General features: G+C 38.7%; 6 protein-coding genes and 2 long non-coding RNA genes across 14 annotated transcripts; 6 read left to right on the forward strand and 2 right to left on the reverse strand.

Annotated features, from left to right (window-relative positions):
* Positions 1-21,455: 21,455 nt before the first annotated feature.
* Positions 21,456-27,262, reverse strand: LOC140518631 (uncharacterized). Its single transcript, XR_011971971.1, has 2 exons — positions 27,077-27,262; positions 21,456-24,466 (listed from the first exon to the last, which is right to left on the reverse strand). It is a non-coding gene; the product is annotated as an uncharacterized lncRNA (long non-coding RNA).
* Positions 21,974-609,674, forward strand: KCNIP1 (potassium voltage-gated channel interacting protein 1). Of its 3 annotated transcripts, none has more exons than XM_072630947.1 (8): positions 21,974-22,616; positions 590,641-590,765; positions 591,746-591,815; positions 592,164-592,234; positions 593,947-594,054; positions 603,116-603,220; positions 607,563-607,625; positions 608,716-609,674. In XM_072630947.1, exons 1-8 carry the CDS (start codon positions 22,529-22,531, stop codon positions 608,761-608,763), a joined length of 678 nt encoding a protein of 225 aa, XP_072487048.1. In that variant the 5' UTR covers positions 21,974-22,528; the 3' UTR covers positions 608,764-609,674. The 3 variants fall into 3 exon arrangements, with proteins under 3 accessions (XP_072487048.1, XP_072487047.1, XP_072487046.1); XM_072630946.1 differs by lacking the exon at positions 21,974-22,616 and adding an exon at positions 485,900-486,209; XM_072630945.1 differs by lacking the exon at positions 21,974-22,616 and adding an exon at positions 544,662-544,854.
* KCNMB1 (potassium calcium-activated channel subfamily M regulatory beta subunit 1) lies at positions 34,367-84,751 on the reverse strand. 3 transcript variants are annotated; one of them, XM_072630950.1, is made up of 4 exons: positions 84,570-84,750; positions 81,862-82,023; positions 78,986-79,157; positions 34,367-41,033 (listed from the first exon to the last, which is right to left on the reverse strand). In XM_072630950.1, exons 2-4 carry the CDS (start codon positions 81,993-81,995, stop codon positions 40,797-40,799), a joined length of 543 nt encoding a protein of 180 aa, XP_072487051.1. In that variant the 5' UTR covers positions 81,996-82,023; positions 84,570-84,750; the 3' UTR covers positions 34,367-40,796. The 3 variants fall into 3 exon arrangements, with proteins under 3 accessions (XP_072487051.1, XP_072487050.1, XP_072487049.1); XM_072630949.1 differs by lacking the exon at positions 34,367-41,033 and adding an exon at positions 50,416-57,406 and having other exon boundaries at positions 84,570-84,751; XM_072630948.1 differs by lacking the exon at positions 34,367-41,033 and adding an exon at positions 73,261-76,194 and having other exon boundaries at positions 84,570-84,744.
* A 42,229-nt stretch (positions 609,675-651,903) lies between the features above and the next one.
* Positions 651,904-654,092, forward strand: LOC140526152 (uncharacterized). Its single transcript, XR_011974257.1, has 3 exons — positions 651,904-651,960; positions 652,639-652,735; positions 653,873-654,092. It is a non-coding gene; the product is annotated as an uncharacterized lncRNA (long non-coding RNA).
* A 44,372-nt stretch (positions 654,093-698,464) lies between these two features.
* On the forward strand, positions 698,465-741,346 carry GABRP (gamma-aminobutyric acid type A receptor subunit pi). 2 transcript variants are annotated; one of them, XM_072630952.1, is made up of 10 exons: positions 698,465-698,648; positions 719,290-719,387; positions 719,908-720,026; positions 724,616-724,683; positions 725,191-725,408; positions 727,582-727,664; positions 736,421-736,558; positions 738,623-738,775; positions 739,434-739,621; positions 740,898-741,346. In XM_072630952.1, exons 2-10 carry the CDS (start codon positions 719,332-719,334, stop codon positions 741,198-741,200), a joined length of 1,326 nt encoding a protein of 441 aa, XP_072487053.1. In that variant the 5' UTR covers positions 698,465-698,648; positions 719,290-719,331; the 3' UTR covers positions 741,201-741,346. The 2 variants fall into 2 exon arrangements, with proteins under 2 accessions (XP_072487053.1, XP_072487054.1); XM_072630953.1 differs by lacking the exon at positions 698,465-698,648 and adding an exon at positions 716,141-716,612.
* A 37,247-nt stretch (positions 741,347-778,593) lies between these two features.
* Positions 778,594-803,405, forward strand: LOC140518634 (kazal-type serine protease inhibitor domain-containing protein 1-like). The gene is made up of 4 exons (XM_072630954.1): positions 778,594-779,088; positions 799,349-799,509; positions 801,325-801,472; positions 802,928-803,405. Exons 1-4 carry the CDS (start codon positions 778,629-778,631, stop codon positions 803,065-803,067), a joined length of 909 nt encoding a protein of 302 aa, XP_072487055.1. The 5' UTR covers positions 778,594-778,628; the 3' UTR covers positions 803,068-803,405.
* Positions 803,406-807,283: 3,878 nt separating this feature from the next.
* Positions 807,284-1,138,383, forward strand: RANBP17 (RAN binding protein 17). 2 transcript variants are annotated; one of them, XM_072630957.1, is made up of 28 exons: positions 807,284-807,343; positions 822,901-823,047; positions 825,334-825,424; positions 833,246-833,412; positions 841,609-841,674; positions 844,843-844,947; positions 847,462-847,627; positions 848,301-848,374; positions 850,793-850,912; positions 855,312-855,458; positions 855,674-855,846; positions 856,234-856,427; positions 887,820-887,925; positions 892,665-892,800; positions 1,024,438-1,024,511; positions 1,025,618-1,025,698; positions 1,039,026-1,039,089; positions 1,039,178-1,039,286; positions 1,052,144-1,052,247; positions 1,058,418-1,058,506; positions 1,073,023-1,073,130; positions 1,076,027-1,076,109; positions 1,090,025-1,090,239; positions 1,092,523-1,092,661; positions 1,110,329-1,110,495; positions 1,133,162-1,133,260; positions 1,136,771-1,136,898; positions 1,138,001-1,138,383. In XM_072630957.1, exons 1-28 carry the CDS (start codon positions 807,326-807,328, stop codon positions 1,138,095-1,138,097), a joined length of 3,267 nt encoding a protein of 1,088 aa, XP_072487058.1. In that variant the 5' UTR covers positions 807,284-807,325; the 3' UTR covers positions 1,138,098-1,138,383. The 2 variants fall into 2 exon arrangements, with proteins under 2 accessions (XP_072487058.1, XP_072487056.1); XM_072630955.1 differs by having other exon boundaries at positions 807,312-807,388.
* A 9,884-nt stretch (positions 1,138,384-1,148,267) lies between these two features.
* On the forward strand, positions 1,148,268-1,151,596 carry TLX3 (T cell leukemia homeobox 3). The gene is made up of 3 exons (XM_072642137.1): positions 1,148,268-1,148,824; positions 1,149,361-1,149,604; positions 1,150,970-1,151,596. The coding sequence occupies exons 1-3, from the start codon at positions 1,148,407-1,148,409 to the stop codon at positions 1,151,178-1,151,180; spliced, it is 873 nt and encodes a 290-aa protein (XP_072498238.1). The 5' UTR covers positions 1,148,268-1,148,406; the 3' UTR covers positions 1,151,181-1,151,596.
* The last annotated feature ends 1,837 nt before the right edge of the window (positions 1,151,597-1,153,433 follow it).

The following is a 1,153,433-nucleotide window of genomic DNA, read 5'->3' on the forward strand; positions in this document are numbered from 1 at the left end:
AATCCAGTCTCAGATACTTAATAGCTGTGTGACTATTTGCATCACTTTCCTTATCTGTAAAAAGGAATAATAATAGCACCTAACCCCTAGGGTTATTGTGAAGTTCTAACGAGATAATACCTGTAAAGTGTTTAATGCGATGCTTGGCACCTAGTAGAAGCTTAATGAATGGTTGTTTCCTCCCACTTTCCTTTCTCCTTCCCTTCTTCCATTTTCTCTTTCTTCTTTCCTTCCTCCCTCCCTGCCCATCCATACCTTCTATGGGATTCTTGTCAATGTCTTTAGACCAGCAGTTCGCATAGTGTGGTTTAGAAAACCCTAAGTGTTCCCAAAACCCTCTCAGGGGATCTATGACGTTAAAACTATTTTCACAATAATAGTAAGGCATTTTAATTTCTAATATGGTAAATATCAATATTGTGACCCACATAAACAAAGGTTTGTTTGGGGAAGTCCTCAATAATTAAGAATGTAAAGGGGTCCACCTTGTGACCACAATGTTTAAGAACTGCAGCTTTAGAGAAATCCTCCACAGAGGATCCATCCACCCAACTCACTGAAGGCTTGCTTTGAGTTGTTTCAGGAGGTCATTTATGCTGGGATGATTCATCTGGGGTCACCCGTTCTTATGACATGAGCAGCACAGTTTCTTTCCTTTCAATGTCTTTTTTCATCAACACCTCTTCATTGACTGCAGCCTACTTCCACCAGCCATCTACTGAGTAGATTACATTCATTTGATGTGTTGCAGTTACAGGGTATTTATGTATATTAATTCATTTAAATTATGTACTACCAACTTATGAGACAGAGAAAGTGGATGTTATTATGTCCATTTTACAGATGGAGAAACTGTGGTTGAGAAGCTAAAGTTCATATTATTATCCCCAAGGTCAAAATAAGGAATCAATCTAGGGCTCAAACTCAGGTCTTCTGGTTGAAAATTCTGTGTTTTGTTCACTGACCTCTGACCCAAGATGCTGGGTCAGTGTACTATAGTGCTGTGTAGTGGAGTTGTGTGGAGGTGATCCATCATGAACCTTTGAAGTCTAATCCTAACCTGCTTGACCTGGAGTCAGGAAGACTGGAGTTCAAATCCAGTCTTAGATACTAGATATGAAACCTTGTGCAAGTCATTTATCTCCCATGGCTGCAGTTTCTCCAACTCTAAGATGGGAGTAATAATAATGATAGGGTTGTTGTAAAGCTCAAATGAGACAATATTTGTAAATGGTTTTGCAAACTGAAAGTGCTACATACATGCTAGCTATTACTTCTCCTTGTTGGATTTCAGCACCCTTACACAGTATGAAGGATGAAGGGTCATATGACGATCAATTTTATATGGACAGCACTTTTCTTACCACAACCCTGTCTGGTAAGATAACGCAAAATATTATAATCCTTATTTTGAACCAGAACACCTAAGGAAACTGTCTCTGAAAGGTTACATGAGTATCACAGAGGCACTAAGAAACAGAGGCATGATTTGAACCCAGGTCTTGGGACTCCAGATTTAGAGTACTTTCCTCTATTCCACTTAGCTAGACCTTAATAGCAGTATGAAGGAAGGGACAGGAACATTCATGTTTTTTTTTTTTCTCCCTCTGAGATCTACATCTAGCATTTCAGCATTGTAGGGGAAATATCTCTTAGTCAGCACCCTTTATGAATCACCATGTAAATGTGCCACTCTCTCCAATTTGGCCATTAGCAGCTCAGCAATCTGCAGAGCCCCTCTGGGCTCTGATGTAATTATGAAGAGTGGCGAATGAATATTTAAAGGGTTTGTTATTTATCCAGTAAATGCTTCCTCTTCATAGACCGTAGTCCCCTAGCCTATTTATACATTTGCAGAGTAATTGGTTGGCCACGGTACCCAGGAACTGCCAGCCACTGATGCTTGAACCTGTCGGCAGGCACCTGGTCCAATGTTGTTCCCACTTTTTAGCACCTGGTATACTCAACTCAACAAACACTCAACTCAGCAGACACTTACTGTGCATATGTGCTGTGGAAGGTCCTGGGTTTGGAAGTGATCCCACCAAATTTCCCAGTGAGTCACCATCACAGTAGTTCAAACCTAAGTGGCAGTGTGGTATAGAGTCCAAGGATCCTAGATTTGGAGCCAGAGAATTTGGGTGCAAATCCTGCCTCTGACACTTACTATCTGTGTGACTTTGTCCTCAGACTCTCTGGATTTCAGTTCCCTCGCTGGTAAAATGAGGTTTAATTAGATTCCTCTGAGGTCTCTTTCAAATCTATCTTTAAGATCTTATCATTACTGAACTAGCATCCATCATACTCTGTTGATGATCATCTTTTAATGTTAATGTCTTCTCACTCTACAGGGAGGGAGATTTTGGCAACAGGGCACAAGTCTGGGCCTACATCTCTCCCTGTTCCAATAGTCTTGTGTCTCTTAATCGCTAAGGCTTAATTGCTAAGAATTGGAAATAATGCCAAGGTCTTGTGGTACTCTTGCTAGATGTAAAAAAGTTAGGAAGAAGGTATGAAAATTGGTCAGTTCTATTTTAAACATATGCAATTCTAAATATGTATGGGAGAGTCAGCTGGAGTTGTCTAACAGGTGCTTAGACAGCTTGGTGTCTCAGTGCATAGAGCTCTGGTACTGGAGTTAGGAAGACCTGAGTTCAAATTTGACCTTAGACACTTGCTAGCTGTATGGCTCTGGGCAAATTACTTAACCTCTGTTTGCCTAAATGCCTCTGGAGGAGAAAATGGCAAACCAGTCCAGTATTTCTGCTAGAAAACCCCATGGAGAGTATAGTATGGTCTATGGTATCATGAAGAGATGGACATGGCTGAATGACTAAATGGCAACGATAGGCATTTGGTGATGTAGAATTGGACTCAGAAGAGATATGAAGGCTAGATGGATAGATCTTAAAATCCTTTGCAGAGAGATGATAATTGTCCCCATGGGAGCTTCACCAAGTGAAGAATTACAGAAAGAGAAGAAAAGAGGGACCAGAACAGAATCCTGGGGTACATATAGGCATGGGAGTAGGAGAGGAGGGGGAAAGGAATGGAAGGCAGTCATGAATGATGATTCAGCAAAGGAGAATGAGAAGTAGCCAGACATAAGAACCAAGAGAAAGCAGTATCATGAAAACCCATGAAGGAGAGTGAACAGGAGGATGGAGTGACCAATATTGTGAAACACTACAGGAAAGACAAGAACGATGAGGACTGAGAAATGGTTTTTAGATCTGCCAATTGAGGAATCACTGGTGACCTCAAAAAGAACGACTTCAACTGACTAATGAGGACTGGAGCCACACTACAAGGGGTTGCACACAAATTGGGATTTGAAAAACGGAGGCAATGAGGATAGATGGCTTTTACTAGGGAGTCAGCTGTGAAAAAGAAGAGAGATATGGAATGATTGCTCCAGGATCAGGTGAATATTTTAAAAGTATAGAATGGGGGTTCTTAATTTAAGGTCCATGAACATTTTCATCATTATTTTGATAACTACATTTCAGTATATTTGATTTGCCTTCTAATCTGATATATTTTATTTAGATGCATTTAAAACGTTCTGAGAAGGGGTCCATCACATACACAAAAGATTAAGAAAAGAACCTATATGTACAGAGATATTTAGAGCAACTCTTTCACAACAGCCCCAAATTGGAAACTAAGAATATGTCTTCTTATTAGTACATACATAGAGAAACAAATTATGGTACATAAATGTGATAGACTATGAATAGGCCATGGGAAATGACCAAATGCACAGTTTCAGAGGAAATTAGGAAGACCTTCATGAATTGATGCAGAGGCAAGCGAGCAGATTAGAAGTACAATTTGTACAATGACATCAGAATTATAGAAATAAAAAGCTTTGAAAGACTTGAGATGTCTGACCAATGCAATGTTAAACTAACTACAAAAGATTAATGACTGAGAAACATACCACTCACGTCCCAAGAGGCGATGGACTTGAAATGCATAAAGAAACATATATTTTTAGACATGGTCATTGTGTATTTTACTGGATGGTGCATGTTTTTAAGAGAGTTCTATTCTCATTATTTTATTTTTTTGCTCAGAGTTGGCGGAACAAGGAAGTAGAATTCTAAAAGCTTATAAAAGTGCATGGGTCTCATGGCTTCTAAAATAAATTAATATATTTTTAAAAACCCTTAGATAGAAGACATTTGTGTATATTTGATTACAACAAGGAAGGAATGAATGAATGAAGTAAGATTAAAAATTAGGGGGAAGAGGGGCAAGCAGGTAAGGGAAACAAAAGGGGATAAGATCAAGGGTACAAGAAGAGAGGTTAGGCTTGGTAAGACAAATGTGTTTGTGTGTTTGTCCTTCATTGCTGAAGAAGACCATGCCCTCAGAGAAATGATGATATGACTTGCACTTGATTTTGTTTTGAGTGAGGGAGGGCTGTGCCAGTCACCAGCCTCACTTCTCCAGAGTCATCTGAATCTAGTGACCAGATATTCATCAGGATGACTGGAGATGACCCAGGATGTCTTCCTCCAAAGCAGGGAGTGGCAGATTACATTGAGCTAACTTGAAGTGTAGAATTGGAGAGGAGGAGTCCATAAGAATTTTTTTTTCAGAGAAGTATGACAATAACTCCTGGTTGAGAAGGAGGATAGAATGAGTGCACTCAGGTGCTCAGATAAGAGAAGTGAGAACCAGGAATACATGCTGTGGGGAATGGATTAGAGAGTCAAGCAGCGAAGATTAATGGAATTAGAACACAACGGTGACGACCCAGTTGTGGTCACATAACATAAATTTATGGTGGATTCAGACAGCACTGTTGTGTGGCTTTCTCTACTAGATTTCAGTAGCACATGAGCAGAAAAGGAGGAAACAGAAGGTAGAGGGATTCAGTGTTTGGGGTACAAAAATGCTGGTGAATGGTTCTGGGACTTAGAGGCAAGACACTCCAAGGTAACTACCCTATAGGGTCAAGATTTTAGAAGGATATTTTTTTCAGTGAACCCTGACACAGTTGTGGGTACCAAGAATAGGGACAAGGACAGATCCAGGGATTTCATAGGCAGAGAGAACTTTCAAGTAAGGAAACCTCTTCTTCCAGTGTAGGTCAGCAACATCTTCTCTGCAGTATGAAGTTTTAAAAAGTTGCCTAGAACAATGTTGTCAAATAGAAACAGATTTCTGATGCCTGAATATTGACTTAGAAAACTACAAATTAACATTATCTATGTTGTATTGTATTTTTATTTATTTTGTTAAACTTTTCCCAGTTATATTTTCATTTGGTTCCTGGTGTCACTTGGGAGTTTTGCTGCTGCTTATGGCTGCAATATTTGAGACTTCTGGGTAAAAGTTCTGAGAGGTTGTTTCCAGTGCCACAAAGATAATATACGTATGAAGTGAGATTTGAACAAAGACATTCTTTCTTCAAAACCTGCACTCTATCCATTATGACAGGCACAAACAATTGAAACAAACAAACCAAAAAAAGTCACTGCCCACATGAAGTTTAAATTCTTTCAGATGGATAGGAGTGGACGGTGTATGGAATATGTTGAAGATGCCACCATGCTTCACCATTATCATCACCATCATCATAATATTTTTATAGCACATTAAGGTTTGCAATGTAATTTGTGAACATTATCTCATTTTTTCCTTCATACCCTGGAAGGTGAGTGCAATTATTATGCCTGTTTTATAGTTTACTTCAGTAAACAGAGGTTAAGTGACTTTCCCAGAGTCATACTGCTCATACATGAGACTGACTTCAGTCAGGTCTTCCTGATTCCAGGTTCGGCACTCTCTCCACTATAGCATCTAGTTGTAGTATTTTTTTTTTCAGAAGAATCCACTAATCACTGGGGTATCAACAAAGATCTCATGGAGGAAGAGGCACCTTAACCAAGCTTTTCTTTCAGTAAATCAATCAACAAGCATTTATTAAGTACTTACTATCTGTCAGGCACATCATATTATTAACTATAATTAATTAATTATGTGCCTATACAAGACACTGTGAACTTTACAGGCTATATAAATTATTATTAAGAACATTATTTTAGATCACTATTCCTTAAATGCTTGGGGTAGGCAACCACAGGAAATATTCCTTCTAGTCAAGGAAATTTGTGCTAATGCCTAAAATTCAACCATTAGCAATTCATTCTTTTGGGGTTAATCCTTCCCTGCTCCCTGTGTTGCCATTTTTTTATAGTGTGATGCTCCTGGGAAAAATCCATTTCACCTGGAGCAAATTGATGAGAAGTTTTCTTCCCTAATGGAACACACATGGGCTGCCTGAGAGAATTGATCCTGCTCAAGGGAGAGGAATAAGGATAATCCAGAGACTGAAGAATGTACAATAGTAGCTTCAGATTTTGCCTAGGGCTGGTCCTGCTCAGCACCAGCCTTGTGGCTCAGCCTTTGCTGTCCACTGGAAATCATCCCATCATTTTCTAGAATCTCACTATAGGGATTCTTAGCTGGGTCAGTCTGGCATCAGGATTCTCAGTTTGTTAAACCTCACCTGGGTGATGTCTCTGACTTCGTGTAAGGTAAGTGTTTAAGAGTTGCTTTTTGACTGATTATTGACTGGGGGGATTGAACTAGATGGTCTTCCCTTTCAGCTCTGAATTTGCAATCCTATACCCTTAAATGTTCGGGACTCATGGGAAGGGAATAATAGCTCTAGATCAGCCTGTGCATCTTTGAGGGAAAAAAAAAGGAAAAGAAAGGCACCAGAGAAGAGAAGGGGACAAGAGGCAACAGCCAATGGAGACACACCAGAAATAGAATCAAGCAAAGCTGTAATTAGCAAATTTTGCTTCTAGGACAAGCAGCATTAAATTCATCCTCAAATAGCTTTTAAAATATGGGACTGGATAAGTATTATTCCCTGTATTAGGAGGCCTTAGGACCCTGGGAGGTTACTGCTGGTGAGTGGGCAGGGCTCTAGGGTGGGTCCACTCTTCTTGGCCTCCCTCTGCCCTTGGCTTTCAGGTCCATTGCTGTATAATCCAAAGTCATGTTCTGTCAGGAGAAGGGTCCATGATGACTCAAGCTTATGTGGATGATGTGTCCTTAAGTTTTACAAAATACTATTCTGGGCTTTGCATTTCTGTTTTTGTCCTCTTGAATGTTCTCCAGCTCACTCCCCCAGGAAGTCCTTTTTTCTCCATAGCGCCCTCAAGTCTGAAATTAAGATTAAAAAAACAAAAGTTATGCAGTGATGGTTCAGCCATGTGCCACTTAATCATGGTGGGCCTTTCTCTGGGGCATCTGGTAACTGAGAAAGTAGAGAATGAAGAAAAGTTAGCGATCAGTATTGTTAAAGGGCCAATGGGTGTGGTTGCATTAACTTAATGTTATAGTAAAAGAGAACTTAGGTTTGAATCCCCACCCTAACACTTACTATAAGAGAGACCTTACACAAGACACTTAACCTTCATGGGTTCCTCATCTATAAAATGAAAGGGTTGGACTAAATGGTCTCTGAGTTCCCTTCTGGTTCTAAGACTTCACTTCTATGATCCTATGAATCTCAAATATAGAAAAAGAGCTCCCTAGCTTAGGGAGGCAGACAGTCAGAAACTCTTTAGGAACACAAACTTCACTCATGATCTCTAGGAGGATCCACTTGTAGTAGCCAAATGTCATTCTTCCCATATGGAAAGTTCTCTGTTTGTCCTCTGATCTGTCCAGCTGTATCTTCTTTCCTCAAGTTCTGTGAGCTGCCTTCTTTCCTCTCAATTTTAAGTCTCTACTCCTGCCAGTGGATCCATTAGGTGGAGAGGATGAGAAATTACCCAAGGCAAGTGACATCGAGGATTGTCATAAGACCAGAATGGCAATGGTTTGACTCGAAAATTGCATGAAAACCAGTGGCATGATCTGGAAAAGGCATATTCAAATGATATGCAAACATTATTCCCTATTCCTCTCCCATAGAAGGGTGTAGTCCTGAAAGGGTCTTTAAGGGAAACACAATGGTGTGCTAATAATAGTTGGCATTGGCACAGAGCTTTCAAGTTTACAAAGCTTAAACTTTGGGAAATGGCTTTACAAATGACTTTACAAAACTTAAGCCTCACAAGAACTTTGTGAGATAAGTACCAGATGTATCAGAATCTCAGTTTTACAGATAAAGAAACTGAGGCTGAGAAGTTAACCAACTTACCCCTGGTCACATAGCTAATAAGTTTCATGTCGTATTTCACCACATAATTGTTGCCACCTCATAATTGTCACACCCTGTTTTTTTAGTCCAAAAAATTGCTTTATAACTTTTCATTGAATAATCATCACATGGTATAATTCTGTTTGCCCAGTCACTTCCAAAGGTAAACAGAGCAGCAATATATTCACTCATGGCATATGGATATGCATTCATCTCTCATGCATTGCAAGCCCCAAGCCTAGAACTTTTGGCACACACACATTGTCATTATATGTCGGAAAGCTGACTTGCATGGTTTGTTTAGAGTGCTGCAGTAATAATAGTATTGTCACTCAACCCAATGAAGAGCCTCAGGCAGGTGAAGCTGCCATGAGTAAGTCACGAGATATGGTAGGATGTGCATCTTCCTGTGCTAGCTAAACTGTACAGGTTGTCTGCCTGCAACCATTTACTAATAGAAGATTTTTAAGTGATAGTAGTACACAAGACCTCTGAAAAGCCAGAAACCGCAGATCCTAGGTAAGCTCTGTGCACCTCACTGTGTTTTATTGGACTGAACCAATTAGGGCTTTATAGCTTCTGTACCTGTGATCAGAGATGACTTCTGTACCACCCAGTAGCCAATACTAGGCCTAAAGCTATTTGGAATTCAAGGTCCCCTACTATCTTCCCACAAGTCTTCCTTAATGTCTGGAATTCCTATTAGAGTAATTCAGAGGTGAAGTGTATGGAGAATCGTGGACTGGCTCTAAATGTCCCTATTTTAATGCCAAGGCATTACCTGAGAGGGAGGTATACATCAAATCATTAGGCTATGAGCAGAAACCATGTATCTGAAGGAAGGAGACACAGAACACATACATTTTGATAGGAAGCTGGAAGTGTAGAAAAAGGACCTTAGGAACAAAAGGTTAGGACTTGAAGGGATATCACAAGAGATCACTTGTATTCTGGTAGATTAGTGAGCTCTGAGGCAGATGAACCAAAAAGCATAAAGGAAACATTTTTTAAGTGCTCAGAAGAAAAAAAAAAACGAAATTCAGGAAGTAACACAAACAGAAATTTTGTTGCTAACTTGTTAAACTGAACATATTTTGGTTTCTTGTGTGATACCCTTTCCTATTCTTATTACCTTGAAATGTTTTTGTCGAATGATGATTTTTAAGAACACAATAAAAAACCAAATGAAGAAAAAAAGTATATATTGCTTAATCTAATACACTCATTTTAAAAATGAAAGAAGTGAATGCCAAAGAGACAACAGCAACTTGCTGAAGATCACGTAGGTAGTAAGTGACCAAGCCAAAATCTGAGCCTCAGTTCTCTGACTTTATATCTCAGGTTCATTCTAAGTGGAGCTGTCCCTGGACAATGGATATGGGGAAGATCTAGACCCCATGCTTTAATGGACTGTGCTGCTTTGAAAGTGAGGCAGACGGAGCTGCCCGTGACTTAGGTTGGTTGTAAGGGGCAGTTAAGTGAGAAAACTGTAATAGCATATAACCCCACTTTCTCCTCTTCCATATCACAAGCTTCCCCCTCATTGTTGCCCTTAATTTTAGTTTAAACCAAATGTCACTGACCTAAGTGTCAGAGGGAGAAGGAAGATGCACATCACCTCCCTGGAGATGATCCAGGTTCATAGTAGGGAAGGAAGCAGTTTCAGAAAGGTTTAGGTGGAACTTGTTCTGGACCCAGGAGAGAGGTAGGGAATAGGTGATCAAATGGGTGAAAGGGCTTTGTACACTGGCGGTGGGGCAGTAGAATGGGTAGAGGGAGATAGAACCAAACACAAATGTTGCCTGCTTCACAATCTTTCTCTGGCTGTCTCCTTGGTTTAAAAAACAAAACAAAACAAACTTTACAGCATTCCTTCCATCTAAGGTGAACTACTCCCTTCTCCTCCAAAAATACTGTCACTCTTTTCATTCACCTGATTGCTGACATGGCTGAGTTTGAGGTCTGATGCACTCCCAGCATGAGGCACCTAGCCCATAGGCTTCACTCTCGAGATGACTTTTGGAAACTCCAGCAAATATAATTGATTAATTACACTCAGCTTCTAAGGCATCATTTTCATATATATACAAAAGGAGAAACAGAAATTAACTAGTCCTGAGTAAGGATGTAGGACTGGGATCCCTTGAGAGCAAAAATAAATGCCTCCCTCAGGATGACTCTTGAGTGGAACCGATTTTCTGAGATGAAAGTGTATTTTCCTATGGAAAATGACTTTTCACATACCTGGAGGGCTCCAAGGCTGGCTTCAAAGGAAAGCAGAAGCCCCCTATTCAAATGTTAAAGTCTGGGGAGATTGGATATACCCGCTTAATTTCCTTCTCCTCCTGGCAACAAATGAACATGTGGTATATGATTGTGATGCTATAAGAAATAATAAGCTCAATGATTTTAGAAAAACATTAAAAGTCTTGAACAAAATAATGAAGGGTGAAATGAGCAGAATCAAGAGAACATTATATAGTAACAGCAATGTTGTTTTAAGAATGGCTTTGAGCAGATGAGTTATTTGGACTATTAAAAATACCCAAATTAACTATAAAGGACATATAAAGATAGTTATTATCTGCATCAAGAGAAAGAACTGATAAATAGAAGTATGTACAGAAAAATATATATGTACATATATATGTGTGTATGTTATTCACACAACACACATACACCTTTTTGTGTCTAATGATAGAATCTTTGAGAGAGGAGGGAAGAAAAAAAGAAATTTATATGATAATTCTGTTGTATATTTGAAAGAAATAGCAAGGTGTGTATAGTAGATTTGCAGTTTCATGTGCAATCATCTTTTTTTTTATTATATTATGTTATGCAAGTGCTTGTTTTATTCCACAAAATAAAAATAAAATGAATCAAAAATAAGAAAAAAATGAACATGTCATTGATGAAACTCAAGGCTTACTGAATCCTTGCAATGAATGCTGTAAAAAGACAGTATCTACCCTCAGTTGGCTGAGGTGGTCTCACTCTGCCCATTGATTGATTGTCCAGGATTTTATTCTTTGATGGGCGATCGCTGGTGGGTCCCTAGGGTACTAATCTCTCAAAGATGTGCAGAAGATTCAAAAGATGTGCCTTCTAGTAAAGCAGGGGATACAGCTGGGAGAGAGGGAGGGAGAAAGGGTGATGATCCTTTGGTACCATCCAACTTCTCTCTATCCTTTTCCTGTCTTCAACTTTCTTCACTTCATCAAATGTTTATTTAATGCCTACAATGTGCATGATTCCATGTTAGGCACTGGGGATATAAAAACAAAAACAAACAGTCCCTTCCCTCAAGTAACTTTTACTCTACTGGAAACAGGTCACTTGACTTTTCAAAATCTGAGTTTATATATTTCTAAAATGAAGGGATTGAACTGGAGAAGGTCCCTTCTGACTCTCATTACTGTGATTCCAGGAGTCAGTGTGAGCAAACATGAGTGTCTATGTGAATGGTACAACCCCTGTCATTTCAGACTCTCCATGTGAGGACAATGGAACAGGCAGAGAGGACCACATGTTTCTCCTTCATCTCCAGGCCATTCTCCAAAGGGAAGCTGAATCGCTCTCTACAGGGCTGAATTCAATCATCTGTAAAGGGAGCTCAGTCTCAAGAGGTTGTGGGAAGACCACTGGGTTGGGGAGGATCAGGAGAATCAAATTTGGGTCCCCAGTAGCTAAATCAGATTTTATCCCACTGGTGAATGTGACCTGGGGAGAGGGGAACAAATAAATAGTAGGGGGGGGGGGTAGAAAGTGGTGTGAGTGTAGGAAGTGTTTTCACAGGTTATTGTAAGCACTTTCCTGAAATTTGGGTCAATGATGAGCTAGTATATGCAACAGCATATAACTAAAATCCTGAAATATTCCCCTACAAAGAGGTCAGGATCTATTCTAGGTCCCAACTCATCAATTCTCTCTCAAGGAGGCTGAAATAAGCGACACCCTTTAGGGACTACAAGACTGAAACCTCAGGGGAATAGAGTTTAAATCCAATAGGAGACTGAGTGCTGGCACATAAAGACAAGAACCCGAGGCTTTAGCTATTGTCCATGTAATGCACGGGATTAAAATAAATGCCCAAGATAAGCAGCTCTTGGTACCTAGACGCTCAGCACCAACAATAGGCATTTCATCTTTCATTTAGTTCAGATGAATAAATGTTGATTGATCGTGCACACACACACACACACACACACACATACACACACACACACACACACACACCACAGGATGGAGAGTTGTAAAGGATATTAGAGATCATTCAATCCTAGCCCACTCATCATATAAAGAAGAGGCTTCAGGTCTAGACAGGAGAAATAACTTGTCCAGGGTCAAACATAAAGTATGTGAAGGAGCTGGAATTCAAGGTCTTTAAATTTCATATGCAATGCTCTTTCCATTATACCCCATGGCCTTGAAGATTAGTAAAGCATAATTCCTGCCCTCTACAATCTTATAATAATAAGGGGAGAAAAGACACATAAGTTTCCTTATCTGTAAAATGAGGTAGCTAGACTAGATGCTCTAAGGTCCCTTCTTACCCTAAAATCCATAACCTTTTGACAAACAGTCATGATGTAAGACAGAATTAGATCTATGCCATAAGAGAGCTGCAAAGTGCTCTTTGGGGGCCTGGAGGAAATCTTGAGCTCATCATTAGAAAGATGATGTAATTGTTTTGGCATTGACAACAGGATTTGAAATTCCTGAATATATATATATATATATATATTAAGTCTGTAGAGAAAATAAAATTATTAGCCTCACAAATCACCCACCAAGGGGGAAGGAATTGGGCATAATGCCTCAAACTCTGAGACCTGCAGAGGGGTTCTGTGGACCAATCTTCAAATTAGATTTTTTTCCCTAACTACAAGCTTTTCTGGAGGCATTCTGGGAAGAGAAACAACTCTTCTAATCTCCTGGATATTGCCTCTGCCATTGCTAGCAATTGGAGCAAATGGAATAAATTGGCAATTGATAATGCCTTCCTTTTCTGTCTCTCCCCACTCACATCCATTTCTCATAATCAATAAACTTCAACAAATAGTTTTGAAAGTGCCTACTATGTGCCAGACATGGGAGGAGATCCAAAAATGAAAGGGAAAGAAAATAACATGGTCCAAATGTTCATGGAATTTACAATATAGTCAGCATCCCAGAATCTGAGAGTTGGAAAGAACATCATGGTCATGCAGACCAACCCACATCCAAATGGAATCTTCTCAATTGCATGCCAGCAAATGGTTATCCATCTTGTGCTTGAAAGCTTCCAATGAGGAGGGGACCTACCATCTTTTAAAGGACATCTTTGGGCAGCTCTAGTCAGAAGGAAGTTCTTGTTGACATAAAGCAATTTTTCTCTTCACAATCTCGACTCATTGCTCCTGATTTTTCCCTCTGGGGCCAAAGAAAATGAGTCTAATCCATCATCCTTTTTTATTCTTGAAGACAGAAATGATGCTTTCCCAGGGTCTTTTTTTCTCCAGGTTATTCATCCCCACTTCCTTCAAGTGATCTTCAGCTCACACGTGCCAAGAACTTTCACCCTTCTGGTTGCGCTTCTCTTGGCATTCTTCAGATTTTCAATGTCATTCTTAAACCATGGAGACCACAGTAAGCTGCTTAGAAAGGATAAAATATGCAAATAGATACTGGCATATAATAGGCATTTAATAAATGTTTTTACTTGATTGATTGAACGTAGAATAACATGATTATTTCTTAAGAGGGTCCTTATTATAGTGCCTGGTAAACATTAGGTGCTTAATAAATGCTTATTGACTTGATTCATGAATCAAGAATGGTAGAGATCTTATTCTGGCTATATCACCTCATGCTATCCTTTATTTCTCTGTGTACACCTAAATCTGCTCAGCAGATGGAAAGCTCTTTGAGGGGAGGAATTATAATCTTCATATCCTAGTATTTTGCGCTGTGATTTACACATAGAAGGTACTTAATTTTTTTTTTCAGTTGAAATGAATCTTGTGCTTAACACACGGAGTTAACAGTAACACACTGATAATCTAGTTAACTGGGGGCGGGGGAGAGGATGTCTTTCTACATGGACCAGTAAAACTAAACCCAGCATCGTAGACTCCTAGAATTGTTAGTGACCCCAGAGATCACCTAGTTTGGCCCTTCTCCAAGGACAGGAACTGGAGGCCTGAGTCTCAGAGTTGGAGCTCTGGCCCAAGTGAACTCCCCATCTCTTGTGCTTCATCTGTGAAATGAAGCACTTGGACTAGGTGAACTCTAGCTTCCCTTTCAGTACTAACCTATGATTAATTTATTAGTTCAAATGGGAGAATATGTAAATTGTGTTGCAGACCTTGAAGTACTATGTAAATCCTAGCTATCATTATCTCTTCATTCATTCATTCATTCATTCATTCATTCATTCATTCATTCATTCACTCACAGTTACAGCAAGTATTCTGTATACAATATACAGGGTAAATGCCAAGGGAATAACAATGGTCAATGAGACAAAGTCCATGCTTACAAGGAGTATATCCTCTAACATGGCTATGAATCCCCTCTATAACAATGCTGACAGGTGGTGGTTCAGCCCCTGTTTGCATGGATCTAGTGACTGGGAGCTCATTGCCTCTTCAGGCAGTTCATTCTTTTTTCATACATGATTTAAGAGAAACATTTCTTACACTAACCTGACATCTGCCTCCCCATAATTCCAATGGTCCTAGTTCTGTCCTCTAGAGACACAAAATAAGCCAGATTTCTATTTCCCAGAATGCCCTTCAAGTATTTGAAGGCAATTGATATGTCCTCCCCATCCCCACCTCAGCCTAATTTCTGACTCTCCCCACTGCCCCTCCATCAGTACCCCATTGCTGGATCATGAGGGGTTGGTGCTCTCTACCAAACAGAACAACCATCTGGAGCCACCACCTGCCTGGCCTCTCTCCCATGAAGGTTTGGATATAACTATCCTCTTAAATGTTTTCAGGTGGGTGGAATAATAATCCTTAAGTTCATTTACACAATGCATACCCAAGACAGGGAAACAGACTAATTACAACTAATTACAACCTGTGGACTATTTGATTTCCCTGTTGTTACTTTGTCACTTGAGTATCACTGAATTCCCTCTTGTTACTTGTTTGTAGAAATAGCATGTTCTTCAACTGTGAAAACAGGATCCTGCCATAAACTGTCCTATTGTGGGAATCATCCATTCCTTTCATTGCATCTTCTGCTGGAAAGATGGCCAGTCACCAAATGTTGCTCCCCAACATTCCATTGACCTTGTTGTGTGATGGTTAGGATGCTAGTAATCTTCTTTGGCCTCTCTTTATTTGTAAAACTGGATAGATTGAGGGATCTATGAGCTTGAATGGGAAATCTATTCACAGATTCTTGGAGGTCCATACACCCAAGCATAAGATAATCTCTAAAGTCTCTTTCATCACTAACCTACTCAGAAGGCAAGGACCTCCTATCCAGCACATGAAGAGTTAATCTTTAAAGTCTTTATAGGATACAAGGGATCCAAATGCTTTGAGTTTGGTACAGGAAAAGATAATGTTCACTATTATTAATGGAGCTAGTATTTATAGCCTAGATTTTTCCTAAATGATTTTAAATGATCATTAAGCACTCATTAAGTGCCATCTGTATATCTAAGTCCTACTTAGCCTTCAAGGACAGATCAAATTTTCTCCCTTGCGTGGAACCTTCATGTTCACATTGCTCTAGTTCACACTGATTTCTAACTTCTTTGGATTCCCATCTCACTGACAGTAAATAATGTATGGTTTAACACTTGTCCTCTATTTACATCTTGCATGGTGAGTCACATTTTCTGACTGAGAATGTAATCAATTAATAAATCAATTTTTCTTGTTCTTGTCATTGAGTTGTTTCAGTTGTGTCAGACTCTGTGATCCCATTTGGTATTTTCTTGGCAAGGATACTGGAGTGGTTTGCCATTTCCTTCTCCAGCTTACTTTATAGATGAGGAAACTGAGGCAAACCGGACTAAGTGACTTGCCCAGGTCTAAGGCCACATAAGTCTTCCTGACTCCAGCCCTGGTACCCTAACCATCTGCACCACCTAGCTGTCCCAAAAAATCAATACACATTTTATAAGCACTTACTACGTGATGTGCCAGATGCAAAGCATACAAAAACGAAAATAAAATAGTCCCTGAGCCTAAGGATTTTACACTTGCATTTCTTCTTGTAATTAAGTAAATAGTAGCAGGGAATAACTTTGTGATTTCATTAGTATATGGAACTTCTGAATGAGAAAACTCTTCCTAATAATGGATGTTGTCACTTTCTCTGCAACTTATAGGCTCAGGGAGTTGCCTAGAGAATAGAAAGGTGAAGCAATTTGTCATGGGTCACATGGCCCATGAGTCAGAAGCAGGACTCAAATACTGATTTTCCTGACTTCTCTATCCAACAGGTCATGCTACCCCTTATTTTAAATAAACAAAGTATACAGAATGCCTTAAAGATCTAGGGGGTGGGGAATGGCACAGGACATTCAACTGCAGGAGGAATGGAAAGGATTGGTGGTCCTCACACTACAACAACAAGGTGGATGGCAGGCACCAAGCATCCTTAGGGTACATCAGCAGGTCATATGGGAATGTCTGAGGGTCTGGAGGGTGCCATGGCAGGACAGATAGCAAATCTCTGAGGTCCTCTACCTTACCAAAAAAAGAATTGTAGTTGTGACTCCACACTCATCCAAGAGGTTTAGCCACATTTGTCCAATGGCAAATGTTGGGGGTGATGTGAAGAAGAGAGTGGTCTTGCCGACTACCATGGTGTGTCAGTAAGCACCCAAATATAGTTGGGGGTCCTGCTATTACAGGTTCTTAGATCTGCATTCATAAAAAGAAAGGCAACTTTTGAGGGGTTAACAATCACTTTAATCAAACACGTATCATTCCTTTAACCAAGCACATATATCATTCAATTAGTTCAGGAAAGTCAGCACCCCGAATTTCAAAGAAAATACAGAGAAATCAAAAGATCAACAGGCATGGCTTCCTCTGCCAGAATTTAACAGACAATTGGACCCCAACTCTCTGACCATAGTTACCAGAGAGGGAAGCACAACATCTGGGTTCTGAAAGCTGGAAGGCTCCTTAGTGGCTTCCCAGAGTCTTCATTTGACCAAACAAACACTTCCAGTCAGTAAGTAAGCCCCAAAGTAATCAACAGACATGGCTTCCTCTGCCCAACTACAATTCAACAGACAGATACAGCTGTCTGACCATTGTTACCAGAGAGGGAAACATGACATCTGGGTTCTCAAAGCCTGGGGTCTCCTTAGCAGCTTCTTAGAGTCCTCATCTGTCACTCAAACTTTCTTGCAAAAATTAAGCCCCAAAGTAAAACCTCAATTCAAAGTATTTATACCTTTTTTAGAGCCAGAGGGCATCACAACCCTTTGACCCTGTACCTCAACAGAGAAAACAAAAGGTACTTGGGACCCTCCTTCAAAACAACTCCCCTAATCAAACTTCCCACAATGAGCAGGCCAGATCAATGGGTGGGAAAGGACTTTAATCATATTAAAATACTTAACACAAATACATATACTGTTTCTAGTTAAAGAAAGTCCTGTTTCTATACTTTACTCCTTGTAAAGACTCTGGATTGATAAAGGTAAGATTCAATCAGAGGCACTTGATTATGCTAAAACAAAAACAGCAAAAGATTCTATTTTGATTGTCATCGCACAAAGTTCAGAGTGAAGGGGGACTTTGAGTTTCCTTATAGGATAGGGATGGTTGGTATTTTTCAGCCAGAAGTGGGGAAAGGGATAGGGGCATTGGGAGGAAGTTTTGGGCAAAGGACATCCTATAGTTCTTATTCTGCTGGAACCTTGATGCTCAATAAGACTTTGGGGATGGGTCATGTTAAGTGACTTTCCATGTTCATGAAGCTACTATGTATTGGAGGTAGGATTCAAACTCAGGTCTTTCTGATCGAAGCCAACTTTCAGGCCTGCTGTGCTAGTTGATAGTTGTCCTAGTCCCCCATTCCAGTTCCAAACAAGCTTTACTGTCTTCTGCTTCTATCTCTTCAAATGGACCATGTTTGCTCCTCCTAACTCCCACCTCCTAACTCCGGAACCAATCAAATTGATTCTGTTTTTGATCATCAGTCTACTCTGATATGTCCCCACTAACAATCTTTTCAAGCCAAAAGATTTCCCTGGCTGCTTCTCCCCTATGTGGGTTGTTTATTCCTATTAGCATATTAATTCCTTGAAAGTAGGGATTATCTTTTCTATTATATTTGAAACCTCAGTGTTTTCACAGTGCTTGGCACATAGTAAGTGCTTGAAAAATGCTTTTTGTTCATTCATTCATCCCTGTCAAGATATGAGTTGGGTCTTTACTAGTACTGACAACTGTGGAAAGTCCCAAAAAGTCCTATAAAACAGAACAGGTTTTTAGGTCAGGTTTGCATTTGTAGATAAGGGTAGGGGGGACATATTCATAATCTCCAAAAACCTTAAGATATTTCCTTCAGATCAAATGTCATCATTATTCATCCTTCTACTTCAGCCTGATCCCCAGACGCCTCCAGGGATGCCTTCTTCTGTCCAGCACCAGATGGTGCTGACAATCTTAGAAAAGTGCCTGATCTTCAAGGATTCCTGTTCTGGTTTCCAGGACAAAGATGGAGTCACTGACTGGTGAATCTCTCTAAAATCTCAGCTTTCTTTGACATTGGCTTCCTAGTTTTCAGTAGTATCCTCAGTTGCCAATCCACCTCCCCAAAGATGCAGCTAAAGCAGCTTTTTAAAATTTATGAACATTCTCTGTTGTGGGAACAAAGAGAAATTCTGTGATATTAGGATATCAGTCAGCCTGCCTCAGGTCTCTCCTTTCTCCTTGTTCTTTAAGCTAAACTGATATTCCTAAAGCAAAAGTCTGACCGTGGAACTTTCTATTGAAGAAACTCTAGTGGCTCCCTAATTCCTCAAGAATAAAATAAAATTATTCTTTCTGCCAATACAAATTCTGTCATTTATATTCCTTCATAATCTATTTGTAAACCTTTCCTGGTTTATGAATGTTGATCCTTTCCCCTCATGCCATGTTTGAGCCAAACGACCTACATTCTGACCCCTCCCCATTGTATGATATCTTATATCATGAATTCACGAATGCTCAATTCTGTATCACTTTAAACAGACCTATGCTTAAATATAATCCCTCTTCACCTCTGCCTCATAGAATCCCTAGCTTTCTTCAAGACTCAGATCAATTACTTCCTCTTACAGGAAGACTGTCTTGATCCCACCAATTGCTAATGCCCTCTCCAAAACCTCTGGATTTATCTTATATTTAATTATCTGTGTATATGATGCTTCCCTAACATAGCATATGAGTTTAAGGTCAGGAGCTCTTTCATTTTTTCCCTTTATATTCCCACTGTCTAGCAGTGCTTGGCACATACTTGAAATTTGATAAGCATTTGCTAAATGAATTAAATTCTTGAAGTTGTTAAACCATTCCCTTTTCCCCACACATATCCTTATAATTGTCTTGAAAAAATGACTCCTCTGGACCAGAGGACAACTCTTCCTTGCATGACTATTTTCAACATCTCTCTGTCCCCTTCTCTGTAGTCATTCTTGTCTTTTCCTCTCAGGTCACAGGATCATAGACCTAGAGCTGGAAGGAATCCCAGAGCCCAGCTAATCCAGTCTTCTAATTTTACACTTGAAGAAACTGAGACTCAGGGTGGGGGGGGGGGGGTTTCAGTGATTTGCCCAAGGTCACACATTGCACATGTCAAGAGTTGGGATTTGAACCCAGTTCTAAGGACTCCAGAGCTCTTTGCACTCTGCCACTGCCTCTCTTATGCTGTCCTATCTTGTCTATCCAAACACCAGCCCACTCCCTGTGGTAGCTCATCTGAGTCTGCCCTTTTGAGAAATGTCCAAAATCTTGGACCTTTACCTCTTTCTTTCACAACTTGCTCTGGCCCGTGTCCCATCTCTACTGGGTGATGGGCTAACCTGATAGACCATTATTTCTTGCTAAAGGTGTTAGTGATCAGAAATAGCTTCCTGTGTTCCCCTTCTTAGATAACACCTGCATTTTAACTAGGGCCTTCAATGCTCTAATTCAAAGGAGTAAATAACATAGTAACTCCAGGCACTGTGGCAGACAGGCAAAAAGAGATATTTTTGGATGGGGGTGGGAAGACATTCAGCTCCCTGCAAAGCACACCATGTGAACAGCTGCCTACTCTGCCCAATTCTGTAGCCAACCCTGTTTCCCTAATACAGGCAAACTCAGGGCTTTCAGATGCATGGTCCTTTTCCATCTCATGGCTTGAGTCTTCTTCATGAGCTAGACTTGAGTCTAACAAACAAAATGTAGAGAAAAAAGTCCCTGATTCAAATCTGTTACTCTCTTTTTGTCAGGATTGAGACATGTACTGAGCTGGACTCAGAGTCAAGAAAGCCAAAGTTTAAATCCTGCCTCTGACATTTACTAATTGTAAGCAATTCTCTGGAGCAATTCTTAACTGCTCTGCCTCAGTTTACTCATCTGTAAAATGCTGAGGTTGGACTTGATGCCTTTTAACTTTCCTTCCAACTCTAAATCTATAATTTTCCCCTTTTATCAGCTTGATATCAATGACAACCATAGAAAATTAAATCAAGCAAGGGCCTAACAGATCATCTGGTTCAATTCCCCTCATTTACAAATGAGGAAACTATGACCCAGGGAGTGGCTTGCTCTAGATCATAGGGTCAGGGCTGCTCCTAGAAGCTGACATCTCCTTGCTTCCAGCCTGGAGCTCCCTCAGCCTGGATGATATACTTTCCCTCTGGAATAGTTCTCACTCAGCTCTGGACCAAGCAGATTAAATAGCCCTTTTGGTCCTGCATTTAAATGCCAAAGGATCAATGACATACAAACCAACTGCTGTGGAGGATTGATTTCTTCTTTACTTAAAGCAGCTTCTAAGATGTGTCATTTCTTATTTCCTACACTCTGAATATCTGTAGTCCAGTGCTATGGTGACTGATACTCATGATAGAGACCCAGGGGGATAGAGAGACCAGCAAGTATCCTCATCAAGTGGAGGACAGGTTGTGCTCAATGTCATGTGTTTCATATATTCTAAGACCATCGGTTAGATGGGAGTTACTGATCTGAATTGGTGGAAAGAGTTTCCACACCAGGAGGCTTCTATGCTGGTGAAATTATAGGACTGGTAACCCTCCCCTTGTCAAAATGAAATATATATATTCTTTTCGTGCTTAGTGTATTGTATGTCATGGTATTCTTTTGAAAATCAGTAGTTCATATGGATGTAGTAAGCTTCTCCTAATCACATCACATTCCTTGCCCTCAACCTCTTCTCTAGTTTTGCATTACCAGTGACTGGATGTCATTTATGGCACAGCTTACTTCCCGGAAGAAAAAGAAGGTGAAGAATTCTCTTCTAAAGCTCACAATGCAGTGGAACCCAGAGGCAGCTCAAACATTAATACTGGATTTGCTTAGTCCCGGGAAAGGCAGGCAAGCTGACATGCCCTTGAGCTGTGAGAGTAGGCAGGTTGAGCCAGCTGTGCCCAGCTGTGCCCAGCTGTGCACACATTCCCAGTTCCAGATTTTCCCCAACCCTAGCGGGGCTCCCTATTCAGTCAGTCCTCCTGTGATGCAATCCAGGTCACTCCAGAGTCTGTCATTAAACTTTCCGCTGAGAGCAGAAGCCAGTGTTGACTCTGTGGGGAGATTTGCCTGGTTTTGATAAGAGCCAAATCAATAAATCAATTAGATTAAGTGAGTAGGAGAAAACATGAGGGAGAGGTTGTTGTTCCTTGTATTTTTCGTGCGGCAGTCACCTCCCTTCTGACTCTAGTATTAATTGCTGCATTACCAATGCCATGTAAGACAGTCAGCAAAGACTGGGAAAGCTGCCGACTCCTCCCTCATTTCAGCTCTGCTCTGTTATTCTCTACTCTCAGTTTTGCTCTGAGCACCTTGAGCCTGGGAAGTTCTGCCCAGGGCACCAAGAGCCCAAGGACCCTGGGTGATGTGCACCTTAGTGGACTCAAGTGGGACAGGGGACAGAGGAAGGATTCACAAATTCTGCTCTGCAGCCTTCTCTGTTTGACTTGCAAAAGGCAAGCCTCATTGCAGAGGTTGCTTGTGCTATTGCCTGAGCCCAAATCCACAGGGTTATCCCTTTTTGGAGGTGGGAGGTTTTGTGCTGCACCAAAGAGGAATCCAAGTCACTGAACAACTCAGTGCTGTGGCTCTTGGGGGGAGTGCTCCCTGCCTTCATCTACAAAGAAGAGCCTACCTCTTCTTTCACACCATGAGTGGCTGCTCCAAGAGATGCAAGCTTGGGATCGTGAAATTTGCCCAGACAATCTTTAGGCTCGTCACTGGGACCCTCAACAAAGGTAGGCAGAGCGACTTAAGTCTCATTTTGACCACTGTATGCCTCAGTCTTACCGGTATGGATGATTCTGGTCCCTGAGTGGAAATGTCCATTTTTCTACTTAAACCTCTATCTCTCAGAAAGGAGGGATTGCTCCAGAGGATGGAGAAATGACTAGGAGAGAAGTTGCCACATCCCTTGATCCTGGTTTTGAACAGGCAGGGCTGAAGCAAGGCTGCTTAGCCACTGGTAATTGCTTCAAACTTCACAACTGAGAGTTGGTGGTGTGAGGCTGATTGGTTACAGGCATAGAGGCAGCATCCTTTCAGGGCAGGGAGGAAGGAGGGTTAGACTTAGATGGGCTTATTGTTGAGTTTGAAGAAGTTATTGATGGAATGTTGTCTTACTGTTGGTAAAAGGTCGACTTTGGCTTGAGGATAGTGGTTTTGCAAGGCTGGGATGGGTGGGGGGAGGTAGAAAAGAGGGAGAAAACTGCTACAAAAGCAGCAAAAAGGGGATGAAATGTAGATTTGATGTGCAGCTGTTTTTCAGTTCTGTCCAACTCCTCATGAGCCCTTTTGAGGGTTTTCTTGGCAAAGCTGCTGGAGTGATTTGCCATTTCCTTTTCCAGTTCATTTTATAGATGAGGAAACCGAGACCAACAGGGCTAAGTGATTTGCTCAGGGTCACACAGCTAGTGAGTGTCTGCAGCTGGATTTGAATGCAGATCTTCCTGACCTGCCCACTGTACCACCTACCTGCCCTAAAATGTAGATTGTTCCCCACAATTTTGGGGGGAGAACATTTGTATTATACTTTGTAAACCTCATATAACTAATGCTTTCTCCACTAGGGCTACCGCTTAGTGGTTTCCTGGTCTTGTGTAATCATCCCTGTTTATGGGTGATTGCCCTTTCCTCTTATCTTCCCACCAGTGGCCTGCCTTCCAACAGTTCCCTTGATAACTGTTTGAAGTGAGCTTGGGTAGAAAGCAGCTCCCAGTCTTAATGTTTTGGGTAGTCCAGAGACAGGTGTTTATTCTTGTCCAGCCTATGCCTTCATGACCCTTACCAGCTATTAATCCAAACATCATTTGTGTTATTTGGTTAGTGTGACTAAATCCTCAAAGCTCCCCCTTAATCCCAGTTTGGGATATTAGGAGAAGGTGGCACGATTCAGTGACACAGAAAGAGGCATTATCTGCAGAGAGAATTCAAAGCAAGAAGAGAAATTTGATGTGGTTTTGTTGGTTTATAAATGTTTTTAAATATTCATGTCCCCTATTAGGAGCAAAAATATTTTTGGGAGATGTATGGTGCATTGAAGACTGCTGACAGTCCAGTCAGCCAAGTCATGATTTTTTTTTAATAATTAGAGAAGATGAAGGCCTCTTGTGGTTGTGGTCAGATTCAGTAACATGGCCTCAGGACTCAGCTGCAAGGTATGGGAAGCCAGAAGAAGTCCATTAGTCCAACACTGTAGGGAGAGGTAGAAGGGAGGAAGAAGACAGAGGGATTGACAGTGGGATTTTATTCATCCGTATTCTCATTTACTTTCTTTGGAGATGTGACCACTGTTTGTAGACAAGAGTTATCAGATCATTGGGATTCAAACAGCTAGACCAAGAGAAACAGCCAACAGGTGTTTCTGGTCAGGCTGCAATGAGATGAGAAGTTTCTGAGAAGGATGGGGTGTTCTGGGAGCACTGTGACCTCCCAAGCGTAAGTGGTTTTGTCCCTGGGTCAGTAAGGCAAGTGGACTGTGCTCAAGATTCTGAATCCTCTTGAATTCCAATGAGCATTGTGGTAGAATATTTCTCTCGTTTACTATTGGGTCAACAAGAAAGCATGGATGAGAGGAATTTCCTTGATCCTGGAACAACATAAGAAAATAAAAGCTTACATTTATGGAGCACATTAAGGATTGCAAAGCATTCTACGTTCATTATCCCATTTGAGCCTTACAACAACCCCCAAAAGGTACTGCACCTTTTGTCATATTCTTTTTCAGGATGAAGAAACGGAGGATCAGAGACTTGCCCATAGTCACACAGCTAATAAGTCTAGGGATATTGGGAACCCAAGTCCTCCTGGCTCCAGGGCCAGCAATCCTGGCCACGAGGTCATGTTCTTCCTCATATCCAACTGGTTTTGAAAGAGTAATGTGGGTAATGGAAGCATCACTGAACTGGTCTGGAGATCTGTGTTCTAGCACCAGCTCAATTATTGATTTTGGATCCTTAAGCAAGTCATTTCTCTCTGGGTCTTGGTTTCATTTTCTGTAAAATGAGAAAACTGACTATTTCATAGAGTTGTTGCAAGGCTCAAGTGAGGTGATGAATGTGGAAAACCTGTGGTGTATAAACCACTGCATTGGTGGAAACAGATGCTGTTCTCTCCTCTCTCATTCCTCACCACACACATACATACACAGTACCCCCTCCCCCCCAAATCTGGTCTGTATAAAATCTAATTTCTGTCTATATTTATAGTCTTAAGTACTACCCATGCAGTTTAAGGTTCCTTCATATCCCCAAGAGCAGCACAAAGCTGCGCTGCTGGACAGCGCAGGTTGAAGGGTATTATTCCTGGGGTTGGTGCTACAAGGCAAGAAAGACAAATCCCTCCCCCTTTTAAGCATTACCTGCTTCCCCTCCCCAGCCCCTCTTAGAGATGGTGGTCTCATTGCAGAGTCCATTGCTTAATCCTCAATCACGTTACAGAGGCTGGAAAGATCAACTAGATATGGGTTATACAGTAGATGGGAATCCCCGGGACTGTAGGAATCCCCCTTCCCAGAGTTTACACTTTGGCTTAAGCTTCACTTCTGGCTGATGAGCCCAGGGCTGCTGCTCTCAGCACAGAGGCAACTCCTTGGGAACATTGTCTCCTGAAGCCCAGTGCTATGGAATAGTGGTAGGGCTCTCAATCTTTGTGACTGAATGAGGGGCTGCCCCAGGCATGGAATGAGAGACAGTGGGAGTGGGATGATCTAGACAGATAACTGTCCACGTTAGCTTCTTTCTCAGCTGGGAAGAAACTGTTAAAGCTCTGGGCTCCTGGTCTCTAAAATGACATAGGAATAGAGGAGATGAGAGGGTATGAAGATTCTGCTATCTGTTCCTTGGATAAAGTATCTACACATTGAAGGATTAATATATCTGTGTCTCTACATGTTATATATACAATATATGTTTCTATATGTCACATATGTACATATATTTATACATACATATATAAACATGGTGTCCCTAAAGTATTAGTGCAGTTTTAAACTATTAAAGTTTGAAGATACACTAAGACTTTATGGAAACCCTGTACATTCACACACATGCATGCACACATACACAAACACATATACGCATATGTGTGTACATATGTCAGTTTCTTTTCTTTATCCATTCTTCATTCAAAGCAATCTCAATTTAGTAATAGATACTTTGTAGGATAGGGAGGAGCAGTTAATGTTTGTAGCAATAAGGAAGATGGAAGGTATTGAATGTTCTGATGGGCCACACTTGTGTGAAGCTTACTCAGAATCCCAAGAAGGATGTGGGACCTAGAAAAAGTACCACTGCTCTGGGGAATAGAAGACCTGAGTTTAAATCCTACCCCTGACTCTTACTAGCTTTATGACCTTAGATAGGTCACATGGCCTCTTTGAGTTTTCTTATTTAGTTTCTTCATCTTTAAAATATAGATAATAATATTTGTATCACCTGACTCCTAGGATTATTATGAGGAGAATCCTTTGCAACTTTAAAGTGACATATAAAGCTGAAGTTTTACTAGAAATTCTTTTTAAGAAGTGACTAATAGTCTGTACCTGGTTACCTGTGAGGAATTATTCTCTAGACCAGATTCTGTGCATAAGAGGCTTTCCCATAGGCCCCAAGGGTCACAGATTTAGAGCTGCAAGGAATCTTCAAGATCATGGAGTCTCTTTTAGAGAAAAGAAACTGAGGCCCGGAGAGGGCACTTTGCCCAAGGTCACACAGTTCATCTCTGAACATTTGAATGAAGGTCTTCCTGAGTCCTGGTCCTATGCTCTACCCATGATTGGGAAAGTGTCTCTAGGTTAAGGAGAGTGAGGTATAGCAGAGAGGTAGCTCAGTGGGCTACATTGGTGCCTGCCTAATTTTGAGAGAAATAGAGGAAAACTCACAGCATGTGATGCATACTCACTGTGGAGCATTTAGGGGAGAGGGAGGGGGCGAGTCACGTGGGATGAGAAAGGGTAAATGGTATCCAGTGTGCACTTGGAGGAAGTACCTGTGTTGATGTACACATATACAGATGTATATTTTAAAAGTCACGAAAAAGGCAGCATGTTTTCTAAAGAGTGAGGGGTCTACCAATCAATCATAATGATTAATGTATTAACCCTTGCTAAGATATAAGTGCCTGGAGAAGTAACTCATTACACAGACATCAGTCATAAAAATATAGATCTAGAAGAGAAATAAAAGATCATGTAACTCACCCTTCTCATTTTACATAGGAGGAAACTGAGGCCCAGAGACATTGAGTGAGCTGTCCAACATCACAAAACTAGTACCAGGGGCTGAATTCGAACACGAGTTCTCTAATTCCTCATTCAGTGCTCTTTCCATTGTATCATACTTCCGCTTTACTAAAACATCTTATATGGGTTAGTTTCTCAGAAGTGACATCTGGAAGAGAGAAGGTTTTGATAGTAAGTCAGGTGGTGAGTGACTTACCAAACTCTACTTAGGTAAGGCTGATGAAGGTGAAATGATCAGATGTTTGTAGGAGAATAGTATATGACTCTCAAATCATTTTGAGCATCATATGGAAATCTTCACCTTTTTATTTATTAATATCACCCTAGTCACAGACCCACCAGAGTTCGATCAATTTAATGGACCTTGCATGTAGTTGTAGGTTTTCCCAGACACAGCAGCCCTAGACCTCTGATTCTCACCTTATCTCTGGTACAGGAGCATAAATCACTACCGGTGATAACAGACCTTGCATTCTGTTTGAAACTCTGGACGTAAGAGAAGAACATGATATCCTTGACCTCAGGCTGATGATGTGGCCCTGTTAGATAGAAAGCTAGACTTGCAGTCTGGAAGATCTGGATTCAAATCTTGCCTCAGACGTTTATTAGCTTTGTGACTGAGCATGTCACTTAATCTCTGAGCCTCAGTTTCCTCATCTGAAAAATGGGTATGATAATACTTGCAATACCTAGCTCATAGAGTTAGAAACAATTACTATTTTTCTTTATTCCATTATTTAGAACTTTTTAGTGGTTCCTTATTGCCCACTTAGCAAGTTCAAATGGACTTTCAAGGCTTTCCTTCCTCCAACTGGTTCTACCCTACCTTTTTAGCCTTGTTTCATACCATTCATCTTCATATTTTCTATTTTCTAACTAAAGTGGACTCCTTGCCATCTTCCTATAAATACCCTGCACTTCCCCACCCCTTATGACTACTCAAACTGTGCCTGGCAATGCCATTCCCTCCAAGTAGGGAATTAGTTCCTACCTGTTCTTTAAAGTACAACTCAAATGCCTATTCCTCCAGGAAGCCCTATTTGATAATGGCCTCTCTCCTCTTGGGTTTCAACTAGATCTTTGCCTGCATCTTTTGTATGGACATACTTCAGTATTACATGGATTTTCTCTTCACTCTGACTGATTGCACCCCCTCTATAGCTTGGTAAATTATCTGTGACCCAAAATATCCATCATCTGATATCCAGCCCTTTGGGCACCCTGTTTAGCTAACCTGGTTCATGGGCCATGGTTGAAACCCTTTTACCTTGGAAGGACTTGCCAGATCCCTTGCTGGTCCAGCCTTCCAGATTCTAAGGTCACCGCTTCAAGATAAAACATCTGAGTTAGACATCAGCTGGTATTTTGGTCATATTTTATTTTGCCTTTTATTCATGAAGTTAATCTTCTTCCTACTAAGCTGTGAGCAGGATTTGTGGGTAGAGAGTTGGACTTGAAAGTGAGGAAGACCTGGGTTTAGCTCCCTCTTCAGAAACTTACTCTCTGTGTGACCCTGGGCAAGTGGTTTAACTTCTCTTGGTCTCAGAGACATGATTATAAAGTCAGGGGATCGCGCTAGGTGATCTCTTAGGCCCTTTACAACTGTAAATCTATGATAATACTTACCTAAATTTTGCAATTTCCCCCAGCATCCAGCACAGTGCTCTTCACACAGTGGGTGGTGAATAAATATTGTTACTACTGTCTGTTGAATTCCCCTAATCATATGAAATAAGTGAATATACAAAAGCAATTGGAGCGGGGGGCAGAGGGGCTGGATGACTCAGGTCGGCATATTGAAATCCCTTAGGTCAAAGAATTCCCACCCTAATGAGGGATCTGATGAGACTCCATTTTTCTTTCCATAGCCTGACTCACAATACCTTGCTTCACAAGCACGTAGAGGATGAAAAAGTATTCCTTCCTATACATTCACTGTATTTCCTTAAGTCACAGAGAGGAGCTGCTCAGGAGGGCTTCTGCCATTGGATAAAAAGAGCTTAGAGTACTCCCCCATGAATCATGTCATGATGGGTCAAGATATCTGAAATCAGTAGTCTTGACACCACAATTCTTTTACAATTTTTTTTTAAACTGAGATTTTGGATGCAAACTGTGCCATCTACTGATTCCATGCCTTGGCTCTGGCTGCCCCCTTGCTTGGAATGCACTCTGTTCTTATCTTAGAATGCAGAGTTTCCTTCAAGACTCAGCTTAAATGGGAACTTCTGCAGGATGTTCTCTAGTAAGGAAAATAATGACTATCATTCATACAGTGCTTTAAGGTTTGCAGAGAGCCTTATCAATATTATTTTATCTTCACAAAAACCCTGGCAGATGCCATTATTATTTTTGTTTTGCAGATGAGGAAACTGAGGCACACAGAGGGTAAATGACTCACCTAGGGTCACACAGCTAGTAAATATCTGAGCTTGAATTTGAACTCATATTTTCCTGACGCCAAGTCTGACAGTCTGTGCGCCTCAACACCAGCTGTTTGATAATGCCTTCCCTCTGAGATTACCTTCCATATACACTGTTTATATCTTGTATGTATCTAGGTATTCACATTTTGTTTCCCTCATTAGAATGTAAGTTCCTTGAAGGCAGGGGCAGAATTTTGCCTTTTTTAGAGCTAAAAACTGTGGTTAGGGCATCTAGTAAGGGCTTAATAAATGATTGCTTGTTGAATGCCTTGAATAAAGATTAACCTCAGAATCTACAGCTAAAGGATGTATGGACAGAAATGAGATCTGTGGGCCAATTTTCTGGAAGCTCTGAGTACTATCCACACACTCCTAGAATGACAGGTCTAAAGCTGGAGGGGACCTCAGAGGTCGTAGGGTCCAAACTTTTCCCTTGACAGATAGAGAAACTAAGGCACAAGGACTTCAAGTGACTTGGCCAAGTTCATACAGATAGTACATGTCAGAGACAAGATTTGAGGTTCTGTCAAAGTTTCTATAGCTCCAGAACTAGTGTTCTTTCCATTGTAAAATGTTGATCAGATGCCAGGACAAAGGAGTATCTCTTTTTCCTTTGTCTGTTTTGAGGCAATCAGGGTTAAATGACTTGTCCAGGGTTATGTAGCTAACAAGTGTCTGAGGCTGAATTTGAACTCAGGTCCTTCTGACTCTAGGGCCAGTGCTCTATCTACTGTACTACTTAGCTGCCCCTGAGCTCATCTTTTCTATCTTTGTATTTTCAGGCACAATACCTTATTTTTTAAATATATAATCTAGGAAGTAGAGGCAAACCTAGAAAAATGGATGAATAAGGAGGCCTTAGGAACTAGACTAGAAAAAAAGCTTTAGAATTCATGTCTGTCCTGATTGAATTTAGGTTGTGTGGTACAAGGTGACATGACTTTTGTTGAATTATTTCTCATTTTAATTGAAATTTCATCTATTCATGATTCATTGAATCGGTTCCTAGAATTGCAATAGTCTAGGGCTCATGAGAAGGGCTTGGGTTTTAACAGAAGAACCCTTTCTCTAGATGATCTTTGAAATGTAGTATTCTCTCACTTGACTGTGGGCAAACAGACAAATTGTCTGGCCTCAGAGGCAACCAGATAGAGAGCTGGATCTGGAATCTAGAAGGCATGGGTTCAGTCCCTTCTCATATACATACTAGCTATGGGATGCTGCCAAATTATTTAAGCTCTATGAACCTCTGTCTCCTCATCTGTCAAATGAGGGGTTTGGACTCTTTGGATTCTTAGGGCCCTTTCACTCTCCATCCATAATCCTATGACTATGGTGTGAAGCAATGATGTCAATCTCAAATTGAAACATAGTCTACTAATGCATATTTAATGATCCCAGTGGACTGCATATTGGCTTAGTTTTAAAATGTAATATTATCTATAAAAATGTAATATTAAATCATAAGATTATCTATTAAAATGTAACATTTTATTCATTTTATCAAATATTTCCCAAATCTATTATATTCTGGTTTGGGCTGCATTTGGGAATAAAGTCCATGGTTGGCTAACGCCCATGGGCCACATCTTTGATACCTCTCTCCAAAACACATTTGAGCAGCAAGCCGGCGATAATGGTAGTGGTCTATGGTTCTAGGTACATAGTGAGCAAATGACCATCAATTCACTGACTGAATGATATTATGTTTGTATGACTTTTCACTGTAGACTTAACAGTTATCTCCTTTGATCTTCCTAATAGCCCTGTGAGAGGTAGATAAGATGTTTATCATTATCCCAGTTTGACAGATGAGGAAACTGAGGACCAGAGAGGTCTAAGTGTTACATGATGACTCAGGGCAATCTGTTTGGCCTCTTTTTTTGTACTTCATTTTCAAATTTGTCTTATATAGTGATGTTTTCAATATCATTTAAATACCTTGACTATAAGGACTTATCACTTTTGAGGTTTACATTCTTGGTATCTAGCACAGTGCCTTGAATAAAGAACGTTCTTGTTAATAACAACTCATATTTATATAGTACCTTAAGAATGGAATGTTCTTTACTACATCTCTTTGAGGGATGCAGGTTAAGTGTTACATTTTACAGCTGAGGAAACTAAGGAGACTTCTCTGCCATCACACAGTTGTAAGAGTTAGAGCCAGAAGCCAAATCTTCATCAGGATGACATCAGTATTCTTTCCAGCAGCCCCAAGCTTCCTTAGATTGAATTGGAGGAGCTAGAATGAAGTCTCCTGGTTCTCTTGAGTAGCCAAAGTGTTAATGACAGAAAAGTTGGCAGCTTGAGTGGAGGCAGCTGGTGGTAGGGAGTGAAGTCTCTAGGAAATGGTGGCCCATCCATCTGGGGGAAAGATCTAAAAATGAAGAAGAGGAAGTGTGTGCTTAATAGAAGCTATCCTCCTTCTTGTGACAATTCACTTTTCCTTCCAGGAAACTGAGTATACTATGCCGATGCCTTTAAGGTGTTTTATTAAGTCATATTTTAGAAAGATGATCTACATAATCAGGATGGAGAGAGTACAGAATGGTCCATAGAGCAGGAAAAACTCCCTTACCCCTTGCATTATGACTGGAAAGGAGGCTAGGGATGGCCTTATTCATAGCTCCAGGAGGCATTTACCTAGATGATATCATTTTGAGAAACCCAAAGTCTCCCCTGCCAAAATATTTTCCCACTAGCCAGTCGATTATATATGAAAGTCTACCTTTAGAGTTAGGATATTATTCCCTAAAATATAAATAGCCTCAGGAAAAGTACCACCACAATATGGAGAAAGGGAAGGGGATTGGTATTTATATGGTACCTACTATGTGCACTGTGTTCATTTATAACTTTAGGAAAGGGGTTAGTTTGAAGACCATTGCTCACTGTGACAACCAGGATGAGATCAGGTTCCAGTTGTATGTAGAGTAGAGATACACAGTCTTGGCATTGACTTGGAGGGCAGATTAAGTTGAGAAACAGGATAGTTGTGGAGACAGGTAAAGGTCAGCAAAACAAGGAGCCATTTGATCATTGGCTGATTGTAAATGTTTATGACTATATGTGAAAATCAGGTCCTTTGTGCAGCACCTGATAATCCCTACTGTCAACTTCTATAGTACTTGCTTTGCCAGTGGTTTGTGTGAGACCCCCAAAGCACAGCAAAAAGGCAATTACATTTACATTATGGATGATTCTAGGCTTATCCAGCACCATTGCCTGTGGCTCAAATTCCTTACCTCTTTCTGGCATGTGGCTTAGAAATCACTATTAGTGAGACCAAACCAGACAGTTCCCCTGATAACAAGTAGCAAATGACTTCGGATAGCATTTTTTTATTTTCTGGAAGGCCAGTCAGCCTCACCCAGGCCAGAAGTACCCCTGAATATCCAAGGAGGGGCAGTTTAAGGCTCCTGGGAGAGAGGTACCAGAAAGAGAAAGAGGGATGCTAAAGAAGGACTGATTAAACCATGACCTACTTCACAGTTTTGCCTAGTTAAATCCTTTCCACAAAATGTCCTGGACTGTGTGTACCTTCTGTCACCACCCTGCTAACATTTAGCTTTCCCACCTTCAGTTTCTGGTACTTCTCAGAACAGAAACATTTTTTACATGTTTTCAGCTGAGCATCAATCTAAGTCTGTGTATCTGTTTCAGAAGCCTCCAGCCTTCAGATTAGCCCCCATCCTTCCATTCAGCAGGTTTCCTAGAAGCCAGTCTAGGCTTAAATAGGGATGCCACTGCATTCTCCCCAACCCCCAAGGCTATGTGCCTGTCTCTCCTGATTGACTCTAGAACATGACTGCCATTCCAGCTGCTTTTCAGTCCCCTTTTCCTCTGGGTTCCAATTTTGGGTGGGCCCCCAGGTGTTCCAGCTGTTCTCTATTAGTGTCTTGACAGAGAGGATGAATTAATCAGCTTGGTATTGATGTTATCCCCCCTCCTCCAACTTTGGGCTAATTGTCAATTAGCTCATTAAATTGTAACAGATGTGATGCCATAAATCACAGTTAGATTCACCTGAGATGATGCTAAATGAGAAAAATGTGTTTTTGCATTGTTTTGCTAAGTCTAGGTGGGTAAGATTCCCAAAGTCCTCCTCAGTGCATGAAATAGGATCATAGATCTAGAGTTGGAAGGGACTCCAGGAGCCACCCAGTGCAACTCCTTCATCTTACAGATGAAGGAACTGAAGCTCAGGAAAGTGAATCTTGCCCAATATCACAGAGACAGGACTTGAACCCAGATCCTCAGGCTCCAAATCCAGCAGGTTTTCCAGCGTACCGTGCTATCTCTAGAATTAGATCTGACTCCGTATTAGGGCCTGTACCCAGGGCATTGCCTCTTAACCCTTCTTGCCTGCCTCTTTTGATTCTTCAGGGTTCTGGTGTAGACCACATGCATCATTCCAGTCTTTAAATTTCAGTAGAGCCATATGCCCCTCAGTGTAGATGTTCCCTTTAATGGGGCAGATCACCACACATCCATCCACTGCCTTTTCATCCTATCTGGGTCCTTTTCCTCAGTCTCCTGGATTGGGACTAGGAATTAGCAAGGTGAAGACTGGGGCAGACTCCCCAACATACTTATCTGGGGGAGTCAGGGGATAAGGAACAGCAAGGTCAGCTATGGAAAGGGTAAAGAAACCACGTAAAGGCAACAAGCAGACTGATGAGACTTTGCCTGGGTGAAACTGAAGGGCTAGTACAGCTGAGTTTTACAGAAGAGCTTTCAGTATTTTGGGGTGCGTGTGTGTGTGTGTGTGTGTGCATGTACATGCCTGTGCATATGTGTGTGAGGCCAAGTCAGCAACTCAATTCAATGATCTTTTATTTATTTTAGTATCCTTTGAATAGCCTTATTTTAAACAAACTCATGTGTATATACAATATTCTTCCCCCCTCCCCTTTAGAGTATAAGTTCCTTGAGGGCAGGGATGATTTCATGTTTTGTGTTTATCTCTTTCCTAAACATTCAGCACAGTGCCTGGATCATGGTAGGAAATTCATAAATGCTTGTTGATTTCTTGAACAGCCACTCTTTATTATATGCCTACTAAGTTCCAGATATTGTTGAAAATGCTTTCTGCCCTTAAGATCTTGGGAGAGAGGGTAAGGGTGTTGACACTGACCAATTGCTGCCTCTAGGGCTAAACCTTTGCTGCTAGCAGCTGTCTTCAGAACTGGAGACATCTTACAGGATTTGGACTTACCAGAGCTGTTTGAATCAGTGGGCTAAGGAAAGAGCTAGAAACCAGAAGCAGATAGACTTTGTGATGGTGAATCTTCCCCTGTTCAGTTCACTTTCTGTGAGTCTGTCATTCTCTATCTTCACAGTGGCCAAACATTCTTGTTTAAGCTATTATGCTATGGATGAAAAGCCAAAAACTAAACAATCCTGTCTTCAAGTAGCTTGCATTTTACTTGGAGGATATAACATGTGCCCAGATAAGTAATGCAAAATAAGTGGGGGAGGGGTGGAGGACTCTAACAACTGGTTCAGTAACAGTAACAGTCAGTGACGTCTGAACTGAGCTTCATGGGGAACTAGGTCTTCTTTAACATTTTAAATAAAAATTTATTTTATTCCCAGTTACATGTAAAGACAATTTCATCATTTATTTTTCCAAAATTTTGAGGTCCAAACTTTCTCACTCCCTCTCTAACTGTCCCCTTCCCTGCAAAAGTAAGCACAGTAATGTAGGTTATATATGTGCCGTCATGCAGAACATTTTTCCATATTAGTCACGTCATGAAAGAAGACACAAATACAAATGCACACACACATATACACACAAATACAGAAAGTTAAAAATGGGATGCTTCAATCTGTACTCAGACCATCAGTTCTTTCTCTGGAGGTTGATAGCATTTTTTCATCATGATTCTTTTGGAATTGTCTTGAATCACTGTATTGCTGAGAAGAGCTAAGTCATTTGCAGTTGATGATTCTACAATGTTGCTGCTACTATGTACAGCGTTCTCTCAGTTCTGCTCATTGCACTTTGCATCAGTTCATGTAAGTCTTCTCAGGGTTTTCCAAAATCTACCTGCTCCTCATGTCTTATAGGACAATAGTATTCTTTTACAATCATATAGCATAACTTGCTCAGCCATTCCCCAAGAAACGGGCATTCTTTCAGTTTCAAATTCTTTACCACAACAAAAAGAGACACTATAATATTTTTGTAATATTTTCATAATATTTTCCCTTTTTTTAAAAAACTTCTTTGAGCCACAAACTGTACCAGTACTACAGATCAAAGGGAATGTGTAGTTTTATAGTGCTTTGGGCATAATTTCAAATTGGAGCTAGGGCTTCCAAGAGGCAGACATAAGAAGGGAGAGCATTCTAGGCATCAGTATCATCTGTGCAAAGGTAAAGAGGAGAGTTTGAGAATGTGGTATATGGGGAATGGTGGGGTGGAAAGCATATCTGGAACATAGAATACATGAGAGAGAGAAATGGGAAAGAAGTCTGGAAAGGTGGGCCATAACCATACTGTGAAAGACTTTAAAGGACCAGCAGAGAAAGGAAAAGGGAATAAGCATTTATGCATCACTTACTATATATCAGGCACTATACTAAGTGTCTTATAAGTAGCATCTCATTTGATCAGAATAATTTATATTTTTTTCCTAGAGAAAATAGGACATTTAGCACAGTGCTTGGATAATGAAGATTCTTGAGCAGGGAAGTAATATGACTAAAACTGTGACTTAAGAGGAGGGGAAAGGGAATAAGCATTTATACAGCACTTACTACATACCAGGTGCTATCCTAAGTGTCTTATAAATATAATCTCACTTGATCAGAATAATTTGTATTTTTTCCTAGAGATAATAGGGAGCCACTAAAGATTCTTGAGCAGGGGAGTAACGTTTCTAAACCTATGATTTAAGAGAAAGGGAAAGTGAATAATTACTTATATTGCACTTACTATGTACCAGGCACTATGCTAAATTTCTTGCAAATACTATCTCGTTTCATCAGAATAGTTTGTATTATTTTCCTGCAGAGAATAGGGAGCCACTGAAGATTCTTGAGCAAGTCACTTAATCCCTGTTTGCCTCAGTTTCATCATCTGTACAAGGGTGACAATAAAAGTATATACCTCCCAGAGTTCTTGGGAGGATCAAATGAGGTAATACGTAAAGCATTGTACACACATTAAAACCTTATATAAATGTTTGTTATTATTAATATTATTATTCATCCAAATAAGGAAATAAAGCTTGTGGCAATGAGAAACCTAATTTAAAAAGTTTTCCATGTTATCCACATCCAGAGAAAGAACTGATGGAGTCTGAACGCAGATTGAAGCGTACTATTTTTCACTTTATTTTTGTTGTGCTTTTTTCTTTGGGTTTGCATTTTCTTTCACAACATGACTAATATGGAAATATGTTCTGCATGACTGCACATGTATAACCTATATCAAATTGCTTACCATTTCAGGGAGGACAGAAGGGAGGGAGGGAGAAAATTTGGAACTCAAATTTTAAATAAATGAATCTTAAAAATTATCTTTACATGTTGTTGGGGAAAAGATATTATTAAAAAAATCTTTTCAATATCCAGGATTCACTTACAAAGCATTCTGTAGAAAGTAACAAGGAACAAACATCCAGTGGGAGCTGTTGACCTAGCAAAGACTCAGACCAAATTCCTTCTCTTTGCTTAGTAACAGACTTCCCCTTTGAGAGCTCACACTGATGTTCTCACTATGGTAGATAGAGGATCCTGAGAGATGTGAATCCTATTGGGCATTTGGGCCAAGGGCATGCCATTTCTTCTTCATTCGGGATGCTGGAGAAGCCATTCTGGGGTTGAGGAGATGAGATGCTATTTAGATCCCCTCCCTATCTCCACCCTCTGCTACCAAATACTCTTTGAATCTAAGTAATGAAATCTTTCTTAGACCAATTGCTGGTATTTGGTGCATTACATTAATAATCATACCTTACACTCCTGTACCATGCACTCTCTCCTTCCAGTCTTGCAAATAAATGCAAAAGGAATTAGCAATCCCCACATATTGGCAATTCCCTTAGATAAGCTAGAGTATTGCTGAATACTCTGGGGTACGTCCTACTTTTGGGTAGATCTTTTCTCTTCTTCTCTCAGTTTACCAAAACATGAAGTGTTTATTATGGGAGTGTGAATGCATGGGATTGAAGAAACAAGGGAACTTCCTCATCCCCTCTGTATTACAAAAACAAAATGTCCTAGATAGCATATAGATATGTTTGGTAAGCCTACTCCACTGCCCCAAGCTCCCTAGTCTTTTACCCCCTGCCTATATTGGAAGAAGAATGGGGCACTGTCATTATTGGCATCTGGGATACTCCTCAGGGTTTCTAGCCCTGCCACCTATGACCACAGGAGCAGAAGATCAAAGATGTAGAACTGAAAGGAACATCAGGTAGCCTCCTAGTCCAATCCCTACAGTTGACAGGTGGAGAAACTGAGGCACAGGTAATAAGTATGCAGAACCAAGATTCTTTCCATCATGCCATCCTGGGTCCTTTCTGCTGTTTTCCAAGTAATGATAATGACTAACATTTTAATAACTCTTTTTGTTGCAAAAAAAAGAAATGAAGGAAGGAAGATGCGGCCCCTTCCTTATGCAATCCTCTGAAACAGGTAACACAAGTATCAACAACTCTATTTATAGATGTAGAAATTGAGGCTCTGAGAGGTTAATTGAACTGCCCATGGCCACAGAGGGGAGACCGGAACCCGGGTCTTCTGTCTGAAGTTCATCACTCTTTCCATTTCCCCATGATGTTTCCTTGGCTACTTTGCTCTATACTCCCAATAACTTGGCTCCAGGGAATGCTTTCTTCAAACTGGTTCAATTTTTTCCCCTGGTTTGACCATTTTTGTTGCCTCCTAGAGAGCCCAACCCTTCACCCATTTCTTTCAGAGACACTGAGAATTTGTGGGAATTTGAGCCCCAGTGGCTGAAACTGAGAGAGGAAGTTGGGGCTTCCCATTTTCTATAAAATGCTTTGCCTTTATGGAGTCGCCCTAGCTTCTATTTGGTATAGTTCTGCTGGGGGTGGGGGAGAGAGAGAGACAGAGACAGAGACAGAGAGAAAGACAGAGACAGAGACAGAGACAGAGAGAGACAGAGAGACAGAGACAGAGACAGAGAGAGACAGAGAGACAGAGACAGAGACAGAGAGAGACAGAGAGACAGAGACAGAGAGAGACAGAGAGACAGAGACAGAGACAGAGAGAGACAGAGAGACAAAGACAGAGAGAGGAGAGAGGGGAGAGAGAGGAGAGGAAGGAAGGAAGGAAGGAAGGAAGGAAGGAAGGAAGGAAGGAAGGAAGGAAGGAAGGAAGGAAGGAAGGAAGGAAGGAAGGAAGGAAAGAATTTGTTCTGGGCTACTTACCCTAGCACTGAGCAGACATCCTATTAAATTCAAGACCACAGGGGATCAGCTTGTTTGTTCCAAATTAAAAGCAGATGAAAATGGGTCCCCCTTCTAAAGTAGGAGGGAGGGACCCTTGGGATTGATATCAGGAAAAAGGGGGTAGGTTATGCCAAAAGGGCTACAGCTTTGGAGGTAGCATAGGATTTAGAGCCTGAAGGGACCTTAGAAATTACTTCAACCCCCTTATTTTACTTTGGCGGAAAGTGAGGACAAGAGAAGGGAAGTAACTTCCCTAAGATCACATTGATAAGAAGCAGTTCTGGTGTTTAAACTTGGGCCATCTGACTCCACAACCAGGAGGTGTTCTACCACACCACTTTGCTCATGCCATGCCACATTAGTCATCTCATTATATATTTCTTTGCCTTCCTTACAAGAAAACATGGCATTGGAAAAACTCCCAAGAAGTTCCAGGGAGGCTTGGACTTGGCCCCTCATTCTTTTCTGAAATACTGCTCCCACCTATTCACTATACACATCCTCTCTAACACTCCATCCCTCATGTGATCTCTCAGAGACTTCTTATGCAGAGCACTCGAGCATGATTCTAATTCCCAAAGGGGAGGGCTGCATTTTCAGTTATGTTCTTAACCATAAGAAGTTAGGTATGTCTAGAGGAATTTTAAAGTGTAGATCAGAGAATATTGTTCCTATCATCCATCCCAGAACCTGCTGCAACCTGAGAAGCTCCCGTTGAAAGCCTGGTTTTTATTCTTTAGGATGTCTTTGCCAACCTGGAAAAAAATTGAAAACAAATGCATTCCCTTTCCTTCATTGTAAGGGGATGAAACTCTCAGAGTGGAATAGTGAATATGCTGTCACAATGGCTAGAAGGGTTCATTTTGCGGAACTGTTTTTTCCTCTTTCTTTTTAAATCTTTGTTTCAAGGAGTGGTTGGGGGTGGGTCTAGGGGGTTGTGCAAGGATATATTCAGAAATGAATGTGACATGAAATGTGATAAAAAACCAAAAGCTATCAATAAAACAATATAAAATCTAAGAAAATATAAAAGAAAGGAGGGAGGAAAAAAGAAAGGAAGAAGGAAGGAAAGAAAGAAGGAAGGAAGGAAAGAAAGAAGGAAGGAAGGAGGGAGGGAAGGAAAGAAGAAAGGAAGGAAGGAAAGAAAAAGAGGAAGGAAGGAAAATAAACCATTTCTTTGCCAGGCTAATTAAGGAGTCTGTGACTTCCCCCTAATTCCTGCCCTGCATTTCTGACTCTGGAGTTCTGTGGAAGCATTCATTCACTCACTCACTCAAACACTGAAATACTCATGCATTCGTTCATGAACTATTACCTGAGTTCCTGCTATCCACAAAGTATTGAGTTATATGTTACAGAGGTTACAAATGTGAATAAGATGTACCTTCTATCCTTGCAGCTTAATAGGGTTTAGAAAATATACGCAGAAATAACTATAGGTACATGAACAAAGCCCAGGTGAAATATTGTGAGGATTCAAAGGAAGGACAACACTTTTGGAAATAAGGGAAGTTTCCATGAAGGATGTGGCATTGAAACTGGCCTTGAAGGATTGTAACACCTAAACATCTGAGGAAGTGGGAGGCAGCAAAGAGAGTGTGGGAGGATAGAAGGAACAGGTTAATCAACAAGGCAACAAGGGGAGTCGTTTTCCCCTGATATCAGGTTGAAAGAATCAGAATGAGGACTTTCTGTGAAATGTTCATCACTCAGAATCCTGAGACATGAACTCTTGCCTTCAAGAAGCCTTAGGCAAATGTACTTTTTAAAAAATCTTTCTCTCTCCTGCCTTCACTTTTTCTGTCTTTGATATTTTATTTAAACACATGAAGTAAGGGCTTTGTTTCCAGGCAGTTTCCATGCCCATGTAGCAGGAGATATCGTCAACATGTTCAGTGCATCATCTCCCATCCCACTGCCCCCTCCGTATGTGCTGGACTCTCCCAAATTCAGCAGACAAAAGATAAGCTTGGGAAAGAGTCCTTTGAGAGTTGTTTCATGAATGAAAGCAGAGCCAAGGGCTTCTGGAGTGGTTATGGTTGGCAGAGCAGGCAGCTGTAAGAATGAAGAAAACTCGATTAGAGAAGGAGGGCAGTGAAACAGATTCACCTGGCAGACCACTCCAGTGGAACAAATCAGAGCTGACTCAGGGACAAAATGAACAGCTGTGAAAGAGGCCACACTGAGTTCCACTGGCTTCACTCATGACTGATTTTCCTCTACCTAGAATAAAGGAAAATAGCTGTTATTCCCCTAGAGGAAGTGCCGCACGTTATAGTCATTTTTTTTGGTCACTTCCCATAACACACCTGTGAGGCAGAGCAGGGAACTAACTCTCAGGTAGGGAGACTCAGAATGCCATAACACAGAAGACCTAGAGTCAGAAAACCTAGAGACCTACCTCTGACACTCACTAACCATGAGGCTTTGGTAAATTTCTCCAAACCTCTGCTTTCTTGTCTGAAAAAAGAAATATCTTCATAACAATCGCTGTACCTGTCTCACAGGGTTGCTGTAAGTAGATTCTACCTAGGAATTTTTATACATGGCCCAAAAGATAGCTTCAGTTGAGTCAATCAATCTTCCTATGTAACTCCTCTCCTCAATAAACTTCAGTGACTTTCTATGGCCCCCAGGATCAAATGCAAAATCCTTTGTTTGACGTTAGAAGCCTTTCATAGCTTAGTCCACTCGTACCTTTCCAGTCTTTTTATACCTTAGGGCCTGGCAGGTACTTTTTGATCCTCCTTACTGTTCCATGTAGAAGACACTCCATCACTAGACTTCTGGCATTTTCTCTGACAGTCCTCCATATCTGGAATGCTCTACCTCCTCCTCTCCACTTCCTGACTCCCTTTAAATTCCAACTAAAATCCCATTTTCTACAGGAAGCCTTTCCCAGCCTTTCTTAACTCTAGTTCCTTCCCTCTCTTAATTATTTCCTATTTATTCTATATAGTTTGTTTGTACCCGTAAGATAATGAGTTATTATTACATGTAGGGAATATCTCTTGAGCCCATTAATACCATACCATGAATGAGGCCTGCTTTAGGAATTGCGTCACTTCACTGGATGGCTAGAGTTGTGGGACATTAGGTTAGTGAGCTTTAGTTATATGAGGGGGAGGTGGGTTAGAGGTGAAAGAGAACCTGTAAATCACGTGATTTTGCATCACAGGTGTCAGGAAAGGTCTAAAACATTTTGCCAAAGGGGCAGGTCTATGTGTAAGGCGATGACAAGTCAGTGGAAGCTATGAAAAGGAGCAAGCGAGGAGCATGGGAAGGATTTCAAGTATTCCATGATCACATGAACAGGTAAACGTGTAGAAGGGCAGTGTTCAAGTTTGATTCCTGTTCTGCAAAATGAAAGTAAAGTAGAAAAGAATCTGGGGATGGGAGTCAGGAGCTAGGGATTTCAAGACTCCTAGATTCCTCTTGGATTCCTAGAAGGACAGTCCCTTCATTTAAAAATGAGGAATTGGAGAGAGACAGAGAGAAGGGGCTTGTTTATAAGGTCATACAAACAACCAGGTCGGAATAAGGACCCAGGTCCTTTGGCTTCACCTGCTACCCCAGGTTACTTTACTTAGACCATGTTTCCCAGGTGGAGATGCCAGGGAGGCCACTTACTAGCTGTTAAACCTTGGGGAAATCACTGAACCTTTCAGAGCTTTGGACTCTGCATTTGTAAAAATGAGGAAACAAGCTACACAGGGTCCCCTCCAGCTCTGACGTGATTCTGTGTTTTGTCAGGTTATATTAGATGGCATTTCAAGGCACCTTCTGACTGACATTCTATGCTTCTTGGATGCTTGGGCTGGAGAGGGACACTGAGATCCATGACACACTCAGAACAACTAATTGCAGGTCACTTTGCCAAGCAGCAAAACTGTGTAGAGCGAAGAAAAAAAAGCAAACAAAACTGACAGACATGTAATTTCCAAACTGTTATTCCAGTAGTGCTGATTCTAAGTTCTCAGTAGAATGAGAATACTTCCTAGGAGATTCAGTGACATTTGTCTCCATGTCCCAAGTCAGGGATGCCAGGGTTCACTCTGCTCCAATTTCTTTTTCCCTAATCTTATCACTAACAGCTGGTGGATCTTGGAAACATTTTCAAAACTACCTTTGCTTGGCAGAACAGGGCCAAGCACAGACCTGCAACTTCCTATCTGCAGAAATCAGCTTGAATTGAATTGTCTGGAAAAGAGTCTGGGACAGAGAGGGAAAAAATAACACCGAGAGATAAGAAAGTGCGGAAAGGTTCTAAATGACTTTCATACTCATTAGCCCTTTCCACTGCCCAAATAGCCAGAGTAGGCTCTTTCAGAGAAATACTTCCACTCTTCTACCTTTCTCTCCCTTTCTGTATGACCTTGGGAAAATCAAATTACTTCTCTGGGGCTCACTTTTCTCATCAATATAATGGGAATAATAACACCTTTCCCAACAACCTTATAATATGGTATAAGAATCAAATGAGATTATAGAGTAAAAGTGCCCTGACTATAATTAAGCATGCTATAAATATACAGAGGGTGGTAATATTAATAAGCTGAGGAAAACTGACAGGAGGAGAGCTAATCTTACAAAATTAAATCTAACAAGCTTTACAAGACATAATAAAACATCTGACAGACCCATTGGTTTCCAAATTGTTTCTGATTGACATTCCACCCTAAACCCTAGTCTACAGGGTGGAATATTAGTTGCCTATGTAGAATATACATATATATATATAATATATGTGTGTGTGTGTGTGTGTGTGTGTGTGTGTGTATTAGAGAATAATAGTTCCCTATCTTTTAGAGGAAACTATGTGGTGCGGTAGCTAGAACCTGGAGTCAGGAAGACATGAGTTCCAATCTTGTCTCAGACCCTTCTTAGCTGTGTGACCCTGAGCAAGCCACTTAACTTCTTTTGCCTCAGTTTCCTCAACTGTAAAATGGAAATAAACGATAGCAACTACCTTATAGGATTGTTGTGAGAAGCAAATGAGATCATATTTATAAAAAGTACTTAGTACAGTACCTGGCACATAATAGGTGCTATTTATAAGTATTTATAATGTTTATTTCACACCCATCCCAACCCTTCCACACACATATCCTTAGTACCACCACCACCACCACTACCACCACCACTCCCAACATTACACACAGTTTGTTGGAATTATTTATTTTCTCCTCTGTAAGATAAGAAGGCTAGATCAAATATTTTCTGGGATCTCTTCTAGTTCTAACATACTATCATCCACAGAATCCCAGAGGTGGAACCTCTGAGGCCATCTAGACAGTGTGGTGCAATGGGGAGAATACTAGACTTGGCATCTGCAAGTCTGTGATCACAGTTAAGTTACTTTATGTCTTTGGGATAAGCCACCAGAGACCATTTTCTAAAGTGGCATCAAACCATTGGTACTTGTTCTTTTGGTCTGATCTCTCAACTATTTTTGGCTCTACCCAACTACAGTATTTTCTGACTTATTGGAAATTTATTTTGAAACTAGTTGAAAACTAGTTGAAATTAGTTTTCCAGTCCACATCACTCCATCTTGTCAATAGAGCATCTGCCAAATGTTTGCTGACATCAAGGCATCTACAGCATTCCTCCAAATTATATAATATTTATTTTGCGTCAGGGGAAGCTAAATGGTTCTGTGGATAGGGGGCCAGGCCCAGAGTCAGAAGGCTCTGAGTTCAAATCTAACTTTGCACACTTACTAGCTGTGTGACCCTGGGCAAGTTACTTATCCTGTTTGCCTCAGTTTCCTCATCTGTAAAATAAGCTGGAGAAGGAAATGGCAAACCACTTCAGTATCTTTGCAAGAAAACCCCAAATGAGGTCACAAAGAGTCTGACACAACTGAACAACAACAACCACCACCAAAATTTTTGCATAAAATCTTTGTTTACTCTTCCATGAACATGTTTAATCCCTCCAGTACTATGTAAACTCCTAGAAGACAGAGATATCGCACTTTCATATTTGTACCCCAGAACCTATCACAGTGCCTGGATCCTAGTAGGCATTTAATAAATGCTTGCTGTTTAATCCATTAATCTTCCAACTTGGTAACCCTATAAAAAAAGGAAATCACATTCTCCTGGTAAGATCTATTCTTGATGAAGCCAAGCTAGTTTTCTCTATCCACTCTTTTTTTTCCTAGATGTACACTAAAAATTATTTAAGTATACATTCTAGGAATCAGTGTTAAGCTATCTGGTCTACCTTGCAGACTCTTTTCCCTTTTCTGAATGCAAAGACATTTGCCATTCTCTGATATCTCAGCATTTCTCTTGTTCTGCAGCATCTTTCAAAGAGGCTTTATAAGAGTCTGTCCCCTGGGACAGGCCATCTGGGCCTGGTGATTTGAATGAATCAAGAGTAGTTAGGAGCTCTCTTACTATCCCCCTTCTAATCTTGGGTTTCAATTCTCTACTTGTATTTGAAATTGTTTTTGCTACTATAAATATCATTCTTCTTGACAAACCAAAAAAAAAAAACCCAAAATTTTAAAACCCAGAAGTAAAAAAAGAGTTGAGTTCTGTCATCTCTTTATTTCCCCTTACCATCATCCCATCCACCCTGAGCAATACTCCCATGCCTGTTTTTCTCATATTTTCCTCAAGACAGATAAAAAATAACACTGAATCAAAGAGACATTTTTGTCCTCTTCACAATTCTCACTAGCCTCACATCATTCTGGGCTTTAGCTTTGCTAGAACCATTTTTTAAAAAATGTTATTGATGCATATTTTTCCGTTACCTTTGTTTCTCATTATACCCTTTTCCCTTTCACCTCATCCAGAGAGTCATCCCTTAAAAGAACAAAAAAGAATGAGAATATAAAATCAGTTTGGCAAAATTAATAAACACATCGAGTCCAACTTTGTATGTAGCACTCACTGCCCATAGCCTCCATCACTGCAAAGAAGGGAGAGAGGTACATTTTCATAACTCTTCCTCAGAGATAAGGTTAGTATTATAATTATGAAGCATCCTGTAACCAGATACTATTCTTAAAGACTTATATCATGTTTTTATATTAATATATTTTAGAATTTATTTAGTATTTTATTTTCCTGCAGTTACATGTAAAAACAATTTTTAACATTCATTTTCAAAACTTTGAGTTCCAGATTCTCTCTCTTCCACCATTCAAACCCCACCCCATATTGAGAAGGTAATTCAGTATAGGCTATACATGTGTAGTCATGCAAAACATTTCCATGTTAGTCACATTGTGAAAGAAAACATGGAACAACAACAAAAAAAAAAAACTCAAGAAAAATAAATTTAAAAGGATGCTTCAAACTGTATTCAGACTCCTTTAGTTCTTTCTCTGGAGCTGGATATCATTTTTCATCATAAGTCCTTCAGACTTATCTTGGATCATTGTATTGTTAAAAATAGCTAAGTCATTCACAGCTGATCATCTTACAATACTGCTGTAACTTTGTACATAGTACCTTTCACTTTCCATCAGCTCATGTAAGCCTTTCTAGCAGGATGTGAGCATCCTGCTTATCATTTCTTATAGCACAATAGTACTCCATCATAATCAAATGCCACAATTTGTTCAGCCGTTCTCCAGTTGATGAGTATCCCCTTAATTTCCAATTCTTTGCCACCAGAAAAAAAAGCTGTTATAAATATTTTTGTACATATAGGTAATTTCCTTTTTGTTTTTTATCTCTTTTGGGATACAGATCTAGTACTGGTATTGCTAGGTCAAAGGGTATCCATGGTTTTATAGCACTTCGGGTATAGTTTCAAATTGCTCTATAGAATGGTTGAATCAGTTCACAACTCTACAACAGTGCATTAATGTCTCATTTTCCCTACATCCTCTTTGACATTTTCCTTTTTTGTCCTTTTAGTCAATGTAATAGATGCGATGTGGTATTTCAGAATTATTTTAACTTTTGTTTCTCTAATCAATAGTGAGTTAGAACCTTTTTTCATATGGCTATAGATAGCTTTGATTACTTCATCTGAAATCTGTTCATATCTTTTGATCATTTATCAATTGGGGAATGGCTCTTATTTTTGTAAAGTTTTACTCAGTTCTCTATATATTTGAGAAGTGAGGCCTTTATCAAAGAAGCTTGTTTCAAAATTTTTTTCAGTTACTATTGCTAGATGTATTTCCCTCCTTACTATCCCCCTCCTCCATTTATTCTGTTTTCTCTCTTCTTTCACTCTATCTCTCCTCAGAAATGCTTTACTTCTGACTCTCCTCTCCCCCAATCTGCCCTCCCTTCAGCCAACCCCTCATTCTCTTGTCTCCTTCCCTTCCTACTTTCCTGTGGGGTATGATAGATTGCTATGCCCAATTGAGTGTGTATGTTATTCCCTCTTTGAGCCAATTCTAATGAGAGTAAGGTTCACTTACTCTCTCTTCACCTTCCCCCTCTTCCCCTCCAGTGTAAAAACTTTTTTTCTGGTCTCTTTTATGTGTGATAATTTATTCCATTTTACTTCTCCCTTTCCCTTTCTCCCAGCACATTCCTCTCTCTCACCCCTTACTTTCTTTTTTTTTTTTTTTTTCGGACATTATCCCTTTATATTCCACTAACGCCTGTATCCTTTTTCTATATATACTCCTTCTAACTGAACTAATAATGAGAAAGTTCTTATGAGTTACAAGTGTCATCTTCCTATGTAGGAATGAAAACAGTTTAACTTTATTAAGTCTCATGATTTCCCCTTCCTGTTTACCTTTTTATGCTTCTCTTGAGTTGTGTATTTGAAAATCCAATTTTCTATTCAGTTCTGGTCTATTCATTAAGGATGTTTAAAAGTTCTCTGTTTCATTGAATGTCGATTTTTGTCCCTGAAGGATCATATACAGTTTTGCTGGGTAGGTGATTCTTGGTTGTAATCCTAGTTCTTTTGTCCTCCAGAATATCATATTCCAAACTCTCTGATCTTTTAATGTAGAAACTGCTAAATCTTGTGTTATCCAGATTGTGGCTCCACAATATTTGAACTGTTTCTTTCTGACCACTTGCAATATTTTCTCCTTGACCTAGGAACTCTAGAATTTGTCTGTAATATACCTGAGAGTTTTGATTTTAGGATCTCTTTCAGGATGTGATTGATGGATTCTTTCAATTTCTATTTTACTCTCTGGTTCTAGAATATCAAGGAAATTTTCCTTGATAATTTCTTGAAAAGTGATGTCTAGGATCTTTTTTTTATGATGGCTTTCAGGTAGTCCAATAATTTTTAAATTATCTTTCCTGAATCTATTTTCCAAGTAAATGATTTTTCCAATGAGATATTTCTTTCACATTGTCTCCTATTTTTTTATTCTTTTGGTTTTGTTTGTTTCTTGATTTCTCATAAAGTCATTAGCTTTTATTTGCTCCATTCTAATTTTCTAAGGAATTATTATTATTTTTTTCAATGAACTTTTACACCTCCTTTTCTACTCGATCAATTCTATTTAATTTCTTTTATTTTCGGTTTTCAACATTCACTTCCACAAAATTTTGCGTTTCAAATTTTCTCCCCATCTCCCCACTCCCCCCACTCCATGACAGCATGTATTCTGATTACCCTTTTCTCCAATCTGCCCTCCCTTCTATCACCCCATTCCTCCCCATCCTCTTTCCTTCTATTTTCCTGTAGGGTAAGAAAGATTTCTATATCCCATTCCTTATATATCTTATTTCCTAAGTGCATGTAAAAACAATTTTAAACTTTCATTTTTAAAGCTTTGAGTTCCATGTTAACTCCCTGTCCCCTCCCCTTCCACCCTCATTGAGAAGGCAAGAAATTAAATATAAGATATACATATGTAATCATGCAGAACACTTCCATAACAGTCATGTTGTGAAAGATTAACTATATTTCCCTCTATCCTGTCCTACCCTCCATTTTTTCCATTGTCTCCTTTGACCTGTCCCTCTACCAAAGTGTTTGCTTCCAATTACCCCCTCCCCCAATCTGTCACCCATTCTATTATCCCCCCTCTCTTATCACTTTCCCCCATGCTTTCCTGTAAGGTAAGAGAAATTTACCTTTTATGATAAGATAAACTTTTGATATAAACTTTACCTTTAAGATACATACTCAATTGAGTGTGTATGTTATTCCCTCCTTAAGTGAAATCCAATAAAAGTAAGGCTCACTTATTCCCTCTCATCTTGTAAAAGCTCTTTCTTGCCTCTTTTATATGAGATGATTTACTACATTCTGCCTCTCCCTTTCTCTTTCTCCTAGTACATTCCTCTTAACACTTAATTATCTTTTTGATATCATCCCATCATATTCAGCTCACCCTTTGTCCCCCTTCTCCCCTCCAGCTTTGCTAATACTGAGAAAGGTTTCATGAGTTACAAATATCATCTTTCCATGTAAGAATGTAAACAGTTCAACTTTAATAAGTCCCTTATGGTTTCTCTTTCCTGTTTACCTCTTAATGTTTGTCTTGATTCTTGTATTTGAAAGTCAGATCTTCTATTCAACTCTGGTCTTTTCAACAAGAATGCTTGGAAGCCCTCTATTTCATTGAAGTTCCTTTTCTCCCCTAAAATATTGTACTCATTTTTGCTAGGTATGTGATTCTTGGTTTTAATCCTTTCTCCTTTGACCTCTGGAATATCATATTCCTAGCCCTCTGATCTCTTAGTGTAGAAACTGCTAAATCTTGTGTTATTCTGCTTGTGTTTCCACAATACTTGAATTGTTTCTTTTTGGCTGCTTGTAATATTTTCTCCTTGAGCTGGGAACTCTGGAATTTGGCTAAATATTCCTAGGAGTTTTCCTTTTGTGATCTCTTTCAGAAGGTGATTGGTAGATACCTTCCATCTCTATTTTACCCTCTCCTTCTAGAATATCAGGGCAGGTTTCCTTGATAATTTATTGAAAGATGATGTCTAGGCTTTTTTTTTATCATGGCTTTCAGGCAGTCCAATAATTTTTAAATTATCTCTTGTGGATCCATTTCCCAGGTCAGTTATTTTTCCAATGAGATACTTCACATTGTCTTCTATTTATTTATTCTTTTGGTTTTGTTTTATAATTTCTCAATGTCTCATAAAGTTATTAGTTTTCATTTGCTCCATTCTAATTTTTAAGGAATCATTTTCTTCAGTAAACTTTTGGACCTCTTTTGCCATTTGGGTTAGTCTAATTTTAAAGCTGTAATTTTTTTCAGCATTTTTGGGGGTTTCCCTTAGCAAGCTGTTGACTTCTTTTTCATGATCTTCTTGCATCACTCTCATTTCTCTTCCTAATTTTTCCTCTGCTTCTCTTACTTGATTTTCAAAATCCTTTTTGAGCTCTTCTAAGGCCTAAGACCAATTCATATTTTTCTTTGAGGCTTTGGGATATTGTAGCACCAATGCGATATTCACAGATTCAAAGTGGCCATTAATATAGTGCCAGAATTCTGAATCGTAAAATACAACACACTCTCCACATGGAAGACAAAACCAAAATATTTATTCAGACAACCAGAAAGTCAAATCTATCATAGTACAAAATCTATACATAGTAACAATGCAGAGAACAACACTATCCCCAAGCCTTCCCCTTGCTAGACTTCCCATAAGCCAAGTCCCTTAAACAAATCATAAACAGGCTTTTTCACTCATACTAGCCAGCAACCTTCTTGCCTGCATCAGTCCTAGCTCTGACTAGACTCTGACCAATTTCCTCTCAGCTCTGTTCTAGTTGCACCTCTTCCTGTTCCACCCATTCAGCAAACTCCTCTCACCACAGGCTCCATGTGACTCAGACTAATGTGATGAAGGCTTCTTTGTGACCCAGGCAGGTCACATGGACCTGTTAATGAATATGAAGGATCTCCCCATTTAAATTACCATTACAAATGTAGGAACTTTGCCTTTGTTGTTTTCTTCTGGTTATATGTTTTGTCTTCCTTGTCACCAATGAGGTAAGAAAATATCTCTTCACCGAGAAAGTAAGTATCTGTAGTTCATTTCTTTTCCACGCGTTTGCTCAGTTTCCCAGCCAGTTACTTGACTATTGAGCTCTTTTTTAAGTGGAGTGTTCCAGAAGCAGCCTCTGCTTCAGCAGTGGCTGGAGCTGGGGCTGTGGCTACATCATGTTTCCCTCTCAGCCAGGTCAGAGACCTTTCCCACTGACCTTCAAAGCTGTCTTTGGTGTTTGTGGGTTGAGAAGTCTGGAAACCACCACATCTAACAGCAATTCAGTCCCCTAAGGCCATGCCAAACTGTGCTGCACTCCCAGCCACTGCAATAGATCCTTCCTGTTGAACTTCCAATTTGTCTTGGGCTGGAAATTTGCTTCATTCTGTCATTTTGTGGCTTCTGCTGTCCTAAAATTTGTTTATAGTCATTTTTTGAAGGTTTTTTGAGGCATTTGGGGGGAGAGCTCTAGCAGGTCTCTACTTCTACTCCATCATCTTGACTCTGTCTCCCTGTCAATTCTACTTTTTAAAGGAAATTTTTTCTTCAGTGAATTTTTGTGGCTCTTTTTCCATTTGGTCAATTCTGCTTTTTTAAGGCTCATTCTTCTCACTGGCTTTTTGTACCTCTTTTACCATTTGGCATAGTCTGTTGTTAAGGTGTTATTTTCTTTGGTATTTTTTTGTGTCTCCTTCAGTATGCTGTTGACTCATTTTTCATGATTTTCTTGCATTGTTTTCATTTCTTTTCCCAATTTTTCCTCTACCTCTGTTACTTGATTTTCAAAATCCTTTTTGAGCTCTTCCATGATCTGAGACTAATTCAAATTTTTCTTGAAGGCTTTGGATGTAGGAACTTTGACTTTGTTTTCTTCTTCTGAGTATGTGTTTTGAGCTTCCTTGTCTCCATAGTAGCATTTTTATGGTCAGAATTTTTTCCTGTTGTTGGCTCATTTTCCCAGACTATTTCTTGAATTTTAACTCTTAGTTAAAGTAGGAGTCTGCTTCCAGAGTGTGGGGGGGTACACTGTCCTAAGCTTTAAGGGATTTGTACAACTGTTTTCAGAGATACTACTAGGGACCTGTAAGTTTTTAGTTGTCCCAAGGTGGTATGATCTAAGACAGTGTCTTTTAAACTGTTGGTCATGAAAGTGTCATGAAAAATTTGGCAACACTAAAAATTTCTGAACATGCAGTGACCAAAAATTAAATAAAAATCAAACATGTAATGAATTTGAGGTGTTTCTACCAGCACTTGCTTGTGTTGCATCATGTAACTTCACTGCAACCTTTGTTCTAAACACAAAGCATATGCACTTTGCACTGGCAACAAACACTGCCATAATGTGAAAAGTAGTCCAGAGTCAAAAAAGTTTAGGAAACCCTGTTCTAAAGAGAGTTGTGTTTACTACTTTCCTGGCATTTGCTCTGGTGTTTGAGTGACCACAAGCTCTCTTTTCTGTCCTTTAACTGTGAGGAGGGTCCCTGCTCCACCACAGCTGCAAGCTCTGCTCTGCTATGCTAGTGCTCCCCCTCACCTTATGACTGCCACCCAGCACTGAGACTTGGATCCAAGTATGGGCAAAGCAACAGAGTCCTACCTCAGTACTAGCAAAGGGACCACTGTAATCTCCTTTTGACCAAGTGTTTGACCCTGTTACTGTCTGTGTGCTGAGAGCTCCTGGTTTTCTGGGGCTGGTTCTGTGCTGGCACAGCTTGCACTGGACTGTGCTCCACTCTCACTCAGGTACAACAGACCTTTCCTGCTGACCTTCTAAGTTGTCTTTGACTAGAAAATTATTTCACCCTGTCCTTTTGTAGGTTCTGCTGTTCTAGAAATTGTTTTATGGCATTATTTAAAAGTGTTTAGAGGGATCTTGTGGAGAGCTCAGATGAGTCACTGCCTTTTTCAATCATCTTGGCTCTGGCTCCATTAATTTGCTATTCGCATTGCCTATGCCTTTTAAAAATTTGGTGGTCAAGGAGATGCCTATGCATCCACATCCATCTCTAAATTGGACTCTTTGATTTCCCCATAATTCTTACAGAGATTTGGTTTAAGCTGTTTACTCTCCTCCCATCCTCCACATCGTGCATTTTTCATATTGGAATGACTTTTTCTGAGACTAGTAATCAGTCTTTACCATTTCACATTTGCTGAAATAACTGTGTTGGTCTCCCTGGAGTTAATTAGCACCTTCCACATTTGACCTCTCTTTCTGGGTAGTTCTGGGACTTCAGGGCTCTTTCCTCTGAATTAGGCCACCTGTTCTGCCCATGAAAGCCTAATGATATATTTTTGCTTTTTTTTTCCCATGAAAAATGTTTTCTAATGTTGAAATCTCTCTGAATCATAACAGGTATACAGATATTACATATCATTCATATTTTCAAGTATAAATAGCCAATTGGCTCCAAAGGCACACTGGTGCTATCTTAAGGAACAAGATATATGTTGCAGGCATGGACATCTCAAGCTCTCAGTTAGGGAAATGGGACCAAGAAAGGCACCTTACTCCTGTCAGCATTTAGGGCCGAGGGGTTCATTTCAACAGCATCAGCATTGTGTTTTGCAAGAGGAAGGGGAGAAGAAGAGAGAAATAAAGCAATTCCTCTTTATGCAGATGCTACATCATTCTGTTCCCTGCATTTCAGTTATACCATTCAATTTGCATTCATTTTTTCAATTTTCTTTTTAAAATATGTAATTAAATTTAATTACTTCAATATAAATTTTCTTTTTTAATTGAATTTAAACATCAATGGACATGATGCTATGAACATTTCAATATTTCAATATAGGCCTTAGGATCTAATCTATAAAATGAGGGAATAAACTAGATGACTTCTAAGGTTCCATCAGTCTCTAAATCTATAATGTAGGAAAGAAGGAAGGAAGGAAGGAAGGAAGGAAGGAAGGAAGGAAGGAAGGAAGGAAGGAAGGAAGGAAGGAAGGAAGGAAAGAAGGAAAAAAGAAAAGAAAGAAAATAATCACACAGAATGTATGAGATCTCAATGGTTGCAAATGAAAGAACTAAGATTCTAATCCATGTCATGTGAATCCAGATCCCACCCTCTTTCCACTGCATCACATAAGAAAGAGCAGTGATTCTATTACTTTACCTTATTCTCCATCCCTACACCATGCCTTGGTATCTCCACAATATTCACTGCCTAGGGCACTTCTCAGACCAGGGCAAGATAAAATCCAAGTCTGTTTCATTATTTTACCAGTGCCTCCCTGACAGCCTGTACTCTCTTGGGACTGAATAAAGAAAGTAGAAGTATATTAGGGCATTTTGGTCAGACTTTGAGTTAGAAAATCTGCCTTATGACACGGGTAGATTTTTGGATGAGCTGTGAATTGCTCCAATAATTCTGGAAAGAAATTGGGTCTATGTGCCAAATGTTGTTAAATTCTGTACCATTTGATCTAGTGTTAAATTCTGTATCATTTGATATCACTACTAAGTGTATGACCCAAAGAGGTCAAAAATAGAAAGGACATGTTTATTGTATGTATACATACATATGTATATATATATATACATATATGCACGCACATATGTATGCACTTAGTCTAAGTGCATTTATGCTTGTGTCTATGTATGTATCATATGTACACACATACACAATACATACTGATGTATATAGATATGTGTGTACACAAGACTGCTATGTGTATATACGATACATGTATATGAATATATACACACATACATAACATATAAATGATATATATGTATATGTAAACATACATATAAAATATCACCACTTGGCTACACATATATCAATATTTTTTGTTGTAGTAAGAATTGAAAGTAAAGTGTGTATGCCCATCAATTGGAGACTGACTAAATAAATTAAAGCATATGAATGTGACAGAATACTATTGCACCATAAGAAATGAGGAAAAAGATGGATTCAGAAAAAGCTGCATGGACATGTATGAACTGATGCTTGGATCAATGGGATGACCAATCAAGATTTCTAGAGCCTGATGAGGAAGCTTTTTTCTCAAAGTGTTGGGCCAGAGGTGCAGAAAAAAGGCATCTTCTTTCTGATACAGTCAATGTGATGGCTTTTTAATTTTTTTATGAGGGAAGGTTTCTTTTTGGTGTTAGGGGTGGGGATAGGAACGAGGGGGTGCTAGTGATGCAAAAAGATTAAAAGAAAGCAAAGCTTATAGATGGAATTTTTTAAAACTTGCACAGAAAGGAGCAGAAGGAAGTTCAGAGGAAGACTCAGACAAGCAGGGTGCTTTTTGTTACTACTCTAGTAAAATTAATATACATTTTAAAAAGTAGGTGTCTCATAGTTTAGCTTCATGTAGAAGTCATTTAGTTCATCCCCTCATTTTATAGATTAGATCCTGAGGCCCAGAAAGATTAAATGATTTGACCTAAATCATATAAGTAGTATCATAGGAGTACAGATCTAGAGACTGAAGGGACCTCAGAAATCATCAAGCAATGACCTTTGTTTTACAGATGAGGAAACTAAGGTTCAGTAACATTGTGAGTGGCAAAGGTATGATTTTAACTCAAATGTTTCACAACAATGCAGTGAACGTTTATTTCGTGTTTGTAAAAGCACATGGTTGTGTGAAGCCCTGTCCTAGGTACTAGGAAGGCAATGACAACTGATATTATCATCTTTATTTTGCTGTGGAGTTTCCACCTAAAGGGCTTACTTACAGTGGAAAGTCTCTGACAAACAAGAGCCTATTGGAAATCATTACCAACTCTTTTCACAGCAGGCAAATTCCCCAGCCTTTTTATTGTACAAATTAATCAAGCATTAACCAAATTACCCATAAGCTACATCAAGCCAAGAGCCAACTGAATCCCCAAGATGGGAAGAGTAGCCAAGGTAATGGGGCCTAAAGACCTATCTCTTTGGTTGCATTAAGATCCAGAGAGTGGGGCTAGAAACTCAGACTAAGGGATAGGAGAGGAGACTAACCCCAAAGCTAGGACCATTCAAAGGTGTGTCCAGATTTATTATAGATAGTCAACTCTCCATCAGGCTAATTTTTGACAATATTACTTATTTAGAGCAGGAAAGGTTGCTAGCCATCATCTAGACTAATAATTAGACTAAGCTGAGGTTGAGGGTTGTGGAGAGATTGGCCCAAGGTTACAGAGGCAGTAAATACACAGAGAGAGTAGGATTAAAAGCTGAGTGCTCTGACTCCAGATCTGGTATTTTCCCCATCATGCCATGCTGCCTCTCATTGGGAGAGATGGGATTGCTAGACGCTGGAGACAAAGGCTGTGACCAAGTCTCAGATGATCAGGCAGCATCTTTGGTCATTCTTTAGGTAACTCAGCCAGCCCTGCCTGGGCATGACCATTGTTGGCTAGATAGCCAGGCAAGAAATTCACAAACCACTTCCAAAAACATTTGTCAGGAAACTTGAGGGTGTGGCTAAGATAGGCTGACTTTTCTTGAGGAAGTGGGCATTTCTCCTTGGAGACTGTACTACTGCCTGTGAAGGCAGTGTTCAAAAGCAAAGCCCCTGCTTATATCCTTTCCCCACCAAAAAGAGGGTAAACAGTTTAGATTCTCCTTATTGATTTCTTTAATCAATCAATCAATAAGCATACATTAAGTGCCTATTACGTATCAAAGTGTTCCTTGGAGGTCATAGGATCATTGGTTTAGAGCCAGAAGGGACATTAGAAGCAAACTGGCCAGGCTTCTCATTGTATATACATGGCAGTGAGGTCCAGAGAGGTTGTGGCAGCCTAAGGTCATACAGGATACAAAGCAACAGGATGAGAATTCATATCTAGATCCTCTGAGTCCAAGTCCAACATTCTTTCACTGTCCTGCTCTAGCAGAGAAGGGTTTCTAATTGTTTATTCTGTCCTCTACCCCTGCCTCTGGCATTAGAATATATCTCTACCACATTCACTGCTTCTCAGGCCAAGGAAGGCAGGAAGTCTGCCACTTTGCAATTTGTATATGTCATTTAATAAGAGCTAACCAGGAGATTTTTGCTAAAACTGGAGCATGTCTTCCTTAGGTTAGATGAATGGGTCTTTGTTGTGTGGCTGGGAAGACAACTGTAAAAGCTAGGATCACTACTGTAAGGCAGGATAAAACAAATGCCCTCATAACATCACAGAATCCAATCACAGCTCTTAGAATTATTTTTATATTATTTTCATTAGAATTATTTTTATATCATCCAAAAAATGAATATATTCTTCTTCCTTTCTAACAAGAATTTAAAAAAAAAAAAAGAAAGAGAAAAAAATCAGTAAGACTGGCCACCACCTTCAGCTACGTCTGACAACACATTTGACGGTCCATATCTCGAGTCTCCCAGTTCTCTGCAAAGTAGAGGGAAGGTACATTTTCTAATATCTTCCTCAGGCCCAAGTCTGGTCATTATAATGGTGTTTTTGTTGCTGCTGGTTTTTATTATTTCGCTGTAGTCATCGAATAGAATGGTTTTTCTGTTTGCTCTTGCTGGTCTCTGTAGCAGTTCATATGGGTTTTCTCCTGTGCATGCCTATTTGGGAAGGAGAGTTGATTCCCTAAACCTCAGAATAATAATATATAATAATCACAGAAAGGAAGAGGCAGATAACTAGGATTTGAAATACTGATATGTTGAACAAAGCAAAAAGGCATAACTGTTCCTTTAAGAATGTCAGTTTCCCAGATGGAATAAGAAAGAGAAATATCTTCCCATAGTCTGGCAAAAGATGATCACCCTTCAAAAAAAACCCTGAGAGGTACTGAAGGTAGCTTAGTGGGCAAGGAGGTGGCAGCAGGGGCAGAGAGGGGGGATTTCTCTTTTGTCTTTCCCCATCTCCCCAGGGGTTTTGGTTCATGGTGCATAGATGCCCACCCCACCTCTACCCCTAGTAGAGCTACTTACCCAGAAGAAGACACAGAATCTAGGGAAGAGAAAACAGAGACAGAAAGACAGACAGACACACACACACACACAGAGTAGGAAACAGAGACAGACAGGGAGATAGAAAGAGTGAGAGTCAGTCAGGTCAGGAAGTATTTTCTAGGATCAGGACCCCTGGCAACAAAGAAGAAAACCAGCATCTAGTTCATCAGTCTAGGGGCATTTAGCCCAACCCATACTTGAAAGAGTATTTCTACTACAACATACAGGACAGGGAGTTGCCTAATCTATACTAAAAGACCAGTCCTTGCTTCGGAAGTTGTTCTGCTCTACTTTTGAATAACTCTAATTGTTGGCAAGTTTTTCTTGACAAGATGCCTAGATTTACCTCGTTACAGCTTCCAGTCATTGTTCCTACTTTTATTTTCTGTGGCAGAAGAGAATAAGTCTCATTTCTCTTACATATGGGAGCTTATCAAATACTTGATGACACGTCTCCTGTCTCTGCAGATATCTTGTCTCCTGCAGGCAAAATGTCTCCAGTTATTTCATCTAATCCTTATATGGAATAGACTTGAGGCCCTTCACCATTTTGTCACCATCTTCTAGAAGCTCCTCAGCTTATCAATGCCCTTCGTAAAATGTAATGCCCAGAGTTGTGGTCTGGCTGGAGGCAAATTCTATAGGATCATTTACTGTCTTCTTTTTGAAAGCAATGTCATATATATACATATATATACATACATATACATGTATATGTATATGTATGTGTATATATGTATGTGTATATACATATACATGTATATGTATATTTGTGTATCAATACATACATACATGTATGTATATAGTTCCGAATTATATTATATTTAACATTTTTTCTCTTTTAAAAGTTTTCAGTTCCCAATTCCATTCCTCCCTTCCCTCCTCCTTCCCTGAGATGGTAAGCAATCAGGTATAGGTTATGTGTGTGTTCGTCCTTTGTTGCCTACGAAAACCATGCCATCACAGAAATAATGACATGACTTTCATTTGACTTTGTTTTGAGTTAGAGAGGGCTGTGCAGGTCATCAGCCTCACTTCTCCTTCAGAGCCATCTGAATCCTGTGACCAGATATTCATCGGAATGACTGGAGATGGCCCAGGATGAGGCAAGTGGAGTTAAGTGACTTGCCCAACATCTCACAGCTAGTGAACGTCAAGTGTCTGAGGTGAGATTTGAACTCAGGTCCTCCTGACTCCTGCACTGGTGTTCTACCCAGGGCACCACCTAACTGTCCCGGTATAGGTTATACATCTGTAGTCATATAAAACATTTGCATATGAGTCATTTTGTAGAAGAAGGCATGAATAAAAGAAAAAGAATAAAGGAAAGTGAAAAACAACATGCTTCAGTCTATATTCAAGCATATCAGTGCTTTCTCTGGAAGTGGAGAGTATGCTTCATCATTTGTCCTTTGAGATTGTCTTGGATCATTGTGTTGTTGATAACATGGTTCTTCACCATACAATATTACTGTGTACAGCATTCTCCTGGTTCTGTTCCCTTCACCGTGCATCAGTTTATATATCTTTTCAGGTTTTTCTGAAATCATTCTGCTTGAGCAATGTCATTCTTAATGCAACCCAAGGTTACATTAACTTTTTTCGCTACCAAATCACAAGGTTAAGTCATATTTAGGCTAGTATGCTAAAGCCATTCAATCTTTTTTTTTCTTCAGACAAACTGTTGCCTAATCGTACCACCCCCGTCTTGCACTTCTGATATTTAGAACCCAAGTGTAAGACTTTAGCATTTATCCTCATTAGACTTCATCTTTGAAAATTCAGCCCAAGTTTCTACTCTGTAAAAGTCTGGGAATTCAGACTGTCACACAATGTTTTAGCTGTCTTTTCTCCCTTAGTCCCTTTTGCAAATTTAATAAATATGCCATCTGTGTCATTATTCAAATCAATGATTAAAATATTAAACAGCCTAGGATCAAAGATAGATCCTTGGGACACTCTACTGGAGATATCTTTCCAAGTTGATATACTATCCACTAATGACAACTTTTTGGGTTCATCCATTCAGCAAGATTCAAATCTAGCTAAGTAATATCATCTAACTGATATGCCTCCATTATTTCCATGAGGATAGTGTTTTGTCATTCATAAAATGTTTTCCTAAAAATGAGGTAAACTTCATCTATATCAAATTACTGCTTTCCAGTTTAGAAATTCTGTCAAAAAAACAAAAACAACTGGTCTGACATGTCCTATTCTTCTCTAAATTGTACTGGTTCTTTGTTATCATCACTTCTTTTTTCAGGTCTCCACTAGCCATCTCTTTAATAGCTCATTTTAGGATTTTACTAGGAATAAAAAATCAAGCTTGCTAATCTTTATTTTGCAAACTTAATTCTCATCAGTGCAACATTGACCTAAGATTCTTTTTTGTGGCATCTTACTCCTCCTCCAGAATGTTTCAGAAATTACTGACAGTAACTCAGTAAGCACAGCCAACAATTTTTTTTCAGAAACTGAGAGTATAACTCCTCTGAGTCAGATAACTTGAACTCTTCAAGGGTGTCTAAGTGCTCTCTTTACATCTCGTGATTACAAACGATATCATATCCCTGTTTAGTCACTTTTGTTGATGTAATTTTCAGTCCAAAGACCACCCTCCTGGAAAGAGAAAACAGCAGTAGACTAGAGATTGAACTCCCCTACCTTCTCTCTGTTGTCAATTACCATCATCCCATCTACCTCCAGTGGTGGCCCTATCCATTGATTCTCCTCTTTCCCCCAAAATGACTTTAAAAAACAAAACTTAAATTTTTTTTTCACCAGCCTCTTGTCATTTTGTGCTTTTGCCTTCTGGAGATTATTCCTACAGTACTATGCTATGTTTTTTGCATATTACCTTTTCCTATCTGCTTCCAGTCCTTTATACCCCCTTCTCTCTCATCCCCTCCATATCCAATCTGTCTAACTCCTGTCAGTTCTACCTTTATCAATCACCATTTATTAAGCACCTACTATCTGCTAGGCACTGTCCTAAACTCTGGGAATAAAAAAAAAAAGGCAAAAAAATCCCTACCTCAAAGAGATTGCAGCCTAACAGGGGAGACAATGTGCAGACAAACATATACAAAGCAAGATGCACATGTATGCACACACACATACATATAATTATATTCTACATTTTATATATTATATCCTATTTATCATATAAGTAGGAAGTAATTAGCAGAGGGAAGGCACTTGAATGGAGGGGTTCAGTAAGGCTTCATAATATCTCTTGCGTGTGCCTTAGTCTCCCTTCTGATGCTGACATCCCCCTAATGTAGCCTCTCACTGCTTCATACCTGACTTATTGTAATAGCCTGTTAGTGGGTCTGCCTGACTTTAGTCCCTTCCCAGTTTAATCCATCTTCTACTCAGTTGTCAGATTTCTTTTTCTAAAGTACAGGTATGACAATGTCATTCTCCAATTCATTCATCTCCAATGGCACCTCCAAATTACATAGGAAATTCTCTGGCCTCTGCTACTTTTCTAGTCTTCTTGAAATTTACCCATCCCATCTCACCTAGGTAATCTTTGACCTACTGGCAATGACATTATTATTGTTTCTTGAATAAACAATTCCATCTCTTTACTCCATGCATTTTCACTGGATGTTCCCATGCCTGGAATTCATTCCCTGCTCATCTCCATCTTCTGGATTCCATGACTTCCTTCAAATCCCAGCTAAAATTTCAACTTTTGTAGGAAGCTTTCCCCAATTCCATTGAATACTAGGGTCTACCTTCTGTTGATTATCTCTGATCCTGTACATAGTTTGTTTATACCTTGTTGTTTGCATGTTGTCTCCCCATTAGAGTTTGAGCTCCTTGGGAGGAAAGATTGTCTTTAACCTTTTCACACTTAGTACTATGCTTGACACATAATAGGCATTTGATAAATGCTCTTTGACTGAACTGCTTTTGCTTCTATCTTTTGTGTTTATCTTCTTTTAAAAAAATAAATTTCACTTGTGTTTATGAGTTTTTACATCAGTTATATACATACTTTTTAAGATCCAAATTTGTTGATGAGTTCCCTATGAATTCTCATTGCACTCTTCAGACAATTCCTATTTTCCCTCCTCATCAGAATTATTTCCCCTTATATCTTCAGATTTAATCCTTAAGAGTTTTTTATTCCTTCTGGGCTGTTTTTCTCCTTAGAATTTTAGTCCTTGGGATCCTACTTATATTTCCTATGACCACTTTGAAATTTATTCTTACAAAATCTAAGGTGCGGCTAAGACTATGCCAGGCTTTCATTTTCTTCTTTATCACAAACTTTAGAGAGATAATGGCCAAATCCAACCTAAGATTCCTGTCATTACCATCCTTTCAATCAGTTTTCCCTGTTTGGGAGGCTCTGACATGGAATAAATTTACTCCCTCATTAATTCAAACATTCCCAGCCCCATGGTTGTTAATAACAAACTAATTACCACTGCTTTTTTTCCCTTTGTATCCTCAGTGCCTAACCTTGTGTTGGTACCTAGTTTTAGTTCAGTTATTTTTCAGTGGTGTCAGACCTTTTGTGACCCATTGGGATTTTCTTGGTAGAAATGCTGATGTGGTTTGCCATTTCCTTCTCAAGCTCATTTTACAGATGAGGAAACTGAGACAGTGTTAAATGACTTGCCTAGGGTCATATAGTTAGTAAGTGTCTGAGGCCAGATTTAAACTCAGGAAGACTTGTCTGACTCCAGGTCCATACTACTACTCTATATAATAATATAGTATAATATATATATACTCTATATAATAATATAATAATAATACTACTACTCTATATAATAATATACTCTATGTAGTACATAGTAGGTGCTTAATAAATACTTGTTGGTTGATCTAATATGGACAGGTATGTAATATTATTAGGATTTTAGAGCTTAATGAGACAGTAGTCTCATTAAATCTACACACACACACACACACACCCCTTGCTTTACAGATAAAGAAACTAAGTTTCAGAGAGATCATGTGAGTTATCCAAACTCACACAGTCAATAAATAGGATTTTGACCTAGTTTCTTTTATTCCAAATCCAGTATTCTTTGTTCTGTACCTTGTGATTTCTCAAGAGGACAGATAGGCATGACTAACAAACACTGAGGAAAATACACAGGTTAAACGAATTGAATGTGTTTTCCTTTACATATGAAGATGATCTACCGACCTTCTACCTACAAGACACACACTTGGAGTTGGCATTGCTACAGAGCAGAGATGGTTTCCATACAACCATCCACATTCTGTCTTCTCACCCCACTTGTGACTGAAGTTTGTGCATCTGCAAGACAACTGGCTAGGGAAGGGTGTGTGTAAATCACAAAGCACATCTTATCAGCAAATGTGAAGATCAAATCTTGGGCATGTCAGTACATTTTCTATATATCCTCAAATTAACTATGACTTAAGGGCTTTTATGATTAGATAAAACAAAATATTAAAAGTCAATAACCGCAGATAAGATCTCTTGAAATTGGAACAAGAGAGATGGTGAACTATATTAGGTTATTTTCATATACAAGCTTCATTTTTTGACTTATTTATTTCATTCTGAACCTAAGAACTAAAACAAGCATTTCCATAACATGATAGAATAGGAAACAAAAGATAATTGTATCTGTGATGGCTCAGTGGGTTTCTTGTGCTGCCTCTGAATGACATAAGCCCCTTGGGCTGCCTCTGGATAAGACATCACCTTGATAAATTAGCCCAAGACACAAAAATACTGCAGTTGGTGTGGAGATGCAATTTAATTTCCAATTAAGCTTGATTTTGGGCTGAGGTAGTTTACTTGCGCCACACTGTGCTGATTACCCCAATCAAACCTATTATGCTTAGAGATTATTCTCCTATGGTGCGGACTCTCAAAAAAAAAAACAAAAAAAACCAAGTGTTTATACATTTAGAAAGCTAGACACCTTGGCACACATTTGCCATTTCTGAGTGCTTTCTTCTAATGACATGAATTATAACCATTTGGAAATTAGCCTAATCTTGACCTCTCTATTATATGGGAGAATTTCTCAGGATTTCAGTAACTTCTGTTCTTCAAGTTTAGGGTGTTTCAGCCTCTGTACAGACCTTTCCTTTTTGCACATTTATTTATTTTATTTTATGGAATAAAATAAACATTTCTATAGCATAGTATAATAAAAAAGATGATTGTGCATGAAACTGCATTTCTGTCATGTACAACTTGCTAATCCTTTTAAATACACAATAAAGTTATCATGTAAATTTTTTTTTTCTTTCTCCAGCCTAGATGGCTACCATTAGACACACACACACACACACATACACACACACACAAATTATCCTATACATATTTCTATTTATCAGACTTCTCTTTTGAAGATGGATCCAGTGAACCTGGATCTATCTCCTTATTCCTGTTTCATTAAAAATAAGTTAGGGATTTACCAAGATCTCAGAACTTCCCCAAGGTCAATAGAAAAGCTAGAATTAAGATTGAGGGCATGGACCAATAAATTTCACTTTCCCCCCTTGCTTCAGGTGGAAAATGCATTTGTATATGCATGTCAGTGGTTTTATTTGTAGTTATTTAAATTCACATCCTTTGTTATAAGGTATGATTCCAGTGGTCCTAGATTGTCCTCAGTCTTGGACTTGTGCCTGGGTGATTATGCTTTGTTGATATTTGATGGGAAGAAGGCAGTAGCCTGCTGATGGGTCTGCCTGACTCAAGTCTCTCCCCACTCCAATCCATCCTCTGTTTAGCTACTAAAGTGATTTCTAAAGTGCAGGTCTGACGATATTACCTGGCCCCCACCCCCAACTCAACAAACTCTAATGGCTCCCTCTTCCTTCTAGGACTGAATACAAAATACTCTGTTGGCATCTATGTTTATAACCCAATGTCCTCTTACCTTGCCAGTCTTCTTATACCTACTCACCAATGTATATTCTTGGATGCAGTTGCACTGGTCTCCTTCCTGTTCCACAAACCAGACACCATCTCTTATTCTAGGCATTTTCTTTGGCTGTCCCCCATGTCTGGTATGCCCTCCTTCCTCTGCTCTACCTATTGGTCTCCTTGGCTCCCTTTAAGCTTTAACCTCCTGACCCCAACTAAAATCCTGCCTTCTACAGGAAGCCTGTCCTGTCCCCTCTTAATTCTTGTATCTTTCTCTGTGATTTTTTTCATATTCATCAATTTGCTTTGTCTAGGTTCATTTGCATATTATCACCCCCATTAAATTCTAAGTTCCCTGTGGGCGGAGACAATCTTTTGCTTCCTTTTTGTATCCCCAGTGCTTAGAACAGTGTCTGGCACGTAGTAATAAATGTTTATTGATTGGTTGATTGATGACTGAAGTAAGTTAGGATAATCCTAGAGAGAAAGATTTTGGTAGAAATAAGATCAGCCTAGGGTGATGCTATTACTAAGAATGTTCTAACACTCAAGTCAAGAAGGCCCACAAAGATGCTTTGAACTGGACTTGAGGCAGACTTTTCTAAAGTGAACAGGCTTCTGTCCTCCCTGATTATTGTTCATCCTCATCGAGAGTCAGAAGAACTGGGTTCTACTTCAGGCCTTATCACTAACTAGTCATTTGACCTTGAACAAGTAATTTTAATCCTTTGAGCCTCTGTTTCTTCATTTCTTAAATAAGGATAATGTCACCTCTCTTTCCACCTCACAGAGTGTGTTGTAGGTATCAATCAAGCTGTAAAAACCATGTGAAAGTGCTTTGAGAAGAATCAGCTACTAGACAAACATAAGGAGGTATTACACTGTCTGGAGAATGATGTTGAACTTTAATTCAATTTTTTCAAATTAAATTTCAGTTTAATTCAAACTTTAATTCAATTTTAATTAAATGATATTGAACTTTAACTCCGTGGGTCTCAGTTTTCTCAACTATGAAATGTAGTAGATAACCTCCAAGATCTCTACCAGCTCTAGATCTATGGTCCTATCATTTATGGAGATCTTATTTTTATAAATTGCAAAGTAGGACCATTATGTGGTTGCCTTTGGTGTTGTTAAAAATCAATAGGCCAGAATCCAAATCAATGTCTTTGCATCCAAATCAATGTCTTTGCTGTCACGTCCATTATGGGAGACAGTATCATGCAGTATAAGGATTTGGAATGGTAGAATTTGGTTTTGAATCCTTGATCTCTTCTTGGTACCTGTAAAAGCTGAAACAGGTCACCTTAACTCCCTGGCCTCAGTTTCAACATCTGTAAAATGGAGGATTGGAATAAACCAACTCTATGATCTTTTTCAGCCATCTCTTCAGCACCTATCCATAAATACCGCATTTCATTTCAAGAAGACTATTGATTTTCCTGAATTTCAAAGGTGGACACTGGAATGGTGGTGAGATCCCTAACTCCTAGCTCCACTCACTACCTCTTCAACTCCAAGTCTCTCCATATGAGGAATGTTTCAATTTTAGAGCATCAGAACCACTTGTACTTAAATTAATGTACAGATTTAGTGCTATAGTAATCGAACTCCCAAGAGAACACTTTGAAGAGCTAGATGAAATAATAATTTTCATGTGGAGGAACAAAATGTCTAGAATCTCAAGGGAAATAATGGGAGAAAAGTAGGAATGAAAAGCTAATAGCACTTCCAGACATCAAATTATGTTACAAAGCAATAATCACCAAAACTCTTTGGTACTGGTTAAAAAAAGGGGGGAGTTGATCAATAAAACAAATGAGATAAGCAAGAAACTGAAACCATTGAAATCAATAACCCAGTGCTTTACAAACCCAAGAACATAAACAACTTGGGGGACTTTCTATATGACAAGAACTGATGGAAAAAATGGAAAGCAGTAGGGCAGAATTTAGGTTTAGACAAGTATTTTTTAATATTCACTCTCAACAATATCATAAAGGATGTATAATTTGAATCAATCAATCAATAATCCTTTATTAAGGTTCTGCTGTGTGCCAGGCACAGTGCTGTTGAGGATGCAAAGACAAAAATGAAGTATTCAATAGAATGAGCTGAAAGTGCTTGCCCTCAAGGAGTTTATGGTCTCTCTTAATCTGATCTGAATTGAACCATAAATTGAAAAAAAAAAATGGAAGTGATTAAGATCAGGAAACTTTCACAATTCTAGTTGGGGGGAGAATTCAGAAGAGATCTTAGTAAAATGAAATGAAATGTTATGCAATTATAATGATCAAGCTTAGCCCTGGAAAAGGCAGTAAATTCATATTTATAAAGTTCTCACTATGTGCCAGGCACTGTGTGAAGAGCTGCAGATGCAAAGAATGGAAGAAAAAAAATCATGGTCTTGACCCTCAAGGAAGGTGCTTTCTAACAGGGGAGCAAATATGTAAACATTCAGATATATACCAAATATACAGGAGTATCTGAAGGGTAATCTCAGAAGGAAGGCACTTGGGAGGGAAAGGGAGATGTCTCAAAGAAGGTGGGACTTGACCTGAATTTTGAAGGAATCCATGGAATCTTAGAGACAGAGTATGGCAGACATGGAGACATCCTGTGCAAAGGCATAGGGTCAAGAAATGGAGGGTCTCCTTCAATCCTTCAATCCAGAGGTGAGAAACTATGGATGTGAATTACTGCATATACAATCAGACACAGCCTGTGATGCACTGATTACTTTGGTTGAATTTCTTTTGTTTTCACTCTTAAAAAAAATCTTTGTCACAAGAGAGGCAACTGGGAGATATTACAAAATAAAGGAAGGAAAAAAGGAAGGAAGGACAGAAGGAAGGACAGAAAGAAGGAAGGAGGGAAGAAGGGAGGAACAGAAAGAAAGAAAAGAAAGAAGGATGGAAGGAAGGAAGGAAGGAAGGAAAGAAAGAAAAAAGAAAGAAAGAAAGAAAGAAGGAAAGAAAGAAAGAAGGAAAGAAAGAAAGAGAGAAAGAAAGAAAGGAAAGGTAAAGGAGGGAAGGAAAGAGAGATAGAGGGAGGGAGGAGAAAGGAAAGGAAAGGAGAGGAGAGGAGAGGAAAGGAGAGGAGAGGAGAGGAGAGGAGAGAAGAGGAGAGGAGAGGAGAGAAAAGGAGAGGAGAGGAGAGAAGAGGAGAGGAGAGGAGAAAGGAAAAAGGAAATTGCTTTTACCATCTGTCCTTGCCCTCCAAACTCCTCATGCCAAGAGGCCTGGATTGCCTGCCTGGCATTCAAAATGAACCCAGCAGGGCAAGTCTTCTCCTCCCTTGGGATAAATTAAGCAGGGATATGATGGAAGGAGAGGGGTCACATCCAGGGCAAGTGCACTACCTCAATATTGCAGTCCTGGAAGAAAAGGCTATTCTGCCCAGTATCTAAATAAACAGATTTGGGCCAGTGCTCATTTTCAGCAAGTTGTTTCCAAATTCCTTTTCCAGTCCCTTTTTGGGGCCCCTCCTTCACCCCTCCACTTACTCTCAAGTAGCCCCAGTCTCCCCCTATAGCAATTGTACCTGCTTGTCCTTCTCTTTGTATCCTCATGCCATTGACCCTTTAATTTTGTTTCTTTCCCTATCCCAACATCAATCAGAACTCACCTTTTTTGTGTCTAATGCCCTCATGGTTTGGTCTATGAATCTAATCAAATCTGACGAAAGGCAAGAATGAGTTAATGAACCAATTTTTTAAGATGCTGCCTCTCTGAAGTCACTGTATTTTTTAAAAGGAACTTTCTGGTAACAATGCCTTAGCCCAAAGGGCTTATTTAAATAGCAAGGTTTTTAGACGTTAGTGGCAGGCTGTCAGGATTGTACTAGAGTCAGTTAGGACTAGATACTTCAATCCTTCAAAATTGTTAAATTTTCAGTGTGAACATTTACACCTTGGATATTGACAAATGCTACAAATCTGGGTTAGATTAATTATTTTGTTGACTGTCTAGACTTAAGAAAGCAATGATGACTATGGTAATAATGCAGATTAAATGTAAAAGTATCATGGGTACCTCTCCTCTCTCAAGGGCTGTTTGTCACACATTAGCAGCATACTCCTAAGTAGGGGGAAATATTCAGGTTGAAAGAATCTCAGTGGCTCTCAAATCACAGTGAGGCCACTGCTATCTCTCTCTTCTCATAGGACAAGCCACAATCATTGAGTGAGACATAGAATACCAGAGCTATAAGTAAAATTGGAGATCATTTAACAGGGTCCCTTCTTTAACAAAGAAGGAAAGTGAGGCAAAAGATCAGACCTGGGACTGTGTATGGGCTTGGGGGCTAGTTTGGAAGTCAGTTCCTAATTTTACAGAGCAGAGTAGTCTCACCAGCTGAAAAGACACAGCTGGCTGGTTTGGCTTTGAGACAACTCTCTCTCATTTGAAGATGATTTTTAATTTCATTTTCCTATGGGGAGGGGAGCATGGGGAGTTTTGTTTACCAGAAAGTGGGAAGCCCAGATGGAGATCAGGAGAGGGAAACAGGCAAGTCTTTGGGTATATTTAAAAGAAATAGTCACAAGGCACATAAATTCACTAGTATGTTTGGATTAGGGAGGTTATCATCCATCTGGGACCTGGGCATCCACAAGTGCCTCTTTGGGGTTAGAGCCCTGGATTTGATTATCTTCATATGGTTTCCTTTTCCCTGTATTTAGGAACCAGAATGAGATATGAGTGAATAGTACCAGATGCGCACAGGATAGGTTTGCCAGTCCTGGCTGCAAACAAGGGAATGTTTAACCTATAGCTAATGGAGCACTGAATGGGAAACATCTGGGAAGCCTCAAATATTATCATAATAGTGATGACACTTTAAATATACATAGTATCTTTCTCAATGGACTTCCTGCTTTGTTCTGACTGACTGAAATCAGAAATTCCTTCTACTCTATCCATGACTGGCTGGCTTCTCTGAGAGACTTTGGTCTTGTCTGAAAGTATGCAGGTAAAACCCAACCAGTTTTTATAGACTGGACCATCCTAGCTTCTCAGAATGCTGTGCTGGGAGACACTGGAACAGAGTAGAACCCATAATCTGCCCTCCTTCCTCTGTCAATTGCTATTTGTAACTGATTCATCCCTAACTTTCTTCTTAATTATTTCCCTGTCTTTCCTTCTTTTTCCTACGTGACTACATTCTGTCTTTCTGTTTCTTTATCTCTGTCTCTTAACCTTCATTATGAATTTAATGAATGCCAAAAGAAAAAAAAAGAATATTTCTATATTCCATTCTATATTAAAAACAAAACAGGACAAATAATCATATGTAAAATCACAACATATTATGGTGCATAAAGCATGCTTTTTCATTTTTATGCATCTTTTTAAGTCTTATTTTTTATAATATATAATTAATTCACTGTCAAAATATTATTTTCAAAACTTTCCTGTTTCTCTGTTTCCCTCTGAATTTCGTTCCGTTCTCTTCTGCGCATAAAAAAATTCAGTTTCTGTTTCTTTTTATTCTTTGGCGGAACAGCTTTATCTCTAGCTCTACTCCCCCCATGGCTATAAGTAGAAAGCAAAACACAATCTTTATAATAAATTATCATAGTCAAGAAAAAACAAATCCATAAATTGGGCATATCCAAAAATACGTCTCATCCTGTACAAGAGTCCGTCTCCACCTCCCTGTGACAGCTCATTTCATCATGAGTTCTCTGGAATTGTGGTTGCTCATTGCATTGATAAGAGTTCTTAAGCCTTTCAAAGTTGTTGTCTTTACAATATTGGTGTTACTGCATGAACTGTCCTCCTGATTATGCTTATTTCAATCTGCATCACTTCCTATGTTTCCCCAGGTTTCTATGAACCCCTGCCCCCCTTTCATCATTTCTTATGGTATAATGATATTCCATTACATTAATTTGCCATAATTTGTTCAGCATTTCTCCAAATGATGAGTACTTCCCTTTGTTTCCAGTTCTTTGCTATAATAAAAAAGAGCTACTATGGATATTTTTGTACATATGGATCTTTTTCTTCATTCTTTTATCTCTTTGGGATATAGATGTAGTAGTAGTATTACTATCTATGCACAGTTTAGTGACATTTTGGGTACAGCTCCAAATTACATTCTAGAATGTAGGGGGAACCACTTCACAACTCTATCAACAGTTTATGCCCTGTCTCTCTGCAGCCTCTCCAACAATTGTCATTTTCCTTTTTTATCATTTTTTCCCAGTCTGAGAGATGTAAGGTAGGATGATCTGTCTTTCATTATCTGTGTTTCTTTTTAAAACCTCTGCCTCTGCTTCTCTCCCATGTTCATCCTCTCCTCTGCACTCTTTCCCTTCTTTTCTTTCTCTTTGTCTCTTTCACTCCCTCCATTCATTTATTCAATAAGCATCTGTTAAACACCTACTGTGTGTCAGGCACTATGCTGGGGACTGGAGATACAAAAAATAGAGGACTTTGTATACTACTGATGAGAATAATATGCACATAGGTCAACAAATGCAACGTATTTATTCCTTCATTTTCAATAAGTCTTACCCTTTCCCTATGTCTCCTAACTTTAGGATTATGGATCTTGTGGGCAAAGACAGTAGCTGCTGCCTTTCTCAATGATTGCCATCCCCTATTCCCAGTGCATGTCCATACCCCTTGGTTATCCATCTAGGGCCTTCTGGTCCTAAATATCTTCCTGCCTTTGTCGTCAGATAGGAAATAAAATCAGACTTGCTTTGTAAGAATCTTCCTCCTTACTATCTAACCCATGACCTTCATGGTTAAGCTATCCTACTGTTAAGGAAACAAAATCAATCAACAAGTTTACCATATGCCAGGTACTGTGTTAAGAGAATGAAAAGATAAAGACAGCTTTTGCCCTCAAGGAGCTTATATTCTAATGAGTTTTAAAGACTCAGAAGTCCCATAATATACTAAGAAGAGTTAGAATAACTTAATAATGTAAAAACCTGTTGGTGACATCCATGACTAATCCTTCTCTCCTTTCCTCTTTCTACCGTGGCATGACTATGGAAATTCCATCTCTACCAACTGAAATCTCACACACACACACACACACACACACACACACACACACACACACACACACACACACACACACACACCAGTAGTATCCTTTCCCTTAAATCTCTTTGGTTTCTCCATTTCTCTCTCCGTGAGTGACTCATTTTAGATCTTGGATCTTCTCTTGAACATGCCATTATAAAGTCTACTGGATTTACATCTTACTCACTCAAATAATATTTGTGGAAACCTCTTTGAAATGTTCCACCTGGTTCAATGGACTAAGATATTTATATTCCTTTAACTCCTCCTCTCTTCTTCATTTAGCAAAATTCTGTGATTCTGAGGCTGAGGAGCTGATTCTGGTAGTATAAACTTGAATACAATCCTTGAAAAGTGGGGCCAGTCAATGAACTTTTAGTAAGTGCCTGCTGGCACTGTGCTAAGTGTCAGAATCTTGATCCCTGCATGTTTTTGTAGCCCTTTATAAGTTTATTTGGTTGTAGCTGAAAGAGATGACCCCAGACCCCATCTTGGCTTTGGAGGTCTTGTGGCTCTTGGTGCTAGGTTTGTCTCTCTAGGACCAGAAGGTCTTTGGGAAAAACTGTGGAAGAATAATCTGTGCTGGTGAATGATGGGCCTGTGAGCACTTTATTTCACTACAAGAGATGGGTTGAAAATTGAGGGGGAGTCAGAAGCTCATTAGCAGTGTGATTCATTAAAAGCTAATGAATACTTTCTGCTCCCAGCCAGCAATTATATCAAAATGCATTTTTTTCTCGGTGTCTAACTTGATCATACCTAAATGCCCATTATTTCATGCTCACCTTGGGATTTCTGGGAGAAAGCAAACAGGTATAAGATTTCTCAAAATATGACAGCAGGACCCCTAATGGATTAAACAGGAGAAGAGTGGAAAAAGAGATAAACAATATCCACAACATATTTTGGAGTGGCTATAGTAAGAAAATCAGTAACAGAGAGAGTTTTGTGCTTGGGGTTAGGAAATCTTGAGTTCAAATCCTGCTCAGGCACTTGCTAGTTAAATGTCCTTGGGCAAGTTACTATCTCTCTCAGCCCTCAGTTTTCTCATTTATAAAATGGGAATAACAATAGCACCTGGTGTTGTAATGAGGCTTCAGTGAGATAATATATGCAAAGTACTTTGCAAACCTTGAAGTGCTATATGAATATTAGCTATTATTATTGTGTCTATAAGGCCAGCTGGACTGGGTATTGTTAAGAAGTAGATTTTCTCACCAAATCTCATGCAGATGAAATTGATGGCCCTTGATAGACAAGGAAATTCCGTGCATCCTAGCCTTTTATGAACATTAAGCGCTCATATGTAGATTCCCTGTAAATCAGCATTCCTTATTTAAGCCACTTGGCTAAGTACTTATCATAAAAGAATCATGGTGCTGATTGCTAGTTCTAGTAGAATGTATGCTCGTAGAGATGAAGAACTGTTTGAGATTTGTCTTTGTATCACCAGTATATAGCCCAATGCTCAGTATATATTAAGTATTTAATACGTATTTGTTGAACTGAATTTAGAAGCAAGGAATACTCATAGATTTTGAAATCCCAGATTTACCATTTATTTAGCAGTGATTTGTACCATCTTCATACTTTTGCAAAGAGAGTTAGCTGTGGCATAATGAACGGAGAGTTACCCTCAGAGAACTTGGGTTTGAACACTGTCCCTGACACATACTGGCTGTATGAACTTGGGTAGATCACCTAACCTAAGCAGCTAAGTGGTCCTGTGGATGGAGTGCTGGACCTGAAGTCTGAGGCCAAATCTGTCTTCAGACACTTACTTGCTAGTTCTATGACTCTGGGTAACTCACTTAATTTCTATCGGCCTCAGTTTCCTCACCTATAAAATGGGAATAATAACAGCGTGCCTTTCTCCCAGGATTGTTGTGAAGATAAAATGAGTACTGTGCAAACCTTACAGCCCTACGTGAATGCTAGCTTTTATGATTATTGTTGTTATTTTTATTTATCTATGTGACTTTGGCCAAGTCATTTAACTTCTTAGTGCCTCAGGTAGCTTTTTAAGACTATAAGCTGCAGATGAGGTGCTGGTATATATTGGCATTGAAGATAAGATCATAGGTCTGAACCAAAACAAAAATGTATTGCTTGAATCAGCCTGTGGGTCTCAAACTGGAATTTCCAAAAGAGAGGAGAATATTGGGGAGATTCACTCTGAATTACTCTCAGTACAATCACTTAATAAAGAGACTCTGTTGGCAATGCTTTTGAATTCCCCCTCCCCCCAAAATTAGAGATCCCAGAAGTCAGAGTGAAAGAAATTCAGCATGGATGTATTAAAGTACTGAATTTAACTTAATCAATCAGTAATAACTCATTACTACTTAATAGGCAGGACCTGTCCTGGGTCCTAAAAAAAAGACAAAAATGATACAGGCCTTGCCTTCAAGGATCTAATATTATATTGGAAATATTTATATTTTCTAAGATTCTATTGGACTGAGACATGCTCTAAAAATCTGATTTCCCAGGCTGCCAGGAAGATATTTCAATGTGTCCTATTCCATGGTGATGCTCCATCGCAATCAAAGGAAAAGGAATCCTATGATAATTCTAAGGGTCTTCCTTCCTGTCTTTGCTTACTCTGAGGGAACATGGAGATATATGCACTCAGCTATCTAACTATACCTTCTGTGCCTGCAGGGTCCCAAAGGGAGATCCACTGGGTAGGAGCTGTAAGGATATATGAATTAAATCAATGATTTAATGTATCCTGAGCAGTGTGACAAATACCGGGGAATGCAAACTGAAAAGAAGACTGTTTTTGCCCTCAAGAAGCTCACATTCTAACCAGAGGAGACAACCTAACACCAGAGGGTTCAGCCAAAGGATGACTAGCAAGGACTCAAAGTTCTTAAGATGCATCAAGGTGTCTGTCCTGCAGAATAAGGGAGCATGGAGGAGAGTGACCTACTACCTTGGAGAATAGGGCAATTGGGAAATTCCAAACCTTGTTCCACTACTACCTTAGGAATGGAATAGTTATTTAGAGTTTCCTCCAGGAGGAGTGGAGATGGAGGAACAATACTTGGAAAAGAGAGGAAAAGGAAAAAATAGCCAGGGATTTGGAAAGTAGAGGGTGGCTTCTCCTGGTGCCAACTAGGACTCACCATCCACCTCTTACAGTGGTCTGTAAGGCCAAGGAAGTTCCCACATGGTAATAGTTCTAGCTAGGGGCTTCTCAGTTTCCTCAGTAGGGTGTAAGGGGAGGGGGAGTACTTTCAGTAGATACAGACATATATATGCACCTTGCTCTTGCCTTTCTATGCTTTAAGTTTATGGGTATGTAAAGGCATCATGGTAGAGTGAGGAGAGGACTTGACTTGGAATCAAAAGGTCTGGTTTCAAGTCCTGGCCCCGTCATTCACTAAATAGACAAACCACTGAAACTTTCTGAGCCTCAGTTTCCTCATCTATAAAAAAAATGGAGAGAATATTTACACTACTTGACTCAGCGGTGTAAGTGAAGCAGTTTATAGACCTTTAAGGGCTATATTAATGGGAACTAGTATCAATTTAAGTCATCAGCTATTTACGACCACTGTGACACATAAGAGAGAAAGCAAGGTCCCCATCTAAAGGTGAGCCGGTATTGTGCTTTGGCTGAAAAGATAAGATGTCCATCAAACAGAGAGTAATGGAAGTCAATCGTTATCATGTGTTATGTATCACAATGGCCGTAGGAATTCAGAGAACAGAGGCATTTCTGTGTTCTAAGGCTGAATGAAGACTTTGTGAAGGAAATGAGGCTTGGGCTTTGAAGGATGACTAGGATTTCATAGGCCAAGAAGAATGGAAAGGTTATATTCTATGTGAGGAGAGCAACACGAGCAAAGTGGGAAGTAGAAATCAATTTCATTTTGGGGGAAATGGTGCTCAGGAGACAGACCAGTCAGGAGGCTGTCTCTTAAGGGTGAGTGTTAGGAAAAGCAAGTTGTTAAGGTAGGATGAGGCATAACATGTGTGGAGTCTGGGCTTAGTTCAGTGGCAGCAGAGAATCATGGTAGGCTTTTGAACAAGTGTGTGACATGGTAGATATTTAGCTCACAATGGTAGCTGATTTGGACTGGGGATGGAGAGACTAAATGTGGAGAGATACAGCTGTGAATAGACATAAAGAATGTTGGGGGAGGGGGTAGATATCAGTTGTGCCTGAGCTGTGAAGTGTTGATTGAGTCCTATCTCTCTGCTGCAAGTATGGAGAGGGACTGATTGAGTTTCACCATCATGATAATTAATATTCCTCCAGTTAGCATGAAGGTGGGCCAAAAGAGCCACTTGAACAGGGACTGGGGGGTGTAGAGCCTCATGAGGAGGATACTCTTCTCAGTCTCATCAGGGTCTGAGTAGCAGGGAAAAGTCTGGCGCTCTATGAATCTGACCCTGATGGTCTCCACATTTGTCCTGGCTTCTTGGTAGTCCTCCAAGCTCTCGGGGATGTAAGAACACTGTAGAAAAGAATGAGAGAGTCTACAATGACGGAAAACAGCTGGGAACAGAAAGGCTCCCACCAACAGTTCTCAATACTGGGGGGAGGGGCATTATGTCAAAGGATCATAACCAGGAAAACAAGAAGGAATAGGACCACCACTGTGTCAGCTGAACGAAGCCCTGTAGAAAAGCTCAGAGGATGATGAAGACTCAGCCCATGCGCCATTTTGTATTGGAAGCTTTTCTTTATCCTTCTACTACTAGTACTGGCTACTTCAAATTTATGCTAATATAACCACCTTGTATGTATTTTATATTTAGTCTTTATATATTTTTTCTGGTATTTATAGAGGAACATGTTCTTTTCTTCAATAGAATATGAGGTCCTTAAGGATGGGGATTGTTTCATTTGGGGTGTTGTATTGTCAGTGCATAGCATAGTGCCTGAGGTACTGAGTAAATGCCTAATAGATGTTTCTTTATTGACTGACTGAGGAGTCAGCCTAGTTCACCACCTGTATTTTTGCTTCAGAGTACCTGGGCTCACTCTTCTGGGTCTTGATATTCAGAACTATAACTAGGAATTATTGTAACTGGGAAAAATTTATTTTGGGAGTTGGGAGGAAAAAACATTATGTTAATGGTAACAGAGAGCATAGTCTGATCACCAGAGGAGTCGCTGAATCAGGAGACCCCTTGTACCCAGTTCCCTATACCTCAGTTTCCTCAACTGTAGAATGGAGATAATAACACTTTTACTACCTGCCTCACAGGGTTGTAAGCTTTTTTAAATGCCATAGATATGTGAACTCATGCTGTTTTAAGTAAGTATTTATGAAGCCTCTATTCTTGCTAACCACTGAAGGCACATATAGGAGAAGCCAAGGTCTCCATCCTCTCCATACAATAGGCAAAATCTGTTCATTCCCCCTGGAACTCTCACTATAGAATATTTCTCTTTGTCAGTTTATGTCTCTTTTTGTCTCTGTCTCTGTGTCTCTCTATGTCTCTCTCTGTTTCTGTCTCTGTCTCTCTTTCTGCCTCGGTCTCTTTCTCTTGTTCCAGGATGGTGTCAAGGTAAATTTATAGCTGTTCAAGAAAGGGGCTTAATAAATCTAGGGTTCCATTATACCAAGAACCCTTAACCTTGGGATCTACAGATCTACAAAAAGTCCATGGGCAGATTTCATGTTGTCTGTGAACTTGGATAGGATTATTTCCATTTAATTACTTTCCTTTTCAATCTTATGAATTTTATCTTATGTTTTCAAAAATATTATTGTGAACATGTGTCCATAGGCTTCACCAGATTGCCAAGGGAGTCCATGATAGAAAAAAAGTTAAAAACCCCTACATAATACAATATGTCCCTATCTAAAATTACCCTGAGCCCTTTACAAAGCAATTGATCCTGTTCTATAAGGAGGAGTGGTGAAGATTCTATGCATTATGCAGATACCCAGCATCTACTAGTTGTAGGAGCCCAGGAGTGCTATGGAAGGTGAAACCTGAACCTCCCCTGGGACATTCCTTCTGCCCTTCTTCTTTGCACTAAAGTCTCAGCCCAGTTACCAGGAGAGTCAAATTGAGTCCAGTTGTGAAAATCCCAATTACTAGTGGTATCCTTTTCACCGTAGTCCCAATCTCACCTCCAGAATTCATAGAGAGAGTAGTGAGGCTTGGGAGTCCCCAGCCCACACGTCCAGAGAGCATGTTAGAAGGGCCTGGCCTTTGAAGGTATTAGTGTATCTCTCCCATGCCTCTGCTCTTTGCTGCAGAGCCCTCTTGGCTGATCTTTGAGGACTGCCTCCCCACCCTACCTCCCATATTCCACAAATTAGTGAATGCAGAACAAGCAGCTGGACCAAATGGGCAGCTGTCTGGCAGAGGCAGTGAGGGTAAGCTCACCAAATCACCCTATTTGGAACTTCCTATTAGAGATGTAATTGGCCAGTATTCATGAATAGGAAGTAGAGCTATGATCAGGTGGAGGCTCTAAATACTTCCTGTTGAAGGCCAGCCAGAGGTTTGGCTTGACATACAGCTGACAGCTTATTAGAGGAAAGCATGGGCGTCTATGCCTGTTCTCACCTTCACTGCCAGATTAAGTATGGAATGATGCTGGCTTCTCCTTTTCAATCTCCCCCAAATGTCAATTGATTAGAGCTGTCTAGTAAATAAGGTCCAGAAGTAAATTTGTTGTCCTGATGCTTCCAGGACTTTTCTCCAACACACATGAGTGAAATGAGCCTAGCACTAATGGTTTCATGCCTTTGGCTGGTGGGTTTGAGGCATTTCTGAAAATGAGGCAAGAGACAGAATGGAACTGGTGAGACACAGAATCATGGAATTTTTCCATCCTTATATAGGCTCCCAGAAAGAAAGGATACAACCCAAGTCTATGGGCTCTCAGTTCAAGGCTTTCTATGTCCAGTTCTGATGATTCTCTGTGAAGTTTAGCTATCTTGAGTTTCTATCAAGGGTTCACAGATTTAGAACTGGAAGGTGCCTTAGAGGTCATGTCATCCAACTTTCTCATTTTACAAATGAGGAAGCTAAGGTCTAGGATGGTTAAATGATTTATCCAGAGTCACACAGGGTAGGAATTGAACCTGACTCCAGAGGTAGCTTCCTTCCACTCCTCAATATTCCCTCTTTGAGTTGACTTTAGAGGGTCCCTTCCAAAACATTTGCCTGAGTTGCTTCCTGGGATGCCCTTTGGTTTCTCTGGGAGACAAGATGACATATTTATCATTTATTATGGTCTTATTTATATCATACTTTCTAAACTGACTTTCTTTCTCTTACCTGACAGTTTTTTTCTTTTGTCTCCTCTGTGTGGTACAGAATGGCACTCTTCCCAATGGCAGACACATTGACCCATAGACACGGGTACTGGGGTACCTTCTTGCCATCCAGCTTCTCATGGTCCCTTATGTCTGTTTCAATCAGGTGGCAGATGGATGCCTTGCTCCATACACTGGAAGAAACACATTTGCACACAAGGACATATGCAGAGATGAAAGCAGTGCCTTACTTAGGTGGCCACTGACACTGTGTCAGGATTGACTCCCTTAGTTTTCCCAACCACTATTTTCCCAACCCCAGCCACTATTTGGTAGCAATTAAACAGGACCTATGCATACCCTGTTCCATGTGAGGTATCCTCTCAATTATTTGTTTTTTTTGTTTTTGTTTTTGTTTTATTGTTTGTCCTTCATTCTTGAAGAGTGCCGTGACAAGAGGAAGGTGATATCATTACTTTCAAGTGAATAGGATTTAAGTGAGGGAGGGTTGTGCAAAGTCACCAATCTCATTTTCTCCTCTGAAGCCAATTGGACAAGTAGAAAGGGGAAAAGCAGTTAGATGGGATCCACTGATTGGTGTTTATCAGAGAGGGGAAATCAAAATATCAAATGGGATCTTTGAGATCATCTAGTCCAAGAGCGTAATTTTATGGATGAAGAAACTGAGGCACAGATAGGGGAAAATGGTCAAGTCAAAAATCACAGAGCTAATTAAAAGCAGAATCTGAACCATAACTTTGGGGGTCCATTCTGGGAAAGTTCAAAGAATGAATGTCAGCTCAGTTTCATCTTGGTATACAGGTGTCCTATGGAGAATTCTAAATTCATGTCAAGTAAATCAGTATCTTGGGGCTCATGATTTATGTGAGCCTCTGTCTTAGCCTTGATAATACTGAGGAAAGAAGAGACAGCTATTTGCTTCTAATTTCCCCTGGTGTTGTTACTTAGTGTTACCCAAGACACAGAGGTCACAGACTACTGACCCAAAAAGCCTCAGACACTCTCATTGAGCTTCCTCAGCCCTTATGTTGGAAAGAGTATTAGAAAAATACAAACAGGAATGCTTTCCAGACAAGATGACCAGGATGGTAACAGGATCTGGCCTTCATATAATTTGAGGCATAACTGAGAGATGCCTTGCAGGAGAGAAGACTTGGGTGGGGATACTATCTCTGGCTGGGTCAATAGGTACAATTTAGAGGGAGGCAGATTTCAGCTCACTCTGGAAGAACATATCACGGTTGTTTGTCCTTAGGTCTCAAAGAGGATCAAGGACATCAGGAGGGTGATGTCTTTACTTGTAAATGAATTAGATTTAAGTGAGGCAGAGCTGTGCAAAGCTGTCAGCTTTACTCTCTCCTCTAAAGTCCTCAGAGTCCAGTGGAAAGACATAGGTGACTAGAGATGGCCTTGGATGTAGTGGAAGACCTTGGCCTTTTTAAAGTAAAGTCTTTCGCAGGTCTCAGTTTATCTGAGGCAACAGCTATTCAGTAGTTAAAGGGTAGGTAAGAGTTGAAGCAAAAGTTGGCCAGTTTTGCCTTCACAAAAGATTCTGGGAGGGGAAGACGCTGAGTTTCTGGCCAGAACAGAAACATTTGTTATTCACACTCATGGGGAACCATCAAAACCCAAGCAATGAGCAAGTGAGGCTTGGGCTGAGACCTGTTATTGACCAGTCAGTGAGAGCCAAAGTGATTTGGGTTTAAAGGCATAGTCAAGGAGTTTCATTTGAATCCCAATGGGCTTTATCAAAGTCTGGTTTTCCAGAGCTATATTTCAAGAAACCAAAAATGAAAATTATATGAGACAAAAGAGTTAATTGCCCCAGTTTAAAAAAAAACAAACCAATGATCAAATAAATAAACAGGGATGAAAAAACTCTAACCTCTAAACCCCAAGATAACTTGGGAAATATTAGTGATCAAAATTTATGTTCCTTATACATTTATATTCCTTTATATTCAGAATTATAGTTGTCTGTAAACAGAATGGTTCCATACAACAATAGTATTGTCCCCATCATGGGAAGTGTTCAGAGGCTGAATAAGCATCAGTCAAAGTCATCATAGAGGGGGATTCTGCAGAGTGGAAAGTTGGGAAAAATGTCTTCTCATGTCCTTTTCAAATCTGAGGAAATGTGATCAAGGTCATCAGTCATCATTATAAACTCAATATTCTATCAGGACAGTTGAAAAGAACAGGACCACTTTACTTCTTTCAAAGATGGTTCATTACGTTTCAAAGTAAAAATTTTCTTTTCTTAAAAAAAGATGAATGTAAAATAAAAAGCATTTGAAAAGAAATTTTAACTAACAAAGGCCGAAAAAAGGGCAAAAAGAAATTCCTGGAATACATTTGGGGGAGTGCGGCACAGTATAAAGATCTGAATTTGGATTTACATCCTAACTTTGCTCTTTCCTACCTAAATGACTTTAGACAAGTAATCTAACCATTTTGAGTCTCAGTTTTCTCATTTATAAAATGAGATAGTTGAACTAGATGATCTCTGAGGTCCCTTCCAGGTTTAATTCTATGATTCTAAGAAGCACTGATATGATTTAGCATAGAATATCTCACTCCCTTTCATTTTTGTAGATTAGGTGTTCTCCCCAAACACCTAAGGAAAGAGAGGTAGGAGGGAGCCGTAATCCTCAAGAGGTGTTGGACCCTACTTGATTGATTTAGGGGAATGGAAAGGGAAAGCCAATTATTAGCCCATTCATTTGATGGTTCCTATGTTCCAGACAAGCCTTACTCATCGTATCTCACTTTATAGTGTCCCTTCTCCAATGGGTAGAGAAGGGAGAGGCAAAGATTACAAGGCAGATAGGTTCCTAGACTAGGGAGATAAATGTAAGGAAAAGAGATATTGGGTACCTCTTCTGGTGTAAGGGCAGCACAGTTGTCCCCAGGATGTAGTAGGTGATGGCAGAACACACCACCATGACTGCGCCCAGACACAGGGCACGGGTCTCTCCTCGGATCTGCGCTGTCACCAGATTTTTCCCCATCTTGACTCTGAGAGCTATCTGGTCACTCCTGGGGTTAGAGAGTCAAATAAGGAAGTCCTAGATCAGCAACCTCAGCAATAATATAATCTTTTCTGCTGCTCAGGCAACTTTAAGACTATAAGTTATTTATAGCTTACAATCTCCTTAGGTATACGGAGAATCTCTGTGCCTAGGATATAACAGTTCCATGATTTTACACCTGGTTGATTAGAAGATTTAGAATTGGGAGGGACTTTAGAGACCAGATAGCCCAACCATTTCACGTTCCAGATGAGGTAACTGAGGTCCACAGAGATCAAATGACTTGCACAAGGCCATACGGTTACTAGAAAGGATTTATGATTTAAACCAGATTGTATTGTATAATATAATATATAATATACAATCATTATATCATGTATAATGTGATATAGTTATATATAATACATATTATATACACATACACACATGTGTATATGTGTGAATACATGTGAATGTGCATATATGCATATACAGATAAATGTACATGTGTACATATATGCATAAATATGCACAATACATACATATCTGAGTGTATGTATTTATTGAAGCTTAAAACTGCTTTAAGACTTTTGGGCATATCCTGTGTGCGTATATATCTAGAGTTTTACAGCACTTTAAGATTTGGAAAATGCTTTGTAAATATTTTTAATTTTATTCTCAAAACAACCCTGGGAGGTAGGTGCTATTATTATACCCATTTCACAGATATGAAGACTGAGATAGAGACTGGATGTTTTTCTCTCGGTCATACAACTAATAAGCATCTGAGACCCAATTTGAACTTGGGTCTTCCTGACTTTGGATCCAGCGCTCCATTCAGTGTACCACCTAGCTGTCTCTTCCAAATTCAATACTCTTTCCATTGAATCATGGAGGAAAGACATTAATCCATTTACCCTCATTATCCCATTGCCATTGGCTAATTTATTAGATTAACTAGTTATTTCCACCCAGAAACTAGAGTCTTAATGGACAAGGACCCTGGGTTAATTAATTCTGACAGAGGAAAGGTATTTGGAAAAGTTAACAAGCATGAATATGAGTAGCAGAAGATATTGGAAGGGGATCAGAGTTGGAGAGGTGTGGGATGGTCGGGCAGCCAGGAATCCCCATTTGGTCATTAGACTGAAGGTAAAGGGAATTCCTGAAGGAGAATAGAGAATTTGAAAAAAGAAATTGATTTTAATGTAAGGTTTTAAAGATATTTAGCACTCTGAGGATTCTCTTCAAATAGAGGAGCTTGATAAACAGATGAAATTGAACGTTTGTAGGACTACCTTCAAATATAACCTCTGCCTCCCAGTTTGACTTCAGTGGCTGTACTGGAAAGGGGTAAGGAGGGGGTCATTTAACTTCCTGTGCCTCAGCTCCTCATCTGTAAAATGAGTCACTTGACCTTGATGTCTAAATTTATGTCATTCATTTAAAGCAACCAGTCATGATTATGATACATAGAAAGATTCTTTGAAGCAGAGGACCTAGATCTACTCACTACCTCCGTGACCGTGGGCTGTTGGTCACTTAACCTCCCTGGGCCTCAGTCTCCTTTTCTGTCAAGTGAAGAGGTCAGACTGGATTACCTCACTTCTGACTCTAAATCTGTGATTCTGCTACTAATGAAGCACTATGGTAGGCGATGGAAGAGATACAAAGAAAATCAAGACATTTTTTGTCTTCATGGCATTTATAATCTAATTGGGGTGATATATATGTAACAAATATTCGGTACAATATAAAAGTTTATAATAACTGTAACAGAATACATAATAATAACAAATACAAAATGCATGGAAAGTCAGAAAGATTATTTCTGGATGGGGTGGCTGGCATCAAGGAAGCCTTCTGGAGGAGGTGACATTTGAAAGACAGATAAGTTTCTTTTCTAGAATCCCTTCACTGTATGGGATGGGGATGGAGGAAATTTGTTCACAGTCAGAGATGTGAATAGCGAGACTTCCTGGCAGCTCTAGGATGCACGTCCTCCACTGTGATCTTCTATTTCGGTTGGCCAGACTTGCTAGGGCACATAGCATCCTTTTGTGGGGGTAGGGGTAGGGGAAAAGTACTGTGTAAACAAAAAGGCAGGAAGGGGGAAGCCTTTGACTTCTCATACTGATATCTATCTAATAATCATTAGTAATTTTCATTCTGACTAGGATGGGGTCTCTCCTTTTTCCCTGGGGTGCTATCCTCTCTGAATTCTGGGGGACCATGGACCCTCACTCTGAATGGCAGTACACTGAGTGCCCCAAATGAGACATCCTTCCCCTAAACCCCAAATCATTCTCAATATCCTGATGACAAACATGGTTATAACGGGTTCTAAGTAACTCGGCCATCGCTGTCTTGGGATACGTGGCTCAAAGAGGAAATGTATTTGTTTTAACGCTGCCCTCCCCACCCATCCACATCTGATGCCTTCTATCCAATAAATACTCTGCTACATGTTTCCAAAGTTTCTACCTTCTACCTCCACCTCCCCACCCCCAAATATCCTTGGAGAAACAATTTTGCGAGACAGACTTTAGAAAGTGTTCTCTGAGAAGTACTCACAATCTCTACTGGCTCCTGAATTTGTCTTCACCTTTGAGAATAACTTCTTTTTGGAAGGCCTGGGAGAGTCAGGAAGTTTTCCATTCCCCCACCCCTACGCCTGCCCCTAGGAAGCAGCCTGAATTCCTGCAGCAAGCTTTGTTTTACAGGGCTCCTCCAGCTGTGGCTGCCCCTGTGCTCCCCATCCCTGGAGCAGTCTCTGTGCCCATACATGGTAAGGTATGAGACCCAGCATCCCTCAGGGACATAGATTTCAGGAGAGCAGGTACCCAGAGAGTGGAAGCCAACTAATGCCTGTGGGTGTTTTTAAAAATTTTTTTCTGAAGTCTGGAGGGAAAATCAAACGTAATTTTTTTTTAAAAAGGTTGGGGGTGGGGGGAAGAAACTCAGCTGTGCTGTGCATTCCCCCGGAGGAAAGAAGAGGAGATATGGGTGCTCAGTTCACTTTGAAATGTGTCCTTTTCTTCCTTTATCTCTGGGAAAAGATGGGCAAAGAATCTAGGGGGAAAATTATAGGAACAAAATCTAGTTTTTGAAGGATGTTTGGAGGCACTGTCTTGGTAACCCAGAATTAGGAATGGAAGGTGTCTGCCTGCCGGGATGCTCCCTGCCCTTCTGATTATCAGCTGGATTACAAAAGTCCCTGGAATCAGAAATAGTCTTTAATACCCCTGGAGATTCATGGACATCTGTAACTAGTCACAATTAATCCACAGTACTTAAGTACCTACTCTGTGCCAGGCACTGTACTAAACACAGTGGATACAAGTACAAAGAATGAAACAGTTCCTATTTAGGTGTATCTCAAATGTTATAATAGTACATTTGAGTTGGGATGGGGTAAGAGTGTGAAGTTTGATCAGTAAACATATGACGTAGTAGAAAAATGCTATAACTGGAGTTAGGAAATTTAGGCAATCTCTCTGACCATCAATTTCCTTATCTTTAAAAAAATGTGTAGAGAGAAGGTTGAGATTAATAATATTTGCATTATCTGTCTAACAAAATAGTTCTCAGGAACGGGTAGACTTTAAAGTATTGTAACAGAGGGGTTACCCGACATGTTGGGTGACAGATAAAGGACCAAAATGGATGGCAAACAAGAACACTGGAGAGAATGTAGTAAGGTGGAATGTAATGGAGATGAATGTAAAGCTTTACATTTAGGTTCAAAAAATCATCTGCACAAGTATGATGTGGGAAAGGTGAGGTTAGCCAGAATTGCATCTGAAAAAAAGAATGGGAGAGAGAGGAGGAGGAGGAGACTGTAAGCTCAATGGGAGTCAATAGTATGATAGGGCCACGAAAATAACTTGTTGCAAACAATTTGTACTGAGTCATAATGACCAATATAAGAAGAATGACTGAAAATAACTTATGCATGCATCTAGGACAGGGATTCCTAACATTTTTTCAGTCATGGCTGACTGATGAAGCATGTAGACCATCTAAATGTTTTAAATGAATAAAATAAATACATAGTATTATGAAAGAAATCAAAGATTAGTAAAACTTTGGATATAGCTATAGACAGCTAAGTAGTACAATGCATAGTTTGCCAGGTCTGGAGTGAGAAAGACCTGAGTTCAAATATGCTTTCAGAAACTTATTAGGTGTGTGACTCTGAGGAAAGTCACTTAACTCTGTTTGCCTCAGTTTGCCACCCGTAAAATGAGTTGGAGAAGGAAATGGCAAATTACTCGAGTATCTTTGCAAAGAAATCCCAAATGACGTAAAAAAAAGTCAGACATGAATGAAACTACTGAGCACATACGCAACCATATAGGTATTGATATGAATATGGATTTAGATGTAGGTATAGATGTAGACATAGATATCTACATCAATATTGATATAGATACATCCTTTCCACAATTAGCAGGACCTTGGAGTCTTGTATTCTCTTCACTTTTTGATCAGTTATATGACTACAAAGACATCTGTTTTAGAATACCATGAGATACCCTGAGAGGATGTAACAGAAGCAGCTTTATTCCATGACCCCTGGATTGTTTGCCGCAATTATTGAAGGTTGTTCAGAACAGAGGTGAAACCAAAGAGATGCCCTACAGATGATGAGCTTCTCCAAATACATGACGTTGTAACCACTGCATTAAGCCCATTGTAAATACTCCTAAATGATATCCATAATCATTCAAGAGTTCAGCCTAACTGTCTGAGGGGGTGGGGAATCAAACTGATGAAGAATGTCTCCTTCCATTTTCTAGGGAACATAGATAGAATATAGTAAGATGAATGTTACAGGGATAATAAATGCAAACACAAGTGTACGTACAATAAATGTCTTACAGTTGGGCTCAAAAAAATCAGCTTCACTATTATAAGGTGAGAGGCTAGCCAGCATTTCATCTGGAAAAGAATGGAGAGAGGATTAGGGGATTGTAAACTCAGTGAGGTAGTTGTCTCCATAATGATAAACAGCTAGAGACACAACATATAAAGCCCATGACTATATATATCTTGGACAGAATGAATGAATTTAAAAGGATTTATTAAGCACTTATTGCATGCTAAGCTGGGAAAATAAATACAAATATCAGGTAGAGTGACTGGGTCCAGGGGAGTAGATTGACACACACCATCCAGGAACAATGGCAGGGCAGATTCTATCGTGATTAATGGTTCCAGAACTCCAATGAGGCAGGAAGAAGTGGCAGCCAGGGTGATTGGTGAGGAGGAAAAATAGAGTAAGGAGTGAAGGGAAATATGGTTGGGGCTCCCATGAAACACAGTGAAGTAAAAGAAACTGTCAGCAATAAGCGCAGTAGGTCCCCAGGGCAGACACTCCTCCAGTTTGGCAAGGTTATTTATAGGGAGATTCCACATTGTTAACTGTGTGTGTATTCATCCTTCATTGCCGAAGAAGACCATGCCCTCAGAGAAATGATGACATGACTTGCACTTGACTTTGTTTTGAATGAGGGAGAGCTGTGCAGGTCATTAGCCTCACTTCTCCTCCAGAACCATCTGAATCCAGTGACCAGATATTCATCAGGATGACTGGAGATGACCCAGGATGAGGCAGTTGGGGTTAAGTGACTTGCCCAAGGTCACGCAGCTAGTGAGTATCAAGTGTCTGAGGTGAGATTTGAACTCAGGTCCTCCTGACTCCTGTACATTGTTAACTGTAGAATGGAATAGAAAGAGGTAAAGAGGCTGCATCTTCCTTAAAGAAAGACCGGTCTTTTATATAACAATATTCCAGGGAATGGTTAAACAAATTGTAGTATATATAGATATATGTGTATATGTAGATATATATAGATATGTGTATATATAGATAAATAGATATAGATATATGTATATATAGATATAGATAGGTAGATAGATATAGATACAGATACAGATATACACACCTATATATATATATGCCTATATATAGATATAAATATATAGATATAGTTAATGAAATATTACTGTGCTGTAAGAAATGCTGTGTGTAATGAATACAGAGATGCCTGAAAAGTTACACGCACACACACGCACACACACACACAGAGGTAGAGGAAAGTAAGTAGAGTCAAGAAAGCAACACACAGGAATGATACCAATGTAAATGGAAAGAAGAATGACACGCCCACAATTTAAAAGTAAATGTAACAAAATTGTGAAGATCAAGCAGGACTGAAATGAAGAGACATGGGAGGATACTCCCAAGCCACCCTCTGGTGGCGGTAGGAGGTCCACAGGTGTTCATGAAGCACAACTTTTCTGACTTTTTCAGTGTATCTATCAGTTCTGCGGATTCTTTCTCCTCTCAAAAAAACAAAACTATTTGTTCTATGAGGGAGCACCATGGGGGGAGGGAGAGGAAAGGAATACTTGGAATAATGATGATGATGTGAGAAGCACAAGATGTCAATGAAAAACTCATTCTAAAATGAACGAATAAATAAATACCAAAATTCTTTTGGCAGTACCGTATGGCTGTGAATCACGTAGTACCACAGTCTCTGAAGTCTCTTTCTCTTTGAATCCATCCAAAAGGCAACAAAAAGAGACACATGATGGACCTGAGCAGGATGCTGCATATTATAGGAGAAGAAGTGTAGAGGATGCCATTAGAAGGCTATAGGTCTAGAGGGGAAAAATGAACCTAAGCAAATAACTAATAGATGAACTCCACTGGTTTCCATGAAATAAGAAGAAACTAAGAAGAAAATCACCCAGAAGTTTGGGTGGACCACCAATGGAGGGATTTACAGGAAAACCAAGACAGAAGTTGTACAAGATGCACAGACTTGGATGGAAGGAAATCTGTGTTATTAGAGAGTCCCTACACTGTTAAAATGATCCATCACAATCTGGAAGTATCAAGAGATGGGTCATACATAGGCTAGAGAGGGAGGTGAGAGCCTGCTGCCATGGGCCCTGGTCAGGCTACACCTGGAGTACTGAATTCACTTCAGTTCAATAATAGTACTTTTAAAAATAGTGTCTCACTTCAGGCCACCACATTATAGGAAAGATGTTGAAGGTCATTCAGAGGAGGTCAGTCAACAGGACAGAAGGATTTAAGATCAGGCATATTAGTGACCAAAGGAACTGGAGAAGTTTAGTCTGGATAAGAAAAAGGGGACATAACAATTACATTTGAATATTTGAAGGACTGTCTGGTGATTCTTATTATTTCCTGACTCTAAGATGGCTTCAGGCTTCACTCTCTGCATTTTGCCACCTAGTATCAATTTGCCTCCCTCCCTCCTCACCCTCTTCTCTCATTGGTGAGTTTTTCTTGGAGAATCTATTTTGATGAAGGATGCAAACCAGCCATGCTTCATTCTCTGGACTTCACCACCATGCCTGGCTTGGGTACCTTCCCCCAATCTGTCTCCTTCCTATCTACTTTTTATGTATTGTCTTCTAATTAGAATATAAGTTTCTTAATGGCAGAGAATATTTTTGGTCTTGTTTGTTTTTGTATCTAGTGATTAGTACACAGTAATTGCTTAATAAGTGTTGACTTTTTCAGAAGGTTGGTCAAGGTGATCCCAGTAGTCTCCTTTCCTAAACAATCTCACCAGAAATCCTGGAGACCCTCCAAAATGGTCTAGCAGGGAAGCAGAGACCACACAGCATCTCGGCTTAATGAGCCAACCTCATTCCTCCAGCCTCTTCAGAGTCAGTGAGCTGTGAAATGAAAGCAGTTGTTAAGTTTCCCTGACACTCTCTACAGTGATTTGTTCCTGCTCCCCCCTTTTCTTAATTGAAACATATTAATAGGAGACCAAATTGCTTGTTTATTGGACATCACAGTAAAAAAGGTAAAACTGTTTTCAGTCCATACTTGCCTGTTACAATGAGTTTGTCAAGCTTATCTCCCATGTGAGACCAGCTGTGCACATTGGGATTGCTGCTTGCTGATCCAGTGTGTGAGCTTGAATAAAGATGTCATAGGCCTGGAAAAGATCCCAAGAAGACTTGCTAGATGAGGATCCACTGAAATGGTATGAGGGATGGTGGAGACATCAAGGTTGCCTGGCGAGTAATTTGGGAATGGAGTGTGTGTGTGTGTGTGTGTGTGTGTGTGTGTGTGTGTGTGTGTGTGTGTGTGGTGGGAGAAGGGAGAAAGAAGGAGGGAGAGATGTGGCTAATGGATTATCTAGGATGCTGTTCTACTTTGTCTCCAGTCCACCTTGTACCTAGGACTTTGCAGATATCTTCTCAATCATGTCTTCCAACATTTTTAGGGAAACTGAAGCCAGTGGAAGGTGGCCTGCAGTGCAGCTGGGACTGGCCCTTTTTAACAATGCTAGTGCAAACTCTGTATTGTGATACTCTTTTTATACATTCAGAGATACATGTATTTATTTCTCAGATTCAGACACAGTGGAAGCTATCTATCACCCAGCTGCCTAGAGAGTCAAGGCTGCAGCAGCAGCAAAAATAAAATAAAATAAATTAGTAAACCAAGCACAAACCTTTTTAAAGTGATAAAAAAAAAATCTCAGAGACAATCAGTCAACAAATATTTAGTGGGTGCTTCTTACGTAGCAGACATTGAGCTAAGACCTGGGGACTCAAGATATTTTGTCTCCACCATTAGAACATCATTCTTTCAGGACGGGCACCAAAAACACCATATAATTTCCTGAAGTTAATCCAGCCTTATCGCCTCTTCAGTTCTGACCCATCTTATCACCCATTGCATCGTCTATCCAAGACAGCTCTACTGAGGGACCAACTCCATTGGAGTGTCTATTGCATTACTGTAATTTATAACATTACATGCATTTGCAAAAAAGTCACCTTGGGTGACCTAGGATCACCGAGGATCATTAGAGGGATAGGCACTGAATCTGGGATCCATTGGTAAAGGGAAATTCCCTTTTACAAGTGCAGGTCTTCACTGTTTCTGCAACTGACAGTCTTAGAGTTGCTTAGAGCACTTAGACGGTTGGTCACTTGCCTTGGGTCACACTGCCAGGCCATATCAAAGGTGAGACTTGAATGCAGGTAGCCTTGGTTTCAAACTCAGCTCTCTATCCATGTATATGTGTATAGGTGTATATGTATATACATATTTATAAGTTTCTGTGTGTGCATCTATATGGATACATATAAAGAGTCAGTTATGAAGAGGCTAAGATACAGAATATCAGAGCAAGAAGAGCCTGCTTCTATCTGGTAATCCCAACTCATTCACTTTGTGATATCCAACTATTAGCATGACCAAAACCAGAATCCAAACCATCTGACCAATGGTCTTTCCACTTCAGGACACCTATAATTTGGATTGTTCTTTTTCCTAAGCACATTCACTTGTACTTGAGACATTTAAGCTCACAGGACAACTTACTTCTCTGGAGACCAAGATCCTGGAAGGATCCCAAATGGAGACGTTCATTGTTCTACCAAGCTGACTTTCCTACCTCCCTCGGGGTGTCCCCAGAAGTTACATTCTGCAAGGAATTTAAAAAGATACATGACAGCAGAGGGAAGCTTTTTAATTCCTTCTGTTACACATTAATGAAAATGTATATTTGTCATCCATAAATAATAAGATTGATTTTACATTGCTGGGAGATCTAAATTGACTTCCAGGATGAAACTCCATTATTTGCTTCACTAGCCACTTCTCTGGGAGTTAACAAGACTGCTTTGAACTCTGCCTTCACCATGGGGAGGATTAATCACCCACAGTAAGGCATTCTCCAAGTAGAGCAGCATGGGGACCTCCCCTTAAAGGGCACAGGGAGAGAAGATGCCAGACAATGAAGGAGAGAGGAGAGGTTTCCTTTTCTTATAAAGGGAAGTGTGGTGAGATTTGGGCTATAACTGTTTGAGCTGAAAATCAGAGTCATAACTATGGATTATTGCACCAGGGGCATGTACCACAGGCCACTCCTGAGGCATGGAGCATGGAACATACCCTCAACTGAGATAGAGAACATTGGCTTTATTGAGGTGAAAGAGACTCCAGGATACCAGAGCAAAGCCACTTTGGGGAATCAATTCTACAGGAGAAAGCAGGGAATTGTGGGGAAGAGGGTCAGGATATAGTAGTTTCCTATATTAATTGCTAACTATATATTAATTCCTGTTGTTTCTATATACCTAAAGGACTTCAAGTGATATTAGCACCCTGAGTCAAAGCCCTATTCACCCCATCCTAATTAAAGATCTAGTTAAGTTTTAAAGGGTGGTAGTCTTTGCATCTTCTGGTCTGACCCTGAGAGATCTAGAACTCCTGTTGGAAATGTGTCTCTATCACCAAGCCAGCTGAATCTTCTACTTATTTCTCCAACAGAATGGCTCTGAGTAGAGAAAAGGAGGATTGCCTTTCTGCATGTCATCTTATATAAGACTCATCTAGAAATTACCAGGATTAATCCTCTCCATGCTTGCACTATATCAATGGGAGGATAAAGCAGAAGTGATTGGTGTCCCTATAAACTTTGCTTAGGAGCCTCATATAATAAGCATATATCCAGTCTATTTTGGAGAAGCATTCTGGTCTTAGTCATCATTATCCAATAGCTTTTACTGATCACTTAATTATTGTTATTATTCAAGACTTTGGACAAATTCAGAAGCAAATTATTTCCCTTCACTTTAGAATTGTATCCTCTGTCCTGTATATATTTTCATTTAATTTTCTATACTATGCTGTTATTTCTTCCCGATAGAATGTAAACTCCTTGAAGGTGGCTCTTTCACTTTTGTTTTTCCATCCCCATTATCCAGCACAGTGTCTGATAGCTAGTGAGCCCTTAATGAATGCTTGATGAATTGTATTGAATTTAACTGAATGGTTCAGTAGTATGAGAGAAGAAATATGAACTTCATCAAGCCCTAGCTCTGTCACCAAATCATTTCATGTCACCTCATCTCTGGCTAGAAGGTTAGATCTCTGGGGTCTTAAACAAGCCATGCAACTCCTGAGGCTAGAGATAACCCTCTGAATCTCCTTGGAAATATGACAATACATGTAGCTTTGTCATATGTTTCTGTTAAAGGGCCATAATGGTCAGCTTTATGGTGGCAGGACAAGGGGGCATCTCTTTCCTATCCTATCCTACAAAACTCATTGTATTCTCAAGATGTCTCTAGAAGTAGAAAAGTTAGAAAAGGCTCTAAATTTTCTAGGAAAGCTCTTTGCAGTGAAAAGGGATGATTATCCTAAGAAGAGCTCATCTTCTCCAAAGACCAAGCCAACTAATACAGCTTGAATACAGAGTGGAGTCTATCTTTCAGAAGATGTCAAGGGCTGCCTCCAAACCAACTTAGTTAGTAGGGTGGCAGCCCCAGATACTGAGATTTAATAAGTAAATTTCTTTTGCCTTCTCAATAAGATGCTAACGGGCTTATCCATTATCTATAATAGGGATCTTCACCTGGAGTCCAGGGGTTCCATGGATAGATTAGAGGGGATCTATAAACTTGGATGGGAAAAATACATTGCAATTTAATTTTCACTAACCTTTAACTAAATTTTAGTGCTTCTTTTAATTATTTAAAAACATCCTTCTGAGACGGAGCCCTTAAGTTTCACTAGATTTTCAGAGGAGCCCATTAATCAATAAACATATATTAAATGCCTACTATTACCAAGCACTGTGAGAAGCATTGGGGATACAAAAAGGGACAAATGACTATCCCTGCCCTCAAGGGACTTAGAATCTAAGGGACATAAAGAAAATAAGGACCCCTCCTCTATAAGGGAGATGCAATTAAAAGTCCCCAAAAATAAGTCATTCAGCTCATCAAATCCCAAATAACAACTAAGTAGAAATAGCAAATTAAGGATGGGGACTGCATTTGTAATTTCATTGTTAGAGGCAAATCCTAGTTAAAGAATCTCTTTCTACCAGAGTAGGTAGGCATCTTCTCTGTAACTTAATCATCTTAGAGAGTTGTCTAAAGAAATGAGAGGTTAAGTGACTTGTCCATGCTCATAAAGGTAACATGTGTCAGAGGTGAGATCTAAACCTAGTTCTTCTTGGTTGTGAGGCTTCATCTACTATGCTGTACCCTCTGTCAGTGGATAGTGGATGGGAAGCAGAAACCTAATATGGAATATACAAGGATCTGGCCCTTGGTCTAAGTTCCTTCATCACCAGTGGCTTCTGACTATAGGAATTCTCTCAATAAGGAAATATTGAGAGAAAAACAGGCATTATTTACCATTCATTTTCTGATATAATGCTTGGTTATATGTAGTTTTTCTGTCTTACTTGGTGTTTTGGTTTCTTTCTCTGACCAGATAACTAATAATTCCCCACCAGAACAAAATCTAGCTATATTTTACACCCAAGGAAGCATGAATTATACCAAAGGAAAGGGGCACAGAATATTGTTTCAAATTAACTTTTGAATCTACAATGCTGCAGGAATGGCACTGATGAGGCAGGAAAGATTCCACTCTCCCCACACTCAGACTTGAGAGGATCCTACTAAGGTGGAGGGGGAGGGGAGAGAGAGGAAGAAAGTAGGGCAGTTGGTAGTCTCCAGGCTTTCCTATTTCTGCTTACTCATGAGGTAATAACTTTCATTTTTTCTCTGCTCTTTAAAGACTGAAAGTACTTTCAATACTCTCTTAATTTGGCACCCGGAGACAAAGCTCCATTTGGTTCACCTTGCTTATGACTGTCCCCTCTTTTCTCAAATCAGCAAAATTTCATTCTCTTTTTCTTTCCCTCTTCCATTTCCCTGTAAATAGAAACCTATGCATACTTTTGACTTCATAGAACTAAAAAGCTTTTGCACAAAATCACTGAAAACAGAATTTAAGAAGAAAATGGATTAGGAAAAATATTTGCATCACATATCACTGAAAGAATTCTAAAATCCAAAACATACAAGGGATTTACACAAATATATAGCACTCCTCTATAGATAGATGTCAAAGATATAAAGTTTTCCCAAGAAGGGCTGAAACCATAAATGTCCACATAAGAAAAATGTTCTAAATCACTAGTAGCAGAAAATAGAAAAATAAAAAAACAACAAACAAAAAACCATATTAAAACAATTCAGATGTTTTCTCTAACATCGGACAAACTGGCAAAGATGATTAAAGAAGCTGTGAAAAAACAGGTCTGACAATTATTAGTAAAAATGATTGTTTGAATGATTCAGTCATTTTGGATTTTGATCTGAAATTATCCAATTAAAGTAATAAAACTATCCATACCTTTGACCTATTGGTCCTTCTGTGGAGTGTATGCATCCAAAGAAGCCAAAGACAAACCTGCTTCCAAATACCTCACTATTCATAACCGCACACAATGCTGGTATAGAGGTACAAACAAGGTAGGTGCTTATTAAGTGAAGAAAGCTGGAAAATCTGTGGTATGTGAATAAAACCAAATGTTATTGAGAAGTGATAAATGTAAGGAATTCAGAAAAATGGCAAGATTTATATGAACTGAAAGGGAAAAGAATATGAACCAAGAATGTAATATACATAAGGGCTACAATGTAAATTAAATGCTCCCTGGGATGCAATGAAACTCTGAGTACTTGCATAACCAGTGAAGATCCTGGAGAACAGAAGAAGAAGAAACCTGACTCCTTCACAGTAAAGAGTTAAGGGACCACTAATAGAGAATAATACATTAATTGTCCTATGTGAATATTAACTCAGATTTTTTTCACTTGTTTTTGTTTTTCACAAGGGGAAGTTCAATATGGAAAGGGAATCAAAATGGTTGAGAGGTAAACACAAAAGCGTCGATAAAACAGATTAGATTTGCTTTTATTTAAACTTTTAAAAAATGTACATAGAAGACTTTTCCCTTTTTTAACCATTTATAGCTGTGGTACTGCTGGGTCCCAGGGTAGAACCAGTGTGGTGACTTCTTAAGTATTAAATTAAATTGTCTTCCAGAATGGTTCAACCAAACCACAGTTCTACTGAGTCAGTGTGAGTGTCTTCTTTGGGTTCCTCTTATATTTACCATTTTCTCTTCTTGTCATTTTTGCCAATCATCATGATAGATTTGAAGTAAAAACCCAGAATTGTTTTAATTTGCCTCCTTATTATTATTATTTAATTTTGAACATTCAATATATTTGTTGATAGTCTACATATCTTCTTTTGAAAATTACCTATTCATATAACACACATTCAATTGTACATGGAAGTCTATTTTACCCTGCAGGAAGGCAAGGGGAAGGGGATAGGAGAGGGAAGATAATAGAAGGGACAGCAAATTGGGGAAAAGGATAATCAGAAGCAACCATTATTGTGGGAGGACAGGTCAAAGGAGAGAATGGAATAAATGAAGGGCAGGATAGGACAGGGGGAAATGTGGTTAGTCTTTTACAACCTAACTATTATGAAAGTGCTTTGCATGGCTACACATATATGACCCATATTGAATTGCTTGTTTTCTCAGTGAGGGTGGATGGGGAGGGAGGGAGAGAATATGGAACTCAAAGCTTTAAGAATGAATATTAAAAATTGTTTTAGCATGCAACTGGAAATTAAACTATACAGGCAGTGAAGTACAGAAATCTATTTTGCCCTACAGGAAAATAGAGGGAAAGTGGAATGGAAGAAGGGTGGGTAATAGAAGGGAGGACAGAGTGGAGGAAGGGGTGGATGGAGTGCATGCTATCCTGTGGTGGGGGGTGGGGAGAGATGAGGAAAAAATTTTGAATTCATATTCTTGTGGAAGTGAATGTTAAGAACTGAAAAATAAATTATGTATTAGAATAAAAAAAGAAAAGAATGAAAATTACCTATTCATATTTCTTGTTGTTGATTAGTTGTTTCAGTCATGTCTGATCCTTCATGACTCCTTTTAGAGTTTTCTTGGGAAAGATACTGAAATGGTTTGCCATTTCCTTCTCCAGCTCATTCTACAGATGAGGAAACTGAGGCAAACAGAGTTAAGTGACTTGTCCAGGGTCACACAGCTAATAAGTGTCTGAAACCAGATTTGAACTCAGGCAGATGAATCTTCCTGACTTCAGGCCCAGTTCTCTATCCACTGCACTGCCTAGCTGCCCCCATTCATATTTGACTGCATAACAACAAGAACAATGATTCTTATTCTTTATACTTTTAGCATTTTTCTATATACCGTGAGCATGAGACTTTTATTAGATATATTTGGTGTAAAGATTCTTTCCCATTTTATTCTTTTACATAATTAGCTGTGTTAATTTTGTTCATGTTTAATTTTTTTTCAGTTTTATGCAATGAAATTATCTATTTTGCTTTCTGATTTTCTCTATTCTCTGTTTTGTTAAGAATTCCCCTCCCCCATACCAACCATACCTTCGCAACATTATGATGTGATCTTTTTGTTTTTACATCCTGTAATGTGATGTATCACTAAATCAATCAAACAATGATCGTTTATTAAGTGCCTACTATGTGACAGCCATTGGGAATTCAAAGACATAAGTCAGACAACTGTTGGTCTAACTTCCCTTCCCCACCCTCAACTTACTTTCTTAGGCTTTCAGAAGTTTTTTTCCAACAAAGATCTTTAGTCCATAATTGGGATCTTTGGAATTATTAAGCACTTATTAATTATTAATATGGTTTATTGTTATAGATCTTGCTTACCTAGTTTATTCTTCTAATCCACTTTTCTATTTTTTGTTACCACTGCTAAATAATATTTTTATAATTACTTCTTTTATTTGGTAATACTAGGCTCCTACATTCTTACTTTTTTATTGTTTCCTCAAAATTGTTACCCTTTTGTTCCTTAAAACGAAATTAATATTCTGCCTAGTTCTATATAATAATCTCTCAGTAGTATGGTTGGTATGATACTAAAGCTGAAAATTAATGTAGGTAGTAATATTGTCATTTTTTTATTATATTCGTGTAGTCCATACATTAACAATGGATTTCTTTCCTATTATTTACCTTCCTTTGTATCTTTTTCATTGATGCTTTTTGTTTTTATAGCACATTCATTTCTGAATATAGTTTTCCCTCCTTCCTTACCCAGGATCCTAGGCTTAGAACAAAGATTAAAAAGAAACTTTTTTAAAAGATAGTTCAACAAAGTCAGGAAATATTCTAATCATCTCTTAATACATGTAGTGTTCCCTATTGCTTCCCTACCTCTGCAATGAAGACAGGTAGGTGCATTTTCTCAACCTTCTTCAGGGCTAAGCTTGGTTATTATAATTACATGGATTTTAGTTTGTTTTTTAATTCTTCTCATTTGCATTGTCTTCATTACTGTGCATATTGATTTTCTTACTCCACTTATTTCACTCTCCATCAGTTCTTCCTATGCTAATCTGAATTTTTTATATTCGTTGTTTCTTATTCAGTGATATTCAGTTCAGTGATATTTTATCACATTCATATGCTACAATTTGTTTAACCATTCTCCAGTTGATGCTTATTTACTTTGCTACCATAAAATGTACTATTGTGAATATTTTGGTATGTGTGGAACTTCATTATTGTCTTTGACCACCCTGGAGTGTTTATCATATGCCTAGCACAGTGAATCTCTGGGTAAAAAGGCATTGAGATTTTAGTCACTTTTTCCCCACATAATTCCAAAATGTTTTTACAGAAAGACTGCACCAATCCATGACTCTATAAATAACATATTAAAGGCACCCTTTTCCTTTATTAGTTTATATGAGGTTTTGAGATTATATTCATACAAAGAAGCTAGATGGTACAGTGGATAGAATGTTAGACTTGAAATCAGACATAAGACGTGAGTTTGAATCCAGCTTCAGACCCTTTTAATCTGTGTGATCCTACGAGTCACTTAACCTTTTTTTAAACCACAGTTTCTTTAGCTGTAAAAAAGAGGATAAGGACAGCAGGTGCCTCCTAGGATTGCAGTGAAAATAAAATGAAATCATATTTATAGAAGAGTATGTAAATATTTCACACACTTAAACCACAACATAAATGCTGGGATGAGGATGATGACGATGACGTCCTGAGTGTATCTTAGCAGGTTGACTTTCAGATATGTAGTTATTTCTAAAAGAACTTTGTTTTCTATCTCTTTCTGCTAAGTTTGTTGGTAATATATAGAAATGATTATATAGAGTAGCTTATGCCAAGCTACTCTACTGAAGTTATCAATTGTTTCAATTAATTTTTTGTTGATTCTCTAGAATTTTCTAAGAAAATCATCATAGCATTTCCACATATAGGTAATTTTTCTGCTTCTTTTTCCCTCTGCTTACTTCCTAAATTTCTGTTTTCTATACCTAGCATTTCTATAAATACATAGAATAGTAGCCAAGGCAATAGACACCTTTGCTTTACCCTGAGCTTATTGGAAAGACTTCTGTCATTTATCCATGACAAATAAATGTTCACTCTTGCTTTAGAAACATACTATTCACCATATCAAGGAAGGGTTAATTTATTGCTATTCTTTTAATATTCACAACATAAATTAGTCTTGTATTCTGTCAAAGACATTTTATATATCTCTTTTTATAGTCAATTGGTTTTTTATTGTTTTGTTATTGATCTGGTTTATTATCCTTATAGCTTTCTTAATGTTGAACTGAATTCTAGGTATAAATCCAAGCTATTAATAATTAATAACCTTGGCTAATATTTCATTCAATAATTTCCCATCAATATGCATTAATGATATTGGTCTTGGTATACATACATCAGGAAAAAAGGCGTACTAGTCATAATAAATGATAAAAAATAATAATGTTTTACTAACAATCAAAATATTAAAAGAATTGGAGGATGGAACAGAACTTCTATAGAGCAATTATAGTAAAAAAAAAAATGGATAAGAACCAAACAGATCTTAAAAGAAAAGATTAATTCTGTTCTATATCAGACCCAAACTGATGAGACCAAAGATCCCTCAAAATAGTGAAGTAAATATTAAACCAGTCATTGTAACTAATAAAACAAATTAGACTGTTTCTGCTGTACTATTTGGAGAGGATGAATGATAAGTTACCACTGAGGATTTAGAAATAAATTTTCTGAAAGACACTATCAACTTGCAGCATAAATTACTTCCTTACGACATCAACTTCCAACATCAGGAGCATGAATAGAAATTTGGTTTATTTACGTAGTAGCTGAATATCTTGATCTCACTGCTCCCCTTGGCCACTAAAAATGTTATACTTCCAATATCTCAATCTTATAGGATTTTAAGAATAAGCCACATTACCAAGAGTGAGCTAAGGGATATTTTCATAATCTTCTTCAAAACTATAGAGGATTATAACTCATTATTAATTATACTATAACTTGCTATCCATTGTTGATGAAGCACTAACAAATGGTAGATTGTCATTAAATGGATCAACTGGTACAGAAAACTATTAGATGGAGGGAAGCTACTAGATGAAAGTATATTACTTGATGATGAAGGATTATTGAACAGTAAAGGAATTTGTTAGGTGGGAGAAGGATATTAGATGATGTAGGATCATAGACCTTATTAGTAGCTGAGGTTATTAGATTGTGGAATTACTGTTTGATGGAATATTTTATTGAAATAGAAAGTTGTAAATATCTGTTCTGAATAATATCTCATTTGAATAAACTCTCTGGAACTTTTAAGGTTAAGAGTTGAATCATTCCATGCTCACTTTGTGATTATTAGAAAATTGCCACTAGGTACTGAAGATGTCTTTTCCATCACATTGCCCTCTGAACATTTTCATTCCATGCCAATAAATGAGTACTTTTCCTGTGTTCTACTTCCTTCTGCTTTCCAAATTTGGTTCTGGGAACAGTAATTAAATCAATACAATTATTCTATGGAAAGGATGAGTGAATCATTTGCCCAATGATTCTGCTTGCTATCTCTGTCACTACCCACACCAAAACACCTCTCATTAATCATCATTTCCCTATAAGTAGGCTCCTCCTTTTAGAATATAAGCTCCTGGAAGGTTAGAGCCTGTCTTGATTGCTGTATTTGTATCCCTAGAGCTTAGCATAGAATTTGGCATCTAATTAAGTGTTTAGTAACTCCTTTGTTTTCTTTCTTCATTCTTCCCAATCTCCCTCCCTTCCTTCCTTTTCTTCTCCTCCTTCTTTTCTTTCTTCTTTTCTTCCATTCTTTCCTTTCTTCCCTTTCCCTTTCTTTCTTTTCTTCCTTCCTACCTTCTCTTTTATTTTTTCATTTCTTTTTCTTTCTTTCCTACATTACCTAGACTTGTATCAACTGTAAAGCAAAGGACACCCATGGTGTTGGTTGGGGAAAGGGGTGAGACTGAAACCTGGCTCCTCAGAAAGATGAAGAATTTCCAAATGGGGTCAAATTCCATTGAGGTAACCTGGGGAAACTAAATTTCTTTAGAGTAGGGAAGAAAATAAGGGGGAAGAAGGTAATTTCCCTTTAATTCCTCTTCCTTCAGCAATCTGTACAAACAAGTCACACACTTCATGAAGTTCTCAATTGAAAAAGATGAATGACCTAATAAATACTTGTCGCTAGGCGAGACCATTTTTACTAAAGAGGGAAGGGATGGAAGAAGAATGTGTCTTGTCTATAAACATCATTTCTCCCAGGAGTTACCAAGTCATGAAACCAAGGATGCCAGTACAAATCCCTGAGTTCTCATGAACACATGGTTAAATTTTATCAGAGGAAAATTTATCCAATTTGTTGACTGTGGTGAAGTGGTATATTGATCAGGTACTGGCAAGTTTACACAGTTAAAATCTTGGGGCTTTTAAAGCTGTAGCCTCAAAGGTGACCATTTTTATGAATTCCACACTCAGCTTATTGTGCATCTTGATTTACACTGACTACAATAAGAACTGACAGAAAATACAATTGTGTCTTATCATTTATTATTTATAATCCTGGATGCCATGTCCTCCCAACCTCCATCATTCTCCTCTTCCTCTTCTACTCCCTCCTCTGCTTCCTCCTCAGTCCTAATCACTGACTTTTCTTCAGGGAAGTTGCTAATCAGAGAAATCTTTAAGACATAGCCTCCCACTCCCCCCCAAGCCCCCAGAACCTTGATAGCTTCACTAATGTCTACATGTGGACTGGATGATCTCTAAGGTACATTCTAGCTCCAAAAGCCTACAACCTTAGCATTCTAAAATCCTGTGACTCTATCACCACATTTCATGCTCTAATAACAATAGGTCACACTTATATAATGCCTTAGGACTTATAAAGTACTCTGTATACATTATCTCATTTGATCGTTCCTCATAAAAATCCTATGAGGTAGATGTTATTATATTATCTGTTTTATAGTTGAGGAAACTGAGGCTTAGAACAGTTGAGTGACTTGCTCAGGGTCACAAAGCCATTAGATTTCAGCAACAGGAACTGAATCTAGATCTTCTGGCAGCACTCTCTACTATTCACGGATTTATTCAGGAAGGAACTTGAAGGTGAATAGCCTTTGGGAGGCAAATGCAAGTTCAGTCACCACAGGTGGTGACCTTGGATTCACTACCTTTGAGCTATTCCTGATTTGGGATAAGGTTGCACGGAACAGATGTGTGTTCTTTTATTACAACCTTAAATGGCATTTGAAGGGCAATATTTTTTTTTAGCTCCTCTCCTGTTTGGGACCAATTAAAATAAGGGCATTTTAATAGGTCCTGTGAAAAGGAAACAAGAGTAGCTTTAGCACACAGAGTATTGAGCACAGAGGTCAGGTCAAGATTAATAAGAAATCTCTAAGTGCAAATAATGACCCATATTTCTGGGGATGAAACACTCCTGTTTGAAAGGTAGGAAATTAAATTATAATGGGAAAATATACATTCGACCAATCATGTAAATACTTGAGTGCTTAACAGGTTTGGATTGAATTTTTCACATGAATATTAACATTTCTTTACATTGTACAATAAATGAAATAACAAAGGAAAAGGGGACTTTCAAAACCTTCCCAAGATAGCAATGAACACTTGATTCTTTGATTTATGCTTTATTTTTCTTATTGAGGCCCATCAACCGCCTCTTAATGACCGCAATTTTATCCCCCCCGGCTGAGCTGCTGGCTTGAAAGAAATCAGCCACTTTTCTACTCAGGTTTTCTCTAAGAAAGGAGGTAGTTTGGCGGCCATCCAACCAACCAATGCTCCCTGAACACCTTCCCAGGAAGTAAAGTGCTAGGCAATAAGGGGGACATAAAAAGTACAGATCTGTGACCTTATGGGCTCACATTCTACTAGGGTTATAAGGCATATACACATGAGGTCAGAGTTCTCCCTAAAAGCTCTGGCTCTGGAAACACCTTTGCTTGCTCCTTTCTCAAGTTCACTATGGAATGTTTGGGACAATTAATTGTCCAAACCACTGCTTGAGCTGCCATTATTAAAATCCTATCTACTCACAGAGCATATAAGAGCCACAAATAAAAGAACAAGGTTTTTCATTCAGACAGAAGAACAAAGTAGTTCATGCGGGAAAACAAATGACCCGCAGAAACTAACCACCTCTGTGCCTCCCTTAATGAAGTTTATGAAAAGAAATATTAACTCCTTGTGTGTTTTGCCTGCCAGGTCACACTGATGACTCATGATGACCTTGCAGTCCACTAAAATCTCAAGATCTTTTTTAAGTTTTGTAGATATGTTTTATTTTTGCATTACACACATTTATAGATTATTCCCACTTCATGAGAGGTCTCCTCTAACAAAGTAAACAGTTAAGTCAAATTAATACTAGTGACCTGAGTTAAAGGTGCATGCTACATTTCACATCTGCAGCACCTTCCCCGATTTCTCTATTAAAAAATGAACAGAAACCTATTTTATCTGCCTCCCCATTAGTGAAAAAAAAGAAAAAGTAAGTTAAGCATAGGTAAGCAAGACAAATCCCCTCTATATCAATATATGTGCATATACATATATAGGCATGTATATGTGTGTATATGTATGATATATACACATATAGTATATTTGCATACATAATATGTGTGTGTGTGTATCCCATCCTTCTAAGTCCAAACTAAAATCGCTTCTTTTACTGGAACCCCTTCCTATCTATCCTGCTTGCTTTGTATGTATTTCTTTACGTGTGGTCTCCCCATTAGACTATAAGTTCTTTGAGGACAGGTCCTGTGTTTTGCCTCTTTTTGTATCTCCACAGCTATTACAGAGCCTGGAACATAGTAGGAACTTAGTAAATGTTTGTTGATTGAGAAATTGTTCTGGTTCTGCCCACTTCGCTCTGATCCAACTCATATAGGTTTTTCCATGTCTTTTTGAAACCATGTATTTCTTCATTTCTTCCAGCATAATAGTACTCTATCACATTTATAGACCACAGTTTATTCAGTCATTCCTCAGTTGACAGGAATTCCCCTGATTTCCAGGGTTTGTTTTTCCTTCTTTTTTTTTTTTACCACCACCAAGACCTTTTCCCAAGAAATTTAATAAGTATGTCATGTGTACCAAGTGATTATCAATAGTAAGTGTTGCTGTTTCCTTCCCAGCCTGATGTCGTTATTTTTCTTTGCCTCATTAGAGGGGCCGTCCACTGACTACTTCTTAAACAGGCCTATTCACTGAATGGATGCTACCTCACTCTAAGTGAGTACCTGAATAGACCTTGGTCTAAAGGGCCCAAGGTTCCCCATTGCATCCTGGGTCATCTCCAGTCATCCTGATGAGTATCTGGTCACTGGATTCAAATGATTCTGGAGGAGAAGTGAGTCTGGTGACCTGGCACAGATCTCCCTCACTCAAAACAAAGTCAAGTACAAGTCACGTCATCATTTCTCTGATGGCATGGTCTTCTTCCACAGTGAACAACAATCATTTTTCATTGATTAAGTATTGAAAAGTCCAGGATTCAAGGGTATATTCATGAGAACTCATGGTTTCTGTGGTGGAAGTTGTGACTTTAGTACAACATGGAGATCTTTCTAGTTACTCTGAGCTGCAAGATATACATATCTATTTTACCTCTTGAGCACCTGATGCTTTCCTTCTCTGGAGCTGGAACTCAATCGATGTATATACTTTGCAGCAGGAGTCTGCATTCCCACAGTACCAGACTGCTTCAAGTTCACATTTCCACCTGCAGAGGCTCAGGAGCATCCCAGCCCTGTCCAGACACTCTGTCCAGTGACATCTCCTGGTTACTTGGGTCTTCCCTCCCAAAGTCTCAGGTTTTTGGTGTAATCTTTATATCTGGGCACAAATGTCATTATATTCTGCCATCTCAGGGCTTTACTGAATGCAAACGAATTTCTTTGCTTCCTCCATTATGGATAAATTAGATTGGATTGAAGTCGACCAGTATCAGCAGTCTCGATTCCCCCATTTATTTGTAAAAACACAACTATTAATACAAGGAAGTATACCACTGATCATAAGTGAGCTATGTGGTATAGCACTGGACTTGGAGTGAGGAAGACCAAATTCAAATCCTGTCTTTGCCATTCACAATCTACATGACAATGAGCAACTCACTTTACCTTAGTCTATATCTCAGTTTCCCCATCTCCTGTACAGAAATGATAGTCATCATGAAATGGTGGATAGTCAGGAAGATCTGAGTTTGAACCCTGCCTTAACAAATACTGGCTGTGTTACCCTTGGTAAGTCCATTAACCTATCTAACGCTCAACTTACTTGTCTGTAAAATGAGGGTCTTGAACTACATGGCCTCTAACGTCCCTTCCTGTTCTAAATCTATGATCCTATGTTACTTAATTACTCTCTGCCTCAGTTTCTGCACCTATAAAATAGGGATAAAAATATCACCTTTCTTACATCTTGTAAATATTAAACTTGATAATATAGGTAAATTGCTTTTCAGACCTTAAAATTATCTGTATAAGTCAGCTGTCATTATTACAATTAAATTCTGCAAAGAAAGTGTGGTCAGAGAAGGTTTAAGGGAGGAGATGGGCTGGTTTAAGTTAAAGTGTAAGGATGGGAACATAAATGTGATCAGGGAAGGGGGTGTCTCAAGAACGGTCTGACTAGATTGGACAATTTAAAAATACGATAGGAGAAAAAGTTGAAAAAGCAGTTTGGGACAAATGGTGTAGGGTATTCAAGGCTAGACTAAGGAGTTTGGAATTTTGATATTTCTGAACATTCCTATGACATGATCAAGCTGCTATCCTAGGAAGATTACTTTTATTAGTGGGAGTGTGTCATGGGAAGACTGGTACCTCTGGTGTGAAGGCTGCTGAGCCTAACTCTCATCTGTTGCTCCGAGAAGCTGTGGCATGTGCAGTGGCCAAACCCTGGTAAGCCATTCTGGCAGACAGGCTAACTGAGGGGTCTCAGACTCGTTGGTGAGTTACGGGGGTGTCCACCCCAAACATGTGAAGACTTCCCCTGGTGGAATGGGTAAATGAGAACAATTTGTTACAACGGCCATGAAGGTAACTGAAGTAAGCACTGTGGAGCACTTAGAGTTTGGTCAGACACTGAAGATGCCAAGGTCACCCAATGTATCCTGAGTCATCACCAGTCGTCTTGATTCTGTCCTGCCACCGGACTGTGATGGACTCTCTCCAGAGAGAGTGAGGCCAACAGCTTTGTGCAACTCTGCCTCACTTAAATCCAATTTGCACACAAATCAAAAGACATCACTTTTGTTAGTAATAATTTTTGAAGGGCTTGATACCTATAATTTCAGTGATCTAGGGAATTCCTGGTATAGACATTCTCTCTTCCAAACAATAGAAACTCAGTAGCCTTAGAGAGAGTTGCCCTAAGTACTGAGAGGTTAAGTCCTTGCCCAGCATCCCATCACCACTACACATCAGAGACAGGAATTGAGCCAACCTAATTGTAGCCTCACTTAGTCTGTATCTCTATATCTTATTCAGAAGGCAGTAAGATAATGTGTAAAAAGCTGACCTGGAGTCAGGAAAGGCCTGGATTCAAATCTAGCATCAGATATTTACCAACTGTGTGACCCCAGGCAAGTCACTTACCCTTCATTTGCCTTCATTTTCTCATCTGTAAAATGGGCACGGTTGTCACGAGGCCCAAATAAGATAATAATTGTAAAACACTCAACACAATGCCTGACACGTAGTAAGCACTATATCAAAAGTCATCTATTATCATTACTGTTATTCAAATCCTGTTATATGTTTACTAGTTGCATGACCATGGACAAGTCTCTTGGCTTCGTTTATTGGCCAAGCTTCAAATTGATCCAAGGTTTAGAATGTAATCAGTGCTTGTGGTACATAAAACACAGTGAAGATCAACTTTAGCAAATATGACTAAGAGGCAAGGTGAGCACCTGACTTTAGTTCCCACTGGTCTAGCTTTTTATACCCCAGGGAAGCGAGGAAACAAAATGGCATCTCTGCTCCCTTAAAGGACAGGCTCAGCTTATCTAAAATATGTGACATTTCCCCCAAAACTTCTCATAGCCTCATGTTTTTTGTCAGTAAAATGATAATAATATCTGATTTACCTCACAGGGCTATTGTGAAATTCAAATGAGATCATATACATTAAGCCTTTTGCCAACCTTAATGCATCTCATAAATGTCATTTTAAAAAATTATTATTATTCAGGGCAGAGTGAGAAATTTGTAATGTTTTGCTGAAGTTGGAATGCCAGTGTTCTGTATAGGACTGTTTATCTGACTATAGCTTAGCGTTCAGAAGACCAGTATCCTATAAAGACTTCTCTTCTCCAGTGGGTGGTTTGATTCAGGGACTAAGCATCCACCAACTCATAGGGCTGATTCAGACATTATGAAGCCTGTGTACTTCTCTACTGTGAACCCTACATACCCTGGGCTATGATTAACGTGTTAGTCACCAGCTGCTAGGGGTAGGGACTAGCAGCCTCTCTTGTATTAATCATGACTGGCCTTAGGGCTCAGCTGGGTCATTTCTTTCTTCTCCTTTCTAATGAATGGTTTCAAAAAATAGCCATGTGCAGTTCAAATACCATAAGTAGAGGAAAGAAAAGCTCCTCTTCCTTGAATCTGAAGACTTCAGCCTTTAGACTTGGGATCTTTCAGCCAAGACTCACCCACACCAGGGATATTTTTCCTTTTCATAAACATTTATTGATTATGTACTTTCTTCAAGGCACCAAAGGAGATGCAAAGAGAAGTTTGACTTCTTTCTCCTGGTGAGTTTTGTCTTTTCTGGCAGCAACGAAGAGAGCCATAGACTTGGGAATCAGGAAGAGCCAAGTTTGAATCTTGCCTTACTTGAATTACTTAGTTACTTCTTACTTACTTGAATCACTTACTAACTATATGACCCTGAGTAAGCCTTTCAACTTTTCAGTCTCAGTTTTCTTATCTGCAAAATGAGATAATAATAGCACCTACAGCACAGGGATATTGTAAGGATCTGAGAAACTTAGATATGTAAACTGCTTTGTAAACCTTAAAGTGCTATATCAATATTAGGCACTTCTACCACTACCTCCACCACCACTACTACTACCTCCTATTACTTCTACTACTATTTAAGTAGAAGTTACTTGGTTCAAGATATATGGGAAAGTGGGGAAAGAATCTTCTTTTTCTATTTTTTCTAGTACAGACCCAGACTCAGGTAAAACACTGGGCCTCTGTCAACCATCCATCTTTCTAGATGTCTGCATCTCAGGAAGTTAGTGAGAATCAGTCTACTGTCAAAACTCAGAACCAATCTACTTTGTTTCCTTCAAGAAATTGAAACTCTAGTGGTCTTCATGTCTTCATCTTCCTTGGATGCCTCATTATGACTTGAAAACAACCATGGATCCACAAAGATCATGCCAATAGAATGCAAGAACCTAATAAACTGGAAAGGACTCAGGCATAGTCCTTCTGCTGACCTGTATGATGGTTATCCAAGCACAAGTCTAGCTAAGTTCAAAGAGGCTTATCAATACATTAGCTGTTACAGGACAGATTTGAGATCCATAACACCTTTTAAAGAGGGTATGGTAATCTCTTTCAGTAGAACAAGTATCTATACTGAGGAGATCAAATCTGTAAATTATTAAAATATAATTTTTCCATCATCTCTTTCCATCTTGCTTTTCTAGTCTTATCTTTTAGAACTCACCCATACATTTCTACTCCAGTCAGCATGGGCACATTGACCTTTTCCATGTGTCATGTGTATTCAGTTCATGCTGTTCCCTCCATGTAGATGCCTTCTCTCATCCCCATTGCCTACCCAAATCAACTACACACATACAAGGTATGGGAGGTATGACTTGATAGCAGATTGTCTGAAAAAGACATGAGGTTTTTAGTGGACTTTATGTTCAATAGAAGTCAATGATGGGATATTTTAGCCAAGAAAGCCAATGAAATCTTAGACCAAATTGAGAAAGTTATAATATTTAAGACTTTAGAAGTAATAGGCCCACATACAAGTAGAAGAATGTCAACAAGGGCAACCATGAGGATAAAGGACTTTCTTCCACTTGCAGATTGGTTCAAAGAACTGAAGATACTTAGCCTGAAAAAAGAGAAGACCCAAGGGATAAAATGTTTTGTGATTTCTTGGTTTCTCATAAAGTCATTAACCTCCATCTATTCTGTTCTAATTTTTAAAGAACTATTTTCTTCAGTGAGCTTTTGAACCTCCTTTTCCATTTGGCTAATTCTGCTTTTTAAAGCATTCTTCTCCTCATTGGCTTTTTGAACCTCTTTTGCCAATTGAGTTAGCCTATTTTTAAAGGTATTATTTTCTTCAGTATTTTTTGGGGAGGTCTCCGTTAGCAAGTTGCTGACCTGCTTTTCATGATTTTTTTGCATCTCTCTCATTTCTCTTCCTAATTTTTCCTCCACCTCTCTTACTTGATTTTCAAAATACTTTTTGAGTTCTTCCATGGCCTAAGACCACTGAATAGTTATTTTGGATGTTTGAGACACAGAAGCCTTGATTTTTATGTCTTTCCCTGATGGTAAGCATTGTTGTTCCTCATCCGAAAGGATGGGAGGAGATATCTGTTCACCAAGAAAGTAACCTTCTGTAGTCTTATTTTTTTCCCTTTTTTGGGCATTTTCCCAACCAGTTACTTGACTTTTGGGTCCTTTGTCAAGAGCAGGGTATACTCTGGGGATCTGTAAGATCTCAGTTCCTCTAAGGTGGCACAATCAAGAGTGTATACTGGTCTGGGAGGAGTGAGAGATTTTTGTGCCCAGAATCTTAGTAGAGTTTCCTCTTCACAACCACCTCACCTCCAGTTCCACCAAGCCAGCACTGGGGGCTGAGATTCAGATAAGCTGTGGGGGGGGGGGGGGGGGCCAGGGGGGGGGGGCAGGGCTGCCATTCAATGTGAGATAAAGATCAGCTGCCTCAGGGCCTCTACACAGGGCTGAGGTAAGAATCAGCTGTTCGGTGCTCAGCTCAGGGCTGCTGTGGGAACTGCTGCTGCCTGCCAAATGTGGCCTCTGTGGCTGCTGTCTGAGGCCAGAGGTATGGGAAGGCTCTTTGCCCTCCTCCCTTCTCGACCAGCTGAAAAAACCCTCTCACTGACCTTTGGGGCCTGTGGGTTGAGGGATCTGCGAATGGCTGCTACTGTGACTGGGGATTCTGCCCCCAAGGCCTGCTCGGGTCCTCCTCCCAGAGCTGTGCTGCATGGCCAAGGCTATGTTAGGCTCCACTCCACATCCGGTGCAACAGTCGTTTCCTATCGGCCTTTCAGATCACCCTGGGCTGGAAATCTCCTCCACTCTGTTGTTCTCTACCTCTGCTGCTCTAGAATTTGTTGAGAGTCTTTCTTTACAGGTATTTTATGTGCTGTGTGGGAAGAGCTAGTATATGTATGTCTTTCTACTCTGCCATCTTGGCTCTGCCCTCCCCCAGGGCATGAAATGTAAGGAAAGAAGCAATCATTTATTAAGCACTTGGTATATGTTGGGCACCGTGCTAAGTACTTTGCAAATATTATCTCAATTGATCTTCACGTCAATCCTGGGAAGCAGGTGCTATTATTATCCTCATTTTACCCATAAGAAAACTGAAGCAAACAGACATAAATGACTTACCCAGAGTCTCGCAGCTAGTAAGAGTTTAAGGTCACATTTCAACCCAAGTCTTCTTGACTCCAAACCCATTGCTGTAGCTATTGCAGCACCAAACTGCGTCATGGAAGAGAAATTGATGTGTTTCTGCTTAGTCACAGAAGGTGGAACTAAAAGCAAGAGATGCAAATTTTGGCTTAATGGAGGGAAAACCAATGAAAGCAATCCCACTCAGAAGATTTCCTGAACATTCCTCTTCATTCTCAGTCTTGAAGCAAAAACAGGACGATTCTTGCCAGATAGGACAGGGAAAGGATTCTTTTCAAGAGACAACTTGGACTGGATTGTAGGTGAGATTCCTTCCAACTTGGAGAGTTTTTGATTCCTTGACCTCCAATTCAAATCCCACATCCTCTCCTGAATTTTCTTGGACCTCTCTGGTGCAACCCCCTTTCTCAACAAGTCTGTTTCAAATATACCTTTTTGCTACATGACTATGGGCAGCCTGTTATTTCTCTTTGACTGATTTTGATATTTCCCCAACTTCTAACTTCCATTTTGATGGCTCTTGAAACAGACTTACAAAGCATTTTCCTCATTACATCCCGTTGAAGTATCAAGTATAAGCATGATTATCCTCCTTTTACAGCTTAGAAAATCAAGTCTCAGAAAATTTAAGTGACTCCCAGGGTTCAAAGTTAGTATGTAGATTTAAGATTCAGACCTATGTCTGACTCTAATCCAAGTCTACATAATTCCCACTGTACCATAATACCTCTCAAAACTGAATTGCTACATATTTTCTATTACTTCTTCTATATAATGGGTATGATATTTCTTGCCTTCTCAATAGATGGGGAGGAATGGTGGTAGGGAGAGAATTTGGAGTTGAATTTTTTTTAATGAAATTGCAAATCCATGCCTTTTTCTTCTCCACTCTATAAAAACAGTAGAGTGAATGAAGCACCAACTGTGTACTGAGTTCCTCATTCCCTCCCCTCCACCCCACTCCCCATGTTCCACGTGCAGTTCTGGGAACACTACCTTTCCTGGAAAAGGCAGGACAATCAAGCATCCGGTCAGCATCCCTTTGATTGCCCAGTCTAAAACCCCCATCCATCGTAACCACATACATATACCTGTTGTCTTGTCTATGAGTGTGTAATCTTTTGAGGACAGGAACCATCTTGCTTTTTGTATTTTTGTTCCCAGAACTTAACACAGTGCCCGGAATATAATCAGCACTTAATAAGTGCTTATTTTGTTCACTCATTTGTTCTTAATTCATTTATGTACCATTCCTTATGAATACATCAGGGAACTTAAAAGAGAAAAGTAGACAGTATATTTTGCTGGAAAATACCTTAAGTCAGAATTGAGTGAATGAACGAACAATTATTTATTAAATGCACAAAGTATTGCGTTAAGGGCATGGGCTACAAATAGAAAAACAAAACCAGTGCCTTGCCACCCCCCAAAATCTTACATTCTAACACTTTGGAAGATAGGTTCAACAAGACCAGTCCAGGAGAGAATATTCAGGAGACAGGTTCAGCAGAGCAGATTGCATGGTCCAATGGGGTGGATGGAGAATATATCCAATTTTGATAGAGGGAAAGAGGAAATAAGGTTGATAAACCAATACATCTTTGCTGTCATTTTGATTGATAGAATCATATTCACTTTTGACATTGAACCATTTCATAGAGACAAGGACTGTAGTGATAAGAACACTTTTTCTGGGTCTTCAGTCATCATGACTGCTGAGGAGGTAGGCACTTCAATGAGAGCAGAGGTAATTGCCAGACCACATCTCCCCTGTGGTTATTCCCCTGGATGGGGTCAGGAGCAGGGTTGGAGTCAGGGCTAGTGGCCTGTAGTTCACTGCTACGTGCAGGGCTCTTGGTTAAGGGGTCCTGGGCTGCCTATATTGGAGCCTGAGGCAGGGGGGAGATGATGGTCCTGGTCCTGGTGGATAAGCCATTCTCCATCATACAGTTTCCTGTTTCTGTCCTCAGGCTTATTGATACTTGGGTTGACCAGCTTGTCTACCTGAAGAGTCCGTTCCAAAATTATACAGCCGTATGACATAAAGGTGTATGAAAATCATTTCACTCTTTAGGCCTCAGTTTCCCCATTTATAAAATAACTGCATTCAAAATCAGGGAAATAATAATGCCTGCTTTTCCCACCTTACAAAACTATGGTGAGGATAATAATAGTGATGAATAGCAATAACAAAATAATGATATATTTATTTTATGTAGTATCTTTTTTTCTAATTCAATACAATATTTTATCTGGTCCTCACAATAAACTTGCTTGAGAGACAGGATAGCCATTATAATTTATATTTCACAGATGGAAATTATTAAATATTATTATTAAATTATTAAAAAATTAAAAATTTCCAAAAGTCTCAGTTAATCAGTGTTAGAACTGGCACTCAAAAGCTAGGTCTTCCAACTACGCCAGCTTCCAGCTGCCTGGAGAACATCCATTCTTTCCGGAATGACATCAGATATGAAAGGTTTGGAAACACAGACATCACCAGAGATGCAAAGGAAATAAGAAAATCTTCCTTCCCCCTCATTTGCCCCACTTATCCTAATTTAATCACCCAATTTGTCATCAAAAATCTTTTCTATTTCTGGAATTATGTTATCAACCATCCTGTAGTATTTTTTCTTTCATATACAGTTGTATCCTTTCCTCTGAATGTTCAAAGAGAGGCAACAGACAGGTCAAAGTATGTTTACTTTCTCTTTTACATGCACACGTGCACACATACACACACAGCAATGCACGTGCACATACACAACACTTCACATTACTTGGTAGGTAATGGGCATCCACTGAAGGGGGGTTTTGAACAGAGACGGATCAGATCAGTTCAATTACAGCAGAAATTCCCAATCTACTGTACCCCCAGTGCACCAAAGGAGCTTGCTAAGGGGACACATGAATTATTATGTAAAGAAGTGCATTAATCTACTAAAATATTCCAGAAATAGTAGTATTGATTGGGAAATGTTGTGCACTAAATAGTTTATTTATGAAAAAATACTTCCTTTATTTTATTGCTTATGGCATCTACAGGATAAACTTTAAAACATATTTCCTTACATATTGAATGGAAAGCAATGGGAAGTTTTAATGAAAGCCAAGGAAGTACAGGGCCCAAAAAAGGTTGGGACACCTGAATTAGGAGGAGGGGAGCAATATTAGCTGAATGGCTTGGAGGCAAGAGACCAATTAGGAGGCTATTTCTTTTTTTAAATTTTTTATTTAATATTTTATTTTTCCCCAATTACACGTAAAAACAATTTTTAACATTTTTTTTTAAGTTTTGAGTTCCAAAGTCTAGGCTATTTCAATAGTACAAGGGAAAAGTAATGAGTACCTGAACTCCATCTGTGGAAGTAGGGAAGAAGAGAAAGGGATGAATTTGAGAGATAGCATTCGAAGCTACAAAATCTGAAAACTGGTTAGATGCAGGCATTTTAGACTTCTTCAGCGGTTAGGAGGAAGACAATAGCTGACAGTCATCCTTTGTGTCTGAGTCAGCACACTTCCTCCATTTTCATATGTTCAATTCCCTCATTTTCTTCAAGATGCCGCCTCTTCCAAGAAGCCTTATTTGACTATCCCTTCCCCATCCTACACAAAATGAAAATTATCTCTCCTCAGATTTCTCATAGGACTTTGTTGGAATCTTTCCCTCACTCTGATACCACTCTCCCTATATCATAATCATTGGTGTACATGGTTTCTCCATGTACAGAAAACCATTGGATTCTAGCGGGTAGATTGGTGGGTTACTGGACTTGGAGTCAGGATGACCCAGGTCAGACCACCTCTGACTCTTCCTTAGTAGTTGTGTATGACCTTTAGTCAGTCACTTTCCAGAGCCTCAGTTTTATCATGGTAAAAATAAGAATACTAGTAAGAATAGCACCTACCTCACAGAGTTATTGTGAAACTTGGAAGGAACTAATGAATGTAAAGTACTTTGCAAACTCTAAAGTGCCCGCACTGGTATGCTTATATTAGATTGACAAATATCTTGTCACATGAGTCAGTCAATAACCACTGATTAAGCACCGATTATGTACCAAGCACTGAAGCTACAAAAAAAAGACAAAAGACAGTCCTTGTCCTCAAGGAACTCGTAATCTAATGGCAGAGACACCAAGTAGACATGTGCAAACAAGCCATAGATGGGATAAATAGGAAATAATTCCAAGAGAGAAGATGTTAGAATTAAGAGGGCTTTGGTGAGGTTTCATGTTGAAGGTGGAATTTTAGGGACTGCGATGTAAAAGGAAGACCAGGGAAACCGGTAGGAGGAGATGAGGAGGGAGAGCATTCCAGGAATGGGAACAGCCAGAGAAAATGCCAGTTGCTGAGAGATGGAGTGTCTTATCTGTGGAAGAGCAAGAAGGCTGGTGTTATTACATCAAAGAGTACCTATCTAGGAGTAATGTGGAAGAAGACTGGAAATGCAAGAGAGAGCGAAGGTTATGAAAGGCTTTGGATGTCAAGCAGAACATTTTGTATTTGAGTCTGGAGGAAATAAAGCACCACTAGAGTTTATTGAGTGATGTGACATAGATTGTGTTTTAGGAAAATCACTTTGATGACCAAATGGAGGATTAATTGACTGGGAATGGGCAGAGACTTGAGGCAGTCCAACAGCAGGCTTATACCATAGTACAAGCAGAGTGGTGATCATATCTATCTATCTGTCTGTCTGTCTATCTGTTGGTCTTCATCTTCCTACCATCCAGCACAAAGCTTTGTATGTAGCAGATACTTAACAAATATTTGTTAAATTACATTAAAATATGTCCTGTATGACTATTAAGTGGTAGATGTTACAAGTAAAAAAATATCTCCGATCTTAAAGCCACACTTCCACCCAGGTCCCACCCTGGGGTCTTACCTTTGTAAGGTAAGGTCTGAAATGCCATGATGCTAAGATTCTCCCCAGCAGCTCAGTCACACTTTGGCTGTCCTGGATTCCTTCCTGTCATGGAAAAGTCAGAGAGCCTCTGTTATCTGGGACACTGCCATCTTGTGGCAGCTCTTCCCAGGAAAACCATTTCTGTAAAACTTTCCCGGAAAGAGAGAATGCCACAGAGAGAAAAAGGATGAATGATGTAAAAAGAGAACACCATGCAAACTCCCCTTTCTCTAGCTACCCAGCTTCCTTCACAGGGTATAGAAAGAAACACATAGAGTAAAATTGTAAGTAACCAGAATCCTGGAGAGGACAGAGAGGATTCTGGTCCATGTTTCCTAGCCTGATGCTGATGTGGATGCAGTAACCATCTTATTTGTGTATTTGCAAACGTTGTTGATCTCTAAAAAAATGCATCCACCTGTGGCCCTTTCTCAGTAACTGTAACATTACAAGTCTGACTTAGTAGCTCTTTGACAATTGAGGTTTTTGCACGACTTAGTAATAATAATAGCAAGATTTACATAAGGGATTAAGGTTTGCAAAGCACTCTACACGTGTCTGTTTATTTGATCGTCACAAAAAGCCTAGGAGGCATTACTATCCGTACTTTACTGATGAGGAGACCGAGACTGAAAAATGTTCAATTACTTTTCCAGAGTCACACAAGTAAGTATCTGAGGCAGGATTTGAAATCAAGATTTCCTGTATCCAACAACCTAGCCACTGTGTTTCCTATCTGCCTCAAGGGAAATAGAGATATGGGGCTTATGTGTAAGGACTCTACTACAAAAATCCCTAAGGTGAGCTTACTTGCCTAAAAAAAGTCCTTTTTATTTTGTACCTGAAAAATATCAACAAATATGAATATTGTAATAGATAAAGAATGAATGCAAAAATTGAATTGTATATGACACTGTAAGCTACTACATTATATAAAATCTGGTGTTAAATTTACGTTTAAATTAATGTTAAACTTATTTATATTACATTTATGTTAATCTAATGTTAGTATTTTTAATGTTTTATTAATGCTTTTTTTTCTTTTTGTAGCACTAGAACTATCCTCCCAGCCTCTCACTTCCACCCCTCCCTTACTTAACTTGACAAAAATAAAAACTTTTCTTGTAACAAATCAGTATTTCCAAGCCAAATAAAATCACACAAGATCTGTGTTAAAAATGTACGTCACATTCTGCAACCCTAGTCCATCACTTCTCTGCCAAGAGAAGCCTGCACCATTATCAGTCATGAGCTTACTCTTTCTTTCCTGTCCTTTGCCTTGAAAAGCTATAACCAGGGGTGGGAAACCTGTTGCCTCAAGGCCACATGTGGTCCTCCAGGTCATCAAGTGCAGCCCTTTGATTGAATCTAAACTTCACCCAACAAATCCCCTTAATAAAAAGATTTGTTCTGTAAAACTTGGACTTAGTCAAGCAACCACACCCAAGGACCTAAAAGGCCACATGTGACGTCAAGGCTACACAGTTGGTATAGACTCTATAGAGCATGGTAGAAACAACTCTGAACCTGGACTTAGATAACCTGGGGGTGAACTCTGACTAACCGTGTCTTGCCTAGTATCACTTTCCTCCTCTGTAGTTTTCTTTTGGGTGCTCCCAATAAGGAAACTCCCTCCAACAGTGCATATTAGCAACTGTTTTACAATTTATAGACTTAGAGGCACTGAGAGGATAAGTGCCTTTTCTAGGGTCACATAGCCCAATATATACCAGAGATCAGATTTGAATCCAAGGCATGCCCTGAAACTAAAGTCAGTCCCTCTCTATGTTACCCTATCCTGCCTCTCACCTGCAAAAAGGGGGATCACCACGCTACCTTACAGGACTGGCATGAGAAGGCACTTGGTAAACCTTTAGGTACAATAGAAATGTGAGCTATTTTTACATAAAAACAAAGAGTCATTATAATTTTCATCTTTCTCATTAAAGTCAAAGTCAGGTATTTGCAGCTTCTTTTTGTGTTTGGCATAAACTGAGGTTTTTTAAAGTGAAACTAATTTCCTAATTATTCTAAATCAGATTGACATAAACATACGCTTCCTAATTTTTCCCATATTCTTGGAGAGCTGAAAATACACGATTGAGTATATAAAAATTATGCAGATACATCACTAATCAGTGAGTGCTTTAGAAATGAGACCTGTGGCTTGGAAAGGGAAAAACAAGAAGGGACACTTAAGTGCTCAGACTGATGAAGTAGTGCATCGAGCAGCAACCACTTTGTGGCACAGTGGTTAGAGCACTGGGTCTGGAGTTAGGAAGAGCTAGGGGGTGGGTGTAAGCAGAGAAATGCTAAACAGTGGGGGCTATTAAGGAGCTCCTATTCTACTAGGGGATATCTTCTGTAAATGAGTGTGCAAATACAAGCAAACTCGAAGTAAAATTTCAGGAGGGAGAGCATATCAACAAAGATGGGAATCAACAAAGCTCTTTAGTAAGAGGTAGCACGTAGGTGGCTCCGTGGATAGAGTCAGGCAGTCTTATCCTCCCAAGTTCAAATCCAGCCTCAGACATTTACTAGCTGTGTGACCCTGGACAAGTCACTTAACACTGTTTGCCTCAGTTTCCTCACCTGTAAAATGAGCTACAGAAAGAAATGGCAAATCACTCTAGTATCTTTTCTAAGAAAACACCAAAAAGTGTCATGAAGAGTCAGACATGGCTGAAATGACTGAACAACAAAGAGGAAGCACTTGAGATCAGTCCTGAAGGAAAATGGGGATTCTAATTCTCATTTCAGAACCATTTGTGAAAAGGCTAGAAATGGAATTTTCAAGTCTCTGAAGGGCCCTCATAGAAAACTTGACTGATCCATTAATGTTCCTCACTAGGTACAAAGAGCAAATGGTCTTAGTTTCAGCAGAAGAAATCAAGGTTAGTTATAAAGGAAAACACAACGTCATGAAAAGCCATAAGGGCGGTAAAGCCAGAGTGCATTGTTTCTTTTTATTTCTATTTTAGGACAGTTGGCCTACCTAGAGACAGGCTGGCCCAAGTCAGTGGAATCAAACTCTACTAGAGACCTAGGCCACTAAAGATATATGAAGATCCTTGCAGTTCTCTGTTGACATAGAAACCCACATTTTAACATTACGGATGTTCTGTTGAATTTGTATTTATTTTGTTAAATATTTCCCAGTCACATTTTAATCTGATTTGGGTTGTACTCAGGAGTATTGCAGCTGTGACAGGGTTCAGAGAAGAATGGCTGATACCTCTGGCACAAGCACCCCCCAGAATCTTTCAAGGCCTAGAATTCCATGAGCAATTAAAATTATTTTTTAACTCTTCTAGGGCAACTAGGTGGTACAGTGGATAGAGTGGCTGGAAGACTTATCTTCCTGAGTTCAAATCTAGCCTCAGACACTTACTAACAGTGTGACCTTGGGCAAATCACTTAATTACTGTTGCCTCAGTTTCTTTATCTGTGAAATGAGCTGGAGAAAAAATAGCAAACCACTCCAGTATCTTTGCCAAAAAACAAACAAATGAAAAAACAAAGACACGAATGGGGTCATGAAGAGTCAGGACAGGACTGAGAAACAACCTAGTTATTTAATGGGGCATCCAGGTGGCACAGAAGATAGAGTGGTGGTCTTGGAGCCAAGAAGACTCATCTTCATGAGTTCAAATCTGCCCTCAGATACTTACTAGCTGTAGGATACTGGACAAGTCATTTAACTCTGCTTGCCTCAATTTCTCATCTGTAAAAAATGAACTAGAGAAGGAACTGGCAAACTAGTCCAGTGTCTCTGCCTAGAAAACCCCAAAAGAGTCAAATACAAATGAAACAACTCAACAAAAAATTCTTCTAGAATTCAAAATACAGAAACAGAACATGACATAGTGGGGAAAGTCTTGAGTCAGGAGTCAAGAGACACCTGGATTTGATCCCGCTTTTGTCACTTACTAGCTATGCGACCATGAGCAAGTCACTTAACAGCTTTAAAGCCTCAGTTTTCTCAGATGCAAAACAGGGACAGTAATATTCCAATGGATTTTATCCAGGTAGATAGTCTTTTCAGTGATGTAGACTATAACCCACCCATGTCTGCCCATCCATGTCCTCCCATAAGTTTGTCTCAGGAAGTCCACCCAATATGCTGGAGGCTTTCTGTAGCACTAATGTGATACCCACAGCAGCTGCTATAGATATGCAGGTGTATTTCCAGGGTAAATTTGGAAAATATAAACTCTCTTCCTCCAAGATGAAACCAAGATATTTATTCAGATACCAGAAAGTCAATTCCACCATGGTAACAACAAGGTTTGCACACATTACCAATAAAGGGAACACAGTCATCCCCAAACCTTCCCTCCATCAGGCTTCCCCACAGATAAGCTTCCTTAGGCAAAATCACTCCCTCTCTCACTCATGCTAGCTGCTCCACTCTGCTCTGCCTGCTCTCTTCCAGCTCTGCTTCACTCTCTCTTCATGCTCCAACAGTACCATAAAGCTCCTTCCATCATTTGTTCCATGTGACTCAGGCTGTGGACTGGGCCAGAAGCTCAAAGCAGTTCACATGGGCCTATTAAAGGGCGGGAAAGATCTTCAAATTCCCTTAACATTACACTTTCCTCAAATTCTCCTTATCCTATGAGGTTTCAAATAGCCTATGAGCTATCCCTCAGTTATTCCTTATTCTTCCCACATGATCAACCCTTCTTTTTATTTTCTCTCATATATATTCCTGCCCTGATCTTTCCTCTACAAGCTGAGCTAGATGGTAGAAATAAGACTCAGTTCTGCTCCTGGGGTCAGAATCATGCTGCTGATGCTGCTGGCTTCCAGACATCCTCCTTTCTTGGATACTCAGGGCCTTCCTTCTGCTCAGGTCCCTTTCTCAGTCTGTGTTGGATCTATGACTGGGAACTGAGTAGTTGTTGTCAAAGTTGTCTGTTCTCATCTGTCTCCATAGCAGTAAACCTCCCCCCCTCACCACATATCAGTCTGGTAGTGCCCTGGGATGGGTATGGGTCATCCCCTTCCTCTGGTGCATAGCCTCTCCTTGGGCACCTGAGTGCCCAACAGTGTGATCTTAGCCCAAACCTGTCCCCAGTGTCTCCAGACTTCCTTGTTTGGCTACCTGTGACAAGCTGGACTGGCCAATAGACTCACTAACTTTTTCTGGATTTCCCCATCGGGATTTCAGTCTGGTGCCTTTTCTAGACCTACTAGGAGTTTTGTGGAAAGGAGTTTGGCTGTACTGCTTCCTACCCTTCTACCATCCTAGCTGCACCTCCATAAGCCTCGTTTTAAATGTGTATATGTGTGCAGGTACTCAGTCCCACTGTATGATATTTCTTTTGTTTTCTGAGCAATCCTCAATTTTAATTTTTTTAGACACTTGAGTTTTCATGACTCACAACCATTCAATACATCATAAAATACTTTTAAATGGACCTCTGTTTAAGCAAGAAGCTTAGATTCATTAAAATTTTCAATTTTCCAAAGCCAGTCCAATCTCTTCTGTTACTCTTATTCCATTCTGGGCTTAAATTACTCATTGTCCATTTGTAATATTCATCCACAATGCATGTATGCATATACTAATGCATAGGTTCTATGGATTGTCCCTCCAGTTGCACAAATAGACCATACATATTTTTCATCCAATCAATTTGCTTCTTTTAAATCATACGACCATAGTATCCTAAGTCTAGGACTGGAAGGATCCTCAGAGGCCAGTGTAACCTCTTCATTTCACATAAGGGGAAATCGAGGTTGGGAGAGGGGGGTAAGACTCTGGCCCATTGTCCTCTAGCTAATGAGAGTCTCAAGTAGGATGCAAACCCAGATCTCCCTCACAACAAATCTGGTCATCTGAACGCTACACCATGCTGCAAATTCTTGCATGATTAGAAAACTTATTTAGGAAGTCCCAAGATTTAATGAAATCACTATAATGCCAGCTACAAATAAGAGCATTATGAAGACCTTACCGTCTTCAAATGAGATAATGTGTGTAAAGTGCTTTGCAAACCTTAATGTGTTATATAATTGGCAGTTATTATTATTATTGTTATTCAGCCAAATAGTAAAGATTGACTCTATTTGGTTAAGCTCTTACTGTCTCAAAAAAAGGTTATAAACAGGTGGAGATTCTTATTCTCTGATTCCCTCTTCTCAGAAGTTTGAGGGTTGGGGGAACTTAGCTTTTACCCCTCCATGGAAGTTTTCACTAAAGACATTTCTATGACTGGGTTTCAGTGTAACCCCCCCTTCCCCTGGCAGGACAGATGGGGAGTTCAGCACCCTATAAATGTTTAATTGTTGCACAGTAAAAATATTTGCTTTTAGTAGCTAGAAGCAGTGTGGAATATGGGAGGGCTGCCTACCAGAGCTGCCAGACTTCATTCTAATGAGAACAGAAATAAAGTCTGATTAAATCAAATTCCCCATAGTGTAGAACCACTTAAATAAATGTTTCATATTGTTTGCATGATGCTTTTAAAATGTAACAGCTGCTTATGTAACCATTACGGTGGACATAAATCATTTATTACCATTACGGCCGTCATAGCAACACTCTGCTCCTTTCCTTCTTCCACTGACATTTTTATTACCAGCGGACTTCTCAGAGATGAGGGTAGGCTTCACACCCACATGCTCAGGAGTAGGCATGCGGGGGAAGGGGATTTGGAATGGCTAACATCATCCACACAACATCATTTGCCCTGCCTCAGAGACTCAGAGAAATGTAGGACATCTGTCATCATAAGACAGGGGGTCAGAGGTGAGGACAACTTCAAAATCCCATAGATTTGGAGCATGAGAAAGAGAAGTAGAGGTCATCGAAACTAACTAAGCCAACTCCATCTTGTCCATCCCCCTGTGTTTGTATAGAACTTCTAATTTAGTACTGCCTTAGATTCCCCAAACTCACTTTTCTTCAAAAAAAAAGTCATTATTTTCCACTTCAGTTTTCAAAGTCCATAGGATTACTCGATCTGCTTTTCCACTATCTTGGTTAGAAAGGAGGAGTGATAATGAGGAATTACTTAAAGTGGAAGCAAAGAGAGTGCCTAGGAGTAATATGAGCAACTGAGAGAGGGTGGATATCAAAGGCAGGAAAGGGACCAGTAGCCCTTCCGCCCATCAGCTCTGCAAGACAGAGCTGCCCCAAGTTAGGTCAACAAGTCAACAAGCATTTATTTAGTTCCTATTATATACCAGGCTAAACAAGATATAGACAAAAGAGACATAGACAGGATAAACTGAAGATGATCCCAGAGGGAAGGCACAGAATTAAGGGGAGATTAGAAAAGGCTTCTTGCAGAAAAAGTAGGATGTTTGCTGGAGCTTGAAGGAATCCAAGACTCAGCAATGAGGTGGGAGAGCATTTCAGGCATGGAGGACACTAATGAAAATGGCTGGAGCCAGGAGATGGCTACCTTGTGAGAAGAACAGCAAGGAGGCCTGTGTCTCTGGATGGAGATTACCACCAAAGTTCAAAAAACTGCTCATGAATTCTCCTAGGTGGAAAGAGCTTTGTAGAAAACAGTGAGCAGTCACTTAAAAGAACAAAATTATTTTTGGTTTGCCAAAGGTATATCACACCAATATAATCCATGCAACCCATAGAGTGCATATCTACATACACATCTGTAATACATAACTAATATCTCTACTTCTTTACAAACCATTTGTAACCTAAGTCCTCATACTTAGGCTAATATCCTAGCCACCCTCTACCTGAGACAGATTTATGTTCCCATCATGGTGAAGTTTGTCTCTTCAATTCTAGCCCAGGAGAAGCAGTTGAGGTCATTGGCACAGTCTACCATTCATTCTGAGGGCACCACCCTATAGCGTCTCTGGAAAGAATGGAGTGATCTAGAGAGGTAATGTACAGTATGAAGCCAGGAGAGTCCTACCTTTGAATTTTCCCTCCAACCCTGTGATCATGAGCAGGTCACTATAACAACAACCAGTACCAATTGGACTTCTGTGAAGATCCAATGGATTTGAAGAATTTTAAAATATCAGTTTTTATTAAGATTTGCAAAGCAATGGAGCAGCTAAATTGCTCAATTAATAACCACCAAAACTAGAAATTTTTTTTTAATCTTCTCAATTGTTTTTAGAGTAGGAAGGCTGGATAGCAACACATCAGGGAGATTATAGAGATTTTTCAGGTATAAATTGGACTTCAGATTCCTATTCAGTTCTTTTATAACACTGTACAAAGCACTTTGTTAGGTACTAGGAATATAAAGATGAGAGCAGCTAAACGGTACAGTTTGGACAGAGAGCTGAGCCTGGAGTCAGCAAGACCTGAAATCAAATTCAACCTCATATATTTACTAGCTGCATGGCATTGGACAAATCACTTAACCTCTGTTTGCCTCATTTTCCTCATATGTCAAATGGGCATAATAATAGCACTTATCTCACAGGTAGTGTTTGTGCTTTGTCCTTTGTTCTCAAAGAAGATCGTGACATCAGGAACATGATGCCATGACTTGCAAATGAATTGTATTTTAGTGAGGAAGGGTTGTGCAAAATCAACAGCCTCACTTTTTCCTCCAGAATCATCTGAGTCTAAAGACCAGATATAGATCAGGAGAACTGGAAATGGTTCAACCTCACAAAGTTCTTATGAGTATCAAAGAAGATAACAATTGTAAAGCACTTAGCAGAGTGCCTGGCATATAGTCAGTATAATATAAATATTACCTAATACTATTTTTTAAATTTTTTTTAAGTTTTGTTTAAAGTTTTGAGTTACAAATTCTAGCCCTCCCTCCATTCCTTTCCTCCTCCCTGAGATGGTAAGCAGTAAGATATAGGTTATACATGGGCAATTATGTAAAATATTTCCATGTTAGTCATTTTGTACAGGAAGACTAGAATAAAAGGAAAAAGAAGAAAGTGAAAAATAGCATGCTTCAGTCTATATTCAATCAATATCAGTTCTTTCTCTGGAGGTAGATATTATGTTTCATCATTATTTCTTTAGGATTGTCTTAGATCATTGTCTTGATGAGAATAACGAAGTCATTCACAGTTCTTCACTGAAAAATATTGGAGCAAAGATGACAGAGTAGAAAGATACACATATGCTAGCTCCGAACCCACAGCCCATAAAATACCTGTAAAGAAGATTTCCCAACAAATTCTGGAGCAGCAGAAGCCACAGAAAAATGGAGCAGAGGAGATTTCTGTTCCAGAGAGACCTGAAAAAATGACATGAAAGGTCCATCGTGCACTGGACCCAGAGCAGAACCCAGCCCTGCCTTGGCCGCACAGCACCAAGAGGAGCAGATCCAAGCAGGCTTCAGGGACAGAATCTCCGGCAGCAGCACAGGTCCCTCCACCCACAGGTGCCAAAGGTCAGTGAGAAGGGCTTTTTGGCTGGTGGAGAGGGGGGTGGGGTGTCCCCATAACTCAGGCCCCCTCGGGAGGCAGCAGTGGAGGCAGCAGCAGACAAGGGCTCCCAAAGCAGGCAGGAGCTCGGATCCATTGTTGAAGGTCTCCACATAAACCCCCTGAGGGAAATGAGCCCTGTGAGGTGGCCTGGCCCCCACCTGAGCACCTGAACTTAATCTCACACTGAATAGCAGCCCTGCCCCCCACTGAAAGCCCTGAGGCTGGGAAGCAGCATTTGAATCTCAGACCCCAAGCTCTGGCTAGGTGGATCTGGAGGCAAGGTGGGTGTGGAGAGGACACTCAGAAGTCAAGTAACCCACTGGGAAAATGCCTAGAAAAAGGGAGAAAAAATAAGACCACAGAAGGTTACTTTCTTGGTGAACAGATATCTCCTCCCTTCCTTTCGGATGAGGAAGAACAATGCTTACCATCAGGGAAAGACATAGAAGTCAAGGCTTCTGTATCCCAAACATCCAAAATAAATATTCCATGGGCTCAGGACATGGAAGAGCTCAAAAAGGATTTTGAAAGTCAAGTTAGAGAGGTGTAGGAAAAACTGGGAAGAGAAATGATAGAGATGCAAGAAAAGCATGAAAAGTAGGTCAACACCTTGCTAAAGGAGACCCAAAAAAATGCTGAAGAAATAACACCTTGAAAAATAGTCTAACTCAATTGAGGTTCAAAAAGCCAATGAGGACAAGAATACTTTAAAAAGCAGAATTAGCCAAATGGAAAAGGAGGTTCAAAAGCTCACTGAAGAATATGGTTCTTTCAAAATTAGAATGGAACAGATGGAGGCTGATGACTTTATGAGAAACCAAGAAATTATAAAACAAAACCAAAAGAATGAAAAAATGGAAGATAATGTGAAATCTCATTGGAAAAACAACTGACCTGGAAAATAGATTCAGGAGAGACAATTTAAAAATTATGGGACTACCTGAAAGCCATGATCAAAAAGAGAGCCTAGACATCATCTTTCATGAAATTATCAAGGAAAACTGCCCTGAGATTCTAGAACCAGAGGGCAAAATAAGTATTCAAGGAATCCACAGATCACCACCTGAAAGAGATCCAAAAAGAGAAACTCTTAGGAACATTGTGGCCAAATTCAAGAGTTCCCAGGTCAAGGAGAAAATATTGCAAGCAGCTAGAAAGAAACAATTCAAGTATTGTGAAAATACAATCAGGATAACACAAGATCTAGCAGCTTCTACATTAAGGGATCGAAGGGTGTGGAATATGATATTCCAGAAGTCAAAGGAACTAGGACTAAAACCAAGAATCACCTACCCAGCAAAACTGAGTGTAATACTTCAGGGGAAAAACTGGTCTTTCAACTAAATAGAGGACTTTCAAGCATTCTTGATGAAAAGACCAGAGCTGAAAAGAAAATTTGACTTTCAAACACAAGAATGAAGAGAAGCATGAAAAGGTAAACAGCAAAGAGAAGTCATAAGGGACTTACTAAAGTTGAACTGTTTACATTCCTACATGGAAAGACAATATTTGTAACTCTTGAAACTTTTCAGTATCTGGGTAGTGGATGGGATTACACACACACACACACACACACACACACACACACACACACACACACACAGATAGAGAGCACAGAGTGAATGGAATAGGATGGGATCATATCTTTAAAAAATGAAATTAAGCGGTAAGAGAGAAATATATTGGGAGGAGAAAGGGAGAAATGGAATGGGGCAAATTATCTCTCATAAAAGAGGCAAACAAAAGACTTTTTAGTGGAGGGGAAAAGAGGGGAGGTGAGAGAAAAACATGAAGTTTACTCTCATCACATTCCACTAAAGGAAGGAATAAAATGCACACTCATTTTGGTATGAAAACCTATCTTACAATACAGGAAAGTGGGGGATAAGGGGATAAGCAGGGTGGGGGGGATGATGGAAGGGAGGGCAATGGGAGGAGGGAGCAATTTGAAGTCAACACTCTTGGGGAGGGACAGGATCAAAAGAGAGAATAGAAGCATCACACCTATCAGACTGGCTAACATGATAAAACAGGAAGATGATATATGTTGGAGAAGATATGGGAGAGCTGGAACACTACTGCATTGTTGGTGGAGCTGTGTGTTCATCCAACTATTCTGAAGAACAATTTGAAATTATGCCCACAGGGTTACAAAAATGTGCATACCCTTTGACCCAGAAATATTGCTTCTGGGACTCTATGCCAAAAAGGGTCCCACATGTACAAAAATATTTATAGCAGTTCTCTTTGTAGTGGCCAAAAACTTGAAATCAAGGGGATGTCCATCAATTGGGGAATAGCTGAACAAATTGTTGTATATGAATATAATGCAATACTATTGTGCTATGAGAAATGATGAACAAGAAGACTTAAGAGAAGACTGGAAAGACTTATATGAACTGATGCTGAGTGAAAGGAGCAGAACCAGGAGAATTTTGTACATAGCAACAACCGCAGGGTGTGAGGAATTTTTTCGGTAGACTTAGTACATCATTGAAATGCATGGACTTTAAAAATTTCCGATGAACTCTTGAGGCAAAATGCCTTCCGCATCCAGAGAAAGAACTGTGGAATTGATTTGCAGATTGAAACAGACCATTTTCCTTTGTGTTACATTTTGTTTTGTTTTATGGTTTCTCCTATTCATTTTAATTCTTCTATGCAACATGCATTTAATAAGAATGTATGTGTAGAACCTATATAAGATTGTGTGCCGTCTCAGGGAGCGAGTGAGGAGGAAGGGGGGAGTGAGGAGAGGGAGTGGAAAAAATCTAAGATATATGAAAGTGATTGTTGAACACTAAAAACAAATAAAATAATTCAATTTTAAAAAATAAAATAAAATAATGGAAAAAATATTACACAGTAAGAAAATAAATAAAATAAATTTATTGGCATATATTTAGGCAAAATAGCTCCTAATAATTATTTTAATTTCCTTTTCATTAGTGGTGGTTTCACCTCTTTCCTTTTTGATAATATAATCCGGTTTTCTTCTTTCCTTTGCTTAATCAAATTAACCTACGGTTTATCATTGTTATAATTCTCCCCACCCCTGTAAAATCAGCTTCTAGTTTTTATTTTTTATAAAGTTAATGGTTTTCTTACCTTCAATTTTGTTAACCTCTCCTTTTATTTTCAGGATTTTTAATTTGTTCTTTTTATAGATTTTAGTTCCATGCCTAGTTCATTGATACACTTTTTCTCTATTTTATTGATGTAAATAATTAGATATCTAGATTTCCCCCTAAGTACTGCTTTGTTGCATCCCATAGATTTTGTTGTCATTTCCTTTAATGAAATTATTGATTGTTTCTATTGTTTTTTTCTTAGACTCACTTATTTTTTTTAGAACTAGATTATTTAATTTTCAATTAATTTTTAATCTCTTTCCATTGTCTATCATTGAATGTTATTTTTATTGCATTATGATCTGAAAAGAATGTGCTTACAATTTCTACTTTTCTGCATTTGATTGTGAGGTTTTTATGTCCTTATACATGGTCAATATTTGTGTAGGTGCCATGTACTACTTAGAAAAAGGTATAATCCTTTCTATTCCTATTCAATTTTCTCCAGAGATTTCCCCATGCCACTGACACTTTTTTCATGATTCTCTTACAATACTATCATTTCTTTTTCCAATTTTTCTTCTACTTCTCTAATTTGCTCTTTTAAATCCTTTCTAAGCTCTTCCAGGAATTCTTTTTGGGCCTGAGACCAAATTACGTTTTTCTTTGAGGCTTCACAGGTAGCCATTTTGAGTCTATTGTCCTATTCTAAGTTTATGCCTTTAACCTCCCTATCACCCTAGTAACTTTCCATAGTCAAGTTGGGTTTTTTGGTTCTGTTTTTTGATAATTTTTTTCTCCCTTTTTTGTGACTTGGTGTTTTTGTGTGAGAGTTGGGCTCTGGTTCTACACTGTCCCACAATGCTGGAGGTCTGGATCTTATTACTGGCTTTCACCTGGACTTCAGGGCTTAGCTGCTTGCTTTCCCTACAGAGCAGACTTCCCTTTTGGTTTGTACTGGCAAGGAGGTCTCCCTGTTGGCCTCCCCAGGTGTGGGGTTTAGTTACTGGCTTGTTCCAGGAGTGGGGCCTTGCAGCTGGCTTACTACAGGAACAGAGTCTTTCAGGTGGCTGGTTTTGGAGGAGAGATATTGTCGCTGGTCTGCCCCAGGGGTGGGCCCCTGCTGCTGAGGCCTCTCCAGTGGTGGGTCTCAGGAGTGGTAGGCCTCAGGAGTGGGGTCTTGCTATTGGCCAGTGGGGTTTATAGGGTCAAGGTGTCACTGGTGGTTTGTGCAGGTGAGGGCACTTGCTGGGGTGGAACCTTACATTGCTGCACAGATTGCTCATTTGTCACAGGTTTGCAGCAGGATGGGGCCTCACTGGTGGGTTTACAAAGCATTTTACATGTATTATCTGAGTTAAATGCTATTATTATACCCATTTGACAGATGAGGAAACTGAGTCTTGAAAAAGTGAAGTGACTCGTCCAGGCTCACATACAAATATCTGAGTCAGGATTCAAACTCAGGTCTTCCTGACTCTATATTCAGCACTCTATCTTCCACCTGTCAAACTTATGAAAAAAAATGATGCAACTCTTGCCCCCAAAGAAATCACTAATGTCATCTTGTCAGAGCAGTGTGACCTTTTGGTCAGCCCTGCTTCCTAATCCCTGATACTTCCAGGCCCATCTGAAAAACTCTCCCAGAGAGCAGCAAAGGACCCCTCTGCTGTGGACAGGAGACTCATGGAAAGAAGCCCCTTTCTGGACTAGAACCCTCTTCCTCCCTGCCCCACATCTGCCCCAAGCCCAGGCCAAAGTTCTCAAATTCCATGATTCTTTGATTCCCACTTGCCTCTTTTTGAAGAAAACATAAGCATTTCAGTTTATGCTGATATATTCATTCATTGTCCTATGTGCAGCAGTGAGGCTGTGGACAGAACTGCTCAGACCACTAATACAGCCTATAGGCATCCCCCTATTATTCCTGATAAGCAGCACCCTGGAGGAACCTTTCTGCAGAGCTGCTTGTGCCAGATAAGTAGGGATATAGATGTCATTGCTTGTGTGGGAAGTTTGCTCTCAGCAGTCTCTGGCTTCATGACTCATGCCCAATTATTTAACCCCTGCAAACCTCCCCAACTTCTTTTTTTCCAGGATCATCAGTAATTCCAGTGCTCAATTATACAATAGAAAAGTACTCCCCCCCTCCCCTGCCAAGAGGGAGACAATGGAATGTATTTAGTGTTTTGGAGATTTGGGAAGGAGTAACATTCACCATCATAATAATAACTAACATTTATATGGAACTTTAAGGTTTGCGAAATGCTTTGCATATGTCATATGTTATCTCATTTTGATCCTCAAAACAAGTCTGGGAGGTAGGTGCTATATTACACCCATTTTAGAGGTGGGGAAATTGAGAGAGGTTAAGTGACTTGTTCAGGATCACACAACTATTAAATGACTGAGGCAGGATTTGAACTCAGGTCTTCCTGCCTCCCAGTCCAGCACTCTATCCATCATGACACCTAGCCATTCACTGAGGCAGCCATTGTATAGTGGGGAAAAGTACTAAACTTGGAATCACAGAACCAGAGTCCAATCCCTGCTCCGCCACTGACTCTGTATCCTTAGGCAAGTCACTTAACCTCTCTTGGTCTCAGTTTCCCTATAAGTAAAATGAGGACTGGACTGCATTGCTTCTGAGGTCTCCTGTAACTCTAAATGTATGATCCTCTGATCTCTCACTCCAAGTCCAGGGCCATTTATCACTTTGTCTATAATAGGAGTCAACAGTGTAGATTTCATTTCTTTCTGTGCTAAAAATTGTGACTTGGAGCCTCAGGATGGGAGGGGCATGGGAGGCAACCAATGATGTGCTTCCCATGGAGAAGGGAATGTTTCTACAGAGGAAGGAGGAGGCACAGCCTTGGGGAGTTGTCAAATGGGAAATCTCAGCCCCCACCCTCAGGGTGTTCCAGTCTAATAGGACAGCAGACACATCTGGAAAAACTGCATAAGTAGACACAACAGAAACCTAATAAACAAGTCTATCTCCAGTAGCAGCTAAACAAAATTATCTAATATTCATAAGAGCTAGGGGGATACAAAGGAAGGTTTTGAATAAGGATCAGTTGCAGGAACTGGAGATGTTTAGCCTGCAGAAGCACAGACTTATGAGAGACGTGACAGCTGTCATCCAGCATTTGAATGGCTGTCAAGTGGAAGCGGCAACATAGGTTTGCGCTTCTTGGTCCCAGAGGGTAAAACTAGGTACAGTGGAGAAAAGGTGCAAAGAGGGAGGTGTAGGCAAGGAAAAGATCTTGACAATTAGAGCCATCCCAGAGTGGATTTGGCTGCCTCAGGAGGTGGTAGGGTCCTCCTTTATTGGAGGTCTTCAAGCAAACCATGGAAGACTATTTGTCATAGGTTATAGAGATTTCACATCCAAATATGGGCTGACTGGGCTGGCTGACTTCTGGGGTCCTTTCCAACTTAAAAATTCCATGATTTGTGATCAGCCTTGGGTAATATTAGCCTGAGAGACAGAAGTGTAGAGGAATAAGGGGAGCTGGGAAAGGTCTTGGGGAGAAGATGGCTACTAAGCTCCCAGTCTAGAGCAGTCTGAGGGAGCAGAAGGTAATTTTAAGTTGTTTTTGTGGAGACCTCCCAGATGCTTATCATCAAATGGAGCTGTCCTTCTGGTGTCATGGATAGCCAAGAGCCCTGATAGCATTACCCTTTCCCTTGCTTAAAGAAATATAATTAAAGATGACATCAAGACACAAACCCATGGAACACAGAGGAATGTTTTTCATAATTTTAAAATAGAATTTCATAGCTGGAAGGGATTTGGAAAACATGTAGCCTGAGTCACCTTGGCCAGTCCTTGAAGAATGCATAGATACATTTCCTTCCTATTCATCCTTTTAATAGATGAGAACATTATAATGAGGGGCTAAGGCTTCTCATTCTTCCTCCAAAATACCCACAGTTCTACAATTGTCTCTTTCACCTTTGTCAAGAAGTAAGCATAAGCTTCACCAGATGGGGGAAGTTATTTGTCCAAGATGTTTTAGAGAATGAGCAGCAAACCTTCATCTATTTCAGAGAACTAGACATTTGAAAGTATCTCTGAGGGGCTTTCAGGATAAAAGTCACTCTCCTAGGTGGGTCTGAGCCTTTTATCCATTATGAGACAGGGTAGAAGGCTATTACAAGCCTGGAGTTGGAAACAAGGATATAATGTTCTGTTCCTGAACACATCTCTTCCTTTAATTCCCCATTCCTGCCTTCACCTATGTCAGTCCTCCAGAGCTGCTGCTAAGTGGTCATTGAAAGCAGAACTTCCTCTCCCTTCTTGGGTTTTGTTTTCTGTCTTCCACCCCTCATGAAAATAATTGGAAATAATGAGGCAGGAGGAAGAAAGTTGTATCATTAAAGGGCCCCCCTTGCAGCCAGGTTTCATTCAGTCTGTTAGTCAGGGCTGGCTGCTTCCTGCCCACCCTCCAAGTCAGTGTTCATGTCACACATTGGTTCTGTGGATCTCATCTGTGGATTCATTAGGAGTTGCTGGCAAAGCAGATTTGGGGTTTCTCTCCTCTGAGGCAAACTGTTGAAAGTTGTATAATTTTACAGGCAATTTGGTTGTGAATCTAAACGAACATTAAAGTTTACAGGGAACTCTGACTATTTTGCAAGCTCAACAGAAACTGACCTGACTCTGCGATTCCTTCCTGTATAGAGTCTCCAGCCTATGGAGAGGGTTAGTAGCAGTGTTGGGCTGGGAGGATTTTCACAAGCACTTGCTTATATATGTGCCACTTAAGGACACAGAGGCAGAAGGGAGCAAGCTTTGTATCCAGGATCTTTTATAGGGTATAGTATCAATGTATGACTCCATAGGGCATCACTGGAGAACGCTTCCAGATACACCACCTCTAGGAAAGACATAGAAGCACAAGTTGGTGAACTTGTGTCCATACTCCATTTTTCACACTCCAAGTGTAAAGACAAAAGCAATCCGTTGGAAGAGATTTTTTTTTTTAATCAAAGAGATGTCAAGGAATTCAACAGGAGAAACAAAAAGGAAAAATACCAAATCCGTAGAATTGCAGATTGAGAGATACAAAAGAGCCGTCAGAAGCCATGTAATCCCACCATCCCATTTTATAGAGATAAGAAAACTGAGGTCCAAAGAAGATGAGTGAATTGTCTAAGGTCAAATGGGTGGGAAATACTAAAAGGGAGTCTGGAAACCAGGTCCTCTGACTCCAGAACCAAGGCTCATTCTGCTGTGCTATGTGGTCCAGTCTAGGATTTATATGGTAATAAAAAAAATCTTTGTGTGACCCTGGGCAAGTCCCTTAATGCCGTTTGCCTCAGTTTCCTCATCTGTAAAATGAGCTGAAGAAGGAAATGGCAAACCAGTCTAGTATCTTTGCCAAGAGAGCCTCAAATGGGGCCAGGAAGTCAGACATGACTGAAATGATTGAACAACAACAAAAAGGTAGAAACGAAGTGGCTTCCCACTGATTAGGAAACACAGGGAAAGTATGGTATGTGATGGAGTGGAGTAATATCCTGCATTGAAAATTCAAAGAAACATAGAAAGATTTTAATAAACTGGTACAGAGTAAGTACATGTTGTTGTTTGTCCTTTGTTCTCAAAGAGGACCATCAGTAAAATGATGTTATGACTTGCAATTGAATTGGATTTAACTGAGGGAGGGCTGTGCAAGGTGACCAGCCTCACTTTTTCCTCCACTGTCATCTGGGTTCATGGTAAGATAGCGATTAGGATAACTGGGGATGCCCTCCATGGGTGTGTATGTATGTATGCATGCCTGGATGTGTGTGTATGTGTATGTGTATGCACAATAACTTCAGCAATGCAAATGAAGATTGCTAAAAGGAAACTGAATTCCGAGCAATTGAGAAATCAATAGTGGTCCTGGAAACAAATAACAAAACACTTCTCCTTCATCTCAGAAGAGAGAGGGAGGTCTACTGGGGAATAGTGGTATACAAGTTGTCCCAGAAGTCTTAGTGCCACTTTAAGAACTTAAAGCTTTATTGGCGGAGGAAAGGGAGGCCATAGGTAACACGTAAAATAGGAAAGTGGAAGCTTTAATGTCTTTTAAATTAAATTAAAGCTTAAATTTAATCTTTAATAGCTTAAAGATGCACAAAGACTTTTTGGACAGCCTGCAAATGTAGCAATCCCTGTGGCTGTCTCTGCCAGCTCATCCTCTAATTGTCAAGCATAGTCCCCAAAGGGTAGCATCTCTCAGGATTCTATTGGGCAACCCTGAGGCTTTGTAGCTTCTAATTGTGCAGAGGTAGGTAGTTGGTGCAGAGGACTGAGTGTTGGGTCTGGTTAAGGAAGACCTGAGTTCAAATTCTTTCTCAGACACTTACTAACTGTATGACCCTGGTCAAGGCACTTAATCTCTTTCTGCCTCAGTTTTCTCGAATATAAAATGGGAGATAATAATTGCAACCATCTCCCAGTGTTGTTTTGAGAATCAAATGAGATGATATTTGTAAAGGCAGCATAGTATCTGGCACATAATAAACATTTAATAAATGTTTGCTTCATTTCTTTCTCTAGCTCCTGAGCCCTCATCATTGTATTCCCCATTAACAGTCAACAAATTGAAGTTCATTAGTTGTTAGAAAATGGATTTACTGAAAGACTACAGCTAGAACATTTGGCATAAAATCTACCCTCTAAACTAAGAATCATGCTATCCCTTTTTACAAACTAGGTCCCTGGGACAGAGGACTAAATCTTAAATTACAAAAGAACTGAGACACATGTATTGAAAATACATATGGTCTAGTGTGACCTCTTAACTCCTACCCTTTCAAGGTCTTTTTCCTTTTCTTTCTTCCTCAAGTAGATCCCCTTAGGCTTATCCCTTACTGGGTTCCAAGGATCAGGCACTCTCTAGTGCCCACTGCCAGCACACCTCTCTCCATCATGAGGTCTCTCTCCATCAGAATTCCTCAAACTGCTGATGTCTCTCCACATCATTCTGTAGGTGATATTGTTGGCCAACATGACTCTGGGGTCCACCACTACAGTCTTCAATTGCCAGTGGGGCCTCTGATAGGATCTCTTGATCTTTGGATCTCACAAGATCCCTGCCTGGACATTCCCATCTCAAAGTTGATACCACTTGCTTCTGGACTTCAGAGATTGCTGCTGTTACCTCTGGTGAACTTTGCTATCAACTTTGGTTAGTGATTGGGTCTCTAGATCTCTCTAGATCTCCCAAATTCATGAGGTCACCAGGATCCCATCTCCAAATACTCATTCACCTGTTCACCCTCTCATTCACCAAAATGTTTTTGCTTTGGATTGGAACTGAGCAGAGAATATATGTGCATTCTGTAAAGGAAATATTTACTCATTCTTTAAGAACTGACCATCTCAGACCAGCAGGCATAATCATTGTTCTGGATGTTTTTGGCAAACTTTTTCTTTGTTACAAGACAGAGTTGAATTTGACTTGACAGAAATTACTATGATATAAAAACAAAATCCATCGATAAAACTTATTTTAAAAAAAGCAAAGTTAATACAGCTTGATTTATACCATCTCTAATTTGTGGTGAAAAACAGCAATAGTAGCCTTGCCTGGAAATCTGGGAATAAACTAGGATCATGTGATTTAAAACTAGAAGAAATGTTACAGATCATTTTGTCCAACTCTTCCATTTTACATGATACCTGTGGCCTCCACTTCCTCTCCTCCCTAATCTCCATCACCAAGAGATTCCGGGCTCAGACAGACCAGGTTTGCTCCTGAGTGACTGACCCCAAAGGGGTCAGATTCTTGCTTTGACTCTATTTGTACACCAGAGTAAAACTCCAAGGAACTCTCTATACTAGATTTAAATACGGCTTATGCCCAAGATTTACTCAAAAATGGGTAACAAGGTCCCCTCCCCAAAAGATGTGCAATTTGAGTATTGTCCACAGGGCCTATTTACTCTTCCATGCATGGAACATGTATAAAGTACAAAGCACTCACTGGTAAATATGAATAAAAACAGGGACAATAAGAAAATCCCTACATCCAGGGACCTTAGAAATAATTTGGCCCAACATCCTCATTTTCCCAGATGATAGGACAGAAGCCCAAAGGCATCAAGTGCTTCCTGCAAGGTCACACAGCAAGTAAGTGTAGAAGGAAGTAATCAAACCCATATCCTTTGACTTGCATGGTCATTACTCTTCCAACTGTGCCATACTACTTCCCATTATTCTTCCCCAATGAAAGTAGAGATACTTTCTGGGATGGCTCAACAAATACTACTCATTTACCTGAGGTCTTCACTCGCTGCCCAAGCAAGTCACAGAAGTATCAGGGAGGGTGGGCAAGGTGTAAGTCCAATGGCTCAAGTCCTCTGGACTACTGTTTAGCTGTACTTTTCCTACACTGAGATGCACACAGTTAAGGAAATTTTCTTATGCTAGGAGGCCAATGCCTGAAGCTGAAAATTAAGAACTCTTGAACTCAGGACCTTTCAAACTCAGGGACTGCTCATGAGAAAGTAACCTGAAGTCTGGAAATATCTATTCTCAGGCTCTTCATCTATGACCCTTGCTAAAAATAAATAAATGAACTAATAAATAAATGGATGGATGGATGGATGGATGCATAAATAGATAAATAAATAGATGCATAAGCAAATACATAATTAAGTGGATGGATGGCTGAATAAATAAATTGGGAAAGGGGGGGGTAAAGTTAGCCAGGACTTTGTTCAGTTTTTCAGTTATGTCCAACTCTTTGTGACCCCATGGCACACCAGGCCCTTGTCATGTTCATTGCTTCCATGACACTATCTATCCATTTCATCTTCTTCTGTCCCCTTTTCCTTTTGTCTTCAATCTTTCCCAACATCTGGGTCTCCCCCCAATAAGTCCTTCTTATTATGTGGCCAAATTTTAAGCTTCAGTTTCAGTTTCAGACCTTCCAGTATGAATTAATATCTTTAAGTATTGACTGATTTGATGTCCTTGCCATCTAACAGGCTCTCAAAAGCACCACAATTTGAAAATGTCTATTCTGCAGTCCTCAGTTTTCCTTATAGTTTATTCTCACAGTCATATACTGCTACTGGAAAAACCATAGCTTTGACTATACAGATCTTTGTCAGGAAGGTGATGTCTCTCTTTTTTAGTATATTGTCCAAAAATTCCAGTCTCAGGCTCATCTGGCCAAGGAGAGGCCTCTAGCCCTTATAAGTGGTTATTTTATCCTCCTGTGGGAGAGGGGGGAAGGAGAAAACCCTTTCCCCACCCCTGTTGCTGAACTTTAGTTAATCTAAAAGCCTGAGGAGGCAAAGTGAAGAAACGTATGGGGGATAGAATAAGAAAGGAGGGCAGCTTACTTGCAAAGGGGACACTTTCTTCAACCAGAGTCTATTCCCCAGAGCCTCAAGCAACCAGTCATCAATAGAGAGTCCCAATCTCTAAAGTCAGGTCTGTAAAGTGCTAGTGCACCAGGGGAAGTGTCCTTCTGACAAATATAATTTAATTTAATCAAGTCAATTTGGGGTCTCATTCAATTGATCAGGGACTTTCCTGATCAAACATTATTATGCATAGATGGGGAAACTGAGGCCCAGAGGAGTGAAGTGCCCTAGCATAAGTAGAAAGCAAAGAGCTAGGATGTCCCCTGATTCCAAAGCCAATACTTTGGCTGCTATAGCACAACTGGCAAATTATCGGTGGCAAATAGCTAAGTCATACTTGAATCCAATTTTATTTAGTTGTTTTTCAGTCATTTCTGACTCTTCCTGAACCCATTTGGGTTTTTCTTGGCAAAAATGCTGTAGGAGATGTTTACCATTTTTTTGGGTTTTTTGGCAAAAATGCTGTAGTAGATGTTTACCATTTCCTTCTCCAGCTCATTGTACAAATAAGGAAACTGAGACAAACAGCATTAAGGTACTTGCCTAGGGTCCCACAGCTAGAAAGTGTCTGAGACTGAATTTGAACTCAAAAAAGATGAGTCTTCCTGACTCCAGGCCCAGCACTGTATCTGCTGTACCACCTAGCTTCCCCTTTAACCCAAAACTCTAATTAAAATTAGAATCAAATACTCTAAGTTGTCATCCAGAATTCATGTCATTGCTTCATGGGATCTTGACCTCTGACCTCCTACTATTACCTCTGAGAAATCTATAATGAAATAGAAGATCTAGGTATGACCTTGGGCAAGTCAGACAACCTTGCTCCAAGGCCTGTTTCTTTACTTCTAGAGTGAAGATAAATCATCACACCGCCTACAATGAAAAGTGATGGAAAGTTTCCGATGAAATCATGTGCATGAAAATGCTTTATAAGCATTAACTACCATATGAGTTAATATCCACACCTCCTAAGCAACAAGTTTATGACAGGCTTCTATTTGGCCTCAAGGAGACAGAGAGATATAGCTTGGTATAGCTGTTTAAAATGTGTCCATTGCTTGTCGTGGAGTCAGAAAAACCTGGGATTGAATCCTTCCTCAAATGCTAAATAACTTGGTAACCCCGGGAGAGTCCCTTAACCTTTCTGAGTTTCACTCTCAAGTGAGATGGTGTGTGTAAAGTACTTGGCAAACCTTGAAGGGATGAATACATATCTGTCATCTTCTTAATTTCAAAAAGAGGAGAATGAGGTAGGGGTTTCACAGAGGCAAGGAGCTGGGAAGGCTAGAAAAGGAACAGCCTAGCAGTAATGAGCTCAGATAAAGAAGATTTGGTACTAATTATCAGAAAAATCTTCCTAAGACCAAAGATGGAGTCATTCGGGAAGTGGCAGAGACTCTGTTGCTAGGGAACTTTTCGTGTTGCTAAGCATCCACATTATAAGGGGCTCATCTGCTCCAAACTGGAGCCTCAACACTTTGAAATGTTCCTGTCTTTGGAGCACTTCTGGAAATGAATGTCAGAGTGCCCAGAACATTGCATTCAAATGAGACATCACTCCAGATTTGCACTATAAATTCCAAGAATTTCTCAACTTCAGCTCTTTCTAGCTCCTGCCCCGTAACTGGGAAGCCTGGGAGCAGGAAAAAGAGTGAATAAGCTTCAGGTTAGGTGGCAGAGAAAGAGACTCCTTGCTGGAGGATTCAGAGGCTTGGGAATCTGGGACAAAGAGAGAGGGGACTGAGGTTAGGGATGAACAAAGAGATCTAAATACCAAACTGAAGCTGAGAAAAGAGACAGTTTAGAGAATGTACTCCAAAAGAATCTCAGTCATCGTCTGTATGAGAACATTATGTGATAGTGACAGAGAGTAAAAAGTTATAGGATCCTGGATTAAAAACTGGAAGTGACAGGTTCTTTGATGGAAATACATTTTCCTTAGAGTCCTTTGAGTTCAACTTCCTGATTCAGAAGAAAGTAACTTCCCTATAGTCTTTGTTCAGTCATTTTTCAAATGTATCTGACTCTCCACTATCCCATTTGGGATTTTCTTGGCAAAGATACTGGAGTGTTTGCCATTTCCTTCCCTAGCTCATTTTACAGAAGGGCAAACTGAGGCAAACATGATTAAGTGACTTGAGACCAGATTTGAACTCATAAAGATGAGCTCAGATCCTCCTGACTCTAGGTCCAGTGTTCTATCCACTCTATGAGATTGATTTGAACTTCCTGACTCCACATCCAACTCTCTACCCACTGCACCACCAAGATTCCTCAAAGTCAATAATCAGGAACCAGGATTAAATGTTTGGCTCATAAATACATCTCTTCCATTAGGGTAACATTACTGACTTTAACAAAACCAATTCAGTAGACCTGCTGCCTAATGGTCATTAGGGTTTGAAACCTAGATCTTCCATTTTTTGTCACTGTGAATTTGCATCAAATTACTTAACACCGTGGGTCTCAGTTTCTTCCTCTGTAAAATGAGAGATGTAGATGAACTCTAAGATCATTCTTTCAACTGAAAACTTGTTCTTATGAGCATCTAAAAGTATGACTGCTTTATATTTATATAGCACCAAGCCTGAACATAGCAGGTGATTGATAGAGGTTTACTGACATTTTGCAGTAGCAAAAAACTGGAAATAGAGTAGTTACTGAGTTGTGGTTGGATAAGTTACAATATATAAATGTAATAGTTATGGTTGGATAAGTTGCAGTATATTAATGTAATAGAATACCAATGGCCCTAAAGTCAGAGGATCTGGGTTCAAATCCCACCTTCGACTCTGACCTTGGGCAAAGTGTTTTAATTGCCTGAACCTCAATAATGAGGGTGTTGCATTACATGGATTTTGAGGTCCCTTCTCTTCCTAGATCTAAGATCCTTTAAGTAAGAAGGTTACATAAAGAATACAAGGGATTCTGAGAAACATGAGAAGACATATAGGAACTGATGCAAAGTGAAGAAAGGATAGCCAGGAGAACATAAGATATAGAGACTATCAAAATTAAATTTAAATTTAATTAAAAATTAAATTAAAGAAGGTTTTAAAAAATCAAAAGACTATCAAACTCTGATTAATTACAGTGACTATTCTCAGTCCCAGAGTGCAAATAACAGAACAGGATTCCCTCTTCTGAGCAGAGAGGGGTCATGATTACATATATAGAGTGTTGTTTACTTAATTGGTTGGGTCACAGTGTTGGTTGGTTGTTTCCTGCTACAAAGGAGGATGGATTGGGAAAGGGTATATCAGAAAATGATTATAATAGAAAAATCATAAGGTGCAACTTTCTCCAGAATATGCTTGTTGAAAATTTTGTAGTTTATAGAATGCTGTTTTTACAATAAGATTATGTGGCAGTATTATATTCTTCTTTTTTTCTCTTTTTAAAATCAGACCTATATTTTCATTGGTATAGAAACTTCTTTTAGTTTTCCTGTTCTCTCACTCTTTCCTCATCCTCTTGTAGTCTGGCTTTGATCTCATCATTCAAGTGAAGCCACTCTCCCCAAAGTGACCAATGATTTTTTAATTGTCAAATCTGTGATGTTTTCTCAGTACTAGGCCTTCTCTACCTATCTGCTTCATCTAATACTCTTGATGTCCTTTTTTTTAGAATACTCTCTCCACTCTGGGATTTCCTAACACTAATCTCTCTTGGTTCACCTCCTATATGTCTGAAAGCTGCTTCTTTGTGCCATGGGTGAAATTTAACAAAAGTATAAACTGAGGCAATTCTCCACACAAGATAATATTTATTAACAGGGGTATACTGTCTGTCATTAAGGGGATCAATAGATCCCCTCTGTTTATACTAAAGGCTCAACAAAAAGACAGTTACCTTTTTATACGTTTTGGGGAGTAAACAAGAAAGAACAAAACAGGGTAGATGATATCATGGGATTGAATATCACATGAACCGTTTCAAAGCCAAGTCACAAGAAACAATATGATTGGTTGGAATTTTGGTAATGAGGGCTACCCACAACTCCCCAGTCTTCTCTCCTGAGTCACAAAGTACTCATTGTTCAAGTCCAGATGTAAGGTAGCAAACCATCCTTGAAGGATAGCTTGATGGTATAAAGATATTAGTCTCAACTCCCTTGTGTTCACACTCATCTCCAAGCTCCCTTAAATTCCTTGAGGCAAGAATAGATCAGTAATTAACAGGAGAGCTGGATTTCTAAAATTAACCCATTATAGGCTAGCTGAATTCTAAGCTAAGTTCAGAGACAAAGAACCATGACTTCAGCAGTTATAGGAAAAAAGCAGTAAAAGGACAAGACCAAGTGTAAATAGGGTCAATAAGGAAATAATACAGGATCAATCTTTATCTTCTCATCAGTCTCCTTTGCTTTGTATTTCATCATACCACTCCATTCAATCATAACACAGCCCCCTACTGTGATTTTTTATAAGATTCTTTCCCAGACCTGTACTTTTCACCTCCTCCATTCTCAATACCTCATTAGTTATCAGTGGGACTCATCTCTCTGAAGGTGACTCACTGAACCACATATCCTACCCCAGTCTCTCCCTCAAGTCTCAGTCTGTCCTCACCTGTTGCCTGTTTCAGAGACATCTCAAATTCAACATATCAAAAACTGTTCTCATCTTTTCTCCCAAATCCTCTTCTTTTCTAGACTACCCTATTTTTGTTAAAATTACTACAACTCTTCCAGTCTCCCAGATTCATGAACCTCAGGATTGTCCTCACATTGCATTCTCCTTTAATGCACACACCTAAGCAATCACTAAGTCTTACTGGTCCTGTATTCACATGTCTCACACCTGGCCTCTTCTCACTCCTCACATGGCCAGCGCCCTAATTCAGGACCTTTTCAATTCTCACCAAAATCATTGTAAGAGCCTCCTAATTAGTCTCCCAGGGTTCTGTTTCTTGCCACTCCAGACTATCCTACACACTGTTGCCAAAGGAATTTTCCTTAAATGTACATCTGATCATATGAATCCCTTACTTGATAACTCCAATGACTTCCTATTGTCTTCTTGTCATATCAGTTAGAATGTCCTCTGTTTGACTTTCAAACCCTTTATGAGCTGGTTCTTCTATCTGCTCCTCACACATGACATCCCATCTCTCACCTCCTTGCCTTTGCACTGCCAGATGCCATGCCTGCAGTGGTCCTTCTTACTTTCACCTCTTAGTCACTTCCACCTCTTTCTTTAAGATGTAGCTCCAGCACCATCTTTTGCACAAGGCCTTCCTGATTCCTCAACTACTTAGTGCTCTCCCTCCCAAACTACTTAAGATTTTAGCTCTTTGTATATCACTATATTTATTCTCTTTAGATTTTAGCGGTGCATTTACACATACTTATATGATTTTGTGTGTGTATGTATGTATATACACACATCTGGATGTTCATGCGCGCGCGCGCGCGCGTGTGTGTGTGTGTGTGTGTGTGTGTGTGTGTGTGTGTGTGTGTGTAAGGTCCTCATTGGTCTCTCTGCTAATAAGTATCTCCAGGGTATTGTCTGGACAATGGTGAAGTTTTAGAAAGGGGCAATAATGTCCTTTATATCAAAGATATCGAAAGAAGAGGAAGAGGATGGAGAAATAAAAATAAAATAGCATCTTTTCTGGGGTCAAATGGAGTTTTTTGTATATTTCTCGAAATTATATGTGTATGTGTGTGTGTGTGTAGATAACTATAGCTAGAGCTATATCTACATATATGTTTATATGATTATATTTGCCTATCTATGAATCTATATCTCTATATCTATGTCTATATATATATATATATATATATATATATATATATATATATATATATATATATATATATATATACACATCTATGGATCTAAATCCATATATCTTTATATGGTTTTTCACTATTACAACGTAAGCTCCTTATGAGTACAGACATTTTTGTCTCTGCATTTCCAGGGCCTAGCACAGTGCCTGGCATATTGTAGGTGCTTAACAAATATTTGTTGATTGATTGAGAATTGCCTGGCATACTGAGAGGTCAAGTCATTTTCACAGGGTCAACACAGCCAGTGCATGTTAGCAATGGGATTTGAACTAGGGTCTCTTGACTCCCAAGCCAGCTCTCTATTTACTTGTTTTATAGCAATGAAGGTAAAGCTCGGCAAAGGATATCTTAAGCAGAAGGAAGAATATAGCAATGATACTGACAGACAGGAAAAGTGTATTTGGGGAACAGTGAGCAGCAGTTTGGCTTAATTTCAATTTGAGGGAAAGTAATATCTGGTTGTGAAACAAACTAGAAATTCTCACCAAACCTTTTCAAAAACTGCAAATGAGGAGTGAAAACAATCCTGAAGCCATTGCTAAGGAGGATAGAAAGAGACAGGTTTGTCACCTCCAACAGGTATCTTCAGAGAGAGGTGATACAAGGAGGCTGAAATTAGCTGACACTTCTTAGTTGTGTGTTTCTTCGCTTTGGGACATTACCCTCCTTATCTGTAAGAGGAGTCAGGTGGTCTTAACTCTCTCTCTCAAAGCTTTTTCTGGGTCTAATTGCTTGTGCACATCATGCAAACTTGGCCTTCCTTACTCTGGAAAACACTATCTTTTGTTTCCAGAGCCAGAGTTTCCAGAGCTGCTAGGTGATGGGAGTGAGCTCTATTTTGCTTTGACTAAGAAAAGTTAGCAAGAAAGGCCTTCCTGAGGTGCATAGTCTGTTCTAGGAAAATTCATTATGTAGAAAATCTGCTGTCTAAAAATCATCCTGATGTTCAGAGGGACCATAACTATTTCTTGGATAAAGAAACCTTCTCATCTGCAGCCAATACCACACATGGCCAGTAGAGAGCAGCACAGGCCATGTGCTGGACACTGAGCTCAACCTCTGCCAGCTCAGGGCTTCCTATGTACGTACTGAGCTTTCTGGGACAGTCGTCCCATAGCATTCATCTGTCTCTTTCCCGAGTTAGTGATTAATAGAAGGCTTTAAAAAAGGATAGACCAAGAGCTAATGGTGGGGCAGTTATGGAATAAGGCAAAAGAAACACTTTTCTTGCTTTTAAAAAAAAATCCCTTTCTATTTCAGGGGTCATTGCCTTGACAATTTCATTGCAGCACAGAGCTCTCCTAGAACTGAGATCTTATGAGGTGGGGATCTATGGCTAGATGCTTAGAAGTTATTCCTTTGTAGATTCATACCATCGAATGCCCTACAGTTACTTTCATACCTTTTGTGTTCATATTTTCTCTGGTTTAAATTTATTTAAAATACTGTCTTTTGTTTTTATATCACTTTCATTTCTGAATGCACCCCTCTTTCCTCCCCACTCCTCTACCCAATGAGCCTTCCCTCTAACAAAAGATTTTTAAAAAATTCATCTTGCTTCTTGCAGCGAGATTCTTTGGCCTGGCTCTCTGCCAGACAAAGACAGAAGCCTTCTTTCTCTTCCCAGCTGGCTGACTGCTCTCAAAGTTCTGTAGCTTCCTCCATTAGCCTTAAGACTTACTCCCCCATAAAGTAATGGACCATGTGCCTGAGGAACTGAGAAGAATCTGCCCAGTTTGCAGTTTTACCTAGAAGGGAAAGAGGGAGTAGCAGTGGTGTGAAACCTTTGATTCATTGCCCAGAAAGCTGGCATCACAGAGATGAGAGCCCCCAGAAAGCTTTGCAAAGGTCATTCTCCTCACTGGCACACAAAATCAGTGTCAAATCTCATTACTGCATCTGGAGCCCTTCAAACGCTTTCAAGAGTGATTTCCCTGGAACTCTTGACCCCAAAATGAAGAAGGAACTGAGTTTGTGTCACTCTGAGCAGGCATGGGCATCACCCCAAAGTGCCAAGTTCCAGGGCTCTAGTCTTTCCAATCATTTGTCATGGGAGATCTCTGGGATGCACCCCTTTCTCTCCCTGTCCCTCCCCTCCAACCCCAAACAAAAAGCTTTCTTAACAGGTCTGTCGCTTTGTGTGTGAAAAGCCTTTCCTTTCCCTTAGGATTCACTCACCCATTCACTTTTTTAAAGAATACAGCAACATAGTCACTGCTTTAAGGTGTTCATGCAATTTTACTCGAGTCAGGCAATCTCAAGGTATAGCCCCATTACAAAACAGGTAAGTTATGGGGGAATCGAGTTTCACATTTCTCAGTTAGGTTGACTTGGTTTAGAGCATTAATTCTCTTTTCCCAAGGAGACTGACTTTTCCAGTGAGCCTGACTCTGGATCAATGTCTTGACTGTTAATTTGCCCTTCATTGTTGCTCCAATTCCAAGAATAGTCTATTTATTTTAGCCTATCTGGTGATGTTAGGTCTTCCCTCCCCCTCTCCTCAACCTTCTAGACCCCAGATACACTGCTTGACATCAAGTCTAAAGCACCACCTGGTGGCTTCCTCACCACCTCAATTCATTGGTGTTAGAAGGAGTGTCAACCACAGAAACTCTCTTGAACTCTTTTTTGGAGCACAGAACCTGCCTCTAGCCTTTCAGGACTATGTTCCATGAACCATCTGTTCTCACCTTTAATTATTTTCTAGTTTACAATCCTAATCCCTTTCATCTCAATTAGTCCATCCTAGATGTTCCTTCAAATTCTCTATTTTCCTTTAAAAAAATGTTATCTTCCTCCCTTCCTTGCATTCCGGGTTCACAGATCTTCTTACTACTAGGGATCATAGTCCTTTATATTGAAAAGTCACATTTTGGTCTTGGGGAAACAGCCATGTCTACAGAGCCTGGGCTGCAGGATTTTCTTTGTAGAAAACACGAATATGGACCACCTATAATTCAATTCAATACAATTCCCTTTTCAGCTACATTTGGCCCCAAATCCATATGTGAACTGGGGAAGAATATGTGTACGTGTGTGTGCGCATGCTTGTATATGTGTGTGGGTGTGCGTGTGTGTGTTCTAACTATAGTTTCTAACTTTGGCCTTGAGATTGAACCAGCATCACCCAATATTATTATTTCTTCTTCTCTTCCTCCTCCTTCTCCTTCTTCTTCTTCCTTCTCTCCTCCTCTCCTCATCTTCCTCTTCTGCCTCTCCTCTTCTTCCAGAGGTTCAATTTAACTCCAGAGCTAATGTTCTTTCTTTTAAAAAAAAAAAAGTTATTTATTTTTAACATTTTTTTTAAATTGAGTTCCAAATTCTCTCCCTGCCTTCAATCCCCCCTTGCTCCCACTGAGAAGTCAAACAATATGATATCAGTTATACATGTGAAATTATGTAAAACATATTTCATATTAACCATATTGAAAAAAAGCAAAGAAAAAGTGAGAAAATTATACATCAATTTGCACTCAGTTCATTATCTCTCTCTCTCTCTGAAGGTGAATAGCATTTTTTCATCATGAATCCTTTGGAATTGTCTCATATTCTTGATTATGTTATTAGATTCTGGTCTCTAATTCATTCTGCTGTCTGCTTCCATTTCATGGGTGTGCTTATCCCATTTATATTCATAGTTATGGTTACTATGTATGTTCATTTATCCAATTTTCTTCTGTTTATTTCTCTCACTCTCTTTTTATCTTGACCCTCCTCAAAAGTCTATTTTGCTTCTAATCACTGTCTCCCTTAATCAGCTCTCCCTGCTATCACCACCATCTCCCTTTCTCTTACTTTCTTCCCCTCCTATTTCCCAATGGGTAATATAGATGTCTATACACAACTAAGTATATATTTATATTCTTCCCTCTTTGAACCAATTCCATTGAGAGTAAGATTCAAGAATTGCCCACCACACTCCCTCCTATTTTCCCCGTCCACTGTAAATGCTCTTCCTTTTGTGCCTCTTTTATGTGAGAAAATTTTCCCCATTCTACCTCTCCCTTCCCCCTTCTTTCAGTGCCATCCCTTTTTCTCATCCCTTCATTTTTTTTTTGGTTCTGTCACTCCAAAATTTGATAAGAGTTTTTTTAAAAGTTGTTTAGAGGGAATACTGAGAGAGTTCAGCTGGGTACTGTCTCTAACCTGCCATTTTAGCTCCCAACCCATTATTTCTTGAGTCACTTGGGTTAACCAGTCTTGATCTCTATCCTTAGTGTCTGTTGGTTATGTATATGTATTTTTTTGATCATTGAAAAAATGTGAGGGAAACAAAGACCCTCCCCCATACAAATAAGCAGAGAATTTCAGTTTGATAGATTTCAGTATTTAGAATTCTCAGCAGCCTAGGCAGGAGGCTCAGGTGAAAAACAAACTTGAGGTTGCTGAAAAGAATGAGGGATCTGGGAAATAATCCAACAGGAGTCTACTCACTACCTGTCACTTGTTCCTTCCTAGTATACGTCAGGAGAAGCCTATAGATTCTTGAGGCATGAAAGGAAGGGGAGGGAGATAGAGATCCCATTGCTAACACAGGCAAGTAACCTGGCATCTGGTTGCCCCCTTGCCCCTTTATTTATATCTATATTTGAATAAGAAGGAAATCTTTCCAAGAGTGAGCCTAGAACCACATTTGTTTGAGCTGCTGATGGACACAGACTGCTATGTTGGCAGAGACAAAGGGGTTCTTCAGCTCAGTCCCTTTTCTTAATGAGTGACATTTTTGAGCAGCAATTTCTAAACCTTTAGCCTCAGGCTACTGGAGAGTGAGCTTGTCAATAAGAAGTCAAATTTTTCATTTCTCTAGAATTTTGACTTTCACCTACTGCACATCATAATCACCCTTCCCTGAAGATACAGATAACAGTTCTGGTGATTTAATTCTCATCTACCTAATATAAGTGGGATGGAGGAAGAACTGGAGTGGGAGAGGCCAGAGAGAGAGGCATAGATCTCAAATATTTTAAAAGCTGGTAGGAATCATCTAATGACTCCTCCACATTGGGAAACTGAAGCACAGAGAGGTTAGAATGATTTGACCAAGGTAACACAACTTACTAGCCGAAAAGCTAAGCTTAGAATTCCAAGTCCTGTATGCTTTCTGCTACATTCTTTAGTGCTTTTGTGCCCCAGGGAGTGATTTCTTACTGGTGGTTACCTCAGTTGACCACTACATCTAGCACCAGTTCCAGTAATGATTCACTTCACTCACAGTCATCTCACCAGCATACCTGCTCATGCTAAAATCAATTGTTATGTCTCCTAGAAATATTAAGTCAATTTATTTACTCTTTTGCATCTCTACTGACAAAACAAAATATCTCTCCTTGATCACCACTTCCCTATATGTCTTGTCTGCCCTATTAGAAGGTAAGTTCCTTGAGGAGAAAGACTGCCATTTTTGTGTTTGTATCCCCAGTGTTTAACACAAAGATTAGGGCATAGTAAGTATTTAATATTTATTTTAATTCATTCATTCATTTAACACACAGGATTATTCATTCACACAGGATTATTTATAGATAAGTTGAAAGAGAGTAAAAAGGATTCCAAGTCCATTGTTCTTTCCATTATATCACACAATATTTTTTGTAGATGGGTTGTGTTTTCACTATGGATATTTCTGAAAATATCTCAATCTGTGATCCAGGGATAGAGACCTTTATTTACAAAAATAGGCTGAAGATAATCTCTTCCTTTCTGTGATTCATTGGAAGATGGAAGATGGAAAATTCTGAAAGATAAAACTCTGTCCTAGAACTTTGGAGAGAACTGTAGTACTTTATTTTGTCAGTCACTTCTGAGCAAAGAGACAACAGAGTCCAGAGCTAGTGTTCTTGGTCGTCAGATTCCAAAGTAATAGGCATATTTTTGTAAGGAACTTGAGTTCCTACAGCCATCTGGCTGTCCTTAAAAAAAATCACAACCAATAAATCAAGATGAGGCTCAGTTTCTTTGGAGTTATGAACCTTTTAGGAGCCTAGATATTCTGTTTACATGTCACATTCCAGAGTCAAGAATAATAAATCTAATTTCTTAATGAATTATAATATCTTTCCACTTGCCAAACCAGATGACTTAGGTATCACACTGGGACTAGTGGGTCATTTAAGCAGGGCTGGAACTTTGAGTGGACATAAAGGTTTCATTTGGGACAGATGGGAGTAAAATAGAGAGCACTGCACAACACAAGAGTCTGTGGCCCACTGAGCTGGCTCCAGAAGTATGCAAACTTTCCCCATTGAGAGAGGCTAAGAGTAAGAGGTCGGCACCATGGACAGCTCCCAAAGAAATTTGATGCTATCACACCAGACTACAATCAATGACTTTTTCTTCCACCAAGTTTAGTTCTACCTAACCATCTCCTCCCAAGACAGAACTTTGTTGTTCTCAAAGAGCATAAGTGTAGCAAAAGGGATAAAGCACTGGCTCTGGAGTCAGAAGACCGGGGTTCAAATCCTGGATCCATCACCTACTTTTATGACTGTGGACAAATGACCTCCCCTTATTGTTTTCTCAGTAGTAAAATGAGAGTGTTTTATTAGATTATCTCTAAAACTTCACCTAACTCTAAAACCTATGAACCTGACATTTTGAACAAAGTTACTTGCACTTGTGCTTCCCAATGTTGGAGGTTTATCTTCTTTCACAAAGTCCCCTCTTCCCCCCCCCATCATGGTATGGGTATGGTATGGTATGGTATGGGCCTCCTCTGCTCTCTCCCCAACTTGCCCCCTCGCTAAAAAAAGTTGCACAGGGATAGGGCCTTGAATTTAGGATTAGATGGAGGATTCTTCTTGCAATCCACTTCTCTTTCTGCCATAGAGCCTTTACCCTCCACATCCAACTTGCCATTCCAATTCCTGCCTTTAGGCCCTTGTTCTCATGATTGGAAATAGTTCATCTTATCCAAGCCCTTTCATATGTACCACAATGAACTCTGGCCATATTCCTGCCATGTTGCTATGTGTTTTTCCTCCTCCTCCCCCTTTCCCACTTTCTACCTCTTTTTCTAGGAACAATAATTAAATTAACACTACCATTCCTAGAAGGGATGTGTTAATCAATTTCCCTAAGATTCCATCCCTTTGACTTTTCAGTGCAAAACTCTTCTCCTTGTCCACTCTCCCCAAACATCTCCATTATATGTTATCATTCCCTATTGGAATAGAAGCTTCTTGAAGACAGGAACTATCTTGAACTTTGAATTCATGTCCTCAATATTTAGCATAATGCCTGACATATAGCAAATGCTTAATAAATAATTTTTTCATTCATCTTTGTTTTTCTTTTCCTTGAATAATTAAGACTGAGTCTCTGGTGGAGAGCTCTGACCTGTGTGCCATGACTGAGTCCTTCCCCCATAAGCTCACTCTCTCCTGGCTTCTGGAAATTCCTGTAAAATCTAACTATCAGCCAGCCCTTAACAATTTTAGGAGATTGGACTGTTTGGAAATATGAGCTGAATTTTGGCCAAAACAAGGTTATCAGTGGCACAGAAACTGGTGTCCATGGAGACAATAAAACTTTTAGAAGGGGTTAAGCTAATCTGACTTCAACAAATGACGTAGGTTCCTCCTCAGGCTTCCATTTTGGGATCTCTATAAGCCAGTAAGTATGTCAGCTTCTCTCCTGACTGTCCTTAAATATCCAATGTGCTTTGTTCACTCTGTTCCTCTCTGCCTGGAATATTCTGTTCTCTTCTCTCTGTTCATTGAAATTCTACCTTTTCTTAGAGGAAGTATGGCATGGTAGGAATGCTTTGAAGTCATATTTCCTAGGTTTGCACCTTGGTTCTGCAAGTTACTACCTGTATGATATTGGGCAAATGATTTAATCTATTTGGATAATATTCTCATCTATAAAATGAGGAAGTTAAACTCTAGTATATTTTCCAGTTCCAAATCTATGATTCTGTGATTTAGGATCCACTCAAGTTCCACCTCCTCCTCCCCTCCCTTTCTCTGCCTCTTTTCCTCCCCCCTTCCTCCTTTCCTTCCTGTCACTCCCTTTCTCCTTTCCTTCTCTCTCTCTCTCTCTCTCTCTTTCTCTCTCTCTCTCTCTCTCTCTCTCTCTCTCTCTCTCTCTCTCTCTCTCTCTCTCTCTCTCTCTCTCTCTCCCCTCCTCCTCCTCCTCTCTCTTTCTCTCTTCCCCTCTCCCTCTTGCTTTCTCTTTTCCTCCCTCTATTTCTGCCTCTGTCTTTGCCTTTCTCAGTCTCTCTTTTTTCTAATCATCTTTCATTTGTTATGTTGCATTTACTGCTTTATATTACTTATAATTTTAGATATTTGTTCTGTCTTCTGGGAACTAAAGGACACATATGGGGTGTTTGCCCTGAAATATGCCCATCATTAGAGCAATACATGGCCTGAAGGGAGGATGCTGTCTCTGAGGGAAACCACAGACATGCTGAGGCAGAGAAATATTTAAAGTCCCTAAAGAAGAGATAGAGCATCCCACAGCTGGCAACATCTCTTCTATGTTCCTGGGACATGCCATGGTTTCAAGGAGCTGAAACACAATGCCCTTTTTGTTTAATTTGTGGCAGATTAGAGGTTTCCCATGGCTCTGACAGGTCTACAGTAAAATCTGCAGAAAGAGAGCACGGCGGGAACATAAATCCCATTGTGGAGGCTTTGTGACTCAACAATCAGGGGCTGGCTTTGGCGAGTGGAGAACAAAGCTCACAAAAAGCCTGGAGAGGAATTGGGGGAGGGGGTGCAGTGGTGGGGAGTGGAGAGAGACTTGAGGAATACTTATGCTTCCTTCTTTACCAAAGACTTTGTGGATGGGTCTAAAGAATCCTGGTATATTTTTTTCACATACCTATATAAATGTGTTATGGGGAGACAATGTGGGGAGACAAATGAGGGAGACATCTATTTTGGAAACTCCTGGTGAAGGGGGTTGTTTCATTTTTGTCTCTACATCCCAGGAACCTAGTACAATGCCTGGCATATAGTAGGCACTTGATAAATGCTTGTTGATTGTTTAAGCTGCTGAGCCCCAGAGGCAGCACATTGTCTCTCCACTCCAGTTCCTAGAGAAGGTTTGATGTCCTCAGTGACAGCACCTACTCAAACCTAGGTCTAAAGTCATTCTAGGGCTTTTCCTGGACAGACTCCTCATATTAATAATAATTATACAACACTGAGCAAGTCATTTAAAAGACAGCAGTATGGTATGAGGGAAAGGGCACTAATCTTTAGAGAAAGAAAGCATAAATTCAATCAATCAACTAACAGTTAATATGTGCCTACTATTTTTTTTTTTTTAGTTCTGACCTTTACTAATTATATGGCCATGGGAAAGTCTCCTGACCTACCTTCCTCTCTGTTTCCTCATTTGTAAAATGAAGCATTTATAATAGATGAAAAAAAGATCCCTGTACATCTTTAACATTCATCTCTGTAATCCCCACAGAAGAATTACCATCTTCAATTGAAAATGATATTCTTGGGTTATCTGAACGCAGGTTGTTTTCCTTCAATAAGTTATAAGTTCCTTGAAAGCAAGTACTCTGCTTTGGTTCTAGCCCTGTGTGTAAGTATAACCTATAGCTGGTAGTTTAAGTAAGAAAGACAGGTGTAACCTTTGTGCCTAGCACAGTGTGGAGAATATTATTGGCAGGCTGGAAAAAGATTAGATTTGGAGTGAATTTTCATTTTACTTATCTACAATTCATCAATATTATGGGCCTTAGAAGCAAGAACAGATGGAGGACTCCAAATGAGAATGAGAAGTCATTCTGTAAGGAGATGAGGATAAATAGAGATCTTGCTCTATAACTGAATTATAAATCCTTAGAGTTTTCATTGAGCATCCCCACGCAATACATTCTCTATATTATACCTACCGAATACAAAGAACTTCAAAGGTTTGTACTTCAGGGTGTAGCAATGGAAGTCCCTCCTTTGCTCCCCATCCCCAGTATAAATCTTCTCTTACCCCTCAAGAGGTGGGAAAATGTTGCCTTTGGCCAGCTTATTGAAGGAAAGGAGGCAACTGGAAGCAAGGAGGGAGGCTCACACAGCACAGAGAAGAGCTGAATCAGCATGGGAAGGGAAAGGGAAAGGGAACTATGATCAATCTTCTCCCAAAAGAATTTGTTCTGTGCAGAGAGGAATATATTATGTTCCATAGATCCTCAATTCAAAAAAGGTTAAAGATGGTCAGCTCTAGAGATATACAGCAGCAATGGAATGGAAAGGGTCCAGAGAGGGAGGTGGTAAATCAGTGGGGGGATTCAAGAGAAAGAGAAAATGGCCAAGTAAATTGCATGAGTAAAAATCTACCTTACAGGCAAATAAACCCAAAAAGTAGCTCATAAAGACAAAAAGAAGAATGAGTAAAAAAAACTTTAAAAAGAAGCCCTAACATTATGAACAAACATTATACTTTGTAGAAATGAAATAAAATTCCCCATCAGAAAAAGAATTCTGCAGACCTACCTGAGATCATAGGTCAATATCAAGAAATTTCAGAATAGTATAAAAGAGAAACTTTTGAAAGAAAAAAAGGGAATGAGATTGTTAGAAATCAATATTCTCTAAAAGTAATTAAAACATACAAACAACAGGATACAGAACTTACAAAACATGATGGATAATCTCATCAAAGAAAATAATGGGATAGGAACACACACACACACACACACACACACACACACACACCCAAAATTGAAAGAAAATTTGAAAAGCAAAAGGCAGCAATATTTAAAGGCAGAATATGCAAAATTATCAAGAATTTCAAGTCTCAAATATATTTATAGCAGCTCTTTTCATGATGGGTAAGTATTGGAAATTGAGGGGATGCCTGTCAATTGGGGAATGGCTGGACAACTTGTAGTATATGATTGCAATGAAATATCATTGTGCCATAAGAAATTACAAGCAGGATGATTTCAAAAAACTCATATGAACTGATACAAAGTGAAATGAATAGAACCAGGAGAACACCGTACATGGTAGCAGCAATATTGCACTATGATGCACTGTGAATGACTTAGTTATTCTTAGCAATAAAAAAAATTCAAGGTAATCCCAAAGAATTCACGATAAAAAATCTGCCTACAGAAGAAGAACTGATATTATCTGAATACATACTGAAACATACTATTTTCCACTTTCTATCTGTTTTCCTTTCTTCCTTCCCTCCTTTCTTTTCATATCTTTTTGTACAAAATGGCTAATATGGAAATGTTTACACAATTGCACATATATAACCTATAACAGATTTCTTACTGTCTCAGGGAGGAAGGAAAGGAAGAAAGGAAGGATAGAATTTGGAACCCAAAACCTAAAAAAATAGTATGAAATATTGTTTTAACATGTAATGGCAGGAAAAATGTCATTTTAAAAATATTTCTATAGTGGTAGATCCACTGCAGACTAGAAGTTGGTTAAATCTTATGTTAGAAGAAAGTAAGTGACTGGATAAGACTGATATTGCTAATATTCTGGGGGTTGGCAGAGAAAGGTCAGAGAAAGGGAATGAGTATCTTCTTTCTTTTCTGTAGAAGCTAGTCAATAGATGAACCCTTTACTGCCTTCAACTAAACAAACCTCCAAACTCTTACAGCTACCTAGCTACAAGTCATTAATAAATATTTTAATTTAAAAAAGAATTGAAAGCCTTCAAGAAGAACATGATAAATTTTTAAAAACTCTGTATACTGTACTGAAGGAAGCAATATAAGAAAACTACCCAGAATTATTGAATATAAACAATAAATCGTGAAAGAATCAAATGCCCAGATATCTAAGAAAACAGAATTTCATACTTGAAACTCAAAAGAATGTTGTGATTTAATTTCATGATTTAAACAATAAATGACAATTTTTTCAAGCAACCTGGAGACAGATCTTCAAATTTGTAGGGAAGGCAATTTGAATAGCATAGGATAACTTTGCCATCATAAGAAATAGAAGAGAATAATGAAATAGAATATTCCTAAAAATAAATTAAAGAAGCTTAAGCTACAACTCAACATAATACATACTGCACAACGAAGCCTTATTATCAAAGAAGAAAAGATGAAAGGTAAACAAAGGAGAAGCATTTGAGGTATTCCTTCAGGAGCAAAAAGCAAAAACTTCACCAGAGAAGTAAACAAAATATTTGACTTGCAAATACACCAAATAACAAAAACAGAAGGCAAATAAGTATAATTTTAGCGATAAAAGAAATATATTATCTCATGATCACATGTTATTCTTTTTTTTGAAGTAAGAAATTAAACTGAAGGGGGAAGAACAAAGACGTATCATCAAGAGACAAAAGGAATATAAGATACAATAGATTTAAGGGGAACTCAAAGGCTCAAGGAGGAAAACTGAGTTAATACTTCATGGACTAAATCCAATGATCCTCTAAAAGTAAGTGTGCATGTATGTGTGGGTGTGTGCGTGTGTGTGTGTATGTATGTATGTAAATATTTGTGGGAAGATTTAAGCTGTAAGATGTTTGAATGGGGATGAAGGAGGAAGGAAAGAAAAAAGATATAGAGTCAGCATCTCTAGTCCAGAGTTGAACATCTAAAGAACAGTAATTTCTCTAATCTCCCATCAAGAGTGAGGGTTGCAAAAGAATATAATAATAATTTATAGCTAGCATTTCTATATCATTTCAAGGTTTGTAATGTACTTTACAAATATTATCTCATTTTATTCTCACATAACACTGGAAGATAGATGCTATTAACATCCTCATTTTATAGAGAAACTGAGGCTGGCAGAGGTTAAGTTACTTGCCCAGAATCACAAAGTTAGCAAGTGTCTGAGGTAAAATTTGAACCCAGGTCATTCTGTCTTTAGACCTATGCACTGTGACACCTATCTGCCTCTAATATGAGTCCACTGGCATGGAAAGACTGGGATGGAAGAAGTTAAACAAAAGGGAGACAGTAGGGTCTCACCCAGAAGTAGAAACAAACTAAAGAACATTCTTACAGTAGGAAGGATGTGTTTATTTGTTTTAAGAGACAGAAACCTTACAATGGATTTCATTTCATGGGAGTTTGAATACCAAGAGACAAGTACTTTGAGAAAGGGTTATAACCCAAAGGACTGTATGCCCATCCCAGAAGAGAGATCACATGAGCACCCAAGGGAGGCCTTACCTGAGGACTTCAGTATGCATGTTGGTGTTCCTCAAACAAAAATTAGTTTTCCAGTTTATTGACCTCCTTATCTTCTATGACCTCTATTCCATCTCAAACCACACAAGGATGGCCGAATCTTTATTTCACCTTCACTCACAAATATTCTTTCACCTTGTAATATGTTGAAATTCCTTTACTTGTCCATAACCTCCTGTTCTTTCATATGTCTTTGTGCCTTACCTCCTTCTAAACCTATTCTACAACCACTGCAACCTTTAGCCACTATATCCTGTATCACCAAGCACCTGAACATACACAGGGAGGCTGCTATCACAGGTTCTTTGATCTGCTTTTCTGAAAGGAAAAGCAACTTTTGAGGGGTCAACAATCACTTTAATCAAGCACATGTATCATTCACTTAGTTCAGGGGAAAAAGTCAGCACTCTGAATTTCAGGGAAAATACAGAGAAATCAAAATGTTGTCAACAAACAGACTTCCAACTGTCTTACGTACATCACAGATCAACAGCTATCTGACTATACACACATAGTTACCAGAGAGCGAAGCACCAAGATCTGAGTTTTCAAAATCAGAGGGCTCTTTAGTAGCTTCCTAGAATGTCCTCTGGTCAAACAAACATTTCCCATCAGTAAATCCCAAAGTAAAACTTCACCTCAGAGTATTTATACATTTTTAGAGTCAGAGGTCATCCCTACACTTGAAAACCAATGCCTCATTGAAAACTTAACAAAAGTTTTGGGCCTTCCTATAAATCTTCCCCAATCAAACTCCCCTTAATGGGCAGTCCCATTAATGGGTAGGGAAGATCTTCTTTAATGACATTAAAATAATTAACAATATAAATACATATATGCATTCTAGTTAAAGAAACTCTTGTTTCTGTACTTTACTCCTAGTAAAGACCCTTGGTTGATAAAGGCAAGATTCAATCGGAGGCACTTGATTATAGTAAAACAAAAACAGCAAAAGATCATGCTTTGCTTGCCATCACATATCCTTCCCTACTTTTCTAATCCATTACCCCTGCTGAGGTCTCACTTGCCTCCCTTTAGAATCTTGACCCTATAATTAACCAGTTTATGCTATTCTCTATCATAAAATCCCTTACTCCTTGTCCTTTTACAAATCCTGGATCATCCCCTCTACCTTCTTTTTCTGCTCCTAACTGTGCTCCTGAATACCACCAGAGGAAGTCATGCAATAATACTGAGTGATTCCACTACAAAATTGTGTTGTTTGATCTCAATTAGGTCCTTACTGCTATCCATTCATATTTTTATCCTTCCCTGATTGATTATTTATCACATTCTTTGCAGTAGCTATTCTTTTGTTACCAGCTGTCTGCTAGCAATGGCCACCTAGATGTTTTATAAACATCTCAGACTCAACATGTCTCAATAAGAGCCCATCATCTCCCCCTTGCCTCCTCTACTATTCCACCCTTATTTCTAACTTCCCTATTTCCGCCAAGAATATCATACTACCCCACCAGTCATCCAAGTTTACAGTCTCATAGATATATTAAACTAGTCATTTTCTCTTAGCCCACATATACAATTGCTTCTGAAATCCTGTCAATTCTATGACATTTCTTGTATCAATCTTCTCCCCACTTACCCAGCCTCCACTCTAGTTCAAGGTATCATCGCATCTCTTCTGGTCTCCCATATTTCACTGCATAATTGCCACAGATTTTATGCCAAACTTTTTTTTTTTTTTTACAAAAAAGTGGGGTAGGACCACTATGTGATGCTTTTAAAAAACTGTGCCAGTAATATTTTAAAATCATGTATTACTAAAATGTCTTTTATTCAACATTAGGATGCATGGAATACTTGTGAATATACATCAAAATTAAATACTGACGAAGTGCATGTATTGCAAATTCTAGGTTCACGGCTGGCAATACACAAGACATAAATACATATCCATATGCCACTGGTGAATATATTGCTGCTCTGTTTTCCTTTTAAGTGTCTTGACGAATCATGTAAGGATTACTTAATGAAAGTTTCTAAACTGATTTTTAGACGGAAAAAGCAGGGTGTGATATTTATGTGGTGAAATATAGTAGTTTAAAAGTCACCTAATTAATCTCACTGCCTCCAGAAATTCAGCTCTTTAACCTTTAACTCTTTAACCCTTCCTCTACTCAGCTAAAAAAATCAATATTCCTAAAATTCAGGTCTGACCATATTCCAAAAGCTTCAGTAGCTCCCTATTGTTTCTAGGACAAAATAAAAATTCCTCTTTGCATTTAAAGCCACTAATAATCTGGCTCCAGCCTACCTTATGATACATTATTGCCTTTCATGGTGTGTGTTTGTGTGTGTGTGTGTCTGTGTGTGTCTGTGTGTGTGTGTCTGTGTGTGTGTGAGAGAGAGAGAGACAGAGAGAGAGAAGGAGAGAGAGAGTAAAGGGAGAAAGTAAGGGGAAAGGAGGGAGATAGCAGAAGGAAGGTGGGTACCCATCAATTGAGGAATAACTGTGGCATGTAAATGTAATTGAATATTATTACATAATCAGAAATTATACATATGAAGAATTCACTGGGAAGAATTATATATACTGATGTAGGACAAAGCTAATAGAACCCAGAAAACAATTTATCCTATGATTGTAATAATGTAAAGGAAAATAACCTTTGGGGACCCCAGAGCTCTGTTCAGTTTAGGGACAAATATTGATGTCACAGGATTAATGGTGAAGTCTGTCTCCTGCCCCTAGGCAGAGAGGTGAAAAACTAGGATTATGGAATGTGTTGTACATTTTCAGACATGACCAATGTGCTGATTTAATATTTTAATTGTATTCATTTATTATCCAAAAATGTAGGTTCTATATGGGGATTGGGGAGAGACAGTCACTGGGAAGTGATAGTAAGGGAGAAAAAGCAAATAATGAAATTCAAAAATGCACACACACCCCCTCCTATGTAGAGAGATGAGAGACAAAGGCAAAATATCATATACATTTTTAACCATGGTCATTATATTGGTTGTTTTTACTTACCTGTTTTCTTTATTGCAAGGGATGATTTGTTTCAAGGAGTAGAGTTAGAGGATATTTCAAGAAATGACAATGATGCAAGAACAACAGGCATTGATAGCTTTAAAAAAACAAATAAAATAAAATAGAAAGTGAGAAGGACAAGAATGGTATAGGGAGTTTGAAGAAAGAGAAGGTTTAGAAAATCCATTACAAAGAATGTGAATTCACTGCAAGGATCAATCAAGGAAGAATGAAGGGATTACTATGGGGTAGTGAGGTGTTATTGGAGATTAGATGACTTGAATTTGCAATAGACCCTTTTGTCAATGTTTTTATTTTCTAGCATTCAGTCCTATATGGGTAGAAGTGGATATAGTTGATGAGAAGGAGACTGTATAGCTGAAGTGATGAACTATGGGGCCAAAAGTATGAAGGGAAGAAAATGCAGCTGTGATGGGTTGGGAGAACAATAAACAAGGAGTCCGATAATTGGCAATCACAGTGTGGACAAAGAATAAGTTGTCATGGGAGTGAGACAAAGGGGGGGATGGAAGGACAGAGGGTTATGATTAGACAGTTTCAGTGCTCAGTTATCATGGAAAGAGAACAGCTAAATGTGATTGTGAGATCTAAAGTATGACCATCTGTCTGAGTAACTGAGGTGAAATGAAGATAAATCATGGAACATGAAGAGATCAATGAATTAAGTGGTCATTGTGTTGAAACAGAAATCAACCGCCAAGTAAAAGGGCAGGGACTGTGATAGAGAATAAGGCTATGAGCCTGGAGAAAATGGGGAGAATGACACCCAAGGGCTGGCAAATGATCACAACAGAGATGTGGACTGGGTGATGCAGAAGAAGGAGTCAATCTCAAAGGAAGAGAGACTGCATCCATCCCAAAAACCAATGGTTCTGAACAGCAAGAAAACCGAGATGAGGCTGATTAGAGAGAGATAAAAAGTGCTCAGCTAGAAAGATATTGGTCAAAGACATCCCTCATTCCTCAACCCCATTCTTGCTATTCATTCACAGATATTAGTCTTTTCCCTGGGCAAAGTCAGGAAATGCTTGATTTGTGTGGACTGTATAAAGTTTGGGACAAGACGGGGAAATTGCAATCCCACTGCCTGTTCCATTCAATATTTCATAACCATACAGCGTGACCTAGAGAGAGACTGACAGTTTAAAATATATTGAGTAGCCTCAGCCTCTCTCTTTATTACACTTTAACATGTTCTAAATGAAAGCCCTACTGTAGCAGTAAACCCAGGCAAGCCTTTTGCCTGTGTGGGGACCATTTATTATAGTTATTGGCAGTGCTGAGAAAAAAAAACATTGCTGATGGGCAGAGTTGGGAATTTTTTCTTTCCCCTCTCTGATGGAAAAGTGAGACTGGGGAAAATTTCTGGCTGAAATAATATTTTTCTGGGACCTTCTTGACAGTCATAGTGAGTCCTCATTTACTTATTGGCATCAAGGTTATTCAAGGACATAGATCTTGCTACCCCTCCCCCTGACCACTGAGTTCACATTAAACCATTTGCATCTGGTCTTGTGTTTTCTTCCCAGGGGATGTATGTGGTCCTAGAGTCACAGGGTCTGTGAGGTCCCAAAGTCATATCTTATCCTATCTATTATGTTCATTTCTATATATCTCATCCTTTCTATTATCTTTCTCTATATATGTATATATGTAGAGAGATATATAGATATAGATACATATATGTATATATGCATACATACGCATATACATATGCATATGTATGTGTGTGTGTGTGTGTATCCCCTTCCTAGACTGTAATGTCCTCAGTGGCAAGAGTTACCACAATTTTTTCTTTGTATCTCCCATGCTTACATAGGATCCAGCACATAATAGCCAATGAATAAATGCTCTAAGTCTAGCTATATATCTTATCTTTAGCGAGCACTTGTCTTAAGTCTTTTTTGTTGGTGTTTAAAATTCCAAGTGACTCATTTAAATAAAAGCTATCCAAAAATAGTTTTCTTTCTTCTTTTTAATATTTTATCCAACCAATAATCAACAAGCATTTATTATGTACCTACTTTCTGCCAAATATTTCACTAGGGAGTCACAGTCCCTGACCTCAAGGAGCTTACATGCTATTTCTGACACTTTTTAATCCCTTCACCATCACCCTTACAGAACTCTCCCTTGTGAGAAAGAGATGGCCAGATAAAACAAACCATCAACCACATCTGACATTGACTATAATACTCTGCCCCTGTAGTCTACCACTTCTGTATGGAGAAGAAGGAAGTGTGGAGAAAATACAATTTTTCTGCTTCCTTCCTCTCAGGTGTCATGTCCCCATGGTCATTATTATCATGTTAGAAAAACTCTCCATCACATCTGCATTTTAATTACTGCCAAGCTAAAAAGCCTCAAGTTCATCCTGACTATGGGGGAGCAGGTATCCATTACCTTGCACCACTGAGTTTTGAAGGAACTCATGGCTGCTGTTGCTATGCTATTAATAGGCTGAAGTATTTAGCCTGTTTTTATAATTAATTACTCCAGTATTTCAAAAGATCTTTGTCACCCTACTGATACTCACACTACTGATAGAGATGATAACCCTGCTATGTCTTAGTATATGATTCCACGAGTCCTTATGAGCAAAAACAAAAAAGCCCTCATATAAAGATCAATTTTTGTTCATTTGTATTTTTTAAAGCTATTTTTAAGGCTATGGAAGAAATGAACATTTATTTTTGAAAGCAGGAAGGAAACTAATTCCATCTGGTTTTATTGACTGTTAAGACCAAGTAATTACCAAATGAGTTACATAAACAGCTGCTAGTTTGTTTATTAAACTTACAGTGGTGGTAGAGAGAGGGTACTGTACCTTCCCTTTCTTGACACAAATAATACTATTTTAGAATAAATCTACATTTCAGTATTAAATTAGCAGCCACATCCAATGCCTATGATTCTCCTATCTTCCCTTCACTTTTTAATGGGAAACTAATCACTTCCTGGACTACCCTCCATGCCCTTTCATGCTGCCCTCGCTTCAGCCAAGCCCATCATCCCCATCCATCATCCTCAACCTGAACCTTGTACCCTACTCCTAGGATTCTAAACTCTGAGAAGTATGTTATCACCTTATCTTGCCCAGAACTCCATATCTCCATATCACTCCTCAGCTACTTACACATCATGCCCACCTCCTTCTTCCATTTTTCTGTTATTATGTGTCTCCTCCCCCCATTATAATGTAAACTCTTTGAGAGCTCTCTTGCCCAATTTACTTGTATCCTCAGTATTTAGCATGCTGCCTGGCACATAGTAAGTGCTTTATAAATCATCTATCTATCTAACCAAAAGAAGTAGTCTACTCTCTTAGATAACAAATTACAACAAAAGATCATCAGATCCCGACAAAGCAAAACAAAACATTCTCACTAAAACCACTGTTCTCATCCCAGTATGTCTAGGAAAAAAAAATCATATTAATTTTCCTGTCTTGCATTCTATTAAGGAGTCTTCTATCCTGGAGATTTTCAAATTCCCTACCAAGAAGTAATCAGATGATGAGAGGGATGGGAAGGGTTATTTTTTATTATACTATGCAAATGAGTCTTCTTGTTCATTTGTTTCATAATCTTGAAACATCCTAGCACCAATTGGCAAATTCTTGAGTACTGACAAGCACAGCAGCCTGGGACCTCTCAGACATGAAGACAGTCTCTCTTATTTGCTACCACCTAAAAGCAGCTCTGCCTCATACTCTCCTGCTGAAAAGAAGTGGGCACCACCTTTCTCCATCCCCTTCACCCAGTCTAGGAGAATTTACATTTTCGGGGACAGAACAGAGGCAAACAAAGGCCTGTTTTGAACATGGGTTGTCATAGTGACGACCTGATGGAGTGTAACATGCTAGGATGCATTGCCCACCAAAGAAAACTAAAAAAAAAAAAAAAAAAAGTCCTTTACTTTTAAATGATCTTCTGAGAATGGGATGACATTTTAAAGCTGTCCAGCAAAAAGGTTGGTGGGAATAAAAAACAATTAACACATTACTTGTGAGGCAATTTGGGTCGGGTCCTCGCTGCTTTTCCCAAGCCCTAGGATCCAGAGGTGCAAAGTGTTACACACATGTTTGTTACATATCAAGACGAGTCTGTAGCATATCTGAGAGCCAGAGTTTAGAAAAGATGGTAATAAGATGTGGAACATCCAAAGATAAAACAGGAGAAACAATGTGGTGCTGTGAAAAGGGCACTGAACTGAGAGTCACAGGAACTGAGTTCAAATCTGACCTTTAGCAATTGCTGGTTGTATAACCATGGTCAAGTCTCTTTAAGCCTTCTGGGTCCCAGTTTCCTCCTCTGCAAAATGAGGAGGCTGGATTACAAGACCTCTTAAGTCCTTTCCAGTGCTAAATTTATGACAAAGGGGCTTCAGTTTATCCCTTAACGATGATCCATTGAAGGAAATGGAGAGGATGTTTAGCTTGGAGAAAAGAAGGCCTCAGGGTGACAGGTCTCATAGATCTAGACATGAAAGGGAATCAGGAAGGTAATCCAAAGTCTTCCTCATTTCATAGATGAGGAGATTGAGGCCCATGGAAGTAAAGTAATGCAATTTAAATATTTGGAGAGTGGTCCCAAGGCGGATATTTGGTTCATTTGGTCCCTGAAAGCCATAATAAGAGGAATGTGCAAAAGTTGCAGCAAAGCAAGGAAAAAGTTCCTAACAGTTTGAGATATACAGATGTGCATTGGGTTTTCTTGAGAGAGTGTGGGCTTTCTCTCACTAATGATCTTCAGGCAAAAGCTAGATGGTAACTTGCTGGACAAGCTATCAATGGCATGCTTGTTGAGCTACAGTTTGGAGCAACAGACTTCTAAGCTCCTTTTCCACCTGAGATTTAATGATGCTGAGGGAGCAGAAGGTGGGAAGAAAAAGCCTGAAATGGGAATGAATAGCTGAGAACCTGACTGTTTACCTGAAACAGAGAAGGAGAATCTTCTAAAATAGGAGCTCTAAATATATTTTGTGTCATGGCCCCTCTGGCAGTCTGGTAAAGCCTAAGGTACCCTTCTCAAAATAATTCTTTTAAATGCATGAAGTAAAATACATACGATTGCAAAGGAAGCCAGTTATAGTGAGTCATCAAAATATTAATTTTATTTAAGTTCATGGACTCCTAGTTAAGAATCCTTGTTTTACATTGTTCTCATAGAAGCATCTAGGGCCAATTAAGTGTGTGCTGGTGAAAATAAAAAAGTAAGGCCTATGAATGGGGTATGCTTATTTGCCAAGCTTTGCTATAACTCTGACAGAGTATAAAATAAATGGTCCGTGTGCTCTCTCTCTCTCTCTGCAATTGTGTTTTTTTGTAAGTAACAGGAATATTAAAATTAACCTGTCCTGACTACACTCCTCTATCGAACAAGCTAAAAAAATAGCAAAAACAAATCACTCATGACTACATAGTCTGGTAAAACAAATCCCACATTATCAATGTCCAAAATGCAGTTCACTTTCTTCATCATAAGTTGTCCATGCTCTCCAAGAGCTTCCATACCCTCTGTAATATTTTTAATTGCTCTGGTGGTTATTGACTGGTACTAAAGACTTGGGAAGAGCTAAGACATCTCTCCTACTACAGTATGGAGAAAGCTCTAGTTTTGGAATCTGTCTTCCTGAAAAATATCATCATTTCTCTTGCTTGGTCTGCCCTCCCAGTACTTTAATCTGATTAGACCCTTCACCATGAAAATTTCTGTCTGCTTTACAACCTGACTGATTAGCCCCTCCCTGCCCATGACATCAGACAGGGGAACCAATCTAAATAACCTAAGCAATAGTCAGCGTCCCTCTAAAATGTGGTAACCTCTCCAGTATCCTTGAGCTGTCACAATGCATGGAGAGATGATGGGAATGGCAATAGAGGAGTGTAATGATGTGCCAAGTGCTGTGGGCAGCCTCTCATAAGAAACTACTGTCTATTCCCTTCTCCTTCAGGCCAATGCCTGAAGATTATGCCTAAGGCTTTCTGATAGCATTTCTGGTTGTACCTTTCCCTGCCCTTTCTTTGCCCATCCTACTTTGGAGCAACCATCAGCAGCTACCCCAGTTTCAGGAGGTAGGCACTGTCCCAACTTACTTCTCTTGTGTCTCCTCCCATCTCTTCCTTGTTCCCTTGGGTGGCCCTAAAATGCCGAGGAAAAAGTCTATGACTTAAATTTGTTCATCTAATTCCCATTGGATTGTAGACTCCTTGAGGCCAGTGACTGTCTTCTGTCTTTTTGTGTGTGTGTGTGGGTGTATCCCCAGCTTACCATATAGCAGGTGTCTAATAAGTGTTTATTGATTGATGATTGGTTGGTTGATTCTTTAAATACCAGCCCTACATCATAATAGCCCCCAAACTCATTTCCCAGCCCTCCCTTGAACAGTCTTTACAATTGTCTGCCCCACTTTCTTCTGATACTTATATGTTCCTGTGGGAAGGGAAGGGAAGGGAAGGTACTTCTCTCATCCTCTCTCCAACCCATACTTCCCACTGAAAGAGTTCTCAGTAGAACCCAAAATCTCATTTGGTTTTCCTTCTAGAAAGAAAAGCCAATTTTACTTTTTGTCCTGAGCCTGCCCTTCTTTCTCTACAGCAAATTCTGTGGTCCTGATCCTTCATGAGAGAATTCTAGATTTCATCTTAAAGACTAAACTTTAAGTCCAATTCACTCTGGAGCTCATAGATTTGGACAATAGGTCCCTGCGCTCCCAGCACAGAGTAAATGTAAATACCAAATAGCAACTATTTCTCTTTTGACCTGAAACCCTGACAGTCTTTTGCCATCAGTTTCATTGTTTTATATTAAAAAGGCCAAGCCTTGAATAACTACTTAGAGGGATCTATGTATCTAAAAGGAGTTATCTCACTCAAATTGAGAACCTGAAAAGACCTTAGCCTGCAAGGACCTGGGTCTCCCATTTCATCCTGGGCCATCTCTAGTCATCCTGATGACTGGCCACTGGACCCACATGGCCCTGGAGGAGAAAGTGAGGCTGGTAACCTTGCACAGCCCTCCCTCACTCAAATCAAAGTCAACTGCAAGTCATGTCATCATCTCCCTGATGTCATGGTCCTCTCCAAGAACAAAGGAGAAACATATTCTCCTGTGCTCTCCTCAGGGCCCACAAGGGCAGCTGCTTCACACCCTCTCCCTATGCATTTTGGTCAAAAATTCTTGTGAAGGTGCCTTACTCCTGTGAATCAGAGATAACTACCCAAAGGCCTTAAATTTATAAGTATCTCTCATGGAGAGTTCAGATAATCTAAACCAACTTACTAAACAGGTAGTAGCCTAGTCTTCCTGGTAAACTGAGCTGATAAAGAAATAAAAATGTTTAATTTTGCCTTGATTGTAAACTTGTGAAGCAGAAGACTTCCCTAGCCTAGTCTTCCTGGTAAACTGAGCTGATAAAGAAATAAAAATATGTTTAATTTTGCCTTGATTGTAAACTTGTGAAGCAGAAGACTTCCCTAGTGTACCCCATGGTGCTAGGAGCAGCCATTCATGTGTACAAGGAATATTTGTCGCTTCTTTAATTGAACTGAGAGGCACAATAGTTGTAGTGAAAGAACAGAGTAGTGGGAGTTGGGAGACTTGAGTTCTAGTTCCAAAGCATCCAATCAATACATCACTTAACAAACATTTATTAAGTGCCTACTTTTTGTCAGGACACTTCACCAGGTGATAGGGATACAGAGACAAGAGACAAAGACAAAACCTGCCCTCAAGGAGCTTATGTTCCAAGGAGGAAAACAAAACAACCATATCAGTATAAACATAATATCTACAAAATTAACATTTGGCAACCGTTCCAACTATTTCTAAGATCTTAATAAAATCACTTGCCCTGCCTGAACTTCAGTTTACTCATCTCTAAATTCCTTTCTGATTCTCTCAGTCTATATTTCTATAGAAATATATTTCTATATTTAACTGAAGAAATCTGCAGAGAACTGTTTCTACTCCAAAATAACATCTGCTGACATTTGCTTTAAAAATATTACTATTGGGTTATGACATCCACCTTCATTGACTGTTTGTCCCATGGAGAACCTTTGGTGTGTGTGCCAAAACAACTCTGGCCAGAGTTATGAAGCTTATAAAGCTTCATGGACTGATAGCTAGAAGTCTTTCCTCCCTCAAATGGCCCTGCAAAATTAGTATTGGGGCTTCACTTTAAGCTTCCTGGGGACTGCCAGAAGGGAGCATGATCAATTAAGATTAAAGATAAAGTTGTTACGTTGTGTATCCATGGGCTGGAAAAATGTCTTTGAGTGATTAAGCAGAGGGGAGAGGGAAGAACTAAGTTTTTTTCAGGTAGTGACTGCCTTGGGGACTACCAAGAAAACCAGTGGAGATAGGGCTGCCAGGTAGACTATGGTTCATTTTTCTCTTTTTTTAAGTTGAAGAATCACTATAGGCAGGAATAAAGTTAGCACAGCACTTCTCATCAGGAGAAGGCACATAGGCCATTCCATGAGACCTCAAAAATCTAATGCCATGCTCAGATTACAAAGGAGGCCACCAGGTTCTAGAACGTCCTCATGTATGTCTTCTATTCAGTGCCATGGCCAGCGTAGGTGCCCAGAAAGAGCTGGTAAAGGCCAGTGATGGCTCTTGGACTGGACATGATGGAAATCACACTTGACCTGATTTGTAAGGCCCAATTTGGTAGCTGCTGTCAGATGTCCCTAAGCAAATGTAGCTGGCGTCTATAGCTGTGAAACTCTGCCAGTGTCTTTGCCACATACCACAGATGAGTTGTTTCTTCTTTATGGTGTTTTTCCCTTACTTTTATGAAATTTATCTTTTTACTGTTGACACTCTTTCATTCTTCCCTCAATTCTCAGCGAATGACTGAACACTCACTCTGTCAGTTATTTATCTGAGTAATTTCTTGATGAAATTGCAAATATAATTGAATTCTGTGAAAACCATGAATTCAAATGAGGCGACAATGGGAGCAAGCTGCATGATTAAGGAATTGTTATGCACTCGCTGTACATCATTACAGCCTGGAATTCATCGCAGGATCACTCACAGATGGAGTTGCTGAACTATGATTATATTTCAGAAAATGAAAGGGGACAAATATAAAAAGGCAATAAAACAAATTAGGGACCTTCTTGAGAGACAGGATTATTACTGATTAAGTACATTTGGTATCACAAATGTGCTAGAACTTTGGCAGTTTAAATTACACCATTGTGTAATTTACACCAAATTCTTAGTGGTCTCAGGATCTTTGTTATTTTGGACTTTATAATCACATTTCCCTTCAACCTCTAAATTGACAATTTTAAAGAACATTAGAAATGACCCATCTCCAAGACACTTTCTCGTTCAAAACACATTTATACTCAGTCACATTAAAAGGCTATTGTCTAGTCATTTCAACTCTCAATTTAACTTTAAAACAAAGTTACTGCATTAAAGAAAGGCCCTTTACTCCAATAAAACAGTTTTTGTTTCTTTTAATGTATCTTTTTGGTACCGAAGGGCTGAGGAATGTGACCCAGGGCCATTTTTCCCTAGACAGGTCACAAGATGACAGAAATGCAGACTATTAGAATTGCAAACAGCCTCAGCCAGCACCTTCTTCACATCACACATCCCCCCAAATCCCTGCTATAACATACTCATTAGATGAGTGCTCTTACAGCCTTTGGTTGAGGACCTCCAAGGTAGGGGAACTTCCCAAGACAACTTTTAGACAATTCTAAACATTAGGAAGCATTGCCTTACACTGAGCCTAAATTTGCCTCACTGTAATGCCCACCTACTGTTATGACCTCTGGGGCCAATCACAAGAAGTCTAATCTCCCTGCCATGTGACAGCCCATCAAAGACTTGAAGAAAGGTACCTTGCTCAGCCTGAATCTTCTCTTTACTGGGCTATTGCCAATTACTTTCAGGAATTTTAATTTGTCAGTGACTCAAAACCCTTCACCATGCTGGCTATTCTCCTCTAGGTAATATCCTCCTCAACTTAGCAATATCCCTCCTAAATCACGGTGTCCAGTATTGACCATAATACTCTAGATATACTCTGATCAGGTAGAGTACTTGACTGGGCCTGAATGGTCATCTAATTCTACTCCCTTATTTTACACATAAGGAAATTGAGGACTAGAGAGGTAAAATAATTTGTCCAAGGTCAAACAGATGGAAGGTAGCAGAGATGGGATTAAAGCCCAGGTCTTCCAATATCAGATCCATTACTCATTTATTCAAACCATTTTATTAAATACCAACTACATGCCTGACCCAGATGTGAAAGATACAAAGATTATAACAAATCATCCCTGCCCTGAAGGAATTTAGATTCTAGTGGCAGGAAACTGTATATACACAGAGACACAGAGAAGTAAACACAAACTATGCGTGAAGTAATGTCTGAGAGGGAGGCCACTGACAACTAGGGATAAACTTTTTGCAGTAGATAGCCCCTGAGCTGAGCCTTTGGAGGCAGCTAGAGATTCAATGGGGTGGAAGTGAATTCCAGACGTAGGGGACAGCCTCTGCCATGTCAGGGAGGCAGGAGATGGGGTATCCTGTGCAAAGTTCAGCAGAGTGGCCAGATTGGCTGGATTGTAGGGAGCATGGAAGGGAGACTGATGGGCAATAAACCTAGAAAGCATAGCTGAGCCCACTTGAGCAGGGCTTTCAAAGCCAAACCAAGGAGTGTGTATTTGGTCCTAGCATCTGTTCTACTTGTGGTGCCAATAGAAGATCTGAAAGTATTGTAAGGGATTTCATAAAATCACCCAGAGACAATCAGAATTTGGAAATGAAGGCAGGGGAAAAGAAATCTTATGAAAAAAATAGGAAAGTAGCATCCTCAGAGTCCTTTCATTCTTCTCTTGTTAACCTCCCTGCCATGCAATTCCCATGAGCCATATATTTCCTGACAATCCCTACTCTCAGCAAAACTTGTTCATTCTATTTTTCTCAGAACCACTGAAGCTGGGATTTACAAGGGACCTCAGGGCCATCCAGTCCAACTCGTACATGAAAGGAATCCCTGACAGGTGATTACCCAGGGATAGTTTGATTCCCTCAAGGGCATGGTAGGTGACAAGGTGGCTAAACTGATAAAGTCATTAATGTGAGGGAAATATTTTGCAAAGCTGAAGTGCTATATGATTATGAATTACTATTTTGGTCACTATCAAATATGTGGCCTAATGTGTTTTCCTATCTAATACAGGCATACATCAATACCCAGTACCCTCTCCCAAAGAGGTGTTTAACATGGGTGTGACAAGCTAGTGAAGAAGAAAGTATGAACTAATTTTGTTGTGGTGGTGGTTATTGTCCAATTGTTTCAGTCATGTCCAGTTCTTCACGCTCTCATGTGGGATTTTCTTGGCAAAGATACTGGAGTGCTTTGCTATTTCCTTCTCCAGTTCATTTTTTACAGATAAGGAACTTAGACAAACAGGATTAAGTGACTTGCCCAGGGTCACACAGCTAGAAAGTGTCTAAGGACTAATTTTTGGTAAGCCCCAAAATTTTATATGTAACTGAGAAGAGATCATAGACTCATCACCATTTGTTTATTTTTTTAAAAAATTAAGTACCTACCATGTGCAAAACACTTTGCTTTCCAGATCCTTGATGTGGAGTTCCCTTGTACTGTTCGGTTTCAGTACCTCTCTACAATTGTCATCTCAGCCACAGTTTGCTGAAGTTGTAAGGACTAGTCCAGAAGAACAATGAAGCTCCTCCCAACTTTCAAATTTCATGTTTCTTTGAAACAAAGATCAGGCAAGTTTTGATGAGGGCGTAAGCTGTTGAGAAAAGTATGTAGTATAGAGATCATCATAGGATCATAGATTTAGAACTGGAAGGTACCTTAAAGGTCCAATCTCCTCATTCCACACATGAGGAAACTGAGGCCCAGGGAGTTTAAGTGACTTGCTCAGGATCACACAGTTAGAAAGTATCTAAGACAGGATTTACACCCAGGTCTTCTTGACTTGTAGTCTTGTGTCCCATCACCTATTCCATTCTGCCTCTTCAATAATAATGACTTCATTTCCCATAGACTCTTTCTCCACCCCCTCACCCAACTAATATTCTCAGAAGAATTTCATGAACAGGCCAGTACAAGAGTGGTTTATCTATCCACGTTGAAATAAACTGGGCCTCTAAGCAGCTCTAATAGCATAGAAAACATCAGGCAGAACTCAACACACACACTTACCATCTCCAGCAGGAGGACCCAATGCATGGCTCAGGAAGTACTGTCCAAATACTGTCTCAGCCACTGCTGTAGAGATAAAGGAGGGACCTAGCTTTCATAGACCTTTCCAACATGGCGCTCATGGACCTTCCCTATGACTTGTTACTCATACTTCATTCTTGTGCTGCAGCTTCAGTTCGTTACTCCTCTACAAGTATCACTGGGCATTGAAATCTTTTCATTCTAGTTCTTATTCAGAAAATGTTAGAGTACCTATTGTGTGCACAGCATTACACTAGATGCTATGACAACTTTGGCAAGGACTCATGGCCATAGCCCATGCCATTACTGCTACCCAGAAATTAGTAGATAGCTCCTCTGGCAAGTTGTGGTATGATGGATGTGGTATTGCCCAAAATATCATCCTTGCTTCCCCTGGTCCTGCTTGGTTGGTTGTTGTCCTTTTTCTCAAAGAGGACCAAAAGAACATCACTATGTGGGGTCAAGGTATAGTGTGTCTGACTGTGGCTGGTCAGACCAAAGCAAGCTTGGAAGGCTTTATCACAGGTCAGGCACAAATAGTCCATATGAACATTTGGATTGGAAATGTCTCTAATTTGTGCATTTCACATTTCTTTTGAGCTACTGCAATTCTACTTTGCTCATACAGCATAGTACCTTCTTTGATGTGAGCATGCCCTGCTAGGTGGTCCTGTGCCAGTGTCTCCTATGTCTCACAATTTATTCCATAGTTCTTCAGAGAGACCTTGGCAGTGTTGTTGAATTGCTTCTTCTAACCCCAACAAGAGTGCTTGCCTTGTGTGAGCTCTTCATAAAACAGTCTTTTAGCCAAATGTATGTCTGGCATTGAAACAACATGACCAGCCCATTGGAGTTGTGCTCTTTGCAGTAGAGTTTGAATGCTAGTCCAACTTTGTCTTGTTCAGCTCTAGAAAGGACCCCCAAAGTCTGGTACCTTATCTTGCCAAGTGATCTTCAGGTCTTCAAATAGAAATAATTCAGTGTCCTAGCATGGCACTGGTAAAACCATTTAGGTTTCACAGGCATACCACAATAAGGTCAGCACAATGGCTCTTTAGACCTTCAGTTGGTAAGCAGTCTAATATGCTTCTCTCTCACTCTCCTTCAGAGCCTCCCAAACACTGAGGTTATTCTGGCAATGCATGCACCAGTTTCATCATTTATGTGCACATCCCTGGAAAGCATACTGCCAAGATAAGTGAACATATCCACAGCATTCAAAATTTCTCTATCGGCTGTAACTGATGGTTCTGCATTTGGATATTGTCTACTGGCTGGGGGAGAACCTTACTTTCTAAGCATTAATTATCAGGCCAAAATTAGTACAAGCAGCAGAGAATCGATCCATACTTTGGTGCCTCTCAGCCTCAGGGGCTGCATTGAATGCACAATCATCTGCCAACAAAAGGGCATGCACCAACTCTCCCATCCAGAGCTGAATGGGAAGCTCACAGGCATCACCTTCCATGGTTCTACTCCTAATGGATACATTGTGGATCTGATCTGCCTTCTGCAGAAAGTGATGCAACAAACATCAGAGGGACCTTTGAAGAGCATCTTGGGCTACACAGAGAACCAGGTTGTACCCTGGGACTTCAACAGCTATGCACCCACTCTTCTGCCTTTGATGCTGCTGCTGGTGTTACCCTCAATGACCCATCTTGTTAATCTTATTTCCTTGAATGCCAATGAGTATAGTTATAGCAATTGTGTAGTAGACCTCATGGTCTGCATGGTCCCAAGGAGTAAAGTAGAAAGTCATAGATCATCATTCCCTGGCCAGAAGAGGAATTTCACTACTAGAGAGATCCCATGCCCTGTTCACAGTCTTTGCTCCAAAGTATCCCTGTAGGAGAGGGGAGAGGCATGAGTTCTATGTGTGGACCATCAGTAAAGTCACCACCTTCAATGCCCTTTCTCTCCTTCCCCCCCCCCGCAAAAAAAATGAGTCCCTAAGAAGGGACCTTGTGAAGTGCTTTATAAATGTAGTGGGTTATTCTTCCTGACAATCATTTTCACTTCTATCGCCTATCACAATACCTTACACACAGTTCATTCTTCATAATGTTAATTGAATGAATGAATGAATTGTCCTTACTTAACTGCCCAGTAGAAGGGAAGTACCTTAAAGACAAGGATGGTTTTTGTTTGTTTTGTTTTATTTTGTCTGTTTTCCTAAGGATGTAACACTGTGCTTTGAAATTAGTGAGGGCTTAACAAATGCTAGAAGGAAGGAAGGAAGGAAGGAAGGAAGGAAGGAAGGAAGGAAGGAAGGAAGGAAGGAAGGAAGGAAGGAAGGAAGGAAGGAAGGGAGGGAGGGAGGGAGGGAGGGAGGGAGGAAGGAAGGAAGGAAGGAAGGAAGGAAGGAAGGAAGGAAGGAAGGAAGGAAGGAAGGAAGGAAAGAAGGAAGGAAGGAATGGAGGGAAAGAAGGAATGGAGGGAAGGAAGGAATGGAGGGAAGGAAGGAATGGAGGGAAGGAGACAGGAAGAGAGGAAGGGAGGGAGGAAAAGTAACAGCTGGACTAGCGGTCCCTTCCTTCTCTCAAATTCTATGATTCTGTGGACAAACAGGTTCAAACATCTCCTCTAAGCCCAGCACTCAGTTATAGACTGTGGGGTCATCCAAAGGAAAGGACCCAGTGCCTGCCCCAATGCAATGACATCACGTTATGCTGGAAAAAATGCTGGCTCACATGTCAGAGGACCTAGGTTCCAATCCTACCTCTACTTCTTCTTATCAGTGTGATCTTTTTCAAGTTACTCTTTTTCCCTGAGCCTCTCTTTCCTCAATAGTATAGGAGCACAAAGAACATTTGCAAAGATGACAAAAGAGAGGAATAGTAACTTTTGGAAAGGTTGTGGAAAGATAGGTTCACACAGTATAACCGTTTTGGAAAGCAATTTGGAGTTATGTAAACAAAGCAACTAAAATCTCATACCCATTGATCCAGAGACTACACTACTAGTCTTAAAGGAAGTCACTGAGAAGAAAAAAAAACCCACATGCACCAAAATATTTATAGCAGCACTTTTTTTTGGTAGCAAAAAATTAGAAACAAAGTAGATTCTCATTGATCTGGAAATGACTAAGCAAAATGTGGTACATGGATACAATGGAATATTACCGTGCTGAAAGAAAGGACGAATATGATGAGTGTAGAAAAACATTGAAAGATTTACGTCATCTGATGCAAAACAAAGTGAAGCCAAGAAAACAATATTTACAATGACTGCAGCAATGTAAATGAAAAGAATAACCAGAGAACAATCAAAAATGAATTCTAAGAAGTTACAAAAAGCAATTATAACCCAGAAAAAGAAATATAGGATGACACTGTCATTCTCAATCTCTTTTTCTCATATCACTCCTTTATGAGTGTGGAAAATTACATGTATCTTCAGATTTCTTTCAATATATTGATCATTTGGCTGATTTTTTCTCTCTTCTTCCTTTTTATTTTTTTCCTGTAAAAATGGTATTTAATATACAGAATGGAGCTTGGGGAGGGAATATGGAAAAGGATGCTGGGAAAAATTCTGGTCCTATAAAAATATCACTAACAATTACTTTAAAAACCATTATACTGAAGGCATAAGAATAGATAACCTCTGAGATTCCTTCCAGCACTTTCTGTGCTCTGTGAACCTTTCTAACAATACAATGAAAACTCATAGATTTAAAGTTACAAGTACTTTAGACATCATCAAGTCCAACCTCTCTCCATTCTGTAGATGAGGAAACTAAGACACAGAGAGGTTAAAGGATTTACCCAAGGTGCCACAAGTAATCTGAGGCAGGATACCCAGGTCCTTCTGACTTAAAGCCCACTGCCCCATTCATTTTCCCATATTGCCTCTCTCAGTTCCATAATATCACAAGAAAAAAAGTGCAGAATGCCGTAATAGGACTTTGCTAAGTGCAAGATGAGAGGGGCAGGCACTAAGTACTATGGGAATTGAGAGAAAGGAAGCATCAATGTGGATTGAGGAAATCAAGGCAGACATCATGGAGGAAAAAAACTTCGGAAATGGGCTTTGAAAATGGGTAGGATTTAATTAGTCAGAGAAGAATGGAAGACGTGAGAATTTGCAGGAAACAATATGAACAAAAGGACAGAGGCAGAAGACAGAGTAGACTATTTGAGAAGGAATGTGTTAAAAGGGATTAAGAATATTATTAATGTCATGTAAATTAAGCCCAGATTGTGAAGGAGTTTAAATGTTAGGCTAAGATATTTGGGCTTCAAGGGGGACAGTTAGAGTTTTCTGGGCAGAGGATTGATATGAAAATAGTGTTTAAGAAGGATTACTCTGTCATCAGTGTGTAAGAGTTATTAAAGGAGAGGCTGGAGGAGAGAAATGTCCAATTCCTAGGGCTTTTGAAAGGCTAGAATAAATCACCCAAAGAGATAAGGTTCCTTGTTCCCTGGGCCTTACCTCCAGTCTCAAGAATCAAATTCCAATTCTCCAGAGTGTCATTTCAGGGCCAGTCTGAACTGAAATGTGTCTGTCTCTGGAGGGCTCAGCTCCAGTACTTGGGGCTGAAGTGGCATATCACTGGCATCCAGAATGATGGCTTGGTCTCAAGGCCCTGGGTCAGGAGACACCAGAGGGCAAGCCACTATCTAATGAAGCAGTGTGGCCTGGTGCAAAACTTCTGCCTGGGACCTGGAGTTTAGGAGATCCGAATGCAATACTGATATCTGCCACTAGATAAATGAAGTTAGGCGTGATGTAGACTTCTCTGACCATTAGTTCTTTAATGGGTAAATTGGGTTAACTAGAACTGTTGGGCTTATAGGATTGCTGTGAAGATAAAGTGTGCTGATTGATAGGAGAACACTTTATTCCCCCCTTTCTTTTCCATCCCACCCAGAAAACCTCTTTATCTCTATGGACAAAGAATCCAGTAGACAAGACCTGAGGACTGACTCACAAGGTTTCAGACACAGTGGTAGTGGTTTAGTAGGTAAGAAGACTGGAATCTCAGCAAAGGCATTCGACACACTTTCCATAGGTCTTAAGTATATATGCACACACATACATACATATGTATATACACATATATATACACATGTGTTATATATTATATATAATATATATACGCATACATACATGCGCATATGTATAATTAAGTATAAATAATTAAGCAATTATTTTTCTTTTCTTTTCCTGGGATACCCTCAGGAGTGGTCTCCAATCTCTGAGGCTTATACTTATTGCAGAATTCCTGTATACCAGCTTCTCACACTCAGGTACGATTTAAAAACAAAACGAAAAACTTTTTGACTTCAAAATCATATGCAAGTTGAAAATGCTCTTTTCTGAATCCAGTTTAAATAATGGTTATGTAATTGAATTTTAGATATGTTAATGTTTGTACTGAAGATACAGTGAAGTCAGGAAATGTGCACCCATCTGTCATGGCTTCATGCTGTCTTCTGGGGATTCAGTATCTTTGGATGAAGGAAGGGATTTATGGCAAAAGAAATACAGAAATTTAAGAATGTGGAAGAGGAGAAGGACTTGGAGGTAAGCAAAAGGAAAGCTAGAGCAGTGATTTACCAAGTGGTGGATATGGATTGGTCTCAAGGTGGTACAGCCTAACCCTAAGGGAAGTGCAATCATCCAATGGTGGGGTGAAAAGATAGGTCATATTCCACCTTCTTCCAGATGGTCAGTCACGTGACTTGTTTTCAATACAACCAGTCTACCCTAATCCCTTCCCCAACTCTGCTCTTGCCTGCTAATGTATAATCTTCAAACCTTTCCCTTTCTGAGCAGGTAGGGTAGACCCTTCATGGCAGTTATAACCTAACTCTTCCCCCATCCACAGGAGCAGCTGCTCAGATGCTATTGGGAAAATCCCCACACTCAGTATACCCATCCCCTGCCCCTCACCCCCCAGATCCCTATGGTACTGACAAATTCTGCATTTTGTGTAGGACAGAGTGAGTTTTACAAGATGGACCGGCACGGATTGAGATTTGAATTGCATGACGGATCTCATTATCTTTCCTCCCAAACTTACCCTTTTTCCAGATTGCCTTATTACTCTTTTTAAGGGCAGTCCTATCCTCTTAATGACTCCTATTCACATCCTCAGTTTCAAACTCAACACCTCATTCTCCCTCACCTCACATGTTGAATCAGATTTTTTATGTCTGCCTTCACAACATCTCTCCTGTACATTCCCCTTCTCTCCACTTGTACAGCCACCACCCTACCTCAGACTCTCACCACCTCTCACCTGGTCTATTTTAATAGCTCTCTCATTGGTCTCCCTTCCTCAAGAGTCCCTCTAATCCATCCTCTACGCAGCTGCCAAAGTGATTTTCCTAAAGGTCTGGTCTAACTATGTTACTCCTCTATTCAATAAACTCCGCTGACTCCCCATTATCTCTCGGATCAAATACTATTTCATTTTTAATTCATCCATTTAAGTTTATATTTTTGTGCAAGTGTATAACACATATATTATTTGTACTACATATGGAGAATGTACTCTATTTGTTTATTTAGTTTTATTGATAGGGTGTGTGCATGATCAGGAACTTTAGAGATTACCAAGCAAAAGAAGTAAGCAAAGAGGACAGGGAAGCCTGTCTTAGGCTTTAAGTCTTTTTTGTGTCATGGACCTCTTTGGCAGACTTGTGAAGCCTATGGACTCCTCAGAATAATTCTTTTAAATGCATAAAACAAAATGCATAGGAAACCAATTATATTGAAATAAAGATGAAATTTTTCCCCATTTGAGTTCATGGAGCCCCTGAAATCAGTGATCTTATGTTTGAGGCAGGACTTGAATCCAGGTCTTCCTAATTTTAAGACTGGCTCTCTATCCACCCCTCTGCATGGCTTCTCCTTGATTTGCCACTTCACCCACTGCTATGTACATTGTGTTTATTTACACAAACGTAGTCTCACACACACATGAAAACATACTAATGTCATGCTGGCACTCTAAAAGAATGAAGCTTGGATCCATGGGCCCAGTGCAGTGAGCTATCTAACTTTCAGCAGAGGGAAATGCAAATGTTTCTGGAAAAACAATAAACATGTCAGAAACATTCCTAAACTCATGTCAGTGGCAAGTTACCTAGAATATAGAAAATGGCAAGAGGGACCTCCATTGGAGGCCATTCTGGATGCCATTTCATGGCATAAGCTATAGGATGTAGTCACTGGAAGTCCTTGAAGGTTTTCCTAGACTTTGTTGGCCTCTGAAATGCCTGCTTTATTCAATTATTACCTTTCTGGACCCCATTCTAGCCAGGAAAGTAGAGCACTAATTCCTCGGGTGATGACTGGACTTAGGAGACAGTGGATGACATTAAGAACAGAAGGAGGCCTTCTCTTTCCCTCTTCTTTCCAACTCCAGGCATGCAAACCTAATCCATGTGCCAGAAGACCAGAAGAAGTAAGTCTCCAGGGGTGCTCTTCTTCCTGCCAATGCCCTTTCTTTTTCTTACTCTGGCTAGACACTGATCTTCACAATCCCATCCCTTGGGGAGCAAATCTAATAATCCTTTCTCTATTCAGACTCTCTGAGTCCTTTCTTCTTCTCCTTCTGGTTGGGTGAGGATAGCTCTCTCACCCAGTCTCCACCACTACTGGAGAGAAGCCAGAGCCTCTGCTGTACTCAGACCCCAAGGCTCACTTCCCCTTTGCAATGGTGGTTGCAGGTACATCCAGGCCAACTCCCTTATCCCCTCTCTCCAACAGATGATATGACTGCCCATCCCACCTAAGTGAATACAGTCATCGACTTTAATCCTTCCAATATGATGGAGGATGATCACCCCTTATCATATAACTTGCTGATGTCCAGGGCTTTGCCATACACTTCACTTCTGAGTAGTAAATGTCTTATCTCCTCAATTAGACTCTGAGCTCCTTCAGAACAGTCTTGCTTTTTTATTTATGTCCCCTCTGCTTAGCATATAGTAAAGGCTTAATGTTCTTTTTTCATCCATTCTTTCATGCACAATACATTTATTCATTCATCATAGGGTCATTGATTTGAAGTTAGAAGGGACTTTAGAGATCATTAAGCCCAACTCATCATTTAAATGATAAGAAGATATAGAGAGGTTAGAGGATTTGCCTAGGGTCACATAGTTTATAAGTGTCTGAGGTCTTCCTGACCACAAGACCATTGCCCTATCCACTATATTTTATTTCTTCTTTGGGAAAATCCTACTCTGAGAAAGACTGTCTAAACTATTCTGAAGTCAGAAAAGGGAAAATGATGGAGACTCATTTTCTCCCCTAGAGAAATGCCATTGATGAGTTCACTAGTGGTTCAGTGTCCCCTGTGGGTCTGAGGCCAGGCGCTTGAAATGGGGCTGATTTTTGAATCCTTCCCTGGGCATCAGCTTCATTGACAAGCTGTGCCTGGAGGTGAGCCCTGTAGGAACCTGGGCTATGGTCCCAGATCTAAGCACTATGGGAGAAGATTGGCTCAGACCATGAAAGGTTTCTGCCAAGTCTTTGCTGCCTCTGGGAATGGCAGAGATCAGCGTGTGCAGAAAGCTGGCTCTCTCACTCATCACCGACTCAGGCACTGTGCCATGTCCTCTTAAGGAGACTGGCTTGCTCTAAGGTGAGCTTTATACAGAGGAATTTTAAAAACGAGCTGAGGTGGAGGGGACAGGAAAGTCAGAACCTCCCAAATAGTGACTGGAAATCCCGTCTATGTCTCAGCCCCAGTGGGACAGAGAAACAAACCTTCTTGCTTACAAGACAGAGAGATGTGAATTGCTCTGTAAAAAGCAGTAAACATTTCAGAAATATTCCTGATGAAACATGGGACTAATGGATGGATAAGTTCTTTGAGTCATGGGCTCTTAGGCACCTCAAGAGGTCATCAGTTCCATCATTGTCCTTCCACTGGGACCCCTTTAAAAAAAGCATCCAAGATATAAAAGCAGATGTCTGTCTTTCCTTTTCTTATCAGCTTACCATTTATGTAAATTTCATATATCCTACTTCCTGTGGGAGCTCTCAACCAATCCGTCATGAAACACTGATTAAGTGCCTATTATGTTCCAAGAGATATGCTAGGGGATACACAGATAAAAAGAAAGGGAAAGGAAAAAGGAGAGGAGAGGAAAGAGGAAAAGGAAAGGAAAGGAAAGGAAAGGAAAGGAAAGGAAAGGAAAGGAAAGGAAAGGAAAGGAAAGGAAAGGAAAGGAAAGGAAAGGAAAGGAAAGGAAAGGAAAGGAAAGGAAAGGAAAGGAAAGGAAAGGAAAGGAAAGGAAAGGAAAGGAAAGGAAAGGAAAGGAAAGGAAAGGAAAGGAAAGGAAAGGAAAGGAAAGGAAAGGAAAGGAAAGGAAAAGAACAGCTCCTACTATCAAAGAGTTTATGTTCTATGGAAGTGAGGGGGAATATGCATATATAAGTACATACAAAATATTTTAAAAATAAATACAAGGTAATTTTGTGAGATAAGGCCCTGACAGTTGGAGGGCTTCACTTGAGCTGAGCTTTGAAAGAAATAAGGGACTCTGCAATGTGGAGGTAACAAGTACAAAAGGAAAGGCACAGGGGATGGAGCCTCCCATGGGAGGAAAAGCTATAAGAGTAGATAGGAAAGATAGACCCCTTGTTGGTTTGCAGACACCTGTGTACATGGCATATGCATGCATGTGTGCATGCCTCTGCACGTGCCCTGGATGTACATCCCTCCCCCACCTTGTTTTGTATATAGTCTCTGCTTCCAAATCAGCAGGAAGGCCACTTTGCAGTACATGAGCATTAGGCTGGGTACATTGGTGAGAAAGGCATTAATGCAGCTCCTGCAGAGCTAACATGTTGTAACTTGTTGGGAACTAGGGCACAGGACTGAAGCTCACCACGCCACCAGCCCTTTCTACAAATTGAAGCAATGAATTCCCTTAATTCACACTCTGGTTGGAATGCAGCACTCCATCCCCCAACATTGGCTGCTGCTCCCATATAGGAAACTCCTCTCCTTTGTAAAATGACTGGGTTGGTCTCTATTCACTTCAATGCGATTTGACCCAAAAAGTATTTATTAAGTGCTTACTATGTGCCAGATGGTGAAAGCCAGCATAGTTTAGTGGATGGAGAGGAGGGAGGGCTTGGGGTTCAAATCTCAACTGTGGCATAGACAGGCTGTGTGAATCTGGGCAAATCAAGAAATCTCTTAATTCCCCAGGCAACTCACTAAAAATAGACATTGCAGAACAGTTGCAGATCTGCACTGATAGAGGTAGTTTCTTCAACAGGAGACTCCTAAGCCAATGACATGATAAATCCAGACCAATATTTTTTGACATAGCATTATGCTAGGCATTAAGGAAAAATGAACACCCCCCCTCCCTCAAGAAACCTGTACACAGACAGGAAGATCTACTAGGTTTTTATCTGTGTGATCCTGCACAAGTCATTTCATCTTTCTGGGCCTTAGTTTCCTCATCTGTAAGAAGACTCAACCACTTCTAAGGTCTCTTCCAACTCTAAATCTATAATCCAACGAAAAGCAGATTCAAGATACAAAGTAAAGATACATAATTACAAAAGTCACTTTTAGATCCAAAATCCTATGATCTTAGTCAGTTGAACCACCAAGCTCTGCCTCTAAGACCCACTTGACCTTTGCATGATTCGATAAAATGTCCCCCAAGTCTTTTCACCTTTCTGCAAGAGGACACCAAGGCTAATTAGTCATTGGCACTAACCCTGGCTCCACCATTCTCACTCCATTCCCTCTGAGCTACATAAGGGTTGTGCCAGTGTCAGAAGACCAATATGTTCCCACACTGCCTAAAGTCCCCTTTGCTAGAGAAACTTGAGCCAGTCTGGAGTAAAATGATGGTGCAGGCACCCAACCCTTCATTTCTTCAGTATTCATTCAATTTCTTAAGTTGTTCCTGTTCCATCTGAATTTCCTCTAATTAAAACCTGCTGCAGAAAAAAGATTCAATAAACACATGGGAAGATACGAATGATTTCATATGTTGTCTTTGGCGGTATTTTCATTTTTCACAAAGGATAGTGGTTCTGTCTGACTTAAGTCATAGTAATGAAGTTCTAATCAGGAAATCTGGGCAGTCAGTGAGCTGGGGGGATTGGGAAGATATGCTTGTCACTTCTGAACTCATTCCTTTAGGAATGTCATAGAGACAGGCAAAAGGATGGGATGAGATTTCTAGAGAGATCTAGGTTTGGTTAAGTGTCATGAAGTTTGTGACCTTGGTGAGAGGGAGCTAAAAATCCATGATCTTAGTCAGAGGTCATGGAGTTACTTGTTCGTATCTTTCTTCATAAGTAGATGCCATACTAGACTGAGCTCCCTGGTATTCCCTAAGTGGTCAGAAAGGGAATTCATTCACCCCTTCCCTAATTTCTCCAGTGGTATTGGATGGCATCTCTCCTTTTTACCTTGACAAAACCTTCCTTTTCCCTTGCATACTCATTCATCATCCTCTAAGCTTTCTGCATGACAGGTTACATCAGGGAATTTTTTTCATGTTCATCTTAATAAACTTCTTAATTGTTAAGACAGGTGAGACAAGCCACAAAATATTTAATGACCCATTCTTCATTTCTCCCTCTAAGGCCTCCTGACAGGTGGAGGCTAGGGAAAATATATAACATCTGAAGCATCAGAGAACCAATTACTCGTTCTTTTGGACAAGGTTGATCATCAGCAAAATGGTTAAGTAAATAAGGTTAGATTCTGGCTTTCTGCCACTTATCATACATCAATCAATCAATCAGGTAATGTTTGGACACTTGCTATATGCTCAGTACTTTGCTAGGCTCTGCAGGCTACCAGAGGACATAGATCCAGGAGCTCAAGGATCTCATAGTCATCAAGTTAGGGAACTAGTAGAAATATGCAAGATGCAACAGTGAACAATATTCTAATTCTCTATGGGTCTACAATTTCATCCACATCGGTTCTTTTCTCTCCCTCAGTATGACTCATAGATGCTCTACATTTTAATCAATAATTTTATGAGTCCCTGCAGTCAAAGGCATTGATTACCTGTCTAGTGGCCATCACTCTGGTGAGAATCTGAGGTCCATCTTGGGTTGGCAGACACATAGTTCATTGCCAAGTCAAGTCAACTAGCATTGCCAGGTCTGCACTCAAAGGCTTTCTAGTTTGTGGATGGGAGGGAGAACTTCTAGGGCTTATGCTCTTCTGACTTTCTCTTTGTGAACCCAATATAACCAATAAGTCATTATGGAACATAGAGAAGGACTCTAGTAGAGGGTTTGTGGATGTCAGGAGAGATTTCCTCTCTCCAGGTACCATTTTACAAGTATTTGGGATAGATAATGTCAAAGGAGATAATGTCAAAGGAATGTTTGTAATAGTAGGAACTGCCTATCAGCACCTGTTAGGTAGCCAAGAGCGATGCTTTGAGACCCTCACCCTTCTCTGTAGGCAAACTGCCTTTGAGAATAGCAATCTCCTGTGTTTATGATTATGAGCAGATTAACGGATGTGGGAAATACTTCTTTTTAGTAATTCCCTGAAAGACAGTGTGGCAAAGTGGAAAAAGAGCACAATTTAGAATAAAGAGACCCTGGGTTGGAGTCCTTCCTATGACACTTATGTGCCCTGTTGCCATGGACAAGCTGCTTTACCTGCGTGAGCCTCAGTCTCACGATAACGGATAAAAAGAAGATAATATCACTTTGTTGTGAGGTTCAGCTGAGATCGTAGGATCATAGATTTAGAACTGAGACAGACTCTAGGAGCCATGGAGTCCAAGCCATTCAATTTACAGATAAAGAAACTGAGGCCTGGGAAGATGTAATCAATTGGATCAAGTGCAACAGTTAGCAAGTGGTCAAGCTAGCACATTTAAATTGAGTCCTCTGCCTCCAGATCCAGGGCTCTTTACACTACACCATTGTATAAAGGTTAGCAATTATTTAATTTTAAAATTATTAACTTAAAAATAATCAAATAAGCATACAAACGGAAAGGTAAAAAATCTTACATAAAAATTTACAATTACAAGATAAATAATTTAACAAAGTGGAACCAAATAAATGTGTTTCTTTTCTTTAATGACTAAACTTAGTGGCAATTTCAGCCTTAATAAAGTGGAAGGAACAAAGAATTAGGCTTTGGGTTCTACATCTAATACTCATCAACAAAACAATTATTTCAGAGGTGGATGTTATGACAACTTTGGAGACGTGATCACTTGATCTTAGAATCTGTTAAAGTTTGGAGAGGAAATCTAGTCAGACTATGATATATTCCCTAAAATTTGCAAAGCATATCTAGAACAGGTTCAGAAGATAGACAGGTAAGATCCCAGAGACAAATTCTACATGGAGAAATCAGCCCAGGAGGAGTGAGAAGGTCAAAAGGATGAAACTCTAAAGACACAAAGAGAAATAATTCTGATGAGGAGAAAAATGAAAGGAAAGTGATGTTCACATGTAGGTAATTCAACACCAACAATTTTTAAGATGTACACAGAAGATGGAAAGCAGGACAGTTAATAGAGAACAAATACACAAGTATGGCATGATCCTATGAGAACAATGTCAAGAGAGATAAAGTTTCTGGTGTGCAAGAGTTATAAGGAAAGGTAGGAAAATGCAAAGATGGGGTTTATGATTTTCTTTAAATTGTATTTTGAAAAGGAAGAGAATCAAAGGAGTAGGACAAACAGTTGCTAGGGTAGAACGAGCTATTGATAATGGTTAATGGTGAGAAGATGGTACTCCTTATCTCTTTTTTTTTATGTCTGTTTTCTCTTCCAAAGACATTGATCTTTGGACCAGAAGGGATAAAGCAAAAATGGCTACTAGGAAGTAAATATACAAAATAAATGGGATAATGGTAAGAAAGCAAGGCACCATCTTTGATGAGGTCAGGTTATCTGGAACCAATGAATTAACATCCTATGCTATTGAAAAAGTTATATTTGAAAGATAATAGAACATAAAAATTTATTGAAACAGGCCCTTATTGAACAGAACCATATTGAAAAAGGATAAATGTTTTCCTGATTTTTGAAAAAAAAAAAAAAAGGGAACAGAATATATAAATTCTAGAGCAGTGAGCTTGGCTCCTCTTTTTGGCAAAAATCTAGGATACGTCACTAAAAGGATGAATGCTGAACCAATAGAAAAGGAAGTGAGCATGAATGGTCAACATGACTTCAACAATGACTATCCTTTTCAGATGAACCTCATTTCTTCTTATTTCTAACAGGATTAGTAGCTTGATAGATCTGAGGAATGCTACAGATATAGTTTAGCTAGATTTCAATGCAGAATTTAACAGAATATCTCATAGATAAGATGGAGAGGCATGGACTATATGATGACAGTTATTGAGATTCATTACTTGATTAATAACTGGGTCCAAAGAACAGTCATTAATGAGTCAATGTCAGTTCAGAAGAAGGCCTCTCATGGAATACCCCAGGGGATCTGTTATGGGTCTTGTACTATCTTTTTAAAAAAATCAATTATTTGGATAAAGGTATAGATAACACACTTACTACTTTTGCAAAAGACAAAGTTGGGAGTGAGGAAAATAGCTGCAAGCTCTATCTCATAGGATTCTTCTGAGGTTCAAGTGAGATCAGTATAAAACACATTGTCATCCTTCAAGCTCACTGGATAGCAGCATCAGGATCCAACAAGATCTCAACAGACTAGAACATTGAGAAGAATCGAAGAAGAAGAAATTTAATGGGGATAAATGTAAGATCTTTTACTTCAGTTCAAAAACTCAATTTCACAAGTAGAAAATGGCACAGCCATGACCAGATGCCAGTTCTTCCAAAGAAGATCTAGGAGATGTAGCCCAGTATAAGGTCATAAGAGACATGAGAGACAATTCCTCTTATACCCCAAAAGTGAATTATATGTTAATCTAAATTAAGAGAAGCATAATGGCCAAAATGAGAGAGGGTCTAGATGTTTGGATGTTGGCCAGACCATGGTAACAAACAATATGGTGTTCAGTTCTGGATGCCAATTTTTAGGAAGGAGATTGATCATCTGGGGACTGTCCAGTAGAGGACAAGCAGGATGACAAATAATCTTTTTTTTTTCTTTTTTTGTATTTAAATTTATTTATTTAAGTTTTCAACATTCATTTCCACAAAATTTTGGGTTCCAAATTTTCTCCCCATTTCTCCTCTCCCCCACCCCAAAACGCTGAGCATTCTAATTACTCCTATCATCAATCTGTCCTCCCTCCTAACATCCCTCCCTTCCCTTATCCCCATTTTCTCTTTTCTCCTGAAGGGCAAGATAAATTTCTATACCCCATTACCTGTATTTCTTATTTCCTAGTTGTAAGAACAATATTCAACAGTTGTTCCTAAAACTTTGAGTTCCAGCTTCTCTTCATCCTTCCCTCCCCACCCATTCCCTTTGGGAAGGCAAGCAATTCAATATAGGCCATATCTATGTAGTTTTGCAAATGACTTCCGTAATAGTCTTGTTGTGTAAGACTAACTATAATTCCCTCCATCCTATCCCGCCCCCCATTTCTTCTATTCTCTCTTTTGATCCTATCCCTCCCCAAGATTGCTCCCTCCTCCTACTGCCCTCCCTCCCTTTATCCCCCCACTCTGCTTATCCCCTTCTCCCCCACTATCCTGAATTGTAAGATAGGTTTTCATATCAAAATGAGCTTGCATTTTATTCCTTCCTTTAGTCGAATGTGATGAGAGTAAGCTTCATGTTTTTTCTCTCACCTCTCTGCTTTTTCACTCCACTGAAAAGTCTTTTACTTGCTTCTTTTATGAGAGATAATTTGCCCCATTCCATTTCTCCCTATTCTCCTCCCAATATATTTCTCTCTCACTGCTTAATTTCATTATTTTGATATGAGCTCATCCTATTCAATTCACCCTGTGCTCTCTATCTCTCTATGTGTGTGTGTGTGTGTGTGTGTGTGTGTATGTGTGTGTGTGTGTGTGTGTAATCCCACACACTACCCAGATACTGAAAAAAGTTTCAAGAGTTACAAATATTGTCTTTCCATGTAGGAATGTAAGCAGTTCAACTTTAGTAAGTCCCTTATGACTTCTCTTTGCTGTTTACCTTTTCATGCTTCTCTTCATTCCTGTGTTTGAAAGTCAAATTTTCTTTTCAGCTCTGGTCTTTTCATCAAGAATGCTTGAAAGTCCTCTATTTAGTTGAAAGACCATTTTTTCCCCTGAAGTGTTATACTCAGTTTTGCTGGGTAGGTGATTCTTGGTTTTAGTCCTAATTCCTTTGATTTCTGGAATATCCTATTCCACACCCTTCGATCCCTTAATGTAGAAGCTGCTAGATCTTGTGTTATCCTGATTGTATTTCCACAATACTTGAATTGTTTCTTTCTAGCTGCTTGCAGTATTTTCTCATTGACCTGGGAACTCTGGAATTTGACTACAATATTTCTAGGAGTTTGCCTTTTGCGATCTCTTTCAGGAGGTGATTGGTGAATTCTTTCCATTTTATTTTACCCTCTGGTTCTAGAAAATCAGGGCAGTTTTCCTTGATAATTTCATGAAAGATGATGTCTAGGCTCTTTTTTTGATCAACGCTTTCAGGTAGTCCCATAATTTTTAAATTGTCTCTCCTGGGTCTATTTTCCAGGTCAGTTGTTTTTCCAATGAGATAGTTCACATTATCTTCCATTTTTTTCATTCTTTTGGTTTTATTTTGTGATTTCTTGGTTTCTCATAAAGTCATTAGCCTCCATCTGTTCCATTCTAATTTTGAAAGAACTATTTTCTTCAGTGAGCTTTTGAACCTCCTTTTCCACTTGGCTAATTCTACTTTTTAAAGTATTCTTCTCCTTATTGGCTTTTTGAACCTCTTTTGCCAATTGAGTTAGCCTATTTTTCAAGGTGTTATTTTCTTCAGCATTTTTTTGGGTCTCCTTTAGCAAGGTGTTGACCTGCTTTTCATGCTTTTCTTGCATCTCTCTCATTTCTCTTCCCAATTTTTCCTCCACCTCTCTTACTTGATTTTCAAAATCCTTTTTGAGCTCTTCCATGTCCTGAGCCCATTGAATATTTATTTTGGATATTTGGGATACATAAGCCTTGACTTTTATGTCTTTCCCTGATGGTAAGCATTGTTCTTCCTCATCTGAAAGGATGGGAGAAGATATCTGTTCACCAAGAAAGTAACCTTCTATAAGTTACTTTTTTTATTTATAAATAAAATTATATTTATATTTATATATGTCTTAATTTTTTTCCCTTTTTGGGGCATTTTTCCCAACCAGTTACTTGACTTTTGGATCCTTTGTCAAGAGTAGGGTATACTCTGGGAATCTGTGAGATCTCAGTTCCTCCAATGTGGCATGATCAAGCGTGTATTGGTCTGGATGCAGAGAGAGATTTTTGTGTCCAGAATCTTAGCAGTTACCTCTCCACAGCCCCATGGCCTCCAGTTCCTATGTCAGCACTGGGGGCTGATTTTCAGAAAAGCTGGATGGGCAGGGCCACCATTCAGTGTGAGACAAAGACCAGCTCACCCAGGGCCTCCACACAGGGCAGAGGCAAGAATCAGCTCTTCAATGCCCCCAGGGTTTTTACACTCCAAAAATGTATGTGGCTGCTGCGCCTGCAATGTAGTCTCTGAGGCAGCTTCCTGCTGCCAGAGCTATGGGAAGGCCCTTCTCCCTTCCTGGCCAGCTGGAAAAACCCTGTCACTGACCTTTGGCACCTGTGGGTTGAGGGATCTTCGAACTGCTGCTGCTGGGACTGGGGATTCCACAACTGGAGATTCCGCCCCCAAGGGCTGATCATGAGCCGAGCTGTGTGTGGGCGTGGCCAATGCTGGGCTGGGCTCTGGGCTCTGCTCCACCTCCAGGGCCTTTCAGGTCACCCTTGGCTGGAAATCTCCTCCACTCTGTTATTCTCCACTTCTGTTGCTCCAAAATTTGTTGAGAATTCCTCTCTACAGGTATTTTATGGGCTGTGGGGGGAGACCCTGTGTATGTGTGTCTTTCTACTCCGCCATCTTGGCTCTGCCCCACCCCCGCCATGATAAAGAATCTTGAAATCATGACATCTAAAGCTCACCTGAAAGAACTTGAGAAGTTGAGACTAGAGAAGACAAGGGTTAGGGGGATATGGTAACAGTCTTCAAGGACTTGAAAAATTGCCATACAGATAAGGGATTATGTGTATTTTGTTCAGCTCCATAGGGCTGAACCAAGAACAGTAAGTGGAAATCGCAGGGATAGATTTAGTTTTGATGTAAGGAAAAATGACCCAATAAATGGCATCTATATAGAGGTCGAAGGATTGCAAAATATCTTTACATACATCTCAGGTAAATCTAAGAACAATCCTGTGAGGTAGATTCTGAAGTTATTGTGATCACTGTTTTAAAGATGAGGAAACTGGGGCTCAGAGAAGTTATATAGCCTGTTAATGGGCAAAGATATGATAGATATCAGAGGAGAAACCCCTGATCCTCCTGACTCCAAATCCTTCTTTTCTTCCCCTTTACACTAGGCTATCTCTCTAACAATTATTAACCATCATCCAAAAGTGGAATAGGCTGCCATAGGAAGTAGTAGGTTCTCACTTCCTAGAAAATTCAAGAAAAGACCCACCAGATGAGTGTGTTCAGATCTGAGCTAGACTAGGTGGACCCTACACCATACTTCTAACTCTGAGATTCTATGAATTAAGAAGCAAACTTTCTCTGTTTTAGCTTGTTCCTTCCTTCTTCCCTTCCTTCCTCTCTTCCTTTTTTCTTTCACATCCTCTTTCCTTTCTTCTTTTCTTTCTCCTTCCTTCTTTCTTTCCTTCCCTCCTTTATTTTTTCTCCTTCCTTCCTTTCCTTCTTCCTTTCTCCCTCCCTCCCTTCCTTCTTTCCTCCCTTCCTTCTCCTCTTCTTTTCTTCTTTCTTTCCTTCTCTCCTTCCTTCCTTCCTTCCCTCCTTCCTTCTTTCCTTCCTCTTGCTTGCTCACTCTCTTTAATAATAGTTAACCTATATGCAGTAATTCTGGTTCTGATTATTTCTCTCTGCATCACTCTTCCTATTATATATAGTTTTTCATACCTAAAGTAGCCTCAGGGCATCATTGTGCTAGAGATGGCCTTATATAGTGAATAAGACACCATTCAGTCCTAGCTCTGATGCATCCTAGCTGTGTGACCATAGACAGGTCACTTAAAACTTCAGTGTCCCTTGGCAACTCTCCAAAGTTATGTTACAGGAAAGACTGATAATCTTTATTGGAGGAAGGAGTTTATATATTAGGAATCCCCCATATCAGTGAAATCATAGTTCTAGACCAAAAATAATAACAATGATTTTTGATAACTTAGCCATATCAAAACAAAGAACACAGAAAGCACATGCACCAGTTTGTGATGTAATCATGCAAGGGTTTTTTATCCAAATTTGGATCATGTCAAAGTATGGATGAAAAACCAGGAACTAGAAAGCCCTACCAAGACAGAGAAATTATCAGAGGGCTTCCCAAAGTTTGGGCTTACACTGTTCAAAGTCAGGAGCAAAATAATGAAGTGAGAGCCCTTTAAAAATGAGCTATTCTAGGCTAAGCAGACCCAAGGCGTCTTTGAACACATCAATAAGAAGTAAGCTACCATGTAATTGTACATTGGTTAGTACAGTTCTTTTGATGTTCTGCAGCTACATTTGTGGATACATTAGTCATTCAGGCTGTTTCTATCTATCAGCTCCCTCTTCTGCCTCTGAGGGGAGAGTAGAGTCTGAACAAGGTGCCTCAGGCTATCTTATGGAAGAAGGATTAGCCTTGTTCTGCCTGGGCTCACAGTGCAGAAACAGGAGCAATGGATGGAACTTGTAATGAGGCAAACTTAACCTTAATACAAGGCAAAAACTTCCTTAGAAAAAGGGCATTGAGGAGAACAGCTGCCTACGAAGGTAGTTTGTTCATCTTACCAAAAGTTTTCAAGCAAAGACTTAATGATTCATTTGGTATCTAGACTGGGGAGGGGAGGGCCTTTGTTCATGACAATTGAATAGGGTACCTCTGAGGTCTGTTCAGACTCTGAGATTGTCTGGTGCAATTTGATAGGTAGAATTGTAGCCTGTGATCTAAAAGTCATGCTCTGAGTTTACAGGTGTTAAACCTAAGCACTCAGATATGTTCTTTTGAATTATGAGTTTTCCCCAGTGAATGTTAGAATTTGGTTCGGATTTAGATCATAATTTTTGGAATGGAAAGGGGCCCTCAGCTCTTGTTCAAGCACTCAGGACAAGAAGACATCAAACATAATCTAACAACAACAAAAAATTCAACGAACTCAAGTCCGAAAAAAAATCAAGTCACATTCACATTATTACCCTCCTCTCTAAAAGGGAAAAGAACTTGGGGCTGGTATAGCCAAGCAATCCATCTCTACTATGAGCCTAATCTCCTTGAGATTCACATTTGGGCTCTGAAAGTATGGAGCAGGGATTTCACTCACTATCAGTCATAAGTGTTTCCCCTCGTTGGGGGTATCCCCAGTACTTAGCACAGTTTCTGACATAAAATAAGCCCTTGTTACATGCTAACTGACTGACTGAGTTGCCCAAAGACAGAACTAGTAAGTCATAAACTGGAGTACTCATTTCAAGCCCAGCATTATTTCTTTCCTGCCTCTCATCACATCAAGATGGAAGATGTGCCAATGTACTGGAATTCATGCTTCCAAAGAGTAAATCTTGAGAGAAGAAATAGCTCTGATGTTTGTCACTCACTGACTTTTCCAGTTGTTCCTGTAAGTAGAAAGCAAGTAGAGAGAGCAACTCAGTAGATCCCTAACTGAGTTTCATTCGTGATTTTATATTGATCTGTACTACCTGTGATAATGCTTAGTCATCATCTGCTCTTCTCACAGTCCCCTGAATATACCCTGTAGATTGTTGGGGATTTTTTCCTGATTCCATACCTCTGCTATTGTTTTTCCACTTTTCCTCCCATCTTTCCAGATGGTAGTCATTGTTCAACATGACTTCTTCTTCATAGTCCATGAAACCTCCCCTGATGACGTTAGCCCACAGCGATCTCTTCCCAGTCAGAGCTGAACACTCCCTGTCTTTGCCCAGAATTTACTATCAAGTATCTACCATATTAGAGTGTTATTTCATTTCCTCCACATGTATGTCTTCTTTGCCCATCAGATCTTGAGCTCCCTTATGGGTGGGGCTGGGTACCCAATAGGCACTCAAAGATTTATGGATTATTCTCTACTACTTAGAACACATGATTTCTGTGGGAGTCAAAGGCAGGGATTATGAATGTGTCATCACCCATTTCCTCAGCCAGCAAAGTGACTGTGGATCTCATAGTCTCTTAGATCTAGAACTGGTAGTCTTTAGAGGTCATTGAGTCCAGCCCTCTTCCTTTTGAGACTGGGATCTAGATAGCTCAAGTGCCTTGCTCAAGGTCACTCAAGCAAGAGGTGACAGAAATGGGGGATATAAACCTAGGTCCTCTAACTCTACTTCGAACACCCTGCCCACTTCACCATGCTGTTTCATTAAGGAAATCTGGTCTACTGCTTCTGTTGCTGGTCTAGAAATCATTGCTAATATGCTCTTGGTCTCTCAGTGTTTACATCATACTTCTTTTCATTACAAGTCTGAGTTCCATTCATTTAAATTGAAGTCGGTCTTAACCAGCCTCATTGTATATAGCCAAGATCATTAGCCTGTAACCGAATTTGTTATGGCACTGATGCATTTCATTAGTGAGCTAACTGTCTTTAGCTCAGCCCTCCACCTAACCTGATCAGCTCTGCTTTTCCCAACATATGCATCTTTTATTTCATAATTTTTTCCCTTCTAGGCAGTGATGTATTTCTCTGGTGAGATTATTCAGATGTAAACATGGATAGAAAGTTATTACACTGAGAGCACAGGGCAGCTGTTAACCATCCCCACCAAGGACAGATCTAGAAGAGAGGAACTGAAGAGATTTCTCTGCTTGGACCAGGAAAACAATACACACTATGACCACAACAATGAAAAATGGTATGGTAACAACACAACAATAGAAACTAAACGACGTGAAGTAATAACCATACTTGGCTCCCAAAAGGAAATGAGAATAGGCACCTTCCTGCCTTCTTAGCAGAGGTGTGGGGCTCAGCATATGTTGGCAGACTTTTTTGATGTGTTGATTAGTTTTACTGAACTGGTTTTTTCCCTTCTTTTTTTATAGGGATGACACCCTGTAAGGGGAAGGATAAATTGGGAAATGTCAGGAATATAAAAATAGCAAAGCAAAAAACCTATAACAATTCATTATTTTAAAATATCTCACATAGGTTATCACTAAAGGCCAGTTTGATTGTAATGGAGAATACAGCAAGAGAAATAAAATGAAATGAAATTGGAAAGTTAGATTAGAGTTTGTAAATCAATAAGATGATTGACTAAGACTAGGCCTTAGTGGAGAGCTTTAAATCCCAGACTGAAAGATTTGTAAAAACAATGATGACAACAAGAGCTAGTATTTATACAGAACTGGTAGGTTTGTAAATATTATCTCATTTTATCTCACAACATCCTAGAGACCATGTTTTGTTGTTGCTGTTTATCCTTATGGCTCAAAGAGGAGCAATGAGGGCACAGAAAGGCACTGAAAGAAAACCATTGGTCTGGTCTAATTCAAAGTTGTCTGGCTTCTCATCCATGAGATAGACTTAATGATCTCTGAAAGTCTCCTTCCATTATAACTGACTATCTTGTTCTCAGAGGCAGGTTTCTAGACTCCAGTACTTCAGTGCTTTAATGGATCTCCAATCTCAGATATTTTCTAGTTGTGTGACCCAAGTCACCTAACCTCAGTTGGCCTCAGTTTCCTCATCTGTAAAAACAAAGTGGGGGAGGGGGTGAAGAATAATAGAACATACCTCCCAGACTTTTTGAGAGGGTCAAATAAGATAACATTTGAAAAGCACTTTGCAAATTTTAAAATGTGATATATAAATGCTAGTTACTGCTGTCGTTATCTTCACTCATCAATTTGGATGTTCTCTTCACTGATGCAAATTATAATCCATTTATGCCTTGTCTTGCCTATAGGATTCTTGTCCATGTTCCCACATAGATTCTCCACAAAGAATCCACTTAGAGTACTGGAGACCCAACTCCAAGTCTTTTTATACTTCATCCATAGTAGTAAAGTGCTCAGGGTGACCTTCTGTTTTCTCTGGTTTTGCCATATGACTGTTTCATCTGTTTTGGGGAGAGTATATATTCTCTTTTTAGTTAAACCAGTAAGTGATAAAAATCCCCAAGCCCTAAATCCCATTCCTGATTCCAGTAAGAGAGAACTCATTCAATTTCTTTATATTACCAACATATCTAAATATTTCATTGGCATGAATTAGAAGTTGATATTCCTTTGTTCTTGTTCTAATCCATTTTTATGATGGCAAACTAATTGGAGGAGCACAGAAAAGACAAATATTAAATTATAATAGGGAAATGGTCCTTTGATGTTACACCTAAAAGATTAAGACTAGATTATGAACAAAAATGAAGTGATTTAAAGGAATAATAGTTTTTCAGCAAAGGACCTAAAAAGCTGTAATCTTTATCTGTGTGACCTTAGATAAATCATTGAATGTCTCTGGGCCTCAAGGTTCTCCACTGTAAAAGGGGGGTGGGGTGGGAGGCAGGTTGAATTAGATGATCTCCAAAGTCCCTCCCAGCTCTGATATCTATAATACATTACTGTAGTTGAGATGTAGCTCACTTGACAGTAATAGGCATATATATCTGATGCTTGGTTATGAAAAAATTTCAATAAAATTGAATCAACATTTTATATTGATTTCCTTTATTAAGTAGAAAATGTGTTCCTGTGGGAAACTTCCTTACCTGAAGGGGTAATTTTTTAAAGTCACATTTAAGAAGGCAACAGACTTTTGAAAATCTCACCATTAAAGGGGGAAAAATTAAAACATTGCAGTAAAATAGCATTAATAATGTTTCCCTTAGCTTAAAAGGCCATTTGCATGGACTACCCTCTTTGGGGAAAATTGATTATTCAATACTTTTTGCCTGTATGAATGGTAGAGTTGGTAAGACCTGAAGAGAAGCGAGATGATGGTCTTCTGGCTTCCAGCTTCAAAAGAGAAAGTATGGTTCCAGACTCTCTTCAAGCTCCTCACAGGAAAGAAAGACTAGCAAACAACTGACAGGTAGAGGAGCCAGAATTTGGTCATGTTTCTCTCTCTAAATTACTACTCTAGAGACTTTAGGTAACTTCCCCCTGTATGAGTTCCAGAGTGTCTCTTGATTGAGCAGAGCAGCCTTGCTCCCAATAGGAGAGTTAATTCCCTTTTGCATATTGCTTAGTATTCTCATAGGTATGCTTCTTTACGATTTTGGTTTGCTATCTGTTTGAGTAAAAATTTATTTACTATTTGCTATGTGCATTCATTGTGGAACTGGCATTTGGTAGGAAGTCAAACCTTGGATGTAAAATGTGAGGTATTTCTCCATTAAGGGACAGTGATCAGGAACTCAACTTGGACCTAAAAATTATTTCCCTTAGATGAATAATATGTAAGGGAGCAGATGGATGTAATTCTAATTCAGTACACACTCTCTTTAAAGAGAATAAAAGAGGCAGAGTCTAGATTCAATCTTCTTGTCCTTTTTCTGGCAGGAATAAAAGTCTCCCCTGAAAAAGCGGAGGGGAAGAGAATCTAGAGATATCTCTTCTTGTCTCCCTGCAAGACATATCTAGACAGACCCATGAGCACACATATAACCTACGCTGATAAAACAATGTCTCTCACATATCCCTCACATGATAATAAACAGATTAAAAAGTATCACCAAGTAGGGGAGGTAGAAAGAACTTTGTATCTAAAGGGTAATCCTTTCAGACCAAAAATGGAGAAATGAATAATATGTTGTCTGATAGCTTTGTCTCAGTGTATTAGTTTCTCTTTCTCCTAAGGTAAATATTTTCTTAAGCCATAGCTGTTTATTCAAAATGTGTTTATAGTATATGTTATCCCTTAATGATTTATTTAAATGTTCTAATCAGAGCCACCAGCAATAGTTGGTGTGTATTTTCTGTTTATTTATTTCCTTTTCATCACATGTAAAACTAAAAGGAGAATTGTCTTGGTGAATTCTTTTCACATGTGAAGATTTTAGGAAAGTAGGTTACTTTCCAGCAGAATGAAGCTATAACTCCAGTCTCCCAGGTCAAAAGAATTCTTCTTTGAGACACTTGCGCTCACAGCTGTGTATAGTGGCCCTTTCAAAGTCTCCCTAGTTCAGAAGACACAAGCCATGGGGCAGTTTTCATGAATGAAAAATGAATATGTAGTTCAGCTTTGGTCATGAAAATGAGAAAGGAAAAACAGAGAGTCTGCAGAATTTGGAGGGAGAAGGAGAATGACACCTTCTTAAAAATGTTTTATCTCAATTCAGAGTTAGAATTTTGAAAAGTTGTATTTGATGTAGCCTCTGAGGATCACATCAAACCCCAGAATTTCAGGTGGTAGACAGGAACTTGAGACTTCAAAAAGTGGGTTAGGGCTTTTTTTTTTTTCTTTTTGCTTTGGTGTTCATATCAGAAAGGTCACCAGTTGAAGTCCCAGAGGGGCTCATGGCTACTGTTCTTTCTTAATAAAAAACAAAACAACCGCCTTTCTGAATTGAATGTTAAGAAGGGAGGCATAGCTCCTCTTGGCAGAGAGTGGGGCAGAATGTCCTAGACACTGTCAGAAGAAGTGCCTCTATCACAGCAATTCTTAATGTGAGAACTGTAAATTTGAATTTGACTAATGCCCTGTGGGATGTTTCTCGGTTATTCAATATCTTCATTTTACAGACGGGGATTCACCTTGGGAGTGGAGAAGAGAGGAAGGAAAACAGATATTTACTGAAAAAGCTACAGTGTAAAAACAAAAAGCATTGGTAAAATTTATTTTAAGAAATAAATGAAGGTTAAACAAAAGAGAAAAGAATGACAAAGCCAAACTTTCCAGTGAGTGGGATAACTATTTGCTAGGATAACAGGATCTAGAGCTGGAAACATCTGAGAGCTGGAAGGAATGTTACAGACCTGCTACTAACCCTTTCATTTTGCAGGTGAGGAAACTGAGATCCAGAGAGATTGTATGCTTTGTTCAATGTCACTCAAGGAGTAAAAAACAGCCCTAGGACAAGGGTCAAGGCTCTGTGACCCCTAATTCAACGCATTTCTGCTGTTTCGTACTGCAGGCCTCTATACCACATTAGAGTAATTGAAGGGTGACATTGATTGAGTGCTGGGCCTAGAGTCAGAAAGTCCTGAGTTCAAATCTGGCCTCAGACACTTATTAACTGTATCACTCTCACTTAACCCAGTTTGCCTCGGTTCCCTCATCTGTAAAATGAGCTGAAGAAAGAAGAGCAAACAACTGCAGTATCTGCCAAGAGATTTCCAAATAGGTTCATGAAATGTCAGACATAATTGAAAAACCACTGAACAACCACAACACACCACACTAATGAGACAGAAACAATCAAGACCTTAGTAATCAAAGTTTCTCTAGCTCACTCATCATGCAAGGGTATTAGAACCTGAAGATAAAGATCATCCAATCCAATCCCCTCATTTTACCAATGAGGGAATTAAGACTCAGCTACAGGAAATGACCCAGTCAGGATCATTGAGCTAATTGATGACAGACCTAGAACTGGAACCCAGTCCTCCTGACCATTAATTCAAAATTCTTTCTGCTATACTACCCAGATCTCCTGCCATGGAATTTCCAAATTCACCATTCCTTTTGAGGAAAAGAAGGAAAGGAAGGAAGGAAGGAAGGAAGGAAGGAAGGAAGGAAGGAAGGAAGGAAGGAAGGAAGGAAGGAAGGAAGGAAGGAAGGAAGGAAGAAAGGAAGACTCCTGGGAAGAGGGAAAGCTTAAATCCGTTATTTAGCTACTACCTTAAAGGACATTATTTGACAGTCATCTGAGAGCAAAGGTCAAAGAAAAAATTAGATTTGATGTATGTTTGCTTTGCAAACCTTAGCTATAGGGATGCCCATTATGATAATCAATAATAATAAAAACTATACCAATAATTATTATTTGAAATTTGTATGTATAAATTTGTATTTAAAAATTTATGTGTATACTAACAATTTTATTCTATAATAATAAATATAATATTGTATAAACATGAATTTTACATTTATATGTGATGTTTAAATATTTTACTTCTATATAAATATGATTTTAAAGGTTAATTATTAATATTCAAGAATGGAGCACAGGATGGGTACTGGCTAGGGGACTGAGTGAGGGGCATATGTAAAGAACCGAACTAGGGGAAAGAAAAAAAGTAATTTTGTCTAGTATGGCTTGTTTGGCTGGCTCTGTTGACTTTATTCAGACTCTGAGGCCACTAGAGATAGAGACCAGACTTGCGATTTCCCTGGTGTAGGGAATTTTCTATGCCAATACAGGCCAGTACTTTCTCTAAAGTTTGAGATCTTCTAGAACTGCCTGGGGCATGGACAGGTGAAGAGATGAGTCACAGAGGCAGGCATTTCTGGGGCAGGCACTGAGTCCATGGCTTCCTAGAGCAGAGGCCTGCTCTCCATTCACTAAGGCAGGCCTCCTCTCATGTAACCACCAGGATTCCTACAAATTCCCCTGAGGAAATATTTACCAGGATTTCACAAGGACAGTCCTTATAGTTGGAAAGTGGTTTTTTAAGACAAACAAAAAGCCAGAATTTCATGATATGATGCAAGTAATAAACTCATAGATCTTGCTACCTTGATGCAGTTGATGATACAGATTGAGATTCAAGAGATTCAAGGAAAGCTTAGGAAAATTCATTCATGATGGTTCCATGGTGATCTGAGGAAGACTGAGATCTTGATTAATATATAGATGCTCTTGTCAGAAACAAAACCTTGGGTGACTCAAAATGTCATTCTTTGTCTAAAAGGAATAGTAATTAAGAAGGAATGAGCATTTATTAAGAACTTAATCTATTCTAACCACTGTGATAGACATGTATGCATTGCCAGAGTTGCTAGTTCAGTGCTTGGGAGGCTCCGAAGGAAAGTATGGGATAAGAGATATTAGACTGACTACCAAACTGAAGGTCTACAGAGCGGTTGTACTGACCTCATTGTTGTATGCCTGTGAAACATGGACAGTCTGCCAGTGCTGTGCCAGGAAACTAAATTGCTTCCATTTGAATTGTCTTTGGAAGATTCTGAAGATGACTTGGCAGGATAAGGTACCAGACACTGAGATCCTTACTCGAACTAAACTGCCAAGTGTTCAAACTCTGCTTCAGGGAGTGCAACTCCCATAGGCTGACCACATTGTTTGAATGCAAAATGTAGGCTTGCCAAAAAGACTGTTTTCTGGAGAACTCACATGGGGCAGACGATCACATGGTGGTCAGAAGAAGCGATACAAGGACACTCTCAAGAACTTTGGAATTGAATGTGTGACATGGGAGACACTAGGTCAGGACCACTCAGCATGGCATCTTCACATCAGAGAAAGAACATTCAAAACTCATAGTGGTCTGATCAGTCACAATCAGACACGTTCAAACTTGACTTTGTCACAGTAATATCATTTTGGTCCTCTTCAAGAATGAAGGACAACAACCAAACAACCACATAAGACTCAGGACACACACACACACACACATATATATATACATACATACATACACATAAATGTGTGTGTGTGTGACTGTGAAACTAGGTGATGCACTGGATAGAGGGCTGATCATAGAATCAAAAAGATCTGTGTTCAAATCTGACCTCAGACACTTAATAATTGTGTGACCCTGGGCAAGTCACTTAACTCTGCCTCAGTTTCCTCATCTGTAAATGACTTGGAGAATAAAATGGCAAGCTACTTTACCCCAAATGAGGTGATAAAGAGTTAGACACAACTGAAATGAATGAACAAATATACATGTGTGCATATATACATATATATATATATATATATACAAATACATATTTGTGTGTGTATATATGTGTGTATGCATACATACCTTCAAGGAGCATCCATTCTCATAGAAGAAGACAATACATCCAGGAGCATGGTGACCAAGAAAAGGAATTTTATTTTAATAAGGTAGAAAGGGGAGAAAAAAGAATACATAGAAGTCTGATGACCTGGGTTGCTGTCCTGGTTCTCCATTCCAGATGCTTAGTAAGGTGGCCTTGGATAAGTCAGCTGATCTCTATAGAATTTATTTCTCTCATTTAGGAGATAAGGTCACTGAACTAAATAGTCTGGAAATTTTTTTCTATCTTACGTTCACCATGTCTACTCAGTCCTGAGTCTCAGAAAAGAACTGAGCTCAAGGTTTGACGTATAATTCAGAAGCAATATTCCAGATGTAGAAAACTGGGGAATGGTTATGTGTTTGTTTGTTTTTCTTCTGTCTATTCAAGGAGTACATCTTTTGCTTGATTCATCCTCCATTACAGCCAAAAAACCATCACTGAAAAAACATGGCTTAGCAGTTTCTGTGTTTTTCCTCATTCAGTTTTAGTTTCTTAAAGAATTTAAAGACAGGGCATTCAGCCCACTATGGAACCCAGTGGTGTGACACTAATCCCTAAGTAGCATGTGAGGGACTTTCTCTCACCTCTTAATGAAATGTCAAGGAGATTCAGTTATTCTCAGTGCATCCATCCAGTCTGCCCATGCTCAGCACATGGGTCTGCCAGCCTATGCTGGCAGTTCAGGATACTAATTACTAGAGATGCTACCTGTGTTCCCTCTTCCTCTGTATGAGTGATCTTTAATGGAAAGATGAAAGAAGACAACACAGCAGTTTACATGGTGGGAAAAGCACCAAAATGGGAGATTTATACAGTCAGTTCTGTTATAATGGGAAGAAGCATTCTCAAAATCACCAGTCATTGCCAAATCACACTATAAAAACCACAAGGCTAATGGGAAAAATGGGATTAGGGACACAGCTCTCAAAAACTTTTTCAGTGACATACACAGAAAATAAGAGACCTGGCATTTTTTTCTGCATTCTCACTGTTTCCAGTGGACAAAGTCATACATAAGCAAATGTAAAATTCATGTGTTGCTCAAATTCCTTAACATATCAATTGCATTGGAACAAATTCACATTTTCCAAACAAGCATTACAGCAGAATTATATTGTCTTTCTAGATTTGTCACTGACTAGCTGGACCACCTCTGGCAATTCACTTCACTTGTTCTCATTTTCCTCATCTATAAAATTCTCTTCTATTTCTGCTATTCTATACCTAGTTAATATATGACTAGGACCCCTAAGTAAATCTTCTCTGGATGTCCCAGAACTTTCCTGAGTCCCTTTAGCAAGAAAAAGCAAAGTCGAGGGTGGAAGAGCCCTCCAGTACCTGCTAGGCTAACAGAGGAGAGACACTCAGGATGCAGACACTGGCAGGACAAGGGTCCTAGCAGAGCTGATGCCAGAAAGACCTAGGGACAAATTCTTACTCAGACACTTAGTAGCTGAGCAACCCTGGATAAATCAGAGCCTCATCTGTAAAATGGGGGCAAATCAAATACCTTTTGCATCAGTGTTTAATTGCTGAGAGAATCCACTAAGATCATTTATGAAAAGAGCTTTCCAAACCTCAATGTAATACATGAATGTTTACATATAATTGTATGCATATATAATTATATCTGTATAATGATTATATATGAGTTATTATTATCATTTAGTAGTTGGAGCAAGTGACAGAAATTGACTATAGCAATTGTTAGCACAAAGACTCCTGGTGAAAATGTAATTTTAATGAAAGACAATGTGAGTTTTTGTTTCTTCCTTCACACAGATGTGGATAATAGAGGCTTAGGGCACACTGACTGGAAGGAACCAAAGCAGCCTGGATGAAGAGATCTTTCACACAGAGCTTGGGAACAGGAAGTCTGCAAAATACGAAAGTGCCATCCTCACAATATTGTCAGATTTCCACATCTAGCACATTCCTTCAGGAATTGCCTAGGTCAGATTAGGCTATGCATTTGGATTCAAGCTTTGACCTCACAGCTACAGCTCCATGATTGATTTGCAGGTTGGGGGAAGATGTGGAGAAATCCCCAGTGAAAATCACAAATTAAAAATAAGCCCCTGGGCTGTTCTTCATGCAAAACGGTAGTTTGTTTTTCAGCTTCCTTCTCTGCTAAAGGGAAAAGGGTAGGAGCGAAATCTCTCTCCAGTTGAGAGGGATGGAAATGTGTGCACTATTTTTTGATCATCTGCATGGTCATTTACATAGATTTGCATAAGCTAAGCCTCAGTGTACTCCTAGATTCATTGAACTAACATGACTGTCTTTAAGGAGACAGAGGGAGAGCAGCTCTCTGTTCTAACTACTTCTAAGGAAAGCAGAGAAAAAAAGGCACTGTCTGGGAAATTCGAGAACTTGGGTTTAAATCCTCCCTTTGGAGCTTATGTAACCCAGCTTCCACTCAAACCGGGTGAAGGAAGGAAGGAAATTTGATTATTCATTGGTTGAAAGAATGCTGACATTATTGAGTAACTACATTCTGGCAACCAATTATATAATACTGTATAATTAAAATCTCTAACCAAACTTATAATTTATATATAATATATTTATACATGTTAAGTAAATAATGAAGATTAATTAATAAATGAAATAAATAAATGAAATATTTATGTGTATTTACATATGTAATTTATATATATAATTTAATTTCTAATTAAAATTTCTAACCCAATTGGAAGCTGTTACCTGCATGAGGAGCCACACTTTCTTGAACACACAGCACAAAATTGTCACTCCCCCACCCAGGGAGGAGGGGAAGTGATTTCACTTGCTAACTGTAAAATGATGAGCAAATCACTCAATCTCCCCTGGGACTCAGTTTCCTCAACTGTAACTAGATAGTCTCTGAGGTCCCTTCCAGTTCTGGACTTTTAATTCTACTAGGATTAATTCTTTTATTTCTTTAGAAAAACACATCAGTTCAAATTCAGAAGCAAACATCTAATATATGCAGGTCTCTGCAAATGGGCTTACTAGTGGGGCTTGAAAGTTCCAGAATGGCATCTTTATCCACCAATACCCCCCTTCCTCCTAATTCTTAGCCACCTAAACCAATACTCTAGAGACACTGCCCTATGTTTAACTTAATCTTTGCTGTTGTCATTCAGTCAGTTCTCAGTCATGTCTGACTCTTCATGACCCCATTTGGGGTTTTCTTGGCATAGATACTAGAGTGGTTTGCCATTTATTTCCTTCTCCAGCTCATTTTTCAGATGAGGAAACTGAGATAAACAGGGCTAAATGACTTGCCTAGGGTCACACAGTAAGTGTCTGAGGACAGATTTGAATTCAGGAAGATGAGTCTTCCCAACCTAGCTGCCCCCTGACTTAATCTTTTGTTGTATAATTAAAATCTCTAACCAAATTAGAAGCTGTTAGCTGCCTTTGATATCCTGGTGAGATGCATCTCATTTTCAGTTCCTGTTCTTTCCTTCTACAGGATCCAGGAGCTATGGAGTCTCCTTCTCTCCTAACCATGCTATTTGTGCAGTGGCCTCTAAACTTTTTTTCATCTCACCCCATATCACTCAATCAAGAAGCATTTAAGTGCTTACTAGGTGTCAGGCACTGTTCCAACTGCTAGGGGTGCAAAGATAGGCCCCCAAATGGACCCTGCCCTTGGGAAGTTTACATGCTAATGAGGGAGACAACATGACAGTAGGTAGGTATATACGAAATACATATGGAGGGGGAGAATCGAGGTCATCTCAGACAGGAAGGCACTAGAAGTTGCTGGGCCCAGGAAGTCCTCCTCCAGAAGGCAGTATTTGAACTGAATTTTAAAAGAAGCCCAGAGTGTTATGGAGCAGAGAGAGGTGAGGAGGCAGAGCATTCCAGGCATAGGGGACAGCCAATAGAAAGGCACAGAGATGGGAAATGAAGTGTTGTATGAAAGAAATAGCAAGTCAGGTCCGGCATGGCTGTGCCAAAGACTAAAGGAGGAGAGTAAAGTCTGAGAAGAATCCAAAAGTAGAATCAGGCTATGAAAAATCTTAGATGCCAAACAGAGGACTTCCTATTTAATGCTAAGGGGATTAGGGAGCTACTGGAGCTTACTGAGCAGGAAGGAAGGTGATCAGACTTGCATACTTTAGGAAAATTCCTTCAGTAGCTATGTGGAGTATGGACTGGAATGGGAGAGACTTGAGACAAGGACACCAGTTAGAAAACGACTGCAGTAGTCCAGGTAAGAAGTAATGAAGGGGCAGCTAGCTAGAAGTAGCAGTGGATAGAGCAGTGGCCCTGGAGTCAGAAAGATCTGAGTTCAAATCCAGCCTCAGATACTTAATTAGTTGTGTGACCTTAGCCAAGTCATCTGATTTGAGAGACAGACAGAGAGAGAGAGAGAGAGAGAGAGAGAGAGAGAAGAGAGAGAGAGAAGTAATAAGTAGCATGCTGACTACAAGAGTGGAAAGAAGGGGATTATGTCACTGATCCATTGATTAGGGCACTGGATAGCAATCACAGGAGAAAGACCTTACTACTCCAAGGTAAATTCAAGTGGAACAAATGTTTGGAATGAGTTTTCTAAGATAGCTTCTATGAGAGATTTGTCATTATATGGCAATGAAAAACATTCATATCAATTTATAATAATAATTAACATTAACATAATGCTTCAAGACTTTCAAAGCCCTTATAATCCTGTGAGATAAGTAGTAAAAAAAAAAAACCCTACTTTTATCCCCATTTTTCAGGTGAGGAAACTAAATCCTTAAGAGGTTAAATGCCTTTCTCATCATCACACAGCCAGTAAGTAGCTCCTACAGGATTCAAATCTGTGTCTCTTTATGCCGAGGACAGCACTGTAACCAGCACATCATGCTGTCAGTATTTATACAACCAATTCATACTTTTCCACTGAGCAGTATTAAACCATCATTCCATCCGGCATTGCTGATAATTTGGATGTACTCAGAAAGGAGTTCTTTCATGTGAATTTTATCTCCCCAAACCACTCACCTATTATATTCCTCCCATTCTCTGTGCTGTCTCATCCAGTCTGTGAAGGTAAAGACCACAAGGAATCTTCAAAGTCTTATCCCCTCAGTGCTGAAGCAGTAAGTGGTGGTGGATGACTCATCTCACTAACATAGCGCCTATCCCCAGGAGGGGGGTGGTGGGTGGAAGCATTTGTAGAATTTCCTGAGCTTTAATATTTCATTTAGAGTATGTCATATATCAGATATAGGTAAAAAGTTAATAAAATCATGCTCATTCTGCCTTTCTTCTCCATTTTTGTACGACAAACATCCAGGAATTATATTTGTTTGGGGAATATTGGAGGGAACTGAGATGCTGGAAGACTCTCTGTCATGTCATTTCTTGCCCCAGGCCTGGCCATGGCAGGAGTTGACCATGGGGGCTGGGGGGCAGGGCAAGGTCCTACCAAATTCTCCTCAGCCTAGGCAGAGGCTCTCTCTGGTCCTCGGTCTTCTTCAGAGGCTCCTGGGAGATTCTCTGGACATTTGACCCAATGCTCCTTGTTCTCAGAGCCACCATTTGGAGGGGAGTGATAGAGTGGTAGGGAACAGAGATGACTGACTGCCACAGCAAATATCGAATGATTGCAGAAGCAGCACCCTGACCCTTTACCCTTCAGTGTCTTGTCTCTACAGAGACAGCTATTCTGGGAACCACCCCCAGGGAACCTTCAGCAAGGCTGGGGAGGAGGGGAGGAGAAAGCAAAGAGAATGGGAGAGGAGAGGCAGGGAGGAGTAATCCAGTCCCTTTGACAGGTCCCTCCCTCACCTCCTGGGGCCATAAAGGTTTTGAGAAGAATTGGGAAGGGGGCGTGGTAAGGCAGAATTGGGTGAGTGGGCACAGAAGAAAGGCTACAGTAAAGATAAAATAAAGGAGGGGTGGGCAACACCCCCTCGGCATCTTTTCTTAGCTGGTGGCAATGTTTACAACTGGGAGTGCCAAGATGAGGAAGGAGAGATAGGGGAGGGAGAGCCTAAGGAATCCCCGTAGTACAATGCATAGAATGCTGAACTTGTCAGTAGAATTGAGTTTGAATCCCACCTGTTTGACCTTCAGCAAGCTTCTCTACCTCTTGGGGCCTCCATTAAGGCCCCTTCTACTTCTACTTCTACCTCTTCTACCTCTATGAAGTAGGTTCATATTAGAATACCAGGAACACCCCCGACTGAACTCATTCCCCTGACTCCAGATCAGAGTGTTGCAAAATAGCCAGAGACTCAGGGCCTTAAGACTCTCCTCCCGCTCTGAGAATGGGCAAACATAATCATGGGATCATAGATTTATTTTTGGAAGGGAACTTTAAAGGTTACCCAGTCCAACCTCCTCATTTTACAGATTAGGAAACTGAGGCCAATAGGAATTAAGCAACTTGCTCAAACCTACACAGGGGATAAATGCCAGAGGTAATATTTAAACCCAAGACCTCTGACTCCAAAAATAATTTCTCTTCTGTTCTACCATACTGACAGACTCCTCCTCCCCAGAAGTAGCTGACTGATTACCACCCCTGCTATGTTGCCCTATCCTTTTCTATAGACTTCTTCACCCAAATCCCTCCACAATCTAATTGGGTGTACATTGATTCTATCTCTGGGCCATGGCAGGAAAGAATAAATGATTAATGACAAAAAAGTGATTATTAGATGCTTATTATTGGCCAGGCACTGGGTTAAGCACTAGAGGTACCACGACAGAGTAAGGAGACAATCCCTGCCCTCAAGAAGATTATGTTCTAATTCAGAAAAACAATACATAAAGAGGAAGTAGAAAAGGAGGGATGGAGGAAACACAGTTTGGAAACGGCCAGAAAGTGATGTGGAGGGCTAATTTCTGAAAAGATAAGGTAGAAGCTCATTATTAGAGCCCAAGGTCATAGGAGCCAAAATGCAAAAGATTCTGGTGGGAAGGGATTAAAGAAAATGTCTGGAGTAGAGGCAGCATGGTCTAGAAATGGCTGAGAAAAATGGGAAGGTGGCCAAGGGTGTGTTTGTGTATGTGAGTGTGCGTGCACGTGTGCACATAGAGAGGAGGACAGGAATGGGAAGGATTTCCAGATTAGTGTAACTAAGAAGGTTTGCCAATGACTGTAACATAGGACAAATCATTTTGGCTGGCTGACTCTTCACTTCCTCTCCTGTAAGTGATGGAGTTAGGGCCGATGAAATCCAAGGTCCCTAACAGTCTCTATTTCAGAGCCTGCAGCTCTTTGAAATAAGGATCGTTAAAAGTCACACTCCAGTACTCTGACCACTAACACAAGCTAGTTTTTGCTCCTTTGAAGCCTCAGCTGTGGGTTACTTCTGGGAACTGGAGGTGCAGACATGAAGTCTTCATTATGAGTTGATGCCAGGCAGGCCTTGTGTCTTCTACAGAATGCCCTCTGGGAAGCTAGAAATGAGATTTATTTCTCTCTGCAGTTTATGTACTTTTTGTGTTTTTCTTCCTGGTGAACCTAAAAGCAAACCCAGCTCAGTTGTGCTTAATTTCTTCTGTTCAACTCCACTGAACATATATTTATTAAGTACTTACTGTATATCAAATATTGTGGGTAGGCTTTGGAGTTGAGATAATCCCTGCTTTCAAGAAGTTAACAATTCTTACTCAGTTATGTTATTTGGAAAATATATGCAAGACTTTATTTACAAACTGAGGTAGATGAATACCAAGGTCATCCACTGCATCCCGTACCTCAGTCAGTTGTCTCGGCTTTTGTCCTGCCACTGGACTCAGATGACTCTGGAGGAGACAGTGAGGCTGGTGACTTTGCACAGCTCTGCCTCACTTAAATCCAATTCATATTAAGTCAAGACATTGCCCTCCTGATATCACTGATCCTCTTGGAGAATGATGGATGAACAACAACGACAAAATGTGTAGTAGTCAGTCGTTTGGTCAAATAATATTTATCAGCTGCTTACTGTGTGCCAGGCATTGTACTAAGCATGGAAGATACAAAGAAAGGCAAAAACTTCCCTTCTCTAAAAGAGCGCTTTGTAGAGTCTACATGAGTCGGCTGTCTAAATATGAACACAGCTCAGCTCGCATGTCTAATAAGAAAGATGCCATCATTCTCCTGGGAATTCTATTATGACCCTCATTATTTGATAGGGAATGAAACTGAGACCCTGAATGAGCAAAAGAGGAGCCCACAGTGAATTGACAAAAAACCCAAACTGTAGCCCAGGCAACCTGAATCCCCTTGCAAGTCTCTGTTTCCTAAACTAGGAAAAAGCATCCTGGAAGGGGTTGAGCTTTTGAGTCCAAAGAGGGGATAAGAACTATGGGGAGGAGAGGAAAACCTTATCTTCCCTTGGGCCAGATGCCATAGCTATTTCTTGGAGAATCACTTTCACTCTGGAGAATCAGCTCATCTCTAATCTGGTCCCTGCTGACCAGGGACTGAAGATGAGAGGAGGGGAGAAAAGCCGAAGAAACTCTTTTTGATTTCAGGAAGTTTAAAACACAGACTGTCAAAGCTGGAAGGGGACTTAATACATAGAAGAGAAAATGTCAGCATTTGAAGAAACCTTTAACCATACTGTTTAGGTGACCTTTGGTAAGAAGCCTCAATTTTCTCATCTATCAAAATGGAAATGAGATTACTAGCAATACCTGCTCCACAGAATGCGTGTGAGGAAGGTACTTTGAAAATCTTAAAACACTCTATAAATGTTCATTATTATTATCATTGCAGTTATTTTTAGTTCCTAGGCTAGGGAAAAAAAATCAACAACTTCAGCACATCGGCTAGGAACTAGACCTGTAATTTCCTTGATACAGGAGACTCCCAGATGAGGAAATTCCTTCTACTAATGTAGGTTGGCACTTTCTCTAACACTTACAATCAGAGAGTTACCAATAGCACTGGGAGGTTAAGTGACTTCCCCATAGTCATGCAGCTAGCATGAGTCAGAGACAGGATTTGAATTCAAGACTTCCCAATTCCAAGACCAATGTAGCCACCACATGAGAGAAATCAGACAGGATGACCTACAGCAGAATGCTGCTGGAACCAGATTAAAATATATTTTAATATTTAACAAAATAAATAAACAATTTAAATTTAATAAAATGTTAATATGCGGATGTTAATATGTGGATTTCTAGGTCAGCATGTGCCCCACAGGGATCATTTCTAATTGAGTTTGATACCATTAAACTATGCTGCCGCCCAGCATTTTAAATAGCCAAACTTCAGAGGTCCACAGTGCAAAGAACATAGCATGCCACTGAACCAGATCACCTTTATTTTACAAATGGGGAGACCGAGATCAAAAGAGGGAGGTCTGAGGTCAAGTTATTAGTTAGGGACAAAACCTGACATCTGACTCGTATCCCACATGTTTGTTCCATAGGTATCGAATGTGTTTGCTATTCCTTCCCTATTTCTTTCAACTTCCTACTATCACTGAGACCTAGCTCCCTCCTGATGAAACAGCCTCCTTGGCCACTCTTTCCCACCCTGCTTTGAACCTGCATTCATTCCCTCTGGCTCACTGGTTGAGGGGGGTGAATTGAAATACTCCTTGTTTCCCATTGACACTTCCAGGCTCTTCCTCTACATCATCCTTCAGTAACCTCTCCTCTGAGATTTATTCAATCAATATCTACCATCCAATCAAAATTGTGACAGTTACTGTCTATAGACCTCTAGGACACCTCACTTCCTTCTTTAATGAATGCCTGAATTAAAGTTTTTCCTCCCCAGGTTTCCTACCCTCATGCTAGGGGACCCTAGCATATGTATTGATACTCCCTCAAATCCCCTAACCTCCCGGTACCTCAACTTACTTATTCCCCATGACCTACTCCTTCACCCAACCTCAGTTAGACACAGAGGTGGTCATACCCTTCATCTTGTCCAAAAGTATTCTAGTTCCATGTTAATGAACTCTGAGATGTTCTTATCTGAACACAATCTGTTGTCTCCCTCTGCCTTGCAAACTGAATTTCTCTTTTTGGTCCTCACCATGGCCTATAATCCCTCAGTCATTTAATTCTTTCCCAGATCATCACTCCAGACCTGGCTGCACTGTCCTCTCTCCTCCATCTTGACCCATTAGTGAACCATTTTAATATTCCACTGTCTTCTTCTCTAACATCCCTTGCCATCTTGTCCTATTGCTTGCTCTAACACTCCCCATTCTTGAATTACCACAACCCACTGTCTTTACTTCTACTCACTTGCTGCTGGACAAAGCTGTAGAAGATCATGGAAGTGAGTCAGACTGGGTCCAGAACAAATTTTTATTATATGATCTCAATTGGACCCTCTCTATGGCAAGGTAATTATTTTATACCTCTCTAACTGACTGCCTATGCAATTCATTACACAGGCTTTTCCAAACCTTTTTACCCCTCCTCAAAACTCCTATGGCTCCCCCACCCCAAGGATTTCAGCTGAAAATAATTGAGGCCATTCTCCGAAAGCTCCCTCTTTCCCCTTCTTATTTTACATCACTCAGATGCCCATCTCATAAAGCTCATGCCCTTCTCTTTGCCAAGGCAAACCCCTCTAAAGGCCAAAATGATTCCATTACTTCCTGTCTTCTCTAGCAGATGATCAATGATAAACAACTTATCTCTTCTCAGCTATACAATTATTCTGACTACTTCTTAAAGAGGCCTATTCACTGCATGGATGTTACCTCACTCTATGTGAGTACCTGAATAGGCCTTGCCCTAAAAAGGCCAAGGTCTCCCATTGCATCCTGGTCAGTCTCCAGTGATCCTGATGAATATCTGGTCACTGGATCCAGATGGCTCTGGAGGAGAAGTGAGGCTGATGACCTTGCACAGCCCTCCCTCGCTCAAAATAAAGTCAAGGCAAGTCATGTCATCCTCGGCAGCAAAGGATGAACATAGCAAGCAGATCAATACTTTTATCATCCCCACTCTCTCACTCGTCCTCAGTCTCTCCTTGATTATTAGCCTGTTTCCTTGCTGTCTACAAACAAGCCCACGTCTCCCCATCCTCAAAATAATACCCTCACTTGATTCATCCATCTCTACTAGCTCTCATCCTATATCTCTCCTCTTTTTTGTAGCTAAAGTACTTGAGAAGTCTTTTCACAATGGATGCCTCCACATCCTTTCTTCTCATTCCCTTCTTCAGTCTCTGAAGTCTGGCTTTTGATCTCAGCATTCAATCAAAACTTCTTTCTCCAAAGTCACCAGTCATCTCTTAATTGCCAAATCTAATAGTCTTTTCTCAATCTTCATCCTTGACTTCCTTGAATCATTTGATAATGTCAATCATCCTCTTCTCATACTCTCTTCTGTCTCTTGTTTCTGGTTTCTGTGATACTGCTCTATTCTGATAATCCTTCTCCCTGTCCAGTTACTGCTTCTCCCCAACTTTGCTGCATCTTTATTCATGTTAGTCCCACTAATTATGGGTACCTTCTATGTTTCTATCTTTTCCTTCTTCTCTGCTCTGTCTATACTATTTTACTTGGTGATCTCATCAGTTCCCAAGGATTCAATTATAATCTCTATGTTGGTGATTCACAAATTTCATTGTCTAGTCCCAACTTCTCTTTGGACCTCTAGCCTCCCATCTCCAACTGCCTATTGGATATCTTAAAGTGGATGCCCTCATAGACTAGAATTCAGAGTCTCTTAAATTTTTTCCACCCACAACCCCTTTTCACATTTCATCAATGTTCCTTGGAGTTGCATGGAATGATGGCATGCACAGTACAAAGTGTATATGCTGTATGTTCAGAACCAATTGCAGTGAAGTTGCATGATGCAATATGGACAAGTGCTGCCAGAAACATCTAGGATTCATTACATGTTTGATTTTTAATTTTTGGTTGTTGCATGTTCAAAAACTTTTTGCTGTTGCCAAATTTTTCTTCACCCCATACAGGGTCACAACAAACAGTTTAAGAAGCACTGGATTGCTTCTTCAGTCTCTTCAAGTACTGAACCTATGATCTGATGATTTAATCCAACCCTCTCAGTTTCTTTTTTCTTATAATTAAATATATTTTCCCCAATTACATGTTAAAACAATTTTTAAAGTTTTTTTAAAGTTTTGAGTTTTAAAGAGAAAATTGAGGTCTAGGAACATTTAGTGATTTAGCCAAGGTCACTCCAGTTAATAAGCATAAGAGGTAGTAGTGAACCCCAACACCTTTGACCTCACCCTGGAACGTCTTTCGTTCCCTGTGTTTCCATTTTCTTATTGGTGAGTTTCTCTCAGAACCTCACTTTTGAGGAAGGGTCCCAGACCAGCTTTCTCTCATTTCTCTCCAGCTATGCTTCTTTCTATCTTTTAGAATTTTACTACCGTGTCCCCACACATATGCCTTCCCATTCTTTTTTTAGTTACTTTTTACATTTTGCCTTATCCTATAGGTGATGTAGTAGAAAGAGTTCTGATCCTCTAGTCAGGAGGTCCTGAGTTCAAATCCAGGCTTAGAAAATTATTAGTTATGAGACCCTGGGCAAGTCACTTAACCTTGTTTGTTTCAATTTCCTCATCTATAAAATAAGCTGGAAAAAGAAATAGCAAAATACTCCAGTATCTCTACCAAGAAAACTGCAGATGGAATCATGAAGAACTGGGCAAGATCAACTAAATAACTTCCCCCATTAGAATGTAATCTCCTTGAAGACATTCACTGCCTTTTTGCATGTATTTCTGTCCCAGCATTTATTGACTGACTGACTCTGGATCTCTGACTCCTAGATGGATGGTCTTTTCTTTGTATATTGTTGAGCTCTGAGAAAGGATTTTAGTGTAGGTAAAGCTAGATCCCTCATTGGAATGTAAGTTCTCTGAGGTCAGGAGCTGTGCCTTTTTTTTTTTTAATCCTTCTTTGCATACCTAGCACTGGAACATATGAACTGTCTAATAAATGTTGGTTGACTGACTGGCTGGTTAATTTCATGAAGGAAGTGGAGTCTAAGCTGGACCTTGGTAAAATTAATAAAGGTATGACAAGATAAATTGGTAAGATGATTAGGCAAGGGCAATTAGAATCACACAAGATTTAGCAGTCTACAAGTCCACAGGTCTTGAAAGACTATATATCAAAGAACAAAAGAACTGGGGTTGTCACTGAAAATATCATACCCAGCAAAATTAAGCATAATCCTAAATGGGAAAAATGTATTTATATATATAATGAATTGTCAAAATTTCAGGTTTTTATTTTAAAAAATTTAACTTAATAGAAGATTAGACAAACGTGAGCCAAAAGAATTATAAGGTACATATCAAAGACTAATTACAAGGGACTCAATAAGAACAGACTGTTTCCCTTTTATATGAGGAATATGTAAAATGTATGTCCAAGAGTGTTACTGATAATTGGGTAGTTCATAAGAAAGACTGGTGTAGATCTGAGTATGATGTGATTTTAAAAAGTAAAACCACTTGGGAACCAGTAAAAAGAGTAATTATTTTATACAAATGAGATGTGAGAGGAAAAACTGACATGGAGGAATTAGATGGGTGAGAAGGGCTGGTAGTTCTGGAACCCTACTTTCATCAGGAATGGTTTAAGAGGGAACAATGCATATATATCTAGAAGGGTATAAAAGTCTTCTAAATTCAGAAAGAAATAAAAGACTAAGAGGATAGAGAAGGGTGAGAGGGTGTAAGAGAAATTTTTAGAGGGGAGGGTGAGAAAATAGGATAAAGGGCATTATAGAAGGGCTTTTAGATTAGTGGGAATGGGAGGGCAAGGAAGAGATCCTTTAAAGGGGTTAGGTTAAGTAATAGGAGGGCAAGGTAGTAGGTAGAAGTAAAGTAGAGGAACTAGGAGGGATAGAAAACAAGATATATGCACAAAACAAGTAAAAAGCAGGAATAGAATTTGTTAGGGAAAAAGGAACAGGGGTGGTAATCATGATCTCGTACAAAGTTAAGGCTAAAACAGATTTAATCAAAAGAGAAAAAAAAGGAAACTATACTATGAGTCAGCCATATTCATCAATATTGTTCTGGACTTTTAAAAATAATTAGACAGTATAAGGTTGGAATAATGCTCTGATCTAAGAAATTGCAAGTGGATAGACTTAGAAAAATATGGAAAGACTTGGACTTATGAAAGAAAGAGGTTATCCACCCTCAGAGAAATAGAGACAAATAAGCATAGTACGATCTGACATAGATGCATATGAATGTATATGTCTACATATGAGCATGATTATAGATATTTAAGTATATGTGTGTATTTAAGTGTATGTAGGTATGTGTATATGTATGTATGCACATATTTGTGTATATATGGATATGTGTGTCTATGTATGTATGTGTAAATATATCCAGGCTTAATTGTAGCCTTCTTGGGTCAGGGGAAGAGGAAAAAAAGAGCAAAGTGAAAAGTGCACAGAAGAGAACAAAAGAAAACTTACAAGAAAGCAAAGACGGACAGCTCTGAACACAAGGCACAGAATCTATTGTATAGGCTTTCTTGAAATGGAAACTTACTGCTGCATATTTTGAATCCTCTCATGTTCTGCTGTGCACATGGAAATGATTTTTTTCTTTTCTTATTTTGTATTTAAGTTTCAATATTTAAGTTTAAAATATGTTTCTTTTTCTTAAATATTTAAGTTTTTGTATTGAAGTTCAAAAATTTTTTTAAGTTTAAAAAAATGATGATAGACAAGGAGGAAAGAGAAGGGCATTCCAGCAGCAAACCCAAGGGAGTCAGGCTACTCCTGTATACTCTAGTGCTCAACAGTGAGTAGAAAAACCTTCATAAAGTCCCAGGATAATACATATCAGAAGCTATCCTATATGCAAGGAGAAAGGCATGTCTCCAATGAGGTGTAAGGTCTAATTACAGAGCATGGAGCACAGTATTGTGTGTTTAAAAATAATGACACTGAGCCTAGCCCAGGCAGTGAGTAGAAGAAAGATTTCATTAGCGTTCAAAATTAGTAGCATGGCTCCTCTGGTAGACAGGAACGAGAGGTCAGGGAAATGGTAGTGGATGGCCTGGCTATTACATGGTAATTTATAGACAAGAAGGAGGAGAGAGTACAAAAGGAAAGGGGGAAAAAGTCACAGTATCATTAAAGGATTGGCCCCAAGAAATTTCCCACAAGGTGTGAAGGGGAGACATGCTCAAAGACATCTGGTTTTTGCACAAATAGGCAGAAAAGCCGTGAGCCCTCTGGTAGCAGACAAAACACTTGGCAGAAAAAAATTAAAAGAAAATGAGCTGAGTGAGGATAATTTTGCGTTTCTGACCATTTCTCCTATATGAAGCCTGACCTACTTCATAGTGAGCCTTTCTGAGTTGCCGTTAGCATCCTCATTAAACAGAGAAGCTCATTCCCATGCCCTCAGCTGACACCTGCTGACTTCTCTGCGCTGGATGCTTTCTTTTTTCTCTCTCCCCTGTCAGAAACTGAAGAATCAGGCCCTGGCAGGGAGGTCTTCAGAAAAGAATGCAAAGTAGGGACTGTATATTTTAGAATTCCAGATTCCTCTATTTGTATCCATGAAATCATCCCTTCTTCCATTTCAAGGGCCCAGTGGCTTTGCTTCTCCCCATTCTCACTAGAAAAATCCATTTTCAGAGGAAAATGTTTTGTAATAGAAAGGGCACTGGATTTGGATCCAGAGGAAATGGGTTTGAATCTTGGTTCCATCACCTACTAGCCATGTGACCTTGGGTAACATACTAAATCTCTGTGGGCATCATTTTCCCCATGTGTGTGAAGGAGTCCTATCTAGCTCTAAATCTCTAATCCTATGATCTGAAGTCACCATTTATACTTTAGTGTGAGTTTCAAGCTTGTGATTTCCTTTCTAGCTAATTGAATTATAAACTTGATCATTCTTTGGAGAATGAAAGATTTTGTCTCCTATTAGAGGAAATTCAGGCATTAGAGCATAGAAAGAGGCATATTTGGAAGAAGTTTCCTTCTTGGTGTTTCTCTGAAAACATATACTATAGACAACTTTATCCCAGCCAATAGTAATATAAGCCTTTGGTCTTGTAGAAGACCCCTGTGGGGCAGAAATAGGCAAGCCCTCATCTCCTTCTAGTAGATCCCTTCTGGACCACTCTAGTGTGCTACTATCAGCATGTATGAAGAACTGATGAGTGGATTGGGAGTTTGAAAATTGGCATTCCGGTCCCAACTCAGCCATTAACAGCCTGTGTGGCTTAAGAGCCTCTTGACCAGGGGTGGGGAACCTGTGACCTCAAGGCCACACTTCACAGAACAAATCCCCTTAATAAAAGGATTTGTTCTGTAAAATTTAGACTCAGTCAAAAAGTCACACCTAAGCACCTAGAAGGCCACATGAGACCTCATGACTGCAGGCTCCACCCTTGCTCTTGCTCTGTAAGACTTAAGAAGGGACAGGATCTTTATCATAGTATAGCCCTCAATATCTAAAACAGAGTGCTTGTCACATAGTAAACACCAGAAAAATGTGTTGAATCAAATTGAATGGAGTCACAGTTGTTTCACATACAAAATGAAGGGATTTGAAAACATGATTTTTCAGAAGCCTTTCAACGCTAAAGTTGCGTAATTCTAAAACCACTGTCATTTTTGCTGGGTAGGATTTTGCCTTCTAATTTAGTAACTAGTATAATGTCAATTAGAGATGGGATTTTGAATTTTAATGAATGACATTTAAAGACTTCAGAACTCTGATCAAAGCTTTGAGCAATTCATTGTGACTTCAAGCAGTCAATCCATAAACCAATATGCGTTTATTAAGTGGTTGCTATATGCCAGGTAGGTAGATAGGTGGCACAGTGCAGCACCAGGAGTCAGGAAGACTCATCTTCCTAAATTCAAATCTGGTCTCAGATACTATCTATGTGACCCTCGGCAAGTCACTTAATCCTGTTTGCCTCAATTTCTTCATCTGTAAAATGAGTTGGAGGAGGAAATGGCAAACCACTACTGTATCCTTGCCAAGAAAACCCCAAATGAGATCACAAAGAGTCAAATAGGGCTGAAATAACTGAACAACATTTGCCAGGCACTATGCCAAGTCCTTCCAATACAAAGAAAAAGCCAGAACATTTCCTGCCTTTAAGGGGCCCACTTGCTGAGGGGATGGGATGGTAAGATGGGCCTCTTGCTTCTTCACAGAGGGAATAGTGGGCTATGGTTGTATAATGAGGGATACATTTTCAGATGCAGCCAATGCCATGTTTGGTTTTGTTTATCTGAACTTATACATTACAAGGGGAGGAAAGTCATTGGAAAGTAACAATAATATTTTTAAAAGACAATAAATGAAATGTTTTGTTATTGTTGTCATTTAATTCCCCCTCTTCCATTCTCAGTCTATTGACTTGATATTTACTGTACTATATTTGAGACTTATTGGTTGAAGAAGGGGGGGTGGGTTGTCTCCTTACCCACAAATAGTAGTGTGATGGTAAATATTTAACAACCCACTCTACAGAGGAAAAAATGTATACATGAAACTTTTAAAGTTTAATCAGTAGCATTGACATGCTCTCTATTACTTTCTTAAGTCTAAACAATCAACAAAACAGTAAACCAAGCCATGATTTATAGTCTTTGTTGACTTCCAAGGTACAAATGCTTGAACTGAGCATTTGACAATCAGCAGTCTTGAATTGGTTCAAGCTGGCTCCAACATATTCCTGCAAAAGACTAAATGAGAAGAAATGCACTTGAATAAAAACAAGGAGAGGTTTCTAAAACTAGAAGAATTTTCTGATCATCCATAATAACAACTAATGTTTACGTAATGCTTTAAGATTTGGAAAACTCATTGCAAGAATTATTTTTCTTTTTCATCAACACAACGATGTCAGGTAGGTATAAGAGATATTATTGCCCCCATTTTACAGATGAGGAAATTGAGGTTCAAATTGTTTAAACAATTTTCCCATGGTCCCATGGGTAGTGAAGTAGTGGAAGCAATCACTGAAGCCAGGTCATCCTGACTCCAAGCCCAGCACTCTCTATCCAGGGTGCTACCTAACTGCCCATAGGATTTGCTACAGAAGAATTCATATCTGCCCATCAATCAACAGTAATTAAATGTCTAGTGGGTGCTGGACACTGTGCCGGGAACAGGAATATAAAGACAAAAAAAATAAAACTACCTCTGCCCATAAGAACCTTCCTTCTTCTTTAGGTTGGTGTATAAGGTGAGTGTGGTAGAACAACATACTTACATGTAAGTTGATACATTATATTTAAAAAGCGAATACAAGTAACTGGTGGTACCAGTAGTGGGGAAGGGGGAAGTGTCAGGAAAAGTCTACCTAGATTTTGGTGCTTGAGCAAAGATTCAAAGGAAACTAAAGATCTTTGTTGCCATTGTTGTCCATTTTTCATCCTGGAAGAGGGCCAATGACATCGGGGAAGTGATGTCTTGACTTGCAAGTGAATGAACTGAATTTAAGTGAGGCAGAGCTGTGAAAGTCATCTGCCTCATTCTCTCCTCCAGAGTCATCAGAGTCCAGTGGCAAGACGTAGGTCAGGATGACTGGTGATGCCCTGCCCTGCCCCCTCCACACACAAATTTATTATATGTCCATCCTCTAGTCGCAGATTTAGCTAGGGACTTTATATGTCCTAACCCTGCTCCTAAAAGGAGAGATGAGGAAGGAACACATTCCAGTCATGGGGTACCTATACACAGGCACAGAAATGAAAGATGGAATATTGTACATGGGAAACAACAAAAAAATCAGTTGACTAGACTATAAACTATGTAAAAGGGAACAATTTAGAATAAATATGGAAGGGTAGACAAAGGCCAAATTCGGATTGCTTTTCCATGGCAAAGAGAAGAGTTTGTATTTTACACTAAAGGCAATAGGGACCCCCTGGAGAGCAGACCTATGCTTTAGAAGGATCACTGGCAGCTGTGTGGAAGATGGTAAGAAGTCCTATATTGAAATAGTCCAGGTGAGAGGTGATGAGGGCCTGAACTAGGGTGGTTGCCACGTGTGTAGACAGGAAGGGACAAATATAAGTGTGTTGGGTGATGTAATAGAAGTTGAAATTTTCCCTGCCCATTGATAGGCCTCAGGTGGGGCTATTGAGGGAGGCTTGATTAGGAGAGACTTGATTCCTCTGAAGGCTCACACCTTTTGCTGATGGCTAATGAAGCACTGGGTCAGAGGGGGTCATGCTCTCTGGCTCTGAAAAGAGCATATATACCCTGAGAGGGGATATTGCTTTGAGGCTTAGTTTTGGAAGAAAGTTTGTGGGTCAGATGAGAGTCTGGGTAGCTGCTAAGGAGCCCCCCAGCTTTGAAAACCCAGATGTTGGTGCTTCCCTCTCTGGTAGCTATGTATGTAGGTAATGGTCAGACAATTGGAAGCCTGTCTGTTGGTCCTTGTAGGTTGAATGCAATTAAAGTGATTGCTGATCCCTCAAAAGTTGCCTTTCCTTTTATAAATGCATATCTAAGAACTTGTGATAGCAGACACCCCCACATAGGTTGGGATGCTAAGTAATACAAGTGATCACTGACTGGATATTGAGGGAGTGAGAAGGAAGAGCAGAGAATGTCCCCAAGCTTGTGAGCCAGAGTGATTGGACAGACAGAGTTGCTTTTGGAAAGAAATAGAGAAGTGAGGAAAAAGGTATCCCACCATTTTTATTCCCACTGCCAAAACCAAAGTACATGCTCTCATAACTTCATACCTGTGCTATTGCTAGAGCACGAATTCCCTTAATAACTGGTATCCTTGTCTGGTCTCCATTCCTTCCCTCATCTAATAATAACAATTATATCAGCTGACATTAATATACTACTTGTGTTGACCATGAGCTTCCATTCTTTAATCTCATTTATTCCTCACAACAATCTTTTGTGATAACTGTAATTATTATCCTTATTCTGTAAACTCCCGGGGTTTACAAAGCCTGTATGGGTCTGAGGTGAGATTAGAGCCCAGGTCTTCCTGATTCCCTGGCTAGCTCTCCACTGAGGACACCAAGCTACTTTTTCATAGAGAATGCATTATATAGCTCATTGTCAATTTAATCTTTTTAATATCTACCTCAGCTGGGCATTTAAGGCCTTCTCACAATCTATTCTGGACCCAGTTTCCTTCTCAGCCTTATGTTCTATTGCACCCCTACCCCACACAATTCCTTTCTTTCAGTCAAAATGTTCTACCTATGATGGCAGAAGTTATTTTTTTCCTCATTTTTGTCATTGTATCCCCAGGGCATAGCATGTTGCCTGACATGTAGTAGGTGTTTAATAAATGTTTGGTGAATCAAGAAGACTTGAGTTTTGTGCCAATGTCTCCCAAGCCCTCGGAGCTGTTCAGAGACATGGTGCATAAATAGTCCCAGTGAAATGCAATGATGACATGATACAAATGTTGGCTGAGTGCCTACAAATCTTCGCTTGAGGTATAAAACTGATGGGGGGGCTTAGGGAGCAGAATGGAGAGCTTCTACTAGCACAGCTCCCAGGCATCTGGACACCTCTCACTCAGTAGGCTTAATGTCAGACAGATTGCTCTGAAGTCCTTGTTTCAGATTGGTGCCCTGGTGCTCATCTGCCTAGTGTTCTCCTTCTAGAACAGCCCTGGGCTTGTGCACATGAATACTAATGCAGCATGCAAATTTCAAACTAGTAGAAACTGTGGACTGCCTATTAATACAAACTGGAACAAGTACTCCCAACTCTCCTGTACTTGACATGCTTGGGTTCATCATAGGAAGTTACCAAGAAGAAGAGGAGAGGAAGGGGGAAGGAAGGGAGGAAAAGAAGGAGAGGGGGAAGAAGAAAAAGAAAGAGAGACAGACAGACAGAAAGAGGGAGAGAGGAAATGATTTTGATGAACAACTCTTGTCAAGAAACATCTCTCTTGAGTGGTAGTGAAAGAGGGGAATGGAGAAGGGGGAGAGATGCAAACTCCAAGTAAGTGTGAAAGTTCAGCTGTTCATCAAGAGTTCACAATGGATCCAACCATTCTGGAGAGCAATTAGGAATTATGCCTAACAGGACATAAGACTGTGCATACCCTTTGATTCAATAATACCACTACTAGGTCTGTATTCCAAAGACATCCAAAAAAATGGAAAAAGACCCATTTGTACAAAAATATTTATTTTTGTAGTGGTTAAGAATTAGAAATTAAAGGGATGCCCCTTAATTGGGGAATGGCTAAACAAGCTGTGATATATGATGGTAATAGGATATTCTTGTGCTTTAAGAAATGACAAGCAGGATGATTTCAGAAAAACCTTAAAAGACTTATGTGAGCTTACGCAAAGTGAAGGGAACAGAACCAGGAGAATATTGTACATAATAACAATATTGTTCAATGAAGAAATGTGAATGACATAGCTATTCTTAGCAATTCAATTATCCAAGACAACCCCAAAGGACTAATGATGAAGCATTCTAGAGAAAGCAGTGTTATTATTTGAATACAGACTGAAGCATGCTATTTGTCACTTTCCTTCTTTCATTTTCCCCCTTTATTTGAGTTTTCTTGAACAAAATTACTAACATGAACATGTACAACATATCTGATTGCTTACTATCTCAGGGAGGGGGGAGGGACAGGAGGAAGGGATAGAACTTGGAGCTCAAAACTTTAAATACAAATGTTTTTAAAACTAAAAAATACAAAACTCAAGAAACAGTTCACAGGAGAACTCCCAGTAGGTTTAACTATCTTCTCAGGGTCTCAGTCAATAAAAAGCACATGAAGGTTACTGTCCACTCACACTAGGTCCCTTATCCTCCCAGATTTGAATTTAAAGAGGTCTTTAGCATTAAGAAATCTAAGAAAGCAGTCACTGCCATGGCAGCATTCCCTTATTAATCATCTGGCTCACCAATAGAGAGATGGGGAGGGATGTGCAAAGGTTTCTTAACCAGCTATTGCGTTACTTCTAGGTTTTTCTTTCCTCCCTCTCTCCCTTCCTCCTTCCCTCTCTTCTCTCCCTCTTTTCCTTTCTCTCTCTTTTTCTCCTTGCTCAGAAAACCTAAATTCAAAATTGGCCTCAGACACTAACTGTATGACCCTGGGCACTTAAGTTCTATTTGCCTCAGTTTCCACATCAGGAAAATGGGGATCATAATAGCACCTACCTCCCGGAGTTGTTGTAAAGATCAAATGACATAATAATTGTACAGTGTTTAACACAGTTTTTGGTACATATTAAGTGCTGTATAAAGGTTAGCCATTATTGATACTGTTATTTCCTTCCATCTTCCATGAAGGAATGAAAAAGCATTTATGAAGTGCTTACAGTACGCCAAGCAATATGCTAAGGGTTGGGGGTTACATTTACAGAGGTAAAAACAGTTCCTGCCCTCAGAGAGTTTATATTCTAATGGGGAAAACAACATATATAAGGGAATGGTGGCCTGGAGAAATGCTTTAATTCAGAAAATCACCAGGATGGTGAGTGGGTCCAGAGAGGTGTAGCTTCACACTCCAAATACAATGACAGAGTGGTATGATCATGGTTTATGGTTGCAGAGCTGGAGGAAGATGGAGCAGAATCGTATCTGAGATAGCAGGGCTGGAGGCTGATATCTAGGAGATTGTGCAGGAAGCAAAAGGAGGTGAGGGGAATAAGTGAAGGGAGACATGACTGGGGCTCCCCTGAAATAAAGCCTTGGGAAAGGAAGTTGCCAAGACTCCACAAGTCATGTTTCTCCAGGACATGGTCTCTGGTATAGGGTTGTGAGGTTGTTGTGAGAAGATCAGAGAAGAGGTAGCATGTGCTTCCTTCTTCTTTTCCTTCCTTTCTTCTTTCCTCCCTTCCTTCCTTCTTTCTTTCCTTCCTTCCTTGCTTCCTTCTTTCCTTCTCCCTTCCAATTTTCTTCCTTCCTTCTACCTTCTTCATTTTTTTCTTTCCTTTTTTCTTCTGTACTTTGTTTTCCCTTCCCTTCCTACTTCCCCTAGGTATTGTGAGTAAAATCACACAATAAATGTGAAAAAAACTGAGAAATAAATGGTTGTAGCTCCTATGCCACAATAACACCACCCCCATTCCCATAATCTGCTCCCATCCAGAGCTAAGTTCCCAATGACTTTACCTGTCACTTTAAAGAAATAGAAACTAGACTGTCAATTATGACCTACTATGAAAGAACCTGGAATGAGAGCCAATATTTCAATTTTCCCATCTGCACCAGTTGTGCAGAGGCAGGGAAGTGGGAAGGTGAGAAAGGAGTACAAGCAGGGGTCTATTAGTACATGTTTTAAACCAACTCTCCCAAAATACATTTTTAAGTTTAATCTGCATTATTAACATTTTCTCTATCACTTTCTTAAATCTAGACAATTAATTCAAACACTGATTTGTAATATTTGCCAGTTTCTCAGTGTAATGATAATTATGAGAGTTAAAGATCTTCCTCCACCCATTAATGGGGCTACCCATTAAGGGCAGTTTGATTAGAGGAGATTTGTTTTGTAGGAAGGCCCACATCTTTTGTTAATTTCTAATGAGGCACTGGTTCTCAAGGGTTGTGATGCCCTCTTGCTCTGAAATATGTATAAATATGCTGAGGTGAGGTTTTACTTTGGGGCTTACTCACTAGAAGTGTTTGTTTGGCCAGATGAGACTCTGGATAGCTGCTAACGATTCTCCCAGCTTTAAAAACACAGATGTTGGTGCCTCTCTCTGGTAACTATGTACATATGTAATGGTCAGATAGTTGGATCTGTCTTTTGATCTGTGATATATGTATTGATTATGGTCAGACAGTTGGAAACACTGTCTGTTGGTTTTTATTTGTATTTTCTCTGAAGTTCAGGGTACTGATTTTTTCCCCTGAGCTAAGTGAATGATATATGGGCTTGATTAAAATAGATTGTTGACCCCTCAAAAGTAGCTTTCCATTTAGAAAAGCAGATCTAATAACCTATACAGCAGGCCTGCCTGTGTACGCCAGAGTCTTTACTGTTACTTTCAGTTATAAATTTTTACACTGAAAATCTAACCATCAGTTTTGACTCTCAGCTCCAACATACCCCAGAGCACAAGGGATATTGTTTCTTCAAAAGGAATGCATTTCAGGATCTCAAAATATTCACAGTCCCTTGGCAATGCATGTCCATTCTGATTATATATATAGATACCATACAGAGGAGGACAGACAGTTTATTTAAAAATTAAATTAACTCTGGGGATGGCAAGTTGGTTTTAGGTTAGAGATAGTAGAGCATTGTATGGATAAACAAAATGTTTGGGGCAGAGGTTAGATGAAATGACCAGAGGCAACCTTGAGTCTCATTCACCCAGCATTACTACCCATTTTTGTAGGAAAAAACTCTTTGAAAATCCCAAGGAGTCTATTCACCATTTGACAAGTTCAATCCAATCCACCAAGTATACAATGAGGTCTTATTATGTACAAAGGCACTCTGCTAGGTCAAGTTCCCAAGTATTTGTCGCTTATGATGTGGCAGACATTGTGCTGGGCATACAGAAAAGGGCAAAAATATGGTCCCTGCCATCAAGGGACTCAGGGCAATGAGAGAGACAACATCGAAACAAACGAGATATACACAGGATAATAGGATATAATCTTGGCGAGAAGACACTAGTATTAAGATGTATAGTAGCTAAGTGCTGGGGAATACCAGGACAGCTGTCCTATCTCTCAAAAAGCTTGCATTGAACCAAGTCCCTCAAATAATTGCTCTCCCTCTTAGAAGAAAAGGCTGTCAAGATGTCCTCAAAGGTGCCTTAAAACTCTTCTGATTTGTGGGATGCCTACATTGTCCATACATGTCCATACATTGGAGGAGAAAGAGGGTGACAATTGACTCAGCAATGTTTACTGAGGTGTTTTGCATGCAGAGCATCCTCACTGTGTACAACCTGTACTTTCCCTGAAACCTGGATCAGTCAACAATGGAAACATTTTAGAAATTAAAGCACTAAACCCAGCAAATCTGCCAAGACTCCAAAGACCCTCAGTGCAAGGTGCAGGATGTACTTTTATGGATAATTCTTCTACAAGACATAGATGAGTTTTCCTACCCTAAGGAATTTCTGATAAATCATGCCACTCCTGACATATAAACATGGGAAATAGAAAGCTGTGATATGAGGGGCTTCAGAAGAGTTTTGGGTTTGGGATAAACTTGTGTGTTCATAAGTCACATATGAAAAAAGTTGTGACTTTTTTAGGGTGGGTCTAAACACTTCCTTCATTCAATTAAAATCAATAACATAACTTTTCTAGCTATGTTGGGGCAAGATACCGATCAGAGAATGTCTAGGACTGTTGCTCAGGGAGATCATATATTAATGAACTATGTGTTGGATATCTCAAACTGGATACCCTCTCAGGGATGGGGAACCTGTGGCCTTGAGGCCAGATGTGGCCCTCTTGATCCTCAAGTGCAACCCTTTGACAGAATCCAAACTTCACATTTTTTCTGTGAAAATTGGATGCAAAGGGCTGCACTTGAGGGCCTAGAGAGCCACATGTAGCCTCACAGCTGCAGATTTCCCACCCCATCTAGATATCTTAAATTCAACATATCCAAAACTGAACTCAGTATCGTTTTCCCCAAACTCTCCTCCACTTACAAACTTTTCCTTATTAATATCAAGAGTACCATCATCCTCCAATACACCCAGGCTCACAAACTCAGTGTCATCTTTTTTGTCTCATTCTCTCACCTCCTCCCCACTCTATATCCAGTATGTTGCCAAATCTTGTGACTTTACCTTTGTAACTAACATCTCTTGCATATATCCCTCCTGTGATAACAGCCACCACCCTGGTGCAGGTTTTCATTACTTCATACCCTTAATATTGAAGTAGCCTGCTGACTGATTTGCCTGCCATAGGAAGGGGTCTCCCCCTTCCACTTCACACTTTTATTACCTCTTCTCCTTGATATCTATAGGAGGTCTTTCCCAGTCCATCGTAATTCTAGTGCTTTCTATACATTAATTATACTCTATCTATTTATAAGATTTGTTTGTACATACATGTTTGCTAGTTGTTTCCCCCATTAGACTGTGAGTTCTTTGAGTGCAGGGGCTGTCTTTTGCTTTTTGGGGTTTTTTTTTGTTTGTTTCTCCCAGCACTTAGCACAGTCCCTAGTACATAGCAGACATTTAATAAATGCTTAGCAACTGACTAAATGACTCCAGTCCATTTTCACTCAACTGTCAAATAAATCTGATCTGAACGTGTCATTCCCCTATTTAATAAACTCATGTGGCTCCCTATAACCTACAAGATCCAATAAAAAGTCCTCCATTTCAGATCCAAAGTCTTTCATAACCTGCCCCCTCCTACTTTTCCAGTCTTCTTACACCTTACACCTTACAGCCCTCGTACTCTTCAACCCAATGACAGGGCCCTCTTTACTTTCCTTCAACAAGCCACTTCATCTCCCAGTTCTGGGCATTTTCACTGCTTGTTTCCCATGCCCTGAATACTTTCCTTTCTTATCTCAACCTCATGCATTCCTTAGTTTTCTTCAAGTCTCAGCTAAAATCCCACCTTTTGTAGGAAGTCTTTCCTGATCCCCATTACTGCCAGTGCTTTTCCTCTATTATCTCTAATTTATCCTCCATATAGCTTGATTGTGCATAGTTGTATGCATATTGTCTTCCCCCCATTATGCTGTGAACTCCTTGAGAACAGAGACAGTCTTTTGCCTTTCTTTGTATCTTCAGTGTTGAGCACACTTCCTAGCACATTTTTAACTGTTCAGTTGTTTCAGGTGTATCCAGCTCTTCATGACCCCATTTGGGGTTTTCTTAGCAAAGATACTGGAGTGTTTTGCCATTTCCCTCTCTAGCTCATTTTACAGATGAGGCAAACAGGTTTAAGTGACTTGCCCAGGGTCACACACTAGGAAGTATCCAAGCCCAGATTTGAACTCTGGTTTTCCTGACTCTAGGCCTTGGGCTGAACTTAGCTTCCTGGCGTATAGTAGGAGCTTAATAAACATTTATTGACTGATTCATGATAGATGACAAAGTCTTAGTACTAAGGTCTTCCTTCTGTTGTATTGTGTTGTTAGTAAAAAAAAAAAAATCCACAAAGGTAGAATGACATACATTCTCTTCAAGCAAGATAACAGTTTATTAATAGGGTATCAAACCTATGAATAAAGGTGGGGAGTCAATGGATTGTCTCTATTTATGTCAAAGAACCCAAGATGAAGACAACTCATTTTTGTAAGGTGGGAACAAAGAATACAACAGGGTAGGGTGACATCACGAGATTGAGGATAATATGACTGGTTACATAGCTGTGTCTAGGGAAAGAATATGATTGGTTGGATATTGGGAATTGAGGGGCTAGCAACAATCCCCTCTTTCCCTCCTGTAGCTAAGAAGTATTTATTGCTTAAATCCGTCTGCAAGGTTAAAAGATAGTAGTCCAGACTTCTTTGGATAGCTTCTTGGTATAAAAATAAAGACTCCCGGGTATCTACCCGTAGCCCCCACGGACAGCAGAATTCTTTGAGGCAAGAATGGAACAGTGATAAACAGGAGAGCTGGATTTCTGACTGTAACTCACTTTATAGGCCAGCTCAATTCCTGCATTAAGTTCAGAGATGAAGAACCATAATTTAGGTAGTTACAAGACAAAATCAATTAGCTGTAAATAAGATCAATAAAAATGATATAAAATCAATTTAATCTTCTCAGTTGGTTATCTCCAATTTATCCTGTATAGTTATTGATTATACAGAGTTGTTTACATGTTGTCTTCTCATGCGTGAGTTCCTTCATAGAAACGACTGATTTCACTTTTCTTCGTAACCCCAAAGCTTAGCACAGCTCCTGTGCCTGGTTCCTAGCCTAATAAAGGCTTATTGACTAACCATCAAAAAGAGACAGAGAAGTATGTGAGTCCCATTTTGTCTGTTTTCCTTTCCAAGAATGGTCTTCAAATGGGTAGGGCAGGATAAAAATTTGTAAGAGGAAATGGACACAAAAATTATCTAGAATGCAGTAGGAGGCAGTATGGTCAAAAACTAGCAAATGCCACACAAATCATACCTCTGACATATATTGTCTATATAACAGTTGGCAAGTAACATTTCAGTTCTCTCATTTTTCTAATACCCTACATATTAGATCTGCAAAATAATTTTAGATCTTAAGGAAACTCTCTACACTGGTGAAAAAATTCTTGAACAAAGAAAAGCTTGTAATGGAGGTAGCACACAGCTAACAACAATGAATTCAAGTTCCTACATCCAGATAAATGAAATTCCAGAAGACTTTAAGAACTTTCAGGTGAGGCTTGCTGAGCTTTGAACCACTGTGGAAAAATCCCTAGTGAAGGATGACAGATCCTGAACCTGTTTCAGTTTAACTTCAGAAAGTAACTGAAAAAAATGTATCTTTCCCCTTCCTTTTAGAATGGCAGATTTATGGGTATGGAACATGGCATACACTGTGGGACCCAATGTTTTTTGTTAGTTTTGATGATTTTTTTCCTCCTCTCTTTTCTATTTTTTATAAATTGTTGTTACAAAAAATCACTTGTCAAGTAGAGGAGGAAGAGGGAAAATGAAAGAAAATAAAGGGGAAAATGGAAATAACGGTAATATAAAAACAAAAAATATGTGCACACATGCACACATATATACACACATGTGTGTGTATGTGTGTGTGTATATACATATATGTGTGTGTGTGTGTGTGTGTGTGTGTGTGTGTGTGTATATATGACCAACAGAAGCTAGGGGGTATAGTGCTCAAAGAACTCTGGACTTGGAGGCAGGAGGACCTGAGTTTTAATCCAGCCTATATACCAACTAGCTGTATAACCTTGGGCAAGTCACAATCTGTTTGCCTCAGTTTCCTCATCTATAAAATGGGGGTTGTTGTGAGGATCAAAGGAGATAATAATTGTAATGCATTTTGCATATTTTGATGTGCTAGCTATTTTTAAGGTAAAGTTTTGTTTCAGAGAGTAGCCAGGAATGACTGTAAAGGTTGCATGATTTTCAAATTGCAGTCTAACCTTTTCTCTTCTCCAGTTCAGTTCTTGGCCCAGCCCATTGCCCATCTGCAGGGTCTATAAAGGATATGTGTGCTGATGGACTAACTTGATGGACTGTCTTTCCAATTGCTTGTTGTATTCTGGATAATAGACATGTATTCAGCCATTTAGTTTTTCCTGTATAGATTGTTAGACTGATCTCTTCTGCGTGGGGATGAATATTGATAAGGAGCTCTTGCACTTTGGGGCTTGATTCAGCCATCACAATATTATGTGCAAATAGGAGCATCTGGAGGACTTCATTTATTGAAAATCCCCCTTCCATTTGGAACCTGTGCAAGACCTTGGTAAGCATCCATCTCTCTATTTTATGCATCACTTAATAAGTGGTGGCCAGTGGATGCTGGGCAAAGTTATCTGTTTTCATTTATCAAGAAATTATGTATGATTTTAATATCTGCATGAAAGAACCTCATTGAAAGAGAGCTTTTGTGGCTGCTTTTTACCTTATCTGACCAAATGCTTTTTTGATGTTCATTGAACAGTAAACACAGTAGAATCTTATATTCCCTACACCTTTTAATCAGTTATATGACTGTGAAGATGTGATCTGCTATAGAAAATCATTTGCAGAAACTTGTTTGTATGCCCTCAGTGTTAGGTCATCCTCAAAAAGATTTTATAAAGATGACAAAGTGGCTAAATAGGTTGGCAATTACCAGTATCCTCTCAATTACCTCAATTACCAATAGTGTGACTTGTATGTGTGTCTATGTGTGTGTTTCATTAGCTCAGAATCTTGGTCTCTAAGATAGCTTGAAAATCACCCTTTCGGTGCTTTCCAAATTATGTTATCCCCAGAGTGGATCACTTTCTCATATATTTACCTCTGTCCCACTATCTTCTTTTCTACCTTTTCCCAAGTATCATTTCCACTTCTTTCTATAGCACATTGGGAACCGATCACTACAGTGTCTAAAGAATCAAAATTGCAGGTGATCCAAAGAGCAATGGGGAGATACATGGTAGGGGTGAGTAGGCACATAATCAATCACCACTGTGCCCAAGAGGTAACCAAAATATTCCAGACAGTAAATGAATATTCTGGAAATGAGGTGGACCAATAAGGGCAAAACATTAGCCAAAATTCTTCTGGTACCCATTAAATGTTAAAAGGTTTACAGAATGGTCTCCAGAATATTAGGTAGATTTTTTCTGGATATCTCATGAGAGAACATAGACAAGAATTATTACAGAACGAGGGGCAGCCAGATGGTGCAGTGGATATTGCACTGGCCGTGGAGTCAAAAGGACCTGAGTTCTTATTCTGGTTCAGACATTTATTAGCTGCATGACCCTGGGCAAGTCACCTAACCCCAACTGGCTAAAATAATAATAATTACAGAGGATCAGAAAGCATAAGATAGGCCATGATCTACAATGCTGTAGAGTACCTACATGGATGAACCCAAGAATACATGGAGGTGTCAAAGAAGTAATAGATGAAGGCCGGAATGACGTTTCTCAACTTTATAAATGGGATAAAGATGAGTGAGATATCTAACACTTTGGATAATAGCATTAGATAAAGTAGACACCCCCAAAAGATGGTGAAAAGTAAAAACAATGGACAGAATTAAAGAAGATGAAATCTATTAGAAATAAATATAAAGCCTGGAAAGACTTAAATGATCTAATGCTGAGCGAAAGGAACAGAACCAGGAGAACTTTGTACACAGCAACAACCACAGTGTGCGAGGATTTTTTCTGGTAGACTTGGAACTTCATTGCAATGCAAGGACTTAAAAAATTTCCAATGGTCATTTAAGGCAAAATGCCTTCCTTATCCAGAGAAAGAACTATGGGATTCAATTGCAGAATGTAGCAAATAATTTTCTTTTGTATTATGTTTTGGTTTGTTATATGATTTCTCTCATTCATTTTAACTCTTCTATACAACATGACTATGGTGAAAATGTATTTAATAGAAATGTGTGTGTAGAACCTATATAAAATTGTATGCCATCTCAGAAAGGGTGGAGGAAGGTGGAGGGAGGAAAAGAAAAAATCTAGGTTGTATGGTAGTAATTGTGGAACGCTGAAAATAAATAAAATTAAATTTAAAAAAAAGAAAGAACTATAAAGCCTTATACTTAAGCTCAAGTCAAGTCCACAAATACAGAATGTGGAACATGTGACTTAACCTGTTGATCACATAGAAAAGACCTGCACATTTTAGTTGTCTGTAAGCTCTGTATGAATCAACAGTATGAGGTGATAACCCAAAAAATCAATGCATTCTTAGTTTTCATTGTATCCAGAATAAGAGACATCATAGCTCCACTCCATTCTGCCCTAGTTAGACTATGTCTGGAGTATTGTGCTCAGGCCTGGCTAACATTTTAGGCAAGATATGGTCAAGTTGAAAAGAGAAGAGTGGAGGGCGACTGACACAGTGAAAGGACTTAGAATCAACCGTACGTTATGATGATCCTTTGAAGCAGCTGGGAATTTTTAGCCTAATAAGAAAAGTAGGTGGAATTTATATCATCTCAAAAGTTTCTAAAATGCTTTACCTTCTTCATCTTATTTGAACAGCTCCTATGAGACAGGTAGTGCAGGTCTTGTTAGCCCCATTTAGTTGTCTTCAAGCACTTGAAAGACTGTCGTGTAGAAGAGGGATTAGATTTGCTCTGCCTGGCCCCAGAGGGCAAAACTAGGAGAAACAAGTGAAAGATGCAGAGAACCATATTTCAGTTCAATATAAGGGTGAAAAAAAAGCATCCTAACAACCACTGCTAACCAGAGGTAGAAAGGACTACCTGAGGAGGCAATGAATTCCCTATGACCAGAGTTCTTTGAGTGGCAACTGAATTATCACTTGGCAGGAGTGTTGTCAAAGGATTCCTGTTCAGGTGTGGCTTGTACTGAATGTTTCTGAGATCCCTTCCAGTCATGAAAATCTATGAAGAATCTGTTAAATATCTATAATGAAAAAAGGGTTAGGATAGGCAACTGGGGAGATGGGGTCTCTACACAAAACAAATAAAAGGTTCATTCTTTTATATGTAAATTTGCACTCAAGGCCTTCACATTCTAGCCTGGGAGACTAGAATTACACATGTAAAACATTTGGAAAATAACACAAACCAGAATAAAATCAAGGCCAACTGCATCTCCTTCCTGATCCAGTTTAAGAATCTTTTCTTAACATGGGAAAAGACACTGAAAATAGATTTAGTAGTTGAAGGACAAATAAAGTACCCCAAAGATATTACATGGAAGGACTTGTCTTAACAAACTTTAAGAAAACCATGACAATGCATAGACATACATGTAGGTCTGTATTTGGTCTTACTGTCACGTACTCACCATTAACACCTCTTCCATTGACAAGCTCCTCTGGCTGAGGTGATGATTTCTGAACCATGTTTATTTTGTATTGGCATCTCTGATGGTAGAACTGGGTGGAAGGGAGGGGAGGGGAGTAAGATGATAAAAATCCAGGGTGATGCCTCCAAGGCAACAGTTCCCCAGCATCATCTCCATCAGAGATGAGACCTTTACTATGTAACAAAGTAGGAGCTTACACAGTAGAAACTATGGATGGGAAGTTGTCTCATATGCTTCATCAAAGCTGACATAAATCCTTGGACTGGGTCTATGTGTATATTTCTCTTTCTGCTCCTGTTTCTCTTTCTTTGTGTTTCACTCTGTCTCTGGTGTCTCTCTATCTCTGTTTTTCTGTCTTCTCTCTCTCTCTCTTTCTCTCTCTGTCTCTCTGTCTCTCTCTCTCTCTCACACACACACACACACACACACACACACACACTCCACAAACAAACAAAAAAAGTCAGAGTCGTTTTTAAAAATATAATCTCTCTTCTTCCATTCCTAATACTTATTCTAACTTTCAAGATTTTGTTGTGGGCATCTCCTAGAAAGTGTAAGGATGAAATACACAGCAAGTGAATGTGCTAGAATATCTGTCAGTTTGTATAAATGTCCTTGTTTCCATGGAAGGACAATAAGGATCCTGTGGCAGTGAATGTTTATTAACTAAGCATCTCACAGAGAAAGCAGAAATCCCAGAGACTCAAGCTTATCTTCCTCAGGAAGTATTATTTTCTAAGGAGAGGCTGTGGATTTGCTCAGGCATCTGATGTTCCTCTGCAACTAGGTGGCTCAGACTAATTTCAAATCCTGAGTCAGACATTTACTAGCTGTGTGACCCTGGGCAATGCACACAACCTCTCGGGGCCTCAGTTTCCCCATCTATAAAATGTGGATAATAATAACATCTTTCTTTCAGGATGGTTGTAAGGATAAAATGAAGAATATATATACACAAACACACATATATATAAACCCTAAAGAAATATATAAGTGCTAACTGCTATTATCACTATTAAGTCAGATCATTTCAACCCAGAAGGTAAAGGTTTATAGTCCTTCCAAAATGTAGCGGAGAAAGTATGATGTGCTAGAAGGAATACTAGTCTTGGACCTAGGTTTAAGTCTTGGCTTCCTAGCCATATGACCTTTCACATGAAACCCAGAAACCTGCATCCAAAAACTTCAGTGATTAGGAGTCACCACCCACAGAAGTTCAACAACCTTCCCAGAGTAGACCAAAGTCATCATCAAAAACCCAGCAAGCAGTTCAGTCAACATCCTGTTTTTTCTTTCTTCTCACTGCCATTGAAAAAAAATAACTGTAGATGACCTGAAAGTCCACTGAACAGATGCCTCATTGATCTTGTAAAAGGCCCATCCCTAAATTGATATAAATATATAAGAACAAGAACCATTGCCTAATTGGTAACTAAAAGGCCACAAACAGGTGGTTTTCAAAAGAAGAAACACAAGTTATCAACAACTGGATGAAAGAAGCTGCAAATCACTAAAAATAAGATAGATTCAAATTAAAACTCTTGAGTTTTTCATTTCATATCCATCAAATTGGCAAAGGTAACAAAAAGAATTAAAAGATAAATCCTGGAGTACCTGTAGGCAAACTGGCACACTGATGAGCTGTTGGCAAAGCTGTGAATTGATTCCCCTCTCCTGGAAAATAATTTGGAATGATACCAGAAAAGACATTAAATCACATGCCCTTTGACCCAGGGGTAGCACTACTAATCATATACCTCAGGAAGGTCAAAGAAAGAGGGAAAGGTCTTACATATATAAAATTGCATCACTTTCTGTAGTAGGAAAGAACTGAAAAGTAGGTGCTCATTGACTGGAAAATGACTGAATAAAATGTGGCATGAGAATGCAATGGAAATGCAAGAAACAAAAATATGAAGGATTCAGAGAAGCTTGGGAAGACTGTTATTAGGTGAAACAGAACCATATAAGCAGAGCCAGAACAATTTATAGGATGACCAAATACCTTACATTTTGCTAAGGTCTGGGAATACAGCAACAATGACAACAAAAATATATTTTAAAACAAACAAACAAACAGGGATAGCCCCTGCTCTCAAGGAATCTCCATTATAATGGGAAAAACAATACCCATGGTGGAGCTGTGACTGGAGAGAGAGAAACTTCTGTAGCACAATTCTGGGATGCTGAATGGAGTCTTAAGGGAGTAGGTTGACACATCCCCTCTTGGAGCAAAGACAGAGTTAATTTGATCATCATTCTAAAACTAAAGAAGACAATGAGGATATTGTATGCAAAAATGAAAAGGGAGTTATAAAAGGAAAACAAGAGAATTCTGACCAATGCAGCCACCAGTCATGACTTCAGTGGACTAATGGTGGAGCATTTCTCCTATCTCTAAGTAGAGTGGAGCTGAACTAGAGGTTAAGGATGAGGGATGTATTTTTATTCATATTTTGATTTGCTTAAATTAACTATGTTTCTTAATTTGGAAGAAGAATTCTACTACCAGGTCAGGAATCTTTGGTGAGTGACAACAATAATTTTTTTTAAAGAGCACCAATGAAGCATTTTTGAAGAAGAAAGAAAAAGCCCATTTTACATATCATTTGAAAGGAACAGGTTCCCTAAATCCATCCCTCCCCATTCCCTCTTTGTTAGCTAGTCCCAGCATGGGTTTGTGAATTTTGAGGGATGATGGATGTACAGTTAAGAAAGGAATTAGGAACCACATGACTTCCTCATGGGAGGTTCTTGGGACTTTAAGGGCCAAGGACTAGAAGTCAGAAGGCTCCCACTGGGTACTAGTCCCAGCTCAGCTACTAAGTAATGGGGGCTTAGAACCAGAGCAAATCACTGGGCCTTTCTAACCCTCATGCTCCTTACTAGCAAAAGAAGGAAACAAACAGTTTTTAAATGCCTACCAAGTTCTGGGAACTGTGCTAAGCACTTTACAATTTTCTTATTTGATCCTCATAACAATCTCAGGAGATAGGTGCTATTATTACCCCATTTTACGGTTGAGGCAAATAGAGACTGAATGACTTGCTCAGAGTCACACAACTAGTAAGTATCTGAGACCAAAACTGAGCTCAGATTTTCCTGACTCCAGGCCCACTGAAACATTCACTGTATCATTTAGCAGGTAAGACCTACAGCAACAAAAGAGTGCTTTGAAAAAGCAGAATATGCTCTAGAGATGATTGTGATCATCTCACCCCAAATCTTTTAGTAGGATTCTCCTTCCACCATACATCTTATACCTATTCGCTCTCTCTTTAGTCATACAGCTATCACCAGGGTTTGAACCCTCATTACCCAGATCAGTGAGTAGATCTTAACCTTTTAGGTCTCAGGATTCCCTCACACTCAAATTATTGAGGACCACAAAGAGTTTTTAATTATGTGGGTTATCACACTCTTTATTTTCCTGATAACCTGCTTTTTAAAATTTTAGACTCAAACATCAAAACTCAAATACAAAATAGAGAAAAGAAAAAGAAGCATATCATAAGCTTAAATACAAAGTAAGAGAAGAAAAAAAGTATGTTAAGTGCAAAGCAGAACTTGAGATGATTCAAAATATATAGCAATGAATTTTCATTTCAAGAAAACCGGTATGATAAATACTACACATTGTGTTGAGAGGGGTCCATCTTTTCTTTGTGGTTATCACACTCCTAAGAATTATGAGGATCCCAAAGAGTTTTTGTTTATCCTGGTTATATTGATATTTACCATATTTGTAATAGTAGTAATAATCAGCAGCATTTATATAGTATTTCAAGCTTTGTGAAATGTTACACAAACATGATCTCATTTTATTTTCCAAACAACCCTAGGAGGTAGGTGCTATTATTTTCATCATCCTCATTTTACAGATGAGGAAACTGAGGCAGACAATGAATTAGCAGATCAGGGATTTGAACTCAAGTCCTCTTACTCCAGATCAATTCATAGTTCTTTCCACTGAGCCATGATGCCTTCTCTGCCTCTGGTTTCTCCTTTCTCCAATTTATCCTTCATACAGCTGCCAAACTAATCTTACTAATGCACTGTCCTGCCAAAAGAAAAAAAAACCCACAAGAAGCAAACAAAACAAAAATAAATAAATAAACTTCAATGGTTCCTCTTAGGATAAAATACAAACTCCCCAGCCTGGCGTTAAGTCCTTCCCCAAGTTAGCTCCAGGTTACAAATCTAGCTTAATTTCCCATTACTCTTCTTCATACAGTCCATACTGCAGCCAGCCTGGGCTATTAACTAACCCTCATCTTACTCCACCTGCCTCTCATGCATTCATCTGGGCCATCTTCTGGACTTGGAACAATGTCCTCCTCATAGCTCCTTGTTAAAATCATTCTCTTCCTTCAAGGTCCATCTCCTCCATGAAAACTTCCCTGATTCTCCCCAAATAAAAGCATTCTGTCTCTCCCCACCTATTTTCTAGAGTGCTTGGTCTGGACTTCTCCTTGACTACTCTCACTGTATCATACTTGTATCTGTACATGTCACTGTGCACCTCATATGCTCATATATACACACATTGTGTAAAATTAGATTAGATTAGATTATAAATTCAGGCAGAAGGGAAATGGAATTCTGTCTATGTTATGGGTTATAGGAGTGAGGAGATCACTACTGTCAAACATGTCTCTCCAACAGCCTTATGTCATCTGAATTTTGGGCAGCAAGGGTCCTAGGTAGGTACCCCTGGAACTATCCTCACACTGCAGGATTAAAAAAAACACTAGAAGCCAAGGAGAAGCTAGAAGAATACTAGACAACAGAGAGATTTGGGTCTAGTTTTGGCTCTGTCAACAGTTAGGTGTGCGATGTTGGACAAGTCATTCCCTCTCTCTAGGCCTCAGCTTTCTCAGAAGGTTTACATGTTCTCAGAAATCCCTTTAATCTTTAATATTCTATGATTCCGTAATCAGACCTGAAATGAAGACTTATCTCCATGAGCACATAGTGGACGGAGAACCCCAGTTCAGGGCTTTCTGTCCACTAGAAAGAGCATTATTGTCTCCCTCAGAAGTCTGATCAGTGCAGTGACTCTAGGGTGCACGTCTGGAGTTCCTAGAAGGTATTCTGGGTTTCCTCTATCACCACTTTTATGAAGATGTTCCAGGATTTAGGGTATTCTAAGCCCCCAGGGTAGGGTGTGGTCAGTGGCAGGGGAGGGCATTGCAACCTGTGTTCCTCTTTCATCCCAACCTGGGCTAGCTAGCTCAGTTTTTCTGTTCCATCAGCCTTCTCTGGCCCAGACCCCCTTCCCCTCCCAGCTCCCATATAGAAATACACCAAGAACTGGAGAGAAAATCTGATGGCATTTCAAAGACAGGCGCTGATGAAATATACTTTCTCTAAAGGCAAATCTACATCTTTTGGTTTGGGGGAAAATTTGCTGCTACAGGGAGAGAGGTGACAAGGCCAATAGCTGAGGCTTCTCATTCACGATGATATATGCCCATTTTTATCCTACACCGTATGCAAGGAGGATATTATCATTAGCCTGCTTAGCACATGCATCTGACACGTGAGGAAGTAGAAAAAAAAGCAAGCAGCGGGGCAATTTGCCCCCAGGCTGTCTGACACCCTCCTCATTTTTTTGCTGGGGTGGGGAAGGAGGAGGTCATGAGCCAGGGAACAGGGTAACCCCCCGCCCCCGCCCCAACAATTTTATTTCCTGCTTCCCTGAGAGTCTATTAATCACAGCGAGCGCGCCTTCCGCACAGCTGCTCTGCCTCCGACTACTTCACTCTCATTTTCCACTGAGCAGGTTCTCATTCATTCATGATTGGTACTCAGCCCCAGTCCCATGCCTCCCGGGGGACCCACCCCATGCCTCCCGAACTGGAGTTTAGTATGCACGGGGAGGGGAGGTACTGAGACTCAGCCCCACAGGCGGCTGGCTGCCTGGCTCGAACCATCATCGGAACCGGAGTAAGGATTAGCCCGATGTGTCGATGGGGCTGAGCTCCAGTAAATATTTTGATGCATCTGCTTTCGGCCCGGGTCTGAGGGAATCTACCTGGCGTTATCATTTGATGGGGAGCTGTTTTGAATGATAACAGAGCAGCTGCTTGTGTGAGTCAGTGCATGTGTGTTGACTGAAGAGGAGAAAAAAAATCTCCAAACCCAACGTTCGCTGAATACCAAGCTGCAGTGTTGGCTGCCCCTTTTTCTTTCTTTCTTTCTTTTCCTTTTCCTTTTTCTTTTTCTTCTTCTTTTTTTTCAGTAGACAAGCCAAACTGATCTCTTGCTAAGAGAGGGGGAGGGGTGGGGGAGGGAGGAGAAGCAAAGTCACACACAAGTACCAGTGATCATGGGGGCTGTGATGGGCACCTTCTCCTCTCTGCAGACCAAACAAAGGCGACCCTCCAAAGGTAAGCTTCTCTCTTCCACTACCTTTTGTTCCTTTGGGCTGTGTTTTGGGAGCTGGAGTGCTGCAAAGGGGACCACCATGTGCGATAATCCATAAATATGGAAGTGAGGGGCAAGTGTGGTCTCCCATAGAAAAGCAAGATTCCCTGTGAATTCCGGTGAAAGAAACAGCACCAAGGGGGCTCAGGATTTGCCCAGTTGTGGTTGTGATAAACCTTTGGGGTTTACCATGCTGTTCTTGGCCATGTGTATGGAGGACTGACAGGTGCTTCCAGGGACTATCAGAGCCCCGGCTTCAGTTAAATCATAAGAGGGAGAGGAAAATGGCAAATGAGGAAGGGAAGGACTGAAACTCTGCCAAAAAAAAAAAGATTATGGGGTATAAATTTTAAAGAAAAAAGTAAATATATTTGAAAACCTCTTGGTTCCCATGACATCTCAGAGTGCCGACTATACACAGGGACCACACACATGTCTATGTTAGCTCTAGACATAGGACTCCCAGCAGGGGAAAGGAGAGCTTCGGTCTGCAAACCAAAACGAATTAGCTGCCTGGTGGGATAAGATGCTCAGAGCTCCTGTTCCGCCCATCTCAGGAAGTCAGTAGCAAGCAGGTCAAGTAGAGGCTTCATTTCTGCCTCATCTGTGCATGGGGCTTAACGGAAAGCTTTAGGGGGTCGAATAGGAACTTTAAAGGGATAGTAGGGGGGTGGGACTGAAAAATAAATCCAGTGGCCTGAGTCCAAGGCTCCCTGTGAACCTCAACTCCCTTTTCTCCCCAGGAACTTCTGTAGCTGTATCTCCTCAGCTGGAGGGACACTTTTCATTTTTCTGTTCTTTTTCCGCTGAGTTTTCCACTCTCTCCGAATGGGTGGCCTAAGGTGGGAAGTTGACAGGAGCTTCCCTGTGGAGCTGGGAGAAGCTCTTACCTTGTTTGAGTCGGGTTGGAGTGCACTTATATAGCCAGGGCCAAAGGATCCACACCACCAACATGCCAAAATCTTTGTTGCACTTAGAAACAGGCAGAAGGAAGAAATAGGATGTTAAAGTTTTCAGTTTTGGTTTGTGTTTTTTAAATGGGTAATTAATGCAGAGATTTTCCAGAGGGTTTGTTAGTGCCCATAACTTATAACCAGAGAGTTTTGTCAACTTTATGACTATGATGAATGTGGGAGTCAGTGCTTTGATTAGGCCTGTAGCCCTACCTGTGTTAACTAAAAGGAAACAATGATGCAACCTTGAGTACAACATATACTTTTTAAGAAATGCCCTTGAAAAGATGTGCCTGCCTTAAGCGGCTCTCTAGGCATCATTAGGAATAAGTCTGAGTCTGGCTAGACATGTTTCCCTTTAGATGGTTCTTTGTATCATTCCTGAGATGATCTGACAAGGAAGGGCCTAGGGGGTGGCACATTCCTTGGGCCTGGTCTGTTGTATGAAGTGACCTACATGTCTGCTTTGGGCAAATGACTTGCTCTGAAAAACCTGTTCCCAGTACAATTAGATTGTAAGTGACATTGGTTTGGTGTTGGGTAGGCAAACAAGTAGGATGGGGCTTCCCATACATCCTTTGAAAGTTAAATTAAATAAAGTCCAGCATGGAATTGAAAGGAAGGAAAGCTGAAATTTGACAAGTGGTGCCAAATATAGAATGACAAAACTTGCCATAATACTGTGATCACCAGAATTGTGCACACAGGATGGGAGGATCATAGATCTGAGTGTTGGAAGAGACTGAGAGGCCATTCAGTTGAATCCCCTCACTTTACAGATGAGAAAACTATGGCTCAGTAAAGTTAAGTGACTTGCCCATGGTCTCACAACCAGTAAGTGTTTGAGGTGAGATTTGAACTCCTTACTCCAAATCCCGCTCTTTCTCCACTAATGCCATGCTATTTCTCTGTATAGGGGAACATAAACAAATGTTTAATGAGGTCATAGGACTCAGAGCTGGAAGAGACCTTAGAGTTTATCTGGTCCAATCCCCTCATTATATAGATGTAGAATCTGAGGTCCAGAAGAAGGGGGGGAGTTTACCCAGAATCACACAGTTGGCAGATGGAAAACCTAAGATTCGAATTCTGGGCTTTGGACCCCAAGCCTATTGCTTTCCCCACTTCACCGTGATGCTGATTTTCACAAGTTGAGTATGTGATATAAATACCTGACCTCTCTTTCATAGGTCACTTCTTCAAGAACCGTAGGAATGTGATATTAAAGAGAAAGTATGGGAATCCAGTGGGACTTGGGAGCTTATTTAAAGTTTTCATTTTCTGTGACTTCAATGAAATTTTTCCCCTTTCCCTTTCTTCTTCCTCTTCTCCTTTCTCCCCTCCCCCCATATAAAATTCTAGGAAGAGTTAGCTATGGAATACTGGATAAAGAGCTGGTCTCAAATCAGAAAGATCTGGGTTCTATTCTGGTCTTTGATATATGTTGTCCATATGGTCCTGGTCAAATCATTTAACCTCTTACTTAATACCTCCAGGCATCTCATTGTGGTTATAAAATAGCAAATGGGGCACTACCCTGCATTGGACAAGAAAATTCTTCACCAGGAACTTCCTATACCAATGAAATCGTTGATCTAATCAAAGAAGACTTAAGTGAAAATCCAAAATGCCCTGGGTGATTTTCCCTGGGGGTCCCATTGGACTTTGCAGGAGACAGAAAAGCTCCTCATCTTTTTCCACAGGTTTCTAAGGAGTCACAATTGGTCTTCTTTTCCTCTAACGGCCCCATATCTTCTTGCCCCTCTGGTCATTCCTGTGTCACACAAACTTCCTCAGTATAGCTTTGTGTTACCTACTTGTCCAAACCTTACTAAAGCTGGTGCCCCCTCCCCCTCGCCACACACACATCTGTCCCTGTAAAGGGATTCTCAAGATGCTATGCCTCAGATTTCACGTTATACCCTTGTCATAGCCAAATTCCTGGCAAGCTAATTATTGTGAGTCTGGGGACCTGTGTCAGGAACTCAGAAGGTGACAGAAAGTCTTTGCTGCCTTCTAATGGGTAAGCCATTATCTAGAGTATTGTGTTCAGTTTGGGGAGCCACATTTTAGGAAAAACACCAGTAAGATGGAGCATGTCTGGGAGAGAACAACGAAGATAGTAAGAATACTGGAGGCCACACCGTTCTACACAGTCAGTTAAAGGAACTGAAACAATTTTCTCCTGGAGAAGAACAGACTTAGGGGACAGATGGTAGTGACTTCAGGCATCTGAAGGGCTGTCCTGGAATTTTGCTTTGCTTGACCCCAGAGAAGATAACTAAGAGCAGACATCAGAAGCTTCAGAAAGAAAACAAAAATAAAGACAAAACAAATATTTATTTAAATATAAGGAAAGGGGAAAAAATCCTAATGATTACAACTGTCCAAAAGTAGCTTCACTCTCTCTAGAGGCCCTCCAGCAGAGGATGGGTGACCTCTCCTTAGCAATGTTATACAAGGGATTCCTTCTCAACAATGGCTGAAACTAGGCACCCTCTGAGGGCCCTTCTAGCTTTTAGGTTGTAGAATTCTATGGGTTTGTGTGACTTGGTCCTTCCTATTTTTGAATACCCATTTAGTGCCTTAAGAGGCCTAGAAAAGGGGTTCTTAACCTAAAGGTGGAGGGTTGAGGTCTGTGAACTTAAAAAAAACTTGATAACTCTATTTAAATAGAATTAATTTTCTTTGTAATGCTCTGTATTTTATCTTATGCATTTAAAAATGTTATTGGGAGAAACAGTCTTACAGATTTTACTAAAGGAATCCATAACACAAAAAATGATTAAGAATCCCTGGTCTACACTGAGATAGCTCTAGTAAAGACAGTCACTAATATCATAATTCCTAAACACTTCCTTCAAGAAACAACTTCCAACTCCAACTTTCTGTGATTTGAACCTTAAAATAAAGCAGACACTGGCTCCACATGGATGCAGGATCTGTTGCTGCATAGTTCCCATTGTGTACTGATGATGTCAATCCATTGCTAGCTGACACGCCTGCTCCTTTGAGTTTTCCTTTTCAAATATATTGGGAATAGTTACATTGTCCAAATCATTTTCATGTGGCACTGGTTGGAGCTATATGAGACACTGGGGAGAGGGGGTAGATATTTTGTGAATTATATGCTCTGATTTTCAGCTTTCGGCATCAACAAATGCTTTCTCTCTTAGCTTTTCATTATTTAGCCCAGATAATTCAAATGTGTTTACATTCATTCCCCTTACCTAATTTTGAGGATACATTTGTTGTTTCAGAGTCCTTCGGGACTTTTATTCATACATCATTTAGAATTGGAAAGTGCCATTCCACTGGGCAACATTGGCTCATTCTGCAAATCCCAAGTCCAGTTGTAAATTTCCAAAGGCTTCTTGTTCTCTCCACTGAATGTGCAAGTGTAGGGGGTGTCTGTGACATGGGCAATGAAAAAGGGAATCAGATAGATGCTTTGCATATGTGTGAAAGTGAGCTTGCAGTCATGTATGCATGGGGGAGGGACATGCTTAGGAGGAATTCTAATGGAATTGAGTCACAACAGATTTTTACAGTAAGCAACAGGAAATGACAAAGCAACTCTAGGCAACTTTAGATTCCTAAGGATTTTCAGAATCAAAGTAAAAAGAATCCAAATCTTGGAGGTGGATGTGTTGTATGTTCATTAGACTCTTTCTAGCTCACTTTCCCCTCATTTTATAGATGATGAATGAAATAGGTCCAGAGAAGGAAGATGATCCACCCCAGGTCACACAGTTTTGCAGGGGACTGAAGAAATCTCCAATCTCCTGATTCTAAAGCCAGTGGCCTTTCCCCTCCTTTCCAAACTAGTCTACCCTGTGAGTTTTCAGAAATGAGATTTTCCCCACATGGTCTCTATCAAGGGCACTCGCTGCTTTTGAAGGACATGTTCAACTTAAAACAATTTTTTTTCTCTGAGATACATTCATGCTTTGCAGTTTTCCCCTGTGTTCATTCATTTACTTGACTGCATAGCATTTCTCCCCACTGACAGACATCTCCCCCTACTTAATGCTTCTGGAACTTCTAGACCCTGCTCAAGTGCTACATCCCATATGAAAACATTCCTAATCGCCCCTTTTCCTCCAGCCAGAAACCATCCCTCCTTCCCATGAACCACAGATCTTCCACTAGATTATTGACTCCATGTAGGCAAGAACTGTATCTTACTCATCTTTGTCTCCCTTGCAGCATGGCCTAGTGGATGGATGTCTGATCTCATAGCCAGGAAGACCTGGAGTCTTCCTGAAATATTCTGAAATATTCCTGTTGTGTGACAAAGAACAAGTCCCCTAACCTCTCAGGGTTCCAGCAACTATCTAAGACTATAAGTTGTAAAGAAGGTGCCAACCTTCATTGGAGAGAAGAAAATTTCACAGCTGAATTTCCTATGAAAAAATAAAAACTTTCCTTTATATGGTGTTTTAAAGTTGGCAAAGCACTTTACATACATTTTCTTATTTGATGCTCACAACAACTCTGGGAGGTAGGAACTATTATGATTCCCATTTTACAGATGAGGAAGCTGAGGCACTGGTTATACATGACTTGTCCAGGATCACACTGTTAGTTAAGTGTCTACGGCAGGATTCAATCTCAGGTCTACCCACCGAACTGCCTAGTTATGGATCAATGAACTCACAGGTCTATTCTTTATCCTTGTCACACATGATGTCTTAATCATAGCTACTCCCACCCCAAAAAAAGTGTTCATTGAATTAGTCAATATTTCAATCAAAAATCACTTTTTTATGTGGTAGGTCCTGTGCTGAATGATGAGGATACAAAGGCAAGAGCATGACAGATGCTGCTCTCAAGGAGCTTAGATTCCATCAAGGCAGACAATATATAGAAGTATATACAAAATGTGTAAAGTATATAAATATGTAGAACCACATATATTTGTGTGAATATATGTTACATATGTATGGCAATATTTAGAGGGGAATGCACTACACCTGGGGCTTGGAGAAGTCCTCATATAGAATTAACAATGAAATGATGATGATGACGATGTCAATGATATGGAATGTTCGGCTGCCCTGCAGTATTTTACAAGGGTGTGAGCCCAGCAGGAAAAGTTGCTTTCCCACTGGAATTTCAGCTACCATCACTCTAGCTGGAATGAATTCTGTTAGTTGGTCTAGTGGTTTTGAATTGACTTTACTTATTAAATGTCTTGTACTTCTTTCCAGTTTAGAAGAAAAAAAAGCTCAGAAAACAGAGCAAAAAAAAAAATTCCTTCCCTATGATGTATCTGTACCATAGAGAATATTTCTAGTAGTTATATCAGAAGTGAAACAACCAAGCTGGAGATGGGTTGGCAACTGGACAGAATGTTATCATGGAAAGAGGCATATAGGCAGAGTTAGGCAAACTGAGTTCAAACCCCATTTATACTTCTATGTGACTTTGGACAAGTGGCCTCACTTTTCTGGGCTTCTATGATTCCCCAAATCATTTTCGTCATTGTCCAGTATTCTTCTTTTCTATGAAAAATTGCTAATGGACTGTCAGAAGACCTTTAACTGTCATGTAATGTCCACATAATTTTTGGCACACAGAGCAAAACTCCTAGAATCCCCTTGGAGAACCACTGGCCTGGATGGTTTCTGAGGTTCATTCCAACTTTAAATCTGGGATCCTATGGAGAAAAAGGTCAATTTAAAGCATATATACTTATACGATGAGTATCAAACACACAAGAGATAGAACAGGCTGAAAATTTAACTAGACAAAAAAAGATTCAGTAAATTTTGGCTCCTTGCCGAGGAATTGGTGATTAAGAAAAATTAAGATGTTCTAATATATCCCTAACCTTTGAAGCTGAAATGATGAGGGACTTACTCTACCTTGGTGTCACCATCACAAAAAGAGGAAAAGAAGTAACAACATGAAAGATTCCCATAATATCAGCCTCATAGGTTAGGGATGTACACTTTCTTTGTGAGATAGCAGTTGGGGAAGCACTGGGCATAGTGTAATGGACATCCCAGATTTGGAAAGATTAAAATTGAGACAAAAGATTGATAGGACCTTATACTCTAATCTACAAAGGAGGCAGGAGAAGCCTTTAAGAGTGAATTACTGAATTTTTCCAATAAGGGTTTGGTATCCAAGGTATATGAACAATGAATGTGTGTGTATACATACATACATACATTATATGTGTGTATACATATACATGTAGCTAATAATCATTCCCTAATAGATACTCAGAAGATATCAAGAAACAGTTCTCAAAAGAACTGTAAACTATTTACAATCACATGAAAAAATGTTCCAGATAACTATTAAGAGATATATAAATCAAAACAACTCTGAGGTTTCAACTTATCCTCGGAAAATTGGCAAAAAATGACAAAAAATGCCAACAGTCAGTGTAAAAGAGTTGTGGAAAGATATGTTGTTTATGGAACTGTGGAAAGTCATTTGGAATTATGTAAATAAAATGACTAAAATATCCATGCCCTTTGAACTAAAGGCTTCATTACTAGAAAGTCAGTGGTAACAAAAAAAGTCCCCCATAGCCAAAATATTTATAGCAGCACTTTTTTATTATAGCTAAGATTTGCAAAAAGATATGCCCATCCATTGGGGAACAAATTGTGGAACATGAATTTAATGGCTTTTTACTGTATTATAAGAAATGATGTGTGTGTTTAATATAGAGAAGCATGGAAAGATCTCTATGAACTGATGCAAAGTGAAGCAAACAGAGCTCAGAAAACAGTATACATAGTAACTATAACAATATAAATGGAAAGAATAATGACATGCCAAAAAATCAAAAGTGAATATAACAAAATAATAAAGATCAAGCAGGACTCAAAAACAAAAAATATGAGAAATCACATCCAACCTACCCCTTGACGGAGGTGGGAGGTCCACAGTCATTTACACAGGCACATTTTTTGGACTTTCTCAATATATTGATCTCTCTTAAAAAATACTATTTGTCCTATGAGATGGCTCTCAGGGAAGGAGAGGGAGAGGGATATATGGAATACTTATGGTGATGTAAGAAACAGAAACTATGAATAATTTTTAAAAAATTTTTAGTAAAATATAATGATTGTGAGGGACCCGTATAGGGAATACATGTAGCCAAGGCAATTGCTATTTCTAAAATAGAAAAAAAAAATGAGGTACTAAGATGTAAACACAAGCAATTCTGATGAAGAAGGAAAAGGATATGTAGCTAAAAGGATACCCACCTTGTCCATGTGTCTATATATGGAATTCATCTATTCACCACAATATTTCAGAGACATGTACAGAAAATGGAAATAAAGGCAGGTAATAGAGGATGAGTACAAAAAAGTAACAGGAACCCATAAAAAGAGTGACAAGAACACTGAAACACACAACAGTTTTACTTTTGGTGTATTGCAAATAGAACATAATCTAAGAGAATGATATGGTAGCCAAAAAAGCTATTGCAATCTTAGCCTTCATTAATAAAAATATAATGTCCAGAATCAAGTAGAGGGGGAGTCCTACCATCCTCTACCCTGGTCAGACTTCATTTGCAATATTCATTTCTGGGTGCCTTATTTTAGGAAAAACATGGAGAAGAAGCCTTGGGCAATAAAAATGTTCAAGAATACTAGGAACCTCCCTAGATAAGCATATGCTGAAGAAAGTAGGAAAGAGAAGACTCTGAATGAAAGTTGTGTATGTGAAGGGAACAGAGTTAGATCTATCTTCAAATATATAAAGAGCCACAGTATGAAAGAAGGATTACACTTGTTCTGTTTGATCCTATAGGGCAGAACTAGGAACAATGCGGGGAAGTTGAAAAGAAGCAGTTAAGCCTAAAGGAAAATATCCTAATAACAGTTCTCACAAAAAGGGGGGTAGGGGAAAGAAAAAGAAAAAAGAATGGTCTATATAGGAAAGTAATGAGCTCCCATCACTAGGAGTTTTCAAGCAAAACTAGGATGACCATTTGTCTGCTGAGTATGATTTGGACTAGACCTCTGGCATCTTTTTAAATTATAACATTATGATTTAGGGCTTCTCTGATTCCTGACCATAAAAGCAACCCAAGCTGATATTTCTTGTGTTTTTCAAAATGGTGCATTCATCCAGTCTCCCTTTGTCCCCTTTTCCTGCGGATGGAGAATTGTTTCCTGGGAACATCACTTCTCACGCTGTTGGTAATCTTTGTGACATACTATCTGCCTTAAAATCATGGAAACAAAACAGTGAAGATGAGAAGCCCAGGTTTCCCATTGGGAGAAGTACTGCAAAGCTCTGCATAATAGCTCTTGAGCAGATGTTCCCATTTATCAGGCTGGAAGTGAACAGTGTTTAAAAAAGCCTAATAGCAAGTCTCTGGTAGCTACTTAGAAAGCTGGGACCTTAGGAGAAATTTGATGTGCATTGTCAAGCCCTCCCCACTGGGCAATACTTCTGTGTGGATCATTGGAAAGTAGATAATTGGGAAACCTGGGTTCAAATCCCACCTCAGATACTCTTCAGCTGTATGACAGAATAAATCACAATTTTCTCTAAGCCTCAGTTAACTCATATGCAAAATGGAAAATAGCAGCACCTAGCTCACAAGATTGTTGTGAAGATCAAAGGTGATAACAAATGAAAGTGATTTATAAATGCCAACTATTAGAAACAAAATGTGGAATCAAAAAATGTTTTAGCAAATGGCTGCCCTGGTTTGTTGTCTCTCTGTGTTGCACATCTTCATTAGTAATGACTTGGGTATACCCTTCTGTCTTCATTATTCCAGGAAAAAGGCAAAACTGAGACCTTCCCAGTTGGTGGGCCCTTTCAGCTTTATATATCAATCAATGAGCATTTATTCAGTGTCTATCAAGTGCCAAGAGGGAAAGCCAAGTGGCTCAATGGATAGAGTGCTAGACCTAGCTAGAGTCAGGAGGACTTGAGTTCAAATGTGACCTCAGATTAACTGTGTGACCCTGGGCAAGTCACTTAATCTCTGTTTGCTGTAACACACTGGAGAAGGAAATAGTCAAACACCCCAGCATCTTTCCCAAGAAAATTCCCTGGCCAGTGTTGATGTGCTATGGTCCCCAGGATCACAAAGAGTCAGACATGACCGAATGACTGAATAATAAATGTGCCAAGAACTGGGCTAGGTTAGAGAGATGGAAAGACAAAAATAAAATAAATGAAATAATCCTTGTTTTCATTGAGAAACAGCATGTTCATATTCACCCTCTCTCTCTCATACACACATACACATATGCATATACATATATATCACATTCACCATATAAGCAGCATATGAACATGCTGCCTCCCAATACACACAAACACACACATACACACAGAGAGACATACATTTATGCATACAAACATGCCATTCCTCAACAAAGGCAAGAATTGTTTACATATATATGCACACATATTTATGCATATATAATTAATATATTGTATATACATGTATGTATATGTCTATGTTGGATAAGCTGACATCTATAAAGTATTTACTATGTGCCAGACATTGCGATAAGAGCTTTACAATTATTATCTCATTTGGTAACAACTGTGTGTATATGTGCATATATCCATATTTATACATGTGGAAATAAATAAAAGGTAAAGTGGTGGTGAGGAACTACAAATCTGGGGGGAATCAGGAAAGGCTTCTTGTAGGAGCTTTTGAGCTGAACTTTAAAGGAAACAAGGAATTCTTCAGAGATGGGGATGAGGAGGGAGTACACCATAGACTTGAGGTGCTCTCTATGTATGGTCAAGGAAACTGGAATTGGAATGCTATGTTGTGGTGGTTTGTCCTTCATTCTTTAAAAGGACCATGACATCAGAGAGATGATGACATGACTTGAAATTGACTTTGATTTGAATGAGGAAGGGTCTTCAAGGTCACCAGCCTCACTTTCTTGTACAGAGCCGTCTGGTCCTGTGGCCAGATATGGATCAGGACTATTGGAGATGGCCCAGGATGCAGTAATGCTATGTGTAAGGAACAGGAAGAAGAATTTAATGGTGCATAGAGTGGAATAACATATAATAAGACTGGAAAAGTAGGTTGGGACCTGAGGGCAAAGTCCTAAACAGAGGAATTTGCATTTAGTCCTAGAAGTAATAGGGAGTGATTGGAGTTTATTAAGCAGGAGAGTATACGGTCAGACCTGTGCTTCCAGAATATCTCATCTTTACCAGCTGAATCGAGAATGGATTGGAGATAGCCTAGTTGAGATTATAAAAGTGGTGAGGGGGAGCAGATCCAGAAGAAGCAATGGAGAGCTAATTTATGAAAATCGACAACTCATTGGGTATAAGGGATGAAGGAAAGGAAAGAGTCTAGGATAACTCTTGGGTTGCAACTCTAGGAGACAGAAAGGATGGCAATTTCCTCAATAAAAATAAGGAAGTTCAGAAGAGGGTTGTATTTGGGGGGAATGATATTGAGACGTGAAAGGCAGCTTAAAGGGATAAGAACCCTGGGCTGGAAGGTAAGAGTCCCGGTGTTAGTTTTGTGGCATCCTTATTGGGTATCCTCAGGCAAGTTACTTCCCTTCTTTTTAGGACTCAGATTCCTGACCTGCAAAGTGAGGAGGTTAAATTGGGTGATCTCTTCAAGTTCTGAGATTCTTTAAGTAATTGCATACCATTAGACTTTTCTCTGAAGAGAGGAGAGGTGTAAAGGAAAGGACAAAGAGGCCTGTGATCATTTTGCATTTTTATTTCCCAGAAGAAGTTAACCAAACCCATCACTGTATTGCTAGTGGAGTTGTGATTTGGTGCAGCCATTCTAGAATGCAATTCAGAATTATGCCTAAAAAGTTTCTAAACTATGGATTCCTTTTTACTCATCAATACCACAACTACCCTCCACACCCTCAAAAACAAAAAGATCAAAGAGAGCAAATCTACTTGTGTGTACAAATATGCTTAAGGTAGTTCTTTTTTAGGGTAAATGAACTAGAAACTAAAAGGTACCCATCAGTTGAGGAGTGGCTGAATAAATTATAATATATGAATATGATGAAATACTATTCCACGGCAAGGAATAATGAAGGGAAAGTCTCTGAGAAACCTGGGAAGACTTGTATGAACTGATGCAGAATCAGCGCAACATTTTACATGATAATAACAATGTTGAAAAGAAAAATAACTCTTAAAGACTCAGGAACTCTGATTAGTGCAATAACCAACCACGATTCCAAAAGACTCATAATGAACAAGTCACCTCTCCACCTCCAAACAGATAGAGGATGAACTCAAAGTGCGGAATGAGATGCACATTTTCAGAAATGGACAACGTGAGAATTTGTTTTGCTTGATTGTACATATTTGTTGCAACTGGTTTGGAGATTTTTTTATTTAATCTCTGGGCAGGGAGAGATGGGAAAGAGAAAGGGGTGGGCATAGAGTTTCTTTCTTCCCTCTTCTGCCAAACAAAAAAAAAAAGAAAGAGAGAATAGAAAGAAGGCCAAAAGAATTACACACAAGCAGGACAGCTATGAAATGTTGGGTTTATTATATGCTTAAAAAGAAAACCAAGTTCTACAATCGAGGTTTACAAATTTCTGGAACACTTCTCTCTTATTCCACATGGAAAAGGAAATGCTCATTTTATTTGGCAGTCATTAAGCTCAAAATTAAAATTAGAAGAAAAAACAAATTAACCAAACTTGCTCTTTTTTGTGCTCCCAAAGACTGGAAGTAATGGCACAAAGGCCATCCTGTCAGTCCCAGACAGCTTCACACAGCTCACTGCACTGGGCCCAGCTCATAGCCCAATTCCTGATGCCCAGGGAAAGTCTTATGCCAAGTGGGAAGGGGCTAGGCTTTTCCCCTTCCTCAGACAATTATGGGAGGTGCTTGGGGCAGCAACACAGAAGCCGTATCATTTGCATCCATTTAGCTGAAGCTGCCCTTCCCCTCTTGCCTGGTAGACTTTTGATGGAGTAATTTTCCTGCTGAAGCTAGTCCACTTTCTGTGTGGAGCTTCTTTTAAGCAAAGTCTTGCTTTGCTGTTCCCATGCACTGTAGAACAGTAGAAAGAGTAGAGTTCATGACTTCAGAGGACTGGGCTTCACCTTCTGCCTTTAACCTCCCCAGGCTTCATTTTTCTCATCTGTAAAATGGAGGTGGGAGAAGGTCAAACCAGATGACTCCAAGTTCCCTTCTATCTGTAGACTTGGGAGCCTAGGTATTATTTCTCATTTTAATTAAAAGAGCACTGGCTAGTACCAGAGGTGAAGCTTAATCTAGCTTTTGGTGAAAGCAAAGTATGGGATCAAGGAAAGTCCTTAGCCCATCATTGCCAGAAGTCAGAAAGGACTAAGCATATGCCACTTACATTTTTTCATTTCCTGTTTCATGAATGTAAAGTGGATCTCTAGTGGCTATCTAGGGGCAGCTAAGGAGTACAGTGGATGGAACCTGAGGCCTTGAGTCAGAAAGACCACACTCTAAATCTGGCCTCAGACATGCTGAGTAACCCTAGGCAAAAAGCTTAAACTTTGTTTTTTCTCAGTTTCCTCCTGTGTAAAATGGAGATAATAATAGCAGCTGCCCCCCAGGGTTGTTGTGAGGATCAAACGAGATAATAATTATAAAGAACTTAGCACAGTGTCTAGAACATAGCAAATGTTATGCTAATTATTGTTAGTATATAATGTAGCATATGTAATTAGCATAATAAGTATTAGTTATCATTAGTATCAGAGATAATCAAAATTTCACTGCCTGTTTCTCAAGGCTGCCGTCATTGGACTATACCAGGGGTAGGGAACTTGAAGCCTCAAGGCTATATGTGGTCCTCTAGGTCCTCAAGTGAGAGCCCTTTGACTGAATCTAAACTTCACAAAACAAATCCTTTTATTAAGGGGATTTATTTATTAAGGGGATTTATTCTGTGGGGTTTCGATTCAGTCAAAGGGCCACACTTGAGGCCACAGATTCCTCACCCCTGGAGTATACTCTAGTTATTCAGTAGGACTGAACTAGGATAATAGGATGATAACTTTAGGGTTCACCTAAACCAACTCCTTTCTTTTTTCAGTTGAAAAAACTGAGGCCCAAAAAGGGTAAATGACTTGCCCAAAGTCACACAGGAAATAAGTGTCACTTTCAGAATTTGAACCCAGATCCTCTGACATCAGATTCAATCTTCTTTCTGCTAGACAACACTGCCTCCTGTGCCTCCTCTACTCTGCATGAGCCACACTCATTCCCTCCTTTGAAACTTCCCTCATATTCTTCCTTCCACCTGATCTCTCCTCACCAGACCTGTGCACTTGTCCAATTCTAATTCAGCTCCAAGGTCTAGCTGGAATCCCACCTCCTCTAAAAATAATTTTTCCTGACTACAGCAAACACTGATGAATAGCAATTGTAGACCTTAAAGCTTCTATCACAAAATTTAGCACTGAATTACATACTGCCTTATATTGTTCTCTATTTTATTTTGTCTCTTTCCATAGATACCTATGTAGTATAGAGACTTAGAAATTTTCTGGGGCTTTCAGGGTATCATAATACTCTCCCTTTCCTCTTCTGTGGCCAGGCATAAGTTTTGAACAGGATACACTGATGAGAAAGCCTGACTTCTCAAATATGGAAAGTAGAGTCCTCTGTTCTTACATTCAATGATTTCTTGTTTCCACCCTATTTATTATAAGGGCAGTTCTACTTTGGGTTCCAATATAGAGTTTCCTTAATAAGAGGGGATGAGGCAAGTTTTTTTTAAAGGTATGTAATGTCTAGATATAAATTGTGTACAAAACATATCCTTTATTCTGAACCCAAAAAGAGCACAAAAGAATCATAGTATGCTTTACAGAATGATTAAAACAGTATCCAGGAACATTAGTACTTTCACAGTCAGTTTGGAGGCTAGTATTCAAGCCTCATTGAGACATAAACGGTTTTTTGAAATGCTGCTAATTAGCCATTTTACATATCCCTTCCACTGGGCCAAGCATGATCTTCTTTCCAGTGGCCCTGCTCTCTCTGGAGCTGATCACTTCCCTTGGTGCCAACTCATTCCTGCTGCTGCCACAGTGACTACAATCACTCTGATAGATGCTGCTTGCCAGCTCTTGAAGGCATTCTAGGGCTTTTTTTATGTTTATTAGATTGATGCTAAAGGAAGAAGAAGGAAAAAAAAAGAGAAAGAAGTAAAAAATAACCAGGGTCCCAGCCAGCTGAGTCCATACTCTATGTGGAAAGACCCTGCTACCATTACATCAGGGTACAAATGAGCTCTCTTTCTCCACCCCTTCTTGAGTTCACATTTTGTCAGTTGGGAAACTTCAGTCAAAGAGAACCACCAGGCAAAAACCTATCATCATTATTATTATCAGAAATAGCACATGTCCCTTTTCTGCTGTCCTGGGAGTAGGAAGTGGGATTGAGCTTGAGAGTGATGATTAAGGGACTGCAGATCACAGAATCAGAAAATAGGAGGGTCCAAATGGACTTCAGTGATCAACCCATGCCCCAAACTAATTCTTATGAAATCAGACATAACCAGTGGTTTTATACCCTATTTATGAATGAAGGCATGAAAAAGCATTTACTAAGTGCTTGCTAGGATAAGCATTGTGTACCAGGTACTATGCTAAGATACAAATATAAACATATCAAAATTATAGTTTATCCCAGTTAATTTTCATACTGTGTATGTAAGCATACACATACATACAGGCATACACACATAATACATAGCCATACATGTACAGCTATAGACTGAGATTAATCAAGAAGCATACATTTATTACATGCTACTATTTGCTAGGTACTATGCTAGGTACTGAGGATACCAAAACAAGACTGAAACAGTCCCTGCCCTCAAGGAACTTACATTCTAATGGGGAGATGATATGTACATAAATATATATGTGTATATAAAACATGATATAAGATTTTATAACATAATATATAATATATAAAACTTATACAATTATATTATAGAAGTTATATTATATATAACACATTATATATATAATATAACAGTATAATATAGTGAGTGCAGCTAGGGGGATAAGAAAAGTCTTCAACTGAGTCTTGAAAGAAGTGAAGAATCATTCAAAGTGGAAGGGATGAAGGAATGAATGAATTCCAGGGATAGGGGGCAGCCAGTTCAAAAGCAATGTGTGAGGAAGAACAAGCATGCCTGTCTGGCTTGACCATTTAGTGTGATGAGGAGAAAAATTATATACATATAAGCCTGGAAAGGTAGATTGGTGACTAATTTTGAATAGTTTTAAATGCCAGAGTATAGATGTTATGCTAGATCTCATAGGGAGTCACTGGATTATAATTAAGTAGGGGAGTGACATGATCAGACCTGTACTTTAGGAAAATAGTTTGGGTGTCAGTGTTACAAGGGAATAAGGAAAACTGGAAAGGGAATAAACTTTTACATAACACCTACTATGTGCCAGGAACTATGATAAGCATTTACAAATATTTCATATGATCTCCACAATAGCACTGAGAGATGCTATTATGCTATTATGTTGCTATTATGTTCCCTGTTTGGCAGTTGAGGAAACTGAGACAGGAAGTGGTTAAGTGAGTTGCCCAACGTCACACAGCTAGTAGGTCTCTGAGGCTAGATTTGAACTCGGGTTTTTCAGAGGCCCAGCACTCTATCCACTGCATTACCTAGCTTCTTCTAGGTGTAGAAGACAATTTGGGAGCTATTTGCAATAATTGACTCAAGAGATGATAAAGGCATAAACTAAGCTAATGACTGTGAGTGGAGAGAAAGGGTGAGATGCAAGAGGTATTATGGAGATAGAAACACCAAGATTTGGCAGCTGCTTGATGTATGGGTGAGGGAGAGTGAAGAGTTTAGTACATCACCAAAGTTTTGAACCCGGAACTACAAAGATGGTGATGCCTTTGCTATCAACATCATAATAAAATAGGAGAGTTTGTAAGAGGCTTATAAAAAGTGCTAATTTTAAGGGAAAGGGAATTAGTTGTGTTATGGAAATATGAGGGCTGAGATGCCTGAGACATTTTGTTCAAGGTGTTCAATAGACTGGAGCTCAGGACACAGATTGGGGCTGGTTATATAGAGCTGGGTGTCATCTGCATAGATACAGCAATTAAACACATGATCACCAATTTACAGAGTGTTGTTGTCGTGTTTGTGCTTCTTTCATGAAGAGGAGCATAACATCAAGATGATGACATGACTTGCATTTGACTTTGATTTGAGTGAGGGAGGTCTGTGTAAGGTCACCAACCTCACTTTCTTCTCCTGAGCCATCTGGGTCCATTGGCCTGATGTTCATCAGGATGGCTGGAGATGGCCCAGGATGCAATGTGAGACCCTGGTCCTTTCAGGCTAAGATCTTATTACATTCTCACTTTGAGTGAGATGCACCCATTCAATGAATAGGCTTCTTTAAGTAGTTACTCAAGGTATGACCCCTTTAATCAAAGAAAAAAACTCAAACTGGGAGGGGGAGACTCTCAGGGTTCCTGGGTAAAAGAGAAACAATTACTATTTCTCTCTGTGCTAGGTGGGTGAGGACTTGTTGTCCAGTCTATGAGTTCCAGAGTGAATTGGATTTAAGGCTTGGTCTTTGAGCAAGAAATGTAGCCAGTAAACCCAGAAGGGAAAAGACTGCTTTTGGTTTACAGAGTGTTGTGTTCATCCTTCGTTGCCAAAGAAGACTATGCCATCAGAGAAATAATGACATGACTTGCACTTGACTTTGTTTTGAGTGAGGAAAGGCTGTGCAAGGTCACCAACCTCACTTCTCCTCCAGAGTCATCTGAATCCAGTGACCTGATATTCTTCAGGATGACTGGAGATGACCCAAGATGCACTGGGTGACCTTGGCCCCTTTAGGCCAAGGTCTATGCATGTACTCACTTAGGGTGAGATAATGCAGGTAACGCCCATTTATCAAATAGGCTTGTTTAAAGAAGTAGCCTGGGCATGGCGCCTTTAATGAAGCAAAAGAGAAAGACATCAGGCTGGGAGGGGAACAGCAACAGTTACTATTGATAATCACTGTGAAGACAAGAGGTTCCAGAAGAGAGCCTTTAGGCTGTAGTCAGGGGTCCCATGGTGTCTAGTCTGAAGATTCGGGGGGGGGGGGAAGGCGAAGGGAAGGGGATTGAATAAGTATATTGATTTAGGTAGAATTGTATTTTTTATTATACTGACTTGACCTACCCATGAGCAATTAATATTTCTCCAATGCTTCTTAAACTGTGCTTCAAGACCCCATATGGGTCACTTAACTGAATGTCAGGGGGGGTCACAAAAAAATTGACAACAGGAAAAGGCTTCTGAATGGACAGTGACCAAAAATTAATTCAAAATCAAATGCATAATTAATCCAAGTTGTTTCTGACAACACCTGTTTGTGTTGCATCCCACAGTTTCACTGTCCTGAGCACACAACATGCACACTTTGCACTGTGCATGCTGTCACACCATGCAACACCAATGAACACTGCCAGAAACACCTCAGCTCAGATTACAAAAACTTATTATTACAAGCAAAGGTAAGGGGAAGTTTAAACAAATTATTGAAATTGAAAGATGAAGCTATATTTTTGACTAAGCAGAAATCTGATTTTGTTAATTTTTTCATAATGACTTATGGCTTACAAAACTGTTATTTGTCAGAAAGCTTAAAAAAGTTCAATGATTTAATAAGCATGTTGCTTCAAGGAAAAAATTGTAGCATATTTATATTAAAAGATAAAAGAATGTAGAGAGAAAGGGGAAGAGGACCAAGGACAGAGCTTTTGGGTAGATCCACCATTAGGGGGTGTGATATGGATTGTAAACTGACAAAGGAGACTGAGAAAGAATGGTCAAGCAGGTAGGAGGAGAACCAAGAGAAACCAGTATCATTAAAACTCAGAAGAAAAGAGCATCCAGGAGGAAAGGATAGTCAACAATGTCGAATGCTTCCAAGATATCGCTAAGATTGAAGATGAAGAAAAGACCATGAGATTTGGAAACTGAGATCCTTTGTGACTTTGTGGAGAGTGGTTTCAATTAAACAAAGCTAGTGCTGCGAAAGATTGAGAAGTGAGTAAGAGAAGAGAAAGAGAATACAACAAATACAGATGGTTTTTTCTATGAATTTGAGGAAGGAAGGAGATATAGGATAATAGCTTAAGGGGATAGTAGGCTCTAGTGAAGTATTTTTAAGGATGGAAGAGACTTGGACAGGTTTGTAGACAACAGGGAAGAAACTAGTAGACAAGGCGAGTGAAGATTAGGAGGCAATAAGTGAAAAAGGGAAAGGAGAAAGAGTAAATAGTTATAACTAATATTCATACAGTGCTTTATGGTTTACAAAATACTTTGCATACCTTGTCTCTTTCAAAGAGTTATGTGTTTGTGTATGTAAATATGCATATATGTATTGTATGTGTTTATATCCATATCAAGAGAAATAGAGTCAATAGTCAATACTCAAGAAACATTTAGTAAGTGCCTATTATGTGCCAGGCCTTGTGGATTCAAAGAAAGGCAGTAAGCTGTGGGGAAACAAAGAAAGGCAAAAATCAGTCCTGGTTCTCAAGGAGTTCACAGACTAATGGAGGAGACCATATGTAAACAACTGTGCAAATGAGATAAATAGGTAAGACATTAGCATTAAAGGGGATAAGGAAAAGATTTCTGTAGAAACTGAGATATTAGCTGGAATATGAAGAAAACCAGGGAAGTCAGGAAGCAGAATCAAGAAGGGAGAGCCTTTTATGTGTGGGAGACAACCAGTGAAAATACCTGGAGTATCTTGTTCAAAGAATGAATGGCAAGGAGGTAAGTATCACTGAATCACAAAGTACATGGAAGGGTGTGTGAATGCTTATCCTCCATTGCCAAAGAAGAACATGCCATCAGAGAAATAATGACATGACTTGCACTTGACTTTGCTTTGAGTGAGGGAGGGCTGTGCAGGTCACCAGCCTCACTTCTCCTCCTGAGCCATCTGAATCCAACGACCAGATATTCATCAGGGTGATTGGAGATGACCCAGGATGAGGCAATTGGGGTTAAGTGACTTGCCCAAGGTCACACAGCCAGTGAGTGTCAAGTGTCTGAGGTGAGATTTGAACTCAGGTCCTCCGGACTCCTGCACTGGTGTTCTATCCACCACACCACCTAGCTGCCCCGCACATGGAAGGGTATAAAGTATTAGAAAACTAGAAGTGCTATATGGAGGCAGGGACACAGGTACTGAAGGACTTTGAATGTCAAACAGAGAATTTTATATCTGATCCTGGAGTTAACAGGGAAACATTGATGTTTATTGAGTATGAGGGGTGACATGATCAGAACTGCATTTTAGGAAAATCATTTTGGCAGCTGAATGAAGGATGTATTGGAATGGGGAGAGATTTGAAGCAGGGAGATCAACTGACCATCAGGCTATTGCAACAGTCTAAGCATGAGGCCCTTCTCTAGAGTCATGGCAGTGTCAGAGTAGAAAAGGGGGTGTATGTTAGAGATAGTATGAAGATAAAGTCAACAGAACTTGGCAACAAATTGGATATGGGGGTGAGTGAGAGAAAGTGAGGAGTTGAAGATGACACCTAGGTGGCAAGCCTAAGTGCCTGGGAAGATAATGGCACCCTTGACAGAATAAGGAAAATTGGAAGAGGAGACAGTTTGGGAGGAAAGATAATGAGTTTAGTTTTGTATATATTGAGTTTAAGATATCTGCTGAAAATCCAGCTCAAGCTATCCAACAGGCAATTGGTTATATAAGACCAGAGGCCAGCAGAGAGATTAGGGGTAGATGAATAGATTTGAGAAACATCGACATAGACATGATAACTGATTTCATGAGAGCTGTTGAGAACACCAAATGACGTAGTACAGAGGGAGAAAAAAAAGAGATCCCAGGGACAGAGTCCTGTGAGACACACACCTTTAGCGGTATGATCTGGATGAAAACTCAGCAAAAAAGACAGAGAAGGAATAGTCTGAGAGGTAAAGGAAAGAGTAGTATCCTGAAAACCTAGAGAAAAAAGAAAAAAAGAAGAGAGTAATAGAGGGCTACAGAAAGATCAAGAAGGTTGAGGGCTAAAAAAAAAAAAAAAGACCATTAATTTTGGCAAGTACAAGATTGTTAGTAACTTTGGAAAGAGCTGTTTATGTTGAATAATAAAGTTGGAAGCCAGACTATAGAGTCAAGGAAAAAGTGAGACAAAAGAAGTATCACAGATAGCCTTCTCAGGGGGGGTTAGCCTTGAAAGAGAGGAGAGAAATTGCATGATAGTTATCAGGGATTGAAAGATCAGGTTTTTCGAGGATGGAGGAAACATGTACATGTTTGCAGGCAGTAAGGAAGGAGCCAGTAGGGAGAAAACAATAGTGAGAGAGTAACAAGAATAAAAGGGACAATCTGCTGGAGAAGACAGGGTAGAATGGGATCAGGGATCACTAGTTCATGTAGAAGCATTTGCCTTGACAAGGAGAAAGTCTCTCCCTTCATATGTGTTTGTCCTTAGTTGCCGAAGAAGACCATGCCATCAGAGAAATGATATGACTTGCACTTGACTTTGTTTTGAATGAGGGACGACTGTGCAGGTCACCAGCCTCACTTCTCCTCCAGAGCCATCTGAATCCAGTGACCAGATAGTCATCAGGATGGCTGGAGATGACCCAGGATGCACTGGGAAACCTTGGCCCAAGACAGAAGATGAAAGAGGAGATAATGGCAGAAAGTATCTGTGACATAAGAGTTGAGGAGGAAGGGAGAAGAGGAAGCTCAGCAAATGTCCTAATTTTTTTTTCAGTGAAATATGAGACAAGTTTCTCAGCTGACGGAGTGGGAAGAGAGTGAGCAATGAGAGCCTTGAGGAAGGATGAAAAGGTTTGGGAACATAAGTGAGTTAGAGATGTAGAAAAAGATTGCCTCACAGCAGTGAGTGCCCAGTTGAGGTTACATAAGATAAATTTGTGGCAGATCCAGGCAGCACTGTTGTGTGATTTTTCTCTAGCATCATTCTGCAGCATATGAGTAGAAGTGAAGGTAGTGAATGGTAGAAGTAATCCAGGACTAAGGCTTAGTAGGGCAAGATCAGAAGTAGGATAAGGGGGCAAGAGATTCAGGAGAAGGTAATGAAGAGCAGGACTTGTTCACCAAAAGCTTAAAACTGGGAAGGGAAGAAAGTGCAGCCAATGACCTGAGAAATAACCAAGAGGTTGAGGAATTGAAGATCATCATGAGAACAAACAAAAGGATTGGGAGAGGTGGAGTGATCTGATAATGGAATTTCAGAGTTCATAAATATTGAACTGGAGCATTTGTGGATGATGTCAAGAATAAGAGTATGACCATCTGGGTGTGACTGTGTTGGGGTAGAGGTATAGGTCATGGAGAATGCATAAGTTTACAAATTTGAGGAAATATGGATGTGTTTAATGATATCTCCTAGTGTGAGGGCAGGAGCAATGGAGGTATGAAAGAATGTTACCTAGGCACTGAACTCACTGAGGAAAGAAAGGAAGTATCCTGGAAGTCTATAGGCAATAGCTACCTGAATTTTGATTGGCTGGTAGATGTGAATTGAGTGAATCTCAAAGATGGTAGGGGAAGAGCTACAGATACAGGTACAAATATAGATAGTTATAACTAATTCCAGGAGGGATTTGGATAAAAGGCACATATAAAGCGGTTGGTCTTGGCAACCAAAATGGAACTTCTTCATTACCACATGTTGGAGTAAAGAAAGAGAGAAAATGGGGAATTATGCCAAAAGGTTTTAGTGCATAGATATAGGTGTCAATGTAGATAGGTAAGTCAAAAGATATAGCTATGGATGAAGATGTTGATTCACTAAGGTTTTAATTACCTTGACAGAGAATATAACCTGTTTTTCCATGTTCTTGAGGTCCTAGCAATACCCTAAGCATCAGTAGGTGCTCAATGACCTTCATTGTCTTAGATTTTAAAAATTATGAGAATTTGCAATAAATAAACAAACTTGTAACTCGCTAAATGGAAGCAATGAGGTATGGAAGTTTGGGGAATGTGTTGTATAAAACTGAGTTTAAAAAAGGTACAATAAAAACAGTGCACCCTTGGGGATGACATCAAACTCTATTTGTCAATAAGCCTCATATCTTAAGATGTCTCAGTCTGGGAACTGGGGTAATCTTGTCTTTGTTACCTGAACTGTTCTCCCCATGGCCCCTTTCACTGCTGAGAGTTTAGTCCATGAGTGAAGACTCAGAACTGGATGCTTTCCCCTTTCCCCCCAACCTCCTTAATATTATGAGAAATGAAATAGATCCATCTGAAACTCTCCTTCCATAGAGTTAACAATAAACACTTGCTTATCATGCCAGGAGGTGTAGGATCTGTGTATTGATCAATGCACCAAAGTTAAACTTCCCATCACTAAAGATCAAGGTAGTTAATGTGCTTATTAGGTCCCCATCCTCTATAAGATCAAAATATATCATCTTCCATATTAACTTTGTAGTCATTTTAATTGATACAGTAAACACTTTTTATCGAGCCATCCAGGGACAAACCCTTCCAGCTCCAATTTGCCTCAGCATCATTGGTATTGCAATGTATCATCATCTCGCCCTTATTTCAGACTTTTCTCCCTTGAATGAATGATCCTGAGCTGTATACCCCACCTCAGCCCCTTTTCTTTAGGGAATCTATGAGAAGCACCCTAAGGTAATTTGTATAACCTGGTCCAATTACTTCAGGAGAAGGGGAGAGGTGAAAAGACAAGTGAAAATGGGTTCTTTTTTGAACCTCCAAAAGATTCAGTTGGAGATGCTGCCTAGGCCAGGCACTGGAGGAAAGAGAAGCTAAATGTGGAAATTCACTAGAAGCTGACTCAGAGTAGAAAATAGAAACATGTTGGAACCCAAAGAAAGAGTGGCTCCTACCACTATCTGAGGAGACCCTTTCTGTAGATGGTAGAGCTACAGAATTTCAGTGTCTAACAACTGAAGTTTTAAATAGCCCAGGAGTAGTCTTCTCAAAGAAATTTGGAAGAGTTATAATACTATCAACCATGATTCCAGTTTAATTCCTTGGTTATCCAGCTGCTCATAAGCTGGCACCATCTCTTGGGGACAGGAAGGACTACCAGGAAGCAAGCAAGGCAGAATTGAAGACAGTGAATATGGAAAGAAAAATACTAGTTGGGAATAGAAGGCAGAGACCATGGCAAGATGGATTCTGGGAAAGGAGGATAGCAATAATGGAGTGATGGGTCAATGAGACAGGGAGAAGAGAAGATAATAAAAAAGTCAGCTGCCAGGGACCTAAGGAGTGGCTGGCAAAATAACCATGAGGCAGGGAGCCCCAATATAAGGAATGAATCCTAAATTATTCTTGCTTGCAAGGGACCCACCCAGGGCATTATTGAATGTCACAGGAACTGTGCAAGTATCCTAAGGGGAGGTGGCCCATTGGTAGTTAAGGTGGTGTTTCTTGTCCCTCTGTGGTCTTAGATGTGAATACTTTCCCCTTCTACAGGCCCCTTTCCAGGTTAGCACTCCAGTTTGCAGAGTGTAGAGATTTAATCAGTGGCTTTTTTATGGGAAGAATTTCTTTACTTTCTAGAGAACTTGGGAGTCCTCTTCTATTTCTGGGTACTCTGCCTAGTATTGTACTGAAAATCACAAGGATTTTATAAGTTGTGGGTTGTGGAGAAGCAGACAGGGATTCCTTTAACTCTCTATAGTATCAGTTAGGTAGCATATATGGACAGTTAGATGACACAGTGGATAGAGCACTGGACCTGGAGTCAGGAAGACCTGAGTTCCAATCCTTTCCCCTATTTTACAGCTGGGGCAACCAGTTGGTATAAGGGACAGAGTGCTGGGCCTGAAGTCAGGAAAAGTCACCTTCCTGAGTTCCAATCTGGCCTCAGATACTTACTAGCTATGTGACCCTGGGCAAGTCCCTTAACCTATTTGCCTCAGTTTCCTGAGTAATGTGATGATTGTGATGATCATTGAACCTTTGGAGTTGATGAGATCACCAAGTGAGAAAGTAAAAAGAAAAGAGAATTCTATCCAGTGGAAGAACCTTGGGGGAATCTCACAGTCAGGGGAAATGATATGATGATTCATCAGAAGAGAGAAGTGGTGAGACAGGAAAGAGAACCAAAAGAGCAGAGTCATGAAAATCCAGAGAAGAAAGAGTATAAAGGAGGTGAGGGTGCTCAGAAGTACCAAATGCTACAACTGGATAAAGAAGGAGTAAGATTAAGTACCATTAGATTTGTCTAGAAAAGGATTGCTGGTAACTTTGAAGAGAGTGGTTTCAATCCTGTGATAATATCAGAAACCAGATTGTAAAACGTGCAGAGACAAATGGGAGGGAGAGGGGGTAGAGAAGGGTAAGGTAGGTAGCACAGGGGGTAGAGCACTGGGCTTGGAGTCAGGAAGACCTGAGTTCAGATCTGACCTCAGACACTTACTAGCTCTGTGACCAGTCATTTAGTCCTGTTAGCCTCAGTTCCTCATCTGTAAAATGAGCTGGAGAAGGAAATGGCAAACCATTCCAGTATCTTTGCCAAGAAAACCCCAAATGGGGCCACAAAGAGTCAGACACAACTGAAATGACTGAACAATAACAAGAGAGGAAATCCTGGCAGCTAATGTAGACTTGCTAGTGTTCTACTTGGAAATGATGAAGAAATAAGATCTGCAATAAATGAAAATGCCATGGGGTTGGGGTGAGATCAGGTCTGCCTCATACCAATAATACTTCTTCTGGCAGGTCCATGAGCCTCTGGGAGTTTGTTGGATATGATCTAGAAAGATAAAGTGGAGAATTAGCTAGAGTTTATTATGGGCAGGGCCTAGTGCAAGGTAAGCTCTCTGAGGGAAGGGACAGATGGTGAGGTCTTTTTTTTGTCTTTGGATCCTCAGTATCTGCCACAATGAATGAATCAATAAACTTTTGCTCAATGTCTTGAACATAGATAATGACTAATAAATGTTTATTGATTTGAATTGAATCTGCCAATGAATCTGTCCAGGTGGCAAAAATCAAAGGCAGGGGTGGGAAACCTTCTGCCTTGTGGCTGCATGTGGCCCTCTAGATCCTCAAGTGCAGCCCTTTGACTGAATCCAAACTTCACAGAAACAGAAGTTTGGATTCAGTTAAAGGAACACACTTGAGGACCTAAGGGACCACATGTACCAACACCACTGGTCAAAGGGTTCACTTTATGCCAATAAGATTTTCATTGTCACCTGTTAGCCTGCCCCATTTTGTCTAAAAATAATCAACATTGTTGAATCCCTTACACACATGGCAGTATGGTAAGCACTGTGTGGGGGAAGTGGGGATGGGGGAAGAAATCTAAAAAAGTGTGATATATCAAAGATTTAGAATTGGAAAGGCCTTCAATGATCTTCTAATTCAGTGCCCTCATTTTGCAGATAAAGAAAATGAAGCCCAGAGAGATTAAGTGGTCTACACAAAGGTCACACAAGTAATAAGTAGCAGTCAGAATTCAAACCCCAGGACTGACTCCAAATCCCAACATTTTCTCCACTATGTATAATCATAAACTTTCAGAGTGAGAAAGAATTTTATGGACCATACCCCTCATTTCCCTGCTGAGGAAACCAAGGTTCAGAACAGTGAAATGATTTGCCAAGGTTTCTGTTCATCTTAATTCAAGAAATGTTTGTCTCTTACTTGCTGTGTATAGCTAGTAACTAAAGAAAATACAGAGATAATGAAATAGCTGAAGACTGCAAAGAATTTATAGTTAATTAAAGGTAAATGAGAAGCAACAGATAACTGTAACAAGCTCTTTGTTAAGTGACCTGTAAAAATCCTGTGAATGGGGTGTGGATATGTGTCCCAAGATGACAGTGGTACCTCTCAGGCTTTCTCATGGGTAGACATAACAAAACCCACACTGTAGTTTGCTGCTGAACTGTTACCTTATTTATTTTTTCTTTTATTAAGGCAGTCAAAGGGTATGTTCTGGTTACCTTATGAATTCTCATTAATACAGAAATTATATAATAAATAAATTAATTAGCTCTGAGCACCACCTTTGGTGTGTAGGGGGGAGGGAATTGAGTAAATTCTTTTCCCACATTTTCTTCCTATTGGTCTCAACATCATTGTTACTGGTTATAGATAATGCAAAAACATGAATAAATGTTTCAACAAGTTATTTGCTTTGATGAAGACATAGCAGAGTTATATCTAGCTAACAAAGTAACTGTTAACTCATCCATAGAACACTGAAACCATAGTCTAACAATCCAGTTCTTAGAATAGCAGTTAAAGTTTCTCAAGAATTCTGAGATTGTCTTTTCCATGGAAGCAGAGTTAAACTTGGTTCTCTCAATCCATCTTTCCAGATCCTCTCAAAGATGATAACTAATTCTCATAATCTTCCATGGTCTTTTTCTCCATGATCTCAAATTTCAGAAAAAAAAAAAAAGAATTTCTCTTTGTGCCATCCAAGACCCTCTCACAGATGCCTTCATAGATGACAGTTACCTGTTAATCACCCACATTCTATTACCTTGCCTTTAAAGGAATAGTAATGATATCCAAAGCCTCTGGGAGAAGGGCTTTTAAAAATAAAATTAAAAATAAAAAGCCACAAGTTTTTTGCTCATAAAGAAAAACATAACACAGTACAGGAATTCAGAATAGAAAGAAACCATATAGCTGGAAGATCAGAAAAGGCTTCATGAAGGAGGTGGCCTTTGAGATGGAACTTGAAGCATGGGTAGTATTTCAGCAAGTGAATATGAGAGGAAAAGATTTCTAGAAGGGGAAACAGCATGATCATAGGTGTGGACGCAGAACAGAATGGGGTGTTAGGGAACAACATGTCACTGGAATGTTCGGGAAGGAAACATGGTACAATGGAAAATATGTTACATTTGGCTGCATTCAGAAGATCTGAATTCAGTTCTACTACTTACTGCTTGCGAGACCATGAACAAGAGTCAATCTCTGTGAACTCTGATTTCCCTACCTAAAAAGCAAGATTTTGGTAAAGGACAGATGACCACTAAGGAAAGATTAGGCAGATGAATTTGGCAGCTGATGTATGGTAGGATAGGTTGGAAGGAAGAGATTACACTGGTTGTTGCAGTCTTGGGATAAGCCCATTGACCTGGGATTAGGATTCAGAGGACCTGAGCTTGAATCTCAGATCTACTATTGAATAATAACTGATAATAAATGTCATATAAAATATGGCTATATTTTATAGGCAACATTAACAGTCATTTTTGTGGTTGTCGAGTTGTTTCAGTTATGTCTAACTCTCTGTGACCACAATTGAGGTTTTCTGGGCAAAGATATTGGAGTGGTTTGCCTTCTCCAGCTCATTTTACAGATGAGGAAACTGAGGCAAGTAGGGGTAAGTAACTTACCCAGGGTCACACAGCTAGTAAGTGTCTGAAGTCAAATTTGAACTCAGATCCTCCTGACTCCAGGGATGGTACTCTATTCATTCTGCCACCTAGATGCCCTAGAACATAGTTATACTATGTACTATTATATTATATAAAAAAATAAACTTTATTATAATGTTGTCTTTAAATATACTATATTATATAAGATGACCCTATTCAATGTGATCATGTTATATGACTATTTAAAACAATATTATATGATTATAAAATAACTATATTATATGACTATAAAAAGGCTGTATTATGACTATATAAAATAATTTTATTATATGACTATATAAAATGACTAAATTAAATGTCTATAAAATGCCTATTATGTGACTATATTATCTAAATTACTATATTTTATAACTATATAAAATAGCACTTGCCAAATACCTCATATATAGATGATCTCATTTGAGTATCACAACAATTCCATGAACTAAGCATTATTCACCCCGTTTTATGCATGAGAAAACTGAGACCCAGAGCCTTGCCCATGGCTGTACAGTTAGGAGGTAATGCAGTGGGATGCAGGGGAAAGAGTACTGACTCAGAGGTCAGAAGACCTGGGTTCCAATCCTAACTCTGGAGTAAATCACTAAACTTTCCTGGGCCTCAGTTTCCAAATCTGTAAAATGATGAAATTGAACCAGATAGCCTCTGAAGTCCCTTCCAGTTCAAGATTTTTGATTCTGTGTCTCAAAGGTAGGATCTGAACCCAGGTTCATGAGCTGCGATTCATCTTGAAGCCTTTCTAGCTGCTGCCATAATCCTCCAGATCCCAGAATCACCTCCACTCTGTGCTGAGTTCTCAGAGAAGAACTGATGCAAGAAATACTCCATATGCTAGTCAGCAATAAATAGTACGTCAGAGCTAGAGGGATGGTCATGGGGAAGGGGAAAAGGACAAGAGATAAAGTTGGATTGTTATCTCTCAAAGGGTAGAGAACTAGGGAGATCATTTTGGTTCCTCACACCTTCATAGACCTATGTGGGTACTGTTTACCTCTCTCTGTCATCTGCTGTTTGCTGGTTTGCTTCACTCACTTCTCATCCATAGAACAACTCTTGTCTAGTCAGGCAGCTAGGTGTCTCAGTGGATAGAGTACTGGATCTAGAGTTAGGAAGACCTGACTTCAAATCTGACCTGAGATACTTACTAGTTGTGTGACCCTGGGCAAGTCACTTAACCCTGTTTGCTTCAGCTTCCTCAACTGCAAAATGAGGATAATAATAGTGTTTACCTTTCAGGGTGGTTGTAAGGATCAAATGAAATAACATCTGTGAAGTGCCCAACATCTGACACATCGTAGGCACTTTCCTTTCCTCAAGATCTCTGTGATGAAGTAGGTGGACTTGTAAACAAGTGAACTAATAGAAGATAATAATAAGTACAGCCTGTGTGAAGAAAAGTGAATCTGAGGCAGGGTCCCCACCTAGGGCTCCAGAGGAAATATCCAAGGCAAGATTTGAACCCAGGTCTTCTGATTCAAGAGCTGGTACTGTTATAATTGCCTCATACTACCTTCTACTCCTGAGTTAAGGTAGCTCAGTGGATAGAGCACTGGGCCTGGAGTCAAGAAGTTGTTGTTCAGTCATTCAGTCATGTCTGGCTCTTTGTGACTCTGCGGATCATAACATGCTTCTATCCTCCAAACCTGAGTTCAAATCTGGCCTCAGACATTCAATTCCTGTGGGACTATTGGTGAATTATTTAGCTACTATTTGCCTTAATCCATTAGAGAAAGACATGGCACCATTATAATGTCTTTGCCAAGAAAATCCCATGGACAGTATTAAAATGCTAAAAAATATGACGTTGGAAGATGAGCCCCTCAGGGTCTGGCATGCTATGCTCCATAGTGTCACAAAGAGTCGGACAGGACAAACAACAGCAACACAGTACCTGCTTTGAACTTCAAAACGTCCTGTGAAGAAGCTAGGGCAAGTATTATTAACCCCTTCAACTGATGGAGAAACTAGGGCTCAGATGCGCTAGGTGCCATGATAAAGGTCACACTGATAGGTTGTGGTACCATACAGTTTGTCTGCCCTCAGTCCTGTGGTTTTTTTCTACCATATCACCCTGGTGCCATTCATATTTTAAGAGCTTCCTCCTCTTCTCCCTGAATGCCCTCCAAAATTTTGGAAAAACAATAAACCAAATCCAGAGACAGGGTAAGACTGGAGGCAGCCCTTCTCTAAACCACCCGGGCCATTACTTACCTGTCATGGGTTTATGGTGCAGCAAGTCTCTGTTTGCTGAGAGACCAATACCCAAAATCACTTCAATTTGTTAGTGGGAATCATCTGGCCTGGAAGATTGACTTCTAATCGCCATTCTCATTTCAGACCTCATGTTTAATTCAGCAAATGATTACCTTGTCGTTGGGTGCTATGAATCACCAAGCCTGGACTCCATAAATATATATTAAGCTTGCTTAGAAGTAAGAGATACGATGTGTTTGCAGATCTGGGCCATTTAGCTACCAGAGATAGTGCCCCTTTATCAAAGGAACTTTAGTAAAGGAATTGGAAGAGACTTGCAAGGTCGCCTAGTCCAAGCTACCCTCTGGACAGGCAGTGTGGCACAGTGGAAAGGACAGTGGTTCTAGAGACAGAGAGTTTGCATTCAAATCTTGCCTTATAACTTGACTTCAAGTGACTTTGAGCAGGTTACTTGACATGTAGGGGTGTCAGTTTCTTCATCTATTAAATGATGAGGGTTTGGAGTAGATGGCTATGCTGCAGTCCCTTTTGGGCCTAAAACTATGATCCTATGCTCCCATGAAGGGATCCTCTCTATTATATATACACACACATATATGTGTATATATATGTATGTATATGTATGTATATATGTATATGTATGTATATATGTATGTGTGTGTGTATATATACATATACATATATATATACATATATATATATATATATATATATATATATATATATATATATATATATATATATATATATATATATATATATATATATATATGATCTCTGATAGGTACTGGAGGCAGGGATGATGTTATAAGGAGAGACAGGTAGGTGGTATTGTGGATAGAGTGCTGGGCTTGGAGTCAGTAAGACCTGAATTCAAACCAGCTGAAGACACTATTATGTGACTTTGGGGAAGTCATTTAACCTCTTTGTCTCAGTTTCCTCAACTGTAAAATGGGGATAATAATAATAATATCCCCCCCCCAAGGTTGTCGTAAGGATCAACATAAAACAAGTAAATCACTTTGCAAACAATAGGTACTGCTATTTTGTTTTTAATGTGTAAATAGAGTAGTAACTGCTTCTTTGTGTGTGATTTGAGGGGCAACCTCATATACTTCTCATTTCATCTTTGTTTTCTACCCCTGCTTCTTGAAATTTTCCCATTAAACATTTATAAATTTGGGGATAATCACTGTTCTCTCCGGTAAGGGTAATATATTACACTGTTTGGTTGTTTCAGTCTTATCAACTCTTCATTAGATTTGGGGCTTTCTTAGCAAAGATACCAGAGTGGTTTGCTATTACCTTCTCCAGCCCATGTTACATGAGAAAACTGAGGTTAAGTTCGTAACAGAGTTAAGTTACTTTCCCAGGGTCACCCAGCTAACAAGTATCTGAGGACAGATACGAACCTCTAAAGATGAGTCTTCCTGATTCCAGCCCTGGCACTCTATTCATTGTGGTACGTAGCTGCCCCAAATACATTAAATTAAATTACCACACTTGCCATATGTGCAAATCACATTCTAGGTACCCAGAATGAAACAAAGATGCTGTTCCTTCTCCCAAGGAGGATACAACCTAGTGGAACAAATCAGTAGAATACCAGAGAATGGGATGATTGCATCAGGGAAGGGTTGGGGGGGCACAGTGAAAATCCAAGCAAGGATGGGTTACTTCTGGCTGGAAGACAGGGAATTCTTCATGGAAGAGAAGACAAGTCACCTAAGTGAGTCCTCCAAAAGCTGGAAAAAAAAATATTTCAACAAGTGGAAATGGAGGGATTGGAGGTAACAGCTTGCCTAGGTACAGAGACTCAAAAGGTCCCAAAGCAATCTGAGAACAATGACATATTTCAATATAGTTGGAGATTAAGGTTTCTGAAAAGGAGTAGTATAAGCCAGGTAAAAGGTAGAATAGATGTAGAACTGGGAGGAATCTTAGACTGTCATCTGAGTGAATCACTTCATTTTTATGGATGAGAAAAATGAAGCCCAGAGAGACTAACTTGCCTAAAATCTTAGCAATTGACAGTCAGCATTTGAATCCAGACCTCTGACTCCCAATCCATCTCCCTGACCTCACCTCCAACCCCCAGGGTTATGCTGCCTGAAGCTGTATTATAGAAGGACTTGAACACTAGACTAAGATTTGGGGGTTTTATTTGGTAGGCAAAAGGGAGCTATTGAATGTTTATAATCTTATGTTATCAGACTAGCTTGTTAGTAAAATTAATCTAATAAGCAAGCATTTATTAAGGGCTCACCATGTGCCAGGTACTACATACTAAGTGTTGAGGATAAAAAGACCAAGTGAAAGTATTTGCCTGGGGAGGAGAGGAGGACAGGGGTGGGGAAAGGAAGGTGAAAAAAGGGAAAAAAGAAAAAAAAGAAATTTACATGATAAGTTTATTATATATTTAAAAGGTATAGCGAGTTGTACATAATAGATTTGCAGTTAAGCATGCAATCTTTTTTATTATACTATATTATGGAAATGCTTGCTTTAATCCACAAATTAAAAATAAAATAAATTAAAATTTTAAAAAAGAAAGTATTTGCCCTCAAGGAACTTCCATTCTAACAGGAAGACCTCATTTACATATATGAGTGTATATAATGTATACGATATAAATGCAAAGTAGATTGGAGAGGGAGAGAGCTAGCAACTGTTATTACCAGCAAAGAAACTTACACTTTTATGTACAAAGTGTGATTTAAGCTGAGTCCTGAAGGAAAACAGGGGCCTGCAAGAGGTAGAAGTGAGGAGGGAGTGCATCCCAGATGCATCATAGGTTCAGAGGTAATATATAAGAAGACTGAAATGGTAGGAATGGGCCACGTTTGAAGAAATTTAAATGCCAAACAGGAGAGTCTACATTTAGCCCTAGAGAGGATAGGAAGCCACTGCTGTGTGATCCAACTTGAGGAAAAATGCTTTAGTGGCTGTGTGGAGGACTGATTGGAAGATAAAAGAGGAGGCCAAGTGAGAAGTGAGCAAGGCTTGAACCATGATAGATAGTGATGGACTAGGAAGAGAGGAAAGCAGAGGCAAGGGTAGAAGGGAGAAGCCAGAAGACTTGCTGAGAAGTTCCTCCAATAACCCAAATGAGACTTAATCAGAGCCTGAACTAATGGTGTGATGATGAAAATGGAAAGAAGGATATGAGAAATATTTTAGGCATAGAATTGAAGGTCTTGGACAATTGATTAGGTATGGAGAGCAGGCGAGAGTGAAGATAAGCTCAGGTTGAATAATTTTGAGCCTAGATGACTGAGAAAGGGTTTTGTTTGTTTTGCTTGATTTTTTCCATCAGTAGAAATAGAGAAATCAGGGGTCAGAGCATCTTAAGATATAGCTCCGAAAGAGAATTTAGAGATAACCCTGCACCCTTATTATACAGATGAGGAAGCTGAGACTCACATTGTCAAGGTCACATGAGCAGTAAGTACTGAAGGATGGTGTGGGATGCTGGAACTGTTGTTGAGTATTGTTACAAGGCACAATATTTTAAACCCCATCCCCTGTCATCATTTATCCCTTAAATCAGTAATATGACCCACATTACCACCCAGGGAAGCTAGCCTATTGCCAATTCCATGCTCAGTATGTTTTCTCCATGGCTTGGGTTGTGATTTCATAGAAGAGTCAGAATCACAGTTTTAGAAAGGGTAGAGACAGAGCCAACCTCTCATTTTACAGAGGAGAAAACAGGGGAGGGGGAATGAGTGCTGAAGGGGCACACATGCCCAGAGTCACACAGGGATTCAGATGAATTTCTCTTGATTCCTCAGGATTATCCAGAATATTTCCAGGTCCCTAAAAAACAATAACATCTTTCTAGGCTTAAGGACCAGAAGGAACAGTCCCATGCTTTCTTGTTTTTTTTTTTTCTCTTCAAATCTTTTGTCTTAAAGATCTCATTTTGTTCATCTATGTTTGTTGCTTGGGATCCATGAGTGAAGGGCATTATGTGGGGTGGGACGATTTCTGGGAAGCATGGGGGACTGAGCCTGAATTCTAGCCATTCCAGGGAAATTCCAGCAGCCCTTCTCCGCCTCCCTGAGGTGCAAAGCAGGAGGTGATGAGTGAGTGAGGGTGGGGAAGGAAACCTGGCTCTGAAGATTTCTCACTCCAAAGTCTTCCTTGCAAGCAGCATCTGTACGGGATTTGGTACAAAGGAATCCTGACGCTTTGATTATTGCATCTGCAGAGGCAGCTGAAATGAGTTTGACACTCACCAGTGCTTTAGTAGGAATTATAATTACATTGGAAGACCTGAGGCGGCCAAGTAACCTGATTAGCTGCTTGCTCAGAGTTGATAGATTTTTTTTTTAAACAGGGGTTATAAATAGGGCCCTGAGAGATGTAAGAGGCCTGCTGGGTGGGAGGCAGTCCTGGGGCAGGCTTTGTTCATCTTGAAAGCATACATAGGAAGCTGAGCAGGATCGTGGTGGAGTCTTCAGTGGAGAGATAGGTAGAGTGAGGGTGGCAGACAGGCTCTCAAGTCTGTTAAAGACCCTGTAGCTGTTCCTAGAGTCAGAAAATTCTAGGAGATGCAGGAGAGAGCTAGAGATGCTTCCTCACAACCCGGGCCAGTACTGCTAGAAGGAATCAGAGATTATAAATAAGGGGGGGGGGGGGCAGGGGGGGGTGTCAGAAAGCATCAAGTCCAACCCTCTTGTTTTACAAATGAATAAACGGAGGCTGAGAGAAATTAAGTGATTTTCCCAGGGTCACATAAGTGTCTGAAAGAGGATCTGAACCCAAGGCTTTCTACATCAGGGCTAGGGAGAGAACAGGGCCACAGAGAGAGAGGGGCAGGGGGGAGGATGGATCTTAAATCAGGAAGTCAAGACAGACTGTGGGGCATGACAAGCATTGAGCTTGCCTGGAAGCTGGGCTGAGAATGATTTTACTCTTTCAGGAGATGCTCTGGGGACTCTTCCTCCGGCAGAGCCCCAGCTCTCTGCCAGGCATAATTATTGCATGGATAATTACACGATTCAGAGCCTGCTGGAAAATGCAGAGCTGGTGCCAGAGAGGAGTGAGGGCTCTGGTTGCTGATTCTTGCAGCAGCGTAGGTCTCCAGGCCCCTGAGATGAGTTTAGGAAAGGATCCCATGTAGCGATGCCTCTCTGGTGGTATCAGGCTGGGCTACATGACTGACTGACCAATTGATGGTATGAACTGTGAAGCCGATGAAGCTGGTGTTCGATCCCCCTATTTCTATCCACTAGTTACTTGTAACCACATCCAGATTCGTTCCAGGATGTTCCCCTGCCCTTTCCTCGTTGTTGCACTCTTTTTCCTGAGATTCTCTGAAAAAAAGATTCTCTGAAAAGAGATTCTCTGAAAAGAGCTTTTGGTTTTTGTTTGTGTTCGGTTTTGGTGCAAGGCTGGTGATTGCATTAGTGAGCCGGGTACCTACACAGATAGTGCTCTACCATGTGATAGCACCTGTTCTGCAACCCAGGATCGCTGAGGCTTGTCTAGGGGCGTTGAGAGGTTAAATACCTCACCCAAGGCACACAGCCTTGTTCACTCATCCAGTGAGTGTCAGAGGCAAGATTGGAATCTGGGCCTTACTGTCTTCAAGGCAGGCTCTCCAGGCACTCTCCCTTGTTGCCTATAGAAATGGTTTAGATACATTCATTCACAATAAGTTATTAGGAATTTAAGAATATGTTACATGCTGCCCCCAGTCATATTTGTGTTTACATAAAATGTTACCGTTGAAGAGCCCCTTCAGTAATCCAGCCGGTTCCTTCTATGAGTGAAGAAACAGTGTCAGAAGGTTAACTCATGAATCCAAGTCTTCCTACTCCAAATTCATTGTTCATTCTACTGCACCTTAGCTTCTAGGAGAGGATGTACTTAAAACCCAAAGGAATGAATCCCTAAAGGTGGAATTTCAGGCTTCTGTAAGGGAGATATTTTGACTGGACTCTGGGCCTGGATTCAAGAAGACTCGTTTTCATGTCCAGCCTCAGATACTTACTCCTAATTTCTGTTTGTTTCAGTTTCCTCAACTGTAAAATGGGGATAAGAATAGCACCCACCTCCCAGGGTTGTTGTGAGGATCAAATGAAATAATTATAAAGCCCAGTGCCTGGCACATAGTAGTCACTATATCAATACTAGCCATAATTACTACTTCTACTACTGCTACTGCTACTACTACTATTACTACTACTACTACTACTACTATTACTACTGCTGCTGCTGCTACTACTACTACTACTATTACATATGAGTATATATCATATTATAGCTATATATAGTTAGATGTTACAGGTAGCTAGACTTTGAATCAGGAAGATTCAACTTCATGAGTTCAAATGTGGCCTCAGACACTTACTATCTGTGTGACCCTGGGCAAGTCACTTAACCCTGTTTGTCTCAATTCTTTTGTCCCCATCCATAAAATGATTTAGAGAAGGAAATGACAAACCGCTCCAAGATCTTTGCCAAGAAAACCCCAAATGGAGTCATGAAGAGTCATACATGACTGAAAAACATGGTTACATGTTATCATGTAGAAAGAGAGATAGAGATAGATAAATAGATAGATAATCTATGGGGGAAAGTATGGATGTGGGTATGTATATATATATAATATATAGATAGATAGATAGATAGATAGATAGATAGATAGATAGATAGATATATAGATATATGCACGCACACACCTGTACCCTCAAGACCAAGCTATATTGGCCTTCACAAAGGGAAATCAAGCTCATAGGTCCAAAATGTTCTTTCCTTATGCTCAGTGTCCCATTGCCCAGAGAAAGCACCCAGATAGGCTAACCTGCTTCTTTTTCCAAAACTTCTACCACAGGAACCCAGCACTTGTACCTGAATGCTGAGAGGGAGGAGGAATGGCTATTTTTATAACTTTGAAGAATCACCAAAATTATTGAGACTCATTCCCTTAATTTACAGAGGAGAATACTAAGATACCAAGGGATAACCTGATCAAGGTCATATAGTAAAAGTCAAAGCTAGGGCTTGAATCCTGAACTTCAAACTCAAAACCCAGTGTTTGTCCACACTGTCTTTGTCCAGTACAATGGGAGTAGCCATCTTCTAGACCCCTGGACATGCCTTGGAGGCTTTTTCTGTACTATAGATATTCCTCTGAACTAGAAAGAGATCTTTGCACATCCACTTGACAATCCATGAACCTCAGTTAGTGTCTTCCTTTTTTCTCCTACCCTAAGGTCAGAGACTCATAGAATCTTAGATGGGAAAGGTCTTTTGTGATGATCAGATCCAAACTCCTCATTAAACTGATGAGGTCCAGGAAACCCCAAAAGGCAAAATGATCTTCCTAAAGTTCCTCAGTTGCCTAGTGGAAGACAGAGACATAACTAGGGTGAGATGATTAGAATTTTGATCCAAGACCCTATATTTAAAGGGTACTGATAACACTAGCAGTCCATTAGCTGAAAAAATAACATTGAACTTAATAAGCAAGAATTAATTAAAATGGGAAACTACCAGATGGTGCACTCCCTCTCTGTGGTGGGTGGCTATACCTCAAGGGAACTATTCCTTGGCCTAACCCTAACCTACAGAAGCAGTGTCTCCAGTAATGGGTATGAAACAGAATTTGTGCCGTTTGCCCCAGGCATCATGGTTTATGCTGCTCTGCCCTGAGTGCAGAAATTGTTATTACTGCTCTGGTGGCAGAGTTAACACCAGAATAACTCTAACCTCCTAGCTCTCCCACTCCAGTGCCTTTTCATTATGGCTAGAATATCCTTTTCATGGTTCCACAGACCTGGACCCAACGAACTTTGAGATGGATTCTTTGCCTAACAATGTACCAGGATCTGACTTTGTACATAAATGGCAGAAGGAGGGAAGGGGAGAGAGGAGTGAAGACAAAGAGAAAAGGACAAAGAACAAGTATGAACCTCAACTTTGCCCCAGGGTTTAAAATGAAGACATTATTGTCTGGAGTTACTACTAGGCATCCAGCCCTCTGACAGTGGGAGCAGATCAAAACCGGCTTATTCTGAGAGTGTGGGCCAGGGCCCAGAAGTCACTCGAGGATTCTTTGTCACATGCTTGAGAAGGAAGCTCCCCATGAAAATTCTACGCAAATCCTTTCCTACTGGCAGTTTTTCCTCCTGTTAATTTTGGAGCGCGTGACCTTTTTGCCATGTGTTTCTCTGACTAAATCTACAGGCATCATTGTGCCAGCTAGAGCCACAGCCAAACCCTATTAAAAGCCCCCTTTCCTGGGGCCCCAGAGCGAGTGCCTGAGAGGAGGGGGCGTTTTCTGAATCTCATCAGCACATTTCTTCTCTTGGGGATGGGATAGGGTGGTGCTGGAGAGAAGGGTGGGAGGCCTTTATGGTAGTGAGGGGAATGTGTTAGCATATGAAGGGTTTGATTGGGGGATGGGGTAAGGACTTATAATTTTACCTGTCCCCCTCAAGCAGCTGATAGTGCAAGGCTGTGTGCCCAGCTGTACGATTGACAGGCCTCCTCTACTGTATACCTATCTACCCCAAACTAAGCCCTAGGAAAGTTCATTGCTTGCCTAGGTTTATAATACAGGTAGCAAGCCTTAGAGATAGGAGTAGATAGGTGGTTCAGTGGATAGAATGCTGACCCTAGAATCAGGAGGACCTGGGTTCAAATCCATTCAAATGAAACATTTACCAGTGTGACCCGGGGCAAGTCACTTAACCCTGTTTGCCTCAGTTTCTTCATCTGTAACAAGAGCTGGAGAAGGAAATGGCAAACCACTCCAGCATCTTTGCCAAGAAAACCCCAAATGGGATCACAAAGAGTCAAAAATGACTAAATAACAAGAAACATCAGATCCCAGGGTCTCTAACTCCCAAACCCAGTTCTTTTTTCAACCCAACCCTCTTATTTCTACAAATGAGAAAACTGAAACTAGGAGGTTCATAGACTTGCCATGAGTTACCAGGGCAGTAAGAATCAAAGGAAGGAATTGAACTCACATTCCATGATTCTGGAAGTGGCATTGCTTCCCCTGCCCCATGGCATCTCTCCTCTCATTTTATTTCTGAAGGAGACTAAGGCCCATAAAGGGGAAGAAATTTGCCCAAAATTAAGTATTATGCAGTAGAGCTGAGATTCAAACCCAGATCCCCTAATTCCAAGATCTATGCCACAGTGATGCTAGCATATAGCAAGTCGACAAATGGGAAATGCAACCACGTCTACCTCTTACCAGCCCATCTTTCTCAGAGACAGGAGCCTAAGTGCGGGGTATATGCAGCTATGGCAGGGTCAGCCTCATAGGGAGGCAGAGAAGATGGTTACCTCCCTATACATGTATGGGGGGTAGAAATGATGGCCAAAAATATTTTCCACACTGCTTTCTTTTTCAGTCTTATTCCACAAAATCCAAATCTCAAGGATCTGTGTATTTCAGAGGAATACCCATATCAGTGAGATCACAACTCTGAGAAACTACCTAGTCTTTCACTGGGCTCCAGAATCCCATTGGATAACCATCCCTTTGGATTAGGAAGTATATTTGGGGCCTTTGGTGTTCTTCACTGAAATGCAAATACTCTATAAGCTGTCATCAACAATTAGGATCACTCTGGTGGCTGCTCATTGCCTGTAAGATAAAATGCAAACTTCCTAGCCTGGCATTTTGAGGCCCTCCACAATCTGGTTCTCACTTGCTTTTCTAGCCTAAATTCATATGACTTCCCTTCTAACGACCTCCAAGTTATTTGCAAAAGTGAAAGTTTATCCATCAGATCATTGCTACCTTCTAGAACAATGGTAAGCTGCCCTTGACACGTACTTTTCTTCCATTGTCCAGCCAGGGAGAGGAGGAAGAACACATACAGATTGATCAGCAGTTTGAGTAGAATTATTTTCTGGTTTTTATCCTGAATCTGTGTGGCTCGTGTGTGAGATACAATTCCAGATATGGTCTCTCCCTCCTCAGATCTCTTTTAGTATTTGCCATCTCATTGTTGTTTAATCATTCAATTGTGTTTAACTCTTTATGCCAGTGCAGTCCATGGGATTTTTGTGGCAAAGATACTAGAGTGTCATTTCCTTTTCTAATGGATTAAGGCAAACTCAGGTCAAGTGACTTGCCCAGGGTCACACAGCTAGTGAGTATCTGAGGCCACATTTGAATTCAGGTCTTCCTGACTCCAGGCCAAGCATTCTATCCACTGAGCCACCTAGATACTTCTTTTTAGTATGTACATCTAGGCAGTTATTGATCAGTCTATTTTGACTAATAGTGCTTATATCCATTTTTCCTTTTCCCTGAACTGCTCTACATTATAAATTCCTTGAGGACAAGGCCTATGCTTTATTCATCATTATATTTCCCAGTCCTAGAACAGTGCTCTGAATGCAAGTGGTGCTTAATATAGCTTGTGGAATTGAAAGTCTTCGGGGTTCAAATCCTCTTGATACAAGTCTGCTACTAAAAATGATTATTTTTATTCCTTCAGTCTTGAGATGATACTTAACATTTTAATTCCATAATTATTACATTTTCTCCCTGAATAAAAAACACTTTAATAATTTGCTTTGTTGAAAAAATAAACCCATTTCATAGAAAACAATCAAGAAACATTTATCAAGCTCCTATTATGTGCCAGGCACTGTAATAGTTGCTTTCTTCTCCTTCCTTCTTTTTCCTTCTTTCTTTTTTCCTTCCTGCCTTTCTTCCTTCCCTTTGGAAGGGGCTTGGCACATAGTAGGCACCTCATAGATATTTATTGAATGGAAGGGAACTCACTCCTCTTCCAAGACCCTAAAGGGAATTGAGAATGTCATCCGAAGTTTTGGCAGCTTTTCCCAAATCCTCCTTCCTCAACTCTGCTTTGGAAAATAAAGATTTGTAGAGAAAAAAAAAATCTATAGAAGATCCATCCATACTTCATTTAAAAACCTAGACAAAACTGAGGTTTACTTTCTTCATTATTTTTACATTTTCTCCCCCCTTCCACTAATTTTTTTTACAATGTTTGGGATAATGATAAAATAGTCAAAGGATCCCAGGATTTAGAGCTGGAAAGGACCTTAACCATCCTCTAGTCTAACCCTTTTATTTTACAAAAGGAAAAACGGAAGGCCAAGGAGATGAATGATTTGCCCACAGCTATAAATCAGGCAGCTGAGTCAGAATCCATTGATCTCTCTCCTACATTAGGCTGGATATGTAGTTCAAGGGGTCCAATTTTTCTATATAGCCTAGAACACACCTAACGAAATAAGATCATAGGATCCTAGATTTGGAGCTAGAAGGGTCTTCGGGAGACATTGAGTACAACCTCCCTGTTTTACAGATGAGAAAACTGAGGCTGAGAGAGCTGAAGTGCCAAGGTCATCCTTATAGTAAGTCACAGAGCCAGACTTTGAACAGAGGCCCTCTGACTCCAAATTTAATACCTTCTCTACTGCGCTACACCTCCATTAAATAAAATAAGGGAAAACAATGTTGGGCCCGTAGAGTGAAGCAAAACTGGGGAGGGCCATGCAGCACAAGACAGAGTTTAGTCTTTATTTGGTTCTTTCTCTGTATTGTTCTTCACCCCCTACTGGGTGATGTGTACTCTTTCTCCCCAGCCAGTCTCCCCAGGAGGTCTCCAAGACTAATCACTGAGCCCTATTCACTGTAGCATAAGAGAAAACCTGGTTTGATTCCCTCGGATTTCCCTGGTCTCTGGATCACAGCAGGAAACCAAGTGTCAAAGTATATAAAAGCATTGGCCTTCGTGCCTGAAAACATCCTTGCAACAGGGGACAGAGGGAGCTAATCCCTGAGAGCTCCTGGGTAACACCTTGTCTGGCCCCACCCAGGCTGTTCTGTGCTTGTTTGTGCAGAATTGCTCTGTCTCCTGGGAGATGCAGAAAGTCCAACTAGATGGGGAGAGGGAGCGGAATCTCCAGCTGCAGAGAGTTCTGTGAAATGAACGGATGCCAAAGACCATCAAATATACTGCATCCATCGATTACAGTCAGAGTGGTGTAGTTTCTCTTGTCTTTTTCCACTCGTTCCATGCTCCTCATAGAGTGAGGGATAAAAGGGAGCAGAACAGGGCAAGGTTGGCATAAACACAGTAAGATTCCCCCTCCCACTTGCCCCCAAAGTTATTTGCAAAAGAGGAACATTTAGGCATGGAAGGGTTTTAGAAGAAGTTAAAGGAATCATTAGAACAGTCTGGTCTTGTAGGGAGACTCTCCCTGTTCATGAGTGAGAGGGACAGAGACCGAAGACTGATCAACAGTTTGATAAAGAGAATTATTCCCTGGGATTTATCCTGAAAATATGTGTGTGTGTATGTGTGTGTGTGTGAAGTGGCTTTAACTATGCCCTCTCCCTCCCTATATCTCCCCTAATACTTTGCTACTACTGCTCCTATGCAAGGATCATAGTCTATGTCAAGGTTTATATTAAAATATTTCTAGGAATAGTTTCTCTCCTACTATCTTGTAAATTCCCTGAAGGCAGGGGCAATATCTTATTCATCTTTGCATCCTACACAGTGCCACAAATATTGTCATTGCTATTTGTTCAGTCATTTCAGTTGGGTCCAACTCTTTGTGACCCCGTGGACCATACTGTCCATGAGGTTTCCTTGGCAAAGATACTAGAAAGGTCTGCCATTTCCTTCTCCAGTGGATCAAAGCAAACAGAGATTAAGTGACTTGCCAGATTGGGTCACATAGCTAGTAAGTGTCTGAGGTTGCATTTGAACTCAGGTCTTCCTGACTCTTTATCCAATGTGTCACTATGCTGCCACAAATAGGATATGTTTAATTGCTTCATAAGCAATTTTATTGTTGTTGTTGCTTTGGTTCTGCATTTGAATTGTTGGATTGAATGTAGCAGTGTTCTGAGAATATAAAGTCCTCAGTCCTCCACGTCAGAACTACTTCATTGGAGTGGTAACCTAAGTGTCTTAGAACTTCTAGAAAATGTTCTGTCACTAGCCATGGGTTATGGATCACAGAAAGAGGTCCCATCAAGTAATGCAGAGATTTCTTAAAGGTGGATGATAGCCTCACCATGATAGCCTTCGATCATGGGCATCACTCCATGGGATACATGATAATCAATGAGAAGAGCTTGTATTTTTATTGTATCTCAAGGTCTGTAAAATGCATTTCATGGATTATCTCATCTGATCCTTACCACAGTCTTGTGAGATGGACAAAATCATTATCTTCATTTCACAGATTGAAAGGCAATGTGGCATAGTAGTGGGGCAGTTAGGTGGCTCAGTGGATAGACCACTGGGTCTAGAGTCAGGAAGACCTGAGTTCAAATCCATCCTCAGATACTAGTTGTGTGACCCTGGGCAAGCCAGTTAACTTTGTTTGCCTCAGTTTCCTCATCTATAAGATGAGCTGGAGAAGGAAATGGCAAATCAATCTAGGATCTTTGCCAAAAAAACCCCAAATGGGGTCACAAAGAGTTGGACATGACTGAAACAACTGAACAAGAGATGTAATGGATAGACAGCAGTCCTCAGACTCAGGAAGTCTTGGGTTCAAGAGCTACTTCTGCCATATACCATTAATGTCAACCTCTCAGTGCTCTCAGCTAGTGGTATCAAACTCAAATAGAAATGGTGGCTGCTAAATCATACATAAGGATCACTCTGGGGTGCATATTGACTTAGTTTTAAAATATAGTATTCCCCATGTTTTATTGTGAGATGGACAAAATCATTGTCCTCATTTCACAGATTGAAAATGTGGCATAGTAGTGGGGCAGCTAGGTGGCTCAGTGGCTAGACCATTGTTTTTTTTAATCTGGTTTGGGGCTGTACTCAGGTTTGTCATGGGCCACATGTGTCCAACGTGTCTGATACCTCTGCTTTCCACAACTCTCTAAGAAGGTGCTGACATGCATTTGTAGAGGGCCTTTCTTCCTCTGGGAGTTCTCTATATTAATGAAATCCCAGGTCCAATCTCCAGCTCTCACAGATAAGGAAGCTAAAGCTGAGAGAGATTAGGTACCTAATTCTGGGTCACAGAGCTAGTAAAAATCAGAGCCAGAATTTAAATCCAAGTCTTCCTTACTCCAAAGTCAATTAGCAGGTCACCTGCCTACCTGAAGAACATTGTCCAAAGATAGCAATGACCAAAGTGCCACGTAGAGTCAAGATTGCTAATGACAGTGTCCCTGGGTGACCCATATGGGCAGCCCCAAGGCTTCTGGGTATGACTGGTCTTTCCTAGTTATGGGGCTATCTATGAATTCTGTCCCTCCTGGATCATTTCATCATCCACATCATCACGATCATTCTCTGTATCTCATTTGTGTGCCCAAGTATTTTAGGAATTAGAGTAGATAAAAGTACAGTCTGCTCTGGGCTGGTTATGATAATTAAGTGTTGAAGATTGAGTGATTGCCTAGTGCTGAGAGAATAAAAGATGAGAACTGTTCATACTGATTTAACCTCAGTAGACTAAAATTGCTATCCTTGCTTTATCAAGCAGTCTTTGTGTCCACAAGACCAAATTGCCCTTGGATATTACATAAAGAATCTTCCTCAATTTCAGAAGATATTGAGTTCAAATCCTCTTGGTATAAGTCTGCTACTAAAAATTATTCATATCTTTTATTCTTTCAGTATTAAGATACCATGCTATTCCAAATTCCATAATTAGTAGGCTTTGTTATACTAATCTCATTCTTATTGGAAACACTTTAATAATTTGCTTTGTCGAGGAAACAGAACAGCTTCCTGTGTATCACATTTCAAACTGATTCAATATGGTCAAACACTGGATCATAAACTAAGAATTGGAAAGGGCCTCTGGGACCAGATAGACTCATGTCCTCATTCTACAGATGAGAGAACTGAAACCCAGGGGAGGTTATATTACTTGTCCCATCTTAAAGGACAGAGCTGAGGCTTGAATTCAAGTATTATGAGACTCGAGATAATGTGCTGTATACTGTGAGACACTGGCAGGTATCCCACAAGCTACAGAATACATCTGGAGGAACTTCACCCCAGAGAAGTCCAATCTTCATCGAAGACCCATGACATCACTAAGTCATGTTGACATGTGTGAATTGTATTTAGGCAGAGTTGCACAAAGTCATCAACCTCACTCTGTCTTCTGGAGACATTGAAGTCCAGTGGCAGGACAAAAGTCAGGATAACTAGTGATGGCCCAAGATGCAGTGGATGATCTTGGAGTCTTGGATGTCTGACCAAGCTCTTCCACAGTGCCTGTTTCAGCCACCTTCATTGCCTTTGGAACACATCTACCCATTCCATGGGAGGGAGTCTTCACATACCTAAGGTAGACACCTCACTAACTTACTGACAGATCCAATGGCCCATTGGTTACCCTCAACTTAGTTTAACCCATCTGCAGAGACAGTTTACTTGGATGTTACTACTGAGCATGCTGCGGCTTCTTGGAGTCACAAGTTAAGAGCTGTGTTCCAGGTGGGCACCAAAGGTGGACGAGCAGCCCTGAGGGCTCAGCAAGCCCTCTCACCAGAGGTGCTAGTTCTCCTTGAACACCCACACAATCCATAATTACCCAGTAAGACAGAGGCTAGAAAAGGCACCCAGCTTGAGATCCGTGGTGTAGCATGAAGCAGGGCAGAGCTGGGAGGTCAGACCAAGGTCTTAGCTCCAGGGCCCCAAAAGACATGATAAGAACTGTGACTATAGAAGGCAGCGGCACAAGCCAGTAGAAACCAAGGAATTGGGATTGGCAGGGATTAGTGTTCTATGTGCAAACCTGAATATCCAGAACCTGGATTTCTCTCTGTGGAGGAAGTGAGTAGAGACGGAGCACAATATACACCTTTTTTGGATCATATATTTACTTCGTATATACTTATATGCCTGTGGATCATTTCCCCAGACAAACTCTATGCTCTTTGAGGAAAGAGATGGTTTCATTTCTGTTTTTGCATTCCCATCACCTAGCACTGTGCCTGTCACATAGTAGCCATTAAAGAAACGCAATTGAAAGATTAATTGATTATAATTGTCTAAGTGAACTTGGATGGTGAACTGGCCTGCAAGCCATCCTGCAGACACAGAAGCAGAGGCCAGCTCCAGGGAGTGAATTTCATGGTGGCTGGGTTCCTAGGAGAGATTCTCAAGAAACAAGATTCCCAGGGAGAGGCTGTATTCCCCAGCAGCCAGATCTCCTCAGAGCAGTCAAATAGTGTAGACTTTGTATTAATTCCAAAAGGCAGTTTCATAGCCATCCATGCTATCCTTTATAGTTTCCTGAGGAAAGGATATTGTGTGTGTGTATGTGTGTGTTTGTGTGTGTGTGTACACATGGTTATTCTGTTTGTTCTTCCTGTTTTTATTTTTCATTAGCTGCTCAATTGTCCCTCCAGTCTCAATCTCATTTTGCAGCTGATTCAGCTTGTCTGGGCTCTCAGCATGAGGCGCTAAGTCAGGCAGGTACACAGCCCAACGACAGCATCCTAGGGCTAAGAGAGATCATGAGAGGTCAGCCATCCATTCATCCATTCTTGTCTCTAAGGACCGTAGCTACATCAGAGGTTTATAGCAGTAGAGCAGAAAAAGACCACAGAGGCCAACAACTTAACCTTTTCATTTTATACATGAGGAAACTGAGGCCTGGGAAGATTAAAGGAGTTACCAAATATCACACATAGAATTCAGGGACAAAGGGCAGTTGTATTCTCGCAGACCCACAATTTATTTCAACAAGCATAACTTAAGTGCCCAGTATATGTGATGTGTTAAGTTAAATGCTGAGGAAAATAACAGTTTCCGTTGTTCAGTCTTGTACAATTTTTTGTGACTCCATTTGGTATTTTCTTAGCAAAGGCACTGGAATGGTTTGCCATTTCCTTCTTCAGCTCACTTTACAAATGAGGAAACTGAGGCAAACAGGGTAAAGTGACTTGCCCAGGGTCACATAACTAGTAAGGGTCTGAGGCCAGATTTGAACTCAGGACGTTAATTCTTCCTGACTTCAGGCCCAGCCCTCCATCCACTGCACCACTTAGCTGTCCTAAAAATAATGGTTAGTACTTATATAGTACTTAAAGGTTTATAAAATTTTATAAATATTATCTCAGGTTATTCTCACAACAGGTTATTATCCTCTTCTAAAGGCTGAGAGAGATAGTGGTTGAATGTCTTACCGAGGGTCACAGAGTAAATGTCTAAAGCAGGATTTGAATTCAGGACTTCATAACTCAAGGCCCAGGGCTTTATTCACTGAACCACTTAGTTGTGCCAATGGGCCTGAAAAACAAGCCTATGCCCAAGAACCATACGGTTTTACCAGAGGCAGATGTACAACAATAATTATTAAGGCATTTGATAATAGTAATAGCTCATATTTTCATTGGGCTTTGAAGTTTGTAAAGCATTTTATATAAAGTATTTAATCTCCAGAATAATCCTATGAGTTAGGAGCTATTATTAACAGCTCCACTTTACATATGTGGAAACTGAGGTTCTCTCAGAGCTAAAGAAACTTTAATTTTTCCAGGTTCACTCAACTAGTAAATGTTGAAGGGCAGAACTGGGATTCTAACCCATCTCTATCCATTATACCACACTACCTGTCTTGACAAAGGAGAGAACAGTCACAGTAGGAAAGGCCTTGTATAGAAAAAGATAGGTGAACTGAACCTTGAAGAAAACTAAGGATTCTAAGAGATGGCAGTGAGGAAGAAATGGATTCCAGGAATGCAACACAGCTTGTACAAATGCCCAGAGGTGAGAGATGGGATGTTGAGTCCAAGGAATAATAAATGGGCCAATCTGGCTAGAATGTAAAGCACGTTGAAAGGGAAGTCCACAGAAGTAGTCTGGAGCCAGATGCTGAAATGCTTTAAATGCCTGGTGGAAGAATTTGTATTTTAGTCTGACGGGATCCACTGAAGACTTTTGAGCTGTGTTCAAACGTGTTTTAGGAAGATCATTTTGGCAGCTCTATAGAAGGTGGATAAGAGAGGGTAGAGTATAGAAGTGAAGCAGGGAGAGCAGCCAGCAGGTTATTGTAATAGTCAAGAAGAAATGAGTGCCCTGAACTAGGGCCCTTTGAGTGGAGAGATACTGTTGGGGGTAGAACCACAAGACTCTTTTAGAGCTGTTCTTTTAGAACTTTTAGAAGTTCTTTTAGAACTTTTTAGAAGTTCTTTTAGAACAATTGAATTGGCTCTTGGAACAAGAGAGAAGCAGGAAATGGAGAAGACTGAACTTGTGAACTTGTGCGACTGGAAGGACAAAACCTATGACCTCCCTTGCTTGTGCCAGGGCCTTATCTGATCTCACTCTCAGGAAGCTCCCTAGTCTCATTGTCTGCCCTAACAATCTGGCACCAAGGATCCAAGGATCCAGAGACTCTCTGTTAGAGGTCCAAGGAAAGAGGGAGCTTGGGGATATAGAGAAGGCAAAGGAATAAGAGTTCAGTTCAGCCTCCAAAGAAAGAGAATGAATAGAGAGAGGATTGCATTGGGTAGAGCCTGGAGTAATTGAAAAGTGATTAAAGAATGGAGGAGGAAAAAAAGAACAGCCTTGGATCATACCATGTCAACTCAGCTTCAGCTGATTTGCAAACACAGCCCCACTCCGAGTTCTCTACTTGTGGGGAAACCACTCCCCATATGCCCTATGGAATAGAAACTTCCCTGTTTAACAATGAAAATCTTTACAATCTGGTTCCAAAGTCCCTTCCCAGCCTTCCTTCATGCATTCTATGGGCCAGCCAGACTGGGCTCTTACAGTTCCTTACCCTCTGTCATCTCCCATCTCCTCCATCTGCTATCTCTGCTTTTGCACTGACTGCCCGTTAGTTCCTGGAATGCTCTCCTTCTTCACCTCCCTTTTTTTAGAATCTCTAGTTTCCTTTAAGACTCAGCTCAAAAGCTATTTTCTATATGAAATCTTTCCTGAGTCCCATGCCCCTCCTACTAACTAGTCCCATTCCCCCAATTATCCTGTGTCTACTCTGTACATAAGTATAGACCTTTATAAGTACATTTTGTTTTTTCCCTCCTTCCACTTCCCACCAAGCTCTTCAGATCCAGAGACTTGATTCAATTTTGTGTTTTTATCTCTAGCATCTAACAAAGTACACATAATAAGCACTTAAAATTCATGGTGATTGATTAAGGACAGAAGCTAATTTCATTTTTGTCCATCCCCAGGATCTAGTCCAAAGCCAAACATACAGCAGGCACTTAATAAATGCTTATTGAATTGGCTTGAATTGAATGGAATGGAATTGACACTGACCTGTAACAAATTTTAAAATCTTAGCTCACTTTCTTACTCTTTTAAGGAATTATTTTCTTCAGTGAGTTTTCTGACCTCTTTTTCCATTTGGCCCATTCTGCTTTTTAAGGCATTCCTCTCCTCATTGGCTTTTTGGACCTCTTTTGCCATTTGGGTTAGTCTAATTTTAAAGTTGTTATTTTCTTCAGCATTTTTGGGTGTTTCCTTTAGCAAGCTGTTGACTCATTTTTCATGATTTTCTTGCATCAATGTCATTTCTCTTCCCAATTTTTCCTCTACTTCTCTTACTTGATTTTCAAAATCCTTTTTGAGCTCCTCCATGGCCTGAGATCAATTCATGTTTTTCTTGGAGGCTTGGAATGAAGGAGTTTTGGCTTTGTTGTTTTCTTCTGGTTGTATGTTTTATCTTTCTAGTCACTAATGACATAAGAAAATACCTCTTCACTGAGAAAGGAAGAATCTATAGTGTTTCTTTTTCCCTGTTTGCTCATTTTCTCAGCCAGTTATTTTACTTTTGAGCTCTTTGTTAAGTGGAGGGCTCCAGAAGCAGCCTCTGCTTCAGAAATGGCTGCCGCTGCCCTGGGGCTGGGACTCGAGCTGGAGCCTCCTCTCAGTCAGGTGAGAGACCCTTCCCACTGACCTTCAAAGCTATCTTTGGCATTTGTGGGTTGAGAAGTTTGGAAACCAAAGGAACCACCAGCAATTCAGTCCTCTAAAGTCCGCTCCAGCTCCAACTGTGCTCTCTTTCCAGCCTGGTGTGATAGACCCTTTCTGTCAACCTTCCTTATTTCCTTGGGCTGAAAATTTGCTTCAGTCTGTCATTTTAGGAGTTTGGCTGCTCTACAATTTGTTTAGCATTATTTTTTACAGGTTTTTTGGGGGAGGAGTTGGGGGAAGAGCTCTAGCAGGTTCTTGCTTCTACTCCACTAGCTTGGCTCTGCCCCTCGGCTTTCTTACTCTTTGCATTCAGGATGATCCTTGATCACCCCCCACCACTAGTTTTTGCTTAGGGAATAAAAATTATTATTAAAATTACCCCAAGACAAATATAATTAGGAAGGTAAATCTGCTTTTAAAAAAATATCAAAGACTATATCCTCAGGACAAACATAAAATGATTTTTGGACTATCAAAGAACATACACATAGGCAAAATAAAAATGATTGTTGACTTCTCTGCTATTTGGAATGAATTCTGCCCCCCAACCCTTCTTTTCCCTTTGGAAAGTAACTGGAGAGGTGGCAAAATGCATTCAGTCTGAAAAGCATCCCTTGATCCTGTTGCACACCACTTTTCCTAGGCAATCTACAGCCTCCAGTTAGAGAGCTGAGTCAAAGCAAATGGCAAATCCAGAACCCACTGGTCTTTACCAGTGGAGGAAGCTTCCCTCCCCTCTCCCCTTTCATCCATTTTCCAAGGAAAGAATTAGAGCAAGACATTTTCCTGCTTGGGCCCCCATCTCTCCAGTCAGTTTGAAGTATGTGAAGATGGGAGGCAGATCTTTCCTGACCAGTCCAGCCCAGCTCATCCCAGAGCCACCAAGACAGTGAGAAGTAACCAGGGCTGTGGTTATATATAATTTAACACTCCCTTACCTGCACTGCGACAAAGTAAAAAATGACCTTGGCAAACAGTCTTATTTATTATCTGTCTAAAGGAAAAAACAGTCAAAGAAAAAAATTCCCACCAAGAATTGATAGGTGAGAGTAGTCTGTGTGTATCGACAGGGAGAAGCACTGCAGAAAGAAAAGGGGGGGCTAAGGGACCTGAACAGAGGATGGATTAGGAAAAAGTTTAAGTTTTTACCTCTCTGATCCAGAAAAACCACACCTAAAAAACTGGGGCTTGAGGGTTTTGTTATAAAGCAAGTGCCCCAGAAATCCTTAAGGTACCATGAAGGAGAAGTTGAGGGGTTGCAGAAAAGACATTCACATCCTTAGGGGAGTCTGAGAATAGAAACATGAATAGGATATGATTCTGCCACTCTCAACCACTGTTCCCCTTCCTCAGTGCCCATGCAATCTCAAAGGCATGATGGATTAGGCTTCAGGGGTCTCTTCTCTGCTGGTGACTAGGCTGCAGCCTAAGAGAAAAAGTCAAACCCAGGGCTCAGATACAGAACTGTAACCAGGACAAGGCAACCAGAGCTTTGTTTCATGGCACCAGCATCATTTGGTCGTTTACTCTCAATAGGGAAAAGCCTCCCTTCCTATTTCTTACATTTTATTGACTTTTGCTAATCAGAGATCTTGCAGTACCCTCTCACAGGGTCCTGTCATCATGATGCCCCTCTTCTGGAGCCCCATCTTCCCCCAAACTCTCTTTAGGGGTACAGACCAGAATCTCTGGGGTATGGGCTACCCCTTCTCCCAGCACAGCTGTTCCTGTGGTTGAACTGTTCTTTAGACCACCAATACCCTCTCCCCATCCCTACACACACATGCATATACATGCATTGGACTTTTCCCTGCACTCTCTCCTGCCCTCTTCCAACTATTTTTGCCTTAAATGAAAGATTTCCTAGTCATTTTTCTACTCTAGTGAATACAATCAGCTTTAATATTTCCCCTCCCACCATCTTTCCCACTAGCTCCCCCAGCTCAGTGGGGAAAGCTTATGTTTCTTCCACCCCTCCCACCCACACCATGCAGGCAGTGTGAGGTATGATGGCTAAAAAAGTGCATATGCAGCCAGAGAAAGGAATCTGCCTGGAATCTTACTTCTGCTCCTTACTACCTAGGTGGGTAAATCATTTCCCCTCTCTGGGCCTTGGTTTCCTCTTCTGTAAAACACAGAGTGGGAGCAGCCTGGGAGATTTCTTCTAGGTCTAGAATTTGTCTGATCCCTCTGAGTACTGCCCTTGACAAATCCACTATGATTTTTCCAAATGGTTTCCTGCCATGGATCAAGTCTTTTAAAGAACATCTCCTTCTCATATGCTTCAGTGGTCTTTTGTCCTGATAACTTTTATTTTTTGCAGCTCAGAAGGCATCTGAGGTAGAGTCCAAGCAGAGGAAGGAAAGGGAAGACTTACATTCAACCATCAAGTAATCCTACAAAGATAATTTTCTTCCTTGGATCCCCTTATCCTAGGATATCTTCAGACAGCTGGGAATGATCTTAAACTACTAACTCCAGGGAGCTCTTAATTCCCAGCATTCTGAGTGGGAAAACAAGAAAGAGCAGGTCTATCACAGATCATTCTTTTTTACCCCTTTATCCCTCCCCCAGATCCTCCAGCATCAAACATTGGCAGAACCTGGTCAAATGAGCCAAACTGCCATTATATCCTACTGTCCTCTTCTAGGAGAAAGAGATGTGGGAAGGGATGAGGGTGGTGTGACAGCTCTGTCCCCTCTGGGGAATGGATCTTGATTGCAAACCTTCTATCAGCTCAAAATGTGGGGAGACAAGCCCTTAGGGAGCACATCTAATGTTGGAATTTTCTGGCAACATGACAGCAGCTGATGAGGAGAGAGGAGATATTCTGCGGCAAGTGGGTCTTTCAGTGCCCTTTCCATCAGACCATATAGATAGCCAGCTATTGGGTCTACACGTCAGGAAACACTTGTACTTCAAAGAAGCAGAAAATAGTATTTCAGCCTTCCTCAGTCCCTGGTGCTTTGCCCAATGATGTGGTCCTTTGTTCTGGTATTGATTATGTCTCCTTAATGGTGTGAAATTTGTTTGACAAGGTTAACTCTGTGAAAAGATATTGACTCACCTTACCCTGAGTTTTTACTGTGGATTGATACTGAATTGATGGTGACTGGAGCTTGATGACTAGTAATTCATGGCTTGTTCATACCCCCTAGGTCTGGCCTTTAAAAGGGTGCTAGACAGGACTCCAAGTAGCTGAAGAAATATGCAAAAGAAATGAACTACATACAGAGACACTGACTTGGTTCCCTGGGAGACCTTGGTCCCATCATTTGTAAAATGAGGATAATAGTGTTTGCACTATCTGACTCACCTAGTTTCAAGAGTAGATTTTGTCAACTTTAAAATATTATATGTGACAGCTAGGTAGCTCAGTGAATAGAGCACTGACCCTGGAGTCAGGAAGACCTGAGTTCAAATTCAGCCTTAGACATTTGACACATACTAGCTGTGTGACCTTGGGCAAGTCACTTAACCCCAATTACCTTGCCTTCCCCCCTCAAAAAAATATTTAAAATATTATAGAACTGTGCATTTTTATCGGTATGTGTAGGTCTTCTGTACCTAGCTTCTCTCCTGGGGTTGAATCCCATGGAGTTTTTCCTATGGTTTAAAGGCCAAAGAAAATAAAAATGCAGAGTCCCAGCTACCCCTACACAAGAATGAGTGACAGGTTTCTGAGCAACTGGCATTGACAAAAGGCTTTAGAGGAGTACAGAATCTCACAGCACTGATACTGTTCCCCAAGTTCCCCTTCCTGGTCCTAGGAGGCACTGAAAGAAGGGTATAAAACCAAGTACTTTAGTGACTTCCCAAGCACAGAGTCCTGTGGGTGAGTGGGAAGAAAACAACTGATGAGACTGGGCTAACTCAGCAAGTCTTGATTGAGTAGCTGCTGTATGCATGTAATTGATAGAGGACATATAGTCTTGAGCTGGAGAACTTACAGACCAAATAGGAGCTAAATCTTGAATGTGTGAGGGAAAAAATGAGAGGACTATGCAAGATAATGTAGGCTTGATCAAATGCTGCCTTCCCCATGCAGTCTTCCCTATTCCCCCGTGCCCGAAGCAATATCCTCTTGCTCTCTTAGCACTTTGACCGCAACTCTTTTAAGGCACTTAATCAGAGTTGGGCTGTATTTTGAGTAATGCTGAGTATTTGGACTTCTCCATCATTCCTGAAGGAACCTCAGCAGCAGCAACCTCACCCTTCTGCAAGATCTCATCACCCTTTGTACTCACAACAATCAGCACCCTCTGTATGAGCTCCTCCCAAAACCTCCATTTAAGGAGGACCCCCAGGCTAGCCATCTCTTAATTGCACCCCTACCCTGGCTGCACTCCTTTGGATTTCTCCATTATCTACACTCTCTGGGTGCCTCCTCCCTACCATTTTCCCCCACCCCCCAAGCTTTTCAGCTTCCTCTAGCGTGTTGTCTTTTCTCATTAGATTGTCCAATCCTTGAGGGCAGGGGCTGTCTTTTTATGATTTGTATCTCTAGTACTTAACACAGTGCAAGGCACCCAAGGGTGCTTAATAAATGTTTATTGACTAAGCGGACAGAATCTGTTCATATGCTCTTTCTCCTTTGCCAGACTAAGAGCTCTCCTCAGGTGGTCATTATGCCTTAATACTCTTTGCATGCCCAGAGTAGGGGCTCCATAGCCATCTTTGAGTGAATAGAAAGGAATTCAAGGAAAGAAGAAATACTGAGGAGGCAGAAAAATCGGGAATGGCTTTGTGGAGGAGGTGGCATCCCTGCTTCAGAGCCCACCTCTTTCATGTTCTACATTTTATTCAAGGCCTGAAGATGATGGACCTTCTCTGGGGAGTGGGGGACTTCATGAGTCACACCTGGCAGAACATCTTATTAGCTTATTGGGGTTAAAGGAAGGTCAATCAGTAATAAAGAGCTAATGTTTCTGGGACGGTTATGTCAACAAGGGGAATGAGGTTACCCACGGAGAGTCTCATATTTCTTTTCTTGTCAGATGGCTAAATACCTTGAGAAGGATGGGGCTTCTTTGCCATGAGTGAGAAACAGAGACAAGTGAGTCTTGTTAAAGGCTAAACTCCTTGTCATTTTAATGGCTGTCATTTTCAAGGTGATCAGTGGTCAGAAGGTCCTTAAAGTAATGGCATATCCTAAAGAAGTGAGGCTGCATGTGTAATCGTGGATGAATTATAGCCCAGTGATCAACTGTGGTGATGCAGAAGCCCATCATTGGGGCAATCATTCACGGCAGAGATGTTGTATAATTCGTTTTTACATCTGGCGATATCAGCCCCATCACTGGCTCCTTGCCCGTTATCACTCACTGACTCCTTGATAGTACTTGAGCATTTCTTTTAAATAACGCCCCCAACCAGGGAGTTTTGCTTCATAATTGGAGTTTTTCTTCCACCTGCACATCTTAATTCTTTAGCTGATGTCACCTCTACCTGAATTCTTTCCTGATTATTTTAGTTATTAGTCCTCCCAAATGAAATTATTTTGTACTTATGTGTATAAAATGTATTCACTCATGTCATTTCCTCCTAGTGGAATATAACCTCTTAAAGGCAGAGAATGTTTCCTTTTGTTTTTTCTCCCCCACCTAACACTCAGTAGAGTGCATGGAATGTAGTAGCCATTTAATAAATTCTACTGGTTGGTTTTTTGGTTGTTACTACTGCTTTCTTCCCTTTTTTTCCCTCTTCTGTTATTTAATCCTGGAAATATTCAAGAGAAAATGAACACATCAAGATCTCCTATCATTTGAGACTCCAACATGACCCTTGAAAAGATAGTAAAGGATTTTTTGACAGCATGGTCCTAGCAACCACTACAGGGCAAGATACAAGCAGCTAGGGCTCTGTTATGGAATGCTGCTGCAGTTGAGGTGGAAAAAGAACTGATGCAGGGATCAGTATACTTGGGCTCTAATTGCAAAGGGTAGAGGGTTTGATTCTCCTGCCCTCTTTAGCTCAACTAATGTAATCACAGAAAAGTGTTACAACTCTAAGATGAAAGTACTTCTAGTATCAAGAGTTATGAGTTATTCCTTTGCCACAATGTGTTTTCAGATGTGCCTTACTATCATTATAGTCAAAGTGGGAGCCCTCTCCTCCTATATGGGTAACTATGGGATAATGCACCCTGTGATTATGGGTGAAATGTTTTAAAATTACTTTGCTTACCATACCATCTTAATGCATACCTTTGCTAAGAGCTAAGTGACTCTATTGAACTGATTCTTAATTGGAAGTATATCAGTGGGGGCTCAGGAGCTATAGTGGCTGAGTAATATATGTAGCATATGCCCCCAAAGAACTCAGAGAGAGTAGTAGTCACACCTCTCTGGGGTACAATCTGCCACTTCTAGTGTGTGTTGGTGGAGTGAACACAGAGTGGGGGCCATATGATCCTATCTCAGTCTTAACTAGCTCTGCAATCTTGAATAAATCTCTTCATTTCTCTAGACTCCAGCTTCTTCTTCTGTAGAATTAGGGATATAGACTAAATTATCTTTAAGGTTCTTTTCAACTCTAACATTTCATGCTCCAAGATTCCTCCCAGCTCTCAAACTTTCAAATATTTAGTGATCTGTAAGGACCCTTCCAACTCCAGCATCCTATATTCTAAAATTCTCTTCCAGCTCTAATCTATGTTCTAAGATCTCTTTTGTCTCTAACATTCTATGTTCTCAGAAAGCAACAGGTTCCCCTAGAATCTAGATCCCAGATTAAACTCCTCCTCTATTTCCTGTCTCCTTACTGCCTTCTCAGAAGTACCAGCCTCAGGGAAAATACCATCTCTTCCCCCAGGACTTGGGAAGCCATATAGCTACCTAAAGGACACATTAACTTCTGACAATTATATTATTGCTTGATATAAGCTAGCTTTTAAACTCCATAAGGGAAAAGAAGTTCTCTATTAAATTGTTCTACATTTATGGAAATCTATTTCATAATTAAATCATTCTGTGTTGTTTATAAGTGGGATATTTAGGTGAAGGTGATTTCTCAGTGTTTTTTTTTTTTTTTCATTGCTCTATTCAGTGGAAAGAACTCTAGGTTAGCAGAGAGGAGACCTGGATTCTAGTCCTGGCTTTGACATTAACTTGCTATGTGATCTTACATAACTGAATTGTCTTCTCTATTACTTGACCCAAATATCTCATGAGGAGATATCTCATGAGAGACCCAAATATCTCATGAGGATTTTTTTGGAGGCAATTGTGGTTAAGTGACTTGCCTAGGGTCTGGTAAGTGTCTGAGGCTGAATTGGAATTTAGGTCCTCCTGACTGGGGAGTGGGTGCTCTTTCCACTTCGCCACCTAGCTGTTCCATGAAGATATTTTGAGAAAAAATATGAGGTCACTTTTTTACTGACTGGGCTCAGAGTTACAAGGCTGGGGTAATATGAATAAAGAAAAATGGTTTAATAAGTCATAAAAATGTATCTTTTAGCAATAATAATACTAGTGATCACTAACATTTATATGGGTTGTTTTGGTTTTAGGTTTTTGCAAAGTACTTTCTATATATTATCATTTGATCCTCACAACAATCTAGTGAGGTAGATATTATTTCCATTTTACAGGTAAGGAAACTGAGAATGAGAAAAGTTAAGTGACTTGCCCAGAGTCTCAGAGCCTGTAAGTACCTGAGATAGGATCTGAACTCAGAAAGAAAATAGAGGATGGTCCAAGTAATGCAAATACTTTGAGTTGTGTTTCCTTTGTTGGGTACAGACTTGCCCTGACCTAGCCACACGCTTATTGGCCATCTTTGTGAACAGTAGCTGTTTAGTATTAAAGTTGAAATCTGTGGAACAAGAGGAAAGCTAAGTTAATTGCTAGATATCCTGTATCTTTGTCTCAATACCATAAAGTTGTGGGGGGGGGGGGTTTCCTATCTCTCAGAGGAAATATCTTGGTAGCAACACCAGGAAGCAATATTCTGGGTCCAGAAGATGTCTGTTATGGTGCGTGCGTGCATGTGTGTGTGTGTGTGTGTGTGTGTGTGTGTGTGTGTGTGTGTGTACGCTCACACTTGGGACCCAGCTAATGCTGTCAAATGCTAATGTCCAACATTTCCTCAGAGATACCTAGACAGAAACAGCAATTAGACAAGGAATTTGGGAAGTGGATCACAAACCTAGCATGGAAGCATGATATTATAGTGACAGGGAACTTGAAATACCTGAACATTGCCTAGTGCTCTCTAGCATTCAAAAGTAGAGCAGCTGATACATTTGCGATTTGCATTACTTATTTTTTGCTGTAGAAGATGAAGAAAATGACAAGGGGCACTGCTAAATTTGACCTACCTCTGACCAGCAAGATTATAGTCCATCATAAAATTCATGTGAAGAAAGAGAAGAAAGCCAGACATAGTTTGACATGCACCCAATATTCTGGAAAAGAAGATTTTTCAGAGAGTTCAGAGAAAGAATAAGTAGAATACCCTTGGCTTAATATTTTTCAGGGGAAGTAGCCCCTCAAATGTGACAGCAAGCTCTCAAGAAATCTTGAAAACAGGAGCAGAAATTGTTCCAATGAGGAGGAGAAAGGAGAAATGAGACCAATGTGGAAGCACAGGGAACTCATTGACCGACTTAAAATTTTTAGGGATAGGTACAGAAAGAAACAAGAGAAAGTACCTGAGAATGGTGGTTAAAGTGATGATAGCAAAACAGTCTTGTAAGAATTATGAAAAATGCTAAAACCTATAATGAGCTACGACTGGTGACAAATGCTAAGAGCAAAGTGGAAAGGATTTTTAGTGGTGTTGGGGCACAAAGAGAAACAAAAAATAGTTTATTTTAAGGATAATGGAATAGTGCTAAAATGATGAAGTGAAGGAAAAAAACAGTTATTGTTTTGCTTTGCTTTGTTTTTCAAAGTGAATGATCTTTGGACTGAGAAGGGCAGAGTCAAGTTGAACAGCAAGGAATAGAGACCTTAAAAAAGTCATGTGACAGTCAGAAAGCTTCTATCATCAATGACTTCAGGTTATGAGGCCCAGATGAACTGCATCCCAAAGTACTGAAAGAATTGATAGGCATTATTATTGAGCCAGTGGTAGTAATCTTTATAAGATCATGAGGAATAAGACAGATGCCACAGAGAAAAAAATGTATGTATGTGTACACACATATATGTGTGTGTGAGCATTGTGTGTATATGTATGTTTATATGTGTGTATATATTATGTATATATACACGTGTGTGTATATTATGTATGTATATATAAATACATGTGTGTGTGTGATCCCAACATTTCAAAAAAGAAAGATGGTGGAATCATTGACCTATAGATGGACATATTTGGCTTTTCTTCCTTAAAAATTTCTAGAACACATTTTTCAAAGGGTTCTTTGTGAGAATTTACAAAGGGAACTAATGATCACTAAAAGCTAGGATGGCTTCATCAAGAATAGATCATCCCAAACTGACCTCATTTCCTTTTGTGACAATATTACTAGAGCAGTCGATCAAGGGAACAATGAAGACATAGGAGACTTTAACATAGACTTTAATTTCAGTAAAATATTTAACAAAATCTCTACTGTTATCTTTTGGGCAAGACAGAGACATGGGCTAGACAATAAATCAATTTAGAATTGATCAAGTAACCAAAAGTAATTCGCCAGAGTTCTCAAAAGTAGTCATTAATGGGTAAGTGTTAGCTTGGGAAAAGGTCTCTAATGGAGTTCCTAGACATCTGTCTTGAGTCCTGTGACATTTGCCCTTTTTATCAGTGACTTGGATGAAATGGTATCCTTCTCGGATTTTTGGATTACACAATGCCTGGAAAGACAGCTAGCACATTGGAGCACAAAATATGGATACAAAAAGACCTTCACAGTTTAGAACAATGGGCTGCATTGAATAAGACAAAATTTAATAAGGGAAATATCCATTTTTATAGTTGCATTCAAAAAGTCAGCTTTACAATTACAGAGAGATAGGTAGAGCATATTGCTATAACAATATAAAAGTTCCTGGGGTGGGGGAGGCAAATTGGGGGTTTTAGAAGACTGCAAACTCTGTATAAATCAAAGTTGTCCCATAGCAGTCAAGAAAACAAATGTATCCTAGGCCAACAATGTCAAACAAGTGGCCCACAATGCTCCCAAGTACCCCAAAAAGATTAATATGTAATTGGGAAATATTTTACAAAATGAATAAAAATACAGTAAAACTTAGGTAATGGTAATCTGGCTCCTGTTTCTATTTGAGTTTGACAGCATTGGTCTACGCTATATTTGGAAATATACATAGTGTCCAAAATAAAGGGGTTAAATAATTCCACTGTAGTCTGCTTTGAAGAGATACCTGGTAGCTCAGTGGATAAGAGCACTGGGTCTAGAGTCAGGAAGACCTGAGTTAAATCCAGCCTTAGACACTTCCCAATTGTGTAACCCTGAGCAAAGACACTCCAGTGTCTTTGCCAAGAAAACCTCACAGACCAAGGGTTCACAAAGCACTGGACACAACTGAACAGCAGCAGCAGCAAAAGTCCACTTTGGTTAGGCCCCATCTGGAATCAGTTCTATATACTGCATGTTAGAAAAGATATAGACCATTGTAGTACATCCAGAAGAGGATGACCAGAATTTTAATAAATAATGATAATAATATCTAGCATTTATATTATATATATATATATATATATATATATATATATATATATATATACTTATGTATTTTAAGGTTTGCAGAGCACCTTACCTAGATATCTCACATGATCCTCACAATAACCCTGGGAGGTAGGTGCCATTATTATCCTCATTTTCCAGATGAGGAACCTGAGGCTGAGAGGTTAAGTGACTCAGGTCATTCAACTAGTAAAGTATCTGAGGCAGGGTTTAAACTCAGATCTTCCTGGATCAAAGTAAAATAAGCTATGAAAATAACTACCTTGATAAGGGAACTGGAGAACATAAGATACAAGGACTGGATGAAGGAACTGGAGATATTTATCCTAGGGAAAAGGGGCGTGTTAGTATCTTCAAGTATTCAAAGGGCTGTCATGTATTATTAAACTTTTTCTACCTGAACCCAGAGGGCAGAACTAGGAACAGTGGATGAAGGGAGTCAGAACTAGACTTGTTTAAGGGGCATGAAGGTGGAACCTCCCTAACAATTAGAGCTGTGGAAAAGTTGACTAGACTGCTTCAGTGGGAAGTAGGTTGTTCCTCACTGAAGGTCTTCAAACAGAGACTAGAAAGTCACTCGTTGGGCATGTAATAGAAAGGATTCTTGCCCAGGTTCATGTTGGACTAGATGACTTCCAACTCTTCTGTTCTTTATGCTAATGATTTCCAGTGTCCTGTGGGCTAAGGATAGGGAGTCTGATATGGATAGATAGATTCTACACTTTGCTGCCCCTACCCCCTTTGCAGCCATTGTAATTTACAAACCATCTTCTGTTCCACTGATTTTAAGGCTTCAGTTTCAGTTTGTGATGAAGCTATTTAGTAGATCCCAGACAGTTGAATGCTCTCTGCTCCATTACTTCTACTGCTTCTCAGAAGCCTTGACGATAGTATTTTTCACTTGAATGACTGATTGCTTCCAGACTTTCTCCCAGAAAGTTTGACTCAGTTATTAAATACACTTCACCAGCAAGCTATGTCTCAGACTCTCCACTCCAACTGTTTGACTACCCTGAAGGTTTTTTTTTTTTTTATCATCTCTCTTGTTGGATCTTCCTGAAAAGAAAATGGTAGAATAGCCAAACAAAGGTTATCATTTCTTTGCCCTTATATTTCTCATAGCAATAACAAACCATTTTCTCACGTCCTAGCTATATAGTGCCAGGAATAAACCCTCTAGAACTGGGTGAAAAAGGAAAATCTCCCATCAGCAGTTCTTCCTCCAGAGAGAGCCAGACTCTTCCCCACTAGAAGAAGGCTCCCCTCTGCGGATTTATGATACTCTTCTAGGCTCCAAGCCAAGAGCTGGATTGTCAGGCTTAGCAATAATGGTGGAGATAATAAAAATGATAATAGTTGGCCATCATACAGAACCAAGGACCTATCATGCTTGGCAATAATTTAGAATTAAGCAAGCAACAAACATTTATTGACTACCCCTCATATTCAAGGGATTCTGACAAGTGCTGAGCAGGATTCTGGAAAATATGAGATATGATGCTTTCCCTCGAGGAGTTTATAGACTAGTTGGGGAGATGGTCTCCGAGTATCAAAAAAAGTAATAATTCTTGAGGAGTTTATAGACTAGTTGGGGAGATAGTCTCTGAATATCAAAAAAAGTAATAATACAAAAAACACTATATACTTAAATGACTAACAAGTGGTAGATCCTCTTACAAAGATCATCCTCACTTTAAAACATCTAATCACCCTTTCCACTTTCTCAACCTGAAATATCCCTCTGTAAGTCTTGGTTGGCCCCATCTCCCATCAGTGAGTTCTTCCTAGGGCCTCTTTTTAGTGAATGGGCCCAAGCTGATCTTCAGCTCTCCTTCTGGTCTTGTTCCTAATGTCTGGACTTCACAACCATGCTCCCTCGTGGAGGACTTTCATATTTCTCCTCCTTCCTTCCTTTCAGTTCCCTTTTGTGGGCTATCTTCTCATTTTAGAAGGTAAGCTCCTTGAAGGCAGAGGCTGTCTCTTTTTGCTTGTGTTCATATCCCCAGCTCTTAGTACAGTCTCTGGTATATTGTAGGTGCTTAATAAGTGATTGTTTCCTTCCATAAAAATTCAGTGTATCCATTGTGAGCAAAGGTGGTAAGGAAGTTTCTGCAGAAAATGTGGGAAAGTATCTGTGTCCTGAAGAATGAGTCTAATTCAGATAATCAGAGAAGAGTGGAGAGAATTCCAGGTGAAGGAAATAATGTGCAACAGTGTGGAGATAGGAAGGGAAAAGTTATGGCTTAGAACAGTGTACTGGAAACTGGAGGACCTAACTTCTAGGCCTAATTTTTACAATCACTCCTCTTTGATCTAGGGGCAAATCACTTCCATTCTCTAGTTCTCAGTTTCCATAAATGCAACATAAGGGGGTTAGAGTAGCTCTCTTCCAACTATGATGTGCCCTCTATCTGGAGTGGACCCCCTCCTCATCTCCACCTCTTAGACTCAATCCTCAGCTTCCTCTGAAGCTCAGCTCAAATGCCACATGCTACCCAAGGTTTTTTCTGATATTCCCAATTGCAAATACTCTCCCCTCCTCAAAACTGTCTTTGTTTTATCATTTCTCAGTCAGGTCTGACTCTTCCTGATACCATGTGGAATTTCCTTGGCAAAGACATTGGAATGGCTTGCTATTACCTTCTCCAGCTCATTTGACAGATGAGAAAACTGAGGCAAACAAGATTAAATAACTTGCCTGGGATCACATAGTTAGTTAAGTGTCCAAGGCTAGATTTGAACTCAGATCTTCCTGACTCTAGGCCCCAGGCTCTATGCACTGCTTTTTCTGATGTTCCCAATTGCAAATATCCTCCCTGCCCCCTTTCCACTCACCTCCAATTACTTTATGTTTACTTACACATGTACATGTTGGGCCTTCCAATCTTGTAATAGAATGTAAACTGTACAAAAGCTGAAAATGTTTTGTTTTTGTCTTTTTATCCCTGGCCCTAGCACAGCTTCTGGTATGTAGTAGGTGCTTACTAAATGCTTGATGAATCAGCGAATGAATGATGTTTTGTGACTCAATTATTTCACAGCTATTGTGGCTTGTTCATTCAATCAACCACTAAGCATTTATTAATCACCTAGCGCTATGGCAAGAGCACTGAATGTATAGTCAGGTGGCCTTTGTTTAAATCCTGGCTCCATCACTTTTTCTCTGTGAAACCTTGGGCAGGTGACTTAACCTTTCTGGTCCTCATTTTCCTCATTTGTGAAACAAGAGGGCAGCATTTTGTTGACTCTGAGAGTTCTTCTAGGTCTAAGTTGGTGATCCTATGATCCTAGGATCCTATGATCCCATGACAAAAACAACCCATCCCTCAAGGAGACAACATGAACACATATAAGTAGATGCAAAATCTTCAAAATAAATACAAGGTAATTGGTAAAGAGGATCTCATTAGTGAGAAGGGACAGAGCAAGGATCAAAGAAAGTCTCCATGTAGGAGATAATAATAGCACATAATGTAATTGGTCTTAAGATCACGTAGCAGAAATGAGGCCATAAATCTGAGTTTATAATCACATTAACATGGTGCTTTAAGTAAGAACTGAATAGCAATTTAGAAAGTGGCTGATACAAGATGGATTGGGTTAAAACTCTAATAACATACCAAAAAAAACCCCTCAAAATCCCTTAGCAAGCAGACTAGGCAGCTTGATGCAAATAATAAATCTGCAAAACTTACTTATGCAGCTGTCCCACTTAATGTAATCATTCTAAAAATCCAGGCAGAGAAAAACCTACAAGAATTTAGCTCAGGCTGGAGAAGCATATATGGAAAAGGAAACATCAAAGGCAAGCCAGTTATCTCAGCAAGCAGGGTGGTTTTACAGACTAACTGAATATTGCATGAAACTGGGACTCCCTCCTGTTCTACTGAGAATAAGTAAGGCAGTGCTGCTAATCATTTGCTGTGTCCAAGACTGGCCCATGCTTAGGAATGAACAGGCAATTGTGAATGTGATCTGGATAAAACATCACATGTGATATGTTTTGAGGGGTGCTAAAACCCAAAGAATCAGAGAATCATTACACTGTTTCTCACAAAAATAATATTTTTTTAAAGCATGAGGAAAAAAAGACATTTTAGAATCTGCTCTTAACTTTCTCTTCCCTTTCTACACACTCTCCCTTGCCAATGTCATTCGTTCTCAGATTCAATTATCACCTCTACAGAGACACCTCTCAGATCTCCATGTTTAGTACTGACCATGGTACCGAGATCTAAACCATATGTCTGTCTTCAGGACATCTCCCCCAACTTGTCCCACCAAGCACCTTAAGCTCAACATTTCTCAAAGCATTTTTATTATCCTTCTCCCTAGTAACTTCACTTTCTTAATCCACCATTCCTTCACTCTGATTCTCATGTTCCTAAATTTGGACTATTTTAAGTCTTGTCTCTCCTTCACTTCTCATATCTAATCAGTTAGCACAACCTAGCAATTCTATACAGTTATGTTGCATCTCTGGAACCATTTTATTTCCCCATACCACTGCCAAAGCTATAGACCCTCAATAACAAGCTTAGACTTGTGCACTGTGGAATAGTGTGCAGAGAGCTGGCTCGGAGTTGGGAAGACAGGAATTCAAATCCCTCTTCTGACACATACTGATTATAACCCTGAATAAGTTATTCATTTGCTCAGCGACCCCCAAACAAATCTCTAAGACTGTAAGTGAAGGATCAGTTGAACATGTGCATTAGTAGAGGGTGTTTGCTCACTGAATTTTTCCTCTAACAATGAAATCACAGTTCCAATCAAAAAGAAAATCTTATTTCACTAGCTTCCTAAAAGGGCTCTCCAACTTCATTCCCTCCACATCCTCAATTCATTTTTAATACCACTGTCATAATCATAGTTCTTATGTGTGGATCTGGTTACTCAAAAATATACCATGGCTCCCTACTGTCTCCCAAATAAAGTGCAAACCATTGTGCCTTGTATTTAAGATGGCAGCCCTATGTTTGCAGACATATTTCATGTTATGTTCCTTTTTATGCATTCTACATTCCAACCAAGGTAGACAACTCTGTGACCTCTAACCACACACTGGTCTCTCATGCCTTTGCTCAAGACTGTTGCCAGTGCCTGAATGTCTTCATCAGATTGTGAGCTTCTGGAGGCAAGGATTCCTTTTTGTTTTTCTCTATATCTCTAGTGCTTTGTACAGAATCGAATACATAGCAGGCACTTAATGTCAGTTGACTTGAATTGAATGACCTCCCATTCTTCATCTCCTGAATTCTTACTTATCCTTTAAATCCCATCCAAAACTACTTCCTCCAGGAAGCTTTCTCTGATTCTCTCAATTGGTTATGACCTTCCCTTCACATAGTGCTTTGTTTCATAAAAATAAAATGTTAGCAGCAGCTAAATGGAACAGTGAAGAGGATACTGGACCTAGAGATAGAGGAGAACCCAAGTTCAGATAAGGACTCAGATATTTACAAGTTGTGTGACCCTGGACAAGTCACTTATCCTCTGTCTGCCTCAGTTTCCTCAACTATAAAATGAGAATAAAAATAGCACCTACCTTACAAGGGTGTTGGGAGGATGAAAAGAGATAATATTTGGAAAGCATAGTGCCTGGCATAGAGTAGGTGTTTGGTAAATGCCTTCTCCCTTCCATCTCACATCATATAACATTGTGTACTGTATATACAATGTTGGTATCAATCAATTGTAACCTTCTCGAGGGGGAGGACTATGTTACAGTTTAATTTTGTATGTTCCCCACTACCCATGACAGTGTTCTGAGCACAATAGGTAGTTAGAAATTGCTTATTATTGCATGCTAGATTAAAAGGCATACCCTTTTCCTCCAGTCTTCTGCATCACTGTAGAATATCAACCTCGCTCATTCCTTTGAGTTAAGGTGTCCAAAGCTCCAGTTCAAATGCAAACAATTATGTAAGATGGGTAACACAGTCAACCACTGTTAGCCATTAACACTCCAGGAAAATTTCCAGCCTCTTTAAGCCACAGAGCCTGTACTCTGCCCCACTCCTCACTCTCTTCCCACTGGAAATTCGACTCCCTCCTCTAGGACCTGGGCTCTGATTGCGGAGCTTTTGAGTTATGTTATCCAATCTGAGACCCACTATCCATTCTCTTTCTATCTCCTTCACCGTAGCCTCCACCTGCTAAACCTCTGTCTCATTTTCCATCTCTTGCTCCTGTACAGGTATTTTCTTCCCTCATTAGAATGTAAAGCTACATATCACATGCAAGAGAAGTAGGTCCATCAGAAGCAGAGTGATAACCTCACCCAAAAACATGGGCAGCCTTGTAGTATTTGAGGAATAAGTTGTCCTTACACACATGTACCCACAAAACTTCCATGTATGTGTGCTCCTTCACCTTTCTCTCCTCAGCATGGATCTCTTCCTACTAATGGCACGTGTATTCTTGGGAGAGGATACTCCAGGTTTTTGAGGGAAATATCCTATTACTCCTTTTCTTGTGGTCCTAGAGAGCTGCCTGGAGATCTGTGAAATTAAGCAGCTAGCCCCCGGGATCACACAGCCAGGATCTGGCAGAGATGGGACCTGAACTCAGGCCTTTATGGCTTCTTCCTCTCCATCTACTCCACTAGGCTGTATCTTAGCTCAGCAATAGCTCATCGTAATGTATGTGCTTCAAGGGCCTATATTGTTTCCATGAGTTGCAAACTTAAATTACAAAAAAAAAAAAAAAGTTATATAGCCACAGTCAGGTTGGTAAAGTTGCTAAATGAATCCCATTGTTCTATGCCTTCTGGTGATTTGTTACCTAGGGTTCTTTTAATATTCATACCAAAACATAAGTCTCCTTTCACTTGACTCCATAAGGGATGGCAGTCAAGACAGACTGCAGTAGGGAATAACTGATGTGTTTTCATTTCTGACCTCCACCTTTCCCAGCACCATAAATGCTCCAATAGCTTTTCCTCCATGAACCCGTCTTTCAGATTTGTAAGTGAGATTGATTTCTCAGGAAGGGAAGGATTGAACCAGTCTGGACCAAACTGACTACCTTTCCTTCCCATGGAGAAACCCCAGAAAGGGCATATGATGGAAAGTAGAGACAGACAAATCTCAGATTCAGAGCTATATTTTTAGGTGAACACAAATAGGACTAGAGAATATGAAAAAAATGCACCCTGGGCTGCAATGAGAAAGGGGGACTTGAAAGCATTCTTTTAACCGTTAAGGTTCAGAATCAATGTCCTCATATACCAACAGAACACTGTGCTGAGGTAGGCACTGTTCTGGATAAGCAGGGGTCTTAGCATCATAGATTCTAAGCTGGAAGGAACTCCACAAATCATCTAGTCTAAACTCTCCACCCCCATTTTACAGATGACAACACAGTCATGGAAAATTTAAGTGACTCGAGCAGAGTCATAGAGCTTTTAAGTATCAGAGGTAATATTTGAACCCAGATCCAGCCCTCTGTCTCCTACACCACAGCTCAAATGTGGGAAGTAACAGCCCTCTCTGTAGGACATTTCTAGAGCTCTCCCTTGCAGCAAGGGCCAGTAACTCTGGACACTAACAAATGTGAAATCTAAAGAGGAGCTATAAGGCCATGGCTGAGCCAGAAGTAACATGGACTGACTGGGGCTACACCCTAGATGCTGACCACTGTGGGACAAGGTGGGGAAGGGTAGTCAGGTACAGGTTTCCAGCCTCCTCCAAGCAGCAAGAGTCTGAGCTAGTACAGCTCCCCTGTGGCCCATGGTCAATACAATTCTCTCTAAGAATTCCTTTCCACCAGGGTTGGACATATGGTATTCCCCCTCCCCATAGCCCAAAGGGCTATGCCTGGCTTGAGGACCTGGGATCAGTTCAGAATCAGCTGAGTAGGAGGATTATCAGTGAAGGTGGCATGCTCTGGCCACATGAGCTGGAGCCACATTCAGACACCTTTCTCTCAGGAGCTTCCTCTCTGCCTCATTCCCATTAAGAGGCTCCTCTGTGTTGTGTGATTGCTGTTGATCAGCCATTTTTCAGTCATGAATGACTCTGTGACCCCAATTGGGGTTTTCTTGGCAAAGATGCTGGAGTGGTTTGTCATTTCCTCATTTTACAGATGAGGAAACTGAGGCAGGCAAGATTAAGTGACTTGTCCAAGGTCACACAGCTAGTAAGTGTCAAGTCTTCCCAACTACAGGCCTAGCATTCTATCTATTGTGCTACCTAGCTGCCTTCCTCTGTGGTAGTATAATGGAAAGACTGTAGTAATTAGAATAAAAGCATCTGAGTTCAAATCCAACCTCTGTCACTTATTACCTATGTGATGGTGGGCAAATCATTTCACCTTTCTGGGCCTCAGTTTCCTCATCTGCAAAATGAGAAGGTTGATTTAGATGACATCCAGTTTTATTTCCATCTCTAAATCTTAGATCTATTTCTCTTAGATTTCTTTCATCTTCTGGGGCTCTCTGAAACCTAGATTTTCCTTGAAGTCATATCTCCCTGGGTACCTTTTCTAAGACTGCTTTTCCCTTCTTTTATACCACCTGTCTCTCAGGGCCAGAGGGAGGAGCAGATATACTCATTACTCTTCACTATTACTTTAATACCCTCTAGTTGTCCTCATGACCCAGCAACATTTTCTCCTCTTTTAATGTTAACTCTATCTTATCCATCTTGGGACAGGTAGGTGGCATCGTGGATAGAGTTCAAATCTGCCCTCAGACACTTATTATCTTGACCTTGAGCAAGTCACTTAACCCTGATTGCCTCAGTTTCCTCATCTGTAAAATGAGCTAGAGAAGGAAATGGCAAAACATTCCAATATCTTTGCCAAGAAAACCTCAAATGGGATCATGAAATGTTGGACATGACTGAAACGACTGAACAACAATAAATCTTATCCATATCCTTGTGACTGTCATCTGTTAACCTACTTTTCCCTCATCCCCAGTAAGTTCAGGGCCAGACTCAGCTTCTTCAACTCCTATGACCTCTGTCTTCAAGACAGTTCAACCACACATAGAAGGGGTGGTACATTAGACCCTCACCCCACCCCAGCTCAATTGAGTTTACCCCAGGTGGCCAATTGTCTAGTTACTCTGGCCCACTGCCACAGGGAATGAATGCATCCCCATCATTCACTAACAAACAAAAACAAACACTCCATTAAAAAGATCTTCCATATTAACGTGTCCAATTTTTTTTTAGTGCTTTCTAGTGCTAAGTTTAAACAGGGTTGGGGAATAGAGCAGGTTTATAGGATTTAGAATTTCAAGCTTCTGCTCCAACCCAGAATCTCAATGATATGAAATTTTAACATTTATCCCGAAGCATAGACTTTTTTAGGATGTGAAGAGACTCAAAGGAGAAGGGTCTACACTGGTTCAAAGTCAAAGGAGGCAGATTAATACAGTTAATCAGGCCTTAATTAGGCAGTAGGTTTAGTGGCAATGAGTCCTCTCAATCTGACTAGTCCTTATGGTCTCTGGGTGCTATATGTAGGATATGAACCTACAAGAATATGACCTCAGAGGTCAAACAGTCCAATCCTCTTATTTTACATGTGAGGAAACTAAGGCCTATAGAGATTGTAGATTGTCCAAGATCATAAATTAACAAGTGACTGAGATAGGATTTGAATAAAGGGCTCCTGACTCCCAATTCAGATATCTCTTCATTATGCTATGTTCTTGTAGGCAGGGTAGAGTGAAACAGGACAGATGAAGGATTAATGGGTCTTGTACCCAGGGAACTGATTAGAAGGATCTGGAACTTCTCCTGGATAGAAGAAATGATAGTTATTCAGGCCTCTGTATGTTCTGCCCAGGATCTCAGTCTCCTGGAGATAAATACTTGCCTGGCTTTGGTTAATATATCACTCCCTAGATCAGGATCTAGCACCTTTTCTTTCCCACCAAAGTCCAGAATTTAGTCAAGAAAACTGGGTTCCATTTTTTCTACTAAAAATGAGCTATAAGTTTCTGAGGAAACTGATAATTTCCTTCTCTTGGCCTCATTTTGGCCATTTGTAAAATAAAAGTTTTTGGAGTTTTTTTAATTTTTTTTGTGGGAGGCACAGGAGGGGTGATGAACCAATATGTCTAGTACCTACCCCAGGGTGGTGAGCCTTAAATGAGATAATGTCTGTAAAGTGCTTTGGAAATGCTGAAGTGTTATATAAATGTCAGTTATTATTTGTGATGTCATTAAACGATTCAACCTCTGACACTCACTGGCTATGAGACCCTGGTCTTTTACCCCCTCATTGCTCCAGGTAATTCTCTGAGACCATAAATTACCAAGCAGTTACAGATCTGTTTTAGGAGAGGGAGTTTCCTCATCAGAGGCTTTACATTGATGAAATCATAAATAGGCAGATAATAGAGTTTTAAATAGATTGATAGATGGTAGACAGAGATACATGCAAAGATGTATAAACACATACAAAGAGGATCCCTAAGGTCATTCCAGCTTTAAAAATGTTAAGATTCCTTATGCTTTATCTCAGTATTTTTCCCTGGGCCCTTGGGGATCAGGAAAGGGGACCATAGTCTAGAAATAGCTCTCTAGAATATATTACAAATCTACATAATATTTTTGTAGTTCGCTTAAGCTTAAAAAGTGTCTTCCTTACAATGACCGTGTGAGGTAGATATTATAAATATGAAAGTCATTCTCATTTTGCAGATGAGAAAACTGAAGCACAGAGAGGTTGATTTACTGAGGGTTACACAGCTACCAAGTGTCAGAACTGAGACTCTAATCTATTATAGTTATAATAATAATAGTAATACATGATGGCATATATATAATATCTTAGGGCAATGTAAGGGAGGGAGAAAATTTAGAACTCAAAACATTTTTTAAATGAATGTTGTCTTTGCATGTAATTGGAAATAATAAAATACTATTTTAAAAATAATAATAATAAAATAATTATTTAAATAATATTTATTTAAAATAATACTATTTTTAAAATAATAAAATTTTCAAATAATAATAATTACATTTACGTAATATTTCAAAGTTTACAAAATAGTAAACATGGACTTAGGGACATAGCATCTGTGTATAAACCTTGCATCTATTGCTTACTGCCTATGTGACCTTGAAGTGACCTCCCAGAACTTCAGCTGCCTCATCTGTAAAATGAGAAGATCATGATCTTTAAGGTCCCTTCAGGTGCTATGATCCTGGGTCCAAATTTCCACCATACCACATAGCACTTCTATGCAAATTTTCCTTACAAAGTAGTGTAGGAGAAGCTAATAAAAAACTCAAAGTGATGACCAGGTTTCCTTAGGATATGACCTGAGGACATGGACTGATGGAGAAGGAAGTGCATGAGGTTTCTAATCTGCTGAAAGGAAAAAGTATCTCTTGAATGCAACCATTGTTGCCACTACTAGGAAAGGGTGGGTAGAAGATGAAGCACCCCTGAAATGGTTAGGTGAGTATCCTTTAAATTTACTGCCCTGGAGCAAAGGTCCATTCTCCCTAGCCTAGTTATGGCTTGTCCACAGAGGCTAAAGTCACTTGCCCAAGGACATACCAGTAATAAGTATCAGAACCAGGACTTGGAAGCATCCTCTGGCTTCAGATCCAAGGCCCTTTATCTGCATTAGGAGAGTATTGATTTTCTTCCATGGGTCAATAGGTGCCGGTTACTAACACTGACATGGCAGCTTAGCACAAGTTATGGCTTCCCAACAGTGACTCCCTAACCTGTTGTCATTAAACAAGGAGCAATTAGAATGCAAGGCTAAATCTCTCAGCTCTTGGATTCCAAGTCCTGGCTGCTGCTTTTCTCTTTGTTACCTTTTCTGATGAACTTCACTGAGAGAACCTGAGAGTAGAGAAGGGCAGAGGTTACAGAAACCATGAGGTTTCTGAGCTGCTGAAAGAGGAAGGAGTGTCTCTAGATGGAGACCATTGATGCTACAGTCACCACTGGGACAGAAGACGTGGGCAGGAAAGGAAATCATCACTAGGATGGTTATGTTAGAGAGATCCCTTTAAATTTAATGATTGAGGAGTGGTCTGGGAATTCAATCCAGGGTAAAGGTCCCAGGGACAGGTCCCTTGGTAGTTTGGGGAAGGATCTGGGGTTGAAGGAAAAGTGAAAGTGTGCTACTAACAACAAATCTTGAATCATGGAACTAGATGTATAGATACATAGCTACAGTCTTAGGTACAATATGATCACTTATGGCAGAGAGGTGGCATGAAGAGATCACCGTTTGTAGGATGAGGATCATGGAATAATTCATGGTTGAAGGTAGAAAGAAGTATAAGGTTCCAAGAGGTAGATTGGCTGGGGAGGAGGGGTATTGAGGGGGGATGGGGAGGGGTGTCCCAGTGTTAGGAACTGTAGCAGAGGGAGGAAAACACTGACAGTGTCCAGGTAGGGTAAGGCAATAAGTCCTTATTAAGTATGTCTGCATGTCCTATTCCTATTATATTATAAACTCCTTGAGGGAAGGGATTCAGTCTTATTTTTTTATCTCCCCTCAGAGTAAAGAGACTTACACTTCCAGGCACTAATTTGATTCTTTTTGTAATTAGAAACTCACTTTCATTTTTCTTTCATTTCCTGGGCTAAGGGCTGGGCTACAAACGCAAGCATAAAATTAGGCAGCCCCTGCCCTCAAGGAACTTCTATTTGGTTTGGGAGAGACAATACACAAAAGGAAGGTGAAGGGGGGGAAGGGAGGGGAAGGTGGTTAGGGGCAGGACCACTGTGTAGATGAAGTCCAAAGAGCCAGGAGGGCAATGAAGGTTATGAAGGTTCACAGTCCGCAGCCCGGACTCCTCTCCAAAAACCCCTGGGAGGAGGGGTTCGAGGTGTGGCAGCGGGACCTTCCCAGTGACTGCAGATGGATATTCCAGATGAGGAGAGCTGAGGCCCAGATGAAGAGTCTTGGAGCAGGTCAGTTTGGTCAGATTGAAGGGTTTACGAAAGGGGTTTTGTGAAAGTAAATAAGTAGGTTGGAATTAGATTGTGGAGGACTTTGAATGCCAAAATCCTTAACTTTTTCACTGCATAGTTAACTTGAATATAACTAATGATAGGACTTATTAGTGGTATGTTTCTGAATTTAACAGTGAAAGGGATTATTGGTTTGGTTGGGAGGTGGACAATAGGAGAATTGCTAATGATGGAAATTATTGCTATGAGAAGTAGGAAATATTAGGGGATTTTTCAAGGTCTTTTTGCCCCTCAGATGACACAACAGAGATCTTGTCTTGTTGTTTAGTCAGTCAGTCCTGTCCTACTCTTCCATGACCCCATTTGGGGTTTTCTTGGTAAAGATATCGCAGTGGTTTGAGATTTTCTTCTCCAGCTCATTTTACAGGAAACTGAGGCAAAGAGGGTTTAGTGACTTGTCCAGGGTCATACAGCTAGTAAATGTGTGAGGCCATATTTAAATTCAGATCCTTTAGACTCCAGGTCAAGTGCTCTATCCATTGTGCTACCTAGCTGACCCCTGAGATCTATCTATCCTTCCACTATTGTAAGCTAACCTAGAGGTATAATATTATTGAAGAGTGAGAGTATGACAAGTCTGTGGTCAGATTTCAGCATCACTTTGGTTTTGTTCCATTAAATTTCCCAACCCTCACTCCAATCTCTTCTCTAGGACTTCCCAGCTTCACAGATCTTCTGGTGGGGCCATAGATACTCCTTACAGGGCAGAAAATGTATCTGTAAGAATAGTCTATAAATAAATTATGGTGAGTTTAATTTCAATTCCTGACAAAATTCATGAATGTAACAGTGATAGTTAATTAGCATCCAAAGCATCTGATCTTGAAGAGCCAATAATAGCTTGAAAAATAGCAGATCATGACAGAGGTCAGAAACATCATTCCAGAGCATTCCTGCCCTTTTTTGACTGGGATACTAAACCAGTAGATTAAGAGAGTGCTATAGATACTGTGTACCAAGTTTTAATCAAGGCATTTGACATTTTATCATGGTTTGGTTGTGGAAAAGATGGTGGTCTCATTTTCTTCATCGGTAAATTTAGGGAATTGGATGAGAGGGCTTCTGAGGCCTCTTCTAGCTCTATATCTGTGATCAGATGTTTTCTAAGTTTGATATTGACTTGGAAGGTTTTTGGTAGAGTACCCCAGGGATCTCTGCCTAGTCCTGTTCCATTTAAAATGTTTATCTATGATTTGGATAAAAGCATACACATAAATTTGCATATAACACTAAGTGATGGATTTAGAATCTAAAAAGATATAATCAGGCTGTAATATTGTTCAGATTCTAATAGGGCAATAATGGGGATAAATGTATAGCCTTATACTTGGATTTAAAAAAACAAAAACAGCCTCACAAGCACAAAATGAAAAATGTGAATTCAATGTGGTCAGCCAGCCCATGGAGTTGCACTCTCAAGGTTATCATAAAATATAAAACACTACTATAACTGTTGTTGCCATTACTTCTAGGAGAGTTTCTATCTGTATTACAACAATGAAAAGATGAGAAAAATGAGAAAATTAGAACAAGAAAAATCACTGTAATGTTTCTATCCCTTTAAGGTTTGCAGAGTTATTTACTTATATACCTTAGTTCATTTGAGCAGGTGGGAATCATATTATCTCAGGTGAGAAGATGTGAGTAAAGTCACTTTGACTGAGACTGAGCTACAGAATATCTGGAGGTCTGAATGGGTTGTGAGCTCAGAATGATTCAGTAGGGTGGCTTGGCAACCAAAAACAAGTTAATGTGACCTTGAGCTACATGAAGAGGTTCTTTGTCCAGGACTAGAGAAGTTATCATGTCTCTGTCTTCTGCCCTGGGCAGACAATGTCTGGAGAGTTGTAATCAGTTCTCAGTGCCAGATTTTAAGAAGGGACTCCAAAAGGCAGGTAGGGAAGAGGCAACCAGGATGGAGAAAGGGCCATAGGTTCATGCCATGTGAGGATTAGGAGAAGGGACTGGTCATGGACAGCCTAAAGAAGAGCAGATTTAATGTCAACACTGAGACCACAAAGCTAGAGGGGGAAGGGACCTCAGAAGCCATCCCATCCATCCCCCTCATTTCAAAGATGAGGAAAATGAGACCCAGAATGGAAAAGTTAACTGATCCAAGTCACTCTCAGAATCATTGTTCAGGATGGTATTTGAACTCAGGACCTCTGACTACAGAGCTCGTGATTTATCCAAGGTCCTGTGCTGCATGACTACTCTAATGCAATATTTGAAGGACTATCATGTTCTTAGAAGAAGGATTAGCCTTCTTCTCTTGATCCCAGACGAGAAGCAATGGCTAGAAGGGGAAAAGGTAAATTTGGGCTTCCTAACCATGACAGCTGCCCAAGAGTATGAATAGCTTTGGGTAGAAGAGGGCTTCCATTCATTGGAGGTCTTCGAGTCAACACTGGTTGGTCACTTGTGGTCCCAGGACAGGTCACTATCCTGCTCTTAACCCCTGACAGTTTTCTATGAACTATTGTGGCTGTTGTCTTTCATTCTCGAAGATGACCAAAATGACATCATTTTATTGGGCTATAGTGTATCCTACTGTGGTTGATCAGACCAATACAAACCTGGAAGCCTCTACCACAGTCAGGCACAAATAGTCTATATGAACATTTGGAGTGGAGAAGTCTCTAAATTTGTACATCTCATGTTTCTCTCAAGCTACTGCAATTCTGCTTTGCTTATAGAGCATAGTACCTTCTTTGAGGCAGTTCTGTGCCAGTGTCTCCCATGTCTCACAATCAATCCTAAAGTTCTTCAGAGAGACTTTGAGGGTGTCCTTGTGTCATTTCTTTTGACCTCCATGAGAATACTTGCCTTGTGTGAGTTCTCCATAAATTTGGCATTTGAACAATGTGGCCAGCCAGCCCATGGTGTTGCATTCTCAAAGTCATCATAAAATGTAAAAACTATTATAATTATTGTTGCCATTATTTCTAGGAGAGTTTCTATCTCTATTACAAAAGATGAGAAAAATGAGAAAATTAGAACGAGAAGAATAGCTGGAACGTTTCTGTCACTTTAAGTTTGGCAGAGTTATTTACATACATACATTAGTTCATTTGAGCATGTGAGGATCGTATTATCTCAAGGGAGATGACGTGAGTAGAGTCACTTTGGAAACAGTACAGTGATATGCAAATGAAGGCGGCATTCACTGGTATTACTAAAGAAGAACATAGCTCCTTGGTGGTAAGACTTTTTCATCATAAAGGAAAGGTTTCAAGAGGTAATAATGGGGGAGGAAAAAAGTAGAAAAGGCACTGTCTTAATGATCGCCCAATAGAAAACTGGTAGCTATCATAGAATTATAGTGATTTCTACTACGTTGCGTATAGTCAGCACATTATTTGAATGCACACTGCCTATTTCCATTGGACTAAAACCAATTATGATTTTTTTTCTTAATTATATATTCTAAAAGTACAGATTTTAATACACTCAATCACTTCCAAGGGATTTATGATTTGCACTAATTCAAACCAAACTGTATAGTATCCTGGGGGTGGGAAGAGTCTGTGGGAGCCACATAGACCATCCCTTGCCTCTGGACAGGACTACACTTAAAATTGCCTGTACAGGTGCCCATTCATTTCTTGAAAAGAACACATAGAGAGAGGGGACCTAGTTCACTCCAGTAAAGCTCACTATTCAGGCTCATTGCTTTCCAAAAACCTTGGTGAAGTTAGTAAAACAGGAGCTTGTTGTCAGTGGAGGTGACAGCTCAGCCCCTGGGCCCTAAGCCAGGCAGGGATGCTTTTATTACCCTGAGAGAGCCAGGGATGAATCAATGTTGGGCTTTGGTAAGAAATATCCCGTCTGCTGCCTGGGGGTAATGTGGAGACATCCGGAATGGTCTCCCAGGGGCAATGACATCATCCTGAACTGGCACCTGCTTGGTATGCTGGGGACCCCTCCTGAGCATCTCGGAAGGGTCCTCTCAGCCTCATGCTGAGCTCCATATTCTCTTCCTGAGGAAGGCACAGAAAAACATGACCTTTGGTTTGTAGTAGCTGAGGTATGAATTTTCTAGTATTCCCTCCCCAGGCCAGAGGGGAGCTTATGTTAATATACTCCCAACCTCCTTTCCCCGCCTCTAGTCTCATCTTCTCTTTACACCCCAGCTTTAATCATCTGCCTCATTGCTGTCAGCCTGGCCTAGGAGACAAGAAACAAAGAGAGCCCCACTGGGCTCTAGAATAGTAAATATGTTTCTGGACACACAAGGAGCACTCTGTTCCCAAGTGGAGAAGTACAGTAATTCAAATGAGCTCTTATGGTCACAGAATAGGCAGCTAAGTGTGCAGTGGATAGAGTGATGGACTTGGAGTCAGAAAGACTTATCTTCCTGAGTTCAAATCTGGCCTCATACACTTATTAGCGGTATGATCCTGGGCAAGTCACTTAACCCTGTTTGCCTCAGTTCCTCATCTGTTCAACGACCTGGAGAAAGAAATGGAAAACCACTCCAGTGTGTTTGCTAAGAAAACTCCAAATAGGGTCCGTAAGAGTTAGACATGACTGAAAAACAACTGCACAACAGCAGAGAATCTAAGAGGTAGAAATGAAGAGGGAATTGCATTCCAGCATGATGGAGGGTGAGATGGAAATGCAGTTTATGAGCAATAAGAGGAAGGCTGAGCTCACTATACCACAGAGCCATGAAGGAGAGTAATATGTAATAAATCCAGAAGTAGGTGCTGATGGACTTTAAATGCTAAGTAAAGAAGTTTCTATTGATGCTACAGGTGATAGTGAGCCACTGACATTTATTGAGCAGGAGAGTTTTGTTTTTAAGATGAAAACTGGTAAGACAGGTATCCCATAACTTTGATGGCAAAAATAAAGTCCAGCAAGTATAAACACAGTAACCTTTGTAAGTCAGGTTGTCGTTCCTCTCTCTCAGGATATGAATATCTCTGATTTCACCCCTGCCTTTTTTTTTTTTGTCTTATCAGCAAGTTCCTCCTTCAGCCCTGGTGAAGAACAGGCAATCTTTTCTAGAGGAGAGGACAAGATGATGTTTATTAGACTTCCTTCTCCTTAACAGACTTATGGATGAATTGGAATGGGGCATTCCATGCAAGTAACAGGCAGAGGCACACGGTGAAGAAACTCTATAACTCTCAGCAAGTTACTTCACCTCTCTCAGCCTGTCTCCTTATCTGTAAACTGGGGATAATAATAGCACCTAACTCAGAGTTGTTGTGAGAATCAAACAAGATAAAATTTGCAAATCTCTTTTCAAAACTAAGGTGCAATTTAAATGCTGTTGTTATTCTAATAAAAATTATCACCATCATTAATTGAAATCATCATCATTATTATCCACATGCTGCCAGTTCATGAAGCAAAAGAACCATGGCTGTATCCCGAGAACCTGCTGAAGGAGAGCCCTGAGGGCAGTGTGATTGGTGATTGGCCCTGAGCACAGAGGTGGGCATTCATTGTAGACAGAGTCCTGTCACGTCTCTCTCCTTGTGACGGGGTCATTCTCCTGATTGAGTTTGGTGATTTCCATTGGGATCGATGTAGGGGTGAATGCTCTGTGACAGTAATAAGTGATGGGCCACCCTGCCTGGATAATCGTGTGTGATGGGAGATGGAGGACAGACAGCTGTTTTTCTGTCACTTGCAATTAGATCAATGACTGTACATAAATGTTATCTTAAGCACCTGAGTTGCAATGCTTCCCATAACACAAGACCACAATTATGACACTTGCATGGCATTCGATCCAGCCCCCAAGGCAACTGGTCACTGCCTTTCCATGTGGCTGACACTTTGGAGTAGAACTGAGCAGATCCTCTGCTTCTTCCTCCTCCCCAGCTCCCAGGAAACTCATCAGTCATCTAGCATTTATTAAATACTTGCTGTATGCCAAGGTAGCTAGATAGTTCAGTGGATAGAGCACAGAGTCTAGTGTCAGGAAGACCTGGGTTCAAATCTGGTCTCATTCCCTTAACTAGCTGTGTGACCCTGGGCAAGTCAATTATCCCATTTGCTTTAATCTACTAAAAATAATGGTAAAGCGCTCCAATATTTTTGACCCAAAACAAAATAACAACTCTGGACAGTATGGTCCACAGGTTCACAAAGACTAAGAAGTGACTGAACAACTGAAAAACTGGTATATGCCAGGCTTAACTGTGTTAAATAGCTGAGGGACAATGGCAGAAACAAGATTCTAACCCTGAAGGAGCTCACATCCCAGTAAGGGACAATATATGCAAACAACTAAGGTACATGCAAGATATATGCAGTGTAAATGGGAAGTCATTTCAGAGGGAAGATGCCAGCAGTCGGGGATAGGGAAGAGGAAGGCAGGGTAGAAACCAGGAAAGGTCCTTTGCTGAAGATGGAAGTCTTCTTAGTTTCATTCTTCTCTCAGTTTATAACCCAGAAGAAGGGCTATGGTCCCCAGGCTAGGATGGGAAAGGAACTTTGGGGGACAAGGAAGCTAGACCTTTGTGGTTGACCATTCCCAAGTCCAGGTTCATCAACGGCACTGTGAGCCTTGTAAAGGCAAACCCAATTTGTATGTGATATATGCTATGCTCATAACATCACATCCCCAGAAGTGTCATCTTTTGTAAGACTTGGAGAAAAAAGCATGTGTCACCTAGGCACAAGTTATGGTGTGTGTATATATCTCTACGTCATGTACGTGTTGTCCCCAGTGATTGAACATAGGCCAATGTCCAGCATTAGCCAGGAGCTTTGTATAATGTCCAATTCAATGAATACTTACTGAGTGCTTCCTGCATAGAAACTCCTGTGCTGTTTGATGAGAATTCAAAGATGTAAAATCAATCAATCCCACTTCAGTTATTTAGGGTTCTTGTCACCTTTACCTCTATTGGTTCTAAAGCCATAATTAGGGAATTTTCTCACCTGAAGAAACTAATGTGGGAGGAAAGCACAGAGGGGAGCAACCCTTGGGGTGGAGGGTAGTGGCAGCTTCACATGCTGGGAGAGGGGTGAATGGCCCATCCTCTCGAAAATCCAGTGGATGGGTACATGATTTAGACACAAAGGGTAAGATTATAAGCAAATTAGGAGACCAAGGAATAATTTATCTTCCAGATCTATGAAGAATGTAAGATTTATGACCAAACGGAATAGAGAACATTGTGAAATGAAAAATGAATAATTTGGATTACATTAAATTAAAAAGGGTTTAAGCAAACCAAGCCATTGCAACCAAGATTAGAAGCTGGGAAACAATTTTTATGGTCAATGTCTCTGATAAAGGCCTCATTTCTAAAATAAACAGAGAACTGAATCAAATGTATAAGATTATAAGTCATTCTGAAATTGATAAACGGTCAAAGGATTTTCAGATGAAGAAATTAAAGCTATTCACAGTCATATAAAAATGCTCTAAACATGATTGGAGAAATGAAAATTAAAACAACTTCTGAGGTACCATCTCACATCTGTCAGATTAGCTAACATGACAAGACAAGAAAATGATAAATGTTGAAGAAGATGTGGGAAAGTTGAAACGCTAATGCATTTTTGGTGGAGTTGTGAACTGATCCAGCCGTTCTGGAGAGAAATTTGGAACTATGCCCAAAGGGCTATAAAAATGTGCAAACCCTTTGTCCCAGCAATACCACTTCTAAGTCTGTATCCCAAAGAGATCATAATAATGGGAAAAGGACCTATATGTACAAAAATATTTATAACAACTCCTTTTGTGGTAGCCAAGAATTGGAAATTGAGGGAATGCCTATCAATTAGGGAATGTCTGAACAAGTTGTGGTATATGAATGTAATGGAATACTATTGTTCCATAAGAAATGATGAACAGTTGGCCTTCAGAAAAAATTTGGAAAAACTTACATGAACTGATTCTGAGTGAAGTGAACAGAACCAGGAGATCATTGTACACAGTAACAGCCACATTGTGCCATGATCAATTATGATAGACGTAGCTGTTCTCAGAAAAACAAGGATCTAAGGCAATTCCAAAAGACTTGAGATGGAAAATGCCATCCACATCCAGAGAAAGGGCTCTGAAGTCTGGATGCAGATTGAAGTATACTATTCTCTCTCTCTCTCTCTCTCTCTCTCTCTCTCTCTCTCTCTCTCTCTCTCTCTCTCTCTCTCTCTCCCTCTCTCCCTCTCTCCCTCTCTCCCTCTCTCCCTCTCTCCCTCTCTCCCTCCTGCTGTCTCTTTGTTGCTTCTTCTGATTTTTCCCTTTGGTTCTAATTCTTCTTTACAACATGATTAATGTGGAAATATGTTTTATATGATTATATGTGTATAGCCTATAACAGATTGCACACTGTCTTGGGGAAGGGAGAGTGAAGGGAGGGGGAGAAAATTGGGGATTCAAAATCTTATAGAAGTGAATGTTGAAAACTAAAAACAATCAAATAAAAATTTTAAAAAGTGAAAATCCAGTGTAGGTATGGGGGAGGGGGATGGAGGCAGGTCCTGAGAAAAGAGGGTTTTAATCATGCAACTTATGATCCTGGGAAGAGGGGTGTTTTGGTCATGTAGTGATAAGAAACAGAAGAGTCATTAGGGCTGACCGCCCCTTCCAGTTCCCAGGAAGCAAGTACCTCTCATGCTAGTTGTGTGTGTGTTCATCCTTCGTTGCTGAAGAAGACCATGCCATCAGAGAAATGATGACATGACTTGAACTTGACTTTGTTTTGAGTGAGGGAGGGCTGTGCAAGGTCACCAGCCTCACTTCTCCTCCAGAGCCATCTGAATCCAGTGACCAGATATTCATCAGGATGACTGGAGATGACCCAGGATGAGGCAGTTGGGGTTAAGTGACTTGCCCAAGGTCACACAGTTGGTGTCAAGTGTCTGAGGTGAGATTTGAACTCAGGTCCTCCTGAATCCTGCACTGGTGCTCTATCTAGTTACAGGTCTGCTAACAGAGTTGCCATTTCCTCTGCTATAAAATTAGGGAATTGAATCAGATCCTAAGGTCCCTTCCAACTCTAAATCCTATGATCCAAGGAAGTGCATGGGCAGAGGCAACATGGAAGAGTAAAACAGTACTTAGTTCAGCACTGAATCTGAGTATTCTGGGGCAGCTAATTCATATTAATAATAGGCATTATATAGTGCTTTCAGGTTTGCAAAGTGCTTTACAGCCTTTACCTTACTTAACCTCACAACAGCCCCGTCTAAACAACAACAATCATAGAGCTCTTGTTATATGCCAGGCACTTTGCTAAGTTCTTCACAATTTATTATCTCTTTAACGATTCTCATAACAACCTTGTGAGGTAGGTGCTATTATGGTTATCCCTTCCACAACGTGACTTTCCCCTGGTTTCGATGCATCAAGGGTTGGCATAAAAAAATTAAGTGTGAATTTGGGGGGACTTTTGCAGAAGCTGCTGTGATACAGAAAAAGTATTTTAAATTAACATTGACCTCCATGTAGCCAAATACTTAATCCAAATTTTACAATAAGGTGCTGTAAGCACCCCATAAAAAAAAACAAAGAAAAAAATTCAGACTTCTCTGGTAGGAAGAGAGGGCCGAAAAATTTTACAAAGATTTTCCAGATCATAGGGTCACCTTGCCCCTATCCCCCATGAAGTGGAAGGGATAATTTTATTATCCTTATTTTATGGTTGAAGAAACTGAGAAAATAGAGATTAAGTGACTTGTCCAGGGTCACAGAACTAGTGTCTGAGTTGGGTCTTGAACTTGAGAATTAGATAATGGAGGTTTTTAGTATTGGAAAAGCCCCTCACAATATTATGTTACAGCATGCTGGAGACACCAAATGGTATCTGTCACATCTAATCTGGTGATTTAATTATTGCTGTGACCAAGCTGTAGGAGGTAGGAGGCCAGGTGGTCACTGAAGCGCATCTTTTCTGTAATGACATTTGTTTCAATAAAAAAGGAGTAGGGATGGCTAGGACTCACATCTCTTTCAAGAGAGAGGGAGTTGGTATAATCTGATCAATGAGTATTTACTGAGCACCTACAAAGATTTGAGCACCCATGGCTGATATGTGGTCCCTGCCCTTAAGGAGTTTACCATCAAACTAAGAATACCTCCTCAGTTTCCTCATCTGTAAAATAAGGGGATTGGACCAGATGGCCTGTAAGACTCCTTCTAGTTCAAAAATCTATGAGCCTATTAATGTAGAATGGTGTCTCCTTCACTATTAGGAATCCATAAAGTCAGAGTTTGGGAATAAAAGTGTACATGGATCAAAATCACTAGAAAAGAAGAGGGAAGAGAAAAGCACAAAGAAGATGATGTCACAAAGGGGATTTCAGGACTGATGGGAGCAAAACTTCAAAGAAGGAAGCAGTCCCAGGGGGTTAGAGTAACTGGGAAAAGGTCTTATCCATAGTCCTTGGGAAAAAGAGGAAAAGGGCACATACAAAAGAGAAGAAAAAGTAGCTCATGGGGCAGAATGTGCGGCAGGGGGTGACCCAGTGAATAGAGGAGTTGAAATACTTCCTCAGACACTAGCTGTGTGACCCTGGTCAGGTCACTTAACCAATCTGTGCCTCAAGTCTCCTCATCTGTAAAATGGTGATAAATAAACAGAACTGACCTCAATGTCCTGTGAGGATTAAATGAGATAATATTTATAAAGTGCTTTGCATACTCTAAAGTGCTATGTAAATGCTAGCTGCTATTATTATGGCGCCAGGTAGGAGAAGATCATGGGCTTTAGAGTCAGAAGAAGACTTTGAGATTATCTAGTCCAACTGTATCAGTTTATGGATGGGAAAACCAAGGCCTAGGAAAGACAATGGACTTATCTGAGTTCTACGCAGGTAGCAAATAACTGTGCCAAGATACAGACCCAAATCAACTTACTCCAAAATCCAATGATCTTTCCACCATAGCACATTTCCTGTTTTCTCCTTAGTGCAGTGCTTAATCACTGATGGGGAAGAGGCAATATTTTCAGGGGCATCTAGGTAGCACAGCAGATGGAGTGATGACCCTCAAGTCAGGAGTACCTAAGTTCAAATCTGGTCTCATACACTTACTAGCTATGTGACCCTGGGCAGGTTACTTAACCCTCCCTCAGTTCCCTCATTGGTAAAATGAACTGGAGAAGGAAATGGCAAACTACTCCATTATCTTTGCCAAGAAAATCCCAATGGGGATGATGAAGAGTTAGACACATCTAATCAATTAAACAACAAGAATATTTGCAGTGGAAAGACCACTAAGCTATGAATCAGGCAATTCTAAGCCCCATATCTGCCACTGATTAAGTATATGGCCTGGGTCAAAGAATGCATTTCTCTTTGCCTCATCTGTAAAATGGTCATAGTAATACTTGTTCCATCTACTTCAGATAGATAGTGTCAGGATCAAATAAGATGACATGTATAAACTGATATAGAAGTGTGACTACCATGGAGAGAGGGCTGCAGACTCCACATAATGCTGAAGAGGGAGGGACCTTGGGTAAAGTCTCCTCAGCTAAATTGTGTCCATGCTCATGACCTGGAGAATCTATCTCCCAGCAAAAATCTGACAGAGGCCATCCAGAGCCACCTTTGCCTTGGTTCTGCTCTGTGCATGTCTTTCAGCTTTCTCTTTCTTTCTGAGATCTCAGTATCTTCCATCCCTGGCATCTGCTTAGGGCACCACTGGTATCTGCTTTTAATGAAGACATGCTACCCAACACCCAAGCCTGGAGCTTAAACCAGGTATTTAATTAAGCCAGGGATTCCCAGGGGATTAGTGAGAATGGCTGTCTAGGGAATAGGTTTTATCTTTACATCTTCCTTTGACAAGAATTGTAATTATAACGTGTAGCTGGCAGGCAGAACAGAATCACTTTCCTTCATTGGCCCATCTTCCCTGAATAGAAATACACGGACACTTCGTTGCTCCAGCGATAAACAACGGTTTTATTCACTGGCTTTCCTAGGCTCTCCAATTAGTTCAAGATTGAACTGAGATATTGCTCAGATTAATGCAGACATGAAGCTCAGCTCAGCACACATCTGACTGATAATCAGTAGTAAATGCTGTAGTGATTTTTATCAGAATCGTTTGTTCCAGAGAATCTCATTAGAAAGGGGCCAGAGCATTTAAAATCATCTTGGGTGTGCTTGGGGATGGGGGCTGGTCACTTGGATACAGTGCTCCCTGAAAGAAGGCCTTCAAGGTACACATTGCTCACTGACCATGGAATGAAATGTCACTTACTTTTCCCTATCTCCATCTTGGTCTCAAGTCATTCAGTCTTACATTCATGAGTGACCCTTCCTTCTACTGAGTATTATTGTTCAGTCACATCCAACTCTTCATGATCCCATGGGGTTTTCTTGGCAGAAATACTGGAGTGGTTTGCCATTTCCTTCTCCAGTTCATTTTATAGATGAGGAAACTGAGGCCAACAGGGTTAAGTGACTTGCTCAGGGTCAAACAGCTAGTAAGTTGTCTGAAGCCAGATTTGAACTCATGAAGATCAGTCTTCCTGTCTCCAAGCCTGGCACTCATCCACTGTGCCACCTAACTGCCATTTCTACTGATACTACATGGATGAGGGGCAAGATGGGGGTGGGAGAGGAGGGTAAATTCAGTCCAAACACATTAAAAAAGACTTTGACTATGGGGCAGGATTTTCCTAGGTTTCCTTAGAATTATTGTTGCATTCTAGATAGAACATAAGAACCCCCTAGTTCAAGTCTTGCCTCTGATACTTAGTATGACTAGGGGAAAGTCTCTAAACTTTTGAAAGCCTATTGTTTCATCTACTTGTCCTCTAAAACCCCTTTCAACTCTAAAATCTACGAGCTATGAGCCTAGGAAGGCCTCTCCACTCTTGGGGATTCATGAAGTCAGAGACAAGAGAAGGAAAGATCTGGACACATACAAGATTAAAGCATCTCCTAAGGTAAATCCCCTCCTAGGGGTTCAAATAAGGCCAGGTGTCCTCTGAACTGAACCTCCTGCCATGGACTGAGCTGTGAATGAACAAGAAACCAACAACCCACAATAGGAGCCCAAGAATTTTTCCATTAGGATGGCCTCAGAATTCTATTTTACAGACATGATGGGATATTGGATGGGAAGGACTTCTGTGAGTGGACTCATGTTCCTTCATGATTCCATCTTCCCATCCATGGGTCCCCAAACATCCCATATTTAATAACTTATTTGAGCCATTGGAGAGGCAGCCTACAGTCATCTCAAATTAGTCTCTGAACCAAGAAGACCAGTGTTCAAATCCCCTCTTTGACAAACACTGGCTGCGTGACTATGAACAACTCACAACTTCTGGGGGTCCCAGGAAACTTTCTGAAACTATAGGATATTCCGATCTGGATTGGCAGAGGGAGTATCCTCACCTGGTAGTTCCCTATACCAGTGAAATAGTAGGTCCAGCTCTTGTACCTTCTTAACTCAACAGGAATTTTCCATATATAGCCCCTCTCAAAAAAATTCATTCCAAAAGTTCACCGTAGCCATCCAGTGTTCTTGGCCCTGAAGGAGAGATGATATCAGATTTAATTTTCATTTCAACTTATCATCTAATGTCACAGCCCTCATCTTTCTCTGATCTCATTTCCTAGAGCATCTCTTAGATCCTCCAGCTATACAAGGAACTATCTTTTCTCTCTCATTTCTGAAAGACCCCTTGCTCCCATGCGTGGGGCCTGAGGACACCTGCTGAAAACAGCTTTTCCCAGCTGAGCACCAGTGAGGGGCTGGTGTGGGCTGGAGGGATCTGCCTCAGCAGAGGGGACAGGGAGGCTGAGGAAGACCAAGAAGGAGAAGGATGACAAAATGAGAGACCAGGCAGTCAGGAGGCAGGCAGCTGCCTGTTCCCCCCCAACAATTTATAACATTTCCTCCGATTGTTTTCATTAAGCTGCCACTTGCAGACGGCTCATTTTATGAATGAGGCAGTAAATGATCCAAATGCTGAGCTGTAATTAAGGAAATGCTGAGGGAGGTGGAGAGTAATGCATAAAGGATATTTCTAGGCTCTCATTGCGAGTCAGTTCCAGGTGCAAGATCAGCATAAATCTAGGGACTCTGTGGCTTGATTTCTAAATGCTGGCATTTCCTATTAAAAACTTTTTTGATTTGCATCACCTTAAGAACCAACTGCCCTTGCCACCTACCCTGCAGCTGACCCACCAATGGGTGTTGTCTCCTACCAATTAGATTGTGAGCATCTTGCAAACAAGGACTGTCTTTGTATCCCTAGCCTTTAGCAAAGTGTTTGGCACTTGTAATCACTTAATAACTGATTTTTCATCCATTAATGCATTTAATTATTACTAATAATGAATATTATCAATAATGAAGTCACTAATGCATTTAATTATTATTAATGAATATTATTATTAATGAATAATTTATTCATCTTTCCCTTAATCATAAAGAGGGAAATAGCCTTTGGGTCTGAGCTGGGTTCATAGGACCAGGAGGAACATTTGAGTATTTCCTTTGAGTATAGGATACTTGTAAAAGCCTGAGTCTGATACACCTGGTGTAGATACCAATCTCCCCCCACTCCAGCTCAAAAAATGGAACCTCTGAGCTAGATGTTGGCTCATGGATCTAGAAATGAAAGGGATTTTAGAAGCAATCTAGGGCAACCTTCTCATTTTACAGACCAGACATCCTTGACCCAAGAAGGAGAGTGACCTGTACAAAGTCATACAAACAAGTAGCAGAGCTGGGATTCAAACTCAGTTCTTATAACTCCAAGTTCAGTGTTCTTTCCGCCACACCATACTACCTCAAGGTGAATGTCAGGGCTTATGATGCTTTAACTTGCTATCAGATTAGGTGAAGCAATGAATAGAGCACTGAGCTTGGAATCAGGAAGTCTCATCTTCAAGAATTCAAATCTGGATGCAGACATTTACTAGCTGTGTGACTCTGGGCAAGTCACTTAACCCTGTTGGCCTCAGTTTCATCAGTTGTAAAATGAGCTGGAGAAGAAGATGGCAAACCACTCCAGTATCTTTGCCAAGAAAATTCTAAAATGGGATCACAAAGAGTCAGACACGACTGAACAACAAACTACAGAAAGTGAGATGACTCCTGTGAAGTCATCACTTCCAGTTTGTGTTCTCAAAGAGAGTCTACAGGAGAGATCAAACTGCCTCTGCCCTCCCCATCCCCCCACACTCATACAAGAAGGCAGTGTGGCACCATCCTGAATCTGGAACAAATCTGGATTCAAAACCTTTTGGCAAGTTACTTCTCCTCCTTGGACTTTAGTTTCCTCATCTGTAAAAATAGGTTGGACAAGATGATCTCTAAGGTGTAACCTCACCTCTTACCTGGATCCTTTCTCCCTTACATCTTTGCCCAAACCTTGTTACTGCTGCCATCTCACCTTCGCTGCGTTTCCAACAATCTATTTTCCCCATTTCTTCTTACTCTCCCCTATTGTGTATCTTATAAAAAGAAATGTTGCTTTTCTGACTTTTTTTTTTAAATAAGAAATAATTCAAGTGGCAAGGCTCAAGGTAAAGGACAATCTGAGGTTTGCTGGGAATTAAGAATCCCTTCTATCTAAGTCATCATAAGGATTCTCTAGGGAAAAGTTGGGGAACCTATTGCCTTGAGGCCACATGTGATCCTCTAAGCCTTCAAGTGCAGCCCTCCAAATGAGTCCAAATTTCACAGAACAAAGAATTTGAGAAGGATTTGTGATTTCTGTGAAGTTTGGATTCATTCAAAGGGCAGCACTTGAGGACCTAGAGGGACACTTGTGGCCTTGAGGCTGCATATTCCCCATCCCTGCTCTAGGGAACTGTCTGATCTAACTGAACACTTCCATGGAAGGCTCCTCTGGGAAACAGAGGCTCCTACCTGAGCCTGATATGTATATTCACTGCTCAACTCCACTCCAACCACTATCCCTAACTCCCAGGGTCAAAGAGAAGGAGTATAGGTAAGCCCTCCTAGAGTCAATCATCCATCAACATTTCTTACGTGTTTAGGTGAGAAGCACCTAAGGATTGTATTTGTCCTTCGTTCTCAAAGAGGACCATAACATCAAGGAGATGATGACATGACTTAGGGTCGACTTTGATTTGAGTGAGGGAGGACTGTGCAAGGTCACCAGCCTCACTGTCTTCTATAGAACCATATGGATCCAGTGGCCAGATATTGATCAGGATGACTGTAGATGGCCCAGGATGAAATGGGAGACCTTGGCCCTTTTAGGCAAAGGTCTTTTCAGGTTCTCATTTTGAGTGATTAGGAGTGATTCTCTGGAAGGAAGGACCTGGGATTTCTAAGAGGCAAAGGTGAAAAGTAAGTTCATTCCAGGCTTCGCAAAGACACAGAGATGGGAGATGGAATATTGTGTGTAGGGAATGGCAAAAAGGCTAATTTGGCTGAACCACAGAGTGCATAGTGAAAAATGTAGAACTAGGCTGAGATGGTAGGTTGTAGCTAAGTGGAAAAAGGCTTTAAATGCCAGATAAGTATTTGTACTTGTTCCAAGAGGTAAAATAGGGAGCCATTCGAGTTTATTGATCAGGGAGATATCATATGGTTGTACCTGTGCTTTAGGAATATCTTTTGTCAGCTTTGTGGAGGATGGCTTGGTGAAGAGAGAAACTTGGGACAGGAAGATCAATGGGAGGGTTACTGTACCTGTCCAGTTAAGATGTGACAAGGGCTTGAATTAAGTTGGTAGAGAATGAATAAAGCATTTTTCATTCTTACTGTGTTTACTATAATTTCTACATGCAAAGCACTGTGCTAAGCAGCGAAGTTACGAACAGAAGACAGACCCTGATGTCAAGGAACTCCTATTCTGATGGAAGAGGTTTAACTAGGTTAAGCTCCAAGTCAGAAGGAAAGGTCCTTTGCTCAGACACTTGCTAGCTGTGTGACCCTGGGCAAGTCATTTAACTGTATCAGTTTCCTCATCTATAAAATGAGCTGGAGAAGGAAATGGCAAAACCACTGCAGTATCTTTTCCGAGAAAATGCCAAATGGGGTCACGAAGAGTCGGATATGACTGAAACAACTAAAAGACAAAATTAACTTTGCCTTATGGATAAAAATGTGTACTGTGTAAATTGGTACAGGTTGGTCCTTCAAAATATCCAGTTCTCCTAGTGTTTTTTTAAAAAAGCCTGCAGCTTAAGTGTTTTCCACACTATCAGAAGAGATACCCACAGAACAATCCAAAATTGGGCTATGGGGAATCCGCTTCAGAGTCTTGAGAGCAAAAGGCCATCTTTCCTACTACACATGTCCCTTGGTTTATATGTCTCTTTAGTGTGTTCCTTTTTCTCTTCAAGGCTGCCATTGAGGTTGATTTTTTTTTCATTGTTCACTTTATAAAATGTTAGAGAGAAAGAGACTTTAGAGATAATCGAGTCCAGGGACTCTTAACCTTTTTTTTTTTTTTTTTTTTTTGTATCATGGATTCCTTGGGAAGTGGGATGAAGTCTGTGGACCCCTATTCAGAATGATGTTTTAAGTGCATACAATAAAATATACACAATTATAAAAGAAACTGATTATAACACAAATTTTTTTTCTACCCAAGTTCACAGACCTCCTGAAATCTACCCACATATCAAGAACCCTTGATTTACACTATCCTTTTCATTTTACTGATGAGGAAACTGACTTTCCTATACAAGGGTGTTGAGGGTGAGAGCCAGAGTACAATACAAGGATTTGCTCTAAGCCCCAGAATTGGGGGTAGGAGGGAGCGCTTGTCTTTGCATAGAACCCGCAGCAGCCACTGGTCCAGCTGTGAGGAATTACAGCAATAACCAGGGCCTAGAACCTTGAAAAGTAAGCTTAGGGCATTGACTACTCAGCATCCCATGTTACTATCCCTGCAGGCATTGTTTTCAGGAAAGTAACTAGGTAGTAAATGAGATAGTGCTGATTCAAGAAATTAGAATCCTAATGTGACCCCAAGTCTATTATTAAATTTTAATGAGCTAGAAACTCACAAACAGAAATTCTTAAGGGCATTGATGGCCATGTACTACAAAAATAAAATAAAATGAAGTATCATGACACTAGTTCTTGAAATCAATGGGTTGGATCAGAATCAATGAGGTAATGGAAAGGTATGAATGTGTTACTGGTGTTGGAATATTAGTGAAACCCCTCTGCTGAGTGTTCATCTTTATTATCTTCTGCTTTCTGCGATATCCTTTTGAGAGAGCCTTCAGAGACTGGGAAGATATTTTTAGTAACCAGTTTGGGTAAGGTCTGTTGCTTGATGGCAGTTCGGAGCAGAGACATTAGTAAACAAAGAATCACCTTCCATCTCAGTGGTTTCTATGGCAAAGTGTGTATGCTTTCAGTGTAATGTTCCAAAGGAGATTATCTAGTTATCCTTCCTAAACTCCAGCTGGATCTATAGGGCTTACCTTTGTGTTCTTACTCCTGGCCTGGATAACCCCAACCAACCCTTAAATCCATTGATATGGAAAACTCAATCTGGGGAATGAGACCATTCCCAAGTTTCCTTCAAATGCCAATATTCAATGATAACTAAAATCCTGTGTCAGCAGTCAAAAGGGTTCTCCATTTGGAGAAAGAGAATTTGAGTTGCAGTCCTGTCCCTGCCTTACCCCAACCTGCTCTTCTGTCTCTTGATAGTATCTTCCTGTACTTCCTTGAGTGTGATACTCCTCCCAACTCCCATGCCTGGAATGCTCTCTCTCCTTATCTCTGTCTCTTGACTTCCCTTTGCTTCATTCAAGTCCCTGCTAAAATCCCATCTTCTACAAGAATTCCTCTATAATAATTTCCCCCAATTCTTCTTACTTCTAGAGTTTTCCCTCTGCTAATTATTTCCAGTTTATTCTGTATATCGCCTGTTTGTACATGGTTATACGCATGTTGTCTCCCCCATTAATTGCTGACCTCCTTGACAGCAGGGGCTATCTTCTGCCTTTCTTTGTATCCTCAGTGCTTAGCATGGTATTTAGCACATAGTAGGTGCTTAATGAATTGACTGGCTACTACCTGTGTGAACTTGGGTAAGGTTTATTTTTTCCCCAATATCTCTGGGCCTCAGTTTCCTCATCTATAAAATGAGGAAGTTGGATTAAATGATCTCTAAGAACTCTCCTAGATCTAATCTATTATCCTATGACAATTAAATGGTTTTATAAAGCTGGAAGTGAATTTATTAATTCAAGAGGTGGCTCAAAATATCCATAGGTTCAAAGCAGGTTTAGATGCGTTCCAGGATAATTCAGCCAGTGTAACTTGAGAGGTGGTAAGGTCTAGTGGGAAAAACTCTGGATTTGTCATCAAGGCCTGGATTTTAAGCTCCAGCTCTAGGGAACTGTGTGACCTTAAGCAAATTATTTAACTCTTATGGACCTCCGTTAACCTCATCTGTTAAATGGGAGTAATTATAACAATATCACATCTAACTCACAGGATTGTTTGGAGGATCAAATGAGATAATATAAATGAAACCACTGATCCCAACCACTCTTAAGAGTACTACTGAGATGGAAAAAGTATCGTTTTTACTGAGATCTTTCCTCTATCCCTCTTCCCCTTCCCGCTATCAGAGTCCTGGTACTTAGCAAATTAGCCATTGTAGTATTCTAGATGTTTTTCCAAGTTCTAGTGTTTCTCTCAAGAGATCACAGAAATTAGTAGATAATGATGCTGATTAATACGCAATAGAATGGTTTCAGGAATATTTGTTTTACAAGATGGTTAAGGGGACATCCACTCTCTGTTTTGCTTCTATTTCTTCCCAACCCCTTAACAATTATTTTACTGTAGAATTGACAGAGCCTGACATTTCTGAAAATACTATCATGGGCAAAGTTGGAGAGGAGTTTAGTTTCTATCTGTCTCTATCTCTCTGTCTTCTTACCTGTCTCTTTTATAAATAAACAGATTATCTTCAGGGTACAGGTAATCAATCCATGAATGAGCAGCTTCCAGAATTTACCTCTCTTCGATCAGAAGAAGAATGAGGCAGGAAGGGAAGGACCACCCATCAGCCTGGTTACAACCTGGCATTTGCAGTGGTCTTGTCTCCAGCTACCAAAGGGCATCTATAATTAATGTGGTCAGTTATTAAAGGGCTCACAATGTGTTTATACCTCTTCCAGACTGAGTGATGAAGTACCCATAACATTTAATGTGGTGCACTGACATTTAAATGTCAATTAAGAATCTCTTGCTCTATTGGGTTCAGCTCTCCAGAGAAACCCCTGGCTTCACAACACAAGAAGATGCTGTCCACTGTACTAGGAAACCACAGAAACTAGGATTCAGGGCCTGGCAGATAGATTTCAGAGGATCTGTGAACTTGGATGGGAAAAAAAAATCTGTATTTTCATTAATCTCTAGTTGAAATTTAGCATTTTCTTCCATTTTTTTATAAAGACCATTTTGTCTTCACCAGACTGCCAAAGGAATCCATCACGCACACACACACATACACACACACACACACACACACACACACACACACACACACACACACAAACAAGAACCCCTATGGTAAACTAAGCATGATGAGGACTTCAAATAAAACTTCAGGATGAGAAAGACAGCTGCTGAGACATTGATACTTAGAATAACCTCAACAATATCCCTACATATAGTAGCAGGAGAGAAATGTTAAGACTTGTTCCAGGACCTGGATTGGCAGTTGAGAACCTTTCAGTAACATAAATGGCCTCCTATGGGTGGAAGAGATTCTGCTCTCTGTTTTCCATGTCTCTTTGTCTCTGTCTCTGTTTCTATCTCTGTCTCTATATATCTCTGTCTCTCTCTGTATCTCTGTATGTGTGCGTGTATCCTAACTCCCAGCCACCTCCACACTACACCCTTCATTCTCTGGCATCCCATGTACATGGTGGTTTTACTGGTAGTACCCTTGACGTAACAGAACTTGGCTCTATACAAAGTGTGAGACCACACAAGTGTCCTGTCTCCAGACCCACTCAACAGGGAAGTTCTGTGATCCACTGCCACTTCCATCTCCTATCTCAGAATCTTCTATACCTAAAAGTATAGCCAATATTTTTCTCTCCCAACAAATGCTTCAAGTTTTCTGTAAGAATCATGCTGAAAAATTGTGTTTTTCAAAGCTGAGGGTCCCCAACTGGCAGCAAAAACAGCTAAGAGCCACAGTTGGTGATGTCTATCCAAATTTGGCCCACTATATTCAAACCCATGAGATTGGACCAAACTCTTGATTCTTTTTGAGTCATATACTCTCCAAGGCAGCTGACTCCTCTCAGCATTTCTCTTCTCTCTGACCCCCCCCCCCAAAAGAAAGTTATGAAATCTTGGCTCATAATCATAGTATATTAAAACTGGAAAGGACTGTACCTATCAGTCAGTCAATAAACATTTTTAAGTCCCTACTGTGTGCCAGGCATTGTGCTAAGGTTACAAAGAAAGGTAAAAGACAACCTTTGCTCCCAAGGTCACTATCTGATGAGGGAGACCATATACAAACAACTAGGTATAAACAAGCTATCTACAGGGCAAACTGGAAATAATCAATAAAGAGAAGGCACTAAAATTAAGGGGGATCAGGACAGGCTTCCTGTAGAAGGTGTGACTTCAGCTGGGACTTGAAGGAAGCCAGGGAAGCCAGGAGACTGAGGAGGGAGAGCACTCCAGGCATCAAAGATATCCAGACTGGGAGATGGAGTGTCTTATTTGAGGAAAAGCAAGGAGGTCAGTTTACTCTCAGGGTACTATGAGGGGTAGGGAGTCTGAGGCTTTATGTATATGTATATAATATATGTTTTTGTGTATATATATATATATATGTGTGTATATACAAATATATATGAAGATGGAAAGATGGTGGTATGGAAGGCAGGTTATTATGGGTTTTGAATGCCAACCAATTTTATATTTGATCCTGGAAGTTATAGGGAAACATTGGAGTCTGACATGGTCAGACCTTCAGGAGTATTTTAGGAAGATCCCTTTGACAGCTGAGAGGAGGATTGACTGGACTAGGAGAGACCTGGGCAGATGAACCAACCAACAGCCTGTTGAAAGAGTCCAAAAATGAGGTGATGAGGGCCTATACCAAGGTGGTAGTAGCATGAGAGGAGAAAAGAGGTATATGCAAGAGTTAGTTAAGGAAGGTAAACTCAACAGGCTTTGGCAACAAATTGACTCTGGGAGGTGAGAAAGAGAGTGGGGAGTCACAGATGACATCTAGATTTTGAAACTGAGTGACTGGTTAAATTAGGGGTGGGGAACCTGCAGCCTCAAGGACACATGTGGCTCTCTAGCTCCTCAGGTGCAACCCTTTGACTGAACCCCAACTTCACAGAAGAAATGCCCTTAATAAAAGGATTTGTTCTGTAAAATTTGGACTCAGTCAAAAGGTTGCACCCAAGCACCTAGAAGGCTACATGTGGCTTCAAGGCTGCAGGCTCTCCACCCCTAGTTAGATGGTGGTGCCTTTGACAGTAACAGGGAAGTTAGGAAGAGGAGGATTTCAAGAGAAAGACAAAAAGTTCACATTTGGACATGATGAGTTTAAGATGCCTATGACACTTAATAAATGTTGAAGGGTAGAATGTATGGCTAGATATAGGGATGAAAGAAAAGGTTGTCCACAGTCCCCCTAGTTGTAGACTGCATTTAAATAAGCTAATGCTTCTAAATGTATTGGCAGAAATCAGCATTCAGGATACAGATTGATCTCTTTGACATTTTAACAGCAAAGTATGCACCCAACAGCTCCTGGCTTCCCAGCTGTAGTGTGCCAATTGGTGACATTCAAGCTCTTTATTAGAGTAGGGATAGGAAAGGAACATACTGTTCCTGTAGAGTTCTGTAACCAGGAGACTTCTCCAATCAATCAGTAAATCCACAAGTATTTACTGTGCACAGGCCTGGGTACTAAGACAGTTTGTACAGAGGTATGACCCAGTCACATCCTTGTCCTCAAGGAGCTTATACTCCAGTTAAGAAGAAAGAATTAACACAGCCCTTTCTAGAGCATTAAAGAGGATCCCTTCACCTTGTGCAGGGAAGTTGGAATGTGGGAGTAGAGGGGAGCAGGGAATTGCAGTATAGAGGCCAGTACAAACCCAGGTGCAATCTTGCCAGGTGGAACGTTGCCCTGGCACAGACTAGCAGCGTAATACCAGGCATAAGCCCCTGGGATGACAGTTTCTGAAAGGCACTAGGGTCCCCATAGTGATGATGTGTAACTGTAGCAATGTTTTGGATTCAGAGTTCTGAAGGTGTTAGATTAGTTAAAGCTCTACTTTCTCTCCTAGGTCAGGACTAGAGTTGCTCCCATATGTGGCCACAGCCTCAGGGCATTTTGGCACTTAAGCCCAAGGTAGCTATAACATCAGTAAGATCTTCTTGCCCAGGAGATGACTGAATTATCCCCTTTGCCATTAATTAGGATTTGGGGACCTCTGTGCCCTTGGCCCCTTGTCCAGTGAGATGAGCCTAAGTCAGAGAAAAAAACGGGATGGGTGCTAAACAGGTCCCTACTTGGCAGGTTAAAAGTAAAAAAGTTGCTAATGAAAGTGGAGAGCCATGAAATTAATGACTAATTCAGAGCAGCTGAGAGATTGAACTTGTTATTAGAATGTGTCACCATAAACCAGCAAAATGAGGAAAATAAACTGGGACAGTTAGGAAAGAGTGAATACGTGGCACAGACTTTGTTCCTGAGGGACTGAGACTAGGAAAAACAGAAGGAACGGGAATTTGCCTCAGGTCCTGAGAAACCAAGAGATTGGGCCTTGGTGGGCAGGCCTATGAACCATATTACATCTTTTTCAAAAAATGGGAAAGATGCCTAAGGATTGTTTCAGGGATACCTATAGGAGATTGAGAAGGGTATTTGCTACTCTATTGATGTGGAGACTGGCAGACAGGAGGTAAATTGCAGGTGATTGGGGATGGATATGGGGTCCAAGACAGGGCAGGGACATAGAATTCATATAAAATTAAGACAAACTGTTGGTAGGTTGAGGCACCGATTGGATAAAAGAACTCCCAGTGAGGAGATGCAAATCTGCTCCTCTGGAAAAAAACAGATTTGGGAGTTAGGACATTCTACATAGAGTGGGGTATAATAGCATAATAGATCTAGAGAAGAAAGGAAAGAAAAAAGGGAAGGAAGAAGGAAGGAAGGAAGAAAGGAATTAAAGAAGAAAGAAAAAGAAAGAAGGAATGAAAGAAGGAAGGGAAAGAGGGAGGAGCAGAGGAAAGAAGGGAGGCAGGAAGGAAAGAAAGTAGGGAAGAAGGGAAAGAAATAAGTATTTATTAAGAAAGGAAAGGAAAGGAAAGGGTGACAAAGGAAAACAATTATATATTGAAATAGAGATGTGCATATACATATACATATATATATATTTACCATCTAAATTCAAGGACTTCCTAAAAGCCCCTTCCCTAAAGTGTCAACCCACCCAAGGATATTTGCATTTTATCAGAGACTAAAGCTTTAATCCTGGGGAATGGAATTCTAACCATGATATTTCAAAGATCAGGGTAGGGAGGAGGGCAGGAGAGAATTCGAGAAGGCATCTGAGTGGGAAGACATAGAGTGCCCCTGAGACTATCACACAGGCAGTCTTTTATTCCATTGGTGTATAGAACTCCAAGGTACTCTGGGAGTAGGATTTCCTGCCAGCTAGACTCAGTGTTCCAGGATGGCATATGAAGTACATTCCCTGCTGGGTCTTTTCTCTTTGGGATTTCCTTATCCCCACCCCCCACTCCCCTCTCCTGCTCAGACGTACCCCTGAAGGAATTCTAAGAGAGCTGGAAACTGTGATTGTAAAATGCCAGACAACATGCCCTGCTCTCCATCAGTCTTTATGAAATCTTATCAAATATTAAAAGCTGTGAAATAGGAGGCTTGTTTTAAATCATTTTTAATAATAACTTTCCTCAGCTAGCTCAAAGGGACTCAAAGGAATATATTCAGGAAGTGTAATTATCATCACAGCTACTCTCATGGCACCAGGTCAGCAGCAGCTTTGCTGTGACAGATGGCGGGTGCTCGAAAGGACTTCACACAAGGTGGGAGAACCAAATGGGAGCTTTCATCTGTCCTCAAAGGGGAAAATCAAGCTAATTCATTTCAGATTGTGAGATATATGCATATTAGAGAAGTGGTATGGTAAGATAGAAAGAGCACTGGACTTTGTGGCAAAAGGATATGAATCAAATGAGAATTTTGCAAACCTTAGAGCTCTATGTCCATGTTGACCATTATTATGAAACTATTTTCAAAAGAGCTGAAAACTATTAACAGTCCTGTAAAAGAAGGCTCTGAATCATTAATTATAAGAAATCAAAACAAATTTGAGGTTTCACTTCATATACAGCAGATTCTCCAAGAGGATGAAAGTTAACGACTTAATATTGAGTGGGCTGTGGAAAGATAACTCCTGGTGGAGTTACCTGGTCATTTTGGAAAACCATTTAGAATTAGGCAAGAAAGTCACTGAGATTTCAGTATCACTTCACCCGGGGGATTCATTCTACTGCTAGGCATATGTATCTACAGTTATCCTTTCCACATAGAGACTTTCTCCATCTAGGTTTTGATATATCATGGGTTGGCATAAGTCATTAAATGCGAATTTGGGGGGAGTTTTGTGGAAGCTATAGACCACATATGAAGTCCAGAAAATGACACAGAAAAAGTTTAGAAACTGAGAAATGCATAGAATATATGTATAGTATTATATAATATCAACCCAAATTTTACAAGAAGGTATGTAAACACCCCATGAAAGAAAAAGAAAAAATTCAGACTTCTTCTCTAATATGAAGTCCAAAAAATTTTATGTAGATTTTCTAGATCACAGGAGTGCTGCACCCCTCTCTCCCTCAATGTGTAAGGGATAACTATACTCTTAGCATCTCAAAGATAGGTGGTACAGTGGATAGAATGCCAAGTGTAGAGTCAGAAAGAGCTGAGTCCAAATCTAGCCTCAGACACTTACTAGGTGTGTGACCCTGGGCAAGCCATTTAACCTTTTTTGCTTCAGTTTCCTCATCTATAAAATGAGCTAGGGAAGAAAATTTCACTACAGTGTCTTTGCTAAGAAGACCCCAAATGGGATCATGAAGAATGGAACATGACTGGAAAACATCTGAATAACTAACAATGATATATCAAAGATAGAAAGGTATGTATATACCTTTATACAGCAGCTCTTTTTGTAGTAGGAAAGAATTGGAAAGAGTAGATAAGGAGAAGGGGGAAAAATTGTGGTACATGAAAGTAATGGAATATTGCCATACCTTAAGAAATGGCAACTATGAGGAACCTAGAAAAGCATGGACAGATCTATATGAACGGATGCAAATCAAAGTAAACGGAACCAGGGAAACAGAAGTATTCACAATTGACTAAACAATACACAAGAAAGAACATAGACACACACGTGCACACACATACGTACACGTACACACACAGAGAGAGAAATTAAATATTATCTAATTATAAGGACCAAGCCAAGTTCCCAAGAAGGAATGAAGAAATGCACCTACCTCACTTTCGTTAGAGAGGTGAGGGGACATTGCATACCATCTGATTCAGTTAAGCTTTTGGTTAGTTTTATGGCTTATGCCTCCCTCCCCCTTTTTAAATATTTCTTTGTTAAAAAGAATGACTCAATGGGTGGAATTATTTGGAGATGAAAGATATAAAAGCAGAAGACGTCAATTAAAAAATTTGACTCATATGCAAACTTTCTCAGGCTAACCACTAAGCAAGTCTCTTTATGTCCTAAACTTCCTCCTATGTATAATGGGGGTGGTAACACTTTAACTCCCATGGGCTATTGTGAGGGAAGCACTTTGCAAATTTCTAAGCACTCAATCAGTGTAAACCCCTGGTGTAAACTGTTATGTTTAGGCAATGAAATGATCCTTTTGTGATTCAAGGGCTGCTAGTGTAGTATTTCCTTCAGAGGAAAGGAAAAGGGAGTAGGAGCTCTATCCCAGGCTTACCTCTATCTCCCGCTTTCCAAGTCAGGTGAATAATTAACCAAGAAGAAATTAAATCACTGAATTTAAGCAAGTCGGTCCCTGCTTTAAGTGTAGAGAGATCTGAGTTTATTCCAAGTAGGAACTGTGGAATCAAATCTTGCCTCACATTTACTAGCTCTCTGATCCTGGGCAAGTCACTCAATCTCTGTTTGCCTCAGTTTTCTCATATATTAAATGAGCTGGAGAAGTGACAAACTTCACTAAGAAAACCCTATGGACAGGACAATATTGGTGTGCTCTGGTCCACGGGGTCATGAAGAGTCAGACATGACTGAATTGGACTTACTGGTTGTATGTCCTTGGGTGAGTAATTCATCCTCTCTGGACCTCAGAGTTTTCATTTGTAAAATGAGGGGGTTGGAGTAGAAAGCCCCAGAGGCCTCTTTCAGCTGCACATCTAGAACACTGAGCTTTTAGCCAACTCAAGAAGCTGAAGCCAGCAAGAGGGCATTAATGGAGTGCCAGATTCATTCCCCTGTGCCTCTTCTAACATTGCATGTACTTCCTGCCCTACATGGGCAGGTGCTGGCTAGCTATACACACACTTCTCTTATACTTCTCTTGTTCTCCAGCCCAGCCCAGAGCCTGTGCATAAAATCATAGATTGAGAACTAGAAGAGAACTTAAAAACCAGCTATTCCACCCCCTTCATTTTACAGAGGAAAATGAGGTACAGAGTGCTTAAGTGACCCCCCCCCCCCCCGGGGTTACGCAGCTGTCAAGTATCAGTAAGAATTTGAACTCAGGGCTTTTTTTTTTTTTTTTTTTAACTCAGGGCTTCTTAAGTTCAATGCTCTATCCACCTCAGTGGTGTCAAATTCAAGTGAAAATGGGGGTCAACTAAACCTATAAGGACGCATGAAGGTGGCATGTGAACCTAGTTTTAAAATGTCATCTTATCTATGTTTTGGTGTATTTTTACTCATTTTGTTAAATATTTCCCAATTTCATTTTAATCTGATTCTAGCCACATTTGAGAGTGTTGTGGGTCCCCAGGACACGGATCTGACACCTCTGCCCGATTTACCTTTGTTCCACTAGATACCAACTAGTGTGCTCCCCACCAGGACTAAAAAAGATCTTTCCAGCCTGAGAATCATATTGGATGTGTGTCTGTGTCTGTGTGTGTTTAGTCATTCAGTCACATCTGACTTGTGACCTTGTTGGGGTTTACTTGGCAGAGATACTGGAGTAGTTTGCTATTTCCTTCTCCAGCTCATTTCACATATGAGAAAACTGAGGTAAACAGGATAAAGTGACTTGGCCGAGGTCACACAGCTAGTGTCAGAAGTCACATTTGAATTCAGGAGGGTGAATCCTCCTGATTCCCAGTCCCTTGCACCACTTAACCAACCCACCCTGGATGCCTGATCCTCAGTGGAGGACTGACAATGTTGTTTCCCCAGTGTGTACCCTCTTCTCTTTCTCTCCTGAAGAAAGTAAAATCATAAAACTTCACACACCTTTCTTTCCTGTTGTCTTTCTCACAAATATTGCCCTGAATGCATGGATACCACTGATTATCTTTTTTTTGAGGGGGTGAGGGAAGACTTCCAGACTTTTTTTCCATGCAATGAACAGAATTTGCAAATACTTATAAAAGCAATAACCATTATTATTAAGGTTATGGTTATTATTCATATTTGAATAGAGCTGAGGTTCTCAAAGAAGTTTGTATACCTTATCTCGCTTGATCTTTACCACTATCCTTTGAGGTTGGCACTATTCTTATCCCTGTTTTGTTGATAAAGAAATTGGCAGTCAAAGATTAAGTGACTTATTTAGATTCAAATAAGGAGTTAAATGTCTTTTGTGGGGTTTGAACAAAGTTCTCTCCTGTGCTATGTCCATCCACTATGCTGCTTCACACACAAAGCCCATTATTTAGCAACAGACCTTTCCAAGAGGCTGCTTTAAGCCGTGATGCCAAGGGAAATATTTATCACTCACCCAGCTTTTAAAATGTTGAGGCACCAGTGGAGTGTTAAACATCATTCACAAATCGTTCACCTTTTTTTCTCTCTGACAGATCAAGCGCTTCTGGTTTCAATCATTAATTGCTCTCTTGATTTTACCAAGAGATGCACCATGTTATTGACTAGACCTAAAATATTAATCTGGATCTTGCCAATCTTGAGAGAGTCACTCTGGAGAAAACAAAAATAAGAAGGGGTCTTGTTTCCACCCCTGCTGAGACACCAGCCTAAGATGATTGTCTACTGTGGGCAAAGAGCCTTCTTTGCAGAAAAATACTCTTTAACCCTTGGTGAATTTGTTGCTTCCAGTACCAAGCCAATAGTTGTTTTCCATTCGTGTGTCCAGTCTTGTGTGAGGTGCTCTGGGAAACACAAAATTGTTGCCTTTAAGTAGTAAATATATCTTTGAGAGTGAGAGGAGAGTAAAGGTCCCTGTGCTGTCAGCAGATTTTTATAAACAGAGCAAAGGAGTAGAGAAATACAGCTGAATAGCTGGAGGACAGTGAGAGCAGAGAGTTCTAAGAGAAAGTATTAGAATAAGGTAGGGAAAGGATTATCTCTGAAACTCTGAGTAGTTCTGTCTTTTTGTTGTTGAGTCCTTTCTGTTGTGTCTGATTCTTGACCCTATCTTACCCTCCTATTTACCACCTTCCTTCCAATTCAGAGCACCCATCCGGGAGCAATATAGAAGTCTCTCCCAAGGCTCCAACTGGAACCTGGAAGGCTTTATACCATAAAAATAAAATATTGTTTATTTTCAGGATCTTTTACAACACACTCAGAATGTGCTGCTTGTCCTCGATGTGGTTTGGGACTTGTTTTCTGAAGACACAGCTGTGCCTCAGTTTACAGAAAATGTCAACAGAACAAACTCCTTAGAATTTGCATGAAAATGGAATTTTTTTGAATTAGGATACCATGTAAAAGACATGAGAGATGCTGACTTTCTAAAGGAAGGCTGCTGTGAATTAACAAAAGCCAATGCTCATTCTTATTCTCTCACATCTATGTGTTTGGGAAATCCAGATTATACTCTTTCAGCGTTGCTCAAAAGGGGATTAACTCCAGTACAGTGTTGTTCCCCCTAATACTGGTGCGGCACTGTGTCAGGGCACCCTAGAAGCATCCCTGAAAGTCATTCTGGTAAACCCAGTTGGTGGTGTTAACACATCAGATCATATGCTTTGGTGAAAAAATATAAACAGAGAGCAGATTTTTTTTTTTTATTGTAAATGAATCTGAGCATATTGAGTTCAGCAGATGCTGAATGAATCAATCTGTCCTCTGTTTTTTTTTCTTTTTTTAAGTGAGCTAAGAACAAAATGGTAAACTAAAGCAAACAGTACATTTATTGGTTGATAAAATGCTGTTTTAGTCTACCCTGGCATTATATGGTTATTGCTATGCAGCGAACATCTGTTATTAAATCCAGACTTCTGTTGCCTAGATACATTGAGTCAAAAGCTGGATCCGATGAGAAATCCATTTATTTGTATGTCATCTGTGAATGTCAGAGCTCATGTTATTTGTCTTTATTCCAACTTGATCTTTTAAAATGGAACCTTCTACTTTTTAATCCTCATATTCACACCAAGAGTCTCTTCCAAACATTGTATTTGGTGAAAAGTAGTTCAAGAAAGAAATATTGTCTTCTTAGGGCCTCTTGCAAGATATTATGTCCCTGTCCTCCTTGGGCATGAACATTTTTGAACTCCAGCCTTCAGGCTAGGGAATATTGTGCTGCCTTGGACTCCAAAGAGGATTGGCCTGGAGTGGAAATAGCAGTGAATTAGCAATGAAGAGACCTAGATTTGGCCTTGGCTTTGCAATTAACTAGCTAACAAATTTTGCTTCTTCTATTAGACTACAGGTTCCATGAAGGTAGGAGCCATATTTTTCTTAGTCATTTAATATTTACAGCATCTAACACAGTACCCTACACACAAAAATGTTTAATCAATGTTTGTTGAGTATCGATTAACTAGCTGACTGACTTTGAGTAAGACACTTTCCATCTCTGGACCTCTCTTTCTTCCTCTGAATAATAAGAGGGCTGAATTGATATCTAAGGTTCGGCGTGGCTAGCTCTGGACATTTTGTGAACTATGACTTTTGTGTCTAGACTCCCTGCCCTATTATTCCACTGTATTTTTGCACTTAATTTCTAGTCTTTCTTCAGATGCCACTGATAGAACAGTTTCTAGGGATAGCACATAGTGTGAGGGCTGCTATCACCTCTCTTCCCTATTATCCCCAAATTATTTGAACTCTAACCTAGCTGAGAACATAGAGTCTGGGTCCCCCCCCCCCCCACAATAGAATGTAAAGTCCTTCAGGGGAGGGTTTTACTGTCATTGTTATTGTACTGGTATCCCTCATACCTACTCCAATGCCCTGACAGGCAGGTAGGTGATTAATAAATGCTGGCTGATTTTTTTCTCAAACCACTAGCTTTTATTGTTTCATATGACCATGGGATCATAAAGTTAGAGCTAGAAAAGATCTTAGTAGGAAGGCAGTATGGTGCCATGGAAAGAACAGTCACTATGGAGTCAGTCTCTGATGCTTACTATGTATGTGATCTTGGACAAATGACAATCTCCAAGAACCTCAGTTCCTTCATTTATAAAATGAGGGAATTGGACTATATGGCCTTTGAAGCCCCTTCTAGCTGCTAGATATATGATCCTGGGTCATCTGCTCCAAGCCTTCTTAATTTACAGATAAGGAAGGTAAGTCTAAGAGAAGTTAAGTGATTTATTCAAGGTCATACAGTGAGTTACAGAGCCAAGGCTTCTAATCCAGATTCTCTGACTCCAAAAGCTACTCTAACACATAAAGTATTTATTCTATACTTGTACACTAAAATTTCCCATGGTTTGATGAGGGCCTCCTAGACCAATGGGACAGTTATAATAAAATGGCTTTTGAGTACCTTGTTTTGTGAGAGGAGGAACCTGAGTCCCTGACTCCCAAATATCTCGCCCAAGATAAGCAGGAAAGAAAGAGGTTTCTGAGGTCATGGGATTTAGAGCTATCAGGGACTTTACAAATCCTCTGGCCTAATGGAGGTCCAGAGACCCGAATGACTTTCTGGAAAGGTGAAGTGATTCATCTCTGGTCACTAAGGTTAGAAAGTGGTAAAGCCAATATGCAACCCAGCACTTCCTACTAGAAATCTGTCCTCTTTTCAAGGTTCTGTGTGCTATGAAGCACAAAATTACCCTCCCCCAGTAGTTGTAACTGTGATGGTGTTTCCTATTCCATGAATTCCCCAGGAGGATTCTTCTTCCTATTGTAGCCATCCATCCTTCCAGTGCCTGCTAAGAGGTGCTGCTGCACACCAAACCTTTGGACTGTATAGTTAGTGGTGTTATTTTCCTATAGATCAGTATGCTTATTAGAGGGAGTGAACACTGGAAGATGTTTGCAATCACCTCTTAAACTCTGATAATCATACAGTCCATCCAATTATTGCTGTATTGGGACCTTTCTTCCCTTTTTCCTGCCTTCTATTCTCACCTTCTCAAAATATGCCTGGCAATACCCCACAGCCATTTGAATAATCCCATCCAGCTGCTTCAAAGAGATTCTTTGGGACTGGAAAGATAATTAGGGAAAATTTAGGGTGCTTTATCAGCTTTTAAACCAGTGGAGAAGTTTATTCTGGGAAGAGAAAGGGAGGGGACAGTGAGAGGCAGAGGAAGCACCCCTCCTATTTGCTAGAATGAGAAAGGACATCAAAATTTATAGACACTCCTTGAATGGAAAAATATGAGAAGATACATGTAGCCTACCTTTTCATGGGGAGCAGCTAAGTGGCACAGTGGATAGGGTACTGGGATGGAAATCAGGAAGGTTCATGTTCCTGAGTTCAAATCCAGTCTCAGACACTAGCTTTGCGACCCTGGGTAAGACACTTAACCCAATTGCTTCAATTCCTCTTTTGCAAAATAAACTGCAGAAGGAAATGGCAAACCATACCATTATCTTTGCTAAGAAAACCCCAAAATGGGATCACAGAGAGTGAGACTGATTGAACAACAACACCATGGAAATATGTCTATAGTATTATTGTATTGTACACATTTTCAGACTTTTTCAATGTATAGATCAGTTTTGCTATCTTTGTTTTCTTCTCTCAAAAATACTGTTTGTCATATGAGATGACTCTCTGGTAAGTGAAAGGAAAGGGATAATTTAGGTTTTGCTGGAAGTAACTAAGTGGATTTGAGCTCAGTGCCCTATTCACTGAGCCTGGAATCAGAAAGACCTGAGTTCAAATCCAGCCTTAGACACTTCTAGTTCTGCAACCCTGGGCAAGTCATTTAACCTCTGTTTGCCTTAATCTCCTAGAGAAGAAAATGGCAAACCATTCCAGTATCTTTGCCAAGAAAATTCCATAAACAGTATGGTCCACAGGGTCACAAAGAGTTGGACATGCCTGAACAACAACAAAATGGTGATGTAACAAATAATCAATAAAAACTTTAAGAAAAGATTTAAAGTCAATCAAGATAGAGAATAAGATATACATTTTTGGACAGGGCCAATGTAAACACTATTTTTTTGCTTTACTATGCATATTTATTATAAGAGTTTTGTTTCTTTATTTCTTTTTACTGTGGGGGAGGTAGGGAAAGAAAATAAATGCTTAATTGAAATTTTTTTAATTAAGAAAAAAAGAAAACCTAGAATCAAGGATAGACTTGGAAAAATGAAAGGTCTGTCAAAAATATACTTAACATCCAATGTGATTCATGTTGCTTCATGATAAAAGATTAAAAATTGTATGTTGAAGTAGATACAATATATGTATGTACAAATAGACATATATGTATATATGTGTGTGTATATATACACATTTACATATATTTCTATAATTGTAGTGATGGAAAAGAGAGGGAGGTAGGGTAGTCATCATATTGGCCCTAGGAGTGGGACCCTCCTAAAAGATTAAGTGAGACAGGGTCCTGTTTTGGGGGCACCACTAGTGCAAAGGAAATAGCCACAAATTCACCATCTGACACTGATGTACTAGCGTTGTGATAAAACCCAGGAAAAAACTGAGTCTCTTCCCAAATAGAAATGTCTGGAGGCTAATGGATAACATGTTTCATGTATTCAGAGTCTTCTTCTCAGAAAATACCATGAGGAAATTGGGCATGTATTGTACTAAGTGATACAAGTGATAGAATTCTAGGACTGGAGTCAGAAACACTTAAATTAAAATCTGGTCTCAGAAATTTACTATGGCCATGATAAGACCCTTACCTAATAATGGCCTGGCACGTACCTCTGCTGACGGTTTTTAGCCTTCCCTGAGAACAGTACCTGGTGTTGAGTACTGGGAACAATGAGGGGAGCTGGGGGAGCCACAGCTGGATCCACGGTCAGAAGGAAGGTGCTGTCTCTTTGCCAGTCTGGTCACAGGCTCATTGACTTACAGCTAGAAGGAAAGTGACTTGGCCCATGTCACACCAGTAGAAATGCCAGAAATGAGATCTGAACCCAGACATTTTCACTTGAGCCCACATTCTTTTCAGAAAAGTATGCTGCCTAGATTTTGAACGTTTTTTCAAAAATTCTAAGTTTTATCTTGTTTTTCTCCAACTTTCAGTAAACTGTCCTCTTTTAATTCTTTTTCTATAAACAGCATGTTTGCAAGGGGAATTGGCATCAGGTTGTGCTTTCCTGAGATAATCTGTCTAAGATCCAGGAGCCAGAACATATCTGAGCCTTTGCGTTGTGAGAATTTCTCATATGACGCTATGCTATCATTCTTCTCATCAAAATTAGTCAGTTAATCAGTAATCACTTATCAAGCTCTAAGTACAAAGAAAAAGCAAAAAAAATCATTCTCAGCTCTCAAGGAGTTTACATTCCAATTGGGTAGGTGGCAACGTTATTACACTGATGGATGACAGATGCATACAAGTTGATACAAGGTGGGCTTAAAGGGGAAGGCACTAGATACTGGGGAGATAGAATATCACCTCTTAAAGCTGGTGGACTTCAAGGTAAGTCTTGAAGAAAGCCAGGGATTCTAAAAGGTACAAGTGAGGAGGGATAGCATACAGACTTGGGATATAGCCAATGAAAAAGGCATGGAGACAGGAAATGGAGTGTTCTGTGTGAGGTATAGCAAGTACAGGTATAGCTGGAATATCATACGTGAAAGGGAATAATATGAAAGAAAACTGGAGAGATAGGAAGGGTCCTGGTTATGAAAAACTTTAAATACCAAGCAGGAGTTATTGTAGAGGTAACAGGAAACATCTAAAGTTTAACTAGGCAGAGTGTGACACAACTGGACCTCCGCTTTAGGAAAATCACTTTGATAGTTGTGTAGAAAATGGATTGGCATGGCAAAAGACATTAAACAAGATCAGTATGGAGGCTGGCATTTATAGAGCGCATTAAGATTTACAAATATGTACCTACACGCATATTTGTAATTATATATGTGAACGTATGCACACATATATTTGTATGGATGTAAATATCTTGATCTTCACAACAAGTCTGTGGGACAAGCCTTATAGATATCATTATCTCCTCTTCCACATTTTTATCTGTGATTTGGAGGAAACCTTAGAAAGTACACTTGTCAAGTTTGCAGGTGACACTAAGCCAACAGGGACAGCGAACACTCTGGCTGACAGTCATGATCTAAAACATTTCAACAGGCTAGAATGATGGGCCAAGTTGAATAAGATGGAATTTAATGGAGATGCATAAAGCATTACATCTGAGTTCAAAAAGAGTCAGCTTCACAATCCTGAGATGATAGAGGCCTTGCCAGACTACAGCTTCTGTTTAAAAAAAAAAAAGATTTAGCAGTTTTAGTAAACTCCTGGCTCTCTCTATGAGTCAGCTGTGTGACATGACAGCCCCCAAAGTCAATGCTCTCCTTGACTCCATTTAAAGCAACATAACTTCTACAACAAGTGATGTTATAGTACCAATGTCCTTTGCCCTGGTCAGACCACACCTGTCAAGCTCTGCCTGATGCCTTTTGGGAAAGATATAGACAAGGCAATTCCTGTTTAGAGGAGTGTAATCAGGATAATGAAAAGAGCGGAGAACACACCAATCAACCAGGTAGTCCAACTAGCATTTATTAAGCTCCTGCTATGTGCCAGGCACTATGTAAAGCACTGGGAATTTAAGTGCAAAAAAGAATAAATCCCTGTCCTTCAAGGAGATTAAAATCTAATTTCAGACAATATACAAACATATTGCCTAGTTACTAGGTAAAAATTATAGATAGATAGATAGATAGATAGATAGATAGATAGATAGATAGATAGATAGATAGATAGATAGATAGATATAGATATAGATATAGATATAGATATAGATATAGATATAGATATAGATATACATACATACAGGATAAATTGGGAGACATATCAGAAGAAGGTACAAGATTGAGGACTGGGAAAAAACTTCTTCCAGAAGGTGGAATTTAGCTGAAAATAGAAGGAAGTCAGGAGTCAGAGATGAGGAGGGAGAATCATCCCAAGCATTGAGGACAGATAGTAAAAAAGCCCAGAGTCAGGAGATGGAATTTCCTTTTCTAGGGGTCATAAGGGGGCCAGTGTCACTGTATTGCAGAGTATGTGTTGGAGAGTAAGGTATAAGATGACTGGAAAGGAAGGTTTTGAAAGCCAGAAAGAGAATTTTATATTTGATTCTGAAGATAACAGGGAGCCACTGATGTTTTTTGACTTGCGGGGGTGTGATATGGTCAGACTTCAGTTTCAGGAGGATCAGTTTGACATCTAAGTGAAGGATCAACTGGAATGAGAAAAGACCTGAATAAGAGAGACCAACCAGAAGGCTATTCTGTCCAGCCATTCTGTGAGGAGGGCCTATACCACAGGTGGCCGTATTGGAGGACAGAAGGGGATGTATACAAGAAGTATTATGAAAGTGGAGCAACCACAAGAAACCAGTGGCCAGAGATTAGATATCAAGGATCATGACATCTAGAGTTTCAAGCCTGGGCGATCGGGAGGATACCATGATCAGCTTAAACAACCATCTGTATCTAGGTTGGAATTAGAGCTGGCATTAGGCTGGAATAGAGAAATTAAAAGGCATAATCACTGTCTTCAAATATTCAAAGAATGAGGTTGTATAACAAAAGAGTAGACTTGTTCTGCTTAGCCCTAGAGGGAAGAACAAGAAATAATGTGCCTAAGTTTCAGAGAATTAAATTTAGGCTTTGTAGGAAGGGCAAGTTCTTAATAGTCAAGTGGAATATGGTTGAATCAGGAGATGGTGGGCTCTTAGATGTCATGATTTTTTTTTTAAGACTTGGTCTCCCTAACTCACCCAGGCTAGAAGCAGAGATACTACTCATGGCTCGATCCCATGTACAGGAGACTGAACTTACTCTGCCTCCAATGTAGAACACGGCTTCTCTGTAGGCAATCTGGTGGCTCCCCCTCCCAGGGGCTTACCATATTGATCCTGGACTTCATATAGCCACCAAATCAACTCATCCCACCACAGCTCCGAACTCCTCAGGTCATGAGATCTGCCTCAGTTCTCCCAGTAGCTGGGATTATGGGAGGGAGCCAGCATGTCTGATTAGGAGCTATTTGACAAATGAGGAAGTTGAGTCTCCATCTCAGGGGTTGAATAGCTTACACAGACACTAAGTGTTGAATATGAGATTCAAACCCACTTTTCTCCTCATTCCAATTCCAATAATCTTTCAATTGCCTCTCACTACTACTGCATATGGAATTTATGGTCTCTTATCTTACTTTGGCTTCTAATTGACAGTATACTAAAGATCACTGGCCTGTAGCAGAGGGTACCTATGCTAGTCTGGTTTTTACCATGTAAAAAATTCATTAGAGCCATTTGGATTAGAGGCAGCCCATTGACCTTTCCTGCTGTTCATTTACTGAGTCATCTTTAATGTGTCTTCTTTTTGCCTTTCTTTGTCTCACGGTAACTTTCAGGTCATCCTGGCCTTGAGGCCTAGCATCTATCCATCTGGTCACCACCTTAATCCTTCCTCCTTTCATGTTTCCCTGGGCTTAAGTTCATTCTCTTCTCATGAGTCAGGGTATTATAATGGAAGGAGCTTTGTTGAACTGAGAGTTAAACAAGACCTGGGTTTGAATCTTTAATCTGTCGTTTATTAAACTTACCAAACCATGGACAAGTCACTTAACTTCTCTGAGACTTGATTTTTCTCATCAGTAAAATGGTGTAATAATAGCTGTAGCACCTACCTGACAAAGCTATTCAAAGACTATTTAAATTAAATGAATGTATAGAAACTATTTTATAAGTTTTAGGCACTATGTAAATGTCAACAACTATTTTCCTTATATTATTGGAGGTCCCCATCGTCAATCTATTGTAGATTCCCAAAGTAGGTGATACCACCCCATTGGGGGGCAGCTCTGGAACAATCCCAGGGGTGGTAGTAGACTCAGCTGCAATTGGGGGGCATTAAATTAAAATAAGGGGACAGTGAGAAGAAAAGTTTGAAAAGTCATTTGTACATATTTCATCTGTTGTGCAAAAGAGCTAAAGTCATAGTGATTACATTATTTTACAAATAAACATACAAAATGCAAATTATAACCAATCAGTAGTCAAGTCTGCCAACAGGTCTTCACAAGCAAGCATTAGCAGGTGAGTATGTTCTTGGGAAATCCAGCATGCATCAACAGGAATATGTGCATGTGATGACTTGTTTACAATACGATACTATACAGTTACATGATGCAATATTGCATCATCAAAACTTTAACGCAAGAAAAAACACAAATTAATAATAGATTTTTAAATTTAAGATGAATCATTTTTAAAAATTTGAAATGACACAATTTTTTAAATGTTAAAGGGTTAAAGAAAGTAGATATCCTGAGGGGCACTGAGTAAATTTTTTTTTTGAAAAGGAGATGGGAATCTCTGGTCTATACCTAATTTTCCCCATAGAGTCATAGATTTAGAGTTGAAGGGGAACTTAGAAGTTACTTATTCCCATTTCCTCATTATACATATAAGGAAACTGAGGCACAGAAAGTTTAAAGTGATTTGTCCAGACCACAAGGCTAGTAATTATCCAATGTAGGATTTGAACTCAGTACTTCTGATTCTAAATCCAGTGACCAATTGGCCATACTACAACACCTCCCAGACTTGAAGCATTAACTAAGAAATAAACGCAGGTCATTCTTTTGTTAGGCTCGTGGTCATGTAGATGAGGCAGCTAGGTGGTAAAAGTGGATAGAGCACTGGATCGAGAATCAAGAAAACTTGAATTCAGACACTAGCTCTGTGACCCTGAGCAAATCACTTAACCTCAGTTGTTAAATGGGGATAATAACATTATTTAGCTCACAGAGTTGTAAGGACAAAATGAGATAATGTTTGTAAAGCACTTAGCACAGTACCTGTCAAATAGTCATTTCTATAGAAATGCTTCTTTCTTTCCCTTCTTACAACAGTGGACACATGGCACGTCCCATGAGAAAAAAGGTATTACTAGAGCATGGAGATGGGTTGAATGAAGGATTAAGAAGCAAATGCCTAAATATCCAGTAGTTAAACAACTAAGTAATGTGTCGTTTGGGTTGACTGATGATGCTGAAGTGTATGTTTCATGAAGACACTGGAGGATTTGGGATGATTTGTTGACTTTCAAAAGAGTAAGAGAAGAGAAAGAATCAGAGGAGGAAGACCAGGATTCAGAAGAGGCTGCATGAACTAGAAATCCTGCCTCCAGAGAGCAGGGTAAATTTTCCATGCCCAGAACAGAGGGAGATGCTATTCAAGGAAGTTCTGGGTATACAGATCAGTAGACACCATCCCTGTTAGAGTTCATGGCACTCTGAGGAGAGCTGTTTCAACCTGACGCTGAGGAGATGAACCTGGGGGTAAGACAGGAAAAGATCTCATATCTTCAGGGACCATAGGATAGTTTAGGAAAACAGCTTGTTCTAGAGTTAGAAAATAAAAAGGAGATAAGCAAGAAAGGACAGTAAGCTCACTCCCATCCCCAAAGACTAGCACCAGAGTAGGCTAACAGAGAGTGAAAGGGGAGAGATTAAAAAGACTGAAAAAGAGACACAGAGAAAGGGAGATGGAAACAGAGACAGACACAGGGAGTCAGAGACAGAGACCGAGACACATAAGAGAGGATAGAAGGAGACAGAGTGCTAGTCTATATAGAATTTTCAGCTACTCTGCTACAGCAGGAATTCACTGGTCTATTTGGTGGTTGGTGACCAGAGACCTCAAGATTCTATCATACTGCAGGAAAACCTCATTGTGCAATTGAGTTGATTGTGTGTGTATGTGTGTTCCTGTGCATGACTACATGTTTTGTAAAGTAGTAGACAAGATAAGGTACTGCCAGAGAAGAGAAGGAGGGAAAGGCAATTAACTTAGGGCCACATTTCTCTCCAGAGAAACTCCTCATTGGCTAGTAGCATAAGTTTACAAGGAGCGATGGGAACTTGATTGGAGAACCTTCTATTTAGGCATAGTGTGACCTAGTTCATCCAAGTTTGGGTCTATGCTTGTACAGTCTTCATAGAAAGGCAGAGAGGTACAGTAGAAAACACTGGAGTTGGCCTCAAAAACATCAGGTTTTCAATCCTGCCTCTAACTGTAGGATGATGAGCAGGTCAGTTAATCTAGTGGAGCTTCAGTTTTCCTTATTTGTAAAATGAATCTAATATCTTTAGTGCCTGCCTCACCTAGTGTTGGTGAGGGTCAGATGAGATGTTTTTGTAAACCTTTCAGCCCTATTTAAATGTCAGGTATTGCTTCCTCTGCAGAACAGGCAGCTGAAACCATATTGTCTGGGTGCCCCACAAAGAAACACCCCTTCCTGCACAGGGAGAGTTGCAGCCCACTAAAGCTAAGAGCACAGTTCATCACACCTCACTCCAAAAAGAACTGTGAGGCACATTATCCACAAATGGCAAAAGATGGGCTGGGAGTAGAGATGCTGAAAGAGCATTTGTGCATCTGAAGGAACCTAGAATCATAGATTTAAGAGAAAGGGGCCTTAGGGAAGCTCACTGAATCCAAACCCCTCATTTTGCATATAGGGAAACTGACGTTCAGAAGGTTAAGCCACTTATTCAATGTCTCACAGAGAGCTGGGAGAAGAATCAGAATCTGAAGCCAGGTTCTCCGATTCTAAATCTAACGCACTTCACTCTAGAATAGGAGCAGGATGTCCCCTAGAATCTGCTGCCTATACTGAGCCAAGAGACCATACAGACAGAGACACATGTGGACACACAGAGACACACACACACACACACACATAGAAACACATGCACAGGCACACATAGACACAAACTACACAAATACACTCACACACAGACACACAAATACACAGACACACTCAAAAAGAGATACACACATAGAAACAGAGATATGCATAAACAGACACAAACTAGATATATGTACACAGATACACTCAGACATGTACACACAAACACACATACACACTCAAAGAGAGATACACACATAGACACGCAGATACACAGAGATTAATACACACACACAGAGAGCAGACACACAGATAAAAAACAAACACACAAGCACACACACGCATACACTTACACAGATACTTGCACACCCATAGACCCACACAGAGACATAGCTAGACACACACACACACATATGTCCAGAAACACATACATACTCTTAAAAGGTACCACTGTCCCCTGGAAATAATGTAGGCACTTTTAGTAATACCAAAGCCTGCTTTGCATTGAAATGGCTCTTTACAGGAGGTTTTACCTTGCAAGAAACAGCAGGGAAAATCACAGGGAGTGGATGAGTCTTTTCACTCTTCCTGACTAATGACGTGTAATAGTTTGTGTGAAAACTTCCCTGCCTCTGGCAGGCTTCTCTCACTCCCTGGGGCACAAAGCTCTACTGACATTCAAGTTCAGTCTGAACATCTTCAAAGGACCACAAGAAACCCTTCGGATTTTCTAAATCTTATTATCCTGTATGTTCAGGGCCAGATTTGGCTCTAGGCTCAGACACAGAGCTTATTTAAAGTCCTGGCAGGGCTCGCTGGGGCCAGGGCTTCCGAGGGGCTCACCTGTTATCAAAGAAAATGTTCTCTGCTTTTGTCCCATGAAACAGTTTGCATCCTCTCTGATCCCCCTGTTAGAATGAGAGAAGGGATTTCAAAACTCAATTATTGTCTAACATACCATACCCACAATCTGCTTCCAAATGCTTCTGGGCAGATGTTCCCAAACGAAAACAAAAAAATAGCAAGTTGATTTTTTTTTTAGCAACTTTACAGGGGGTGGGGTTGCAGACTTGAGTCTTACTTCTCAACTCTAAATTTGATTCTGGGAGTCTTTGAAGCAGAAGCATTATTTTTCAGTGTCTATCCCCATTGAGGTCCCTGGTTCTAATAGAGAAATCCTCAGAATAAGGCTGAACTAACGAATAATCGATGAGAAACATTCTAGGAAAACTGATATTCTATTTTGATATTGATTCTATACAGTTCCAACTTTTCACACACTCTGTGACACCCCCTTTCCATTCAAAAGACCTCTACAAACTCCAAATTTAATGACCATTAGCCCATACTATTTGGAATGAGAGAGGCAGCCCCATGTACTTGAATACTCTGTACTTGGCTGACAAGGCTGGACCAAAGAGGATAGCTGTGTATCTGCCAGGTACATTTCTGCACTGGCTTCCTATTACTTGGCTAGTTTAGAGGTATTACACCTATCTGCCAGGACTGAACTGGATATCATTCTGCTCTGGTGACAATGAAAAGACTAGGAAAGCTTTGACCCTCAACAGTATACGTGGATGAGCTTGTGATAACACACAAAATGTGTCAGGCCTTTTAACTAATCTGTGGCCAGATATTCTTGGCAGGCAAAAGAAGCAGAGTAGGAAAAGCTTGGAACTTACTTAGAGTCAAAAGAGCTGAGTTAGAGTCACTAAAGCTGGGTCTTCCCTGGGCAAATCATCTGACCTCTCAGACCTTTAATTGCTTTAAACATAAGATGCCTGCCTCTCTCTCAGGACTGATGTAAAGATGAAATGAGACAGTAGAGAGTGGCTAAGTTTCTGCAAGTGTTCAAGAGAGCCATTCTCCTTCCCAGGTGACAAGTATGTTTGTGTAGAGAGTCTGTAGTACTTTAACTCAGAGGAGGGACTTCTGAAAGTCAAGCACTATGGGAGGAACTCCTGAATATCAAGCACTATGAAGGGGTTTTAGAGAGACATAGGTTTAGAGGATTCAGGTAAGGAAGGGATCTTGGACATCATCTCATCCAACTCTCCCATTTCCAGGAAAGCCTCATTGGCACTTCTCAATTCATACCTACTCATTGGGCCAGACTTAATGTGATCATAACCCATGTGTATTCTAACTTGATAAATCTTTTTCTCTTGAGACCAGATTGGTCTTACCTTGGGGCAGCATTCTGAAGCACACAAAGTGCTGAACCAATAGCCACGAGAGACCTGGACGAAGATCCTGGCTGTGATGTTTAGTCACTGTGTGGCCAGTATGACCCTAGCTTAATCTCTGAGCCTCACTCCCTTTATCTGCAAAATGGAGAAGGGAAGAACAATCATTTATTTGGCACCTACTATGTTCCAGGCACTGTGCTAAGCTCTTTACTTATGTTATCTGATCTTCACAACAACCCTAAAGGATAGGTACTCTTATTATCCCCATTTTGCAGTTAAGGAAACTGAGGCAAGCAGAAGTTAAGTGATTTGTCCAGGGTCACACAACTAGTAAATTTCTGAGACCAGTTTTAATTTAAGTCTTTCTGACTCCAGTCCTAGAATTCTATCTATTGTATCTCTTAGTATAAAACATGCCCAATCTACCTCACAGTGTTTTTTGAGAAAGGAACTCAGTACATGAAACGTGTTATCCATTATACAGACATGATGAATTTAAGATACAGAATGATACATACATATATACACATGTGTGTATATGTACAGGTACATGTGTATTATATATATGTATTATATGTGTATATATCTGTAATAAAAACAAAATTCAATAGAACTTTTTAAAAAAGAGATGAGTACTTTGTAAACCTTAAAGCAATACAGGAATGGGAATAATGGTATTATTATTGTTCTTAGTAATTTAAATTTTGGAAAAACAGGTGGAAGAAAAAGTAAATCAAACTGTTCTATAGCTGCCTCTCATTTAGTTTAGGTAAAAGGCTGGTCCCTTAGTCTAAGTCCCAGCCTTTCATACATGACTTTCTAAGTCTTCATTTATTCCCTCTAATTTAGGGTTTTACGGGCATTATAATCCCCTCCTCATTATGATAACACCAACTTTACCTCCTTCTATTCCCACCCCCATCCCCCAAAACAAGACTTGTATATTAGTTTAAATGAAAACCTTGCTGCAAGAATGGGACCAGCAGAAATGAAATATCTAAAAGGCTATAAAAGTCATCTAAACTGATAAAGAAATAAGGGGCCTAGGGGACAAGATAAGGAAGGGACTTTTAGAAGGGTGTGCAGATTAAGATTTAGGAGAGTGAGGAGAGAGGATAAGGTTGGGATATAGAGCAATGGGTAGAATAAGAAATAGGAGAGTAAGGAGACAGGATAAGATAAGAGGGATAGGGTAAAAAGAGAGGCTGAGGACAATAGTAAGTAATAATAGGATGAAGGGACATTCACAAATAATAACTATAACTTTGAATGTGAATGGGGTGAACTCACTCCTGAAACAGAAACTACTAGCAGAATGGATTAAAAATCAGAACTCAACAACATGTTGTTTTCACGTTTCTGTGTCTGTCCTTCATTCTCGAAGAGGACTATGGTATCAAGATGATGACATGACTTGCAGTTGATTTTCATATGAGTGAGAGAGGGCTGTGCAAGGTCACCAACCTCACTTTCTTCTCCTGAGCCATCTGGGTCCAGTGGCCTGATATTCATCAGGAAGGTTGAAGATGGCCCAGGATGCAATGGGAGACCCAAGGTCTTATCACATTCTCACTTTGAACAAGAAACACCCATTCAATGAATAATCGTCTTTAAGTAGTCACTCAAGGGATGGCCCCTTTAATCAAATTATTACTCAAATAATCAAATTATTACAAATTGATTAATCAAATCATTACTGGAAGGGGGAGACCCTCAGGGTTCCTGGGTAAATCAGAAATAGTTACTATTTAGTAATTACTATTAAAGGCCTGGAAAGACTTATGTGAACTGATGCTGAGTGAAATGAGTAGAACCAGGAGAACACTGTACACAGTAAACAGTGTGCAAGGACTGTTTCTGGTAGACCTAGCCCTTCAGACCAGTGCAAGGACCTAAAATATTCCCAAAAGACTCTTGAGGCAAAATGCCATCCACATCCAAAGAAAGAACTATGGAACTGGAACATAGAATGAAGCAGAATATTTTCTCGTGTTATGCTTTGTTTTGGTTTGTTTTTTCTCATGGTTTCTCCCATTCATTATAATTCTTCTATGCAACATGACTAATGTGAAAATGTGGTTAATAAGAATGTATGTATAGAACCCATATAAGATCACATGCTGTCTCAAGGAGGGAGGGGGAGAGAATCTAAGACTTATGGAAGCTATTGCAGAAAACTGAAAACAAAGTATTTTTTTTAAAAAAGGAAAAAAAGAAGCACATTTAAGAAAGAGAGATATATACAGAGTTAAAAATGTAGGGTTAAGGTAGAACTTATTATACTTCAGCAGATGCAAAAAAGATAGGGGGTAGCAATTATGATCTCAGACAAAGTTATGGCTAAAAGATTACAAGAACATATTACGAAGATTATACATTATGACCAAGTGTGATTTATACCAGGAATGGAGGGTTGGTTTAGCATAAGGGAAAATATTAACATAATTGATTATGTCAATAATAAAAGCTTAAAAATCATGATTATATCAATGGATGCACAAAAAGCTTTTAATAAAGTATAATAGTCATTTCTATTTAAAAAAATACTTGGAAGTATGGGTATAAATGGATTTTTCCTTAAATTGCTAAAAATAATATTTATCTAAAACCATCAGCAAGTATTACTTATAATGGGGATAAGCTAGAAACTTTCTTAATAAGACCACGTGTGAAACAAAGTTGTCCATTGTCACCAATATTATTCAATATTGTATTGAAATTCTAACAACAGCAATAAGGAAAGAAAAACAAAGAGAAAGAATAGGAATAACAGACTATATGATGATATACTTGGAAAAATCCCAAAGGCTCAACTGAAAAGTTAGTTGAAACAATGAACAATTTTAGCAAAGCAGCAGGATGTAAAGTAAATCATCAACATTCCTATATACCACAAACAAAACCCTACAAGAAGAAATAGTAAGAGATACCCCATTTAAAATAACTCTAGATAGCTTAAAATACCTGCAAGTACACCTGCCAAAACAAACACAGGAACTATATAATTGAAAGTATGAAAAAGTTGTTATACAAATAAAATTAGATTTAAATAATTAGAGAAATATTAATTGTTCATGGGTAGGCAGGGCCAATATAATAAGAACGATAATTTTATCTAATTTATATATTCAGTGCCATCCCAATTAAATTACCAAAAAAATTTACTGAATTAAAAAAATCATAACAAAATTCATTTGGAAGAATGAAAAGTTAAGAATATCAAAGGAACTAAAGGGGAAAAAATGTAAAGGAAGGAGGTTTAGTAGTACCAGATCTTAAACCATATTATAAGGCAGTCATTATCAAAACTATCTGGTACTGGCTAAGAAATAGAAAAGTAAATTAATAGAACAGAGTAGATATACAATTTATAGCAGTAAATAAATATAGTAACCTTGCATTTGACAAGTATAAAGACTTAAGTTATTGGATTAATAATTCATTATTTGATAAAAATTTTTGGGAAAATTGGAAGCCTGAATGGCAGAATTTGGTCATGGACCAATATCTTAGACCATTTAGTAAGATAAGGTCAAAACAGATGCATGACATAGATGTAAAGAGAGATATTACAAGAAAATTTGAAAAACGTGGAACATATTACTTATAAAACTTATGGATAGACAAACAATTTATGAAAACACAAGAGGTAGAGTAGAGTGAGGTGTGAAATGGACAATTTTAATATTAAATTTAAAAAATTTTGTAGAAATAAAATAAATGTAGCCAAAATCAGAAAGAAAGCAGAAAATTGGAGGTGGGAGGGATATTTATAGACAGTTTTTCATTAAAATCTTATATCTCAAATATGTAAAAACTTTGCCAAATCTATCAGAATATGAGTCATTCCCCAGTTCATAAAAGGTTAGAGGATATGAAAAGGAAGTTATCCAGTGAAGAAATCAAAACAATTTATAGTCATAGGAAAAAAATGCTACAAATCATTATTGATTAGAGGAATGCAAATTAAAACAATCTTGAGATATTTTACACTTATCAGATTGACTAAAATGATTGAAAGGGAAAGTGACGAATGTTGGAGGATCTAGCATCAATGTGATATGCACAGCAGCCACTATGGCTGTGCAGCCATATTTCCAGGGTAAGTTCATAAAACATAAACTCTCTTCCTAAAAGAGGAAATCAAAATATTTATTCAGATACCAGAAAGCCAATTCCACCATGGTAACAAGGGAGTTTGTACATATTACCAATAGAGGGAAGACCACCATCCCCAAGCCTTCCCTCCATCAGACCTCCCCACAAACAAGCTCCCTTAGGCAAAATGTCCCTCTCTCACCCAGGCTAGCTGCTCTGCTCTGTTCTCTCTGCTGCCTTTCTCTCAGCTCTACCTCACTCTCTCTTCCTGGTCCACCTGCTCAGCAAACTCCTCCCATCTTGCCATGTGACTCAGGCTCCCTGTGATTCAAACTTTGGGCTGGGCCAAAGCTCAAAGCAGTTCACACAGGCCTATTAAGGGGCAGGAAAGATCATCAAATTACCTTAACATTACAGAGGGGGTGTGAAAAAATTGGGACACTAACTCATTCTTGGTGAAATTGTGAACTGATCCAATCATTTTGGAGAGCAATCTGGAATTATGCCCAAAGAGTTATTAAACTACCTATACCCCTTTTTTTTCAGCAATGCCACTACTAGGACTATTTCCAAAGATGATTAGAGAAAAAGGAAAAAAAAATCTATATATTCTACAATGTTTATAATGGCTCTTTTTGTGGTGGCAAAAAAATGTTGTTATTTGTCCTTTATTCTTGAAGAGGACCATGACATCAGGGTGGTGATGCCATGCCATGCAAATGAATTGGATTTAAGTGAGGAAGGGCTGTGCAAAGTTACCAGCCTCACTTTCTCCTCCAGGGCCATCTGGGTCCAGTGGTAAGTTGTAGAGCAGGAGGACTGGAGATGGCCCTGGATGTAGTGGGAAATCTTGACCTTTTTAAGGTAAGGTCTTTAGCAGGTCTCAGTTTGACCGAGGCAATGCCAATTCAGTGATTAAGGCTAGGTAAGAAACAAAGCTGAGGATTTCTTCTTTTACCTAGTCCAAAAAAAAAAAAATCAGTCTGGGAGGGGAAGACCCTAGAGGGTTTTGACCAAAACAAAAGCAATTGCTATTTACATTTACTCTGAGCCAATCAGGGCCCAAACAATGTCCATCAATTAGGAAATGGCTGAACAAGTTGTGATATATGATGGTGAATGGATACTACTGTACTATAACAAATGATGAGCTCAACGATTTTAGAAAAACATGGATAGACTTGCATAAAATAACGAAGAGAGAAATGAGCAGAAACAAGAGAACATTGTATTCAATAACAGCAATATGTTTTAAAACCATTTTGAGTGTCTAAGCCATTTTGACTATTATAAATACCCAAGTTAACTACAAAGGACATATGAAGGAAGACACTATCTGCACCCAGAGAAAGAACTGATAGATAGAAGTATGTATAGAAAGATTTTACATATATATATATATATATATATATGTGTGTGTGTGTGTGTGTGTGTATGTGTGTGTGTGTGTGTATGTATATGTATTTGAGTCTAATGGTAGCCATGGTGGGGAAGGAGATAAAAGAAAAGAAGGTAGAAAAAAGAGTAAAAAAGAAGTTTACATGATAACTTTATTCTATATTTGAAAGAAATATCAAATTGTATAAAATAGATTTACAGTTTCACATGTATCTTTTTATGATTCATTATGTGATGGAAATGCTTGCTTTATTTCATAAATTATAAATAAATAACAATTTTTAAAAAAAGAAATGAAATGTGAATGTCTCCAGAGACTTGTTAATATCCCTCTTGAGAAGAGAAGAAGCCTGAGAAATGTGGAGCTCCTTGGCACTCTGGAAGGCTAATGAAATTAATGTAAGCTATTAAAAAAATTAAAATGTTTAAAGAATTTCTTTAAAACAACTTCAAAATTAGAGTAAAAGACATATGAAGATGTGAAAAGAAGAAATAGTTTATTGGAACAGATCTCTTCTTCCTCCCTCCTTTAAATGCCCAACTCTAGGAACAAGAGTAAAGATCCTAATCTCTTATGTTATTATGGTTCTGTCATTTTTCAGTCATGTACAGCTTTTCATGACCCCATTTGGAGTTTTCTTGGCAGGGATACTGGAGTGGCTTACCATTTCCTTCTCCAGCTCATTTTACAGATGAAGAAACTGAGGCAAAGTGAAGTGACTTGCCCAGGGTCACACAGTTAGTAAGTATTTGAGGCCAGATCTGAACTTGAGAAGATGTTTTCCTGATTCCAGGTCCAACACTATCCACTGTACCACCTACCTGCTCTTATGATAGTTTATTATTAAATTATCCCTTTCATTTTGTGGATGGAAGTCATTTGTGTTTGTTACCTTATATTTTAATCATGTGTGATAATATAAACGTAAACTTTGGATGGCCACTTCCCTGGAGGCACATAAATCACCAGTCTGTGAATTTAGGAAAATGTAAAACAGGCTACAGTGCTAGGAAAGATAGGAAGTCTTCATTAGTTGCCACGGTGGATTGGTGACCTTTTCTAGCCTTGCCAATTGGCTGAGAGCTAATTCCCCTAGAAATTTGATGGAAGCTTCTTGACCAGGAATGAACAACCTTGTGTGAAGGTAAGCTCTGGACCCACAGGCTAAAGAGAGGTGAGAAAACTGAATTTTCCTGCTAGGAATATCTATCCTTCTCCAAAGCCAAGGAATACCTGAGAACTGGGTTGAGAAAGTTTAAAAATCCCTAAGGAAAGTTAACAGAATTGTTTGCAGAGGTCATAGGATTATATTAACCCAGTAGAGTTGGAAGGATTCTTAGAAGTCATCTAATCCAACTGCTTATTCTTATAGATGAAGGAACTGAGTCTCATAGAGGCTCAGAGAGCCTCAGAGAGTGACTTACCCAAGTGACAAAAAGCATTGAAAGCAAAATTTGAACCCAGGTCTTCTGACTGCAGAGTCATTGCCCTTTCTTCTATCCCATTCTCTATGCTTTTGTAGATCTTAGCCTGTGCAGTATCTATATAAATATGCATGCAACAATAATAAAATTATATTATTACAGTTTTACAATTGTATTGCATTCTGTAGTTCCAACAGTCTTAAACTTTTGTATCACATAGGTATGTTGTGGTTCAGTCATTTTTCAATCATGTGGAACTCTTCATGACTCCATGTAGGGTTTTCTTGGCAAAAATACTGTAGGGGTTTGCCATTTCCTTCTCCAGTTCATTTTACAGATGAGGAACTAAAACAGGGTTAAGTTTACTTGCCCAGGGTCACACAGCTCGTAAGTGTCTGAGGATAGATTTGAACTCAAGTCTTCCTGATTCCAGGCTCAGCTTTCCACTGCGTCACCTAGCTTCCCACTTATGTGTACATGTACCATACCTTATGAACTATGAGTAAACATATATATATATATATGAAGAGAGAGAAAGAGAGAGAGAGAGGTGTATACATATGTATATTTTTTCTCTTCATTCTCTACTGAAGTTCTTCTTTTCTTTTCTTTTTTTTTTTGAGAATTAAAAAGAGTTTATTATAAATACACCAAAGTACCAATACATTGATGGAATGATCACTGGAGATCAGCAATGACTTTGAGGTGGGAACAGCTTTTATAGATAATTTTGAAACAATCTAGATAGGTCCACCTCAACAAGAGAGGAGGGGCCCTTGAATCTCATTTCCTTCCCAACGTAGCAAGACAATTTGCAGGTAGAGATAGGCGATAAAGAGAAGGTGATACAAAAAACTTGGTATCTCCATCCCTTCCAGAACCTCCCCCAAAACTGATTGATAAGCAAGTCTAGGAACAATGGAGTGCTGAGTCAACATAATTTTCAACAGGTCCATGCTCTCCCACTCCCTCAGATGCTGGTTGCCCTAGGAGTTCCAATTCCCTTCTCCCAAGGAAGAATGTGTACACTTGCCAATCACCAAATCCTCCAGACCACATTCATCAAAAGGACCACATCATCCTTCACAGGCCATCTCTCTTTACCCATAGGAGCATTCATCAGTAGAAGCCCTCCAAGCCACAAAAACAAAGTCTCCTTCCTTCCTCTCTACTTTTCAATCCTTTATCCCTTCTCCTCTCCCATTCCCTCCTAGGCTCTTCTCTTTCTGAGGTCAAAGTGGTCCCCTTCCTCTCATTGCTTGTCCTTGATCTGCCCCTGGCACATCATATATTCTTCTGTCCCTCTGCTCCCCTCCCCCCTTTATAGACCTTCTAATGTTGTAATGTAGTCCCACAAAGTCATTGATTCACCTGTAAGCAGGATGTTGTCAGGTTCTGTCCATAATGCTCCATGCCCATTTCTTCAGTTTCCTCTTACTAAACTTAAGCCTTCACTGCTCCTACCCAACCCTCCAACACCGCCCCCCCCCCCACCCAAGTAGCTTCATGGACATTTAGAAAGAATTTAGAAAGAAAAAAAGTCTCATTTGTCTTCTGCTATCACTTTGTTGCTGCTGTCCTTGGCTGTTGAATGTATTCAGTCCTCCCACAATTCTGTTGTTTGGATTGTTCAAGAAGTAAATAGTCTCTTTAATTCTGGTTTTCTTTCTAAAAAGGTTTCAACATCTTCTTTATTAATGAACATCCATCTATTTTTCCTGTAAGTTAAGTTCAGATTTGCAGGGCAGGTCACCCAGGGTTGCATCCTGAGCTCCAAAGCTCTTTAGAACACATTTTTGCATTTATTCCTACATTTTCTAATGGGTATAGAATAGTTTGGGGTTATTTGAATTTTCTTTCCATTATTTATGAAGGTCTTTTTCCTGATTGCTTGTGAAGCTTGTTGTTACTGAATTGAATTGTTAAGTATAGCTATTATGTATTTTGGAGTTTACAGCCTTGGACTTTTTTCTGGAAGTGATCTGTGAATTCTTTCTATTGGAATTTTATTTTCTATATACAGAAATTCTGAGCTGTTCTCTTTCATTATTTCCTGAATTACAGTATTAAGGTTTTTGGTCCTGTCTTGCTCTCCTGTAATACCTATGATCGTTAGTTTATCTTTATGTATCTTCCCTTCAAGATTAGTAAATCTTGCTTACGTAGTGAGAATATTTTCTTTTCATGTCGTTTTTCGCTTCTTTTCTTCTAGAATGTCTTTCACTTCTCTATATTTGCATTCTCATTGTAGTATTTTCTTGTTTGTTTCTTAGGTAAGAGGTTTTTGTTTCTATTCTACCTATCCTTTTTACTGTTACAGGTCATAAATTCTGCTCTTGTAATTCTCATTTCTCTTTTGAACCACTCAGGAATCATGTTGTTTTTCTTCCATGTTCTCAATTTACACAGGATCCTCCATCCCATCAAGTGTTGAGTTATTTTCCTTTGTTTTTCAGAATTTATTTACACACACTTGAATTTGCTTGTTAGGTCTAGAGGCCATAGTTCCTTTTATTGTTAATGTTTTCCTTGTTGCTTTAGCTGCTTTTGTTCGAAGTCTTTGAGTTTTCTTCTTCTTGAAATCTTTGGTAATCTTTCCCCCATTCCTGCTTTTCCTTGTTTACTTTCTGACTTTGTCCCTTCTAAAGGTGGTTTTCTTTGAGACTAGATCTCTCAGTGTCTTAGCCTCCTCCCATCTTGGGCAATTCATGGTTCAGCATCCCAGGTCTCTGCCCCAAGTGACACTTGAGCTGTCAAAACTGTCTTCTACTGAAGTTTTTCAACCCCAACCCTCATTTCAACCCCAACCAGGAAGGAGGACTTCCTGGTACCCAGGCCAGAGATGAAGGGATCTCAGTTCCCTCTAGGGTTTATTGAAAACTGGTGACAGTGAAGAAGAAATAAATCCTCCAAGAAAGAGGCTTATAGCCCCCACAATATTTTGTCAGCATTTTCTTACTGACCTAGGATGGAGCCTAGGAGGAGGGGAAGTATACCTTTAGAGTCATTTATTGGTCCTTCTCACACACTGCTCTATGGCACAATGCCAGTAAACACCTCTGCTCTCAAGGGTGAGTATCTGGCTACTAGAGAGAGAAAAGGCCAGGAAGTAGTCATGGAGGCTGAAGGTGTTTCACTGAGCTCTTAGGCAAAATTATGATCCTCCTACCTGAAATTTCTACTTGTCCACACAGAAAGCCTTTCCAAAGTAATGTTTACTAAAAAGCAAGAGAGGTAAGAGAGACAATCAGCACAGCCCTACAGCTCATCAAGTATTTAATGGGGAAGAAATGTGCATTCCTCTGAGTTCGGGGATGAAAAAACCAAAATCTAAGTCCTCTATTCCCAGATTCTTCAAAGCACTTAGCCTTTCAATAAAAATAGTTTAATTGACTGAATAAATATCATTGACAATGTGGATAAAATGCCGGTCACTGAGTATGGCAGTTGGAGACTAAGGAGATAACACGTGAGCCAATTACTTCCCTGGACCATGTGAAAGAGGAGAAGGGAAGAGTTCTTCTATCCTGCCTGTCTCTTCACAGAAAAGAGATGCTGTCCAAGTCATGAAGAAGTCCAATACCTTTCACTGGAGCACTTTGGTCTTTTTTTCTTCTTGGAAAATCTTTATTCCTGAGACACAATAATACTGTTTGAACTTCACAAAGAGGGTTATGGGTTAAAAATTACCTTCTGCCCCTTAACTAAGGTCCCAACCCCCCTCTCTTCAGTTGATTTCTCTGCTCTCCTCTGGACCTAGGGAGCAGTAGTGTTCTGGACAGCAGCTGCCTGACCATGCAGGAGACTCTCACTCCAACAGAGAGCATCAAAACCTCTGGATCATTCCAGCTCTGTGGGCGGAAGTCACTGGCTGTGACCCAGAGGTAGAAGCAGCTGGTATTGGGTATAACATGAATCCCAGTGTAGCTTCTGATAGAATGTCAGAGAGAACTTCGGAGGCCCCAGCATTAGGCGTCCTGTGACATTTTTGTGTCTGGACATTGCCTTAGGTTTGCAGCCAGAAGACATGGGTAGACCTGTTATGGCTTACAACCAGAATGACTTCTGAGGTAATCTAGCCTAGCCCTCTCATCCAACAGATGAGGAAAGTGAGACTCAAGGGATGTGAAGTGTCAGATAGCAGAGCTAAAGGTTTGGCATTCTGACTCCAGAGCCAATATTCTGTCCATTTTGTCAAGCTGCTGACTATACCAAGTAACAAAATAGACAATACAGACATTCAACTTACATGAGCTTAGAGACAAGAGGGCAGATTGGGGGAAAGGGCAGTAAGAAAAGACTTCATGGAGGAAGTAAAAATTAAACATGGACCAAAAAGAAATATAACATTTGAACAGAGGGGGAAAGAAAGATGAGAAGAAACATGCTAGACAGAAGGAAGAACATGGACAAAGGTACAGAGACAGGAAGTAAGATATATTTGGGGGCTAGTGAATGTAAGTCAGTCTATCTGAGGCCAAGGGTTATGATAGGAGTAGACCAGTTATATTAGGGAATAATGGGAGATGTGGCAAGAAATGTAGTTTGGAGTCAAATTGTGGAGGATTTTAAATGTCAAGCTAAGGGAATAAGGAGCCATTGAAGTTCTCTGAGTGGAGGAATTACCTAAGAAAAGTATAGTTTCAGGAAGATTAATCTGACTATGGTGCAAAGGATGAACTAAGTCTAGAAACAGGAAATTCAGTTAAGAGACCACTGAAATAATCTAACAGTAGTGATGGAGGCCTAAAGCAGGGTCTTGTCATAGTAATAGAAAGCACAGGAGGGAAAGACATTTTGAAGGATGAATTTTTAAGACTTGGCAACTGAGTAGACTCCTTTATTTTCATCTAGTGATGGACATATCAGTTTCTCTGTCTTGATTTTCAAATTGATGATGAGATATTTTTTTCTATGCCACATTCCCTTTTTCTCATAGTCAGCCTGGGCAAAGCTTCATTTGGCATTGGAGCCTGCTCCATGCTCTGGGGGAAGAGCATATTTAGTCTCATCAGAATTTGAGAGCAGTCAGTCAATCAGCAAGTATTTATTAAGCACCCACTGTATGTTAGGCACTATGATAAATGATGGAAATACAAAGAAAGGCAAAAAAAATGGGCAAAAAACCAGTTCCTACTCTCAAGGAGTTTGTGACCTGAAGACAACTATATGCAAACAGAATAAATACCAAAATACTGTATACATATCAAACAATTATGTACAAGCAAAATATATACATATATATATGATAAATTGGAGATAATCAAGAGAAGGAAGGCCCTAGAGTTTAGCAAGATTAGGAATATTATCATTTGCATAGTAGGTGGCATCAGAGCCTCACAGAAAGTCATAATTGGAAAGAATCTACTCTAACCCTCTCATTTTAAATGGGAAGCCTGAAGTCCAGAGAAAGATAGAAAGTGAGTGGTGGCAGAGGTGAGACTTGAACCTGTCCAGAATGCTTTCTGTTGCATAGTGTTGTGTAAGTGGGTATAAATGGGGCTTTTAAGATTCCCCTAAATTGGAGTTGTTTATTCTCTGGCCACAGATGCTAGCAGTTCAGTTGTCTCTGCTCTAGATTTCAATAAGAACAGCTTCTTCTGACCTTAAACCAACAGAAGAGGCAAAACTCAAGGTTTTTTTTTTCCTAGTGACATGTAAAAACATAAGTAAGTACAAGTGGAAATAAGATATACAGGCAATGGGGTATGGAAATTTATCTTGTCCTACAGGAAAAGAGAAGGGAAAGGGATAAGAGAAAGGGGGCAGTAATAGAAGGGAGGGCAGATTGGGGGAAAGGGTAATCAGAATGTATACCATTTGGGGATGGGGGAAAGGAGAGAAATGGGGAGTAAATTTGTAACTCAAAATCTTGTGGAAGTGAATGTTGAAAACTACAAATTAATTAATTAATAAAAAGAAAAAATAAGTAAGTACAAGGAAACAAGGGAGGAAGGGAGATAGGGAGACAGGGAGACAGAGAGGAAGAGGAGGAAAACAAGGAAGAGACAGCTTGTCAAGTTTGGGGAATATAGCTACTAATCCATTTGACTAGAGTATAGACTATGAAAAAGAGTCATGTGAAACACCAGAAAAGTGGGTGAGAAACAGGTTATGGAGGTCCATTATCATCAGGATAAGAAGCTTTCATTTTATCCTTGAGATAATAGGAAGCAATTGAAGATCTTTTTAATGTGTAATGATCATACCTACGCCTGAAGAAGATTATTTTGGTGACTCTGTCAAGTATAGAGCAGAAGAGAATATGGCTCATAGCACAGAGACCAGTGAGGAGGCTGTTGCAGTATTCTAAGGAAAAGATGATAAGGGCCAGTGCTCAGGTGATATGTGCGTGGATGGAGAGAAGTATATAAATGTGAGAGATGTTGCCAAGGTGAAAATATAATGGACAAGACTTAGCAACTGATTGGACATAGGCCAAAGACAGTTCTGATGTTACTAATGGACAATGAATAGTACAGTCCCTGCCCTCTATAAACTTAAGGTCTAAAGAGGGTGATAGGACAAAAACACAAAAAAGATTAACCTATATACTTCATGATATGTTTTGTTATTGTTGAGTCATTTTTCAGTCATGTCTAACTCTTTGTGACCCCATTTGGGGTTGTCTTGGCAAAGATACTGGGGTGGTTTGTCATTTCCTTCTTTAGTTCTATTTTACAGATGAGGAAACTGAGGCAAAGTTAAGTGACTTGCCCTGGCTCACATGGGTAGTAAGTATCTGGGGCCACATTTGAACTCAGGATGATGAGTCTTCCTAACTCCAGGCTTAGCACTCTATCCACTGTGCCATCTGGCTGCCTCGTGATACATAGTAACCACAATTGTAAAAATTTAATTTCAGATTGTAGAGCTACATTTCTCACTTTTTTTTATCTGGAAAATGCTAGCTTACCTTTATCTGAATGCCTTGTTATTTTGCCCTGTTGCTAAAAATGGAAATAAGCCTGGAACTGGTAAAATATCAGATCTTCAGTCTGGTATTCAAAGTTCTCCGTGATACAACTCCAACCTTCCTTTCCAGGTTTATTGCATAGCACTCCCTTTCACACACTGACCATTTCCCACACATGATCTCCCACCTCTCTGCATTTGCAGAGGTCAGTTACCTCCTCACCTCTTCACAGAATCCTCTAAAATGTACTCAGGTTACACTTCCTATCTCAATCTTCCTCTCCAGTTGTAAGTTAATGCTTTCTCTCTCTTGAAATTACGTTGCATATTATTTGTATTTCCTTATCTGTGTACATGGTGCATCCTCTTGTAGAATGTGTCAAAGAAAAAAAATAATAGTCGTAATATACTCTGTGATTTAGTCTCAAGTTTGTCAGAAACAAATTTATTGAATTTAATACTAATTGATATCCAAGTCATTTCTGTTTTGGAGAGAGAGAGATGTCTACACTAACATAGTTTAACATGACTCCTTGCCCTGAGATTTTAGGTAAGGTTTGTAAGAAAAGTCAAGAAAAGATTACAATATGTTAGAAGAAACTTTGGGATTAGTTGACATCCTATGATGGTCATAATTCAATTACTTTCATGACAACTTTCCTTTATAAGTTCTTTCCAGTGATCAATATCTTAACTTTGAATTTCCAAAGAGAAGACACTGTCCTCTGGTGAGTCATAACATTCACTTCAGGGTGGGTAGATAATCATCTCATCCAAAGAAGTGTTCAGTTTGGTTATCACCCTTCATGTCAAAGGAAGGGCCTCTCCTTTATTCTTCACACTTTCCTAAAGAAAAAATGTTTTGGAAGAGTTTTAGGCTGGAGAAATATTTAAATATATCTAGAGAAACTAAAAAAAAAAAATGTTTGGTTTTTTTTTTAAATTTACTTCCAGAAATGTAAATGCCTTGAAAGTGGGGAGTTTTTCTATTCTTTTTTCTTTTCATTCACAGTGCCTTGTATTGTGCCAGCCATTTAGATGTTCAATGAATGCTGGTTTATTTGAATTGAAATGTTTTCCTTTTTGCTTATTTCTCTATGTCATTGTTCAGGTGAAGCATCTTTACAACTGTGCTCTCCCATTTCCTTTTGTGAGCAGACCTTTCCAAATTCACCTTCCCCCAACTCTTGGTTTCCCCTACCCCTAGCTCCATGGCAAGCCATTCAGAAGTTAGTCTCCATCTGGAAGTCTCCACCTCAATATGTTTCTTCCCATTATCCAGCTCCCCAACACCTGTTACATGCCCCGCCTGCGTCTTCCATCACGGCTGTGATTGTTCTGCTGCTGCCAGAGCAGTAATTGAACCCAGTGGTATTTAGAAACTCAGCTGCTAATGGCAAAGTGAGCACAGTAAATTAGAGTGAGATGCAGACAACACTGAAAATTACCCCTGGGCTAGCAGTCACTTTCAGATACTCTTGTGACAGATGTGAATAGAGAACAGACAAGCTAAGGTGGCTAGCACTGTCCTATTTCCTCTGAGGGAGGCCTCAGAAAAGCCTCTAATGAAAGTGACATTATTAAAAACCCCAGATCTTTTAACCATCAGTTCCATTTTCTATGGCATTTTAAAGGTTTCCATAGCCCGATGTGATCAGTGTACAAGTCTTTTCATCTCCAGTTTCCAGATACAGAAAGTAAGGCTCAGAGTCATGAAAGCACCCAGCCAGACCATGTCAGAGGTGGGATTTGAACCCAGGTCTCCTGACTCCAAAATTAAGGTGATTTTTCCTATGTGATTCTGCCTCTCAGGAAAGAGGAAGTCCAAGCTTTCCCCTAGCAATCACTCTTTTTGCTCCTCATTTGGCATTTCACCTACTCTGCTTTGTATTGTCACATCTTTTCATAGATAGCTAGCATAATTTGGTGGGGAGAGCCCTGGACTCCAGAAGCTCCAGTATGGGCTCTATCCCTAACTAATTGTATGTATATGGACAGGTCATATCCCCTCCATGGTACTGTTTCCCCATCTAGAAAATGAGGGGGATTGAACCTGACAACTCCTTCCCGCTCTAACTTTATATGATTTTTATGAGTGTGATGTAACTAAGTGCAACTGATGTGAGTGCTTTGAGAGCAGGGAACTTGTCTTTAATTTCACTGTGAATAGGTACTCAATTACAGAAACTCATAGAGATCAGAGACCATGGTGATGTTAATGATTTATGGTGTTTGTTAAAACAGTTTGATAATGTAGAAAGAACTCTGGAGTAGGAATCAGAAGACCGGAGTTTTTTTGAACCCACAAGAGCCATAACTAGGGTGGGGTGATAGGACTTTTACGCAGGGCATAGACATTTAGCTGGATATGCATTCCTCCACCTGCTCTCCCCAGTTTTTAACCCTTTCATTGTACCTCATAGTGCTCTTGCCATATGCACTAAGTTGGAGGGAGACAACTACCACTTTTCCAACTAGCCCACCCCCAACTCACACCCTTTTTTTTGGGAGTTGAAAAGGTCACAAATACTTGGCTACAATATGGGGATGCAGACTGTACTCCAAGGAATTAAGCAACTTGCGCATCCACTTGTGATACAATAAAGATGAAGGTTTGGCATGAAATCAACATGTGATCCCAGGACTGTATATTTTTTTTCTATGAGGTCTTCAACTACCCAGATTTGTCCTGGCATCAGAAATCTCATTATGCTTCTGCCTACTGCTTACTAACTGCTTCACCTTAAACAATTAGAGGATCATAAGTTTAGATCCAGAAATGACCTGAGAGACCAACAAATCCAACCTACCCATCTTACAAATGAGGAAACTGAGGCTCAGAGAACTTCAATGACTTATCCAGGGTCTCACAGCTAGTAAATGTCTGAGGCAAAATTTGAACTCAGGTCTTCTTGATTCTAAGTGCAGTACACAGATTGTTGTTGAGTCATTTCAGTCATGTCAGACTTTTTGTGACCCCCATCTGGGATTTTCTTTGCAAAGATATTTGATTGGTTTGACATTTCCTTCCCCAGCTCATTTTTTCAGGTGAGAAGCTGGGAAGAGACTTGCACAGGGTCACACAGCTAGCAGGCATCCAAGGCCTGATTTGAACTCAAGAAGATGAGTCTTCTTGACTCCAGGCTCAGCACTCTGTGCACCGTGCCACCTAGCCTCCCCACAGTACACAAATTGTTTGGCTCCAAATGAAGTTAGCTTGCCTTCTAGGGGTTGTTGTAAGATCACATATATGCCAAGTTTTGTATAAATGACAACTATCATTTTTTCTGTGTTTCAAAAGTGAAAACAAAAGCAATCTGTCCTTATCCCTGAAAATTTTCCACCCCAGCCTCTTGAGTCTGAGGATAATAACAACACTCATGTAGTGCTTTAGATTTTGCAAACAGCTTTGACAAATAGTATCTCATTTTATCTTCATGACAACCTTGGGAAGGAATTGTTATTGTTATCCCCATTTTACAGGAAGAAACTGAGGCAGAGGTTAAGTGATTTGCCCAATCAATCAGTATACATTTATTAAGCCCCAGCTAATACCAGGCACTGTGCTAAGAGCTGAGAATACAAAAAGAGGTGAAAGATAGTCCTTGGCATCAAGGAACTCATAATCTATTGAAGGAGATGACATGCAGATCAATATATACAAAGAAGGCTAAATTCAGGATAAATAGGAAATAATTAGCAGAGGGAAGGCACTGAAATTAAGAGGGGTTGGGGAAGGCCTTCTAGAGAAGGTGGGATTTTAGTATAGACTTAAAGGAAGCCAAGGAAGTTGGTAGTGGGAAGAGAGGAGGGAAGGGGTTCCAAGCATGGGGAACAGCCAGAGAGAATGCCCAGAGCTGAGAAATGGTGTGTCTTGTTCATGTAACACCAAAGGGGGTCAGTGTCATTGGATTGAAGAGTGCATGATAGTGAGTAAAGTGTCTGAAGAGCTATGAATGCCAAGAGCATTTTGGATTTGCTTCTGGAGGCAATAGGGAGCCACAGGAGTTTATTGAGTAGGGGAGTGAGATGATTGGACTCATGCTTTAGAAAAATCACTTTAGTAGCTGAATGGAAGGTGGATTGGAGTGGAAAGAGACTTGAGAAAGGCAGACCACCAGGAGGAGATTGCAATAATCAAGGCATAAGGTGATGAAGATCTGCACTAAAGAGAAGGCAAGTAGCAGAAGAGAGAAGGGAGAATATTCAAGAGATATTGCAAAGGTGAAATCAAAAGACCATGACATATACAGGATGAGAGATAGTAAGAAGTTGAGGATGACTCCTAGGTTTCAAGCCTGAGGGACTGGGAAAATGGTGTTGCCCTCAACAATGATAGGGAAGGTCCCTTCCCTTCCCAAACCTGAACCTTGAGCCAACTGCACTCTGTGGCTCAGACACCATGGAGGCCCCTGCCCACTGCCTAAAAGCTCTCTTCTGAACCCTCCAGGCTTCAGAGTGATTATGAATAGGGCTACTTCTTAAACAGACCTATTCAATGAATGGGTTTTACTTCACCCTAAGTGAGTACCTGCATAGACCTTGGCCTAAAGTGGCCAAGGTCTCCCGGTGCATCCTAGGTCATCTCCAGACATCCTGAGAAATATCAGGTCACTAAATTCAGATGACTGGAGGAGAAGTGAGGCTGGTGACCTGCACAGCCCTCCCTCACTCAAAACAAATTCAAGTGCAATAAATGTCACCATTTCTCTGATGGCATGGTCTTCTTCAGCAACAAAGGACTAACAACAACAATAGGGAAGGTAGGAACAAGGGGGGATTAAGGGGAAAAGATAATGAGCTCCGATTTGATGTCTATAGGACATCTGGTTTGAGATGTCTAGAAAGCAGTTGGAGAAGTAAGATAGGAGGTCAATAGAGAGTTTGAGGCAGGATAGGTATTGAGAATCATCAGCATAGAGATGGTAATTAAATCCATGGGAACTGATGAGATTCCCCAAGTGAAATAAGATAGAGGGAGAAGGGAAAAGGACCCAGGACAGAACCCTGAGAGACACCTATGCTTAGAGAGCATGATCTGGAAGAGGATCCAACAAAGGAGAGAGAAAGAGCAGTCAGAAAGGCAGGAGGAAGACCAGAAGAGAGTAGTGTCCAGAAAGCCTACAGAGAGGAGAGTATCAAAGAAGGGAGAATGAATAAGAGTGGCAAAGGCTGTGGAGAGATCAAGGAGAGTGAGGCTTGAGAAAAGGCCTTGTGTTTGACAATTAAGAGCTCATTAGTAACATTAGAGAGAGTAGTTTCCCTGGAATGGTAAGATTGGAAACTGGATTGTAAGGAGTTGAGAAGAGAGTAGGATGAGAGAAAGTGGAGGCACATATTGCAAACAGCCTTTTGAAGAGTTTAACTGCAAAGAGCAGAAGGGATAAAGCATGTCATACAGCTAGTAAGTGTCTGATGCTAGATTTGAACTCAGGTCTTTCTAACTCCCCATTGAACCACCTAGGTGGTGCTAGGATTATCGTGTGGGTATAATCAGGCAGGAAGATCCACAGGAATATCTTTGAAATAATTTTCAGAGCTGAGAAAAGGAGATGTAGTATGCCAGGGGATCACTTAAGACAATGGAAGATACTAATTTGAATATAAAAATTTAATATATTCTGTTAATAATTTATTTTATTAATAACAATCAATATATTATTTCTATTGATTTTACATAATAAAGTAATATTTAATAATAACATTAATAAGTAACATAATTGAATATAAAATATTAAAAATGAAAAGGTAAAAAGGTACTGTCTTTTAAAGAGAGGGGATCACCTTGAACCCATGGCATTTGGTCGGGGGAGAGAGGGGGTAGGTGCCATGATGAAGCTTTATGAAAAGCTCTTCTTCCAAAGGGTTGAGAAAGAAGCTAAAAAACAAACAAATGAATGAAGGAATGAATAATATATAATATTTTAAAGTTTGCAGAGTAGATCCTCACAACAGCTACGGGAGGTAGATGCTCTATAATGACACCATTTTATAGATGAGGAAACTGAGCCTGAGAGAGCTTATAAGTAACCTAAGGCCAGGTCTTCCTGCTTTCAAATCCAGCACCCTCTACTATGCCATAATGCATAAATAAACAGAAGCCTTGGCAGGTTCTGACTCTTGGGTCCCCTTCTGATTAATCTCTATGCTTTTATGATAGGATCTTTATGACAGGATGTCTTAACCTGGGGTTCATGAACTTAAAAAAATTCAGTAACTATTTCAGTATACTTGGTTTTCTTTGTAATACCATGTATTTTACTTTATGAGTTTCAAAGCATTATTCTGAGGAGTCCATAGACTTCACCATGTTGCCAAAGGAGGGTCTATCTCACAAAAAGAAAAAAAGAGTTTCAAAAACCCTGAGTTAGAGGTTAGTGAAAATAAAAATGTAATATTTTCCCATCCAAGTTCACAGACCCCCTAAAACCATTTCGCATACAGAAAGGGGGCTGAACTTAGAATCAGAAAATCTGGGTTCAAATCTTAGCTCTAACGCTTACTCTGTGATCTTTGACAAGTCATTTAAGTCTTCAAACCTCAGTTTCCTCATCTATAAAATGGAATGATACTTGCATAGACCACCTCAGAGGACTATTGTGATCATCTAACGAAAGGCACAGTAAAAACAGTGCTAATTTTAGACTTATGGACCCTGTGTTCAAATCATGGCTCTGCTACTTATCTCCGTGGCTTTGAGCAAGTTAGTTCTCTCTCTAAGACTCAGTTTTCTCAACTCAAATGAGGAGTTTGGACTCAGTGACATATGAAGGTCCTCCCAAATCTGATCCTGTGATCCTATGATACCAGATTTCTGGAGTGACTCATCATGCAGGTTTCTGCAGACCAGAACTTGCAGGTTTCTTGTGTTTCCTCTATTTTTCACTCTTAAATGTGACTTACAAGCAGCAACGTCACACAGTGTACAGAAGGCCAGACTTGAGGCAAAGAGGTGGGGTCATGAAGAGTCAGCTACAATGAACAACAAACAGCAATGGTCTGGTTCCAATACAGTTTATTGGTAGAACTGTCCAGGATATTTTGGGGTTTCTTAAGTTGTAATATGGAAATTGATCATCAGTCAGTCCATGAAAAATAGTGAGTTTTGCATGAACAATTCTTGCCTCCAGGTCATGTCTTAGCAGGTATTTGGCAGGTGCTCATGTGTTGCTCAATTTATGACATTTCCTTGAAAAATTTGCATTCATCACTTAATCCAGACTCATTAAAATTAGCCCTCTGTAATTTCTGGTGATCATTAATATTAATATTATTAGCTCATTATTCTCATCTTTTTTCAATCAAGTTCAGACAGAAATGGTCCTGAGACAAGTTGCCATCTTATAATTTTTTTATGTTTAATGTTCCACATCCTATGGCACAGGTGGATAAAATCTACATCAATCAATAACTCTGGGATTCTTAAGGATGACCTTTCTGTAATTTCTGATGACGGTGACTTGATCCTGAATTCCCATCATAAAAGTGTCCATTTCTATAAACAAATCTGAATGTCTCAGCCATTTTGTGGATGTTTCATTGTTGGCGTGTTGTTGATTGAATTCACGTGGGTGTCACCATACTCTTATTATTATGTGTTGTTGCCCTATTCTGTAAATAAGCCTTCCTGGCTATAGAAATCTTTAAAAATAATCTGTGCTTAGCTACTAGACTCTGGTCTCAAGAACTTATTATTAAGTAAACACAGGGTGGAGTTGATTCTAGAGAAATCAGTTAGCTTGACTAGCTGGGTCATCACTAGATTTAGAACTCATCTGTGTGGGGGAGTCTTTTCTGTTTGGGGGAAATGATGCAGGGAAGTGATTAAGTTCCCCCAGTCCTCCCATGAACCCCAAAGACAACCTCCTGCCAAGTGTTGAGATGGATATCTTTGACTTTAAGGATGCTGGGGGGAAAAACCAATTGTGAGCATTTGAAAATTATGGGAAGCTCTTAAAGGTTTAAGAGCTTGGGAGAAAGAAAAGAAATACTGGGACAATGCCCCACTTCTAGAGGGTAAATCAAACACCTAATGTAGATTCACCACACCTCTCTCCTTGAAGGAATGTTTTTCAGCAAGAATCTGCCATACACACCCCACTCCAATCATTGCAAATTGCTTCTAGCTTTCCCTATTTCTAATAGAGTTATCATTAAGAAGTTACATTTTTAATTTATTTTGGTGAGGTTTTTTGAGACCTTAAAATACTTTCCTCAGTCTTGCTGACAACAAACTCATTTTTCACTATAATTAAAATGTCACTTTGATAAATAATTCAGTCAGTCCTCTTCCACCTATGAATGAATAGCTTTTTACTATAATTGTTCATATTCTGGTGAATTAGGGGATGTTCAGGAAGAACTTAAGAGCTATTTAGACAACAAAAATGAATAGAACTTATTTTCAGTCCTTCCATAACTCATTCTTAATCAAAAGTATTATTTTCATACCAAGACCCCTCCAACCATTGCTTTATACCATTTCTTCCTGACATGGTTTATGAAGAGGGAATCAATAGGTTTTTCCTCCCAGAAAATTGTGGCATCTGAGAAGGAATATATTCTGTCTCCTTTGTTACCTGAGAGTCATGTAGCAAAAGTGGTAGGTCTATTTGTGTAGTACAGTGCTTTTAACATAGTTGGCCCTTAATAAGTATTTATTGATTTTAATGGAATTTAATTTAAGATGTGTTAAACTAGCAATGGTGATGTGAGAGCTGACTAGAACATAAAGAACAATGGCCCCACTTTTGTGTCTAGTGAAATTAGTAGCACGTGGGTTTTTATTGCTACAGTTGCCAGGAGTCCTTTAAATTTCTAGTTTCAAGTGTAGCACCCAGGGTCTGCCAAACACATGGTGCCCCTCAAAAGTTATTTAAAATTCAAGGTACTTGGTAAGCCTGTATCCACTAAAAACCAAAACCTATAAGACCCAACAGATGTGTTTTATTTTATTAGACAAGGGGATGATGACGTTTGTCCTACTGTCGTCCACAAATGATTTTAAGATGTTCAATCAGAAGAAGACCAGAGAGTCATACATTTAGAGCTGGAGGGTAATTGAGATGTCATTCAGTTCTGCCCTTTGACTTTATAGATGAGGAAAGTGAGTCTCAGAGACTAAGGTTCCTGAGCTAGTAAGCAGCAGAACCAGGATTTGAAACAAGGTCCTTTGACTTGTTCCATTGCTCTCCAAACAGGATTTGAGCGTGTTTTGATTTGGACTCTAATATTGTCAGTTCCAGGACAACTGGGTGGTATAGTAGATAGCCTGCTGGGTGTAGAATCCAGAAGACCTCAGGTCAAATCCATCATCAGACACTTACTGTGACCCTGGGCAAGTTACTTAACCCTGTTTGCCTCAGTTTCCTCATCTATAAAATGATCTGGAGAAGGAAATGGCAAACCATTCTGGTATCTTTGCCAAGAAAACACCAAATGGGGTCATGAAGAGTCTAACGTGTCTAAACAATTGAATAACAACCACAAAATTATCAATACTCTTTCTTGGAAAAAAATTCAGTGGGTGAGTCTCCCTGATCTCTTTCCTAAACAACTATCAAAACTTCCAGAACTCTTCAAGTGGATCTCCAGGATACAGTTGTCTTACCAGTTCCTTCAATAGGCTTCAGGGACTCACTGTTCCTGTTATTCATCATGATTTTGTCTGCTAAGCATATGCTGAGCATGCTTTCTGGAAATGAATTAGGGAACGGGAGTAGTAAGAGGGTAGAGGTAGCAAAAAGAAATGAGTCACATAGTCATATCATGTCCCCACTCTCAAGTTGACCCTCAGAGCTGATCAGACTCCAAAGGACAGAACATCAGTCATGGAGCTATATCTGAGATGGTGGAGTCTGGGTTTCAACAAGTTGAATTTATTCACTAGGAAAACAGAAAGAAAAAAAAGTTGTTGGAAAAATATGCTGTGTGATTGGGACTGACTCGAGAGCAGGAGAGAATACTGAAAGTTGACATTTGCACTGATTTCTGAGAGTACTAAGCATGTCCCCAGGAGACAGAAGGGAGGAATGACAGTCAGCTTCCTTTCCACTACACATTTCCTGCAGGGAAGGTCCATTTTGACAACTGTGAGTATATTGCCTAGACTGGATCTGACCCAAGAACCTGCAGGTGAAGGGGAAAGTCCCCTTGCCAGCACCCACAGGAGTTCAGGATGCTTTTAGGGAAGGTGGGTTTAGGCATCTCCTGGTACTCAATGTTAGTTTCCTGAGATGGGTAAAATGTTAAGGGCATCACCCGCATGAGAGGTAGCCTTGGATGCTGAATCACGTAGAATCAGGATAATTTACTATTGAAATAAAATGTTCCCACTTGACCTGCAAAGAACAAGTGTTGGGATATGGGCTGTATGTGGGTGTTACCGACCACATGTAAAATTACTCTTTTTACACATAGGGAGAAGATCTTCTTCTACCAATCAATTATTTTTTTTTATTAAAGGCCTACTAAGTACCAGAATCTGGGGCTTAAAAAGAACAAGACAAAGGCAAATAGTCCCTGCCCTCAAGAAGCTTATATTCAAGAGCAGATGAGGAAAGAAGCAGAGAACAGCATGAACACATAGGTATAAATATCAGATATACACAATGCAAAGAAAAGATAATTTAGCAGCTGGAAGGATCAGAAACACTTTGTGTAAGAGGTAGCCCATGAGTTGTTCTTTAAACCTCTATGAGGGCTTAGTCTAAGTTTGGGAAGTCACAGAAGAGCACTACACACCAAAGGAAGTGCCAATCCTTTTTGAAAGAAGACTATCAGTCAAAAAATGCCAGGTTACTTCTGACTTTGGATGAGTAGAAATCAATATAAGACTAAACCTCTTAAAAAGTATTTGTTAGCATCATACACTTAAGAGTTGGAAAGGATATTTGAGGCTGTCTAGTCTAGCCCCCTCATTTTATAGATGAGGATACTGCTAGGAGGATAGAGTGCTGGGCCTGGAGTCAGGAAGACTGTTCTTCTTGAGTTCAAATCTGGTCTCGGTCACTTACCAGCTGTGTGACCCTGGGCAAGTCACTTAATCCTGTTTCCCTCAGTTTCCTCTTCTGTAAAATGAGCTGGAGAAGGAAATGGCAAACCACTCCAGTATTTTTGCCAGAAAACCCCAAATAGAATCACATACTGCAACTGAAATGACAGAGCAACAACTGAGATCCAGAGATTTGGTCAAGGTCACATAATTTGTAAGTGGTTAAAGTTAGTATTCAAATCTAGGTCTTCATCTCATAAGCCTAGCACCCTTGCCACTGTGCCACACTGATTTACGAGATTTTCAGATATTTGTTGTTCAGTCTTGTCCAACTCTCTGTGACCATTTTGGGTTTTCTTGGCCAAGATACTGGAGTGCTTTGCCATTTCCTTCTCCAGCTCATTTTACAGATGGGGAGCTGAGGCAAGTTTCAGACTTTGAGAACTTCGATTTGATGACTTTGAAAAACAGACGACGGAAGAACCAGTTTCTATTTGGGCAGGTGGTACTTATCACAGCTTTCTCAAAATGAAAATAATCATCCTAAGAATTTTCAGTGGTTCTGAACAATTCTCCATATTTGAACAGTGACAGCATGGTCATGTGAAAGCAAATGAGCATCTCTAGAAGTTCAGTTACATTTAATAAACATAGGTTAAGTGCTTTCTATCCATAGGTGACTGGACTATGTTCTAAGAATATAAACACAAAAATGAATTCATCCTTGCCCTTAGGGAAGTGTACAATCTACTGAGGAAATATGAAATGGACCCGTAGCATTGTCAACTGCACGTATAAATATAGTAGAATTTAGGAGGGAGAAAACATTAACAATTGGTGGGATGAGCTCATGTAAGAATGTGGCACCTGAACTGAGCCTTGAAGGAAGTTAGGGACACCGAGAGGCAAAGATGAGGAGGGAGGACATTCCTTATGTGGGTAACTACTTGTGAAAATATCCAGTGGCAGAGGTTGGAGTATCAAGTTTGGGGAACTAATAGTAGTTTAACTAGGTTGTCATCTAGAGTTTGTGAAAGAGATAGGGGTGTAGTGTAAAATATACTAGAAAGGTAGATGGAAATGACATTAGAAAGGGCCTTGAGGGACAGGCTAAACAGTTTGCATTTCAAGCCTGGGGCAATGGGGAGCCACTGACTTTTTTTTTTTTGGAGAAGTATGCATTTCTTTGATAGTTGTGTGAAGGGTGGTGTGAAGACCAGAAAGCTGGAAACAGGAAAACTAATTAGAAGATTGTTACAGGAGTGGAGAGGAAAGGTGATGAGGGCCTGAATTAAGACAGTGGGTGTTTGAATGAAGATGATGGGATAGATGAGTCCAATAATATAGAAGTAGAATCAGTAAGATTTGCAACTGATTCAACATGAAGATAAGGTAGAGAAAATGGATCTAAGATTATGAGCCTGGCTTACTAGAAGAATAGTGGTGCCTGAAGAAGAAATAAGGAAGTTTGGAAGAAAGGCAGCTTGAGGGTTGGAGGGAGATAATGGGATACATTTTGGACATTTTGAAGTTGAGAGAATAAAAGGATCTCAAGAAAGATGGTGGATAAGTATAGTTCAAGGGTTAATTGGGTCTGGATATATGGATTTGAGAAGCATCTCTGTGGGGATGATACTAAAAACAAAAACATGTGATAAGGTCTCCAAAATAAGGCATATAGAAAAGAGAAATGGGCCCAGGCCAGAGCCCTGGGAAATATGAGACTTAAAGCTAAGAAGGTAGAATAGCAATGAAATGATGGTCCAGCAAAGGAAACTAAGAACAGTAATTGGATAGATAGGCATGAGTGGAACCAACAGAGACTAAAGGAGAAAAGACTGAAGAAAGGATAGTCAATGGTAACCAAAGAGAATTAAGACTGAGAAAAGAATTTCCTAATTAGCGGTTAAGAGACTTTTGGTCAATTTGGAGAGAAAAGCTTTACTCGTGTTGAGGATGGAATACAGATTCCTAGGGACCGAGAAAGGAATGGGTGGTGAGAAGGGGCCTAGATCATAGATGATTTGTTCTAATTTGGCAGTAAAAGGGAAAATAAAGGAAAAAATATCTTGAGGGGATGTCAGGGTAAGGTGAGAGCTTTGAAAAGGAGAGGAAAACCTGAATAAGTCTATTGGCAATGAAAGAAGACTCAGTAGATAAGGAGAAATTGGATGTCAGAGAAAGAGGAAATAATTAGTGGAATAAACTCCTATGGGAGATGGAAGGAGACTATCATAGGCATAAATAATGAGTTTGACTTGGCAAGGAAAAATATTTGTCAAAAACTTTCTCAGGCTTCTGTGGAGAATCATCATTCATGTTCATCTCTCTATTTGTAGGTATATGCCAACGTCCTCTGTTGGGTCCTTTCCTTTTCCTTCTCTATGAGCTCTGCCTTGGTGATCTCATTGGCATACCATGGATATAATTATCATTTGAGACTGATGATGCCAAATATGCATAGGTAGCAGCTCCACCTCAACATCTCTTTCTGCCTGCTGGACATCTCTACCTGAATGTCCCATAGGCGTCTCAAACTCAACATGTCCAAAGCAGAATTCATTATTTTCTCCCAAAATCCACCCCTTCCATTCATACCCCTATTTCTATTAAAGGAACCACCATCATTCTTATCACCCAAGTTCATAACCCTGACTCTTCTCTCTCATTTGGCCCCCTCTGCCCCATATCCATCTAATTGCCAAGAGTCTTGCCAATTCAACTTCTTCAACATTTCTGAAGTTCATTTCCTTCTCTCTACTCACCATACAACAATCCCAGTCCAGGTCTTCATTATCTATCACCTAGGCTATTGTGTATAAGCAGCTAGGTGGTGCAGTGGATAGAGTGCTAGACCTGGAGTTGGAAAGACTCATCTTCCTGAATTCAAACCTGACCTCAGACACTTCATAGCTGTATGACCCTGGGCAAGTCACTTAAACCTGTTTGCCTCAGTTTCCTTATCTGTAAAATGAGTTGGAGTAAGAAATGGCAAACTACTCCATCATCTTTACCCAAGAAAACCTCATAAGAGGTCATGAAGAGTAAGAAATGTCTGAGAAATGACCAAACAGCAACAAAAATTGCACCTAAGCCTTGATCTCCCTTCATTTCACCCTTTCCCTTTGTCCAGATGGTGGTCAAATTTATATTACTTCAAGTACAATTCTGACCGTATCATTCCTTTGTTCCCAAAGCTTCAGAGCAATCTCCCCATGTCCCACCTCCAATCCATGGGATTTAGGGTTAAATATAAGTTCTTTTGTCATTTTAAGCCCTTTATAATTTGGTCCCAACCTAACTTTTCAGGTTGATTATATATTCTTGGTCCCTCTCTGGTCAATCTAACCCATTCACCGTATTCTGCCTCCCACCACCATGCCTTGAATGTTCTCCTTCCTTACCTCTACCTCTTAGTGCTACTCCAGAATCAATGATTAAATTTTCAGTGTGGGCATTTTCACCCCAGAAATCAGAAAACACTACAAATCAGGGCTTGAGTTATTGTTTTGTTGATTGTCCAGACTTTAAAAAGGTGATAGAGAAAATGTTAATAATGCAGATTAAACTTAAAAATGTGCCATGAGTTTTTTCTTTTGGTTTGGTTTTTCCAGAGTGCTGATTATTAAATGTTTACCAACATGCCTCTCAGGACTGCCAGCTCCCTTTAGAGTTTACTTCAAGCACCGCCTCCTTCACGAGATCTTTCTTAATTCCTCCAAGCTGTTATTTTCTCTCCAATATATAGATGATTTACCAATCTGTGAGCATGTTATATGCCCTCAGTGAAGTGTAAGCTCCTTGAGGGAAAAGTCAAGTCAACAGACTTTTATACCAGGCACTGTGCTAAGTGCTGGGTTTACAAAGAAAGGAAGACAAAAAAACAGGACCTTACAATCTGACAAGGGAGATAGCATGCAAACAGTTATGTTTAAACAAAATATGGCCATTATAAGCTGGAACTAGCCTAACAGGGATCCCCCACATTAAGAGGGATAGAGAAAGGTATCTTGCATTTTTGCCTTTATAATCTAACATTTATAAGCCCAGTGCCTGGCACATCATAAATGTTTGTGCATTGATCGATTGCGTACAACTCTCTGAACTGAAAGAAGAGACAAAGAGACAAAGACCTGGATGACTCTGAAAGGTCACCTTCCCAACGGGATGTACAGCAGGCACACAAAAGCTGGGGAAGGAGCTACAAATGGCCAACCGTATACATCATTCGCTTTTTGTTGGAAAGAGAGAGGAGAGTTGGCAGACAAAATGAGCCTCATTTGCAGGGTTGATTGAGGCATTTTAAAACCAACTAATTGAAATGCTTCTTCCCTGTGACTCATTTAACATCAAATAGAAGATCTATCCAAGTGTATATTCTTTATCTTTGTAAAAAATATCTCCCTGCCCCCCCCCACTACCACCACCTCAGCTAATCATGTATTTTAGAAATTGGATAAATTTGGAAGATGAATGTATTCGTGAATGCATAAAGGGCACATGAATCACTGGCCCCAATTACTGCCTTCAATCTTTGCAAGATATATTTCCTAAAGAGATTTCTCCTGTCAAACACGGAGGAGGGGCGTTGCAAGTGTCACTGATTATCTCAGGCCAGTCCCAACCTTATTATTCAGCAACAGCCTTGTTTTCTTTCACAAGTTGTCTCCAATTTAATTTTCAGCTAACTTCCCATCCAGAAGAAAATAATAAAGGGGAAAGCTTTCGAATCAAATAGAATGCTTGCAAAATAAATGCCCTGAATCTGTTTTCAAGTACTGTTTGAAAAACCCATAGAAAAGATGACAGAAGCTATCCAAATGTCCCTCTCGCCCAAAGGAAATGTCATTCCTGATAGGGCTCTGGCCATTACCTCCTCCCTGTGGTTTGTTTAGCATTGTCTAAAATCAGTATAAATCACAATGAACAACATTCCCCATCTCCGACTTTTCAATCATCCATAATCAAATGATGTATTTTTGCAACACAATCTTCACTAAAGAGAAGTACATTCATCTGTCTCACTGCCTGAACCCAGTTGGGTGTCCTTCATGTGGGGGTTGAGGGTAAGCCACCTGCTTCTCTACTCCCGCGCTGCTTCTGAGGGAGACTGGGAGAAGAAAGCTTCAACATTGGCTCTGACACTTATTAGAAAAAAGCAGTAATTGGAGCAGAGAGGAGACTATAGGAAGGAGGGAAAGAGGGATGTCATGAATAGGATGAAGGAGGTGAAACAAGGTCCTGGAAGCCCTGTGGTGGGTGATTCAGTATAGACTGAGTGCTGAGAGGATCAGTCACTGTTGGTCTGTGCCCTTTCCTCTGGGTGCCCTCTGAGAATATGTCTGACTTGCAACTTTCAAGCTTGCCTCTATTTTATTGGCCTGATATTCCTGCAAGGGTGTTGTGAGGCATTTGGGATGGATCTAATAGGAGTGAATCTGTTACTTAGAACTGTGTGACCTTGAGAAAATCTTGTACCTGAGTTTCCCTGAGCCTCAGGGATTTTACAGATGAAACTCCAGAAGGCTCAGGGAAAAGATTTACCCAGGGTCATATGGTTAGTGAGTGACAAGCCTACCTTTCCAAACTGAATAAACATTTTTCCCATTCATGTACTTTATAGTTTAGTCATATTGGTCTACTTTCAGTCTCTCATCCATGATCTTCCATATCCCATCTTCATACCTTTGTACAAGCTATCTACTATCCCTGGCATACACTTTCATAATCTCCACATCTTAGAAAAATTTGTCCTCCACTTTTTAACTCAAGGGTCGTAGTCTACTTAAGATTCTTCCTAGTTTTCTCTCAACCATTAGTGCCTCTGTCCCCTGAAATTTGTTGTTGTTAACTCATTCAGTCCTATCTAACTCCCTGTAGACTTATCCATGGGGTTTTCTTGGCAAAGACCCTGGAGTGGTTTGTAATTTCCTTCTCCATTTTACAGATGAGAAACTGAGGTAAACTGGGTTTAAGTGACTTGCCCAGGATCACATAGCTAATAAATATCTAAAGATAAATTTGAACTCAGGTCTTTCTGATTCCAAGTCCAGTGCTCTGTACCACTGTACCACCTAACTGTTCCCAAATTATCTTGAAGTTATCTTGCATGTATTTTGAATATATTGTATATCGACTTACACAGGGACATGTTTTCCCAAATAGAATATATGCTCCTTGAGCTGGACTGTCTCATATTACCTTTGTGTTTCAAGCCCGGAGAAGGCTGGAAATCAAATGCTTGTTGATTGATGGACAGTGTCTCAATTTGAACCCAGAACTTTTGACTTAAATTCACTGCCATACCTTTGCTCCACTATTCCCAATTCTTGGAATGCCCTTCCCTGAACACTGTCCCTTCCTACTATTATCATCCTGTTGAACATATTGAGAACTATCTTGTCCTTTAAAAACCTGATCCAGTTTCTTCTTTGGACCTCACGTATGCTATTTATTTGTACTATGCTCTCATCTTCGCAGAATGTCAGAAATAGAGAGGACTTTGGAATATAGATTTCAGAGCAGAAAGAAGTTTGAAGTATAGCTCAAGTTTGCTTCACTTCACCTCCTCCCCACCTCCGTTGCACCCAGGTTCAAAATATTCTTGGGATGAACATCTTTCAAGTCAAATGTTCCATCAAATGTTCCCTTTCATCAGACCAAACTAGATTATATTCTAACAAAGCAAAAGGCATTTACTTAAACAGAATAACCTGGTAAATAACAAAGAAAAAATCTCTTCTGCTCAATGTTCAGGAACATAATCTCCCACGGATTCCCATGCCACCATTGAAAGAGGGAACACTCATCCCTAGACAATTGCTTCAATGACTGTCTCAGCTTCAATAGCTTTTCTACCTCCAAAGTTGCTGCTTGTTGCTTCCCAACAAAGTTGCTGCTGTTATCTGCTGCTGGGATGCTTTCTCCACTGAGCTGCTATCTACTATTGAACTACTGATTCTAGGCTTCCCTACTGAATAGCTACTACCTCCTGCTTTTCTGTCATGATATGTACTTTTTCTGCTGAACTGCTGTCATCTGCTGCTTTTCCTTAATTGCAGCTGCTAGAATGCTTCTTCACTGAGATGCTGTCTTCCACTGGAGCTTCATGGAGAGGCTTCCAAATCTACTACTTTTCTGGGAAACTGCTACTTCTAGTGTTTTTTTCCTGATAAGGAATATTTATACCTCTTTTGCTTTGGACTTTATAGCTCTTTTTTGGGTCAGGTCCACAGCAAAGGGTTCCTCAGATCAAGGCTGTCTTTTTGATCATTTCCTTCCCTCTCAGTGATAACTCCCTAGACTTACTTGTTGTTTAGTTTGGAGTGAGTAAATTATTTTCAGCTTCCTTCATGCCTCTGGAAGGTGCAACCTGTCTTTTGCAAGTTACCCTACAAGTTGGGGAGGAAGGGAAGACAGAGAACTAGAGACCTTTGACCTGAATTCCTGAAATGACATCTAGCTCACCACCTCACTGCCCTCCTTATTTAGAATGTACAAGGTTAGTGCTGATGGGAAACCTTAGAATGTGCCGAAGAATGTTGGCACTGAATTGTCCAAGCTGTATAGAAGCCCAAATAATTGAGATCGATGCAGTCTGGAGTAATTGGGAAAGGCTTCATGGAAGACATTTCTAGACAGTTTTTTGCAACTCTCTACCTAACCAGAAGGATCTAGGTAAAGAGGAACAACTACATACAGGGTTTTTGAAAGGTGCTTTACTCCAGGTCTTTAGCAAAGCCAAATGGTTATCTCCCAGCATTCCTACTTTATACCAAGGGGTTAACCTAGGTAATTCCTAAAAATGTAGGCTAGGTTGTCTTTGTCCTCTAAGTATGAAGGCTTCTGGCCCTGAGTTAATGGGCTACATGTAAGGAGTAGCAAGGGAATTGAGGAGACATCAAGAAGAATATGGCTTTATGAAAATAACATTTGGAACTAATTATGGGACCAGTGGATTAGAACAGCAGTCAGCTGCCAGCCATCCCCAGATACACGCTTATTCATGGAGAAATGAAACAGCATGATTGAGAAGAAAGGAGGCTTCACAAGCCAAAAACATGACTAGAATACTCATAGTGAAACTTGAATCTGGCATTTTATTCATCTTGAAAATTAGATGCTATTGCTTTCTCAAAATGTCACCCTCTCCTTGAAGGCATCCTTTCTAGCATTGTTTCAGATTGACTATTCTAGCTATCATTTTTTTAATTCAACAGGTCTTGGGGTTTTTTTAGTAATTAGAATTGAAAGAGGAAAATGAAATTAAATTGGAGTCATGGCAGCGATACTAACAACAGGTGGTTTAACCAGGTAAACAGCCAGTTATTTGAATGCTTCAAATCAGAATCAATCTACCTTTGACTCACTGAGTAGGGCATATATCAGATTATACTCAGATTCCTCTCCCCATCTCTTATTCTAGTGTGGAATGGTCACTTCCTTCTGTTGCCCAGCATTTCTACTGAGCAACCAATTTTTCCATGTTGGGAAGAATCAGATTCACAATAAAAATTTATCTTGTTAGTTCCTCTGGTTGTTGCTGTTGTGTTTGTCCTTCATTCTTGAAGAGGACCATGACATCAAGATGATGACATGACTTACAGTTGACTGATTTGAGTGAGGGAGAGTTGTTCAAGGTCACCAGCCTCACTTAATTCTCCTGAGCCATCTGGGTCCAGTGGCCTGATATTCATCAGGATGACTGGAGATGGCCCAGGATGCAATGTGAGACCCTGGCCCTTTCAGGCTAAGGTCTTATCACCTTCTCCCTTTGAGTGAGATACACTCATTCAATGAATAAGCTTCTTTGGATATGAATTTCATAGTAGACTTGATAAAATATGTGGGTTCACAGAAAAATTTTAACATCATTTTGTTAATAGTTTTGTAATATAACATTTAAAAATTAATTCTCACCTCTTTCAAAGAGCTTTTCATTTTCAACCATAAAACTGATTATTTCTGAAGTTAATTTTAGGGACTTCTTAAGTTCTGAAGATGTTTATATATCTGTTCTTGGAGGCTGGCAGGTTTCGATAATTCACAATTAATTGACAAAATCAAGTGCTAAAAAATTATAATGATAATTCTTGAAGATAACTATGTAATTGTGAGTTTAAATATTTGCTATAAATATTTTTGAATAAAGTTCAGCGTTAGAAAATTTTAAAAAATAGTATTTGTAAAAATAAACATCCTTTTGAAGGAAGCTATTATCACTACAGCAAGTCAAGAAGTTGTTTTGTTTTTGGCAGACAGAGCTCCAGAAAATGTACAGGTAATTGAAGTTATATAATACTACTATATCATGTCTTTTTGCCAGACTTGTAGTCTGTTTTCCAGGTTGCTCATTGATTTCTTCTTTCTAACTGGGTAGTCTGTAGTATATTTCAATGACAAAAAAAAAGCACTTTTACGTCTTCCTCTTTTGACCTTTACCCAAAGATTGTCCATCATTTATCTCTCTTCATCTCCCTCCCTTTCCCCAATGCCTAGATTTCCTCACACAAGTATGTCTTCTTCATATAAAATATTCCATTTTACTTATTCTGGATTTATTTCAATAAAGCATGCCCATCAAGAACCATACTCCAGTCTCAAGTTTCATCCCACCAACTCTCAGTATAGTCCAAGTTTGTTCCCTTGAATTAGGGTCTGTAGTTTTACTTGCAGAATAGACTTTTGGCATTTGAGTTTGGACATTTAAAGCTGTAGGTTGAAATACGATCTCCTGTGAATTTCTGATTGTCTCAGCTTCTATTTTTCATTATTTGTGGTTACTCTCTAAAGACCTAGGCAGTCTTTTCCCTCCTCTATCCTTTTTTAATTAAAAGTCCTTTTCATTAGATTTGCAAGGCGTTTGTCAAATACATTCTTACCAGCTTTTGTGAGGTATACTCCATTTCAAGCCAGGAATCTGTCAACCTTGTATTGTAAGCCATGATCCAGAAATCCAAGTTCCCTTTTCAGATACCACCTCCTTAGCCAGCTGTTCACTTCTCAAATTAATTTTTCTCTTATGTATCCTTTGCCCTGAATGGACAAGAGTGAGGGAAAATAAAACCTATGCCCTTATGGTCTTCATTTTCTTGCAAAACTGTGCATTCATTGGCAACACTTTTCAGGTTCCTTCTGGAAGTCATTTGTGCCTATGTGAATCACCAGAAGTGGGTAGTTGTCATCTGCTTGGATTCATTCTTTGGAAGGTCTCTGGTGTATCTTGGATATGTGCCCTAGGTCCTTATATATCTTGTAAATGAAACCTTTATCAGAAAAACTTGCTAAAAAGATTTTCTCCAATTAATTCCCTTTTAATCTTAGTTTTGTTGGATTTGTTGTATAAAAACTTAATTTTATGTAATGAATGTTATCCACTTTATTTTCTATAGTCTTCTCTATCCTTCATTTGGTTATGAATTTTTCTCCTGTCCATAGATTTGATAGGTATTTTTTTCTACGTTTCTCTCATTTGTTTATGATGGGATTTTTCATATCTAGGTCATGTATCCGATATATCCAAATGATGTAATCTAAACCTACTTTCTAGCATATTGGTTTCTACTTTTCCCAGTGATTTTTGTCAAATAATGAGTCCTTCTCCTATAGCTAGGGTTCTTGTATTTCTTGAATAAGACTATTTCCTTCTATGTGTTATATAACTTATCTGTTCCACTGATCAATTTCGCTGGTTTTGTTTTTATTTTTAACAGATTATTTTGAGAATTACTGCTTTGCAGTATAATTTGATATCTGGCTAGGCCTGCTCTGTCCCCTTCTCCTATTAGTGAGTCCCTCCAGGTGTCTCCATTTTATATAGAGGTCCAGGTTGGCCTTTAAACCCTCCTGGCCCCTTTCTTTGCTTTGAGATTCAAAATCATGCCTCTGTCACTGTCTCATCCTGGAGCTTTCCTCAGCACTTGGGACTCTAAAACCACCAACTACCCCTTTGGTTTTTATAATGTGAAACATCTCTCTGTAAAATCCACCTCTTTCTTTCATTGGAAAGTTCCTCCTAGTTTCCTCCTAGTTCCTCCTATTTTGGGGAAGACCCAGTCTGGCCAGCCTTCTTTGCCCTCCCAGTACTGTTCCTGGCTTCCAGACTTCATAACTCTGCCCCAGCACTGGGTACCTTCATCCGTCCTAGCCCTTTTGCTTTTCAGGTCCCTTTTGCATATTGTTTTTCCACACTCCAATTTGCATTTGCTGCTCTGCCTGGTTTCAACTCGCACAGAACAAAATATCCTCCCAAGATAAACTCATCACTTCCAAACTCACCATTGTGCTCTTAAACTCAAGTCTTAACTGACACCACCTCCTTCATCCTTCTCTTCCTACTGATCAGAAGGCAGAGCAACAAATTCTTCCCAATGCCTTCCTTTATAGAGGGCAGAAGCTGGAACCTCAGATCATTCCACTTTTCATTTGCTGCTCTACCTGGTTTCAACTCCGTAGAACAAGACACCCTCGCACCCAGCCCCGCTGATGCCTTTTCTCTCCCCTGACTCACCTACCTGCCCTTGCTTTCCTGCCTCATTTTGTGTGTTAGATTGTAAGTTCTTTAAATGCAAGGACTGTTTGTCGTTTTATTTATTGTATCCCCATTGCTTAGCACAGTGCATAATACATGTTTATTGATGCTTAATAAAGAGATGCTTAATAAATGTTTATTGGATAAGATTGAATTGGACTGATCTTTCCCCCGTAGAATGTAAGCTAATTGAAAGCAAGAATTATCTCTTTTTTTCTATTTGAATGCCTGGCATTTAGTACAATACCTGGCACACTAAATGCATGTTTCCTTCCTTTCTTCTTTCTTTCCTTCCACTTCTTTTTATTGTTTCCTTCAAGATTCTTGACCTTTTTATCTCCATATGAATTTTCTTATTATTTTTCTAGTTTTATAAAGTAATCTTTTGGTGGTTTAATTGGTATGGAATTGAAAAAGTAAATTAATTTAGGTAATACTATCATTTTTATTGTTTTGACAACCTATCCATGAGCATTTAATATTGTCCCAATATTTACATCAGTTTTAATTTCTGTAAATATTGGTTATATTTGTCTTGTTTCCAAGATATATAAGAAGCTGATTCAAATTTGCAAGAATAAGAGCCACTCCTCAATTGACAAATGATCTAAAAATATGAATGGGAAGTTCTCAAAGGAAGAAATCAAGGCTTTCTATAGACATATTTTAAAGAGTTCCAAATCACAACTTAATTAGAGAAAATCACATTAAAGTAATTATGATATTCTGCCTCATATATATCTGATTGGCAAAAGTTGGGGAAGCACAATGCTAAATGTTGGATGTACGCTGATAAACAAATACATTGATGCATTGTTGATGGACCAATAAATGATACAATCATTTTAAAAAGTAATTTTGAATTTATGCAAAATGTTACTAGATAATGTATGCCCTTTGACCCAACTATGCCACTGTTACAACTAAGCCAAAAGAGATCAAAGAAATAGAAAGAGATAACTTATGGCACAGTGGATTGTGTTGAACTTGGACTTCGGAAGACCTGAGTTAAAATTCTGCTTCGGACACTTACTAGCTATGTGACCCGCAGCAAGTTATTTAACCTCTCTATGCCTATCTCCTCATCTGTAAAGTGGGCTTAACTGCACCTATCTCATAGGGGTTTCGTGAGAATCAAGTTAATGTTTGTAAAGTACTTTGCAAACTTTAAATCACTATGTAAAAGCCTAATACTATGTATTCTGTGCTATTTATGGTAGCTCTTTTTGGAGTGGACAAAAATTGCAAACTAAAGGAATGCCCATCAATTGAAGAATGGTTGAATAAGTTGTATATAAATGTGGTGAAATATTATTGTGTTATAAGAAATGAGGAAATGGATGTTCTCAAAGAGTCATGGACAGACATAGGAACTGATGCAGCATGAAGTAAGCCACACTAGCACAATTTACACTATAGCACCAATATTATAAAAATGAACAATTTTGAAACCTTTTATAATCTGATAAGAATGACATGAGCAGAACCAAGAGGAAACGTATTCCCTTCCAACACTGCGAAAACAAACTTATTGTTTAATAAGAACTGTGACCAATACAATGACCATATAGGATTCCAAAGAACAGATGATGAAACATGCTGTTCACCTCCTTACAGAGAGATGACAGACTTTGGGGCCAGAATGAAACCTATGTGTTTTTATATACAATGAATAATTATTTTTTGCTTGACAATGTATTTTTGTTACAAGGAATTTGTTTTTATTTTCTTTTTTTAAAAAATACAATGAGGGACAAAAGGTAAAGAAAATAGATTTTTGTTCATTAAAAATAGAGGTGGTGGAGGTGTGGCAGATGTGGAATGTTGCATACACTTTCAGATGAAGTCATTTTTTTTAATTTTGATTATTTGTTTTACTTTGTTAAATGAGACATCTCATAGATTGTGATTGTTTTAATTTTTGAAAAAAATTTTAATTTTAATTTTTTAATGTAAATGATAAAACTTAGGGAAAAAAAATATATACTCCCAAAAGACAACAGATCTTTCTATTATTGATTTCAGGTCACCTAGACTACCTGCAATGGTACTTCTAAACTCAGATGATATTAGATCAGTTAGGGACCTTAGAGATAATCCAATTCAACCTCCTCATTTTATAGATGAGGAAACGGAGACCCAGTGAGGAGGAATGACTTGCCCAAGACCACTCACTTCTGGGTATAGCCTTCCTGCTGTAGCTAACTGACTAGTCAGACTTAGCTTCACTCAGTGTGAGAAGGGTATAGTCTCAGCAGATATCAAAAGAACAACCTGACTTGCTCAGGCCATGGAGCCCCCTTTTGCCTTTGGATAAAATACAACCTCCTTCATTACTCATTTAAAATATTTCAAAACCTGACTCTTACCTCTCTTTTCCAGGCACATTATTTATTACTCACTCTAGGACACTTTATTTTCCATCTAAAAAGACTTATTTTCTATTCCTATATACAATATTCCATCTCCTACCTCCACACATTTGCTTAGGCTATCCCCCAGTATCTGGAATACGTCTTCCTCATTTCCACTTCTTGAAACTCCTAACTCTCTTCGAAATTCAGTTTGTGTTGCTTCCTAAAAGATACCTTTCTAGTTTCTTCAGTGGTAAGTGCCCCCTCTGGAAATTATGGTGTTTTTATTTTATATCATCTCTGTCTACAGATAGATAGATAAATAAATATAGATATCTTCTCTGTCTATAGATTTTGCACTCCCTCTTGTTCAGTAGAAGGTAAGTTTCTTGAGAAAAGGACTTCTTTTTTGTCCTTGTACAGTATCTGACACACAATAATAAATAATAGAAACCAATCACTCAATCAATTGAATGTAATTAAATACCTTTGGGGATGATGGTAGTGTGGAGAGATGAGCCTGGCAAGTGAGAGCATTGGTTACCCAGAGTAGAGGTCTCGGAATTCTTTCCCCATGACAGAGTTTCCTTTGGAAAGGGATGGAAGCCATTCAAATGGCTGAATTAGGCTGAATTAAAGACAGGGGCATTTTACTCCAAGCCTTCCAAAGGATCAGCCTTTTCTCCAAACAGAGGAGTCATCCCAAAACCTGCATGGTAAAGCCTATCTAAGCTTCAGGAAACTTCCCCAAAGAGACCCATGCCCAGTGGGAGCAGCATGCTATATCCCCAGAATTGTTCCCTCTGTAGGAGAGACCTGGCACCGGTGACTTCCAGAGTGAGTGCTTGAATCACCCTATTCCAAGAAGAAGAGCCAACTGAGCATTACATTGGAGACAATTAAATACTACAGGAGAATAATTGGTGCATGCAAGTAACTGCACAAGAAAGTCATTTCCAAGTAAGTTCTGGGAAAACAACTTTGTGTAAAGTGAAGGCAATTTGCATTTGGCCAAAGACTTTTCCATTTTGTGAGCAGATCTGCCTCCATGAGCCAGTGAATCACTGCACCCCTCAACAGCAAAGAAAAAAATGCCTTTCACTTAGGATGCTCATTCAACCCTAATGAGCTTAAATTCTAATTTAGCTTCTCTCAGGACCCAGCATGTACCCAACTCTAATCCATTTTCTGTCTCTGTGTGGAGTCCGCGGCCTTCTTAGTTACTGATGCCCACCACAGTGTCTGATATGTCAATGCTAGCAATGATTTGGATTCAAATGATTTTCCACTTAGCAACCTGGCTAAGCCACTTGGCTGCATGTTTTGAAGGTTTTCTTAGCCAGTCCACTTTGAGAGTCAGGAGAATGGAATCGCAATAGGAGAAACACAGGAGAAGGGTAGAATATAAGGTATTATTAGCCAAGACTCTTCCCAGATGACCTGTCCAGCATTCTGATTCAAGTCCTTTTCCATCCCTTTCTCCAGTTGTCATCAGTATCTTCCAAATCCCATTCTCTGCAGAAGGATGATGAGAAAAAAGATGTAAAAGAGATGAGGAAGAAAGTTCATTATTTTTTACCTCTGAAAAGAGCCAATTTGTCTAGATAAAAATTCAGACTTCCACTGTGAAACTTAATCAAACCCAAATATTTTTTGAAAATATTGATAAACATAAAAGAATTCAAGTGTATTTAAGGAGGATAGGATGAAAAACTAAGCTGACTAACAAGTCCCTTGAAATATTTTTAAAATTTTATTTTATTTTTAATTGGTGAAATAAAACAAGCATTTCTACAAAATAATAGAATAAAAAAAGATTATGTATAAGTTTCTATTCCTTTTAAATAAATAATAAAGTTGTCAATCTTCTTTTTCTTTCCTTCACCCTCTGCCCCTCCCCTAGAGATGGCTACCATTAGACAGAAATGTATGTGTATTACTTATATATGTGTATATACATACATATATATATAACACACATATTTATGTAACGTGTATATACATATATACACAAAATCATTCTATACATACTTATATTTATCAGTTCTTTCTCTGGATTGAGATTATCTTCCTTCATAAATCCTTTGTAATTCCCTTGAATTATTGTATGTTAGAAAGAGTGCTGGCTCTGTTCCCATAGAACCTAGTTTCATATGCTGCCTTAGAACTATGCATGACCTTGTACAAGCACCTTAACTTCCCTGGATCACAGTTTCCATAACTGTTAAATAAGGCAGTTGAATCAATGGCTCTGTGTATGTCTTCTCTGTGTACTGGCCCTCATTTGCCAGGCCCATTTCCCCATACTAGCATCATCCCCAAAGGTATTTAATTCCATTCAATTGACTGAATGCAAGTATTCCTTCCTACCTATAGAGCTATGATCTGTAGGGAAGATGCAGACAGGACTGTGGTGAGGACTGTGGTAAGTGTGACTTAAAGGGAGGCCTAGTAGACATTTCTAGCCTCTTCTCCCCCTACCCTCTTCCAAGGGATACTTTCATTCTCACCAGGAGAAGAAGCAGGAGTTTGAGGCCCAAAGCCACCACTCTGCTCTCCTCAGAAAGAGGGAGTACTGCGCTAGTTTATGTCTGTCTGCTCACTTAAACATAATTAGTCTAGAGAATACAATTGGGTTCAAGCTAACTTCTGATTGCTTTGTCTTTTTAGGGAGGGAAGCCCAACCCTAAGCTTATATTCAAGGGTTGACCCCTTTCCCACCAAATACCAGGTTCACGATGAACACATCTAGCAAATAGCAAAAAAACACATTTATCCAAATCATAGCAAAACAGAAATTGGTGAAGGTGTATATAAGAGAATATATGCCAGACAATACAGAGTAAAGGAGCTTTCTCATTAAGAGTGAGATAACTAAGCTTAACTGAGAGAGTCCTAGATCTCACCCAAGGGGAAACTCTTTGAAGTCTCTAGAGTAGGAAGCTGGAAATAGGGGACATGATGGAGACTGCCAGCTCCTCACATGTCTTCTCAGTGTTTTCCTTCAGCAACCTCAAGTGGAAATGGCTTCTTCCATCTTCTCTATCATATCTGGAAGCCAGTGTCCTAAGCAACCCAAAGCTCAAAGAAGATCTGAAGTTTGAAGTGTCTCAAAGAAGGTTAGAATCTGCTGTCACAGAGCCACAGAGTCTGCTGTCAAGTCCACCCCACCTTCATGCAGGTTAGGGAATTCCTCTCAACCAATGAGGAAAGAATCCCATACCAGTGGATTCTGGGACAAAGATTCAATCCCATGAAGTTTTTTCAGCAGATCTAACTATAATGCCCATAGATCATTTCACTTTGGGAGGATCTTCATGCCAAGAACTCTTGCCAGATTTCTAACTGGATCTAGAGAAAATAACAAACTTCCTGTTTTAGGAAGAAAATGCTAACCAGAGTTTTGAAATGGGTTTGGTGAATCTCCCTCTCCCCTCCCCCCATTCTGATTTATTATTTCCATTTATAACTTTCTGGTAAGGAGACACATTCTAGTTTAATGCCATCTGTACTACAGATTATTGCTTGGGCAAATCCAGAGAGAAAAATGTGACTTCCATAGTGCTTTGCTGCTTCTAACACAGCAAAATTTCTTCCTTATAGCTGCATGAACATATACAGCATGAATAATCAACTCCATGTTTGAAAAATGTCTTGAGCTAGGTGTAACAACCCACCTGTCTATGTGGAGGGCCAGGAGCAAGATCTATTATAGAAGTAATCCATTTCTGAGGGAGGCCACAGTCTTGGGGAGGGGGTCATCCAGAGAGAGAAGGACCTGATAAAAGGTAATATATATGCTTGGTCAGCTGCCCTTGTTCCTCAACCACCTCATATTAAGCTATTTAATATATAGTTTTATTTATTAATTTATGCTCTCTCTCAATCTCTCTCTCTCTCTCTCTCTCTCTCTCTCTCTCTCTCTCTCTCTCTCTCTCTCTCTCTGTCTCTCTGTCTCTCTCTCTCTCTCTTTATATGTACTTGTCTTCTCCACTAGAATGCTATTTCATCTGCAGACAGGAATTGTTTCATTTTTTTGTACTTGTGTCCTCACTGACAAGTACACAGTACTTGGCATATGTTGCTGTTCAGTCTGTTCTGACACTTTGTCATCAAAGTCAGGTGACCTTGGGGAGGGATAGTGACTACTCTAAAATCAGAGAATTTACAAGCTGTTGAAGTTTAGCTTCACAAAATGTTGGATAAAGGCAAAATGCATTCATTACTACTTTTATTTTAATGTAACACCAGCCTCGGCTCAAAGATTTCCATTAATGGGAGACTCATTACTTTTCAAGGTAGCCCAGACATATTAGAAATAACCCTTAAAATCATAGAATGCTAAGAGTTGAAAAAGACCCTAAAGATCACCTAGCCTATCAGTTCTCAAAGTATGATCCAAGGACCTCCTTTCAGAGGGTGCATGGTTAAAACTATTTTCATAATAATAGTAAGATATTTTAATTTTAATACAGGAAATATTGATAGAGATAACCCACAAAAAAGCTGTTTGGGATCTTCAATAATTTTTAAGCGTATAAAGGATCCTGAGACCAGAAAATTTGAGAATCATTGATACCTACAGATAAGTAGGCTAAGGTCCAAAGAAGTAAATTAACTTACATGTCTTCCCCAGCAAACCATAGACCCAGAGGAATGGAGGAGGAGCTGCTCTTCTCTGCTGGGAGCCTTTCCTTCTTTCCACAGGAATTCCTATGACAGATCATCAGGTGGAACATTTACTGCTAATGGACCACATTATAGAAACAGATTTATTTCTTTTTTCTTCTTTCTTCTTTTTCCTTTTTTCCTTCTTTCCTTCCTCCCTTTCTTCCTCCATTTATCCATTCCTCTCTCCCTCTTTTTCTCTCCTCTCTCTTTCCTTCCTTTCTTTCTCCTTTCCCTCCTTCTTTCCTTTCTCTTCATCCATCCATTCATTCACTCCTTCATTTAATAAGTCATTTTCAAACACATTTGCTGGGGCTACAAGATGACTAAATATGTTTACTGAATATTTTCTAAATGTTCAACATTCAACTCTATTATTCTATGAGAGGGATATAAGAGAAATATGAAACATGAACCCTGACCATAAGACTAACTACAAAAAAAGAAACAATGAAAGATGAGAATAGTGTTAAAGAGGTTATGGGAAGATAGACACACTAGTGCATTGTTTAAGTTGTGAATCAGGACAACCATTTTGAAAACCATTTGAAATTATGCAAATAAAGTAACCAAGATGTCCACAAGTTTTGATCCAGAGATACCACCACTAGGCTTATAACCCAAAGAGGTCATTGGTAAGAATGTCATGGAAAAGATGTATAGCAACACTTTTCATAATAGCAAAGAATTTGAAACAAAGTGAATGTCCATTGATTGAAGAATGGCTAATAAACTGTGCTAAATGAATATGATAGCATATTGTGTTGTAAGGAATGTCAAATACTATGCATACAGAGAGGCATGGGATTTACATGAGCTGATGCAGGATGAAATAAAGTCAAGAAAACAATATGCACGACTACGACAATGTAAATAGAAAGAACAACCACAAAATGATGAAAAGGAAATATTACAAAATTACAAGGAACAAGCATGGCTCCATAATGCATTTATGGGAAGATACCTCTCCACCTGTACCTATGTAGAGGGGGGTGGTACACGGGTATGGAACATCATGTATATTTCTTAAACTTTTTTGATGTATTCATTAGTTTTGCTCATTTTTTCTCCTTTTTATTTAAAAATATTCTTTATTTTGTGGTATAGAGATCTCTAGGTGAGGGGAGAGGAATAGATGGTGGGAAAATTTTTTGTGATGTGCAAAAACAAAAGGTTTTAAAAAAAGGTTTTGAAAGAAGGTTATATGCACTAAGTGCCAAAGAAAGTGAGTGAAGCAGTAAATACCATAAGATTTTAAAGATGGGGAGGAAGTTGGAATATACAGCAGCTAACTAGCTTTCATCTCAATAGCCTGTGTATGAGTTATAAGAACAACAAATGGTCCAGTGGTCAGTATTCTCTGACAGAATTCACTACTATTTACAGAATTTACTGGCTTATATCATATTACTCCCTTGCACAGACTCTAAGTACTAACCAAACTGTCTTATTTGCTCTTTCCACATCTCAACATTCCTTCACCCACCTTTGACATGGCACATGCTCAGATGATTCCCTCCTCAATTCTGCCTCTTAAATTCCTTTCCTTTTTCTTTCCTGATCCTTTTAGTTGGCAGTATTGCACACACACACACACACACACACACACACACACACACTCACCTCTTCAAATTATCCTGAACTTAAATTGCCTGTGTAAATATTTCCCCAATACAATGCCCTGGAGGACAGGAGCTGTTTTCTTCATTTTATTTTTGCATCCCTAGTGCCTTTCATGGAATGTGTTTACTAAATATTTGTTGGTTAAATGAATAATTGACCCTCTGTGCCCATGGGATGCCCTTCAGGACCTGGCCTATGCTTTACTGACTCTTCATTTATTTCCCAGCCCCTTATGATAAGTATTCACCAAGGTTCTAACGTCAGTCCTCTTCTCTCTCTACATTCTCTTCTTTGATGTTCTCTAGCAGATTTGGCTTCCATTATGGCATCAGTATAGGTTTGGCATCCAGAACCTTGCTTCAATCCCTGACTCTCTTCTGAACTACAGACTTCGATCTCTAACTGCTTATAAGGTAGCTCTGTTTGAATAGTGGTACCTTCTACTCAACATATCTGAAACATCTTTTCCCCACTTTTTTCTGTCAGTTAAGCCACCATTCACTAAGTCTTCCATGGTTAAAAGAGAAGGATTTCTTTGACTTTGTCCCCATCCTCAGCTCTCATATCTATGCACTGTCAAATTAAAATCTACAGAATCCCTCCCCTTTCTTCTATTACCAATGCAATGATCCTAGTATCATCCCTCATGGCTGTCTACCTGGATAAAGTTATGTCACCCCTTTCCTCAAAATCCTTCAGTGACTCCCTATTGCCTACTGAGTAAAGTTTAGACAACCTATCCTGACATTTAATGCCCCCCACAATCTGGAGTCAACTTATAGCCTTATCTTATCATACTCTTCCTTCTATGTAGAAGGAAGCCAAACCAAACTATTTGTCCACACCTATAAATGCAATGTGTTATTACACCTCTTTCCCTCCAGGATAAAATATAAACTCCTACACTTAGCTTTTAAAACCCCACACAAACTAGCCCCAACCTATCATCCCAACCTTATTAGACATTGTCCTTTTCCCTATCTCTTTCATTCAGCTTCTTGATCCCATAGCCAAAGTATTCACTAAGCTAAGCTACTGGTATGACTAAGGTCTTTGACCTAAGGCAGTCACAGCAAAGTAAACTCAGTTTGGAATTCCTCATGTCAATCAATGGAGCATGTCCACCCAAAAAGAAAAGAATTAGACTGATGGAGGCATAATTGCTAAGCACTGTGGTGTATCTGGGTTTCTTAAGTATCACAATGCCTACCATAGTGCCTAATGGTATGGCCCGCACACAGTATACACTTAAAAAATGGAATGAATGAATGAGTAAATGAATGAATAGCCTACATGAGCTAGGTACCTTTGCATCTGGAGCATTAACCACAATCTGTGTCTTGTGACAAACTGCAAGAAAGGCAGTGTAGTAGTGTTACAGGAGAAATATATCCTCTTTGAGTTCACGTGTTAAGTTACTGATGCCAAAATAAATTTACCGCAGTGCAGAAATTATGGTGGTATAAAAGAATCCTTAACCGAGATTAGGATTCTAACAAGGCTTTTTTATGGACAAAATTACATCAGACAAAATTTACATATTGTAATCTTGTACATTCTTTCTGTGAGGAAGCAAGGTGGTGCAGCTGATAAGAGTGAGAAACTTGGAGTGAGGAAAACTAATTTTTCTGAGTTCAAGTCTGGCCTCAAGACACTTCCTAGCTGTGTGGCCCTGGGAAAATTACTTAACCCTATTTGCCTCAGTTTCCTCATCTATAAAATAAACTAGAGAAAGAAATGGCAAACCACTCCAGTATCTCTGCCAAGAAACAACCACCACCACCACCATCCTTTTAAGCTATAAAAGTTAAGAAAAGACATTCATAACCTCATGCTTCCTTCAGTGTCATAAAAGGTTAAGGAGAATCATAATCTCACACATCTCTTAAGAAAATAAACCTACTTAAACAGACTCTATCGGTAAATTAAGTCAGATCACAGATTAAACTATGTTTACATGGCTCATTCACAATGGGCTGGTTAAGAAAGACAGGTTAAGATTTATATGCCCACAGAGTAGGGGTCAAGAGAATCATTTCACAAATAACTCAATCGTTTGGGGAAGCTCAAACTCCCCTTTGGCTTTTTATTTCAGGAATGTTAAAGTCTTCCCTTAATTCTGTCATTCCATGAGTCAGTCTTTAGCCAAGTGAGGTTAATATTAACAGGAAAAAGTTCAGCAAGTATTTATGAGACCTGACATAATAAAATGTAATAAACGGAGAATGAAAGGTTCTCATCACAGTAGAGTGGTAGTGTGTAGGATGGGGAGATGGGCAGCAGAGGGTATGGCAGACATTGTCCTATTGGGGAAGACAGCCTGGGGTGCTGGCCCTTGTCAGTGAGTAAAGACTCCCCAGGATTCCAGAGTCTTCCTCCCGTCTGGGGAAGACTCTCCAGATTCTTAGGTGGTAAAGCAGACAACTGGAGAAATTAGGTCATCACAGGGAGAGGAAGCTGGTCTATTTTAAATATTTATTCTTAATAATTAAATACTAAGATCCGCTGTTTCTTTACATTCTTCATCTAAAAAGCCTGATTTCCTGGAGTATAGGAAAGGAGAGGTAAACTTTATAGCAAATTGAAGGGTTATTGGGTTGTTTTTGCCCAGTTCTGTTTCTTTTTTTCAGGGGGGTGGGGCAGGAGATGGTATTGGCTTCAAGGCTTCCCAGCTCACTCACCTAAATCATGTAAGATTGATGTCAGAGCATTAAAGTCTTCATGTAATAGAGATTGAAGCCAAGAACCACCAAAACCCTCAAAGCAATCCCAGCTGTTTGTGATCCCTCCTATCTTGAAATTGCTTTGTAGCTACTTAGCAGTGTATGTGTTATATACTCCTTGTAAAATAAAAAAATACTTGAGAGGCAGTGGAGTATAGTGGGGAAAGTGTTGGGTCTGGAGTTAGACTGCCTGGGTTCAAGTCCCAACTCAGTCCCTTGCTACCTGTGTGACTCTAAGTAAAGTCACCTAACCTCTCTGGGATCTAACTTTGTGTCTTGCTTTTTTTAAAATCTATAAAATTAAGGAGAGAAGTTAGACTTAGATGATCTACCAGGTCCCCTTCAGTTCTAAATCCTGCCTATGTGGGCAAGAGCCATTTCATTTTTTCTGTGTTAAGACACTGGAAAAAACTACCTTGTACATGGTGAGAGTTTGGTCTTGTTGAGTTGAATTGAATATATCATGATAGATTATTAAAGAAGGAAGGGACTTTCCCTTTCATCTGCTCAAAATTCATTTTGCAGAGTAGGAAATTGAGGCCTCCAGGGAAGGAAAAGGACTTGCCCAGGGTCATCAAGGAATTCTTACTGAAATTACGATTGAGCTGGGCAATCAGATTTTGACTTTTATAGACTTAGATTATTAGAGCATGGAGTGATCTTAGAGGTTATCTCTTGTACAACTTCTTATTTTACAGAAGAGGAAACAGAGGCGCAGAGTAAGTGTCAGAGGAGAGACTAGAACCTGGGTCTCCTGACTCCCAGTCAGTACTTTTTCAGCCCTGTTATTGAAAATTGATCTTATAAGATATGGTCGAGGCTCACACAGGAGTCCTAGCCTTCCAGAATTTGGTAGATGATCTCAGGACTCAGATGAGCAGCTAGATATTAAGAAGAGAGACCCCTTGTTCATTCTCAGAAGTACACTGGCCCTAGGTCCCCCCAGAAGCAGTCTTCTGTAGGGGAGCAGGGGCCTCAGTGTATCCCATCTTTCAGGATGTGAAACATCTACAGGCTACCTGCTCTCTCTCTCAGGTGTCCCCAGCCACTACTGTTAGCACTAAAGGAACATAGTCTCTGAAACTAGCTGAAAGGTCTCACTTCCCTCGCCACTCTTAAGTGCTACCTGAGCTCAGGGCCCACCAACCTTTAACTCTTTGGCCTTGCCCTCCTCACCTGAACTGGAAACTTGACCAAGCTGCTCCCTACTTTGTTCCCTCCATGTTACACCCTAGTTCCTCTCCACCACCAGATTCCCTGGCCAATGAGTCCAAGGATTCAGCCACTCTAAATTTCTAAATTTCAGCCTCTCCAATTGCCTGCTCTGCAGCCAAATTTGGCACCCTGAGTTGGATCCCAGAAGCCTACCCTACTTCTGCCTCTACCCACCAACTCCACTGTGGTCTCCAAACTCCCAAGGGAGCAGAAGAAAATCCCCTACAGATCTTAAATCTCAGACTGCAACCCTGAGAGTTTCCATCCTTTCACAGTACCAGGAGGTTTCCCAACATAAATAACAAGTGATCAACAAGCCCAACTCCATGTGGCCCAGAGAAGCAAAACTGTTAGAAATTAAGCACAATTAGCTTAACTCTGCTGCCAAAATATAAAAGCCACTTGTCCTCTTTCCCTGCACCCTTTCTCAGTGCTAATAGGGGATGATGATAATGGATTTTCTAGCATGAATCACACATTACAGAAACCGTAATTTGATGCATTAGGAGCAAGTGACAGAGAGCAAACAGATCCCTTAGTATAGTCTAGAATGTCACAGTGATTCTTCTAAGACACGATACCAAGAACAAATAAAGGTCACAAAGCTATCTTTTGGATGCCATTGGCTTTTTCTTGTTAACATTTATGGAATAAAAGATTTCATACAGTAAACTCTTTCAATAACAATGATATAAGAATAAGATTATTGCTTTTCCTACAGGCTGAGTGTCCCAAAACTCTCAGTGCACTTTAAAACTACGCTAAAACTTTTTTGGGACTTCCTGTATTAAGCATGTAGCCCATGTGGTAACCATCATCACAATAGCAGATTACATTTATATAACAGTTTGTGATCGCCAAGAATTTTCCCTCCATCCTATCATTTGATCATCATAACAACTCTATACAAGTTAATAACCTCCCCCGCCCCCGCCCAACCATCAAAGATGGGACTCAAACATCATCTGACCCACAGTAAATTGGAACCAGTACTGAGCTATATGAGGACTATATAATAGCAGAGAGTAACAGTATATTCAAGTAGAAAAAGCTAAGGAATAATTTTGCTGTTCAGTCCTGTCTGGCTCTTCATGTCCACATTTGGAGGTTTTTGTTGACAAAGATACTAGAGTGGTTTCAGATCATTTGACAGATGAGAAAACTGAGGCAAACAGTGTTAAGTGACTCACCCAGGGTCACACCACTAGGAACAGTCTCTGAGGCTGGATTTGTGCTCATGAAGATGAGTCTTCCTGATTTGAGGCCTGGTACTACATCCATTGCAACACCTAGCTATCTTCCCCACTTAGCAGTTCATGGAGAGCCCCTTTTTTCCAAAGAGGATTTCCTCTTTGCCAAGGTTTTGATCAGAGAGCTAATATAGGAAAACAAGCGGAAATATGAAGAGGACAGGTATATGGAGCTTTATTCTAGAATGTTGACTTTCTGGAGGGATATGCTACCTCTCAAGACGTGGCTCAAGACGACTGTACCTGAACCTCCTCTCTCAGTTTGCATCTCTCTCCCTGATTAGATGGCATCTCCACGGTCCCATCATGGTAAGGACAGCTCTTCCAGGTTCTAATCCCTCTGCCCCTCCCCCTTCTCAGAGGGGTTCTGATTAGAAATTCTGGGGAAGAGTTCCCTTTCTCTCCCAGTACAACCATACCCAAAAACAGACTATTCCATGCTGCATCCATCACCACCCCCTTCCAAATTGTTTCTCTCACAGGAGAAAGAATTCCTAGGTATGGCTTTAGAAATAAGTGTGAACATAACACCAGATTCTAGTTCCAAATTTAATAAATAACCTTTAATTAGCTTAGAAGAAAAACCACCCTCTCTTCTGAATCCCAGTATATAGACAGGTATATATTAAAATGTCCAAACCCCACATTAAGTACCATGGCAGTGGCAAGTCCTAACACATACTCCTAGAAACAGAAATGATTGGGGACATGTCCCTGGGGGAATCTCTTTACATTTCTCTATGTAACAGAGCATGTGGAGTACGTCTGGCTGGCAGGTCCTTTGTAATCCATCCGAATTGCCTTGATCCTCCCCACACATAACAGTCAGAAAAGAAACAGTGGTTGACATTCATGGGTGAGGTTGGCAGCATTCCACTTTGAACACTCACTAGAAGAAAATGAACATGGAATATCTGTTTTGACACAGACAACTAGTTCATCTTATTCTTCGATATCTCCCCCCTACACACCTCTCCTCTTCCTTCAGCTCTCTAACAAGGGAATCAAACAACCCTTAAAATGGTATCTCAATTCCCACTGATACTGTATATTTGATGTCATAAGAAAACGGAGATTGCTAAAAGTAAAATGCATGACAATACCCTCATTATCTGGAACACAAATAAAGGAATATTAATTAATTAGAATGTCCTTCTCCTATCCTCCACCTCTCCACATCGCCTTGCTCTTATCAAACCCAGCTGGTAGGTATAGCTTGAGTCCCCTGGAGGGATCATGGAACCAAGAATGGCTTTAAGCCCTTTTATTTTCCTCTTTCTTTAGTGCCAGCATAATGGGCAGCCTGAATAATGGCTTTCCCAGTGTATGTGGATGTTGTAGTGATTAATAAAAGAGAAATCTAATTTAAAACACCCCTAAATGCCTGCTAGAATTCTATCATTGGGTCTTTTCACAAGTGGTAAGTACTAAAAGTATAACCACTATTATATTTTGAAATCAAACTGTGAAACACCTCTGGCTCATCCATCCCCTTCTCTCCACACATATGGCCTTTACCTTTATTTAATCCTGCCTCTCCCCCTCACTTGCTTGCACCACAGTTTATCCCTTCCATGCTACCACTTTCTCCATCACAGTTTTCATATATCTTGGGTGAGCATAAGAAATTAAATGGGAATTTGGGGGGAGTCCTTGTATCAGTAAGCACCCTAACATACATGGGAGGCTTGCTACCATAGGTTCTTTGATTTGTTTCTCTAAAAGGAAAGGTAACTTCTGAGGGGTTAACAACCACTTTAATCAAGCACAGGTAGGAGAGAAAATCAAAATCAAAATTTCAGAGAAATCAAAAATCAACAAAAAGCATTTCCAAACTACCTAACCATTAAGATACATATATCTTTACCAGAGAGGGAAGCATCAACATCTGGGTTTTCAAAGCTGGGGGGCCTGCTTAGTGGCTTCTCAGAGTCTCTCATCTGGCTCACAAACCTTCTTCCAAAAATTGAGCCCCAAAGTAAAACCTCACCTTAAGAGTATATATGCACTTTTCAGAGCCAGAAGGCATGAGCCTCTGACCCAGTGCCTCAAGAGAGAAAACAAAAAGTACTTGGGACCTTCTTACAGAAACAGTTCCCCTAATCAAGCTTCCTTTAATGGGCAGGCCCATCAGTGGATGGGGAAGTTCTTCTTTAATCACATTCAAATATAGGCATTATACTTCTTGATTATACTAAAACAAAAACAGCAAAAGGTCCTACTTTGCTGGGCCTCATAGTCCTGTAGAAGCCACCAGTGACATGCAAAGGTCAGTAGGCAACACAGAAAAAGATTAGAAACTTGGAAATGCATAAAATATGTGCATGGTATTGTACAATATCCATCCAAATTTTACAATAAGATACTGTAAACACCCATAAAAGAAAAAGAAAATTTTCAGACTTTTTCTCTGGTATGAAGAGAGGGCCAAAAAATTTTATTTGGATCTTCCAGATTGAGGGGGATACCATGTCCTTAATCCCTATGATGTGGGAAAGATAACTGTATTGCAATAACCTTTCAGGCTCTGCCCTCTCTAATCCATGCTGCAAACAGCTGCTAAACTGTGCTCCACTGATGCCTTATCAATGTGGCATTCCCATGATGAATGCAGATTGAAGCTAATCTCCTTCTGCCCATCTTGTGGCACTCTGAAAACACAGGGATAACCATATCACTTACCTATTCAAAAACAACAAACAAACCAAAACAAAATAAAAACTTCAATAGCTCCCTTCTGTTTCTAGGTTAAAATCCAGCATCTTCAATCTGGCATCTAAATCCCTACATGATCCGGAGCTTGCCCACCTTTCTGATCTTATTTCATATTAGCTTGCCCTTCATGTTAGTTATATTCCATTTCCTATGCCTGTGTACCAGTTTTTCACCGCCGTTCCTTCCCCCATCTCCCTCCTTGACATCTCTTAGAATCTCTATCTTTTTTCCATCAAGGTTCAGCTCAGACAATTGCTGTTCAGTTGTTTTTCAGTCATGTCCCACTCTTTGTGATGGCCTTTTAGGGTTTTCTTGGCAAAGATATTGGAGTGGCTTGCCATTTCCTTCTCCAGCTCATTTTACAGATGAGGAAACTGAGGCAAACAGGGTTAAGCAACTTACCCAAGAATCACACAACCAGGTCTAAGAATGGATTTGAACTCACCTCTATCCTGATTCCACTGCACCACCTGGCTACCCTGTTAACTCAAAAGCTACTTGCTAAATAAGCCCTTTCTTGATCTCTCCTAGTTCCTAGTGCTTTCCCTTCCCTTCCCTTACTTTGTGTTTACTCTTTTCAGTACACATCAGCTCTCCCTGCCAGTAGAATTCAAGCCCCTGGAGAGCAGGGACTGATTTATTTTTATCTTTGTACTCCTAGAAATCAGCATAAAGTCTTATATAGTAAGCACTTAATACATATTTATCGTGTATGTTTGCAAAAAAAAAAAAAGTGACATTATAAAGGGGTCCTTGTGTTAAAAAGGAACAACTCTTCAAAGGTGCATTCCGGGTAGAATCAGTCTATTCAGCACCATCTCATGCTCAGAAGCTGCAGGATTTCTGTACACAGTTCAGCAGCTAATGGTCACAGTTGCGACCCTGAGAGACTTGGAGCGGTGACTGAGTCAAGAGAGAAAAATCCTATTTCCAGACTATTTCATTTATTGGCAGTGTTGCCCTGGGCAAGTCATTTAAGTTTACCCCTAATAGCATCCTAATAGATAACAGCAACAGTTATATCATAGGATTATTATAAAGATCAAATGGAATAATATTTGCAAAGTATCTTGTAAAAAAGTGTTAGCTATTATCATTATTAATGATAGGCGATACTATGATGAATATTGATATTTTTCAATTTATCTTCCAAGATTATTGTGAAGAAAGCTGTTTATAACTCTTAAAGCACCTCATAAATGTGAACCGTTCTTGTTATTGTTGTACTTTTATGGCAGATGTGATGCTTATCATCACTGTAAAGGCTTCTGTTTACAAGGCTAGCATTTATAAGAATGGACAATAGAAAGAGCACTGGACTTAGAATCAGGAAGATCTGAGTTCAGCTTCCTTCTCAGACCTAGCTGTGTGACTCTGGGCGAGTCACTTAATCTTGTCTGCCTCAGTTTCCTCATCTGTAAAATGAGGAGCACCTACCTCTCAGGGTTGTTATCAGGATAAAGATTTGTAGCACAGATAATATTTGTAAAGCACTTTAAAAACCTTAAAATGCAATAGAAATGTTAGATGTATAATTTTTATTATTAATATTATTGTTTTTATTTCTCTATGGTGTTATACTAATAACTTCAGAATCTGCCACAGCATGTCTGGATTATTCCTTCATGGTCTAAATAGATCAAATGTCTGAACAGACAAATTTTCCATGGGCTTGGTAAGCTGAGTCAAATTCGACTGTACTTGGTTTTGCTTTTGCAATAAAAATTATTAAATCAAAAATTATGACTGATTTCAAATGTACATATACACACATGTCTGTGCATACATGCCTATATGTACATGTGTGTGCATGTTTGTATGTGTGTAACTATGTATCCTAGATGCAGAGCTGAAAGACGTCAGCAGCTATCTAATCATACCCCTTCTTTGTGCAGATGAGGACTATGAGACCCAGGGAAGTTAAGTGACTGCTCCAAGTCTCTCAGCTAGTAAGTTTTAGAATCAGGTGGTGAACCCTATTTCTCTGACTCCAGGGCCTGTATTTTTTTGCCATTCTATCATCAGTCCTCTCCTGAGGGGCCCTGAGTAGAAAAGAGCACTAGATTGAAAGTCAGAGAACCTGAATTTGAATTCTACTTCAGCCTGTGTGTCCCTGGGCAAGTGACTTAATTTCTCTGAGCCTCAGTTTCTCCTCTGAGTTCTGAGGTCTCTTCTGGCTCTAAATATAGGACCCTCTGATCTAATAGCTTCGAGTAAGAGCACAGCATTCTCTGAGCCTCAGTTTACTCCATTATAAAGCAAGGGAGTTAAACTAGGTAATCTCTAAGCTCCCTTTTAGCTCCAAAATTTCATAATTCTGTGCATCATAATGGTAAAATAGACTCTTGTGGAAAGCCAAACAAAATTGCAATTAGCTTCTGTGTCTTGTAGGACAAATAGTTCCATCAGAATGCCCATTTCTTAGCAGCCTCACACTGTGTTCTGACTGACAAGCCTGTAATAACATTTTAATGGCCCAAGCTCAATTCCCAATAAATTACTTAAGTTTCTGCAATAATGGAGCTGGCATTTTCATTAATATTGTTGATTAATTGCCTGTCCTAGAAAAATCTGCTGCTATCACAGTCGTTATCTACTGGTTCCTTGCTCTCAAAGCCCCAGCAGATTGGTGGTTTGCCACAGAATTAAGTCTGTGAGATGCAAGAAAAATGCCTCTCACCTGGAGCCCTCCACTCTCCATGGTAACAGAGAGCATGGTATGGCTGTGGTTATTTCCCCCAGAAGGCTGTGGGAGCAGAAAGAATCTTCTCAAGAGGCAGAAATGAAGGAATGAAGTGGAGGGGAGGGAGATGGGGGAAGGGAAGCAGAAAGACAGGGCTGTGTTCACTGGGTTGAAGTTCAAGCAAAGAATCCAGGATTCAGTCAACAACTATAACAAGAAGGTTGAATAAATGGACCTCTAAGGTCTCTTCCAGGGCTAGAGCTGTGAATTTACCATCCTTTGTCTTTTCCAAGTCCAGAACCGCACAAAGCACTGTGGGGGTACAGGGGGGGCATAAGACAAAGGTACTGTTTTCCAAGCACTGTGCTAAGCACATATTATCTCATTTGATCCTCACAACAATCCTGGGAGGTAGGTGCTATTATTAGCCCCATTTTACAGCTAAGGAAACTGAGGCAGGAAGCTATTAAGTGACTTGTCCAGGATCACACAGTGTCTGAAGCCAGAACTGGACTCAGATATTCCAACATTCTATCTACAGATGACATCTAAGCGCCATTCACGAGAGAGGTAGACGGGGAGAGGAGGGATGGAGCATCTGTTAAGAAGACTTCTTTCCAACTCTGCTGTTTCCTGGACATGTGGCTTTGGGCAAATCATTTAACCTTTAGGAGCCTCAGTTTCCCCATTGGTGTGATGGGGATAATAGTTCTGATCCTACTTATGGCACAGGATTGTTCTGAAAACAAAATGAGATAAATGGGAAAGCAATTTGTAAATTGGAAAGCACAGTACCCATCATTATCCTGTTCTCATCTTTTTATTAGTAATAAAATATTGCTATTATTATTAGGTAAACCATATAAATACAAAAGAAAAGGGAGGTTATTGTGGACTAGAGTGGATAGGGAAGGCTTCATGATAGTGGTTTGGACTTTAAAGGATGGAAAAGAATTGGTCAAGGAAGAAGTGAACTGATGGAGGAAAAAGCAAGAAAAAATGTGCTGGGGATGAAATGAGCACAGCCTGGGTAAAGTAAAGGGTTTCTGTTGGCAAGTCATGGGAGAAAAGGTTAGAGAAAATGGACCCAGGGCATAGAGGTTTTTGAAAGCCAGAGTGAGACATTAAGACTTAATTGAGTGGGTATTAGGGACCATTTAGGAAAAAAAATCAAGTTTCATATGGAGTCTGCTATTTATTTCCTATATATATTGATATTGCACTGATAGAGCAAAGGGTTCTGTGCGAGGTTAGTCCACCTTGGGTTCTGTTGTTCCTTAAAGTGCCAAAAGGGCCCCAGGTTAGCTGTATTGCTTCAACCACAAGTACTAACCTCCCTAAGGTTCTCTCCAGCATATCAGTTTCTCTTTGGCTATGACTGAGTCTTAATGCCTTTCTCACTCATTTTGCATTTACGATATCTCCTCTAGAGGGAGAGTGTTATGTATGTGTGTGTGTATATGTGTGTGTGTGTGTGTGTATGTATTTCAATTTCTCCGACTAGGTCCTTAATGCCTTAAGAATAGGGGCAATATATCCATACATCTTTGTATCACATACCTATCACTGCGTCTTGTACAGAATAGACATTTAAATAAATGTTGATTCATTGATGCAGTGTGGGGGAAGGTGAGGGTACGAGTCAGGAGGAAGATACTATCCAGTAGTAAACACAGAATCCAGAAAAAGAACTGAGTATATCACGGTGGGTTTTTCTATTTGAATAGACCAGCACCCATCAAATTGTACCAATAGTCCCCCACCTCTGAAAAGCAGGAAAGCAGATTCATTTTTTGCATCTTTTTCGGTCAGACCTGGCTATTGTAATCATCTTTGCTGTTGTGTTTTTATTTATCATGGACGGTTATCAATGGTATCTTATTTTCCTGGCTCCTTTTTACCTCAAACCAATTAAGAAAAAAAAATAAGCAAAACTTGCCAAGTTAGGTGATATTCTGTTTTTACTCTGCTAACAGATGAACAGAAAGAACAACACTGTAATAGTAAACTGTTAAATAGGGACAGAAACCCATGAGAACAGGGTCCTAAATGAACACAATGTCATCACCCTTAAACCCAGAGTAATCTGGAAACAAGACCCTTCATCATCACTACTTTCATGGGGAAGGTACAGGCAAGGCACCTACTATGTGCCAGACATCACACCTATCGCATAGTAGGTGTTCAGTAATGTTTTTCTAATTCATTAATTGATTCAGGCAGCCTTAGCTTACTTACTTGAAAACTGCTCCATCTGGCACCCACTCATGGCCACATGGCCACTCATGCATTCATGGCTGACTAGCTACTCCTGCTGGTCTCAGTTTCCATGAAATTTCTAATATGGCTTGCCTGGTTCCTAGTGCCCATGCAACTTTCAGCCTGGTTTTCCAACCCTAGAGACCTCCATTAATCCTCCATCATATGACTTTCCTTCACCTTTTACATGCCTCATGGGTTAGGGAGTTTTTGTCTTACCAAAGCATATTTAAGTTTAAGGTCCAGTGGTCCTACTGTAGTCCTTTCCCACCTTGCCCCTGCCTATGACATAAAGAAGGAAAAGTTTATCCTTATGGACAACCCCCAGACCTTCAGCATTCCCCCACTTACTTCTTCAGACATGGATCAATATTCTATCAAATCAATAAATGTTTATTAAGGACCTATTAAGGATAAACCTCCACAATAGATACCATAAGTTTGCAGATATTTAATAAATGGTCATTGTCCTCAAGGATCTAAGAGCCTGGCAGAAAAGATAATGCACAGATTATAATTATCAGAAATGTCATGTGCCAAAGGAGTGATAGAAACAGCTAAGTGCTCTAGGAATATAGCTAAGGGAGAAGTCACCATGGACTATGGACTCTTGGAAAAAGTGGTCCTCAATTTAAGCCATGAAATATGCATGGGAAGGGAAGAACATGAGGCAAGGGACAGGGGCAAGGGAATTCAAGATGCTTTCCAGGGCCAGAATAGAAGGTTCTCAAAGGGGAGGAATTGCTGACAAAATGTTTAATGACTACTTCTATTGTAGGACACACTTTTAAGTTTAATCTGAATTATTAACATTTTTTTGCCATCACTTTTAGCCTAGATAATCAATAAATCGAGCTCTGATCTGTGGCATCTGCAGATTTCCAAGATATAAATGCTCACACTGAAAATTTAATTATCAGTTGGGTAAAAGCTGTCTGTGGCACACCCTAGAATAAGGTCTAAAAAGTGCTTGTGGCTTACCTTAGGCCTACACGTTCATGCTTCTTTCCCTCTGTGGAAACTTTTCTTCACTGAAATTTCCCTGTCTTGTATCCTATGATATCAGACATTAATTAGCTAGTCTCATAAACTAATTCTTGCTAATGTGCCAGGTGGGGTGACTGCCATCAGAAGAATTTTAACAGAGATTTTCTGAAGACAGAATCTAACCCATTAGTAAATCTTACTCTGGGATTTGTGGGTGTCAACCTCCAGAGTTCTATCTAAGAAAGAAAAACAGAATCATGTTGGATATGGTTTGTTTCTCTCAAGCAGACAGGCATGCATGCAGAGCTACAGTTAGAACTGAGCTCCCTTTGATGTTAGGTTGCACAGGTTATAAAGCCATGAACCAAGGAAATGCACCTGATTTAGGATGTCTGTCCTTTTGTTAGCCAAGATTAGTTTCCATAAGGAAAGTATCCCTGACTCAGGCTGTCTGTTCAAGTTTAATCTGGCCTTGTGATTGCTGACACAGCAGGAGAAATTTGGGTTCACTCAGGGAGCTTTGCAAATGATTATTGGTATGTCAGTACAGAAGGGCTCAAACGTCCTCTCAGATTGGCCAGTTCTGGTTTTCGGCCTTCTTTGGGTGATAAGGGGATTAAGCAGGTCTCTTATGGGCTAAGCGCAAAATATTTGGAAGCAAGCCCTTCTGATCATGCCATGAGAATGACTGTCTGACTTGTCTTTGCCACAGGCTTCCACTGCCTCTCCTCCCCCAATGCTACAAAGATTAAAGAAATGAGGTTTATTAAACCTCATTTCTTTAATTTCCTTTAAGAGAGGCAAGCAGCAAGAATACAGAGAGTGAAATTACAAGGGAGGTTACCTAACACAGTTAGGGCAGCAGCACGGAGGGGTATTCCCTTTGCTTAGAACAGAGTTTGCAGAATATGAAGTAGATTTCTTTCCGGTACCATCCCCAGGGGCAGAAAAAGAATCCCACCAACCATTTGAGATGGAACATTTATGTTTAATCTCATTTAAATAAGTGTCCTTGGCAATTTATCCCAATTTGTCTCATTATAAACGATGTAAACATCCTGCATAATCACAGACACAATGGGATAGTTTAAATGGCTTCTGATTAAAAAAAAAAAGGGATTTAGCAGCAATGGCGTCACTGCTAGTTTCCTTGCCTGCCTTGAGGTAGGGGGAGTGGTAGCTTTATTTGGGCTCTGAAGATGATTCCCTGAGTTATATATGTTCCCAGCCTCAGGGATCGTGGGGTCTGTAATGATATGTATATTTTTCTGCGTGCTTCAATACAGGATTTCAGAACTCACTAAATACTGTATTCTATAGATTCAAGTTGTATTATAACATTTTTTAATTTTCAGGGTCTCTTCTTTCATTATCTCCTTCCCACCTACTCAATAGATTCTCTGCCTTCCTCTTCCTCCTCCTCCTCAACACAAATATCAAGTCTGTGTTACTAAAACAAGTTAAGTCTTTTTTTTTGTATGCCAGACCCTTTGGGCACTTTGATGAAGCCTATGGACCCCTTTTCAGAATAGTGTTCTTAAATGTATAAAAAATACAGAGGATTATCAAAGAAATCAAAGATTAGTGAAAAGAAAGCTGTGATTTTCTTCCCTATTAAAATTCTCGGATTCCCTGAAAGCTATTCATGGATTGTAGACCCTGGATTCAGAATTTGTGCCTTACAATGGGGTATAAAAATCCATTTTGTCCTACAGGAAAATAGAGGGGAAGGGGGAGGGAAGAAGGAGGTAATAGAAGGGAGGACAGACTGGAGGAAGGAGTGGATGAGATGCATGCTGTCCTGGGGTGGGGAGGTGGGGAGAGATAGGGAGAAAATTTTGAATTCAAATTCTTGTGGAAGTGAATGTTTAGAACTGAAAAATAAGTAAATTATGTATTAAAAAAAAAGAATCCCTGCCTTAAAGGAGTCTCACCCATTGAAGATATCTCTTATCCTATCATTCTCATACAACTGCTAAAAGATCTGGCCTCATAGATAAACAGAGTAAATGATTTATGTGTCAGGGGACTCAGAGAAGATCACCCTGTCTTCCAAAATGATTCCCCAGCTGCTTGCTAATGCCTAATATAGGGCTAATAGAAAACCAAACCAAAAAGAGCAAACTTTTATTCCATTTAAAACTTCAAATGCAAATCCTCTTGATGGAAAGGAACTGGCACAGCTCTAAATCTACAATCCTACAACCTTAGTTTTTGTGTAACAGCATCATGAATTTGGAGCTAGAAGAGTCCTTTAGTGGTCACCTAGCTCAATATCCCCCAAAGCCCAAAATCAGGAGACATGGACCTGAGTGCTGATACTTACAAACCTGTCTTTGTAGATTCAGTCTCAGGTCTGAATCTTTAGAATGGAGATTTATTTGCACCACTCACCTCGTAGAGTTTGCACTACTGAGAGACCTGCTTTAAGCCTCTCAAAACCTAGATTGGTCAATTGGAGAGGACAATTTGAGCCCTTCTGGACTGACATACCAAGAGTCCTTTGTAATGCTCTCTGTGGGAACCCAAATTCCTCCTGCTGTGTCAGCAATCATAAGACCAGATTAACTTCTCATAGACATCCTGAGTACTTCCCTGCCTTATGGAAACTGTAATCTTAGCTAACAAAAGGCCAGACATCCTGAGTCAGGACCCTTCCTTGCTTCATGACTTTAATATCTGTGCTCCAAAAGGAGCTCAGTTCCAACTGCAGCTCCACATGTATGCCTACTAGCTTGAGAGAAATAGACATACATCCAACCTAATTCTGCTTTTCTTTCTTAGATTGAACTCTGGAGGTTGACACTACTAACTGGATATTAGTGACTTTGAGGTTGCTGAGGAAAGGAACACAGACCACTTGTGGTTATCATCAGCATACATTTATTTCAAAAATTCAGCAGAGCAGTTCATTTACTCATCTCAGAGGTTGGTAAAAGAAGCCCTGGTCAGTAACCCTGTGAGCACATGGGCCCTTATTCAGGCTCTTGGGTTATTCTGGGTTCTGAACCATCAGCAGAAATACATTCACCTGGCTAGTAAGACATAGCCCCCAGTCTTCAACAGACCCATCCTTCCCTAGCACTATAGAATTCTATACCTCTCAGGAAACTTAGATGGGAATGGTACAAAGCATTACCCTATAATAAAGATGAGGCACTTTATTCCTATCATCCCCCTAAATATTCTAATTCAAGATATCTCAGGGGAGACAAATGCTAGGAGAGACTTAACACATAGCTTCTCTCTAAAAACAAGCATGTTAGAACCCATGTCTTATTAGATTATTAGATATACCTGTCTGGGATGTATAGTGTTAATGTGGAGTTATTCTCCAAGAAGCTGTTATAAGGAAAGTGTTCATCCTAAAAGAGCTTATAGAAAAACAATTATTCCTGCCATTACTGTTATATTAAAGAGGCTGAGTGCTGATGTCCCAAGGTCCTTTCCAGTTCTAAGATCCATAATCCTATAATTCATTTCACAGTCTTGCCTGGGGCTGGCCCTGAAGTCAGCAGGCCTGACTATCTAGTGATATTATGCCAAATGGACCAATCTGTTGAATCCTCAATAAGATATCATCAATCAACCAATCAACAATCATTTATTAAGCACCCTCTCTGCAGCTAGGCACTGTGTTAGGAGCTGAGGATACAAGCAAGTACCAGAACCAAAACAGTCCCTCCTCACAAGGAGCATGCCTATAATCTAATGGGGGGTGGGGTAGGCTGGCACAGATGACACATGGGAAGGCACTAATACCTTGGCAGAAATGAGTTTCTGTTGCGGTCTATTCTCTAAGGTCAGGCCAGGCTGGGCAGAGTAGTAATGAGTAGAGAGCAGACCTTGGAGTTAGGAAGACCTGGGTTTGAATCCCACCTCAGACACTGCCTACCTGTGACAAATCACTTAACCTTATCTAAGAACCTCAGTTTTCTCATTGGTAAAATTAACTCAATGACATCTAAGGTCTCTTTTAGCTGTAAACATAAAATTCTACGACTATTTTACTTGCATCCCAATTAGTGGAAGCAAAGAAAGCCCAGACAATTTGATTGAATCAATCAGAACTGTAAACTAGGTAAGTCCTTAATCATTTTGAGAGGAAGAAATCATGCTGCTCATTGAATAAAGAAAAATGAATTTAAAAAACAAAGAACACTGAATAAAGAAAATATCTTGTCATTGGATTAAAAAAAGCTGACATATCGCTAGGCTTAAATATAAACAGTAAGCCAGTTCAGAAACTTAAAACCCAACAGCACATCAGACTAACAAAAAAACTAACAAAGCCCATGAGAAGGAATTTTGTAGAGGAGGAGAGAAAAAAATCTATCTCTCTGTCGCTGTCACACACACAGCACACACATGCACACACTGTCTTTCTATCTTTCTTTCCTTTCCACCCCCTTTCCTACTATGACCATGTGAATTTAGGAGGTCCCAAATTCCCCCTGGAGTTGGTAACAGTGTATTAGATATGGTAACATTAGCCATAGAGGGCTAAAGGTGACCAAGTAGAAACCTAAAAAAAAAGAACCAACATATTTTTATTTATTTTGCTAAATATTTCCCAATTAGTAGTGAAAAATTTAATAATCATTTTTAAAAATATTGAATTCCAAATTCTCTTCTTCCCTCCTGCCCCTTCCTTGAGAAAACAATTTGACATCTATTATACACTTGAGGTCTTGCAAAACATTTTCTTATTATCCATGTTTCAAAAGAAAACAGGCAAAAAAATAAAGAAGTTTTTTTAAAAAACAAGCATGCTTCATTCTGCACACAGTTAATCAATTCTCTTTCTGGAAGTGGATAGCATTTTTCATCATGAGTCTTTCGGAATTGTTTCAGAGCATTGTCTTGATCAGAGTAGCTAAGTCTTTCAAAGTTTATCTTCGATGCAATATTGTTGTCACTAAGGACAATGTTCTTCTGGTTCTGCTCTCTTCACTTTGCATCACTTCATGCAAGTCTTTCCAGGTTTTCCTGAAACTATCCTGCTTGTCATATCTTATAGCACAAGCATGTTCCATCACAATCATATACCACAGTTGACCAAGAAGCAGCTTTGAGATGGATATGCCTGAGCAATAAAACTGTAGAATTATAGAGCTTAGAGAGATTGATGGACAACAATTAAGCCTGGCAAGGAATTCCTGGCCCAACAGAGAAACAGTCTGGCATAGCAGCAGGTGACCCAAGGGAGCTGCACCAAAGAGGAGTTTCATGGGCACTCCACAAAGGGATCTCCCCACTTTGGGAGAACGTTTTGTACCAACTTTCCTTTCGAGATCCTCTCAGCAAACTCCTTTTTAAAAAGGTTAAAGAAAACAATAATGAGGGAGACAAGTATATATATATATATATATATATATATATATATATATATATATATATATATATATATATATATATATATATATATAAACATACTTACGATATAAATATGAAATGAATAAACACGAGTATTTATATGTGCTATTTATGTAAATATATTTTATATACATTTTATATAAATAATATATAATAATATAAATATATATTTATATATAAATATATGTAGTATTTAAATACAAGTTCATTTGGGATGGAGGGAACTAGCAGTTGGGGGAGGGGATTAGAAAAGGCCTCCTGGAGAAAATGGTGCTTTAGCTATATGTCAAAGGAAAAGAGAGGTTCTATGAGTTGGAGGTGAGGAGGGAGTTCATTCTAGACATTTAGGTGTGTTCATCCTTCATTGTCGCAGAAGACCATGCCATCAGAGAAATGATGACATGACTTGCCCTTGACTTTGTTTTGAGTGAGGGAGGACTATGTAGGTCACCAGCCTCACTTCTCCTCCAGAGCCATCTGAATCCAGTGACCAGATATTCATCAGGATGACTGGAGATGACCCAGGATGAGGCAATTGGAGATAAGTGACTTGCCCAAGGTCAAACAGCTTGTGAGTGTCAAGTGTCTGAGGTGAGATTTGAACTCAGGTCCTCCTGACTCCTGCACTGGTGCTCTATCCACTGTACCACATTTGGGACAGCCACAGAGATAGAGGATGGAGTGTTCTGCATGAAGAACAGAAAATAGATTAATTTCTCTATAAAGAAGGGAAATGATGTCCAGTGAGGCTGGAAAGATAGTTTGGAGCCAGGTTGTGAAGCTCTTTAGGAGTTAAACAAAGGTGTTAATAGATAATCCTAGAGGCAATAGGAAGACACTAGAATTGATTGAGTATTGGAGTCACATGATCTGATTTTCTCAAGGAAAGTTACTTTGGCTACAGAGTATAGGATGGATTATAGTGAGGAGAGATTTGAGGCAGAGAGAACAATTGGGAGGCTGTTATAATAATCTAGACTGGGGTAATGAGGGCCTGAACTGAAGTGGCAGTAATGTAAATGAAGAAGAAAGAGTTTGGAACAGGGGGAAGTTTGGGGGAAAGAATGTCTACAGGACCTCCATTTTGAAAATGTCAAGTAGATAATTGCTGATATTAGAGGGAAGCTTGGGGAAGAGATTAGAGCTGGAGACTGATCTATGAGTCATCTTCATAAAAATGATACTTAAATTCATGAAAGCTGATGAGATTAGAGAGAAGAAGAGGGAAGGAGAAGGGAGAGGAGGGGAGGGGAGAAGGGTTAGGATAGAACCTTGTGGCATATCCATAGTTAGGAGCAAGTTACAAACAGTGAGCCAGAAAAGATGCCTGAGAAAGATCAGTAAGACAGATAGAAGGAGGAGCAGGAGAGATGAGTGTCACAAAGACCCAGAGAGAAAAGGATGATTAACAGCATCAGATGCAGCAGATGAATTGAGAACAATGAGGACTAAGAAAAAAAAAATCAAATTTGGCCACCAAGAGGTCATTGGTAACTTTGAAGAGAACATTTTGGAATCCCACGCACTGTGTTATCTCCAGGGGAGATAACAGGGGACCTGGTATTTTTGTAAGGCAGATGTGCATCTGGGAAAATGCTGCAGAAGTAGAATGACTGGTCAAGTGGTGAGGGGCTGGAAAGGCTTCCTGAGACCTGCTTTTCACAACTAAAACTCCCAGGTAACAAACTGCAAGCAGAGAAAAGAATGGAGATGTTAGTTAAGAAACTGCTTTAGTGCAAATTTTCTTTCCTTGACTTCCATATAGTAGGCACCAAGTAAATGTTTTGTAAAAGAATGAATGAATGAACAAATGAATGAATGAATGAACGAAGTATAAAATAGGGAGAAGCAATAATTAGAGTTGAATACTGCTGCCATCAGGAATGCTTGCTACTTGACCTTGGGAAAGCCTTTTAACTTTTCTGTGAGTCTGCTTATTAATCTTTGAGAAAACGAATACACAATTCCTTCAGAGTATGTGGGAGACGTAAGTTGTAGGAATTCAGCAGTTCATGATCCTTGTTCTAAATTGGCCCTGTCCGTCTCTCAACTAGAGATTACAGGATCATTGATTTAGAGCTGAAGAGGAATTTAGTGATCATCAAAACCAACCCTTTCATTTTACAGATGAGGAAATTGAGGCCTAGTGAGGTTAAATGACTCATCTCAGGTTACAGAGACAGTAATAGAACCAAGCCTTGACTATGCATCCAGTAGAACTCCCAACTCAACACTCCTTCAACTGTACTATGCCTCAGACCACTTCGGCATCCTTAAGATCCAGCTGCTACAGAGAAAGGAAGGAAAGAGAAGGAATCAGGACACCTGGAAAAGATTCCCTCCTTCCCCCCAGACCTTCTGTGACCCCTTATGCTCCTCCGGAGGATGAGTCACAATTACCAAGCAATTATTTAAATATGCAAATGTAAAGCCATGAACTGGCTCCCAGAGGAAAGGTCTTTGCCCTTTCAGACAATACAACATTCAGGGTAATAAGAGGGAAAACCCACAGCCAGGCTTCCAGGTATCCATTCTTTTGATAAATAGGAAGTTTTCCTTCTACCTGAACTATGCCCTCTTTTGATCTCTCCTTCCTCTGGAGGAAGCTGCTAACCTCCCAATCACAGTGGTCTATATTTTTGTTCCTTTAACTGTGAAAAGCAAAAACGGAGTGTAATAAGATCTGACCTTACTACCTTAGAGAGTTTTCATAAGGAGAATATGAAATAACAGCTATGAAAATGTTTGAAAAGCATGGAGTAACCAGGAGTGGTCATGTAGACCTATGGTCCCAGCTATCAGGGAAACTTCAGACTGGACACCTTAGCAACCGAAGTGATTTTCCTAAAGCACAGGTCTGACCATATCTCACCCATCCTCAATGAACATCAGTAGCTCCCTATCACATCCAGGATTAAATACAAAATCCTCTGTTTAACATCCATAACCTAGGCCACCTTCTTACCTTTCCAGTTTTCTTACACATACCTCTCCCTTTCCCCACCACATCCTCTTCAATCCAATGACACTGACTTCTTTGCTGTTCCTTGAATTCTCCATCTCCTGTTCCAGGGCATTTTCATTGACTGTCCCCTGTGCCTGGACCACTTTCCATCTCCACCTTCTGACCTTCTTTCAAGTCCCAGATAAAATCCCACCAACTAGTGGAAACTTTTCCTGATCCTCTTAATTCTAGTGCCTTCCTTTTGTTGACCATTTCCTATTTATCCTGTGGATAGCTTATCTTTGCATAGTTGTTTGCATATTGTCTCTCCCTTTGGACTGTGAGTTTCTTAAAGTCAAGGACTGACTTTTCTTTGTATCCCCAGTGTTTAGCACAGTGCCTGGCACACATTGTTCTGTTGTTTCAGTCTTATCTGACTCTTTGTGACTCTGTTTTCTCGCCAAAGATACTGGAGTGGCTTTGCCATTTTCTTCTCCTGCTTATTTTACAGATGAGGAAACTGAGGCAAACAGGATTAAGTAGCTTGCCCAGGGTCTCAATGTCTGAGGCCAGATTTGACCTCAAGAAGATGAATCTTCCTGACTCCAGGCCTGGCATTCTATCCACTATACTACCTAGCTGCCCCATAGTGTCTGGCACACAGTCAGTGCTTTAAAAAAATGCTTATTGACTGACTAGAAGATCTCTTGAGTCTTAGTTGCAGTGGGCTAGGGCAATGAGGGGTCTGTACAAATTTTGACCTCAGTATAATGACTGGTGAAGTTGAGGGTAGTAACAGAAGGGAATCAGTTTGCCAAAGAAATGCTTTGGTCAGAAACAGACCAGGTCAACACTTTCATGTTTCGAAAGACCCCTATACTTTTAGCCTGGGAGAGATGGGGAGACCCAGTCTAAAAATTTTTTTTTAAACCAAATAACAAACACTATATGAATTCATTCAACAAATATTTTCCAAGTGTCTGGTAATGCAGATCACCCTGTTGTGTTTTGGGGTAGTTTGATAAAGTTTGATAAGATGGGGTATTTGTTTGTCCTCAGAGAGTTTATAATGATGGAAGAGGGGAGAGTGCATTATATAGATAAATTTAAACAGGGTAATATGTGGTGGTTTAGGGGCATTAGAGTCATAGGCAAGGTACCACGAGCATTCAGGGGAGGTGGTTGTCAGTGCTGTTAATCCTTGCTTGTTCCATGTGATGGCTCACACACCTTCCACTGAGCTCCACACACCAAGGTTCACTGGCTCAGCCTTTCATTACCTCTGCCCCTGCAGAACCAGCACTACAGTTTTGCTCTCAGCTCAGCACTCAAGTCATGAACACTTGGGTGCTCTCTAGAGGACAATGGTGAAGATGTAGAGGAGAAAGCAGCTTAGTGAGGAGTTCAGAATCCCAGATCGGAATTATCTGAAGAATGTAAATTGAAAAGGCTGCCCTAGACTTTTTTGGAGGGGACATGCATCTGGGAAAATGTTGCAGAGGTAAAACGGATGGTCATGTGGTAAAGAGCTAGAGAGGCTGCCTATAACCTGCTTTTCACAGCTAAAGGCTTTGTTTCTTTTCTCCTAAGTTACGGTATGGGCCTTTTTAGTGACTGTCTCTTTCTCACATGTGTTTTTAAGTCTTGTTTTTGTTCTGTCATTTTTAGTCATGTCTGACTCTTCATGACCCCTTTCGAGGTTTTTTTTGCAAAGATACTGTGATGGTTTGCCATTTTCTTCTCCAGCTCATTTTACACATGAGGAAACTAAGGCAAATAGGGTTAAGTGGCTTGGCCAGGGAGGCCAGATTTGAATTCAGGAAGATGAGTCTTCCTGACTCCAGGCCCAGAACTCTATCCACTGCACTGCCTTTCAAGATATCCAAAGACTTTAGAATCATAATGTTTCAGTGCTTCAGAGATCCTTCCTTGACTTCTTTCCAGACTTTGTCACCTTCTAGCCAGTAACTTTCCCTCCCAGGAGGCGCCTTCACCCTACAACTCACTATCCTGATTCCTTGACCTGGGTCCCCAGGAGCCATGAGGCTCCCAAGCTGCACTTTTTTCTCTCCCAGTTCTACTTCTTACTCTCTGGCCAAGTGAGTAGGACTTGTCTTGCTTGTTTATACTTGTATTCCCAGCACTTCATACATAGTTAAACACAATAAGTCTTTTCTTTATCTTTACAATTTCATGATATTATGAACCCTCTTTAATTTTGGAGATGATCTTTCAGAACTTCTACGGCCAAAAAATTCATGACTATGATGAGACCCTTGTAAACCTGGGTAGACTGGTCCAAAGATGACAGTCTTCATTCTTCTCAATCAGTCTGAATGTGTAGCCTTTCCTTGGTTGGACCTGACAGAGATTGGGTTCTCTTGGCGTAGCCAAGGTCACTTCAGTGTAACAACCTCTTGATTGTTGATCAATACTTACTGAGGGCAGACTGTAGTAGAATATTTGTACCAGTGGTATACTTAAAATATTTTCACCAATATCATACTATATGAGTGACCTTGGATAAGTCATTAGCCCTCTTTTCTATATTTATAGAGTGAAGGGGTTGAACTATGAACTAAAGATCTCTTCCTGCAAGGTTCCATCCAGCTGATCTCATTAGATCCTCATAATAATATTAATGTAGATAAAGCAGAAATCATCATCCCTCTTTGCAAGAAGAAACTGAACCTCAGAAATGTTATGAGCCTTGCCTGTAGTTATAATTCAATTCAATTACCATTTATGAAGCGCCTACTATGTTCCAGGCACCATGCTCAGTGCTTAGAATACAAATAAGAAAAAGAAAGCCAGTCCTTGCACCTCAAGGAGCTTGCAATCTAATTGGGGAAGACGACACACAAAGATGTCCAAAAAGAGTGGGGGCAACAGGGTGGAGTCCATCAGTGAGGCGGCATGATGTTCTGAAGTTGAAAGCAGAGTGGCTGCAGAAAAGTGGAGAGTTACCTGGAGAGTCTGGATCCAGCAGTCTATAAAGGAAAGCTTTGGAAGGGGGTTAGTGCTCCACCTTCCACCCTCCAATCAGAAGGGAGAGTAGACAGAGGGAGTAGACAAAGTGTTAAGTATGGAAAGGATGATAAGATGGCAGATGATCATCTTATCCCAGGTAGGGCATGAGGTTTCCATGGAGTCCAAACCAAGCAGAGGTACTGATGCTGCTCTCCTCACAGACACACTGAGTGAGGAGTCAGAGTGGGACTCCAGGGTTCTTGGCCTTTGGTCTAACTTTCTTTCCACCATACCTTGAAAAGACATGAGAGATGTTCCATTTTCTTGTCCCCTGGTTTCCAGTTCAGTGTGAGTAGCCACAAGGACCAAGCGCTGCCTGCTAGAAAGCCTTTTATACCACAGGGTTCTCAGAGAAGCAAGTTCTAAGCTCTTTGTGCTTTTATTCTTGTAACTAGAGCAGATCTTGCCTGAATCTGACCATTTGAATTTGACACTCCTGTGAAGTTTGGATTCAGTCGAAGGGACTCAAGGGCCTAGAGGCCACATTTGTTCAGTGACATTTTGATTCAGTCAAAGGGCCATGCTTGAGAACCTACAGGACCACATGTAGCCTCAAGGCTCCTCGCCCTGGTGTAATGTTAATTAGATCTTCTCCACTCATTAATAGGCCTCAAGTACCTTTTGTCAGTTTTCTAATGGAAGCACTGATTCTCAAGGTTTGTGATGTCCTCTGGCTCTGAAAAGTATATAAAGACTCTGAGGTGAGGTATTACTTTGGGGCTTAATTTTTGGAAGAAGGTTTGTGTGCCAGATGAAACTCTGGGAAGCCACTAAGCAGCTCCCTGGCTTTGAAAACACAGATGTTGGTGCTTCTCTCTCAGGTGACTTTATATATGGTCAGACAGTTGGATATGTCTGTTGATCTGTGACATATGTATTACTTATGGTCAGGCAGCTGGAAGCCCTCTCTGTTAATCTTCATTTCTCTGTATTTTCTCTGAAGTTCAGAGTGCTGACTTTTTCCCCTGAACTGTGAATCATATATGTACTTGATTAAAGTGATTGTTGACCCCTCAAAAGTTGCTTTCCTTTTAGAAAAGCAGATCTAAGAACCTGTACAGCAAGTCCTTCTGTATATGCTGGGGTCCTTGCTGATACATGTGGTTAAGCTAAGCTTTGAAGGAAGTAAGGGAAGCCCACAGGTCCAGGTGAGAAGGGAGAGCATTCCTGGCAGGGGAAAATAGTCTGTGCAAGGACAAGGACTAACAGATTAATGTGATCCCATTTCAAGCTACCCTTCATTCTACCTCCAAGAAGGCCTCTCCTTCCAACCTTGTAAGAGACTGATTATTCTTGGTAAGGAGAAGAATGAATGACAGTATTAGCAAGGCATGGTGGCTTCAAAAGTCATATGCCACTGGCTCCAGGGTGTGTATGTATGTGTGTATGCGTATGTGTGTGCATGTGAGTGTGTGTGTCTGTGTGTGTGTGCATGCAAGTGCGCATATGGGGCAGCGTGTCATAATAACAATAACTGCAGTAATAACATTATCTAGCCTTTGTATAGTACTTTGAAGTTTGCAAAGCACTTTAGACATGTTATCTCATTTGAGCATCACAATAGCCCTGAAAAGTAGGTTCCATTCTTATCCCCATTAAGTGTCTAGAGCAAAATTGGAGCTCAGTTCTTGCTGATTCCCAGTCCAGCGCTCTCTCCACTGCCCCACCTTGACATGACTCCTCTTTGTGTATGGCAAGTTCACAGTCTATTGGCATTCCTGGTTCACTGCCTGGCTAGGTCTTTCCACATTAAGTAATGTTTGACAGGAGGCCCCTCTTAATGCATGGCAAGAATAAAGTCATCATTCAGACCAGCAGCCATTTGCAGACCCCTTTCCATCTCTGACCTCCATCACCATTTTTCTGGTCCAGTGCCCATCAGTAGCAGGTGGTTGTTGGCTCAGCTCCAGGATGCCTGATCATATTCTACCCAGGAATAACCAATTTCCACCTAGGAGGATATGAAATTGTACTTATTAGTAATAATAGCTTTTGAAAGGAAGCAAAAGTTAAAGGATTTAGATAATCCATTTCTAGATGAGATTTTTGGGTACAAAGGACATGGACTTGGGCCTGTACTGCTAAACCTGAACCAGCATTCTCCTCTGCCCATTCTAAGCATCCTCCTTTATCACCTCTACACCAGCCAGAGAGACACTGATGTTTTCCTATAAAATATCAGAGGAATTGCCACAGGTATCACAGCACCATGGTTTTTCCTGCCCAGGATTCAGGATTACATGGAGGCCCTGAGGAATAAATTGTAGAAGAGCCCTTTACAATGCCACCTCCATAAAAGTTAGTAATGTCCTCCAAACTTTTCTAACTGGACCCAGTAATCCTGTTATGCTTCTCACATTCAAGGATCTCTCTGAACCTTTCTTTAACCTGGTAAAAGCTTTCAGCTTTTACCCCTTCTGGGAAAAATAAGTTCTATATGTTTACTACAAGCTACATAACGACATTTATAACTATTAAAACTATCTCGTTCAAGCTTTGGGTTCAGTAGAATGGGAAAGAGAGAAAGAAAGGGAGGAAAGGAGGAAGTAAAGAAAGGAGAAAAGAAGGAAGAGGGGAATGAAGAAAGGAAGGAAGGATGGAAGAAATGAAGGAAGGGAGAGAGGGAGGGAAGGTGGGAGGGAGGGAGGAGGGAAGGAAAGGAGGAAGGAAGGAAGGAAGGAAGGAAGGAAGGAAGGAAGGAAGGAAGGAAGGAAGGGAGGGAGGGAGGGAAGGAGGGTGAGAAGGGTGGACGGGAGGGATGAAGAGCCCACATATAAACTAAATTGACAGACATGGTTCTGACTTTGTACTCCAGAGGAAAGGGAAGGGAAGAGAATAAGAACTGCATGGTATCCACTATGTTCCAGGCACTGTGTTAAGCACTTTGTAAATATTATCTCCTCCGATCCTCACAATAGCTCTATGAAATGCTCTTATTGTCCCCATTTTTCAGTAGAGGAAACCAAGGCAAACACAGTTTAAATGACTCGCCCAAGGTAACACAGCTAGTGTTAGAGGCCAGATTTGAGCTTGGGTCTCACTGACTAGAGGCCCAGCTCTCTATCCACTGGGTCACCGACTCCAGGCACTATTCGAATAGTTTGGGCATCAGTGAACTCAGTAAATGACAAATGACCAATGACCTGACTCTTTGCCTCCTGCCTTGGAGAAGAATGTCCCTGAGAGAAAAGGCCCAGTTCCTTGACCTGGAGAATCTTTCCTGTTTCTTAGCCAGCTCAGAGCTCAGAACACGGGCACTCTGGCCGTATCTTCTGTGGTCCAGTGCTAGCATAAGCTGAGGAGATTCATGAAGCAAAGCTAGTCCTGGTTGGGAGGGAGAAAGGGAAGGCATTTCTCCTGAGCAGCCTCATCACAAACTGCCACCAGGAAAGCTTCTTTGCTCCAGGTAATTTCCTTTCAAATCTCCTGGAAATAGCTTGAGCTTAAAGCTGAGAAGTAAAAGGCAAGACAGCCCTAGTTTGACAAGAAATCAAGTCTCCCCTTGTCAGTTCTGCTGGCCTCATGAGAGTGAGGAATTAACATTGGGAGCCTGGGACCGGTATGCTGATGAGAGAGCTTACAGACAATCAGTGGTCTTTGCCAGAGGCCCCCAAAAGGCAGGAAACAGCCTCACTGAAGGACACTGGACATCCCTAACCTCCTGTCAGTTACAGTGGTGGGGATAAGGCAGTCAGGTCTTAAGAAGCAAAGAATGGGCTTCTAATCAGCCTCAGTTAAACTGAGATCTAACAGATCTAAGGCCTTTAACACAGACCTTAGCTTTGAAAGGCCAAGGGCTCCCACTGAATCCCAGGCCCTTTCCAGTCATCCTGATCTGTATCTTACTACTGGACCCAGACGACTGGGAAGGAGAGAGTGAGCTTGGTGACTTTGCACAGCCCTGCCTCACTTAAATCCAATTCACTTGCAAGTCATGGCATCAGCTTCCCAATGACATGGTCCTCTTTGAGAAGGAAGTACAAATATCAACAACACAGTAGGGAGATAAGGGTAGGGACTCAATCTGGTGATTTCACTGGTATAACAAAACTCCCTCTTTCAGTGTGGATCAGCACAGTCTCTCCACATTCAGCCTTAGAGTTGCCTAAAGTACAGAGAGATTAAGCAGAGTCTCATAGGTAATATTTGTTAGAGGCAGAATTTAAACCCAGAACTTCCCCACTCAGAGACTCATTTCTCTATGGCAAACTGCCTCTAGTGGGAAGCATGGGGATTAATGAATCTCTAATCCATTCAAGGGATGAGAAAATTGAGGCCCACAGAGTTGAAGTAGCAGTCTGGTGTCAGAACTAGAACCCATGCCTCGTACTCTCTCCAACACATCGTACAGAGGTTGTAATGGCCTTACTAGTCATGTTGTGAAAAGAGCACTGGAATTGGAGTGGTTCCTAATCCAAACTCTACCACTTAGTGGTCTGATGATTCAGATCCTGCCTCTGACTCATTAGCTGTGTGATAAAAGGAGATAATATTTGTAAAGCGTTTCCTAAACCTTAAAGCATTATTGTTGTTTTCTTGATGACTTTATTTGGAACAGAGATGCTGGAGTGGTTTGCCAGTTTCCTTCTCCAGTTCATTTTACAGATGAAGAAACAGGCAAATAGGGTTAAGTAACTTGCCCAGAACCCAGCTAGTAAGTGTCTGAGGCTGGAGTTGAACTCAGGTCTTCCTGACTCCATGCCTCATGCTCTCTATCCACTACACCACCTAGCCACCCTAAGGCACTATATAAATGCTAATTATTATGATTAATATTGTTACTATTACAGGCAAGTGATATAACCTCTCGGAGATTCAGTTTCCTAATCTGCTATAAAGGAGAGAGAGAGAGAGAGAGAGAGAGAAGGAGGGAGGGAGGGAGGGAGGGAGAGAAGGAGAGAGGGAGGAAGAGAGAGGGAAGGGAGAGAAAAAAGAATAACTATAGTTGTACTATTCACCTCACCGAGCTGTTATGAACATTGAAGGATACAGAAGAAATGTTTCATAACTAGAAAGTTCCATTTAAGTGGAAGTTACTAGTTTGCGGCTTCGAACCCTCCAGGGGGTTTACCTCCATGGAATATATTGATTGGTTGTTGTCCTTCATTCTTGAAGAGGAACAAAGTGACATCACTATACTAAAGTCAAGTTTCAGTGTGTCCAACTGCGGCTGATCAGACCAATATGAGCTCAGAATGCAGTACCACAGGTCGAACACAAATAGTCCATGTGAACATCTGGGGTGGATTTTCTAAATTTGCACATCCTGCATTTACTTTGTCCTGTCTCATAGAGCTCGTAGAGCACAGCATCATTTCTGATGTGGGCACCCCATGCTGAGCAGTCCTGTGCCAGTGTCTCCCATGTCACACAATCAATTCCAAAGTTCTTGAGAGAGACCTTAAGAGTGTCCTTGTATTGCTTCCTCTGACCGCCATGTGATCACCTGCCCCATAGGAGTTCTCTATAAAATAGTCTTTTTGGCAAGCATACATTTTGCATTTGAACAATGTGGCGGGTTCATCGGAGTTGTGCTCTCTGAAGCAGAGTGTGAATGCTTGGCAGTTTAGTTTGAGTAAGGACCTCAATGTCTTTCTGGTACCTTAATCTGCCAGGGGATCTTCAGAATCTTCCTAAGGCAATTCAAATGAAAGCCATTCAGTTTCCTGGCATGGCACTGGTAGACTGTCCAAGTTTCACAGATATACAACGAGGTCAGCCCAACGGCTCTGTAGACTTTCAGTTTGGTAGTCAGTCTAATACCTCTTCTCTCCCATACTTTCCTTTGGAGTCTCCCAAACTCTGAACTAGCTCTGGCAATGCATGTGTCTTAATATACAGAATATATTAAGTACCTACTAAGTGCCTGACACTCAGCTGGGAGCCAGATATACAAAGACAAAAAGCCAATAGGCCCTGCCCTCAGGGAGTACATATTCTGTTGGGAGAGGAGACAACCTCCTGGAGGAAGGAAAGAGGATCTCTCTATTCACTCTTTTTGAAGATAGGTTAAGCTTGTACAGTGGGCCTCTTGGGTGAAAAGAGTCTTGGAAATGAAGGGAATTTCTCGATGCCCTCTTTCTCCCAGCAGCAGCTCTATTCAGAGGCAGGAAACACAGTCAGGTGTTTGCTAAACCTTCCACACCAGTACTTGGGCTGCATCCAGGATTCTGGAGGCCTTGTTGAGCACCAGCCAGATTACATGCCTGGGGGGAGTGAGCAGGGAGTTATCTCTGCCTCTCACACTTGTTCAATCAGCTTTTTCTCCACTGGCCTCAAATCTCCATGCATTTCCAATTCCAGAGAAATCCTCCTTGGAATGAAAGAGAAAAGTGACAAATATGGACATGCTGGCTGGAGGCTCGGAAGGGTTCCTGGTCCTAGTGGGCTCTCTTTGCTGACATCTGGGTGTCCAGGTCTCCCCTGTGCCACCAGACTTCCCCTTCAAATTCCAGAGCAGAACTGAGCTCACTTGCTCCGTGGCCTTGCCCATTTCATTATCCACATCACCTCTGTGTATAACCTGAATGGTGGAAAGAATTTAAAGAGTGGGGTATAGTGGAAACCGTTGAATTAAGAGCCTGAGAACTTGAGTTTGAATTCCATCTCTGCCTATGTGATTTACCCTTTCTGGGCCTCAGTTTACTCATATCTAAACTGACAGGAGTTGGAAGAGATGAATTCTATGGTTCCTTACAATTCTGAAGCTATGGTCTTGAGATCATATCAAGCCAGGAGAAGGCGAAAGACTTGTATCAGAGGAACTGGGTGTGAATTCAGATTCTGCTTTTCAGTTACATCTGAAACTTATGACCCCATTTGGGGTTTATTTGGCAAAGACAATGGAGTGCTTTGCCATTTCCTTCTCCAGTTCATTTTACAGATGAGGAAACTGAGGCAAACAGAGTTAAGTGACTCACCCAGCATCACACAGCTAGTAAGTGTCTGAGGCACAGGCCCAACACTCTGTCTGCTGGGTTACCTAGACAAGTTTATATATTTAATTGCTCTGAGCCCTAGTTTAATCTTATGTAAAGAGAGGGGGTTGTATTAAGTGATCTTCAAAATCTCTTTCATTTGCAAATCACTTAATAAGTGATTGTTGAATGAACCCTTTCAAAAATAAAATTCATCTCCCCACCCTGGACCTACCCTTTTTCCAAACTTTGCTCTTTTATTTCTTCCAAGTCACAGAAGTTTTAACTTCAGTGTATTCTTTGCCTCTTGTGACCCTCACAAGCTGTATCCAATCTATTGCCACATCTTTAAACTCTACCTCCACAAGAGCTAACATTCATCACCAACTAGGCCTTCATCTTGCCTGGGCTGTTTTAAGAGTCTTGTATTTAGTCTTCTTGACTCTTATTTTTTCCCCCTTTCCAGTCCATTCTCCTCACAGATGTTTTAAAAAAAAATCTTCCTAAGTCACAAGTCCCTGCCCCTCCACTGATCAAAAAATCTTCAATGTCTCCCTATTGCATCTAGGGTAAAATGAATACCTCTTAATCTGGAGCCAACTTAGTTTTCCAGACTGATTTCACTTTATCTACATGGTCTACATTCCAGTCAAATCGTATCGATTCCAAGCTCTTCTCCAAACTCAAAATTTCATCTTCTGCTTTAATGCTTTCCCACAAGTCATCCCCCATTCTTGAAATGCATCATTTCCTCATCTCTCCCAGTTTTGCATTCTGATCTTCCTTCAAAGCTCGCCAACAGTTCTGTGAAGTCCTCCCTGACCTCCTCAGATACCCTATCTGTGTACGTGTTGTATCCTCCCAAATGGAATGTGAGTTCCTTGTTGGCAAGTATTGTTTGGTTCTTGTATATATTTGGCGCCTAACACAGAACCTGGTGCATAAATCAATATACAACAAAGATCTGTGATTTCATGAGTGTAGGAATTCTTCTACCAACATGGATCACAACCTATCCAGGACTCAAGCCATAAGGAATATGTGAGGCTAAGAGGCTGACTTGACTGTGGTCATACAGCTAGTAAGTATATAATGCACTGGACTGGAGGCAAAAGGACCTGCATTGGCATATGGCCTCATACACTTACTTGCTGTGTGATGCTGGGCAAGTCGCTTCATCCTGTTGCCTCAGTTTCCTCATCTATAAAATTAGCTGATGAAGGAAATGGCAAACCTCTCCAGTATCTTTGCCAAGAAAACCCCAAATGAGGCCACAGAGAGTCAGAGGGGACTAAAAAAATGACTAAATAACAATGCCCAGGGGAAAGTCACTTAACTGCTATCTGTCTCAGTTTCCCCATCTATAAAATGGGCATAATAACACCACCTACTTCCCAGCGTTGTTGTAAGGGGAAAAAAATGAAGTAATATTTGTAAAATGTTTTGCAAGTCTTAAAGCATTATATGGCTATTATTGTCAGAAATAAATATAAAATATTGTAAATGCCAGAAGTAGGCTCTGAACCCAGGTTTTCTTGATTCAAAATACAGCATTTTACCCCCTATAGCAGGTGACCTCTTGACTTGTATAACAGACAGTTATACAAGCTGAAATCAGCTAGATTTCCCTAATATGCCTGCACACAATACAATGTTTCTTGAATTGAATGTATTAGCTTTATTACCTGCTTCAAAGGACTATTGTGATGAACGTGCTTTGTTAAAAGTACTATAGGAGTGTGAATTATCATAATGATTACTATTATACCACAGTTCTGGAAGTTGTTATAATTGACCAGGCTGGAGATGGTTTTCTGTTCTTTCTCTCAGGGACTGGCAGAGTAGATGGCATGAATGACAGAAGGAGTTTGTGCTGGGAGGCCTGCTTAGGAGAAAAAGAAGAGATTCCTTACCGGGGTAGGGAACCTTCAGGCTCAAGGTCACATAAACCCTCTAGGTCCTCAAGTGCAGCCCTTTGACAGGGCCCAATTTCACAGAACAAATCTCGGATTCAAAGGGCCACACTTGAGGACCTAGAGAGTTACATGTGGCCTCGAGGCTGCAGGTTCCTCACCCCTGCTTTTACCCTACTCTGACCTTAAATAATACTCTTTCAAGTCTCAGCCCCTCTGTGACAAAGGTCATCCACGAAAGTTAGGATACCAACAACATGGAGCTTTGTACCTACACATGAGCAGGGCTGGGATATCCTGCAAGTTTCCTGGATTTCTCAGAGGTATTTGTCCTCAAAAAGGAAAGAGTGGACAGAACAATTGAAATGATTAATGCATAGAAGCTATAGGGAGACGAAATATTTGGGCTTAATCTAAGGACTCCCTGACCACTAGATCAACCAACAATGAAACAGCCTACCTTATAAAATACCAAGCTCCCCCTCACTGGTAGAGTCCAAGCAGATGCTGATGACCAGCTGACAGATCTCCTCACCAGAAATCTCTGCCCATACCAGACAAAGGCAAGATGGATTATAAAGAATATCTCCCAGGTTCAGTTGCAAGAGCTAATGGCCAGCAAATGACTTTGGACCAAAATGTCAGTTTATCTATTTGTGTGTGTGTGTGTGTGTGTGTGTGTGTGTGTGTGTGTGTGTGTGTAATTAGTTAGTTAGACAGACCAGAATATGGGCAGGGATGGATATTTAATTGGACTTCATCTGAGAAATTATGCAGAGTTTTCAATTATCCTAAATAGATCAAGGAGGAACAGAGAAGTGGAAAGACAAGAAGAAGCATCTAAAACTTTCCAAAAAGTATGAGAGAGTAAATGGGGTAGAATAAGTGTGAAGAGTCTAATAAATAATTGCATTCAACTAGATTTCCCTAATATACCCACACAGACATCAGATGTGCTCAGCTGTAATTTGCATTAGGACTTTGGCAGGAAGCAGCTAATTGCCAATCAAAGGCATTTGAGAAAAGATGTGAAAGCTGTCATAAATAAATAATGCCTTGTTCAGGAACCCCAGAAAGCTAAGATCCAACCAATAGACAATATGCTTAGTGAGTTGGTCAATAAAGCCACCAACAAAAGCAACAAAGATCTGTGACTAGAAGGTCTCACTTCAATCAAATGTTAGAGGATACAACTAATTTTTCAAGGACCTACACCGTGGGCCTGATGTTTGTCTTTCTGCCATGGCCAAGGAGCTAGTATCTCTGTCTGATGCAGACTAGTTATTCCTAGAAGAGTGGGTCAAGGGACTGAACAGATATCTCTCCATTCTCCAGGTTATCAGAAAGAATGTGTTCCCTTAAAAAATAGAAAAAAAGGGGAGGAAAAAAAAAGGAAAAATAGAGACCTAAAGGGGGAGAATAGAATCTTGTTCTAGGTTCGAAGTTTAAAGGGAGAAAGACTGTAATAGAGGGGAGAAAGGGAAGAAGAAAGGAGCACTGAACACTTGCAGTAGTAGATATCAGGCTCTTCCCCTCCATGGGTAGGGGAAGGATCTCTCTGAAGAGGAAGCAGCTGCTTGTTATCAAATAAATGATAATGTGGATCTATAGATGGTCCCAGGAGAATGATCCTTCTCCAGAAGGGGTCAGAAGAAGCGACAAAGAGAGGTGGTTGAGGATTCCCAATTGAGGGTTATCAACTTAGCTATTTTTCACAGTAATATTAACAACAGAGCGATCTAATGTCTTCTGAGAGCACATACTTAAAGCACTACAGAAAACCCTTCCCAAGACTCAATATGAAAGTTGTTCTGCTTGGCCATAGAGAGAAGGACTAGAAACAGTGGGTAGAAGCTACAGAGAGGTTTTTGACTTTAACACTAGGAAAAATTTCCTAACAATTATAGCTATTCAAAAGTGGAAGGGGTTCCCATGGAATTGTCATAATTTGTTCATTCTTACTTAGGTTTCTGCTATAGAATGTAATGAGTATACTTCGCTTTGAATTCTAAAAGAATTTGTTAGGAATTCAAAAAGGCTTATTGAAACTGCTTAATTCAATTATCATTTTTGGGGGGGAGACATTCTTTCCATGTCATCCAGGTTAAAAATGTAACATCCATTCCATTGATGATCAATATGGAACTTTTAGTTTTTTGACCAAGACTAATTTGCTCTTTCTTTGGTAGCCCAGTGGCTGCCCTTTCCCCAACCCTACCACCACCTCCTTGGGGCTCACTATATTGGAGATGAACTTAGCATGGACACCTAATAGACTTTAGCTCTACTGTAGCTCAATGTCCCCAAATTCAAGCAATCTGCCAGCCTCAGCCTTCCCCATTAGTAAGGACTACAGGCCTACACTACCATGTCTAGCTCAGCAAGGATTTCTGAAATGCCTACTATGTGCCAGGCATGATGCTAGGAGCTGGGACATATAGAACAAAATGAAAAATAGCCCCTCCCTATCCCCAGAAATTTTGTATCCTATAAGAGAGATACAGGATGTACATGGAAAAATAAACATAAAATGATTTGAGGAGAAGGAGGACATTTACAATAAGATAGATTTGAGAAGGCTTCCTGTGGAAGGTGACACCTGAACTGATCCTTGAAGAAAGAAAAGGAACCTAAGAGGCAATGATGAAGAGAGAATATCTTCCATGTGGGAAACACAGGCTATGCAAAGAAACAGAAGCAGAAGATGGAATACCAAACTTGACAGATGGCAAATAGCAACAATAATAATTACTATTGATATCATAATATATTATTATTATTATGTATAAAAATGGCACAGTGGAGAGAGCATTGGACCTGGAATCAGAAGGACATGAATTCAAATCCTGCCCCAGACACTTCCTACCTGTGTGACCTTGGTCAAGTCACTTAACCCTGTTTGCCTCAGTTTCCTTATTTGTAAAATGAGCTAGAGAAGGAAATGGCAAACTGCTGTAGTATCTTTGCCAAGAAAACTCCATATGGGGTCACAAAGAATCAGACATGACTGAAATGACTGAACAATAAAATAATATATTATAATAATATTTTATATGTAATATGTTTTATTAATGTGGTGTAATAAAATATGCATATTTATATACCACATAATCATACACTATTAACGATTAATAGTTATCATTATTAATTATAATAGCCAGCATATCTATAGCACCTGCTGTGTGCTGGGCCCTGTGTTCAGTGCTTTACCTATCTTAACTCATTTGATCCACACAACAATCCTGGGAGGTAGGTGCTATTATTATCCCTATTTTACAATGGAGAGGACATAAACCTCACCCTTCAAGAAAGAGAGGTATAGTAGGGGAGCTTAGACACACACACAAATATCTATAACACAAAATAAAAATGCGATTAACATACAGAGACACACAATTTGCCATGAGAATTCTGATGAGGAGTCAGGAAATTACTTCTGCTGGAGGAGAGAAGCCAAGGGTGTTTTCCTGAAAGAAGCAGCACTTGAGGTAGGTATTGGATGATGAATAGGTGCTTAAGACATATGGATTGGAGGTGAGTGTGTGTGTGTGTGTGTGTGAGTGTGTAGTGAGTGTGTATGTATGTTGCCATGGAGGAAAGAATCCATCCCAGACACAAGGAATAACGTGAATCGGAACACTCAAGCATGTCAATAGACATGTGCCAGTGTGGGGCTGGAAGATGGAGGATATAAGGGGGAGTAATGTAAAGCAAGCCTAGAATAGAAATTTCAAATGCACCACCCCAGCCCATAACACTCCCAAGTATAATCTGATCCAGATTAAAATGTAATTGGGAATTATTTAACAAGATAAATAAAAATAGAACACAGATAATGTTGATATATTGTTTTCTAATTCAAAATCACCTGCAGGGATCTTTTTTTTTAACTTAGTATTTTATTTTTCCCCATTGTATGTAAAAATAACTTTGACTCATTTTCAAAATTTTCAGTTCCAAATTCTCTCCCTCCCTACCCACCTCTCCCTCATTAAGAAGGTAAGCAATTTGATAAAGGTTAAACATGTTTAGTCATGCAAAACATTTGCATATTAGTCGTTTTATAAAAGAAAACATTGGAAAATAACAAGAAAGATAAAGAAAGTTTAAAAAGTATGCTTAAATCTGTATTAAAATTGCATTAGTTCTTTCTCTGGGGATGGATAGCATTTTTTCATCATATGTCCTTCAGAATTGTCTTCATTGTATCACTGAAAATAGCTAAGTCATCATAGTTGATCATCTTATAATATTTCTGTTACTGTGTACAATATTTTCCTGGTTCTACTCATTTCACTTTGCATCAGCTCATGTAAGTCTTTCCAGATTTTTCTGAGAGCATTCTGCTCATCATTTCTTAGAGCTTAATAGTATTCCATCACAATTATATACCACAACTTGTTCAGCCATTCCCCAATTGATAGGCATTCCCTTAATTTCCATTTCATTGTCACCAGAATAAAATTGCTATAAATATTTTTGTACACATAGATAATTTTCTCTTTTTTAAATCTCTTTTGGGACACAGACCTAGTAGTCTATTGCCAGGTCAAAGGATATGGCTCTTTGGGAATAATTCCAAATAGTTCTACATAATGGTTGAATCAGTTTGAATCAGTTTACAACTCCACCAACAATGCATTAAAGTCTCAATTTTTCCATATCCCCTCAGACATTTGTCATTTTCCTTTTCTGTCCTATTAGCCAATCTAATATGTGTGAGGTAGTTCTTCAGTATTGTTTTAATTTGCATTTCTGCAATTAATAGTGATTTAGAGCATTTTTTTCACATAGCTATAGAAAACTTTGATTACTTCACCTGAAAACTGACTATTCACATCTTTTGATCATTTATCAACTGCAGAAGAACTCCAATTTTTATAAATTCACCTCAGTTTTCTCTCTATATAAGAAATGAAGTCTTTGTTCTTACTTCAAAATTGTCTTCACAGATATGATTTCTGACTTTATTTGCCTCCCCATTTCCCCCCCATTTATTCTGTTCTCTCTCCCTTTTCACCCTATTCCTCTTTGAAAGTGTTTTGTTTCCTGTAGGGATCTTTATGTCCTCTTTGGTGAACCCATTTCTGGTTGAGTTTGATACAGCTGGGGCCCAGCCAGACTGTTAAGGACTTTAAATGTTAAACTGAAGATCATAGGATCCAGAGCTATTGTTGAGACATTTTTCAGTGTGTCCAACAATTCATGATCCTATATGGGATTTTCTTGACCAAGATACTGGAGTGGTTTGCCATTGACTTCTCCAGCTCATTTTACAGATGAGAAAACTAAGGCCAGTAGAGTTAAGTGACTTGCCCAGTGTACACAGCCAGTGAATGTCTGCGGCCAGATTTGAATTTAGGAAGATGAGTCTTCCTGATTCCAAGCCTAGTGCTTTGTCCAATGCACCACCTAGCTGCTGAGAAGGGACCTCAGAGGCCATCTAATCCAACCCTGTTTTCTAGATCAGGAAATTGAGGCCCAAGGAAATTGTCCAAGGACACACAAGTAGAAGGTATCAGAGTTAGGATTTGCACTCAAACCCTGGATTTAAGAGGCAGTGTTCTTTCCACAGCATCATGCTAACGTTTGTGCTTCATTTTTAACAAGGGAGCCACTGGAGCCTCTTGTGCAGGGAATATTCTGTTCTTTAAGAATACATTGGCAGCTATATGGAGGATGTGGGGAAAGAAAAGAAAGGGAAGAGCGAAACCAACTGGAAGGATGCTGCAATCATCCAGAAGAGAGGTGATAATGGCTTGTACTCAAGTGGGGACTGTGAAGGGAAAGATGGTATAAAGGAAGGATTGCTGAGACTTGGCGCAATTGGCTGGTATGGGGGGTAAGGGAGCACAGGATGACTCCATGGTTGCAAACCTAAGGACCAAGAAAGATGATGGTGCTGTCTGTAGAGGAGGATTGAGGAAGGCTGGTTTAGGGAGAAAGACAACAATGCTATTTTGGGGCACATTGAGTTGGAGATGGCTATGGCACATCACCACTAGTTGGCAATATGGCAATATCTCTCAAAGGAGAGATGGACTACATGTAGAAATGTACAAGTCATCTCTTTTGCAGATGACTAGACCTATGGGAGCTGGTGATAAGATGATGATAAACATGGGAGAGAAATAGATAACAGTTGTTCTGGGAAAAAAAAAAGGTCTTGTGGCTTTAGGGGAGTGCAAGTTCAATAGTCAGTAGTGTTATATGGCAGCCAAAAAAGCTAATGTAGTCTTGGGCTTCACTTAGAGAGGCATAGCTTCCAGGGTTTTCACCTTACCTTTGTATTTTTAGGGTGTGGAACATGTTTTTTGTTGCTGAGTCATTTTTCAGTCATGTCCAAGTCTTCATGACCCCATACGGAGTTTTCTTGGCAAAGATACTAGAGTGGTTTGTCATTTTCTTCTCCAGTTCATTTCACAGTTGAGGAAACTGAGGCAAACAGTGCTAAGTGACTTTCCCAGGGTCACACAGCTAGTGAATAAGGCCAAACTTGAACTTGGGAAGATGAGTCTTTCTGAATCCAGGCCCAGCACTGTGCCACCTGTCTCCCACCCAGTTTTAGGAATTAGGTAAACACTTGGATTAAATGTAGTTGTTATAAACTGGGTGGGTGCTCTCCTACCTGGTCTAGTTGCTTCTCTCAGTCCTTAGTCCCTCAGTCCTGTCTTCTTCAGCTATACCGAGACTCCAGTCTGCCCTTCTCTGGAGGCAAAGTAACATTTAGATTGTTTGAAATTCAAGACCAGATGTCACACAGTTCCATGAGCTCTGGCTGAACTGCTTCACTAGACCATCATTCACAACGAAATTATTATTGGCTTTCTGGAATCTAGAGCAACATCTGACTGGTCCTTTCAAACACTTCACTTTGTTAACAAAGTTTATGCCATGCTTGCAAATGATCCTTGTGAGGAAAAAGTCAGTCGATCAGCTGGGGGAATTCCCAGCAGTAAGCCCAGCCGATCTTTGATTGACTGGAAAATGGCTGATTGGCATTTTCCCCTTTGATCCAATTTATTATTGAATGTTACTAGTACAAAAGTCACAAAAGGTATGTGACTAGAACTGAACATATCACAAACTGATTTAATTTCTCTACCCTTTACCCTTATTGAAGGCAGTTAAAAGTACACTCAAGGTACTTGGAGTACAGTGGAAAAGGTTCTAGATTTGGAACTGGGAGATTTGAGTTCAAGTTCTGTTACGTCACTTGCTGCCTGTGTGATTTTGAACACGTCACTTAGCCAATGTGGGCCTCAACTTCTCCTCTGTAGAGTGATAGGGCTGAACTAACTGTTCTTCCAGTTTGATATCGATGGTCCTTAAGAGAACTGAGAATGACCGTCCACTGGGGATGTCAAGGAGAGGATCCTTATTCAGGTACAGGACAGATACCTGTTCTCTGAGGTACTTCCAACTCGGAGAGTCTATTATCCTTTGAAATGGCTTTCTGCTGCAAAAACCCATCTCTTTGATGTAACATTCTCCTAGGAATGCTTTAGGGTTGTTGTTCAGTCATTTCCATTTGTGTCCGACTCTTTGTGACCCTATTTGTGATTTTCTTGGCAAAGATACTGAAGTGGTTTGCTGTTTCCTCCTTCAGCTCATTTTCCAAATGAGAAACTAAGGCAAACAGGGTGAAGTGACTTGCCCAGGGTCACACAGCTAACATGTATCTGAGTCTGGATTTGAACTCAGGCAGATGAGTCTTCCTCACTCCAGGGTTGGCACCCTATCCTCTGTGCCACCTAGCTGCTCCCAAGGAATGCTACCTAGCAGCAAATCATCATGGTCTTAGAAGACTTGGGGAATGGATTATTATTAGTGAACTTTCTCCTAAGTGGGAAGAGATATTTGGAGGTGGGAAATCCTTTCCAGCTCTCCTTAGAAAAATTCTAAAGAAGCAAGTACCTACTTAGCCTATCCATAAGCTCAGCTTCACTCTCGTCTAGAAGGCCAAGGAGTATAGAAAATGCAACCCCCTTTCTGGTTTTCTTACCAACTACTTGGGGTGGCTTTATCTGGGCTCTCTGTGAGAACTGGAATAGAATCTCAAGGTTAATCTATATTATCAGTTTGGGGAATTCATAAGCAAGGTCACTTCTTGTAATCCCAGGATTGTGCTCAGATACCAAGGTTCCTCACTGAAGGTTAGGATGAAACATGCCTTCTTTCTTTCCATTAGGGTGGTAGCAAAACCAGCTCTGGACACCTGCCCATATTGCCCTGCTGACTGGGGGCCCCTGCTGGTACCCTCCATTCATCACTCAGCAGGAAAGCAAAATCATTTTGTCTTCAGTTTGTTGTTTCTTTTTTCCCTTCCTGCCTTCTGGTCCTGGGGTTTGGCTGTTCGGAAAACATCTGTTCACTTCCCCTTGACAAATGTATTGATCTCATGCTAGCCTGACTGCCTAAACTAGCTACCCTGGAAATCAAATGTTCATCCCTCATCCAGAATAGGTCGTAGGCTGCCTTGGGGAAAATCAGCAGGGCTGATTTTAGGAATTCAATCCTGAAGATAAATGTTGAGGGGCAAACAGTTACCTCCCAACCAATATGCTCATGTCTGGACCAACCTGAGGAAAAGAATTATCTCTTAGAAATCAAAAACCTATAAATCAAGTGGGCTAGTGAAAGAGTTCACGGACTCCAGCCCTCACGGGAGGTATGCCTTAGGGCTGTTTTTCAGAATGTAAGCAATTGGAGAGAAAATCAAAAGAGCCCTGGGATTGATGTCAGGAAACCTGGTTCCATTTCTTGCTCAGTTACTACCTTGCTGTGTGACATTGACCAAGTCCTTCCGCTTCTCTGAGCATCAGTTCTCATTCATAAAATGGAGGGTTGGTCTACATGATCTTTGAGGAATCTTCCTTCTCTCCTAGTCTATGAATCTATTAACATTTTCCAAATTGTATACCTTGGATGATGCAATGAGTTTAAAAGATCTGGGTGTTATAGCCCTGTACATCTCCCTCCCGTTCCACCCCTCTGCCCTATGAGCAATTCTAACCTAGTTTACGGCAACTGGGGTCCACATTGCTGAGTGCAAAGAATGAGATCCACCGCCATTGGTGACATCCTTCTCTTGTCTTCTCTCTTTGCTTTCTCCTCTCCTTTCCTCCCTTCCTCATGCCAACCCTATGTGGGCTGCTTGATTGTTCATATAATTTGAATGGGATAGAAGTCATCAACTCTGTTCTTTCCAGTGAGATGGAAGACACCAGGCCTTGCCATCAGCCCTGCCTTTATGCCCTGCAGTGTCATCTGAAATACCTTAAGGATTTATGAATCTTGGCCTCTACTCTGCTGCTGGACCCTTAGGATTTCTGGGCTTTTCCATTCAACAAGTGAACTTCCTTTTATGTTATCTCACTGATTAGAGTGTGAGATCCTAAAGAGCCTATCTCCCTTTTCCTATTTGTGCCTCTCAGTACTTACCACAATTCTTGGCATATAGTAAGTGCTAACTCAGTGCTCATTCATTCACTCATTTATTTATTCACAGAAGATAGACCCTACACCCATATCAGTTTGACAATATCCTCCATATCCCAGGTGCTACTGTAAATCAGGGAGAATGAGGCGAAAAAAAAGGTAACGATGCCCCTATCCTGAGGATGGCTTTGTGGTTTGAATAACCGTATGCTCAAACAATGCCATTTTCCTTACATCAAAGCCATTTTCTTATCAACAACAAATTGGTTTTGGAGAAACATGTATGGCTTTAAAAAACTCCTAGCAATCCTAAGAAAAGAGTCCTAGAAGAGATTAATCAGTTTGAGGGTTTGAGTAATTTTATCACTAATTCTGTGAGGTTCTGTTTCTCCTGAATGCCTGTTTTTAAGCAAAAGATGACCCAAACAGAAGAACCACAAAGTGATTATTTCTATGAAGAGACTCATATTTTCAAATATCATCTGGAGAGGTGACATCAGGCAGATATTTAGGTGGTATCATCATGAAGTATTGGTCACTACTGAAAAGGACCTTGTTGCTATCTAATTGGCTCCAGGGAGATTGTTTGGACCTCAGGGGGACAAGAACAGAATGTCAGAGCTGGAAAGGATCATAGAAAATAAAACACAAAATGTTAGAATCACAGATTCTCAAAGTTGAAAGACAATTCAAAGGTCATCTATTTGGTTCAGTATAAACCTGAACAAAAATCCCCTTAATAACCTTTGAAGATATCCAGCGATGAAGAAACTGAATAATGAATTTCACTTTGGAACACAACTAATTATTAGCATTTGTTTCTTACATCTAGGTGAAATATGCCCCTCTAATCTTCACTTTTATTAGTCATTCTGGCAACCTTTTATATAATTGAAAAAACTCTGTTTGGGAATTTGTGTCACTATTCCAATAGTTCAGAGATCCACTCCTCTCCTCCTGCCCAACCAAGTCCCTCTCCAGGCTAAATATCCCCAAAGCTTTCAACTCATCCTCGTATGGCACATTTACTAGTCCTCTCCCAATCCAATTTGCCCACCTCCACACAGTGAAAGGCAGTGGAAGGACCAAGGACTTACTTTTAGATTCTGCCTCTGAGGCTAGTTTGTGTGGGCCTCAGTTCCCACATCTGTAAAATGAGGGATTTGCCTTAGATAACCTCTAAGTCCTTTCCACCTCTAGATCTATGATCCCGTGGTTACATAACAGTTGATCAATGTCCTTCTGAAGGTAGCCCCAGTCCCAAAATCTATTGGTATGGAACCTTCTCCTTATTGATGGAGATCAATGCCCAACACCTGTGTCAGGGGTAGGGCAGAGTTGGCCTCCACCCATAAGCAAAGGGTCCAATACCAATGAGCTTTGGGACTTGGGGTTTTGCTAAAATGTGGCACCCAGAACTAAATGCAGTACTTCAGAAGTGGTATGACTAGGGCAGAGAACAAACAATCACCTTCCTTGTTCTGGACTCTGTGTCTCTATTACATTAACTCAGTCTGAGATCTAGTTGGCTTTTTTTAACTGCCTTCATAACTTGATAAAACTACCAGAGCTTTGGAACTGCTGTCTAGCCCCCTCACCCATCCTTTATTTGTCCAGGTGATTTTTTAGCCCAATTATAGAACTCTTTTTTACTTCAAATCTCATCCTATTTAAATTCAGTCCATAATTTCAGAAATCTTTTTGGTTACTGGCTCTGTTATCCATTGTATTAAGTAATATCTCCAACTTGGTGCCATCAGCAAATTTGATAAACTTCCATTTTATACCTCTATCCGAATGTGGTGGGTACCCCTCTCACTTTGTTCCTTCCATACCCTGATGCTCCAAGAAGCAGAAATTTGGCTGAAGCTAGGAAGAGAAGAGAGAGAGAGACATAGTTTCAGTAAGAAAGGTGCCTTGATAAAGCTGAAAATCAAAGAGAAGGGAACTTCAGATCCCTGGCAGTCTAACTCCTTGTCAAGATTGGTTGCTGAGGGTATTCCCTGTTCTCCAAGAGAAGTTAGCTAAAGCCAGGCAGAGGTGTCACATTGTCAAGACTGAGGAAAGCATCCTAGCACCCCTGAGTCCCAAGTCACACCAGTCCTATGCCCTAGAATCCCAAGTCCATCCTCCAAATTAGGAGTTCCAGAAGCAGAGTTGATCCAGGAATTCTGCTTTTTTCATCTAGGTTGCTGAACATCTAATCAGCATTCCTTTTCCCTCTCAAAGGAGAGTAGCAATGGGGAACTAAATAAACTCAAAGTTGACATTTTCTAGAAATCCCAGCTCTAGATCAGTCTTGTACAGTGGTGGGGAACCTGCAGTCTTGTGACCACATAAGTCCTTGGGTGTGACCTTTTGACTGAGTCCAAGTTTTACAGAACAAATTCTTTTCTTACAGAGATTTGTTCTGTGTAGTTTGGATTTAGTCAGAGGGCTGCACTTGAGGACATAGAGAGCCACATGTGGCCTCAAGGCCAGATGTTCCCCACTCCTGACCTTGTTTGTATCTTGAAGTCTACCACTGCTTGGAAGATCAGTAGTCTTTTAGTGACACTTAGATTAAGTTTAGCTTCTTATTATGTACTGTTCTCTATTTGTTATCTATTATTTATTTGCTGATTGATTCTATGCCGAGAGAATGTGCATGTGGTATCCAGACATTCTTATCTTTTTCTCTGTAAAGCAGACAAAATTATTCCAAGATCACATGACTATTGCTTGTAATGCCAGTCACGGCAGCACACCTGTGGATTGCTGCTGTGAACAATTTTAAGGGTCTAATTGCATAGCATAATGAACTCTCTATTCAGCAATAAACTAAACATTGTTCAATAAAGCAATTTGTAGCAATATCCTTAAGCAAAATACATCATCTAATACATGTATCTTATAACACTCAGAATGCCATATGGTGCATTGCATCCCTAAAGTCAGGGGGTCCCTGGCTAGGGTCTACCCTAGCACGATGCATCCTTAAGGGATAGCAGAAAATACCACACAGTCCACCGTAAGTCACTGTAAGAATAATCTCCTTAATCAATACACAGTGTCTAAGTAAAGTCCTCTCTCATCTTGACTCAAGGCTGACTTCCAAACCCCATGGCTCCCCCTCCGAGGGCTGACCACTCCCAGCTCTTGCCTGGGTTCACATGCGGCAGCTCTCTACTCCTGCTCCTTGTCTCAGCTCACAGGGACTGTACCACTCCAAACTCTTCCTGCTTCTGCCTGACAGCAGGCTCCAGGAGCTCATGCCCACAGCTTCTGTTTCTAGGAAAACAAAGCTTAATAGGGCTATAATAATATTTATCCACATTACCAGTGCCATCATATCAATTCAAAGACCAGCAGACACGATTTCTGTCTGAGAAATCAACACAGATCAATAGACAGGACTTCTGTCTGAGGAATCAGCACAGATCAAAAGACAGGGCTCCCAACATCACAAACATTCTTTCTGTTGGGCCTCCTCACAAGCAAGTTCCCCTAGCCAGTTCATGCTTGCTTCTCTCTCTCACTCATGCTCACTTCTCTCTCTCAGTTCTCCTTCTCTCTCTACGCTCTCTTCTCCCTCTAAGCAATACTATATTATATATATATATATATACTGCTTCCAATCAAAGACTCTTCATTCAATCAAAGGCAAGGCTTAATCAAAGGCACTTGATTAGCTAAAACTCAATCCAGAAAGAGCAAAAAATCTTACTTTGCTTGCTGTTACATTCCTCAAGTTCAAAAAGTAGATTAAGTTGAGTGAATCCTCAGAGCTCAGTTTAATTGGTTAGAGAAGGGATTAGGAACCTCTGGCCTCGAGGTCACATGTTACCCTCTAGGTCCTCAAGTGTGGTCTTTTGACTGAATTCAAACTTCACAAAACAAATTTGGCTGCAGGTTCCCTACCCCTAGGTTAGATCCACAAACCCACAAATCCACAATGGATGTGTCACCATATAGAGGCAGAGGTAAGGGATTGAAGGTTGCTAACTGATTATCATATAGACCAGGGCATTTATGGGGCACCTTTGCCCAGTGGCATATATACAAACCACCAAGATGAACATAGTACTCCTCAGTGAATGGCTGTCGGTAATACTAAGTGATATTTTTTTAAAATCATCAATTTAAAAACAAAACCAAAGAATCAAGAAAAGGACCATAGATTATAGAATATTAGACTGGAAAGGACTTTAGAAGATACAACTAAGAGACTTTAACATATTGCATTATAAATTGTAAAAGTGGAATGAATCTTTGTCCACAATCTAGTCCAATCTCTTTTACAGATGAGAAAAGCAAGACCTTGGAAAAAGGAAATGAGATAGTAACTAAACCAGGACTATAATTCAGATCTCCCAGTTTCTATGCCTTTGTCCTTCCCACTGCATTGCATCATGCTCTAATTAACCTTTGCCAGCTAAGCTGTGGTTCATTAATATAGATTCACAATGTCAACATAATTATCTCAAAAATATTAACGTGGAGGCATTTAAGAAAGAAAGGTACAGCATTCTACATAGGAATTGGATGGAAATGTTTGCCCTGGCAACTGGTTATGTAAGTCAAAAGTAAGAGCAAATCAGAAAGAAATAGCTAGGAACTCCCCAGGTCAAATTTAAAATAACAAACAGAATTATCTCCTTGCACCCAGAGGGAGAGAGCTTCTCCCCTACAGAGCAGCCAGCCGACCACAGCAAAGGGCTGATTTACTTATTTTTTCATTATTTATGAAGCACTAAAGAGGATGAAAGATGAAAAGTGGCCGAGTTTTTGTGCTGGCTTTTCATCTCCCTCACTCTTTACTAGGAGCATCTTTTCCCGATGGCAGTTTCCCTCAGGAGCCCAGGCAGTGTGTCCTAGGGGGGAAAGCAATGTTAGAACCTCAGACCTCTGCCCGATTCCTATGTGGGTGATCTGCCTAGAGCAAGCCTCTTCCTCTCTTCTCTACGAGCCTCAGTTTTTAGATCTGTAAAAAGAAGGGACAGAACTACCTTCTTTCTGAAGATCTTTTCCATTTCACACAGTCCTGAGATAATATATTCATACCTCACAGGAGCATAGGTATTGTCCTGAGCACATAGGAAATAAACAAATAAAATTTGATGACTTGAGCCTATGAGATGAAGGCAAGGAGTCCTAGAATAAATGTCTACCCCCTTTCTCCAGGATGCCACATAGATATTTCCTTCCTCTGAAATACTAGTCATGCACTGGACTATGAATAGCCTTATATTTAAACACAAAATTATGTAGCCTTATATTTAAGAATAACTAACATTTATTGAAGACTTCAAGTTTTACCAAACACTTTACATATAATTTATTTGTTCCCCACAACAATTCTGTGAGGCAGGTGCTGTTGTGTACGTACCCCTTTTCTATAGATGAGGAAAGTGAGACTGAACAACATTCAGTAAATTGTCCAGGGTCGCCCAGCTGGTGCATTGTAGAGGTAGGGTTTTGAATATGACTGGGGCCTTCCTCACCTCCTGTCCAGCACTGTATTCCTTCACTACACCTCATTTCCCTCACCGTGGGTCTCTAGTCTGTAGTTGTTTGGGTTTGAGCCTTATCTCCCTGCTCACAAGACTTGAACCAAATTCCTTAGAGAATGGTGAGAACTTATGATTTCACCCAAGAGTTTCAGCTCTTTCCCATTAATCTTTTTATTTTGTATCTCTCACTCTGAGAGGCAGCATGACCTAGCTGATGATAGACCTTGGAGCCAGACTTGGGTCCTAGTCAGGGGTAGGCTGTGGATTGTTAGGTCTTCAGTGAGAGCTGTTATATCTAACACTGACAAATGCTACAAATCAGGGCTTGATTTATGGTTCTGCTAATTATCTATACTTAAGAAAGTAATGGAGAAAACGTTCATATTGCAGATTAAACTTAGAAGTGTGTCGTGCATGTGTCTGTTTTTCCCCTTTGTAGAACTGATTGTTAAACATTGAAGAGTTAGTTGTTCAGTACTGATTGGCACTCCTCTGGTTCTGGTTCTGCCTCTGAAACATACCTATATGACCTTGGGCTAGTCATTGAACTCCTCAGTGCCCTAGGCAAATCTCTGAGACTATAAATTTACAGATGAATTGCTGATCTGCACTGGTGAAAATTTTCTTACTAAGAGGTCATAGATACAGTGACAGATCAACAAGATATTTACTGACTTGACTTAATCAATACGCTTTTATTTACCAGGGACTATGCTAAGGAGACAATCTTCATTTTACCCACCTCTTCCTATATTTTAGCAGGCATCATAGCCTTATCCTAGGGCAGGGGCTCTTAACCTGGGGTCCACAGATTCTCAGGGCATCCATGAATAGATATCAGAGAACTTGAATTGCCAAAAAAAATTAAATTTTTATTTTCACTAACTTCTAAATGAAATTTAGCATTTCCTTCAGTTACATAACATGTATATATGCACATATATTTATGTATATGTGCATGTAAACCTACATTTCTAAGAGTCATATACATACCTATGTGTATATATACATATATGCACATGTGTGTAAATATATGTATATAAAAGAAAGAGTCCTTTTAAAGAAAGAGGCTTTACCAGATTCCCAGAGGGTCAATGAAGAGATTTCGGAGGGACCATAATAAACTTGAATTACCAAAAAAAAAAAAAAAATTATATTTTTATTTTCACTAACTTCTAAGTGAGATTTAGCATTTCCTTCAATCTTATATAACATGTGTATATGCCCATACATGTATGGACAGCTTTATTTCTAAGAAAGAGTTGTATACATAAGTGTGTGTTTATATGTGTATGTATATACACACATGTGTACACATGTACATATGTGTATATGTATATACACACATGTGTACACATGTACATATGTCTGTGTGTATTTATTTGTTTGTTTGTTTTAAAGAAAGAGGCCTTACCAGATGCCCAGAGAGTCCATTAATAGATTTCAGAAGGACCATAAATTTGAATGGCAAACACACACACACACACAATTTTTACTAACTTCTACGTGAAATTTAGCATTTCCTTCAACGATATATATAATATGCATATATGCATGTATATGCATGTGTATATATGTGTGTGTATAGATCTAGATATGTTTCCTGGAAAGAGTCCTTTCTAAGAAAGAAGCTTCACAGAGGGGTCCATGACATAAAAGCAGTAGGCAGTCCTTGCTCTAGAGTGACAAATTCAGTTCAACTGGACAAACGCTTATTAAATAAATGCCTACTACTTCAAACCTGGGAACTGCACAGACAAAGAATGAATCAGTCCCTGCTCTCAATCCATCCGCAAATATTTATTAAGGCCCTACTATGTGCCAGACACTGTGCTAAGCACCTAGAATACAAAAAAGAAGCACAAGACAGTCTCTGACCTCAAGGAGCTTAGTCTATTGGGGAGACAACATACAAATAAATATTTACACAGCAAGCTATGTACAGGATAGATAGGACATAATTCACAAAGGGAAGGCACTAGAATTGAGAGGTTGAGGAAAGTTTCCTGTAAAACATAGGATTTTAGGAGAGCCTTAAAGGAAGCCAGGGAGGGCAATAGACAGTAAAGGAAGGAGAGTGTGCCAGCACGAGGATAGCCAGAGAGAATGCCCAGAGCTGAGTGTTAGTGTATCGGTGTCACTGGATCAAAGAGTATGTTTTGGAGAGTAAAGGATAAGAAAATTAGAATGTAGGAGGGGCCTAGGTTCTGAATTGCTTTGAATGGCAAACAGAACACTTTATCTTTGATTCTAGAGACAATAGGAAGCCACTGGAGTCATTGCTGACTCCTAGGTTGCAAGCCTAAGGGAGGATGGCATTGTCTTCTACAATCATAGGGAAAGTAAGGAGAAGGAGGGTTTAGGGGGAAAGATAACAAGCTCTGTTTTGGACAAGTTGACTTTAAGATGTCCACTGGACATTCAATTTCAGATGTCTGAAAGGTAGTTGGAGGTGAGAGATTAGAGATCAGTAGAGAGTTTAGTATAGGGATAGGTAGATTTAAAAATCATCAGCACAGAGGTGGTAATTTAATCCATGGGAGTGGAAGAGATCGTTGTGAGTGTGTTCATCCTTCGTTGCTAAAGAAGACCCTGCCATCAGAGAAATGATGACATGACTAGCACTTGACTTTGTTTTGAGTGAGGGAGGGCTGTGCAGGTCACCAGCCTCACTTCTCCTCCAGAGTCATCTGAATCCAGTGACCAGATATTCATCAGGATGACTGGAGATGAACCAGGATGAGGCAACTGGGGTTAAGTGACTTGCCCAAGGTCACACAACTAGTGAGTGTCAAGTGTCTGAGGCGAGATTTTAACTCAGGTCCTCTTGACTCCTGCACTGGTGCTCCATCCACTGCACCACCTAGCTGCCCCTGGATGAGATCATTAAGTGAAATAGGATAGAGAAAAGGGAAGATGACCCAGGACAAGATCCTGAGGGCCACCTATGGCTCAGAGTGTAATCTGAATGAGGATTCAGCAAAGGAGACAAAGAAAGAAGAGTTGAATAGGATTATATACGGCCTTTTCAAAGAGTTTAACTACAAAGGGCAGAAGAGATAGAGGTTAAGGGGATGGAAGAACCAAGTAAGGGGCAAGGAATCTAAGAGTTACAGGAGGGATACAAATACAAAGTAATCTTAAGATAAAAAGCACTCTCTGTCTTTGATAATGGAATTTCAGGCATCCATGAAGGCAAGAATGAGTAAAAATAGATGGGGAAGAAGGATTATTCACAGAATCATCAGCTATTTACTTATTGACCACCTGCTAGTGTAAGACCCTGTGCTTCAGGAGCCAACCAGATCAAGTTTATTCTGTCTCCAGAAAAATCTTTATCACCCTTTTAAGTAGAATTGTAACTGGGGCTCAGTGGTTGGGGCCCTGCTCAAGGGCATATAGATTTAGAGGAGTGTGTTTCCTCTTCATTGGCGTTGTGTACCACAGGCCCCCTCGTCCACAGTATGACCTCTTTTTTTCTGTTTATTTATTTACATTGTTTCTTGAATCATGTTTTACTCCCAGGTGTCTAGAATAAAAGTGATAGAAGTTTAAAAAAAAACCAATAAGTAAGGGAGAGCATAACTCAATGCATTCTCTGTGCCCAGTTCCAATGCAGAGTATGATTTAGGCAGGTCATATGATCAAAGATTTAGATCTGGAAGGAACCTGATCTAACTTCTTAGTTTACGAATGATGAAATTGAAACCAAGAGGAATAAAATGACTTGCTCAAGGTCATCGAGTTAGTAAGTGGAACAACCAGTATTTGAACTTGGGTCCTAAGATTCTAAGTTCGTTGCTCATCTTAATGCATCATGCTTTCCCCTGGTTGTGGCTATGTTTAGTAGCAGAAGGAAATTAAATCTTTTGACCCAGAGATCCCACTTCCAGGTACATATATTAAAGCAATTAGAGATGGTAGGAAAGATCCAATATAATCACAAATATATGTGGTGAGGTGTGACTTCGTGTGGTATATCATAGTGTGTTTTGTGGTAATAAAAAAGGAAACGCAGTAGGTGTCCATTGATTGAGGATGACTAAGGAAATTGTAAAAGAACACAATAGAACATTATAGCATCTAAAGCAAAAACATCACAATATGACCTCTTGAGAAGATCCATTCAACCATGCCACTTTCTCGCCATCTCCCAGGGTACTGCCATGCCCACCACAGCCCACCATTGGGACACTGTAGGCATATCTAGTTTGAGAATGCTGTCACTGCATCTTTCCCCATTGTCAAATGCCCTGTTTTCTGCCTAACACTCCTCCACCTCCTTGTGGAATTTTGGACATCTGGGGGTCACAGTCTGTACCACAAGGGTGCAAGTATCCTCTCTTCATGCCAGGGGGGAGTATAAAAGGTGACCTAAGGTGCAGTTAAAGAAAACTAAAAGTCCTCACAAGGGAGTCTTCCTCTGCCTCGTCTATAGTCCTCCCTTTGCCAGGAGGACCCTCTCTAGCAACTCTCTATATCCCCCACTAGATATTTTTTGGTCTTTGCCTCTGAAAGGAGAATTAATGGTTATTCCTCTACTTTTAGTGAAGACAATGAAAAACTGAAACCTGCTGACAAGAGGGCAACCTTTGACGAATGGACACCATTCCATGTAGAATCTGTATAATGAACTGGGGATGTTTAACCTGAAGAAAAGAATCTTAGCTGTCTTCTTATGTGTGAAGAATTGCCAAGTGAAGAGGGGGTGTCTTGGCCCCAAAAGATGATATCAGAAGCAAGGAACAATGGGTAGAGGCAGATTTAGACTTGGTGTTAGGGGAGAAATATTACAGCAATTAGACCTGTCCCAAAATAGAACGTGCCTTGGGAGACAGTGGGTTCCCCATCACTGGTGGTCTTCAATCACAAGTTGGATGGTCACTTACTGGAAATATGTAGAGGAGATTCCTGTTCAAGTGTGGGTTGGACTAGATGGATACCATGGTCCCTTCCAATTCTAAGAGTCTGTGGTTGTAAGTTCTCTCCTTTCCCAGTACTTAGCACAAAATCTCCTACCCAGTGATCTAGTGAAAAGAGGAACAGTGTCATCTTCTGGAGCAGGAACCCACAGAAGGAAAGCTCCCCTCAAAGAGACACAGAAGGAGACACTTGTGGCTTCTGGGTGATGCCATGAGGTCTTATCTATTTGAGATCCTTTGATGTCTGATCCAGCAAAATATAGTAGAAAAAAATTACAAGCAGGTAGATTTAGGGCTGAAAAGAAATTTAGTCCAATTCCCCTGTTTTACAGATGAAGAAATGAGGAACAGAAAGGATATTATTTGCTCAAGTTCAATTAAGTATTAAGTGTCAGAGGGAGAATTAAAATGCAAGTCCTCTTGACTTCAAACCTGGGGTTCTTTCTGCTATGGCAATGACTGGGAATCTCCAGACCTTTATTCTAGTACTAAGTCTTCCCCTAGCTAGTTGTGTGAGTTTGTGTAAGTCACTTACCCTCTCTGAGCCTCAACCTCTTCATTTGTCAAATGAGGGAGTTAGAGCAGATGATTTTTAAGGTTTCTTACAGCTCTGATGGTCTCAGGAAAGCACCAGGGCTGTGAATTAGGGGATGACAAAGAATGGGAAGGTTTGATCGCCACCTAGTGGTCAGTCAGAACACACTGGAATGAGTCTCATCTGACCCCCAGTTTTCCTAGGAAGCCCTCAGTTCTTTTCCATCCATAACTGGAAATGGGAAAAGCAGCATGACCACATGACTGGGACAGAACTGTCAGTTTAATTCTGGGTAGCAACGGGATTGCATTTCAGTTTGCTAGTAATCCCGACTTTAATCAATCCAACAATTAGTTGGGCCCTGCTAACGTGCCCAAACTGAAAGGACTACAGTGGCCAAATACTCCAAACCTGTGTCCCATCCGGGTGCCTGCTATAACATTAGTCAACAAGCAAGGAGTCCTTAACCACTGACTGTCCAGTCATCTGTTTGAAAACTGGCGAACCCACCACCTCTCCAGGCATGGCATTTCAGTTTTGGACAGCTCTAATGGGTAGAAAATTTTATTTTTTCCATCGTCTGATTTGCCTCGTTGCAACTTTCCCATTACACCTAATTCTGTCTTCTGGATAAAACAGGAAAAAATCAAATCCCTCTTCCATACAACCTTATTCGGCAACGTGTATAGAAGCCCCTTTCCAGCCTTCTTATCCATTACACCTCTCTACCCACCTCCTCTCTCAGTCTACAGTTTTAGTGCCTTCCCCCTAAGGATACATCTTCCATCCATTTCAGTTGCACCTTGTATGTGCTTATTTTATGTGAGTATTGCTTTCCCCCATTAAAGCATCTTTGAGAATAGGAATTATTTTGGGTTTTGCTTTTGTTGTATATCTTCAGTGTCTGGCGTATTTGTTATTGTTCAGTCATGTCAAAAAAACCCCAAATGGGGTCACAAATAGTCAGATGCGACTGCAACAACTGAACAAGAAGAAGCAGTGATTAAATTTAAAGTGTGCTAGAAGTGCCAAATCTTTTTTTCAGAGAAGATGCTAGCCATTCAACCATGCCTCCCCGTTCAGTATGTGGGAAGCTGATTCTTGAACCCAAGAAGAATGCACATCTAGCTAATCTGATTTTCAGAGTCTCCCAGAAAACTTAAACATCAAGACCTTTTGTTAGAAAAGCATTGAGATCATTCTGTTAAGGTGATGAGGGCCCTGTGCCTCAGGTTGTGTTCTGGCTTTAGGACACTGAATATGAGTTCAGAGAATCAAAGTTCAATACCAAGTAACATAAACCAAACTTTGAGTGCTAAGACTATCTCCTCAGAAGAGTAATGTCCACAGGATCACTCTGGCTCTGCCTTATTGAGACTCAGCTTTTCAGAGAAGAGGAAACTGAGAGTCTGGGACTCTGTCTGATAGCCCATAAATCAAAAGAACAACTTGGAAGAGCTCACCACCTTACACCTACCTCTACAGGAGACATGGAAGTCACCATGTGTAGTACCTTGGATTGCTCCTTCTCAACAAGCAGAGTAGGTACCCCAGATTAAAAGCTGGATCTGGAGTTTGCAGACTTGAATTCCAATCTCAACTCTGTTCCTGTTTGAATGACCTTGGACAAGTCATATCCTCTCTAGACCTCAATTTTCATATCAGTAAAATATGAGAATTATACTAAATAATTTCAAGAGATCCCTTCCAGCTCTAAATCCTGTGACTTGGATTCCTTCCTCCATTTATAGCTTTGGGGTCATTGTTTCTAATCTGCTTTCCCATGCCCCTCTTCATACCCATTCACTCTCAGTTTGACTTTAACAAGAAGCTGTTTGACTCCAGGGGTAAGGGTTTTTGTGTATCCAGACCACACATAAGTGGACAAACACAAGAGCAGAGACAAAAAAATCTAGCCTTGTCTAGTTTAGGAGATAAGAATTACTTACTCCTCAGTTCTGAGTGCTTTGAAGTGAGTCCCTTCTCTTCCCCTGCTCCTTTACAGGTCTATATATTCTTTCTAGTTCCATGGCTCTGACCTCCAGTCCCTACTGAGTTTTCCCTATTAGGAAATAGTTGTTCAAGCCAGTCCTGTTTGTCTGATCCATGGTTCAGTCTGAGCCATGGTCCTAGGTCCCTTGACTCTCTCTGCGTCTTTAGTTTCCTTTAGTGAGTTTACTTCTCCCCATACTGAATGGGCTTGTCCTCCCACTTGCAGGCTGGAGATCCTTTTCCATCTTTGTCCTGAGTAATGGAAACTGATGAACAAGGGTTTGAATTTCAGGGCAAGCAAATTCCAGGCATCATAAGTGAAATGACTTGCAAAATATAGAAAGAATCAAAGTGCTTGAGGTCTAAAAGAGAAGGTTAAGACCTAGGCAAAAGAAAAGACCTGGAAAGAAAATGCTTTCACTAAAGCCAAATGTGGGAAGAAGAAATCTCCTCTGCCATCCTTGCTTCTCCCTCCTTTCACCCTCTTCTTCCTCCTTTGTCCCCATCCTTCCTCATCCTTTCTTCACCTTACTTGTGTAGAATCAGGCTTCCATGTTGCTTGAACTCCAGCCAACCCCTCGTCCCACTGGAACCTGGGTTCTGTCCTTGGGACACTTTATCTTGCTCATAAAAATAGATTCCATATCACTTCCTAAACCATTGTCTCAGTTGCCATCTTACCCATTTTCAGTTCCCTTCCATGTATTCTGTCAAAATATAAGTGCCCTCTTTTCATTTTGTTCATTCATTCATTTATTCTTCTTTTCTTGTATTTCCACTATCTTTTTCCAGCCCCAGGATTAATTGATATGTTGCAGATGAAACCTGGAAACTGTAAACAAAAATGGATCAACCTGGCATTCTTAGGATGGGTATCTAGGGAGCACCCCAGAACAAGTTGGAATAAACTCTTCTCTGTCTTGCTCTCTGCTCTGGAATTCCCACAGCTGCGAAGGCTGTCAGGCTGGGGAGAGATGATGCACAATCAGCTCATATTCTCTCAGAATGTTAAAATTCATTCCCCACTTCCGGGTTTCCCTTTTTTAGTTCCCTGGCAGTCAGAGGAGGAAGGCAGCTGTGAGAATGTGAATACATTGCTTGTCCCAGAGGGAGTCTGCCAATCCTGACTAGAAGCAGCAGAGGGCAGCAGCTGACTGGATAACATACCTGTGGCACAGATGTGAGGAGAACCACAGGCTAGCATCTAAGAGACAAGGGATGTTCCAGGAGCAGGAAGTCCCTGTATCCAGAGCCCAGAACTTCAGTCCCTGGAGTCCAAAGTCTGTGTCCAGAACCGAGCCACAAAAAGATAATGTGAGCTCCAAAGATCCCACTCGCCTTCTTTTTGGTGTCCACAGATTTAGGATGGATGACAAAAGGTAGAGAGTTCATTCAGTACCCTAGTTCATAAGGTGGGAACTGGAAAGGCTGATAGAAATTATCTAGACCAGGGGCTCTCAAGAGGGAAGGGGGTCCATGGTTAGGCTTTGGAGGGAAGGGGAAGTAGGAACTTGAACAGAAAAAAATACATCTTTATTTTTGTTAATTTATAACTGAAAGTTAGCATTAGTTTCAATTTTTCAAAAACATTCTGAAAAAGTGTCCATAATCTTCATTAGAATCCCAGAAAGCCATGACACACAAAAATAGTTTTAAAAAACCCTAGTTTTACATACAAGGAAATAAAGGCCCAATTAAGATATAATGACATTTTAGAGACATAGCAAGGATTGATAGCATAAAGTGTGAGAAGCCTGGAGACAAAAAAAATAGGAATTAAAATTCCATCTTCTTCCATAAAATGGAGATAATGTTACCTCTCAGGGAAGTGTGATAGTCAGGAAGTACTGAATTTAAGTACCATCTCTCATATATACTCACTGTATTACCACTGGAAATCTGTTTAACCTTTCTAGGCTGTAGGTAACTCTCCAAGCAGGTCTATGAGTTATTAAAGGAGTGAATACACCAGGGGAATTCCCTACAGTGATTAAAAAATTACAGGTCTGAACCATGTTATAAGGCTCAATTGAGGTAAAGTACTATATGTAATCCTAGTCTCAAAGCCCATCGTTATGCGCTCCCCCCTTATTAGGGGCAATGATGTCCAGCCCTTCGTGATCACCACATATATAAATGTTAGTTATGCTTACCTCCCAAGGTTACACAGACAGTAAGGAACAGAGCTCAGATTTAAACCCAGGTCGTCTGGTTACAAAGTCAGCATTCTCTCAATTATACCAAACCAGCTTTGGGCTTCTCCTCAAACAAGTCTCTTGATCCCACACAGTCTCATGGGTGGTACAATTTTAGAGTGGGAAGGTCCCATTTCTCTCTCCCCTGCAAGAATCTCCCAACCTTTTTTCATTTTGAGATAGTACTTTTCACATCCACAATCTGAGACAAGGTTTAAAATTAAAATACCATAGAAGGGAGAGCAACATAGTATAATGGAAAACCAACTGAACTCAGTGGAAGGACTGGGAGTCAGGAGACCAGAAGAAAATAGACTTCTGCCTATAATTCCCTAGAGGACCTTCAGGAAACCATTTCTTTTCCCTAGGCCTCAGCTGCCACCTTTACAAAATGATGTTTGTTGGGCTTGTGGACCAGAGTTTGAAAGTCCAAATGAGACTATACCAGGTCAAGGAGAACTTAGTTTATAAGAAAAGAAAGTAAAATGCATGCGTGCTAGGACCCTCTACACAGAGTACAAAGGAAACTTGCTCCACAAGCAAAGCCTGAGATATCAATCCCCATTCCACAAACATTTGAGAATTGCAAGGCACGCTATGTTAGGAACTGAGGATACAAAGGCAGTTTCATCACCTAAAAAGGGAGGAGGGAGCTGGTGATTTGAACTAGATGCCCTGTAGATCTCAATCAAGGATACTACGAAAGAGAGCTAATTGTGTCTTACAATGTGTTTACCTTAAATGCTGCTCCAAAAATACTACCTGTTTGATATGCTCAAATTATCTAAATTTTGGCATCAATACATAGTGAAAATATTATGGAAAAAAATAGTGTACTCAAGTACAGGACAAAGTATGGACCATAAAGTCTGGTTCATGTGACTTTGACACTACTGGCCTTAGGTAGCAGTGTGGCCAAACTGTTGTGTCAGCTGTTTGTAATTTTAAATAAAGTCCTTTGAGACTGAAATTTAAAAAAAAAAGTTAGAGAGTGGCAGCTTTGTGCCTGGTGAATTTATGATAGTTTGGCTGCCAAAACTAGAACCTAATCTCTTATTTTAATAGAAAGGGCATGGTCTCATTTTCACATCCCCTGAGATAGGATCAGGAGTCAAGGATTCTGACCCCCTACCCTGTCACTGCCTTTGACCCTGGGATGAAGGACGTAGTTTGGACCTTGTTGCTTGTTGACATTTTGCAAGAGAAACACCCAGGGAAAGGCCAGCACTGCATGGCACGAATGAGAAAGGAACTTTTCAGCCTCGTTCAGATATGTAGGAAATGGAACTTTGGAAGTCTCATTATTATTAATGCTAACAAAAATGGTGTTCTTAGAAATGCTACTTCTTTTTGGTTTGCAGACATCATATTGCATAAAGAGAAAAAGAAAGGAAGGAAGGAAGGAAGAAAAGGAAGGAAGAAAGAGAAAGAAAGAAAGAAAGAAAGAAAGAAAGAAAGAAAGAAAGAAAGAAAGAAAGAAAGAAAGAAAGAAAGAAAGAAAGAAAGAAAGAGAAAGGAAGGAAGGAAGGAAGGAAGGAAGGAAGGAAGGAAGGAAGGAAGGAAGGAAGGAAGGAAGAAAGTGTCATGGGAACCCTAAATCGATGTCATAATCATTAACCAGGAAGCTAGAGAAGTGTGGGGAATGAGGAAGGGAGTGGATGCCCTTTGCCAAGCCAGTCATGTGTACCCTTGAGTTGAGGCCCGTTAGCTCCTGGAAGAATCCCTCAGCTCACTAAACAGACATGCTTTCTTGTCGCTTTGAATTATATCCATCCACTTGGTAAAGGGTCAGCTACATCCAGCAGGAGTATTCCAAGCTTACCTTTTCCCTGATGTAACTTTAGGGATTTCCTTTGGTTTCCCATTGTGAGGTAAACAGTTCTAAGTAACCCTTCTGGGTAAAGTCCTTGCCTCAGTGGGGACCTGGGAGGGCCAATGTCCATAATGTCCACCTGTGTTCTCTCTTCTAGGTAAGTGAGGACAGAGTGAGTGATCTGATGAACTTTGCAGTTTGGGAGCAAAAGCAGCCACAGTAAGATACCCTTCATTCACTGTGAATGGTTAACAGGGTTGGGGAGGGGGTGATGTCAGTATTTGAATTTCTCTTGACCTAACAGGGATTTCTCTATAAAGAAGTGGAAGGGAGGGTACTCTGGACAAGTGTGGAAAAGGGCGCTCATGGGAATCTTTAGAAAAGTTGTTCCTGAGGCTTCCCACCTTGAAGACCAGGGTGACTGAAGGGCCAGGGACAACTGTGCTGTAGAAGGAGCAGGACCTTGTTTTTTGATACATATGGCTTCTTCTTGGATGGGCTGTTCTGAGCCTAGCATCTAGGCCCCTCTCCCTAGGACTCTGGGTGGGTGAATTGCCAAAGGGCTTACTTACTCTGGCTGCTTGATTCAGGCTGGTCCTTGATGCCTTGAGTCTGTGTAAGAGGAATGGAGGACGACAAATGCTTCAGGACAACCTCCTGAAGAGGGGTGGGCCCTGGAGTGAACTCTGTGCTCCTTCTCTACATTCTGCTCTGGCATGTGGCCACGCCAAAGCCAACTTTCCAATTCATGATAGCATCCCACCAGCTGCATCACCCCCATGGCCACATTTTGTTTCTCTCTTCTTCCCTGCCCATCTCTAATTATAATTTCAAGGAAAATATCATGTGTCTCCTATTTTGATTCCATGTATATATAAACAATGTGATAATTGACTTTCTCTGAGGTCCTGAACTCTGACATGTTTATTCTTATAAGAGGGAAAATTCAAACGTTTGTATGACATTAGCTTGGATGTACAGACACATGAGCATGCCCCACATAATGGTATATAAGACTCCATGCATAAGACCACTCATAATTGCACAGTCATACAGATACCCTAAAATGTATCATCCACCAATCATCCATAATCACACAAGACTCACATACATCATCATCCTCACCATCATTAATAAACATTTATTGAGTACTAACTGTATACAGAGCCCTGAACTAGACTTTGAGGAAGTATGCAATGAGGGGAACATGGTGATCACAGATTTGGAGATAGAAAAGATCTTAAAGCTCAGTAAATCCACCTCCAGCATTTTACATATGATGAAACTGAGAACAAAGGAGGTGAATTAATAGTCTCAATGTCGTCGAGCTAATAAGTAGTGGTGGGATTTGAACCCAAGGCCTCTGATTCTAAATTTAGTATAAGATCATTCAGCCTCCGAACTGTTTAACATTTAGTTGAGGAGACAGGACATATGCATGAAAAGACAACTGACACCCCATGGCAATAAATCCTAAAGAACAGAGGTGAGAGGTATGGATCCTTAGTGCTACAGGAACCCTAAAGAAGGAACCATAGTACAATGGAAAGAACGTTGACTCTGGAGTCAGAAGACCCAGGTTCCAATCCTACCTCTGATGCTTACCACTTGAGTGAGCTTGGGCAAGTCATTCAAATTCCTGGGTCTCAGTTCCCTCATCTGCAAAATGGAAAGTTTGGACTAGAGAGCCTCTGAGGTCTTTCCCAGAGAGGGTGTCAGGGAAGGCTTCATGGAGGACATGGGCCTTGACTTGGATCTTAATGAAAAGACAGGGCTTAGACAAGTAGAAAAGAGGGAGAGGCCAGAATTGGATGATCCAAAAAAGGACAAAAGCATGAGCAAAACTTCAGGGGTAGAAAAGCATGGCATGTCTAGCTAACAATGAACAGACCAATCTGCCTCTGTTAATGTTTATGTGGTCAGGGAGAGGCCTCCCTGGCTTCAGCTGCAGGAATTGATGACTGAACAGATGTCAGGGAACTGGGCAGAGTCAAAGAGGATGCCAAGATTTGAACCTGTATGGCTGGGACAATGCTGCACCCCTACCAGAAATGGGAGCAAAGAATACATCTGAAGAGGGCAAGGCAGGGCTGCTCATTGTATTTCTCCTGCTGGGGATGAGGACATGGGGTCAGGGCACAGGTGTAAATAAGAGAGTAATAGTGTTAACTGTGTGGGCAGAGGTAAGGGCCAAGGCCAGACAGGGTCACACATACCAGAGTCATTATGCAAACAGAAGCCAAAAAGGACTTGATCCAAGTGGGTACCAGACAGAAAGCAGGGTGAGCCTCGGTGCAATTAAACAAACACAAGCCAAGTTCAAAGCCAAATAGGGCAGAGAGCTAGGAAGCAGAGCAGGGACCTGTGGTAGGGGTCACAGACAATGGCAGAGCTCCAGCTCCAGCTCTAGTCCGGCAAGATGTTACAACCCTCCCACCATCCTGGGTAGTTCAAGTTATGATTGGGCATCTGAGGGAAGATTTAAAGGGCCCTTGACCTTGATCTCTGCTGGGATTTGATCATCGCTCTTTTCCTAAGTATCCTCTGAGGGAAGCCCCTTTGAAGGTCAAAGAGAGCTCCCCAGATCCCTGAAGCTTAGGTCCCTCTGCATCTTCAGAGCATTTTCTTTTATTTTCACAGAGAGAACCCCAAGCTCTATCATTCCCTTCAAATAAAAGGGAAACCCATAGAGAAAGCTACCTGGGTCAGGGATGGGGGGAGGGAGGGGAGAGAAGGAGTGACTTCAGTTTTAAACAGCCACATGGAATGGTGACATTACTCAAGCTCAAGGAATGGATTTCAAAATAATATCTCTTCATTCTGTCTTGGGGGGGGCGGGGCGGGAGGGAGTAGGGGCGGGGTGTTGAAGGGAAAGAGAAAACACTGGCCCTGGAGTGAAAGGTCCTGGATTCAAATTATGCCTCTGGTAGAGCTGGACCAGATGGACTCCAAGTTATTCTTCTAGCACTAAATCTATGGTCTTGTGACCTTAAGTCCCAGCTCTGCTATTAAGTAGCTGTATGCCCTTGGACAAGTTCCTTCCCTTCTCTGGGCCTCAGCTTTTTCAGAAATAAAATGAGGGCATTTTTGTTTTGCGTTCAACTCTTCAGAACCCCATTTGGGATTTTCTTGGCAAAGATACTAGAGGGGTTTGCCATTTCCTTCTCCAGCTCATTTTACAGATGAGAAAAATGAGGCCAACAGGATCAAGTGACTTGCCCAGGGTCGCGCAGCTACTAAGTATCAGAGGTGCTTTATTTTCCCAAATTAAGTCAGTAAAATGTTTCTGCCTATAAATCATTTTATTTCCCCCAGAATTCTTTTTAATATAAAACAAAGGTGGGAAAAAATGTATTTCTAGCAAACCACAGTACTCCAGATACTCCTGACAATATTATTTTCAGTAAAGAGGAATTTTGTTCTACCAGCACTCCATTCAATGAAGTTGGTGCCTAGAGTTCTAAAATGCCTAGATTTCTAAAGGCTTCGTTATAAACCTATGTTCCCTTTCTGCTGCCCGCACCCGGCCCCCTACTGCAGTGCACTATCCTACTGCATGACGTTGGGCAGCATCAAAGCAAAGGAGGCTCCAGTGTGTGTATATTGTTGGCTTATAATTCTTATGCAATCCAGAAACAGAAGAGCAGGAAGCAAAAATAGAGTACATTCGTTAAGCACCCACTATGGGCTGGGGAAGCTACAAAGTTTTGTGATGGGTGAATATAAAATGACTGATGAAACAAGGGTTCAATCTTCTGAGCATATCAGTTTATTTAACTGCATGAATTTCATTAATTTATTCATTAAATGAATGGCAGTTGCCCCCCAAAATGGTACCAGACTTCTTCAGCTTAGACCTGGACCCAGAACACAGGAAAGGACAGACTTTTAGACATTAAAACCAATTAATCAAATAAGATCAATTAATTAAAAGAAAGCAATACATTAGGTAACCTGATTTCTATTTGGAGGAAAGATTAGGGACTTCACAAATTGGGAGGGGAAGAGAGAATAGGTATAATTCCCTGAATTCAGAAAAAGAGGTGTTCCACTCCCTACGAGTGTCTATAAACAATCAAAGGAACATGAACCAAAAACTGACTGATGTGTAAAGGGAAATTTTTCAGATAAGATGCATGGGCTGCTTGAGATGTACAATTGTGAGAAAACTCTGCATCAGTCTTTGCATCTACATTTCTGATCAGTATAACCCAGGTCCTTCATTAAGAGTCTCTAAACAACAGGGAGAGGTGGTCCAGTCTCCCAGAGCTAGGTTGCAATAAAGTTTTTCCCAGTTCTCACAATTGAATAAACTTTTCTCCCAAGACAGATTTTGACTAGATCCATAATTCAATAGAAAGGGAACTGAGCTAGCTCCAGAAGTGAGTCACAAGACGCAGTCAATGTGGTTCCACAACTAACCTCTTGCTGTCCTAATCCCCTCAATTTCCTCAGTGTAGATAAGACTCAGTCTCTGCCACAATGGAGTTTACAGTCTAGTACAAAGGAATCAAACATGCTGCTCATAGGACAGATGAGGCCTATAATACTCCCAGGTGCTACCCAAGCCAGATTAAAATGTAATTGGGTGATATTTAACAAAATAAATAGAAGTAAAATTATTGTTGTTCAGTTGTTTTCTATCACGTCCACCTGTCACAACCCCATTTGGGGGGATTTCCTGGCACAAAAAAATTGAAGTGGTTTGCCATATCCTTGTCCAGCTCATTTTGTAGGTTAGAAAACTGGGGTTAAGTGACTTGCCCAGGGTCACACAGCTAGTAAGTATTTGAAGCCAGATTCGAACTTAGAACTATGAATCTTCCTGATTCTAGATCCCCTATATTCTATCTGCTATACTACCTAGTTGCCCTAAACATACAATAGAACATAGATAATGTAAAATGTGGTTTTCTAAGGCAATATGCAGTTGACAGATATCCTTATATATGGTTTAGTGCCCCTCCATTTCTGTTTGAGTTGAACTTGCTAGTAAGAAAGTTCCTACCCACCAGGGAGAATCCAATAGGGTTTTGCGGAATAAGAGGCATTCAAATTGTACTGAAAAGCAGAGGAGTAGAGATTCTATAGGCAAAGGGGTAATGCAAGGCATTCCTGTTGCTCCTATGGATAGTAGTAGCAACAAAAGCAGCAGCAGCTCATACATACTTGAACCTCACAACAAACCTGTAACATAGGTATCATTATTTTTAAGCAACATTTTAAGCAACAGCCTGAACAAAGTCATGGACATCATGAGATCCCTTGGTGTCTGAGTGGATATGGTGGCAGGCCTGCAGTCAGGCCTCATCTTCCTCAGTCCCAGCCTACCCTCACTTACTAACTGTGTGACCCTGAGCAAGTCACTTAACCCTGTTTGCCTCAGTTTCCTCATCTATAAAATGAGCTGGAGAAGGAAATGGCAATTTCAGAATCTTTGCTATGAAAACTCCAAAATGGGGTCATGAAGAATAAGATATAATGGAACAACACTCAATTGCCTGATGTTAACTGAAAAGCATTGGGAAATCTTGCTAGTAAAAAAAAAATCATCCTTGCTGAGCCCTGAAATTCCACCACTGCCTAAGTTGGGTTATCTACTACCCTCTCCCACAATCTTCTTTCAAAAATGCAAATCCCCATTATTATGATGATTGGACAGGGAAGAGAAGGTGACCTAGTAAGTCTCTAATGTCTTTCCTGGAATGAGAGATCCTGTCCAAAGAAAATTGTTCATTCAAAAAACAGTCATTGAGCACTTGCAATAAAAAGCATCATGCCAGGTACAAAGAAGTAAGAGAGACCTCCCCGCCCCTCCCCTTCTTTATAAGGAACTTACAGTCTAGCTATGCTCACGGGACAGAGACAACACCATGGCTTGAATTGGTTTGCAGAAGCTCCCAAGAAGTGTTTAAACTAGAAACTTAAAAGATGCACAGGATTTCAATTCAATGATAACACAGAAAGGGAGAAACAATGTGTACATAGAATCACCCCTTCAGAGCTGGAAGGGACCTTAGAAGTCATCTTTTTGCAGATGAAGACTCAGAGGTCCAGGATTCAAGGCCAGGTGTTCTGATTCCAAATCCATCTGGCCTTCCACACAGCCTCCCATGTCCTGGGACAAGGGATTGTACTATGAATATGTATAGATACAGCACCAGGGTTATTTCTGCTTTCTATGTCTCTAGAATTTAGACAGCGTTCTGAACAAAGGCATAGCCATGGTCACCAGCCAGAGAAAGAATAAACCAAATCGCACCACATAATAATAAAGGTCATTATGCCATGTAACTGGGTAGCTAGGTGGTATAGTGGGTAGAGCTCAAGACCTGAAATCAAGAAGAGTCATCTTCTTCACTTAAAATCTGACCTCAGATACTTAGCTGTGCTACCCTGGGCAAGTCACTTAATCCTATTGACCTCAGTTTCTTCATCTGTAAAATGAATTGGAGAAAGGAAATGGCAAACCGCTCCAGTGTCTCTGCCAAGAAAACCCCAAATGGGGTCATGCAGAATAAGATATGACTGAAATGACTGAACAACAACAGTGTACCATGTAACTACAGTTATTGGGCCAGGAAAACACTAGACTGCTCAATGGGACAGACAACATCCCAGGAACCCTAAGAAGTCAAGGCCAAGTTCAATGGCTACACCTCCATGGTCCCACATGTGAAATGGGTTAATGGTATTAGAGGCATCTGGGGGTGCAATGGATATAGTACTGGGCCTGGAATCAAGAGGCCCTAAGTTCAAATCAGCATCAGATGCTTAGTATTTATATAATCCTGGATAAGTCACTTAATCTCTGCCTCAGTCTCCTCAACTGTAAAATGGGGATAATAATAGTACCTACCTCCCAGGATTGTTGTGAAAAATCCAATGAGATGCATCTGTAAAGCACTTAACCCAGTGCCTGGCACATAGTAGGCACTATATAAGTGCATATTCTCTTCCCTCCCCTAATGGACATGACCTTTCCTGGTGGGGATGGTAGTGCTGAGGTTCTGGCCTTTTGAGACCATCTTAAAGATTCCAAAGGTTCATAGAGTTCTTTGTGCTCCTGAATCAGGGAGGAAATTGTACTGTGCCAAGGGATAGCTTTTACGCCTTTCAAGAACAGTGAGAAATAGTTTGCCTGAGCCTTCTCTAGCACATGTGAACCCCATCATTTTTGGGATGGATGGTATGTAGCTCCATGGAATCATGCTTTCTACGTCAGGGTCAATCTCTGGCTGCAGAATCAAAAGACCCAAGCTCAAACTGGACTTCTGAGGTTTCCTACTTGTGAAACCCACTTTTCTCATCCATAAAATAAAGAGGTTGAACTGGATGCCTTCTATCTCTATATCTATGATCTGATGAAAGCTGTGTATGGATAACTTTTCATGCCTTTCTTGTGAGTAGCCCTCATCTCTATCAGTTTCCTTTTGTCTCTCAGTGGTCTCACATTGGCCCATCAATGATTAGCTTCCCTCCCTGCTAGTGATGACACATAAGGGAGCCTTCCTCCCAGGCCCATCTCTGAGTCCAGAGCTGGTGTTCTGGATTCTTCCCTCAACACCAACCAAAACATGCCTATTCTGTGTCCTGTTCCTCATTTTTTGTTGGGCAAACTATCATCATGAATCAGTTTCCCAGTTCATATCTCTTGATAGCTCTCTAGGAGCAATGCTAATGGGGAAAACTTCAGATAAGATGGCAGGCCAATGGAAGGCTGAGGTGTGGGAAAAGAGAGAGGAGAGCGATTATTTTGAGGGAAGCAGAGACTTTGAGGGCCACCTAAATCCTATCAGCCACATGAATGCCTTCCCATCTATATGACCTTAGTTATCAGCTTCTATTCTGCTGAGCAGCCCAGGATCCAACTGCTCTGAATCAGCCTCTTCTTTCCTCCATGTGATGTCTGCAAACTGGATAATGCCATCATTGGAAATCATAGTGAGAAAAAATATCAACCAACTGGTGGAGGGTTTGGGGTTTTATATAAACATCATTTCTATGAAACAACATGACCAGCTGAGGCCTTCCAAACAGGAGCTCATTCCCGGGTATTTCAGGAAAGCCGGTACTAGGGAGACTCTCCATCTGCTCGGTTTCTTAATCATCTCAGAGCTCACAGGGAAATGAGAAAGACTGAGAAGAGGAGGCATATTCTGGCTCCTGCCAATCAATCTGATCTTGGCAAACAAATTGCACACAGAGAGCAGGCAGTGGGGACAGTAGGTTGTTGCAGCTGATGTAATTCTAGTCATGCACAGGTCCACTAATGCACATGGAACAAGGAACAGTCCCTTCATGGGGGAGAGGGGGAGTGAAAGGGGAGCAGGCAAGGCTGGGTATGTGTGCGTCTGTTAATTAATGTTGGGATTATGTTCTGGGAGGTGGGGAGGTCAGGGTGAAGCGGCCACATTTTTTAGCCTTGCCTACTCTAGGAGCCCTGGAAAAAAAGAACTGACTGGCATTAGGGGACCAGTCTGTGACCTGGAAAAGAATGATGCTAACTGACCCACAGAAAAGATCTTGGTCTCCTTAATACTTGGCCCAAACCATTGAGCCAGTTATGCACAGTTTCAGTGTCCCTTTTGGTCTCACTGGGTTTTGATTTCAACATGTTCTGCATATAAATCAGATGTGATAATCATTTCACTAGGGTACACAGGATTCCAAAAGAAGCATCCTTGGGAAACACTGTCATTGTTCATTCATCAATCAGATAGTATCACCTTCTTATTATAGCATCATAAAAATCACAAAATGTCAGAACTGGAAGGGACTTTGGAGATCATCTAATGCAAATTCATTCCATCTATTCACCTGCCACCCCCATTTTACACGTGGGTAAAGTATGACCCAGAGGGGTGAAGCTATTTGACCAGCATCTGTTCTTTGGACTCTCAGTGTAGTAACACCTTCTTCTGATGGTGAGTTCCTGCCTAGAAACACCATTTCATGAAGTGCCTAAGCCATCCATGTTCTTCTTTCCATTCCTGACTCAACACTTTTCCCTTTATCCCTTTATATATTGTCTTTCTGGAAGGTAAAGACTCTTTTAAAACAAATATTATGTATTTTTATTCCCGGTGCTTAAAACAGTTCCTGACATATAGTAAATGCTTAAGAAATGTTTTTTCTATCTCCCTGTCTATCTGTCTATCATCTATCCCTCTGATGTCATGATCCTCTTCGAAAACAAAGGACAAACACAATCTGCCTATCTAATCCATCTATCCATCTCTATCTATCTATCTACCTGTCTAATCCATATATCCATCTATCTATCCATCTATCTCTATCTATCTCTATCTGTCCATCTACTTATCTAATCCATATATCCATCTATCCATCTATCTCTATCTATCTATCTATCTATCTATCTATCTATCTATCTATCTACCTACCTACCTACCTATCTACCTTCCTACCTATCTATCTATATCAGAATGCCCCTTTCAAATATCAAAGTTCATAGAGAATTGTTGTGGATTCAAAAACAAACAAAAAAAAATTACGAAATGTCTACTATGTGATGGGTACTGTGCTGGATGATAAGGATGCAAAGACAGAAATAAAAAAAGTTCCTGATCTCAGAGAGCTCATATTCTGACAGGAAAACAACATGGACAGATGTAAGTAAATTGAATTGAATCACTGTGGTTCAGTGGAACCATCTAGTTGGAAAATCATTAATCTGCACAACCTATATTCCTTTATTCTTTTTCTAATTTTTTTTATTTTTTCAATCAGCAAAAATTCACTTTTGCTCCCTCCCAACCTCACCCCCAGTTGAAAAAAAGAAAAACCCTCATTGTAAACATATGTAGTCAACCAAAATAAATTTTTGCATTGGACCTGTCTATAATACAAAAATACATTCTACATCTGTATCAATATCAATATTAATATCTATAAAATATTGTATGTATGTACATATACATACATATCTATATATGTTCCATTCTGCACTTTGAGTCTTTAACTTCTCTACAGGGAAGTGGGTACATATTTCATCATTAGTACTCTGGTAGTCTTTACACGCGTCAGAATTCCTAAGTCTTTCATAATTATCTGTCTTTACGATATTGCTACCATTGTTTAAACTGTCATCCTCATTCTATGCATCTCGCCCTGCCTCAGTTCATACAAAGCTTAATTAATGTTTCTCTGAAACCATCCCCTTCATCATTTCTTACAGCACATAGCATTCCATCACACTATCATATCATAGCTTGTCTAGTCATTCTCTAATTGAAGGGAACCCACTAGGTTTCCAATTCTATGTCACCACAAAAACATCTATGAGTATTTTTAAAGCATTCACTTATTTGGAGTTTGTTCTGTTTAGGATTAATTTCTCCCTTTATCTACCTTCCTTTTAATTCCTCCTTCTCTCTTCACTCTATTCCCTCTTATTTTCTTGTTGAATGAAAGGTGTTTCTCTATCTAACTGTGTGTATTCTTCCCTCCTTTGATGAGTTTAGATGAGTAAAGTTCAAGTGTTAGTTATTTTTCCCAACCCCTTCCTCATTATTTTTTAAAAATTTTGTCCCTCCTCGTTTGTACAGGCCTCTTATCTGATTATGTGAAATAATTTCCCCTGCTCTTCCTACTCTTTAATCCTTTAGTGTATTCCTCTTTCCCTCCCTTTCCATTCTTCTTTTAAGATCATCAAGACATACCATGACCATTCCCAGGTTTTTGTCTAATTAGATTCATTTTTTAACCTCTGATGATGATAAGATTCACAAGAGATATATGTACCATCTCCCCATATTAAGATATAAGTAGTTTAGTCATTTATGATAGTTTGCATATATTTACCTTTTTATGTTTCTCTTGCCTCCTTTATTTGAATTTCAAAGTTACTAACCAGTTGTGGTCTTTTCATCAGGAATGCTTAGAAATTCTCTGTTTCATTAATAGAAGACTACTTCATTAATTTCTCTCCCACACCCCAGTAGATTCTTTCTATTTCTACTTTGCCCTCTGGTTCTAAAAGATCTAGGCAGTTTTCCTTTAAAGATTTATTGAAATATCATCATCATGGTCCTCTTCAAGAATGAAGGACAAAAAGCAGCAGGGGTGGTGTCAGAAATGTAAAGACTAGACTCTTTTTGGGGCCATTACTTTCAGGATAGTCCAGTGACTCTTGAATTTCCTTTCTTCTTGATCTGTTTTCCTGCTCAGTTATTTTTACTGTGGGATGGCTTATGTTTTCTTCTATTTTTTTCTCAGTCCTTTGACTTTGTTTCAATATTTCTTAATGTCTCATGGAATCATTAATTTCTATTTGGTCCATTCTAATTTTCAGGGAGTTTGGACAAAGAAAATTAACTTTCTGTTAATTTTCTTTCCAGTTCTTTCTTCCATAACTTATTTCTTTTCCATTTTCTTCCTCTAGTGCCCTCATTTTATTTTTTAAAAATTTAAAACTCTTGCTTCATACTTCCCAGGAATTCTAATTGAATTTGTGGCCAAATTGTGTTTTGATTTGAGGTTGTGCTTATAGATGTTTTGGAGTCATAGTCTTCTTCCAGGTTTGAGTCTCAAGTGTTTTTGTCATCATAATAGTTTTTTATGTTGGGATTCTTTTTTATTGTTTGCATATTTTTATAATAACAATAACAACAATATAATAGCATTTATATAACACTGCTTTGTGCCATTCACTATGCTAACCACTTTACAAATATTATCTCATTTGATCCTCACAACAACCATCTACTTCCTGATTTCAGACTTAACATTAAGGCCAAGTTTTGAACGCTTCTGAAGGGACTATCTGGGCTGGTCCTGCTATTGATATATTGAGCATTGTCTTATTCTAGGATCTCAGGGACAGCTCAACCTGGGGATTCTGCAAGGTTTCAATGCTCCTGAATGGTTTAATCCAGGACAAAGTCTGATTACTGCCCACCCTAGTCCGATCTCTACAAGTTTCTGACTTGGATCTAGGGTTGATCAACAGGCGTATGGGCTTACCCCTTTTAGAGTTCCAACAGACTACTGCTAGACTCAGCCATTATCAATCATTTAGAAAGGTCTGCTGATTGAGCAGCAGGCTTCCCTTTCATTTGGAATTCTTGCCCTGATTATTCAGCTACAGGCATCAGACTACCCTGGAGGCTAGAACTAAGAAACCTCTCTGCTTCTGGAGGCTGAACCACTCCAGTGATGCTTGCTTCTAGGCTTTCTTCTCTTTTGGTACACAGTCCAGAGAATGACACCGCTTCTCACCCTGAAGCAACACCCTTAGGTGCAATTCCCCTTCTCAGTCCCCTGGATCTATGACTGAGAACTGGACAGTGAGCAATAGACCTTCCAGTTGACATCTGTGCTGGTACTGTGCACAAGTGTAAGCTCCTCTATGCTGGATTTGGGACCTCTTCTTTGGGACCACCCAGTGTAGGATACATAGCCTTTCCATGCGCTGGAGTGCTCCCAGCCAGATACCATCTCTAATGTCCATAGTTCCTTACAGGACAGTAATATTCCACTGCACTCTGGTACCACAATTTGTTTGGCCATTGTCCAATTGATGAGCATCTACTTTGTTTCCATTTCTTTATAATTCATGAAAAGTACTTCTATAAATATTTTGACATATAAAGAAACTTCAAGGCAAATTCAAAGAAGAGAAGAAAGACTTGAACCTAGAAGAGGTGGGGGTGGGTGCTGAGTACCTGGCTTAGTAAAGCTCTTTCTCATAATTATTTACTTTACTACCATATAAGCTAACTCTCACCAGACAAAAGTGGAGCATTCCATATCTTTTATTTGTCATGTCATAACTGATCACATCTCAGAGATTTCCAAGATGCTCCTGACACCTTTTAGAAAGAAGGATTTTTTTCCCTCTAAGGGGCAGAGAGAGCCATGTTAGGAAGTGGAATCAGTGGAAACCATCTGTCCTAAGGCTATCCATTAGTCCAGAGCTGGGGGGCAGGGAGGGAAGAGCACTACAACCTCACTCTAGGAAAACGTCTCCCAAGTATTTCTTAAGAGCCTACTATGTATATGCTTCCAGACATCTGTGTTGTAGGTATTCCTTCCATTGGTCCACCAATGCTTTCTCATTCTGCATAATTCTTGTTCATGTCCTTCCATAAATTTTCCATTGAGGATCTACCCAACATGCTGGAAGCCTTTATTTAATTTTTTAAAGACTGTGAATATCAGTACAGCATTCAAAAAGCTATCTATTATCTCTCTCTAGACACACAACCTTCTGATCTCATTTCCTGAGCCTACATAAAGTTGATAGCTAGCATTTATATAACACTTTAAGATTTGCCAAGCGTTTTATAAATATTATCTCATCTGATCTTCACTACCCACCCTGGGAGGGAGGTGGTATTATCCCCATTTTAAAGATGAGAAAGCTGAGGCAGACAGAGGCTAAGTGACTTTCCCAGGGTCACAAAGCTAGTCAGTGTCTGAAATAGGATTTGAACTTGGGTCTTTCTGATTCCAGGCCTGGTGCTGTATCCACTGGGCCACCTAGCTGTCTCCCTTCCTTGGCAAATCATTATTGGTAACCTGCTTCCTTATATCTACTATACAGTTTTTCACTGTCCTTTGGGTCACCTACTTTAATTCTTCTGAGATCATTGAGACTAGAAAATAATCAAGCAAGTAAGCAACAGCATGTATTAGACATTAAACATATACTGAACGTTATGCTAGGCCCTGGGATACAGATACAAAAAGGTGAACAATCTTTGCTCTCAAAGAGCTTATTGAAACCCTAGGTAAATGGAAATGTGGTGGGTTTTGGGGTTTTTTTTGGCCATTTTTGTACTTTGTTTTACTGCAATTACAAGCAAAGAAAAGAAAAAAGAAAAAGATGAGTGATAGGTTATTATGGAATTATTGATAATAAGACTAAGAATTCTAGTTTACATCCTGGAGGGTCATACTACAGTTTCATCCTAGTTTCTGAAACCTTCATCTACAGTTCTAGAGATGGTGATTGCTTAAAATGTCCCTGAAGTATCTCTGATCATAAAAGGTCCTGGTGCTTTCATTTACTAGCTGTTGTGATTTGGGACTGTCACTTTTATTCTGTGGGATTCATTAGCACAGTCTGTAAAATGAGAGTATTAGTCTAGAATTCAGGGGTGAGAAACTTGCAGCCTCAAAGCCACAAATGGTTTTCTAGGTCCTCAACCGCATCCCTTATTGGATTTAGTTGAAGAGCTGCACTTGAGGACCTAGAGGGTCACATGTGTCCTTGAGGCTTCTGTCCCTCCCTTCACTCTAGATGACTCTGGGGTCCTTTCCAAAAAGAGAAGACTATCTCTTTCTCTCTCTCCCTCTCTCTCTCTCTCTGTCATCATTACCATAGTCCCCAACAAAACACTGTTCTTTTGCTCAGGGACAGTGAATCCATGTATCACCTTCAAAAGACTTTTCTTGATTTTTCCAGTTTTTACTTGTTAGCCTTCATCATTGCAAACCTTTAATAGTCAGCAGGCAGACACAATATGGGTACACTTTCCCACAAACATCCACAGCATCAGTGGGAAAATATGCACAAATAGAGTACACTGATGATGTGGAGGGAAATAGGAATAATCATTTTGCAACATCATGATGAACTCAATCCTCCAATCACCTGGTGATATCATAGTAAAAAGTCCCCAATTCTTAGTAAGGGAGAAATAAAAAATGATAAACTATGCAAGGATGCACTAAATGGATGCTCTCATCCACTGTTGTAACAACTACTTGTTGTCCTTAGATAAGAAACCCTACAGTTATGTTCTTAAAGGATTATAGGAACAGAGCCAAGATGGTGGAGTAGAAAGATGCATATACTCTAGCTCTTCCCCCACACTCCATGAAATACCTGTAAAGAATGACTCTCAACAAATTCTAGAGCAGCAGAAGCCACAGAATGATGGAGTGGAGGAGACTTCCAGCCTGGGGTGACCTGGAAGGCCAATGGGAAAGGTCTGTCACACAAGATGCCAAGCAGAGCCCAGTCCAGGCTTGACCTTGTGAGGCAGGGAGTAGGACCCAAGCAGGCATCTGGGGCAGAATATCCAGCAGCAGCAGTGCAGTTCATAGATCCCTCAACCCACAGGCACCAAAGGTCAGTGAGAAGGCTTTTTCAGCTGACTGAGAAGGGAGCAGGGTCCCCCCCCACCCCATAGCTTTGGCCCCAGGCTGCGGCAGAGGCCTCAGTGGGCAGAGGCTTCCACAGCAGGCAGCAGCCAACATCCATTGTTGGAAGCCTCATCATAAAGCCCCTGGGGGAATTGAGAGAAATTCCTAGGATCATTGTAGCCAAATTGCAGAATTACCAGGTCAAGGAGAAAATATTGCAAGCATCTAGAAAGAAATAATTCGAGTTTTGTGGAAGTACAATCAGGATAACACAAGATCTAGCATCTTCTACATTAAGGGATCAAAAGGTGTGGAGTATGATATTCCAGAAGTCAAAGGAACCAGGACTAAAACCAAGAATCACCTACCCAGTGAAACTGAGTATAATACTTCAGGGGGAAAAATGTTCTTTCAATGAAATAGAGGACTTTCAAGCATTCTTGATGAAAAGACCAGAGTTGAATAGAAAATTTAACTTTCAAACACAAGAATCAAGAGAAGCATGAAAAGGTAAACAGGAAAGAAAAATCATAAGGGACTTACTAAAGTTGAACTGTTTACATTCCTACACAGAAAGATAATATTTGTAACTCTTGAAACTTTTCTCAGTCTCTGGGTAGTTGGTGGGATTATATACACATGTGCACGTGTGCACACACACACACACACATATACATATATATATGGAAAGAGAGAGAACACAGCATGAATTGAATAGGAAGGGATTACATTTAATAAAATAAAATTAAGGGATGAGAGAGGAATATATTGGGAGGAGAAAGGGAGAAATGGAATGGGGCGAATTATCTCTCATAAAAGAGGCAAGAAAAAGCCTTTTCAGTGAAGGGAAAAAGAGGGGAGGTGAGAGGGAAAAAGTGAAGTTTACTCTCATCACATTTGGCTCAAGGGAGGAATAACATGCACACTCAATTTGGTATGAAAACCTATCTTACAATATAGGAAAGGGGAGAAGGGGATAAGCGGGGGGGGGTTTGATGGAAGGGAGGGCAGATGGGAGGAGGGAGCAATTAAAAGTAAACACTCTTGGGGAGGAACAAGGTCAAAAGAGATAAAAGAAGAAATGGGGGGGCAGGATAAGATGGAGGGCAATGTAATTAGTCTTACACAACATGACTATTATGGAAGTCATTTGCAAAACTACACATATATAGCCTATATTGAATTGCTTGCCTTCTCAGTGGGGATGAATGGGGAGAGAGGAAGGAAGAGAAGCTGGAACTCAAAGTTTTAGGAACAAATGTTGAGTATTGTCCCTGCATACAACTGAGGAATAAGAAATACAGGTAATGGGGTATGGAAATTTATCTTGCCCTACAGGTCAAAAGAGAAGATGGGGATAAGGGAAGGGAGGGGTGTGATAGAAGGGAGGGAACATTGGTGGAAGGGGTAATCAGAATGCTCAGTGTTTTGGGGTGGGTGCAGGGGAGAGATGGGGAGAAAATTTGGAAATCAAAATTTTGTGGAAATGAATATTGAAAACTTAAAATAAATTAATAATTTAAAAAAAAAGAATTATAGAAGTATTTGGTCAATTCCCTTTCTTATCTGCTATCCTTGAAATGGGGAATGTTTTGTTATTCTGATAATAAATCCTGCTAGTTGTAGTTCAAATACTGTCCTTTTCTCCTTCTTTCTCTACTCCTCCCTCTTCTGTGAAATGTTTTATTTATCTCTAAGTTATCACTTAGGATGCTATTGATTAACTGTGTACTCTAAGAGGCCTGAAATCCCTAGAATATGGAAGTTGCTATTGGCAATAATAATCCTTAGCATGCTAACAAGTCTTTGCTCTCAATCTAGCTTCCAGTCTTTATCTACAGGTATCAGATCATCAGTGATAAATACAACTCTCCCAGGAGGTTCTGCTCTTATCAGTTGAAAGAATTTCCCTAGCTATAGTGAACCATACACATAGCGAATGCTTGTCGACAAGATAATTTCATGCCTTCTGTGCCACAGGGTCCAAATATCTTTTTTTCTTCTCTCTCTAGAAGCATCTCTCCCAGGTAGGTCACTTAGCAGGGCTCCCTGATTTTCTTCTTTCTACCTCTCAAATACACAGCTCTCTTCTCTGTTGTAGAAGGTCATGGTTTTTGAAGCTGCTTCCTGTCTGAGATGATGTTCTACTCTGTATCTGTGTTTCCACAGAGAATGTTTGTCATCCAACCAGCCCCCTGTTAAATGAGTCTCAGCTGTATCTGGAGAGAGCTATCTCAGGCCTGGCAGCCTTGTTTTAAAGACCACCTGGCATGTAACCCATCTTCACTCAACCAATGGCCAGCTCCCCCTCGCATTCAATCAAAGGGATTTTTTTCCATTGTTTAAAGGGATGACAACTTTGTATTTCAACAGACTACAAATACCTCCTCAGTTCTATTATTTGCCCCTTACTTTGTGGTTACCTCAACTAGTTGGGGAGAAAGGCGAATCAAACCTTCTGCCACATACAACATACACACACACTGTATCAGTAAGCACCCCAACATACACAGGGGGGGCCTGCTATCACAGGTTCTTTGATCTGCATTCATAAAAGGAAAGCAACTTTCAAGGGGTTAACAATCACTTTAATCCAGCATATGTATCATTCCTTTAACCAAGCACATATATCATTCAGTTAGTTCAGGGAGTCAGCACCCTGCATTTCAAAGAAAACACAGAGAAATCAAAAGATCAACAGACATGGCTTCCTCTCCCTGACCATAATTCAACAGACAGGTACAGCTATTTGACCATCATTACTAGAGAGGGAAGCATGACATCTGAATTCTCAAGGGGGGGGGGGGGGAGAGGGGGAGGGGGGGAAGGGTGCTCCTTAGACACTTCCTGAATCCTCATTTGGCCAAACAAACACTCTTATAAAAACTAAGCCCCAAAGTAAAACCTCAGCCTCAGAGTATTTATACCTTTTTTTAGAGCCAGAGGGCATGCCAATCCTTGAGAACAAGTGCCTCATTAACAAAAGCTGTGGGTGTTCCTACAAATCTTCCCTAATCAAACTCCCCTTAATGAGCAGGCCCATTAATGGGTGGGGAAGATCTTTAATCACATTAACAATGCAAATACATATGCTGTTTCTAGTTAAAGAAACCAAAGACTCTTGATTGATAAAGGCAAGATTCAATCAGAGGCACTTGATTATACTAAAACAGAAAAAGATCCTATTTTGATGGGCATATTGGCATCACAGGCACATGTGCACAGGCATATACACACACCTATAGATATACAAAGACAAAAACAGCAGTTCTTTGCCCTCAAGGATCTTACTTCTTTTAAAGGGACATGACACAAAACAACGATAAACAAAGTAGTTTCAAGAGAAAAAATACTAATTATTGCTGTGTTTTTTATATGTATTTGTGTATAGTGGTTGGGAGAAAGGAGTTAAGGAAACAGCTCATGTAGGAAGTGGCATCTAAGCTGTGATTTGAAGAAAACTAAGAATTCTGGAGGTGGAGGTAAAGAACAGGGGCATTTTAGACATGTGATATCTGTAGAAGGATACTAAAATGGGAAGTGGAATGGTGAATCCTAGGAATAGCAAGAAAACTAGTTTGACACAGTCAGAGAGTGCATACAGAAGAATGTTATCAAGTAAACCTGAAAAGATAGGTGAGAGCAAGACTGTGATGTGCTTTAAATGACAAATTGAGAAGTTTGTGTTTTATCCTAAAGGCAATAGGTATTCCCTGGAGATTTTGGGGGGGCAGGGAGGAATGGTGCTTATCTGTATTTTAGGAACATCAATTTGGTAGCTATACAATAGATTGGAAAGGGGGAAACTGAAGGTGGGAAATTCAATTAAGAGGTTATTGCAATAATCTAGGTCAGAGGTGATGAGGCCTGAATTAGGTGGGTAGCCATGCAGGTAGAGAAAAGGGGATGAATGTGAGAGATTCTATGGAGGGAGAATTGATGACTTGGCAACTGATTGGATATGAGGGGTGAAGGTGATGGAAGAACCAAGATTAACTCTGACTTTGTAAAACTCAGTGACTAGATAAAGGGTGGTGCTCTCAACAGAAATAGAATTTCATGGCTTTGGGGGCATAAGGGATAAAATATAGTTGGAGTGGCTATTTCTGAAGCATTGTAGATCTTGATCTGACCCTAAAATGGAGGCCCCTGGAAGGAACTCATCAACAGAAGGGGATTGGTATGGTAGATGGATATTCCAGAGTAAGACGGCAGCTGAGTCATGGTGGCAAAGTCTACCCAGAGAGGTGGTATACTGTCAATGTGGAGTGAGGCAAATGTTTTCAGACTGGCCCATGTGCTGATTTATTTTTCTTAACTATGTCTTTGTTATAAAGGTGGTTTCGGTGGTGGTAATGGTGGTGCTGGTGGTGATGGTGGTGGTAGGTAAGCAGGTAGTCATAGAGAAGTAACAAAGAGGCAAAAAAAAAAAAACTATATAAAAACATTTTTGAAGGAGAAAAAAATTAATTCTATGAGACTGAGGAAAATATAGGGTTGAATTCTGGCTTAATCACTTAACTAACAGTGTGATCTCGGTCAAGTCACTTTAATTCTGGAATTCAGTTTTTTATTTATCAAAATGGAGCAATGACTAGATGTTCTAACATTTTGTGATTCCAAAGGTCCCTTTCACATACAACATGCTTGAGTTCTGTGATTCTGACATAGTGACATACACAGAAGCTTCTTTATGCTTTACTTAGTGAACTGTGGTTAGGAAAACTATGGGGACCCCACCGATGCCTCACCCCCACTTAATTCCTGCAATGCCCTCTGCCTTCTCCCTGTGCCTCTTCTGGGTAAAATTTCAAATCCTGAAGTTAACTGGCAACTCATCACACACAGGAAGCTTCCAATCCCAAGACTAGCTGAAGGGGATATTTGTTTGGGTTTTATTTCCTATAATTTTATAGGAAGCCAAAAAACTATCCTCTCTGATTTTAGCCTTTTCTAGCCTCCCCCCTGAAAATGGGGAGAATGGGCACACTAGACATGGCTAATCCCCCAGAGGCCTCTGACTAAGACTAGTAGTAAATTAGGACATGATCTCAAAGCTCTTCACCAGCCTAGTTGTCCAATTCTGAAAGCTCTCTAGTTCTCCCAAATCCTACCTATGCTTTGAGGCTTTAAGTCAATTCCTATCACCTCAAGGACTATACCAAAGTTCTCTGGTACTGAGGATTGTCAAGAGGTCCCCCAAACTTGTCTTTTTGAATTGCCATATTTTCCAGAAACACAAGAACCAAAGCAGGAGGCCCCTTTGAATGGAGATTTCAGGTATCACCTCCTTTTTTTTTTTCCTGCTGTTACAAATAATTCAAACTTCTATATGCATTGTGAACTCTTTGGGTTCCACATGCATGATTGTTTCTCTTGTAATAAGCCTAGTTTTCACATAAGTTTCACGAAGTTGTGATTCACTGTTGACAATGGCTATCCTTATCTGGAGTTCAACTCCTTGTCAGAAAGGATCTTTGAGGCCAAACCCCTCATTTTACAGATGAGAAAACTGAGGCCCAGAGAGGTCGAGTGATTCGCCTAAGTCATGCAGGTAGGAAGGGGAGAGTTAAGATCTGAATCCAGGCCCTCTGATGCTAAATCTAGGATCTCCTTCCACTTGTACCACGTGATCTCTGACCATCATTATTATATCTGGTACTTTACATTTGTGTTATCATCATCATCATCATTATCATTCTTATATTTAGCACTTTGCATTTGTTAATAGTTATCTTCTCCCAAAGGTTAGTCTAGACTTCCCAGAAAGATCATAGGACTGAAGGAAAAGAAGTGTATATGCCTTGTGCCTCTTTGTTTCTTACCATAGTGGCATGCACACAGTGAGATCTCAGCAAATGTCTATTGACTGACTAGGAAAGGGGAAGGTTAAAACAATCCTTGCTCTGCTTGGGGCTCTCCTTGACTCCACCTACTATCCACACTCCCATTTTCCTCTCTTCTGACTCTGTAGGCAGGTGTCTGTAGTTTTTACCTCTCTAATATGAAATAAATGTTTCTGAACACTGACCTCATAATAAATTGCCTTTGCACTTAACCCACATTAGCAGTTGGAAAGAATATTTAGGTTTGGGAGGACAGGAGAATGGACACATTCTGCCCTGAGGACTTGTATTTTCTAAGTTGTTCTGAAACAGGACATGTGGAGCAGGAAGACAGAGGCTAATGAGAACTCTCACTGCTCCCTCAGAATGTTTATTCTAATAGCTATTATTAATAAGGTGATGAATTAGCTAACTGAGGTGCTCTTTAATGAGAGGGCCCATTAGAAGTATAAATAGATTTAGAGGAAATGGGTCCACTCAGGAGACCCTGGGCCTCTATTTCCAAGGTGTGGGCTCTTCACCTGGTGGAAAAGGTGGGACTTGAGGAAAGGTCATATTAAGTTGAAGAAACTAGGGACATTTTGCCTAGAAAAAAGAAGATTAATTGGAGGGTATAATCACTGACTTCAGATATGTAAAAGATTATCATATGAAAGAGGGGAAATACAGTGGAAGGTTCACTGCCTTTAGAGTCAGTGGACCTTGGGTATAAATCTTACCTCTGCCACTTACTGTCTGAATGACTTTGGACACAAGTCATGTCATTTTTCTGGGCCTCAGTTTATCCATCTCTAAGACCAGAGGGTTGGACTAGATGGTTTCTTAAGTTCTTTGCAGGTTTAAATCTGTGATCCTGTGAATAGACTTGTTCTGCTTGGCCCAAGGGTGGAACTTGGAGTAATGGTTGGGTCAGGGGGCAGGTAGGTGGTGTGATGGAGAGAGCACCAGCCCTGGAGTCAGGAGGAGCTGATTTCAGATCTAGCCTCGGATACTAGCTATGTGACCCTGGGCAAGCTACTTAATGTGTATTATTTTTTAAAAAATGAAAGAAGAAAAAAATAGTCAGAAGGAGGAAGGTTTCTGCTCAACTTAAGGAGGGACTTTCAAAAATTAAAAGTGTTTAAGTATGTACCTGCATGCCTCAGAATCATAGAATCACAGAATCCTAGACCTTTTCAGCTGAAATGGACCTTAGAGATCATGAAGACTAACTACTCATTTTACAGTTACTGTGTTTGTCCTTCATTCTCGAGGAGGACTATGATGATGACATGACTTGCACTTGACTTTGATTTAAGTGAGGGAAGACTGTGCAAGGTCACCAGCCTAACTTTCTTCTCCTGAGCCATCTGGGTCCAGTGGCCTGATATTCATCAGGATAACTGGAGATGGACCAGAATGCAATGTGAAACCCTGGCCTTTATAGCATTCTCACTTTGAGTGAGATACACCCATTCAATGAATAGGCTTCTTTAAGTAGTTACTCAAGGAATAGCCCCTTTAATAAAAAAAAAAAAATCAAACTGGGAGGAGAAGACCCTCAGGGTTCCTGGGTAAAAGAGAAAAAGAGGGAACTGAAGCCACAAAAGAAGAAATGACTCACCCAAAGTCATCTACTAGTTACTGGCCAAGCTTGAAGGCACTTATTCCAATACTGATCTCTGATACGTTGTGCTAGAGAGTTCACCTAGGTCTTCCCACCTCCTTAGCACCAAGTAACTTCAGAAAGGGGCCAAAGATCGACTTTCTGGAAGCTTCCCAGAGAAAGTGGAGGCAGACTTTAGCGCAGTGCCTGACACGGTGTTAACACGATTGAGTTACATGATTAGAGGACCTGAGTTGCATTCATCAGACTGTTTGGATCTCCTGCAGTCTTTCCCTTTTCCTGGGCCTCAGTTACCCATCTGTAATAAACAATAACTGAGAGTTGGATTAGATGAACTCTGTGACCTCTTCCAGCTAAGCTCTCCCCCTTTCCCCTCCCCCCCCCCCTTGCTTGCCTGTACCCCATTCCAGCAGGAATCTTATGGTTTGCATCCCTCTAGTCACTGCAGGTCCCGTAAGACCAGGCTACTCCAAGTGACCCTGCTGCCAAAACTATGCACTAAGTGGCTATCCCGGGGCTACTCCGAAGGCTAGCTGAGGGGATTGGTCTGACTTTGCTCTGAAGACACGTCCCGGGTGGGTCGCGTTGCCTTAGAGACAAAAGAGGCAAAGCTTCCTCCGAAGCTAAGAGGGTTGTAGTCGGGAGACAGCGTGCGCCCGAGATTCCCCTGCTCTGGGGATGTTCCAGGCAGTGGAGGGTAGTGGGGTCCCCGGCTCCTTGCCAGCTGTCAGCTCTCGGGAGGTCGGGGACCTTGGCGGGTAGGGAGGGAATATTAAGGTGTGCCATGCTTGGAACCGGGCCGGCGTTGTCTCCCATGGAGAGACATTTCAATCCCAGTCACAGGGTCCTGCGGTAGGGGAGGACTGAAAGGAAAGGGGGAAGGAGGAGGAGAAAAGCGAAATGCATCCACGTCAATGAGTGAGTTTCCAGCATGAACTTGGAAGGATTGGAGATGATCGTGGTGTTGGTCATCATCGTGGCTTTCGTGAAGGCTCTGGAACAGTTGGGGCTCCTGGAAGTCGGGAACGGAGGTAGGAAAGCCACTCTCAGATCCCGGGGAGCCCCCACCAACAGCCCTGGGGAGTAGGGGTCTCCTGCTCGTGACGCGCCCAGCGCTCGCTCGGAGCTCCGAGAACTTGGACTGCCTCTTCGAGGCGGCAGACGCTGGGCTCCGGACCCCGGGGCTTTGCTCGGGACAGAGGTTCTCCCTGGGGTCTCGGGAACTGTGGGAGCTGGCACTCTGAGCTGAAGGCTCCTCCGGGCTGAGGGACAAGCAAAGGCTCCCTCACTGCCTGGGCTCTAGAATCCCAAAGAAGTAGACGCATCCAGAGCCCCTTTGCTTTCTAAGGAAACTTGCTTCTTCCCCTGTCCAACTCTCTTTATGTCCCCTGGTTTTCAAAGGAGTCTCATCTTAAAGTACTTTTGATCTCCCACTCTTCCACTGAGCATCCGAGGTAGCTTGCAGTGGAAGGAACAGTGACTGTAATTCAGGAGGATCTAGATTTTAATCCTGGCCATGATACTCCCTAGATGTATGACCCTGGGCAAGTCAATTTATCCTGACTCCCACCTCAGTTTCTTTTTTTTTTCTTCAAACTGGAGGACTGAGGTGGACTACAGTCATCTTTAAGCCCTCTTCTAGTTCCAAATCCAGGATTTGTAGGATCAAGTCATTTCTGCTGGGGAAACTTTGCCTTGACTTGACTTACCCTCACCCTGACTCTCCTTCCCTGTGGAATGTAAATATTTTAGTAGAAATGCTCTTCCCTCCTCTAGGGTGTTACAACTGAGTCATCTCCACTATTATAACTGAATCTTTTTACTTCTTGTCCAACTACAATACTGGAGGATAAGGTAAGGGAGGCAGGGAGGGAGGAGAATAGAGGCTTTTAGAAGCAGAGCAGCCAAGAAGCTTTAGAGGGAGGGAGGGGGAACATGAATCTATTCTCCTGAATTTCTTACTGAGGCCGAAGTTTCTCTTAGGACCTCCTCAGAGTGCTTTTCTGGTTACTCATTCTTGGTTCCCTGTTTTGTTGAGAGGGTGGGAGGAGAGAACTGTTTATTAAAATGTTTCTAAGAGTAGGTTTCCCTTTTTGGGGGGGGTGGGGAGAAAGGAAAGTTTCAAACTAAAATTTCTCCATCAGGTGCCCCAAAGAGTTTCTTCCTACCCTAGCCTTTAAACACTAAGCCACAGCCTCAGTGAAGCTGTCCCTGATCTCTGCTAGTTGCAGACCTTGGGGCAACCCCCCCCGCAATCTTTTTGCACCTCTCTTTTGTATGTTGAATATATTAGTGACATTTCCCTTAGAGTATAAACTTCATGAGGGTAGGGATCCTGGCTTATCTCAAGTTTCATCTCCTCAGTTTGAGTGTTCTGACCATAGTATGTGATGAATAACTTGTTTTATGTGTTTGATATTTTAACTTGTGTTTGCTTTAGGAGTTTGAGAGGACTATAAGTGCAAGTGGAAATGAGGCTGCTCAGAAACTTAGTTTCAGTAATTGGAACTTCTCAGTTTCTTTTGGAAGCAAGAATGAGAGTGGGCTGTAGTAGTAGAAATGGTGCTGGGCTAGGAGGCAGAAGGCATGATTTAAACAAGATGAATGACTTGGGCATGGCACTTCTTGGAGCCTCAGTTTCCTCATCTGGCAAAGGATGAGAATATTAACTTTTGGCAGTGTTGTAAACCTCAGGTAATGGATATTACAGTGCCTTGGGAGGCCTCAAGTATTGGAGAGATGTCAGGGTTTACACAACTTTCTGTGGTGTTTGATGGAGGGGGGAGAAATCTCATTCAATCTTAAACCAGCTGCCTAGTGCCCAGAACATGAGAGATAACAGATGCTGTACTCTGTCCTAGCCGGATGAAATCTCCAGTATTGCATTAAATTCTGATTACACAATTCTGATTAAAACAATTTGTAATTACTAAATGTTGTCTTTAAGTTACCTTAATTTCCATTTAAACTGCCCTTTCTCCCTCGGAAAGCTGTCTCTTATAACTAAGAATTTTTAAAATAGGAAGTGGGGCAGATGGCACAGTTTAGTAAACCTAATCAGAATACATGGGTGTTTGAATGCTACTTCTGCCACATACTAGCCGTGTGATGTTGGACAAGTCACTTAATTCCTCTGAGATTCAGTTTCTTCATTTAAGGCAGTGTTTCAGTGTATAGAACACTGGGCCTGAAATGAGGAAGATCTAAGTCAGGAAGAATTGAATTTAAATATAGCCCCAGAAACTACCTACCTATGTGTGACCTTGGGCAAGTCACTTAACTTCTGTTTTCCTCAGTTTCCTTATCTGGAAAGCAGGGATAATAATAGTACTTACCTCCTAGGGTTGATGTGATGACCAGATGAGGCAATATTTGTAAAGCATCAGCACAGTACCTAACACTTGGTAGATTCTACATAAATGTTAGTTGTTATTATTATTAATTCATTTGTAAAATGAGGAGGTTGGCATACACGACTTTTGAGTTTCCTCCCAGGTACAACCTGATCCTATGAAATAATCCTGACCACATTTAAGTAGGACATTGACAAGCCACATCCACATCAGAGAGACCAGGTTGATCAAGGGGCTAGAGATGTTTGAAGAAAGTTTGGGGGTAAAGAAAAGCTTTCACTAAAGTATTTGAAATACTGTCATGTGAAAGAGGGATTGGTTTTGTTCTGCTTTGCCCACTAGAAACAATGAGTGGAAGTTATAGAGGGGAACATTTCAATTCTGTTTTCGAGTAAACATTTCCTTACAATTAGAGCTGTCCAGAAATGGAATGCGCTGCTTTGGGAGGTAGTGAGCCCCCTCCTCCCCACCAGACATCTTCAAGCAGAGTCTGGTTGACAGCTTGTTGGGAACATTGTAGAGGGATTTCTATGTATTTAGGGGGTTAAACTATATGTCCTTGGAGGCCCTTTCCAATTCTCAAATTCTAAGGCTCCACAGTAAAGCAAACACAAGATTGTTTTCCAATGTGGCTCAGAAATCAAATTCCTCTCTTCTTTGCTTTGAACTCCATTCTGTGCTCCCCCTTACCTACCATAAAGCAGTGATAGACTTCTCTGAAATCTATGAATGCAAAGATTGTTGATCAAGTAGGTCTGAAAGAATTTGAGCATAATACATTGGGAACTCCTGAGCCCAGAAACTGGTTTTATTTGTATCTTTCTTTAGTGTTGTATGTGCCTAGAACCTTTGTTGTTCAGTTGTTTCCAATTCTTCATGATCCCATTTGGGGTTTTCTTGGCAGAGATACTAGAGCAGCCTGCCATTTCCTTCTTCAGCTCATTTTACAGATGAGGAAATTAAAGCAAACAGGTTTAAGTGACTTACCCAGGGTCACACATAGCTGGTGGGTGTCTGAGGCTGGATTCCAACTCAGGAAGAGGAGTCTTCCCAATTCCAGGTCAAGCACTCTATGCACTATGGTGCCACCTAGCTCATGCTTAGTGTGTATCTCTTGAATTAAATGGAAATGCTTGTTGGGTTATCAGGGCCCTGACTGACCTTTACTCCTAGAGAATAGGGTAGCTTGCCGCTCCAAGGGGAAAGAAAAGAAAGTAAAGAAATGTCCACATTGGTGGGAAAGAAACATGAAGGAATCTAACCCAAGTCATGCATTTTTCTCAGATATTTCTCTGGGTTAGGTTACCTGTCAGTGTTGATGATGTTCAGGATACAGTTGTGTTCTGAACACAAATATGATGGGTTGGAAGATGAGTAAAATAACTTGATACAAGTCCTGTCCTGCAGAATAGATGTTCACCAAGTCTCTGAAGAACAGGACCTTAAATAGGTATTCTACTTTGCTTTGAATTGACTTATCATTTGGCAGTTTTCAGATCAAACAACAGGCAGCTAGATGGCATAATGGATAGAGTCCTGGGCATGGAGTCAGGAAGATCTGAGTTCAAATCCAGTCTTAGATACTTACTAGTTGTAAGCCTGGGCAAGTCACTTAAACCTGTTTGTCTCAATTTCTTCATTTGTAAAATGAACTGGAGAAGGAAATGGCAAACTAGTACAGTATCTTTGCCAAGAAAACCCCAAAAGGTGTTACAAAAATCAAACCCAGCTGAAATGACTAAACAAGATCAAACAACAGATTTTTTTTTTATTGTGTTTATACTTTGTGCCTAGCACTGTGCAAGGTTCTGTGGGTAAAGGATAGAAGGTACACAGTATAGTCAGAGAGAACATAGGCTCAGGCATTTATAGTTGGAAGAGACCTTAAAGGACATCTAGGCTGATGTGTTCATTTTACAGATGAAAAAGCTGGAGACCATGGAGGTGAAGCAACTTGTCCAAGGTGACAAACTGTTAAGCCACCGAGGCAGGTCCTCTGCTGTTTCCTTTTAATGAATTAAGCCTCCAGCACCCCCATTTTCCTCTTTATACTTAGTTAAAGGCTCTCTGGGTGGGAAAGATGGATTTATTTGTAAATGAAAGTGATATAAGTAGCAGAGGGAGGTTTTGAACTGAGACCTCCAACTCTTTCCCACTACTCCACAGCTGCCTCAAACATAGGGAGTAAGATACCAACATTAGATTTGAGCAGAGTTGCAGGATAGGGGCAGGGACTGGACTAAATGATCTCTTTAGAGCCCTCACAACTATGAGAGTCAGTAAGAAACTAAACAACTGGAGAACAGCAGAAGACAATCTGTGATGAGATGATGAACTTTGGACTACAGATAATAATGGATAGAAGTGTTCAGAGGAGGGAGAAATCACTGAAGCCTGGAGAAGGCAGGGAAGGTTAACTTGTCCCAACTGGATCTAGGGCCTGGAGAATGTCATGATTTGTATAGGAAAAGAACAGGGGAGAAGGCATTCCAGACTAAGAGAAACAGCATGTTCACTAGTGAAGGTACTGAGGTGGGTATGAGCGTATGCTGTGGAAGTGGTGAAAGGTCTGAGCACAATGTGAGCTCTTCCTCCTCGTCCTGCTGTTGAGAGGCCTCCTCTTTCACTGTGAGCACTCTGCCACAGAGGACCACAGGTCTCCCAAGCCTACAAATTCCTCCTCCTCTGGCTCAGTGCCTACTCTAAACTAGACCTATGGGGACCCAGCATAGGGGTTAATAAATGTGTGTTGACTGAATGATTGATGATTGATTAACTGATAGTAGCTGTTTTGATAAGATTCGATCAGTCTATAAGATTCGACCAGTCGATAAGATTCGACTGACCACACAGAAACCTGAAGAAAGAGAGGTTTTCTTCACATTAGATAGAAAATTGGGAAAGCCAAGGGACCAGGGTACTTGTCCTCCTATCCAGGATAACATACACTTGTGTCAACCTGACCAGAATCAGCCTCTGGAGCCAAACAGAGCAGGCCAGGTACAGGAGAGTCAGGAATCCAACAGAAGTTTAATTTCTTTTTTTTGGTGAGGCAATAGAGGTTAAGTGACTTGTCACATAGCTAGTGAGCATCAAGTGTCAAAGAAGTTTAATTTCAAAGTGAAGGTAATGGCTTGCAAGCAAGGACACATATGCCAGAACCCCACACCTAGTAGAGGGACCCACTTTAGTGTAGGGAGATCTCTGTATTTATAACAATGGCTATGCAGTGAGTTGCAGGCCTGACAATGAGGGGTAGCAGCAGCAATTGTTGTTTTGTTTGTCCTTCATTCTCAAAGAGGACCATGATATCAGGATGATGACATGACTTGCAGTTGACTTTGATTTGAACGAGGGAGGGCTGTGCAAAGTCACCAACCTCACTTTCTTCTCCTGAGCCTTCAGGATGGCTGTAATAGCAACAGTATGAGAAGTTTGATTCACTGCAAGGCTTCATGACCAGAACATGGTACAGCAGGGGTTTGTGGGAGCTCTTACCTGGTGCTGCTGGTCAAGGCAATACTGTAATAATAGGAAACAATTCTGGGATTTTGCTGCAGCTGACATCATCTAGAGGGTAGCTCAAAGGATTGTTGTTACGCCAAGCTCAGACTACAACTTGCTTGCTGGGCCTTAGCTCTGGAAAACAGGGTATCTCCTAATACCTTGACACTCCTTATCTTAAGGACTTAATATCTGGCAAACCTTTAAGAAGAAGGGAGCAATTGTTCTTAGATTATTTTTCTATTGGTACATGGGCATTCAAGCATTCCAGCTTGACCCTAAGAACTATACCTTTTCATTTAGCAGTAGCTCCTCTAAAAAAATTAATATGTTGTCTGACAAAATACTAAGTTATTACTAACTATTGAAACATTATCTTCAATTTCTTTATCAAATAGGAAGGAAAATACTCTGTGAAGGTACTGACTGGATTTTGCCTGGAATGGGCCAAGAGGGCCATAAAGTTGCTGTTGGGGAACAACGAGCACTGGGGAGCACAGGGCCAGTGAGGTTACTCTGGACAGAAGGAATTTTCCCAGAAAGATGGAGGGGGACCCCAAAGCTGTATAACATTGCCAAGGACTGACCCTGCATGGGTTTATGGGGACAAGAGACACTTGGCTGAGGTAGGAATCATTAAGGGGTCACCATCCCATGTCCTTCAACCAAAATAAGCTCCATATTAGTAGAGGCAGCGTTGGTGAAGCAGCCAGGTGGCTCAGTGGATAAAGGGCTGGGCCGGGAGTCAGGAATACTTGAGTTCACATCTGGACTCAGACATTTTCGAGGTGTGTGATCCTGGGCAAGTCACTTAATCTGACTTTGTTTCCTCATCTATAAAACTGAGATAATAACAGCACGCACCCTACAGGGTTGTGAGGTCAAATGAGACCCCAATTGTAAAGCACTTGGCACGGTGCCTGGAACATAGTAAGTTCTATGTAAACACTAGCTATTATTATTGTCTTTATCATTGTAGTTCTGATCTGAAAAGCCAGAGCTCTGCAGGGTGTGTGTGTGATATACTGCAAATCCAGCTCAGAAAGAAGGCATGTTGAAGGTACCATGCATGCCAGGCCACCATGTGTCACTCTACTGGAATTCGGGACTATCCCGCTATACTTGTTGTAGGACTTTGGAGCCCATAATTGGTGTCTTTACTTTCCTAAAATGCTAGGTTGTTCTTGTGGCTCCTCTTTAGAAAAAAGGGGTCATTCTAGATGGACTCAGAAAAGTCACTATATATCAAATCCCTCCAACCCACTGCTCCCAGGTCAACAGGTTTTAGTGTTTAAGGCTGATTGTATTACTTGGATGCACTTCTCTCCAAGTCTGACCAAAGACATGGGTTCAATTTCCAAGGGAGAAGGAGGGAAGGGGACTGTGTTTATTAAGTGCCCACCATGTGCTAAACATTCTACAATTATGATCTCATGGGACCCTCACAACAACCCTGTGAGGTAGGTGTTATTATTATCCCTATTTTACAGCTGAGGAAACTAAGGCAGAAAAAAGTTAAATGACTTGCACAAGGCCCTACAGTTAGTAAGTGTCTGAGGCCAAATTTGAACTCAGGTCTTCCTGTATCCAGGTCTAGAGCTCTATCCACTGCACCACCTGTACTGCTTCTGGCCAACAGTCTGGCTGTTGACATGGGGCACAAATCACAAAGGGAATCAGAAGAAAGAGGGTTTTAAAAATTTTTTTGCATTTAATAAGCATGAATATTTTAATAGGTAAAGAACAGAAATATAATTTTGCATATAAAATGTTTAACTGTGATTTACATTTTGTGTACATTAAATTTAACACATTAATAGCAACATGTGTGATGTCTCCTGAATTTCCTTCTGTATATTCTTTGAATTATTTAATGTTTCATTGATATTCTTTTTTCAATTACATTTGCTTTATTCTGAACTTAATGAAATAAGCATTTCCATAATAGAATAGAAAAAAAAAGGTGATTGTGCATGAAACTGCAAGTCTATTATGTACAACTTGCTATTCAGAAGGGAGAGTTTGGATGAATCACTCAGCAAGCATTTATTAAGAGCTTACTATGTGCCTGGCACTGTTCTAGGCACTGACAATACAAATATAAAAGTGAAATAGTCCCTGACTTACTCATGGAATTTACTTTCCAATAACTCCATATAAATCCAACCTCACTTCAAGAGAAACAATCCGAATCATGTTCCTCTGATCAAGGCTCAGCAACCTTCTTTTCCTGTACGTAGGATCACAGAATCACAGAATTCAGAGTTATAAGGGATCTCAGGGTCCCTGTCATCCAACATATATCCCAAAAAAGAAAGTTCTGTACAATTTACCCGACAAATGGCTATCCAGTCTTTTGTTGAAGACCTCCAATGATCTGGCAAAGCAGCTCATTACTCTTTCAAACAGCTGTTAAGTGTTAAATTGTGTTCCTTATATGAATCCTCATTTTTTCCCTTTGTGAACTATTGCTTTTCATTTTACCCTCTAGAGCTGAGTAAAATAAGTCTAACCTTTCTTCTATGTGACAGACCTTTTGTTAGTTGGACAGCTCCAAAGTCCCCTATAAACCCTCATTCTTCCAGGATGGGCATCCTTTGTTCCTTCCTTTCATCAGTCCTGGTATGGTACCATCTCAGGGCCTGCTTCCATCCTGCTCACCCTAATCTGGGTGCTGTCCACTTGACAATGTCCTTCTAAAAGTAGGTCTCCAGAACTAAACACAACAGTTATGGTCTGAGGAGAAGAGTGGGGTGAGATTACCACTCCCTGATCTTGGACACTACATTCCTATTAATTCAGTTTCAGATGACCATTAGTATTGTTAGTAGCCAGAACACATTGTTGAACCAACTCTCAAGCTCAGTCATTGAGTATGAGCAAGGCTATCTTTAGATGAAGCTGCAAAGTAAGCCGATTTAATCCTCAATCCTATCACCTTCATTTCCCTCTCTTCCACCCCTAGGCCCCTAGTGGACCTGGCTGCCCAAAGCCTCCCCCAACCCCCTACAATGCTCTCAGATTACTCTACCCCTTCCCCAATCAGCAGCATTTTCCTATATGCCCTCTAAGTGCAGTTAAGGAGAAACACTTGATATTTCACTCTAAGGACTGAGAAAAGGGGAGATCGTTAATTCCAGTTAATCTCTGTTAGAAATTCAGGTAGCTTGTGAAAAGATTTTGGGAGTCCCTTTCAATACCACCACAATCTGCCGTAGAAGAATCTTGACGCTCTTAATTACTATCTGGGTACACTTTGAGCTTTAGTTCTGTTATTTGTAAAAGAGTATAAGAATAAAGCTCATATTTATGTTGCCTTTACAAAGTACTCACCCTGAAGCAATTCTGTCAGATATGTAGTGTGTGCATCATTATTCTCATTTCATAGATGAGGAAATTGAGGCTCTGAGAGGTGACTTGAACCCAGGTCAAGGATTCTTTCTGTTGCCTCCTACCTCATAAGGTTCCTGTGAAAATCAGGTGAGGGTCAGCTCAAGTGCTCTTTGTGATGGGTCTGTCCTGATCCTGCTAAGATATTAGCCCAGCCTCCCTTCTCCATTAACAAAAAAACACTTTACAGTATTTACTTATCTGTGCACATCTTGTGTCCCTTCCATAGAATGTAAACTCCATGAAAGTAGGAATCGTCTCATTCCATATATTTGTATCCTGGTACCTAACACAGTGCCTGGCACATAAAAGACAGTAAATGCTTATCAAATTGGATAATAGATGTGAAAGTGCTTTGTAAATTGTGTAGTATTATCTGTGCCAACAAATGATATATGTGTATGATTACAGCTTAGAGATAGGACTGGCCCTGGGAACCAGGTCCAGGGTTTTAAAGTGACTGCTGTCCAGATCTAACACATCAATATGGCACCTTCTCAATGAAGGGGCATCAATGAAACACCAACTGTTGTAAGCACATTTTTGATCAATACATTATGATCTCTCTGGGTGTTGCCAGAGACTGGAATCATAGAAGCTCAGCAATCCATAATCTTCTCTCTTCTTCTTTGTTTTTATTTTTATTATTATTATTTCTTTCCTTCCTGGACATTACTTATTCTTTACTTTTAAATATTTGCTTCTCTAGAAATAAATGAACACTGAAGATAGATTTATAAAGCTCGTTTCTAGAGAGAAGCAGGGATTAATTATTCAACATCTGTTTCCTTTGTATCTATTTATTGTTCTATATGCATTTATATGGCACCTATCACTGTGGATCTTGTTCCATGCTGGAGATATATTTTTTAGAGGCTGCCTACTTGTATAAGATGCATCCATAGTATTGCAATACTATTTTATCTCTGACTGTAATGGCACATGCCATCGTGAGGTAATTGTATTCATGTTTTTAAATGTGAAAAATAATCAAATATAACTTGAAAGAGATTGTACTGTAATTCAAGGGGATATTAAACCACCAGAAAGTTAGTCCGCAAATAAATAGGCGTTTATGGCTGGCAGCATAAGTAATGGGGGAGCTGGCTCACCACTGGAAGAGGGGGAGGGAAGAAGGAAGCACACAGGGAGTGAGACAAAGGAAGCCAGGCTCAGCCTCGTTTGCTCATGTTCTCGTCTGCATAAATTTACAAGGGAAGCTTGTTCAAGAGGAACCAGGGCAAAGTTACAAGGGCCCACTGCTCCCAGCCCTCAGCTGATATTCCTTCTCACCCTGGGGTAATTGGAAGGAGCCCAGAAGGAGATAAAAGGACATTTTTTTTTTCTTCAGGACAAGAAGTCAGTGGCTGATATGTGCTTCAATTAAAAAAAAAAAAATCCAGACATGCCAAGCTGTGAATCCTCAAACTCAGGGCTCAAACAATCCTGCTGGGCTGGTGTGTCTTCTTATTGGAATAGGTTTGGTCAGGGGTGGGGAACTGCAACCTTAAGGCCACATGTGTCCTTCTGGGTCTTTAAATGGAGCCTTTTGACTGAATCCAAAAGGACTTAAGGACATAGAAGGCCACGTGTGGCCATAAGGATGCACGTTCCCCACCTCTGGGTTTGGTTCTAATGAAGGCATTGGTGCATTTGACTAAGAACCAAAGGTTGGAAGAGTTGGAAGACCCTCACACCCCTCAGGGTGTGGTGGTTGCTATCATTTTCATCACCCTCCTCCTCATCATCATCACAATGATCACTAAGAGGCTGTATGATATGTATGGTGAGAGAACAGGCCTTAGAGCTAGAAGGACCTGCATGGGAGCCCTGGTTCCTCTGACACATTCTGGCTAGGTCACCCTGGGCAACTCACTTAACCTTTTCAGTGTGACAGGTCATTAAGGTTTTAAGCTGAAATGCAATACTTCAACTACAAGTCAGGTGGCACAGTGGATAGAGCACTGGGCCTAGTGTCAGGAAGACCTGAATTCAAATTCAGTCTCAGACACTAGTAGTGTGAACTGGAGCAAGTCACGTTGGCTCTGACTAATCTACTGGAGGAGAAAATGGCAAACCACTCCAGAATCTTTGCTAAGAAAACCCCATAAGGGATCACAAAGAGTCAGACATGACTAACAACTTCAACTACAGCTGAAAAACCAGTATATTCATTGCTGACTTGCATCGGTAGAGGGAGTTTCTTTTGGGAGGGAATTCCCTAAAATCAAGAAACAATTCTCCTCCTCCTCCTTTTTCTTCTTCTTCTTCTCCTTTCTTCTTCTGCTACTACTACTACTATACCTACTACTACACCTACACCTACCACTACTACTACTGCTATGGCGCCTACTACACTTAAACCTACTACACCTACAACTACTACTACTACTATGCCCACAACCATTACTACTACCACTACTACTACTAATAATAACAACAACATGTCTTCATATAGTCCTTTAAGGTTTTTGTAAAGTGCTGTCTTCCTAACAGTTTTGTGAGATGTGTACAAAGGCTCTCCCTTTTTTCTCAGATGCAGAAAATGAGACTCAGAGAATATAGGTAATTTGTGTGAGATCACCTGGCTAATCATTGGCAAGGCTGGGTCTTAGACCCAGATCTTTTGAATTCAAGTCCAGTGCACTTTCGATTATATTGGAATTAAGTAAATGGGAATATTAACCTAGCAAAGAGAATCCTTTGGGAGAGGTATCCACCTTCTTATCCTATGTGAGAAAGGGCTACCATATGAAAAAGCGAGCATAGACTTGTTCCATGTGACTCTAGAGGACTGATCTAAGACCAATTGGTGTATTCGTCCTTCGTTGCCAAAGAAGACCATTCCATCAGAGAAATAATGACATGACTTGCACTTGACTTTTGCTTTGAGTGACAGACGGCTGTGCAGGTCACCAACCTAACTTCTCCTCCAGAGCCATCTGAATCCAGTGACCAGATATTCATCAGGATGACTGGAGATGAACCAGGATGAGGCAATTGGGGTTAAGTGACTTGCCCAAGGTCACACAGCTAGAGAGTGTCAAGTGTCTGAGGTGAGATTTGAACTCAGGTCCTCCTGACTCCTGCACTGGTGCTCTATCCACTGCACCACTTAGCTGCCCCAATAAGACCAGTGGGTGGAAATGGCAGGAAGACAGATTTTGAGGCCAATATGAGGAAGGATTTCCTAAAGGCACAAAATACTTTTGTAGAATAGGCAACTTCATGTGGTTTTGAGCTGTCTGTTATTAGAGGTATTTAGTCAGGGATTTAGATGACAAACAAAGGTGGATGTATCCAAAGCTTTGATTACAATTTAAATAAGATCAGCAGGAAGATAGCACAGGTACTGTCCTTGAGCAAAATGAATGAGGGCAGGATATCAGCCTTCCTGTTTACAGACTGATTATTTACAAAGGAATTAGGGGAAGCTGGATTTTGTTAGAGCTTCATCTGTTAACTTGAGTTATTAGAGTAGGGATGAGAACAACTCTTCTTCCTCCCCACAAACTGAAGACTAGATTGGTTAAATGTGGTGAGTCTGTAGATAGAGTACTTATTTCCTGCTTTCTAGAAGTCCTTGATATTAGTAATTTTCTTTGAGTTCTGCAATTCTCTTTAAAATCTGTTTCAATTTATATTTTTAATTACATACTTGACCTGTCTTGGACCCAGGTGAACTTCCCTTGTCAAAGAGTTCTGGGACCAGAAATTTTTGTGTCTCAGAGTCTTTCTTTCTGCCAATCTGATTTTGGAGATCTACCGGATGGTCTTGGTGAACAATGGACATTAGTCTGAGACTTTCCATGTATTTGACCCTGAAACCAAGACATGGTGACTTGAGGTCTAAGTCCTGGTCTAGGAATCAGGACTCTTACTCTGAGTTCCAGTTTTGAGTGGTAACTCGGGTAATCATAAATCCATTATTTTGAATGATAGTTTATGTATATGTCATTTCCTTCTAGAATATTATGAGCTTCATGAGGGACCATGTCTTAGCTAAATCTCAGCGTTAGGGTACATACTGCCTATTTTACAAGGCTATTTCTAAGAAAGCACTTTATACATCCTCCATAAGACCTGTGATTTCATCAATGTAAGTCACTCCTAGTGAGAAAAAACTCCTTTCACCAGTGCACATCTGTGTTTTCTCTGCTATTTAGAGAGCAAGAGAATCATCTGGAGGCACTATGACTTCTTCAGGGGCATACAGCTAGTATATGTAACAGGCAGAATTTGAACTCATCCTCCTGACTCTGACTCTAAGGGGGATTCTCCATCAATTATAAAATGTTATGTTCCTTATAACTATTAAATCATATTCCAACAATCAAAAAATGTATTATTTAAATCTAATTAATTACCTTATTAACTGTTCTTCCCTGATTGGATATTAGTCATATTAGACCATGATACATACCTATAAGAAGTATTTTTACAAAACTAAAGTCCAGTTGTGTTGAGGTTAGCTAGGTAATGTTGACACAAACCAACCACTGACAAATACCAATGTGCTCAGGAGCTAAAAATTCTTTATTTAGATAGTTGATGTTGATGTCAACCAGTTATTTGGCCTTCATTAATTTTAACGAGTTAATATTTAGAATAGAGCTTTCCCCTGTATCATTTAAGATGTTAGCCAGCTAAACTCAACTAATTCAGAAGCATATATTGAGAAATTACATTAATGTGCAATATGTTCATTTGGAACTTGTGACAATTCAGATATGAACTGGCACAAAGTTTGCCTCTTCACTGTCAGAAAAAGGAGGATCTATTAAGCAAGTTTAAGGAGTTATGAGTATCTAACACCACGTCTTTAACATAGTGGATGCTTAATAAATAATTGTTGCATGAATGATATTATTAGTGTGATGGGCTACAAAAGAAATATTTTATTTATTACAAGAGTAAAAAAGTTAAAATGACTAAATCTAGATAGCATTGTTTAAGGCTTAAACACTTTCCCTATAATAAGCATAATCTACTCCTAAGAGTTAAAAAACCAAGAAAGAAGTTAAGGAGGTATGTAGAATTTTAGAGAAGTTAGATATGATAGACCTCTGGAGAAAATCGTAGGGGAATAGAAGGGAACATATCTTTTTCTCGGAGGTACATGGCAACTACGTAAAAACTGACCATGTATTGGGGCATAAAAACCTCACAATCAAATGCAGAAAAGCAGAAATACTAAATGCATCCTTTTCAGATCATGATGCAATAAAAATTATGTGTAATAAAGGGCCATGGAAAAATAGATTAAAAATTCATTAGAAGGTAAACCATCTACTCCTAAAGAATGTGGGTCATTGAACAAATCATAGAAACAATAATTTCACCAAAGAAAATGACAATAATGAGACAACATAGCAAAACTAATGAGATGCAGTTAAAACAGTTCTTAGGGGAAATTTTATGTCTCTAAATGCTTACATGAATAAAAATAGAAAAGAAGATATCTATTAATTGAGTATGCAACTAAAGAAGCTAGAAAAAGAAAAAAATAAAAATCCCCAATTAAATACTAAATTAGAAATTCTGAAAATCAAAGGAAAGATTAACAAAATTGAAAGTAAGGAAACTATTGAATTAATAAATAAAACTAAGAGCTGGTTTTATGGGAAAAAAGGAATAAAATAAATAAACCTTTGGTTAATTTGATTTAAGAAAAAGAAAGTAACCAAATTACCAGTATCAAAAATGAAAAGGGTGAATTCACCACCAATGAAAAGGAAATTAAAGCAATACTTAGAAGCTATTTTGCCCAACTGTATGCTAAAAAATCTGACAATGTAAGTGAAATGGATGAATATTTACAAAAATATAAATTGTCCAGATTAACAGAAGAGGAAATAAAATACATAAATAACCCTATTTTAGAAAAAGAAATTGAACAAGCTATCAATGAACTCCCTAAGAAAAATATATCCAGAGTCAGATGGATTTACAAGTAAATTCTATCAAACACTTAAAGAACAATTAATTCTAATACTATATAAACTGTTTGGGGAAGTAGGTGAAGAAAAGGTCCTAGCAATTTCCTTTTATGAAACAAATATGTTGCTGATACCCAACAGGAAGAGCCAAAACAGAGAAAGAAAATTATAGACCAATTTCCCTAGTGGATATTGACACGAAAATCTTAAATAAACTATTAGCAAAGAAACTGCAGTAATTTATCACCAGGATGATACACTGTGACCAGGTGGGATTTATACCAAGAATGCAGGGCTTAGGAAAACCAGAAGCATAACTGACCATATCAAAACAAAACTAACAGATCATATGATTATCTCAATAGATGCAGAAAAAGCTTTTGAAATTTCTATTAAAAAACACTAAAGAGCACAGAAATAAGTGGAGTTTTCCTTAAAATGATAAGCAGTAGCTACCTAAAATCATCAGCAAACATTATGTGTAATGGGAACAAGCTAGAAACTTTCTCAATAAGATCAGAATTGAAGCAAAGATGCCCATTATCACCACTATTATTCAATATTGTACTAGAAATGTTGCTTTAGTAATAAAAGAAGAAAATAAATTGAAGGGATCAGAAGAGGCAATGAGAAAATAAAACTATCACTCTTTGCAGATGATATGCTGGTGTACTTAAAGAATCCTAGAGAATCAATTAAAAAATTGAAAAAAGTACAACTTTAGCAAAATTGCAAGATATAAAATAGATCCATATAAATCATCAAGATTTCTATTTATTACCAACAAAGCCCAGCAGCAAGAGAGATAAAGAGAAATTTCTTTTAAGATAACTATAGACAATATAAAATATTTGGGAATTCACCTGCCAAGATAAATCCATATATGAACTATATGAATACAGTTACAAAACACTTTTTGCACAAATAAAGTCAGATCTAAACAACTGGAAAAATATCAGTTGGTCATGGGTAGATTGAGCTAATATAACAAAAATGATCATTCTCCATGTATTAATTTACTATTCAGTGCCATACCAACCAAACTACCAAAAAATTATTTAATAGATCTAGAAAAATTAATAAAATTAACCTAAAAGAACAAAAGATCAAGAATATCAAAGGAATTAATAGAGGGGGAGGTGGGACAAAGGAAAGCAGTCTAGCCATTCCTGACCTAAAACTATATTATAAAGCAGCAATCAATCATCAAAACTATTTGGTAATGGCTAAGAAATAGAGTGGTAGACCAGCAGGATAGGTTAGATACATGTCACAGTAAATGGCTATAGTGATCTATTGTTTGATAAACCTGAAGACTGCAGCTTCTCAGATAAAAACTCACTACTTAACAAAAACTGCTGGGAAAATTGAAAAATAGAATGACAGAAATTAGGTGTAGACCAATATCTCATATCCTATGCCAAGATAAGGTCAAATTTATGTGATTTAGACATGAAGTGTGATACTATAAGCAAAGAATAGCTTACCTGTCAGATCTATGGAGAAGGGGAGAATTTATGATCCAAAAAAGAGATAGAGAACATTATGGAATGCAAAATGGATCGTGTTGATTACATTAAATTAAAAAGGGTTTGCATAAACAAAACCAATGCAATCAAGATTAGAAGGAAAGCAGAAAACTGGGAAACAATTTCTACAGTCAGTGTTTCTGATAAAGGCCTCATTTCTCCAATGTAAAGAGAACTGAGCCAAATCTATAAGAATATACCTCATCCCCCAATTGATAAATGGTCAAAGGATATGAATAGGCAGTTTTCAGATGAAGAAATGAAAGTTATCTATAGTCATATGAAAAAATGCTCTAAATCACTATTATTAAAGAAATACAAGTTAAAACAACTCTGAGGTACCATCTCACATCTGTTGGATTGGGGTAATATGACAGAAAAGGGAAATAATTAATGTTAGAGAAGATGTGGGAAAATTGGGACACTAATGCATTGTTGGTGAAGTTGGGAACTGATCCAATCATTCTGCAGAGCAATTTGGAACTGTGACCAAAGGGCTATAAAACTTTGCATACCCTTTGATCCAGCAATACCTGTATCCCAAAGAGATCATAAAAAAGGAAAAAAGACCTACATGTATCAAAATATTTATAGCAACTCTTTTTGTGTGGCAAGAATTGGAAATTGAGGACATACCAATGAATCGGGGAATGGCTAAACAAGTTCTGGTATATGAATGTAATGGGATACTATTATTCTATAAGAAAGGATGAGCAGGCAAATTTCAGAAAAACCTGGAAAGACTGACATGAACTGATGCTGAGTGAAGTGAGCAGAACCAGGAGAACATTGTACACAGTTACAGCAACACTGTGAGGGAATCATCTATAATAGACTTAACTCTTCTCAGCTTTACAGTTATCCAAGATAATTCCAAAAAGCTCATAATGGAAAATACTATATATATCCATATCTAGACTATGGAGTCTAAATGCAGAACAAAGCATATTATTTTCACTTTTTTGTTGTTTTTCCTTTCTTGCAGTTTTTCCCTTTTGTTCTGATTCTTCTTTCACATCATGACTAATGTGGAAATATGTTTAATATGATTGTACATGCATAACCCATATCAGATTGCTGTCTTGGGGAGGTGGGGAGGGAAGGCAGTGAGAGAGAAAAATTTGGAACTCAAAATCTTACAGAAATGAATGTTAAAAATCATCTTTATGTGTAATGGGGAGGGGGGGGAGTACTATTAAGTGCAAGAAAAAGATAGATACCTGCTTCAGGACAGGGTTATGTAGAGAGAGTCTGGGAGAATCAGAGAGTAACCTGGAGAGGACTAGCATGGGTGCTGCTTTAAAATGGAGATTGTAGGAGGAACCAGCCTATCGGGGGAGAAAGTAATGTAGGGTAGAGTCAAAGAGTAGTTCCTATGTGGGAAGTAGTTCAAGTAAGCTTCCAGGGGAGCAAGTTTCTGTAGCATAGTACAGAAAGTCCAGGAGGGTCAGGAATGCAGCCTAAATAGAAATGAAGCCAATGTTTATAATGTGTTTGAGCCTGTTCACGTTCACTCTGTGCTTCTCTGCTACTCTTTGAATGATGCTCAGTTTCCTTCCTTTGGTGCACATGGTGCATGACTTGCAGCCATTCAGGAAGCCTTATTAGCCCTATTTTGCAAATGGAAATAGGGTCATATTTGCAAATGAGGAGTGAGGTGACTGACTGACCTGTGGTCACACAATTAATTTGCAAGCACTTTAGAAGCACACATTTACCAACAGTTAATAACCAAAGTGTAAATTATTCTCATTTGTTCATTATGGAAGATGCCAAAGAACCTTTGTTTGGCAGTGGTGGATTAGTTGGGGTTACTGTCTGTACCATAAAACTAAATTTCTCCAATTCAGACAGCTCCTCTTCTTGCTTCATCTGATACAATGAGGCTTGACTGTTTATGAGGAATTGGCTGCTAGCGTGATGTGGATCTCTATGCAGTTTCATTATTCTTTTGATTTACACAGCACACCAAGAATGGGGTTTTAGCTTAGGGAGCATTTGTTCTCCCAACTATATCAAAGCATAATTACTGTGTTCCAAGTGTGGAAAAATATTGTATTTTAGAAGCGAATCCTTTCCAGACTAATCAGTCATTTTGTTTGCTGAATGATGGTGATGCCACAGGGCAGGAAATTAGAAACAGAGTGAGTTGAAGAGGAGGTTTTAAAGCTGGTTGGTGATGCAGCAAATGAGCATGCCCTCATTTGATGGTGCCTACATAGGGTGTCCAGGAAGAAAAGGAAGACAGTAAATACTTAGGTCAACCATGCATTAGGCTGGGCAAAAGCCAACTGAGATAATTCAGTCAAGATGAATATGACATGACACTCACCTATCAGTCCCCACAATCCCAGGGCAGGACCCCTGAATCCTAACTTCAGAGAGGCAACAGATGGAGAAAGGGGGTGGTGAGGGGAGAAGATTCACCAGCTTTGCATAAGCCAAAGCACAGGATGAGATTTCCATAACCTTTCATGGCCTAAGGTTAAAACCCTGGCATGGATTATGATAGGACCTGTGTGTTAGCAGGACTTATAGTCTCATTTGCCACAAAGATTTGTTCTTTCAAATCAATGAGCATTTGTTGAGTGAATCTACAGTATTCCTATCATCGTATGATAAACAATGAAGTATAAAACACAGACGGCGGCCTCAGAGAGTTCAGATTCTGGCTGCGGTGGTAGGAGATAGGCAAAGGTTAATGAATGATAAAATGTTAATAATAGGACAGGGTAATGATATAAGAGATATATAACAGGATAGCATATGCTATGTGCTCAATGAGGGGAACAGACAATAAAAAGTGTCCAAACAGAAAAATTTTTCTGCATTGTGTTAGGATCAAGTCTATTAGAATCTAAGTTTTAATATAGAAGTCATGCAATGGCAATGAGAATTAATTAGACTGATACAGTCATATCATGCAATCAGAGAGAGAGAGAGAGAGAGAGAGAGAGAGAGAGAGAACACTGAGCTATGGACATGAGCTGGGAGTTTGATACTCTCATGGGTCACCTAGGTTACCTGGTGTCAAACACCAAGCCAGCAAAATTCCAGAGTGAATCCTGAACCAGCTTAAAATGTAATTTGGAAATATTTAATTAAATAAAAATACAAAACAACATAGATGATGCTAATTTGTGGTTTTCTAAGACCATATGTGTCTTTCAGGGATCTATTGCTATTTGATACTTATGTCCCTGCTTTAGTTGACTACTTCTGACTTAGCATCTACCTGTGAAATATTACAGAACAGAGTAGCATTATCTCAAGGAAGTAAGCTCAAAGACCCTATAAACAAGTTATAATGCACAAGCTCAGAGATCTTCACAGGAGCTAAAATGTCTAAACAAATAGCTTTAATATCTTGTTACAGGGTCAGAACAAAGAGCATTTGGTTCACATTTATCACATTTACTGCTTCTCAACAGGACCATACCCAGTGAAGCTTAATTTCTCCTATTGGGTCCTTAGGTTAAAATTTAACTTCAGCTATAGCTAGGAACAGCAAGGTGGCGTAGAGGTTAGAGTGCTGGGTCTGTGGACAAGAAGACTCATTTTGCTGAGTTCAGATTTGGCCTCAGCTCTTAACCAGAGCTGGTCAAGATGCTTCACTCTGTTTGACTCAGTTTTCTCATCTGTAAAATGAGTTGGATTAGGAAGTGGCAAACCACTCCAGTATCTTTGCCAAGAAAACCCCCAGTGAGATCATGAAGTCAGACATGACTGACCAAAAACAACACAGTTTAAGACATTATTTTCTTTGCTTCCTAAGAATGAAACAAGATTAAAGAGTGATTTTTTTTTCAGGGTTTTTCTTTAATCCTTATAGGGAGCTCTGATGAAGAACTTTCTGTAACCAATGTAGAACAACACCTTCTCTTCAAATCAAAGTCTTAGACATTTGCCCGGGGTGTGAAGGGGGTAAATGACTGGAACTTGGTCTTACTGACTTGGAGGCCAGCTTCCATTGTATAATTGTCATCAAAGTGTGCTAGAGATGAACCGAGAATTCTCTCTACAGTTAGAGGATTTCTATTTGAATTTAATTTCGTTCAACTCACCTCTCTGCGAAATGAAGGATTTGAACTAAATGCTCTCTAAAGTCCCTTACAGAGATGCTTTATGATCATATGCATGTCTGATTTTCTTGTAAAATTATTTAAGCACACATAATATATCTTCTTGATGGTTTTCATGGATTTTGTGGGACATTAGGTCTTGCTGAGGGAAGAGAGAATAGTAGAAGGGGGTTCCTCAAGGAAGTGATGAGTTTACTACCAAACCTGAGATACAGGAAGGAGGAGACTGATAAATTGCTTTATCTAGGCTTCCTGGATTATTTTAAGTAAGCTCTGGGTGGTCTTGGGGCAAACTAGTCAAAAGCTTTGGTATAGGAAAGGATTGGAGTTCAGGGAAATTCTTTGCCCCAAGTAGAGCTCTGAGCACTGTCCCCAAGTCCAAAACGGGAATCACAAGCTCTATCCAGGCCTCTAGGTGGTGTAATGGTTACAGTCCAAGTCAGGAAGATCTGAATTCAAATCCAACCTCAGATAGCTGTGTGACCTTGGGCAAGTCATTTGCCCTTGTTTGCCTCAGTTTCTTCATCTGTAAAATAAGGATAATATATCTACCTCTCAGGGTTGTTGTGATTATCAAATGAGATGATAATAGTAACAGCAGAGTATCTAGCACTATATAAATATTTGCTGTTTTTTATTACGATGATGATTTATTATTAGGATGATGACTCAGGATAAGTAGCAAGTACACAGAAGTATCACAGAACTCTTTCAGGTTAAATTTCTGAGATACAAAGATCTCCTAGGAATCCTTTATTTTTTGAGACACTCCTTCTAGTCAAATGTGAAAAAAAATAAAAACCTCTACGTGTAAAATTAAAAGCACATTGTGATGTTCATTCCCCCCTTCTTCCCTTTCTTCCTACTGGGAAGGTCAGTCCATCACTTGGGGACACTAGGTTGGGTCAGGATCAGGAATGAATGAAGAGGAAAATATTTGGCACCTGAGGGGGTAACCATATTTGAGTAATCACAGGACAGGCGAAAGAGAAGGAAAAGAGGGTAATGTCACCTCAAAAGCTGCAGGAGCGCAGTGAGTCATACAAACAGCCAAGACGGACCCAGACCCCCACTCCATTTTAACTATAGAACTTAATATCCTCTTGTTAGGAGATCATCTACCCTGCCATTCATGCCTGAGACACTATAGGCCTTGCCATCTGATTTGTACCTTTCTCTGCCTTGTTACTGCCTGGCCTTCCATCTGCCTGACTGAACTGAACATAAACCTGAACCTTCCTTCTCTGTTGCCTCCTCCAGTCATAATGTCAGCTCCTTCGTGGAAGGAACTACATCTATTTTTTTTGTATCCCCATTACTTAGCATAATGTTTCACATATAATAAATGCTTTCCCATTACATTCCAAATACTGTTTTGACTACAAATTAATTCATGGACATTTACAGAAAGCCAATAAACTTTTTTTAGCCCTTTGACCTCTTCATAATTCCAAGTGCACTTGGAATTTAACTCCTACTTCATTTTAGGAATCTGCTTCCCTGTAAGAAAAATTGTTCCATTGCTTCAAGTCCCAGAAAGTATATTAATTAACCTTAAATGACTCAATGAATTTTCAATGATTTTGTTGATCTCTGTAACCCCCAAATGCCTCATTTGACCTCAATATTTCTGGAAATTTCTCATCCTAATTTTTTTCCACACTGCTAAAAATCTTGGAAAGCACCAAATCTGACCTCAAATGTACCCAGTGAACTTCAAGTGACTTTTTATAACCTCTTCACTACCCTAATATGTTCTCATTTCATTCTTTTATGCTTTCTTAGAATCTCTTTCCTTGAGAGAAAAACTGTCTCAAAAATTCCTAGAGAGCATCAAATTTGGGGATGCCCCCCCAAAGAATCTCATTGACCATTTTACAACCTCTAAGCTTTATAGAAAAATGGTAGAGTTAGGGAAAATTTTATATGAATAAACTGACATTGAGTGAAATGAAATTTAATAAAAACTAAATGATAATACCTACACTTAGGTTCAAAAAAACTTCAAAACAAAAAAAAACAATCTTAAAAACAACTTCACAAGTACAATATGGGAGAGGTAAGGCTGGACAGCAGTTTGATTGAAAATAAAAATCTGGTAGTTTTGATGGCCTTCAGGAAACACAAATGTCGGCAGTTCCATACAGCAGCCAGAAAAGTTATTTCAGTCATTTTGAGAGGCATAGTGGCCAGGCCTCCAAAGCTGAAAGTCCTCTGCCCTTCTGTTCAGATTATATCTGGAATATCTTGTTCACTTTTTGTGCCACATTTTGGGGATGGTGAGGAAACTGAAGATGATGGCACACTAAGATCTGTTTCATCCGGAGAAGACTTAGGCATCTGCCTAATAGAAGTCTACAAATAATTGGAGAATTGTCACATAGAATAGCAATCATACTTCTACTTGACACCACAGAAGAAAAACTAGGAGTAAAGACTGAAAGTCATAGAAAGGCTGGTTTGGAATGGCTGAAAAAAATTTGTTTTCTTCTCAACTATAGCTGTCCAAAGTGCAACAGGCTTGCTTGGGTGATGGTGGTGGTCTCCTCATTCAGTGGAAGTTTTCAGACCAAGGCTAAAAGACTAATTGCTTCTCAGTTAAGTACAAGTTAGATGAGAATGGGCTCCCTATGGTTCTGCATTTCTGAGAGTTTTATATTTGATGTCAAACGGTTCCCACTACACAATAGGAACATAAAAATGCTTGATGATTGATTGATTAAACTGAAATAATCTTTCAATGATACCAGTGAACTATTAATTAATTCACTGGCCTCTCTAGGACCTAATTGATGTCTTCTTATGAACTTTCTGCTTTTTTGTAAAGTAGTTAGAGGGTAGGAAAAATGAAATATTACAAAAATTATGTCAAATTTCTCTTTTTGGGTCTTGAAGAAAAGCTTCATGTTATTGGGATGGCAGGAACCCCCCTGTTCCCTCTTTATATGAACCATAAATTGAGCACTCTAGAGCTGTGGCTGGGTTTTATAATGGAAAGAGCACTATTAGATTTGGACTCTGAGGTCCTAGCTTTGAATCCTGAATTTGATAACTAACTGTGTGGCTGTGGGCAAGCTGTTCCAACTTTTTAAGTCTCCATTTCATCTGCAAAATGAGAAACTGAACTAGATTAGGGGTTTTAATCTGGGTCAAAAACCTTGATTTTTTAAAAAATATTTTGATAACTGTACTTCAACATAATTTGATTTCCTTTATAATCCTAGTGTTTTATTTTATACATTTAAAAGTATTATTATGAGAAATGATACATGGACTTTACCGACCGTCAAAGCAATCCAGTGCATATGCACACACAGAGGTTAAAACTCCTGGACCAGATTATCTTTAAGATATTTTCTAGACCTAGTGAGTTATGTGGTATGGTGGCTAGAGCCTGGGACTGGAGTCAGGAAGATCTGTTTTCAAATCCAATCTCAGATACTACCTGTGTAACCCTGGGCAAGTCACTTTTTCTCTCTATGCCTCAATTCCTTCACTTGTAAAATGGGAATATTGATGGTACTTTCTTCCCAGGGTTATTGTGAAGATTGAATGAGATAAACAATACTTGTAGAGACTTACTGGCACAAAGTCAAAACAATCAACGTTTGTTTCTTTCTCCTCTTCCTTCTATGAGTTAGCTGCCTATCACATTTGATATCTCTGATCCTAGACAAAACAAATCAATAAAGTTGTGGAGTCCATCCTAGTTAAGGTATAAACCATCATAGACACTTCCTAGATTCCAAGAAAATAACAAATAAAATCTTAAGGCTCATCAATAAATTGTTTCTGTTGAATATTCAAATTCAAATGAAAGTTTTAAAAACTCAGTTATCATGAAGGAGTATTGGACTGTGAGCCAACAGACTTAGATTCTAGTCCTGACTCTTCTCCTTCCCACAAATCACCTCTCACTCTGGGTCTCAGTTTCCTCCTTGGTAAAACAAGGGAGGTGGACTCAGTAACTTCCCCAGTTCCTTCCAGTTGTTCAGTTCATTGACTGGACTCTAGGGCAGGGCGGATGAAGCTGTATGATAGGCATCCTCTAGGTCCCATAGTCTTTGGGTCCCAAACACTCAAGCTGTGCATGGTATTGTCAGTTCCCACCGAACCCACCCTCTTCTGATGTTTATGTCTTGATACCTAGCTGGCATGAGGTTATATGTAGAGAGTCTAATTTTTAATAGTGAGTTATGAGGGCATATGTTGCCTGTAGTATATATACATGTTATGTGCACAAGTATGCACATGTTTGCACCTGTGGGGTTTTGCCTTTTGCTACTTGCCTATAGTACCTTCACAGCCATGGTCATGCTGGAGTACAGGGATTAGAAAAGGTCATTGGCATGGTTGTCAGTCAACAGTCAAGAAGAATTGATTAAGTACTTAGCATGTGACAGGCACTGAGATAAATGCTGTTGTGTTTGTCCTTCATTCTCAAAGAGGACCATGACATCAAGACAATGACATGACTTGAAGTTGACTTTGATTTGAGTGAGGGAAGGCTGTGCAAGGTCACCAGCCTCACTTTCTCCCCGGAGCTATCTGGATCCAGTGACCAGATATTAATCAGGATGAATGGAGGTGGCCCAGGATGCAGTGGGAGACTCTTACCCTTTTAGGCTAAGGTCTTATCAGGTACTCACTTTGAGTGAGATACTCCCATTCAATGAATAGGCCTCTTTCAGCAGTGTCCAAGAGTCAAAACACCTTGGTTGTAGCTAGGCTACTCTATTTCTTTTCCTGCTTTTCTCTGTGTAGGTACACAATAGGGCTCATCTTTTGAAGTGCTAGAAGAAGGAATAACAGAACAGGAGGAATGCTTGTACTGCCCATTTTCCCCACTCTCTGAGGCTGTGGTGGGTTCCTCCTCTCTTTAGTTTCTCCAGCTTGCAGTTTTAGACTTTTCCCCATATCCTTGGGCTCATGACTTTGATAGGAGACTACAGCAGTATTTGCTTCTAGGTGGCTCAGCTGATAGAGCACTGGACCTGGAGTCAGGAATATCTGAGTTCAAATCCAGCCTCAGACACCTACTAGTTGTGTGACCCTCAACAAGTCACTTAACCTCTGTTTGCCTTAATCCACTACAGAAGGAAATGGCACACCACTCCAGTAGTATCTGCCAGGAAAACCCTGTGGAAGATATTGGCATGCTATGGTCCATGGAGTCAGATAGACAGACAGACAGACACAGCTGAATGCTAGGGATGTGAAGAAAGGCAAAACATAATCCCTGCTCTCAAGGTGCTTTCAGTCTGTTATTCTTATTGTGGCTGCCTCTGGGAGCTCAGGATTCCCATTAGGCCTCCCTCATTGTTTCTGAATCTGGCTATCCTATGAGCAAAGCTCTCTAATGCTAGCATTAAGACCTCCCAGGATTCTAGGCAGAGATCATGGTTTAGGACAGAAGAGGTTCATGGATTATTGATGGCTTCCAGGCCCTCCTAGAGTGCATCCCTGAACCCAGCCAGCACAGCTCTGCCCTAAGGCAAAAACAAATGGCTCTTTTCAAGGCTGAGTTATCATTAGTTTGTGTCCACAGAGTGACAAGTGCCTGGTTGCAGAACAGCCCCCCTCGCAGGCTCCTGGCCAGTCTCCAGATGCTGGCTTCACTCTTCTCCACTCTCTCAGTTGGCTCATTTCTCTGTTTCCTAGACCTAGACTGCTTCGTAACCCTCCTGTCTGTAGGTAATTACCCCATCTACAGAGTATTGGTCATCATTTAAGCAGCTTTCCTTTGCTGCCTCACAAAGTCTCTGAAGACATTCAAGTGTGCTATATTTTATTGTAGACCAGGAAGTAGTTAACCTTCCCTCTTGTCTCCTACAATCACAGACCATGTATGTAGGACGATGCATATTGGAAGTCTTGATGCCTCTGCTTCCCTGGTCTGACAAATGAATCTATTAGAAAAGTCACTTCAGTCCTACTTCCTAACCTTACTTCTCTCTCTTTCAGTATATTATGGGCCCTTGCCCCTCATCAGGAACCTGGCAGTATTCTCCACTCCTTCCTCACTCCCATCTCAAACCTAGAACCAAGACTAGAGGGACTAGGCAAGTGTTTTAATTAACCTTACAAAAGCCTAACCCTTGTAACTGGGCTGTACTCTCTAGTTCACAGTCAACCGGGACCAGGCTGGGAGACTGAAGTAGTGTATTTATGTTCATTAATGAGACAATTGATTTAGAGCACAGACCTGTTTCTGTTGGTTATTGATTGGTATTAATCATTGAAGCTTGCTAAGTTAATGACTAACTGCTGTGGATTCCCACAGGAATTCATGAGCATGGGAAAGGGAAGTCTTGGCCCTGCTAGAAATAATTACTATTTCCATTTCAAAGCCATGATCAATTGACTCATCCACATCCAAACTAAGTGAGAAGCCAAAGAAAGAGGTAAACTCCTTTAATTACTTCCTAGGAGTGATAGCAGGGAGATTTACAGAGTATTTAGGGTGGGAAAGTGATCTCGATGTGAAATCTCTGAGGCATACTTGTGCACAGCAGGTCCTTTAATAGTCTTGAGATAGTTGCTTTCCTTTCTTTTTTAACCAGGGTCTGTGCCTCATTTTAATTCTCAGGAGAGACTACCACCTCTACCACTCCTTCCCTACTATTTAAGTTGGTTGGCTGACTGTCCCTTAGCCAAGTTAGATATCCAAGACCAACTAAATTGGATAGCCCAGGTCATTGAAGCAGAGAGGACAATCCACCACATGTAAAATTGGGATATCATTGTGTGGCTTGAAGGGAGGCAGAATAGACATTTCTAGCTTCTCTGCTTCCCACCCTTCTCCAAGGGACACTTTATTTCTTGCCAGGAGGGGAAGTAGGAGGTTGGGACCAGGAGCTTTGCCACTCTGTTTTTCTCAGAGAGAGGAGGTATCCGGCTGAAATTATATCACTCTGCTCCCTTAAATGTTGTTAGCCTAAAGGAGATAGGATTTTCAGGTTTAATCTAGACCTCTGATTGCTACTTCTTAATAGAGGGAAGGAGGACCCAAGTTTTATATCCATGGCTTACTCCCTTTCCCACCCCAGCTCTGTAATGAACATGCCATAGGTAAATATCAAAGAAACCCATTTATCTAAGTCAACAGTAAAAGAGAAATCAGAAAGGGTGGGTATATGTAGGAGAATATATACCAGAAAATACAGAGTGAAGGAGCTCTCCCATTGGGAGGGAGGTAATGCACTTCAACTAAGAGACTGGAGTCCCACATCTCCCCCAAGAGGAAGTTCCCCCAAGTCTCTAGTACAGCAGACTGGGGATGGGGATGTATTGAGGACTGCCAGCTTCTTTCACATCAGCTTCTTCCTAGAGTCTTATTTTTCCTCCAGGGACCTAATGGTGTTTTCAGGCAAAAATGATGATGAACCTTTCCAAATTCAGCCAGCCTAGTCCCTGGATAACACACACACACACAGTGATGTACAGTAGTATATCACTGGACCTGACCGTTATCTAATAAGATAATGGATATAAGATGTTTCATAACCACAAAAGTACCATATAAATGTAAGTCGCTATTATAACAACCATAACAATTTCTTAGAAAATCAAAAGCACAGCAAAGGTCAGGGCAGAGAAAGCTGAGTAAGTCTCCAGCTGACTAGGGCTCTAAAATTAAAAGAGATGCTTTTGTTCAGCTTTTGTTGACAAACCAATGAAAGCAGGCCTCTTTACCCAAGTGAAGTTGTAGATCATCAGACTCAGGATGATCCTGGTCAGAATTGTTGTGTTTGTCCTTTGTTCTCGAAGAGGACGATGGCATCAAGATGATGACATGACTTGCAGTTGACTTTGATTTGAATGAGGGAGGGCTATGCAAAGTCTTTTTTCTCTGAACCATCTGGATCCAGTGGCCTGATATTCATCAGAATGGCTGGAGATGGCCCAGGATGCAATGGGAAACCATGGCCCTTTCAGGCTAAGGTCTTATAGCCTTCTCACTTTGAGTGAGATACACCCATTCAATGAATAGGCTTCTTTAAGCAGTTGCTCAAGGGATGGCCCCTTTAATCAAAAAAACAAAAAAAAATCAAACTGGGAGGAGAAGACCCTCAGGGTTTCTAGGTAAAAGAGAAATAATTACTATTTAGTATTTAAATCCACTCAGGACTAGGTGGGTGGGGACTTGTTGTCCAGTCTATGAGCTCCAGAGAATTAAAACCTGATGTAAGGAAGGAAAGGAAGTTAATTAAGTGCTTACTGTGGCCTGAAACTGTGCTAAGTGCTTTGCAAATGTTATCTCGTTTGATTCTAACCACAACCCTGGGAAATAGATGCTATTATTTTCCTCTTTTACAGTTGAAGAAACTGAGGCAAGCAGAGGTTCCCTTGCTCAGCATCACACATCTAATAAGAATCCGAGGCTGGATTTGAACTTAGACCTTCATGACTCCAGACAAATTCTATCCACTACATCACCTAGGTGATGGACTAGGAATCAAGAGTTGGGTTTGAGTTTTAGCTCTACCACTTGCTTAGGGTATGATCTCAAGCAGTTCACTTACCTTTCCTGAGTCTCAGTTTCCTCATATATGAAATGATGAGATTGAACTAGATGTCTCTCAGACTCTTCTCAATTCTGACATTCCAAGTTCTGTGCCTCTGAGAAAGCTGAAACCAGAGGATGGGGCTCATTGCTGCATCTCAAGTTCTATACTCCAATACTTTAACTTTTCATCTTTTCTGCATTCCCAAAAATACATCACCACCACCCTCCTCCACCCCCACCCCTTGCCATGCTTTCTGAATTGGGGAAGGTCACCCACTCCGCTGATGTAGAAACTGGACACATAGAAATGAAATTATACCTTGTGTTGGGACTCTGAGCACTTGCTCACAAACATCCCCCTCCTCAACTCCTTCATCAACCTCTCTCCTTGTGGACATTGTTATTATCTGTCTGTTCTGCCAGGCTGTGAGTAACCTGAGGATCCCAGAGGCAAAAGCCAGAGTTAAATTATGTATGACTGGGGTCTTGCAATCTCTTTGCCTTAATAATAATAGAGTTTACATAACACTTTAAGGTTTGCAAAGCACTCTTCATAAGATTTCATTGATCCTCACAACAACCTTATGAAATAGGGGCTATTATTATCTCTATTTTACAGATAAGGAAACTGAGGCTGAGAGAGATTAGGTGATATGTCTATGGTTATACAACTAGTAATATGTCTGAGACAGGATTTGAACCCACACCTTCCTGATCTCAGGTCTAGCATTATCCACCACACCACCTAGTATATGCCCTTCCTTGGCCATTTTGGCATGTGGTCCAAGAACAAAAACTGATGTTGATTCTGGGAACTACAGCAAAGAGGAAAATGTGAATTAATGACCAATCAGTAGCCAATAGTAGATGACCTTTAGAGAAGCCTAGAATGACATTTCTGTATAACAAGCTAAGCTTGGGGGTTGGGTAATGCATTATTTTTGTACACTTTGACAATTTTCATCATAAGGCAGCAGACCGTTTGCAGTCTGACCAGATGGTCAGGTCAGGCAGCTCTAAATCCAGGATTCTGTGATCCTATGTTTTACAAAGCCCTGTCTTGTTGAGATTCACAAACAAGGTTACCTTCTCCTGGCAGAGGAGGCAGAAGGGAGCCTCTTTGCCAAGAAGAGAGAGAATCCAAAAGCAGTAACTTTCCAGCAGTGCCAGATTTCAGGGGGTGAGGGTAGGGGCTCCAGCTGTCTTGGCAGGATTCGATACCATTTTATAATAACCACCTCTTACTTCAATGAGTTCCTGGGTATGAAGGTTGTGGTTTTAATTAAAGCTTCAGCACAGCACTAAATGCCATTTTGTTTTAGTTCATAATTAACTAAGGCGAGAATCATACTAATAAGATGTGTGGTTTTCAAGGAGCACAAATTGTAAAGAATTGGGGGGGAAAAGCCAACAACAGCCCTGAACCCAAGAACAATGGTTCTTTCTCACTCTAACCACCCCCCTCACTCCTCACCCCTGCTTGGTTCAATTAAAACTTTTTGAGAAAATATTACAACCATGTTCCTGTCTTTGTAGTAATGAAGAATATTAATTAGAGTGTGATAAATACAATGTTCCACTGGCTTTTTTTATTCCCTCATCTACAGAATTTAAAAAATAATGTACCAATTAAAACTTGAGGGAAGAATACAGTATTTGCCTTAGGCTCCATCTCAGCAACTAAGCAACCTTAGAGAATTGAATGCCATGATCAGACTCTATCAAGTCCTGTCCTGGGCCTGGATTCTAGTATATTAGAATAAAATGACCTTGGACTAAAATGTTCTAGGATTAAATGGTGTATACTTGGTGGTGTGGTAGAGAGAGCACTGTCTCTGAAGTCAGGAAGACCTGAGTTTGAATTTGATTTCAAGCACTTACTAGTTGTATGACCCTGGGCAAGTCACTTAACCTCTGCCTTGGTTTCCTCATCTGTAAAATGGGGATAATAATAGCACCTATCTCCTAGGGTTGTTATGAGGATCAAATGAGATAATATTTATAAAGCTCTGAGCACAGTGCCTGACACATAGCAAATGTTATGTAAATGTTTATTACTATAATTATTATTAGAACTAATACCATAATAGGAGGCAGGGGACTTGAGTTCAGACCCCCGGTCACTTTATTACCACTTAGTAGCTGTGGGATCTTAAACAAGTCTTCTTTGAACCTCAGTTGCTTCATATTTTACCTGCCAAAGGAAAGATGATTCAATGAGATGAGCTCTGAAGGATTTTTCGAGCTCTAAGATTTAAGATCTGTTTCTAAAAATACCATCAGGGATGGAATAGGGCTCATCCAAAATCTCTAAGACTCCAGGACTTAGCAGTCCAGTGGGAACCCCAGGACAATTGTCTGTCTGTGAGACCAGCGTCCAGGTATGAGACCACAAACCAAACACAGGAGCAGGTCGCTCTAAGCCCCAAGGCCCCTTTGAATAGGTAAGATGTGTGGGAAGAAGGGGTACATTGAGGACAGGGAAGTGATGGAGGAGGGGCAGTGAGGGAGGAGGGAAGATATTGAGGAGGTGGGGGTCCCATAAAGGAGAAGGAGATACAATGAGGAAGATGTATGAGGAGAGTGCAGTGATAGAGAGACAGCAGAGAGGAAAACACAAGTGAAGGGGACAGAGAGGAGGGGAAATGGGTCCAGTAAGGAAGGAGGAAGCATTTGTTCACAGATGAACAATTTGGCCTATGTCCTCATTTTGTCAAGGGCTAGTCCTGGGTGAAAGATTAAACATTTAAGAAAAAGAAGCTTCCCCTACCCACCCCCCAACACTTGGCCACAGGTTGGAGGTAACCTTCTAGGACCCCCATTTAAAAGAAATGCTGAGGGTTCACATCCTTGGTCAGTCATATTAAATGGGGTGATTTTCCCTTCATTCTAGCAGGATCTGGTCCATTCCCTAGAGCAGAAGCCATCAGAGTTCATGATCTTCACACAAATAACCCTCAGAAAAACGATCTGAGCTGAAGCATCTCTATCTTGAGTTTATCTCCAAGTTTCACCTATGAGTAAGCATAAGAATTGCTAGCAGTTTGTGCAAATTGTGTTTCTGAAGATACTTGCTGGGATAATAATTAAGCTATTTTTCAAATCCCAGGACTAATAACCAAACCATCTCAGTGTGTGTCAAGGAGCCATTTCCTACAGGACTTATGTCCAATATTTCCCCAACACAAACCACTATCTCCTAAACGCATCAGCATGACCTTGATCTAATCACATAACCTCGCGTGGCCTCAGTTTCTTCATCTGCAAAGTGAAAGATTTAGCCTGGATAGCTTTTGAGGTCCCTTCTTTGTTTCTTTCATACCTTCTGTCAGCTCATATCCTACTACCCACCCTTCCAGTTTGGGCTATAAGTCCCGTGGGAATTAGGTTTATTTCCCTCTTGTTATCTGCATCCCGAATGCCTGACACACAGAAGGTGTTTTATAATTGTTTTTTGGTGGATTGTAGTCCTCCATGAAGCCTTCCCTCAAGAGTCTAACACATAATGATTTCTCTAGAAGGGATGCTTTATGGACACCTATGATTTCTACTCACCCAACTCTGTCACCTCCAATAGCTTACTGCTAATGGGTGCTTTTTCTTCATCACTTAATGTCTGCACCCCACATTCTGTCACTTAGTACATATGATCTGGTGTTACTCTAATCATATGATTACTTTATATCTAATAGCCTCCTTTCTTCAACTAGACTGGAATTTCCTTGAGGGCAGGATTTGTGTCAGTACAATGCCTAGTACAGGCCTAGGCACAAAGTAAGCACTCAATCCACTTCACTTATTGAACTGTCTTGAAAAACATCATTGCCTCCATCTGAGAGTTTATCTTCAGGTACAATCTTGACTGTCCCTTTAGTACTGTGAAGGAAGGCAAAGTCCCGGGGACTCTTGTCTAAGTCTGGAATGAGACAATGCATCAGACTGTGTCAAATGAGCAGATGAGATGCATTGGAGCACGATGTCAAAGGAAGCAAAAGAGTTTGTATTGAAAAATCACTGACAGATTAAATATCTAACGATGAAAAGAAACGTGGATGTCGCTGAGTGAACAATAGTCACAGAGGGTTCCATCATCCTCCTGTGTCACTTTCTTAAAAAAGAGGGTTATGGAAAGGTGGCAGGTATTATCTGTTTCACGTTTCTGAAAAGCTATTTTACAGACACCTCATGCCATAACTCATAAAGGCCATGGGATAAAGGGAAATAGGCCTGAGCTAACATTTATCAAGGAGAGAGAGAAGCCAGAGCGGAGACTGATGATTCACAGGAAAGGAGTTTTTTAACTCTTTACTGGAGAGTTGTTTTTCATTGGAGCCCAGTAGCTACACTGAGGCAGAGGAGCAGTCAAGGAGGGATTGTTGGGTGATTCTTTCCTTCTCTGGGGGAATTCTTTCCCACCTAGGACTTCTTGGTGAGGCTTGCTGGTTTTCTCTTTCTTTCTTCTTCCTTTTTTCTTTCTTTCTTCTTTCTTTTTTCCTTCCCTCCCTCTCTCCCTTCTTCTTTCCTTCTTTTCCTTTTTCTTTCCTTCTTCCTTTCCTTTTCCCTTCCTCCCTCTCTCCCTCTCTTCTCCTCTCCATTCCTTCCTTCCTTCCCCCTTTTCTTCCTTCATTTCTTTTCTTTCTTCCTTTTTTCCTTCCTTCCTTCCTTCCTTCCTTCCTTCCTTCCTTCCTTCCTTCCTTCCTTCCTTCTTTCTTTCTTTCCTCCTTGCCTACCTGCCTGCCTGTCCTCCTATCTCATTGAGGCAGCAAATGCAGAATCCACTCAGTCCTGATCCCATTCCTGAGTGGCATATGAACTTTAGCTGCTCCATTTCAAAAATGGGCTGATTTCCTTCCTCACTTCTAACAGCTCGAGGAGTCTATTACAACAGTTTAGGTAAGAGATTATGAGGCTTAATTTGGGGTGAAGGCTAAATGAGTGGAGAGAATGAGAGACAGAGACAGAAAGATAGAGAGATGAGAGATGTAGAGGGGAATTAACAGAACTCTGTAACTGACTAGCTAAAGAGAGTGAGAGTGAAAAAACGAGAATGACTCCAAGGATGTCAACACAGATGTGGAAAATGATGCTGCCTTGTACATCTAGGAGAAGGCAAGGAGAGATGTTTGGGGATGATGATTATGAAAGTTATTTTGAAAATTGAGTTTGAGATGCCTGCTGGATAGAGGTGCCTGGCAGGCCCATGGAGGTATGGATCTAGAGTTCAGAATAGATATGAGGACTAGATATGTACATTCCCCAGCCTTGAGCACTGAACATAGCAGGTCCTCAGCACATGACTACTGAGTTAAAATTGAATGGGAATATGAACGTCACTTTCCCAGAGAGTACCTGGTAGCCAATCAGGCCAACACTGGTCAACAAGACTGACCTTGGTTAGCTTTTGGAATAGGAATTTATTTCAGGGTCAGGGACTTTTAAAATTAAGGATTCAGAAGTAAAATAAAATGCCATGCAGCATTAAAAAGGCAATAAATAATTCTAGCATTGAGTCTTGTTTTTAATAACTCACCAATGCAATTTAGCCCTTGCTTCTTGGTGCATGTGTTAAAAAAAAAAAAGTCATAAAGTAGTTAATGGCAAATGCTTCATTACCGGGCTCCAAAGATAAATCAATTCCTACTCAAAGAGAGACATGGAAGGGCAGAAACTGGAATGCACAGTTGTAAAGAGTATAAAGGAAAAACAAGATTTAGATGCCCTTCATTCAAAATTCAACAATGCAAAATTTGTGATAATTTAGAGAGGAGCTGTCCTGGGACTTTCTGTGCCATTTTTCTAGTAATGGGAATAGGAAATGGACCTGTGGTTGCATTGGTACAGGGAACCAATTCAGGTTAGCGTCTTTTGCTGTAAAACTTAAGAGTCTCAGAGAACTGCCTAGGACCTAGAGGGGTCACACTCTCAGAAGCAGGATTTGAACTCAGGTCTTCCTGGCTTGCTATTTACTATTCTATGTTTCTTACCTCTGTTCCTCAGAGATGGCATAACTTAACAGAATATACAAAATTATAAGAAGCATATTTTTTAGTTATAAAACAAATTCCCACATTGGCAATGCCACCTTCCTTCCCTACCCCAAAATTGCCTGTATTCTGAGTCTGTCGCCTCTCTATCTGGAAGTAGGTAATGTGTTTCATCATTAGTCCTTCGGAAATGTGGATGGTCTTTGTGTTCATCAGGGTTCCTAAATCTTTTAAAGTTGTCTTTACGATATTATTATTGTATAAATTGTTCTCCTGGTTCTGCTCATTTCACTTTATATTTGTCCATACTGTTTTCCCTAGGTTTTTCTGAAACCATACCTTTCATCATTTCTTAAACCACAAATATCCATATTCATATACCATAAAATGTTCAGCTATTGCTCAATTGAAGGGCATCCCTCCCTCTCATTTCCAGTTCTTTGCCTCTGTCAACCTGGAAGTTTGGTTAAAGAGGCAAGCAGGTCAGGTGATATGTAATCCATATTATTTATTCTCTTAAAGCTAGCAGATATATGATCATGGAGCCAGAAAGAAACTTCTGACTGTCTGATACAAGAATGATCAGGCTTAAATCTGTTTTAGGACAATTCCCAACTCAGTATGTCTGTATCACTCAAATTTATGATCCCCACATACGATTAACCATTTATGAGAAAGGAATCTTCTTAATTGAATAGGTGGTAAATACAATAAGATAAGAGAGTTGACAAAGTGTCAATTGCAATTATGACCCAGGATATCAGTGTTTTCTTTACCATTAACATGCCATAGCATAGTAAGTGTCCACAAAATATTAAGATACAGAAAAAATATCCCATTATTTAATACAATGTCTTGGGTTAAGGGTCACATCCTTAAACAGAGGAAAAATGCACTTAAGTCAGCCCCATCTGAACTTATTGACATGAGAAGAAGTATTCTCTGAGTTTACTCAGAGAACAAAGAAGCTGTTTGATCAATTCAAGCTCTGGCCCTTATTAAAGTCCAAAAATGATATTAAATAATTATCACTTCTATAAAAAAATTGCTACTTTAAATATTGTTGTATAAGTGAATCTTTTCTTTGATCTCGTTGGGGTATAGACCTAGTAGGTATCTAGGGGTACCTGGGGTATCACTAGGTCAAAAGGTATGACCTGCTATTAGCTTTGAGGGCATGGTTCCAAACTGCTTTCCAGAATGGAATGGCTGAACCAGCTTCACCAACAGTGCATTAAAATACCTGTTTTCCCAAGATCCCTCCAGTATGTTGTTTTTCCATAGAGAACATATTTAAAATACTCAGTGATAAAAGCTAACATTTATATAGTGCCAAGCACTGTGTTAAGTACCTTGTAGTTATTATCTTATTTGATTCTCTTAACAACTCTAGGAGATAGGTGTTTTTATTATCTACACATTATAGATGAAGAAACAGAGGTCAAGTGACTCACCCAGGGTCACAAGTGTCTAAGGCAGGATTTGAATTCAGGTCTTCCTGATTCCAGAGCCAGTGCTCTATCAATGATACCACATAGCTGCCTCAAGAGAACTGGGAGTTTTCAAGTACTTCTCAGATCTCATTTTCTAGAATACTTGTGCTAATTATAAATAATCACTAAGTCAGATTAAATTGGGGGCAAGCATGTATTAAGCATCTATTGTATACATGAGTATACATGTATGTAGAAAGAGGAATATAAAATGTAAACTAGAACCAGTTTCTGCCCTCAAAGCACTAACAATCCCCTAGGAGAATCAGATACATAAAACAATAACTGTGGTACCAAATATTACATAAGAGTGGCAAAATTAAATGCTTTAGAAAGGCCTGGAGGAAGGCTTTTACCATCCAGGGGGATATCAGGTCACACATCATACAGAAGATAGCCTTTGATTGGAACTTTAAACAGTGTGTGAAGGAATTCAACAGGAGAAGGTGAGAAGAGAGGGCAGCCTCAGCATAAGGAATATAACCACCAAAGGTATTAAGAGCCCAAAGCATGTCTGGAGTATATCTTGCATTTTTGCTGTCGTTTTTCAGTGATTTCAATCATGTGTAACTCTTTGTCACACATTTGGGGTTTTCTGGGCAAAAATACTGGGGGTGGTTTTCTATTGCCTTTTCTAGCTTATTTTACAAATAAGGAAACTGAAGTGAACAGGATTAAGTGACTTGCCCAGGGTCACAAAGCTAGTAAATGTCTGAGACCAGATTTTAGTTCAGAAAGATGAGTCTTCCTGATTCCAAGACTGGTAATCTACACGCTAAACTATTTAACTGCATAAGTTGCATGGAAAGAAATAATATAAAACAAAACTGGAAAGATAGAATTGAGTTAGAACCTTAAATACCAGGCAGAGGGCTCCACTAAAGTTTTTTGAGAAAAAGAAAGAAATGGCATGGTCAAAAAGTACCTGTTACAGACAAACAGGTCTACAAGAATACATAGGGAGCTAGTCAGACCTAGAACAGGGGTGCTTAGCCTGGGGTCCATGAACTTGGTGTTTTTTTTTTAATATTTTGATAACTGTATTTCACAACAATGGTCTTATTCCATAATCTTCTGTATTTTATTTTATGCATATAAAAACATTATTCTGAGAAAGAAATAAGTTTATATATAATTAGCCTGTTATGTATCAGGCACAGTGCTAAGTGATTTATAAATAGTATCTCATTTGATCCTCACAGCAACTTTGGGAGGTGATTGCCATTATTATTTTCATTTTACAGTTGAGGAAACTGGGATTAAAGGACTTGCCCAGGGTCAAATAGCTAGTAAGTACCTGATTTGAACCACAAGTCTTCCTGACTCCAGACCCTGCTGTCTATCCACTGCACTGTCTAGCTGCCTCTAAGAGGATATCCCCAGACTTCACCAGACTGCCAAAGGGTCTAGATACACAGTAAGGTTAAGAACAACCTTGTGGAGGGTCTTTGAGTTCATCCTTACCTAGGAAATGAGATAGTCAATAAAAGTAGAGTGGAAATCTTGCTAAGTGACAATGAGGACCCAAGTAAGGATTTTAATCTATCATAAGTTCATAGTGGGTGATTTCCCCACCATGTTAAGTCCTTCTTGATCTTACCTATATTACAAGAGCTTCCTAAACAGTCTTCCAACTGTCAGCCTCTCCCTCCAATGTATCCTTCAAAACCCTGTCTTCTGAATGTTCAACACTGATTTTGTCATTCTCCTTTCCACAAATTTCCAAAGGTTCACCTTTACCTAATGCATAAAGTCCTATTTCTTTAACTTAATGTTTAAGTCCTATAGTCTGATTCAAACCAGCTTATAGTTTGAATTGATCTTTTGCTTATGTTTGATTTTCAATCTTCTACACTTGCCATTTGGAAAAGTATTGATTTACTGAATTATATAGATCTTCCAAATGTTGACACATTTCATTATACAATATCAAAAAAAAATCGCATTTGTTAATATCACCACTGATCTTATCAGAAAAATCCTTAAGTATTAGGATGCTGTCAAGCTCACAGTGGCAAATACAAGTTTTCCAAAATTCTAATTTTCCCTTGAAAGCTCAAATTTTATTGTTGGCAACAAATAGTGTCAGTCCTTGAAGTAACAGGCTCACTTGGTTCATTTTCAAGAAAATGTCTGCCAAATACCCAACTCAGAATAATCATTGTTTGTCAGCCATCCTTTCAAGTAAAAATGGTGCTCCGTGGAAAAAACAGCTAGTTTAACTCAGGACTCAAACAAATGAACGATTACTTTTCCCCAAGCCAAGTCCTACGTTTTGGTATGCAACAGAAGTGTTTTATACACACTTCCCATCATACAGAAGATTAAAAACAAAACATTTACTTACCAGTTGAGATTTCATAAAATTAGTCCTTTGCATTGTTTCATCATGGACATTCTTCAGGGATATTGACTTTTTCTTTTTTTAAATGTGAGTTCCTTGACAAATGAAGAATGTAATGCCATTGGGATAATTTAGTGTCAATGCCTTGATTATTGCTAAAATTCCAGCAATCTTACTAACTATTGCCTTATTTTTTAAAATTATTTTTGATTTCATTAAATATTTCCCAATTACATGTAAATTAATGTTAACAAACTTTTAAAAAAAAATTTTGAGTTTCAAATTCTCTTCTTCCTTCCCATCGTTCCCCCTCTCCTTAAGAAGGCAAGCAATTTGATTTTCATTATACATATGAGGTCATACAAAATATATTTGCATATTGGCCATGTTACAAAAAACACAAACAAAATAAACCAATAAAAAAGTAAAAAAGAATGTGCTTCCTCTCGGGAGGTGGATAGCATTTTTTTTCATCATGGGTCCTTTAAAATGGTCTTGGATCCTTATCTTCATTAGAGTAGCTGAGTCTTTCACAGTTGATTATCTTGACATATTGTTATTATTGCATACAATGTTCTGCTGATTTTGCTCACTTCACCTTGCATCAGTTTATATGTCTTCGCAGGTTTTTCTGAAACCATCCTGTTTATCATTTTTTAATAGTTCAGCAGTATTCCTTCACAACAATATAACACAATTTGTTTAGCCATTCTCCAATTAATGGCATCCCCTCAATTTTCAATTGTTTTTTGCCTCAACGAAAAGAGCTACTATATTTGTTTTTGTACAAATAGGTCCTTTCCCCTTTTCTTTGTTGTCTTTGTTGTTTAGGATACAGACCTATTAGTGCTATTGCTGGGCCTGCACAGCTTCATAGCATTGTGGGTGTAATTCCAAATTCTTCTCCAGAATGGTTGAACTAGTTCACAACTCCACTACTGTCCCAACTTTTTCACATTCCTTCCAGTATTTTTCTTTTTTGTCATGTTAGCCAATCTGATAAGTGTGAGGTAGTACCACAGAGTTGTTTTAATTTGCATCTCTCCAATCGGCAGAAAAATCAGTAGTGATTTTTCATATGACTTGATAGGTTTGATTTCTTTTTCTGAAAAGTGCCTGTTTATATCCTTTGATCATTTATCAGCTGAGGAATGGCTTTTATCTTTATAAATTTGTCTCAATTCCCTATATATTTAAGAAATAAGGCCTTTATCAGAGAAACCTGCTGCAAAAATTTTCTCCCAGTTTTCTGTTTTCCAATTTTGGCTGCATTAGTTTTGTTTGTGCAAAAGATTTTAAATTTCATATTATCAGAATTATCTGTTTTATTTCCCATAATCTCCTCTATTGCTTGTTTAGTCATAAACTCTTCCCTTATCAATAGATCTGACATGCATTTTTCTATGTTCCCCTAACTTACTTTTTATATTTAAATTCTTTATCCAGTTTGACATTATCTTGGTATATAGTATGAGATGTTGATCTAAGCCTACTTTCTGCCAAACTGCTTTCCAGTTTTCCTAGCAATTTTTGTTAAATGTTGAGTTCTTACGCTAAAAGTTTGGCTTTTGGGGTTTATCAAATTCTAGATTACAATGGTCTTTTTCTGTTGTGTATCTAAACTGTTTCTCTGATCCACCACTCTTTTCACAGCTAATACCAGATTATTTTCATCCTTTATAATATAGTTTGAAATTTGTAACTGCTAGGCCATCTTTCTTAGCATTTGTTCTTGATTCCCTTGATATTCTTAACCTTTGGTTCCTTCAGATGAATTTTTTTTTTTTTTTTACCATTTTTGCTAATTCTACAAAATAAGCCTTTGGTGGTTTGATTGGTATGGCACTGAACAAGTAAGTTAACTTAGCTAGAACCGTCAATTGTTTCAATTAACTTTCAAATTAGTTATAACTAAGTATACAATCATATCATCTGCAAAGAGTGGTAGTTTTACTTCATTGTCTATTTTTATTACTTCAATTTCTTTTTCTTTCCTTATTGCTGTAGCTAGCATATCTAGAATACCAAATAATAGTGGTGATAATGGACATCCTTGCCTCACTTGTGATGTTATTGGGAAGGCTTCATATTTATTCCTATTACAGATAATGCTTACTCTTGGTTTTAGATAGATACCACTTAGCATTTTACGAAAGGCTCTGTTGATTCTTATGCTTTCTAGTGTTTTTACTGAGAATGGGTGGTGTATTTTGTCAAAAGCTTGTTTCTGAATTTATTGATATAATCAATGACTTTTGTTATTGGCATGGTTAATTAGTTTTCCTAATACTTAGCCAACTATGCATTCATGGTATAAATTTCACCTGATCATAGTGTACGAGATAAATTGCTATAATCTACTTGCTAATATTTAAAATTTTTGCATCAATCTTCACTAAAGAAATTAGTCTGTAGTTTTATTTCTCTGTTTTTGCTTTCCATAGTTTAGGTGTCAAAACTATCTTATTTACCTTTTTTTCCCCAAATAGCTGATATAGTATTGGGATTAATTGTTCTTTAAATATATAATAGAATTCACTTGTGAATACATCTGGTCCTGGGGATTTTTTCTTAGGAAGTTTATTGATGGTTTGTTCAATTTCTTTTTCTAAGACAGAGCTATTGAAATATTCTATTTCCTCTTTTGTTAATCTGGGCTGCTTATATTTTTGTAAATATTCATCCATTTTATTTAGGTTGTCAGTTTTCCTGACATATAATTGGGTAAGATAACTCCTAACAATTGCTCTAATTTCATCTTTGTTGGTGGTGCATTTACCCTTTTAATTTTTGGTACTAGTAATTTAGTTTTCTTATTTCTTTTTTTTTAAATCAAGTTAATCAATGGTGTTCTAGTTTACTGTTTTTTTTAATAAAAACTCTGTTTTATTTATTAGTTTAGTGGTTTTTTTAATTTTTTATTTTATTGATATCTCCTTTTATTTTTAGGATTTCTATTTTGGTGTTTATTAGGGCTTTTTAATTTGTTCTTCTTTTAGTTGCATGTCCAATTTATTGACCTGCTTTTTCTCTCTCTTATTGATGTATGTATTTAGAGATATAGCTTGTCCCCTAAGTACTGCTTTGACTGCCTTCCACAAATTTTGGGATGTTGTCTCACTGTTGTCCTTGTCTTTAATGAAATTATTCACTGTTTCTATGATTTGTTCTTTGACTCATTCATTCTTTAAGATTACATCATTTACTTTCCAATTGGCTTTTAATCTATTCTTCTACAACTCTTTATTAAATTTCATTTTGTTGCATTATGGTCTGAAAAAAAGGTGAATTTAATCATTCTACTTTTCTGCATTTGGTTGTGAGATTTTTATGCACTAATATGTGGTTAATTTTTGTGAAGGTGCCATGTATAGCTAAAAAAAAAAAAGGTATACTCCTTTCTATTTCTGTTCAGTTTTCTCCAGAGGCTTATCATATTTAACTTATCTAAGATTCTATTCATCTTCTTTCTTATATATTTTATGGGCAGATTTATCTAGCTCTAAGAGGCGAAAATTAAGGTCCCCTACTAGTATAGTTTTGCTATCTATTTCCTCCTGTAATTCATTTAACTTTTCCTTTAAGAATTTGGCTGCTGTGCCATTTGGTGCATATGTGTTTGGTATCAATATTATTCCATTGTCTATGGTTCCAGTTAGCAAGATGTAGTTTCCCTGTTTATTCCTTTTAAATAGGTCTGGTTTTGCTTGCTTTGTCTGCTACCATGATTGCTATATCTGTCTTTTTTTTAATTCAGCTAAAGTATAATAGATTCTGCACCAGCCCCTTATTTCAACTTTGTGTGGGTCTTTCTGTTTCAAGTGTGTTTCTTGCAAACAACATATCATTCTGCTATCTGCTTCTATTTTATGAGTGAGTTCGTTCCATTCACATTCACAATTATGTGTACTAACTGTGAATTTCCCTCCATTTTCTTCTGTTTATCCTTCTCTTTCTCTTTTTATCCTGTTCCTTCTCTAAAGTTTGTTTTGCTTCTGCCTACTGCCTTTTTTAAATCTCCCCTCCCCCACATCTTCTTCTCCTTCCACTTCCTTGTTGGATAAAATAGACTTCTATTAATAATTGAGTATGTATACACACACACACACACACACACACACACACACACACACACATATATATTTTCCCTTTTTGAATCAATTTAAATGTGAGTGAGGTTCAAGTTCTGGCTGCCGCTCACTCCCCTTCTACTCTCTTTCCCCCTCCACCATTGTAAAAGTTCTTCCTTTTGTGCATCTTTGATATAAGTTAATTTCCCTCATTCTCCCTCTTCCTTTCCCCTTCTCCCAGAGCATCCCTCTTTTCACCTATTCATTTTTTTTTACATCATCTCAACAGATTTGACTCACTGTGCACCTTCTTTCTGTGTACGTTTCTAACTTGCTTAATACTGATAAAGATCTTAAAAATTACATGTATCATCTTCCCATATAGAAAGATAAACAGTTTAACCTTACTGAGTCTTTTATGACTGCTCTTTCATATTTGCCTTTTTATGTTTCTCCTGAATCATGTATTTTACAGTAAAATTTCTGCTCTGGTTTTTTCATCAGGAATGCTTAAAAGCCCTCTATTTTGTTAAGTATTTTTTTCCCCTGAAAAATATACTCAGTTTTGCTGGGTAGGTTATTCCTGGTTGTAATTCTAGCTCTTTTGCCTTCTGGAATATCATATCCCAAGCCCTTTAATGTAGTAGCTGCTAAATTTTATGTGATACTGACTATGGCTCTACAGTATATCAGTGATTTCTTTCTTGCTGTTTGAAGCATTTTTTCTCTGACAAGGGAGCTCTAGAATTTAGATATAATATTCCTGGGAGTTTTCATTTGGGGATCTCTTTCAGGCAATGATCAATGAATTCTTTCCATTTTTATTTTACCCTCTGGTTCTAGAATCTCTGGGCATTTTTCCTTATTAATTTCTTGAAATATGATGTCTAGGCTCTTTCTTTGATCATGGTTTTTAGTTAATGTAATGATTCTTAAATTATCTATCCTTGATCTATTTTCCAGGTCAATTGTTTCTCTGATGAAATATTTCACATTTTCTTCTATTTTTTTTTCAATCTTTTGGCTTTGTTTTACTATTTCTTGATGTTTCATAGAGTCTTTAGTTTCCACCTTTTCTCATTGTTATTGAGTTGTTTCAGTCATGTCTGACTCTGTCACCCATTTGGGATTTTCTTGGCAAAAAAAAAAAAAATCTAGAGTGGTTTTCCATTTCCTTTTCCAGCTCATTTTCAGAGGAAACTGAGGTTAAGTGACTTATCCAGGGTCACATAGCTAGTAAGTTTCTGAAACCAGATTTGAACTCAAGTCCTCTTGGCTCCAAGGTTTGGCACTCTATTCACTGTGCCAACCAGCTGCAACTTCCACTTGCCTAATTCTAATTTTTAAGGAATTATTTTCTTCAATGAGCTTTTGTACCTCTTTTCGCCATTCATAATTTCCTTCCTTTGCTTTCTTTTTTTTAACATAATTTTTCCTCTACCTCTCTTCTTTGATTTTGAAAATCATTTTTGTTAGACTTGTGTCCAATTCACATTTTTTTCCTTTGAAACTTTGCTTGTAGCGATTTTGAGTTCATTGTCTTCTTCTGAGTTTATGTCTTGATCATCTCTATTACTATAGTAGCTTTTTTATGATCAGATTCTTTGTTTTTTTATTCATTTTTAATTGTTTTTTTGGATCTTTGTATTAATGATGGCCTCTGTTTCTGTCAGTGGGGGTGAGGGAGTCTATCTCAAGCTTCAGGGTTTTTCACATTACTATTTTCAGAACTGGTTCTGGGCATTTGGAAGTTTTCAGTGCTTCCCATGTGGTGTGATTTGGGAAGAGATTTGGTCACTGTTGTCTTGGTCTGCATTCTGGTCCTTACCCTGGAAGGACTCTGATCCCTTGGGTTTGCAATCAATATTGCTCTTTAGGGGACTTCCTCCCTTGGGACCAGAAGTGATATTGTTCCTGAGGGTCCCTGACCCCTTGGGGCTGAAGTGATAACATGCCTCAAGGTTTCTACTCCCTCTTGATTGAAAGTACTCTTTTCCACCCTTGAACTCTGCTCCAGAAGTGGGTATAGGCAATTGGAGTTGCCAAACAGCATCTTGTCCTGTACTAGCAGAGGGGTTTCCTGTAATCTCTTTCTGACCAGTTGCCAGGTCCTCTTACCATCTCTGGCTTGAAAGCACCTAAGCTGCTTCTGCTTACCACCATCACCTAGTCCCACCACTCATGTTTCATCCATATGGACTTGAGGTCAGCCTCCTTCCACATGTCACAGACCTCTTTCTGACCTCTTAAGTGGTCTTGTGCTGGAAGAATCTCAATCTGACCTTTTGTTGGCTCTGCCACTCCAGAATTCAATTTGAGGTATTATTTGAAAGTTGTTTAAAGAGGAATGGTGGGAAAGTTCAGCTGAGTGCTTCTCTACTCTGCCATCTTAGTTCTACCCCCAGAAGTCCTCACTATTGCTTTAACACCAATTATTCCAAGATAAACCATGGGATTCAAAAAAGTTCTTTAACATGTTGAATATTTCAGCAACACTTGTGTTTGTGGCCAAGCATACACATAAAAGAACATCTTTTTCCAGTGATTAGCTGGTGTTGATACCGGATGAATCCAAACAAAATAGAAAATCTAGTCATGTCAGCAGATTCATCCATTTGTAACACAAAAGTACCATTCTGCAGATGAGATATTAACTCAGTCTTCGTGTTAGCAGCTAAATCTTTAATTCACAGATCATGTAGCTTCTGGAAAACTCCAATGCACACTCATGAGAGAATGAAAGTGAAAAAAGGCAAATAACATCTTTGTATTATTATGAAAATATTTTTGATTTCACAAATGCCCTGAAAGGACTTCAGGGACCCTCAGGGGTCCCTAGACCACACTTTGAGAATCACTGCTCTAGATTATATTTACTCTGCTGCCTCAACATTATATCCAAAGCAGATCATTCCACACCTTGTGCCTTCTTCCCTCTTTGCCTATTATTCCTCCTGCTTGAATAACAATCTATCTACTCCCTCCATATCCAACTATTAAAATCTTATTTACCCTCCCAAAGCTAGCTCCAATGCCACCTCCTCTATGAAGCTTTCCCCAATTTCCAATTATGGAAATAATCTCTCCCTTGTATTAACATTCACTGTACCTTGTTTGTGCCTCTTTTGTACAGTTATTCTATTTTGCATTAATTTGTCACACTGTTAACTGTTATGGGAATAAAGGCTATAGGGTTCTAAAAGGACAGGAAGCCCATGGGGCTACCAGTGGCCCAGGGCCAGGAGGCAGAGGAGGAGAAGACAGATAGAAATATTCCCCAAGTTACCTTCTATATATTTTGAATATACTACATGCTTTTTCCTACAATAGAATGTAGGTTCTTTGGGGGCAGAGACAATCTCCTTTTGTCTTCTTATCTCCAACTGTGAGCACAATGTCTAACACAGAGTGGGCACCTAATAAGTGATTGTGGATTGATGCTACTGATGGTTGCCCTAAGTGCAGACAGAGGAATATAATGATGGACAAGACAAGAACTTTGCCCTTTAGGGGCTCATAGTCTGAAATTAAGGAAAGTATGATATGTAAAGTTAAATAACAACGTGAGAAAGAACAACATAGCACGGGAGCAATCTAAAAGACATTAAAGGTCAGCATGGTTGATGGTCAAATAAGTGACACTTACCACGTGTAATGAGTTGAAGGTAGGGAAAGGGATCCCTCTAGGAGGAGAGAAGGGTCATGGGAGGTTAAATAGAAGATATAGAACATCAGTTACTTAGGCCATGAAACGATGTGGATACATGGAGAAGAATAGAGAAGTCATTCCAAGTAAGGGACCAGGTTCAGGAAAAGCAGAAGGGTAGGAAAATATTAGGTGGATTTTAGGGGGAGGGAGGAGAAAGTAAATGCATTATGTTTTAGCCCATGACAAGAAAAAGCAATGATTGCAATTATCATTTTGTTGTGAAAGGTCATCATTTGTTAGCTTGAATAAACTTCTAGTCTCTGATTGTTGAAACCTTATAGCCTTGGACCTATGGCTCAATAGTCTAAGTTCAGTGTAATGTTTTGGGATATCAGTAATTCAAAACCTCAGCTAAAGGCCCACCTCCACCAATGCCAGTGCTATCCTGGATTACACAGAAGACAAATAACTCTTAAAATAAAAGGCACTTAATTAAAATGATAGGGAGGTAAGTAGTAAGAAATTTAATCAGATAGTAAACATTTGTAATATCTATTTACAAAATGTATATCCTCTCCCACTCCTTCAGGGGAGTGATACTTAAATTCTCCTGTAATTCGTCTACAAGAGTCAGAGATAGATATAATTTAAATTCATGGCATTAACAGTTTGGTTTAAGAGCTTCATGATTTGCTTTCCCTCCAGTCTCAGCCCTGTGGACTAGAGAACACTGATTCCTTAGGGCCAGCCAATGATGACCAAAGCCTCTTTCTATTGCTCTCTTATTTTTTTTTTTTTTTTTGGAGGAGGGAGGCAGGACAATTGAAATTAAGTGACTTGACCAAGGTCACACAGCTAGTAAGTGTCAAGTGTCTGAGGCAGAATTTGAACTCAGGTCCTCCTGACTCCACAGCCAGTGCTCTTTTCACTGTGCCACCTAGCTGGCTATCTTAGTTTAAGGTTCCCACTCTTTATGCTGCTATCAGCTTCTCAGTTCAGCCACCCACCTGCTCTTCCTTCTCCCATGACCAAGAGGTTTTTCAAATGCAGAACTTCCTGCCCTTCCTTGGGGTGAGAAGCCCTACCCTTTCAATTCTACCCCTCAGCTTCCTGGTGCCAATCACCCCCAAAGTCCTTGAACTTTCTACAATAAGCAACAGCTCTTCACCCAAAGGTGCTGTTTTAAAAGTTTGAATCAAGGGCAAAGGAGTTAGCTAGCTAGCAATATTACAGTTGCAAATGTCTGTATGTGGCATGTTCACTAAGCCTGGGCCCCTGCCATGAAATGAAACAGAAAAACATTTAATTGTATTCATGGGAATGTAAGCACATTTATCCCTCGCTGACTTTGTTAAATAGTGACTTCAAGGATGATTCGATACCTCAAACCAACATAAGAGTAAAGTTGTCAACAGAAGTGTAACTAAGTGTGCTAATAATTGAATAAACTCTTTCCTACCATGGTACATTACCTCCTGTACCCTTTCTGGTCCTAAATTCTGATATCTGCATTACATTAGCCACTGACAATAGTAATTTGGGTAAATTGTTGTTGGGGAGCAAAAAACAGATCGTATCTGAAAGGTTCAGACACCAAAAATTAACACCCTGAAAGCATGGCAATAGAGTAAGAGAGTTCCCTATCCTAACGAATAGGACCTGTTCTCACATGTGAGTGTTTATTCCTGTTGAAGCAGAAAGCTTCTCTAAGCTCTCACTCCCCCTTCTCTTCCCTAGGCCACAAGGACAAATAAAGTCTTGCTTCTGAGAATCTTTTAATGCATGACAATGTGGCCCAAACCCAGTAATATTCCAATATCTTCTAAGTGAAACCTGAACCCCCTCATTATTTACAAAGCTTCTGCTTTCAGTTCTTTGGAGCAAGCAATTTTCTAATCAGACATAATTATGGAGGATAAAAGCTTTGGGCTAGATCCATTACAGATTTTCTCTTTTCTCCGCTGACCCTCAAGTGTCCTATGCCTAGAGATGGTAATGAACAGCACCAGTGCCCAATAATTGCCTGGAGAGTACAAGTTCAATAGAGTTGTAATGAGTCTGAGTGGAAGGTGCACCATGTATCACAGGAACCTGGAAGATCCTACCACTCTTCAAACAAACATAATGGTCTGTACTAGACCTCCCTCTGATTCTGGAAACTAGGGCCCTGGCAGGGAATAACTCTGATTATCTAGCAGCTAGTGATTTACCTGGCATGTTCACGGCGGACCCATTGATGGGCCTTGGACAGTGCAGGTGTGGTCCAGTGTAAAGAGCACAGGCTGGATATGAGGAGATCCAAATTCTCATCCAACTTTCAGCAAATCAACTAGTCAATACACATTTATTAATTACTTACTATGTGCCAATTACTATGATAAGCATCAAGGATACAAAGAAAGGCAAAAACTTGGTCTCTGCCCTTCACTTACCTTTTCTGTGCCTCAAGTATTTCTAGAGATAAGATAGGAAATGCCTTTCTCAAATAGTGGTCAAATGAAACAGTGTATGTGGATATCATCTGAAGATTCATATACTATACAAATAGGAGGTATTATTATTACTGTTATCTGGTCAAGTGTCACCTCTGTCCATGGAGCTTCTAATCACCTACTCAAAGTACTCTCTAACAATGAAGAAGCCTTGGTGGGCACCAACTCTCCAGGTCCCAGGGTTTCAGGAATCAATGGGATGGTGGCTATGGCTCTACCAATTTGGGATAATCAGACTAATGTGTCTAGGGAGGAGGCCCATTGGAAGTAAGGAAGAGAATAAGTATTTATATAGTGCCTACTAAGTGTCAAGTACTTTGCTAAGCAATTTATAAGTATTAAGTTATTTGATCTTTATAATAATCCTGCAAGGGAGATGCTACTATTATCTCCATTTTAAGACTGAGGAAACTGAGGCAAACAAAGGTTAAGGGACTTGCCCAGAGTCACACAGCTAGTAAGTGTCTGAAGGTGGATTTGAACTTAGGTCTTTTTGACTCCAGGCTCAATGCTCCTTGGATTCGTGGCACTTCTGAGGTCTCAATTCTCTCTCACAGTGGCATGATGGTGTGGAATGGGAGTGGGAAGGACAGACCTCTCTCAGATTATTCTACTAATCATAAATTAGAGCTGGAAGAGGCATTGGAGCCTAGAGGGGGAACTTATTGGCCTAGGATTACATAGAGAGCAAGTGCAAGGGCACAGATTCTAACTCAGGTCTTCTGATTGATTCCAAGGTGTTCTTTCTACTCCATTCCCCTAGCTTTCATCCCCACTCTTTCACAGAGACCAATCAACTGATAAATAGGCATTTATTAACTATCTACTCTATATTAGGGACTGTGCTAGGCTCTAGAGGTACAAAGTCAAAAAAATAAAACAATCCCTGCTATCAAGGACCTTACATTCCGTTAAGGGATGCAGGACACTCATTAAGAGTAATAGTATATTGAACAATTGAAGAAAAACTACAGAAAGATTTCAGGTTTAGGAATATTCAGTATTGAGCTTTGTTTGGGTAACTCACTTCCCTCCACAGCCCTAACTTGTTCAGGCTTTTCAGGACCAGCATCAATTCTGCCATAAGGAGAGACCCCTGTAATCACCTCTTTGGGGTTGAGTCCTGTGGCCTGTAGGCATCCCGAACTTGGCATGTTAAAACACAGCTTTCCCCCAAAATTCTTCCCCTTTCCCAAACTTCTCTATTACTATGAAGGACATCATCATCCCTCACAACTAACCCAGGTTTGCATCCTTGGTCAGCCATCATCTACTCTTCCATCTCCTTTTCCCTATATCCAGTCATTTGCCAAATCTTATTTCTTCATTCCCATTTCCCCTATGAATCCCCTTTTCTCCACTCAGACAGCCAATACCCTAATTCAGTTCCTTATGATTTATCTCATGGAATAATGCAGTAATCTCTTAATTGATCTACCTGAATTCATTCAGCTGCCAAGATTTTTCTAAAGCAGAGGTCTGATCATGACACCTCTTTACTCAATAAACCTCAGTAGCTTTTTCTCACCTTCCAGATGAACTATAAAGTCCTTCAGCATTTAAAATTCTTCACCATCCCTGCTCCTCCTATCTGTTCAGTCTTCTTATACTCTAGTACCCTCCACATATCCCATAGCCCAGCCATATTATCTGGAATTAGCTTAATTCCTTGTTCTCTTAACCTGACATTTCATCTCTCATCTTCATGCCTTTGTACTGTCAGTCCCCTATGCCTGGAAGGCTTTCCCTCCTTATCTCAGTCTCTTAGAACTTCTAGCTTCCTTCAAAACTTGGCTTAAATGCCATCTTCTTTAAGAGGATTGTCCTGGTTTCCCAGCTGCTAGTACCTTCCCTTTTAAAGTTACTTTTCTTTCACTTTCTGTATCTTGTGTGTAGTCATGTATTAGAATGTTTTCTCCCCCATTAGAAAGTAAGTTCCTTGAGGGAAGTTTTTGCTGCTTTCTTTTCCCCCACATTACCATAAAATACCATAATGCTTGCTGATTGATTGATTTTTTTCTTTTTTTTACCTATTTCCCTATTTCTGTCCTGGGCTGAATATATTAAGATAAGGAACTGGTAACAGCTTCATTGGGAAACCTGAAGGCTAGCATACTGGGTCTGACTGGGGAAAGCTTCCTTTAGTGGGAGAAGAGTCTATAGGCTGCACTAAATGTGGAGGGGAAGCACTTGGATCAGGGACCTTCCCAATGCATATACCTCCAGTTTTTACACTGCATCCTACAGCAAGATCCCTGGATTCTAATTCCGTCTCTGTCTCTTATTGGCTGTGTGTTTTGGGGAAGTCACAAGCTCCCTAGATCTCAGTTCCTCATCTAGAAAATTCTAATAACACTATTTTCTCTATCCACTGCCGAAGGTCAGGGGGAAGTGTATAAAGTGAAATAAGATAGATTAAAATGTTTCGAAAAGTTAAAAGTACTTCCGAAACACAAGTTTCTACTATTATTATTATTATCATAATTATCAAATATAATCCTTGTAAGTCCAGGAAATGCTACATAAAGGGATCAAGATAGAAGCTAAGATGAAATAAATTCTCTAGTTTTATATAGTGATGGGAATAGAAATTATTTTCTCTGGGAACTATAAGCAACCTGCAGCTAAATGATTTGCTTCCTCACAGAACCCCGCAGAGTTCTCCCCTCATTTCTACCACAGCTTTTAAAGAAAGAGACTCAAGATGAAATCATTGAGTATATTTTAAAATACAGACACATACACATACATGTACATATACACATACACACACATATCAACCTTGACAGAATCATCTGGGAGATTTATTTCCTACCACATATAAATGAATGTTACAACAGTCAATGCACAGAATTACTTGGAAAACTCACTTGTAAATGTAGAGCACTTGCCTCTGGGTAATTGTGAGCATGGGCCAGAAATTCTAAATGCATTTGCAAAGCTGCCCCATGCCTGAGGATGTTAATTGGTGGTGAGTAACACCTCTGGGCCTAAAGACTGTGCCAGGTTCCAGCTGAACCTCCAGATGGAGGACCCCAAGCATGGGAGTGCAGGACAGAGGACAGAGAATAAGAGAAGAGTGAGTTAGTTGAGAAAATTCTCTAGGACCTGGGGAAAAAGTCAAGCTTACTGTTCAGTGATTCAGGAGTATTATACTGGTTAGAGGAGGTAGAGAATTAGATCAATTAATTGATTTCTAAGCAATTATTAAGTGCCCACTATGTGTCAGGTACTGTGCTAGTCACTGGATATTCAAAGACAAAAGTCAATAGTCCTTGCCTTCAAGAAGCTTATATTCTATTGGTAGAGACAACATGAATGGATAGATAGATGTGTACACAAATGCAGATATAGATATAGATATAGAAAATGCAAATTCAAGATAACTTTGGAGGGAAAGAGAAGAGCAGCTGGGGGGGGAACTAAGAGAGACTTCACAGAGAAAGTGATGCTCAAGCACAGTCTTGAAGAAATCCAGAGATTCCAAGATAGTCAGTCACTATGCCTTTCTTAAGTACCTACTGTGTTCCAGGCACTGTGCTAAGTGCTAGTGATACAAAAAGTGATACCCTCAAGCAGCTCACAGTCTAATGGGGAGAAAAGCAAAGAAATACATAAAGGAAAACTACACATATATAGGATAAATAGGAAAGAATTAAAAGAGGGAAGGACACTAGAATTAAGAGAAATTTAGAAACACTGTCTGTGGAAGGTACCAAGAGGTAGAACTGAGGACAGAGAGCATTATGGAGGACAGCCAGGACAAAAACACAGAAATAGGCCATCAAGCATCATGTGTATGAAACAGTAAATAGGTCAGTATGGCTATACAATAGTTGGCACTTAGCATAGTCCCTAGCACGTAGTAGGTGCTTAATAAATGTTTGTTGACTAAAAATAGAGTTCTTGGAGGGTAGCAATATGTATAAAAAGACTGGAAAGGTAGGAAGGGTCCAGGCTGTATAGAGCTTTAAATACCAAAGAAGTTTTTATAATAACTTGCTTCTGTTTTGAGGAGCCAGGAGAACTTCAGAAAGTCCAGCCTTGAGCAGGTGGGGGAGAGAGTTGGACAGGCTAATAAGAGAACACAAACTCCTTAGGAAGCAGAGGAGAGGTAGAGCTGTATTAGGAAGGAGCTGGGTTCTGATATCTCATCCTTAGGGACCTCTAAGTTAAGACCTGTCACCTTAACCTGGACAAAGCTGGACTCTCTTTGCTAACATACTTGTACTGGAGCATTTGTTGGGTAGTACAATATTTGGTGATAGCCAGTCTCCAGAGAGAAATCTCTGTATTATATAGAGGCAGTAAGTGATAGAACAAAGATGAGAATGCAGATATTCTAACTTTCTGACTTCTGGGTTACTAGGGTGAGATAGTGGATAGAGAACCAGACTGGAAGTCAGGAAGATCTGAGTTGAAATCCAACCTCAGAAACTTAGTAGCTTTGTGACTCTGGGCAAAACATTTAGCCTTGCCAAGTCTCAGTTTCTACATCTGCAAAATGGGGGGGGGGGGGTAATAATAGCACCTTATCTTGGGGTTGTTAAGAAGATAAATGAGAAAATATGTGTAAGGTGCTTTGCCAAGCAACAAGACAGAGGAGTACACATTTCCTTTCATTCCCATGACCTCTTAAATCTCTCCAAAACTGAAACTATGAGCCAAAAATAAAGCAACCTCAGTTATCTCCATGGTGTAGGACATCCAGAATTCAAGAAAAGGTTTTAAAAAACCCAAATGCACAAACTGATGCTCACTGACTCTAAGCCTATTCAACAGCCCTCTTCTACGTCCCAAGCTACCTGAAGAGAGGCTACACTAGCATACCCAAGGATCCAACACAGGCTTACAACAAAGCCCACCACCACACCCTAGACCCCTCTCCTTTCTTCCAGTACTACAGAGACCCTAGCTGCAGGATGCAGAAGTTTCCCCTGGTGGAGACAAATGTCTAACATGGCTACAGCCCTTCAGGAACAAATGTCTGATGGGAACCACAACCCCATAGCACCAGTGTTGCAAAGCTCTGAACTGCCATTCCTGGGTAGACAGCCTCATATAAGCAATGCAGTAGCCCTCTGAACTTCTAGCGAAGGGCCAGAAAACTAAGAAACAGAGAGAGTGAGACAAGCCACCAGGACAGCACACCATGTGTGGTAGACTATGCAGCATTCCACTAAGCCTGAGGGAAAGAGCACAATGTACAAGTGGGGTCAATTCTGACCACCCAAAAGTCACCCAGGGCAGAGTCCTAGGCTGAAGAATCATGAGTTGCCTAGCATGGGAGAAGGCTGAGAGATCTTTTAAAACCCAGCCTCCAAAGGAAACCATCATCAGAGGGGGCAGAGTCAGAGGAGAATAGGGGAATAAGACTGAAATATCCAGAGAAAACAGGAAGATGAAAACTCAAGACCTTGACCATAAGCAGTTAAATCAACAGGGAAAACAGTAACAACAGAAGGAATTATTTCCTCCAGATCTAGTAAACAAGTTCAAGAATCCATGAATAAATACTGCAAAACAGAAGAAAATGATCAAACATTTGATAAGCCAGAGGACCCTGTGGAATGGCAGGAGAGCATGAAATCACAATATGCTGTTAATGAATGGTTCAAAAGAGAAATCAGAGCAGAATTTATGACCTGCAAAATAAAATAAAATGGATGGAATAGTAAAACTGGTATCTGCCATGGCAAGTCTCACTTGAAAAACAAAAGAGAGAACAACAGATTGGGAATGTAAATATACAGAAGTGAAGGACAATTTAATCTGAGAGAAGCAAAACCAATACCTTCATAAGAAAATGTGTGAATTATGCATGTAAAACTTAAAAAACTATGTAAATGCTAGCTCTTATTACTCAAATGTCCTATGTCATGCACAGGACAGCCAGTGGTCCATGAGTTGTCAGCATTCCCCTAATCAAAGGTAGACACAGTACTTTATCTGGTTTTGTTTAACCATAAAAGTGAAGGCTTTGGATAGAAACAAACTAAATTCACCGTGCAAACTTGCAAGGAATGCCCCACACTTTTGGGTGATGCTGCTCTGTCCTCCAATGTCTAGAGATTCCATCTGGCTGTTTTTGTGTCTGACAAGGAAAGAATTAATATTCTTTCAGTCTGGATAAGTCAAGCATAACTTCCATTCATTGTCTAGTCCCCACCCACCCACCTCCATTCCCCCAGTGTCCATGAATGCAAGGTGATCTCTGTATCCTGTGGTTTGGTAAAGATTGTCATTATTCAGCTGCCTAACTGTCAAACTGTAAACCATCTGTGCAGCCTGGGAAAAGCGTAGTGAGGATACTGCCAATGTCTAGAAAGGCAATACTGGCCAAATTCAGACAGTGGCACAATGTGTCATTTACAAGAAAGATGTAGGAGATCTGTGAGGAAGAGTAGAATTTTTAGTGATTACTGAATTGATCATTATAGTAACAGCTAACATTAATATAGAGCTTTAAGGCTTGTAAAGTGCATTATATATATTATCTCATTTGAACCTTGCAAAAAGGTGGGTGTACTATTATTATCCTTCATTAGAGATGAGGTTAAGCTATTTATTGAGCTATTTACACATTTAGTAAATATCTGAGGCAAGGACTGAAGCAAGGTCTCTGTAACTCCTAGCTCAACACTCTCTCCACTGCTCCACTTAGCTCATTTTAATGAGTAAACAGAGTAAACAAAGACACTACAACGTTCTTGGCACCAAGCTTGTTATTTTGACAGATGTTCATTTTTTATTATTACCCTAAGTAATATATTATCACATTGCTTTTTAAGAATAGCCAGAAAGTTCTATTTGTATGAATACCTACCATAGTCTCCTGTACAAAACTGGAAACCCAATCATTGTCCCAAATAGAGGCTCTTGTTTTCCTTTTTTGTTTTATTTTTGTAAATTGAACCATCTTGAAATATTATTTGTTCTTCCACACATGTTGCTCATCAGAATAGGCATTAACCTTGAAATTTTAGTTGTTTCAGTCATGCCTGAGTCTTCGTGACCCCGTTTAGGGTTTTCTTAGCAGAGATACTTGGAGTGGTTTGCCATTTTCTTCTCCAACTCATTTTACAGGGTGAGGAAACTGAAGCAAACAGGATTAATTGTCTTGCCGGGGGTCATACAGCTATTAAGGGTCTGAGGCCAGATTTGAACTCACAAAGATGAGTCTTCCTGACTCCAAGCCCAATGCTTCCTTTTCCTAGGCTAATTTCAGAAATCTGGAATGTCTCTTTTAAGGAAAAATGGAAATATTATATCTCTAGGACAAGGATTCCAGCAGGTGCTTCAGTTTAGGGAGAGCATGTAGAACCCTGAGTTGAAGTGGAGACTCCATGCTAACCTCCTAGTCCAGGATGCCCTTGTTCTTGTGTGTGAGTTCTGACTTTCCATATTGCACATTTATTCCCAATTGATCTACACTACAACTCCCTGAGATGAGGAATCTGGAACTTCAGAAAGGTTAAGTGATTTTCCCAAGATCACAAAACTAGTTAGTTCAAGAGACAGAACTCGATATGGTCTTGGAGTCAGAGAACTCTGGGTTCAAATCTGAACTCTGTGACTTAATAACCTCGGAAAAAGCATTATACGTCTCTTGGCCTCAGTTTCTGTACCTGTAAAATGAGGGGGTTGGACCAAATAAATCTAAAATCTGATCATCCCATGAACTCATATCTTTTTTAATTCTGTGTAGTCCTCTATCCACTATGGCTTGTTGCTTCTCTGAGATGATTCAAATTGATTAGATATGTAGGCACAATAGACAGTTGGTGTGATTTGAGGGTCATCAGAAAAACCACTTGGCTCAAATTATTCTTCCATTAAGATATGTTAGGGGCTGAATTTCTACCATTAGGGATTCATTGCTTTTGGCTAAGCACTGGACTCTATAAGCATGTTCTTTTAAACTAAAAATATATCCAAAGAGAAAGATATTATCAATAGCACCTTGGCATGAAATCAATTAGCAGATTGATAGGAGGGACCTAAAATCATAATCAGATTTCTAAGGGACCTGAGAAATCACTTACTCTAAACCATTCCTTTAACAGTTGAGGAAACTGAGGCCAAGAGAGGTAACGCCCAGTGTTGCATTTCTAGTAGGTAACAGAGGTATGACTGGAACCCAAGTCTCCTGATACCTAGTTGAGTATCCTCCACAAGAGACCTGGGTCCTAAAATAGAACAAAGAATATGAAAAAGGAGGAAGATGACCGACTTTTTCACTTCACAATTTTACCCAGGGCTAGATCACTGTGCAAGGAGAATCCATCTTGCCTTTTCCCACAACTGGGACCATGCCTCCTCCAAGCCCCCAAGGAAAGGCCTACACCCTCATCATATAAAAATGTACCATTTTCCAACAGACCCCAGAGCTCAAATCCACTCTTCTGGCTTCCAGTTTTGAAAACTCAGACAATCCTTCAACCTCCTTCGTTAAACACTAACAGGCACCTAAAATTCACTTCATGACCTCCTGCTCACTCAGCCATTTCCAATAACGGAAATAATATTAATGCTGAACTATTCCAGCAGACAAACACCACAGCCGCTGCTCAGTCCACTTTTGGAGTAATCTGCCTTAGGATATGGTTTCCAGGAATGCACTGAATCATAAAGATAGAGGGACACTTCCACCTGGAAAATCTGCTCAGTAAATGTGTCACAAAGAGAGGTGGAACAAACAAGCGTGTCATGTTCTTTTTCAATGGGTTTTATCCTCCCAGCTCCCCAAAGACCAAGAGCAGGAAATCTTTGTGTTCTGACAACAAATATGATTTCTCTGAAAATGACCAAGAATGAGAAAATTGCTCTGAGTCCCAGATTAGAAATGGTTTGAAATATCTCGGGGTTTGGCAGTTATTTCTGAGGCTTGTTGAAAAACAAAAACCAAACTGCCCTGGAACTGCCCTGAGGAGAGAAAGGAAAGAAAAGGGGAAAAAAACAAACCAAAGATTACCACTAAATGCTGAGACTGCATGCTGGAAGGAAGGGGAGAGGGAGCTGGCAGAGTGAAAAGAGAGGAAGGAAGGGAGGGAGGGAGGAAGGGAGGGAGGGAAATAGGAAGAGAGGGAGTATGAGGAAAGAGAGGCAGGGAGGGAAAATGAGCCATTCAGTTATTGGACTGGTGGGCAGGGAGCTTTTGATCTGACTGTTCTGGAGCTTTAGATGTCTGCTGGTTATTTTGTTCTCGTGCCAGCGGGTATCTGTGAGCATGTGGAGTAAAGGGGACTCCGAGGGACTTCAGACATTAGGGATTGTGGTGGTGATATGCTCCTCTCTGAAACTTTTACACTACCTTGGCCTAATTGACTTGTCGGATGGTAAGCAGACTGATAAGTTTTCATTCTTTGTGAATGTGGTTTCAGATGTTGCTTGCTAGGAGTGTGTGTGTGTGTGTGTGTGTGTGTGTGTGTGTGTGTGTGTGTGTGTGTGTGTGTGTGTGTGTGTGTTGTGTGTGTGTGTGTGTGTGTGTGTGTGTGTGTGTGTGTTTTAAGTGCCCTGGGTATGGGGGACAGTCAGGTACTTCCTTTCCAGCACGCAGATGTATAGATCCCTATCTTTTTAATGCTTGTTAAATATGGATGGGAATTGGAGGGAGGTGAGACTGGCTATGTGTGAGATTAGAATACTACCATTCTCCTACAAGGAGGCAGGGAGCAGGGGAGCAGGGGGGCAGGGGTAGCAGAGTTCTATTTCACTCTCCCTGATATAGGTGTATTATATCTCTTCTGGTTATTTATTGGCTGTCATGCCCACTGAATGAGTCTATGATGAACAGTAACTTTTAGAGAATATATGTTTTCAGCTAACTTCTTGTTTTAAGACTGATGCCTTTTTTTAATCTTTTTTTCTTTGACTTCCAATATGATGCCCCTCCCTCCCCACTCACTTCCATTAATTTCTAATTCGAGCCTCCCATCCACTGAGATGATATATAGCCATAAATCCAGGGAAACAGGGTATTTAGAATTAGAAAAACTAGGGCAGTTGAGCTGCAAGACTTAATTAAGGGGCTGAGGGAATAAAAATCTTATTCAGCCACATTTTTTTTCCAGGTAAAGGGCAATTCATTGCAATGCAATCTTCTGGAAATACATTTTTGATGGTCAAAGTGTTTTAGACATCTAGAACGATTCCTATGTTAACGAGCTACACAGAGAAACAGCTCACCACAAGTTCACTACATGTGTAAAAAGAAGTGGATTTTTTTTCCCTGAGAATGACAGAATGATGTGAAATGTTCCCAGAAACACTTATTTGAATTACCAGAAAATACCCGGCCAAAGATAAAGAATGAGTTATCTAGGTTCGTATTAGCTAGCTACTGGTGGATTGAGGAAAGGAATAGATTCCATTGAACTATTACCCTATGGTTGGAAAGCTGAAGCACATATGGAAATTTTCCATAATAAACAAGCCTAACATGAAAAACTATTGTGAAGAATTATTCAATAAAGAGTCATAAGACAAAGATTCTAGGCCCCTCCTGCTTTGCCACTGACCAAGCTTTGTGATTGAGAACAAGTCACTCCTGGCTCTTCAGGCATTAACTTCCCAAAGGAGTAGTTAGATTAGGTGATCACTAATATCCTTTCCAATTTGCTTAAGTATATACATAGACAGATAGATATACATATGTGTATATATATATATATATATATATATCGATATAGATAGATGTATACCTTCCTTTCCCTCAGTTAGCTTTTGTGTGTGATTCAGTGCTCTACTACCACATGTTTCTGAAAGGGACCACAATTCAGAACTTACTCTGGATGTCTTTACCCCTCTCCAGGGATAACTTTCCAACTTGTTCAGAGAAATTACTCACAAAAGAAGAGCCTGGGGATTTTGCCGGGGTGGGGGTGGGGAGGTCATCTGGAACTCATTTTCATATTAGGTGTTTCCACCTTCATTCCCCAGAGGTAGAATTTAGGGCTTTCTAAGAACACAGTTAACTCAATTACTCCTGTACAGTTTCAGCCATGTTATTTTCCCAGCCAAAGCAAATCAGGGATGTTAGTGAGACAAGGTGATTGTACATTATACTTTAACTTGACAACACAATCATGTTTTCTTTTGGTTTTTTTATCCGGTTGGGAACCCAATACCATAAAACCAATCTAGACAGCTTTCCCCTCCCCCTCGACATTGTATTTGTAACATACCATACTGCTAAGTGGGCGGCTAGGTGGCACCATAATGCACAGAGGCTGGACCTGAAGTCTAGAAGACTCATCTTCCTAAATTCAAATCTGACCTCAAATACTTACTAGCTATATGACCTTGGGCAAATTATTTAATCCTGTTTGCCTCAGTTTCCTCATCTGTAAAATGAACTGGAGAAGGAAATGGCAAACCACTCCAGTATCTCTGCCAAGAAAATCCCAATGAGGTCCCAAAAAGTAAGACACAATTGGAAAAAACAACTGAACATACTTACTGCTAGGGGATGCTGTGGATAGAGTATTGGACCCGGGGTCAGGAAAATCCAAATTTAAATTCAGTCTCAGATATTCACTAGCTCTATGACCCTGGACAAGTCACTTAAATTCTATTTGCCTCAGTTTCCTCAACTGTAAAATGGGGATAATAACTGTACCTACCTTGCAGGGTTGTGGTGAGAATCAAATAAGATAAATCTTACAAAGCACTTAGCATAGTACCTAACACAATTCGATGCTCTATAAATGCTAGGTATTATTATTATTATAACATGTACTGAGACTCATGGATATCCTTTTACTATGTGCTTCCTAATATCATTTTTAACTGGTATACCTACTATATGGAGCTCCTCCCTTCACAGAGGTCTGCACTCTGCCTCTAGTGTATATCTGGGACCTATTTGGGCCTAGTTTAGCTCTGAAGGTCACTAGTATGGCACTGGAGGACAACAAGTCATCCTTTTGATATCCCTGAGCTTGCTTGGTTCTTCTGGAAAAACTAAATTGCTTGCCTAGACTTCTATGGTATATAGAGTGTATCTATAAGAAAAAGTCAGCATCTGCATCCAACCTAAAGTTGCAGAAACTCAATTTCTTGGTTTTAAAGCACATGTTCCATCCTCAGGCAATATAACCTTTCATTTTGGCTGTCAAGCACACCATTATAACAGCTGGAGGGGGAACATCTGGAGAGTTGGTTGGAGGTTTGACTTTTCTTCTTGATGTCTTGGCATGCCAGAGGCACAGACGTTACTGTCAGGCGTCTGTTTATGAGCTGATCCCCACTTCACTGCCACAGGAGCTAAAGCAGCCAGTGGTTGCAAAGGCCGGGACTGGCCGGAGCAGTGACAGCTAGCACTTTCTGAAGCAGCGATTGGAACTTGACTTGAGACACTTTCGCTGATTTTTAATGCTTAGGAATTAGTCCTCTGTGAACCTCCTGCCGTGCCCCTGCCGTGCCCCTTCCCTCTCCCCACCCAACTGCCACAGCCTACCTCTGATGCTTTACCCTTTCCTCCATATATGAAACACCCACAAGCATTATTTAAGGGCTTATTATGTGCCAGGCCTTATGCTAAGAGCTGGGCATACATCAAAAGGCAAAAACCTGTTCTCTAGGTGGGAAACAATTGGCAGAATTTACAGCTAATCCCCTGACCATTCTCCATGACATTTTTTGGGGTAGCAATCAGAATTAAGTGACTTGCCCAGGGTCACATATATAGTAAGGGTCTGAGGCTGGATTTGAACTCAAGTCCTCCTGACTCCCAGGATCACGCTTTATCCACTGCACCACCTAACTGTCCCTCCATGACTTTTTTTTACTAAATGTCAGGCTGAAGTTAGTGGCCTCTCTTCCTTCTGTCCTACTACCATCAGCAGGGATGAGGGTACAGGTTTCCAGGAAGGAAGTGAGATCAACCAGATCTAAACGAACCTAGGGTTTTGCTCCTCCCTTCCCCTAGCTCTTTGCTAATCCCACCCCCACCTTCAACCATTTTCCCCTTTGACCATGCTAAAAAGACTCCCCATACTTACTCACTCCTTTGAGTAAAACCCCAAGAACCCTTGTTAAAATGCAAATTTTATCTGGGGAAATGTTATGGTTGGAGCCTTGTATCTGCTGCCTTCATTACAAGGATAGCGAGGCTATGAAGAGGACTCCTGTTCAGGTATAGCTTGATGAGTTCTCAAGTCACTTTTCATTCACAGATTTTGTGACTCTGTGTTCTTTGCACATATTTTATTGTCTCCTATCATCATGCTTATGGAGGATTCAGCTACCACTGTAGATAGGAACAACTGTGGAGTAAAATGCTCTTAATCTTCCTTTGCCCTGCTGAGAATTCTTACATTCCCACTGTCTAAATAGCTTATCTTCATTTCCATAGGCTATATGCTCATAATAAATTTATGTATCCTCAAATACATCTTCATTCATAAGATGTTGAGTCTGCAAGTGTGTATAGCAGGATTGAAGCTCTGATGCAGCTAGACATAACTGGAGAAAAAGAAGAGTGCTTCTACCTTTGTTGCCTCAAAGATTGGAAGGAAAAAGAGACATGGCAGCCCTAATTGTTTATCAAAGCCTTCCCTAGATATAGCAAGCCAAGGCAATCACCCTAGGCAAAGAAGTCTGGCAGGTTCCAGACTATTGTGATCAGGAGCCTGGTCTGGGCAATGACCAAGGGAAACAGTAAGTGATGGGGAGGGAGATCTCCCAGATGAAGATGTTTAAAATGTACTCTGAGGCTTAGCCCACATATTCACCACAATCAATCACCAAGGCAACGCAGATGGAGGCTGCTCCACCCTACTTAACTTTCTTCTCTGTCACACTTCCACAAACTTCCCTGCCTCAGCTTGAATATTGCTTCCTAAAATTCCTTTCCTTTTTCATGACTTCTTTCAATATTCATAGTTTAATTCACTAGGAGGTGCTGGTGATCAGAGCCTCACTGTCCAACATTAAGAACTAGAAATTGGGCAGTGCCATGCTTCCCCACACTCTTATGTGCTTGACAAAACATTTAAAATCACTATGGTTCTTCCCTGCTGCTAACTCAGACCACCCCTTCTTGTGGGCAGCAATGTTCATCTCTTTGGTCTAGGGTTGTGGTCTATGTAGATTTATGCAATTAAATTCTTGGGTTGGCTCCCACTCCTAGGAAAACTCCAAAGTCCTACCTTTGTGCTGTATTTCAATCAACCCTAATAACACAAATATAAGAATAACAGACAAGGCAATATGTAAAAGCTTGACTGCATAGTCTCTTTATTCATACCCATTAAACAAAAGGAATAAATGAAACTCTATTAGAACAATAACTGTGCATACTGTGCCCTTGCAACTCCTTGCAGACCTAGCCAGTTGTTGACCAGTCCCAAACATGGAAGTTCCTGGGCACAGTTCTGGCACCTAAACTTAAATTCTCTATCACCTCTCTCGCTAGGAGTAAGCAAATGCCCCTCAACACAGTCCTACACACAGCATATACGAAGGTCAAGCCCAGGCAGCTTAGCAGGCTCATGAAACGGGGTAAGAACTTGTCCCTGACTCCTCAGCAAGGACAGTTACCAGTCAGAAACCTGTATTCAGATGTTGATGGTCACTTTCCTTGCTGTTGGCAGCTCTGTTCTAACCATGCCTCTGACCTCTCCTTCTTTACTATTCGACACATGATTCTACCACTCAGAGGCGCAGTCTCACTGTCACAATCTCATCATTAAAAAATAGTTGTCAGGCTCTCTGAGCCAATGCCATCTTGTCTTTTATTTGATTCTCCTTGTCCTCAGAATTGGCGCACTGTCCATCCGTACATCATTTCTATCACCAAATGAGATAACATGTAAAGTGCTTTGCAAACCTTAAAAGTGCTGTATTTATTTTTTCATAGTACTTTCTTTCTTTTTAGTTTTCAACATTCAGTTCTACAAGCTTTTGAGTTTTAAATTTTCCCCTTCCCTTCCTTCCTCCATCCCCAAGGAGTGCAATATGATATAGGCTCTACATATACATTTATATTAAATATATTTTCACATTAGTAAGGTTGTAAAGAAGAATTATAACCAATGGGATGAACCATGAGAAAGAAGAAACAAAAGAAAACAAAGCAAAAAAGAGAGAGAGCAAATGGTACGCCTCAATCTGTATTCAGACTCCATAATAAAAGTACTATATTTTATACCAGCTATTATTGTTTTCTTGATTTAAAAAAAAAACCACTGTCATTTCCCCACTGACTTCACCTGTCTAAGAGCTCTCAGCCCTTCTTACAAATGAACGTGGTCAACCAAAACAAAACAACACACTGACCATATCTGAATATGCATGCCTCATTTGACACTTCTAGGCTACCACCTATCTCCTGAGAAATGAGATGCCTCCTCCACCATCAGCCTTGTGAACTCATGACTGACCACTAAATTGATCAGAATTCTGAAATTTTAGACTGTTATTTTCCCTTACATGACTGTATTATGTTGTTCTCCTGTGTCTGCTTACTTCACTCTGTGTCAGTTAATGTAAGTCCTCCCAAGTTTCTCTGAATTCATGTTGGTCATTTCTTACAGTATGAAAATATCCAATTACCTTTTTATTTGTCACAATTAGTTTATTCTGCAACTGATGGGCTTTCAATTTGTTTTTAGTTCTTTGCTTCTTTTAAAAGTACCACCATAATGTTTTTTTAAAAATATATTTGGCACCTTTTCTTTTGTCTTTGATCACCTCGAGATGAATGTCTAGAAGTGGTATCACTAGGTCATTTTTTTTAAATTATAATTCCAAATTGTTTCTCAGAATTGCTAGACTAGTTCATAGCTGTACCAAGTCTACATTATCTCTAGCATTTACCAGTTTTGTCTTTTGCAATTTTTGCTATTCAGATGAGTATGAGATAAAACCTGAGTTGTTTTAGTTTGCAATTCTCTTACTGTTTTTTTTATTATTCTTTCAAGAAGTTGTTGATATATTGCATTTCTTCTTTCAAAAAATTGCCTTTACATTCCCTTGACTACACATATCTATTGGAGAAGGGCTCTTATTCTTATGCATTTGCATAGATTCCCTATAGATCTTGGATATAAGATTTTTTTCAGAGATGTTTGCAGCAAAAAAATTTTCCCAATTACCCATTTCACTTTTAATTCTAGCTGCATTGATTCTGTTCATGAAGAAGCCTTTCAATTTTGTGTAAAGGAAATTGTCCATCTTTTCTTCTGATAACCTCTATTTTTTGTTTAGCTAAAATAAAAAAAAATCCCCCAATGATAGATACGCAAAACTTATCCTGTTCTCTTATATTTTATTTACATATTTTTAAACATTGTGATCCTCAATTTTAAGTCATGTATCCATTTGAAGTTTATTGCCTTATGTGATAAAAGACTATGGTCTCAGTCCAAAAATTAAAATCTATTCTATTATAATGCAGTAAAGCACTCAGGGTTTTAAGTACAGGGTCAAGCAGTTGCTTTTACCTGAACGGTAACAAAGAAAGTTGACAACAGCTCCCTGTGGTTTTCCATTTACTACACAGTTGCGTTTAGTAACCCTAGGTGACGTGGTTCAAACAGAGTTAGATTTATCCTACTGGGTCTAATATTCTGAAGGGCAAAAGGGGAGAGCCACCCCTCCCCTGAATATGGCTGCCCACCTGAGCAGGTCACACTTGTACCCCAGGTGTTATCTTTGTCCTTTATTATCTGCTGCCAGCTTAATCAGGTTTACTATGGACCTATCACATGGTCTGACTAATTTCTGCCTAACTGCTTTCCAGTTTTCCCAGAAGTTTTAGTTGAATAGGGAATACTATTAGTTGGTGTCAAGTTAATTGGACATTAAGCTGCTATGTTCAATTGTTTCTAGGTCTTACTTCTCTACTCCATTCAAATGATCAACTTTCTATTTTTAAATAGTACCAAATAGATTTGATGATTACGGACCAACCTCATTTCCACCCAACCCTTTAACTCTTTCCATATCAGGAGAAGTTATATGGGTAGGACTCATTCAAAACACAAGACTCACTTGTTATCAGATGGGGCCCTGACATATTTAATCCCTAGAACATTGTAATCATGGAAGCTAATTGGATAGCATCTTAGAAGTCTTGCAGTCCAACTCCAGCTGAAGCATTAAATAATCACCTCCATAGCGTCTCCAAGAAGTGGACGTCTGGTGTTTGCTTGCACACCTCCAAGGAAAGGTAAAACTCACCACCTTCAAAGTGAGCACATTCAAATTGGGACAGCTTTCATTTTAAGGAATTATAAAGATGGATGGATAGTACATACATAGATAAGCATAGTTACATTGATAGATAGATATGTATATATAATAGGCAGCTAGGAAGCACAATGGATGGAGGGCTGGGCCTGGTGTCTGGAAGACTCATCTTCATGGATTCAAAATCCAGCCTCTGACACTTACTAGCTGTGTGACCCTAGGCAATTCAATTAACCTTGTTTGCTTCAGTTTCATCTGTAAAATGAGCTAGAGAAGGAAATGGCAAACCAGTCTTTGCCAAGAAAACCCCAAATGGGGTCATGAAGAGTCAGACAGGACTGAAACAACCAAACAACAACAAAGTTATATAAAGAAAGATTTATATAGATATAGATATACACACATAAAGAAAGATATATATGTTCACAAGTATATATGCACACACACATATACATATGTATAACTATATGTAATGAGAGAGAGATCTATAGATATAGAAATATTCTTTCTTACATTAAGCCAAGATCTTTCTTCTCTGTAACTGATACCCATTGGCCTTAACTCTATTCCCTGGGTTCAAGCAAAGAGTCTAATGTCTCTTTTATAAGAAGTAGCTACGGCCAAGACAAACTCAAATCTTCTGACTCCAAAGTCAATGTACTTTCTCCTGTACCCTGCTGCTCCTACCATGTTCACTCATGTCATTGCACCACTGAGTCTTGATGGCCTAGGACCTAGCAAGACCTAGTTGGCATATGGGAGGGTGTGGCACCCTGAGTAAGTAGGCAACTGCCAATCAGTGAAAGAGCCAGGAGTGGCAAGAGCCCAGGCAGTACCTTACCCCTGAGGCTGCTAAATGGATAAATAGGCCTTTCAGAAGAGGAGAGTGTTGGTGTCTCTGATGTAGACACAAGTCCCCTACTTTGGTTTGCTAAAGTTATGATTTTGGCATTGGGAGCTAGGGACAGGCATGGGAGAATATCAGAGCACCATCCAGGGAATGTTTCTTAAGATTATAGGTCCCAGAGCTCTAAGGGACCTTAGGAGTCATCTAGTTTAACCTCTTGATTGTATAGATGAGGAAATTAAAGCCCAGAGACTTTGAATGATTTATCTAAGATCACACAGGAAGAAGTGGGAGATATGAACCTAGGTCCTCTAACTACAAATCAATGTTCTTTCCATTGCATCTTATAGGCTGCAAATTCAGGGTAGAAATTTTCATGGGATTCATTATTTTGCAAATCAAGTCCTTTTCTTTAAAATCAATGGAGTACAAGGCATTTTCTGAGATATAAAAACCTGAGATTTAAGTCTTTGTTTGATAGTTTGTTTTAAACATCTGGCTCTTTCCATGGATGCTTGAGCCCAAGTAAGCAATGAATCAGTATAACAATGCACCCAATAAACATCAGTGTTCCTAAGCTTCTCAAAGTAAAGGAGGCCCAGTTGGCTTTTTCATGTGGCACCCTCATTCCTGCAATCTTTATCCTAGTGTGGGCTGCCTTTAAGACTGTCTTTCCAAGGGCTCAAAAGATTACCACGTTCCTTCACATAGCACATTGTCCTCTCTTATACACTTACCAAGTTTGAGTTCTTGGTATATGAATCTACTAGATGATCAATTCTATGAGAGCAGGGATCACATCTTACGTTGCCTTATGACCCACAATAGGACATGGCACATAGTAGACACTTGGTAAATGTTTGCTAAATTAAACTTTATTTACCGGACCTCTGAGGTCTCTTGAGTTTTATACATTCTGATTGGAGCCTGAGTGCTTATATCACTAATTTTTTTTATTCCTACAAAATAAAGTTGGCTCTGAAGAGCCAACATTAAAAGTATCTCTTAGCTTACGATGGCACTCAACATCTCTGAGGACAAAGGGGAAAGAAAGCAAGCCTTACTTCTAAGCAAATTTTTTTTGCTTTTGTTAATAATGACAATAATATTAACAGTGCTAGCGGATGTTTATACAGTGCTCTAAGGTTTACTGATGTGCATTCCCTCATCTGAGCCTCACAACAGCCCTGTGAGGTAGGTACAGCAGTCATTATCCCCATGATGAAACAGAGATTCAGAGTCTGAGTGAAGTCACGCATTCCCATGATCACACAATTTTTAATGAGTTTTGGAGGAGGGTACAAACTCCTCCAAAGTCAATGCAGCCATCTGTCCTAGTAAAGGTTGAAAACAGTTCCTGACTGATTTAGAAAGAATTATACGCAAGCTACTATACCACGGACACAGAAATATTACATCCAGTGAGGTGCCAGAAAGAATAAGAGACTCAGGTACAGCTGTGCCATGATGGACAAGTGAGCCTCAACCTCTCATTTGTAAAATAGGCATGATGACATCTGTACAACCTTACAGAGATGTTGTGAAGGAAGTGCTCTGTGTGCCTTCAAACAGCCACAAAACTCTCCAGGATAGCCCAAAATAGATTAAAATGTAATTAGGGAATGTTCAACAGAATAAATGAAAATGCAATATAATATAGATAGTGTCTATTCATGGTTTTCTAAGTCAATATGAAGCCTGCAGGAATCCATTTTCATTTGACATCACTGCCTTAAAGTCAAGTGGAGGTTGGCCTGGGACCTGTTGTTGGCTAATCAATGACAGCCAGAGTGATTTGGGTTTAAAACAGGGTCCTGAAGAAAGAACTGTAGCCTGGAAACCCCAAGATACCTTGTGAGGCTTCAACAATCAAAGATTTACATTCCTTAAGGCTGGGTATAAAAGGAGGCAAGGGATGGAGTCAAAACATACTCATATAGATGCAAGCGGCAGCGCACACACACACACACACACACATGCGCGCGCGTGCACACACACACACACACACACACACACACACACACACACACACACACACACACACACACACACACACACACACACACACACACACATCTGGGAGGGGAAGACCTTCAGGACTTCTGGCCAAAACAGAAACAATTGCTATTTACATTCGTTCTGAGCCAATCAGGGCCCAAACAATGACCAAATGGGGATGCTTTGGGCCTTGATTGGCTCAGAGTGTATGTAATTAGCAATATTTTCTGTTTTGGCCAGAAACCCTCATGGTCTTCCCCTCCCAGATTTTTAAAAAAATTTTATTTATTTATTTATTTATTACTAGATAATAGTCATTTTTTGCCTCATTTCTTATCCAGCTTTAATCACTGAAGGGGTGCTGCCTCAGTCAAACTGAGATCTGTTAAAGACCTTAGTTTAAAAAGGCCAAGGTCTCCCACTCCATCCAAGCCATCTCCAGTCATCCTGATCTGTAACTTGCCACTGGACCCAGATGGCTCCAGGAGGGAGGATGAGGCTGATGATGTTGCATGGCCCTCCCTCATGTGAATCCCATTCACTGGCACATTCATGCATCACCTCCCAGGTATCATGGTCCTCTTCGAGAATGAAGAACAAACAACAGCAAAAACAGCCTTAAAAGCAGTATGGAAATGGGAGTTATTGTTACCGTTTTTCCAGCTTGCTTCCAATCTAGTTGAGGAAATGAGTTATACACCCATGAAAAGATAATACAAAGTGATGTATTATCCAGATGATATACTGGAAAGAGCATTTTAATAGGATGGTAAGATTTTAGAGCTTAGAGGGACGTTAAAAATCACCTAGTCCAGTTAGAGATGAGGAAGCTAAGCCTCATAAGTGACATAAAGAGTCACACAGCTGGGTAGTATGTAAGGCAGGATGTGTGCCCAGGTCTTCCTGATGCCAGATCTATTGACCTTGGCATACTGCCTCTTAATGTAATGGAAAAGAAGGAAGGGTTGCGAGCATTATTATGAAGCAAGAATGGTTATGACTTGGTGACTGAGATAGTAAGGAGAAGAAAAGGAGTCAAAATTAGCCCCAGGATGTCAAGCCTAAGGACCAAAGCAAATAATGATACCACTAATAGAAAAATAGAAGTGTAAGAGATTTGGGGGGTATATGTGTTGAGGGATGGCATCATATATTAGGAAGACTCAGGGGTGTCAGCTGAAACTGATCACAAAAGCCAGTCATTAAATTTGAGAATTCATGTCTTGGAAATTAGCAAAGTGACAAGTCAGAGTCTGACATTGGTTTGTTGATTGTCTAGACTGATGATGTCAAACTCAAATAGCAACTGATCTCTGCAGGCTGTATATTGACCACAGATTAGCATTATCTATGTTGCATTGTATTTTTTAAAACTTATTTTGTAAACCTTTCCCTATCCCATTTTAATCAATACATTTAGGAGTTTTATAGGCTAATTGAACTGATCTAGACCTAAGAAAGTGACAGATAAAATGTTAATGCAGATTAAATTTAGAAGGATGTCATATTTACATTTTACCCTCCATAAAGCTTGTTGTAAAACATGTATCAACACACCTCTGGCAGAGATACTCTCTGAAATCCACTTCTGGATTCTTGGGGCAGCTAGGTGACACAATGGATAGAGTGCTGGTCCTGGAATCAGGAAGATCTGAATTCAAAACTGACCTGACACGTACTAGCTAGGTGACTTTGGGCAAGTCACAACCCAGTTTATTTCAGTTTCCTCATCTGTAAAATGAACTAGAGAAGGAAATGTCAAACCTCATATGGGGTCATGAAGAGTCATACACAACTGCAAAACGTCTGGATAACAACAACAAAAGCCTATAAATTCTAGAATAGGGGCATTCAGGCTTCAGGTTTTGCCAATCCAGAGTTCCCTTTCCCCAACCTGTAAGAAATAACCAGTTTTTCTAGGATTTCTCAAAACCATTCTCCAGTTATTGGACTCTGACTTCAAACTTTTCAGTGACCTTCTGGAAAAGTACTTTCAGACCACCTCACCCCTCTGGGTCCAAGGGGAATCCCCTCACATAAAATTTTGGAGCTGAAGCTCTATAGAGCTTTCCAAATTCCAATTTTCAATTTCAGCATTCTATGATTCTAAGTTTTCTTGAGTTACATGCAGCTCCATGAATTCTTTTCTCCTGTAGAAAATTCAGATTTAGAAGTGATTTGACCAAGATTGTTAGTAACAAGACTGAGACTAGAACCTGGATCTCTTGGCTAGTCAACTAGTCCTTTATGTCTCCATGTAAGTACACTTTATGAGGGCAGGCAGATTGGATCTATAGGGGCCAAGTATGTATAACTCATAGTCTTCACAGAAGAGGGGGCAATTCACCAGAAGCTATGGAGGTCAGCTAAGCAGTGGATGAATGACCCTGGAGAGGACTACCTAAGGCTTCTAGACAGGGTCTGGTATCTGTGAGAACCATGCTACGGGATAGCCCAGAGGTTCTCACTCCCAAGAATTCAATATATAAAACACATTAAAACCTGTTTACATGGAAGTGCTGTTTATAATTATTGTTCCCTGCGGGATTTTCACTACTGCTTCCTCCAATCCTGTTTTAAACAGCTCAAATAATAGAGTTTTCTCTAGTTCCCCTGGGAGACATTTGCAGATGCTAATAGAGACATAATTCAAAAAATTGCTTGATATACATGCCCTCAATTTTCCCTGAGAACCATCTCAGTAAAACTCCCCAAACATCCAACACACTCCTGGGCCAGGAGCAATTAAACGTATGTGGTATTAAATATATGTGCTGTGGCTCAGCTAGCTATTTATTAAGCAGCAGCGGCAGCAACTTTCATTCCACATTTTCTCAGCTCTGGCTATCTGTAATACTGATGGGGCCAATGGACTTCATAGGATAGAGTCTAAGAACTATTCCCAGGTGACAGTCCCCCCTCCCACTGCATCTCCCTACACCATGCCTTTTTTCCTATTTACGTACATTAGGGGTTCTTTTAGACAAAGGAGATCTTAGCCCAGGAAGCAGGAGCATTGAGCTAGGAAAATCTCTAGACCTCACCTATTGATAAGCAAAGTGTTAACCCAGAGCATTCTCAGAAATGGTTGCTATCCTCAATCTCTAAGTGGAATATTTTGCAAACCTTAAATCTATCTGGTTAGATAGTTACAGATGTAGGTTATGTTTATACATGTATATATGTGTATAAATATGTATATATTTACGTGCATATATAGATACATATATATGGAGGCAGCTAGGTAGTTCAATAGATAGAGTTCTGGGCCTGGAGTCAGGAAGACTCATCTTTCTGAGTTCAAATCTGACCTCAGACACTTATGAGCTGTATGACCTTGGGCAAGTCACTTAACTCGATTTGTCTCAGTCTCCTCATCTATAAAATGAGCTGGAGAAGAAATGGCAAATCACTCTAATATCTTCAACAAGAAAATCCTCAATGGGGTCATAGAGAGTAGGATACGGCTGAATAACAACAAAATATGTAAATTTGTTCATTTTTTCACTATTCCCCCCTGCTTAGGATTCTCTCTCCCTCCTCATCTCTGCCTTTTGGCTTCTCTTACTTCCTTCACATCTCAGTTAAAGTTCATTTTCTTGAAAAATTCTTTTCCAGTCTTCCTTAATCTTAGTGTCTTCCCTCTGAGAACATCTCTGATTTGTCCTGTATATGTCTTATTTGCACATAGTTATTTGCCTGTTGTCTTCTCCCTTTAATTGTAAGATCCTTTCAAAGATACGTTTATGTGACTGGTTATTACACAGGGCACTGGACTTGGTATTGGAAAGATCTGAGTCCAGTTTCTGCCTCAGCCACTTGATAACTGTGTGACCCCAGCCCAGACAACATCCATGTGAGCTTCAGTTTCCTCAACTGTAAAATAAGAAGGTTGGCCTTGGTGCCCTTGAAAGTCTCTTTTAGCTCCAAATCTATGACTTTATAATGCATAAAATCATAAAAGGATACGTTTATGATGACCCTGGATTTATTCAACAAATTCCAAAATCAAAAACTGGGGCCTTAAAACTGGAAAATTGAAAAAAGGTAAATTTAAGACAATTTTCCACATCACTCTTCTGCTCAGAAACTTGCAGTGGCTTCCCAGAAAAAAATGTCTAAACCTCTCAGCCACGGCAGCTATGTGGTGCAGTGGATAGGGCACAGGGTCTCCAGTCAAGAAGACCTAAGTTCAAAATCAGCCTCAGATAACTTTCTAGCTATACCATCCTGGGCAAATCACTTAACCTGTCTGACTCAGTTTCTTCAGCTGTAAATCAGGATAATAATAGCATCTATCTCCCAGGGCTGTTAAGAGGACCAAATGAGATAATATTTGTAAAGCACTTGGCAGACAGTAGCTGCTTAATAAACGTTTATTCTCTGCCATGTTCTAGCTAGCAAAGTCATCTATTTACTGCTCTACTGTACAAAATCTACTTCAGCCAGACTAATTTATCCCTTTTGCTCTAAGCAAGATGTAGGTATACCCACTTCCATGAGTCTGTTGCCCTAGGCTATAATGATCCCCCTTCTCTTCTTAGACTGTCTGAATCCCAATCACCCTTCCAGGAAGTTTTGCTTTATACAGAGGGTGGCTAGTTTCTGGAAGGAAGATAGTGTTAGGATAAGTGACTTGAAGTAGGAAGACCTTGCTCTGTTACTTCAAGCTTTGTGTCGGTGATAAGGCATTTCATCATTCAAGGGTCCTCCTGTATAAAAGAAAGGTGACTTCCACCCTCCCTACACACCCTGGGGTTGTTGGAAGAATCCAGTGAGACAATGAATATGAAAGTACTTGGAGAAGCATAGCAGGCTAGACCAGGGGTGGGGAACGCACAGTCCTGAGGCCACATGTGACCTTCTAGGTCCTCGAGTGCAGCCCTTTGACTGAATCCAAATTTCACAGAACAAATCCCCTTAATTAAAGGATTTGCCACCAGACACATGGTGGAGCTGAGTGAACCCATTATTATGGAACCTATAGCCTCAAAAGAATGTACTAACTAAGGCTATAAATGGGTTTAAGAATGATTGAGATACACTTATTGATTGTCCATTGAAGCATGGCATGTTTATGAAGGTTATGCTAACCTCTTACAGGGGACACCACAGATGGCAATCTATCCCGCGTTTTTCAAACCTTAAAAATTGTGATGATCCTTAGTAATCCCATTCCCAACTTCTATCTCTAGAAGGTGCTCCTGAGCAGGAAAAGGGAACAGAAAGGGGAGGCCAGAGTTTGCTGAGGGCTGGGCTTATTTTTATTTAACTATTCATGGTCATATTGAAGCTACATACAAAGCCATTTCATGCTCCATGAGCTTGTGCTAGAAACTATGGTGCTATCCTAGCATATCCATAGGAAAGGCCAGAACTTCCCAAGGAAAATCTGGGACAGAAATGGAAATGTCTTGACTCCAGGAAGATGACAAATGCACTTGCTCAATGACTGGGAGAAAGCTCAAGTGCTCTCAGTTGAATTCCCCAATTTATCTTCAGGACAACTTTAATTGGAAATCTCTTCTCACTGACTCCCACTTTTTCAAAAGTAATTGGAATGCTACTCTATAAGAAAGATGTCCATTAAAAATAAATTAATAATAGATAATACATTTTGGCTTCCAATTTTGAATAATATGACCATCTAGTCTTAAAGTAAAAATTCATATATTTTTAATAAACCTGAGACATGTTTTCTAATGAGCCATAGATGGTTCATTTTTATTACCCTATAAAGAGAGGGCATAGGCAAATAAAAAAAGATGATAAAACACAGCCTTAAGGGTAGTTTCCATTTAAGATCTCAAAGCACTTTACAAATATTGATCCATTACCACATCATCATGAGATAAGTGGGATTATGGTCTGATCTCTAAGACAAACACAATCAATTCTGTATTGCCACTAGGCCAGCTTTCCAAAGACCTTACTTTTCATGCATCACCCATCTATTCAAAAATCTTCAGTGATTATCTACTTCATATAAGACTTAATCCAAACTCCCTAGCCCAGCATTCAAGGCCCTCTACAATTTGTTAACATAGTCATTAACCTTGTCTCCCACTATTTCCCTACAAGAACTCTCTGCTATAAAATAGGAATAATAGTAGCACCTACTTTTCAAGGTTGTTACAAAAGTCAAATGAGATAATATTTGTAAAGTGGACAGCTAGGTGTCTCAGTAGATAGAGCACCAGGCTTGGAGGCAAGAAGACCTGAGTTCAAATCTAGTCTCAGGTACTTATTAGCTATATGACCCTGGGTAAATCATTTGACCTCTGTTTGCCTTAATTCACCAGAGAACGCTCCAGTATCTTTGATAAGAAAACCTGGTGAACAGTATAATTCACAGTTATGAAGAGTCAGATACGACTGAACAATAATTTGTAAAGCACTTAGCAGACAGTAAGCAGTTAATAAATGCTAGTTTCCACCTCTCCACCCCTTGTATTTGCCTCCCCAATGGTTGGGGGAAAGGCTGGAATTTGGACCTCAAAATTTTTTAAAAATGAATGTTAAAATAAAGTACATTTTAAAAAAAGAAGTAAAAATGTTACTGTTGTTCAATCACCAAGTAATACTAATTGCCTAGGATATACCAGGCATCGGGCTAGGTACTGGGGGAATCAAAAATCCAAAACAAAACCCCAAACTTCAAACAGGGCCTGCCAAAAATGAGATTATATTCAATCCATGGAGACAACATGAGCACATTTAAATATACACAAAATTTATACAAGGTAATTTGGAGGGTTAATAAGCACTAGGAACTAAGGGGTTCCACCTCATGTACCAAGCAGCACTTTAGCTGAGCTTTGAACAAAGTAAGGTATTCTTTGAGATCAAAGTGAGGAAATGGCTCATTCTAGGGATGAATAAGTCATACATCAGGAGAACTGGGCAGAAAAAAGTTTCTCCAGGATGAAAAGGTGGCTGCCGAGGAGATAGAGCAAAAGGCTGGAAAGTGGAGTCAGGATGAATTAAAGCCCTGCATTTAGGTTCCAATAAACCTACTATGCATTACAGGATGGAGGAAACATGTTTAGATAGCAGTTCATAGGAAAAATACCTCAGGGTTTTAATTGCTTAGAAGTTCAATATGAGTCAACAGTGTGATGTAATAGCCAAAAATGCTACTATGACCTTAGACATATGTATGTGTATATATGTATATATATATATATAATATATATGTATGTATATATATAGGCATATGTGTAGTAATAAAACTATACATACATAGGCATATATGTAGTAATAAAACTACCACGTCCAGAACAATAATAGTGATTGTCCTCACTGTACGGTGTGCTATACTGGTCAGATGACAAGTGGGTGCCACCACTTATGGGAGAACACTGAAGCTCAAGAAGTAAGACTGTACTTAAAACTGTGACATGTACAGATTGGTTGAAAAAACTGAGGATTTCTGCCACAACCTTAGAAAAAGAAAACAGGGGAGCATAACTATTATCTTCAAATACCTGAAGGGTATCCTAGGCCTCACTTTCTCCATTGCAAAATGAGGGGGTTGGACCAAATGGTCTCCTTTCCATTCTAAGCTATGATCCTATATGTAGGGGGCATTAGAAATATACTGTAAAACTTGAGAGGACAAAGACAAGGACCAATGGGTACAAGTTTTGTTGTTGAGTCATTTTGGTTGTGTCTGACTCTTTATGACCCTATTTGGGGCTTTCTTGACAAAGATTCAAGAGTGGTTTGCCACTTCCTTCTCTCACTCATTTTACAAATGAGGAAACTGAGGCAGACAGGGTGAACTGACTTGCCCAGAGTCACACACCTAGAGTCTGAGGCCAGATTTGAACTCAGGAAGATGAATCTTCCTGACTTCAGGCCTGGCACTCTGTGCACTATGATACCACCTAGCTGCCATGTGCAAGTTAGAGGGTTGTATGTGGTTTGTCCTTTCTCAAAGAGGACCATGACATCAGGGAGATGATGAGATGACTTGCAGTTGACTTTGATTTGAATGAGGGAGGGCTGTGCAAGGTTACCAACCTCACTTTCTCCTCCAGAGTCATCTTGGTCCAGTGGCCAGATGTAGCTCAGAATGACTGGAGATGGCCCAGGATGCAATGGGAGGTCTTTTCAGGTTTTCACTTTGAATAAGGTAATGCCCATTCAGTGACTAGGCCTCTTTAAGAAGTGAATCAAGGGATGGCCCCTTTAATTGAAAAAAAAAACCCTCAAATTTGGAGGGAAAAACCCTCAAGGCTGCTATGCAGAAGAGAGAAAGTTACTATTCACATTCACTCTCAGCCAGGAGGACCCCCCCCAAAAAAAATAGCCATTAAGTGGTGCTTGGACTGGGACCTATTGTGGGGCAATCCAAGAAATTCAGAGTGAGTTGGGTTTAAGGCTTGGTCTTTGAGAAAGAAACCTAGCCAGTAAACCCCAGGTTAACTCACCAAAATTTACCTTCCTTTGGGCAGAACACCCTAAGAGGAGAGGGGAGAGGAGGCTAGGAGGAGCTGAGTTGTTACACTGGAACTGGCCAGCAAGTTAGAGGGAGGTAAATAAGGAAGAACTTAACAATTAAAATCATCTGAACATGGAAGGAGGTACCTTGTCACTGGAAGTATTCAACAACATAATAAATGGTCATTTGTCACCAATGTTAGAAAGGAGATGCATCGAGTGGGTAGATGCGTGTCCTTTTAAGTCCTTTCCAACTCTAGGATGATGGAATTCTAAAATGAGCATCTGATTCAGACCCCCTTTCTCATTCTGGTGTGGATGCAGACCATCCAGTGGCCCCAAGCACTGAGCAGTTTTACAAATTATCAACATCTCCCCCATTAGATATTGTGATATTAAATTGTGTGACTGAAGATGAATGAATAATCCCACCAGCAAGCAAGGAGAGCCAAGAGCGGTGGGGATTTAATAACAAGTCCTGCCCTCTTGCCGTGCTGAAGGTTCCTCTAATTAAATATTAAAAATCTATCCACGCAGCTCAAGCAAAAATTACTTTTTCAGCATCCTACCTTTAGGATGCTGCTTGGAGGTCTGAGAAACCATGGCAATGTGGCCTCAGGGTGATCGAGTCTAGAAAAGCAGAGCCAAAAGACACCCTCTACTTTAGACAATCCTCTATTAAAATGGTCAAAGCAATGTCCAAATGACTGTGCCCTTTATAGGTCAGATTGTCTGATCTTCTGCCTCTAGCCAGTTCTGTATCTTTTTCACTTTGCAGTCTGCCAGCCATCTCTCATCTGTTCTTTACCCTTGTATCTCGGCGCCTACCTACCTCTATCCCCCCACCTAACTTCTGCCTCATAGAATTCCTTTCTTCCTTCAAAGCATAGTTCAACACTAGCTCCTATATACAGTCTTTTCTGATCTCCTTAACTGCTAGTGTCCTGCCCCAGCTGCCTGTACTTAGAGAATTTGTATTTTACATATTTTATATTCTCTTCATATTTTACATATTTTATATTTTTATATTTATGTATATATTCTCTTTGTATTTTATTTTATGTATTTTACATTCTCTTTATATTTATTTCATATATACTTATATGTGTCCTTGTGGTTTCTCCTGTTGAAATGCTCCCTGAAAGCAGGGATTGTTTCATTCTTTGCATTTCCAGTACCTTGCAGAGTGTCTGGCACATAGTAGGTACTTTTTTGATTTGATCTTCAGATCTCAGATCCTTATCTGGTAGATCCAAGTTAGTTTCTACCATTATACTCTCTTTATAGTTTTTTCTGGGATGCTGGGTAGGGAAAGGGATTGTAATAAGAAATAGATCCCCTTCTCCTTCTCTTCTTTGGAACATGCAACATCACCTCTAAACCCCTAAGACTTTTGAAAAATTAAAAGCAGCTGCTTCTTACATTCTGTAGCATTGCCAAGTAGCAATATCATATTCCCATCTTTGTCAGTCACCAGCTTGAGCCCTCATTACCAATCACTTCTCTATGGATAGCCTAGACTCCTCCATCTTCAGAAGAATTTAAGCCAATTTCATTTCGCACAAGCTTTCATATAAATGGTAAATATCTGTAGGGGAAAATAATAGAATTCAGAAAAGAGAAAAGAATTAATTAGCAAAAAGGTCCAAGCAACAGAGACAGACTGGGAAGATATATTTAGGGCAAGTATACTTAACTTGGGGGGGTACAAATTTGTTTTTTAAAAATATTTTGATTACTATATTTCAATATATCACTTTCCTTTTTAATCCCATGTATTTTGGTTTGTGTATTTGAAAACATTATTCTGAGGAATCTATTGATAGAAACTCACTAGATTGCCAAAGGGGTCCATGATACAAAAAAAAAAAATTAAGAAACCCTGATTTAGAGTCTTAGTCATGGAATTTTGGAGACTGAGAGCAGATCTAAAGATAATCTAGTCCAAATCCCTCATTTTACAGATGGGGAAACTGCGGCACAAAAGATTATGTGATTTACCTTGAGTTACATACATGGTAGGCCTGGAACTAGAACTCAATCTGCCTGACTGCTCTTTCCACTGAAACAACTTTATCACTGAATCTTTAGAACCTAAAAAATCCAAGGTTGTATTTGCTAAACGGCTCTTATCCAAAATTTTTCAAGCAAATAACCTTGAAAGTCTCATGAATAAAGAGAAGTGCTGGTATTTCAAAGGAACCAAACTTGGAAGAGCTTTGAATTCCAAAATCAGACTTCAAGCTCAAAAGTTACAATCCAGAGACACCCTGGGCTCAGCAGTCACCCACACCCTATTCATCAGAAGATTAATAGGCTTTAGAGCCCCGAAACCTGTTAATGTATTCACAAAATAACTGAGCTAATTAATCCTGACTCACTCATTCTAATAAACTACCAAAATCAGTCATGTGTCCCTGTAACTGTTTTTTCAGCTTAATAGCTTTACATGTGAGTGGGTGCGGCAGTCTGCTCCCCCATATCCACCTAAACAGAGATACTCATTAAGATTCAGGCTCTCAGGTCATCCAGGACTTTTGCCACAACACAGAACAGAAATCAGAATTAATCTGCTCGACTTTTAGAAACACCCACAGTGTAAAGGAGAAAGCTTTGACCAGAGAGGCCTGTGTGACATGCATTGCCCAAGGAATGCCCTGATTATTCCCTATCACACTTGTACTGCAGTCTTTATTCCAACTCTACGTATCTGGACTAGGTAGTTACTTCTGCTCTCTGGGCCGTGGTTACCACATCTGTAAAATGAGCAGGTTGGATTGTATGACCTACCTTCTATTAGACGATCTCTGAATTTTCAAACAAGACAAATAAAAAAAGTGTTTTGTAGCTTTTAAAGTAAAGGGAAATTAATATTATCATTGAGGCAGCTAGGTTATGCAGTGCATGGAGTACTTGACCTGGAGTCAGGGAGATCTGAATTCAAATCCAACCTTAGACACTAGCAGTGTGACCCTAGGGAAGTCACTTAACCTCTATTTGCCTCAGTTCCATGTTGATGAAATGGGGACACGATGAAGAATGAAATGGCAAACCACTCTAGTATCTTTGCCAGGAAAACTCCATAGGAAAAGTCCATAGGGTCATGAAGAGTCAGATATAACTGTGACTAAACAACATTATGATTACTTCTCTCCAGTCCCTAAAATTCTGATTTTTTTGTTTCTAATTGCCTGTATATTTGTCAGTGTGTATGTATCTTCTCCACCAGTTATCCAGAGGTATTGAGCTTGCCTGCCTTTTGGTGGAAGGAAATTCATCACCAAAAATTGTCAGTCAGAGAGACATCTGAGGAAAAAGTGAAACCCACCAGTCTGAAATCTCTCACTAAAGCGCTTGTATCAAAGCGCTTTCAAGGCAACACTGACTCATACTGCTTCCTATTTAAACCTGAATTTGCCTCTTTCCATGGTCTCTTACCCTTGCTGTTCAGTCGTGTCTGATTCTTCGTGACTCCATTTGGGGTTTTCTTGGCAGAGATACTGGAGTGGTTTGCTATTTCCTTCTCCAACTTATTTTACATATGAGGAAATTGAGGGAAACAAGTGGTTTTTTAATTTATTTATTTTTATTCTGAACTTAAGTAATAAAACAAGCATTTCCATAACATAGTAAAATAGAAAAAAGATGATTGCACATGAAACTGCCAATCTACTATGTACAATTTGCTATTCCCTTTAAATATATAATAAAGTTATCATGTAACTTTCTTGTTTCTCTTCCCACCCTAGGGATGACTACTATTAGACACACACACACATATCTGTGTGTATGTATATATGCATGCATGTGTGTATTATTGTATATATGTGTGTATTACATACGCACATATGTAAAATTGATCTCTACATACTTCTATTTATAACTCTTTCTCTGGATGCAGATGGCATCTTCCTTCATAGGTCCTTTGTCATTAACTTGGGTATTTATAATAGTCAAAAGACTTAGTTGCTCCAAGTCATTCTTAAAATAATATTCCTGTTACTGTATACAACATTATCTTGATCCTACTCATTTCGCTCTTTGTTATTTCATAAAGTCTTCCCATGTTTTTCTAAGGTCATTGAGCTCATCATTTCTTATAGCCCAGTTATATTCCATCATGATCATATATCGTAACTTATTCAGCCATTCCCCATTTGATGGACATCCCCACAATTTCCAGTTGTAACTTGACCAGAGTCACATAGCTAGTAAGTGTCTGAGGCTGGAAGTAAGACACAAATACAAATAATAATAATAGCTAACATTTATATAGTCCTCATTATATGCCAGATGCTGTGCTAAGCACTTTGCAGCTATTATCTCATTGGATCTCCACACCAACTCTGAGAGGTAGATGCTCTTATGATCCCCAGTTTGCAGATGAGAAAACTGAGGCAGGCAGAGGTTAAGTGACTTGTCCAAGGTCACATAGCTAGAAAATATCTGAGTCTGATTTTGAACTCAGGTCTTCCCAACTCCAAGCCTGACATTTTATCCACTTTGCCACCTAGCTGCCCTATTATTCATTATAATGTACCATATTTCTTATTAAATATGCCAGAGAGATCAGCATAGGGAAAGGTACTGGACCTTTGATTCCACTGGCGTAGGAAATTTGACAAGAGGAAAGGAGGGGAGGGAATCAAAGAGGGCTTCAAAGAGGAGGGGAAACCTAAGATATGTCTTGAAGGAAGAGATTTCAGTCAATCAATAATCATTTATTAAGTACCTACTATGTGTCAGACACTATCCTAATTTGAGGCAAAGATGAAAAGGGGATATCAGGCATATCAGTCGTGGAAGACAACCCATGCAAATGCAAAAACATGGAAAATTATGTGTTCAGCCCAGGAAACAGCTGTCAGCCCATTTTGGCTAGAATGTAAGGCATATGAAATAAGGTAGCTAGCAGCCAGATTGTGGAAGATCCTATATAACAAGTGAAGAAGTTAATATTTTAGCCCAGTGGCAATAGAGAACCAATGACGGTTTTTAAAGTAGGAAAGTGACATGGTCAGATCTATACCTTAGCAAGATTATTTTGACAATTGTGTGAAGAAAAGATTGGAAAGAACCAGAGTCAGGAACACTGATTAGAAGGACATTAAAATAGTCCAGGTCACTTGTCACGAGGTCCTGAACAAGGATAGTAGTTACTGCCGCTGTTTGTCCTTCATTCTCGAAGAGGATCACGACATCAGGAAGGTGATACCATGACACACAAGTGAATTGCATATGAGTTGTGTGATTGGAGAGAAGGACCTAACTAACAACTGGTTAGAGTTTCAAGGCAGGGGAAAATGGATTTTGAGGTTATTAACCAAGGTGATTGGGAAGATAATGGTGTCATCAGTAGAAAAAGGGAAATTTGGAGAAAGCATGAAAAAATCTCTAGTTCATTTTTGAATATGTTGATTTTTTGAGATGCTGGCAGAATATCCAGGTAAAGATCTCCAAAAGGCAACTGGATATGTGGGACTAGAGTTTAGGACAACATTAAGATCAACAATATGGCTTTGTCAGTCATCTGCATCCATGTGGTCATTGAATGGATGAGATCATCAAGAGAGAGAGGGTGAAGAAGAGGGTCTAGAACAGAACACTGTTGTTCAGAAGTGAAGGATAGAAGATTTAACAAAGAAAGAAACTGAGAAAGAGCCATTAGCTTGCTAGGAGACCCAGAAAAGAACAGTGTCACAGAAGCCAAGAGATGAAAGACCATCAGATGAGGGAAAAGTCACCTGCATCAAAAACTGAAAAAAAAAAAAAATCGAAGAGGATGAGGACCAGGGCTACACTGGAGGCTGCTAGTCAGTTGGTGAGAGTCAATTGCTAAATTTTCCAATGTGAATATTTGCACCTCTGTAATCAGCAAATGCTACAAATTAGAGCTTGATTTATTGTCTGGTTGATCAGCCAGGCTTAAGAGAGTGTTAATAATGCAGATTAGACTTAAAAGTGTGTCATTTGTGTTGGGTTTTTTTGCAGAGAGATTCCTTTTAAACATTTACCAGCATACCCTAGATGAGGACTGAGAAAAGACTAATAGATTTAGCAATGATTAGACCATTGTTAAGCCATGAGAGTGGTTTTAGTGGAGGAGTAGTTTCAAGAACCAATTGCCAGGGCCCAGAAAGTGAATTAGTGGTAAGGAAGTGAAGCATCGAGTGCAGATTGCTTTCTTTTTTTTGTATTTTTAAAAATATATATATATTTTACTGATAGCTTTTGTTTTTATATTCCTTATATTTCCCAGTGTATCCTTCCTCCCTCTCCATTCCATAGAGCCATACTTAGAATAAATAAAAAAGAGGGGAAATAAGTTCAGCAATGCTAAGTAACATTTTTTAGAAGTCTGATGTTATATGCAGTGCTCCACACTCATAATCCCCCATCCCTGCAAAGAATCAAAGGAAGGTGATATCATCTATATGTATGTATTTATGTGTATGTATTTTATGTACTATTTGTGCCTGATGCATGGTAGAGCAGTCCAAGCTCATCTTGGTCTGCTCAACCATAGTCAGACACACTGTACTTTGACCCCGACATAGTGATGTTTTGGTCCTCTTTGAACATGAAGGACAATAAAGTGTGTGTGTGTGTGTGTGTGTGTGTGTGTGTGTGTGTGTGTGTGTGTGTGTGTGCGCGCTCTGTAGGGTCAATAGGGCTTTGTCATTATAATTTCACAGCCCTCATCTTTGTTATTTTGCTATTATTTTTTACATTTGCATTGCCATTGTACATAGTGTATTTCTACTTCTGCTTACTTGACTTCGTGCCAGTTGGAGTCAGCCTACCTATGCTTTTCTAGATTCATGAAATTCACCATTTCTTACAGCACAGCACTATTCCATTACAGTCATGTACCACAATTTATCTTGCCATTACCCAGTTGATGGACATATAGAGAGATTACTTTTTCTAGGAATTTATCAGTGAAACAGTCAAGGCAACAACCATTTTTGAAACACCAAGTATGTTCCAAGCACTGTGATGAAGGTCCACTGAGACCTGAGCGTACAAAGAAAAATGCAAAAACAAAACCATAAACTTCTAGTCCCTCCTCTCAAGGAGCTCATACTCTATTAGTGGAGACAATATACACCCAACTATATACAAACAAAATATAGATGGGATAAAATGGAGATAATCTCAGAGAGAAGACACTGACACTAGGAGGGATTGAGAAAACCTTCTTTAGGGTTTCAGCTGGAACTTAAAGGAAGCCAAGAGGCAGAGATGGGGACGGAGAGCATTCTAGGTGTGTACAATAGCCAGTGAAAATTCAGGAAGGTGAGAGTTGGACTGTCTTGTGCAAGCAACAGCAAGTAGGTCAGTGTCTCTACATCACTGCATGCAAGAGATACAGAACAATATTTTGAGGGGAAAACAAGGTAAAATAAGTTTTTTAAATATATATATATATAATCATGTTTGTAAGTAGCTATAAATGAGTTGACAAATAGGAGTATATGGAAAATGAGAGAGAAATGACTAATAGGACAGGCTCCTAGAGCTGACAGGAGGAATGAGATAAAGGTTATAGAGTTTGGCTTTGGCACAGTCCGGGCCACCTTATTCTGAGCTTGGATGATTGATGATGAAAGAGGTTTTGAGGTATGGAGTGCGAGTGAGAAAAAAGCATACTATCAAATGACCGATTTTCTCAGCAGAGAAATTGAGGTCATTTCCTTACAGAAAAAGGGCTGGGGGGTAGCGCTGATGACTTGAGGAGAGAGCAAAAGCTTTAGAATAGCTGCTGTACACGTATAATAGAGAGGAACCAGAGAGGAATAAAAGGACTGCTCTGTAGCAGTGGGAGCCCAGATCAGGTTAAATAAAATGAATTTGTAGCAAAGCTCAGCAGCATGGTTACATGACTTTCTCTAACAGTGGTTGGTAGATCAGAGTAAAGAAAACATGCAGTAGGAGTGAGCCCAAGAGGAGGACTGGCAGTGGTAAGATGAGGGAGTTAAGGAAGGGATGGATTCAAGCGTGGGGGACAGTGCCTCGTTGAACTGTCTCTAACAGGAGCAGGTAAAAGGTGAACCAGGAAAGTGGGATGTTTTTAAAGCCTAGAGAGGAGAAAGGGTCCAGTTGTAAGAAGGGGTGAGTAGTGTCAAATGCTACAGAAAGGTCAAAGAGGGAGGACTCATCAAAGGTTGCTGGATTGTTAGAGAGAACATTGTTGACCTTTGAAAGAGCATTTTCAGTAACACCACAGGAGTGTTTTCTGGACTGGATCCCCATTAATTAAGGCCAAGTCCTCTGGTAGTGTAGGTCAGATATTGAAGTGAAATGAGACTTATAGGTCATTCAACATTGACAAAAAGGGATTTCCTAAGCCATAGCATACTTAAAGATAGGCACTGAAGACACTTTGAGTGGACTGACCTGAGAAAACTCCCTTGATTGTGCTATCCATTATAATTTGCCAGCCAAGCCTCAGCTGCCCTCCAATACCTCATGTCAGCTTTGTACTCAGGTGGCCGAGAAGTGATATCAACCACCTGAACCTCTAGACCCCTGTGCCAACCAAGATTTTTGGATGGTCTCAACACCTTTTAAGGAAAAACTAGCCTATACTTCATATGGTATGGGGTATGGGGACAGGGGTGGGGAACCTACAGCCCTGAGGTCACATGTGGCCTGCTAGGTCCTCAAGTGCAGCTCTTGTTCTGAAACCAAACTTCACAGAACAAATCCTCATAATAAAAAGATTTGTTCTGTAAAATTTGAACTCTCTCAAAAGGCACTTGAGGACCTAGAAGGCCACATGTGGCCTCGAGGCCATAGGTTCCCCACCCCTGGATTAAGATATTACTCCTATCACAAGGCAAAAACCTAATTGCCAAGGTTCATGAGAGTGAGTAATACAAGAGTAGAGATATCGTGTAGAGCTTTTTAAACAAGTTTAGCAATGAAAAGGAGGAGATACTGGTAACTGGATGAAGTAGAAGGACCAAGGTTAGTTTTACATATATATATATGTATGTATATATATACATATATATATATATATATAGAGAGAGAGAGAGAGAGAGAGAGAGAGAGACACACACATATATACACACATACGTATATATATACACACATATATATACACACACACACACACACACACACACACACACACACACACACACACACACACACACACATATATAATGATTTGGGCGTTTTGAGCCTGTTTATAGGAAAAGGGAAAGGTCTAGTGGTGCCCTGGCAAATGTTTACCAACTGGCTCTTCAAGGAAAAAAAATAAGCATCACATACTTTAAAGCTTAATCTGCATTACTGACATTTTCTCCATCACTTTCTTAGGTCTAAACAATAGCAGTGTCAAGCAATGATTTGTAGCCTTTGTTGATTTCCAAAGTGTAGATGCTCACAATAGAAATTTAACAATCCATTCTTGCAAGCCTGTTGGAGCTGGCTCCAGCACACTCCAGCACACTTCCCAGCAAAGAGGGAGATTCTGAAAATACAGAATCACAGAAATTGAGTGTTGGAAAGGATTTCTGAAGTTATGGAGTCCAACACTTACAGAAACAGGAGTATTTCTACAACCTCTCTAAGAAGTAGTCATCTAGTCTCCTCTTGGATAACTCTCTAGGGAAGAGCAATCCACCCCTTCTAGGGCAATCTCTTCCGCTTTGGGAAGGGATAGAAAGATTTTCCTTACATGGAACCAAAATTAACTACTCACAACTCACACCTAGTATTCCCAGGTCTGTCCCCAGGGTTCAAGCAGAAGGAATCAAATCCCCCTTCAGAAACATGAAGATAGCAATTAAGGACCCTTGCCTCCAAGTTTTCTCTTTTCTAGGTTACTAGGTCTAGTATCCCTGATTCATTTGATAAATCCCAGTGTGGAACGATCTCTGGTTCCCTTATCCTACTGGTTATATTCTTCCTGACCTGTTTATTGACATACTTCTTGAAATGGAGTTCTCAGAATTGCATCCAGTGCTCCAGACATGATCTGACCAGAGCAGAGAATTTTTGTTGTTTAGTCATTTTTCAGTCATATCTGACTCTTCATGACCCCATTTGGGGTTTTCTTGGCAAAGATCCTGGAATGGTTTGCCATTTCCTTCTCCAGCTTATTTTACAGATGAGAAAACTGAGGTAAACAGGGCTAAGCGATTTGCCCAGGATCACATAGCTAGGAAGGGTCTGAGGCCAGATTAGAACTCAGAAAGAAGAGTCCTTCTGCATCCAGGCATGGTGCTGTATCTACTGCACCCCTAGCTGCCCCAGAACAGATAATGGTAGGACTATTCATTCTGGATGCCATGTGCCTCTTCATGCAGCCTAAGAGTGAATTAGTTCTTTTGTGCTTCCATGTGACACCATTGGCTCAATGCTTTATGCTAAGCAGTCCTCTAAAACTTTCATGTATTTTTCACATGAACAGTTGTCTTGCCTTACTTCAAGTTTTTTTGCAGTGATTTTTGCTGTTTTTGCTCTTTTGAATCAGTAGTTAAAAAAGATGACTGATACATGGGGATAAAAGAAAGAAAATGACGATGGAAGGCCATAGAAACTTCTGAGCAGAGGGGCAGAGCATGGTGAAAGTGGAATTTTAGGAAGATTAGCCTTATACAAAATCTATAGTTGATAGATATAGATTTAGATAGATATAGGACACAAACACACACACACACACACACACACACACACAAATATAATATAATGGAAAGGACACCGGACTTGCAGTCAGGAAAGACCCGAGTTCGATTACAGCCTTGTTTCTGTATGAAATAGGGCATATAAGTCAAGATAACCAGGTGGCACTGGGTATAGAGTTCTGGGCCTGGAGTCAGAAAGACTCATTTTCATGAGTTTGAATCTGTCCTCAGACACTTACTAACTGTGTGACCCTAGGCAAGTCTCTTAGTCCTGTTTGCCTCAGTTTCCTCATCTATTAAATAAGCTAGAGAAGGAAATGCCAAACCACTCCAGTATCTCTGCCAAGAAAATCCCAAATGGGGTCTCACAGTCGATTAGACACTACTGCAAATGACTGAACAACAAATGTATCACCTAACCTTTCTAAACCTCCATTTCCCAATGTACAACATGGCAATACTAATAGTGCCTGCTTCACAGGGTTGTTTTGAGGGTCAAACCTTAAGAGATGGGGATTGCGCCTGTGATTCCATTGGATAGTCAATCTGCCTACAAGGAAATTCCTTCTACCCTTACAGGTTGGCACTTTCACTATAACTTATAGTGTTCGGCAGTTGCCTCGGCAAAGGTATTAAACTCTCTGGTGGCATCATTGCGGGCACCACTCTCAGAGTCCCTGGCAAACTAGATTAAAATTGAGTAAATATTTAATACAATAATAAAAAGACAACAGAGCATAGGTAAAGAGATAATGTTAATATGTAGTTTTCCAGATCAAGACGAAGACTATAGGGATCCTTATCTATATTTTAGTGGTTCCATTTCTGTTGGAGTTTGAGACTGCTGGTCTAAAGTTCTGTGACTTGTCCAGGATCCACAGTCAGCATGTATCAGCTGTTGTTACTGTAGTTCGGTCACGCCCAACTCTTCATGACCTTATTTGAGATTTTCTTGGCAAAGATGCTGGAGTGGTTTGCTATTTCCTTCTCCAGCTCATTTTACAAATGAGGAAACTGATCCAGACAGGGTTAAGTGACTTGCTCAGGGTCACACAGTTAGTAAGCGTCTGAGGCCAGATTTGAATTCATGAAAATGAGTCTTCCTAACTCCAGTCCCTGTGCTTTTTCCACTGCATCTCCTAGTTGCCCAGGATGTATCAGCCAGGTCCTTAAATTCAGATCTTCCTACCTCTAGGAGCAGCCCTCTGTGCAGTATGTCACATTGCCTCTGTAAACCTTAAAGTACCAAACAAATGTCAGCTGTTATCATTCCTCTGTGAAGATGGATCTATGGATATGCTACAAAGCTATGATTTGGGTCTCATTCTTCAGTCCCTTCTTTGTTTCATTTCCTGAAGGATCAACACGCAGCAGGATACGACATCCCATGTGACAGCCCCAAGTCTCTCTCTTTTCCAGGCTTTCTTGAGGCTTCCTCTTACCATCATGATCAGAATTCCCCCAAACCATAGTTAAGCAGAGTTAGCATTTTGAAACTGATTGAATTCCCTTTGTTTCTAGATTGTTTCATTTTCCAGGTTTCTATGCCCTCCCCTGATTGCTTCTGAGCTGATGAGGGAAAGTGAAGTGCTCTGACATTTATAGAAATCAATGCATTCATAAATAAGGAAGTTCATAATGTCTGATTTCTTCTAAATAAGACAGAACCATTATCACTACAAAGCCTCTCGCATAAAATATGTCCAATTGTGATGCATTGTGTAAACTCATCAAAGGTGTTTTTGTGAATAACCTTTCCCCAAAAGAAGAAAATAATCAAAGCTGAGTATCTTCATTAATAATTCAAAGGGTATCTGCCCGGATTTCACTTACTAAGAGTACCCACTACTAAAAGTCTCCCAGTCTCAGACCTAGAGAAAGACCTTGATTAGGCATCTGTCCCAGGGTGAGTCACTCAATCTGGGCACACATGCTTTCAGCCACTGGCCGCAGCAGCCATTTGCGGAGGAGGGGGGCAGTTCATTTTGGGGGAACTTTCCATTTCCTTTCTCCTGCTAAGGAATTGCCTAACCCAGGTCAAAGCCGTAACCCAAGGAGTGTTTGTAGCACCGAGGACAGAGGACACATGAAAATTACCCAATTGTGGTAGCAGATTAAACCCATTCTTCCTGGATTTCTCTCTAAACCCCCATTCCTCTGCTACACAGCACCTATAATGCCCACAGCTTCATTCTTCATTCAGTAAACAGGTATCGAGCACCACACACACTGTGTGTATGGAACTAGGCTAAGAGCTAGGGATACAACAACAAAGCAAACACATTTCCAAGCTTCCTGAATGTTGAAGCAGCTGGTGATTTTTATTCAGACATGTATATAGGATTTCATAAATATTAATCTAGTACCAGCCAGATGGGGGTAGCTAGGTGGTACAGTAAATAGAGCATCAGGCCCACAGTCAGGAAGATCCAAATTCAAATCTGGCTTCAGACACTTAATAGCTATGTGACCCTAAGCAAGTCATTTAACCCTGTTTGCCTCAGTTCTCTCATCTGTAAAATGAGCTGGAGAGGAAAATGGAAAACCACTTCAATGTCTTTGCAAGAAAATCTACATGGGGTCATATAAAGTCAGACACAACTGAACAATTACCAGCTAGTATTCCAGTCTCTTTTACTTTTTAAATTTCTTCCCTCATATACACTATTCTATAATCAAATTAGAATACTGGCTACCCTGTGTTTTTCCACCTCTTCTCATTCCCTGCATCCGGACTGCCCCTCCCCATCTTCATCTCTACCTATACACAGAAAGTGCTTAATAAAGGTCTGTTGATTTGATTCAAAGCCCAGTTTAAACTTCTCCCACTCCAGGAAGCCTCTCAAGATATTATCAACCACTAGTGACCTCTCTTCCATCTGAACTCATAGCATGTATTTGTACTTTTATGGACTTCTTATATTCTGATTTGTTTTATAACAATCTATGTACAAGCTAATACAGGATGTCTCCAAAGTTTTAAGCTTTGATAGAACTGCACTAACACTTTTGGAACACCCTTTAGATTGTAAGTTTCATAAGGTCAGAGAAAATATTTATCTGTGTATCTTCTGCAGCACTGAGCTCAGTATATTGATCATAGGGCTTAATCAAAGTCTGTTGAATTTTATTTAATGCTAAACAATATAAGAGCAACACCAGCCAACTACCATTCAATATGAGCCTAAGAGACACTTAATCCAAAGGATAGTACATTTAGGTGGGAGTCAGGGGTATGCTAGAGCTAGCTAGCTCAGGGCTCAAAGCTAATTATTATATTTTCAGTGGGAGTATTTACCCCTCAGAGATAGGCAAGTGCTACAAATCAGGGCTTGACTTAGTGTTTTGTTGATTGTCTAGAATTAAGAAAGTGATGGAAAAATGTTAATACTGGAGACTAAATTGAAAAGCCGGTTGTGGGTACATTTTTTCTCCAGAGATTCAGTTGTTAAACATTTAATAACATATGCCTGGTAAAGATCACTGTCTTTAAATATCTGAGGGGTTGTCCTGAGAAAGAGGAATTGAAGATATTTTCTACTTCTTCAGAGGGAAGTCTAGGACCAGTGATGATGGTGATGATAATAGCTGACATTTTTATGGCACTTTAAGGTTTTCAAAACACCTTACATACATTATCTCACTTGATTCTCATGACTACCATTGAGACAGTAGGTACTGTTAGCACCCCCATTTCGCAGATGAGGATATTGAGTCTCAAAGATCTATGGAAACTTAGAGAGGACAAAAAACTGGGAAGGGCAGTTTACACACTTGATGACTGTCAACATCCAACAACATCTTCACAGGTTACATCTTAGGTAGCATCTTGTAAGATGAAATTTAATAGAAAGAAATTTAAAGTCTTATACACAGGTTCAAAAAGATCACTTCACAAGTACAAGATGAAGGAGGCAGGGACACATGAAAGCTTGGGGAAAATTTGGGAATTTTTCATGAGCTCATAGGAGCTGGAGCTAGAAGAGCCCTCTGAGGACCTCTAGTCCAATGACCTCATGTTACAGATGAGGAAACTAAAGCTCAGCAAGATTAAATGACTGGCACAAGGTCATCAGAAGAAAGATTTAAACTCAGGCCTTCTGACTTCAGAGAGAATGAATAAATGAATGAATGAGTGAATTAGTGAATGAATGAATGTTAGTGAATAAGTGAATGAATGAATGAATTTTTAAAAAAAGCTTTATTAGGAAGGGGAAGAGACTTGAATCCATGCCTTATATGGATCACATGAAAGAAATGGAAATGTGTAGTTTAGTGAAGGTAAAGAAGGGGAGCAAAACCACTATGCTCCAATATTTGAAGGGCTATCATAAGGGAAATAGAGTAAACTTGTCCTATTTCTTCTAAGGGAAGAACCAAGGGCAACAGATAGATATTGTAAAGAAGGTAAATTTAAGGGTGTCAAAGAAAACTTCTTCAAAATTAGAAATATTCCTGAGTGTAAAGGGCTGACCCGGGAGGCAATGAATTCTCTCTCATTGAAAGTCTTCTTGCTAAGACAGTATAAGTACTTTTGTTTTTCAGATAGAATTGGACTCCATGTCCCTTTCAGCTCTAAATCCTATCATTCTGTGAATGTAACTTTCCTGGGGTCACAAAATTGGCATCTGAGGCAGGATATAAACCCAATACTTCCTCAGCCTAAGTCTAGCCTTCTATCTGCTGTCATGCTGGTTCTCAGGGTGACTAATGGGGAGAAAGCTATAGAGACAAGTGTGAGTTCAAAATAAGGAAAGAATTTGCTGATAGTTAACAACTGTCCAAAAAAGGGCTCTCAATAGATAATGAGCTTACTATCACTGGAAGTATGCAAGCAAAGGTCAGATGAAAATTTGTCCACTTTGCAAAAGAGGTTCATGCATTACTGAGGGAATTAGGATCACAGACAGAGCTGGAAAGGATGTTAGAAATTGTCTAGTCCAACATTCTCACCATTTACATAAGAGGAGGCTGCAGCCAAAGAGGTTAAGTGATTTTTAAAGTCACACGGATTGTAAGTGTCAGAGCCTTAATTCAAAAACCTGTTCCCCATCTCTAAATCAAGTGGTCTTTATTGGAAAATCCTTCCTCCCTGTGGTTAAGTTAACCTCTATAATACCCTCCAACTTTTAAAGCTCAGGTCTGAGCAGGAGAAATGGAATATAGACAGGTTTAAAATTTAAAAATTGTTGTTGAGTCGTTTTTCAGTCATGCCCAGCTCTTCCTGACCCCATCTGGAGTTTTCTTGGCAAAGATGCTGGAGTGGTTTGCCATTTCCTTCTCCAGCTCATTTTTACAGATGAGGAAACTGAGGCAAACAGGGTTAGGTAACTTAACCTAGGGTCACACAGCTAATGTTTAAGGACAGATTTGAACTCAGGGAGATTAGTCTTTCTAACTTCAGGCTCAGCACTATATCCACTGTGCCACCTAACTGCCCTGTGCCACTTAGCTTTTAATTTTAATTTTAAAAATTAAATGCTTTCATAGGCCTTTCCACATTGCTTATACACAAAGACTGCCTTTTTATAAATGAGACTATTCAGGGCCCTTACACAGCAGAGAATCACCACAAAATCACCCTGACCTTCACAGCAACAAGGTGGAGTCAGGAAAGTTTCACAGAGGCAGCCAGGTAAGGCAGTAAATAGAGTTCTGCACCTAGAATCAGGAAAACCCAAATTCAGATCCAGTCTTGGATACTTACTAGCTGGATGGCCCTGGTCAAGTCACTTAACCTCTGTCTGCCTCAATTTCTTCATCTATAAAATAGGGACAATAAAACACCAACCTCCCATGATTGTTGTGAAGATAAATTAATCTCCATAAAGCTCTTTGCAACTCTTAGATCACTCTGTAAATGCTAGTTATTTATTATTCTTATTATTTACTGTATGAGAGGTGTCTGACAATAAAAATAAAGAAAACACAGGAATAGTGTATCCGCCTGAATAGAAAGACTGACACGGTAGTCCTCTGAACAAACCTTTCTGCCTCGGTTTCCCTATCTTGAAATGCCCCAGTATCACTCTCCAGGACTCCTTTTTCTTCCTGCTCCTAAGGATTGTTTTGGGGACATGCCATCATTATAGCTCATCAGGAGGGAAGAGGAATAATGCCTGGCCTGGATTATACTTCTTCTCTTGGTTTATTTTTCTAAAGCCCATTATCACTTTATGGAACTCCATTCTTAATCACCTCTCCAAAGCCTGGCCCAAATGTCCCTTGGCTATTCAGTTTAATGCCAAGTAATTGACTACTCACTCCAATTCTTTCTGGACCAATATCTAGCTGAGGCCAGAGGGGAAGTGGTTAAGAGGGTCTCCAGCTGGCCTCTTGAATATACTCAGATAACAAAGGTTTCTGCTTCCTGGAGACTCCCTAAAACTATAGAGGTGGGCCCTCTAAAGAGCAAATTGGGGTGCCATTATATTCCAAGGCACTTTCCAGAGGGAAATTATCTGCCTGAAGTCTTCTCTCAGGGGACTTCCGTTTGTAGACCTGAGCCACCTAGGTGGTATAATGAATAGACTGCTGGACATGGGACAAAAGACTTGAATTCCCATCCTGCCTCAGACACTATGTGACCTGAGCAAATTACTTAAACCCCGTCAGCCTCAGTTTCCTCATATGTAAAATGGGGACAATACAGGCACCTACTCACAGGGCTATTGTAAGCGTCAAACTAGATAGTTCATGCAAAAAACTTTGGAAACCTTAAATCTCTACCTCAAGAATTCAGATCTGATGTAAGAAATTACTTTAAATTTGCATGAAGAAAATATGTTGGCTACTCTGAGCACTCTGGGTACCACAAGTCACCCTTACAGTTAGCTATCAGGAGATTCATTCACTGAGCAAGTCTTTATTAAGGTGGCTCATATGTGCCAGGCACTAGTTAGAGGTGGCAGTGATCCTAAGACAAAAATCGAAAAGTCTCTGACCCCAAGGAGCTTACGTTCTATTGGAAAGCAACACATCAGCAGTATTTTCAGAAGGCTCAGTAGGAAGAAGGAAGAGGAGGAGAGCTGAGAAGGGATGGATGACTTATAGTACAAAGAGTATTGGACCTGGAGGCAGAGGACCAGGCTTTGAATCCCCAGCTCTGTTCGTTATCTAAGTGATTTCAGATTAGTCACTTAACTTTTTCCTGTTCTATTTTTATGTGGAAAATAAGACAGTTGATAATATAGACATATACACAGATGAGACAGACATAGGTAATAGAAATAGTTATAGGTGAAATAAACATAGATATAAATGTAGATGATATAGACAGGAATTGTAAAAGTAGATATAGGTGATATAGACACAAATGAAATAGTATAGATAGATCGTTGTTTTTCAGTTGTTTCAGTCTTGTCCAATTCTTTGTGACCCCACTTGAGGTTTTCTAGGCAAAGATACTAGAGTCATTTGCCATTTCCTTCTCCAACTCATTTTACAGATGAGGAAACTGAGTCAAACAGGGTTAAGTGACTTGTTCAGGGTCACACAGCTAGGAAGTGCCTGAGGCCAGATTTGAACTCAGGAAGATGAGTTTTCTGGACTCCATTCCCAACACACTATCTACTGCACCACCTAGCAGCCCTGTAAATAAGGAGATTGGACCCAATGGCCTCTAAGGGCCCTTTAATCTATAAATCTGAGATTCCAAGAGCCTCAAAATTTGGAAGCATGTAGGTGGTACAGAGCAATTTTTATTTTATTTTATTTTATTCTTGTTCTGTTTTGTTCTCTGTGACACCCTGAAAGAAGTCTTGCAATGACTTTGCTTTCTGGAATCAGCTGAGCTCACCAAAATATCTGAAGAGGTCTGTATAGATAGTCCTTTACCCCAGGAAACCATGGCCCACCAGGATCCCCTGAAAGACCCAGAGATGCCTTGTCTTTCAGGCAGGTCCTGAAGAGTCCAATGTCAGGAGATAGTTTAGGAGGCCAGTTTGCTCTCCTATGTAACCTGGAGAGGTGGATCAAATGCTCTAGTCTGACTTTTCTGTTTTCTGTGACTTTGAGAACAGTGGATCTCACTGAAATACAATGTGTATTGTGAAAATTTTTATTCTCATTTACCTCTTAAAATTATCCAAATTACTGCTACCAAAGAAGAAAAGTGGGTTGTCTGGCAGCCCTTTCAACAGCATTTTTAAATATGTGTAAATGCATAAAGGAGTTGTTTAAATTAATTTTTTAATGTTCAAAGAATTGGGAGAATATACACTTACAGGAGGCAGAATATGATTTGAATTTCATCAAACTTGAAGCAGTCTTGTCAGACTAAAGTCAAGCTAGACCCCTTTCCTCCAAGGGGGCTCCTAATTAAATCTCACATTTGCTATTGCTTGTCCTTGGTCTGAACAAAAGGAGTCCATCTGGGTGGCTATTTCACAGACAGGTACATGTCCTCACTGTCTTTTGCTTTTAACATTAACAAATTATAACTAGGCAATTTCCCTGTGAGCATGAGTTGTATTTCTCTTCCCTAAATCAGAAATAGATCACTACAAAACCAGATTGAGATAGGGACCAGACCTTTGATTTCATTGGCATAGGACAGTGGTTCTCAAAGTGTGTTCTGGGGACCCACTGGTATCTCCAAGACCCTTTCTGCGTGTTAAACCTATTTTCATAAAAATACCAAGATGTTGAAATTTCTAATACAGTAAATACTGATAGATGTAACTTGCACATACAAGAGATTTTTGGAGTCCTCAGTAATTTGTAAGAATATAAAGGAGTATTGGGACCACATATTTCGAGGACCATTTGTATAAGGAACCGAGTATTAGAGCATATGTAAATTCAATTCAAAGGATCCACTGAGTTCTCAATAGAATTTATCTACCCCTTCATCCCCTGCAACAGACATTAATATGGTTATCTTCATAGAGGTCATTTTGTTCAAGCTCCCATTACAAGTCAAGATGAACAAAAAAGTAATATTTCTCATTGCCTTTAGACACATGATAAAATCAATTCTGCCGGTTTCTCTATTTGCCTCTCCAAGGAGAACTTGTGACTGATCCTTCATTTGACTGCAATTTCCTTTTGTCTTCTGGTTTCATTTATAGCAAGAATGTCAAGATCAGTATGATTTTTTTTCTTCTAATAGCATGTTATCTCATTGGTCATTGGACAGGATTCTCATATTTAGAGAACCAATAGCTAAGTTGACATTTGTAGACAGTCTAAAGCCTGTCATATTAGCAGTATTCTTTGCTTCCTTCTCTGCTATTCTGCCACATTTACTGTAAAAATGGAAGTGTAACCGTGGCCTATTGATTTTCTTTGTTTCATGGATTTCCATGGCCAAAAGCTGTGGTCTAGTTGGAAGAGCATTGATCTTAGAGAGTCAGAGGTCGTGGGTTCTTAACCTGACTCTGCCAGAAATTATTTACTACCTGGATGACCATGGGCTTCTCAGTCATCTCTCTGGGTCTCAGTCTCATCAGATCTGTGAGACAAGTTTAGGCCAAACAGCCTCCAAGGGCCCTTAGAGTCTAAATTGAAGATCCTGAGCATACAGTGGCCATTCTATTCTGTTGCTGGAACCATTTCCAAATCTTCAATTCAATGAAATTCAATTCAAGTCATTTATTTATTAAACATCTCTATGTTAGATATACTAGGCATACAGACACAAACACCATTCCTCCCCTCAAGGAGCTTATATTCAATATCAAGTTCACTACTTTCCTGCATTTCCCTCTCAAGATAGCTTTTAGGCAGCCCAAGCCTTTCAACATAAAACTCCATCTAGGACTTGTAGACTATTGTCTGTGATAGACAGCCCGATTGAAGCTGAGAGAGTTTATGCCTCACTGGCTCAGCCTTCAAGAACCCAGGTTCTCCCAAATGTATCATTTTTAACAGGCTGAAAGTTTGAGTTTGATCATAAAAGGCATTTGGGAATATTGGCACAAGAATTTTAGGAATAAAGCATAGGAAACATTAGTAGTTATGTAAATTTCTGTCAGGTAAAATCAATTAATTATTCAATGATTCAATCACTCAGGGTCAAAGTTGAACATTCTCAATAACACTGTGATTTTTTAGTCATTCTACAGAGCAGCATATTAAAAAAATATGGGGACTTGTTCTTCTGGCCTCCTGATCTTACTGGAGTGACTGGCTCACTCTTATACATCTTCCTGACAGCAACAAAAATCACTGAACACAATAGTCTGCAAGTACTAGATGGAGTTTATGTCAAGGGACTTGGGCTGCCTAAAAGCTATCTTGAGAGGCAAATGCAGCAAAGTATTGAATTTAATATCTATCTATCCAACAGAATATAAGCTCCTTGAAGGGAGGAAAGGTGTTTGTGTCTGTATGCCTAATACATCTAACATAGAGGTGGTTTAATAAATAAAATGCCTGTTGATTTAATTTCACTGAATTGAAGATTCCCTATTCCTATGACCTGGCAAGAATCAATTAATTTTATTGCAATCCTGTTTGGATTTGTTTCTGATTCACTAAGTGCCAAATGATTCCTAAGCATAGTAATGCATATATATGCTGTATTGTCCACACATGCAAGATCACCTTTTTCTACAGAAACAATTACTCTTTTCCTTCAAATGAGTTATCTAAAGAGGTCATGAAGGGAAATGAAATTCAAAGATTCTCTTATTTTCTTTCTTGGGAAGTGAAATTGGAGGTGGGAAAATGGTAGGAGGAGAGGATTTGCCATTCAAAAGGTTTTCACAAACTAATCTTCAGAACCACCTGCATTCACCAGATCTCATCTACATCTCAGCATGCCTTCCCACCCACCCCCATCCCATTCCTCTTTGGTCACATGACTGAGCACACAGGTAGTGCCCATGCTGCATCGAGGGTAACAGCTTTACCTTTAGGGAAGACACCATTCTAATTCTCATGTACAAATGAGCAAAATTCCTTGGAAAGTGGGACGGGGGACAGCCTAAAGGGATCCCCACCCTCAAAATAGCATCTCCATTGAAAAGCAAAGTGAATGTTGTTATTTTTAAAGACTAGGATTGGTAAAATGTTTTCTTACTTTCTCCTAGACATCACCGGCTGGTATTACCAGTATCAGAGAGGTAAATGTAAACTCATTTGACTACCTTGTCACGTACCCATCACTAGAAAAACTTCTTTGTCAGGCATACACATGTATACTAATTATGATCATTGGTAGGCAGGTCTCCTTTTCTGAATCCCTTGTTAACAAGTTCCACCTTGGCAGGGAAGGCCTTTTCGGGGTGGAGAGGAAGGGGCAGCATTAAGACATAATGCCCTCTGTAGGGATGTTCACAGGCATGCTTCAGCAAAATATGCTTGGAAACTAGACTGGTGAGCATGTCCCCAGATCTAACTCACTACAGGTAAAACTGAGTCACCAAGATTTTGTTTCCAGGGCCAAGTGGAGCACTGGGAGGCAAAAGGCCTGGGTTCTACTTCCAGATATGCCTTTATAAACTGTTTGACCTTATAGTAGCTAGAATCATGGAATCTTAGAGTTGAAAAGCACCTCAAAATTTATCTACTCCATCCTCTCTCCCAGGGCAAGAATCTCCTTTAATTGTGACAAACAGAAATAGAAATTGTAATAAGTAGAAAGTTGCTTAATTATTCTGTGCTTGAGTTTCCTTACCTATAAAATAGAGATAATAACATATATACTGACTACATCACAGGGGTTTTATGAGGATCAAAGAGTAATAGATGTGAAAGTTCTTTGAAAAATCAGTAGAACTGGCCAAGAGGGGCAAACCCTATAGTCCCTGCTGCTGGGAAGATGGAAGCTAGTAGATCACTTGGCTCCATTTTGAACTACACTGTGCTAAGGTGATCAGGTATCTAAACTAAGTCTGACACTGATATAGTGAGCCCTGAGAATGAGGAACTACCTCACTCTGCTAAGGTGGAATGAACTGGGCCAGGTCAGAAACAGGCTGTGGTGCCAGTCTGCAGTGGGATCAGGCCTTTGAGAATACTGCACTTTCAGCTTGGACAAGATAAGGAGATCTTGTTTCCAAAAAAAAAAAAAATCAACAGAACTATACAAATGTAAGGTACTATTACTCTCATCTCCTTATTATTATAATTAAACTTTTCCTCATAGTCCAGGTTCAGCCTAGAGGATGGTCCATTAGTACATCAAGATGCCCTTCTGTTCTTAGAGGTTCCTTTGATAAACTCTGCAGAAAGACAAAGAAAAAAACTGGAAATTAGAATCCTGTTTAACCCTGTTTCCTCCCTTCACTGACCAGAGGAGTTTGGGAACTTCTCCTAGACCCTCTGTTTCAGCCTTGAAGGGAATGAGAAGGAAGTAGGCTGAGATGGGAGACTTTGGGAATCCCTTCTGAAATCCTTACAAAAGATAAATATTGATGAAATCTCTCATCCTGTGCTAGGGAGAAGGCAATATGAGTAAAGGAAACTCCTTCTCTAGGCACAAAGATATCCTAAGAACCCATCTCCATTTAGGCAGAACCACTAGGCAAGCTAACAGAACCTCTTTGTACAGAAACACTAGGCAAAAGAGTTAAAGTGAAGCTCCCCAAAGAAGGCTGATGGTCAATAGTCAAATAAAAAGAAAATTAGACAGCTAGTTTGGTATGGAAATTGATCCAACCTCTCAGACTGTAAACAAATCATTTATTAATAAAGCCCCAATCAGCCTTAATGAAGTGGGTTTAATATTTGATATTTCAATAATTACTTGGTACATTTTTAATAAAAGCCCATGGTAAGCAGCCATCTTTTCAGAAACAGAAGTAATCTCTCAAACTTACTCAGCTATTCAGTTGCAAATAGGATTCCTGTGTGTACATTTGCCCAGATGTCCAAAGAAAGCTTTGCTTTCTATGAAATCAGGCAGCATTCAGCTCTAGGCGGGCAAACAGAAATAAGGTATTGTTAAGGAAAAAATAGGCTGCCTTCATGCTTTCTAGATAGGATAGAAACTTAGAAGTGGTGATGAGACACAAAAACCAAAAAAAAGAAAAGAAAAGAAAAAAGTGATTCTTACTCAGAGATGCAGTATCTGATTTTTCTTATTTATATCATTAACGCTTTCCTTTCCCCACTTTTTACCTGTAATGTAAACCTATCTCCTCTTCTTTCTTACAATCCTAGCTAATGGTCTATAAAGGGAAAACTTATTTTGACCTACCAGTTTTTGACATACCAGATAAAAGCAAGAGAAAGGTAGGGGATCAGTTTTGAAGGAAATTGACAACACAATAGAGAGGAACATTTATCTCACTAAAGATATTCGCAGATCTGTCAAAAAAAGTATGGATTTTTTTAACTGATGGATTGTTTGACTTGTGGTTAAATTTTATTTTAAAATGAGTTGAACTTAGAACATCTTAAGTGGTCCTTTGGTTTATTGCAATATTATCTGATGTTTGGCAATATTTAACTAATACTTACTTGAGCTTTCAACTCCAACTATAGGAATAATTAAGGACACCAAGAAGTATGGAAAAATCTGACCTCTTCATATCTTGGGTATTGTCTGGGATAGAAACTGGGTCTCTATATCACTAGAACTACTTGGGAACAAAACTTTCTCTATCAAAGCACATCAGCACCTTTTCTACAACTTATATCTAGTCTTAGGGAGTTGTCCAGATTATGAAGAGGTTAAATGACTTGTCTTGAATGATGCAGTTAGTATGTGTCAGAGGCAGGATTTAAACCCAGGTCTTCTTGGCTTTGAGGACAATTCTCAATCAACAATGCTCTCATACTTCATATTTGTCTGTGATAATCTGCTTTCTTTTCACCAGTATGTTTTCACACAATGAATATGATAGCAGTTTTGAATTGTGTATTTCTCACAAGGCTTAAATAATTCTGACCTACCTTTGGAGAATTCCTTCAGAATTGTCTATAAGAAGAAAAACTCACTCTGCTAGAACAGCTTTTGTTGAATAGAAAAGGGAGTCAATTTCACAGGAAACTGACAATACAAGAGATAAATCAACACTTAGTAGGAAACTATAGATAGACAAACCAGTACACCTGTACAGACCAAGGATGCCATCAGAGGTATGTAACAAGCATGTAGTTTAGTTCCTTATCATGAGATTTATGATGCCTTGTGAATGTTCATGGGTATGTAACTCACCAAGTCACCATTTTTTTCTAGCCTGGATTTATAGAAATTCAATATATGGATTTGGTGATGTTCATAAAACAGCTATCAGAGAGAGTTTAGGCAGCTAATTGATTCTTTATTGTAGGAAATTCATAGAAAGCCTTCTGGAAACACTCAGAGGAAGAAGGTTATTTCACTTCAGGAAGTAGGCCTACTCAGCCCACAGCATTCAATGGGGTGGTGGTGATCTCCATTTATATTCAATCCTCTGACTTCTCTTAAGGTTATTTGTACTCAGGAAGATAATTATTCTTCCCCATAATAAAACTTCATTAATTTGTACTCTGTTAATTTGGAATTTGGAATAGTCTACCCTGGTACTGTATAACTATAGGGATAGCTAGGCAGCCCAGAGGATAGAGAACCATGCTTGGATTTGGGAAGACCTGAGTTTAAATCCAGCCACAGACACACACTAGATGTATGACCCTGGGCAAGTCACTTAACCTTTCTCTGTCTCAGTTTCTCCAACTGTAAGGTAAGAGATGATAATAATAGCACCTGTTATTTCCCCCAGGGTTGTTGTGAGGATATAATGAGATAATTGCAAAGTGTTTCGCACAGTGACTGACACATAGTAACCACTATATAAATGTTAAATATTATTATTATTTCTGTGCCCTTCCTATATACAGAGTACAAATTAAAGGTTATAGAAAGTTACATTTAATCCATTTTAAGAGAATTTCGGAAGTATCCATTTATATATAGTGGAGATAGTAATTATGAACTTTCCTACCAGTTTATTAGAGTTTAAATTATTGCTTAAAAGTAGTAAAGTTGCATTTATTTTAAAACCTTCCTGAATCTGAGTATGCCCCTACTTCTCTTACAATTATTAGAGTCCTAAACAGTGGAATCTTACCAATTTTCTAAAATCTTTTATCATCTGCCTCTATTTATTAGTTTTATTTGGGGTGTAGGGATAGAGGTTGGGGTATTTACTTTTTTACTATTCCTATAGCTTATTTGTCTGCCAGAGATGTTCATGAGTTTCAACTACAGAGCTAGACCAAATATCTGGGGAGATTTTTTTATGACTGTTGGATAGAGTCAAATTCTGAAGGAAATAGAAAACATGTTTTAATATGGGATAAGAGCATATTACAATGAGAAGGCCTTTGGAGTCAGAAGACCTGATTTCAAATCCTACCTCAGATGCTTATTACCTATGTGACATTAGACAAATCATTCAACCTCTCCAGGCCTCAGGTTCTCCATCTCTAAAATAAGACAGGGGATGAGGGGTGGGAGTGGAGTTTGGACTCGATGGCATGAGAGGTTCCTTCCAACTCTAGAGCTATGATCCTAGGATTCTATTTCCACTTGGTATGGACTGGCTAAGACATCTGAGAGATGGTCTACAATCAGAATGCATAGCCACATAAACCAGCAAGGTCCAAGGAACCCACCTACAAGACACTATGCCTCCTTAACCTGGGTCTTATTTAACATTGACTCAAGGAATCAACTGAGACTTTCTGATTACAATAGATAATTACTGCTAGGGTCCTGGGACCTCTACTCATAGACATCATTGAATACTTGCTACCCTTCAGTCAGTGTCACATTGTCTCCCCACCAAAGTCATCATGGATACCTAATAAAATCCTCCTCTGCCTCCTTCCTTCTTCCTTCTAATCCACGAATATCAAAAAGAAGCTAGCTATTCACATTTGTTACAGCTCACATCATCACTCTGAAATAACGTCTAAGCCATTTAGATGGGTTGTCATCAGAGTAGGTTACAGATATGAACATATCATGGATTCTTTGATGTCCTAGAGTACTAAAGTCACTCTGAATATAGAATAACATCAAAATCTAGCATCTCCAATGTTGTCTCTTCTGGTTCCAGATAAAATTGAGGATGAATTGGAAATGACCATGGTGTGCCATCGACCTGAGGGACTGGAGCAGCTTGAGGCACAGACCAACTTCACCAAGAGGGAACTGCAAGTCCTGTACAGAGGCTTTAAAAATGTAAGAATCAAGTGATCCCAGGAGGCTCCTCAATTAGGGTTAAATACTTCTATGGGATCCTACCACTGAAGTCCTCCTCCTGTGTGTGGAGTAGAAGTGAGTCTGGGTTCTTGAAGGTTATGCCATGGGAAGACAAGTTCTGGCAGATCCTACTAACCTGGGAAGGCTTCTGGTTTCAACCGCAAGTGTGGTCTCTTGTAACAAAGTCCATCACCAGTTCAGTATGGCTCATCTCCAGGCTGGCCATAGCTAATGGACTTTGGTGAGGTGAAGACACAACAATTACCTTCCTTCTGCCCCAGATAATTCCTCCATACCCAAATATATGTCCCAGATTCTGTTATTGGAGTTTCATTCCTATAGATCTTGAAAGCTTTTTGGTTTTCAAAAGTACATTCTTAAAATTCAGGATTATTATGTTAACATTAAATTTGGTTAACATCTAACACCATAGCCCTAGTAAAAGAATTACTTGGGAGGAGGTAGTGATACAGTTTTTTTTTTTCAGGAGGGGAGGTAGAGGTACACAGGGAGGGGGTGGAGAAAGAAAATATCAAAATAAACTTCACCTGCTTTGTAAGGCTACTTCCATTTGCTCTCAGTAGCATCTCAGTTAGTCAACAGCAGCTTCAGTCCTTGGGCTACCTCCAAATTGCTTGCTTTATCAACACTAAAACCTGACAGTTTCTTGATATCTTTAGCTTTGTGATTTCATCTTAGGCAGGTTTCTCAATCATATTTAGTTGTTTACCCACCCTGTCTCATAAGGATCAGTAACGGCCCTGTTATGCATTGTGATTAATATAATATAGTCTGGTAACATCAAGTACAACATCTGCCTACCCAGGGATTGACATGAAATCCAGCCTGTTGGATGAGAACCAGCTCTCTCCCAGTCACATGCAATCTTCCCAGCCTGTCTTCTGTTCAGAGAGTATTCAGATAGCACATACAGACTCTTTCTCTCTTCTCCTAAACAGGAGTGTCCCAGTGGGGTGGTTAATGAAGAAACATTCAAACAGATATACTCCCAGTTTTTCCCACATGGAGGTAAGTGGAGCTGAGTGGAGGGAGGCATAAAGAAATAGTTTTTTGCAGGTTTTAAAGAGATTCTACCCCAAGACCATCATATGCCACATGCAACTATTCTCCCCATTGAGAAGAGATACTGTCCAGGTATGGTATCTTGTGGTACCAAGTAAGTGTGCTACTCTACAAGTATCATATCCAAACCAGTACAAGGTCTTGATTCCTTAGCTTTTCCCATGCCAAATACATGGGGATATAGTCACAGCAAAAGGCTAATAATGGAGGGGAAAGGACCTTCCCAAAGTAATTTCCTGTGGTATTATGTCTTCCTTAGCCTCCTACTAAAAAATGCTCTTGTTTGTTTTTCAGATGCAAGCATGTATGCTCATTATCTCTTCAATGCCTTTGATACCACTCAGACGGGATCTGTAAAGTTTGAGGTATGGTTATTAATTAGAATCATAGAATTTTACGACTAAAAGGAAACTTAGGTATAGGCCAATCTTCCTCATTTTATAGAAAAGGAATCTGAGGTCCTATAAAGTGAAATAACTTGCCCAAGGTAACACAGCTTCCTAGTGAGAGTACTGAGAATAGAATTCTCTTGACTTTTAAGACAGAGAATGCTCAAGCTGCCCTATCACCTTTTCCTCAAACTCCCTTCTGGATGACTCTGGAAGACAGAGAGAGAGAGTGAGGCTGACAACTCTGTGCAGCTCTGCACACGCAATTCAATTCACACACAAGTCAAGATGTCACCCCATCATGCCATTACTCCTCCAGAAATGAAGGACAAACTGTTTTGTAAAGGATCATTGCACTAACTCTTCTCCATTGGCTCTAACCCCAGACAATAGCTTATTGAAATCACAATGATAGGGGTGCTTGGTGCCACAGTGGATAGAGTATCAGTCCTGCAGTGAGGAGAACCTGAATTCAAATGTAACTTCAGATACTTATCACTTAATAGTTGTGTGACTCTGGGGAAGTCACTTTAACCCTGAGGGCCTTGCAAAAAAAAAAAAAATCATGACTATTTTGGTACATACATAAGAAATCCATCCCTATCCCAGACCCAGAAACTTGGGGTGATAAAAAGAATATTGGATGTGGAGTTAGAAGATCTTAGTTTGACTCCTGACCCTGCCACTTACTAGCTATATGATCCTTGGTAAATAATTTTGTTCCTCTGAGCCTCAGTTTCACAGAATCCTAGAACTGAAAGGAATCCTCAATGCCCTTACCCAACCAAGAATGACCCCAATAAGTGGTCATCCAGCACTTGGAGACCTAAAGGTGAGGGGAAATAGACTATCTCCCAGGGCAGCCAATTACCTTTTGATGTAGTTCCAATTGTTAGAGTTTTTCCTTTCATTGAACCTAAGTTTGCCTGTCTGCTACTTCTTCTATTTCTTCTATTTATGTCTTCTAGGGCATCTAATCACTCTTCCCCAAATCTTCTCTTCTCCATTATAGAAGGTTCCATTGGACAGTATACCAGACCTGGGTTCAAGTCCTTTATCTGACATTACCTGTGTGTCCTGGCATTTCCCTTCCCTGGGCCTCAGTTTTCTCATCTATAAAATGGGTATTAGACGATGGCTTCCAAGCTCCCATCTAGTTTTTGATCTATGATCCTATGAACCTGTAAAATGGATTTCATAATATTTGCCCTGAGTAACTTTATTATAAGGATTAAATGAGAGACTGGTATATATGCTTTGTGAATTGTAAGGCATATAAAAGTAAAAGCAGATGGTTATTATATCTGTTCTTATTCTTACTGTAGGTCTTCCCCTCAGAGAGGATGCATGCACCGATTTCTTTCCTATAACTCAGAAAGTGAGGGCTCACTCCAGTAAACTGAGTCGTTCTGATCCATGAATGAATGAAAAAAAAATTTATTAAGCAGTTACTAAGTACAAAGCATTGTGCTAAGCACTAAGAAAATAAATAGAATATAAATATAAGTAGATTTAGGGTTGCAAGGGCTGCCACAAAGATGAGTTTTCGCCCAAGAATCATTTGGTCTTTAGTTCATTCATTCAACAAACACTGACTGTCTGCTCAGGAAAATGAATATCACTATGTTTTCCTGGTTTCAAGTGTTGCTTTTCTGGTGATGTCCCTTGTGGCTCCCACCCTTTAACAGGATTTTGTAACTGCTCTATCGATTTTGCTGAGAGGTACCGTCCATGAAAAACTGAGGTGGACATTCAATTTGTATGACATCAATAAGGATGGCTACATAAATAAAGAGGTAAGAGTGCTGGGACCCAGGGGCAGGAACTTAGTTGGTAGAAAGTCTTGCTTGCACTGAAGATGAACAATTTATAAACCCTTAATTAAAAGTAAAACAACTGGGGTTATGAAGGTAGAGCTGCCCTAAGCAGGATGGGCAAGAGAAGAGGATGTCCTTATGGGGAGAAGAGAGTGAGTTCTTGAAAAATGTGCAAAGTTTGTCTTTCCACCTCCCAGTCCTTCCCATTCCCACCCCCTTTAAAAAATATTTATTCCTCCCCCCAATTACATGTAAAAACAATTTTTAACATTTAGAGTTTTTTTAGTATTAAGTTCCAAATTCTATCTTTCCTTTCCTCCCCTCAATAAACAATCTGATAAGAGTTATTCATCCCATTCTCTTCTTCTCCCCCATAATAATAACCTGATCTCAGACAAGGATCTTATAGGCTCATTTACACCTTAGTGTAATCAGCTGAAAGTGCTGTCTTCCCAGGTTGATTTGCATCGGGAGACAGAGGGGGTATGGTGGGAAAAACCTTGGATTTGAAATCCAATGACCTGGATCCTAGTACCAGCTCTGCTACAAGCTACCTTTGTGACTTAGGGCAATTCACACCCTTCACTTCTAAAATGAGAGGTTTGGACTTAGATGACCTCTCAGGTCCTTCCTCACTCTAAATCTATGATTCCATGATCTTAATAGGGGCTAAAGAAATGAGTTGTTAATGGTGGGATTTCAGGCAGCAACTAGTGGGTACAGAAACCTTATTTCTGGATGATCTCAAACCCACATCTCATAGGCAATCACTTATTCTACCTATTTGTAAAACTAGCCAAGGGAGACAATAAAAGCTGTAGTAAATAATCCCTTCTATGTATATAGTGCTTCTATGTTTCACACACACTTTTCTATACATGATGTCCTTTCCTTCTCACAACATCCATGTGAGGCAGGTAGTTGCGGGGATAGTGTGGTAGGATGGAAAGTGTGCTATATTTGGAGTCAGAAGATCTAGGTTCAGATCTAAGCTCTACCAACTCATGTTGTTCAGTTTTGTTCAACTCTTTGTGAATCCACAAATTTTGAGGGAGTTTTTCTTGTTAAAAATACTGGAGTAATTTGCCATTTCCTTCCCCAGCTCATTTTAGAGTTGAAGAAACTGAGGCAAATAGGATTAAGTGACTTGACCCGGGTCACACAGCTAGTCTGTGTCTGAGGTCACATTTGAGGATGAGTCCATGTCCAACTGCCTGTACAATATGGTGCCACCTAGCTGGCCCAGCTACCATTTAACTGCCTTAGATAACTGGTATCTTCACCTATCTGGGTCTCAAATTCATCTCTAAAACGAGGGAGTTGAATTAGATGACCTCTGTAGTTTCTTCCTCTAGATCTATGCCCCTATGGACCTTTTAGATTTTAATCAGTTATCTCATTTTATAGATAAGGAAACTAAATTTCACGGGAAGGTGGAATTACTTACCTAAGTTTGTTTACCAAGTGACAAAAATGGGACATCAGCCTGGCTCCTGATGTGAAGTCTAAGGGCCTTTTCCATTACACTGTAGATAAATGTAATGATCTGTCTTCAGCTTAAACTGAGGTCAAGAGAGAAATCAATCTCTGGGCCTTTTAGGAGCTTTTTTTAGCTCCTGTTTAAGGGTTGGGCAACAGACCGGGCCCAGAAAGGATATGAAAGGATTTGCTGTGGTTTTCTATGGAGTGTAATCCTGCTCATGTTAGATATTCTCTAGGAAAGAAATCACAATATCCTACTTTAAATTCTGCCCGAGAATACTTAAAATGCTGCATAATTATCCTGTTATTAAATCAGCTGCCGAAGGGCCTGGTGCCTTTCTGCTACTATTCATGACAAAGGAAAATAAAGCCATTATTCATGAATGCTCAGGCAGAAGCCCTTCCCTTTCTTTCCTCTGTATCTTTCCATCTCACTCTCTATCCCTGCTCACCCAACAAAGATTAGTCCAACAAAGAGGGACTTTGCTCACAATAGTGGAATTGTCAAGCCCAGGAAGAAAGTGAGATAACAGACACACACAGAGGGAAAATTCCATTGTCAGAGATTCATTTCCAAATCAAAATGATTAGAAATATGGTTTAATACGCCAAAGCTCAGCTGGAAAAAAAGTCTAAGTGATTAGAAGAAGTTCTGTCTTCCTGTCTGGAGGCTGAATTCTCTGTAGCACTGAAACACATTTCTAGACCCAGTGGCCTTCTCAGTTCCATAAGAGATAGTGTTCTATCAAAAGTCAGGGTAAATCCGAGAAAAACACATTGGGCTAGGGCTCCATTTGAGCTGGTCCAGTCCTGGCCTTTCCAATGACCTATTATATTGCCTTTAACCACACCCTATCTACCTATTCCTGCAAAATGCGAAGAAATCCTCCTTTCTCTGCATCTTTCACCAAAAGACAAAATGAACAAGAAGTCTCTTAATGAAGAGCTCAATGAGATGTCCCACCAAGACTGAAAACTGGACGTCCTTATCTCTGAGAGTGATGCTTGGGGTAAACCTGGGTTGAGATTTATGTTCCGATGTACTGTAAGGTTCGGAATTCCCCTGGTTGGGGAACCCTGTACCTCCCCCATAACAGTGGGGTGTTCTTTCAGTACTAAAGGAAAAGGTCAAGTATCTCCAGACTGATTATAGATAGTAGTTTAATCAATCATTACAAACACTTACAAAACAAGGGCAATTAGGTCTGGGGCAGTGGCCAGACAGTTCAGTGGATCCCTACTGAGAACCCTCAAAATCCCTGTGGTACTTACAGAAAACAGACAAAGGAAGAAAGAGCTAGGGAGTGCACTGACTGGTGAATATTTTTGGTTTTCTACTTAGTAATGGGCTTGGGAGTTAAGCCAATGTTATGCCCAAACACAGTGTATTGATCATGTATGGTTCACGTATGGGTCACAATATTCTTGTTACGGCTTTCATAGGTTACAGTATCTTAAGTTATGACTCAGTGTCTAACATATAATTCAGTATCTAAGTTATGATTGTTAGCAGGTCACCATGTTCAGTCTTTCACCTTTCACAGAAGTTTAAGTTTTTGTGGCTTTTCACTTATTACTATATTTTACGGCTTTTCCCCAATCAAGATCCCACAAGTACCTTTGCTACATATTGTTTGGGTGACCGTGGACAAGTAATTTTCCCTCTCTGGACTGCAGTTTCCTCATCTGTAAAATGGGAAATTTTAATTGGATGACCTTGAAGGTCCTTCTAGCTATAATTATTTATACAAGAAACTACATTATTGATTTTAAATAGATTTGCTAAATAAGAATCATTGTTACCAGCAGACTTGAAAAGCTATTTAATCTAATCTTTCTCACTTTACAGATGAGGAAACTGAGACCCAGAGAAGGGATTTAAGCCTAAGGTCACATAGGAGATAGGATTTGAACCCAAGGCCTCTGACTCCAAATCCAAGGCTCTTTCTACTGCTCCATGTTAGAAAAGGCATACACACCTTGGGAAGGATGTAAGAGGATTGAGAAGTGTACAATGTGAGAATCAGTTAGAAGAACTGGGGATATTTTACCGGGAGAATAAGAAGATAGAACTCGAGGGATCTCCACCTCACCAAGAATCAGTTGTACAAGATCCCTAAGGGGTGATCCTACAACTTCTACAAGTAGATTTTCCATAAGGAAGAACTCACTTCTGGTCAAGACTTTACTTTCCACTTTCGTATAACTCTGCTTGTTAGGAAGCTTTTCCTATCTACATCAAAACTACATTTTCCTCCTAATAGAAAACTAATAAGAATAGTAATTAGCATTTATACAATGCCTACTATGTGCCAGGCACTGTGCTAAATGCCTTACAAAAATTATCTCATTTAATTCTCATAACAGCAAGGTAGGTGGTATTATTATCCCCATTTTACAGTTAAGGAAACTGAGACAAACAGATTAAGTGACTTGCTTAAGGTCACACAGCTAGTAAACATCTGAGGCCAAATCTTCCTTACTCCAGACTCAGTAGTCCATCTACTGCATCACACATTGTGTCTATTTTTGCCTTTGGGGTCAAGGAGATAAAGCAATGTACCCTTTTCCACATCAAGACATTGAAATACTTGAAGACAGCAACCATATCCTCTCTGTCCTCTCTTCTCCAAACTACACATTCCCTGGTCCTTCAACCAGTCTTTTCAAGATCCCAGTCCTCTCCTGGACCAATTACATTTAGTCTTTCCTAAAACATGGTGCCTAGAACCAAATGCAATTCTCTAGAAGTGACCTGTCCCAGAGAGAAAATAATAGATATATTACTATAGACAAAGCACTGGGTCTAGAGTCAGAAGACTAGGGTTCAGATCTTGCCTGATGCTTGCTACCTGTGTGATACTGAGCAAGTTACAACCTCCCAGGTCTACACTTTCCTTATATGTAAAATAAGAAAATTAGACTGGATGACTTCTGAGGTGCCTTGTAGCTTTAGCTCTATGATCTCTTAATACTTCCTCCTTCTGGACATTGTGTCTATCAAGAGTTACACTGGATTTTTTGGCTACCAGGAGAGACTGACTTATATTGGCTTCAGACTAGAGACATTTTGCACAGACTCTTGTCTAGCTCCCCCATGCTGTCTGTGAGAAGATGATTCTTTTTTTAACCCAAGTATAGAACTATTCACTTATAGCTTTTATATTTCATTTTATTCACTTTGGCCCATTGGTCTAGCCTGTTGAAATCTCCAAATGGAATTCTGTCATCCAGGATGTTAACTATCCTTCCAAACTTTGTGTCATTGGAATATTTGGCAGGCAAATCACCTATGCCTTTAATATATTGCTAAGAAAATGTTGAATGGTACAGGGCATTCCACTAAAGATCTCTCTCCAAGATAATGTCAACTCATTAATGACTACTCTTTAGGTCTGCTTATTCAATTAGATTCAAATCCATCTAATTTTACTGTCATCTAGTCAATATCTTGTGTCTCATCCATAAATATAACATGAGAGACTTTGTAAAAAATGCTTTACAGAAATCTCTATTTATGGTATTCACCTCATCTACCAGTCTAATTACCCTGTGGGGAAAAAAAATGAGATTAGTCTGGTGTGACTTCTTTAGGAAACCATTGCTAGCTTTTAGACATTAGATTGTGAGTTCCTTGAAGGCAGACACTGTCTATTGCCTTCTTTTCCCCTAGTACTAAGCATAGTGTTTGACAAATAGTAAATGCTTAATAAATGTAAGTTGACTGACTTTTAGTGATCACTATTTCTTTTTCTATATGCCTACTCTCTGTCCACTTCTTTAATAATGAATTCTAGGGTTTTACTCATAATACAAGTTAAGCTTTTTAGTCTATAGTCTGCAAAATTTATCCTTTTTTTCTTTTTGAAAATTGGGACAATATTTGCTCTAGTCCAAGCCTGCAACACTTCTCCTATTCTCCAAGAGCTTTCTTTCAAAGACCATTGGTAAAGTCTCAGCAACCATATCTTCCAATTATTTTAGAACCTTAGGATGTAGTCTGTTCTGTCAATTTCACTGAAGACAACTACATGTGGACTGTCTCTAATCTTGGGTTCCTATGCCCTGTTAAATATTATTTTTTTCCATTCCTTCCAAATATCATTCTCCTTAGAAAGGAAACAGAGACATAATAAGAGTTGACTAGTTCAGCCTTCTCATTATAGTCCATTGTCATGATTCTGTCTACCTGGAACAATAGCTTTGTCATTCTTAGAATTCATCCCTCACCAGCCTCGTTTTGCCCTGAGCTTGAATGTTCTTGACACAATTCTCCTGGGACCAAACTCTTTTCTGTTCTCCTCAATAACTAACTCTTCTTTTAAACCCTGATTTTGTTGTTGAATTCCCTCTGTATCTACCTGGTCTGTACAAGCAGCATCCCTCCTTCCACCACACTAAAATAATCTCCACTTATTTTGCCAGAACTGCAGAACTTTCCATCCTTCTTGGGCTGATTGCCCCTTCAGTATATTTGACTACCAGATTGTCTTTATGCTTTCTTAAAACACTTCCACATCTTCTCTTCTCCAAATGTAGGGCTCCTGACAAACTGCACAGCTTTAATCTTCTCTTCTGTGATGGAATGGTTACTTTCCCTCAAAGTTACCATTATTTCTACTTCAGAAACCTTTAGTTTTAAACATGATCCTTTAAAATGGGCAAATAGAGAGTCTTTTTTCCATGGACCAGCATATAATCAGATCCTCTGAGTTTCTACAAGATGGCACACATGGGGTCCTAAGCTAAATTAGACTGTGTCTGTGTCCAGAGATGCAGCTGGAGCAAACCAGAGATGCGCTACTGTAGAATCATGAGAAATGAAACCTACATGTCGTGTCATTCTATAGTGTATAATGATTTAAGGGTAGCTAGGTGGCTCAATGAATAGTGTCAGGCCTGGAGTCAGGAAGACTCATCCTCCTCAGTTCAACTTGGCCTCAAATACTTATTTGCTGTGTGAATCTGGGTAAGTCACTTAACTCTGTTTGCCTCAGTTTTCTCGTCTGTAAAATGAACTGGAGAACAAAATAGCAAACCACTCCAATAGCTTTGCCAAGAACCCCCCAGATAGGGTCATGGAGAGTCAGACACACCTGAAACAACCAAACAAAAACAACAACAGTGCTTTAACAGTTTACAAAACACTCATACATTATCTTATTTCATCCTTGCAAGAAGTCTGTAGGACACGTAAGACAGATATTTGAGGAGAAAGAAACTCAGCTTTAGAGAAATTAAATGTTTTACTCAAGGTCACATAGCTACTGAGGGGCAGACCCAGAATTAAATGTCCATTCCTATATGCATGTCTTCCTCCTTAAAAGTAGAAACTTCAACTAAATCATGAGTCAGATGCCATAATAGATAATATTTATAAGCTTAATCTCAAAATGAACCCCAAAATACTAAGTACCCCCAAATTTCTTTACCAAACAATGCATCAAGGTCTCATTTGGTTTGAGAAGTTTTGTCATTTGAACTTTAAAATATTTTGTATAATTGAGATATTGACACAATTGAGTATACTTAAAAAAGGATGGCTTGAATGGGTAAGTATACTACCCACGCCAGCTGTGACAGTAACCAAACAGTCATCTAATCAAGGATTGATGGAGTCCCTACTTGGTCAACCCACATAAAGCAAATCTTTCATCCCACCCCACCTACTTCTACCAAGACTTGGGGTTGTTAGCATCCAGAGAGAAGGCTACAACATCCAGGGTTTGGATTAGGGAAGATACCAGGTAAACACAGAGAATGAGTAAGTAATTCAATGTATGATATGAATGTCAAAAAACTGTAAGAGAGGCAGCCTAATGTAGATGAAGAAAGTAGTGGATTAAATCATTTTAGGGGTACAAGGAAAATAACCCTAACTCAAAATATCTTCTTTCTTTCACCTACCTCCAATGCCTAAAATTCCATCATTAGAGATTTGTTTCTTTGCATTCAAGTCTTATGTTTCTAAGAGTATGGCTGCTAATATGCAAATACCTTTGGGAGGAATAACATGCTAAATTGATAATAATTTACTGGGAATTCAACTGATTAGCTTGCCTTCCTACAGCAAAAGGGAAATGGTAGTTGTTGCTCAGTCATGTCTCACTCCGTTTGGAGTTTTCTTGGTAAAGATACTGGAGTGGTTTTGCTATTTCCTTCCCCAGCTCATTTTACAGATGAAGAAACTGAGGCAAACAAGGTTAAGTGCCTTGCTCAGGGTCCATTGCTAGTGTCTGAGGCCAGATGTGATCTCAAGAAGAGGAGTCTTCTTGACTCTAGGCCCAGCACTCTATCTACTGCACCATCTAGCTAGAAGAGGAGAAGGTAAATGTCAGTGGGGTTGGGGGAGGAAATTGGAGGGCAGAGAAGAGTGTGGCACTGAGAGAGAAATAAGGATACTGAATAAGGGAAGGGAGAGAAGAAGCCAACTTGACTTAGTCATGTTGTACCCATGATTGACTATCAATGGAAGTCAGAGTTCAGCATTAGGAAGGCGTGGACACATCTTGAAAAGTCACAATTCAGTAAAGAAAGAAAAAGAAGAAAGTTTTCCATATTCAAAAAAGTTTGTGTTTTTATTTTGAAGTATTTTTCTTCATTAAATCTAGACTGCAACTACATCATCGTTTTTATTACTTGTAACTATTAAATGTCTTAATTTTTCCCAATCTTAATTTTTTCCCTTAAGACATATGCAATCCATTATAGCATTTCAATTGTTCAATCTTGCAAATGGATATTAATATATGGCTGTTGACAGAATTTGTCCTCAGGGTAGCAGATGGAGGTATCACCTTAGCCCCTTTTTGGATGTTGTCAGTCATTAGAGAGTTATCAAAGGAAAGTACATGGTAAGAGAGGTGACTCCATTAGCTGGTACTGTTAAAAAAAAAAAAAAAGCACTCAGGTTCATATACCTACAATCAGCCTGTTAAACATAGCACCTTCCAGACTGCCCCCCAACTTCCCTGGGACCAAACTGGTGAGACTCTCCCTCTCCATGTCTATATCTACTAGTCTCCAAATTCTGTAACTTTGGCCCTTCTTATCATTTTTTTTATTTCTTAGCTAAAAACTTAGAGACTTGGTTCAAGCCAGTAATATAACCTGTATATTTTCTAAAATGACTGAACCGAAACAAAACTCAGAATATTAAAATATTCTTCAAAGTGAGCTGATATTTCATTCAGTTCAAGTCTATCACAGCAGAACAAGGTTTCCCTATTTTTCCAGACATGACAAGGGGATTCCCCTTCCCTCTTCAGGGGAAATTATGCAAAGAAAAGGGATAACAGTCCATTCCATTGAGTCTAGAAGGCAAATAGGAAAGGAAAGACTCTCAGGGCTCCCCTCTCAGGAGCCCTATTTCCAGCAATCAACCCCAATCAAAACAGGAGGTAACACTGATCTCCACAAAGGATGCTTTTCTCTGCCCATTCCTTGTGGCAAAACAAGTAGGAAGCCTCAGTCCATGCTAAACAAGATGGAACAGTGCATCCTGCTCAGATTCACCATCTCAGTTTCCATGTTCTATGTTTATGTGCTCCCACTCCAGGAGATGATTGATATCGTCAAAGCCATTTATGACATGATGGGGAAATACACTTATCCTGTGCTCAAAGATGACACTCCAAGACAACATGTAGATGTGTTTTTCCAGGTAAGCTCACTTTCCCAGTATAAGCAGAGACTATAATAGTCTCCAATGACTCCTTATTGTAATCAATAGACAAGTAAATATTGAGTGCCTACTCTGCCATACTCCTGCACTAAGTGAACCTCACAGGTATGGCTCTCTGCAGAGGTTCTGGAAGGTTCTACCCATACTGGGAAGGTTCCATGCATGGACCTGGTGACAGATAGTACCTCTTTTCCAAGGATCAGCCTTGCTAAGTAGCAATTGTTCAATAGTGGTAGGCTGGCCACTTGGTGAACAATTCTTTGATAATGACAACCCATGACAAAGAAAAATAAAGAATTTTCCCCTTTCCTGCATAACTCTTAACTACATTTGCAGTGACAGTGGCTTAATAGTGGAAAAGGTAGAAGCTGGAGCTAAAAACACAAAAATATTAACTTAACTGCTGACAGTTTATGTGAGATCTTTGCTTAACAATGAGAGAATTAATGCGCTAGTGGAGAAAGTTAATCATATGAATGTTATCATTCTCACCATAATTTTTTTCAGTTGTGTCTGATTCTTTGTGATCCCATTTGGGATTTTCTTCACAAAGATACTGGAATGGTTTGCCATTTCCTTCTCCAGCTCATTTTACATATGAGGAAACTGAGGCAAGCAGGAGTAAGTGATTTGGTCAGGGTCACACAGCTAGTGAGTATCTGAGGCCAAATTTGAACTCAGGAATATGAGTGTTCCTGACTTTAGACCTTTAGATCCATTGCATCACCTAGCTACTCTCTCACCACGAAAAAAATCAGAAGACCAAAGAAAATTGTCATCAAATGGAAGGATATCGTTCACTGGTTCCCCTTGGAGAAGCAGATAAAGGAAATGACTTTATCTTCATCTAAATACAATAAGAAACCTTATTTCATAGGACATTTGGTCATGTCACAGAAAAGTACACAGAAAATTTGAAAAAAAAGACAACTATAAAGATAAATGCAGGTTTAATGCCAATAGATGTGACAGAATGAAGAGGTGGAATAATTTTATGAAGAATTTAATAGGACCCTTCAAATTAAAATCAGCATATATATTATAGTACTTAGCGATGTCAGTGAAAAGGTAGGCAGAGGGAAGGATGATAAAAGTACATTAGAAAATATGTATCAAGATCAAGAAACAAGAGAGGTCAAATGTTTGTAGACTATATATCCTTATGGATATATGTCACAAATACTTTCTTTGAGAAAGTGTTTGGGGCTAGACATGACAAGTATGAAGTCACAAAAATTAATTAACCATCTTAATGAACAACAACTGGATCCCAATATGGAAAGTTATTTCTAGATGTCTGTGTACAGTGAAATCATTGACTTATCAGAGCAATAATCAAAACCAAGACCAAATTATGAAAAGAAAAAACAACAGATAAAAGAACAGACATCAGTAGACTATCATCACTCCTTCAGGATGTTTAATGCATGTAAATAAATTGCTATAAAGAGGTGACCAAGAGATATTGGTTCAAACTATCTAGTAAGTATCTTGGACAGGATTCAAACCCTAGTCTCCTGACTCGAAATCTAGCATTCTGTCTATCTTCAAGAAAGAGTTTGGTACTGACCTGTTAGAGAGTAGAGAAATGTAAACCACATCAGCCAGTAAACACAGGATGAGGTCAAGTCAGAAACTGTGTAACCCCACCCAGGTTATTGCTCTTCTGGGCATCTCAGCAGTCCTATTAGGTGGAGATACTTCTCTGCTGACTGATCCACTCACGTTGTTTCTCTTCTGGACTGATAAGATAGTGTGTCTGTCTTTTAGCAAAAGCAGAAATAGTAACACCGGGATATAAAGATCTTATACAAGGTGTGCCCCTGGGCTAGGATATGAAGAGTTTCCATCTCTTAGACAGTAGGTAGCAATATAAATAAAATCTTTAATTAACTCTTCCAAACTCCAAAGACTAAGCCCTTCCTTCCCCATTCAGTTCTTCCAAGCAACAGTTAAGGTTTTATCTCAGATATTACTAGAGGTTTCTCCTAAGATCAGCTCTACTTTGAGCTTCAGTTTTCTGACCTCTGAGTTTTCTTTGAACCTTAAGCTACTCTACCAGTTTAAAACAGGGTCATGTATTCAATAAGATAACTCATTTCTATCTCATGGTGATAAACCAAAATCTATATTTCTGCCATCTATTCTATAATAAAACTAGGCAATGTACATTTGTCTAATAGACAGTTCTAGAGACCACTGTTTCCCAGCTATTACTTATAAGGCCCATGCTTCAATGGTATGTAAATTAAATGCTGGGAAACAAACAAAAAAAAAACTTTAGCCATCTTTATTTGGGTAATTGCCTTTTCTCTATGAGACTGTTGCAGTTTTTTATTAAGTTTCTCTATTTGCCCTTGTTTCTCTAGCAAAACCATCCACATTTGAAAGGGGGACTCCCCCTTTTCAGACAGAAATCTTCTCTAGCATATTGTCAACAAAGGATTACCTATCAGAAGCAAGATAAACAAAATCCACTAAAGCAGAGTAAGATCAGACAAGAAAGAAGGTTAGCCATGTAGCAAAAGCAAGGGATAACAGATGAACAGCTTGTATGCTCCATCATTCCCCATGTGCTATAGCACCAAAAAAGCTGGAGGAAAACCCCTAACACACAGAGTGGAACCCAGCAGAAGATTTATGGTGGAATGTAAGCAGGAATCTCATAGGATTTGAAGTCATGGATGGGTTGTGAGTTGTACCCATGGAAGAAGCTCCCCCACTGATAAGATTACAGTTCATAGAGAATACTGAAGCTGAGAGAAGGGGCTAATAATGATGGTGAGATTTGCCTGGCAAGTGTGTTCATATTAAATATGAAGGCTTTCTTGATATCCACTACATTCCATACATACACATAAGTGCTAATACTGTCCTTTCAAAAACTATCTTGTGTTCACTTTTAATGTGTACTTCATATTCTTATAAACATACTTGTTTTCTTTCTCCTGTTAGAATGCAAGCTTTTTGAGGGTATACTGTTTCAGTTTTGTCTTTGTGTCTCCAGTGCTTAGCTCTGTGCTTAGCACATGGTAAGTTCTTAGCAAATATATTTTGACTGATCAATTCAATAATAATAAAAACTTGATCTGCAAAGCACTTTGTGAATAACTACTACCTATGGGAGAGATTATAGATATTAGTTTTTCCATTCTATAATTGAAGAAACTAAAGCTCTGAGATATCAAGTGACTTGAGGAAGGATTTCAAATTGGTCCCCTGACCCCATATCCTGTACTTTATCCATTATGCCATACTGTCTCTTGAGGAATAGAGAGAAGAAAATTGGCTAGGTATGTAGCACCAATTTATGGAGGTCAAATCTAGGAATTTAGATTTGACTTAGTGGACAAAGATCTTTAGGTTCTTTAGGAGTTGACTGAAAATGAAATTGATTACTTTAGGGAAATGAGTGTGGTAGTAGTATACAGAAATTTTTGCAGGGCTAAAACCATGGAGATAAGTTAGGACCCTGTTACACACATCTGTGGGGGAAATGATGAGGGTCTGAACTAGAGTGGTAGCAGTAGAATCAGAGAAGGGATGAATTCAAGAGACATTTCAAAAGAAAAAAATCAACAGAATTTTACAATTACATCAAAGAGAAAATAGCTTAACTATAGCTAAAAAAGGAAATGGAGTCAAGTGATTTTTGTCACAGGATAAAGATGATCTATGCATATTTGAATGTAGAGGGGGAAAGGCCTATAAAGTAGAGAAGAGATTGAAAATACTGAAGAGAGAAGGGCACACAGTAGTTTTTCAATAAATATTGTTGATGGATTAGATTGATAGTTATGGGCCAGAGGTCATGGAGAGAGGTGAGAACTAGAAAGTAGCACTTCCTCTGAGACTAAAGGTTAAAATAATAGAATGAAGGGAAGGACAGAGATATATTGAGGTGAAAATGAGTTTGTATGAGAGAAAGAGCCTCAATCTTTTCTGTAAAAAAGTTAGATCATCCACTGAGAATGGGGCTGAGAGACTGAATTTTAAGAAAGCTGAGCATTATAAGGATCCAGTCTAGAGCAGCTTCTGTGAGGGAAGAGAAGACCAAGGAGACCCCAACAAGCAATAGAGAATTAGTTGGCATGGTTTTGTAGTGAGCTACACCTTCCAAATTTTGTTCCTTCCTCCAGGAGTGCATCTTCTATAAGATGTGCAATGACCCTTTGAGATCTATAATCCAGGCCTTTTTCAGCAGTCTGGCCTGTGGGAAACTAACACCATACTTCTTTGTACATTGTTTAAAAAAATATAAGGAGCAAGGAAATATGTGAGTGGTGGTGTTCTGTCACTTGCTTCCTGTTGTATTTTTCAGAAAATGGACAAGAACAAAGATGGTGTTGTGACTTTAGATGAATTCCTTGAATCCTGTCAAGAGGTGAGGGGAATTTCCATAAGTGATGCTTGATGAGGGTCCAGGGATTCTTTGGGCTCCAGTAGGAAAAAAAGAGGGAAGCTGCCATCTGTTTTTGTCCTTCCAAAGAGTGGCATGATGAGTGGAATATGCATATGGGGGATGTAAATGGTCTGAGAGGTCAATTTAGTGTTGTATTTGTTATGAGATACTGGATCTCAGTCCAGATGAAAAGAAAAAAATAACCTTTCCCCTAAAAACAAACAAAAAGATGCTCCACATACAGCCAAATTTGTGTCCAAACCACTAGCCCACATAATGTCTACAGATAAAGTGAACTGATAATTGTGCACTACTCCTTTGAGTAGATTGAGGAATTCCCTCAGACTTCACTTATAGGAAGAATGATTGGTCAGTATGGTTCCCAGTCAGTGTAGTCACTAGTCAGTCAGTCGACAAGCATTTATTAAATGCTTACTATATGCTAAGTACTGAGGATATGAAGAAATGCAAACTATACATTGCTTTTCAGACTTACTCAGTAGCCCGTAACAGTTTCAAAGTATCAGTTTTAAAGGTCTCACTGCATGCTTTGCTATGCCTAGTTTTCTCTGGAAGGCTAGACTAGACTGTCTTTTTAATACATATTTTATATACATAATATTTAATATATAATATTTCCCCCAATTACATGTTAAAATATAGATACCCCTTTTCTTTAAAGATTTATTAACTTTCTGGACCCTTTCTGTTCTGATGCGAGCACATGGCAGGTTTCTTTCTGAGAATGTGAACTGGATTTGGGATCTGTTGATTTGACAGATTTCCCCCCAAAAAAGCAATCTCAGAGTGCTTCATGGTCTTGCCAGTTCTCACCACCCCTTCCCTTTCCTTCATTCACCCAGTCCCTGCCCCACTCTGAGCCACAGCTTCTCTATAAAAAATAGACGTGACAATCTTGTCCTTTTTGTCTCACAGAGGAGAGGAAGCTGGGAAGCTAATGAAAGAAAAGATGTGAAACTGTTTGGAGCTGCCCCCAAAGGATATGTCACCAGTTCCTCATGTGGTGATTTCTCATTAACTCTCTTTATCTTCCCCTTCCCTCCATGTGCAGGATGACAACATCATGAGATCCCTTCAACTCTTTGAAAATGTCATGTAACCACAGGTTAGTAAGCAAGACATCTGGACATCAGAGACATTGTATTAGGAAAAACAAATACACTCAAGAAACCGAGCAGTCCCCAGTTCAGATTTTACACACCAACTCTGAGCAGAAAAGCTTTTAAAGAAGAACTCTGGGAGTATTTACCATTGGATGATTCCTATGGACACCCACCACCTGCCTCGGTCTCAGAATGCTAAGAACCCTGCCTATTCTTTCTCCTTTCTCAAGAGACAACTATGGGATTTTATTTCATTTCAAAGCATGTGAATCTCTTCAGGCCACTGCCACCATGGACAGATCCCTCTGCGCAAAACTTTATTGCTAGTGCACAGTAATCTATGTGCGCTTCCACATCCCCCCAGCTCAAAGGCTCCCACACTCAATGATGCCAGGAGCACTGAGTGGTGAACCCACTCTGCTGTTTGCCTGCTGTGGTGGAAGCTACTCAGCCCATCCTTCAATGTCATCCTGTACCAACATGCCCTTTCATTTAAACTAAAAAACAAAAACTTGTGCAGTAAGGCCACACCAGGGCTATATTCAGAAAACCAGCATCAGATTGATTCCCTTTCCCGTCTTTCAGGAGTGGGTCTGGTTGTTTAAACATGACATATTCTCATGACCCAAATTCCCTTGATGTTTCCAAGCACGAGGGCCATCTACACTGTTCTCTGCCTATCAACCACAATGACAACTTAGTCCTCCATCTTTCCTGGGAGGGAAATGGAGGGAACGAACTGGACTATGGTATGACCTATAGCACACACTAGTGCTCTCTGTAGCAGCATTTCCTCCTACCCCAAAGCCTAGCACTGCATGTCCCATCCAGCGGCCCTTGCCCAAGGTCATCTCTAGATCCTTGTAATTTTATACCATGTTCTAATCAATAAACATGACTGTTTCTTATGCTATTAAACTTTATTTTCTTCATGATTAGATTGGTTGGGGGAGGTGGGAAAGGCAAAGGTTTGGTAAGCAGCCAGGGCAGGTAGCTCTGTCACCCAGAGCCAATCATTGTTTCTATACTTCACAATAAACAAGGAGAATAGATAACACAGCACTATGAGTTACTCTACCTCTAAGTAGCTGACCTCATTCTAATCAATCAATAAATAAGAATTTGCTAAGCACCTTCTGTGTGCCAGGTACTATGTTAGGCACAGAGGAAACAAAGACAAAAGTGAATAGTTCCTGATCTCAAGGAGCTTACATTCTGTTTAGGGAAACATGATGGATGTGAATAACCATATTACGGATAGAAATAAAGATATAGATATTTGTTTCTCAGTCATGTTCACCTCTTTGGGACCCAATTTGGAGTTGTCCTGGCAAAAATACTAGAGTGGCTTGCCATTTCATCCTCCAGATCATTTTACAAATGAGGAAATTGAGGCAAGTTGTGACTTGCCCAGGGTCACACAGCAAGTATCTGAGGTCAAATTTGAACTCAGGTCTTCCTGACTCTTCCACCTAGCTGCTCTGGATGGAGAGAGTAAGTGAGCAAGAGAGGGAGAGAGGGAGAGAGAGACAGAGAGACAGAGAGAGAGAGAGAGAGAGAGAGAGAGAGAGAGAGAGAGAGAGAGAGAGAGAGAGAGAGAGAGAGAGATCAGCACATATATTGTATCTCAGCCTCCACTTACTCCTCTTTCCCCACCCTTGGAAATCTGCAAGGTCCTTGAGGGTAGAAACTTCTTTTTATTTTTTATCTCTAGAACAGTACCTTACAGCCAACAGAAGAAACTCTAGTTTCCATAGACAAAGCCTTTTAATTTAAAGGAAGAACATGTGTGGGGGAAAGATAATGAGGTTGGTTTTGACCATGTTCAAAAAGAGCCATTCTACTATGGAGCTACAGCAGAATCACAAATCCTAGACTTAGAGTTTCAAATGCCAGAGTTAGAAGGGACTTCTAGCCCAACATTTAGATTCTATAGCAGAGGAAACTGAGTCCCAGAAAGAAGAAGTGACTTCCCCAAGGCCACATAGCTAATTCATGGTCAAACTCCTGGCCAGAATACCAGATCAGGTCCTGCTCTGAATACTCTCAATTTCATAGAGGATGGGGGTTCTGGACAGGACAAGTTCTAGCAGGCTCTAATAGGCTGGAAAGTCTTCAATGTGGCTCCAAAGCCAGACTTTGTCAGTTGTCTGAGTCTCAAACAGGAGAAGCATGGCAACAACAGGTTAGTGCCACTAGCTGCTGAATTCCTTGGCCATAGCACTCACCTATCCCAAAACAAAAATTTTAAATGCCTGCCAATCCTATGAAAATCCCTCCTATTTCTGCAGTGATGGTGGCAAAGTAGTAGGCAAAGGGGTAGAGGGCTCTAAAGATTAGTTTGTAGACTGCCAAGTTATTTCCTTCTAGTGCTCTAAATGCAAAAGCCTCATCCAATGACCGATTTGACTCACATCTAGAGGAACTAGACCATACTGATTTTGACTTTCACACTATAAATGAAAATGGAAAACATAAGAAAGTAGGAGTTTAATGAAAGAATGACTTTCAAGTTCTCTTTGGATAGTAGTCAGGAGATTTTGTTTCATATTGCATTCCAATAAATCAAGAAATATATAATTCATTTTGCGTTGTTTATACTATGAAAACAATTGGAATTTACGCACCAACATTTAAGATTCTCAGAATTTAAATAGTATATACCTTGATTCTCAGTGATTCCAGTACAAAGATAGACATATGGGAGGGTAAAGACAGGGAATGGGAACCCTTGGGTGAAGAAATTACCTTTACCACTGCATTTTGGCAACTTTTCTACAAATAATCTATCTTAGTGAATCACCTAGAGCACTGAAAAGTTGTGTGATTTGACAAGTTACACAACCAGTATGAGTCATAAGCAAGGCTTGAACCCAGGTTTTCCTAACTACAAGGTCAGCTTGTCATGCATGGCACTACATACTGTGTCACAGAGAACATGGCAAATGATACCTAACATCTCTACAAAAATAAAATTGACTATGCCTTAGGCAGGAAATAACTTATTACTAACATGACAGTTGTTGTCTGATCAATGCTCTGTATACAGTCAATGGACTTGTTAGCACAAAGATCAAAATAATAAGAAGGAAAAAAACTAAGAAAATATGTCTCATAATGAAAATATCTCCAACCTGAGTTATTTAAATAAGCTATTGGCATTGACAAATTGAAAATGAATAAAAGAACATTTATCAGCACAAGCTATCATTTGCCAAGAAAATTTACTTATGTAAATCAATTGCCACTACATGAAGACCCAGAGAGTCTAAATACCATCCCTGTTATCATATATAGTTTCCTTGCTAAGTGGAGAATTATGGCATCCAAGGGTGAACCACTTTAGATGGAGGAAATGTAATACAAATATAAACCAATATATAAATTTAAATACCAATATGATTAAAAGGAAAAGGGTGGGAAATCAAGTCAACAATACAGTAAATGAACAAGGTAGAATCCCAATAAAACCAGAAGAACTACAAAAAATATCAGAATTTCCTAAGTATACTTAATCTCCTATGCAGATTTGTATCATAAACAGAAGGGAGAATACAAAGAAACAGAAGAATACCTTCAACAACATAAAATACCCAAATTAAAAGACTCCCAAAATAGATTTCTTAATTAATATAATCTCAAAAAAGAAATGGAATGATGTCTAAAGGAGTTTTCAGGGGTAGATCAGTGGAATAGGTTAGGTACGCAAAATTGCTGGGAAAACTGGATAACAGTATGGCAGAAACTGGGCATAGATCAATGCCTGACACTGTATACCAGAATAAAGTCCAAATGGGTACATGATCTAGGTATAAAGGCTGATACCGTGCACAAATGAGGAAAGCAATGAATAGCTTATTTGTCAGATTTATGGAAAATAAAGGAATTTATGACCAAAGAAGTGATAGGGAACATTATGTAACACAAAATAGATAACTTTGATTACATTAAATTGAAAAGTTTTTGCACTAACAAAGCCAATGCAACCAAGATTAGGAGGAAAACAGAAAACTGGGAAAGAATTTTTGCAACTAGTGTCTGTAATAAAGGCCTCATTTCTAAAATATATAGAGAACTGAGTCATACTTAGATTGGCTAACATGACAAAACATGAAAATGATAAATGTTGGAGAAGTGGGAGAATTGGAATGCTAATTTATTGTTGGTGGAGTTGTGAACTGATCCAACCATTCTGGAAAGCAATTTGGAACTATGCCCAAAGGGTTATAAAAATGTGTATACCATTTGACCCAGCAGTACCACTTCTAGGGCTATATCCCGAAGAGACCACAAAAGTGGGAAAAGGACAAACACGTACAAAAATATAGCAGCTCTTTTTGTGGTGGCAAAGAACTGGAAATTGAGGGGATGCCCATCAATCAGGGAATGGCTGAACAAGTTGTGGTATATGAATGTAATGGAATATTATTGTGCTATAAGAAATGACGAACAAATGGACTTCAGAAAAACCTGGAAAGACTTATATGAACTGATGCTGAGTGAAGTGAGTAGAGCCAGGAGAACATTGTGTACAGTAACACCTATGGTGTGTGAGGACTGTTTTTGATAGACTTAGCCATTCTCAGCAATGCAAGGACTTAAAATATTTCCAAAGGACTCATGATGCAAAAGACTCTCCACATCCAAAGAAAGAACTATGGAGTCAAAACACAGAATGAAGCAAACTATTTCCTTCTTTGTTATGTTTTGTTTTTCTCATGGTTTCTCCCATTCTTCTACACAACATGACTAATGTGAAATTGTGTTTAATAGGAATGCATGTGTAGAACCCATAGAATACTGTATGCCAGCTTGGGGAAGGAGGGAGGAGGGAGGTAGAGAAAATCTGGAACTTATGGAAGTGATTGTTGAAAACAATAAAATTTGTTGAAAACAAATAAATTAATAAATTTGAAGAAAAAAAATGAAGGAGTTTACAAAGGAAAAACCTCCTAGTCCCAATCACAGGAGAATTCTAGCAAACTTAAAGAACAGTTAGGAGTGCTGTTTCACAAATTATTCTCTGAAACTGAAAGAAAAAAGATTCTATCCAACTCCTTTTTTGAAAATTATGTAGTCCTAATACCTAAGCCAAGGAAGAATAAAAAGCAAAAAAGAGCTATAGCTATATTATTGAGGAATATTCATTCAAAATTTTAAATAAGATCCTATGAAAGACACTATAGCAATTCATCCAAGAAATTAATCATTAGTAACCAGTAAGATTTATAGCAAGGATATAAGGATTCAAGGATGATTTAACATTAGGAAAACAATCAACCTAATTAATCATATCAAAAACAAAAACCTCAGAAACCACATGATTGACTCAGTAGATGCAGGAAAAAGCTTTTGACAAAGTACAATACTCATTTCTGCTAAAAACAACAACATACAAAGTATGGGCAGAAAAAACCCTCTTTAATATCACAAAAAATATCTATTTTAAGAAACAAAATCAGGCATCATTTGCAATGGGGACACTCTAGAAATTTTTCCAATAAATATAGAAGTAATACAAGGATGCCCAATCTCTCCACTATCATTTGAAATGGGTTTAAAAATTCTACCAATTTGCTACCTAGTTAGATAGAAGGAAGACAAGAAAAAGAAACTAGAGATGTAAAGAGAGACAAGGAAGAGAGAAAACTAATTCTATTTCTTGAGTACATAATAGTTCGAAAAGTTTAGGTAATCAGCAAAGATACTGAGATAACAGTTTCAGCAAAGTTGCAGACTACAAAATAAATCCACAAAAATCAACAGCATTTCTATGGAATAATAACAAAATTCAAGTCAATAAGAGAAAAGAAAATACAAATAACATAACTTTAAATGCATAAAAAACTCAAGGACCAATCTTCTCAGAGAAAAAAAATATTGTTATAGATCCGATTACAAAGTGCCCCTTAAAGACATAAAAAACAACTTAAATAGGTGTAAGAATATTTCATGCTCATGGTTGGGTTGCTCCAATGTAATAATAATACTGTCCAAATTAATTTACTGTTTAATGCTATACTAATCAAACAATCAAAGGGATACTTTATTAACTTTGATAAAATACTAGAAAAATCCACTTGAAGAATATCAAGGGAAATGATGAAAATAGGTAAGGATGAAGGGAGAATAACACTGACAGACTCTACATTATGAAGGAGCAGTCATCAAAACATTTGATATTAGTTGGGGTTTTTTTAAAGAATAGATCAATTGAATAGACTAGACAAGGGAGAATAAGAAACAACAGAACTTAATAACTCAATGTTCAATAAACCTGAAAACATAATTTAGTTAGGAAAGAACTCACTATCTGATATATATATTAAAAAAAACTACAGGAAAACCTGAAAAGCAAGCTGGTAGAAATTAGACTTAGACCAACATTTTACGCCATGTTCCACAATAAATTTAAAATGGATATTTGACCTTAATGTTAAAGATAACCTGATGCAGTGAATGGAAGAGAAATAGATCATATACTTCTCACATCTATGGGTAGGACATATATTCTTAAACAAATAGAAGATAGAAACAATTACAACAGATAAAATGGGTCATTTTGGAGAACTTCTTTACAGACAACACAATTGTGTTTCAGATAAGAAAAGTAGTGAAATAAGAAAAAAATTCTAATAATTTCTCAGATAAGAATTTGGTATTCAAGATGTATAGACAACATATCTATGTATGTATATCTATGTATGCATATGTATGTGGGTACGTAGGTATGACCAAAATGCATTCCCCAATAGATAAGTTGCAAAATAGAGAGGAACAAAATTCTCAAAAGTAGAGTTGCAAGCTATTAATCTCCATATAAAAATGCTTTACATCACTAATAATAAGAGACATTATAAAACAAAATAACCCTAAGGTTTCACTTCATACTCCGTAAATTAGTAAAGATGAAAAAGGATAGAAATAGTCATTGTTGGAGAGTTTGAGGGAAGATAACCACACTAGTGGTGACAGCTGTGAATCAGTACAATAATTTTGGAAAATAATTTAGAATTACGCAAATAAAATTACTGAGATGTCCATACCCTTTGACGCAGAGATTTTTTTGACCCAGAGACTCCAAGGAGGTCTCTGATAAGAAAAAAGTCTCCATTTATGCCAAAATATTTATAGCAGCCTTTTTTTGCGGTAGTAAAGAATTGAAAACAAAGTAGATGCTCATCAACTGAGGAATGGCTAAACAAATTTTGGCATGTGAGTATAATGGAATATTATTATGCTATAAGGAATGGCTACTGTAATGAATAAATGAATACAGAGAAGCATGGAAAGATTTATATGCTCTGATGCAGAGCAGTGTAAGCAAACCCCTTCCCCCCAAAAAACCTTATAATAATATACACAATGACTACAAAAACACAAATGAAAAGCTTAATTACAAAACCATCAAAAGTGGATGTTGAAAAATTATAAAGAAGAAGAATAGTTCCAAAGAAGAAAAATGAGAAGACTCCTCAACTCTGCTCCTTTTTAGAGATGGGAGATCTATGGGAGATCATATATTGCCTATATTTTCAGACTTTTTCAATATATTGATTAGCTTTGATGGGTTTTCTCCTCTTCCTCTTTTTTTCTTTTAAAAATGTTATAGTTCTAATCAACTGTGAATGACAACTGTTCTCAGCAACACAATAATTTAAGATAGTTCTGAAAGACTTAAGATGAAAACTGCTATCTACATCCACAGAAACAACTGATGGAATCAATGTAGATTGAGGTACATGCTTTTTATTTTCTTTATTATTCTTTGGTTGGGTTTGGTTTTGATTTTTGGTCTGCATTTTCTTTTGCAACATGGCAAATAGGGAAATGTTCTGCATGATTGTACATTTTTAATCTATATAAAATTGCTTACCTTCTTAAAGAGGATGGGAGGGAGAAAATTTGGAACTTAGCTTTTAAAAATGAATGTTAAAAATTTTTGTTACATATAATTGAGAAAAATAAAAACTAAATGTAAAAAAGTAAAAATATTATAATTCTCTGGGAAGAGTATCAAAAAGGATACTGGAAGAAATTCTGGTGAAGTAAACAAATTTACCAATAAAAATTTATTTCAAAAAAATGATATGGAATGAGAAGCCTCATAGATCTAAACTATCAGCATGTATATCTTGGACAGACATTACAGATGGACCATCAATTGATCCCAAAATTTAAGAGCACAAAGACAGCAAACTGGAACATATTAGAAAAGAAATGAATATTACTTTTAATAGTGTCAAGCTTCTCCCTGAAGCAAACACACACCCACATACACACAACTTATTTTTAATACCAGTATTAAATTAATCATGTCATATGGTTAGCAATTACAGAATACTGTCTTTTACAAGAAGCCTTTTCCAATCATTCTTAAGTCTAGTGCCTTCCCTTTGTTAATTTTTTTTTAACTTATCCTGTATAAAGGTTTCTTTTATATATTTGTTCGCATGTTGTCTCTTCCATTAGATGGTAAGCTCATTGAGAACGGTGACTGTCTTTTGCTTCTTTTTATATTCTTAGCACTTAGCATAGAGCATGGAACATAGCATAATAATAAACGTTTATTGATTGATTCATTGATTGAATACCACAGCCTCCAAAGAACTAAAATTGTGAGCTACCCAAAGAGCAACAGAGATTCTTGGTGGGTGTGAGTAGTCTATAGAGCATTTTTTTTGGACCAAATTTATGACTTCACTGATATAGGCAACTCCCAGGAGAAAATTCCCTCTACCAATGCAGACTAGTACTTCTTCTGCAATTTATAGCCTTTGAGAGTAGCCCAAGGTCCTGAAGCATTATTAAGTGACTTGCATTAAGTCATACCCTGACATTACCAATACAGAACTGCAAAACAAAAACAGCATAAAAGATAATCTCAAAGTGAGATATGACCTAAAAAGAAGGTGGGTTAATTATGTAATGACAACAAGGGATAACTAATAGACAACCCATGTGATCTATTGCTATCCATGCAATGTCAACAGAGGCCCCCAGAATGCAGGGTGTGGCTTTGTGGATAATTTATGAAAGAAAAGAAAGTAGAGGGGGTGGAGCCAAGATGGCAGAGCGAGAGCTCCTACTCACCTAAGCTCTGTTTGTGTTATCCTTCAGATACCTCTAAAAAGAGAATCTGAACAAATTTTAGAGTGGCAGAATATAAAAGGAGACAGAATGTGGCAGATTTACAACCCAGGACAGACTGGAATGTTGATGGGAAGGATCTGTTAAACAGGGCTGGAGGAACACACAGTGCACAGGCTGTACCAGTGTGGACCATGCCATAGCAAAGCCAAGCAGGAAGCCCTGGGTAGTCTGAAGCACCAGCTCAGGAAGGGAGTTTAATGGAACTGAAGTAAGAGTAAGAAAGAACCACAGAACCCCAGGCAAATGCAGTAGCCTCTTCAGAGACTATCAGTACACAGATTAAATGTCTGTAAGTCACCTACTTGAACTTCCGTGAACCAATATGGTGGAGTGATCTGTAAATGCTATTCCCTCACCCACTTCTTGACCTTGAAAAACCCAGAGATTATTTCCCCAGGAAAAATCCTGGAACAGTGGGATCAGCCAAAGAGGTAAACCATCTTTGAGCCCATGAGGGAAATCACAAAGGGGGGTCCCTCTTGCTGTGGCTGATGAGGACCAGTGCAAGACCAGGGCTGTTCCAGACAGCCTGATCTCAGCAAACCGGGAGGAGATCCTGAGCCCCAGGGGGTGAAGCCCTCAGTCACCAAAACCAGGACCCCAGGCATGTCTCAGCATCCCAGGGGAGTCAGGAAGACACTAATGTGGATGGGACTAACCAAGCACTGAGCTTGTCTATGCTCAAGCTCAGCAGAGGAGACTTCCTGTGGCCAGATCACCCCTCCCCCATACTTAACACAGCTAGCTCCAGGGTAACTCTAGGGAAACTCAGAAAGACTTCACCTGGCCTCTGCTTTGGCACACCAGCCAGCTCAGCACAAAGTAAGATGCAGCATTTTAGCTTCTAGCTTAAAGAACCAGAGGCCACAACACATAAATCCTCAAGTTCTAAGCACACGAACTGTGGGACAGAGCCCGCTATGCCCCAGAAGCAGAGATTCACTTTAAAAGCCAAGAAAAGGGTGATCATCATGAGCAAGAAGCAAACTAGAAAAGAAAAAAACACAGAATCTTTCTATGGGGACAAGTACCAAAACACAAATACCAAAGAGGTCAGCATAGAGACTGTATTCCCATCTGAAACTTCAGAAGGGAATATGAACTGGTCTCAAGGCCAAAGAGCATTCTTGGAAGAGGTCAAGAAGAATTTTATAAGCCAAATTAGAGAAGTAGAAGAAAAACTGGCCAATGATTTTAAAAATATAAAAAAAGAACTCAATGAAGAGAACAGCTCCTTAAAAAGAAAAATTGGACAAATGCAAAAGAAAGTACAAAACTTACCTGGAGAAAATAACTCCTTAAAAGGAACAATTGGGCAAATGGAAAAGGAGATGCATAAGTTAACTGAAGAAAACAATCTATTAAAAGTTAGAATTGGGCAAGTAGAAGCTAATGAATATATGAGACATCAAGAATGAGTCAAACAGAATCTAAAGAATGAAAAAATAGAAGAAAATTTAAAATATCTCATTGGAAAATGGATCCAGGAGAGAAAATCTAAGAATTAATGGTCCACTAGAAAGCCATGATGAGAAAAAGAGCCTGAACAATATCTTCCAAGAAATCATCAAGCAAAATTGCCCAGAGGTCCTAGAGCCAGAGGGAAAAATAGTCATTGAAAGAATCCACTGATCACCTCCTGAAAGGGATCCCAAACTGAAAACACCAAGGAATATAATTACCAAATTCCAGAACTATCAAGTAAAGGAGAATATATCGCAAGCAGCCAGAAAGAAACAATTCAAATATCGAAGAGCTACAATCAGGATCATACAGGACCTTGCAGCTTCTACATTAAAAGACTGGAGGGATTGGAATATGATATTCCATAAGGCAAGGGAGCTGGGACTACAACCAACGATCAATTATGCAGCAAAAGTGAGCATAATATTTCAAGCAAGGAGATGGACATTCACTGAAATAAGGAATTTCCAGACCTTCCTGATGAAAAGACCAGAGCTCAATAAAAAGTTCAGTCTTCAAATACAAGTCTCAAGAGAGACGTAAAAAGGTAAACAGGTGGGAAAAAAAACTTGTTATTCAATATGGACAAACTGTTTACATCCCTGTAAAGGAATATGATACTTGTTAATCTTGAGAATTGTATACTTATTATGATATTTAAAAGGAATATACATAGATAGAGGGAGTGGGTATAAATTAAATGATGTGATGATAAAAATGTGATTTAAGGGTGCAAAGGTATTGTGATGGGAGAGGAGAAAAGGAGGAGACAGAAAAAGGTAAATTACATCACAGGAAGAGGCACAAAAACATATCTTAGTAGAGGGAAAAAGGGGAGGGAGATAAGCATTATTTGAGATTTACTCTCATCTGATTTAGTTCAAGGAGGGAACAATGAACTCAGTTAAGTATAGAAATCTAACTAGCTGCAAGTAAGAGGGGAAAGGGAAAAGAAAAGGGAGGGGAGGCTAAAAGGGGGGAAGAAGAGGGAAAAGGGAAAAGAAGAGTAAAAGGGAGGGGAACTGAAAGAAGGGAGAGAAGACTGAGGGAGGTGGTGGTCAAAATTAAAACTATTGTGGAGGGGAAGGGAGAAGGGAGAAATAAAAGCATAAATGGAGGGAAATAGGATGGAGAGAAAGATACAGTAATCATAATTGTGACTGTGAATGGGATGAACTCTCACATAAAATGGAAGCAGATGGCAGAATGGATTAAAAACTATAATCCAATATGTTGTTTACAAGAAGCATATTTGAAACAGGGGGATACACACAAGGTAAAGGTAAAAGACTGGAGCAGAATATATTGTACTTCAGCTGTTATAGAAAAGCAAGTGTAGCAATCCTAATCTCAGACAAAGCAAAATCAGAAATAGATCTAATCAAAAGAGATAAGGAAGGAAACTATATCCTGCTAAAAGGCACTATAGATAATGAAGCAATGTCATTTCTAAACATATATGCTCCAAGTGGCATAGCATCCAAATTCTTAGAGGACAAGTTAAGGGAGTTACAGAAAGAAATAGATAGCTTGCAGGGGACCTCAACCTCTCCCTTTCCAAACTTGATAAATCTAACCTCAAAATAAACAAGAAAGAAGTTAAGGAGATGAATAAAACTCTGGGTAAGGCAGATATGATAGATCTCTGGAGAAAATTGAATGGGATTGGAAAGAATATATGTTTTTCTCAGTGGTACATGGCACATATACAAAAATTGACCATATACTAGGACATAAAAAACTCACAAACCAGTGCAGAGAGGTAGAGATGATCAATGCATCCTTCTCAGATCATAATGCAATAAAAATTATATGTAGTAAAAGGCTATGGAAAGAAAACCAAAAATTTATTGGAAACTAAATAATCTAGTCCTAAAGAATGAGTGGGTTAAACAACAAATCATAGAAACAATCAACAGCTTCATTCAAGAGAATAACAATGATGAGATAACCTACCAATATTTATGGTATACTGCAACAGCAGTTCTTAGGGGAAGTTTTATATCACAACACTTACCCGAATAAGACAGAGAAAGAGGAGATCAATGAATTGGGTATGCAGCTAAAAAACCTAGAAAACGAACAAATTGAAAATCCCCAAGTAAATACTAAATTAAAAATGCTAAAAATCAAAGGAGAGATTAATAAAATTGAAATTAAGAAAACTATTGAACTAATAAATAAAACTAAGAGTTTGTTTTATGAAAAAAACAATAAAACTGATAAGCCTTTGGTCAATTTGATTAAAAAAAGAAAGAAGAAAAGCAAATTATCAATATCAAAACTGAAAAGGATGAAGTCACCTCTAATGAGGAGGAAATTAAAACACTAATTAGAAACTACTTTGCCCAACTGTATGCCCATAAATTTGACAATCTAAATGAGATACATGAATATTTTTAAAAATATAAATTTCCCAGATTAACAGAAGAGAAAGTTGAATACTTAAATAACCCCATCTCAGGAAAAGAAATTGAGCAAACCATCAAAGAACTCCCTAGGAAAAAATCTCCAGGACCAGATGGATTTACAAGTGGATTCTATCAAATATTTAAAGAACAATTAATTCCAATACAATATAGACTATTTGGGAAAATTAGTGGAGTCCTACAAAATTCTTTTTATTATACAAATATGGTTTTGATACCTAAACCAGGAAGAGCCAAAACAGAGATAGAAAATTATAGACCCATTTCTCTAATGAATATAGATACAAAATTTTAAATAAGATATTAGCAAAAAAAGAATACAGCAACTTATCATGAGAATAATACATTATGATCAGGTAGGATTTATACCAGGAATGCAGGGCTGGTTCAATATTAGGAAAACTATCAGCATTATCAACAAAACTAACAGAAACCACATAATTATCTCAATAGATGCAGAAAAAGCTTTTGACAAAAACAACACCCATTCCTATTGAAAACACTGGAGAACATAGGAATACATGGAACTTTCCATAAATAATAAGCAGTATCTACCTAAAACCATCAGCAAGCATTATATGCAATGAGGATAAGCTAGATGCATTTGCAATAAGATTAGGGGTGAAACAAGGATGTCCATTATCACCACTGTTATTCAATATAGTACTAGAAATGTTAGCTGTAGCAATAAGAGAAGAAAAAGAAATTGAAGTAATTAGAGTAGGCAAAGAAGAAACTAAGTTATCACTCTTTGCAGCTGATATGATGATATACTTAGAAAATCTCAGAGAATCAAGTAAAAAACTATTTGAAATAATAAGCAACTTTGGCAAAGTTGCAAGTTACAAAATAATTGCACATAAATCATCTGCATTTCTATATATTACTAACAAAGCCCAACAGCAATACATAGAAAGAGAAATCCCATTTAAAGCTACAGTAGAGACTATAAAATATCTAGGAGTCTATCTGCCAAAACAAACCCAAGGACTATAAGAACATAATTACAAAACACTTTTTGCACAAATAAAATCAAATCTAAGTACATGGAAAAACATCAGTTGCTCATGGGTAGGTTGAGCTAATATAATAAAAATGATAGTTCTACCTAAATTAATTTACTTATTCAGTGCCATCCCAATAAAACTGTCAGATAATTATTTTCAAAAACTAGAAAAAATAATATCAAAATCCATCTGGAAGAAAAAAAGGTCCAGAATATCAAAGGAACTAATGAAAAGAAATGGTAGGGAAGGTGGCCTAGCCCTACCAGATTTCAAATGGTAGTATAAAGCAGCAATCATCAAAATCACTTGCTACTGGCTAAGAAATAGAAGGCTAGACCAGTGGAATAGGTTAGGCATTCAAGACACAGTAGACAATGAATATAGCAATCTACTGTTTGATAAACCCAAGGACCCCAGCTTCTGGAATAAGAACTCACTGACTAACAAAAATTTTTGGGAAAATTGGATAACAGTGTGACAGAAACTGGGCATAGACCAATGCCTAAGACTGCACACAAGAATAAAGTCCAAATGGATACATTATCTAGGTATAAAAATTGATACTATAAACGAATTAGGATCACAAGCAATACTGTATTTGTCAACTTTATGGAGAATGGAGAAATTTTTGACCAAACAAGAGATAGAGAACATTATGAAGGCAATATGGATAATTTTGATTAAATTAAATTGAAAAGTTTTTACACAAACAAATCTAATGTAAACAAGATCAGGAGAGAAGTAGAAAACTGGGAAAGAATTTTTGCAACTAGTGTCTGTGACAAAGGCCTAATTTCTAAAAAATATAGAAAACTGAGTCAAATTTATAAGAATACAAGTCATTCCCCAGTTGATAAATGGTCAAAAGATATGAACAGGGAATTTTCAGAGGAAGAAATTAAAGCTATCTATAGTCATATGAAAAAATGCTCTAGCTCACTACTGATTAGAGACATGTAAATCAAAACAACTCTGAGGTACCACACCACACCTATCAGATTAGCTAACATGACAAAACAGGAGGATGATAAATGTTGGAGAAGATGTGAGAGAGTTGCAATAATAATTCATTGTTGGTGGAGTTGTGACCTGATCCAACCATTCTGGAGAGCAATTTGGAACTATGCCCAAAGGGCTACAAAAATGGGCGTATCCTTTGACCCAGCAATATTGCTTCTAGGACTGTAAACCAAAGAGATCATAAAAATGGGAAGGGATCCCACATGTATAAAAATATTTACAGCAGCTCTCTTTGTGGTGGCCAAGAACTGGAAATCAAGGGGTTGCCCATCAATTGGGGAGTGGCTGAACAAGTTGTGGTACATGAATGTAATGGAATACTATTGTGCTATAAGAAATGATGAACAGAGAGGCCTGGAAGGACTTATATGAACTGATGCTTAGTGAAAGGAGCAGAACCAGGAGAACTTTGTACACAGCAATAATCCCAGTGAGCAAGGAATTTTTCTGGTAGAATTAGTCCTTCACAGAAATGCAAGGATATAAAAATTCCGAATGGATGCTTGAGGCAAAATGTCTTCCTCATCCAGTGAAAGAACTATGAAATTGGATTGAAGAATGAAGCAGACCATTTTCTCTTGTGTTATGTTTTGTTTTGTTTTTTTTTACGGTTTCTCCCATTCATTTTAATTTTTCTATGCAACATGACTAAGGTAAGCATGTATTTAATAAGAGTGTATGTGTAGAATCTACATAAGTATGCAGGCCATCTTGGGGAGGGAGGGAGGAATGAAAGGGAGAGACGGAGAAAAAATCTAAGTTATATGGAAGTGAGTGTAGAAAACTGAAAACAAATAAAATAATTTAAAAAAAGAAAAAAAGAAAGAAAGTAGAATCTTCCAAGATGAGGAGCTTTAAATTGGAAGAACTGATGGCAGATCCACAAAAGTATTGAAATTACATGAAAGGAACTGTGTTGGAGGGATAATCCTAAAACATAGAAGAAATAGTATCTGCCCTCAAAGATTTTACAATCTAATTATAACGAATCAAGCCACTCTTTGGAAAATACCATTAATTAACTGAAATAAATACAATTTCTGATGACATATAAGCATCAGAGTGAGTTAGAAAACAGCCAGTCCAAGACAAGTTGGAACAGATCAATGGTAATTGACAAAAGGAATCCCCCATCATAAACGTAAGATAAGAAATGCTTGGTGAAGTTACTAGCATGATTGACAGAACTCTACCAATCACATATGCAAATAAACAATCATGTATTTCACAAGAGAAACTGGAACAAGAATTTAAACCATCAATGTAAGTCTGATCTATATCTCAGTGGCTTTGCAAGATCTGGAAACAATTCAATAGTTTAAGGAATTGAGGCTTTCCAAGTTTCTTTTGTTTGTTGCAGTAATGTTAATTAGAGAGTTAAAGATCTTCCCCACCCATTGATGGGCCTGCCTATTAAGGAAAAGTTGATTAGGTGAGGCCTACAGCTTTTGTTAATTTCTAATAAGGCACTGGTTTTCAAGGGCTGTGATGTCCTCTGACTCTGAAAAGTGTATATATATATATATATATGTATATACTCTGAGGTGAGGTTTTGTTGTGGGGCTTAATCACTGGAAATGTTTGTTTTGCCAGAGGAGACTCTGGGAAGCTGCAAAGGACACCTCAGCTTTGAAAACCCAGATGTTGGTGCTTCTCTCTCTGGTAACTATGCATGTATGGTCAGACAGTTGGATCTGTCTGTTGATCTGTGATGTATGTATTGCTTACGGTCAGACAGTTGGAAGACCTGTCTGTTGACTTTTATTTCTCTGTATTTTCTCTGAAGTTCAGGGTGCTGACTTTTTCCCTGAACTAAGTGAATGATACATGTGCTTGATAAAAGTGATTGTTGATCCCTCAAAAGTTGTTTTCCTTTTAGAAAAGCAGATCTAAGAACCCGTACAGCAGGCCCTCCTGTGTATGCCGGGGTCCTTGTTGTTACAGTTACCTTCCCCCATTAGATTATAAATCCATTTAGGGCAGGGACTGTCTTTCTTTTTCTTATTTTTATTACCAGTGCTTAGCACAGCACCTGACATATAGTAGGTACTTAATAAATGTCCATTGAAGGGAGTATTTCTGGATATCCAGAATCACAGAACTAGACTGAAATTTTGAGTCCCAGACATATCATGTTACAATTGGAGAAAGTGAACCCCAGAGAGCAAGTCAGTGTCAGAGTTGGGTATACAACCTAGGTTTCCTGACTCTCAACCTAGCATACTTACCACTAGACTACAAAGCCTGTAATTTAACAGCCACAAGATTCTTCCTCTTAATAATAGAAGATAATTAATGTGCATACTGCCATACTAGAACAAACCCATACTTAACTGAGGATAACATGACAATAGTAGTAACATTTATTGAGTGTTTATTCAACTCCCAGATGGGGAGAGATTATGAGAAATTAATAGCCTGGGAGAAAGAAGAACAGGGCCATTTAACACCTGTATATCCTTCAGGAACAGTGTGTGAGGACCTTGAACAAACTCCCTAGGGTCCCTTTCAGGGTTCTAATGGGGACTGAAATCACCTACTCTATAAACTCTTTCTTTTCCTGACCCAGGCATTCCCTTCTCTTCTGGCAGACACCATGCATTTATTAACCACTTACTGTATGCAAGGTACTATGCTAAGCACTGGAGATACAAATATAAGCAAAAGAAAAGATAGTCTCCTACACAAAAAGAGCTTACATAAAAATACTGGGGAGAGATGGGAAAGGCTGGTCAAGGTAAGGCACTTGGTTTGGAGCAGAAAATCAAAACCAGGAGGGAAATAAAACATGAAATGCCTTTATATGTCCCCAAAATGGTGGCTCCTGGAAAGAACTCATCCATAGGAAATGGCGGTCTGTAAGGTGGAATGATATCCTAGGATAAGAAGGTAACTGAGTCACTGTGGTCAAGTACAGAAAGTCCAAAGCAAAGACAGGAAGGGAATGAAGGCCCTGACAGACATAGATTATTATCGTCATTTGGATATCCTAACCCCAAACTTTTCCCTAATTGAAAGGCCATGTTAGTCATCCTCAGCACAATAGGGGCTCAGACGTTAGTTGCACAAATCTGTTCCATATCTTCCCCACTTCAGATAATATGAATTTTGGTCAGAGTTTTTATTGTTGTTGTTTGTGGTTGTTGTTGTTGAAAAGGCTAGTTCTGATAGGGAAAATATTTGGAGGGTCAAAAGTCACCCCTCTCTCACCAGTGTTTGAAATTCTCTTAATTATCATCTTTCCTTTGGGTAGTAGCTCATCACACATGTAGATAGAGAACAGCAATGGGTAACCAGAGCTTCAGAAGTCACTCAGGTCCTATGGCAAACTTCAGGGCTTGCCCTGACTCTCCATGAAGTGAGTAAACTCCCCTTTCCTCTGTGAGGTCAAGAATATCTACCATGGACTTAGGGATGATAGAATGTTAAAGCTAGAAAGGATCTTAAAGATCATTGAGTTTGGCTATCTCATTTTACAGAAAAGGAAACTGAGGCATCTTGAGCTTCCTGAAATACAAAGGCCTTTTCTTATTGCACCTAAGTGGCTTTAACCTGGTTCAATGTAACTAGGAGTCCAACAAAGTATTCCGAGAACATCCCTGACTGAGCCTCCACTCTGAGGGATGACAAAACCCATCTGGTCTGCCAGAAGTGACTCAGCAATGAAGAGAACTTTGGGAATGGCATAGGAATTCCCTGAAAGGCAACTGAGTAGGCTTTATTTAAGAGAGATAAGACTTGAGCACAGCTTCAAAGTGTATGGAGAACAGGTATAATGATTTAAGGTGGGGAGAATGACTTTTCATCTATGTATTTATTTATTTTTAGTTCTCAACATTCACTTCCATAAGATTTTGAATACTAAATTTTCACCTTTTCCTTCCCTCTTCCCTCCCCATGATGGTGTGTGTGCAATCTGATATAGGCTCTACATATACATTTATATTAAACATATTTTCACATTAGTCATGCTGTAAAAAAGAATTAGAACCAATGGGAGAAACCACAAGAAAGAAGAAACAAAGAGAGAGAGAGAGAGTAACTAGTATGCTTTGATCTGCATTCACGCTCTATAGTTCTTTCTCTGGACGTGGGCAGCATTTTCCATCATGAGTCTTTTGAAGTTGTCTTAGATCCTTGCATTGCTGAGAAGAGCTAAGTCTATCACAGTTAGTTACCACACAATATTGCTGTTACTGGGTGGCATAAAAACAGGATTATTGATGGCATGCTTGACTGACAATAAGAAGACAAGTTCACCTGGTTTTTAGTAGGGGCTCTATGTAGATGAATAGTCAGGAAGAAGATTGGAGAGGGCATTGCCTATAAAATTAAGGAATTCATTCCAATGGTAATGAATATTTGCAGGTTCAGCTTTTGAAACTCCAAGCATTTGGGTGCTTTTATTAGAGACCTCATTCTCACTTTCACATGGGTAGCTCATTTGAGGCTATGCACAATAGAGAGAAAAATGAGAGGCACAAGTTTGTGGAGTGAGTGATATCCTACTAGGTATTCCACTGGTCTTGTTCACCCTACCATTGGAAAAGAAAGAACTCCCCATGCATTTGTTCCACATTTTCATTGTTTGTCTTTAAAACTCAAGTTTTAAATTGCAATTATGCACCCAAAGCCAAGTGCAAGTCCTTTGAGCTCTAAGATGATGTTGAGCCCTTGCCAGTCTCTTCTTCTTCTGACAGCAGCAACCAAAGTCTTAGCAACTTCTAGCTTGATTTTCAGACGGCCAAGATACGTTTAAAGCAGTATAGTGTAAGTATAATGCCTTCACACCACCATCTGACATGGTGGAAACTAAGATTCATGTTAGTTTTCAGAATCTTATTTTCTGTACAGTATTTATGATACTGCATATTCCATGTGTTATAAAAAGTAAATATTTTCTGAAATCAATGTTATTGGTTTTGTTAATTGAAATGTTAGCACAAAAAGTCACAGAATTCCAGGGAATTACTAGTGAGAAAAATGTTTTGCATCTATCAATTTTATTTTGTATACTTCATTTTATGGGTTATTTCATGATTACTATGTTAATGTCAGAATTAATGTTTTGTTATAAGGAATTACATGCAGAAAAGTATACTTTTTTCAACAGTCTCTAGAGAAACACAACAGTTTTTGGTGGTCATGGAAACCTAACCCCCTATTTCCCACAGGTTCAATGTATCAGCATTCATATTTTTTACTTTCAGCAGTTTTCTAGGAACAAAAGTTGAGAATGGCTGCAATTCATTTGTGTGTCAGCTCATGGCATTTTTTCTGGCTGTTCCCCATACCTGAAATGTTCTCCCTCCTCAACTCTGACTACTTATCTCCCTAGCTTCCTTTAACTCCCATTTAAAATCCCACCTCCTACAGGAAGCCTTCCTTAACCCCTCTTAATTTCAGTGTCTTCCCTTCATTAATGATTCCCTAGTTACTATATATATATATATATATATCCATCCATATACATCTTGTTTTGCGTGTATTTGTTTGTACCTTGTGTCCTCCATTAGATTATAAGTTTTTTGAGGGCAGGGACTATCATTTGCCTCTTTTTGTATCTATTACACTTAGCACAGTACCTGGAACAAGTAAATGCTTAATACATGTTGATTGATTGATTATGTATTTTCTTTAACAGGGAAGTGGCATAATGAAAGTATTATTTTATGAAAAATAATTTAGCATAACATCCCTGAAAGTGGACAAAATGGAAACAGAAAAACCGGTGAGGAGACAACAGTCCAGGCATGCCGCAATAAGGGTCTGAGCAACCATTGGTGACCATGGAAATAAAAAGGAAAGAATGATGCAAGAAATGTGATAAACCAAAAGAATCAAAAAAAGAAACAAAACATAAGAAAGGACTTGATGACTACTTGAATGTGAAGGAAGAAGCACAGAAAAGCATCCAGGCTGACTTGAATGTTTTGTCTCTGCTGTCCTGGGAGAACTATCCGAAATTCTGTGCACAAGGTGGGGATCTGTTTTATTCAATGGGAGAGTCTGTAGTTCACAATATATACACTAGATGGCGCAGGAACCTCATTGAATGTCTGGGAAACCAGGTCTTCTGCTATGGTGCCTTCTGGTTCAGTAGACTATAAAAGCAGAGTAAACTGTTCATTAGTGAGCACAGAAAATGCAGGATTATAGAACTGGTCCTGCCTCCTTTCCTGAGGCAAATCTTGAATTCCACATGCAACAATACCAAGTGATAATTTGGCCAGTGGAGGTGATACCACTCTCCAAGGCAGCCCATTCCACTTAATGGTAGAAAGTTTAACCTCCTATTGAGCTGAGAGCTGTTTCCTAAAGTTTCCACCAAGTGGTCCTTCTTGTGTTCTCCAGAACCTCTAAGGGAACAAAGCTAAGCCCTCTTCCACATGATACCCTTTAAATACATATGACAGGATAGATATTGATCATGTCACATATCAGGTGGCATGGTGGGTAGAGTACTGAATGAACCTGGAATCAGAAAACTTAAGTTGAAATATGACCTCAGACATTTGTGACTATGTGACTATGTGACCCTGGGTAAGTCATTTAAACTCTGCCTGCCTCAGTTTCCTCAAAGGCAAAACACGTGAATAATGTCACCTACCTCCTAGGGTTACTGTGAAGATACAATGAGATAATATTTGTAAAAGTGCTTCAAAAACCTATATACATGCCAGCTTTTATTATGCAATATGACATATATCTCTCAGTCTTTTTTCCAAAGTCTTTTTTTCAGGGTAAACAGTTTCAATTCAATTGATAGTACTATAGCATGCTGGATCTCTAGTGGGATAATGTAATGGGTTCTGTATGCATGTGTTCATTCTTCATTGCCGAAGAAGACCATGCCATCAGAGAAATAATGACATGACTTGCACTTGACTTTGTTTTGAATGAGGGAGGGCTGTGCAGGTCACCAGCCTCACTTCTCCTTCAGAGCCATCTGAATCCACTGACCAGATATTCATCAGGATGACTGGAGATGACCCAGGATGAGGTAATTGGGGTTAAGTGACTTGCCCAAGGTCACACAGCTAGTGAGTGTCAAGTGTCTGAGGTGAGACTTGAACTCAGGTCCTCCTGACTCCTGCCCTGGTGCTCTATCCACCGCATCACCTAGCTGCCTTGGGTTATGTATATGCAATCAGGAAAGATCTGGGTTTGAATCCTGCCCCTGCTACTTGCTGTCTATGTGTCTGTGTGCAAATCCCTTACTCTCTATGAGCCTCAATATCCTCCTCTGTAAAATGGGAATAATATTAGACAATAAATAGTCAATAAATATTTAAGTACTAGGCAGATAAATACCAAACAGAAAGTTAGTCTCTAGACTAACGAGATCACAATCTAATGAGGAGAGACAGCACACAAAAGGAAAATGATAAGGAGGGGAAAGGGAAATACCCAGTGAAAGGCATGGTGGAGAAGTAAGAGAAATCCTGAAGTAGTGCAGACCGATGGGAAATGAGGGTATATGTGTGTTTATATCTATATCTAAATACATACATATATATGTACATATATATGTGCGTGTGGGTTTATATATGTGTGTATATCTATATATGGAATAATAGTAGTACCCTTTAATACCTTACTCCTCCTAAACCTATTAATCCTCAAAATGACCTCCAGTCTCTCTCCTCCTTGGTATTTTCTCAGGTTATCATTTCTGTTCTGATTTCACTTTCCTCCCTCACCAGTCTCAGCCTGATAATTAACCAGTTCAACTCCCCCCATATGTAATTTCTTCTACTCCGAAAGATCCTGAAACAAGACAAAGAAAGTCATGAACCAATTGACTTCTCTACAAATGTGTTATCAAATCTCATGTGGGCCCTAGATGAAAAAAGGCAATCCTTCCTCATCGAATCTCTAGCCCTCTCACTATAGAGGTTCCCCACCCTCTCAGCTAACAACTTCTTAATTTATTGAAAAAAGGTAAAGTCATTCATTATAGGTTCTCTTCTCCCCTTCTTTATATCTCAAAACCTTGATATCATCCCTCATTTTTCCTCCTTTATTTTGAAGAAGAGGTTCCCTTCTTCTGGCCAAAGCCAACCTCTCTAGATAAACCATTGATCTCATCTTTTCCCATCGCCCATAAGCAGATTTCAATAATTATCCTCCCTCCCAATCTTCAAGTTTTCCCTAATTTACTGGTCCCTTTCTTGTTGCCTACAAATAGGTCCAAGTTTCATTCATTCTTTAAAAAAAAAATACCCTCATTAGACTTGATCATCCCATCAAGCTTTTCCTATATTTTTCTTTTTTCCTATATCATTCCTCCCAAATGCCTGGAAAAGTCTATCTACACTCACTCAGTGCCTCTGTACTTCTCCACATTACTTCTCAGACCTTGGGGAAAATGGGTTATTTTCTCTCTTCCTTTACATTCAAATAGTCATCAAATCCTTTCTTTTGTTTTGTTTCCTTTTGATTCTTTTATCACATTTCTTACATCATTCTTTCCTATATAATTCAAATGAAATTGTTTTTTCCAAAGTTACCAGTAATCACTTAAAAGTCAAATCTGATGGCCCTCTCAGTCCTCATCCTTGACCTATCCATAATTTGACACTATATTCACCACCACCCCTTCTTGGATATTTTCTCTTCTCTGGGTTTTCATAACATTACTCTCTCTTGGTTCTCCTGCCTATCTGACAGCTCCTTCTCAGTATGCTTTGCAGGTTCATCATCCACATCATATCCCCTAATCATGGGGTATGCCCCAACGCTCTGTCCTGGGACCTCTTTTCTTTCCTCTATGCTCTCACTTGGTAACCTGCTCAGCTCCCATGGGTTTCATTGATCATTGATCCAGTTGCACATCCTATAGAGCAAATAGATCATTTCAAATTAGATACCTGATAAGCATCTGAAACTCAAGAGAACCCAAACTATAATCCAATTTTGAACTTTGCTATTCCTGTTGAGAGTATCACCATCTTTCAAGTCATCTGGAGTTCACAACTTCAGTGTTACCTTCAACTCCTCTCTCTCCCTGACTTTGCATATCCAATTGGTCTCCAGTTCTTGATACTTCTGTTTCTTCCATGTCTTTCGAATTTACCCCCTTCTCTCTACTTCCATAGTTATCACCGCAGTCCAGACCCCCATCATTTCTCACCTGGATTATTACAGTAGCTTCCTACATGGTCTCTCTACTTGAAGTCTTTTCCTCTCTTCACCAATCTATCCTCCATTTAGGTGCCAGAGTGATTTTCCTGAAGCATACTGCTATTTCATCATGTCACTCCCCTCCTCAATAAACTCTGATCGAGCCTTATTACCTCTAGGAAATAAACTCTTCTGACACTTAAAGACCTTCACAATCTGGTCCAAATGTATCTTTCTAGCCACATAATATATTGCTCTTCCTCTAGAACTCTGCAATCCAGCCACATTGGCATTTTCTCAGTTCCTCACAAACAACACACACTGTCTGTTTCTAAGTCCTTAATACAAGAATGTACTCCCTTCTTTGGAGCAGCCAAACAGAGCAGTGGATAGAGTGTGGGACCTGGAGTCAGGAAGACCTGAGTTCAAAACTGACCTCAGAGACTTACTAGCTCTATGACCCTGGGCAAGTCACTTAACCCTGTTTGCCTCAGTTTCCTCATCTGTAAATGAGCTGGAGAAGGAAATGGCAAACCACTCCAGTGTCTTTGCCAAGAAAACCCCAAACAGAGTCACAAAAAGTTGGATATGACTGAAACAACCAAACAATAATATTCCCTCCTTTCTTCCATGTCATAGAATCCCTTGTTTACTTCCACTCAAGTATCATCCTCAACTCCTCACTCTGTCACACTGATTTCCAATCTGTTGTCAAGGTAAAATCAAGTTGATTCTAACTTTGCAACAAGTCTCATATGTTCCCCTGTGTCTCCTTGGATGCTACAACTACCAAGGTGCTGTCCCCTGTACATCATGCCAGAACTACTTCAAGTTTTTCTCTCTAACTCAAGCATCTCCCCACTCCAGTTCATCCTCTACTCAGCTATCAAAGAGACCTTCCTAAAGCACAGGTCTGATCCTGTCACCCTTCCCCTCCATACATACATACACACACACACACACACACACACACACACACACACACACACACGCTTTCAGTAAATTCCTCTATTTTCTCCAGGACCAAATATAAAATCCTCTGACTCTAAAGCCCCTCATAACCTGGTGCCTTTCCTACCTTTCCAGTCTTTTTACATTCCCCTCCCCTCCACATTCTCTATGACCCAGGGACATTGGCCCTTAGCACAGTGCCTGGCTAGTGAGAGCATCATAAACACTTGCTCACTTGATTTGTCTCCCTTGATAGAAGGAAAGCTCGCTGAAGTCAGGGATTGTTGCCCTTTCGTTTTTGTATTGCTTGTGCCTAGCTCTGGGGCCTGACATTTAGCAGATACTTAATAAATGCTTGTTGATTGATACCTCACTGGATACAAGGTAATGTTCTAAAATACTTTGCAGACCTTTCCTCAATCCTCATTCTCCTTGAGCTCTCTGCAGCCTTTGACACTGTTGATCAGTTTCCTGCTTAAAACTCTCTTCTGTCTAGGTTTTTGAGAGATTTTTCTGTTAATGTGTCTCTTTGTCTATCTCTCTGTGTGTCTCCCTGTCTCTCTCTGTCTCTCTCTAGCCACCCTTTCTTCTCCCCTTTTCTCTATCTCTGTCTCTCTGTCTGTCTCTCTGTCTCTGTCTGTCTGTCTCTGTCTCTCTCTTTCTCTCTCTGTCTCTATCTCTCTCTCTCTCTCTCTCTCTTTCTCTCTCTGTCTCTCTCTCTCCCCCTTGTGTTCTCCTCCTACCTCCATGTGACTGCTCCTTCTCTGTCTACTTTGCTGGATTCTACTCCAGATCATATGCTCTAACCACAGGTATTCCTTAGGGCTCTCTCGTGGGCCCTGGTCTCTTCTCCCACTGTGCTACTTCCCTTGGGGCTCTCATCAGCTCCCATAGATTCATTTACCATCCCTATGCTGATGATTTTCAAATTTACCTTTCCTGCACTAATTTCTCTGCTGACTTCCAATCTTGCATCTCCAATTGCTTCTCAGAAATTTTGACCAGTATGTCTAGAGATGTTTTAAACTCATTATGTGCAGAACAGAACTTATTATCTTTCCACCTAAAACCTCCCTCCCCTCTTCCCTATTACGATAGAAGATAACACTTTCCTCCTAATCTCTCAGGATCAAAACCTAGAAGTCAAGCTGGATTCCTCTCTATGTCTCGCTGCCCTGCCCACCCCCACCCCACAGCCAAGCTGTTACCAAGGCCTGTTGATCTTACCATTGCCATCTCTCTCAAATATGTCCCCTTCTCTCCTCTGACATTGCTACCACTCTGGTGCAGGCCTTTCTCACGTCACACACAAAATATTGCAATAGCCTGCTGGTGGGTCTGTCTGCCTCAAGTCTCTCCCCACTTCAATCCATCCTCCATTCAGCCCCTAAAGTGATTTTCCTAAAGTGCTGGTCTGACTATGTCCCCACCCCTCCACTCAAAAACTCCAATAACTCCTTATTGCCTCCAAGGTCAAATACAAAATGTTTTATCCGGCATTCAGAGCCCTTCATAATCTAGCCTCCTCTTACCTTTCCAGTCAGTTTTCTAACACCTTACTCCCCAAAACATACTCATCAATCCAGGGACACTGGCCTCCTGGCCACTCATGAATTCCAGGCATTTTCTCTGTCTGTCACCCATGCCTGGAATGCTCTCACTCCTCCTCCTCTCCAACTATTGACCTTCTGAACATCCTTTAAGTCCCAACTAAAATCCTGCCTTCTTCAAGAAGCCTTGCCTATCCCCTCTTATCCCCTCTTATCCCCTCCAGGGCCTTCGCTGTTGTCTCCCATTTATCCTGTATAGAGTTTAGTTTGTATATATGTGTTTGCATGTGGTTTCCCTCATTAGATACTAAGCTGCCTGAGGTCAGGAACCCATCTTTTGCCTCTTTTGTATCTCTAGCACTTAGCACAGTCCCTGGGCACATAGAGGTACTTCATAAATGTTTATTGATTAACTGATTGACCTTAAAATTCCAAATCAAATTGAGCAATAGAATAGTTTCCAGAAAAATATAATGCCAGGGCTTGTCCTGGGAGTAGATTCAACCTAACTTGTAACCAGGTCTAGGGTAGGACGTATACAGATAAACTTCCTCAGATTATCCTTACCATCATCATTTACTGATTACCCTCAATGTGACAGGCCTGGCTCAAGAGGATAGTAAGTGAATCATTACATATAGCTAAGTCCCAATTAATAGAAATCACCATTTCTATGATTTACATAATTACAACTTTAAGTAGTATGAACTCCAATTCATACCATCAGCTTAGGGAATTCACTATTCACACTCATTGCAATTTAGGTATAATCTGTAATGAATTGTCATTCTCTTTTGTGCTGGGCAAGGTACTAGTAGCTTTGAGCAGAGAGCAATTCCTGGGCAAGGACATTTATTAGTTTGGTCTTCTCTGGATCAATGCTTCCTCCCTGCTGAGATGCTGTCGGATCCACCCTTTTGAGAGAGGATCTGCAAAATAAAAGAAAAACTGAGACCTGAGAAAGTCCTTAGGTTAAAAAGGTCAAGGTCTCCCACTGCATCAAGAGCCATCTCCAGTCATCCTTACCTATGCCTTTCCACCAGACTCTGATGACTCTGGAGGAGAGAATGAGGCTGATGACTCTACAGCTCTACTTCACTTCAATCCAATTCACTTGCAAGTCAAGGCATCACCCTCCTGGTGTCATTGGTCCTCTTTGAAAATGAAGGAAGAACAACAGCCCACATTCTCAAAGGTGTTTTAGGTGGCATTTTACTAGTGTTTTTAGTGGTGTTTCATCGGCTCCTCCCTCTAAGAAATCAGATCTTTGTTCAATATATCCACAAACATCATAGCCAATCTTCTTTACCATTTCAAGTCTGAAAAGAGTCCTTATATCATCATCTGTCTGCCTGTTAGTCCTTTGATTACATGGTTGAACCTCACATTGGCTTCTTTTCTGGATTCATGGTGTTCTTTATGAATCTCTTCATGGGCAGCATGGACTCAGAGTGATCATATGGGCATGTATTGATGAAATTAGTATAAGTTTTCTGTAGGTTCTCTCCAACATCAAATTGCTTCCCCAACCTTGGCAAACATTCCAATGCTGTGACCTTAGGGCTTTCAGAATTGAAAGGTTACCTCTTCAGACTGTTCATTTCTCCACTGTAAGCATCTGCTTCTTTAGTAGTTCTAATACATGTTCTATCCAGGGCTCAAATGACTCCTTGCCAGAAGGACATAGAAGCTATCCTAAAAAGGAATGTGAAAGCCTGGCTCTGGCTTATATCTCACTTGCTGTACATCTCCAGATGTTAACTTGCTTTGAACTGTGACATATAAAAAGTTGCAGAGACATAGTTTCTGGGTAATTAATCTCTTTATTGATCATGCTAGCAGATAATGAATAAAAGGGGTCAGTGGCATGTTCAAATGCCAAAGACCCCTCATGGAACCCACTCAACTGTTTATATGGTCTTGGAAGAATAGATGTTCCTGAGAGTGGCAATCAACTTTAATTGGTTAATAAGTAATGAGAAGAATGAATGTTATAGTGAGAATTGGATCGATTCTAATGAGGATGTGCCTTTGATCACTGGCTCCCAGACTATCCCCAGCCTTGGGCAATCTACACAAAAGATCTACCCCCACCCAAGCCTGAGTGGGACACCATGGGCCAGGATTCACCTTAGATTAAATTCTTTGCAAGGTTCTCTAGCTGGGTTGGATCTCCCACCCAGGACCAAAGAGTATGTATTCAGGAGATTTGGGTAATCTCATCCATCAGGAATATTTTTCAGTTCAATGTCCTGAACAACCTACAGGTTTCTGAAAAAAATCCTGGTCCTAATTCAAAAATTGATTGTTAATAGAGGAGAGAAAAGATCATTTCTCTCAGAATAATGTGACTACATGTTATAAATTCTTTGGATAGCTTCTTCAGACAATTCTTCCCTTTGTAGGAGGGTTGAGAATTTTATCTCCCATTTCCTCACTTCTTCTGGAGGGTTTTAGTGACTAGTTTCCAGGTATTCTCTTCAATTCTAATCTCACTGGGGTTGCAAGAATGTGCGCCACTGGCATAGATGACTTTTCAGATTAGAGTTCTGCCTGCCTCCCCATAACATTTTGATAAGTATTTCACATTTCTCTTCTATCTCAGAGGCAACCAAGTGATACAGAGCGAATCAAGTGCTGGGCTTGGAATCAGAAGCACCTGAATTCAAGTCTAGCCTCAGATACTACTAGCTATGTTACCCTGGACAAGTCCCTCTTTCTGCCTCAATTTCCTCATCTGCAAAATGGGGATAATAATAACATCTATTGTTGTTGTGAGCATTAAATAAACTAATATTTGCAACATTCTTAGCACAGTTCCTAGCACATAGTAGGCACTTAATAAATGCCTCTTCCCTTCCTTCCTGAAATAATTCATAGTCCCATTCAGTGAGATCTCTATAATTTTGTCTATATTGCCAACACACACTTCTAGCATTGAAAGTACTTGGGGCCCTTTGATTCAGATATCAGCATCACAAAGTTTCATCATTTATATCATTCTCAATGCCCACTCACTGCAATAAACAATGGCTAAGCACTCAAATGAATCTGTGTTCTTTTCAATTTGAACATCACTTTCCCACATCCTCCTCTACCCTACCATGGTTAAGATTGGTCCATGTCTGCCCACCCTGGCAGAATCTTGTCCATTCCTTCCTATGACCTCACCATGGAGGTGCACCCAACATGCTGGAGACTTTCCTAGTTTTCTGTTGAAACCTCAAGGATGCAGGTGAAGCAAGGAAGTTGTCTACCTATCATCCCTGACCTAACTAAGCACACAGTAAGGAAACTATGTAATTGTAGCGTGAGAGATTTAGATCTTACTCACTACAATAAATTCAAGATTCCAGCTGCAATGGAAACTCATAAACAGAATTCAAATACTGATAGCATAAAAAGAGGACACCAGCATGAATTCAGGTGCGATATAACAGCATAGGCAAACTGTACATATTTTGTAGCATAAGATTATGAAATCTGCATAAATTTCAGGTGCAATGAAACATAGCAGTTCAGTTCAGAAGGGAATAGCCAGTAGAAAAGTAAATTAAACAGGTAGGTAGACAGATATACATATTCTCTAAAATGGATAGACAGAAATAATTATTCTCTAAAATAGCCACAAAAAAAGTCCAAATCAAAATTTCAAGGAAATCCATAAAACTATAAGATCTGTAGGTTTCTCAAATAATTGAAAAGAAAAATATCCATATGAGTCTCTCTACAAAGTGACTTCAATTTGGTTTTGGAAGGGTGTGTAGATTGTTAATTTACCTAAACAAAATTCTTCTGTAGAGCCTCTACTCACTAGTGAATCTTGCCTCCTTCTCTGACCTGCAAATATTTCAATAAGCCTTAGTCACATGACCTTCAAAAAGTAGATACAAAAGTAAATAATCATGCTTGAATGCCGTATATATAGCATTTGCTCTTGGCGTGGATTGATTACAATACAAACATTACATAACAACAAGCACACAATGCATAATTTTAAAAAAGTAAGGAATAGGGACTTTAGAAGACATCTAATCTAATCATCTTATTTTAAAGAAAAGGAAACTGAGGCCCAGCAACCTTAAATAAGTTGCCCAAGATCACCCACATAAAATATCTATGAAGCAACTGCTTCTCTTCTTCTCTCTAAAATTCCACCCCGCCTCCCCCTAGTCATAGGATTGACAGACCAAGGAATTCTAGAAAATGCAGTTTGCAGTGTCTTAGTTCCCCATTGCTATGCCTTCAATAAGGCAGCCAAGGAATGTAAACACCATAGTTTTTTGTGTGAAGTTTGTCTCATACTTATAGGAGTCTCAGTCATTCATCAGACCCAGAGAGAGAAATTCTAGATTCATTTAGGATCTAAGATTCACAGCATGAGGGATGGATTCAAAAAACAGATGCTCTCTAGGGTTGATTTCTTTTTTGGTCTCTCAGTTTCTTTGTCCCATCAGTAGTAGAAATCTCTTCTGTCTGCTTCTTAGCCTAGGATGGATCAGGGGGAGCTTACTGCTGCCACTGTCATTCTGGTGTCCTTCTGTGACCTTCAACCATAAATGCAACAGCTCCCTCTTCCCCACCCTCCCAGCTGCTAATAGCATCTCCTTCTTAACTTTATACTCCCAAACCCCCAATGCTCCATGCAGCAAGAGAGAGAGGATCATGGTAGATTGAAGGATGTGATTTCTTCCCTGTCCTCCCCCTGCAAAGAAACATCTGCAAGCATCTATATGTCCTTTGCAAATCCACAGGATACTATCAATTTTTGTGAAAATGAGCCAATGTGGTCTAGAGGAATCAGAATTAGCTTTGGGCTCAGAGGATGTAGGTCCATGTCCCACCTCTCACACCCAATATACTGTGACCTTGGGCAAATCAATATTTGATGTCCCTTTTATCTCTAGAGCTATAATCCAATGATTCTATAAAATAAGTCACAAATTTCATAGCTTTGCACATATAGATACAAGCAATCACTGCAACTATAAAAGACAATGTACACATAGGTATCTAATACATGACATTCACACTAGGGTTTCCAGTAGCAAACATTAGCACATGCAATCAATACAACCCATATCATTAGACAATGAACCATGTACTATGACCAAATACCTAGATTACAAACAGAAATTATATATACATATAATCAATTCTCATGCTTCATAGCAATTATGTTCTACAAAATCATTGTGGACATTGAATTAGTGAATACTGAACCATTACTCTTAGGGGAAAAATAGGATTAGATTCCTGTAAACCACTGGTCACATTTACTTTAGCATTTTCCAGAGCAGCTTCACATGCAGAATGGTGAATTTCCTCTTCCTTCTTCTGAATGTATCATATTGTTGATTCGTTAACATTGAACTCATAGCCAATAGCACTATAACCCATATCTGAACAAAGCTTATTTAGCATACATATTTTCTCTACAATGCACATCACAGCCTTCTTGTGCTTAAGAGCACTGACAGCACTTCAGCACTATGTTTGGGAGCTATTCTAAGCAGTAAAATTATAGTGAAACCAACAAAAAAGCACAAAATGTGAATAATGTGACATTAAATAGACCATGAAAAAGGCACCTGCATACAGCATAAGAACTGAAACAAGAAAGCAGAGCTTTTTCACCTTGTTTGACCTCAACTGGAACTGACCAGGTCACATGACACATTTTTCACTGCTTGCGGCATGTCTGAGATTGACCATTAAAGTGCCTCAAGTGTTGGTTTGGGCGCTACAAATAAATTTTAGCAAGTAGGCAAATCCATAAATACAGAATCTGTGAATGATGAGGGTAGATTATGTATCAATAATGTATACGTAACATGACATATTGCCATAAATAACAAAGAAGCATTACACGGCAATAAAAGCTCATTGTATAACAAATAGATCACACAACACATAGCATATATGTGTCAGTTACATAAAAACCTATATGTATATGTACATGTAATGTGTTTGTGTGTGTGTGTGTGTGTGTGTGTGTGTGTGTGTGTGTATGCCTTATAACAATGAACATTTGGCTCCATGGGTAACCACTTCTCTCTCTGTCCCTCTCCATCCCTCTCTTTCTTCCTCTCCCTCTCCCCCCCTCTTTCTCTCTCTCCTCCTCTCCTACTCTCTCTCTCTCTCTCTCTCTCCCTCTCTTCTCTTTCACTTCCCCTCTCCCTCTCCTTGTCTCTCTCCCTTCCACTCTCCCTCTCTTTCTCTTCCTCCCTTCCTCCCTCCCTCTTCTTCCCTTCTTCCCTGCCCTGCCTCTCCTGGAAGTATAGAGAGGATTCCTTTAATAATCGAAGTATATAGCCACTGAGGTCCCTCCAAACTATCAAAGTCTGGGATCCTGTGAGTGGGACAGGGTGGGTAATGACAGATCATCCTACTGGCATCAAGGGTGCCTACCAACATAAACCATTGACTCTCACCTTGGAGGATCTAGGTTATTTTTCATAGCTGCTGGGTCTGATCCCACTGTAGACTGGCACAAGAACTTTTGACCTGCCCAGTTTTCAACATGGGCCAGTTTTCTCCTTCTTAAGCATCCTGATGACTCCTTTGCTTTTGGGTGGCAAACTTAGTGGGGACCCCAATCAGCTTGGCCCACTGAAGCTTAAAACTTGGGGGCTCAAGTGATCTACATGTTTTAGACACCTCAGGAGCAGGAATTGCATGTGCCTCCATGCTTGGCTCCTGTTTCTCTTAAAGTAAGTAAGCTTGTCCATCTACTTAAAAACCTAGCAGTGACCTACTGAACTGATGAATGGCTTAGGCTAACTATATGTGTAGGAAGAGAGAGAGAGAGAGAGAAAGAGAGAGAGATGGTGGATGGATGGGTGGATGGTTGGATAGACAATAGATAGATAACTAGATAGATAGATAGATAGATAGATAGATAGATAGATAGATAGATAGATAGACAGATAGATAGATAGATAGACAGACAGACAGATAGACAGACGGATGGATGGACGGACGGACGGATGGATGGATGGATGGATGGATGGATGGATGGATGGATGGATGGATATAGATATGTATAGTCTCACTATATTTGTTTAATTTGTGTGTGTTTGCATATAGTATTTTAAAAACCTTAAAGCACACATAAATGTTAGTTATTTTTGTTGTTGTTACTATTATTATTTCCAGCATCCAAAGAACTACTTGTCTACAATTCCAATCTTGAGCTTGTAGATGCCTATTAACATCTCTGGGTTCTACATAGGTATATTCTGTTGCTGACATATCTCCACAGGTACAGAATTGGGTCATAAAGGAGCTGCTTTATCATTATCCCCATTTCATCCATAAGAAAACTGAGCCCCAGAGAAATCAAGCGACTTGCTCAGGATGACACAACTAGTAAGTGTCAGAGTGAGGTTTCCTAACTCCAAGGTAGTGGATCATACCACTGTATGATACTAACTCTGCTTGTTTGCCTGTTGGATCTTCAGCACAATTAAATTCAACAATTGAATTCAAGCCAATATAGTGATACCTGCCTCTGAATTCTAAGAGCATCAGATTTTAACTTCAAGTGACCCCTACATTGAGTCCAGGATACTATACAAAGACAAACCACAATGACCAATAGCGGGACAGTCAGAATGATCAGTGCTCAAGGCAAGCAACTGACTATTTGGGAGACCCAGCAAAAAGAGAGAGAGAAAGAGAAAGAAAGAGAGAAAGAGAAAGGAAGGAAGGAAGGAAGGAAGGAAGGAAGGAAGGAAGGAAGGAAGGAAGGAAGGAAGGAAGGAAGGAAGGAAGGAAGAAATTTTTTTTCTTTTTTCATTGAGAAGTCCTGGGATACAGACTATTATTCCCTACCTGCCTCTCAACCCTATCCATGTCTCTAGGAATCAGGTAATTCATTACTTTATACTAAGAAGGGTGAATGGCAGGGGCGGGGAGGGGTAAAGGCTGAAAGAAAAACAATCTCTAAAGAAAACTAAATAATGTGGAAAAACAAGCCCAACCAGCCCTCAGAGTGGCAGTTGCAGAAAAAACAAGGTGAGTCTGAGAAGAAAACAAACTGTGGTTGCCTTGAACTCCAAAGGTGAGAAGGAGAAAGCTGGTGGTCTGAGATCATTTTCATAGTCACTGGAGGGGAAAGGGAAGGGAAGGGAAGGGAAGAAATTTAAAAAAACCTCAGAGTCAACAGGAACCTCAGAGGTCATCAAATTCAAACCCTGCCTGAAGAACTCCCCTCCACAATTTCCCTGATAAGCTGACAAGCAGCCTTTGCTTAAAAACCCTCAAGAAAGAAGAACCACTGGGGGAGTTGAATTAAGGTACACATCCCTTGTGATACATCCCCCAAATGAATGGAGCTGTTGAATAGCAGAGTCAGGGGTCTAAGTCTTGTGGAAGTAGAAAAACCCCTTTTCCCTCTCACCAACTAGTCACAGAGTCACAGAGAAAAAGAGATTTTATTACTTGCCTGTTTTGTAGATAAAGAAATCAAACTGCCAAGATGTTCCCTGAGGAGTACATCAAAACTCATTGGGAGGACTGGAGAGGTGAGGGTCACACTGTGGGCAGGGCCCAGGAGAAGGAGGAGGCAGGAGACCTGGGTTCAAGGTGTGTCACTGTAACTCACTAACAACGAACTATCCAGTCAACCAATAAAGCACCAAGCATCTATTAAATGTCTAATTTGCTAAGACTTGGAGATACAAATATAAAGTTTGTGAAATTATCCCTACTCTCAAGAAGCTTGCATTTCTAACAGAGGAAAAAAAATATGTATATCTGCATGTATTATATATGCATACATATACACATGTGTATATATGTATATAGTATGCATAAACATAATTCATACATACCTGTACACATACATGTATATACATACATTCATACACACATGTTTATACACATGTACACAATATACACATGCATATCTACATCTACATCTACACACATACACGTATTTGGCTCCAGAATAGATATAAAGAGAATGAATGCAAGGCAGTGAAACTGAAGGTAGTTAGGAAGGAAGGAAACCAGCCCTTGAGACCATTAGGAAAGGTTTCATCTTCTAGGAGGTCCTTCCCAGGCATTCCCAAACCATCCACCTACTCTTTGGCCAGCTTCCTCATCAAGCTCCTACTAGAATGTGGACTCTGTCCTTGGGAACATAGGTTCTGATAGATGAACTTTCACTTTTTGTTATCCAGAACCAGACCCCCATGTCAGTTCCTGGCTGCTTCTAAACTACGCTGCTTTGGTCAGCCATCCTCCCCCTACCCCATCTAACTCCCATGTTTGAGTTGTCTATCTCCAGTAGTATTCCCCTGGAGGTCAGGAACTGTCTTTTCTGGTCGTATTTGTATTCCTAATGCTTGTCCCAGTGCCTGGCACATAGTCTGCACTTAGTAAATACTTCATTCATTCATTGATAGAAGGTGGTATTTGAGTTGTGTCTTGAAAGAAAAGGAGGCAGGGATGGAAAGAGCATATATTCCCAGCATAGAGGATAGCCAGGGCAAAGGGACAGACAAGGGAAATGAAGGTAAGGACTGAGGGTGAGGAGCAGAGAGAGGGCCAGTCTGACTGGGGAGCAAAGTGTGAGATGGGGAGATGGCATCAGTTTTGGTGCTCACATCTCATCTGTACAGATGCATTGCCTGTGCCCTCTGGCTGGAGGGCACAGCAAAATTCCTCCCTAAAACTCCTGTTTCAAGAGGGTCCAGAAGCTTAGACAACTTTTCATTTCCTACCAGTTAAAGTGCATGGATTCAACTCCACCATCACCATGCCCTCCACCCCATTCCTTTCAGCATCTATAATCTAGGACAGAGGCTGGGGATATGTATATACTAGGGTGGCATGATATGGATGATGAGTCAGCCAAGGGGACTAAGAAGAGGTGGTCAGGCAGGTAGGAGTGAGAGGGCTGTGTCATAACGACCCACAGGGTAGAGAGCATCCAAAAATAGAAGATGGTTGACAGTATCAAATGCAAGAGACAGGAGAAGAACAAAGACTAAGAAAAGACCACTAGATTAAGACCTGGATAATAACTTTGGAAAGAGAAGTTTCAGTTGAGTGAGAAGCATAGAAGTCAGTTTGCAAAGAGTTAAAGTGTGAATGACAGGAAAGAAAATGGAGGAAATGAGTGTGAACAGTTTGTCTAGGAGTTTGGCTGAGGAGGAAAGAATTGATATAGGATGATAGCTTGAGTTGATGATAGAAGCTGTTGAAGTTTTCTTTAAAATAGGGGAGATTGAGAGCAGCTAAGTGGAGCAGTGAATAGAGCACCAGCCCCAGACTCAGAAGTATCTGAGTTCAAATCCAGCCTCAGACATTTGATACTTACTAGCTGTGTGTGACCTTGGGCAAGTCACTTAATTGCCTTGCCACCCCGCCAAAATGGGGAAGATTTGGACAAGCTTGAAGGAAGCAGGAAAGAAATCAATAGATAGGGAGACATTGACGTTTAGAATGGAGGATGTGGGGAAGGTGATGAGTCAAGGATTGATCTTATGGAGAAGATATGAAGAATTAGAATTAAGGGCATTTGTAGAAGAGTAGAAGGGTCGAACTTGGCAAAGAAAAATGCTGCCTCATTGTTGGAGCGAGTGGGGAACAAGAAAGGAGCAGAGAATGAAAGATGATGTCAAAGACTGTCAAGATGAAGAAAAGTGGGGAAGAGGGAGCTCACTGAGAATGTGAATAAATAAATAAATCAATAAAGCAAGGAGTGAGAGGAGAGGGGGAGAGGTGGGAGAGACTCAAGGAGAGAAGTTTTAGAGCAGTTTATGTGGGAAGTGAGAGAGAGAATCAATTTAATCTTTGTTGTTCAGTCATATCCAACTCTTCATGATGCCATTTGAGATTTTCTTGGCAAAGATAGTGGAGTAGTTTGCCATTTCCTTCTCTAGTTCATTTTATAGATGGGGAAACTGAGGCATACAGGGTTAAGTGACTTGCCCAGGGTCACATATCTCAGTACGGATTTGAACTCACCAGGATGAGTCTTCCTGACTCCAGTCCTGGTCCTCTATCCACTTTGCCACCTAGCTGCCGCAAGAGAGTCAATTAGGGAGGAATAGAAGGATTACCTTGCTGTAGTGACAGGACAGCTGAAGTTAAATGACCTGAATTTAGAATGTATACAGTCAGTGCAGTTATGTGACATTCTTTGGTACTATTCAACAGCATGTGAGTAGGGGCAATTGTTGTTTGTCCTTTGTTCCCAAAGTGGACCACAACATCAGGGCAGTGATGCCATGACATACAAATGAATTGGATTTAAGTGAGGAAGCGCTGTGCAAAGATACCAGCCTCACTTTCTTCTCCAGAGCCATCTGGGTCCAGTGGTGAGATATAGATCAGGATGACTGGAGATGGCCCTCAAATAGGGGTAGAGGAGGTGGATGAATGGAGTGAATAACTTTTATACCCCACAACATCTTTTCAGTTTTCTTACACCTTATACCCATCACATACCCTATAATCTAGAGATTTGGGTCCCTTTTTGTTCTTTGCACAAGACACTCCAGCTCCCAACTGCAAACATTTCCACTGACTGTCTTCCATGACTGCAATGTTCTTTCTACTCACTTCCGCCTCCTGGTTTCCTCTGAGTCCTACATAAAATCCTATCTTCTACAGAAAGACATTCCTAAGTCCCTTCCTTTAATTCTAATTCCTTCCTTCTTTTGATTATCTCCAATTTATCCTATATGAAGCATTTTTTTTTGGTACATAATAATTTGCATTTTGTCTCCCTGACTGGATTGTGAGCTCCTTCAGAGTTCATTCAGAGCCTACAATCTAAACAGGTTTTGGTTGAATTTAAGTTTGACTTTTTTTTTTTATCTTTCTATTTAACACAGTGTTTGGCACACAGCAAGCATTTAATGAATTATGTTACTGGCTGACTGAAAACCTTCAAAAGCTATGTTAATGTGAACTATCATAGACAAATATGTTTTCAGTTCCTATTCTTTATCTTTAGAATTAGAATCTCCTTAGAATCTCCAAGAACTAACAGAACCTACAATAAAACTTTGTTCCTAATTACAGAACTAAAAGGGAGCTCTATAAAACTGGGCTAGGTGGGGATAAAATGCCATCTTCCTCTATAGGAGACGTGGGACCTTGTGCTGAGCTTAAAATTTCAGAAATACTTTGGCTCACATATCAGTTCTTCATTCTTCCCTTCTTCTTCTCCATGAGACTGAGGAATATGGCTCAATGTCTCTTTTCCATCATTTCTTCCATCTATTTTTCTCTCTTCCTAAGCCTAATATGAACAAAGATGTAGTTTCATACTTTCTCTCATCCTTAAATAAGCTAACAAGTTTTTATTTATTTATATTCAGTTTTCAACATTCACTTCCACAAAATTTTGAATTTCAAATTTTCTCCCCATCTCTCCACTCCCCACACCCCAGGACATCATGTATTTTGATTATCCTTTCCTGAGAACTGCCCTCCCTTCTATCTGTCTCTCTCTCTCACACACACACACACCCTTATCCCCTTCCCTTCTATTTTCCTGTAGGGCAAGATAGATTTCTATACTCCATTGTCTGTGTATCTGATTTCCTAGTTGCATATAAAAACAATTTTTAACATTCATTTTTAAAGCTTTGAGTTCCATAATCTTTCCTCACCCCCCCCCCCTCATTGAGAAGGCAAACAATTCAATATAGATTATACATATGTTGTCATGGAAAACACTTCCATAGCAGTCATGTTGTGAAAGACTAACTATATTTCCCTCTATCCTGTCCCTCCCTCCATTGATTCTATTCTCACCTTTGACCTGTCTTCTACCAAAGTGTTTGCTGTTGATTACCACTTCCCCCAATCTGCCATGGCTTCTATTATCCCCCTTCTCTTTCCCTCTTCCCCCCTACTTTTCTGTATGGTAAGATAAACTTCCATACCCATTTGAGTGTATACATTATTCCCTCCTGAAGCTAAATCCAATGAAAGGCTCACTTATTCCCTCTCAGCTTCCCCTTCTTCCTCTCCATTGTGAAAGCTCTTTCTTCCCTCTTTTATGTGAGATGATTTATTGCATTCTGCCTCTCCCTTTCTCTTTCTCCTAGTATATTCCTCTCAACACTTAATTTTCTTTTTTTAGATATCATCTCTTCATATTCAGCTCACCCTGTGCTCTCAGGCTATGTCTCTCTCTGTTTTTCTGTCTCTGTCTAACTGTCTGTCTGTGTGTGTACCTCTGAATGTGTGTATGTGTGTGTGTATATATACATATATAAACACACACATACATACACATACATGTGTTTTATATATATACACATACATACATATACATATACACATGCATATATATATACATATATATATACACACATATATAAATACACACACATATATATTGCCTTTAACTATCCTAATGCTGAGAAAGGTCTCATGAGTTACAAACATCATCTTTCCATGTAGGAATGTAAACAATTCAACTTTAATAAGCCCTTTATGGTTTCTCTTTCCTGTTTACTTTTACAGTTTTCTTGATTCTTGTATTTAATCAAATTTTCTATTCAACTCTGTTCTTTTCAACAAGAATGCTTGGAAGTCCTCTATTTCAATGAAATTTGAATTTTTCACCTGAAGTATTATACTTAGTTTTACTGGGTAGGTGATTCTTGGCTTTAATCCTATCTTTTGACTTCTGGAATATCATATCAAGCCTTCTGATACCTTAGTATAGAAGCTGCTAAATCTTGTGTTACCCTGATTGTGTTTCCACAATACTTGAATTGTTTCTTTCTGGTTGCTTGTAATATTTTTTCCTTGACCTGGGAACTCTGGAATTTGACTACAATATTCCTAGGAGTTTTCCTTTTGGGATCTCTTTCTGGAGGTAGTCAGTGGACTCTTTCCATTTCTATTTTACCCTCTGGTTCTAGAATATCAGGGCAGTTTTCCCTGATAATTTCTTGGAAGATGGTGTTTAGAATCTTTTTCTGATCTTGGCTTTCAGGTAGTACAATAATCTTTAAAATTATCTCTTCTGGATCCATTTTCCAGGTCAATTGTTTTGCCAATGAGATACTTCATATTGCTTTCAGTTTTCCATTTTTTCATTATTTTGTTTTTGTTTTATAATTTCTTGATTTCTCATAAAGTCATTAGCTTCCATTTGTTCCATTCTAATTTTGAAGGAATTATTTCCTTTAGTGAGTTTTTGGACCTCTTTTTCCATTCTGCTTTTTAAAGGTATTCTTCTCCTCATTGGCTTTTTGGACCTCTTTTGCCAATTGGTTAGTCTAATTTTAAAGGCGTTACTTTCTTCAGCATTTTGGGTTTCCTTTAGCAAGCTATTGATGCATTTTTCATGATTTTCTTGCATCACTCTCATTTCTCATCCCAATTTTATTTCTACCTCTCATACTCGATTTTCAAAATCCTTTTTGAATCTTCTATGAACTGAGACAAATTCATATTTTTCTTGGATACTTTGTAAGCAGGAGCTTTGACCTTGATGTCTTTTTCTGGTTATATGTTCTGATCTTTCTTCTCACCAATGACATAAGAAAATACCTCTTTACTGAGAAAGTAAGACTCTATAGTCTTTTTCTTTTTCCCCCATTTTCTTATTTTCCCAGCTCTTTGTTAAGTGGAATGCTCCAGAAACAGCCTCTGCTTCAGCCATGGCTGCCATCACCCTGGGGCAGGGGTTGGGGCTGCACCAAGCTCCCCTCTCAGCCAGGTGAGAGACCCACCCCCACATCCATCCCCACACTGACCTTCAAAGTTGTCTTTGGCATTTGGGGTCGAGAAGACTGAAAATTGCAGCAGCTACCAGCTATTCAGTGTCTTAAGGCCTGCTCCAGCTCTGTCTGAGCCAACAAGGCCCATGCTGAACTGCAATCTGCTCCCAGCCCAGTGCAATAGACCCTTCCTGTCAATCTTCCAGATTGTCTTGGGCTGGAATTTGCTTCAGTCTGTCATTTTGTGACTTCTGCAGCTCTAGAATTTGTTTAGAATCATTTTTTACAGGTTTTTTGAGGGGCTTGGGGGGAGAGCTCTAACAAGTCCCTACTTCTACTCTGCCATCTTGGTTCCACCCATTTTGTTTTGGAGATAAGTGACTTGCCCAGGGTCCCACAACTAGTAATTTGTCCAAGGTCAGATTTGAACTCAAATCCTCCTGACTCCAGGACCAGTGCTCTATCCACTGCACCACATAACTGCCCCTGACACATAATTCTTTTTTAAAGTTTTCTGATTGTAACACTCCAACTTATGATGTCCCTGAGGGTAGGTATGCCCATGGAACTGAAACAGCAAAGAGAGCTCCAAAAATGACCAGTGTGAAAATGAGGCAGATACAACAGCAAAGGAGGAAGCATTACAGACAAGGTCAAGGTCATAGAAGGTCAGAGGAGGCAAGATAGAAAGTGGGTCATCTACTGTCTGCGTTTAGCCTGTCCTTGCCTCCCCTCCACCACTTCACTAGCTGTGGCAAGAAGCAGTCAGAATCCCTGATAGCAAAGGCCACAGAACAGAAAAGCACTATGGGAGCATCAGTTCATACCTTAACCTGGTGACTGATGTCTAGAGTTCCTGAGTCCTTCATGTAATGGTTGCCCCTCCAAGGTATCATCCTTTGAGAATTCTATTACATTTTCTTCCTTCCTTTGTCAAGTTATAAGAGGAATGATCATGATGAGGAGAAGAGGAGGAAAAGATACTAACCTACTGAATTATGTCTTTCCTAGAATTTCTTTGTCACTAGCATACCCATATATTGCATGGAGTGATTTATGTCTAGCAAAAACTGAAGGAATACACCTGCATAGTAGATGTTCAATTATACATTGTTTCTCTTATGGATGCTTTACAGAAAAGTAAAACATTGTATTCATTATCCTAGTCAGATCATGTCACACACTGACACCATTATGACAAATTCACAGCTTTGTATAGTTCTTAACCTAAGGACTTTGAACTTTTAAAAAAATATTTTGATAACTGTATTTCAATACAATTGGTTTTCTTCATAACCTTATATGTTTTATTTTATGCATTTGAAACTCAGAGGAGTTCACGTGCAACACCAGACTGCCTGAGGACTCTATGACACACACACAAAAATTGATTTAAAACCCCTGGCTTAAGTACCTTCACGTAAAGTTAAGTCAACAAGTATTTATTAAGTGCTTAATAGATGTCAGTCACAAGCACTTATTAAGTGCTTATGATATGTTAAGCACTGTGCTAAGTAACAGGAATACAAATATATGCAAGCAAAAAAAATGAAAAGAGTCCCTGTCCTCAGGTATGTTATGTTGTAACGAGAGAAGGTCACACACACACATACACACGCACGCACGCACGCATGCACACATAGCTGAAAAGAAGGATGGGATGTTGGATAATGAAGAGGGGAATAAAAGAATGACAATGCCTAACCTGGACATTTCCCTTAAAATTTGGTTCCAGGAGGAACTGACCAATTACATGAAGGGACCACAGGGTTGGAATACTCTTCCAAGGTAAGAAGGCAGCTGGGTCACAGTAGAGAAATATTAGGAAAGTCAAAGCTCAAAAAGGAATGAAGGAGTAAGGAGACAGGCTTTCTCATAGGTGGTGGTTTAGAAATAGTGTTACTAGGTAAATCTACCCTTAGACTGACAAGAAGACAGCTACTCAGAGTCGGATCTGAGGGAAAGAAGAAAATCACTGAGAGCATGATGTTTCCTCAGAATTCCCCCTCAATGTGACTAGAGCACAGACATGTTAGGGTGAGGGTGGGATGTGCTAAAAGTTGGATCTTTCTGGTTGACTAGGGTCAGAATAGTGTCTAGCAAAGCTACCTAGGGGCAGCTGGGAGGCAAAGTGGATAGAACACTGGGCCTGGAGTCAAAAAGACCTGAGTTCAAATCTTGCTTCAGTAACCTAATAGTTGTGTGACCCTGGGCAAGTCACTTAATCCTGTTTGCCTCACTTTCCTCATCTGTAAAATGAACTAGAGAAAAGAAAACACCAAATGGGGTCACACAAAAGAGTGAGGTACAAATGAAACAACTAAACAACAACAACCCTTGCGAAGTAAGACTGTCCACTCATTCACTCATGGCAAACCACAAGATAATAGGCATAGGTCATTTTAAAAAATAACAAACATGAGGTATTAAGAAATTAACTAAGCATTTATTCCTGTTCTTCATCAGAATGTAAATGGAATAGACCTGACTATAGGATTTAGAGATGGAAGGAAGCTCATCCAGCCCTCTCACTGTCCAAAGGAGGAATGTGGGACCCAGAGAGGTAAGGAGTCTTCTGATAAAGTCACACTGGAGCAAAAGTCCCAGACCCTCTGCCCCAAAGTCTTTCACACTCCAACCTACTGCCAATATGTGCCATGCTTGATACTGCACTGACTCACTATGTTCTATTTAAGGGAGTTAGCCAAGCCCAACCCTACTATCTTTCATATGAGTGCTGGAGTTCAGTCTCCCTTTGGTCCCTACCCTTCTCTTTCCTTATAGAGGAAAGACAATAGGAGGCAACTGAAGCTACCACGACTCAGAGAGAAGAGAATTATATACAGAGCATAATAATAAAAGAAGGAGGAGGAAGAAGAGGAGGAGGACCAGGAGAAGGAAGGACAGGAACAGGAGAAAGAGAAGGGGGTGGGGCAGGAGGAGGGGGGAGAGAAGGAGAGAAAAGGAGGATGAGGAGAAAGAAGAGGGAAGGGATGAAAAGGGAAGTAGAAGAGGAAAAGGAAAGGGGAGGAGTACAGGAGGAGGAGGAGGAGAAAAAGGAGGAAGAGAAGAAGGAGGAGGAGGAGGAGGAATAAGAAAGAGAAGGAGAAGGAGGAGAAGGAGAAAGAGAACAACAACACATTTCTAGAGCACATTCAGGTTTATAAAGCATTTGAAACAACCCTGTGAGATAGTGTCATCTATGTTTTAAAGATGAGGACACTGAGGCATCAAGGGGCTAAATGGTTTTCCCAAGGTCACACAGCTAGTCTTCTAAATTCAAGCCCAGCTTGCTTTCCAGTTCACCATTCTGATAGCTCTACTTCATTCTTGCTTCACACAATAGTTTTATGCTATTTTAAGATACTCTCACAGACTCTAGGATATTCCATTGGGAGAGAGAAAGTAGAATTAGCTCTCCCATGTCTATATTCCTCATGTACCTCATATAGAAACCTTGGCCTTTGCTGGGGAGAGGCCCTTCATAGCTCTAGGAACCCAAGTGACCAGGTAATAGGGCTCCTGGGGCTAATGGGTGTGTAAGGTGTATCTACCGTTGCATTCCAGACACCAAGATCCTGGGGTCAGTGCCTCAGGAAGCTTTCTCCTTCCCTCATCCTTCACCTCCTCCAAACTGCAAGGCATCCATGATACCACAAAGCTTTCTCTGATCAGACATACTCCTTTTGTCATCACTCAGCTCTTCTTGGAGCAGCTTATCCTCAAAGAAGAGGCAGACAATGGCCCAGCAATACAGCACCAGTAGAAAGAGCGATTTATTTGAAATCTTCTGGATCGTGGACAAATATCTATTGTCCAAGGATTTCAAAGGACTCTTAAAAAGTTCATTCATTCTCATTATAGCCTTTATCCAGAAAACAGGTAAAAAGGAAGTGTGATTTTTTTCTTAAAGCTATGAGTGGGACAAAAATTAAAGTTTCACTGGAATAAATATCATGCTTAAGAATGTGTGCTTTTCTTGCATAAAAATCTCCTTGACTAATCAAAGCTGCCGTGATATTAACAAAATCATTTTGTTCCAGAACAAAAAACAATTAGGACTACAAGATGAAATACTAACTGTATAAAAATTCATTTTCTCTGTGTAATGCTTAATCTCTAGTTGACATCACTTTTTAAGTACTCAGGCAGCATTTTTCCTTCCTAAAAACTGTGGCTGCAATCTAGTTATGCTCCCACCAATTACAAGGCAATTCCTTGGCTATAACCACCATCTAAACAGCCAGGCTCCTTTGAGTGAGTCACAATTAACTGAGAGGGAATTTAGTCTACCTCTTTACTCTTTTATGCCTTATTTACAAAAAAAAAAATTAAAAATTAAAAAATTAAAAATGGAACTTCTTGAAATTAAAACAGCTAAATATAAAACTCACTTGCATAGGCACTGGGGGTTTTTTTTCAATAAACGTACAACTTACTACTAGACCAAAAAGATTCAGTTAGATTCCATTCTTTTAGCCTTTTAGCAAAAGACAAAGCAGAAAGAGAGATGAAAGATAAGAAGTGTTCTCTAGAGGAGAATATGTGCATGGGTGAGCCATGGGGCACAGACTGACTCCAGGCAGAAAAGATTTCTTCATAAGACCAGTTATTGTCTTCAGATATCTATGAAGGCTCTGATGCACCTGAAGCACAAAAGTAGTCTTCATTGGAGCTTTCTCCTTCACTCATCTTACACTAGGTATCAACCACTTCACTCTGCCTCTTTTTCCTTCATCACCAATATTTGTACAGGATCAGAAAAGGGCACATTCAAATTCTGACTCATACCAGATACTTGCTGAAACTTAATGAAAATGTGAAAAAAAATGAGCATAAATAATATCCAATATTACTGGTTATTGGCCTTGGACAAGTCACTTAACCTACCTCTGGGCCTCATTTTCCTCACCTGTAAAATGAAAATGCTGATCTAGATCAGAGGTTCTTAACCAAAGATCTTTGAACTAGCGATGTGTGTGTGTGTGTGTGTGTGTGTATTATATATATATATATATATATAATATATATATACATACATACACATATATACATATATACACACATATATATGTATATTTTATAATGATTTCAATGTAATTGGTTTCTTTTGTAATCTCATGTACTTCATTTTATGAGAAGGAGTAGTAGGCTTCCTCAGACTGTCAGAGGGATCCTTGACACAAAAAACATTAAGAGCTCCTGACCTTGATGATACCTAAGGACCCTTCCAGTTCCAATATTCTATAAATCTGCTTGTTATTGCTGTATTTAATAAAGAAAAAATGTCCAATGACTGGAAGATGGCTGAATAAATCATTAGTTGGTGCAACTGAATATTAGTGTGCCATAAAAATGATATATGTGAATAAAAAAAGATGTAGAAAGATTCATGGGAAGCGATGTAAGGTGAGGTCATCAGAATAAAAACAATATACACATTAAAATGTATTATAACAACAAAGATGCCAACAAAATTTTATAAGTGCACAAGTTCAAAAAGAGACATGGAATGAATTAGTGGCTATTGATATTTTACCCCCAAAAAGTCTTATTTTAATAATAATGTAAATAGTTTAAACTTTTAAATATTGTTTCTAGATATATTTCACTTTTTATTCATTTGTATTTGAGAGTGTTAAATTTATAATTTTAAAAATCTCTTTGCTACTGTACATTACTCAATTGCTTATCCAGACCCTTGGGTAGACTTCCCCTCTGGTCAAATTTCCATCATTTCCATTTCACAAGGGTGCCTTGCAAACCATTCTTTCCTCAAAATATTCATGACCTTTTCGTCTTCAGCCTACAGGCACAAAAACATCAATCCTCAACTCTGCAACATGTCCTTCATTCTATAGCCAAAGAGGACCAGGACAATGACAAAAATGACATTTGGGCGGGTGGTGGGATGTGGATAATGGATAAGTGGGCAATTTCCTTTAAATATAACACTGTCACATTGTAAAGTGTCTGAAAAATTTCCCCTGTTTTCATAGAAGGTTTTCTAAGATTTTGACCCCATCTTCCCTGCACCATCCAGAGCTCTAAGGGTCCCAAACATAATGGAGCTCTCCTGATAGCATTTCTTGTCTAGTTCCCAAGATCAGTCAGGGACTAAAGTTATTTTACTATGGCATCTTCTCCCTACCCCAAGACCAGCATGTACATTTCTTCCAGTGACTGAAAGTACAGTTTATGACCTGAAACCTTATTGGGCTAAGTTTCCCAATCTTGGAGGGTATTTCTCATCTTTTAACCAAGGGGAAACAGCAAAGGGAAAATGGAAAAAGCAGCAATTCTGGAATCACAGACCTTGAGGTCAAATCATGCCTTCTGTCCTTACTGTTTACATAACCTTGGGCAAATCACAACTCCCGTTGACTTTAGTTTCTTCATCAATAAAATGAGGGGATTTGACTAGATGATTCCTGAGGTCCTTTTCAGTCTAAATTTATGATTCCACATTGGCACAATGTCTATTCCATAGATTAAGAATTCCCCAAGCAAGAGAAGGCATTGTGTTTCCTCCATCAGACTTGGTTCAAATGTTTCTGTTTAATGATACTGAGGCAAGCTAGGTGGTTCAGTGGATAGAGCAGTGGGCCAGGAGTCAGAAAGACCTGAGTTGAAATCCAGCCTCAGACAGTCACTAGTTGTGTGACCCTGGGCAAGTCACTTAGCCTCTATTTGCCTAAGCTACTGGAGGAGAAAATGGCAAACCACTCTAGTATCTTTGCCAAGAAAACCCATACAGGATCACAAAGAGTTGAACGCAACTGAATGATTGAATAACAATTAAGTTAAATGACATATAGCTCACACTTATAGAGCACTTTAAAGTTTGCAAAGGGCTTGATATCCATTATCTCATCAGATACCCACAATAACTCCATGAGGAAGATGAGAAAATTAAAATCGAAAAGGGTTTATAATTAAGCCAGTAGGAATATATAATTATGCAAGTAGGAATATCTGACACAAAATTTGTACCCAAGTCTTCCTTAATCTAAGTCAGGCTCCTATTCACAATACACCCTCTCTAATTAAACTTAAATGACAGAGATTCCAGATAAAATTATGACCCCTTCAATGAAAGAAGGAGTTATGTGAGTCAGTGGATAGAGCACTAGCCCTGGAGTTAGGAAGACTTGAGTTCAAATTTGACCTCAGACACTTGTTATCTGTGTGACCCTGAACAAATCACTCTGTTTGCTTCAGTTTCTTCAGCTGTAAAAGAGAGATAATAACAGTACTTAATTCCCAGGTGCTGGGATTAGAAGCTCAATTCCGTGTGGGCGGTCTCGGGCTGGTAAAGGTGGGAACTTCTAAATCTTAGAGTTCTCACGAGACCCCCCAGGAAACGACTGGGAATCGAGGTGAACTGAGCTATCTCGTGTATTTCCACCTCTTCCCGTGAGAAACGTGATGGGAGAGAGCTCTCCCCGCCCTCGAGATTGTCCCGGATTGGAGCACACCTGTTGTTACCTAACAGGCTCAGTATTGACGTGCAAACTACGCGACGGGAGAGCTTAAGTAGGGTCAGGAAAGCCTGAAAGCTCTCTTGGGCGGAGGGGCCACGTGTGTGGACAGAAGGCTCCGCTTTTCCTCTTTCTTCTCTCCCCTCCCCCTCTCTCCCCACTTATACTTCTACTTCCAATCTCTTATTGTAAGATCTTTGCCTCCTTGGGAGATCTTTCTCTCTCCCTCCTAAGGAAGAATTCTCCTGCACTTGTAACTAGACCCTGAAATAAAGCTCAACCCTTGTTTGACTCTGGAACGTCCTTTCTCTCATACAAGCATCCGGTTTGGCCAGCCGAAGACCTCCAATAGAGGTAAGGTAAGACTCGGGTAGCCCTCAGGCCTCTAGGCCTGGCACCCAGGGTTGTTGTGAGGATCAAATAAGTTGTTATTTGTAAAGTGCCTTTTAAATCTTAAAATACAAACTATAGAAATACTGGCAACAATAATGATAATGAAGTTTATCTCAAGTAATTAGAACATGAGGATAGTAAAGGTTGAGACTGGTTGAAGAGAAAACTTTACACATTCTCAGATGTCATTGTATTAAAAATCTGGGAGCAGCAATTTGTGGTGGCCAAAAACTGGGAATCAAGGTGATGCCCATCAATTGGGGAATGGATGAGCAAGTTGTGGTATATGAATGTAATGGAACACTATTGTGCTATGAAAAATGATGAACAGGAAGACTTCCGAGAAGCCTGGAAAGATTTACATGAACTGTTGCTGAGTGAAAGGAGCAGAAACAGGAGAACTTTGTACACAGCAACAATCACAATGTGCGAGAAATTTTTCTGGTAGACTTAATACTTCATTGAAATGCACGGACTTAAAAAATTTCCAATGAACTCTTGAGGCAAAATGCCTTCCACATCCAGATAAGGAACTATGGAATTGGATCGCAGATAGAAACAAACCATTTTCCTTTGTATTGTGTTTTGTTTTGTTTTATGGTTTCTCACACTCATTTTAATTCTTTTATGCAACATGCATTTAATAGGAATGTATGTGTAGAACCTATATAAGATTGTACACCATCTCAGGGAGGGAGTGGAGAGGGAAGGGGGAATGAGGGGGAGACAGAGAAAAAATCTAAGATATATGGAAGTGATTGTCGAACACTGAAAACAAAATAATTCAATTAAAAAAAAAATCTGGGAGCAGGTAGTCAGTCTCTGCCATACTTGAACATTCCATACATGACTTCCAAACTCATAGCCAAACCAGAATAGAGTTCAGTAACTTTCTCCTCAACTCTATGTCATGCACATATATGCACCATGTTTCTCGGGTGAGAGCTTTAGTTCATCTGGAAAACTTAAAATACTCATAGTATTACAGAATACCATACTTGGAAAGGACCCCAGAGGTCACCAAGTCCATGGCAAACACACACCAAGCGGTCATTCAGCCTTGACTTGAAGAATACCAGGAATGGGGAATTCATAGTCTCCTAAGATAGCCCATCTCACTTAGGGATAGAAAGTTCTAATTTTTAAGAAGTTTTCCCTTTCTTTATTGATAGAGGGTCAACCAGGTAATGGAATGTCGGCCTTAGCCTCAAGAAGACTTATGTTCTAGTTGGGCCTCTAACACCTACTGGCCATGTAACCCCCATAGGCAAGTCCACAGCCTCTGAGAGGCAACTCTCTAAGACTGTAAAATACAAAGAAGCTTTCCATTTACATTGGCAGAGGAAGAGTCTTCATTGGAAGCTCCTCATATCAACAAAATCCAACAGGAGCAGATGTGGTTTGAATTATACAAATGAACAAAATTTGAGAGGTTGTTATAAGCTAAGAATTCAAGATCTAATATTCAAAAACACAAATAGACAAACAGAGAGCACATGAAAACACAGCTAGTTGGACCCTCAGAACAGTGCCTGGCACATAGTAGGTTTGTAATAAATGCTTGGCACTTGTTTAATTGGCTTTATTACAGAAAATAGAAATAGCAAGAGTAAGAAGTTGCTAAGATCCCTTCTTAATTAAGCAAACTTAATTAAGCAAACATTTCCCTCTCTGAAACACACAACAGGGAGTTCCCCTGAGTAGTAGATATGGAATCTAGATCTGAAGAACCTAAGGACTCCTTTAAGTCAGAGGTCAGTAAACTATGACCTGCTGGCTAAATCCAGACAAGTGGCCTATTTTTGTACATCTTGTATTTAAAATGAGTACAAAAGCAGTCTAGTCCATGGACATAGACCCTTTCTAGTAAATATAGAAAAGGAACTCTCCAGGGAATTGATATGGCAATCAGGCAGCCATGAATAAACCTGATCTCTTCTACTACCGCCAGCCTCCCATCTGTCCCTTACACACATCTGTAATACCCAGCAGAGACACTACTTGGGGCTAGGAAGAAGGAGGGTTATAGTTGTGCCACTCACTCATTACATGTCATTGAGCTTATATCACAATTTTCCAATCTGTGAAAAGAGCATGTTTAACCTCTCCCACTTTTCTCATATATTTGCTGGGAGGATCCATTGAAATAATGAATCTGAAAGTGTTTTAAAAAGTATAAAACATAAGATGTGAAAATAAAACAAATAAATATTATATAATAAAATATAAGATAATTATTCAACCTTTCAGTGCTCTAAATAACTCTCTTTGCACTGTCAGAAGAAATTCTTCATTGGGAGCTTCTGACATTGGTATAAAATCACAGGTCCAATAAGAAAAATGTTTTAAGTTATTTTTTTCCTGTACTTCATAAATATCCAGTCCCTCAGATCCTGAAGAATCTATTTCTGCCCATTCAGGAGTAGTTGAAAATTATGGATGTGTATGTGTGAATAAACATATGTATGTATATAAAAGAAAGTATGCATATGGAGACTAATTCAAGTTATGTGATCTCAGCATTGATTCTTTACGCTGTTTCTTTGTTCTTCTATGCCCATCTTTTTGTAGGTGAACCTAAAGAACATCAAGATAATCTGGGTACTCCTATTTCATCCTCTCACCTCCATTACTGATCCCCATTGATGGGTGTGGACAGAGAATTTCAGGCATTGTTAGGCCTGGGACCCCAAGTAACCCATTCATCCAGGATCACCTCCCATGGCCCCGAGGGACCAAAACTGAGGCAGAAGATAAGGTTGCTGTTACTGAGCCCTGTAGGAGAGAGAGATGCTTGTGTTCAGCCAGACAATAGACACTCAACTATAGGGGAAGAGAATTCACAGACAGACAGATCATCCACAGCTCATTCTGCTGAAGTCAGACTCTCTCAGAGTTCTGCCTCAGGGTCCCTTTGGATTATTCCCTTGGCTCCTCCTGTAAGGGCCTCTTTATAATCACAGCTTAATTCTCCTGGGTGCCTCAAGAGCCAGGACCATGGGGCAAAGGGAGGGTAAGTGACTTGCCCCATCCCAGGGTGAGAGGCTGGCACCAGTGAGGGCAGGGTTAGCCTCTAGGCATCCTTTCTGTCTCAGGGACTAGGGTTGGGCTCTCAGTGATCAGTCAGGATTGCCTGGTTCCCTAAAGGAATCGCAGTCTCCTCACCAGTGACTTGCTGCTCTTCCACCTCCACCAACAGTGAAATACAGGGGCAAAAGCAGTGTAGGTGGAAGGACTCCTGTCAGAACTTTGTCCCTCCAAATCTGACACCTCCACAGATAGCTCTCACAACTGTGGGAGCCATGAGCTCACAGTTAAAAGACTAACCAAAGCAGGGGTAGGGAACCTAGGGCCTCTATGATGTGGATAGAAACAGTTCCCTAGGAGCTAGAATACTATTGATTGACTTTGTGAAGCCCTTGGTGCCCTAAAGTCTCCCCTTACCACAACTTCCCTGTACCCAGGACCATATAATTCCTTGTCCTCACCCCTCATGCTGGGAGGATCATAAAATTCCTTGTCCCCATCCCTCGTCCTGTGAAACGGGATTTCCTTATCTCCCTTATCTTGTGTCATTCACAGTCCTCACTCAGTGCCTTTATCTTATCAGACTTCTTTATCTTGCTAGACTCCCCTAGATTGCCAACCCCCATAAGGAAACCTTAAAATCATCCTGTATAAGCCTAGTCTGTTTTCTATATCACTCCCTTTGTTTAGCTTCTTGCTAAATCTCAGGTCTGCTGCTTTTCAATAAAGCTCCCAGTGGCTACAGAGAAGGTCTAAGTGAATGCATTCACATTTTGAACCAGCTCTCTCATCTCTCTCTTCAACATACAAGCCCCATGTGGCCCTCTAGGTCCTCAAGTGGGGCTCTTTCATTGAATCCAAATTTTACAGAACAAATCAATCTGTTCTGTAAAACTTGGACTCAGTCAAAAGGTCACACTCAAGGACCTAGAAGGCCACATCTGGCCTTATGGCAACAGGTTCCCCACCCCTGAACCAAAGGAATAAATCCAAATACAAACACGTCATTTGTTCCCAAGAAAGAAAAGGTGTTCCTTCAATCTCATGAAATCATTCTCCATGGACTGGAGGAAAAGTAAGTCAGCAAGCACATTGTTGCTCAGTCATTTTTCTGTCGTGTCCAACTCTTTGTGACCCCATTATGCTTTTTCTTGGCAAAGATACTCAAGTGGTTTGCCATTTCCTTTTCCAACTCATTTTACAGATGAGGAAACTGAGGCAAGCAACAAGCACTTATCAAGCGCTAACTAGGTATGAGACACTATCTAAGGACTGGGGATGCAAACAAAAGCATAAATAGTTCCTGCTCTCAAGGTGCTTCCATTCTAATGGAAGACCCATTAGGCAAATAACTGTACATACCAGCTATTTACAGAGGAATTGGGAGTTATTTTCAGAAGGAAGGTATGGGAACATGGAAGGGGAAGGTCGAATTTGAGCTGAATTGTTAAGGAAGCCACGAGGTGGAGGGGAGGAACGGAAACATGCCAGCTATGGGGTAGGGAGATGTTGGGGGAGGGGAAGGGGAACATCTGGATCATAGAATCTGGATCATAGAATAAGAAGAAAACAGTGTATAAGAAGACTAGAAAGGTAGAAAGGGGCCAAGTTTGGAGAAGTTTTAAAAGCCAAACAGAGGATTTTGTATTTGATCCTGGAGGTAAATAGAGCCAGTCACTGGAATCTAACAAGGAAATTAAAAAAAAAAAAAAAAGGATGGGGTGGGTGGCATCTCTCTTCTTACCCCACCACACTTCTGAAATAGAGAGCAAAACTTGATTCCTGCATCCTTCCCAGCCCCACCGCACCCTCAGGTTCCTCACTGATTCTTCCCAGAAGCACCTGATCCTTCCTGGGGAGGGGCTGCTAGTTCCCAGGCCCAGAACAAAAAGCTCACCCAGGGTTTCAAAGGCTCACTCAGGGTTTTGTGGAGGAGCTTTCTGGCAACTGCCTCCAAGTGGGGCCTTTTAAGGTAAACACCCCCGCCCGCCCCCCAGCTGAGGGACTATTACCAACTTCCTGGAGTGAACTTCACCTGCCACAAATTGCTGTTCAATTTTTTAAAAAAGAAAGAAAGAAAGAAATGTGAAGTGACTGTTGCCAATACATTCTGTTGAGGCCATTAAACCTAAGACTGTTCCAAAGTCCTGCCCAGTTTAGGTTGAATACACACCCTCTCTTTGAAAAGCATCTTTTTTTAAAAAAAACAAAGACAAAAATTAATGCCTGCTTATAATCCCCACTTGTCAGAGAGGCTGAGGCCCAGAGTTCTTGACATTCGAAGTTCTGAGAGGCTGTGGGCTAAGCCTATCTGATAGCCACACTAAGTCTGGCAACAGTATGGCAAGCCTTTGAGATTAGGGACCACTAGACTGCCAAAGACAGGGTGAAATGGTCCAGGTTGGAAGTGAAGCAAGTTAAAACGACTGTGCCTATCAGACTGGATCCACAAATAGCTACTGAGTTTACAGCCTGGGTTAGAGGGAGATGCAGTCTTTAAAAAAAATGCAGAAAACAGAAGAGAAGGAAGATCAGAAAGCAGAGAGAAGAAGCAAAACAGCTTTGAAAGCTACACGCTGAACTTAGTGTATACTTAGAAAGAAAAGCACGCTGTACATAATGGAGATCTGAAGTTTCCCATATGACTCAATTTCTGTTCTACTGTGTGTATGAAAATGTCCCTTTCATTTGGTGTTTGTTAAGTTCTGAGAAAAAAGTAAAAGATAAATAAACAAATGAATGAATAGGAGCATACTCTCCTTCACTTCCCCCTGCCCTACCCCTTCCCAACCTCACTCTTGAACTTTCTGTCCCACAGCTGCCTGCCCTATTCCCAGTCACTGTTGTAAATATATAACTGGTTTCCCAGCCCCTGCTTCAGAACCAATACAAGTGAGAGGAGCTACATGGGGAATTTCTGTTCCATTCTTTGTTTAGAACTTAGCATAGTGCCTGGTAGTAGTAGGTGCTTAATAAACATTGACTGTTTAACTCATTGATTAACCTGTTAACTCCTACTCCCCCCTCTTAGGTGTAAATCTTCTTTCTCCTGCTCAGGGCATAGACTACTGCTCCAGACTCTGGCCTTAGATAGATGACTGGTGGGCTACACTGAGCTACCCACCTAAATAGTAGAAGTTGAAGAAGTTTGGGTCAAAATCCCAAACTCCCATGTCAGCTGTGGGTCCTCTGCCCTGAACCCTGTCTATTTCTACGCCTGTATATTGGCTCAGTTTTCCTCACAGTCTAATCTCTCTGACTTGGATACTCCACCTTGAGTGGTTGACTCATTGACCCAGATTGCTTCTCTCTATCTTCCCACTGAGCCCGATCTTAGACGCCTCTGAGTGGTCCCCTCCTGTTATTTATATTAAACAAAGTTATTATTAGGACAGAGAAAAAAGAAAGCCAAAATCTGCCTCTATTCCCTGCTCACCCAATTCAATTGAGCAAAGCATTTACCAGCGTCCACACACCTGTGCCACCTAGCCATGCCCCATTCTCCTCACTTTATAGCCCTCACACAGCACTGCTTTGTAATTATCTAATGCACTTGTATGATGGGGTATATTACAGTTATCTGTGTTCATGTCCTATCCCTCTCCTAGAGTATGAACTCCTCAAAAGCAGAGGTTGGGTCTTCTTTAAATACTGTGTTTTTCTTAGCACCTACTACAGCACTATTCACACTGTGGGTGTTTAATAAGTATTTTCTGCCTGAGACACATACTGGCTGTGCAGTTCTTAGTAAATCACTTAACCCTTTAGTACTCTGATCTACTAAAACATACATTGTGTGTGTTCACCCTTCGTTGCTGAAGAAGACCATGCCATCAGAGAAATAATGACATGACTTGCACTTGACTTTGTTTTGAGTGAGGGAGGGCTGTGCAGGTCACCAGCCTCACTTCTCCTCCAGAGCCATCTGAATCCAGTGACCAGATATTCATCAGGATGACTGGAGATGACCCAGGATGAGGCAATTGGGGTTAAGTGACTTGCCCAAGGTCACACAGCTAGTGAGTGTCAAGTGTCTGAGATTTGAACTCAGGTCCTCCTGACTCCTGCACTGGTGCTCTATCCACTGCACCACCTAGCTGCTCCAAAAACATACATTAGATAGCTGGCAGGATATATTTTGACTTACTTTTAAAATCTAATGTTATTTATGTTATGTTGTAAAAATTATTATTTATTTTGTTAAATATGTCCCAATTTTATCTTAATCTGGTTCAGTCCCCCCTTGGGAATACTATGGACATTTGCTTGAGCATATTTGTTCTACATTTTTGGCACCTCTGCTCTAGACAACCATCTAAGATTATAAGTTGCAGAGGAGGTGCTAATCTGTTTTGATGGAGGGAGTTTCCTTACCTGGGAGTTATACTAATGAGACCACAGTTCCAGTCCCTATCCATGTCCTTGTGAGTACCTGAAGTTCTAGCCCTAGGAAGAAGCTTCTTGGACAATGGTGAAGTTTCCCTTGATATCAAGGCCTCCCTCTTACTTACAATTCACATCTAGAATATATTTTAAGATTTAGAAAGCACTTCCTAACAACAATCCTACAAACTAAATGGAAGAAGAGTTATGTCCATTTTACAAATGAGAAAGCTTGTCTTACCCAGGGTCACATAGTTAGCTTAGTGTCAGTGACAAGATTCAAACCCAGGTCCAGTTCCCTTTCCTCAAAACCCTGCTTCCTTGTCACAGTTCTGATGGCCTTGCTCTACCTTTTCTATAATACAGCTTTCTAGTTCTTGGCTGCCCAGTCATTTGTCCGTGCCTTACTTTTCATTATCTCTTTTTCTTCTTGTTCCTGACTTTTGCCTAGAATTGAACAATGGCATCAACTCGTACCCTCCCTCTCAAACTATCTTTTATTTAGCTACTTTGAATATATTTATGTTAATTTACTTTATATTAATGAAGCATATATTTCTATATAAGATCCTTAGCAGCAGAGACTGTCTCAGTCAATTAATAAGAGACTATCAAATGCCAGGGAAAAAAGAGATGCTAGGGGGCAGCTAGGTGGTTCAGTGGATAGAGTACCTGGTCTGGAGTCAGGAAGATCTGAGTTTAAATCCAGCTTCAGACACTAGCTGTGTGGCCTTGGACAAGTTACTCAATTCTGTTTGTCTTTGTTTCTTCATCCGTAAAATGAGCTAGAGAAGGAAATGGCAAAACACTCCAGTATCTCTGCCAAGAAAACCTCAAATGGAGTCATAAAGAGTTGGACGTAGTTGAACAACCAAGAGTGGCAGAAAGTGCCTGAGTAATAGAAGATAAGGAAAAAGGGAGAAGAGGGAAACTCATGGTGAATGGCCTCAATTTTTCCTATTAAATGAGACAAAGATCTCAAGGGATAGTGATAGAGGGGATAGGGAGAGAGGAAACCATGGGAGGTTTAAGGAGGGATGAAAAAGTTTGTAAGAAACACTGGAAGTGTGGGATAAGAGAGGTGTAATAGGATTGTCTAGCAATGAGGACACAGATGAGGTTGTGTAACAAAAATTTGTAATGGACTCAATCAGAACGATTATATGATTTCCTCCTTCTTCATTCAGCAGCCGTTTTATAGGAGTGAAGGCAATGAATGGTGGGAGTGATCCAAGGCTGAGGCTTGCTAGGGCATAATCTGCAAGCTAAGGATTCAAGAAAGAAGGACAGTGTTGAGTTGAATTGGTTCACTAAGGGGTCAATATGTAGTAAAGAAAAAAGAGTGTTTGGGGTAAGGTATATGACCAAGGAGAGAAATTAAGAGGTCAAGGGATTAGAAGTCACAGTATAGATGAAAAGCAGGGCTTTATAATGGAAGACAGAGGAAGAGAAGATTTAATAATTTTTTGCCATCGAGGTGGTACATTTATGAGTGATACTAAGATCCAGGGCATAAGCAGCCATCTTTGTGTGTGACTGAGATAGGATGGAGAAATAGCTCACGGGAAGTTAATAGGTTGAAGGACTGAATGAGTAGGGAGTTTGAAAGAGTTAATATGTAAGATGAAATCTACTAGTATAAGGGCAGGAGTAAGGGAAGATAGAAAAATTGTGAGCCTTAAGCTGAACTCATTGAGTAAGGAAATAGAGTGACTTGAAAGTCTATAGACACAGTCTACCAGGATTTTGATTGGGTGAAAGATACAAATAGCATGAATCTCAAAGAAAGAGATGTTACCAAGTGATAGCTGTAGGGGGAGAACCTCAAAGTGGAAATGGGGAGCAAGGAGCATTCCAACTCTCTCACCTTCACCAATGAGCTGAGAAGAATGAGTGATGATGTATTCAGTACTGAAAATGGTGGCCTTGGAGGCTTGCCACTTGAAGGAAGACAGGTTTCAGCAATAGCTAGTAGATGGAAGGTGTAAGAGAGAAACAGATTTAGGATAAAGAGAAATTTGTTCCCTCTGGAACTGACATTCAACAGAGCACAATGGAAGGACTGTAATGTTTGGTTGAAACTTTGAGATAGAAGAGTTGAGGGGAATAAGAATAAAGAATTGGGTGATGGGAGTAGGGAAGATGATCTATAGGAATTTAGAATTACTGGAATATGAAGCATATATCCAGGTCTGAAAATGTTCATCATTGAAGGTAGGGCATCTTTCTTCCCAGGAGACTGGAGATTAGGTTGGAGACAAATGCATGTGAGGGACATGATTGGATGGATACATAGGAAACCCTGCTTCCTACTTCTCTTTCTTCCAAAGGGTAGAGATCAGGAAGGACAAAGGCATAGTAGAAGAAAGAAGTCCCACTTCCCACTAATTTTCCTCTTCTTCAAAGAACTGGCATGGAAAGAGAGGGATGGGGGGCCAGAGCCAAGATGGTGGAGTGAGAGCTTGTACTCACCTGAGCTCTAAGATAAACTCCTTCAGATACCTCTAAAAAAGAGAATCTGAACAAATTTTAGAGTGGCAGAATCTGAGACAGAATGTGGCAGATTTCCAGTCCAGGACAGCCTGGAAGGTTGACTGGAAGGATCTGTTGCATAGGGCTGGAGGAGTACATAACACACAGCGCACAGTCTATGGAGTGTGAACCCCACAATAGCAAAGCCAAGCAGGAAGCCTTGGGTGATCTGAAGCAGCAGCAGAACTGCAGATTCTCAAACATATCAGCCCAAGATGAGAGTACAGTGGAAATGGGAGAGAAATACAGCACCCCAGGTAATACCAGCAGCACTCCTGAGACTATCAGCCTGCAGATTAAATGTCTGTAAGTCACCTACTTGCACTTCCAGGAGCCAAGATGGCAGAGTGATCTGTAAATGCTCTACACCTCCCCTTGATGACCTTGAAAAATTCAGAGAATATTTCCCCAGGAAAAATCCTGGAACAGTGGAATCAGCCAAAGGGGTAAACACTCTCTTACTCCATGAGGCTAGGAAAACTGCAAAGGGGGGGTCTCTCTTGCTGTGGCTGAAGGGGACCAGTGCAGGACTGGAGCTGTCCCAGACAGCACACCTCAGCAAACTGGGAGGAGATGCTGAGTCCCAGGGCTGTAAGAGCTTGTAAGCACCAGTACCAGCACCCCAGGCAAGTATTAGCACAATCAGGGGAACTGGAAAGACACTAGCTCAAATGGGGTTCACCAACCACTGAGCTTGCCTATGCTCTAGCTCAGGAGAGGAGACCTCCTGTGGCCAGACCAGCTCTCCCCCACACCTTGTACAGCAAGCTCTAGGGTAAATCTAGGGAAACTCAGAAAGACTTCACCTGGCCTCTGCTTTGGCACAGCAACCAGCCCAGTACTAGGTAAGCTGCAGCATTCTAGCTTCTAGCTGAAAGAACCAGAGGCCACAATACACAAAGCCTCAAGTTCTAAGCACAAGAACAGTGAGACTGAACCCCTTGTGCCCCAGAAGCAGAGATCCACTCTAAAAGTCAGGAAAAGGGTGATCATCATGAGCCAGAAGCAAACCAGAAAAGAAAAGACCATAGAAGCTTACTATGGGGACAAGGACCAAAACACACATACTGAAGAGATCAGCATTGAGACTGTACTCCCATCTGACACCTCAGAAAGGAATATGAACTGGTCTCAAGTCCAAGGTGTATTCTTGGAAGAGCTCAATAAGGATTTTAAAAGCTAAATTAGAGAGGTCAAAAAAAAATTGACTAATGATTTTTAAAATATGAAAAAAAGAATTCATGGAAGAAATTAAAAAGAATATTAGACAAAGGGATAAAAAGATACAAAACCTAATTGGAACAGTTGGACAAATGAAAAAGGAGATGGAAAAGTTAACTGAAGAAAACAATCTTAAAAATTAGAATTGGGCAAATAGAAGCTAATGACTCCATGAGACATCAAGAATCAGTGAAACAGAATCTAAAGAATGAAATAATAGAAGAAAATGTAAAATATCTCATTGGAAAAACAATTGATCTTGAAAATAGATCCAGGAGAGAAAAATCTAAGAATTATTGATCTACAGGAAAGCAATGATTAAAAAAAAAAAAAAGAGCCTGGACAATATCTTTCAAGAAATCATCATGGAAAACTCCCTGGAGGTCCTAGATCCAGAGGGCAAAATAGTCATTGAAAGAACCCACCAATCACCTTGTGAAAGAAAATCCAAACTGAAAACACCCAAGAAAATTGTTGCCAAATTCCAAAACTTTCAAGTAAAGGAGAAAATTCTGCAAACAGCCAGAAAAAACAATTCAAACATCAAGGAACTATAGTCAGGATCACACAGAACCTTGTAGCTTCTACATTAAAAGATCGGAGGAACTGGAATATGATATTTTATAAGGCAAAGGAGCCTTGGTTGTAACCAAGGATCAATTATTCAGCAAAACTGAGCATACTACTTCAGGCAAGGAGGTAGATATTCAATGAAATAAGGAATTTCCAGACTTTCCTGATGAAAAGGTAAGAACTCAATAGAAAATTTGATCTTCAAATACAAGTCTCAAGAGAGGTATAAAAAGGTAAACAGAGAAAAAAAAACAACTTGTTATTCAATATGGGCAAACTGTTTACATCCTTATAAGGAAAGATGATACCTGTTAATCTTGAAAATTGTACATTTACTATGATATTTAAAAGTGATATACATAAATAGAGGAAGTGGGTATAAATTAAATGATGTGATGATAAAAATGTGATTTAAGGGTGTGAAGGATTGTGACAGGAGTTGCGAAAAGGAGGAAGAGGCACAAAAAGGGGAGGGAGATGAGTACTGTTTGAGATTTACTCTTATCTGATTTGGTTCAAAGAGGGAACAAAATCAATTAAGTATAGAAACCCATAAGAATAGCCCAATAGGAAGTAGAAGGGGAAAGGGGAAAGAAAATAGAGTAGAGGCTAAAAGGGAGGGAAGAAGTGGTAAGGAAAAGGGGAGTAAAAGGGAGGGGGTTTGATAAAAGGCAAGGAAGGCTGAGGGAGGTGGTGGTCAAAAACTAAACTATTAACAACTATACTAAACTATACAACTAAACTAAACTATAAACAAAAACTATTGTGGAAAGTAAGAGAGAAGGGAGAACTAAAAGCATAAATGGGGGTAAATAGCATGGAGGGAAAGACACAGATAGTAATCATAACTGTGAATGGGAATGGGATGAAGTCTCACATAAAATGGAGGCAGATAGCAGAATGGATTAAAAACCATAATCCAATAATATGTTGTTTACAAGAAACACATTTGAAACAGGGGGATACACACAGGGTAAAGGTAAAAGGCTGGAGCAGAATATATTATGCTTCAGCTGATGTAAAAAAAGCAGAGGTAGCAAGCCTAATCCCAGACAAAGCAAAAGCAGAAATAAATCAAATCAAAAGAGACAAGGAAGGAAACTATATCCTGCTAAAAAGCACCATAGACAATGAAGCAATATCATTACTAAACATATATGCACCAAGTGGTATAGCATCCACATTCTTAGAGAGAAGTTAAGGGAGTTACAGGAAGAAATAGACATCAAAACTACAGTAGTGGGGGAAACTCAAAGTCCCCCTCTCTGAACTTGATAAATCTAACCTCAAAATAAATAAGAAAGAATTGAAGGAAGTGAATAAAACTCTAGATAAGGTAGATCTCTGGAGAAAATCAAATGGGGATAGAAACGAATGTACGTTTTTCTCAGTGGTATATGGCACATATACAAAAATTGACCATGTGCTAGGGCATAAAAACCTCACAGTCCAGTGCAGAAAGGCAGAGATAGTCAATGCATCCTTCTCAGATCATAATGCAATAAAAATTATATGTAATAAAATGCCATGGAAAGATAGACCAAAATTAATTGGAAACCAAATAATCTAATCCTAAAGTATGAGTGGGTTAAATAAATCATAGAAACAATCAATAGAAACAATCAAGCATTCAAGAGAATGGCAATAATGAGACAACCTACTAAAACTTATGGGATGCTGCAAAACTGTTCTTAGGAGAAGTTTTATATCATTAAATGCCTACGTGTATAAAATAGAGAAAGGAAAGATCAATGAGCTGGGCAAGCAGCTGAAAAAGCTAGAAAAAGAACCAATTGAAAACTCCCAAGTAATTACCAAATTAGAAATACTGAAACCAAAGGAGAGATTACTAAAATCCAAATTGGGAAAACTATTGAATTAATAAATAAAACTAAGAGATGGTGTTATGAAAAAACCAATAAAATTGATAAACCTTTGGTTAAAAAAGAAGAAAGAAGAAAACAAATTTACCAATATAAAAATGAAAAGGGTGAACTCACCTCCAACAAAGAGAAAATCAAAACATAATTAGAAATTACTTTGCCCAACTGCATACCCATAAATTTGACAATATGAATGAGATAGATGAATATTTTTAAAAATATAAATTGCCCAGATTAACAGAAGAAGAAGTTGAAGACTTAAATAATCACACTTGAGAAAAAGAAATTGAACAAGTCATCAATACACTCCCTAGGAAAAAATCTCCAGGGCCAGATGGATTCACAAGTGAATTCTATCAAACATTTCAAGAACAATAGACTATTTGGGAAAATTGGTGAAGAAAAAGTTCTACCAAATTCTTTTTATGATACAAATATGGTTCTGAGACATAAACCAGGAAGAACCAAAACAGAGTAAGGAAATTATAGACCAGTTTCCCTAATGAATATAGATGCTTTTCTTTAAATAAGATATTAGCGAAAAGAATATAGCAACTTATCATGAGAATAATACATTATGATCAAATAGGTTTTATACCAGGAATGCAGGGATGGTTCAATATTAGGAAAACTATCAGTATTATTGACCATATCAACAACAAAATTAACAGAAACCACATCATTATCTCAATAGATACAGAAAAAGCTTTTGACAAAATACAACACCCATTCCTATTGAAAACACTGGAGAATATAGGAATAAATGGAACTTTCCATAAAGAATAAGCAGCATCTACCTAAAACCATCAGCAAGCATTATATGCAATGGGCATAAGCTAGATGCATTTCCAATAAGATCAGGGATGAAACAAGGATGTGCATTATCACTATCATTGTTTAATATAGTACCAGAAATGTTAGCTTTAGCAATAAGAAAAGGAAAAGAAATTGAAGGAATTAGAACAGCCAAAGAAGAAACTAAGTTATCACTCTTTGCAGATGATATTATGGTATACTTAGAGAATCTCAGAGAATCAAGTAAAAAACTATTTGAAATAATAAACAACTTTGGCAAAGTTGAAGGTTACAAAATAAACCCATATAAATCACCTGCATTTCCATATATTACTAACAGCAAGAGATAGAAAGAGAAATCCCATTTAAAGCTATGGTAGACACTTTAAAATATCTGGGAGTCTACCTGCCAAAACAAACTCAGGGACTATATGAACACAATTACAGAAAACTTTTTGCACAAATAAAGTCAGATCTAAGTAAGTGCAAAAACATTAGTTGCTCATGGGTAGTCCATGATAATATAATAAAAATGACAATTCCAGCTAAATTAATTTACTTATTCAGTGCCAAGCCAATCAAACTACCAGAAAAATATTTTCTAGAGCTAGAAAAAATAATATCAAAATTCATGTGGATGAACAAAAGGTCCAGAAAATCAAGGGAATTAATGAAAAGAAATGGTAAGGAAGGTGGACTAGCCCTACCAGATCTCAAATTGTATTATAAAGTAGCAATCATCAAAACCACTTGCTACTGGCTAAGAAATAGAAGGCTAGAGCAGTGGAATAGGTTAGGTACTCAAGACACAGTAGTCAATGAATATAGCAATCTACTGTTTGATAAACCCAAGGACCCCAGCTTCTGGGATAAGAACTCACTGTTTGACAAAAATTGCTGGGAAAACTGGATAACAATGTGGCAGAAACTGGGCATAGACCAATGCCTGATAACCATACCTAAGAATAAAGTCCAAATGGATACATAATCTAGGTATAAAAACTGATACTATAAACAAATTACAGGAGCAAAAAATAATGTATTTGTCAGATTTATGAAGAATGGAGAAATTTTTGACCAAACAAGAGATAGAGAACATTATGAAGTACAAAATGAATAATTTTGATTACATTAAATTGAAAAGTTTTTGCACAAGCAAAGCCAATGCAACCAAGATTAGGAGGGAAGCAGGAAACTAGGAAAGAATTTTTGCAACTAGTGTCTGTGATAAAGGCCTCATTTCTAAAATATATAGAGAACTGAGTCAAATGTACAAGAATACAAGTCATTCTCCAACTGATAAATGTCCAAAGAATATGACCAGGGAGTTTTCAAAGGAAGAAATTAAAGCTATCTATAGTCATATGAAAAAAATGCTCTAAATCACTATCAATTAGAGAGATGAAAATCAAAACAACTCTGAGTTACCACATCACACCTATCAGATTGGCTAACATAACAAAACAGGAAGATGATAAATGTTGGAGAAGATGTGAGAGTTGGAATACTAATTCATTGTCAGTCTAGCTTCAAGCTAATCCAACCATTCTGGAGAGCAATTTGGAACTATGCCCAAAGAGCTACAGAAATGTGCACACCTTTGACCCAGAAATATGGCTTATAGGACTGTATCCTAAAGAAATCATAAAAACGGGATAGGGTCCCACATATACAAAAATACTTATAGCAGCTGTCCTTATGGTGGCCAAGAACTGGAAATCAAAGGGATGCCCATCAATTGGGGAATGGCTGAACAAGTTGTGGCATATGAATGTAATGGAATGCTATTGTGCTATAAGAAATGATGAACAGGAAGACTTTAGAGAGGCCTGGAAGCACTTATATGAACTGATGCTGAGTGGAAGGAGCAGAACAAGGAGATCATTGCACACAGCAACAACCACAGTGTGTGATGAATTTTTCTGGTAGATTTAGCATTTCACAGCAATGCAAGGACCTAAAACATTCTCAAAGGACTCTTGAGGCAAAATGCCATCCACATCTAGAGAAAGAACTATGGAATTGGAAAGCAGAATGAAGCAGAATATTTTCTCTTGTGTTATGTTTTGTTTTATTTGGGTTTTTCTCATATTTTTTCCCATTCATTTTAATTCTTCCATGCAACATGACTAATGTGAAAACCTGTTTAATAAGAATCTATGTGTAGAACCCATATAAGACTGCATGCCATCTCAGTGAGCAAAGGAGAGGGGAGGTAGGGGGAGAAAATCTAAGACTTATGAAAGTGATTGTACAAAACTGGCTTGAAGTCAAAGGATAGATTGCTCCCCTTTTCACCAGAGACCCTCCACATCCCAGTGGGGAGACTGGGCTGGAAGCAGGAGGTAGAATTCACTTTGGGCTGGCTCAGATAGAGGATGTTGCTTTTGGGCAGATGAAGGATGTTCAGCTTAGCTCCTTGCTGCCTTCCCTCGGGGGATGGCAGTAAATGGAAGGCACAAAGCATGCAATCAGAGGAGCTCCTGCTTCCTCTTCTTACCTGGTTCATTCTTTGGACTTGTATCCTCATCACCCAGCAGTACCAACCACATAGTAGGTGCATAATAAATGCTTGTTTGGTGATTGATCTCAAGCTGATCCTTGACCCCATTTTGGTCACAGATTCAGGTTACTTGGTTAGATGCTGACAATTCCCATACCATTTTCTATCCTAATTTCTCATGTCTATCTCAGCAATCTCAGCTCTTCATCTCTGATGATGACCTACTTTTGCCCCATGGTCTCAACATTCGGGGAAAAAGCTAACAGCTCTGAGTAAGAAAGAACAACAGCCAACAAGGATTTAGTAAGTGCTTACTCTGTGCCAGGCCCTCTGCTAAGACCTAGAATTTTAAATACCAGCAAAAAGAAAGATAGTCCTAATTCTCAATGAACTTACATTATATTGGAGAAAAGACAACATATAAAAGGAAGCATTAATTCAGGACCAGAGGGATGAAGATACCTGCATGGGAACATGGCAGGAAAAAAAATGCTGAGGATCAGGAATGAATCCTGGAGAGGAATGAAGGAAAAAACATGGTTTTTCTGGGAGGGACTGAGTAATCAGAGGACGGGGTTGCAGGACCAAGGGACATCTTCCAGGATGAGAAGGCCCTCTGAGAGAATAGTGGACAAAAAAATCCAGAGAGTCAGGATCAGATCCTAGAGAGGAATGAAAGGGAACAGAATCTTATTCACTTTTTTTCCATTCAGTTGTGACCCTGTGAACCATGGCATGCCAGGCTCTTCTATCCTCCATTATCCTAAAGTCTGTCCAAGCTTATGTTCATTGCTTCCATGGTACGATCGCTCCATCTCATCCTCTGCCATTCCCTTCCCTTTTGTCCTCAGTCTTTCCCAACCACTGATATAACTAAACAATCCAAGGTATTAAAGTATTGACCTCATTGCTGTCGCTCAAAAAGATGATTAAACAAATTATCTATTTTAGTAAATCTTAGTATCTGAGAATCAGATGTGTAAAGGAAAGAAGGACTGGAAATATTATTCAAGACATTTGTTTCAGCTTGTCCATGAGACAAGTAGAACTTCATGAATGAATAGCATGTGATATGATGCCTATCTCTCACCTAACAGAAGAACTTCTGTAACTATATTACTATTTCATCAAATTTCTTTACAAGATATATGAGACAATTAACAAAGGTGCACCTGTTCTATATATAGTTGTACTTCCAAAGAGCTACTGACCTTTTCTTTAGCAATGCAGAAAGGTTAACCAGTCAGGGTGGGTTCCAAGGGAACCCAGCACTAAACAACTACTTAATTTAAATGCCTTAAAGTCCATTTTTCACACTGCTGAAATGAAGACATGTAATAATGGAGCAGAGAAAGTGAGGCATGAAAGTATAGTTTTACATCTCTGCTTTAGACTCAATATCTGGGACTATTGCATTCAATGTTGACATTTTATTTGACATATATTTGCTAACCTCGCTGAGGTTATTTTTTTCTATAAGTCAGATTTGATGGAATATTATCAAAATTCTCTGGCTAATGTCACAAGGATGAGAAACCTGCAGCCTCAAGGTCATCGAGGCCACAGGTTCCCTGCTCTGGTCTAGGATGACTCTAAGCAGCTAGTGGCCAATATTTAGAGTTGGAAAGAATCTTAGAGATCACCTAGTCCACCATTACTCAATGCATGAATCTCTTCTGCAACTCCAACAAATCTCTGCTTGAATGCCAGCTCTCATCTCTTTGCCTCATTCCTAGGGATGGCCTCCCTACCTTGGATATAGCCCAGCTATGACTGGTATGACTCCAGCCCTCCCCAGGAAACCTAAGGCTAAAAAATCCCAAGAGAGACTGGTCATTACTTCCCAGTCTCTTGCTATATTGGCACATTTAGAGTTAAGTTCCTCAAGTCCCTTTCCTTTCATTCTTCACTACTTATTAGGTAACTTAGAAAATACCCTCATTTCACTGGTGCTGACCATTCTGCTTTCTACTTCTATGAATGACAGGGCAGTTTCCTAATGGTGTCAACTGGCTCTTTGTCTAAAATTCTATATTGATCCCTGAGGGTCTCTGGGCCTTTGACCAGAATGTAAATGCTGTTGACCAGTTCCATGTCCTAAAGTCACCCCACTGTGTGCTGCCTTTGACCAAGAGCAACAAAGGCCACACCACCAATTGTTCCAAGATCTGCTTTCTGGGGCCACACAGAGGTCTAAATACTTCAAGATATATCCATGTCTCCCCCTCCAAAAATCAGTTAACCAAATGTTTATTAAGTCATCATGTGTCAAATGTTTTTTTCTTTCCTCTTTTTGAAATGGACCAATGACATCGTGGAGTGACATTTTGACTTGCACAGAAATTGAATTTAAGTGAGGCAAAGTTGGACAAAGTCAGCAGTTTCACTCTCTCTTCCAGAGTCATAGAAGTCCAGTGGCTGGACAACAGTCAGGATGACTGGCAATGACCTGTGATACAATGGATGACCTTGGCATCCTCGATGACTGGCCAAGCTCTAAGTGCTTTTCAATGTCTGTTTCAGCTGCCTTCATGGTCATTGGAACAAATTGTTCTCATCCACCCATTCTGCAGGGGGAGTCTTCACATGCTTGAGGTAGACATCCCCCTAACTCACTGAGGGATCTGAGGCCCATTGGTTTCTCTCATCTTGATTTAGCCCCTTCTGCCATCTGTCTGCATCAGATACCACACCAAGTAATGTAAATAATAAAACAAAGAATGAAACAATTCCTACTCACATAGAGCTTATATCGTAACAAGAGACACAACAAGGACCTATACTCAATATATACTCAATATGTTATTCCTTCCTCAGGTTAAACATCTCTACATCCTTTAACTGATCCTTATATGATATGATTTCCAGCCCTCAAAACATTCTGGTTAACCCTTCTACTAGACACATCCAAGTTCATTAATGTCCTTTCTGAAACATGGCATATAGAACTAAGTACAGTACAATATTCCAGATGTGGTTTGACCAGGCTGGAATAGTGTGGCATTGTACCTCCCTTGTTATGGACAGGATGATTCTACTAATAGCTAAGATTGCAGTCATTTTTGTGGCTGCCACAACACAATGTTGATTTATATTAACTTAGAATTCCCCAAAACCCCTAAATCTTTTTCACAATAACTAGTAATTCCACTATACCCTTTTTCAGTGCAATAGACTGTTTTATACCAATTCTAAGACTCTACATTTTTTCTTTTAAATCTTTATTAGATTCATCTCATCATTTGATCATGTCAAATTTTTTCTTATATGAATCATGATGTTGTGGTCTGACACATTAGCTTTCCATTGTCTCAAAATTCAGTAAGCATGATACCCCTCTTCTGTATCAGAAATCTAGACTGGATCTCTCAGCTCTGATTCATGCAGTTTTACCTTATCTTTCAGGATCAAACCTTAGCCATGCCAATGTGCTTTCCCTTTTCTCTTTATATATTGCCTTGCTCTATTAGAATGGAAGTTCTGTAAGGGCAAGGCATATCTGGTTGGTTTGTATTTGTATCCCTAGTGATTAACATAGAGCCTGGCACACAGTAAATACTCAATTAGTGTTTTAGCTATCTATTGTTTATCTCCGTATCTATCTATATCTTCAAATAAGTCACTGATCAAATGTTGAAAAGCACATATTCACAGAAATATTCCCTAAGATGCTTCCATAGAAACTTGTCTCCAAATTGACATGGGCCCATTAATGACAACTTTTTGAGTGTGTTCACCTAATAAGTTCTCAGTCTCCCTTGTATTATCATTTCCACACATTTCTCTGTCTTTTCAGAAAGGTTATCATGAGATTCTGGCATCAAATGCCTCACTAACTCTAGTATGATATGTCCATGACATTCCTCTGATCTAATAATCTATTAATCCTGGGAGAAAAGGAAATGAGGTTAGCCTGGAGTGACCAATTCTTAAAGAATTTGTACTGTCTCATAATAATCATTGCTTCCCTTTCTAAAAGTTTATTAATATTCCTTAATAATACATTATAAAAATTTTGCCAGGAAAGCTCACTGTTTTATAGTCTGACAAAAACTCCTCTCTTCTCTGAAAGTCTTGATCTTCTCCTGAATAATGACACATCTGTTCTTCATGAATTTTCAGAGATCACTCAGTAACCACATTCACTAATCAGTCCTATTAGTGCTTTGAGATGTCTTTGAATGCCTCTAAAAGCTCTCTACCAAAATCTGAGGGATATGTAAAATTGTGCTGGGTTTTTCCTTCATGATACCTTAGTTCTCTTTGCTCTGACTACTGTTTTTCCTGGAGAAGGCACATCTGATTCATGCCAAAGCAAAAAACTTATGTAACAAATCTAATACATGACTATGGTTTCATCTGGCAGATTCTGGTCTCATCCCCCAGATCACTCAAGCTGAAAAAGGCTTCTTTTCCTACCTCCTCCCTTCCCACCCCTCAAAAGACACAGATGCACTCAGTGTCAGTTTACCTATGAATGCTTCATAGTCATATCCAGAATATCCGAGGAATAGTGTATTTTCAAGGGTTCTAGAATCACAGAATTAGAGTTAGAAGGAACCTCAGAGGAGGGGTTCCTTACCTGGAGTCCTTAAGCTTGGTTCCTTTTTTTATATTTATATCAATAATATTTTAAAGTATTAACTGCATTTTTAATTATACAATTATTAAACATAATTACTAGTTATGTATTCCAATATGACTCCTTTGTAGTCCTATGCATTTTTTATGTATTTCATAACAATATTCTGATAAGGGATCCATAGGCTTCGCCAGACTGTCATAGGGATCTATGACACACCAGAGGCTAAGAAATTCTACTTTAGAGGGACTTGATATTTAAAAAATCTTACAGCATCCAGTCTCTGCTTGAAAATATCCAATGATAAGAAACTCGTTAATCCTAGCTCTGCCAGATAGTACTCAGAGGCAGCTAGAAGGTAGCCACCAGGTACCTCTCTGGTCTTGGATAAATCACTTGCATTACTTCAGCCTCACTTTTCTCATCTGGCAGGGTTCAGAAAGACCGCAGGAGAGGAGAGAAAGCCTTCTTGGAATGGAATAATTTGAGAAATAAGGCCAAAAGCTGCTGGATGAAATCACAACTAGCTCTCTGATTTGTCACATCCATCTCACTTTCTGTCAAAATATCCACCCCCATCCTTCTAATCACCCAGGTTCACAACCTCAGTGTCATCTGTGATTCCTCAGCCTCACTCCATAGATGCCATCAGTTGACAGTTCTTGTCAATTCTACTTTCACATCTCTTGGATCTGACCCCTTTCTCCACTCAGCCTCCACCTGGTTGAAATCCATATTACTTTTCACCCTATCCATTACAGTAACTTCCTAATTGGTCTCCCTGACTCAAGTCTCTGCCCTCTCCATTCCAGACTCTATAATGCTACAAGCTGGTTCTCCTGAAGAACTCTGACCAGGCTACTTTCCTACTCAATAAATAATGAGCTCCAGTGTCTCCCTATTACCTCTAGTGTCAAATATAAACCCCTCTCTTTGCCATTTCAAGTCCCTTTAATACATACATATATATTATAATACATTGTATTATAGAATATTATATATATAGTAAGTATATGTATATATAATATATACATATTTATGTATATAATATCTGGTCCTTTTCTACCTCTCCAGTCTCATCATACAATAGTCTCCATCACATACCCAATGGCCAATCCAAGAAGGCCTTCTTATTGTTCTTCAGACATGACCCTCCATTTCCCAACCGAGCTCTTCCTCATGTTAACAATGTTCTCCATCCTCATCTCCACCTCACAGTTTTCCTGGCTTTCTTCAAGCCACAGCTAATGTCCCATTCCTACAAAAAGTTTCTCTGGACACACTTTCATTTTGGTGCCTTCTCTCTCCTGTATGTACCTTATTTGTACCTAACTGTTTGCATGTTGTTTCCCTCGTTACACTGTGAGCTCCTTAAGAACAGGGACTATTTTTTGCCTTTCTTTGTATTCCCAACACTTAGCACAGTCCTTAGCTGTTTAATAAACACTAGTTCAGTTGACTTGACCTGACACTCCATCCCTGCCATGTCTGTCTGGTACTGCTTCATTACCTCCATCTCCTTGAATCTCTAGTCTCCTTCAGTGTTCACCTCCAGTTGTGACCTTCTACAGGAGGCCTTTTCTGATCTCCTGACTACTAAAGGCCTCCTCACTAAAAAAAAATTGAAAAATAACTTATTTTCATTTTGTTATGTATTTTTAAATTTTCAGAAATAGTTTAAAATATTTTAAATCTCAAGATAACTTAATAATGTTAATATATTAACAACATATTGATAATTAAAATACTAATAATTTAAATTTTAAACTATTTTTAAATGTAAAAGTATTTTATTTTTTCCAGGTACATGTAAAAACTATTTTTAGCATTCATTTTTTAAAAATTTTGATTTCCAAATTCTCTCCCTCCCTGCCTTTATTACCCCATTATTGAGAAAGCAAACAATTGTATGTTATTTATATATACATGCTTTTTCTGCTGAAAGAATGTAAGGACAGAGTCTTATCTCACCTTTATATTTGTATCCCCAGAGACCAGCCCTGTGCCTAGCACAAGTAGATAATTAATAAATGCTTCTATTTATTTGAATGATTGATTGACCTATAAAACAAAAGTGCTGTACTAGAGTACTAGATGATATCTATTGACCATTCTAGTTGTAATATACAGTTTTAAGAAAGTGGTTTATTCTAGGTGATTGAACAAAATTTTTTTTAAAAAAGCAACAAGCAACAATCCTACAGAAATTGAATTTCTGAACCACAATTAGTAGCACTTATACTTTGGGTTACTTACTTTTTCAGGTAGAGGGTCATACATTACAAAGTTTTGCAAAGCCATCTACATTTTTTTTTTTACATAACTTCCTTTGAAAGTGTCAGAACATCCTATTTTTAATGGCCAGTCATGAGTTGTCTATGATAAAAAGTTTTAGGCAAATGTGACTGCTACAGAGAGTGTTCCGAAGTTTTAGTTCAATTTTAAGCTACTAAAGCTTAAAATCATGTATGGGAATCAAACCTGTGACCTTGACTGTGTTTGGACTAGAGGTAGAAAAATACAAATAATAAAAATGGAAAATAAATAATAAAATAGAAATTAGAAATAAATAAATAGAAAATGTAAAATAGAAATAATGAAAATAGAAAAATGGGGGTAAAAAAGTAGAAAAACAAGTTACAATTTGCAAATCCTTGTGATAACAGGTAGCTTTAAATATTGCTGCTTACAAACAAATATGTATTTAGTGCTGGAAAATTCTTCTGACTATGGTATGTAGATGTGTTTTGTTAAAAGTTGAGGTAAATTACTGTAGTCCAGTGAAACTTATTCCAGAAAAAAAAAGGGGAGACAGGCAGGTAGAAATAGCTATGATGAATGATAAATTGATACGACTATACTTCTTGGCACCCAAAGGAATCTGAGCAATCCCCAGATGCATCCTTATCTGGCTTACTTAGGATTGATGCTTTTGAAAAGTGCCTAAGGTCTACTTACCACATTTGAAGCCTTTGGTTTTTTGAGAAGAAAACAATGCTTCTCTGAACGCTGTTACCACTTGGGCCTCGCTGACAGTTCTGGACAGAGGCAGTTCTCCTGAAACTACCACATGTTCTACTTTCCCTCTGAGACTTAGACCAGACAGCGGAGAAACTTGGTGGACAGGAAAGCTGATTAGAACATGTATCCTTTCACATTTTATGTATCTGTTTGTATGTCATCTACAAATATGGATTAGATGTAAGGATTAGGGGGCTATGTTTCCACTACTAAGTCCTAACTCTCACATTACAGTTTTATAATCTGCTAGTGATGTAGTTTGGGTTACTGGGAACCCCGAAATGTCAGTATACAGGGTGGCATCTGCCTAGAATGAATTCATGCACTCAAACCATCTTCCAGTCAAAAGGCAGTTTATTGTGACACCAGTAGAAGTGGGCAGGGCTCCTAGTGAACCTGTAACTTAATGGGGGTGAGACTGATGCTTACATATAAAAAGGACAGTGAAGGGATCTGGATGGAATTAAGGAGTGGTAAAACATCTGGGCTTGGCCAGGTGAAGGAGCATCAAGTAAGCTAATTAGGTAATCTAGGTGGACTGGGGTAGACCAGTTTAGGCACCAGTGATCTGGACTGCTGAAATGTATGGGAAAAATTCAGGGACTGGGTTGCTTTCAAAGACATGATCTTTTTCTTTTCGGGGTCCAGGTCCCATCACCCTATCACTTGGAATTAATGGCATGAGACCTTTCATTTGGAGTGTTCTCAGTTATTAGAAGAGGGGACAGAGTTACCTCCAGGTGAGAAAAAAAAAGGGACTTGACCATAAGAATGCTATCTAGGGCTCTGTCCTGTTCTCCAGCTAGTCTCCATCTAGTCTTCATTTCCAAGATCAGTGAGAACTTCAAGATACTTCAGACAAAAGCACTCAGATTCTGGTTGTCAGACCTTCCCATTGGGCTCTGGGAAGAACAAAATGAAGGCCTAAGCCTCTAGGGGACACCATTTTCAAACCTTGCCTAAGATGTACAAGTGTCTTGTCCTACCTCTGATTTAACTTAATTATAATTTATTGGTAAAAGGTTCTAACTAACCAAACTATTTACCATACTTCTCTGCTATATACTTAACAGGGGCAGCACATAGAATCAGAGACAAATGTACATGACATGAGAAGGCCTTTTTTATTAGCAAATGGAACTGGTAAGTCACTATTTATATCTAAAAGTTATTACCAAGTGGTACATTATGAGTACAAGTGCATAAGAATAATTCATAATAAAAAAACTTGGTACACCTGCGTGAGAAATTCTGAAAGCCAAGTCCCTCCCTCAGAGATTTGCCCTCATGTCTCACTGTTAAGATTATAAGTGCCAGAACCAGGTTGGTGGGAAGGGAGTAGCCAGAGCACTGAAGCTTGGCTAGGTCGCGGAGAACTGAATTTCCTGCATGATTTCTGGGAATCATTAGGGCAATCTGGTCAGTAAAACTGTAGAGTTTGTTTGTTTTGGACGACTGAATTTGCATCACTGGTTTGAGGTCACATACCCAGACTAGCCACTTTACCAAAAACTAGAGACACTAACCCAGTTAACATGACTCACAAGGAGAAAGAATAATGTTCTTTCCCCCAAAGTCAGTCAAACTCAAACACATAAACAAGAGTGTGCTCAAATTTTCCCATGGAATCAAAGGCAACTTTGAATGATGAGTTCCTATAGAACAGAGCCATAACAAGGAATTCTAGTTCCATGGGCAAATCTAGTGGAGGGGATGGAGGTAAGGTCTAACTAAGTGTCTGAGGTATGACTACTGGGCATGACTATTGTCAGCCAGAGACCACAGTCACAGAAGTAGAAAAGGGTTAAGAAACCAAAAGGTCAGGATGGTCTAAGGAAGTAAGAATTAGGATTGAGAAGAGAGATACTATGAGCCAGGTACTAGACTAGGAAGGAAGGAAGGAAGGAAGGAAGGAAGGAAGGAAGGAAGGAAGGAAGGAAGGGAGGAAGGAAGGAAGGAAGGAAGGAAGGAAGAAAGGAAGGAAGGAAGGGAGGGAGGGAGGAAGGAAGAAAGGGAGAAAGAGAAAATAAATTTTATTAAGTGCTTATAATGAGGCACTGAGTTAAGAGCTTTACAAATATTATCCCATATGATTCTTACAACAACCCTGGGAGGTAGGTGCTATTGTTTATCTGTATTTCATAGTTATGGAAACTGAAGTAGACATACATATAGTGACTTGTCCAGGATTAAAATGCTGGCAAGTATCTGCAGCCAGATTTGAACTCAGGTCTTCCTGACTCCAGGTTCAGCATTCTATCTGGTAGTCTATAGATGACTACAAAACAAAACCAGAATCTAAACAGGACAGAGTGATCTTTCAAGGAAAGCGAGGTGACAGTGGTAGAAGGAGGTCTAAAAGTGACAGTGGGACAATCACAATAACCTCATAAAGAAAAACAATTAAGATAGGCGGAGGCAAGATGGCGGAATAGAAAGATGCACATACACATAGCTCCGAACCCACAACCCACAGAACGGCTAGAGGGGACCAACTCACGGTGAATTCTGCACCCAGAGGCCACGGAATATTGGAGCGAGGGAGATTTCTGTTCCGGAGAGACCTGCAAACCTCTCACGGGGGATCCTTCGCGCTGTGGACTGGGCGCCGGGACTGGGAGCTGAGTGCAGCCCTGCAGCGGCCGCGACACCGTGAGGAAAAGATCCGAGCAGGCTACGGAGACGGGATATCCTGCGGCCACGCGGGTCCCTCCACCCACAGAGGGACCTACAAACCTCTCGCAAAAGGTCTGTCGCGCTGCAGACGCAGAGCCCAGCCCAGACCTGCGGCGGCCGCGGCTCTGAGAGGTACAGATCCGAGCAGGCTTCAGGGACGGGATCTCCAGTGGTGGCACAAGCCCCCCCACCCACAGGTGACGAGGGTTGGTCAGAGAGTCTCTTTGGCGGGTTGAGAGGGGAGTGGGGTGCCCCCATGGCTCGGGCCCCCCCCGGGAGATAGAAGCTGAGAGGCGGCTGCAGACAGGGGCTCCCCAAGCAAGCAGGAGCCTGGATCCATTGTGGAAGGTCTGTGCATAAACCCCCTGAGGGAACTGTGCCTGAGAGGTGGCCCTGCCCCTACCTGACCATCTGAACTTAATTCTCACACTGAATAGCAGCCCTGCCCCCGCCAAAAGCCCTAAGGCGGGAAGCAGCATTTGAATCTCAGTCCCCAAACGCTGGCTGGGAGGATCAGGAGGTGAGGTGGGTGTGAGGAGAATATTCAAAGGTCAAGCCACTGGCTGGGGAGAATGCCCAGAAAAGGGAAAAGAAATAAAACTATTGAAGGGTACTTTCTCGGAGAAAAGACACCTCCTCCCTTCCTTTCTGATGAGGAAGAACAATGCTTACCATCAGGCAAAGACACAGAAATCAAGGCTTCTGTGTCCCAGCCGACCGAATGGGCTCAGGCCATGGAAGAGCTCAAAAAGAATTTTGAAAATCAAGTTAGAGAGGTGGAGGAAAAACTGGGAAGAGAAATGAGAGGGATGAAAGAGAAGCATGAAAAGCAGATCAACTCCCTGCTAAAGGAGAACCAAAAAAATGTTGAAGAAATTAACACCTTGAAAACTAGCCTAACTCAATTGGCAAAAGAGGTTCAAAAGGCCAATGAGGAGAAGAATGCTTTCAAAAGCAGAATTAGCCAAATGGAAAAGGAGATTCAAAAGCTCACTGAAGAAAATAGATCTTTCAAAACTGGAATGGCACAGATGGACGCTAAGGACTTTATGAGAAAGACAGATATCACAGAACATAGCGAGAAGATTTGAAAAATGGAAGATAATGTGAAATATCTTATTGGAAAAACAACTGACCTGGAAAATAGAATCAGGAGAGACAATGTAAAAATTCTGGGACTACCTGAAAACCATGATGAAAAGAAGAGCCCAGACATCATCTTCCATGAAATTATCAAGGAAAACTGCCCTGAGATTCTAGAACCAGAGGGCAAAATAAATATTCAAGGAATCCACAGAACACCGCATGAAAGAGATCCAAAAAGAGAAACTCCCAGGAACATTGTGGCCAAATTCCAGAACTCCCAGGTGAAAGAGAAAATATTGCAAGCAGCTAGAAAGAAACAATTCAAGTATTGTGGAAATACAATCAGGATAACACAAGATCTAGCACCCTCTACATTAAGGGATCGAAGGGAATGGAATAGGATATTCCAGAAGTCAAAGGAACTAGGACTAAAACCAAGAATCACCTACCCAGCAAAACTGAGTGTAATACTTCAGGAGAAAAAATGGTCTTTCAATGAAATAGATGATTTTCAAATTTTCTTGATGAAAAGACCAGAGCTGAAAAGAAAATTTGACTTTATAACACAAGAATGAAGAGAACCATGAAAAGGTGAACAGCAAAGATAAGTCATAAGGGACTTACTAAAGTTGAACTGTTTACATTCCTACATGGAAAGACAATATTTGGAACTCTTGAAACATTTCAGTATCTGGGTACTGGGTGGGAGTACACGCACACACACATGCACACACGCACACATACATAGAGACAGAGTGCACAGAGTGAATTGAAGAGGATGGGATCATATCTTAAAAAAAAAAATGAAATCAAGCAGTGAGAGAGAAATATTGGGAGGAGAAAGGGAGAAGTTGAATGGGGCAAATTATCTCTCACAAAAGAGGCAAGCAAAAGACTTATCAGTGGAGGGATAAAGAGGGGAGGCAAGAGAAAAACATGAGGTCTACTCTCATCACATTCCACGAAAGGAAAGAATAAAATGCACACTCATTTTGATAGGAAAACCTATCTCATAATACAGGAGAGTGGGGGACAGGGGCACAAGCAGGGTCGGGGGGAGGATGGAGGGGAGGGCATGGGGAGGAGAATGCAATCCGAGGTCGACACTCATGGGGAGGGAAAGGATCATAAGAGAATAGAAGTAATGGGGGACAGGACAGGATGGAGGGAAATATAGTTAGTTCTATGCAACACAACTAGTATGAAAATCATTTGCAAAACTACACAGATTTGGCCTATATTGAATTGCTTGTCTTCCAAGGGGAAGGGGTGGAGAGGGAGGGAGCTAAAGAAGTTGGAACTCAAAGTGTTAGGATCAAATGTAATGTTCTTACCACTGGGAAATAAGAAATACAGGGTAAGGGGTTAAGAAAGCTATCTGGCCCTACAGGACAAAAGAGAAGACGGAGACAAGGGCAGGGAGGGAGGATAGAGGAGAGAGCAAATTGGTCACAGGGGCAACTAGAATGCTTGGGTTTGGGGGGGGGGGAGGGGATAAAAGGGGAGAAAATTTGTAACCCAAAATTTTGTGAAAATAAATGTTAAAAGTTAAATAAAAAATAAATAAATAAATAAATAAATAAGAAAAACAATTAAGATAACTCTTCAGTGCTATGACCCACAACGATTCTTTAAAAAACTAATGAGAGAACTGATTATTAATAACCCATTATGGGGGAGATCTAGGCTTTTTCCCTGTCCTAGTTCCTTGTTTGAAGTCCAGTCTTGGAAAGACATTACTGATTTCAGCCAAAAGCTTACCCAACCTAGACCACCTTATCTAGGTGAATTTCTGCCCATTATGTTCTATTCAGGTTTGGGTGGGGGCAAATTCTTTGATTAAATTACCTGAAGGTGGGGGTGATTTGGAAGTAAATGACATAATCAAAGTCACATCTCCCAGCCCATCATTAGAATAGGTCCACCTTTAATTATAATATTCATTCTCTCATTACTTGTTAACCAATCAGAGTTATTGCCACCCTTGGCAACATCCACTCTTCCAACAGCATGGTGAGTGTGTTCCATGAGGGGTCTTTGATATTGAGAATATCACTGACACCTTTTATTAACAATATGTTAGCATTATTAATAAAATGATTAATTACCCAGAAACTATATCTCTCAAACTTTTTAAACATCACATTAGTAATAAAACATTCCCCATTTCCTGACAGATGTGATGAACTCAAGGTATAGATTGAGATATACATTTTCAAACACTGAGAATGTGTCCATTAATTTTGCTTGACTATACATATTTGACTCAAGGTATCTGGGTTTTTTCTTTTTTTAATTGGGGGACATATAGCTTGGCGTGGCTGGAACAACAGAGTACTAAACTGAAAAAAGAAAGGTAAGAAAAGTGGAAAAATCATTGAAACATTTTTTAAATGCACAGAAGAGAGCAGAAGGCCAATATGAAATATAAATAGGATAGCTTTGAAAATACAGTTGCTGAGTTAATTATGTAAGAAGAAAACTCAGATGTATGTTATACAGATTTGCAGCATCATGTCCAATCCTTGTTTTCGGTTTCATTTTGTCTATGTGGACATCTTATCTGTTGCTGATTCAGTTCAGAATTCATTGTTTAAAACTAAAAGCAGCAGGAGACAACAGGGGTATGGCTACTTCTGGCGATATATATTAGGTGGAGCGTGAGAGAAGGAGCAGAGAGCCTTGGAGAAGGTCAAAGGAGATGATGCCTCTTCAGAAGAGAGAAGTAAGAACAAGGAGATGGTTGGAATGTGAGGAATTTAGCAGAATGAAGTCAATTAATAAACATTGAGTATACTATGTACCAGGCATTGTGCTAAATGCTGGGGATACAAAAAGAGGCAGCCCCTGCCTTCCAGGAGATTATAATCTAGTGGTGGAGACAAGACGCAAACAAATATATGCAAGGCAAACCATATATAGGACCAGTAGGAAATAATTTACAGAGAGAAGACTCTAAAATTATCAGGGGTAGGGGAAGGCTTGCTGTAGAAGGTGAGATTTTAGTCGAGCCTCAGAGAAAGCCAGGGAAGTCAAATGGTTGGAGTGGAAGAGGTAGAGTATTTCAGGCATGAGGCACAGTCAGAGAAAATCTTGGGAGCTAGAGTAGTGTCTTAATTCATACAACAGCCAGAAGGCCAATGTTACTAGAAGGGAAGAGTACATTTTGGGGAATAAGGTATAAGAAAACTGGAAAGGTAAGAGGGGCAGGTTATGAAGAGTTTTGACTGTCAAACAGAGAATTTTAAATTTGCACTAGGTTTGGAAGTAGAGAACCACAGTTCAAATCCTAATTTTGTTAAGGCCCCAGGCAAGTCATTTAATCTCTCCTGGTCTCTGTTTCCTTATTGGTAAAAAGCAGAAATTGAACTAGGTGATTTCTAAGATCCCTTCCTGCTCTAATCTTATCTTAAATTTAGGGGGCATCTTGGTGGTCCCCTCATTTTATAGATGAGGAAACTGAGGCCCAGAGGGACCTCACAACTAGTAAATGGCAAAGCCAGTATTCAAATGTGTCTCCTCTGTTTCTAAAACCAGTGGCCCTTATACTGAACCACAACCCCGGAAGATTCTGGAAAGTAAAATGGAAAAGAAGACTGTAGGAGGAAAGTGAATGGATGAGACAGGGGGCTGAATTTGCCAATGAAGCAAGGGGTGGTGATGGCCCCTGTGGCCATCTGGGCACTACCTTTGCTGCTGGTCTCCTCAGCTGAACCAGTATGCATGTGGTGGTCAAGCCAAACAGGTTTTTGTTGTGAGAATATAGGAGAAATCCCCTTAGCTGAGCCGGGAGGGAGTGGAGACTGTCTGCAGCAAGGGTTGTGGGAGGGTGATGGAGTGAGCAGTATGTTTGCCCCACTCTAAGGGAAGGAATCTCACCCTCCATCCTCAGGATGTCAGCAGGGAAGACATGTGTCCAAACTGTTTCTAAGTAAAGGTGATCACTGGAAGATGCGATAAATACTGAGTTGAGCATTTGTTGATTTCTCTTGGTTTGCCTAGCTATACTCAAGACCCATGCTCTTGCGTGCGCGTGCACGCACACACACACACACACACACACACACACACATCCCTAAAAATAAAACAAATAAAAGGATTTTCACCTGATTCTCAAGGAGTTCATACACTTTTAGAGATACCTGCTTAAGATTACTCTGTCACTGAAGAAATCTCTTTTCCAAATCTAAATTCTTTTCTAATTGTCCTCTCTCAGCCTGGAGACCTTGACTTTTCTTTGATCTTTCTGTTTTCTGAAAACTAGGTCATCTTGTCTCTCTCTCTCTTTGGGGAAGACAAAGGGGGGCCCCTTGTTTATACAAACTCAATTATCATCTTGCGGTCATTATACATGTTTGTGCCTATGTGCGTGTATACACACATACACATATATGTTACTCTACAGTCATATATACATATATATCTACATATACATATGTATAATGATGGCAGAGCCCTATGTATGTGCATGTGTAGCTGTGGGCAAGTCATAGTCATATATATATGACTTATGTATCCATGCACACACATGCATACATGTGTGTATATGTAGATATATGTGTTTACACATTTATATATTGAGAGTCGAAGAGAGAGTGCTTTATAGAAGACATTGTGGATTCAGATAAAGTTGTAATGGTGGGAGTGAAGGTCAGTGAGCCCCACCACACACAACCCCAGGAACAGGAATTGACTGTGACAAATCATCCACGCTCTGTGCAAATTCCTGTTCTCGTAGATTGTCCCTTGTATGAAACTATTCAGCTGCGTAGGACAGGAAGATGCCAAAAGTAGCCCTATCAGGAGAACCAGCACTTCATAGTGATTAGCTTCTGGTTATTATCTTCCTGTTTTAGCTGAAGCTCTGTGGTTTAATCACTAATCTGATTTACTCTTCAACTGAAGAGGATTAGATACTGGAGATAAACTGGAAAAGGCAGTCTTCTTGGCAGTAGGTTGATCCTTCTGTCAGAAATGTGGCTGCTTCCATCAGTCAGCACCCTGGAAAGTGAATTGGCTACCAATCAAGCAAATTATGGTATAGGGATGTAATGGAATATTATCGTGCCATAAGAAATAACAAAACAGAGTTTCAGAGGAAATTGAGAAGACCTCTGTGAAATGATGCAAAGTGAACAGTTACTGAAAAAAGATTTCTACAATGACAATAGTACTATAAAGGAAAAACAACTTTGAAAGACTTTAGAATTCTGACTAATGCATTAAAAATCACAATTCTAGAAGATCAGAGATGAAATATGCTACCCCTTTCCTGTCAGAGAAATGACAGACTTAAAATGCAAAATGAGATATACATTCTGGGACACAGTCAACATAAAGTGCTTTTTGTTGCTTATGCATGTTTGGATTTTTTAAATGTATTTTTTTTCATTTATAGAATAAAACAAGCATTTCTAAAACATAGCATAATAAAAATATGATAGCCCATGAAGCTACAAATCTATATATAACTTGCTATTCTTTTTAAATACATAACAAAGTTATCGTGTAAATTTCTTTTTTCCTTCCCTTCTCCTCCCCTCTCCCCTACCCTAGAGATGGCCACCATTAGACACAAATATATATATATATAATTATTCTACACATATTTCCATTTGTCAATTCTTTCTCTGGATGCAGATAGTATCTTTTTCACATGTTCTTTATAGTTAATTTGGGTATTTATGATAGTGAAAATGACTTATTCACTCAAAGTCCTTCTTAAAACAATATTGCTGTCACTAGACACAATGGTCTCTTGGTTCTGCTGATTTTTCTCTTCATTATTTCATGCAAGTCTTTCCATGTTTTTCTAAAATCATTGAGCTCATTATTTCTCATAGCCCAGTAGTATTCCATCAGAATCATACTTGTTCAGTCATTCCCCAATTTCCTGCAATTTCCTGCATATTTGTTATGAAGGTTTTCTTTTTTCTAGTTGAAGGGAAAGAAGTAGAGGAAAAAATAAATGTGAATTGTTAAATGCTTAAAGTGGATGGGGTAACAGGTTAAGTTATTATTATGTTGTCTACTTATGTTGTCTATTATGTTGTCTGGAGAACTCCTTCATCTCAGATTTATCCTTGAACATAGTATGGAAAGACTAGGTCCTCATCACATCAATAAATGAACCATCCATGTCCTGTGAAAAGGGAAGGCAGAATATTTCCTGTGGCCCTCTGTTCAAAACATATATTATTGCAATAGAATCAGGAGCCCTGAGTTCAAATTCTTATTCTGCCACTAAGTAGTTATGTGACCTTGGGCAAAGTACTTATTTGGCTACCCTTTTATTCATCTGTAAAATGAATAGATTCAAATGAACAATCTCTAAGATCCTTTCTGGGGCACAGATTCATGTACAGGGCTTAGATTCAAGAAGACTCATCTCTCTGAGTTCACATCTGGTCTCAGACACTTCCTAGATGTATGACCCTGGTCAAGTCACTTAACCTTGTTTGCCTCAGTTTCTTCATCTCTAAAATGAGCTGGAAAAGGAAATGAAAAAAACCACTCCAATATCTTTGCCAAGAAAACCCCAAATGGGAACATGAAGAGTCAGATATGACTAAAAAATGACCAAAGACAAACAGACAGATATACACACATACACAAACACACACAAGGCCCCTTCTAGCTCTCATTCTATGATTTAATCCTCCTTACTGGGACCAACTCAGTGACATTCTTTGCCATTCATGCTGGCCAGCTTTAATAAGAATGTTAAGGAAAACCTGTTACGGATCAGGAGTTTGTATTCATTCAGGAGAAACTAAGTAAGAGAGACTGATAACATTACCTATAAAAGGTTTTCACACTGTGAAATAAATAAAACAAGGCCAACTCAGTAACATTTTAAGTGATAAACAATGGAAACAAGTCAGTAGTTGGCCTAAGGAATGGAGGTTGCAGGAAAGTCAGAGAGACTTAAAGATCTCAGTATTCTGTTTTTGCTAAAAGTCCCTTAAACTTGTTTTAGACTTAAAAAGGGACTTTAGAAATGAATTTAATCCAACTCTCTCATTTTACAAAGAGAAAACTGAAGTCCAAAGAGGGCATAGAGGTCAAACCAAGAAGGTGAAGATACTCATCTCCTTAGTGCTTAGTCCACAGGTAAGCAAACTTTGTAGGATGAGAATTTTGTACAGTTATCCTTTCCACATCATGACTTCCCCCATCACAATTTTGATATACTGCATGTTGGCATAGGAAATTTAATTGTAATTTGGGGGGAGTTGTGTGGAAGCTGAAGATGACATGTGAAGGCCAGCACATGACACAGGCCTATGACGAAATACTGAACCCAAATTTTACAATAAGGTTCTGTAAACACCCCCATAAAAGAAAAAGAAAAAAAAATTCAGACTTCTTCTCTGGTATGAAGAGAAGATCAAAAAATTTTCTGTTGATTTTTATATGGATTTTCCAGATCTTGAGGTCAACTAACCACCAAGACGTGGAAGGGATAACTGTAGATGGAAAGCAGCTAGTCCAACACCTTCATTTCAGAAATGAGGAAATCAAGCCCCAGAGCTCTAAAGTGATTTACTTTAGCTGGGATTAGAAACCAAGTCCTCTGACTCCAGTGGTCTAAAGATTAAGGCTCTAGTCTCTTCTAAGACATAGATTCAAATCCTACCATTTCTAATTTTAGAGAAACTGTTCACTATAACCTCTCAGTGCTCTAGGTAATTTTCTAAGACTAAAAATTACAGAAAAAAATGCCACTTTATTGAAAGAAGGACTTTTGCTGCTCTTGTTTTTACTCGAGTTCCCTATACTAATGAAATTACAGGTCCAGTCCCTATCCTGGCATCAACAAAGAAAATTGCCATTCTGTTGGGAAAAGGGGAAAAAGTTTAGCTAAAATAAGGATAATTTTTGATCTATGAATATTGAATGTGGAATATTAGATAAAAGTCATGAACAAATTTCTTTAAAAAGACAATGCGAATGTTCCTGGAGATTCTTAAGACCAGGGCACCTGTTAGGGAGTAGTTTAGTTCAAAGCAAGCCAAGAAATAATTATATTCCTTTAAAGTTTGCAAAGCACATTATCTCATGTGATTGTTATAACAACCTCTGGAGTAGGTATCTATAATCCTCCTCATTTCACAGATGAGGAGTTTTAGGTTTAGAAAGATTAAGTGATTTTCCAGGATCACATAGTAAAAAGAAGGTAGTGAGTGATGTCATGATTTTTGAGACCTACTGCTCCCTGGTCCTTCAAGTTCAAGGTTAAGGGACTCCAGCCTCTAGATAAAAATGCTATCATTACAAATAAAATCTCCCGCTGAGAATACTTAGGAGACAGTAAGGCAGAGCCAATCAGTAATTCAGAGAAGAGGCTTACTCTCATTTAGAAAAACGCTATGGTCATCATCAGTCAGGCCTCCTCAATTGGTACAAGGGATTCAATAAGTGGATCTCAAAATCTTGTATGATTCACCTCCATGGTGGTTGTCACAGCAGCACAGCCTCCTTGGGGCTGGTGGAGAAGGAGGAAATCAACCCCCCTCTCAATAACTTACATCTAAAGCACCCCCATCCTTCTTAACCATCAAGTGGCCACAAAACATCTAAGATTGCCTGTTTCCCAATAAAAGACATATGAAGAAAGATGCTATGTGCGTAAGAGAAAGAACTGATAAATAGAAATTTGTATAGAATAATTTTACATATATATGATCATATGTATGTGTGTATGTGTATGTATATGTATATATGTACATATATACATATACACACATACCTTTTTAGGTCTAATGGTAATCTAGGGCAAGAGGAGAAGGGAGGGAGGAGAAAAAAGAAATATACCTGATAACTTTATTATACATTTAAAAGAAATAGCAAGTTGTACATAATAGAATTGCAGTTTCATGTGCAATCATTTTTTATTACGCTGTGTGATGGAAATGCTTGTTTTATTCCATAAATTAAAAATAAAATAAATAAATGTGGGAGGGGGGGAAGAAAGCCAGTTTCAATGCTACTTGGCCCAATAATTAAACCTCGGAGTAGCTGAAGAATGATTGATCTAAGGAAGAAAGGCCTGATATGGATATGCATGTGTGCCCTACATGTTTGTTAGCTTACCAAAGGAGGGTCTCTGTGTTGGTAATGCCAGTTTTCAAAGGCTCTATATTTGACCCAGTCATGTTCTCATCTCTTTGAGGCATTCCATCTCCTACTGCCTTCAAGAGGCCTAAATTGAAAGGCTAGTGCAGTACACAGTCCCAATGACATTCCATTCATACCTTTCTCATTCTGTTTGGTTTACAAGAAGCAAATAATAGTAATATGTGACGGAGACAACAAACAATAAATACCCATATATCTAATACCAGTTACTTTACAGTATCAAGTAGGGAGTCCAATAGGAAGCTCAAGACCATAATGGAATAAGCCATTGTGGGTAAGCCTTAAGGCTTGGTCAATCTAGTAGGGAACCAGACATATCTAATAAGGATTGAATTCTGGAACACTTAAATTGTATAAACATGGAAACAATTCCAGGGATGCAAAGAGTGGCAAGATACAAGAACAATTTTGAATCATAAAATAGAGAGTTTGTTAAAAACAAGTCCCTCTGTGGCTTTCAACAGCTAGGTCCTCTGGATCATTACACTTTTGTCAACTAAGATTCATAAAGAGTCCTTGACATACATTCCATTAGACTGGAACTAATCACCATATTTTTATTGTTGCTGTCGCTGCTCAGTCGTTTTTCAGTCATATCTAACTCTTCATGACCCCTATGGGATTTTCTTGGCAAAGATACTAGAATGGTTTGCCATTTCCTTCTCCAGTTTTTTGCAGATGAAGAAAGTGAGGCAAACAAGGTTAAGTGACTTACCCAGAGTCACATAGCTAGCAAGTGTCTGAGGCCACATTTGAACTTGGGAAGAAGAATCTTCCTGACTCCAGGCTTAGCACTCTATCCATTGTGCCATCTAGCTGTCTTTGCCATATTTTATATAATATTAACTTCAAATAGTGCATATTCAAATACATGAAGCCATTTTTTTTTAACAAACTCTCTGTTTTATGATTCAAAATTGTTCTTGTATCTTGCCTCTCTTTGCGTCCCTGGAATTATTTCTTTCTGTGTTTGCACAACTTAAGTGTTCCCAAATTCAGTCCTTATTAGTTATGTCTGGTTCCTTAATGAATTGACCAGATTCACTGTTCACACTAATCAAAACCCAGCTGTTCTTTACTGACAAGAGAGCATGATACTGGAATGTGGAACAGTGTTCCAAGTCCATGTTATTAATTGAAACTTCCCTGGAAAGGAAGAGACAATAATGGCCTAAACCAAGAAGTTATACCTAGAATTACTTTAGTCTTCTAGGGTGAATTTAACCTGCTTTTGTGGGGCATTCCACTTTACAAAGTCTCTTACTCTAAAAGCCAAGTATCTTTCAGAAAAAAAATAATAAAACCATGAACATTTTCAGATTGAGTTGTTCTTGTTTGGTAGTTCCTGATTGTTCATTACCTATTGGACCACAGCACCCCAATACTGACCATGAGGTTTTCTTAGCAAAGATGCTGGAGCAGTTTGCCATTTCCTTCTCCAGTAGATTAAAGCAAACATAGATTAAGTGACTTGCCCAGGGTCACATAGTAAGTTTTCTGATGCCAAATTTGAATTCAGATCTTCCTGACTCCAGGCCCACTGAGCCTCTAAAATAAGTGGTTTTCTATTTTCAGATTGCATATTGAGATTGTTATTATCTTCTCTTTCCTGGGGCAGCTAGGTGGCATAGTGGATAGACTCAAGTCCAGATCTTGTCTTAGACACTTACTAGTTAGCTGGAAAATTAGGGGTGGGTGGGATGGGGTGGATTCTATGATTACCAAGGTCCCTTCCACTTCTAAATCTATGATCCTGTCATTTTAGGGTTGCACTCTTAGTTCTCCAATACCCTTCCACTGTAGACATATCTCAGAAACAGTCATCTGTCCTTGAACCTGAAACACGTTCTAGACCTTTGCATATGCACATTTGGGAAAGTCTACACCCAATCAGCATCTCTGTTTGCTCTACTAGTCTTTGTTCAACTTCTCTATCCTCCCTACTTCAGCCCTAAATTCTGATGGTATTTCAGACTCCCTTGCTTTATCTTGTGCATAATAATAATAGATCTTGACATCTGCTCAGAACTTGGCAATTTATAGAACACTTATTTCCACCATCTTATCTGATTCTTACAAAAATCTGTGAGATGGAAGGAATGTGAATTATGATTGTTCCAATCTCTTTATAAGAAAACTGAACATTGAAGGGGTTAAATGAATAGTCAAAGATCACCCAAAGCCAGAGCTAGAAGTCAGGTCTTCTGACCCTTAGAACAGGGCTCTTTCTCACTGTCATACCAAGAAGTGAGGCATTAATTTCCCCACAGTGAGAATGTGAGTGTCTGTTGGAAAGAAGTTTTTGGCCAATCCTTCCCTAGAGATTTTTAAGATAAAAAGAGATGTTTATCACTCTAAGTTAATGTAATGGCAACCTTGGGAGCATCTCCAGTTGTCCTGATCTATACCTTGCCACTGGACCCAGAAGACTCTGAAGGACAAAGTGAGGCTGGTGACCCTGCACAGCCCTCCCTCACTTAAATCCAACTCACTTACAAGTAATGGCATCATCTTCCTGAAATCATGGTATTCTTTGAGAAGGAAGGACTAACAAGGATAACAACAATGGGCAGCCTTATCTAAAGGCTGGAAGGATGGACTGTGTGACCTCAAGAGAAGACTTCTAGCCTAAACGTTCCATAATTTCATTTTTTTTTTTTGTTTCCTTATTGGCTTTGAAAATATCTTCAAAGTGGTCCCCCTTCCTGACCCAGGCTGTCTATGCATCCTTCAACACAGTTAAATCAATTTGCCTAAAGTCTCCCAGTCTGACTGATGTGAGGGAGACGGCTCTCTCCATGGGAGAGGAAGGTCTATTCAAATGGGAGGGACTTTCAGGGGAGGAGAACTGAGGGAACTGGCTGAAAGAATACAAAAGCCCCAAAACCCTCCTGCCACTTGAAGCTAGGGGTCAATGGAGATTGCCAGTAACTGGGTCAGCAGGTTTGCCAAGTGAATGACACCGCTGGTCTTGGAGCATGACCATAAGCTAAGCAGCACAGACATATTCCTGAAGAACAGTCTGCATCGCTGGACAAACAGTGCTGCTAGGTCTGGCTAACAGGCCGCCTCTGAAGGGGGATCCTGGGCTTCCAAACAACCATTGCACTGATATTCTACATCAGCAGGTGCAGCCAGTGGCCCTACCTGGACCCACATTGGGGAAGAGCTGATTTCATGTGAGTAAAGCTCAGTGTTGACAAGAGCTTTGGGGTTGGCTCTACTGGCTTTGAGGTCCAAGGGCAAATCTTCAGTTTCTTATCTCACAGTTGGGCCCTTTGTGTAGATGTCTTAGTGACTTTCTTATTCATTTCATTTCATTTTGTTTATAATGTGGTGGTGGCTGGGTGGGGAATGCCTGGAGTGCTTCTGGGCTGGTAGCATCAGCCTAGAGCCTTAATGAGCCCCATATCCTCTGCCAAATACTTTTGGAATTCACCACCATTTTTTAATACAATGATGTCAGTTTCACCTGAAACCTGGACTAGGCAGGGCAAGGAGAGGGGGGATAAGGAGGGGGGGGACATTCTATTTTTTTAGAAACAGTCCAGGAGATGATGGCTCGGGCACATTCCATGGGAGTGAATAATCATACCCACAAAATGGGCCTGGGGTTACATTGTGAGTCTCAAGGGGGAGGGTGGGGGGAGAAGGGGGAGAAAGGTCAGATCCACCTACTTGTGTGCTCAGATCTGACTAAGGCTGGGAATTAACATTCAAGGAAGAGTGAAGCCAGGCCATGCGTCAATGCGGGAAATAGAAAAGGCAGCAGAGCTGGGAGGTTTCAGAAGCCTAGAATAAGAACAGGTGAAGAAGAATAGCTAACATTTCTAAAATACTAATTATGTACCAGGTGGAGGGGCTAAGTGCTTTACAATTAATATCACAGCAGCCCTACAAGGTAGGTGCTTTTATTATCCCCATTTTACCAATGAGGAAACTAAGGCAACCAGAAGATAAGTGACTTGCCCAGGGTCACATAGTCAGTATCTGAAGCTGAATTTGAACTCAGATCTTCCTGACTCTAGGCCCAGGGCTCTCTCCACTAGACGCATTTAAGTGAAGAAGGAGGGAATGCTGAAAATGGAATTCCACAGTGAAAAGGACAGTGAGATGTTGTTAATACGGGCTTAGGGAGCTATCGAGATGAGGGCAGGATGGTGGAATCCTAAGGGGTAGACTCTTTTGACTTCCTCACCCACTCCCAAAAGACTTTTTAACATCAGGGATCTTGTTAGCCTCCAGGAACACTGGGAAGAAAGAGATTTAACTTTCAAAATGAACTCTCTAGCTCCTTACTCCCACCAGAGGTCTAACTGGAGAGAGAGAAAGCTTTGGTCAGAGAAAGGTGATAGAAAAAATGGGCCTCTGAATATCCCCCCAAATCTGGGGTAGGAGATTGAGCAGCCAGGCAAAGGATGGGCAAGACAAGGTCTAAGTGGCAGTTTTGTCAGATTTTCAGATGGCATGAAGCTGGCAGGGCACCCTGGAGGACAGAGGCTAGGATGGTGAGCCAGATCTCATCAAGGAAAATTTAAGAGAGGCCAAGGTAAAATCTAGCATTTGGATTGAAAGAAATCAATGCTCAAGGACAAGGTTTGAGGAGGTATGATTGGCCAAGAGAGCCTTGCAAAAGATGTCATAGGGTTAGTGAGTCAACAGTGAGACAGGGCAACAAGTGCAGCGTCAGACTTCATTAATCTAGCTACAAGGTCCAGAGTGAGGGAAGTAACTGGCTAGGAGTGGCAGTTTGAATAGACTCCATCTATTTTGGCAGCTGAGTGGTAGAGTAAGGCAGCTAAGTGATGTCACAATGCACAGAGCACCATACCTGTGGTCAGGAAGACTCATCTTCATGAGTTCAAATCTGGCCTCAGATGGTTAGTTACTAGTTGTGTGACCCTGGACTAGTCACTTATCCCCCATTTGTCTCAGTTTCCTCATCTGTAAAATGAGCTAAAGAGGGAATGGCAAACCACTCCAATATCTCTGCCAAGAAAACATCAAATGGGATCAGGAAGAGTCAGACACAACTGAAAAATGACTAGAAAAAAAAAGAGGTGGTACAGTGGATAGAGCACACTGGACCTGGAGTCAAGAAGACCTGAGTTCATATCTAGCCTCAGACACTTGGTAGCTGTGTGACTGTGCACAAGTCATTTCACCTCTGTTTGTCTCAGTTTCCTCAATTGTAAAATGAAGATTGTAAGAGCATTTGCCTGCCAGGGTTGTTGTGAGGAAAAAATGAGATGATAGTTGTAACATGCTTAGCATAGCTCCTAGCACACAGTAAACACTGAATAAATAATTTTTCTTCTTTTCCTTTTGTCCTAGCCCTGCCACATCTAGAATGTCATTTGGGGGTCTAGACAGTACATTTCCAAAGGACATTGACATAGTGGAGCATATCTGGGAAAAGGTGACTAGAAACATGCTATATGAGGCCTAGTTGCATAATAATATTTCTTCAGTACTTGAGGAACCTGTGATTTCATCACTGTGGTTACTCCCTCTACAGACATGCAACCCTCTTACTTCTTTACAATTCAATAGCCTTATTAAGTAACTTGCCAAAGGTCATATGACTAGCGAATGACAGGCACCAGGCCCCTTCCAAGTTCACCACTCTTTGTGCTAATACTACATTGCCTTACTTAAGAACTGGAAATATTTCACAGCAGAAAGACTTTATTCATTTTATTTTATTTTTGGTCCTGACCTTTGATTTTATCAAGATAAAGAGCTACTGGTGAGGAAATCCCCTCTTATCAGTGTTTCCGCAACCTCAGTCCCCTCTGTGCTTCCAGTGACAGGCCTACTGTCTGCTTCTCCAAGACACTCCATCTCCCAACTCTGAGCATTTTCTCTGACTGTCCCCCATGCCTGGAATGCTCTCATCTCCACCTCCCAACTCCCCTTACTTCCTTTAAGTTCCAGCTAAAATCCCACCTTCTATAAAACATCTTTCCTGATCCCCTTTCCCTCTATTGATTATCTCTACCTTATCCGAAATGTATCTCGTTTGTACAAAACTGTTTTCCTGTTATTTTTACCATTGGACTATGAAGTGTTTGAGAACAATCGTCTTTTGACTTTCTTCATATTCCCAGAGGTTAGCACAATGTCAGGCACATATTATTTCCTTGATTAATACTTGTTGACTGACTGCCTACAGTCTGAGAGAGCCTGCCTGGGGCACTGCAGCACTGGGCAATAATCAGCCCAGGGTCACACCGCCAGTGTGTAGTAGAGGCAGGGATAAATTAAGCTGGCATCAAGATAACTTTTTTTTTGGCTGAGCACCATTACCTTAGGCCTTGGCAGGATAATTCACAAGGGCTATCATGTCAAGTAGCATTTGAACTCATTCTCCTTGGACTCAAATTGTAGAACCAGGAACATTAAATGAATGTTGCAGAAGGGTAGATTTCAGCTTAACAGAAACATAACATTAAATGGAGAAAAGCTTCCACAGTGAGGGCCATCCTTAAGTGAAGCAGGCTTCCGTCTACAAAGTTCATCATCACTAGAAGTTTCCAAGCTGGATGGTCACTTCTTTTTTCAAAAAACTAATTAATTAATTAATTAATTTTGTTCTGAACTTAAGAAATAAAACAAACATTTCTGTAACATAATAGACTAGGAGGAAAAAAAGATGATTGCACATGACACTGCAAATCTATCATGTATAACTTGCTTTTCCTTTTAAATACATATTAGAGTTCCAGAGAAAGAACAGATATTGTCTAAAAATAGACTGAAACATACTATTTTTCACTTTCTTCCTTTCTTTTTCTTTCTTTCTTTCCTTCTTCCTTTCTCCCTTTCTTCTTGTACAAAATGGCTAATATGTAAATGTTTTACATGATTGTATATTACATTATAAATGTTACATGATTGTTCCAAAGCCTCTTCAGACATAGGCTCACTTAGAGAGTCTGCCAGAGTTCTTTCTATTCAAGTGACATATTGAAGAAAGTAGCCCTTTTCCTAAAATGATTTTCTGATCTGACTTTCCTAAAGGTAGGTGGTCTGGAACTATGTAAAGAACAATGAATCAAGAGGCAGTGGCTTCTAGTCCTATCTCTGACACTCAGACAAATTCCTTCTCTTCAGACCAAAGCTTCCTTACTTGTAAAAAATAAAATGTTCTTTTCAATAATTGATTATTTAAGATTAAAGTGCCTACTATGTGTCAGGCACTGTGCTAAGCTCTAGCGATACAAAGGAAGGCAAAAGACAATCCCTCCTCTAAAGGTGCTCACAATCTAGCAGGGGTGGGAGTGGGGGAGACAATATGTTAACAGCTATGCAGCAACATGCCATATACATAATAAACTGGAGATAATCAGCAGAAAACCATACCAGGCTTTATAATTTTCTACATCCTGACTCCTAAGTTCCTTTGTCATAGGTGAAAGAGTTTCTCTTTTATGAATTTAATTTGTTAGCTATAGTTAAAACATAAATATACTGGCGGGGCTGTGGGAAGACAGACACAGTTAAGTCACTGCTGGAGGGAATGGAGGAGAATCCATCTGAAGATTTTAAACACCTTTATTCTTCCCAGAGACATTCTCTTGGGAGAAGGGCATCAGGGAATTAGAAATGAAGGATAATTATAATGCAAGATGAGAGCAAGGGAAGTAAATAAGAGATCAAATAAAGAGGTTTAAGAATATCTGAGGAGAGATAGAAGATTGAAAGTTGGGGGGGAACTAGGGGACACTACAAGAAGTCAGGATCTGCGGTAGGTCTACAAAGAAGATAAGGAATCTGAAAGACTGAATACATTCCAGGCATGAGGGATGGTCTGCATGAATGTCCAGAGGTAAAAGATGACATCTAAGGTTCAGGGAACAGCCTGCTGTTTAGTTTGGCTAGAATGGAAATGTGGAATGTGTAAAGAGGAGCAATCAGAAATGAGACTGGAGAAGTACATAGGCACCAAACCATCACAGACCTTAAATGCCAGGCTAAGGAGTTTGTATGATGTCCTAAAGAGAACAGGCAGCCACACAAGTTTTTGAGCAGGGAAGGCACATCTTCAGACCTATGTCTTTGGGGAGTGGGTTCACTCTTGTCTTTAAGTCACTGTCTTCTCCTCTTCTTCCAAAGTTTGCGCTGTGTCTGGATTTAGTTCCAGGCTTGCATTGGGAAAGGACTGAGTTTTTCCTGGCCCTCAGTATCGGTATTCTCACTGAATATCTGGGAGTAGCCTGTGATAAGTACGTGTCATGCCTCAGCTCCAAAGTAACAGTATTTGGCCCAGAGCATGATATCATTCCAGAGAACAGCAAATCTAAATGTTTTCCTTGCTTAAAATAGGAAGGCAAGTTGTTTCTTCCCAGAAGTGCAGGTAGGAGTTACTTCTGATTGAGGGTACTAAAAGGAGGTTACCCTTAGAAGAAGAATTATATGCAGAGCTTTATTCTCGAATAAATTTTAATTCTTCCTTGAGAGATCTGATGAAAATACAAGCTGTGTCTATAGAGGAAAAAAGAACTGACAAAATTTTCTGTACGCATCAGACTTTAGCTGGGTCTTAGAAGCATGAAAAGGATGAAGAAATTAAAAAAAGACACTCCAGCAAGAGAAAATATTATGAGCAAAGACAGAGATGGAAGGTTGGAAGTAATCCCTATAAGCTAACAAAACAATAAAAGAAGAAGGATATTTTCCATTATTTTCCCCTGTACAAATCTGAGTACTTTACAATTAGAGGTAGTTAGTTCATAGTTGGGGCTGGGGGTGGAGGGCATGGGAGGAGTGGGAGGTTGGAAGCATTAAGGAATGTGCTGATCTAACTTGACACACCAAATCTGAGATGAGAAACAGACCCAGACATGTAAACCTATACCTTATAATTAACTAGCTGAGGTTTTATCAGAACATACCGGTGAATTGACAGGTATGGGAATATACTTTCCTAAAGCATAAGCCAGTCCATAGGGTGTTATGGAGGGTTAACATTCCAAAGAAGTAAAGATCCAAATGGACTTGGTCAGTCATAGCCTAGTTTCAAGTGGGGCAGGGCTCATATCCTGTAGGTCTTCAATGTAGGGAAGGTGGTTAGCCCTGCCCAAAAGAACTGGAAAAGAGCAGCATAGAGGACCAGTAGAGAGAGTGTTAGGCTTGGAGGGTGATCAGGATGGTCAGGGGGCTGCAAACCTTGCCAAGAGGATCCAAGGTTAGTTGAAGGAGCTGTGGATGTTTACCCCAAAGAATAAAAGTCATAGGAAGAACAGGATCCGGCTTCAAGTATTTAAAAAGTTGCCATGGGGACAAGGGATTTAATTTGTTATGCTTGGCCTCACAGGGCAGATCTTGTGGCAATGCGTGGAATAGGGAGAGGCGGATTTGGGGTCAACCTCAGCAGAACTCGCTAATAGAGCTGACCCAAAGCGGAATGCAATGACTCATAAAGTAAAGAGGTCTTCAAATGAAAGCTATGTGAACAATTGTTAGGGATATAGTAGAGGTGAGTCCTATGGGTTGAACCAGATGACATCTGGGGTCCCTTTCAGCAGATTCTGTGGTTCTATGAGTCAGAAGACCCTGGTTCAAATCCGGACTGATAGTGGTTAGTTGTGTGACCATGAAAAAATGATTTAAGCTCTCTGAGCCCAACCTGAAGGTTATTATCTCACCTGGAGATCATAATATTTGCTACTTATTCAAATGGAGGTAGCCAGTTCATAGTAACAGCAACAGAGAAAAAGGAATGTGTAAGGGAGAGGGAGGAGTGTGGTGTTCCTGCCTAGTTCATGGGGTTATTGCAAGGAAAGTGCTTTTTAAACTCAAAAGTGCTATATCAACATTATTATTATTATTATCATCTAGCAAGCCACCCAAACTACTATTTTCTTGGCAATATCGTCATTGGACAAGAAATACTTTCAGATGCGTAATTATTCCCTTACAAGTCTGGGTCTTTCAGATAGTTATAGAATCACAGACCAAGTCTTTTTTGCTCTAAAAAAAACAAAGGAAAGATTAAACAGTGCTAATTCTCATTTATTCAGCTAACTTTGCTAGGTGCCTTCTACGTATGATATGTTGGGTACCAAGTCATCAAAGCATACCAGCACAACCAAAGAATGGGGGGTAGGCTTCGGCATCTTTATCAGCCTAAGGTTACACAGGAAGTAAACAGAGTCACTTGTATAAACTATTGGGGGGAAACTGGGAAGGCCTCCCTGCACCAAAATACCTCCCTCATCATACTGTCTGAAATCTTCCATGGTTGATGATAATCAGCCCCTCTAAGGTCACCTTCCATCAATTTTGTATTTACCTTGTATTTTCTGATTTATATATGTTGTCTCCCCCATCGCAATAAAGCTTCATGAGGATAAGAACTGATTTTGCTTTTTCTTTGTTTCCTAAGCATTTTACATAGCTCTTGGCACAAAGCAAACGCTTAATAAATACCTTGTGAGTAATTGATTCTCAAATTATCACAAAGTAAAATTTGTCATCACTGTGAAGTGTGAGGATTCTATGCTCCCCTCCCAAACAGAAAGGGGTAGAGCTGACATCCTCATAGACCATGCCTACTGGGCATGCTCTAAGATGAAGCTTTCTTCTCCAGTTCTCCCAAAAAGGGGCAGTATTTAACCCCTACAGACCATCTAGACACACTCAACAGCACTGTGGTTCCAATCAGCTCATTCTTCTCAGGAAAATTTAAGTCAATCCCAACTCCACATTTTAGAATTCAAGCTTAGGAGAGTTATAGAATAATTCAGAAATCTAAATTGTGGCTCGTTAGAAAGAGTCTTGTAACTTCCAATGCCAGAACTACAGGGTCCTAGAGTTTGTAGATAGTCTGTCAAATGAAAGCAGGCCATTTCCCCCATGCACACTCTAATCTTAAGTAATAACTCTCCTGCAGGTGATGGGAGCAAACTCATTTATAAAAAGAAAATCAAGTTAATAAACTATTATCAGCAATTGGGGGTGGAGGAAGATAGGACATGGGTTGTTTTTTTTTTAATCTACTTCTAAGTGGACCCAGAAAGGAGAGAGGAGGAAAAAGAAGCAGCAGCTAAGGAGTAGAGAGAGTACACTCACTGCTTCTCAGACCTTCCTGCCTCTTGAGTCTGACACTGGCCATTCCAAGGGGAAGCTAGTTGCTTTCCATTCCATTGAACAATCTCTTCCCTGTTTATCCATCTCCAAGGCTGAGGCTCCCACTTCTTTCCTGGTCAGATTGGTTTTCCACCTGGGGCCCTCTTCCACTCAAGGTCTGAGTGCTGCCAGATCTTATATCCCCAAATCCCAAATGTTATGCAATATTTCTTCTATTTTATTTTACTCTTAGGAGAAAGAACACTATAATTCCCAAGATGTCCAGCTGTCATTTAAAATACTTGATCCAATAAGGCCCATAGCCCTGGAGTACTTGTAGGCATTATCAAAGATTATAGTTTTAGAATTGGGAAGGAGTCTTAAAGGACATTGAGCACAACTCCCTCATCTTACAGATAAGGAAACTGAGACATAGAACATTTAAATGATTTGTCTAAGGATACATAGCTTTAAGTGCCTGAGACAGAATTTTAATCCAAGGCTCCCTTACTTTAAGTCCAACCCCCCTATCCATTACACCATGCTATCTAACCCACTAGCACATCTTAGAGTGAATGAGTTCAATAGTCTTTTTTCTTCCCTGACAGAAAGACAGCATAAGAGTATTGAGAGCCATAAGGAAGGATGTTGGAAAGATGAAGAAATGCATGGAACCATAGGATGATAGATTTTGAGCAGAAAAGGGGCTTGGACATCATTAAATCCCATTCTTTCATTATATAGATGACAAAACTCTTTAAAGAGAGGATAAATGACTTCCCTAAGGTCACAAAGTAAGTGACCAAGACAAAATGGAGTTCACATTCAGTAACTCCAGATCCAGCATGTCTTGCTATCCCAAGCTCCCTCCTCTCAAAGGAAGAGATTGCAAAAACAAATTTCACCCTCAAGGGGAATTTGTTTTAAAATAATTCAATTCAATAAACATTTATTAAGCACTTACTATGTGCCAGGCACTGTGCTAAATTCTGGGAGTACAACAATAGAAAAAGAAGCAGTCATACCCCTAGGGAGCTTACAATCTAACAGGGGACACAATCCATGAAAGAAAGCTGAAAAGCATGGATGGTGAGAGTGGGACATGTTGTTTGGTGGAGTGGAAGCCCCAAAATAAACATTTTTATTTGTCCTTCATTTTCAAAGAGGACCAATGACATCACAGGTAGTATCTTGACTTGCCAAACAGAGCTGCTGATGGAAAATGGAGTTACCAGGATGGTTGTGAGTCCTCCATAAAGCAAGGATTTGAAAGGAGTTTAGTGCTCCACACTAAATAAGAACAGCACTGATTTAATTAAAATGTTGTTAAAATTATACTACACTGTCTTATGACTTTACTCCATTCCTTTTCACAACATTTAACAGAATCTGCCTAGTTACTAAATAGACATCTCAATCTAGGTAGCAAAGCCTATGAATTTCTTCTCTTGAGGTCAGTGATTATTAAGGCATTAGGGAAGTATACCAGCCCCTGGACAGTATCATGTTTCTGGATTACCTAGAAAATACCACCCAGTCAATACCACTAAGAGGGCTGGATCTGAAGCACCAAGTTCTAAACTGAGACAAGCTATTTCAAAGACCTAAATGCTACTACTTTGGCAGCTGAGATTTTTCTTTCCCCTTACTATAATAAAAGACCTTACTAGTGGGGTACAGACTCTGGGAACCTCCTTAAACTTCCCTTGAATCTTCCCACTTAATCTGGTTTTTCATACCCAAATCTGTTACCCTTAATCTAGCCTGGCCCTTCTTTATCTGTTACCTCTGCATTGCCCTACTTGCTTCCCACCCAAGTCCTTCATTGTCTGATACCTCCTGATGGCCTCCAACTATTCTCCACCTTTGATCAGTCACCCTACTTCCATTAAGATCCTCCTTGGACTCCTCCTCAAGACTCTCCCTAAACCCCTCCTCCCATCACCCCAGACTAAACCCCAGATCCTTCCCATAGTCTTTCTGTATATAAATTCCATCTTACCTCAATGAAGGTGCATGCTTGTCAATACAACCATCACAAATGGCGAGGCTTCTTAAGAGTCAACCCAATATGGTAAATCTTTAATAAACTTTGTTTTACTTTGACTAAAAGAAGACTTGGGTCTAATTCATTTGAGCAGGACCTGGGGTATTGGTATTTTGGGGCCCCAAGCACCCCCAACCTCAACATTATGGTTTCCTGACTTATTACCACCAGCTATCCAGATCAAGTCCCTATTCATAGGAACCCTGAAGATATTTCTGCTCTTTTGCAACTGGTAAATGGAGAGGACTCAACTGGCCCAGACAGAGTTCAGTTTCAAAGGTTAATGACAAACACCTTGTTAGCAGATACACAATCAATATCCATGTTCAGATTACTTTGAAGGATCACAGGCCGTGCAGAGATGGAAGGTACCTTAGAGTACATGTCTAGTCCAAACAACCTAGTCTAGATGAATTAGCTGAGACTTAGAGGGGAAGAGTTAACTCCCAATATAATCAAATTAGATGTCTATTTCAAAGTTACAAAATTTTTAAAGTAATTCAAACCACAGTCCTCTCATTAAGTTGCTTCACAAAAGTAAAAATAAACATCTAAAAAGCTTAGAAATAAAGACAGGGATTTTATCACTTGCAAAGTCATCTAGTCAATGCATGGCAGAGCCACCTGCTATGGTAGGTCTCCAACCTACCATTCTAGTAGTGTTCTTTCCTCCAGACAATGCTGATTTCTCATGTGGATTCACTGGAGCTTGGAATTTCCTACAAGGGTGATCCCTTCAGTACTCATGGACATAAACATCAAGTAGAAGTAACACATTTCCCTTCAGTGACTCCTGGAGAGACAAATGCATCAAACTAAACAGGCTCTCTCTGGCCTTTCTTCATTGTTGGGAAAACGTGGCAGGAGGCTGGGATGAGTGCAGACCTACAGTCCTTTTTGCTAAGTTCCAGGTGTCTTGATACAACAAATCCCCTGCCCAGCTCATGCACACAACAGATTTCTCTTAGACAGCTCTTTCCTTGAGCTCATGACTTCCTTGTGCAATTCCTGAGCAGCACTATTTCCTAAGGTAACAGTGAGTGTTGTGGTACTTTTTCTTTTCTTTGGAATTCAGCCTGAATATACCTGGGGAATGGATGTATTTCCATCACAGTCAATTTGGCACAGATCATAACTAATAGAAGAAGGAATAACAGCTAACATTTAGATAGCTCTTTAGGGTTTGCCAAGCACTTTGATAGGCACTATGATCATCTCCATCTTACATATGGGGAAACTGAGGCAAGCAGTGTTTAGGTAACTTATCCATGGTCAACCCAGCCTGTAAATAAGTGTCTAAGGTCAATCTTGAGCTGAGGTTTTCCTGACTCCAAGTCCAGTGCTCTATTCTCTGTACCACCTACCCATATAAATCTAGAACTCTAAATGGAGGTGACCTTGGAGATGAAAGAGAGATGGCTAGGGCTGGAAATGACTTTATGGATTTTTCAACATAGAGGGGATCTTAGAGATATTCTAGTCCAATGATTTTATAGACGATGAGACTATGGGAGAGAACGTGATTGGTCCAATGTTATAGGGCTGTAATAGTAGGGCCAAAACCTGAACTTGGGTTTTCAAAGGCCCATCCAGGTATCTTTCTGTCTTCCTCCAAGTCCCCTGTGGCTGGAACTGAAGAAAATTCAGTTTATTATTTTTGGACGATCTCTAGAGCCTTAAATAAATCTACAATTATACTTTTCACATTGTGACTTTCCCCATCATGGCTTCAATATTTTGCAGGTCTGCATAAGAAATTAAATGGGAATTTGGGTGGAGTTTTGTGGAGGCTGGGGACAACACACAAAGACCAGCAGAGGACAGAGAAAAAGTGTAGAAATTCAGAAATGCATAAAATATATGTATAGTATTGTATAATACCAACATATTTTGTCTCTTAATACCATAATAATTCAGATTCCTCTGGTATGAAGGGAGGGTCAAAATATTTTATGAAGCCTTTCCAGATTGTGGGAATACCATTCCACTACCCTAATACCCCTTAAACCCAATTTCCCCATGTGGAAGGGATAACTGTACTTCTTACACTGTGAGTCAACATTGGTGCCACCCTGAAGAAATAACTGGTTGGAAGAAAGAAATCCAAACAGCCAACCTTAAGGAAGGGTTGGAAGCATTCCATGAGGGAGTGGGTGGACCCTCCCTTCTTCTGGCATTAGAGCTTATAAGGTTTAAGCAAAAAATGTTTTGGTTTTAACAGAGCTAAAGTCTAACCCAAGGTATGTACATGAAGAGCTGATTATTAGAGTCTCAGACAACTTGGACTGGCAAGCCTCAAAGGATTATTTCAAACAACTTTCTTGCCCTTTAAAAAAAATTGATATCTTTTTTTTACATTAATAGAATTTCTTCCAGTTTCCCTCCTGTCCTCCTCCCAGAGAGCCATCTCATCTAACGAAAAAATTTTAATGTTATTTTTTCTTATTTTAAAGAAGAAAAAGGAGGAAGAAAAAATTATTCCCTTTAAGATTACCAAAACTGATCAGTACAATTCAATGAAAAGGTCTAAAAACCCTTCTTTTCTTCCCCACACCTTTACACACTTTCCCTCCAGCCAGGACCAAGTAGGATGTCTCCTATTCAGAGATCTATAGGGAATCATATTTCACCTCCTCATGCGGCTACCCATTTCAATAGCTCTCACTTTTATTTCTTTTGTTTCTTTTAAGAGTACACATTATGATGATACTATTGTGTGTACATATGTGTATAGAAAGAGAGAGAAAAGAGGGAAAGGGAAAAAGTGAGAGTGAATTGCCTTTAATTTTAGACGTTAACATTTGCTGCTAATGCTACTACCCTGATATCGGGACATATAGCTGCTGTCAAAGATCAATGTGAGCCCTGCACTGTAGTCAGTCCTGACAGGCAGTCCTTGCTATAAAACCTGGGACACTGGGTTACCATTTCTAATAAGTCTTCCCTCAGGCTTGGCCAGGGCTGAGGGTGAGGGGAAAAAGGGTCAGTGGCTTCTACCCTGCAGCATCAGCTTTGGGGTCCTTTTCTTCAGATTTTCTGTAGGGTCAAAGGAAACCTCCTGGAAGAACAGAGCTGTATGGTCTTCACAAACTGCTCCCTCACACAGCCTGCTGTTGTGAGTGTCTTGGTATAGAGGGCAAGATGCATTCCCTACCTCTGATCTTTGTTTTCCAGGGCACATTCTGGGTGAGAAGTGTCTAAATGGGTGTCATGGATGGAAAGAAAGCAAAATTGTGGGTGTCATGTCTCTGTGTGAGCAGAGCTGTCTGTGCCCTTGGTCCCAAGGTCTTAGAGACTATAGAACAGTCTCTCAAGAACTAGACTGGGACAGCGTCCATACTGTTGTGTGAATAGTGTTTGTCTATTGATCTCCAGGAATTGAATGAAATCAGAATAGTGACTTGTACCTGACCCAAGCCAGAGTGGTGATCACAAAACTTGTGGCTACTTTATGAGCTTTCACTCTGATATCTGATAAGCCATTTGGTATGTCAACAAGCATTTAGAAAGCAATTATGCTGGGGATACAATGAAAAGAGAAAAAACCCACAGTCCCTGACCTCAAGGAGCTTACATCTTAATGGGGTAGACAATATGTAAATCACCAAGAGCCTTGGGTCCTGCAACTGTAATCAATCAGCTTTTGTTGTTGTTCATTCGCTTGGATCGCGACTCTTTCTTGACCCCACTGGAGTTTTCTAGGCAATGATACCAGAGTGGTTTGCCATTTTCTTTTCCAGCTCATTTTACAGATGACCAAACTGAGGCAAACAGGGTTAAGTGACTTGCCCAGGGTTACACAGCCAGATTTGAGCTGAGAAAGATGAGTCTACCTGACTCCAAATCCACTATTCCTTTTCTTGCACCACCTACCTGCCCAATTTATTATTGATAGTTATTTACTGAATACCTACTATGTGCAAAACCCTGTGATGGGTCTTCTGGGTCACAGAGAAGTATAAGATGCAACTTGTACCTTCATGACACCTACAGTCTAGTTGGGCAGACAGAACATATTAAATAAATAATTCAAGTCAGAGATATTATTGACACAGGTTCAACTCCTGAGGGTTGTCTGTAAATTGGCAGTAGTGTTTTATTAGATATTGGTATGAAATGCAATCTGACCTCAGGGTGATCTTTGGGGCTTAGAAAGGGTATTATAGAATCAGAGCTGAAAAGTTCGCACTATGAGGCTGGACATCTATCTCTGGCAGTAAAGAAAGGGGACTAAAATTCTGAAGACAGATGTTCTAATGCAATAATCTTGCCCCTTCCCCAATAATATCTCAGGTCCCTGTGGATCACAATGAAAATCAGTTTCAGCCTTTGCTACAGATTTCCCATAGGGTCAAAGGCACCCTCCTGGAAGAATAGAGCTGTATAGTTTTCATAAATCTTTTGTCCAAAAGAGATAAGAGAAAACCATCTCAGTCTAGTTCAATCTGAAATTTTCCCCTAAGGTATTTCAGTTCCAACTGTCTTAAAGGTTTCTACTTCAAAGTAAGGCCTTCTAGGCTGAGGGGGTGAGAAATGAGTCAGTTCTTTTTAGACTCCCACTGCCCACCAGCACAAAAATGTTTTTGAGGTTGGCCAGAGTCCAGAGGAGTGCTAAGGAAGTTGGTTGGAGGCCAGCCCCTATTCCTGGCACAGTGAACAGAACACCTTTGGTTTCTTGTAACTAGAGGAGTTTCACTCCACCTGTTTTTTGCTCCCCTCACTCTCCACCCTCCCTTTACTTCCTCTCCCTGACCTGAACCCTGAGGCCAAATCTTTCTTCCCTGGGAATATAGCACAAACTGTGGTTCCTGAATCTGTGCAGGTAAAATTGAGATAGAATGTGTGGAAACAGGTCAGGCAACCTGCTGGATCAAATTGTCTTGACTGCTTTTCCAGCCTTTGGCTCCTATGCTCACTCTCAGCCTCTCTCTAGGGTGGAGGGGTAGTGAATAGGTGACTTTTTGTACATAGTTCCAGTCTCATGGAATCCCCTGCTCACATCTAATAGGCTGAAGATAACACAAGTAGACAAAGAAAGAAGAAAGCAGCACTTTAAGTGCATACTTAAGTATTTGAAAGATTGGCATATTTAAAAGGAGAATTACACACGTTTTGCTCAGTTCTAGAGAGGAGAAGAAGGAATAATAGGATATGGCAAACAAACAAGCAATCTTAGAATCAAGAGCACATGGGTTTGAATCCTGTCACTGATAGACATTATGTCTATAACCTTGAAAACTCACCTAACTTTTCAGGTTATTTTCTGATCTATAACCAAATGGTGTGACCAGATGATCTCTAAGACATCTTCTAGTTCCAGATCCTATGATTGTATGAGTAAATTGTAGAGAGTCCAACTGTAACTGGATAGAATAATAATTAGAGCTGTGCAAAAGTGGAATGGCCTGTCTCATCAAGTAATGAGTTCCCCATCACTGGAAATATTCAAGTAGAGAATGGATGATCAGATGCAAGGTATGCTGTAGAGAGAATTCCTGTTTGGGTATGATTTGGACAAGATGACCTGTGAGGTACTTCTTTTCTCTGAGGTTTTATTCAGCTTAATTGAGCAAGAATTTACTGTGTGCCTACTATGTGCTGGATGCTAAGGATGCAAAACCACAAATAGTCTTTGCCCTAAAGAACCTTACCCTCCATTAGAGATTCTACACAAAAAGACACAAGAAGGATGTCACTTAGGAGATCACTTGAAAAGGTAATCTTGGGGGGAGGTGGGTATAGGAAGAACTTTCTATCTGGAATTCTATTGGAAGAGCAGTTTTAAAAAATTAATTATGTATTTATAGTTTTCAACATTCACTTTTATAAGATTTTGAGTTTTAAATGTTCTTCTCCTTCCCTTTTCCCCTTCTGAGACAATGTGCAATCTGATATAGGCCATACATGTACAATCATATTAAACATATTTCCACACTAGTCATGTTGTAAAGAAGAATTAGAACCAAAGGAAAAAACCACAAGAAAGAAAAGGCCAAGAAAAAAAATAGTATGCTTCGATCTGCATTCGGACGCCATAGTTCTTTCTCTGGCTGTGGACAGCATTTTCCATCATGAGTCTTTTGGAATTGTCTTAGATGAATGCACAGCTGACAAGAGCTAAGTCTATCAAAATTGGTTATCGTACAATGTTGTTGCTGTGTACAAAATTTTCCTGGTTCTGCTCACTTCACTCAGCATCAGTTCATATAAGTCTTTGCAAGTTTTTCTGAAATCCGCCTTTCATCATTTCTTATGGAACAATTGTATTCCATTATATTCATATACCATAACTTTTTCAGCCATTCCCCAATGGATGGGCATTCCCCAATGTCCAACTCTTGGCCACCACAAAAAGAGCTGCTACAAATGTTTTTGTACATGTGAGTCCTTTTCCCATTTTTATGATCTCTTTGGGATATAGACCTAGAAGTGGTATTGCTGGGTCAAAAGATATGCACAGTTTTATAGTCCTTTGGGCATAGATGGAATTATGCCCTTTGACCCAGAAATACCATTACTGTGTCTATTTCCAAGGATGATTAGGGGAAAAAGAAAAAGAATCTACATGTTTTAAAATATTTATTACAATTCTGTGGTGGCAAAGAACTGGAAATTATAGGGATACCCACCAATTGGAGAATGGCTGAATAAGTTGTGGCATATGATTGTGATGGTATACTATTGTGCTATAAGAATTATGAACTCAATGGTCTTAGAAGAACATGGATATACTTGAACAAAACAACGAAGGGCAAACTGTGCAGAACCAAGAGAACACTGTATATAGTAACAGCAATACTGTTTTAAGAACAATTTTGAGTGACTGAGTCATTTGGACTTTTATAAATACCCAAATCAATCACAAAGGACATATGAAGGAAGATGCTATCTGCATCCAGAGAAAATATTGACAAATAGAAGTATGTATAGAATGCTTTTACATATATATGTATATATGTACATATACACACACACACATTTGTGTCTAATCACAGCCATCTCTAGAGTAGGAGGAGGGAGAGAAGAAAAAAAGGAGGAAAAGAAATTTACATGGTAATTTTATTATATATTCAAATATTCAATCATCTTTTTTATTTATTCCACAAATTAATTTTTTTTTTAAAGAGAGATGTCTTTAATGGCTAGATTTGTTTCTAGGTTTTTCTCATCCAGTGTCTGTCCTTGATCCTCCTTCATCCAAGTCTTCTAGGATTCTTTTAGTTTGGGAAACACAAGGCCCTTAGATCAAGCAATTAATTTTTACTTGTTTTAGGTTTCCTGTCGACCCATGAATTGAAGTGGTTTAAAGGTTGTCATATGAATCATTGAGTCCAACTCCCTTATTTTAGAGATGAGGGAAGTGAAGTCAGGGGAAGTTAATGAGATTTGTCCAAGATCACATTGCTGGTTATAGGATTTCCAACAGAAGTTTTGCTCAACCAGGACTAGAATCTGCATTTCTTGACTTCAGTATTCTTTTCCACTATGCCATATTTACTGTTCTGGGCTCTAAATTCAGTCACTTCTGCTCTTTCTCTCCAGAAAGTCTTTGTGCAATGGTCTATATAGTGAGTTAGACAGACCCCTATTCAATGTTTACCGGTACTACTCTGTTTATTGGTACTTAGTCTCTTTCCTTGATTGGTTCTAGTGAAAAATGGCATAAAATCCAAGCCCACACACCATTCCCCAGAATTCCCATTGGTGTAGCTTAAGATGAGCAGGTGCCTTTGACAAGAAGGAACCTCTTATAACTCCACCCACTCTTCTCCTAAGGGAGGAACCTTCAGAGGCTCAAACCTAAGTCTATCTCTACCCCAGCACAGTGCAGCAATTTAGCAGTTCTTCTACAGAGGTGTCCATTCAGTAGGGAACAGCTGTGTAGTGGAAATCTGAGAGCAAAGAGGAGAGTCTTTGAAAATGGAGAGAGTTCTGGGGTCCCAGGAAGCCCCTGCAGTACCCTTGTGTGCCACCTGAAAAGCCAGTGGGCCTGCCCTGAAAGGAGCTTCCTTGCAGATTTTCGGTAAGTGACACAACCGTCAATTCTCCTTGTTTAGGAAAACAGGTCCTAGAATGTCAAATCTAGTAGAGATCAAGTCCCTCCGAACTGTGTTTTACAGAAAATGAAACTGAGGCCAAGAGAGGTGAAGTAGCTTACCTAAGGTCACACAGTGCTTGAACTAGATCAGCCAGGGCTCCTGATCCCCAGTCTTTCTAGTACACTTCCCTGCTTTCTGAGAGGTCAGGAGCTTGAGGGCTTCAAATACTCACATCCAACTCAGAACCTAAAAGGACATATGGATGGTCCACACTGGAAGCAGAGCACCAACTTTAGATTATTTTATTCTCTATCTTTTTTCTCAGTGATACCAAGGTAATAAGGCCTTTTTTAAACCTCATCTAAGCTCATCTACAACTCTTTTTATTGAATGGTTTTGTACTGGTTCCTTTTGACAGATAACTGGAAACTGGGAAAACTTTCCTCCTGTTTCTTCATCAAATTTCGAGACTTAAAAGATTAGGATGCCTTCAGGGTCTATGTTAGGAAAAGTTGGGGGAATAGAGAAGGAGGGAGGATGGAAACCATCTCCCCTTTTCCCATGGGAGCTATCTCTGCTTCTTAGAAAAAAACAAGACAAAAACAAACTAACCTAGACAAGAGAGTGCTGAGCATCTTAGCGGATCCTACTTATTGATGATCATTGACACTTAATAGTTGTGTGACCCAGGGCAAGTCATTTAACCTCTTTGACTAGTTTCCTTGTCTATAAAATGAAAGTATTGGACTTCATGTCCTCTACGGAGCCTTCCAGTTACAAATCTATGATTTTATGAACTCTTCATCCTTTTCTAAGTGTTCAGGGAGTTGGGGTGGGGGTAAAGAGGGTGGGGAAATACTCTTTTACCATGAGACCACATCCAGATCCCACTGTCCCTTTCATCACTCATTGTCTCACTGGGTCAGCCTTCCTTTAAGGGATAGACCTGAGGAAAGTCTTGAAAATCAGAATTAGGGGAAGGACTTTGTAAATTGGAAGTGAAAGGTTATTTCAGGTTTGTGAGAGATGGAAGGAAGGAAGGAAGGAAGGAAGGAAGGAAGGAAGGAAGGAAGGAAGGAAGGAAGGAGAAAAGAGCATTTATTAAGCATAAAATTATGTGCTAAACTCTTCACAAAGATTTCCTTTGATCCTTATATTAACCCTTTAAGTTAGGTGCTATTATAATCCCCATTTTACAGTTGAGGAAACTGAGACATATAGCAGTTTCATGACTTGCCTAGAGTCACTTAGCCATTAAGTATCTGGGGCTGGATTTGTACTAAGGTCTTCCTGACTCCACCCAGCACTCTCTCCACTGTGTCACCTATCTCCCTCTGATGGAGGCATGATGGAAAAAGTAAGGAAGGTGTAAGTGAAAGGTAACCAGACACTAAGTGATGTGAAATGAAAGAGACCTGAGGACAAATAGATAAGGAGGGACCATGAACCAGGAAGTCACCAAGGGCAGGGAAACTGCTATAGAAGATGTAGGATGGTGAGAAAGGAAGATCTTGATGAGAACATTTGGGGGGAGGGAGGAGAGCAGTTTGTTATCTACATAATTAAAAGGTGGACAAAGAAAGATGACTATACTGGTGGGAGCAAAAGTAGGACTCTGGAATTTATTTTAGGAACCAGGATGATAGGGCTCAGAATTATTGGATCTTCATTGTAGCGTGGAAAGTTTAGTTGCTCCAGATGCCAAGAAAGACTGAAGGCCTGACACTCAGACCACCCACCCTCACTACAGAGTTTCCAGGACACTGAGGCCCTAGAAACCCCACACTTGAGAATCTCCATTTCTCTGTCAGAAACATGATAAGTAATCTCAGAATCATCTGTGTGATTTGCTTTCTTAGAACAGTTTCTGACATCCATTCATAAGCTCATGAAATCAAGGCCCTCCGGGCCTTATTTACCTGACAGTCCTCATGTGCGCGTGCACACACACACACACACACACACACACACACACACACACACACACACACACACACACACACACACTACCTCAGTGTCTGTACCAGATGAGAGTTGATAGGTCTGAAAAAAGAACAATGAGAGTGCCCTCAGGAGTTTAGTGTGGCAGCTGGCAATCCCTACATATGGGACTAGACCACAACTGAAGCCCCACATAGTTACCCATTGTCTCTAACCAGCAGGAGCAAATCTTTTGATATGTCAGACAGTGGGAGAAGGTCTGGATCCAAGCCAGGTTGAATGCTATAACATGATTTCTCTTCTAGCAAAATCACTGAAGTCTATTGCAAAAGTTGTCCTGGATCATCTGGGACCTTATATCTCACTCAACACAGAAGGGATTTGGCAGGCAGGGATCAATAGGGAAATCATATTGGAGTGACAAAGTCTCAGGCTTTGTTTAGGATAGATTTTTAACATAATACTTTAAAAAAAGTACAATTCCTATGAAACTTTCATGGAACATGGTTCTTGGGACAGAGAATGCTCTTATGTACAATTAGAAGGGACATTGTGGCTCCTTCTGTCTATCCTTTGCCTGAAGCAAAAATCCCTTGGGCTGAGTACTTAGCTGATTGTCATCCTCAAGAAATTATCCTTCCTTCATATCACCAAGGAGAGTGAAATGCGTCTGTCCCTCAAATTTTCATTCCCTTCCTAATGTCCTTTTTTACTTCACAGGTGATTCACATTTCTGCCTTTCTGTGAAACAAGGTCCCCAATATGTATTACAGCTCTTACCACTGGATCTTCGTGTGTCTCTGTATCTTCACTCCAAGGTAAACTGAACTACCACAAAACCACCTTAGTCAAAAATGGTTTATGTCTATGAATTTTAATGGTGGGCAAGGCACTAGCACTTGGCAGCTCTCTCTGTTTCATCAAACAAACAAAGCATTCATTTCCCCTAAACACCAAACTTGTTGAGTGCAATATTAGTTCATTGAATTTGCTCTCAGGCAAATTTCCCATGAACTGAGTTTCTTTTAATGTCAGAAGTAGATGAGTCTTTTCAGGAAAACACTCAAGGCTTTTGAATTGAGTTGCACCAACTGATACCTGAGGTATTCTTATCTATGGCATATATTCACAGTGAAATAGAATGAGATTGGTCAATTGTCACTTTGCATTAAAGAACATTTGGAAGTAACTGCTCTCTCTCTTTCTCTCCCTCTCTCTCTCTCTCTCTCTCTCTCTCTCTCTCTCTCTCTCTCTCTCTCTCTCTCTCTCTCTCTCTCTCTCTCTCTCACACACACACACACACACACATCAAGTAACAAAACTTGCTTTCTGTTCCAGGATATGCATCCAGGGAAATCAGTCTAACATCGAGATCAACGTGAATGATAAACTCTCATTACCTGGCTTTGAGAATCTCACTGCAGGATATAACAAGTTTCTCAGGCCCAATTTTGGTGGTAGGTTATCATATTTTTCAATAGTTATCAATTTTTTTAAATGACAGGTACAATACACACAGTGGAGGAAATGCAGGTTTTCTTTTTAATTTTACTTTTAAAAAAACAGATAAGAAGAATGGAAAAGGGTAAAAACGAGAACACCATCAATTAATTTTTCATATGACCTTGGACATGTAAATTTACTTCTTCATGCATATATGGAATTAGAAAATGCTCTGTATTCTGTCAGTATACATTGATTTAGAGTTTTCAAAGCATTTTCGCATATATTATCACATTTGGTTCTTACAAAAATCGTGTAAAGTAGACAGGACAGGTATTGTCATTCCCTTTTTACAGAAGAGGACATTTAGGATTATGGAAGTTTTTTCATGGCCACACAGGCCAGGATTTTTTTTTAACATCAGATCTTCTAACTGTACCATTGTTTTGTATACTGCCTTTCTATAGTAACCTATAATGTAGCTCAAGGGAGAAAGTTCATTACTAACTTCAGACCTTATTGGTACACACCCACTTAGCACATCCCATCCACGTGGATAGTATCCCCAAATCCCCCAGATATCTCAAATAACATGTCAGCTCAAGCTTTCCTGGCAAATGCTGAGTGAACATCTCCTGACATTTTTACCTCTGCCAAAATTTCCTAGGAGGAAGCTGCCCTCTGGTGGCACAGTTTAATTTTATTACTGAAGGGGGTGGGAAAAGAACAAAAGAAGCCATCAGCTGCTTAGAAACACGCTCCAAAACACAGCAAGCCTGGAGCTCCCGGGGTATTTACTCCTCATGCTCTACATTTTCAGGGTACTTCTAGAAGTCTCACCTACTCTCACCTGCTGGCATTCTAACGTACAAAGCTTCCTTTCCTGGAGATTAGCATGTAATTCCTTTTTAAACTCATTGGAACGGAAGGGTTATTTCCAAGTGTTCTATATAAAATTTTTTTTCTCAGTTTTCTTAGACACTGGCAGCCAAGTGGCACAGTCCATAAAGAATAAGACCCAGGGCCAGAAAGATCTAAACTCTGAGCCCTTGCCTTCAATACTAGCTGTATAATCCTGGCCTCATCTGTAAAATGGGAATAATCATACCAGCACCTACCTCAAAGGGTTTTTTTTTTTTGTAAGGATCAAATGAGTTAACACATGTAACATTTGCAAACTTTAAAGTATGATATGAATGCTAGCTGTTATTGCTTTTATTAGTTAATCAGAATGTTCTGCTTGTTTGGAACTTAGCATGCTGTTCAAAGGGCTGTTGCCAAATAAAGGTTCTCTTCTTTCTCTCTCATCTTCCCCTAATATAACACCCTGCTATGGCCATGGGTGACAATCCGCTAGGGGAGGAACCATCAAATCCTTTATTTCAAGTAAATAATATTCATTAGGACTCATTGCCCTGGGATCTACGTCTGTTCTCTTTCCAAAAACTGCCAAGGCGCAAGAGGAGTCGGCTTCCCCTAGACCAGCGCTTCTTAAACCGTGGGTTGCAACCCCATATGGGGTCAAAAAAAATTCGGCAAACCGTAAAAGGTTTCAGAATGCGCAATGACCAAAAATTAATTAAAAATCAAACCCATAATGAATCTGAGCTGTTGCTTCCCCATGTTGTATCAGAACCTGAATGGTTCTGAACACACAGCATGTCCTCAACGGTGAGTGGAAAAAGTTGAAGAAGCCTTGCCCTAGACCTGTCTAGACCTAGAAACGTGCTTCACAGGTTGGGGGGACTGCCCTGAGCTGTAGGGATCCATTTCTCTCCAAAGCTGGGATATTCATTCCCCCTAGCTGGTCTGCAGAGTTCCTAAAATTGAGGCTGTACTTCCCCAAGTCTTTCCATATCCCTTTATTCAGCACTGCATTTTCTGTCACTCTGCATTTTTATTCAAATTTAACAAAATGTCCAAAATACACCCCATTCTTTCCAGTCCCCATTTTGTCATTTCTAATGCATTAAATATCAATAACAGTTAACACGGGATCTGAGGCCTTAGGACCCAAGCTGACCAACTCCAGGATGAGTTAAGGGGGTAGTGATTTCCATTGGAAAATATATCAGTAAGGAGTCAGAATACTTGGACCCCAAAGACTATGCCACTAACTAGGGGGTAAAATTTGAAAGGTATAATTTTTTTTTGCAAGGAACTTAAACATTATCTAATACAAGGGTTCTTATTCTGGGTTCCATGAATAGATTTTGGAGGATACATGCACTCCAATAAGGAAAAAAATCGTGTCTTTATTTTCACTATTAATTTCACTCATTGCATTTTTAGCATTTTCTTTAATTATAAATTTAAACCAAAAAATATATTCTGAGAAGGGTCTGTAGGTTTCACCTAATGGCAAAGAAAACATTGACCTAATTCAATTATCTCATGTTAATCATAGTCATGTAGTCATAGATTTGAAGCTTCAAGAGAATTTAGAAGTCACCTCATCCAATTCCCTCATTTTAGAAATGAGGAAATCACAGGCCAGGCAAATGAGAAGACTTGTATAAAGTCACACAGGTGGTAAGTGGCAGAAGTGAGATATGAACCTAGTCTTCCCCTCCAAGGCCATTGATCTTCCTACTGGACTATGTTGAACCAACTCATTTTATAGATAAGCAAGCTGACATCTAGAGAAGAGAAGGAGTCTAAAAGCTCCTTGTCCTATTGCTAAGTAGTGGTAGAGCTAGGATCTGAAAAACCTAGAGGAAAATGACTGACAAACACCGCTTAGAGCATATCCAGTAGCAATCATCTTGGACCCTTGGTATGATGATAAAAGCACCAGACTTGTACTCAGGAAAGATTTGGGATTGAACCCAGTTTTATCTGTGTGACCATGGATAAATCATTTAATTTCTCCGAACTACAGCTTTGTCATCTGTGAAATGGGAATAACGATACCTGTTGTATTTGTTGGAAGAGTTATAAGGGTAAAGTGAGATGACATGTAAAGTGCCTTGCCAACTTTATGATGATACATATGGCTTATTATTGTTATTATTATTGTTACTATGGATTCAACAAAAATTATCCTTTAGTCCCTAAGGGGGAGTTATCACAATGGGCAATAGAATAGTGTTCATATTTTCCTTTCCTAAAATTAATTTATCAATGCCAACAAACAGAAAGCTCTCATAATGAAACAAATACAAAAATTAAACCCAGTAGAATGAGACTTTCTTTGTCTTTATTTGCTATTAATACTTAATTCAATACCCTGTACATTTTGGAAGGTGGAAGGGGAAGTGTGCAGATCTGCGATTTTTTTGTGTGTGTTGAACTCCCAGTGTGGAAATTCTCTCCTCTGAAACACATCAGAGATTGCCTGGGAGACTAGGAAGTTAAGTGACCTGCCTGTAATCACATAGCTAGTTTATGTCAGGGGCAAGACTGGAAGCCAGGACTTCTTGATTCAAAATTCTGCCCTTCTTTCTTCAAAAGATTGCCTCTCACGTTCTAGCATTTAATGGTTGTTTGTAGGATTGAATTGAATGAAATCTACTGAATAGAGATGGCCTATATCACTTAAGGGTCACCACTTAGGATTTCAGATCCCTGTCTTTCTTTCCCAGAGTGAAGACAGCAAGGAAATGGAGAATCATCTCAGCCCTTCCCAACTAGTTGAGCCACAACCTCAAGCAAAACATGTCACTCCTCTGGGCCTCAGTTCCTTTGTCTAAAAAACAAAGAGGTCTTGGGATGGAAGCTGGAAAGGACTCACTTTATGGATAAGAAAACTAAGGCCCAGAGAGGTGAATTCACTTGACCATGATCACTGAGGTTGAAAGAAAATAGAAAAATTAGAATTACTACCCAGATATTTTGACACCAAATCTAGCGCTCTTTCCATTGCATTATGCTGATTTCAGTTTTAGCTCTCACCTTCTTGATCTAAGAATGATGAGAACTTTTATTTTACTAGAAAAGTCATGCTGGTACAAATTTCTGCTGAATCTCTAAAGCAGGCTTTTAAAAATCATGTACCTCTCAGTTAAAAAAAAATTGGCCAAATACTTAATATCTATATATATTTACTTATTTCTCAATTAAATACATTTACTACTATACTAATAATTACTACTATACCCATAACGTCATAAAAGTCAAACAAAAGGTAGAAATTTTTAAAAGATTAAATAAAGACAAAGAATATTTGACCCTTGAGTCAATAAGCACCATGTTGTAGGTTAGCTATTCTTATTAGTTAGCTATAAATATCATTCCAGTGCTTCCACTTTGAAGACCATTGTTCTGGGCCTGTACTACATGTACACCCTCTTCTGTGCAAACCTTTTCTGGCAAGAAGTTACAAATAGCTCATCACAGAAAGCAGGTCTACAAGTGAGGAGGACCTGAGTTCAAGCCCCACCTTGGACACGGGCTTACTTGTGTGATACAGGGTTCCCTAAGGACTCAATGCTCTAGGTAGCTCTCCCTTGGGCCCTCAGTTGCAAAGCTGACAATGAGCAGCCACAGAGGACGTTTACCTCTACCAGTGAAATCACCAGTCCCTTGGTCTTTAAATAGCAGATGCTCATTTATTGGCAAAAAACATCTCACACTTTGGTCCTCATGTCATTCTTCTTCACAGGGGAGCCTGTTCAAATAGCATTGACACTCGACATTGCCAGTATTTCTAGCATTTCAGAAAGTAACATGGTGAGTACCTTTCTTTCTCCCCTATGCCACAACAGATCAACCTTTTTTCTCAAAGTCATTCTTAAAACAACATTGCTGTTACTGTACGCAATGTTCTCTTGATTTGGCTCACTTCACTCTTCACCACTTTGTACAAGTCTTTCCATGCCTTTCTAAGATTCTAAGATCATTGAGTCTGTCGTTTCTTATAGCAGTGCTCCATCACAACCATCCACACAACTTCATTAGCCATTCCCCAGCTGATGTGGATCTCTGAAGTTTCCAGTTCTTTGCCACTACAGAGAAAGCTGCTGTAAACATCCCATTGACATTAAAGTATAATTACTACTTGTGAATTTTCCTCCATCTTATGTATACTAATTTCTTCCTCAGTCCCTCTTTTTACCCCATCCCTGTTACCTCATCTTCTCCCTCCATCTTCCCATTCCCATCCCACCCACTCCTCCAAAAGTCCCTCTACCTTCAATGATCTACCTACCCTCACCCCTATAAAAACTGTCTCCTTAGGACTACACTGCAACCATCTACCTGAGGCAGCGATGGACTGATCAGCGGCTGGTGTTTGAAGGCAACAAGAGCTTTACTCTGGACGCTCGCCTTGTTGAGTTTCTCTGGGTCCCTGACACCTACATTGTGGAATCTAAAAAGTCTTTCTTACATGATGTCACTGTGGGGAACAGATTGATTCGTTTATTCTCCAATGGCACTGTCTTGTATGCTCTCAGGTAAATCTGTCTGTAGATACAAACAGGCTGGTGACAATCAATGGATCAAGGGCGAGAGCAGGCTTAGCTCTTTTCCCAGCAAATTTAAAGATGAATTAGTCTTACAGGACCCCATTTTTCTCTAAGAAGACAGTCATTTTCCTTGCCAATCTCTGTTCATGTCCTTATTCCCTACAGCAATTGAGCCCTCCCATATAACTTGAGTTTACCCAAATATACAGGTTTCTGTGGGCCTAGGGGAGGAGTCCAGGAGGCCTCTTTTGTATGATGGCTATTTGTCCTTTCCAAAGTTACTTTTGAATAAACATTTAGTCAGATATCTGCTGAACGAAGGCTAATGTTACCTACAGAGTAAAGCTACTAGAGCTGGAAGAGATCAGAGAGACCATCCATTACAACTTTCCCATTTTACAGATGAGGAAACTGAGAATCAGAAATTAAGCCACAATCTCAGAGTTATATGGTTCCTACAACAGTGAAGGCAGGACTATAACCAGGGTATACTGACTCTCAGTCTAGATATTATGGAAAAGTAAGACAGAAAACAGACCCTTATAGGAAGGTGAGACGCATGAGAGACATCATATAGGACACTGTGGTGGATCAGTATCTGTTTGTTTTCTGGGCTGTTTTCTGGAAGTGAGGAGATCACTTGGCTTTTTTGTTGCCTAAAGTGTAACAACACAACCTATGGGGATCTAGTCTAGCAGGTTTTAGTGAAATATTCACTGCTATCCAAAGGATCACCTTTCTAGATTAATGTAGTGGATTGCTGTGATGAATGTGGATCTGGAAAGAAATAGCTGTTTTATCTGAATTGTTGTTTAGTTATGTCCAACACTTTGTGACTCTGTGGACCGTACCATTCATGGGGCCTTCTTTGCAAAGATACTGGAGTAGTCTGCTATTTCCTCCTCCCACAGATTAAGGCAAGCAGAGTTTAGGTCACAGTTAATAAAGTGTCTGAGGTCAGATTTGGATTCAAACTCCAGGCTGAGTGTTCTATCCACTGAGACATTTAGCTACCTCATTTGAATTATTCCCTTTTTGACCTTTGGAATTATAACTTCTTTATCATTTGTTATTAATAAAGTCATTGTTACCATGAAAAAGAAAGAAAACACACCCTTCTTGCCACTGAGTTCAAGGTCTAGAAAGGAGACATTAAAGCTAGAATTTCATAAGAAATACCAGTTTAACATGTGTTGCAGAGAACCAAGAAACAGCTGGATTTCTATAATCTCCAATTCCTTCTTTGCAGGAGAAATAAGAAAAAAAGGGGAGGGAGGAAAATTTTTGTAACATTCCCCTGAATCCCACCACATATAGAAACTTAAACACATAAAAGATATAAACAATGATAATTGTGAGCCTTGGGCCTTACAACTCAAGATGTCTAACTCACTTTGGAGTCACTTTTAGTGAGGCAACATGGTCCAGCATGGTTTGGGGCACAATGAATCTGGGCTCTTGTCCTAACTTTGCCACTAACCAGCTCTGTGACCTTAAGCAATTCTCTTAACCTCTCTGGGGACAACTAGGTGGCACAGTGGATATAGAGCCAGGCCTGGAGTCAGGAAGAGTCATCTTCCTGAGTTCAAATTTGGCCTTGTGTGACCTTGGGCAAGTCACTTAATACTCTTTGCCTCAGGTCCTCATCTGTAAAATGAGCTGGAGAAGGAAATGGCAAATCACTCCAGTATCTTTGCCAAGAAAACCCCAAAAGGGGTAACATGGAGTCAGACATGACTGAAAAACAGCTGAACCAACTTCTCTGAGCCTCAGTTTCCTTGTCTTTCAAATAGAAGCACTAATCATGCTCCTTACTACCACAGCTAATGGAGAAATGCCTTGCAAAACTTTAAGCCATTAGACAAATGGAAGATACCAGTAAACGCCTTGCTTCTAAATTAGAAACACTTCAATTTCCCCCTATTGGGACCTGTTTCTCTTGATGCTCCTTTAACAGGATCTAAGCTTCAAGCAGAGACATTGAAATGTCATTTGTCACCCCAAACCCAGTGGTGCTTTCAATGCAGGGTCCAAACCACATGTTCGCTTCAAGAATCAAGCTAAAAGTCCTCAGGGCCTCACTACTGGAAGAGAAAACATTCTTTATAAGAGATTCTCTTAGGACATAGTTTCTGAAACTCGGGCTCTTTTTTTCCCCCAGAATTACTACTACTGTTGCATGTAACATGGACCTATCTAAATATCCCATGGACACACAGACGTGCAAGTTACAGCTGGAGAGCTGTGAGTATAATATCCTGTACGCCCCTGAGATTATTTTCATGGCTGACTTTAAATCTGTTTAATAGCAAAAAAAGAACATCAACTGTATATAGTGTCTGCTCTTGATATTAATCCAGGATGACAAGAGCCCTTTTGATTGCTCTCACCCAGAGATTTGGGTAAGTACCACAAGAGAAATAACAACGTTTGCCTGTTAGACCTTCTTTGGAGCACAATTATGTGCTGATACCAAATTTTTCAGGAGAATGCTGGCCCTCACAGTCAAAGGAAACGTTTTAAATGCAGTTGCTTTCCTACGGCACACTACCAGCAATCTTTACTGCTTTACTTGTTTAGAGAACCATGGTACTTTAAAAATAAGAAACTGAAGGAGATAGGGTATAGTTGAAAGCCCCAGTCAACAATTTTTCCACATATATCCCTATCACCTAGAGAGAAGGAAAGAAATAAAATGAGAAAAGTGGGTGAGATTAAAAAAGGGTGAAACGAATTAGAATGGTGTGAGAATTAAAGAGAGTTCTGGGAGTGGACCAAATAGGATGATAATGGCTCACATTTATAGAGCATTCACTGTGTACCAGGTATTGTGGTAACTGCTTTACAATTCATCTCATCTGATCCTCACAACAACCCTGGAAGGTAGGTGCTATTATTATCCTCATTCTACAGATGAGACAAGTGAGGCAAACAGAGTTAAGTGACTTGCCCAGGGTCACACACCTAGTAAGCGTCTGAGCTGTATTTGAACTCGGGTCTTCCTGACTCCAGGCCCAGCATGTTATCCACTGCCCCACTTAATTGCCTTTAACAGAACTGAGAATATGATGCATTTATAAAGCACTTTGCAAACCTTAAAGCTTTATGCAAAGGCTAGCAATAATCATCATCATGAGGAGGAGGAGGAAGATTATAAGGGCTTCTGCAGTGGTGTGCTAGTGAATGTTTAACAACCAGCTCTCCAAAAGACATTAGGGGAGATAGTGTAATAGTTGCCTAGATCCACAACTTTACTTACATTTATTTACCCATTCCTTCAGTATAGTATAATGGAAAGAAGGTTAGATTTGTGAAGAATTATGTTCAAATTCTACCTCTAGCACTTCAGAGCTGTATGACTTTGTACAAGTCAGTCATGGCATTTGTTAGATGAAGACAGTAATATCTGAAGTATCAACCTTCCATGACTGTTGTGAAGATCAGATTAGATAATTACATGAAAATGCTTTATATATCTTAAAGCCCAACATAAATATTAGCTATTATTATTATATTTTCCCATTTATAGTCTCCTAGTTGCCATAAATTTGCATTTCTGTGTGTGACAGAATTTCCTTTGATTTGCTTTTCTTTTTAATTAAATTTTATTTTTTCAACTAAGAAAAATCTGTTTTCTTTTCCTCCCAACTCCCACTTATCCATTGGAAAATAAAAGGAAGATAAATCTTTGTAGCAACTATAGATAAATCCCCATATTGTCCATAAAAAGAATTTGTCTCATTTTGTATCTGAGTCTACCACTTATCTGTCAGGAAATGGGCACCATGCCACATCATTGGTCCTCTTATATCATGGTTGATCATTGCATCTTAAGAATTGCATTCTAAAGACAAAAATTATTTGGTTTGGGTCAGTGTCATTGTGATAATATAAGTTATTCTTCTGGTTCTGCTTACTTCTCTTTGCCTCAGTTCACACAAGTCTTTCCAGAAATTTTTTGAAACTGATCCTTTCATCATTCCTTATGGTACAATAGCATTCCATCACATTCATATACCATAATTTGTTCTGTCATTCCCCCATTTGATGGGAACTCCTTGTTTTTTTTCCACTTTACAAATTACTGCTAAATTTTTTTTACATATAGGTCCTTTTCCTCTTGGTTTGATTTCTTAGGGTTATAGTCCTAATAATGGAATCCTGGATCAGAGGCTATACAGTCTAACGACTCTTAAGCATAGTTCCAAAGTGCTTTCCAGAATGGCTGAACCAATTCATAACTCTACCAGCAATGTATTACTGTGCCTACTTTTAAAATTGTTTTCTTTTTTTATTAAAAAATTCACTGTCTCTTTCCCCTCCATCATTTAAAAAGAAAAAGGAAATAAAAATAAAATCTTGTAACAAATATTCGTAATCAACTAAAACAAAGACAAGCAAATACATACATGCATGCATACATGTATACACGTGTGTGTGTGTGTGTCTCCTTTTGGACTCTGAGTCCATCACCTCTTAGTCGGGGGTGAAAAGCATGCTTTATCATCAGTGCTCTGGACTCATGTTTGTTCGTTGTGTTGACTGGAGTTCTTAAATCTTTCAAAAGCATTTGTTTTTGTTCTTCTCACTTGACAACCATTCATACAAGTCTCTCTAGGTTTCACCAAAATCATCCCTTTTATCTTTCTTATAGTGTAAGAGTGTTCTATTATATTCATATACTATAATTTGTTTAACTGTTCCTAATGTGATTGACAACTGTCTTAGTTTCTAGTTCTTTGCCACTGCAAAAAGAACAACTACAAATATTTTTGTTCATGTAAGTTCATCTCCTTTCTTTTCCTTTCTCTTTCTTTCTTTCCTTTCTTCTTCATCTTCTTCTTCCTCCTCCTCCTCCTCCTCCATGGGTTACAGGTGTTGGATCAAAGAGTATTTATGGGGACATAGTTCCAATTTGCCTTCCAGAATAGCTAGGCCAATTCACAGCTTCACCAACAGTGCCTTAGTATGGCATTTTCTCACATCCCCTCCAGCATGTTATTTTCCTCTTTCGTTAACTTTGCCCACCAGGTGGATACAAGGCAGAAACAGAGTTCTTTTCATTTACATTTTTTCTGATTATTAGTTATTTTGAGCACTTTTTTACCTATGACCATCGTGTTTTACTTTGGGGTTTTTATTGAAGATGTTTTAGAGTCATTTTTTTCTAGATTTGTATCTTGGGCATCTCTGTCTCCATAATAATTCTTTATCATGGTACACTCAATCACCCAACTTTATTTTCAATAAAATTGGGAATTTATTTTAGGGCCTTTATCTGTGTATTTTGGAAGGAAGTGATTGGTCCTTGCTTGGCCTTGCTTTATACTCTCTGGGCCCCTACTACTGTTCTCTCTAGGTATTGAATGCTGTATCCTTCAAGCATCTCAGGGGTGGCTCAGTCTAAGGTCTAACAAAATTTCAGTGAACCCAAAGTGATCTGATACAAGGTGAAGTCTAATTATTGTCCTCCTGGTCTGAGCCTTGCAAGCTCTTGACCTCAGTTGGGGTCTGAGTGGTAGTACTGCAAGCTTGCTTGTCTGACTGGACTCTTGGTAAACTGTCAGCTAGCTAAAAGGCTCTGCATGTTTGCAGAAATGCCAGCTCACTCCTTGGTCTTAGTATCCTGCCTTAGACTACGGCCTCAGACTATGAGTTGAATCTAAGACTTTACTCCTGGGCTTAAAGTGATACAGCTGCTGCTCACTTCTGTTCCCATTCCTCTCTCCATATTGAATCTGGGATTGTACTGCCCTTGCCCCAGTCCTCATCTGTTTTTGCCATCCCTAGACTCAGTTCCCCTCCTCGGCCCACAGTGGGTCTAGGACTTAGTTCTAGGGTCAAAGTGACAGAGTCGTCAGTAGGCTCCTATTCCTGCTTCTCACGGTGCTGCCTGAGTCGGTGTCTGCTGCATCAACAATCGCTCTTTACTGTAGTACACAGCCTCATGACCCGAGCACCTCTCCTGGGTGCCCATTCAGTGCTACATCCTGATGTGGAGGTGGCCCAGGAGTTGGCAAAGGATGTGCAAGTAAAAATCTCAGAGGGTCCTACCAAGATAGAAATGATTGTGGATGATGTGTCTGATCCAAGAATCCAATCTAACTAGATTCTTAGAGGTTTTACCCCCAAAAAATGGCTACTCAGTCTGTAGGATTTTTCTGGCCCTAGAAACTCATGAAAATGGCTACTAAGGCATAGTAGGTGTATTTTAAGGAGAAAGTACCCTGATGGATGAAATCTCAGTTTTTTAAGCATTTACATAAGTGAAACATACTGTGCTAGGTACTGGGGGAGATAAAAAGACAATAAAAATATGGTCTCTGCTTTCTGGAATCTGATAAAATTCACTCATTCATTAATTCAATAAATATTTATTAAGTACATGATATGCTCAAAGCAATGTGCTAGACACGTAGAAAAACACAGTTTAGATAACCCATGGTCCCTACCTTTAAGGAGTTTGCAAGTAATCATTATACAACATTACATGATAAATGAACTAGGGAATTATAAAACAATGTGCTCTATGAGATACAGAGGGAAAGGCAGGGTATTATAAGCATTGGGAAGAGTATAAGGAAAGATGTGAACACAGAAGGAGGCATAGTACATTCAGGAAGCAGACAAGAGTGGAGAGAGAGTAGAAGGAAGTGATCAGAGTTGAGAGTAAAGCTCCAGCTTCTGTCTACTAGTCTGCCCTTTTGGACAAAACTCCACCAATAGAACTTCCTAGAACTTCATGAGTTGTTGATCAAAAATTCTCGGTTCTTGAACTCTTCTACCAGGGTCCCCAGATCATTATTGGGGTCTCCATCTGTACTGAGGTCCCTATCTTTGTCTCCATTCCATTTTCTCTTCTTAACCAATTTTTTTAAAAGTTTCTGTAAGGATACTTGCTTGGATTAGTAAAGCTAGGATCAGTCCCTCTGTCCTTGGTGCTGTTTTTTTTTTTTTTAATCTTCCTAGGTGAATTGAACTGGGTTGTCTAGTTCTCAAAGGCAACATAGAAATAGCAATTACAGATACAGCTGTTAACATGGGACAATACCCTATGCTTACCCTACCCATACCCTTTATAATTTTGCATATTTGCCCTAGGCCTTCATCTTTGTTAACTAAAAAACCCAATCGTGTTTAGTTTATTCTCATTCAGAACTTAATTCATTTCTTTGGTCACTTGATTTTCTTTCTCTGTGATTTTTCTCAATTCAACTATCTTGAGATGCAACAACTAAAATTGTACATAGTATTTCAAGTATGGACATAGCACAAATGTAACATTATGAATTCTGTTTTGTTTCTAAAGTCTTTCTCTCCTAGGAGTCATCATATAAATGTTAAGTTTTCATCTTTAAAGCTTCTGTTTGCCTGGGTGATTTTCTCTATGTCTACGCATTCCTGCGTGTCCTTTGGAAAAGTTTTATGAATTAGATTGTGTTGCAACCGGCCAAAGGTCTTAGGCACAAAGATACAAGAAAGGGATAAGCAAGAATGCCTGTGTCTCTAAGATATTTTCTCAGATATGCCTGAGACAGAATTTGGGGACCCTGGTAATCTAAAGTGAATCCAAGAAACTTTTCCAGCTTTGTAACTACTAACCTTGAGTAGATCATCTTATAAGCATTGTTTAGTTTATTTTCATCTAAATTAATTCATTACTTCATACATCAGTCAATCAGCAAACATTTATCAAGAATCTACTGGGTGCTAGGCACTGTCGTAAGTGCTGGAAGCACAATGATGAAACTTACTTGCAAACTGCAGTTCACTCACACAGTTTTTGAAGCCTCTCAATACTTTATTCCATCATGTGAACATGAGTACCCTGGAGAGCCTATTGTCATTTTGCAAAGTTGGAATTTCACTCTTATTGGCTTTATTATTTCTTAAAATAGTCACTGGACTTGAGCATGTGGTGGATTTCTAAGAATGCTTGCCATATTTAAAGTTCTGCTACATTTGATTCTAATGAAACTGCATTTAAATGGACACTGTGATATTCTCATGATGAACACCAGAGATTGTATATGAAAAGAATTAACCTCAATCCTTCATTTATCATAAACATCCCTAAGCAACCACTGTGAAAGTTACCCCTAAACTGCAGAAACTTTGGAGAGTGGCATTTGTGATCGGTGTCCAGGGGCAGCCACTCAAAAGAGATAATTTCTCAGGGCATCAGATACAGCACATGTAAGAGATGAAAAATTAGTCAAGCACTGGAGGCCACTGAGTATTCTTGATGTAAGGGCACAAACAGGCAAACGTTCGAGTAACAGAATCATTATGAAGCAGCCATCATTTTTCAAAGGTAGACATTTAATTAAAGACTCAGACAGACAGATTAATTATCTTGTTTATTAAATTAATGCAATAGCTTTCTTGATGCAGTGCAGCTGTTTGGTGGCTAAGCCAAATTTCAGGTTATCAAAAAGATAACTCATTTTTTCCCCACATGGAAAAAGTAATTGCACTTGATGTGTTCTACTTCAGCTTGTCTCAAATCCCTAAGGCTGGATTCTTAATACAAACTGGATGGCCTGCCTGCTTAAATACTACCTGTGCCTCCCCAATGTGGGGAAGAGCCACTCACTAAATGTTCAACAGCAGGCAGCTGGTTAATGGGAACTTTGCCAAGAAGATTTAGAAAAAAAAAATCTATCCAACAGGAAACATTTTTTTACCACTCCACAAACATTCCCCTGGGCCTTTCAACATCTCATAGTGTCATCACATGGGTTTATTTGATGGTTTTGAGTATCTGCAGGGCAAAAAAGTTTAATTCCAGAGTGAGGTTTATGTCTTCTGTTTTATGTATATTCTGACTTTCTTTGATCCTTGGTTTCTTTGAGACCCCTTGGCCACTAATGTAGCTAGATGACAATGCACCAGGGGTGCTGTAAGGAAAAGTACAAACAAACTTGTATCATATCAGGAAATTCTCCGGGTAGGTTTTTATCCCCTATGCTAGAAAGAAACTTCAGTTTTCCTTGAAAGGTGTCTCCCATAGCCAGTGCATATAAAATTAGAATCTGTCAACCTTTAAAAATGGATCTATAATTTTGTGAGAGTAAAATGGTTTTTAACTGTAATAATGGCATATGTTGTACAGACATCAAAAGCTGTTAGAGGATTTGCTTGCATGTAGGTTGATGAGTGGGTTATGGGTATATAGTTATGAAAAACAGTTGGGTACTGACCTACTATCATCAGAGAGTTATCAAAATGTGAGTGTCCTAAAGGAGTAGTGCCTAACATGATAGCATGCATATGGAATCACGATAAGTATTTGTTAAATAAACAAAAAGGAGGGAGCACATCCTGTGTAGTGTTTCAGGGTTAACAACCTCTGAAGCAAATGTCCAAAGGGGTGAGTGTAGCCCTTTTTTTGAGTGGTACAGTCAGGACTGCTCTTTGAAGTGTTCTCTTGTGTGTGCCCCCACGTGACATCTGGTGCAGATACCTTAAAGCCCAGCCACTTTTATAGAGATTAAGAATGGGGTTGGGGGAATTTATGGATAGCTGCCACCCTTATTCCTAACTAACACTTTCTCCTCTTCTTCCAGATTGTCTTTCACTTCTGTGTCTTTGTATTCTCAATGAATTGTTCTCTGTATTGTTCCTTTGGTGAGATTTGCCACCATGGCTTCAAGTCTTTCTATCCTACTGATTATTTCTGCTATGTAGGCCAGAAGGGATGATTATTTTTCTCTTGAATCATTTGGGAACATCCTGCTATTGTTCTAAACTTTCTTGGGAATCTATAAGATCTCCTGACTCATCAATTATTAATTCATTTTCATTTCACCTATGCAATATTTATTCAGAAATATTTGTATTTGTTTAGATGATCTGAAGGTCATATTATTTCTTTCTTTTAATAATGTCTTCTCTGTTTATTAATCTATTTGAGATCTTTGAGTTTTCTTTCTCCTCAAATCTTTGGTAATTTCAATCCTTTTTTCCTTATATCCCCCATTACTATTTTCTGTCTCCTTCTCCTTTGATAGCAGTTTCCTCAAGGACTAGACCTCAAAGTTGTCTCAGCCTTCTCCCACACTGGGGAAAATACATTTTTCAGCCTCTGCATCACATGACTTCTGGGTATTAGAAATGACCTCATCTGGATACCAGTTTCCTTTCCCCAGGTCTGCTGGAGTCCTCTACATCCAAAGGCATTCTACCCTAGTTCTTGGCACTCTTCAATCTCTGGTTGAACATTATCACAGCACTACACGCTGCTACCCAGCAGTCCCAGGCAGAACATACTTCCCACTGTCCACAGCAGAGGGTGAGGGAGTAGAGAGAGTAGAGTTCTATTTCAACCCTATGGGTTTGCTTATGTAGCCTTGCCATAGCAAGGTGACCATTAGGGGAGGGAATGCTGAATGAGTCCATTATGGATTAGGGATCAGCCTTATCTGTTGTTAAACCATTGGGTTATTACTTTGATAAAGTTCTTGGACAATGGGAACAACTGAAATGATTTTACCTTTGACACAAGGAAAAGTATGAAAGGTTGTAAGAATCAGGGAAAACGTATGGTTTTTTATATTGTTGGTTACATGACCCAGAAGCCCCTAACCCAAATTTTCAAGGGAAAATTGTAACTATACTTCTCCCCTCTAAAAATTAAAAAAAAAACCATAGCAAATAAATATATGCATAGCTGACATGTTACTTCTCAAAGGAACACAAAAGTCTATATGGCGATCTTGTAGGTCTTCAAATGATACTAATAGTCAAAGAGAAATGTTTTTCCAAACTATCACTTCATCTTTAATTTGGCACAGAAATTTCACTCTAAAAATGATTCAAGAATCATCAAGGAAGAATCCTTGGGTTTACTTTGTTTTATTCCACCAAGGTACACTTTGGATGATCAACCCCACATTACTCCTATTCCTTACAAGTTAATTCATTCTCTGACTTTCTTAATCATAAATAGGGTGTGAGGTCTATGACAACATCCCACTGACACTGCTTCTGTTTTCTAGGGGGTTATGATGGAAGTGATGTGGGGTTTTCATGGTTGAGGGGGAATGACTCTGTCCGAGGCCTTGAAAATTTACGACTGGCTCAGTATACTGTGCAACGATATTTCACCCTAGTCACCACATCCCAACAGGAAACAGGTAAGCAAGAGAGATGAAATTCAATAAAAAGAAGAGTAACTGAAATAAGGAGGGATGGTGGGTAGGGAGGGTAGGACTACTGAATTTTGATGTTTCTTCAATTCTCCTTTTTACACTTTTTCACTGCCCCTCTGGATAGAAAAGTCTCCTGAGAAAAAAAGAATTGGGCCTGTCCCTATCCATTTAAAACACAAAAGTGGAATAATTCTCTAAGGAATAGAAGACATTTCTAGGCCAATTCTGAGGCAAAGTGACATTTATCCAAAGTCATTTTCTAATAGTCAGTGAAACCCTGGGGCTCTCACATGCATAAAATTCACCTTGAAATCACTTTGTTGAAATGATATTTCTTCTGTGTTTTACTGGAGGATTGGTTCTCTGCCACAACAAAAATTAATGCTGTATTGATAGGTGAGGAAGGTATCAGAAATTCACAACATAAGCGGGGTTACTTCCACAGTTGAAAAGAAATTGTTTCACAGTGTTTCAATAATTAGATACCCCATCAGTCCCAGGTTCCTTAAATATGCACATGATTTTTCAGGTATAAAATAGGGAATGTAGTATTTTTTTCCCTCAGTAGCCTGTGATAACATCAAAGATACTACCATCAATGATTATGAACTTCAAAAATATATATCTTAATTACTTTCTTGGAATGGGAGCTGTAGTATATTGGGAAAATAGCATTGTACTTTTTCAAGTTTCCATATGAACCAAGATTATTTCCATTTTAAAGATCACAAATATTTATTGGTATCTGTTAACTTCTATTTTTAATAAAAAATTGAATTATTGATTAAAGTCACAAAAGATACAGGATTTCATATAAAGTTATAGAGGTTAAATGTTCCTTAAGGCTCCCTTCTAAGTCAGGTGAAAGGATCCAGTTATCAAGAGGCAGTGTTACATAATAGACAGAACACTGGACTAGAAGTCAGTAGATCTAGGTTCCCATCCTGATTCTACCATTTTCTGTATGACTAGAGGCTGAGTCCTGGCTTTGATTTCCTTATTAGCAAAGTGAGAAAGTTGATGCCCGCAAAGTCACTTCATTCAATTAATGACTTTATTTTCCATAAAAAGAACCCTTTTGTCTTCATTGACTTTTCTGGTATTTTAGCTGCTTGATTCAAGTTTAAATTCTCAGGGTTAAATTTTTGCAACTAGAGCCTCCTGTCTGTCCACCATATCACACCTTTCCTAACTCTACCACTAAGTATCCCACCACAAATTAGATTTCTCCAACTTCCCTAGTATAAACTGCCTCTCCATGTGGTCTATTGGCAGTCACTACTCCTGACTTTGACTATCTCATCCCCTTCTTTCTGCTCAACATTCTTTGAAGAAAAACTAAAGGTTACTTAGGTAGAACATATCTATTGCTTAGGCTAGATTTATCCACTATAATATACAGGCAGATATTTTCTAGGTAAGTCTGTTATTTAGCACTTTTATTCAAAATTAACTAACTTTCATGATTGTAATGCAATAATTGTTCAAATTAGCGGCCAAGAGTTAATGTTAATGTTTTTTGCATAACCAAAGAGGCAGACCTAGAGGCATTTAGGTAGTACAGTGGATAGAGAGCAAGTCTTGGAGTCATGAAGACATGAGTCAAAATCTAGTCTCAGACACTTATTATGTGAACAAATCACTTCTGTCAACCTCAGTTTCCTTACTTGTAATATGGGGATATAGCACTTACCTCAAAGTTGATGGAAGGACAAAATGAGGAGATATTTGTAAAGTACTTTGTAAACCTTAAAGCTCTGTGTAAATTATTATGATAGCCAAAGAAATATTGAATTGTGGTAAGTATAATCTAATTATATTTTGCTATATTTACTCTTTGGAAATTGGCTATTGATTACAACATATGTGATAAATTTCTATTAACCTATTTGGTTAGCTAAAACACTGTTTTTCCCAACCATGTCAAAGAACTTAATGAATTTGTTGTAAAATGAAATTTCGTATATTATAATCCTTCAAGTACATAAGACTCACTCAATTTCTAAGTAAGCTGATATTATTTTATATCTCTTGTTTTCTACATTCTAGGAAATTACACCCGACTGGTCTTACAATTTGAACTTAGGAGAAATGTCTTGTACTTTATTTTGGAAACCTACGTTCCCTCTACTTTTTTAGTCATCTTATCCTGGGTTTCCTTCTGGATTTCCCTTGATTCAGTACCTGCAAGAACCTGCATTGGTAAGTTTCCACAATGGAAGTGATGATTCAAGAAGGATATCCCAAATGTCAACATTAACGTTGTCAATATCATTCCCATTATTATTACATTGACCTCATGGGATGGTTTTCTCATAGGTTTGGCTCATAGGATGATATTGTATATTTGCAACAGTGAAGCCCTAAACGTAGGGGAAATATTAGATATTCTGTATATTGATATTTTGTGTACTAAACACTCCCTCTAACCTCCAAAGTAAAAAGATTAATTTTTTTAAAAAAATAAATTCTTTTTCAATTAAAGAAAATTTAGCTTCTCTCCCTCTTTCATTCCCCCACCCCCACACTGAGAAAGAAAAACAAAACCTTTGTTACACACATGTACAGTCAAGCAAAACAAATTCCTACATTGTTCATATCCCACCCCACTCCCAAAAAATTTATGTCTCAATCAGCAATATAAGTCCATTATTTCTCTGTAAGAAGGTAGATAATATGTTTCAAAATAGAATTTTTTCAAACAAGTGGTCCATTCCTATATGAATTGATTGTAGCCCTATCTCACTTGTTCTTGGATTTTTTTTCAGGGAGGAACTCAACTCTATCTATACGGAGAAAGAGAAAAAAATCTAAATCTTTTTCACTGGCATGATAATACTTTTCATCTTTTATTTCTTAGGTGTCACCACTGTACTATCAATGACAACTTTGATGATTGGTTCCCGTACGTCTCTGCCTAACACCAACTGCTTTATAAAGGCCATTGATGTATACCTTGGGATCTGCTTTAGCTTTGTTTTTGGGGCCCTGTTGGAATATGCAGTAGCTCATTATAGCTCTTTACAGAAGCTGGCAGCCAAAGACAGGGTAAGAATTTGTAATTTAACCATCAGCCCCTGACAGGGAGGTAAAAATATAAATGGTCCCCAAGTCTGGGCTCATATTAGCAAAACATCAGAGTTGACTCTCAGAGTATATCCAGGTGGGAAAATGGTGAACAAGAATAGTCAAATAGCACAATGACTTTCACCCTTGCTTAGTTGCTAGCATGAGTCATAAAGAGCCATCAATCAATCAATATTTGTTGAGTACCTACTATGTTCCAGGTATTACCAGGTTAAATGTAGAAATACAAGAAGAGGTAAAAAACATAGTCCCTGCCCTCATGCAGCTTACAATCTAATGAGGGAGACATCATGCAAACAAATATATGCAAAACAAACTATAGACAGGATCAATAGAAAATAATTAAGAGAGGGGGGCCATTATCCATTAACAAAGAAGGAAGGACAAGGACAGGGTTTGGACCCAGCAGGAACTTCAGGATGAGGAAACTGTCTTTACTTATGCAAAATGGTACCTTCTTTTCAACTTAGAGTCACAGAAAGTTGAAGAGAGCACTGAGAGATTCAGTGACTTGCCCAGGGTTACACAGACAGTATATGTTAGAGCAGGCACTAGAACCCATGTCTTCATGGTTGTTATGCAAGCTTTAAAGCCACTACACCGTGCTGCCTAACCAAGATGATTCTATATATGAAAGACCAAGAATACTGATTTAATTATTTTTACTATCTGTGTGCAAGTTAGAAAAGGTATGTATTGATTAAAATAAATCCCTGGGTTTGCATTTTGATGCTCACATCATTTGAATTTTGCACATCCAGAAGTTTATTTTAATCTTGGTAAATTGTTACTGAGATCAACCATTTGAAAGATGGCCTTGTGCCCTACTGGCACCCTATCCTTGATCTGCCCTATCCTGTGGCCCAAGAAAGATATTACTCATTACAGAGTTTTACACAGGTCAGAACTCAAACACATGGCCTGTTTCCTGATAATAAAGTCTACTAGCGCTCTTAATTAATTACCTTATCTTCCTTAAAGTAGGCAAACATCATTCCCATTTTTTTATGCCAACAAACTAGAGATGGGTAACTGACTATGTAACAAAGAAGTCATGGCACCCTAAAATCTGAGTATCAGAACAGATTTCTTAGCACTAGATGTTCTTTTATTTACTAAACTTGTATTTAAGCACTATGCCTCAGCACTTATAAGCTTTAAGATCTTCCTTATTTAATTATCCACTTGTTTTTCTGAGTCAAGTACTTATAAGCTAACTTCTGTCTCTATAAACTAGGGGACTTCTAAGGAAGTAGAAGAAGTCAATATTGCTAACATCATCAATAGCTCCATCTCCAGCTTCAAGAGAAAGATCAGCTTTGCCAGTATTGAAATCTCCAGCGATAATGTCAATTATAGTGACCTGACGATGAAAACCAGTGACAAGTTCAAATTTGTTTTCAGGGATAAAATGGACAGAATTGTTGATTACTTCACAATTCAAAATCCTAGTAATGTCGATCGTTACTCCAAACTATTATTTCCTTTGGTTTTCATGCTTGTCAATGTATTTTACTGGGCATATTACATGTATTTTTGAGAATCAAATACCTTGAAAATTTTTGTTATAAGTAATGACATGGTTGGCATTTTAGTCCTAACATGCACAATAACTCTATGATGCCACAAGAAGCCAAGATAGAACATTTGAGTAGTCATCCTTGAAAAGTGGCCATATTTATTCTAGTGTGCCATGCCCTTTCTGGTACTATCTAATATCTTGTGATGAGAACATCAACTTATTTCTCTCCTTTTCTTTTGAAAGACATCTTCTCAGTGTCCTGAGACTCCATGCCATAGTTGTCTATGGGATGAATGTCATCAGGCTGCCTTTAGCTCTTATATACCACTGGCATTTAATAATAATAGCTAACATTTATATAGCACTTAAATACATGCTAGGCACTGGCTAAGTGTTATACAAATATTATGTCATTTGATTCTCACAACAACCCTGGGAGGTAGGTGCTATTATTATCCTCATTTTACAGATGAGGAAACTGAGGTAAATGGAAATTAAAAGACTTGGCCAGAGTCACACAGCTAGTGTCTGAGGCCAAATTTGAATTCAGGTCTTCCTGACTCCAAGACCCAATGCTTTACCCACTGTGCACAGTGCTTTAAGGTTTGCCAAGTGCTTTCCCTCATCCCCCACCAGACACACAACTTTTTAAGTGATCCAAGTGAGAGAGGTTTCTTCATTGGAGAAACATATTGTTTGTTAACATTCTAGAGTTCATTATTGTCTATATATAACATATTCTCAGAACTTCTGGCAAACAAGGTGCTATACTTTGGAAGTGTATAGGGAGCCCATCTCAGAATCACTGTTCCAAAACAAAGTCAAAATGATCTTTCTAAAGTACTTTTCACTAACAAAAGTAAAACAGATTTGTCATTTTTCAATAGCTCCTTCCATTCAAACTTCACATATAAGTGAAGAAAAATGTTTAGAGCATTAAGATTCTCTTGACTCTTTTTGTGTTGGTATGATCCTCTAGATAACACCTGGGTCCGTATTCAAGAGCACCATCTCATCCATGGATCTCATCACTTCTCACAAGGAAAATATAACATACATATCTCACCCTCAAAACAAAGCAACTATCCCTTGCCCAATATCTACAGTAAACATGGAAAGAGTTCCTATATTCCAGAAATCTCGAGACATTTTAGTAACAGATATAGTATAAATTTCTAGATTTCCTTATTTATATATTGATAAGTGAAAAGAGTACCAATGTAACAAACCACTTGTTCTACTCAATAAGTTGTCTCCTTAAACACAATACTTTACCCCAGTTGATAAAGCACAGAGAATTTGGAATCTGGAAACCTGAGTTATACTTGTTTTTGTGTTTTTAAGTTTTATTAGTCACTTTATATTTAGTCACTATATTTATATTAGTCACTATATATATATATATATATATATATATATATATATAGTCACTTTGCTATAGTCACTTTCCAAAATATACCTCCCTTCATGGTACTCTTTTAATAAAGAAAAAGTTACGCAAAACCAATCAGCAAAACAATCACACTTGACAGTATATACAACATTCCACATCCAAAGCCCCTACCACTCTACCTCAAGGAGGAAAGTGTATTTCATCACCTGTTCTCCATTGTCAATGAAAATTAACCTGAGTTCATTGACCTTTGGAGATTGTTTTGATTTACATGATTGAGGTTACTGTACATTCTTTTCTCCAGGTTTTGCTACTTTCCTCCATGTAAGTTCATGTAAGTCTTTCCATGTTTCTCTAGAACTCTTTCTATTTGTTGTTTCTTATTGTGTAATGATATTCTAAAACATTTATATACAACTCTTTGTCATTTACCAATTAATGAATACCCACTTTTTTGGTATACATTGCAACTTTCTGGTGTGCTTGTATGTGTGTGTGTTTTTCTGCATCCTCAGGGCATACTGTAACAGTAAGCACCCCAATAAACATAGTGGGGGGTGCTGCTAGGCACCTTTTGAGGGGTTAACAATCACTTTCATCAGGCCCATGTATCATTCAGTTAGCTCAGAGGGAAAAGTCAGCACCCTAAACTTCAGAGAAAATACAGAGAAATCAAAGATCAATCGACATGACTTCTTCTGCTTGACCATAATCAATATATATATCACAAGTCAACAGACAGGTCCAACTGTCTGACCATAATTACCAGAAAGGGAAGCACCAACATCTGGGTTTTCGAAGCTGGTGGGGGGAGGCTCCTTGGCGACTTCCTATCTGGTCAAACAAACACTTCAAATCAGTAAGCCCCAAAATAAAACAGAACCTCAGATTCTTTATATACTTTTTAGAGCCAGAAGGCATCATATCCCTTGAGAACCAGTGCCTCATTAACAAAAGATGTGGACCTTCCCACAAATCTTCCCAGACCTGACAATGGGTGGGAAAGATCCTTCTTAATCACCGTATTCAGAGGCACAAACGAAAACAGAGGTAAAACAACAGCAAAAGATCCTACTTTGCTTGCCCTTACATATGCACAGTGGTTGGGTTACTGAGTCAAAGAGTATAAAAAAACTGTAGTAACTTAAAAAACTTTTCAAATTGCTTTCCAGAATCAAACCAATCACAAAACCTGACCCTATTACTTACTACCTGTGTAACTTTGAGCAAGTTATCTAATTCCTCTAGGACTTTCTTTCTTTGCCTGAAAAAAAAATGGCAGAGGGAAGAGTTGGATTAGATGGTCTCCAAGGTTCCTTCCAGCTAAGTGCTATTATTCTCTAAGCGGGGGCAGCTAGGTGGTACAGTGGACAGAGCACCAGTGCAGGAGTCAGGAAGATCTGAGTTCAAATCTCATCTCAGACACTTGACACTCACTAGCTGTGCGACCTTGGGCAAGTCACTTAACCCCAATTGCCTCATCCTGGGTCATCTACAGTCATCCTGATGAATAAATATCTGGCTACTGGATTCAGATGGCTCTGGAGAAGAAGTGAGGCTGGTGACTTGCACAGCCCTCCCTCACTCAAAACAAAGTCAAGTACAAGTCATGTCATTACTTCTCTGATGACATGGTCTTTGGCAACAAAGATCGAACAAACACACAAAACTATTCTCTAAGCATTCCAAAAGGAGGGTGTTACTGGAATCCTAATAACCAGGAATGTTGATGTTGTATTGCTCAATGCTCTGGACATTGATAAAGTACTTTTTATTAATCCTTTTATTGTCTCTTTAATGAGGTGTTCAATCCCCTGGAGAAACTTAGATGAACCCCTGACCCTGGGTACTGCCCTTGCTCCTTTAACACTCTATGAGGATGACTGCTTCACAGAAAGAATTACAGCTGAGAACTGGAGTCTTGCTTCAGGGACCCTTGCCATGGGTGCAAGAATTCCTCTATTGTATCCCCACTATTGCTGGCTTATATTCCAGCAATTTCTAGCTTATTCCAGGTACTCCATGACTCTCACCACTGCCCGCATTCACTAACATCTCTAGGATCCTTTAGTTACCTGGCAGAACCTTGTAAAGGTGTAAATTTTCCCTCCTGCAAAGTCCAGGGATCTGTGTCTAGCCCTTTCTCTTCCCAGTCTCTGCCTCCAGCTTTTGTTCTGTTTCCCTTTTAAGGTAAAGTTCAAGGGTGTAGCTCAGTACATTAACCAAAAGATAAATCAGTCATGATCATTCATCCATGATGTGATATTAAAGGGAAAGACCCAGGATCAGTTGAGATTGCACTTTATCAAAGAGCTAATGAGACTGGAGATTCTGGAGAGCTTTACTAACACCCTGGGCAGGTCTCTTTCTGGGCACAGCCCTTATATTCAAATATCTGTAGAAGTGTTATGTATTTGCTTCTTCTACCTGGTTTGTTTGATATGGCCCATTATTTTATGGACAATAGAAAATGTTAATTAAGATAGCTTTCTGCCACAGACTGGGCATACTCTACAAATAGTAACACCTTTCTCTTGTCTAAATTAGAATAGCCAGGTCAAGGCAACCTCACTGTACAGTAAAGAAGAAAATATAGCAGGTTAGAAAGCCTTTGAGTTCAGCCCAGTCTTCTTAAAGTATCTTCCCTTAGCCTCCATGCTTTTCTTTTTTCTAATTAATATATGCTATTATCCTTCCTTGAAGAAACAAACAAGGCATCAATTGAGATCACTTGAGTTCTTCTGAAATCATCTGCATCAACAGGGATATACATTCATTTTAGCTAATACTTCCTATAATTACATTTCTATGGATTTAATTGCCAACAATTTTTTATGATATTAAAAAACAAATAGAAGGATTAAAAAGATGGAATGTGGTTGTACACTCCAATTCTGTTTATAATAAGAAAAACTCAAGTAGAACAATATTATTGCTGTACATACATCACACAAAGAAGCTGCAACAAAGTAAAACAAAGAGATAAAATACCAGGTTTTAGCTGTGTTCATCAATAGAAGTAGCACTGAGAAAAATCACTTGGAAAAGCTACACATCCTGGTAGAAACTGGTAGATGCTTTCACCTCTACGCTGAAATGAGATCACTGTGATATATTAAAAAACAATAACAACTATTTACTAGCACAAATAGTTAACATCAGAGACTAAGTCACCATTCTTATTTTCATTGATACCAATTGATTATGACATTTTCCTTGCCAATAGGTACCTGAGATGGAATTGTAGGTGATCAGATTCATGGAGAATGGCATAGCTTCATTTCTTTATTGCTCTGGTCTCATTACATTATATTTTCTTACAATTTACAAATGCATTTTGGCAAAAAATGCCATTCTTTTATTCTGTATCCTGTATTTTTGTATGAATTCTAAAATTGAATAGTTTATGAAAGTACTTTCTTATATATTAGGGTTACAATAGGAATGCCTGAATACATGCAGTAAGTTAGCCCAATGCAACATGTGTCAAGGTCCATTTTATTCAATCTCTTTAATGTTCTGGTTGTAGGAATCAAACTTGTATTTCTCACATTTTAAGTCATGCAAACTAGGTAGGATACAGAAATAAAATTCAAAAGACTGATAAAATGGAGAGAAAAATAATGCTGGAAAAAAAGAACAGGATAAAACTCAATAGATAGAAATGCCGATATCAAAAAAGGAAGAAGAGGAGAAAGAGAAGGAAAAATATTTCCAGGCTTTTTTTCTTTCTCCTCTAGTATTCTTACAGAATTCAAACACCAGATGCGTATATTATTTGTTCATTCATTCTATACATTTATTAACATGTATGAGTCCCATTCCCTCTTCTGAGCTCCATGTGTATACCTCTGATTGCATACTGATTATTTCAGAATGGAAGGATAACAGGCATCCAAACTCAACATGTCTAAGACTGAATTCATCTCTTATCACAAACTTAGCTTCATTTTAAACTTCCTGTTTCTGTAAAGGGCACCACTGCCTTTCGGTTCACCTAGATTCTCAATCTTGGCAGAATCCTTGGCTTGTCATTCTCCCCCTATGTAGCCAAATCATTCTTTATTCCTACTTCCAGTCATCCCCACCAACTGTCACCTACAAGGTAGGCAAGGTAGGTGAGTAAGCCAGCCTAACTGAAGCAACAAGGCACTCAGGGAGAGAGAGACAAGAGATAGCATGTCCTAAAGGGGTCCAACCACCACTATCTCCTCTCGGACCCCAATGGAGACAGCCCAGGACCCTGAGCTCAGGAGCCCTGGGAGTAACCTCATCTCTTTGCTGCCATTGGTCTCGCTTTATGGTCTCCAGAGTTATCACTGAGGGGAAACAATCCCTGGGGTGAATGGACTCAACATGCTCGCTACCATCTATACCAGCCATTAACTAATACTGATACCTTTCTGTCCACATCAGGGCTGCAGTTGGAGACAAGATGAGGGACAAACAACCCCAAATAGTAAAACGTGGGGTAGGGTCTGACTCAGGAATAAAGTACAGATGAAGAGGCAAGGATGAGGCTGAGGGCAAGGGCAAGGGCAAGGGAGAGGTGGGGGACATGACAGAAATTACTAAACAACAACTTTGAAAAGTGTTTATTAAGCCCTAAAGTTTATTTGAAAAATAGAAAATTAAGATAGTCTCTGCCTTCTCTGAGATTACATTCTAATGGGAGAGTACAACATGCATGGGAGGTTTCAGTTAAAAATCAGATGAAAAAGTTCAAGGTACAAGAGCAAAGCAGATGGGAATACATGTTTAGACTCTCTTGTATTGATTAAATATATCCATTCTACCATTTGACAGTGCCAAGTACTGTGGGGATAAAAGTTTCACTTTTGATTCCTCACAATCTGCAGAGGTCGTTGCTAGGTTCCACCTTTACAAGAGTGTTCTCCTGGATTGGCCCTGGATTTTAGGGATGCTGCTGTTGCAGGAGCTCTTGGTCTTATCTGCCTATAGGTGGCAATTGGTGGTGGTGGTTGCTGACATGGTAGGCTTCTTCTCCATAAGAGTTCCTCAAATGGATAATGGCTATAATGGGTCAGACTATAGACTGGTTCTGTTTTTCCCAGGGCAAAATCTACCTCCTCCCTTTTATGATGTCTAACTATTTCAACCAGGCTGGTTTCCATGAAACATTAGTGGTAATTGGTTCACAGTTGGTGATAGTGGTGGTGGGAGTTTACTCCCTGGATGATAACTTTAGGAGATGAAATAGAAAGAGTGTCTATGATCCAGAAGGGGTGTAGTTTTATTCGGAGGGCTCTTGGCCATACCTATCCATCAGTGGCAGCTGGTCTGAGGTTGTTGTTGAGTTTATGGACCAACCAACATGTCGATCAGGTCTCATGGTATATGCAATGTTCCACACCACTGTAGCTATCTCAGTTCCTATGTTGTATCTACATGGTTCAACTTCCCACACAATGCTTTTCCAATCTCTTGCCTTAACTCACTCAACCTATTACATAATAGATATGATGTCTAGTATTGGGTAAGTAGCTCTGTTTTATGGCACAGTGGTAAGGTTGGGGATGGAAAGACAGGAAAGATCAAGGTAGAGTTTTGTGACAAGGAAAGGAGGTAAGGATATTGCAGTACTTCGTCCTAACTTATAATTCCTGAAACAACAAAGCTTAGCCATAATAATATGACCAATACAGCCATCATAGAATTCAGTCACTGCTTGGGAATTTAAGAAGTAGGATACCAAACACACCATGTCAGTACAGCCCAGATTACTAGAGCATTTTTTTTTGTCTGGAACAAGTAGGAACAAAAGTAGGTTTGCAGTATTTCATGCAGGAAATATTGAAGAATAGGTGCATAGTCTTAGCGACTCAGAAAAAGGCACTTTAGGAAAAGAATTATTATATCAATAAATGTATTTTGCCAAGCTAGACCTCCTTCCTAATTCTTCCAACTTGTATTTAAGACTATTCATTGTATTCATGTTCAATTATCCCTGGACCTAGAAACCTGATCAACATCTCTCATAAAAATCTTAAAAACAGTCATCATTATTCTTTAGATTTCTCTTCTCAAAGCTAAATAAACCTTCCTTAAGGAACATCTTTCCTATCACTGTAATTCACCTCTCATCATGGCTTACCTCCTTGCTTTGAATTTGTACAGCATATAATGTGTTTTGCACATTTTATCCTGAGGCTGAATTACATTTGACTTCCTTTTCCTGTATGCTGAGAGACTAGTTTAATTTCCTGATTTTAAAGGGAGGCTTAAGTGAGGCTTTTTAGACCTAAATAGTTTTACAAGCAAACTGAAATAAAGAAATTAGAAAATATCCCTCAAGCTACAAGGAGCTAAGTTTACATTCCTTCAGGAAAGAGATGCTTGGGATAAGTGATGAATGAACAATTCACATTTTTTGCTTTGTTTTGTTTTTAATTGTTTTTGGTTTTATGTCATCTTCATTTCCAATATATCCTTTTCCCATTCCCTCCCCAGTGAGCCATCCCTTTTATCAATTAATAAAAAAGAAAGAAAGAAACCTTTTGGACTAACTGACACATCAGTTAGGTCTTATGGTATATTCAGTGCTCCACACCTGTTCCTTAGCCTCTATAAAGACAGGAAAGACATTCTCTAATAACTACAATGTTTCATTTCATTTGTTTTTGTTGCTATTTCCACTTACATTGTTTTGTTTTATTGATTTCATTGAGTGTCAGTTCATACTGTCTTCCCCTACTTTTCTATTTTCTTTATATTTGCCATTTCATATGGTATATTAACATTCAAACACATTCATGAACCACAATTTGTTGAACCATTTCTCAATAAATGAGCATCTACATTATTTCCAGTGCTTTGATACTACAAAAAAGTATTATTATGAATATTTTGGAGTGTATTTTTTTCTATCTTTGATTTCCTTGAGGCATGATGCTAGCAGTGTTATCTCTGGATCCTAGGATGTGGAAATTTTAATCAATCAATCAATAAACATTTATTAAGTGGGTACTGTGTGCCAAGCACTATGCTAAGTGCTGAGAATGCAAAAAGAGGCAAATTCTCTGTGCACAAAGAGCTTATGATCTAATGGGAAAACAACAAGCAAGCAAATATATATAAAGAAAGTTATATATAGGATAAATAGGAAATAACAGAAGGAAAGCACTAAAATTAAGAGGGGTTTGGGGTTTGGAAGATTTCTAATATAAGGTGGAAATTTAGTTGGGACTTAAAGGAAGCCAAAGAAGTCAGCAGGTGGAGCAGAAGAGAGAGAATATTTCAGGATGGGGAACAGCCAGAGAAAATGCTTGGATGTGGTAGAGGGAGGGGATGCAAGAAAGTGAGAAGTCCAGGATGGTTTCTAGGTTGCAATCCTGAGGAGAGCTGGGGGATGGTATTGCCCTCTACAGTAATGGAGAAGGTAGGTGGGGAGGATTTAGGGGGAAAGGTAATGAGTTCTGTTTGGATATATTGAGTTTAAGATGTGTACAGGATATCTTGCTGCAGTACTTGCTTACCTACCTTGAAGTCCTGTGGCAATAGGCAAGTGATGAAACAACAGGTATAGAAACAGTGGGAGCTGTAGTCACAACCCTGCACACAAGTGGTCCAGGGCAACCCTCTGGGTAGATGTCTGAGCAAATTTTTTTAAAGAACTGCCCTGCTCACCTTCTGAAGTAAGAAAGGGACTAGAAAAGGTGCCCTAAAAATTTTCTGCCTCACTCAACCCTGACCTGCTTACTGTGGCAGGCAGGGATCCCCCACTGCAGTTAAAACAAAAAAATTTTCGCAAAGATGATTCTACTCGCCAATGGTACATGGAAGGGGCATGCACTCACTGACAACATGAAATCCAGGAGAACTGAAAGATGAACAGCTTTTTTGTAAGAGAGAACTCAGCAGGTGCTACATGCAAATAGCTGCCCTGAGTGAAACAAGGCTGGCAAATGAAAGCTAGTCTACTGAAGTTGGAGCTCGATACGTAATTTTCTGGAGCAGTCACTGTGATGAGAAATACCATGAAGCTGGCATAGATTTTGCAATCATATCTAATCTAGTCAGAAAGCTCAGAGGCCTCTCAAAAGGGATGAGTAATAGGCTCATGACAATGGAACTGCCTTTTGCAGGAAATTGTCACACCATCATCATCAGCGCATTTATTCCCATTATGACCTGATGGGGTCAAAGAAAACACTTATGAAGACCTGAAGACCCCATCACCAATGTGCCAAAGGAGGACAAGCTTGTCGTTTTGGTGATTTTAATGCCAGAGTAGGCACAAACTATCAGCCATGACAGGGAGTCCTTGGGAGAAACAGAGCAGAACGTAGCAAAGTCAACAGTCACTTACTAATGAAGACCTGTGTGTCTCATGACCTTCTCATCACCAACGCTTTCTTCTATCTACCTAAATGCAACAAAATATCATGGATGTACCCTTGAAGTATGCACTGGCATTTAATAAACTAGTCATTGGAAGGAGAAGAAATAGGCAAGATGTGAAACTGACAAAGGTAGGGTGCAGAGTGCTGGACTGATCATAGATTGATCTTCTTCAAGCTAAACATTTGAATTCAACAAAAGTGGTGATCTCAAGGCAAGATGACTGTTAGCAGACTCAAATCACTGGATGAACAGTTTATTGTTGACCTGGAAGGAAAGCTGAGTCAGCATAGAGTTAGCAATAGTAGAGTAGAAAAGGAGTGAGCAGTTTTCAGCGACTTGGTGTACAGCCCCATATTTACTCATCTGCAAACATTTGCAAACATTAGAGTTTATCTGGTAAAAATGATGGGGAAATTCAGAAGCTACTAAACAAAAAATGAGGCCTCCATAGGGTTTACCAACAGGACAATTCACATGTTCTAGAAAGGCAATATTTAACTCCATCAAAAATAAAGTGCAATTGAGATTTAGAGAGATGCAGGATTCTTGGCTCAGTGAGGAGGCAGATGAAATTCAGTCTTACACCAATAGTAATGATGCAAAGTGCTTCTACAAAGCCCTGAAGCCAATTTATGTACCAAAGATCTTTGGTACATTTCAACTAATCAGTTGTAATGAAGTGCCACTGATCAATGATAAAGACTTGGTCCTGGAGAAATGGAATACTTCCATAGTGTTCTCAAGAGACTGTTATCAACCAATACTGAAGCCATTGATTGTTTACCTCAGGGTGAAGTCAATTGATCTCTAATTTTAGCTGAATTTCCAACTAAAGAAGAGGCATTGAATGCCTCTAGGCTCCTATCTTGTGGCAAAGTGCCTGGCCCTGATTCCATTCCAACAGAGATTTATAAGACAGGGATGTTCAATGCCAATATATAAGCTGACTGAAATTTTCTAGGTTATATGGCAAGAGGGGGTTATCCCTCAGTAGTTCAAGGATGCCTCCATTGTCCATCTCTATAAAAGAAAACAGGTTGTTCTATCATAATCATGGGGTGGGGAAGGGGGTTTCTCTTTTAGTCATTGCTGGCAAGATTCTTGTCAGAATCCTCTTTAAGCAGTTGATCCTTGATGTGGAAGATAGTCATTTATGTCAAAGTCAGTGTGGCTTCAGAAAGGGTGGAGGAATGGTCAACATGGTGTTTGCTGCCAGGAACAGAACAGAGGTCTGCACATAATGTTTGTGGACCTAATCAAAGCTGTTGATACTGTCGGTCATGAGGACTTATGGAAAATTATGGCAAAATTTAGTCACCCAGAGAAGTTCATCAGTTGTATGCCAGTTCCATGATGGGATGCTTGCACAAGTTCTGGACAATGATGCCCTCTTGCTTTTCCAATCTCCAATGGGGTGAAGCAGGGTGTGTGCTTGCTCCAATGCTTTTTAGCATGGTGTTTTCAGTGATGTTGTTGGACTTCTTCAATAAGGAAGAAAATGGCATCAAGGTCAGCTATTGCACTGATGATGAACTATCTGACTTGAAAGGCTATAAGCCAAGATGAAAGTAGAGGGAAAACTGGTGCGCTAACTTTTGTTTGCAGATGATTGTGCACTCAATGCAGCCTCTGAGCTAAGATGCAGCAGTGTCGATTCTTTGCTGCTTGTACTAATTTTGGCCTGACAATCAATATCAAGCAAACAGAGGTTCTCCATCAGCCAGAATCACACCATCCATAGCAGAACCATTGGTTGCAGCAAGTGGACAAGTTTTGAATGCTGTGGATAAATTCACTTACCTTGGCAGTATACTTTCCAGGGTTTTACTCATAGATGATGAAGTTGACAGCAGTTGATGAGGGGGTTTTTTGGGGGTTTTTTTTTTAGATTCTCACTTGACTCCCATATTTGATCAGTTGCTTCCATACTGCTCATAGACCTCTACTTTTCTCTTTACTCACACAGCTATCATTTCAGTACAAGTCCTTATTACCTCTCACTTTACTATTCTAATAATTGAACAGGGCTCCTTGAATCTGCCTCTTTCTTTTCTAATATATCATCCATAACTCAATCAAATTGATATTCCTGAAGGACAGATCGGACTATGTCACTTTCTTGCTCACGAACCTTCAGTGGCTCCCTATTACCTATAAGATAAGATGAAACTCTTATTGCAGTCTGGTAACAGCTCTACTGCTCTCTCGCTGCCCAAATATAAATGTTCTCAAACTTGGAGCAACCACATGACATAATGCTCCCTACTTTTAAAACTCTACACAACTGCAATAGTCAGCTTCTACTCCACAGGGAAGTAGTTACTCCCTGGAAGTTTGTGGGAGGGGTTAATAAGAGAGACTATCTATACCAGATATATAGAAAATTAATCAACAGCCATTTTCCAAATGCCAAAATGGTTGGCATTTTAATTCAGTTCTGGGGAATAACTAGGTCACCCAGTTGACAGAACACCAGCCCTGGATTTAGGAGGACCTGACTTCAAATTTGGCCTCAGACAAGAACTAGCTGTGCGACCCTGAGCAACTAATTTAACCCCAATTGCCTCTTTAAAAAAAATGAAAATAAAATCAATGACAAAATTTCTGGGCTTATTACATGTTATTCCCCTTTATATACTCTGCATTCCATCCAACTGGCCCACTCACTGTTCTCCATATTCCATCTCTTACCTTCAGGCATTTGCATAGGCTGCCCCCTATGTTTAAAATATCTTCCCATGCCTAGAATATTCTCTTCCCTCATCACTGCCTCTTGGAACCTTAATTCCTTTCAAGACTCAGCTCATGAACTACTTTCTAGAAACCTTTCCTGATTTCCTTATTTGTAAATGCCCACCCCAAAATTACTTTGTATGCATTGTATTTGCTTATCTGAATACATGGTACACCATTCTAATAGAAGAGAAGGTCTTTGAAGGTAGGGACTATCTCTTTTCCGCTTCTGTGTCCTCAACCCCTACATATGCCTAGCATATAATATGTGCTTAATAGATGTTTGTTTAATAAATTGTTTTGCTTGATCCAGAGGACAAAACTCAAAAGGAGAACTGAATTGCAAAAAAGTACATTTAAACTTAATAGAAGGGATACATTCCCTAACCATTAGAGTTATCAAAAAATGTAATTTAAACTTGATGGAAGAGAAATATTTCCTAACAATTAGAGCTATCCAAAAGTGGAGTTGACAGCCTCAGGAGGTGTCAACTAAAGTCTTCCAGCTGGATGACCTCTTTGGTACACCACAGAAGGAATAGATTTGCGTGTACATGATAGTCTGGCCAGCTTATAAGGCTCTGTTAGGCTCTGAGATTCTGTGAAAATCAAGTTTACCCAAACATGCATTGCTCTACTACTCAAAGAACCAAGAAATTCTCTGAATACATCTCCAAAATCAGACCACTGTCTCCAGAAGGTGTTTTTTCTTAATGGCCACTTCATTTGGCCTGGATAAGCTACCTTTTTGCCTCTTAATCATTCTTTTCTTTCCCTGGGGGATGAAGCAAACATTGTCATTTTGCCCATGTAGCATATCTCTACTCTGGGAACAGCTGCCTGATGATAGCTAGAGAATCATATTTCATTTACACAGAAATGAAAGATCTCAGGCCATGAATCCCCTCTGTACTGTACATGCAGATTACATAACTGCTTTAAAAATACATTTGTATGTGTAAGTGTTGCCATGGATTGTAATGAATCTTCTGCATTTTTAAAGGCAAGCTGTATGTTCCGACAACCTCAGCTGCAGCAAAGGTATTTCACATTCCCTCTCATTTGCTTACTGTATTAGCCAAGACAGTACAGAAAGAACAATAAAGTTAGATCTTGATTAAAGTAACACATGGTGCTGTTGTAAGTGCTAGAGCATTGTCGTACTGTTCTCTGGCCAAAATGTTACACTTCTCTCCAAACTGAACATTGACAACTTCCTGTTTCCCCAGAAACCTTAACAACAATCATTACTACATGATCTGTCATTAGTGTTCTCAATTTGTCATTTCATAGATTATTTTGTAATTATTCATTCAATAAACATTTATTAGGTCTCTCTGATATGCAAGGCCCTGGGCTAATGTCAGGAAGATCTTGTTAATGTCACTGGGCAAGACTGCATGGAATATAAGCCAAAGAACCTTGTTCACCTTCTTATTCTACAGACACTTATACTCTCCTCAAAAAGGTTTTCCTCTTCAGACATAGTTACTCACCTGTATCAGGAAGAAAAGCTAAGAGATATCATGGAGAATCAAGATTTTCTTCTCAGAAATCTTCTTCATAAAACGGTCATAGGAAACCAAAGTACATGTTTGGTTTTTTATAGAAACCCATAGTGTTTTAATGGTTTTCAATAGCACCTAACAAATGACTAGTAAAATTCCTGATTTTGACAAGGATTTTTGTTTGTTTTGTTTTGTTTTTCTGTAGTGGAAACTGTCAGGTTTCTATTTGAATAGCAAATATATTATCAACATTCTTGGATGAAAATGAAGTCTAATAATTTTACATAAATCTTATAAATTTCCCTGTTCCAATGTAAATTAAAAATCAATGTTCAGATTTTATTTCACTTAAAGATCAAGACTCGATTGTCTAACTGTTCTAAATATTTTACGTGTCTACGTGCCTTTTCTTGTTTTTAGGTGCCAAATAAAAAAATTTCATCAAAATTTTTTTTATATTACTATGCTCTCCTCAATCCACCAAAACTGTAAACTACATGTCGTCAAGGATTCTCTCTTATCCAAGTTCTGTATCTTCCCTGGCAACTAGAATTGCACTCTGTGCATAGTAGGAGTTTAATAAAAGTTTGTTTTATTGTAGAAATTGACCTAAAAGAAATGGAAACTATGACATAAAGTTAGGGTTAGAGCTCATACATGTAGGTCTTATATACATGGGCTATGTTTTCAAACAAATAAATAAAGCTCATTGTTCCCAAAATAATCCCCTCCCAACACTTGTGATTATGATTCCAAAAATTCTACCAGTTTCAACTGTGCCAACTTTACAATTTTACCTAGACCCAACCTTCCATGAAATTTCATATGCTAGGCTCAGTCTAAGAAATTCAACCTAAATGAAACTCTTTTCTTGATGAGCATTTTCCCTGTACGTCAAACACCCAATGAACTGGGCCATAAATGGCTATATTCTAATATTAAGTTTTTAGAATTATCTATCCTAGATTTGGAGTTAGAACACCCAATGTCAGAGCCTGTCTTTCTGCTTATTAACTATGAGACCCTAAGTAAGTCACTTCACATTTCTGGGCCTCAATTATTGGGGAGCTAGGTTAAATGATTTCTACAGTTCCTTCCAATTCTCATTGCTGATTCTCTGAAATTCAATCTAGTTCTGCTCTTAGAAACTGTATGTTCAACAAGAATGGCTTGGAACTAAGTAGCAAGAAACACAATGGTAATATGGATATACCAATAGTACATGATGCAGAAATATAAATGGTACCCAGATTTTGACCTGAGCTTTCAGCCTAATGGACTAGGCTAAACATGCCTTCTGAGCCATGGTTACCAGGGCCAAACTGGGGTTATCTTCTTCAGTTTGACTTCTCCCTTTTTCGGGTGCTAGGGGCGATGGGGAGGGGGGCCAGTGAAGAGGGGAGATGTTGATGAAGGAAAGTGTTATCTAATACAAGTGTGCAAAAAAACCCACTGAAAAATGAGTGTCCATCAATTAAAGTACAGGTTGAGCACATTATGGTATATGAATATAATAGAATATCATTGCACTCTAAGAAAGGGCAAATACAAGAAATTTGGAAAAACTTCTTTGAATCAAGCAAGGCTAGCTGGAACCAAGAGAATCAGAGTACTGGATATCTTCAACTACAAAGGCTCTTTGAGGTCATCTAATAAACCCCTTCATTTTAGAGAGACAAGGAAACTGAGATCAAGAGAGTGTTTAATGACTCGACCAGAATAATAGAAAGGAAAATAACATTAAATGATATCAAAATTCATGTCAGTGCCAATAGTGACTCTAGAACAGGGTTTCTTAGACTTTTTTATATGTCATGAATGGTTTGGGCAATGTGATGAAACCCATGGACCCCTCCTCAGAACAATATTTTTAGTCGTATAAAATAAAATACATGGTATTAAGAAGGAACATGATACTCCATTTCCAGATTTCACTAGCTATTCCCCATGCCTAAGATGATCTCCTTCCTCATTTCCACCTCTTTGCTTCCTTCAAGCTCTAGTTAAAATCTTATGTTCTACAAGAAGCCTTTCCTGATTCCCCTTAATGCCCCCCTCCCGCCCCAGAGATTGTAACCAATTCACTTTCTTACATCTTGTTTGTACATAACTGTTTTCATGTTGTCTCCCCAGTTTGGACTATTAATTGCCTTTCTTTGTACTCCAAGCACTCAACACCATGTCTTGTACATAACAAGAAATTAATAAATGCTTTTTAAAAATGGTTGTTTAGAAGAAGACAGAAGAAGTCTTGAAGGACCAGGGGACTCCCTTCCACTATTCCTATCTCCCAGCTATTAAGCAGATGAACCATGTTAAACAGGAAGAAGAAAAGATTCAGTTGGACCATAACAGCTCACTTGAAATATCTGAAGAACTTTCAGGAGAAGGAAAGATTCGACTTGTCTTTAGCTCCAGAACCTGGAACAATGGGTAGAGTGTTGCAAAGAGACCAGGTAACGGTAAAGTTCCTTCCTTTGAGAGATATCCCAAAGTAGAATGAAGTACTTCAGAAAGGCTTAGAGCCTCTCTTGTTGGAGGTCTTTAACGACAACTAACAATAGCTAGCATTTATTTGATACCTTAAAGTTTGCAAAGCACTTAAAAATATTACATAATTCTCACAACAACCCTGAGAGGCAGAGTCTCTTACTATTATCCCAGTTTTACAAATAAGAAAACTGAGTTAGAATGGCTAAGTGACTTCTCTAGTATCACAAGGCTTAGTAAGTGTCTGAGGCTGCATTTGAACTCAGGTCTTCATGAATCTAGGTTTTTTGCCTGTCCATTGAGCCCTGTAAATTGTTATGTTTTAATCAAGATGACCACTGAGATCCCTTCTAATAACACTGAAATATTGTGCTTCTGTTATTATTAATGATATGATTATTATTAATAAAAGAAGTATTAACATTATAAAAATGGTTGTTTATATTGAAATACAGTTCTCAAAATATCAGACAAGTTCACAGATCCCAGGTTCAGTCCCTCTGCTCTAGAGCATATGTGCCAAAACCTCTCTCCCTTCTCTTCCTAGAGAAATGGAGCACTACAGGTCCAGAATGAGACACATGTCATCAGACAATGAACAATGTGTCATTTAGTTCACTTAATTGTGCTTCTTTATTACAAGAGAGAGTTCTGAGGAAGAAGACATCATTAAGAAATGAAAACAATGTAAAAAAAGTAAAAAGCATCAATTAAACATTAAATATATCATATACATACAGATATGCAAAGTAATTAATTCAATTATGCCCTTGTGCATTTCTACCTTTCTTTAAAAAAAAAAATGTAACTTATCCTCTTATTGGCTTTCTACAAAGAAAAAACACTGCCACGTTTACATGTCAGCATACTCCTCAGGGAGTTTTTAAGATGATAAAAGTGCTTGACTTTCTGGATTGCCACACAACAAAACAAAAATTAGTCCTCACTGCCAAATATTCAGTCATTCTTCTGTCTTGGCCAATTTTCTCTCCTCCCATTATAACTTAGATATAAGTTCATTTCCCCCAAGAGAGGCTTTCTTGACTTGCTCTTTTTGTGTTTTGGCTCCCATTTCATCTGAGTTGCAGCCACATCATTCTCTTCCACTAATTTCCAGAACTTGTCACCAGTGAGTCTTTGTGTTAACTCTCACCTCTCCATCTTTTTTCAGATGCAGTTGACTTTTTAATATGGATGGGACCTTTCAACATCTTCAAAGGATGTATAATCCTGAGAAAGCAGGAGCTGTCCATAAGAAAGTTTTTAAATAAGACTAGCTACACCTTCATATTTCATTTTATACATATTGGGTACAGGAACTTTTTATATTTATGGAGGAGAGGAATGCCAAGCAAAGCCAACTTTGTCCCTTCTCTTCCGGTGTTACTAACTGCTTCCTTGAGATTTTCTGGAGCTCCAAGCTGACCTGGACATCAGGTGCCAGTGGCATTATGGGAATTGAAAAAATAAATATTAAAACAGTCCAGAGGTTTAGCCATAGCTTCTGAAAGTTTTGAGGGGTATTATGGACCATGTGGGAGACTTACTCTGGGATTTGATCTTGACTGAAAATCCAATGTTCTTTTCATTATATCACGTTGCTTCCTTCATCTTTGAGCCTTTTCTTGGGCAAAACTTCCATTAGATAACACTCTCTTTCTTCTCTTCCCACCCCACCCCATCCCACAACGAGAAAAGAGACACCAAAGCAGCAGAATTTAGCTCTTAGGTTGACCCTGGAAACCATGGTTCTATAAAAGCAAGCACCCTGACACGTCCAGGATGGCTTGCTGTACAGCTTCTTTGATCTTCTTTTCTAAAAGGAAAGGCAGCTTTTGAGGGATCAAGAATCACTTTAATCAATATTACATATATTGATTAAACATATATTAAGCCTATATATGTGTGTGTGTATATATATATATACATATATATATATACATATACATATATATATATGTATATGTAAAATTCACTTAGTTCAAGGGAAAAAGTCAGCCCCTGAACTTCAGAGAAAATACAAACAGAGAAACAAAGATCAAGCAACAGACAGGGCTTCCAACTATCTGACATCAATAGACAGATAACTGTCTGACCATACATACATAGTTACTAGGGAGAGAATTACCAGCATCTGGGTTTTCAAAGCCAGGGGGCTCCTTAGCTGCAGCCCAGAGTCTCATCTGGCCAAACAAACACTTCCAATGAGTAAGCTCCAAAACAAAACTTCACCTCAGAGTATATATATATACACTTTTCAGAGCCAGAGGGCATCACAACCCTTGAGAACCAGTGCCTCCTTAACAAAAGGTGTGGGCCTTCCTACAAATCTCCTTAATGGCCAGGCCCATTAATGGATGGGGAAGATCTTTAATCTTATTAGCATTAAAGGCTCTGAAGGCAATATTTAGACCAGTTCATTAAGCTGAAAGTTCAAGTCTCTATCCTAGTACCATTTATATTTCTGCTTCATGTGCAGAACACCTATTAGGGATGAGGACTAGGGACTTTTCAGAAGCAGATTAATGTTTGGCTAAGTCTTGATCCCTTTGTAGGTCAGTCAAGTTTGGTGAGTCCTAACAAAAGAATTGAAAATTGCATTGATTAGTCCCCAAGGTATAGGCATCAACACAAAAGAAAGACACCATTTCTCTCCTTCCTGCCTACCCCATTTTCTTTCCCCTGCCCCATCTGCCACAGGAAATAAGCCTTAGCAGCCATCCAGCGGATGGCAAGAGCACTATGGTGAAGAAGTAATAAATGGCCACTTAGGAGGCAGGGGGAATAGCATTTATGTAGGTGAAATAAAACTGCAGAGGCAAGAGGAGCTCTAGGCCCATGAGAGAGCTAAGGGAGGTGGAACTGACAGCAACAAGTAACAGTCAACTGCTAGGAAATGATGGGGCCCTTCTCTATGGCAGAAGGTGGGTTTTCTAAGGTTTTCTAATGTTCTCTTCATTACTGGAAGGAAATCACAGGGTTGTAGATTTATACCTGGAAGAAACCTAAAAGAATATTTAATCCAACATCTTCATTTTATAGGTAAGGAAAGCAAGGTCCAAAAAGGCTATGACTTTTGTCCAAGGTCATACACCTAAATGGCAGAGCCAGTATTTGATCCCAAGAACCCTGTCTCCAAAACCAGTATTCCTTCCATCAGTCAAGATCAATCTTTCCACATCCTCTGCATAGAAATTGGTATGGGAGTAGGTGGGATAGTGTGTGCCCTAAGAAAGCTTTTTTTTTAAAGTGTTCCTTCATGTATAAAGTAAATGAGAATGAATCTACTATTTGATTTTCCTTTATTTATTTTGCTATTATGTCTTGCCTGGCCTTTTGGAAATGAATTTATTGGATAAGTTGCATTTACATAATTATGGTTATGCAAAACACTCCCATTCTCAATCTTAAATATCAAGGGATTCCAGAGTTGAGTGGTACTCTACCCACGTTATTTATGGATTGGGAGAAAAATAATAGTGATATAACAACACTTTAAGGGTTTACAAAGCACTTTACAAATATCTCATTTTATCCTCATGATAACCCTGAAGGGAAAAGTGTTATTATACCCAATTAATAGATAAGGAAACTGAGGTTGACAAAGGATAAGGGACTTGCCCAGGGCCACATAACTAATAAATGTTTGATGAAAGATTCTAATTCCAACTCAGCTCTTGCTGAATCCACATCCCACTCTCTGATCACTATGGCACCCAATTAAATGCTAAAGCAGTGGTTCTCAACAAGTTGGTTCCAGTCACTGGGAGAGATTTCTGAAAAGAGGTTAAATCCATATATGCATCAGCTATAACGACTGTAATCATTAGAATTCTCTCCCTCCAGTCCCTTCCTAGAATATACCCCATGGATCATGAGCTGAGCTCCCTGGCAACTTCTGGGCACACATGTGACAATGCTGAAGGACTTGGTGCTTAACATACATAACCTGTATTCAATTGCTTGCCATTTGGGGGAGGGCAGTTGAAGAAAGAAAACTTTGGAACTCAAAATCTTTCAAAAAATGAATGTTGAGGGGGTGGAGCCAAGATGATGGAGAAGTACTGACCTACTCTACCACTACTCCCATAGCCCTTAAAATACCTGTAAAAAATGACTAAACAAATTCTAGAGCAACAGAAACCACAAAAATGACAAAGTAAAAGAAATTTCCTGCCCTAGACAGCCTGGAAAGCTGATAGGAAAGCTCTGTCATGCCGGACTCAGTGCGGAGCGCAGCTCAGCCTTGGCCACACTGCACTCGTAGGAACAGGACTGGAGCAGGCCTCAGGGGATGGAACCCCAACAGCAGTTGCAGTTCCCAGATTTCTCAACCCACAAACACCAAAGACAGCTTTGGGCCAGTAGGAAAGCTCCTTCACTTGAGTGAGAAGAGAACATGGTCTGGCCCTGCCTGAAGTAGCCAATGCAGTGGCAGCATTCATTTTTGGATCCCTCAGCCTAAAGACTGTGGGGAAATTGAGCTGCTGATCTGAATGTCAACCTGAATGTCTGTCCTGAATGACAAACCTGAGGTGAGGAGGAGTGCTGGCGTGGTGGAGCTTGAGGCAGTTGTTGTGGATAGGGAACTGTATTCACAGATCCTGGGAAGAAGAGTGCTTGTGGTTGCTCCCAGATGAGAGCTCAGGTCAGGAGAGGAGTAAATTCCTCTACATTGATTGTACGACCTTGGAGGAACTGAGAACTTACAGGTCCTCAGAGTATACCCTCCTCTTGACAAAGGACTCAAAAGTCAAGTAACTAGTTGAGAAAATGCTCAAAAAAGGGGAAAGAATAAGACTATAGAAGGCTAATTTTTTAATGAACAGGTATTTTCTTCCATCCTTTTGGATGAGGAAGAACAATATATACTATCAGGGGAAGATCTAGAAGTCATGGCTGTTGCATCCAAAACCTCCAAAAAAATATACAATGGTCTCACGCCATGAAAGAGCTCAAAAAGGATTTTGAAAATCAAGTAAAAGAGGTGGAGGAAAAAGTGGGAAGAAAATCATGAAAAGCAAGTCAACAGCTTGCTAAATGAGACCCAAAAAAATGCTGAAGAATATAACACCTTTAAAAATAGATTAACTCAAATTACAAAAGAGGTTCAAAAAGTCAATGAGGAGAAAAATGCTTTAAAAAGAAGAACTAGTCAAATGGAAAAGGAGGTTCAAAAGCTCACTGAAGAAAATAGTTCTTTAAAAATTAAAATGGAGCAAATGAAAGTTAATGACTTTATGAGAAACCAAGAAATTATAAAACAAAACCAAAAGAATGAAAAAATGGAAGATAATGTGAAATATCTCATTGGAAAAACAACTGACCTGGAAAATAGATCAAGGAGAGACAATTTTAAAATTATGGGACTACCTGAAAGCCATGATCAAAAAAAGAGCCTACACATCATCTTTCATGAAATTATCTAGGAAAACTGCCCTGATATTCTAGAACCAGAGGGTAAAATAAATATTGAAAGAATCCACTGATAACCTCCAGAAAGACATACGAGAAGAAAAATTCCTAGGAATATTGTAGCCAAATTCCAAAGCTCCAAGGTCAAGGAGAAAATATCACAAACAGCTAGAAAGGAACAGTTTGAGTATTGTGGAAATACAATCAGGATAACACAAGATCTAGCAGATTCTACATTAAGGGATCATAGGGCTTGGAATATGATATTCCAGAAGTCAGAGGAACTAGGATTAAAACCAAGAATCACCTACCCAGCAAAACTGAGTATAATACTTCAGGGGAAAAAATGGTCATTCAATGAAACAGAGGACTTTCAAGTATTCTTCATGAAAAGACCAGAGTGGAATAGAAAATTTGACTTTCAAACACAAGAATCAAGAGAAGTATGAAAAGATAAAGAGAAATCATAAGGGTCTTACTAACATTGAACTGTTTACATTCCTACATGGAAAGATAATATTTATAACTCTTGAAACTTTTCTCAGTACTTGGGTAGTTGGAGAGATTATACACACACACAGATATATACAGACAGAGGGCACAGGGTGAGTTGAATAGGAAGGGGTGATATCTAAAAAAATAAAATTAAGGGGTGAGACAGGAACATATTGGGAGAAGAAAGGGAGAAATTAAATGGGGCAAATTATCTCTCATAAAAGAGGCAAGAAAAAGATTTTTCAATGGAGAGGAGAAAGGGGCAGGTAAGAGAGAAAAAGTGAAACTTACTCTTTACATTTGGCTTAAGGAGGGAATAGCATGCTCACTCAATTTGATATGAATATCCATCTTACAGTATAGGAAAGTAGAGGACAAGGGGAAGAGTAGTGGGGGGGATGATAGAAGGGAGGGCAAATGCGAGGAGGAAGTAATTAGAAGTAAACACTTTTGGGGAGGGACAAGGTCAAAAGAGAGAATAGAATAAATGGGGGGCAGTCTATTACATGTCTATTACAAAAGTCTTTTGCAAAAACTACACATATATAGCCTATATTGAATTGCCTGCCTTCTCAATGGGGATGGATGGGGAGGGAGGAAGGGAGAGAAATTGTAACTCAAAGTTTTAGGAATGAATGTTGAGAACTGTTTTTGCATGTAACTGGGAAATAAGAAATATGGGCAATGGGGTATAGAAATCTATCTTGCCCTACAAGAAAAGAGAGAAGATGAGGATAAGGGAAGGGAGGGGTGTGATAGAAGGGAGGGCAGATTAGGGGAAAGGGTTGTCAGAATGCATGGTGTTTTGGGGTGGGGGGAGGGGAGGGATAGGGAGAAAAATTGGAACTCAAAAGTTTGTGGAAATGAATGTTGAAAACTAAAAATAAATAAATAAACATTAAAAAATTAATGTTGAAAACTGTCCTTACACTTAATTGGAAAACAAAAATACTATTAAAGGGGCGGGGGGGAAGACTTGGTGAATGAGGATGATACAACAAATCCTTGGTAGTCTCTTGGTTTCTCCCTTACCCTCAGCCTCCATCAAGGGCAGCATCAGACTCTTGTGTCATAAAAGATTGGCCACTGAGCCAGGAAGAGCTCCCTACTCAAGTAGGCTTTAAAAGGAGTAGCTCTGACTTCTGGGCTCTTTTCCTTGCTGTCTATGGAATATGTTGCCTCTTGGTGTGTATCTCTCTCTGTCTCTCAATCTATTTATCTCTCTCTGGGACTGTCCCTCCCCAGCCCCTATAGAAATGGCCACTATTTGCCTGCAGCCTCCAAAACTGGACTCAGTTATGGAGCCTTGAATTTGGGCCGGTAAGGATTGGGTTCAAACTTCCCTAATGGAGCTCAGCTTTACTGCTACATGTGAAGAGTGATTCTGATATGGAATCAGAAGCAACTTTACAGATCTGAGAGGTCAACAGTTCCTAGGTCCTTCATCATGTTCCAGCTCCAACATGGAAGGTTCCCTTTAGAGCCAGCTGCTTCCTGGAGGAGAACATGACCATCTACAGGAGGAAGACCCCAAGTCTTGGTCTGGCTTGTTATAAATATGGACCTTAAGAGAAATAACAAAGAGCCCCATCAGAGGTGAAAAGATAACTTATCAGTCTCACAAAAATGCTACTGCCCAGGAGAGCATAATTGTCATTATTAGTTACTGCTTTCTGTTTAAGTCTTTGTTAATATGATCTTATGTGTCTTGTTGCGAGGTAGGGAAATGCCTGTCCTATGCCTGATCTGTATTGTATACTGGGCACCTTTCTACTCCACCTCCAACACTAACTTTTGAGTAAGCTTTAGATGTAAGCAAAACCTAAGCTTTCAGGGATTTTCCCCAGGGATCTAGGGTGGGGACATAAAAAGTCAAGTGTCAAGGAGGAGGGAAGCCTGACTTCCCCAGGACAGAATATGATCTAGATGTACAGGTGCAGAGCTAAGGGATCCTTAGAGGGAAAAGTTAAGTGGCCCAGAACCCTTACACCCAGCATTGGTTCTGTAGTGTTATACTGGCATTGTCCTTTTCTTGGTACGTATTCTCTCAATAATAATACAACTGCTGTCACATGGAGGCATGTGAGAATATTTCCCCCCACTTTACAGAGGTCCTCAAACTTAAAAAGGTTGGAAACTACTGTTCTAAAGGATTTAAGTGAGACTAGGACTCCACCAATATCCCCAGTCAAAGCAAATTCCTGGTGCCTACCATACTTCAGAAGTTTGCCCTGAAAAAGTGGGGAAATGGACCTCCAAAGTGAGCCTACATGTCTGAGCTTACTGGAGAGCAAGTGCTAAGTTTCATTCCTGTAACTGGAAGCTGGAAGTTTTTTAATTACCTTGTTATTCTATAGAAGCCATGAGGTGAAAGGAAAGTATGAGAAGTTGCCTCTTTATACCTGACCTTCTGGATACCCATGTGTTTTAGGGACAGGTAACTTGCTAATGAGACTTTTTATAATAAAGCTTTCATTTCTTTGAAAAATATTAACTTTTCCACTTCTTCTGGGCAGATCAAATGGACCCTGCAGTTATAGTTACAATATCCTAAAGATTTAGCTTCCCAGTAATAATGGGTAAAAGCCTCAGCATTGCCACAGGCCAAAACTATATTATTTGAAATGAAACCTCTCATAAATATCCAACTATGAAGTCACTATATATCAACTGCTGTTATATAAACAGGACAGAGCTAAATCTCTCATCTGCCAATATCAAAGCTGCCAGAAAGAATGACTTTGTGTCCAGAACTCACAAATTAAACAGGCTACTGCTCTGTCGGTCCATTCTGGGGAAGCAAAATGTTGACGCAGGCAGCCATAAGGTAGCAGTGGATAAGTGAGGAAGCCTTGGGAGCTTGCCCCCTTTCAGAAGACTTGATCAGAAAAGTTAGTCTTTATTTAACAACCCTTTAAAAACTTCCTTTGATTTTCCAGAAACAAAGTGATTAACAAGAACTCTAACCAAGTCTTCATAATGATTTTTGATGCTCACAACGAAAGTAGCCTGTGAAGAGCTAAATCGTGTGGAGGGGAAAAACACCTATATCCTGCTCAGAAAAAATACAGAAATCTCCAAGTAGTAAATATAGTGTTTACTTGTTACATGTTCTTTGAAACTGTCCCTAAAACACATCATCTGCGCATTTTCCTTCTCCCAAGCAGACTACATATTTTAAGCACAGGGGCCATATATCATATCCCCCAGTCCTAGCCCAGAGATCCCCTATGCAGTATCCCATATATAATACTGACTGCCCTGTCTCCACTGCCTGAAGGCCAGATGTGTTACATGAGAATCCTCTTCCAGAACCCCTCCAGGGTTCTCAGGTACCTTTAAGGGGGAAAGTGCCTAGGCTCTCTGTAAATTATTTCCATCAACAGTGTTCCCCTAGCATAGGAGTGGTCCCCTGCATCCCCAGTTCCACTTAACCAGTTCCAACTGGAATAGTTTTCACAAAGAAATATTTACTATCTATATGGACAACTATATAAACATTGTACTCCCCCAATATGTGCAACTTAATCACTCAGGCCACCCTACTGCACCCTCCCCCCAGGAGGAAAAGAGTTTAGTAGCTTAGTTCACTTTAGTTTTTACAGAAGAACCTCCTCCCACATTCCAAATCCAAAATCCCCCTTAGGCTTGAGCTCCAGGAACACTGGCTTTTCTTGGCTGGGCTGGCTGGCCGCAATATCACTCCTGGAATTCTGGCTCCAAGATCATCATGGCTCAAATCCTTGGTCCAGTGGGGTTTATAGTCTGCACCTAGAAGCTGAGAAGAACAATGAAACCTAATAAGACAAAAAACCCTGACAGGGTTTAAAAGGGAGGGGAAGATATTCCCTCTCCTAGGTCAATTCATGGCACTGTGGATGAACTGTGACAAATAGAGACAAAGAGAGACAGAGACAGGAAGACTGTTCCTGTGTCTTGACGTAAAAAACAGATGCAGCCTGTTCCCACCCACGTTGTAGGGGAGACTAGAGGAGGGTGCCTCCATGTTAGACAACGTGAGAATGATCAGAACAGCCCCTTAACAAAAGAATCATCCAATACACTCTTAATAACTAACCTCCAGATTTTGCTTCCAACAAAAGAAACAAAAGGGGGAAGGAAAGACTTGCTATATTAATGGCCAGGGGAAGAAAATGATACTCAAAATAAAGCCAAAGATACATGTAACCGTAAAACAACATTTGACATTTGGGGAAAAATGTTTCCTATAGTTAGTCCTAGACCCTAGCTAAAGTAAACAGTAGTTTGCCCTCTATTCAATGTCTATTCAGAGCCTGGCCACTAAAGCATCCTTCTCTAGCATAACCTCTCCAGGTTTTTCCTGTACTGTAACAGAGGTGGGGAACCTGTGACCTCAAGGTCACATGCAGTCTTTCTAGGTCCTTGGGTGCAGCATTTTGACTGAGTCCAAATTTTACTGAAAAAAAATTCTTTTATTAAGGGGATTTGTTCTGTGAAGTTTGGATTGAATCAAAGGGCTGCACTTGAGGACCTAGAAAATCACATGCGCCTTGACTCAAGCTCCCCACTCCTGCAAAGTATTACCTTCCCCTTTGACCCTATGAAAAATGCTCTTGTTGGGGATCTGGTCCTCTTGGATAAACTCATTCACACTATGATGTTAATGATTGATAAGCCTCAGTGTAAGACTGGACAAATGTATTTTGTACTATAAGGTCAGCTCTAACATTTAGGAGACAGAGGAATATTTTTAGCTTTAAAGGAAAGGAAAAGTGTCGGGGGAGAAAAGAAGCATGTTGGCACTTGACCTCATCCAACTTAAGCTCAAGGAATTTTAAAGGATCTTCCAAAAGAGGGAGCTGTACATATGTACAGGTCAGTGTTCCTTCACTCCCTTTTCCCATTCATTCCTCTTTTCTCCTCTTACCTTCAGTGTGAGTAGGCAATGGAGCCTCAGCTGGAGCTGGAGTATTGAGAAGTTCTTCAAGAGTTCACACTTTTATTTACACTGAGTGGAACTGGCCACAACTATTTTCAAGTTATCCTGATAGTAAGATGAAGAAAGGCATGAGCAACTGAATAACGAAGTATATCTCCTCAGTTTGGGGCAAATCTACACGCCACATGGTGGCTACTACAGAAACTTGTTGCCTATGTTTATCTTAACTTAATATACCTACCACCTCCTAGTCTGACCTTGCCAGTAGCTGTATGTTGAGAGAAGACAACTCAAAGGACTGAATCGCTAATTGTGGGATTGTGGGAATGTAGGGCAAGGCCATGGCCTGGAGCAATAAAGTTTAGCCTGAGGTCCAAAGACTCCTAAGTGGTCTATGCATAGATTTCAAGGGATCCATGATCATAGATAGGGAAAAAATTCATCTTTTTCACAATCTGTAATTGAAATTTATCATTTCCTTCAATTATTTAAAAATATTCTTCTGAGAAGAGGTCTGTAGGTGCTTGCAGACTGCCAAAGACATGCACAACACACACAAAAGTGAAGAATTCCTGTCTCCATGTTTTATACAAGTGTGAATTTTCAGTTGGGTTTCTCAAATCACACCATGTAGGTCATCCTCTATTCCTTTAATATTTCATTACCATAGAAAATGAGAAAATAGAAAGAGTAGGCAGATTGGCATGGCACAAACCAGACAGTATAAAATAGCACATTTAATTTTTTTTCTGCACCCCAGCAGTCAGCATATAAAAAGCAGAAGGTTAGAGAGGTGGCCAGTTGAGTACTCCCAAGTCTTTCAAACACATTTATTTACATACATGGAAAGGGATGACTTTTTCTTTTGTTGTTGGTGGTGCTTAAACACAGATGCATAAATTTAGAGACATCTCTCCTCTAAATGTTCATATGAACTATTTGTCCTAACACATGGTAGAAACTTTGAGCTCATATTGGTCTGATCACATTGGTCTGAGCACAGTCGGACATACTGTACCTTGACCCCAACGTAGCGATGTCATTTTGGCCCTCTTCCAGCATGAAGGACAATAACCTAATCCAGTAGCACTGGCCTCCATGCTGTTCTTCAGTCAAGACCATCAAGTCCATCTTCTAATTATGCCTTTTCACTGGCTGTTCCACTTGCCTGGAGTGCTCTACCTCCTCATTTTCACCTCCTAGGTTCCCTGGTTTCCTTGATGTCTCAGTAAAACTCCCATCTTCTGCAAGAAATCTTTCTTAATCCTCCTTTACCTTAGTGCCTACTCTCAATTTAGCCCATAAATATCAGGTGTCTACATAGTTATTTGCATGTTGTCAAACAGACTGAGAACTCCTCCTTGAAAGCAGGGACTGCCTTTTGCCTTTCTTTGCATCTCCAATACTTAGCATACTGTCTGGTCAGTAGGTATTTTATAAATTCTAGTTGAGATTAAAGGCTAAGTAAAATAAAAATCATAAATTGATTAGCACAGAAACCAGTAATTTCTTACAACTAGTACAATCAGTTGAAGGGTTTTTATTCAAGCTTCACTGGGTCATTTGTAAACAGTTTCTTCATAAGGACTGCTAATTAGTCACATTATATTGCACTAACATGGAATATAGCCTTATCAGGGTCAAGTGGGCTCTTGCTTTCCAGGGGTCTCTATCAGCAGGAGAACCTTTCCCGTTTAGCCAGGCAATTTAATCAATTCTGGTAGCTACCACCCAGCTGTTTGGGTATCTGAGAAGGGGGGAAATATCAGCTTCTATAGCTGAATAAAATAATTAACATAAGCTTCTTCTCTGCAGGCTCGCTGAAAACATCCTTGATACTACCCTGGTAGCAGACAAGACGACAGAGATGATATGCACTCATGGTGCTCCCATGAGATATCTTCTCTGCTACTCCTCTTTATTTTGAAAGCCATTCACGCCTATACAAGATCTATTACTTAGCTCTGAGCTTGTCTATCCCTGACTCATATGGACCATTCCATTTCCTGCATTACTGAGGGAAGGAAAATAAATGATATGCTCTACCTATAAGAGAACAAGGTTACTTTGTGGTTGAGTTGGGTGTCCTGGCCACTCCTGGTCCTGCTTCCAGCCCAGGCCTAACAGCCATCACTGAGGAAAGAAACCTCTATGGAGAACAGTCAGTTTATAAATTTTATTAATTTATTTTATTTTGTTGTTGTATTATATTTGTTTATAAATATGTCATATTTATATTATTATATTTATTAATTTTTATTAATTTTTCACCATATGCCAGCCACTATGCTAAGCATGTCACATACAAAAAGAGGCAATGGCAGTCCCTGACCTCAAGGAGCTCACAAACTAATCATGATTGTGAAGAAGGGACCAGCCATCCATATCAACTGCCAACCAAGCCATTCATAAGGTAGGCAAGCCAGCTTAGCTGAAGCAAGCATGGCACCCTGAGGAAGAGACAAGAGTCAGCTTATGCCAGACAATTCAAACCACCACCGTTACCTTGATCACCATCTTCCATGAAACTTGGGAGAATACAATCTGGACCCTCAGTGCAAGAGACTTTGATACAACAATGCTTCTGGGTCAGTGCCTGCAGCCATCATTCTGGGAATCAACCTATTATATAATCACTTATATTACAGACTGATTAATTATAGATTCATTATCTGTTAGTCTAGGAAAGATAATGAGCTTCTGATGTGTAAGATCATGTCTTGCTTGGTATTCGGTAGGTGTTCAATTTTTATAACCTGCAAGACTTTTTTCTACTTTTTTCTTTGCATAACTTACATTAATCACTAAAATGAGGCTCCTTAAGGATTCAGCCTTTCTATAATTTTGTTGGTCAACAGAAAAAAACGTAAATATCCAAGACCCAGTTTAGACCTTGAATTGCCTTTATGAATTCTTCCATTTACATAAATGAAATAATATGATGAACCAATTCTGTTGTTGTTTTGTCAACACATTGCTGGCTAGGTATATGGAGATGTCTCCCCTGGAAGGCCTTTGGATTCCATTCTTGGATCATCATTTTTTTCGTAGGCTTCACCTGGAAATAAACTACTGTCAGCTGCATTCTACAAATCCAATGGAATATGTCTTCATCAACTTTTACTATCTTTTCATGAAGTTCTAATTTTTAGGTAATTATATAGGGTTTTTTTTTAACCTGTTTATCATGTATTTGCAGAATACCTATCAATCCTTTCTCCTTGTTGTCAAGGAGGTGTTAATTTTTCTATTCCTGTCTTAAGCTGATGGGTCTTATGTTTTGCTAATATTATTAAGCTGTTATTAATATACAACCCTTCTTATTTATCTTATTCAATGAAGTTTAGAGAAAAAAGCAGTCCTGAAACAAGGCACTATTTCTAGAATTACTTTAATATTCAGCACTTGCTATTACTGTATAGGTGTATAAAATAATTTTGGTTTTTTCAATCAACAAAAGTATTAACACATAATTTTGATATTATAATTAAATTATTATAATGATATTATTTTTGTTCTTATTATCATTTTATATCTCACTAGATTATAAGTCCCTGAGACTACATTACAGTGTGGGGCAGCTAAGTCATGCAGTGTACTGAGAACAAGGTTTGCAGGAAGAAAGACTTAAGTTCCAATCCAGCCTCAGATACTTACTAGCTATGTAAACCTGATCAGGTCATTTAACCTCTTTGCCTCTGTTTCCTTATCTGTAAAATGGGGATAACAATAGCCCCTATCTCACAGGACTGTTGTGAGAATCAACTGAAATATTTTTATAAAGTATTTAGCACAGTACCTGAAAGTATAGTAGGTGTATAAGTATTAATTGTTATTGTTATCACAGTTATTATAAAGGAAAAAGCACTGAACTTGAGGTTCAAAGACCTTGGTTTGTATCCTGGTTCCCACACTGCCTCCCTCTGCAGTCAAGAACAAATCACTTAACCACTCTGAAGTTCATTTCCTTCATCTGTAAAAAGAAAGGTAATAATATTTGTACTACTTGTTACAAAGGGTTATTGTGGGGAAAGCATTTGTAAACTTTAAAGTGTCATACAAATGTGAGTTAGTACTCATCTTCATGCTTTCAGTGCCTAGCATGATAATAATTTTTTAATTGAATTCATTCAAATTTAAAACTAAAACAGTAGAAGCTGACCGTAAGACCTGGGTTTGAGTCTTGGAACTCTCTTATTATCTACACAACCTCATGCAATGTCATTTCCTCTTTGTGAATGTTCTTTTGTAAAATGAAAGGTTTGGACCAAATGACTTCTAAGGTCCCTTTTAGCTGTTTCCTATGGCCTAGCTCAAACTGGTTGATATGAATAGTGACTCTGAATGTCTATGGATGTTACTAATGAAGGAGCAGGGGAGAAAATAAAGGAAAGCCCAGGAGCATAGCCTTAACACTACTTAGAACTAATACATATTCTCATTTTAGTCCTCGGCAATATTCCAAAGAAAAATTCTACATTCCTGAAAGACTGCTGTCATCCCCAGCAGATCCTCATCACTTATTATTAAGCATTGTACTGTTCAGGGCTAGATATAATATGTCTGAGAAAAATTGTGGCATCTCCTTTTAATCTTATGTAGAAAACAATTAAAATATATAAAGCACATTATTAAAATATGTAAAATTTATAATTTAATTATAAGATTGCATGGTTTTATGATCTAATAGCCTTGCTGTATTTTGCATATTAGTGAACAATTGCTTTCTTAAAGCACACAGTAGAATCATTTACTTGATGCTGGAGAATAAGTTAATTATGGATCCCCTGTATATGACTAATGGATTTAATAATCACTTTACTGTAGAATTAACTTATACTTCCCTGTGCTTATAGCGCTAATGATGATATTCATAAAAGTTATGTTTTTTAAAAATGTAAGATTGGCACAAAAAAGGGGATCCAATGTACAGCTTGGTTTTAGAGCCAGCAGTTCCAAGAAGATACTTCAGCAATGTAAAGTCTTTCTTTTTCCTTCTGTAATTAATCATAAACACCCTCACCAACTGCCCCCCCCCAAAACCCTGACTCCATTGACTTTATTAAGGGAATTTATTTTATTTAAGGGAAGAAGAAATGCTTGCTAGATACATTTAGCAAAGCTTTTTTTTTTTAAACGCCAACTTGGTTACAAAGAATGTTCCCCACTCATATCCTACAGTAAGGAACTCTGAAATGCCCCATTTCCCCCCCCCCAAAAAAAAAGGTTGTTTCTAACAAATTTTTCAGATACCCCCGCAGCAGGAGCAACAAAAAGGAGTATGAGGACTTGGAGGAATTGCCTTTTTTGTGGAAAGGTAATACCTTTAGAATCACCCTCTCTATTCCTTCTTTATCTGTTTCTTTGTATTAATGACCATCCCCTCAATGGAGTTGGTTTATTGTGCACTGAGATGTAGCAAGTTTACCTTTTATCCACCTTACCTAAAATTGCATTTTGCTTAGAAGCCAGTGCAAATCTAAGTTAAAAGAGGGTAGGGATTCTGTATTAACCCTCGCCCTATTAACCCTGCAGTACTTAACACAGTAATGGGTACATAGTAGTTCTTCAAGATATACATAAGAGAGGCAGGAATTTTTGTTATGAGACTAGGCATTCAGGATAAAGGTCTTCACCTCTGCCCTCATGCCTCCAGTATGACTGAGTGCCTCCTTGATTGCTTTGAAGCTTATCAAGACAAAACTTCAAGGCAATCTTTATAGTCGGGGTGTTAGTTGCCAAGGTTATTATGGGAGGTAAAAGAGCAAAGGAAAAATAGTTCATGGTTTATAACCAAACTCAGAAAAGTTCACTAGTATATATGAATCATAGTTGGGAGCGGGAGTGAAAAGGGGGAAGAAGGCAGGGCACACAGGGAAGTGGTTTAAGGAATTGACTTGCCTTAACTCAATTACAGAGAAACTTTGTTTCTTTAGTGTCTTTTTTTTTTTAATTAACAAACATTTATTTTCTCTCCCTCCTACTCATGCCAAACTGAAAACTGAAGAAAAACAAAATTCTTGTAAAAACAAGTATACTCAAGCAAAACTAATTCTTGTATTGGTCTTGTCTAACAACATATCTCTTATTCCTATCTTTAATCCATTACCTCTCTGGCAGAGGATGGGTAGCATGCTTTATCACTGGTTCTTTGAAATCAGGATTGGTCATTGCATTGATAAGAGTTCTTAAGTCTTTCAAGACTGCTTGTCTTTACAACATTACTATTATTGTATAAATTGTTCTCCTGGTTCTACTACATTTCTATGAGGGAGAGAGTATGTGTAAAGAGGCAAGGTCTCAACCTTATTTTTATCAGCTAGGTATAGTGAGAGCTGACTGAAAAAACGATGGAACACATTTGAACTAACCCCTGAGGTTGCTGACCTGATGTAGTTTTCCAAAAAGAAATGAGATCTCCAAAACTTCTTCAGGGAAAATGGTTTATCAGTGACTATGGAGGTTGAAAGCAGCTCCTAGACAGGCAATGTGGAATGGCAGAACAATGGGAGCTACGATACAATGCCAAGAAAGTCACAAGAGTCAAAACAGAGAAACAGATGGGGCAAATAATGACTGGGAGATGGATCTGTGAGAGGGAAGTACTCTAATCATGATACATTCTAACTCATCTCAGAAAATGCGTTGGCCATGGAATGCTTCCTTCCCTACTACTGTGTGAAATCTGTTGATTTTATATGTGTAATGGGGGGTTGGTACCTGCCTAGACTACCTAAGATGGGTCACACACATGGAAGATGTTGAGGATCTACTTCTGGGAGATTGGAGTATGAGTGGACATTCTATACTGGCTTATCACATAGCTGAGAACAACCTTTTTCCATTGGCTGCAAAGCCAGAACTGTTAGCATCTTTAAAATTTGTCTAGCTTAGCAACTGGGGACTTTTTGTGGCATTTGTGCTTGAGGTTGAAGAACTTCTTCATTCATACCATGCAATAAGGAAGGACAGCCTGAGTCACTTGCTTCCCTACCTCTTCTGAGGCTATGTGATATCATTTCAATTGCCTTTTTTGGGTAATAATACCATTCATGATTATTTTTCACTTTGGGGGGATCATTATTTTATCAAAGTATAATGAAAATTTATTCCTAAATGCCTTAAAAATTTTGTCACCTCCAGCATGTATTTCAGCAGTGTGTTCTTAATAAGTATTTAACATGAATTATAATTCATTTATTGGCAGTATTGAATCTATTATATTGTAATCGCCTTTTGAACAATTTCCACTTATAGCCCCAATGAAGGCAGAGATCTCTTACCACCATTGAGGTTGCTTGATTGCACCAGATAAAAGAAAAAGAACCAAAGTCTCCTGGCTGATGTTCCCCAACTGGTCTTTTTTGTCATACCTATAGATCTTGATAACAGGATAGATTTAGAGATAGGAGAGACCTTAGTCTAATCTAGTTAAATTCTCTCATTTTACTTAAAGGAAACTGAAGCCCAGAGAAGTTATGTGCTGCTCAGAACCACATAGTTACTACATATCTGAGGCTAGATTTAAACAGATTTTACTGATTCTAAACCCAACATCCCATGTCTAACAATTCCATGTTGCCACTAGGCTATATACCACACCACCTCCCAATGGAAATGAGAGAATGAAGTAGCTAGGTACAATGTCTGAAAGAAGGGTGTGGCCTTAGGATCTCTAGTTACCTGATTTTCCATGTGCATTTGTGTTTCCCTTTGAAGTACATTTGTCACACATTCAGATTCACACAAATTAGGATAAAATATGGGGCTGTTTTAGATAATTGATGTCATCTGGCTCATTAGTATCCACCCACCCTTGAAAACTTCTAAGATCAACTAAATTTTCATCACATTATACTAAGAGACTAGAAAAGACCATGAATTGTAAGATGTTCACCTGAAACAGATTTGCTGAACAAAACAATAGAAAATTATATCTTGGCTCAGCTCACAATATTCAAAAAAAATCTTTCCTGATTTCTCAATTTTTAGTGCCTCTATCACCCCAAATCATTGTGTATTTAGTTTACATATTTTCTGTATTTAGTTATCTATGAACCTGTTGCTTTGCATCAGTAGAATATTATTAACTTATTGAAAGCTGTGACTGCCTCACTTTTGCATTTCTACTCCCAGAGCCTAGCACAAGGATGGACACATGGTAGGTACTTAATAAATGCTTGATAATCTTAGTACCCATTCCTAAATGAGTATAATCTTATCCTAATTCCCAGTAGAATAGCCGGGGAGGGGGGGAGTTTCTCCAAGATTTCTTGGCACAAAATGGGGAGATTTATATATATACATATATATGTATATATATATATATATATATATATATGTATGTATGTATGTATGTATATATATGTATGTATGTATGTGTATGTTTTTTCTTTGGAACTGGAATGGTTTGGGGTGGATGAGAAAGGGAAGAGGGGGCTTAAGACTTCATCTAATTTACTTTACTGTTCTACCCTCCTCATTCTACCTAGATCATCCCTTTTCCTGGCAACTAGGTAGTATAGTGAATAGAACACTGGACTTGAAATCAGAAAGATCTGAGTTTGAACTAGCCTCAGACACTTACAAGTCATATGATCCTATAAAAGTCACTTAAATTCTCTGTGCCTCAGTTTCCTGTTCTGTAAACTTATAGCACCGTGTTGTGAAGATCAATGAGATGATATATAAAGTGCTTTGCAAACCTTTAAGTGTTAAACAAGTGTTAGATTATGATTATTATTTTACTTTCAGCAATTCATCCTTTCTCACTTAACCTCTCTGTGCCTCAGGTTCTGTAAAATGAGAATAAAATCCTCTCATGGTTGTTGTGAAAATTAGATGAGATAATGAATGTAAAGTGCTTTGCAAACCTTTAAATGTTGGGTAAATTCTTGCTGTTATCCTTATTATTTATTATCCTTTCAGCAGTTCTTATTAAACATAGCAGCCCATGTCTGGCATCCATCCATCCATCCATCCAAATGTCTCATTGTCCAATTCAGCTGTATCTCATCCAAATCCTCCTCCAAATCTGCCTCTTTTGTATCTCACTCCTATGCTTTGCTTGTTGATTTCAATAGACCAATCAATACCAGATGATGAATCTAAGAAAAATGACCCCAGTTGTATAAAGAAAACTGAAATCAATTCCTTATGCTCCCTAAGCTGTGCTCTTCCCTCTCTGTTATCTCACTTCATCTGTCTTACTTAGATGGAAATCTATATGTCTAATTTAAATCACTGTTCTGCAGACAGCAGTTACATGATTTAACAAGAGTCACAGACAGGCCAATAGAGCAATATATGGCCGAAAGGTTACAGTGCTGAAATATATTAATTGTTCAAAGAATAATTTATTTTACAGATGTGCTGTTATTGTTATAATGATCATGAATTATTATTATTTAATGTTTATTATGGCCTCATGGTATATTAACAGTAGTAGAAAATCCCACTTGACCCCTAATGCTTTGATGTCAATTAGGTTGGTTTATAGTCTTTTGGTATTATAGCAATAACCCTTATAGCTAAGCTCCACAATATATGTGCTCAAAGCACTAATACTTAGAATTATAAACTCATAATGGACTTTAAAGATCAGCTAATCATATAATCATGGGCTCACAGATTTGAGCTGGAAAAAGAACTTAAAGCCCATTTCATCTAGTTCAACACCTTTTGTACGAAGTGCAGCTAGGATACAAACCTTGGTCTCCAACTCAAAACCCAGCATTCTTTCTATCATACCCCAGATAAGGAAACTGAAGTTTATGTTAAATTGTCACAACATAGTTCTACTATATCACAGCAAGTGCTTCCAAATTAGCCTTACAGAGCCTATAAAAGTCAAAGGCATTTTAGAGAGCTACAGTTCTATTGTGAAGAAAAGAGTTCTATCTTATATACAGGGCAAAGTCTTTCTCAAAATTGTACCCTAGAAGAATATTTGCAGATTTGGATACTTTACTTATCTATTCCAGACCTGAAATCTGATGTTAATTTTGTTTTAAAATCTATGCTGCTGCAGATTTGTTTTATAAAGGAGGAAAAGGAGGAATGCAATTTTTTTTTCCTCTTTGGCTTAAAACCAAAGATCCTAGGCTTGTGTTCATTTCATTTTAGAAATGAAGCCTCTGGTAAGCACAGCAATGTTGATGGTCCTGATACAAGTTTTCCAGAGTCTTCCCATCTTGTATCATGGAAGTTGGCTGAGATTATTAAGGGCAGGAGATAACTGTGGAAAATGTGATTTAGAACTTTGTTCTCAGCCTGAAAACTGCCTGGCTGGGACTGTGTTAGATCGTTGTGGCTGCTGCTCTGAATGTGGGAATAGAGAACGGCAGATCTGTGACTTGGATGGCAGTAATCATTTCTATGGGCAGTGTGGGCAAAACCTGGAATGCATTTTAGACACTGAGGTGATGGAGTATGGGGAAGTTCCTGAACCACAGTGCGTTTGTGGATCCCAGGAAAGTGTCTGTGGACCTGAAGGGAAGACCTATGAGAATATTTGCCAGTTCAATGAGATTTATTCTCAGAAGAAAACCAATGTTAGCATAAAACACAAAGGACCGTGTGAATCAGGTAAAAATAAACTACATTTTTCAACAATATATTTGGAGAGAAAGAATATTGATCTTTGAACATGTTTTTCTTTTTGTGTTATCAGAATCCTAATACTGAGTTTAGATGAATGACAAAAGGGTGGAAGAACAGTTTATCACAGTTTGAATTTCTGTTATCAATGAATTGTTTGCCTTGCTAAGACCTGAAGAAAGGGGTTAACAGAATTTAAGAAGAAAGAGTAATTATTTGGCATTTAGGAGCCAGTCAATCTATCTAGCCCTCTAAATGGTCAACAAATACAGATCAAAAATTAGCTGCAGTATATAAATATTTAAACTCAGTGAATGCCCTAAACTACTACATATGTATTTGTGTTTCATAATAATAGTAATTAGTTCCTGTACCCCATTGATATTTACTATATCAAAATAAAATACTTTTTATAAGACCAATAGAAAGAAAAATCAAGGAAGAATGGCAACTAAAATGGTCATAATAAATAGAAATACTATGTGATGAAATCTCTTAGGAATTCTCCCAAATTAATGACATTTTCCTAAAACATGAGCACATCTACACTGACTATTTGGCTAAAGCTTGCTTCTCAGTACAAGGGTTAAAAACTCATTTAACTTTTAAAAAAGCCATGTATGTACACTGACAAAACTATACAGTAAATCACCTAACACATGAGTAGAAAAAAATGGAAATCATTTGCATTTATTTTTATAGCAACAGACTAAAATAGTTTCAATTACTTCTGAGATTCCATTTTCTTTGTGCAAATTAAGAAACCAATTGATGAACACAGTATAGCCTATCAGCAAAATGAAGGAAAAATCAGGCAATTAAGTCAGTCACTTTCACAAAGCAGTTTTATAGCCTGATAGCAATGATTCATCCTTCAAAAATTAGTACTGCTATTTTTAGAGACCAGATTTTCAAATGTCCCAAAGCATATTCTATAGAACTGCAAGTCACACAGAAATACTTATAGTTTTTAGTAAGACATGAAGTGAAATGAGTGGGGAAAAAATAACTCAGCTATTACATGAATATTAGAAATCCATCAGTATTAATTCACATATCCTATGTACAAATGATGATGTGATATTTCCCCTTTCTTGGCATTGGAGTAAAAATTTTCCTACCATATTTTCTTCAAGCAGTTGAAAATTTGCTAATTTTTAATAGTAGATTCCTAGGATAAAATGGGACTTCACTCAGCTATCTACTTCAAATTATAATTTTTTGCTGGCATTTTCTAAAATATTATTATTTTTATCTGATATCTATTATAGATATCAGATAACAATGAAAATCATATTTAACAGTTTTATAGAATTTCCCATTAAAAAACTACAATGCTCCTTTAATCTTACAACACGGAGGTAGGTGCATATTTAACTAATTTATTAAAAATTTATTTCTGAAGAATCTATTATGTACTAGATATGATGCTAGGCTCTGAGGAGATAAGAAATAAAATAAAACCTGACCTCAAAAAACTTAAAATCTGGTAGAGGAGATAAGAATATACTCGAAGAATTCAAATACAAGGTAGATATGGCTAAGTGTCAAAAAAGAGATACCAAAAAAATTGCTGTAATGGTTAATGTAATGGCAACACCTCTACTGACTTTGAAAGATCAGGGAAGACTTTAATAGAGAAGGTTAGCTAGTCCTTGTAGGATGTTCAGAAGTTCAAAAGACTGAGATGAGACAAGTGGGGCTGACACACTGCCAGAAGTGCCTAAACTTGGCATTTTGGCAGCCAGCTAAGAGAAATATTTTCACTATATTCTACATTTTCCCAATAAAAATTTAAATCTCCTAATGAGGCAGGTAGGCAAAATAATATATATAAGCACTTGAATCCTTCAGAAACTTACAACCTGTTTGGTGATTGGTCTTGGGCCAATCATCAAACCTTTTTCAGGCTCAGTTTCCTCATCTATTAAAAAGATTATAATAGCACTTAATTTCCATAATTATTGTGAGGATCAAGTAAGATAATGGATATAAAGCATTTGGCAAAGCTTAAAGTAAATGCTGGCTGTTATTAATCTTATCTATGTAGTTTCCTGAAAACAAAATATCACTGTATACTCTGACACAATAGAATCACTGGAAGATGTAAGTGAAATAAAAAATTTATTTGCCCAACTACACCTTAAATAAATATGTTGACCTTAAAGCCATTACTGTGATGAGGATACATTATTATTATTATTATTGTTATTGTTATTGTTATTTTTGGAAGACCTATTTTCCCAGTGTAGGTTATTTTTTAATGTAAAATCAGGTACTGCTTCAATTAAGACACTTAGGTCACTACAACAAATCCCCTCAGCTTCTCTTTTTCATGGCATTTCTCTCTAACCAGTGTATGTAATGCTCAATGACAATGAATCAGTTTCTGAGGCTGAGAAGACCGCACATTATGGCAATAATTCTAACCATTATGGAGAACCATATTGTCATTTACTTAATTTTGCACCACTTCTTTGTGTTTCCTAAAAGTACAGGTAACTCTTGTATTGAGATGTTCATAGCCCAAACAACCTTGATTATGTTTTTGAGGTATTTTCCATTTTATGTGTGACTCAAGCCTCTACCCAAAAGCCTGGGGAAATCTCTTCAAAGCCTGGTCCAAAAGGCTATCAGGAGATATTATTATTAATTTTCAATTCATTGATCAATTTCACTTCTGAATATACTGCACTCCTTCCTAGTGAGCCATGCCTTGTAATAAAGAATTTAAAAAGAGAAGAAATAAGCCTAACAGTTCAGTAAAATTAAAAAACACATCAATCAAATATGACCATCTATACAATGGTTCCACACGCATAGTCCTCCATTTATGCAAAGAATTGGGGGTAGTACATTGCCTCATCTCTTCTTCAGAGCCAAGGTTAGTCATTACAATGACAGCAAATCACATTCTTTTTTTCCATTTACATTGTTATAATCATCGCATATATTGCTTTGCTGGTTCTGCTCATTTCATTTTGTATCAATTTATGACAATTCATTATCTTCCAATGCTTCTCTCAATCCTTCATATTCATCATTTCTTATGACACAGTAAATTCCATCACATTTACGTGTCATAATAATGTAGCTATTCCCCCCAAAGATGGACACTACCTACCTTGTTTTCAGTTCTTTGCTACCACAAAGTATTGCTATAAAAATTTAGTGTATATGGGATCTTTCTTCTTGTGTTTGATCTTCTTTCTGTGGCAGTTGTATTGACTTTTGTCTTGCAACTGGGTTCCAGTGACTCTGGAGGATAAAGTGAAGCTGATGACTTTTTTGAGTTCTGCCTCACTTAAATACAATTCTTGCACAAGTCATCATCCTCATGATGTCAAATCTGTGAAGAGTAGTATTTGCCCTTTAGGGACCTGGCAGGTCAAGTTGGATGATATCATCATCATCTTCTTCTTGTTCTTCTTGTTCTTCTTCTTCTTGTTCTTCTTGTTCCTCTTCCTCTTCCTCTTCCTCCTCTTCCTCTTCCTCTTCTTCCTCTTCTTCTCTTTCTTCTCTTTCTCCTTCTTCTGTTCTGGCCAGAAACTTTTAGGATCTGTGTCTGTCTCTCTGTCTCTATCTCAGTTCTTACCTAAAACATTAATCACTGAATGGGCATTGCCTCAAACAAACTGAGACCAAGGAAAGACCAAAGTCACTTAGCGCATCCTGGGCCATTGCCAGTTGTCTTGACTTGTGTCTTCCCATTGGACTCTGATGACTCTGGAGGAAAGACTGATGACAATGCAGCTCTGCCTCACTTAAATCCAATTCATATGTAAGTCAAGACATCACGCTCACAATGTCATTGGTCCTCTTCAAAAACAAAGGATGATACATGAACAACAAACAACAACAATGATCTCCTTTAGGCAGGTGGCTAGCAATGCAGTCTCTGAATCAAAGGGTATGAATGTTTTAGTCATTTTCCTGTCATAATTCCAAATTGTTTTACAAAATTAGACAACTTAAAAGCACAAGTTGCATAGAAGGTAGTGAAAAAATAAGCATTGACACAGGAAGTTCCTCACTGGGAACTCTCTACTCCAGTAAAATTGCAGTCCCTATTTCTATCTTTAAAATGGATAAATTCAACAAGCCCACCTTCTTCCACTGTCCAGACCATTAGCCCTGAATTGGTCAGCCTGTTTATGGCCTGTTCGGCCTAGAGGCCGATGAGCTACCCGAGCCTTCTTACCTCTCGCAGGTCTTTGGTGATCAGCTGGATAAACGTGTTGAGAGAAGAGACTTTCCAGAGTCGAACAAGGGTTAGGCTTTATTCAGGGTCTTAGTTACATATCCATATGCAGGATGAATTCTTCCTCAGGAGAGAGGAATCCTCCTCCTCCCAAGGGGCAAGGATCATACAGCAAGAGGATGGGAGTGGAAGAGGGGAAGGACCCTCTTCCCTCCAAGGGCCCCTCAGCAAGAAGAGCGCTTTTAGGCTTTCCTGTCCCTACTTAAGCTCTCCCGCCGCATAGTTTGCACGTGAATACTGTGCGTGCTCTCAGCCCCTAGCTAATCAACAACAGGTGTGCTCAGACCACGGGCCAATCTCAAGGGTGGGATGCTCTCCCCAGCAAGTTTCCCACTGAGAAGAGGTGGAAATGCACGAGATAGCCTGTGTTTCACGCCTCAATCGCCAGCTGTTCCCTGGGGGGCCTCGTGAGAACTCTGAGGTTTAGAAGTCCTCACTTTTACCTGCCCGAGACTGTCCACGTGAAAACTGAGCTTACACCCCCAACAATGGCCCCTTCCCTAATCATCCAGGGCTGTGAGTTGACTTTCACACCTCTAAAATCAAGAGATAGAGAAATGAAGATTCTGAGCATTCTATCTTCTAATTATCTGCCATCTTCAGCTGAACATTTCTCACTTCCAGTTGCCCCTTAAATTAGTAAACAACCTATTACGCATTACTCTTCCAATCCCTGTGATATATAATCATAGACTGCCTAATAGTAAACTACTTCCTTTGCAATCCCCACCTACTGTTCTGTCATCCTCAATATCTCGTCTTCAACTCTTCTTCCCCCATGTCTCATTCCAACTCTGTCTACTCCTTCCATCATGCTCTCTGTCCTAATGAACTAATTTCCAAATTTTCCTTCACTTTGGACCCCTTCTTTGACATCCTTCCATCTTCTGACTTTCCTCAAATGACATTGGATCCTACTGCACCTTCTGTAATGTCCTCCTCAGGTTACACTGGTCCAGGGTGAAGTGGGGGAGTATAATCAAAATATCCCTTGCTCCACACTGCCACTTACAAACTCTCTTTTTTTGCCACCATCACTGAGAAATGTTTTCATCTTTCCTTCTTCTGAGATTCATTCTATTCAAATTTATCACAAAATCCTAATAAGAAGGATACCCAACATTTTCATGAATTTCAGTACCTAGATCACTGTCTTCATTTCTGCCCTAGTTCTTTTCTACTAGGGACCCTCAACACACCTGTTGATGCTCCCTCAAACACCCTAACCTCCTAATTTCCTAAGCTCCTCGTATACCATGTTCTGCACCTCCACTCTCTCAATCAGATATAGAAAAGGAAACTTAGATTAATTAATGTGAATGATCAAAAACTGACATTGTTTTTTTATCATAACCTTCTATTATTATATCCTCACCTATGCCTCACCTCTCTGAAACCTAAAATTTTTTATTCTTATTGTTATCTCTAATCTCTCCAACCTTCGGTATTTTCTCAGTCTCTGCCACCACTCTGATTTTAGTTTCCTTTCTTTCCAATCTTAACTCCATGGTTAAAATATTCAGTCGCATGATGTGCTCTATTCTATATATCTATATAAATATATTCAATATGTATAATCAATATAAATATACATATCTATACAAAAATAACCATAGCAGCTCTTTTTGTTGGAGTAAAGAACTGGCAACCACAGGGCTGAATATCCATTAGGAAATAGTCTGAACAAAATATGGTATATAAATGTAATGGAATATTATTGTGCTGTAAGAAATTATTAAAAGGAAGACTTCAGAGAAATCTGGAAAGAATTATATGAACTGATGCAGTGAAGTAAACAGAACCAGGAGAACAATTTATACAGAAACAACAACACTGTAAAGGAAAACAACTTGCAAGGAATTAAGAACCTCCTCAATGCAATGCCTTGCCACAACTCTAGAGGACCAATTATAAGTTATGCTGTCTATATCCTGACAGAAGGGTGATGACCCCAAAGTGCAGAATGATTCATACATTTTTGAAGATGGAAACTATTCATTTGCCTTGTTTGATCATGTTTATTTTTTTCTTTTACAAGAATTGTATTTTTTTTCTTTTTTATTTGGTTGAAGAGAGAAAGAATCAAGTAATAGTGTTGAAAATACTATGAAAAGGAAAAGAAATTTTAAATGGTCACTGGAGAATCCTTTAAAATGCACAGAATGGAAATGAAAGAAGTTCAGAGAGAAACATGAACAAGAATACCTTTGAAAGTAACCATTGACAAACAAAACCAGTGCAACCAAAATTAAAAGAAAAGCAGAAAGCTAGGAAAAAAAATTTTATAGCATATATCCCAGACAAAGGCCCCATTTCTCAAATAATGCAGAAAACTGAGTCAAATTTATAAGAATACAAGTAATTCTCCAAATGATCAATTGTCTAAGGATAAGAACAGGCAGTTATCAGATGAAGAAATCAAAACTAACTATAAGAACATGAAAATGCTCTAAATCGCTATTGATTAAAAAAATAAAAAATAAGACAACTCTGAGGTACCACCTCACATCTGTTAGATTGACTAATATAACAGAAAAGGAAAATGACAAATGTTGGAGAAGATATGAGAAAATTGGGGCACTAATGCACTGTTGGTGGAGTTGGGAACTGATCCAATCTGGAGAGCAATTTTGAACTATGTCCAAAAGTCCAAAAAAAAGTATTTGGAGTTATGCTCCCCCCAAAAAAACTGTGATCCTTTTGATCCAGCAATAACACTACTTGGCCTATATCCCAAAGATAGAGAAGGAGGGGGTGCTACCTATTTGAACAAAAATATTTATAGCAGCTCTTTTTGTGGTGTCAAAGAATTGGAAATCGAGGAAATAGAGGAATGATTAAACAAGTTATAGGATATGATTGTGATGGAATACTACTGTGCTATAAGAAATGATGAGCATGTTGAATTCAGAAAAATCTGGAAAGACTTACATGAACTAATACAAAATGAAGTGAGCTGAACCAGGAAAACATTGTGCATAGTAACTCATATTATATGATGATCAACTCTGAATGACAACTATTTTCAATATGATAATGATCCAAGACAATTTCAAAGGACTCAGGATAAAAAATGCTATCTACTTCCAGAGAAAGAACTGATGAAGTCAGAATGGAGATCAAAGCATGCTATTTCTCACTTTCTCTCTTTTTTTCATGTTTTTTTCCTATTGGTCTACTTTTATTTCACAACATGACTAATACAGAAACACTGTTTTGCACAATTGTACATGCTTAACCTAAATCAAATTGTTTAGTGTTTTAGTGTTTCAAATTGTTTTAGTGTTTCTCCTCATGGAGAGGAAGGAAAGAAGGAGAAAATTTAGAACTCTATTTTTAAAAAAATTGATTGTTAAAAACTTTTCACATGTAATTGGGAAAAAAATAAAAATAAAAAACAAGGCAAGCAAATAGCAGAGCTGGAATTTGGACTCAGGTAATTTTCAGATCCAGTGTTCTTAATTTTTTTCCCATTTTTGTTATGAACTTAACAATCAACAAATATAACCAGATGCAAAGAATAAGAAAGGGGATTGTATATGAATTTGAATTAATTTTTTATCTTAATTACTTTTGGTACCAACAGTTTTTTAAATGCATATGAAATTTAAGATAATAAATGCCCACTTTGTACCCTCAAAATTGGAGCTCTTGAAAAAATATATATGTATGTACATATGCATGCATATAAACATGTATAAATATAATATATATTTATTTAAAAGCAAGCTATACATAATAAAAATTCATGGTTTCATATATAATCCTCTTTTCCTATTCCACTGTGTATGAAAATTTTTTTTTATTTTGGCATTCATTAAATTCAGAATTTTTAAAATGGAAAAAAGAATAAATTTATGTTATCCAATTTCAACTGGGCCTTCAATGGAACAATATAATGTATGTAGACAAGCTGGTCTTGGCAAAGAGAAGAGCCATCTCTTCATCTGTGAAAGAAATGAATATTGCCCTTGAAAAATGCAAAGTTTTTCATATTTAATTAAAAATAAGTTGTAGGTTATATCAATGATGCAGAAAAAGCTCTTGACAAAAGTACAAAACTCATTTATACTTGAAAAAAAAAAGGCCAATGGGGTAGAACCAAGATGACAGAGAAGCAAGAACCTGTTTGAACTCTCCCACCAACCCCTCAAAATACCTGTAAAAAATGACTAAACAAATTCTATAGCAGCATAAGCCACAAAATGGCAGAATGAAACAAATTCCAACCCAAAACAAACAGGCTGACAGGGAGGGTCTATTGTACCAGGTTCAAAGTGGAGCACAGCCCAGTGTGGGCCACACTGGCACAGACAGGACGGGAGCATGCCTCAGGGCACTGAATCACTAGCAGCTGCATCGATTTCCAAACTTCTCAACCCACAAACATCAAAGATAACTTTAAAGGTCAATGGGAAAGCTCTCTCACCTGGGTGAGAGAGGAACATGATCTGGCCCCAGCCTGAGCCTCAGGGTGGTGGCAGCTACTGCTGCAGTGGTGGCTGCTTCTAGAGCTCTTAGCCTACAGATGGTGGGGGAATCAAGCAGTTGATCTGGGTCACACTCCAGAGTGTTTCTGGGGCAAAGAGGAATTCTGGCATGGTGGAGCTGGTGGCAGCTGTGGAGAGGAAATCTTACAACTCCAGAGCAGAAAAAAGTGCTTGTGGTTGCTCATAGACAAGAGCACAGGCCAGGAGAGGAGTAAACACTTCTCTTTTGATCATACCACTTTGGAGGAATTGAGAATTTACAGGTCCCTAGAAATATCTCTGAAAATAGCTGTACAAACCTCTTGAAACTTGAGACAGTATACCCTCCACTTAACAAAAAGCTCAAAAGTCAGGTAATGGCCAGAAAAATGACCAAATGGGAGAGAAAATAACACTATAGAAAGTTACTTCCTTGGTAAAAAGGTATTTTCTTATGTACTTGGGGACAAGAAAGATCAACATATACTGGAGGAAGATCAAAGCACAGAACTGGTCAAGGTCAAGGCTCCTACATTCATAGCCTCCAAAAAAATATGAAAGGGTCTCCAAAAGGATTTTAAAAATCAAGTAAGAGAAATAGAGGAAAAATTGGAAAGAGAAATGAGAGCAATGCAAGAAAATCATGAAAAATGAGTCACACCTAAGGGAGATTCCCAAAAAATGCTGAAGAAAATAATATCTTTAAAAATAGACTAACCCAAATGGCAAAAGAGGGCCAAAAAGTCAATGAGGAGAAGAATGCAGAATTGAAGAACTGACCAAATGGAAAAGAAGGTCCAAAAGCTCACTGGAGAAAATAATTTCTTAAAAATTAGAATGGAGCAAATGGAAACTAATGACTTCATGAGAAATCAACAAATTTAAAACAAAAGCAAAAGAATGAAAAAATAGAAGACAATGTGAGATATCTCAGTGGAAAAACTGACCCGGAAAACAGATCCAGAAGAGATCATTTAAAAATTATTGGTCTACTTGAAAACCATGATCAAAAAACAAGTCAAGACATCATCTTTCAAGAATTTATCAAGAAAAACTGCCCTGATATTCTAGAACCAGAGAATAAAATAGAAATGGAAAGAGCCCACCAATCACCTTCTGAAAGAGATCCCAAAAGGAAAACTCCAAAGAATATTGTAGTCAAATTCCAGACTTCCCGGTCAAGGAGAAAATATTAAAAGCAACCAGAAAGAAATAATTGAGTATTGTGGAAAGACAATCAGGATAACATAGAATTTAGCTGCTTCTACACTAAGGGACTGAAGGGCTTGTAATATGATATTCCAGAGGCCAAAGGAGATAGGATTAAAACCAAGAATCACCTACCCAGCAAAGCCAAGTATCATACTTCAGGGGGAAAAAATGAAATTTCAATGAAATAGAGGACTTCCAAGCATTCTTGTTGAAAAGACCAGAGCTGAATATAAAATTTGACTTTCAAACACAAGAGTCAAGAGAAGCATGAAAAGTAAACTGGAAAGAGAAGCCACAAGGAACTCATTAAAGTTGAACTGTTTACATTCCTACATGAAAAGATGATATTTGTAAATCATGAGACCTTTCCCAGCACTATGGTAGTTAGAGGGAATACACACACACACACACACACACACCCCCATATATGTATATATATATATATTTATATGTCTGCGTATATATCTCCCTATATATGTATGTGTGTCTATGTATATACATACGTGTGTGTGTATATCTATATATGCGTGTATGTATGTGTATATATGTGCGTATGTATGTGTACAGAGATAGAGGCGGGGCACAGGATGAGTTGAATATGGAAGGAGCATATATAAAAAATAAAATTAAATGTTGAGAGGAATGTAATGGAAGAAAGAAAAAGGGAGAGGTAGAAGGTAGTAAATCATCTTACATAAAAGAGGCAAGAAAGAGTTTTTACTATGGAGGAGAAGAAGGGGTGGCGAGAGGGAATAAGTGAGCCTTACTCTCATCAGATTTGGCTTAAGGAGGGAATAAGACACACTCATTTGGGTATGGAAATCTATCTTACCCTGCATGAAGGTGGGGGGAAGGGGATAAGAGAGAGAGGATAACAGAAGGGATGGCAGATTGGGGAAAGGGGTAATCAGAAACAAACACTATTGTGGGGTAACAGGTCAAAGGAGAGAATGGAATAAATGGAGGGCGGGACAGGATAGAGGAAAATGTGGTTAGTCTTTTGCAGCATGAGTGTTATGGAAGTGTTTTGCATGGCTACACATGTATGACCTATATTGAATTGCTTGCTTTCTCAATGTGGGTGGATAGGGATAGAGGAAGGGAAAAAACGTAAAACTCAAAAGTTTTAAAAATGAAAGTTAAAAATTGTTTTTGCATGGAACTGGGAAATAAGATGTACAGGCACTGGGGTATAGAAATCTGTCTTGCCCTACAGGAAAATAGAAGGGAAGGGGAGGGGAGGGAAGGATGATAGAAGGGAGGACAGATTGGAGGACAGGGTAATCAGAACACATGTTATTCTGAGGTTGGGGGAGGGAGGAGATGGGGAGAAAATGTGGAATTCAAAATCTTGTAGAAGTGAAAGTTGAAAACTAAAAATAAATAAATTATATAATAGAAAAAATTAATAATTTTAAAAACCCAACCCTACAAAGTATAAGCACAAAGGGGCCTTTTTAATGTCACAAAAAGTATCTATCTAAAAGTAAGAGCAGCATCATATGTAATAAGGATACAGTAGAATCTTTTCCAATAAATATGGAAATAAAATAAGAATGCCTACTTTCTCCATTATTATTTGATATAGTTCTGTAAATGCTAGCAGCCACAATAAAACAAAAGAAAGGAAAGGAAGGAAGGAAGGAAGGAAGGAAGGAAGGAAGGAAGGAAGGAAGGAAGGAAAGAAGGAAGAAAGAGAAAAGAGGAGATAAAACTATCCCTAGTTGCTTATAAGATAATAGCATACTTGAAGAATTCTAGAGAATCAGCAAAGGTATTATTCAACATAATTAGTAGTTTTAGAAAATGTGCAGGCTAGAAAATTAAGCCTCAAAAAGCAACTGCATTTCTATAAAATAATAACAAATCTAAGAAACAATAATAGAAAGGGAAACCCTATTCCAAATAACTACAAATGCAAAAAGCATATGGAAAATGATCTACCAAAACACACAAAGCATAACATAATAAAGAACAACTTTAATGATGGAGGAATAGACAGTGATTATGGTCAGACCATGTCAATATGATACTACTAGAGCTAATTTTATGTTAAATTTAATAATAATTTTTATGCTATACCAATCAATTTCCTGGTCACTGCAAATCTCAAAATGCAAAGGTTTCTCAAACTTTATTCCACTGTCAGCACTGTTGTGAATGATAGTTAAATATAGTAACCTATTTTTAAAGTTGTTTAATTAATTTTGTCATAAGAACTTTTTGAGAAATATAATAATTCTTGAAATAAATGCTATAATTACAAATTTAAAGCAACATATCACTATATTTGATTATATTTCATGTAATATACCTAACAAAGTACCTAATTTTCTGACATAACAATAACTTTTGTATATTAACAGAAAATCATGTGCATTTATATTAATATATGCATGTATTTATCAGATGCAATTGCTAATATGATTTAAAGAACTTGAAGTTTTATTTTATTTGAATTGAAGCTACTGAGAGAATCTAATTGAACTTTCTTAAGTCAGGATAGATAGTGTAAATTTTGTCCATAATGCTTAGTTTAACTATCAATTATATTGACTTTTCCACTCTTTTGATAGTAAGTAACCCAATTCTAGGTTTTCAATTTGGCCCAGCTAGGTCATGCTCCATGTAACAAACAGTGTGATATGTAGTGGAACAACTACAAGACATGAATCAGGAGAAACTTGGGATGATTCTTCCTTCCCTCTGACACAAGTTCTGTGATCATAGACAAGTCACTTGACTTCTGAATTTTAATTTCCTTATAGGTAAGATGGAGATAAAAATAATAACAACCACCTATCTCTTAAGGTTGTTGTGAAGACCACAATAATGGGATAGTATATGCAAGTTCCTTTGTAAACCTTAGCAGTGCTATATAAATGCCATTATCATGATCACTCAAGTTCTACCACTGAGCAGCTTTGCCATTGTCTCTAGTCATCAAATTGCATTCCTGAAATACCTGAGACAGTAAAAGAACTAGTCTTTCTGATTAATATTTCATATTAGTCTGAACAGTAAAGTTATTATCAGAGTTTTTTATAGCTAAGGAAAGGATTGATGAAAAATTGAGAAAATAGGTCAAAATGGCATAATTTTTCTTAGTTTAAATCTAGTATTGGGAAATCTCAAAGGCAGCAAGTATTGTAAGCAATAATAAATACCATCTTTCTTAAGCTTAAAGATAAAGTCTGATAAAAAAATATTCAGCTGTCACTAGGACATTCATGACCTTATCATGTTGAGAACTTTCTCCACCAATGATAACCATCATCCATTCATACCCTTTCAACCGGTTGATTCATGTCCATATTCTACCACAAATCTTCCATAAAGGATCCATGTAATGTTCTGGATGGTTTTCTTTGCATCTTTTAATATTTCATAAATTCTGGTGCAACATTTGGGTTAGTTTCTCAATCAACAAACATTTATTAAGCACTTACTATGTGGCAGACACTAACATAAGTGCTAGAAGTACAAAAAAAGGTAAAACTACATGCAAGGAGTTCATATTCTAATGGAGGAACACAGGTCCATACAAAGTAGTTGGAAGGTAATTTCAGAGAGGAAGGCATTAACAGCTGAGGAGACTGGGAAAGGCCTCCTGTGGAGTTTGAAATGAGTCTTGAAGGAAGCTCAAAGCTAGAGGTGAAGAGGGAGAGTTTTTTAAGCAAGGGGAACAGGCAGTGAAAAGGTACAGAGATGGGAAATAGAGTATCATGTAACCATAGCAAGAGAGTCAGGGAAGCGGGATCAGAGAGTGAGGAGAGGTGTAAGATGTATTTTGTGTGTTCATCCTTCATTGCCGAAGACCATGCCATCAGAGAAATGATGACATGACTTGCACTTGACTTTGTTTTGAGTGAGGGAGGGCTATTCAGGTCACCAGCCTCACTTCTCCTGCAGAGCCATCTGAATCCAGTGACCAGATATTCATCAGGATGACTGGAGATGACCCAGGATGAGGCAATTGGGGTTAAGTGACTTGCCTAAGGTCACACAGCTAGTGAGTGTCAAGTGTCTGAGGTGAGATTTGAACTCAGGTTCTCCTGACTCCTGCACTGGAGCTTTGCATCACCTAGAAAAGTATGAAAGAGGCCACACTGTGAGGGGCTTTAAAATGCCAAACAGAGGATTTTATGTTAGATTCTAGAGTTAATAAGGAGCCACTGGAACTCATTGAGTTGAAAAGAGAGATGATATGGTAAGGCTTTAGGAAAATGATGTTGGTAGGAGATGGATGGAGCAGGGAGAGACTGGAGGCAAGGAGACCAATTAGAAGACTACCACTATACTTTAGGCAAGAGGTGGTTTGTGCCTTGTCGTTAAGGTGATGGCTGTGCAAGTGGAGATGAGGGAATATATCAGGATGTGTGAGGAATGAATTAGAATGTATAAGGAATGTATTAGGAAGAAAAGGCAAGATTTTAGAACATTAAATATATGAAATGAATGAGTGAGGAGTAAAGGATGACCCCCAGTTTGTGGACCTATGGGAAAGAGATAGAGAATCAATTAGGAATATCTGTTGTTCCTTTATTCATATGTCCTACCACATTTCCTGGTCATATATGTCCTTCGTTATATCTTTTGTACTATTTCTTACAAAAAAGTCTCTTTAGTAATATGCTTCTGCCTATTTAAACACTCCATGTATCTTTCCATTGCCTTTTGGGGGTCACCTGTAATTCTTATGCTTCAGAGATCATGACATTCCATGATTCATATCATATAGCACCAATGGGAGTGTAAGAATACTGGTTATACAATGGTCTGTGCCAATCCTTGAAACAAGTTAAGTCATCTACTCTTTATGAGTTTCCTGGCATAAAATGTGCTCCCTAATGTGAAGAAACATACATTTAGCAACAGTCCATTCTGTTGCTTTATGTCTTATCTCATTTATTTTTGATTAGATGTAAAAAAAAAAAACAAAAACTTGGTACTTTCAAGGCTAATATAGTGTACTTCATTTTTTTCTTCTCTTGAAAAAGGAATTTATGTGATATCTGAGTTTCTATTTGGTATTCTTTGGCATTGGCATTTCTGTCTTCTTATGGATAAAAGAAAAATTACTTTAATGCTAAATTGATTGATGGGCACTTAAGATTGCCTGAGATAAGCACTAATGAAAAACACTTAGCATTGGAAAACTGCAGTTTCAGAATATAAAATCTTATCAAGAGCAGACCACTGTTAGCATTTAACAACCATTAGTTACAATGATTCAGTTATAAGATAGCAATTTATTAAATACGTACTCTGTGCAACATTGTCAGTACCTAGCTTACAATCCTTCCTTCCCACCCAACCATCAGCAATGACGCTTTTAATATTCATGCCGATAACCCTTCTGTCATCATTAGTTTATCCTTCTCCTCAGCTCCCACACTCTCCATCTCCATTCTACCTCAGACACGTATAAGGGTGATCGTACATCGTATCTTACTGTCATCTGAAATTGTTTCACTTCCAATGTCCTGAATTTTGAAATTTCCTTTCTTGAAGCATAATCGCTGGCTCTTCCATCTCTCACATCACTTTAATCTATCTACGTTTCCTCTTTGTCTTCATTCATTCTAGTAATTAAATTCAGCAAATATTTATTAAGAATTTTAGCATATGTAAGCTAGTGGAAATACAAATGAAAATCTCCATTGGTCCCAGTCCACAGAACTTACATTCTAGGTGAGGGAGGAAAGCAGGTGTGTGTGGCAGAGAAGAAACCCAATCTATTCTCAAGCAAATATAATACAAGGTAGAATGTGATATAGGCAAAGGATAAATCCATTCTAGACAAACAAGATTTGAGAAATTGGGTGTTGCTTTCAGCTGGGCAGAATTAGGGAAAGCTCAAGGGGACAGAGGAAATGAAAATGTAGTGGGTTCAAGGAATGGGGCAGCTCTGATTCCTTGAACCCTCCCTATTTTGCCAAACCATTACACTGTCCTGATTTCACTTCCCCCCTTTCAAAGTCTTGATGCCATAAAAAGTCATTTCAAGGAATCCTTGAAACCACTTCTACCTTGTTCTTCCTGCTAATAATCCTTAACCCTGGGCTGCTTCTACCATCTATTTTCTCTGCTTCATCTCCCAAGTCATTGATCTCTGCCTGAGAAAATCACATGCTCTACTACAAATCATGCTATCTTGTTTCAGCTGGACTATCACCAATGCATAGAATCTTTTAATTCTTTACTGACTGGCTCCTTACCACACTCTCCACAGCAGCTGTTCCAAACCTGCATTCCCTTACCTCATTCTCTTTGAGAATAACCTTGGTTCCTACTTCAATGAAAACTCTGAAGCCATCCATCATGAGCTCACTCATCTCCCCTCTTCCAGATCTGCGTTAACCCATCCTGTCCTCTTTTCTCTAATAGAAGAGCATTAATTGGATTTCTTCCTTGCCACAGCTAATCTTTCCACTTGTTTTCTTGATTCCCTCCCTTCCCATCTCTTCAAAGACCTACTCTATTAACCATACTTTCCCTTAATTTCAATCTTTCATTCTCTCTCTCTGTCTTTCTTTCTCTGTCCTTCTCTGTGTCTTTCTCTGTCTCTATTGTGTGTCTCTCTCTCCCCTTCCTCCCTCCTCATTTCTCTTTTGTCTAGAAAATTTCCCATATTCTAAAAAGACCTTCCCTTGATTTCATTACTTCCTCAGTCTATCATCTTATATTTCACATCTCTAAAACTTCCAGAAAGAGTAAATGGCACTTACTATATCTTGTGTCATTATTCTCTAATAATGCCTTGGAACTCTGTTTCAGATTTGGCCCTATTGTGAGAATGCAAAAATACAAAGCTAGTTTACATGGCTGTGACAGAATTCCCTAAAATAGTGGTCTCTAAAGTGGGAGCCTTGTGGCTCCAGTGGGCTAATCTTATCCTTCTCAATGATAATCAAATGGAGCATGGAAAGATGTGTTTCCAATCACACGTCTTGTCTCCCATACACTGTAACCCCTCTTACACACATTACTATACTCCTCAACTCTACCTTGCACAGCTGCCTCACTGTAGTTGCACAGGCTTGAAATCTCTCTTCTTCTGTGCTGGGCAACAGCCCCAAAAGGTAAACTGCATTGCCGCCCTGGCAATAGCTGGTAAGAACCTTTCCCCACCCTGCTGTTTTAAGTGCTATGGAGTGAGCTGCACAAAACGAAAGGACATGGATGAATTAACATTGCAGATATCTTTATGTTAACTTTCTTCCAAAATATAACTTTCTTCCCAACTTTCCTACTTCTCTCAAAAGCATTATTACCCTTACAGTTTCCTACATTGAAACTGCTCTTTCCAAAGTTACCAGATGCTAAATCTGATGGCCTTTTCTAAGTCCTCATCCTTCTAGACCTTTCTGAAGCCTTTGACACCATTAACTACCCTCTCCCTCCTGGATACTTACTCTTTTCTCCTTGTTTTGCTGAAAATAATGTACTACCTACAAAAAACTTCTCATATCTATGCACTTACAAAACATGGAAACAGATTTTTCTAACCTGTTAAAATTCTTTCGAATGTAGAGTTTTAGTGGATTTTGAGCCCATTTATTAAAAATATAGAAATCTTCCTGACAGAACAACTTATTTACATTAGGAAAGATAGAAATGTACTAGCTGAAGTTCAACAAAAAACTTTATAACTAGTGGATGAAATTGGAAAATGAGTGTCAAGAATTAATTACAGCTATATTTCTTCCATTTGGAACTACGTATCTTTGGGAGGTCTCTTTTTCAGCTATGGACACCATTAAAATCAAATATCAAAATAAACAGAACTTAAAATCAGATCCTTAAATCACTGTTACAAAGTATTAAATCAAGATATTAAAAATATGAAACATAATCATAATGCTCTCATTTAATATTTTAAGTGAGACAAGAATGTTTTTCTACCATTAAGTAAAATGTTATTTTCAAAATATTATTTCATTTCATTCTTTTAAAATTTTGTCATGTATGTCATATCTATATATATTATTGGTACCAAATATTATGTTGTATAATTTATTAATAAGTAAATATATGTGTATTAGGGATGCACCCAAAGTTTTTTGCTTAAGTGTTAAATGATCAAAAAAGTTTTGAAACACTGGCCTAGAAGACTAGTTTTTCTTTTTTATCATAGTCTGATATAAATGGCACCTGTCATAGCTGTAGAACTTGCGTGCTTTCAGATGTCCTTGTCTGTCCTCATTCCCATTAACAAGTCCTTAGAGCTTGGTTATATTCTCTCCTTGGGGTTCTATGGGTTCCCCCTGAGAAGTTATTCTTTTAATGTGATCAGCTTTAGTCCCACCTTGTACTTATCCTCAAGACTAAGAATCAAACAGAGAATCAATTTAGTTAGCCTGCCTTAAGTAGCTTTTAGAAACAGGTTATTACTAAAATGGTAAACAGTTGGTACAAACATCCTCCCAAGTCTGTGACACAATCTCCCACAAGTATGTATAGAATCCAGGAGAGGGTGGGCTCAAATCCACCCTCTTGTATAGTTGTAGCAAACACTTGAATGCTTTTAGCAAAGGCGTAACTCATAGCACCTAAATCCTTGGAGTCATTTTCTTCCCTTTTGTAAGATGCTCAAGAAATTAACATTAAGTAAGGTATGGTGAATCTTGGTCTATCTGTCTTTGGCTCACAATGCAGATAGCGCTGTCAGGTGATTCAGGGCTATTTCTAGGACACTCAGGGGAAAATGGGAAGTCTAGAATCTTCCAGAATCTTAGAATCTCACAAAGTCCTGGTCAGGGGTCATGGTAAGGTTTTGGGATGGAGATCTGACAAGGCCTAAGCTAAGGCCTTTCCTTCCCTAGTAAGAGATTCCTCTTTTAGGAGTTCAGCTGGATACCACAGTCATTCCAACCTGGTTCTAACTAGTTTGTTAATTTGTAGAGGAACTTGGGGGAAAGAGGAGGTAAATTTCCTCAGCATAATGAAACACAACTCTCTCATCATGACTTTTCAAAAGACTTTTCCATACTTAGTCTAAGTCCTATGAGATCGAATAATTGGATATCTTATCACTAACTTTAAGTTGAGAAGAGTTAAGTAAATTTAGTCACTTCACCTTTACTATAGCCTTAGAGCTGTTTTCTACATTTTGCTCTTCTCTGACCTATAATATGCTAGGGTTCAAATCCTATCTCCCACTTCAGTTTCCTCATCTGAAAAATGGCAAAAAAATATTTGCCCTATGTACTCCCCATACTAAAGTTGTGAGGATCAAACAAATAATGCAAATGGAATTTTTTTTGCCTTAAAGTGCTATACAAGTCTAAAGTACTATTAGTAGGAGTACGTTATAATTTATAACTTTTTGTTTTCACCAAAGTTCTTGGAATATTTTACAAAGTCCTTTACAAAATAAGACATAAAGAAACAAATGTTATTCCCCTTTGAATAAGTATTTACATTGAAATTTCCTTTCATTTTTGGAACAAACCTCATGTTACTTAAATTCCACACCTGTATTTGAAGATTAATTTATTATGTATCTTGAAAAAAATTTCAATTTTTTATTATTTTTTATTTTTAAAATATTACAATTTCGTTGCAAATTATAATCTTTGTCAAATGTATTCTTACATGGAAAACAACTTTTTTTGCATGTTTTTAATTAATTTATTTTTAGTTTTCAACATTTACTTCAATAAGTTTTAAATTTTCTCCCTCTCCCTCCTTTCTCACTCCCCAAGACCGCATGCAATCTGATATCTGACATAAGCTCTACACATATATTCCTATTAAATACATTTCACATTAGTCATGTTGCACAGAAGAATTATAATGAATGGGAGAAATCATAAGAAAACAAAACAAAACAAAAAAGTCTGCTTCGTTCTGTATTCTGACTCCATAGTTTTTTCTCTAGATGGGAATAGCATTTCCATCATGAGTCCTTTGGAATGTTTTAGGTCCTTGCATTGCTGAGAAAGGCTAAGTCTATCAAAATCAGTCATCGCACACTGGGGCTATTACTGTGTACAATGTTCTCCTGGTTCTGCTCACTTCATTCAGCCTCAGTTCATATATGTCTTTCCAGATTTTCTGAAGTCTGCCTGCTCATCATTTCCTATAGCTCAATAGTATTCCATTATATTCATATACCACAACATGTTCAGCTATTCCCCAATTGATGGGCATCCCTTTAGTCTCCAATTCTTGACCACTACAAAAAGAGCTGCTATAAATATTTTTGTTCATGTGGGTCCTGGAAAACAACTTTTAAAATGTTTTTTAAATGCCAGTGAAAATTTTGGCAGGTTTATAACCTTAATTTTTTTTTCTTTAGTTCCTGTTATTTCTTTGGCACCTCAAAATACTGAGAACTTTATAGGAAATGACATCATTTTTAGATGTGAAGTTTCAGCCTATCCAATACCATACATGGAATGGAAGAAAAAAGGGGATAAAATTTTCCTTCCTGGTGATGATGCACACATTTCCATCCAGGTACAGTAATTGGTAAGGCGTACTATAGTACCATTTACATGGTAGATGAAATATGTGAATTACATTAATCACATTAGTATAAAACTTGTTTGGTATATTAATAATAACTTAACATTTCTGTTAGTACTTTAAAATTTAATGTAAGTATTATCTCTGTTTTACAGATAAAGAAATTGAGACTCAAAAGTTAAATGCCCAAGATTAGAATCCAATTCTTCTGGCTCTAAAATCAACATTCTTTTCACTATGCAACATTAGCTCTTTAAAAATGTTTTCATTTGTAACACAGACCATCCCAGAAGGCAATAATTGCCTAGTAGATTAACTATGGATTAAGAAAGAGGGACATTACAAGCCATTATAACCATTGTCACTGTACCTCCAAGTCATTATCATTATAGAGGTTTCCTAGTGACAAGGGAAGACTTGGGTAATATAACCATAGGATCATAAGTTTAAAGTTGGATGTAAGATTAGTCTAATCTCCTCATTTTACAGATCAGGAAGCTGAGATCCCATCAGGAAACTTGTCCAAGATCCCATAGCTACTAAACAGAGAGAGCTGGGATTTCAATCTCTAACTCCAAATCCACTGCCTCACTGAACTTGATTTAGAAAAGGAGACTCTAGGAAGATTCTGATAATATGTAAAGAATTCCAGACCTTTTCTCACACTATATTTAAAGTCAGTCCCTCAACCTGCAATCTCTTGAAGCTTCCCATAGAAATACCAGAAGCTACCATAATGACATGTCATATCAGAGAAACCTGGTTTCTTTCCTTCCAGTATAGTAAAGGTAGAAAATTAAAAAAGCACTTTTGCTGCTTTAGTGGTAGAGTCAACTGGAAGTCATGAACTCTAAATCTTGCCCAACTGCGCCCAAGAATAACAAGATCTTCAGAACAAAACTTGTAACAACTTCCTAAAACGACCACTGTCCCCCAAATTTGTCTCATTAGAAGCCTTCTCTAACAGTTATGGAATTTCAAAAAATGAAATATGATAAGCTTAAAATCTGTAAAAATTCGAGTCTTAATTTACTTTTCACTGAATGTCAAGTCACATTTTAAGTCTTGGATCAAAAACAAAAACCAGAGTCAAAATGCATCCTCTTCTTTCATACTTCTACCACCCCTTGGATTATGGCAATAGTCTCTTAATTGATTTTTCCTGCCTCAAGCTTCTCCTGTCTTCAAACCATCCTATACACAGCTGCCAACATAATCTTCTTAATATACAGTTCTGACCAAATTACAACTCTGATTAAAGAACAAAAATAATAAAAACAAAAATCTCCAATGCCACACTATTGCCAATAACATAAAATACAAACTTCTTAGCCCGGCTTTCAAGGCCCTACACAATGTTTTCAAGCTATCTTTCCACCCTTATTTTATATTACTTCCTTTCAGAAATTCTACATTCCAGTCACACTGAACTACTTGTGGCTCCCTGAACTCAACATGTCACTTCCCACCTCCAGGCATTTGCACAGACCATCATCTTTCTGGAATGCACTCCCTCCTCATCTCTACATTTCAGATTTCCTATCTTCCTAGAATACTTTGAAACTTTCTGTTGTTCCCTTCTGTCCCTACCTTATATAAAAGGCCTCTATCTACATATTACATCTTCCCAGTTCTTTAATGCTACAAATATTTTTACTTTTTATCTTTGCACTGCAGTATTTGGAACAGTGACTTACATGTAATAGCTACTGTACATGTCTTCTGATTTTATTGATTGTTCTGGTGGATACATTTATGCATCTATCTATTTAATTCACTGAATCAATAAAAAATATCTCCTAACAGGTGAGAGGTGGACCTCAGAAATATGGTGTGACAGGATGGCTACAAATTCAAGGGATCAAGAAATCAGATGAAGGTGTTTATATCTGTCATACCAGAAACAAATATGGCACAGCTTATGCATCTGCCAGACTAAAAGTTATCAATCCTGGTAAATGACCTTTTAAAAAAATAGATAAATTTAAAAAGAAGTCTTCTATTTGATCTCCATGATTTTTAATATCCTATTTTAAACTACTAGAATCAAACCTGGACTTTCCTTTGAGATGTTTCTTATAACCTTTCTGTTCCTTTTCACTGACTATTTTGTAATTTAGGTTCTTATCATTTTGTAGCTGGATTACTGTGACAGTATCCTAACTGGTTTCCATACCTAGAAAGTGCCTCCATCTGTGCCACACACCACTCCGGATTCATCTTTCTAAAATATTTCATTTGTCATATCATTTTACTGCTCAAAAACTATCTTTGGCTCACTATTACCAACAAAACCAATAGACCTCAGTGATGTGCCCTCAAATTACATTCAATGTCCTCTATAATCTAGACCTGTACTGCCTTTCTAACCATGTCTTTCATCTTCTTATACTCCCTGTCCTGGCTAAACTAATCTTTTCACTGTCCCATAAAATGTGCCTCACTGTCTTCACTCTTTTAATCATAACTTTCCCCCAGATTGAAATCTCTCCCATCACGTATCCACTTGTTAGCTTATTCAGATCCTGCAAATTCAAGACAATTCAATTCCTTCCTCTTTCACAGAGGAAGAGTCTACCCAGACCACTCAGGTCCAAAATCATCTCTTTTACCTCTGAACTCTTATGGTACTTACTTTTTCTGACCTCTGTTTAGTAATTTATGACAGATTTCCCTTGTGAAAACTTCGTATTACACAGAATTTTTATCTCATAATTATCTTTCCTTAGCTAGATGCTAAATTTATTGACAGAAGAGATCTTGGCCTATATGTTTTTTGTTTGTTTTTTTATCCCTCACAACACATTGTCTTGAACAAAGTAGGTGCTTAGTATTTGTCACTTTGATTCATAGACCTTTCTGGTCAAATGGGTCCAACATCACCTGTTAATTAACAGGAACAGTTTGAGAACCATTGGAAATTCCCTAAGGGCCTCTAAAACAGAACGGGTATAACATTAATGGGATTGTGAAGAGTACAAACATCCTTTCTGTATGTCTTAACTTCTCTCTTACATGGAAATAAATTACCTATTGTAGGAAAGTCATGTTTAGAATATACATACCCTACTATTTCTAATAATGATTATAATCTCATATTCTTATAATGATTTCTTAAAATAAACCCATTTTCATCATCTACACTTAATAGTCTGCATAGATTATTAGCACATATCTGAAGATTGTGCTCATTATTTGACTACTGAAACTGATTCAGGATAGCTAATCATTATTTAAAAATATAAATCTGAATTGTGTCTACAATCCACTTCTACTTATTTTACAAAGGTGGGGAAATACGACCTATATGGTATTCAGAGTTCCATTTACTAGGATGATGATTTAAAATAACTTCTCTTACCAATTTTATTATTTCACTTGTAAAATTTCTAATCTGTTGCCTATGTAGGTTCATCATCTAGATATCAAATCATTACCAGGAACAGAATTAGAAGTTCCAACACAGATCATGGAAACTATTATGATCCTGTGGAAGAAGAGGAAGAATATGGATCTGGAGACCATGAAGAAGTAAACAAATTGATTTGAAAATAGAGATTCCATTCTAATCTCAATTATAAACAGTCCAGAATGTTAGACCTGAGAGAGACCTTGGAAATTAGGAGACTGAACTAGATGACCTTTAAAATGCCTTCTAGTTATAGATACCATGGATATTGAATAAAATTTTCTCATTTTAAAAATGAGCATACAGGGAGGGTAAGGGGTTTGCTGAAGGACACAGTGGTTCTTTATGGAAGATCCAGAAGTAGAACTCAAAGTCTTCTGTCTTCTACTCCATTGTATCATTAGATTTATCTTTGTAATTAGAAAGTAAAATTTCCTGTAAAAATGTAAAATAAAATCACTTTCTAAACCAGGTGAAATTTTTAGTCTTTCATGAGAGTGTCTATTCATGTTTCCCTCACTTTTGCATTCTGTGAATTTAGATGATAACTAAGCAGCTCTTTAATTGACCTTGGAAGTGAGAAAAGTGAAAGGGAACACATTTACTAAGCACCTCTAAATGCCTGGCATTTTTAGGTAGTAATAAAGAAGTTGAAGGTAATGCTTGAATGCTTAAGAATACAATTTCACATAGGCCTTCAATTCCAAGTCTCTCTCTCTCTCTCTCTCCCCCTCCCTCCTTCCCTCCCTTTCTCTCTCTCTCTCTCTCTCTCTCTCTCTCTCTCTCTCTCTCTCTCCTTCTCAGTCCCTGTACGATCTTACGCAAATCACTTTTCAGTTTTTCTTATCTACAAAATGAGGTGGAATGACCTCTAAAAGCACTTCCTCCTCTAAGTCTATGATCCTATAATTCATACCCTAGATGTTCAACATGCTAATCTCTAATAATAATAATAATAATCATGTGTCAGTGACCCCGTAGCCTGTTTGTAAATGAGCTAAGTCCGCTTTTCTCTATCAAATAAATTACATTTTTTTCTATAGAAAATGAATATAGGCAATGATATTGAGATCTTCCCTATCATCACCCCCAGACTTTTACAACCCTAACCTGGAAAGAAAAGAAACTTGTTTTGGTTATTCATTCTTTGATGTATTTATTATGAAAAGGTTGACTGGTTAATTGAACAGTTTTATATCATGTTTCAAGCATTTTTTTCCACCCAAAAAGGGAAAATTCAGAGGTATAAGACTGAATAGAAATGTAAGCATGAAAAAAATCAGAGAGGGCTTTTACTGTTAAAAGCAAAATTATACAAATGACCTCACTTAAATTTTAATCTAAATTTTGTTTTTAAAATAAGTAACCATGATTATTTTCCCTTTTTTCGATTCTCAAGTGTCTTCTGTGATATCATTTAGAAGAAAATACTGGACATCTAGATACAGCTATTTCTGAGAAGCAATCAGATATAAAATATGCCTTTGTTTTTTTCTCTAGGCTACTTCTCTGTCCTTTGCATACCTTCATGTTTTCAAGTCTATTTCATGTCACTTAGTCAGTTTCAGGTTTGTTTTATTTTTTAAACAGGACTCCAATTCACATGCATACATCATGCATACATAGGTACATGCTTAACATGAATGCAGATAGTCATGACTTCATCCACAGATTGCAGCTCTTTATGCCTTAGTAAATATTCTTCATGATTTCACTGTTAAAAAAAAAGTTCATTGCCTTGCAACCAACCTTCTGGACATTAGCCTCTCTGAACTTAACTGAACTAATCATTGGATGATTGACACACAGTGTACAAGCAAGCCAGGACTCCATACTCAAAGGCTTTCTAGCTTGTTAGTCCTGCCAAAGCTTACCTTCCCCTGCTGTAGGCTTTTAGATGTAACCACCTCAGGTTGAAACATTAGGGGAGGACTTCCTCCTAATGTTACTTTATTTTTAGTCAGCATACAGTGTGACTGATCTGTAGATGCAGTTTTAATCATCCATGACATCATACCAAAGAATTGCTACTTTTCCCTAGACAATCAATAAACAGTTCATTAAGATTTGAAGAGAAGTCATATGTAAATAATGTATGTCATTTAAATGAGCAGACCAAATGATTCAATTTTTATTGTGTTGGAGTACAGGCATTATTAATATCCATCCATGTACCTTCTATATTTCAAATTTCAAAACATATTAAGATATTTAAGTGATTGAAAGAATAAGTTCAATTATAGATATATTCCTGAACTTACATAAGCCTCTGCTCTCATTATTCTCCCCTGCCTGCCCTCTGCTGGACCCTTAAAACCAAAAACAATACTATAGTATTGCAACAATTGTAATACGGGTATAAGAATTCAAGATTTGATATTTGTTTTCTGAAACTTTGACAAATATGCTAATACAGGATTTTCTGCACTCCAGATATACCTGTCAGATACTGGTGGAATGAGTATATTGCTTCATCTTGCCCAGAATAGAGTATTTTGGTTTCCAGAGTACATGAAAAGAACCCTGCCAAAACACCTAATTCATTATCACTTCTAAAATTCTCAGAGCTTGAGAAGATGCAGGAACAGGAAAAGTCTAATTAGATGATAAATCCATCAACTGAATCAGGCCCCGAATAACTGATAATTTACCTGATTAAAACTGTCATTCCATTAATTTCAAAATATAGTACATATGATAGCAAAACAATTTGTACCTATTTTATATTGTTTGCAAAATTCTTTGAATGATTTTGTTAATATATCCTCCCCTCTCCCCATCTCAAAAATATCCAGAGAAATTAGGTGACTTGACTAAGGTCACACTGAACCCAAATGAACAAATCCAAACCCCTAAATCCCCATTCCCCCAACGAGATTTCTGAGCCCAATGAACCATATATGCCTTTTTAAAATGGATGGTTACCAGAAATGAAAATAATTTTGTCATTCCTAAGGGCTCAGAAAGTCCAACCTTTAATTGAGTTTTATAACAAGAATGAATTATTCAAAGTCCTGAAGCATCTTTTCTAGTCTTTGTATTAATTTAAACCACTGTAATGACATAATTCCATCTGAAATACTATTAATTGACTAAAAAGATTTTGAGTCGGCTTTACTTTTTGTGGGACAAAAGGGAAGGTGCAGGTTTTTGAACACTGAAACCTAAACAAAGTACTCAGCATTTTTAAAGAAGGAAAACAAAACCAACCGAATCTTCCCTTCCGAGGTCCCTGGAAAGCTCGGTCTGACGTCTGAAGGTGTCCTAGACACTCCAGCTGGCCCTTCCTTGGCCAGAGCCTCGCACTTGAGGACAGGACAGATCCGGACAGACTCCCGGGTCATGTCTGCCTTTGGGGTCTCGGTGGGGAGGGGACTGGGTTCTAGAAAGGGCATTCAGCCGGTTTTGAATGAAGGTCGGAATGTCCACATCCCAGAGCTGGAAGGGACCTCAGGGGTTTCTGGTCCGACCTTTACCTGGATAAGAAGCCTCTCCTCTCGTACCCCAGACAGGTGGCCGTCCAGACAGGCACGCAGACAGACCTCCGGGGGGGAGCTCCCGACTGCCCAGGGAAGCCCATTCTGCTTTTGGAAAGCAAAACGATTTCAGTCCTCGGGTGGTTTTTCTTGTCGAGCCTAAGTTTGCCCTCATCGCTCCCGGTTCTACCCTCCAGGGGGGAAGGGGCGGAGAAGGGCGTTAAGCGGCACAAGGAGAGAAAACCAGGGGGTCTTAACCGGGGTAGGGGCTGGGATGCTTTTAACTGTTTGTTTTGCTAACTGTACTTCGCTCTAGTCGGCTCCCTTTGTTAATTCTCCGGGCTTTATTTCATGCATTTAAAAACCCGATTCTGGGAGGGGGGTCCAAGTGCTTCCCCAGCTTGCGGGAGGGGGGGTCCACGACACAAACAAGGCCGAGGGACCCTGAAGGAGACCAGTGGATGCCGCCAGAGCCGGCGATGGGTAGGAAGGGCGGCCCGCGTCGGGTGGCCCAAGGCTGGGGTCGGGGCTGCGGGCCCCCTCCAAGGCCTCAGGCAGCCTGCAGAGGCCCCCACCCCAGCCCAGTCCCAGCGCTGGGCCAGAGAGCGCCACCCGGCGGAGAGCCGGAGAGCGCTGGTGGAGGCCCCGCCCCCGAGCCCCATCTCCTCCCTCACTCCGGCCCGATCCACCCCGCCCCTTTCCCCGCCCCCTCTAGCCCTCCAACCACTCGGTGTCAGGGTGGGGCCGGAGTCGTCCCCGCCCCCCTCCGCGCCCCGCCTCCACCCTGCTCTCTCTCACAGTCTGTCTCTCCAGGCCCGAGTCGGAGCCGCCCCGGCTCCGCCCCCTCCTCCACGAGCCCCGCCCCCCTCCGCGCCCCGCCTCCTCTGCTCTCTTGGCCGGGTGGGCGCCGCCTCTCGGGAAGATGGCGCTGCACTTTCAGGTCAGTGCGCGCTCCGCCGCCGCCGCGGGGCTCCGGCTCCCCGAGGTAGGGGAGGTTGCTGGCAACGGCTGGGACTGGGCAGGGACCAGCTCCCGCGGGCACAGCTGCGGCCGGGGCCGGGTGTCCCCCCTGGTCCCAAGCCCCATCACCGTTCCCCTCCCGCGGGCTGTGGAGCTCCCCCGCTCCACGGCGGCCCTGGGAAGGAGAGGGAAGGGGGCCGCAGTCCTCCCTCCGCCATCCCGGCCCCCAGCCCTGACCCATCGTCCGCCTTGCCTTCCTCTAGCCCGCCGCCGCCCCGCTCCCCGCCCCCCGGGAGGCGGGGCTGGGCTCGAAACCGTGACCGAGAAACGCGGGGTAGGGGGTGTCTGTGGCCTGGCTGCGTGTGACAGCAGGGGGCGCCGTGAGACGGGGCGGGGGAGGGGGCCGGCCCCCCAGCTCCACCTGCACGTCGGTCTGGCTCCTGTTTGTTTTCTCCTTGCGGGAAAGGGGGAGGAGAAAGGGAGGGAGCTGGGGGGAGAACGGTCAGTTTGGTGTGTTGGTGGAAGCATGGGCTTTGGCCTCGGACCCCGGGCCTGAGTTCGAATGTCAATGGGGTGTCTGTGTGTCTGTGTCTGTGTCTGTGTGTCTGTGTGCCACCTCCGCAGAGACCTGCTCATCTGTGCCTCACTCTCTTGTCTGGACTCCAGGTGTTCCCTGGTGGCCCTCCTGGCTTGCACTCGTGATCTGCAGGGCCCAAGATGCAGGCAGTGGGGGTTGCTTTCGGTTTCCTTATCTGTAACATGGAGGAATTGCACTAGATCTCCAGCATCCCTTCCTGCCCTCAGTCTGTGGTTGCTTAAGCTCTCTGAGTCCAGATGGGGATAAGAGTATTCACCAATATTTTTGAGGAAAATGCGATACAAACCCCAAGCACTATATCACAGACAGGTATTAAGTAAGATGAGGTTTAAGAGGAAAACTTGGTTTTGACAATGACATGGACTCCCACGGTCTCAACATGTGTGAGGTTCCAAATTTATATCTCCATTCTTGACCTCACTTCTAAACTCCAGAGCCACACATATGCATGTGCCTTTCCTACCAACACTTCCAAGCTCCTCAAGTCCAAAACCGAACTCAACAGCTTGTCTCCCTTCAGACTTCCCTGTCTCTGTCAATGACATCATCCTCTTAGTCTCCCAGACTCAAACCTAGGGAATCATCTTCATTCAGCTCCTCCCTCTCCCACGGTTCCACTTATCTAAACAGTTTCCACTTTCTGGAGATTCTACTATAGGAACATCTCTGTCATGTCCCACCCTAACCTTCTCAATTAAGTCCTTCATGAACTTTTCCTGAACTATTGCAACAGCTTCCTAACTGATCGTGAGTCTTCCCTCCAGTCGTCTTGCAGGATCAGATTAATTTTTCTAAAGCATAGTTTTGGTCCTGTCACCTGCCTGCACTAGACCTTCAAGGCTTAAAGAATAAAGTCCAGACACGTTAGTATCACTTTCATACTGAATACATTTGAAACAGAGTAGGTCTCTGTGTTTCAGTGTCTTTTTCCAGCCACCAAATGAGTTGAGTAATAATGGTAGACATTGGTATTGATCCAGAACTGAGACTCAATAGAAGATTGGGGAGTCAAGGTGGGAGTAAGAGTACTTAGTAGGAAGATGGCAGAATAAGGGGTCCTGTGTAGCAAAAATGGTAATGATCCTCTGGGTAAATTCAGAAGGCTTAAATTAAGTGATCATTGAGGTCAAAGTAGCTTCATTGGGTGTGAGTGAAACTGACTGTGAAATGAAAGAGTATTATCAAATTGGAGGTCTTAAGGGTGAAGTAATGCCATGTGATCTTGACAAGATCACAAATATGAAAGACTTTGAATTTGTTTGGGTGAGGGCTCACTTGAGGTGTGGGATTAAGAGGATCAAAATAAGGGTAATATGAGAATTTGTGCTTGATAGGTTTTTATGGCAGTTTACATTTATATAGCACTTTATTTTTTATTTATTTTTTTAGTAATGTAAACAGTTCAACTTTAATGAGTTCCTTAAGACTTGTCTTTACTGTTTACCTTTCCATGCTTCTCTTGATTCTTGTATTTGAAAGTCAAATTTTCTATTCAGCTCTGGTCTTTTCAATAAGAATGCTTGGAAGTCCTCTATTTCGTTGAAATTTCATTTTTTCCCCTGAAGTATGATACTTAGTTTTGCTGGGTGGGTGATTCTTGGTTTTAATCCTATCTCCTTTGACCTCTGGAATATCATTCCAAGCCCTGAGATCCCTTAATGTGGAAGCTGCTAAATTCTGTGTTATCCTGATTGTATTTCCACAATACTTGAATTGCTTCTTTTTGGCTGCTAATAATATTTTCTCCTTGACCTGGGAATTCTGGAATTTAGCTACAGTATTCCTAGGAGTTTTCCTTTGGGGTCTCTTTCAGGAGGTGATCAGTGAGTTCTTTCCATTTCTATTATACCCCCTGGTTCTAGAATATCAGGGCAGTTTTCCTTGATAATTTCTTGGAAGGTGATATCTAGGTTCTTTTTTTGATCATGATTTTCAGGTAGACCAATAATTTTAAAATTATCTCTCCTGGATCTGTTTTCCAGATCAGTTGTTTCTCCAGTGAGATATTTCACATTGTCTTCTATTTTTTCATTCTTTTGGTTTTGTTTTATAATTTCTTGGTTTCTCATAAAGTCATTATCTTCCATCTGCTCCATTCTAATTTTTAATTTTGTTTTCTTCAGTGAGCTTTTGAACCTCCTTTTTCATTTGGCTAATTCTGCTTTTTAAAGCATTTTTCTCCCCATTGGCTTTTTGGACCTCTTTTGCCATTTGGGTTGGTCTATTTTTAAAGGTGTTATTTTTTTCAGCATTTTTTTGAGTCTCCCTTAGCAAGTTGTTGATTCGCTTTTCATGATTTCCTTGCATTGCTTTCATTTCTCTTCCCAGTTTTTCCTCTCTTATTTGATTTTCAAAATCCTTTTTGAGCACTTCCACGGCCTGAGACTATTACATATTTTGGGGGGGAGGTTTTGGATGTAGAAGTCTTGACTTTTATGTCTTCCTTTGATGGTATGCTTTGTTCTTCCTCATCCGAAGGGATGGAAGAAAATACCTTTTCACCAAGAAAGTAACCTTGTATAGTCTTTTTTCCCCCTTTTTGGGCATTTTCCCAGTCAGTTCTTTGACTTTGGAGTCCTTTGTCAAGTGGAGGGTATGCTCTAAGGACCTGTAAGTTCTCAGTTCCTCCAAGGTGGCACAATCAAGGGAGAGGAGTTTACTCCTCTCCTGGCCTGCACTCTGGTCTGTGAGCAACCACAAGCATTCTTTTCTTCTGTGAGTAGGATTCCCTCTCCACTGTCACCACCAGCTCCACTAGGCAAGTACTCTTCCTTATCCCAGGACTGCCACTCAGGACTGAGACTCAGATCAGCTGCTGGATTCCCCCAGGGTTTTTAGGCTGAGTGCTCCAAAAATGGATGCTGCTGCTGCCCTGGGCCTAGGGCCAGACCACGCACCTCTCTCACCCAGGTGAAAGAGCTTTTTCACTGACTTTTGAGGCTGCTTTTGGCATTTGTGGGTTGAGAAATCTGGGAACCACAGCTGCTACCCATGATTTCACACCCTGAAGCCTGCTCCAGTTCTGTGTGCGCAGGGCAGGGCAGCCAAGGCTGAACTGTGTTCCTCTCCAATCCAGGTGCGATAGACCTTTCCTGTTGACCTTCCAGGCTGTCTTGGGCTGGAAATCTCTTTCACTCTGTCCTTTTGTGACTTCTGCTGCTCTAGAAATTGTTTAGAGTCATTTTTACAGGTATTTTTTGGGCTATGGGGGGAAAGTTAGAGGAAGGTCTTTCTTTCTACTCCGCCATCTTGGCTCCCCCCTTCCCCCATGTAGAGTCTGTATAGCACTTTAAAAAGTACTTTGCACAAAATACCCACATGAAGTATGTAGTAAAAACAACATTATTCCCATTTCACAGATAAAATTATTCTTAGAGATGCTGCAATTTGCTAAAGGCACACACCAAGTGTTTGACCCAAAATTTGACATAAAATATCTCAACAGGCTAGAGAGTTGGGCCAAATCTGAGATGAAATTTAATAGGGACAACTATAAAGTCATACTTGAGTTTAAAAAATAAGCTTCCCAAGGACAAGATGAAGTAGAAGTATTTAGACATCTGAAAAAACAAATCTGGAAGTTTTAATCAGCTATGAGCTCTATATGAGTCAGTAGTGTGATATGGCAGCCAAAAATATAGTGTGATCTTAGGCTGTATTAAGAATGTCACATCTAGTGCCTTGAGAAGTAGAGTGATATAATAATTCAAGCATAAACTATAAAATCAGACAATTGAGGTTTAAGTTCTGTTTCTGATACTAGCTCTGACTTAAGGCAAGTCACTAAATCTCTCAGGGAACTCTGTTAGGAATGAAAATTTCAGATGAGTTTGCTGGAGAATTTTTCCTCTCTTAGAGAGAACAAGTCTTAACCAAAACAAAAAATGAAAAGACAATTTTAGAAGAAGGGAGGTATTATTCCTGCTTTACTCTACCTTGAGGAGACTGTGACTAGAGTATTGAATGATTTTGAGTGCCATATTTTAGGGAGAACATTGACAAGCTCGGGATTGTACAGAGGAAGATGGCAAGGATGATGAAGAGTCTTGAGATCCTACCATGAGGAGTGGAAGGGACTGGAGATGTTTAGTCTGGAGAGGAGAAGACTTGGGGGCAGAAGACAGATTTGATGGTTGTCTTCAAGTACTTGAAGGGATATCATGTGGAAGAGAGATTAGACTTGGTCTGCACCATCCCCCACCCCCAGCCCCCATTATTCAAGCACCGCCTTCTGCACTTACACATGCACCACATACTAGTGCCCTTCCCCTCAAACTGTCTTGTATTATTATATTTTGTATTTATTTACGTTATGCTTTTATATGTTTTATTTGCCTTACAATATAAGCTCCTTGTGAGTAGGGATTATTTCATTCTTTTTACTTATAACCCCAGAGTTGACTTAGCACAGTGCCTGGCACATACCAGGGGTTTAATAAATTTTTGTTAATTGATTGGTTGATATGACTGGAGCTTTCCAGATGTCATAGCTTTACTGACACTTTTGCTTTCATCTGATTTTTCAAAGTTCTCTGCCTGTTCATTCGAGGCACCAAAATAAATGCTGCCTCCATAAAGCCATCCCAGGTTCCCCTCAGTTATATATCAATCAATCAGCAAGTATTATTAAGCATTTACTATATTCCAGATATTGTATTCCTCCTCAGACTCTAATATTATATATTTTGTATTGGTATTTTAGCATTTATCATATTCTATTTTGTAGCATAATTTTGTGTTTGTGCATATTGTTTTATCTCTTAGAATGTAATTTCTTGAGGATAAAGACCTTGTATTATTTATCTTGGTATCCCCTTTGGAACCAAGCACAGGGCCTTGAATACAGTGACTACTCACTGGAGACTATGACTGTGGCTTATGAAAATTGGTTGGGGAAAAAAATGCTGACATTAAACCCTGAGGGGGAAAAAAGGGATAGGAAGAGTAGGATAACTTGATGGTGGCCTTCAGGTTTTTAAAAGGCCATCATGTTGAAGAGACATTAAATTTATAGTAGAATGTATTCTTGAGGAAATAGATCATTTTTCTTTTTTCTTTTTGGTCTTTGGATTCCTAGCATCTTACATTGCACATTATACATACAAAGTGTTTAATATATGTTTTTGAATTGAATTGAACTTGTTCCAGTTGTCCCCAGAGGACTAAACCAGGGGAAATGCCTGGGGGAATTGGGTTTAATGTAAGGAAAAACTTAACAAAGCAAGTTGTTCAAAAATGTAAAGGGCTGCATTAAGAGGTGTGGCTGGTGAATGATGTCTGATTATCTGAGGTAATAGGTTCTTTATCACCCGAGATCAGAATGGTCTTCTAGCTGAGGCTTGCATAATCACTTATTGAGGAAGTAGTCAGAATTCCTGTTCCAGTGGAGGTTAAATTAAGTAGCCCTTAAGGTTCTTTCCAACTGAGAGTTTGGATGTAGTGGGGAACCAGGTGAGCTAGGGGAAAAGATCCTCTGAAGAAGGGCAAGGTAGCTGTTATCTCCATTTTCCGGATATTTTTTAATCTGACTAAGATAATGTTTATTTAAAAAATTTAAACACCTTTTCATTTATATCTTTCAGGTTTGTTTGCTTTTTTTTACTTCATCAGAATTTCTTCCAGTATTCATCCTCCTTTCTCTTCCCAAACAACTAATCCGTATTAGAAATTATATTTTTGAAGAAAAAAAGAGGAAGAGATAAATAATATGCAAAATTAATCAGTATCTCCAAAAAAAAGTCTGAAAATGTAGGCAATATTCCATACCTGTGGACCTTCCACCTCTGCACAGGAGTGGGGGTGGGGGGTGGGGAAGGAGGGTATTTCTCATCTTTCTTTTTTGGGGCTATGTTTATTCTTTGTAATTTTTCATCATTCACTTTTTCTTGTTTTGTGATTGCCCTTTCCATTTACATTATTTCATTCATTGTACATACTGTTTTCTTGTCTTTGCTTACTATACTTTGTGTCAGATCATGTAAATCTTTATGTTTTTCTGTATTTGTCACATTCATCATTTCTTACAATACATAATACCATATTATATTCATGTAGCATAATTTGCTTAGTCCTTCTCCAGTTGATGGGTATCTACTTTGTTTTCATTTCTTTGCTTCCACAAAAAGTGCTTCTATAAATATTTTGGTGTAATATGGGGAATCTGAGAAACAAAATCTTTTAAAGAAACATAACTGCCTTTCATCTATTTCAAGGCTGTCCCGTGGAAGAGATAATTATTTTTGTTTTGCTTAGGCCTACAGGGAAGGACTAAGCAGTAGGTATTTCTAGAGAGGCAGATCAGTTCAATGTAAGAAAAACATTTTCTAATAATTGGAGCTATTTCAAAGTGGAATGCATTGTCCTGGAAAGTAGTGGTTACTACCTTACTAAGAATATTCAAATAAAAGCATAATGACTACGTACTGGAGATGTTGTTGAGGAGATTTCAGCACAAATATGGGCTAGATTAAAAGCTGTCTTGAGATCCCTTTCATTTCTGAATTTCTGAGACGGTACTGAGGAGAAGGGAAAAAGAGCTCCAATTTCTTGTCTATTTTGGGTACATAATATCTGTTATGTTGATTCTGAAAATCAGAGTGCTATAGGAAAGGGAAACTCCAGTTAATGTTTACATTAATGGATAAGAGAACCAAGAAGAAATGATGGTTGTTTCTAACTTAGGGATTGGCAAAATTGAGGATTAGGCAGAAATGGAAAACCCCTTTCAGTAAATTAATTCTTTTATAATTTAAAACTGAATTAGAGGAGAGAACTCTGATCTAGAAGAGTGTGGACAGAAGACATGAGAAAGATCACAAAATCTTAGTTGGAAGGAACTTCAGAGACCATTTATTGCAACTAGTGCCTGGACAGTAGTTTCCAGAAGTGATAATTAAGCACTGTTGTATTGTTGTGGGTTATCTTTTGTTTTGGAAGAGGACCATGACATCAGGAACTCTCCTCTCCTATTGTAATGTAAGAAATGATGAAAGGGATGGTTTCCAGAAAACATGGGAAGATTTTATCTGAACTGATACAAAATGAAGTGAGCAGAACCAGAACAATTTACACAGTAACAGGAAGATTGTAAAGATGATCAGCTGTGAAAGACTTAGCATCTCTAATCAATGCAGTTACCTACTTCAGTTCTCGATGAAGAATGCTGTCTACATCCAGATAGAGATGATGGACTCAGAGTTTAGATTGAAGATTTTCTCTCTTTCTCATTTCCTTCCTTCCTTCCTTCCTTCCTTCCTTCCTTCCTTCCTTCCTTCCTTCCTTCCTTCCTTCCTTCCTTCCTTCCTTCCTTTCTTTCCTTTTTGGAACATGGCTAATGCAGAAATATGTTTTTCTTGACTTCATTTGTATAAAGAATATTGTATTTCTTACCTTCTTAGTGGGTGAGTGAAGGGTGAGGGGAGGGAATGAATTTGGAACTGAAAAATGAATTTAATTTAGCAACAGCAGAAAAAAGAGGCCCTACAAGTGGCCATTTAACCTGCACTTGAAGACTTCTGGAAAGGAACCTACTACTTTCCAAAGCAGTCCATCCCACTCACCTTGGGATAGCTCTGATGGTTGTAAGGCAGTTTTTCTTTTCATGGGACCTAAATCCTCTTCTCTGTAACTTACACCCACTACTCCTAGCTCTACTCCTAGCTCTGCCTTTTATGATCAAGCACAGTAAACCCTTCATGTTCTTTTTAAAATTTTTTTCAGTTTTCACCATTCACTTCCACAGGAATTTGAATTCAAAATTGTCTCCTGAACTCTCCCTACCCTTCACCCCAGGACAGCATGCACCCTATCCAGCCATTCTTCCAGTACATCCTCCCTTCCATTATACCCACTTCTTCCATCCCCCCCCCCCCATTTTCCTATAGGGCAAAATAGCTTTCTATAATCCATTGCCTGTACATCTTATTTACCATTTGCATGCAAAAACCATTTTTAGCATTCATTATTAAAGCTTTGAGTTCCATATTATCTTCCTCCCTCCTTCCCCACCCACTCTTGCTGAGAAAGTAAGCAATTCAATATAGGTCATACATGTGTAGCCATGCAAAACACTTCCAAAGTAGTTATGTTGTGAAAGATTAACCACATTTCCTCTGTCCTATCCTGTCTTCCATTTATTCCATTCCCTCCCTTGATTTGTTTTCCCACAATAGTGTTTGCTTCTAATTATCACTTTCCCCAATTTATTGTCCCTTCTATTATCTTCCTTCTCCTATCCCCTTCCCCCCTGCCTTCCTGCAGGGTAAAATAGATTTCCATATCCAATTGAGTGTGTTTTATTCCCTCCTAAAGCCAAATCCCATGAGAGTGAGGCTCACTTATTCTTTTTCATCTTCCCCCTCTTCCCCTTCATTGTAAAAGCTCATTCTTGCCTCTTTTATGTGAGATGATTTGCTACATTCTCTCTCTCCCTTTCTTTTACTCCTAGTATATTTCACTCAACAGTAAATTTTTTTTTTAAGTATTTTCCCTTCATATTCAGCTCACCCTGTGCCCTCTATGTGTGTGTGTGTGTGTGTATGTGTGTGTATATGTATATATGTGTGTATATATATATACATATATAAATATACATACGCATACATACACCCATGTACATATACATAGCTGCACATATATAATATGCACATGCATACCTGTATATGTACATGTATATGTGTGTGTTTGTCCTTCGTTGCTGAAGAAGACCATGCCATCAGAAAAATAATGACATGACTTGCCCTTGACTTTGTTTTGAGTGAGAGAGGGCTGTGCAGGTCACCAGCCTCAATTCTCCTTCAGAGCCATCTGAATCCAGTGACCAGATATTCATCAGGATGACTGAAGATGACCCAGGATGAGGCAATTGGGGTTAAGTGACTTGCCCAAGATCACACAGCTAGTGAGTGTCAAGTGTCTGAGGTGAGATTTGAACTCAGGTCCTCCTGACTACTGCACTGGTGCTCTATCCACTGTACCACCTAGCTGCCCATATGTATATGTAATATTCACACATACACATATATAAATTCCCTCTAACTACCCTAATACTGAGAAAGGTCTCATGAATTACAAATACTATCTTTCCATGTAGGAATATAAACAGTTCAACTATAATAAATTCCTTATGACTCTCTTTCATATTTACCTTTTCATGTTTCTCTTGATTCTTATATTTGAAAGTCAGATTTTCTGTTCAGTGCTGGTGTTTGCTTGGAACCCCTCTATTTCACTGAAATTTTCTTTTTTTCCCTGAAGTATTATATTCAGTATTGCTGGGTAGGTGATTCTTGGTTTTAATCCTACCTCCTTTGACCTCTGGAATATCATATTCTAAGCCATTCGATCCCTTAGTGTAGAAGCTGCTAAATCTTGTGTTATCCTGATTGTATTTCCACAATACTTGAATTTGTCTTCCTGACTGCTTTTAATTTTTTCTCCTTGACCTGGGAACTCTGGAATTTGACTACAATATTCCTATGAATTTTCCTTTGGGGTCTCTTTCAGGAGGTAATTGGTGAATTCTTTCCATTTCTCTTTTACCCTCTGGTTCTAGAATATCAGAGCAGTTTTCCTTGATAATTTCTAGGAAGATGATGTCTAGGTTCTTTTTTTGATCATAGTTTTCAGGTAAACCAATATTTTAAAAATTGTCTCTCTTGGATATATTTTCCAGGTCAGTTGTTTTTCCAATGAGATATTTCACATTGTCTTCTATTTTTTCATTCTTGTGGTTTTGTTTTGTAATTTCTTGATTTTTCATAAAGTCATTGGCTTCCATCTACTCCATTTTAATCTTTAAGAAATTGTTTTCTTCAGTGAGCTTTTGGACCTCCTTTTCCATCTTGTCAATACTGCTTTTTCAGGTATTCTCCTCATTGGCTTTTTCGACCTCTTTTGACATTTGGTTTATTAGTCTATTTTTAAAGATGTTATTTTCTTCAGCATTTTTGGGGGTCTCCTTTGGCAAATTGTTGACTTGTTTTTCATGATTTTCTTGCATCACTCTCATTTGTCTTCCCAAATTTTCCTCCACCTGTTTTACTTGATTTTCAGACTCCTTTTTGAGCTCTTCCATAGCCTGAGACCATTGCATATTTTCTTTTGGAGGCTTTGGATGTAGGAGCTTTGACCTTGCTGCCTCTTTCCACTTGTATGCTTTGATCTTCTTCTGATTGTATACTTTGTTCTTCCTCATCTTAAAGGATGGAAGAAAATACCTTTTTCACCAAGGAAGTAACCTTCTATGGTATTATTTTTTTCCACTTTGGGGCATTTTTCCAGGCAATTATTTGACTTTTGAGTCCTTTGTCAAGTGCAAGGTATACTACCCTAGTCTTTAGAGGTTTTGTGCAGCTATTCTCCAAGATATCTGTAGAAACCTGTAGGTTTTTAGTTGCTCCAAAGTGGCATAGCAAGGGAGAAGTATTTACTCTTCTTCTGGCCTGTGCTCTGGTCTCTGAGCAACCAAAAGCACTCTTTTCTGCCCTGGAACTGTAAATAGGATTGCCTTAACACACCTGTCACCAGCTCTGCCACTAGTGCTCCTTCTCACTCTGGGACCACCACTCAGGACTGAGACCCAGATCATCTGCATTCCCTCACTCTTGGTAGGTGGAGAGCTCTGGAAGTAGCCACTACTGTGGCCGTGGCTGCAGCCACCCTGGTTCTGGGGCCTAACAGTGCTCCCCTCTCACCCTGGTGAAAGAGCTTTCTCACTGACCCTTGATGTTGTCTTTGGCATTTGTGGGTTGAGAAATCTGGAAACTGCAACAGTTGCCTGTGATTCAGCACCCTGAAGCCTGCTCCAATCCTGTCTGTGCCAGCGCAGCTGGGCTGTGCTCTGCTCTGAGCCTGGTGCAAAAGACCATTCCTGTTGGCCTTCCAGGCTTTCTTGGGCAGGAAACCTGTTTCACTCAGTCATTTTGTGGCTTCTGCTGCTTTAGAATTTGTTTAGAGTCATTTTTTTTTTACAGGTATTTTAATGACTTTGGAGGGAGAGCTTGAGCAGGTCCGTGCTTCTACTCCACCAATTTGGCTCTGCCCCCTCAACCCTTCATGTTCTTGAAGATAGTTATAATGCTCCAACCTAATTTTGATTACTCCTTTGCAAAGTCGTCATACATACCACAGTTCCTTACTATAACCAAGATCAAAAGATCGCAAGTTCCCTTACAGCTCTGACGTTTTGTATTCTAGCCTTTCATAACCTTTGCAGAGTACTAGGCACGGGGATTCATAAATGTTTATGAATGAATAAATGAATGAAATCTTTTCTGGGTCTTACCGGTCACTAATCATGGAGCTGTTAAGGCCCCAGGTTTGGTTACCTAGCAAGAATGAGCCTTACCTGTTATGTGTGGCAGTTGTTTGGCCTGACTTCTCCTGAGATTTCCAAAATAAAAGAATACTTGATTTAGTGTAATTTCTGGAAATGTGTTCTCTGAGAAGTTGTTTTTCTAGAGGTAACATCATAGTGATGGTATATAATTTTTCCATGTTGTCAATAAATAGAAGTTCACAGTTGACAGGGATTCTGAAAGCCCCTACTTGTGCTTTGTGTGCTATGCTAATGTTGGGGGTAAGGAGACCAATGAGGAGAAAGTTGTACTAGATAAATAGTGACTACCTAGATGTAGTGAAGATAGAAAAAAGGGACAAATGTGGAGGTTGCCACATGGTGTGGGCTAGAAGAAAGCATATTGAATTTGGAGAAGGGGAGATGGGTTCAAATCCCAACTCTGGCTTCTCCTACCTATATGACCTTGGGTAAGTTGCTTAGCCTCTCTGTCCCTAGTTTCCTTACTTGTCAAATGAAGGGATTAGAGTAGATGGCCACTAACATCTTTGCTCCTGTGAAAGAAGCTGCATGATTTGATAACCCATTGGAAATGCCAAGCAAAGGACTGATCTATTACTTCTAGGTTCCCTATATGGAAGACATGATGGCATTACCTATTATATTGGGGAAGTTAGACACAAGGGAGTAGAGCTATCCCCAGAGCCCTTGCAGTTTGCCCTGGGCTTTGGATACCCCACTCTGCTTTGTTCACCAAGAGACTAATAGCCTAGGGAAGTAGTAGATAGTAGTAGATAGATGATTCCTAAGGCAAGATTTGTTGTCTGACTGACAGAAATAAATTCATCTTTCTTTTTCTTATACTTCCTTCAGTTTACATGATAACATCTCTGCTCCTTTATTTTCTTTTCAAAGTTGTCCTTAATTTTACCTGGATATGAATATTGTCAAGCAGGGTACACAGTGTGTGATTTGACCATATGGTCAGCCCCTAGGAATGACCCTAATAAAGAAGACTTATAGGGGCAAGGAGTAAAGGTGACTATTATCAACTTAGCCAAATTCAGTTTTGACAGTGGTCATATGATCTTAGCATTAGAACCTTAGTTCATCTCAGAGCTTCTTAAACTTTTTTCCACTTACAACCCCTTTTCCAGCAGCCTTCTTTGGAGTTGTGTGGTCTAAGAGCATGTTCAGTGAAAAGTGTGCATGCTTTGTGTTCAGAATCAAGGCTGCAGTGAAGTTGGTCAGTGCAACTGGGCAAGTGCTGCCAGCAGCACCTTAGATTCATATGTGTTTGATTTTTAATTTTTGGTCATGGCATACAGAAATCTCTTATTGTTGCCAGATTTTTATTTGGTCATGACCCACAGTTTAAGAAGTGTGGTGTTCAACTCGAGTTCCTAAAATGGGAAATTGAGGCCTAAAGATGCTAAGTGACTTGCCCATGTTTACACAGATAGTAAGCCTCAGAGGTGAATTGGTGCCCATATTCTCTGGCTCCAGAGCCAATGATCTTTTATGATATGCTATGCAGGGAAGATATCATAGGCATGGTGGGCACAGGACTGAAATAAGTGAGTAAGCTGGGGACGGGCAAATGGATTTGTTTGTTATCTGTGTATCCATGGTAATCGAATGTGTGATCTGGTGGCTTTTTTTTCCTACCCTGTACCTGTTATTTATACAGATGGATTTTTGGTAAGGATTTTCTAACGCTGATAGGTTACCATAATTTTTCAGTCTTTGGTGGTTTCCATTTGTTTTATTCTCATATATATCCCTCCTTTAAAGCCAGTTTTCTTCTCTAAGCAGCTTCATGCAGTATACCAAGTATGTGTCAAGTTGTTAGTACTCCAGTGACAGAACATAGTTTTACTCCTCCCTTTTGTCTTAATGTTGTGTAAAATTTTCTTGACTCTTGAAAGAAGCAAGTTAAAACATTTTCCCTTTTGTTTTTTTCTATATTCCTTTAGTTAATCATTTAAATTTGGTTGGAAAAAATGTAATTTTATATCTCAGGGTTTGTCCAGTTTTGACCAATTAGTACAGAACCAAATCATTCAAATTTGCTCAGAGAAAAACAATCAGCATGCCAACTGATGTTGTTGGTGACTTTTTCTTATCCTATGAAGTTACTGGAGCTTTTGGCTCCTATTTCTCTTTCTTACTGCCTGTTTAAAATGCTTCCTCCAGTCATATTTTATCCTATCTACATGGTCTTGAAGCATTTGGGGACTGCAGCCTATTTTGTTTAGTTAACAATAAATGATTCTTTTAACTCCACCTATTCATTTCAAACCCCCACCAAAACCTTAAATGAGGAAAGTGGTTGATTAGCCCTTCTTCTGTATCAATTCTTTATAAGCTTTATAATATTTAAATAGGTTTGTGATTTTTTTTTTTTGGTGTGGATACTCCTTCCACCATCACAATTCACAATCCATGTGCTTTAGTAGATGTTCTTCATAGGTTGTTGTGGCTGAAATGGCTAATTGAGCTAACCTTGCACCTTTCTAGATTTAGTGTGGCTAACTATATGTTGTAGTCACCCTACTCTGATTGAAGCTACCTTGGCAAAATCTACCTGTGCTTGTGCTCATCACTTCTAGCTTTCCAGAGCTCTGGACCACATCATTGCCAGGCTGAAGCTTCAGAGGAAGTTGTTAATGGAGTAAGCTCCACTTTGTCCAGGAAAATCACAAAAATATCTTTTACTCATCAATTCAAAACTAATACATTGCTTTGCATAGTTTTAAAAGTGAATATAATAACTTACTGAGGGACTGTGTCATTTACTTTTTTATTCCCAGAGCCTAGTTTGCCCTAATTTGTTGAATTAAGTTGAAGGTTCACTTAAACAATACTGCTGAGGAAATTAGTTAAAAATTTCCAGGATGCTCTTTCCCTTGCCAGAATTGTATCTTGACCCATTGTATTTGGTGTTCAAACCTGTATCCCTTTGCAAATGAGTCTATTATTTGAGTTCTTAGGAAAGTAGAATCATTACTTCTTTCAATATTATAAAGTCTCCTTCCAATACTGTAAAAAACAAAACCTTTCTCAGTCTGAATTTTAGGAAAAATCATGGTAAATAACTTTATCTGTTTTTGATCAAGAACATTCTGTAGTCCAGTGAAAAGAGCACTGAGTTACTAAAAAACCTAGGTTCTAGTTCTAGATTTGGCTACAACTACATGATCTTAGATAAATCACTGCCCCTCTCTGAAGAAATGATAGGGTTAGACATGATTGAATTAATAACCTCCCATTTAGCATTATTTTAAACTATCCCTGTGCCTTCTTGATTCAGATAAGAGTATATTTTATAAGCAAGATAAAAAGTGTGTTTCTTCATCTGTAAAGTGATAGGTTGGACTAGATGATCTCTGAAGTCCCTTCCAGCTCTAGAACCTAACATCTTTTATTAAGTTCAGTATCCCGCTATCACTGTGATAATGGTGATGATTATTCTTTTATAGCAGGACAAATCAGAGTGCTGGAATTTTAAAGATAATGTGGATTATAAGAAGTATCTTGATTTTCCCATTACCTGTTTGTCATATCCACATTCATATGATTTTATTAGCGATTTAATGGATATTACAGTTAAGCAGTCTAATTGAACATCTTTTTTTTTCAGACTTTGAATGAGCTGGAAGTATTATGTAATCACCTTTACGTAGGGACTGATCTTTCACAACGAATACAAGCTGAGAAAGTGCTGCTGGAACTTATTGACAGTCCAGATTGTCTCAGCAAGTGTCAGCTTTTATTAGAACGAGGAACAGTAAGTATATTTGATATATGTGATTGAACTAATTTTAAATATCATTATCAGTGGTAATAGACACAAAGTACAGATAATACAAAAATGATAGATAATCTATACAGTGCTTAACGTGTAACTGTAGGATTCTAGAGTGAGAAAGGAAGGACATAGGAAAATCTAGGGGAGAAATCTGAGTGAGAAGGAGGGTGAATTTAGACACTTAGGGGCAGAAGGTCATACATCTAGACCTAGAAGGGTTGTGATACCTGCCCTTTTTAGGAAGGTTGAATGGCAACCAGAATTTTTTTTTCTAGAAGAGGAATCGAGCTTACTATTACCTTCTTTAAAAATGTTAATGAATAATTAAGAAAATAAAGCAAAAACACTAATAAATAAAGCTCAGATTTGAGGAAAGAGTTCTGAATAAGACAGACATATTCTTAGATTAATATTTTTAAATGATGATAATCAGCAAATCTACTCTCTTACCTGACCTCATCCCAGTCTTTCATGGCCACAGCTGTGTGACTGATATCTTAACCTAATATGATTAAAGGTCAAGAAGTGCAATCAGACATAAAAAGAATGAGAAGATGCACTCAGAGATAACAATGTGCATCCAGCTGGTCAATAGAGTAAGAATGTTATCTTTAAACCAAACAGATAAACTTGGCCAAATGTACATTTAAGGAAAATCACCTTCACAACTTTAAGTAGTATGAACTAGCAGGGTGAGAGATTTGAGGGAGACCAAATGGCAATCTGATACAGTAATCTAGATGAGGGGTGATAAGGGCCTGAACTAAAGTGGTAGCTATATGAGTTAAGAGAAATAGTTAGTTGTGAAAGTAGAAAGAGAAAGATTTGTCAACAGACAGGATATTTAGGGTGATGGAAAATATGGAATTATGGGCAACTCCAAAGTTTAGAACCTGGATAGTGTTTCTTTCTTTCTACTGAAAAAGGAAAGTATGGAAGAGGGCTGTTTTGGGAAGAAAGGATAATGTGTTCAGTTTTGGAAAAATGAATTTAGATGTCTGTGGGACATCTAGTTTTAAATGTCCAATAGGCAATTGGTGATATGGGACTGAAGTTCAGGAGGCAGTGATATATATAGATCTAGAAATCATCATCGTAGAGATTATAATATAATCCATGGGAGATGAAAAGGTCACCAAGAAATAGTAATAGAAAGAGGAGAACATCTAACCTAGGGGAACACTCACATTTAGGAGATGTGATATAGATGAAGAATCTGCAAAGGAGATGAAGCAGGAGCAGTGGGAGAATAAATGGGAGAATAACCAGGAGAGAATTGTGGCATGAAAACCCAGAGAAGAGAGAGTATCCAGGAGGAAAGGATGGTCAACAGTGTCAAGGGCAACAGATTGGTCACCATGAAAGGTGAAGACTAGGGAAATGGTTGAGCTGGATAAACATTCATTCATTTAGACTTTTACCAAAAGCTGACTAATTACAATCAACCATCTACTTGAAATTCATGAGAGCTAGGTTCATAAAACAAAGCATAAATTTTTTGTGTTAAAGACTTGTTGAATTTTATCAAAACTAAATCATTTGAAAATATACCTATAATCAGAATAATGTTAAAATGGAGTCTTCTGAAGAGATCCATAAAATAAAAACACATTTTTTGTTTAATAGGAAATGATTTCATAATAATAATTGACATTTGTATACTATTTTAAAGTGTTCGAAACAAACTTTATTAGTTTATTGGTTAGTAAAAAGGGAAAAGAAGAAGAAATCATCTCATTCCTCATAACAAATCTGATGAGGAAACAGTTTTGGGGAGATTAAATGGCTTCAAATAATAAATTAGAAATCCCAAAGTAGGTACTTGATATATTCTTATTCAATGATTATAAACTGATTGAAAAACTTGCTCCTATCCAGATGCAGGCTAATTTTTTAATTATGAGACTTTGGTTGTTCTTGCTTCTTTGTTGATCAGCTTTATGACCTTGGATGAGTTGCTGCCCTTCTCTTTGTTTGTGTCCTCATATTTTCTAGCTCTACTATTCTTTTATTCCTTAGTTCATTTCTGTGATTCCTTATAGTTATTTGAGGTGGCATATCTCACAACTTTTCTCTCTCAGAAATTTGTTAATCAAAGCATGCCTTTTACCATGATGAAAATTTTTTTGAACAACCAAAGGAAAAAGGAAAAAAATGGCATTCCAAAGCATTAGAATTTTGAACACAAATAATTTGACTCGTTATTTCTTATTTCGTTTGCTCTAGTGAAAGTTAATTTAAAATGCAAAAAAAATTTTTTTGTAGACATCCTATTCTCAGCTACTTGCAGCAACATGCCTTTCAAAACTCGTCAGCAGAGTGACTCCTCTACCTATTGAACAGAGAATAGATATCCGTAAGTACTTCATTGTGCTTTTTACAAAATAGAATTTTAAAAGGCAGTTTTTCTCTAAATGTTTTGTTGAAGTCAGAAGTGTGAGTTATGTGTTCCTGACACTTTTAAAATCTTTTGGTTTTTGACTTTTAAAGAGGAGCCTTAGGATGTATTATTTTCTGTGATGGGGGTGAACAGTGGTAAGAAATCCTAAAGTGATTAAAAGTTATTTTCTTTTGCTTTGGAATAGAATAGATAATGTATTGCACAGAAGATTCACCTTCCCGAAACTTTTTGCTATTTTAAAAAGTAATATCCACCTTGACTTCCTTTAGGCATCTCAAATTCTCTACATCTAAAACAAAATTCCTTATCTTTGCCCCAAAACTCACACCTGTGATTTTCCTAATGTCTAGGATTTCACCATTCTCGCAGCCACCAAGTTCACAACCTCAGAGTATCTTCTCCTCTTTAATCTCTATTATTCCCCATAGCTGGTCTTGTTGACTCCTTATTGTTCCTCGTTAAAATAGTCAACATTGGTCCTTTTAACTCTATTCATACAGCCACCACGCTACTTCATCACCTCTCATTTGTTCTTCTATAATAGTTTTCTAATTAGTCTCTCTTTCTCCAGGTCCTCCACTTTCCATCCTCTACGGAGCTGCCAAATTGATATTTCTAAATTATAGATGTTGCTATGCCTCTCTGGCTTTAGAACCTGCAGTGAGTCTCTGTTATCTCTAGGAGAAAATATAAAGTCCTGTTTGCATTTAAAACGCTTCACAGTCTGGTCCCGGACTATCTTTCCAAGTTGGCTCCATATTACTTTTCCATATTACTTACCCTAGTGCATTCTACATTACAGATAAACTGGCCTCCTTGCTGCTTTCTTTATGTAAAATAGTCCATCCTTCTTTGGCTAGGCTATTTCCCAATAAGGAAGAGCATTCTCTCCTTACCTCCTGAGATTCCTACCTTTCTTCAAGTTTCAAGAGCCACCTCCTGAAAGAGGCCATTCAGATCTGGCCTAGTAGTTAGTGTCTCTGTCCCCTCCCTATTACTTTGTATTTGCTTTGTTTATATTCTGTGTTTCCATATCTGTGTACGGTAAAATGTCATCTCCTTGAGGGCTGAACTGGTTTCATTTTTGTCTTTGTATTCTTAGTGCCTGGCACATAGTAGCCTGTATTGAATATTTATTTAATTGAAATTAATTGATCATTTTATTTTTAGTTTTTAGAAAGTATTAATAATTTGTTTTGACCCTATTGAAACTTGCTAACAGATATTTAAGTAAACCCTCCCTGCAAAATATTTTTTAATGTTACTTAAGTAAAACTGTGTAACAACAGGATTAGAACTCATAGTACAGTCACTTTCTACTTTTGTCATTTACTAATTGTTAACAGACTGGATATGTACTTTAACTTTGATAGTATGGTGTCAGCCTTGTTCATTGCATTTAACCTGAATTCATTGTCTCTTAGTTTTGACTTTATTCACATTGTAGTCGTTGTATATATTGATCTTTTGACTTTGCTTTCACATTCTGCACCATTTCATGTAAGTTTTTCCTTTTTTCCCTTTTTCCTCTGAATTCTTCAAATTTGTCATTGCCTTTGTTGCAGTAATATTTCATTCATTGCTTTAAATTATATAGCCATTCCCTAATTATTGGGCACTCTTTATTTCCAGCTCTTGGTTACTACAAATAATGTTGCACTAATGTTTTGCATATTGAGGTCTTTCCTTGGAATATTGTCCCATTAGTCTTGGGTTAAAGGGTGAGAACAATTTAATAATTTTTCTTGCCTACTTCCAAATTGTTTTACAAAACAGTAGAGCCAGTTCATACTTCCAGCAGCAGCAGATTAACTTCCCTGTAATCAAACAGTCAAGTCAAAGAAAGAGAGTAATGTAGAAACAAACCTGACAACTAAGTTGCTACCAATTGTGGAGAGCTTTCAGTGCTGAATTAGGGTGATGATGTTGTGGCTGTTAGTGACAGTTATGTACAGAAGGTTGTTCACGCGGCTGTGTGAACGGTGGCTTAGAGACAGGAGAAAGTAACCAAGAGACCAGTTTGGAGGTCGGTAATTCAGGCATATGGTGAGTGCCTGAATTAGTCTGGAAGGCATGTGAGGGGAGAACAGGGTAGAGGGTAAGAGATGGGGTGGAGACCAAATATGCAGAATTTGGCAGCTGATTGTATTTGGGAAGGGAGGAAGAGTTTTTATATATGCTTATGTTAAATAGGGTTAGCTTAATTATTATGCTTATCTTCTGTCTACCATTTCTCCAAATATTTGGGCATTTGTCTAAGACTCAAGTTGACTCTTTTCCTCTTTTTTTATATTCCTTTGGTGTATTTGTTGGACTTTGAAAGACATTTGTCACTTGATCTCAATTCATCAGTCAACAAGTATTTACTATTAAACTCTAGTGATATGTTCATACTAGTTATATCTTGTCACCATAGATTCCAAAACATTATCCACATTCTTTGTGTTTAGAGGTATTTTAGGGATGAGTTGTTGATTAGGATATGAAGGTATTTTTATAAAAGGATTTTTGTTCAGAGATTTGCTCTCTGTAGTTTTAAATGGCAGAACTAGAGTGAATGGGGGAAATTATAGATAAACAGAACTTAACCAAATATAGTTTTCTTAGCAATTAGAGTTGTCCCAAATTAAAGTGGGCTGCTGTATTTATTTTTGTATCTGATTTATTTATATGTACATTTTTGTCTCCACTTGTAGATTATAAGCTTTGTGAAGTCAAGGACTGTTTCATTGTTGTCCTTTGTGTGCTTGCTACCCAGCACAGTGTTTGATAAAAAACTTGCTCAGTAAATATTTTTGCTTAATAAATTCTTGCTAATTGATTGATTGATTATAAGTAGTGTTCTCTCCACTATTGAAAAAGTTCCCTCCCAGCTTGATTTACTTATATTTTTTCTTTTGCTCATTAAAAGGGCCATTCCCTGATTACTTCTTAAAGAGGCCTATTTGCTGAATGGGCATCACCTCACTTCTAAGTGAGTACCTGAATAGGGCATAGCCAGAAAAGGCCAAGGTCTCCCATTGCATCCTGGGCCATTTCCAATCATCCTGATGAATATCTGGTCACTGGATCCAGATGGCTCAGGAGGAGAAAGTGAGGCTGGTGACCTTACACAGCCCTCTCTCACTCAAAACAAAGTCAAGTGCAAGTCATCTCATCATTTCTTTGATGTCATGGTCTTCTTTGAAAACGAAGGATGAACACAAATCTGTAGATAGAGCTGCCTGAATGGGGACCCAGCTTAACTCAGCTCATCCTCTCCCTTCTGTCCCACCACAGCACCCTCCTTCTCTCCAAAGAAAGGTAAATTTGGATGGCCAGAGGATGCCCAGTTAACTTGGGTTTACTGGCTAGAGTTCTTTCTTTGTTTTTTTCTTTCTCTCTCTTTCTTTCTTTCTCTCTCTCTTTCTCTTTCCCTCTCTCTCTCAACACAGACAGACTGGAAAAGTTCAAGCAGAGATGGGATTGTACCACATGTCAAGGATATTGTAGAGGGATTTATTCTACAGGAATCGTAGGTTGACCTGTCAGGTTACTTTCAAAATTCAAAAACACCAAGATTCTGTGAGTCTTTTTGATTTGTTTGTGGGAGCCAAATGAAGTAGTTAGTAGTAAATACATAACCTTCTGATTAACAAAGCCTTTTCTGTTGGCTTAAAGGAATTTTCCCTTTTATTTCATGTACCTTAATTGACCTTAAAGGTGTGGCCTGATATAGTGGATATAGAGTTCTCATCAGAATCAGTAAGACATAGATTTAAGCCCTGCCTTTGAAGCATCAATCACTTAATCGACTGATGCTTATTACGCATCTACTATTATTAGAGGTCTAGTCCCCATTCTTTTGAACATATAATATAGGCTATATGAACCAGAACAATATGATCCAGACATATAAGAAACTCTCTAAGACTATAGGTTGCAGAGTAGGTGCCAATCTGCATTAGTACATCCAGATTTCCCTGGAGCAGAGATGTCAAACTCAAATAGAAATAAGGACTCCTAAACCATACATAAGGATCCTTGCTGGCCACGTAGTGACTTAGAAAACAATATATTAATAGTATCTATGTTTTGTTGTATTTTTTTGTTTTGTTAAACATTTCCCAGTTACAATTTAATGTGATTTGGGCCATACTTGGGAGTTTTGTGGGTCACATACAGAATTTTGGCCCCATATTTAACACCTTGTCCTATAGCATTGACATCTCTGGTTATCCAGTACAAAAACCATTATATTTGTGAATATTTCCTTAATTTTTCCTAACATACCTTGTTTTATGTTTTGTTTATGCTATAGAAATATAAACCTCAGAACCAATGATGATATTGCTGTCTTCTCACTTTATCATTATTGCTTGGTACTTATTGAACTCCAGCAAAATATGTTGAATGTCCTGTGAAACATAAAATGAGACATGTGTAATATATTAGGCTTTGTTGATAGAAATCAAATATAAAATTTCTCTTTTCTTGCCCAAGATAAAGTTAGTTCAATAGGTAGCCTGTATTCTCTCTTCTCTTCCCCATTTTGACCCCTTCATGAGCCAATTCAACTCTATATGTCCTCTCGTGAATACTTGTCCTCTATCATTTAAGTCATTTCGTCTTGCTAAACTTCATTGTCAGATCACTCCCATCATTCACTGCCTTTGCTCCTAAACATGTACTGCTGAACTAAGGTTGAGAAAATCACGTGACTTTTCTGACTGGCTCCACAACAGATTTATGTTACATAACCTCAACTGTGGTTAGGCAGTCTTACACCTCCCTTATCAACTCACTATCTTGCTCTCCACAGCTCTTTCAAAGGTTTTCTTCCCTCCTCAAACTTCTATGGCTCTCTCTACCCTCACCCTCTCAGCTGAGAGCCTTGCTTCATATTTTACTGAAAAAATTGAGGCCATTTTCCATAAGTTTCCTCTTTTTCCCTCTTCCTCATCTCATTGATCAGATGCCTTCTGTCTCCATCTTCTCCTCCACCCTTGTCTCACACAAAGCTGTGACCTTACTTCTTACCAAGGCTCACTCTTCCACTTGCATTCATAATCTTATTTCATCCCATCTCCAGTAAATTGCCTCTTCCCTCATCCCTATTTTATCACTTATCTTCATTCTCTCCCTGTTTGGCTTCTTCCTTACTGCCTACAAATATGCCCATTTCTTCCCCATCTTCCAAAAAATAAAAAAAGCCTCATTTGATCCTTCGAAGCCCCACTAACTGTTGCCCTATATCCCTTTTGCCCTTTGTGGCTAAATTTGAAAAGGCCTTCTGTAATAATTGCTTCTACTTTCCCTTTTCTCGTTTTCTTCTTACAGTCTGGCTTTCATCATCATTTCACTGAAACTGCTCTCCAAAGTTACCAGTGATTTGCCAAATCCATTGGGTTTTTTCCCCCCAATCTTCATTCCCCTTGATCTTTTTGTAGACTTTAACGCTGTTGACAGTCTCTTCTCTCTCAGTTTTCCTATCAGGCCAGTTCTCAGTCTCACCTGCCAGGTCCTCCTCTGTATCATACCATATATACATAGGTTAGAGGTTCTTTCCTGGCTCCTCCTCTATAGCATTTCACTTGGTGATCTGTGCTGATGATTCTCAGATCTATCTGTCTTGTCCTAATCTTTCCGCTGATCTTCAATCTCATATCTTCAACTGCATTTCAAACATCTGGAACTGCATGTCCAGCAAACACCTTAAACTCAGCATGTCCAAAGCAGAGCTCATTATCTTTCCCCCTAAACTCTTCCTTTCTACTAACTTTTCAATTACCATCAAGAGCAATACCATCTTCCCAGTTCCTCAGGCTTCTAACCCAAATGTCATCCTTGACCCTTCACTTTCTCACCCCCATTTCCAAGATATTGTCACCACTTTTCAATTTCACCTTTGCAGTATCTCTCAAATATTCCCCCTTCTCTCTTCTAACACTACTATCACTCTAGTGCAAACTCTCATTATCTCATTCCTGGACTATTTTAGTAGCCTGCTTGTTGGTCTGTCTGCCTCAGGTCTCTCCCCACTCCAATCCAGCCTCCATTCAGCCACCAGAGTGATTTTTCTAAGGCTTCGGTCTGACTATGTCACCCTCCTACTCAAAAAACTCCAGTATCTCCTTATTGTCTCTTGGATCAAATACAAAATCCTTTGTTTAGTGTTCAGTGCTCTCTATAACCTATTCCCTTACCCCACATTTCACCCCTGCCCCAACCCCCTCTACCTTTTCAGTCTTATACCTTACTCCCTGCCATGTACTCTGATCCAGTGACATTGTTCTTCATTGTTCCAGGAACAAGACATTCCACCATTGGTTGGCTCCAGGCATTTTCTCTGGCTGTCCCCCATGTCTGGAATGCTCTCTCTCCTTGTTTCTGCTAATTAGCTTCCCTGACTTTTTTCAAGGTCCAACTTAAATCTCATCTTCTACAGAAAGTTTTTCCCAACCCCTTTTAATTCTAGTACCTTTCTTCTTTTAATTATTTCCTATTTTTTCCTGTCTATTGCTTGTTTGTACCTATTTGTGTGTTGTCTCCTCATTAGATTGAAAGGTCCTTGAGAGTAAAAACTGGCTTTTACCTCTGTATCCCTAGCACCTAGCACAGTGCTTGGCACATAGAAGGTGCTTAATAAATGTTTATTTACTGATTGATTCTTGGATCTCATCCTCTCCTGATTCTTTCAGCAGATACTTCCTATAATCCTCACTCATTCATGTTTCAGTCTCTTCCTGTCTACTAGCTCTTTACCTGCTGCTTACCATCATACCTGTGTCTCCTCATCCTTAACAAACTTTCACTTGATTCCTGTAGTTAATTGTTCTATATCTCTCCTCCCCTTCTTGGCTAAATCTCTTGAGAAATCTATCTATACTAGCTACTTTTGCTTCCTCTTCTCTCACTGTCTTCTAAAACCTCTGTTATATGACTTCTGATCTCATAATTCAATTGAAACTGCTCAATCCAAAGTTACCACTGAGAGAGAATTCCAGGAATGTGGGTTATTGAAAATGCTCAATCAGGAGACTCCAACATTTGTCATTTTCTTTTTTTTGTCGACTTTGCCAGTCTGGGTTATGAGATGGGACCTCAGAATCCCTCCTTTCTTAAGGAGTTTGGCAGCTGGTTCACTATTTCCTTTCCTCTTCAGCTCCTACCCTTTATACTAGAGGCATCTCTGTAGATATTAAAGTCCCCTAGTACTTTTTATTAAAAGTACTAGGAGACTTTAGTACATGGAGGTTCCCTCAAATTCTCTAACCTTCCAATTCCTCAGTTTCCTTAAGTCCCATATCTCTTTAATCTCTTTTTATTCTACCTTAGTCACACAGAGATGTTAAACACACTAGATCTTAACATTTCCCACAAGTTTCCAATTATCATAATTAGAAACTGTACCATTCCCCTACCTGAGCATAACTCCTTATATTTCTATCTTTCTGTACTTGAATCATTCCAATGATGCACTGTCTACTGAGCATTCATTCAACTAGCAATTTTAAACCCTCTGAATTAAGTAAAATAATTTTAGGATGTCAAATCAAAATCTAAACAGTAAATAAAGTAGACTTTGCTTTATATTTAGGAAAATTACATTGCTTTTCATTATGTCTATCTATTGAAATAAAAGATGGTTGGAAATACAGTACCTGAAGGAAAAAAATACAGTAATTTTTCATTGGAAAAACTTGTCATGAGATACTCAGCTTTGGTACTAGCATGATTACTGAAATGTATAGTGCTGAAAAATTCTAATAATGATGAAGAATATTTTTTTTACAGGGAATTACATTTTGAACTACATAGCATCTCAACCCAAACTGGCTCCCTTTGTCATTCAAGCTCTTGTTCAAGTCATTGCTAAAATTACCAAGTTAGGATGGTTTGAGGTTCAGAAAGATGAATTTGTTTTTAGAGACATTATTGCTGATGCAAAAAAGTTTCTACAGGTAAGAACTCATTCTTCATATACATTTGGGAAATAAATGGTTTTTCTTTTTACTGAGTGTTGACTAAGGCAACATGATACTATGAGCTGTTGATACTACTGGGTTAATAATGATTGTTTCTGTGCATTGTTCTTGTTTTCTATAATTAGTAAATATAAGTTTTCAAATTTACAAACCAGAGAAGAGTACATCAAGACTTAACAGTTTTAATATTCAGTATAACTTAAAGTATTTATTTTAAATATAAATTTAAAATATAGATGATATTTTATTTGTAAATGTAAAATGTAGATGATAATATCTAATGGGGAAATATGTTCTAAGGATGTCTGATAATAAAACCATAAGATCATAGGTTTAGAGCTGAAAACAATCTCAGAGGCTAGTTAGTCTGATACTTTTATTTTAAAGATGAGGAAACTGAAGCCCAGAGAAGTTAAGTGACTTGCCAAAGGTTATACAGATGGTATCAGAGGCAGATTTTGAATACAACTCCTAAAATTCCATAGCCAGTGTTCTTTCTACTGTACACATTGATATCTTTAAAAAGACAAAAAACCTTGAGAAGTTTTTTTTTTTGAAGTAGGCCAGTACTTCCCATTTTTACATAGCCTTAAGCTCAGTTGTTGGACATCTGATACACCTTAATAATAAATATACTATGTAAAGAATTTTTTATTTGAGTCAGGAAACCTGACTTCAAATTCTTTTTTTGAGAGGATTCTGGGAAAATGACAAAATAGGGCAGAAAATACTGGGTTCCCCCAAATTCTCCCACAAACAAGGTAAAATATTGCCTCAAAGTAACCTTTGAGCAACAGAAAAAGTTAGGGTAAAGCAGTTATCCTCCCAAAACAACTTGAGGAGCTTAAGAAAGACCTGATCTTTGGGGTGAAGATTTGGGTGATTGAAGAGTAAACACCTCAAGGCTGACTCCACTGAATCATCAGACAAGCCCTGGGGATAGCTGAGTCAGGCATCAGTCTTGGCTTCCAGAGCATTCACCTCAAAGCAGTGTGTATGGGTTGGGGGTGGGTGGGTCAGATGGGGGTGGGGGAAGATTGAAGGACTTTCACTGTGGTGGGATGCTGGCCCAGTTGTGCTGACCAGACTTGGTCCTGTGGCTGTGGGCAAGGAGGAGCAAGGACATTCTTGTTGAGTATTGCAGCAGAGGGGTGGGGATACTGCTACCTGTGAGCAGGAGAACAGAGTCCCTGGCGCCCCTTCTAGGGCTAAGGATTAAGTTTACAGCCACAGAACGGACCACAGGAAGCAAGAGTTTTTTTTTTTAATCATAGCATGGCTAAGGGCAGTGGTTCAGGGTGGAGAGGAGATCAGAAAACAACAGTACAAAAAAAACGTTAGAAAAGCAAGTAATCTGAAGAACAGATTGGAGAGAGACAATAACTACCTGACAGTTATGATAAAAAAAAGTCTAGATACAGCATTACAAGAGATTATTACGGAAAATTGCCCTGAAGTTCTGAAGTAAGAGGGTAAAATAGAAATAGAATACATCCCATTGATCACCATCTGAAAGAGATCCTAAGAAGAAAACTCACAGGAACATCATAGTCAGGCACTCTAGTCAGGATAACACAAGATCTAGCTGCTCCTACATTAAAAGACTAAAAGGCTTGGAACATTGTATTTTCAAGAACAAAGGAGCTTGATTTGCCACCAAGAATAACTTACCCAGCAAAGCTGAATATAATTCTGAATGAAAATAAAAGGATATTTAATGAATTGAAAGACTTTCAGATATTTGTGATAAAAAGACCAGAAATGAGTGGAAAATTTGCCATCTAGGAGAAACATAAGGCAAACATTAAGGCAAATTATAAGGGACTCAAGAAGGTCAAATTGTTTACTTCTTATATGAGAAAATGTTATTTGAACTCTTGAGAATGTCATTATTACTTGGGTAGTTTTAAAATGCATATGAATATAGAAGGCTTCTCATTAGAACTGAATTAAAAAAGGACTAATGTATACATCTAGAAGGGTATAAAAGTCTTCTAAATTTATAAAGAAATAGAAGGGTGAGTGGATAGGGTAAGGGAGAGACTTTTAGGAGTGTGTAGATCAAGAAGTAGGAGGGTATAGGGAGAGATATGGTAGAGATTCTTGGAGGGGTAGGTAGTTTAAAGAATAGGAGGGTAATGGGAGAAGATATGGGAGGGGTTCTTTAGAAAGGTCTGGATTAGGAGTTAATAGTTTGAAATAAATCAGACTTGTGAGAAAGTACAGGGAAGAAGAGAGAGTGAAAACGATAATGGTGAGGAAAAACAGAATAGAGGGGAATTTTGAATGTGAATGGAATTAATTCACCCATAAAACATGCGGATGGCAGAATAGATTAAAAATCAGAATCCAACAATATTTTTTATTATAAGAAATAAGAATTTTTAAAATGAGAACTACACACAGAGTTAAAATAAAGACCTGGAGCAAAATTATACTTCAGCTGAAGTAAAAAAAAAGGGGTAGCAATTACGATCCCAGATAAAGTTAAAGCTTAAATAGACTTAATTAAAAGAGATAAATAGGGAAACTACATTATGATAAAAGGCACCATAAAAATGAAGCAATGTCAATACTAAACATATTCGCATCAAATTCTATAGCATCTAAATTTTTGAAGGAAAAATTAAATGAAATACAAGTGGAAATAGATAGTAATAGTGGGGGACTTTAACATTCCCCTCTCAAAATGAGATAAATCTAACCAAAAAAAATAAATAAGAAAGAAGTTAAGGAGGTGAATAGAATCTTAGATAAGCTAGATATAATAGATATCTGGAGAGAACTGAATAGGAAAAGAAAGAAATTTACCTTTTTCTCAGTGGTACATGGTACTTTCATAAAAATTAACCATATATTAGGGCATAAAAACTATATAGTAAAATACAGAAATAATAAATGCATCTTTTTCAGATCACAGTGTAATAAAAATTATATTCAATAAGGGATCATGGAAATACAGATTAAAAACTAATTGAAGATTAAATAATGTAAAGAATGAGTGGATTAAAGAACAAATCAGAAATTTCATTTAAAATGATAATAATGAGACAACATATCAAAATTTGTGGGATGCAGCAAAAACAGTTATCAGAGGAAAGCTTGTATTTCTAAATGCTTATTATATTAATAAAATAGAGAAAGAACAGACAATGAATTGAGTATGCAGTTAAGAAAACTAGAAGAAAAAACAAATGAAAATTCCCTAAACATCAAACTAGAAATCTTAAAAATTAAAGGTGAGATTAATAAAATTGAGTGTAAAGTTGAGTAGCTTTATGTAAAAAAATAATAAATAGATAAATCATCAGTCAGTATGATTTTTAGAAAAGAGAGATTGAAACTCAATCACTAGTATTAAAAATGAAAAGGTGAATATACAACTAATGGAAATGAAATCAAAATGTGTTATTTTTCCCAGTTATATGTCAATAAATTTAACAATGGAAGAATATTTACAAAAATATAAACTGCCTAGATTAATAGAAGAGGAAATAGAATTTCTAAATAAGCCTATTTTAGAAAAAGAAATTGAACAGGCTATAAATGAGCTTCCTAAGGAAAAAATATCAGGACCAGATGGATTTACAAGTGAATTCTACCAAATATTTAAAGATCAACTAATTCCAGTATTAAATAATATTTAATAATAGGCAAAGATTTGGAATAATCAGCAAAGAAAGATTCCTACCAAACTCATTTTTTGAAACATATATACTGATACCTAAATCAGGAAGAGCATAAAAGAGAAAGAAAATTTCTAGATCCATTTTATTAATTAATATGGACACAAAAATCCTAAATAAAATACTAGCTAGGAGACTACAGCAATATATTACAAAGATTATATATTGTGTCCAAATGGGATTTATACCAGGAATTCATTAACATAATTAATTTTATCAATAACAAAAGTAACAAAAATCATATGATTATATCAATAGATACAGAAAAAGTTGTTGCTAAAATACAACACTCAATCCTATTAAAAACCTTTGAAATCATAGGCATAAATGGATTTTCCTTAAAATGAAAAGTAGCATCTACCTAAACTTAGTAAGTATTATTTGTTGTGGAGACAAGCTAGAAGCCTTCCCAGTAAGATCAGGAGTGAAACAAGGATGCCCACTGTAACCATTATTATTTAGTATTATGTTAGAAATGTTAACAATAGCAATAAGAGAAGAAAGAGAATTTAAGGGAATTAGAATGGACCAAGGAGGTAATAAAACTATCTCTTTTTACAGATGATATGATTGATATACTTGGAAAACCTTAAAGATTGAACTAAAAAGTTAGTGGAAACAATAATTTTAGTAATGTAGCAGGATATAAAATAAACTCACAGAAATCATCAGCATTTCTATATCTCACCAGCAAAGCCCTGCAAGAAGAGATAGTAAGAGATAATTCATTTAAAATAACTATAGAGTGTAAAATACCTGAGAATATACCTATCAAAACAAATCCAGGAATTATATGAACATAATTATAAAACACTCTTTATGCAAATAAAATCAGACTTATTCATGGAGTAGGCAGAGCCAATGTAATAAAAATGGTCATTTTACCTAAACAAAAGGTTATTTTACTGAGCTAGAAAAAACCATACCAGAATTCATTTGGAAGAACAAAAGGTCAAGAATATCAAAGGAATAAATGAAAAAAAAGTAAAGGAAGGAGGTTTAGCAGTGCTAGACCTTCAAAGATACAATAAGGCAATAATTATCAAAATTATTGGGTACTGGCTAAGAAATAGAAAGGTAGATTAGTGAAACACAGTAGACATAATACACAGTAGCAAATTATTATAGGATAACGTGTTTAATAAATGTAAAGATTTAAGCTTTGGGGATAAGAATTCATTATTTGGTTAAAAAAAATTATTGGGAGATCTAGAAAATGGTCTGTCAGAAATTGGGCATAGGCCAGTATCTTATACCATTTACTAAGATAAAGTCAAAATTGGTACACAACCTAGATATAAAGGGAGAATATATAAAAAAATTAGAAGAACATGGAATGTGTTACCTATCAAAATTATAAATAGAGAAGAGTTTATGAATAAATAAGAGAGCATTGTGAGATGTAAAATGGATAATTGTTATTGCATTAAATTAAAAAGGGTTTGTACAAATAAAAGCAATGGAGCCAAGGTTAGAAGGAAAACAGGAAATGGAGAGAAAAATTTTATAACTAGTTTCTCAGATAAAGGTCTCAGATCTCAAATATATGGGGAGCTTCATCAAATGTATAATAATACAAGGCATTTCCCAATTGATAAATGGTCAAAGGATATGAACGGGCAGTTTTTTAATGAAGAAATCAAAGCAGGATGTAGCCATATGAAAAAATTCTCTGAATCACTTGATTAAAGAAATACAAATTAAAACAACTTTTAGATATTATCTTATACCTATCAGATTTGCTAAAACAATAGAAGGGGAAAAGTGACAAAAGTTGGAAGGGATGTGGAAAATTTGGGACACTGATTCACTGTTGGTAGAACTGTGCACTGATCCAAGAATTCTGTAGAGCAATCTGAAATTACCCCAAAAAGTTAGAAAAGTGTGTCTACCCTTTGACGCAGCAATACTGCTGTTAGGTTTGTTTCCCAAGGTGATTAGGGAAAAAAAGGAAAAGAACTTATATGCTCTAAAATATTGATAGCAGCTATCTTTGTGGTGGCAAAGAACTGGAAATTAAGGAGATGCCCATCAATTGGGGCATGACTAAACAAGTTGTGGTATATAATTGTGATGGATGAGCTGGTTGATTTTAGAAAAGTATGGAAATACTTCTATGAAATAATGAAGAGTGAAATGAACAGAATCAGGAGAATGTTGTACATAGTACCGGCAATAATGTTCTAAGAATAACTTTAAACAACTAAGTCATTTTGAGTATTGTACTCAAATCAATTACAAAGTACCTGTGAAGGAAGATGCTATCCATATACAGAGAAAGAACTGATAAATAGAAGTATGTATAGTAAGGTTTTATATATATAGGCGTATTTGTGTCTAATGGTAACCTTCTCTAAGTAGTTGGTAGGGAGAAAGCAAGGAAAATAAAAGTATACAACAGAGAATAAAATAAAATTTATAAGGAAGTGCAGAAAAACAGGGTAGCTTTGAAAATGATATATAGTATTTATTACATCATTTTTCAGAAAAACTAAACTGTGAAATTCCAATTCACGGTTTTATATTGAATGCTCTTTTTATGTTGTGCTTGTATATATGGAAATGTTCTTTGTTTTTTTGGTCATTATATGTTTAAGTTCAAAATAATTTTTTTTTAATTCTTTTTCCGTCAAACCTGTCTGACCCTGCGCAAATGATTAGATACTTTTCAAGGCCTAGTTTTCTCATTTTAGAAATATAGACCACATGATCTCTGAGTTTCCTTCCAGCCCCCCAAGCCTAAGATCTTAGGAATTCTAGTGCTTATTTTGGTTATCATTCAGCAAGGTGCGTGTTATGACACCAAAGGCAGAATTACAATTTTGGTAGAGAAGGATGAGCTTTGACACTTATAGCTTGACTAACTAAAGAGGTTCTCATTGACATTTTTTATCTAAAATTATAGAAAGCTCAAGAAGGCTGTTCCCAGATATATAAAAGCAATCAGTGGAGTTATTCTCCTTTAAAAGACAAAAGTATTTCCCCTTTTCAAAGAGAGTGTAAAAAATATGTTGGTACTTGCTAACATTTCAGACAAATGTAGACTCAGAGCTGGAAAGCTCTCTAGAGATCATCTTAACCACTCTCTTATTTTATACGCAGGGAAACTAAGGCCTGTTTGTCCAGTGCACTTTTCAGCAGCTGAGAGGTGCCCATGTTGACTGAATTGCCAAACACAATTTTTCCAAATAGCATCTCATGCAACTTGAGAAGGCTGGGGTACGTGCTCCCTGATAGCTTTCAGTAGTTATGATATCCAGGAGAACTCCCTCATGTGCCTTCTCTTCAGCCAGTAGCCCCATCCTCTTAACATCATCACAGAATGTGATAGTAAGTAAGCTTCTGCCTTTTCAGTGAATGGCATAGCATTGTCCTGGGAAGTATCAGTTAGAGGGTTAGATTCAGTTAAAGTTGTGCTTTACTCTTTGGCTGCCTGTAGTAGATATCACTTTCATATGTCAAGAATTGTGTGAGGTTTAGTTTAAGCTGCAAAGTACCAGGGCTGTGCATTGTTTCTCTCACCCAAAGGTAATTTATATTGTCAGTGCAGAATGACTCTTAAAGCCTATCCGTTCACTGAAAAGGATATTGTCAGTGTTAGCAGTGATTTTTATGCTTTTGTTGTAATTGAATCTTATATTTTTATATACATGCTTTTACTATGAATTTGCAATGGGTAGCTTATGTTAATGATGTGCATTTTTAAAATCAAAATTTTGATTTGGAGGAAGTTGTCATGGTTAAATTGAAAGCTGATTAAATTAAATATGTTATGGAGGCAGTTAAACTCTATACTTTTTGACAGCTATGTAGTTACTCTAGTATATATGGAAATTTAGATGCCTTGATTATAGGTATATTATAAATAAATGTACATGAGCTAATAATACCGAAGAGGCTTAAGTGATCATATTCAGAATTAGATCCAGGAACTTAAATTAATTTACCAAACTATTTATTAATTATTTATTAGACACAGCTATCTTAGCAGCCTCTAAACACATTTATATAGCTAAAGGGAATTTTTTTTCTTGTTCACAGTCTTGTGTAAAACAGGAGACTCGGTTCTGATTTATTTTAAAGTTCAGTTTGGTATGGGTGCAGAGTGCTCAATATGTAGATTATCACTATGCCTTTGTTTATGACAGCTTTTCCCTTACAAATCCATATGCTATCAAAATAGAATCATAAACTGTAATAGCTGCAAAGAGCTAATATTACCTTAGGTACAGGGAAACAGTCCCTTTCAGCTAGATTCTGGTGGACACAGAACTAGAACTCAGGGGAGTGTGAATCTGAATTGTCTGGTGCTGACCCTGGTAAAATCCATAAGAGTTAATTTCCTATATTGTGATCATAAACCTATATTTCTAGGTGAGTTGTACAGTGCCAAGTATAACTTCATTTGTTAATATCATCCAGTTTTACACATTTGTGAATCAACTTTTCTACCTGTACTGAGATCTGTAATTTATTTTCTTCCAAGGGTACCGTGGACCATTATGTAATAGGGGTGATAATCCTTTCTGAATTGACTCAAGAAATGAACCTGGTAAGCTTTTACCTTTTAAGGGAAACTCTGAAGTTATTCTCATAGTTGTATTTCTTTGTTGACTTTATTTGTGGCTAATGGTTTCCATCCCTCTGTCAGGATATTTTTAGTGAACAGAAAACTACGGAGTATTCACGTCACATTCTCTGTTTATTTAATGAGTGATGCAATTAGAGATTGGAACTGTTTGAATATTATTGAAAACAACAACAGTATGTGGTACTATCCAGAACATAGAATTAGACATGGTCAGTGCCCCATGGGCATCCTTTTATCTTCTTTGTATATAATAATACAGTAACCATAAGAAGAAAATTAAATGCTCAAGAGAAGCAAACCACCATGTTGCTTATTCTTTTACAAGTAAAAGGGAAAAGGGTTTTAGTGAATTGATTTTCAACAATGCTCACCCAGCAGGGTTGATCAAAGCACAGGCCACTTGGAATAGTGCCACGTACAGGCAGAGTTGTCCACCTTGCAGTGGGGATTTTCAGATGCAGTGCTTCGCACAGCAGCTGAGCATATAGTCACCTGCTCCTGCTCGCCTCTGCTGTTACATTGGTTGTACCATGAACAAAAGCAAGAGTCGGGTTTCATAGAAAATAGTCGTGTAACAAAAGGGAATGTAGCAATGTGACATAGGAATGATTGGGCTCCTAAAGAGAATGTTGCCTGGGGCCATTTCTGTGGTTCAGAAGTCTCTTTGTAATGAAGTACACAGCTTGTGTGCCTGGAACCACAACCAAGTTACTTTGCTATATTTTCTACTTAGACTGACCTAGACATTAGAAAATTATCCCACATATGTAAAAAAGATTTGCTAAAATTGGTAGTGGTTATTCTGGTTTTAAAACAAATAATGAGTTCTGTCCTGAAGATTACCTTGTTTTCCAGGTGGGGAAATTGACCCCCAGAAAGCTGATGCTTGTCTAGCCCTCTTGCCCAAGGCCACACAGCTGCCACAGTTTTTCTGAGTATATTAGAAAACCTGCCTTCTTGTTTCTGTTTCCTATTCCTTTATCTAGCACTGCAAGATCAGATAGTTCCTTAAAACACAAGGCAGGTGACAGAGTCTAGTGACTGTTGTTGATGATGATGATGATGGTGGTGGCTATAATGATACTTCAGTAATTCAGTTCATTTCAAAGCGCTCTCCACACAACCAATTTATGAGGGATATAGTAAAAATATTTTTTCCCATTTTACAGATGAGGAAATAGTGAAGGAACAGCGTAGATAGGAAACAGTAAAGATAAATGACCCACCCAGGGTCAGAGAGTAGTAGAGAAGAGGCTTGAAACCTAGGCTTTCTGGCTGTATGTATAATGCTCCTTCCATCATGTTTCCTCTCCTAGTGGTGGAAATCTCAGACTGGGTATTTATTCAGCTTTCTGTGGAGCTATCACTAAACAAATAGTCTTTTATCGTATTATACTGTGTATTTTATTCTCCAAATAAAGCAGTTTATAGGAAATGGGTTGTTAATAAAAAGTGGTTTCCATGAATAAGCCATCATCTTTCAAAAAGGGATGATGGCATCAAGTAAAGCATGTGCATCAGCTTTGCAAGTTCAATAGTATGACCTCTTTGAGGCATTTTTTGCTCATACCAAATTTAGAACTTCATTGTTATCAACTTGTATTCATTGAACGTCTTCTAGATCTGTCACTCTATACTGTAAAACTTGTGAAAAACTTAGAAGTCCTTTCATAATTACTGAGCAGCTAAGTGGCTCAGTGGATAGAACTTTAGAGGCAGGAAGACCTGAGTTCAAATTTGTCTTCAGACACTTAACTAGCTGTGTAACCATAGGTAAGTCATATAACCTGTTTGCCTCAGTTTCCTCCACTGAAAAAGGAGGATAATAGTAGCATCTACTTCAGGGGATTGTTATGAGGATCAAATGAGATAATGTTTTTTAAGTGCTTAGTACAATGTGTGGCAGTGTGTAGGCTAATAAAATTATTATTTTTATGTCCAATTTCCTCATTTTGCAGATGAAAAGATGAATTAGTCCGAAAGATTATATGGAGCTTCCTCAGTAGAACCAGGGCTACTATTTGGGCCCTTTGACTCCCAATCCAATGCATTAACAACATTTTAACTTTGCTTATGCCCCAGTTTCAAATTTCTAAATTCAGAATCACAATTTCTTCCCTACAAGTCCTTACAAGACTACATATACACCTAAGAAATTGCTCAGAATTCATTTTTCTTCTTCACTTTGTATGGACTTTTTAAATGATCACAAACACTATGTTTTATTTTGTCCTTAAGACAACAAAAGTACGTTCGTTATTTTTAATCTGTCACATCACTTTGGTTTATTCACTTAGACATTCTTTTTTCCAAGCTAAACTCAAGGATTTTTTTTTATTGTAGAAGTATATCTTCTATAATTAAAAAAGCTTATCTTTCAGCTCTTAGGACAAACCTACCATGGATCTTCTGCAGACGTACACTTTCTTTTTCCCTTGCATGAGGCAGAAATACTATTTCTTTTAGAGCATTGTTAACACAAAGGTGACATAAGCGTGCACTGGAAACTCCCCTTGCTTTAGAGAACTTTTACCTCTAACCTTTTTGCTTAATATCTTCAGTGGGTTGTTTATGAATAGTGAACTTTTGCCCATTTTGGGTAGGGTGTGGATATATTCTTCAGTTTGAAGAATGTTTAAAGACACTTACAAGCACTGAAAATGATACTTTGTTGAAATTATGTAATCTTAACCACAGTATTTGTTATTATGCCGATAATAAATCTATTAGTTGAGAAGTATTTCTTACTACAAACAGTTCCTCTATACTTTGCTTCAGACAACATCAGAAGTTTGTGAGGTCCTTTTTTTGTAAATGAGAGAAGAAATGAATGATGAACGGGTGAATTGATTCCTATCAGGGTTTTAGAGGAGGATTTTGCAAATGAATAGACTTCAACACAGTGAGATGTCACCCATTTCAGAAGTTGTACAATAAAGATGACTTGCAGTTTTATTTTTTCTTGTATTCTATATACCATACTTTTTTCATAAACATCAAATTGTTGCTAGATAATTTGGATTTGTCAGCCTCATTATTTAATTTTGAGATTATCTTTTTGTAACTAGGGATTCATATTTTTATTTTTTTCATTTCTTTAAATAATTTTGTTTGTACTGGTCCCTTTAGGTTGATTATTCTAGACCTTCAGCAAAACACCGAAAAATAGCTACTTCATTCAAGGACACATCTCTCAAGGACATTTTAGTACTGGCGTGCTCACTCCTAAAAGAAGTAAGACATTTCACAGTTTTCTGCAGAAACTATATTGGTACATTTTGGATATTTGCAGTTCACATATGAAGTCTAATTTTGCATTTCTAACCTTTGCAACTAACAGAATACCTTTTTGTTAGCATGATGATATTTCTTTTTCCCTAAGATTTCTGGATTGATAATTTGCATCTTATCTATAGGCTGTAGCACTAGGAACAGAGATAAAATCAAATTCATAGATAATTTATTTAACTTGCAATTGCCTCTTACATGAAACTTTTTTTTTGATGTAACAATTACCAGGTACTTGAGTTAGGTTTCACCTGCTTTCAGATTCCTCTAGTCATCTTTTGGATTAGTGTTGAAAGGTAGTAAAATAGTGTCAGAGGTTCTCATAAAAATTATTCAGCAAACCAAGATTTATTTAATAATAAAGTAATAAATAACAATAATCTCTAACGTTTATATTAGCATTTTAAGATTTGCAAAGCACTTTACAAATATTATCTCGTTTTATCCTCAAAACAATCCTAGGAAATAGGTGTTATTATTATCATCCCTATTTTGCAGATGAGGACAGTGAGGCAGATTGGGGCTAAGTGACTTGCTGAGTGTCACACATCTAGTAAGTTTCAGAGGCTGGGCTTAATCAAATCTTCCTGACTTCAGCCAAGCACTCTATCTACTGTTTCACCTGGCTTCCAGAATAAGTGGAGTCCATTCAAGTTTTGTGACACTTACTTACTGACACTTACCTGTGGCTTCAAGAGCTGTAGCAGGCACAGCAACCACACTCTGATAAAAGTATCCCAGCAGAAGAGATAAACCAGGTTGGGGGTTACTGATAGGCCTCAAACCTGTTGATGAGTTAGGGGGATGTCTGCCCCAAGCATGCCAAGACTTAGCCCAGTAGAATGGGCAGATGAGAATAATTTGTTCCAGTGGCCATGAAAGTAGCTAAAGCAGGTGCTGTGGAACTCTTAGAGCTTGGTCAGATATCAAAGATATCGAAAACTCTAAGGTCTGCTGCATCCTGGGCCATTGCCAGTCATCTTGACTTTTGTCTCGCCATTGGACTTTGATGATTCTGGAAGAGAGTAAGGATGATAACTTTGTGCAGTTCTGCCTCACATCCAATTCACAAAATCAAGACATCACCCCTGATGTTATTGATCCTCTTCAAAAACTAAGGACAAACAACAACATTGTGTAAAATTCACTAATGTAATTCTTAATTACATTACCCTATGATGTTTAAGAAGTCTTGTGCTGCCTGTTAGCATACTCAGAAGTGTTTTGTTTTGTTTTTTAAGATTTTTAATTTGTATCAGTACTGGGATAGCATAAGAACTGTCACAAAGAGCTAGACTAATAATCCAGCCTAATACTCTTATCTCTAACAGTGGCACTGGAGGATATTTTATGACTGAGCGTGATTTTTATTCAGTTACCTCTAAAGGTTAAGCATTTCTCCTGCCCCTTTGCTCTTCAAGCTATCCTGGATTCCCTTAAGGGATCAATTGAATTACATTAATGTTAATGTGCAAGGCACTCTATCATGTATTGGGAGCACAAAGGCCAAATTCAAAAAGTCTTCCTTCAAGGAACTTACAATCCTAATAGAGAGGAAAGAAAAGGGGAACAATAAAGTGTCAGGGTCACTTAATTTTAACCTAGTTCTGAAGTGCAGACAGAGCCCAAAGACTTGGTGATCACTCCTAGAACAAAGAGGGAGAATGGTTATCTCATTCTATCCTCTCCTAGCCAAGGGATATAATGGGGAAGGAAAGAACATTTCTCTGAAAGTGCAAAGTGCAATTAGCATGAGTCCTCAGGTGCCAGAGTTACTTAGCCTTAACTGAATCCTACCTAGAGTTTAGACAAATGAGCTAGAGAGACTGCTACCCATTCTCCACCTCCATTGGCAGGAGTGGAAGGAATGACAATCTGAATATGTCAGTGAGCTATTAGGAGCCACATCCTCCTCTGTGTCTAAGAACCTCACAAAGAATGGGCTGCTTTATATTCTTTCTTTTTATGGTTCTATCATATATGAAATTAACTGAACTCTTTTTGAACTTATATTTTTAGCCTGTGTTCTTAAAGGTAATGAGTTTCATAAATTTGCAACCTGCTGTGAAAAGTAGTACTTTCTTTTATTTGTCCCAAAGCTGCCTTTTTTTATAAGCTTCAAGGGGTGCTGGTATTTCAGAACTAAAGTTAATTCAATTTGAGATAAAGTGTGAAAGATGTCACTCCCAAAGAGCCAAAATAAAAGAGTACAAATCCAGGATATTACAGAAGTTGAAGAATAGTGATTTTAACATTGTGGGTTTTTCCCCTTTATACCTACTGTACTTAGAAAGCTGTCTTTTAGAACATATGTACTGGTGTGTAATCTTTAGAAAACATATTCATTAATTTAACATGAAATTAAAGAATAGTTTTAGACTGAAAGTTTAAAACTGTTAATTTACAGAAAATATTTATCTGTTTTACGTAAGATATTCAATAATTTTGAAATTTTTTTAGGTGTTGGCAAAACCTTTAAATCTTCAGGATGAAGTTCAACAAAATGTGGTAATGCAGGTCTTGAAACTTGTCCTCAACTGTCTTAATTTTGACTTCATTGGCAGTTCAGCCGATGAATCTGCAGATGATCTTTGCACAGTACAGATTCCAACAACTTGGAGAACAAGTAAGATTAAGTTCTACTAGTGGGAATGGTGAACATTAAGTTCTCATAAAAAAAAAACAGTGATAATTCCCTTTAAACTGTATTTTTATCTTGGCACATCCATAGAGGAATTAAGCGGACCTTTTTCCCGAAATAGCTAAGATATCTCTTCATAAATATCTGTAATAGAATTTAATAGGATCCCTGCCTACTCCACTGCCTTATCTAAATTTTAAAATTATTTTTTGAAATCCTGATCACAGAGTGATCTAGGTATTTTATTTTAAAAGAAGCAGAAGGAAAAAAAAGCTGTTTTGGAAAATAAACAGTGTGTCAGCTCCTAGCATTTGACATTGTAGAACTGAGAAGTTTCCCAGTAAAATTAACTAGAAAATCTATTACATTAAAGGAAAATTATGTTGTCTAATTCATTTTTTATCTCTGCTTTTAAAAATATTTCCCTAAAAACATCCAGATCACAAACTAGAAATTGTCTTTACCTTTAAAAGTGTTCCTCCTTGCTAGATTTTCAATTGAATGGTTGAAAAAGCAATTATTTAGCACTTACTTTTTGCTAAGCACTGTGATTGGCAATTATTTTTATGGTGCCATTTCTTCAATAGTTTAAGTCCCTTGGAAGACAAGCAATCCATGAATTCAAAGTAGTAAGGTTAGAAGAATTTTTTTTTTTCAGTTTTCCTGGAGTCAGAAACTTTGGATCTTTTCTTCGATTTATATCATGCTCTTCCACCTCTACTATCTCAATTAGTAAGTAAAATTTAGTTATTAATTTTATCTAAAATTAAAGTATGATATCTATTTGTTGAAAAAAATGTACTCTTCTCTCTGTGTACATTTATTTGATTTTTTTTCCACCTTTATTAAGGTAAATAGCCCTTAATCTCCTGAGACATGTTTAATTGACCATTTAACTGATTTCCAATGAAAGTGCTGCTTTTAAAAATTTGTTCTGCCCATCCACTCTCTCTCATGTTGTTATATGATTTTTTATAATGAGTAATCAAGGTGTTCCCATACTAGGTTAAATCTCATAGGGAGTATCGGTCTCTGAAAAATATAGACATTTGTTGATGTGAGCTTAAACCGTGGGCTGGACAGATACAGAAACTGTCATGTACATAAAGAACTCAATATGAAGACATTTATATCTTATAAATGTGCATATGACATGTATGTATATGTAGTTTGAGAATTATATTTTGTCCCTTGTGTATTGAGAAAAATGTTTCAAAATTGAAATTGTGCATATGATCACTGTGTATTTAATTATCATTCTGAGAATAAAATAATAGAATCTCCAAACTTTAAAGAACCTTAGAGATGAAAACTGCAATCGTGGACAGTTTGATCAGTTGTTCTATGTGCTTATTCTTTTGTTGTCCGGGCTAATCATTTACTGAAGTAACATCTTATGCCTCAATTAGTGATAATAGGACTAAAGTTTCCTATTGTGAAATGTAAAGTATGTCAAATTAAGATGTATTTGTAAAAATTCAAACATATTTATTTTACCCCTTGTAGTTTAGAGTTAGTTACAGCATTGTAAACCAGTGGGTCAGGGCTTCAGGGATTAGGAGTAATTTGGAGTGAGAATACTGAAAGTCAGAGCCAGGTCACAAAGGTCAGAGCTAGACACTATCTCTGAAGTACAGGTGGTCAGGAACCAGGGATCAAGAACCCAGATACAGAGACTTGGCAACAAGATAATGGGAATCCTGGCAAGATGACCTGGTAACAGTATTATCCTCAGTGAGAAAATAGTAATGCTATACTAACCCTTTACTTTGCCTTAGGAAGGTAAGAACCAATCCCCAACTTATCTGTAAAGATAATTAACTCAATTTGGGATTGTTAGTATGGAAGAGACCAGTTGCTAACCGAGAAGTTATCCTCCACATTGAAAATTTTTGTACAACCACCTATTATTAACTTATAGATATTTAACAAATTTAACAGTTAATGGAAACATTCTTTTTCACAGCAGAAACTAAACCTGGTGACTTTAAAATGTATAGTTAATATTCACAAATAGTTAAAATGAGTGAATGAGACTTTTGAACTTTGATTTTCTTGTAATGTAATACTTAGAAATATCAATGAAAAGAAATGGATAGATCTGCAAATAGGTGGTTGCACAATCCTTTGGAATGTGGGAAATGGTCCTTCCTCTAGAATAGGTACCTAATTTTGCTTCCTTAGTGCCTTCTTTTTATCCTAAATTAGTTTCTATCCTAAGTTAGCTCTTTGGTATTCTGTCAATAGGTATCATATTATTTCTTCATGGAAATAAATAAAACATAATTATTTATTTCCTTTAAATCAGTACTTCAAAAAGGTGAAAGAGATAGAATATAATTAGAATTATTCAATGCATAGTATATCCACTTTTTGTGATGCTTATGAGAGATCAAATACAAGGCAGTGAAAACTAACAAGTGAATGTAATATGCCTCGTGTATAGAAAGTTCAGAATATTTTCACAACTACCTGTCTCATAAAATCTTAATGCTCACGTTGAATGGTTGCCTCTCATCATCTCTGAACTTGGTAGGTGTTCTTTCCTTCAGTGTTTTGACTGTAAGTCTAAAGGTTCAGAGAACCCATGAAGAGCCAGAGCAGGCCACTGAGTAAATGGATTTAGTAATTCATGACAGCTATTCTTGGCCAAACCCTTTCAACTCTACTTACTTTTGGTATTTGCTGAGAGTATTCTTTGCAGTGTTAATTACTGTTTGTGTTGATTATGATCTGTTTTTACTTTTTCTGTGATTTGATACCCTGAATTTACTCCTTCACCTTTTACTTCAAAAATGGCTTTAGGAAATTTGAAATTATAGCAGAAAGGTTATAAGAAGAGATATAAGTTCATAGTTTTAGACCTTTAGTTTTAAAAAGTCAGTTTTTGGTAGGTGTGTCTGTATATTTCATATAGGTTTCTTGGTCTTTTTTTTTTATGAAACTGATCAAGATTTCTCCTTAATTCCCTCTTATTGCAATTTTTGTTTATGATTAGGACTTGCAAATTATTTTTCATGATTATTTGGTTACAAAAATTACCAATAATAAGAGTGAAATAATATTCTGTATAATATAATGGGGACTTAAATATCATGATATGTGATTATAGTTGTTTTAATGATTCAAGATACTCTGTTTCTTTTATAGGCACTTTCTTGTTTAGTTCAGTTTGCTTCTGCAAGGAGATCCTTATTTAGCAGTCCAGAACGTGCCAAGTATCTTGGTAACTTAATTAAAGGAGTAAAAAGGATACTTGAAAATCCTCAGGTATTTATACAATTGTTTGTTGAGAACTTGTTACATAGACTTTAATTTTAGTGTCCAATCTCTACCTATGTACCTACACTCATGTAAGGAACACTCAGAACATTGTTTTGCTCCTTACAATCTTAGAGACTTACATACGACTTAGACTTGCATGAGGAACCGAGAGGTGCGCCTTGGCTAGCTCTTGCTAACTTCAAGGAGTAACTCAAAGGAAGAAATCCCCATCAAATCTCTCTACCCCTTTGGCATCTGAAGAGACCCTAGAAAATCACAGCTATTCAGTTATTATGCTTTATCCTACTGTCAAGGAAATCTAAAGGATGATGAAGGAGAGAGAACAGAAACCCTAACAGAAATAGGGACAAATTGCTTTTTTAGACCCTAATATAAAGCAAACTGGACTTAGAGTTAGGAAAACCTGGGGTTTTATCCTACCACTGATGTATAGTAATTTTGTGATCATGGGAAAGCCACTTAATTACTGAGCTTTAGTTCTTTCATCTGTAAAATGAGTTAATAGCTATAGTATGGTTGTTATAAGATTCAAATAAAATTAGGTATGTAAAAAACTTCACAACTTTAATGTGGTATATAATTGTCAGTTATTATTAGAAGTTCACATTAACTGGTAATAAAGATTGCTTTAGAAGGAACAGCTTCTCTGTGTTGAAACTCTAGAGTTAGAGTAAAGAAAGCAGTATTCTGTTCTTGACTCTTGCATATCCTAACTGAATAATCTTTGTCAAGTTTCTTAACTTCACTTAGTCTTGGTTCTTATCTGCAAAATGAAAATATGATACCTACTCTACCAGCTCAGGGTAAATAGGTTTACCTTTCTGCATATTGGTATTTATATATGTTATGTGTGCTAACCTGTTCTGTTTCTCTCTGTAATTACAGAAGAAGATACATGAGGGATAGGCCTTCCTCCTTTGTTTCTCCCTACCGTGCTCGATAATATCACTCCAAGTTTCTGTGACACTTAATAGTTTGCAAAGCATATGCCTACATTATTTCCCTCCATCCTCACAACAATCATGGGTAGAATCACAGAGACTTAGAATTAGAAAGGACCTCAGATATCATCTAATTTAACCTTTACCCAAATTTGAATCATCTCTGAAAAAGACCCCTAGGTTGAATATCTTCAGTGCCTGACAATTCACTCTTTTTAGATGACTCTTATATGGTAGGCTGCCTCTGGTAATGAGCATGTTCTAAAAAGTTTTCATGGTGGACATCTTGGCAGGATGTCAGACCAGGCAGAGACACAGGATGGAATAGACGAGTGGAGAGGGTTCTCTGATCACTAAGTATGGCATAAGCAGTGACTTAGGAGCAGGAGAGGATTAAATGTATGTACATTTTCCTTGCCATGGCCTACCTTGTCACTATGGGTATTCTCCAAGGCTCTCTCTTCTCTTTTCACTTTATACTTACTTGCCAATTCCCCTGTATTCAGTTATCATCTCTATGCAGATGAATTCAAGCTCTATACATCTCTGCTGAACTACAGGTACTCATCTGCCATTGCTTCTTGGTTATCTTGAACTGAATATCTAGGCATCTCAAACTCAGCATGTCCAGAACAGAACTCTTTAGATTTACTCCCAAACTTTCTGCCCTTCCAAATTTCCCTGTCACTATTGAGGGCATCACCATCCTCCCAGTCACCCAAAAAGCCCACAACCGTGGTATAATCTTCAACTAAACTCTCATTCACCCCACATACCCACATTTCAAATCTGTTGTCAGATCTAATCATTTCTACTTCTACAGTGTCTCCCATCTGTGTGTTTCTCTCCACTCATATAATTCATAGCCCTCATTAAGGCCCCCATCACCTCTCACCTGTTCTATTGCAATCATGTTATTGGTCTGTCTGACTCAAGTCTCTCTCTATACCAGGCCATCCTCCAGTTATGGCCAAGGTGATGTTTCTAAAGTATAGGTTTGGCCATGTGACACACCCCTGATCAGTGAATTGCAATGACTCCCTGTTACTTCCAGGATCAAATATAAAGTCTTTTGTTGAATATTTAAAGCTCTTTAAAACCTGACCCCTTCCCAGTCTTGTACCAGTTCCTTAAACATGATGCTTCATCTTCATGCCTTTGCACTAACTGTTCCCCACGGCGGAAATGAATGCCCCCTTACCTTTTCATCTTAATTTCCCTTTTTTCAGGACTCAGCCTAAATTCCAGTTTCTGCAGGAGTCCTTTCTTAGTCTTTACCCACCACTCCACCTCTCAGCTGCTAATTCCTCCCTCCTCAAGTAATCTTCACATTCTGAATATACTTTGTATATACTTAGATATTTATATATCATCTACCCCTTTAAAATGTGAGCTTTTTAAGCATAGGGACTGTTTTATGTCTTTCTTTGTATTCTCATTGCTTAGCACCATGACTCTCTTATTATAATAAAGGCTTAATAAATGTTTGTTTACTGACTAAATGTAAAGAATGGGTTAAAGCACAATCTCTAACCTTTTTATGGAAAGAGCTACTTATAATACCCCTAAATCTTGAAGATTGTTTGGCCAGCAGCTTGCAGTTAGAGATGATGAGGGATTTAGGCCTGGGTTTATTATCAGGGAAGCTTCTGAGCAATGTAGATGAGTAGGGAAGGGGAAAGGGCTGCTGATTGATATTAAAGCGCATTCCTTTTTTCTGGGAAGGGAAAAATATAGTGCCAGCTGCCAGTCCGTGATCAAACTCAGGCTTAACTTTATGATTGACTGGTCAGTTGTAAATCAGCTTGTTGGGAACCTTTAGGTCAGTTAGGATCTAAGAGAATACTTGGAGGTTACTAGGTGCATTGCATAGGGCAATAATGTGTTCCCTTCCTCCTCCCCCTTCCATATATACCCATGTAATTTTTTATATGAAAATAGGGTAATTAACTTCAAACACTGTGATCCAAATACAATTAAATTCTAATTTGGCTACCTTTTCATTGCTTCTAGTTAAAGATTAGAAGGTACTGTTACATCTTTTAGTTTTTTAAACTAGAATGGTCAATTTTCCCATAAATTTCTTCTCTGTATATCTTAGATGAGTAGTATAGGGAATATGAAGTTAGGCAAACTAGGTAGAGTCAGTCATGATTACAGTGTTTGTATCTGAAAATGGGTTACCAGTTGTGTTAATATTAGTTAATAGGTATCTGTTTTCTTAATGTTCTTTTAAAGCCGTTAGAAAAAAATCAAGTATTTTCCTGACACAGGCCTTTCTATTCCTTTCATTTTTCAATCATTTTTCAATCATTTGAGTTATATACAATAAGTAATGAGTGACAATCTATTTTTGTATCCTCTTCTTACATCATATTGACTTTCCATACTAATATTATTAAAGTGATTCTTGTAACTTAATATCCATCTTATCTAGCTCTTTATGTTGGAGAGAAACCACTTAGCATCAGTTGTAATGTTAGTATTTGAGTAAGTGGCATTTTCCATTTGAGAAGAGATCCCCTTTGCCCTCTTGTGGACAGATACAGTTTTGTAATTTTCAGACTGTAGCACCTGAATTCATTGCAGAGTTTCCATTTCCATTTTTAGTGCCAGAATAAAAGAAAGTATTGTGGGTAAATAGTGTGGTGTGCTTACAAGTTTCATTTTCACTTGTAATGTTTTTGTTTTAAAAAAGTATTATTAAAATAAAGATTCTTAAAGGTTACGTTGTACTTTGGAGTTACAGTAGATATTCATTAATTCTCTCGGTGAATGTGTTACAATGTTTTGGGGATAGAACAGGTAGAACAGAATAGATTTTTGGACAGAAAGAAAATATTGCAAAATGGTGGTGTTTATCTGAGCTTTTATTTCTACTCACAAATTCATATTTTTCATCTGGTATCAGAGAAATACGTGCTTGCTTTGTCTTTTCAAAGTGAAACTTACAAAGTTTGCCAAAATCATGGAATTATACTGTGAACTATTTTAACAAATTTTAGTTACAAAAGTCACCATCAGAGGCAAAGAGCATTTATTTAGTAATTACTTTGTGCCAAGCACTGTATTTGATACTTTACATTTTTCTTAAAGAGAGGCAGCTAGGTGGCTCAGTGGGTAGAACACTGGACCTGGAATCAGGAAGACCCAATTTCAAATACAGCCTTAGATACACATTAGCTATATAAGTTTTAATGGATTATCATATTTAAGATGTGTTACATTTTTAGACTTTCAAATGAGAGAATAGTCTTGTTCTGCGACTCAGAGGATTAGAGTTACCTGAAACACTGAGAGGTAAAGGGACTCACATCAGGCCACCCAGCCAGCGACCTGGCAGTCAGGTCTTTCCCAATCCAGCTCCCCCTTCTGCTTCTGTACCACATTGTATATTAACTCTGCAGTTATAAAATGTATTTCTTTTATGTTTTGTGATTTAGGCTTTGGCAGAACCAGGAAATTACCATGAATTCTGTCGATTTTTGGCTCGTTTGAAAACTAACTACCAGTTGGGAGAATTAATAATGGTGAAGGAGTATCCAGAAGTTATCAGATTGATTGCTAATTTTACCATTACTAGCCTCCAGGTAAGGGATAATTTAATATACCAATGTTACTTGACTGACAATTTTAAAAAGTAATCTGGGGGCTTAGTTTATGCTGTGTATTTGTGAGAATATTTTTTTCCCCCACAAAAAATATACCCATCTAATTTGCGTAATTGTGAATATTTTCATTTTTATAATGGGATAACATAAAGCATAATTAAAATAAGCTTTGGTTTGTTGTTTTTTTTCCATAGCATTGGGAATTTGCACCCAACAGTGTTCATTATTTGTTAACTCTGTGGCAGAGAATGGTAGCATCTGTACCTTTTGTGAAATCAACTGAGCCTCATCTCTTAGATACATATGCGCCTGAAATCACAAAGGCATATATTACTTCTCGATTGGAATCTGTCTCCATAGTCATCAGGTATTGAAAAATTAAATACTTTTAGTTTATGTCTGTCTTTGATGTACAGTAGATAGAGTGCTGGAGCTGCAATCAGAAAGATCTGAATTCAAATTCAGCTTCACACACTAAGTAGCTATGTGACCTGAGGCAAATTACTTAACCTCTGTTTGCATCGGTTTTCCTCATCTGTAAAATGGGGATAATAATAAAACCTACTTCCTAGAGTTGCTGTGAAATCAAATGAGTCTGTAATTGTAAAGCATTTCAGTTCTGTGCCTGGCATATAATAAGCACTATATAGATGTTAACTATTATTATTTCAGAATCCTGTAAAGGCTTTGCATTGTCTATAAATATAAAAAGTGCTTTAATGTATTTGGTTAACTTGGTTTGCTATGTTTTCAGAGATGGTTTGGAAGATCCACTGGATGATACAGCTACTGTATTTCAGCAGCTAGAACAGTTGTGCACTGTCAGTAGATGTGAATATGAAAAGACATGTGCTCTTCTTGTACAGTTATTTGACCAAAGTGCACAGAATTATCAGAAACTGATACAGTTATCTGCAAGAAGACCCATAGATGTAGCAGTGCAAGAAGGTCAGTATCATTTGATTTGACTCTTAGGTTACTATCAGCTACTTAATTGTTTATGAGGTTTTACAACTAATTAGTTATCCTTAGTCACTTGATTAAATTGTATTAAGCTTTCTGGTATTTTGATGAGCCATCACTTAAAATAACTAATTTTCAATAATTCCATGTGGAACAATTAGTATAGTAGGACCATCTCTATACATTTACAACAAAGGGCCCTTGGTTCTAATTAAGGAATGCTTCTCCTATTTGTTTCATTCTGTGTCATTTGTGAATTCTGAGAGACATGGATGGTGTTAATTTTGGTGTGTCCCCGTACTTTCCATTTCAGTGTTAGATATTTTTTCAGAACATTTTGATGTCCATTATCCAATTTGGTTTCATTTGATAAAGATTGAGAGAAGTCCATTGGATTTAAAAAAATTTTTTCATTGGGGAATAAGAGCACATTTTAAGAAGGATCTTAATAAGACAAAGTGTCCAGAGAAGTGCAGCCAAAGTCATGAAGCAGTTCAGGTTCATGATGTAAGGTGATTGGTTGAAGGAAATAGGAATGTTTAACCTGTGGATGACTTAGAGGGGGCACATTAACTATCTTGATGTTTTTGGAGGTCTGCCTCTTTACAGAAGTCTTCTCCCTGGTTCCTTATCAGCAGTGGGTTGAAGCTTCAAAGAGGAAAATTTAGATTTGATATCAAGAAAATCTTCCTAACAATTAAAACTGTCCCAAAGTAAAATGTGTTTCCTCAGAAGGTATCGAGGTCCCTCTTTTTAGAATTCTCCAAGGAAAGGCTTGATGACCTCTTATTGGATATGATGTAGAATGAATTTATTTTCAGGTACAGGTGGGAATTAAGAGTAGGTGGAAGCTCTTGTTGAAAAGAAAGGCAACCTTTTCCTTGGCTGCCAATGTGAAGGAGAAGATGGATACAGAGAGGGGTTTTGAGGCCTGAAATGAGGAAAAAGGAGATGACAGAAAATGTCAGTAGAGAGGTCATTTGCTGAAGTCTGTGTTTGAAGATGCTGAAGGCAGGCAGGAGTAAAGAAAGTTTAGAATAACCTTTGAGGGGAGTGGGCTACAATATATTGTAGATGTAAACCTATTGTATTCATTTCATTAATGAGGAAACTAATGGTCGAGGTTTTTAAATGATTTGCTTAAAGTAGTTAGTGGTAGGGCTGGAATTGAACCTAGAAAGGAGTTCTCTCCACAAGATACTTTTACTTCATCTACACAGTTGTAGTTCAACTTTTTTTGTCATTTAATATGTAATTTGTTGTTAGTTTTTCTCACTCCTGTATTTTAAATGACAGTATTGTAGTTTATACAACTCCCTTTACTATTATTTTCTATTGATATTCCATCGTTTAGTCTAGTGATCTCATGGCAGCCTTACACTTTATCTTTCCTGATTCTTGTGTTCCTGATAAAATATTAATCTAACAGTGGAAATATATTAGGCATAGTATGCATATGCAGTCTTAAAATGACACATAATTTTCCTCAACTATCTTCATTCCTATGTTAATTAAAGAATATCACTTCTGCCAACTGCATAGGGAGTTGATGTTTAGATTGTCTAAAAATATAGACCATTAAATAATAAATATTCAATAAAGACCTATCCTCTTTCAAAAGCATATTGAAAGAAAAGGAAAAATAGTGTAAGATATAGAAATATGATAAATTAAATAACAAAGAGAATAAGTTCACACCTAATAAGCATTTGTTAAGTGTCTATTATATGCAGTCAATTAATAAGCATTTGTCATTATCTAATGTAAGTCAGGCACCATGCTTAGGGCAAGAAATACAAAGATAGAAATAATAGTTGCGTCAAAAGGAGCTTACATTGTACTAGGAGATTTTAACAAGTAAAGAGAGAAATATCATAGAGAGTAGAAAAGGAGAAATCCAGACAGTTCTCTAGGATGTTTGAGGAGGAAAGAGAACACCATCCCCAACAGTTGTTGGAGAAGAGACTGATAGTACATTGGAATATTGAACATAAAGAGATAAAATGAATACATAGTATAATATAATAAATATTATTAAATTTTCTTTATTTCTCTAATTCATTCTATATTTTCTTTACCTTTTTTGTTTCTTTGCCATTAATTCAATGCAGCAAATGTCAGGTGCCTACTGTGTGTAGGAGAGTTGTAACTAGAGATGCTCAGACAAAATATAAAAACAAGTCCTTGCTTTCAAGGAGCTTCCATACAACACATATGAAGATAAGCAGATAAATAATAGAGATAGGACAATGCACTTACAATTAGGGAAATCAAGAGAGGTTTCCCTTAAGATGTGTCATTTGAGCTAAGCTCTGAAGAAAGCTTAGTATTTTGAGAGGTGGAGGTGCATTCTAGGCACAGACTAAACAAAAACTTGGAGGTAGGAGATAGAATGCAGAATTTGTAGAATAGCAAATAGACATGAAAGGAATTATGATGAAAAGTCTGTTAAGAAAGGCTAGAGCAAGATATGAAAGACTTTAAATTCCACACTGAGGAGTTTATATTTTATTGTAGAGGCAGTAGGGAGTTACTAAAAATTCTTGATCAGATGAGTAGAAAATTAATACCTGATGTTTACATAGCACTTAAAATATTAACATAGCCCTAAAGTAATATCTTATATTTACATAGCACTTAAAAGTTTGTAATATACTTGACATAAATTTTCTTATTTGAGCCTCAAAAGTCTATACAAGTATTATTATCATCTCCATTTTACGGGTGAGAAAACTGAGCTCAGAGAGGTTAACTGACTTACTCCTGGTCAACTGCTAAATGTTGAAGTCAGGCCTAACTGATTCCAAGTCCAGCACCCTATCCACTTACCACACTGCCTCTCCAAAAGGATCAGGCTTTTGTTTTAAGAGAATTATTTTGGTAGCTATCAGGAGAATGAATTGGAGAAAGGAGATACTTGAGTCAAGAAAACAAATTAAGAGACTGTTGCAATAACATAGGTGAGAGATAATGATCTGAAATAGGATGGTTGTCAAGTGGGTAGAAAGAAAGGGAATGAATACTAGCGTTGTTGTCTACCTCTAGTAGAATTGACAAGAAATGGCAATTGATTGTATGTGGTGTGAGGGAGAGGGAGAAGTTGAAGATGACTTCAGAGTATTGAACCTAAATAACTTAGGATGATAGTGTCCACAACGTAAATAGGGTAGTTTGAAGGAGTGGGTTTAGAAGAGAAGATAATAAGTTTATTTTTTAAATTAAAAAAAAATTTTTTTTCTGAACTTAAACAGAAAAGTATTCTATATGCAGAATGCAAAAAGAGAAGCTGGTATATGAAACTGTGACTCTCCATTTCTTCCTGCTTGCTTTAAAACAAAATAGTATATAATACATTGCACATGTTACTATCAAAACTGTCTTTTTGTTCGTGCTTCTTCCAGAGCTTCCTTCTACTTTCTATTGTGCTTTAAAAAAAGAAATGTTTCAGTGGACCTTTTCTTGGCATTACCGTTGATATCCTTCCTCCCCCAACTTCTTCACTTAAAAACAGAGAGAAGTGGGGGATGGGAGGGTGGAACATAGTTGAACAAAATGAATCCACACAATAGTTGTATCCAGAAATGTATGTCTTCTACATCTTGAATCTTTCACCTTTTCCTCAGGAGGTGGAAAGCCTGTTTCATCATAGGTCTTCTGGAAACATTGTTGTTCATTACTTCCATCAGGGTTCTTCTGTCTTTCAAAGCTGGTTTTCTTTACAGTGTTGATGTCCTATAGATTGTTCTCCTGCTCCTTTTATTCTGTATCAGTTTATATGAAGCAGGATTCTTTGAAATGATCTTACAATCATATTCTGTTATATTCAGATACCACAATTTGTTCAGCCATGATACCCAATTGATTGGCACCTCTCCCACCCACTTTAGTTTTTTCTTTCTTTTCTCTTTAATTGCTCCAGGTTCAGGAAGATCATTTTGCTTGTGAATATTTCCTCCCTAGTATTATCCTGCTGCTTAAACCATCCAATCTCTTCTTGTTTCCCTACTAAATTTGATTTCTAGACCAGACTGATTATGTATATTTAGATTTGTGTTCACTTCTCCTTTGTATGTTTCAAATAAGCATGAGGTCCCCCCCAACCTTTTTTTGTCTGCTCTTCTTTTTGCATGGTCCAGTTGTAAGAAACAAGAAGTTACATCCCCGTCCTCCTTTCTACACAGTATTTCTTTTCTTTTCTTTTCCCTCTTTAAACCCAGAACCAATCCACCTCCCAGGTCCTGGTTTTCTTTTTTAACTTCCTCAATACCTTTTGAAGACATCAAGATTCTGAAGGGGCCTTTGGTTCTTTTCTCCATTAGCATATTAGTACCTCATCATTATCCAATCCCTTCCAGTTGCTCAAATAAATTTAACCTTCTGGGTTTTTTTAGATTCTTATGTTTATATTTCTGAGTTCCTATTTAGCTCTGGTCTTTTCATCAGAAATGTTTGAAAGCCTTCTACTCCATTAAAAATCCATTTTCCTTCCTGCAGGATTATTCTCAGCTTTGCAGTATAAACATATATAGTTTGGTTTTTGAAATATTTTGTTTCAGTAGCTTCTCTTTTTTCTAATAGAAGCTTCCACACATCTTTTGTGATCCTTGATTATTGCATGTTTCTTGGTATTTGAACTCCTTTCTGGATACTTATAATTATTTTTTCTTTGTTAATAAAGGAGTTGTAGATTTGGCTATGCCATTCCTGAGACTTTTCCTTTGGAATTTTCTTTCAGAAGATGTTCAGCAGTTTCATTTCAATTTTACTTTGCCCTCTGACTTTAATTTATCTGATCTATGTTCGTTTATGATTTTTGAAATATAATGTTTAGTGTTGGTTAAAAACCATGATTTTCAATGAGTCTGATGACTCTTAAATTCTCCTCAGCCTTTTTCTTCAAGGTCAACTTTATATATAAAATCTATACATTTTCTTCTTTTTTTCAATATTTCTTGTTTTTTCATGGAGACGTTGCTTTTGCTTTGATCTGTTCTACTTTTCAGGCAGTCTGTAATTTGTACCACTTTTTATTCTAAGATATTTATTTTTCTTCCATTTCTTTCTTCTAGAGCTTTTGTTTCATTTAAAAATACTTCATCATTTCTTTCAGATTTTTATGTAGTCCTTGTGGAAAATAACTTTTTTCTTTGAGTCTGCTTGAGGTTATTATGGGCTTACTCATTTCTTCTAGGCTTTTGGGGGGAATTTCTAGATCTAAAAGAATTTTTTAATACTGCTTTGTTTTTTTTATCTCTACCTTGAGTTCTTATCCTAGGTGCTTATTCTAGATCCTGGAATCTGCTCCTTGGGGGGGGGGGGTGTGTGTGTGTGTGTGTGTGTGTGTGTGTGTGTGTGTGTGTGTGTGTGTGTGTGTGTGTGTGTGTGTGTGTGTGTGTGTGTGTGTGTGTGTGTGTGTGTGTGTGTGTGTGTGTGTGTGTGTGTGTGTCTGTGTGTCTGTGTGTCTGTGTGTGTGTAGGTATAGGTAAAGTGTTGTCACTTCCGCATAGTCTTGTGCTGCTAATCGGGGTTTCTGTGTTTACTTCCACCTCTCAGTGTTAAGCCCTCTTTGGAACTCTGAGATTTGAAATACTGTATCTTTAAGGCTGTCTTTTATATATCAGGATAGAGCACTCAGAACCTTGAAGCCCCTGGACACCTAGGTTGTTTTCATCTAGGTTCTACTGAACTGTGCTGGTTGTTGCCATACTCCCAAGGTTTCCTTGTCCTATTTCCAACTGCCCTGGGGTTTCCTCATGGGAGCCCTTTGTTATTTTGTGTTTGCACATGGAGCCTTTTTCAGATAACACATTCTGGCACACCTCTGGCAACAGTTAGAGGCTACTGGCTTGTTTGCCTGCACTGATCCTAGCTTCATTGACATCTCTCTTTCCTGTGGACCTCTAACTGACATTCTTTGTAGTTCTGGGATGGAAAAAGTTACTTCATGTAGTTTTTCTTTGAAGTTCTTGATCATTATTCATTTGGTGCAATTCAGTTTTTTAGTTTTGGGGGCTGCCTTTATTCAGGGAGCCCTTGGTTGGAAGTTATGAGTTTCGTTTTGGACATGTTGAGTTTGATATTCTCTCAGAATATCCAGATATCTAAGAGGTAATTAGTGACATATTCTTGAAGCTAGGGGAGAAAGTACAGTGAGTTGTAGCGATTTGAATTTGATCTGCATAGAATTGTTGATTGAACCCATGAGAGCTAATAAGAAGGTATGTGTGTGTATACATACATACAGAGAAAAAAAGAGAAATAATAGATAATGGGGAGGAAAGGAAGGAAAGAAAAAAGGGAAGGAGGAAGGCAGGGAGAGAGAGAGGAAATAAGAAGAAAAAAAGAGAAATTTGTTAAGTCCTTACTATGTTCCAGTCATTGTGCTATATACCAGGTATACAGATAAAAGCAACCAACTTAGTCCCTACCCTCAAAAGGAGCTGACATTCTTTTGGAGGAAGACAGCATATAAAGGGAAGATAGAAAGTAGAAGTGGACAGCCATGCACTGTCTGAAAATAATTTCCTGGAAGTGAAATAAAAGCTTGGTTGAGAGCAAGATAAGGTGAAAGGTCATCTATTAGAATCCACGATGTTCCCTAATAGAGTCCCAAGTTTCTGGTGGAAGGGAAGTCAGAGTGATGACTTGGATAGAGGCATCATGGTTTGGAGCTATGTAGCCTTAGTTAGGGACAGGATAAAGCAAGAGCTCACTTATTAGTGTCTTCTAGGTTTCTGGGGAGAAATCTCTGGTGGGTAGAGGTGGCATGGTTTGAAGCACTGCTTGAGAATTGAGATGAGGGGACCAGAGCAAATCTTGGGATATGACTGGGCCATGAATGGTGATCCAGAAAAGGAGGAAAAAAAACAGTGTCTAAATGGTAGGAAGAGAACTAGCAGAGAGCAGTTTCACAAAAGGGAAGATAGTATCCAAGAAGAGAAAATAAGAACAATGTCAGAAATTGCAAAGAGATCAAGAAGAATGATGACAGAGAAAAGGCAAATGGACTTAGCAGTTATAAGATCACTGGTAATGCTTGCAGAGACTAGTTTCAGGTAAGTAGTAGAGTTATCTCAAAGGTCTAAGAAATTAATAGGAAGTAAGAAAGTAGAGGAAATGACTAAATGGCTTTTTCTAAGAGAATGGCTGCGAAAAGTAAGAGAAATATAGGATAATAGTTTGAGAGGATGACTAGTTCATTTGGAAGTTTTTAAGGATGGAGGAAACCTGAGCGTGTTTGTTGCCAGGGGGAAAGAAGCCAGGAATTGAGAATAAATTGAAAGTTTAGAGGGAGTAAGAGTAATGATCATAGAGCAAGCTTCTATAAGACCAGAGAAACAGAATTAGAGATAGCCATAGGGAGTTTGACCTAGGCAAAGTAAAGAACCATGTCTTTCCAACAGACTAGTGCAAAAGAGAAAAGAGTGAGAAGTTGTGAAGTATAAGAAAAAGGAAAGGAGAGAACTTAGGACTGGTAACCACTTTCTTAGTAAAGTAGGAAAGTAAACAGGAAAAAGGAATGGGAATGTTGCATGGTGCCAAACAGCAACAAGGATCCAGAGAGTAAGTAACACAGGTGTCTAGTGGACTAGGCCAACATAATTGTGTAAGGTCAAGTTTTCAGCAGCATGTGAGTAGAAGGTAGTAATAACAGCTATTAGCTATGTAGAATTTTAAGGTTTGTAAAGCTCTTTATATATATTAGTTCATTTGATCCCCCAAACTACCTGTGAGTTAGTTACTGTTATTATCTCCATTTTGCAAATAAGGAAACTTGCAGCAGAGAGATGTTAAGTGACTTGCCCATGGTCAAGCCACTAAGTGTCTGAAGCAGGATTCAACTCAGGTCTTCCAGACTCCAAGTCCAATACTTTATCCACTAGACCACTTAGCTGACTATAAAAGGCAGATGGTAAGGAAAACCCATGGTTGGGGTTTGGCAAAACATTATAAAAAAAGAGGTCAGGTTACTCAGTAGTAGAAAACAGTATTTATAGTTAAAGTGCTATATATTCAAAACTGTGAAGGAGGGATAATGAGACCAGAGTAGAAATTTTGGATTAGGAGAGCAAGGAGGAGCATAGTGACTTGAGATCATAATGATGTTGCAGAATAGTGAGAAAGAGAACAAGGTGCTAGGATACAGAATTTTGGAACATAGTAGTCTAAGAGGTATAGGTAAGGGTGAAATCAGGACAGTCAACAAACATTTATTAAGCTCCTACTATATGACAGGTACCATACCAAGACCTGGAGATTCAGAGAATGGTAAAGGACAATCCCTGTTCTCAAGGATTTCAGTCTAATGAGAGAGACCATGTGCAAACAGTATGTACAGGCGAGTTGTATCATGCTCATGAATGACTGAGATAGAGTGAAGATCACCTCATAAAAATTAAGAAGGTTGATGAATGAGGAGGTTAGGTTGTTTGAGGGTACAAAATTGAAGTTCCTAAGTACATGGACAGGGGTTGTGATGTAGAGGAAGACTAAGTCAGATACTGAATTTCTTGGAATGGAGGGGAAATGACCTAAAAGCCAGTTTATGGCTTTAAGAAGGATTTGGATAAAGTGATATGGACTGAATAGCCCTCAAAAAGAGAAGAGTTTGCTCTGTAAAAATAGGATAGAGAAGTCTATATGTGTCGGTGAAGAGCACACATGAGAGAATGCGTACCTAGTACTGAAGATGACCAGAGCTGCAATATCTTCCGGGAAGGAGGCATGTGGTTTTTTTTCCTGTGGCTACAAGAAGATTGAAGAAAATGTAATGGGAAGAAGTATGAGATTTCAAGAAAAAATGTGTTAATGAAAGGAGAGAGTGCAAAGTGGGGGCAGGGCAGAATACAAACTTGAGAAGAATTTGGGCCAAGGTAGATGGAGATAAATGAGTGTGGGGTGATAACAGAGAAAGAGGACTTTCATTTAAGCAGCCAACAGCTTAGAATCACAAGGAATAGATGGGAAAGAAATGGTAGTTTGCTGGTCCTAGGTTGGAAATTTCCAGTGGACTCAGGTTTTCACATTTAACGGTGTTATGACCATGGCCTTGTAGAACTCATTTAACAGCAATAAGCTTACTTCTTTCCAAGATGCCTGAAGATGATGTACAGTCAGAAATGCAACACAGTAAGTAGAGCACTGGACTTATAGTCAGAAAGACTCGAGTTCAAATCCAGCCTCAGATACCCACTAACTATGTAACCTTGGGCAAGTCACTTAACCTTTACTGCCTCATTTTCCTCATCTAAAAAGTGGGGATAACATAGCAGATACCTCCCAGACTTGTTGTGAGGGTGCAATGAAATAATATTTATAAAGCACTTTACAAACCTAAAAGTACTATATAAATGCTAGCTATAATCATTATCAGCAGCAGCCTCTTTTTATTTCTTGGATCCTAGTTTGGCCTAGTGTCTGAGGGCCTATTCCTTGTTGATGTGCTGGTGGCAAGAAGCCTGGTGTCTAAGGTGCGTTGGATGGTTATGGAGGGCTGAGGTGTTTTTCTCATATAACTTAGTAAAGCCAACCATATTAGATAGTATCTCTGCACATGGCTATATGTCTGACCTTGCAAATCCAGACTCAGAGCACTTATTGATATAGAAGGATTTTAGCATTGTTGTGGCAAAACAAGGCAGAATTGATGCAATCTCAATATGTTTCTGGATCAAATTGGTTTATAGATTCCAATCTGAGAACAGCAGTTAATTTAGTTGCACTCTTCCAAAACAAGTGATAAAAAAAGATATTAGGAGCTCAGTTAGGATCCTTAGTGTTCATTTAGACCCCACCCCACAAACCTAGGTGTTCTAGTAATAAATGAAGGCCTGATGCATTGTGGTAGCCTTCAGTTAGGACAGAGGTGCAAAGCTATAGTTTCTAGAGCATAAAGAGACTGTCAAATCCACAAAAAGTGCATCTTGACTTAAAAGGATAATAAAAACTCTAATCTGAATTCTAAATTCATACACTCTCAAGCACTGGAAGGTATATCCTTGAGGGCAACCTAGACAACCTGTACCTCAGTGTGAATTCCTTTTACAACGTCCTTAAAGTGACGAAAACTTGCAGTATACTTTTTTCTTTTTTTATTAATTTATTTATTTTCATTTTTCTACAGTCACTTCCCTAAGTCTTAGATTTTCTCTCCCGCCCTTCCATCCTCCTTCCCTGAAATGGCATGCAATGCTATGTGAGTTCTATACATACTTTTTTCACTTTAGTCATGTTGCATAGAAGAATTAAAATGAATGGGAGAAACCATGAGAAAAACTCAAACAAAACAAAACATAACACAAGAGAAAATATTCTGCTTCACTCTGCATTCCAATTCCATAGTTCTTTCTCTGGATGTGGATGGCATTTTGCTTCAGGAGTCCTTTGGGAATGTTTTAGATCCTTGTATTAGTATGAAGGGCTAAGTCTATCAGAAAAATTCCTCACACACTGGGATTGTTACTGTGTACAGTGATCTCCTGGTTCTACTCTTTTCACTCAGCATCAGTTCATATAACTGCTAGACCTCTCTGAAGTCCTCCTGTTCATCACTTCTTATAGCACAATAGTATTCCATTACATTCATATACCACAACTTGTTCAGCCATTCCCTACTTGATGGGCATCCCCTCAATTTCCAGTTCTTGGCCACCACAAAGAGAGCTGCTCTGAATATTTTGTACAGTTAGGACCCTTTCCCATTTTTATGATATCTTTGGGATATGGTCCTAAAAGTGATATTGCTGGGTCAAAGGGTATGCACATTTTCATAGTAATTTGGGCATAGTTCCAAATTGTTCTCCAGAATGGTTGGATTAGCATACAGCTCTACCAACAATCAGTGTTCCAACTCTCCCACATCTTCTCCAGCATTTATCATCTTCCTGTTTTGTCATGTTAGCCAATTTGATAGGTGCGATGTGGTACCTCAGAGTTGTTTTGATTTGCATCTCTCTAATCAATAGTGATTTAGAGCATTTTTTCATATGACCATAGATAGCTTTAATTTCTTACTCTGAAAACTCCCTGTTTATATCCTTTGACTATTTATCAATTGGGGAATGACTTGTATTCTTGTACATTTGACTCAGTCCTCTATAAATTTTAGAAATGAGGCCTTTATCACAAACACTAGTTTCCCAGTTTTCTGCTTCCCTCCTAGTCTTGGTTGATTATCCTGTTTTACTTTGGCACAGCTTTCATTCTTTCCTAAAGGATTTAAAGTCCTAGTCGACCAGCAAGCACTATTTGGCAGGTACTGTGCCAAGCACTGGAGATACAAAGAGAAATATGAAGTACTCTCTGCCCTCAAGGAGCCTGCATTCTAATGGCAGACAGCACACACACAAAAGTATACAAGGTAATTTGAGGAGTGAGGACACTTGTAGGTGTGAGGATTTGGGAAAGGCTTCATATTGATAGTGGAAAACAGAATCTTGAAGGAAGCCATTAATTCCAAAAAGGGAAATGAGGAGGGCATGCATTCTAGATATGGGGGCCAGCCAATATAGAGGCATGGATATGAGAACTGTTAGGAACAGTGAATAGGGCAGTATTGCTGAACTATAGAATATAGAGAGAAGAGTAATATATAAAAAGACTAGAAAAGGAAGTAGGACCAAGATTGCAGAGTAGCAGGAAGCAATATAGTGAAGCTATCCCTTCCCTAAATCTTCCAAACTCTTCTAGAAAACTTACAAGATCTAATCCTAAGAGGTAAATTAAAAAAAGGAAGTAACAAGTTATTTTTGCATGTTGACATAGGGAGACAGATAGAAAGGTCTGCAGATACTGGGGATGTAGCTTGGCCAAAAGCACACTGGAGTTGAAGCATTCTAGTACCAAAGAACTAGGAAGTTGTACACCAGGCAAAAAGAGGTCCTACCTAGACCCATCACAAGATACCCAAAGACCCACACTGGGGTTCTGTGTTAGAACAGGTCTCCACTGACAGATGTTTTGTCTGGGTGAGTTATTCTTGTCTCTGTTCCTAGAGTCAAAGTCATAATGCTGCTCCTTGCTTCTGAATTTGCTCCTTATATATAGCCCAGGATCTTGAGAGAAGAATGGAAAAGGGGAAAGGGGGAAAGGGAGAAAGGAATACCCTGGGATTTAAGAGTAGGAAGGGAAAGTTAATAAGTGAGGGAATAGACATCTATGTTAATTCTCTGTTTTCAAATCTCTTTGTCTTAGCAACATTCATGCCTTATCAAACATTCTTCCCCCTTAGCAGCCTTAGGCACCTGGATGGAATCCTTATAGTAAGTAGTTTTCATAATTAGCCTAAAGATGACACATTCAGTAAACTTGAGAGGCATTTGTTATTTCAAGATAGATGGCCTGACCAGTGTAAGAATCACTTTGGGAAAAGTCCCATATTGTAGAAAGATAGGAATAGAGCTTTAAATGGGGAGTAGGGAAGAAATAATACTGTACAGTAAGGCTTCTTGCAAAAGTTAAGAAAGGTAAAAAAGCTGATCTTTTCATAAGAAAGCCAAGAGATAATAAAGTCATGATCTTCAAAGAAAGCTATTCTCTAATAGTTGATAGTATAGAACCTCCTCAGTAAGGAAGTACTTAACTTTGCCAGTACAGTTTGGCACTTTCTCTGCAAGTACATAGGGCATTCAGAGTTTTAAGTCACTTACCCAACATCACACAGTCAATATATGACAGAGACAGGACTTGAACCCACATCTTCCTACCTTCAAGGTTAGTTCTCTATTGACTATGAAACACTGACTTTAAATAAACTGTCTAATACAATTGATTCTTCCACTGAGAAAGGAAATCTTTCAAAATGGGATTCACGCTGTTGGTTTCAGTATACAATAAGCAATAAATAGATTCATTTCTACACAGAGACTTGGTCCTTCACTTATCATTGGCACATCTAATCGTAAAATGAACTTCAAAAAAAATCACATAAGGCACTGGCCAATAAAAAAGGAGAAAACCAAAACAAATTATTAGGAATGTTTTTCTTTATATGAAGCCAAAATCTGTTTCTGCCACTTCTCCCTATTGCTCATAGTTCTGTTCCCTGGGGCCAAGCAAAACAAATGTAATCTCTCTTTAACATGACAGTCCTTCAGGTATGTGAAGGGTAGCTAAACATACACACACACTCACACTCACACACACTCTCTCTCTCTCTCTCTCTCTATTTCTCTCTCTCTCTCTCTCTCTCTCAACATCCTGGTCATCTTCCTCTGGACTGTCTCATATTGTCAGTGTCTTTTTATATGTGGTACCTGAAACTGAATACAATATTCCAGATGTGCTCTGACCAGGGAGCTACAGCAAAATTGTATATCTCCCTCATTCTGAATCCTGTGCTTTTATTAACTTAGCCTAAGATTGAATTTATTTTTTGAACTACCATATCTCACCTGCAGTATACTAAAACCTGTATATCTTTTTTCATATGAATTATTGTTCAGTCACATTCCTCCTTCTGTGCTTTTTTCTCAGTTACATGTAAACAAACATTTTCAATATCTGTTTTTTAGAATTTTGAGTTCCAAATTCTCTTCTCCCCTCCTTGAGAAGGTAAGCAATTGTATGTAGGTTATATCTCTGTAGTTATGCAAAATGTTTCCACATAAGCAGTGTTACAAAAGAAAATGCAGACCTAAAAAACACGAATAATAAAGAAAGCAAAAAAGGTATGCTTCAATCTGTATTCAGACACTGTCTTTCTTTGGAGGTGGATAGCATTTTTCTTTATAAACTGTTCAAAGTTATTTTGGATCATTGTATTGCTAAGAATAGCTGCCATTCACAAGTTGATTATTGTACAGTATTACTGTTACTGTGTTCAATATTCTCATGGTTCTGCTCATTTTATTTTGCATCAGTTCATATAAGTGTTCCCAGGTTTTTTTCTGAAAGAATCCTGTTCATCATTTCTTAAACACAGTAGAATTCCTCCATAGTCATGTATCGCAACTTGTTCAGCCATTCCCCAACTGATGGGCATCCCTTCAATTTTCAATTCTTTGCCACCATCAAAAGAGTTGCTATAAACATTTTTGTACATATGTGATGCCAATCATGGCAGCACACCTGGGAACTGCTACTGTGAATAATTTTAAGGGTCTAATTGCATAGTATAATGAACTCTATTCAGTAATAAACTAAGCATTGTTCAATAAAGTAGAACATTCATAGCAACATCCTTAAGGAAACATATCAGCTAATACATATGTATATCTCATAATTAAAATAGACCAACAGGCAGGGCTTCTGTCTGAAAAGTTAACACAGACCAATAGACCAGACTTCTTTCTGAGAAATCAACTCACATTAGCAGACAGTGCTTGTGTCTGAGGAATTAACAGATAACAGAGGAAACACCGACATTGCAGATATTCTTTCTGTTAGGTCTCCCCACAAGCAAGTTCCCCTAGCCCACTCTCTCTCAGAAGCTCTCTCAGCTCTGCTTCTCTCTTTACTCTCTCTTCCCTCCAAGCAATTTCCAATCAAAGACTCCTGATTCAGTCAAAGACTCTTAATTCAATCAAAGGCACTTGATAGGTTAAAACTCAGTCCAGAAAAATAGCAAAAAAAATTCTATTTTGTTTGCCCTTACAACATATAGGTTCTTTTCCTTTCTCTTTGCTCTCTTTGAGATACAGACCTAGTAGTGCTATTGCTGGGTCAAAGGGTATATATGGTTTTATAGCCCTTTGGGAGTAGAATGATTAGATGAGTTCACAACTTCACCAGTAGTGCATTCATGTCCCAATTTCCCCACATTCCCTCCAATATTTGTCACTTCCTTTTCTGTTATATTGGCCTGTCTAATAGATGTGAGCTGGTACCTAAAAGTTGTTTAATTTACATTTCTCTAGTCAGTAGTGATTTAGAGCACTTTTTTCAAACAATTGGAGGTAGCTTTGAATTTCTTCTTCTAAAAGCTGCCTTTTCATTTCCTTTGACTTCTTATTAATTGGGGAATGACTCGTACGCTTATAGATTTGACTCAGTTCTCTATGTATTTGAAAAATGAGGCCTCCATCAGAGAAATTTGCTGTAATTCACCCCCCCCACCAGTTTCCTGCTTCTCTTCTAACATTGGCTGTATTGATTTTGTTTGTGCAAAACCTTTAAACTTGATGTGATCAAAATTATCCATTTTATGTCTTGAAATGCTCTCTTATTTCTTGTTTGGTCATAAATTCTTCCCTTAAGCATAAATCTGACAGATAAAATACTCCACGTTCCCCTAATTTATTTATGATATAAGCTTTTATGTATAAATCATGTACCACTTTTGACCTTATCTTGGTATACAGTGTGAGGTGCTGGTCTATACTTAGTTTCTGCCAAACTGCTTTCCAGTTTTCCCAATTGTCTTTGCTAAATAGTGATTTTTTTTTTGTTCCTAAAATCTTAGATCTCTAGATTTGTCACTAGATTATTATGGTCATTTACTTGTGTACGTTGTATACCTAATCTGTTCCACTGATCCATCACTTTTTCTAACCAATACCATATTATTCTTTGATGATTATTATGTTGTAACACAGTTTGAGATCTGGTACTGCTAAACTACCTTACTTTACATTTTTTTTCACTCATTTCCTTGATATTCTTGACTTTTTGTTCTTCTAGATAAATTTATTTTTCTAGTCATATAAAATAATTGTATTTAATTAATTATGTAATTAATAATGGTAATTTTGATTGGTATGGCACTGAATAAGTAAGTTACGTGGAATTGTCATTTTTATTACATTGTATTATCCTACCCAGAAGTCATTAATATTTCTCCACTTGTTTAGATTTGACTTCATTTGTGTGAGAAGTGTTTCATAATTGTTCATATAATTTGTGGGTTTATCTTGGCAGATAGACTCCCAAGTATTTTACTGCAGTTATTTTAAATGTCTCTTCTGGCAGAACTTTGTTGGTATTAATAGAAATGCTGATAATTTACATAGGTTTATGTTATATCCTGCAATTTTTCCAAAGTTGTTAGTTATTTCATCTAGTTTTTTAGTTGATTCTCTAGGATTCTGTAAGTATACTACCATATCAGATACAAAGAGTGATAGTTTTATTTCCTCATTGTCTATTGTAATCCTTCAATTTCTTTTTATGGTTTTATTGCTTATGGCTAGCATTTCTAGTACAATAATTGAATAATAGTGTTGATAATGAGCATCCTTGCTTCACAAAACCCTGACCTTACTGGAAAGACTTTTAGCTTAAATCCATTTACAGATAATGCTCGTTGATGGTTTTAGATATATATGCTACTTGTCATCTTGAAAAGTTCCATTCATTTCTGTTTTTTAGTGTTGTTAATAGGAATGAGTGTTGTATTTCGTTAAAAACTTTTCCTGCATCAATTGAGATAATCATAATTTTTGTTAGTGATATGATCATTTATATTGGTAGATTTCCCTAATGTTAAACCAACCATGCATCCATGGTATAAATTCCATCTGGTCACAGTAAAAGATCTTTGTGATATATTCCTGTTATCTTCTTGCTAGTATTTTATTTCACATTTTTGCATCAATATACATTAAGAAAGTTGGTTTATTGTTGTCTTTCTCTGTTCTTGCTCATCCTAGTTTAGATAATAGCTAAATAAAGGGCATAAAAGGAATTTGGCAGAACTCCTTATTTACCTAATTTTTTTTCAAATAGTTTATGTTTGTTTGGTAGAATTCACTCGTGAATCTATCTGGTCCCAGTAATTTTTTCTTAGGGAGATAATTTATGGCTTGTTCAATTTCTTTTTGTAAGAAAGGATTATTTAAATATTTTATTTCCTTTTCTATTAATCTGGGCAATTTATATTTTTAGAAATATTTATCCATTTCATTTAGATTGTCAGTTTTATTGACATATAATTGGGCAGAATAGCTCCTATTAATTGTTTTAATTTCCACGCCAGTGATGGTTAATTTACCCTTTTCATTTTTGATACCGTTAATTTCACTTTCTTTCTTTTATAGAATCAAAATAACCAATGGTTTATCTATTTCTTAGGCTTTTCCCCCCCATAAAATCAGCCCCTGGTTTTATTTATTAGTTCAGTGGCTTTCTTACTTTCAGTTTTATTAATTTCTCCTTTGATTTTCAGGATTTCTATTTTGGTCCTTAATTGAGGGGGAGTTAATTTGTTCTTTTTCTAGTTTGTTTAGTTACATGCCCAATTATTGCCCTGCTCTTTCTCTATTTTATTTCTCTATTTATTAAGCATTTAGAAATATAGATTTTCCCCTAAGTACTGCATTAGCTTCATTGCATAAATTTTGCTATGTTGTCTCCTTGTTGTCATTCTCGTTTATGAAATTATTGACTTTCTATGATTTGTTGTTTTACCCACTAATTTTTTAGGATTAGATTATTAAGTTTCCAATTAATTTTTAATGTTTCTATGGCCCTTTATTGAATATGGTTTTTATTGCATTATGATCTGAAAAGAATACATTTAATACTTCTGCTTTTCTATATTTAGTTTTGAGGTTTTTATGCCTGGATACATGGTCACTTTTTGCTAAGGTACCATGTACAGCTAAGAAAAAAATATACTCCTATCTGTTCTCATTCAGTTTTCTCCAGAGGTCTGTCATATCTAACTTTTCTAAAATTCTATTCACCTCAACTTCTTTCTTGCTTATTTTATGGTTAGATGTATGTAGTTCTGAAGGGGATGCTGAGGTCTCCCGTTGGTATAAATTTACTGTTTCCTCCTGTGACTCATTTAAATTTTCCTTTAAGAATTGGGATGCTATGCCATTTGATGCGTATCTGTTTAGTATTGATATTACTTCATTGTCTATGGCACCCTTTGGCAAAATGTAGTTTTCCTGTTTATCTCTTTTAATTAGTTCTATTTTTGTTTTTTATATGTCTAAGATCATTATTGCTAGCTGTTTCTTTTTTTGTCTTTTTGTTTTGTTTACTTCAGCTGAAGCATAGTAGATTCTGCTTTGCCTCCATGATTTTACTCTTCTTCAAGTGTGTTTCTTGTAAACTATATATTATTGGATTCTGGTTTTTAATCCATTCTCCTATCTGCTTCTGTTTTATGGGTGAGTTCATCTCATTCATATTCACAGTTAGGATTATTAATTATGTATTTCCATTTATCCTCTTTTGCCCTTGTTTATCCTTCTCTTTTTTGTGCTCTGTTCCTCCTCAAAAGTGTGTTTTTAAATTATGACTTTCAGGGTGTCCAGTGATTCTGACATAGTCTCTCTTGGTTCTATTTTCAGATCAGTTTTTCCAACGAGATATTTTACATTTTCTTCTATTTTTTCACTCTTTTGAATTTATTTCAAATTTTTTTCTTGATGTCTCATAGAGTCATTAGCTTCCACTTACCCAATTCTAACTTTGAAGGAGTTGTTTTCCTCAGTTAGCTTTTTTTGTACTACTTTTTTTCTATTTGGCCAATTATACTTTTTGAGTTGTCTTCAGTAAATTTTTATATCTTCTTTTCTATTTGGCCAATCCTACTTTTTAAGGAGTTTTCTTTTTCTAAGCTGCTGACTCTTTTTATAGTTCTCTTGTATCACTTTAATTTCTTTTCCCAGTTTTTCTTCTACCTCTTTTGTATGATTTTTAGACTCCTTTTTGAGCTCTTTCATGAATTCTTTCTGGACTTGAGTCCACTTCCCATTTTCTTTGGGATTTTGCCCATAGATATTTTGACATTATTGTCCTCTTCTGAGTTTGTGTCTTGATCTTCCCTATCACTGTAATGACTGTTTATGGTCAGATTCTTTTTTTGTTCTTTTTTCTTCATCTTTTTTGATGTTTTTCCTTTCTTTTTCACTGAGGGTGAAAGGAGCAGTGTCTCAGGCTTCTCATGCTAGCGGCTGCAGTCCCTGGCTGTTTACTTGGTGCTGCACTGATGTTACCCTGAGTCCCTCAGGAGACCCTCATGTTTGGTACTGGGTTGAGGAGGTGGGGATGGCTGGCACTGCTGGAGGCTGTAGGGGGTCTGACAATTCACCCAGTACTGAACTGGGATCCTAGTGCTGGTGTCTGGTGTGTGCTGAGGTAGGGACATTTCTGTGTTTCCCCAGGGCGCTATACTGAAGCACGTGGAGGTCTGACTACTAGAGGCTGCCTTTTGCCTGGTGCTATGTGGAAGCATATGGAGGTTCTTGGAGTTGGAGTCTCCCCATTCCTTGGAGGCACATGGGGGGAGTGGGGTCCTGGTATTTCTTTTTCCATTTCACTCAGGCTCAGGATGTCCCACTGGTTTGCTGAGCTAGGGCTTGCTGCTGGCTTGCTGGGATACTTCCTGTTCTGAACTTTTACCCAAATGACACAGATCTTTCTTGCTAATTCACAAATTTTTTGGGCTAAAAGATTGTTTCATCTCATTTTTTGCTGGTTCTTCTGTTCCAGGATTTGGTTTGGGGCACTATTTTATGGTTGTTTGGAGGTGAATGTGGGAGAGTTACAGTGATTTACTGCTTACTCCACCAATCTTGACTCCCAGAAGTCCCTCTTCCATTGTTAAAGCTCTTCCTTTTGAAACTCTTTCCTGTGAGATATTTTCCACCAATCTTCCTCTTCTTTCCTCCTCCATTTTCCAACTTCTTAATTTTATTGTTTTTTAATCATCCCATCATAGTTATCTCATATCTATGTCTTCGGTCTGTGTAGACTCCTTCTAACTGCCCTAATAATTATAAAGTTCTTAGGAGTTACAATTATTTATTTTACATATTAAAATATAAAATTTACCTCTTTATGCTCATGTTGAGTTTTATGTTTGAAACTCACATTTTCTATTTAGCTCTGTTCTTTTCATCATGACTGCTTGAAAGTCTCCTATTTCATTAAATCTCTACCTTTTTCTCCTAATGGATCATACCCAGTTTTGTTTGATGGATTATTCTTGATTATAATCCTAGCTCCTTCACTTTCTGGAATATCATATTGTAAGCCCTCTGATCTTTTAATGTGGAAGCTGCTTAATCTTGTGTGATCCTTACTCTGATTCCATATATGGTTTGTTTCTTTCTGGCTGCTTGCAATATCTTCTCCTTGACCTAGAAGCTCTGGAATTTGGCCATAATATTCCTGGCATTTGTCATTTTGAGGTCTCTTTCAGGAGATGATTGGTGGGTTCTGTTTTACCCTCTGATTCTAAGATATTGGGGCAGTTTTCCTTGATAATTTCTTGAAAGCTGATGTCTAGGCTCTTTTTTTTTTTTATCATGGCTTTCAGACTGGTCCAATAATTCTTAAATTATTTCTTCTGGATCTATTTTTCAGGTTGGTTGTTTTTCTAGTGAGATATTTCACAGTGTCATCTATTTTTTCCTTCTTTTAGTTTTGTTGTATTGTTTCTGGTGTCTCACAAAGTTAATACTTACCCAACTCTAATTTTTAAGGAGTTATTTTCTTCAGTAAGTTTTTGTACCTCCATTTCCATTTGACCAATTCTCTTTCCATTTTAAAAATTTATTTTCAGTTTTCAACATTTACTTCCACAAAATTTTGAATTTCAAATTTTCTTCCCATCTCCCCTCTCCCCCCCACCCCAGCACAGCATGTACTCTGATTACCCTTTTGCTCCAATTTTCCCTCCCTTCCATCAAAGCCCCCTCCATCCTTTTCCCTTCTCTTTTCCTGTAGGGCAAGATAGATTTCTAAACTCCATTACCTGTATATTGTATTTCATAGTTGCATGTAAAAACAATTTTTAACATTCATTTTTAAAGCTTTTAGTTCCACACTCTCTCCTTTCCACCCTCCCCATCTACCCTCATTGAGAAGGCAAGTAATTAGATATAGGTGATACATGTGTAGTCATGCAAGACACGTCCATAACAGTCATATTGTGAAAGACTGACTATATTTGCCTCTGTCCTATCCCACCCTCCATTTATTCTGTTCTCTCCCTTGAGCAATCCCTCTACCAAAGTGTTTGCTTCCAATTACCCCTTCCCCCAATTTGCTGTCCCTTCTATTACCCCCCTTCTCTTATCCCCTTCCCCTCTGCTTTCCTGTAGGGTAAGATAAACTTGCATACTCAATTGAGTGTGTGTGCTATTCCCTTCTGAAGCCAAATCTGATTAAAGGAAGGCTCACTTATTCCTTCTTATCTTCCCCTTCTTCCTCTCAATTGTAAAACTCTTTCTTGCCTCTTTTATGTGAGATGATTTACTACATTCAACCTCTCCCTTTATCTTTCTTCTAGTACAGTTTTCTCAACACTTAATTTTCTTTTTTAGATACATTCCTTCATATTCAACTCACTCTGTGAATTCCCCCTCTCCATATATATACGTATATATATGTATATATGTGTGTGTATATATATGTATATATATACATACATACATTTATATATATACATACACACATTTATATATATATACATACACACACATACATACATTTATTCGCTTCAGCTATCCTAATACTGAGAAAGGTCTCAAGAATTACAAAAGTCATCTTTCCGTGTAGGAATGTAAGAAGTTCAACTTTAGTAAGTCTCTCATAATTTCTCTTTCCTGTTTACCTTTTCATGGTTCTCTTGATTCTTTATTTGAAAGTCAGATTTTTCTATTCAGCTCTGGTCTTTTCAACGAAATGCTTAGAAGTCCTTATTTCATTGAAGTTCCATTTTTTTTTTCCCCTGAAATATTATGCTTAGTTTTACTGAGTAGGTAGATTCTTGGCTTTAATCCTATCTCCTTTGACTTCTGGAATGTCATATTCCAAGCCTTCTGATCCCTTAGGTAGAAGTTGCTAAATCTTGTGTTATCCTGATTGTGTTTCCATAATACTTGAATTGTTTCTTTCTGCCTGCTTGTAATATTTTCTCCTTGACCTGGGAACTCTGGAATTTGGCTACAATATTCCTAGGAGTTTTCCTTTTAGGATTTCCTTCCAGAGGTGATTGGTGGATTCCTTCTATCTTTATTTTATCCTCCCATTCTAGAATATCAGGAAAGTTTTCCTTGATAATTTCTTGAAAAAATGATGTCTAGGCTCTTTTTTTCATCATGACTTTCAGGTAGTCCAATAATTGTTAAATTATCTCTACTGGATCTATTTCCTAGGTCAGTGGTTTTTCCAAAGAGATATTTCACGTTGTCTTCTATTTTTTCATTCTTTTGGTTTTGTTTTATAATTTCTTGATTTCTCATAAAGTCATTAGCTTCCATTTGCTTCATTCTAATTTTGAAGGATTTGTATTCTTCAGTGAGTTTTTGGACCTCTTTTGCCATTTGGCTCATTCTGCTTTTTAAGGTATTCCTCTCCTCATTGGCTTTTTGGATCTCATTTGCCAATGGGTTAGACTAATTTTAAAGGTGTTATTTTCTTTAGCACCTTTGGGTGTTTCCTTTAGCAAGCTGTTGACTCATTTTTCATGATTTTCTTGCATCACTCTCATTTTCCTTCCCAATTTTTCCTCTACTTCTCTTACTTGATTTTCAGAATCCTTTTTGAGCTCTCCCATGACCTGAGACCAGTTCATATTTTTCTTAGAGGCTTTGGATGGAGGAGCTTTTTGGCTTTGTTTTCTTCTAGTTTTGATCTTCCTCATTGCCAATGATGTAAGAAAATACCTTTTTCACTAAGAAAATAAGACTCTATAGTCTGTTTCTTTCTCCCCTGTTTGCTCATATTCCCAGCCAGTTACTTGTCTTTTGAGCCTTTTGTTTAGTGTAGAGCTCCAGAAGAAGCCTTTACTTCAGCAGTGGTTGCTGCCACCCTGGGACTGGGGCCAGGGCCGAACCCGGGTTTGGGTTGGAGCTAGATCATGCTCCCCTCTCAGCCAAGTGAGAGACCCTTCCCACTGACCTTCAAAACTCTCTTTGGCATTTGTGAGTTGAGAAGTCTGGAAATTACAGCAGCTGCCAGCAGTTCAGTCCCCTAAGGCCTGCCCCAGCCCACACCAAACTGTGCTCCTCTTCCAACCTGGTGTGATAGAACCTTCTAGATTGTCTTGTAATGGAAATTTGCTTCATTCTGTCCTTTTGTGGCTTCTCCTGATTTAGAATTTGTTTGGAGTCATTTTTATAGGGTTTTTTTAGGGGTTTGGGGGGAGAACTCTAGCAAGTCCCTGATTCTATGTCACCATCTTGGCTCTGCCTGCTGGCCCCCCCTTCCCCAGTTCTATTTCTTAAGAAGTTCATTTCTTCAGTGAATTTTTGTATCTCCCATTTCATTTGGCCAATTCTATTCTATAATTCTATTTTTTAAGGTGTTATTTTCATTAGTATTTTTGAGTCTCTTTTACTAAGCTTCTGACTGTCTTTTCATAATTTTCTTGCATCATTCTCATTTCATTTCCCAATTTTTCTTCCATCTGTTTTACTTGATTTTAAATCCTTTTTGAGCTCTTCTAGGAATTCTTGTGGGTCTGCATCTTATTCATTTTTTTTCTTGAGGCTTTGCTTTTAGTTGCTTTGCCTTTTTTATCTTCTGGGTTTTTGTCTTGATCTTCCCTGTCACTGTAGTAACTTGTTATGGTCAGGTTCTTTTTGTTATTGCTTGATCATTTTTCTAGCCTATTTCTTAACTTGTAACTTTATGTTTAAGTTGGGCTTTGCTTCTGGAGTGGAAGGACACTGTCCAAACTTCAGTCTTTTCTTGGTGTTGTCTTCAGAGCTAGCTGTAGGGGTCTGTAGGTTTTCCAGGCTTCCAAAGTGATATGATTTAAGAGGTATTATGGTCACTGCTTTCCTGGCCTGTGCTCTGATTTTTACCCAGGAAAGGTAGCTATCCCCTGTAGCTATCAGCATGAGCACTCCTCCTGGCCTTGTGACTGTGACCAGGGCCCCCCTCTTCTGCAGCCTTAATTGCTAGTACTCCCCTCTGTATTGAAATTGAGATTAGGGTCCCTACGCTAGTGTGAACCACCATAAGCATTCCTTTTCTTGCTGAAACTGTGACCTGGGCCCCTGCTTCCCGTGGCTACAAATGCTTTTGCTCCTTTTAGTCTTAAGGCTGCAACCCAGAACTGCTTATGGGCAATGCATTAGGTTCATGAACCCAGCACAAGTAAAGAGTCCTCTGCAATCTCTTTCAGCCTCTGACCCCAACAACCTCTGAGTGAAGGATGATAACTCTGGAAACTGCTGCTGGTTGCCACCAATGCAGCTACTCCCACCATCAATGCAGCTGCTCCTGTGGCATGGCCTGAGCTGCCTGAGCTCTATTCCCAGGGCCCACCATCACACCTGAGACACATCTTTTTTGCTGATGTCCTAAATTGTCTTGGGCTGAAAAATTGTTTCACCCCATTTTTTGTTGGTTCTGACATTACAGAATTTGATTTGAAGCATTATTTTAGAGTTGTTTAGAGGGAAATTTGGGAGAGCTTAGTTGAGTGCTTCTCTGCTCTACCATTTATTATTGACACTTCCTGGAGTTTCTTGAGCAAGGGAGTCATCCTGTGCTTTTGCAGTTAATTTTTGCATCCATGTATGGGAATCATAGAATTGGAAGGGACTTAAGACATCATCTGTTCCAGCATATATTTGAATAAGAATCTCCTATGCCATAAAGTGGTGGTCTGTTTTTTTCTTGAAGAATTCCAAAGAACAGAAGTCCCCTACTTCCTAAAGCAACTTTTGTTTAACCCCAATTGTTAGAAAACTTTTCCTTATATAAACTTACTTCTTTATGATTTCTGCTCATTACTCCTAATTCTCCCCACTGTGGCTAAGTAGATCAAGCTTTATTTTTCTTTCATGTGATGACTTTTCAGATACTTCAAAGACAACTTTCATGTCTCTTCCCTACCACAACCCCAAACAATTACTTATACTTATCTCTAAACATCATTATTTTAAATCTGGACTAGTCTGTTAACTTGTTGAGATCTTCTTGGATCCCATTTCTGTCATTAAACCTAGCTTAAGACATCTCCATACATGTCATATATGTTTTGCCCAATAGAACATAGGGCCAAGGGCAAACCATTACAGATCTCAGTCTAGATTTACATTGTTCCATGCATGAATCACTACTTTTGGGGTCTAGTCATTAAATCTGCCTATTTTTTTTACCTGCCTAAGTTTTTTAATCTCCCTAACTGTACTGTTATCTAGCCTAAAAGTCTACACCTTATTCCCAAGAATAACAGGAGAAATTTGATCAAATACCTTGCTAAAAACTACATACAATATGCCTATACCTTCCCTTTTATAGGCCAAGTAACCCTATGAAGAAAGGAAATTGGGTTGGTTTCTTCACTCTTGGTCTGTCTGCATGTTGTTTCCTGTGGTAAAATGTGAGTTCCTTGAAGATGGAGACCATTTTCACTTTGTATTTGTATCCACACTACCTATTGTGGTGCCTGACACATAACAGGCATTTAAGAAATGCTTGTTGAATGAATTCAATTGAAGATAACTTAGGGAATAATTATTTGCTTTAGGAAAAATATCTTCACTTTCCAAAAGAACCTCTTTGGAAGTTCACAGAATGATGGAAAGACTGGTCTAGGAGACTAAACCTTGCAGCTAGCTAGCCATTGTACATGGACAGGTTACTTAATCCCTCTGGGTCAAATAACATGATCTCTGAGGACCCTTCCAAGTCCCAAATTTCTAAATTTTGTAGAATGTTCAAAATATGATTCATTTTGTATACAACATTTTAGAGATACACTTCTTATATAAAGTAATCCAAACCCTTACTGTTCAGGCTCTTAACAATAACTCCTTTTTATATATCCTTGGGATGGGGGGAAAGGGGTAGAGGGAGGGAGGAAAATGTATTGTAGAAACTTTTTTTTTTTAGAATTGGATTTTATTCTGTCTCAAGTCAGAAAGTCAACTGGTGGACCTCATGAGGTCTTGCACTTTATTCAGGAAATCTGTGGTCTGATCAATCCTTTGAAATTATTTTGTATTAGCAAATATTTAATGTAGCTTTAATTTGTATTACCATGTAGTAATATTCAATTTCTTTTGTGCAGGCTAAACACTTCAGTTAGTGTTGAACAGTGAAAATTATATCCCCTCGTTATATGTACTTTAATTTAGATGCTTAATGGCTTTTAATGTTACAAAATAAGTTTATTATTACATTATGATCTCATTTGTATTATATTGTCTTGCTCCTCCATATCTGCAGTGATACAGTCATGGTTTACTAAAACAATAATCCCCAAGAAATAGGTCATTAACAGTAGTTAACGATTACTTGTGATCTATGGTAATGACTGATTTCTTGGGGATTATTGCAGTTATAAACCATAATTACAGATTATTACAGCAATAATTATTTTGTTAAGGAAAAAAATGTTCCCTGCTTGAGAGGCTGCAAAAACAAGTACATTGAACATTTCAGGAGCAACAGAGGAGAAAGAAAATTGTGTTGGAAATTTTGACTCATAAAATAAGTAGAGACCTTTACACATATATACATAGCGATCAAATGAAAACCTTTCAGTAAATACTTTTTTTTTTGAAGGTGCTATACTCTAAGATGTATGAGTTCATGGAAACATCCTTTAATTTTGTGGCAGCATTTTAGTAATAAGAACTTAACCCTTTGAAGGTTATAAATTTCTCTTAATACTTTAAATTTCACTGAATGTTTTTAAATATGAGAAATATCACTATTCGTTCAGTCAAATAAGAAAGCTGAAAATAAACCTAGACCTTCAGAAGAAAGAATACTTTGCATTTGAAGAGCTGAAGGTTGTTCAACAACATTTGTTATGTATTTTCCCTTCTATAGTTTTATAGAAAACATTTTTTCTGTGCTTTCTAAATGGAGCTGTATCCTTTTTCTTCAAAATACCACCTGTTTAAGATTTGAGAGTATTTTGCAAATTTTATCTATTATAGAATTATCAAATTTCAGAAGTCTTTCTTTGAACAAAAGAGGAATTGAAGACATCATCTAGTCTAAGTATCTCATTTTACATATGAAGAAACTAAGACTGATCTAACTTAAGTAGCTTACCCAAGATCACATAACTAGTTAGTAAGATAGTGAAGACTAAGGAGTATGAATTTAGTTATAGTATACATTTCACAGGTATGGAATCACAAGTAGTTTTTTGTTAGGGACTATATCATAGGCATAGTTTCTAAGTGGCTAGCTAAGATTTTTTTTTTTCACTCAGATGCATACATCTTTAGAGAACCATTCTGGGTATTCTTCTTCAGTTCTAAGGAATTATTTTTTAAATGATATTGCTATTATATACATTGTACATATATTCTCTACATCCTTCAGAAAAAGTTTCTACTTTAGCCCTTGCTAGTCTGGTCCATTATCATGAGCATCAAAAATAGACATCTCTGTTCTTATTAAAAACAATGAGAAGGATATTTCTATAGTTTTTTAAAGTTTCCAGAGGATTTTCCTCACAGCCTTGTAAGATAAGTAATACAAGTATTTTCATTGTTTTATTTCAGCTAGAGAAGGTAAATGATTTGCCCATAATCACACAGCCAGTTAGTGTCAGAATGTAGATCTGAATCTAAAATTTCTAAGTCTAAGATCAATTCTCTTTCTACTAGACCACATTGCTTCTGGAATATGTTAGTATATAACCTTAGTTTTTGAAGTACTGTGATTAGTTGACCCATTTTCACTTTCCAGTGATTTCTTTTGGTTCAGTGTGGACACACTCTAAGAGAGAACTGTAACAGTGACTCATTCTGAAACTAACCAGCTAAAAATAAAAATTTTACCTGTATATAGTGGAAAGAACTATTCACATTGGGCCTTTTTCAGTCACATTCTTAAGAGTAATGTCATCTTTGAATGCCTTGTTGGAAATCTCCAATTTGCCACCAACTCTTTCAATTCATTACTTTTTCTAAGCCAGTAAAAGTGAAAATGAAAAACAGGGACTGAACCTGTGATTTCATTGATATAAGGAATTCACAGGTAAGGAAATTCCTTCTACTGATACAAATCAGCACTGTCTGTGGAACTTATGTAATCTTGGAGTGCTTAGAGCACTCAGAGATTTAAATGACCTCTTCAGGGTCACACAGCTAATCTACAGCAAAGGCAAGACTTGAACCCTGGCTTCAAGGACTCCTCTCTATATGCCATGTTTCCTCTTTTTTCCCAACATATTAGTACACAAATGTGTTTTCAATATCAATTGAAGATAAGATACTGTCAGCAATACTTCATCATATTTTGATTCTCAGAATCAGATATTGAATATAATCCATTGCATTTGTCCAGATATTTTAAACTTTTTTTAGAAGATTTTTTATTACGCCTTATAAAACTTTTATAAAAAGTTTTTTTTGTGTTTTCTCAGTTTGATATTTCCTTTCACTACTTCAGAAAAAATTGGGTCAAAATGGAAAGTTGGAAAATAGAGAATTTAATATCTCCTTAAATATTAACTTGATTTTTTTGCATCTTTGGAAAATTAATATTCAAAAAGTATTTCTAGGAATTACTTCTGTGTTTATATCAAAATGTATTATGATTGACAGGAAGAAAGTTGACATATACTGTCCTTTTCCCTAGGTGAATACATCTCATGAAACGTTAGGTGTTTTTTTTTTCCCCTTAGGTGAATACATCTCATAAAAAAAAATTAAGAAAAAGTAATGATAGTCTTTTACAAACTAAATTTTCATGGTTTTCTTTTAAATAAATACCTTTATGTGATCATTGGTGTTAGGTATGATAAAATGATTTAAAGGAATGGAAAAATAATCTCCTATATTTATCTTTTCCATTACTGGGAAAGTCATTGCCCTTTACCTAAAGGTATTTATAAATTTAGTGGCTTTGCATTTGGGCCGGTTTTGCAATAGTCTTCAGAAATTGATTGTGGTAGAATTACAAATTACTTATAAAGGAAGTTTTAAGAAGTGTACTATTTTAGAAGTTCTGAACCGCTATTATCTGACCTTTTTGGTGCCATCCTCTAACATCAGGGTCAACAAAGTATGTCCTGTGGGCAAAATCTAGCTCAAAGCCTGCTTCTGTATAGCCTTTGAGATAAAAGTGATTTTTAAACTGTGACCTATAGGCCATGACCCTTACTTTAGAACAGAACTCTGAATAACTATCCCTTTTTTTAGTTCTGATACTAACTCTTGAAAAGGTAAAAATCAGTTTCTGCTGACTTTTTATCACTGCTGTATTTCTGTCATGATATATCCAAATGAGTTAAGTTGGCATTCATTTTCAATTCAACAAACATTCATTAGGCATTTACTATGCATTCAGTTTAGTTTATATGAGTGATAGACAAGGAATAAGAGACCCTCTAGGGAGTAGCCAGTCTGTCTGCATAGACAAGAAGTATCATACAATCAGAAAATAATGCACAGTCAAATGTCGGAATGTGTGGTAGGCACAATAAGTGGTCAAGAAATAATTGTATAATTAGAGCCTGCCTGTCATTTGAAATAAAGATTAACTATATTATTTAAGGGTCCTGTGTAAGCAATCTGCTATACTTATAACTGTTTTGTGAAAAATCAGTTCTGGAAAAATCTAAACCAATGAAATAGATTGAGGTACCTATTTGCATTACAAAAGCATTATTCATTTTACAAAAGGGTACACATTGGAGTAATGGTAAAGTGATCTGGCATATTTATGGACATGAAGTGCACACAGCTATTCAGGGGCACATTTGTCATCTAATTTTGTTCTGAGTTTATTTTTGAAATATTGTTTATATAAAATTCTGTGAAGCATTTCATTTTATATTCTGGTCACTGAGAATAAGTTATTTCTGTCTTGTTATTTATAAACAATAGAGTAGATAATCTTAACATCTTTAGGCCTCAGTTTCCTCATCTGTAAATTGAGAAGACTGAACATGATGACCTAACCTCTTTTCCCAGTCTGAATCTATGATCTTGTAACTTCATATATTAGAAAAATAACTCGCACTAATATTCATCTCTTACAATGATTTTAGGTTTTAATAACTGCTAAGTTGAAATAAAGCTGTTAGCTTCCATTTTCCTCTTCATGTCCCTATTACATTCTTCCCGCTATATTTTTTTCTTAATGATTTCTTGCCTCTTTTTATGAGCTTTTATATTCAGACATACCATAAAATATTTCCAAATGTACATGGTGACTTTTGAAGTGCCTTTAGCTCCTACTTGTACTGTCTTCAGTTAAGTTTTTTCATATATTATTTCTTTGTCATGCTCATTATTTTGGTTCTGTTTTATGAGATCAAATTAGAGTTGATGATGTCTTGTCCAATCAATTTCCCTTCACTAATAGTGTGAAGCAGGGCTGCATAAAAGGTTTGGTTTAATTTAATTTGTTTTATTCCGCTCTGCTATGTGATATCCCCAGAATGTACCCAACCCTGCAGGAAGTTTTCTACCTCAATTGCTCAGAGACTACACTAAGGTACATAGTGGACACAATGATTAAGGGTTATCTACTGATGACTATCACTATTTACAGGAAAATTGGATAAAATGTATGCTTCTGCCTTTCCTCCTTCTAGTTCTTATTTATTAAAACACAGTTTTTCCAAGGTATTAAAATTTGACACCTTTTTGAAGAACTCAGATCATTAACATTTTTTTATCAGCACAAAAGCAATTGATTTTGCCCTACCAAAATGGCTTTCTTATCTTTTCCAAGTATATTTTGAAAAAGCCAACATCAATGATGGCATGTTTTGGATATTGTGTATATGCCATGAATTATTCATAACCACTTAAAATTAGAGAATTTGATGAAATAATGGCTGAATTTATGTCTGTGTATTCAGATATAAAACTAGATGTTTTTTTTAATAGAAAATATTCTTCAGTCTGTAAATTTATCACTATGGCAGTATCTCCATTGCCTCTTGAAACTGAAATTGAAAGAATTTCAGTGGAAAGATTTATGATTTCAGTGTATTACTCTCAGCTACCAGTTCAAGATTCCAAAATCATTAGCTATTTTTGAAAAATAAAGTTTAAACTGTTTTCAGACTTCATTAATTAGCACCTTGAAAATCTTTGGGCAGTTTAATATGTTGGTACAGTAGATAGAATACCTGACCAGGAAGTCAGGAAGACCTAAGTTCACATCTGGCCTCAGACATTTGCTAAGCGTGTGACCCTAGGCAAGTCACTTAACCCTGTCTGTCTCAGTTTCATCCTCCGTAAAATGAGCGGGAGAAGGAAATGGCAAACCACTCCAGTATCTTTGCCAAGAAAACCCCAAGTGGGGTCAGCAAAGAGTCAGGCATGACCGAAATGACTCAACAACAACAATCACTTTAAATGTCAAGGAAACAAATACTTTGGAAAATATATAAAAACTAGCAACTTCACTCTGTCCTCCAAGATCTAAGCTTTTAAATAGATTATTATAGTCATCTGTTGGGAAGACTGACTTATCCTATACAGCTTTGCTTTTGAATTTGTTTTTTTCTGACATTCTTTTCTTTTTCTTCAATGTTAGGACGTCTTGCATGGCTGGTATACTTAGTTGGTACAGTTGTAGGAGGAAGACTAACTTACACTAGTACAGATGAACATGATGCAATGGATGGAGAATTATCTTGCCGGTAAGTGCTGAGGTAATTAAAAGAATGTCATATGCAAAATTAATATAGCCTTTTACCCTAAACCTCCTTCTTTTCCTCTTGAATTCTCTCATCCTGTGAATGGCACCACTGTTCTCTTAAGCTCTTTATGAAACTCTAGCATCTCTCTTGATTCTTCATTTTTCTTCTCCTCTTACAATTAATCAGTAACCCCATTATACAGATTCTACCTCCTTGATATTTATCTCATTTTTTTCCTTATCCTCACCAACCTATGCTTCAAGTATTATAATAGTTATAATAGAGACCTAATTGTCCTCCTTTGCTCTTTTCCCTCCTCTTATTATTTTCACTTGAATGTGTCTAATCACTTTATTGCTTAAAAATTATTAATGTCTCCTCACTGTCTATTAAAGTCCAAACTCCTTAAACTGTCGTTTAAGGGCTTCACTCAAACCAGTCCTCTGGTAGTTTAGAGTCAATATTGGAGCAAAATGAGACATTTAGAAAAAATTCAACAATTAGCAGAAGGAGATTTATTTATCTATAGTAGGAAGATAGGCAACTGGGCATTAAGAACCCTTTATCTTAGTGATGTATTTTAGTGAAGCTTCCTTGCTTGACTTTTCCTTTGTGATCCATTAAGGGTCCCTGGAGCTCCTCTTCACTGTTTTTGTATGCAGATGGCCATGAAGTGAAGGTAACAACCTGAGTCTTTAGTTCCCTACAGTAGCCAAGTTTGGGAGCAGCTGAGGATATATCATTCTTACCACTCCTTACCTTCAAGCCAAAAATCCTACTTATCCTTCAAGACCTTTCTCATTTGACCTGGCAAGTTTTTCTTGATATGCCCTAGGAAGAAAAGGATTTTCCTTTCTGGGAAATGTCATGGCACTTATGTACTTATATACTTAAATTCTATATTTCAGGGTTATAGTGTTAGAGGTATTTGTATACTTTTTATTACTGCCATTTATTTTAAACCACACATTCACTTCCAAATTTATCACTTCTCAATCCCCATCTAGTGAGCCCTGTCTTATAACAAAGATTAGGGAAGGAAAAGGAATAACAGAGCAGCTCAGCAAAACTCTGGCTGACATTTCATATCTTATTCCACACATCCCTTTCTCCTGAAATGAAGGGAGGGAGGCATATTGTTTCAGCTTTTCTTCAGAACCAAACTTGGTCATTCTAATTACACATTAAGTTCTGTGCTAGTGTCCATTATGTTTACATGGTTATAATTATAGTGTATAATGTTTTCACAGTTCTGGTTATTTCATTTTGTAGCAGTTCATATAACTTTTCTGTATTGCCTTGAATTCTTCATATTCTTCATTTCATCTAGCACAGTACTACTCATTCTATTCATTCTGTCTTTACCTTTTTTGTGAATATTCCTGGCATTGAGATCTCTAGATCAAACAAAATGAACGTTTTTGGGGTGTGTGTATATGTTTGTGTGTGTGTGTGTGTGTGTGTGTGTGTGTGTATACGTTCATTTGTGTTCTTTATGTCTTACCCAAACTGGAAATTCATTGGCCACTCACAGTCCTTCTCCCAATATTTAATTAGCACAGAAACTTTAACTTGCTTTAATTTTTTTTTTTTGACCTGAGTCAGTTTAGCCTACCTTAGGCAGCTTAGTAGCCCTCCAGTCTTGAGGGCGCACCATCCTGTCTCCAGACTTGGTGCAGACACATATCAACTTTAACCCCATTGCACCTCAAAATTCCTAAACACAAGCGATCCACCGCCATTTCTGGCCTTAGTTTTTTTTTAGCATAATTCCAAATTGCTTTCCAGAGAGAGTTGTAAAAATTCATAACCTTAGCTACAATGTATTAGCATGCTTGTCTTTTCATCATAGCCTCTCCAGTACTGTTTCCATGTTCTGATATCTTTATCTGTTTTCACAGTGACCCTCAGTTATTTTGATTTGGTGGCTCTTTACAATTTGAAGTTATTTTCCACTAGTCTGAAGTTCTTTTGTGAACAGTTGTTTGTTTGTTTTTTTAATATCCTTTGACCACTTATTTTTGGGGGATTGGCTCTTACTATTTGATATTTCTGTTAATTCTTTTTATGTCTTGGATATTCAGACCCTAATCAGAGATAACTAGTGCAAAGGGTGTTTTTTTTCCTGTTTTATAGTTTCTTGTATGCATATTTTATTTTCCTCACTTGATTGAAAACTCCTAAAGGACAAAGGTCATTAAAGAAATAAAATTTGTGTCTCCCTTAGCATCCAGCACAGTGTTCTGAACATAACAGGTACACTATTAAAAACTTGAATCAATGTAAGTCCTCTATTATTCCATGAAACTAATACAGCACAAACAAACCAGATCTATGAAGATGCTGTGCATCTGGATGGAAAGGAGGAAATATTAGCCAACCTCCACTTTCCCACCCTGTCCTCCAGAAGCTTCGTCAAGGATGTCAACCACTGAGATATTTGAAAATATTTGGATATTTGAATAGTTCAGTTTTCATCAGAATATTTAGCAGATTTCAGTATTCTTCCACTGAGTTAATGTCATGCCTAAATTGAACCCTATAGAATTTCTCTATGAGTAATTTGAGGTGTTTTCACACCCATTTTCATTTTTCTGTTTGATGTAATTTATATATGAATGATACAAATTGACTATTTGATATTTTCTTCAACTCAATATTTATAATGCCTTTGATATTATATTTGGAATAAAAGAATTAAAATGGATGATTTTCTTTTTTAGTTATTAGCATATTGGCAAATTAAATGCAAAATGTAATTTGACTCTTCCAGGTCTTTTAGAATAATGTTAGAAATTTAAGAAATTTCAAATAATTGTGCTTTCTCTCACAGTCTTTTTTGGTAATTATTTCATACTCTCCCCAACTACTAGATTGGAAGTTCCTTGAGAGCAAGCTCTATCTTATCCAAACCCCATAGTTCCACACCAGTGCTTAGGACAGTGATGTTCTCCTCAGAGGTTCTTAAGAGGTGTTTGTTGAACAAATGAGTGAATAATATCGAACTTTAATGGGGACATGAAACAGTGTTTAATGCTTGATTCCTTAAATAGTGCTTAATTACATAGAATAAGGAGAGGAAGAAAATGTGTTTCAGATAAACTAAATTATATCATAAATATAATTTTTAATTCATCTCCTTAAATAGCAAGAGACACTTTAGTCTTAAATTCAGTTTACTTCTTCACATTTTTGCTTTGTAGTAACCATATTTGTGTGTTTTATAATATTTGGATTCTATATTAAGGAATATCAGTTTTCTATTATCTTAAAAATGTAAATAATGTGTGAAGATATTCCAAGTCACTGAGCAAAATTTATGCACTTGATGTGTTATCTACTATTCATTTTTATATTGAACTTATCTACTTGCCAGAAGAATTCAGCCAATATTTAAAAGGATTTCACAATTAGCTTCTAAATGTCTATACTATTATTGAAGTATTTAAGCTGCCTGGTGTTATAATAATTATTTTGTAGTTCAAAGTAAAGTAATATTTTTCTCACTCATTTGATATTTCAATTTATGGAACAGTCTAATGCATGAGTCTTTCTTTATCACATTCCTGCCGTGATGCAACAAAACTCTGAGTAAAGAGAATGTGATAATGAAATTGATTATATTTAACTCTTTAACATTGTTGATAATCCAAAACAAATGCTACTTTTCTAAAGTATTTGAAGAACATCTGGTGAAGGACAATTTCTTCTTCTTTGTTTAGCAGGTGAAACTAGGAGCAGTTGAATGGAACTTTCAATGTAGCTAATTTTGATCAGGATAAAGAAAAACTTCCTAATAATTAGAGCTTTCCAAAAGTGAAAAGTGGTGTTGAGGTCTTCACTGAAAGTCCTCAACTGAAGATTGAATTCAACACACTTGAGTGTGTTGTTAGTGGAGCTTTTTGAGGGATTTGGATTAGATGGCTACTGAGGTCCCTTCCAGCTCTTGAAATTCTATACTTCTGTGTACATTATTTGGATGTAGTCCATAGTCATTTATTTGGATTTTCAGTGAACATTTACATTTTATTTAAAATTGTTGTGAACTGTGAACAGAATCATTAAAGGTAGTTTTAGAAAGTGATCCAGTGACTTTTTTTTGAACTGTTTCCTGCTCTTAAGTTGATGCTGGGGGAAAAAATTGCATAACCTCTCAGGCTATTGCATCAGCATAAGTCAGTTTTTCACCCTGCTACCTCTTTGAATTTTCATTCTTTGTGAATGTTAAACATGAAGAAAATATTGTATTTTGATTTGAAAGATCTCATCAGGCTTAGGTGTGAACAACAGCAAAGGACTGCAGGGATTGTTTGGGAAGTTGTTTTTTTTTTTAACATACTGAAAAACTTGAAAGCAAGTTTTGTTCTGGTTATTCTACCTGTGGAAAGTTTATAACTTTCAATTTTGTATTTTTATATCAATCAACAAGCACTTATTAACCTCTAACTCTATACCAGGTAGTGTAATGGGCATTTACTATAAAAATGGGGAAATGATTTATATGTAATAATTCTGAATAGAAAAAACCCTGGCTTACAGTGAACCAGTTTTCAAATTTGATATTTATCAGGTACAACTTATCAAATTATCAGTATGCCCAGGGTATGTACCTAATTAGGTAATCTCTTCCTATAAGTAACTTAATGTAGGAAGATTATAAGTTATTGCCATAGAAATAGCTCTTATGGTGTTATTTTTTTCAATATTTTACTTAAAAAATATTTTTATTTTATCTTAAGAGTTTTTCAGCTTATATCTTTGTTGGATGCCCAATTGCCTCGATGTAGTAATGAAAAAATAGAACTTGCAATTCTTTGGTTTTTGGATCAGTTTCGTAAAACATATGTGGGTGACCAACTTCAGCGAACCTCAAAGGTAAGTTTTTATAATTAATTTAAACCACTGTCACTTAAGATGAAGAAAAAGGTGCATGTAAATGTATAAAGGTGATTGATATGCAGAATAAGGAAAAGTTGCTTGCCTGATTTCTTTGGGAGAATACATTATGCATTGAAATTCAGGACCTTGAGGTATTGAAGATGATCTGTAGTTCATTTTCCTGATTTATGCTTGGGCTTTCCATTTTCTTTGAGGATTAGTGTGTAATCCATGAATATTTTTAACAGTTATATTCATTAAATAGTTAAGATTATTTTGAATGTTTTAATGGATTTTGTTATATTGTGTTATATTTCAAGGGTGAGAACACAAGATTTATTCTTTTAATAGTTCTGTTCCTTTGACAGTTACTCACTTATGTGGTTTGTACTTTATTTCTCACATTACTTGGCTTTTCTGCATGATAAATAGCAGCATCTTTGAGAAGTAGCAGTTAAATCACCTTAACTCTAAGGGACACTCATTGTCTAGATATTGTAAGAACAGCATCAGCAAGACCAGATTAATTGATCTTGAAGAGTATCAGAGGCATTTATATGAGCCCTAAGCCAATATTTAGTAGGTCTTGTGACATTGAGTAAGATGTGTCTGGGATTTTTTTCTTACTGGTGCAGTAATTCTTTTCAATACCTCTCTATGATAAGCAGTCCCAAGGATATTTTTATCTCTTTAAGATTTAGTTTGTGCTTTAGAAATGTCAGAGAATTTCTCACTTGAAAATTCAAGATATAGTTTTCATTATGCTGTTAGACATTTTCCCAAGGAATTTTAATGTTAACTTCAGTTCATCTGTGATTTTTAGACAAGAATGACTTTATTCTGAAGTGAAAAATGTATTTGTTGAATTCTCCTAGCATTGTTGTTTGAATCACTTCAACCAAATTTATCTGCAGTTTGACATGGCCTCTGCCCTTGTATTTTGAAACATCTTCGACTTTAGTTCATTAAGATTATTTTTCAGTATTTAATTGTCACTAAAATATACCATAAGAAAGGAATAGGACAAACTAGTAGCATGTATTTTTACTTGTCATTAAGACTGATTAGATTACATTAGACAGAAATGGAGATAAGGTACAAAAGTACATATACATGTGCCTTTCACTTTATTCCAAAGTTGTGTTCCTCAAAGATTAACTTGAAACTGAATTATGAGGAGAGTAAATTTTGTAAAGAGATTCCACATATATTATCTTATTTGATCCTCGCAAAGTGGGTATTGATATCCATTTTATAAATAAGAAAACTGAGGTGCACAGCTCTAGTGTGTGGTAGATCTATGACAGAAACCCAAGTTTTTTGACTCTAAATCTGGTACTGTTTTGTTAAACAACATTGCCAGATAAGTTGAATCTTGTAAATGCCCTAGAAAAGCTCATTTAAAGGAATCCTGTAGGAAATCCTTTTTATAAAATGAAGACTCTTGTTTATAACACCAAAATGTTGGTGCTAGGGACTATGCTAAGTGTTAGGGATATCACCAAAGATAAAACCAAAAATAGTTGCTGCCCTGAAAGAGCTTACTTCTTGTCATGAACAACTAGTATGCCTTTGTGAGAAAAAAGTAATCATGTCAAACAAATTTATTTTTCTTTGATGATGGCTTTTGTATGTTAAGGGAATCATAAAGTAACTGAATTTTGCTCTTGATTCTTCTCCTCATAGTTCACTAGATACTTGCTATATTAATTTTTGTAACAGAGTAAATTCAGATTGCAATAGACGCAATCTAAGGAAATTTAGTTAGTGGAGTACTGATGGACTTTGTTGGGAGATCAAGAAAGGCTTCATTCAAAAAAGGATGCCTCAACTGTGTCTTGAAGAGAAGGATTGTGAGGGAGGAGTGCATTTCAGACATGTGAGACAGCAAAAGCACAGAGACAGGAGATGAGATATTGTATGTGGAGAACAGAGAAGGCTGACTGGATTGCAGAGTTTCAGAGGAGGAGGCTAAATATATAGATTGGGGACAGGTTGTGAAAGGGATTAAAAGGTAAACTGAGAAGTTTATAATAAAGGAACAAGTGGAGTTGGTGGAGTAGAAATGTCATATGATCAGATTTGTGCTTAAGAAAATCAATTTTGCAGCAGTGTGTAGTATGATGGAGTGGAGTGGTAAGAAATGAGAGGAGAACAATTAAGAAGTTGTTATGATAATCAAGGTGAGAGGTGAATGAGAGCCTGCAGTTAGGTAATAAGTGACCATGTGAGGAGAGAGGAGTTTTGTGTGAGAGAATATGTGCAGGTACAAATGGCAACTGATCAGATATACAGTGAAGGGAGAGGGAGGAGTTAGGAATAATGCAAGGTTACAAACTTAGAAAATTGGAAGAATGATGATGTTTTCAACAAAAATGGGAAAGTTTGAAAGAGAGGAGGTTTTAGGAAAAACTATAATGAATTCAGTTTTAGACATTTTCAGTTTCTAATTTCTCTGGAACATACACTTTGAAGTGTCCAGTAGATAGTTGTTGATGTGAGACTGAATGGTAAGTCAAGTCAGGTCAACAAGCATTTATCCAGTACATACAATGTACCAGGAACAGGGCTAAATTCTGGAGATACAAAGAAAGGCAAGACAACTTCTGCCCTCAAGGAGTCAACATGTAAACAACTGTGTACAAACAAGATATATGCAGGACAAATTGGAGATAATATCAGGAGGAAGGCACCAGCATTAAGGCAGATTGGGATAGTCTTCTTGCAGAAGGTAGGATTGTAACTGACTTCTGAAGTAAGCTAAGGAAACTAGGAGGTAGAGATGAGGATGGAGAGAATTCTAGGCATGAGGGAGTGCCAGTAAAAAATGGACAGGAGAGCTTTAAAGGCCTAACAACAGATTTATATTTGTTCATGAAAGTAATGGTGAGCCTCTAGAATTTTTTGAGTAGAGGAATGGCAGGGTCACTTTGAGAGGTGAGTAGAGGATGACCTGGAGTAGGGAGAAGCTTGAAGCAAGGAGACCAACCATAAAGCTCTTATAATAGTCCAGGTGGGAGGTCATAACAGCCTGTACTTGGATGGAAGCAGTGTCAGAGAGATGTTGTGAAGGTAGAATCATCAGGACTTGGTAACTGGTGGGATGTGTAGAGTGAGATATCTCAGAGTAGAAACTGACTGGATATAAAGATCTATGAGTCATCTGCATAGGAATAATTTGAAACACATGGGAACTGATAAGGTTACCAAGAGAGAAAGTGTAGAGAAAGGAGGGCCTAGGACAGGACCTTGGAGAATGCCCACCATTAGGGAGTGCAGTATGGATGATGACCCAACAAAGAAGACCAAGGAGTGGTGAGACAGGAGAAAGTAGGGTCATGAAAACCTAGAGAGGAGAGACTATCCAGGAGAAGTGGGTGGCCAGCAGTGCCAAATAGTTCAAGAAGTTTGAGGACTGAGGAAAGATAAGACTTGGCAACTAAGATTGTTGATTACTTTGGAGAGGGCGATTTCTGTTGAGTAATGCATTGGAAACCAAATTACAAAGTACTGAGTGAGTAAGAGGAGAGGAAGTGAAGACATTGAACACAGAGTTCATTTTTCAAGGAGTTTAGCTGATAAAGAGAGGAGAGATACAGAATGATGACTTGAGGGGATAATATGGCCTAATGACTTTTTAAGACTAGGGAAGACTTGGGCATGTTTGAAGGCAGTAGACAAAGAATCTGGATAGGGAGAGGTTGAAAATGAGTGAGAGAGGATATGAATCAAGTTTCTGCTGGGAAAAATGGGAGGGGAAGGGGTCAAGCAAGGTCAATAGAACTTGGATGAAAGTCATTAGAGGCCTTTAATAAGCAAAGCCTGATCTCTTGATAAACAAATAAAATTATTTTAAAATTTAAAATTTTAAGACCTCTGTTTTCATCATTATTAGTACCTGTACTTTGCCTTAACAGACAATCTTTATAACTTTCATTGACAAAAGACAAAACTCTTCCTTGTGCTCAAGTGTCTAGTCATGGGCCTTTCAGAGGTTAGCTAGTCTCATCTTTGAACTGGCTAGAGTGATCCCTACCAGTATCACCTTCAAGAATCCATCTCTACTCTAATGTGAACCATCTGATATCTTGTAGTAGAGGCAACAAGAGATTGACTAAGGGTTTGATATGTATTTTGACAAGGTAAGCAAAGGATTTAGCTTTAAGATTTAGCCTTCTGTTCCTCTGAGAACTGGGGATATAAGTCATTTAAGGTCTTTAAGCACAGAGTATATAAATAACAAGTAGCTACTCTTTGATTATTCTCTGGTTTCATTGCTTTTAGTTTTCATTACATTGTTCTTTTAGAGTAAAGTTAGAGGTAAATATATTCCTTTTTAAAATAATAAGCAGCTTCACAGAGGGGATTAACAGCCTTAGAATCAGGAAAACCTGGGTTCAAGTTCTGCCTCTGATATAAGTGTGTATATGCATATATACACAGACACGTGTGTGTGTGTGTGTGTGTGTATGTGTGACTTTGAACAAGAGACTTAGTCTCTCAGTGCCCCAGAAAGCTAAGGCTTTAAGTTACAATCAGTTACTTTCATTATTGATGAAAGGAGTTTTCTTACCAGGAATTCCCTACATTAATGAAATAATTTGGTCTGAACCAAGAATAAATGTTAGGACTTTATTTTTGGGAAGCAGATATTTAATAGAGTTGGGGGGAGGAACAGAAAACCAGGTTTATCACTTTGCAACTTGCAATGTAAACTATTATTTAAATGCTTGTGCAAATGACTAAAATTGGTGAAGTATTCATTCAACTAGTTCAGGTCACAATCTAGATCTTTAGAGAAAGGAGTATCCCAAGGAACAAGGTTACTGATGTATATATAAGCTGGCCAAAGATATTAGGAAGAAAGCAGTCCAATGCCATTAAATTAAGTAATGCTTACCTTTGAATAACTGATCATTCCTTTACACTCCCATAGGTATTTTCATTTTTAAGAGAAACTGCTTGCTAACCAAGATGAATATTGACTTGATGGAATTTCATGCAGTATAACAGTGAAGTGATAAATTTACTTAGCATAAAGGTAGATATCTTGGCAAAGGAAGTCGTTCCGTAGGTTAACTAACTCTTTTTGAATGTTTGCCTTTGGCAAATTGCTCTAAACTCTTCACTTTTCATAGCTTCTTATGTTGTTCCACTTTTAAGTCTACAGTTTCTCTCAATTCCAAGCCTCATACTGGAGTTGCAGTATGGGGGACTGCTACTATTAGCTTAAAATTGGGAAATGACAGTGGGTACCCATGTAAAGGGTCAAATAAACAGGCCTCTCCTTTCTAACAGTCTGGCCCTTATAAAGACTTAAATGTAAACATTATCTATGAGCAATCTGTGGAAGTAATATATGAATAAAATCTATGCTGTAATTTCACAAGTTTATATTTAAAATACACTCATCGCCCCCTGAATAGCAGTATTTATTTCATTCATTTGTCTTATTCCTTCTTTTTGTAGCTGCCTATTAAATATCCAAATTTCATTTTGTGATACAGTAATTACTGTACCTATTTTCCAGCTTCTTTCCTACTGTTGAGTACACATATAAAGCAGCAGATGGCATTCTCTCCCTACAGTTGTAAAGCTTTTTTGGTACAGTATCTGTAAATTCAGGAGAAAAAGACCTAGATGTTGAAAGAAAACAGTCTGTCCCATAAAATAGTTCTTCCACTCTACCATTCCAATTATGCAATCTCTCATCATAGCCGAAAGAATGTATTTATTACTTGGTTTCCAAATATTTGGAAATGTTCCATTTATATTGGTGAAATGCATCTTGGCATGGAAATTCCTAATTAAGGAAGATAGTATAGTTATTTAATGCATACTGAAATCTCCTCTTTCAAGTTTGAGTTAAATTTTTTCTCTTCAATTTCCCTATATTTCCCTAAATTATTCAAAATTTTTCAGTCAAAAGACTGAATGTGAGAATGTGGGAAATATATGTGGGAAAAAACTAGATAATTCGGTTTATCTTTGCTGTGTGTTTGATACATAATACTTTCCATGTTCTTCCAGATTTCTGGACCCTGCTGGGAAAGCTTTAAGAAGCTTTTAACTGGGCACTTTTGTGACTGACTAGTAGCACATGGCATTCACTATACAAATATTTTATAAAAGATAGAATAATATTTAACCATCACTTTTTTTCTATATGGTTTTTGGTTTATCTTGCTGTCCAAGTTGGTTTTTAGAGTGTTTATTTAAGGACTAGAAAGTCATTTTTCAGACAAGCATGATCTATGCTTATCAGTTTATGACCAGGAAAATGTTAGGGAGTGTCTCAACTTATGTTATATTATTTATGTCGTATCATATCAGGTCCTATCATATTATATTTTTACTCTTAAGAAAACCAAACTTAAACTATAGAACTTAGGAACTTCTTAGGAAGTTCTTAGGAGAATCTCAACTTGTAAACAGACAAATCGGGGTGATTATACTATTTAAAAATGTTTATTTTTACAAACAGAATGTCTAAGTGAAATTAAAATTAAAGTGTTCACTGCTGATCAGTAATCACCTAGAAATTAAGATAAGCCAGGCCGAAATTATAATGTAAATTGTGGGAAAATATGTTACATGGGAAATTTTGACTTAAAGAATTGTCAAGGCATTTATCATGTTCCTGCTGGGTGCCAGGCACTGAAGTTTATTGAACAGGAGAATGACATGGTCAGACTTGTGTTTTGGGAATATCAATTTAAGAACTATGTGGAGGATGGATTAGAGAAAGGAAAGATTTGAGGCAGAGACCATTTAGGAAGCTACTAAAGCAGGAGGTGATGGAGATCTAAACTAAACAATGGGTCATGTTAATGGAGAGGTGATTAGCGTGAGAGATTTTGTAGAGAATGAATCAGTAAGACTTGTAGAGTGAGAGAAGATGAGATAAGGAGGACAGCTCCAAAGTTGTGAACTTGCATAACTGGAAGGATGGCATTGCTCTTGATAGAAGTAGACTTTCATTAAGAGGAGTGGGTTTGGGAGGAAAGATAAGTTCCTTTTAGACATATTGAGTTTCAGATGTCTGTGGGACAATCCAAATTCTCACTAGGGAGTTAGTGATGGGGCACTGACTCTCAGGAGAGAGAGGAGGACTTGATATCAGATCTGAGAGTCATGTCCATAGAGAAGGTTATTTAAACCATTTTTTTTGTAAAATGAGGCTCACCTGTACTTCTAGGCCTATTCTGGTCATTTTGCTATAACACAACATAGTTGTTCTGAGAAAAGCATCACATTATGCAAAATTGTGCAGTAAAACCACAGAGGTAATAAGGAAAATGCCATCGGGCACAACACTTGAAAACTTTGTCAACACATTTAAAAAAAAAGAACCTAATAAACAATGGTGCACAATTTTATACATATTAAATGGTTAAGAAATACATAAATACTACAATAAAAAGTGGTCGTGTGCTTGAACTGGGGCTGCTGCTCAGCCTGTACCCTAGGCTATCTAAGCAAGTTGGGCAGGTCACAAGTCCTTGCCTTGGTGAAAGGGAGGGAAAGGGAGCTGGACCACTTCTCTACTCATAGCTCCTATTGCACCAGAAGATATACAACAAATATGGCACTTTACTTTGACAAAGATTAGAAGTTCAATTGTTGAAGTCGATATCAGAAGGGTTGTGAGTTACTGTGAAGTGGTATAGTTTTCTTTCTGCATTCTCACTGTTTTTCAAGGAAGAAATGATACGGAAATAAACTCAAAATTTGAATTATGCTCAAAATGTTCTCTAATCTATCCATTGCAATGGAACAAATTTATGTCTTTGAAACATGCATTTTAGCAGAATTGACTTTCCATTCTTAAGATAATTTTTGGAATTGCTTGACTTTTTATTTTATTGATATTAAGATTCTTTAAAAAAAAGAAAACCTCTTAAAGTCTGCCCTCTCTGTTAGAATATAGTTTATCCTTATAAAGTGCCTTCTGATTGTTTATTTGCAGCTACCTTCTTATTTTTTTCTCTTCATTTGCATATTTGTATTTCAGTATTCCTTTTTAGCTCTGCTTTTTTTTTTAATCTGGGATATTTGAAAATCTTCTATTTTATTAAAGGCCCATTTTTTTCCTTGTAGATGATACTCATTTTTTCTAGGTCAATTGATTCTTGGTTCTAGACCTTGGTCTTTTGCCTTTTGGAATAGCTCATTCCATGTTTTCTTCTCCTTTACAATGACAGCTGATATATGTCATGCAGTTTCTGTTATGATTTCTTAATAAGGGGGTTGTAGTATTTTGTTGTGTCCAAAAGTTCTGGATTTTGGCAATGACATTCTGGAAGTTTCAGATGAGCAGTGGATTCTTTCTATTTTCATATTGCCCTTTTGTTCTAATATGTCTGACAAATTTTAATTTTCTTTAATGATTTCTTGAAATACAATAGACAATTTTTTTGTCTTAGATTTCAGGTAATCTTTTGATTCTCCTTGACCCATTTTCCAGTTCAGTTATTTTTAGTATGTCTTACATTTTCCACTTATTTTCTCATTCTTTTCATTGTGTTTTAAGAATCCTTTAATTCATTAATTTCTTTTTAGTCCATTTTGATTTTTAAGGAGTTTGTTGCTAGGTTAAAGTTTTGTACCATTCTGTTAAGCTGTTAAAGATTTTCTTTTCAGTTCTCTCCATTTCTGTCATTTCATTTATATCTTTTTTAAACTCTTGCATCATTTCTTTGAAGAATTCTAATTACTTCTGGGCACAAGGTGGTTTTTTTTTTTCCTTTGAGGTTTAGAATATAGATGTTTTTGTTATTTTCCTCTTCCAGGTTTGTGCCCTGGCATTATAAAAGTCTTTTTTTGTTTTTTTGTTTTTCATTTTGGTTGCTGAGGCCTCAGGAATTGAGTTCTGGATTCTCCCCTACTTTGAGGATCAAATTGAGTTGAGGAGATCTCCTTTACCTCAGTGATATTTTCTTTAGATCTTTTCCTTTACCTTGGACCTACATCCCAATATTTTTACCTCATTTTTTACCTTATTCATATGGATGAGGATACGGAATGGACCTGGGGGTGCTGATTATAAATCAGTCTTAAAATGTGGCTCTTATTCATGCTAACAATACACACAAAATTCAATGTAGTTTATTAAATTCTCTTCCCACACAGAAAAACCCCAAACTTTTAGAGTAATCCAGAATGTTTGCTTCAGAGTGTTTTACCTGAGCTATGTTCCATTAAGGGTACCAGCTGGGAGTTTGGATTTTTATTTTTTAATTAATGCTGATATTTAAATCATTGGAGCTTCTGTAGCACTAAAAAAAATTGAAATGCCAAAAGAAAGAATTTTAAAAGATTTTCAAAATAGAAATATTATACAAACAGATTGTTTGTAACATATTTTGCCTTTTGTTACATTTAGGAAAGTATAGGTTTAAATAAGGTAATGCAAATGGAAAAAATGTTCATTTAGTTTACTCTAATTCTATGATGAATTTCTCCCCCCTTTTTATAATTATTGCAATTTAATTTTGATATTTATAGTATTTTTATCAACCTTAGAAAAACATAAAAATGATGAAAATGCGTAAGGCAAAGATCTGCAGTTCTATAAGCATGCTGTTGTTAGCCCATGAGTAGACGTGTGTCACATGGCCACTGCATATAGACAAAGAGCTTTGTTGAAAATTGACTTAGAGGTTATTGGGCTATATCACATTTTGTAATGTTTTAAGTGATCTGAAAATCACTAAGTGCTGCAAAGGCCCTTTCTTTGAATCATGGAACACCAGAAGAATCTGTGGAATGTTGAAAAGTTCCATATTCCTTTTTTTTTTTTAATCTTAGATTTTATTTTTCGTTCTGAGAGGGGAGGGCTTCAGGGATGTTGTTCACTGACTGGCCACGATTTTTGTTCAAGGTCTCGGTGCCTTAGGTCTCAGTGGCATTGAGATAGGTAGATGGTCAGGTAGCTATCAAGGGTGCCAGGGTTTTTCTTTCCTATTTTGCCTCTTTCTCAAAAGCTGGAAACATTTTTATGTGACTTTTGAGAAAGTATTGCCTGGTAAGAACAATGAGATTTGAAATAAAGACTAGAATAAAAGTCAGGTGATCTTGCTTCTCCTTTCTGTAATGAGATTAATTGCACTATACCAGGAAAGCCTCAATCAAACAAGTGCTTGTACTGAGCAGAACCTTGATCCCTGCTCTAGGCTCCAACTGAAGCCTCAGACATGGCCTTGAGAGAATGAAGAACCATCTATTTATCTTTCATCATGTCCCAGTGCAGAGCTTTGGGGACACTGAAAGAAAGAATCCCTGCCTTCATGAAGCTTGCATTGTAGTGAAGGAAGTTAATGCAAGGAGTGGAAAGGGGTGTTTTGTTCTGGTAGGTGGGAAGAGGGGAATTATGACAGGGAGAAAATAACCTGAAGTGACAACTGTAGCCTTTTATATACAACTATAATATACTGTTTCCACTGAGTTTTCTTTATGTAGTTGCTTTTTAAAAGGATTTAAGTCATAATGCAGAGCTGGAAGGGACATTATAAGAAGTTTATCAAACAATATGTAAGGTGTTAATTGTTCATGATAGCCAATAGGTACAAAAGGAATTTTAAGAATGAGAGAGCATGATGGTTTAGTGCCAATAAGGAATGCTTAACAAAGGAGACAGGATAGGCCTTAAAATACAGTTGGAAGTTAGAGGAATAGACAGAAAATGAGGAGAACATTTCATGTGGGGAGACTTCATGCTTGGAGGCTCTGAGGCTTGTACTCATGTTATGTCAATCAGGTAATCACTGTGAAGAGTTTTCAGCAGTAGGGGAGTGGACTCCTAACTTAAGGTACTTTAGCTTGTTAATGACATTTATAGCTCTCCACAGTTTCTTATACTTGCTACCCATAGCACATAGTTTTTCAAACATCTTGTGAGACTGGTGATCTAACTATAATTCTTATTTCTTTATTTAACTACTTTAAAGACCTTAGTCTTTTTATTTCGTGATGAATTAAAAATTTATCAAGTTCTTCTAATAGCAGCCTTGTTAGTCTTTGCTATTTGGTTTCTCTAGGTCATGTGGAAGACATTCTGTTCCTTTTTGAATGAAAAAGAGAGTCCTTAAGGTGCTGTCAGCTTTCTGCATGATTCTTTTATCTTTTTTGAAAAATCATTTCCCGTCTTCTCGGTAATGGTTAACGCTCAATATATGCACATTTCTAGCATCTATTGTATCTGCTCGGTAACTCATTTTCCCAAAGGAACGTAAGAATGACTTATCCAAAATAGACAAGTTGATGTTAAGTTAAATAATATCTAAAACAGAGCTATTTGAAGAAAATCCACATGATCATATTAAAACCATTCTGTTCAAACATTGTCCTGACTTTGGCATTATAGTAATAAACGGGTGTGCAAAACTTGAATGCATATTCAACTAATTCTGCTAAGATTCATTCATACTATTTATAATCATTTCAAATATTAACATAGTTAAAAATATTTTGTTTTCTTTGATTATTGTTTTAATATCTGTGCATGAAATAGAAAGGCACAAGGCAGGATTCTTACTAATTCTTTTTCAGGGATTCTGTTTCTGTAGAGTACATAGAATGGTTCCTTTTTTCCTCAGGTACTACTGAATATCTTTTCAGTATTACTTATATAAATTGATTATCTACTAATACTAATTGGTTAGTTTAGAAAAGCCCAACTCAAATGCCACCTATACCACAAAACCTTCCCTGATTCTGCTGATGGCACTGTCCTTCCCTCCTTAAAACTCCCATAGTACCTTGTTTTGCAGTTTTCTAATGTACTTATCACATAGTACTACCTATACTTAACTATCCTATTCCCTAAGTGAGGCAGCAGACTCTTAACTAAACTATGTATCTCTCCTAGTACCTATTACAAACAGTACTTTGCACACAGTAAATACTTAATAAAGGTTTGTTGAATGAATGAATGAAAGAAGTTTGTATACATGCACATTGCACAAAGGATAATACAGTATAGTAGAAAGTATACTGGACTAAGTAGGAGTTTGTAGACCAGGTTCTAGTCCTAGTTCTGCTGACTACTAGCTTTGTGACCTTCAACTCACAAGTTTACTAGGACGCTAGACAGTGCAGTGAATAGAATGCTAATCCTGGAGTCAGGAAGACCTGAGTTCAAATCTGGCCTCAGACACTAACTAGTTGTGTGACCTGGGGCAAGTCACTTAACCCTGTTTGTCTCAGTCTTCTCCTCTGTAAAGTGAGCTGGAGTAGGAAATGGCAAACCTCTACAGTATCTTTGCCAAGAAAACCCTAAATATGGTTAGCAAGAGTCAGACATAACTGAAACAGCTGAAATAACTTCTGTAGGCCTCAGTTTTCTCTGTCAAATAAGGTGGTTTGGAATGGATGATTGCCAAGGCTGCACTCAGCTGTAGTATTGTATGGTTAAACAAATCCAAAAGGTGGTTTCAGATGCCAGTGTGATACAGTACCATGGTAACACATTTTCTACAAATAAATTCTTTACTGTTAATATTTATAAATGTGATAGTTTGTGCATTTTGTATAGGATTACCTCACTAACCATGGGATGTTATTTATCTCATGGCAAATTAGTATTTGAAGACTAAATTCTATGATCCCAACAATCCTTATCATGTAACCAGATTTTCCATTAATTTAAAAAATATTTTCAAGAAGTGATATTTTTAAGGCATTTTTTTCTCCATTTTTGTTTTTTTTTACTTTTCTTTGGCAGTGCAATGTCCAAGAAGAAAATTTTACTGATTATGCTTGTTTGTTAAAATACGATATGTAGATGTATTTTTCAACATGCTTATAATGTTACTTTAATGGTGATAGCAATTTCAGTCAGTCAGTTGATCCTGGTCACTCGACCTTTTTGCCTCATTTAATAGTAGACCATTATAGAGTGTGTTCCTTATAGTTATGCTTTTTAGCTATATGAGCCCTCATTTTAAGTTGAGTAATTTTAGAGACTAAACTGACTCTTGAGATGATTGTTTTATATGCTTATGCTTATGAGAAGCCTTACTGATGTCAAAGGGATCTACAGACTGAACATATTTAATGTTTGTTTTATCAAGCTTTCTTCCTCTAGTGCCATGTCACTTAACTCCAGGTATATTCAAACCATATCAGTGTATGACATGTTGTCCTACCGTATCAGTTTATGTTGACAATTAATTTGGATCACTGCATGGGCACACATTTTTGAGTAATTCCCCTTGGAACTGCAAGATTTTAGCCAAATGGAGGATAAATGAGCATACACAAGAAGGCTTCTTTAGTGTTCTAATGATTAATGATAGCTTAACACTTTTGAATGATGAGCATTTTTCAGAGCTGCTAAAAAAATATACTGTTTTATTTAATTACAAGAAAGTAAAGGCTCTTTACACTGACAGGTGGTGGAAATTAGCAGGCAGTTTTGAAATTGTGCTGTGCGCTAGAAATTAGATCTCATTTTAATTCAGCTTTTCTCAACTAGTAAATGAGGTTAATGCCATACATATTCAGCTGATATGGATGAAGAAATTGATATAAAGTAGATCAACATAGCTACAGGGCTAGATTAATTTATAGGTAAAGAGGCAGTGATAAATGGACATAATGTAGTAGTGGTCACTAAACTCCTCAGCCTTCAGGGATTCACTAGTGTTAGTTGCTCATTAAAGGTATTGTCGGGGTGCATCAAATAGAAATTTGAAAAGGAATAGCCAACTAACCCCTAATTATCAAAATACAGAAAATACTAATTATGCCTTAATTAGCTTTTCTTTTAATGTACTGAAATTTGTTACTTTTTGTGTGGCACAAATGGATAGTTATATCAACAATAAATAGGTTGTTTTAATAACTTTCTTTTACCTCTGGGAAAACTGCACTCCAATTTTTAATATGCAATAATGCTTCCTCTAGCCTGTAGGAGATGAAAATTATTAAGTAGCTTTATTTTTTTGAAGATTTTACAGCAGCTTTGGGAAGAATTATTTCACTGTGCATCAATTATTTTTAATTGAACTGAATATTTTTCAGATTGCATGAAATGCCTCTCATTTCAGTTCAGCAGCTAGTTTGTTAAGAAAGCATCATAATGAGAAGTGGGTGTAACCTCACTGTTACATTACAATATGAAAAGATACTTATTTTAAATTACTGAAAGGAAACATGTTAAAGGTGTTCACCATTTACATACATCTATTTGAAAATTATACTTTATGTTTTTGATACATGGATCATGATATTTTTCACAGTTTAGTGATATATCCTAATTGCATGGTTGAGAAAGAATTCCTATATTCCAGAACTATTATGTTTCTGAGCCGTAAAAAGGAAGTTATCTCATGAGCTGCATGAGCTCTTACAGGCCATCAAGTCCAGCCCCTTCATTTTATGATATGAAAGCTGAGGCATATAAAGGTAAGTGACTTTCCCAGGTCATACAACTAGTACCTGTCTATGGTGGGATTTGAATCTGGGTTTGCCTCATTCTAAGTCCTATGGCATGTCTACTACACCATGCTAACAGCTTCAAGAGATAATAATGTGTGTATTAGAGAATTCTGGGGAAATAGGGTTGGACAGGTAGTGTAAAGTCAGATTACAATGGGCCTCATAAAGTTTAAACTTAGGCTAGGAGATAGGAAACCACTGAAAGTTTTTTAGTATAAAATTGGAATACTAATTGAAGTTATTTTAAAGAAGAAGAGTCAGAGAGTTATATGAAAGATATATGGGGAGGAGGAGGGCAGAGGTATCCCATTTGGGGTTAGAGAAGCCTAGAGTCAAGGATACTAGCTGAAGCTAGGGCAGTGTTCCAGCAATGAATTACAAGAGCTGAAACTAGAGTAATGGCTGTGAACAATGAGAAGAAAATAATATATAGAAGATAACTCTGAAAAGAAGAGTTGGTGATTACATTAAATGAAAAAGTTTTGCACAAGCAAAACCAGTGCAGCTAAGATTAGAAGGAAGGCAAAAAAATTAGAAGGAAGAGGAGGAGGGAAGTGGGGAGAGGAATTTACAGAAGTTTCTCTGATAAAGGCCTCATTTCTCAAATATATAGAGAACTGAGTCAAATTTATAAGAGTGCAAGTCATACCCCAATTGATAAGTGATTGAAGGCCATGGATAGTTTTCAGCTGAAGAAATCATAGCTATCTATAGTCATATGAAAAGTGCTCTAAATCATTACTGATTAGAGAAATTCAAATTAAAACAACTCTGTGGTATTACCTCACACTTAACAGATTGGCTAATATGACAGAAAAGAAAAATGACAAATGTTGGAGGGGATGTGGGGAAATTGGGATATTAATGCATGGTTGGTAGAGTTGTGAACTGATCCAGCCTTTCTAGAAAACAATTTGGAACTGTTCCCAAAAGGCTATAAAACTGACCTAGCGATAGGACTACTGTGTCTGTATCCCCAAGAGCTCAATGGAAAAGGAAAAGGACTTTTATGTACAAAAATATTTATAGTAGCTCCTTTCGTGGTGGCAAAGAACTGGAAATTGAGCGGATGCCCACTGAACAAGTTCTAGTGTAGGATTGTGATAGAATACTAGTGTGCTATGAGAAATGACAAGACTTACATGAACTGATGCAAAATGAAGTGAGCAGAACCAGGAGAACATTGTACGCATCAGCAATATTGTACTATCTTCAATTGTGAATGACTTAGCTATTCTCAGCAATACAGTGATCTAAGACAGTTCTGGACTCATGATGAAAAATGTTATTTACCTCCAGAGAAAGAACTGAGTCTGAATATAGATCAAAGCAAACTTTTTTAAAATTGTCTTTTGGTGGGGAGGGGAAGAGTCTGTGTCTTCTTTCACAACATGACTAATACAGAAATGTATTTTCATGACTGTATGTGCGTAACCTATATCAAATTGCTTGCCTCTGAATGGGGAAGGGAATGAGGGGGAGAGAAAATTTGGAACTCAAATTTTTTTAAATGAATCTTTAAATTTTTTTACACGTAATTGGAAAAAAAGTAAAATATTCAGGAAAAAAAGAAGTGTTGGTATAACTTAAGAGTTGATTGGAATTAGGGGATGAAACAAAGTGATGTGTCAAAGACAATTTCCAGGTTTTGAGTTTTTTGACTAGGAAATACAGTGGTTGATAGAGAAATTAGAAAAGGTGCTAGTTTTGCCAGGAAAGAAGAATTTGGTTTTAAGTAAGCAACATGCTATTGTGAAAAATGCATTGCGTGAAAATTTAGTAGAACTGATCTGTTATGCCAGTTTTCCCATAACTGGCTTTGTGATTGGACAGATTATCTTACCTCTCTGGGTCTCAGTTATTTTAGACAGAATCATCATCATCAACATCATCACTCATATGGATTCACTTAGCACTTCTGTCTCCTTTTTGAATATCCAATGACAGCTTCTGCCTGAAGTGATTATAGAAATGTGCCCAGTAGGGTTGGATAGCACTACTTTTATTCAGCCCTATAAACTTTATTATTCAGTATATTAAGGACTTAAAAATCAATTATTAAGTCATTAGATTCAACAATCACTTACTACTTTTCAGGTGAGCCCAACTTAAAGAGAGTTAAAAAAATAATCTAGCATTTATTAAGTGCCTACTATCTGCAGTGTACTCTACTAAGCATCAAAGACACTAAGGTTAAAACAGGAACAAGCAATTCAAATCGTAGCCTGCATATAGGTCCTGAAACCATCTGGCAGAGGAGGGAAATCATTTCCTTTTTGTAGGTCAAGTGAGAAAATTTTACTTGAATGGGAGAAAGGGTTAAACCTATACCATATGGGTATCGTCTGAAAGAAATGCTTCGCTTAGAGAAGGAGGGGTGTGGGGGCAGCTAGTTTTGAATATTTAAAGCATTGTCTAAAAGGAACTAAACTTAGTTATTTTACTTGGTTCCAAAGAGCAGAATTGAGGATAACAACAAGAAGCTGCAGAGGAATGATTTGAACCATATATGAGTCCAATATTTCCTAACAACTCAACCTGTCTGAACGCAATTGAATGCATTGGCTTTAAGAAGGGTCAAATTTCCCCTCTCTGGAGGTTGGATGTTATAAAGGATGTTATAAAGATGGTTCCTGTTTAAGTATGACTTGGAATAGATAATCTCTGAGGTCACTTGTAACTTGGAATCTAGGATTCTGTGAGTTTAGAATTTAGAATGAGAATTAACTGTTGCTGGCTTTAAGTATGCATGATAACATGGATAATAGAAAGGGACTTCTGTTGTCATCTAGTCCAACCTGTACCTGAACAATAATTTCCCTATACAGCATTTGGGCAAATTATTTGACTTTTCTGGTCCCCAGTTTCCTCAGCTACAAAATGTCTGAATGACCTCCTAAAGTCTTTTTAGTTCTAAAATCTATAAACTCTGAACTCTCTGATTAAAGATCTCCAATTAAAGGGGGACTTAGTATTTCTTGAAGCAGTTCATTCTGCTTTTGAACAGTTGTAATTGTTAGGCAGTTTTTCTTTGTCATCTAAGTCTTCCAGCTATAATTTCCACCCATTTTTAAAGTTCTGGCCTCTTTGACCAAGAAGAACAAATCTAAGTCTGTCTTTGATATGACAGTCCATAAAATATTTGAAGATAACTTTCATGATCCCGGCCTTACCACCTAATTCCCCCCACCCACCCAGAGCCCTCTCTTTTCCAGGCTAAATATCCCTACTTCTTTCAGCCAGGGCTTGTGTGATAGGTTGTACATTCATCCATTTCTTGACTACCTCTCTGAGATGCACTCAGCTTTGTCAGTAGTCTTCTTAAAACATGACATACGGAAATGAACACAATATTCCAGACATGGTCTGTCCAGGACAGAGGACAGCAAAACTATCAGCTCCCTTATTCTCAATGCAGCCTGAAATCATACTACCTATTTTTACTGTCATGAAATGTGTGCAGTTGACTCCTATTGTTCTTAATCTGCCAAAAACTCCCAAATGTTTTTCATATGAACTCTTCTCTAGACTCACCTCCATCTTGAAACTGAATCTTTGAATTCAGCCATAAAGCTTAGATATTTTTAGAATCCAATTCTGTGATCTAATGTGTGAGCTGTCCATCTCATCTTCTGTGTTCTGTTTGACTAAAGTTTTTTGAGGTATTTTTTGGGAAAATTAAATATGCATTAAGAAAGAGAAAAATTTTTGGAAAAGATATTGTATTTTTAAATTGAGTTCTAGCATAATAATGTCATATATATGTAGTGAAAAGCAGAAAATATTCTTGGACCTTGAGAATAATAGTCATGATAACCCAATATTAATTTTGATTCAATATTTCAATGCCTAGTTGTTTTCTGACATTGTGATTGAAGGCTATAGAGAAATGATTTCCTAGAAAGATAACTGCTTTGCATGTAAGTTTTCATATATGCATCTAATTTGTAAGGTAAGGTCAAGCAGTACATAGTCTTTTGTTATAAAACAAGTGATGGACTCTGTATATTTCCATGGATCTATTCATCTGATAATTGTGGATCAACTCCTAAGGGTACAGTTGGTTACTCATATGGAAGAAAAAAATTCTAGTACTATACTCTATGTTATAGCCATAAGTCTGCCCAGCAATCGTTTTATTTAGTTTTTAACATTTATCTAATATACAGACCATTTCTAGCTTAGAGAAAAGAATGTCCAAAATGGTCCTTTTGTCTAACAATATGTCTCCCTGCCCCAAGAGAATCTGAGGTAATATTCATCTTGAACAAAGAAAAGAAAAAATACCGTTTGTAGTTAGCATTCCCAAATACTTTTGTTTAATATCTTAGTCACTACTTAGTTCCTTCCTGAACACTCCCCTCAAGAATTGAAAAGAGTTTCTGCTCTTCACATCGATATCTTTATCATGGTGGGTCATGGTGCAAGGTTAATTAAGTGTTTATGAGAAAGAATTCAAGGCATGGATATTCTTCAGACTGTATATGTTCATGAATAATCAGAAACTGATGAAACTGTTGGGAAACACAGAATGATACTGTACAAAAGCACCCAATTTGGTGTCAGGATATTGGAATTCTTATATTTGCTATATCACTAACTTATCATGTGATCTCAGATGAGTTGATTAATTTTTGGGGGCCTCAAATTTTTTATGTGTAAAATAAACGTACTGTACCATCTTTATCTTTATTGCTGCCCTTATTATGATCCCTAAGGCCATTTCCTTGCTGTAAAATCTAGAGTCTTATTTGACTTAACATTTGTATTATTGTAAGCAGGTAGCATATTTTTTACCTCTGTATTTGAAAAAAAGTGCTGAGAAAATTTATCTTTCTCTTCTCTTGGGGAGTTTTTACTTCACAGTCAAATTGTTCTCTATAAGTCACATGTGTCTGTGTGCTTCATATAAGGTACGTTGCATTACTTTTTTATATAGAACCTAAAGATGTACCTGAAGCTATACTTTAGGTCATCATTCTTATTCTTTTTAAAGACAAACCATGCTTTCTTTACCTCCGAATATGTGTCAGTATGAGTGTATGTGTAAACACATACTTAAGTATTATGGTACATGTCATACACATATGTAATTTTATATCTAATTTGATACTTTTTTTTAATCTAACAAGTGAATTATTTAATTGTACGAAGATTCTGAAATGAGTCCCCCCTCAGTAACCAGTTATTTCCTGTCTTAATATAATAAATTGTCCTTTTTTGTGGTACTCTTTGGTGCAGACCACATCTAGTAACTCCCAAATATCTTCTTAAGGAAAGCATATTATATATGTTAAGTGTAAGGTTTCTCTTTTACTTCTTACTCCTTAATCATATCTTCCACCATGTTTCTTGCCTTTTAATTGTTATCACTTGTAAAGTACATATTAATTTTACTTGGAGTATCTCATCATGTCCTTTCTAAGATTTCTCTGCTTCCTTACCCTCTTCAGCAAATGTTAGAGCACAGAGCTGCATGATCTTTGTGGTGGTCCTCTTGCATATGTTTTATCTTGGCAATGCAATGCACGATGACTGAATGTCAATCAGTCTATGAGCCGTTCAGCAAGCATTCATTAAATGCTTATTATGTGACAATAATTGCACCAAGCCCTGGGGATACAAAGATGTATGTGGAACATAAGTAACCAATACTTCCTGTTTGTTCCAATGAAATCATTTACTTTTTTTGTGATGTCATTTGATATTATATAAATATGTGCCATTATCATACATGTCATTCATATATAACAGTAATGAAATCCATTATAGTGTTCTTGAGGCTTACCCTCTGCATGCAGCATGCAGCATTATTCCTTGTATAACTTCTTGAATATACTTTTTAGAACATAATTGTCAATATTCAACAAATTCCTTTTGAAAAACCTCAGTGCCAAACACAGCACTTGACACATATAAAGAAGGTACTGAGTAAGTGTTCAGTTGAATTACTTTCAGTGACACAACTGTGTAAATCAGAACTTTTCAGAAGATTAGAAATTCCAGAGGAAATATCAGCTTGTCAGTTGGATGTTGTTCTTATTCCTAAGAATGTCTCTGGAAAACAGGTTAAATAAAATGTTTCCTATTGTTCTTCTTTGCTTCTCTGTAACATAAAACCACTAAGTATATAGAGAATTTATATTTGAGCAAAAGATATGACTGCAAAAATAACATTTTAATAGCATTTTAAGTTCTGTAAAGCTTTTTACATATATTATTTCATTTGATCCTTGCCAGATCCCTATGAGGAGGAATCTTTTATTATCTCCAATCTTTAAAGTTGCATTAACAGAAGATGACAGAAACTGTCTTGCCCAGGGTCACTGAACTCATAAGTGCATGAGACAAGATGTGAACTCAGGATTTACTGATACCAAGTCCAGTGCTTTATCCCTTTCATTAGCCAGCTACCCTTACTGTATCCTGGGCCATCTCTAGTTATTCTGGACCCAGGTGGCTGTGGAGAAGAAAGTGAGGCTGGTGACGTTGCACAGTCCAGTTCACTTAAATCCAATTCACTTGCATGTTATGGCATCACCTCCCTGATGTCATGATCCTCCTTGAGAATAAAGGACAAACAACAACCCCGGAGGCAGAAACGTCAGAGCTCACTCCTTCAACGCTGGGAAATAAATGTTACTACAAGTGAATTGGAAGTGAGTTCAACTTTCTCTGCAGCAGTTAAAATCATAGGATCATAGACTGAATGCAGAAAGAAAAAAAATATGGCTAGAGGTTGTCGAGTTTAACCCCTTATGTTCCAGATGAGGAAACCAGGCCCCAGAAGAAGTTAAGTGGTTTGTTTAGCATCTCATGGGCAGTGGCATCTAGTCTCCAACACAGCATTTTCCCTACTCTGTCACATTGTCTCTGTTCTTGTTTTTGGTGATCTGTGTGCAATGTCACTAATTCAAAACATGCCTGTTGATTGTTCTATTATAACACAGCTCTAATAATTATCTAGCTGTTTCAGTTAATGAGAAGTTAGCCTTTTTGTATTATCAATGAAACTTTTTTAACCTGTGCCTTTCCTTTTCTCTTCATGAACTGTTGCAATTGGAGGCCTTATTTTTCATTGTGAAGCCAATATGTATACATAGTATGAACATTCATGTAGAAACATCATTCTTCACACTGTTCTGCATTAAGATCTGCTGAAATAAATTGCTCACAGTTTAGATTTCAGATTTTGAAGGCTGGAAATTAAATCGTCTTATCCCTTGGCTATGTTACAAACCAAAGGGTGACCTTCAGAAGTCAATGCTATTCCGTTCCTTAGTAGCATTGCTTAGAATTATGTAAAGCTTGGGGAAAGTTTATCACTGTGCATGTGCCTAAATGTATATAAAATAACTAAGTGAATTTCTGTTTTTTTTTCAGTCATTACAATTTATGATTATTTGTTCTAAGTGTAGAAGAGGAACAGTAAACCATAGCTTGAGAATTATATTTATGTTTATTTTCGCTTTTACACATAACCAATATAATAGAATCATATATTGTAGAATTTGAAGAGACCTCAAAAGAACATCTGGTCGAGGAGTCCACCTTGAGACAGGTAAGGTGTTATTCCCCATCTTGCAAATGAAGCAACTGAGTCTCCTAAAGGTTAGGAAGTTGTGGAGGGAGAATTAGAAAGCAGGCCTTCTGCCTCCTCATGGATAATCATTGAAAAGGGGAGGAGGGAGGAAGAGAATCATCATTCTTCAGATACTTCTTCACAAGTATAGTCTGTCAGTATTTACATAATTAAGTAGTTAAGTATATTTGTGTAATTGTAACAAAAATATTAGGTTCACTAAAGTTTTTATCATTAGATAATATTTTTATAATAAAAATTTAGCAATTAGAAAAATAAATAATTAGCATAGTTCAGTTTTGCCATTGGTATAACTTGGCTTTATTTTATAGCTGCTAATAAAGGCGCATTATCATGTTCAGGCATTGCAATTATCACTGAAATGTGTGTGTCCATTAACTGCTACATTAGGCTGAGTATATAATTACTGTCTAGAGCCAATACCTTTGTGAAGCTGCATCTACAATGCTATTAAACTATAAGCAATATTTGTAAACTAATATTTAAGTGATTCAGAATTGATACTCTTGCAGACTTAAAAACAAACACCATGTGTATTTGGTGTGATTGACTTTTCTTGAGTGCTTAGAAATAATATGGGATTACTCCAGTCCAATCCAATGAACTTTTATTAAGTGCCCATTATGTGCCAGGCACTGCTAAGCTCTGGGGATACAATTAACCAAAAGAAAGATAGTGCCAGCCCTCAAGGAGCTTACTATCTAATAAAGGAGATAATACACAAAAGGAGGTGGAAAGGGGGTGGGAGGAAGAGATCCCAGGATGTACCTGATGTGCAACAGATTACCAAAATATAGAACTTGAAAGAGAATAGTATTTCTCTAATATGGTAGCGACAACCAAATGCAAAATATAGAAACATTTAGACTAACGTGTGCCCAGCTTCTCAAAAAAAGCACCTGATCTCACTTACTTATTTAATAAATGAAGAAACTGAGGTCTTAGAGACATTGACTGGCTCGTGCAAGGTCAAAAGCAGAGTAAGGACTAGAACCTGGGCCATCTCATTCCTAAGTCAGTATTCTTTCCTATAAACTCTCTTGCCTCCTGTGTAAGTTTACTTCTATAATCTAACCCAAGTGGGCATAACAGTAGAACCTGCCTCACCAGATTATTGTAAGGATAAAATGACATTATTTGTTTAAAAACTTTACAAATCTTGAAGCTTTATATAAATACTAACTATCACTTATTTCTTTGAGTCACCTAGGTAGTATAGTGGGTAGAATGTTGGGCCTGAGGTCAGAAAGACCTAGTAAATACAGCCTGAGACCCTTACTAGCTGTGTGACCCTGGGCAAATCACTAAACTTCTGCCTGTCCCAGTTTCCTCTGAGAAACTGAGGATAATAATAATAGTACCCACCTCCCATCATTTTAGTGAGGATAAAACGAGATAATATTTGTAATGCACTTAGCAAGATGCTTAACAAATGTTTGTTCCATTCTCTTGTTCCAATTGGATTTTGTCATTCAAGTGCCACAATGCAGAAACAATATTTTAACATCTATGGAATTCTGATGCTTCGTAACAACTTATAGAGTGTCTTCCTACTTTTTTTTTCAGTATGTCACTATACATGCATTTGCTCATCGAACTTTAAGTTTTTAAATTTTTAGTTGAATGTAATTAGGCTTAATAAATATATGCATAGTTACAGAAAAACTTTGTGTGGTAGTATAGTAGAAAGTGTACTTTAAAAAGAGGATTTGGAAGACCTAACTAGTTGTGTTAATTCTAGCAATGTTTCCTATGACAAGACACCTAACCTTGATAGACTTGATTTTCCTGATCCGTACAATGGAAGAGTCTAACAAGACCAGGGGTTCTTAACTTTTTTTTATATCCTACACATTTGGCATTCTGGTAAAGCCTATGAATCCCTTTTCAGAGTAGTTTTTAAATGCAGAAAATGAGATATATATATATTGTTGAACCTCAATACAGTTATCAAAATATATTATTGACCCCTGTGCTAGTTTATCTCAAAAATCCTTTCCAGTGTTAACAGCCTCTACAGTGCCCAAGCATTCCCTGTATGACCCAGAGAAAAGGAAACAGAGAAAAGGGATCTTTGTCCTCTAAACATTTTTTTTTAATTTACTAAGTCTTGGGAGCAGGAAAATTTAACTTTGTTGTGCTGAATACAGTTAACATTTATAAAATCACACTGTTTAAGCTGGATACATTATGAGTGTTAGCCAGTTGGCCATTAGATGTAGTTATAAAGTACAAGCAATTTGGGGGAAATCTGTATACATTTGTTGAAATAAATGCCTGCTGTATTGAGTGAACTGTATTCAGCACTGAGAGGGACATGAAATGTGGCCCTTATCCTCATGGCATTTTTAATGTAGTAAATTTAAATGTCAGAATTATTTTTTTAAAGATTCATCTCTAAAATAGAAATGATATAAAATGTGATCTACCAATTAGAGTCTAAGTTTTATATGATTAAATTATCTAGTTCCCTTCATTGTACTGACTCTTGTCTTTTATAATTACTTTTATAAATTCAGAGATTATTCAACAGTATATGTATTCATTAAATAAATTAAGTAGATTACTTTGAGCTGTCAGATAAGCTGATGTTTTTATAATAAACATATCTAGTAGCACCCATGTCACTGTATTATAAAAACACTTTGGCTTATGATGGCTTTCATGGAAATTATATGCTTAGTGGAGTTTGTATATTTACTTTCTCTCCATTATGAAATAATGAAAATTAATATATTGCCATACTGTCGAATGTAAAATGGCAAATCTAAAGTAAACACATTTTTTATCATTAAACTGTCAGAATGTTTATTCCTCTTGTTAATTCTTAAACCTTGAAAAGAAATAGTAACATCTAGATTAAAATATTTTAATTTTAAGTTGAAATTGTTCTAGTTCATATGTCAAATGAGTTGATTTATAAAAACTCAATGTTTCGTAGAATTTTTGAAATCCAGTTTTTTTCTGTCTTTTAAGATTTCAGGGTATAAATAAGTTAAATTTTCCAGAAAAATAGCATGTGCTACAATATTTGACACCAGTTCCATCACTGTGTTTTAGTAGTAATTATCCTGTATTGTTTGTAGTATTTTGATTTCCTTAATATCCTTATAGAGAAGAATTTGAACAACCATTGAGATTCATCAATTTTTAGTTTATAAATCTTAGAAGGAATTTCAGAAACAGAAACGTGGTCAAAAGGCAGTATGTTAGGACATATCAACTTTTATACATTGAATTAGATTAAAAATTTTTGTAACTAGACAGCTTCATTATCTGGTGCTATCTTGTTGTTTTCCTTCATGAAGAAGATATTTCCTCACCTGACCCCCAACCTCAGCTCTTTGTGAATAAAGGATTCTTCAAACAAACAAACAAACAAACAACAACAAAAATCACACACTTGAGGCCAAGTGTTGAAGCATTCTGAATTGGTGTGTATGGAGATTCTTATCATATAATTGAAATATAAAGTTCACAGTATTGACTCTGATTTTCCCAGATTACTCTGAAATTGTGAAATATATAGCACTATACCATCATTTTCCCTTACATGCCATTATACTGATCTAGTTTTTAGAAAAGTAATTACCTTTCAGATTTATCCAAAGCCCAATTCTATTTAAATTTAGAATTTCCCCTTCTTGTAATCTGTTGAAATCTTACTACTAAAGTGATTATTTTGAATCTTGGGAGAGCAACCTTTGGAATGAATTCTTGTTTTTTAGTGAAGGAAAGAAACCTTCAGGCTATAGGGTCTTTCTAAGAAGACTTAGGTTGGCCACTTCTGTGAAATTAGAACTGAGAGGAAGACAGAGACTCTCTTTGCCCTGCTTTGTGTCCCCATTTCTTAGCACACTTACTGGCATATAGTAAGTGTTTAATAAACATTTTTCATTAATTGATTGATTAAGGAATGATCATGAGTCTTTTCCAACTTTCATGCCCAAAAAGTTGAGATAAAAGGTCAATTTATTTTTAAAAGAAGTGTTAGTTCTTTTTCATCTGTCAGTTAGTTATCTCTTGGTTTCTGATATTTTGAGTATCAGGACCTTTTCCTTAGGATCCTAACATTGTTATATATGCTCTTAAAAACTTTAAATTCAAAAATTTATGCCTAACCAAGATATGATTAAATTAGAGAGAGAATGATTACTATTTAATGGAATTACTTTCCTATGGAAATTTTTAAAGTAGCTTGATTCTCCAGACTCACTCTTCACACAAGTGTATGATACGTCAAAAAATGATGGTTCTTTATAAATGTTTATGTCAGTAGGTACGAAACCAAATTAGAGATTGTACATACCTTAAATTATAGGAGTAGCATGGTGTACTAGAAAGAATGCTGGCTTTAGATCAAAGCACCTCAATTGAGATCTAAACTCTGCTGTTTACTAACTTGGGCAAGTCACTTCACCTTCCTGGGCCTCAGTTTCCTTTTCTATGAATTGAGAGGGTTATAGTAGATGATATTTAATGTGCCTTCCATATATAAAGCTGTGTTCCTAAGTTATTGAACTTTCAGAGTCATCTTTAAATCCAGCTACCAGTTAAATACAGCCTAATCTAGACCAGATTGTCCTAGAAAATGCAGAATTAAATTACACTTTCCTTTTCTTTCCACAGTTAATTTGTTTTCCCTTCTACCTTTTTTTTGTGCCACATCAATGAAGGGATAGACATTATATTGTCTGTATTTCCTGTCTTCTAGTATTTATACAGTACTGTACCTTCACATTAAAAAAAAGTAGAAAAATTTCACCTTGGCTCATGAGTGACGGAACTCATGGTTACATATTTTTAATTGAGGACAGTAACACTGAAATGTACTAAACTGGTCTAGGTCCTTGGTTACTGATATCTCATAGCCTTAGTGGATGACCACACCTAAGTTCACAGATGCATGTATTCCATTGCATTCTACCACGATGTAGGACTATGATGTGAACCAAATTGTTTCAGATATACGTATATTGGAGGTTCAAATTTTGGACCCCAGATGGAGAAGCTGCCCACAAATCCAAATGAAATAATGGAATGCTTCATCTTCTCTTTTCCCCTGAACATACAATAAAGCTAAGATGAATTGGTGAGAGTCCGTTTTGTAATATAGCTTCGACCCTCACGTAGTGTGAGGTGCTGCCCTAGGTCAGAGAGTAGGAATTAGTTTCATTCTGTAATTACTGTGCGTTTCATGTGTCAAAAGGTTTAGTTATTCCCATGATAGCTTAATACCACAAAAAATGCATTTCAGTCTACTCCAGCATTGACTAGTTCTCATTTTTGTCATCAAGAGACTTATCTCTTTGTAAAAATGGATGAATGTAACAGACTTCCTGTGTGCTAGGTTTGTCAGAAGTGCTCTGGGAGAGCAGGACGCTTCAACACTGACAATGCTATAGCTGTTTCTGGAACTTCCTTTTGTTTCAGAAACAGAGTCCCTTCATGAAGGACCATCTGTTTAGGTGTGCAATATAAGTATGCTAAGCATTAGAATTGACCCCAAGAAACTGTACCAAGTTTAAAAAAAAACAGCAATATCCCAAACTTCATAATCATTTTCCTTTTAACACTGGTAATGACTAAAAGTGATGATAGCCTGGAGTTGTTATTTTTTTTAATAGAAGTCAATTTTTCAGCTTGCTTCTTGAAATTTACGTTTCGTGTCCATGAGAAATAATTCTTCTTCTTTGTGATCAAGGTTTGCCGGTAAACTTAGTGCTGTATTGCAGTTTGATATAATTGGTCCTACTCATTGGATAGGGAGGAAGAAGAAAAATGGGAATGGGGTGAAGGATGTGGATCTTAGACTAATTTTTCTTAGAGGTAGCTGAATAGATCTGGTCATTTAAAACTGCTGGACAGTTTTCAGCCCTTACCTTTTTCCCAGTTCTACCAAATTATAGAAACAATATTAACATGTTAAATCATCACTTTATCACATCATTTTCTAAATATTGATTATAGATTCCAAGGAAAGATGTTTTTCTTGTAGAATTATAAAATTTTAAAATAATCATTTGAAAATACCATACACACAACAGCAGAACTCTCAGACTTTGCCCAACAATTTTAGAAAATAATTTAAACCAAAGCTATGTGGAGGTTGCCACAAAGGAATAAGTTTTAAATTAATATTAATGCTTAGAAAAAACTTCAAATGAATAGACAAAATTTTTCATAGAAAAAAGTAGCACTGAGACTGGCAGAGAATACTAATGTATTGTAAAATTTACTTATTCCATATGAATTACATACCATCTGCAAATAAGGTAAACACATGATATCTGGACATAGATTCTATTAATGGTTAAAAGAGGATATTCATCACTTTTGAAAAGTTGCTACCAATTACATTACTTGGGGAGACTTTCTAAATTTAATAAACTTATAATGGCACTGTACCTTGAAATACTTTCATTTATGCCTTTGGAAGAGCTGATTGTAATAAGTTGGGCTCACATTCTTATCTTGAATTGAGGTTAAGCAATTGTAATTGAAAACTTTGGAAGCTGGACAAGATGTGGGAGATATGATCACGATTTAGAGTAAAAATATAGAATAGGCAGAACATGGCTTAGTTCTGGCTTAGTACCAGGATACAGATACTCCATGTTTAATGTTATTTACAAGAATTTTTTTGATATCTTAGAGCAAACATTTTTTTCCCAAGAAATCAATTTTTTTAAAATAATTTATCTTCCTCAAATATGCAATGCATAAAGTACTTGATTCCATGGGGCCAAGAGGTTGATCAGATACAGTTATGGGTCCCACTATTGTCATCTTCATCTAAAGAAGATGCTTTATCTTGGAAGTATAGTAATTTTAGAATCTTGAAACAATTATCTCTTCCAAGTTTTGTAGAGATCTGACATACAAGAAAGCTGCTGAAGAATGTACATATGGCTTTTTTCTCTCCTAAAGAAGGAGAATTCATCCACTGCCACTGTACCTTTTTTCTCTTCTTTTTGTCTTGCACAGAAGACTGACATCTTCCTGTGAAGGGTTTGTGGCAAACCTATACAACTTGGGTCCCTCCTTCTTGAGGAAGATCTGATCCACCATCTTCTGAACCAGGGACCACACTCGTAAGGGTCCAGGTGAGGGCAAGTCAGTCTGTTGTTGAAAATGTTTTCTTTTGTGGTCAGGTAAGTCACATGCAGGCACCATCTCAGTGGACATTAGCCAGTTTCAGCTTTCGAAAACTTTCTACTTCTAGAGAATTGACCATGTTTATTTGTCCATTAATTCTCCTAACCACCCAAAACCACGCAGAATAATAACTTACTCAAAAATCATTTTAAAGTTTTCTTTAGGGAGCCTTAGTCTCCTTTTCAGAACACTTGTAAACCTCAGGGCCCCAAAGTAAAGGTACTAAGTGAAAAAGGCCTTTTTAAAAAAAATACGTGCTTTAGATACAATTTGAATTAGAAATTTAGAAGTTAATTTTTGTTTGATAATTCTACTAAATATCCCACCAGTTGAGGAAGAATCCCAAATTAGATCAGAATTTTGATCGGACATTGTAATTTCAGTGATCTTCATCTAATAGAAATGTGTGGTTTGAAAGCCAAAAGTACATGGAGTAGTATCAGAACTAACATTTAAACTGTCATCTTCTGCTGCTGTTTGTTGTGGTCTGAATAATAAAAGGCTCTCGAGGCAGAGATTAGATTTTGCCTCAACTGAAGCCAGTAGTTCACCTGACAATTCTAGATGCCAGATGATTAATGATTGCTCTTCCAACAAATATTCTTCAGTTAACTTTCTATCCTGATGCCATCTCTTAACAATACAAGCAAAATAGTAGTGTGACTTTTAAACAGCTTATTTTGGAGGAGTTTTTCTTTTGGCAAAAATTTGCCTCTTTAATTGTCAGAAGTTGGTAATTTGTCCTTTGCCATGAAGTCATACACCTTCAGTTAATGGTTCTTTTAGGCAGCCTCTTCAATGCCCTAGCATATAAGTAATTTGTTTTTAAAAGAAAAGATTTGTTTCAGCTTAATAACAGTCATGGAAACATTAGATGTAAGGAAACCAAGAATAGCCTTTTCCTGACCATGATAAATTTTATTAATTATTATAATTACTTTCTCAAGAATGTAATAATAGCTTCTACTTATTTAGTACTTTAAACATTTACAAAGTATTTTCCTCTCAACAACTGTGTGAAATTTAGATTTGTCCAAGTATTATGATCCCTATTTTAGAGATTAGGAAACTGGGGCTCGGAGGGATCAAGTGACTTTAACTCCTTTATCCAGAACAGGAACTGGCCTTAGAGCTTAGGAACTAGAGCACCAGAATGCCTTCTACTATCCTGCCATAATAGTAGCTTTACTATGGGGCCTTAAAGTCCACACAACACTGTCTTCATCACAACTCTGTCAGATTTGTACGACAATTGTTACTGTCCTCATTTCTTGGTGAGGAAACTGAAGTGCAGCACGATGAAGCAGAGATTGGGGTTCCTGGGCCTTAGTCTTGCCAGGGCCTAGTCAGTCCCTGCTAACAGCAGTCAATGTTTGCTAAAGTTGATATTTGTCAGTAAAGTGACTATGGAAAAACTTAGTGGGAAGAATTGAGTCTGCTAAATTGTTGCCCTATCCTGAATTGCTGTGAAACCATGAGAAATTTAATGAACGTATCACCTTTAACAATAAGCTTTTGAAAGAACAAACTGGCTGTAAGCCTAATGCAGTTATGAATAGCACATCCACAATAATCTTTCAGTAAGATTAAATCTTTAGAAAATAATTTGTTTCCCTGTCTAGTGGCTAGACTGTTCCTTTTCAAACTCTAAAAAATCTTTTCTAACTAGTGTACTTTTTCAAAAGTTCAAATTTTAATCTACTTTAAAATGGAAATATTCTATGTAATTTGGTTTTTGTTAATAGGCTATCATATATTACCAATAAATGGAGGAATTTTTTATGTTCTCTTAGTATACATAATTGTGTCTGCACAAATTTCAGATTTGTTCAGTAATTTTATTCCATATTTATAGTATACTATAGAACAGTAGAAACTATTTATTGGTCTTTACAATAGGACTTTCCTTTGTACTTTCCTTAGAAAAGGAAGTGGTATTTAACTGTATTCAGAATCTGTTAGAAGACCATTTCCCTCTGGATCATAACCACTTTAAGATTATTAGGTTACTATATGCGTGTGTAAACATACACTAACTAAATCATGAGAAAAAATAAAGTAATTTAAATACCCAGAAATCCTTATCATCTTGCAAAACCAAGAATGGAATGTGAGGATTAAGACAGTTATTAAATATTCCAAACTCCACAGTCATGAACGCTATGAGCATGTTTAAAAGGTTTCTTGACTGCTCTGAGTTGTGCAGGCTTTCTACAGGTGCTTTGAAGTGGGACATTTCTACTTTGGTATTTAAAGGATAGGCATCATGTTGGTTTAATAGAAATTAGTTCACATTAGGCCATAGATCATAGATTTAGAGCTGAACTGGACCTCAGAAGTCTTCTAGTCTGACTCTCATTTTACAGAGAGGGAAACTTGGAGCCTGGAGGAGTTAACTGCCTTGCCCAAGGCTGTATAGTAAACCTCAGGACTTTAGCATGAGATTTTTTTAAGTATTCTTTTTTTCTTCTATTTATTCTTGTTTCTTATTTCCTTTTTGGATTTGTTTTTGTTGAATAATTTGCAGTGTATGGTGCAAATGTGAACTTGATACTTGTATTCTCTATACATGTTTAATAATTATTTGTGGAATAGAATTGAATTTTATACACATAACATGTTTTGAACTCTTCACTGAACTAAACCAATATTGGTTGGTTGTTCTTAGTCTTCAAAGAGGACCAAGATGACATCACCATGATAAAGTAAAATTTCATTGTGTCCGACTGTGACTGATCAGACCAATACGAGCTTGGAATGCTCTACCACAGGTTGGGCACAGATAGTCCATGTGAATATTTGGGTCTGATATCCCAGATTTGCACATCCTGCATTTACTTTGTGCTGTTTCAGTTCTGCTTTGCTCAAAGAGCAAAGCACCCTTTCTGATGTGGGCGTGCCATGCTGAGCGGTCCTGTGCCAGTGTCTCCCATGTGGCACAGTCAGATCCAAAGTTCTTGAGAAAGACCTTGAGAGTGTCCTTGTATCCCTTCTTCCGGCCACCATGTGATTGCCTGCCCCATGAGAGTTATCCATAAAATAGTCTTTTTGGCAAGCGTACATCTATCAGTCAACAAGCATTCGTTAAGAGCATTCTGTGTGCATGTATTTTGCAACGTGCTCTGGATACAAGTACAAAGAATCAGACAGTCCCTACCTGCAAAGAACTTACATTCTAATAAGAGAGACAACAGAGATAGATAGATAGGTAGATAGATAGATAGACAGATAGACAGACAGACAGACAGATAGATAGATGGAAAGTATAGTTATAAAATGAATAAATGCATGGATAAGGAGTCAAGTAATACATTCTTAAAAAAAAAATACATGCCTCTTGGATTATCTAGTGTTTTGGATTGTTCTTTCTTTTGTGTAAGAACACAGTGCCACTAAACCATCATTAGTAGAGCATAAACTCTGCATTGCTTTTCTAGTAGTGTTATATGCATTACAGAGTGACCAATGGCAGGCACCTGCCTTACATCTGGTTGCTCCCTCATTAGCATGTATGGTCAATACAAAACTGTATTAATAGGGATAAGAATTAAAATCATGTTTTACATTTTTGCAAATACTTCTGTCCTTTTTGTACACAGAATGACTCTTGAGCTCAATTTTTTTTCAAGATGCCTTTTTTTTTAAGTGAATTCCAGATTCCAAAACATAATTCCATCACAGTCCCTTCAGCTCTGGCAACATGTCACACTCCAGAGTACCTATCATCTTCATAGATGTCTTGCTGCTAAGCCCATGGGAACCTGTATTCTGCTTTGTATCATGGGTTAGAATGTCTCATGGCTACAGATTAGTTGAAACTAATAACCATAGTATGTTGTAAAAAGGCAATCTCGTTGAATGCTTATGTTAATCATTTCTTTACGCTCCCTAGAATGTATTTGTGGTTGCTAAAATCTTATTTGCCTTGGAAAAACTAAATTTAGTTGACTTTCTAAAATAGTAAATTGTTAGAATAGTAATATGCAGCTTTTTAAAACAAACAAACAAACTATGATTTACTTTCCATTCTGACAATATTCAAAAGGATTTGTTATCTCTTGCAGACCTTTCTGCAAACTACTAATGGGATGAACACAATATATCACTTTTATAATAGTGAGCTATTAAAGGCAAACATAAAGCAGTCTGAAGCCCATAAGTGCTGCCAACAGCTCCTGCTTTAATGAATTCCCTTTTAGATGTCCATTAAATGCTCATGGCAAATGTACTCATAATGGAAATGGCAAATCTAAATGGGTAGATATGAATAATCCATGGAGTTTAAATTCTGTTTATGATCATCTTCACATTTAGTTTTCAAGACAACGCAGTTTAGTTTTCATTACAGTTTGGAATAAAGAGGACAGGGAGTAATTGATTGCTTCAAGCAGATTAAAATCAATGGTTTTCTTTTCAAAGAACCAGTTCAATGCAGTAATTCCAACTTTAAACATTGATTTAGGGTACTCAACACAAAATGTTTTGTGCTGTGTGAACTTTTATATAGAAAGACTAATATTAATTTTATTTCCCTATGTATCTATATAGTGAAATATAGAGGTTGTTAGCAGCATGTGCATGACTTAATAGTGATCTATATTAAGTCATTTTTATATTATTGCAGTCATATAATGAATCAATGAGATTCCCGTCATCATTGTAATACTGTTTGTAACCCATTAGCACAGAGAAATTACAGCCCATCATACATCATTACTGTGATTGAGGCTTTATTACCATATTCTCAAATTGCTTGCTTGCTATAAAACTAAATAGACACAAGACAACTATAGGTAGAGCATAGCCTATGCATTACTGGGCTACAGTAATGAAGGATTATTGTGCCATAATGGGTAGAAACTTATGAGGAAAATAAACTTGGCAGTAATAGAAAACTAGAGAGTGTTTTTACATTTGTTTTTATTACTTTAAAGGTCAAATATATTTGTTATGCTCAGGTTGTTTATTTGTTTCATGAATCATAGTCTCTTAATATTTTGAATATCTTACTTATTTTTAATTGTAAATCTTGAAGTCTATAGAGTTTGCACTTTTTAGCACATCTAGAGTAGGTTCTCTCATCAGACTTTCATTACTCTTAAAATTAAGCATTAAATAGAGTTAGACACCTGAGGTAGGATGGTTACTGAATGGTGGATATTTTTTTTTTTCCATTACTTGTGTGCATTCAAAGAGTGAATAGAGACATGACCCTCCAGCTCCTCAACTATAATAATAAACATGAATACAGGTATTTTCTAAACAATGAAAAAAGGCAAAATAAAAAGCAATTACGCCAAAATCTGATTGTGAAACACCTCTGATATCTCAAAAACAGCAGAGAGCATGAAATTAATTGCCTCTAGATCTGAATTTGAAATTTTGAAAAAGCTTCTTCTAAACTTGCTAGAAGAGTGTAAAGGCTTTCTTTTTTCTGTAAAGACATTTTTATTGTAATGCATTCATTTGTTCATTCTACAAACATTTATTAAAATGCTGGTGAGTTTCAAAAGTCTTCAGCATAATATAAGGCCTAGTGCACTTTTTCATTTGGGACCAATACTTAGATTCATTTCTCTTTTCCAATGAAAACCAGCTTTCTGATCTCCACCTTTATGCTACTTAGAAAAGAGTCAGTTTGAAAGGAAAAAAACAAACAAGTTTTAGAAGCTAGTAGGCTATTTTTTTAAACCATTTGTAACTGTTAATGATTATAAGGCACTTTGTGTATAAATTCTTAACAGTAATAATAACCATGCCCTATAAAAGGAAGTTATCCCTAAAAGAATACCTTGTTCTCAGATTATAATATACCTTCCCTACCAACCACTTAAGCATTAAGCTCATGATTATTCTGATGTTATCAGAATCTTTCTCAAAGGTATTATGTTTTATTTATAACTGAAAATGGGCCCTTCCCTATAGTGGTATGAAATCTGCATACTAGTTAAATTACTTTCCTACTACTATGGTAAGTTCTGTGTAAAGAGAAATTTCAAGACCAGCCAAAGTGATGAGGAATTGTGATATCCTCTAGTTAGTCAATAAGCATATATTAAATACCTCCTATATTCCAGACATTGTACTAAGTGCTCTGGTCTGTGACATATAAAAGTTCAAGATATGTAGCTTCTGGGTAATTGATCATTTTATTAATTATTCTAGCAAAAAATTAATGAAAGGGTTAGTGGCATTCTTGAATGCCAAAGACCCCTCATGAAACCTACTCAATGCTTATGTACCCTTGGAAGTGTGTGTGTGTGTGTGTGTGTGTGTGTGTGTGTGTGTGTGTGTGTGTGTAACAATTAATTCTGATTGGTTAACAAGTAATCAGAGAATGGATATTAGAATGAGAGGTGGACCTGTTCTAATAAGGGTGTGGGGGATGTGACTGATCATTCAGTCTTGGTCAAAGAGACTTATATTTACCCATATCCTCCCTGTCTAGGCTAATCTAGATAAAAAGGAGAATCCCCCTTTTTCCTGGACCTGTCTGAGTAAAACACAATGGGAAGGAATCCATCAGTTCACCTAAACTAAAATTTCTTTACCTTTTGAACAGATCTGAGTTTTCCTTCTCATTATCAGTCCTTCACTCCAAAGACTGCAAAGACTGATTTCTGAATGAGAAGTAGAAAAGGGGAAGAATCTTAGTCATAATTCAGTAATTGCCTATTAATATAGGAGAGAAATAATAATTTCTTTCAAGTCCTACCTGTGTCTAAGCCACTTGAAACAAATATTTTCTTAAAATCTTTATTGAAAGGATGATGAAGCCATAGACTCATAGAATATTCAAGGTAGAACTTCTTCATGACCCCTTAATTTAAAGATGCAGACACAGAGACTTGTAGAATGAAATTGGCGTGCTTAAGAGGTTTCCATAACTTGTCTGATGACTCACCTCATCCAATGTCTGTATAAATTCTTATGAGAGTTCTGAACTTTATCACCTCTTTTCAGAGGACTTTCCTTTGATTCATTTCAGAAGTGCTCATTAGCACATTGAATGAAACTAGAAAAGGTGAGGAGAAAAGAAAATTTAAAGATGCTCATCTACATTGATAAAGGAAATTTCCAAAATGGGAGTTCTCTACAGTGATACTAGATCTAATTCAAAACAAATACTAAAATGTTAAAGATAACTCTGTAAGTCAGATGCACACATATTTGTGTATTTCATCTCATCAAGGTTAGGAAAGTAGTGACCTTTATCAAGTATTCAGTTTGTTCCCTTACTCAGCTAAGTTTTGAAGAAATAGATCAAAACAAAATTATCTGCTAAAAGTTCTCTCATAAGAGCTCTAGAATTGTTTCTATTTTTCAGTATCTTTTAACCTTTTGTATCTTTGTATTTGTCTTCTGAGTCTGTATTTTCTGGCAGTGAATCACAAATTATAGTGCATGAACTGGTTCCATATAACATTAATATTTATAGAATGATGGTGTATATTTTTGCCTCTGGCATGAATTCGTAATTTACTTATGATAGTCAATAAAAAACAAATGCCACCCCATTTGGTGATTCATTGAAAGCAACATCACTTACTCCATTAATTCTGGGGAGTTTTTTTTAATTTGTTTTTATCAGTTTCAGTAGGTAACTTTGAATTCCTTAATCTTGCAGAAGGATAAATCACAAATTGGTTAAAGTTTTTAAAAGAGCTGATCTACTTTTAAGATAATGAAGTCCAAATAGACAAGGAAAGTAAGTAGAAATTGAGCTGTAGAAAGGCAGAGCAAGTTTATGACAAAGATTGATGATAAGAGACTAAAACTCTTCTCCTTTTCCTAAGGCCAGTGGGACATCTGTCCTTGGGCTAAGAATGTTTTTTACATTTTACAATAAAGTTTTATTATATTTAAAAATGTAAAATTCATTCTTATCTCACCAGGCAGTGGCTGGATTTGACCCTCAGGCTATAGTTTGGCAAACCCTGATCTCCACCTTTTTCTTGGAGGCTACAGCTTTGGACTCAGAAACTAATCTAACAGAATGAAAAAGAATGAAAGTAGTTTTCCAACTTCAGCATCTAATTTTCTGCTAAGGTTATCCAAACTTTGACCTTTTCTCATTCAAACCCTTACTGAAATTCCATTACCACAAATTAATTCCTTAATTGATTGGAGGAAAGGTAGTACCTTTCTTTCTGAGTCATTCTTGTCCCATTCTGCCTTAGTCTGCTATTTCCTCAGAAAGTGTAGAATGTTTATATGTATAATTCAGTTTTTTTAAGTCAAAGAATCCTTTATAGGTGATTTATATTTTATAATTACATGTATATATGCATGTGTAATATATGTACACATATATGCACATATATACACACATACCCTTTGGTATTTAAAAATACTGAAATGTTATGGATAACTTATACGTATATATAAAACTTATTTTCAGTTACTTGTGATTTCATTGGTGCAATCACCCACACAGAAAACAACAATTCTTTGCTTAGTATAGGATCTTTAGACTTTGCTGTGGCCAAAAATTTCCTCATCCTTGTCAGTCTAGTGGTAAATCTTTATAGTTAGACTAATCCTTGCATGACAAACATTACAAAGCCACTACAGAATCCATACTCAAAGCGTTTCAGTTTTGTAGGAAATATCCATGGTCATACCACAAATAGGCATTATTAATGGAGAATATAATGCCTGTTTAATGTATAGGACCACTATGTAAAATATTGCTTCCTGGAATGTGATTATTATTAATAAACATAGCTAAGAAAAACCTGATGGAAGAAATTTTGATTCTTATAGTTCCTTACCAAATCTTACACTTTGTGTCATATAAGCAATCTTATTCTGTATACATATGCCTGTATGTTATATACATATTCAGTAATGTAGTATTGTGCACATAAAATGTCACATATGTGTCATATATAAAAGTCTTTACTAATGCTTAATGCTAAGACAGTGTGGCATAGATTGTAGCAATCTTTCCTCAGTGTCAAAAAGACCTGAGATTAAGTCTTCCCTTAGACACATTTTGGCCATGTGAACCTGGCAAGTCATATAACTTCATAGTGTCCTAGGCAGCTCTCTAGACTATAAATTGCAGAGCAAATGCTGACCTGCATTGGTAGAGACAGTTTCCTAACTGGGAGTTCCCTACATCAATGATATCCTAGGTCCAATGTGTATAAAATGCACTATGTATGTAAATTTACATACAATTGAAATACTAAGTATATCATATAAAAGATTTTTGTTTGTTTTCATTTTTATTCACATTTAGCAAATATAAAGAGAGACAAGGGGGAAAGGTAAAAAGAACATTCACATCTTGAAATCAGGAAGCCTGAATTCAAGTTATAGCTCCAATAATTGCTAGCCTGTTATTGTTGGTGATCACTTTCCCTTTGTATCCATTAGTTTCATCATTTAAAATGTGGGTAATAATGAGCTTAGGCTGCACACCTCACAGGGTTATTGTGAAGAAAATATCTTGTTAATTGTAAATTGATAGAAAAAGGTAAGGATATCACATACATATGTACATACATGCAAATTATATACATACAGAATCTGTCATTTTTAATCTTCTCTAATTATATATTCTTAGAGATAGTCTGTTTAATTTGTCCCAAACAATGCTCTGCCCTAGTAATTAAGTGCTGCTTATAGTGATGTTGATGATAAAAGACTCATTTGCTATTATTGTTTCTCTTTTCCATATATCAGCAAAATTTTGGTCCTCAAAAAGTATCTTTTTACAAACCATTACTTGTAAGCACTTTCGCCATTTGAAGGAAACAGAGGGAGGTATAGGTAGAAGAATAAGGAAGAAGATATATGTCAAAAACTCACCACCAACACAACTAGTACAAAGTTTGGAATTGAATTAGATTACATACTTGTTTGCTTTTGTTTTGGTTCAGACATGTAACTTTATTGGTTTGAAGAACTCCTAGTATGGAAATTCCTTCTACTAGTGTAGAGCAGCAACTTCTCTGGAACTTATGGTTTTAGAAAGTTGCCTGGGACACCAGGAGATGAAGTGACCTCCCCATGGTCACCCCAGTATGTGTCAGAAATAAGACTTGAATCCAAATCATCTGACTCCAAGTCAGCATTTAAAGGAGACTTTAAGGCAGCCTGGTAAACAGTTTCATATAGCTTGCTGTCCTTACTTAGGGAAAATGCTTTCTGTGCCCATTCAGTGGAAATTATTCCACCCATCCTTTCACCCTTATTCATGTTACTAGAAAACATTATGAAGCATATTCAGACAGCATATCTTTCTGGTCTTGAGTGAGATGACCCAGATTCTCCTCCTGATTATTCTACAGCTGACTGGGTTACCTTGAGATTGCTCACTCAGCCCTCTCCTCTTTTATAACTAACAAATGCCTATTACCTTATAGAAATGTGAGGGAGAATGTGATAATGTATATGAAGAACTTTTTGTTCTTGTAAGAAAAAGTATTGTAAAACTAAGGTCATATTACTTAGTGTGTATGGAATAGCAAATTATTTTAGCAGTTACCTCTATTTGCACTATTTGCTATTTCAGGGATTGGACATATCACATGATGGACTTCTGCTTTAAAAAAAAGCCCTTTTATCTTTTATAGTGCTAAAATATTATCTTCTTTTAAAGAATTCCCCTTGCATTTCCTTTTAAATAATTTTTGAAATAAATCATCATAAGCAGATACTGGTCTTAAATACATTTGTTGTTTTTCATTTTAATGAATTTTCAGTGCTCAGAAGCATATTTTTAACAAACGTTCTAGCAAATGGTTGATTAGAGCTGGTGAATTGCTTATGCAGAAGGGGGAAAAGCTTCTTTTTTAATGTCACAAGAATGATCAGAAATACACAGAATGATTTTTACCAGGAACAGTTATCTCTACTCAGTAGCACTCACATTTGAATTCTCTTTGGATTAAAAGGTTCAAAATGAGTGTCCTTTTTTACATTGCCTTTCTTAATTATAACTATAAATAAAATGCCTGTAAAACTACAGTAGGCTAAATGTTTTCTAAGAGCCGTTTTATGATTGTAATAACCCGCTCCAGAGGGGGCATCATCTTTTTGTCATGGACAACTAAGTCCAAAAAGATAACCAAAATTCCAACAAACCTATGTTTTGTTCAAAGATAGTCTGCATTACAGAGAAACATGTAGCTTTAAGAAGTAGCTTACAAATACTCTATATTCAAATGTTTGAAAGCAGGATATTTTCTACCCATTTCCATGTTATGCTTTGCCAAAATACAAGAATTTAGTGAATTGAACACATAATAAAATATGTCTGGGAAAGCTTCAGAAGGAAAAAAAAAGAATATAACTAATCTCTCATTATCAATTGATGACTTTCCCCAGTATTTAATGCTAAGTAGTTGTTCTATGGGGAAATTGTCCTACATCATATGAGTAAAAAAATATCTTTTCCTAAGAATGTTGCAACATGGAATGCTTTCTGAGACCACTTTGTCAGATGCAGATCTATTCATCATTGTTAACAAAGTGAAAACAAAAGTCAATATTTTTCTTCCTCATTTACAATGTCTTATCTTGAAGATGTGGTAATTATGTATTATATCATTCCTATTAATTTGTTTGGATATTAGAAGGTACTCTCTCAGGTCCCTCTAGTCTCATCACATAGACCAGGCCCTAGCCATTTAGTTGGCCGTAGTAACTTTAAGCAGGGTTTTATTTGGTCATATATGTAGTGGTGCAGAGGATTGATGGTGTGATGGGGAAAGGCGTAAGAAGCAGTGAAGCAGAGGACAGTTGTCTCTTGGGTGTAGTTGCAGTGAAAAGGGACAACCTCATTCCCAAGGGAATCTCCTGACATCATATGTACTCCACCTATCCAGAGAACTATGACATATGAAGTACAGAGATAAAGTGCACCTAGGCAGGTGGTGTTTATAGCAGTAGAGCACAAATCCCCATTGGCCCCATGTGACGTATGATTTTGGTCTTATGCGCTTTTTAATTTTAACTCTATCTCTTCTAGAACTTGGCACACTGTGTTGTATCTAGTAGAAACTCAAATGTTAGAATGATTGAATGAATTTTCATTCTTTGTGCTAAACTGAAGATGGACATTTAACTGTAATCAGGATACCTGACTTGTAGTCTATGTCATTAACTAGTTGTATGACCCTAGACAAGTCACTTCACCTTTTAAGGTCACAGTTTACCCATCTATAAAGCAGGGGAGCTGGACTCCCTTTCAGGACTACATTCAATGATTCTAAGAATTTCTTGAGCACTTATGATATACTCAAAACTCAGCTAAAAGCTGTGAAGACTACAGGCTCTGCCCTTGAGGAATGTAGAATTTGATCAGGAAAATAAGACTAGTACACACTAAACAAAAAAATGCAACGCAGTAATCAAAAGCTAAATTTTGTGGTTCAGATTTATAAGTATACATAAAATATAGAAGTAAATATTTGCTATTTATTTTGAAATTATAGAACTTCCCATCTAATTTATGGATTTCATGTGATATAGTATGTTACATGTGTACTAGTGATTAGAAAGACATCATAATTGTAGTGCCCACCTGAAACTAGAGAAATAATCTCATTGCTCAGCAGTGATCACTAAGTGTATACACACGCACACACACACACACACACACACACACACACACACACATATACACATATACACACATACGTACTTTTAAAGGAAGATGTTGCAGCTATTTCCTTCCTACTTGTCTATATACGTCTGTATATGTACACACACGCATATGCTATTTTTACTGTAGGAATCCTTATAAACTTCTGTCCGTTTTTAGAAACCTAATAGATCAAATTACACTTTGAACATCACATCCTGTTCCGGGTGCTTTGAAGAATGCCCAAGTTACAAGTGCCCAATTTGTTCACTTGCTAGCAAGTCTAATTATTCTGTCCTTTAAGTTTCCATAATACTAGATACTTCTGTTTTGCATTCATCACATTTTATTTTGTTTTTTAGTTATTTTTCAGTGTGATTTATATCCCTTCCTAGACAATAAGCTCCTTGAGGGCAGACTAATTCACTTTATATCTCTCATCGCTCAGTACCTTGTGCATATTAGACACTTAAATATTTGAATTGTTGAAGGTAATTTTTATATGACATGTCAAATTACATTTTTGTATTTCAGAGAGAAAAGAAATTTATTATATATTGCCTTAGCATGTTGAAATTTTATTTTATATTATTAACACATTTTAATTTGCCTGGCACATTTTTCATTTTAAAATAAAATGTATTTTAAACCAGTGGTGTTTGTGTTGTATGTTGTGTTATACTTCTATGATGTTTAGCTCGAAGACCAAGGTTGGATTGGATTTGCTCACATAAGGTGAAGAAAATTCTGAATTTACTCATAATAAAAGTATTAGAGAAACTGTCAATAAATTTACTGTTATAATTGAATCATATGATATCTAAATTGTTGATAATATGATCTGCTTGTTAAACAATAGTGTCTGGAGAAAATGATGGATTAATTGACTGATGGCTAAAGTTTCCCTCAAATATAATGGTTTACCCAGTTTGATTTGATTTGTGTAAAATAACTTTCTCTAATAAACAATTTGCTCAGAGGCAATAGAAGAAATGAATGGTTATCAAACCAAACTTAATTAGTCTATCCTAGATTGATATTACTTGGGGAGTCTTCGTTTTAATTGTGGAGGGCTGGATACAAAGAGTTTGGTTCATTATTTTTTTCCTGTATAAACACTATTGTGTAACTACCTATGGAATAATAACATGTGAATTCATTTTAATAAATGCTTGTAAAGTGAATTAGCTAATTATGCCAGGCTAAAAATGATTCCTTTAATTATTTTGGATATTTAACTGGTACTTCAATTTTATTATTGTTAGTCTGTAAATGTGATTTGTATTAGCTCTGCCAAACTAATTATAATGTATAACTTAACAAACAATTTGAACAATTTTGTAATGCCTGTAATGTTCTCTTCTCTTGTGCAAAGCAGAAAATAATTTCTAGTTTGCAGATGTGTGCACTAAAGGGGAATTTGAGGTACAGATTCAGAGGGGAAAAAAAGCAAAGACCAATGGGTGATTGTTGGGGCTTTTTTTGGTCCTAGGTAAATAATGAGTAAAACCACTAAACATCTGAATGTGGTATCCAACAGGATTTTATGCCAGAAAAAACTGATTTCATTTCATTTCATTTCATTCTTAAGACCAGTGGATCATTAACTTATCCTCCTAACTTTGAAGAGGTAATGCAGCATTAGAGATTGTGTAGTTCTTCCATTTCAAAATAAAAGGGTATTCATTGTGCACATTTGCATTTTTAGAGCATGGTGCAAGCATTTCACGTTGAAGCATTTATATATAGCATTTATATAGAGATTTATATTCATAACTAACTGAATATCAAAAAGAAGTTCATCTAGATTCACTTAGACCATTTTGTGATGATTTCCTTATTTGTCTTTGAATCATAACAAAGAATTTAGCATTAATAATCAATATAACCTCCCAAGTTAGCGTTTTCTGGGATAAACAGTGACTCTTCCCAGAAGGAAAGTATACGTTGAACTCTTCTTTTGTTTCCACCTGCATACCATAACAGAATAAATACATTTTATTTTGAAACCTATTCTTTTTCTCCTTATACTTTGTAGGTGTTCAATAAATATTTATTGATTGAATCTTCCAAATAGTTCTTGAGTATATAGCAAAGGACATCAAAGTGAAATCATTGCTGTACAAAAGCAGTATAAAATACTTTTGATTTTTTTGGTAACAAACTAGGTAATTCACATTTCCCTATGTTCATACAAATAGGTGAGAACAAAAGAGATACCTGTTGGTGTACTGATAACATTGTATGTTTGAAAATATCACTTTTTAATATTATTGTAACAGTCCTATGCATTTAAAAGAATGATCCTAAGAATTTTCAAGAGTCATTTCTAATAGAAGTATCATTTTATGTTGAGTGAAAAAGAATTTGCCTGAATTTTGTTTTATGCTAACGTTAAACATGACCATTTCCATATTCTATTCTTCTTTTCATCAATTCTTTTAAAAGTTTAACCTGAGTATTCATCCTAGTTTAGAAGCCTTATATACATATTCTTCTTCTATAAGAGAAAATTGTTTTTTTAATTTGTATTCCTGTTTATAAAGAGTTAGGGGGTTTCATTTTATGGGATTCTTCATGGGTGGGTTTGGGGTTGGGTTTGTTTTTTTTTTTGTAAATACTAAGAATTCTAATCATGAAATTAGTGCAAGTCATAAACTAGTGATAAAATTTTGTTAGATTAAAAATGCAGGCATTGCCAAAAGGAAAAACAAAATTTAGGCTTAAAAAAAGAATTATGTTTTCTCATGTTTATCTAAGAAAAGTACTTAGTTTTTTTAAAATATAGTATGAGAGTATAAGCTGGGTTCCAAATTTGAGGAATTATTATTAAATTATTTCTAATGCCAAAGTCATTGTATCTTCCCAACTCTTACCATTACATGTCATATTGTTAGGCCTCTATGTGTGTGTGTGTGTGTGTGTTTGTACACACATAAACATATACATACATGTATATATTAAAGGTGTTTATGCAGACAATATTCAGACACTCATTGAAATTAGAGGAGAAACTGAACTAAGAATTAGTTCTGTAGATCTTGTGTTACGGTGAAAACTGTCTTTCACTATGCAGTATTACCTAAGATAGCTGACTTTCTAATGTCCTAAGTAATGGAGTTTCCACCACTTTCCGCAGGAGACTCATCTTCATTCAGTATTTTTCATTTACATCAAGTTTTCCTTACTGTAGTCAAGTCTTGATTATTCTGGGAGATAAATTATTTAGGTCTTTTGTCTCTTCTCCTCTGACTGGTTGGCCAGCTGCCTGCCTCCCTTTGAGCCATTTCACAACTCATTAGCACCTCCATCTAGGCAGGCAAAAGATATAAAAAAAAATAATTAACTCAAACTATTTTATTTGGCTGCTTATTAGACCCTCTGATAAAAGGTTTGGTGACTATCTCCTGAAAAGTCACAAAAGAAATTTGGAAGTCAAACTAGATCACTAAAGAGTTCTGAAGAAGTAATGTGGTAGTTGTATTAGGGAAAAGATAATAAAAGATTAAGTTGGGCAAACATTTATTAACCATGATTTCCTCAAAGCCTTCTGTACCCAGCAAAGAAGGATGATGATGGTTTCTGAATCACTATGTTTATACAGGGCTTTTTCCCTTTCTTTTCTTAATTTTTTTTTTCGTTAGTACAAGTAGTTCATCCCATTCTTTTTCAAAAGTCATCTCTGTTGTCTTATAGTCATATGCTGTGTTAAAATGTTTAATTGAATACTATCAAGTATGTGCTATTGGCTAAGAGGAGAGATCAGTATAGGTGATTTTATAATAACTAGTTTCCTAAACATATGGAACTTGAGGGGGATTATAAAGGATTTGTAGGATTTCATTTGGGGTTCTTCTGAAGAATTGTGTGGTGTAGTATCTTAAGAATGATGTCGCTGATCTGCTGGAAATAGGACATTTGCCTTGAATTAGCTTTCTCAGAAGGGGCAAAGCTATCCACACTTTCTTGCCTAATACTAGAGATCAGTGGTAAACATTGCAAAATGACCAGTCCAGAGTGTAGCGGGGAGCAGCTTGTTGCTATGGATCTGAGTTTATTTTCTTTGGGGATGTTAATTGTGTCATATGTGTTTGTTACAGTATAAGGCAATTGAGATAATGGGTTAAATTTTAGCTAATTAGCCTACACTCAGTTAAATAAGCCTAATAAGAAGGTAGCATGGTTTAGAGGCAAAAGCACTCAACTGGGAATCTGACCATTCTGCTATAGTGTGGTCCTTAATAACTACTCATTTCAAGGCACTGTTTCACATTCTGTAGAAAATACAAATAACTCAAGATTGCCCCTAGCCTTCAGGAGTTAATCTAGTTGAGACAAGACATGTCAAAAGTTAAGGTACCAAATGGCAAAAAAAGAACATATCGATACAATGATATAAAAATGTTGCTTCTAAGGAAAGGGGAGTTCCAGGGGCATAGTTTGTCAGAGATGTTGCCAGAGAGCCCTAACATAACTGTACAAAAGCAGTATAAAATACTTTTGATTTTTTTGGTAACAAACTAGGTAATTCACATTTCCCTATGTTCATACAAATAAATGGGAACAAAAGAGATACCTGTTGGTGTACTGATAGCATTGTATGTTTGAAAAATATCACTTTTTAATATTATTGTAACAATCCTATGCATTTAAAAGAATGATCATAAGAATTTCCAAGTACTCATAAGGCATAGGGCAGTGTCTAAGGTGGGAGCCTCTCTTTGCTGGGCCTTGGTGGTATATTCCTTCTTTTTTATCTTTCTCTTCAAGTGAGTTTGGCTTCCATTTTCTGCGCCACCCCAATTTATGCTGGGGAAAGGTCTGCTTCCTTTCATGTATTGGAAACAGTTTGATATGGAAGATGAAGCTTTTGATCAAGAGTCAGAAGGACATGGGCCAGGCTATTGCCTCATGCTCTTCTTCAGTTCTCGCTGATGCTAGGCAAGGCACTAACCTTCCTCAACCTGTTTCCTCACTAATAGAATTGAGATTACAGTAGCCCTTACCTCATAGTATTGTTGTGAAGATCAAATGAAATGATGTATTTGAAGCACCTGCAAACCACATGTTCCAAAAATGTCAGCTCTTACTACATTGTTATTCTCACCTTTTTTCAATGGAGTTCAGATAGGAACAGTCAAGGACAAATCCTTTTCCTGCCCTTAACCTTTTATGGTTAATATTAGTCTGCCATATTGCACAGATAGATAAAATAATTGATTTTGTAAATTAAATAAAATATTAGAATATAATTTCATCTTCTTTGGACTCAGAGAAAGTATTTTTGAAATAACTTTGGGAGCACACAGGATAATAGGGATGATATGCCTCATCTTATTTGTACATGATTATAATTTCTTCTATATTGTAAAAGTTTAATGAAAGTTTCACCTTAATAAAAACACACCCACAGTACGATTTCAGTAGCAGATTGGTATGGGCTGGTCCTCATTCTGTTTCAACATGGTTTTAATGTCCTCTGCTAAATCTCTATATTTCAAAAGCATTTGTTTCATGTAGCTTAGAGATTATGGCTATTTGATTTCGTGTTATCTATTAGAAATATTTTCAAGTTTCTACCGATCAACATTACGTACTGATAACTGTGTTCAATAGTTTGGTTTATGATAATGATCTGTTCCTGGTAGTTTATTGGTTAAATTATCTCAGGTGTTTGTCAATATTATTATCTTCTTTTCATCTTTTTTTATGAGATTCAGATAAAGAACAGTTAGGGAATAAATTGCTTTCATGTTTATTGTTTTGTACTTAATGTTCTATATACTGTTGTATAAGTTGTTAAAAATAACTTGTTTTTGTAGTTGAGTAAAAGTATTAGGATATAAATTCATCTTCTGTAGGCCTCCTAAAAGAAGCCTTGGTAAAATTCCAGTAGCAGGCATAACAACTGAGGTGATATATGTACTTCATCTTGTTCTTATGTGATTTTAATCTCTTCTACTCAGTCTCTGTGTTTTTTAAGCTTTTCATTCTACATAGCTTGTAAATTGTGATGTTTTGGTATGGTGTCACTAATCATAATAACATTATTCTCATGGTTTGCTTCTTTGTTTTAATGAATCATTGTTATATCTAGGCCGCAGTGTGCAAGAGTAAAGTTTATGATAATGGTCCAGTTCCAATGCAGATTACTGATGGATTTCTCTAGAATATTTTGTGATCTGTATTTGTAGTTTGGAATTTTATGTCTGTGAGTCCAGGAAAGTTAGAAAAACTCTTTATATATTATTATTGTTATCATTGTAAGATCTCTTTTGATGGGGTTCAAAAAGATGCAGTCAGGCCTATTGTTTCCTTGCTATTTTCATACTGTTATTCATATAGGCAAAAAAAAAAATACATTTTTTGTGGTTAAATAAAAGTTAGTAGTGGTGTTGGTGGTGGTAGTGGCTATTGTTGTTACTTTGTGTGAGGCATAGTACTGGACCCTGGAAGTAGAGAGTTGAAAATCACTCCTTATCTTCAAGGAGGTTTGAGTCTAGATGGGGAAGAGAGGGCGTTAGAATACTATGAGATGTGTATACAGATAAGTCATCAGGTTGGAAAAGGAGGGGTCAAACAGTGGCACGGAAGCTTCACGTAGGGAGGGACCGCTTCTAGTTCGGAGTGATTAGGAAAGGTTTCATGAACGAGGTGACAGTGGAGTGGAGCCTCAAAGGGAAGAGGATTTCAGTTCAGCAAACATAGTAAAGTGAGTACTGTGGACATGGCTTTGTATTGGACAGAGACAGGGACTAGGAGGTGAGGAGTAGAATCTGTTCCAGGTGTGAAGAATGTATACACATGTACAGAAAGGTGAGGACAGGCAAGATCAGAGAACAAACAAATTCTGTTTGGTCCTGGACTGCACATGTGAAAGTGCCTAGAAAGGAAAGCTGGCAACTTGGGAATATTTTATTCATTGAGCAATATGACTCAAATAGCACTCAAGCAGTTCCATCGAGCAAGGGAGTGATGTACATCAAGAAAATTATTTATTCAAGAGTATATATGTCAACAATAGTTTCCCATACTGGTACGGTTGATTCTTTTGTTTTTTGTCATATAACAAACCTCTTACTCAACCTATTTTCCTTTAACATTGCTCCCTGCTTAGGAGACAGATTTGTTTCATTTTTCAAGATAATCATAATAACAAGAGCACCAGTATCAGTAGCATTCATATAGCACCTCCAGGTTTGCAAAGGGCTTTACAAGTACTGCGATGTGCTGGGAGGTGGGTACTGCTGTTATCCTCATTTTACTGATGGTGCAAACCGAAACTAGGAGAAGATAAGTGACTTACCCAGGATCACACAGCTTAGACGTGTCTGAGGCTGGATTTATATTCAGGTCTTCCCAACCCCAGGTCTAGCGCTTAGTCTACTGTGCTACCTAACTGCTAACAACTAACAAAATGACTAACTGTAAAGCATGGATGCCAAAGATCTCTCCATTTATTCACCTTAAGTAGCAACTAGAGTATATTCTCTGCTATTACTTGTAATGTAAGTCTTCTAAATGTTTCATACACATCGCCCTCCTAAAGAAAGACTAGCTCTAAAGAAGCATAAGGATTTGAAGCAACTAGAGGTACAGTAAATAAAGTGCCACACCTGGAGTCAGGAAGATCTGAGTTCACATCCAGTCTCAGACATGTATCAGCTGTGTGACCCTGAGCAAGCCGCTTAACCTTTGTTTGCCTCAGTATTTTCAATTATAAAATGAGGGTAATAGTACCTACTTTTTTCAGGGTAATGGCAAGGATAAAATTTAAAGAGTTTGGAACAGTGCCTGGCACATAGTAGGCATTATATAAATACTTATTATCCTTTCCTGTTTCTTAGATCAACCAAAAGGCTCACAGGGTCCCCTTTTCTCCTCCACCTTGAATACCAGACCCTTCTATTAGGGCTACCAGCTATTTGCGCAAGCCTAGCAACCTACTCTGACAAATAGGGTTAATTATACCCCAATTTTTTACAAACTGCCTGTGGATCTAGACAAAGGACACATATATTTATATCTGTGTAATAATATCTTCTTCTTCAATAATTTGAGGCTAATTACAACACCAAATGACCAATCATAATGCTGTCCATCATATGGGATGAATCTGTTTCATGACTTAGAAGTTTCCTGCAAACTATTTTTGTTAAGAGATTTGAGTAAAACAAATCAGGACCATATGAATGCCAGAGTGAAGAGAAGGGTTCTTTCTTACCTGTTGCCAAACCTTTTTCCATGCCTGCTCTGTGCCTATATTCTGTAATGGTCACTCTGACCCTTTTTGTGTACTGTTTACATGTCTGACTTCTTGTTTGGATTTTACTTGGTGATTTGATATTAATTTTTAATGTGAAAGCACTTAGCATTAGGAGTTTGACATTTTGTCTGACCTTAATCACCAGGAGGATCATGAGAGGTTTATTCAGTGGGAAGAGAACTGTTACAGCTCTGACAGAAATGATGGGAAATAAGTAAACAGCCTTTTAAATCTTCACCAGAAATCAATAGGGTTTAAAGATGATGGACGTTGGTGTTTTTTGCTGCTTAAGGACTTCAACCTTTTACGGGAAAATATCTTCTCAACGTGTCAGCAATTTTTTCATGTTCACAATGAATCACTGCTGCAAATAGAACACTCTGCATAGCATCCTCTTCATCATTATTATGAGGAGAATGTTGCATAGGGCTGGCTATGGTAATGCAGGGCCTTTGAGGGCATTTTTTTTGCTGGAAAAACAAGACTTACCTCCTAGCTTTAGTAACATGGATGAAGGGCATGATCCAAATTTCTTTTTCATGGAAACTTACCCATTGTTGCTTTATCTTCTTTCAGATGATTGGTCCATTTTCTGATGTTCAGTTTTCTATTTTCCCCTTTTTAGTAGGGCTGACTTCAGTGACAGTTTTCAGCATCACTTAATAATGGAGGCTCAGAGCTATACAAACTTCATGGAATCAAGCATCTTTAATACAGGCTATAGGGCTTAGAGCTGCTTCACAAGATAGTCCATAGTTTTGTTTTTCATGAATGATTTATTAGATCTTAAATTGATGTAGTATTTAGCAATATAACCACAAACAGCTGCATACTGATGCAAAGTATTCAAACGTTAACCTTGCTGCACATCCTGTAGTGTGCTGTTTATTTTATTGGCTGTGGTAATGGATTCCACTTTTAAAAGACGAGCCTATTATAAATTATTTTAAAATATAGTAAATTTGCTATTATGTAACAATTGACTTTCTAGCAATGTGTCTATATCATTCTGCTGCTGTTTATTCTGGATCAAGTGAGGGTATTTAATTTGTGATTTGTAGACAGCCTTTCTAGTTAGAAATGATAACCATATCATTTCTAGTTTTCTCTTAATAATTAAGTGTGACACATATACTGGAAAGTGAAATTGTCCCCAAAGACATTCTTTTTTTAAAAATGATTTTAAATTTAAGCTCACAGTTTTCTTAATTATTGAAATGGATTTTTTATGATCCATTGTTATATCTTCACTAGTTTATCTCATTTCATTAGACATATTGAAGGAAAATACTGCAAAAGACTTAATATAATTCTTCATTGAGAATATTTTCAACCCTCACTTTGAATACAGAAAACAGCTAGATAGTATCTTAAAGTACTCCAGAAATGCTTTGTTTAGCAGATCTGTGATGTAGAAAATCCCTTTGTTTCTCCATAGAAGTAGTGAGGGTATACACACACACACACACACACACACACACACACACACACACATGTATGTCCCAAAAGTCCTAGTCAGGTTTAAGTTTACTAAAGTTCAAACCTGCACTAAGACATTTGAGTTATCTTGTATAAAGGAACCATGAAATTCTTGTCACAGTAGGTATTTTAAAATAGACTAGACCAACTATTCAGAAATCAACAAATATGATTGACCAAAAGTATGTTTTCTCTATTATTGGGGAAACTAGGGTGTTCAGGAATAAGATTGTTTTGATAAACAAATAACTTTAGAAACTTTTACTAGGAGAATAACTTGCTAATCATCAAAAAGTTACCTACCACCATACTTGTTCAAATGATGAACTGTAATACTATCACAACAAAAGAATCTGTGAGAAATATTCTGGGCCCATATCTCCTTTGTGAAACATTCACAAGAGTGGCAGGAGTCTGTAAATGTAGAGAAACAGAAGGAAAGGTTTTTGTTTGTTTCTTTTTCCTCAAGGCTTCTGTTACCTCACCTAAGAAATCAATAGTATATTATCTATGCAGAGCTGGACCAGATAATCTCTTAGGCTCTGTTGAAGCCCTAAGTTCTATGCTTTTATGAAAGTTAATTGTAGATATTACTTAGAAGAAACAGAAAAGATCTTTCCATAATACTGTTCTTCAAACATACCACCATTGCATGATTTGTTTAGAAAATTTAAGAATGAAAGAGTTGCTATAAATGTACAGAGAAATATTAAGTTTGCAAATAATTTTCTCTCTGCTCTTGAATAGATGCTATAAATACACATCTTAATATCTAATGTGAACCCTGCTTTGGCATAAAAAGGATCATATAGGTATAGCTCATTTTATAAAAATTCACTACTATAAATCTTAATATTCAGAGATTTAAAGACTCACTTTATAAATTGTCAGATTCTCTCCTGTCCCAGTCGTTGTGCCCCCTCATTTGTTCATCCTCTGCTGCAGTTTAAATCATTGTCTTTGTTGTGTTTCCATATCTCCTCCTCCTTTCAGCTTAGATAAACTTATCAATTTTTAAAAGACAACCACTTTCACAAAATGAAAGGAAATGGAGTCTGGGCAGCTAAATAGAATAGCATATTCTTGTCCTATAGACTAATGCAGGTGGAAGTGTTGAGGGAGGGAGGGCTAGAAAGTCAATGACTTTTATATAGGGTATTCTTTTCCATTAATCTCCCTTTTTTATTCCTCTGTGACATCAAGCTGTTTTGTCAAACATAAAAATAATCTTAGCTGTGTTGTATTTTTATTCTGCAATATTTATTCTTAAGATAGAAATTATCCTTTAAATATGCAGTTTTAAGACATTAAAACACCCTGGTTCCAAAACTATTTCCAGAAGAATATATCTGCAGCATATGAATGAAAATCCATGGAAAAATAGATTTTGATAAACCAAAATTCATGTTAGAATAAAATCTTCAAGAATATATCTGTCATGTAATAATATAAGGTAAACTTTTACAATCCAGTACATCAGCATATCCCCTTGAATGAAAGAGTTGAACAAAAGATTCAAGAATTTATACTCAACAAAATTAGATTAAATGTTCATATGCTGAGATCTTTTTCCATAGCAGACCAAAAAAAATTCTCTTAGTTGTGGTTAATACTGGTGGGTTGGTACTCTGAGAGACTTTGTATACCCTCTATATATTTTCCTCTTAAAGCACATGCAAGTTTTCTGTTTCTTCAATAAATTCTAGAATTGAAACCCATTGGCATCAACATTGGTACATTACAATCAAAGAATGTAAGTACTAGAAAGAGACTTTTGTCTGTTCTAATGGTCACTCATTTTTGAGTATTTCTCTTGAGCTATTTGCAGCTCTTAAAATACCTACCAAGATGATCTAATTAAAACTCACCAATTCCTACCAAAAATTTATTTTTCCCTAATGTGTATAAAATTGCATCTAACTTTGCTGATTAAAAAAATAAAGCATATTCATAGATTTATAAGTTACGTTGAGGAGCTAAAAATATTTTACAAACTAACCTATAAGTTAATCTTGTTTCAGCAGATGGCATTACAACAAAAATATTTGTAATCTTGGCTAATGTCTAATGAGAACACCTTTTCTTACATAATGTTATATAATTACTATTATAGAGGAAAATTAGATAATTTTAAATTCCCCTCCACCTATAAACTTGACTAAATATGATCTCTAGGAATCCCAGATAAATCTCCCTGATGTATTCAGTTAAAAGGTTTTGCCATTACCTGTCAATGTGACATTGGGCAAATCACTGGCCCTAGTTTGGTGCTTTTGGAAATAGTATAATGATTTCCAGATCTCAGTTGTGCTTTTTTATTTATGTATTTTATGTGAAAAAATTTTGTCAATCTTATTTAACTTGGAAAGTTGGTTGGTTCAAGGGATAGGTAAGAAAGTTGGAGTTAATCAATTTATTGTCTCTTCTTGTGATTTAGTGTTTCAGAAAACTTTTTTGTAATTTTATTTCTGAAATACTATTGGTAATTGGTCACTGATTTAGCCAGTGAGGGAAAATATCAAAAACCAGAACAGCAAACAGCAAGTCTTTTTACCTTTAAAAAAAGAAAAGACTGATAAAAACAAGTATTTACTTTGCATCAAATACTATTACAATTTACTGAAGTCTTTTACTAAAATAATAAATACAATATATAAGACACCTATTGCCCTGTGGTACGTGACTACCAAAAACATAAGTCAGGCACTGAAGAGCACCAAGGTATAGAAGAATTCTTTTTTTTTACTTTATGAGATGTAAGCTCCATTAATTTTTTCCCCTGCTGGCTGTTTCACAGCCTGGATTGGTGGGAGATGATGTATGATCTCAAAGGTACCTCCCAGCTCAAAAACACTATGATTCTAAGGAAGGTAAAATACACCAAAGCTACATTTTTGCAAGGAGTATGTCTTTGATTTTACAAATAGCTCACATTCCTTGTAGTGGACTTTTTCACTTATTTGTGACCAACAATTGTTCTTTAGACTCTGATAGCTCTACATTGTTACTCTTCGTATGACTTAAAAGCAAGTCATTTAATCTCCATGGCTCTTACTCTTCTTGTCATCTATAAAAATAAAGGGATTGAACTTGAAGGTCCTTACCAGCTCAAAGTCCATGATCCTTTGTCTAGTAATTTTTAAGCAGAAGAATATGTTCTACTAGTTCAGTCTTTATCTGATTATCAGTTGTGCCTAACTCATAACAATAGACATAGTACACTGATGCTGATTTGTGGCTAAATTTCCCAGTTTCTTCTTTTCTTTTCCTTCTATTAATTTTGTTTAATTTTACTTTTCCTTGTCAACCTCTCTAAATCTGTTAACTGTAACAAGATCAGCTCTGTGAATGTTGAATCCATTCACACTAAATAGTTTATAATGCTGTCAAGGTTGTAATCGTGGCTCTTCATCTTTTTTGTCTTCGTTAGTGATCCCTTTAATTACTTTTATCATGGTTCATGGAGAAGTGAAGGCTATGAAGGCAAGAGAAGCCAGTTGTCTATTCCTTCTATGACAGTAGTTACATCTTTTATATTTTATCATTAGTCTAAGGCTTTTATATTTTTGTGCTTTCAACTATGCAAAAAATTTAAAAAAAAGAAGATACAATCCTTACCCAATAGGACTTCACAACAGAATCTTAGAAAAGACTCCAAAAGGCAAACTCTTCTAATGAGTACTTTTAAAAAGTGCTTTACTTACAACATATTTAACAAGTGAACCTCTATTCTTTGCTAAAAGACCTTTAGTGAGGGGGAGTCTTTTACTTCTGTAGGCATATCATTTCAATATCAAGCAAATAGTCATGGTTTTGAAGTTTGTTTTTTCAATTGTGACATCAAAACTAAATATGCCACTTTAGAATATCATTCCTGATTCTGCTTTCTGGAGCTTAAAGGAAAAAAAAACATGATCTCTCTTCTATATGACAGTCCTTCAAAACTTAAATATAATAACATTCTATTTGTGTACATTGTTTTATTATTTACAAAGTACTTGAAAATTCATTATCATTTGACTTTCACCATAAATTTGTGAGGTTTGGTAGTATACATATTATCCCCATTTTAGAGATGAAAGAACTGAAATTCAGAGCAGGTTATATGACTTGGCCAAAGTCACAGAAAAGAGTCATAGTAGAAAAAGGCAGGATTTAAACCCAGATCCTCAGACTGCAGATGAAGTTTCCTTCTACTGTACACTACAGTAATGAAGACCATCAAATTTATAAAGAGAAGGATAAACTTTTTGAGAAAGTCATTTATAATAAGTGGCTCCATGTCCTCTCCTCTCACTTACTTCTAAATCTCCTCTCACTTCTAAATCCTGTGCAGTAAGGCTCCCAATCTCACCATTCAACTGAAATTGCTCTTTCCAGAGTTACCAGTGATCACTTAATTGCCATATCTAGTAGCTTTTTATCCTTTCTCGTTCTTCTGGACCTACCTGTAGCCTTGGATACTATTTATCACTGTCTTTTCCTGAATACTTTCTTCTTTAGATTTTCTATAACCTTGCTCTCTTCTGGTTCTCCTATTACTATAAAGCAGAGGTGTCTAACTCACAGCTAATCATTCATTTTTATTTGAGATTGACACCACTTCTACAGAGATGTATCTTCCACCATCTTTCCAGTCAGTAGGTATCACTGTTAACTCCCCATTGGTGCTCACTCTACCTGTTTAGTCTATTAACATTCTGCCTTCACAGCATTCCCCAGATACATGCTAGTTTTTACTTGGGAGTTGTCACCTTGGTGTCTACTCTCATCACTTCACTGATTGTAGGATTCTAGTTCTCTGCTTCAGGTCTCTCCCCATACAGTCCATCCTTTACTCACTGCCGAATCACTGCCAAAGTGATTATCGTAAAGCACAGGTCTGACCATATTACTGCCCTACTTCATAAAGTCAGAGTGGCTCCCCATTACCTCCAGGATCAAATATAAAATGTTCTTTTTGGCGTTAAAAGCATTTCACAACCTGATCCCTTCCTACATTTCCAGTCTTGCTACTCTTTATTCCTTTCTACATACTCTATAATCCATCTATACAAGCCTGCCTTCTGCTCTTCCCACATAACACTTCATCTCCAAACTCCATGCCTTTTCCTCATGCCTGGATGCTCTCCTTCATCACTCCACCTCCTGGCTTCCTTCAGTTCTCAGCTCAAATCTCACCTTCTATAGAAGATTTTTCCCATCTTCCCACCCATCCCTCACAACTGCCAGTGTCTTCCCACTGAGATTGCCTTCTATATACATTGTAAGTATCTTGTGTTAACATTGTAATTTTCTGTTAACATTGTAATTTGGCCATTAGAGTGGTCTCCTTGAGGGCAGGCACTATGATTTTTGCCTTTCTTTGTATTATTTGTATCTCTGATACTTAGTCTAGTGCCTGACATATGAAATGTTTGTTAATTAACTTAGATATAGAGAGTTTTTCCCCTGATGGCTAAGGAGTCAAAGGATTGAAACAGTTTTTAAAAGAAAAACAAGCAACAAAGGACCATGTGAAAACATGGCATTTACAGAGTAATTTTTTAGAAACAAAAAGTTGAAGAAAAATGGTGGAAGTGGTCATAATTTAATTGAGGAAGTTTCACTGTGCAAGTTGTTCCAAGTCTTGTAATTATAAGTATAATTAGACTTGATTCTACCTTCTTGCTTTAAGGAGGATAGTCCATATGCCTTGTGAATCATACAATTAAGAAATACTGCAGGGGAGGAGCCAAGATGGCAGAGTAGAAAGATACACATATGCTAGCTCCGAACCCACAGCCCATAAAATACCTGTAAAGAAGAACTCCCAACAAATTCTGGAGCAGCAGAAGCCACAGAACAACAGAGTGGAGGAGGTTTCTGTTCCAGAGAGACCTGAAAAACCGACACCAAAGGTCCGTCGTGCACCAGACCCAGAGTAGAGCCCAGCCCTCCCTTGGCTGAGAGGCACCGAGAGGAGAGATTCGAGCAGGCTTCAGGGACGGAATCTCCAGTGGCAGCACAGGTCCCTCCACCCACAGGTGCCAAAGGTCAGTGAGAGGGTCTTTTCAGCTCACCGAGAGGGAAGCGGGGTGCCCTCATAACTTAGGCAGCATCGGAAGCAGCAGTGGACAGGGGCTCCGAAAGCAGGCAGGAGCTTGGATCCATAGTTGAAGGTCTCCGTGTAAACCCCCTGAGGGAACTAAGCCCCGTGTGGCAGCCCTGCCCCCACCTGAGCACCTGAACTTAATCTCTCACTGAATAGCAGTCCCGCCCCTGCCCAGAGCCTTCAGGCTGGGAAGCAGCATTTGAATCTCAGACCCCAAGCACTAGCTGGGCAGAACTGGAGGCAAGGTGGGTGTGGAGAGGAACCTCAGAAGTCAAGTAACTGGCTGGGAAAATGCCCAGAAAAGGGAAAAAAAATAAGACCATAGAAGGTGACTTTATTGGTGAACAGATATCTCCTCCCATCCTTTCTGATGAGGAAGAACAATGCTTACCATCAGAGAAAGACATAGAAATCAAGGCTTCTGTATCCCAAACATCCAGAATAAATATTCAATGGGCTCAGGCCATGGAAGAGCTCAAAAAGGATTTTAAAAATCAAGTTAGAGAGGTGGAAGAAAAACTGGGAAGAGAAATGAGAGAGATGCAAGAAAAGCATGAAAAGCAGGTCAACACCTTGGTAAAGGAGACCCAAAAAAATGCTGAAGAAAATAACACCTTTAAAAGTAGGCTAACTCAATTGGCAAAAGAGGTTCAAAAAGCCAATGAGGAGAAGAATGCTTTCAAAAGCAGAATTAGCCAAATGGAAAAGGAGGTTCAAAAGCTCACTGAAGAAAACAGTTCTTTAAAAATTAGAATGGAACAGATGGAGGCTAATGACTTTATGAGAAACCAAGAAATCACAAAACAAAACCAAAAGAATGAAAAAATGGAAGAGAATGTGAAATATCTCATTGGAAAAACAACTGACCTAGAAAATAGATCCAGGAGAAACAATTTAAAAATTATGGGATTACCTGAAAGCCATGATCAAAAAAAGAGCCTAGACATCATCTTTCAAGAAATTATCAAAGAAAACTGCCCTGATATTCTAGAACCAGAGGGCAAAAGAAGCATTCAGGGAATCCACCGATCACCGCCTGAAAGAGATCCAAAAAGAGAAACTTCTAGGAACATTGTGGCCAAATTCCAGAGTTCCCAGGTCAAGGAGAAAATATTGCAAGCAGCTAGAAAGAAACAATTCAAGTATTGTGGAAATACAATCAGGATAACACAAGATCTAGCAGCTTCTACATTAAGGGATCGAAGGGCATGGAATAGGATATTCCAGAAGTCAAAGGAACTAGGACTAAAACCAAGAATCACCTACCCAGCAAAACTGAGTATAATACTTCAGGGGAAAAAATGGTCTTTCAATGAAATCAAGGACTTTCAAGCATTCTTGATGAAAAGACCAGAGCTGAAAAGAAAATTTGACTTTCAAACACAAGAATGAAGAGAAGCATGAAAAGGTAAACAGTAAAGAGAAGTCATAAGAGACTTACTAAAGTTGAACTGTTTACATTCCTACATGGAAAGACAATATTTGTAACTCTTGAAACTTTTCAGTATCTGGGTAGTTGGTGGGATTACACACACACACACACACACACACACACACACACACACACACAGCACACAGCACACAGAGCACAGAGTGAATGGAATAGGATGGGATCATATCTTAAAAAAATGAAATTAAGCGTTGAGAGAGAAATATATTGTGAGGAGAAAGGGAGAAATGGAATGGGGCAAATTATCTCTCATAAAAGAGGCAAGCAAAAGACTTTTTAGTGGAGGAAAAAAAGGGAAGGTGAGAGAAAAATATGAAGTTTACTCTCATCACATTCAACTAAAGGAAAGAATAAAATGCACACTCATTTTGGTATGAAAACCTATCTTACAATACAGGAAAGTAGGGGAGAAGGGGATAAGCAGGGTGGGGGGGATGATGGAAGGGAAGGCAATGGGAGGAGGGAGCAATTTGAAGTCAACACTCTTGGGGAGGGACAGTATCAAAAGAGAGAATAGAAGCAATGGAGGGCAAGATAGGATGGAGGGAAATATAGTTAGTCTTACACAACATGACTATTATGGAAGTCATTTGCAAAACTACACAGATATGGCCTATATTGAATTGCTTGCCTTCCAAAGGGAATGGGTGGGGAGGGAGGGATGAAGAGAAGTTGGAACTCAAAGTTTTAGGAACAACTGTCGAGTACTGTTCTTGCTACTAGGAAATAAGAAATACAGGTAATGGGGTATAGAAAGTTATTTGGCCCTACAGGATGAAAGAGAAGATGGGGACAACGGAAGGGAGGGATGCTAGAAGAGAGGGCAGATTGGTGAATAGGAGCAATTAGAATGCTCAATGTTTTGGGGTGGGGGGAGGGGAGAAATGGGGAGAAAATTTGGAACCCAAAATTTTGTGAAAATGAATGTTAAAAGTTAAATAAATAAATTTAAATTAAAAAAAAAAGAAAGAAATACTGCGGTCTTCATCAGTACTTTTTTTTTTCGGTGGGGAGCCATCACTGCAGACACAGTCATGGATCTGCAGGTCAGAAGATTCCTATTTAATAACCTTAAAGGGTCACATGCAAAAGCTTTAAGTCGCATGAGGAATTAGGGGATTGGAGAGAGTCAGAATTTCCATAGTTTTGCTGCCTTCATTGTCCCTTCCTTACCTCTGAATCATCTGCTATATATATCATATGTTTTGGTCGAATATAACATTGGATTTTGTGTATATGAAGAATGGGACAACAACCGTTTTCTTACATTTTTGTGACTCACCTCTCAAAGGAAAACCGCAAGACTAAGAATTGGGGTTTTTTGTTTTGTTTTATTGATAAGTAAATTATAGGCCCATGTTTTCAGCTAGAGTTTATCTAAGTATTTAATTATTTTTTATGATAATAATAGTAATGAAGTAAAAATAGAAATTACTTTTGATGTATATTTCTCTTGAACAGGTAGGAAACTTCAAGGCCATTTAATATTTCTGTCTTCTCAGTATAAGACTAAAATTGCTATATATATGTGTAGCTAAGTGAAAACTCAAGGGCTTGCAACCTGTTACTTATATTCCCTTTGCTATTTAAATAGTCTTCTTTTAATATGTTTATTGTCTTTCCCAAGTGTTCCCCTGAATTAGAGACAGTAATCCAGACTTACTAGTATTATTTTAACAAATATATAAATTTTCGTAAGTAATAGAATACTCATTACTGTGACTCTGCATATGAATCAGCCATTTTATACAAAAGCTAAAATTTGGGGAATAAAAAATGTTTCCTTATTATAACCTAGTTGTTGTTTCTTTTATAACTTTTACAAGAAAACCTAGAAATAATTTTTAATATAATTTATAGTACATAATGACTATCCTCAGATACTAGCTTGATGCTGAAACCTAAAATCTCTATAGCTTAGCTTTTTGCTATTTGGGTAATAAATGGGGTGGGGGAGGATGTGATTAATATTCGTTATGCATTTTAGCATTCCTCAGTATTTTATGTACTAAATAGTTACCACTACCTTTGGTTCACTTAAAAGGTTCCTTAGGCAGGTGTTTAAGGTTATACTGTGCTTTTGTACTCTTCAAGGAGCTTGGAGAACAAACTGTCGAGCATATTTAACATAGCTCACCTAAATTTGATTGGACAGTTTGGTAGAATGCATGAAGATGTCAAGGGACTGAGAGAAAAGTTAAACTAATTTTTTTGGCTGTAGTTACACAACACCAAAAAAAAAAAATCTGTAAATTTGGCTGATTCAGTAAATAAAATAATCATTATGATTTTTTTCATTTGTGTAGTGCTTTATAGTTTGTTTTTCTCAATTGACCACCATACCTTACCTCTGATCCTGAGGGGACACCCTTGTAACAAATATGTAAAGTCAAGAAAGCAAGTACTTGCATTGGCCATGTACAAAAATATGTGCCTCATTCTACATGCTGTATCCATCAACTGTTAGGTGAGTAGCTGACTTTATTATCAGTCTTCTGGAATCATAGTTGGTTACTGATCTTAATGTTTCAAAGTTTGTCTTTTTAGTATTGTTACATAAATTGTTCTCTTTGTTCTCATCGTTTTCCTCTGCATTAGTTTGTACAAGTTTTTTCAGGTTTCAGGCAGAACCAAGATGGCAGAGTAGAGGCAACAACCCAGTCAAATTCTCCCAACATTCTCCCCAGATCATCTTTTAAAAAATGACTCAAACTGAATTCTGGAGTGGCAGAAGTTAGGGTGAGACATTTTTTCAGCCCAAGATAACTTAGAAGGTTGGCAGGAAAGACCTCTGACACTGTGGCCAGCCCAGAGTACACAGGGTGGCAGCACCAGTCATTGGTCTTGGAGGTCATAGTGGTAATAGTTGCTTTGGGTACTCTCAATTCAGAGCTGTAAGGGTCTCAGACAATTGGTCAGAAATAGATTACAGGGGATCATTTGCTGGCATTGAGTGCAGAACCTGACACTTTGGTAGCTCTGTTGCCCATATGCAACAGTTTCAGAGTAGAGAGGACCACTTATGGTCAATCATAAGGGAATAAAGGTCCTGAGAGCATTACCAAGACAGCAAGGAGTACTAGTATTTGCAGCTACAGGGGAATAGGGGACCTGGCTGCAGTTCTAGGACCCTAAGAAATGCTAGCATTTGCACCTGTAGATGAACAGAGGTCTTTCCCTGGTAAAGACTGGAGTGCAGATTAGGAAAGCAGTGACCATACCTCTCCTTGGGTCACACCACCTAAGAAGCATTGAAAAGTTGCAGACCCCCTAGAATACCTCTGAAAACAGCAACATAAAAAAGTCTGAAGCTTGAGACAGTGCCTGCCTACCCCCAGGTGAGCAGAGCCCAACCTTAACATAGAGTTCAAAGTAAAAAATACAAACTGGAAAAATGAACAACAACAAAAAAAGAACATGACCATAAAAAACTACTAGGGTGGCAGAGATACCAAGTCACAAATTCAGAAGGCATCTTCTTTGGAACAACTTGAAAACAGCTGCAAGCAAAACCTTAAAGAAAAATGCAATTGGACACAAGCCCAACAAGAGTTCCTGGAGAGAAAGTGATAAGAGTGATTGAGGAGAAATTGGGAAAAGCAAAATGCATGAATGAGAAAGTGAGTGATACAAGAAAATTATGAAAAGAAAATTAACAATTAATAAACAAGGCACATGAAAAAAATACTGAAGAAAATAACTCAAAAAATAGAATCGGCCAAATGGTAAAAGGGACACAAAAATTCACAGGAGAAAAGAACTCCTTAAAAAGCAGAATTGAGCAAACAGAGGAAGAGGTACAAAAGTTCACTGAAGAAAATAGTTCATTAAAAATTAGAATTGGACAAGTTGAGGCTGATGGCAATAAAAACTTTACAAAAACGAAAAAATAGAGGAAAATATGAAATGTCATTGCAAAAACAACTGACCTGGAAAATAGGTGGGGGAAAGCAGGAGGGATAATTTGAGAATTCTTAGACCAGCTGAAAGCCATGATCAAAAAGGAGTTTATACATTATCTTTCAAGAAATTGATATTCTAGAACCAGAGGGGAAAATAGAATTTGAAAGAATGTATTGATCACCTCCTGAAAGAGATCCCAAAATGAATTCCAGAGCTCCCAAGTCAAAAAAAATATATATATTGAAAGCATCCAGAAAGAACCTATTCAGAGACCATGGAGCTACAATCAGAACCACAAAAGGTTTAGTAGCCACCATATTAAAAGAACAGAGGGCTTGGAATATGATATTCCAGAAAGCAAAGGAGCTAGAATTACAAGCAACAATAACCTACTCTGCAAAACTGAGTGTTGCTTCTGAAAAGGCCAAGCAACGGTTGATGTGGTGTTTACTACCTGACAACTCTAAAAGAAATGCCCATTGGAGCAGAACAGAGGTCTGCACACAGTGTTTGTAGATCTGACTAAGGCCTTGATATTGTTGGTCATGAGGGCTTATGGAAAACGATGTCAAAGTTTGGTTGCCCATAGAAGTTCATCAGCATTGTATGTCAGCATCTTGATGACATGCTTGCTTGGGTTCTGGAAAATGGATAGTATTCTCTTGCTTTCCCAGTCCCAAATAGAGTGAAACAAGGCTGTGTGCTTGCTCCCATGATTTTTAGCATGATGTTTTCAGCCATGTTGTCAAATGCTTTCAATGAAGATGAACATGGCATCAAGGTCAGCTATGGCACTGATGGTAAATTCTTCAATTTGAAAAGGCTACAAGCTAACACCAAAGTGGAGGGAGTGCTGGTGCCTGATTTTCTATTTGTAGATGATTGTGAACTGAATGCAGCCTCTGAAGCTGAGATGTAACAAAGTATGGATGAATTCTCTGCTGCCTGTGCTAATTTTGGCCTAATAATTAACACCAAAAAAACACAGGTGCTCCATCAGCCACCACCACACCATCCACACATGGAACCATTGGTTACAACAAAAGGAGAAGTTTTTAATGCCGTAGATAAGTTCACTTACTTTGGTGTAGTGTACTTTCCAGAGATGTACACATTGAAAGTGAGGTTGATGCACTTATTGCCTCCATGTCTGGAAGACAACAAAGGAAAATGTGGAAGAGAAGAAATATTAGACTGACTACCAAACTGAATATCTACAGAGCTGTTGTGCTGACCTCGTTGTTGTGTGCCTATGAAACCTGGATGTATACCAGCACCATGCCAAGAAACTGAATTTCTTCCATTTGAATTGTCTTAGGACAGCAGATCACATGGCAGGATGATACCAGACGTGGAGGCTCTTTCTCAAACTGAACCGTCAAGCATTCAAACTCTACTTCAGAGAGCACAACTCTGATGGGCTGGCACCATTGTTAGAATGCCAGATGTATGCTTGCCAAAAAAAAAACTATTTTATGGAGATCTCACACAGGGCAAGTGCTCATATGGTGGTTAGAAGAAGCAATACAAGGACACTTACAAGATATCTCTTAAAAATTTTGGAATTGATCATGTGAGATGAGAGACACTGGCACAGGGCCACTCAGCATGGCATGCCCTCCTCAAAGAAAATGCTGTGCTTTATGAGCAAAGCAGTATTGAAGTACTTCAAAAGAAACATGAAATGTGAAAATTTAGAGAATCCACCCCAAATGTTCACATGGACTCTTTGTTCCTGACCTGTGGTAGAGCATTCCAAGCTTGTATTGGTCTGATCAGCCACAGTCAGACACACTGTAACTTGACTCTAGCATAGTGGTGTCATTTTGGTCCCCTTCAAAAACAAAGGACAACAAAGGTCACAAAACTGAGTATAATCCTTCAGAGGGGAAAAATGGATATTTAATGAAACAAATCATGAATAATGAAATAAATAATGAAATTCATCAAGCATTCTTGATGAAAATACCAGAACTAAATGGGAAATTTGATATTCAGACAACTCAAGAGATGTATAAAAAGGTAAATACAAAAGAGGAATCATAAGAACTTTAATAAAGTTAAACTGTTTACATTGCTATGTAGGAAAATGATACATGTAACTCCTAAGAACTTTATCATTATTAGCTCAGTTTAGAAGGAATCTACGTAGACAGAGGGAATGGGTATGAACTGATTATGTTGGGATGCTCTCAAAAAAAATGCAGTCTTTAGCAAGAGGGATACACTGGAATAAGAGCAAGGAAGAAAAATAATAGGGAATATTATCTCGTAAAAGAGACACATGGAAGAACTTTTACAGTGGAGGGGAATTTGGAGGAGGGTTGGTAAACAATGTTTGAATCTCACTGTCATCACAGTTGGTTCAAAGAGGTGAGAGAGAGAGTATACACATAGTCAGTTGGGTATAGAAATCTATCTTACCTACAGGGAAGTAGGAGAGGATGGGTATAAGAGAAATCAGAAAGGGGGGGGGGATAATAAAAGAGGGTGGTGCTTAAGGGAAGCAATGGTTAGGGAAAAAAACAGACTTTTGAGAAGGGATGGGGTTAAAAATAGAGAATAATATAAACAGAAACAGGATGGAAACAAATACAGTTATGGTAGTCATAACTGAATAGTGAATAGGATGAACTCACCCATAAAACTGAATTGGATAGCAGAATGAATTAGAAACTAGAATCCAACAACATGTTGTTTACAAGATGTATTCTCAAAACACAAAGGCACACACACAATAAGGGAGTGGAGCAGAATATGTTATTCTTTACCTGAAGTAAAAAAAGGAGGAATAAGCAATTGTGATCTCAAACAAAGCAAGAGCAAAAATAAACCTAATGAAAAGAGATAAGCAGGGAAACTACATTTGACTAAAAAGGTACCCTAGATAATGAAGTAATATTAAAAATTTTTACAGCAAGTATCTCTGATAAAGGTCTGATTTCTCAAATAGGTAGGGAACTGAGTCAAATATTTTAAAATACAAACTATTCCCTAGTTGACAAATGATCAAAGGATATGACAAGGTGGTTTTTAGAAGAAATCAAAGCTCTATCTATAATTTTGTGAAAAAATGCTCTAAATCACTGTTGATTCAAGAAATGCAAATTAAAGCGATTGTGAGATACAGCTTCACACCTATCAAAAATGACAAATGCTGCAGAGGATGTGGAAAAAATAGGTGTGTTAATGAACTGTTGATGTGAACTGGTCCAACCATTCTGAAGAACAATTTAGCACTATGCCTAAAGGGCTATCAAATTTTTCATTCTTTTTGACCCAGCAATGCCACTACTAGGTTTGTATCCCAAAGAGATCAAATAGAAAGAAACAGAACATATATGTACCAAAAAAATTTATAGTAACTTCTTTTTAGAAGTGCCAAAGAATTGGAAATTGAGGGGATGCCCAAATTGAGGGTATTGGCTAAACAAGTTATGGTATACTACTGTGACTTAATACTGTTGCACTGTAAAAAATGAAGATGGTTTCAGAAAAACCTGGGAAGCTCTATATAAACTGATGCAAAATATATTGAGCAGAACCAGAGATCATTGCACACAGTATCAGCAATATTGTAATGACAGTCAACTGTGAATGACTTAGCTACTCTGATCAAACAGTAATCAAAGAAATTCCAAAGAACTCATGATAAAAAATGCCATCTGCCTCCAGAGAGAGAACTGATGAACTGAGTGCCCATTGAATATAATTTTCTCACGTTATTTTTTTTTTTGCAATGTGGCTAATATGGAAATATGTTTTGTATGATTTCACTTGTTTAATTCATATCATATTGCTTCCCTTCTCGGAGGGTGGGAGAGAACTGGAAGGAAAGAATGTGGAACTTAATTTTAAAATTTAAAAAATTTTAAAAAGGAAAAAAAGATCAAATGCTTTTCCAGGTTTCTGTGAGATCATTCATTTGGTCATTTTGTATGCCACCATAGTATTCTATTACAATTGTATGCCATCTTTTATTCAGTAGTTCCCTAATTGATGAGTACCCCTTAGTTTACAATTTTTCACCACCACAAAACGATCAGCAATAGTTTTGTACTTATGAGTTCTTTCCCTTTTTGATCTCTTGTGTTATACTTCTAGTACTGATATCACTAGATCAAAGAATATCTATAGTTTGGTAATTTAGGGAGCATAGTTCCCAATTGTCTTTCAGAATATCAATTAATCTATGACTCTACCAACTGCACATTAATGTGCCTCTTCATCTTTAGTCATTTTCTGTTTTTGTCAACTTTAACAATCTAATGGATGTGAGGTAGAACATCAAGTTTATTTTATTTCCAGTTCTGAAATTAAAGAGTATTATCAATCTGTTATTATTAAATTATTTAATTTATTTAAAAGTTAATTAAAGAATTTTTTCATATGACTGTGTATAGCCTAGGTTTCTTTCCTTGAGAATTGCCTGTTTTAATATCCTTAGACTATTTTTCAATTGGGGAAATGTCTCTTATTCTTGTAAATTTGAATTCCTTATATATTTTGTAAAGGAAATCTTCATCAGAGAAACTTGTTACAAAGAATTTTTTTCCCTCAGTTAGTAATTTCCCTCCTAATCTTAACTGCATTGGTTTTCTTTTTGCTTTTAAAGTTCTTTACAAGCTAACCCCATTACTTCCTCTCTCTCACTCTGTGATCCAGAGAAACTGGCCTCTTTTCTAACACATAACACAGTCTCCAGTCTCTGTGCTTTTGCCCTGACCATCCTCCACACCTAGAATGCGATAATTCCTTAAATCCTTCTGTTCTTTCGAGACAACTCCATGAACATCACGTTCTACTTTTCCTTTTACCTGAAATTGCTAGTTCCCTCTCTTACAAACTACTTTATATTTGACTACTTTCTATTTATTTTTGTTTACTCTCTATTTATTTGGTGTATACATTTATACGTACTTTTTGTCTTCTGCATTAGAATTTGAGTTCCCTGAAACTAGGAGTTGTTCTTCTAAGCCTACAGAATCATATAATATTGGAATTACAGGAGACTTTATAGGTCATATAGAACAGCACTTATTAAATTGTGAGTCACAATGTGACTGTGACTCACAGTTGAATATCTGAAAGGGTCATAAGTGGAAAAAGTTTAAGAAGCCCTGAAATAGGTCAGTCCTGCCTAAATATTTACTGCATCATAGTTCTTATGAACAGTTAAGAAATTGGTCAGTCAGTTCTAGATTGAGAGTTTATGTATGGTAAGTTGGTTTGTTTTTTTTTTTTAATTATTTTGCTAAACTAACTAGTAAGTTTAGCCATAATGGTATTACATATGCTCTGTCCTTACTGATTTTCTATTTAGTGGTTCTTGTTCTCTCCATGAGCGGAGAGTAATTGTTTCATATTATAGGTGGACACTCATACATTTTCAGTCTCTCAATTCCTTTTTTGCTTTGACCTCTGAAATCTCTGCCCTCTAAGAATGGCTAATAATGGAATGAGAGCCAAAAAGACTTAAAAGTTGCCATTATAAAGCATTTTTCATGTGCGAAATGATATCAAAGAGCCTAATGGAATGATCATGTCAATGCAACAAACATTTGTTATATTCATATGGCACATAAGGCACTAGGCCCAATCATTTACATGTAGGATAATGATATGACTCTGAAGGAAAAGGCCTTATTATTTCTGTACTGATCTAAGGTTACATTGAAGCAGTTGACAGATTTAGGATTTCAGGTACAAATAATAACATCCGCTATCATTCTACCTGCTGTTAGTTTTCTGTCCATTAATTCATAATATAGTTTGGATTGACTCAGTATTATTAATCTATTCATCAGAATGAAAATGCAAATGTTGCCATTCCAAAGAACAAATTATATCATATATTTTCCGTAGGATACAATGAAAGTTATTAGTGGGATATAAACTATGAAGTTCACAGTTAAATTGACATAGTAAATGTTGTTGTTACATTAAGTTAGCAGTTACAATCATTGGTCAGTATATTCCTCTAATATATGTAGTATGTCTTCGTTATGTAAGCATACAGCAGTCAGTTTCATGTTTCTAGATCAGCCTGTGGTTAGGCAATAATTAACCTTTTGAACTTAGAATTGTAACAATGTGTAATTGACTTAGGTTATCAATTACAGCCAGAGTCCATTGATATTCTTGTAAAAAACACTTATTGTGAATAGATATGACAATGTACTGATTTTTGCAACATGCTATGCCACACTTAGGGAGAGAATAAATTTTAATTAAATATATACATATATGTCACCAATGTACTTCTGCCAAATTTTGATCTATCTTAATTTGATTGTGGCTTTCCATTTTAGAATTCCAAAGTCATGAGTTTATTAAAGTGACATACAGAAAAAATTGTGCCTCAGATGGGAAAAAAAATAAAGTCACAGATACTCATTATGTTCACGTGCATCTTAGGCAGACTTTTTAAAGTGTAAAAAAATAATGATTTTGTTGAAAATCCTTTGTTGCCTATATTTTCAGTTGAATTTTATGCTTTTTCTCCTGTCCATTGGTCCACATGACAGTGTTCTATGACTTTGTCACAATTTCACCTGTATTTTGATAAAAACCATAGCAAAACAGAATTGAGGAGATGAAACCAATTGAGTTTATGAGTTAGTCCATATGAAAAAAGCTAGTTGTTATTTTAAATGCATTTTAGGTTGTTTTTTATACTCTTACATGTTCTGACTAGAAAAATGATTTTTCCAGAGTAATTAGCATTCTTTTATAAAGTTCATTCTACTGTGTAATATTTTATAGTTTTAGTTCCCAGTACTTTAAAGTTGGACAATGACAATAAAAATAGAATACAATTTAGAATCCATGTCTTCCTAGAGAAAAGGACAGTTACTTGTTTGTGATTCTTTCATCCAATATAAATATTCAGGATATTATGAAGTTAATATGTTTCTTTTAAAAAATTTTACTTTACAGCTTAACAAATTTCTATTTCTGTAACTGTTTTCTCATTCTCTTGATCCTTGCTTTCACTTTGCTCTATGGATACCAAAAAGAAATCTCCTCTTAAAATGTATTGTCACCATCATTGTAAAATACATTATCACATGGGAATTTTACTAGTTATTCTAGTCATATCTTGGGTTTGTTTTTGTTTTTTATTAATTTTTTCCAGGTATTTGTAAAGATAGTTTTCAACATTCATCTTTGTAAGATTTTGAGCTCTAAATTTTTTCCCTCCTTCCCTACCTCCTTCCCAAGACAACAAGCAATCTGATATAAATTATACATGTACAATTCTGTCAAACATATTTCCACACTGGTCATGTTGTGAAAGAAGACTCAGAACAAAAGGGAAAAACCACAAAAAAAAAGTGAAAATCATTTGCTTCAATCTGCTTTCAGACTCCATAGTTCTTTCTCTTGATGTGGTCAGCTTTTTCCATCGTGAGTCCCTTAGAATTTATCTTGGATCATTACATTGCTGAGAAGAGCTAAGTTTATCATAGTTGATCATTGCACAATGTTACTGTGTACAATGTTCTCCTGGTTCTGCACGCTTCACCCAACATCAGTTCATGTAAGTCTTTCTAGGTTTTTCTGTAATCTGCATACTCATCATTTCTTACAGCAAAATAGTATTCCATTCCATTCTTATACCACAACTTGTACGGCCATTCCACAATTATTGAGCATCCCCCCAATTTCCAATTCTTTGCCACAACAAAAGGAGCTGCTGTAAGTATTTTTCTACATGTAAGACATTTTCCCTTTTTTGTGATCTCATTGTGATACAGACCTAGTAGTAGTATTGCTGGATCAAAAAATATGTACAGTTTTATAGCTCTCTGAATTTAGTTCCAAATTGTCTTCCAATATCTTGTAATGCTGGGGTTGAGGGGAAATTCTATGTATCACAGTACATAAAAGTATGAACATTTTAATTGACCTTGTCTTTGAAAACTATTTAAATAGAGAGGATTATTTAAATACTTAATATATAAATGACAAATTTGAAAAGTTTTAGATTGTTTGTAGGACATAATCTCCATAAAAATGGGAGCTACTTTCTGCATATTGTCCTTATTCCCCATATTCATATTTTAAACAAGTTTTAGAACAACATATTTTCACAATGCCCGTTGCAGTAATTTTAATAGACCATTTAAATCTTAAATTCTATTTTTATTTTCAATTCCAAATTCCTTCCCTTCTTCTCCCTCCCTCAGCAACTGATAAGGCAAGAAATACAAAATCTGTTACAGATGTGAAGTTATGAAAAAAGATTCACATCAGCTATATTCCAACAAAGGCAAGAAAAAGAAAGAGGAAGCAAAAATATGCTTCAGTCTTCACTCTAAGTCCATCATCTCTCTACTTGGAGTTGGATAGTATTTTTCAACATGAGCTCTTTAGAATTGTGGTGGGTCATTGTGTTGATCAGAGGTAGTGAGTCTTTCACGGTTGATGACCTTTAAAATATTGCCCTTAGCTGGGTAAATTGTTCTCTTGGTTCTGCTCTCTTCACTTTGCATCAGTTCATAACTTGTTTAACCATTCTCCAATTGATGAGCATCCTCTCCCTTTCCAATTCTTTGCCACCACAAAAAGACCTGCTATAAATAGTTTTTAAAATATGAATTCTTTTCCTTTTTCTTGGCTCTCTTTGGGGTATAGACTTGGTAGCAGATTGCTAAGTCAAAAAGTCTGCACAGTTTAATATCTTTTTGAGCATAATTCTAAATTGGTTTCCAGCATAGTTGGACTGGTTTGCACCTCCTTCAATGTATTCGTATCTGTTTTCCTTCATCCCCTCCAGCATTTTTTTCTTTTCCTCCAGTCTAATGAGTGTATAGTTGCTTTAATTTTCCCTTCTCTAATTATTATTTAGAGTGTTTTTTCATATAACTGTTGATAGCTTTAACTTTTTCCTCAGAAAATATAAAGAAATGCTGATTTTTGTAGGCTTATTTTATATTCTGCAACTTACATTTTTTAGGTTGTATAATGTTATTTAGCTACTGAAGTTTTTTTTTTGTTTACTCCCTAGAGTTCTCTAAGTAAAGCATCATATCATCTGCAAAAAATGATCATTTTGTTTCCTCATTGCCTGTGCTTATTCCTTCAATTTCTTGTTCTTTTCTTATTTTTATAGCTAGCATTTCTAGTACAATATATAATAATAATGGTGATAATGGACATTCTTCACCCCTGATTGTTTCTGTGATTTGTTCTTTGACTCTCTCATTCTTTAGAATTAGATTGTTTAGTTTCCAATTAATTTTTAACCTATACTTCAAAGGCCATTTGTTGAACATATTTTTATTACGTTATGATCAAAAAAAGGTATTTTTAATATTTCTACTTTTCTGCATTTGGATGTGAGCTTTTTATGCCCTAATACATGTTCAGTTTTTATGAAGGTGCCATTATCATTTAAAGAAAAGCTCCATTTATTCCTGTGCTTTCTAGTGTTTTCAACACTAGAATTTTGTTGGGAGAGGGGGAAGCTTTTGATGAATATGTTGAAATTATCATATGATTTTGGTTATTTTGTTATTATTATGGTCATTTATGCTTATAGTTTTACAAATACTGAACTGGCCCTGCATTCCTCATAGAAATCTAGCCCAGTCACAGTGTATGTTCTTTCTAATATATTATTGTTATCTTCTCACAAGTATTTTATTTAAAACGTTTGCTTCAATGGTCATTAGGGAAATTGGTTTATAGAAATTGCTCATAGAGGAATTTGTCTGATTTCTTTCTCTCTTTTGGTTTTTCATGGTTTTAGGTTTCAATACCATATTTATGTCATAGAAGGAATTTGGTAGAACTCTTTTATTCATTTTTTCCAACAGTTTATATAGTCTGGAATTAACTGTGCTTCAGATGTTCAGTAGAATTTATTATAAATCCATCTGCTTTTGCCTTTTTTTTTTGAGGAATTCATTTGTGGTTTGTTCAATTTCTTTTTTCTAAGTTTTTAAGCATTCTACTTCCTGTTCTGCTAATCTCAGCAATTTATATTTTAGTAAATATTCATCCATTTTATTTAGATTATCAGTTTTATTAACATATAGTTAGGCAAAATAGCTCCAACAATTGCTTTTATTTCATAATCATTAATTGTGAATTCACACTTTTCACGTTTGACACTGGTAATTTGGTTTTCTTTCTTTTTTAGTAATCAAATTAGTAGTTCATCTCTTTTATTAGTTGTTTTAAAAAACAGTTTATTCAGTAGGGTTTCTTTTTTACTTTCAATTTTATTAATCTCTCCTTTGATTTTCAGGATTTCTATTTTAGCGTTTAATTGGAGAATTTTAATGTGTTGTTTTTTCTAGATTTTTTTAGTTGCAACCCTATTTCATTGATCTATTCTTTCTTTATTTTATTGAAGTGAGCATTTAGAGATATAGATTTTCTCTCTGAAGTTCTACTTTGGCTATATCCCACACATTTTGGAATATTGTTTCATTGTTGTTATTTTCTTTAGTGAAATTATTATTTCTTTGATTTGTTCTTTGACCTACTCATTCTTTTAGAATTAGATTATTTAGTATCCAATTAATTTTTAATCTGTGCTTCAAGGGTCCTTTATTGAATGTAATTTTCTTTTTACATTATGGCCAGAAAGGAGTACCTTTAGTATTTCTGCTTTTCTGAGGTTTATGAGGTATTTATGCCCTAATACATGGTAAATTTTTGCAAAGATGCCATGCACAGTTGAGAAATAGTATGTTTGTTTCTATTCCTATTCAATGTTTTCTAGAGGTCTGTAATATCTAACTTTTCTGAAATTCTATTCATCTCCTTAACTTCTTTCTTGTTTTCTTTTTCAAGTGTTTTTCTTATAAAATGCATAGCATTAGATTCTAGTTTTAATCCATTATGCTATCTCTTCTGTTTTGTGGATGAATATATCCCATTCACTTTCAAGGTTATGATTGCTAACTCAGTATTTCCTTCCATCCTATTCTTTTATACTTACCCTTTTTCTTTTTCACCCTGCCTCATCCTCGAGAGTCTATTTTGCTTCTAACCACTGCCTCCCTTAAAGTATCTTCTCTCTAACCATTTTCTCTCCTGTTTCCCTGTCGGGTAAAATTAATTTCTCTACCCAGCTGTATGTGTATTTCCTTCCTTGAATCATTTCAAATGAGGTTCAAGTGTTGCCTCACTTCTTTTCTCCCATTCACTTTTCTACTATATTAACTGTTCCTTATATGCCCTATTTGAGATAATTTTCCATATTTATCCTCTTCCTTCTTCCAAGGACCCCTCTTTATAACCTTTCCATTCTTCTTTTGAGGTCATCACAACATAATAGAATCATACCCAGACTTACTTTTTAGATCCCTGTTAATGACCAGGTTCTGACCTAGGAGAATGTAAACGCTTTGTTTAGTCCCTTATGATTTCTCACTCATGTTTGTCTTTTTATGTTTCTCTTGAGTCTTGTGTTTGAATGTCCGATTTTCTGTCCAGCACTAATCTTTTTATCAGGAATGCTTGAAAGTTCTTTCTTTCATTAAATATCCATTTTTTTTCCCCTCATAGGATTATACTCAGTTTTACTAGGTAGGTTATAATTGGTTGTAATCTTAACTCCTTTGCCTTCTGGAATATAATTCCAAACTTTCTATTTCTTTATAGGGATAGCTGCTAAAATTTTGTGATCTTGACTGTGACCAACTGTGTTTGAATTCATTCTTTCCAGCCTCTTGCAATATTTCTTCCTTGATATGAGAGTTCTGAATTTTATCTGACATTCCTGGGAGTTTTCATTTGGTATTTCTTTAAGGAAATGATCCAAAGATTCTACTTTGCCCTCTGATTCTAAGATATCTAGGCAGTTTTCCTTTTGAAATATGATGTCTTGGATGTTTTTTTGTTTATGGATTTCAGGTAGTCTAATAATTCTTAAATTATTTCTTCTCAAACTGTTTTCCAGGTCAGCAGTTTTTCATGTCAGATACTTCACATTTTCTTATATTTTTCAGTCTCTTAACTTTACTTATTATTTGTCTCGTGGAGCTATTAGCTTCCACTTGGCCAGTTCTAATTTTAAGAAGTTTTTTCTTCAGTATTGCTTTATACCTCATTTATCAAGCTATTAATTCTCTTTTCATAATTTTCTTGCCTGTCTTTTCCCAACTTTTCCTAGTTTTTCTTCTACTGCTCTTATTTTATTTTTAAATAATTTTTTTGTCTTTTTAAAATATCTTTCTTTACCTCTTTTAGGAATTCTTGTTGGGCTTTACCCCATCTGCTTTTTTTTTTTTTTTTTTTTTTTGAGGCTTTACTTGTAGATGTTTTCAAGTCATTGTCTTCTCTGTTTGGGTCTTGATTTTCCCTTTCACTTTTATAGCTTTTTATGGTCAAATTATTTTTTCTTTGCTCATGTTTCCAGCCTACTTTTTGACTTTGGATTTTATGTTAGTGTTGGACTCTGCTTACCTCTGAGCAGAATAAACTGGGGGTGGAGGGTAGGGGGATGTCAGGTCCAAGTGTCTGTCCTTTTATGTTCTTCTGACACTTTCACAACTCATTCTGGGGACCTGTAAGTTTTTGGTGCTTCAAAGATGGTGTGATCTGGGGAGAAATCTGTTTACTGCCTTCATGGTCTGAACTCTGTAAATTTCTGACCCAAATTTGAGTCTCCTAACTTGTGTGTGATTGAGTTTCCGTAGACTGCTGCTAGACTTAGTCACTGTTAGCCTGCTGGAAGTTTCTGCAGGTTCAAAATGACTGAACTGCTGGCTCCCCCTTGGTTTTGATCTCCTGCGCTGGTTTATCCCACTGCAGGCTTTTATGTGGGATTTAAAGTTAGAACAAAGTCCTCACAGTGCTCTTGAGGTCCACAAAGTTATGTTTCTGGATCGTGTTCCTTGCTCCTTACACAGATAGAGCCCTTGCCCCATCGTGATAATGACCACTCCTTTCCACCCTGGAACTGTGCCCTGGGATTGGGTAACTGACAACAGAGCTTTTAGATGGCACTTGTTCTTGTTCTCATTGCTTATGCAGGGATCTCCTGCGATCTCCTTCTGTCTAGCTGTTTTATGCCTTTGTGTTTAGCTCTTTATTGTCTCTGAGTACTAGAAGACTTCACTGCTGCCATCACTGCCACTGAACTCCTGGTCAACCCCATTGACTATCTTCCTGTGATGCCCAGTGCTGGAAAAATGACTTGCTATGACTTTTTGTTGACTTTTCTGATCAGATTCTGGTCTGGCACATTTTCTTTATTGTACTGGAGAGCTAAGTCAAAAATACTACCTCTTCCTTTGTCATTTTGACTCTGCCCCATCCAAAAAGGTTATTTTGCACTGAAGATTAGACCTTTCCAAGATCAATTGGGGCATTTTTACTTCCAGCATCTCTTTGCCATGCCTATTACTGCAAAACATCAACAGCTGTTATCTCTCACATATGTTAGATACTATGTTGTTATACCAGAACTATCACATGTAGCTATCCCCTTTTTAGTATAGAATGGCAATACATTGCTTTCATCTTGATCACATCTGTAACATTTTTCTCCTGTAAAAGAAGTAGAAGCATACTGGCAAGCAGTTATGACAATTATAACATTTCAACTATCTATTGAAATTTATCCTTCTGTTCTCATGGTATCCAGCAAGCCTACCAAGTGCCTCTTACATAGTATTGTTCTTTTGACAATGAAATCATTTCATTGAATTGATTGAATTCATTATTTAGCTTTCTTTAGTTCGTAATTGTTAGTCATAATGAAGCCATGAGCTGTGACAATGATAATTAACATGTTTACCATAAATTACTGAAGTCACAGTAATAATTATCAGTTGTTCTTTTAAGCAGATTTCTAAATAGTAACTATGATGATTTGTAAACTCTATGCCTTCACCTGGTCACCATAATTCTGAGACTGGACAGAATGCTTTAGGAAAATATAAATTGGAATTTATAACAGCTTCCATTGTTTTCCTTTCATTATTAAGCTGAGTCTTACTCAAACTAGTTGGATGATAGTGGGGTATCTACTCCTAGAAGGGTTCATATGCGATATGTAGACCTCTGTTAACTCCTGTCCTATGTGTCTTATTTTTCTTGTAATATATGATGCAATTTTACTTTGTTTTTAAATTTATGTTAAGTATCTAGTCCTCAAACAGAGTAATGTGTCAGGTATTATAATCATACCAACTTAAATAGATAGGGTCATTTTCTAATCTTTCCTATGATTGATATATGTAGTGGTGTCCATATAGTGTAAATGATGCTAACAATTAAAGACTAGTTAGTCTCATCTAAATAATCAATTTCCACTCACTTATGGCTATGCCAGTCCACCCATTACATGGCTATAGAACTTTTCTTGGATACAAAACTGATATTTAAGTACTTTTATCAGCTCTACATTTAGATTTTTTCTGGATAAGCACTTAATCTCTTAGGGCTTCAATTTACTAACCTATAGAATGAGAGACCTCTTAGGCCTCTTCTAGCTCTATAAAGATCATCATCTGATCCCTCATGAATGCTACTAATCCAGTCAGTAATCCAGTCAATACTACTGATCCAGGATGTTTTAGGTGCCTGCTCTCTACAATCCTCTGTGCTGGAAAATGATTATAATTGGTGGCATTTATATAGCACTTTACAGTTTTAAAATTCTTTACATAAATTATCTCATTTGATCCTCACAATGAATGTATAGTCCATAGTGCAAATATTACTATATTCATTTGATAAATAAGGAAACTGAGGCTTAGGGAGGAAAGTGACTTGCTCTGTATGTTTAGATACTAAAGTTGAGGATCCTAGATGAAAGCCAGGCACTCTGATCCCTAATCCAGCACCATTTCCCCTAAATCACAGCTATTGTCATACATCATTACCGCTGACACATTCCCTATTCCCAAATAGCTTGTAATCAGCATAATATTGATTAGGTTATTGATGCATGAAAGGAAGACAGGATGCTTTGAAATCAGGTGAGGATGACCCCCCTTTTTCTAAAAACACAGAAATTAGTCAGATTTTAAGCCAGAGAATTTTGGATAAAAATTTCAGCCCTCTCATTTGATGTGATCTAGTGTAAATCTTTTCCTTGACTTTTGTTTTCTTTTCTGTGAAAAAAGGAGATTGATGATCACTAAGGTAATTTCTAGCTCTGAATCCTATGATCCTTTGAACTGGTAGGATGCAAAGTACATGCTAATAATCTTTTAACTTTTCAATACTAGAGAATGAACCAACTAATTCTGATCAATAAAAGTTCCTTCTACTAAATTGTTAGCAGTACTTGACACTGAGGTTTTTATATAATTGGGTCAACCTAACTTCCCGAAGATATCCACAATTGCCTGGAAGTCATAATACTGGCATGTTAAAATCAAAATTTTGAATTATTTTCCAACTGGCATTCAAACTGGATACAAACTGGCCTCTGTGAATGTTTGCTTACCTACAAACAAATATAATGATAGTAGGTGACATTTATATAAGGTTTTAAAGTTATAAATTACTCAATACCTTATCATGAGGTATTATTATTATCATACAAGTATTATTATCCCCATTTTACGTATGAGAAATTAAACTCAGGGAATTTAAATGAGTTGCTGTCATCACAGAGTTTATCTGTTGAGGTGAAATCTGAACAGAAGACTTTCTTTACCTCAAGCCTAATCGTGTGCCTAAAACTCAGATCTAACCATGTTGCCCAACCCATCAACCACTCAATAAATGCCAGCGATTTCCTGTCACTTTCAGGATGAAATATAAAATTCACTGTTTGCATTCAAAGTCCTTCATAATATAGTTCCCCTCCCTCCAACCTTTCCAATCTTCTAATTCCTCTCCATGTACTCTTCAATCCAGTAACACTGGCCTCTTGGCTCTTCTACAAACAAGACATTCCATCTCTGGGCTCCAAGCATTTTCATTGCTGTCCCCCATTCCTGGAATGCTTTCCTTCCTCATCTTCATTTCCTGGCTCTGATTTTCTTCCAGTTCCAAATAAAATCCCACTTTATACCAGAAGCCTTTCCCAACCCCTCCTAATATTCTCTTCCACACAGAACTTGTTTGTTTATAGTTGATTACTTGTTGCCCCACTCATTAGACCAGTAGCTTCTTGAGAGGAGGGATTGTCTTTTGCCTTTCTTTGTCTCCCCAGCTCTTAGCATACACAGTGCCTGACACATAATAAGTGCTTAGTAATACATGTCTATTGACTGATTTACTTAGCACTAGAAAATGCTCTTTTTTATGGTGATTAGCATGTTTTGAACAATATATTTGGTATTCCGACTAGATACACGTTGATGCCTCTGTGAAAGTTTGTTTTCCTGTAAGCAAATAATTTTTTTTCTGTCATTCAGTGAAATTAATGAAATGTATTAATAGGAAAAATATGTGATATGAAGTTTAGCAGCATTTTAGGAGCATTAGTTTAAAAAATGTGTTCCTAAGAAAATGTAGTATTTCTCAAATGATTTTTCCTTACTTATGGAAAAGATCCCCCTAAAAGAATATTTTTTTTATTCCATTTGTATGGTATCAGCTATTGGTGTGATGTAAATAGAAGATCTTAGATTATCTGTATGAAATATTACATAACTGTTAAGAAAATCTGTCTCCCAGTCTTAAAATCCAGGATTTATGGCATAATATGGAATGGAAATTATTAGAATTTAATAAAATATTGAAATGTTTCAAAACCATTGACTAAATTGCCATTATCTAATTTTCCTCATGATAAAATGAGATGTTATATCTACTTCATTCAGTGTAGTACACTCATAAGAATTTTCAACATAAGAATGAGTAGGAAAAACTATTAGTCATGATTATCAAAAATTGAATTGTACTTAGGACCATGAAAAGGGAATATTGCTTGAAATTTTAGGATAGGACCGAGAGAAGGCCAGGATTGAGAAAAAATGCTATAGAGATAACTATGACGCAGAGGTAAGTGCACTTAATTACAAGTTGGACCCTGGTTTTCTTTCCCAAATAAAGGTTCCACCACCTAATGTTATCTCTTGACTTTCCCTCCTCCACATATCTAATCAGTGGCTGAATCATGCCATTTTTACCTCCACAATATCTCTCACATCTTAGCCCTTCTTTCACAAAGCTACCACCTTTGGTTCAGGTCTTTATCACCCCTTGCCTAGATTATTGTAACATCCTCTTAATTCATCACCCTTTCTCAAGTCTCTCCCCACTCCATCTATCCTACACACTGCTGCCAAAGTGATTTTCTTTAACAGCAAAAGTGACTGTGGAATCAGAAAAATGAAGAGTTGAGAATAACAGTGTGGTTTCTTGTGGTGCCCTCAACAATTATAAGGAAATTCAGAGGAGGGAAAAGGTTTTTTTGAGGCAAGGAGGGAAGATAATGAGTTCTGTTTTAGATATTATGACTTTGAGCTCCAGTAGAGCACCCAGTTTGAGATATCCAAAAGGCAATTGGTGATACTCGTGTATAGTTCAGAAGAGAGACAAGGGCTGAATACAGATCTGGAAATCATTTGTATAAAGATGATAATTGAGCCCATTGAATCTGATGAGAATACAAATTGAGATGGTTTAGAGGGAAAAGCGAAGAGGGCCCAGAAAAGAACTTTGGGAGACACTCACAAGTGAGCATGACATGAATAAAGGACAAAGTAAGCCACCCTAAGTGAAGCAGCAAGATACCCTGAGAGAGTCAGGGAAGTCAAACCACCACCACCACCACCACTACCTTGTCTACCCCATCTCTCAAATTCCATTGCAGATAGCCTACCAACCTTAGGAGTGCCAGTGGCCCCAAACCACTGGCCTTGCTTCCATCCTGAGCCCCACAACTATCACTGAAAGGGGCATTCACTGTGGACAAGGAGCTCACCTTCCTTGCTACCACCAACATTAGCTGCTGACTAGCAACCACTGACAGGCAAAAAATCCAGAAAGCCCAGTAGTGGCCACACACCCTCAACTACAGGTCCTGCTTCTAGTCTAGCCCTCCAGGAGGCACAATCTGGGGAGACAGATCCTTTGGAGTAGGAGCCACCCATCCCTCTCAGGTGCTAATCAATTTCTGCCTACAGAACAGACAGGCCAGCCTAGGTGGAACAGCAGAGCAAGTGAGAGGGGAGAGAGGAGGCAGCGTGTGCCAGATGAGTCAGATCACCACCAATACCTTGATCCTTAGACTCCTATGCAAAGAAATATCCCAAGACCATGTGCCTAGGAACTTTGGAAGTGACAATCCCCTACCACCACTACCCCAGATCACTGGAAGTGCTTCCAGCCTAGGTACCTTGGCTGTTGTTGAGGGGAACAATCACTATAGAGAGGAGACCTACCTTCCTCACTGTAACAAATACCAGCTATTAATTCCTATCCACTGAATCCAAGAGCCCCTGAATATAGAAGTATTGAGACCACTGGTCCTGCCAGCCCAGCGTCCACAGCCAGTACCTAAGGAATTAATCTCTTTGGTAACCATTTGTGCAAAATGTGGCTAAAGCCACAGCTGATGAAAACTCAGAAAGTTCTCTCCTTCAAAGGCTGGCTTGTTTGGTTCTCCATCAAAAAATAATATGATTTTATCAATGGATGTGACATCAAAGAAAAATTGTTACCATCTGCTTTTCTGCTATATTCTAAGGGACCAAGCAGCCCTTCTTTTTAACTTGGTCAGTCAGTGCCAGACACCATCTAAAATTTTTCTGTATGTACTCTCTCCCCCATTAGAATGTTAATTTTCTATTTGTGTTGCCAATGTTTAGCACTGTGCTTTGCACGTAGTAAGTGCTTACTAAGTGATTTTTAATTCAGTCAACCAGCAAAGACTGAGAACACATAGGACATATAGGAAGAGAACCAGGGGAGATCAGTGTTATCTAAAAGTCTAAATCTAAAGAGAAGAGTCTCTAGGAGGAAATCAAATGCTGCAGAGAATAAAAATGGAGATTGAGAAAAGACCATTAGATTGGACAAATAAGAAATCATTGATAACTTTAGGGAGAGCACATGTTGTGAAGGAGAAGTTGAAGCAAGTATAGATGCTTTTTAAGGAGTTTAGACACAAAGGGGAGGAGAGATGAAGGACAAGAGCCTGCAGGAACTGGTTTTACAGATGAGGCATAGGGGATGAGGAAGATGGGTATGATTGCAGCAGGAAGAGCCAGAATAGAGAGGTCAATCTGCTGGAGAAAAAGGAAAGGATGGGAATCAAAAGTTCATGACATCAGGTTTGCCTTGTCAAGGCAAGGGTCCACTTTTGCATCGGAGATCAGAATGATGAAGGAGAGAGTGGAGGAAAATGTCTAAGTGACATGAGATGAGAAGGAGAGGAGAATAGGAGCCCCTCAGTGAATGGACTAAATGTTTTCTGTCCAGTATGAGGCAAGATCCTCAGCTGAAAAGGTTGGGGGAGGGGGGTACCATGGGACTCTTAAAGACAGGAAAGTTTGAAACATCTGCTGTGGAGGGTAGAATACTTGAATTGATTGTGAGGGGAAAATGTTTGCCTTGGTGCAGTGGAGATAACATAAATTTGTAGTGGATCCAGTTAGCAGTTTCATGGCTTCCTCTGCTAGCTCCATTTTTGTAATCCCTTCAGTATTAAAAATTAATTAATTAATTTTTAAAAAACTAAAGCCTTGAACATAGTAAGCATTCAGTGAAGTAATTGAATTGAAATATTAATTGCTGTTTCAACTGTTTTAAGAAATTCTATTCTAGAAATAATGCACGTAAACAACTCCAGTTTTTTAAAGTGATTTCCTTTTTTAAGGAGAAGAATTTGCTTAGAGATTGTTTGATTCAGTACTAGAGGCAAAAGGGAGTAGTAGATAGAGAGAGCTGTCCTAGGAGTCAGGAAGACCTGGGCTCAGGTCCTACCCCTGATACACACTGTGGCAGCTTGACCCTGGCCACATGTCACAAAATCCCTCAATGATGTAGGCAACTCTCAAAGACTATAAATTGCAAAGACAATGCCAACTTACATTTAAAGGCAGAGTTTCCACATTTTGGAATTCCTATTATCAGTGAAATCACAAGTGTAGTCCATAGCGCCTATCCCCATAATTCATTAATTTTAACAAGAAGTTTACTTACAAAATAATAAACATGGCTTATTATCATAAAATAACAGGTCAAGATTTTTAGTGTGTAATCAAATTAGATTCTAGGAAGATCATTAAAACCACTATAACTTGATTCCCTCTAAGAAAGGGTAAAAAGAAACTAGAAGTATATGAGTATATGTTGAAATCATCAGAGATGAACCTTTATAACAAAGGATTAGAAGAAAATGTCATCCATCATCCTGACTTAGGTTTTGTTTAGTTTTACTCATGCTTTCTCTAATTCGTTTTAATTCTTCTGTGCAGCATGACTAAAGTGAAAATGTGTTTAATAAGAATGTATGTGTAGAGCCTATATAAGATTGCAAGCCATATTAGGGAGGCAGCAGGGAGGGAGGGAGAGAAAATTTAAAACTTGTGGAATTGACTGTTGAAAATTGAAAACAAATAAATCAATTTGAAAAAACAACAATCAACCTATCAAAAAAAAATAAAGTGGGAGAACTTATAACTTGGAAAATGGCAAAAAAAAAAAAAAAGAGTTTTTTTCTTATATTTAGTAATTAAATTATTAAGCTAGGTTTTTAAATAGGTTCAACCAAAATATTTTATATGAAAATACTATTTCAGTTGTTAATGAGAATCACTTTAAGAATATAGAGATGTCAATGATTTATTAGCAGAATTGGATTAATTCCAAGGTACATCATGGTATATAAAAGCCAGTTTTCCACCAAACTACGTCTTTAAGCATAAGGGAAATTATTTGGCTTCTTTTCATTTACTCTGAAAGCTACTATGTACTAAAATTTTTATTTGCATATAATAAGCTAATTCATTTATTTAAACACTTATAAAGGAACTTTGTAAAAAAAACATTAATTTAAAAAAAATGAGATGCATCCTATTAATCCTGAATGTATGTGTTTTATTTGACTCAGTGAACTAAGCTTTAAACATTTGTGGCATTGTGAACTGAATATCTAATTTGTACCTGCATTGTTATTATTTTAAGCCCTAAAATAGTTAGAAATGATGTCCATTTGGAAAAGACAACCTTAGTATACTGAAATTATTGGTAATATATTGTATAAATGGGGGGAAAGTTGATTTTATGCTCTCTATTTGTTCTCATGACTCCACTAGTAAAAACAAAGTCCCTAACATATTTGAAAATTGTAAAGTTCATTATTATAAAATCAGGTATCCATTTATTGAGTAGGAATTATCTATAATGTCTGTGAGAGTAAACAGATTCACATAAGAATAAGTGCTGCCTTCAGATCTGTACTGAAGTGTGCTGAAAAACATGTATATGGGAACTGTGATAATGAGCAGTACAGTAGAGAGAGGTGATTTATGATACCTGTTTTTGACAGCTATAGTGCAGAGATTCCCTGGGTATCTGATCACTGCATTAGCATGCTGACAGCTCAGCATTTAGGACATTATGGTAATTTATCCTGCATATGCTGTCACCTGCACTGTCAGAGTTTCTTTTTAATGATGGTATAACTATTTTGTTTGTTTGTACTGCATTCTTTTCATTTGGCTAATGCCTTCTCATTAGATTGAACCTAGTAAATGAGAGTAATTAAGTGCTTCCTATAGCTCAGATGCAATGATTAAGTTGCAGAGCTGCTACTGATTATGTTTTGTCATTTATCTCTATTAATCTGAGAATAATCCAGATGATAAACACATGTAATTTTTTGCTAATGTTCAATAGATGAAATTTATAGTTTCTCAGTGGAGCCAAGCAGTAAGTGTATATTCATATATAAATAGTAGGTTGTGTGTGTATCTCTGTTTTAAATAAACATACAATTATCAATACAACTAAGGTGAAAGATATTTTTAAACATCTCATGGAATACAGTGACTTCAGAATCTTGAAATTTCTGTCTTTAATACAGAAGAAACTTAAATCTTCATAATGGTTTGCTTGTTTTCTTTAGCCTTTTAGATTGATTTGGTTTGATTTTTAACATTTTTTTGGAACATCTGCATAGAAATGACATCTTTTTCATTGAGTGTATTGGAAGTTCTTTTTGTCATCCAACTTTTCATCCAACTCCCCTTTCAAGGAGCAGTCCCAAAATATTATTATCAAGAAGAATTCTAGATGAAAACAAATTTTACTAAAAATTTTAAGTCATATGATTCATAGAATTTATTGAGTTTCCTGCCTGCCATCTTAAAATTTGGGGAACTCCAAAGAACCATGGACAATTCTGGGTAAATATGTCCTCTAACAGTGTTTAGACAAGAAAATAGGTAATTTGCAGGACTGCAACTAATGTGTCTATTACAAATAATTCATCATGTCTGCTTTTTAAACATCTGATTTCAGACTCTCAAAGCAAAAACAAATACTGATCTAATCATTAATAATGTATAATCTAATACTTTAACTTAAAAGGTAAAGTAACTTTTCACTCTTCAAAACAGTTTATGCCAAATTACCTGGTCCAGGTAATTTTCATATACTAAGTGAAACTATTATGGACCATAGATTTTATATATAAGAAGTTAACATCACCCTGCCCCTATTTCTTAATGATGGCACAGTAACAAAAGTGCAAAGATACACACACGTACACGTACATACATGTATGTATGTATACATACAGATACACTCACACATCCCAAAAAGAACATGGATAAAAGGTGAATGAAATAAATCAGCTTTGAAATTGTTTAGATAAGAATTGTTTTCAGTTAGAACTTGTTTTATGTTCACGATATGACTCCTGGTTATATGTTTATTAGAACATGTTTAGATTTGTCTTGGTGTTTTATTTTTACAAGACAAAGCTATTTGTGCCTCTTTTCATATTTGGGCTATATACAGGGATTTGTATTTTGAAAAGAAGACTCTTCTAAAATTAAAATTGAAAAAATTATTAAAAATGAGATTAGCTACCATTAGCTGCATATTGTGGAGATTACTTATTTTAAATGAAATTGTTATTTATTAAAAATCAAGACTTGTTTAGTAAATACAAAGTAAGCTAAATTTAAATATGCTCATTTTTTAAAAAATTGATAGCAGTTCTCCTGAGTAGTGTTCCTTGATCTCAAGCTACCATCAAGCCATAGAAATGGCTTGAATCCAGAAGTTATTATACTTAATTGAGGATAACATGAAAATTAATATTTTTATTAGATTCTTCACACTTATTCATGGGTTTTTATTCTTTGTATTTCAAAGTATTTAGGCTTGTAGCCAGTACAGTCCCAACTGAGAAAATAAAAAATTTGACATACTTTAATTACCTAGAAAAACTAGAGAGCACATATACCTATATATATATTTATATATATATTTTTTTAAATTAACAATTTTAGATATCTATGCTGATAGGCAACATTGGCTTAAAACTACTACTGAAAATCAAAAACTTTGAATTACAATTCATTCCCTGTTCCTCAGCTCAGTTTCCCCACCAAAATATTTTTCTTATTTTTTTTGGCACAAGGAAATATTACTGTGAATAATCATGAGAATCAACCTCGGAAATGCTATCAGTACATTAAATAATAATATCAGAAACCAAAAAGAAGACACCAAAAAACTTGTGACAGGTTCACCCTCATTGTGAATTGATTTTTTTAAAGATATCTGCAAAATTTAGATAGTGCATTAGAATGCAATGGTTACTATTCCAGTAGATCTTATTCTGGATGATAGGTAAGAAAGACAATTTTTACGACTTAAAGCTTAAAGAATGCCTTGAAAATTAGGTATTTATTTCCTTATTTTAATTTTTGGATAGAACTGATTTCCCAGTCTCTTTCCTCACAACAATCCTTTTTAGAATAAAATTCCCTCTTTCAGTTAAGAAAAACATTAACAGCCATGATTTGTATGGGAATTTTAGGCCTAGATAGTTAATACCTTCATATATTGTTCACAATAACAATGATTATTGTTATTATAGAGGGAAAAGAAAGGGGAGTGGGGGAGGCAGGAATATTTTTTCCTCCTCTTGGTCAGTTCCAGAGAAGTAATTTAAAATACTGTATATTGAATTCTTTGATCATTTCTCCTGGGTGGATCAAGACAGCCGCCGAAGCTGCCAGCGATTGCTGCTGGGCTCTCCCCTTGCCTCGCGACTGGTAAATGAAGCACAAGCAGCCTCACCAAACTACATGACTAATGACAACCTCCAGTGGCTCTTGCAATCAAAGATTAATTTGCTTTATCAGGTTTAAAGAATACTGGGCGATAAATCATGTCAAAAGGAAATCATCAGTCAAAGGCTGATGTTCTTTTCTATGTGAGAGGACAGGTGCCATGGAGGATTCATTTGCCATATATGGTTAATTTGGTTCTCACACAGTTGTGTTAGTCTTAATTTCAATTTAGTTTCTATCTAGTGAAAAGATTAAACAGTATCCTATCTGAAGTAGGTTTGTAAATTATATCTATAATTTACCAATTATATTTTGTTTTAAGAAATGTAAACTTGGACACTAAAATTATTTCACTTCAATTTTGTAATCACATGTTTTAAATTTTTTAATTCTTATTTCATTATTAATAATCATTTATTTTGTTAGTCTATTATGCTATGGAAATGAAATAAAATTATTTTCTCTATTTTTTTCAGTTCCACAAATAATATATATTGAAGAAATATTCATACTTTGAAAGATAGTGTGTATTCTGATATAATCTATCCTCTCTTACCAAAATACTTTTACTTGGGTTTTCTTTTTACCTCTTCCAGAAAAATTACCAATCACTTCATCATAACAGAGTCCTCAGTGTACAGAGTTCTACATCTGTCCACTTTAAGTGAGATTGTTTTAACTTACATACTTTTGACACTTTGAGCAACTAAACACATTGTCCAAAGATCAGCCTTTAGCAAATATTATGCTACAGTTGCTCATGTTAGAGGAAAGGTGAAAGCAAAGCTTTTCTGCAGAGGTGTGCTATTCTGTTGCAGAACTGAACAAGATGTCTTCGTGCATGTTCATGAGACCGTAGAACCTGAGCTAGAAGGAACTCACAGGCCTTGTAGTCCAAACTGTTCACTTTAGTCTAGAGAAGCTTGAGGACTTGCATAGTTTATATGCCTTTGAAATTTATTTTATAGGAAAATATGATTGGTTTACTCATTTTCAAAATATGGGTCTTGGACTAAATTATCTTTAAGGTTCTTGACAGCTCTGTGATTTACTTTGAGGCATATAACCAGTGAGGTATTTCATTTAGACCACACTTAATAATCTGCTGAAATAATACACTTGTAATAGCTTCTTTAGTGACTTAAGTCACTTTTTGTAGTAGAGATACTATTTATAGTAGAAAGAATGTTGTTATGACAATTAAGTGATTCATGTGAAAATGCCTTTTAACCTTACTTTTATGGATCTCTAATCTTATCAGTGCAGGTACCCAATCCAAAAAGACCAGCCCATCTATGGCCTTACAATCTGTACATCTCCTGTTCATGTCACCTGTAAATTCTTTCTCAGTTAGCCTCCTGATGGGCTAGAGTCACTTCTTATATGTCTGACACTTCATGGATTCCAGTGGAGCATATGGGCTATCCCTTGTTCTTACCCCATGATTAGTTCACTTTCTTTTCCAGTAATACATTTCTCTGATGACAATCACTTCTCTGGAACTCTAATATGATAAATTGTTGCAGCCCCTTTCTGTCCACCTTACACCTCTTCACTGTTTTTTGAGTTATCTTCAACTTTAATTCTTCAGGGACATGTTTATAGCATTATGCTAATTGCATCACACTCCAAAACATTGCAGAGTCTCCTAAATATTATCCATTGTCATTCAAAAGGGTTCAACCTAAATATCCACTTAGGAAAACATAAAATAACATAAGATAAAGAATGCCCATTGTCCCAGCTTTAATATGTAATTGGATTGGGGTTAGAGCCAAGATGGCAGAGTAACAGTGCAGAATTTCTAGAGCGCTCCCTACATGCCCAGCCAGATATCTGTAAAAAGTGGCTGTAAACAAATTCTGGAGCTGCAGAACCCACAAAATGACAGAGTGAAGCAAATCTCCAGTCCAAGACAGCCTGGAAGATCGCCAGAAAGTGTCTACCACACCACGCTGGGAGCAGAGCGCAGTCCAGCGTAGGCTACACCTGCACACATGGGACCTGAGCAGCCAGCCATGTGTGGACTGACTGTCATACCTGTGGCTGTTAACAGACTTCATGACCCCAAAACACTGAGGACGGATTGGAAGGTCAATGGAAAAAAACCTGTGGGGAGAGAAAAAGACCAGTGAGAGAGTAGAGTGATCTGGCCCCAGCCCCAGGGCGGCAGCAGGGTGAGGGGGCAGAGGAATCCAAGGCAGCCACAGCAGCAGCAGGGGCAGCTATAGCCACTGTTTCTGGAGCTGTAGGCCCACAGATTGTGGGGGGATCAAGCTGCTGACAGTACACCCCCCACCCTCACTGGAAGGAGAGAACTACCTTGACAAAGCTCAGAAGTCAAGTAAATGGCAGGGAAAATGAGCAAAAACTGGAAAAAGAATCAGACTATAGAATGTTACTTTGGTGACAAGGAAGACCAAAGTATCCAAACAGAGAAGACAACAAAGCCAAAGCTCCCCCAATCCAGAGCCTCCAAGAAAAATATGAATTGGTCTTAGGCCATGGAAGAGCTGAAAATGATATTGAAAATTAAGTAAGAGAAGTAGAGGAAAAATTGGGAAGGAAAATGAGAGTGATGCAAGAAAATCATGAAAAACGAGTAAACTGTTTGCAAAAGAAGACCCAAAAAAATGTTAAAGAAAATAACACTTCAAAAAATAGACTAACCCAAATGACAAAAGATCCAAAAAGTCAATGAGGAGAATACTCGAAAAAGCAGAATTAGCCAGATGGAAAAGGAGGTCCAAAAGCTCACTGAAGAAAATAATTCTTTAAAGATTAGAATGGAGCAGATAGAAGCTAATGACTTCATGAAAAATCAAGAAATTATAAAACAAAACCAAAGGAATGAAAAAATAGCAGACAATGTAAAATATCTCATTGGAAAAACAACTGACCTGGAAAATAGATCTAGGAGAGACAATTTAAAAGATATGTAATTGGATTGACAACCTTAATGCATATATCTTGGAGAGACCCAGAAGTGAGTAACAGAAGGAAAGTGTTCTGGAACCTGCAGTACTTTTCATGACCCCCTAAGTTCAGTTTTTAACTATAACATCCTTACATGGTACTGTTACTATGTGATCATCTCCCAGGGGGAAAAAAAAACTCCAACTTCTGGCCACATAATTCTGGGAGACAGGCTGCCTGCTGTGGTAGGGCCCTAGCCAGAGGGTAGTATTAAGAGTGGCTATAAGGTTCTTAAAGAGAGAATGAAGAAAGATAAGTATAGGAGTTCTTTTCTATCCTTTGAAAGAAAGTCATAGAGAAGGAGACCCCTACAGGAATAGGGTTTTGTTTGATTTACGAAGTGATCTCTCAAATCAAAGGTCCTTTGAACGAAATGAGATTATCTCTCAAAGAACTGGAAGAGAATTCCGCTGTACCCAGAGTGGATAACTTAGACAGAATTTATAGTAGGGTAGGTTTCTCAAGAATCAACAAAACCAAAAGCTAAATATTAATTTGATAAATTTTAATGAGCGTACAGTTTACTTGTAAATCATTTTAAAGTTTGCAAAATTATATTCATTTTCATTTGGACCATACAACTATGAGATAAGTGTTATAAATTATCTCTGTTTTGCAGATGTTAAGTGATTTACCCATGATTATACAATACTAGTGCTCTTTCCACTGGATGGCAAGGCTATAAGAACTCAGAAACTATAGCAGCCTTCCAATGATGCGTTCACAATCAAGGGTTTTCACTTACAAAAAGTCAGTCCTTCATTATATGAAAATGATACTAAGAGCTCACCAACAATAGGATATATATTTTAATTCATTTCTCCAATGGCAGTAAGAGGTTTGTACTGAAATACGTATACTCTCTAGTTAAGCCCTCTGTGATCAAGACTAAGACTACTAGTTAGGGCACAATCTCGTCATGAAACTGGTATGTTTTTTTCCTCAGGACAAAATCAGGTGCCTTATAAAAATCACAGCTGTAATTTTGATCACATTAACATTTTGCATTAAAAAAACCTAGCTACCTCTCCCACCTAGGTGCATGAACTGAATCTTTGGAGGTGTGAATTTAAATTTCTTGCCAGTAGGCAGTATAGGTAGTATAATGGATGTCACTAGGGATCTACATGTATGATCAAAAGAGAAAGTAGTTTGATCACTATACATGTTCTGATGTTCAGGATGTCGGGAAGAGTTGGAGAGAGCTTCCAGCATTTTGGCTATGAATGAATTTATGAACCATGAACTTATGGGAAGCCATGAATAAACATCACACAAGATGGGCAGGCATTTTTGGAAGGAATTACTACATCCACTGGTATATTGGAATGTGAATTATACAAAACTTTTTTTTTTTAAATTTTCATTCTGTTTTTCAGATGCAAACTGGTGAATGTTAAAAACAACTTGACTGTATTTAGACATCTTTTTCTTAGATGGATGCCTACTTGGTTTTAGCCTATTGAAACACACACACAATTTAATGAACTAGATTTTGTTTAATTTTAAAACATTTCTCCAACAACCCATGGATACAAGTGGAGGATATAGGCCACCCCCCCTTATTTCTTACTCACACCACGTTACCAGCCTTTCTTTATCAGTGAAAAATGTGTCATATAGTTCATTCAGTAGTTTTAATTTTGTTAATCATAGAAATGGGGTGTATATGTTTGTGTGTATAAAAAAATACATATGCACACGAAATGTAAGAAGATGTGGCCCTGAATTTTTTTCTCATAAAAAAGGAAAATGAAGCAAATGTTCTTGTTTCTATTACTTGTCTTCCTTCTTCTTGACACTTTGAAGTAGTGGGTTAAGTTATCAAATCTGAGACCTGGGAAAGAACTTGACCATCACTTAGCTCAGAGCTGTCATTTTGCAGAGTTTTACAGATGAGGATAATCAGACCCAAAGGGATGAAATAGGTTGCCTATGGTCAAACATCTAGTTAGTTTTAGAATTAGAACCCAGCTCTCCTGGCAAATAGCCCAATGTTCTTTGCACATAGGAAATGATTCAAAACTTCCAAGAGCAGAAAGTTCCTATTTTTCTGTCCCAGTGCTAGAACCATGCTTTGGCTTCTTTCTCAGAAGTGTGTCAGGAACCCAGAGTTCTCTTAAAACAAACTCTGGCTCTTTGACATCCAGCCTCTGATATGTCCTCTCAGTTTATAAGAAAAAATGTTTGCACTTTAATAACTTTTCTGCCACAGTAGAATATAGATTGGGTTTGGAGAACCTCTTAATACAGAATGTTTGACTCTCCTTGAAATCCTTTTTTATGTTTTGTTTCACTTGATATGACACTATGACTTGCTGTGAGACAGAATAATTTGTAGTTTCTTTTGTCACCATCTTCTTTGGATGTCATAGACCATGGAGTGTTCAGAGTTGGTTTAGAGAAACTAAGAATAGGAAGGACATATGATTTTTAGACTATTATTTCTCCTGAGTATTCTTACATTGGTGATAGATTTTGACTGCAGGCGTAGAGATGTGTGGGGAAGCAGCCTATCGGGAGAACGGTTTTATGTCTCACTTGACTTGTTTTATGACTGAATATAGTATTTAAGTGATTTGTATGGTGCTAGAATATTAAAAATAAAGGCCTATTCTTTATAAGAAGATGCTTAGCACATATTTTGTAGACATTAAACATCATTGCTACCTGTTACTAAAAGTTGGGCAAGATTTTTCATCTTGAATTATTTTAATTAGTAGCATTAGCGCTGCTCTTAAGAAACCTCCAAACCAAGTTGTAATTGTTTATTGAAAGTCCTACATCTAATGAATTTATAGGCATTGCTTCCTGCTACATGGCCATCACTTTACATAAGTCAACTTCACCATCTGCTTTCTGGAAGGCTGTTCAGCTTTACTAGGACAGAATCCTTAACTCCTCTTGGCTACATTTTGTCCCCTGCAACACAGTGCCTCTTAAATTTAAAAAAAAAAAAGAAGAAGAAGAAGAATCTAAGTGCTTTCCTCTTACCACTCCTATATGTTATAAGTATTTTGTAGACTTCAGAGAGGAAGAAATTGACCTCATAGAGGTAAAGGATGTTGTTCCAGATTGCACAGCTAAAAAGTACTATGCTTCAGGTACATTAAGAATTAAATGCTCTTTAAAAATGATTATAATTTAATAACCATCAAAAAGTCTAATCAGATATACATGAGATGAAATCTTATATAAATCCTTAACTTTTAACAAAATAGAACTAAATGAATTATCTGTTAATCAAAACAGTTCATTTACTCTGTGTCCCTTTCCAAGTCTAACTTAAATTCTGCTAACTTTGACTTGGTTTTCATCTATTCAAATACTCTTACATATTTGTGTGTGTAGTTGTAGTCACATATACAGTTCTGTTTCTGCTGGTCTTGTTTTGTATTACTTTGTATAAGTCTTTCCAAGTTTGCTTATATTCTTCCTATTTATAGTTTTTATGGCACCTTAAGTTTCCCTTCCATATGTGTATATATCAAAATCTATTCAACCATTGTACATATCCATTTTTTCTTATTGAGGACTATGATTAAAGAGGTTATTGTGAATATTTTTGTACACCTAGGTCTTTTTTTCTTTTGGTAATATTTATAGGCTATAAAGTCTTACTAATGAAATCATTGGTTCAGAAAGCATTGTTGGTTTATACCCGTCTACAAACCTATTAGTGTCCCTATTACACTCAGCTCCAACAATTACTCTTTTCATTTCTGTATTCTTATTTATCTTTTAAATGAATTTATCATATTTTGATAGTAGGATATTTACATGTTATAGTATTGCTGATTTTAAGCTATTTTCTTATAACTTACAGGATTTTCCTTTATTCATTTTGTTACAGAATTATTAAATGTTTATCATTATATTTTAAATATCCTTATTTTATGAATGTTAAACACTATCTTTACATATAGTTGGAAAAAAATAAAATGCTGTTAAGTGTTAAAAAGAAAAAAAGACAATGATCTAAGATAATTCTAAAGAACCCATGATAAAAGAATGCTATCCAAGTTCTAAGAGAGAATTTATGAACTATGAATGCAAATTGAAGCATATTTTTTCACTTTTTTTGCTTTTTTTTATTTTTTATACTGTGATTAATATGGAAATATGTCTTGCATGACTTCACATGTATAGTTTATATCAAATTGCTTTCCTTCTCATTGGGGAGAGGAGGAGAATTTGGAACTCAAAATTTTTTTAAATTAATACTAAAAATAAAGTTAAAATTAGATAAATAAATATCCTCATTTTATCTAGAACCTTTTCATATAACATAATATCCTCATTTATCTCTTTTAAAGATATTTAATTTGAATTCAGCTTTGACATGTGCTACTCCTACTTTTTTGATTTGGCAGTAGCATGGTACATTTTAGAACCCCATTAAAGTATGAATCTATTTTCAGCATGAATCTAATTGTTCTGGATTAAATGCCCTTCATATAAATAACATTTTTCAAATTTTTTTTTAATCTGTTCTGACTTTCATTTTATTGGAGAGACCACTCCATATACATTTTTTGTTGTGATTGCTAGATTTGCATTTTGTTTAATCCTCTAGCAAAAGGGAATACGCTTTCTTATTTTTGTTTGTTACTAGCAAAATATGACTAAACAAATCCCCTATATTATATCAATAAATATGTAGGTTTCTTTAACATAAACTCCCCATTATTAATGGCAGGAGCTTTGCTATGGGATTATCCTACCCCTTCTACTTCAAGATCCCAAAGGGCAGCCTAAGAACTGAAAAGAGACAACCACTTCTCTCTGAGTCCCATTAGATGCTCCCTCTTTAGAACAGAGGACGTTGAGACAGACAGAAATTGCCCAGGGTCGGATTTGAATGCATGTCTTCCTGACTCCAGCCCAAAGTTTAATCCACTACACCACCCAGCTTCCATTTTGGTATATCCATTTACCTTTCAGCTAAACTCTCCTATATATTTTGTCTCTTCCAAATGGAATAAGAGCCTCTTGAAAGTTGAGTAATTGTCTTGCTTATATCGTCACCATTTAGAATAGTGATTATCTCATGTAGTAAGCGCTTAATAAATCCTTTTTTCCACTTTTCTTTCTTGTTCTCTCATTTTCCTTCCTTCAGTCAATCAATCAGTCAACATTCGTTAAGTGCCTACTATATGCCAGGCATTGGCTAAGCTCTGGAGATTCATAAAGAGGAAAAAGATAGTCCCTGGCCTAAAGAGCTTTAAGTCTAACAGGGAAGACAACATACAAACAAATATATTCAAAGCCAGGATAAATAGGAAATAATTAACAGTGGGAAGACACAGTAAAATTTGAGATTTTTGTTGGGACTTAAAGCCAGAGAGGTCTGTAGTGGAGGAGGGAGAGTATTTCAGGAATATGGGACAGCCAGAGAAAAATGCTTAGAATTGAGAATGAAATGTCTTGTCTGTGGAACATTCAGGGGGCCAGTGTCACTGAATCAAACATTATGTCTGGGAATAATGTTTTTATATGTATAATGGGTATCAAATTTCTTGCCTTCTTAATGAGTGGGGGAGGGTAGAGGAAGGAAAGAATTTGGAACTGAAAAAATTTTTTAATAGATCTAAGAAAACTGCAAATGGAGAAGGGAACTAAATTATAAAGGGCTTTGAATGCCAAACAGAACATTTTGTATTTGATCCTGCAAGCAAGGGAGCCACTGGAGTTTATTGAGTTGGGGGAGGGGATACCTGCATTTTAGGAAAATCACTTTAGTGGTCGAATAGAGGATGAGTTGGTGTGAGATTTGGGGCAGGCAGACCCACCAGAAATAATGCAGTCATAGAATGAGTCTTCAGTTCTTCATTAGAGTCTTAATGGGTTGTTTCTGTGTATACTTCATTGCTACTTTTTTCCCTAATTCTGGAAAGGTTTCTTTGATTATTTCCCAGAATGAAATAGTAATTTTCTTTTATTTTCCTACATTTGGATTGATGTTATGATCCATCCTCCAGGTCTGTCACTTGCATCTCCATGATTCCCCATTGTTTATAGGTCGTTCTTTAAAAAGTGTTTTTAATTGTTCTATATTATGTACTATTGGGTTAAACCTGTTGTTCATTGCTTCTATGGATTTTTTTAAAGTTTTCATATTATCTCTGTAGTGGTCATTTTCATAAATTCCTCTTGATCTTTTTTAAAGCATTTTTTCCCCTCTAATATAACAAGATATGGGTTTGAGTCCTGACTCTGATACCTCACTAGTAGTATAACTATTAGCAAGTCATCTGAGTTTTCTCCCCTGTAGACTAGGATGACAATAATACTTCTACCATTGTCTCAAATAATTATTGTGATGAAAGTGGTTTATAAACCAGTTATTCCATAATTCTTATTAATAATAGCAGTATTATTACTATGGCACTATAATCATAGACCATAGGGTTTTAGAGTTAGAAGGGACCTCAGAAATCACTTAGTCCTCATTCTACAGATTCAGAAACTGAAGCTCAGAGAAAGCAAGATATAGAGTCTAGATTCATTCCAGATCCTCTTATTCCAGGAGCCGAATTGTTTCCATTACATCAGATGTGTTAAAAAAAAATTTTCCATAGGAAAATGCATTCATATTTCTAACTTTACAGCAATGTCTCAAGATAAATCAATAAACATTCATTAATAACAACTAACATTTGTGCTAGTCCCTATGCTAAGCAGTTTAAGATTGTCTTATTTAATCCTCTCAGAATCCCTGTGAGGTAAATGCTATTATTATCCCTATTTACACAAGAGGAAACTGAAGCAAGCAGTAGTTAAATGATTTGCCCAGGGTCACACTGCTAGTAAGTCAGAAGTTGGATTTGGACTCAGGTCTTCCTGATTCCAGGCCTGGCATTCTTATCCGCTGGACCACACAGCTATCTCAAAGTACCTGCTATGTGCTAGGCACCGTGGTAGGTACTGGTGATTTAAAAATAGGCAAAAAGTAGTCCCTGCTCTAAAGGAGTTTATAAGACATGGGGGAGACCATGCAGGATGAAGGAATCAGCTTTGCCTAGTTTACCACTTCCTGCAGCAGTGGAAATGAGGACTTCTCCAGATTCAGACTATTGATGATAGTGCCCCGGGCCTAGAAAACAAGTTTCCATTGGCCTATGAACTAAGATTTGAGGAACCAGTGGGATAAAAATGAGGAGCTGTAGGAGCCCAGGATATTTTGTTCATGTAATCACCTCTCAGACATTTTTAAGTCCCTCACTAATTACTATTCCTTCCTTTTTTTTTCCGAGAACCTCAGGGATTACACAACATGTTTCCTTTTCCACATATTTTTGTTCTTGAAAACTCCATCTAACCAAGATCAGGAGCACTGGAGGTCAAAATTAGAAGGAGTAGAGAAAACAACTCTGGCTACTCAGACTGACAAGCTAGAACGGAACAGATCTAGAGAGGCATTTGACCAATTTGGAAGCATTAATTCCCTGCCTTCTCTTTGTGGTATTTCATTCTCCACCTGATGCCAGCCTAAAAATTAAACCCTGCTCTTTTGCAGAGTCAGATGTGATTTTAGCACCTACTATTACTTCTTGATTCTGTAGTATTTGACATAAATACTAGTTTAATTATCTAATTTGGTAGAAAGAAATGTCCGCAAAACATGCTAAAATTTGGAATATAAGTCACTGATTACATCAAGTATCCTCATCTTGCAGCTGTATGGCTTTGGGGTTCACATGTCTTTCTTCCTGTGATGAGAGTTGTTATGTGCCCAAAATTATTCTTTCTAAAATACCCATAAAACAGTATTTTGGATCACAATTGAGATGCAGCTTCTTTTTTTCCCAATTTATTTATTTATTTTTAGTTTTCAACATTCATTTCCACAAAATTTTGAGTGCCAAATTTTCTCCCTATCTCTCCCCTTCCCCCACCCCATAAATGCTGTGCATTCTGATTACCCCTTCCCCCAACAAACCCTCCCTTCTATCATACCCCTCCCTTCCCTTACCCCCATCTTCTCTCTTTTCTTGTAGGGCAAGATAGATTTTTATATCCGCATTACGTGTATTTCTTATTTCCCAGCTGCATGCAAAAACAATTCTCAACATTCATTCCTAAAATTTTGAGTTCCAACTTCTCTCCCTTCCTCCCTCACTACCTATCCCCACTGAGAAGGCAAGCAATTCAATAAAGGCTATATATGTGTAGTTTTGCTAAAGACTTCCATAATAACCATGTGGTTAAAGACTAACTATATTTCCCTCCATGCTATCCTGCCCCCCATTTATTCTATTCTCTCTTTTGACCTTATCCCTCCCCAAAAGTGTTTACTTCTAATTACCCTCTCATTTGCCCTCCCTTCTATCATCCCCCCACACCCAACTTATCCCTTTCTCCTCTACTTTCCTGTAGTGTAAGATAGATTTTCATACCAAATTGAGTGTGTATGTTATTCCCTCCTTAAACCAAATGTGATGAGAGTAAGCTTCAGTTTTCCCCTCTTACTTTCCCCTTTTCCCCTCCATTGAAAAAGCTTTTTCTTTTCTTTTTTATGAGAGATAATTTGCCCTGTTCCATTTCTCCCTTTCTCCTCCCAATATATTCCTCTCTCACCCTTTAATTTTATTTATTTAGATGTCATCCCTTCCTATTCAACTCACCCTGTGCCCTCTGTCTATGTGTGTGTGTCTGTGTCTGTGTGTGTATTCCCTCCAACTACCCAAATAGTGAGAAAAGTTTCAAGAGTTACAAATATTATCTTTCCATGTAGCAATGTAAATACTTCAGCTTTAGTAAATCCCATATGATTTCTGTTTCCTGTTTATCTTTTCATGCTTCTCTTGATTCTTGTGTTTGAAAGTCAAATTTTCTATTCAGCTCTGGTCTTTTCATCAAGAATGCTTAAAAGTCCTCTACTTCATTGAATGACCATTTTTCCCCTTAAAGTATTATACTCAGTTTTGCTGGATAGATGATTCTTGGTTTTAGTCCTAGTTCCTTTGACTTCTGGAATATCATATTCCATGCCCTTCGATCTCTTAATGTAGAAGCTGCCAGATCCTGTGTTATCCTTATTGTATTTCCACAATACTGGAATTGTTTCTTTCTGGCTGCTTGCAATATTTTTTCCTTGACCTGGGAACTCTGGAATTTGGCTACAATATTCCTAGGAGTTTTTCTTTCCAGATCTCTTTCAGGAGGTGATCGGTGAATTCTTTCAATATTTATTTTACCCTCTGGTTCCAGAATATCAGGGCAGTTTTCCTTGATGATTTCATGAAAGATGATGTCTAGGCTGTCCCATAATTTTTAAATTGTCTCCCCTGGATCTGTTTTCCAGGTCAGTTGTTTTTCCAGTGAGATATTTCACATTGTGTCCTATTTTTTTCATTCTTTTGGTTTTGTTTTGTAATTTCTTGGTTTCTCATAAAATCATTAGCTTCCATCTGCTCCATTCTAATTTTTAAAGAACTATTTTCTTCAGTCAACTTTTGAATCTCTTTCCATTTGACTAATTCTGCTCTTTAAAGCATTCTTCTCCTCATTGGCTTTTTGGGCTTCTTTTGCCATTTGAGTTAGTCTGTTTTTAAGTTGTTAATTTCTTCAGCATTTTTGGGGGTCTCCTTTAGCAAACTATTAACTTGCTTTTCATGATTTTCTTGCATCACTCTCATTTCTCTTCCCAATTTTTCCACCACCTCTCTTATTTGATTTTTCAAAATCCTTTTTGAGCTCTTCCATGGCCTGAGACCATTGCATATTTATTTTGGAGGCTTTGCGTGCAGAAGCCTTGAATTTTAGGTCTTCCTCTGAAGACCTAAATTGCTCTTCCTCATCCGAAAGGATGGAAAAAATACCTGCTCACCAAGAAAGTAACCTTCTATTATCTTATTCTTTTTCCCTTTTGGTGGCATTTTCCCAGCCCAGATGCAGCTTCTTAAGGAGCTTAGTACACATGGATAATTGTTATGTATGAAATATAATTCATTTCATATGCTCCACCCCCTAAGAGAATACTATCTCAGATAGCCAGCAGTAGAAATGATGAATAAATTCATTGATTCATAGTTACCTTAAACTTTAGGATGAGTAAAGACCCTAAATCATCAATAAGCATTTATTAAATGCCTGGACATACAAAAACAAGGAGGAAATAGCCTCTACCCTCAAGGATCTTATATTCTACCAATATAGATAACATATGCATCTAGCTCAGTCTCCACCTTATACAAATGAGATAATTGAATCCCACAAAGGTTGATAATTTTCTTGAGGTGTACTATATCACAACAGTGACAGATTTTGAATGAAAACTCTTGTTCTTTTTTTTCATTTATTTAGTGGTGGTGTTGTTATTTTAGTCTTTAAACTTTATCTTCAGTATGCTCCCAAATTATACTGTAACATTCTTTGAGATCACTCCGGCTTTGGCTGAGGAGAGAAATTGAAAGTGCCAACTTTTGTGAGAGTTAATACAATGTAGGTTTTACTTCTGTGAATGACTAAGATTCTGAGGTATCTAAATTCCATATGGTTCAGGGAACTGATTGTTTTGTGATTATTTCTTTTCTTTGTACATAAACTGTACATAATGAAATCTGGCATCATGCTCTGAATTCCTCTCATATTCAGAACTATCACTAGTATTGGTATTTTTTTAAAAAGCAGAATCAATCAATCAAACATTCATTAAGCATCTACTATGTGCCAGGCACTGTCCTAAACTCTGGAAAATAAAAGATAAACATAATCCATTGTGTTAATTTTGAGAAAAACTAATTTTCCAGCTCTCTAAGATTACAAATATGGGGGAAATGAGCAAAATAGAATTGCAACTCCTAAGAAAGGAGTTCCATTCAAAAATACAGAGCTTCTCTTCTCAGTATGTTTTGGGTGTTTAGTTTGATGATTTATGCCCCACAAATTACATAAATGTATCACATGAACATCAAGAAAACAGATGTTGGGGGGCTTAGGGTGGGTAAAAGACAGCAGTGTTGGCAAACTGGCAAACTCATGTTTTGATAACCACCTGCTTTGTTTTTAGACCATCTGAACCATCTGCTTTTATATTCTGTTTATCTGCTGTCAGCCATTTCATAGCTTTAGAAGTACTTGGGAATTTTTCACAGTTAGCTAGGAATCCAATTCACTTTTAATAAGCTTGTGCTTTTAGGGTATCCCCATTCAATCATCAAGAGAATTATTGTTTTTTAATTTAGGTGCAGTATGTGATGTGTCTTTGTATCTTACAGTGCCTGGCATTTAGTGAATTTAACTGTAAAGGAACTAATGGCCTTTTCTCTTCTACATTCTATCTTCAAGGTTTCTTTTGTGCATTCTAACTTGAGAAGACAGAAAAAGATGACCGAATGTCTTTTCAAGATTTTGCCTCTCCCCCCCCCCCAAAAAAAAAATCCTGCTTCTTTTTTGTATTATCTATTTTTACCAGAATTGTCTGGGCCAGCAACATTAAGTGGCCAATGGATATTGTAGTTAAATTGAATGACTTTGTCATGGTTTGTTTAACCTTCATTGATAGTCAAAGATGTGGGAAGTGCTAGACAGAAGCTAAAGGTACATAGACAGAGTCTCAGCTCCTTTGTTGTATTAATAGTCACAATCCATATTTACCCAGCTACTTTCCTAGAACTGACTATGCATCCTTTAATACATAGACATGATTGACTAAAACCAAAAAAACTTTTCAGGCTGGAAAGATGAAGGTTAAGAGGATAAATATAATTTATTGAACCATGAAATGTTAGAGCTAGAATCACCTTATTTCACAGTTGAGGAAATAAGAATTGACCAAAGTCAGTAAATTTTGAATTATTTGAATTCAATTCAACAAGCATTTATTAAGCAATTAGCATGCGCAAAGTACTGTGGTTGAGCATTAAGGATGGAAACAAAGATATGACAAACTGTGTTTTCAAGGAGCTTGTGCTCTAATGAGTGAAGAATCCAAATAGTTGAGATACAAAAGTGATTGAAGTAGGTTCCAAGGAAACAGTCAAAGTGCTAAGAGGAATTTAAGAAGGAAGATATTACTTTTACCTGGGATCTGAGAGGGGTTATGGAGGTCTTTATTCTGGGTGCAGGGAGCAATAGCATGGAGGTTTATAATGGGGAATAGAGAGTAGATCAGTTCAGCATTGTGACCTTGGGCAAGTCACTTAATATCTCTGGGCCTCAGTTTTCATGTCTTTAAAATGAGGGGTTGTACTAGGTGACCTCGAACTACAATCTTGTGAAATGCAGAATGCTTGAAGGGAAGTAAGAAATAAAGCTAGAAAGATATATAAGGAGCCAGACTATGGAAGATGCTAAATATTAGAAGTTTATGCTTTAACTGGTAGGCAAGAGGAAACAACTCTGAGTTTTTTTTTAATAGAGTAGGAATATGCTCAGTAGTGCATTAAGAAGATTGCTTAGACTATGGTGTGGAAGATAGACCTACATGGGAACCCCTTGAAGCTTCACCATGTTGAATTTAGGTGAGCTAACTGACAGTTACATTTTACATCTCAGCTTCAAAAAATCTATCACTTCATCTCTGAGGTTATTTCTTCCACCAACACACATTATAGCCTTTCCACACTTTTGGAAATAATCTTTATTAGTTGCTGTGTCAAAAATAAATAAAAACTCACCCCCTAGCACCCTCCCTTCTAGTAATGAACCTTTCCACACTTGGGCTGATATTTGGACAGTATCTTTATACTCCATTGGTAGCTATACAATGTTAGCAGAACTAAAGGAAGGGCCACAGTGTATTGGCTGGACCTCTTAAGTAGAATTTATGGGAAGGTACAGACAAGAATGGCATAGGATGAGAGATCATGGATGAATGGCAATCTGAATCACTGGAAGAATTCCCCACATTAGTGAGATCATAGAACTAATGAAATAAAAATGGCAGAATGATTGAGATGGCTAGATTTGGGTGATGATGGTCAGAAAACTTTCAGTGGATAAAGGTGAGCCAGAAGTGGAAGTAGGGTATAATTAAATATTTAGAAGTATAGTGGTGAGTTAATCAAAAATTACTCAAATGGTTTTAAAACTGGAGACAAAGATTAGCAATACCATTTCTGGTATTGTAGAAGTAGGTATAAGTAATTGTTTTAATAAGAAAGATACTGAATTTAGTTCCAGGTCTGCTTTAATTTAGGTAAGCATACAAATCAGATATTCTATAGATAATTGATAAAGTACTATAGAGAATTGAAGCAGACAGATGATGGAGATTTGGAATCATTTTAGGACATAGAACAATTGAAATGTTGTGAACAATTGAGCTCCCCAAAGGATTATTTGTTATGAGCCTTTGATCAGGCTTTAGGAAGCTTTGCATTTGAACCATGGTGAGAATATTTAATAGAAGAGATTAAAAATCCAAAGATCAGGAATATAGAATGTTCCTAAGATTAAGGATATCTCCCCCCAAAAAAAGGATTGAAAAGGATAGGATGGTTATCATCAATGCTTTCCTGGACCTGAGGGTCCAAGAAAAATGAAAGCTTGGCTTCCCCACCCCTTTCCAGTATTAGTTGCTAGTTTTATATAATTTAGTCTTATAGGAGACATCATGCCATAGTGTCCTGGAGAGCTGGCCTTGAAGCCAGGAAGACTAGATTTTAAGTCATATATCTGATACATGCTGGCTGTGTGACCTTGGGCAAGGCATTTAACCTCTCAATGCTTTAGGCAGTTATCATTCAAGCAAACATTTCTTCAGTACTTTCTATACACCAGGCTTTTTACTAGGCAGTGGGAGTACATTACAAAGAATGAAACAATCTCAAAGAAGTTACGTTATGGTGTGAAAGAGACCATGGTTATAGAAGACAACATGTTGTGTCTGACACTTTGTGATCCCATGGACCATAGCATGCCCTTCTGTCCTCCGCTGTCTCTCAAAGTCTAAGTTCATATTTGTTGTTTTCATGACACTATCTGCTCATCTCATTCTCTCTTGTCCCCTTTTCCTTCGATCTTTCCCAGCATCCGAGTCTTTTCCAGTGAGATGGCTGACAAGTAGACCTGTGGATGTGTATATTCATGCTTATGTGTATGTGTGTGTATACATATATATATGTATACACACACATTTATAACATAAAGTTAATAATTGCATATAAATACAAATTAGTTAAATACAAGATAGTTTGGGAGGAAGGGCACTAGCAATTGGGAGGATCAAGAAAGGCCTCATCTAGAAGATGATACTTGAGCTGCATTTAAAGGAATAGAGGGCATGTTTGTAAAATGGAAGTAAGGAAGGAGTAGAGGCACCTAGATGTCTCTGTGGATAGAGCACTGGGCCTGGAACCAGGAAGACCTGAGTTCATATCTGGGCTCAGATGCTTACTAGCTATGTGACCCTGGGCTAATTACTTAACCTTTCTTTGCTTTAATCTGCTGGAGAAGGAAATGGCAAACCACTCCTGTATCTTTGCCAAGAAAACCCCAAGGAAAGTATGGTTCATGAAGTTGCAAACAGTAGGACACAACTGAACAACAGTAACGGAAGGAGTATATTCCAGGCATGAAGGATGGCCAATATAAAGACAGGAGATAGAGTGTCGTGTGAGGAACAGATAGATCAGTTTTATTGAACCACAGAATGTAGAAGAGAGAGTAATAGCCTCTGAGGTTGGAAAGATATTGGGGCCTGGTTTGAAGGGCTTTAACAATTAAGCAGAGGTGTTTATATTTTATCCTAGAAGCAGTATGAAGTTGATTGACTAAATGGGTCACATGGGCAGATCTGCACTTAAGGAAAATTACTTTGGCAGTACTACTGCATAGGATGGATTGTAGTGGTAAAAATACATAAGGCAGAGAGATCAATTAGAAAGCTGTTGCAATAATCCAGGTGAGAGATGATGAGGGCCTTAACTAAGGATGGTAGCTGTGTGAGAGAAGGTGTCACATGTGAGAGATAATGTGGAGGTAAAAATGGCATGATACAGCCACTGACTAGATATGAGGAGTGAGAGTCAAGAGTCAAGAGAACCACCAAGGCTGTGAAGCTGGGAGAATGGTGGTGCTTTCAACAGAAAACAGGAACATTTGGAAGGGTTGAACAAGTTCAGTTTTTGACACATTGTGTTTGAGATGTCTAAAGGACATCCAATTTAAAATGTGTAATAAGCAATTGGTGATACAGAACCAAAGCTCAGGAGAGACTAGGGACAACTGTGGGATCATAGGTAGATGAATGTCACTATCTAGAGATGTAATTAAATGTATGTCTAAGACAAAACCTGCAGGAACTCCGCAGGCATGGACCATGAAATGGATGATGAGTTAGAAAAGGAGAGTGAAATGGAGCAATTAAACAGGGGAATCTGGAGAGAATAGTGTCACAATAGTGTTTCAAAAACCCAGAGAAGAGAGAATATCCAGGAGAAGAGGGCGGTCAGCTGTGTCAAGTTCAACAAATACATCAAGAAGGATAAAGACTAAGAAAATATCATCAGAATTGGCAATTGAGTCAACTTTGGAGAGAGCTATTTCAGCTGAGTGATTAGGTTACTGTCATTGGTGAAGGTAACATTCCCACCTGGGACTGATTGAAATAGGTCCAATCCCTATCCCTAGTCTTATATTTCTTACATATCCCACTCTTGTCATCTAGCAGAATTCTGGATCCAGTCCTTTATTGAGTTTATATTTGTCCTTCGTTGCTGAAGAAGACCACCTTTATTGATAAGGATTCCACAAATAGAATTACTAGTTAATTCACTGACTGAATTGAGTGGACGGTAATGATCATATTAGCAACTGCCCATCTCCTCCAGAAACTGCTCTCTCTCTTTAATCATATACTCCACATTCTTTATCTCTTTCATACCCTATCTGCCCCCATCAACATTCCCAGATTTTCCCTATCCTTAAAAAGTTGTCATCTGACCCTGCTATATCCTCAAGTTACATATTATCCTGTATCTTCCCTTCCTTTTGCTTTCAAACTCTAGAAAAAGCTGTTTATACTCTACTTCCACTTTCTCATCTCTCGCATAATTATGAACTCCTGGCAGTCTGTCTTCTGATCCTTTCCTGTAGAGGCAGCTCAGTACAGTTGAAAGAGCCATGGATCTTAAACCAGAGCACTGGGTTCTAACTTCATCTTTGATTCTCACTAACTGGGGGTCCTTGGGCAAGTCACTTAATCTTTTGAAGCCATAGTTTTCTTATCTGTAAGATGAAGGCATCATACCAAGTGGTCTGCAAAGTCTCTTCTAAATATAAGCTTATGGTCCTATGGAATTATTCTTTCCAAGGTTACTAGCCATCTCCTAACTGCTAAAAAACCAATGACTTTCTCAGTCCTCATCCTTCTTGGCCTCTGAAGCTTTTGACATTGTTGACTACAACATGGTAAATGTTCTTTGCTCCGCAGGTTTCTAAGATAACGTGCTGTCCTGGTTTTTCTCTTGTATTCTTGGGTGATAATAAAACAGTCAGAAGAGACGCCACATGATGACCCCAATCATCTCACTTAAGTAAGCACCAGACTTAAGATAAGGGCTGACAATCAAGACATAGCAGTATGAATGAGGATGTAATTCAGGAAGAATTAGCAAAATTGTTTTTCCACTAGTTAAAACAGAGATACCTAGGTCCAGAACAACATAATGTCAGTAGTTTTTTATTATAAACCTATATTTATATAGGCAGCAGAGTAGAGAAGTGGAGGTGAACCAGAACTAAGACTTAGGCACTTAGAGCAAAGGAAGCCAGGAGTTCATTTTTATTTAATTTCTTTGTTTTTCAATCCCTCCCTTTGCTGCCTCATCCATTCACCAGAAGCCCCTTTTCTTTCTAAGACACTAAAGGAATTATTTTTTCTTAGTTCCTAGCTTTTAACTTGATATGGGTACATTACATACTTCCCTCTATCTTCTTCCTCCCCTCTCTCTTTTTAGGCACCTTGCCTTCCTGTAATTTAGTCCCTCTCCCTCTTCCTCCCTCCCTCTCTCCCTCTCCCTCTCTCTATCTCTCCCCCTCTCTCCCTCTCCAGGTTTGATCTATGATGTATCCATGATGCTCCATGTCTGTTCCCCACCATCACTTCTATTTGACTTTTGCTTTCACCTGTTTCCTTCTGTGCATTTAGAAACAAATGTCTTAATGGTCTCTCTGTTTTTATTTTGTTTTTGCTCTCCATGGCACTTGTATTTGTTTACTCTTGTATTTCTGTTGTCTGGGGTTTTTGAAAAACAAATAATTTCTTCAGATCTAGTTTTCTTTCTAGGAATGTTTTGAGCAGCTCTTTTTTTTTTTTATAAAACATTCATTTTTTTTATTAATGATTAGGCTCAAATTTGTAGATTAAGTTGGGTTGCATCTTCAGCTTCTTTGCTGTATAAAGCACATTATTTCATTTCCCTTCTGCATTTTCTGGTGGGTGTAGGATAGTCTTATTCCTGGTTACTTGCAAAATTTGTTGTTTGTTAGTGTAATTGTTAAGCTAAGCACTCTGTGCATGGAGTTTGTAGCATAAAGTTTTTTTTCTGGAGCCAATCTGTATAATCTTTCAGTTGGTGTTTTGTTTTCTGTGTTCAGAAGTTCTGAGCAGTTTTCTTATATTATCACTGACATTGTAGAGTTAGGTTTTTTGACTTGGGTTCTTCAGGAAGACCTGTAATCTTCAAGTTGCTTTTGTTCATCCTGTCCTCAAGATCAATATATTTTGGTTTTATCGGTTTTCTTTTAATGTTACTGCTTTTTGCTTCTCTTCTAAATTGACCTTCACTTCCATATATTTGCATTCCCAATCAGTATTGTCCTTTTCATTTCTTTGGTGAGACTTGCCACAATGGATTCAAGTTTTTTCTCTTCTACTAATTATTTTTGCTATGTAGGCCATAAAGCCTGCTTTCACAATATTTTTTTTCCTCTTTTAAACCATTCAGGAACATCCTGCTGTGGTTTTATACTATCTGGGAATCCACAGGATCTCTTTTCTCATCAGGTGTCAATTCATCTTCTTTTGGGCGGGTAGGTGGCACATTAGATAGAGTGCTGGACTTGGTGTCCATAGCAGTAAGCACCCTGGCATACACAGGAGGGCTGCTACACAGGTTCTTAGATCTGCTTTTCTAAAAGGAAAGCAAGTTTTGAGGGGTCAGCAATCATTTTAATCTAACACATATGCCAACAGAGAAAATACAAGCAGGACCAACAGACAGGGCTTCCAACTGTCTGACCATAGGCAACACATACATTACAGATCAACAGACATATTCAGCTATCTGACCCATTACATACATACATAGTTACCAGAGAGGGAAGCACCAACATCTGGGTTTTCAAAGCTGGGTACTCCTTAGCAGCTTCTCAGAGTCTCATCTGGCCTAATCACATAAACAGAATCCCAGTAATTGTGCCCCAAAGCAAAATCTCACCTCAGAGTATATATAGAGCCAGAAGGCATCACAACCCACTCTTTTCAGTGCCTAATTATCAAAAGATGTGAAAGCCTTCAAGCAAACAGGCCTCCCCCAATTAAGCTCCATCTGAGGCCTATTAATTAATGGGGGAGATTTCTAACTCCCATTATTGAATCACAAAGGCTTAAGTTCAAATCCAGCCTCAGATGCTTACTAACTGAATGACCTTAGGCAAGTCACCTAACCTCTGTCTACCTGAGTTTCCTCCACTAAAGTGGGAATAATAGTAGCATCTACCTCCAAGAGTTGTTGTGAGGATCAAATGAGATAATATTTGTAAAGCACTTAGTATGGTGCCTGGCATAGAGTAGATGCTTAATAAATGTGTTTCCTTCCTTCCTCCTAATACATTTATTTCATACATGTCTAGGTTCTTTCACTTTTTGACTCCTTCCCCTTTGGAGGCATTTTCTATGGGACCTGTGCCTCAAAGTTATCTCAGTCTTCTCCCACAGCAGACAATTTGTGGTTCATGAGTCTTGACCTCTGCCCCAAACTGACTCTTGGGGGGACAAAACTGGTCCCAACTGGTTAATGAAATCTTTCCTTCAGGCTTAGTGAAGGGCCACAAAACTACACTTAAGTCCTGCCCCAATTCCACCTGCTTCTTGGTTCTCTGGATGAGCTCTATTGTGGCCCACAGCACTGTCCCACTGCTGTCACAGCCCAAATGAGCTTCTGTCCTTTGGATTTCAATAGCACTAGGAGAGAGGAAGGGTTGATCTATTGAAAGCTTATGTGCAGCCCACCTGCAGGACTGATGGGCATTGGGGGAGGGGGTATTTAATGAGCTCCTTATGGGCTAGGGAGTAGCCTTCTCTGTTTGTTCACTGGCCACCGATTAGCCATTAGTTCATTGGATTGTTATTGCATTTCCTAGACTATGAAGACAGATTGCTTTTATTTCTTGTGCATAATATTTATTTTGGAGATGGAGCACGTTTAGGTTTTTTGTTTTGATTTGACTTGCTGTATCACACATGGAAGATGTTTACTATGTTCAAGAGCCTGGTGACAATATAGTCAAGTAGTTGAGATCCCTGAGCCAGGAATCTTGAGAGTTCTGAAGCTAACTTGCTTGGACAAGTCTCCTAACTTCAGCGTTGCCCAGTTTCCACGTCTTAGAAAATAGCAGCAGCAGCATCAGTAATAATAGTACACATGTATATAGTGCTTTGCAGTTTACAGAGTGGTAAGAGAGTAGTAACAGTATCTCATTGGGACATTTTGAGAATAAATAAAACCAGTAGAAGTTTCAATAAGTGAGGAAGAACACAACAAATTAACCAATAAAAAGTAATCCACACAATTAAAGATGATTAAAAAAAATTTTCATGAAGAAATAGAAAAAGGTCACAGGGTATGGTAGGCATTTTTGTAACTTATATGGGGTTATTTTGGTTAATTTAGAATTTTTAAGGCAACGGTTTTATAAACATAATGGTTTCCAAAAATGCTAGATAAAATACTAATTTTGGAAAAGTATCTATATAAATTTGCTCCTGTAAATTTGCTATTCCTCATGACATAAACATTTGTGAAGGTGAATGAAATTGAACTCAGAAGGAAATATGCAATATTTTTTTTCTTTAACACTAATAATCAGGGTAGATTTTCTGAAGAAGGTGAATTTAAGTGAAGGGAGAGAGATGGGGACCTGCACAATGAGGCATTGCTGTTTGTTTGGATAACAGGTCATCAAAGTAAAATTAAGTTGAGATGTAATACAAGGTTGTTTGTATCTGGAAAATAGAAGCGTTATTCATCATGCATAATTGAACCAAGCTGATATTTTGTAGGTATTAAACAAAAAAAAATGGAAAGGTAAGTACCAAAGCCACAACTATTATAGCTATTACAGGAAATAGAGGGAAATAATAATAAAAAGCAAGTGCAGGGCCTCATAAATGCATCCTTATCATGAGAACAAGAGTGAAGGCATTAAGAGAACACCGTGATTAATTTGACAATGTAATCCTAGAATTAAAGTATAAATGTTTAAGAATTCATTTATAAATAGCCAGACCAACAAAGCAAAAAATACTTCAAACCCCCTCCCATATTCAGATTTTTAAAAGCAGTTTTTTCGGGTTATGAGGAGATAACATTTTTGAAAAGAAATGTATTAACTAATGAACATATACACATATACACATTTTTAAATAAAGAAACCATGTTTAAAATTCTTTCTAAAATGGCAATATTTCTGGTGGTCATTGAGCTAGTGGAATATTTTGACTCTGATTTGATGGACTTGTGTTGTAGCACCTACCTATAGGCTTGTTGTGAGAATCCATCCACTAGACTGTGGAAGTGCTTTGTGACCATAAAGTGTTACAGCAATGTAAGCTACTGTCATTGTAATTTACTCTGAAAACCTGCTAGCAACCATGATTTCTAAGTGGCTACATGTTAAAAGGATCATAAGTAAAAGAGACATATTTTTACTTATCAGTATCTGTTAAGCTAATGTTAAGATGTTCCTAATTGAATGGAACTTCCTTGAATACTTTTTTTTTTTGGTAACAACAGACTATTTATATAAATCATAAACTAAATGCCAACTTCTTGAGAAACCATATTTATAGGATGCAAAACAGTATGAGAATTTTCTTGAAGTCTTTTATCATATACATGTGTTTATACGTATTTTATTTGGTTTTGTATGTACACATTATAAACTATGAGTGAAGCTTTGTTTTTCTTTCATCTGTTTGATAAAGGGCCACATTTTGCCAAAATAGTTAATAGGACACAAATATAGACATTTTGTGTGATGTACCATGTAAATGAAAACCTTTGTAGTTACATGTTTTTGTAGCTAGAGAATTGTTTTAAAAGGCATGTAATTTATTAGCTATTGGTAGCTGCTTTATTGCCTTGCTGCGCTACAGTAATAAATAAAAGAAAGTGAACTGATTTTACAAATGGCACACAAGGTGCACATTTTGTGAAAAAAAAGTCTTTTTTTAAAGAATTGGCATTAAATCCTTTTTTTGTGATGACAAAGAGGCTAAGAGTGCAAACTGTATTTTCTGTTTATCGAAAACAGAGTCTTTTTTTCTCGGGGGCATTTTTCCCTATGATCATCAAGGGATTTCAAAAGCAATAAAGTGTGGAATCATTGTTCGACTTGAACAGTATTAAAACTTAGGTTTTAATTTCAGTGAAGTAATAAGATTTGAACCTGTCTCACATTACAGCACTGTAAGGCATTTAGCAATTGTATTTTAAAGGAGGTTTTTAAAATGCAGCTCACTTGTAAGCTAACTGTCTGTCAGTAATTAATAGTTTTTCTTCAGCATAGACTGTTGTGATCATACTAAGAAATACTTGGGTTTTTTATAACAAATTATAATAATTGTGAGGTTGTTAATTTCCAATTAGTTTAAACCTCTAATAATTTTTGTCTTCTTAGGATGCTTAGGAGGAGAGAGAGAGAGAGAGAGAGAGAGAGAGAGAGAGAGAAGCTTCTGAGTGGCTGAGTTTTTAAAAAATATTCAGTGTACTTGCAAATGCAAATTTCTATCAGCCCACACCTAGTGAAATTATATGTCTACCTCCTTGTATATTAACCAAGTCTTTTATCCTTCTATATCATTTTCAAGTCTTGAGCTATCACATTATTTGTATATGTAAAGGATGCCCACATATTGGGTGTTACATGCAAAGCTAAATCAAATCTGACATGCTGGATTCTTAAGTACTCCACATGAAACTTATATCAGTTTCACAGAAAAGGCTTAAAATATGAACATTTCTATTGGGTAAATATGGCAACATGCTTGCTGATGAAGGATTGTATTTACCATTTTGAATTGCAGCTGAAAATAATTGCATGTACGAAGGGAAACATATGTACAATGAATGGGATGTTTTTAAAGGAACCATCAGTTTTTAACATTTGAGGGCTGAGCTATGACCTTTTGTGATGACTGTGAACAGTAACTGCTTCCATTAGCCATAAGGTTTGTTTCTTTATTTTAGTAGATGGCCTGGACTGTAAATATTAGAGAATCTAAAATAAATCCACATATTATCCTAAGGATACAAAATGTAAGAGCTATTTGTGGTTGGAAACCTTTGACAGATAGTTTGGCTGAAGCAGATGATTGCCCGCCTGCCTGCCTCGCGTGTCTGGTCTCCATTGCTGTGCCTGCAGGCGGTTTAGTGTTGTAGTTGTATATTGATGTCAGGGTTACTACTGAGTGGCTAGCAGTGACAGATGTCTATAATTACAGGCAGTGCTTCCAGTATTTCAGAAAAGCCAGCCTACGTTGAACAATTATCTTATTTCTGGCTTGCCAAAGAGTGTGTTCAAATTGCTAGTATTAGCAATGGTGGATATAGTGCCTCATTTGCTGCCTTGGGACAAATGTGGGAAAAATACGTGGTTATAAAACTTAGATGCAAAATCTGTTTTCAACATGTTGAATTAGTTAAGTTCAATGTTTTCCTAATTTTTATCTCTGTGTAGCATTTCTGTGGAAGGATTCTCAAAAGTACATTCAGCATACTTATTGAGTTTTGCTTTCCCTCTAGGCCCAAGTTACTCCCCTGTGCCAATCTCCCTGGCTTTGCAGAACACATGCATTCCAGCAAAGTTGACTATTAAGTGAATTTCTGCAAAGTGAACCACATTTTCCCATTGACTCACATTGCAGAATTGAAGATATATTCCCACAGAAAATATCTGCCAAAAAATTGAGTTAGAAATTGGGAGTGAGGGAAATGTTCCAATGATGGCCAATACCATGATATGAAAGATATTTGTAAACCTTATAGTGATGATGATAATAATAACAACTAACATTTATATAGAACTCTGAAGTTTTCAAAGTACATTAAAAATGTCTCATTTTATCCTAACAACCCTGGACGTAAGTGCTACTTACCTTACAGATAAGGAAAATGAGTGTGAGAGACGTTAAGTAAATTGCCCTAGAGCACCCTTATTAAATTTGAACTCAGGTCTTCCAGACTCCAGGTCCTGCACCTTGTCGATTGTGCCAACTAGCTACCTATGTTATATCTGTCTTGGGATTTGAAATTATCACCTATTTTTTTTAATTTTCCATATTTTCCACCCTTGAGGTCATATCTCCTATTCCAATAACAATTTTCTGCCTCCTGCTACTCATGATTCAGCAGCTCCTCTCCCATATGTTGACCCAATGCCTAGAGTTACTTTCATAGGTACATTCTAGTAACTCTGAATTCCTTTTTACCTGATCTGTAACTTCTAGGGAAAAACTAGCACTGAGCTAATACTACCAGTAGGTGTTGTTCTCAATTACATGATGTTATCTAATTTCTAATTCCTCAAGTTTACAGTTCTTCTTTATTTAAAACTAATTCCCTACTTTGTAAATACCAAAAATTTTAAATTGTGTACACCAAGCGTACCTTATAATGAAAAGAATCGCTTGAGTCCTTAGAGATTGTCATGAGAGACTGTATTTCATTAAGTGTAGTCTTAGCCAATTGGCTTATTTAGAGAAAGATGCCTAAACTGGACCAAAGTTGTGAACTTGGTCTCTGAATTAAACCATTTCACTTAACTCTTCTATTTCTGCATATTACTCCACTAACCTTGGCCAAGGGGAACCTTAGAGGAAGTCTCACCTTCTCTAGGTCTCATTTTCCTCATCTATAAAACAAGGGGAATAAATGAGGACTAAGTAAGGAATAAATGAGCACCAACAGTCTGATATGTAGGGACATCATGGCTCTCCTATTGGCCAGATACAGTGGTTCTGTGTTTGTTGTTTGTCCTTTGTTTTCAGAGACAACCAATGACATCAGGAAAATAATGTGTCTTGATTTGCATGTGAATTAGATTTAAGTGAGAGAGAGCTGTGCATATTCACCAGCCTCAGTTTCTCCTCCAGCGCCATCTGAGTCCACTGGCAAAACATACAGTGGGAGACCTTGACTTTTTTGAGCTAAGGTCTTTCTCAAGTCTCAGTTTGTCTGAGGCAATGCTCACTCAGTTTAAATTAAAGATAGGTAAGATTAAGGCTAGGTACAATGGTAGCAACAGAACCACTCTACCTCTATAATCTAGAAAAAGCCAATGTAATGAGAGTAAACAGAAACTAAAGAACCAAGGAAGGAAATAGTTGGGGATAACTGTAAATACTGATTTTTCTACCTAGGTAATTCCTTTCTACTTTGACATTACAGTTGCATTAAAAAAAAATGCTTCAAAAGATCCATGATTTTATTTGTGTAGGTAATCCACTGATATCAGTTATTGCTAAAGTTAGCTGAAAGAGTTAATGAACTTTTGCTGGTTAATTTTAGGGTGGTGTGTAGATCCATTATGTATTTTCTGGAGTACAATTAAAAATAGCACAGAACTGAATATGGTGATTTTAAAAAGTTAACACACATATCAAATATGGACCTCAATTTCCAACTTCAGGGACATTCTGTTTTGAATATGTTAAACTTGTCACCATAAGACTAGAATGTGACATACTAAAAGGCAAACAGTAGCATAAAGAAGATATTTTCTAATGATTTTTACAAGTTAAAGACAGTCATGCAGTCATAGAGGAGATGATTTGAGAGTCTAACCATGGGTGTGCTGATAATCTAATGCAAACACCTAGACCAGTGTCAGTGGAGGTCAGATTCTCCCTAACTACGTGCACACAAAAATGACTGGTGTTATTAGTATGATTTTTCATATTTTGGAGTATTTTAAGCTCCCCAAAATAAAGTCTTCCAGAGCAGTCTCAATTTAAGTTTCCTTTTTGTAATCTAGATCCTAGTACCACAGCTCTGGGCTCCCAAAGACCAGGTTCAGTCTTGGAAGCTTCTCACAGAAGTCTGTCTTTTTGGCTCATGTTTGCTCCCACCTGGTGTTCTCCTGGGGGTATCAGAATTTGGCTTGCATCTAAGTCTATATACAAAAGGGAAAGGGCCATCATTTCCCATGTAAATAAACTCTCTAGCTCACAAAATGTAAATATAGAACAGGCTTTATTTAACTTGACAAAAATTGCAAAAAGCTCATACCTAAACCCATAAACAGTTAAAATAACTCTCCTTGTAAAACCTCCCTGGTAAACTGCATTTATCAAGACCTATATAATTCTCTAGATTTATAATACTACCTTGGGTGTCCTACCATTATCATTCAAGCATTAGCATCCAAGGATGATTGAGAGTTAACATATGTTTTTGTGAACATTCACACTTCAAACAACTCAACAATGATGAATAAGGTACTGGTTTTCTCTTCCACATTCTAGTTCTATCCTGTGTTGCTCCTTGGTTCTAGCTTCTGCTGGATCAAGCAACTCCTGTCCTAGGTCCAGGAAGCTTAGACCAGAAACTTTCATCCCTTCCTTGTCAGTCTGTTTTTGTCAACTAATATTCCTGAGCTCCTGACTTGCTCTAGGACCTTCTTACCCCACTACTCTATCTTTCCACTGCCATCCCTGAGGTCCATTGGTTCCTGTAGAGATTGTAATTGATGGACTTTCCAATCAGCCAACCTCCAACCTTCTTTTAAAGGCCTGTACCCAAGAGTATAGCCCAAGTCTGTGAACTAGCCATGAACCATCAATCAGTCATCATCAGTTTGACTTCAGGAAGACAAGTACTATCAGGAGAATTCACACTTTACCAAAGAACTTTGACAAGGGAATTTCATACCTTGAAGCATCATCAATTAATCAGTCAAAAACAAGTATTTATTATTAGGCTCCTATTATGTTCCATGCATTATGCTAGGCAGCCAGAGATATAATTCCTGTCTCAAGTATCTCACATTCAAATGGGAGAGACAACAATATATATCAATATATACAGACTGAATGTGATGATGCATACCTGTAATTCCTACCACCTAGGAGGCTGAGACTAGTGGATAGTTTGAATTTAGGGATGCTGAACTGCAGTATGGCTGATGCTGACAGGTTGTCTGCACTAAATCTAGACTTCATATGATGAGTTCCTGGACCTGGAGGTTGCCTGAAAAGGAGTAAATCAGTCTTTGCTGGAAACAAAGCAAGTCAAAGCTATTGGAATCGGGTCCATGAGTGACCACTGAATTTCCAGCCTAGACAAGATAGGGAGACTCTGCCCTAAAACAAAACCAAAAAGCATATACATAATAATATAAAAAAAAATAAACAAATGCATAAATGCAAGGTCATTTGAGAAGGACAGAGGCACAGAGACAGGAAATAGTCACATACGAGGAACAAAGAGGAACCTAGTTTGACTGGATCATGAAATAAGGAAGGGGAAATAATGTCCAATGAGGCTAAAAAGACAGATTGGGACATGGTTGTAAAGGGCTTTAAAAATCAGTCATTTATCATTTATGCCTAAAAAAGTCATTATCATTGAATATATGAGTACGTCTACTTCTTAGATTGGGGAAATAATCAATGCAAGAATAAAGGCAAGGAACCAAAGCAATGCCAGCTATACTATATTCTTGCCTAGTTTCAAATGTGCATTTCCTACAGATTATAAAAAAGTGCCTGGAAGGCTGTACAGTGTCAGCTTGATCACTTAATGTAGCATGGTCCTCCATCCTGAATCCCTTTCCTAATACCTTACATCTCTCTGAAGGCCCAGAGTCCGTATGCAATTAGGGCCTTAACTCACTGTATAGGAAGACATCAGTGCCAGAACAAAGACCTCACCAAAGGGCCTAGAATAATATCTAAGCACACCAACTGTATTTTACAAAAGGAAAGAATTTTAAAGAATCTGAGTTGGAATAGATCTTTGGAATTATCCAGTGCAGGGCTGAGAAACCTGCAGCCTTGAGACCACATGTGGCCTTCTAGGCCCTTGGGTGCAGCCTTTTGACTGAATCCAAGTTTTACAGAACAAATCCTTCTGTTAAGGGGATTTGTTCTGTGAAGTTTGGATTCTGTCCAAGAGCCACATGTGACCTCAAAGCCACAGGATCCCCACCTATGATCTAGTGCAACCTAACAATACCTTTGGAGGTCTGACTCTCCCCAAAGACAATCACTGTGAACCTTTAACTCCTTTTACTATGGGGCGCATAAACTTGGGCCTGATTATCATCATTTTAGATTTAGGACTGGAAGGGACTTTAAAAGTCACCTAGTCCAAGAGAAGAAGTGATTTATTTACCTAAGGTTTAAAATAAGTCAAAGAGTCAGGATTTAAATCTAAGTCCACTGATTCTAGATAACATAATCTTTCTAATTTCAACACATAGCCATGTCCTGATCTCTGCAGTTATTTTGTACTGACCTACTTGTTCTGATTTTTATTTAGCTTATACATTCTACAGTATGGACTCTGCATGCCCACCTTATACCATATACCCATCTGCTTCTCCTTTCCCACCTATGCAAATTGATTTCTCTGCATCAAAGTATGATGCTTTGGCTCTCTTGTGCATACTACCTGAACTCTTGGCTGTTAACTCCTAGCTTCTATACCCTCAGGGACTGCAGACACATGCCACTACGCCTGGCTATATCACAATTGCATCATTTCTTCCTGGAGAATAGAGATCACTTAGACCTAGGGAAAATAAGGGCTTGAAAAAACATGGCATCTGAGCTGGGTTTTGAAGGAAAACAGTTTGACTAACCTTCAGAGATGAATAGAAAATATCTTCTAGGCATGGAGGATGGCTTGTGTAAATGCATAAAGGCAAGAAAGGGCAGGATGAGATCAGGGAATAATGTGTATTTCACTTTGACCAATATATACAGTACATGAAGGAGAAAACATGAAATAAGCCGGAAAGGTAAATGGGAACTAGACTGAGGCAGCTTTTAAGTGCCAGGTTCTCATGTAGGGCAGTGATAATCCTATGCAATAGAAATATTAGTTTGGCCAGATCTGACATGGATTAAACAGAAGAGATTTTGGAGTCAAGGAGATGGAAGGCCATTACAATAGTCTAGGCATGAGGTAATGAGCTGAATTATGGTTATAGGTCATGTGAATAGAGAGAAAGAAATGTGTGAAAGAGATGCTTTAGAGGTTGGATCAACCAGCACTTGGCTATTGAATGGGATGACAAAGAAAGGGTCAAACTCTAAAGTTTTGAGCCCAAGTGACTAGAAAACAGCACATATTTAATTGTATTCTAACTTAATTGTTGCCTCTTATTTGATTAATATGATAAATTAAACTGCTCACATCCGAAGAAAGAGTATTTTCTTCTTTTTTAGTTTCCACTGAATAATGACCATGATACAGAGACCATTGAACATTATACTGCTGTTGAGAAGAATCTAGAACATACTTATCCCTTATATTCCATGTCTTTGAAGAACTTCATCATCCAACCAATAACAAACAATAACTTTGTGTAAATGGGGACGTAAAAGAAACAGGAAACCTTGATTCCTAACCTCTACCAGTATACCCCATCTTTTCCCCATATTTCATCCTGCTTGGGACATTACTAAATCTAGTTAGTTTGTTTCATATATTTTAGTTTACAGTTGCAGGTAGTTGTAAGTAGATGGCAGCATTTCTGGAATGCCCCTCCAAGCCAAGACCCCAAAGCATTTTGCCCGAATGAATTAAGTCTTGTTCCTTATTATTCTAGGGCATAGGTCAGGGTTACTATTCCCATTGTACAGACAAGGAAGCAGAGGTCCTGGGAAGATGCTTTGTTTATACAGAGTGCCACCTCTACCGCATCCATTGCAGACCAATAACAGAAGTTTGGACCCGGGCATGGAGGGAATTGGCAGCCTGCAGGAGCAAAGCTGTGCCTGAATGTATGTAGATACACACGTGCCATCTTCTCTGGTTAGATTTCATCTGGTTGCACCACAGGAGACACTAGATGGGCTGTATATCCTATGACCAGTGACTTGTGCAGTGGACCCTTGTCCCTCTTGGCCGGTGAAGGCCTGTCGGGAGACATTAAGTTCATATTGGTGGAGATCCTTAGTTAGTGGCTCCCCACAGGGGATCGGGGCAGGATTCCAGTTTCTGTTGAACAGGTGGTAATTAGGTCCCTGATTGGGGTGAAAAATTGCTTAAATTTTGCTATTCTTGACAACTATCAGTGTTTTCCTAATTTCCCTTTTAAACAAAAGTTTCCAGACATAGTGATAGGGATACAGCTCTGGCAGCTTCTGGAACCTTCTAACTTCCATCTTACTCAGTAGTCTGGATTTGATCCCGAGTTAAGAATGGACACCCTGCTGTTTGCAGGAAAAAGAGGAAGCATGTTCTTAGCCATGCATCAGTGGAGGCCCCTACTGGGAGAGGGGATTATCACAGGGCAGCCGGCAACCCTGGGCTCCAGCCTGCCGGGTTTTTGCCTTGAGCCACAGGATGTGGAGCAAATAAAAAGTAGGGCCAAAGTTTCCTTATGAATACAATTGAATATTATAGCAGACTGGAGTCAGGATAATAATATTTTCTTATATCAAATAGATAAATGGCCCGTTAGCAAAATGACTGTGGATATAGGGGACTCAGAAATCTAAGGACACAATATTTATTCCACACTTTCAATCCCACATCCTCTGTATCAGGTTTTCTGTCTTACTATTTTGTGACCCTCTAACATTTTAAACTACTTGACCCAAACGGAAATTTTTGTTTTATAATAAAATTCTGCCTAACTATTCTCTTATTTAATTTTAATCCTGAATTTTTCTAATATTTTAAATTAGAATTTGGAAAAACTATTCATCCAAGAAAAACATGAATTTACTTAATGTCAAAAGTTTGAAATTATTTAATGTGTACCATTATGTTTATGCCTTCTGTCCTATTTATATGACAATAAGTTAATGGTGATAATCATGTTTTATTCTCCTGCTAAGGTTAATAGGCCCCAGAACCTTTAGTTCCAAATAATTTAGGTCCAAGTCATTAAATGCTCTGTTTCCTTCCTCTCATACGCTTCTTATTCTCCTGCCTCTTTGGGGGCTCTCTTTCACTTGAAAAGTTCCATTGACCTCCAAAGCACTTGAACCCCAAGACAAAACTGATGAAAAAATAAGGCTCCTATCCTTAAGAGGAGAACTTGTGCTCTTTTTCCCAACCTCTCTTCCTAAGAAATCTTAATGTTTTCAGGCAGATTTATGTAGGATCCTTTGTTGTTACACATATTACTGACCAAATCAAATCCAATTTAAAACAAGCTATGATTCATAGCAATTGGTTAAAATAATACTTTGAAATGCATGTCAGCCGTATTTTTTTTTAATTTAGTATCACATATTTGCAGTTATAAATGTAAATTTTTTAAGAACAAATTGCACTCAGGATAATATTTGTATAGTAAAAATTTGACTGTTGATTTTTCTAACAGTACTAATTTTCTGTATGAAGCCTGTTCACAGTGTACTAAGGAGCTTTTGTGGAGTTATGAGATCTTAAACATTTATAGTATGCCTAAGGGTATTAACTTTACTGTAATTTTCTGAAGATTCATTATCAGAATCCTTAATTCATTATAACAGCTCTCATGAAAACCTATAGAAGCAGTGTTTTCTTTTATTTTCTTATTTGCACAGTATGAGAGATTCATTGTTCTTTTTAATTTGTTTCATGTGGTGCTTTTGAGTGCATTTCATACAGTGTTGTTATTGAATTTCTGTGACTGTCATTATATATCCATACAACCTTTAGGAACTAATATTCTGGGTTTCCCAGTTCTATAATCTACTTCAAATTTAAGAATTGACATAATTAGCTTTTTCAAAGTTATAACTAGAGTATCAGGAACAAAGCTACAAAAACCCAGGACTGAGGATTAGGATTGGAGAAATAGAACAATAAAAATTTGATTATTACAGCACATGCTTTTCTTTTTCTGTTAAATTAAACCTGCAGCATCAAATGTTCTGTCTTGTCTGTATTTATTCCCTTGTCTAGTTTTCTCATCTGTTTTCTCTCTTATGCAGCATATAAAAGATAATTCAAGCTACCTGCAAATGCACATACAGCATTACATAATTTTATTACCTGATTAGTTATAGTATCTGTTGGGTCACTCAGGGGCTACTTATATAGCCAGCTGCTTTTTTCTGTACATTTATAAGCATCATAGCTACAAAGTACATGAGGATGAAAGGATCATATCATGGGTATCTATGGCTCATGAATTGCCAGGAAATCAAAACTGTTCTGAGGCAGATACCTTGGAAGAAACAGCTCTTTTTTACCAGTGACATGTACTAATGAGGTTTTACCATTCATTTTCAAAGTTGTATTGATAACTGATCTTTGTACCTCAACCCGCATTTCTATAAGTACTTTCACATTCACTATTTTATGTCGAGGGAGTTATAGTGGAAATGGAAAATTAGTTTGAATCCAAGTCAGCATACATTTGTTATATGACTATTACCTCTGTTGGAAATTGGATGATTGATTATAATGGACGCATTTAGTGACATCAAAGCATAATGTTTTAAAAGTAAAGTAATTTGTTTTCTTCTAAAATTTTCTGTCCCTTTATGTGAATTTTTTAAGCAATGGCTTCATGTGGTTATACTAAAATCAAAGACACTTTTGACTGCTTATAAATTATTCTTGATTTTCAGTCATGTCTGACTCTTTGTTGACCCCATTTGGGGTCCTCTTGGCAAAGATACTGAAGTGATTTACCATTCTCTTCTCCAACTCATGAGAAAACTGAGGCAAAAAGGACTAAGTAAATTGTTTAGGGTCACACAGCTAGTAAGTGTCTGAGACTGGATTTGAACTGAGGTCTTCCTGTCTCCAGGCCTGGCACTCTATTCACTGCACCACTTACTTACCCTTGCTTAGAAATACCTGGAATACATAAAGAGATTTCAAGAACTTTGTTTTAGTACTTTAAGAAAGTTGGTTTCATACATGTGAACCAATTTTCATGACAGCCCAGTTTAGCCTTAGTAGATGATCACCACAAGTTGCTTTGGCCAAATAATCCATCATCTCATAGCCAACCAACCCTCTTAATTTTTATACCTGCTGGTCAGTAAACATCCTCAATCCATCATGAGACCCAGATATTAACTAAGCCTTGCCAGCTTGGTAAAACCAGCCAGAGCTCACACTCCAGGCTCACAGCACACTGAGGCAGGAGGGAAAGTGGAAGTTTGAAATTGTAACATAGTTTTTAAAGGAATTTTTCTTCTATATAACATAACGTGAAAATCCTTATAAGTACCCTTTCCTTTGTACTTGCGTTGGCTCTGAGTCATGAAGATATTAAACCACTGCCATAACTAGTGTAGCTGTAAGAGTGCTGTTCTTCAAGTTGGAAGACTCAGTCCTGCCTCTGCCAGCAGCCACATGATCTTGGACAAGTCACTCAATCTCTCTGAGCCTTATTTTTCTCATCTGTAACATGTAGAGAATAATAGCACTGCTTACTTAATAGGTGGTAAAGTTTTTAAACAATTAAGGACTATATAAATGCAGGCTATTAAATGTGAGTTATCAGATTCCTTCTGCATGCAAGTGGGGGATATACAAAGGTACACAACTTTGTTAAGTAAATACATAGTCCCTGACCTCAGTGAGCTTAACTTGCAATCCATTTTGCAAAACCAGGATGTTTCTAGGGGAGAATGTGATAACTGACAAATGAGTGAAAGTTGGGTCCTGATTAATTCAAATAATGAATCCATAAAGTGGTCATATGTATTCAAATTAGCCTTATTTGAAATTTTAGTTATGTAAAATTTGGTAATTGATTCCAGCCCAGTGGAAATATGTGATGTGAATTTGAATAATTCACCCACATCACAGGATTCATCATTCATACTAATCATGACTTAGCTGTACAGAAAAGAAGCAAAAGAGGGAGAGATTGCTTCAGGCTGGGGCAACCAGGGAAGATTTCATTAAAAGGGGATGGAATTTTAGCATTCAAACTGTAATTTTTAGGGTTTCATTCACTTATTCAATAAATTTCTATTAAAAACCGACTATTTACTGAGCTAAGTGAGCACTGTGGAAATAGAAAGAGGGATATGGTATGACTTAGCACAAGGACACCAGCTGAATTCACCAAACATTAAGCTCTTACTGTATACAGACCACTTGCTTAGCATTGGAGGATATTTTTAGATAAAGCAGTCTCCTTCTCTCCCCCCATTCCCCATATGAGCTATACAAAATAATACATCATAAGTACATCAGGGAAGTACAAAATGTCAAAAATAAAAGGGAGGTAAAGGAAGAAAGCATAGTTGTCACAAGTATGGGAAAACATAGAATATCTACTGGTAGCAGCACATACTACAGTTAGACTAGAATATGATAGTGTGTGTGAAAGAATATACTGTATATACATATAGTATCCCATACTACGATATGAGATTAGCATAGAAAAGTAGAGTGATATTAAATAGCAGCCACCCATAAATACCAGACCTACCACTATGACTTTTGTGCATAGAGAGCCAATGAAATGATACCAGTGAAAATGTTTATATTCATATATATTCTTTCACATATCCTCCCATTCTTCAATTGGTATTTTGTAAACTGTGCCTGTGAGTCTTCAGAAAATCCATTTGATTTTTGTGACAAAATTTATACCACATTTCTGTATTACCTCACTTCTAAAGGATTCAGCTCAGTTCAGTTAGAATTTATTAAGGACATACTACATGCAAGGCCCTTTGGTAGATATGGGGAATGCAAAAAAGGCCCTAACTTTAGAAATCTCACAGCCTAGTAGTTATTATAAAACAGATACACAAGCAACAGTGATAGAAGTTAGGAATTAATTAATTTCATAGGAGAGATCAAACCCATCACAGACATATAAGAGAGTCAAAGGGAAAGGGATCTATTCTAGCTGGTAAGATCAGGAGAAGACAAAATAAACCAAATGGTAGAGGAGCTGGACCTTAAAGAAGAAAGATTTCTATATCAGTGACAGTGAAGGGAACATATTTCAAGCTTGGAATAAATATGGCATGTTCAGATGTGGCAGTTGAGGAGAGGGCAAAGCAAGATCAGGGAATAGCAAGTATTCCAGTTTGGTTGAAACATAGAATACAAGAAAGGAATTACTGTGAAGTAAGATTGAAAAGGTCAGGTGCAACCAGGGAATGCCTTGGATACCAAGCTAAGAAGTTTGGTTTTATTTATTTTGTTGGTAAGCAGCAGAAAACCAGTAAAGATTTGGAAGTGCCATAATAAGACAAAGGTTAGAAATATTATTTTGACTGAAGGATAGATTGGAGGAGAGGAAGACTTGAAATAGAAAAACTAGTTAGGAAGCTGTTAGAATGATCCAAGCAGAAGTAGTGAGGCCTGATCTAGGAAAATGATAGTAAAAGGATAAAGGAAGGGGTTTGGATGGTGTGGCATAAGCTATATCCCATGCCTTCCTGGTTACCTAGGGCATAAATGGCCATCCCATGAGGAGTCAGTTTCCTTCAGAGTTGGTGAATATTTCACTATAACCACACCCACATATGGCCTGCTAACTAAATGCATTCCATATTGAAATCAAGGAGACCTGAACTAGAGTTGCAGACTTGCATAGATCCTTTCTGTGTTATGACCAGCTAACTTTAGGATGGCCTGCTAGGTCTTTGTTTTGTTCCAGTTCTAGATCTAAAGCATTGGAACAATTTGAGTCAGGCCCAATAAACGGAAAAAATATTTCCAATAGAAATGATAGGTTTTGATAACTGTTTATTAGGATTTAGGGAAAGGAAGAAATCAAGGATTACAGCAAGATTTCCAGCATGGATGACTAAGAGAATGGTAGTACCATCTACATAGATGGAGAAGTTGGAAAGAATGACAGGTTTTGGAAGACAGATGATGCATTGTTTTTAGAAATGTTTAGTTTAAGATACTTTCAGGACATGTGAGTAGAAATGTCCAGGAAGCAGATGGAAATGGGATTTAGGCTCAGGAGAAAGACCAGGTCTAGGTGGGAACATGTATTTAATCAATTCAACTCAACAAGCATTTATTAAGTACCATCTAGGTACTGAAAATATAAAGAGAAAAATAAAGTTGTATTTGTCCTCAGGAAACTTATGAAATAGTATTCATAAGATTTCTTCTTACCATTATTGTGCTCAATTAAATAAGGATTTATTGGGAGCCTATTGTACATAAACACTGTGATAAGAAAGAGTCTTTGCCTTTAAACAGCTAATGATGAGGTATGATATCTAGTGCAAGTTCAGTGTGTGGAGAGTAAAGGGGGAAGGTTATTACTGAATAGAAGGGGTCGAGGAGATCAGGGATAGCTTCATGACAACATGGCATTTGACCAAGATTTTAAAGGATGAGTAGAGGATTCCATGTGCAGAAGAGGGAATTCCAGGCATGAGGAACAGTGAGAGCAAAGGCAGGAAGACATAGGATGTGTTTGAAGACTGGCACAGAGTACAATTTCTGTGGAGCATCAAGTACATGAAAAGTGAAGTTGACTTTTACAATTTAAGATCATTTTAATCATTTTAAAATCATTTTAATTCCTTTTTCTTTGATACCTTTTCGGTGCTGAAGTCAATTGTTACCTTCAATAGAATGAGTATTGTGACCCTTACAGGCCCTTTCTACTGCCTCAAACAACAGAAAAGGGAGAAGGAGCCCAAACAAATATTCAACACCTTTAGTCTCACGATCTCAGAGTCACTCTTGACTCCTTCTTCTTTACTTCTGGATCTTATCAATCATGAGTTTTCTTTAATCTCCCTCTCCCACTTCTTCCTTTCTCTTCACTTACCCCATCTTGCCAAGGCCTCTCCTCTGTACTAATGCAGTATACTCTTCCCTTCGCCAACCCAGCTCCCACATGTCTGCCAAAATAATATTATCTTAGAGCTAGGTAGTGCAGTGGATACAACACTGGAAGGCCTGGGTTCAAATCCAGCTTTAGACATTTACTAGCTGTGTCACTGGCAACTCTGTCTCATTTTCTCAGATGTAAAATGGGGGCTATAATGGCATCGGCCATAATAGTTGTGAGAATCAAATGAGATAATATTGATAAGTGCTTAATAAATGCTTGTTCCTTTCCCTTTCCTAAGCATAGGTCTGATCCTGTTGTTGCTTAGTGGCTCTAATGTTTCTAAAGTAAACTATAAACTCTTCTGAATTTAAAACCTTTTACAAGGTGGCTCCAGCCTAGCTCTCTAAATTTATTTCACATTCTTTCCTTTCTTATATTCTGTGCTCCATCCAAACCAGCATACTTGTTCCCTGTATTCAGCATTTCATCTCCCACTTCTGGGACTTCACAAGAGCTGCCTCCCTTTCTAGAATGTATTCCTTCCTCACCACCATCTCTTAGAATCCTTAGCTTCTTTCAAGGTTCATCTTAGGTGCCAACTCCTAAAAGGAAGTTTTCCCAATTCCTCCCAGCTGCCGGTTCCCTTACCACCTCATTCAAGTTAAGTTTTATTTACTTATCTTTTTATGTTAGATCTTCCAGTATAATGTGTTTGTTAAGGGCATTGGTTTTTATTGTTCTTGTATCCCAAACTGAGCACAAAATGTCTTGCCTATCAAAGACACTTTATAAATGCTTGTTCGGTTGTTGAATTGCAATTGAAATAGCCTTGTAACAGTATGCGGACTCTAGAAAAGTGTCTTTTTGACATGTTCTCCATAATAGAAAAATCTTAGTACTTCTTGAAGGAACTGATTACATTTATCTGTTAGATATATATTTCCTGAACAAATTACTCTCCAACACCAAATTATTCCGTGATGGTTTTATCTGAGACATCATTAAATTTCAAATGTTTGTGGACATTTTCATATTATCTATATGTTTCATGAATTATAGGGTACCTTGGAAAGTGTGTGTGAGTCTGTTAAAAGAACCACTCTAGTCATACATTGATTTTAAATGACCCTGTCACACGTGAAAACAAATCAGATTGTTGCTGTTAATGAGCTTTTCAATTTACTATTCAGTGGATCAGATAAGTGGATTTAAGAGGTAATGATCCTATTTAGTACTGAAGCTTGACTGTCAGATTCTAGTAGTTGAGAGGAATCCCCAGGGATAAAAGCGTTGACACGGTTCTAGATGGGATGATGAGAATCCAAGCTAATGGATGATAAAAGGAATAGTATAGGTTGCAGAGATAACTGTGGATTAAAGCTCTGCCATGTGGCAGTGTTGACTGTTTTCCCATTATTTTATTGGGTAAAATCTGATGCATTGAGAAACTGTTTTGACAGTGGAGCACAATTTACACAATAGTACAAAGCTTTTTATAGCTTGTTCTTTCCTCCATATTACCCCCCAGAAAAATGACAAGAAAAGTTTTTCCAGTGTAGTCTGTCATCAAAAAGGAAAGTATTCATATTTTTAAAAGACACATGTTAACTATAATTAGTTTGATTAAAATAAAAATAAACTATCTGAACACCAAAATAAAAAAATAACAATCTTTTTTTACTAAAATATAAGTTCCTTGAGGTCAGGAATTATGTCTTATTTATGTCTGAATCCATCCCAGCACCTATGACAGTTCCTTGAACATATTTATTTAATTAGTTGGTTGAACGAATTAATGTTGAATATTTATCAAGCATTTGAAGACTTGATAATCCCTGTAATATAAAATTATTTGCAAGCATAGAGAAAGGCAGCATGCTGCCTAACTTTTTATAAAACAAATATGGCCTGGTAATAGTAACATAAAGAAAGAGAAGCAGAAGTGCATATTCTTTATGAATTTCCATGTGAAAATATACAATTCTGGCATTTCAGATATAATAGATATAATTCAAAAAGTATGCCTATGACAAATTAAGCTTTATACCTGAAATTCAACAATAGTTTACCATTAAAATAACAAAACAGTAAGCTTAATAATAAAATTCATAAAATCAAGTTATTTTAGCAATTAAGAACAGATAAAATACAATAATCCTTCATGGTAAGGACATTAAAAAGTATAGGACTGTGATGATTTTTTTTCCTTAATTATTTATTTGAAACCAAGAACTAGCATTATATATAATGGAAAAACAAAGCTATTTGAAACAAATATAAAGCAAGGACTCCACTCCTACTATTACTCCTCAAAAGAATTTTAGAAATGCTAGCTAGAACAATAAAGCAAAAAAAAAAAAAGAAAGAAAGAAATCAAAGAAATAGTCATTCACAAAGAATAAAATTTAAAATATATCAGTTTGCAAATGATATTTAGAAAACCCAAGAAATTCACCAACAAAAAACTACCAAGATAATAATTTAGTAAAGTAGTAGGATATAAATAAAGCCACAAAAATCATCAGCATTTGTACATATTTGTGACAAAAAATAGAGATAAATAGAGATCCCATATATATAACTGATTGAGCCAGTATAGTAAAGATGACAATTCTATGTAAAATGATTTGCAAATTTATTGCAGTACCAAAGGGATATTTAAAAAATTAGGTAAAATAATTTAAAAGTTTATAAAGAAAGACAAATGGTCAAGAATATTGAGGGAAATCATGAAAAAGGAAAGGAAAGAAGGACTTCTTTACCTGTCAGATCTTAAAATATATTATAATGTGATAATTGTCAAAATTCTCTACTTATGAATAAGGAAATAAAATCAAAAAGATAAGATGCACACTGATTTTTACTGCATAAAAATAATGGTAAAAATCTGGAACATATACAGAAAAGATGTGTAAATAAGTAGGGGGGAAGACATGTAAATAAGTAGGATAAACCCAATATTATTTCATTAAAGTTTTGTGTTTTATTTATAAACTAAATGGTGGAAGTTTATAATTTAATGATTATATGTTATTACTTTAAGGCTCATGTTTGTTGATTATTGTCAAGGCTATAAGGAAGATTATTTTTTAATGAATATGAATTATTTCCCAAGAAGATCCAAATTTGCTTTCTTGATTTTTAAATTGGTAAAATCTTGCTGTGTTGAATTTGTTCAGGACAAGAAATTTAAGTAAGAAAAAGTGGTAATGTATGGTCTTATGGACCCTCAAAAACTATATCCTTGTCAGAAGCTGCTTTATCAGAAATTGAGATTTCTAGTTTCAGAGTCCATTTTTAAGAATGATGCTTATGACCCATCATTAGGCCATTTGATCCAAGTTGTAGCTAGGATGAACTTGCATGGACCTCTTCAACCCATCCTCTCACCGCTTAGGACTCTGCAGAACTATTTTTGAAGTGGCTGGCCAGAGCAGAGCATATAGTAAATATTTGCAGAACATACTAAAATTTGCTGACTTATAAACTGTGTTACCTTCAGCCCCAGTCTCATTCACAAGACTGCTGTGAGGAAATGGAAAAAAAGAGGGTTGGTTTTTGTTTGTTTTCTGTCGCTTTGCCATCTCCACAAGCAGTGACTCTTATTAAGGGCTAGCAATGAGTGGCTCTCAGTATTGTTGAATGGAGGGCACAGCCCAAGGGGCTTTTACATTTGTAATAATAGTCAGAGCTTCATAGTTAGAATTTTCTTTCAGAGAAGCTGAAAGTAGAAGGTAGACCAAGAACAGTTAAAGGAGTATAGAAAGCTTGCCACAGTGGCTAGCTTGGAGAGACAAAAGAAATATAAATAAGTATCACCCTCTCTCATTCTCTGACACATTCTTCCAGGCTGTAGGAACCATCTGGACAAAGGAAACTTAGTTTCAAAACCCTGGAACAGGGGACTCTTTGGTTTGAATTCTGTTTAAAACCCCAGTGTGAGATTTCTGCAATGAACAGCTTGACCTCCCCTGTATCACTCCATAACTCTGGGTGATTTGTGGTGCCCCATGACTTTTATGCTACTCTCATGACCCGTGGAAATACATTAGGTTGATGTTTCCCTATGAACAACAGAAGGTATAGAAAACATAGGCCAAATAACTGTGCCATATGAAAGAACAGACCAAGAGAAATTGAGGCAACAAATAAACAGTCAGAGGGGATCAAATCACAGGCGAGAAATCACCCATAGAGCTGCTGTCTGGCAGTGGCCTAGATTAACATAGGATAACCTGGAATCACACCAAAATGTCAGAGCGTGTGGAGGTGTTAGCCCACCTCTTTAGCTTTGCCAGCCTTACAGACAGCATTCCATTGGCCATCTGTGGAATTCTCCCACTTGGGGTGTTAGCCATAGGGTATGTTTATAAAGCCTGGCATGGTTTGGATTATGAGGAGTGTGAGCTATGCCTCAAGCCTCTTCAGCTCACTTTCCCACAGTGAAGTTGAGTTTGAAGGCTCCAGGTGTTCTCAGAGGAGGGACCCTGGGTTTTTAGAACTTCAGATTCAGCAAAACAAGCAAGGCATATCTCTATTTAGGAGAATATAGGCAAGGGCTGGTTGGGGAGAACTCCTTGAAATGGTTTACCACCTTTTGTACCTACTATAATCAATGTTTTTGTGGTTGCTGCACATGTTCCTGGAAAATTCAATATGGAGCATACCATAGATAGTCATAGGTCATTTCAAGGTTTTGTCGTTCTTGTTGAGTCGTTTCAGGAGTGTCTGACTCTTTGTGAACCTATTTGGGGTTTTCTTGGCAAAGGTACTAGAGTGGTTTGCTATTTCCTTTTCCAGTTTATTTTATAGATGAGAAAACAGAGGCATATAGGATTAAATGACTCACTTGGGGTCACATAGCTAGGAAGTGTCTGAGGCCAGTTTTGAACCCAGGAGTTCTCTGAGTCTTCCTGACTCCTGGCGCAGCACTCTGTCCACTGCACCACTTAACTGCCCCTCATTTGAAGTATGCTTCTAAAAACAAGAAACAACTTCTGGTGCCAGAAAATGGTACATGGATCTTTGGTTGGGTTTTTATTGTTGTTGTTTTTTCTTCGTTGTCTTTCCTAACCTAGACTAACAATAGCATGGATCACAGACAGATAAGGCTACTTTCTGAGTGGAAGCATTATGACTACACAAAAATGTCCTAAGGAATTGAAAGTTTGAGAGAAAGTGAAATTTTCTGGCTCCCCGGAAAGGCCAAGCTTTTACTAGTTATTATCTTCCTCCAGCACAATTGCAAAAACGGAAAATAAATTATAATTTGAAAGTTCCTTTTGCCAATATGTTTTTAAGAATATTTATTGATAATGCCCTTTGTGACTTGTAGAAATGTTTCCATATAGGTGTATGCCCGAATGTCTGAGGTCTTGGGAATAACAGATGACAACCACGTTCTAGAAACGTTTATGACAAAAATGTGAGTAAATATTTTGATTTCTTATCCCTTCATTCTTTTTTATAATGTAGCTACTTTATCAAAATTCTTGATATTACAACTAACTCTGTTAGAATGTTTCTATTATGGTTTTTATGTGGACACAGCAGTCTATAACTTGGGTTATTTCTTAAACCCACAAATCATATAGAAGATCTTGCTATGTCAAGTTATCCATATATTAGGAGATGACGATGTACACAAGAAAGAACACATGAGTCTAGGAGTCCTAATCAAATCAATCCCATCTCATAGCTTTGTATGATCTTGGGAAAGTCCCTTCACTTCTCTGGGCCTTGGTTTTCTCCTCTGTAAAAGGAAGGTTATCATACAAACTGGTTCCCTTTCAACTCTAAAGTCTATGGTATTTTTAAGTGCTATGAGATGTAACTTAGCTTACAAATGCTAGTGACTTCATAATTTGATGCATTTTAATTTTCATGCAGTAATTCAGAACAATTGAAAAAATATCCAGGGCCCCAACTGAAAACCCATTAGAAAGATTACTGTTTATGGGAAGAAGAAAAGCAAGGAAGCATTAGAGTTCTGCTTTCCATCTGTTCCTGAAATGAAGGAACAAATTTACGGGACCCTTTATCATGCTGTAATGAGTATAACAATAGACGTAATTTCCCTTGCTTTCCCTATGGTTTTACCTTAGAGAATGTCTAAAAATTTTACATTCATGAGAAAAGGGATTTGTAGCTATAGATACAAAAATTTCTCTGCAGAAATTTTTGAATTGTGGAGCTAACTTGTTGTAATTCCTTTAATGTTTTAATTCCTCCTAATGGACTTATTGCCTATGCAAACCCAGTTTCCTCTACTAAAAAACTGAAATGGCTATGGGATGCACAGAAAGTAACTTATAATGACTATGTACGTTGTAAGATGCCTGAGACTTTGAATGTTACTGAGGAAGAATGGAGTGAAAAATATTCAGTTGTTTTTGGGGACAGTTTTACAATTTGTGAAATGTGTGGTAACGATAATCATCTGACTTCTTAACTGAGTTTGTCTCAAGTCTGTATATACTGGTTTCTCCTACAAAAAACGTATCACTTATCATCAATTGTTTTTTATTCTAGTGTTACAAACCTTAAATATTGGGGAAGATGTGACCCTGTGATAGCAAGAACTCTGCAGTTCCTAAATGACCTTTCTGTTGGATATCCTTTTTGTTATATATCTGGTAGAGAATCAACTGTAGCATGATGCATCATAGACAGCACTGTTAATATCACTGTTAACTCTGCCAAAAGGACAGTCTTGTGTACCCATCACTGAAGGTTTTCACTGGAGGCTAAGTGATCCTTTGTCAGGCTTACTGCATAGGATGTTCTTACTTCAGAAAGGATTTGGACCAGATGAATTCTGAAGTACCTTCCAAATCCACAGCTGTAGGACTCATAACATTTTAGGGCCATTTACTAAATCAACAAACGTTTATTAAGCACTTCCTACTATTATGAGGCACAACAGCTTTAGGAATACAATGAAAGATGAAAAATAACAGGCCCTGTCACCAAGGAGCTTCTGATCTAATAGAAGGAATGATGTAGTTATTACACGCGTGCACACACACACACGCATACACACACACACACAAACACTAACACACAACTATAATACAGGGTAGAAAAAATATTTTAATGCAAGGGCATTGTGTCCTAACAAGGTAGATTGGTGCATAGGTTCCTTCCTTGTTTGTACATAGAATTACTTCTGAAAGGGAACTTAGAAAGCATCTAGTCCAGATGCCTCATTTTAATACAGAGGAGACACCAAGGTCCAGAGAGAAGTGATTTGTTCAAGATGGCACAGCCAGATTCAAACCCAGTCCCTCTCTCTCCAGATTCTATAGTCCCCAGTAAACCAGTAGCAGAGGAGCAGGGAAAATGCCACACTCACAGACAACATCATAGTTCTAGACTTTGAAGGGATCTCAGAGGCCCTTTCTCTAGTCCAGTCCCTTCATTTTACAAGTGAGAAAATTGAGGCCCAGGAAGATAAAGTGACTCACTGGTAGTAAGAGGCAGAGGGTGGGATTTGAACTTCTATCTTCTGGCACCTCAGCCATGACTTTTTCTACTGTACCATGCTACCTAATACATGATTATCTTTGAAGGCCTCTTTTGTACAAGTAAACCAATGCACAATAAACTCGGTAACTGATATATGATTCATTGCAACATGTCAGGGAACTGGTTTTGGTTTTTTTAAGAAATAAATTTTTTTAAATATCAGTATGTTTTAAAATATTGCACCATAGTCATAGAAGCAAGTGCACTGAATATTTTTCAGGGTCATCCTTTTGTCTAATAAAAAGAAACAAATGAGCATTGGATGAAGAAAGAGTGCATAATGAAAAGATGGAATCAATTTGTAAGCTTTGTTATACAGTTTTGAAATTCTAACCCTCACAAAATCAACCCCCTAGATTTTTTTTAAAATATAGGAGATGTTACATTATATGTCAAATGCACAAATGTCTTTAATGTTTTATTTTTAATTAAGAATTAGATATTTTGTTAATTTATACTTTACTGATGCTGTCATGTTTCACATGTGAGCTAACTATATGTAAAATATTTTGCATATCAACCATGAGAAATCTAGAAGACTTGAAAAGCATTGGTCTAGTTAAGTATTCAGTATTAGTTGATATTTTAATTTCAGCATAACATTCTGAAGATAGTGGCTTCTGCTAGCAATAGTTGGGGTTGTGTAGAGAAACCTTTAACATAGGTTCACTTCAGTAATATGTTTGTATTAGTTAAGTTTAAAATTGTGTTCCTTGGCAAACCATAAAAGATTTCCAAAGTATTAGACACCCACTTTTGTGCTGGAATTTAATATGCAACTTTTTATTGGAAAATAATCGTCCTTGTCTGGCAAAATCCACCATGCAATATTTCTGTTAGTAGGTATAATGCAATAAAGACAGGGAGGGCTATTTATCACTACAAATTTTGAGGATTTCAGGATTCTTTTTATTATTTTAATATATTTCTTTGGTATTAAATCAGAAAAATGATAAATTACACCTGTCGAGGCTGTTTTTCTTTTTTACTGGAAAGTGATGTACAACCCAATTTCTGTGGTCATTTTGGCTTTTAAAGATATGTATTTTTTTTCTTATTAAAAAAACTCACACAATAGTTTTTTTTAATAATGATACTGAAACACTTTTTATTTCTAACATATGAAGTGGTTTATAAGTACTTCTGGGTTTTCAAACTTCGGCCTTTTCACAGTGAATTAATTTATTTAAAATATTTGTGCAAATTGTTTAGAGAGAAATAGATATTTTATAGAATGTTCCTTATGGGTTGAATTTATCCCATGCCTTAAGTAAAATTTTAATTTTAAAATAGAATTAATTTGACTTGCACTGTTGTTTTTAGCAATTGTCCATTCACTCATATCTACCATTTAGATCATTTTTCCATTATGTGGCTTTCAGCCCCTCATGAATTGGTTCAGAAAATGTAGCCTTTTATTTTACAAAATGTTTACTGCTTTTGACCAGTTTTCTGAAAGTTTTTTTTAAATGATTCAAGAAAACTTATTATATAAAAGTTAAAAGAAACTGACATCTTTAACAAAGGGATACAAATGATTTCCACTAGTGTGCATTGTTTTACGTTATTTTAACAATTATTTCAGGTTTGCATATTTAGAAATATATATTAGCTCAATTTGATTTCAATGCTCAGTTATTTGAATTATAAATCATTATGTCGCTTCCAGCTGATCAGTCATGAAATATCTTTGAATTCATTTACATAATGGAATATGTGACTGGTGCAGCTATGTCAGTGTAGTCATGGTGTTCCCTAATGCATGTTTAGTTGTTTCCAATCATTATCTTTACTGTAATGTGTTTTTAATCCTAATTGTGTTCTTTTTAGAGCAATAAACAACAATATGGCTTGCAAAAATATGGTCTTGTTTAACAGTTAAAAAAAAACCCAAAAGTTGAAGCCACCAGCTTCAGGCCCATTATTAATTAGATTATGTTAATGAATAAACAGTAATATTAAAAATATTGCTAACTTTAAAAGATAAAAAAACAGTAAATAAGTGAAACAACCCTTCCTTTCCCCCACCCCAACTATGACTTCTTCAAAAGGGCAGATGGCTTACAGTGACGTCTAAAATGAAATCTTAAATTTTATTGCTCACAATGTGGACTGTCCCAGATATTTAGAGTTGCTTCTACACTTGTCATTTTTACCTGCTTCTAAATTGACCTTATTTTGTATATTATGCCATATTCCAGAGGTTCTTAACTTGAAGCCTATTAACTTAGGGTTTTTTTTTAATATTTTGATCATCATATTTTAGTATAATTGATTTCTTTTTTTAATATTTTTATGTATTTATAAATATTATTCTGAGACAGTCCAAAGGCTTCACCAGATTATCTAAGGGATCCATGATTCGGAACAGGTTAAGAACCCCTAGTGCCTTCTTGTTTCAATTTTCTGGGTTTTGATCTGTCCTTTAGATATTGAGAATTCAAAAGATAGTCTTCCTTTTAGGAAGGGCTACCAGTTTTAAGGTAACTAGGGAATATCATTGGGTTATTTGGCTTAAAGTAGAAAGTTGGGTGCTCCAAACACACTTGTATGTTTATTGCTACTCTCAGAATGATTTTTACCTATTTAGAAAATACTTGAATTGACTTTTACAGTGACAATAAAATAATATCACTAAATAATTTCATCTATGAGGTTGCTACCTCAGAACTACATAGACTGTAGCTATCCAGTCATATTCACCCTAGGGCTACTCTTTGCTAAGTGTGCATCTCTCCAAATTGGTCAAGTTATATCTTTAAAGTCTAGTGGCCACTGGAAAAAAAGTGTTATGTTTCTCCAGCTTATTAATTATATTGTACTTATCATACATTTGAACACTTTTTTCTGTTCTCACCATTTTTTAAGCTGGTTTTTAGGAATTTGTAGAACCAAATGTTTGATTTGCACATTTCAGGTATATTGATACAAAGAGCATCCTTGTGAGGGGTCACTGTGAAATTTCTTCTCTATGGTATATTAGTTAAACTTGCTAGATTCCACCTCTTTGAAAAGTTATCTTACCTACAGCAGGACTCTCCAAGATCATTCCAATGGTTAACACAGGCAGTTATTTTGGGAAATAGAGACCCAGTAGCATGTGAGCTATTAGAATAAGCTAATTAATTTAATTAATGAAAAAAGAGGAAAAGAAGAAGAGAGTTGGTTTTCATCTAAATTTGAGTTTTCTCTTCCTATTCCCATGTTGTTATTGTTGTGGTTTTAAAAAGTAAGGAATTTTTTTCATAGTTTGCTCATCAAAATTCACCCTCCTGATAAGATGAGATCTTATACATGGTCAGACATTTAGTTCAAATAGGCTAATTTTCTGATTCAATGACATCTGAGAATTTTATTGCAGAGTATTATAGTAGCCTGCCATTGTCCTTTTAATAAATTCTAACATGACTCATTTGTCACTGAATTTACTTATTTAAGTCTTTCCTAAACCCATTTATATTTCCACTTCTAATATGTTCTGTTCTGAAAAAGAATCCTTTCGTTTCCTTTCAAGCTATCTTCTTTGAACTCAAAGGAATATTGCTTAGTTCTACTACATTGTAATTACAGTCATATCTGCATTCCTTTTGCTTATCCTCATGAAAGCCCTTTTATCTTGATCATTGTACATGTCTTTTCCTGGATCTTATTTAGCTTTATTTTATCCTAAGGTAAGGGAATTAGAATTATATTCTATTCTAGTTTCAACATTTAAACAAAAGTAGGATAAAAAAATACCTTTGTTTCCAAAGACTTTCTTGATTAATCAGATCATTTTCCTCACTTTTAAGGGGACAATCTTCAAGGAAAAATCAACCATGATTCCAAACTTATTTTCTTAGGCTACAATTTAAAGCAGAGTTTGTGATTTTATAAGCATATATTACTTTGTTTTTTACTTTGATATATTATTCCTTATATTTGCCCACTTTGAAGCTAATCTCCTACTTTTCATCTTGCCCACATATGGCTTTATGAGATCTCCCTGCAGCTTATCCATTAGTTCAAAATTTCACCACATGGAAGTCTTAGCATTGTCAGCAAACTTGGTTTTTACTAATGTACTTTCTTCATTTCTGAAAATTATCTCAGCACAGGTTCTTCAGTTATCTAAATGTTGATATCTCTCTCAGAGAATAGTTCATGTCACACCTTTTATTTCCTGCCTTTGTCTATCCATGACAGACACTCCCATGAGTCCTCTTTTTTTCTAGTGAGGAATGTTGAGTAGAAATCAACTTTTGATTGCTAACTCTCTTTCAGCCCCATCATCTAACTCTCCTTCAGTCAAGTTCTGCCAATTCTTCCTTCACAGCATTTGTCATTCGTCTCCATTCTTAGTTAGCGTCCTTCTGCTCTGTAAGGACTACCTTTCTTAGATCTTAGTTCTGTTATGTTACTCTGTTTTGCCAAAGCTCACAATTACTTCCAATCAGTTTTTGTACTATAATAAAATTTCTCATCTTGAATTTGAATATATTAATGAATCCATTATTACATCAGTGTCAGTAGTCTCTCCATTTGTGTTGATTGGAATCCTGCCTCAACCTATGTTATTCTTGTCCAGGCACTGCTATAAACCCTCAATAGAGGATCTACCCAAAACAGCGGCAGCCCTTCTCAAGGTCAAGGTTTCCTAACCTTGTTTGTATCACAGACACATTTAGCAGTCAGGTAAAGACTGATGACTCAGTAAGATTTAAGATATATCTAATCTTCTGAGAATAATGTTTCTAAGTGCATACAATACATAGACTTGCAAAGAAAACCAGTTGTTATGAAATATATCCCATAATGAAATACATCCAGCTATAACGAAATACAGTATTATCAAAATATTTTTTAAAAAAACAAGTTCTCAGACACCGGATTAAAAACTCCTGGTATAGATTTTTTAAATCTTCCATGGATGTCAGTGCAACCTTCATGCTATTTTATCAGCTATTCCTTTTTCTTACTACACATGTGGCCTACCTTCCTTTTCCAACCAAGTATGTTAGACTAAATGGTCCTCAGCCTTTATCTCTGTAACTAACCTGCTAACCTACCTCTCTACCCTATTTTGTACTCTATCAAACATACCTTCTTTCTCATCCTACATTTCTTTTATCATCTTTTAACCATGAAACATTGCATGCCATTCACTTAATTTAAGAAGTCTTCCAGTAAGTCCCTCTTAGATTTCAAAATTCTACTGAAGATACTTCCTTCATAAATCCTTTCCAGAGTTATCTCATGATTCCTTTTTTTAAAAATGTGTTGACTAAAATACATCTAATTTGTAATATATTCACCTATCATTTTTTTTCCTTACTCCTCAGAATACTTAGTACAGAAGTATTTATCTTTGTGTAGTAGAATGAACTATTCTTTGTTAACCCTGTCTGGCATTACATTATAAATATCTCAGAAGGTGGGATATGGCTTTTTTTTTCTTTTTTGCATAGTCTCCCACAAGGTCTGTTACAGTGTTCTTCAGCTAGTAAATGCTCAATGCATGCTGCTTTTGGTCTGACTGATGAACTAAATCTTTTCATCAAACCACCAAACCTCTAGTAAGTTAGAGGTCTGAGTGAAAGATATCTTTGTTTTCCAGTTCCTGCTTGTATAGACATTTAGCCTAATCTGATAAAGGGAAAACTTAGAACTTTGGAATTTTTGTCACTGTACTTAAGTTCTCTGAAGCAGCAGTGTGATGACTGGAGACCTAACCTCAGAAGCAGAAAGACCTAAGTTTAGGACCTGCATCTAGCACATCCTGGTTTACTGACCCAGGCAAGACTTTAAGACTGGAAGGTACAAAAAAAAGAGGTGCTGATCTTCATTAGAAGAGGAAATTCCTAACCAGGCATTCCTTATATTAATGAAAACCCAGGCCTAGTCACAACAACGACCACCCACTTCAACCGTATTTGGTGCCATTATTACCCTACGGTGATTTCTAACATATCATCTTGATAACAGATTCACTTCTATGAATATAGCATAGGCTGTGAACTCACTCTTCTGACAATGCTCAGATCAGCAGGTTGGGTTCCCAGAGATCAACTGCTCCTTCTAGTTACTGAGTTCTAAGAATAACATAGGTGAGGTTATTATTGCAGGGGTGATCCCTGTTCAGTATTTCCCAGTAAAGATCATTTGACCAGTTAATATCTCCCCAGTATTAATTAACTGATTAGGTTTTTACAAAGAGATATTAACTGAGAAGTTATAGAAATGGCTGAAGAACAGTAGCATCTCCCCAAACTCTGAGATGCATCCTCCCCTCTGCATGCCCAGTTCCTGAAGAGAGTAAATTCAAAACTAATGTGGTTGCTAGAAAGCATTTCTTCCCCTGATATCCAATCAAGACAGATACTTCATGGCACTGGATTCCTTTCTTCACAAATTCCCCACCAAATTCATTTCTGGGTATTGTACAGCCCATAGAAAAGTGCTTATAAGACACATCTCAGACTCCAAGTTAGTTCTCTGCTAGCCTGTGCCAAGGAGGTAGCTTCTGGGGCAGGCTCCTTCACGTTAGACTTATCTCTTGCTACTGCCATCAACTCCATTTGCTAAGGAGACTGATAACTTTTCTGACCTCTGAGGTTCACAAGATTACCTGGACCATTCCATCTCGCCTAAGATTAGGAAAGAGTAAACAAGGCACTCTGCATTCACATTCATAGTCACTTGGAGGCCTGGGAGCAGGAACTGCTCAATGCCCTCCCTCCAACCTAGAGGTTAGTAGTTGTTTTGGTGGTAGTTCTGGCCTAGCTTGCTGTCAGGGAAGAGGAAGAAAAATATGTACTCCAAACATTTTTGGTTGTACTTATTTCTATCCCAGCAGCTAACTAAAAGGCTTTTTATCATAGCACAATAAACTGACAAGAAACAAGATCTGCATGTACCCAAGGATGGAGGTCCTAGCCCCTCCGTTAACTCATACCCAGATATAAGCTTACCAGGTTTCCCCATGGCTTGGTACCTGGCAAATTATATGGTATATTACTTAAAGTTTAGGGCTAAATTGACCCCATTAGTTGAATAAGGTATAATTCTGTCCTCAAAATGTGTATATGATAGCTAGTGTATATAAAGCACATTAAGATCTGCGGAACACTTTATGTATATTATCAGATTTCATCCTTACCCTCAAAGGTAGGTACTGTTACTATCCCTATTTTATAGTTGAGAAAACTGAGGCAGACAGGGGTTAAGCAATTTGCCAGGCATCACTCAGCTAGTAAGCATCTGAATCCAGATTTGAACTCAGGTGACTCATCTAGCATTTTATCTGCCTCTGAGCTGCCTCTCTATATATTTCTTTTTTTAGTTAAATTTTTTTCTCTCAGCAAAAATCTACCTTCTTTCCACCCGACTTAGAAAGAAATACAAAACCCTTAATATAAACATGTAGAATCAAGAAAAACAAATTTTCTCATTGGTCATGTCCAAAACTGTATACATACATACATATTTATGTCTCACTCTCTCTTCTTGAGTACTTCACTTCTCTTTCAGATGAGAGGTAGCATGTTTCTTCTTGAGTCTTCTGGAATCATGGTTGGTCATTATGCTGATGCTGACCAGATTTCCTAAATCTTTGAAAGTTGTTTGTTTTTACAATATTGTTGTCATTGTATAAATTGTTCTCCTAGCTTTGCTTACTTCACTCAGCATCAACTTATGTAAGTCCAGTTTTCTCTAATATGATTCTTTTCATCATTTCTTATAACAATTATATTCCATCACATTTATATGCCATAACTTGGTAAGCTGTTCCCCAGTTAATTGATGGGTACCCCTCAGTTTCCATTTCTTTGCCACTGCAAAAAAAGAGGTACTATAAATATTTTTGGTGCATCCTTAAATAGATTTACTTAGGAATAATCTCATCTTTATGATATACTCCCTCTTGTTCCCTCCTCTTCCTTTTTCCCCCTGCTCCCCCATCTCTCCTGTTTCCCTATTTAGGGAAATGTATTTATGTAACCAGAGGCAGCCAGGTGGGGCAGTGGATAGAGGACCAAGACTAGAGTCAGGAAAACTCATCTTCCTAAGTTCAAACCTGTTCTCAGATACTTACTAGCTGTGTGACTCTGGGCAAGTCACTTAACCCTATTTGCCTCATTTTCCTCATCTGTAAAATGTGCTGGAGAAGGAAAGGCAAACCACTCCAGTTATCTTTGCCAAGAAAATCCCAAATGAGGTCATGAAGAGTTGAACACAAATAAAAACAATTGAACAACAAAGTTTATGTACCCAGCTGTGTGTGTATGTGATTTTTTTATATTCTTCCCTTCTTTGACTAGTTCAGATGAGAATGAAGTTCTGGTATCAGCAGCGCCCCATCTGCCTCTCCTCGTTTATATAGATTTCTCTTTACACAGCCTGATTATGTGAGATAATTCTCCCTAACTTTCCTCTCCCTTTTGCTTTCTAGTATATTCTTCTTACCCACCCTTTCCATTCTTCTTTTAAAATTGTCAGAACATAACAAAACCACTGCTGGTCCCTCTTTCTTATTAAACTTCCCTGTAGCCCATGATGATGATAGGATTCTGAGAGCACTTAGTGACCATACTAAAATGAGAGCACTCACATGCCCATCATCTTCCCATGACAAAAAGTAAATAGTTTATCTTTGCTTTGTCTCATATGATCTCTCACTTATATTTACCTTTTATGTTTCTCTTGACTCCCTCATTTGTCTTTCATAGTTTTTTTTATGCCACTCTGTCTTTTCATCAGGAATGCTTGGAAGTCCTCTAGTTTATTAAAAGTCTGGTTTTTTTTTTTTCCCTATTGGATTATACTCAGTTTTGCTGGTTAAGTTATTTTTGGTTGTTAGCTTTTAGCCTTTCTCTTCTGGAATATTGTATTCTACCCTAGATCTGTGACCCAGAACTAGGTAATGAATTGCAGAGCTACTAGTTAGCACCTTTTCCTACAAACTACACAACTTTCAGCGTCTCTATGTGTATCTAGGACGTCTTACCCTGATAGCCTCTCCCTGCCTGGAATGCTCATGTGTAGCATACTTCCAGCTAGATCCCATCCCCATTGTCTCTTTGTCAACAATAAGATAGATAAAATATTCACTGTGAAATTTTTCTTGAATTTCCCAATCAGGATTTGGTCTGGTATGTTTTCTTGACCTGTTAGAATTTATGAGTAAGGAGCTTTCTGTGCTTCTTGCTGCTATTGCATCATCTTGGCTCCACTTTCATGTGTATATTTTAAGCATTCTTCTTTAACCACACCATCATCATAATCTACTCAGTACTTATTAATTTATTTTACTCTTTTACTCACTGAGAAGTGTTCTAAGCTGTATGGAACTATTAATATGCTATTCTGTTACATTAAGGGACCAACACATTCTCATCCCATTTAGTAAAGTAGAGAAAATAATGCTTGTGCTACTTATAGGTTATTGTGAAGAAAATTTGTAAACCGTGAAGAGCTATATAAGATTCCCCTATTCTTTTCCTCCAACATTTTTCTCTCTAGCCTTTTCCTATCTATTAGTAATTTGTCATGCCCGCCTTTGCATTTCTTGCCTAGTTTTTTCATAACTGAATGTTTAGAAAAAAAAAACTTTTTGGCAGTTTTACTACAGTTAGCCAGTTAGGCAATGTTTGTCTGTACCATGAAGCCAAATTTATCCATAGAACTGGAAGCCAAGTAGAAACTGTCCTGTGTATCTTCTTAGTAAATTATTCCCTTCCATAAAAAGTTAGGAAGCTTTCTCTGCTAGGACATGAATCTAGCAGTACACTATTTTCTTTATTTTTTTTCTCTATTTCATCTATAGAAATATGGCCTCTCTATGGCCTAACTGGCAGTTACTGAAAGGAAGCTTCCCCATTCAGTGATAGAGTACAATTGAGTTCTCATTTGTGATCTTCCTTATTCTCCTATTTGGTTCACCAGTAACCTAATACTGATGCTTGCAAGATACCTCTCTTTTCCAACTTTCTTTTGTGTGCTGTCTTTCCCCATTAAATTGTAAGTTCCTTGAGAACAGAGACTTGTGTTTCTTTTTCATTGTATTCTCGGTGCCTAGTCCAGTATCTGGCATATAACAGCCTCTTAATAATAATTTATTCACTGATTGGTTTGACTGACCAGAGGAAACTCTAAAGAACCTACTTACTCAGAGAAGAATGAGTTAAAAGTGAAGAATATGTGTCCTGCCCCTCTTTCTTTTTCTTCTCATATTCTTTGTTTGCTTTGATTCGGTCTACCTTCCTTTTATGGCCATAGCCAGCCTTGGGTTCCTAGGAGGAAATATAAAGTCATAGTATTTATGCATATGAACCTGTTTTATTATTATTTATTGGCAAAATGAAAAAATGCATTCTTAATTATTTTTTTCTTTAGAATGTAATTAAAAGGCACTAAGGCTGGCCTTGGTACAAAGTGCACAGATGCAGTTTTGCAGCAAATGTGTCTTTGGCAGAGTAGATTCTTCCTGTGAATGTTCTTTTTATTACTTCCATAAATATTCTATTGTCAAAACATGACTTGCTGTTTATTAACAGCACTGACAGAAAGATTCCTATTAATGGCAACATTCTTATTTCCCAAAGACCCTGTCACTTTTAACTTTGCAACTGCAAGAAAATTTGTATATGGTAATTACTTAAGATGTTTCTTAGTTTATTGATTCTTTCCTCTATTAGCCAAATGAAGCTTGAGTGGCAGTTCCTCCATTCAGTGAATAGCATTGTAAAGTCATCCAATTTCCATGCTGCGTAGGCAATGAAGGACTTTCAACTTATCAGCACTGCTTCTGCCTGTCAGTCAATCAATAAACCTTGTTTATCAAGCACTCGCTATGAGCCGAACATTGTTCTGTGAGAAATTAGTATATGAACTGACCTTTAAGTGTATAGTCTAATGGATAAGACAAATTGTAAATACTACAGATACCTACAAGAATAACAATAATGCCATATCCATATATGGCCCATAACTGTTTGAAAAAAGCATTTTCACATCCCTTATTTCCTATGAGCTTTATAACAACCCTCTGAGTGAGATAAGTGAGCCGGTATTATCATCCCTGTTTTACAGATGGGAAAACTTAAGCTCATAGAGGCTAAGAACTTACTCACGGTCACTGAGCTAGTTACTGGCAGAGCCAGAAATAGAAATAAGGAACACTTTACTTGTTAGAACATAGGCTTCTCACAAATAGGGAATCTTTTTTGCTTTTTCTTTGTATCCCCAGCATTTAGCATAGTGCCTGGCATACAGTAAACTTTTAATAAATGATTGTTGATTTAATGATTCACCATACCACTTCATAAATGTCTAAAAAACACCAGTGTAGTTATAGGGAGATATGACTGTAGTTGATCTGTATTTGGGAAATGTGAGAGAGAAGAGATTCGATCTACAGGGAAATTATTCTTTAGATTTGTACTGCATGACTTCTGAGGTCCCTTTTAGGTCTAGCCTTCTCTAATTCTATGCATGTAACTTGTGGGAGAGTTTGGAAGATTTAGAAGAGTAGACCTTTGGGAAAGTAAAGAAACCAGGTAGACTGAGTCTGGATAGTGTCTTGAACCAAGTTTCAAAGGTGTAAAAGCTTATATACTGTATTTGTATTCTTTGGCAGAGAGAGAGAAAAAAAATCAAAAGTAGAAGAAAGGATTTAGGAGTATATAAAAGATGTAGCAACTGGATTTCCCTTTTAGAAATTGGCAAAAACATAAATTGAGGTGTTCTAAAAGATAAAAGCAAAATAATGGAATCAGTTATGGGTGAATTCAGGAATTCATGATTAGCCCACTTTTTGAGTGTAGCAGAGTTCTTGGTCAAAACTCCTTTCTGTTCTCCTCTTTGCCCCCCTTTTCCTCTGCTCATAGTGCTCAAAGTACAGCGGCTGAGAAATGCTGAGCTGCTTCATCAATAGATGGCACATCATGTACTGAGCTCCCTGGAGAGCTTTCTAATCTCCCATCTGAGCAGGATTTTCTTATCATTCTTCTGGCAGAGCTCATTGCTTCTTCGAGTTGAGTAATTTTTTTCTCCATTATGACTCATTGATAATTATTTTATGATAAAATCACATTAAGTAAAAAGAAGGTCTAAAATAACATCCAAAATTTAAAAGGGGTCAGTTTTAATTTTCCACCATCAAGACTTTAATACTAAGAGAATTCTTATCTTAATTATAAAATTCATTCTTCTTTTTCATGACTAGAATTCTATATGAGATAGGAAAAGTAATTGCACTGGTTAATAATGGATTATTACTCTGACAGTGAAAGACATTTCTATACTGTATTCTTTTTTTTAGGATTAATGTTTATCCCTCATAAGAAAAAAAACAGTATTATACTGTTGTTTTGGTTACATGCTTGTAAAATCATATTCCTCCCGTAGAACAAATATCCTTGACTACTATTACTTATATTCTTTTAAAAAAACTGGTGAAAATAGAGGCTGTGAAATTCATGCTTCAAAACCATACTGTAAGTCTTATTGTCTCATCAGTGAATTCAATGTTTTTCATAGTTTGGCACAGCATTTTAACTCAAGATGCCATTTTGTTTTCGTTAGAGTGAGCACTTCCCTTTTCTGGGTGTCAGTGAAGGCTACAATCTTAGTGACCTCAGATGTCGAACAACATTCTACACAGCTCTTACTCGCCTCCTCATGGTTGATCTAGGTAAGGTTACTAATGTCAACTTGATAATAAGGAAATGAGAGTGTTTGATTTGCATTTAAAAATCAAAGTATACATGAGTAGAAGACTTAGCCATCCAAACTCTACTACTTACTTCCTGTGTGACTTGAAGGAAGTTGCTTAACTCTCTGGGCCTTAGCTTTCCTCATCTGAAAAATGAGGGACTTGGAATAAGTAACCTTTCAACTCCCTTCAAGTTCACAATTTATGATTCTGTGGTATGATATTTCACTTGCTAATTTTTGCCATCTTAGGGCATTTCTAGGAGCTCTTGAAATTTTGGGCTTCTATTTGCTAATATCTATTCCAGAAGAAAGACCTTCAAAAGGCAACTTATGCTTCTCCTCTCCAGGAGTTCTTTCATTGGCCACTCACCTCAACCCCTGTATCCAGGACTTTGGAACTAACAAGAGGACCAAAGTACAGAGCCCTTCTTCTCTCCCAAAGGGAGCAGTTGGGTCCTTGTCTCTTTAGTGCTCTCCTAGGAAACATTGCTACTTGAATGAATGTAAGTTTTTGCTTAATCAGAGGAGCACGTCAGTGAATGTGCCATTTGTAGCTAAAGCTCTCAAAATTTTAGAGCCTGAAGAATCTAAAGAAAGATCATCTAATTCAGTGCTCTCATTTGTCAGACACAGAATCACTCCCAGAACATGGAGGAACTGGCCTAAGACTCCAGGGCTCAGAACAACCTGGGGCCTTTTAACTCAGTCCAGGGCTCTTTTGACATTGAAGTGACACTGTGGGTTAGAGTGCTGGGCCTGGAGTCAGGAAGACTTGAGTTCAAATATGGCCTCAGATACGTACTAGCTGCATGACCCTGGGCAAGTCACTTAACCCTATCTGCCTCAGTTACCTCATCTACAAAATGAGCTAGAGAAGAAAATGGCAAACCCCTCTAGTATATTTATCAAGAAAACCACAAATGGGGTCATAAAGAGTCAGACACAACTGAAACAACTGCAACCAAGGCTCTTTCCATTAAACTTCAGTGCAGATGATGGGAATTAGTTCTTCCATTCCATGATGATGTATTGATTGATCTATCAGCTTAAATATGAAATTTTTACTGTGATAATACTAAAAGAAAGAATGATGAACAGCTTTGTGCTATAGATATAAAGGCATTGCTCCTTGTAATGGAAACATGACAGAGTCACTCATATAGGTAACGATGCTTCTGCACAGGAAGCATTTCTGTGATTCACTGGAATAAATTATAAGAAAGACAAACTGTAGAAAGTTTAGAGAAAAGTGTCCAGAATGATTAAGGAGCTGAATGGGATTGATTTCTAAGGAAAGATTAAAAGAACTCTGTATGTATAACTTGGCTAAGTGACAACTAAGGCTGGAGGCAAAGAGAACTGTCTATAAATATTTGAAGAGTGTAAACCAGGCATGCAAAACCTGATCATCTGGTCCCCCTCGGCAATAGAACATCTGACTGAGTGACAGTTGGGCACCCCCACACTGGCCTCGATTCCAGGCTTCTGGGCTGTGGGGTATCCAGGGAGAGCAGAACAGCCTCATAGTCTTTGTCCATCATCATCTTCATCACCAGAAATATGCACAAACAATGTGTGAAGGACAGAGCTGGACCCTCTTCTGGATACCAAGAACCATAAAATGGCCCCTACCCTCACAGAGCTTACATTGGAAGAAAAAGAAAATCTTTCTGTTGCTCTACCTTTTTGATTAGTATCTTTTTTTCATCTTAAACATTTTATTCCTGCAAAGGAATAAAGAAACCTCAGAGATCATCTAGTCTACCTTCTTTGTTTTGTACAGAAGGAAACCGAGACCTGTAGTGGTCAAGTGACTTCTCTGCTTCTCTAGGCTGATATCACAGTAAATGACAGAGTGCAGACTCAAGCCCAGGTTTTCTGGCTCCAAATCCAGCTCTCTGTCCACTACACTAGAGAGAAAAGATCTGGATTTGAGTTTTTGCTGCTTGTGTGAGTTTGGGCACGTCACTTCAACTTTGTTTTGCTTAATTTCCCTACCTAGAAAATGGGAATAATCCCTGCCCTTTACCTCCCTCACACAACTATTGTAAGGATCAAATGGGAAAATGCATAAATGTATAAACAATAATGTGTTATCCAAACATAACGTGCTAAGGCTATTAATGCTTACTTTTATGAATATGAAGCTGCTGCGTTATTGATTCCTAATAGATATTGTCAGAACTCCTCCCTTTTCCATTCTGCATGTATTAAGGCCCAAAGCTGCCACTGCTGTTCAGAATAATCACAGAATATAGTCAAGTGGTGTATAATCATACCATCATTATGGTCCGTTGCACCCCCTGTAGCTGCTGATACCCAGAAGCATACAACTTTGGCCATAGGCATCTCAAAGAGGGAATGAGGACCAAATTTTTTCCACGAGTTATTTGAATGTTCAACTCTGTTGCTTTAGAAACTCTATGCAACATATATTATTTTGCTAAATTGTGTTGAACATAAATATTATTATTTGAAAGTTTCTCTCATCTACTAAGCTGAATATAACAGTACTCTACATTACTAAGCAAAGCAATATGACTTTACAGTTTTATTTAAATAGTAATAGTAAATAGGAAACAATGCAACATTTTCTTTTAAATAGCCCTCTTAAATAGAAACTATTCATATGCAGAATGAGTAACTGTGTTGAACAGGACAAGTTAAAGTGTTAAAATGTTCATTCAAATGAGTAGATGACAAAAAGCCTCCATAAATTAAAAGAAAAAAGCAGATGGGTAGCCTTTTCATATTACTGATTTACTTACTCAGTGGATAGGATTCTTGGATTAAAATGAAAAACAACTTTTAATTGAATTTGAAAAAATAGATTGAATATGTTTTATGTCTGAGCCATGCTCACTGGAGTGATTAGAAAAGGGGAAGGAAATTGGGTGTCATATTAATTGGTATTTACTTTGAAATGCATTTTGGTTTTTATTCAACAATTTGTACTTTCTAAGAATTTAATTAGACTTGATATGCCCAAGATTATATTTCTGATGAAAATGGGCTTTTTTTTGGCAATAAAGAATCGTACCACTTTATCGAATTGGTCCTTGGCTAAACAAAAAGAAATACCCACTCGTGTAAAGAGCAGAACCGTCAACACTCTTGCTGCTACATGTCATCAAGATATTTTCCCTTTTCAAAGTTTGGAAAATGTGTCTGCATTATCAACCATTTCCATTTTTCTTCCTTTTCTGTTCTGTAAGAAATTGTTAAATTAGGAAGCCAAACACTGTCTCTGGAGACTCTGCGTATGCAAACCAAGCAGGGCAACCAACCCCATGGGCAGATCCATGCACCCTTCCAAGAATCACTTCAGGTTCCCTAGATTGTTTTTAAATTAACTTTGTCAAACTAATAAACTAAAGGAAAGATAGTATTACCCAAGCCAGTCAATGAAGAATCTCTAGGGTGCTGTTCAGTATAAAACCCTTCAATGTGATAGAAACATTCTTTTTAGTTTAATATGAACAAGGGTGAATTGAGTTGGCAAAGGGAAAAATGAAAATAGCTACAAGGAGGCTCTTCTTCCTTATGGAAAACCTAATAGTACTGATGGTGAATTGAGGCTGTACCAGTTGTGAATTTTGTATTGATTGATACCATTAACTTTTTATCGTGTGGACATTATGTGATTGCATTTTGAGTCAGAGTGATCATAGTGTGAACATATGTTTAGACTTGTTAGTACTTGTGTTTTCCACAGAAAATAAAATTCTGTGCAATTGATAATTTTGGGAAAAGATGAAACAGTACTATTTCTTTAAAAAAAAATACATTCTTAGAGTGATTAGTGATATTTCTACCTTTGTGTTTTAGGAAGGTATTCCAACAACTTGAATTTGTCACAAAAAAAAATTGATATTTGGTATTCCTCCAATTTTATATTTATGGAAGCAGATGTAGGATTAAGTGACCTTAGTATATAAAAGAAGGTAGAAATTAGAAAGTAAAGAAAATAGGGAAAGTTTCCATTTTTAATTACTTCTTTCTTTTGTCCCAACATTTCTCTGTATTATTCTTCTTTCTTAATCATTAACAAGCTTCCCTCTTTTTTCCATTGTAGAATAAATACTGTCCTGTGTTTTTTGATTGATTCATTTTCTGATCAGGATGGAGAGGGGGAAAACCAGACTTTCAAGGTTATGAAGTTATAGAAGATTCCTGATTACTGTTTAACACCTCTGGGTATACCACAATCATACTCTCAAATGTACAAATGGAAAAATATGAATCCAATATAATTTGGGGCTTTATTTTTATGGCAAGTAGTGCTGAAAGGCACCTTAAATTAAAGGTTTTACCTTTATTCTCTCTCCACCACCCCCAAATCTCCCTGCCATGAATAAAAGATAAAAAAAAAAAAAACCTTCTGGTTTCCCAGACTCTATCTCTGCAAAACCAAGCAAATAAGAATCCCGGTCAAAAACAGTAAATGAAGTTGATGGATATGAAGACTCAATATGAACATCTCACCTATGTCCGTCAGTTGGCCAAGACTGTCTGCAAAATAAACGGTGTAAGGGGGAAGAGGTAGAGAAACAGCTGGAGGTACTTAGAATCTATAATGAGATAATTAAGACTAATTAGCTGGCCCTGTAGGCATAAAGTAGCCCATTAAGTTGAGATCCAGATTTAATAATGTACCTGTTTTTAAGGGTAAAGAACTCACTGTGCTCAAGGGAATAAGAAACTTTAGGGATGGCACTTTTTGAATTGGGCTTTTGAAAAGGGGTAAGCAGCAAAGATGTACATCAACAACTTCTCTCCTAGATATTGAAACTAACAACTTTGGTTCCTTAGATTCTTGTTAAATGCAATGTATCAGTTTCTGAAGAGAAAATTTAGAATATTATTCACATCTACAAAATGCGTATAAAAACAAAGTTTTTAATGATTATATCAAATTGCAACTTCCTCCATTCCAACAGTTGCAAATCCTGGATGTAAATATTGTATTCATAGGCTTTCATTGTTCTTTTAACCCAACCTGTGCACCAAGGGTTCTGAACCATTTTTGTATCATAGACCCCTCTGGCATTCTGGTGAAGCCCTGGACCCCCTCCTCAAAACAATGTTTTTAAATATGTAAAATAAAATGTGTAGGATTATAAAGCCAATTACATTAAAATACAGTTATCAATTTTTTTTAAAGTTAACAGACCTCAAGAACACCTGCTTTAAATACTCAATCATGTGCCAGAGTACCTCCTTAAATGCATACAAAATAATAATGATAGTGAATGTAATAATATCAACTTACATTTACAGTATTTTTGCATCATTTTTCAATAGGAAATGCAAGTATTATCCTTGTCTCATTTATTTTTTTAAGGTTTCATTCGTGCTCTTTTTTTATGTTAACATCACTTTACACCAAGTAAATTACATAGCTAGGACTTGACATGAAGCCAAATCTTTGAACTCCAATTCTTTTTTTTTTTACATGAAAGAGGTATAATTTGGTGGCAGTTTTTTTACGTTTTCAACATTCACTTTTATTAGATTTTAAGTTCCAAATTTTTTCTCCCTCCCTTTCCCTTCCCCTCCCCAAGATGGCAAGCAATCTGATACAGGTTGTACATGTGCAATCATATTAAACATATTTACACATTAGTCATGTTGTGAAAAAAAGAATCAGAAGAAAAGGGAAAAACCATGTGAAAGAAAAAAACAAAAATGTGAAAATAAGTATGCTTCAATCTACATTTAGATTCCATAGTTCTTCCTCTGGATGTGGATAGCATTTTGTATATGAGTCATTTGGAATTCTCTCTGATCATTGTATTGCTGAGAAGAGCTAAGTCTATCATACTTGATCATCAAATAATGTTGCTGTTACTGTGTACAATGTTCTTCTGTGAATTCTAGTTCCTATGTTCTTTTTTTCCACTGTGACATACTAAATGATATGGGGATATGTGAAAATAACCCTTCAGGAAATTTCTGCCTTTATGTTGTTCAGTTGTTTCAGTCATGTCTGACTCTCCATAACCCTATTTGGGGGTTTTCTTGGCAGAGATATTGGAGTGGTTTGCCATTTCCTTCTCTAGCTCACTTTACATATGAGGAAACTAAGGCAAATCAGGGTCACACATCTAGTAAGTGTCTGAGGCTGGATTTGAACTCATGAAAATGAGTCTTTTTGATTCCAAATCCATATTCTATCCACTGTGCCACCTAGCTGCCCTTCTGCTTTCTCTGTGTTATCCTTAGAAATCTAATTGTACCTCCATGAATGAGCAAACATTTATTAATCACCTACTATGTGCAAGGCAGTGGGCAAAGTACAATACAAGAAGACCTCAGACTGAGGAACCCTTAGTCCTATCAGGGTTCTGCACTGCTCTTAACTTTCTGTTGTGATTCTGCACAAGTCAGAACCATCTTGTCTTCACTCAAGTTTTTTTAAGGCTACCTGGAGCCATAACTTGAATGTGCCAGACATCTCTGATGGATGCTGAAATGAAAGCTACAAGATTCTGAGAGTGGTCCTGCACTAAACACTTGTTTCTCACTATTAATATATTCCTGTCAGATCTCTGTCAGCTAGAGCTCTAAAATTGCAAGTCTAATTAGAGGTCTCAAAATGATAAATCATAGAAACCTAAACTAATCCTTAATAAAAAAAAAAAAAAACCTTTTCCCTCAAATGAAAGTTTTCCTAAAACCAAGAATGAAAACTTGCTCCTTCCAGTAGCAAATGATAAGATACCTGTTCAGTTGAAGATAATAACTGCCATTCAGACAGCATTGAAAGTTTCAAAGCACTTTACACACATTATCTTATTTGATCCTTTCAACAACCCTATGAGATAGGTACTACAGGTACTAAATCATCCTAATCTTGTAGAAGAGGAACTCTCAGCTGAGAGAAATTAAGTGACTCATCCATAATCATAATCATACAAATAATAAAGAGTCAGAGGACAGATTCAAACCTAGGTCCCTTCTGATTTGAAGATCAGCCCTCCTTCCCTTCGATTCCAACTACCTTGGGAATGGCTTGCTACCATTCCTAATGGTACAGGTAGTCTTCCACTTGCATTTCTCTACCAAGGACCTTGAATGGTCCATCATTTCTACTCAATCCCTTTTCTGTTTTCTCAACTCCAACTTGCTCCTTCTAATTCACCAAAATGGCCAACAGTCTCCCTACACAAATTCCAAAGGATTTTTCTCATTCATAACCTGTTGTATTAGAACAAACATATTTTAGGTTTCATTCCATGATGTCTTAATCTTATTAGTAGTTCCCATAATCTTATTAGTAGTTCCAAAATTACTAGGTTTAGTGACCATAACAGGATCACAATATTCATTTCCATCCTGTCTGTTTAAGGATGCTTGGAGGCCAGTATATTGAATGGTAACAATTTGTGTGTCACCATCCATATCCTTTTTCTACTGGCCAGGGGAATTTTCATAGTAGCATTATTTCTGACTTATTCCTGATGTTCCATCACTGGAGGAATCCATTGAGAAGTGAAAATCTAATAATTGAGGCAGAACTAGATCTCTTTCCCTCAGATTTAGGAATAGCAACCATTACTATATGCAAATAAAAGGAAATGTAACATTCTAAACTGATTTTATCTCAAAGATGCAAAGTAGATCTGTATTCATACCTTGAACAAAGGGGAGAGAGAACCACAAGCTACTCTAGAAATTGACCACTAGCCATGTGGGTAGTTACTAGTTACAATCAACAACTGTATTCGAAAACAGTGGTGTCTAGGGCAGATAGAAATGGATCCCTTGCCGGTCACATATTGACTTAGAAAATCACATATTAGCATTATATCTGTTGCACTGTATATTTATTTTATTAAATACTTCCCAATTACTTTTTCATCTATTTCTGAAGAACTTGGAAGTTTTGTGGTTGATGAATTATACACCTTTGTTCTAAAGTGTATATTGCTTAGGTATGAATGCAAGTGGAACATTGTGTTTTTGAAAATGTTTGACCCCACTGAACAGTCAGCAAGTACTTATTGAGTACTCCTTTAACAATATTGGACAGTGAAAGATATAGGTATGATTCAGAATCTTTACCCTGTAGGAACTTAGGGGCTTTTGGGGAAAACAAGTCAATTACACATGAAAAATCAGAGAATGGCAATAGATAATAAAATGCCAATTTGTGTGGCATATAACAATCCAACTTTATATTGTGGATATTTGTATACCTATTTTTATCTCCCCTACTAGATTGTAGCATTGTGTCTTTCACATAGAAGATACTCAGTAAATGCTTCTTGAATTTTAATTTCCTTTCAAATAGAAGTTGGTAAGCTAAAAACAATATACAATTTAAAATGATTTAGCAGTAAGGAGTCTATATATTTAAAGTACTTTCAATTCTAATTGTTTCCATAAATCTCTCTAAAGTTAATCTTCATGCACTAGAATTGGGAAGGAAGGAGTTATTTTGTACTCTTTGCATTTGTGTATATGCATACATATATAATATGTATATTATAGCTATATATACTTTTTGTGGTTAGAGTTAGAAGAAATAGGACCCCCCCCCAAAAAAAAATACGTGTTTAATTCAGTAACTACTTAAGTGTCTACTTTGTGCAGGGAATACAAAGACAAAAAAATATGGTACCTGTCCTGATGTTTACACAGTCTATTGAGGAGGAAGGGAGATAAAACATGTATATAAATAAATATGATACAAAGAGGGGTGTTGTGGTGGAGACAAGGGGAGAGAATGCTTTTAGCAGGAGGAATCAGGCAAGATTTATGGAGCAGGTGATAGCTAGGCTGGATCTTGAAGGAAAGAAAAGATTCTGAAAAGTACAGATGAGGGAATTCATTCCATGCATGGGATATCATCTACACAAATACACAAAAGCAGGAGATGACACTTCAAGCTCATAGAACAACTTTTAGTCAAGCTTGGCTAGAATGTAGAGTGCAGGAGGGGAGTAATGACATAAAGCTGGAAAAGGTAGATTAGAGAAAGATTACAAAAGCCTTAAATGCCAGACTAGGGAATTTTTTAATTATTACTCTTTAAGCAGAGGGAAGCCACTGAAAGATTTTCTTCAGGGTGATCACATTGTCAGATCTCTTCGTAGGAAGATTATTTTGTCAGCTATGTGTAGGATGTTTGGCTTGGAGAAATCCTGGAGATAGGAAGATTGATTAAGAAGTTATGCAAGTGAGAGGTGATAAGAGGCCCTGAATGAGGCTCATGGCAACATGAGTGGAGAGAAAGGGAACAATGTAAGCTATTGTACAAATAGAATTGATATTGGCCACTGATTAATGTGGGAGATGATACAGATAATTATGAGTTTAAAATCTATGTGTCTGCAGCAGTAATGTTGCCATCAACAGAAGAGTAGAAAGAAGGAGGTTTAGAGGGAAAGGTGATGAGTTCATTTTGGGGCAAATTGAAATGCAGGACTAGAAGTCAGAGGAGAGGTTAGAACTAATTGTATATATTTGGCATTCATGGGAGATTGTTCCATTTTTATCTGTGTATAGCCAATGTCTAACGCAGTGCTTAGCTGATAGGATAAGTGACTGGACTTGTAATTTAATTGGCATCTGGTACTTCCACTTAAGGAAATGCCCTCAGTCATTGCAGGTCAACACCCACTCTATAACTCATAAGATAAATGACTCAGAGGCAGCATGTTACAATGGAAAGGAGGGAAAGAAGCGAGCATGTGCCAGGCAGTGTGCTAAGTGCTTAATAAATATTTCATTTAATCTTCATAACAGAGGCAGGTGTGATTAATATTCTCATTTTACAGATGAGGAAACTGAGGCAGACAGAGGCTACTTAACTTGCCCAAGGGTCATACAGTTACTAAGTGCCTAAGGCTGGATTTGAACTCAGATCTTCTTGACTCCAGGCCATAAGACTATCCACTGGGTCACTTAGCTGTCTCTTGGGGCAGCTAGGTGGTGCAGTGGATAGAGCACCAGTGCAGGAGTCAGGAGGACCTGAGTTCAGATCTCACCTCAGATACTTGACACTCACTAGCTGTGTGACCTTGGGCAAGTCACTTAACCCCAATTGCCTCATCCTGGGTCATCTCCAGTCATCCTGATGAATATCTGGTCACTGGATTCAGATGACTCTGGCTGAGAAGTGAGCCTGGTGACCTACACAGCCCTCCCTCAGTCAAAACAAAGTCAAGTGCAAGTCATGTCATTATTTCTCTGATGGCATGGTCTTCTTTGTCAATGAAGGACAAACACACATAACTCATAATCTTAGAGAGTGGCTCAGAATGACTTGATCAGGATTAAACAGCCAGTATGTGACAAAGGTGGAACTTGAACCCAGGTCTTCCTGGCTTCAGGGTCAACTCTAGCCACCATCCAACACTGACTCTATGTACTTAATAAAGGCTTGTTGTTTGATAGAAGTGATAATTGAATCCATGAGAATTAATGATATCATCAAGGGAAAGAGTATAAAGAGGGAAGAGGACTCAGAAGAGAACCCTGGAGATGAAATGATTAAAATGGATGAGAGTAGTTAGTATGCATTCACAATATGTTAATATTGTTGCTGCTGCTGCTGGTGCTTCACCTTCCCCCCCAAAAAATTATATTTATGTAGGGTGCAAGCTCCTTGAGAGAAAGATAGTGCTTTGTGCGTGTTGTGTGTATGTGTATATGTGACATCGGTACACCTAACATAGTGCCTTGTACGTTGTAGACACAATAAATACTTGTTGATTGGTTATACAAAAGAGTGAAGAGTCTAAGTCCTAAGTGATGGACACCAGCATAAACAGTTACTGTTTCTTACTACATCTTCTATCATTGCCATTTCTCATAACACTTTTAAGAGGAAGGCATTTCCTCACCCCTAATCTCTTCACAGTAAGATGTGTATCTTTCCTTTAGTGAATGTAGTGATAAACTAGTATCTTCTTGTTTCTGTAATATTGGCACTCTTACTAAATATTTAGGTATCCTTTTTTTAAGACACTTTTACAGTGAGTTACTAATGAGACCCCTGCTCAGACCACGTTTTTAGATTGTGTTCTGTAGGTTTCCTAAAGAAAGACATTTTATGTTTCACTTCTCCAAATTATGAAAAGGAATAATAAAATCATTTTTGGAAAGTATTTCATCAAAGAAGTGTATGATTTCAGTGGCTCATTTGTGGTTTTTGAAATTATACTTGTTCTGTAATTTAGAGAACATTTGAGTGCATATTAATCCATTAGTCCATTTCAATCATTGTTATGACAACTATAAATCTAAGATTGCATTGTATATTATCATTAGTTAACAGATGGCATGTCTAGAAGGACTTAGAGACTGGGGAGAAGAGAGCTACAGAGTAAAGGAGAGCCAGGGGGAGGGGAAGAAAGAGGGAGGGAGAGAGAAAAGAAGGCCTCTGAGGCAGGAATTCTCCTCCTAGGGTCTTTAAACTTTTTAAAAAAATATTTTGATAACTGTATTTCAGTATAATTTGTTTCCCTTGTAATATCATATATTTTATTTTATGCATTTAACAACATTAAATGGACACAAAAAGCATGATCTCCTCTGCTCTGAGGTCTCTGGCTCTAAAAGTCTAGGAGTCTACAAACAGCATGCCCTTCTTCATACATTTAGTTAGCAGCAGATCCAGGATCAGAAACCAAATTCCAGGCCTTCACCTTGTCCTCTTTCCAGCAGACCACATGGAGCTATCATAAAGGCAGAATGGAACTACATAGCAGGAAAAGCATTAGAACCATTCTTCTACAAGTTGATAGAAACATGAGCCCCTTTTCCTTCAAACCCCTCAGCAGCTTTCTGCTACAGATTGTGCGAAACTGGGTTAGAGAAGGAAGCTAAGAGTATAATATGACAGAAAGAATACTGACAAGGAATCATATCATAGAACTTGGGCTCCAGTCCCATTGGAGTCACCAGTTATCATGTGACCTTGGGTAAGTCACTTAGCCTTTCTTAAATAAGAGACAATTATATTTCACCTACCTAAAATGAAAGGATTCTTGAAAAGTTCAAAAGTGGTCATAATGTATATCAAGGTGTTTTAAATGATATTGTCCAAAATATTTTTATGCGTATGGTAATATTACCACTGATGTTTTGTTAGATTCATAGACACTTTTGTATTCACCTTTAAGAATGAATTGGAAATTTCTCCAGACAAGTTGCCCACTCTTAGAGGTGAACTTCAGGCTTTACTTTCTTCCCTTGCTTTCCTTATGTAAAGAAAAAAAATCTAGATCAAATCTCCCATGTAGTTGTGGTGAATCTTTTTAAAATCTGAGCCCATCCAAGACTGTGTTCTATTTGATAAAGAAAAGCCTTCTTGCCCATTTATTTTTTAAAAATTAATTAAAAAGAAACACAAATAAAAGAGAATAATAACTTGCCCAACAATCTGGGCATCTGGGTCTGAGAACCCTTAAGGGGCTTGGCACCTAAAGAAAAGCCACTCTTGGTTATTTTGAGAAGAGGATAGATAGATCCTTGTCCCTGAGGCTTTGGAAGTATCTTCCCTTGGGGCCCCTGAAAGGCTTCAGGGTCTCCACTGCCTGAGGCAGAAGTCTGTCTGAGCCAGTACTGAGTCAGAAAAAAAAAAAAGCTACTTCTAAGTAGTTTTACTGTTTGGTTTGGTCCAAAAGAAAAAGGAAAACAGACTATAAATTGAACTAAAGACATAATATGTAAGGCATGCAAGCTGGGCTTGTTTGTGAATGCCTGATGACCTTTTGTGTTATTCTTGGACAGATTCTTCCGGGTGGACAGTGCACTCACTGCCTGGACTGGTGCACATAACATGCTTCTCAAACTACCGTGACCCTTTTGTTTCTCTATTAGGTGAAGATGAGGATGAATTTGAGAATTTTATGCTTCCTCTCACAGTTTCATTTGAAACGGTAGCTCAGATGTTCAACAACAACTTTAAACAGGAAGAAACAAAGGTGAGTTTGTTTTGGCAAATATGAAAATACATTAGAATTTGATCCAGAAGGTGGTTTTTGCATACATGCATTCATTTTATGCCAACCTGTTCCTATTGTGACAATTGCACATACTAGCGAGTGTTATTTTTCGTATAAATTCATATCATGACATCTCACATGAAAGCAACTTTGACTGAGGCCAGAGAATGGTTAGAGTCAGTTTATGATCAGATGGCTCAAATTCCCCTCTTGTGGCATTTGGCTTTTTTTTTTTTTTACTAGATTATTTCTTTGGGCTATTTTCCTCCAATGCTCAAGCCCCTGCCTCATTTTATGTTTTAGTATATTTATTTGGAGGAACACAAAATAATATACTTGCTAAAATACAGCATCCCTAAAGTTTTTTTTTTAACAAGAATTTATATAAATCAAGACTTTATTAAATGGCTAGGCATATATGTATAAATAGGAGCTGGTCTTGAAGTATTGCATTCTTAAGCTGAACAAAGTGATTAGGATAACTGATAGCTAAATAAGGTTTTTATGTGCCTGTGGGAGCCATATTAGGATTGATTTGACAAGTCAGTTCAGCTGTGGCAAGTCATACTATCTAAGACAACATTATGTTTTATTAGTAAAATCCTTAAGTGTAGCAAGCTGTTTGTATCAAAACAGGAGCATATTTTAAGAGGAGGAAGAGTTTCTAATAGAATTCACTTGGAATCCTTGGAAATGATAGTGTATCAGAGCTGCATTAAATAGATTGCCTCTGATTGTTATTTTTAAATGGCCAATAAATGCACTGAAGAGAATGTGGGCACCTTTGTAGATGAAGATGGAGTCACGTTTGATTACTATTTTGAAATATATCAGAAGTATTACCAATAATTTCAACTTCATTCCCCCTCACCACCACAAAATTGGCTCTAAACAGACAATAGAAGTTACTGGGCCATTGACAGTTATCTTTAGAATGCTCCTCCTGCCACAGAAGAGTTAGTAAAATTATTGTGTCTGTTAAGAATCTTTTGAAATTTATGTCTAGCCATTAATCTCATTCTTAGCAATTGTACCAAGTCCCCTAAGTTTTCATTTAGTACTTTAGCTAGGTTTTACTTTAATGACATTTTTCCAGATATTTTTAGAAGACTACAGAGATCTGTTTCAGATGTCACTTTAAAGTTGCTTTTGATGTTCTTTCTTGATAAACATTAAGCATCTACAATGTGCTGGGCACCGTCCTGTACACTAGGGAGCATCCAGTGAAGCTTTTCAAAACTAAGTGGAGAGGTTGAAGAGAACTTGCTTTCTAAAGATTGCCTTGTCTCATTTGAAGATTTCCTTACATTCAGAGTTTGTTTTGATGTAACCCTGTCTAGTTTGATAGAAACTGTCTTCCTTGAGTCATTTTTAATGGAGTTCCAAGGCTATATCCCTAAACCAGCAAGTTCTTAACGACCCTGGAAAGTGACTGCTTGATTACACTTTAACGGTATTTGCAAATAAAATCACAAGTAATTAAGGGGAAATCTCCAGGCTTTTGAGCAAGTTTGATGCATGATAACTGCCTGATTCAGCTTCATCTAGAGTAATGCTGTGTAGGCAACAGCTACTGAGATCAATAGCAACATAATGATAGTGGCAGAATTAAGTGAGTAACCTGAGAAGCGTGCCTCAGAATGCATGCAGCTGCCACAAACCAGGGCCACACAGTGCACTCCGTGCTTCCGTCCTAAATGTTCATCAAAAGACGCCCTGCAGGAAAATGGAGTTAGATGCTCTTTATTGCTGATCGTGTCTCTTGCCACATTTATCAGGGAAATTGGATTAGCAGTTGGCAGCTGCAGGTAGACAAGGTTCTGCAGTGATTAAATATGCAGCTTGGCTGCATTTGTTGTGACAGACCTTTAGTAAATTCTACAGTAAGCACCATCTGTCTAATTTGTATAAAGAAAACTTGGTGCTTTAAGCTACCGATAAAGAACTAAATCTGTTGCTTTATCATAAACAAAACTTTTGCTCTAAATGCTTTTAAGTGTAATTTATTAGGTTAAGGCTATTTTTCTATCACGATGAATAAATAATACATGCAAAAGTGCTTTCAGGTACTTCATTTTGCTAGTACTAGAGATAAAAACAGTCCTGTTTTGTTCTTCAATAAAGTGTTTAGTATTCCAATCCACAGGAGGTGATGCTGTTAAAATATCTCTATAAAAATGCCCCAAGACTGCCAAATTTATTTAATTTGCAACCTATACAACTCACTATTTTTAGATATTTTTTGGATTTAGATCTCAGAATGAAAGTAAACACTGATGAGCCATATTATCATATTGAAATACAGTTGCAGGAGGAGAAAGGCTGCAAAATTCTTAAATTTATAGCTCCAGTTTCCACTTAATCCTAATAGAATTGAAGAGGACATTGAATTTGTCTTGAGGGGTTTTTCTCCGCAAAGTAAGGAGAGGAAATTTTAAGGTGGGGGGGAAGCCTTTGTGACAAATACCTAATCCCAAAGAACATTATTTTTAGATATGTGGGTTTTTCCAGAAAAAAAAAATTATTGTGTGCAAAATATTGTCTGATATATCTAAGCCTCCTAAATATTTTCAGTTTAGATATGACATCATCAGTTTTAATGAAAATGAATGAAAAACTTCTCTGAGGAAGAAGAGCGGTTAAATAGCAACATGCTATCTTTAGTTGCTTCGTAAAAACTCCACTCCACCATGTTAAATTATTTAAAATCCTTGATTTTCAGCATGCGCACATTAAAAGTTTTCGCACTAAGTGCCAAATGTTGCAAACAGCACTTTAACAGAATGATTTTGCTTTGATCCCTGTAGCAGTTCCTGAATAATTTATCACAGGTTATTGCCTTAATTCTGGAGAGGGATAGAGCAATAAAGGCAGATGAAAACACTCCGGTTGAAACACCTTGGGGCCTGCTCATTCCTCTGACACGGCTCTTTTGTTGGAACTATTTAGAGGTTATTAAGATGTGTCTCCAGAATTAAGAGTGTGCTGTAAGGATGAAGACAGCCATCTTAATTCTAAAGACAAAGCACAATGACCCTTCACCTTTTTTTTCTTTGTTGTTATTATATAGTAGAATTATGAGGATAATATTATAGCTGCACCCAGTAGTGCCACTACAGTAAAGGGTCTGTCAGACTTTCCATTAGAAGCCCTGTTTTGGGGAGTCAGAAGAGAAGGAGCTGAGTTTCAGCTATTTCTCAGCCCATTTGTCTGGCACTTGGCATGCTAGCTGCCATTCATGGCACAGTGTATTAAGTGTTTATCAGGTTTTTGTTGAAATTTTTAAACAGGAATGCTTAGAATTTGAAAATCTCCAAAATGCCAGTGCTGAAAATATTGGTCACTTACTACCCTCAAATTAATCAAATGCCAACTATCTGCAATTTAGAAGGGAAAAAAAATATCTGCTTTGAAACACTATAAATTTTTGTTTTTTGATTTTTGTTTTAAGCATATACATTTTTATATATATACATATATACACAAATAAAACTTAAAATATATTTCCCCAAAACAGTTAAGCATAACAAAACAAAAGACTGATTGAGACTAATTATACATGCCACTGTGCACTCTTACTATTTACCATTTGTCAAATAACAAATAAATAAGACGTTTTTTCTTAACTTCAACAAGATACTACCTGATCAACCACTGTGTTTAACCTGAGTTTACTGTTTAGTGTCTGTTTTCATCATTGTAGTCAATATATATTTTGTTCTTTGAGATCTACTTTCTTTACTCTGTATCACTGTGCCATAGCACAGTGGCAGCAGTGCAGTTAACTGTGAAGATAATGCAAATCTTCCCAAGATTCTTTGAATTCTTCATGTTCAGTGCATTTCCATTGCTGTTAAGCTCTTGTCCCACATCCTATAATAGTTTGTTATTTTGAGATAAAAAGCACTAATACTTTATAAGCTTATTATGATTTTTCTACCCAGTTGAGTCCATTTGAACCACACTTTTGAGACAAAGTATATACGTGTATATATATGTGTATATATATAACGTTTTAAAAAATCATATCAGTATTTTAAGTTTTTCAATGCACAGTTGCTTTGAAATATTGTTGAATAGATTTCCCACCCAATTTTCTCTTTTCTAAAATTTTTTCCTATCATTTCCCCCCCAAAACAAAACCAGTAGAGCTGTACTGTAACCATACTTCAGCACATTAAAAACTGTCACCTTATAATCACCTTGAATAACTTTTGGCATATTTTAGTAAGGAGAAAAGTTGCATTAAATAGTTCAAAGAATGTTCAAGCTAAAATATATCGTAGAGATCACCCAATACAATCATCATTATCCTTTTTATGTGACTATTATCATAAATAGTAGTTTGTCTACAGCGTTGAAAAGGTAAAACCATGGAGTCTCCATTGTACTATGTACTACAGAATAATACAGATAAGGAGGAAAAGAGCCCCTTACCTTAATTAATTTATGGTCTAATTTGAATTGGCCAGTATCTACATGTTTTAAAATGCAAAAATAACCTTTAAAACATATGCAGATATGTGCAAATTAATATAACGTGAACAGTTGCTTTAGAACCACAAGAATAAAAGTGAAACAGAAAATAGGGTGGGATTACTTGGGGGAAGACTCCATGCAGGAGGTAGGTTTTGGAAGAACTATAGGGATATGCTGAGGAGGGGATCAGGAGGAGGAATATCAGGTGAGAATAGTAGCATGAGTAAAGTTATAAATGTGGAAAGGAGTTCCTCATTAGGTAATAGCAAGAGTAAGCCAGCTGAGGAACATCAAAGAAGGAAGTGCAGGAAAAAGGAGAAGGAAGGGAACAAATTGGTTGAGAGAAATAAGAACAGAAAGTAAGGATTCTTTTGTGATTATCATTCTTTCAATTAATGGCTCCATAGAAACAAAATATTTTACAAGCATTTCTTTAGTTAGCATTTTAGCTCATCATCTCCATGTAACAATGAAAATAAATATAAAAATAATATTTTAAGAAATGAAAATGTATGATTGCTGGTGAGAGCTGGTTAATTTAAACAAGAACTGTCACCTACTAGCCCTAAAATATGTTATTCAGACATTAAAATGAGATTAAAGGACTGAGTTCCTTAAAGAAAGGAACTGGGATGTTGGGATATATCAATTACATTTACCTTGAGAATTAGCATTATCCTTAATGGTAGCAGGCACTACCTTTCTAAAAAACCTTTCCATGTGTTTCCATAATCCATTTGACTAGTGAAGATGAGATGCACCATAAAGACAGAAGTGCTTTGGTAGTACAGTAGGCAGAACGCTCCTATTGAAACAATGGCTTCAGAAAGCACGTGGGCTGCCAGCAGTAAGCCAGCTTCCATGTTTGGGGTGGGGGGAGGGGGGGGGGGTTGGGGAAGGGTTACTTGTGCTCTTGCTTTGACATACCAGGCATCTGTTCAGGGACTTTCTCTTACTATTCCCAACCTCAACTCAAGCATGGCTCAATTACAGTTCCAAAATATCAAATCTCCTCCCTTTAGAGAAAGTTGTCCTGGTATCTCCTCTTCACTGTACTAGTGAGTGAAAAAAGTAGCAAAAATGCTTGTGGTGGTAGTAGTAAGTCACCTCACCAGCCTTACTCTGGTCCTGAATTGCCATGGTTACTCATTAATAACATGAAGTACAACGTGTGTTTCCATCCTCCTTTACCATATACTTTTAAATGCCTGAATATTTCCCATGTGGAATTAAATTTATATCATGGCTCTCTTTCCTTGTAAGATAATGCATATAATTTAGTCATTAATGCTGTGTCATCAAACTCACATAAGTAGTTTTCACTTATTGTTATTAAATAATGTCTAGACGGTGAGCATTTTTATATGTGTTATTAGCTAATTTTTTCCCATTTGGCACAATTCAAAAATGCAATATGTCAAGTAACTAAATGTTCCTAAGCCAATAGAATTGTTACTTGGCTAAATTTGTCAAGAGGGAGGCGGAATTGTTCAGTGCATTTGATTGGTTGATTGTGTAAAGAGTCTATGGTTTTCTATAGAAAAGCATCTGAGCAAGACATTTTAGCTAATGAATCAAAATCAGATATGTGGTCATTATTGGCTGATTATTACTCCATCTGCTCTATGCTAACGTGAAAATCAATTACTGTGTCTCTTTCCCACTGACAGCGTATGTTGATCGGGCTGGCAAGAGATCTTCGAGGGATTGCCTTTGCACTGAACACAAAGACCAGCTACACCATGCTGTTTGACTGGATGTATCCTTATTACCCTATGACAATACCAGCTCTGTGCACAGAGGGGTACCAGGCCCCTTGCATTAGCTTAATAGTATGGCACAGTAGGGAAGAGGAAACAAAGCTAAATGAACTAATGTGTAATCAGCTAAAAATTACAGCACAGTGGCAGCAGTGCAGTTAACTGTGAATACAGCATTTGGAAAGACAGCACAGAGAAGTCACTTTTTTTTGGTGGTGTTAACATTGATAACTTAGGAATCACACCAAAAAATAATGGTTTACATGGGTATTATGTAGAAAGCCTGATATATGTAACAACGGAAAAGAGAGGCCCTCTAGTTGGTTTTTTAAAAAGGGTTACTATCTCTACTTCATCTCAAGCAGAAGGCCTAGAAAGAAGCATTTTATCTCACGATGACTATCTAGATATTAATCATTATGCTCAAGGTTTTCATGACTATAAAAATATGAATGGAATTAGAGAAAGGAAATGATCAGGAATTTCACTGGATTCCTTTGCCAGTTCCCAGCATTAGTTTTGTAAAAAGAAAAAAAAAGACAGCAGAAATTCCAAACAATAACCAATAAATTAATTCCAAAAATAAATGATAGTTTAATATCAATCATATAAAGGTGTATATACCCTATGCTATATATTAATATTCTCTTCAGTAAATATATGTATTTATATACATATATATAAAACAGTTCTGTGATTTAAAGATTAAGTATTTTAATATGTATACTCATAATTTGTACTTTTGAAACACTCCTCCTCAAACTTCTTTGATTACCCAGATTAGAAAAGAAGATACTTGACTTAAAGAGAAAATAATAATCTTCACCCACAAAGACTATAGTTGTAGTTGTAGTCATTGCTGAGCACGTAAATGACAAAGGATAAATATTCTGGGTGTGTTTCAATAAAAGTTCTACATTTTAAAAATAATTTCATTCTAGATGTAAATATGCAGCTTACTTTTTCACTTGTTAACAAAATATTTTGGAAGCATTATATTCATATGAGAAGAGCAATGATAAGGATTTTTTCCCTTTCATTGAGATATGTATATTGGAGCACATAAACTGCATGTACAGAGAATATACATTCTGATATGGACAAGCTTGTAACATTCCTTTTGACTATGAAGAATGTCTTTAAATTCTCCTATTCCTTCACTCTCCCTAAGTAGGCCAGCTACCACTATCTTCATTCTTAATATTTAATAACTAATGAACACTTTCATTTACTTCAAAATATCAAATCTGTTGTCTCAAGTATGGAACTAATATTGATCTTGAAACTAAAATAATTGGACATAAAGTATCTGATATTGGTAGTTGGTTATTCTGTATGATTAGCCAAGAGGCATATGTTCAAACAAATGACCTCTAGAAAGCTATTAAACATTTGTACATGGTAAGATCCTTCCCTTAATCTTCAAGAGTGGAAAGATGTTTCATGACAGACAAAATTCTATCTATAATATGTGATAAGATGTTTTAATATGTTTTTAATTAAGCTTGCATTTGATTTCCTCACAGATTTTTTTTGAGGGGGGAGGTTGAAGGATTTTGGGGGTTTTTTTTGTTTTTTTACAGTGGCATTTTGAAATTTAGCTTTTGTCCAGCAGATGGCAAACATGAGCAGAAAGAGATTCTTAATACTTAGTGTGGTTTTCTGACTGAAAACCATTGTTTCTCAATTTGACCATATATTTGTTACCATATTTTTGTTGTTATTAGGGTCAGGGGTCAAGGGTAAAGTGTCACTTATGCAGAGAGCTGTGTTCGATTGCCAAATGGGTGGTTTTGAACCTGCCTGGGTTATACTAATTGAGTTTCAGTAGCAAATCAGGCTCCTTGGAAAAAGGCCAAAGGCTTTTCATAATTGTATTGACAACAAAATGAATATGATAAATGGTGTTCATTCAGTTGAGACAAGATTTATAGTTTTCCTTTGGGCAAGGAATGAAGAGAAAATATTTATAATAATAGGAAAATTTGTTTAAAAGTTATATTATTTGATGATTTGAAAAGCTTTATTAAAATATTTCCAAATACTTTAAGCAGTTTCAGGTGATAAAGTACAGATTCTGCCCAAAGTATTCTAATAATGCAAAATGAATAAGTATATGATAAAAAAGAACACCACCTGGATATGAAAGTCATTTATTCTTCCTGAAATATTGATATGTCAAACCGTCAATGATGATTCCCACATTATTGCTATGGAAAGTTTATTTGCCTTTTATCCACAGAAATGTGTGTTCTTTAATTTGTTATGCAGTCTTTAGCATGCAGAAGAAACATCCTGTCAGAACATGTCATCTTACTGTAAAATCGAAAGACATTTTATTAATGGGGGTTATTTGATAAAATGCTGGTTAAGCTATTTAATTCAAAAACATTTCTAGAAATGTTAGATTACTAACTGTGCGAACAAAACTACACTGCTTTCACTCTGTCCTTCCAAATCTAAATCACTTGAAACTGAATAAGCACCATCTTGATAAGTTGTTTACACCACTCAATAAGTATGAAATGGCTGACACACTTCCATGACTCCCAAATGAAACACTGCAATCTCACCTTCCTTGAAGCCTCATGTAAACTTCTTCAGGGTCATAGGTGAACTGAGGCAATGAAGAATCAAAAGGAAAATTGAAAAAGAAAGTGAAAAATATTTGTTCATAGATTAGAAGTGGAGTTTTCTACCACCAGAATTTCTTTTTTATTCTTAGAATGTGGTTATGAGAGCATCCAAGCCTGCCAGAAGTTTTGATCACCATCAGTAAAACTCCAGGACCACCTGGGGAAATCAGACTGCAGGCTCTTTAACTCTTCTTTCTCCAACTATGGGACATGCATCAATATGCCCTTTGGCTAATTTTTCAAAAAATTAACTTTAACATCTTTTGTTTTTATATCATATTTCTCAACACATCTCTTTCTTCTCCCTCTCCCACAGAGGAGAGCAATCCTTCAAAACAAAGAATTTTAAAAGAGGAAAAATAATCGTTCAGCAAAACTAGTTGACATAAAAAAGTGACTGACAGCAAATGCAGTATTCCTCCCCTATTGTCCCTCCCTCTGCAAAAAAAACGATCAAAGAAATTTTCTCATAACATCTTTAGAACAAGAATTTTATAGCATTTAGTTTCTACTATTTTGTTATTATTCTTTCCATTTATATTTCCATCATACTGCGTATTGTTTTCCTAGCTGTGCTTACTTCATTTTTTATCTGTTCATGGGAGTCTTCCCATGCTTCAGCGTATTCATCACGTTCATCATTTCTTACAGTGTAGTAAATATCCCATAGTATTCATGGACCACGTTTACCATTTAGCCATTTTTAGCCATTCCCCAATGGGCCTGCTACCAGAATCCTAATTGGAACCTGGAGACTGATCAGTCACTCCCCTTCCACTTTACCCAACATATCCATAGACCTTTCTTCCCATATCCCTATTATTTAATACTATGTCCCTCAGCAAACTCTTCTATATACTTCCTACCTTCTCCTGAACTCTCATCCCTCCCCCTGCCACCAAGACTTGCTGTCTTCAGTTTCACATCATCTTTGTCTTCTTTGTAGCAGCTTCTTCTGCTGTGTCATTTGGAACCCTTGTTTTATTATAAAGATACTGCCCGACATTCTCCAAACTTTGCTCAACTACTCCTGTCTCCTTGAAAAGATAAAACATGTACACAGATAAGTAGAATGCAAATTATGTGCTAATTGCATGGAAAGTAAAAAGTAAACCTACGCACATATATTCTGATTGGCGTTGTACTTATCTGTTTACATGTGTATCACCTACACTAAATCATAAGCAGGGACTATCTTATTATGCATCCTCCCTGTAGTACATTGACCAACTGAGTATACTGCTATATTTAACAAATATTCTCCACATAAAAAGATAAAAGAAGAAATGACAGATAGGGTTTGTGTACCAGTAGATCTCACAATACAGTGAGGAGATAGGGTGCACACTAATGAACATATTGTGATTTTAAAAAAACCCATTCATTTAACAAATGTGTATTAAGTGTCTATGGCAGCATAGGCAATACAAAAATTAATAAGGCAAGGATCCTAAAAGTCTAATGGAGGAAACAGAAATAATACACATACACAAATATCAAATGTTATAAGGCCAAATGTGACTTTGAAACTTTGGTGTTTCTAGGCTCTTTTGTTTTATTTATTATGGCAGTTGATTTATGTTAGTTAAACTGCAAAGGAAATGGCAATAGTCTGTGTCAGTGTCAGTATCTATGCTTTTATCCGTTTCCCTTCAAGAGTTTGTTTAATCAGGTCAGGTTGGAGGGAGTTGCCTCAATTTTATTATTTTATTTTTATTCATCAAAAAATATTCTTTCTCCTATTTCCTGACAAGTCAGTGGTCTGACTATACACAAATAACTGAGGTAGCTATGACTTCAACATCAGTAACTAATCATTTCCTTTCTATCAAAATCAGATTTATTTTTCTATGATGTTATTTGATATTTTGTATACCCATTGCCTTCTAGCTCTTTTCTTGAGGAAAGTATAATTAATAGTCATGAGACTTCTGGTTTCTCTCTAAGCCTTTGGCCTCTTTCCTTACTTCTGAAGTATGTTTTCCAACATATTTTTCATCTTTCTCTATGTCCATTTTCATATACTTTATTGCATTGGAATTGCCAAGTATTAAAGTATATGTTAATTTAACTTAGAGAATTTATTGACATCTTAGAATTTCTCTACCTCAACCTTAACAACAGAAATTGGCTTTTAAAAACTGCAACTATTTTCATGCTGATCTTTTTGCAAATACTTATCATGAGCATTGCAATATGAAATGACAAAGCGTCCCATGAAGCGATGTTTTTTGTTGCCTTTGGATGCACAATAAAACCAACTCCGTCAAATTCTTTATTTGCCTTTGGAAGCAGAGCTTGTGAACCATCTTTCTATTTAGCTTTTGTCTTTTGGTTTCACTTACACCAAGAATGTCAAAACTGATATGATTCAGTTCCTCCATAAATATGTCCACACCTTGGTACCTGGACAAGGATCTCACATTTTGTGTACAAACAACTAAGCTAATATTTATAAAGATGATGATTCTTAGTACCCTCTGCCCTCTTATTTCTGCCATACTGCAGGAACACACAACTGGGAGTCATTTTGTATTTTTCTTTCTTTTATACGTTGCCATGGCCAAAAAGAAATTCATCACTGAGCAGCCAGCCTATTAGTTATGAACACTTCATATTTAATTAGGCTGTCCCCCCAGAACTCAGAACCTTCCCAAGATGGTAACAACTAACATTTAGCACTTTAAAGCTTGCAAAGCATTTGATGGGCACTATCTCATTTAATTCTCACAAAAGTCCTGTGAAAGAAGTGCTATATAACTGTGTATATGTGTGTGTATCATTCCCATTTTGCAAATGAGGCAACTGAGACATAGAGAGGTTATATGACTTGCCCACAGTCACATGCCTAATAAGTGTTAATAAAATCCTGAGGCAGGATTTTAACTCACCTTCAAACTCCAGAATCTAGCACTCTGCTAGAACCTGCCAGTGTCCGTGTTCTACTGGCATAACTTTTGAGAATCCAGAGTGACCTCCAGGCCACATGAAACATCAGAGTAAGATTTATGGATGTGGACATGTATAAAAGAAGCTCAAATATAGTGTTCTGGGAATTCAGAGGAGGAAGAGATGATACCAAACTAATGATGGTAGTCAGACATAAGGAACTGAACAATTAAAAATAGAATAATTGTTATAATAATGATTCTAATTTTTCAGTGAGTGAATGAATGAAAAAATGTATCAAGTACTTAACATGTGTCAAACATTAACTCCTTGTCTTTTTATTAACACTTGTTATGAGTACTCACCTTGTTTTAGGTGAACGTAGCCCAACATAATATGTATAAGATATGACTGCATCAAATAAGGAGACTAATTGCCCAAGCCTCATATACTTAGCTATATCATTATAACAAGCTATTGTGCCAATACAAAGCCTAACACATAGTAGGCTCTTTATAAATGTTTATTGATGGATTGATTTTGTATGTAAATTTTAGTCTGTGGATTTTTTCATCATAAGTTCAGAATCCAAATCTTTAAAAGGATAGGACACATCACTTCTCTTTCCCTTACCCCTCCCATCCACTTACCAAGTTGTGTCAGTTCCATCTCCACAACATCTCAAATGTATTCTCTCTGTGTCCATGGTTACCACCTTAGTACAGACCCTCATAACCACTTACCTGGAGTTTTTCAATAGTTTCCTAATAGGTTTTCTTTCCTCTGCTCTCCCCACTCCAATCTGTCCTTCATGCTGAATAATACTTTATATGTAGATATGATCATTTCACACCTTCCCAAAAATCACCAGTAAACTCCCTTTTTCCTTTTGAGTCAAGTTCAGAATCACCTCACACTACTACCTCCATACACTCTGTACTCCAGACAAACTAAACTACCATGTCCCACAAACCCATGCTATGTTCTCAAACATTTATACCCTTACTCTTATTCTTCTCAAAGTCTCGAGTGCCTTCCCTTCTTCCATTCAGCAAGTGAATTCCTACCATCCTTTAAAGCCCAACTCAAGTGCTACCTCCTTTAGGAAACAAATCCCCCTCCTTGTTAATGACCTTGCTTTGTAATTTTGTATATTTCATAGACTAATTATTGTGCCAAATGTGTCTTCTCTCTGACATATGGGATACAAAATGGCTTTGTCATTCAGGCCTCATAACTCACCGATTCCGTACTTCTGAGAAGAGCAGCAGGAGCAGTGGTTTGTGCCACCCATTCAGGTGGTCGTCTCTGCGATGTGATATGCAGCCTCTGGTGCTTGGACATCAGGCATCCATTAAGTTTAGGAGATTCATTGAGGAAAAAATAGCTTTAAAATATATCTGACCTGGCAAACTATTTCTGTTTTCAAGAGACTTTTTTTTTCCAATTCAAGAAATATTTATTAAGAACTTACTATGTACAAAACAGTCAGGTGGTATAGTGGATAGAGCGCCTGGCCCGGAATCAGAAAGACTCATAATCTGAGTTCAAATATGCCCTCAGACACTTGATAGCTGTATGACCTGTTGACCTCAGTTTCCTCATCTGTAAAATGAGCTGGAAAAGGAAATGGCAAACCACTCCAGTATCTTTGCCAAGAAAACCCCAAATAGGGTCACAGAGAGTCGGAGAAGACTTAAAAATTATTAAACAACAACGTACAAAATACTGTACTATGTGGGGAACATACAGGTTATGAAGCTGCAGATTGTTTTTTTAAAGATATCCTGCCCTCAAGGAAGTATAACATAAGGGAGAATGTGATAGGGAGAATGTGATAGGGTAAAGAAAATTCCCAGAAAAGTCATACTAGGAAGATTTTGGGGAGAGATCACTTTCATCTGGGAGAATCAGGAAGTGATTTATGGAGGAAGTACCATCTGAAATTGGCCTTAAGAGAAAGGAGGTGTGCTTTAGATGTGAGATACAGAATGCAGAAGGGGTGATAGCAGAGAAGCGCAGGGAACAGGATGAGTGTGTGGGGTTTAAGATGAAAAGGTAGGGATAGCAACAATAGAGGAGCATGTGCCTTCAGCCCTTCCCTTTTTGCCTCCAAAGTAACTGCTTCATTAACTACACCTCTAGTTCTATAAATCCATGACCTCATTGATTCTTTTTTGGGGTACTTTCACAGATCTGTTATGTTTATAACAGAACCTCAGAGGGAATCTGAATTATTTTGTTTTAGTGACAATTTTTGTAATGAACACACTTAGAAATCAAGTATGGACCTTCATTGAGGAGATATCCAGCAACTCTCTGGAAAGAGGAGCTCAGAAGATAGTAGAATGCATTTTGTGCTCTAGGGATCTGAGTACTTGGCAGCAAGTAGAAAATTTAGAAGAGTGGGTGTTTTGTATACCTTAGGATATTTGAATTGGAAAGGGAAAATTACTTTTCACTCAGTTGTATTGTCAGGTTATATTTTATTTGTAGAAAGAGGTTGTTACAAGGACAGTAGCCAAAGAAAACTTTTGTTGTAATACTCTCATCATTGGATAAACTTCTTTGTAACTGCACTAACCATCAGTAGCCCTTGGAGGTGATGCTGTTATTTGTTTAATAAGCATTTAGTGAACATCTACTGTGTATGCAGTCTTTCTTATAAAGATGTTGGCAGCAATGTCATTTTACTTGTACATTTCCTTACACTGTAACCTTGGACAAGTCACTTTTTTTCCTGGGTTTCAGTTTCCTCTAAAAAAGAAAAAATGTAGGAGCTTGTATTAGATGATTTCTAAGGCCCTTTCTAGTCCTAATATCCTATAGTTCCTTGATTCTATACCCCAAAAATCATAAATAGAAATCTAGTTCCGGGATTCAGTAGCTACAAAAAAGAAATGATTTTTAGTATGAGAGTCAGCTTGAATGGTACAGTAGATAGAATAGGCCTCATAATAGAGTGATCGGATTCAAGGTCTACCTGTGATATCACCTGTGACACTGCATGCCAGTCATTTAACCTTTCAATACCACAGGCAGACTTTTAGACCAAGGTTTTTTAATGTTTTGGTAACTATATTTCAGTGTAATTGTTTCCTTTATAATCCTATATATATTTATTGTCTGTATTTAAAAACAGGAAAGATGCTTATCCGCAGGCTTCACCAGACTGACGAAAAGATCCATGAAATAAGAAAAAATAAGAACCCCTTCTTTAGACAGCAGGTTGAGGTAGCATCAGTAGTAGGACTTCTCCTACTAGAGGTTCCCTATGCCAATAAAATCAGAAGTCAGTGAAAAAAATGTTAATAAATAAGGTGAGCATAGTAATTACTTTAGTACTTCAAAGATCATGGATTTCAGCAGTTCGGCTCCTCCCTCCACTACTATCAGTTATAACATCTTAACAGTTTAGTATCATCTGTCTTCCTGAGTAACTACACCAAAAAGTCATCACTGTGAGGCCAACCTAATAACCTGCTTCTCTGAACCTAACCAGTCTGGTCACAGACAATGAGCATGTGTCCATTCCACAAGTTTCCTGTGAATCAAAGCCAGGTTCACTGGCCCATAGCTCAGCAGGTCTTACCTCTTTCTCTTTGGAAAACTGGGACATTTACCCCTCTCCACTTCTTCAGTGTGCCCTGTTGTCCGTGATCTTTAAAATATTTACATCTACAAGGTTTTAGAGTACTTGAAGGTTTAGGTCATCTGGGCCAACTGACTTGAATTTATTAAGAATAGCTAGGCATTTTTCATTGATCTTGAGTATGAGCCCCTCCTAGCCATTTTTGTTGTGTCATTTCAAGTGAAGATCATTTTCCTTGGGAAAAAAAAACCACACCAAAAAAAACTGCTTTCCCATCTTTCTCTGATTGAGAATTATCCTCTCCATCCCAAGCAGTGATTCTTTCCCTTCTTTGACCCTCTACTTTCCCAAAATATAACTAAAAATAACTATTTATTATCCTTAGCTTGACACTGTTTTTAGAGGACTGGACCAAAATCTGATGTTTTTCATGTTAACTACACTTGAATCCTGTCTCCTATGTATCACTTTACTTAAGTTATTAATGAGTTTCCTGTGTGTCTTCATTGTTCTCTACAAGCAACTCCCATGTTTCCTCCTTAAGGAAATTGTTTCCCTTTCTTCACAATTTCATTTTTTTGTTTCCATCACTCCTGGACTGACCTTTGGAATTTTAGTTCATGTGATCCAAACTATCCTTCCTCTGCAACCTTTGAAATCAGCTTTGCTAAAATCTAAGGCCCAGGCCATGCTGGCTTTTCTCTTCTGTCACAAATTATGGATTCCCATAACTTCCTTCTAGAAATCTCCACCCAATGCCCTGTAGACATCACAAAATCAATATATCCAAAACACAGCAAAAAACTTGTCCCTCCTCAAAAATGTCCCATTTGTCAAAAGGACCATCATTCTTCCAGTCATCCGGGTATACAATGTAGCTCTTCATTTTCACTCCCACCATCTCCCCATATATAATTAGTTCCCTAATCCAGTTTAGTCTATCTCCTCAACATCTCTCACATCTGTCCCCTTCTCTTACCTCCCACATACCCACAACCACCCAGGGCCAAGTCCTAATCGCTTCCTGCGGGGGCTGCTGCAGTTTCTCCAAATCTCCCTGTATCCAGTCTCCTTTCTCCAGTCCATCCTACATAACTACCAAATCAGTATTCCTAAAGAACTGATCTCACCATGTCACTTCCCCAGTTCTAGAAGTATCAGCGACTGTCCATTACCTCAAGGATATAATATTAACCCTTCTGTTGAGTATTTAAAAACCTTTGCAATCTCATACTTGTCTTTCCAGACTGATTACATGTTGTTCCCCCACACATCCTGTATACCCAAAGGGACCTACTTGCTGTTTCTGGGACATGGAATTCCCTGTACCAATCTCTGCTTTTGCATACCCTGTTCCCCATCCCTGGAATGTTCTCCCTCCCCACCTCTTAGAATCTTTAGTTCATTTCACAGTTCAGCTCAAGTACTATCCCCTTCAAGAGCCCTTTCCTAAATCGCATTGCATTTATTATATATATTTTATTTACTTATCTTTTAACATGTTGTATTCCTCGAGTAGGATGTAAGCAAGCTTCCTATGGGCATGAATTGTCCTATTTCTATATGTGTATCCCCAGTGGCTAGTACAGTGCCTTGTACATAGGAGGTGTATAGTAAATGCAGATTGCTTACCAGACCAATACTCAAAGTCTTTCCAGATTGGCAAGACCTAGAAGGCTTTTCTAATAACTAAAACTCCATGGTCACTTTCAAACCATGATGAGTTACATAATAATTGAGGCAAAACAAATCTTCCATCTGTTCAATGAGAAGTAACTAATTAGATGTTTTACCAATAAACTTTTTAAGATGGAGAGGCAAAACTCATCTCCTCCATAAGAAAATGTTACCACAGAGAAGGGAATTGAAAGTCAGTGGCAAAGCAATATGTCATTACACTTTGTGTTTTCTCAAGAAGCACTGTTACTTAATGTACTTTCTTTGAGTATTTTGCTTTCTAGCTAAAGAGACCCAAAAGTAATGACCAGACTGTTTCAAAGGAACTAAACTAAAGGGTTTAGACCTCTTAAAATGACATTTATTTTGTCTAATCTGGCTGGATAATGAGTAGCTCTTCCTTTGGTGTGCCAATCACAGCATCCTGTAAGTATGGCATAACATTTTTAATGTGAAAATCAACAAGGATTTATTTAAAGAGTACATACTTTGCTAAGTAGGCTTGGAATACTCAGACAAAATGAAGCAGTCCTTACCATCGATAAATTTGCATTCTATAAGAGGAGACATATTGTCCATATACCAAATATATACAAGGTGATTGGGAGTGGGTGGCTATTGAACAGAGCTTTGGAGGAAAACAGGAATCCTAAAAGGTAGAGGTGAGGAGGGAAGGAATTCCAGGCATGAGGGATAACCTAGGAGATGGAATGGTGTATGTGAGGAACAGAAGGAAAAAAAGACAAATTTGACTGACTCTGGAGTGTCTGAAAGGGAGAAAGTATAATATAGCTGGAAAGAAAGGGAAATTGAAATCCATTTGTGAAGGACTTTTCATGGCAAGCAGGGGAATTTGTCTATGGTCCAAGAGGCAATAGGGAGCCACTGAAGTTTATCGAGTCAGAGAGTTACATGGTCAGAACTGTGCTTTAATAACATCACTTTGGCAGTTGTCAGGATAGATTAGAGAGAGAGAAGAGACTTGAGGTAGGGAGATCAAATAGGAAGCTATTGTAATGGTTCAGGTGACAGACTCTTAGAACCTAAACTAGAATGTATCCTTATTACCCTTGGATAACCTTGGCCTATAGTCCTCTGATGTGGACCTGCGAAGTTCTTTAAGTAGATCCAGGTAACAGTAGTTATATTTACCCACTGGTATGTAAAATAGTACCAGGATTCTTCATTATAAATTCAGTACCTCCACTTCATTGAAAGGAAGACTCCTATTGGATACAACAGGTTTCACAAGTTGATTTTTGTGTTACATGTGTGTACATCAGCATCTTCATAGGAGGCTCCACTTTCCTCATATCACAAGTTTAGTTCTCTAAAGGCAACTGTAAAATTAAACTCCTAGAATGTGTTCAGATCCCCAACCTGTAACCTGAGTCTGGCATTCACTCTGAAGCCCTTTTGACCTCTCTGCTTAGTAGGTCTCTACTCCACTTTCTAATAATCAGTCATTTTCTTAGTGGCAGTCACCTCTGTCAGAGGAATATTAGAATTGGCACCAGTCTCATTCCTCACAGAAAGGGTAGCATATCTTATATCCGCCAGCCTTTTCCCATAGTGAATGCAGAGTTCACTGAAAAGATGATGTCCTTAATTCCTTCCATTATATCTTGAAAATATGCATGTGTTTGCCTGTCCTGCTTTTAGGGTTGACCATCTCAGTCTCTTTGGTCCCCTCTGAGTTGGCCCTCTCTAAACATACCTCGTTGTTTCATTCTTTGTACATGTATACCCAGAACCTAGCGCATAGAAAGTACTTAATAAATGTTTGTTGATTGATTGAGAGATTGAGATGTATTCTTGCTGATGATTACTGCATTTGTGCTTCCACAAACCTGGGTAAAACATTTTCCCCCAGATTGTTGGACATCAGGGAGTGAGACAAGTCTGAAAACGCAACTGGTCAGTTCAAGGGGGAATAAGCCAACCCATCACTAATGTGTTTGCCATTACATAAAAATTCACAAAACAACCATGTTGATTGAATTATTTACTTTGCAGCTCATTGTTCTGACAACAAGAAGACAATCTTAGTCTGTCATCTCCAACCACAAATGTAAAAGGCAGTGGCCTCTGTCCTTTTTTTGTGGAAGGGTGCTGCTTTTGATCATTTGGGGTTTTTCTGTATTTGAATTATGGGTATTTTTATATGAATTACTCCCTGTGGCTTTATACTGAAGAACACAGTTAAAAAGAACAAAATAAATACATCAATAGATCTGGTCAAAGATACAAAGCCCTGCTTTCAAGATGACAGGGTAAAAAGGAATCGTATTTTGATAAATTCACAAGAAAAAAATATGCCTGAGACCATTGAAATTTTTAAAAAAAATTAATCTTAAGATTTTAAGATAATGAAATGAAGGTTTGTGCAAATTTTCCGGGGCCTTTTCCATTTTCCCTTATACCTTCACCACCTACCAGAGTGATCTGTGTAATCTCATACAACATGAACCAGGTCAAATCAACGCTTTCACCAAAAGTAATCAGAAAACAAAGCCTTCTTTGGATTTTTGTTTTAGCAATCCAGATACATACTCCCAGAAATTATTTACATAATCCAATTGGTACACTTTTTTGCTCACCATCTTCATTAGTTTATCTTTTTTCATGACTTGTTTGTTGACCATGTGCTTCTAAGAGGCCAGAGCATGGTCCATTTAGCTTACATTATATAAGCTTCATCTACATCAATTTATTGTTTAGTAATTCTTTTGATGATGACAACGATCATCAGTTTATTCATAGAGTAGACCTGGCTGATTGCTAGATGAGTTGATTTTTAGTTTATCTTATTCCTCCTTTCTTTTTAATAATCCAGTCATGTTTTTTTTGCCCTCCTAGCAAAACTTGACTAAATTTATTTGCTCATAATAGAAAACTTAAATTCACTTTATGCCTTACTAGATTGTAGTTGGAATAGGAGCATTTTTGCCAAAGATAGGCCAGAATATTATCTTTTATGGTATACAGAAAATAAAAGAAAATACAGTTTACAGTAAAGAAGTAGCATGGTATAATGGGTGGAGGACTGGCCTTGAAATCAGGAAGAGTTAGGTTCAGGTTCTTCCCCTGATGTGTACTAATTGTGTAACCATGGACGAGTCACAGGACCTCTCAGTGCACTGAACAGTTTGCTCTAAGACTATACATTGTGGAGAAAAGCATGAGTAGAGGAAGCATCCATACTGGGAGTTCCTCATAGACCAAGTATTTTCAATGGCTATCCCCCATACCTGGTTCTCTTTCCCTTCTTATCCTTGCTGTCTGCTTCCCTGGCTTCCTTTACACCTTATCTAAAGTCCTACCTTCTGCAAGAAGCCTTTCCTGGGCCTTCTTAATCTAAGTGACTTTCTTCTGAGATTATACTCAGTTTTTCCAGTATATATTTACACATAGTTGTTTGCCTATTGTCTCCCCCATTAGACTGTGAGCTCCTCGAGAGCAAAACTTGAATTTTTGGGTTTGTTTTTTTTTAACTTTCTTTGTTTCCCCAGTGCTTAACACAATGCCTGGCACGTAATTGTATAAGTGAGTGATGAAATCACAGGCCGAAACCAAATAAATAATTGTATACACTATCATTTGTATTTAAAAATTGATGTACAGTAAATATAGTTCTTAATTAATATCCTTAAAAAGTGATTTAATTTGAAGTAATGATACTTACTTGACACATGTATTTCTTTAACTTGTTGAATAAAAGCTACTCGGCATACCTTCCTATTCTTCAGAAGGCTATCGAGCGGTGGTACCAAGAACCTGCATGTACAACTCCCATCCTGAAACTAATGGCAGAACTAATGCAGAACAGGTAGGAAGCAGGAGTGAACTAATGACTATAATCCACAGCCTGGCAAGCAATCATTCTTATCTTGTATGTTTGTTAAAGTGGAAATTTAACTTGTGCTCCAAAGTGAAAGATTAGCATATTTTCCTTTCTATGTCTTTGACTTATTAAAAAGAAATAGCTTAGCTAATGAAATTATGTTAATTTTTCTAATAAGCATTTGAACATACAGCCAAAAAAGGTCCTTTATACTGTGAACATCAACATTTTCCAGGGTGTAAAGGTTTTTGTTGGGGGAGGGGATTAATATAGAGATATAAAACTGGAGGAAGGAGAAAAAAAGAAGGAAAGCAAATAGGTTATACAAAGGTAATATTACTCTAAGGAAGCTCAAAATGGACATGTGTAGAAACACTACAGGTGAAAATACCATATCTATTTTACTACATGTAAAATTGAATTTCAGAAACAGGAAGGACCTTAGAGTTACTCAAATCCAACATCCTCATTTTACAAATGGGGAAATTAAAGCAGAGAGAAATAATTCTCCTGAGGTCACAGGGTGACAGAGCTGGGAGTAGAGCCAGGACTGCATGCTAAATCACACAGTTGTGTGATTTAGCCACACATATAGTTTTGTTTAAATAGCCAATTGTAACACTTTTTAGTGTTCCTGACCCTTCCTGTAATTTGTGTAGTCCATCAGATATTCAAATATTGTCAGTATAAATATCAACAAAGGGTATGGCTGAATGAACAGGAGAGAAAAAATGTAACATGATAATTGGTATTACCACTTTAAACTATGTCATTGTGAATGTGGCTAAGCACCAAATTACCTGTCACTTAGCCATCCTGTTTCATCAATTCCGCTTTGTGAGCTGCATGTTAGAAGGGAGATGTGCAGACAAGGAAGGAGCTTATGTTGGAGCTCTAATTTTCTATCAGATCCTGGATTGTCTGGAGCAAAAATTCAAATATTTAACTCTGAAACAAGCAAAAAAAATCAAAATGTAAGTATAATTTCTTTAAGGCTTTCATTTAAAAAAACTAGCTTCATTGATTTCTTACAAATGTTCATGATAAATTGATTATATTTTGTATTGTAAAAACTAACCAATGTTTGTCCTCAAATTTCAGTAGTTTGCTCAATCAAATGATTTCTATTTTTTATTACTTTTTATTAATGTGTAAAATTATATAAACTAAGTCTCTATTCATTGAGGGAAAAATAATTGCTTTATATTATACTGAACTTGGATTTGTGCTTAGAAATAACTTACATAGTCTTGGTGTTTTAAGACGTGAATAGCTGGTACAAATGGATTTTCTTGAAAAATATTAAATCAGGCTAGTCAGGCTGTAAATCTGTAGTCTGAAGAGATGGGAAGGAAGGAAGGAAGGAAGGAAGGAAGGAAGGAAGGAAGGAAGGAAGGAAGGAAGGAAGGAAGGAAGGAAGGAAAGGAGGAAGGAAGGAAGGATGGACACACATGAATCTTATCTTTAAGAAGGAATTTCATCTTGTAGTCAAACTAAAAAAAGGCTTGCACAGGTGTGTATATATATGTATATATACATATATGTATACATATATACATATTCATACACATATTATTTCATTTCATTGCATTTGATAATACACAAAAGACAGAACAGCTAAGAAAACTACTTCTGATCATGTTGTGTTTAAGAAAAGTCTCTCCTTTTGCTTTAGTGACTATAAAAATTCCTTTTGGTTGATTTCTTCATTTTAATTAATAATCTATTTAAAAGTTTTGTGTTTTTGTTAAAGGCCAACAAATATAAGAATGTGATTCAAAGCAACCCAAAACTAAGTGATACAAAATAAGGAAAAGGCATGCCAGGACAGCATGTGGAGCAACTTTCCATATTCAAGCCAGTTCTCACTTGGTGGGATGAAGGGAAATGACAGTATTCTCTCTAGAGAACTTCTTCTGATGTTGGTGCTCTTTTCTTGAGATGTGTACAGCCTAGACTGCAGGCTTCTCTAGAGTCTGCCATGGTTAAAATATGTTACTGGGTATCAAGTGGTTCATTATACAAGTGCAGTATTGAAGGGAGATTTGAGTTTTACACCTGTCACATTTGGATCTGTAAAAATGACACATGCTGTGTGCAGTGTGGATTGTATTCTAGGTAAATAAGAACACGGCATACAGCATATAGTTCTCACTTGTGGCTAGATGCACATACACCTGTTTGCGTTCGTTAACTGCAAAGCATTTGCATACAGTTTAACCTGGGGATGCCACATTCCCAGAGGTGGTAATAGTGGGAAGAAGCCAACATAGTGCAGTAGGTAAAGAATAGAAACAGAACTGGAATCACTGCATTAAAGGAAAATGTTAGTGTTCTGTCCTCATAACAGAGTGAAAATGTTGGAGAGGAGGGACTCTGGCGATTGGGGAATCTAAGAACTTTAGAGGCAAGTGTTTCTTCAGGCTAAAAATGATAGCAATATTGTGGGATGTGGAAAGTTTCTGATTTTGTTTTTGTGGTCGTGGCAGTGTTTGTGGTCATCAAAAACCCTACTCTTTCAACATACAAATTAGGAGACACAAGAATTTGTCACTGAACCAACAAGTAAGTGAGGCCAGCTTCTCTCTGAAATTGCCCCATTTTCTTTAGGGAAGAACTTGGCATTCAGATTTTGCTAGTGCTTGTTCAATTGAGGGTCAGTATCCTCTACTCAACAAATAATAACTGGTGTTGCATACCTCGTATGTGCAAGGCACTGCAATAGGTATTACATGTATTATTCAGACACTTTTTTTTTTTTAAGAATGTATCCATGCTGTTACTGCAGTATTCTAATAGATGAAATTGTTGGATTTTTTTAAACCCACATCTCTTTTCTTTGTCTTTGCATGTAGCCTAATTTGGAGACATTATTTTTCAGGTCCCAGCGTTTGAATTTTGATGTATCATCTCCTAATGGAATTCTTCTCTTCAGAGAGGCTAGTAAAATGATTTGCACTTATGGTGAGTATCTTTTTCCATATTTGTCTTGGCAGTATAACTCTTTATCTCTCTTTGGAGAAAAGAAAGATGTTTGTTATCTTTTTTCTTTGAACCTTCACATCTTTATGGATTTGTGGAGTGGGTAATAGGAGTGCAAAAAGTGGTGTGGCCATCATTTAGCAATCAGGAGAAATAAGCAGCTTGCCTTTAACCACAAATCATGCCAGGCCAATATGCTGAATCTCCCTGTGGATAAAATGACAATGTTATTGGGCAAGGGAATGAGGTGGATATAATATCCAAAAGTTAGTGGGACATTCAGAACTGTGCAGTCCAAGGTGGTTTAGGGTTCACTGAATCAAAAAACCACCAGCAGCACTGAAATTTGAATAAAAGATTTCAGTAAATGAATGTGAAAACTCTAGAAGGGACCAAATAGATCAAGGAGTTCAAGCCCTTCACTGTCTGGAAGAAAAAACAAGGAACAAAGCCCACAGGGATAACATGATTTGCCTACCAAGAAGGCAGAACTGAGACTAGAGCCCAGATCTCTGGACTCCCAGTCCTGTAATCTCCCCACTAAACTCAACGAGTACCCATCTGCAAAGAGCATTGTACAAAGTGTCCCAAAAGTCTTAGTATAATTTTAAACTGTTAGGGTTTTAAACTGCACTAAGATTTTTGGGACACCCTTGTATATAGTAGATTATTCATAGTCTTATGACAGTTCCCCCCAGAGACAACTGTAAGTTAGAGATTATTGTCTACCCACATATAGTCTCGAACTTCAGACATGTAATACATTTATAATCATTCAGTCCTTAGCTTTATATCATGATCCTTACTACTTGTCAAGTCATACAGTTTCATCAGTCAGAATCTCAGCAAGTTATTTCTGCACCATCAGGACATTAGCCTCATCTTTAATGTTAGACAAGACGGAAATTTCCTCTACAAAGGAAATGATATTATCATCTTTACTCCATCTTCTTTGGTTACCCACTGTATGCACACATTCTCACAAGGAAGTAGGCAACTCCAAATAATCATGTTGAATTTCAAAAGTCAGCTTCCTAATTTTATTTCTTTCAGAATACTTAGAAAAGGATTTCACAAAATTTTGTAAACCCATTGTAAGTGCATGTGAGTGGGAACAACCATAAAAATGCTATTACTTTGTTTTTAGAAGAAAAACAAATGTTTTAAGTTGTTTTTACTGCAGTTCAAGACACATTCTGGGACTTGAATTTGTATGTGCTACAAGCTTCTGTGTTAAAAGACGCTTAGAAGTAATTACACATTTGATTTGTAGTATATGGAGGCAGTCAGAGTATGAAGACTGCAGAAAGCCTTTATTTAGGACAGGAGCAAATGATTCAAAGTAAATCTACTTTCTAATAAACTTGTCGCTCTCTCTTATTTCCATTTGTACAAACAAGTATGTGGCCACAACTTTTGCATCTGTTCTCAAGCATAATCAGTAGAAGATTAAACAATAAAAAATTCCTTACCTCTTAATGCTAGAAATGGATACATCTTGAATAAAATTTGCTGTGTTTTCAATTTATATTTAATCACAAGCTTTCTTATGACAAAAAGATGAATTAAACTGTGCTTGGATCACAAGCCTATTTTATCCTCTCAACAAAACAATCTAAAGGTCATAGGAATATAACTCTAGCAATATATAAGATCTTATAGATCCAACCTTTTTCATTTTACAAATAAGGAGCCTAGAGAGGTTAAGCAACTGGCCTAAGGTCACTAAAGCAGTAAGTGGTTGAACTAGAATTTGGACCTAGATTCTCTGACTCAAAATTCAGCACTCCTTCCACTGCAGGACATCCATTGTAGATTTCTGCTCCCGTTTCCCACCTTAAGCTATTGACCACAGAACTTAGTTATTGATGCTTCTTTCTGGGATGGCACCAATATTCCATTCTGCTAGTAGACTTCAATAACTAATCTATCACCACTGGTTCTTTCCCCTACTTACCACTACTTTCTAAAATTGATTTCAATTGTTTATGTTCAGATTTTCAATTGTCAGTTCTTAATAACAATTGCAATGCATCTGGTCAAGCCAATGACCTCTTTTCTCTACCAGGAACACAGGATACCAAAACATGTCTCATAGAGCAGTTCCAAGTAAATAGGTACCAAAAACCAGGAAGAATAGTAAGACAGTATCGCTTGGAACATGGAAAAAAAATACAGTTCAATTTAACAAGCATTTATTAAATACCTTCTATATGCTAGTCCCTGGAGATAAAAAGATAATAAAAATAGTCCCTGCTTTCAAGGACCTTACATCCTCCTGGGAAAGTACCTTTGTGAAGAAAATCCAATGAAGTACTTTTGATGACAGATCTGAAAGCCAATTCCAGTTGGTCCATGATACTGTGAGGATGGAGACTGGAGAATTGGGATGAGCTAACACTGTAAGCCCTTAAATGGTGGCAGCCAAGGCATATTTCTGTGTTATGATCTTTCTCCATAAAATTGTCTGCTTTAGCTAAGCTTCATACTTCTAAAAATTCTCATGTCACCCACAGAAGAAAAAATGGCCCCAAAGGATAAAGTTGGAAAGTGTGAAGCTGACTAGCACAGTAGGAAAACTTCTGCTTAGGAGTGTATCAATGTCTATTCTAGGATTAAAACAAGACTAAGACACTCCTTTTGACTAGACTATAGATCCTATAGACTATAGAGTATGTTCACAAACAGGACCTACTTTCTGGAGAAAGCAAGTTCTATGGATTTCCCAAAAATTGGGAGGAAAAGTGTCTTAAGGCATTGTTTTGTTTTTTTTTAAAGTTTCTTACAGGCTTGGTTTGGGTATTGGGAAGGTCTGTCATTTTATTCCAACCTTGTTAAACATATAAAATGATCATGACTTCCAAAAGTTCTCTTTATGGCAGAATCTTACATACTATTGAATTCATGAAACTCAAAGTTCTTTAGATGATAGAAGCTGGGTTGTGATTATTTTTACTATTTCATAATATTGTAACTGGTTTGGTGTCTCAGAAGACTTAGGTGAAACATGATAGCTCGTCAGATATTTGTAAGGCTCTTGTGTGGAAGAGGTGATTGATGTAATTGATGTGGCCCTAGAAGGCAGAACCAAAAACCTCCAGAGAGATAATGACCAGAACCAGCTGAGAGGGAATGAATCAGTTTTTTCCCCTGGAAGCTGTTATTAGAAAGGACAATGAGAAGCTCATGGTGATTTAAAAACTCAGACCCTGGATGTAATTCAATTCAATAAGTCTTTATTAAATACCTACTATTGCAAGGCATAGCACTAGGTGGTAGACCCTTCCTCAGGAAGCTGACAGTCTATGTATGATATAAGGTGCATATAAATAAATAAATATGATCTAATTTGAAGAGGAAGAGAACATTAACAATTAGGGGCATTCCAGAAAGGTTTCCTACAGGAGATAAAATATGAATTGAGCCTCATGGAAAGGAAGGCAAGGATTCTAGAGATAGTTGAGGAAGGAGCGCATTGTAGGCAGAGGGTATAGTCTGTGAAAAGACCAAAGGCAGGATATGGCATGCTGGCTAGAACTTAAGAAAATGTTAAGGAAAGTAATGTGAAATAAACCTAGAAAAGTAGGCTGTAGTCTGATTATGGAGGGCTTTAAAGTATTAGGAACCATTGAAGATTCTTGAGCAAGGGGAGGATGTGGTCAGATAATAATAATCCTACTACATGGAGTTGTGTTAAGATCAAATTAATAAATATAAAGTCTTCTGCAAATCTTAAGGCTCTCTGTGAATGTGAGCATTTATTTACTGACTCATTCGTTTTGACAAGCAGCGTGGTAAAGTAGATAGAGCAACCAATTTGGAGTATGGAAAACCTGAGTTAAAATACCAATTCAGACCTCTCCAGGTCTCAGTTTTCTCATCTATGAAATGAAGAAATCAGACTGGATAGTTTATAATTTCTCTTTTAGTTCTAAATCTGTGATTTTAGGATTATTCTGGTGGTTGTGTGGAGGACAAATTAGAGGGGGCAGGATGTGGAAGCAGGTAGACCTCTTAGGAGATTTTATCTATAGTCCAGCTTAAAGGTGATGAACTTCCAAAATCAGGTGGTGGCCACGTGAATGAGAGAAGGGGATGGATAGAAGCAATATTGTCAACATGGACTTCATAAAATTTGCCAACCCAGACTTGAAGAAGTTAAAGATCAGGTACTGAAAGGCCCTTTGGTCCTGGACATAAGTGGCTTTGACAATGTGGTTTGCATGAAATACAAGAGCTAGAAACTGAATCGGGAGTAGGGTAATAGTGCCAAGTCTCAGGTACAGAATGGGAGGAAACAGAACAATGAGCATTTTGGCAAGGAGGAGGCCAGGGGAATCTCTACTGAGATGAAGAAAGGAGAAGGTCAAGGAGGAGAGAGGACCAGTGCCATTTAGTAGGGTGGAGGGAATATACTCCTTTTCATCTCCTTACTCGCTGTGTTTCATCTCTAATTACCTCTCTCTTGCCACAGGCAATATTTGTATAGTCATTGGTTCATAATACAGAGAAGGGGAGGGAAGTCTGTCTTCTATATATGCCAGTGAACTATTTGTTTTTACATTTTTAGCAACACCTCTGCCTCTCTGCTAGGAGATACTGGCAGAAAAATAATACTTTCAATATGCTTTTTTATTTATCTACATTCTGTCATGATATACTTTGATGTAAGTTTTTAATTTTGCTTCAGCTTTCAGCTGTTGTAGCAGTTACAGCTCAGGGTCAGCAGTGAGGTTAGCCACAGTAGCACAAAACAATTTCCTGTTCTCACAGCCCAGGTAACATTTGGATGAGGATTAAATTTTACCACATTTTCCAGTAGCCCGAGCCTATTATTTCTAATGAGTTTTAAATTGCTTCTAGAACATGTATTTCAAAACTTAGTGTTGTAATCCATTCAGCCTGAGCAACTTAATAAAAGAACATTTCTTTTTTAAATTTTTGGTTAAAATGTTGCATGCGGTGTAATAAATGTTATTACTTTTGAAACCTAGTCCTCAGTTTTAAGAACTGAATGTTTCTTATGCTCAATTTCCATTTACCTAATTCTTTTCCTGCTACCCTCTGGGTAATGGCATCTTTGGTGACATCTATTGGTTGAGGAGTGCATGGAAAGGGAAATTATAATTCTCTTCATGAAACTGGTTAATGTGGACCTACCATTGTTTCCTCATTGGGAGTAGACATGGACCCTAACTTTAAAAAATCCAATAAATGAAAATCCCCATTTACAAAATTATTATTAGGGATGATTATTTGCTGTACAAAAGAATTTAAATCCAGGTTCCTTCATGTAAGGGTCTCTACCCCTAGTGAATTCAGATTTTATTCAATTCAATTCACCAAACATTTATTAAGGATCTACTTTGTGGAAAATATTGTGCAGAGCACCAAGGATACAAAAACAAAATGGTCCCCATCCTCAAGGCATTTACAAAAAATAGATTGGTATATAACTCCACAAAATCATTTCTATTGTATACCTGTACTTGGGACTCAAAAAAAAATTATTATTTTATCGATGTTAATCACTTTTATTGCTACAAATGCTACTTGGAGGAAAATGTAAAAGCAACATAGAATCGTAAACATTAGAAAGGGACCCTCAATAACTCTAGTTCAACCCATACTGGATAGAAATTTCCTCTACAATCTGCCTGGAATATAGTTTTCATTTCAAGGTTGTCCAACCTTTCTTTGAAAACCTCCAGAGATGAGGAGTCTGCTATCTCCCAACAAAACCTGTTCCACTTTTGGATGGCACTGATTGTTAAGAAGTTTTTCCTTATATTATAACTAAATTTGCCTTTCTGAACTTCCACCTGTTGCTCACAGTGCCAACTTGCTCTCTACAATTTCTACCTGTTGCTTCAGGATTAAGCCAAACAACAGTAATCCCTCTTCCACATAACAGTCCTTCAAATCCTTGAAGTATCATTAGCTCCAGGCTGTCTTTCCAGCCTAAACATCTTTAGTTCCACAAGTCAACCAGTCATCGTCTTGGATGATGACTCTTCGCCATCTTGGATTTCCAAGTCTTTCAGTGCTCTCCAAGTCTTTAACATTTCTTCTAAAATATGGTCCAATGAACTTAATTATACCATAAATGGTCTGACCAGGGCATAGTATAGGGAAATACTATCACTTTGGAGCCCATTAGTCTCCGAGATCTTTTTCAGAGAAACTGCTATGCAGCCAACATCCTCCATTGTACACTAGTGTAGTGATTTTCTGAAACCAAACCTGAGACTTTACTACCTATTAAACTCTTTGCTTTGTGTCATCTGAAAATTGGATAAGCATGACATCTATACTTCATTCAGTTCACTATTGAAGATATTAAACAGCAAATTACTCTAACCATTCTGGAAAACAGTTTGGAATTGTCCTAAGAAAGTGACTAAAATGTCCATGAGCATACTCTAAAGAGGTAAAAGAAAGGTTCCATATGCACCAGAATACTTATAGGAATATTTTTTACAGTAACAATTAAATGGAAACAAATCAGATGCATATCAGTTGTGAATAACCCAGCGAATTGTGGTTCACAAATGTATCAAGCTACAAGAAACAATGAAGAATTCAAAGAAGCATGGCAAGCCATTTCCTCCCCCAAAATTCAGTCCCTCCAGGCTGCTTTGAAGGTAGAAGAAATTCTGAAGAGATCTTCTAGTAGAACTTGGAGGAGGCTCAACTTTTGGAGCTGGAAGACCCAAAAATGCTGGAGAACCTAAAATGTATGTTTACTAGAATTATCTTCAAAGTACAGTTTTTAAGGACACAGAGTATATTCATATTGTCCTCTTCTTGCTAAGTGGCCACAGATAGTTTGCTCTTTAATTTCCAGTGAATGAGGAATGACTCAGTAAAGAACCACAGTACCAGAAGTAGGAAGGCCAGACTGGGATTATCACCCCCTTACTGCCCATCTCTCGCTTCAAAAAGCTCATTATGTTCCAATCCTGCCCACTCTACCAATTTTTCTGGGCGAGGCCTGATTTAGGCTAATCCCCCAGTAGGGTTATGTTCAGCATTGAAACAAAGTGAGACACTTGTAGCTCATTCAGTGGTTGAAAAAAACTACTTAGTAATATCAATGACTAAACACTTATTAAGTGCCTGCTGTGTGCCAGACATTATGCTCAAAAAGAAAAGGATATTCAACAAGGATAGGCACTGAGGACATCTCAAGTTGCTTCAGCTAAGCAAAGCTCCCTTGCCTGCCTTAGCACTTCCTCCAGGTGACCGCGTTGCCCACTGCCAATGAGGAAGTGACATTAACAAACTGAGTGAGCCCTTAGTTCTGAAAGCCAACCAAGTCCAGAGGAATGTCTCAATAGCTTTTAAGGAAAAACTAGCTTAACCTACTTAGAAGAGGTTAAGATATTGCTTTTCTACATCATCTAACTAGTCTTTGGCATCTCAGTTTCCTCATCTGTAAAATGAGGACAGATTTAATTATCTCTAAAGGCCATTTCTCTTCAAACATTCTGTGGTTCTACAATCTGTAGACACTACTTTTCTTATTTAAATATCTGACATGGAACCATTCATTAGGGTCACCACCATACCTGCTAGTTCAGTCTAGTGTTTGAGAGGCCTTCAGGAAATGTTTCTTAACTGAAAGACCTTCTAGCAATCTCAGAAGGCAAATTAAAAACTACAAGTATCTTGCCCAAAATTTAGTCCATTTTCAACCTAAAAATGTAAGATTGTTCTTCTATTGCCAGTCTCCATCACTTTACAGCCTCTTTGATTTATTTTATTCTAAGTATAAATATAGTATAATTTTTTTGTAGTTATATGGGATGCATTCTTGGGGGCATTTCCTTGGGCTTACAGCTAAAGCTGAAATGGTTCAGTGTCTCTGATGAGCTCTAACTCATGTAACTCTCTGGTTTGGGTTGTGAATGTAGTTAGGGGATTTTCATTTTAATGGCACCTGATACCTGCCTTCCAAGTGCATACATATAACTTCTCTTCTGGGCTGAGTCTGACTCAAGCCAATATCCTGTTTGTTAGTTTCAACATTGGAACAAAATAAACATTTATAGGTCATTCAGCAGTTAACATTTATTCAGCCATAGCAGGAAGATATTCAACAAGGATAAGTACTGAAGACAGTGGGAATTGATTCAGCTGAATGAAGCTTCCTTGTCAGAGTCTTTACATCGTGATTTACCAGCCAAGCATCAGAGTATCTCTAGAGCTCACTATGGCTGCTCTGTACTCAGGTGACTAGGAAAAGAAGTCAACAGCCTGAATCCTTAGTCCCTTAATCCAACCAGGACCCACGTTTTTTGGGAGGGTTTTTTTAAGGAAAAATTAGCCCTACTTACCTGGGGAGAGGGGTAGAATATTGTTCCTACCACTGCTTCCTTTTTAAAATTCTTTAAATGTGTGTTTAAAGGTAACATTTCCCGAAAGTCCTACAGGTAAATTTTGTTTCCTTCCACTCTGAAACACCATCAGCTGTTTTCAGGAACTAATGTAAAAGTTACAGTATTTACAGGTTGAAAATCTTTGCCTTGTATCTCCAGCACCTAGCACAGCACTCTGATGTTAGGGTGGCCTTTTCTACATTACTGTCTTGTAACATGCTTATTCTCAATCCATGATCTTTACCAGAGTCAGCCTACCTCTCTCCTGTATTAATAAAACAGTGTCATTACCCCAGTAAAAATCACCATTACCTTAATAATGATGGCTTCCCTACATTCTTATAGTGTTTAACAGTTAACAAAAACCTCATACTTGGTTAGAAGATCTACTGCCTACTGAATTTGAATGAGAAACTTCACTCTCTGCATCCCCATTTTCTTATCTGTAAGGTGATGGGGTTAAAATTGATTATCTCTAACATCTGTTGTAACATCATGTGATGCACATCTATCGATCAATCAAACAAACAAACAACAAGCATTTACAAAGTGACTACTTTGAGCCAGGAAATGTGCCAGGTGCTTGAGATACAAAAGCAAAGATAAAATAATTCCTGGCCTCAAGGAACTATGGGAGGGGACAATATAGACAAAATGCATATAAAGTAAGTATAAGGTAATTTTCAAGGTTGAGACACAAGTAGATAGGGAGATCAAGAAAGGCCACAGGTAAGGAAGTGACATTTGATCTGAGCTTTGAAGAAAAGAAGGAATTCTAAGAGGCAGAAGAAAGAAGGAGAGCATTCTAGACTGGGAGACAGCCTGTACAAAAGTACAGCAATATTAATTACAGGAAATTAATTGTGAGGAACAGCAAGATGGCTAGTTGGACTGGAATGAAAAAGGTAGGGATGGGAGAAGTGTATATAAGAATCAGAAGTGTAGATTCAAGCCAGGTTGCTAAGGGAATTTGTATTTGATCCTTGAGGTAATGGAGACAAAGCCAGTGGAATTTATTGAGCAGGGAGTGCCATGGTCAGGCCTGTTTTTTTCATTTGATCTTCATAGCAACCTTGTGAGTTATGAATGGAAGGCATTCTTTACTTGCATTTTTATAAGTGAGGAAAAAATAAATAAACTTCACCAAAACAAGATTCTAGTTAGTGCCAAATCTTCTGGCTCCTTATCTAGTGATGACCATGATACAGTATGTTGCCATGGTATGATTTGTAATCCAGTTAGAATACTTATCAAAGTAGCATGTAGTTAAATGTCTGGGGCAGCAGAAATGGCTTGTTTTACGCCTGAAATTGTTAATCGATCCTGTATCTATCTTGTTCCTACATAGTTCTTTTCACTTTTCCCCCCAATCAGATTGTGAGTTCCTTGAGAGCAGAAGCTAAACTTTGACTTTCTCTGTTTCCCTGGCACTTGGCACAGTGCCTTTTACATAGTGTAGACACTTAATAATGTTGTTGATTGACTCGTTGGTAACTTGCAGCCATAGCTGTCTAAGATTTACAAAGTGCTTTCCTCGGAAAAGTCCTAGTATATACCTGTAATGGAAGCAGTGGAGTGAACTAAAAACAACACTAGTCTTAGAATCAGTTGATGCATTTGGTGTCCTAGGATAAACTATAGCCTTCTCTGTATAGCTTTTAAAACCCTTTACAGCTTGGCCTTAACTATCTTTTTAGCCTCCAATGTTCCTCCCCTTTCTCTACTCTACAATTCAGCCAAACTGGCCTTCTCTCCCTTTCTCACATATAGCACACCATCTGCCATCTCTCTGTCTTTGTACTGGTCAACCCCCATACACTACTTCATCACCTCCACCTCAAAGAAGTACCATCTTCCTGAAGCCTTTCCTGATCCCCAGAATTGCTAGTATCTGCACCAGCCTGAAAAGATGGTGGAGGAGGAAGCAGCAATACAACTCAGCTCTCCCCACAGCTACTCTAGTAAAGATCTAAGAAGTGCACCAGACCAAATAGTGATCAGAAAACCTAAGGAGAAACCATAGTGGATCATTTTTCTAGCCTCAGATCACAAATCCCACCCATAGGCAAAAGACCAGTGCAGCATAGAATAAGAACAGACCTGCAGCTCTGTTGCTCTAACCTCACAGAGGAATCATAGATTCAAACCCCAGACTCAGACCAGGAATAATCTGACAGGGCTTTCACTCTGACTCTGGAGTGGGATTGAGGATTCAGCCCCCAAACTCAGACTGGGGTAGGCCTACAGATCTCTGGCTCATAACTAGCAGAACCTTCTAGTTAGCTAACAAGGACCAGGGACTCTATACCACAGCTTTTCCCAAGGATAAATCTGTCCTTGTGTTTCTTAGACCCAAACCAGGATCTGAGATCTGAAAAGTCCAGGAAAGTAACAATCAGACCATTCCCTAAATCCAAGAGTGCATTGAAAGTTGGTACCTCCCTAACCTGAACCAACCCCATGAGAAGAAAACAGCTTCAGGCTTCCAGAGAAGCCATACAAGGCCATGGCAGTCCTTCCAAAAGTATAAAGAACCTGCCACTGTTAAAAAGTCCCAATCCAACAAGTAAAGCAGAAAGAACAAGTAAGCAAAAAAAGAAGAAAAAAAAGATTCACTATAAAAAGCTTGTGGTCACAGAGATGCCTGAGGAGAAAAACTCCCAAATATCTATAATCAAAGCCTCAAAAGAAAAACACACTCAGCTTGGATACAAGGTCGACTCTGATTCCTAAAAGAAATAAAGCAAGAGGGTTTTGTGTTTTGTTGTTATCATTTAGTTTGATTTAAAATGATATGAATGTAAATGAAATGAGAATGATAGAGGAAAGAATTAGAAAAGAAATGAGATCTTCAGAAGAAGGGTTTGGAAAGAGAATAAATAGCTTAGTACAAGAAGTACAAAACTTTAGCCAAGTAACAGACTCCTTAAAAAGTAGAATGAACTTAAATAAACAGAAATTAGTGACTATGAGACAAGGTATTTTGAAGTCTAAAGACTGGAAAAATAGAAGAAAATATAAGGCATCTCTTATGAACTAGTGCTATCCTTCCATATCTTGTATTCAACATCCTTTTTAAGTTTTATATTTATTAGGAAAAATATTTACTCTAAATACTTATATGAGGCAGCATAATGTAGTAAAAGACCATCTACCTTGAGTTAAAGTTCCATCTCTTAGTACATACTTGCTGTGTGACTCTAGATGTATCCCTTAACCTGTCAGTGCTCTGAGCAGCTCTCTAAGACTCCTGAACTGCTGAGACATTACCTTCATTGATGGGAGGAGGGGGAGTGGCAGGATTCTTCATCCAAGAAGTTCCTCATACCAATTAAATCATTGTGCCTATCCCTGTACAGTAATACTGTTTTCCTCCAATAGGATAAGCTCCTTGAAAATAATCTTATTTCATTTTTTTTTTGTATTTGTACCTAGCACCTAGAAAAGTGCTTGACACACAATATTCCACACACAACTGGTAGCTAATAAATATGTTAATTGATTGTTTAAGTCAGCACTCTAACCTAGCTCCACTGAAACAATTATTTTGGTTTCTGATTTACCTATACAGTTATATGGCTCATCGATAGAGTGTCTGGCCTGTGTTCAAGAAGACTTGACTTCCAGGCCAGCCTTAGATACTTCCTAGTTACGTGACTTTAGACAAGTCGCTTGAATTCTGTTTGCCTCAGTTTCTTCAACTTTAAAATGAGGTTAATAATATCATGTACCTCATAGTATTATCGTATCAAATGGGAAAATATTTGTAAAGCCATTAGCACAGTACCTGGCACATAGTAAGTGCTATATAAATGCTGATGCTGATGCTGATGCCAGTGATGCAGGTGATGTAGAGTCAGGAAGCCTCATCTTTCAAGTTAAAATCTTGCCACAGACATTTACTAGCCAAGTGACCCTGGGCAAGTCACACTTTACCCTGTTTACCTCAGTTTCCTTTTCTGTAAAGTAAGCTGGAGAAGAAAATGGCAAACCACTCCTGTTTTTTTGCCAAGGAAACTTTAAATAGGGTCGTGAAGTGTCCGACACAACTGAAACAATGAACAAAAAGTAGTAGTAGTATTCCAAATCTAAAGCTTTCCTGCTCCTCCCCCTCTAAAAAAGGTCCTGAAAGCTACCTGCATCTTTTCCACTTCACACGAAAGATATTCTTTTCTGCAGGAAGAATCTCCAACTTAGTTCAAACCAAATGGAATAAGAAGGAGGCAGCACGCTGGAAAGAACTTTATAGTTTTATGTATTGCTTTACAGTCACAGGACCTGGCTTCAAAACATACCTTTGACGCTTACTAGAGGGAGAGGGAAGGTGGGTGATGTTGCCTGGTAATCCTCAGGCACAGTTTCATAGTCTATAAAGTGACATAACTGTAGTAGATGGCCTCTGAGGTCTCTTTTAGCTCTTGATCTGGAATCTTATGAATCTATAGAATTCTATTTGAGAAATCTATAAAAAAGAGGCCCTGTTTTATCTGCCTATGGTGAGTTTGGTACACTACCATCTAGAGGCAGCTGGGCAGAGTTAGGCAGAGGTACAGAGTCAGGTCCTTCAAGGCCCTTGCATTCATAGTTCATGATGCACAAGCATTAATTACATGCGTAGCCACACCAGCCTGAAAGTATACAAAGGAAATCAAACTCATAGATGTGCGTTGTAAGAAGGAAAGAGAATAGATTAGCAGTGTGGTATAGTAGAAATCAAGTACTGAATTTCTTGTCAGAAGACCTACCACTTCTTACCTCTGTGACTGCAGCCAGTTAGCGAACCTCCCTGGGCCTCTCTAAAGTACCATCTATCCCTATATCCTGCCAGACAGTCTTGCATTATTAGCACATCATTTCATGTTAGTGGGCGCATACTTTCCATAATTTTCTTTTCAATTTGGTAAATGTAGTTTAATTTTCATTTTAGGTGTACTTTTTTTTTCTGAGGTGGCAGCAGAATTAAAAAAAAAAAACAGTGCTAAAGAAATATTTCTGAAATCATAGAAAACTCTCTTGGGTTATTGCCTACCCAATCACAAGTCCTTGCTGTCACTCATCTTAGAAACAGAAAATGTTTGTTGTGAATGGTATCCCCACTACAGAGAAAATACTAAGGTTCTTATGTAGAGTTCTCTTTGTATTTTAATGGTCAGTGTTGTATTTGAGTACAATGACAAATTGCCATCCCTTGAGAAATCCGGCAGAAAAATCAAGAACAAGGTAATTTAGCACTATGCTGGGAATTTACCCCTGCATTTGGAGTAATTTCTATCTCAGAGTTTCATTTTGCCCTTTGCTTTTTGGATTATTATTACACTGGTGTTCCTAGGGCCCATTTCCAAGGTAATCCACCCTTAATTGTTTTTAATTGCATTCAAATGGACAGCTCTTGGAACAATAGGGATGAAATGTGAAAATTAGCAGTGAAATGAAAATGTTAAATGACATGCCTCTGTAACTGCCTTGATTTGCATCTACTTATGTCAGTTTCTCTCTCTTCTTTTACCCTAAAACAGGTAATCAGATCCTGTCCCTTGGGAGCCTCTCAAAAGATCAGATTTATCCAATGAAACTCAAGGGCATTTCCATCTGCTATTCTGCTCTCAAGTCTGCCTTATGTGGAAATTATGTCAGCTTTGGAGTCTTCAAGTTGTATGGGGACAACCATTTTGACAACGTACTCCAGGCCTTTGTCAAAATGCTGCTTTCAGTGTCCCATAGTGACTTGCTAGTAAGCAATCATTCATCATGGGAGTCTTTGTGTGAAATATGAAATAATACCACCACAGGCTTAGAATTGTTATGATGAGGCCAAGGGAGCTAGAACAGTGCCAGAATATTTTATATTTTCAATCAGGTTATCTGATTTACCTTATACAATTAAGAATATTGGAGTTGCTCTATATGTTTTAAAGATTATTTTGAAAATATGCAAATCTCTCCTTGTGACAAATTGAACATCCAGAATGCCCCTAGTTCTGCATCAAGAAAAAGCATAATTAGCAATTCAGATTAATTGCTTGACAACTGTACCTGTAATTATGTGGTTTTCAGCTGTGCTTTTTGACTAGAGCATTGTTTGGGTGGCAAAGAGCTCTGACTTCCAGAAATGATGTGTTTTCTGAAGTAGGGAATTTAAGATTGGACTAGGTCCTACTAGACTCCTTCCATCCTTGTTTTGATCCTTCCACTCCATTGAAGTTATGGTTGAGAGAAGAGCACTAGACTTAGACTTGAAAGACCTCAATTTTAAGCTCAGTTCTGGCCCTCATTAGCTTTGTGACATTTGGGCAAATCACTTTCTCTTAATCTTATCCTCTCATTTCCTCAACTCTAACATGTAAGGGTTAGATTAGATGATCTCTGAGGCCCTTTTCAGCTCTGTGATTCTTTGATTTAATTATTACTTACCAGATTGATTTTTTCTTGACTAGGTAAAAGAGGCCATTCTTTGCCTCATTTCTTACCTAGCCATAATGACTTAGTAGGCTTTACCTCATACAAACTGAGACCTGGGAAAGACTCTTAGCTTAAAAAGGCCAAGGTCTCCCACTGCATGTAGGACCATCTCCAGTCATCCTGATCTATATTTTGCCTCTGGACCCAGATGGCTCTGGAGGAGTGAGGCTGGTGAGTTTGCACAGCCCTTTGTCCAAAGGACAAACAACAGTTACTTATCAGCCTCTGTTTTGGAGCTTAATATGTCTCCCAAAGTTCCACAAAGAGCTGTTCACTTTCTGGACCCAGATGGTGCTTCAGCCATTCATGTTAAGAGTGGAACTCAGGGAGGCTTCCTACTAGTTCGCCTGTAGGAGACCTGACCCTGTTGGCCTCAAGCTCATTAGAGGTGCCATCCTCTGACTTTCTGACTTAGCCTTCATGTATATTTTGGTGGCCCACACCTTATATTAATAAATCTTGGGGGTGCTTAGCAAAGACTATCTCTTATAAAAAGAAGACCACCTGAAAATTAGAATCTTCAGTATGATCTGTCAGGCCATGAGTTGCCTCAGTCCTGATGAGACTGGTGACAGCATTACTCTGACTCCCTCTCCATGACTGCTATCCCAGTAAAGCAATAGATTTTATTCTAAATTTTCTGTCACCAGGATACCCATATTTGTATCCTGATTAACTCACAAATGGAGTTGATAGGATGGAAGTCTACCCCTGCTTATTTATTGTTTGATGTATCAGAGAATGGCATCTGAGACCTGTTATCTTAAGAGTTTATCCATGTTAGCGAATTATGAGTGCCAAACCATTTACTTACTAACTTTTGATTTAGTTTGATTCGTCGGCACTGTGTAAGCAGAGCCAATCAAATCAGTCAAGTATTTATTATGTTCCTACTATGTGCCAGACACTGTGCTGGGCTCTGGGTATACAAGTACAAAGAAAAAAAATCCCTACTTACATGAAGCTTATATTCTACTGGAAAAGATAATCAAATACATATAAAAACATATGTAGCATGAATATAAACTGTATAAATGCTCATATATACAAATTAGTTAAAGACAAGTTTGGGAGGAGGAACAAAAGCTAATGATTATGAAAAGGTAGCCCACTAGTCAGGGTAAGCTCCCATTTTAGCAATGAAAATCCATGAAGAAGTTAAAAATTGGCAAGCCTTAGGAAATAGGCCTCTTACCTCAAGCTGTGTTCAGTGGCTCAGATTTTAAATCTTTTAAAAATAATAGTAATTTGGAAAACTAGCCCGTGTTTACTCAACAGAGATTTGACCTATACTTAAGCACTCATAACATAATAAGCTGAAACTGAGATTACATATTGCATAGTTGGTTTCATAAATAAAGGTTTCTAGAGATCAGAGACTACTACTGAAAATCCTTTAAATGCTGAATTGGGACTCATTAAGTCATTATTCTGTATATTTATTGACCTCTCATTTAAACAGCCTTGTGATTTCCTACATTACAAACTACCATCTTTACTGTAGTGTAGCATGTTTTCATTTTTCTTACCTGTGGCTTGTCATTGTTTGTTTCAGCAATATCGGAAATTGAGCCAGTCTTATTACCCTCTCCTGGAATGTCTCACCCAGGACCACATGAGTTTCATCACTAATTTAGAGCCTCAGGTGCTCATGTTCTTTCTCACATCTATCTCTGAGGGACTAACTGCTCTTGGTAAGGATCACGTAGAACTCTGGTTTTTGGATGAAATACGTAATTGTGGCAGCTTACTATATGTACTCTTTCGACAATCATCTTAAAATCAGGGAGAAAAAACAAGTTGTCATGAATCCAAAGCAAAAGGTGGTTTTATAATTGAAATTCAAGCTGGCAGGAAATGTTCCTTTTGTTCTACATTGAATTATGTTTTTGTTTGTTGGTTTATTTGTTTAATTGTGGTTACTATTGGATGTTCCTATGTCTCCTTGCTCTGATGAGCTTAAAGAATTTGCAGAATTGCTTGTCTTCTAGTGAGATCTAGTATGATTTTACTGCTTGTCAGTCATATATACAATACTTTATTATATCTACCTTTTGTCAAGCATCAGATGAGGATTGGTACCTGACAAAGTTATATCCAATATGATATGGCAGAGAATAAAGAGAGTGTGTGTGTGTGTGTGTGTGTATGTATATGTGTGTGTGTGTGTGTATGTTAAGAGAATGGGGGAGACAAGGAGAAGAAAGCCAGTGCAACAAACATTTATTAAGCACTTATTATGTTAACATTTATGATGGGCACTAGAGATACAAAGACAAAATAAAAGTCTATACTCTCAGGAAGCTTATTCAAGTGGCAGGATATGATATATAAATAGGAAAGTATATACATCTGGTGGGTGTGCATGTCTGTGTGTGTATGTGTGTAATGTATGTATACATGCATTACAATTTGTGTGTATATATACATGTATATATTGCATATGAGTATATATGTGTGTGTATGTATATATAGAGGGGGGGTGAACACTAATAAGTAGGGGATAAGGAGAGACTGCCTCTGACTAGAAAGTGGCATTTAAAATTATCCTTGAAGAAATTGAAAGCATCTCAAAGTCAGAGGTACACCTCTGTACACCAAGTATGCTGTAAACATGGTGGATAGCATGTTCAAAGGCACATACACAGGATATGGAAGGTCAAATTTAGGAAACAGCAAATAAAGCATTTGATTGGGACACAGTATGTAAAGAGGAAACATGAAATAAGCCTAGAAATGTAGGCTGGTACTAGACTATGAAGTATGTTAAATGCAAAACTGAGGAATTTTTATTTAATCCAAGAGGCAATAGAGAGACACAGAAGCTTCTGAAACAGGAGAGTGACAAGGTCACATATGTGCATTAGGACAGTTATTTTGGTACTTGTGTGCAAGATATGTTGCAGAAGGGAGAGAGTGGAAACTGTGGGCATACTTTTTGTTTTGTTTTCAATATCCCAAGTGAGAAGTAGTAAAGGGCTGTGTGTAAATAAAGAGAAAGGAATGGATATGAGGTATCCTGTGAACATAGTTTAAACAAGACTTTGCACTGATTAGAATGAGAAAGGGAGAAACAGGAGTGACTGAGGTTGCAGACTGGAGTTACTAGAAGGATGGTGGTATTCTTAAGAAAAATAGGGAAGTTTGGAGGAGGGGCAAGTTTAAGGGAGAAAATGATAAGGTTTTTTTATCATACTAAGTTTCAGATACCTATATAGCATCCTTTAGAGGTTTCCTACAAGTAGTTGGTGATGCAGAAATAGAGAGAAATTAGGGCTGTACATATATAGATCTGGAAGTTATCTGCAGAGAGATGAAAATTGAATGAGGGCTGAGCAGACCACTAAGAGTGACTGGAAAGAAAGAGAAAAGAAGAGGGTGCAGTGTAGATGCTTGGAGTACATCTCCATGGATGGGGGCAGGTCATGAATGATGATCCAACAAAGAAGACTCAGAAGGGGTGGTTAGACAGTTAGAAAAGAGAACAAGAAGATCAATGTCATGAAACCCAAAGGAGAAACTCTCCAGAAAGAGTCATTAAATCAGCCCAGGTGTGATAGCTATACAGATACATCACTGTAAGAGTTGGGAGCACACCAGATGTATTCTGGGAAAACCCAAGAGAACCCAGTATTGTCAGTAAGCCTAACAGATCTTACCAACATTCCAAACTGACCTCAGTTAATTTAGTTGTCTCTAGTTCTGACTCCTCTTTAAAACTGGTTAGCTAATCTCACAGAATCATTAAACTGTCTCATATAGATCAAATCTCATTATCATATGCTGTATGAGACATAGGACTGTGGGACTTTCAGACATCTAGCCCAACCCATTTATTTAACAGATAGGGGGACAGAGGCTCAGCAGAGTTATATGACCCAAGTTGATACAGTTGACTTGGTGGCGAAAAGGTGATTCAAACCCAAGTTCTCCAAATCCATAAGGACCATGTACTTAAGGCCTATTCTGTCACTTAATAGCTCCAACATTATTCAAATGAGTGAATCTTCTTTCAAGGTGAAATTTTTTTTCCCTAATGAGTTTGCTAGCTCTTGTTTTTCTCCAATTTGTCCTCCACATCAAAGCTAAATCAATTTTCCCAAAGTATCCATTTCTTATTTTATTGATAATATTTTGTTTTCATGGAATTTTCACTTCCAGATATTTTCTTCTGCCCTCACCTACCAATCTCTTTTAACAAAATATTTTTAAAAGAGGGAAATAATTAGTTCAACAAAACTAGCTCACCCATATCTGACTGTACAGGCAGTGTTTCACATCCATAGTCTCCCCCTGACTTTTACAAAGAAGGGAGAAGGGTTTATTTTCTTAAATTTCCTCTAGATTCCAACTTAGTCATTATAATTTCAAATTATTCAATTCAATATTTTTTTGCTTGATTTACATTGTTGTCATCATTGTGCAGATTGTCTTTCTGTTTCTGCTAAGCTGATTGCTTTTCAGTTAATGTAGAACTTGCCATGATTCTTTGAATTCTTCATATTCAGTGTTTCTTACAACACAGTAATATTCCATTACATTCTCCTCTCTATTGACATCTATTTTGTTTCCAGTTCTTTGCTATCACAAAAAAAAAAAGTATTGCTATGATTCATTAAATCCACATAATTTTTCTCTTTAACTTTATTGAGGTATGTGCCCAACAATGGGTTCTCTGGATGAAGGATTTTAGTCACTTTTTGGCATAATTTCCAGTTGTGTAACACTCTCATTATGTCACTCCCTTGCTTTAAAATTTGCAAAGACCAATCATAAACATATATACACCAAGTGATATAGCATCCAAATTCTCAAAGAAATTAAGTGAATTACAGGAATAAAAAGCACAACTATACTGGTAGGAGACCTCAATCTCCCTCTCTCTGAACTAGATGAATCTAACCCCAAAATAAGCAAGAAAGAAGTTAAGGAAGTGAATAGAATTTTAGGAAAGTTAGATATGATAGATCTCTGGAGAAAACAATGAGGCTAGAAAGAAATATACATTTTTCTCAGTGGTACATGGCACCTACACAAAAACTGACTGTATTAGGGCATAAAACCTCACAGTCAAATGTAGAAAGGCAGAAATATTAAATGCATCCTTTTCAGATCATGATGCAATAAAAATTACATGCAATTAAAGGCCATGGAAAGATAGATTAAAAATTAATTGGAAACTAAATAATCTAATCCTAGAGAACGAATGAATCAGACAACAAATCATAGGAACAATCAGTGATTTCATCAAAGAGAAGAACAACAATGAGACAACATACCAAAACTTATGGGATATAGTCAAAGCAGTTCCTAGGAGAAATTTTGTATCTCTAAATGCTTACATTAACAGAATAGAGAAAGAAGAGATCAACTAAAAAAGCTAGAAAAAAAACAAGTTAAAATTAAATTTTATTTTTAAATAATTACCAATTAAATTAATTACCATTAAATGCCAATCTAGAAGTTCAGAAAACCAAAGGAGAGAGTAATAAAATTGACAGTGATGAAACTATTAAATTAATGAATAAAACTAAGAGCTGATTTTATGGGGGGAAACAATAAAATAGATAAACCTTTGGTTAATTTGATTAAAATAAAGAAAACTAAATTACCAGTGTCAAAAATGAAAAGTGTTAATTCATCCCCAACAAAGAGGAAGTTAAAGCAATAATTAGGAGCTATTTTGCCCAACTTCATGCCAATAAATCTGCAATTTAAATGAAATGGATGGATAGTTACAAAAATATAATAGTTACAAAAATACAAATTGCTCAGATTAACAGAAGAGGAAATAAAGTACTTAAATAACTCCATTTTAGAAAAAGAAATTGAATGTCAATGAACTTCTTAAGAAAAACATCTCCAGGACCAAATGGACTTACAAGTGAATTCTATCAAACATTTAAAGAACAATTCCAAAACTATATAAACTATTTAGGGAAATAGGTGGAGTCCTACCAAATTCCTTTTATGACACAAATATGGTGCTGATACCTAAATCAGGAACAGCTTTTGGCAGGAAGAGCCAAAACAGAGAAAGAAAATTATAGACCAATTTCCCTAATGAATATTGACACAAAAATTTTAAATAAAATATTAGCAAAGAGATTATAGCAATTCATCATGAGGATAATACACTGTGACCAGATGGGATTTATACCAGGAATTCAGAGCTGGTTCAGTATTAGGAAAACTATCAGCATAATTGACCGTCAATAACAAAACTAACAAAAATCATATACTTTCTCAATAGATGCAGAAAAGGCTTTTGACAAAATACAGCTCCCATTCCTAGAGAGCACAGGAATAAATGGAGTTTTCCTTAAAATGATAAGCAGTATCTTTCTAAAACAATCCGCAAACATTATATAATGGCAATAAGCTAGAAGCATTCCCAGTAAGATCGGGGTGAAACAAAGTTTCCCTTTATCACCACTGTTATTCAGTATTGTACTAGAAATGTTAGCTTTAGCAATAAGAGAAGAAAAGGAAATGGAAGAAATTAGAATAGGCAATGAGAAAACAAAACTATCCCTCTTTGTAGATATGATGATATACTTAGATAATCCTAGAGAATCAAGTAAAAAACTACTTGAAACAATTAACAACTTTAGCAAAGTTGCAGAATATAAGATAAATCCACATAATCATCGTCATTTCTGTATGTTACTGACAAAGCCCAGCAGCAAGAGATAGAGAAATTCTGTTTAAAATAACTGTAGACAACATAAAATATTTGGGAGTCTACCTGCCCAAAAATACCCAGGAATAATATAAACACAAATATAAAAAAACTTTTCTCACAAATAAAATCAGATTTATACAATTGGAAGAATATCAATTGCTCATGGGTAGGCCAAGCTAACATAACAAAAATTATAATTTTACCTAAATTACTTTACATTTTCAATGCCATACCACTCAAACTACCAAAAAATTATTTTATAGAGCTAGAAAAAATAATAACAGAACTCATCTGGAAGAAAAAAAGTCAAGAATATCAGGGGAATTAGTGAAAAAAATGCAGAAGAAAGTGGCCTTGCCATATAAGATCTAAAACTACATTACAAAGTGACAGTCATCAACACTATTTCATATTGACTAAGAAATAGAATGTTGGGCCAGTGGAATAGGTTAGGTACACAATACACAGTAGTAAATGATTATAGTAATTACTGTTTGATAAACTCAAAGACTCCAGCTTCTGGGGTAAGAACTCTTTATTTGACAACTTTGGGGAAAACTGTCAAATAGTGTGGCAGAGTTTAGTCATAGACCAACATCTCACACCTATACCATAAGATCAAAAATGGGTACATGATTTAGACATAAAGGGTGATACCATAAGCAAATTAGGAGAGCAAGGAATAATTTACCTGTCAGATCTATGGAGAAGGGAGGAATTTATGACCAAACAAAAGAGAGCATTGTGAAATACGAAATGGGTATTTTGATTACATTAAATTTAAAAGATTTGGCACAAACCAATGTAACCAAGATTAGAAGGAAAGCAGAAAACTGGAAAACAGTTTTTACAGCCAATGTTTCTGATAAAGGCCTCATTTCTCAAATATATAGAGAATTCAATCAAATTTCTAAGAATATGTGATTCACCAAATGATAATGGTGAAAGAACATGAACAGATGGCTCTCAGATGAAGAAATTAAAGCTATCTATAATTATGTGGAAAAAAATCTTCAAAATCAGTCTTGATTAGAGAAATGCAAATTAAAACAACTCTGAGGTGCCACCTCACAGCTATCAGATTGGTTAATATGACAGAAAGGAAAATGATAAATATCAGAGATGATGTGGGAAAATTGGAACACTAACACAATTGTTGGTGGAGCTGTGAACTGATCCAGCCATTCTAGAGAACAATTTGGAACTATGCCCAAAGGGCTATAAAACTGTGCATACCCTTTGATCCAGCAATACCAATACTAGGTCTGTATCCCAGAGAAATCATTAAAAAAAGGGGAAAAGATCCATATATACAAAAACATTTATAGCAGCTCTTTTTGCAGTGGCAAAGAATTAGAAATTGTGACAATGCCCAGCAATTCAGGAGTGGCTGAAGAAGTCGGGGTATATGAGTGTAATGGGATACTATTGTTCTATAAATGTTGAGCAGACAGATTTCATAAAAACCTGGAAAGACTTGCATGAACTGATACTGAATGAAGTGAGCAAAACCAGTAACAGCAACACTGTGCAATGATCTGCTGTGATGGACTTAGCTTTTTTCAGCAATACAATGATCCAAGACAATTCCAAAAGGCTTATAATAGAAAATGCTCTCCACATCCAGAGAAAGAACTATGGAGTCTAAATGCAGATTGAAGCATACTATTTTCACTTTTTTGTTGTTTTTTTGTTTTTTCTTTCTCATGGTTTTACCTTTTCTGATTCTTTTTTCACAACGTGACTAATGTGGAAATATGTTTAACATGATTGTACATGTATAACCTATATTGCTTGCTGTCTTGGGGAGGGAGGAGGGAAGGTAGGGAGAGAGAAAAATTTGACACTCAAAATCTTACAAAAATGAATATTGAAAGCTATCTTTACATATAATTGGAAAATAATTAAAATACTATTAAGTGTAAAAACAAAACAAAAAAAACCTTGCAAAGGCTCCCCATTGCTTGCTCAGTGAAGCAATAAGTCCTCAGCCTGGTATTTAGGGCCTGCCACATTCTGGCTCCAGTCTGTGCCTTAGATCCTATTACTCCCCCAGTGGTACCTTTTTTTTTCCCAGCCAAACTACATTGCTAAGATATCTTTAAACACACTGCTCCTTCTGCATCTTTGTTCATGCTGTTCTCTCCAAATGGATAGAATGTCCAACCCCATCTCTAAACTTTCATATCCTATTAAGGCTTCAAGATCTAGCTCAGATAGTGCCACTTGCAAAAGTATTCCCCAATTGCCCAGGCAAAAAGCCATCTCTCCCACTTCTGCATTCCTAGTTGTGTCACTGTTTAAGCACCTTTGGGGTATCAAAAACTATGATTTCATCCCACTACTAATGCAGGTCATTAGCTTTAGTCTTAACTGTGAGACTGAGAGTTTCAGTGACTTGCCCAAAGTAACAGTCAGAACAGATCAGAGGCAGAACTTGAACTGAGACCTTGCTGACCTTAGGTACAGCCCTTGCTCCACTACATCATCTCTTGCTTTACGTGATATCTTGTACATAAAATCATTATTCCTATTTCCATTTGAGGCAACACAGTGTGTGCAAAGACCTGCACTTCAAGTCCTGGTTCCTTCCTTCCTTTCTGTGTGACCCTGGTCAAGTCACTCACACTCCCTGAGCCTCTGTTTCATCTCTGAAATGGGAATAATAACATTTCCCTTCCTGCCAACCTTTCAGGGGTGTTAGGGTCAATATCAGTAATATATGTGAAAGCGGTGTGTAAAAATGATTAAATGCTCTGCATATGTATGGTGCAATTGTTACTAGTTTTTCTTTTTTAACAGATTTTTATTGATTTTTTTTTTTTTTTGCTTTTATGTTGCCTGGATCTCCATCTCCTTGGGAGTCAGAATGGGAAAGAGTGAGGAAAATGCAGGGCCAGGAGTTAGGTTAGCTTGGGTGCTATGCCAGAGTGGCCTCTGGCACTTCCTTGACCTGGGTCTTTGGGCAGATCATGGCTAAGTCTCAGTCTCCTTAACTCTAAAATGGAGAAAATGATACCTATAGTACCTACATAATAGGGTTGATTTGAGGCTCAAATAGTATGATTTATGTAAAGGACTTTGTACTTTATTTATTTAACCAAAGTTTTGCCCACAGTATGCCATGAAATGGATTCAAAGAAAAATTACCACCACCTTCCATTTATGTTTTACATATCCAGTATTCCATTCAATCCTCATAACAATTCTGTTTTATGAGGTTATGGCACAGCTTCTTTGAATCCCAGTTCTGATCTGTAAAGAAGGGAACGACAATCACCTGAGAATGATTTCAGACTCTTTGAGTTGAAAGAGACCTCAGAGACCATTTTCTTCAACTTACCTCTGAACAAGATCTCCCTTAACATCATCCCCGAGAAGCCATCAGCTATTCTATTCTTGAAGTGAAGTCTTTAAGAAAAGCCATTGAAGGGGTTCCTTGCCTCCAGAATAGACCCACCCCTCTTTTGAATAACTCTAATCATTGTTTTTCCTAACTTTGATTCTTGGATGAATCTGTTATCTCCTCAACATATGCAACTCCCTGCAGTGGTACAGATGACAGCCTGTCTGCCTTCTCCTGGGAGATTCATTGAGTGTCCAGAAGGAATTATGTCAATACTAATGGGTTACGCAGGCATGGTGTGGCACAGTAGATAGAGCACTGGGTCTAGAGTCAAGAAGACTGACTTCAAATCCAACCTCAGACACTTACTAGCTGGGTGACCCTGGGAAAATCAGTTAACCCTGTTTGCCTCAGTTTCCTCCCCTATAAAATGAGCTAGAGAATGAAATGGCAAAGCATTCCTATATCTTTGCCAAGAAAACCCTGACAAGACTGAAAGGACTAACAATAGCAAAGTACTTTGTAAACATTAAAAATTCAATTGTCACTATTATTATTGTCTGAGTCCCACATCCTCTGATCATTTTACTTCACTGATAGTAGATACTCAGTAAATGTTGAATGAAATCATTCTGCTGAACCCTATGGAATGAAAAAGAACAAGACAAGAAGCACATACACCATTCCTCCTCTAAGTTCTGGGATCTTGTCTCTTTCATTCGTGTGGGTGATTTGGGAGGTCAAATCCATTTTTAGGTGCATATGGTTGTAATATTTGAGGATCTGGTTGATAGAAAAAGAGAGCTTTGGATTAGCCTCCTGCCTCTTTCCATAGACAATGAAAACTGCCCACAGGTACCTTTATTGTAGAATGTGGCTATTTCAGAACTGAGAAAAGTATTTCCTGTGCTAGAATAAGGCTGCAAAGAATTAAATTTAAACATTTATTAAGAACTTATTGTATGAACAGCATTGTGAATCAATCACTAGGCAAGGTGCCTACTATGTACAGGGCCTGTGCTCAGTGTAGGAGATAAGATGGAAAAATGAAATAATCCCTATTCTCAAGGTGCTTATATTCTGTTTGGAGGAGAAAACGTGTATATAAATACAGATACAATAAATGTGTTCAGAGTTAAATACACAAGATAGTTAGAGAGGATGGGCACTAACGAAAGTCACTGTAGTCCCTCATCTTAGAGACCATAAAATCTGTGTGAGTGATGCTCTCTAATTATATCATCACAAATAACTGTTCCATGTTGTCTTTCTGGACATGGAAATAATTTCCTTGTATACAATATTAGTTTTAATGGCTTTTACCTGCTTTTTTTTTTTCTTCATACTACTGTTTAAGAAATTGATATACAAATTGATAGGACCTTCTCTTCACTAAAGTTGAAAAGCACTCGCATGTGAATTGTTCGTTTTATCTAGTAATAATAATAGCTAGTTTCTGTATGACACCTACTATGTGCCAGTCACTATGCTAAGTGGTTTACAGACATTATCTCATTTGGTCCTCACAACAACCCTGGGGGGTAAGTACTATTATTATCTCCGTTTTACCAATGAGGAAACTGAGACAAACAGGCTAAGAGATATACGCAATTAGAAGCCAAATTTGAACCCTGACTCCAAACCCATTCCCTTCTCTGTATCCACTATGCTATCAGCTGCCTTAGTGTGTCTTAGAGACAATAGTCAAGTATGTAGGAAGGTCAATACTGGTATTCTTTTTTAGTGCTTATGAATTACAAGAAGATACTTGTAGATATTGTTCAGGTCACAAACCTATTTAGATTTTATAGGATTAGCAGTACATTCTCAGTGGAAAGAAATATAGAGGGAGAGGTTGGGGAAGTAATTGAATCAATGATAGGAAAATAACTAGTCTGGTATGTTCAATGTGGTATAAAAAATTCAGTAGTCTTGTAATTGACCATCACTCATTAACGTTTTAGTGGATCATTGTCCAGATATTTGATTAAAGTTGAAATCTGATTTTATTAGCTTCAAGAAAATTGCAGTGTAGAGAAAGGAAAAAGGAAATGAAGAATGAGAAAAGTAAAGGCAAACAAGACCATATCCTTCCACTTGTGCAAAGGTTCCCAAACTTATTTGGCCTACCACCCCCTTTTAAAAAAAATTTACTCAATGTCCCCCCCCCCCAGAAGTCTACTTTCTTTAACCCTTTAATGGTTTGTTTTTTTTTAAATTTGTATCATTTAAAAATGTAATTTTTTAAATGATGCATCTCAAATTAATAATTTATTGTAAATTTGTAGGGGTTTTCCTCCATTGGAATTTTCATGATGCAATATTGCATCATGTAATCATATAGTATCATACTGTAAACAAGTCATTACACACACATATTCCTATTGATGCACACTCACCTGCTAACACTTACTTGTTAAGACCTGTCAGCGGACTTGACCACTGAATGGTTACAACTTGCATTTTGTGTGATTATTTGAAAAGTAATGTAATCACTATAACTCCATTACACAACAGATGAAACATGTACAAACGGTTTTTCAAAATTTTCTTAACTTCTCTTTTTTCCTTAACCTCCCACCACCCCCTTATTTTTATTCAACACCCCCCAATTGCACCCGAGGCTACTACCACCCCTTCCATCATGCCAGAGCCTCTTGGGGGTGGTATCTCCCACTTTGGGAACCTCTGATGTTAGAAGGAGAGAATCCCCTTTCCCCTCAGGTATGGTGTGTTAACATATAGTCTGCATTCAATAGATACTGACTAAAGAGTAAAGGGGTTGGGCAGGGGGAAGGGGGGGGAAGTTAGGGAAAATGCACAGAAATAAATTACTGAGCCAAGTGAAAACAGGATCTTTTCCACTCATAAACTCTGTGTCAGAATTTACTTGGATCAATGGGATAAGCACTGGGCTGGCTCACAAGACCTGATTTCAAGTTCTGACTCTGACAGGTACTAGCTGTGTCTGGAGTTAAACCCTCTGGGCCTCTGTTTTCTCATCTGTAAAATAGGGATGATAATAGGCTTTATTATGTTGCTCACAGAGTTCTGAGAAACCAGTAAGAAAATGTATGTAAAACCAATGAGAAACCAATAAGAAAATATTTGTAAAACACTATGTAAACTGAAGGGCAAAGCTGTTACTACCTTGTTTACTTGGGCTGTTCCAGTTATCTTGGAAACTGCCCAGTTTTGCTTTTATGATATTAGTTTTCATGATTCTCCTACACTTCTTTGTTTCCTTTGCTTGATTTTCAGTCTTTTTGCCTGTGCTCTCCTTCATCTTTACTGGCTGCTTCAAAAAGATCATACTTTTTGCCATGATTTCAGCTGTTCCTCAGAATACATGATTCCCACCTCTGTTTCCCTGACCCTCTAAACTATTCTACCTCTTCTAGAGCTCTGGGTGGATCTCTTGCTGCTTTATGAAACTGAGGAAAATGAATTCATCATCTTCCCTTAAAGCCTCCCCATCACTGTCCATAGTCTTTTCAGCCTTTTGTTTCCCCAATCTCAAAACAATATTTTCCATTTTTCTCTCTTCTTCCCCACATCGACTCAATCACCAAGTCATACCTGTTCTTGATTTGTGTCTAGGATTTGGTGTATCTCTTTATTCAGGCTGTAGCATGTGCAGTGGCCACACCATGGTAGGTTACCTTGGCACAGTTGGAGGGGATGTATAACCCAAGCATGTGAAGACTTCCCCCAGAGGAATGAGCAAATGAGAACAATTTGTTCAAACAGCCATGAATACGGCTGAAGCAGGCACTGTGGAATGCTTAGAACTTGATCTGACCAAAGACACCAAGGTTTTCCACTGCATCCCAGGCCATCACTTCTGTCCTGCTTTGGGGCTTTGATGACAGGAAAAGAGAGTGAGGTTGACAGCTTTGTGCAACTCTGTCTCCCTTAAATCCAGTTCATGTACAAGTGAAGATATCACCCGTTATCCACCATGGTGATGTCTCTGATCTTCTTCAACAATGAAGGACAGACACAACAACATCTTTTTATTCCCACATGCCAGGAGTTCTTTACCCCATTCCAAGATTATGGCAACTGCCTCCTAGAGCCCCTTGCTATCAGGAATTTCTAATCATTCCCAGTGGTCTTTGTTTTCTCCCATGCCTATGACTGTATTGGCGTAAGGAATCTCCAGAGAAGGAAACTCCCTCTCCCAATGCAGATGTGGAACCATTCTGCAACCTAGTCTTAGAGTGCTGCTTGAGCACCGAGAGTTTTAAGTGATTTGCCAGCGATACACACAACCTGTAGTATGTCTTCCCAGCTTTGAAGTAGGCTCTTTATCTACCATTCCATAGTGCCTCTCATGGTCTGATTTGCCAAATCCAAATTCTTCAATAGAGCATTCAAGGCCACCAGCAACTCTTCTTTACCTTTCCTATTTCATCTCTTGCTAGTCCCTTGGAAGTTCTGTTCCAACCAAGATGATCTACTTGCCTCCCCCTAACCTGATACTCACATTTTCATAATTCCCACCTGGTATTTTCTCTCCTTAAAATGGGCTCTCTTCCTATCTACCTCCACCAACCAAATCTAGTAATTCTTCAATATCCAGTTCAAAATTTCTGCAAAAAGCCTTCAGGGATTCACCGCTCTTATGCCATACTAATCACTTCTGTATTATAGCTGTATGCATAGTTTTGCCCAAATTACTTTGTACTCATTCATATATTATCTTAAAATTACCATCAGTTCATTTCATGTTTCTTTGTCTCTTCATTTGGTGCATAATCTCTTCCAGAACAAAGATGGTCTTTCACTTCTCTTAGGTTGGTGCCTAGTCCAATACTGAGCACACAGTAGATGCCCTCTTATCCCTGTTCCTGACTTTGTGCACTTCAAAACCATGTCTCTATTACAGTGTCATCCTTGAGCTTCCCTTAACACCTGGGACCTCCTCCCCCTGAAATATCCTACCTACTACCTCTACATCCTTCTAACCACTGAATATCCCTCAGAAGGCCTACCCCTTTCCCCCTTGCTGTTTTGTGCAGGGGCTCAGGCCAGCCTGCCTTAATTCTTCTCTCTACCCTATTCTTGACTTTCTGGACTTGAAAATCATGTTTCTGCACCAGGGACCTTCTTCTCCCCTCCCCACTGCTTTTCATCTCCTTTTTGTTTGTTGTCTTCCCCCATGAAAATATAAGCTCCTGGAAGGCATTTTCTGTCTCTTTTTGCTTGTATTTCTATCTACAGTATCCAGTGCTTAAAATAGTGTTTGACACATAGGAAATACTTAATAAAAGCTTGTTCTTCAATAAATGTTCCTTAAATGAATGAATTGATTCTCAGAGTAATTTCTGAGTTCACTGAGTCATGCCTCCCATTATTTCTGTCTTTATAGACCATAGACTACTGATCCTTTATGTTTTATATCAGTCCTAGTTCTGTCCTGCTGGGAAGTTTTAACTAGACTCGATCAATGTTTAATCCCAACTAGTCTTTCCCTGAAACCCCAACCCTTCTCCCCAAACTGAGAAGTTTTAAGCCAGAGCCAAATTTGAATTCAGCCTTGTTATCCTTCTTAAATCCCAATTAGGCAACTCTTTTTTATGTAGTTAGAGCAGCTAGGTGGCACAGTGGAGAGAGTGCTGGGCCTAGAGTCAGGAAGATTTATCTTCCTGAGTTCAAATTCAGTGTCAGACACTTGTTAGCCATGTGACCCTGGATAAGTCACAACCCTGTTTGCTTTTACAGTTTCCTCATCTGTAAAATGAGCTGGAGAAGGAAATCACAAAACACTTTAGTATCTTTGCCAAGAAAATCCCACAATCAAACATGACTAAAAAGCCACTGATTCCTACGTAGTTAACTTTTTGAAAGTTGTCTCCAACTCACGGTGATGGGGAAGCATGACTGACAGTGCTATCCTTGGAGAGGTACATGGCAGCCAGGAAAGGCATGCTACCCTGACAAACTGCTGTTGGAAAGGGCAGAGTGTGTATTAGAACTTATATGTCATTCTCCAAATTATAAAAATAAAGCACCTAACCTTTTATTTAGAAAATTAAATCCCCTGAGCTGACTTATTCACTTGGGCAGAATATAAAGATTCATGACTTTTGTCGCTCCCTTTATGGCTTGGGAATGTTAACATTTGAATCTAATGCGATAGCTTGAGCCATGGATGAAAAAGGCCAAAAATACTCATTTCTCAGCACTATTCATTCCAGTTCTGACCAAACACCCTATATTCCCTCTGATTCCACATTTTATAATATCCCCTGAAATAATATTTATTCCTTTAGAAACTCCCAACTATAAATCAGCTGTAATGGAAGCTCTCCTCTGCTTTTATTGCAAGGATAAACACTCCAGCCTTCTTGTCTAAAGTGTTTACATGGCTTTTTCACAGCTGACTCAGTGTATTGGAACCTCATAATGCAACCTGCATGGCATGTGATCACTAAACTCTATGTGAAGTCTTTATAATTTTCATATGATTGATAGCATATTGCAGCTCATTGGTGAGGAGAAACCAGAGCCATGATATTTTTTGCTGTCTTTTGTAGATGCTAAGTTACTGGGCTCACATTCCCAATTGGACTTCAAAGGAAGATGCTGTGGGAATTGATGGAAAAGTGAAAGCTACTTGGCTCAACAAGTCTCTCTCTCTCTCCCTCTCTCTCTCTCTCTCTCTCTCTCTCTCTCTCTCTCTCTCTCTCTCTCTCTCTCTCTCTCTGTCTCTGTTTCTCTGTCTCTCTGTCTCTCTGTGTCTCTGTCTCTCTGTCTCTCTGTCTGTCTGTCTCTCTCTCTCTCATCTAGAGATGGAAGTTGTCACGTATTCCATAGCATCTTTAGGATACTTAAAAGTAAATCTATTATCTATTGAGATCATTCATAAGACTCCCTGTTATATGATTGAAGTCCTCTGATGCTCAAATGGACCTGGTAGCTTTGCATATTAATTCCAGGGACCCCTTGTCTTTCAAGCCCACCAGTTGCATAGCACACTAGACCATCATTGCTTCCCATCCATGTTCCATGCCTAACATTTAGACTCTGACTCTCCACTGTTTGTGACCTTGCCTAAATTTCCCTTATCCTCTATTCTCAGGCTCTGTTAAATACTTACCCAATGGTCTTGAATAATATTCTCTCTCTCTCTCTCTCTCTCTCTCTCTCTCTCTCTCTCTCTCTCTCTCTCTCTGTCTATCTATCTATCTATCTGTCTATCTGTCTATCTATCTTTCTCTTTCTCTCTCTGTCTTTCTCTCCTTGCCATACTTATATGTATCATTCTTTTGAAATCACAATTTGGGGCTCACTTCCTCCAGAAAGTATTTCCAGGTTAAATGTGCCCATTTGCAAGTCTTATGTCACAACCTGTCCTCCAAGTAGGTTATTCTGATGTCAACTGGGCATGGAGTCAAGAGAACCGAATTTAAATTTCATCGCTCTTTATTACTTGTGTGACCTCTATTAAGTCCCTTTATCTTCCTGGGCTTCAGTAAACTAAAGAGATGGTCTAGATGACCTTTAGGTCTATCCCAGTTTAGTTACTTCCTCTAACTATGACTAATCTAATTTGGGCTACACTATCACTGTAAATTATATAATGTTCATGGTTCCTCTCCTTAAAAGCAGAGTAACACCCAATTCTCTGATACATGGGTCATATGTCCTGTGGTCACTCAGTAAATATGAGTTGATTGGTTGATCCTCACTTCTGGTTTTGGAGCCCTATTCAGAATTCTGAAAAATCTTGTTCCCTTTGCCTATTCCAAACCATTATGAGCACTAACAGCAGAACTTTCATGGATACTTTATGTGATATTTGGGTGATATATAATGGGTAATTTACATCTGTACACTTGAAACAAACTATAAGCTAATTATTTTTATAAACTTCGTAATATGCCCAAAATGCCTACTATTAAAGCTTCAGAATCAGAATGTAAATCAAGAAGAAAAAAACATGAAGGCATAGGAGAGGCAGCATGCTGTAATGAACCTGGGTTCAAATCTTGCTTCAGTTATATCTAAGTTGTATGATCACAGGCAGTCATTTAAGGTCCCAGAACTTCTATTTTGTCATCTATAAAATGAGGATAATAATTTTATACTGCTTCCTTAATAGGATTGCTATAAAGAAAGCATTTTGCAAGCCTTAAAGTTTAAAGTGAGCTATTATTATTGGGATCAAAGTTATGTCTTAAGAAATTGTTCTGGTAATGGAGCTTCTGGTTAAAAATTTACTCCAGAAAAAGAGACATTTCGAGGTGAGAACTGGAAGACAAGAGTTCAGATAGAAAGCAAAACCAAACAAAAAATTGAGAGGCTGAGAAGTCAGAGTAAGATATAACTGCACACAGATAGAATGCAAGCTTGTCATGAGAGTCATTTATTAAACCATGACTTGGACCAGTCACTGTGCTAAGTGCTGAGGATACAAATAAATACAAGCAGCCAAGACAGTACTGCCCTAAAGGAACTTACCTTTTAATGGGAGAGCCAGGAAGAGCCAGGGCAGACATTGTGGCTTGGAAATTTCATGGTGTCCTGATTCTGGGCAAGGTAACATGAAAACTTACCTATCCTTGAGGTAGAGTCCAAGTTGGGATGAGGAGGAGATTGAACAGAGTGCAGGCAGCACTAAAAAACTGGACCTTCTCCCACTGGGGAGCAGAATGACTCCCAATGTCAGGACAAAGTTCTGTTATGGAAAGAGGTGGTAAAAGAGCAGAAAACCAAGAGCAAAGAATGTACATGGTCATTCTCTCACTAACCTGCTGTAAGTCATTAGAAATTCATTTAACCTCATGGTGCCTCAGTCCCTTCTCCATAAAATGAAGATTATGAAGAGTTCAAGAACTTAGTGATAACTCATATTATGTTTGGGGTGTGTGTGTATGTGTGTGTGTGTATGTATGTATACGCATACGTGTGCACATGCACACTTAAGTGCAGACAGATGGAAGTTATTGACTCATATGCAAGACCAGGTTAAGAGTGACTCCTTGGGATGTATGAGCTCAGTATTAGTGCAATAGACATCATTGCACTGAGCTGTCATTAGCTGTAGCCACAGTAACTAGTTAGCTGTGTGACTGCTATTCATTAAAGCCCCTTTACTTTTGGGGGTTTCAGTTTCTGAAGCTTGATATTCCAGACTCCCCAGATTGTTGGGAGGACAAATAAGATAATGTCACATCCCTCAGAAAATCCAAAAGCCCAAGCACAATACAAAGAGTATTATCATTATCATTATTATTATAGATTTGGATATTTGTCATTTGGAACACGCATTTCAAATAAGATCAAACTGTTGTTGTTGTTGCTTTTTTGTCATTTTCGCAGATACAATTGTTTCTTCTAGCTGTTGTACAAGTTTGGATTACATTGTGACCTACCTCTTCAAGCACATAGCAAAAGAAGGCAAGAAATCACTTCGATACCGAGAAATTTCTCAGGATGGTCAGAGGCTGCTCCATTTCATGCAGCAAAATCCAGATGTCTTACAACAGGTAAAGGAGGTGCTGCTCCCTGGGTTTAAGTGCTGAAGCCTTCAAAAATAGGGAGGGATTCCCGAATGTCTCTTAAAACAAGTAACCTTGTGAGGGGCCTTAATGAATTGTTAACTATGAGTTTTATCTCCTGAAGCAGAATGACACACTGCCCTCATTTTCCCTCAAGGAATGTCAGGGTGATTACCATGAATACCTTTTCCCACTGAGATTTTAAGCTTAACAAGAAGATGACTTTCTCAGAGATATATTAGAAGTTAAGGTAGAGCTGGTGATCCCTTGGTCCCCAGTTTCCTTCTTAGGTTCCCAATATTATTATCTTGAACTTGTCCTGTGAATGCTAGGCCATTATAGTTCCCATTCGTTTTCAAATGTGTTTTCTCATTAGCTGATATGGGCTGGGCTCTAATTTAATACAGCACATCATTTGGAGATTCACACTTTAGGATACTTCTTAAGGTATTTTAATTTGGCTCATGAGGAAATGTAATATTTTCTTATTTCTCTCTGATGTATAAAATCCATTCGTACAAATCACTGTAACACAGCATAACATAAAAAATAGATAGAAAAATGAATGCATATATCAAAAATATTTCAGATAGAGCACTAACATTTATCTATGTAGACACCATCATTCTTTTTCTTTAGGATAGCTCTCCAAGGTGTTTGCAAGTTTGGAAAATTATGCCTGAGTGTTGTGCTTGTATACTGAAAAGTTTTAATTGTTTTATTTTGCCAAATCACATGTATCATATATTGTGATTTACAAGTTTAACATCACAACAAAATCATGAGTCTTCAAATAAGTCAGTTGGTGCTGATGTTGGACTAAATCAACAATTAACAAAAAAATGTTGCCCAGGGAAATGTAGAGAGAGAATTGGAAGAAACCTAAGTTATCATCCAGTCCAGGGTTGGGGAACCTATGGCCTCAAAGCCACATGTGGCCCTCTGAGATGTAACTCTTTAGCTCACTCCAAACAGAAGAGTTCTCTGAAGTTTGGATTCAATCAAAGGGCCATCCTGAGGATTTAGAGGGCCACGTGTGGCCTCGAGGATGCAGGTTCACCACCCATGACTAGTCTAATATTCTCATTTTACAGATGAGACAACTGAGGCATAGAAAACTAAATGGCTTCAATTTGTCAAATATTCACTAAGGGCTCACTAAGTGCAGAGCACTATTCTGGACACTGGGAGAGAGTCACATTAATAAATGCATATTTTTTCTTTGTTATGCTTAAAACAACAGCCAATGTAGTTCATCAGACATTTCTTCAACATCTGTTATGTACAGAGCACTGTACTAGACATTGTGTAAAACATTCTTTCGGCCCTTTTTAGCATCTAGTAAGAAGATATGTCACATAAATAATGACAATGTATGATGAGTACATAAAACACATGCAAATAAAATGCCATGTAAGATCTACTAAGATGCTACTGTAGGGAGATCAGGAAAGGCTTCATGGAAGACTTGCCATTTGATTATGAAAAATTTAGCAGAGAAGTTTGAATTGGTATGTATTTCACACATAAGAATTTCCTCATCCCAGGGGAAGTAGCATTTCAAAGGATATTCAAACTCGGAAAAAAATTTTCCCCATACTTCTAGCACCAGCCAGCAGATGCTGATATTTGATGGAAATTACGTGAATCTTGGTTTCAGGGTCTCAAGTTACTTCCTTTGTTGGCTTTTTTATTAAGAAAAATATATAACATGAGCAAGACTGTCGTCCTGTAACCCTTCATGAAATGCCATGACTATAGCCTACATGTTGGTGACTCGTCCTTCAGGGAATGTTTCCAGATAGTAATTGGATGTTGTAATCACAGTATCCTCCTATAAAATCTGGCAGCAACTTCCAAACTGGTAGAAAATTTTAGCAAAAATCAATAAAATCTGATCATAGAAACCAAATTTACTTGGATTGGTCAGATCGAGTAATGTCAGTTTCAAAATACCATTGTAAAGCCAGGAAATAAAATTCCTTCTGAGACTTAGTGTTGATTTGGAATTGCTATGTATTTGTTTACTGGTTTAAGCAATTTTTATGTGTTAATAATACTTGGTAATCCTTCAATTTATAGCATATGACTAAGCAGTGATATATCTTTATTAACTTCATTATCAGTGGAATACATTCTATTTATTTTGAATGTAGGCTTTTAGATACCATGTTAAATATTAATGACTGGTCTCTGGTAGTCAGCATAAATATGATTTGCATTAGCACTAGGTTATATCATATTGAGTGCCTCTGATGTCAACTGTTGGGCATGGTAATACCTGACATCATCTCCTCAGGTCACTGACAACTTTGACCTTTATTCTCTTGCACAGTTTCTGTCATCTCAGAAGCTCTTTTGAATTGATTTGAAATTTTGACTCTTCCCTTTATGAGGCAGTAAAATTGATAATTATTCAGATGGGAACTGAACGCTGAGTGAAAAATCAATTCCACCCGCTCTCTGCTGTGTATAAAATTACTTCTGAGTCTGCTGGACTGAACGAATGGCCAGGGTAAAAGCAGCAGGCAGGAATAGTGGAAAGGATTAGCTGGACGGAGCTAATAGCCTAAAGGGATGGACTCTGAGACAAGGGAGTGGGTCGGTTGGGGGTTATTATCAGCAGTGATGGGACTCATTGATCATATGTTTACATCAGGTTTTCACTGGGTTATAAATCAGCCCTGAATAGCAGCAGAACTCAAGGCCCAGCCTCTTACCATGGGGACACTGTATTAGATTATTCTCATTTTCACACTCAGATGAAAAGTGAGCCATTGATTATTCATCGGTTGCCCATTAAACACTGGTTTTATAGATGATTTGACTATCATGGAAAGTAATGAACAAGGTTGCTGCTTCATAACTAGAGGTTTCAGTTTTCAAGACATCTGTGTCGGTTAAGTAATGCCTAACCCTATTAAAAGGAACGGGCTACAAATTGCTTAAGAGTGCTGAAAAACTAGACCCTAATGACTAATTGTGCCTGGAGTTTAGAGAGGGCTTGTCAGCTCTTTAAACTAAACTGATGCAATGATCTTGCAATTATTTACTAGTTGGAGCTGTTTTTTCAACTCGAATCTATTTTGCTAGAAGCGTAATTGCATATTTGAGTATCTGTTCCAACAGGCAAAAAATATCTCTATAAATTTCTATAACAATGTGGTGGTTACATGAGGGTATTGAAAAGGCCTTTATTGTCCCAAGAAAAGTATTTTTAACTGCTTCTCACTGGAAAATGTGCATCTTTCTGTGCTGATTGATGCATTCCTTTAGCTTTTTATATGTTCAAAAACACTCTCCAAGCACGTGGTCTTCTATATTTTACAACCCATACTACATGAAAATTTGACCTGTTTGAGAAGCCTGTGTAATTATGATCAGAAGAGTCAAAGTTTCATGTTGGATTTAGTGGGGAATGAAACAGAGCATTGCCCTTGCTTGACCAGTGAGAGCAAGAGCAATACAACCACCTAAAAAATAAAATTCTTCAGGTAGTTTTATGTCATTAGGAAGATAAAATGGAAATCAAAGAAAATGGAGGTAGTAACAGAATACTAGTCACTGATCTGTTAGTGGTCATTTGATTAAGAAGATAGAATTTCCTGGTCAATTGTTTTCCTTTGTTCATCAGTAACATTACATATTAGTACAACTTTGATCCATAAATAGGTTTTCATTTAGCTATGCCTTAAAGTGAAAAATTTGTCTAAATTAAGCATGGAAGAGGAGGAGTGTTTTGTGAAACTGGAGGTATATTTCATAGGCATGATTAATTCTGTATGAGATTAAGAGAATAGAATAAAATGTTATTACTACTCCTCCAAATAGCAATTGCTGTTAAAATGAATGAATTGCACTAGAAAGAAGAGTACCTTTTGTAGCAGTGTGTTTCATTTGAGTAGTAGCATATGTTATCTGAGGAATATGTAGTTTTCAGTGTTGCTGATTAACAAATAATGTACAACTAATTTAATATGTTGTTTTTGCTATTATATTCTGAAAGGGAACAATATCAGATAGTGGAATCATAGCCTCTACTTTTCAGTTCATATTCCTTTTTAATCTACTTAACCCAAGCTAATCTTAGCAAAAACCAAACATGCCCTAATTGCTAGTTTCTCCTGGTTTGATTTGGGATTTTTTTTCCCTTTTTAGGATGACATTTAACTACAGATTGTGAAAAGCTGTCATAGGCTATAAGGATCATACTTCAGTAGGGACTTAAGCTAAAAGAACATTCACCCTTTCCCTCAATCAGTCAATCAATGAAAATTGCTTTTGTATAGTGCTTTTCATGACATGCATCCCAAAGTGAATTACAGCAAAAAGGAAATCAGCAGCTCTTTTTTCATTTCTGCATTTAGATTGAAGTGATATTGCTCAACATTTTGACATACTACATGATACATCTTTCACACTTAAGATTCCATTCCATAATATTAAGTAGAAGAAAGCACACCAGCACATTTAACTGATATTGAGACTTTGGCCCTATTTGAGTGGGATTTTCACACTGCAAAACACTTAAGCAAATGAAATATGTTCATGAGTCCATCTTCCTTTACACTCTCCCACCCTTTCTTTTTTAAAAATAATTAGCCAGTTTAGCTAATATTAACAAAGACATTCCAGTGATCCATAAACAAGAAAGTGTCCCCTTATAGCCCATCAGCTCCTTCTGATTGATTTGTGATATTGTTACCAAATTTATAGCAGCAGATTAATGTCATAAGCATAGGAGTAGCACTTGGCTTCAGCCTCAGACAGAAGACAATGCTTATTTGAAAAGGCAAATGCCTGCGATAAATCATTGAAAAGCTGAAAGTAGAAAATAAAAATTCAAAAGTTTCATGACAAAATAAAAATTTGTATACTTGCTGCCATCTCAGTCATTTTCACAACCCCATGTAGTAAATAGATATCAATTTTTAGGAAAATGAAACCATTAATGCATTCAGACCAAAGAGATGAGGGTTGAGCACTTAAAATGAGGATTTTCCTACCAGAAAAGAAATCTTCTCACATAAGACCTCCAAAGGTTACCCCAGTCATTTCATCCAACAAACAATTATAATCCATAAACATATGTAATCCATAAGCTATAGCAAATGGGAATCAGTCACCCTAGTCCCCTTAGCTTTGGGGAGCCATATATATATACAAGAGATTAGCAGTCCAAGAAAAAAAGAGGCTCTTTTATCAACTGAATAAAAAAGAGATCTGAGGTTCATGCATAGAGTCAGTATATATACATATATACATACATACAGAAAATGAAAGGAACAACCATTTATATTATAGCACCTACATGTGCCAAATGCTTTACAAATATTTAAAAAATATTATTTAAACCTTGCAACAACCTGTGAGGTATGTGTTGTAATCATCCCTAATTTACAGTTGAGAAATTAACAGAAGTGAAATGACTTGCCCTGGGTCATACAGCTAGTAAGTGTCTGAAACTGGATTTGAATTCAGGCCTTCCTGACTCCAGGTCCAGTGGTCTAGCCATTGCACCACCTGGCTGCCATAAACCACAAAGAGGCAATTGTATCCTAGTAGAAAAGATACTGAATTTGGAGTCAGAGGACCTGAGCTCAAATCCCAGCTCTACCCTTTATTGTCTGTGTGACCTTTGATAAGTCACCTAATCTTGTAAAGCCTGTTTCCTTATCTGGAGAAAAAGATTGAACTGGGTTTCTCTGAGGTTTCTTTGAGCTCTCAGTCTATGGCAGAGATGTTTGGATCTTATCTACCAGCCTCCCCTCTCCCCCTCTCCACAGCTATAGGTTGCCTTTGTGTGACTTTTTAGCCTGTCAGAGTTACTCTTGTTGTTCATTTTAACCTAATTTTAATCAATTCAGCATGTTGGATTGTGGAGTCCATGAACATCAGAGGATCAGGTTTTATCCTAAAGAGTACTGAATATTCATGGCTCTATTCTGAGAGCAGTGATGTCAGAACAACAACAAAACAAAAACATAGAAAGTTAGAGCTGAATGAGACCATAGAGACCATCTGTGATCACTGACATTTATATAAGACTTTAAAGTTTACAAAGCACTTTACAAGTGTTAGCCCATTGGACAGGTGAGGAAACTGAGGCAAGCAGGTTAAGTTGCCCAGGGTCACACAGCTGGTTCCATGTCTCAGGCAAGATTCAAACTCAAATCTTCCTGACTCCAGTTCCCAGAACTTTATCCATTGTGCCAACCTAGTGACCAAGTGTAGCCATAAAACATACACACACGTATATAGACACACAAATACACACATCAATTTTATATATGAGGACACTGAGACCAAGCAGCAGAAAAGGAGATCAGTAAAGTCTTAGAAATGAGATGGTTGTGTGCCTTCCCTTCTCCCACTACTAAGACTTGTGTAGAAAGTGGATATTTATAACTAAGAGCTGAGAAAATTTTTATCCTTACTTTCATTAACCAAAAGAATGGGCGCATAGTATTATTTGATTATTTCCTGTTCATACGTAGTGTAATAGTACAGAGCAATGTCAAGTTTCTCCAACAACAGGCTCCCTAACTCTAAATTGAACCTTTAATTTCCAAATGTTTTCCTTTTTTACATTTTTCATATTTAAAATATGACCAAAAGATTAATATGCCAAACTCAATGAGAGCTAGTTTAACTGCATTCTTGGATTTGGATATCTCAGATAAAGAGTTATAACCAATGCTGAAGGTTTACATGGTGCCCAAACAAAAATTGCACAAAACTCTTCATACCTATTATCTCATTTGGCTGCTCATAATCCTAGAAATAAGAAAGAGTCAAGTTTAAAATGAGACTGAAAATAAGACATGGGCAGAATGTGTTCATTTTAGATGATGTTTTTGCATCAAATATTTCATATTTTAAAAAACAAAACATCAAATGGTGGGCCGCGACAATTTTTCCAGTTTCATTGTCTAGGAACTCGGGCAGCAAACAGTGACCTTAGGTATGAAATTGAAATTATTGGCAAAAGAGGGGTAAAGGGAAGGAGAGATTGCTTTGGAGGAGAGAGTGTTTCTAAATCATCATTTTTACATGGCAGAAGTCATCTTAGCAGGTGGATACAGGCTTGACATAATAAATTAAGCAGCAATATCAAGATGAGATTGCATTATAATGCACTTTGAACCATTAAAATTCCACTGGGAAACTTTGTTCCAAATACAGATAGAGAATGAAAAGTGACCTGAATCTCATTCTAAATGTTTATCAGAGCAGAGGGATTTTTCACTGGGCCATGTGTTTTCTACCTCTAAGCACAGTTTAAAGATGTGATCCAGGAGTATCATAACTTGCCTTATTAATTGAAAGGAAAGGAAATCTACCAGATGTAGCCTGAGCCAGCAGAGATTTGGGTGGCTAAGCAACAGAAAAGATACCATATTGAGTGAGCCAAAATCCAGTCTCCAAGTCATTTATTTCCACCAGTGACAATACATTTAGACTCCAGTGTTTCAGCATTGATTGATGGTTTAATATCATATATAATTTTTTTAATGAAGGAAAACCATTTAAATATGTTACCATTTGCACTGGTATTCTCCCATGTACATAACTGCATTTAATCATTACTGGGATTGGTTTTGGTCCTCGTGTAATTTGTATCAGAGAAATAACTGTCAAAGCCATCTCATCCTGGTGTTGAAAGTGGTATATTTTGCTTTATACTTGACTAGATTCTTTCTTCCCTACACATGATTAAGTGTTAGAACCTTGGCCACTACCGCACAGGAATTCCATGTTTACATTTCTGGGTGTGAAGAATTAGCAACCATATGCTTCCCCAGGACCCTTTTCTGGTGATACAATATTTAACTTCCTCAGTATGATACTCATGTATGATTTCAAGGTTGATTTTAATACTTTTAATTTTAAAATGTGTAATAAAATTTTATTATCTAATTATAAGAAAATTTTATCCCCTTATTAAAGTTGCTAAATCAGGCTTAGATTATCGTCCTGATGGTTCCTCTTTGATGTGAAATTTTCGAAACTAGAGTTGAAAAGCTGGGTAAATTTTTTGTTGTTGTTAGATATCCCCCCTTTCCTTTCCCCAAAGTAACAAGTATGAAATGCACGTATGGAAACAAAAAGGAGCAATTTGGGATGCTGGAAAAACTAGTGGAGGTGTCAATGTCAGATGAGTACCCTTAGGCGAGGCAGCTGGTACATGTAGGCTTTTGTTTATCAGTTACTGGTTTATGTAGCCTTTAGGCCAGCACAAGAAACAATCACTCCTACAGGGTCAGCTGCTGGTCAGAAGCAAAGTAAGAAAAGACTTTGCGCTAAAACACGTCAGCCATAATTTTAGTACAGCTGGCACCTGCTACGGGTGCACAGCATGAAGGTTAAAGGTCAAAGAGGCAGTTGTTCAAAACTCAGTGATGGCTTAAAGGGACTTGTAGATTAATCTGCTTTATTAACTTCTCTATATTAGATAACTATTGCTGTGAATGACAGTACATCTTTTTGAATAAGTCGCATCTCTTTCTCTTTTAAATTAGCTTTTGAGTAATGAATATTAAATAGAAAGCATTTCAAAGGTAATTAAATGAAAACAGAATGATGTCATTTTGCAATCATATTTGTATGTTTATTGTAATGTTTTCCAAGGGACTGGAAAAAAAGCCAATTCTTTAAGAAAAAAAAGATCTTTAAATGGGGAAGTCATATATATAGCCTCCCATTACCCTCTCTTTAAACTACAGACATGCTATATATGTTGCAAGCCAGCATGAAGTAAGTGGATGCCCAAGGTTTTATATGGTATTCTCAAAGGTCCTAAGAGTTTTATTTGTGAATGAAAGTGACCACTCTCCTTCATAGATCTTTTTAGCTATTCTTTGACATAGAAATTTCTGAATTATCTTTGTTATTCTGCCTTCAAAACTTCAAGGGAATATAATAAAACAATAAAAATGGGTGGCTGATTGTGCCTTTGGGTGGATTTATATAAAGCAGACAGTGAATGTCATAAGAAAGGGAAAGAGCTCATCTTGGTCCACAATAGTCAGCAACATGCTTTGTAGCAATATCTTATCTGATAGCATCAGAAATCCTATTTGATCTCAGAATTTAATATTGTTCTATTCCATAATTGTGATCAGCACAATTAGCTGCTATTGGAAAATGAAGAATAAAAAGGAAAAATTTGGGGCATCTTTTGGCAAAATCTTGTCCATGAAGAGTCTGTCAGACACATGAGCTAACTACTGTAGCCAACTTTGAAGCAATACTTAGAAATCCTTGTTCAAGGGGTATAGATTTATCTGCCAACTATGAGTGATTTCTCATATAAATGCCATCTGCATTCTTATACTGAAGACACACATATACTATCATTTCTGTCCAGTTACAAATTTCAAGGAAAATTATACAGGACATCATTGGAGATTTAATTTGGGCTTGGTGTATGGGTACAGTATTTTTCAGTAAGGTGCAACTTGTGGGAAGTGCATGATAGTTCCCTAGGTCAGAAAGAGTATCAGGACCCACCACAGGGCTTGTATCCATCCTTTGAAAGATAGGCACTCAGGCTCAGCTAGGACCAGAAAAGGACACACTTCCAAAGCCCTGTTGCTCTCAAACCTTTCCTGTCACCCTCTTACAGGAGTGTTAACTGGGTTTCTGGAACTACTCATCAAGGGGTCAAGGCTGGAAGGACCATCCCTGGTTAAGCACCATAGGTTCAGCTGTTGAATTGGAGTTTAAAATGACCACTCCTTGTCTGTCTGCCCAGGAAAAAAATAATACACACACACATACACACATATACACCATTATTCTAAAACCATGTTCAGTATTGCATTTTTGCTGCCATCATTTAAAAAGATACTTTTTCCACTAGCACCATGAAAATGTACTGCCCAGTCCCAAGAACTTGTATAGGCCACTGGAGACACAGGCCTAAAAATAAATCACAATGTTTCTTTTTCCATTTAATTCAGATGATAATTCAGATAATTCACGTCTTATAATTTCTTGAAGTTTTTTAAAAGATAGTTGAATTAAATATCTTTTGTTTCTCTCCTTTTCCTGTCAATGTTTTATTTTTTTCTTGAAGTTTAAATAAAAGACACAACTAGGAATGAAATATGGGCTTATTTCTATCCTCCTTGATGATACGTTATCAGAAATCCTGCCTCTAATCTTCAGATATTTCTGAAGGGTGACAAAAAAACATAATAGTAATAGCACACATTTATATAGCCCTTTGCAATCTGCAAAACAGTTTTTTTTTCTCCATATAGATCCAGTGATTTAGGTAGCACAAATACTAGTACTCCCATTTTACAAATGAAGTAACCAAACCTCAGAGAAGGTAATGGACTTGTTCACAGTCCCATGACTAGTAAATTTTAGAAGGACTTGAAATATAGTTCTCCCTACTCCAAGTGCCATATTCTTTATATTATACCCAAGCCTGTATTCCCCACACATTCACACATTCACCTTTTTTTTTTCTCACTTGCCTCCCTGAAAGAGAGTCAGGAGCAAATTACACTATCCCAATTTCATAACAGAAGAAACCAGGTCGAAAAGAGGCACTTCTTTTCTGCCTTCTTTTCTTTCAGAGAATTTGGGGCATTTTTGCTTGAAAAGCATTTTTTCTTTCTTGGTTGTAATAGTATTTGCATAAGAGCACTCATTTATACTGTACTTTCCAATATACAAAACATTTTCTTGAAAATAACCCAATGAGGAAAAGAGTCAAATACTATCATGCCCACTTTCAGATGAGAAAACAAGGTAATATGGGTTAGGTGACTTGCTTACAGTCACTGAATACAAATACACATATTCCACATTTTTTTCTCCTCCTACCCAACTGAGCACTCTCCTCAGTCCCTCTTGCTGGATCATCACCCATAGCTAGCCCCCTAATAGTGGGAATCCCTCAAAGCTGTGTTTAGGGCCACTTCTCTTTTCTCTGTATACTTTATCTCTAGGTGATCTTTTCAGTTCCCAAGGGTTTGTTGATCATCTCCACTTTCCATACAGACTACTTCCAAACCTGTATATTCAGCCCAGATCACTCTCTCTCTTAAACTCTATTTCAACATCACCAGCAACCAGTAGCCCATCTGCACATGGATGCCCCATAGAAATCTCAGTCTATCATGTGGAACTCCTTTCTAAACATAACTTTCCTTCAAAATTCCCAATTTCTCCTGTGGGCAATAGCATTTTTCCAGTCACCCAGGCTTGCCATCTCAGAGGATTCTTCACCCAATGCAATCAATCAATCAGTGTCCAAGTGTCATCTCTACAACATATCTCATATCTATTCCCTTCTCTCCATTCATACAAGCCATCACATTATTTCAAACCTATCATACCTCTTCTTGGACTATTCCAACAGTGACCTGATTGGGCTCTGGACTTCTTCTACTTTTACCCCTCTCCTTTCTTCCACACAGCTGCCAAGATTAATTTCCTGTATATCTGACCATTCCATCCTCCTGCTCAAGAAACCTATTACTCCCATGGTAGAAGGCTGATTCTTGAGTTTGACCTTTAAAGCCCTGTACCACCTAGTTCCAACCTACTTTCTCAGGCTGATTTCACATTACTCCTCTTGATGCATTCCACACTCAGCCAAATGGGCTTACCTGCTGTTCTGCAGATTTGACGCTTCATAGTATGCCTATAGATAGGCTGCCCCAATACTTAGAATGGACACTCTCCTCCCCTCTATCATTCTGAATCCTCAGCTTGTCTTCAAGACCCAACTTAAATGCCACCTCTTTTGAGGAGCCTTTCCCTACCCCTCTGGTTGTGAAGATTCCCTTAAAATGAGCATATAGTTATCTGTGTATATGGTACATCCCCAAGGAAAATGTATGTTCCTTGGTAACAGGGACTTTGTCCATGTATCTGAGGACCTGGCAGGATCTAGCACAGTGTCTTATGCATACTTGGTGCCTAATTAATGCTTGTTATATTGGGCTAGATATGACTAGTGAGTGGCAAAAATGGGCTCAAAACTCAGGTCCCTTGGCTTTGAGCCTAATTCTCTTTTCACTAAACCACACAGCTTCTCCAGAAGAAAGGTATTGTATAAATTCCGTATTAATTATTGTTAGCTCACCCTCCATCAAATTTATTCCACCAACCAGAAGTTCTCAAAGACCATTGTAGCAGAGTACAAATTCTAGCAAATCCTGTCAAGCTGAAAAAGACTTCGAGTCAGCTCAATAGTGAGCTGCATCTATCTTCCAAGGGCAAGTAAACCTACATTAAAAGAAGTTCATCTCTAAAAAATTACAAAGGCTCTATAGGCCTCAGTTTCCTCATCTGTAAAATGAAAGAGTTGGATTGAATGGCCTCTAAGGCTGCTGCCTCCTCTAGATCTGTGATCTTGTGTTTCTATGAGGATTGCTTCATAATCTTTATTTACTTCAATATTTTAATGTATCCTTCAGGAGGAAAATAGAAACTTTTTGTATTTTCTTTAAAAAATTTACTACCAATTGATGATTGTTTTTTCAGCCACATCAACTCATGAAAATTATCTACTTTGTTGTTAAGAGATTGGAACCTGTCATTGGCAGAAGTAACCAGGGTGATAAAATCACAAACCCTTGAAGTATTACTATTCTATACAAGGGTAATTTATGTGAAATAATTCCAAAGCTTATTAGTTGGTTCTTTAAGGCACTCTTCCAACCTGCCTATTCACATCTATCTTGAATTCCCCAAATATGTAACCAAAAATATCCTCGTTTTCTATAATCCAGAACTTCAACATTTAAATGGATTGGTGATCTCGTTGACACAGACAGTGATGCAGACTGTAATCCATAATTTCTCATTCTGTGTGATTCTTGTCTATTCTACTTAGGAAGTTCTCTATAGAGGATCTACCCAATCCAATGGATAACTTCTTTTAGTTTTTTCAATATTACATAGATACCAGTATAATCAGAGTAATAATTTGTAAATCCTTACATTTGTATCGTGCTTTACTGTTGACAGTTTTGTAACAACCCAGGGATGTAGATATTGCACATATTACTTTGATTTCAGATGAAGATGCTGAAGGTCAGAGAGATTGTTCATTGCCAGAGATCACATAAACTAGGAAGCAAAACAAGATTCTATCAGGTCTCCTAATTCCAAGTCCAGCTTTTTCATAATTTTTTAAAAATTAGAAATGTGAGGTAGTGCAGAAGGAGGTGGTGCTCAACATTAGAGTTTAATCATCTAGGAAAGATTTTTTAATGACTTGTAGGAATGGAAGCAAAAAGTTCAAGGCACTCTTTAGGTATTTAAATATACGTGATGGCTTGACTTTAAATGTATAAATCTGAAAGACTTAGAAAACTTCCAGACGAGTTTTCATTTCTTCGATAGGCCTACCCATCTTTTTTGGAGACTGACCTTTAGGAAACAGGAGTCCTAACCCAGACAGATATTAGTCCCTTATTTGCCACATCAGAAAAAAGAAACTGTTATTCCCTGACTTCTGGACATCCTGCATCATAGAGAAGATAAATACAAATTGAGGGAATCCTCAAGAACAGTAACCCAAATGATTAATGGTAGTAGAAAGCCTGGCTTCTGAGTCCAAATTAAAGGATCTAAATAGTATAACTTGCCCAAATGACAGATAAATGGGGAATTTGATAAATCTATAAATACTCAAAGATGTAAATGCCAAGGAGAGAAAGAAATTACTTAGCATGGCATGATGGAAGATTGGTATAATAGGATATTATTAAGGAAGGGAAAAAATAAAACAATGAGTATGAATATAAAACAAACAAAATTGCAGACAATAAGAATTGTTGCTGACAATAAGTTAAGGATACCATTAAGTTATGTGTCATGTGCCAAGGGAAATGATGGAAGATCCAGATCTCAAGATGCTGGCAAACAGAGTAGGAAGAGCTGGGACATAGAATCATTTTACTCAAAGGCAGGAAGTCAAGCAGGATCCATGTCCTCTCAGAGTCCTAGAACAAGAAGCCATGTTGTCTAGAGTAGCAAATTCCATGGCTACTTGGACTATACTATTCATTGGATGAAATAGGGATGTTTTCTAATTTCATAAATAACTACTTATAAAACTACATTTGCTAATTACCTGGGCCCTGTAGAGAATGGGTATAATAATCACTGACATTTATATCACTTGTTATATTTGGCAAAACATTTGGCAAAACACACAACCCTGTGAAGTAGGTATAATTATCCTCATTTTACAGATGAGGAAACTGAGATTCACAGAACTTAGATGATTCAACCATACTCACACAACCAGGATTATAGATCATAGATTTAGATTGAGTGAGACCTTAAGGGTCATTCAGTTCAACTCCTTTATTTTTCAGATGAGGAAATTGAGGCCCATAGAGTTGAAGTGATTTGCCCCAAGTGGTAAAATGGCAGAGCCAAGATTCAGACCACTTCTTCCTCCAAGTCCATACTTTTTGCTCATTCATTCAATAAGTATTTTTTAAATGATAACTTTATGCCCAGCTGTCTGCTACGTGCTGGGGATACAGTGACAAAAATAGAACAGTCTTGGCCCTATGAGAGCTCATGGGAGAAAACTGCATGAATATAGATAACTAAGTATAATATTTGTACAAAGTGAGTGCCAAGTAATTTTAGGGGAGGAGGTTGGAGGCAGGGAAAAGCCCCAGGATCTTGGAGGATTGGGGAAGGTTTTATTCAGGAGAAGACACCTGAGAAGGAGACTAGGGTGTCTGGAAGCAGAGGTGAAAACAGTATAGTATGCCTGGAACACAGGGCTGGAGCCAAATTGTGACAGGCTAACCATTCCAGGCTGTCTTTTGGATGACTACATTTTATTATTTATGGATTCTTGGGGATCATAAATATAGAGCTAGAAAGGACCTCAAAAGTCATCAAGACCTCCCCTTTATTTTCAGATAAGGAAACTGAGGCCAAGTAAGGTTAAGAAGTGATTTCTATTTATATCACTTGCCCAAGGTCACATTGCTAACAAGTGCCAAAGCTGGAACTCAAACCAAAATATTTTTGGGTTCCTTTTTCACTGTCAGTTTCTTTTTTTCAAGTTGTAGTACATTGCCTTAAAGACTCTACCCTAGGTCCACATTTCTGCTCTTTTACAAACTATTTAAAGTAATAATTAGGGGGCATTGACATACTCAATCTTGGTGTTGTATTTGTATGAACAGTTTTACCACCATATTGACCTTTCTGTGGATCTATATGAGTGATACCATTTGTGGGACCTTTAAAGAACAAGCAAATCTGAAAAAAGGCAACCTAAGTCCAAACCTTGGAATAACCATTCTTTTTGATAGAAAATGTTTTTGACAGGTCTTGTGAGTTTCCTGAATAAATGCTGCTTTTTCCCACATGAAAACATTTTGAATGTGACATGTAAAATAATACCCCACTGGAGCTTGTGAGAATTTTTAGGTCCATCTAACTGAATCCCTACAGGAAATCAAGGAGAGTGTTGTGACAGATGAGAGGCAATGAAACTTTGAACCTCCTTCTGAAGGGGTAATATATTTATTATGAAATACAATATTCATTGCACTCTGCTTTGATGACTGCATCAGATGCCCTCATGCCATTATCCTTTATGTTATTCTGTTGTGAAATATGATATTCATTGAGAAATGTTGTGATGACTATTCACTAAAGTAGCATGCTGTTCCTCTACTCTCTCTCTCTCTCTCTCTCTCTCTCTCTCTCTCTCTCTCTCTCTCTCTCTCTCTCTCTCTCTGGAATGGCCTCAGTTAGAGTTTAGTTTATCAATGAATATTTAATGTAAACATGTGCTTGTACTCAACTCTGTCATGCAAATACATTTAAGCTGGTTAGTAGCCTTTTCATTGCTCCTGATTTGGGAAGTTAATAGTTTGTTTACATTGTTAGATTGCCAAACAGAAGGCTCCTCGGGCCGTCTCTGGTGTTACCAGGGCAATTTGACATCATAACTGTTCTTTCTATTTAAAAACCCCAATTTGGCGCTCATGTTTTTTATGGTCCAAATTTATTGACATTATCAGTATGGTGAGAGAGAGGGAGGGAGGGAGGGAGAGAAAGAAAGAGAGAGAGAGAGAGAGAGAGAGAGAGAGAGAGAGAGAGAGAGAGAGAGAGAGAGAGAGAGAGAGAGAAAGAGTCTATTTCCTAAAATAGAGGTTTTTAAGTTTTCTGGGGTTTTCAAGTAAGAGATGGAATGAGCTCTTGTCAGAAATGCTGCTGAGGAGTTTTGCTGCTGAGGAGAGGGGAATGCCTTTTATGATGCCTAAGATCTTTCGAGCTCCAGATTCTAAAAATCCATGAATTAGAGGAGACTTAGGGTGGAAATCAAGGAGTATTGTATTTAACCACTTGTGGAGTGGTAATGATGAGAACCAAGTGGAACAGGTCTCCAATTTACCTCATTAGAAAACTGGAGAGAGTACAAATTAAAATTTATTATTTCCAAATGCCTTTGTCACCCTCCTCCAGAGAGCCTTCTCCTCAAGTAAACTGTGTGTCCCTGTACAAGTCACTCCTTTCCAAGTCTATTAAAATGAGTGGCTTGAGCTGGATGATCTCTAAAATCCCTTCCAGATCTAATAGTCAGTGATTTGATAAATATGTGTAGATTTGCTGCTTTTTATTTGGTGCCTAGAGACACACCCAGGCCCCTAGAGGATCTAAAACTCCCTAGAGACATTGGGTAGAATTCAGCTTGGCAAGAATATGTTCTAGACATAAGTGACACGTTGCCAAACTACCTTTGCTCTACCTTGTAGGTAATTAGAGAAAGACTTCTTTATAATTAAAAACTATTCCTTTTAATAATGGAAGAATGGGGTACTAACTTTCCCCAAGAGGTGGGAATACAAAATTATCTCAAAGGAGAGCATAGGTGGTATTTCTACTAACAATGTTTAATTTTCTCATTAAATTGAATAGTTTTTTGTGAAGTGTTGGCAGGATTGGGGGTGGGGGCTGTAGAGAAATCTGCTCATAGGCTGAGTGGCAAACCCTAAAGCACTCCAACTCCCTCGCTTTCCTGGTTTTATTGTAATGCAGCAAGTCGGCTTTATGGTATCCTCAGCCCCTTGAAGTATGATTTACCACTCGTAAAAAGTTTCAAATAGATAATGAAGATACAGGAATGAGACTTGCAAGGTAGTATACTCAATTTTGTGCTCTTGCTCTATAGTACATTTCTGCTACTGAAATGAATTCTGTATTATAATTTATTTCAACAGTGGAAAATAAAACTTTTCCCTGTGATGTGTTCGGTAACATTCAGAATAGACACATTACAGACAGTCCTCTCAATTAATTAATTTTGAAGTTCCATTCTAAGTTTATCTTCTCTCTGATAAGCTAGGACACTTCCAGGTAATTCCTCCTCAAATAAACCATGATTAAAGTGATCGTTTCAAGAACAAGGGCATTGTTAGTAATGGAAAAAATTGATGCCACAGCAAAATTCCACTATGTCTCTCCTTAAGTTTGACAATGGATGGAACAGTTTTTAAATAGTTTGTGTCATCCCTCACTTGTGGGGAAAGCATACTTTGGACTTTGTGAAAAGCGGGTGAGTGCAATTAGTTTGGAAGAGCTGTCCTTAACACTCACTCCTCGCCCAGGGCTGAGGTCGGCGCCAAAGCTTCAGAGCTCAGCCAGTGCCCTTGTCGTTTTCATTCTTTTCAACATTGTACAGAGGCCAAGTAGGCGTCTCTCCAAGTGATTTTGCAAAGGAGAATGGGCCACACGCTAATTGACTGTACCATCTCATTTCCTAAAAACAGGCCAACGTCATCTTGCACTTAGTGAGTATGAGAATTTTCATCTCAAATGCTAAATGCTTTCTGTTCTTCTGAGACTGTAAAGATGCTAAGCACTTGAGAAGGTTTTTAATATGTACCCATTGTTAAAAGATTGAATGTAACATGCTTACCATGGTTTGGTTAAGCTGGGCAGGTAAAAATAGCTAAATATATACTTATTTGTCTGTTCCTGTCATCTTATATATATATCATTCCACTCATATCACAGAGGTAGACAGCAGACGAAGAAAACAATTGATTCCTTTTCCCTAATGATGACTATTATCTAATTTGAGCAGGATCACATTTCAGTATCTACTGTGCATGTGGCCTCAGGAACAGCTCTTTGTAACAACAGCCACTGACTGGCTTTAAAGAGTGCTAGCTATTTAAGTCTTGTTTTTCCTCAAGTGGCAGCCTTTGGATTCTGCTGTACTCTAACAGTTATGGCCCACACTAGTCTCAGAGCATGGGGTGAATTTCCTGAGGATGCTGAGGGGAAGGTTACTCCTCTAAAAAATCCAGACTCTAGAATCTACCATCCTCACACCTACAAAAGCAAAGAGCCAGGCAAACATTTCTCAGCAATTTGGTTACAGCTTAATTCATCAGCGTAAGTCAGAATCAGGCATGAATTTGGGAGTCACTTCGGAGGTTTTCTTATCTTCCTTTTCAGAACTTGTTGGGATCTCATCATATCATCTTTAAAAGTCCAGGAGCTGGAATGGGAAAGGAATAACAACCACCTGTTCATAATATTAAGTGCTCATTTTTCAAAGAATGTCTGTTTTGACAAAATAGATGAGGACATTTTTAATGTTTATAATTATTTTCATTTAAATTGTGATATATTGCTAGTCTGCCAGTACAAAGAAGGAAGTGCCTTTTTAAAAATATTCTGAATTCATTATAGCTATGTTTGTTCAAACAGAAGTTCTAAAAATATTTTCAACAAATGTATAGGAAAAAACTCTTCTGATGAAAAATAGCAGAGTCTGTTGGGAGCTCTCAAGGGGCAACAACTCTACGTTCTCTTTCCAGACACCTCAGGGGCCTCTTAGCCAATCAGCAGATGGTAGGACCGAAACAGTAGCCAGAAAAGGCAGGTGGTGGCAGGAGGAATGAGTAGTGACAGAAGACCAACAAGAAACAAACTGTGGAGGGTGCTTAGAGCCCAGTTCTTTATTCATCCTTACTGGTACCTTAGAGGTCTATACAGAGGTTTTTGTTGGAATTTTTTTTAACGTTCTTAAAATAGAGTGCAGATGTCAGTGTTTCTGTTGCACAGATATAACACCAACTATCTTTGTTATAGACATATAATCTATGCATCTTGTCCTTGGGCTGAGTATAGAATGGTGTGATCTGATGACTGACACTCCTGAGGGAAGCATCATGGTGTAAGGGAAGGAGTACTTAATTTGAATTCAGAGGACCTGGGTTTGAATTCTGGCTTTGCCTTTTAGTACCTGTTTGACCTTGACCAAGTCACCCAACTTCTATGGGCTTTAGTTTCTTCATCTGTAAAATGAAGGGATTAGACTGAATGAGGTCTCTCTCAGTTCCAAATCTATGGTCCTGTGACCTTGTCACACAAAAATACTGCCATTATGAGGACAGTACTGGCTAATATGCCTGTGCCTTAGTGACTGACCTCACGGAGAGTTTTCTGGCTTTTGGAAGAGATCCAGAGTCTTCATTCCTTAGAACCATACAGTCTGCAGAGTTTGTATTTTCGCACGTTTACAAGCTGGGCGGCTGGTTGTGGTCAGAATTTATCAGATTTCCTTACTGCTTCCCTGTTAATGTCTACATTATTCTTCCTCTTCCTAATCCCTACATATATTTCTCCCCATAACCACTACCCTGCCTAACTGGTTCACTCCTATTTAACCTTCATTCTGACCTGCCTGGACCCTATCAAGCCTCCACCCTGCATATCAAAACTAACACTTTCTATCTAGCAATTCAGTGTTGACATAAAATGGATCTTTCTTTATTCAGGGTTAATGGGGACTGAGGTTTATATTTGAGTGAGGCTACGAGTAAGCTAAATAGTTTTCTTCATCTTTTTATGAAACATATTCAAAGTGGCTTCATATTTTGTTTGAAATATTATAAATTCCCAAAACATCACAAGCACCTCTGTTAGAACATCATTAACCAAACACATGTCAAAGCCAGCTACATGAGACTTACTCTGTAAGTTAGTTTATCCATGCTATTGTTGTCCTTAGTTAGGGCAAGTAGTTGAGAGGTGATATTGTAATGCCTACCATTAGTTTGTTTCTAGTCTCCAAATGGAGCGCTTGTCAAGAGCTGCTGTTCCAGAGAGAAGGTAGGTAAGTATCCTTAAATTAGCAAGAAGAGCAGATAATCTGGCTTCTTATTAGAATTAAATTCCCTAAACCCAGTATACCAAGTTCAATATGCTTTGAAGGAGCATTTCTGTAGCAGTACTGAAAGACTTGGGTTTCTGCATAAACTTTTTCACTTTGCATAAATGATGGATCAAGTCACACAGAATGTACCATTAGTTACCTCTTAGACTTCACCCTTACTTATTTGCAACAGAAAGGTTTTTTAAGTGCATTTTAAAAATTGTTTAAAGGCATGACCCTTTGCAATAGATTAAAATAACTGTTCTAGGATACAAGATACCAAAATGAGCTTTCAACCTTACCTGGTTGCTACCTACTACTACTAGGATGGTAGTAAGACTCTGAGATGGGCCTACAGCCAACATGCTCACTTCTTTCACACTACTTGTTCCAAATGATTGGTCCCTACCCCGTGAATTGCTCCCTTTCTTTCTTAGCGGAAGAAAACTGACTGAGCACTGTACATGAGAACATCTTCATTAACCACACTGGGCATTTCACTAACATGTGGAAGAAACTTCCAACAAAAATCTCCCATTGAATTGAACGTGGTTTTATTCTCAGAACCGTGATTCTTGGTCCTCAGCTCTTTCTGGGAAGAATGTTTGTTTTCTAGGTCCTGCTGTAGGTCAACCTCATAATTATTAGAAAAAGTCTTCTGGAAAAGGAATGCTATAATAATATCAATTGAAGCAGATTTGCTTCAATAATTTCAATTTTTCCACAAGAATGAAAGAAAAGTTCTTTTTAGCCAACTTTATTTTTAGAAAAGTATTTTATTCAAACATTCCCTTGCTTATTACAGACATAAATACATGCATTCAGAGAAATGAATCCACAAGAGTACTGTATAAAGTAATTGGCACATCACTTCAGGATGCTTCGTCATTTATGGAAGGAGTTTTGGTGCCACTGACTTGAATCCTTTCCATGAAAATATTCATTCTGCCTCCCGATTGTGAAGCCCATAATATTTTAGATTGCCTCAGTGGATCTGTTAGTTTTTTTGTCATTTTAATTTGTGGCTCCATGACTTTGGGTAGTTTGTTGAAATGTGGTCTCCAGTGCAGACATGCATTCTCTTCTGTATTTGCAGATCCTCTTCTCAATTCTGGTCTTAAGACCCAAATTGTCCCCAGAGTTGCTGGACAGACAGTTATTACCCAACTAGTATTAAAGATTTCCTAAATCACTAGCTTTAATGGGTAGCTCTCCAAGGAAGATTATGTGGTAAAACATAAGCAAGAATGACGAGTTATGACCTACACCAGTGAAAGTATATCTGTGCTGATGACACCACAGATGCTTTAGAGAGAGAGGCACAAGATGTTAGAGGTGGAAGGTACCTTATTACTATGACTAGAAATCTTGCACTTCTCACAGTACTTACCCATGTATTTTCCCATTGGTATCTCACAACATCCCTGGGAAGTATTCATTCTTGTCTATACTTTACAAATACTAAAATTTAAAACATTAAGACTAAAACTAAGAAGTTAAATAATTGGTTTGAAATCACACATGGAAATCAGAAAAGATAAGACCCCAGATGTCGGTGGCCAAAGCTGAACTGCCTTCGTAAGAGAAATAACAACTCAAACTAAGGACAGAGGGGATATAGGATCCTAGGAAAGAAGTTGGATATATCCTTCCATAACCTGCAGCCTCTCCCCATTTAAGGAGTGGGGGGAGGGAGAGGAGGAGGGAGAGAAGGTAAAGTTGGGTAAGTAACAAGACTAGAAAGGGTAAGGAGCAAGGGGTGAGAAGCAGCCCCAGGGATTGAGGTGGATATGTATATGAAAATATCCTAGTATGACCCAGTGAAACTAACCAGAAGCAGGCTTAGCAGCCAAAACAAACAGAGGTTGACTATCCTCATTCTGTGTGCCTGATTCTTCAGATCTATGGCCCTAGCCATATACTAGGGCAGGAAAGGCAAGGATTGAAATTTCCTTCTCTGCACTTGAGAGTCCTATGACCAAATGGGGCCATTCAACACATGGTCTTAGGTCTTCTTGTCTCTCTGCAATGGAAAATTCCATGTGAGCTCAGGCGAAGACTTGTAGAACCTGCCTGAGTCCTCTCCTCTCTAGAGCTTCTGCCTTTTCTGGGTTTTATAGGAAGGAAATATTGCTGTCCCCATCATTTAGTTTTCCTGATTGAAAACTAGATACTGTTGGCTTATTCCCCTAATTCTTCTTTGTCTGAATAACATGGAAATCAGTTCCTCTATAGCCTCATTGATGCCCATTGAACCTCTTTAGATACTACTAAGTTTTTTTAAGTATACTTCTGAAACTGGGTGATTGCACTGCTCTCCACTCTCAACTGGCTGCTTCTCTATGGAGTGTATGAGTTTACAAGGATTGAGCTATTTTCCAAGGCTATCATGGCTATTGTCATAAGCAGGTAAGGGGGCACTGAGACCCCCAAGCCAACAGTGCCAGCTTTATGCACATCACTTTCTTTCAGATGATGTCCATCCTCATGAACACCATCATTTTTGAGGACTGTCGAAACCAGTGGTCAGTGTCAAGGCCTCTTCTGGGCCTTATACTACTCAATGAGAAGGTAAGTGTCGTAAATGAGTGATGAGAATGCTGACCTCAGGAATAGGCAGTGTCTGAGGGTGAAGATGAGGGGGGAAGGCCACACTGGCATTGTGCGTGGGTGGGGGTGAGGAAGGGACAGTGTAGTCATCAGCTTCTCCTGCAGAGATGATAGGGTATGGCCAAAAGAACACTGTAGTCAGGAGATTTGGGGGCAACACTCAGTTGTAGGGAAGTTATTTCACATCTCTGGATCTAATGTTTCTCCTCCATACGATAATGAGGACAATGGTACTTCCGCCTTCACTGGGTGGTTATAAAGGAAGGGCTTCTGCTGCCTTAAAGCACTGTTGAGGTGCTAGTTGCTCTTAGCTGGTCACAGTGTCCTTTAGCTAAAGAGATACAACAGTTCCTACCCTGTGATCAGCCCCATGTGGGTAGGCAGAGGGTGCAAGAAGTCAAGGAGTTACCTTTTTCACTCTACTCCCTTTAAGGAGTTTGAATCACTTTACTCAGGGCAGCTCACTGCAGGCTTCAGCAGTCTGAGGGCATTGCCTAGCCAAGTACAGCATCCTATTTCTTCCTGAGGCCAGTCTAGCAGATAACAGTGCACTTCTCTAGTACTTCCAGTATACAGAACGCTTTCCCCACAGCAGCCCTGTGAGCTGGTTGTACAGTGCAGCATCATCTTCATATTACAGAGAAGGCCACTGAGATTTAGTGCTGAGGGAACTGGCCCCTGTTGGACCATCTCTTAGTTCTGAGCCCTGGGGAAAGTCAAGAAGGTTTCTTCTTGCTCCCCCAGGCCTGGCTTTTCCCAGGGCCCATGTGCTGTACCTCTCCCCAGGTCCAGAGCTTATTCTCCTTGATTTGGTATGAGAAACACCTGTTGTATGGCAGAATGGGTCTTTTATTCCCTGCCAGTCTTTGTTGCTGGTTTAAACTAAAGGTTATTTAAATGAACCATTAAAGAAGAAGAAAATTTTTTTTTAATCCTCCCCCTTGAAGGTCCCAGGCAGGTCTTATAGCCAGACTAAAGATCAAAACCTGAGATCCCAACCCATGGGCCCATTTATTGGAATCCAATGCCTCTTGATCCTGGGCCTTCCCAGGCTCAGCATTTCCCAGTCCACATCTAAAGCAAACACTTCCCACTTTCCCCCAGTCCTCAGCAGAATCTTCTATGGTTGAAGAGTATATATCAGATCCCCATAGAAGCTACCGATGCTCCTCTGCAAGAAAAGGGCCTGGTATTCAGAGGATTTGGGGTTTGCTGAGGTGAGCTGGTCACACTGTGCTTCCTGCTGGTGATGATTCTGTCTCCCAGGCCATCACTGGGAGCAGTATATTACTGCTATGGAGAATGAATTGTCTATACAATAAGATAGTACTGGGGAAAAAAGACATTGAGATTAGAGGCAGCCGCATACATTAAAATTCAAACCGAAACCCCAGCCATGGAAGGAAACTAATAGAAGAAGAAAATATATCAAAAAGAGAAGAGCTGTCTCATCATTCACCTGTGCTGAAGTATCCAATTTTAGCCACATCCAATAGCACTGTCATTCATCTTCCCTCAGTGTTATTGTGATTTAAATCCAAGCTCTATAAAAGAGAGCAGTTCTTTTAAAATGATTGAGAGGGAATAAGGGCAAATTCAGTGTTTAGAAAAAGCTTATGACATCACAATATTATACTTTACTGATGGAGGCAATATTTCATGGTTTGGGATGAAAAACTAATAATTTTCTATTTGGTGTGAGTCACTGCATCATTATAAAAGAGAAAAATAAGTAGTTTTGTGCATTCCCAATCTTGTTCAGGAAGACACTGTAGTTTAAGTGTAATGTCTCTGATATATCGTATTTAAGTATTAGTCTGACTACATATTAATTATGTGTATTTTTGATGTGAGCTGCTTTAGCATATGATAGAAATTAAATATCATGCCATTTGGACTCAAAAGAATAAACATATACCTGGCAGAATGTTATCTTTGTGCTTAAATTAGACTGTTTCCAATGATTAGGAGTTATGTTTAGCATAAAGGTTTGTGTTTATGTAAAAGCCAACAGACCCCAGCAGAAAGACAGAGGCTGTGCTGTTATTTGTCTAGAGGCCGAGAGTGTCAAATATTTCACTTAGTGTCACAAAAAGATCTCTCAGAAATGAACAAGAACTACCTACTTCTTCCTTTGTGTCATCAACACCTGATCTCTCTACCTTCTTCCTCTACCACCACCAACTACGTGCCATCCTGTATGGCAAGACAAATACAGTGATTTCAAAATGTGGTCCAGAGCAGTAGTGTCAAACTCACCTAGAAACAGGTACTGCTTATCCATCTGCAGAGGGTCCTGTGGGCTACGTATTGATTTATCATCCATGTTCTATTGTATTTTTATTTATATTGTTAAATATCTCCCAATTACATTTTAATCTTGTTCCAGCAACACAGAATCTGTTATGGACCAGATGATGCCTATGTGCTACATGTTTGACACCCCTGTTAGGGATCATGTGGCACCTCCATGAGCCAGGACCCAGCAATCCTGCTTTTTGCAGCTCAACTATTTCATAGCATCTAGAGATGGAATTGATCTCCTACATGGACTAGATCATATTTTCTGACCCCCTTGTTTTAAATGAGAAAGTAAAGGTACAAAGATGCTAAGTCACATGCCCATCATAGGAAGTAGCAGAGTTAGCCATGAGCTCAAGTCTTCTGACTCTGCATATGGTTCTGTTTCCACTGCACAATGCTCACTTTTTGTCCATACCAGTGTGTTTGATCACGACTATTTCTGAGTTAATCCCAAACTAAAACATTTGAGAAAACTTCTCTCTCAGCCTAGAAAAGTCCCTACCACCTCTACTCATAATGTGTGGTCTGATGAAGAAAAATAGCACCTGCAAATAATAATAATAACAACAACAACATGTACACATTGTGTTAAAGTTACAAAACATTTTGCTCACCACACTGCTGGGCTAGAGACTACAAGTATCATTATCTCCTTCCTAGAAATGTTAGGAAACTAAGTCTTAGAGGTGAGTTGACTTACCTGTGGTCACAAAGATTAGGAAAGGGATTCACACCCAGGCTTCTGACCTTCAGTCTAATACGTCCCCCTCTATATCACGGAACAAAGCCCTGAGACTCCCAGGGAGGAATGGTGAACACCATCCTCCTGAGCAGCCATGGCATGATGCTGAAGAGAGGTTTGATGGCCACTGGTAAATTTAACCTATAGTTAAGAAGGTGTCCACTTCTTTCAAGTTTCCCCCTAAGATCTGAAATACAGCTCTACCTAGGATGAGTCTCGTCTGGGAGGCACACATGGCAGTGCTCACTAGCCAGGCACTGATGCAAATGCAAGCAAAAATAAAGCCCTGGAGGAGACCTGAGGAAGTCACAGAGGGCTCAGAGGGCCCACCTCCAGCACTCCCAAACACCAGTCCTAGGCTTGTGAGAGGCCCAGAACTGGATTCTGAGCTCTGTTTTTCTTCTAAAATGCTTGCTTCCTAATAGTACTTCAGTGAATTGAGGGAGAATCTGATAAACAGCCAGCCCATTGGCAGACGTGAAATCCTGGCCCAGTGTTTCAGGAGCCTGATGGAGGGCGTGGAACAGAACCTGCTGATAAAGAACAGAGACAGGTAAATATTTCCCAGAAAGCACAGTTGCTTACAATGTCTTTCCCTACCAGGCAGCTGGTTAGGAGGAGCTCCCTGGAGCTGTTTGCCTGCTGGCTTTGAGAAGTCATGTCTGCAGCATCTTAGGGTTTACAAAATGCTTTTTTCACAATAGCCCCAAGAGATTGGTAGTACAAGTATTATCATTCCCTTTTGACAGTTGAGGAAACTGAGTCACCAAGAAGTGAAATAACTTATACAGGGGCCCTCAGCCAGAACATGTTACATGGACTCTTCTTGTTCCCCTCTAACTTTCTGCATGGCATAATGGGAAGCAATTGCCTCATATTTAACACAATGATGTTGCATTTTAGGATTATCCTTTACCACAAGTAATAGTCCTGAATTGCTCCCATAATCTTATGCAAAAGAGGCCTGCATTGATCACACATGTAAATGATGTACAAAGAAAAGATGCTTTTAAAAAAATTCAATCTTTATTCTTAGGGATGTGGTACAATTCCAACATGAGAATGACTTAAGTCTGTCTACTAAATAATGCAGTCACTATTTGATGTTTGAGAATTAATATTGTGGTGCAAAACTAAGGCATGTGCATCCTGGGAAGCATTTTCCTTTGCACATTTGCTTCATGGGGAATAGTCTCCATCAAGTCGAACACATAATCACCTGAGACTGGGTTTGAGGCTATTTGGGAGCCTCTGACATGACCCACCGAAAATATGACCTGCTGGCGGCCTGGCAAGTTGTTGTCCCTGGACCAGTTCTTTAAATGTGGAGCAGAAAAGAATAGGACAGCTGATCTAAAAGGTGCCCATAAAGAGGAAAATGGCATGGCCAGATGACCTCACTGAACAAAACTATCAAACAGAAACAGTCCTCCAAAAAAAAAATACAACGGTAGATAATGTGTTAATGTTGACAGTCAGGCTTATATGCCCCTGGAACCCAGGCTCAGCTGTCTCCTTCTTAGGAAATTGAGAGGGGTTCTTTAGGTCAGTCAGACAGTACTCATGGATCTGTCCAAGGTTCTGAAGAACTATGACTCACCACAGAAAGGCAAACAAGCTCACCCTCTCATCATGTGTCATCTTTTTTTCTACAGATTCACTCAAAACCTGTCAGTCTTCAGAAGAGATGTGGCTGAAGCCCTGCGCAGTGATGGAAGCACAGAAATGGGCAGTTTGGACATGATGAGCTGACCCAATTTCAGTGACTCCCATGAAGAATAATGTCTTTGAATAGACTTTAGAAGGTTTGGGCCTCAGTATGCTGATGTTGGCTGGCCCAGTGGAAATTATTTTTTTTAAACAGTATCGACATTTTTATAATTCTGGCCTAAATGTAAGAATTTATAAGCATGAGAACAATTTCTTTTTTAAAAAAAAGAAATGTTTTCAACCTTTCTATTTGTTCTTGTACTTCTGTAAAATGGTGTAAAAACAATACTTAACCAAAGAACAAAATAAACCCAGGTTTGCTCCAAAATGTGTATTAGTTAATAAGAAAAATTAAGGACTCAGTCTTCAACGTAGGCTACATTAACTAAAGCAGAGGAGCAGAGATTGAGACAAATGCCATTTGAACTTGTTAAATTAATAAAGTTCATTATTGTTCTATGAATATAGAACATTAAATGTTAGAGACACTGAGATAAGGGCACTTAGAACAAGGCTGGGAGCTCTCTGTGGTGACCCATGGGATTGCTCACAGAGCTGTCCTACACAATGGCATCTGATAAAGCAGAGAGACAGTAATACAATTAAATGACTTACAAACGATGTTTTCTTTTCACTAGCATAAATTTGAAATGGTTCAGTCTAGAAGAATTAAGCCATGCAGTTGCTACATGCAAGAACATTTCTTCAGAAAGAATGAGATGGCTAGCCCCTGAAGCACTGGACACTGCCAAGCACAAGCCCTTTTGCTCCCATATAGCTTTAAGTGATCGTGAAAGGGTATGTCTAAAATAGAAAATGCAGCATATCCATCCTGGCAAGCTCATGGGCCTGCCATGGGCTTTGTTGGTGCCAAAGACAGTGTGTACTGGTGGGGGGTTAAAGTTCAAGACTTAAAAGGATGGAAATTTGTAGTAGGTAAAGAACAATCTGTTTCTATTACATGACCACTCTGATTACTTTTCCAAGAGAAAGGAAATGCAGATCGATGGTTTAGCCAAAATTCAGGAACCTAAAGAAGCATACATTTTCCATTTGCACTCTACAAGTGACGTTAATTCAAGGGAGGCAGCTCCCACCTTATTTTGCACCTTATTATCATCATGTTCATGGTCCAGCTTAGTAATATATTTATCACCTTGATAAAAAAAAAAAAAACAACCTCTCACGGTCTTCAAACAAAAGGTAACTATGCAGATTGATGTTGGAATTATTTCCTACCAAATGGTATTTCTTTAAACCATTATGAATATTGTAGTATTTGCAGCAGACAGCATACAACAGCAGAATCATTTCAATAACTCTCAGAATCCACATTCTGCTCATGTAAGCTCGGGGAATAAAAGCATACAAAGGATTCTATATTATTGGTAATTAAGGGATGAGAAACGCCCCAGTTTGTAAAGCAAGTCACATTATATTTTTGTTGAAGGCATCAAGGTGATCAGCGTCGATAAAATAAATTAAGAACTTTGTAAAACATCAATTGCTTCAAAGAGGCTTAGTTAAGGAGTTCATCTTCCTGGGGGGGGGGGGGGGGTGTTGTTCACATGAACTCTTTTGACCACAAAACATCTCCTTGAAGTCATAATCCTATTTATGGCAGCATGTTTGCCATAAAACAGTTTAGTGACCTGGAAAAACATCTTAATTTTGCATTAAAATGTTCAGATGAAAATGATAAGGTGCCCTTGGTTTTAGCACCCTGAAGGGATTCAAATGAACCAAACATCACCATCCCACCCCCCCAGTAATCTCAGACCACTTAATGAAGGTTGAAATTGATTTGTTCTTGAAAACTGATAGAGGAAACAGTTTCTAACCAGAGCAAGATGCTTCCTTAGCACTAAAAGGGAAGTCTGGAAGACCTGAGTTCAAATCCTACCTCAGAAGCGTAGCAACTGTGTGACTCTAGGCAAGTCACTTCATCTTTATCTGCCCAAGTTTCCTTACATGTAAAAATGAAGATGGTCATAATAGCCCCTATCTCCCAGGGTGGTTGTGGGTATGAACGGGTAATATTTTAAAGTGTTTTGCAAGCCTTAGAGTCATATGTAAATGCTAGTTATCATTAGGCAAGACTGTCTGGAGGATCATTGTTAATAGCACCTATTGTGAGCTCATGCTCACCCATGGGTAAGAAACTGAGATTATACCCGCAGATGATAAAGCGGTCATAATACACATTATACAGCACTTTGAATACTGGCAAAACACTTCAAAACATTTTCAGTCCTCACAGTAGACCAGTGGGGTGGATAATAAAAATATTATTATTATCCCTATTTTACAAAAGAAGAAACTGAGACTCAAAGGTTAGAACTCAGAACCAGAATCAGAATTCAAACCCAGATGCTCCCTCTTTTTCTATCATACCATACTGCCTCAATAGCCCACTGAAAAAACATCTACCCATCAAAGAACAACACAACTGAAAAAAAAAAATACCCACATAAATCAGAATAATACACACTGCTGCCAAAAAAGAAAAAGCCACATGCACACCCATTTACACTGTGAAATCATACACACACAATGCCAGTTCCCAGGAACCTTAGAACAGTGCCCAGAAATACTTTGTAAGCAAAGTAGCTTTCCATAAAATGTAGCAAGGGCCTCCACCTCAGCATTAAATGATTAGAGTATAGGTATATGATATGGCTACTTCCAGGCTAGAAATGGATAACACGAAAGAGAAGATAGGCTCACAGGGTTTCCAGCTTCTTCCTCAAAAATCAACGCTGTCTAATGACGAAGGTAACTCTGGGAATATTGTTAGAGCCCCGAAGCTTCATGCCTTGTTTTAATCTGTTTACATGGACTTTAATGTGCTTTTTAAATATCCCAGCCTCTCTGCTCTCTTTTCCTTCCTCAGGAAGTGCCCACAGTAGAGTTCAGAATGTCAATGAAGAGTGAGGATCCCATTACCAGCTTCCAGGAGAATTGTTCTCCTTTCTTAGGAGAGAAATTCTTGCTCAAATTATGGGGGGAAACAAAAACTTCCTGGGGATAGCCTCACAAGTGAGTTCTGAAAAGCTGAACAAACCCAAGATCTAAAAATTGACCGCCTCCTTGAAAATCCAGTGCACAGTCTGAATAGCACCTATTTGGTAGGAACCTGACTTAGAGTCAAGGTTCATGGGGAGAGCAGGACACGAAACAGTGGGTCAAACTTCCTGGGTCCTTGGATATGAGAAGAGTTCTGTAGAAAGAGGGCAGACTATTCATGGTGCCTTGTTGCTTATGATTTGAAGAACATGGGAGCTGCTGTCCCACATAGACTTCTAAAAATTTAGTCATGGTACCACTAAAATTTCCACGTAGGTCTTACTTTTGGGATAAAAGTATTGAAGACTTCTGCTGAAACAAAAATAGAATGCAATGGTATGGTACCCTATCTTACTTAATCACTTCATCCCTCTGGACATCAGTTTCTTCATCTATAAAATACACTCAATATCTGAGGCCCCATATCTAATATTCTGTGATTTTTGACTTAGTGAGTAAGTTAACATATGAGAGAGCTTTGTAAATTGTAAAGCACTATAAGACCAAAAATATTCTTTCTCAGCCTGGACTTTGAGGGTGTGGCTTATGGAAAGCTTGAGATTCCACAGAGGAATCTCTAGGAAAGAGGGTGGAGAAGTCTCTCAGAAAAAGCTTAAAATTTGGCTGTGCTTTGCATATGAGGGTTCCACACAGCATTGGTTCATCCACTGCTATGAATTTTATAAAATAATTCTTTAGACTTTTTAATGTTTTATTGAGTTGTAAGTTTATGATGACAGCAAACCTTTCAAACTACAGAGAAATAACATGCCTCCTTGGCATATTAAAAAATAATGTTAGAGTAATGTTAGAGTAGGTTTTACGTATCATAGTTTGGATTGCTGATAAGAGCGCTTCCTTGACAAGATTCTTCTTGAGGTTTACAGAAAGCGTAATAAAATATGTAAGTTACATTTCCACAAACAAAAGCCATAACATAAGTTATTTATAAGTGTGAGATACAAACAGTATCACGATAAATAAACCATGAAGGATACCTGCAACATCCGTCTTAATGTAATTTGCCCAACAAAACTGTTGAAACTAAGTCAAATTTAGTAGAAAAATCTGTCAGGAAGAAAGGAAAGTTGTATAACACAAAATGGGAAAAATGGCCAGTGGATCTGGGAAGCAAACAGTATGGTTGTTATGGGAGGTTTAAAGGTGGCTCTTCCCACCCTGCTGTGCTCCCAGAGGCCCTGACAGCTGGAGGGGATTCGCTTTCTGTGCCCATCAGACCACCGACCATTAGAAATGGAAAGGACCTTAGGGAACATGTTGTCCTGTTCTCCCATTTTACAGACAGATGAAACCAAAGCACTATATACACCTTTATAATTCATGCCTCTATTCAATATAGCCCAGGTTGGGACATAGAAAAGAAGAAAATGAGCAGAGGAAGGCCCAGTTTAATCATAGCCCAGGAAACCAGACACTCAAAAATATAATTCTTACTCCTTCAAGTGGCTACCTGAATGAATCCATCTGTTCTGTTTCTCTATAAAAATGGAGTAATAACAACAGTCCTCTCCATTTGTTTGCTGAAGATAATATTTAAATATGAGTAAAAATACCCTTTTCCCCAAGAAGGTCAGAGGGACATGGGGTCAGTCCTTGGTGTGTCTGGTTTATCATCTAAACATCCACTAACCTGTGTTACCCTTGGAGCTCCAAGACCAGTCAGCAAATAAATCAACTAACAGGTATTAAGTGCCTACTATGTACCAGGTAATGTGCTAGGCTCTGAGGATTCAAGTACAAAGAAAGAATTCATACTTGCAAAGAGCTTACATTCGAATGGGGAAGATAAGAAGTATATATATATATATATATATATATATATATATATATATATATATATATATATATATATATATATATATATATATATATATATATATCATAAATATAAAATGAATAAATATAAATACATAAAACTCTAAGGCACTTGGATTGGGAAAGCATTCATTTGGGGTGATCAGAAAAGGTTTCTTGCAAAAAAAAATGGCATTTCAGCTATGCCTTAAAGGAAGAAAGTGACTGGAGAGAGAGGTAAGCTTGAACAGCTCTATCACTTCTTAAAATATTCACATCATATTTTGCCTGTGCTAGAGGCGTAGGCCTATAAATATAGTCTTTCTTCTTATGTCTATTTTCTCTTCTCCTCCACCCTTCCTATTTCTTTTATTTTCTTCTGTCTCTCATGCCTTCCTGACCTACCCCCAACTGAAAATACCACTTTCTTCCTTATTCCCTGCATCTGGCATTGCTGTGTTATTCTTTCTCTCTCCTTTTAACTTCCCCTGTCCTTCCTCTTCCTCTCACTCCTGCTTCCTGCTTTGGACTCTTGCTCCTTCCCCCTACTGCCATCCCTCCTCTTCCTCCCTCCCCTTAAGCCCTCAGAATCTAGAATGTTCAGTCTCAGCTCACATGGCTCAACATCTTGTATGTGGTGCCTCTCCCTGAAGTCCACCTGGCACTTTTAGGAGGAACAATTTCTCATTCCCATCCCTTCTGTCAAAGGCCCTCCTTCTAGCCACATCCCTGTCTGTGACAGGGACCAAATACCCAGGAGGCTTTGTCCAGCCTCACTTCACAGACTAGGAAGCTGACACAAGGAGAAAGCTCAGGGTTGGTCCATGGTCAGGAAAACTATTAGCAGCCATGGCAGGCAAAGACCAGATGTGTCCCTAAAGCTGAGTGAGGCTTGAACAGGCGGATCTACAAGGACCCTGTCCTCCCAGTGCCTGCCTACTTCTGTAGCCACTGTCAATTTGATGCCAAAATATATATTGCCCTCTTTCCCAGACAGCTCAGGATATTTCAGCTGTATCCCATAGGATTCCTCATGGTACTACGATACCTGAACTCCGCCCACTATTCTGAATCTTTATGTCCCTGCCTTTTCCTCTCTTCCCTTGGTCGATAGCATGTGGGGAACAGGGAATGACAGTCTTTGAGACACTTATGTGTCACTCGCCTTTAATTACTCCACAGACTCCCACAGGCCTTCTCAGGAAGCCCTTGTGACAATTTTATGTCAACCTGCCCAAAGTGAAAAGCTGGGGGTGGGGGGAGGAAAAACTTAGACTCACAGGGCAAAAGAGTGGGCTGCTGGGGGTTGAGGGGGAAGGGGACAGGTGACTGGTTAGCTTGAGGAGCTTATCAGAGGAAAAGATATGAGGAGGGAAAAGTTCAAAAGGAGCTAAGACTATTCATGCAGGAGATGAATTCAACCAAGACAGAAGGGCACTTCAAAATGGTCTGAAATCCCCTTCTCTCCTGTGATCTCTTCATCACAGATGCTGCAGTAAACAGGCTCTGGAGAAGGAAAAAAAAGCCTGTTCCCTTATCGAGCACACATACACCCCCTTCCCTCTGCAGTCATTTTTGTGGCTTTGCTAGATCTCCATTAAGAACAAGAAACAGGTATCACAATGACTGCCCCTGTCCTTAGGTGGTGTGTAGCTTTTCCATGCCGCAGATTCTTCATCTATAAAACGAAGGGTTAGAACAGATCAAGTTCCTTCTGATTCTAAATTTCTAGGATTTTATTATTCTAAGGATAGAGGTGTCCTGACCTCTTTTAGAATGACTGCTTACTAGGCAAAGAAGGAAGTCATGTTGACTTCAAGAGAACCTGAAATTCATTCCAAATCCCCTAAAACTGAGGAAGGAACCCAAGTAACTTTGGTTGGGTTTCTTCTCCCTCTCACCTTGAAAGTCATACATCTTGGGAAAGCATTTTTAAGGGCCAAAGTTCAGAAAGGAAGCAGCATGGTGCACTGGCCCCACTGTGCTCAGTCACCCTAGGCATCCTGCATATACAAATACATATGCATGTATATATACACACACATGTATACATATATGTGTATATAATATGTGTACACACATATACAACAGATAAGCGTGTCAGCATCCTGTGTATATGTATACACACACACACATATATCTACAGGGAGCTGAGATGTTCATCTGTGTTATAACTTCAAGGTTATAGGGATAAGAAGCTGGGGAGAAAAGTAGCTTATCCACCTCAACTTGCTTCCCGAACACTGGGGAAAGTCTAGGTGGCTCAGTGACTCAGATGGTGACTCTGTCTATCCTTTGATGCTCACTCAGCACCTCCTTGCAGCCCAAAAAATGAGGAGTGTGTGTTTGCATACCTCTGTGTGCATGCATGTGTGTATGTATGTATCGTATATACATATATACAAGGGTGTATAGACATAGATGCATGTTTGTGTATAGAGCAACAGCAAGGGGCAAATGGAGTCATTGTGTCAAACAAATGTTTTCCCTCACCACCAAGCCCCTTCACCCCTACCCCCACCCCCCAGTGTTCAGGTCTCTAAATGAGCTGGAGAGGTTACTTTTCTCCCCTTGCCCCCATTTCCCACAGCTAGAGGACCTGAGCACAGATGGCATGCTTTTCAGCCTCCTTTATAGTTGTGCCTAAAAGAAATCAGACAGAGGGACAGAAATAATATTTCATAAACAAATATAAGTGCCTTTCTCTCTGGCATGAAAAGAGGGGGGCAGGCAAGAAGGGCAAAGGTTGACATGGGGCCTGTTTCCTGCAGACAGGGGGGAATGGGCACATTGTCTAAACTTAGACACCTGGGAGGAGGCAGGTGGAGGCAGGAAGGAAGGAAGGGGCCTGGGAAATGTGCAGGGCCCAGAGCAACAGATACAGAGACTTCCTATCTAGCCTTCCAAACTTAAGCAGGAGGAATGGTCAGTTCTCCAGGAGCTCTGATTAAAAGACGGTTTATCCTTTACATTAAAAGTTCTTTTGTGTCCCCCTCAAAAGCCAGGCCTCCTTTTTTCTTATCAGCAAAGCGATTTGAACCCAAAAGTCCCTTCCAGCTTTGAATCATACGAACTTGGGTTCTCCTTTACCGTCGTCCTTGCAAACTCTGCCCAGCACTGTGCCTAGCACATAGTAGTCGCTTCATAAATCCTTCTTGAATTAATTTTCAGCCTTGACCCTGCTGGAAACTGAAAGCAACCTTTTGGTGGGACGTTCAACTAGGGAAGCAGCAGGGTGGGAAGACACAGCTCTCCACACACCCCCTCCCCACGCCTACCTGCTATACCTTCTGTTACTATGGTGACAAGTTTCCTCCCTCCCACAGACTTGGGGCTTGTTAGAGGTACAGCCACACGCCCTCCTCCCAGTCCCGCTGCAGGCACGCCTTATGAGAGTTTGACGGGGAATGGAGCCGCTAGTCCCTCCACCTATCGGACTAGGTCCGCCTTTCCCCTACCCTCATCATTTGGGGGCGGCCCCCAAGGTCAGGCAAAACAGCAAAGGAGGAAAGTGAGGGGGGTCACTCGCCCCTAGGATTGATCGCTGGCCTCGTCTGCAATAAAGAGATGGCCCCGGGCGCCCGGCCCATTATGCAGATCAACCTGCAATTTCCTCTAACAAAGCGGTGTCCCCGCCTCCCTCTAGTCTCTGGGGAGGTGATGGGGCGCGAGGGGGTGTCGGGAGGGTTACTCTGGTCCACGGGACCTGTCATTGTCGCCGCTATTCCTGCTGTGCCCCTGTTCCTCTAGCTGGACCATTCGGTGTCCCGTTCTGCCTGGGGCCTTCGGACTCTCAGTTTTCCTCCCCCATCCCAAGTCCCAGCGATGCCCTGGGTCTTCACGCGAGACCCAGGAAGCCTTGGTCTCTGGACTTTTGCCCCAGGAAAGGCGACCTCGAGTCAGGATCCGGGTGACACCCCCAGACGAGGAAAACTAGTAGTTGCACTCGGGAAATCCCTGGTTGAAATCGGGCCGAGAGAGTGACGAAGTCGGGGACCTGGATGGGGCCCCACATTGAATCCGTGGTAACCGAGACTGGGGGGAACTTGGGTACAGGAGGAGCCTCCTGACTTCCCGCCAGGAGCCCCAGGTACCCACTTCTAATGCCCACGCAGTACACATGGGGCCCCAACCACGAATTTCGTTTTTTGCCCGAGCCACCCAGGGTCCCCGTATCTCCGGCCCCTCTGAGGTACCACGCCTCCAAGCCAGGGGGTTCCCCTGTTCCCCTAGACACCAGGCTCCGCCGCCCTCAGGTCCTGATCAAACCCCATTACATCCCATTAAGAACAATTCGCTTCCCCGTTTTCATTTCCCTTTATAACCCTGGACTAAGTAAATGCGTCTGGACCTGATTGAATTGTTAGCGCCTTTGGTCCCGCTCCAACGCCAGGGAGCGTCTCCAAACTCACTGCGCGGGCTGTGGCCGAAACTCTGGACAGAATTCATCCCACGCGGGTCCTGGCGCACCTCCTGCACGGCGCCTCGAAGCTCAGGAACACAGTCTCTCTCCAGCCCTCTGTCTTCACGCTCCTGTTCCCCACTTACTCGTTATCTCTCCTCCACAGTTCTTCTCGGCAGAGAAAGTCTGAGCCTGGGCGAACACATCTTGAGTGGGGACCGGGCCAATGAGTTCAGCGGGATGGGAGCAGTAGGTTGGAGGAGAAGTGTCCTGGGGCCGCGCGCAGGCTGAGTGCTCCAGCATCCCCCCGAAAAGAAATCAAGGTTTCCGCCGCTCTCCCAGACTTGTCCATAGGTCTGGCAGTCTGGGCCGGGATCCGCGGAAAAAGCACGGATCTGTACAGCCCTGGGGCCCTGCGCACCTGGTTTTCCCTTCACCGCCAGAAGGAAGGAATAGCCGCCTGACTCGTGAGAATCCAAATTTTGTAGGGTTGCTTTTGAGGGATGTTGTTGGTTTTGTTTTACAGGTTGGTTTGTTGCTTTTTGAGCAAACGGGTAAAAATGGAAAGCTAGAGAAAAAATAGGAGGATATTAAGAAGTCAGGCCTGCAGCTGAAAATATTTGTGGCCCCGGGCCCGAGAAGGAACAGGGAGCGCCTCCTAATTGCGGCTTCGTTAGATTTCGAGTTTCAGAGGCTGAGGCTCCAGCGCTAATATCCGCCGCCCATTATCCCGGCTAATAAATTTGACCTATTGTTCGTTTGTTAAAATGATGTCACCTTGGAACAGTCCCTAAGCTCCTATTTCCATGAATTAGCCCTTTATTGAAACCGAAGAGCCAATGAGAAGAGAGAGGCTTGTTGCTCACAGCCAATGGCAGTGGCGGGAGAGAAATTAGCAGCGGAAACTCCAGGTTCGGTTCAAGAAAGATGACACAGAGCCTGTCGGGCCCGCGCACTCTTGGCAAAGTTTCAGTGCGAGGAGAGGCGCCGGGCCCTTCATGGCTGCGCCGTAACGGGGACCCAGCCGCCTCCCCGCCCAGCCCAGCCCAGCCCGCCCGCCCGCCCAGGATGGAGGCGCCCACCAGCGCGCAGACCCCACATCCTCACGAGCCCATCAGCTTCGGCATAGACCAGATCCTCAACAGCCCGGACCAGGACAGCGCTCCTGCCCCCAGGGGCCCCGACGGCGCCAGCTACCTGGGGGGACCTGGGAGCCGGCCGGGTGCCACGTACCCGTCCCTACCGGCCTCCTTCGCCGGCCTCGGTGCGCCCTTTGAGGACGCGGGATCTTACAGTGTCAACCTCAGCCTGGCACCCGCCGGGGTAATACGAGTTCCGGCGCACAGGCCGCTCCCGGGGGCCGTGCCACCGCCGCTGCCTAGTGCGCTGCCCGCCATGCCTGCGGTGCCCGCTGTGCCAAGCCTGGGCGGACTCAACTTTCCCTGGATGGAAAGCAGTCGTCGCTTTGTGAAAGATCGCTTCACAGGTGAGCCATCAAACAAGATCCGCGGCCCGCCGCCGCGCCCCATCGCTCCCTGGGCCCTACCACTGCTTCGCTCCCCAGCCCAGGTGATGGGTGTGTTCCCAAGGTCAGGGCCTCTGTGTTCTTGCCTTTCGTTCCCCTCAAATCACTCTCCTCGCAGCCCGCCGGCCCAGGTCGCTTCCCTGGGAAAAATCCCAAATAACGAGAATTGGAGTGGCCTCCAAGCCCTGAGCCCCTAGAGACCCCCGCGGCGTCGGGGTGGGGTGGGGGATCAGGGCTCCTGGAGGACTAGGCGGGGGCGGGGTTGCAGGAGATGGTGGAGAAAAGGGTTGTCTCTGGCCTTAGTCGGGTTCCAGAGCTGTGGGAACAAACGAAACCAAATAATATAACTAAGTGGTTTGCATCTGGAGGGGAGCGTGAGGCTGGGCCTGGCCAGGCATCCCAGGGACTCCCCCTACTCCTGTCCCCGGTCAGGGTAAGCCCAAGCAGCGAAAGGTGGCATTGTCCTGGGCTCCTACAAATCCCATCTATCTCCATAGCAGCGGCCGCGCTCACCCCCTTCACGGTAACTCGGAGAATCGGACACCCCTATCAGAACCGGACGCCCCCGAAAAGGAAGAAGCCACGCACATCTTTCTCACGCGTGCAGATCTGCGAGCTAGAAAAACGTTTCCATCGCCAGAAGTACCTGGCCTCTGCCGAGAGGGCGGCGCTCGCCAAGTCCCTCAAGATGACCGACGCGCAGGTCAAGACCTGGTTCCAAAACAGGAGGACCAAGTGGCGGTGAGAGAAGCCAGCCCGGTCTGGAGCGGGTCCTAGACTCTGGCCTTATTCACTCCTCCTTCCTGCCTGCCTTCCATCTCCCTCCTCTCAGTCCCTCTGGCTCTTTATCTCCCCCTGTCCATTTCCACCTCTTTATGTCTGTCCGACAGCGGCAAGCTTTGCTCCCTATCACCTTGCACAGCCTGTAATCCTCTTCTCCTTCCTACCTTTCTTCCCTTCTTATTCCCCCTCTTAGTCGTCCTGCATTTCTTCGTTCCTCTCCTCTCCAAATATTCCTTCCCATGTCTTTCCTTCTCTCCACCTCGGTCCATCTCTAAGATTACCTTTCTCATTTTTGTCCAGTTATTTTTCCTTGTTTTAGTTCATTTTCCAGTTGCCTATCTCCTCTTTCTTTTCCGTGCTTCTTTTTTTCTCTCTGTTCCTCTATTTTTCTAGTCTTCTTACCGTGCTCTTCTCATTTTTGGTGGGGTTTTTGTTTTTCTTTTCGTTTCCTTTCAAATCTCCCTCTCTTTCCCTCTCTCTCTCTCCTTTTTCTTTCTCCATTTCCTTCTCCCTGATATCCTCTCCAGCCACCTAGCCCCATCTCACTCCTCTTTTACCCATCTCCCAGAGCATCTTACCAGCGTGGGTTGAGGGGTCTGTCTGATTTAGGTGGAAAGGGTTTCAGGGAAGTGGATTGAGGGATAAATCAGTAACTGAAGAGGTTTCTGAGAAACACCGAGGGAGGGACATCTTACTCAAAATATAAGTAGTGTTTCCAAAGCCAACAGACCATTTTCTGGCCGTTATTGTTACTGAATCGAAACTATCTTTGTTGTAAATAACAATAACAATAACGACACAACCGCAACCTGGCAGAGATTCCTCCTTCGGAGAAAGCAAAATCATCGAAAAACCTACGAACAAAACCAAAAAGGAGAGCAGAAGTTGGGGGAAGGAATAGGGACTTCTCGGCGAGGTCGAGGAGGCCCAGATGGGCGAAATCGGTTTTCCTGGGACGGGTTTGGTTTCTGCGGCTGCTTTCCGATTCTACTTCCTGGGGCCAGGCAGGTTCTACTATCCGACCCCACCTCCAGTCCCCATTCAGTCCAGCCCCACCTTCCTCCTTAATCTCGCAGTCACAGAGGCCACTAGGTCCTTCCCCAAAGAGCTGCCCGGTCTCGGGTCCCTAGCTCTTGGCCATAGTCGACCCTGGAGAAAATTTTAAAATCGTGACCTGAGGGTTAAAGAAAAGACGACTCCTGGGTGAGAGAGGGTAGCGGGGTGGGGACGGCGGAAGGGCATTCGGTTTCTCCTAGGGTCAAAGCCACGGAAAGGGAGTAAGTCGTTGCGGGTGTGTCCACCCCTTTCCCCTACCCCGTGCAGGCGGCAGACAGCAGAGGAGAGAGAGGCCGAGAGGCAGCAGGCAAGCCGGCTGATGCTGCAGCTCCAGCATGACGCCTTCCAAAAGAGCCTCAATGACTCCATCCAGCCCGACCCGCTCTGTCTGCACAACTCGTCGCTGTTTGCGCTGCAGAACCTGCAGCCCTGGGAAGAGGAAAGCACCAAGGTGCCCGCCGTCACCTCGCTGGTCTGAGCCGCAGCCGGACCGCCACACCCCGAGAGCGCTTCCGGCCCGGGCCCGGGGCCTCGGGGCTACGGACGGGCCCACAACCGCGGTCTCCCAGCGGGACTGGGCCGGGCCGGGTCGGGCCAGGGTGGGGGGAGAGCGGGCAGGGACGGATTGAGGGGCACGGGCTGCCGCTCTCCCAAAGAGGGCGGCAAGCCGCAGGGCAGCTGGGACCGCGCCACCCTCCCCCGCCCGCTCCGGTCGCGGCCGCGCTCGCCCCGCAGGGCCCGGGGCGAGCGAGGGCTCCGCGCGGCAGCACAATCCGGGCCTTCCTTCCCTTCCCTCCGCAGGCTCCTCGCCCTTGCCCATGCCCCGGGTCCGACAAAGCGCCTTAGGTTTCACCTGCCCCGCTCCCCCCCGGGCGGGGCGCCTGTATAATACTTTGTACTTTTGCCCAAACGTGTAAATAAAAGTTTTCTTTAGGAATCGGCGCCCCGCGTCTGCTTCCCCCGGGAGGCGGGAAGAGCAGGGGGTGGGGGAGAAGCCCGATGCTGGGGGGAATGGGAGGTCAAGGCGACCCCAGATTTGGGGAGAGAAAGGGGGCAGAGCCCTTCGCTTTTGTTCCGTTATTTTATTGAATTTTCGTCCATTTTATTTAATTAATTTTATTTAATAAAATTTAGTATTTAATTTTACTTCACTTTATTTCATTTTGTTTCATTTTCTTTTCCTGTTGTTCAGTTTTCCATAGTTTTGCTTCCCTCCTGGCTTGGGGTCTGGGGTGGAGGGAGCGGCGGTGAAGGCAGAGGGACCCAGCAGCCCAAGGGTTCTTCGGTCAGTTTCTTACATTTCAGCCTCCCCGGGGACTAGAACGTTCGGTTTAGAGCTCGCACCCCGGGAGGACTCGGGGACGGACATGAGCTCACTTCTGGAGCCGCCACCGCAGCCCTCCCGGAGGATCCTGCCCCAGGTCAGTGAGTGCCCAGTGCCAATACCTCTCCCTCCCTCGAGCTCAGGTTCAGATGGGGCCAGAAACTGGAGAGTCCCTGGTGTCCTCAGAGGCTACTAGTAAGAAAAAGAGACCCCATAGAAAATTTGGGAAAGAGACTCGGTGCTATAAATAGTGCAGGAACTTGCGGGTAGGCCTGGACACTTGAAGGGCGTAAGGAGGAACACTGGAGAGGGAGGGGATGGTGTAGGAAGATTATATGGTGCAGGATGGTGCAGGTCTCTACTGTGGACCCTAGGCCGAAAGGCAAGAAATTCGTAGTGGAATCGGGGTGTTCAAGAACAAAGCAGCTTTGTCCATGGGGTCTGCATCCTGGCTCTGATGTGACCAGGACTTAAGGGTGAGAGTCTCTGGATCTGTTCTTCGGAGTAGTTTTCCCAGTCCGACAGTCACCGCTTCTCTTTCGTCCTTTCTCAGCATCTTGGAGTCTTGGGTGCGCCTTGGAAAGGTGGGGTGGGACGGCAAAATTGGATGGCTGAGAAGGAGTGAGAGAACTTCTAGAAGATTCTTGTGTAAACCTTGATTGCAATGAACAATCTGATCAGTTCTTCGCGCTAAGGTCCAGCTCAGCGACCCTATCTCGGATTAGGAGCAGCAAGAATCCTCTATTTAAACCTCACAAACCCTCTTGTTTCACCTATCCCGAAAATGTGACCAAATCTGGGGAAGTGTGGAGAGGACTCAGGGCTTGGTGAGAGAGGGGATCAAAGAGTCTAGGGTCTTTTCTCCTTTACCAGTCTTGGCCTGGGAGTGGTCAGAGCCTCTCTGGCCTTTGTCCTCTTTGCTTCCAGGAGCAGACTCGAGGATGGCGGGAAAAAGAGTTCTCTCCTTTCTCAATTCCTCCCTCTCCCTTTACTCTTCTCTCCGTCTGGCCGCCTTAGGAAGGATCAGGCCGCGGTCATTGATTAACAAACAGAAAAGTAGCAGTTGCGTCTCCCAGGATCTCAAAGCGGTCAATCTTCGGCAGGATTTTCGAATGTGGATGGATGTTAGATGTATGATTGCTTTCTCAAAGTCCCAAACACTCCGGACACATGAGGAAGGCCGAGCAGAAGCGTGAGGAATCTACAGACCCTCCAGAATTATGTCTTCTTGCACTTGGAGTTAGTTGCCGAACGTCACAGCCTTTCCTGAAAACCTTCGCTGAACAGGTGGGGGAGATGCCAGACTTGCGGAAAGGTCGCTCTAGTCAGCTTAATTTAAAGTTTTAGTTTGTTTGTGTTTGTTTCCCCTGAGCACGCAGGTCAGGTCCGTCTTTCCGAAGCTGGGTG

Source organism: Notamacropus eugenii, chromosome 1 (assembly GCF_028372415.1).
Source record: "Notamacropus eugenii isolate mMacEug1 chromosome 1, mMacEug1.pri_v2, whole genome shotgun sequence".
Classification (NCBI taxonomy): Eukaryota; Metazoa; Chordata; class Mammalia; order Diprotodontia; family Macropodidae; genus Notamacropus; species Notamacropus eugenii.

Coding starts and splice junctions, on each gene's coding strand:
- LOC140518634 (XM_072630954.1), top strand. CDS start 778,629: ATGAAGCCTCTGGTAAGCACAGCAATGTTGATGGTCCTGATACAAGTT. Junction 779,089..799,348: donor CAAAGGACCGTGTGAATCAG/GTAAAAATAAAC, acceptor TTTTTTCTTTAG/TTCCTGTTATTTCTTTGGCA. Junction 799,510..801,324: donor ATGCACACATTTCCATCCAG/GTACAGTAATTG, acceptor ATCTCCTAACAG/GTGAGAGGTGGACCTCAGAA.
- GABRP (XM_072630952.1), top strand. CDS start 719,332: ATGTATTACAGCTCTTACCACTGGATCTTCGTGTGTCTCTGTATCTTC. Junction 724,684..725,190: donor GCATTTCAGAAAGTAACATG/GTGAGTACCTTT, acceptor CTGTCTCCTTAG/GACTACACTGCAACCATCTA. Junction 727,665..736,420: donor CAAGTTACAGCTGGAGAGCT/GTGAGTATAATA, acceptor TCTGTTTTCTAG/GGGGTTATGATGGAAGTGAT.
- TLX3 (XM_072642137.1), top strand. CDS start 1,148,407: ATGGAGGCGCCCACCAGCGCGCAGACCCCACATCCTCACGAGCCCATC. Junction 1,148,825..1,149,360: donor TGTGAAAGATCGCTTCACAG/GTGAGCCATCAA, acceptor CTATCTCCATAG/CAGCGGCCGCGCTCACCCCC. Junction 1,149,605..1,150,969: donor AACAGGAGGACCAAGTGGCG/GTGAGAGAAGCC, acceptor TACCCCGTGCAG/GCGGCAGACAGCAGAGGAGA.
- KCNMB1 (XM_072630948.1), bottom strand. CDS start 81,995: ATGGGGAAAAATCTGGTGACAGCGCAGATCCGAGGAGAGACCCGTGCC. Junction 79,158..81,861: donor CTGCCCTTACACCAGAAGAG/GTACCCAATATC, acceptor TGTTTCTTCCAG/TGTATGGAGCAAGGCATCCA. Junction 76,195..78,985: donor CAAAAGAAAAAAACTGTCAG/GTAAGAGAAAGA, acceptor TCTTTTCTACAG/TGTTCTTACATCCCCGAGAG.
- RANBP17 (XM_072630955.1), top strand. CDS start 807,326: ATGGCGCTGCACTTTCAGGTCAGTGCGCGCTCCGCCGCCGCCGCGGGG. Junction 850,913..855,311: donor GGATACTTGAAAATCCTCAG/GTATTTATACAA, acceptor TTTGTGATTTAG/GCTTTGGCAGAACCAGGAAA. Junction 1,133,261..1,136,770: donor TTATACTACTCAATGAGAAG/GTAAGTGTCGTA, acceptor GCTTCCTAATAG/TACTTCAGTGAATTGAGGGA.
- KCNIP1 (XM_072630945.1), top strand. CDS start 544,746: ATGTGGAGTAAAGGGGACTCCGAGGGACTTCAGACATTAGGGATTGTG. Junction 590,766..591,745: donor TGTACAGAGGCTTTAAAAAT/GTAAGAATCAAG, acceptor TCTCCTAAACAG/GAGTGTCCCAGTGGGGTGGT. Junction 603,221..607,562: donor ATGTAGATGTGTTTTTCCAG/GTAAGCTCACTT, acceptor TGTATTTTTCAG/AAAATGGACAAGAACAAAGA.